At 37.3% G+C, this 1,153,433-nt stretch overlaps 1 protein-coding gene and 6 pseudogenes across 7 annotated transcripts; 4 read left to right on the top strand and 3 right to left on the bottom strand.

Moving 5' to 3' along the window:
- Positions 1–33,398: 33,398 nt before the first annotated feature.
- LOC308437456 (translation initiation factor eIF2B subunit delta-like) lies at positions 33,399–34,296 on the bottom strand (annotated as a pseudogene). The gene has a single exon. The product of its transcript is annotated as a translation initiation factor eIF2B subunit delta-like (transcript).
- A 163,663-nt stretch (positions 34,297–197,959) lies between these two features.
- LOC308437480 (centrosomal protein of 19 kDa-like) lies at positions 197,960–215,157 on the bottom strand (annotated as a pseudogene). The gene is made up of 3 exons: positions 215,096–215,157; positions 213,413–213,551; positions 197,960–198,448 (listed from the first exon to the last, which is right to left on the bottom strand). The product of its transcript is annotated as a centrosomal protein of 19 kDa-like (transcript).
- A 169,257-nt stretch (positions 215,158–384,414) lies between these two features.
- Positions 384,415–407,053, top strand: LOC308437479 (serine/threonine-protein phosphatase PP1-gamma catalytic subunit-like; annotated as a pseudogene). Its single transcript has 3 exons — positions 384,415–384,528; positions 405,554–406,098; positions 406,983–407,053. The product of its transcript is annotated as a serine/threonine-protein phosphatase PP1-gamma catalytic subunit-like (transcript).
- A 29,955-nt stretch (positions 407,054–437,008) lies between these two features.
- On the bottom strand, positions 437,009–437,710 carry LOC308437476 (ribosome biogenesis protein NSA2 homolog; annotated as a pseudogene). Its single transcript has one exon. The product of its transcript is annotated as a ribosome biogenesis protein NSA2 homolog (transcript).
- A 76,966-nt stretch (positions 437,711–514,676) lies between these two features.
- Positions 514,677–1,106,309, top strand: NKAIN3 (sodium/potassium transporting ATPase interacting 3; the record flags this gene model as incomplete). The annotated part of the gene is made up of 7 exons (XM_080938561.1): positions 514,677–514,730; positions 792,976–793,113; positions 801,889–801,969; positions 968,941–969,138; positions 1,080,512–1,080,572; positions 1,097,542–1,097,612; positions 1,106,256–1,106,309. 7 exons carry the CDS (start codon positions 514,677–514,679, stop codon positions 1,106,307–1,106,309), a joined length of 657 nt encoding a protein of 218 aa, XP_080794687.1.
- LOC308437650 (histone deacetylase 1-like) lies at positions 723,569–725,023 on the top strand (annotated as a pseudogene). The gene has a single exon. The product of its transcript is annotated as a histone deacetylase 1-like (transcript).
- LOC308437640 (small ribosomal subunit protein uS4-like) lies at positions 981,553–982,047 on the top strand (annotated as a pseudogene). The gene has a single exon. The product of its transcript is annotated as a small ribosomal subunit protein uS4-like (transcript).
- Positions 1,106,310–1,153,433: the final 47,124 nt, after the last annotated feature.

The raw sequence follows: 1,153,433 nt of genomic DNA, 5'->3' as shown, positions 1-1,153,433 counted from the left end.
GTCTCTGTGATCCTGTGATCCTGAATGTGTCAGAGCTCCTGGAAGTCAAGTTGCCTCTGAGAAACTGGAGTCTCAGTTTAATCAAGCTCCTGAAGTCATTGAGTGTGTCAGACCTCCAGTTCTCTTGGGTTTGTCCAGTTTTCTGGAGGCTTCTTCTGTTATCCTGGATCTGTTAGCACACTTGTGTTTCTGTGATCCTATGTTCCTGTGATCCTGTGATCCTCTGATCTTCTGATCCTGTGATTCTGGATGTGGTAGAGCACCTGGGTGACAGGCATCCTCTGGGTCTTTGTGGGATTAGGTTTGGTACCAGCACCCAAGATCTGCTCAGGGCTCAGGTTCAGATCAGAAGGTGATTCTTTGGATTCCTTTGGTGCCTGTTGGTATGGCTGTTATGTTCCCTGTTTCATTTTTTTTTTATTTTGTAAATTTAAATATTATTAGCCTTTTAGTTAGCTTGTATAAGGGTTTGTCTCTCTTGTTGATTTCCTCAGAACTAGCTTTTTGTTATATTGACTTTTTGTATTGTTCTTTTTGTTTCAATTTAATTGATTTCTGCCCTCAGATTGAGTATTTCCTGCCATCTACTCCTCTTGGGTATGCTTACTTCTATTTGTTCTAGAGTTTTCAGGTATACTATTAGATTCCTAATATTAGCTCTCTTCAATTTTGGCATGTAGGTGCAGAGTGTTATGAATTTTCTTTTTAGCGTTGCTTTTATTGTGTCCCATAAATTTGGATATGCTGTACATTCATTTCCTTTTAATTCTAAAAAGTCTTTAATTTCTTATTTTTGGCATGACCCAGTTATCATTTAGCTGTTTAGTTTCCATGAGTTTATAGCCTTTCTGTTGTTGAAATTCAGCTTTAATTTGTGGTGATCTGATAGGATGCAGGGGGATATTTAAAATTTCTTGTATGTGCTGAGGCTTGTGTTGTGGCTGAGTATGTAGTCAGTTTTAGAGAATATTCTGTGAGGTGCTGAGAAGGTGTGTTTTCGTGTGTGTGTGTGTGTGTGTGTGTGTGTGTTTGTGTCAGTGAAATATTCTGTAGATATCTGTTAGGTTTCTTTGCTTCATAACATCTGTTAGATCTATTATGTCTCTGTTGGCTTTAGTCTTGATGACCAGTCTGCTCATGAGAGTGGGATATTGAAGTCTTTCACTATCAATGTGATTTAAGCCGTAGCAACATTTTCGTTACAAACATGGGTGTCCTTGTGTAAGAACTGAAATATTATCTTGGTAGATTCTTCCTTTGATATGTATTAAATCTCATTACCTGTTTCTTTTGATTAACTTTGAAGTTTATTTTAATATTTATTAGAATAGTTACAGCAGCTTTTTTTTTTTTAGGTCCATTTGCTTGGCAATTTATTTTATTTTTTTTATTTTTAGCACTTTACTTTGAGGTAATGTTGATCTTTGGTGTAGAGAGATATGTTTCTTGTATGCTGCAGAAGGATGGGTCCTGTTTTCACATCCATTCTTTTAATTTGTGTCATTTTGTTTAGGAATTGAGTCCATTGATATGGAGAGACATCTTTTTTGGGGGGGGGGTATAAAGGAGCACATGATAGTGTTTATTATATATATGGGTTACATGCTTAAGAATAAATAAATGTTATTAATACAAAGTGATACTGTAGTACAGTGTCTTTACTGATATACATTGTATCATTTATAGGTCCTGATACATTGTATTCTTTTTTTTTAAATTTACTTTAAAAAATTTTTAAATTTATTTTTAATTTTTTTCTCATTTTTTAAATTGGAAATTCTCTACATTTACATTTCACATGTTATCCCTTTCCCACAATTCCCTCCCTCTCCCCCTCTTATCACCCACATGAAGGTGCTCCCTCTCCCAACCACCCTCTCCCACATCAGCACCTTGGCATTCCCCTACACTTCGAAAATTAGCCTTTAGTGGACCAAAGGCCTCTCCTCTCACTGATGTCAGAAAATGTTATCCTCTGCTGCATATGCACATTGGGCCATGGGTCTTTCTATGTGAACTCATTGGTTTGTGTTTTAGTCCCTGAGAGCTGTGGTGGGTTTGGTTATTTGATAATTTTGTTCTTCCCTATGGGGTTGCAGATCCTTTCAGTTCTTTTTCTAACTCCTTCATTGGGGAAAGATATCAATTACCAACACATATTAATTTCTGTTATTTTATTGTTATTGTTGGGTGTGTGTATTTGTGTGTGTGTGTGTGTGTGTGTGTGTGTGTGTGTGTGTGTGTGTGTATGAGATTCTCTTCTTTTGGGTTTGCTAGTATAAGATTATTCAGTGCCTATGTTTTTGTGGGTATAATTAACTTTCTTGGGTTGGAGCTTTCTTTCTAGTAACTTTTTAAAGTTTGGGTTTGTGGATAGATATTGTTTAAATTTGGCTTTACCATAGAACATTTTTTTTCTCCTTCTATGGTGATTGGAAGTCTTTCTGGATTTAGTAGTCTGGGCTGGCATCTATGGTCTCTTAGACCATTCTTAGAGTCTGCAGGACACCTGTCCAGGCTTTTAGAGCTCCTAGCCCGAAGTTGGGTATAATTCAAATGGCCTGTGCTTATGTTACTTGTTCTTTTTTATTACGGCTTTTAGTATTCATTTTTATTCTGAATATTTAGTATTTTGTTTAGTTTGTGGTGCGGGGATTCTTTTATGGGCCCATCCTTCTCATACTTTTATAAACATTTCCTTTTTTAGGTTAGGAAAATTTTCGTCTATGATTTTGTTGAAAATTTTTTCTGGGCCTTTGAGCTGAGAATCTTCTGTTCCTGTTATTCTTAGATTTGATCTTTTCATTGTGTCCTAGATATCCTGTATATTTCTGTAAGAAACTTTTTAGATTTAACATTTTCTTTTACTGATGTATCTTATCATGTTCCTAATTCACGAAATTTCATCTATTGTATTCTATTGATGATGTTTGTGTCTTCTGTGGTCCCTGTTCACTTACCTAGATTTTCATTCCCAGATATTCCCTCAGTTTGTTTGTTTTTTTAATTTCTATTTTCAATTTTAGATCTTGAACAGTTTTCTTTCTTTCCTTAAAGTTTTTTTTTCTTTTCTCAAGGGGCTTTTTTAAATTGCCTCCCATTGTTTGCTTGTGTTTTTCTGATTATCTTTAGGGGGTTTATTAATTTTTTTCTCTAAGGACCTAAATCATATTCATAAATTTGACTTTGAAGTCTTTTTCTTGTGTTTCTACTGTGCTGAAATATTCAGGGGTTGCTGTAGTAAGATATGTAAGCTCTAGTGATGACATTTTGCCTTGGCTGTTAGTGACTGCATTTTTATACTGGCCTCTAGGCATCTAGGTATTTGGGGGTAGTTATAGGTCTAGGTGTCAGTTTCTGAGTTTGTCTTTGTTGGGTGGGTGTTTTGTTGCTTGGTTTTTGTTTCTTCTCTGGTCTTCTGGTCTGGGTGGCTTGAGTTTTCCCAAGTCTATGTGTTTTTGGTAGAACTAGGAGTGTCCATTCCAGTTGGGGCCTGGGGCAAGGCAATGAGGAGGGCACAGGACTGGGGATAAGGTGGGGGAGGGGCATGCCAAGATAGTAAGACAGTTGAGATGCTTGGAGTGCTGGAAGCCTACCTATACCTTTCCAAGTCTCTGTGGTCTTTGGTAGAGTGGAGAGTCTCAACCCCAGGTAGGGACTAAGGATAGGGTGGGCAGACGCCATGAGAGTTGGAGAGTTTGGATTGTAGGCAGCCTACCTAAACTTCTTGCAGTCTTCATGGTGTCTGCTAGACTGTGGAGTATTTGTCTCAGTTGGAGGCTGGGGCAGGGCAATTAGGAGGGAGCAAACCAAAACTCTAATTAGTGTTTGTTTGTCAAATATTTGGTATGATTTGACTAATTAGACAAATGTGTAGCAGAGGTTCTCAAAATATTATTGGTAAATGACAGACAAGATTCATTCATGTGAAATATGTGAGTGCTCTTAGTAATGGTTTACTAAAATTAAGAATGTTAATATTTGAGATTTTTTTCCTGACCCACAGAGAAATGTTTTTTGGCTAAGCTACTATTTTGGATTGACTGTAGCATAGCCATAGTGACAATGGCTTAATTGTTATCCAAATTTAACTCTTAAAAACATTGGGATTTGGAGGCTGGCTGAAGATTTCATCAGGAAGTGGTATGTTTTTTAACACTAACTCACAAGTTACTTTTGATCCTTTCTAAGAAAGCCAAATTATCTACACCTGCAATGAATATTGCCTTCATTTCTAAGGATCTGTCATAGTTCACCTCTTCCTACTGGTACTAAAATTATGACCAAAGCAATCTAGGGGATGAAAGGAATTACTTCGTTTTACAGCTGACAGTTCACAGTGATGAGAAACCAGGACAGGAACTCATGGCAGGAACTGAAGAAGAACCATGGAAGGATGCTTGCTGCCTACTGACTTCCACTCCATGACTTGCTCAGCTTGCTCTTTTATACAGCCCATAGAGGGCTAAGCCCTTCCACATCAATTTTTAATTAAGAAAATTCACCTGTTATTCATTGGACTATCTGATGAGGGCAATATCTCAACAGAGTTTCCCTTTTTTCCAGATATGTTTAGGTTTGGATTAAGTTGACAAAACCCAACCATCATAAGATCCAACTAATCAAATAGGAGTGATGACTATTTGGTTCTTAAAATTATTGCTCACCCATATATCTTCCTGCATCATAGCTGTTGTGGTCATGGTTGCTTTCTTCTATCACCAGTTGTCTCTCAGGGCTTGCTTCTTATAATATTGTCCTTGGTTCAATCACGACTATGACTTTAATCAAACTTCAGAAGCCATGCAAAACACTGTATTAAGGCTGCCATGGGGGAAAGACACTCCTGAAGGGAAGAGGAAAATTTTGTTTTATTATGTAGCCTGCTCATTTAAACCCATGATCGCCTGGCACCTGTGTCCTAGTGAAGCAATCCAGTGAGCGTGTGAGTGGGCAGAAAGCCATTCTAGCAGATGGTCATGAGAAGAGGATCCATGCGCTGTATGATCATCAAGTGTGCTTGCCCAGGCCAGGAGTTCCTGCCAGAAAGGTCCAAATGCTGCCCTTAAAACTGAAGTCTTATTTTAGTAAGGATGTCTAAAGTAGGGATGAATGCCAGGAAAGAATGGACAGAAGAGGAGCAAGCGTGGTAATAGGTGCCTATTGGGAACTGATGTTTGTTCATAAAGTTCTCAGCATGGAAGCTTTTTTTTTCCTGTGTTGACAGCTTGCTATGTAATAAGACAATGTAAGTGTAGATGTTCACTGTGTTTGCACAGAAGCTGTGTCCTGGGCTCGTTGCTTTATCAATTATGATGGTTCTGGAAGCACCTGAGGCAAGACAAGGCCAACCTCAATGGCTCACCTGTCCACAAATAGGAGTAACAGCAGCTTAGCAGGCAGTTAATCTGGGAGGCTTGCTGAGACCCTAGCTGTAAAGCCTCCTTTGCCAGTTCCCTACCCTTTCCTCTGGCAATTTAGAGACCCTATTGATTCAGACTGGTCTCACTCATCCACTTTCCAGACAAGGCTGAGGCCTGGACAACACATTTGGATATTGTCCATGCTCACAGTGGTTTTCCTTTAAGTTTAGTCACAATTGCTCTTTGTGAGCACACGTTTGTCACTCCTGCTCAACCTTCATCAGTGACTCTTCTCTTATATTGTGATTTATTGTATGGTGCTAGAAATGCACCAGCAGTTAAAACCCAGTTCTGTCACTGCAGCCTTTGGAAATTTAGACGCAAGGAAAGTCTTACTAACAGGTTTATGAAGCAAAGGTGACCCATGCTGCCTGGAACCAAGACCAGAATGTCACAGGCGATAAGGAGAGACCAACACATCACTTATATCCTATCAGTGGCTTCCACCATGATTAGTAAATGGTGAAACAGATGGTGGTTTATTAATGATGTCTTCCTTATACAATGTACATACTGATCTTTGGAAATACAGATAAGACAATGCAATGAAATAAAAGTTTCCTTGTGCTTTATAATAAATAAGCCAGTCATAGTTCTTGCTCTGAGTTATATGCTTTAGTCATTTTTCTGTTTTAGTCACCTTAGTCATTTCTCCATACGCATAGATGTGTCATACATACAATCAGATATCGTTGAGCAACTTACTAGTTATCAGTAAAATCTTACCCTGTCTTCTTAAGATTAAAAAAAATTCAAGTCAGAAAAGCAGTAAAAAAGAAAGTTTATTTCCTTCACCTGAAATTTAAAAAAAAAGTTCTAAGCCAGATGTTTATGAAACTTGTGAGCAGTCTTCTCAGTTCACCATAGCAGAGCAATTAAATAATTCTTTATGTGACAACCCACAGAGACAGATTGGTACATAGGGAAAAACATAAATATTTTCTCTTCTCTAGATTTAAACATTATACTACTTAATGCCAGTTTCCACAGGTGTCACTGTTTCTGGATTCTTTTGTTGATGCCACTGATCTCCTTGTATATGAACTTATGCCAACACGAAACTTTTTTATTGTGGTAATTTTATAATCAGCTTTTATGCCCATGTCTTACTGTAGGTTATTATTGCTATAATAAAACACCATGACCAAAGCAACTTGGGGAAAAAAAAAGATTATTTAGTTTATACTTGTCATTGAAGGAAATCAGAATTGGAACTCAGGGCAGGAATCTGGAGGCAGGAGCTGATGCAGAGACCATGGAGGGGTGTTGCTTACTGGCTTGCTCTTCATGGCTTGTTCAGTCTGGTTTTTATAGAACCCAGGATCATCTGGCCAGGGATGGGACTATCTACAATGGTCTGGGCCTTCCTACATCAATTACTAATTAAGAAAATGCCCCACAGGCTTACCTACATCCCAGTCTTATGGAAATATTTTCTTAATTGAAGTTCCTTTCTCCCTGATGATTCTAGCTTGTGTTAAGTTGACATAAAACTAGACAGAATACCTGATAAGCATTTCTTTATTTCCTTTTCATTATTAGACCAATTCTGCAAAAATTTCTTAAGACTGACACCTTAAATAATACTGTAACCATAGCTAGATACAAACATTTGCATATATTTAGGATTAGTCTTAAATCCTTTGATGAATTATCTTGATAAACTTGTTTAATCTGTATTTACTTTTTGTTAAACTTATTCTAAATCTATAATACAAATTTTCACTTAAAATTAACTTTTTATTTATTTATTTATCTATTATTACTTATTGTTTTTTTAAAAATTTATTTATTTATTTAAAAGTGGTTTAAAAACACTTTTTATGAATTGCTATTGTTACAATTTGGGACACTGATTTTTAAATTCTTCTGGCCACATTATTAATTCTGATTAGGAATAGTGTAGAGGTATTGTGATCTTTCTATGAGAGTGATACAGACCGTTCTTCCTGCCTAGTTTAGTTTGGATGTTCCACAAAAGGGTGATAAAAAGGCAATCTCTAGGGCAGGTCCAAAAGTGTGAGTGGACTCTAGTAGATGATGAGATATATACATGATGAGGGGTGAGATTCCTGGGTGTGGTTCAAGGCTTGATGTCTGAAGTTTTCACTGGCACCATAAAGAGAAACATTTGAACTTTCTCATCAGTTTTTCCAAGATATAGAATAGAAAGAAAAGGGAGAAAAAAAAAAACACGCACAGGAGGAAATACAGGGACAAATAGAGGAGCAGGGACTGAAGAAAAGATCACTCAGAGACTGCCTCACCTGGGGATCCACCCGATATTCAGCCACCAAACCCACTCACCACTGATGATGCCAAGAAGTGTTTCCTGGCAGGAGCCTGATATGGATGCCTTCTCAGAGGCTCTGCCAGAGCCATACTGATACAGAGGAGGATGCTTGCAGCTATCCATCAGACCGAACCAGAGGACCCTAATGAAGGAGCTAGAGAAAGGACTGAAGGAGTTGAAAGTGTTTGCAATCCATGGGAAGAACAACATTATCAACCAAACAAAACCTTCAGAACTCCCAGGGACCAAAGCAGCAATCAATGAGTACACATGTAGATACTCATGACTCTAGTTGCATATGTACCAGAGAATAGCATTGTCTGGCATCAATGGGAGGAGAGGTCTTTGGTCCAGTGAAGGCTCATTTTCCCAGTGTAGGGGAACACCAAGGCACTGAGTTGGGAGTGGGTGGTTAGGAGAGGGAGCACCTACATGGAAGCAAGGGGAGGGGGATGAGAGTGGGGGGGAAAAGAGAATAACATTGAAAATGTAAATATAGAGATTAGCCAATAAAAATGAAAAAAAATAAAGGGAGAGTGTGGGAACTTGAGAACTACTAGCAGACATGTAGTATTGAGTCATGTAATTAATTTCTGACATTTGACAGATGATAAAAATATGCTGCTTCACTTAGTAGAGGATGGGCATTCTGTTGAAGGTATTGATCAAGAGCACAAAGCCAGTTGCTATAGTCACACATCTATATTCTCAAGTACTGAGGACTGGAAAACTTGAACCCACTTGTTTAAGCATGCGATGTAATAATAGCATAACCTTGCTATCAGAAAGAAATAAATGTAAAGTACAGAATTACATAATTTGATCAGAAAAATGAATGCTTTTGTTACCATAAATAATGTATGGAATTCTGAAGTGTGTAAGGACTACCTTGGGGAAGCCTTGTACTGTAGTGTGTATAGATGTATGATTTGGATATAAAATTTGAAAAATAATTCCAGACAAATGGCATTGAGTTCATCATCCTAATAAGATCAGCCTTGGATACAATTAATAATCAATGGAAAGATCTCTTGTACCAATGCAAGGATTTATATGACTGTAAAGATGGAACTAAGATGAACATCTGTGGTTCAGTCAGTGATTATATTGGTATTATCCATCAAAAATAAACAATCCCATTAAGAAATGAAAATGGGTGACTCTTGAGGAAGTTCATGTGTAATGGTGGTGACATCATTCATAAAACGTTTGCTGTTAACTCAGGTGATTCTAAGACGATTTGTAGGTAATCAAGAGGTTCAAGAAAGAACTGACCTCTAGCATTCTGGAATTTAGCAAGAGAATAAGGACAAAGAAGCTAACTCTTCTTGAGATATGGCTGTCAGCATATATTTGACTCCATCCTGTTGCAAGAGGGCCTTCACATCAAGGTTGAGCTCATACGGCACTGCTTCCAGAACATAATGAGTAGTTAAAAATGAATCCAAAAGATGAGGACCTATGAAAGGCTACATTTTCAGTAATGTCCATTCATTTTCAGGAATGTAGGACATGTGTTAATTAAGGCTGAGGAGGGTTGTTCTCTGCCTTAGAAATGTGGGAACAATTATGTCTATCTAAAGTGGACTGCAGATTTCATAAGTCTTGATGGAAGTTTCAAGTAAAAATCTGTACAGCAAAGGACTTGGGGATGTACCAGGCAATTTCTGATTTTACTGAAAGTTAGACAGATTTGGATTTGTGGGGCATTCCTTTTCTAATGAGCTGATATTGGGCTTAGGAATAGTTTTAAATGAAAGTTGCCTGTAAAAATTAATAAATGCCCTGAAAGATTTTGAATCTACTCCAACATTCTCTGTGTTGATCCAATAACTATTTCCTGACTTGTTGAAAGATTGAGCAGACTTCAGTCTATTGAATAGGCTTCAAGAATCTAATGGAGGTGGAAGGGCTGTAATATGTGTGGGATAATAGTCTATCTCCCTTTGTGAGTACTTGAATGAATGTATTCAATAATGTCCTCAGAAGACGGAGCCATGAAAGTAATGTAATAGCTGTATTAATCTAGAGAACGTTGGCTGCAACTGGCTTTTGCCTGCAAAAGCTGTGTTGCCTCAGATAGTTAACAACAGGTGTATTGTGTCCTTTTAGAAGTGAGAGTCAAGTGTGGCTATAAGGCTGGTGAAATAGGCACTCAGGATTCTTTCCTGAAACCGCTGACTGCAAAGTATGTAATTCCATTAGTACTGGGTATGAGTTGGTCATAGAAATAAGACAGTGATCCTTTACTATGGGCTGCTGATCATTCTTTTCAGTTTGAAGAAGAGCCCAGGAAACCGTTAAAAGGGTGAGCAGTGGGGTAATACTCTCTTCTTCAAACAGGTTTTAAATAATGGGGTTTGAAGCTCTGTTTTGGTTTACATTGATTCACATTAAGTATTTTAAGCAGGGTTAGGATAGGTCTTTGGAGACTTTTTCTTAACCTAAATATATGGGCCAAAGACATCATCTAATTTTAATTTAGTATTCAATGGTTTACCAGGGTTGTTTTACAGAAATACAGATTTGACTATATGGAATTAAGGTTAAAGTGAGACATATCTATTTTTTCCTATTTTATTTTCAGTCATTCACCTAAGTTTAGAGCAGAATCCTCAGGAAAAACAGTAATTTCAGCCATTGTATTGACTAGAATTAGGACGTTGTACTACTTGGTACATTTTAGTAGCTATTAAAGTTGATTTGGAACTCATGGGGTTCAATAGGCTGCCAGCATCCTTTAATCTTCTAGATTTTACTTAGGGTGAAAACTGTCACACAATTTTAACTGGGATATATAGATAAATCATAAGACTTCAATATTGTAGTTCTGTCCCCACATGCCAGCATGCAAGCTACAGAAATGTCTGACTTAGTTTGGTTATTTCTGGAACAGAATATCCGTAGGACTTCATAAATGGAAGATAAAGCAGAAGTGCCAGTTAGTGAGCCAATAGAAGAGAAAAAGGGATCCTATGTGCTCATTACCAGGATATCCTGTGCACATAGTTGATTGATTAAACTACCCCACTGAGGTGGAATTGACAATCACTGCCCAAAGAGTTTGGATGTGAAGACCGAGGACACCATACTAAGAGAGCATGAAGAAACTACAGCTTACATAATAGATAGGAGATAATGGTAGGTTTCCAAGAAGATGCCAAGATGGTTGGAAGCAGAGAAAGTTGTATGGGTTGTGTTTTTAATGGACTTAGACAATTATTAAGGTAAGCTGTTGTACTATAGGTTTCCTTTGTTTGAACTTCTCACTAACATCCAAAGAGAGAACGCCAGGCTTTGTTATTGGCTTCCCAGGTTATGAGGTGAAAATCTAAGAGGGAGGTTTGGAGATGGAAAGTTGTCAGTGGGCAGTCATAAAAATGTTCATAGATACAGTCTCTGGGCTATATGAAGAAGAGGAGAAGAAAGATTGTAAAGAAATAGAGGTATTGGGTGACTCCAAGGGAAAAGTGTCTTCTAGACATAGCAGGGTTGATACACAGATGAGCTTACAGAGACTGTGACCAGACAAACACACACACACACACACACACACACACACACACACACACACACACACACACACATGTTCTACAGACAAAAATCCAGATGGAGAGTGGGAAGTGAACAAAGTCCCAGTTTTACCAAGAAGCTATTTGCGACTGATACTTCTTAGAATGAAGAATTCAGTCCTCAACGCCAATGGAATGATACTCCAGAGCACATGTCATATTCAGCAATAAGTTGGCCAACATAAAATGTTGTTTGCTTGTTTCTTTGTTTCTTTCCTTGGTTATAGTTTGGTGTTTTGGTTTTATTTATTTCTTTTAAGAGAGAAATTCCATGAGGTTGAGTAGATAGAATGTAGAGGAACTTAGGGTAAAGATGATGAAAAATTATGTAAAATATTGAAAAGTACTCAAAAAGACAACAATAAGAAAAACCAAACAATATTTTCCCCAAATCCTATATATGACATAATAGACTATTTTAATTTTATGGTTATTGACAACTTAAATGTTTTCCATTTCTATAGGTGCTAAATGTAACTATTGCATAGTTTAACTAAAAAAATCACATACATAATAATAGTTATACAAGAGGATGTTACGTATAGTATTAAGACAATAATTTTAAGTTATTAGAAGAAAGCCAGGAAATGACAGTGCACACCTCTAATCTCAGTACTCGGGAGGCAGAAGCAGGTGAATCTCTGACTTCAAGGTTTGTCTGGTCTACAGAACAATTCCAGGACAGCCAAAGCTACACAGAGAAAGTTGATCTAAAAAAAAATTAAATAGATAAACTAGAAGAAATGAATTGTTTTCTATAAAAATACTAACATACATCTTTCCATTTCAACCTGGTGTGAAATCATGTTTGTCCAATCAGTATAGCATAGAAGAGAATTTATCATTAAAGGACATCACATTCAAATGGTTTTTACCTCTAAGCATTAGCTAATTAAAAAAGTCTTCCTTTTAGTTCATCTCTTTTTATTTTAAGTGCATTGGTGTTTGGCTGCATGTATGTCTGTGTGAGATCTTGTGGTTCTAGACAGTTGTGAGCTGCTGTGTGGGTGCTGGGATTTGACTCCAGGTCCTGTTGAAGAGTAGTTAGTGCTCTTAGCTGCTGATCCAACTCTTCATCTCCAGGGCAGCTAACTTTTAAAGGTCCACTTCCTACATGAAGCCGATCTAAAATTGAGGGAGAATGAAAGTTTAGGGAGCAACATACTCTTAAAAAAATATAGTACTTGCTTTATATGTGAACAAATAAAAGTTTTATTTTATTTTATTTAAGGAAAAAAGTACCATTAAGCCTCTAGGAGGATGCCATAGAGTAATGTAGTATAAACTACATTCAATAAAGCTTAAATAGGCACTACTTATAGAAGTTGTGAAATAGATAGAAAATTGTAGGAACATGATAGGTTATTACCCTCAGTCAATAAAAATGAATTAATTAAAGAAATGGTTGAGGGTATTTTCACTGGAAACTTGAGGATGTCAACTACAATAACTTCTGTACTGATTGCTCAGAGGCCCTTTCCTCTTTATGCCTGTCAGTCCATGTACTCCTTCAGTATTAGACATGCACAGGTCCACACCAGGTCACCGTCATAGCTCGCACCACTAATCCTAAGAACTGATCAAAGCCATTTTCATATGGGAAAGTGCAGGCATTGGGTCTTCATAAGGGAAGTTGAGGAGTGAGGGCTACTGAACAGGTAAATGTTGGATAGAGCACGAAATGGTCAGACTCCATGTAAGGGAACGTAGGAGAAAATGACTCTGTGGCTATCCGGCAGGCAGAAGAATCCAAGAAATAGGTAGGCTCCTTGAAATTTGTATGTTCTATTTATTAATTATTTTATTTGAGCATGTGAGAGCAGCATGTGTGTGTGTGTGTTTGTGTGTGTGTGTTTGTGTGTGTTTGTGTGTGTGTGTGTGTGTGTGTTTGTGTGTGTGTGTGCGTGCACATGCTTACAAACAACAGTGTGCATATGTGAAGTCAGAGGACAGTTTCAAGAATTAACTCTCTTCTTTCCCACTATGGGTCCTGAAGACTGAACACAGGTTGTCATGTTTAGCAGCTGACAGCTCAGCCCATTGAACCCCATCTCTGGACCTGGAGGCACATTTTCAGAATCTGAAATGATGGAGTGATGAGAAAAGGCAGTAGTTATTGCATTTGTAACCACTTTAGGAGTAGATCATGTAGTCAACTCCCCCACCAACAACAAATCTATTCTGGTTTAGGGCATCCTGTGTGGCCATTACGTTTTCAAGGAACAAATATTTAAATAAACAGTAACCAAAATCAGCAATAGTCTATATATTTATTCATATGTTTGGCATGCTATCATTTGAATACAGCACTTTTAATGTGTAAAGAATGCAGGAAAAGATCAAGAGGAAAACATAAAGGCCTGGCTTGGAGCTCATGAACTAGATGTACATACCATACTTGGAGTTCATATGAGAATCACATTACACAGTTCTCACAAACTGATGCTGTGTTCCATTACAGACACCCTGATTCAGAATCTTGAGGTGGGGGAAAGGACTGGAAATAGGAATCTCTTAGTGTTGTGAACAGTTTGTAATACTGGAAGGTATACAGCATAGCAAATGCATTTAGAATACTTTTGCTTAGTGTTGCTAAAAAGCTGCACGACTGAAATCTACTCTCTGCTGTTTTGGCTTGTGCCTTTTATTCACAGATCTGCTTTAAACAATAATCAGGAGTCTCCCCAGTGTGATGTTTTAGCTTTGTGTACCAACGTTGAAGGGACAAAGCTATTCGACCTGCACTGCCATCTAGTGAAACGTTCTTTAAATTACATCAAGTACTAGGGGCCTTGGGTTCATGGCTCTAGACGTTAGGCCCCATTTTAATGGATTTCCTTTTTGGACAGGTGTTGCTTAAAATACTAAAGCTTTTCTATTAAAAGTGATTAGTGTTACTAGAGTGGTCTGGGATTGTTCAGACATTTAATATTTCTCTGTTTCTCGTTCCTTTGTGTGTTCGTTGTCCTTATCTGTTAGTGATAATTAGCTCTAATTTTTCAGCAGAACATTCAAATATGAGCTATAGTTTCTAAACTTTTAATTTTGGTAAAACTGAAGTGAAATAATTTGTATGAACAAGTCTTCAATTAAGAATTAGTCTAAAGGAAACAATGTTTTTATTTATACAATCTTTTTACGCTACAGTCGAAAACACAATCCGAAATATTCATTGCTTGAAGTATACAAACAAACAATTATGTCTTGTAATGTTTTGAAGACTAAACTAGGTTTTTCAGCCATATGGGTCTATGTGAAAACAGCAAGTCAAGGCTGAGAAAATACAGAGTGTTCCAGCAAAACAATGCTGTCAAAACCGTAAATTAACTTCACACAACTTGCCTAGTCAGAGATCTAGAAATTGTTTGTTTGAAAATATGGGGTGCCTCAGTCCTTCTTAGAAAAGTGAACAAAACTCTCATGGTAGGAAATTCAAGGTCAAATAGAGGAACAGGGATTGAAGACAAGATCATTCAGAAGCTGCCTCACCTGGGGATCCACCACATATGCAGTTACCAAATCCAAGCACTATAGCTGGTCCCAAAAAGTATTTACTGGCAGGAACCAGACAGAGATGTCTCCTCATGGACTATGCTAGAGTCATATAGATACAACTGAGTATGCTTGCAGCTAACCATTGGTCTGAACTTGGGGATCCCAGTGAGGTTGCTAAAGAAAAGACCTAAGGAGCTGAAAGGGGTTGCAACCTTTGGGAAGATAACATTATCAACCAACCAAACCCTCCAATACTCCCATGAAGTAAAACACCAACCTCTGTGCACACATTGAGAGACCTATTGATCCACTTGCATATGTAGCTGAAGATAGCAGTGTCTGGCATCAATGTGAGAAGAGGCTTTTGGTCCAGAGAGGGCATATTTTTCCAATGTAGGAGAATGCCAAGGCAATGGGGTGGAGAGGGTGATCAGAAGGGAGTGCACCTTTGTGAAGGCAAATGGAGGGGGAGGGGGCAGAGGAGTGGGCAGGGTAAAGGGATAACATCTCAAATGTAAATACAGAGTATCTAATTAAAAAAAACATAGTTGAATTTTTTTCATAGCATTTTTTAGGGAGGAGCAACAACAACAATAAAAGGGACGAAGAGAACCTAATATAATTATGTCTTACTGTTTTCAACAGCCAGAATTTCAATTTGTTAAAAAATGCTATTTTATTTTTTATTAGATTTATCTGTCTGTCTGCTCACCCACATGTCTGTCTGTCCATCCATCTGTCTATCCATCTATCCATCTATTAATTCACTTCACATCCCAATATCATCCCCGTCTCCTCCCAGTACCCCCTTACACCACCTTCCCCTTCTTTGTGAAGGGGAGCCCCCACCTTCGCCTAGAGCTAGGCACACCCTTTTCCACTGAGGCCAGATAAGGCGGACCATTTAGGGGAAACAGGATGCACAGGGAGGCAGGCAGGAAACAGATTCAGGGACAGCCCCTGTTCCAGTTATTGTGGGACTTGCATAAAGACCAAGTTGCTCATCTGCTATATATGTGCAGGGGGCCTGGGTCCAGCTCTTGCTTTCTCCTTGGTTAGTGATTTAGGCTCTGGGTACCCACAAGGGTCTAGGTTAGTTGACACTGTTGGTCTTCTTGTTGAGTCCCTCTCCTTTTCAGGTACCCCACCTCAGTTGTTTCCCCAACTCACCTGTAAGACTTCCTCAGCTTTATCTAATGTTTGAGTGTGGCTATCTGCATCTGTTTCCTCAGAGGACTGTTTTGGAAGGTTCCTGTGTGCAAACCTAGGGGAGTGTCATTAATAGTATCAGGGATAGGTTCCTGGCCATGAGATGGGTCTCAGTTTGGGGCGGTTCTTGATTGGTCATTCTTTGTCTGTGCTTTATCTTTGTCTTTGTACTTCTTGTTGGAAAGACATATTTTGGGTTGAAAGTTTTGTGGGTGTGTTTCTGTTCTTATTCTTCTACTAGGAGCCCTGTCTGTGGTCTCCCAGTGACTATAGAAGTTGCCACTTTTGGATCCATACCCCTCATATTAAGAGTCTCAGCTAGTGACGTCCCAATAGGACTCTGGGGACCTCCACAAAGATAAACCTTAAGACATCAAAAAATTTGGAAGGGCATCTACTAAGATTATAATGAAATCTAAACATGAATTGATACTAATATTTATAATATCAATTATAGTAAACATAGGCAAGGTTTAATGAAATTCACTGTAGTCTTGTAGCTTTAATATAAAATTCTAAAAGCTTCTGGTGTGTACCAATGATAAGCTCATATTGAGATATTTCTGATCTGTAAATTAATATATTTGGATTATATACGTGACTTGTGAAAACATTTGAATATGGGTATCTATCAGTACACTATTTCATATAAAGTGTACCTAGTGAACTTACAGCTGTATTTTATCACTCCTACATAATTAATAATTGCACATAAAGCTATTTAGTTGTAAAGCTGTTATGATGAATAAAATACCATGCAATATTTTCCAAAAATCTGTAGGGCTTACTAGATTAATATTAGGTAATTAGACACTTACTGATTAATATTAGAAAAAAGTTTTGACCAACAGAAAGACAAGGGTAAGAAATCTCTAGCACTATTACATTCATTTAATAGTTGATGCCAGGGATTTTTTTTTCTGCTTTTGTAATGAACTCAACCAGGCAGCTTTCGTTGGTTTACTGCTGTGCTTCTGCCACTTAGAAGTGCTTTGGGACCATGTCAATGCTCAGCAGATGCTGGTAGAATGAATGACTGAACCATGAATGCTCATGCAACATTGTGTTCGGGTAGTTGAACCCCTGGGAATGCTTTCTGTTCACAGTTTCCAGCGTACTCCTCTGGGACTTCAAATGTCTATATTTACTTTCATTTCTCAGAACCAGGTCGTGTGTGCTCTACACAGCTCCATCTTTCATCAGTTGCTACACTCACATGCTTACACTGACCTTACATTTTTCCACAAATTCCATATGTGATGAATGTATGTAGTTAAATGAGCGATGCTTTGGTTATGTGTTTTTATTCATAGAGAACTATTTTTAAGGTTAACATGGAGTCCAGCTGTGCAATGTCCCAAGTCTGGCAGAAAACTGAAGCGATGTGAACCTCTCTGGTCTGTTTCCACTTTTCTTTCTCTTTTGTCTAAAATAACCTCAAACCAGTGCAACAGACATCTGTGTAAGTATGTGTAAATATTTGTGCTTAAGTCTACAAATAATGTACTTATATATGTACATATTTATGAATATATGTAGTTGTTCAACAATTTATGGAAGTAGATTTTAGGTTTCAATGGAAATAAAATAATACTACTAAACTTCCCTCCAAACATATATATATATATATATATATATATATATATATATATATATATGTACATATATATACATATATATACATATATATATATATACATACATATATATACATGATGAAATTCCTTTTTCTTACACATTACGGCTTAATGAGAAATGTCTTAGCTGAAATAGAAATAAGTGGATGAATTATCATTCTATCAGATATCTGACATGTAAAATGTGACTGATGCTTCCTAAGAAAAATATCTCATAACAAGCTACTTAGCCTCATTTACTGGTGCTTATGAAATTAATATGGTTTTGGTGGTGTGCTTTTGAATTTATATTGTAAAGAAAGTTTCTTTCCAAGAAATAGCGTTTGATTTTTTAAACTGAAAACCTCCAAAAAATAAAGCAGTAATTCACAGGATTCATTGTTTCAAAGATTGTAGCAATATCTTTTGCAAATCTAAACTTCCCAGTACAAACCTTACTATAATATTTACATTTTCTTACTTGTTAAACAGATTTCATAATTTCACCAGCAGAAAGTTATACTTTGTATCAAGCAGAGTAGATCCCAATCCTACTTTTCAGTTTCAGTAAAAATCAGTAACAAAACTAACATTTGTGTTTTATATTCCTATTGTCTCTTTTATATATCAATAAATTATAAGAAACACGATTCGGCTAGAGTCAGTCTTTTGGGTATGTTTTTTCTCTTGGTTTCACAGTGTGGTACAAAGACAAGGGCAACATTTGCATTTTGCATTGCATAATGAGAACAGCACAAAGTGATCACAGCTCATCTTAAAGACAGGGTGGCATGTTTTCAGTTTTAATGGGGACACTGAGCAAAGTTCCAATTCTTCCTGACATTTCTTATAGCCAAATAAACGTGGTCTAGGTTGGAGTGTCTATTATGAAAATAAAAGGAGAGCAAGTCAATTATATTTCAATGGCTGAATAGCCAGGGGTCCTCATTAAAATGATCAGGAAGATTGCAGCCTGGCTCTCCTCAGTGCAGCTACTGATTAAGTTGTCTGAGAATGACATGGCCTTTTGGGGAGCAAGCCACAGTGTTACAGAGCTAGAAATTGTTGGCCCTTCTGAAAATGAAATGCTTGCTAACTTAAGGAAGAAACATGCTTTCCCATACAGGACGATGGTATTTAGAACTCTATGAGTAAAACAGTTAAGGTGATCTTGTAAAGAAAAAAATAATCCATTTGTACTTAGCTGTAAGCAATTCTTGTCGATATGCATCAATAAGGGATGCTTCTGTCCATGTCTAAGCTAATTTGAACTAGTTCACTGGTGTATCTTCTCAATCAAGGGACATGTGTATGTTGAAGTGATATGTGGGTTAAGAATTAAAAGTCTATGCCAGGGTGGTAAGATGGGAGTGGGCTGCTGGGAGGGGGAGCGTACTCATAGAAAAATGGGATAGTGGGGTTCTGGAGGGAAAACTGGGAAAGGGGATAGCATTTGAAATATAAATACATAAAATATCCAAAAATTAACCTTACCCAGCGTGGGGTGGGTGTGTTCTTCTTTCCCACCCAGAGGTAGGAAATACGGCTTAACAGCTTTAAGCAGAACAAACCCAGAGCTTAGGAAAACAGAGAGTTTCTCGAGTTTTATGTTTTTAACAGGTGGAAATAGCAGCTTTCAGTCTTCAGGATACCAGTGGAACCCCAGGCTTCAAGTAGGCATCAGTATATGTTCACCTTTTAAAGTCTCATGACCCGGTTGCATTTGGATTTCCAGTATTGTGTGCACGCATGTGCGTTGCATGTAAATGGACTATTAAAGAATTTACAGCTGAACTCAAGCTCATGTAAGTAGTGATGGACTTGTTGGTTCTACAGTAACAATGATGTGAACTGTGGTGAAGTGTTATGACCTCACCTATCTTTTCCAGGTCAATCGTTTAACATTTGGAAAAAGAAAGATGTCAGTGTTTGGAGCATAAACAGTCCTGGGACACACTAACATTTATTGACTTCATTTGAGGTGGTTCAAATAGGTGAAAAATTCTGTTTAATAGATAGATCAGCTAAATACCCCTAACACTTTGTGTATGCATGCTTGGACATGTGGGTACCTGGGACTATACTCTCTCTCTCTCTGTCTCCCTTAACTTGATTAGTCGAATGGTATAACCATCTGTTGATTTTAGTGCAGCAAAAAAGACAAACAAGAGAACTATAGCTGAATTTTCTTCTCAGGCTTTATTTCATAACAATTTATCATTAAATAAATAATCACAATTTGTCATTATGTGAGGTAAGTGTTTACTACTTGATACAATATTGTAAATGTTATTGATTATATTGAGGTTGGGAAGGAGTCACAGATTTCAAGTAAATTACTGGTTTTAAGAGTGTTTTTCTTACTTCTAAGATAAAAGTGCAAGCTAGGACCCTCTAATGCTACAGCATTGTAACTTTGCTTCTGCATAGTTGACTGCATTATTTAGGAGATTTCAAAATGGTGGATCAGGATGTGCCCCCCCTCCCCTGAAAATGCAATGGTTTGTACCTAGAGTAAAGGAACCTGCTATATGCTTCCAAATACACCAGAGAATTTAACAGTGTCTAAGCTTATAACAATAATATTTTCACCTAGTTTATGCCTTGAGCAAATAAAAATTAAAGGATGTTTGTGTCAGTTTTGTACTGAATGATAATTGAATATCAAAATAGGGTCCCATGTGTATGTAGCTTCTGATTGTGGGGGATACACTTTTCCTGTGTTAAAAAATTCTATTGAATTAGAAGAATTGTTGAAGAGACACACTTTATAAAATTTTAGTTTAGGAAAGGTAAGGATGGATACAACGTCAATATTTTCCAAAAGATACCCAAAGTGTGTCTGTCTCTCTTTTGTTATGGCTTTATTTTTTGAGACAAAGTCTCTCTGTAGCCCATCCTTCTCATAAGTTCAGGGTAATCCTCCTGCTTCAGCCTTCAGAGTTCTAGGATTATGGGATGAGACACCACACTTAACTCTATAATGCCTTATATACATACCTGTGAGCTAAGAACCACTGCTGGGGTGTTGTTCATGGCAGATTTATATGTTCCAAAGCCAAATTGGATCAAAACAGGAAATACATTGTTTAGAACTGCACATGCAACTGCTATCAGTTGTCACAAAAGAAACAGTGAATCAAACCACTCCTAATATGGTGTGCACCTTGAAGTGAGCAGAAGCAAGAGAAGTGGCTAAGATCAAGCCAGTGCCTGCTCATAGAGAAAGTGAGACTTTGCCTTGCAAACAGGTAGAAGAAATAGGTCCACTAAATAGGTCCACTTAACAGCAGCAATGGCTGCTCGTGGTTTAACCTCGAATGGATTAGGTCTAGAGAATATATTATCATGTCGTACTAACAATTATTTCTGCTTCATTTACTGTTACTTTGAATTATTAAATCCCTTCCATACTGCTGTTAGCGTTTCTAAGGATTCAACACTAAATTCAGAAAGTCAAAATGTTCAGAGAGACTGCTCTACTTTATTTTCAAGAATAAACTTTATCTTGAGGAGATAATGACATAATGCTATAGTCAGGTAATTCTCAGAAACAGGCAGGTCAAATGGGTTTTGCATTGTAGGCTTTTTAAAATAATTGAGTGTTACAATGTTCATATTTTTCAAATGCATTTTATTTCTGCCCCTCTTTTTCCCTTTTGTTCCTCTCCTGCATTTCTTCCTCTTCTCTCGTTCTTTCTCTACTCCTCTCTTCTCTCCTCCTCTCTTCCTGTCTCCCACCTCCTCTTTCTTGTCCTTATCCTTTCCCTCCATTTTCTCCTTTTAGAAATACAGCTTTTGGTATCCAATCTGAGAAAATGGCTGAACATTACTGTGATGTTTTCTCCTCCCCGCTTTGCTCATTACACAGAATAGATTATAGGAGACAGTTTCAATAAACTGTAGAGTTTTGTGTGGTTGCACACACCCTTCATTTCTCACAACACTCTTCAGTCTAATCATTTGGACTGGCTTAAAAATATTTCTATTGTGTCAAAACATTTATTCTTAAAGTGGTCATCTTAGCCACTTTTAACTATAGGTCTGTAGTGTTAACTGTATATCTCCAGGACATTTATATCTTGTGAGAATAATGTACACTCCAGTTGAATTTCTTGAGTGACATTGGTAAAAAAAAACTCTTTACAACTCAGAGTTTTAACTTCCAGTTTTTCAGTATCTCATTTTTATTTCATAGGTAGCATCGTGTTTCTTACAAGACACTATAAATTTAAATTTTGGGGATATTTTATAATATAGGAGATTACTTGACAAAGGTTCTTGCTGGGAAATGAATATATTATAGAAGTATATGACTGTACTATCTCCAGACGACCTAATGCAACAATGAACTCTCCATCCTAGGCATCCTTAAAATAATTGGCCTTTTAGTTGATTTGACTAACTGACAGCTGAACCACTAATAATTACCTATGGCATTCTTTACTTTGGATTTTGTACTAGAATAGTCTTCCAGTGAATGAATATATAGTATATTAAGCAAGCATATTTGACTGTATTTGAGTACCTTGCTCTTCATTTAAATAATCTTCTATGAAAATATGTTCACACATCAATAACTGCGGAGGGAACTCTTTAATTAAAATAAAACGGCACGGCAAAGAGACCTCTTCATGGCTAAACAATTTTGACTTAAAATAGTATATTAATTTTATCAATTTACCATGATATCATCTTAATTTCATGACAGGCTTTCAGGTTTATTTAGGGACAGTCATGGTTCATAGTGTTGTATTCTTAATAACGTAAGCTTTACACTGTTCTTCCATGGACAGTGAATTGTAACCATTGTGAGTCTTTTACTCATGTGTTATAAGGTGTTTTAGTAGGAACTCTTTCTCCATCTGTAGATACAAACTGGGCCTTTGCTCAGTCAAATGCATTGCAAGGTAACCTATGAACATATTTTATATTGGCTAACCAAGGAATGAGGTAAGTTAATTTTTTTAAGAAAGGAAGACATAGTGGGATATTACTATTTTATTGACTCTATTTTCTTGTATAATTTCATTAAAATATTACATTTGGGCATTTAATTGTACTTTAAAATCTTAAGTTTTGTCATAAACATATGATGTTTAGGACGAAGGATATTTGAAAATAAGTCTAAGGGAATATTCTTTTTACTTGATTGAGGTCTAGTCACTGACATAGTACCTGTGATATCAGACAGGGAAAAGACCACGTGTGCATGAAAATGAAAACACTGTAGAGGAACCAAGTAACATAGCGAGTTATTGGTGAGTTTAAAGTAACAGTCAAGATTTATGTAAATGGCCACCATGTTTGTTTCGCTTGGTTTCTCCCACATAGGATGTTGTTTTTAAGGTTGTGTATCAATTATAACAAAGTATGTTTAAAAAAAAGTTTAAAGGTTGTTGATTAATTATTAAATAGTTGTCTTAAATGAAATGTTGTTTTAAGGCATTCTTAGATAGTAATGTAACTTCATCCCTAGACTCCCATAAGTATTACTATGTCTTTATTCATACATGCTCATGTATGTTAATGTGTACCTTAATATTCTAGGTTGTTACTAGGCTACATCTTATAGAAACAACTATTGAACGTCTTTATCAGAGTGTCTCTAAATATATTTAATGAGATTGAGGATGGAAAAAATATAATCACTTAATCTGGTAGTTCTTGATCACTGGTGACTGTTGCCTCCCAAGAGGAGACAAAATGTCTGGAAATCTTTTTAGTTGTCATGTCTGAGGAATTGCTACACACATTGAATGGGTAGGTACCGTGGGTGCTGGTGACGACTTAAAGTCTGCAGGTCAGGCTTCAGAACAACCATTTGGCTCTGAATATCAATTTGGCTGAAATGAAAAACCCCTAACAGTTTCTAGGTACTGGTCTCATATGTAACACATCTTTAGTGTGAAACTGTTTTTCAGTGTTTTGAAAAACCAGTGTTCCTGCTATGGGACCTATGAGTGAGTTTTCCTATTTCCCATCTTAATACAGAAAGAAGAAACTGATGTACATTTGTTTGAGTGGGTAAAGAAGTAATAATGATTTCTAAAAAGTCTCTAGCTAGCTACTGTTTTTCAATCTGGTAATGTTAGAAGTCTAAACCTTATTATAATTATGCAAATATTTCAAAACATTTCTAGAAGAGTCCTCAAAATTTATAGAAAATGTGTAAAGCCAATTACACTTAATTTTAATAGAAAAATTGGCATTGTATTTCATATCTTGTTTGATGTTTGGGTTTAAAAAAATACAAGGCTTTCTTCAGTTCAACTCTTCTTTAAGAAGTGTGAGATTTGTCACTCTTAAGGGGGGCAGGCAAAGAATATTTCAAACAATTGTTGCAAAATATTTCATGCAATGCAGATTGTTACATTAAATAGCAAGTTCATAGACAAGTCTGTTCAATGTCAATAGAATTGATTGTACGTTTTAAATATGATTGGCTTACATTTTAGTTTAATTTCATAGTTTTATGCTAAGATATTTTATATAAAATATGCAAGGCTATTTATAATTATGTTTTAATTCTTTTTTTTATTTTTTAAAACGACTATTTTACAAAACAAAGATAAATGTACAGATTTTAAACATTTTTTTGCTTAAAATTATACATTTTTGTCAGTACTGCTTTTTCAGATATTAAAATAATTTTTACATAAAACTATGTGAATATATTTTTTAGTCAATACTTGATTTTTTCAAAGGCTTGACAGTATGCATTGAAAACCTAATAGTTACAATGAGCGTAAAGTACATGCAAAACAAAACGCAACATGGAAATAGTCAAAGTCTTCTTGTTTTTGTAAATATTTTTTTTCTTTATTTCTTGGACTTCATACAGGCTGTGAGTTGTTTCTGGGGGAGTGCAAGCCTCTGGGGTTAGCATTCCAATATCAGTGACTGCATATTATGTCTGTTCTTTTGTGACTGGGTTATCTCACTCAGGATGATATTCTCTAGATGCAGCCATTTTCTTAAGAATTTGGTTAAGTCATTGTTTCTGGTGGCTGAGTAGTATTCCATTGTGTAGTTTTAATTCTTTTTATACAAACAATTTAAAGTGGTAAATTAAAAGCAAGTCACAAATTGTATGTGGAGCTTTACAATGCTACTAAATAATATGCTTTAAATAAAAATTTAATTGTCAGGTTCCCAAAGATCTCATAATAAGTTCCAGAATTGTTGTTATGGAGATATGCATATATATATATATATATATATATATATATATATTTAAATTATATCTATTTAGTCCTTAAATACTATATGAAAAGGTATACTAAAAATTCTTATGGGATACTTGAGAAACACAGATTAAAATTAGACATCAGTTTTAAAATTACCTTTGCTAATGCCTTATTTTCTAAATATAAAATTGCTTTTGAGATGGTATTTTCTGAAATGATTGGGGTATTTGTGCATATTCTGGTGAACTTTCTGCCTTATAAACCAGGGTGTAAGTTTTTAAGTCTTGGGTAAGGATGAGGAGCATACTATTTTTACATATACTGCCAGGTAATTATGCTCAAATATGCCCTAAAACTGCAACTTTTTTTTAATGACCAGGTTTTGACCTTAAACAACAGACCCTAGGTTTTCTAGCAATTTCTTACAGGAAAATAAATTCCCTAACTGTGAATAAGGAATTAAACTATTTTAAAATAATATAGGACTAGAATCTGACTATAGAACATGCAGTGTGAATCTAAATATGAATGTTGTTATATTTTCATGACTTCATACCTAAAATTCAACATAATACAATGATGTTAAGCTTTGCTACTGTACAATAATTCATGTAAACATGTATCCTGTGGGAAGTAATGATCCACACATTACAAATCTTTAACACAAAGACAAACATAAAGTACATGGAAAGTTAGCATTTATTTTTGAGTACATGAATATAAATGAAAAACACTTCATAGAATTAAAATAATAATGCATAGTTTTATTTCAAATAAAATTTATACTGATACTTAGACAACCTTGACTTTGAAATAAAAGCACTTAAGATAAAATATCCAGATCATTTTAGATAATAATATCTTAAAAGCAATTTTATAGTTAAAAAACAAGGTTCAAGTTTCCAATAAACATAAGGGCATAAATAAAAAATGTAACTGCTTTTGTGAGATATTATATGAGATATCATAATAAAAGTTCATGAAAGTTGTCTTTGAGACCAAAAATCATTGAATGGCTAAGTATAACAATGAAAAGTCAAACTGAGCAATTTTTAAACTGTTTCTTCTTAAAGCCTCATGCAATTTTCACTCTTCTACTTGGTAAATTTGAACCAATTTGGCAATTCTGACTGATGCAGAAAGAGATTCTCGGGAAGCAAAGTTGAAAGAGAAGTCTGATAGAAAGAAGAGGGCGATTACAAGCTGGGAGGTTAGAACTCTAAGATCATTCATTATTCACGGGGGAAAAACTGCCCGGGAGACTGCCAACATCCAGACCCAGCTGGAGGCTAAATTAAATCTCTGGATGGTCAGCCAAATGGTTGTCTTTTGGGCCAACAATCTACCTGAGTGGAGTGCTTTATACTCTTTCTGGCTATAGATAAATAAAACAAAATGCAGAACTCGTCCTAATTGTTCTCAATCTATTGAAATCCAGGCTAATCATACTTTTATATACTCTCTTCTAGTGTGGACACCTTCAGAATTTCTGGCTGTCCATGAGGACTTAATGTCTTTTGTGAAGCCTTTAATTTGCAAAATGAGGAGTACTTGCGAAATTCTAAATTGCATCATGGAACTACGCTGATGCTAATGAAGCATCAGTTTTGGAAGTAGCCATCAATGTGGAATGTGAAAATCTCACTTGAAATATGGGTCTGAGCGCTCCTGTCCAGGAGGTGTTACTGCACTAAAGGTCACGTTCTAGAGCAAGCACAGGAGCCTTCCCTTGCTTCCTTTGTCAGGGCGAAGCTTTTGTCGCTCGCCGTGAGTCATTTAGATCATTATCTTCAGTTAGCTATGACAAATAAGCACCTCCCTTTTTTATTTTAATGTTTAAAGCAAAATTTAAATTTAAACATATTCTGATCATTTTTTCCCTACCCTAAGCTATTCTAGATTCTCTGCCCTCCCTGACCACCTAATCTCCAGTTCTGAAACAATGAACAAACCCAAATGCAACAGCCCCTCAAAACAAGAAAGCAAAATATTCCCCTGAAAAACTCAACAACCACACAAAACTATAACCAAGTAAAAGGACACACACACACACACACACACACACACACACACACCTGAGGAGTCCATCAAATGTTGGTCAACTAGTCTTGAATATTAGACCTTCTCTGGAGTGGTTGATATATCTAGTGTTACTCATTTTGAGAAAGCTAAGTTTTATTCTCCCAGCAGGTATAAAATGACAGTGACCATTCAGGTGTTAACCTTTACCCTAGATGCTATGTTTTCATTCATTCATTCATTCATTCATTCATTCATTTGATTTAAAAAAATTAAAATATAAAAATATAAAAGGAGAAACCATCACATTGAAGTTAGACAAGACAAACAACCAGAAGGAAAAGAACCCCAGAGATGGCACAAGAATCAGAGACACACTTGTTTGCACTCTTAGGAATCCTATAAAAACACTAAACTGGAAACCATAATATATATCAGAGGACTTGGTGCACACCTCGCATGCTCTGTGAATACTGCTTGTGAGTTCATGTAAAATTTGTTCATGTTCAGTTAGAGGACCTTGTTTTCTTGGTGTCCTTTGTCCTCTCTAGATGCTTCCTTCTGGAACCTCATCTTCTGCAGCTTTCCCTGAGCTTTAAGGGGAGGGATTTGATAGAACCATATCATTTGGGTCTGATTGTTCTCACATTCAGCATAATGTCTTCACATTTGCTATGGTCCTTATATTTGTTCCCATCGCTGCAGGAAGAAGCTTCTCTGGTGATGGCTGAACAAGGTGCTGATTGATAAGTGTAACAGAACAGCATTAAGAGTCATTTTGTCATTACCCTTCTTCCTTCCTTCCCTCCCTTCCTTCCTTCTTTCCTTTCTTCTTCCATCTTCCCTTCCCTTCCTCCCTTTCTCCCTTCCTTCCCTTTTCCTTCCCTTCTTCCTTCCTTTTCCTTTTTGTTCTTCTTTTTTGACCAGTGTTATTTGGCTTTAATCTAGGTCACTAGGCTATCTAGTGTCAGGTTCTTAGTCACCCAAGCAGTTCCAGGTATGGGTTCCATCTTGTGGAGTAGGACTTAAATCAAGTTAACAGTTGGTTACTCTCACAAGCTTTATGCCTTCCTTGCCCTACTATATCTTGCAGGCAGTACACTATTGTGGGTAAAGATCTGTGGTTGGCTTGGTGTTTACGTTTCTCTTTTGAGAGCAAGAAGAGTACTGTATTAAAGAGGTTGGAAAGTAGCGATCATGGTTTATATAGACACGAACTTGACATATTCATCTTCAATGAGTTGTGTGGGTATGGTTTTCCCCAATGGAACCTTGCTGTCAGTTTATAAAGAGCAACCTATAGTCTTGGCAACAGCCTGGGTTGTTTGGGGATTCCTGTGGGATTCCTATGGCCAGAACTCAATTAGATGTAATCCAAACCCAGTACTGAAAGCTTCATTTGTGACAGGTGTCAAGTTGGGACTTTATCTCCTTCATTATTTGGAGATGGTTCAAAGATGGCATTCATATATGTATATAATTTAGGAAGTTTCTATTGTATGAAGTTTCTATACTACCCCTCAAATACTCCTGAATTTTAGCTGTTTCCCCCTTACCCCTCTTTAAACCCTGACTTGATCCTTCCATTCATTCATAACTATTTTTCCCCTTCCCAATTACATCTATTTTTGTTGATAATTTTATTTGTTTACATTTCAAATGTTATCCCCCTTCCCGATTTCCTCTTCATGGAAACCCCACCCTAACACCTTTTCGATTTGCCGGGTGTGTCCCCAGCCACACACTCACTCCTGACTCAACTCTCTAGCATTCCCCTGCTAGAGGCATGAAGCCTCTACAGGCCCATGCACCTTCTCTCCCACTGATGCCAGATGAGGCAGTGTTTTACTGCACAGGTAGCATAAATATGGACACCCATCCATGTATACTCTTTGGTTGGTGGTTTAGACCCTGAGAGCTCTGAGGGGTCCAGTGAAATTATATTGTTGTTCTTCCTATGGGCTACAATCTCCTCAGCTTCTTGAGCCCTTCCCCTAACTCTTCCATTGGGCTCCTAGGGCTCAGTACAATGATTGTGTACTGGCTGGTTTTGTGTCAATTTGACACAAGCTGGAGTTATCACAAAGAAAAGAGCCTCAGTTGAGGAAATTCCTCCATGAGATCCAGCTGTAAGGCATTTTCTCAACTAGTGATCAAGTGGGGGAGGGCCCAGCCCATTGTGGGTGGTGCCATCCCTGGGCTGGCAGACCTGGGTTCTATAAGAAAGCAGGCTGAGCAAGACAGGGGAAGCAATTCAGTAAGTGACATCCCTCCATGGCCTCTGCATCAGCTCCTGCTTCCTGACCTGCTTGAGTTCCAGTCCTGACTTCCTCTGGTGATGAACAGCAATATGGAAGTGTAAGCTGAATAAACCCTTTCCTCCCCAACTTGCTTCTTGGTCATGATGCTTGTGCAGGAATAGAAACCCTGACTAAGACAGATTGGTTGTGAGTATCTGTGAGGTGGAATTGAGGTGGCAGAGCCTCTCAAAGAATGGAAATGGATCACACAGTGGCATAGTATCTGGATGGCTTTTCCTTCAGTTTCTGCTCAATTTTTGTCCCTGCATTTCCCTTAGATAGGGACAATTCTGAGTTAAGACTTTTTAGATGGATGGGTACCCCATCTCTTCACAGGGGGCCATGTCTATCTACTGCAGATTCTTTATCCATACTGTTTGGTATTTCAGGTAATGTTATCCCCACTGGGTCCTGTGAACCTCTTGCCCCTAGCATCTGGGACTTTTTAGTGGTTCCCAAACTTCCCCAACCACCACTGTTACTTATGTCTATTCATTTACCTGGCCCTCTGGACTTTACTCCTGTCTCTTCCCATACCTGGCCTGCTTCCTTTTTTTCTTCCCCCTTCCTTATCCCACCCAGATGCCTCCCTATGCATCTGTGATTATTTTGTTTCCCCTTCTAAGTGGGATTGAAGAATCCACACTTGGGCTTCCCTTCTTGTTAAGCTTCCTATGGTCTGTGAGTTGTATCATGGGTATTCTGAGAATTTGGACTAAAGCCATTGATCAGTGAGCACATATCATATATGTTCTTTTGGGTTTGGGTTACCTCACTCTGGTTCCATACATGTGCCTGAAAAATTCATGAAGTAGTTTTTAATAGCTGAGTAGTATTTCATTATGTTAATGTACCATATTTTCTGTACCCATTTATTTTTTTTTGGTGAGGGGCATCTGGGTTCTTTCCAGCTTCTAGCTGCTATAAATATATGGGAGCATAGGTCCTTGTTGTAGCACCTTTTGAGTATATGCCCAGGAGTGGAATAGCTAAGATTCCTTTTCTGAGGAATCTCCAGACTGATTTCCAGAGTGGTTGTACCAGTTTACAACCCCACCAACAGTGGAGGAGTGTTCCTCTTTCTCCACTTACTTGCCAGCATCTGCTGTCATCTGAAGTTTTGATCTTAGCCATTCTGGCCTATGTAAGGTGGAATCTCAGGGTTGTTTTGATTTGCATTTCCCTGATGACTAAGGATGTTGAACATTTCTTTAGGTGCTTCTCAGGCATTTGATATTCTCAGTTGAGAATTACATGTTTAACTTTATACTGCATTTTAAATAGGGTTATTTAGTTCTTTGCTGTCTAACTTTTTGAGTTCTTTGTATATATTAGACATTAGCCCTCTATTGGATGTAGGGGTGGTAAAGATTTTTCCTCAATCTGTGGGTTGCTGTTTTGTCTATTGACAGTGTTATTTGCCTTACAGAAGCTTTTCAATTTTATTAGGTCTCATTTGTCTATTCTTGATCTTAGAGCTTGAGCCACTAGTGTTCTGTTCAGGAAATTTCTCCTGTGATGATGTGTGATCATAGGTGTGTGAGTTTATTTCTGGATCTTCAATTCTATTCCATTGATCTATCAGCCTGTCTCTGTACCAATACCATGCAGTTATTAACACTCTTGCTCTGTAGTACAGCTTGATGTCAGGGATGGTGATTTTTTATTCTTGAAAATGGTTTTTGCTATCTTGAGTTTTTGTTATTTCAGACAAGGTTGAGAATTGTGTTTTCTATCTATGTAAAGAACTGAGTTGGAATTTTGATAGAGATTGCATTGAATCTATAGATTGCTTTTTGTGAGATGGCCATTTTTACCATGTTAATTTTACTGATCCATGAGCATGGACGATCTTTCCATCTCCCAAGGTCTTCCCCAAGTTTTTCAGAAACTTGAAGTTCTTATCATACAGATCTTTCACTTGCTTGGTTAGAGTTACACCAAGATATTTTATATTATTTGTGACTATTGTGAAAAGGGTTGTTTTCTCAGCCTGTTTTTTTCTTTGTGTAGAGAAAGGCTACTAATTTATTTGAGTTAAATTTATATCCAGCCACATCACTAAAGTTGTTCAACAGCTGTAAGAAATCCCTGGCAGATTATTTGAGGTCACTTATGTAGACTAACATGTTATCTGCAAATAGTGATATCCTGACTTCATCCTTTATGAGTTGTATCCCTTTCACCTCTTTTTGTTGTATACTTGCTGTGGCTAAAATTTTGAGTACTATATTGAATAGGCAGAGAAAGAGAGAGAGAGAGAGAGAGAGAGAGAGAGAGAGAGAGAGAGAGAGAGAGAGAGAGAGAGAGAGAGCAGCCTTGTCTTGTCCTTGCTTTTAGGAAAATTTCGTTAAGTATCTCTCCATTTAGTTTCATATTGGCTGTTGGCTTGCTATATAATGCTTTTTTCATGTTTAGCTATGGGCCTTGAATTTCTGATCTTTCCAAGAGTTTTAACACAAAAGGGTGTTGTATTTTGTCAAATGCTTCCTAAGCATCTAATGAGATGACCATATGATATTTTTCCTTTGAGTTTGTTTATACAGTGGTTTACATTGATAGCTTTTCATATATTGAACCACCACTGTACCCCTGCGATGAAGCCTAATGGTCATTTTGAGGTGTTCTTGGATTGTTTTTGTGAGAATTTTATTATTTTTCACTGATATTCATAAAAGAATATGGTCTGAAGTTCTTTTACTTTGTTTGGTCTCTGTGTGGCTTAGGTATTAGCATAAATGTTGCTTCATAGAATGAATTAGGTAGTATTCCTTCTGTTTCTATCTTGTGGAATAGTTTGTGAAGAATTGGTATTAGGTCTTTGAAATTCTAATAGAATTCTGCACTAAAGCCATCTGGTCCTGAGCTTTTTGGGTTGGGAGAGTTTTCATGACTTCTTTTATTTTCTTAGGGGTTATGTGATTGTTTAGATGGGTTATGTCATAATGATTTAGCTTTGGTGCCTGGTCTTTGTCTAATAAATCACCAATTTAATCTAGATTTTTCCAGTTTTGTTGAATATAGGCTTTTTAGGATCTGATGATTTTTCTAAATTTCCTCAGCTTCTGTTATTATGTCTCACATTTAATTTCTGATTTTGTTAATTTGGAAACTGTCTATGTGGCCTTTAATTAGTTTGGCTAAGGGTTTATCTATCTAAAGAACCAGCTCTTAGTTTTGTTGATTCTTTGTATAGTTCTTTTTGTAACTGGTTGATTTCAGCTGAGTTTGATTATTTTCTGCTATCTACTCCTCATGAGTTAGTTTACTCCTCTTGCTTATTTCTGTTGTAGAGCTTTTGGATGTACTGTTTAATTGCTAGTATAGGACATCTCCAATCACTTATTGAAGCTACTCAGTGCTATGAATATTCCTCTTAGCACTGCTTTCATTGTGTCCTATAAGTTTGAGTATGTTGTGTCTTCTTTATTTTCATTAAATTCTAAAAAGTCTTTAATCTCTCTCTCCCTCCTTCTCTCCCATCCTCCTTCCCTCCCTTGCTCCCTCCCTCCCTCCCTCCCTCCCTCCCTCTCTCCCTCCTCCTCCTCCTCTTCCTCCTCCTCCTCCTCCTCCTCTTCCTCCTCCTCCTCCTCCTCCTCTTCCTCCTCCTCCTCCTCCTCCTCCTCCTCCTCCTTCTTCTTCTTCTTCTTCTTCTTCTTCTTCTTCTTCTTCTCTCTCTCTCTCTCTCTCTCTCTCTCTCTCTCTCTCTCTCTCTCTCTCTCTCTCTCACACACATCCTTGACCAGGTTATTATTGAGTAGAATGTTGTTCAGGTTCCATGTGTGTGTGGGCTTTCTGACATTTTTGTTGTTATTGAAGACCAGCCTTAATATGTGGTGATCTGATAAATTGCATGGGATTATTTCAGTCTTCTTGTTTCTGTTGAGGCTTGTTTTGTGTCTGAATATATGGTCAGTTTTGTAGAACATACCATGAGGTGCTGAGAAGAACTTATATTCTTTTGTATTAGAGTGAAATGTTCTGTATATATCATTTGGTTCATTACTTATGTTAGGTTCTCTGTTTAGTTTCTGTTTCCATAATCTGTCTATTGTTGCGTAGGGTGTTGAAACCACCCACTATTTTTGTGTGAGGATCAATGTGCGTTTTAAGTCCTCACCTGTTTTTTTTTTTTTTTTTTTTTTTTTTTTTTTTTTTTTGTTCTTAGTAATTTTGACCAGTATAAGATGAAATCTCAAAGTAGTTTTGACTTGCATTTTCTTTTTTTTTCTTTTTAAATGCAGTAGGGAGTGAGGTTTTTTAATTGACCCCTTTTCCCTTTCACTGGTCACTGCTCTTGAGTTGAAGGGCAACAGGCACAGAACTGCAAGAGATCACGCCCAACTCTGTGATCACCAGATCCAGATTCAGCAACCAGAGTAATGGGTGGTTCTTCCAGTTAGCAGGGCCACCTGACCTTCCCACTTACACTGGAGATCATCGGGGACATCTAGCTCATTGGAGACAAAGGTATCAGTCTGCACGCGTTCACAGAACTTGTATGTTTCACAGCAGACTACTACTGGAAGATTATGAACTCGAGCCACCAGGGCCAACAGTCCTGTCCCTACCAGGACATCGCAGATCCATTGGTCACGTGTGCACAAGCTCCCAATAGCACGTTAGAAACCTTTGGGAGCACATAGGAGGCCGCAGGAATCAGCAGATATGAGGCAGGGACCCCAGCAGGGACAAGAGAGTGGAGCATGTGCCTTCACCCTAGACGGAGCTGGCTGGCCACCACTTCCTGAAACTGCCTGGCCTTGATCCAGGCCTCCTGGAGAATTCTCGACACGATCGATAAACATCCATATAACTGGATCATGTCCTCATCTTCTTAGAAGCAATTTGTGAAATTGCCTGAGATGCAAGCACAGTCTTCTCTTGCACATACTGAACGATGACTTCTCTAAATTCTGACTTGGTCTCCTCTTCCCACTTGGAGCTACTCATGCCAGTGACTTCCTTGTTCGGGAACCTGATGGTGTCGCACATACTTGCTGACACGGGGCAGCACTGGGTGAGAAAGCTGATGTAGTTTATTTACACGATCCCCGGAGAGTTCCTCACTGGGAGGTTGTATAATCCTGAATCACCTGCACCGGGCATTGGGGTCACTGATGAGGCCCTGGAAGTACTGCACCATGGCTGGGTGGATTATAGAGGACAGGATGCTCATGTACCGGGTCAAGGAGCTTTGTCTGCACTACTGGGGTAGGTGGGAGGAGAGACTGAGTTTTGGATCTGTAATCCTTTGGTGTAGAAACCTATTGTCGATCTGGCTCTCTTAGGAGCCTCCTCAGAAGCGTGGGGCCATCAACCTGGGTGTGCTCAGGGACATGCTTCACTCCTGAGGTGACTTTTCCAGCTTTGCTGGGGCAGGGCGGAGGAAGGCCCCCTCCTTGTTCCCCCTTTCTTGCCTGTTTCAGGGCCCGCTCTGCCTCCTGACTGGCTCTCTCTTTTCCTGCATGAAGTTCTGACCATCTCCGGCTAGCTGCCAGTTTCTCCCCAGCACTGCCTCCCAACCGATCACCAGGAACTTGGAGTTCTCTGATTGGATCTTGACTTTGAGGAACAGATACAGCAGAGCCAATTTCCTGATCTGCCCCCTTTTCCCCCTTCGGTTTTTTTTCTGCTGAAACTTCTCTTCTTGTGAAAACTCCTGCCCCACTGCCCTGGGCCGAGGAGAAAGTTCAGTCTTCACCTCGGGGATCTCTGTTCTTTTATGTGCATTGGTATAAGGGTGCCAGATCCCCTGGAATTGGAGTTCCAGACAGTTATGAGCTGCCATGTGGGTACTGGGAATTGGTCCTGGATTCTCTGGAAGAACAGCTTGTGCTCTTAACCACTAAGCCTTCTCTTCAGCCCCATTGTATTGCATTTTTTATATGAGTTATTTATTTATTTATTTATTTATTATTTATTCATTTGTTTATTGGATATGTAGCTTCTTGATATATTGTATTATTTGCCCTGTATTAGAAATGTAGTTGGTATCCTTTGCCAGTAAAGAAGCCTCTCAGTTTCAATAGGTTCCGTTTATTAATAGTTAATTTTAGTGCCTACGCTAACCGTGTTCTGTTCAGAAAGTTATTTCTTTTTTCTTTCTTTTTTTTTTACCTTCTAAACACAATTTTTAATATACAGACGAGGACATTCTCTTACATGTACACAATCGTCACACTCAAGAAAGTTAGCACTGATATGATCTAATTAGTTTGTAGTCTGACTTGGAAGTCCCCTAAATGGCTGACTTGTGCCGTTGCAGCTGTTGCCGACATCTAGAATGCAGTCAGAAATCACACACTGCATTTAGATGTCATCTTTCCTTCATCTCCATCAAACGTGTCTGATCACTGGTGCTGAAGAGTACAAGCATTCATCCCTGGATTTGTTTCCTTGTTTTCTCCCAGTGTGAGTCAGGGTAAGCATTGTAGCCAGCGATGTTCAAGTGAATTTTCTTCCTCTTCTCTTCACTGTCTTCAGGGATTCTCCATTGTCCAGCTACCTCTTCCCTTGTGCTGAAGCAGCCCATGGACCGACACTGTGAGGGAACTCTGTTCCCAGCAATCTTTTCCTTTACTCATTTTACCATGCCCTCATCGTCCTTGCCAGAATCACTATGAGGATCTATGAAGTTCTGTGGTGGCTATTCACCATATTTTATCTTCCACTACCCCTCTGCATTTTAGTTGGCATTCTTCAAAGGAAATTTTTTTTCTTTTTTTTTTTAAATTGAACAACTTTATTTTAAAAAACAAAGATAAATGTATAGATTTTAAGCAGTTTTGCTTAAAAGTATATGAATACATTTTTGTCAGTACTTGGTTTTTTTAGAGTTTTGATAGTGTGCATTAAAATCTTACTAGTTACAATGAGCATAAAGTACATGTAAAACAAGATGTAACCTGGAATTAGTCAAAGTTTTCTTGGTGTATAAAGATTAAGCATAATGGTTTTTAATTTTCTTTTTTTCTTTTTTTTCTTTTTTTCTTGAACTTCATATAGTCTGTGAGTTTTTTATGGGGTGTTCAGAGCTTTCTGGGGTTAGTATCCAATTATCAGTGACTGCATGTTATGTCTGTTCTTTTGTGACTGGGTTATCTCACTCAGGATGATATTCTCTAGATACATCCATTTTCTTAAGAATTTTGTTAAGTCATTTTTTCTGATAGCCGAGTAGTACTCCATTGTGTAAATATACCACAATTTTTGTATCCATTCATCTACTGAAGAACATCTGGGTTCTTTCCAGCTTCTGGCTATTATAAATAGGTCTGCTATGAACATTGTGGTGCATATGTCTTTGTTGTATGTCAGAGCTTCTCTGGGGTAAATGTCCAGAATGGAAGAACTGGGTCTTCAGGTAGTACTATGTCCAATTTTCTGAGGAATCGCCGGACTGATGTCTAGAGTGGTTGTACCAGCTTACAACCCCACCAACAGTGGAGAAGTGTTTCTCTTTCTTCATATCCTCTCCAGCATCTGCTGTCATCTGAATTTTTGATCTTAGCCATTCTGACTGGTGTGAGGTGGAATCTCAGGGTTGTTTTGATTTGCATTTCCCTGATGACTAAGAATGTCAAGCACACCCTTAGATGCTTCTCAGCCATTTGATATTCCCCAATTGAGAACTTTTTTCTTAGCTCTGTACCCCATTTTTTAATTGTTTGATTCTCTGGTGTCTAGCTTCTTGAGTTCTTTGTATACCTTGGATTGTAGGCCTCTATCTGATGTGGGGTTGGTAAAGATCTTTTCCCAATCTGTTGGTTGCAGTTTTGTTTTCTTGACAGTGTCCTTAACCTTACAAAACCTTTGGAATGTCATTAAGTCCCATTTGTCAATATTTGACCTTAGAGCTCGAGCCATTGGTGTTCTGTTTAGGAAATTTTCTCCTGTGCCTATGTGTTTTAAGGTTTTATTCTACTTTCTCTTTAATAATTTCAGTGTACCTGGTTAAATGTGGAGATCTTTGATCCACTTGCACTTGAGCTTTCTACAAGGAGATAAGAAAGGGTCTATTTTCATTCTTCTGCATGCTGAGTGCCAGTTGGACCAACACCATTTGTTGAATAGGCTGTCACTTTTCCATTGAATGTTTACAGCTCCTTTGTCAAAAATCAAGTAACCACATATATATATATATATATGTGAGGGCTCATTTCTGGATCTTCTATTCTATACCATTGATTCACGTGCCTATCTCTGTACCAGTACCATGCAGTTTTTAAAGCACAATTGCTTTGTAATATAGCTTGAGGTCAGGGTTATTGATTCCCGCAGATCTTTTCTTGTTGTTGAGGATGGATTTCACTATTCTAGGTGTTTTATTATTCCAGATGAAATTGCACATTGCTTTTTCCAACTCTATGAAGAATGGGTTTGGAATTTTTATGGGGATTGCATTGAATCTGTAGAAAGCTTTTGGTAATATGGCCATTTTTACAATGTTGATCCTTCCAATCCATGAGCATGGGAGATCTTTCCATTTTCTGAGATCTTCCTCGATTTCCTTCTTTAGAGATTTGAAGTTCTTGTCATACAGATTCTTCACTTGCTTAGTTAGAGTCACACCAAGTTATTTCATATTGTTTGTGACTATTGTGAAAGGTACCTTTTCCCTAATGTCTTTTTCCACATGTAGATTAAAGCCCAGAGAAGCAGGAATGACTCAAAATATAAAAATCAGCAAGTGTAGTGCACCATATAAATAAACTGAAAGGAAAGGAAGCACAAGATCATCTCATTAAATGCAGAAAAGGCCTCTGACAATTATCCAGTAATAAAAGTCATAGATTATAGATTCAAGGAAGCATCTTCAGTAAATGGTTTTGGTCAAATTGAATGGCTGCATTTAGAAGAATCCAAATAGAGCCATACTGATCACCCTGCACAAACCGCAGATCCAGATGATCAAAGATGTCAACAAATACACTCAACCTCATAAAATAGAAAGTGGGAAGTAGCCTTGAGCTCATTGTCATAAGAAATAACTTTCTGTCAATGTAATCTCTCTCTCTCTCTCTCTCTCTCTCTCTCTCTCTCTCTCTCTCTCTCTCTCTCTGTCTTTTACTTAGTTTGTATAAAGGGTTGTAGCTTAGATTTAAACAAAAAAACTCCACTACTTTGAATAAGGATTCTCAAATGCTTTGACCTGAGACCTATCCCCTTTCTAGACAAACATCTAAAGATAAGAGAGAAAAGATGGTAAATAGGACAAAGGGATGTGGACCCATTTAGAAGCAGCTTTTTGAGGCAATTTGAATCTTTGATTGTCAGGATATCAGCAGCTTAGTTTAAGAATGTCATGATAACAAACAGGAATCCATACTGGTGTCTTGATCCATCACAGACAGCCAGGTTCCTGCTGAATTGGCATGAGTCAGTGGGAGTGCCTAGGACCAGGCAGTTTGCCAGGAAAAGTTCTCGTGACTCTCTCAGAAAAGGAAAGGTCAAAAAGACAAAGATGTGAAACCAACAAAGCACTGTAAAGCTAGCTGTGCAAGTGCTCCATCACTATTTGTTGAGTATTATTTATAATTTCTCAAATCACCATGTGCCCTCCCATGAGTCTTGCCTCAGCCAAACGTCATGTGAGTCTACATCACATGACATATCCAAAACATTTTTACTTCAAAGGTTTGTTGATCTTGTTGATTTTTCTCACAGAACCAACTCATTGATTCATTGATCCTTTGTATTTTCTCTTCATTTTCATTTTATTCATTTGTGCCTTGAGTTTGATTACTTTCTGCCGACTCCTTTTTTCAGGTGTGAATTTGTTTTTCTTCTTGTTCTGAAGTTTTCAGATGGGCTGTTAAGCTGCTGGTATATCTCTTATGTGTGCACTTAGTGCTATATACTTCCCTACTAGGACAGCCTTGTTTGCTTTTTGTAAGTTTGTATATGTTTTATATTCATTTTCATTAACTCCAGAAAGTGTTTGACTACTTCCGAATTTTGGTGTTGACCCATTATTTTTATGAGTTTGTAAGCTTTCTGCTGTTGATATCCAGCATTAATATGTGGTAGTGAATTTGGATACAGGTTGTTGTTTCTTTCTTTTTTTCCCCATTGCTCAGATTTGCTTTTTATCTGAGCATGTGGTCAATCTTGGAGAAAGTTCCATAGGGTACTAAAAGAAGGTGTATTCTTTTGTGCTTGGGTGAAAAGTTCTGTAGGTATCTGTGAGGTCATTTTGGTTTATAACATCAGTTATCAGATCTCTGTTTAGTTTTTGTTTGGATGACCTGTCTATTGGCCATAATGGTTTACTGAAGTCTCCCATTTTTAGTATGTGAGTGTCAATATGTGATTTAAGCTGTAGTAGTGTTTCTTTTACAAATGTGGTTGCATTTGAGGCATAGATATTAAGGTCTTTTTCTTGTTCTTCAAATGTTGGCATATTCATGGCCTTCTGTGGTAGGTTTGCAAGGATGTTATTGTGTTTTTAACACTGACATCTAGGCATCAGAGATTGGGAAGATTATAATTCTAGGTGCTAATATCTGTGTTGGCTGGATGTTTATTATTTTGCTTCTTTCTTTCTTTCTTTCTTTCTTTCTTTCTTTCTTTCTTTCTTTCTTTCTTTCTTTCTTTCTTCCTTTCTTCCTTCCTTCCTTTTTTTCTTTTGCTGGTTCTTAGGGGAGTGTGGTAGCTGTGTATTCCTTGTAGGAAAATCTGTGGCCTTGATAGGTGTGGGCATTAGGGGTTCCATGTGAAATGTATTTTTGGGTACTGGGATCTGAGCTATAGGAATGGGGGATGGGCTAGAGGTGGCAGACTTGGTAGAGGGGTTTCACAAGGTGAAGGAAAGCAGACATTCTCTGAGCATCCCCTGGGAATGGGGATGGAGTGAGAGGAAAGGCTGAAGGTTTGCTAAAGAGGTGGACTTAAGACTGGAGGATTTGACTTGAATGAATAGATGGAAAGGTGAAGATCTGAAGTTTGCCTACTGACTTTCCTGGTCAGAGTGACTTGTGCATTCCTAGGGAGTAGCTGCTGACATTTGAAGCCAGGACAAAGCAATGAGCCAGAAGAAAAAATTTTAGAGGGGAAAATCCATGTGCTCTACTGAATCTTGCTTGGCACAAGGTTGATGGGATCTGCAACAGGTGTTCTGCTGCAGAACTTGAGATGATACTGAGAATGGACTTGTAGGAATGGAGGATGAGGTGAACATTTGTAGCTAGCCTATCTGCGTCCTTGGTAGGAATGGCCTATGGGTTCCCAGGGAGTGTCGGCTGGAGTTGGATACTGCTTCCCTCCCTGAAGTGGCCTGAAGCACACACTTCCCACCATCACTATATACCATTATCTGGCAACAATAAGACATCATAATAGCTTAGAAGAAAGAGAATTTTAAGAATTATTTGCCTTTCCAAGAACAAAAGCATGTTTAAAAATTGAGATGAATTGCATTCCCTAGTTCATTGAAAATGAGCTAATTCCAAACCACAAATTCCCATCTTTTTTATTATTTTCAATTTAGTGGAGTTGCAAGTTGTTAGCTTTTCAGTTGTAAGGGGCCAGATCAGCCCCCCATTTATGTCCACAACAGTTCTACAGTTAAGAGCTGTTTACAGTCTTTGCTTGTGTGCTCTCTCTCTTTGGGTAGAGGGTAGGAAGAAGCAATATTTTATCCAGATAGTTATCTGGGTCACTTCTAATTATGATTTTTAGATTAACCTCAAATATTACTTAAATACTAGACATGTATTCTAAAGACACAGTTTCTACGTAAAGGAGGTTCTGAAGGAGTGTTATAGTAGGTTTCTATCAACAGATAGAACACTCAGAGTTTCACTTTTTATTCCAGAATCTTGCCAAGTGTTTATCTGCAGCTTTATAGAATTGTAGAAATGACATTTCTCCTTCCCATGGTTCTTTCATCAATGATAGTCATTCATTTATAATTTACCTTGTTACTAACTTTAAAAATTAGCCTATGACTCATTTGCTCTCTTATAGGTTTATCCTTTAAACTATATTCCAAACCTTTGCCCAAATTTAGGCTACACAGTTCAACATATATGCAGAGAATTGTGGAATACCACACAAAACACTCTTTTTTGACCTACATACCCCATCCTACTATGTATGAATATGTTTGTAATACATTGACTGAAGTTCATTATTTTATAATAAGAGAATTCAGAAATTTGATTCTCATTTTAAGGTAAACTGAAATAGTTTTATGGGAAGCACTATATTCATGAAGGAAATATATCTGTGTGTAGTGTGTATCAAGCAACATGGATCACTGTTCACAAAAGGAAAGCATACACTGAGCAATATTTACAAAAATTGATGTGCTTTTTTATCTGCACACAGGCCTTTGCACTTCTCTATGGGTCTCAGCACACTGGATCACAACAAATGTATTCATTAGTCTGCTATACTCATCTTTCCTCTTGCTTCCTCTGAGCATTGTATTGTATAACTTTTGTCTCAGGATTTGTTCTAATACCAGCTTGTCATTTAAACAGAGATGAGTTTGGCTTTTGACTGAAAAAAATATAAACATGAATAGTATTAGTTTCTCCTAGAAAAACTAGCTTCTGTTAAATGTTCAGAGTATACTCTAGCACAAGGTTTCATAGTAGGACGAAGATGGAAATATTAATGAGGTTATTATGCAGGCACACAGAGAGTCTCATGGTGACCTTGAGATCATCAAACTCAAGGAACATGTGTACAGCTGTACAATGTCCATAAAACATTTGAACACAAAAGATTCAAGATTTTTTTTTCATAGCAGCCTTATTTATTTATTTATTTATTTATTAAAAACTTTATTTTACAAAACAAAGATAAATGTACAGATTTGAAGCATTGTTTGCATAAAATTATACAATACATTTTTGTCAGTACTTTTTTTCAGATTTTAAAATAATTTTTACATAAAACTGTATGAATATATTTTTTAGTCAGTACTTGATTTTTTTTAAAGGTTTGATAGTATGCATTGAAAACTTAATAGTTACAATGAGCATAAAGTACATGTAAAACAAAAATGTAACATGGAAATAGTCAAAGTTTTCTTGTTGTATAGAGTTTTTTTGTTTTGTTTTGTTTTGTTTTCTTTATTTCTTGGACTTCATACAGTCTGTGAGTTGTTGCTGGGGCAGTGCGAGCCTCTGGGGTTAGCATCCCATTAACAGTGACTGCATATTATGTCTGTTCTTTTGTGACTGGGTTATCTCACTCAGAATGATATTCTCTAGATGCAGCCATTTTCTTAAGAATTTGGTAAAGTAATTGTATCTGGTGGCTGAGTAGTATTCCATTGTGTATATGTACCACAATTTTTGTATACATTCATCTTCTGAAGGACATCTGGGTTCTTTCCAGCTTCTGGCTATTATAAATAGAGCTGCTATGAACATTGTGGTGCATATATCTTTGTTGTGTACTAAGGTGTCTCTGGGGTATATGCCCAGAAGTGGAATAGCTGGGTCTTCAGGTAGTATTATGTCCAATTTTCTGAGGTATTGCCAGACTGATTTCCAGAGTGGTAGTATTAGTTTGCAACCTCACCAACAGTGGAGAAGGGTTCCTCTTTCTCTGCAACCTCGCCAGCATCTGTTGTCATCTGAGTTTTGGATCTTGGCCAATCTGACTAGTGTGAGGTGGAATCTCAGGGTTGTTTTGATTTGCATTTCCCTGATGGCTAAAGGTGTCGAGCACTTCCTCAGATATTTCTCAGCCATTCAATATTCCTCAAGTGAGAATGTTTTGTTTAGCTCTGTACCCCATTTTTTAATAGGGTTATTTGATTCTCTGGTGTCTAGCCTTTTGAGTTTTTTGTATACCTTAGATATTAGGCCACTATCTGATGTGGAGTTGGTAAAGATCTTTTCCCATTCTGTTGGCTGCCGTTTTGTTTTCTTGACAATGTCCTTAGCCTTACAGAAACTTTTCAGTCTCCTTAAGTCCCATTTGTTAATCTTTGACCTTAGAGCTTGAGCCATTGGTGTTTTTTCCAGAAAATTTTCTCCTGTGCCTATGTGTTCTAAGGTTTTCCCTACGTTCTCATCTAATAGTTTCAGTGTATGTGGATTAATGTGGAGATCTTTGATCCACTTACACTTGAGCTTTGTACAAGGAGATAAGAAAGGGTCTAATTTCATACTTTTGCATGCTGAGTGCCAGTTGGACCAGCACTATTTGTTGAATAGGCTGTCCTTTTTCCATTGAATGTTTGGAAGTCCTTTGTCAAAAATAAGGTGACCATATATGTGAGGCCTCATTTCTGGATCTTCTATTCTATTCCATTGATCCACATGCCTGTTTCTGTAACAGTACCATGCAGTTTTCAGCACAATTGCCTTGTAATATAGCTTGAGGTCAGGGATAGTGATTCTCACAGATGTTTTTTGTTGTTGAGGATGGATTTCGCTATTTGAGGTCTTTTGTTGTTCCAGATGAAATAGCACATTGATCTTTCCAATTCCATGAAGAACTGTGTTGGAATTTTGATGGGGATTGCGTTGAATCTGTAGATTGCTTTTGGTAGGATGGCCATTTTTAAAATGTTGATCTTTCCAATCCATGAGCATGGGAGATCTTTCCATTTTCTGAGATCCTCCTCAATTTCCTTCTTTAGTGGTTTGAAGTTCTTGTCATACAGGCCCTTCACTTGCTTAGTTAGAGTTACATCAAGGTATTTCATAGTTTTTGTGACGATTGTGAAGGGTACCTTTTCCCTAATTTCTTTTTCCACATGTTTGTCCTTTGAGTATAGGAAGGCTACTGATTTTTTTGAGTTGATTTTGTATCCAGCCACTTTGCTGAACTTGTTTATTAGCTGTAGGAGTTCTGTGGTGGAGATTTGGGGTCACTTAAGTACACTATCATGTCATCGGCAAAGAGTGATGTTTTAATCTCTTCCTTTCCGATTTTTATTCCCTTGATCTCCTTTTGTTGTCTAATTGCTCCAGCCAGGACTTCCAGTACTATGTTGAATAGGTAGGGGGAGAGTGGTCAGCCTTGTCGAGTCCCTGATTTTAGTGGGATTGCTTCAAGTTTCCCACCGTTAAGTTTGATGTTGGCTGTTGGTTTGCTGTATATTGCTTTTATTATGTTTAAGAATAGACCTTGGATTCCTGTTCTTTCTAAGACTTTTAACACGAATGGGTGTTGAATTTTGTCAAATGATTTCTCAGCATCTAGTGAGATGATCATGTGATTTCGTTCTTTGAGTTTGTTTATATGGTGGATTACATTGATGGATTTCCTTATATTAAATCATCCCTGTATCCCAGGGATGAAGCCTACTTGGTCATGATGAATGATCGTTTTGATGTGTTCTTGGATTCGGTTTGCAAGGATTTTGTTGAGTATTTTTGCATTAATGTTCATAAGTGAGATTGGTCTGAAGTTCTCTTTCCTTGTAGGGTCTTTGTGTAGTTTAGGTAAGAGGGTTATTTTAGCCTCAAAAAATGAGTTGGGTAGTATTCCATCTGATTCTATCTTTTGGAATAGTTTGGCGAGTATTGGTGTTATATCCTCAATAAAAGTCTGATAAAATTCTGCACTGAACCCGTCTGGACCTGGGCTTTTTTTGGTTGACTTCTTCTATTTCTTTAGGTGTTATAGCGTTATTTAGATGGTTTATTTGGTCCTGGTTTATCTTTGGGATCTTGTATCTGTCTAGGAATTTGTCCATTTCCTCCAGATTTTCCAATTTTGTGGAGTATAATTTTTTGTAGTAGGATCTGATGATTTCTTGAATTTCCTCAGTTTCAGTTGTTATGTCTCCACTTTCCTTTCTGATTTTTTAAATTTGTATACTCTCTTTTGCCCTTTAGTTAGTCTGGCTAGGGGTTTATCAATCTTATTGATTTTCTCAAAGAACCAACTCTTGGTTTTTTTAATTTTTTCAATGGTTCTTTTTGTTTCTATTTGGTCTATTTCTGCCCTAATTTTGATTATTTCTTGCCGTCTACTCTTTTTGGTTATATCTGCTTCCTTTTGTTCTAGGGCTTTTAGCTGTGCTGTCAGGTTGCTGATGTGAGCTCTCTCCAGTTTCTTTTTGGAAGCACTTAGGGCTATGAGTTTTCCTCTCAGTACTCCTTTCATTGCATCCCATAGGTTTGGGTATGTTGTGCTTTCGTTTTCGTTGAATTCTAGAAAGTCCTTAATTTCTTTCTTTATTTCTTCTTTGACCCTGCTATCCTTTAACAGAGCGTTGTTTAGTTTCTATGTGTACATAGGCTTTTTGTTGTCTTTGTTGTTGTTAAAGACCAGCCACAGACCATGGTGATCTGAGAGGATGCATGTGAGTATTTCAATCTTCTTATATCGATGGAGGTTTGTTCTGTGTCCAATTAAGTGGTCAATTTTCGAGAATGTGCCATGGGGTGCTGAGAAGAAGGTATTTTCTTTTACTTTAGGATGATATGTTCTGTATATATCTATTAATTCTAGTTGGTTCAAGGTCTCTGCTAGTTTTGCAGTGTCCTTGTTCAGTTTCTGTTTCCATGATCTGTCCATTGGTGAGAGTGGGGTATTACAGTCTCCCACTATCATTATTTGGTGTGAAATGCATCTTTTGAGCTTTAGTAGGGTTTCTTTTATGAATGTGGGTGCTTTTTTTATTTGGAGCATATATGTTAAGAATTGAGAGTTCCTCCTTACAGATTTCCCCGGTAATGAATAAAAAGTGTCCTTCCTTATCTTTTTTGATAACTTTGGGTTGGAAATTTACTTTATTTGATATTATAATAGCCACTCCAGCTTGCTTCTTGGGGCTGTTTGATTGGAAGTTTTTTTCCCACCCATTTACTCTGAGAGAGTGTCTGTCTTTGTCTCTGAGGTGAGTTTCCTGTATGCAGTAAAAGGCTGGATTTTGTTTATGTATCCAGCCAGATAGCCTATGTCTCTTTATTGGGGAGTTGAGTCCATTTATGTTAATAGGTATCAAAGAATAGTTGTTTCTGTTTCCTGCCAGTATTGCTTTTGTGTGTTGAATTGTGTCTGTGTCTTTTACTTCTTTTAGTTTTCTTGTTCAGGAGCTTTCTTGTTTTTACGAGGCTGCATTTCCCCTCATTGTATTGGGTTTTCCACCTATAATTCATTGTATTGCTGGGTTTGTGGTCAGATATTGTGTAAATTTTTTTTTCTTTACACACCAAGAAAACTTTAATTCCAGGTTACATCTTGTTTTACATGTACTTTACGCCCTTTGCAACTAGTCAGATCTCAATACACACCATCAAACCCTTAAAATAAAAGAAGCACTGACAAAAATGTATTCGTATACTTTTATGCAAAAATGTTTAAAATCTGTACATCCATCCTGGTTCTTTTAAAGTAAAATTGTTCAATTAAAAAAAGTCTAAGACAACCATAACACTAATGTCAATGTTTCTCAAATTTCTTTCTCATCATTTGAAAGATTTTATGTAGTACTTTTTTTTTTTTTTTTTTTTTTTGCAGTATTTGAACCTTTTATTTACTAGGATTGATATTGCCTTTTTTTTAACGACTTTATTTTACAAAACAAAGATAAATGTACAGATTCCAAACATATTTTGCTTAAAATTATACGTTTTTGTCAGTACTGTTTTTTCAGACATTGAAATAATTTTTTTAAACGACTTTATTTTACAAAACAAAGATAAATGTACAGATTTTAAATATTTTTTGCTTAAAATTATACATTTTTGTCAGTACTGTTTTTTCAGACATTAAAATAATTTTTACATAAAACCATGTGAACATATTTTTTTAGTCAGTACTTGATTTTTTTCAAGGGCTTGACAGTATGCATTGAAAACCTAATAGTTACAATAAGCGTAAAGTACATGCAAAACAAAACGCAACATGGAAATAGTCAAAGTCTTCTTGTTTTGTGAATATATGTATATTTTTTTGTTTTCTTTATTTCTTGGACTTCATACAGTCTGTGAGTTGTTTCTGGGGGAGTGCAAGCCTCTGGGGTTAGCATCCCACTATCAGTGACTGCATATTATGTCTGTTCTTTTGTGACTGGGTTATCTCACTCAGGATGATCTTCTCTAGATGCAGCCATTTTCTTAAGAATTTGGTTAAGTCATTGTTTCTGGTGGCTGAATAGTATTCCATTGTGTATATGTACCACAATTTTTGTATCCATTCATCTTCTGAAGAACATCTGGGTTCCTTCAAGCTTCTGGCTATTATAAATAGAGCCGCTATGAACATTGTGGTGCATATATCTTTGTTGTGTATTAAAGTGTCTCTGGGGTATATGCCCAGAACTGGAATAGCTGGATCTTCAGGTAGTACTATATCCAATTTTCTGAGGTATCGCCAGACAGATATCCAGAGTAGTTGTATTAGCTTGCAACCCCACCAACAGTGGAGGAGTGTTCCTCTTTCTCCGCAGCCTCGCCAGCATCTGCTGTCATCTGAGTTTTGGATCTTGGCCAATCTGAGTGGTGTGAGGTGGTATCTCAGGGTTGTTTTGATTTGCATTTTCCTGATGGCTAAGGTTGTTGAGCACTTCCTCAGGTGTTTCTCGGCCATTCAGTGTTCCTCAATTGAAAACGTTTTGTTTAGCTCTGTACCCCATTTTTTAATAGGGTTATTTGATTCTCTGGTGTCTAGCTTTTTGAGTTCCTTGTACACCTTGGATATTAGGCCTCTATCTGATGTGGTGTTGGTAAAGATCTTTTCCCATTCTGTTGGCTGCCATTTTGTTTTCTTGATGATGTCTTTAGCCTTACAGAAACTTTGCAATCTCATTAAGTCCCATTTGTTAATCTTTGACCTTAGAGCTTGAGCCATTGGTGTTTTGTTCAGGAAATTTTCTCCTGTACCTATGTGTTCTAAGGTTTTCCATACTTTCTCATCTAATAGTTTCAGTGTATCTGGTTTAATGTGGAGATCTTTGATTTACTTACACTTGAGCTTTGTACAAGGAGATAAGAACGGGTCTATTTTCATTCTTTTGCATGTGGAGTGCCAGTTGGACCAGCACCATTTGTTGAATAGGCTGTCCTTTTTCCATTGAATGTTTACTGCTTCTTTGTCAAAAATCAGGTGACCATATACATGAGGGCTCATTTCTGGATCTTCTATTCTATTCCATTGATCCACATGCCTATTTCTGTACCAGTACCATGCAGTTTTCTGCACAATTGCCTTGTAATATAGCTTGAGGTCAGGGATAGTGATTCCCGCAGATTTTTTTTTTTTTGTTCTTGAGGATGGATTTCGCTATTCTAGGTGTTTTGTTATTCCATACGAAATTTCACATTGATCTTTCCAATTCCATGAAGAACTGGGTTGGAATTTTGATGGGGATTGCATTGAATCTGTTGATTGCTTTTTGGTAGGATGGCCATTTTTAAGATGTTGATTTTTCCAATCCATGAGCATGGGAGATCTTTCCATTTTCTGAGATCCTCCTCAATTTCTTTCTTTAGAGATTTGAAGGTCTTGTCATACAGGTCCTTCACTTGCTTAGTTAGAGTCACACCAAGGTATTTCATAGTTTTTGTAACGATTGTGAAGGGTACGTTTTCCCTAATTTCTTTCTCCACATGTTTGTCCTTTGAGTACAGGAAGGCTACTGATTTGTTTGAGTTAATTTTGTATCCGGCCACTTTGCTGAACTTGTTTATCAGCTGTAGGAGTTCTCTGGTGGAATTTTTGGGGTCACTCAAGTACACTATCATGTCATCGGCAAAGAGTGATGTTTTTATCTCTTCCTCTCCGATTTGTATCCCCTTGATCTCTTTTTGCTGTATAATTGCTCCAGCCAGGACTTCCAGTACTATGTTGAATAGGTAGGGGGAGAGTGGTTAGCCTTGTCGAGTCACTGATTTTAGTGGGATTGCTTCAAGTTTCTCGCCATTAAGTTTGATGTTGGCTGTTGGTTTGCTGTATATTGCTTTTATTATGTTTAAGTATGGGCCTTGGATTCCTGTTCTTTCCAGGACTTTTAACATGAAGGGGTGTTGGATTTTGTCGAATGCTTTCTCAGCCTCTAGTGAGATGACCATGTGATTTTGTTCTTTGAGTTTGTTTATATGGTGGATTACGTTGATGGATTTCCTAATGTTAAACCATCACTGCATCCCAGGGATGAAGGCTACTTGGTCATGATGAATGATTGTTTTGATGTGTTCTTGGATTCGGTTCGCAAGGATTTTGTTGAGTATTTTTGCATCAATGTTCATAAGTGAGATTGGTCTGAAGTTCTCTTTCCTTGTAGGGTCTTTTTGTGGTTTAGGTAAGAGGGTTATTGTAGCCTCAAAAAATTAGTTGGGTAATACTCCATCTGATTCTATCTTTTGGAATAGTTTGGCGAGTATTGGTGTTATATCCTCAATAAAAGTCTGATAAAATTCTGCACTGAACCCGTCTGGACCTTGGCTTTTTTTGGTTGGGAGGCTTTTGATGACTTCCTCTATTTCTTTAGGTTTTATAGGGTTATTTAGATGGTTTACTTGGTCTTGGTTTAACTTTGGGACCTTGTATCTTTCTAGGAATTCATCCATTTCCTCCAGATTTTCCAATTTTGTGGAGTATAAGTTTTTGTAGTAGGATCTGATGATTTCTTGTATTTCCTCAGTTTCAGTTGTTATGTCCCCACTTTCCTTTCTGATTTTGTTAATTTGGATACTCTCTCTTTGCCCTCTAGTTAGTCTGGCTATGGGTTTATCAATCTTGTTGATTTTCTCAAAGAACCAACTCTTGTTTTTGTTGATTTTTTCAATGGTTCTTTTTGTTTCTATTTGGTCTATTTCTGCCCTAATTTTCATTATTTCTTGCCATCTACTCTTTTTGGGTATATCTGCTTCCTTTTGTTCTCGGGCTTTTAGCTGTGCTGTCAGGTTGCTGATGTGAGCTCTCTCCAGTTTTGTTTTGGAAGCACTTAGGGCTATGAGTTTTCCTCTCAGTACTGCTTTCATTGCATTTCATAGGTTTGGGTATGTTGTGCTTTCGTTTTCGTTGAATTCTAGAAAGTCCTTAATTTCTTTCTTTATTTCTTCTTTGACCCTGCTATCCTTTAACAGAGCGTTGTTTAGTTTCTATGTGTACATAGGCTTTTTGTTGTCTTTGTTGTTGTTAAAGACCAGCCACAGACCATGGTGATCTGAGAGGATGCATGTGAGTATTTCAATCTTCTTATATCGATGGAGGCTCGTCCTGTGTCCAATTATGTGGTCAATTTTCGAGAATGTGCCATGGGGTGCTGAGAAGAAGGTGTATTCTTTTACTGTGGGATAGTATGTTCTGTATATATCTATTAATTCTAATTGGTTCAAAGTCTCTGCTAGTTTTGCAGTGTCCTTGTTCAGTTTCTGTTTCCCTGATCTGTCCATTGGTGAGAGTGGGGTATTACCGTCTCCTACTATTATTGTGTGGGGTGAAATGTATTTTTTGAGCTTTAGTAGGGTTTCTTTTATGAATGTGGGTGATTTTTTATTTGGAGCATATATGTTAAGGATTGAGAGTTCCTCCTGACAGATTTCCCCGGTAATGAGTAAAAAGTGTCCTTCCTTATTTTTTTTTTTTGATAACTTTGGGTTGGAAATTTACTTTATTTGATATTAGAATAGCCACTCCAGCTTGCTTCTTGGAGCTGTTTGCTTGGAAGTTTTTTTCCCACCCTTTTACTCTGAGATAGTGTCTGTCTTTGTCTCTGAGATGAGTTTCTTATATGCAGCAAAAGGCTGGATTTTTGTTTATGTATCCAGTCTGATAGTCTATGTTTCTTTATTGGGGAGTTGAGACCATTTATGTTAATAGATATCAAGGAATAGTTGTTTCTCTTTCCTGCCATTATTGCTTTTTTAGTTGAGTTGTGTCTTTGTTTTTTTCTTCTTTTAGTTTTCTTGTTTAGGAGTTTTCTTGTTCTTACTAGGCTGTATTTTCCCTCATTGTATTGGGTTTTCCACCTATAATTCGTTGTAGTGCTGGGTTTGTGGTCAGATATTGTGTGAATTTTGATTTGTCTTGAAATATCTTCGTCTCTCCATCGATGGTGATTGATAGTTTTGCTGGGTATAGCAGCTTGGGCTGGCACTTGTGCTCTCTTAAGGAGTGCACGATTTCTGTCCCGACTCTTCTAGCTCTCATAGTCTCTGTTGTGAAATCGGGTGTGAGTCTGATTGGTCTGCCTTACCTGACCTTTTTTTCTTACTGCTTTTAGTATTCTTCTTTACTTTGGGCGCTTGATGTTTTTACTATTATGTGTCGGGAGGTGTTTCTTTTCTGGTCCAACCTATTTGGAGTTGTGAAGGCTTCTTTTATGCTCGTGGTCATCTCATTCTTGAGGGTAGGGAAGTTTTCTTCTATTATTTTGTTGAAGATATTTACTTTGCCCCTTAGTTGATACTCTTCTCCCTCTTCTCTTCATATTATTCTTAGGTTCAGTCTTCTAATTGTGTCTTGGATTTCCTGGACATTTTGGGTTAGGAGCTTTTTGTTTTTTGCATCTTCTCTGGCTGTTTTGTCTATGTTTGTAATGTTGTCTTCTGCCCCCAAGATTCTCTTCCATCTCTTGTAATCTAATGAAATGCTTGCTTTTGTGACTCCTGATTTCTTTTTTTGGTTTTCTGCCTCTAGGGTTATCTCTTTTAGTGTTTTCTTTATTGTGTCAATTTCTGTTTTAATTTCCCTCTTCCATTCCTTTATTTCTTTGGTTCTGTTTTCCTCTATTTCTTTGAGTTCTCTGAGTGTTTTTATTGTTTCCTCTCTAAAAGCTTCTGAATCTTTTTGCTTTTCCTCCCGTTCTTGTTTTAGTATCTCTATCAGCATCTTGAGGTAATATTTCAGGTCTGAGTCTTCTTTTTCTGGAGTGTTTGGATTCCGATGTTTGCTGTTATGGGAGAGCTGGGTTCTGGTGTTGCCAGTTTGTCTTGGTCTCCTTGGGATATACTCTTTTGCTTTCCTCTTGCAATTTTATTGTCAGTTATATGTTCTTGCCTTTCCCTTGTATCTGGTCTCTGTCCCTGGATCCCCACTAGTCCAGGTGGCAGATGGGCCCAGCCCTGTTCTATGCCTCAGATTCGCCGGGTGGGAACAGAGGTTCTAAAGTTCTGTTCCTGTTCCCTGGATCAGGCAGGTCGGAGGGCGAGCTCCGCGTGGGCACTCCGCAGAGATCTCTCTGTTCTCCGGTTTCCCAGATCTCCTACTCACCAGTCTCTCAACCTTAGGAGCTGGCAGTCTGTATGGCAGATGGGCCAGCCTCTGTTTGGCACACTAGGATTCAAGTTTTAAATTCAGATTTTTTAAAAACCTGGACATATCTGGGACCTATTTAGAACACAGGCATTGAAATTTCATGAGCCTCGTTTATCCTTTATATCATTCTTTTAGTAATTCTCACAATTCTATTTTAGGCCAATATTAGACTTAACAAAGATAGAATACTTTTTTGAAAAATTTCAAGTGGATAGAGTATTCAAAAGAAGTTAGGAAAAAAACCACCTGTGTCCACTCAAATTTGATATCTGTTACCATTTTCTCTTGAATGTTAGGGATTAATTCTAGGCCTTTGAACATGCTAGGAATACAGATACACCCCCAGCCCATATTTGTTAAGATTTTGCTGTTCTCGTTGTTTCTTTTTTGTCTTTCTTTTTTCCTGTCTTTGCTTTCCTTCATCTCTCACATCATCCCCTATCATCCATTCTTTTTCTGTTCTTATGTTACAAAAAAAATGATCACATACACATTTTGCGGAACCATTTAAACATTAGCTGTAGACATATGAAAGTTATAGATTATTCCACAAGGACATTTTCTTTGATGACCAATAATTATACCAAGCAACCTCTTTGGTACTTAAATACTGCAGTTGGCTCCAAAATACCTTCTAGCTCTTTTCCCTTTTCTTGACCAGCAGTCAAGGCCCATGTATTGCAAGGATAGTTTACTTTTTCTTCCAAAGTGATCATCACAATTTTATGGTATCTTCTTGGGGAAGAGATACTTTGTTATATTTTGAATCACTTTTTGACATTTTCATCTTGATTTTTAAAATATTATAGGATCTTTGATTCTAACATTGTACATTTTCATGACATTTTAGAGCTGAATACAAAATTACCCAGCAGAAGGGTGCCACATATGGAGCTGATTACAGAACAGTGGCTTAATAGAGTTAGTCGTGTGACCTACCAGAAGTTGACCTCATTTCAGAGTTCCATTGGAGCACAATACATCCAATTCCATGTGGAATTTGAGAAACATGCTAACATTCATGGTAGTTTTCATTTTCGCTCTGGTTCAAATAATCAAGTATAACAATTTTCCACTTTTCTAAATACTATTTCTATTGTCACTAATACATGAAAAAGACCACATATCAGACAACCGAAGCAACTGTTAGACAAAAAAGCTGAAGTTATATTTATTTTATAACTAATTTTTACCGTGATGTATGAGTACCATACTTCAAGAGATATCAGAAAACAAGAAATTTCATTTCCCTTCTTGGTCTTCTCAGTTGTAATTGTCCCCAGTGTTTCATATTTAGCTTATAGCATAATAATCCTGCAGAGAACATTAGTAGAACAGTTTGCAGTCTCTTTGTGAGGAAACTACCTTAGTCTTTCAAGTCTATTTCCATTTTTCAAAGTCTATCTTGAATGTTGTTTTCCACGGACACAGTGCAATACTGCCTTGCTATAAACTTGCATAGTGCTTGATTTTTTTATCTAATAGGACCCTACCACACCCTTTCCCCATTATGCCTACAGACTTTATCTTGTTCTTTACTGCTTGTACTGTACAGAAAGTAAATGTTCATAAAGTAACTGCTCTGAGAAACTCTTTGCTGTGTGATTGAGGCACGGTCCCATTTAATTCTCATAGCATCCAACATGTACAAGAGTGTGAGACATATTTTATAGCCTAAGAAACAGGAGTGGAGAGATGAGGTGTTTTGTGGAGATTCTTTATCAAAGGTGTAGTTAATTTGAAGTCTGATCTGTGTTGATCAAATGGAATGGGCTTTCCAGTAAGAAATACATATTGGGCAAGGAGCTCTGGGGATGTAGCTTCTGTGAGTCAACCTCATGCAGACATGAGCTTTGTGGGTGATGCAGATTGCTTTGAGTCACTTAGACTCTGATGAATAACCCGTATGTCTGATCTTGTTGGTTCATCAAGCTAGACTTAAATGGCTGTTTTTTTTTTTTTTTTTTTTTTTTTTTTTTTTTTTTGTTTTTTTGTTTTGGTCTGTCATTAGTGTCCTATCTGGGATGAAAGGACATTTGTTTATGTCTCTCTAGGAAAAGTCATGCAACACAATTTGTTACCAAACAGGACTCACAGAGTATAATATAATTCAACCCTTGAAAGTAGCATGCATGGGCTGCAATTAACATCAGGTTATGGTTTTGCTGTGGGCAGTGACATGTAACTGGAGATCAGCTGTTTTATGGAAAACTTTTATCTGTAAGGGAGAAATTGCAATAAGAGACAAGCTGGTATTGTTCTACACAACAGCCTCTGATTTGGCAGGAAAACTGAAGAAGCAGAACATGAGATGGAGTTGTTGGCTTGCTGTCCTTTCAGCTGGCTGGATGCAAGGGAGAGGAGAATTTAAATTACTTCTGTATTAAAGATCTTGCTTAGATTCCAAAAATCTGAAACTCATGGAAAGGATTGGACAGTAAGTGTAGACAAGAATGTAGAAGTGATCAATAGTACTCCTGCGGTCTGACCTTTCGTATAGAAAAAGAAAACATACACAATGTGTCATGCAGATGGACGTTTCAATAATGGCCTCATACAAGAAATGATAGTAACTATGGAATACTGTACATCAGAAGTACTTGAATTCAGTATGAGGTTTTGTAGCCTGACACCTAGTGCTGAGACAGACAGGATCAGTCAGAATGCTGAGGAAATGGAATTTCTTTTCCTGTCTTGATACAATAACTATGTAACCCAAAGGCAATGAAAAAAAATCAGTTTCTAACTCACTGGCTTTCATGAGTCATAAGAGACATGTTGTCACTATTCATGGGGTTTTGGGATGCTATTTTGATGGAACTAGGTGCAGCTGAACGAGAGGCAAAAGCCACAGTACTGTCCCAAAGCCTATTAGATTCAGACCTAACTTTGCCTCAGATAAAGCAGGCAAGAATGTGCTTCTTATTCTTTATGACTGGGGAGGCTGAGAAATAGAAACCAACATTACCAAGCCTACCAGTGGTGGGGGGTTGCATGGCAGTGTCCCAGGATGAGAAAACGAGATAGCTCATGAACAATGGCTATAGACTATAGTGTGCTTCATGGCAGGTCTCTCCATAGTCGCTTTTGTGCCCACCATTGCTCTTTTGAGAAAACAATTCTTACAAACAATAGGATATTTTTATGCTCTATTGGCTTTGTTAATATTGTTAAAAAATGTATCCCAAAAACTACTAAATCCAAAGACTGAGATAGGTCTTATGGAGACCTTTTCTATTCTTTGTAAAGAGAGTTTGTTATGTTATAGAAACCTTTGAGTGTCTTATAGATTTGAAATAGCAACTAGGAAGATAATAAAAAAAAAAATCAGGTAAAGGGTGTAGTCAAGGCACCATTCATGAGTGGAAAAAGAAACTCCAGAGAGCTGTAATGTTGTTCAGTGAAATTGCCAGTGGTATGGATGGGTTACCTCTTTGAAAGTTGTTGGCCAGGTTTATCCCTGAGACCCTCTACCCACAAAAGGCTGTGAAGACTGCCATTGAGTATGTGCCAGAACTATATGGTAAGTTTCTATTACTGAAGCTCCTCTTTATGTGTTGCACACAACTTGTGAACTGGGAACTTCTACCTTGTTAGTTGGCTTTGGAGTGCCAGAGGATGCTAAGCAGGACCTTGTTAATATGGACCTTGTACACTACACCACCAACATGCCAGCAAATATGTGCCTATTGATATAATAGTGCCACAACTCTCATTGTACAGTAAATTGTTTTCTGATTAGATTTAAGGCCTGCTCCATAGGTCGGGACTCATGTCTGGTACTGTAATCTAGGGGAAAAGCTCATGCGTGGAAAGGTCCTATGTCCCAGTGGGGAAGTAACTGCTATTGTATGATTAAGTAGGTGTGATGTGGTTTCAAATTGATTTCTAGATATTTATGTTTACAGTCCCACATTAGTTCTGTTATAAAGAGACTTTATTTATTTGTTTAATTAATTAATTTTCAGCGGACAGTGGTAACTACTGAGACTCATAATTGTTAAAGCTACTGAAGGTAAATGAGTCTTGTTGTGGCAATGTGGCTTACAGATCACACACACACACACACACACACACACACACACACACACACACACACACACACACTAGATGTCTGTATCATTCATTTTAAGACACAGGTAACATTGCAGAAGAAGGGGCAAAAATAAAGAAAGATTTGAGGGAAGGGGTTTGTGTTATATATCCTCTGAGATAAAATATTCTGTGTTAGAGACAGAAGGTGGCTTGTAAGATTCAGGAAAATCAGAAATTTACATGATACACATGGGTCCTTCTAAGGTCATCCAAGCAATAAAGTATTGCTGGAGAGGAGACTGTTTTTGTCAGAGCTGTCTCCAAGTAACACAGCACTGCAGTGATGCAACTTTCATGAGTAGTCGTCTTTGCTGGCATGGACTTTTTCAGTCATGCAGCCTCCTTAAAGTCATGCATGTTCCTGTGCATAACCCCTAATCCACGTTTCTGTAAATGACCCCAGTAAACTCACTGGTTCATGAGGCTAGCATTCAGTAAGATCATTTCTTTGGTCTGCTGGAAGTGTCCTTGCTGTGGGTAGACATTTGTCCATCTCTCCCTGGGTCATGAAGAGTTTGGAATTAAAATCCTGTACAGACTTGATGCCCCAGGGAAGGGTGTTGCGTGTGTGAGGGAAGTGAGTGGGGGTGACTGGCTGGGGGGGGGGAGAGCACACTGCCAGAGGCAATGTAGAAGTGGGAGGAGGGAGAACTCTGGCAAGGGGACCAAGAAGGGGACAACATTTGTAATTTAAATAAAATAAATTAATTAAAAACATTAATAAAAGAGTATACAAAAAGGGCCTTGAAAACATCTTAATTTTTGTATTGAAAAATGTGTGTGTGTGTGTGTGTGTGTGTGTTTATATACATGTAGAAGCCCAAGGTCATCTCTGGGTGCTCATACACCAACCACCTTGTTTCTGAGACATGGTTTTTCATTGGTTCAAAGCTTACATAGTAGTATAGACTTGCTGGACAGTAAGCCCAAGAATCCATATCTATTTTCTCAGCAAAGACATTACAAGTACATTTGGCTTTTCTTAGGTAGGTTTGGACTTTGAACTCAGGTATCCATGCTTGTGTGGCAAACACTTTACTATCCTGAGCCACCTGCCATACCCTATTGGAGCACTGGGGTTCAAAGGTTGTAACCATATTACAATGATACTTCAGTTCTTCCTTTATGCTGAAGCGTATTCCACTGTAGTGGTAGATCACATCTTGCATATTTTTGTTATGGTCTGAATATGAAATGTCTCCCATGGGTTCACACATTGAACATGTGTCCCCAGGAATGCCAATGTTTTGGTAGATTCTGGAATATGTAAGCAGTAGGGCTTAGGTATATAAAGTAGGTTTGCCTTGGAAAGTTATATGTATACTTAGTTTTTAGACTCTTCCTGTTATTTGTGGCAAAGACATAAAAAAATTCTCTTGGCTTCATTTCCCCGAGGATATGGTTCTCAGAGATTATGGACATAATAAGAATAAGATACTCAGAGCATGGACATAATTCTCTGAAGCTTTGTGTAAAATAAAAAAGTTCTCCCTTTAAACTGTTTTCTTAGATATTGGCATTGGCAATTACTAAAGTGAACAACATACTATATTTGCGGTTATTCTTTTAGTTTTAGCCTACTATTCACTGAGACATCTTTTTATTTCTCTTCTTTTTTAATTAATTTATTTTATAAAATATGATTATATCTCATAAAATTTGTTACATAATAATATATGATGAATACACATTTTTTCCTTTTCCTTTTTTTTTTTTTCCCAAAGTCTGAGGCTTCCACATTTTGACCTTCCTTCTTTTTGAGATTCATATAGTCTGAGAGTTGTTTCTTGGGTATTCAGAGCTTTCTGGGGCTAGTATTCAATTACCAATGACTGCATATTATGTCTGTTCTTTTGTGACTGGGTTATCTCACTCAGGATGATATTCCCTAGATAATTCCATTTGCCTAGGAATTTAATAAAGTCATTGTTTCTAATAGCTGAGTAGTACTCCAAAGACACTATCATGAAAACAAAGCGGCAGCCAACAGAGTGTGAAAAGATATTTACCAACCCCACATCAGATAGAGGCCTAATATCCAAGGTATAAAAATAACTCAAAAAGTGAGATACCAGAGAATCAAATAACCCTATTAAAAAATAGGGTACAGACTTAAACAAAAATTTCTGAATTGAGGAAAATCGAATTGCTGAGAAACATCTAAGGAAGTGTTCAACATCCTTAGCCATCAGGAAAATGCAAATCAAAACAACTGGAGATTCCACCTCACACCAGTCAGATTGGCCAAGATCCAGAACTCAGATGACAATAGATGCTGGCAAGGATGTGAAGAAAGAGGAACATCAAGTCATGCTTGTAAACTCTTTTAACTCTTGATTTAAGTCACTTTTATTACTTTGATAATTATATAATTTATCCATATACTTAGCTATCTACACATCAACCTGCCAAGTCACTTGCTTACTAAAAAAAAAAAAGAAAAACTTTATTTTAAAAAACAAAGATAAATGTACAAATTTTCAGCATTTTTGCATAAAAGTATATTGAGTTTGTAATTAAGTATTTGTGGGTACATATACATACACATGTATATTGCTTTTATTATGTTTAGGTATGGGCCTTGGATTTCTGTTCTTTCTAAGACTTTTAATATGAAGGGGTGTTGAATTTGTCAAATGCTTTCTCAGAATCTAGTGAGATGATCATGTGGTTTTTTTTCTTTGAGTTTTTTATATGGTGGATTACATTAATGGATTTCCTTATATTAAACCATCCCTGCATCCCAGTGATGAAGTCTACTTGATCATGGTGGGTGATCATTTTGATATGTTCTTGGATTCAGTTTGCAAGGATTTTGTTGAGTATTTTTGCATCAATGTTCATAAGTGAGATTGGTCTGAAGTTCTCTTTCCTTGTAGAGTCTTTGTGTGGTTTAGGAATGAGGGTTATTGTAGCCTCAAAAATGAGTTAGGTAGTGTTTCATCTGATTCTATTTTGTGGAATAGTTTGGAGAGTATTGATATTATGTCATCAATAAATGTCTGATAAAATTCTGCACTGAACCCATCTGGACCTGGGCTTTATTTGGTTGGAAGGCTTTTGATGACTGCTTCTATTTCTTTAGGTGTTATGGGATTATTTAGATGGTTTACCTGGTCCTGGTTTAACTTTAGGATCTTGTATTTGTCTAGGAATTCATCCATTTTCTCCACATTTTCCAGCTTTGTTTAGTACAGGCTTTTGTAGTAGGATCTGATGATTTCTTGAATTTCCTCAGTTTCAGTTGTTATTTCTCCACTTTCCTTTCTGATTTTGTTAATTTGGATACTTTCTCTTTGCCCTCTGGTTAGTCTGGCTAAGGGTTTATCAATCTTGTTGATTTTCTCAAAGAACCAGCTCTTGGTTTTGTTGATTCTTTGGATGGTTCTTTTTGTTTCTATTTGTTCGATTTCTGCCTTAAGTTTAATTATTTCTTGCTGTCTACTTCTCTTGGATGTGTCTGCTTCCTTTTGTTCTAGAGCATTCAGCTAAGTTGTCAAGTTGTTGGTGCTTGGTCTCTCTAGTTTCTCTTTGGAAGCACTCAGCACTATTTTTTCCTTTCAGTACTGCTTTCTTTGCATGATATAGGTTTGGGTATGCTGTGTTTTCATTTTCATTGAATTCTAGAAAATCCTTTATTTCTTTCTTTATTTCTTCTTTGACCCTGCTTAATAGAGCATTGGTTAGTTTCCATGTGTATGTGGGCTTTTTTTGTCTTTGTTGTTATTAAAACCAGCCTTTGATCATGGTGATCTGAAAGGATTCTTGGGAGTATTTCAGTCTTCTTATATCTATTGAGGTTTGTTTTGTGACCAATTATGTAGTCAATTTTGGAGAAGGTGTTGTGATGTTTTGAGAAGGTGTATTCTTTTGTTTTAGGATGATATGTTCTGTAGATATCTATTAATTCCAGTTGGTTCATAACCTCTGCTAGTTTTACAGTGTCCTTGTTCAGCTTTTGTTTCCATGATCTGTCCATTGGTGAGAGTGGGGTATTGAGGTCTCCCATTATTATTGTGTGGAGCACAATGTATTTTAGAGCTTTAGTAGTGTTTCTTTTATGAATATGGGTGCTCTTTTATTTTGAGCATATATGTTAAGGATTGAGAGTCAAAGATCAAATGACTATAGGTGTGTGGGTTCATTTCTGGGTCTTCAATTTTATTCCATTGATCTACCTGCCTGTCTCTGTACCAATACCATGAAGTTTTTATCAGGATTGATCTGTAATACAGCTTGTGGTCAGTAATGGTGATTCCCCAGGAAGTTTTTTTTATTGTTGAGAATGTTTTTTGCTATCCTGGTTTTTTATTATTCCAAATGAACTTGCAAATTGTTCTTTCTAACTCTATGCAGAGTTGAGTTGGATTTTTGATGGGAATTTTATTGAATCTGTAGATTTCCTTAGGCAAGATGGTCATTTTTACTATGTTGATCCTCCCAATCTATGAGCATGGGATATCTTTCCATCTTCTGAGGTCTTCTTCAATTTCCTTCCTCAGAGATTTAAAGTTCTTGTCATACAGATACTTCAGTTGCTTGGTTAGGGTCTCACTGAGGTATTTTATATTCTTTGTGACTATTGTGAAAGGTGTAGATTCTCTAATTTCTTTCTTAGCCTGTTTGTCATTCTAGTAGAGGAAGGCTACTAATTTATTTGAGTTAATTTTATATCCATCCAGTTTGCTGAAGGTGTTTATCAGCTGTAAAAGTTCTTTGGTGGAAATTTTGGCATCACTTAAGTATACTATCATGTCTTCTGCAAATAGTGATATTTTGACTTCTTCCTTTCTAATTTGTATCCCTTTGACCTCATTTTGCTGTTGATAGTTGTGGTTAGTACTTCTAGTACTAAATTGATTAGGTAAGGGAGAAGTGGGCAGCCTTGTCTAGTTCCTGATTTTAGTAGATTGCTTCAAGCTTCTCATCATTAGTTTGATGTTGGCTACTGGTTTGTTCTATATTGCTTTTATGATGTTTAACTATGAGCCTTGAATTCCTGACTGTTCCAAGACCTTTAACATGAAAGGATGTTGCATTTTTCAAATGTTTTCTCAACATCTTGAGAGATGATCATGTGGTTTTTTTGCTTTGAGTTTGTTTACATAGTGGATTACATTGATCGATTTCCATAAATTGAACCATCCTTACATTCCTGTGATGAAACCTACTTGATCATAGGGAATGATCGTTTTGATGTTATCTTGGATTCAGTTTGTAAGAATTTTATTGAGTATTTTTGCATCAATGTTCATGAGGGAAATTGGTCTAAAGCTCTTTTTCTTTGTGGGAGGGTCTTTGTGCATTTAGGAATGAGAGTAATTATAGCTTCAAAGAATGAGCATGATTGTGGCTTCATAGAATGAGTTAGGTACTATTTCTTGTGTTTCTATTTTGTGGAAATGTTTGAATAGTTTTTGTACTAGGTCTTCTATGAAGGTCTGATAGAATTCTGTATGAAATACACCAGGTCCTGGTCTTTTGTTGGTTGGGAGGCTTTTGATGACTGCTTCTATTTCTTTAGGGGTTATGGGGCTGTTTAGATGATCTATCTGATTCTGATATCACTTTGGAACCTAGTATCTGTCTAGAAAAATTTTCATTTTCTTTAGACTTTCTAGTGTTGTTGAGTATAGGCTTTTGTAGTAGGATCTGATTATTTCTTGAATTTTCTTATTTTCTCCCTGGATAGACTGTGGGAAGGGAACATAGACTCACCCCTCCTGTGTCTTCCCTGGGTGTTCAGTTCTCTGTGGGCAGCTGCCAGTCCTAATGTTAGTATGCCTGATCTGTCTGTGGCTCTGGAGGCCAGCCCCAAGGCTGGTCTTTAATAAAAACAAAACAATAGAAAGCCCACATACACATGGAAGCTGAACAATGCTCTACTCAATGATAACTTGGTCTAGGGAGAAATAAATAGAGAAATGAAAGAATTTAGAATTTATTGAAAATGAAGGCACAGCATACCCAAACTTATAAGATTAAATGAAAGCAGTGCTAAGATGAAAACTCATAGCCCTGAGTGCCTCCAAAAATAAACTGTAGAGAGCATATACTAGCAGCTTGACAGCACACCTAAAAAAATTAACCATGTAGAAAGAAAAAGAACTATTCAAAGATTCCACACTACCAGGAACTGATTCTTTGAGAAAATCAACAAGATAGATACACCCTTAGCCATACTAACAAGAGGGCACAGAGTCAGTGTCCAAATTAACAAGATCAGAAAGGAAAAGAAAGACTTGATAGTAAAAACTGAGGATATTTAAAAAATTATCAGATCCTATTACAAAATCCTATACTCAACAAAACTGAAAAATCTGGATTAAATGAACAATTTTCTGGACAGATAACCAGGTAACAAAGTTAATTCAGGATCAGATAAACTGTGTAAACCATTCCATAACCTCTAAAGAAATAGAACTAATCATTAAAAGTCTCCCACCCCCAAAGTTTATGACCATATGGTTTTAGTGCAGAATTCTATCAGACCTTCAAAGAAGACCTAATACTCTTCAAATTATCCTAAAAAATAAAAACAGAAGAAACACTACCCAACTCATTCTTTAAAGCCACAATTATGCTCATACCTAAACCACAAAAAGATACTACAAAGAAAGAGAACCTCAGACCAATTTCCCTCCTGAACATTGATGCAAAAATATTCAATAAAATTGAACCAGTGCCTGGTTTTGACTACTTTTGTAGGTTTCTTTGTTTCCTCCTGTTTGATTCAGCACTGAATTCGATTATTTCTTGGTGTCCACACCTCTTGTGTGTAGTTGTTTCTTTATGTTCTAGAGCTTTCAGATATGTTATGAAGATGCTAGTGTATACTCTCTCCAATTTGAACCCAAAGTCATAACTAGAGGACAAATGGCAAGACATTAAAAAAGATACATGGATACTTGAAATGTGGGAGGAGGATGTGTGGTATAGATGTCCCATTTAGTGTTGAGCACTATAGTCTCTTATTGTCTGCCAGTTATAAGACTTGGTTGATTACCATCTACTGAAAATAAAAACACCTCTGCTGATAACTGAGAGATTCACTAGTTTATTGGTATAGTGGTAATTCATTAGCAGTAAATTAAAAAGTATGATAATCCTGTAGAATGGTATTAGCTGTAGCTTCTATGTCCTGTGAAGTCACAGATTTTTGGCCCAGGTTACACTGCCAGTCATTGGTTCTGTCTTATGGAGTGGTCTTTAAAACCACTAAGAAAATAGTTGGTTAAATCATTCATCCTCATATTACTCTAGTGATCATATCTTGTCAGGGTGGTTGTTATTGCAGCTCAGGGGGCATATGACTGGGTAAAAAGGGAGTACAGAAAAATTATAAGATCCAAAGCCTGTGGATGACCATGGTGAAACAGTGTTTGTTGAACATAACAGGGCAATCATACATATAAACTTGCAGAAGTTTTGACAACATGCAAAAGACCTGCATAAGATTAATCAAGACAAAATATCAACATGGAGGAAGAGAAAATGATGCAATACTATCCCTATTCAAAGAGATATTGATAATTGATAACTACTGGGAGAGTGAGAGTCAGTTTTCTTTAAAGGTGTGGATCATGGTAGGTTGACCATGTTTCAATGGATGGCCATACACTGTAGCATTCTTAAACAGCACAAATTGAGCTTGATTTAAATAGAACAGAAAATTGTATTCAGGATAGAGAGGTTGGTGCAGATAAATTATTGACAGGATAGATAGAGGGGCTGAGAAAAAAGATGATTATCATACAGGAATAAATTCTCAAAGAATTAGTAAAAGGGAGATACACCTAGTAATGAAAGAAGTTGACACATCCTTATTTGCAAATGTCATGGTCACATCTATGTATATGGCTTTAACTGTTCCACCAGGAAACTCTTATATCTGATAAACATTTTCAGAAAATTAGCAGGATACAAAGTCAATGTACTAAAGTAAGGGACTTTTCAATACCAGTAATAATGAGAGAGAAATTAGCAAAATACGTCTATGCCCAAGGTCCTAAGTACCTTGGAATACATCTGGCCAGGGAAGCAAAAACTTTTTATAATGAAAACTTTAGGATATCAGGGAAAGAAATAATAATTAAAAAAACAGAAATTGGAAAGATCTTCCATGCTCATGAATTAGGTACAATTAATATTGTGAAAGAGGTTTTATTAATCAACATAATCTACAAATTGAATGCAATTATAATTAAAATTCTAATGATATTCTTTACAGACATAGCAATATTATAAAAAATGTATTTTCTTTATAATCCCAGATGTGAGGATATGAGCTTCTTTGGACTACTCATATTAACTGACTATGATTTGCTCCATGCTTCAGTAGAGGCATGGGTTGGACAGCTGCAGATAGTTTCTTGTAATTGTGTGACATTTGGAATTCTGACATATTTTTAGAGGGTATACAAATGTTAGGGTCCAGAGAGGCATGGTTGATAGTTGTTGGTTGTTTAGGGTAGTTATTTATGGTTTGTTAGCCATAGTTAAAAATAAAAAGCCAACCAAAACCAAAACAACAAAACAAACCAAGCCAAAAAAATATAAAAAAAAAAAGAAAAAAGAAAACCCCAACAACTCTCACCCAAAACCCTCCAAACCAAACCAAACCAAAGCAAGCAAGCAAGCAAGCAAGCAAGCAAGCAAGCAAGCAAGCAAGCAAGCAACCAACCAACCAACCAAACCAACCAACCAACCAAACCAACCAACAACAACAACAACAACAACAACAACAACAACAACAACAACAACAACAACACAAAACCCAAATGGAAAATATTAATTCAGGGAGTTTTTCTAATTATCCTTTCTTCCCTATCCATTTTTTCCTCTCTTATTGTCCTATGTAAGTTAGGGGGGTAAAACCTGAGTCTTGGGGAAGATAAAGGGTGGGATAAGGAAGAACATTCAAAGTAGTTAAGGGCAACTACATAATATAACTAAATAAAAATGAATAAACTATATAGTATACTTATATGAAGAAGTATACTATAGTGATTTTTGTGTAATCTACTACTACATATAATGCATAATATGACAATAAAAATTCACAGGAGGGTGTATGTTCCTCAGATGTATTGTGGCATATTTTTGCAATAGACTCAAGTATCTGTAAATATTGTCATTTATGAGGATCCTGAAACTAATTGTCTGTGAGATGACTATTCTTTCTCTTTTTAATTTCCTTAGAACTCACATTGATTTCATTCCTGATTTCCATTCTTATTCCTTCTGTTCTAAGAAGTTTAGATAGTAGCTGTACTGGCTGGTTTTGTGTCAACTTGACACAAGCTGGAGTTATCACAGAGAAAGGAGCCTCAGTTGAGGGAATCCATGAGATCCAGCTGTAAGGCATTTTCTCAACTAGTGATCAAGGGCAGGAGAACCAAGCCCATTGTGGGTGGTGCCATCCCTGGCTTGTAGACCTGGGTTCTATAAAAAAACAGGCTGAGCAAGACAGGGGAAGCAAGCAAGTGACAACCCTCCATGGCCTCTGCATCAGCTCCTGCTTCCTCACCTGTTTCAGTTCCAGTCCTGACTTCCTCTGGTGATGAACAGCAATATGGAAGTGTAAGCTGAATAAACCCTTTCCTCCCCAATGTGCTTCTTGGTCATGATGCTTGTGCAGGAATAGAAACCCTGACTAAGACAAATTGCTACCAGCACAGTGGGGTATTTCTGTGACCATCTGACCATGTTTTGGGGAGAACTGTGGAAGGACTTTGAAACTTTGAGCTAGAAGAGCCATTGAGATATTAAGAGCTCCTTGGGATGTTCAGTAGAAGCTTGGAAGATAATGTTGAGAACAGTTCAGAAGATGGAGGCCTGGCTTGTGAAATTTCAGAGGGAAGATTAAACACTCTTTGATCAGGGCTGTTGCTGTTTTGGTTATCTGGAGCTGAAGAATCAGCTGTGATTAACAAGATACCAGAACTACCAAAGCAAACCCTTTGCATTACTGGGACTATTGATGCTGGTCAACTGGAGCTAAGAAATTAGTGGTGATTAAAAAGAGACCAGTATCATTGAGGTGAAATCTTCTGGGAACTGTTTTCTGAGAGCACAAAAAGGATGTGTTCCAGAGATAGCCAAGGTTGTACCTGGTGCTGTGACTGGGCTTGGTAATATAAGAGTCACCCAGTTGGTACTAGTTTTGAAGAAATGAAGGGCTCACAGAGAGCAGCTGAGGCTCAGCACTGTGAGAGGCCATGGAAGGTCATTGGTGAAGGTGCAGCTTCAGTGGCAATTAGTGCCCCAGGACTGACAGTAGTGTTTTGGAGATGCCAGTACCATGAGATGACCACTAAGAACAGCAGCGACAGTGGAGAACAGGCGCTGGAGCCTAGAAGACAAAGTGTGTGCCACAAAGGGCAGAGCTGGAAAACTGACTCAAGCCCTTGGAAGAGCCCAGAATTGTTAGTGGATTCCCAGACACTGGATGGTTAGAAATTGGTTTTGCTTTGACTGTGACTGCCCTGATATTGTTCCCTCTTGAAGGAAGAAGAGGAGCCCACAGTTTAGAGACTGAATTGTAAAAAGACTTTGATTTTTTTTTTTAAAAAAAGGACTGAATATTTTAAAGGTATTGCAATTTTAAAATGTAAGAATTGGTAAAGACTGTGGGACTCTTAAGGTTATCTAGATGGTGGGGATGGACAAGAAAGTAAGGGTTGAAGCTTAATATTGATTTGTTTACATGTCAAGTTGACAAGGGGTCAATTGTACTGGCTGGTTTTGTGTCAGCTTGGCACAAGCTGGAGTTAATCACAGAGAAAGGAGCCTCAGTTGGGGAAATACCTCCATGAAATCCAGCTATAAGGCATTTTTTCAACTAGTGATCAAGGGGGAAGGGCCCAGCCCATTGTGGGTGGTGCCGTCCCTGGCTGGTAGACCTGGGTTCTATAAGAAAGCAGGCTGAGCAAGACAGGGGAAGCAAGTCAGTAAGTGACATCCCTCCATGGCCTCTGCATCAGCTCCTGCTTCCCGATCTGCTTGAGTTCCCATCCTGACTTCCACTGGTGATGAACAGCAATATGGAAGTGTAAGCTGAATAAACCCTTTCCTCCCCAACTTGCTTCTTGTTCATGATGCTTGTGCACGAATAGAAACCCTGACTAAGACAGTAGCTTATTAATTTTTAAAGTACACACTGAAAATCTAGTCATAATTCAAGTGAAAATTCATGGATTTCCTTTGTTTCTTTCTGCTTTTTTTGCGATACATCTCTGCTCTGATTTTTACTCATTTCTTCCAATTAATGTGGTTTTATTCACCTGTAATTTTCCATTTTGTAAAGTAGAGTTGAAACTGTATTCCTTTCTAATTTAGTTAATTGTTGCTTTAAATGTTATTCTACATATTAGGTTAAAATAATTCTCATTTTCTGGTTGACTTTTTTCCTTTGCTCTATAGATAGTTTAAATGATAGTACTTACCTTTGAAGGTTTTACACAGTTTTATGAATTTTTTGTTTGTTAATTTGTAATTAATTTCATTGTTCACAAAAATATTTTATTTTATTCCAATTGTTTTATTGTTTTGATAATTATTATGGCCCTAAACATGGCTTATATTGGTGAAAGTTCTAAATATACTTCAAACCAAAGTATGCTACTCTATTGCTTGGTAAAGTGTTTCCTGAATATCGACCAGGTCAAGTTGTTTGTTGCAGTGGTTCAAATCTTCTCTTACTGATTTTTAACGATTTTGAAATTCCTGACAGTAATTGTGGGTTTGTCTATTTCTCTTTGTACCTTTGTCACTTTTTTGCTTAGTGCAATCTGAAACCATCCCTAACTGCTTAAATACAAAGAATTTTTCCATTTTAATATCATCTGATCAATTGATCACCTTATTCTGAAATAACCCTCCTTATCACTGGTAATGGAGTTTGGATTTACTTTGATATTAAAATGGCTATTTCAGCTTCATTGTAACTAGTGTTATTATCATGATATATAATTCCCAGGATGGTATTTTTACACACTTGTGTAATTTGAAATTTATTCTTTATAAGCAACACATACTTGGGTCTTACTTTAAAAACAAATTTAACAATTTTTGGGTTTTAGTTTTGTCTCGGCTATTTGCATTTAATGTGATTATTGTACAAGGTCTGGGCTGGTCTGCACCAGGTTCTCTGCTTATATATGTGGCTTCCTGAGTGTGCAAACAGAAGGGTCTCTGATTCTCGTGCTTTCTCTTAGTCTCTTTTCTTTCTGTTCGTTTGTCTTATCCAACTTCAGTATTATAGCTTTTGTTTAATCTTACTGCATTTTATGTAGTTATATTTAAAAAAATGAGTGAGTGAATGAGTGAATGAAAAACTACTCTCTGGGTTAACAACTGAACTGTCACTTACACCTGTTGGGAGAGAAAAAAAATCATTTTTTTGTACCAATAGTGTGATACTGGGTGTATCAACAACTCCAAACAGGCTTCATGTTCAGGAGTATATGTCTAACATATAATGAACTCCACAGGTAATTTGTGCACTTTTACTTGGTTACAGTTTAGCTTTTGGGAGGGAAGATGGGTAATGTTTTCTTGATATATTGTGGATTTGCTTGTTTTTTTTTTTTTTTTTTTTTTTTTTTTTTTTTGAGAAATACCTTAAAGTTGGGTGGGCAGGGAGAAGGTGAGGATCTGGAAGGACCAGGGGAAGTGGAGAAGTGAAAGAATATAACCAAAATATATTTAAGTTTGGAATTTTTTAAAATAATAAAAATTCCATACAAAATAAAATAAAATTTAAGTAGATAAACAAGGTCAAAAATGTGTGTGAACTCCGTAGTTATTTGCCCATCAACATTTTAAATATTTTACACTTTTAAGAAGAAAGCAAACATAGTTTATTGCTGACAAATTAATTGACCATAATTGTCAAAATTGCTAGTTATTAATTCATTTTCAGGTTTTCTGTGCGAAAATGTAAGCCCACACAAGTGTCATGGTTAATTATAATACATTTGATGTGACCTAATTAGTATTGTGAGGAACCAACACATGGACAAGCAAATAGAGACACATGCTTTGGACAAAATCTGATGTGATGTGAATACTAATTCTGGCCTGTATTGTTTTACTCATTAAAAGCTTTTTTTGGTAGAGAGGAGAAAACAGCCCAGACAGTTATCATGTCCTTATGTAGCAGGGACTTTGTAAGGTGTTGTTTTTTTTTATGAGCATTTGCTTATTTCTCATGAAACTGTGAAGGAAGGAAACATACCATCTCCATTTCACAGATAAAGAACAGACTCACACAATATCAGCTACCCCATCTATGTGTCCTTCACGGAACAGCCAAAAGTTTAACCCAGTCTTATTATATTAAAGTATTCTCAGTGAGTTTATGAGCTTTTATTTTTATTAGAAAATTAATCCCCCCAACACACACTTACAGTAGAGAAATAATATTCCTAGGAATTCAGATATTAGAATTAGACTTCACTCTTGGTTAGAGCATCATGAAAAAAATATCACAACTGAACTAGAAAAAATCATTCATTATAAGAATTGAAGTTCTCTGGTGCTAGGGTAACACCAATATCAAACATCGATAGGGCCAGAAGACTTCTTGACATAGTTGCCTGTTTGTGTAGTTGGTAGGTGGATCTTCTGGAGTTTCTGGTAAGATCTCTGGGAAAAACTGCCTGAAGGTGTTTTGCATCCTTCAGAAGTGTATGACCTTGGTTTACTCTCAGCACTGTAAGAAATATAAAATTAAAATAAGAATCTCCCAGAAGCACAGAACTTGCTTTATTCCTACCATATTTTCCTCAGAGCCTTGGCCTCCCTATTCTGATGATTTGGGACATTATTTGGTACCGGATGGGACCACTGGATTTTCCATATAAATGCAGGATCCAGTTTCTCATTTCATACAATACCATGTCATTGTATCTTAGTGGAATGCAATTTGTCAATTTCAAATATGGTTGAGATGGAGAACCATTAGATCTCTACATGCTAAAGTAACATGGAAATGATCTCATTCCTGATAAAAGAATAGTGTTTGTTGTTTTATCTTTGTGATTCTAGTGATTTTTAGTTGGTATATAAAATAGTGAATTTCACTATTGTGTACCTGCCCCTTGTTCTTACTTGTCTCAATACTCTCCTGTTCTCTTTGTCCTGCTCCTTATGGTCCCCTCTCTTCCCTCATGTAGTCTTTCTTCTGTTTTCATGTGACAGCTTCCCTACAATAATATGGATTCCACTTATGAGAGAAAACATTTTCTCCTTTCCCCTCATTATGTACTATTGTGTTTTTCTTCTTCCACTCTTCTGCCCTACATATCCTTTAATAGTTTCCCATTGTTTTCATCACACACACTCACACACACACACGCACACACATACACACACATACACACACACATGTTTTCATATATGTAGCAAATGTGCAGCTTGGTCTTCATGCGAGACTCCCAACAACTGGATCTAAGACTGTCCCTGATTCTGTTACCTGCCTATGGATCCTGTTCCCTTAACTGGGCTGCCTTTTCTGTCCTTGTGTGTGTTGGTTAGACCCGGTATGCATATTAATTCAGCTTTTTGGAGTGCTGAAGGGTCCAGAAAACAAAGATTGAGCAAAGTCTGAGGGAATGGCCAACCAATAACTATCCCAACTTGAGACACATCCCATGGGCAAGCACCAATACCTGACACTATTAATGATATTCTGTTATGATTGCTGAGAAAGAGCTCTTTAAGCAGCATGGTATAGCTTTTCTGTAAAAGTCTGATAGAAGTTGGTGGTAAATCTGTCTGAGCCTGTGCTTTTTTGGAAACATTTTAGTTGTTGCTTGTCATAGATTTGGCTTATGTTGCCTATGTTCACTTGACTTAATTTGTGAAGTAATTTATTTTTAAGAATGTATCAAATTAGAAGAGAAAGTAGGGAAAACCTTAGAACACATAGGCACAGGAGAAAATTTCCTGAACAGAACACCAATGGCTCATGCTCTAAGGTCAAATATTGACAAATGGGACTTAATGAGGACACTGTCAAGAAAACACAATGGCAGACAACAGAGTGGGAAAAGATTTTTACCAATCCCACATCAGATAGAGGCCTAATATCCAAGGTATACAAAGAACTCAAGAAGCTAGACACCAGAGAGTCAAACAACCCTATTGAAAAATGGGGTACAGAGCTAAACAAAAAGTTTTCAATTGAGGAATATTGAATGGCTGAGAAGCATCTAAGGGTGTGCTTGAGATCATTAGCCATCAGGGAAATGCAAATCAAAACAACCCTGAGATTCCACCTCACACCAGTCAGAATGGTTAAGATCAAAAATTCAGATGACAGCAGATGCTGGAGAGGATGTGGAGAAAGAGGAGCACTTCTCCACTGTTGGTGGGATTGTAAACTGGTACAACCACTCTGGAAATCAGTCTGGCAATTCCTCAGAAAATTGGACATAGTACTACCTGAAGACCCAGTTCTTCCACTTCTGGTCATATACCCCAGAGAAGCTCCAACATACAACAAAGACACATGCTCCACAATGTTCATAGCAGCCCTATTTATAATAGCCAAAAGCTGGAAAGAACCCAGATATCCTTCAGTAGATGAATGGATACAAAAATTGTGGTATATTTACACAATGGAATATTACTCAGCTATCAGAAAAAATGACTTTATGAATTTCTTAAGAAAATGGATTCATCTAGAGAATATCATCCTGAGTGAGATAACCCAGTCACAAAAGAACAGACATAATATGCAGTAACTGATAATTGGATACTAACCCCAGAAAGCTCTGAACACCCCAGAAACAACTCACAGACTATATGAAGTTCAAGAAAAAAAGAGAAAATGAAAAACCATTATGCTTAATATGCTAAATATTACACACCAAGAAAACTTTGACTAATTCCAGGTTACATCTTGTTTTACATGTGCTTTATGCTCATTGTAACTAGTAAGATCTTAACACACACTATCAACCCTTTAAAAAAAACCAAGTACTGACAAAATGTATTTGTATACTTTTATGCAAAAATGCTTAAAATCTGTACATTTATCTTTGTTTTTTAAAATAAAGTTGTTCAATTAAAAATGGAATGTATCAAATTTTCCATACATTTTGGTAATATAGTTTTAGGGTGTTTCCAACCCATTCTCTGGATTTTATTGGCATTTGTTTAGGTTTCTTCCCTTTATCTCAAATTTTATTGATTTTGGGATTTTTGCTTTCATTAGTTTAGCTAAAGTTTTGCTGATTTTGTTTTTTGAAGAAGTAGCTCAGTTTTAAGGGGAAATCAAATACTTAAGGGAGAAAATATGGAGACAAAGTATGGAGCAGAGACTGAAGGAAAGGCCATCTAGAGACGGTCCCCCAGGGGTTTCATTCCATATACAGACATCAAATCCAGACACTATTACAGATGCCAAGAAGTGCTTCCTGACAGTAGCCTGTTATAACTTTCTTCTTAGAGGCTCCGACAGAGTCTGACAAATACTGAGGAGGATGCTCACCACCAACCATTGGATTGAGCATAGGGTCCTCAATGGAGGAGTTGGAGAAAGGACTGAAGGAGCTGAAGTGGGTTGCAGTCCAAAGGAAGAACATCAACAGCAACCAACCAGAGCCCCTAGAACTCCCGGGCACTAAACCACCAGCTGAAGAGTACATATGGTGGAGCCCATGCCTCCAGCTGCATATATAGCAGAGGATGGCCTCCTTAAACAATGGGAAGAGAAGCCCTTGGTCTTGAGAAGGCTTGATGCCCCCTCCCCCAGTGTAGGGGAATGCCAGTGTGGGGAGGTGGGAGTGTATCCATCTACTGAAGGACATCTGGGTTCTTTCCAGCTTCTGCCTGTTATAAATAGGGCTGCTATGAACATGGTGGTGCATGTGTCTTTGTTGTATGTTGAAGTGTCTCTGAGGTAAATGCCCAGAAGTGGAATAACTGGGTCTTCAGGTAGTATTATGTCCAATTTTCTCAGGAATTGCCAGACTGATTTCCAGAGTGGTTGTACCAGTTTACAACCCCACCAACAGTGGAGGAGTGTTCCTCTTTCTCTGCATCCTTGCTACCATCTGCTGTGATCTGAGTTTTTGATCTTAGCTATTCTGACTGGTGTGAGGTGGAATCTCAGGGTGTTTTTGATTTCCATTTCCCTGATGGCTAATGATGTCAAGCACTTCCTTAGATGCTTCTCAGCCATTCGATATTTCTCAACTGAGAATTCTTTGTTTAGCTCTGTACCCCATTTTTTAAATAGAATTATTTGATTCTCTGGAGTCTAACTTCTTGATTCCTTGGTATTTATTGGATATTAGACCTCTATCAGATGTGGGATTGGTAAAGATCTTTTCCCGCTCTGTTGGCTGTTGTTTTGTTTTTTTGACAGTGTCCATAACCTTACAGAAAATTTCCACATACTAAGAATTCTTACAGCCATAAACTTTCTTCATAGAACTACCTTTGCTGTATCTCAGAGACTCTGATTTGTCACATAGCCACAGTTTTATTTAATTTTATTAATTTAAATATTTCTTCATGCATTTCTCAATGACCCACTAATTTTTGTATATCATAATTTGTATAGAGTTTTTGGATTGTATTGCTATTGATTTTTAGTTTTACTTAGCTTAATTTGTTTTGATCAAAGAAAAAGTTCAGTTCTTTCATATTTATTAAGACTTGGTTAGAAGTCCAAAATATGATCTAGTTTAGAGAGGGCTGCTGAGAAGAGCATCTGTACTACAATTGCATAGACTAGTCTGTTAATACAGTGATTTTCAACCTTCCTAAGGCTGTGACCCATTAACACAATTCCTTATGTAGTGGGCACTCTTCTGATCATAAAATTCTCATTCCTACTTCATAACTGTAATTTTGCTACTGTTATAAGTCATAATGTAAATACTTGTGATTTTTGATGTTTTTAAATGATTCCCATGAAAAGGTCTTTTGATTTCTAAAGGTATTGCAACCCACAGGCTGAGAAACTCTGTTAACACCATGGAGTTATATAGGCAGTATGTTGCATACATTACACACACACACACACACACACACACACAGACACACACACAAATATATACACACACACACATATATATAATAGCAATGAAAGTATTAAGTATGTGTGCACAAATATACCCCTGGAGTTTATAAGGCATTAAAAAACCCAAACAAGGAAATTATCATAGTAAATAATCAACATGGAACTGAGAAAATCAAATAGGACTTCTTGGAATGAACCAATTAATTAGTCACATATAAACAGTAGAAAGCATCAATAGACAACACCAAATGGAGGAATAAAGTTCAGGAAAGTTGAGAATGTTACGTTTGGACATGTACCAAGAAAGAATTAGTGAGTGCTAAGAACTCAAGAATACATCCAAGAAACCAACCAAGAATTTTGAATATTTCCTTATTCAGAAAAGGAAAATAGCCCACTTCTTGGATTATTTTTTTTTTTTGGTCAATCTCTACTGGATGTGTTGAGGATTACGTACCAGCATCAGCAGTTCATAAACATCCAGTCAGTGTGTTCATCTGGTGAAAAGGTCCTTTGTTACTGAATTACACTTTCAGCCATAATGCTCTAACCTCAACAGCACCTTCCATTTAGATCAGAACCTCTTGTTTGTGGAATCAGCCTGTTTACTTAGAACTTTCTTTGACTGATTCTTTGGGGGATGTTTGGAGCACACTTGCCTTTGTTTATTCTTTTGTTTTTAGAAGCCAGTACTTCTGCATTTAACTACATTTTTTTCCTTTTGATGGTACTCATGATACTCCAACAAGTTCTCTGTGTCCTTCCCATTATCCTGTATAACTTTTCCAGACACTGATGGTAATGGCCATTGAGAATCTCTTGGCTTCAAACACCAATAGCATATTTTGCTTCAATGTGCACAGCCTGGTGTGTTTCAATCTCTTATCCACACATTTGCATGCAGTCTACAGTTTGGGTTTCCACATCCTTAACTGTCTTTCTCTATGTTTCCTAGCAACCCCTAGCAGATATAGCTGGACTCCATGGGCAGCTCTGGTGCAGTTGGATGTGACAGTTGAGCTTCTTCATGGAAAATCTCGTGGGGAGCATTTCTGCTTTCTCTTTCTTCTATTTGTTTGGTTTTTTTTTTTAACTCCCTCGTCAGATTCTGCAAACCAGATTTCTACCCACCTACTTTCTCAGAACTTTACTAGTTTGTGATTATCTAATGCTTCCCTGCTCTTTATCTTTTAGAGTCTGCTGTTTTTCTACTCTTCTTTGCTATATTACTAAGAAGGTTTCAATCTGCTAGCCAAATCAGAGGTCCTCAATATTTTCTTGTCATGAAAAGACCTTAAACATCCACTTTCTAGTAGCTAGAAAGTTATTTCTTTGAATGGCTCAAAAGAGAAAGTGTTTAGAATATTGAAGAACCTATTCAAATTGAATAAATTCTCTTGAATCCATTCATACTGCCATACAAGATATCTTAGGCCAAATAGTTTTCAAAGATAAGACCTTTATTTCTGATGAGAGATAAACTTTTGAGGCTGAGAAGTCCAAGTTCAAGATGCCAGGGGATTCAGTGGCTGGTCATAACTGTTTTTTAGCTTCTGGAATGAATGACCTTGTGAATTTGTGGGTTTTTATTTCAGATCATATAAATCTCTTTCCCTTTTAAGGATGAAACCTTCTTGAATGTTTTCTAGGAGAATAAATCAGAAAGGTATAAAGGAGGGAGGAGTAGTATTTGTCCCTCTGGACATTCCTTATGATAGAAGGAAATTCTCCAAATCTTATCTATCGGAGAGAAGTCCTAACAGCTCTATCATCTCCTAAAAGGCTAATCTCTAAACATTGTGATATTGGGAATTAAACTTAAACATGAATTTTGGAGAAAAAACATTCAAGTCACAATTTAAATTTTTAAATTAAATTTTAAATTTTTATTTGTTTTTACTCTTTAACATTTAGAAAATGTCATAATTTTCATCTACTTAACATAAACCTTGACATATCTGGGTATAGGAGATCTCAGTGGAAGAATTGCCTCCATTAGATTGGCCTATGGCCATGTCTTTAAGTTTTTTGTTTTTTTTTGTTTTTGTTTTTTGATTGATATGAGAAGGCCCAGACAAATGTGGGACATCCCTAGGCATGTCGGCCTGGGCTGTGGAAGTTGTAGTTGAGCAAGCCAGGGAAAGCAATTATTAAATAGCATTTCCTCAGGGCCTCTGCTTTAGCAACAGCCTTGAGTTCCTGCCCTGACATCCACTGATGCTAAAATAAAGCCTTCAACACCTAACCACCACAATGTAGAACAGATGCTTTTTAAAAAATAATAGAGGTTATGTATAAAAGAATAGTTTTTTATTTCATAGATAGAAAAAGAAAACAAGGGAACCTCTTGAATATGGATCTATGATTCTGATGAGAATGTTCTGTTTCTTCCTAACCACACCCTGGTGATGATAAAGAAAAAGGATATAAACTCACAGGGGCAAAACAATGAAGCTAATCATCACAAAATGACAATTGGCAATCTCTTATGCAACCAGGTATTTAAGTCTACCACAATACATGCTTAGAAATTAAAATTTACTTAGATGAATTGGATGGTGAATTTGGACATGTCATTTGGCAAGGAAAATAAAAAGACAAAAGGATGGAAAGTAGGAGGGAAAAGGACAGCAGTGGCTGAAAATCTGCACCTTCAGAGTTCTTCAAGTCCAGACCAAGGCAGAATAAGTGTGTGCAGATGTTTGATTTTTGGGTCTATGTGGTTCCGGTGTCTTCACATATTGGAGTGTGAGTTTCTTTAATGTACTTTTAAAAAACATACCGCTATTAATGGTAAGAGTTCTACTCTATGACCTAATAAGTACCCCCAAGTCCTTACTACCTCTTAATGCTTTGGCTGAGAGAAGAATTAGGAGAGCCCACTGTGAGGAAGAGAGGGGGAGAACAGGCCAGGACATTGATGAGCATCTGTATTTGAGATAGATGAGAGAACTGAGAAGCAAACACTCTTTTAGGAGATTTGGAATGAAAAATGGTGAGACCAAAATCTGTTTGTTGTATTCTAGGTTGAGTCTAGGGTTTTGCAGAGCAGAGTGTTCATGACAAGTGAGCATGGATGGGAAGGATCCAGATGGAAAGGCGGAAAGCTAGGCTCAGAAATTATTCCATTATTCATGCTGTGAAGAGCTGTTGAGATTTTGTTTTTAATTTTTTTTATTGGGGCTGGAGAGATGGTTCATTGGTTAAGAGCACTGACTGCTCTTCTGGAGGTCCTGGGTTCAGTTTCCTGCAAACACGTGGTGGCTCACAGAGTTATTTTTTTAATAGGAAAATAAGATGACATGCTCCAAATGGGGGCAGGCAGAATGAATGGTGTTTGAGATCATAAAGGAAGACCTTGAATTAATAAGAGCTTTTGAACACCAAATAACTGATAAACTTGAGTTCCTTTTGTGGGCCTTTGTGATGCTTATTATTGAACCCTCCAAAGTTTTTTAACACCAATTCACTGGAAGTTCATCTTAGCCTCCTCAAGTATTTAGAAACAAATTTCTCTTGTATCTGTGTAAATTAAAGAAAATTTCTTCATCTTTCTAATGTATGTGTTTCTCCCTTATGACATCAGTAGAGTGGCCGGAAGGATGTCTTTGCATTTAGCATAATTTGTTCTTACACTGGAATGAAGTTTGATTCCTAGTGCCCTTGTTGTCCATTCAAAAGCTGCTAGTAAGTCTGACTCAAATTTATCAGAACACCTTTCTAGCTTTCCCAGGCACCTGTGTTTATACACACATACACATATAAACACACATAGACACACACACACAGACAACATAGACACACACACACATATAGACACACATACACACATAGACACACATATACACATAGACGCACACACATATACACATACACACATACACACACATATACACACACAGATACATCTTCTTTTAAAAGGAATTGACCCAATGTATTGTTTCTTTTGATTCTTCCTAGGTTCATGTCTTATCCAGTAGCACAGTAACCACTGACATTGTTTTCTTATTTATTTTCCAGAAACAGGTCTTGGAAGAACAAACATCTTGCCTGATGAGCAAAAAGAGGTACAGTATTTACTTACATGCACTTACCCTAAATTGCCATTTTATGATGTTTACTTACTGAGCACTTTACTTAGTAGGACTTTAAAATGGGAACTGTCCTTTTAGTGATATTGTTGTATAAATTAATGCTATAATTTTCAATTATATTAGAGATAGGCACTTTATTAAATATTTCTTAAAGTCATGGTCAGTGTTCAAATATAAATTCATTTCTAGGCACCTAAAATGGAGGCCAAATTGTTTCCCTGCCTTCAGAACCCCGTTTCCAAACCTTGCAGCTTACAAAAGCAAAACCATTTATTTTGCAAAAGGTTTATCAGAGATCTAATTATGGCATCAAGTGGGGTGGTGTTCAGAACAGGCTGAATGATAAATAACGAGAAAAAATAATCCAATAATTATTTAAAGTAGTGGGTGTTAGCGTCCACTCTGATTTCATGATGGTGGTAGCTGGGAAAAGCTTCAAAGTAACAATACACATCCAGCCATTGAGGATATTTTAGCCTTCTATTCATAGTTTATTTCATTACAAGAGTCCAGAGGATCTGATCTGTTTTTCAATTATCCCAGCCACTTACTTGTCGGGATTGCGCCTGGCTGCTCCACGTGTGCTGCAGGCTCTCTGCACTATTATCCTGATCAACAAAAGACAATTATTACTTTCTAAAAAAGCTTTAGATGGAACTGCCCTGACAATAGGCACAGGTAATCAGAGGTATAATCACATTCTGCAGGAAATCTGTGCCCACAGAATGGAGGGAACAAACAGGGATCAGTCTTTGAAGTCCATTTTCATGTAAACATCAAATGGTGCTGTCAGGGTTTCCACCCCAGGTTTGAAGTGTAAATGTGCAGCGTCAGCTCGGGGTCAAGAAATAACTCAATTTTAGTGCGAATGTATTTGCCAAATATATAAGTTTTCCAAGTTTGGAGCTGCAATCTTCTAAGGCTATTGGAATATTATGCCTGCCCTGCTTATAGATGTACATGACAATATCCTTTCTGACACCGACATGTTTAGTGTGAATTGAATCACACACTTACAAAATAGTGACTCAGAAAAGTAGGCTGGCAATAGGCTGGTGCCAGAGGCGGGTCCTGGTCTCCTGTCCTCACAGAGGCATTCTAGAAACCTCACAGAAGCAGCTTTGCCACAGCATTACCAATGTCCAGCAAGAGCACTCCCAGGTAATTTGAAAACAAGGTTTTCATGCTGAAAACTAACAATGGCAGATTCTGAACTGCACCATTGTTGCCCGGAGTTACAATAGACCTAGATAACTGTACACTGAAGAATGGTGTAACTCCCAACTGCCTGATGATATTTTCCTTTGCTAGCTTGGCAGGCAGTCTTGTCTTCACGGCTAGCCATTTCTTTAAGGTGGTTTGTGAGCCTCACCTACTACTGATGATTTGCACCTGCTTGCTCTTTGCTGTGGGGTGGTGTTGTAGGTGTTTAATAGCATCTCTGGCCTCTATTCCCTATACCATGCCGAACTGTGAACAGCTACAGTGGTCTCCATGAATTCTTGAAGGATCCTTAGAAGCAAAATCCCCCTGCCTGGGAATCACTGCTTTAAGGAAGAATTCCTTGGTACTTCCTTAAATTTCCATTAAAGTCAAACAATTATTCCTTTGTAGAAAAATAACTCTAGGAACATCTTAGCCTCCACCCACTGCCTGGTTAGAAGATAAGTCTCAGAAGACTAAGTGTGGACAGTCAAATTGATGAATAGAAGTCATAAAGTTCATGGTGAGAAATTGTTATGGTGAAAAACTGCCCCAAAGATTCTTGGGTAGCCTAGAAATTTCATCTGAGGAAATCCAGATGACCAGAAGTGAGGATGCCCAGGGCTTTCTCTGCTCCCCAGGCCCTGTATAAGGGCAAAGTAAGAAGAATCAGTTTTCCAAAACGGCTAGAAACATGCAGGCTGGTGGGGGTGGCTGCAGAAGATTAGGCGTCTATTTATTGAGTGAAGTAGGAAGAAGGATTGGGTACCCTTGGGCCACAAAGAAAATATATGTTCTGTTTGTTTGTTTGTGTTTGAGAAGAGTCTGAGAAAACAGGTGGCAGATTTTCCCATTTCCCTATTATCCTCATGATGCCCAGTGGTGATCCACTGAGTCTGCAGAACACAGTGGAGGTAGGGCCAGCACACACAAACAGACTCTCTCTCTCTCTCTCTCTCTCTCTCTCTCTCTCTCTCTCTCTCTCTCTCTCTCTCCCTCCCTCCCACACAGACTTAAAGGCATACTGTTACTTGAAAGTTTGGCACACACACACACACACACACACACACACACACACACACACACACACACGTACATACACACACATGGTTCAGGGCATGAGAACCTACAGTGTGGAAGGGTCCATAGATAATTCAGGATGTTTATAAAACACTGCCCCCTCTAGTGTGTATTAATGAACTCTGGGCACAGAAAATTATCTTTCACTTTCTTAGCCTTCTATGCTTCTTTTGGTACTTGGTCCTTTGCCTTTGGAGACTCAAGTTTGTATGTTGCTGTAAAAGTCAGGTCTCAGGAGCATCAGTGACTATAGGTCATCCTTTAACTCACTATTAATTTATTGGTAATGAGATATGACTGCAGGAGTCCTATTTTAAACAAAATGCCTCTTTTTATTGTAAAAGAAAATCGGCTTCTTTTAAGAATCTTTGTCTGAAAAAACAGTACTGACAAAAATGTATAATTTTAAGCAAAAAATGTTTAAAATCTTTACATTTATCTTTGTTTTGCAAAATAAAGTTGTTTAAAAAAAAAGAATCTTTTTGTTGATTTTTTTTTGTGTGTGTGAATCTCATATCATGTGCCCCAATCCCATTCATTTTCTCCTCACTTCCTATCTACTCTCTACCCTTATAACCTCCATAAAATAACAAAAAAACAATAACAAACAAAAACAAAACAATACGAAATACCATGCTGTCCCAGAAGCTGTAATGTGTCACGGTGTGTCCCACAGTATACTGTCTTTTCTATACATCTTTACTTGCAAATGTTCATTTCATTGAGTCGCTGGCCTGGTTTGAGGCCTCTGGCTTCTGCTACAGTATCCACACTGGATCCTCATGGGGACTCCTCTTGGATATCCATCCCATTGTTGCCCTGTGTCATGGAGATCCTGCAGCTTTGAATATTTAGGACTGGGCCCTTCATGTGCTTCAATGGTTCATCGATGGGATGGGCCAACCCAAAGCCCTGGTTCTGGGCCTGGATAGTACTTGTGTTGGTTGCTCTCTGTCACCCACACCACCAGGGCCTGCTCTTTAGCATTCCTTTGGTTGGCATGAGGTTGGCAAGGGGTGAGGCCACCTTTCCTGCTCATACCCTTTCAGGTGGTGAGCAGCTTGGGAGACAGGGCATCTTTCCTTCACCCATACCTCATGGAAGATGAGGGACAAGGCCAGCTTGCCAGCACCCCAGCTAATGGGAGCAGCTCTTCTGTGCTGCCCAGGTGTGGTGCAGGGCCTGCATGGGTGGGGCCAGCTTTGCACAATTCTTGGATACCAGCATGTTCCCAGGTGGCAGCCCAGGCCCAGGATATCTGCATGGCCTTTGGTGGTAATGTGACCCGTGGACATCAATTGACACAGACCCAGACATGGCTCTTAATGACAGCATGGGCCAGGATTTCATCATGGCTTCCTATGTCAGGGCAGGCTACTGACATCAGCTTGCTCATCTCCGGTTCCACCTCTCTGCTTAGTGTAGAAACGGCTCCCTGTGCTTTTTTTCTTCCATTTCTCCACCACATACTTGCACGGTGTAGTGGTTCCCACTGCGGGCAGGCTTCTGAGTATCTTCTGTCAGCTGGTCCTCTTAAAAATCACGTTCTTGCCCAGTACCCTCGACCCTGCCGAGTATGTCGTGCCTCCAGAGACCCGAAAGGCGCAGGTTGAGAGTATGAGCGTAAGGGCCCGGCTTAAACGGGAGTATCTGCTTCAGTACAACTACCCCAAACGCCAAATGCACATCGAGGATCCTACCTTGATTCGCTGGACCTATGCAAGATCAGCAAATGTTTATCCTAATTTCAGACCCAATCACAAGAACTCACTTTTAGGAGCTCTGGCAGCATTTGGGCCCCTCATCTTCTGGTAGTATGTTTTCAAAACAGATAGAGACAGAAAGGAAAGACTTATCCAGGAAGGAAAATTGGACCGTACATTTAACCTCTCCTACTAAGCTAGGCAAGCATGGATCTCTTCTTGCATAAATAAATCTCCTATTAATTAATCAAAAAAATCATGCTCTTTAAAGGGAATTTGGCACAATAAAGATGATAAAAACCACATGTCGTTTCTGCCAGTATCAACAAGCTGGTATTGTTATGTTCAGCTTCCATTCCATATGAGTAATTTTTCTTTTTCTTCCTCTGTATGCATGCATGGGTTCAAGCATGTGTTTATGTGTGAGAGTGCACCTCTCTCTCTCTCTCTCTCTCTCTCTCTCTCTCTCTCTCTCTCTCTGTGTGTGTGTGTGTGTGTGTAAGCTAGAGGGTGATATTAGGTACCTTTCTCTGTTGTTTTTACCTTGTAAATGGAGTTAGAATCTTACTGAATCTGGAGCTTGCTTGGAAGAGCCCATGTCTCATTTCTCGCACTGTAGGATTACAGGTGGCCACTGTGCCCACCTAAATTTCTTTCATGAGTTCTGGGGATCTGAACTTTGGTCCTTGGGCTTGGGAGGCAAGCACTTAATGTGTTGGGTCATATGCCTGACCTGTATATAGATAACTTTGTAAAACCAAATAAAATTAATTTTGTACTTTCATGTGTGGTGTGTGTGTGTGTGTGTGTGTGTGTGTGTGTGTGTGTGTGTGTCTGAGAGAGGGGAGAAGGGGAGAGTGGGGGGGGGAGAGATACATAAATCTAGTGGACAAAGGTCATCCTGGAATATCTTTCCTCATGAAATATCATCTTGCTTCATGTGACAAGATTTCTTAACTTGCCTGGAAATTGCTGAGTAGTCTTTGCCTGTTGGCCAATGAATCTCAAGGATCTACCCGTATTTGCTATTGCAACACTGGGGGGACAAGCACACAACACCACATATGGCTTTAATGCATAAGTAATGAGGATGGGACTCAGATCCTCATGCCTGGACAACAGTCACCCTGTTGTCTGAGATACCCCTAACTCATGTGTTTACAAATATCACTGGAGATCTTTGCATAGGGCCAACAATGTGGTCCAGTGAGTAAAAGTGCTCAATGCACAAGCCTAATCAGTTGCCATATTGCTGAAGAAAATGCCAAGGATTCTCCTAGCTACCATTTTTTTAAATATAATAGTTTCTTAGTGAGAGACGAGGGGTCTTTTAAGCCCTTCTTATAGTGATGAAAGGCTGATGGGTCTAGTCTTGTGCAGGTCTTGTCTAGGTAAACACTGCTGTTGTGAGATTGCCAGCTATGTCAGTTCAGAAGTCACCTATGGAGCTGTTCTCCCCAACATTGGCCTTTTAAGGTTTTTCTGTTCCTCTTCCATATTGTTCCCTATGGCCTGAGAGAGAAAGGACATGATAAAGGTAGATGCCACAGCTATGGACATGCAATCCGGAGTCACTGATTGTTTGCTTTGGACCACTGGTGAATGTCTATATTAACTACTATCTATTGCAAGACATGCCTCCATGATGAAGGCTAAGAGTTGAGCTCACCTATGCTCATAAAGAAAAGCATTTGAAAGGAATTCGACATTAGTTTTGTTTAACAAAATGATCATGGTAGGTTCTCTTTTCAGTCCAGTGGAAACTCTCCATCCATGGGTTCTTGGCTAGGTTTACAGTACTGGATATAACTTTCTACCCTTGGAGACTGGTATTTATTTTTCTAAATACTGCACAGTGCAGGAAACAAAGGCACTTCTAGGTGAACATTGTTGGATTTAGTAAATACTAGAGTTCCACCTACTGGTAGATTTTAAAATAGCAGACCAGAGAAGAAAGTTTAAGGAAATGATTTTTTTTTCTGCTTTGTGCTTTCATTTGAAGATGTGATTGCTCAGTTTTCTGCTCACATAGCTGCCATGTGTCGTGTGTGCTGTCATGATTCTGTCCTTCCATGATACTCTTAATTCCCTGTCACTGTAAGACTTTCTTTCTTAAGGTGACTTTGGTCTTGATGTTTATTCACAGCAACAGAAAAGTAACTAATACAGGAGCCAATATTAACATAACATCTTGAACATAAACAAGAAAGGAAAGGTTATGGTTTAAAATGATGTACCTGTATTTCAAGTTGACAAAAGATCAATTGTGTTGGATAACTTGCATCATTGATACAAACTAGTCATTGGGAAGAGGGAAACTCAGTTAAGGAATTGCTTCTACCATATTGACTAATGGGCATATTGGTGGAGGAATTTTCTATTAGGTGATGCTACTTCTGGAAAGGTGGTTGTGAACTGTATAAGCAAGCAAGCTAAATAAAAAAAAAACCCAGGATAGTGAAAACTATCTCAACAATAAAAGAATTCCTGGGAGAATCACCATCCCTGACCTCAAGCTATATTACATAGTAATAGTGAAAAAAAACCTGCTTGGTATTGGTACAGAGACAGACATGTCGATCAATGAAATAGAAGTAAAGACCCAGATATGAACCCTATGGTCACTTGATCTTTCACAAACAAGCTAAAACCATCAAGTGGAACAAAAGACAACATTTTCAACAAATACTGCTGGTTCAACTGGAGATCACCATGTAGGCAATTGCAAATGAATCCATTCTTATCTTCTTGTACAAAGCTCAAGTTCAAGTGGATCAAAGACCTCCACATGAAACCAGGTACACTGAACAAATATAAGAGAAAATGGGAAGAGTTTCAAACACATGGACATAGTGGAAAATTTCCTGAACAGAACACCAATGGCTTCTGCTCTAAGATCAAGAATCAACAAATGGGACCTAATAAAATTACAAAGCTACTGTAAGGCAAAAGACACTGTCAACAGGACAAAATGGCACCCAAGAGATTGGGTAAAGATCTTTATTAATCATACATCTGATAGTAATATCTAATATATACAAAGAACTCAAGAAGTTAGACTCCAGAAAACCAAATAACCCCATTAACAATAGGGTACAGAGCTAAACAAAAGAATTCTCAAGTGAGGAATAGCAAATGGCCAAGATGCACCTAAAGAAAGGTTCAACATTCTTAGTCATCAGGGAAATGCAAATCAAAACAACCCTGAGATTCTACCTCACACCAGTCAGAATGGCTAAGATCAAAACATCAGGTGACAGCAGATTCTCACAAGGAAGTAGAGAAAGAGGAACACTCCTCCATTGTTGGTGGGGTGGTAAGCTGGTAAAACCACTCTGGAAATCAGTCTGGAGTTTCCTCATAAAATTGGACATAGTACTACCTGAGGACCCAGCTATACCATTCCTGGGCATATACCCAAAAGATGCTCCAACATATAACAAGGACAGATACTCTATTATGTTCACAGCAGCCTTATTTTTAATAGCCAGAAGCTGGAAATAACCTAGATGTCTTTCAACAGAAGAATGGATACATAAATGAACCACATTTATATAAGTGAGTACTATTCAGCTATTAAAAACAATAACTTCATGAAATCCTCAGGTAAATGGATAGAATTACAAAATACCATCCTAAGTAAAGTAACCCAGTCACAGAAGAACACACATGGTATGCACTCATTGGTAAGTGGATATTAGTCCAAAAGCTCAGAATACCCAAGATACAATTCTCAGACCACATGAAGCTCAAGAAAAAGGAAGATCATAGTTTGGATGCTTCAGTCCTTTTAGAAGAGGGAACAAAATACTCAAGGGAAGAAATATAGAGATAAAGTGTGGAGCAGAGACTGAAAGATCATCCACAGATAACCCCACCTGGGGACCCATCCCATATACAGAGACCAAACCTAGATACTATTGCTTATGTCAAAAAGAGCATGCTCATAGGAGCCTGATAAAGAGCCTCCTGAGAGGCTCTGCTAGAGTCTTACAAATACAGAGGTGGATGCTTGCACCAACCATCAGATTGAACATAGGGTCTCCAGTGAAGGAGTTAGAGAATAGACTGAAGGAGCTGAAGGAGTGTGCAACTCATAGCAAGAACAATATCAACCAACCAGGCCCCACCCCCAGAGCTCCCAGAGACTAAACAACCAACCAATGAGTACACATGGAGGGACTTATGGCTGCAGCTTCATATGTAGCAGACAGTGACCTTGTTGGGTATCAGTGAGTGAATAGGCCCTTGTTTCTGTGAAACTTGGGCTTGATGCCCCAGTGTAGAGAAATGCCAGTGCAGGAGGGAAAAAGTGAGTGGGTGTGTAGGGGATCACCATCATAGAAGCTGGGGGTGGGAGGATGAGATAGGGGGTTTCCAGAGGGAAAACTGGGAAGGGGATAACATTTGAAATGTAAATAAATAAAATATCCAATAAAATAAAAGAAAACCCAATATAAAAGTATAAAAGGAGCCAAACAATAAGAAGTATTCTTCTGTGCTCTTTGCTCTAGTCCCTTTTTTCTCTAGGTCCCTGCTTTTCATTCCTGCTTTGGCTTTTCTTGATGACAGACTAGATCCTCTAAGATAAATACATACTTTACACCTCATGTTATTTTGGGATATGGTGTTTATTACAGGATAAGGATATAATGGTATAAACTAGTATCTTAGATAGTTCATATTACTTATTTTAATTAAAAGCATTTATTTCTTCATTAATTTATTCTATCACTTTGGCATGTCTCTAATACATCTTTTCATTTTATGTTTCAGATCCAACATATTTTCCTGTGAGAAATTTCTTTCTCAAGGTAGAGTTAGAGACCTCTCATCTTGGCTGGCATCAACCTTGCACACAGCTCTTCTACTGTCCTGCAATTTCCTCAGTTTCTGACTAGAAAATGGATATCTCTTGAAAGAAGAAGGGATATTGTGCTGCCTCCTCTCCCAGTCTTACGATTCACATATCCTAGCACAGTACCTAGTGTAAAGTAGTTTAGTAACTGTAAACTTCAACAGTCATTCCTATAGGCAAAAAGTGCCATGCCTTTTTCCAAGGGCTGGGGTACTGCTCAGTTTTTAAGATGATGTCTGAAAAGGCAAAACCAATTTCACCGAGGCACTATCCCAGTGGGGTAAACACAAATGGCAGAATAGACTAATCCATTCACTCCAGTCAGCTTCTCTGAGTGCAGCTGGCAGGACAACCTGCCCTTTCTTGTTTCATTTACGGGTGTTGTGATAGCTAAGCTTTCTGCTGTTTAGGAGAGATCACTTCAAATAGCTCCAGAGACAAGGCTTGATAATTTTAGTGAAGGACTTATCATTTGAAATATACAAAGCTGCTGTGAAATGAGAGCAAATAACTGAGCCTCAGGGGGTAATAATTACTTTCATTTTACAATTTCAGATGATATAAGGGAGAAGTAACAGGAGCGGAAGTTTCAGACACTGATGCAGCACAAACAGGAAGCAGGATGAGAGAATGTCAACCAATCTAGTGATTTTATTTTCTCACAAACTAATAGAGGTGGCACAGTATTTGGGACTCTAAGACAAGGACTTATGGTATATACATGCATGGCAAATTTTCTAGTTCACTCCCCTTAGCATTATCTTTAAATCTATCCCTGTCTTCAAATCCCCAAGAAATTTAGGCCAAGTGATGTAAGTTGTCAATTTTTCATGTCTATCTGTATGATCTTCATTGGCATTTGCAAGTCTGGAATCGAGGTGCTAACATGATTAGGTTCTAGCAAGGGATGTCTTCAGGACTGCAGACCACCTACTTCTCCCGGGAGCAGCTTTCTAGGCAAGAAGTACAAGAAAGCTTTCTGATATTCCTTTTATAAGAATAACACCCCACCAAGAAAGGGATCTAACTCCCAGAATGTAGCCATAACATTGAAAATTAGGATTCCAATAAACCTGGCAGAAGACTTCAAAAACTCACTGAATTATATTTACTAAATATCTACATGTCGCACAGTGGACTTTCTAAACTGTCCACAGATAGGGCCGTGAGGTGGCTCAGTGGGAAAGTTCTCTGGCAACCCAAGTTTTATCTCCTGGATCCATATGATGACAGGGAGAAATTGACTCTTACAACACACACACACACACACACACACACACACACACACACACACACACACACACAAACACACACATACACACACATATACACACACATACACACACACAAACATACACACACACATATACACACACATACACACATACACATACACACACAAACATACACACACACACACATATACACACACACATACACACATACACACACACACACACACAGTGGGCAATGGAGGACACATGCACAAATCAATGTAATAAAAGAGACCATAAATACAATTCTTACCAGGGAAGCAGGTGGTCTAACTGTTCATCTTCACGTTACCTCTGTTCCTTCAACTCCATCTCTTGGGCTTGTCCCTAACTCTGCAGCATAATACCTGCTAAAGCCACCACCCCGATGTTTTCCTCTTCACCTACATCTCTAATGGATCCTACAGATCTTCACCTCCTAAACTCCCTGCTACAACTCTTTTGCTTTTTCCCAGACCCAACTCCAGCAGACTTTCTCTGGAAGCATATGAGCCACTCTAGTCAGGGATGCAGGTAGGGTAGCTTCTCCTCTCCATCTCCTCCACATCTAACCCTCCAGTCTCATCTCCAGGTCTGCAGTGGAACACTTGCTGCAGCTCCTCCAACCGCCCCACCTCCAGTTCATCTTACAGATTTTCTCCTCTTAACCTCACTTCCCCACTCTTTTATATCAGTACCCAATTCTAACACATACTTCCTGAGAATCCAGAGGCAACTCCTGCCACTGAATCAGGCAAGTTGACTAAAGATCTGCATCTTTCCCTCTGCTCTTCCAGATATAAGCTTCGAGTCTCATTCCCAGCTCTGTGGCTGTAGATCATGTAGTATTTTCCCATCTAAATTTCCATCTTCCTACCCGTGGTTTAATCCCAGGCCCCCAGTTCCAGCAGCCATTCTTCGGCAAAGCACAGGAAACTCTGACCAGAGAAGTATATTTGCTAACTGCAGATCTCTCTCTCCATTTCAGTAAGTCCAATCTCCCAGTCTCATCCCCTTGTCTAGCAGACTTTTTGCTGTGGCTTCTATTCATTCTCTGCCTCCATTCCTATGGGACTAAGTAGAACCTGGTGGAACACCCTACTTTCCTCCCTCTTGTGAATTCCCTCAACCCGCAAGTGTCTACTTTAAATACCCAGAAACACATTTTACCTGTAACCCAGTGAGCAAACCAATCAGGACCTCAAAAGAATTTCCAATGAGACAACACTCAGACACCACACTTGCCTAAGAACTAGAGATATAACAGAAGCCAAGGAATAAATAAACTAAAAAATAAACTCACCCAATCAAGATGAAACATCAGCACCTAGCATTACAATCTTCCCAAGTCTAGATATGTAAACATCAACATAAAAACACAACCAATATCAGCCAGGAAAACATGTCTCCATTAGAGCCTAGCAACCCTATCATGGTAGACTCTGAACATGCCAAGCACAAGAAAAAGATCTTAGTATAGCCTTTATAAATATGATAGAGGTAAAGAGGAAATGAATAAGTTCTTTAAAGAAATCCATGAAACCACAAACAACAGAAGGAAATAAAAAAAAAACATTCAAGACCCAAAAGTGGAAGTAGAATTATTAAAGAAAACCCAAACATAGGGAAATGTGGAAATAAAAGACCTGAGACTCTGGAACTTGAAAAGGAACCAGAGAGGCAAGCTTCACTGACATAATACAAGAGGTGGAAGAAAGCACCCCAGGCAGGGAAGACAAGAGAGAAGAAATGAATACCTCCACCAGAGAAGTATTAACTCTGAAAATGTTCTGGAAGAAAACATGAAGGAAATGTGAGATAATACAAAAAGACCAAATCTAAGAATAATTGGAATAATGAAAGGAAGAAAAAATGTCAAAGGCACAGAAAATATTTTTAACCAGACATAGAAGAAAATTTGTCTAACCTGAAGAAGAAGATAGAAGCAGCGTACAGAATACCAAATAGGCTGGACCAGAGAAGATGGTCTCCTTGACAAATAGTGATCAAAACACTGAATGCTCAAAATAATAAAATAACATCTAAAGCAACAGCAAAAAAAAAAAAAAAAAAAAAAAAAAAAAAAAAAAAAAAAAAAAAAACAAAAACAAAAAACAACTAAGACATAAAGGTATTAGAATTACACTTTACTTCTCTGTTGACTATAAAAGCCAAAAAGAACTGGAAAGATGTGCTCCATGCAAACTATATATATATATATATATTTATACCATAGATGACAGTCCAAACTACAATATCTAGCAAAACTTTCAGTTAGAATAGAAGAAGAAAATAAGAGATTTCACTAGATTGGCTATTGGTTTGTCGAAATAGTGGTGTTCTTTGCCACATAGAAGTGTCTAAGTTTCATGAGGTCTCCTTTATTAATTGTTGATTTTAGAGCTTGTGCTAATGGCTTTCTTTTCAGAAAGTCTTGTCCTATGCCAATGAATTCAGGGGTATTCTTATTTTCCTCTCTTCCGGTTCAGTGTATTTGGATTTATGTTGAGGTCTTTGATCTATTTGGGACTGAGTTTCATGAAGGGTATTAAATACTCATCTATTTGGATTCTTCTATAGGGATCTTCTATAGTCTGACTAGTACTGTTTGGTGAAGATGTTGTTCTTTTTACAGTGTGTGTCTTTGGCTTATTTCCAAAAATTCAGGTGTCTATAGGTATGTGAATTTATGTCTGGGTTCCTCCCAATGATTACATGTCTATTTTGTTTCAATTCAATGCTATTTTTATTACTATACCTTTGTGGTACAACTTGAAATCAATACTTTCAGCATTCTTTAATTATTTAGGGTTGTCTCAGCTATCCCATTTGTTTTATGTGTGTTTCCATATGAAGATGAAAGTCTTTCTTTCAATAACTGCAGTAAATATTATAAAATTAATTAGCTTATCTCTTTATTGGCAATTCAGTCTCACTCTGTGGGCACTGCTTCTAGTATGGAGCCAGTGCACGAACTCTGGCACTCGGTACAAGCCATCCCCTTGGTCTCACTCCATCCACATGACTGCCTCTGTCCTCGGTGGAATTACCACCCCACCCAGCACAAACATGAATCTAAGGCCCCATAGCTTTTCATACAGGTTTATATATTTAATTCTGAATCCACAAACCCTCTATATAATAAGATTACATTCAATAGACAAAGGCACAAACTGCTCTTCCACATGAGATAAAAGACCTATAAAATCTTTAAAATGTTCATAGCTACCTAACGCCAATAAAGTCCACCTGGAACCAGCTCATCCTTCCTGACCCTCCTCTGCCCCCTTCTCTATAACTTCTCCTCAGACCTTATCTCTCCACTTTTTCTTTCCCTACCCAATCATCAGTTTTCGCCTTTATTTTACTAATTAAAATGGGAAGACGGTTCTAATGAAGTCACCAGAATATGTGACTAAGTAGCCCTTCTTGAGAAAGTGAAATTAACATCAAAATACAAACAGCTGCAGGACAATCTACAACAAATAACTAAGAGGAATTGTGTTGAGATTTTTGGTAGGGGTTGGATTTAATTTGTAGATTGCTTTTGTGCAATAGCCAGGTTTACTGTATTAATCCTATCACTTCATAAACATGGGGAATCTTTGCATCTTCCAATATCTTCTTCAATTTCTTTCTTCAACAATATGAAGATTTTATCATACAAGTCTTTTAGTTGCTTGTCTAGAGATTTCCCAAGATATTTATACTATTTGAGGCCCTAACCATATCATCCCAACTTTAACCCTAACCCTAACCTATAATATTTAACCATAATTCTAAACTCTAATCTTACATACAAGTGACTGAAACAGACACAGTGACTTCTTTGAAAAAAACAAATGTACTTCTACTGTCATGGTATTTAAATATACTTTACAATACAGAGAACCAGTTTTAGCATCTGATCCTGAAGTTCTCTGCATCAGAAGTACAGTCTATGGATTCCTAGTAACAGGAGTTTTATTAAGAACACAATTAATATGATTATAGTTTCACCAAAGAACTCTCTTATATCAATTGACATCACAGAGATTAACTGCACCAGGGCACTAGTTGAACAAGAAAGGACTGTGAGAGAAGAATTTAAGAATCTGTAATGTAGTTGCATGCATTTTTAAATACTAAGAGTTGAGAGAGGCAAAGCCAGGCAGATTTCTGGGTTGGTGTGCAGCCTAATCTATAGAAAAGCCAGGACTTGGCTGGAGCAATTAGACAGCAAAAGGAGATCAAGGGGATACAAATCGGAAAGGAAGAGATAAAAACATCACTCTTTGCCGATGACATGATAGTGTACTTGAGTGACCCCAAAAATTCCACCAGAGAACTCCTACAGCTGATAAACAAGTTCAGCAAAGTGGCTGGATACAAAATTAACTCAAACAAATCAGTAGCCTTCCTGTACTCAAAAAACAAACATGTGGAGAAAGAACTTAGGGAAAAGGTACCCTTCACAATCGTTACAAAAACTATGAAATACCTTGGTGTGACTCTAACTAAGCAAGTGAAGGACCTGTAGGACAAGAACTTCAAACCTCTAAAGAAAGAAATTGAGGAGGATCTCAGAAAATGGAAAGATCTCCCATGCTCATGGATTGGAAAGATCAACATCTTAAAAATGGCCATCCTACCAAAAGCAATCTACAGATTCAACGCAATCCCCATCAAAATTCCAACCCAGTTCTTTAAGGAATTGGAAAGATCAATGTGCAATATCATATGGAATAACAAAAGACCTAGAATAGCGAAATCCATCCTCAACAACAACAAAAAAATCTGTGGGAATCACTATTCCTGACCTCAAGCTATATTACAAGGCAATTCTGTTGAAAACTGCATGGTACTAGTACAGAAATAGGCATGTGGATCAATGGAATAGAATAGAAGATCCAGAAATGAGCCCTCATGTATATGGTCACCTGATTTTTGACAAAGGAGCCGTAAACGTTCAATGGAAAAAGGACAGCCTATTCAACAAATGGTTCTGGTCCAACTGGCATTCAGCATGCAAAAGAATGAAAATAGACCCTTTCTTATCTCCTTGTACAAAGCTCAAGTGTAAGTGGATCAAAGATCTCCACATTAAACCAGATACACTGAAACTATTAGATGAGAAAGTAGGGAAAACCTTAGAACACATAGGAACAGGAGAAAATTTCCTGAACAAAACACCAATGGCTCAAGCTCTAAGGTCAAAGATTAACAAATGGGACTTAATGAGATTGCAAAGTTTCTGTAAGGCTAAGGACATCGTCAAGAAAACAAAACAGCAACCAACAGAATGGGAAAATATCTTTACCAACACCACATCAGATAGAGGCCTAATATCCAAGGTATACAAGGAACTCAAAAAGCTAGACATCAGAGAATCAAATAACCCTATTAAAAAATGGGGTACAGAGCTAAACAAAACGTTCTCAGTTGAGGAACACCGAATGGCAGAGAAACATCTGAGGAAGTGCTTGACATCCTTAGCCATCAAGGAAATGCAAATCAAAACAACCCTGAGTTTCCACCTCACACCAGTCAGATTGGCCAAGATCCAAAACTCAGATGACAGCAGATGCTGGCGAGGCTGCGGAGAAAGAGGAACACTTCTCCACTGTTGGTGGGGTTGCAAACTAATACAACCACTGTGGAAATCAGCCTGGCGATACCTCAGAAAATTGGATATAGTACTACCTGAAGATCCAGCTATTCCACTTCTGGGCATATACCCCAGAGACACTTTAATACACAACAAAGGTATATGCACCACAATGTTTATAGCAGCTCTATTTATAATAGCCAGAAGCTGGAAAGAACCCAGATGTCCTTCAGAAGATGAATGGATACAAAAATTGTGGTACATTTACACAATGGAATACTACTCAGCCACCAGAAACAATGACCTAACCAAATTCTTAAAAAAATGGCTGCATCTAGAGAATATCCTGAGTGAGATAACCCAGTCACAAAAGAACAGACATAATATGCAGTCACTGATATTGGGATGCTAACCCCAGAGGCTTGCACTCCCCCAGAAACAACTCACAGACTGTATGAAGTCCAAGAAATAAAGAAAACAAATATATATATATATATATATATATATATATTTACAAAACAAGAAGACTTTGACTATTTCCATGTTGCATTTTGTTTTGCATGTACTTCACGCTCATTGTAACTATTAGGTTTTCAATGCATACTGTCAAGCCCTTGAAAAAAATCAAATACTGACTAAAAAATATATTCACAGAGTTTTATGTAAAAATTATTTTAATATCTGAAAAAACAGTATTGACAAAAATGTATAATTTTAAGCAAAAAAATGTTTAAAATCTGTACATTTATCTTTGTTTTGTAAAATAAAGTCATTTAAAAAAACAAACAAAACAAACCCCAAAAACAAAAAACAAAAAAAAAAAAAAAAAAAGAAAAGAAAAGCCAGGACTACACACACATGCACGCACACATACACAGACACACAGACAGACAGGACTACACACACATGCACGCACACATACACAGACACACAGACAGACAGACAGACACACACACACACACACACACACACACACACACAGAGAGAGAGAGAGAGAGAGAGAGAGGAGGGAGGTAGAGAGAGATAGAGATTGAGAGACAGATAGAGAGATAGAGAGAAAGAGAAGGAAGAAAAGAAAAAAATCACTAACTTTGGTAATTTGGTAATTTTAGAAACATGAGCACAAGTGGCTAAAATACCGCATAGAGGCCTATTTGCAAAAACCAATGTACTTCCACAGCAGGGAAAATTTAATTCTGGGTACAGTTAGGGTTATAACTTAACTCGTACAGCCCTGAAATTGCTTGCATTAGAACGACAAGGAAATATGTTCCAAGGTAAAATATGATTGTTAAGAACATAGAGAAAATAGTAGTACTTGGTAGCAGTAAAAACTTAGTTATAGCAATGTACCTAACAGAAATCTATCTGCACAGACATTGTGATTGAATTATAACAAAACAGCCCATTAGAGTATTATATTGGTGAAACAGGGCATTGAAGCAGCACATAATATCATCTTTGGAAATTTCATGCTCAAGTGACTAAAACACACACATTGGCCTCTGAAAAAAAGCAGTGTTCCACTGTAGTGATGTTTGAATCCAGTTTCTAAGAAAATGGACCTGTTTACAACCCCAATCAATGAGGCTGTCTGCGTCAGAACAACCTCAAGTATGATCCTAGTGGGTTTGGTAAGAACACAGTGAATATGATAATAGGTTTACAAAAACAAATTCTTTGTTATGCTAGTGGGTACCACAAGATGTAAATGTAAGAGAAATTATATATAGAGGAATTTTAATCCAGCAACATGGAAGCTCTGGCAAGGGATCACACCTTTTAAGTCTGTGGGATCCAGATGGAATGAGATACCGTTATTCAATATCTCTGGCTAGAATACAGACATGCCCTAAGTACACAACTATAATCCTCCCAAATGAAGATAATGTTAGTTTGTAGAAGGAAGCATCCATGTTTGACAGTGAGGTCGAATTGAGGAGCAGACAAAGTGATGAATCAGAGAAGGATTTGTCAGAATAAGTCAGTGACAGGATATGCCCAATTTTCATGAGAACAGACAGGGAAAAGAGGCTACTTAAGAGCAGCACAGAGTGGATCAAGAATGAAGGTTAGTTCAGGGCGTCTGACTCACTTGGCTTCAGGCAACTCAGGGAAGTTCAGTTAGGTTTAGTTCAATACAGTTTGGGGCAATTCAGTTAAAAGCAGTTGAGTTCAGTTGAATTCATTCTTTTCCATTCAGTTTTGTTCAGTTCCATGAAGTCACTGCATGAAGTTCAGTACATGGGATTCAGAGTCATTTTTTTTTCAGCAGAACAAGCCAATGAGAAGCTGAAGAGAAGCCAATTTGAATCAGTCAGCTTGGAGAAGAGTTTGAGCCAGAACCAATGAGTTGAATCAATCAGAGTTCAGAAAGAGTAATAAAGAATGAGGTTGGCTCAAAACAGGGCTCGGCCCATCCGCCACCTGGACGAGCAGTTCCCAAAGGTTTAAAGACTGGTGAGAAGGAGATCTGGGCAGCCAGGGAGCAGAGAGATCTCTGCCGAGTGCACACAGAAAGCGAGCCCCTGCCCAGCCTGTATCATGGACCAGGAACACAACATTGGGACCTCTGTTCCCACCAGCGGCATTGGGGTGCAGAACAGGACTCGGCCCATCTGCCTCCTGGACCAGCAAATCCCAAAGGTTTAAAGACTGGTGAGTAGGAGATCTGGGCAGCCAGGGAGCAGAGAGATCTCTGCCGAGTGCACACGGAAAGTGTGCCCCTGCCCAGCCTGAATCAGGGACCAGGAACACAGCATTGGGACCTCTATCCCCACCAGCGGCATTGGGGTGCTGAACAGGGCTCAGACCATTCGCCACCTGGACCAGTGGAGATCCAGGGCCACAGACCAGATACAAGGGAAAGGCAAAAACATATCACTGACAACAAGATGGCAAGAGGAAAGCGAAAGAGTATATCTCAAGGAAACCAAGACAACCTGGCAACACCAGTACCCAGCTCTCCCATAACAGCAAACATTGGAATGCCAAACTTCTTTAAGGAAAAAGAAGATGCAGACCTAAAATCATACCTCAAGACACTGATAGAGATCCTTAAGCAAGAACAAGAGGAAAAGAAAAAAGAATCAGAAGCTTTTAAAGAGGAAACAAGAAAAACATTCAAAGAAGTCAAAGAACTAGAGGAAAACAGAACCAAAGAGATGAAGGAATGGAAGAAGGAATTTAAAATGGAAATTGACACAATAAAGAAATCACTAAAAGAGATAACCCTAGAGGTAGAACACCTGAAAAAGAAATCAGGAGTCACAGAAGCAAGCATTTCTAATAGACTACAAGAGATGGAAGAGAGAATCTCGGGGGCAGAAGACAACATTGTAAACATAGACAAAACAGCCAGAGAAGATGCAAAAAACAAAAAGCTCCTAACCTAAAATGTCCACGATATCCAGGACAAAATGAGAAGACCGAACCTAAGGATAATAGGAATAGAAGAGGGAGAAGAATATCAACTAAGAGGCACGGTAAATATCTTCAACAAAATTGTAGAAGAAAACTTCCCTACCCTTAAGAATGAGATGACCATGAGCATAAAAGAAGCCTTCAGAACTCCAAATAGGTTGGACCAGAAAAGAAATTCCTCCCAACACATAATAGTCAAAACACCAAGTGCCCAAAGCAAAGAAAGAATACTAAAAGTAGTAAGGGAAAAAGGTCAGGTAACATATAAAGGCAGACCAATCAGAATCACACCCGATTTCTCAATAGAGACTATGAAAGCTAGAAGAGCCTGGACAGACATCATGCACACCCTAAGAGAGCACAAGTGCCAGCCCAAGCTGCTATACCCAGCAAAACTATCAATCACCATAGATGAAGAGATGAAGATATTTCAAGTCAAATCTAAATTTACACAATATCTGACCACAAACCCAGAACTACAACGAATTATAGGTGGAAAACTCAATAAAATGAGGGGAACTACATCCTAGTAAAAACAAGAAAACTCCTAAGCAAGAAAACCAAAAGAAGAAAATGACACCAAAGCAATAATAGTAGAAAACAGAAACCACTATTGCTTGATATCTATTAACATAAATGGACTGAACTCCCCAATAAAGAGACATAGGCTATCAGACTGGATTCATAAACAAAATACAGCATTTGGCTGCATATAGGAAACTCATCTCAGAGACAAAGACAGACACTATCTCAGAGTAAAAGGGTGGGAAAAAAACTTCCAAGCAAACAGACCCAAGAAGCAAGCTGGAGTGGCTATTCTAATATCGAATAAAGTAAATTTCCAACCAAAAGTTATCAAAAAAGATAAGGAAGGACACTTTTTACTCATTACCGAGTAAATCTGTCAGGAGGAACTCTCAATCCTTAACATATATGCTCCAAATAAAAAATCACCCACATTCATAAAAGAAACCCTACTAAAGCTCAAAAAATACATTTCACCCCACAAAATAATAGTGGGAGAATTTAATACCCCATTCTCTCCAATGGACAGATCATGGAAACAGAAACTGAACAATGACACTGTAAAACTAACCAAGACTATGAACCAACTGAAATTAATAGATATCTACAGAACATATCATCCTAATGTAACAAAATACACCTTCTTCTCAGCACCCTTGGCAGCTTCTCGAAAATTGACCACATAATTGGACATAGAATGAGCCTCAATCGATATAAGAAGATTGAAATACTCCCATGCATCATCTCTGATCACCATGGTCTATGGCTGGTCTTTAACAACAACAAAGACAACAAAAAGCCCACATACACATGGAAACTTACCAACGCTCTGTTAAATGATAGCAGGGTCAAAGAAGAAATAAAGAAAGAAATTAAGGATTTTCTAGAAGTCAATGAAAACAAAAACAAAACATACCCAAACCTATGGGATGCAATGAAACCAATACTGAGAGGAAAACTCATAGCCCTAAGTCTTTCCAAAAAGAAACTGGAGAGAGCATACATCAGCAACTTGACAGCACAGCTAAAAACTCTAGAACAGAAGAAAGCAGATACACCCAAGAAGAGTAGACAGCAAGAAATAATCAAAATTAGGGCAGAAATAGACCAAATAGAAACAAAAAGATCCATTGAAAGAATCAACAAAACCAAGAGCTGGTTCTTTGATAAAATCAACAAAATTGATAAACCCCTAGCCAGACTAACTAGAGGGCAAACAGCGAGTATCCAAATTAACAAAATCAGAAAGGAAAGTGGAGACATAACAACTAAACCTGAGGAAATTCAAGAAATTATCAGGTCCTACTACAAAAGTCTATAGTCCTCAAAGTTGGAAAATCTGGAGGAAATGGATGAATTCCTAGACAGATACAAGATCCTAAAGTTAAACCAGGATCAAGTAAACCATCTACATAATCCCATAACACCTAAAGAAATAGAAGAAGTCATCAAAATCCTCCCAAACAAAAAAAGCCCACATCCATAAGGGTTCAGTGCAGAATTTTTCAGACATTTATTGGGGATGTAACACCAATATTCTCCAAACTATTTTACAAGATAGAATCAGATGGAATACTACCTAACTCATTTTTTGAGGCTACAATAACCCTCGTTCCTAAACCACACAAAGACCCTACAAGGAAAGAGAACTTCAGACCAATCTCACTTATGAACATTGATGCAAAAATACTCAACAAAATCCTTGCAAACCGAATCCAGGAACACATCAAAATGATCATTCACCATGACCAAGTAGGCTTCATCCCTGGGATTCAGGGATGGTTTAATATAAGGAAATCCATCAATGTAATCCACCATATAAACAAACTCAAAGAACAAAATCACATGGTCATTTCACTAGATGCTGAGAAAGCATTTGACAAAATTCAACACCCCTTCATATTAAAAGTTTTGGAAAGAACAAAAATCCAAGGTCCATACCTAAACATAATAAAAGCAATATACACCAAACCAACAGCCAACATCAATCTTAACAGTGGGAATCTTGAAGCAATCCCACTAAAATCAGGAGCTTGACAAGGCTGCCCACTCTCCCTCTACCTATTCAACATAGTACTGGAAGTCCTGGCTGGAGCAATTAGACAGCAAAAGGAGGTCAAGGGGATAAAAATCAGAAAGAAAGAGGTAAAAACATCACTCTTTGCACATGGTATGATAGTGTACTTAAGTGACCCCAAACATTCCACCAGAGAACTCCTACAGCTGATAAACAAGTTCAGCAAAGTGGCTGGATACAAAATTAACTCCAACAAATCAGTAGTCTTCTTATATTCAAAGGAAAAACATGTGGAGAAAGAAATTAGAGAAACAATACCCTTCACAATCGTCACAAAAACTATGAAATACCTTGATGTGACTCTAACTAAGCAAGTGAAGGACCTGTATGACAAGAACTTCAAACCTCTAAAGAAGGAAATTAAGGAAGATCTCAGAAAATGAAAAGATCTCCCATGATCATGGATTGGAAGGATCAACATTTTAAAAATGGCCATCCTATCTAAAGCAATCTACAGATTCAATGCAATCCCCATCAAAGTTCCAACCCAGTTCTTCATTGAGTTGGAAAGATCAATGTGTAATTTCATATGGAATAACAAAAAACCTAGAATAGCTAAATCCATCCTCAACAACAAGAAAACATCTTCGGGAATCACTATTCCTGACCTCAAGCTATATTACAAGGCAATTGTGCTGAAAACTGCATGGTACTGGTACAGAAATAGGCATGTGGATCAATGGAATAGAATAGAAGATCCAGAAATGAGCCCTCATGTATATGGTCACCTGATTTTTGACAAAGGAGCCGTAAACATTCAGTGCAAACAGGACAGCCTATTCAACAAATGGTTCTGGTCCAACTGGCACTCAGCATGCAAAAGAATGAAAATAGACCCGTTCTTATCTCCTTGTACAAAGCTCAAGTGTAAGTGGATCAAAGATCTCCACATTAAACCAGATACACTGAAATTATTAGATGAAAAATTAGGGAAAACTTAGAACACATAGGCACAGGAGAAAATTTTCTGAACAAAACACCAATGGCTCAAGCGCTAAGGTCAAAGATTAACAAATAGGACTTAATCAGATTGCAACGTTTCTGTAAGGCTAAGGACATTGTCAAGAAAACAAAATGGCAACCAACAGAATGGTAAAAGATCTTTACCAAGTCCACATCAGATAGAGGCCTAATATCCAAGGTATACAAAGAACTCAAAAAGCTAGACACCAGAAAATCAAACAACCCTATTAAAAAATTGGGTACAGAGCTAAACAAAAGTTTGTCAATTGAGGAATATTGAATGGCTGAGAAACATCTAAGTTAGTGCTCGACATCCTTAGCCATCAGGGAAATGCAAATCAAAACAACCCTGAGATTCCACCTCACACCAGTCAGATTGGCCAAGTTCCAAAACTCAGATGACAGCAGATGCTGGCGAGGTTTCGGAGAAAAAGGAACACTTCTCCACTGGTGGTGGGGTTGTAAACTAATACAACCACTCTGGAAATCAGTGTGGTGATTCCTCTGAAAATTGGACATAGTACTACCTGAAGATCCAGCTATTCCAGTTCTGGGCATATACCCCAGAGACACCTTAGTACACAACAAAGATATATGTACCACAATGTTCATAGCAGCTCTATTTATAATAGCCAGAAGCTGTTAAGTACCCAGATGTCTTTTAGTAGATGAATGAATACAAAAATTGTGGTACATTTACACAATGGAATGCTACTCAGCCACCAGAAACAATGACTTAACCAAATTTTTAAGAAAATGGCTGCATCTAGAGAATATCATCCTGAGTGAGATAACCCAGTCACAATAGAACGGACATAATATGCAGTCACTGACAGTGGGATGCTAACCCCAGAGCCTCAGACTGACCCAGAAACAACTCACAGAGTGTGTGAAGTCCAAGAAATAAAGAAAACAAAACAAAACAGAACAAAAAAGAAAACAAACAAACAAACAAAAAAAAAACCCATCATGCTCAATCCTTACACACCAAGAATATGTTGACTAATTCAGGGTTACACCCTGTTTTACATGTACCTTTTGTTCATTGTAAATAGTAAGACCTTAATGCCGAGTATCAAACCTTAAAAAAAAGAAAAAAAAAAAAAAAAAAAAAAACAAGACAAGCACTGACACAATTGTATTTGTATACATTTATGCAAAAATATTTAAAATTTTTTCTTTTATCTTTCTTTTTTTAAAATAAATTTTAAATAAATATAAAATAAAATAAAAAAATGAGGTTATTAAGCAGTAACTCTCTGAAGCTGAAACATTCTAGGCTTAAGTTAGCAGACAAAGGCTGGAAGCTGAAGCCTTCAAGGTTTAGGCTTCCATATGATTAGATTGTATAGAATCAAGAAGCTGACAGGCCTTGGCCCAGGGAGAGTTGGAAATGTTCTGAGCTCAGCTCAAGCTATGTGTTCGTAAAGCTTGGGTATGGCTCTTATCTCATCCCTTTTATGAAGAAATAAAAGTGACTTTTGCATTTACAGTGATAGATTTACAGGAAGACAGGGACCATTGTGTTACTGTACCACAGCAACAGGGCACTGGAACTGTACACAGTGTCATCTTTGGAAAACTCAGTCACAAGTTACCAAAATATCACACAGTAACCTTTTAGCAAATGACAATTTTCTTCCACTGTAGTGACACCCAAATCCAAATGCAAGAAAGTGGACCTGTTTACTAGTACAACCCAGGATTTATCTTCATCAGAACTATGATGTGTAATGTTCCTGGGTAAGGTGATCTTGGTAAAAACAAAGGTAGTAGTTTTGCAGAAGGAAGAACTTTCTTGTACCAACTGACATCACAGAGATGAAGTGTAACAAAAGTGGTTGTGATGTTATTATAACACTGATTTAGGACACTGAACAGGAAGGGAATAAAAGAACAGACCATAAGAATTTGTAATAGAGTTTCAGTTTGGAGCAGAGTCTGATGCACTTTGTAAATCCTACACTCAGAAGTCAGAGACAGGCAAATGTTTGAGTTAAAAGCCAGCCTGCTCTACAGAGTGAGTTTCAAAACAGCCAGAGCTACACAGAGTAACCTTTTCTTGAAAAAATGCCTGTAACTTAGGAGTATACAGTGATATCTTTAGAAAACACAAATAAAAATGACTAAATCTGGTAATATTTGCAAAACCAATGTACTTTTACGAAAATAAAAACTAAATTCCATTCGCAAGGTAGTGGATGGCTTTCTTCCTTCAACTCAGAAATGGCCGCATCAGAATAGCATGGAATACATCCCAGAGTAAACCCAGTTTCTTTAGAACACAAAGGAAATGGTAGTACTTTGATAGCAGCAAGAACTTTATACATATTAATGAAGTTATAACAATTTGTGCATTTTAGCTTCTTAAGGCCACCATTGACCACAGATGCAGGGTTATTAAATTCATATTGTTTGAAGCTATGAAGTTACTATAACAGCAAGAGGAAAATATCCAAATATCCAAAGACAGAAAATGTATTTATAAGTCTAATAAGAATTTTGAGCCTATGACAAGAGGTGGCAGTATTACCTCCATAGACTGTCCTCCAGAGCAAAGATGTTTGGGACCACTGAGCCAGTAGGCATAGACACCAGCTTGCTCACATCCTTCATGCACTTCTTCTGCTCAGTCTCAAATGGTTGGGTATCACAGTTTAATAAACACACATTTGTAAAGAAACAGTAATCAAGAATAAGGAAAGTTATTGAGGCTTGTACATTTTCTTGTAAAAATATCCTTAATGCTCAGTAGAGGTCAGTAATAGAACATGGTAGAGAAAGATTAAGCAATGAAAACAGTGCACGTGAACCCAACTGAGCCCTGGGTTTATCATGCATGACTTTCAAAAGGAGCTGAGAGATGTAGTTTGTTTTAAATAATAAATGTTTTGAGAAATGTGGATTTCTCTGTTTTGTTAGTAATTTTCTGGGAAGCATAGCTTGCATTCAATAAAATGCGCTCCTTCTGAATGATGAAAGCAGATGGTTTTGTCAAATGTGTGAGTCACAAGGTGAGGCTAGTAATGTTGGTTCGCCTAACTTTCCTTCCATCCCCAGGTCCCAGGAAAGCACCGATGTGCCTTGCGAGATTAGATTTGTTCTTTTAGGATATCAATACCATATAATGTTAATTTCTATGCTTGACTCACAATCATGCCAAAAATCCCAGATGAGATATACAGAACCTTTGTGATGGGAATAATTTCCTTCTCCCTCATACTTTAGGAATTAGTGTTTTATTAACTTGTTCTTTTAATAGAAGTGTTTGTTAAAAATATTCATTCCCTTGGTCTTATCCAATTTCCGTAATAAAATAATATCTATAAAGCCCTACTTACCTTTTTAGCCTTGATATGTTTTTCTTTTCATTTTGTTTCCTGATTACTTTAGAATCCAGATAGACACTTGTATTTCTCACCAGCATCATTGGCTGCTTCTGTAGCAGATGCTGGTTAGAAATGAACAGAAGAGAATAGTTGGACTGACTCCCATGCAGTGTTTATTAGAACAACTTCTAAGCAAGTCCTGACGTTTCCTTCAAGTATTGCCTAAATGTTAAGAAACATAACATAGTACCTGTTATGGCTGCACTCTGTGGGAGACATAACCCTCCAGTGTAGTATGAAGCTAGGAGGTAGGGCTGAAAATCCTGATTAGCTATGAGGCTTGGAGTCATGTTGGGATGGTTGGGTGAAGCCTTGTCAGAGTGAGTTAGTTGCTGCAAGTGACTGTTGTGGTGAATATGCATCTGGATGTCTCTTGCTCTCTCAGTCCTTCCTCATGCCTTTTTATCTTCCACAGTCACCTGACACAGCTCAAAGGCTTTCAGCAGGGCCGGATGTTTCGTCTTGGATCTCCCAAAGTTCTAACCTGTGAGCTGAAAGCATTTCCATTGTAAACTGAAAGTCCCAGAAATGGACTTCTAACCTGTTTTAAAAGTTCTGCCAGGTAAGATAACCAATAATGGAGAGTTAAAATGTTATAGACCAGAGCCCAGCTACTTACAGTCTGCTTGAAAGCCATTTACTGCCCACCCTCATGTTTGATCAAATGACCTCTTGACTCTTAGAACTTAAAAAATATATTTGTGTGTGGGTGTGCATACATGTGACCCCCCTCTTCCATCCCCTCCCTCTCTCTGTGATGGTATACCATATGTATGCAGGTGCTCAAGGATGCCACAAGAGGGAGTTTGATTCTGTGGAGCTTGAGTTTCTGGCAGTTGTCAACAGGATTGTTATTTGGCTGGGTGTTAATAACTGAACCTTGATTTTCTGGAAGAGTTGCAAGCCATTTGACACCCTGAGCTAGCCCCCATTAGAAATTTTAAATGTGTACCCAGCATGTACTGATCATTCAAGTCAACACATGCAATGAGCCACTAATTATCACTGTGACAGAGCGCCTGACAAAAGCAGAGGAAGGATTTATTTAGGTCCATGGTTTTAGAAGGCTAATTCCAGCAGGGTACTGAAGGCAGTGATCATCATGATGACATGGGTGTGGTGGAGGCTGTTCATATCATCTTCCTACAGAGCAGTAAGAGGAAGGGCTGGTCCCATCTTTTAAATATTTCATAATGTGAGTATAGACTGTAGAGAATAAACTCTGCCTCAGCCTTTTAAAGCCCAGGGTAGGCTTAGATTGCTTAAAGCCTTTGTTATTTAGCATTGTCTAATACTTCAAACTCCCTTCTAACTCATGGACCAAAGGTAGGGGAGAAAGATGGTTCATAGGACAAAGAGAGCCGTGCACCTGTGTAAAAATATGTTTTGGGGGGTGAGTTTCTAATTTTTGTTATCAGGGTATCAGCAGCCCAGTTCAACAGAAAATATTAAATATGAATCAGTAGCAGCAGCCCAATCCAGCAGAACTGGCAGGAGTTAGCAGAAACAGCAAGAAACAGCCGGAATACGACGACAAGTTCTTTGGTGCATTTCTCTCTAAGAATAGAAGATCAGCAAAGACCAGAGAAGTGTTGCATGGCAAGTGAAAGCCAGCAAAGACCAGGGGAGACCAGCAAAGCACCAAAAGGCCTAACAATGCAAGAGTTTTCTTTCACTGTCTGTGTGATTCTACTTGTACTCTTTCCAAATACCACACATCCTCTCAAGCGTTTGTCTCAGCAAAGTATCCTCTCACGAGTCCTTTTCAGCAAAACATCTTCTCATAAGACAGCTTCCAGAAAAACATCATATGGCCTCTCACGAGACAGCTTTCAGAAAAAAAAATGTGGCACAACTGAGTTTCCAAAGAAACCAGAAATTTCCACCTCAGACCACAGCACCATTGCACAGGGAGGTCTGCTTTGTAGGTGATCATAGCAACCCAACACACAGAGTTTGATTTTTTTTTATCTGAATATAGCTTATTTCTTTTGAAGGTAGGTATTCTATTCCATGGATAGAACTTCCTCTTTTCTTCTCCATATCAGATTGACTGTTCATAGTTTATTCAGCATGTATTCAGCACTTCTATATTCTTTGTGTTATGTTGGACAAGAGGAGCTCTTGGTGACTGAATTCTAGTACTTTCTTCAAGGAATTATTTACTCAGTATACAGGTAGGGTGCAAAGGGTAGGAAAGCTCACAGACTAGAGCATGTTTGAAAGAAAAATGGTGAAGAAAGGAATTAAAGTTGGAAAAGAGATGAAAGAGAAATGGGCTCATATTCTCTAATTTTTCTAAATGACACTCAAAATAATACTTTCTTACATTTCTACACACACTATTTTTTTTTCAAAAGCAGATTAACTTCAACGAAGAGAAAATTAATATTAGCAAATCTTTGCTCTAGGGAAAAGTAGTTTTTAAAAAAATATTTGGTTGACAAGTAGAAAGTAAATATTTATCTGTTAGAACATTGAAATATACCTGCTGGCCCCTTACCCTGGCCATGCTGATCTGGGAAGGCAGAAAGAAAGATACCCAAGTGCTCACCCCAGCTACACAGACCCAGGGCAGCCTGAAGAAAGATATCTAAGCACCTCCTGCTAGTGCCACTACAATGGCTGAATGTACAAGGGAGAGAGGGGAAAGGAGGATGTGTGGTGGGAAATAGAATAGAAAGTGAAGCTGAGGGGTTCTTATACTGTGGAGAAGGTGAAACTTGAAACTCAATGGCACCGAGGAATAAGCAGAAATGAGGAGGCCAAGGTAAGGCCCTGGCCTGGACTGCCACCAAGGGTCATGTCCAAGGTCCTGCTTCAGCTGGGGTTTGTGTTGATGCCTGCAGCCTGAGTTACCACTAAAGACCAAGCAGATGTCTGTAGTGTGGGCAGCCACTAGAGACCATGTGGATATCTGAGAGCTGTGCTGACATGGGAGATATGCTGATCCAAGTGGCCTGTGCTGCCACTTCAGACCATGGGAACATCAGGACTCATGCTGCTACTGGAGGCTGTGGCTGGGTCTGTGGTCCTGTGGCAGCCAGGATCTATGTTGATGTCCCAGGTTAGTTTTACTACCAAAGGCCATGTAGATGTCTGTGATCTGGACTGCTGCCTAAGGCACTGTGCTGAGCTGGCCATAACTCTTGCCTGTGCAGCAAGCACATTAGAGTTGACTAAGTCAGAGGCAATGATGTAGGGTGGAAATTTTATTTTTGTGAACAGACACCATGACTAAGGCAACTCTTATAAGGACAACATTTAATTGGGGCTGGTTTACAGGTTCATAGGTTCAGTCTATTATTATTGAGGCAGGAAGCATGGCAGTGTCCAAGTAGGCATGAATGGAGAAGACAAGAATTCTACATATTTTTCCCTATTTTTTAAAATTAGATTGTTTCTTTTTTTATTAGATATTCTCTGCGTTTACATTTCAGATGTTATACTTTTCCCACGATCCCCTCACCCTCCTATTGCCTACATGAAGGTTCTCCCTCTCTCAACCACCCTCTCCCACCTCAGTACCATGGCATTCCCCTATACTAGGAAAACAAGCCTTCAATGGACCAAAGTCCTCTCCTTCCATTGATGCCAGAGAATGCTATTCTCTGCTGCTTATGCACCTGGAGCCATGGGTCTCTCCATGCAAACTCATTGGTTGGTGTTTTAGTCTCTGGGAGCTGTGCTGGGTTTGGCTAGTTGATAATTTTGTTCTTACCATGAGGTTTCAGACCCTTTCAGCTCCTTGAGTTCTTTATCTTCTTCACTGGGGTCCCCGTGTTCAATCCAATGGTTAGCTGATATACATTATTCTATGTATCAGTATGGCTCTGGCAGAGCCTCTGAGTCTCATATCAGATTCCTACCATATCAGATTCCTGCCAGTAAGCACTACTTGGCTGCATATGGGATGGATCCCCAGGTGAGGCAGATTTTGGATGATCATTTCTCAAATCCTTGCTCCCCTATTTGTCTCATTATTTCCTCCCATGAGTATTTTGTTCTCTCTTCTAAGAAGGACTGAGGTATCCACTTTCTGGCCTTTCTTCCCTTTGAACTTCATAAGGTCTGTGAATTGTTTCTTGGGTATTTTGAGCCTTTTGGGTTAGTGTTTGCTTAACAATAAGTGCATACCATGAGTATTCTTTTGTGACTGGGTTACCCCACTCAAGATGATAGCTTCTAGTTCCATCCAGTTGCCTAGGAATTTCATGAAGTCTTTGTTTTTAATATGTGAGTAGTACACCATTGTGTAAATGTACCACAATTTCTGTATCCATTCCTCTGTTGAAGGACATCTGGGTTCTTTCCAGCTTCTGACTATTATAAATAAGTCTGCTATGAACATGGCGAAACATGTGTAGCTTTATGTTAAGGTGTTACATGATTGGACATGGAGAGGTAGGTAGGAAAAAGGGAGGATATCAGAAAAGGAAGAGAGAGAGAGAAAAGGAGGATCAAGATGGATCTCAGAAGGATGAGCTGGATACAGGTGGACTTAATTGGCGTTAGGTGGCTATGAACACTTTAAGGATTTTATAGGTCTTGTATCTCATATGGAAGGGCAGTCTGTATCTTTGTCTGTTGGATGTAATTTTATTGTATAGAGGGTTTACAGATTGAGAATTGAATATATAAACCTGTATGAAAATCTATAGGACATTAGAGTCATGTTTGTGCCCAGCGGTGGAGAAAAGATGACAGGACGGTAATTACATTCAGGACATGGGCAGAAGCAGGACATGGGTGGGTAGAGTAAACTGCCTGGGAATGGAACCATGTGGAGAACACTGTTTATGGACTAGTGACAGAGTTTGTGCGCATGGCTCTCCACTAAACGCAGTGCCCAGGAAATGAGACCCCAGGGGCCAATAAAGAGATAGTAATCACCTTACTGCACACATGTGTCCTTGTTAGATATTGGAGCTTTTCTTGGTATATGCCCAGGAGTGGTAAAGCTGGGTCCTCAGGTAGTTATGCCCAATTCTCTGAGGAACAGCCAGATTGATTTCCAGAGTGGTTGTACCAGCTTACAACCCCACCAACAATGAAGGAGTGTTCCTCTTTTTCCAAATCCTCACCAGCATCTTCTGTCACGAGTTTTTGATCCTAACCATTCTGACTGGTGTGAGGTGGAATCTCAGGGTTATTTTGATTTTCATTTCCCTGATGGCTAAGGATGTCGAGCACTTCTTTATATGTTTCTCAGCCATTTGATATCCCTCAGTTGAGAAGTCTTTGTTTAGCTCTGTACCTCATTTTTAATAGGATTATTTGATTTTCTAGAGTCTAACTTCTTGAGTTCTTTGTATATATTGGATACTAGCCCTCTATTAGATGTAGGATTGGTAAAGATCTTTACCCAATTTCTTAGTTGCTATTTTGTCCTTTTGATTACAGAAGCTTTGTAGTTTCATGAGGTCCCATTTATCTATTATTGATCTTTGAACATAAGCCATTGGTGTTCTGTTCAGTAAACTTTCCCCTGTGCCTATGTGTTCTAAGCTCTTCCCCACTTTCTGTTCTATTAGTTTCAGTGTACCTGGTTTTATGTGGAGGTCTTTGATCTACTTGGACTTGAGCTTTGTACAAGGAGATAAGAAAGGATTGATTTGCATTTTTATGCATGCTGACTGCCAGTTGAACCAACACTATTTGTTGAAGAGGCTGTCCCTTTTCCATTGAATGTTTTTAGCTCCTTTGCCAAAGATCAAATGACAGTAGGTGTGTCAGTTCATTTCTGGGTCTTTAATTTTATTCCATTGATCTACCTGCCTGTCTCTGTACCAATACCATGTGGTTTTTAATCACAATTGAGCTGTAATATAGCTTGAGGTCAGAGATGGTTTAATTGGTTTTTTTTTTGTTGTTGTTTGTTCATTTGTTTTGTGTGTGTATGTGTGTTTGCCTAATCACCTGGTGGCATGTGAGTGTGCAAGTATGCATGCAAGTATGAGCATATGCATGCAGAAGCTGATGTACAATCTATAGTATCACTTCTCCAGTCATTGACGTTTTGTTTTTAGACAGATTCTCTCACTGGCATGATGCTCTCAGTAAGTAGACTAAATAGGCTGATCAGTGAGCCTCAGGGATCCCTCTGTCTCCATCTCCCAGTCCTGGAATAATAAGTCTGGGTCACTTTGCCAAGCCTTTTGTTATAGGTTCTGGGTACTGCACTCAGGTTCTCATGCTTATGTGATAAAACTGTTACTGACTAGAATATCCACTCAGCATGTAGTTCTGTGTAAACCTTTGCAGCATTTTCCTGAGAAAAATCAAGAACAAATACCTTTTTTTTGGTAGGTGCTAATTGTAGGAAGCCGTTGGTGCCAATAGATGGCGCCAGCTTCCCGCCAAAGACTCAGCAAACAGCTGTTACCCAGTCAAGAGACTTAGAGCGGAAAAACCACATACATCATAGCCACTAATGAGCTACTGGAGGATGCTCCAATCAGGTAGCAACACAAGTCTCTTAGGCATATATAGCAGTGCATTTCTCTCCCACGTGGGGAGATCGCATGTGGGAGATTGCCTGTACAGGAGACCCGGTAGGGGAGATGCCCTGACCAGAGAAATCGCCTGTTCGAGAGAAGACCCCTACATAGGCAAGCACTGATCGCCTGTTTAGGGAGATCCCACCAGGCAAGCGCCAGGAGAGTCCCCTGCACAGAGAGGTCCCCTGCTAAGGAGAGTTCCCTGCCCAGAAAGAGTCTCTCGTGGAGAAGTCCCCTGCTCAGGAGGTCCCCTGCTCAGAGTGCTGTACAATAAAGGTTGTTCACAGAAGAATCCTGTTGTTGCACGCCTATTCCTGCCAGTGGGACATGGGGCGCGTGACAGCTAATATCTTGCGTTGTCAGGAATTAGAGGGAGAAACTTCTAGCATGTCTTGATATTTATAAGCTATGAGGTATCTCACATTGAAGCAAAAATTATCCTGTCTGGATGTCCCCATCTTAAAAGCTTTAACTTTTGTTTCCAGAGCTGTTCAGAACACCTGTCAATACTATCCAGTGAACCCTGGTGTAATTAGGCAGTTTTGGTGTATATGCTTACTAAAGACCTCTCTTCAAATCTGATCAATGTAGAGAAGCAAGACTTCATTTAACATTAAGCTTATATTTAGAAAACAGTGCTCTTTTGCTGGAACAGAGTCAATCCCTTTCATTTTGTTAATGGCATATATTTGAAACTGAAGTTAAACTGAGATAGAAAAATGATGGTTTTACCTCAGCATAGGAAGTCAATCTCACTTTAGACTAGTAAAAAATTATCAAAAACTGGTGTGATAGTGTTGACCTTTCTAAATGTTCTGCCACATTATTTTGCCTTTTCTTGGCCTCTGTAGGAGCTTTTGGGTATTTCTTATCACTTTGTATTTGTTTACTTGTTTAAAAAATCACTTGTGGAGAATGTAGCAGGAGACATGTTTTACTCAAGGAGAATACAAGCAAGTCCAAATAGTAATATTTTTGTAGACTTAAGTATGTAAAACAGAAAGTTTTTTGATTCCTTTTTTAAGTAAGGGAAGTAGAATTAGTCACAGTAGTGCCTCAGACTTCTGAATATTTGTCACTAAATTTGACCAGATGTGATTATTAATCTTGATTTCCAATTGATAACATTTGAAGTCACCATGGCAACAAGCTTCTAGCATATACTCAAGAAAATGTTCTAGATGAGATTAATTGATGTGGGAGAACCACTTAAGCATGTGTGGCACCACTGCGTGGGTTGGGGTCCTGGACTGCACACAAACCAGAAAGGTAAGCAGAAGTATTTGCCTCTGTTTTCTGACAATGGGATCAGATATCTCTTGCCCCCATGGCTTGACTTCCCTACCATGCCTGACTGTATCCTTCTAAACTGTAGGCCAATTCCTTCTTTTGGTCGACTGTATCCTTCTAAACTGTGGGCCAATTCCTTCTTTTGGTGGACTGTATCCTTCTAAACTATAAGCCAATTCGTTAAGTTGCTTTGTCAGATATTTTGTCACGACTTTGCCCCATGACTTGGGCAGTTATCTTTTCACATATCTGAGACAGTAGATAGAAGCCTGAGCAGAGGCTGCGATCTTGGTCTATGGTACCCAGTAAGTAAATACTTGTGAATCATTATGGGAGAAAAGGTTTAGCTAGAGAGAGGGTTAATAACACAAAGTGAGAAATGAAAAAAAGGGCTGCACGGCTCTCTCTTCTGCAAGTGGATGTTTCCATGAGTTTCTAGAGGAAAACTGTAATCATAGAGCAGACTCAGACTCAACAGGAAACCAGAGTCAGGCAGAAATTAAAGACATGACTTAGAGGTCTCAAGTGAGGGCAAAAATGTAACATTTTTTAATGATATTAAGTTGGAAGGGTTTAAAGAAAGAGAGTAGCTTACAAGAGGGAAGGAGAAATAAGTGCAGAGACAGGATGTCAGACCTGACTATTGTGGGTTAGGATGACAAATGAATGCTTATGTGCCTGGTCGTTTGCCTCCCCTTTGCCCCTGGGGACTCACTAAGGTACTCTTGTTTGCCAGGCAACACCTTACTGATCACAGGGCTCTTTCCCTTAATCAGTGGAGTCCCCCTCCAGAAGATTTATTTTGTTACATTTAAGTGTATGTGTGTGTGTGTGTGTGTGTGTGTGTGTGTGTATGCAAAAGGCTCCAGAGGTTATACAAGGACATCAGATCTTGCATTAGTTATTTTCTGTTACTGTGATAAGTTTTCATGACTATGGAAATTTATATGAGGAGTTTATTTTGGCTTATGGTTCTGGAGGGAAATCATAGAATTGACAGCAGACCCGAAGTGATATGAGGCTTATTTTATTCTCAAAGCCTGTTCCCAATAACATACTTCTTCCAGAAAGGTCACACCTCCTAAACCTCTTCAAACAGTTCCACTGTGAACCAAACGCTGAAATATAGAAGCTGGTGAAGGGCATTTGTCATTCAGACAACCACAGATTTTCCCAGTGTTGCAAGTATAGGCAGTTGTAAGCTAGAGATGTGGGTGCTGGGAAATGATCTCCGGTCCTCTGCAAGAGTAGTAAGTACTTCTAACAAATGCGCAGTCTTTTTAGAATCCAGTAAATTTATAACAAACAGCAAATCGTTCTTGAACTGTTATAAAAATTTGTTACATCTTATATTCTCTTGTCTTCTAGAGTTTCATCTTTTTATTGCTGGGATGATTTCTTTGAAGGCACTATTTATTGTTTACATATTGGTTTATATATTGGTTTGAACTTGTGTAGACCCTCCTGCTTCTGTCTCTTGCATGCTAGGATTGCAGGTATATAAGACCAGGCCCAGCTTGTAATTCATTTATTTATTATCAGAACTGTCTCAAACCAAATGCACGGAATGAAGATACAGACCACCCAAGAGTATGAGATAATAACATGAATGGACAGTTATCTGCTTAGTTTGTTTTATAGTCTTTCAAGGTGCATTCATGTTGCAGCATGAATCTGTATTTTATTTACTTTTTCTTTTTTCTTCTTTTTCTTCAACTTTATTTTAAAAAAGCAGAGCAATATGTACAGATTTTTAAAAGCATTTTTGCATAAAACTATATGCGTTTATTTTTGTCAGTACGTGATTTTTTTAAAAGGTTTGAGAGTATGCATTGAAATCTTACTAGTTACAATGAGCATAAAGTACATGTAGAACAAAACATAACATGGAAATAGACAATGTTTTCTTCGTGTGTAAAGATTAAACATAATGGTTTTTAAATACCAAGAATTGCCAAAGGCTATATTCTTAGCTCTTGAATTCTTGATGATTTAAAATCTAGGTGTACCACACTTTGAGATGGTGCTATACACTTATTTTTTTTCTTTTTTTTAAAAACAACTTTATTTTACAAAACAAAGATAAATGTACAGATTTTAAACATTTTTTGCTTAAAATTATACATTTTTTTCAGTAATTTTTTCAGATTTTAACATAATTTTTACATAAAACTATATGAATATATTTTTTTATAAAACAACTTTATTTTACAAAACAAAGATAAATATACAGATTTTAAACATTTTTTTGCTTAAAATTATACATTTTTTTGTCAGTACTTTTTTCAGATTTTAACATAATTTTTACATAAAACTATATAAATATATTTATTTAGTCAGTACTTGATTTTTTTCAAGGTTTGATTGTATGCCTTGAAAACTTAATAGTTACAATGAGCTAAAGTACATGTAAAACAAAATGTAACATGGAAATAGTTAAAGTTTTCTTGTTTTGTAAAGAATTTTTTTGTTTTGTTTTGTTTTCTTTATTTTTTGGAGTTCATACAGTCTGTGAGTTGTTTCTGGGGGAGTGCAAGCCTCTGGGGTTAGCATCCCACTATCAGTGACTGCATATTATGTCTGTTCTTTTGTGACTGGGTTATCTCACTCAGGATGATATTCTCTAGATGCAGCCATTTTCTTAAGAATTTGGTTAAGTCACTGTTTCTGGTGGCTGAGTAGTATTCCATTGTGTAAATGTACCACAATTTTTGTATCCATTCATCTTCTGAGGAACATCTGGGTTCCTTCCAGCTTCTGGCTATTATAAATAGAGCCGCTATGAACATTGTGGTGCATATATCTTTGTTGTGTATTAAAGTGTCTCTGGGGTATATGCCAAGAAGTGGAATAGCTGGGTCTTCAGGTAGTACTATATCCAATTTTCTGAGGTATCGCCAGACAGATTTCCAGAGTGGTTGTATTAGCTTGCAACCCCACCAACTGTGGAGAAGTGTTCCTCTTTCTCCGCAGCCTCGCCAGCATCTGCTGTCATCTGAGTTTTGGATCTTGGCCAATCTGAGTGGTGTGAGGTGGTATCTCAGGGTTGTTTTTATTTGCATTTCCCTGATGGCTAAGGATGTGGATCACTTTCTCAGATGTTTCTCGGCCATTTGGTGTTCCTCAACTGAAAACATTTTGTTTAGCTTTGTACCCCATTTTTTAATAGGGTTATTTGATTCTCTGGTGTCTAGCTTTTTGTGTTCCTTGTACACCTTGGATATTAGGCCTTTATCTGATGTGGTTTTGGTAAAGATCTTTTCCCATTCTGTTGGTTGCTGTTTTGTTTTCTTGATGATGTCCTTAGCCTTACAGAAACTTTGCAATCTCATTAAGTTCCATTTGTTAATCTTTGACCTTAGAGCTTGAGCCATTGGTGTTTTGTTCAGGAAATTTTCTCCTGTGCCTATGTGTTCTAAGGTTTTCCCTACTTTCTCATCTAATAGTTTCAGTGTATCTGGTTTAATGTGGAGATCTTTGATCCACTTACACTTGAGCTTTGTACAAGGAGATAAGAACGGGTCTATTTTCATTCTTTTGCATGCTGAGTGCCAGTTGGACCAGCACCATTTGTTGAATAGGCTGTCCTTTTTCCATTGAATGTTTACTGCTCCTTTGTCAAAAATCAGGTGACCATATACATGAGGGCTCATTTCTGGATCTTCTATTCTATTCCATTGATCCACATGCCTATTTCTGTACCAGTACCATGCAGTTTTCAGCACAATTGCCTTGTAATATAGCTTGAGGTCAGGAATAGTGATTCCCGCAGATGTTTTTTTGTTGTTGAGGATGGATTTCGCTATTCTAGGTCTTTTGTTATTCCATATGAAATTGCACATTGATCTTTCCAATTCCTTGAAAAACTGGATTGGAATTATGATGGGGATTGCATTGAATCTATAGATTGCTTTTGGTAGGATGGCCATTTTTAAGATGTTGATTTTTCCAATTCATGAGCATGGGAGGTCTTTCCATTTTCTTAGATCCTCCTCAATTTCTTTCTTTAGAGGTTTGAAGTTTTTGTCATACAGGTCCTTCACTTGCTTAGTTAGAGTCACACCAAGGTATTTCATAGTTTTTGTGACGATTGTCAAGGGTACCTTTTCCCTAATTTCTTTCTCCACATGTTTGTCTTTTGAGTATAGGAAGGCTACTGATTTGTTTGAGTTAATTTTGGGTTAGGAGCTTTTTGTTTTTTGCATCTTCTCTGGCTGTTTTGTCTATGTTTGCAATGTTGTCTTCTGCCCCCGAGATTCTCTCTTCGATCTCTTGTAATCTATTGGAAATGCTTGCTTCTGTGACTCCTGATTTCTTTTTTTGGTGTTCTGACTCTAGGGTTATCTGTTTTAGCGTTTTCTTTATTGTGTCAATTTCTGTTTTAATATCCCTCTTTCATTCCTTTATTTCTTTGGTTCTGTTTTCCTCTATTTCTTTGAGTTCTCTGAGTGTTTTTCTTGTTTCTTCTTTAAAAGCTTCTGAATCTTTATGCTTTTCCTCTGTTTCTTGTTTAAGTATCTCTATCAGCATCTTGAGGTATGATTTCAGGTCTGTGTCGTCTTTTTCTGGAGTGTTTGGAATTCCGATGCTTGCTGTTATGGGAGAGCTGGGTTCTGGTGTTACTAGATTGTGTTGGTTTCCTTGGGATATACTCTTTCTCTTTCCTCTTGCCATTTTTTTTGTCAGTGATATGTTCTTGCCTTTCCCTTGTATCTGGTCTGTGTCCGTGGTTCTCCACTGTTCCAGATGTCAGATGGGCCGAGCCCTATTTTATGCCTCAGAGTCGTCGGGTGTGAGCAGAAGTTCCAACGTTCTGTTTCTGGTTGCTGGATCAGGCACGGCAGGGCAGGTCAAGGCAGGGGGTGCACTTTCCGTGTGCACTCCGCAGAGATCTCTCTGCTCCCCGGCAACCCAGGTCTCCCACCCACCAGTTGCTCAGCCTCTATGAACCGCTGTTCCGGGTGGCAGATGGGCCAGGCTCCGCTCTGTGTCCTGAAGTCGCCTCCGGGTGGAAACAGAAGTTCTAAATTTCTGTTCTTAATTGCTGGATCGGGCAAGGCAGGGCAGGGCAAGGTAGGGTGTGCACTTTCCATGTGCACTCCGCAGAGATCTCTCTGCTCCCCTGCAGCCTAGGTCTCCCACTCACCAGTTGCTCAGCCTGTATCCCCCTTTTTCAGCCAAATAATATTTTACCACATAAGTTTATCATGGTTTGCTTATCGCATTCATCAGTTGATAGAAATTTAGTTGTTTTCCTCTGTTAGTTATTATAAGCTGCTAACACTCTGACAATTTTATTTGAATCTGTTTTCAGGCCTCCCCCCTCCCCATATACACAAGTTAGCATTTTCTGGGAAAAACAAACATATTGTTTTCTATCTTTTTTTGTATTCATGACTCCAGTTACTTGGCTTTTGATGGTTTTCATTTATGCACCCATAATAACAACTGCTAAGCATCATTTGAAATCCTGATATTTGTGGAGATTTTATTTTTATTTTTTCCCTTTAAAGAAATATCTATTAAAGTGTTTTTGTCTTTTCCAAACTGATTTTGTTTACAGTGAAGTAGTAAACATTTTTGTGTCTTCTGGACATGATTTGCAATCACATTTTCTCATTGTAAGGGTTTAATTTTTATTTTATTCATCTGTCATAATATTTTTATGATGGATTCCACTACAAGATGTCTTTTTTAGTCTCATGGAAACTTTTATTTGGTATGTTTTTTGTTTAATATGGTTAGAGCTACTCTAGTTTTTATTTGACTGTTATTTCGATGTTATAAACATTTGAGTACTATCTTAATATAATATTCTTTCCCATCCCTTTTCTCTCATACTTGTTATATTTAGGGATCTATGCATGCACCTCTTATGAAAAACATGTAGCTTAAATCATTTTAATAAATCCATTATTTCAATCTAATTATAATTGGCTTGTAAGATTAATAAATTTACATTGATGCTGAAATGATAAGGCAAATCTGGTATCTTCAATTTTACAATTTAAAAACTATCTTTTGCTTTCTTATCCTTTTTTCCCAAAGAGGATTTTTAAAGAACATTTAAGATTTTGCTGTATACCCAGGCGAATGCTTATAAATTATATAAGTATTAATCTTGTCTGTGCCTAATTACTTGCATTTAGAAGCAAGAAACATGGTTTGTGCATTGTTTTGTTTAAAATAGTCTGGCAGCAGTAACACTTTGTACTAGCCAGTCAATACACAGAGATAAACTCAGAGGAGCAGAAATTAATTAAAGAAAGGTTGTGATTGTTTTCTTCTTTTTTCTCTTAAATACTTAAATATCTTAGTGCTATTGTGCTGGTGGCAATGGCAGTAGGTGATGATATGCTTTTATCACATCTATAAGAAACCATTTGCGTACATGAGGCAGGAATGCATGTGATGCTATGAACTTTGACATTCTCCACATTTGCTCTCATGCAGCATCCCTTGCTTTTTTGAGGTATCTTGTGCATAGTGAAAGAAATTTCTCCCTTGCAAACACTGAGCCGCTCAGCTGGTAACTGAAATTTTTACCTGTCGCAGAAATGTCTCTCCAGGAATAGCTTGTCACTAGACTGTTGTATAGATATCCCTGATGCCTCTATTAAGAATGAGCATCACACCTTCAGGGGAAAACATTTTGACATTTACATTTAATGTTTTACAAGCATCTACATGGAAAACAACTATGGGAAATGGATTACTGCCTTTAGCATTGCATTTATTTGCTGTCTCAGGGTGATTTTCAGTTTAAATCAATGGGATTTTCAGATTTAGCTTTACAACCTCCAAATTTATTTTCTTTATAATTCAAGAATCTGCACGTGTCTTCTCATTGAAGATGTGCTGGTTGATTTTTAAAAATCAATTTGGCATAAACTGTAGGCAGAAACTGGCAAGAGGAAGGTTCTATTGAGAAATTGTCTCCACCAGATTGGCCTGTTGGCATGTCTCTGGGTATGTTCTTGATTAATGATTGGTATGTGGTGGCATTTGCATGTGGTGCTGTCCCTGGCAAGGTGGTCCTGGGTTGCGTAAGAAATCTGTCTGAGCCAATTTCGAAACAGAAACCAGTAATTGACATCTCCCCAAGGACTCTTCTTCAGTTTTTGCCCTCAGGTTCCTGCCTTGAGCTCTTGCCCTAGTGTTTTTCCTTTTTTTTTTTTTTTTTTTTGTGATGAACTGTAATTTTAAGGTGAAACAAACCCCAGATGTAGTATTGATCTATCAAAGTTTTTCCACTTCTGCAAAGCTTGGCTGAAAGTCACAAAACGTCCATAACTTCCCTAGAACAGTGCCACCTGCTGGGGCCTCAGTATTTGAACACACGAATCTTATATTTTTGGTTGTGAACCTAGCCTTTAATGGTTGAGCCATCTCTCCAGCCCAGGAAACAATTCACAGACCCTATGAAGCTGAAAACAGAAGAAAGGCCAGGATGTGGATGCCCCAGTCCTTCTTAGAAGGGAGAACAAAATACTCCCTGGAGGAAATACAGGGACAAATAGAGGAGCAGGAATTGAAGAAAAGATCATTCAGAGATGGCCTCACCTGAGGATCCATTGCATATACAGCCACCAAACTCAAGCACTATTGCTGATGCCAAGAAGTGCTTACTGGCAGGAGTCAGATATGGATGTCTCTGCAGAGGCTCTGCCAGAGTCATACAGATACAGTTGAGGATGCTTGCAGCTAACCATCAGACTAAACATGGGGACCCCAATGAAGGACGTAGAGAAAGAACTGAAGAAGGTGAAAGAGTTTTCAACTCCCTAGAAAGAACAACATTATCAACCAACCAAACCCTCTAGAACTTCCAGAGACTAAAATACCAACTAATGAGTGCACATGGAAAGACCCATGGCTCCAGTTGCACATGTAGCCAAGTATAGCATTGTCTGGCAACAATGGGAGAAGAGGCCTTTGGTCCAGTGAAGGCACATTTTCTCATTGTAGAGAAATTCTAAGGTGCTGATGTGGGAGAGGGTGGTTGGGGGAGGGAACACCTTCATGGAAGCAAGGGGAGAGGAATGGGAGTGGGGGGTATAAGGGATAACATTTGAAATGTAAATACAGAGAATATCCAATTTAAAAAAAGCATGAATCTGTGAGGGGCATTTCATCCTTGAATCATAACAAATTCGTTGAAGACATTGAGTACAATGTCAGTGAAACTATGAAAACCTCTGATTTTTATGAATCACTTAAGAATTTTTCTGGTTTAAAACTCAAGTTCAAGAATTCCTGTAGCATATAAAATTTAAAGTAGTTTTATATTAACCTTATGCAACATAAAAGAGAATATCCTTGATAAGGGAGTATCATATCTCAGAGCCTAACAGGTTATCACTGAGGGAAGTTCAGAGGACGAGCACCTGCCCTTCAGAAGTGAAGTATAATATGAACAGTCTGACAGGACAAACCCTGTTCCATTATAAAAGCAAATGGACCCAAACAGCACACAAGGCAGATGGTTATCAGAATGTGAAAGTAGCCATTCAGCCTTATTTCAAACGATTATTTTTTTCTTTTAGATTTCAAGCAATTTATATAATGTTATGAAATCTACCATGATTGCCAAACATCATTAAGAAAGCTTACGGGAAAGAAAATGAATTTGCTGTTTGATGGTTTAGCTTAATTAATGACAACACGAATAGAAAAATGTCCTGGGTGAAGCTGATTGTTTCCCCCATACACTACCCTCACTACTAACTCCATCATTTAACGCCTTATGTGGTAAAGGTAAAACTTTTCAAACATCTATATCATGGTGTGGGTCATGGACAAATGCTATATTTGGTCACCTCACTAGTACTGATAATTAGTAGATAATTTAATAAGATGGGAAATGTTATACATTTTCAGAATAATGTATTCACACTCATTGTGTCATTGTAAAAAGCACTCATTTATCTTGCTTTCATAGAAATGGTCTGTTTAGCATTAGTTAAAACAAAACTCATTATTGTCTTTATCGCTGAGTCTTTTCTATAATGAAAGTATTCAGTGCATCAGTGTCCCTTCATCAGCCAAGGGAATGTCTCTTGTATAAACAGCATAAGCCAATCAATGCACAGAAACAGGATTTTGGACTTTCAGACAATGATTAACACTTTCTCACTTGCATTTCTGTTTTGGTTTAAAGTTAGATGACTCCTGAAGGACTCCTTTCTGATTTTGTAGATTATAAAAAAGAAATTTTGGGTGGGGCCATGTTAGGGATATAGGCCTTTGTTCCAGTGGAAGGGGGCGGGGGATTTGAGCAGGGTGGAGGATAACAAGTCAAATGTAAATACAGAGGATATCTAATAAAAAATGTAAAAGGTTCACCTGGGTCCAGATCACGCTTCTCAAGCTCCATCTTGATCTCCCCTCTCTTCTTCTTCTCCTGATTTCCTCCCTTTTCCACGCCTACCTCTCCCTGTTCAATCATGTAACGCCTTAACATAAATCTACATGGCACATATTTCCAAAGTCATTCCTCGCAGAAGGAAGGGAAGGGAATCATACTGATGGAAGCTAAGGTAGGAGGGGCATGCACATAAAGTTTTGTTTGTGGTGAAGCTCCAGTGTTTTCTGTGTCTTTTCTATTGCATTGTAGCCTTTATCCCACACTGATGTTAGATACAGTAAGACTAATCTAAGAAGGAAAAAGTAAGGTTGGATTCTGGAGATGTGCCATACTCATTAGGAAACTTTCTAAGACCCTTCTTGTAAATCATGTGTGTGTGCCTTAAACTAAGCAGACAACAAATGTTTTGTGGTTTGGCACATGGAGTAGCACAGACAGAAAATGCATCCAGAAATGAGCACTTAATTCCCTAATTCCACAAGTATTCACCAATTTCTTTACAAACACACCTATTTTTCATTCATGTTTGAAATTCTAAAATAATTCCCAGTAACAGAAAAGGATTCAGTATTTGATGTAATTCCAAATTGTACATCATTGATGGCAACAGTTCCTAAGAGACTTTTCAAGTGTTGGGACTTTGTACATCCTGTTTATACTGGTAAATTTATTGGTAGAAGCATTAACATGCTTTCATTACGTGAATTTAGTGTGTATGTGTGTGTGTGTGTGTGTGTGTGTGTGTGTGTGTGTGTGTGTGTGCTTGTGTGAAGCTCAAGTGCAAGGCTGAGGGCAACTCGTTGGATTTGGTTCTCTCCTACCATTTTGGTCTGTAGACTGGAATGAGAAAGTCTGGCTTGTTTTTAAGAGATTGATTCACCCATTGATCTATCTGTCTGGATGTTTGTTTACTTGTTTTTGCCAAATAGACACAGGCTTGGGTCATCTGAGAGGATAGAACCTCAGCTGAGAAAATATTTAAGTCAGATTTGGGAAATTGTCTTGATTAGTAACTGAAGTGGGCTGGCCCAGCTCACTGTGGTTAGTGCCATCCCTGAGTAGGAACCGAGTTTTATATAAAGAGCAGGTTGAACAAGTCATGGTGAGCAAGCAGTATGCAGTTTTCCTCTGGGGTACCTGTTTCCCCTCCTGCCTCCTGATTCCTGACCTGAGTTCCTGCTATGACTTCTCTTAATGCAAGCTGTAAGATGAAATAAACAGGCTGTCTTTGGTCACAATATCTATCATGGCAATAAAAAAAAAAGCAAAGATAACAGCCCATGTGGATATTGTTTTTAAAAGAGGTCTTTGAATTGCAGCAATATAATAGTTACATTTTGTTGAATGTAAATTACATCTCAATGAAGTCATTTTACAAAGCACATATGGTATATTTGCTTGGTTTGACATGAGTGAGGAAATTGAAGGAATAGCCAGTTTCCCTTACCTTCCATGGAAACCACAGACACCTATCTTTATCACTGCCACATACATGAACCCATTACTCATCAGGCATTACGTGACACTTCTTGTCGACCAGAGGCTGGAAACCACTAAGTGTGATGAATGTCCTGTGGGCACAGTGCTGCTTTGCTGTTGGTTGACCCAGAGTGTTCTTTCCATTTTCTTACAAGTCCTGTCTTTACAGTTAGTTCCTAAGTTCATCTGTCAAAATGAGCTTAGGTTAATTGCACTTAAGTTATCATTGTTATGAGGTGAAATAATGAAATAAAGTTAAGATTTTTCTTAAAGAATAATTTCAAAATAATCTGAAATTTAACTATCAAACTAGCAAATCATAAATATGAAAATGTTCTTATATATATATATATATATATATATATATATATATACACACATTTATATGTGCTTATATATCAGAACATAAAGACTTGTCATTGTTCTGCTTAAGAATTTCACATAATAAATACACAAAGTTCCTCTGTAGTCTTTATATTACACAGTCATTTGTAATTTCCTTACTAGTAATAAAACACTTTTATGTCCAAGTAGATAATATTGATTGATTACTCAAAGGCTAATAATAAATTTTTCCCTGTAATAATTTCCAAGCATTGGAAGCAAATGCTTTGAACAAGTGGTAAAATCTTTGAACAAATGATTATGGATTCTCACTCTCAGAAAGTCATTTTTCCTTTATATCTCTTATGTGAGTGTACATGTGATATGACTCATTTTTTCCCTGTTTTTGTTTACTTATACATCTATCAATGTATGTTTTTATCTTCCTGGGTTTTCTTTTGTATAAGAATAAGACAATTTTTTGAACAAATTGAAAAGTTAAGTTTTATGTTAAATATGTGATTTCAGTCTGTTAATATTTAGTTCATGAAAAAGTGGAGAAAAATTGACCTCTTAACCTGCAACACAGAGAACTATCACTGAAACACATGTTCATCATTTCCTTTCTCCCACTGAACAGTAGATAGGCAAAACTATGTAAGACATCTTAGGCTCATATGGGATTGGTTTGAGCTGACATTACTCTTTCCAAGTACATGCTATTATACTACTGATAACGAATTGTTTCAGATATTCAAATATTTATTTTTAATTTGACTTGATATTTCATTTTATTTTAAAGTTTACTTATCTATTGGTTTATATCTCAAATGCTGCTCCTGCTCCTGGTTCCTTTCTCACTGAGTCCCATTCCTCCAGCCTAGGAGTATCAAGATTAGGTGCATCCTTTCCCACTGAGGCTACGAAGACTTAAAGACTGAGCCACTTGCCAGCTACATATGTTCTGGGACAGGGAGCGGGCTCTTGGTTTGGTGGCTCAGATTCTGAGAGCTCCCCAGGGGTCCAGGTTTGTTGACTCCATTGGTCTTCCTGTGGAGTTTTCATCTACATCTTTAATCCTTCCCCTCACTCTTCCACAGGTTTCCCAGACCTCCACTCAATGTTTGGCTGTGGATATCTGCTTCTGTTTTTGTCTGCTGATGGGTATAACCACTTAGCCACCCAGAGGACAATTATGCTAGGCTCCTGTCTTCAAACATAACAGAGTACCATTAATAATGTCAAGGTTTGGTGCTTGCCCAAGGGATAGATTTCAAGTTGGGCCTGATATTGGTTAGCCATACCTCCATTTTTTCTAGACAATACAAATTTTGGGTAAAAAAGTTTAGTGAGTGGGTTGGTGTCCCTATCCTTCCACTGGGAGTCCTGCCAGACTATAGGAGATGACCTCTGCAAGTTCCATGTCCCTACTGTTAAACATCTTGGCTAACGTCACCTGCACTGATTCCTGGGAGCTTTCCCTATCCCATTTTTTGGGAATTCCTAGATATTCTCTCTTCTCCCCAACCCCAGGCAGCTGCACATTTCCATTTATTCTCCTGGTCCACTGGGCCTCTCCCCAATCTGATTCTGTCTTCCCATTGTCCTCCCTCTTTGCTCTTCCCCTGTTTCCTCTCTGCCTTTGCCTCCTATGACTATTTTGTTTCTCTTTCTAAGTGTGATTCAAACATCTTTGCTTGGGTCTTCTTTCTTATTTATCTTCTTTGGGTCTGTGGGTGTATCATGGATATTCTGTGTTTTATGTCTCATATTCACATATACCCTGTGTGTCCTTTTGAGTTTGGATTTCCTCACTCAGGATATTTTCTAGTTCCATCCATTTGCCCGCAAGTTTTGTGATGTCCTCAGTTTTAATAGCTGAATAGTATTTCATGTGTAAACAAACCATATTTTCTGCATCCAGTCATCAGTTGAGAGACATTTGGATTGTTTTCCATTTCTGGCTAATATGAATAAAGCTGCTATGAACATAGTGGAACATGTTTCCATGGGTTATGGTGAAGCATCTTTTGACAATATGCCCAGGAGAGTATAGATAGGTCTTCAAGACAAAATCATACAGTGGGGAAAAAAGCATCTTTAAGAAATGGTGCTGATCTAACTGGATGTCAGCACAAAGAAGAAATCAAATAGATCAATGTTTATCACCCTGCACAAAACTCAAGTCCATGTAAATCAAGGACCTCAACACAAAATCAGGTATATTAAACCTAATAGAACAGAAAATGAGAAAGAACCTGATCACACTGGCATGGGAGCCAATTTTTTGAACAGAACACTAATGGCTCAGGTCATAAGATTAACTGATAAATGGGACCTCATGAAGCAGAAAAGCTTCTGTGAGGCAAGGGGCACTGTCAACAGAACAAAACAGCAGCCCACGGATTGGGAAAAGTGAACTAGTGAAGACATTAACTCTACATCTAACAGAGGGCTAATATCCAAAACATATACAGAACTCAAGAAGTTAAACTCTAAGAAACTAAATTACTCAATTTAAAAATGGGATACATAGCTAAACAGATAATTCTCAACAGAGGAATTTTGAATGGCCTAGAAACACTTAAAGAAATGCTCAACATCCTTAGTCATCAGGGAAATACAAATCAAAACAACCCTGAGAGTCCAACTTACATAAGTCAGAATGACTAAGATCAAAACTCAAGAGACAGCACATGCTGGTGAAGATGTGAAGAAAGAAAAATACCCCTTCATTACTGGTGGAATTGCAAACTAGTTCAATCACTGTGGAAGTCAATCTGGCAGTTTCTCAGAAAACTGGAAATAGTTCTACCTGAGTTGATATTTTAATACATATACTTTTGTTTTTCAGTCATGTTTTGCACATACTTATCTCTGTATAACTATGAAGACTTAAGTACCAGTATTAGTGAAGACAAGAAGACTGTATAGAATCTTTTGGAGCTGGAGTTACAGCAGGTTGTGAGCTGCCTTATGTGAGTGCTAGAAGCTGAACTTGGATTCTTTGGGAGAGCAAACAACTCTTTGAGTATTGAGCCTTCTTTTTAATCTGTTGACCTATTTTTTTTGTACAGTAAAACTAAAGTTCTCTTTGTCTCATGAGAACGTTAAAATATAAAATAATTAAAGATTAATGATTAAGAATTTTCAGTGTGGGATTGGTTCAGGGGAGCAGGAACTCTGCCGTAGGGACTCGGTTTCCAACCTGAGGGCCCATGTGTGCAAAACAGGCACTCAGGCCATCTGCCACCATGAACAGCAAAGATCCAGGGATGCAGGACTGGTGAGACTGCACTGTGAGTAGCCGGGGCACAGACAGGTCTAGGCTGAACATCCAGAAAGCACACCCCCACCCCGCATTGGTTCAGGGGAGCAGGAATTCTGCCATAGGGACTCGGTTTCTACCCAGCAGGCCCTTACATGTAGAACAAATGCTCAGGCCATCTGCCACCAGAAACAGCGGAGAACCAGGGACACAGGCCAGGTACATGGGAGAGACAGGCACCAATTACTGACAATAAGACTACATATAATCACAGACAACAAGATGGCAAGAGAAAAGCAAAAGAACCTACTCCAGGGAAACCAAGACAACCTGGCAACACCAGAACACAGCTCTCCCATCAAAGCAAAACAGCGGAATGCCAAACACTCCAGAAAAAGAAGACTCAGACCGGAAATCATACCTCAAGATGATGATAGAGATCCTTAAACAAGAACGGGAGAAAAAGCCTAAAGAAATAGAGCTTTTAAAGAGGAAACAAGAAAACACTCGAAATCAAAGAACTAGAGGAAAACAGAACCAAACAGATGAAAAAATTGACAAAGGAATTTAAAATGGAAATGGAAACAATAAAGAAAACACTAAAAAAGATAACCCTGGAGGTAGAAAACCTAAAAAAGAAATCAGGAGTCACAGATACAAACATCTCCAACAGACTACAAGAGATGAAAGAGAATCTTGGGGGCTTAAGACAACATTAAAAACAGAAAAAACAGTCAGAAAAGATACAAAAGCCAAAAAGCTCCTAACCCAAAATGTCCAGGAGATTCAGGACACAATGAGAAGACCAAATCTAAGGATAATAGAAATAGAAGAGGGCGAAGAATATTAACTAAGAGGCACAGTAAATATCTTCAACAAAATCGTAGAAGAAAACTTCCCTACTCTTAAGAATGAGATGACCATGAGCATAAAACAAGTCTACAAAATTCCAAATAGAGTGGCCCAGAAAAGAAACAGCTCCTGATACATAATAGTCAAAACACCAAGTGCCCAAAGTAAAGAAAAAATACTAAAAGCAGTAAGGGAAAAAGGGCATGTAACATATTCAGCAAACCAATAGCCAACATCAAACTTAACTGTGGGAATCTTGAAGTACTCCCATTAAAATCAGGGGCTCGACAAGGCTGCCCACTCTCTCTTTACCTAGTCAACATAGTACTGAAAGTCCTGGCTGGAGCAATTAGACAGCAAAAAGAAATCAAAGGGATACAAATTGGAAAGGAAGAAGTAAAAACATCACTATTTGCAGAGGACATGATAGTGTAATTAAGTGACCCCACAAATTCCACCAGGAACTTCTACAGCTGATAAACAAGTTCACCAAAGTAGCTGGATATAAAATTAACTCAAAGAAATCCATAGCTTTCCTCTACTCAAAGGATAAACATGTAGAGAAAGAAAATAGGGAAAAGATACTCTTCACAATAGTCACAAACTATGAAATACCTTGGTATGACTCCAACTAAGCAAGTGAAGGACCTGTATGACAAGAACTTCAACTCTCTAAAGAAGGAAATTGAGGAAGATCTCAGAAAATGGAAAGATCTCCCATGTTCATGGAATGGCCATCTTACCAAAAGCAATCTCTAGATTCAATGCAATCCCCATGAATATTCCAACCCAATTCTCCATACCATTGAAAAGAGCAATGTACAAATTCATCTGGATTAACAAAAGACCTAGAATAGCGAAATCCATCCTCAACAAGAAAACATCTACAGGAATCACTATCCCTGACCTCAAGCTCTATTATAAGGCAATTGTGCTAAAAACTGCATGGCACTGGTATAGAAATAGGCATGTGGATCAATGGAATAGAAGATCCAGAAATGAGCCCTCACATATATGGTCACTTGGTTTTTGACAAAGGAGCCATAAACATCCAGTGGAAAAAGGACAGCCTCTTCAACAAATTGTGTTGGTCCAACTGGCACTCAGCATGTAAAAGAATGAAAAAAGACTCTTTCTTATCTCCTTGTACAAAGCTCAAGTGCAAGTGGATCAAAGATCTCCACATAAACCAGGTACACTGAAATTATTAGAAGAGGAAGTAGGGAAAACTTTAGAACACATAGGCACAGGAGAAAATTTCCTGAACAGAACACCAGTGGCTCGAGCTTTAAGGTCAAAGATTAACAAATGGGACTTAATGAGACTGCAAAGTTTCTGTAAGGCTAAGGACACTGTCAAGAAAACAAAATGGCAGCCAACAGAATGGGAAAAGATCTTTACCTACCCCACATCTGGTAGAGGCCTAATATCCAAGGTATACAAAGAACTCAAGAAGCTAAACACCAGAGAATCAAACAACCCTATTCAAAAATGGGGTACAGAGCTAAACAAAACGTTCTCAGTTGAGGAATATGGAATGTCTGAGAAGCATCTACGGAAGTGCTTGACATCATTAGCCATCATGGAAACGCAAATCAAAACAACCCTGAGATTCCACCTCACACTAGTCAGAATAACTAAGATCAAAAATTCAGATGACAGCAGATGCTGGCAAGGTTGTGGAGAAAGAGGAACACTTCTCCACTGTTGGTGGGATTGTAAACTGGTACAACTACTCTGAAAATCTGTCTTGTGGTTCCTCAGAAAGTTGGACAGTTATTCCACTTCTGGGCATATACCCCAGAGAAGCTCCATCATACAACAGAGACACATGTACCACAATGTTCATAGCAGCTCTATTTATAATAGCCAGAAGCTGGAAAGAATCAGGTGTCCTTCAGTAGATGAATGGATACAAAAATTGTGGTATATTTACACAATGGAGTTCTACTTAGCCATCAGAAACAATGACTGAACCAAATTCTTACGAAAATGGTTGCATCTAGAGAATATCATCCTGAGTGGGATAACCCAGTCACAAAAGAACAGACATGATATGCAGTCACTGATAATTGGATACTAACCCCAGAAAGCTCTGAACACCCCAGAAACAACTCACAGAGTATACGAAGTTCAAGAAAAAAAAAAAAAGAAAATGAAAAACCATTATGCTTAATCTTTACACACCAAGAAAACTTTGACTAATTGCAGGTTACATCCTGTTTTACATGTACTTTATGCTCATCGTAAGTAGTAGGATCTAATGCACACTATGAAACATTAAAAAAAAAGCCTAGCTATGACAAAAATGTATTTGTATACTTTTTCGCAAAAATGCTTAAAAATTTTTTATCTATCTTCGTTTTTTAAAATAAAATTGTACATAAAAGAAAACTTTGACTATTTCCAGGTTACATCTTATTTTACATATAATTTATGCTAAGTGTAACTAGTAAGATTTTAATGCATAGTATCAATTCTTTAAAACAATCAAGTACTGACAAAATATATTCATATATTTTTATGCAAAAATGCTTAAAATCTGTACATTTATGTTTGTTTTTTTTAAATACAGTTTTTCAATTTATAAAAAATGTATTTACAGTGTATCACAGTAGAGTCAAAATAGAGAAAGGCTAAGCTTTGTCATAACAGTTGTAATCTCAGCTTTTAGGCTTTGACAATTTGGCCTATGTAGCAAGCTAAAGACCTATCTTCTCAACTTAGTAACATCTTGTCTCAAAATTAAATGTAGAAAGAGGTTGGGGGCAGTATACTCAGGTTGATGCTCCAGTATCCTGTCCCTACATAAGTCAAATGAAAAGTAGTGGTGGAAGAATTTGTACTCTGAAACAACTTACTTGGAGTAACTCCTGAAACTGCAGAAAAGTATGAAAAGTATTTACTTCTGGTATTACATCTAGGCAGATAGAGAGTGAATACTATAGAACAATAGTTCCTAAAAAACTAGAGCCTTATGTTGGGAGGAGAGGTCTGAAGCGAGTAGTAGCCAGAGGACAACTTTGTCTCTCATGCATAGATTTTACACCATTCTTACCACCTCTTGGGACAGAAGAGCTGAGATAGTGGTACATCAGTGGTGGGTGGGGCCACACCTTTTCCATCTGTCCTCTACTTAAACCAGAATGTCATGACAGGAGATGAACTTGGGGTGTGGGGGAGTGAGGTCACTGGACATTTCTATTTGTTTCTCTTGTCTCTGTGGCTACATTGAATAAATCCTTGTTTATTTTCCCTTCTGGTTCTCTGTTTAATTGGCCTCCTGAGAATCGATGGCTGACCCTAGCCTGTTTATGTTGCCAGGGCACAGACTCTGACCCTAACAACACTTGTAACAACATGGAACCAAGAATTTAAGCACATATCCAAGTTCAATCATAAGAATTAGTTAGGGTAAGGGCTCCAGAAAACAGAGTGAGAATAATTATGATTTAAAACGAAAGTCCCTGAGAAAAAATTTAAAGAAATATTCAACATCCATAGTCATCAAGGAAATACAAGTAAAACAGCTTTCAGATTTCATCTTACACCAGTCAGAATGCCTAAGATGAAAAAAAAATAAACAAAATAAAACAAAATGAAACAAAAAACAAATGACAACTCCGGCTGTTGAGGATGGGGAGTAAGTGGAACACTCATCTAGTGCTGGTAAAAGTGCAAGCTTCTTTGGCTGCTGGAAATCAGTGTGGTGGCATTGCAGGAAACTGGAAATAGATCTACCTCAAGATACAGCTATGCAGTTCTTGGCATATTCCCAAAGAACTCTGCATCCTACTACAGAGACACTTGCTTATCCATATTCATTGCTGCTCTATTAATAATAGCCAGGAACTAGAAAAATCTTAGATGCTCATCAGCAAATGAATGGATCAGGAAAATGTGATGTATTTATATAATCAAGCATTATTTAGTTATTAACAACGAAATATCAAAATTTGCGGGTAAATGGATGGAATTGGAAAAAAAATAATCTCAAGTGAACTAACCTTTCTTTTATGTGAGAATGTTAGTGCCTACACCTTTGATATACATGCAATTATATGTATAGCTAGAGAGGTTAGGCACTGAGCAAGGAACTCGTGGGAAGTGGAATAACTTCAATGGAAGGTGAACTAAAATATATAGGTATAGAGAAATGAAGAAGATCCGAATAGGAAGACCATATGGAGAGGGGAAAAATGAGACAAGGGAAAGGAAGAAATATGTGAGGGACAGCTAATACTATGGCCATTTGAGGGGCTATGTAGAAACCTATCACTGTAGAAATGTTGTACTGTATCAACATCTATGAAAGGAATTTAAATGGAGTCAACAAATAATGGGGAAGAAAGTCCCACAACTAGACACCTTTTGCCACAAAGTGAAGCCTCCGGTGTCAGGAATGGATTGTATCCAGTTGAGTCACTAACCAAAGAGGCCATTGTGGAAATCCCAAACATCTCTCAAGGTTGCCAAGGCTATTGATTTATTTATTCTGCAAACTGATGGTAATGCCCTGTTGCTAATGACAACAGAAGTTCCACTGCTGCCTAACTAAAATTCCTTATCAGGGTGAAGTATTAATTTACATCTTTTCAAATGAAGTCATGCAGCAGCAGTGTCTGATCTTTTGAAATTGCAAAGTGACACAATCTAAAATTTATTCATTGCTATGCTGGGATGCATGAAGCCTATCACATGCAGGTTGGCCATATCTGACTAACATCCAGTCAGTTTCTAAAGACTTTAAAATGTAGTAGGGAACTTGAGCTGAGACAACAGAGATTTATTTATTTATTTTCCATCGTGGTCCTGGCTTGAGTCTTCACAGTCAGAATTCTATACATGAATGAGTAAAGCTTCAAGTGACTTCCACAATTGTTTTTTGGGCTCCTTAAGCTGATCGTATTCCCGCCAAGCCTCATCTAAACTGCATATTCAGGAGAAAAGTAAATGTTCATAACTTTTCAAAAGGCTCTGAATGCTGAGCAAGAATAGTAGGGAAGTACTACAATTTCTAAAAGCAGATCCCAGAGCCTCTGGGAAACAAGGCATGTGTTTTATGAACTTTCACTTAGAATGGTGGGTAGTGCACATTCCCTTTCTGTGTCTCAGCTTCTGGCTTTAGAGCATTTGGAATGTGTAAGAAGGCATTAAAACGTTGTGCAATGTTTACTTGTTCAGATACCTCTCAACACTTAAAATTGTAGAATGTACTCTGAGGACTTCAGAGGTCAATAAAGCTAGCTATGTGAGCTTAAAAAGGATATATGTAAATTTAGTGCTGTTAGGAGTTTTTCCATTGTTAAATGAAGTTCCTAGGGCCTATGCAGTGGGTGAGTTACCTAAACAGTTGTGGTGAAGATTCCAAACTCATTGCTGAGTTCTTGCTGAAGAGTCACCAGTTTTTTCTTCCTCCCAGGGAACAGTGCTCCATTGTGGTGGCTAAAGAGGTTTCTATTTCCCTGCTTTAGTCTCCTCTTTCCCAAGCCCCATACTAAAAAAACGTGATCTTGTTGGGTAGCTTACCTCTGTTACTCTAGGAAAGTCCTGTTCAGTAAAGAATCACATTATTGTGTTCAGAATATACCTTGTGGTTGCTTGGCACTGACCGGGATTATAATGACTGGTCTTCTTTTTCTATTGGCTTGGATGCTCTGTGGTCTTTGAACTTAAGATTTTCTTCAGGTCACCAGTGACCCAGTCATTTAAATGCATTATCCTGTTGCTTCTGGGTAGGCAGAGATGATATTTTAATTAGCTTCCATATCTATCTTATGATGCCTTTTTACTGTCTTGTACTTTGACAAATAACTAGTTCTAAATTCTCTTACTCTCTTGAAATCAGATTAACTACAACTCCCGTCAGAATCAATATCTGTATTAGCTGAGCTGACAAATGCCATTAGCAGAAATAATCTGTTAGCAAATGGTGAGTTTTCCTAGAATAAGGCTGCAGAAGCTAATTGAGTTGATGTGGGGTCTAGATGATGGATATGGGGTGTGGGCTGGACTCAGGAAGCCCCCAGGCTAAGTATGAAGAGCCTTGGCTGTTGCTACAAGCACATAGTATTTGAATCCACTACAACCTGTGGTTAAGGAAATGCAACCAGACTTATAAATTAACAAACTTAAGTATATATATTTCTACAAGGTATCTGGAGAGTTTTACAAAAATGATTTTATCTCTCAAAACAGCCTTTCTAAATTTTATTAAATTTGTTGCTTGAGAATTTCATGCATATGTAAAGAACATTATAATTACTTTCTCTATCCACTCTTTTTTTTTCTACCCCGTCAATGCCCCACCCCCAACAAATCCCTTTCCCCTTTCCCATGTCTGTGTCATTTTTTTTTCTCACTGAGTATATCCAGAGGTATTCATATGGTATTTGGAACTGTCTATCGCACTCAGCAATAGGAAACAACTGAAGACAAATTACTGTGTCTTTCCAAGAATCCATCAATAGGCAACAATTCTGCAGAGAGGTGTGGGGCTCCTCTATGAGCTTCTCCACATGGGGCTGACTTTGTCCTGGACCAGCACAGGCAAGAACAGCTGCTGCAGGATCATGATAGGAGTGACTACGTCAGCTCAGGTGATAGCATTCCACACCCCTTCCCTGTCTTCTGCTTCTGAAATATTCACTGAACTGTACAGGAAGTAATAGAAATACTCTGTTCAGGACTGAGCATTCAGCTGCCCTTTATCCTCAGTACTTTGAACAGATATGAGTTTCTGTATTCCTCATTGCTCACTGCAGAGAGAGTAATTTTCTATGGACATAAAATAAGTTTGAAAAGGCAGTTTAGTGGCAGGTCAATTTAGCAACAATACTGTTTTCCCCTAGGGCCTAAGACATCTTATCCTTGGATATTTAACTGGGTTTCCCATACTCGACATGGATTTCCTTCTGAGGAGCTTAAAATACAATTGGAACACACTTGGTTACCCTTGAAACAGTTGTACAATTGTTGCACCAGCGGGCACATCTAGTTTCTCTGACCATCAAATAACTTTATATTTATCTAAAAATGCTGAGTAAACATTGGTAACAAAGGGATAATGTCCTATATGTTAGCAAAATGTCATTTTATTTTATTCATTTATTTTGTTGGTAGTTCTTTTCAGTTTTCCCGGCAGAAGTTTGCTCCTGTAGTTGTAGGGTTCGACGCTCAGGGAAATACCCAATGCCTTCCTTCCCCATCAGCTGGTATAGCACTTCTTGGCACTATGAAAATTAGCCAACAGGAAAGGAGCTTCCCACTCAGTTCCAGCTAGTTTTCTCTGTATCTTGCAATCAAGGAGTGTGGTATCTTCAGCAATAGAGTCTTATCTGGAATACCAAGAAGCTATAATGCAAAACAGATATTAATGAACAAAGTCAATTAGACAAAAGCACAAGAGAACAGAGATTAAAAACAAATACCCCAGTCCTTGATCAATAGTTTCAATGAGTAGATTGAGACTAATTAGAAAGATACCTGATTGAATAATCACTCTGGAAGGTTACAGCTGATCTAAAGTGTCTTAGATCATCAGAAGGGCGATTCCCTGGTGTAGACTTAGAGGAATTTGTTATCAAAGGTGCTCTTACTAGTTCAGATATAAACGGTAGACATAAAGATTTAAAACTTAGCAAACACGGACTGATATGACCGAATTTAGTATCTAGTGATTGGAGTAATAACAGTCAAAGAGTTAAATTTTGGGGAAGGAAGTGAACTGATAAAATTTCGGTATCAGATGAGATTGTTAAGTAAAATTAAAAGTAACCATTTGACAGAAAGAGGGATTTTTCATCTCGCCATTGCAGGTAGCAGGACGAGGACGGAAGCAAGGGACTTGAAGTGACGTTGCTTATCTCATTGAGATGACCCAACAGGAATAAACAAACAGGCAAAAGCAATGGGGTCCTTTTCTTTTTCTGCTTTTGGAGCTCTGGGGAAAAATAAAACCCAACATCTGCCTATTGTGCCGGGTATGAGGTTCCATTCAACCTCTCAGAGGGCTTTTGACTACAAAAGGTAATGCACAGAGAAAATGGCGAGATGGCGCACTACTGAATCCTGAGCATCCCCGACTTTGAAATGGAAGCTGTGCTGGGAGCCAGCAAGCAGTCAGTGATTGTTTCAGCTCGCTTCGGGTGAAGTGGAAAAGCGAACTCTAGGATTTGGTGGAAGCCATGGAACTCTGTGCCTGTCTGTCACCGTCTTGCAATTTGCTGGAGTAACTTCGATTTAGTTTGAGTCTGGAGTGTTCTCCAAAGCTTAAGTAATGAAGGGTTGACCTATCGACGAAGGGTAGTATTGCCAGAAAACCTAACAGAAGGAAGTTAGGCATCAGCAGTGGGACCTGAGGGGTCTATTGGGACCCTTACCACTTCCTGTTTCTCTTTGCTTGCCAACTTTTCTGCCCTTAGGGTCCTGCCAGGGTATGCTGCCTTATCACAGATCCCCAAAGAATGGTAACTGACTTAAATCGCTAAAACTGCAAGCCAGAAACAAATCTTTCTTCTTTTATAGCTTATTATATTGAGTGTCTTGTCATGTTATAAAAAGCCTGACTAGAGACAAGACATGGTGGTGAACGACTTTAATCCCAGCTCTCCAGCGAGAGTCAGGCAGATCTCTGGGTTCGAGGTCAGCTGGTCTACAAGAGCTAGTTCTAGGACAGCAGGGGCTACAAAAACAAACCCGTGTCGAAAAATCAAAACCATAATTAGTTTGTTTTTACAGCCCCAGAATAGGAAGAGAAATTGTCTTTATTTACTCCACCGTGTAGGCATAGAGAATGTGGGTGGTTTTCCTGGTCCTGCGGGTGAATGCAGCACAGGGAATTGTTGTGGAAACACCTAAAAAGAAAAGCTGAGCATTCACCACATGTGGACATCACTTTACATCGGTGAAGGGAGGATGGAATGTGGCCGATGAGATCAGTGGGTGCTTCCTGACTTTGAAAAGTAAAGTGGACACTGACTAGGAAACATCTCCCATTCCTTCGTTTTGTTCAGAACTACACTTACTGGCTGTGAACACTAGGTGTCAGGCAAAGAATGGCTGTACTTCCAAAGGACCCCAAAGTTGAGTGGCCACTGTCTCACTGTAAGAACAACTCATGACTCTGGATATTTTAATATATTTTTATAAGGTCATTTAATTTCACTTTTTAAAGCATGCATAAAAATAAGAAAAATATTTTTATAATGAGAAATAGTTTTCCAAAGTTTAAGATCTAAAATTATAAAAAGTGTACTATTTACAATGTATGTCAAAAATTTTCCTAATAACAGCATATGATGGAAATATTTTTTTGAGGGAAGTAAATTTTTAGTTGTAATTTTGAGTATATTAATTATGTATAATAAGGGATTTTATTGTCACAGTTTTATACAAGTGCTGAAAATATTTGAACATATTCAACCCTTATTACTTTCTCTTGTCCCAGTTTCACTCTTACTGATATACTTTCTTGTCCCAATCATTTTTTTGTAGACATTTGAATATATTCTTCTTTTCCCTCCTTGTCCTCCCCCTCCTACTCCCCTCCTCCTTCTCTTATTTCTTATCTTTTTCCTCTTCTTCTTTGTGATCAGAGATGTTACATGATGTTACATGAGGATATATGAGAGATTATTTTCTGGGGACTCTCTGCCTTGGCTACATCACTGAAGAAAAATATCTGTTCTTCAGAAACTTAATTGATGCTAGATTCTAAGGGAGGAATGGGGTCTTATGACCCTTTCTGCCCTCCTGAGAAGAATGTGGATGGGTTCAGTCTGGTGCATGTGTTGTGTAGGTAACCACAGCTGCCAAGTTTGTGAGTGTAATGGCCTTCTGCTGCATTTCTCTCCTTCCAGTTCTCATTTTCTCCCTAACTTCCCTCAAGATATTTCCTGAGCATTAGCGAGGGTTCTATAGGTACTCCATTTATGGCTGAGAAATCTTCAACCGACAATTTGTTCACTCTACAAGATGTGCTGGGATAAAGGTTGTGCAGAACTTGTAGGAGTGGTTGACCAACGACTGGTCCAACTTTAGACCCATGCCATGAGAGGGAGCCCATTCCAGATACTGGCTGGATGGCCATGAGCCAGAGTCTGGATAGCCCAGAGACCTAGAATAGAACCAAACACAACGGGAAAATACAGTTAATGAGATTATTCCTAATGATATTCCATTCTTGAAGACCATACCCTAGCATAATCATCATCAAAGTCATCCAGCAACTGATGGGAGAAGATGCAGAGACCCAAAGCCAAACAATAAATGGAATTCAGGGGAATCCCGTGGAATAGTGGGAGAAAAAATATAGAAGCTAAAGGAATAAGGGACCTCTTTCTTTCTTGATCTCTCTTACACACACACACACACACACACACACACCTCACCCACCCAACCAGGTCTCACAGGGGTCACAGAGACTTAAGTGACAATCAGAGAAGCTGTATGGTCCATATTATGGTTGTGTAGTTTGGTATTTTTGTGAGACTACTGACATAACTCCAGCACCTAAAGGTCAGAAAACATTGTGTAAAAATGGGTGGAAAGACTTTAGGGGCCAGAGGATTGGGATTCTTGCCTTGAGTTAATGTCTGTACTATAAAATCCTGCCAATGTGGACGGGGGAAATCTCACAAAGCCAAAGGCAATTAATGGATATGAGCAAAAGGAGATCTATTTTTCTCTAGGCATAAGGACAACGATAGGTCATCTAATCCCAAGACATCATCTCTAAACACATGCATATCTGATCAACACTAAATTGACTTAATGTGTGTGTGTATGTGTTGGTTTACGTTTGTCATAACAATAATAAAGAAGAGGTAATAAATTTGGGGGTCATAGGAGGAGGAGTAATGAGGAGGGATGGTGGAAATTATGTATGGCATGCTCAAAAATGTTAAATTAAAAAAATAGAAAATATTGATGCTAAATTAAAAAAAATGCCAGTGGCAAGGCAAGTTTTAACAATTTATGCAAAATATACACACTTTAAAAATGTAACTGAAGTCCTAAGGTATACATTTCCCTATTCTCAGTCCTGCTGAAGCCAGAGGATCATCAGTTGGTAGTCAGACAAGCTACATAGTGAGTTTTTCGGTAGCCTGAACCACATAGTGGGACCCTGCTATTACCATCTCTCATAATCTAATTAAAGCCTAAACTCGGTTTTTCCAGAATAGAGTGCAAAAGTCACTGGAATATGTATGTGGAATTATTAATGTTATTGCACTGTGTGGGTTGATATTAAGGTGATACATGATTGGGCAGTAAAGAGATAGGCAGGGAAAGGTCTAGGAAATGTTTGTGTCGGGTGGTGGAGAAAAGGACATTGACAGGGCAGTCGTATCCACCCGGGACAGGTGGAGTGAGCCACACCTGAGTTCTTAGAGGCAGCATAGAGCATCAATTTAGAGATCTCTGAAGTGCCAGATGGTCCTGTGCGAGCCAGCACTAGTTTGGGATGAAGGGAAACCACTTTTTAATATTTACTGCAAAAGGTGGTGAACCAACGTATTAGGCAAGAATCCACTAAAAGTTACTGCTATCAGCCTAAGAGTTAGTTATAAAGCTTTATTTCGATGTAAGAGGAGGCCAGCGCCATGTTGAGTCGCTGATGGCAGCCTTTGCTAGCAGACTGTGGCTGTCCTGCTGTGAGAAGGCAGGCTAACACAGATTGAGAAGTTAGAAGCTACTTGATTCTTTGGCGGAATTATTTAGAAAATGTATTTAAGAAGTTGATTTATTTGTGTTAAAGATGCTATTGAAGAATTAACGTACTAGTCAGCTTTGCTCTTTTAGTTAGAAAGGGAGAAAACAGAGTTCACAGGAATCACTTGGGGATTTTCACCCTCAATTCGAAATTAAGGCAGAAAAACTAGTCACTGACTCCGAGTAGAGAGTGGTGATATTTACAGATTAAAAAGTGTAATTAATAATAGAAGTCTGTAATCGGGCAGAGTGAATACTGACATATTTCATGGACGTTATTAATAAATAAAGATCTGATGCTCAAGATTGAGAGCTTGGCAGATCGAAATACTTTGGACTAAAGTCCTGGTTTTACAAATTGCTTACTTATTGGTATTGAAACTGATAGTTTGTTTTGTGGATTACCTCACTAAGGCCATATGGCTTGTTAGATGCTGGTTAGTGAGGGTTTGTGGTTATCTTAAAATTACCACAAGAAGCTCATAATCTCTTTATATGGACCCACAGGAATATGAGTTGATTGCTTGGCATGGCAGATTATTAGAGGCCCAAGAATAAGAATACAGTTTTTTTTTAAAGTTTATTCACTTGTTTTAAATTTCAAAATGGATGTGATGTTGAGTTTTGTGGTAGTATTATTCCTCTGGGAAAGAATACAAGATATAAGATATTTTAGTTGCTGACTAAGGGAGATGTTACTTTGGGAGAAAGGTTTTGTCTTTGTGTTTTTGAAAAGTGTGATTTGGCTCTGTGTGCCTTCCAGAGTTATATGGATCAGATTTGATAGAGGTAGACCACCTGAAAAACAATTCAAGAGGATCAAACAAAATATATCTCAATACTAAAATGTTTTCTGTTCAGTTTTATCTATATTATAGAATGTGCAGCTATGATGAAGCTTGTCATCAGAATGTTAAACTGTCCTGATTCCAGACATCAGAGACTCCAACAATCGTCAGTGTGGTTTTTCTTCTTGAGGTTTGGCCTGCTTCCTCATTCCCCTCCCCACTTCTAGATTCTCAATGCCCATATATTCAGCTTGAAGAAGCAATGAAGAGTTGTTGCCTCAATTCCCTGGAATTTGGGGGTTGAAAGTGGTTATTGTAAGGTTGTTTTTATAAGGAATTTAGAAATGGTCATAATTTACAGGGAGAAATTAACCAGATTGAATTGTACAGCCATAATCTTTATTTGGTAACTAACCTAAAGTCAAATCTTATATTGGTAGAAATCCTTTAATTGATACAAAGTTGAAATTATAATCTTTGTAGTGGCATAGAATTTGTCTGATAGAGATTTAAGGTTTTCATTGGTATAATTTCTTATTGATTTAAATTTGAGATTTGTATATTTCATATAAGTATTGTACCTATACAATTCATTTGGGAATGCAAGGCTTAGAGTTATAACTAACTGCTATTATACACTGGTTTTAGTTGATTAAACAATACTAGTTAAGGGTCAGATAACAAACTCATGGTTCTGAGCCAATTAAAATGTGTTTTTGAGATATTTCAACTAAAAATGGCAAGAGTAGTCAAGGCTTAACAGTTCAAAAATGCTTTTTATAGTTAGACATTTTCAAAAACGTCAGAAGTCCATAAATTATGACATTTAATGTTATTTACCTCATATGTTGAGGCATTTTGGTTCCTCACAGTTTCCCTTTGGTGTATTTAACAAAGAAATTGAGCATCTCTACCTCCAGGTGAGGTATACTTTGTGGCAAGGCAGCCGCTGGGCAGAAACCGCCTATTTAATCTACAGACTAATACTGTCCAGAAAGGGATACATTATGCAGAATAGTCAACAGATAATCTTTGCTGAGTCAAAATTATCAGCCCTTCAATATTTCTGCATTACAAAGACTGTCAGTGAGCCTGGGCCAGAAGGCTGAAGACTTGTTCTCACATGCAGCTTACAGGGGACTACTAGTGGAGATTTGTCTCTACATCCTGTCTTATCTCTGGAAACCCTGTTAGGCTTCCTATGTTTTTAGACATTTGACCATTCTCTCTCTCCCTCTCTCTTTCTCTTCTTCTCTCTCAGTGTGTGTGTGTGTGTGTGTGTGTGTGTGTGTGTGTGTGTGTGTGTGTGTGTATACACATGCACGCATGGGTGTTCCTACTTGTATGTGTGCATGGGGAGGCCAGAAATCAATGTTGGATATCTTTTTTTATTGTAATCCACTGTATTTCTTTTGAGACAGAGTTTCTCATTATCACAAGCAGGATGTTATCCTTAGTATTTCTAAGCAGAGACATAAAACTTTTAGATTTGACTCATTATCATAATCCTGAACAAGTTAAACCAACTACCAATTGTTAAAGTATAGCTAAGGCCTTGCCATTATGAAACATTTCCATTCACAATGTGAATAGTGGCTGTGCCAAATTCAGTTGAATCAGAAAAAGCACAAGCAGGAGGTATTTATCAATCGATCTATGATGAGCATTTAGCTAATGCAGAAGGGCACATTTAGTGAGTTGATGCCCCTGTATTTAAAATGATATGTAATACTCTTCTATTGGCTAGCTTATGTGTCCTTGCAGGCTTTGAAGAACAAAGTCTCATGACTTTAACAGCTGTTAGAAAATGAACTGTGCTTGGAAGCAAATGAACTTGCAACAAGAACTTTCCCCCTACTGGAATCTAAATCCTGGAAATACCCAGCTTACAATCTCCATAGGATTTAGCTACAGCTGTGTCTGTGTTTTGCTTTTAAGAAAACACAAAAGTAGAGTGATACAAAACAGTATAGTGTATTTAGATTCTGTCCTTTTCTAAACTGTGACTTGTTCTTTCTCTTCTGGGTGATTTTGTTCCTAATAGTCATTTGTACTGAACACTGTGGATAAAAGTCTATAGTCACATGCCTTAGGCCAAGAATACAATACTTGTTATTGCTGAAATGCTGAATTGGAAATATTCTTTTGGGGAAAATTTTAACAAACTAACTGAGAGGTCAGGGACAAACCTGGAAATGGGAGCTAGAATGATTCTGCAGAGGGAGCTGCTGTTAATGGTGTTAAAGATGACCAGAAACAGAGAGGTCAAGACAAGTGATTATGCTTTCACAAGCATAGGGACCCTTGGAAAATGAGAAAGGGGGACTCTTTAGAGACAGAGAAAGCTAAGTTATATTAAATCAGGGTGGGAATGAGGACGTTTCTAGGGAAGTGGTATCAGAGAATATAGACCCCTGTCCCCCCCATCAGTGGAGTCCCCTTATCAGACTGTACTGGAAAGTTTGGTGCAATCATGACTGCAATTATTCTTTCCTTTTTGATAACTGTGAGGATTACTACACAATTTTAAGAAAGAAAGTGACCTGTTCTTTGTAAGAAATTACTCAACAGGTCAGAACACATGTCATGCATCCTGTTCCTTTGTAATTTATAGCATCAGAAGAAAATGTGGTGTAGAAACATTTTACATGGAACTGGAGAACATTTGATAGGTGGGCACTGGGTTCCACAAGGTGACTTTTCTTTCCATTTATTGAGTAAATGTGAATGCACGAGCGCGCGCGCGCGCACGCGCACACGCACACACACACACACACACACACACACACACACACACACACACACACACTATTAGTGGTTTAGTAGTGCTAACTTGGAGTATCTGGGTGTGGAGATTGGAGCCCTCACTCCGCTTTCACTGTGGCACAACAGGGCAGGGATCCACCCTTTTGATTCTCGTTTATCCTATTTCTTTTTTCTCAAGGAAGTGAACTAAGCATTTCCTTAAATGTGGGTTGTTTTCATTCTAATGTTTTCCAAGTGGGCAGAGATATCACATTAATAGGTGTGTGTGTGTGTGTGTGTGTGTGTGTGTGTTTGTGTGTGTATGTGTGTGTGTGTGTGTGTGTGTATGTGTGTGTGTGTGTGTGAGAGAGAGAGAGAGAGAGACAGAGAGAGAGAGAGAGAGAGAGAGAGAGAGAGAGAGAGAGAGAGAGAGAGAGAGAGAGAGAGAGAGAGAGAGAATGATCCCAAGGCTTAAATTATTAAACTGTTAAACCTCATTTTGAAATATCAATCCCACTATAGTATTTATTGTTGGGGCTTCTGCTTAAGTAATATCATTTTTTAGAGCCTCATGATTACATCTTTGTGGATTCATTCAAAAGGGTGAGAAATTAGACTGACAGACACTGATATGGGAGGCCTGCTTCTTGCCATGTGATTTTGTGAAGTCGCAGGACTCATCTAGAAATGTTATCATGATGTCAGGCTCTAGGCATCAGACCTCTAGACATGTGGCAAAAAAAAAGTTTCTTTTTAAAGTAGCCAGCCTTGGGTATTTCATAACAGCAACAAGAAGACAATGCATGCGAGTTGTTATTGAAGTTTTCATACATATCTTAGAGCTGTGGGGTTTGAGTATATCCCATAAAGTTTTATTTCTTACAATTCTGAGATCAAAATGAAGAATTCAGGAAAAAACACTCAAATCAAATCTCAAAGGCAGCCCAGGCTCCGTAGGCTCTGCTGTCGTAGAATCAAAGCATGTGTTGACTCACTGGCCAAAGACTGGAATCCCTGACAAGGAGTCAAGGTGGGTTTCCAGGAATGTTATGTATCACTGGAAATCTGCATCGGTATGTGAGTTATGAATATAAAAATGTTTAAAATGCTATGTGTCTGTCACTCAGAAAACACTGTGGAAGGTTCCAGTGTGGCATCTTGCTACCTTGTTAATGTAACTTTTTTTTTATGTAACAGTATGAATTTAGCATTATCTTCAAGTCTTTTGCAAAGTCTCTCGTTAGGCCAGGACAATATTAGAGTCACATTTGGGATTTGATGTAATCTCTTCTATGGAGAAACCTTTGAACATTAAATGCTGCATTAAATGTGCTCTGTGTTTAAACTTTCCCCAGCTCTGTTGCAATGTTGTCATCTTTGCAATCAATAAAATAGCTTAGCTTGGAAGCATTACATCGTAGGTGAACAATAAATGCTTATATAGAGTGTTTTGGGTTTTGTCATATTCAAAGACGTTGAGGTGTAATTTTTCTCAACACAGCATATTGATTTTATGACCCTCAACACAGAATCTCAGAAGCACCATAGCAAGCACTCCATACTTCTGACTCCACAGTAAGCCAAAGAACTTGGCACAATGATTTCTTTTAATTTTCATCCAAAGAACATTTTGGTGTTTGATAATCCATAAGATTCTCAGAGGTTTTCCTCCCATCCACATTAAATTATCAGTGCTCTATAGGTTTTGAGTTTCAGTTCAAAACAACTGGATAAATGATGTTTTCTGGAGAAACATATCCATACAGAATCTGAAATGGTGTTGAAATGTTATTGTGGAATAAGTTGAAAATATGATCTCCTGGATGTAAGAAGAGATGTAACTATGTACCCATCTCTATAAAATATTTGTGCCACAGTGAAATGTGAGGTTGCCATCCATGGTATTGGCTGCAACCCTGTTGACTCTTGTGAGTAACGTCAGCACTGGGTTGAAACCAAGCAGAAGATGGACTGCATGGAGTCACACAAATGACTGTAGCTGTGCTGTCAGGGCAATGTGCTGCACACAGGTCCCAGCATCCCAAGCATACCTCAGTGTGCACTGACTGAACAGACAGAACAGGTTGGCAAATGTTCTTGGGATGCCTTTGCCTGATTTTGCACAGTGACGTGCCTGATGATTGCTGACCATACTTATATTTACAGTAGTGTTTATGCAGGAACAGGTTGAAACTCCAGGGATTCCATAGTATAGTAATAATGAGTGGAGGGATGGGGGGGGTAACATTTGAAATGTAAATACAGAGAATAGCCAATAAAATAATTAAAAAAGAATAGTGTAACATTCATGTATAGACTCCAAAAAATGTAGCAGAAATAATGGGTAAGAAGGACAGAACCTGAACATGTGAAATCTTTGTAATTGTAGAGAACAGCCTATTCTTGATCTACTTTAAAGAGAATTTTGGGGCCCTACCTTTTTTCCTCCCCTTCCTCATTCCCTCCCTTTTTTCTTCCCTCCCTCATTCCCTCCCTTTTTCTTTCCTTCCTTCCTTCCTTCCTTCCTTCCTTCTCCCCTCCCTCTTCCCTCTCTCCCTCTCTTCTTCCTCCCTACCTCCCTCGCTCCATCCTCCCCCCCCCTCTCTCTTCTCCTTCCTTCTCTTCTTCCCTCATTTCCTTCCATCCTTTCTTTATCCTTTCTTCCTTGTTCTCTCCCTCTTTTCCCTCCAAAAGTGTGTCATTATGTAACCCAGGCTTGGTTTTACCTCTCGGCAATCTTTCTGTACTAGGCTCCTGAGTGCTAGCTTTATAGATTATGTCTTGCTCTTAGATTGTGTCTTCCTTTATGACACCTATGAACTCCCAACAAATACAACTTTGAATGTTGATGTGAACTTATTTTAGTTTACTTTTGTAATTTAGTATTATAAGCATTAGGAAGTAGATTGCTTCATAATATTTAACAATTTATATTTTAAGATAAGTCAAGGTTCTTTAACTGGATGCCCTGTCATCTACCAATTCACTATAGTTGCTTTTGGTCATGATTATAGTCAGCATTTTGGCTATTTTTGTGGATTTTTCATTCTTTCATCTTCCACCCTTCTTCATCTTCTTTCCTTTCAACTTCCTAACACTAGGTAGGAGAGAAAGAAGAATAGAGATGAGAAAGCTCCAGAAAAAGAAATCCCTGAATAAAGCTAGGGGTAGGAAAAAGGGCGATGATATTGTTAGACTACTTCCTGCTGAGTAGGTGTGTCAAGTTCCTTGAGGCAAGTTTGATCTTAGAATATCTAATTTCTTCTTCTCTTTGCATACAACTTCTCTTTTCATTGCATACAGCAATCCACAACCAGCAGCAATCAATAGCATCCAACCAACTAGCCACAGCCTATTTCTATGAAGGCTCTAGCATTTTTATATCCTCTGAAGAGTCCCCAGAATTCAAACACATTCACAAAAACTCCCTGTAGGTGGCAAAATCATGCCTCTGCTAGAGCACAGGGGAAAAATCATAGTCAGCTGCTGTGGATAATCAACTAGAAATGGCTGCTAAAAGGAAGACAGTTTCCTGACATAAACCCAATGTATAATGACAGGCTAGAGGACAGAGGTAACAAGAAAGCATGCACTATGAGTTATCTAGCCACAGGTAGTCATACACTCCAATGCAAACAAGAAAGTGTTTATATGTGACAACAGAGCAGGTTTGAAGTGGAACTAGTCTAAAGATGTAAAGCATTAGTTTTGTGTTTTTTAAAGAATACAATTTTTTTCACTCCACCTGATGTTTTAGCACAGCAATAGAAACCCTACCTATTCACATTGAGTCTCTATGGTCCAGATCCCAGACCGAATCTCCAGAAAGACCCTGGTGGTGGCATATGTGGTTTGATCATTGTTATGGCAACCGTGTTTGCTACGGATTGAGGTGAGCCACATGGCAGTTCTCGAGTCCCTAAAATGCTTTGAAGCACTCTGTTCTTAAGGCACTTGTGTGGCATTAGAAGCTCCCTAGCTCTGCAGAGGTAGGGTACTTTGAAAGTCTGATTGACACAGAAAGTACAGAGAAGCTACTGTTCCTGAGGGAAATGCTACCAGTAGAATCTAGAGGATAGTGAAGCTGTGGACACACATCCCCTTTTGTTTTCTTGCCTCAGGAAAGCAGATTAAGGATAGAATCTCCTTGCCCACAAAGCAGGTTGCTCAGGCACTAATCTTCATCTCTCTGTTCCTTACATCTTATTTTGTGGCCTTGAAGCCGAAATTTCCTATCTCTGCTCCCCAGAGCTTCAGAACTTCAAAGGTATTTTTAAAAGAAGTTTTTAATTTAACCTAGGTTTTTTTTTGTTTGTGTGTGTATGTGTGTGTGTGTGTGTGTGTGTGTGTATGTTTTGTCTGCACACATGTTTGTGTAGCACTTTCATTCCTGGTGTCCAAGTTGGCTAGAAGAACAGATTGGATTTCCTAGTTATAGATGGTTGGGAGCTGCCATGTGGATTTTGGGAATCAAAACTGGGACCTCTGGATGCGCAGACTGCCTCTCCAGCCACCACTGCCCCCTTCAAATGTTTTAGCAGAACTTTGTTGTAGCTTTATTTTCTAAGAAACACATACCATGAATATCACTATTACCTAAGAAGGCATCGTGTCAAACAGTGCAGTAGGGATGCTATCATTTCCAGATTTGCTTTGTGACACTGCTGTCACTACTCTCCGATAGAGAAACATCTCAAAAGAGACTTTGTGGACATTCAAAGTCTTGTCAGTGTTTATCACAAGACGTTTTAGGTTGTGTACAGCTCCTCTAATAGTTGGACTTTTAATTTCTGTGAGCATTAGGGCTATACTTTGTAAATGTATCCTTCACGTCATACAGTAGAGAAAAATGCAGACTTCTAGGAAGTAATGAAAATAGTAAAATTAAAGTTGTTTGTTAATACATGCTAGGGTGAAAACTAACTTGACTTAAAATGTTTTTCTTGTCTTTCCCATCTAGATCTTAAAAGGTAGGTAATTGATTATAAGTGATAAACAAGGGTAGTATATTATATAAACTAATAAAGAAACTATGTTAAATATAAAGGCATGAATAAAATATGTTGTGGCAATAGCTTTTACATTCTCTTATATTATTTCAGGGCTTATGGGTAAAGAATAAAACATAAAATAAATGAAAAAATCATTAAAAGTACATATCTGTAACCTAATCATTTTTAGTCATGTGTGCCATTAAACTCAGGACAGTATTTTTTAAATTATGACCTAGGATAGTTGTTGCTCACCAATCACTTAAATTGTTTGGCTTTAACATGAGTTCCTGACATGGTAGATTAGGATCCCAGTGAGTCACATGCACACACAGCACAGGTAGTGCAGAATACACTTTCTATGAGGTCAGTGATTACCTAACAATTGTGCATCTGCCACTGATGGGATTCTGTTTTTAAAAGTCATTAACTTTCTTGCTTGCATGTAGGCATAGCATTTTCCCAATGCCAGCATCAAGCTGTGTAACAGATGTCCAAATTTCTCGAATCCCATTATCCTAAGATCTCTGCGTGTGTGTTCTGTGGTGCTGGGTTTGAAGACTATTTTAAGAACTTCTAAGGGTTGAGCTTCTAGGCTGAACAGAACAGTCTGGAGTCAATAGATGCCTCAATGCTGCACATTCCACCAGCAGCAGCCCTTGAGGTCCTCAGTACTTACGTCCTTCTTCCTTTAGTTACGTGATTTTAAGGCACATAACTAACGTTTTACATTTGCAGACTTCAAACCTGTTCTGTTGTCAGGTATAAAAACTTTTTTGTTTGCATTGGAGAGTATGACTACCTGTGGCTAGATAACTCATAATTCATGCTTTCTTGTTACCTCTGTCATCTAGCCTGTCATTATACATTGGGCCTAAGTCAGGAAACTGTCCTCCTTTTAGCAGCCATTTCTAATTAAAAACTTTGGATTCTGCCATTGATTGGCATTGTAGACTTACATGGCTGGATTTCACAAAGTAATAGTGTCATCCTGAGTCAAAAAATACCTTGCTTCGTGGAAAGGAAATATCAGGTACTCAGCTAATATTGAAACTTTTCCTGTATGCAAACATTTAATGAATGTGTCATCTTTTGGTGTGAGAACTTTAGGCTCCACCAAGAAAGATTTCACCACCTGTCTCCCATATGACAGTTAGTGAAGGGGAGAGAAAGGAGACTGTTAATTTGATGTGACCATGTTGGGAGATTAATAAGGCAATCTAGTAACTCCAGTTTATTTTCATGGTAAAGATTTCTATGAAATCATATCTTTGGGCAAAGTCCTAACTCTGGTAACCCAAAGCAGACTAGTTTCCCCCACTGGCCCACTGTGCTAATGGAAGAGACAATGGTGAGAAGCAGAGCAAGAAGGTCCATTGCCAGACAGGAACCACTGACAGAGGGTTCAGCATCTTTTGAATGAATCTTCCATTCCTTTGTTATTGAGATAGGCTTTGGATGGAAATGGGAAGAAGTGGGAAACAGGATGGGAGGCTTGTACAGCTACACTTTGTGCTCAAGCTGTTGGTTGGATGATTGCTGCTCCTGTTCTGGTCCTGTGAGACGGCCTGTATAAGTCCTTATCCTCCAAAGCGATCTCTGATGCCCAAAGGATGATGACTCCTGTAAAGGGCCATTTTAGCAATGCAGATGCTTTTCTCCATTTGGGGTATGGTCTGTCCTGTTTGGCCTTACTATTTATAGAATGTAAAGTGCCTATAGGTTCAGGCCAATGCCCCTTTATCTTCCTGCTCTCAGCCTTGAAGGAAATGAGATGTTTAGGTCTTACTGACTTGTAGGTAGACACTTCTTGAGTGACAACGTCTATGTAGAATCAATCAGGACACCCATCATAAAGATGGTGGATATAAAACAAATGGAAAGGTGCCAAGCTTTCATCCTACTTTTAGTTGTTTTGTACGTCCAAGTGAAGAGCCCATGTGTTCTAGCAAAATCTGTTCTAAGTGCCTATAATACTAGTAGAAAACCTTTCTTCCATTATTTACCAGGCAAATGACCCTGGGAATCCAACTCTGCATGCTTCTCTTCCATTTCTTTATGGGGGGGGGAAGTAGATAACAAAGCTGCCTAACAAATAACGTTGTTAGGATTAAATAAGCCTATTATGCAAAATGCTCAGGAAAGTGCCTGATTCAGAGTAAGTGCACTGTTTGTATGTACGTGCATGCCTCTCACTGTACATAACTTTTAGGCATTACTATGGACTTTAATCCTAGCTGTTTTCTTCTTAGCATAACATAGTAAGTCTTGTGGTATTATTCCTTTAGAGTTTTCAACTGAGAATTTTTGTTCGAAGTTTCATTCTTTGCTGTGGTTATCTTTCCTTACCTTTGCCCTTTCTGTAAGTAGTTGGAAAATGCCTACAGATGATTGTAAGCAGTAGTAAGTTACTGCAGTTTCACTGTGAATAGCTAAACTGGGTGCATGGGGACTGGAAAGCTCTGTTACTGTGACATAAAATGTAGAAGTTATCTCTTACCCCATTTTATTGAAAATAGATTCTTTTCTCACACCATTCATCCTAATTGCAATTTTCCCCACTTCTACCTCTCTTCCCTTCCTATCTATTCCCCTTTTCTCTTTTATTAGAACAAGACACTTCTAAAGACATAATGATAAAATATGACAAAATAATATACAACTTAAAATAAAAGTTGTCACATCAGAGTTGGACAAGACAAAACAGAGAAGAACCCAAGAAAAGGATCAAGATTTGGAGACCTACTCAAAATTTCATGATGCCATTAATATATACTGTTCCATGATAGATATAAACAGGGACTGGAGATTAAAGACTGGTGTAGGCCTTGTGCATACTGCCTTACTCTCTGTGAGATCATATAAGTTTTGATCATGTTTAGTTGGTGTTCTCCATCCCCTATGGCTCTTCATACTCTTCCTGCTTTCATTCCTCAGTGCTTCTGTGATCCTGAGAAGGATTAGATAGGCACATCCCATCTAAGGATGAGTGTTCAAAGGTCTCTCACTCTCTACATAATGCCCGGCTGTGGCTCTCTGTTCCTGTTTCCACTGCTGCAGGAGAAAGATTCTCTCATGAGAGAGGCATCGATTGGTCTATGAGTATAGCTAAATGCCATTAGGAGTCATGTTATCACTACCATGCTTTTGTAGTATTTGATTTAACAATAGATGCTTGGGGGATCTAGTCTCTTGTTTTTTTTGGCTACCCAAGCAATGTCAGGTATGTATTCTATCTCATGGAGGGCGCCTTGAGTCAAATCGAATACATTCATGTCACCTACATGATTTGTATCACCATTCCCCTAGCATGTCTTGCAGGCAGGATACCATTGGAAATCAAAGGGTTTGTGGCTGGCTTTGTGCTCTTGTTTCACATTTGTACTGTGATGAGTACCTTTCTGTGTCAGACATGCTAGAATGTAGGGATGAAGGCTTTATATAGACAACAGCTAGCTTGCCTTTTCATTGCTCAGTGTTGTCATCAGCAAAGAGGTCTTGCTGTATGTTTTTGGAGAGGAAACCTAAGAAAGATTACACACCAATGTGTGGTAATTTCCTACCCCAGTAAGCTTGTATGAAAAACACACATCTCAGTTATCATACTAATAAGCTATATGCCTAGATCAAGCAAATCTATCACTACTATTCAGCTCTTTTGGATTTTTCAGGGCTTGTAGTAGCAGGATTACTGTGCTCTAGTGGTGGCATATTGCCCTGGCTTTTGTGATTGATTTCTTAATCTATTCTAGGGTGTTGTGGGGTTTATAGATAGGAAGAAATTATGGATCTGTTTCTTCCCCTGGAAACAGAGGTAGAGAGTGAGGACTACCACAGCTGAAGGTTTTTTATGGCGTGGCATATGAGATTGGCCTTGGAGGACTAGGGGGAAAAATCAAAATCTGCAGTTTACCTACTGCTCTCCCAGTCAGAGTCATCCATGGATTACCATTGAGTGCCTGCTGAAGTTGGAGACTAGGGAAAGCAATGGGTGAAGGAAAAGAAGTTTTGAGAAGATCTTTGTGATTCGCTGAAGATGTGGATTGGGGGAGGGATGCAACTGTTCTGCTGCAGATCTGGAAATAAGACAGGGGTGTTAGATTTGGGGGAGCTTAAGAAGAGGTGAAGACATGCAGTCAATCTACCTTCTTCCCGGGCCAGAGTGCCCTGTGGTTTCCCAGGGGTGCCTTTTGGATTTGTGGACCCTGAGAGAGATGTTAGGAGGAGATATATGGGATCCACTAGACATGTGATCAGGGAGAGAGGGAGGCTGTACAGGTGTGCTGTTGTAGAGCTGGAGGTGAGACTAGGGGATTAGATTTGGAGGAACTGAGGGAGAGGTGAAGTAAGCCTACGTACTTCTCTGTCTAGAGTCAGAGAAATTCTTATTACTCCACACAGTCCCCACATTCTCTGTGCTTTACCAACTGATCATTTTCCTAGCCTAAAACCCTGGCAGCCAATGCTCTTAATGTTCCAGTGTTTTGACATTTCCAGGATGTTATAAAATTGGGCATGGATAAGGCATACTATTTGTAATTGACTCCTTTCACTTATAAATATACACCGAAATTCCTGTATGTCTCTTCATGGCTTGTTCCTTTTCAGAGCTGATGACAATTCCATTGTCATGGAATTGTAAGTGCCATAGCTTATTATTTGTTTTTGGAGTTTCATGTCAAAACGCCAGGCTCTGGGAGGCCCAATAAAATAAACACAGCCTCTCATCCCAGTAGGTCGATTAAATAAACAAATGTTGAGAATTGAGAAGTTTCATAAATGTGAGCACATTGCAGGCGAGGGATTCAGAGAATCCAACCTCATCTTTAAAAGACTGATCTGAGCTTTATTTTTCAAGGGAACTTGGGTTAACAGGAAAGGAGAATACCCAATAAACCAGGCTTGGAATTCAGATGACTGAAAGCTTAGGGAAATGACTAGAGACTGACAGTCTGCTTTTGTATATCTAGAATAGGACATCATAGAAGGTGACCATGACATTATTCTGATTTTTGTGCCTAAAGCTGTGCAGAGGGATGGGCTACATTAGTTCTCACTGATTATTCAAAACTATTCAGTTATTTGTGCCAAGTTCCATAGCTCTCATCTCACAGGAGACAAGAGATGTTGACTATGAAGTCAGATACCTGTAGTGACATAGATTCAGGGCATCTCAAATTCTAGCTTCCAAGTAGTAACAGTTTCATGAAGTTTTTATAGTGAGCAGAACAAAAATAGTCATAAATCAAGGATCTTTTCAAAAACATATAAGTAATAAGTAGATGGTTACAGCAAAGCTAAAGAAATCTCAGCTAAAGATCCCAAGGGTTTAATGATAGCCTTTTTGGCTGGTGATTAATAATACATCGTCCAAAGTTTTATCTGTTAGTCATAAAATGTTGAGTTTTACCTAAAGGTAGGTAAGGAATGATTCAATAGGGCCTAAAGATATCTAAGGTAATTGTAACTAGGCTCTGGACCAGCATCATTTAAGTATCTCCACAGTGATGAAAGCTCTTTTAGTAAGTTAAAAAAATTAGGCATTTGAAAATTTTGTATAATCTATTTTGGTCAAATACCCCCAACTCCTCCTTGATTCATCATTTTTCTTATCTACCAAACTTTGTGTCTTCTTTTTCCTTTCAAAACATGGAAAAGAAATATAAAAGGTAGAGAAACAGAATGTCCAGTTTATGCTGCCACCTACTTGTGGAGTTTGGCTTTCCATTGGAGCATGGCTCCTCTATCAGGGACACATCCTTGAAGAAAAAAGCACTCTGGCTTTCCTAGAAGGAGTCAGTTGCCAGTATGTCCTCAGCTACGAGTAGAGCTTTGTACTATCTCCCCATCCTTGATGTTCTAACCAGAAAATCAGCCTTACACAAGGTTCAGTGCAAAGTGCAGCTTTTTTCTGGTAACTCTTATTCACATAGGTGACTTACTCAAAGGAATTGAAATACATACAAAATTAAGCCACGGGTTCAAGGCTAACATCTGATCTTGCTCATCGTTACCCTCCAGGTCAGTTGAGAAAGTCACTGCTTTTCAGCAAAAAGGATCCAATATTGATTCTATATTTATCTACAAAAGAGTGTCTTGATTTTGTCCAAGTCATGGAAACTTTAAATAAAGCTGCTATAAACACTGATGTGTGCTTTTTTCCTGCTCTTTTGAGTGAATACCTATGGGCAAGATGGTCAGTGTATTCAGGAATGTATGTTTAGATGTGAAACTGTCAAACTGTCTGCCAGGTTGTACTATTTAAAGAGACATCAGTAAGTGGACATATTAGCTGCTGTACATAATTTAAAGACACGAAATAATTGTTCTAAAATTTGTCTAGTATGCATTTATAGTTATAAAAATAGCTCCTTTGAATCTTTCCTTCATAGTCCACCCACCTTTCCCTTCCCAAAATTCATTGGCTACAGAGAAAGTCCACCTACATTTTGTAAGGACTAATGTCACAATTCCAGCTCAGACTGCTGTGCAGGTTACAGCACCTACAGAAATAAATCTCCTTTCTCAGTCTTATGAGGCTGACATTCTGACAGGTACCCTACCTGGAGCCTGCCATTGAGGCTGTAGCTTCCTGACAAACTCCCCATGTGCCTGTATTTTTAAAGTGAGATCACAAGTCTCAGAGCATCAAAGGACTGACAATGGTAACATGCCCCTCCCTGCCCCTTCCCTACTAACCCCTGGGGTATCAGAGTCTGACTGGTAGAGCTGTTTGTGGGGAAACTGTCTCTCTACTCAAGAGACCTAAAGGAGAGGCACCTACTCCTGATGAGCTTGCACTCATCAAAGTCCCAGACATGTTGTAACCTGAGTGCCCATGGCATGAATAATCACTCAAATAAACTTTTCAACCACAACAATCCAACTGAACAGGTTATCTATACAATAATCTCTCTTAATTTACCCAAGAACTTTCACCCACCCCCCTTAGACTGTAGTCCTACTGTCTTCCTGTAAGAGCCTTACATGTTCATCTTTCCTCCAAGATAGAAATCTGAGGAGCTGGTCCCTCCTTTATTGTTTTTTTGCTTGTTTGGTGTTTTTTTTTTTTATTTTTTATTTTTATTTTTATTTTTTTGTGGAGGAAACAATGAATTTACCATTTACCTATAGTTTTTTTTTTCTTTTTAATCAACTCGTATCCTAAAATTTGATCCTTTGAAAGATGGTAAGAAGCCAATGATTTTGATCTTGGAAATTTAACAGTGTCTTCATTTGTCAAACCAGGATCAATTAGCTAAAAGTTAAATGTTATTACCAGGCCAGAAATGAGACAAAGGTTTTTAATTATCATTATGTACTAAAGGAGAAACAGAAACAGCAGAAAAATTCTTAGAAGTATGCCCAAGGGTAGACTGGGTGTATTTTGAAAATACCTAAGAACTACTTAGTTTTATCCTGCACACAAGAGTGCGTGCATCTCACCTCATGTTAAATAGTACATTTTGCAGCATCTCTTGTACTGGCTGAGACTGGCCAGTTATGGTGAGGTATCTCGTATGAGTCATTTGGAGTTAGGCTCTATTCACTTGTAGAATACCTCTATCATTTAGCCACACTAATTGTCAAGGTCAAATCGTTAAAGCTTTTTTTTCATATTTACACGATTATTTTAGTATCCCAAGGTTTTATCCTTTTGCTTCACGTACTATTCTTTCCAGTGTTTTGTTGTTGTTTTGTTTTGTTTTTGATATTTTCTTTTTCAGTGAAGAACTTAGCATATTACTCATAGTTAAAGCATAGATTGTCAGCTTTGTGCCATTTACCAATGATGTCACAGTTTACTGAATAGCAATTAAAATGACAAGCTAAATTAAATTTGTTGGCACCCAATTTACCACACAACCACTATTTTCCTTAAAAATGTATTAGCTGACATTTACAAGTTCTTTTATTTCAATGTTAATTACTGGTACTTGCTCATAGATAATATATTACATTCATGGTTGTACATGGTACATAATATCTGTAAAAGTGTTAAAAAGGCCACAAGTTCAAGGTATGGTAGGCAGAGCAGAGAGCTGATACAGTTGCAGAGAATTATTAAAGATGATTAGATATTAACAAACATGGCAACTTAATATTATGGAAAAACCTATAAAATCAAAGAGACTGGAACTTTTGATGGATATCATAACCAATTAACAACCCCTGAGGTCATTAAGACTACTATTCTATTGTGTATTCATCCTGTTCCTTTAACCTGATTTTATGAGAACAATATAATGACAAACCAACTTTGTATTAGATTTTACATATAACCATTTGCTGCATAAGATAATGCACAACTGTAATCTTGAACTATGTATTCTACCTGTTGTGGTTTCCCCAGCCTGTCTGCCTCCATCTCCAATGTATCACCCAGACATTCTCCTCCAACTTTCCTTTTTACTCATCCTGTTATTTCATACCTTGAATCCAGCAGGCATTTGTGGGAATCTGACAGACGAGCCTGCCAGAGAAACAAGTAGACCAGTAAAATCATAAGCAAACTTTATAACTTCACTTCCTAACCTCCAAATGATGCAGATTACTTTCCACAAATAGAAAGATTTTGTTGTTGAAGACAATACATACACAACATGGGGAAGTTAAGCTGGTACTTAACATAGAGCCTTCATCCCTATTGTCTAGCCTCCCTGGTATAGTAATGTACTGTGGAAGCTACCAAAGGAGAGCATAAAGACAAATCCAAGTATAAATTTGATCTACAATGTTCTGACTGTAAGATATGCTAGAGTAATGGTAGTATAAAGCTTGTAAGAGTAACCAACCTATTTCTGATTTGACTTGAGGTTCATTCTATGAGATGGAATTCATCACCAACACTGCTTGGGTTACTAAGTCTCTAATGAGAGACAGAAGGGAGTGGATCTGGGTAGAGCAGAATGTTGGAAGAAACTGGGAGGAGTAAAGGAAAGGACAAGCACAATCAGGATGTATTATATAAGAATAAAAACAAGTTTTAATAAAATGTAAAAGAAAAGAAGAAATCATCTTTGTAAAACTTGAGACAGACGAGAGACTTCCTCTCCCAGGTCTTCTGGAAGTGTATCAGTCACTGATGATGGGTTTCTACAGTCCAGTGTTCTGTTGGCTTTTAGATGCTGGCTGTACTTTCCCAGATGAGATTTTCTATTCAGGTGTGTATGGGTAGGTGGCAGCAGTCCTGTGACCACAGCTCAATGACTCATCAAGAAGTGATGCTCTATATGTTTTATACATTTCACCTCAAAGTGGCTAAGAAATAGTTTACTTGGGCCCCAAATATAAGTGACCTTGACTTGTGGACAGATGTTTAGGTTACTCCAAATTTTATGTTCCAATAAAGTAACACAACAAAGAAAATTTGTAAATCAAGACACCTTTCAATTGATTAGTGGGTACATCAGAAATGTGCATCACATCAAGATACGGAGAGCTTAGCAATAGGCCTCAGATGTTATTTGATCCCATTCTTAGTCCTTTAGTTAGTGGACAATAGGGTTTTATTAAGAATGAATTCTAAATATTTGCCTCTGTTTATTAGGTTGTTGGATCCAGCTAGTCACATGGTGTTAGGTCAGACATAGTGAGGATCAGTCATGGCTCTTCAGAAGGCTAAAGGTCACTTGAGATAATTCATAGCTAAATTCTGGATTAATTACATTTCAGTCTGCCCCCAAAGTTTTAACTGGTCAATCTGCCTTTGTAGACATGGCTTCTTGCCAGGAATCCTCATCCAAACAGGCAGGCCTCTAACATTTAACTCTGATATCTACAGTATTTTTATTTTGCTGAATATTTATTTTGTTCACCTAGTGTTAGACAGCAAATTGAAACCAGAACTGTCACTTTTCTGTTAAGCAAGTTTGTTTCTTGAATTTACTGCTGATTAAACAAAACTAAGTACCAAATGAAGCATAGTCTTTCCATATGAGCTAATCGTCATGCCCACAAGAGTGGCTCATTATGAACAAGCAGAATAACTTGAGGTGACAGGATTCATGAATATTGGAATCTTTTTATTTGGGGGAGGTTTCTACCCCACTTCTTTATTACTGTTCCCAACCATGATATTGTCTAGCACACTTATTCCTTAGAGACTTCCTCAGTGTCTGGGGTTTCTTCTGTTTGAATAAAAACAGAGACATGTGTAACTAATGTTGCTCTTTCTTTGTTTAATCATGTATTTTTTGTTTAGGGTATATGGATTACCTTCATGGATTTCCTTCTGGTATAATTGGTTCTTAAAGATTATGGGTTAGTGTGGAGCTATTGCTAAGAAGATATTTAAAGAAAGAAATTAGGAAAAGGGATTTTAAGTATACTCAAGAAGGACATTGGTATTATATCACAGACATGCAAATCATCCTGAGAACCCTGATTAAATTACCACTGACTCACTTAACTGTTCACACGTGCAGCTTATAGATGTGCATCATGTGCTCTATTCTGCTAACTCAGCCCCTTGAGGATAGTGTACGAGTGGCACTGTGACTGTGAACTCCAGTGCAACTAAGACAGAAGGAAAGTAGCAGCAGGCAGACAGTGCTCTAGTTCCATCAGTAAGGAAGCCCTGATGATAACTATCACATACAAGGAGGACTGCGGCAAGTTAAGGAGGAAGAAGACTCACTTATTAAACTCATTACCTCAGTTGTGGGAACAGAATCTGGTAGACCTAAAGGAATGGGGTAGTGTGGGATGGGGTATTGCTCAAGCAAGAGAATCCAGATTTTTCATTAATTAATTAATTTATTCATTTTACATCCAGATCACAGCACCCCATGGAGAATGTTTATTAACACCTTTTATATGACTTTTGAAATCCAGATGGCAGAAAGATTGAGTCTTTAAGGCATGTGCATACTTCTGTTATTGAGTAAAATTTGTTCCTTTGGAAAAAGTTCAAATTGTGTATCTCTCAGAGAAGATATAAAAAACCAAACCAAAACAAAAGGAAAAAACCACTTTTCTTCCTGATACTTCTCAATGCATCTCTCAAATGGTAGTCCAGACTTCCTGGGTGAAGTAAAGAATTTTTAAAGAGAAAACAGTCTGTTTGGAATCTAAATTGCTTTTTAGGTTGATGAAAGCAGGCACCTACTATTGTCTGGTCTTTCCGTCTTACCCCAAGATAAAAGGCAGTTGGTAAACCCACACTTCTGTGCTCACTGCTAGCTTTAGATCAGTTACTTCCATATACGTGGGTAGATGTAAATGTTGTGTTCAGCTTCACAGCCCACCACAATCCAAAAGAAAACTGTGGCATCAAAACTGGTAAAAGTAACCAGGTTTATCACAGGTTGGCCAAACAGAAATGATCTCCTAATCTCTACTTCTCAAATTTCTTGTAGTAACAAAATAACAAAAGACAAGAACAGAGATCTAGTGGAGAGGGTTTAGTGGGTCCCTGCTGGAGCAAGACTCTTCCCACACTACACATTCCTGCCACCTTCCATTTTAGCACAGAGAATGTCCACCACAATTTCACACGTTCTCCTTTTCTTGCCCATTTCTCAATGTTTGGAGATTTGAGGAAGTGTGCTGATGCTGAACTGGTGTGAAAGCTGCTGAAATATGCCTGTGTCTGGAAGGAATATCACAAGGAGACTCTACATAGGAGCCGAAACACTATCGTAAGCTAGAAGACCTTTTCTTTCTAACTTCTATTATGGCTTTATAACAACTTTAGTTACTGTTGAAAAGATGGCACAAGTGAGTCCAATTTTTGTTGGCTTCTCTGTAGTTGAGGCTAGTCTTGAACTCAAGATTCTCTGGCTGTGCCATAATGTCCACAATGACTACATCTTTCTTCATTTATATACAAATACGAAGACACTAATCAATTATCCCATGGTTTGGTTTCAATTGTCTCTGTCGTAGAGCTATTTTTTTTTTAATTTTTCCAAGTTTTTTCCCATTTTAATTGGTTATTTTATTTACTTAGATTTTGAGTGTTATCTCCCTTCCCAGTTTCCCCTCCACAAGCTCTCTATCCCCTCCCTTGCTTTTATGAGGATGCTTCCCCCTTACTCCCTGCCTGGCCACCCACTTCAGCCTCAGCTCTATCATTCCACTACCCTGGGTTATCAAGCCTCCACAGGACCAAGAAGCTTTCCTCCCAGGAATGTCATACTATGCTAAATATTCAGCTGGAGCAATGGGTCTCTCCATGAGTAGTACTCTTTGGTTGATGGTTTAGTCCTTGGGACCTCTGGATTGTCTGGTTGGTTGATATTGTTGTTCTTCCTATGGGGTTGCAAATCCCTTCAGCTCCTACAGTCATTACCCTAATGCATATATACACAGCCAAACATTGGACTGAGCATGGGGATCTCAACAGAAACAAAGGGTTTTTAAAACTAATCCCATGTTGGTAAGAATCAACAAGCACAGAATCAGTGCCAACCAAAAGCTACTGCTAAGTGTAAAAGCAAGGTCTCTTATGCCAAGTTTACCAGGAGCCTATTGTTTTAAATTTATAGAATATTTAGTTTCAAAAGAGGAAAAATCTCTGAATATTTCAATGCTCAATATAGGTCTTTGTGTCTAGAGCCATTTATACATTTCTTTTATAAGTTTCAGGGAGAAAGAATCTTCTACTTTCTGTGTAAAGATATACTAACAATGACACACATAGATTATAAAGTTAAATATAGATATCATTTTCATCTGTAAGATAGTAAAATGAATCAGTTAAATTTAACATTTTAAGTATAGGAATTTTATGATGTACAAAGCATTGAGAAGAAAATTAAAGACCTAAGTGAACATGTTCACTGATTGAAAAAAAGTACAAAGTAAATATGTTAAATATCCTTTTTATTGGATATATTTAATTTACATTTCAAATATTATCCTCTTTTTCCATTTCCCATCCATAAACTTCCGATCCCATCCCATCTCCCCCTGATTCTATGAGGAGCCCCCAACTAACCCACACCTCCTATCTCCCTACCATGACATTTCCCTACACTGGGGCACTGAGCTTTGGTAGGACCAAGGGCTTCTCCTATTGATGCCCATCCTCTGCTACATATGCAGCTGGAGCCATAGGTCTGACCATGTGTACTCTTTGGATAGTGGTTTAGTCCCTGGGAGTTCTGGATGGTTGGTATTGCTGTTCTTATGAGGTTGCAAACCCCTTCAACTCTTTCAATCCTTTCTCTAACTCCTCTGATTAAGGACTCCATTCTTGGTTCAATGGTTGGCTGTGAGTATCCACCTCTGTATTTGTCATGCTAAGGCAGAGCCTCTCAGGAGACTGCTGTATCAAACTCCTGTCAGCATGTACTTCTTGGCACGTCTAAGTTTGGTGGGTGTATATCGGCAGAACAACCAGTGATTGTTCTGTTCTGTTGTTTTTATGTCTGTTTTCTTTTGGGTTCATTGAAAGGCTACTTTCTTGGTTTTGCTAGGGTGTAGTTTCCCTCATTGTGTTGAAGTTTTCCATCTATTACCTTTTGTAGGGCTGAATTTGTGGAAAAACACTGTGTAAATTTGTTTTTGTCATGGAATATCTTGGGTTCCCCATCTATGTTAATTGAGAGTGTTGCTGGATATAGTAGCCTGGGCTGGCATTTGTGCTCTGTTAAGATCTGTATGACATCTGCCCAGGGTCTTCTATCTTTAATAGTCTCTGTTGAGAATTTGGTGTGATTTTGATAGGTCTGCCTTCATAGATTACTTGACCATTTTTCCTTTACTGTTTTTAATACTCGTTCTTTGTATTGTGCATTTGGGTTTTTGACAATTATGTGACGGAAGAAATTTCTTTCCTGGTCCAATCTATTTGGAGTTCTGTAGGCTTCTTGTATTCTTATGGGCATCTCTTTCATTAAGTTAGGAAAATTTTCTTTCATAATTTTGTTGAAGATATTTATTGGCCCTTTAATTTGGGAATCTTTGCACTCTTCTATGCCTATTATCTTCAGGTTTGATCTTCTCATTGTGTCCCTAATTTTCTGGATTTTTGGGGTTAGGAGCTTTTTACATTTTGCATTTTCTTTGACTGTTTTGTCAATATTTTCTATGGTATCTTCTGCTCCTGAAATTCTCTCTTCTATCTCATGTTCTATTGGTAATGTTTGTGTCTATGACTCCTGATCTCTTTCCTAGGTTTTCTATTTCCAGGGTTATCTCCCTTTGTGATTTCTTTATTGTTTCTGTTTTCAATTTTAGATTCTGGGTGGTTATGTTTAATTCCTTCACCTGTTTGTTTGATTTTTGTTTTTCTTCTTTAAGGGCTTCTACCTATTTACCTGTGTTGTCCTCCATTTCTTTAAGGGAGTTATTTATGACCTTCTTAATGTCCTATAACATCATGAGTTGTGACTTTAAATCGGAATCTTTTCTGTTGTGTTGGAGTATCCAGAACTTGTGGTGGGGTAACTGATGATGAGCTCTGATGATGCCCAGTGGTTTTCGTTTCTGTTGCTTAGTTTCTTGGGCTTGCTTCTTGCCATCTGCTTATTTCTGGTGTTAGCTGGTCTTGCTGATTCTGACAGTGGCATGAGCCTCCTATTAGCCTGTGTCAGCACTACTGGGGGGACCAGCTGTCTTCCAACAGGTTCTGAATAGAGAGAGCTGTGTCACAGGGTCAGCACCTGGTGCAGACAGAAACTGGAAAAACCCTGTCTCAAACTTCTTCTCGATTCCTGTGTCCTGAAGTCTCCAGGTGGGTCTCTCAGAGCATCAGTGGTGGTCCTACCTGTGGTTTTAGGTGTGTCAGCACTTCTGGGGGACCAGCTCTCTCCCAGCAGGGTCTGGGTACAGGGTGCTTTGGCACCTGGTCAGCACAGACGCAGGCAGAATTGAAAAAGATCCTGTCCCAGACTTCTTTTGGTTCCTGTGTCCTGAGAGTTCTGGGTGGTTTATTCTTGGACCAGAAATTTGAGCAGAGGTCATGGTCTCACCTGTGCTCTCAGGTGTGCCAGTACTCCTGTGAGACTGGCTATCTCCCAGCAGCATCTGAGTATAGATTCGTTAAATATCCTTAATTGATACACAGAATTGGTTAAGGTTCTACCAAAGTCAGAGCAATATTACTTTAGTTATCTAAAGCTGTGTTAAAAATTATATGGAAAACTAGAGCTCCTAAGCTAATACAATCTTTTTAATGTTTTGTTTTGTTTTAAGACAGGGTTTCTCTGTGTAGTCCTGGCTGTCTTGGACCTCTGTTGGGAGCCATTGGTGCCTCACCAATAGATGGTGCCAGCTTCCTGACTATGATTCAGCTAACAGAGCTGTTGCCCAGCCCAAGAGACATAGTGCTCATATATCACAGACGTCACAGCCCGCTCTCGGGGCATGCTAATGAGCTACTGGAGGATGCACCAATCAGGTAGCAACACAAGTCTCCTGGGCATATATAAGCAGTGCATTTTTCTTCCACGTGGGGTCCCCTGCTCAGAGTGGGGTCCCCTGCTCAGAGTATTGTACAATAAAGGTTGTTCGCAGAAGAATCCTGTTGTTGCATGCCTTTTCCTGCCGGTGGGAAGTGGGGCGTGCGACAGACCTCGTTTTGTAGACCAGGCTAACCTAGAACTCAGAAATCCTCCTACCTATGCCTCCTGAGTGCTGGGATCAAAGGCATGTACTAATGTGTCTGGCACCAGTTAAAACAATCTTGACCAAAGAAATATAAATTTAAATTTGTCACATAGAAATGTATATATGTGTGTGCATACACACACATAACCTTTCTGACTTCAAGAGTTATTGATTCATCACACATAAAGATATATATATGTAGTTCATATAGTGTTACTTGTCTGTATGCTTTGAAAATCTTTTTATTGTTTTTGTGTGAATTTCACATTATGAACTTCAATTCCATGCATTTCCCCCTCCCCTTGTACTCACCCTTCACCTTTGCAATTTTCCACACAACAGAGGAAAAAAAATCCTTTTCTGGGGAAGTTATAGTGTGTCACAGTGTATCCCAAGGTATACCCTTTTGCCCAGACATTTTTGCTTACAAGTGTTCATTGTAATGAGCCATTGGTGTGGTAGGAGGCCCCTGCCTTCTGCTACCCCATCAATATTGGGACTTCACTGGAACTCTTTACACTATTCTGTTGTTCCCCTTTGGCATGGAAATTCTGTAATTTTGCTTTTGTAAGACTGATCCATTTTCATATTGCAGCAGTTTATTAGGTAAATGTTAGGGTGGGCCAGTTAAAAGACCTGAGCCTGAGCTACAATGGTCAGAGCCAGCTATTTCACTGTCATGCCTTTGGGGCCAGCTCTACCCAGGTGCCAGGTAAGATCAGAACCCTCTCTGTGACAAATATATCTGGTGAGGGATTGGCCAAGTCTACTTTTTCTTAGTGACCCTGGATCCAGCTCTCCTGCCTGCCACAGGTGGTAAAGAATGAGGGAGGGGAAAAGGGCATCTCTCCCTCATTCTACCACCGTACAGCAGACAAGAGGTAAAGCTGGATCTCCTGAACTCATGTCCTCAGGGCCAGCTCACCCAAGCAACCACATGTTTAGGACCAGCTTTACTGTACTGCCAAGGTTAGGTGCAGGGCCTGTTCTCCCAAGTGTTGTAGCAAGTGAGAAGGCAAGGCCAATTCTCTTCTCATAATTCCAGGGCCATCTCCTCAACCTGCTATAGGTGGCAGGAGGCAAGGGTTGGGAAAGACATCTCTCCTACTCTCACACTGTTATATGAGAAACAAGTAATGGTCAGATCTTCCACGCTCACACTCTCTTAGGATAGCTGGCCAGCAACTCCTGCAATTGAGGTCAGCTCTACTGTATTTTCTGTCCAATGTGTGCCTCCCACCTGCTATCCTGAATGCTGTAGATAGCTAGGGACAGGGTCAGCTCTTCTGTTCTCATGTCCATAGGAACAGCTCTTCCCGGATGCCCAGGTGAGGCAGGGTCCAGTTCTACTTAGGTCTCAGACTTCAACACATCTTCAGCAGCCCAGACCAGAAACATCTGCCTAGCCTTTGGTAGTAACAGATTCCTGCTGCTGCAGGACCATGGGCCTAGACATTGCCCCTGGTGTTGCACAGGCCAGGACCCCATCATGGTCCTAGGTAGCATCACTATCTGTTTATTAGACTCTTCCTTAGTACCTTTAAGACTCCAGTTCACCTTCTATTCATTGTGTCCACATCCTTATGTTTTTCTTTCCAATTTCTTCACTACTTACTTGCTCCTCTTTCTGGAATCCAGGGTCTCTGAGTATCTGGGGTCATCTCGGTAATGGTCTCTGGAGTGTTTATGCATTATGGCTCTAGACAGGGCTCAGTTCAGGCATGGTCTGCCCTGTCTCAGGTTTGGGTGGCTGGTGGTTATCTCAGCCTAGATCCCTGTCTGGGCCCCATAGTCTGGTGGTTGTCTTGGTGGCTTACTCTTTGCTTGGGTCCACATGGGTGGCACCATGCAAGAGCCACTTGTCTCAGGTTTACTCCTGCCCAGGGCCCCCAGTCCCAGGTGGGTTTCTTCTAGTCTCCAGATAACTTCCCACCCTAGGAACCTGCTCAGGCCCCTGTAATGCTAGATTGGTGGCTATCTCATGCTAGCATCATGTCTGGGGCCCCTAATGCACAATTGGTGGTTGTTTCAGGCTAGCTTCCTGTCTGAGACTCCTGGTACATGACTAGAGTTTGTGTTAGGTTTACTTTTTTAGAGAGTGTTAGGCTACCATTCATTCATTTGTCCATGGTTCAGAATTCTGAGTGAGTGTAGGTATAGCCTCTCTCCTCTCTTCCACCTACTGACACACACATGACACAGCAGTCACACCTACAGCACCTCTAGGGGCAATATAAATCTATATTTTAAAACAGAAACAAAACAAAACAACACAACCAAAAACTTTGGAGTGTGTTTTCAGGGACTTGACACCAAGATAATTTCGCACAATTCATAAAACTGGATTAAATTGTATAGCGCATAACTTGTTAAAATTAGAGATTCATGTTTAGCCACATACCCTTCACCAGGTGAATGGACAAGTGGCAGGTAGGACCAATATCTACAATGTAAAACAACATTAAACAAATCATCCAGATAGAAAATAGGTAAAATATTAGAGAGATATTTTACGAAGAAAAAACCCTTATCGATGGAGATTTACAAGAAAAGATGGCCAATGTTGCCAATAGTTAGAGCAAAATAACTGAAAAGCATGAGGCAATGACATATTCGTACATGTGTACTAGAATGATTAAAACAAAGCCTTATCTGTTTTGAATGCTGACAAATATGCAGAGAGCCACTTGTCCTTGTGATGTAATACAGGGACTTTAGTAAAGTTATTAACTATTAAAGCAAGACACAAGCAAACAATAAAACCACACATCAAGATCTAGTCCTCTGTTAAGAACAGTATGTGCTCTTAACTACTGAGCCACCTTCTAAGTCCTGCTCTTAACCACTGAGCCAATTCATTTTTTAAAAAATATTTTATTATGCTTTTTAAAGAATTACTTTATATATATGAACACACTGTTGCTGTCTTCAGACACACCAGAAAAGGGCATCAGATTTCATTACAGATAGTTGTGAGCCACCATGTCGTTGCTGGGATTTGAACTCATGACCTCTGGAAGAGCAGTCAGTGCTCCTATCCACTGAGCCATCTCTCCAGCCTGAGCCAATTCTTAAGTTTGCCAATCATCAACATTGTAATTGTTTACTGACCTTTGACTGCAGTCAGGATGGGTAACCATTCATTAAGTTATGCTGTAGGGTTGTAAGATGCCATCCTTGCTCACAACTAAGGATATGTGAAAGGGCATCTGTGTCTTGCCCATGATTTTTCAGAGCAGTTGTTATAAGAGGTAGGCAGAGCCTTCCAAGACCTGCGTTATTTTTTCAGAGCTCTGTCCTGACATGATCCTCTTGGAAATTTATCTTTATTTAACTTCCTTAATGTTCCAGAGTTTTCCAGTTTAATATTAACATCAATATTTTTACTTTAATAATACTATTTTAAAATAATGCAAGCAAACCATTATGGGTTCAAATTTTTCTTTCTCTTACACACATTTTCTACTATTTTATTTTTCTTATTGTTACCCTAGTTTTCATGAAGTAGCATGTTGTGGTAATTTCAATATAGGTTTAACTAGGGGTTAGTAATATCAAACACTTTTTAAGTGATTGGTTATTTATAAGTTATTTGTAGAAATGTATATTAAAAGTGTTTGTTCAGTGTAGTAGTTTACTAAGTCTTTATTACTGATGTTATAGATGCTAGATACCAAAATCCTATTAACAGCTAATTGACTTACAAATCATTTTTATTGTGTTGAAGGGTATACATATGCACTTTCTTTTGGCTATGATTCAAGACACAAAAGTTGTTAAAAATGAAGTCATTTTACCTGTGTTAACCTTGATGAAATCTACCTTACCTGCAATTTTTTTTTGGCTGTTTGTACTTTAGGACTCATACATAAGCAAGCTCATTTTGTTGCTAGGAAGGTGTGATGTCTTATCTTGGTTGCCAACTTGATTATATCTGGAATCACTTAAAACCCAAGCAAGTGTGCACATCTGCAAAACCTTTTCTTGACTATGTAATTATAGCACACTGTAGATCTTAGCTCCATGTTCTGGTAGCAGTATACATGAAAAAGTACAGAAGAAAGAAGCTTTTGTTCTTAGTCTGCTTTCCTGCTTGCCTACACTTTTATTTGAATGTTCATGCACATGCTAAAACATTCTAAATATGAATGCTATTCCTCCATGACTAAAAATAAATCTTGGTGGAAGATACAAACAAAAAGTCAAAAATCAAAACAAAACAAAACAGTGAAAGAAGACTTTGCAGAAGTTAACCCTATTTTTTTTTTTTTTTATCAGAAAGAGCTGCATTGTAATGTGAGGCAATCTTGATCAGTAATTATATAGAGCTTTCTAAAAAATGGGGGCCAATAGTAGCATAAATTTGCAATTACAAATGCAGACTTTAATCCATTCATATTTTATCTACTTAAATTTATATAAGTAGCTAGGCAAAGATTATTAAAAGAGGATCCGTGGTTGTAAGCACATCATCAAAAATGAGTAGAAAAAGGTAAGACAGATACCCATGAGTCTAGCCACTTTGGAAGTCACTCTGATTGGAGATTTGCATTTGATAAGATGAAAGTTAAGGTTCTGTTTTTAGTGAAACTTTAAGGATTGTTTGTGAGAGTGTCAACCCACTGACACATTACTTTTTTCCCTTTGGCATAAATGTTTATACAGCTTACCTTTAACATGTCAACAATAATGAGAGCCCTTCCTTGGTGCTATAAAGCTTCACTGTAGCTTTCCTGACTGGTAACCTGCCTGGAACATGCCATGAAGCAATGTTAGGTGTTCCTGAAGTTATACATTGTGGTATTCGTCAGTTTCTGGATCCCTCACCCACATGAACATCAGCATCCAAGGAAGGCCATAGTGGCCATGAGTCTGTCTCTTCATTTTGATTCCAATGCAGAGCTATGAGGATTCATCTTTGCCCTGTTTGCTCATTTAGTCTGTTTGGGTGTGTCAGGAGTGAGCATCAAGGAGTAAAAATGTAAGCATATTCTATGTGTAAAAAATATAATAGCAAGGAGACAAATCATGTGTTGCACAAAAAAATAAAAATAATATCATTAATATTTTGAAAATATAGTTAATTATAATGTTATGGAAAGGAGCAGGGAACAAACAACAAAGTTTTCCTTGAAATTCACCTGCCTCAGAGCTCGATTATATGTCTCAAATTTGATTCTGGAATGGAACCAAGGAGAAAACAAGAGCAAAGCTTACTTGAAAATAAACATTCAACAGTACCATGTCTACTTAGGAAGTAAAAGGGAAAGTTAGCCACCCTTGGGAAAACACAGGGAATTGGCTGAGGGCAGATATTGCACTGATATAAGGCTGAGGTCTCCTGCTGAGGTTGCAATAAAAATAGACATGCTTCCATCCACATCTCCGTACAGATATACAACAGAGATGGGGTTTTTGTATTTTAAATACTTTATTAATGGAATACAAACAGAAAAGAGTTCTTTCAGGAGCATATATAGCAAAGATAGATAGATATAGGGGCTAAAAATAATCCTATCAACATAGATTACAAAATCTGGAGAAAAATCTTATAAAAAATTAGAATGAACTAAGCATGAAAATGTTCATCATTCTTCTTCATGAAGAAAATGCAAATCCAAACTGGAATGAGATTCTAGGTCACCCCAACCAGAATGAATATTATTAAGAAAACACATTTTACCAAAAGCAGAGTCAATGCAATTCCTATACAATTCTTTACAGACCTTGAAAGAACAATACTCAAGTTACTATGGAAAAACAAAAAACCCAGGATAACTGAAACAATCTTATACAATAAAAGAACTTCTGGAGAAGTCACCATTTCTAATTTCTGGCTGGACTACAGAGAAATGGTGATAAAACCACATAGTATTGGCATTAAACTCAGACAGGTTGATCAATAGAATTTAATCAAAAACCTAGAAGTAAATCTACATATATACAGACACTTTTTTTTTTGGCAAAAGAGGCCAAAACTATGCAACAGAAAAACAAACTTCAACAAACAGTTCTGTTCTAACTGGACGGATGTCTGCCTGTAGAAGAATGCAAATAGATCCATATCTATCACCTGGAACAAAAACTAAGTCCAAGTGGATAAAAGACCTCAACATAAAAGAAGATACACTAAACTTTATAGAAGAGAAAGTGGGGAATAGTCATGAATGCTTTGTTACGGAAGACAACTGAATAGAACACCAATAGCTCAGGTACTAAGATCAATAATTAATAAATAAAATTCTTGTTTGAAAAGCACCTGAAGAAATATTTAACATTCTTAGTCATGAGGAAAATGCAAGTCAAAATGACTCTGAGATCCCATCTCATACTGTCAGAGTGGCTAAGATCAAAACCTCAACTGACAGTTCATGCTGGTGAGGATGTGACATAAGAGGTACTCTGTTCCACTGCTGGTGGGAGTGCAAACTTGTAGAACCACTTTGAAAATATTTTTGGTGCTTTTTCAGAAGATTTGGAATAGATCTATCTCAAGGTCCAGCTATACCACTCCCAGACCTATACTCAAAAAAAAAAAAAATTATGCAGGGCGATAGATATGGATTTATTTGTATTTTTCTACATGTAGACATTCATTCAGTTAGAACAGAACCATTTATTGAAAATACTTCCTTTTTTTCTGTTGTGGTATGCTCCATCATACCACAATGCGTAACTATGTTCATAGCAGGTACTTGTAATCAAGAAACTAGAAGCAATTAGCTGTCTCACAACTCTCGAATGGATAAAAAATGTGGTAAATTTAAACCAGTAGAGAATTACTACTCAGACACATGGATGGAACTGGAAAAAATCCTGCATGAGGTAACCCAGACCCAAATACAAACATGGTATGTCCTCATAAGTGTATATTACCTATAAAGTAAAGAATAACCATGCTACAGATCCAAAGAAGCTAAGTAACGAGGAACACTCAAGGCAGGGAATATCACTTAAAAGGGGAAATAGAATAGACATCATGGATGGATGCAGCAGCCAGGGGTCTGAATAGGGAGGATGTGGGAATAGGAACAGGAGGAATCAGGTTGGGGGAGGATGAAGGGAGTACTGGCAGAGACAACTGGAATGGGGGTCATCTCTAGGATGAGCAAGAAATCTAGGACAATTGAATCTTCCAGGAATCTATGAGGTGACCTTAGCTAAGGCTCCTAGCAATGCAGAATATGAAACTGAAACTGGCCATCTTCTGTAACCAAGTAAGACTTCCAATGGGGGAATTGGTACACCGACCCAGACACAAAACATTTGACTTACAATTTGTACTGTCTACATGATGTTCAGGGGTAAAGATGGGGCAGAGATTGAGGGAGTGGCCAACCTATGGCTGGCCCAGCTTGAGGAGTCCACCCCTGACACTGTTAATAAAAATTCTGCAATACATAGATAGGAGCCTATCATAGTTGTCATCAGAGAGGCTTCTTTCAGAAATTGATGGAAACAGAGACAGAGATCCACAGCTAAACTTTTAAATGGAGCGTGGAGAATCCTGGAGAGGGTGGTAAGAAGGGATTGTAGGAGCAGGAGGGGTCAAGGACATTGAAAGAAAATCCAAATAATCAACCAACTTTGGCCCATAGGGCTCACAGAGACTGAACTGACAACCAGAGATCCTGTACCAGACTGACCTACAGCCTCTGCCCATAAGTTACAGTTGTATAGTTTGGTCTTTGTATGGGACTCCAAACAGCGAGATATGAGCCTTTCTCTCACTCTGTTGTCTGCTTTGGGACCCTTCCTCCTAGTGGGTTTCCTAGTCGTCCCTTAATAGGAGCAGATGGACTGAATCATACTGCAACTCGATATTTCATGGGTGGTTGGTATTTATGGAAGTCCAACCATATTCTGAAGAGAAACAGAGGAAGAAAGGATGGAGAAGGCAGGAGGATGGAGGTGGAGGAAGAGACTGAGATAAGAGGGGGAAAACTGCAGTTAGGATGTAAATTAAAAGGAAATATATATATATATATATATGTGTGTGTGTGTGTGTGTGTGTGTGTGTGTGTGTGTGTGTGTGTGTATAAGTCTGGGATATATGTTAGATAAAAATAGAATTTCTTAAAATAAAAATCTGTCAGAAATGTTAGGCTGGTCCCAGGATTTTCACAGCACCACCTCAATCCAGGTTCATCAGAATGAAACGACCTGAGTTCTCAACTCTTGGTTCTCTTTGATTCATTGCTGGCCAATTTTCCCACAGAAGATGCTTTGTAGCAGGAAAGTCCTTAGATTTTCCTTGTGTAGCATTTCATGGTATTGCTTCTAACAGTACTGAGCAGGTGTAGTAAGCAGCTGATGCTCCTTGGCTCTTCCTGTTTTAGCTTTCCAGAGGGTTTGTTGTCAAATGTGTTCTTGTTGACTGCCCTGATGAAGGATTGCATCTTACCACCACAAGGCAGGGATCATAGATTCTCTATAAAAATGTGCTAAGTAGTAATTAAGTAAATGATTGGACTGATGAATATGTGACAATGTTTCATTGATACACTATCATAATCTTATTTGGTCATCAATAAAATATTGATACAAGATGCTCAAGTTATCTGTGGATCTGCATATCATATTTAAGATTTTTAATTTAAGATTCTTAAATAATTTTATAAGAAAATAATGTAAATTCAGAACCAGTAATTCTTCAAACATATGTTATTTTATCTACATGAAAACAGCATAATTTATTATTATAAAATAATTTTAGGTTGATACTAGAGTCCATGAAATCAGACAACTTGGAAATTACCTATCAATGTTTCCTGGTGCAGGCCCAAGCTAAAGGGTGGTAATAATTAGCTCCATTATTACTCATAAACATAGACATGATTGACAAGGCAAGAGATTTCTAGGCAATAACTTTTCTAATGTTGTTAGAGGATCTGAAGTAACCATTTAATCATGCAAAAAAAAAAAAAGCACCATTTACTGTAAAGCGTCTGCTAAACTTTTGTTATGACAGAAAATATAATCAGACATTTTAAACAGCTAAATGTGATGATTGCCAAAATTGACATGCCATAGAGATGTCAAAGCAGGAAGATTTCTGATCAGCCATTCTATAGAAACTCAAGAAAACCGTCTTAGTTCACATTTCCCTTCATTGCTTGCTCATTTTTACTTGCTAAATTCATTTAAACCATACCCATATGTTCTTACTTTCAACTGCCGCCATATTTCTAACACGCCTGATGTCCCTCCTAGATAAATGACTCCATGTCACTTTCAACACCTCCTCTTATGTTCATGTTTGATTGAGAGTACTCATACTTAAAATCCATGTGGAATGCCAAAATCTTTTAAAATAGAAAAGTACATTTCAATCACTTCCCACTGGCAGGCAGCAAATGAAGGAACATGGAAGCACTAGTCATAGACAGATCTTATTTGAAATTCTTGCTAAGAGAACCCAATTTTTATTTAGTGTTCACACTTCAAATCTGGCCTACATAACTGAAGGGGTGGTATTTGTAAATAGGACTAGTTTCATAAAACTGTCGTGAAGTTGTAGTAAAGATAATCCATAGACATCCTAATGAATGAGAGTTTACAACAATTTCACTTAATGCTCACAAAATCCCAAGAAGATCAACTCTAATATTCTGACAAGAAGAAGAAAAAAAGGGAGGATGAGGAGGAAGAGAAAGAGTCGGAGGAGAAAGGGTAGGAAGAGGGGAAGGTGGAAGGTAAGAGAAGGAAGGGAAGGTAGAGGCAGCGGCAGCAAAGCCACAGCAAGCATAAAGATTGACCCAGAATATCTTGATATACATCGAGTAACTGAATCTGTTACTTGAACAAAAATAGACATTCAATAAACATTATATTGACTTTAGAGCTAAGTGAATAATACTTTACCTGATTTTCTAAGTTATTCTTAACACGCTCCCTTGTGCCAGTAATTACACTCGAATTTAAAGAGGATAAGTGCTATATCTTGATCTAAAAAGCAATCAAGTATGTTTGACAGTGAGAATTAAAAAATACTCTGTTATTGTATGACAACTTTGGTTTAATATCTAAGATCCAGATAACTAAAATAGATCAAATTATTTTGACACAGAGGTAAATTTGAGAACAAGAAGGAAAATAACATTCAAGAATGATATAATTTAATTTATGTCAATTATTTTAAAAATACATATAACACTGTATCAAACATTTTGGGTAATTCTAAGGAATATATTGTATTAATTTCATTTCCTACTGCTGTGAAAAGATACTGTATCAAAAGACACTTAAGGGAAAAAATCCTATCTGGCTTATTAGTCCCAGGTGAGATTTAGTTCCTAATGGCTAGGAAGGTATAGAAATCAGGAACATGAGGCCAGCTTATCACATCATATCCAGTCTGGAAGTAGAAAGGAAACAGGAAATTGCTCATCAATAAACTCTTCAAAGCCCACAGATAGTGACATACTTCTTCCAACAAGGCCCCACCACTTACTAGTTCTATAACCTTCTAAAACACTTTTAGCAACTGGGGACCAAACATTTCATCACATGTACCTACAGAGGGGATCACACATTCAAACACAACATATCATTACTGGTATGACATAATTTTTTGTAACATGGCTTATTATTTTATTTTTAACTAAAGAAAATAATTTTAAATATTATAAATGATGAACGATAAATAAGATACCCCTACTATGCTCAGAAAAGCATAAGAAGTTAGGTGAGAAGGTAAATGTGGTAAAAACAGAGAGGGGCAAGAGAAGGGGGAGAGAGGGATTACACGTCAATCTGAGACACTTGAAGTTTGTCCTCAATTACCTTTGTGTACTACAAGTTTAATTTACAAAGAGGACTTAGATTGGCCATTTCTGACAAAAGCAAACTAAATAGTCTCAAATAGTCTCAACCCTGAAATTCATCCTCTAGCAATTTTGAATGATCATTGATTTCAAATTACGTATTCTGTTTTATATATATGCTTTACATTTCAAATGTTATCCTCTTTCTCAGATTCCCCTCCATAACCCCTATCCAATCTCCCCTTCTACTTGTTTCTGTGAGGATATTTACCCACCCACTCCTACCACCGTGCCCTGACATTCCCTTGAGCATGTCACTGGGGCATTTAGCCTTGGCAGGACCAAGGGCTTCTCCTCCCATTGATGTCCAACAAGACCATCCTCTGCTACTTATGTGGCTGGAGCCATGGGTCCATCCATGTGTACTCTTTTGTTAGTGCTTTAGTCCCTTGGACTATGGTTGGTTGATATTGTTGTTCTTGTGGGGTTGTGAAACTCTTTAACTCCTTAGATCCCGTCTCTAACTCCTCAATTAAGGACCCCATTCTCAGTTCCATAATTTGGTTTTGAACATCTATCTATGTATTTGTCATGCTAAGGCAGAGCTTCTTGGAAGAAAGCTTTAACAGGACCCTGTCAGCATGATCTCTTGGCATTAGCAATATTATCTGGGATTGGTGGCTGTATGTGGGCTGAATCCCCAAGTAGGGCAGACTCTGACTGGCCTTTTCTTCAGTCTCTTTTCCAAACTTTGTCTCCATATTTCCTCCTGAGAATATTTTTGTTCCACATTCTAAGGAGGACTGAAGCATCCACATTTTGGTCATCCTTCTTGAGTTTCATGTGGTCTGTGAATTGAATCTTAGTTATTCTGAGCTTTGGGGCTAAAATCCAATTATCAGTGAGTGCATACCATGGGTACTTTTGGTGATTGGATTGCTTTACTCGAAATGATATTTCCCAGTTTCATCCATTTGCATCAAAATTTCATGAAGTCATTGTTTTCAATAACTGAGAAGTACTCCATTGTGTAAATATACCACATTTTCTGTATCCATTCCTCTGTTGAAGGACATTTGGATTCTTACCAGATTCTGGCTATTATAAATAAGGCTGTTTTAAACATGGTGGAAGATGTTTCCTTTTCATATGTTTGAGCATCTTTTGGGTATATGACCAGGAGAGGTATAGCTGGGTCCTCAGGTAGTACTATGTCCAATTTTCTGAGAAACACCAGACTGATTTCCAGAGAGGTTGTACCTGCTTGCAATCCCACCAGCAATGGAGCTATGTTCCTCTTTCTCCACATCCTTGCCAGAATCTGCTCTCATCTGTGTTTCTTATCTTAGTTGTTATGACTAGTGGAATCTCAGGGTTATTTTGATTCAAATTTCCTTGATGACTAAGGATGCTGAAAATTTCTTTGGGTGCTTCTCACCCATTTGGTTTTACTCAGTTGAGAATTCTTTGTTTGGTTTATAATAAGGTTATTTCATTTATGGAGTCTAAATTCTTGAGTTCTTTTTATATATTGTATATTAGCCCTCTATTGGACGTAGGATTGGCAAAAATCTTTCCCATTCTGTTGGTTGCTGTTTTGTCCTAATGAAAGTGTCCTTACAGAAGATTTTTGTTTTTGTCTTTTGTTTTAGTTTTTTTTTTTTTTTTTTTGCCTTACAGAAGCTTTGCAATTTTATAAGGTCTTATTTGTCTGTTTTTGATCTTATAGCATAAGCCATTGGTGTTCTGTTGAGAAAAATTTCCCCAGTACTCATGTGTTCAAGGTTCTTCTCTATCTTTTTCTATTACTTTGAGTATATCTGGATTTATATGAAATGTATCCTGATCCGCTTTGTTCAGGGAGATGAGAATGAATCAATTTGCATTCTTTTACATGTTGACTGCCATTTGGACCAGCACCATTTGTTGAAAATTGTAGTTTTTTCACTGAATGGTTTTAACTCCTTTGTCAAAGATCAAGTGACCATAGGTGTGTGGATTCATATCTGGGTCTTCAATTCTATTCCATTCATCTACCTTCCTGTCTCTGTACCAATACCATACATTTTTTTAAATCAGTATTTCTCTGTAATAGAGCTTGAGGTCAGGGATGGTGATTCCCCCAGCAGTTCTTTTATTGTTGAGAACAGGTTTTGCTATCCTGGATTTTTTGTTATTTCAAATGATTTTGCAAATTGCTCTTTCTATCTCAATGAAGAATTGCATTGGAATTTTGATGGGAATTGCTTTGAATCTGTAGATTGCTTTGGGCAAAATGTCTATTTGTACTATATTAATCCTGCCAATCCATGAGCATGGGAGATCTTTTCAGCTTCTCAGGGCTTCAATTTTCTTCTTTAGAGACTTAAAGTTCTTGTCATACAGATCTTTCACTTGCTTGATTAGAGTCACATTAAGATATTTTATATTATTTGTGACTGTTGTGAAGGGTGTCATTTCTCTAATTTCTTTTTCAGCCTGTTTGTCCTTTGAGGAGAGGAAGGCTATTGATTTGCTTGAGTTTATTTCATATACAGCCACTTTGCAAAAATTATTTATCAGATGTAGGAGTTTTTGGTGGAATCTTTGGGGTCACATAAGTATACTTCCATATCATCTGCAAATAGTGATATTTTGACATCTTTTTTTCCAATTTGTATTGCTTTGACCTCCTTTTTATGTCTAATTGCTCTGGCTAGAATTTTGATTCCTAAAATGAATAGGTAGGGAGAGAGTGGGCATCCTGTCTAGTTCTTGATTTTAGTGCGACCGCTTCACGTTTCTCATCATTTAGTTTGATGGATGCTACTGGTTTACTGTATATTGCTTTTATTATGTTAGGTATGGACCTTTAATTCCTGATTTCTCCAAGACTTTTAACATAAAGAAGTGTTGAATTTTGTCAAATGCTTTCTCGGCATCTAATGATATTATTATGTCTTTTTTCCTTTGAGTTTGTGTATATAGTAGAGTAAGTTGACAAATTTTCATATATTGAACCATCCCAGCATCTCTGGGATGAAGACTGCTTGATCATGATGGATGATTGTTTTTTATTTATTCTTGGATTCAGTTTGGGAGAACTGTATTATTTTTCATAAGGGAAATTCATCTGAAGTTTCCTTTCTTTGTTGGATCCTTGAGAGGTTTTGGTATATACATAATTGTGGCTTCATAGAAGGAATTGGCTATTGTTTCTTTGTTTCTATTTTGTGGACTAGTTTAGAGAGTGTTTGTATTAGTTTTACTCTGAAGGTTTGATAGAATTCTGCATTAAACCCATTTGGTCCTAGGTTTGTTTTATTTATTTATTTATTTATTTATTTATTTATTTATTTATTTTTTCTTTTTTAAATGCTTTTATTTGTTTTGGGGTTTTGGGTTGTTTAGTTAATTTATCTGATTCAGATTCAACTTTGGTACCTGGTATCTGTGTAAAAAGATGTCCATGTCATCCAAATTTGAGAGTTTTGTTGAATATAGGCTTTTGTAGTAGGATCTGATGATTTCTTTGAATTTTCTTTGTTGATTTGAATACTGCCTCTATGCCATCTTGTTAGTCTGCCTAAGCCTTTATTTATCTTGTTTATTTTCTCTAAGTATCAAGTCTTTGTATAGTTGGTTCTTTTTGTTTCTACTTGGTTGATTTTAGCCCTGAGTTTGGTTATGTCCTGTGTCTACACCTCTTGGGTGTATTTGCTTTTTGTTTTGTTCTAGAGCCTTTGGTGTGCTGTCTAGCTGCTACTATGTACTCTTTCCAGTTACTTTTTGGAGGCACTCAGAACTATGAGTTTTTTCTTAGCACAGCTTTCATTATGTACCATAAGTTTGGGTATGTTGTGCCTTAATTTTCATTAAATTAATACATTTTTTATTACTTTTATATTTAGTAACATACATGTAATCAATAATCTTTCAAATACTTTGAAAGGCATGAACTTCTTTTTTTTTATAAAGGACTTTATTTTACAAAACAAAGATGAATGTACAGATTTTAAACATTTTTGCTTAAAATTATACATTTTTGTCAGTACTGTTTTTTCAGATATTAAAATAATTTTTACATTAAACTATGTGAATATATTTTTTAGTCAGTACTTGATTTTTTTAAAAACTTGGCAGTATGCATTGAAAACCTAATAGTTACCATGAGCGTAAAGTACATGCAAAACAAAACTCAACATGGAAATAGTCAAAGTCTTCTTGTTTTGTAAATATAATTTTTTTTGTTTTCTTTATTTCTTGGACTTCATACAGTCTGTGAGTTGTTTCTGGGGGAGTGCAAGCCTCTGGGGTTAGCATCCCACTATCAGTGACTGCATATTATGTCTGTTCTTTTGTGACTGGGTTATCTCACTCAGGATGATATTCTCTAGATGCAGACATTTTCTTAAGAATTTGGTTAGGTCATTGTTTCTGGTGACTGAGTAGTATTCCATTGTGTAAATGTACCACAATTTTTGTATCCATTCATCTTCTGAAGGACATCTGGGTTCTTTCCAGCTTCTGGCTATTATAAATAGAGCCGCTATGAACATTGTAGTGCATATATCTTTGTTGTGTATTAAAGTGTCTCTGGGGTATATGCCCAGAAGTGGAATAGCTGGGTCTTCAGGTAGTAATATATCCAATTTTCTGAGGTATTGCCAGACTGATTTCCAGAGTGGTTGTATTAGTTTGAAACCCCACCAACACTGGAGAAGTGTTCCTCTTTCTCCGCAGCCTCTCCAGCATCTGCTGTCATCTGATTTTTGGATCTTGGCCAATCTGACTGGTGTGAGGTGGAATCTCAGGGTTGTTTTGATTTGCATTTCCCTGATGGCTAAGGATGTCGAGCACTTCCTCAAACGTTTCGAGGCCATGTGGTGTTCCTCAACTGAGAACGTTTTGTTTAGCTCTGTACCCCATTTTTTAATAAAGTTATTTGATTCTCTGGTGTCTAGCTTTTTGAGTTCCTTGTAAACCTTGAATATTAGGCCTCTATCTGATGTGGTGTTGGTAAAGATCTTTTCCCATTCTGTTGGTTGCTGTTTTGTTTTCTTGATGATGTCCTTAGCCTTACAGAAACTTTGCAATCTCATTCAGTCCCATTTGTTAATCTTTGACCTTAGAGCTTGAGCCATTGGTGTTTTGTTCAGGAAATTTTCTCCTGTGCCTATGTGTTCTAAGGTTTTCCCTACTTTCTCATCTAATAGTTTCAGTGTATCTGGTTTAATGTGGAGATCTTTGATCCACTTACACTTGAGCTTTGTACAAGGAGATAAGAAAGGGTCTATTTTCATTCTTTTGCATGCTGAGTGCCAGTTGGACCGGCACCATTTGTTGAATAGGCTGTCCTTTTTCCATTGAATGTTTGGGGCTCCTTTGTCAAAAATCAGGTGACCATATATGTGAGGGCTTATTTCTGGATCTTCTATTCTATTCCATTGATCCACATGCCTGTTTCTGTACCAGTACCATGCAGTTTTCAGCACAATTGCCTTGTAATATAGCTTGAGGTCAGGAATAGTGATTCCCGCAGATGTTTTTTTGTTGTTGAGGATGGATTTAGCTATTCTAGGTCTTTTGTTATTCCATATGAAATTGCACATTGATCTTTCCAGTTCCATTAAGAACTGGGTTGGAATTTTGATAGGGATTGCATTGAATCTGTAGATTGCTTTTGGTAGGATGGCCATTTTTAAGATGTTGATCTTTCCATTCCATGAGCATGAGAGATCTTTCCATTTTCTGAGAACTTCCTCAATTTCTTTCTTTAGAGGTTTGAAGTTCTTGTCGTACAGGTCCTTCACTTGGTTAGTTAGAGTCACACCAAGGTATTTCATAGTTTTTGTGACGATTGTGAAGGGTACCTTTTCCCTAATTTCTTTCTCCACATGTTTGTTCTTTGAGTATAGGAAGTCTACTGATTTGTTCGAGTTAATTTTGTATCCAGCCACTTTGCTGAACTTGTTTATCAGCTGTAGGAGTTCTCTGGTGGAATTTTTGGGGTCACTCCAGTACACTATCATGTCATCGGCAAAAAGTGATGTTTTTATCACTTTCTTTGCGATTTGTATTTCCTTGATCTCCTTTTGCTGTCTAATTGCTCCAGCCAGGACTTCCAGTTCTATGTTGAATAGGTAGGGGGAGATTGGGCAGCATTGTCGAGTCCCTGATTTTAGTGGGATTGCTTCAAGTTTCTCGCCATTAAGTTTGATGTTGGCTGTTGGTTTGCTGTATATTGCATTTATTCGTTGAATTCTAGAAAATCCTTAATTTTTTTTATTTCTTTTTTTACCCTGCTATCATTTAACAGAGTGTTGTTTAGTTTCCACGTGTATGTGGGCTTTTTGGTGTCTTGGTTGTTGTTAAAGACCAGCCGTAGACCATGGTGATCTCAGAGGATGCATGGGAGTATTTCAATCTTCTTATATCGATGGAGGCTCGTTCTGTGTCCAATTATGTGGTCAATTTTCAAGAAGGTGCCATGGGGTGCTGAGAAGTTGTATTCTTTTACTTTAGGATAATATTTTCTGTATATATCTATTAATTCTAGTTGGTTCAAAGTCTCTGCTAGTTTTGCAGTGTCCTTGTTCAGTTTCTGTTTCCCTGATCTGTCCATTGGTGAGAGTGGGGTATTAAAGTCTCCCACTATTATTGTGTAAGGAGAAATTTATTTTTTGAGCTTTAGTAGGGTTTCTTTTATGAATGTGGGTGACTTTTTATTTGGAGCATATATGTTAAGGATTGAGAGTCTCTCCTGACTGGTTTCCCTGGTAATGAGTAAAAAGTGTCCTTCCTTATCTTTTTTGATAACTTTTGGTTGGAAATTTACTTTATTCGATATTGGAATAGCCACTCCAGCTTTCTTCTTGGAGCTGTTTGCTTGGAAGTTTTTTTCTCATTCTTTAACTCTGAGATAGTGTCTGTTTTTGACTCTGAGATGAGTTTCCTGTATGTAGCAAAATGCTGGATTTTGTTTATGTATCCAGTCTGATAGCCTATGTCTCTTTATTGGGGAGTTGAGTCCATTTATGTTAATTGATATCAAGGAATAATTGTTTCTATTTTCTGCCATTATTGCTTTTGTGGGTTGAGTTGTGTCTGTGTCTTTTTCTTTTTTTAGTTTTCTTGTTTAGGAGTTTTCTTGTTTTTACTAGGCTGTATTTTCCCTCATTGTATTGGGTTTTCCACCTATAATTCGTTGTAGTGCTGGGTTTGTGGTCAGATATTGTGTAAATTTTGATTTGTCTTGAAATATCTTCATCTCTCCATCGATTGTGATTGATAGTTTTGCTGGGTATAGCAGCTTGGGCTGGCACTTGTGTTCTCTTAGGGTGTGCATGATGTCTGTCCATGTTCTTCTAGCTTTCATAGTCTCTGTTGAGAAATCGGGTGTGAGTCTGATTGGCCTGCCTTTATATGTTACCTGACCTTTTTTCCTTACTGCTTTTAGTATTCTTTCTTTGCTTTGGGCAGTTGATGTTTTGACTATTATTTGTCGGGAGGTATTTCTTTTCTGGTCCAACCTATTTGGAGTTCTGAAGGCTTCTTTTATGCTCATGGTCATCACATTCTTGAGGGTAGGGAAGTTTTCTTCTACGATTTTGTTGAAGATATTTACTGTGCCTCTTAGTTGATACTCTTCTCCGTCTTCTATTCCTAGTATCTTTAGTTCGGTCTTCTCATTGTGTGCTGGATTTCCTGGACATTTTGGGTTAGGAGCTTTTGGTTTTTTGCATCTTCTCTGGCTGTTTTGTCTATGTTTACAATGTTGTCTTCTGCCCCTGAGATTCTCTCTTCAATCTCTTGTAATCTATTGGAAATGCTTGCTTCTGTGATGTCTGATTTCTTTTTTAGGTGTTCTACCTCTAGGGTTATCTCTTTTTGTGTTTTCTTTATTGTGTCAATTTCCGTTTTAAATTCCCTCTTCCATTCCTTCATCTCTTTGATTCTGTTTTCCTCTAGTTCTTTGAGTTCTATGAGTGGTTTTTCTTGTTTCCTCTTTAAATGCTTCTGAATCTTTTTGCTTTTCCTCCCGTTCTTGTTTAAGTATCTCTATCAGCATCTTGAGGTATGATTTCAGGTCTGTGTCTTCCTTTTCTGGAGTGTTTAGAATTCCGATGTTTTCTGTTATGGGAGAGCTGGGTTCTGGTGGTGCCAGGTTGTCTTGGTTTCCTTGGGATATACTCTTTCGCTTTCCTCTTGCTATTTTGTTGTCAGTGATATGTTCTTGCCTTTCCCTGGTATCTTGTCTGTGTCCCTGGATCTCCACTGGTCCAGGTGGCAGATGGGTCGAGCCCTGTTCTATGCCTCAGTGTCACTGGGTGGGAACAGAAGTTCCAAAGTTCTATTCCTGGTGGCTGGATCGGGCAGGGCAGGGCAGGGCAAGGGAGGGGGTGCACTTTCCGTGTGTACTCCACAGAGATCTCTTTGCTCCCTGGCAGCCCAGGTCTTTCATTCACCAGTTGCTCAGCCTCTCCGAGCCGCCGTTCCGGGTGGCAGATGGGCCAGGCTCCGCTCTGTGTCCTGAAGTCATCTCCGGGTGGAAACAGAAGCTCCTAAGTTCTGTTCCAGGTCACTGGATCGGGCAGGACAGGGCAGGTCAAGGTAGGGGATGCACTTTCCCTGTGCACTCCGCAGAGATCCCTCTGCTCCCCAGCAGCCTAGGTCTCCCACTCACCAGTTGTTCAGCCTTTACGAGCTGCCGTTCCAGGTGGTAGATGGGCCAGGCTCCGCTCTGCGTCCTGATGTTGCCACCGGGTGGAAACAGAAGATCGAAATTTCTGTTCCTGGTCGCTGGATGGGGCAGGGCAGGGCAGGGCAAGGGAGGGGGTGAACTTTCCGTGTGCACTCTGCAGAGATCTCTCTGCTCCCTGGCAGCCCAGGTCTCCCACCCACCAGTTGCTCAGCCTCTACGAGCCGCTGTTCCGGCAAATTAATACATTTTTAATTTCATTATTTTTTTCTTTGGCCAAGTTATCTTTGAATAAAGCATGGTTCAGCTTCCATGTTTTTGTGGTTCTTTTGTTTTTGTCACTTTCGTTGTTATTGAAGACTAGTCTTAGTCCATGGTGATCTGATAGGATGCATAGGAGTATTTTAGTCTTTCCATATCTGTTGAGGCCTGTTTTGTGACTGATTATATGGTCAGTTTTTTAGAAGGTATCATAAGGTGCTGAGAAGAATGTATGTTCTTTTGTTTTAGGATACAATGTTCCATTGATATCCACCAAATCCATTTGGTCCATAACTTCTGTCAGTTTCACTGTTTTTGATTAGTTTCTATTTCCATGGCCTGTCCATTGATGAGAGTGCAGTGAAGAGGTCTCCTCCTATTATTTTGTGAGCTGCAATGTGTGCTTTGAGCTTTAGTAAGGTTTCTTTTATTAAAGTAAGTGCCCTTGTATTTGGAGCATAGATATTCAGAATTTTACCTTGAGATTTCATCTTGTTAGATTTTTTTCTTTAACGAGTTTAAATGTCCTTTCCTATATTTTTTATAACTTTTCCTTGAAAGTCTGTTTTAATCAACATTAGAATTCGTACTCTACCCTGTTTCTTGGGGCCATTTGTCTGGATAATTGTTTTCCAGCCTTTTACTTTGCAGTAATGTCTATCTTTGTCACTGAGTTGTATTTCCTGTATTCAGCAACTAGTTGGGTTCTCCATACAAATACTGTTTCCTGAGAACTCCAGGCTGGTTCTTTTTGGGCCAGGAGTTTGCAAAGAAGTTGTGGTCTCACCTGTGCTCACTGATGTGTTAGCACTCCTGGGAGTCCAGCTTTCTCCCAGCAGGTTTGTGTATAGAGAGCTATAGCACAGGGTCTGCTCTGGGCTCAGGCAGAAACTGGAAGGCATATTCTTTTTTCTAAGATGTTATAATGAACAACATATCTCAGGATGGATGAAAAAGAATATGAAACATGCTTCATGTTTTAAATGTGTTCATAAGAATTTAAGGTCACATTTTTACCACCATCACCACCACCACCACCACCAACAACATCACCACCACCATCACCACACCACTGCCACCACCACCACCAAAACCCAAAAGACAATAAAATAAGTTTATTTGTTAAGGGAGAGGTGTGTACTGCAGAGATACTGTTGCATAAAATATAAATAAATATCCCATGCTACTGCTAACAAGGCATGGGTAGACAGGCTGGCCTTGCCTGTTCTCAGCCCAGCAGACGTTAGCATGTGATGGGGCTTTTTTATTTTTCATTCTATAAGGTACAGTGGGGAATGAGTAATAAAAATCAGTTAACTTCTATAATTAATGAAGGGCTAGAAAGATTATATGGTAAGATAGAATGAAATCTAGTATTTGAGGCCTTCACAGGACTGGAGTGAGAAAGGGAAGAAACCAGGTACATTAGCAGGTACACTAAGGAATCATATCCAGTAATCTTGTGTATGGAAATAAAGGAGGTGACCAACTCAGATGACAGTCTTGTATTGAATGTTAATGGTGTGTAAGTTATGAATCACCTATCTGGGAAACATAATGCTTGGCCCTTAAAAGGAAAGAAAACAATCCATCTTCTATTACATATTCTGTTACCTGAGCAGAGCTGCATCATCAACAGAATTAAGCAGCTGTAATGTGTCAGATTTTACGTCACAGGGAATATAAAATCACCTGGCACAGACAAAATGGAGATCACAATATACTAACCACTGTTAAGATGGTTGGTTGAATAACTATTCATTGTTAAATTTGTTGAATCTTGTATTCAAAAACAAAAGTTTTTTTTAGAAACAAGGAACCATGAAACTCAATAATGCATCTTTTCTTAATATGACTGAAAATAAAATCTGAATTTATAGTGTCATGTTGATTACATGAATTATGCAGACATAACTATAAAGTAATTAGGTTTGGGAAAAAGAATTTGCTCCCCTGCAGGCACTTAGGTGTGTAGTACTCTTTTCAGTTTCTCTATTCCTTTAAGCCTGTGCTTAAATCTATTAAAAGCCCTTTCCTAGTCAACTTCAACTTTACTTAAAAGAAGAAAGTTATGTTTTTCAATTAAGCAAAATAAAATGAGTAATGAAGTTTGAAGTTAATCACTGTACCCCAAGCCTGAGGCAGAATTTGACCAATGTTATTTTAGATAAGGTATGACAAACCAACAAGAAACCTGCCTGTTTAGACCAGTTGTTCTCAACCTTCCCAAAGCTGTGACCCTTTAATACAGTTTCTAATGTTGTTGTGCCCTCTACACCCCCAAGCACAAAATTATTTTTGTTTCTACTTCACAACTGTAATATTGCTACTGTTACAAATCATGATGTAAATATCTGATATGTAGGATATCTGGTCATTGACACCTGTGATATGGTCATTTAACCTGTAAAGGAGTCATGACCCACCGGTTAAGAAACACTGGCCTTATAAATTCTTAATTTGCATTTATTTCTAGGTGGATTACATTGTTTTCATTGGATTAAGGATAAAGAGCAATTGTTATAGTTTCCCTAAATGCACATGTGACAACCTACCTATGATGTTTTAGAGCCCTTAAGGAGTAGAGTCCTGTAGGATGGCGTTTATCGCTGATACTTTGAAGATTGGGACCCAACAACTGCCTTAAATATGGAGTGTTTTCCGTGCTCCAGGGGCATTGTAAGTGAACAACTTCTTTTTTTGTACTTCTTGCAGTGACTGCCTCACCACTGCCCAAAAGGTAACAGGTCCAAATGTCCACACGCTGAACCCTCCAAACCTGAGCTGAAATAAACATTTCTTCTTAATTATCTTAGGAACTTTGTGAATGCCTTAGAAAGATGAGTAATGTAACAATTTTACACTAAAGTAGCATTGGTATATCAGAAGTCTCTGTGCAAATATAAGCATCCATGGTTGGTTGATATCCCTGGGAGTCCTGCACTTTTCTGAAGGGAAATGAAAGAGTGGGTGGAGAGAGAGGAGGGTTGGAGGAGTTGGGAGAAGATGAGGGAAGTGAAACTGTGGTCAGGAAGAGAGAATATGAGAGATTAAATTAATAAGAGAATAAAAGATAAAAAATTGAAAACAGGCTTCGCTAACAAAGCACCATTATATGGTTAAGAAATAGAGTTCTTTGTACACATTTTCATCTTAATTTTGGGTGTCTACAGTGTGTGTGTGTGTGCACGTGCAGACACACACACACACACACACACATACATACACATGCATATTTTGTGCTCTACCATCTGTACCAGAATCCTCAAACCCCTAGCCTAGCCAGGAGATGTAATGTGTATTCTGACTCACAGCAAGTCAAGTGACAAGTGCACTTTCAGACAGATGTTTCCACATGCATTTTATTGTCACTGTTTCTTCATAAATTTGCATAAGGCAATCATTGGCACCAAAAATGAGGTGCAGTCAACAAAGAAACTGTTTGTTCTTAAGGTCTGAAAATATGCTCCTAGTGAGGAAGACATTTTTTCCCTTTATTTCACTAACCATACTGCCAACATTTAAAAATGCTAAGTAAACATATGAACAATATTTTTTCCCATTAAATCACTCCTAATGCTTCTCTAATTGGTTTGCTACTGTTCTCTCTCTGTCTCTGTCTGTCTTTCTCTCTCTCTCTGTCTCTCTCTGTCTCTGTCTCTCTCTGTCTTTGTCTGTCTATCTCTCTCTTAATTTCTCCTCTGTCTTAAGGTCAAATTTTAGTGTATCTCCTATTGTGTTACTTTTTGTTGTTGTAATAAAGTACATAACCAAAAAGAACTTGTGCTAGGTAGAGTTCTGAGTTCACAGTCCAGAGTGGGTCTCCATAATGACAGAAAAGGAATGTCTGCAGGATGTCTGCACAGAAAGCTTTAGATCATATTTTGCTACAAGATAGCAGAGAGTAAAGTGTAATTGGGATAAAACTACAAACCTTCGAAGTCCATCTGCAGTGAAATGTTTCCTCAAGCAAGGCATGCTTTCTAAAGGTTTTATAACCGTCCCAAATGCCAGCACCAACTGGGCACCAACGTTTCAAATATATGAGCCTATAGGGGAAGAATATTGTTTATTCAAACCACTATGTTTCACACCATGGCTGTCTCAGCATGCAAAATGCATTTAGTCCAACATCAGCATTTCCCATCATCTTTAACAGTCTCGATATTGTACAATATTTCAAAGTTTCTTTGAGACTCATGGCAGTCTCTTAACCCCCTGTAAAGTTAAGGAAACAACACAACACAAAACAAAGAAGAGACAAACTTCTAACATATAATTTACAGAGCCACAGAGTATACATTTCCTTTCTAAAAGAGAGAAGTGAAATGTAGTGAGGAAATTCTGGACCAGAAAGACTGAAACAGACTGGGATCAATACCAAATCCTTTATCTCCATGTTCAGCACCTGGGACTTTGTTTCATGGGGATTGCGTGGTTCAGTCCCTCGGATTTCAAGACCCACAATACACTCCTTTTTTTTTGAATTGGTTCTTTTCCTTGAACTCAGCTTTCCTTGGTAGATCCACGGCTTTTCATCTTTGATATCTTAGAATCATTGTCACTACCAGGCCTTACTTTCTTAGTTTCACACAACGGCCTCTTGGGCCTTTGTTTTTACCCAGTGACACAAGAACTATTTTATGTCGCTGTCCTTAGCAGCAGCTTGAAATAAAAAGGAAAAACCCATACTTCCCTCACTCTTTCATGATTGCCTTTAATGTCAGTAGCTTCTGAACAGCACTGCCACATTCACTGCCAGCCCAGGGCAGATGCCCAGCTTTTCAACCTAATTAGCTTTTGTTTGTTGAAGTGATTGCTTTCTACAAGAAAAGCACCCCTTAGGATTTCCCCCTCTCAAAATCTGTTAGCTTAATTGAGTAGTCTTGCCTTCAGAGGTTTTATGCTATCCCAGTAGAGAACACAGGTCTTTCTTTTATGACACCAATCTCCTTAACAATTATAGTCTATTTCAGCAAATACCTTGGCTGAATCATGAAACTTTCCAGTGTCCCTTTTGTCTTCAAATTGTACATTTTGTATTTCTTTTGCCCCAGTTACCATCTTTATTGAATGTCTGCATAAGAATTATCAATAATAAGCCCTTCACCTCCTCAATAATATGTGACTTAAAATTTCTCCCTTTAAAGAAATCAGCCTAGTACTTTTTCCTAGTACTTTTTATTCTTGGTACAAGAATAGAATAGAATAGAATAGAATAGAATAGAATAGAATAGAATGGAATAGAATGGAATAGAATAGAATATCATTTAGTCTACTTGCTAACCCATTCATTGATTCCTTCTGAAACATCATAAGCTGAACCTCCACCATCCATATTTCTACCAACACTGTTTTCTGAGCTCCTAATAGAATGGCAGATAAAGCTCTGTTTGCAGCATCCAGTGGCATTTCTAATCCCGAGTTCTAAAGTCTCCCATATCCCTCTTCTCCCCCAAAAATGTATCTGGGTTTTATATACCGACTTCCATATTTTGGTCCCAATATTTGTATTGATTTCTTTTTAGTTGCTGTGATAAAATACCATGGCCAAAGAAAGTATATTTGGGATTATTGTTCTAGAAAGAGACTCCATAAAAGTGAGAACGACGTGGTAGCAGGCAGACAAAGCAGGAAACTGGATGATCACATTTTATCACAAAGGAGAGTGAACTGGAAATGAAGAATATAAACCTTCAAAGTTCACCACCCACTGACATACTCTTTTTCAGCCAGTCTACACTTCCTAAAGGTTCAATAGCCTTCTCCAACAGTGGCAGCAACTGTTACAGTAAGTGTTCAAATACCTGCATATATGAGAGACATTGCTCCTTCAAATAGTACCCTCACTATACCAATGCACTTTATTTATTTATTTTCAGTTCAAGCATAAATTTTTATTTTTGCACATTATGAATATACGGTTTATTTTATTTTATTATTTAATCTTTTTTTACAGTCTAGTTATTATCCTCCTCACAGTCTGCCCTCTGACTTTTCCTTGTCCCAAACCTCCACTTTCTCCAAGATGTCCTCCCAACATACCAGACTACCCCTCTCTCTGGGACCTCAAGTCTCTCAAGGGTTATGTGCTTCTTCTTTCAGCATGGCCAGACTAGGCAGTCCTCTACTGGTATATATGTTAGGGCCTCATATCAGCTAGTATATGCTATAAGGTTGGTGGATCAGGGTCTGAGAGATCTTGGGGGTCCAGGTTAGTTGAGATTGCTGGTCTTCCTATGGAGTTGCCCTCCTCCTCAGCTTCTTTCAGCTTTTCTCTAATTCCTCCACAAGGAGCCCCATCTTCCATCCATTGGTTAGGTATAAATATCTAAATCTGACTCTTTCAGTGGCTTGTTGGGCCTTTCAGTGGGTAGCCAATCAAAAACGAGGTATAGAACTAAACAGAGAATTCAGAACACTGGAATCTTGAATCGCTGAGAAACACTTATGTCCAAAGTCCTTAGTGATGAAGAGAATGCAAATCAAAATGACCCAGGGTTTCTACCTTACAACAATCAGAATGGCAATGATCAGACACTGAGGCAACAATGCATGTTGGGGAAGATGTGGAGGAAGAGGAACACTACTCCATTGCTGGTGGGATATTAAACTGGTACAACAACTCAGGAAATCAATCTGAAGGTTTCTCAGAACATTGGAAATAGATCTACCTGAAGACCCAGCTATACTACCGTTGGGCATATTCCCAAAAGATGTCCCACCATGCCACAGGGGCATGTGTTCCATTATGCTCATAGTGGCCTTATTTGTGATAGCTACAAGCTGGAAACAACCTGGATGTCCCACAGTGGAAGAATGGGTGCAGAAATTATAAAATTGAATACTATTTACCTATTAAGAGTGAGGGCATCATGGGTTTTGCAGACAAATGGGTAGAACTCGAAAATATTATCCTGGGTGAGGTAACTCAGATACAAAAGGACATGCATTGTATGTACTCACTAATAAATGAATATTGTTAGTGGGATAAGTGGGAACAGGGAGGGCAAAAGAGGAACATGATCAGGTACTTGGCATGAGAGGAAACAGGATTTAAGCCCTGAGGACTATCAGAGATCCAGTGACAGGCCCAAAGCGGGATCCAGCTGAAGGGGAGGCTCCAAGGCCTGACATTATTACTGATGCTATGAAAGAATGAAACAGTCAACCTCAAGGGGGTAGGAGTTGGGGGAACTCTATAGAAAGTACCAGATACCTGGGAAGTGAGAGAGACTCTCAGGGCTCAAAGAGAAGGTCCTTATTGCCCTACAGTGGGGAGAGAGAACTTGTAGAGTCCAGTAGAAAGACAGGGAGGTTATCAAGTGGAGGGATGGGGTTGCCATTATGCAGTCAAAAACTCTGACCCAGAATTGTTCCTGTCTGAAAGAACTGCAGTGACAAAAAATGAAGATGAGCCTGAGGGAAAGGAGATCCAGCAACAGGCCCAAAGTGGGATCCAGCTGAAGCGGAGGCTCCAAGGCCTGACATTATTACTGATGCTATGATATCCTGAACAATGCATTTTAAAAGGTGGACCAAATATCATGGCTTGTGAAAAATCTATTAAACCTCAAGTGTTTTTAATAAAGAAATAAAACTCCTGGGTTGAATGAGTATCTACAAAAGAAAATAAATTGATAATTCTTTGCATGACTGAGGGTTATAAACAGTTGACAAACTCTCCACAAGTGCAGGATGTTATAGACAAGAGGAAATCCTCTAACAGATACATAAATCCCCAAACATTCCAGAGAAACATGGCTTCTTCCCTCATACACATGTACTTTCACAAAAAGATTCTGACTGCATGAAAAAAAACACTGAATGTTGAGCCCGAATCAAAAGGTCAAGATGAGATCTCTCAAAGTGGGTAAGGTAGGAAGATGGTGGTTGGAATTATCAGTAGTAACTCACAAATATAACTAAAGCACACATGCGCACACACACAGAGAGAAGAGGGAGAGAAAGAGGGAAAGCTCTTGAAAGTGTTATGATATATAGATGTCAAATCCTTCTGAAATTAAAAATTCTTATCTTCTAAAATATATGAATCCAGGAATAATCTCAAATGAGCAAAAGCTCCAACTTATACAAAATTGGTGTCAAATCTGATAGAAGAAAGTTTATTTTGTGTATTAGGTCACTTATTTCCATGGTTTTAAAACAGAGTCAGCAGGAGACGAAATATTGTATTGTATGTAAATATAAATAAATCAGTAAATGGAGCTTCGGAGATGGCTCAGTCAGTAAATGCTCACTACATAATTTGAATTCAGATCATAATTACCTAATAACCTACTGAAACGTTTGGGCACAGGCACATATCTGCAACCTTAGCACTATACAGGCAGAGACCCTGTTAGTTAACCTATCAGAATCAACCATTGCAAAACCATGTCTGTGTTCAGTGAGAGACCCTCAACTCAAAAGGTAAAGCCAAGAGAATGATTGACAAGTGATTTACAACTTGCCATTGATCTCTAGCCTGTGCACTACTACCCTCACTTTAATACACACACACACACACACACACACACACACACACACACACACACACAAAGAGAGAGAGAGACAGAGACAGACAGAGACAGAGACAGAGACAGAGAGAGACAGAGAGACAGAGTGACAGAGTGACAGAGAGACAGAATCAGTAAGGCATAACAAAAATATACAAAAAGTAGAAGAAAAGTTGGACTAAGTATTAGTTTTTATTGGCAAGAACATTAGATAACTAGTTTTAGAAATGTATTGTATTGACAAATAGATTAATGTAAATTTCATTAAAAAACATTACAAGTGAAACAGAAGGGAAATTATAATATTTGAGAAGATGATCTTTGAAGTGAAAATGTAATAAACATCTGACTGGAGAGAGTCCAAACTAAATAGACTCAATAAATTATCAAAAGCCATTCTAAGACAAATCCAAGTGACTGCACACATTTCAGTCTGGGCAGCACAGCTGCTTTGCACACTGTGTGTGACCTACTAAATATGAAACTTGGACTCCAAGGCAAAATGCTACACACCTGCAATCCCAGCACTCGAGTCCTTGAGGCAGGAGGTTTCTGAGCTTGAGCCCAGCCATTTATGTAAGATTATGTCTGTGTGTGTTGGGGGGAGGCGATACAGACAGGCATTTGATAAGATACAGCTAAAACTTTGCCAAAGTTGAAGAACTCTAACATTGGTGTCTGAAAGCTCATCAGAACTCAGAATGAATACATGAAAAGAAATTCTCCCCAGCTAAATCATGTCAATTTTACATGAAACCCACACAACTCATAGAAGCTAGAAAGGCATATTCAAGGTGTCAGAAAATCTCCAGTTATTAAAGTCTATTTTTTCCAATAGCCACAATTTTCTATTCTTGTCTTATGTATTCCGTCACAGCAATAGAAAACTATATACATAGAAACTATATGTGAAGTTGAATGAAAGACAGAAATTATCCAAAGTGAGACCTGTAATGCTTTATATATTTCACATTTTTCTATCACATTTGAATTTTATGACTATAATTCACTTTGAGCAAAATAGTAAAGGCATGGAAGCCTATTAGAAAAGATGTCTTACAGTAGATGACTGAGAACCAAACTTAGAAAATAAACAGTATTTTCATAGTCTGTGAGGTGCATGACTGATTTCCAGAGCCAGAGCTCCAGCCGGCACAGTGCATTCCAACTTATAACCAGGTTTAAAAAATATAACCAGGTTTGGTTGAAAATATTAATAAACAGGAAAGTCACTAAGCATTTCTAACCACAACTTATTGCTGTCAAAATCACCTTTCCATGCAGCCCCCTGCTTGGATTTTGGGTCAGATCTGGCTTTTTATTCCAGCACTAACTACAGGCAACTATTTTTGTGTTTCATTTAGTTCTATTATAAAGCTACCACTACCTTTAACACACATTGCTTTTTTTACATTTTTATTGAATATTTTATGTAGTTACATTTCAAATGTTATCTCCTTTCCTGGTTTCCCCCTCTCTTATGTCCCTTCCCCTGCTTCTATGAGGATGATCCTCCCTCCCACCAACCTACTCCCACCTCACCACCCTGGCATTCCTCTACACTGGAAAAAAAGACTTCAATGGATTAAGGTCTTCTCCTCCTATTGATGGCAGACAATGCCATCCTCTGCTACATATGCAGCTGGAGCCATGGGTTTCTCTATGTGTACTCTTTGGATGGTGGTTTAGTATCTAGAAGATCTGGGAGGACTGGTTGGTTGATATTTTCTTTAACACACATTTAAAGGTTCCTTTTATTGTTTAGCTTTTAGGTTAAGTGCAAATGATTTAGTGGCAGATGATGTTTTCTATATGAGTCATTTGTGTAGCAGCCATGTGGATACTGTAAATTGAATCCAGGTCCTTTGAAAGAGCAGTACACCAAACCATCTCTCCAGCCTTCATATGAGTAATTTGTAAATATTAAAAACATTTTAAAACAACTTGTGCATGTGTGTGTGTGTGTGTGTGTGTGTGTGTGTGTGTGTGTGTGTGTGTGTGAGTTTGACACTATGGCCTTATACATGCTAAGCCTATGCCTAGAAATGGTATAGTTGGATCTCCTGTTGAAGTTATACTTTGTTGTGAGCTGCTCAGTGTTGACTCTGGAAGCTGAACTCCGGTCTTCTGAAGGACCATTGCATGCCCTTAACCACTGAATCATCTCTCCAGCCCTTTCTAAAGTGATCTTCTCAGTGAGTCATTGAGTCATGTATACATAGTTACATTAACTAAAAACATTCTATGTCTCCAATGAATATTATGTTAAATAAACAATTTATACATTTAGTAAAGCACTGTAGATGTTATATCTCTAAAAGACTTGTTTTAGAAAAAAAAATACCTAAGTTAAATTTTTCTCAATATCAGTTTCTAGGACATTTGCGAGTGCCCAACCTAAACTGTTTTACCAAGAAGGAAACCCTATATAACATTTTAATCATTCCTGTCTGATGTAAAGTTCTGTATAACATTTTTTTGAGTTTAACTTTTGATAAATACTGTTGAATTTCTGCAATTTAGGTAACTGGTTTTGTCAGAGGAATAGGTGGCAGAGGCAAATATTTCTACATTTTAATGTAGTTTAGAACTCATGACCAAACATTTGCATTTTAAGTTAAACACATGAACAATAATTTGTTATACAATAAATTTTAAAAAAGAAATGCAAAAATGAAAAAAATATCAGAAATTTACTGTTCAGTTATTCTCAGGTATTACAGGGTCAGACCTGGTTTGTCCCCTTGACTTTATAGAAATCATAAGTTTTCAAAAACTAGTTTGTTAGAATTCTCCCTCAGGGACACCAAAGCAGTGCCTGCTTAACTTTTTTTTTGTTATGGATACACTAAATGACAGGGGTTTCCTCAACACATATTTTTTCTCTATTTCACATGTTGTAATCGTATCAACAAATCTCTGAAAGAAAAATATATTTCAGCCACATGTACCCAAATAGATCATCAAAACTCCAAATTCCTCAAGAGTTTTCAAATGGACAAGGTCTAATACTGCATATGAAAAAACAGCCCCAAATTTTCAGTGATTGAACTAGCTCAGAAAAACTCCAAAAGTCAAAATCAGTCAATGAATACCAGTTGTCACAAAGATTCAAACAGAATCCAAGCAGCTCAATGAAGCTTCCAAAACTAAAAGTCAAAACCTGATGTGCAGGATCTTGAAGAACATATCAAGGATTACACTTTCTTAGGCATCTTATACAAAGTTCAAATTCTCACTTCTCAACTTCACCCAGTGGAAGCAGAAAGCAGCTCAATAAAGTGGGTCCCAGACCTGCATTGGACTTTTTGACCTTTCCTTCTCATTTGGGGTCAACTTACTTCAAGACAGGCAAAATATGTCCTTTTGCTGGCTATGATCCATCGAAATAGTTACCAGAGTTGTTACTGTCTGGGCTTAGGATCTATCATCCCTATAAACCAAGCTCCTCGAGAGGAAAAAAAGGAGATTTAGTCAATGTGGCCACATTTGGGTCCTAACAACAGGTCAGAGTTACAGAAAAGGCAATAGATATGTACAGTCAAGCAGTAATTGTCAAGGTTTACTCCTGTCTATCACTGTTGCCTCAGCTCCAGTCTTTTCTAAAAGGTTGTTTGACAAGATAACAGAGCTGTATAAAATTCCTGTGACAAATTCTCATTCCATCTGATAGTAAGCTTCAGTTTTGTTATTCTCTAAGCATAATTCTTAAAAAGTTCATACCATTGTCTTAATAGTCTGATCTCCAAATGAACAGTCATAAGTGTCCCTCCTTAGAATATTGTTCTCTTCTGCCAGGACAGTTATGTTTATAAGCTTTGTTGTATTATGCTTTCTTTCTCAAATATTTATCTTTGCCAGGCAGTATATGAATGAAGGGCCAGTTCATGTCACATCAGGCATAGTAAACCTTGTTTACAAAATTAGGAAGTAGAATAAAGCTGTCCATATTTTAACATTAGCACATTCTTGATAAAGTATATTTCAGTCAAATTTGTACAATTACTTCAAAAGTTATATTTTATTTATTCTAATATATATGTGTTCAAGAATATATTTGTGAATGGAAAACAAAAATTGTGTACTTTTAAGGTCTTTGACATTGTAAACCACTAAGCTGGCTGATTTAAAAATAAAATGTGGATACTAGAAACTTGTTTAGTTTAATGCATAGGTATTATTAAGAATTCATGAGCTCAGAAATGATGACAGGTCCAGTAGCTAGAAGAGGTCAATCTCAAGTACAAATGCAGTCTCTAGCTATATTGTTTTATTCCTGTATTTGGTTGTACCAGTAAAAGTCCAACCCAATAGCTTCAGATGTCTAAATCACTGATGCTTTCATTCCTTGTTAACTATCCATGGAAATACAGATTATTTGAAAATGAAATTTAAAGTTAATCAATAAAGTTATTCTGGAATTTTCTATCATCTTTTTCTATGGGTAGTCTCACTAATATAACATTATAAAACTAAGTATAATCATTACAGATAGCTATCACCAAAGGGTAAGCATCACAAAAAATACATTACAGAAAGTGACTCAGGAGCTCAAGGTAAAAATTGAAAACCTTCCTTTTAGATGTTTTTGCCAAAAAGCAAAAAGATATAGAAGGACATTCTTCTTGGTCAAAATAAAGCCAAGTTCATAATAAAATCATGAATTTAAGAATAACAAATGAGTGACTAAAATGAAGACTGTCTGGTAGAGTGAATTTAGGGATAGCAGTAATATCAATGACTTCCTCTTGGAATAGTCTACTGCACACAGCTGCAAAGCAAAGGCCAGCAGTGTCAACCGGGAGGAAGACATCCTAACTTCCATATACTGAATGTCAAACCATATCCTGCAGGGACCCTATAATTACCTAACATTTCTCTTTGCTGTAAAATCATCTTAATATGTATGTATGTATGTATGTCAAAACATCACATGATACTTAACAATTTTCAATGACTATCTATCACTTAACCATTTAAGGAGCTTTACTATGACCACATCCCTCAAGCTCTTACTGCCATGACTCCTCTGTTATGATACACTCTACCTTATACACTATAAACCAAAATATATTCTTTTTTTTCTTAAGTTGCTTTTGTGGATAATAATCAAGATTATTAACATTTATACCATTTCAAATATTTATCACTTTTGTAGGGGGATATCAAAATCCTCTCCTAGATGTTTTAAATGCAAATTTATTTTTTATTAATTATGTTCATGTACCAAGCCATACTCAAAAAAAATTTCTTACTGAATAAATGCTTTTCTATCCATTGGTCAGTCTTCCTCTTCCTTCTGTTTTATTTTCCTCAATGTCTAGTAATTCTTATTCTATACTCCACTTCTTTAAGTTTGAGCTCTGTTGGACACATACTAATTGTATGTGTTCATGAGATACAGATTCACAATTCAACAATGTAAACTTGTAGAGATCAAAGCACTGTACTCAGCATTTCTGTCTTTGTTTTCTTACCTTTGCTGTGATAAAATAGTCTGGCCAATGAATCTTTTTTTTTTTTTTTTACATTCACGGCTTTATTCAATGAACAACAGTTTCCTTATAGAAAACATGATTTCTATCAATCAGATAATACTCTAGTAAGAACTGGGGCCTTTGAGGCTGAGCTCTTTGAACATCTAAACTCAGGAACAGGTCTGAACAGCAGTACCCATCTCTCACTGTGGGTGGACTTCCCACTGTATAAACCAGCCTTTCACAGGAAGCGGCTCTTGGGTTCAGAGTAACATTAGAACATACTTCCTGATTGCGGAGCAGAATTGCCTGCCTTCCACCACATGTTCTGTAGCTGTGAGACATTTTACATTTACAGGTGTTCCTGCCTACCCCAGAGTTAATACACACAGAGTCCTAATGAACACAGGTTAATTCCAATCTTATCAAACTATAATTACTCACCCTTTCTCAGACTTTCCTATTTCTTGTCTCTTTACTAGACCCTTCCCCCTTTGCTTCATTTCCATTTCTATAAAAACACCAGTAGCATTTCTGGAACCTGGATTTTGACCCTTCTCTCTTCTCGTTTTCCTGAGTAATATTATTAAGATATATTTTTACAAATTCTTGAGTTACCTTCTTAGATTGGATTAGATTGCCTGCCACCTCCTTAGAGGCAGGTTCCTGTCCTGTAGTTCTGTGTTTCTTAGGCCACTGTAGCATGTGTAAGTGTCTTGGTTTTATCATTGTTTCAGCGTTTTCTAGATCCCATCTTTGTTCTGTGTGGGAACATGGAGTAGTAGGTCTCAGAACTCGACTGATGCTGTGTCCTAGCTGCAGGACAGCAACTGTTCATCCTGAGGAAACTCAACCTCAATGTCATACACAAAACTGGGGTCGTCCTTTATCTTCTGATTTTTCTCGAAAAGCTCATCCGTGATGCTCTTTCTTTTGGCGAGCTCCTTGTCGTCCAGTTTGTTCAGGTCTTCCTCGGGATCAATGGTGGTTTCCCCCTGAATCTGTGCCATTGTTTCTGCCAAGCTCTGCCCCTGCAAGGAGCCTCCTAAGAAAACAAACAGCTTCTCCAGCTGCTTCAGAGACACCCGTTCCAGTTAAGTCTTGTGCCGAGGGTTATTCTTTAGCTGTTCCACAGCTCTGGTGCAATCTGAGAACTTGAAAAAGTTTTGGACAGGCATGATGCGCTGGCGGCTCTTTCCTTCTGTTTCACTCTCGTAGATCAAGATCATAGCTGGAGGCTGGAACCTAACTCCACATTTCTTGGCAATGTATCTCACCTTCTTGTGTTATTCAGGGTAAACTAAAGGAAATCCTCGAAGAAGTACAGGAAGGAAGTGCAAATCTGAACAGCAGTGAGAGGGTGGTTTCCATCCTACTGCATTACACAGCGGAGATCTAACATATTAGAAGTTCCTGTGGATTTTAGTCACAGTATTGTGTCATGCTATAAGTTATTCATACTGTCTAACTGCCTTCCACCATTCATCATGAGGATCTCCCGAGTCCTTCCTCCTGACTATGGTTCCTGACCTCCAGTGACCATTCCTCTTCTCTCAACCGCTGGGAAATCAGAGTTCTCAGCTTCCACATGTTGGTGATGACTTGTGTGGCATTTTCTTTCTGTGTTTATTGTATTATCCCATTACTACATTCACACTGCCACAAATAGCAACTTCATTCTTTTTGTGGCTTAATAATGTTTCATTGCAAAAATACTTTAGCCAATCATCTACCAAATACATTAATTCCAAATCTTGCTACCATGAATAGTCCTTCAGTGAGTGGGGGAATGCGGCTTTCTCATTGGTATATTGTGATCTCTTGTCTTTTGGACACATAGACAAAAGTAGAGTTGCTGGGATGTTACTTACAGTTTCTCCAATGAACGGTAGGCATTGGCCTTTGCTCAATTCTCACAAGCATTTGTTAAATGTTGTCTATTTTATATGGTCATTCTGAGTGGGATGAGATGCTAGCACACAGTGGCTTTGATTGGCATTGCCCTGAGGATCAGAGCCTTATAGCATTGTTCTATCTATTGGTGGCTATTTTTATAATATCTACTGAGAAATATCTATTCAAATTACTTTCCCCATTTTTTAAATCTTTCCTTGTTGTGTCACTTAACCCTTTGTCAGATTAACAGTTTGCAAGTGTTTTTCTTCATTATTTCGTTTGTCTCTTTGTTGCATTATTTGACATACACTTATCTGTCAGATTTTACTCTCACAGAAAATGAATTTATTTATATCTTCCATTAGAATATAGAACATGTTTTGATTGAGATTGAATTGAATCTCTATTGAACTTTGAGTAGTGTAAATCTTTTAATTATAATATAGTTTCTAACTATTGAAAAATAATAGAACATGCTACTTTGTTGTCAGTAAACCCATTAAGTTAGCAACATAGCTTTTGTTGAAACTGACAAAGTCATCTGGTAACTTGCATTTTCATTTGTCAGAATTTCATGCATATCAGTTTGTAATAAAATTTTTTCCTCTGAAGATTAGCTCAATATTGTTTCTATTATTATTATTATTATTATTATTACTATTATTACTTATCATTTCCTTCCCCTATCCCTCTCTCTTCTTTGAGCCAGTAGAAGTCCCCGTGATTCCCCCTCCTCCCAACCAGGCATATCAAGACTCTATGAGGCTAGGAACATTATTTCTCACTGAGGAAAGAGAAGGCAGCCCACCTAGAAGAACATAACACATATACAGAAAATAGCAGCGTTATGTTTTTGTTGGACACAGTAGTGAAAGATAGCTATCAGGTGAACACTTTTGGCATGTTCGCTGGTCCTTGGGAGTCTCTCTTATCACTGGCCCCTGTGTCAGGAATGCAGTGCCTCAGCCCAGGTCTAAGAAACACTGATTATGGTGCTTTGAACTGGGTAATTTTAGAGCAACTTCAATTCATTTTGTTTAACTTACAGATTTAATTGTCTTAATTCAATAAATATTTATTGAATCTGTCTGGTTTCCAAGAAATTCCTTTTCCTTAGGTCAGGCATTTAGACAAAAGCCCCCCTTTCTTGGGGGCTTGAGGAAAGTTTCTACCTGCTAAAAAAGGAAGTCTTTCTTTTTATCTCTGACTAGGGAACTTGTGGCTCTCCATTAACATAAGACTCTGCTGCCCATTAACTGGTTAAGGTAGGTACTAGCCTCTAAGCTCCCTCAGTCCCTACTCTCAAGTCTCATCCCATCTCACAAGCTCCCTTTCTCTTTCGCATTGATCCCTGGAAATTCTTTCTCTGTCACCTCTTGTTTTCGCAGGAGACAGGGTTGGCAGTTTTGGAATAAACATTTCCCCTTTCACCCACAAAGTGGTTACTTTGGTTTCTTTACTATGCTCGCTTTCATTCAGAATATATAACTGAGATTTGGTGGTAAAAAAAACAAAACAAAACAAAACAAATAGTTTTTCTTTGCATGAAGAAACAACAAATATATAGGCACTTAAGAAATATTTTAGTTCTGAGATGACCGTCAATATTATGTAGCACATAACTCAGAATGAATGAGTAGATTTCAAAGTTGAACATATCACAAAGCAAAAACCACAAGTTGCCTGTTGGAACATGATCCAGGAATGTGGGAGAGAATTCAGAGGGCTTGTAAGAACACTCCATGAAAACATACCAGTCTTGTAACCTCAAGTTTCATTAAAGCACAGGGTTGCTTTTGGAATCAGTTTTCATGCCCTTCCCATCTGTAGCAAACAGGAGTGGGTTTATTTCAGATTACTCATTGCCACTTGATTTGTTATTCAGACAATGTTTAAAGGTCCTTTGTATGCCTCCATGTAAAAACACATTTTTGACACATATGGCTTGTCTTTGTCACTGCATACAGGTTGAACACATGTGAACTTTACTCATATGAGCTTTCTGTACTCCCCAAACATATTAACTGAGGCTTTAAACAAAGCTGGTTATCGTATGAGACTTTAGTTCTTCTCAGTCACTGGCTTCATTCTCCCAGGTCCTACCACTCTGGAGCAATGGCATTTGCCAGTCACAAAACCCTAACACCACTTTCTGTTGCTCTGCATCATAACATTAATACCCAGCAGCCACAGACCTGACTTAGGTCAAGTGGTAGGTAGAAAAGATTCTATATCTGCGTGGAGAACCTTTTATTTTTATTTGAATTTTTTTGTGTGTCTGACCCCATTTATTTATTTGTATTAACTATATTTCATATGTCCTTTGTTGAGTTATTTTTCTTTCTTTATATTTTTATTGGATATATTTTATTTACATTTAAAATGTTATCCCCTTTCCTGGATTCTCCTACATACCTGCATTCCCATCCTTTTCTCCCCCTGCTTTTATGAGGGTGTTCACACATTCACCCACCCCACCCCTGTCCCCACCATGACATTCCCCTACATTGGGGCATTGAGCCTTAGCAGTACCAAAAGCTTCTTCTCCCATTGATGCCCGACAAGGTCATCCTCTGCTACATGTTCATCTGGAACCATGGGTTCATCCATGTGTACTTTTTGGATAGTGGTTTAGTCCCTGGGAGCTCTGGTTGGTTAGTATTGTTGTTCTTATGGGGTTGCAAATCCCTTCAACTTCTTAAATTCTTTCTCTAAGTCCTCCATTAAGACACATTCTCATTTTAGTGGTTTTCCCCAGGCATCCACCCCGTATCTGTCATGCTGTGGCAGAGCCTCTTGCTAGGCATCTATATTAACATGCCCTTCTTGGCATCAGTAATATTGTTTGGGATTGGTCTTCCTGGAGAATTGTCGATACTGTCTCCGACCAGCAGAAAAGAAGCAATGACACAGCGTTCTTCTCAAAGTGGTTTATTCAGGAACCTTACAGCATGCAAGTTAAAATCTTTTGTCTCCCCTTCTCTCTCTTCTTCTCTCTCTCTCCCCCCACCCCCAAGCGCAGTCCCCTTTATGCTCTCTCAACTCCACCTCCTCACTCCATGTTTCGTGGCTGCAGTTTATAGGGCCATGTCATCTGGCCTGATCTCGCGTCATGGGTGCGCCTGGGAAGCTCGCACGGTGGGAGTGGCTAATCTGGGGGGGGGCAGGAGGAAGTCAGGTGCTAGTCACAAGACTAGGCCGAGTCCCAAGCGCCATCTTTGGACTGCCACCACACCCACTCTCCACAGAGAATCTTAGGAACAAGGTAGAAGAGCATACAGAATGGATGGTGCTGTATCATCACCACTTGTGGAAAACACTGCTAATGTGTACATGCCCTGATGTCTAATTTAGTTCCCGACACATGATGTTAAAGATAAATTAGTAGACTCTCTATCATAACACTTTTTGGTCCATGAAAAATGAAAGTTCTCAAAAGTATGAGATTACCATCTTCATCTAAATTCAGCGAGAAAGCAAAACAGCTAATTGTTTAAAGAGAATTTTGTTTTAATTTTTAAAACCTACATTGTGATAATCTGGAAGACATGTAGAGAAAGAAAACACAGAATTTCCAAAGTGTTAGAGAAAAAGCTCCTACTTGACAGCTTGTACTTCTGAGAATGTGTGGCTTTGGAGATCCCACTCAGCACTCTGTGCTTATGATGTTGCGCTGCATGAACAGCCCTGATATTTGCCACTGATAATACCATCACGATACTCATGCTATTGTACATCAGATGAGGGTCAATATAACAGCTTCTCAGCAAAGATGCTATTTAGCAAATTATTCTGGCTATTTAATCATATGCAAGTTATTAAGGAATTATTTTAACACAATAACTAAAAATAAACGTTAGGTGAAGGGTATTTTCAGACAATAATTACACCTCTTAGAATAAATTATGAGAGTAACTTAAATGCCCCACATTTCCAGTCAGACTTTAGATGTGGCTAGAATTTGTCCAATATGCATCTTTACCTCTGTCCACATAATCCCTCTGTACTTGTATTCAATTATTCATTTGGTAATCTATTGATTCTCTCATTTGTGTGATAGATGTTTACTCCTTGTTATAATTCTGTCATGAATAGTTATGACTGAGAAGTCAGAGATTAATCAAAGCCGGATTGTGACCTTGAGATGCTTGCTGACTAGTTTATAAAGACTCACCCAAATAATAATAATAATTAAAGGCAAAGGGCATTGTCATTTAAAAAGTTAACTTAAGTCCTTTCAGCATTTTTTAACCATGGTCTTCTAAGAGATTTGCTTTAAAACCTAGATTTGTGCTAGGCAGTCCTCACTTTAAGGCCCCTTGGGGCTCTATTCCTCACTGTTCCTGATTTTCCTGTTTACTATTAAATACAAGGAAAATATTTTTTGAAAATCTATTCCTTTTGGTATCTGGACCTCTGGTCTGCTTTTCTTTTCTTGGTCTGGGAGGAAGGATCCTGCCCATTAACACATAGTCATACAAAGGCCAAAGAAAGCCAGTAGTTTCTTTGAACACATCTCTCTCTCTCTCTCTCTCTCTCTCTCTCTCTCTCTCTCTCTCTCTCTCTCACACACACACACACACATCACTATAGCCTTTTCATACAGGAAAATGAGTGTCAAAGCAGGCTGGGGAGATATCTCAGTAAGCAAAGTGCTTATTAAGTGCACACATAGAGTCTTGAAGTAGATCTGAAGAGCTAATGTATGCCAGGCATGGTGGAATACTTGTAATTCTAGTACTGGGAGACAGGGACAGGTAGATCTCTACAATTCATCGGCCAGGCCCATGGGAGTCATTGCTTCAAACAATAGAGTGGATAGCTCCTGAAAATGGCACATGAGTATGTCCCCGGCTTTCACACATGTATATATATATGTGCAATGTACATGTGAACCAGCATACATGCATGGACCTGAACACAACAAATTTAAACAGCATTGTGACCAAAAATTATACAGCAAATAAATCATGGCTAGGTTTAAAATGTTACAAAAGTAAGCATCTACTCATTATAACCACTGGTTTTAATGTTTACTCAAATACCATCAAATTGTGATTCCTTGTGGTAGATGTATAAAGTATGTACTTGATACAGATTAAAATTTTCTCAGTAAGGAAAATGATAAACTTTATCAACAATCTGCCTCTGGCATCTACTGCCAACTACTTATTATTTCCAACAATAGAACTTTAAAAGTGTTTTCCAAATGACTTTGGCTTTCCTTTAAAAGCTGAAGGTGGTGGGTCTGATGTAGTCTCACTGCATTTCCAGCATCAAGGAAAGATATAAGAAAACAAAAATGACCCAGTACTTATGTTCTGTATTTGTTAACATGTTTCACTTTTCAAAATCATGGGCAGAACTACTTTATTTTGCTCTAGACTCTTCACAGGAAACTTAGAAGACAGTTTTCTTTACATGATTAATAAGTGACATTTTAAAATTTTAATTTATTTTTTTTTTTAACTTATTCAGTTTACATCCTGTTCACTGTCCCCATTCTGGTCATCCCCTTTCACACTTCTTTCATCATCACCCCCTTCTCTTCTGAGCAGGATGGGCGACCCCTGGATATTCCTTACCCTGGCACTTCAAGTGTCTGTGAGGTTAGGCACTTCCTTCCACTGAGGCCAGAAGAAAAGCACAAGCTAGAAGAATATATCCCATGCACAGCAACAGCTTTTGGGATAGCCCCACATGAAGATCAAGCTGATCATCTGCTGGATATGTGTAGGGAAGCCTAGGTCCATCTTGAGAATGTTCTTTGGTTGGTGGTTCTAAGAACCCCAAGGATCCATTTAGGTTGACTCTGTTGGTCTTCCTGTGGAGTTCTTTTCCCCTTCAGGACAAGAAATACTTCCTCCTATTCTTCCATAAGAGTCACCAAGTTCCATTGACTGTTTGGTTGTGGGCATGTCTGAATCAACAATTGGGTGGAGTCTCTCAGAGGACAACATCCTTCTGTCTGCAAGCATAATGGGGTTAGGGATTGGCACATGCCCATGGGATGGGTCTCAAGTAGGGCTGGTTATTGGTTGGCCATTGCCTCAGTCTCTGCTCCATCCCCTGTCCCTGCATTTCTTGTAGACTGGATACATTTGTGGTTGAAAGTTTTGTGGGTAGGTTGGTGCCTCTATCACTTCATTGGAGTTCTTGCCTGGATACAGAAGGTGGCCCCTTCAGGTTCCATATCCACAATGTTGTGAGTCACAGCCCAGGTCACTCCCACTGATTCTTGGGTGCCTCCCTTATCCCAGGTCTCTGTATCCTAGAGATGCCTCCTACCTCCTCACCCCATCAGTTGCAGATTTCCATTCATTTTCATGGCCATCTATTCATCTCTCCTATCCTCCCCCAAACCGGATCCTGAACCTCTTATTCTCCCCCATCTCCTCCCTCCTACTTCCCTCCTTCTATCTGCCTCTTATGACTATTTTATTCCCTCTTCTAAGTGAGATTCAAGCTTTCTATTTTGGGCCTTCTTTCTTGTTTAGCTTCTTTAGGTCTGTGGAGTCTAGTATGGTACCTGGATTTTGAGAAATATTTAGAGAAATGTTCAAAGTTCCTAGTCATGGGGGAAAAGCAAATCAAAGCAACTCTGAGGTTCCATCTTATATCCACCAGAATGGCTAAGACCAAAATCTCAAAAGATTGTATATGCTGGTAAGAATGTGGAACAAGGGGAACACTTCTTCATTGCTGGTGAGAGTGCAAACTTGTGCTTTGGTCATCAATTTGATGGTTTCCAAGAAAATTGGGAATAGTTCTACCTCAAGACTCAACTATTCCTGGGCATATAACCAAAAGATGCTCCAATGTCCACAGAGACACTTACTCAACTGTGTTCATAGCAGCTTTATTTGTAATAGACAGAAATGGGAAACAACCTCATTGTCCCTCAACTGAAAAATGAATAAAAGAAAATGTGGACTATCTACACAATGAAATACCAATTAGATATTAAAAGCAAAGCTATCATAAATTTTGAAGGAAAATGGATGGGAACTTGGGAATATCATCCTGAGTGAGGTAACCCAGTCACCAAAGGACATTCATGGTATGTATTTCTTTATACGTTGAGAATAGCTGACTTTTAAATACGTATTTGAAATAGCTTGTAATACAGCTAATTGTTTTCAAAGATAGGATCTTTGAAACAAGATGAGAGAGAGAGAGAGAGAGAGAGAGAGAGAGAGAGAGAGAGAGAGAGAGAGAGAGAGAGAAGAGGAGAGGAGAGGAGGAGATCAACCAAAAGAAGTAAAACAATTGGTTCTGATATTTATAAGGATGAAGGTTTTTTCCATGGTGGGGTTGGGCATGGCTTACCTTCTTCATCTAACCTCAGAGATATTGTTTGATACTGAGGAAGGACAGAAGGTCTTTTATCACACACTAAGCTTAATGTGCAGGTACAGGCCACTGTCATGTAACTAGGATAGCTGCAGAAAGCACCTCACCTTGTCAGAATGTGTAGGTAATTAGGTGAGGTCTGTCTGAAAGCATAACCATTGCATATGTCAGCAGATGTGCCATGCACTGCACATTTCTAGACAAGGTTCTGCCTGTTGGTGACTAATGTAACTCTTTTTGCTATTTTTTGCAAAAAAAGGTATTTGATATCATATATATATATATATATTTGTTGGTAGCATGATTTTAAATTCTTTTCAACAGTTTTATTTTTGTGCATTTAGAAATTCATGATCAAAGCTCCTGATCTTATCCAGCCAAGTATTAAATCTGGAGAAAAATTCTTGGTCATGTAATTAAATAACTGGCTATGTAGTGCTATTGTAGGGAGTGTAACCAACCAAAACACATGCACTTCCCTGATAGAGTCAAGAATTGTGGCTGTACCTCATTAATAAAATTAGAGGACTTCATATTTCTTGCACAATTCTGTGAGCAACTGCTTCTCTGTGTGAGGTATTTCTAATTGTTTATATATTGATATATTTCTAGCTCTTCTTATCTATCATAGCTCTGTTCTTTTGAAATACTGAGCAATATCACTTTATTGACTGTTTCTACTGACATTATCAATACACACCACACATCATTCCCATACCACAGTAGTTTATCATCTGGAGTTAATAATGAAGGAAATTTACTGTTGTCTGTAGATGACAATAGAGGCACTACAATAGGTTGAGCTGCCAGCTGGAAAATACACATAAATGAGCTACCTAAAGCCTCTGCAGAACCAAATTCATACAGTAAGAAGGTAGGAGAGGGCAGGCTTTTAAAAATCAGTGTTGGTCTAATTGATATTATAAACATAATACATGGAAGCAATTCCCAGGAAATAAAAAAAACTCCAAAAACAAAACAACAGAGGAGTTTTTGCAAATGTCTTGGTAAAATTGATTAATGAAATCTTTCTAATCTGTTATCTTTCTGAGATATCTAAATCCTACATCCTGCATCTAACTTTCAACCTATGTCAGCAAACTGATTGTTGACACATATACACATACAAAAAATACTAATGGCAGGAGTTTTGGGAATTAACTTATGTAATATTTACATCTTCAAGAAAGTAATTTTTAAGATAAAATTTAAACAGTTATTTTACATGTGAGCTTTGAGTACAGTGCTGGACGATTTTATGTTAGCTTAACATAAGTTAAAATAACTTTGGAAGAGGGAATCTCAGTTGAGAAAATGTCCCTATGATGTTAGCCTGTAGAAAAGTCTATGTTGCATTTTCTTGATATTCAGAAACATTTATTGTGTGGAGTGCCAGTCCTGGTAGTCCTGAGTGCTATAAGAAAGTGGGACAAGCAGGCCATGAGAAGCAAGTTATTAAGGAGACTCTTCCATGGTCTTTGCTCAGTTCCTGCGTCCACGTTTCTGGTAGGAGGTTTTTGCTTCGATGTTCCTCAGTGACGTAGTGTGACCTGACAGTTGTCAGTTGAAATGAACATTTTTCTCTCCTAGTTGCTTTGTTTTGGTCATGGTGTTTTACAAGCCTAAGCTAACTAAGGTTACTTTTCCAAAAAAAAATCTTTTTTACATTTAAATTTAATAGTTCTTAATGTTTCACGGTATAGCCAAACATGAGCCTTTCTATATCATTCTGTAATTAAATAGTGGATCAGCTCTTCTATATACACTATCAATATGTGTCCTTTACAAATGAATTGGGATCAGATATCTTCACTGAGCATATATAAAACTATTAAACCTTTTTCTGATACTTTGGCAACTGTGGTATTCACAATTACTCCTGTGTAGATTTTATCACTGCATCCAGGAATTCAAATCAAATGTCATCAACTATATCAATAATTCCTTCCTGAATAAAGACCTTTAATGTCACTCAGAAAAAACAAACACCTATTCTTTTCATCTTAGTATTGTTCTAAGCAATACTAAGTTCTATAAAAGTATGGTTTTTGAACACACAATACACACACAACCTATTGGTTCGTTTAAAGACCCTGAATATTGTGCGGTTTTTATTGGACAGAAGAAAAAACTTCCTGTGGTATTTTGCCCTGGCTTCATGATGGAGGTCTCCTCTATGGTGGAAAGAAGAAGAGCAAAGGGTATATGTGGCACTAAGTAACACTTGTGTATTTTTCTTTAAAAGCTGTCTGAAGCAAAGGAGGAAGAGCAATATGCCTCTTTGAACTTGGCAATAGTGATGTAGTGTCTGAATTTACTTCAGTGTCTAATTGAATAATTTTAAAATAATCTTAAATTCAATGAACAGGTTTAGGAAAATAATTCATTTTTAATTGAAAATACATTTTTTGATACAATAAATGTTGATCTTGGTTTTACCTCCCCCAGTTCTTTGCAACTCCCTCCCTTTCTTCCTACCTACATAAATCCACATCCTCTTGCTCTTTTCCATTAGAAAATAAGCAGGTGTTGTTGGGATTCTGTGAAACCCACCCCTCAGTTACCTAGCAACAGCTAGGTATACTCCACCCCTCAGTTACCTGTCAATAGCCAGGTATGCTCCCTCCCAGTGACCTGACACTATAAAAGGGGCTCCTTGCCCCATCCTTTCTCTTTCTCTTGTTCTTGTTCTTGCTCTCTTTCTCTCCCCTTTTTCCCCACTTCTTCCCCTTTCCTTCCCCCCTCTCCACATGCTCATGGCTGGCCTCTACTCCTCTACTTCTCTCTTCTCTTCTTTCTCTCTGCCTCTACTGCCCTCTTAACTCCCCCATGACCTAAATAAACTCTATTCTGTACTATACCAGTCCTGTGGCTGGTCCCTCAGGGTGAAGGGATTTCTAGCATGGGCCCCCCAGAGGCATCTCCCTTGCCCCAAGTCCTCACTGAATCTCCATGGGCCATATACCCTTCCCCATCTTTTTTCCTAACATTGGTGTGGAAACCCAGGATGTCATCTTTAAACAACATTGGTGCCCTGTACGAGGAGATTAGATTTCCTCATGACCAGATATCTCATTTTCCTTTCAGGTATCCAAAAAGTCAATATATTCTTTAAAGTAAAAAAAAAAAAAAAAAAAAAAAAGAAAGAAAAATCCTATATGCTTCAGAGTGTGTTAGAGTCACAGCAAGCAGACTTCCCAGGTATGGCACTAGTGCCCTCTTTTGAATGAAATTAACAAAAGGTTTAACAAAACATAATGATGAAAAACTGACAGGTAGCAGGTAATTCACATAGGTAAACTGAGGGGTCCTATGCATGTGAATAGTATTGACCCAAATTTTAATGCCTTCCCTGACCTCTAGGATGTGTCTTTTTTTTAGAAACAAATTTATGGGTAGCCAGGAGAAGTGAGGCCTTGCTGTGATAGAACTGGCTCTAAATCTAAAACTGGTATCCTTAGAAAAGAATGTAGTAACCCAACATTACAGAATGTAAGATCATTTAGTTGAAGATGATAGAACTCAGGCTCATAAATCCAGTTCTTAAAAAAAAAAAAAAAAAAAAACAAAACAAAACAGGTGGTGAGTAGCCAGAGACCGCAAAGGAATCTAGAAAAGTTCATTCCTGTTCACTAGGACCAAGGAGGACCAATGGGCCTGTTAACACTTTTTTAAAATTATTTTTATTTATTTCATATATATGAGTACACTGTAGCTGTCATCAGACACACCAGAAGAGGGCATCAGATCCCATTACAGATGGTTGTGAGCCACCATGTGGTTGCTGGGAATTGAACTACGGACTCTGTAAGAGTAGTCAGCGCTCTTTCCAGCCTAATACTTTTGTTTTTCAAAAGCACATTTTAGTTTGTTTTTTAGAATCGTTCCTCTCTCAACACACACCACTGACTAAGACTATTTTTTGTTGCCTAAAATATACATGTTTAGGGCTGAACAGTTGACCAAGTCAGCTCAGTCAGTCAACAGGTTCTCCAGGCCAGGAGTGAGAATTAAAAATAAAAATAACAAATAGACAACATTAAAACCTGACCCCAGCCAATTCTGAGTCTGAAGTGGGTTTATTATTTCCTAATCTGCTTTTTTACCACATTAATGACATGCAGAATAATAAAATCAGTTCTGTGTCAAGGAACAAGCAAGGGAATAAACATAATTCAGTAAACACTTCTAGGAGCTAAGCAGGATGACTGAGACAAAAGGACCACCACACTTCCACTGAGCCTGCCTAGAGCTTTGCATTAACTCAAAAGTAAATGTTCTTAATCTTGGCCTATTTCCTGAGTCCAGGTCCAAAGTCAGATTCCCACCTTGACTTTACTTCTTTGTCCTGGCAATGTCAGATTCCTCGCAAGTGTAAAAGCAAGCAGCCCCTAATGGCTCTCCACCAACAGTCATTGTGATTGGATAACTTATCAGGGTCCTTCCTCAAGATGACCGACTCTTCCTCTTTTGGTAGCCATTAATTAGCTATAGCCCTTCATCTAGGGAGTTATTCATCTATGGTCTTGCATTTCATTCTGGATTTCTGGTCACTGGAACTATGAGATAATCAGTTGTGGTTGTTTTAGGCCCTCTAGCTTATGATAATACTTTAGAGCTGACAAGAATTCTAATATTTTCCACTTCAACTGGTGACTGGCGCTGGAACTCAGGAAGCAGATAGAACTTCCAGCGTTTCAAGAATTTAATCCCACAAAGTCCACCTTCTCTCCAGCAATAGCTGAACTAGGCAGCACTCACTTCAGATGAGAACGTAGTTACAAGTGTCTATAACTCCCCACGATGTAAAGAAAGATACAGAGAAAAACTATGGAAGCTCTGTGAGAAGCTCAGATAGGTCATGATTGGCAAAGGCAGTGCCAGGACACAGAGTAATGATGTAGTTTAGCTGGAGCAGCTGCAGGAACTCATAATTTTCTGGAACTTCCTTCATAATAAATGAGGACTGAGACAAACTATGGAAATACTTGAGCACAAGAAAATGTAGATTCTTCTTCACACACACACACACACACACACACACACACACACACACACACGATGGCTGTGAACACGAAATGTGAAGCACAGTAGGCTCTGGTGGAAAGCTGTCTCATTGATGAATTCAAGAAATGTTGAAAGTGAATTGTATTTTCTGGGACTAGGGAGTAAGACAAGAGCACAGGGTTGATCTTACATTAATGATACAGATACTTAGTATAGTTTAAGTACATCCCTGAAAAGTTTTGAAATACTTAGGTGTTGTAGTAATTATCAAAAAGAAAAAGCTTATCTTTTTATCGCCCCCTGAAGTCTCACTCTATGGGCATTGCTTAATATGAAGCTGTGCACATGGACCCTGTCACTCGGCCCATGAGCTACACGTTCCATGAGATTCCTTTCCCAGGTGGTTCACTCCACCCGCACTGCTGCTTCTGTCCCTGGTGGTGGTTACCGCCCCAGTGTTTTCTTTCCTCCACTGCCTGTTACAAACATTACTCTGAGGCTCGATAGCTTTTCACATAGGTTTATATATTACAATCTCAACCCACAAACCCTCTATACCATAAGAGTACATAAAATGGACAAAGAAACAAACTGCCCTTCTATAAGAGATAAAAGACTTATAGAATCCCTTAAAAATAGTTAATTCTACTTAACGTCAATTACAGCCACCAGGATCCAGGTCTGCTTCCTCTGCTTCATCTTAATCTCTTCCCTCAATCTGTTTGTCTTTCGTTTTCTTACCTTTTGTCTGCCTCCCTCTCCACTGTCCAATCATGTATCAAGTTAATAGAAATCTACACTTAGGGACAGTTTTCATTTCTTTCACTTACATAAGCTTAGGAGAAAATGCAGACAGTATACCTGGCATACTGCTCTTCTAAATAAGCATGTCACCATGTTCCTGAAGCCAGAATATTAATTTATGAAGTAATATGAGTATCTGGCCTGTGGATGTGTCTGCACTCTTCACATCTCTTTTAATGTCCTCCTTCTGCATCAAGACCCCGTTGATATGAGTGCTCACTATCTAACCCAGGGTAATTTGCTAACCAATAAAGTCCATAGGCTTCTACTGTATAAGCGGTTGTGCACATGTAATAAAGCATATAGTGTTTCTTGAGATTGTCTTTGGAGTGATTTATCTCTGTACCTTTTGCTGATCCATGGGCCTTGCTGTTTTTGTTGTGGTAAGGCATAGAGGACGTCAGAACAAGTACCCTGCACCATGAACTGGATATCCCCAGGCATGAGTAACAACTTACGGGAGTTACCATGTTACATTTGTCAGTACGGAACTGACACACAGCTTTCTTACTGCTCTTTGCAATGGAAATGTTTTGATATTAAAAAAAATGATACAAACATACACCTTCAGGAAAGTAGTATTGAAGTTGAATAAGAGCCACTTAGGTAGGCATGCTCTATCTACTGATACTCTTGCTAACTATTGCTCTTTAATCCATTAATTGCTCAAATTAAGTACCACATTCAGCAACTGTGAATGGTGACCACATATTCCCATTGCCAGGACAGTTAATTAGCTCCAGCTCCATTTCTGAATGCCTGAGAAATTTCGAGAAGGATTTGTAATTGTGCTGTGAAGTACAGCAAGTGTCTTAAACATTTTTGTTCAGCATTTACAGTTTCTAGACCATTTATATTTCTAGTCATCTGATCTAAATAGAACACTTTATTATTTTTTTCACACCCTGATAGTGGCCTTAGAATCATTTTAGTTGCTGGATAAAAAGGAGGACTGGTTCATATAAAAACAAGTCATTCTATAACATCTAAAGAAGATAACACTATAGAGCCCATAACATGAAATTTACTTTGTTTTCTTTAAAGGCCTCTAAAAAAATGAAAGAATCTGGTGAAAAATCCTTTTTATTGTATTTTGTGAATAAAATAGTTTATTAAAGTCATGTGCTGCTTCTGTCTGTCTCTGCATAACACCCTGCTCTCTGGGAATTATCCCTACCCACCTTGGTGAGAGCACAGTTAGGGTGAACGGAGAATCCAATCTCAGATCTTCCCAGCAACTGGGAATGATGAACACTCTGGACAGTCTCTTGCTGAGGAATTTTCTCTGTCTCATGTGTTGCTTCTGTATCTTTTCTTATACTGCGAAATTCAGAGACAAGGACAGTGTAAACAATATCACGAAAAGCTCCTCATGTTTGGAAGGCTCCATTATATCAATCCCGGAGGAGCATAAGTGGTCCAGTTTGTTGGCTCACAAACGAAACTCCCTACTCAAGTTGGCATACACAGAAGATGTCTTAAAAGTAAAATCAATGAAAACTGTGGCCTATTACCAAAAAGTGTGGTAAAGAACCTAAGCATTAGGGTGTCTGTGAATCATGATTTCAATCCTCTCAGCTACAGAGAAATATAAGACTAGACTAGAGTATATGAAAGTCTAACAAAAGAAATAAAAAAAGTGTGCTCAAAAGCAATAGCCTTGTGGATTGACTTTCTGAAAGAAAGGTTTTAATCCTAATGATGCTTTCTGAAAATTTACTCAAGCTCTCTGACCCTCTGTTTTCTTAACTGTAACAATACAGACTTAGAAGTCTGACAGAGGACCTCTATGAAACAAAATTAGATTGTTCTTAGAAGCTGGCAAGTGGTATACAGCCATCTCCACTTGCTACTGTTATGCTGTGGGCTACAGTTGTGAAATTGCCAATTAGACTAACACTAGAAGCAAGGTATAACACCAAGTTTCTGTACATCAACACAACATAAAAAGGCTTGAAGCTTTAGAAAAAGAAGCACAATCTTCCATATGACCATAGGGCCATTGAGAAACAGACTTCGGAAAATACAGAGGGAAGTGTCAAGACAGCAAATCGCTCTCATTTCCATTGATTAGATTCAGAAGGGAAAATTGAAGTCTGCACAATTAGAGATGTATGTAGTGAGATGGGGCTGGATGGTGAACTTTAATTGTTTAGACACTGCTGTGGCATTGTCTTTGTGCAATGGGTGTATGTTTTCCAGTAACTCTAAAAATATGTAGTTTTTCTCTACCTGTTCTGCTATTTTCTTTCTTTTTTGCATACTGTATTTTACCTCTCTCTCTTTGTTCCTCACCCTTGCCTGTGATATCGTAAGTGATGTTCTGTTTTTCTGTGTCACTGTAAAGGAGTTTTAGGGATACTAAACTAAATCGGAACAGTCAGAAAGAAGGAAGTGAGAGGCAAGGCAGTAGGCTATCACTTTAGGATGAAAAGCTATGTTGTTTCGCTGCAACTAGAGTTGCAGCTTTGATTGAAGTGAAACACGAGAATTAGTAAACATGGCAGAGTGATGAGAGAAAAAAGCTCAGTCTGCACCGGGCACAGGCAGGAAAGATGCAGTAGTTCCACACTGAGGAGTAGCAGCTCTGTAGGGAACACACATGGCTTCTTGTTCAGGCCTGGAACGGGGATATTCTTGGTTTATAGTCTCATAAGCTCACACATGTGTATTCTTGAATGCATGCAAGGGGTTTAGTTTTTGAGTCAAGGTCTCTGGAGCTTGATCTTTCAGCTAGACTGGCTGTTTGCAAGCTACTAGGACTCACCACATCTGTGCTTCTGTCCCCATTGCTGGTGTTACAGGCATGTGCCACTGTGCCTGGCTTTTATGAGGGTATTCAGATTCTGAGATCAGGACAGTACCCTTGTGCAGCAGGCACTTTGCCTATTGAACCATCTTCCGTCCATTCTGTCCATGTTACCATTGGGTCGAATGACTCATAACATTACATTTTATAATAGCTTGACAGATACATGTGAGAAGAAAACGCCCGACATCACATTAATGGGAACATGAAGGGGATAATCCTCAGTTTTCACAAGGTATTGCTAGCAGTAGGAATAGTGGCGATTCCCAATTTATCTGTTATTTATTTATTTTACATTTCGATCTCAGCCCTCCTTTCTATACCCCATCAAAGTCCTACCCCTCCCTCACCAGAAAGTCTCAATGCTTAGTAGTAGTGACTAATAACAACTTCATCACACATTCGTTATCTGAAGGAAAGCTGTAAAGTCAAAGAAGAAAGGCATTGGTGAGATCCACACTAGCACTGGCAGTTTTTGAAAATTATCCCCTTTCCATTTAGGCAGCTGATTGTTCAAGGTAATGGTCTAGCTTAAGAGAAACACTCTGATAAAACCAAATCACCTGGCCCAGTTCCAGACTGAATTGCAGGGGCACTAAATCTTTTAATTTCTCATTCTTTCAATTGAACCATTAGCTAGAATACCATGTTCCTTGGCTGTGCTAGTTAAGAGTTTCCCTATAATTAATTGTAATAGCAGCTTAGCCATTCAAAATACCTGAAAGGGTAATCATTATCCTAACAGAGAGAACTGGCCTATATTTCAGACAGCCACTTGGCAATGGTATTTTGGGACAGGGCTGAAGTATTTAATGAACTAGAGACCAGAAAGTCAGTTTTCTGAAACACACATTCAGTTTCCAAGGTGACACAAGTATAGTAAGGGACATAACAGATCTATGCCTTTCTTTCAAGCAGTATCAACAAAGGACTATAGGGCCCTGTACAGAAAATGAAGGACAGCAATGGATGGATCCCTTGGGAAAGACAAAGTGGAAAAAGGCTTAAAGTGGAGTTACACAGCAACAGTATATCTTTCCTTATTGGTTTCATGCGTTTAAGATTGCTTTCTAAAACACAAGTAGACATTTAAAAATATTAAAGCCACATGTTGTTGGATATGCCTGTAATCCCAGCTTCTGAGAGTTTGAAACAGGCTGTAGGTTTGAGGCTAGCCAGGTTTACATTTTTACTGCAAGTCTATGCCCAATCAGGCCCTCTCAGAATGACCCTGTCTCAAAAATTCTTTAATGGTGCTGGAGTGCGGAGCAGGTGACTCAGCAAACAAATCTTTAATTTTGATATGTAAAATTCTTTATAATTTTGAAGATTTATCTTATGTGCTTTCAAATATCACTTATAATTTAAAATAATACTACAAAATAAAAATGCATGGTTAAGTTTCCATGTGGCCTCAATGTTTTTCATCTGATCTCAGTGAAATTTTTTAATATTATGAAATAGATATTTGCCTTGGCAGTTAAAATTACAAGGAAATATTTATAACAGAAGAATACAGTAAAGTGGGGACTGTGGACTATGCCAGAATTATTTATATCTATATCATTCTCAAATGCATTATCATTATGTTTATGATTCTATCTCATATCTGATTTATGCAAGGCATCATTATATTAGGTACACGAAATTCACAAAAAGCACTCGGAACGAATCAAAAACAACCCCTGGGAACAGAGCTGGAAACCTTACCAGAGAAAGGACAAAAATGGTACTACAGCTGTTGGAAACGGTGAACATGATGTCTTTGCCCTTGTAATATGACATTAATTCCTTAGAAAACTTAAAGAATCCATTGGGAGTTTATAAGAGATGAATTAATTCATCTTATTCCTGTCAATTTTAAGTAGTTCTTGTCAATTTTGATCATTGTTATGGCTTCATTTTATGACTAAAAGAATTTCATCTTTATGATGTGTCTTTATAAATTCTAGAGATTTTGTTCCCACAAGTTACAGAAATGTCCTTATTTGTCAATAATGTACCAAAGTGTGAGATGGAATCCAAAGACATCACCTGCAACTCATCCAAATGTCTCACCTTTAGCTATTCATTGCTTTATTTATTCAGAGCCTATGTTATTCAGAACACAACCCTGTTATGAGCTTTGATGTCATCACATAATTATTTACTATTCTGCCTAGTTCTGTTTCAGTCTTTAAGCTTAAGAAAGTCCACATACCAACGAGAGATGTTGTGATGGTCATTATTCATTTTTAACTTGTCTACATATGAAATGAACTACAATTTAAAATAGAAGGCATGTCTGTGAGAGATATTTTGCTTGGTTTCAAGTGGATGAGTCTCCTTCTAGTCTGGACTTTTAGATAGGAAGACACACATCTTTGCTCTGAATCTTTATGCAGAAAGACACACCTTTAATCTGGACCATCTGGAAGTGTATGAAAGGACAAAGAACAGTGGTTATCAACTTCCCTAGTGCTGTTACCTTTTAATATAATTCCTCATGTTGTAGAGATCATAAGGCATAAAATTATTTTTGTTGCTACTCTGTAACTGTAATGTAAATATCCATGTTTTATGACAGTCTTAGACAAATCCTGTGAAAGGATCATTCAACCTGGCAAAGGGGTTGCAACTCACAAATTGAGAGAAACTGACGCAGAAGAAATAAGCTTTTGCTCTGTATGTCATTGATTTAGACTTGCCTTGCTTGTGCTAGCACATACATGCTTTCACTGGCATTAGAATCTTGTTCTTTGGAATTCCAGCATATACTGAAGACCAGCTGTGACAACCAGTCTTGTGAATTAACTGAGCAACTACTGTAGTTTTGTATTTTCCATTCTTAGCCAACCATTGTTGGATTAGGTGGATTGCAGCCTCTGAGTCATTCTAATAAACAATAAATCCCCTTTCTCTCTCTCTCTCTCTCTCTCTCTCTCTCTCTCTCTCTCTCTCTCTCTCTCTCGATCTCTCTCTCTCTTGTCATTTCTATCTCTACCTTTATATGAAAGACAAAATATTGGCTCAGGACCCCCTAGACCAAGTTTTTAGCGCAAAGATGTATTTGTCTCAGAGGGACAGAGGACAGAGATTAGGAACACATAACAGGAGAAAGGGGATTAGGGATAAGGGAAACAGTACAAGGGAGACAGAATGAGGGTATTTGTCTTCGAGTGGGACAAAGAACCAAATCTGTATAGAGAGGAGACAGATTTGGCACATTAAAATGGTGATTTATAAAATAGTGGTACATAAAGATAAAAGGGAAAACTCTGTGTAAGAATGAGGTGTTGAATTTTAACTGAACATGTTAATTAGGTGATCCAAAGGGGGAAATTAATTGCTAAACTTTAATATACTGATAGCTGGACTTTGATAGTCAGCCTCAGCAGAAGGAATTGGTCATATAAGGGAGTAGACCTTACAGGATAGCTTTGGGAATGTAATTTAATAGTTTTTTTTTTTTTTTTTTTTTTTTTTTTACAAATCATTAGAAATTGTGGACAAGGGCAGCCATGCTCACGACTTTTGAGCTGGCCAGAGTTTCTCCAATCTCTCTCTCTCTCTCTTTCACTCTCTCTCATCTATTGAGATTAATTTATAGTTTCTGTTACTCTAGAACTCTGACTAATAGAAATTTTGGCATCAGAATTGGTTCTAGAACAACATAAATATATAGCTACTAAAGCATTTCAAGTTAGTCTCTCTCCTGAGAGGTCAAAGAGTTTCAAAAGCCCATGGTGTAAAGTATATTACAACCTTAAGGAGATAAATGTACTTGATCATTCTGATTCACCAATTTTGAGTAACAGTGTATTTGGTGACCTTTGTTTATGAAGCTTTGGACAGTCTGTGGGGGAATAAAAAGATATTGTTGACCCACTTGGGGATTCAACCCATATACAGTCACCAAACGCAGATAATATTGCTGATGCCAAGAAAGGCATGCTGATATAGATGCCTCCCAAGAGGCTCTGCCAGAGCATGACAGATACAGGGGTGGATGCTTGCAGCAAACCATTAAAATGAGAATGTGTCCTTAATGGAGGACTTAGAGAAAGAATTTAAGAAGTTGAAGGGGTTTGCAACCCCATAAGAACAACAATACTAACCAACCAGAGCTCCCAGGGACTAAACAAAAGAATACACCTGGACAGACCCATGGCTCCAGCTGCACTTGTAGCAGAGGATGGCCTTGTTGGACATTAATGGGAGGAGAAGCTTCTGGTCCTGCCAAAGCTTGCTATCCCAGTGTAGGGGAATACCAGGTTGGGGAGGCTGGGGTAGGTGGGTGTGTAAATACCCTTATGGAAGCAGGGGGAGGGGGATGAGATAGGGGGTATTGAGGGGAAACCAGGAAAGGGAAATACATTTGAAATGTAAATAAAATATATCCAATAGAAAAGAAAACAAATCCAAAATATTGCTTGTTAGTTGCTTTCAGTATCTCTGGGTAAAGGGATGACGGATAACGAACTCTGTGCAAACATTGAACAACATCTATCATCTCAGAACACAGCAAAAAAATCCAATATAGAACTTACTGATAAAATTGACTGGCTCCAGATGTGCATAAACAGCCTAAAGGTATCTAAGGATTCCCTGAGTGAGAATATTCTAGCAATCTCAGAACTCAAGTTGTAGAAAATGAAACTAAAGCCCTCATTATAATTTTGGCTGAATTACAAGAAAAAACTCAAGTCCCAGGCTCAGAGAGGGGCTGGCAGTTGAAGTAAGAGCCTTAATTTGTAAAGGATGGGATCCTATAACTTGGGGTGAGGATTTGTGGAAGGACCTTTTACTTATGCTGAGAAATTTGAACCCTCAGATTGTCAAGGATTTATCTGACCTTAACTCTTGAAATATTGCATTTTCACCTTTGACTAAGGAAATTAATCCTTTATTGTCTGCTAATCCAGCAGTGACTCTGAAATAAATGCCAAGGAAGACAATATTGATGTTCCTCAGGGCCCATCAATAGTTGCCTCTGGACCAGATTTAAGACCAAACATGCTCAGAGAGAGGAGGTAGAAAGCATAGTCCATGAGAAGGTATATCACACTACTAAAGAGCTTAATGCATTTAGTAATTTATTCAAGCAGAAGAATATGTGGGAATGTACTTTAAGGGTATGGAATAATGCTATAAAATTAAATTTGGGTTAGTTTATTAAAGTGAAAGTTTTGGTTTCACTGGGGATTCAGTAGTGCCATGTGATGTCTTCTGGAAGCTGTCTGGCGAAATGGCATGGGATGTTTTGCTGCAGAGGATGCTTGAGAAGACATGTGATATTCCAAAGAGTATAAGTACAAACCAATAGACAGTAGCCAGTGCTCTGACATTAGTTCAAATTGTTGATCTATGTTGCGCTTCACTAATCATGACTTCATAGAGAGAAACACACCAAATAACTTCTGGTGTTACTGATGCTTTTTCCCACTTTGGTGAACTCATGCCCATTGGTGGAGCCTCACAGTTTCTTCTGGATTGAGCCACTGCTGCTCATTCATGTTTAGTGTTTTGCTAGTGGACTGCACTGTGGAAAACAAAGATAGAATCACTAAGGAACTACTTCTAAACAGATTCAAATGCCGCTTGTCCTATTAATTATATCCCTCCCCTACTGCATTTAAAATCCCTTATTAAAATAGATTTTGAAAACATAAGCCTATACTTTATTGATATGGGCTTCTGAGTAAAGTGTTCAGGCTTAATCTAGAAGGTCACAAGTTAAAAAAGATGTCCAATGTTTGCTTGAATGGCTGGCTGCGACATTTGTCAATAGATGGCCTATTGAAAACAAGTTGGAGATGACTGATATTTCTTGGTTCAGTGTTGATGAAGGAATTTTAATGCTCAAGGAAATTACATTGACAGAGTCATACACAGTGTATTCTCCACAATGGGAAGGCCCAGAAGACATGCTCTTCACTAGTCCTATAAGACTCAAACTGGTGAGAGGCACACCAGCACATCAGAAGAGTTTTGTTGTTGCCATTTATTATGTGCAAGGCTTTAGGCTTCAAGATGCTGCTGTTCAATGGGATGAATTAAATTCAGTATGGTTCAATGACGTACCAGTGCAACATGGGCTAAGTGGAAGCGCTGAATTTTTTTCTTATGTTAATATTCAGCTTCTCTTTTATTTTTATTGCTTCTTTTATTTTTGAGATTATAGTATAATCACATAATTTTTCCTTTAATTTCCTTTCTTTAAACCCTCCCACATGGTTCTCTTTACTCTCATTCAAATGTATGTCGTTCTCCTTATTAATTGTTGTTACATGGATATTTATGTGCATATATATTTATATACTTATTTAATATATGAGTTGTAATTTTTTCTTATTTTTTATTTAATATTTTACATGGATATTCTTTGTATGTACATTTTAGTTGTTATTCCCTTATCCCTATCCCATCTCCCATTCCCCTCTCATTGGCTCCATGAAGGTGCTCCCTCTCTCAACCATCCCATCCCCCCTCAGCACCTTGCCATTCCCCTACTCTGGTGAAACAAGCCTTTGTTGGACCAAAAACATCTCCTCCCATTGATGCCAGAAAATGCTCTTCTCTACTGTCTATGCATTTGGGGCATGGGTCTCTCCAAGCAAACTCACTGGTTGGTGTTTTAGTCTCTGGGAGCTGTGGTGTGTTTGGTTCATAGATAATTTTGTTCTTTCCTTGTGGTTGTAGAATGTTTCAGCTCCTCCAGTCCTTCCTCTGGTTCCTTTCCCCCTGTGCCTATGTGTTCTAAGCTTTTCCCCACTTTCTGTTCTATTAGTTTCAGTGTAGCTGGTTTTATGTGGAGATCTTTGACCCATTTGCATTTGAGCTTCTTACGAGGAGATAGGAAAGGATAAGTTTGCATTGTTTTGCATCCTGACTGATTGAAACCAGCACCATTTGTTGAAAAGGCTGTCCTGGTTCAACTGAATTTTTTAGCTTCTTTGTCAAAGACCAGGTGACCAAAGGTCTGGGGATTTATTTCTGGGTCTTCAATTCTATTTCATTAATCTACGTGCCTGTCTCTGTAACCAACAACATGTAATTTTTATCACAATTAATCTGTAATACAGCTTAATGTCAGGGATGGTTAGGCTCACCATAAGGAATTTTATATCCTTTCTAAGTATCATGAAGGGTGTCCATTTCTTTCTCAGCCTGTTAAACCTTTGACTACAGGAAGGCTATTGATTTGTTCAAGATAATTTTATATCCAGCTACTTTTCTGAAGTTTTTTATCAGCTGTAAAAGTTCTCTGGTAGAATATTGGAGTAATTTAAGTATATTATTATATCATCTATAAATAGTGATATTTTTGACTTCTTCCTTTTTGATTTGTATCCCTTTGACATCATTTCCCTGTCTGATTGCTCTAGCTAGAACTTCCAGAACTATATTGAATAGGTAGGGAGAGAGTGGGCAGCTTTGTCTAGTCCCTGATTTTAGTGGGATTACAATCAGTTTTCCAAGAATTTTATTGAATATTTTTGCAACAATGTTCATGAGGGAAATTGGTCTAAAGTTCTTTTTCGTTATAGGGTATCTGTGTGGTTTAGGAATGAACATAATTGTGGCTTCAAAGAATGAGTTGGACAGTGTTTCTGTTCCTATTTTGTGGAATAGTTTGGAGAGTATTGGTATTAGGTCTTCTATGAATGTCTAATAATATGAATGTCTGCATTAAACCCCTCTGGTCCTGGGCTTTTTGTGGTTGGGAGGCTTTTGATGACTGCTTGTATTTTTTAAGGGTTATGGGATTGTTTATATGAGTTATCTGATCTTGATTTAACTTTGGGGCATGTATCTGTCTAGAATATTGTCCATTTCCTCTAGATTTTCTAGTTCTGTTGAGTATAGACTTTTGTAGAAGGATATGATGACTTCTTGAATTCCCTAAGTTTCTGTAGTTACATCTCCCCTAGTCATTTCTGATTTTGTTTCTTTTTTTGAACAACTTTATTTTAAAAAACAAAGATAAATGAACAAATTTTAAGCATTTTTGCATAAAAGTATATGAATACATTTTTGTCAGTGCTTGGCTTTTTTTCCCCCCAAAGGTTTGATAATGTGCATTAAGGTCTTACTAGTTACAATGAGCATAAAGTACATGTAAAACAGGATGTAACCTGGGATTATTCAAAGTTTTCTTGGTATGTGGGGATTGAGCATAATGGTTTTTTCTTTTCTTTTCTTTTTTTTTTTCTTGAATCTCACACAATCTCTGAGTTGTTTCTGGGTTGTTCAGGGCTTTCTGGGGTTAGTAATTCTTAAGAAAATGGTTGCATCTAGAGAATATCATCCTGAATGAGATAAACCAGTCACAAAAGAACAGACATAATATGCAGTCACTGATAATGGGATACATTTCTGGTTTTGTTAATTTGGATACTCTCTGTGCCCTGTAGTGAGTCTGGCTAAGAGATAATCGATCTTGTTGATTTTCTCAAAGAACAAGCTTCTGGTTTTGCTGATTCTTTGTATAGTTCTTTTGGTGTCTATTTGGTTGACTTCAGCTCTGAATTTGATTATTTCCTGCCACCTACTCCTCTTTGGTGTATCTGCTTCTTTTTGTTTCAAGCTTTCATGTGTGCTCTCAAGCTGTTAGCGTATGCTGTCTCCAGTTTCTTTTTGGAGGCACTCAGAGCTATGAGTTTCCTTTTAGCACTGCTTTTATTGTGTCACACAAGTTTGGAAATATTGTGCCTTTATTTTCATTGAATTCTAAAAGTCTTTGATTTCTTTCTTTATTTTTTTCTTTAACAAATTATTCTTGAGTAGAGGGTTGTTCACCTTCCACATTTGTGTGGGTTTTTCTTCTTCTTTTTCTGTTATTGAAGATCAGCCTTAGTCCATGGTGATCTGATAGGATGGTGGGATTATTTCTGTGTTTTTGTATCTGTTGAAACCTGTTTTGGGACTGACTATGTGGTCAATTTAGGAGAAGGTGCCATGAGGTGCTGAGAAGAAGTTATATTCTTTTGTTTTAGGATCAAATATTCTATAGATGTTTGTTAAATCCATTTGGTTCATAACTTCTGTTAGTTTCACTGTGTCTCTGTTCTGTTTTTGTTTCCATGATCTGTTCATTGATGAAAGTGAGGTGTGGAAGTCTTATACTATTATTGTGTGTGGTGCAATATGTGCTTTGGGCTTTAGTAGAGTTTCTTTTATAAATGTAGGTGTTCTTGTATTAGGAGCATAGATATTCAGGATCAAGAGTCCCTCTTATTGATTTTTTCTTTTGATGATTAAAAAGTGTAATTTATTATTTTTTGATGACATTTGGTTGAAAATCTATTTTATTCAATATTAGGATAGCTACTTTAGCTTATTTCTTAGGACCATTTGCTTGGAAAGTTTTTTCCAACCTTTTACTCTAATATAGTGTCTGTCTTTGTTGCTGAGAAGAGTTAATTACATGTATGCAGCAAAATGCTGGATCCAGTTTGAGTATCCAGTCTGATAATCTATGTGGTTTTTATTTTAGAATTGAGTCCATTGATGTTAAGAGATATTAAGGAATAGTGATTGTTGTTTACTGCTATTTTCGTTGTTAGGAGTAGAATTATGTTTGTGTGCTTTTCTTTTTTGGTGTTTGTTGCAAGTATATTCATTTTTTGTTTTTCCTAGGATGAAATTTTCCTGTTTGTGGTGGAGGTTTCCATCTATTATTCTTTGTAGGGCTGGATTTGTGGATAGATATTGTGTAAATTTACTTTTTACCTGAATTATCTTGGTTTCTCCATCTATGGTAATTAAGATTTTTGTTGAATATAGTAATCTGGGCTGACATTTGTGTTATCTTAGAGTCTGTATGATGTCTGTCCAGGATCTTCTAGCTTTCATAGTTTCTGTTAAGAAGTCAGGTGTAATTCTGATAGGTCTGCCTTTATATGTTATTTGTCCTTCTTTCCTTACTTCTTTGAGTATTCTTTTTTTGTTTTGAACATGTGTTGTGTTGACTATTATGTGTTGGAAAGAATTTTTTTTCTGGTTCCATCTATTTGGGGTTTTGTAGGTTTCTTGTATGTTTGTGGTCATCTCTTTATTTTGGTTAAGGAAGTTTTTTCTCTAACTTTGTTGGCGACATTTATTGGGCCTTTTAATTAGGAATCTTCACTCTTTTCTACACCTATTATCCTTAAGTTTAGTCTTCTCATTGTGTCTTGGATTTCCTGGATTTTTTGGGGTAGAAGCTTTTTAATTTTTGCACTTTCTATGATTGTTGTGTCAATGTTTTCTATGGTATTGTCTACCCCTAAGATTCTCTCTTCCATCTCTTGTACTCTATTGGTGAAGCTTGCATCTATGACTCCTGATGCCTTTTCTAGGTTTTCCAACTTCAGGATTGTCTCCTTTTCTGATTTCTTCATTGTTTCTATTTATGTTTTCAATTCCTTCACCTTTTTGGTTGTGCTTTCCTGTAGCTCTTTAAGTGACTTTCTTTTTTTGTTTCCTCTTTAAGGGCTTCAAATTTGTGTGTGTTCTCTTGTCTTTCCTGTACTTATGTGTGTTATTTATGTACTTCTAGAGTACCTTCATCATCATCATAAAGCTTGATTTTAAGTCTAAATCTTGTTTTTCTGGTGAGTTGGGATATCCACTATTTGCTGTGGTGGGAGAGCTGGGTTTTGATGTTGCCAGGTTGTCTTGGTTTAAGTTTCTTAGTTCTTGTGCATGCCTCTTGCCATCTTGTTATCAGTGATGCTAGGTGATTATTGTCTAATTAGAGATCGTATCTCCTGTGGATCTGTGGGCCCATGGTTTCCGGTGGGAGATTGCCCCTGGGTGTTTGGCTCTCTGGGTAGTCTGTGAGTGCCCAGTCCTGATCCAACTTGGCCAACTCTGGTCTTGGGTCGGAAGTGTCTGTTTTCAGGCAGCACTGAAACCTGTGCTCTGAGAGTTCCAGGTGGCCTCTCCTGGGATAGTCAGTGTAAAGGGAATGCGGACTCACCTGTGGGCTCAGGAGTGAGTGAGAACACTCCTTTGGCTCTTCCAGGCTTCTAGCAGCCTGTGGGGAGATGGCCAGTCCTGATGCAACTGCTGATCATAATTATTGTAATGGTCAAAAGAGAAAACAATGTGCAAAATGTCCCTTTTATTGGTCAGCATAGACAAAGTGAATTTTATAATGACATGACTCATATGAATTTTTGGTACTGGGGAATCAATCATGGTGTTTCCAGGCATGGAATATGTACTTAATTTTTGTTTAAAGTATGTAAGCAGAAAATTCTCAAAAAATGAAAGGTCTACATTGGTTTATAGAAAATGGCATTCTTGGCCTGGGAATTAATTTCCAGACTTGAGGTAATTTTTAGACATAGAACCTTTTGAATGAAGGAATTGCCTGTTTTCCCCAAAGACAGATCTTGATAAAAGTTTTACTGTTAGCCTTTCTCCAGGCTTCCCCTGCAAGACCTATGGTCTTTTACAAAGGTAACTGCACAGGGGCTGGAGGTTGGCGTGAGAAAACAATGAAGCTTTATGGGGTCTATTAGATACTGGTTCTGAATTGATGCTGATTTTAGGAGATCCCAAGAAACAGTGTAACCATTTAGTTAATGTAGGGGTTTATGGAAATAACTAATGGGAATTTTGACTAACGCATGATGCACAATAGGTTTAGTGGGCACCTGAATTCATCCTGTTTATTTTCCCATTTTGAGAATATATAATTGAATACATAAATTTAGAAATTGGTAGAATTCTTACATTGGTTCGCTCATCTGCGGAGTGAGGGCTATCATGGTTGATAAGGCTAAAACGAAAGCCTTTAGAGTTGCCTCTATCAAAGAAAATAGCAAATCAGAAACAATATTGCATCTTTGGAAGAACTGCAGAATTTAGTGCTACCAACAGGGACTTAAAAATTGCAAGCATGGTGGCTTCTACAACATCTTCCTTTTACTCTCCTTTCTGGCCAATGCAGAAGATAGATGGATCATGGAGAATTAACAGTTGACTATAGAAAACCAATCAGGTTGTGGCTCCTATTGCAGCTGCCATACCTGATGTGGTGTCCTTACTTGAGCAAATTGCCCATAGACTGGTACCTGGTAAATAGCTGTTTATCTAGAAATTGTTTCTTTCCCTATATTGTCCATAGGGATCACAAGAAGCAATTTGATTTTAGTTGGTGAGGTCATCAGTATGCTTTTATAATTTTATCACCAGCATATATTAACTCTCTTACCCCGTGTCATAACAGTTAGAAGGGATTTCAATTGTCTGTCTTGTCTACAAAATATCACGTGTACACCATATTAATGAAGTTAGTCTTATTGGATGAGCAAGAGGTAGCCACTATCTTAATCTCATTGATTATTCATATGCACATCAGAGGATGGAAAATACAATCAATCCAAATTCAAGGACCTTCTACTTCAGTGAAATTCTTCAGCGCTCAGTAGTGTGGGGCATGAAGAGTGATTACTTCTAAGATGGAGAATAAGTTGTTGCACCTGGCCCCTCCCACAGTCAAGAAAGAAGTACAATGCTTAGTGGACTATCTGAATTCTGGAGACAACACATTTCTTACTTGGGTTTGGTACTCCAGCCTATCTAGCAATTTTACTGGAAATTTGCTAGTTTTGTGTGGGGCTTCAAACAGGAGAAGGTTCTTCAAAAAGTCCAGGTTGCTATACAAGCTGTCCTATTATTATATGATCTGGCAAACTAATGGTATTTGTGATGTTAGTGGTAGATAGAGATTCTGTGTGAAGTCTTTGCCAGGCCCCTATAGGTAAGTTACACAAGATACCATTGAGATTTTGGAGCAAGACACTATCATTGTCTATAGACAACTTTTCTCCCTTTGAAAGACAGCTCATGGCCTGCTATCGGTCCCTAGTGGAAACTAAGCATTCATAATGAGCCACCAAGCTACCACAAAATATTAGCTGCCATTTAGGAACTGGGTGTTGTCTGACCCACTAAGCCATAAAGTAGAACATGCTCAGCAGCAATACATTATCACAGAAAGTGGTATATATGCCATTGGACCTGAACAATTGAAGTAACAAGCAAGTTACATGATGGAGTAGACTAATTACTTAGTGGTTTTTACTCCCATTATAATGTAATCTCACTCCCAGTATGCATCAATAACTTCATGGGGTATTACCTGTGATCAGCTGACTGAGGAAAAGAATGCTAGCACCTGGTTTACTGATGATTCGGCAGACACCACATGGAAGTGGATAGGTGTAGCATTCAAACCCTTTTCTGAAACAAATGAATAGATACAAATGAAGGGAAATATTTACATTAGGTAGAAACTTAAGCAGTATATATGATCATATATGCTTTGTTTGGAAGGCAAAATGGCCAGATGTGTGATTGTGTTCATTGTTTCTTGTGCTATAGTCAATGGAGAGGGACCTGGAAAGAGCATGATTAGAATATTGAGGAGAAAGTCATCTAGGGAAGAAGTATGAACATAGATCTCTGCAAAATGTGTGATGGATATGAAGATACTTGTGCCCATATAAATCCTCACCAAAAAGTGACTTCAGCTGAGTAGTTCAGTAATCAAGTAAATAGGGTGACACATTCTGTGAACAGTTAACCCCTTTCCCTAACTATCCCTATCACTGCCCAATAAGCACATTTAGAAAGTGGCCATGGTGGTAGAAATGGGATTATGCATGGGCTCAACCACATGGGCATCCATTCCTCAAGACTGACATGGCTATTGCTAAGTGTTAGATCTGTCAACATCAGATACCATCATTAAGGACTAGATACAGCATCATTTTCTAAGCTGACAATTGGTGACCTGGTGACAGGTTGACTATATTGCAGTATTTTATTTCATGGTAAGAACAACAATTTGTCCTTACTGAACTAGAAACTTCTGGTTATGGATTTTCCTTTTCTGTATGTAATGTTTCTACCCAAACTACCATCACTGGACTTAGGGAATGCTTTATCAAATTCCATACCTTATAACTTCTGACCAAGAAAGGAACTCATTTCACAGCCAGAGAAGTTCAACCAACAAAAATGAAATCCACTGGTCATAACAGGTTTCCTACTATCCCAAAGCAGCTATCCTGACAGAAAGATGGCACAGCTTTTTGAACATACAGCCACAGCATTAATTAGGTGGTAGCAACTTGGAAGGCTGGAGCAAGGTTCTCCAAAAGGCAGTATGTACCTCAACAGCATCCAGTAATTGGTACAATATCTCCTATAGGGAGGATCCTTGAATCCAGAGCTAGAAAAGGGAATTGTTATACTCACTGTCATTCCTAGTGATCACTAAGAGAAGTTTTGCTTCCTATTTCATAAGTGCTTCTGGTGAGTTTTGATTTTAAATTGGAAAGTGCTCGCTAACTGCCAATGTAATCTCACCAGCTATCACCTTTGTATTTCCAACACTGGATGTGACCCTAACTCTGTAATATTTTTCATGAATCACTGAACATATAAGTAGCTAACTTAAAATGTATTGGGAGTTATTTTTTTAATTTTATGGAGATACATTGTGAGAATTATCAAAGCATGATATTCTCATAACATGGAGCAAAGTGAGAAAATGGATTAGGTGAGCTTTGAGTGACAATGTCAGTCAGCTTTCTTTTATTTAATTGAATCCAGCAGATCATTTATAAAGGAGCACATCAGGACAGAACACTAAAATGACCACAGGCATTCAACTTAGGAGGCAGGGAGAAAGGGAAGGAGGATAAATCTGGGTTCGTGCAAGTCCTTCAGAAAGTACATCCTCAAATCCTCAAAGACCAACAGAATTTCCAGTAAGCCTTACATATTAAAAGTATCACCACTTCCAAGTGATGATACCCTGGGTTCCAAGCCTTTGCTACATACAGGTTATAACTAAAATGTCGACCCAACAAGGGCAGTGAGATACCACATTCAGAAGGGAAACCTGTAGAAATATGAATCTAGAGAAAGGTGGCCATGGTTGAAAAAATGACAGAAATTAGAAGTCTGACCCCTGGAATAAGTTCAGTGTTTAAGCAACATCTCTGCCATTTACAACAACAGACCAGCCTTCACCTCTTTGAGCTCCCATTTCTTCTTCTGTCATTGGAACTATGCTTCTTCCTCTAAGTAGAGGCTTCATTCCTCTACATAGATTTATGCAATTTCTTCCCTACATAGAAATGTTTTGTTTTTATTTAATGGTCTAATTTTCTGGCCCCCCTTCCATGATAGTAATTGCCAGAATCATAGCTACAATGGAATGGCTGTCATGTGCTGCTTAATAAATATGAGTTATAAGTAATACTGTCATTTATAAAAGCTTAAGGGAATTCACAATTAAGATAGTATTGAAGTTCAAGATCTTTGGAATGAAAGACATATTTTCCTAATGACATAATGTTACCACCCTAGTTTATAATCCAAGCTGTCTTTTTTATTTTTGTTTGAAGGTTCCAGTTATTATTGGTTTTCTCCCACATTTCTTTGACATTTATGTGATGCAAACACATAGAGTGGTGAATGAAGTCCTACAGTTGTCCCTCCGCATCTGCAGTTCCTGATTCGTCAGATTTTTCCAGCTGTTATTCAGAAACAGAGTCCTCTTAGAGCTATTAGGTAGTAAAATCAATTCCTTAAAGATGGCAGAAATAGTTGTTGCCATAGTTCTGGGAAGGGGGACCTGATCGTCCATGTTTGTAGTCAACACAAATGGATGATTTCCTTATCGCTATTCTTTAAACCATACACTAGAATAATTCTTTATAGAGCATTTATTATTACTATAGAATCTAAACATCTAGGTACAATCTAAACTATGAAAAAGAATTGTTTTATTTTATGTAGTGACTGCTATGTTTCATAGAAATAAATTGAGGAGCTGTGGAGTTTGATATCCTGTTTTGGTATTCTACAGATTCCGAGAGATGACTGTTAATTATGGTTATGTATGTATGCAGTACTAATCTGACTAAGCATAATACTTACCTATGTCTAAGCATATAGAAATAGCTAAGTATATTATATTATGTATGTATGTATGTATGTATGTATGTATGTATGTATCTGTGTACTGGCTGGTTTTGTGTCAACTTGACACTAGTTGGAGTTAATCACAGAGAAGGAGCCTCAGTTGGGGAAATGCCTCCATAAAATCCAGCGGTAAGGTATTTTCTCAACTAGTGATCAAGAAGGAGGTCCCAGCCCATTGTGGGTGGAGCCATCTCTGGGCTGGTGGACCTGGGTTCTATAAAAAAACAAGCTGAGCAAGCCAGGGGAAGCAGGCCAGTAAGTGACATCCCTCCACAGCCTCTGCATCAGCTCCTGCTTCCTGACCTGCTTGAGTTCCAGTCCTGACTTCCTCTGGTGATGAACAGCAATGTGGAAGTGTAAGCTGAATTAACCCTTTCCTCCCCAACTTGCTTCTTGGTTATGGTGTTTGTGCAGGAATAGAAACTGTGATTAAGACAGTATCCATCTAATTATTTATCTATATGTGATTAACTAATCAAGATAATTCCTCAGAATGAAATATACATTGTTCACATTTATCCTCACTATGCTGTGTATCTATCATCTATATAGCTTCTATAATATATAATTACATTAAGGTCTAATTCCAATTTAATTACTAACTCAGTATAACTTAAGGAAGAAAACGCACAGTTTACACAAGGATTCTGTATTCCATGTGAATGTCAACAGTTATTAGGATGAGACAGTACTCTGGATTTATTTTACTTTGGGATGTGATAGTGGCAGCAATGCTTTCACAGGTGTCAGTGGCACTGCACTGCTCATCATCACCATGTGTGTACTCTTGAGTTTTCCCATCATACACTTGTGGAGAGTCTTTGCTTTCAAGTCCCATGATTTGAATATATTTTTACTGCAGAAAGCACCCTGTTTGCTGAATCTATTCTCAATTTTTTTTTGCCTGTGAAACATTGCTTATTCTACATATTTTCAGTAGTGTCCTTTCTCCTTGCACCATCTTTCTGTTATAAGAGACTAATTACTAGTTTTACTTGGAATTGTATTAGCACGCCAAATGAACATTTTGTGATAAATAAATAAAACCCTTTCTAAATTTAGTAATTTAGCAGACCACTGGCTTATAGCAAGTCAAAAGCTATGAATGGCATCAGATAACATCTTAACACCATCCATCTTGCCATATCTACTCTGATGATACACACCCATATATTTTAAACAAAGCTTGCTTTATGACTCTTTCTTTTGCAAAACATCAAAAACTTCATGAAAAAAGTGATTCCACATCAGAACATGGAGTTTTGGGTAATCTAAATTTGTGTTCCAGGTCTACAGTCAACCAAAATAGCTCCAGAGCAATCAATCTCTTATTTCCCTTTGAAAAAAGAATGATATATTTTGATTTTACACGTAAACACAATTCTTAGTCCAAATTAGATATTATTCAGATCAAAAAGCTTAGAGACTGGGCTGAACCTGAGCAGGTACCTGGCTGTTTTCCTCACTAGATTGATAGCTTTGCTCTATTTTTCTCGAGCTTCTGTTCTGCTTGGGCACTCAAATAGTTTGAACTACGTTGATTCTAGTTGTTGAAAGTGGCTTTGTGACTCACTATGTGTGCTCCCCCCCCCAGAGTCCTGTCTTTATAGGCTCTTGAATAGTTTCTACCTTGTATGTGTGTGTGTGTGTGTGTGTGATATAGAATAGTGACAAAGACTAGGAAATGTTTTAAATAATGGTTTATACTGATGACAGTAATTGTTATTCCTATTATCAAAGTCTAGACAGTCATTAGAATTGTAGAATTGGATTAACTGGGGGAAAACATGTAACCAGCATGAATGCTTTAACTATAAACGGTATATATGCAGTAATAAATAGGTCACTGCATTTTTTCCCAAAGTACTGGGACATAAAGAGGTAAAAGATCATTTGCCTGAAGTATTGTAAGAAAAATTGCTTATTTGTGTGGCCTCTATCTCTCATGTCCTTGTGATTCCATTTATACAAAGTGTTTCTAGCATATCATTTTTTGCACTATACATTTTTCACTAAAATATGTACTCTCCAAAATGGTATGCAAGATTATTCCCCAATTCCACTCCCCTTTCATTTTGTCTCTCTCTTGAACATCCCTCCACACACACACATGGGGTATGGAGAGAAGGCACCTATCCTTGCTTTAAAACTTACATATATTAATTCCTTTGAATGCCTAGTCAGTTTTTGATAGCTCATTATTTGCTACACATGAGTGTAGAGTCTGTCAATCAGGTTGTGTGCCATCAAACAAAACAAAACCAAAAATCCCAAAACAGCTCCCTAAAATAAAACAAAAGAACCCTCCCGAACAACCAATGCAGCCCCCAGAACCAAACATCAAATCAAGCCAAACAAAACTGAAACAAAATAAAACAACAAACAAACAAACAAAACAAAACTCTGCAACTGGTCAAAACAAAATGCAGTGACAAACTGAATGTGGAATGTCCATACTCACTTAATTCCTATTCAATACAACCCCAACCCTTGAGGCTAGGGAATACTATGGAAGGAGGGTTATGAAGGTTGTAAAAGCAAGAGTAACAGGACATCTGCCCAAATAATGTCAATGTCTTCCTAATGTGACATAGTTACCCAGAGAATACCTGCACAATAACAACTCCAGTAGCCTTACCAAAGCAGATAAGGAAACACTTATGATGAGGAGCCCTAGAAGATGAATTTTTATGACTTCTTGGAGAGAGAGAAGTTATGTCTTTTTTTCTTCTTCTTCTATCCAAATTAGATTATCAAAACAAGATAATCTGTAGGTTATGCTGATCAGTTCAGGCCATAGTCATATTCATTATTTTGTGTTATTTCTATATCATTTCTCTTGGCCTTCAGAGTGTCAGGTAGGTAGCAAATCCTTCTCATAGTAATTTTGAGACCATGAGGGTGCATCCTGTTGTGCTGGATCATCTCAAGTCTTGACGTCTATCACAACAAAACATTATATCCAAATGAAAGTAAGCTGTGTGGCCAAACCAAAGTCCTGGAGAAGAGGAAATATACTCATTATACCCGATTACATGGGCAGGAGATGCAGATACAGGCTAAAATGGAGAATAGTGTGTAGTAGCTTTGTCTGTACCAAGGCATAAACTGATGTATGCCTTTCACAAACCAGCCTCCTGTGCTCTCTGCTACATGAATTTGTAGCTATAAAGATGCATTTGTTTGGACAATATGCCTGGAATAGAACATTTGTCAAGATGTAACTTGGCACATGGAAGAATTGACAATATGCAATTCTTAAGCTAATGATAATGTGAAATGAACACTTAATTGTGAAAAAGTAATCATTAATATACTAAAGGAAGCTATGGATGGCGATCAGGTTGCCCAAAAAATGTAAAAGATGGTTCCAACATTGAAACTGTGGGATTATAAAGTGTTCCTGTTTTATCTTGCATCATAATTAAATATGTTATAAATAAAATATTAACATGTAGATTGTCCTGAAGCTGTTTGTATTTTAATGTTAATTCCACTTCCCCAAGCAGGGCTGCCTAGTTATGTACTGAAGAGGTGACTTTATCTGAACCTTCCCATTTTAATTAGTAAAATTAAAAAAAAAAAAAAAAAAAACAGTGACTGAGTGGATTGAGGGAGGTGGAGAGGAGGGCTGAGAGGTCAGGGAGGAGGGGGGAGGTCGTCACAGCATGGAGGTTCCTAAGGACCAGCTGGACCCAGGTGGGATTGATTGGCCTTAAATAGCTATGAATATTTAGGATTTTATAGGTCTAATATCTCATATAGAAGAGCAGGTTGCATGTTTGTCTATTTGATGCAATCTTGTTGTATAGAGGGTTTGTGGATTGAGAGCTGAATATATAAACCTGTATGAAAATCCATCAGGCTGTTGTATTTATGTGGGATTTTGGGGTAGAGAAACACCCAGGGACAAAGACAGAGAACATGTGGTAGAAAACCACCAGGGAAGGGAGTTGTGTGAATGGAGTGAGATCCGGGTGGAGATCCAGGCAGTGGAATGTGTGCGGCTCCGGATCAGGGTTGGGCCTGAAAAGTAAGACTTCAGGGCTGATAGACAGATAAGCCATTTATATATTTTTTTTAATATTTACTGCAACATTAACATGTTAAATACACTTCACACCTACAATAAGTATGGTATTTTACAACTCTAAGATATAGCAGCTACAGAGTAAATAGAGTTCTCCCACATTGCCAGGTGGGTGCAAATGCTTCTACTGCTTGCAAACAGTCTCAGTTTCTTATACACTGTAAGTCATCAAAACCTGCTCATTTCCCACCTTTATCTAGTATATACTATTTTGCTTAAAGACTTCTCGGTAGAACTGTTTCTTTTATTATATTCAAATGTGATATTTCTATTTCCTGAAATAACACTAGGCACTCTGTTCATAATTTGTTTCTCTCCCCCTGCCTTTTATTTTTCCTCAAAATTTCAAATGGGCTAATTTTAAAGCTAGTACTTCAGCACTTACTTTGGAGTCAAGGAAGTAGGGAATGGGGAGTGGCCTCTTCAGTAAAGTACTTGCTGAGAAAGCATGAGGGCCTCTGTTAGATCCTTAGAACTGAGGTTAAAAATTCAGGTATGGTATCATGGAATTGAAATCTCATTGCTGGGGAGCACTGGCAACTAACCAGCCTAGGCTAACCAGCAAGCATAAATACCATGGAGAGCACCTGTATTAATGTTCTCTAGAATAATGTATGACATTTTTAGAATGATTTATAGGCTGAAGTCCAGCTCAGCCAGCAGTGGCTGGCTGGGGATGGAAGTCTAAGTACCCAGTAGTTGTTCAGCATGATGCTATATGTCTCATCTGGTCTTCAGTATATGCTAGAGTACAAAAGAAGTGATCCCTAAGTTAGTCAACGAAGCATGAATTCTTAGCATAAGAAAGAGCAAGCAAGCAAAGAGTAAAGACTTCCTTCTTCTAAGTCCTAATACAGGATTCCAGCAGAAGGTGTGGCCCAGGTTAAAGGACTGTGTCTTCCTACCTCAAAAATAAACAGAATAAGTTCTTTCTACTTCAGGTTAAGCAAATATCACTCACTGCTGTGCCCTTCACTTTTGGATTTTAGTTATTTCCTGATGTAGTCAAGTTGACAATCAATAATAGTCATTTTGAGACAGTACCTGTCTCAAAAAACAAGCTAGACAGTTCTAAGGTACATCACTCACATTGACCAAGGGATAGCATATACCATCGAACCCATGCCTATGTGTACACACATCTGGATGGATATGTACCCACATACAAAATTCGTTTTACTCTTTGCTTTGCTTTTGGTTGTTATGTAAATGTCTGCTACTACTGTTGTGCGTACAGCTTGACATTATGAGACCAATAATTTATGGACTTTGCCTGTTCTTTTATTATGGTCCCAAATATTCTTCAACTAGGAGATATTTGCATTATGATCACTGGTTTAAAAGATGAAAGAGGCTTCTGAAATATGTGTCACATATTAACTAGTATGTAATATTTGGCCTGTCATATCAAAGTGCCTGGCGTTATTTGCATTCATAGTGTCATCATGTGCTTAAAGAGGCATCTCAGTATTTCTCTGTGAGATAAAGATGATAAAGAGTGAGTCATGTCTGAGAGACAGCATTTCTCACAGAGAATACTTTTTACATGGCAGAATAATTAGAAGCTTCAGTGCATTACAGAGGGTTTCTGTCATCACAATCAGCTGCTACACAGCTCTGCCTGCAGCCAATCATGAGAAATGATATGAAGAAACCACTTTTCTCTTTCTCTCTCACTCCCTCTTTCTTCTTCTCTTTCTCCCTTACATTCTTTAAATTGCTTCTCTATCTTCTCTCTCTTATGTTTTTGATATTTCTCATATTTCTATTATACATCTACGGACTTTCATTATAGTCCATAAAACAAAAATAGCAAAACAACAAAAGGATTTTTTTCTTATCAAGGAGGTTTATATATTAATTTCTCAATCCTCAATCCACACACCCACTGTACAATAAGCTTACATCCAATGAACAAAGATATAAACTGCCCTTCTATATGAGATAAAATGATCCTTAAAATATTTATATCTACCTAATGCCAATTAAGTCCACCTGGATTTAGATCCTTCTTCTCCAGCTCCATTTTGATTTCTCGAACAAAAGTTTTTATTCCAGTTGTTTTCCATTTTGCTCACTGACAAGGATCACAAATAAAAAGGCTCACGCAATCCTTACAGAATCTTCATTCCTTAGTAGTCTAAAGTATTGCTTCTGAGCTTAACAGGCTTTGACCCTCAATGGACCTTCTATAACCCCCCCCCCTCTTAACAGCACAGCTTGTTTGTTAATGAGATCCAATAGACACCTCCAATCATCACATGCCAATGATACTCTCCACAAATTGATAGTAAGATCTATTGCTGAAGATACCACATACCTGAGTCATAAAATATGGAGAAATTAAACTGGTACCCACCTGGGAAGCCTCATCCACACTGGCTAGCTTTTATAGTGCTGGAAGGGGCTACCAGATTAGAAAAGTAGTCATTAATTTAAGGCAGATGTGAATCCTAATAGCAGCAATAACAAATGATCAGGCAAGACATGCCCACTGATGCAATAGGTTCACATATATAATGAGAATAATCAAACAGTTACTTGTTGGATTTAAGGTACAATCAATAGGATTGTACCCATAATTGGTACCATTATTAGGGCAAAAACCGTATGACTAGATAGGTCATAAGCTTTAAGGGAGAACATACTGCTGTTATTCCAGTGTTGTTGGTACAGCAAAATACTCTCCATGCTCCCAAAGCAGAAATGCAAACACCAATTCAGCTACAAATCCTTTGAACTACAATGGTGTCCTGCCTGCAAAATATGCCAGGGCAATGGTGGGATAAAGCTTGTGAGAGTAATCAACTAAGATCTGAGCTGACATAATGGCCACTTTGTAAGGTGGAGCCCAAGCCTGATACTGCTTGGGTGTCCAAAAACCAGAGACTAGATAGCCTTAGGGACCTAGAATAAAATCAAATGCTATGGTTCTTCAAAAACCACCAACTAATCAATCAAACAAATATATAAAACAAAAAAAAACTTTGTAATTTCGTGAGGTCCCATTTCTTGATTCTTGATCTTAGAGCATAGGCCATGGGTGTTCTGTTTAGGAAAATTTCTCCTGTTCCTATGTGTTCTAAGCTTTTCCCTACCTTCCCTTCTAATAGTTTCAGTGTACCTAGTTTTATGTGGAGATCTTTGATCTACTTGGACTTGAGCTTTGTACAAGGAGATAAGAAAGGATTGATTTGCATTCTTCTGCATGCTGATTGCCAGTTGAGCCAACACCATTTGTTGAAGAGGCTGTTCTTTTTCCATTGAAAGTTTTCAGCTTCTTTGTCAAAGATCAAATGACCATTGATGTGAGCATTCATTTCTGGGTTTTCTATTCTGTTCCACTGGACTACCAGCCTATCTCTGTACCAATACCATGCGGATTTTATCACAATTGCTTTGTAATATAGCTTGAGATCAGGGATGATGATTCCTGAAGAAGTTTTCTTGTTGTTGAGAATAGATTTAACTAACCTAGGTTTTCTGTTATTCCAAGTGAATTTGGGAATTGCTTTTTCCAGCTCTATGAAGAATTGAGTTGGAATTTTAATGGCGATTGCCTTGAATCTGTGATTGCTTTTGGTAAAATGGCCATTTTTACAATGTTGATCCTTCAAATATGCATGGGAGATCATTCAAGTCTTAATCCATGGTGATCTGATAGGACGCATGGGACAATTTCAATATTCTTGTATTTTTGAGGCCTGTTTTGTTACTGATTAGATGGCCAGTTTTGGAGAGGGTACAATCTGATGCTGAGATAAAGGTATATTCTTTTTTTCTTTTTTCTTTTTTCTGATGAAATGTTCTATAAATAACTGTTAAATCCATTTGATTAATAACTTCTGTTAGTTTCACTGTGTGTCTTTTTAGTTTGTTTCCATGATCTGTCCACTTATGAGAGTGGGGTGTTGAAGTCTCCCACTCTTATTGTTTGTGGTTCAATGTGTGCTTTGAGCTTTAGTAAATTTAGTCCCCAGGATGCAGATGGAAAATGGAATAATGCTGTCCTGGGATGCTCCATGTTTCCTGTGCCCTGTGCAGTCCTGGAAGTTTCCTCTCTTTACACTTGTAATGAAAGTGGTTGTCTCACCTGTGGTCTCAGGAGTTAGAGCAGCCCTGGGAGACCAGCTCTCTCCTGGTGGGATTTAAGTATATGAATGGGTGTTGGACAGCCTTATCTCTGGGGCATAGATGGATACCAGAAGCTCTGCCAAGCCTGTTACATGAGGAACTTAAGTCCCTAAGTCAAGGGCAATTCCTTGGGCAGGGAAATTTTCAAGCTGGTTTGTGCTTCTCCATATGGCTATTCAGTTAGATGCTCAAAAAGAAGCACATAAGTTTGGGTACTTTCCTCTTAAGGCCCGCAATCAACTTTCTTCAAGTGTGTCCTGTATTTTCATTTAATCAATAAGTTCATTGATTTTTTAAAAACTCTTTTCTGCAGAACAAATTCAAGAACTGAGGTATGCCAGAGTAGATGCCTCCTAGAACTTTAAAGGAGATGCTTTTATGGTATCTAGATGAAATTATTGCTGCTAAATAAGACTATGTGTGCTGTGCAAGATCATACTTGTCCCTAACGTAGCGTGTATGTGTGGAGTAAAGCATCAAATGTAGTAAGTATAGGATGGAGTGAGGAGACCAGGGACTTTGCTACATCCCCCAGGAATGCCTCTCCATTGTTTTTACATCTTTATTATTAGTGCTTGATGCTTACTTCACTGTGATGAAAAAGCAAGCAAGCAAACAAAGAAAGAGAACAAAAAAAATCAAATCAAAAAAAAAAAAAAAAAGAAAAAAAAAAAGGGCCTATGACAGTATTTTACCTGGGAAGAGTGTCATCTCTGTCCCTCACTTTTTTACCCTTTCTCTGACACTTTTATTACTGTGACCCTCTGTGTGTTCCTTTCCCTTATTGTCATTATTGAACATCTCTCACTGTAAAAAATAATCTTGTATGTGAATATAAAAATACAGACTATTATTGAAATCCAGCAGCGATTGACACTTAATAGTTTAGGACCTTAAGCACCCATAAAACAATGACAAAATGTTATAACCAGATTGTTATAATACCTGGGATTAACCTGGAAAAATGAGTCACTTACCTTTAGCTGATATCACCATTTTAATTGTTTTGATAATAATTTTATACGATAATTGTTATAAAATCATATTATCTATCTTTATATGCTGATTCATAAATATGTTTTGAACATTGTTTTTTATTCAAAGTTTTTGAAGATGAAAATAAATAATGGCTTGGATATGCAACATCATATGACTCAAAGAAACTTTCTAGGACCATCAAGATGGTTCAGAGGTAAATGTGTTTGCCACAAGCCTGTTGATTTGAGTTCAATCCCCCATACTCCACATGGTAAATTTAGCAGGCATTACAGAAATGAAGTTATTCTAGATAAACAGTTTTGAGCCAGACACTGAGATGCACATCTTTAATCCCAGAGTTTGAGGTTAGTCTGATCTGCAAAGTTGAGTTGTAGGACAATCTCGGCTACACAAAGATGCCTGTCTCAACAAAACAAAACAAAATAAGACAAAACCTCAAAACAACAAACAAACAAACAAAAACCAAAAAAAATAGATACTTGTGTTTATCAATCTACCAGACTATTAAAAAAATGAACTCCAAAGAAATAAGAATTTCCTGAGGAATTTCTGACATGGACAAGGAAGGGGTTGGATTGCATTGTCCCTTTTTTTATTGCTACCACACTGAATAAATTTCCTATTCTTTCCACTTTTAACTTGATTGTTTTAATTTTCTTGTTATGGACAAGCACTTGAGCCTGACTTGGGTTATAGCTTATAACTCCCAAGTTCAATAACAAAGAACAAAAAAATCCTTTCTCATGATAAGTTGTCTTCTGACATTCACCTAAACACTTGAACATATTTACCCTTCACTGATACATAGACACTAAACAAACAGATCACATAGAGAGAACATAAATAACAGAAGATGAATTATTGTAGGGAACCTTGGAGTTGGCTTGTTCTGGCTGCCTCTAGTGGCATGCATCATAAGCTTTTCAGCTTAAGTCTTCTATGGTTACTAGGGTACCGCGTCCCTTTCACCTCCTAAAAAACTGAGACACTCCTCAGGGTAAAATTTAGGCTGCTGTGTGTTTCTCCATATGTTCTCTTAGAGGGAAGCATAGGAGCTCGACAAAACAGTGGATATTAGTGGATTTTGGACATTAATTTTGTCAACCCTGCATAGCTTGCAAACATCATTCTATTCTGGCATCCACAACTGTATTGATCTTGGCAATTGCCTCTGTATTCCATTTCTGCCAGGGGTATATAGAAGTCAGATTGCTTTAAAGAAAGTTGTCATAGCCTCAGTCTTGCTATGGCCCCTCCAACCCAAGCACAGTTTACTTCCTCAACTGGCTATATCAGGTGAACTTGGCCAGGTAAGTCAGCATGGGTGATTACAGAATGAAAATATTTAAGTGACAGGTACCCTTTCTGGCCAGTGGCTTAAGCAGCATCTTTATACATATTTGCTGGAAAGCTGAAGGTGTTGTGGCACAGAACAAGTCACTTAGGCATCATCACCAGAACTGGGAAAAATGTCATGTTTCAAGTCCCACCCCTTTCCCATGCTGGCTTTTTTCCTTCAACATATTTGAGATCTGAATCACTTAGGTTTCTTGATGGAGACAAATAGATGAAAAGCCAACTGCTTTCCAATGAAGCACTAAGCTAGGCAGGGTGTTTTCCCAACAGAATATACCATTGTGTTAGAAAAACAAAAGAGCTCAGCAGTATATAGGGAAGAAATCTCAGAGGCAACTGAGAGTCAGTGTAAATACTGGTTCCTAAAGATTTTGAGGTACACTGGACAGAAACTTTGGAAGAATGCCTTGGAAAGACTTTTATTGTTCAATTCTGTGGTCATGTTTCAGCTTCCTGCTACCTAAGCTCTCTGTGGCATTTTATTAGATTGATTTATCCTTCTGATTTATGTTCTTTGAATTTTGTTAATACTTGTCTGTAAGGAGAGGTCCTGACGATTTTTTTTCAGTAATCTGCATGTGAATGTTGAATGTCCTGTTCTTCAATTGATTTTTAGTCGACCAATAAAGATGCTAACGGGCCAATTGCTGGGTGGAAGAGGCAGGACTTCCAGGTTTTTGCAGGAGATGCAGGAGATTTACCATGCTTCAGAGGGAGAGAGAGCCACTAGCCACATGAGGTCTCAGGTGGAATGACCGACCATTGGCTGCTCCATGGCTGGGCATCCTGGGGTAACAGGCAGAAATGCAACTAAGCTGAGGGCAGATTTAGAGTGTTCATCAAGGAATAAATGGATGAGCACAGTAGCTGAGGGAGGCTTAGCAGAGCCCAGCCAGTGAGCCATAAGGCAGATTAAAAACGAGTGTGTGTGTGTGTGTGTGTGTGTGTGTTTCATCTGCAGATCCAGGTTTAGTGTCATCCTCCCAGAGCTTAAAGCAGGGTTGTAGAAACTACACACTACATTTGTCCAGTATTTCCTTCTTCCTCTTTGGTTGTTTCCAGAATTTCCCACTTTCCTTTTTCTGTTTCTCATAAGCATGCCAGGGTGTATGTTTTGTGAGTAATTCCTATGCCTCATCCCACTGTCATGAATGGTATCTGAGCACTGCTCTTGCTTGCTGTTCAGTTCTTCTGTTGCTTCTTGCATGTGTTGCAGATTCTTTCTGCATTTATAATGATTCCTAGTTTCAGGGTCCTTCAATGCATTGTGCTGCAGGCCTTTCCCCAAACTATTCTGTTTAGAATCTTCTCATTCTTTCTACTGCCCAATAAACCCATTTTTACTTGGGCCTGAGTTCAGGAGACCATTCTCTCAGAAAGTGTTTCCATAGTCTAATGATCATTCTGTGCTGTCTTATGCTCATATTTTTTTGTGTAGCCATATTTTCCATGACTCCTCTTTTTCTATAATCTGCTTATTTTCCATCATCTACAAACATGGTCAGCACTTATTGACTCATTTACATCACTGACGATCCCTCTGAAAATTCTGATAGCTTAACAAATTATTATTAGTAGTAGTTTTGAGACAATATTTCTCTCTATAACTCTTCTGACTATGTTAGAATTCTGTAGACTAGGCAGACTTAGAGATCTTCCTGTTTCTGCCTTCATAGTTCTGGGATTAAAGACATGCACCATCATGCCTAACTTTGTAGGTTTATGTTAAGGTGACACATGATTAGACAAGAGAGAGATAGGTGGGGAAAGGTCTAGGAAGGCAGAAGAAGAGGCAGAAGGCAGAAATTGACAGAGGAAGAGATTCCAGAGGCAACATAGAATCTGATGTGTATGTTTGTCTTTGTGCATCTCTAGCTTGATGAGGTTGTTATGATTATTTCTAAGGGTTTCTATGGGTCTAATTTATTGCATATAGATGGGCAGTTTATATTGTTGTCTATTGGTTGTTAGTTTATTTTGCAGAGGGTTTTTGGATTGAGAATTTAACATATAAATCTGTTTGATAAGTTAATGGTTGTGAGTCATGTTTGTACCAGGCACTGGAGGAAAGGAACACAACAGGGAGGTCATATCCACCCTGGACAGAAGCAACAGGGACAATGGAGTAAATCACACCTGTGTTTTTAGAGGTGGCCTCAAGCATCAACATAGAGATCCCCACAGGGCCAAATGGCCCTGCACATGATACAGTAGACAGAGTTCCAGACTAAAAGAGAGACTGGCGGTGTGATGACCGCATGGTGTGTATTCAGCTCCTCACTAGAGCAGCATCCTCAGAGTGAGACCGCAGTGCCGATAACAACAGAACTTTTTAATATTTACCACACCATGACTTCTTTTATAAAGACAGACAAATAAATCCCTTTATTTAAAAATTCATGGTAGGTAGGGGGAAAGGGGAATGGGAGTAGGGAGAAATGGGATAGCATGTTTCCATGTTTCCCCTTATCCTTGTACTAAAGGCAAAGACTCATCAAATGGTCGGAGTTGCTTTCTCTCTAAACTCATCCCATATCTACATTTTATTTTTGTGTTTTGATCCATAGTCTTGTAGCTTACCTTTTATTTCTCCCACTTGAGTATTTTCCCTATTATCATAGTTCTTACAAGGGCTGCTCCTCTCCATCTTCACCAAATAACCTGCTTGTCCAGAGCATCATAGTTCTTATGTCACCTGCTAAGAGCACTTTCTTCCACTGCAATTGTTTCCACCGGACCACCTCTCATTTCCCTCGGCCTTTAAAAAGAAATGTGTCTGATCATCTGATCAGTATGTTTCCATCATCAAATGATAACCACCAACAGAGTGGCACCCACACCTACATGTGTTCCTTGTATATTCAGTGTCTCCTTTGGTTATTATCCTCAATTGCACATTGATGAATATTGTTTTATAAATGTACTAGCTAAATTATAATTGATAAATTATTAGAATTTCTTTGTTATTGTATGAAACCCATGTAGTGTGGTGCTTACATGCAAAAGTTGTAAGAGTAGTTATTATATCTTGTATTGCTAAATTCTTGGCTATCAGACTAATGGATATGTGATTAGGGAGAGAAGGTGAGTCTGAAGCGTTTGGCGTCTTCATCAAATAAGGCCTAAAAATCATTTGCTGCTCATTTATGGAGCTACTAACACACATACCAAGAAAGATGTTCTCATTGTCAAGGGTAAAACTAATCTACAGTCTAAAGTCAGAATAGATGTATGGGTGACATGAGGATGTCTGAAGAACTATTCCACATTCAAACTCTGACGGATAGGCAAGTCTTTGCAGATCTTTGGTCAGACACATCCCAGACCTATCAGACACTTAGGATGGTGTCATTACCTCAAAAGCAGATTCCTCGGAAGTCCCAGGTCCACAAGGCAAGAAATTCACTCCTACAGAAGTCATACCAAGACTGAGCATTCCAGCTATACCAGGAAACAGAGTTTTAAAACTGTATCAGGTGAGCAGGTATTGTGACCTCCAGGGCCTTGCGTAGCTCTGTGCTCATAGCAGCGAACAGCTTCAGAGCAGTATCACTTGGTCTAACCTCCAGATACCAAGCTGGTTAAGTGCTTCTTATAACCATGCCTCTATGTATAATAGACCTTTCTTCTCCCTTCCTGAGAAAAGCAGGGCAGAGAAAACCATTTCCAGTTTTGGTATAGTCCTTGTTCATGTGCAGTTTAGCGTTAATTATGCCAGTGCATAAAATTAAAGTGAGAAAGGTTAGTTCTTGGTGCTCCCAATGAGGATTTGTCCTCATGGGTGGCAAAAGTGTGCCAGGAAGACATATTATTCACTCTTGCACATCAAAACCAGGGCTATTGAAATACACAGCAAAGCTATCTTCAGACCAACACTGAATGAGAAATGACAGTTATTCTCATATTTGGATATTTATTAGATATTAAAGTTCTTCAGTGAGTGGATGAGATGAGACTCTGGCAATCCAGAGTCAGTTGAGCTGCAGAGGTAGGGGCTGCATCTCCTTACTACTGAGAAAGGTTGAATGTTTTTGCTTTTTAACGACCGGATTGTTTCTTCACTCAGAGGCACAAGAAAATCTCAGTGCTTTCCACTGATTCTTCTAAGACCAGGACACCTGTTCAGCTTTGGGAATTTGTCCTCCACTGCACAGGTGCCACTGACCTCCACTAGGTGTCAGGATGTTGCTGTCCAAGGCTTTCTTCTCCTGAACCCTTCTAGAATGCTGTCCTGGGAATTCTAACTCGCCCTGCCCTGTAGATTGAATCCAAACCTTCCGTTGGCAAATGCCTGATATCTTTCTTTCTGAGTGTGGGCTGACACAGGCATGTTACCAGCTGTGTCTCCCTGAAGGTTGAGAGGGCTGAGTCCTAAAGAAGCAGACCAAAAGAGAAACTACAGAGGCCAGCCTTCTTACACCTAAAGAAACATTTTTCATAAAGTGGGAGAGCTTAAAAGAGTGCATGGGGGAAAAGACTTTCCTAGGCCCCAAGGTTTGTGTGTGTATGTGTAAGCTCTAGCCTGCTTCTAGTCCACTGCGTTCTCACCTGCAAAGACTCCTGTCCACAGCTGATCTCTCCTGATTTCAGTGCCCACGGTCAGGGCAGCCTTCTCTGACCTCGAAATTGTGTCAGAGATTTGGACAGACTTTGACTGAGGTGTGTAAGCTCTGGTTGCTGTGGTTGAAGTGAAAGGTGCCCAAGATGCTTTGTGTGCTTGGGCACTCTTTGGTTCCATTGTATAGATAACCTGAAATACTTTCTGCCATACTTTTAGGCTAGGCCCCCATGAGCTCTGGCACTTGTGAACACAAATGCTTCTGCATACTGAAGCCCTTTAGGTAAAGCCTGCTCTAATCTGCATAGGCCAGAGAGCAGGTAAGTCAAGGGGTATATCTTGGGGGATAAATTTAGCTTCTAACTAATTCCATTTGTTCCAATATCTTTTTTTTTTTTTTTGCTAAAAGGTTTGTAGTTTTACAACTGTGTATGTAACTATACAATCCATTGTGGAGTTTTCTTGTACAATATGGGACTTTATTTTAAATAAAAGTAAGAATTTTTTTCCAAATATATCTGCAAAAGAAATAACATTTAGTAAGGAGTTATCTAGCTAGTTTGAAATAGTACATTCAAAATGAATCTGGGGATTCTTCCTTCTCCAACTCAGTAGAGTTGGAGGCATTCTGAAATCATCAGTTCCTAAAAATGCTGAGCAGTGTGAAGCAAAGCCAGAGGACACCTCATTCTAGAGCATTCTAGGCTCAGGGATCAGAGATAAACTATAGAGCCATCTCTCTAGCTGACTAGAGACTGCAGAAACAGGGTTCTATTGAGTTATCTTGACTCATCATAAAGCAATAACAAGTCATCCTGTGGAAGATGAGAAGCCAGGGAGCAGTCATGGTCTTCTATCTGGTAATGGTTTTCTCTCTATGGTGAAAGAACACAAAGGACATTATCCTTTCAGCCCCACAAGTCATCAGATATTCTGACTTGATGAAGTGAAGAACCCTTATAACAATGGGGGAGCTCAAATAGGCCTATGGTGTAATTCTACAGTATCACACACTAGTCTGAGATTCATAATACTAATTTGACTTTATCAAAAAAGAAAGTAATTTCCAGGTATACTGTGTGTACATCCATTCTGTGGTGGCACATTAGAATATTTCCATAAGAAAGTTTTTAGTTTGTCCTGAACAGCCTGTAGGACTAGAAATTGTGTTGATATTTGGTATATTTCTTCAATGTAAAGTGTGGCCTTCAGTTATTCCACTTCTGGGCGTATACCCCAGAGAAGCTCCAACATACAACAAAGACACATGCACAACCATGTTCATAGCAGCCCTATTTATAAAAGCCAGAAGCTGGAAAGAACCCAGATGTCCTTCAGTAGATGAATGGATACAAAAATTGTGGTATATTCACACAATGGAGTACTACTCAGCTAACAGAAACAATGACTTTATGAAATTCTTAAGAAAATGAATGTATCTAGGGAATGTCATCCTGAGTGAGATAACCCAGTCAGAAAAGAACAGACATAATATGCAGTCACTGATAATTGGATACTAACCCCAGAAAGCTCTGAACACCCCAGAAACAACTCACAGACTATATGAAGTTTAAGAAAAACAAAGGCCAAACAAAAAAAGAAAAGAAAGTGAAAAACCATTATGTTTAATCTTTACATACCAAGAAAACATTGACTATTTTCAGGTTACATCTTGTTTTACATGTACTTTATGCTCATTGTAACTAGTAAGATTTTAATGCATACTATCAAACCTTTAGAAAAAACCAAGTACTGACAAAAATGTATTCATATACTTTTATGCAAAAATACTTAAAATATGTACATTTATCTTTGTTTTTTAAAATAAAGTTGTTCAATTTAATAAAAAAAAGAAGTGTGGCTTTGAACTAGGGAGTCTATTTTTGAAACCGTATGCTTAGGTTTAAAGTTAAACCTTATTGGTTTATCAGGTTAAAGACTTATTGTAATCTTATTCTGACTTCCCTTTTATTTTATTGTATCTATGTCTTGTGTGCATAATGTGTGTGGTGTTTGTGTGTGTGTGTGCTTGTGTGTGTGTGTGTGTGTGTGTGTGTCTCATATATGTACACATGAAAAGCCCAAAAGAAGCCATTGGGTCCCTGTCTTTATCACTCCCTACTTTATTCCTTTAAGGAGGAATCTCTTGGTGTATCGAGGACAGTAGCTCATAACCCACAGGGATCTTTCTGGTTCTGTCTCCTGCACCCTCCTCAGTCCCACAGTTATAAGAGTGGATATGATTTGACCAGGCATGTGAGTGCCAAGGTGTCTAACTCAGGGGTTGATGTCTGTGCAGCAAATGCTCTTATTAAGCAACCTCATTCTCATGACTTCCTTTTCTTCAGGCAGTTTGACTAATATTTTTTCCTTCTCTGAATATGATATATTAGTAACAATTATTTGGAAATAAAATACCAAATTCTAGAGCAAGTTTACAAAGGATCATTACAAGAATAGCTTAATCACATCTGTACTCCCTATTGTCAACATAAAATCACATTATAGAAAGCACAAAATGTCAAATGAAAATGATTTGGGTATTTTTTATACAATAATTAATGGAGAAAATAATCTCTGCTTGTTCAAGTATTGGTCCATTTAGACAAAGGAAGTCACCGAGTAAATAACTGTAACTCATTATGATAAATAGATGCCTCATAATTCACCAAGAGAAAAATTAAATACTTCACTGCAGTTAATTACAATACAAATTTTATTCCCACATCTCTCACACTATGTTTTATCATATTAGCTCACAGAGCATCAGACTCAGCAAAGGTAGAAAATGAGAATATTTATATGTTAGATAAATTGTCTTTATGACACCGTGAACAGAAGTCTAAGGTACATGATGGTAGCTTTTTATTCTGTGTTGATCCTACCCTTTCCCCATGTGAGATAGTTAAATATAGACAGACAACTGAATAGTTCCCTGTATTTCACTCAATAAATGTTTTTTTAACATAATGACAATGGGGAAAAGTTGGGTGTTAAAGTTAACATAGTGACTTATACATCATACAATTTCACAAATCTATGGAATGAATTAGGGTGTTAGCAGTAAAGTTTGTCATGTGAACTTTTGAAAAGGACCTGTATATGTCCTTTTTGTCTTTGTATATTCAGGCACTGGATTATGCGATAAAACTTTAACCAACTAAGAGCTTAATATAAATTGACCAGGAAAATTCAATCCATGAACTATTACTTATAGATAATTTATGGTTTATGGTGAGGCAGAATATCAGGATTGTATGAGCATGTGGCAATATCTAATTACTCAGTGGTAGACAGAAAGTGGATAGAAAGAAAGGAGAAGGAAGAGACACAAAGAGAGGATAAAGAGTCTCAAGGTTATGCTTCCAAAAATATACCTTTGGGTCCTTCTTAGGTTCAAGAATTTTGCAAAACAGATCTACTAGATGGGAATGGATGGCACTGCATATCCAAAGCACTAGTGTTACCCAGGAAACAGGTTTTTCTCTTTCAATGATATCTTCACACTAATGAAGACTCTTCTGCATCTTGAATTAAATGATCTTCTTAATTGCATTTTTCACATGAGAGAGCCATTGGAATAAAAAATATCATTGAAAAAATAAACAAGATAAGTAGAATAAGACCATTAAAACACTTATGAAAGTAAATAGTTTTTAAATTATTTCCACAAACATGAAATGTGTATACTTATTGATAGGCCTAAAGAAGACAGATGAAATTCAGTAATTTACTGAATAAAAGGTATCTAAATTAGGCTATCCTGTCTTTTGTGTTTAAAAGAAGATACCATAGAAAATATTGACAAAACAGTTAGAAAATATAAAAATCAAAAAGTGTCTAACCCAAAACATCCAGGAAATCCAGGACACAATGAGAAGACCAAACCTCAGGATAATGGGTATAGAACCGAGCAAAGACTCCCAACTATAAGGCCCAGTAAATATCTTCAACAAAATTATAGAAGAAAACGTTCCTAACATAAGGAAAGATATGACCATGAACATACTAGAGGCCTATAGAACCCCAAATAGATTGGGTCAGAAAAAAAAATAACTCTTTCTAACACATAATAGTCAAAACAACAAATGTTCAAAACAAAGAAAGAATACTAAAAGCAGTAAGGGAAAAAGCACAGGTAACATACAAAACAAACCAATCAGAATTACACCATACTTCTCAACATAAACTATGAAAGCTAGAAGACTGACCCTGGACAGATGATATTCAGACCTTAAGAGAACTCAAATGCAAGCCCAGGCTATTATATCCAGCAAAATTCATAATTACCATAGATGGAGAAACAAGGTATTCCAGGACAAAAGCAAATTTACACAATATCTGTCCACAAATCCAACCCTACAAAAATAATAGATGGGAAACTCCAACACAAAGAGGGGGACTTCATCCTAGGAAAAAAAAAAAAAAACCTTAGTCTTCTTGCCACAAACCCCAAAGGAAAAAGCACACAAGCACAATTCTACCTCTAATAACAAAAATAGCAGAAAATTATTAGAGAAGCTTCTTCCTGTATGAGAGAGTAAAAGACCATGGAATACTCAACATATATGGGTGTAGCCTTCGATCCCAAAATTTAAGACACAGACTTGCTCTTTTGTACATAATGCACAGTCTCCTAAATATTGGTTTAGCACCTTCTCACACTTGCTAGATAGTTAAGAAACCTCAAACTCGTTTATCTTGTTCTGTTATTTATTTATTGCATCTTTGGTTATATCAGTGTCAAAAGGTCTATCCAAAGGAAAAGAAAATATACAGACATTCTGCATAATCAGGCCAGTCAGATAGGAAGACAAACACTGCCTGATTTCATCTATAGGCTATTCCTACACTCATCAAAACCAAAGAATGAAAGAACTGTCATTATCAACATATGAGAATAGGGACTTAATAATTTTTATTTATTTACTTATTTATTTAGCCAAAAAGTTTGAGTGTGGATTAAGATACCTTGAAAATGTATGACAGTGATGTTTGCACATGACAAGTTAGTCATTCTTAATGACACTGAATTATAGTTTTAAAAATGATCAAATTGGCAAACTATGCTACAAAAAATTTACAATAATTTGAAAATGAGAAAATATATTGGTATGATTGCACATTTCAATGTTCACTGCCATTAGTATGCAAACCTGGAGTTCTAAGATATTTTTATTGATGACAATATTATATTGCAAAGTTTGTACCTAGAAATAGTTTAATCAGACAGAGAATAGAAAGGTCATAATTTTATTTCCTCAGCAGGGAAAATGTACATAAGAGGGCCACACATTGATATAGTGGAAAGAAAGAAGTGAAGCAATGAATATGTATTAGCACTTAGTTTAAAAACCTCTAATACAGAGTTTCAAGAGCATGTATTTCAGTTATTCTGTGTGGCCAACTCATTCAATTAGGAATGCCTATACAGGAAAAATATTAAGAAATAGAGATTATTATCCTAGCATGTTTAGAGCCCTACTAGAAAATAATTATGTAGTATAGTTTTGGTCCCTTTTTTTCTGTTACTATGTTAAAAGATAATTTGCTGTCAAGGAAGTCATAGCAACATAGGCTGAGAGATTATGTCTTCTATCACAAGCAAAGAAGAGATTGGGCCAGAAACAGGAAAAGGTATGAATCCTCTAAGCTTTTCCCCAGTAATGAACTTTTTACAACTAGGTAACTCCTCCTAATTCTCTCTAAACAGTGCTATCAACTGAGTGCCATGCATTCTAATCCCTGAGACTATGGGAGACATTCTCGTTCAAAGCAACAAGGATTCTAAATTCTACCTTCTCCCTGACACAGGTTCATGTGTTAAATGTTCATTGTCTAACTGGCCCCTCTGGGAGATGGTGGAAAGTCTTACAGCTTTGGCCTATTGGATTATGGTGCTACACTGGTTAGTATCAATGGACGATTTGAAAGGATCTCAACATATCTAATAGAAAAGCCTCTGGGTATTTCTGTGAGAGATTAATTAGGATATGCTAGCCTCTAGACCTATCTGTGAGGAACTCCCTAGATTAAATTAATTCAGGCTGGAGAACACCCTCTAAATATAGGTGGCATCATACCATCAGCTGGAATCCTAGACTGAGAAACTGGAGACACTGAAATGAGCACTATAGCTCATAGCTTCCTACTTTCTGCCTGAAGAGGGATTATGACTAGCTGGTTTAAGTACATGATGTCATGACATTCTCAAAATGATATACTGTATTCTGTATTTGCAAAGCAAAACAGATTCTTCCTTGAGTGTTTTCTTCTGTAGATATTTTATAATAGAACTCTTACTACTAACATAAAACAAACAAACAACATTAATAACAAAAATGTAACACAAAGTATATACATTTAAATGGAAACTGTGGGTTATTGGACTAGTTTCTTTTTATTACTCTACCTCAAAAAAAGGTTTTACTCTATTTAAGTCTCTGAAATTATCATCTTGAATACAACTAGAAGCTTAAAAGAAACAGACTACTTCCTTATGCCCATGAACCTGTGAAACTATACATCAAAAGAAATCTATCCTCCTTATAAATTTTCAAGTACAATTACCAATAGGTGACCAACAAAATGTATTTATAAATTAGAAGAATAAAAATGAAAATAAATAAATTCTAGAAAGTTGATAGAACTGTTGTAGGGAGTTTAAAGTTCTCACGGGTGTCTTAAGAGCTTTGGGAAAATATTTATGCTGAAGAATTTATTCAAGTCTTAATTGAAAGTATATAAAAATAATTAGAGAATCCCTTCTCTATATCAAACAGCCAAATGCAGACAAGGATTACAGTTTAATGTAAGAGATCATTTAGCTCTAGAAAATAATTTCTTTCTATTCAGAATATTGAATGTCTCTACAGATCTGTTCCTGCAGCTCATTAAAAATAGAGCAAATATGCCTCTGTCTAGGATGATTTAGTAGAAGACCTGTCTCTTCCTGCTTTGATGCCACAAATCTAAAATCCCTTATGAATGGAGAGGCTGCATTGTCAGCTGTCCTGAAATGTTGGTAAAACATCTAAGTGACATTATAAATATGACAAATATCTTTACTTCCTTTTATCCTTCTTTCAAATACCTTCTCTTTATTTCTTTTCTTCTTTTCTTGTATGCAATATTCGAAAGACATTGTGTTACGATCAGGACATCAGATAAGGGATGCTACCATTTTCACAGGTAAGAGGATATGATTTCTTGTTTGAACATTTGGATGATAGCAAGTTTTAAACTACATTTCCCTCCTCCATCTTGGCTTCACATCTGAGGGAGTGAAAAGGCAAAGTGTTCCCCTTTCTCCCTTTTCACATATTTGTGGGATAGGCACTCTTTAAAAGACCCTACTTATTCATGTCTATGACTTTTCAGACCTGCTTCATCTATGGACTTTAATAATCACCCTGCCTTGAGTCATTTTCAGACCTTCTTCAAAAGTTGTTATACTTTTTACCCAGAAAGCATTATTGTACAAGTAAAAAACTCTTGTATACCTTTTAAGAAAGCATCATATAATTTTATACCAAAGACAAACTTTGATTGGAAATAGATACACCTTAGTTTTGCCAGTTACCACTGCAACTACCATTGTAGTTACTAAGACTTTTGGAAGATTGGAGAGGTTAAAGCACTACAGGTTTGTATGAGTTTGACTATACTTAGGAGGGTTCAGTGAAATGAGAGAAAAAGGCAGAAACCTGAAGCAGGTGTCAATAGTGATAAAGTAAGGCCAATATATGTTCTCCTCTCGAAACAAGAGGGAAAATAGAAGTCCACCTAGCTTAAGCTTTGGTATAGAAAATGTCTTTAAATATTTTTTCATGTGTAATTCTTTAGGTAATTAATAACAATATCATATTGAAGCTGTACTTTAATAATTTAAATTGTAACTTAATATATTATACTTATTGTCTTATTGCTGTCAAAAGAAACAAAGAATTAAGGCTTTATTTTGGATCATGGTTTGAAGGTGTTGTCTGTGATGATGAGGACAGCAAGATCTTCAAGTAGCAAATCACATTTCATCCTCAGTCAGGAGAAAGAAAGAAGGGGATGCTGCTTATCTTTGGCTGCCCTCCATGCTGAGTTGGGAGGTCTTCCAATTTTAGTTACTCTAATCTAGGCTAGGCAACCCCTCCTAGGTATTCCCAGAGGCTTGTCTCCTAGGTAATTCTAGATCCTATCAAGTTGCCATTATTAACCATCACATACATAAAGCTAAGCAGAAGATACACTGGCAATACTGAAAGTACTAATGAGTAGAATTATCAATGCCTGTGTCTATGCACATATAATAAAGATGACGTTAAAAATAATCAAATTTATGAGCTTTGCATTAATGCAAATAAATTTTCAATTAAATTATCATTCTCACAGAAAAATATATGGCTAAATAGGAATGAACTTAAACTGTATTAGGGCTACGATATATGTATAGAAAACACACATGCTACAATTGTGATTCATAAATATTTTCTTAACAGTTGAGTATGGTGGCTCATCCCTATGAAAATTGCAAGTTGGAGGCAAACCTAAGATTAATAGAAAGTTCAAGGCCAGGGTGGGCAAATTAATATATTGTGTCTCAAATTAAAAATAACAAGAATGTCAAGAACATATTTAATTAGATGGTTTTCAGATGGTATACAAACTAGTCAGGACATAATGTACAGATTGTTAGCCTCTTTTAAGATGGAGAGAAAAGTTCCCTCTTTAATCATATAGAAAGGATGAAGTGTAAGATGATGTATTTATGTAGCAAGGTAGGTACAAGATAAAATGAGACCTGCCACTGAAAGAGAAGGAAGAATGGGCAGAAACAAAGTTTTAGAAACAGGGAGGAGGCCCTTCTGGTGTCCATCTGCATCCAGAGCTAGGGCCAACCCACTGCCATTGGGATCCACAACCTACCTGCAGAGAGCTGAGCACTCAGGAGCACTTTCACTCCTAATCCCACAGGTGAGACTCTACTTTCTCTCCACAGACTATCCAAAGTGAGACCTGCTAGGAATTCACAGTACACAAGAATTGCAGACCTGACTGGACTGAACCTTTTCAGTCTCTATCTGTGCCTGGAGCTAGAGATGTCCCACTGTCATCAAGACCCATATCTGCCTGCACTGAGCTGATTACTCAGGAATGCCCTCGCTCCTAAGCCCACAGGCCCACAGGTCCACAGAAGTGACAACAAGACCAATTATCACCACAGATAACAAGATGGCAAGAGCCAAGAACAAGAACCTAAGAAACAGCAACCAGCACAACTTGGCAACAAAAGAACCCAGTTCTCCCACCACAGCAAAAAGTGGGTATCCCAACACACCAGATAACCAAGATTTAGACTTAAAATCATACCTCTTGATAATGATACAGTGTGTCAAGAAGGACATGTATAACTCCTTTAAAGAAATACAGGAGGAGACAGGTAAACAGGGAAAAGACCTTAAAGAGGAAACACAAAAATCACTTAAAAAGCTACAGGAAAATACAACCAAATAGGTGAAAAAATTGAACAAAATCAATATGCATAGTAAAAGCAAACCAGTAGCTAATTGCACACTGAATGAAGAGAAACTTGAAGCAATTTTACTAAAATCAAGGACTATACAAGGCTCCCCACTCTCTCCTTATCCATTCAATAGAGTAATAGAAGCACTGGGCCAAACAATGAGACAACAAAAGGATTTCAAAGATATACAAATTGGAGAGGAAGAAGTCGAAATAGCACTATTTGCAGATGATATGATCATATACTTAAATGTCTACAACAATTTTCCAGAGAACTCCTAAATGAGATAGACAACTTTAGCAAAGTGGAAGGATATAAAATTAACTCAAACAAATCAATAGTTTTCTCTACTCAAAGAATAAACAGGCTGGAATCTCTCACATAAGGTTATTTCCATATTTTATATGGTTACCAATGACATTCAAGTTTATTTTCCTGCCTGAAGAATTTTTAATCAGAGCAAATCTATTATTAAAATTCCCATATTTAAGTTAGTTTTCCTTAAGAGTACTTGAATTCCTTTGAAACCGAGTTATTTATTTCTACAGATAAGTCCATCTTGACATTTTTTGGATGATTCAGGCTCTAGATGAATTTGTTATTTGCCACAGTTTAACAGCCAGGACAATTTGTCCATGTGATGGTCAGATTAAAGATGCATTCATTGCTCTTCAAGATTAAATATGATGGATATGTCTTTGCATAAGTGCCCCTGCTTAACATTTTATCACTCTGTACTTCAGTAGTAATTTCCCTTGGGATGGTAAAAGGTACAGATCAGCTGACAAATACAGTGTTTAAAAATATCAGCACATGTTTCATAACCCCTTCTGTAAGACACCGATTCCAGTAAGATTAGGCTTAGTGGCAAGTATGTCAAAAATCCTGCTATAGAAATCTCGAATTAGAGTTATTTATGTATTTTTCCTAAAGCTGGAAGACAAATATTTAAGGATGAACTGACATTTCAGAATCTGAAATTATAAAACTCTGAGGAGTGGGATAGGGTTGAAGAGAATGCTGTGGAGAAAGTGCTCTGACTTTGTAGAAAGAACACATCACAAGAACTGTGAGGGCCTGGTCAGGTTGAAAATGCATTTCATAGAGTAAATTTTCCCTTAATTCATCTTTATATCAACCCTTTACTCCTCTTGAGAAAACATAGATTCTGTAATTTACACTACAATTTATAATTTATAATGTTTCCACAGCTACTTATCACATAAGTCTTTATGGAAAATTTCTGTGTGTTTTAGTGATGACCTTATAAATTACTAATAGAATATTTTCTAGACTGATACCAAATACTGAAGTTAAATCAAGATCAAGTCAACTTTCTAAACATTCCCATAACCCCAAAAGAAATAGAAATAGTCATTTAAAAACCTCCAAACCTGAAAACTCCAGGGCCATATTATTTTAGTGCAGAATTCTACCAGAAAACTACAGCTGATAAACAACTTCAGCAATGTGACAGGATATAATATTAACTCACACAAATCTATAGCTTTCATTTATACATATGATAAACAGGCTGAGATAGAACTTAGGGAAACAATATCATTCACAAATAGTATAAAATATCTTATTGTAACCCTTACCAAGCAAGTGGAAATCTGTATGATGAGAACTTCACATCCTGGAAGAAATAAAGTGAAGAGGACCTCAGAAGATAAAAAGTTCTTCCATGCTCATGGATTTGTAGAATTAACATAGTGAAATGAACATCTTACCAAAAACAGTCTGTAGATTCAATGCAATCCCCATCAAATATGCAACTTAATTCTTCATGAACATGAAAAGAACAATTCTCAACTTCATATGCAATCCCAAAAATCCTATGATAGTCAAAATAATTCTGCACAATAAAAGAACTTCTGGAGAAATCAACATCCCTAACTGGAGCTCTACTATAAAGAAATAGTGATAAAAACATGTGGCATTGGTACAGAGACATACAGGTGGATCAATGGATTGGAATCAAAGACTCAGCAATAACACCCCACATTTATGTACCCTTGATGTTTAGCAAAGAAACCAAAAGCATACAGTGGACAAAAGAAAGCATTTCCAACAACTGATGCTGGTTGAACTGGCAGTCTGCATGTAGAAGAATGAAAATAGTTTTGCACAAGTTCAAGTTGAAGTGAATCAAGGGTCTCAACATAAAACCAGATATTCTGAATCTAATAGAAGTGAAAGTGGGAATCCCAGATGAATGGGAAGCACTTAAAAATATTTAACATCCTTAGCCATCAGGAAAATGCAAGTGAAAATGACTGAGATTCCATCTTACATCTGTCAGAATGTCTAAGATCAACACAAGTGACAATTCAGTATGGTGAGGATTTGTGGCAAGGGAAATCTTTTCCATTGCTGGTGGCAATGTAAACCAACACATCCATTTTGCAAATAAACATGATGGTTTCTCAAGAAATTGGGAATCAATTTGCCTCCAGACCCAGCTAAACCATTTCTGGGAATATACTCAATGGACACTCAATTCTACCATACAGACACTTGCTCAATTATGTTCACAGCAACTTTATTCATAATAACCAGAAACTATAAAGAACCTAGATGTTCTTCAATGAAAGAATGGATAAAGAAAATGTAGAAATGTGGCACATTTACACCATGGACTACAAAAACAATGACCTCATGAAATTTGTAGACAAATGTATGGAATTAGAAAAAAAATCATCCCCATGAGGTCACCCAGACCAAGAATAACAAACTTGATATGAACATTCTTCTAAGTATGTATCAGCTGTTAAGCAAAGGGTAATCATATTCTAATCCACAGACTCAGGATCTAGAAACAAGAAGGGACAGAATGTTTCTTTTCCTTGGAACAAGAAATAGAATAGATATTGCAGGTGGACTAGAGGCATGTAGGGATGGGAGAAGAAAGGATCGGATTGTGGGGAAGAAGGGAGACATCACTTCAAGAGATCCCTGGATTTGGGGGCATTATGGTGTTGGAATAGACATCTAATGCAAGCAAACTCTATGGAATCTATAATTGTGATCCTACAGAAGGTTCTTAGTAATCAGGAAGACAGACCTTGATCTGGCCATCTCCAAAATCAGGAAAGGTTTCCAGTGGAGGTACTGGGACACAAACATAGTCACAAAACCATCAACCTACAAATTTTCTGCCTGCAGGATGAGGTGGGATAAAGCTGGCATAGAACTTGTAGGAGTGGCCAACTGAATACTGGTCCAGTTTGAGGTCCATGCCAAGAGAAGAAACTTGTGCCTGGTAGTTCCTGGAGAAGCAGGAACCAGAGGTTAGATAGCCCATAAACCTAGCATAACAAACAAACATGTTTAGCAAATAAATAAATAAATGAATAGATGTCAATGAAATAATTCCTTTTTGCTTTTTAAAATTTTTCTAAAGAATTGTTTACTTTCAGAGTGGTTGTATTAGCTTGCAACCCCACCAACAGTGGAGAAGTGTTCCTCTTTCTCCGCAGCCTCACCAGCATCTGCTGTCATCTGAGTTTTGGATCTTGGCTAATCTGACTGGTGTGAGGTGGAATCTCAGGGTTGTTTTGATTTGCATTTCCCTGATGGCTAAGGATGTGGAGCACTTCCTCATATGTTTCTCGGCCATTCGGTGTTCCTCAACTGAAAACGTTTTGTTTAGCTCTGTACCCCATTTTTTAATAGGATTATTTGATTCTCTGGTGTCTAGTTTTTTGAGTTCCTTGTACACCTTGGATATTAGGCCTCTATCTGATGTGGTGTTGGTAAAGATCTTTTCCCATTCTGTTGGTTGCCGTTTTGTTTTCTTGACGATTTCCTTAGCCTTACAGAAACTTTGCAATCTCATTAAGTCCCATTTTTTAATCTTTGACCTTAGTGCTTGAGCCATTGGTGTTTTGTTCAGGAAATTTTCTCCTGTGCCTATGTGTTCTAAGGTTTTCCCTACTTTCTCATCTAATAGTTTCAGTGTATCTGGTTTAATGTGGAGATCTTTGATCCACTTACACTTGAGCTTTGTACAAGGAGATAAGAACGGGTCTATTTTCATTCTTTTGCATGCTGAGTGCCAGTTGGACCAGCACCATTTGTTGAATAGGCTGTCCTTTTTCCATTGAATGTTTACTGCACCTTTGTCAAAAATCAGGTGACCATATACATGAGGGCTAATTTCTGGATCTTCTATTCTATTCCATTGATCCACATGTCCTTCAGAAGATGAATGGATACAAAAATTGTGGTACATATACACAATGAAATACTACTCAGCCACCAGAAACAATGACTTAACCAAATTCTTAAGAAAATGGCTGCATCTACAGAATATCATCCTGACTGAGATAACCCAGTCACAAAAGAACAGACATAATATGCAGTCAGTGATAGTGGGATGCTAATGCCAGAGGCTTGCACTCCTTCAGAAACAACCGACAGACTGTATGAAGTCCAAGAAATAAAGAAAACAAAACAAAACAAAAAATATTTACAAAACAAGAAAACTTTAACTATTTCCATGTTTCATTTTGTTTTACATGTACGTTAGCTCATTGTAACTATTAAGTTTTCAAGGCATACAATAAAACCTTGAAAAATATCAAGTACTGACTAAAAAATATATTCACATAGTTTTATGTAAAATTATGTTAAAATCTGAAAAAAATTACTGACAAAAAATTGTATAATTTTAAGCAAGAAATGTTTAAAATCTGTACATTTATCTTTGCTTTGTAAAATAAAGTTGTAAAAAAAAAAAAAAAAAGACACAGAGGATCAGTCCTCTCCAGGGACAAGCTCCCTAGCTCCTGATACATTACCCAATCCCAAGTAGTCAGCTCTAAATAAAAAAAAAAAAAAAAAAAAAAAAAAAAAAAAAAAAAAAAAAGAATTGTTTATTTTATGTAAAGGACTACACTGTCACTTTCTTCAGACACACCAGAAGAGGGCATCAGATATCATTACAAATGGTTGTGAGTCATCATAAGGTTGCTAGGGATTGAACTCAAGACCTCTGGAAGAAGACCCAGGGCTCTTAACTACTGAGCCATCTCTCCAGCATGACACTTGATTTTTTTTTCTTTTTATATAATCGCTCTTTTTTTCCCCTGTCTCTAGACAACCAAACTGGTAAACAGCTATAACTCATTGTATACTGGCTGCTAATTCTATTGAGCTGATATGCAATTCATATATCTCTTATCTTGTTTTAAGACTCAAAGCCCTGTAATCTGTACTACCTGCTACAGTATAACTCTTGGTAAAATAATTTGTTTTCTCAGGTTTATAATTATAAACGATATATCTTATGGGAAGGTAGGAATTCCTACATATTTACTGTGATTAAAGACATTATTCTGACAATATAGTGTGTACTTAAAATTGTTTTGATCCAAATAAAAATGTTATGAATAATACATGTATATATCATTTCAATTCTTTAATTTTGAGGATTTATACACATATATAATGAAATGTGATTATATCACTGACCCTTTTCTTTTCTCTCAAATTTCCCAGTACCCCAATTAAAATAAACTCCCAACATGATGGGCATCAACTGGTGCATAGAAAATTTACCAATGGCTATACCTTCAGGAAAGAATTATCTCCCCAGCACCATTTTACTGTGACTAACCCCTGAATAAAGGGCTGGGGCAGTTATTATATGCTCTATTGTTGCCATGGTTTTGGCTTGCTCTATACTGTTTGAGTCTTATAAAGCTAACCACAAATGCTGTAAAATCATGCTTCTAATATCCATGTCATGTCAAGAAGACAACCGTTCAGAACAGTCTTCTGTGCCCTCCATCCTTATACTCTTTTATTCTTGTATTACACTATAACATTATGGTTATCTGACTATCATAACATCATAGTTTTGAATTGCAAATTTAGATTATTTTTAAATTGCAGTGACATGAAAGTATGCTACTTTTCTTTTTACAATGAGAAAATCTTTAGACTTGGACCTTGAGCAATATATCATCCTATTTTCCTAAACTAAGAAAACAAATCTTGATCATCACATTAATTTTGCCTGTTAAAATTATACAAAATTTTATCTTGAATTCATATACATAGTTTATATGTCACCACAGGTACAAATTTCACTCATGTACAGACTTCTCATTTTTTAAAATAATGAAAATTGTAGTGAAATAAAATGTATGACTTAAATATTTACTAGCTTTTATCTTATTAGGTAAATAAGAACTTACTGAAAAGACTTAGATATATTCAGTCTAATGTTAGCTATTGAGGGTAGGAAGTAAATATGCAGCATGACTTCTTTAAAAAAGAGTGATGTTCCCAACAACATTTTACTAAACATTAGAGTAAATAAGATAATTTATACATGAGTAATTTCTAATGATATTCTGCTATACTTGAATATGTGTGCCTACCATAATTGTCATCATTTGAAGCTTTATTCACCAACTGATAGGGACAGATGCCGAGATCCACAGTCAACATTTGATAGAGCTCGGGGGAATGCTGTGGAAGAAGGGGAGACTCGTATGTTGCTTATTTTGTCTGGGCTTTAAAGTCTGCTACATTCACTGTACCTTCACTTCCCAGTGGAGATGTGTACTATTCCCACATCATGGCTTTCAAACTGTTCCAAATACTCTTTTTTTTAAATGTAAGAATAAATATTAACAAGACAAAATGACAGCACGACACTATGAGAAGTAATTTCCTGAAGAAATAACTGAGCAAGCATAAGGAACTTTGCAAGAACTAAGGAATGAAGACATAAATACTTAGAATCAAAGCTGGGAAGTTAAAATTTCAGCACTAAAATTTCTAGCAACTGAAGGCCTGTTGACACAAAAAGTGGGGAACACAGTAACAGTTCATTTTAGAACTAACTCTTCAGTGTAATCTTTACCATCTGTTATACTCACTAAAGCCACCAAAATATAAAGTGAATGATCACAGGTAATTGAAAAGCAGGAAGTGACTTTAGGAGGAGTTACATGTAAATGTCTAAAATAGAGCCTCGCTCATACTTCCAGGAAAATGTCCCAATATGTTGAGTCAAACCACGGTAGTTGAAATGAAGCAATCATCACTTCATTCTGCTTGAATTTTCCTTTCTAAATGTTAATTCAGTTTGAACAGATGAGAAGCAATCCTATACTCTTGCACTGTATACAGTATTTAATTTCAAATATAAAACATTTGCATAAGTCATTTGTATGTGTGCACATGTACACACCTCAGCCTGTGCATGCACATGTGTGGAGGTCACAGAACAAGATGGAGTTATCAACCTTTATCTTGCTTGAAGTAGCACCTTGTTGTTTGCTGTTATGTACACTAGGTTAGCTGATTCACAAGCTTCCAGAGATTCTTCTGGCTTGACCTCCCACCACTGTAGGAAGAATTCACTCATGAGTTTGGCTTTACATGGCTTCTGGGGATCTGAACTCAAATGACAAGCTCTTCACCACAAAGCCACCTCCCCATTCCATATACATATATATTTTTTTTTACAGCCAATCTAACAATGCTCATGCTTCTTTGCTGCATTTGTTGTTTGTTCTTGCTTTTTAAGGGACGTTTACTAAATATTTGAATGTAGGTTGATGCTAAGGTGATACATGATTGGACAGTGGAGATGTAAAAAGGGAAAGTCTCTGGAGAAGCAGAAGAGGTGACAAGGAGGCAGAGATTTGGGAGGCAACATGGAAGCAGACATGGATGTTTCTCTCAGTGCTTCTCTTCAAAAATAAGGTTTTTATGGATATTCCAAAGAGTTTCTATGGTTCCACTTATCTTATATAGATGGGCAGTTTATATCTTTGTCCATTGGTTGCATGCTTATTGTGTAGAGGGTTTATGGATTGAGAATTTACCATATAAATATGTTTGACAAATTAATGATTGTGGAGTAATGTTTTTACTGGACTGTGGAAGACAGTGTGTGTAAACAATGACTGAGATGGACAGGCAAAATAAACTGCCTGGGAAGTGAACTGGGAAGTGAGTGGAGGGAGTGGCTTGTAGATCCTGTGATAGTGTCCAGGTGCCTGGCTCAACACTTGAGTGGCTCCTGCAGAATAAGACTGAGGTGCTGATAACCACCATTTAATATTTACTGCAACATCTGATACTTATTTTTTTAACAAAATGATTAACCCACATTGTTGTATTTTATACATTGGTATGATTGCAGGCTCATATATTATAAAATCATTTTTTGTTTAAACATACAGATTTTTGTTAATCACTTTTATTTTATTAGTTTTGACTCAGCAAACAAATGTGGTGGAGTCTTTGTCATATTCAGTAACCCAGAAACAAGGTGTGGAGTCAACAAGAAGGAAGACTCAGATTCCTTGTTGTTTAAGCAAGTGACCCTGAATGGTTCAAGTCATCTTTATTTATATAAAATTTCAGAACATTCAAACACATACAGTTTCAGATTTTTAAACTATTATTCAAGTAGCTCAACAAGTATTGATTAAAATTAATTTTAAGTTCCCATTATTTCCTTGTAGTCACTGATTAGCCTTTTCCCATATATAAGCAGTATTGTAATACAATTTAAATGATCATGTTATAACTAAGCACACCTGAGCATTACAAGTCAAATGATTTAAGTATTGTACTGCAAGTCAAGTGATTATATCAAGCCAGGCACATATAGCTTGTGCACAGTCCAGCAGCAGGTATGTAATTTCAAAGTAAAATACATTTAGAACTTGAACAAACTTTTAACAAAAATACAGCCTTTGTATTTTATAACCTATTAATTCAGTATGCTCAGATTGTGTTATAAATTGTCTTTTATGCCATAATCTGACTTACTTTTACAGTATAGCTCTGCTCTATACAACTTTTCCATAAAGAGAAGAAACTGACAATTAATACCTTTCCACGACCTCATACTGTTTCTTTCTTTCATACAGGCCCTTACTTAAGGCAAAAATGAATCTACCCAACTTTTATTTCTTTCTAAAGTATAGCAAATTTTACTTTCTAACTTATCCTAAGAAGAAACTAACTTGTCCTGAGAATTAACTCTTTTTTTTTTTTAAATTGGATATTCTCTGTAGAGAATTAACTTTTTACTGCCGATTTTTAGACTTTTCTTCTCTAAGTCTTGAACTTTCTCCCTCTTCAAAGTATTGTCTTAGGTCTTCAGAAGTAGTTAACATTTTCAATTCTCTTCTGTTTTCTTCATATCTTCCTATCAATTTTGAGACTGTCCAATAAGAGGTTTTCTTTAAAGGTCTTGATCAATCATGTCTTTACTTAACCTTTTAAATAAGTAGAAACCATGGATTGACACAGTCATTTTGCTTATCATTCCCACTAGTCTTTGTCAAGTGAAAGAAAAACTCCAAGTGGTCTTGCTTTAAGGGGGTCGTTCACAGAACTCTTATGTACCTTTCCCAGGAGAGACATCATGGCTCCCTCTAAAAATTGGATTTCACCATGGTCTTTTCCCCTGTTCTATGAGGCTGATATTGCTTTCTCATTCCTTTCCTCTAGACTTCTGCTAACTCCTTGCTGCTTCCTTCCTCTTGCAGTAGCATCCTTCTACTTCCAAGCCACATATACTCAATTAACCAATTTTTTCTACTTTTCTTTGACCCATTTCCTTAAAAGTTATTTTGTTTTCTTTTATGGTCCCCTTTGCAGTTTCCTGACTTGTAAGCTCGAGTACTATAATTTTTCTGTTTTAGTACATATTGTAATGCTAAGTGTGGACTCCCAAGATCTGGAGTCTATAAGTTCACCTGTGGCCCGCACTCAACTTAATTCTGACTGGTAAAAAAAAAAAAATGCCAACAACTAGTAGCTGAGAGAAAAAACAAAGGTGGGGTTTAGGTTTTCAGGGCATAGGGTTGGAGAAGAACCACAGGGGGTGGGGTGAGGGGAAGAGGGTGAAGGAGGAGGAAGAGAAGCTGCCATGGTTTAGGTGAGCAATAAAAATGTGGCCCTGAGGGCTGGCCAGTTGAAGTTAAAGCAGCCCAGCTGAAACATAGTAAGTAATAACTCACGGCTTATCAATAGGAAAGTAGATTCTAATAGTATGAAGGATAGGTATCGGTGCTGGTCCAACTGGTACTCAGCATGCAAAAGAATGAAAATACATCCTTTCTTATCTCCTTGTACAAAGCTCAAGTGCAAGTGGATCAAAGATCTCCACATTAAACCAGATACACTGAAACTATTAGATGAGAAAGTAGGGAAAACCTTAGAACACGTAGGCACACGAAAAAATTTTCTGAACAAAACACCAATGGCTCAAGCTCTGAGGTCAATGTTTAGCAAATGGGAGTTAATAAAATTGCAAAGTTTCTGTAACGCTAAGGACATTGTCAAGAAAACAAAACGGCAGCCAACAGAATGGGAAAAGATCTTTACCAACTCCACATCAGATAGAGGCCTAATATCCAAGGTATACAACGAACTCAAAAAGCTAGACACCAGAGAATCAAATAACCCTATTAAAAAATGGGGTACAGAGCTAAACAAAACTTTCTCAGTTGAGGAATATCAAATGGCTGAGAAACATCTGAGGAAGTGCTCAACATCCTTAGCCATCAGGGAAATGCAAATCAAAACAACCCTGAGATTCCACCTCACACCAGTCAGATTGGCCAAGATCCAAAACACAGATGACAACAGATGCTGGAGAGGTTGCAGAGAAAGAGGAACACTTCTCCACTGTTGGTGGGGTTGTAAACTGATACAACCACTCTGGAAATCAGTCTGGTAATACCTCAGAAAATTGGACATAGTACTACCTGAAGACCCAGCTATTCCACTTCTGGGCATATACCCCAGGGACACTTTAATATACAACAAAGAGCCATGCACCACAATGAAGGTTTTGTGGTGGGTTGTCATAACCCCTCCATCCACAAGAAGTCCTACCTGGCTCCTGGAAGTGACTGCCTTCGCTCTCCATATATCCTGTTGGTGAATCTCTGCTAGGGATACCCCCTATAAAGTTCTCAGAGCCTCTCCTACCCCAGGTTTTCAGATAGTTCCAGAGATGCCCATTATCAATTTTGATTCTCACTCCTAGCTCTCTACTGCACCCCGTTCTTGCACCTAATTCTTATCCCGTTCCCCTCCTTCACACTCTCTCACTTTTCATTTATCTCTGATAACTGTTTCGTTTCCCTTTCCGAGTTAGGCTCATATATTGTCCCTTGATCCCTCCTTATTATCGAATTTCTTAAAGACTATGGATTGTGGCATGATTGTTCTATACTTAATGGTTAATGTACATTTAGAAGTGAGTACTTACCATACATATACGGTTTCTGGGTTTGGGTTTGGGTTACGTAACTCAGGATGATATTTTTTAGTCCCATCCATTTGCCTGCAAATTTCATGATGTCATTGTTTTTAATCATTAGATGTGGAAAAGGCCTTTAACAAAAGTCCAAAAGCCATTCATATTAAACGTTTTGGAGAGATCAGGGATACAAAGTGCATTCCTAAACATAATAAAAGCAACAAATAAAAGCAGGATACAACAATGTAATAGCCAACATCAAATTAAATGGAGAGGAATGTGAAGCAATCTCACTAAAATCAGGAACAAAACAAGGCTGCCCAATTAATCCCTATGTTGAATACACAGGGATTAAGCTAGAAGTCTGAGCTAGAACAATAAGACAATTAGAGGAAATCAAAGAGATAAAATTGGGAAAGAAAGAAGTCAGAATATTACAATCCAAAGATGATATGAAAATACACATAAGTGGCTGCAAAATTCTACCAAAGAACTCCTAGAGATGATAAATAACTTCAGAAAAGTAACTGAATAGGAAATTAGCCAATGAAAATAATCGGTTGCTCTCCTTTATTCAAAAGATAAATAGGCTGAAAAGAAATTAAGGAAATGACATCCTTCATAATAGTCACAAACAATATAAAATATCTTGGTGTGACTCTAACTAAAACAGGTGAAAGACCTGTATGATAAAAACTTCAAGTCTCTGAAGAAAGACACTGAGAAGATATCAGAAGGTGGAGAGATCTCTCGTGCTAATGGATTGGGAGGATTAACATAGTAAAAATGAACATTTTACTAAAAGCAATTTACAGACTCATTGCAATTCCCATCATAATTCCAGCACAATTCTTTACAGACCTTGAGAGAACAACTCTCAACTTTATATGGGATAAACTCAGAATAACTAAAATCAATCCTGTACAATAAATAAACTTCACCATCCCTGATATGAAGATATACTACAGAGCAAATAGTAATTAAAATTTCACAACATAAAAACAGACAGGTTGATCAAAGGCCTAGAATTGAATAACCAGAAATAAACCCACACAAATGGGGTCACTTGATATTTTACAAAGAAACCAAAACCATACAATGAAAAATAGAAAGCATTTCCAAAAAATGTTGCTAGTGTAACTGGATGTCTTCATGTAGAAGAATGTACATCTGCATGTAAAAAAATAGATCCACATCTATCATCCTGCACAAAGTTCAAGTCCAAGAGGATCAAAGACCTCAAAACAAAACCAGACACATTAAATCAAATGGGAAACTGCTTTGAACACATTTGCACAGGAGACAAATTTTTGAAATGAACACCAATAGCAAAGGCAGTAATATCAACAAATAATAAATGGAAATTTGAAGCTTAACAGCTTTTGTAAGGCTAAGGACACCATCAATAGGACTAAACAGCAGCTTACAGAATTGGAAAAGTTCTTCACCAACCTTACATTTGACAGAAGACTAATGTCATTTGTTGTCTTGAGGTTTATATATTCTAGATAGAATGTTTCTGTCTCAAGCACAGCTAGGAAGCAGTTCAAGTTCTTCTCCCACTCTGTAGAATAGCTCTTCATTTTGCTAATATGTTTCTTTATACAGATATTTTCAACTTCCATTTTCAATCTTAGAAGTTATTTTGTGTGGTTTCAGAAATCTTTTTTTTTTTTTTTTTTTTTTTTTTTGGCAGAGTTCTTGCCTATGTGTATATTAAAATGTCTCTGTATACCAGTTTCGGTTTTTCAATTCTTACACTAAGGTCTTGGATGCATTTGAATTATGCTTTATGCAGAATGAAAGATATAAATCTACTTTCAGTGTTTTGAATGATATCTACCTTTACCAGCCACATTTGTGGAAGAGAATCTACCTAATGTACACTTTCAACTCCTTTGACAAAAACTTATGTATTTGTGTGGGTTTCTTTGTTTTCTATTTTATTCATCCATTTAAATATTTGTATGTGTCTCTCCATGTGTGTCTGTGTGTAGGTGTGGCTGTCTCTGTCTGTCTGTCTGTCTCTCTCTGTCTGTCTGTCTCTCTCTTTGTCTCTCTGTCTCTTTCTCTCTCTCTCTCTCTCTCTCTCTCTCTCTCTCTCTCTCTCTCTCTCTCTCTCTCTCTCTCTCTCTGTGTGTGTGTGTGTGTGTGTGTCCATGCTATACTGCTTTTGTCACTGTGACATTGTAGTAAAAATTGAATTCAGGCATTTTTTCTTTTTATATTTTATTTGATATTCTTTGTATTTACATTTCACATGTTATCTCCTTTTCCCCCAATCCCATCCTCTTTTCCCCTCCCATTGCCTCCATAAAGGTGCTCCCTCTCCTAACTGTTCTCTCCTCCCTCAGAGCCTTGGCATTTTCCTACACTGAGAAAAGGAGCCTTCCATGTAACAAAGGCTTCTCTTCCCACTGATACCAGATACTGCCAAACTCAACTAAATATGCAGCTGGAGCCATGGATCTCCATGCAAACTCATTTGGTGGTGTTTTAGTCCTTGGAAGCTGTGGTAGGTTTGGTTAGTTGATCATTTTGTTCTTCCCATGTGGTTGAAAACCCATTCAGCTCCTCCAGTTTTTCTCTAGCTCCTTCATTGGGGTTCCTGTATTGAGTCCGATAGTGAGGGGCAAGAATCTTCCTCTGTATCAGTATGGCTCTGGCATAGCCTCTGAGGAGGCATCCATATCAAATTCATGCCATTTATTGGCATAAACAATGGTGTTTGGGTTTAGTGGCTACATTTGGGATGGATCGCCAGGTGAGGCAGTCTCTGGAGGATATTTTCTCTAATCTCTGCTCCACTATTTGTCCCATTATTTCCTCCCATGAGTGTTTTGTTCTCCCTTCTAAGGAGTGAGGAATCTACCTTCTTTCCTTCCTTGTCTTTGAACTTCGTTAGTTCTGTGAATTGTTTCTTGGGTATTCCAAGCCTTTTTGGCTAGTATCGCTTATAAATGAGTACATACCATGAGTGTTTTTTGTGACTGGGTTAACTCACTCAGGGTGATAGCTTCAAGTTCCATACATTTGCCTAGAAATTTAATTACATCATTGTTTGTAATAGCTGAGTAGTACCCCACTGTGTAAATGAACCACAATTTTTGTATCTATTCCTCTGTTGAAGGACATCTGGGTTCCTTCCAGCTTCTGGCTATTATAAATAAGGCTGCTATGAACATGGCAGAGCATGTGCTCTTGTTAGTTGTTGGAGCTTCTTTTGGGTATATGCCCAGGAGTGGTATAGCTGAGTCCTCAGGTAGTGTTTCTGAGGAACCATAGTACTGATTTCTAGAGTGGTTGTACCAGTTTAAAAATCCCGCAAAAGTGGAGGAATTTGCTTTTCGCCACATCCTAGCCAGCATCTGCTGTCACCTGAATTTTTGATCTTAGCCCTTCTGACTGTTGTGAGAAGAAATCCCAGGATTGTTTTGATTTGCATTTCCCTGATGACTAGGAATGTTGAACATTTCTTTTGGTGGCTTTCAGCCAGTTGATAATCCTCAGTTGAAAATTATTTGTTTAGTTTTGTATCCCATTTTAGTAGGATTATTTGATTCTCTAGAGTCTAACTTCTTGAGTTCTTTGTATATACTGGATACTTTCCCTCTGTCAGATATAGGATTGGTAAAGATCATTTCCCAATCTGTTGGTAGCCATTTTGTCCTTTTGACAGTGTTCTTTGCCTTACAGAAGCTTTGCAATTTCATGAGGTCCCATTTGTCGATTCTTGATCTTAGAGCATAAGCTATTGGTGTTCTGTTCAGGAAATTTTACCTTCTTCAGAGACTTGAAGTTTTTGTTATACAGATCCTTCACTTGCTTAGTTAGAGTCACTCCAAGGTATTTTATATTTTTGTGACTATTGTGAAGGGTGTCGATTCTCTAATTTCTTTCTCAGCCTGTTTATTCTTTGAGTAGAGGAAGGCTACTGATTCATTCAAGTTAATTTTATATTCAGAAACATACATGATTTCTCAGGAGGTAAAGATCATAGTATGTGTCCTGGGTATATGCTTCAGTATGTCCAAGGTTGCTGGCTAAGTACACATAAAATAGATTTTATTATCATCAACTCCACATTCCTATTCTTAAAATTTTACAAATCATTTAAGCTTAAACAAGCATAATATAGCAGCCTTTTCTCAAACTGGCAACACTTTGTGGTTTCAAGATGCTTTAGACAGAAAATAGTATCTGAGTCAGTATGGTGAATCACCATGATTTAAACATTATATTATTAACTTTTAGTGGTCAATCATATTTCCTGAAAATAAGCCAAAGCAGGAGAACTTTCTGAAGCTTAGGAAGCATTTTAACTCTTACTTAATTTTGTATTATTTATATTAATAATATTATAAGAATTTGTTTAATAAAAGAATTTTTTTGCTTCTCAATTAAATAACATTACTGCAACTTGGTATAAACCAATGATTTAAGAATGACAAATCCTAATACCTTGTTTTTCGTTCATTCTTTTATGCCATGCTTACTCCATCTACACATGATGTTGTATTAACCCAGGCATTCTAGCTTTTACTACTGACTTCTTATTCGGGGATAGTATATATGGCCCTCTATCTTATAGCTTATATTATTTCAGAAATTATGAAGATATGTAGTCAAAGAATTAATGTGCCCCAATCTGCTTTCACTTTTCTCATTCCACAGAACCTTGTTAGCTTCCTCTGAGCTCCTACTATTGTATTCATTTTGTTTCATGAAGTTTTTTTAGGGACAGATAATAATCGCCAAGGCACATGAGAAGACTTTCATGTAGGGTCAACTGAGGTTACATCCTTGAAAGCAGAGGTAGTACGTTCAGGACTTTCTCAGGAGAATACAGAAACAATATTTTTTTTCAGAGAACACATGGGTGAATCATTATGCTACTAGCCTCCAAGAGCGTAACAAGCAGACTCAGTCTGAAAGTAAGGGGAATCAGGTCAATGATTGCATCACATTGACCAGCTTTGTTGATGCTTTGTCAAATAGCCATGGGGGCTTCATGATTCTGACCATTCCCCTAGGAAATAGCTGTGCCCCTTATCTCAATCCGGGGCTATCTAAAAACAAAGTAATAATTCCTATGCATTTGCAATAATTGTTCGACAACATTTGTTTTCTGTCTGCTTTGGCCCAATAAAGCAAGAGTTCACCTTACTTGGCTTAAGTATCTGTGGGTTCATTTGTAATGCTTGATCAAATTTGTATCTAGATAATAAGATGTCAGAAGCAGGTGCCCCGTCATAAGGAGACCCACAAGTCGAGAGTCCTTGACCTTAGTTCATGGAAAGTCCATGTTTCGTTCTGATTTAAAGCATTTGAAGAATATCCATGAATATTATGAGTGCCTGAGAATCTGTGCAATGATGATATAAAATTGAAGAAAATTACAAGTCCAGTTACCAGCAAGCCAAAACCTGTAATGAAGTCGGGTTAGCTTGGCTTTTATGGATATTAAGAGTGAGTCATGAGGTGTATTATTAATTGGCACATAGTTAGCATGAATTGCAAGTGAGGTGGCTGCTGGCATAACAGTTTATGAATACTAATAGATCCACAAATCACCTGGAATCATGTTAAAATGTAAATTGTCTTTCAATGGGTCTGAGGCAGAGTTCAGAATTCTGCAATTCCCACCAGCTCCCTGGTCTGCTTATGTTGCTAGGTTACAATTACCATTAGAGGAAGTAGCAAAGCCATTCAGAACCAGTGGTTCAAGAAAATATTGCATGCCTGTGCTTTATCAATTTCTCAGACATCTCACTGGATCGCTTAAACTGAGAATACGTTTTTGCCTTTATAGATAAATTTGTTAGTCAGAAATCAGGATGGATGTAACTGCCTATGCATTCAGGTATTCACCTGTCAAATATTTCTGTGTGTTTGTGTGTTTTGAGTGTGTAGAGTAGACCCTTCACACAGCTACACATTCATGCCATTGTTTCAGAAAGATCACTGTAATATCTGGATGCTAAAAATTCCTGAATTGAGAAAATAACATGATTGTCTAGGTAAAACTACTGCATATGTGTTATGTGTTCCTATAATTTCCCAATTCTGCATTGCACACACTTCCCTTTATTTGTATTCCATATCTACAAAGCATTTAAATAGCCATATTTTGCCTTTCCATATGATTTTGAGGTTAAGTTCTTATAACAGTGCACATATGTGATCCTAAATTAAATTAATAAAGTACAATACAAAAGAAGAAAATTTTTTTCAGGCAGTGCTTCTAAAGATATTTGTGTGGGACTTCATGTGGGGTGAGCTGCCTGCTAGAAACAAACAGAATGCACAGAGAAACACAACACAAACATGCACTTTAAAAGCATTTGCTTTGTCTCTAGCAAGAGACAGAATATTTATCGAGCAAAACCGGCATGTTTATTATGGCGTGGCAGGCAAAGTTTATTAGGAGAACATACAGCAATTTCTTCACTTTGATGCCAACATCTCCATCCATAAACTTTACAGCTTTTCATGAGTCAGAACAAATAGGCCTTTTTCTCATATCCCCATATTTATTTTAAATAATTTTACAGAAATAATTATAATTTCTAATGTATTTTTGAGTCTGGTTGTCTTCATTGTCTTGTTACCATGCAGGAAGTTGTTTTATTTTCTGTTTCTTTTATAACTACTTAAAAAAAAAAAAAAACAGAGTTAAGATCCTAAACCACCATCACAGTCACACAGTTCTTAATTTGGTACAATTTTTCTGCATGTAGATTTTGTTCAGGTAGCCACAGCTATTGTTTGCTTGTGATGACAAAGAACATGAGTGTCCATAGTATTTTTCTACATCTTCCAGTGCTAATAATCTTTCTGTCCTTCTTTCTGTGATTTCCTTTGAACCCTGATGGGATCTAGCTATCCACTTTAGGGCTGAGTACTCACTTATCCTCAGTATTTTGTTCACTTGAGAGTATCTGAATTAGCCATCACCAATTGTAGAAACGGAGCGTCTTTGATCAAGGCTGAGAGCACCACAGCTCTCTGAGTGTAAGTGTAAAAGTTTAGAAGGTGGACCACTGTGCTTTTCAAGCCAGTGTGGTTTACAAAGTGAGTTCCAGGACAGCCAGGGCTATATAGAGAAACCCTGTTTCAAAAAAAAAAAAAAAAAAAAAAAAAAAACAAAAAAACAAAATGCAACAATAAAAGAAGGCAATTTTACTTCCTATCTATTTAGCACAAGACCAGTAACAGGTTCTCCCTTCAAACCTGACATCTGCATTTATAAGGCTTTTACAAAAATTCAGAAAGCACTGGCCATGCTACCATGATATCAGTAGACATGTTCTGCCTTACAGGTCCACAGATGGGTGAAAATGATGATGGCTTTTCTCCTTCAAAAGTTTGAACCTGAATTGAACAAAATACTTATAGGAGGAAATACAGGGACAAAGTGGAACAGAAACGGAAGGAAAGACCATCCAGAGACTGCCTACTGAAATGCTTCTTTTCAGGCTCCTGAACCACTTCTGATAGAAACAGAGGGTTTCCTTTAGTTAGAGTTGGGTCACGGTATTTTGGTGTTAATACATATATCTGTTTTGCATGTACCTCTGAACAACCAGTATTTTATTTAATACTCACTGTTGGTTCATTAATTATGGGCAGCCAGTCAGCAGTACTAGGGCTTGTGACTAGAACACATAGCTTCTTTCTTATCATATCACAGCCTTGTCAAACACAGAGCATCACTAGAACCCTACCCTGAGTGACCACGTTACAGAGCATAATTACAAAGTGAAAAGAAATAACAAGAAACGAGAAAACTACCCTGCCAGACTTCATTAAGATCTTATTAACTTGGTTTTGTTATGTGGCCCACATCTGTGACCTAACAGTTTTGGCCTGTCTGTGTCTATCCATCTATAACCAAAATTGTCCCTATGAGATTTGATTTTGCCATTAAAAACAAACTTTCAAAAGTAAAAGAAATGATAAACACACTCTACAAAAGTAATGGGAAGCAACTTTTCTCTCTCCAATGGCCTAGATTTCTTCAGCTATCACTCACAGTGGTTCTGAACAATGACTTCCTTGTCCCAAAGTACCTAGCTCTGGGTTGCTAACAATGCTTCCTTAGTTTATACTTATGCTTATTCAGGGAAATTAAGGAGGGAGAAAAGAATAGAAGCTGGAGCACAAGGTGCTGAGGAAAATCATCCTTCTGGTATGATCTTCATTAATGATGACAGGCAGGCAATCAGGCAGCACTCATAGCTGGGGCTTATGGAAGAGGGTTCAGTACTCCCTGACAAAGCATGGCATTGATGTAGGAGAGGCCTTGTTCTATGAAGAGGCAGACTTAGTTAATATGTAGCTTATATTAACTAGGCAGAGGTGAGGAAGCAAGGCACATGTGACTTGGTATATATAATAGGGACTACTTTTTATGGGTGGGTAGGTAGGGCCTGGTTAATGTGACCCATATGATGTGACCCCCATGATTTTAGAGAGCTGTCTATGTGTTTATTATATTTGCAAAATCAGGGCCACACTGCTCTGATTCTTGCATTTCATGTAGTGTATATGTTATTAATAAGTGGATTTTTAGTTTATGTCAAAGGTACATAATTGAACAAAGTTATGGAAGAAAAATCATTTGATCAGCCTCAAGTGGCAGCAATTCATAATCTTCATGGCTTTCTCTAGAGAACATATGAGTACAGGCATGCTAAGGAAAAAACCATTTGTGTGATAGAATCCTAGTTCTTTTGTTCACTCCAGGTGAGTTTAATTTTCCTCAGTAAAGTCTTATGTTAACATTGAACATACACACACACACACACACACACACACACACACACACACACACACACATCTTGCTGATCTCAGACAGTTTCAATTAATAGGTAAAATGAAATTATATAACTCAATTGTCTACAAGATGCTAAACACTGAAGATTGAATTGGAACTACAGTAATATATGTATGTGAAACAGAATAAGTTTTATGAAAATGTAACAGGATTAATGACAATATTCTATGATTGAAAATATACAAAATTAAAGAGCCGATGTGAACTGCAATGATGTCTCAGAAGAAAAAGACATTTGCTGCCAATGCTGATGACTAGGGTGTGAACACCAGGTGTTACATAGTAGAAGAGGAGAACAGGCACCCACAACTTATCCCAGAATAGAAGATCCAGAAATAAGGGCTCATTTCTGGATCTTCTATTCTGTTCCATTGATCCATGTGCTTATCTCTGTAGCAGTATTATACAGTTTTTTTAGCACAATTGCCTTGTAATATAGCTTGAAGTAAGGAATAGTAATTACAGCAGATGTTTTATTGTTGTTGAGGATGGATTTCTATATTCTAGGTCTTTTGTTATTCCAGCTGAAATTGCACATTGATCTTTTCAACTCTATGAAGAATTAGGTTGGAATTTTTATGGGCATTGCATTGAATCTGTAGATTGCTTTTGGTAAGATGGCCACTTTTTACAATGTCAATCCTTCCAATCCATGAGCATGGGAGATCTTTCCATTTTCTGAGATCTTCCTTGATTTCCTTCTTTAGAGGTTTGAAGTTCTTGTTATACAGGTCCTTCACTTGCTTAGTTAGAGTGACACCAAGGTATTTCATATTGTTTGTGACTATTGTGAAGGGTATCTTTTCCCAAATTTATTTCTCCACATGTTTGTCCTTTTAGTATAGGAAGGCTACTGATCTGTTTGAGTTAATTTTATATCCAGCCACTTTGCTGAACTTGTTTATCAGCTGTAGAAGTTCTCTGGTGGAATTTGTGGGGTCACTCAAGTACACTATCTCGTCATCTGCAAATAGTGATGTTTTTATTTCTTACTTTCAAATTTGTATCCCTTTGATTTCCTTTTGCTGTCTAATTGCTCCAGCCAGGACTTCCAGTACTATGTTGAACAGGTAGGGAGAGAGTGGGCAGCCTTTTCGAGTCCCTCATTTTAGTGGGATTGCTTCAAGTTTCCCACAGTTAAGTTTGATGTTGGCTGTTGGTTTGTTGTATATTGCTTTTATTATGTTTAGGTATGGACCTTGGATTCCTGTTCTTTCCAAGACTTTTAACATGAAGGGGTGCTGAATTTTGTCAAATGCTTTCTCAGCATCTAGTGAGATGACCGTGTGTTTTTTTTCTTGAGTTTGTTTATATGGTGGATTACATTGATGGATTTCCATATATTATACCACCCCTGCATCCCAGGCATGAAGCCTACTTGATCATGGTGAATGATCATTTTGATGTGTTCTTGGATTCGGTTTGCAAAGATTTTGTTGATTATTTTTGCATCAATGTTCATAAGTGAGATTGGTTTGAAGTTCTCTTTTCTTGTAGAGTCTTTGTGTGGTTTAGGAATGAGGGTGATTGTGGTCTCAAAAAACGAGTTAGGAAGTATTCCATCTGATTCTATTTTGTAGAATAGTTTGGAGAGTATTGGTATTAGGTTGTCAGTAAATGTCTGATAAAATTCTGCACTGAATCCTTCTGGACCTGGGTTTTTTTTTGGTGTTTTGCCTTTATGTGTATTTACCGTGCATGCCTTGTACCCATGGTGGTCAGGTGATGAATTCGGATTTTCTTAAACTAGATTTATGAGTGGTTGTGTGGCATCCTGCAGTTCTTAACATATACAAGTAGTGTTATTAATATCAAAGATGTTATTTTTATTAAGGTTTATATACGGTTATTGAAAATATTTTATAAGCTAATATTCATGTATACAAGTTGAACATAAGTACATGGGTTGTACCACATGTAAATATTTTTGCAAAATTTATTTAACATAAATCATTTAAAAAGCAAAAACTAAAAAGAGAAAACAAAGCCCTGGAGGATGGACACATATGACTTTTCATAGGTGATGTTCAATTATCACCATCATGAATACTGCATTTAGAATTACTATGGAAACAGGTAACGGTTTTCTGTGTTTGTTTGTGATGGGTTTCCTAGACAAGGTTCATCCTAAATGTGGGTGGTGTCTTCATGGCCTTGATAATGGACTGAAAATTGAGAAAAAACTAGCTGAGCATCACCATCCATCCATCTCTACCTACTGACTATGGATCCCATGTCACCACACTTCATCCTCCTGCCATTTAACCTTCCTTGCCATCCTCAACCCATGAGTCAAAATAAACCCTTCTCCCCATTAGTTCCTTCTTACCAAATCCATTGTCACTTCCCTGAGAAAAGTAACTAATACTGCATATTATAATATACAAAACTACCAATGTTCAGCAAAAAACTATGAGCATCCATAGTTGAAAAAGAAATATAATGCATTATTGAAAAAGTCACAATCCTTGGAAACTTCCAAATGTTTAGATAATGAAATAATTCAACCAAGGTCTTAAATGAGTCCCGTTAAAGATGCAAATATCTAAGATATTAAGGCAACATTACGTTTTTTTTTTACCAAATAGAATATATTAATATTAATATCAAAATTATAAAATGTAGCCAAACAAAAATTCTACAATTGAAAATTAAAGTAGTAAAAATCTCATTGGAAGACCAAGGGTAAAAGTTAGGGTAACAAGGTAATAAAGGGTAACAAGGTAAACAAGGGTAAAAGAGGTTGAGAATACTTATGTGCTTGGAAGAGCTTTAAGGTATGTTTAAACTGTTAAAATGAAGAAACAGTGAATGTGAAAACAGGTGACCTCATATGCTTCCGAGTGAGAACACAAAGAGAAAATGTGGGACAAGACTAAATATATCAACAAATGTATAGTGAAAGTCCCAGAAGAAGGAAATAGAGAAAGGTTTGAAGAAGTTATGAAAGGATAGCTGAAAATTTTTTAAACATGATAAAAAAAAACATAATAACACAGACATCCAAAAAGTTAAATAAACCCCAAATAGGATAAACTTAAAGAGATTGTGCATAAATGTAGCATAATTATCAAAACCTAAGGACAAAGAACAAAGCTAGACCATAGAAAAATAAAAGCATCCTACTGCACGGAAAGAAACCTCTGTAGAATTAGCTGATTTCTCTCATGAAAGCCAGATGACAATGGAATGACATGTTCAAAGTTCTAAGAAAAGAATAAAAGCTGTCAAATAAGAGTTTTATGTGCGAAAAAAATTGTCTTCAAGCTTGAAGTTGATATTGGGATATTCCTAATACAATAAGACATCCAGAGTTGACTGCTAGCAAACTTGTTCTAAGGAAGTACTAAAGGGAGTCCTTCCAGCTAATGTGGATGGTCACTGCCTAGCAACCCTAACCAAATGAAGTTGACAGAATACTATGGGTGAATGTGTACTAGGTGAACAAGTATATGAATTGATTCTAATGCTTGTTATTTTTTCATCTCCTTACAAATTTACAATACAACTGCAGAAAGTCTTTGTATATTAATAAGTATTTAATATGTACATTTGTAATTAATATACCAGTAATAGCATAAATCATTACTCCAATGTACAGATACAAATTCAATATCATAGAGGAAATACATGAATAACTAGACATATGGAAGCTATCAAAATAAATTTAAGAAATGTTTGAAAAATTGAATAGATTTATAACCAGCAATTAAATCTCTTCCCATAAAGAAAACCCAAAGAAAAGATAGATTACTGAGAAATTACACCAAATATTTAAAGATTATTTAATATCAATCAATTTCTTCATTGTCTTCTTGGTTGCAATTAGAGTTGCCATGGAAACATACCTCTATGTGCCTATAAGATGCTTTAATAAAAGTTTGACTGAGGTGAGAAGACACGTAATGAATGTGAGTAGTGCCACCTCAGAAGCTAGGAGCCCAGACTGAATAAAGAGAAGAGAGCGAGCTGACTATAAGCATCCATCTCTCTTTCTGCTTCGTCACTATGGATACTCATGCTCCTATCCCTCTGCTGGCCTCATGATGATGGACTTTTGTCCCTTCAGACTAAAGGCCAAATTAAATCCCTAATACCTTAACTTCTTTTGTCAGATAGTTTGTCATAGCAACAACAATAAAGTAAATAATATAAGTATGTTCCTTATATAAGAGCTTTTTATGAAACCAATCATACTCTGACTCCAAGACAAAAATATAATAAGAAAACAATAGCCTAATTGTAGACTAAATTAGATGCATCATGAGTATAAATGCAAAAAATTCTGAGTATATACTTTCAAACTGAGACCATCAGCATGGCAAAAAAAAATTAAGGAAAATGACAAAATAAAGTTAAACTGATAATTCCAATTAGGTTTGTTTTCAACCATGTGAACAACAAACAATGTTATTAGTGGCATACAGGAAGACTACATACTTATCTTTACAACTCCAAAAGAATTTGACAGTTTCAATATTCTGCCCTAATTTTATTTGAAAAGGAACTCAGTAAACTAAGATTATACATCAGAATATATTGAACCTGATAGATGGTATCTGTAAAAAATCCATATGGAAAGAACAAGAATTTTTCACCTAAATCAGGAGTAACAAAAGTTATTTATGTAGCCACATCTATTTATAATTTGGTAGGCATTTTTGGTAGGATAATTTAGCAGTATAAATAAATGAAATGTTTCATATTGGAGGAGAGTAAAATATTTCAATTTGTAAATGATATAATTTTGTGCATAGAAAACTTTTTAAGTGTCCATAAAATTATTATCAGAGGCAATGCAGTCTCATCAGGATGCATAGTTATAAACTTCTGTGACCTTGGTGTAATAAATGGTTTTACTACATCACACAAAACATTAACAACAACAAAATAAAAGTTACTATATGACTGAAATTGAAGTACCCTGTGCATCAAATTCTATCAAGAAAATGAAAATACTATCCGTAGAATAGAAGAAAATGATCACAAATTATTCATTTAACAATGTTACACTCTTGAGAACACATGGAGAACTCTTTAAAAAACCTACAGTTTGCAGGGACCAGTGTGGATTACTCATTAGAATCACTATTGGAGGTGGATGGGGAGAAAGAGTGGACTGGAAGAGGAAACAGAGAGTGGAACTGGGAAGGGAAAGCAGGTGTAGGGAGAGTAGGAGAGAGAGAATAAAATGAAATGGGTGGGTGATGGTGAGCATCTCTAGGATGTGCCAGAGACCTGGAATGGGGGAAGCTCTAGAATGGTTAGGGGGGTGACTTGAGATGAAACTCCTAGTAGTTGGAAATATAGATCCTGAAGTGGCCATTTTTTGGAGCCAGACACTACTCCCAATGACCTAGAATGTGTCCTGTCTACAAGGTATGCAAGAACAAAGACAGAGCGAGAAAAAATGTCCAACCAAAGATTGGAGGAAATTGAGGCCCTTCTCACAAGCAAGAATCAATCTCTGACACTATTAATGATACCCTCTTATGCTTGCAGAGAGGATCCTAGTAGAACTATCCTGTGAAGGCCTCCACCCAGCAGCTGAGTGAAACACCAAGACCCACAGACTAATACTAGATTGAACTGGAGATTTGGGGGAAGAATGGAGGGACCAGAGAAAGAGAAGGACTCCACAGAAAAACCAACAGGGTCAACTAACCTGGACCCTTGGGACTCCCAGAGACTGAATGACAAACCAAGCAGTGAGCATACATGGCAGAAGTGCAGCTTAATCTTTATGCTGGTCCCCCAATAACTGGAACAGGTGCTGTCCATGAATTTGTTTGCCTGCCTGCAAATCCAAGTCCCCTACCTGAACTGCCTCATCTGGCCTCAATGAGAGAGGATGTGCCTAGTCTTTTAGTGACTGATGTGCCAGCTGTTTGTGTGTGTGTATATGTTTGTGTGTGTGTGTGTGTGTGTGTGTGTGTGTGTGTGTATGTGTGTGTGAGTATGAGTGATACCTACTGGGGCTCATCCTTCTCATAGGGGAAAAGAAGGAGTAGTAGTGGTGTAGTTGTGAGAGGGGAATAGTAAAATGGGGATAATATTGAAATCTAAAATTAATTAATTAATTTAAATTATGCTCCATGCTAAATTATACTGAAACAAACAAACAAAAAAATCACCGTAATTCAGAGTACATTGAAATTCTCAGAGCAGTGTATTTTATTTTTACCACAATATAAAAACATTGACAAAAGTAAGTAATTTACTTTTAAACTGGACAAAAGCACATATTTGTTAATGCCAAAGACACCAAGCAATAGGGGTAAGCAGGAAGTAGGAGTCAGGGTTGATTAAAACAGAGTGTAATAAGAATGGATTATTAAGCTTTCCACTAGCAAACACAATGATTGCTCAGTGAAATTCTGATTGTCACACTAGCATGAAGACCTCAATTTGAATTCCCAGAACCACATAAAAGCTGGAGCAGCCACACATCTCCGTAACTCTAGTGCTTCTATAGAAGACACACCAGAAGCTTGCCGACCAGCTAGCTAGTGAATGCATTGAAGGACAGCTAATGAACATCTATCTAACAAGGGAGAAGAAAGCATTGGTAGCCATTATCCTCTGTTCTCCATCCCTGACCTGTGACACATACCTGCTATCATACACACAAATGTACATGTACATTCACATGCACAATCACACAGAGCATTTACAATGTCATACACATGCAACAAAAGAAGATAAGGCTTCTCTATTACGTAGTTTTAATTGTAGTAGAACTCCTTATGTAGGCTAGGCCTGACTTGAATTCATAAGTATCTGCAAACCTCTGCCTTCTGAGCATTGGAATAAAGTCCTGTGTCACCATACCCAGCCATATGCCTTTTGTTTGTTTTAATTGACATGTAATGGGTATATAGATCTAGAGACATTTATCTAATTGTCCTTCTTGGTATGTACCTGTTTTTACATTATTGACAATATCATACTTATTGCTTTTGTAAATTAAAATATTTACCATCAATTTAATTCTTTTAACTGCACCAAGGGCCCTGGCAGCACATGCTTTGTGGGGAATGCCTGCTTCCACAACCTGTATCCTGGAATCTGGAACAACTAGCCAGCTGCAAGGTTTTACATCTCATGGATCTTCTTGTTGGAAATTGACAGCACTATGGATTTGCTTAATGCCGGTAAATTGCTTTGAAGATGAAAATTGCTACCTAAGTGCAGAGTATTGTTATTGATTACTACGATTCACATGCCATGGCACAAGTGATTCTTCATTACTGGCAAGAAAGCCATTTTCTTTAGGCAAAGGGTAAGGACTCTTACTCATGCTATTGACATTTTAAAAAGTGTATTATTAGGAGACAGGGTGTGCTGGAAACACTTATCTTACTTTTCATTTAAGCTCTATTGCTAGGACATCTATTGTGTAGTTAGGTCTATATTTGTATGTGTCAAATGCTAATACTTTCATAGTATGGATTTTTTCGTGGAACTGCTTTATCAATACATTTTCTAAAATGATGATTTTTTTTGACAAGAAAGTTTGAGAGGTCAGTAGTTTTCTATGAAGTGCTGTTTTACCTGGTCCTAAATGGGTGATTATTGCATCTGGGAAGGACGTCAACACAGACATTTTATGTATTGTATAGGAGTATAGGAGTTATGGACTCAGCAGAAGCCATTGTGGACTTCCTGAAGTATGCTTGCTGAGTCTTGTCTTTATTGACTGTCCTTTGAGTGTTTCATAGCTTTATATTCATTCTTAATGAATATCTATTAAGTAAAGATTACTGTCAAACACATATAACAAAGAAATAGAGGTTCGGAGTTTGTTAAGTGACCAAGGGTACATAATGTTTCCCAAGAGTACTATATTGATCTTTGGAGGAATGGGAAGTTTCAGTTTTCTCCCTCAGGTAATAGGTTTTAGCTAGAAAAGTGAAGAGGCTCAAATGAGAAACACCACCATACTGACCATATCATTTCTACTCATTATATTCATTTGGTAAATAAAACCCAGCAAAGAAATTTTACACTGCATACATTCAAGGTAGTGTTGTAGAACAAAAATAGTGTGAGGATCAAATCTATATATTTTTTGCAAATGTAAATTTGTTTTAATATAGTTTCACATATGTCAGTATGAGCAAGACATACTGACAACTCTCACTTCCTGCCTGTCTACCACCCTTATCCACCTTATCTTGCTCAGAAATCTGTCACATTCATGTCTGCTCTTTTTGTGTTGTGCCCCACAGCGATTAACTAAGGCTCATTTCACAATTGTGGATTTAAAGCTATTTGGATACATCAACTTCAACGCCTTCAAGTTCTTAACCCCCAAGGAAACTTGTTAAAAATATCTGTGAAGTAGAATGTACTGTGAGAAGTTATTCATGAACTGTTTGTAGGTGGCTCAGGGAATGTCTACAGAGACAATGTTTGTAACAGCATAAATCATTTTAGACTACATCTGATCACAAAGGCTAGACATCCTTGACAGCAGACATTAAATATCTCTTAGATGTAAGCTTGAGCATTAGGAAATTCTAAATCACAGAAAGAGATATTGAATGGTGAGTCTAGAAACTGGGCTTAAATTCTATTATAAAGTGGTTGATTATTTCCATAGTGTTTGAGCCACTACTGCACCAATAGTCATGTCTTGCTAGTCCAGTGTGTTATTATTATTCAAGAAGTTTACAGCTAGATGAAGGGGATGGTTACTTTTCTCCTTTGATAGTGTGCATTGTACCTGCCAGCACTGTGAAAGAAAGCTAGTAGGGATGACTCTTCCAGGTCAGTACCACCTCAATATTTCTATGCCCTGTGGCTCAAGTATGTGTTGTCTGCAGAGGTAGGATCTCACCATCAACTCTAAAGGGGAACCAAGGACACTGGCAATAGTCTGTGATATTTGAGGGAACTATGAGACCCCACTGGCCAACAACTATAAAAGAGATAAAATAGTTTTAAAGAGTTTTCACTGAAATTCTTAAGCTGGTAATGAAGGTTGATGAGAAGAAACCATCAATTGACCAGATACTTTCTAATCCTTAGGCTGCAATCATTTTAATCTTTGTTTTCCCAGTCAGCAGAGAGGAATAAAGAAAAATGACATCTACCTTCAGTGGCAAAGGAGTTGAGTTTCACTCCTAACCAGTTTCAAATTAGAAATTCATTGTATAGATCTAGAAAAGGTCAAATTTTAGGGACACATCTTGGTATCTAGAATTTCTGTAACTATTCAAATCAATTTAGAATGTATCAAAAATAGACATTATGTATAGGTGTGAGAAGTATCATAACTATTGTAAACAGTGCAATGATGGATAAAAATAACTATTCTCAATAGCTTATTAGGTGAATATGTGTGAGACATACTGAATAGTCTTTCCGTTTTTAATTAAAAGCAATAGACATATTTAAACATCTACAACTTCCTGTCTATTTTGTGGAATCTTTAGTATTATCTCTATCAGCATCCTCCTCTTTTCTTTGTTATCAGGGATGCTTCTTCTTACCATGCTTAATTGCAGAAAGCTGTTCACTTGGCTTCCAGATCCTTCTTGGTAGATTGTGTATCTTTATTTTCCTTGACTTTCCCCCTTATATTGCTCTATCACTAGGCAACTGACAGAGGAAAACATTTATGATTTTTCAAGTTTCTCACTTATTTAAAATATCAACATTCTCTATGCATTATAAAATTAATATTTAATTAAATGTTAGATATTAGTTTATTAACTATTGCCGTGATGAAATATCTTGGCAAAACTCACTTAAGGAAAAATCATTTATTTTGCATCATAGGACATGACAAAATAGTCAAGGTGACTAAATTTTAAAGTAGCTGGTGGTATATCCACAGAAACAGCTGGTGACATCATAAACACAGTCAGAAACAGAGCAATGGATGCTTTCTTCTGCTCAGTTCCCTTTCTCTAGTTAAATACATCAAGATCCCCCATCCAAGAAATGGTGCTATACACAATAAAGACAAGTCTATCTATATCACTTAACAAAATAACAGTAACCCTTTACAGCCCAGAGTTCTACTTCCTAGCTGATTCTAAACTCATCAACTTATTAGTTAGCACCAACTTTTGTAGCACTGTTCCATTGTCCTCTGACTCTTACATTATTAAAAGGAAATTTGATGCTAGCCCAAAGTCCATGTCTTTTCATTCTTTTTTTTGGGGGGGGGGGATTTTTCCCCTTGGGACATTTTAGAGAGGTCTTTTTACTACAAATAAAGGATAATCATGTATCTCTTGGTTTATCATTTTATTCAAAGTTGTCTCCACTCAGAAAGAGATTTACATTTGAAAGCTAACATTCCTTTTATTATCATAAAATCTATTTTAATTACATGACATTTTCCTTCTTTATCTTTTGGAACTTTATTAGCAGAAAACAAAACTTATTTGATTTTTGTTTTGTACTTCTTTTAAGTTATGTAAACATTCCAGTCTCCCCGTGTGCTCAGGGTGATCTACACAATATGGACTTCCGTTTGTTCAAGTTGTTAATGCAACATATGTTTAGTACCTAAGAGATTTCTCTAACTTCAAAAACACATCAAAATCATCATCTACCATGATCAAGCAGGTTTCATCTCAGAGATGTAGGAAGGTTTCAATATATAAAAATAATTGTAATCCCTGATATAAACAAACTGAAAGACTAAAAACCACACAATCATCTCATTAGGTGCTGAAAAAGCCTTTGATAAAATTTAACAACCCTTCATAATAAAAGTCTTAGAGATACCAGGAATACAAGGGATATGCCGAATAGTAATAAGAGCAATTTACAATTTTGCCGATAGCAAACATCAAACTAAATGGAGAGAAAGTCAAAACAATTTCACTAAAATTAGCAACATGACAAAGCTGTCTACCCTCTTCATGTTTATGCAATATAGCAGTTTAAATTCTAGCTATAGCAATAAGACTACTGAAGAAGATTAAGGGGCTGCAACTTTGAAAGTAAGAAATTAAAATATAGTTATTTTCAAATGGTATGATAGTGTACATATATGACCTCAAAAATTCTTCCATGTAAAGCCTTTAACTAATAAACATCTTTAGTGAAGTATCTGGATACAAGATTAACTTTTAAAAAATAGTAGCCCACACATATGCAATGACAAATGGAATGAGAAAGAACTCAGGGGAATAACATCCTTCACAATAGCCACAATTAATATAAAATATTTTGAGTAATTCTGACCAAGCAAGTAAAAATCTGTATGATAAGAAGTTCAAGTCCTTGATGAAAGAAATTAAGGAAAATGTCAAAAGATGGAAAGATCTACCATATGTAAAGATAAGTAGGATTAATATAGCAAAAATGGAAATCTAACTAAAATAAATCTACAGAGTCAATGCAATCCCCATCATAATTCCAACACAATTCTTCACAGATCTTGAAAGAATATACTCAGCTTTCTTTGAAAAAACAAAAATTAATACTTGCTAAAACAATCCTACAGGATTGTTTATAATACAAATTAATAATACATAACTTGTATACAGTAATATAGAACTTTTCGAGTTATCACTATCGCTGATTGCAGCTGCAATATAGATCCAGAGAAAACAAAAACAACAACACCTAAACAAACAAAAAAATCTCGCAACGCTCTTCGCCCTCCCACCCCGACACACAACACACATGGTATTGGCATGAAAACCGACAGGTTGATTAGTAGAATCTAATAGAAGACCCGGAAGTAATTTTAGACACCTTTGGACACATGACTTTTAATGAAGCCAGAAATATACAAGTGAAAAAAGAAAGCATCTTCAACAATCTTGCTGAACTACACATGTAGAAGGATGCGAATAGATTTGCATCTATCAACCTGCACAAAACTCAAGTCCAACTGAATCAAAGACCTAAGCATAAAGCCAGAATCACTGATCCTAATAGAAAGAAAAAGTAAAAAATAGACTTGACCAAATTGACACTGGAGACAACTTCCTGAAAATAGCACCAATATCACAGGCTCTAAAACTAACTATTATAAGTAGGACATGAAGAAACTGAAAAGCTTAGGTAAGGCAAAAGACCAATTGGACAAAATGGCAGCCTACAAGAATGGGTTAAAATTTTAATCAACTCTACAGTTGATAGAGGTATAATTTCTAAAATATATAAAGAACTGAAGAAACTAGACATCAACAAATGAAATACTCATATTTTAAAATGGGGTACAGGTATAAACAGATTTTACAATAGAGGAATTCTAAATGGCTGAAAAACACTTTAAAAAATGTTCAACATTCTTAGCCACTAGGGAAGTACAAATCAAAATGACTCTGAGATTCTATCTTATACCTGTCATAATGTCTAAGATCAAAAACACCTGTGACAGCTCATGTTGGTCAGGATGTAAAGCCAGAACCTTCTTTCATTGGTTATAGGTTTAGGTTTTTTAAAACCTACTTTTTTAATTGGATAGTTTATGTATTTACATTTCAAATGTCATCTCCTTTCCTAGTTCCTCCCTCTCCCATTCCTCCTTCACCTGCTTCTATGAGGATGCTCCCTCTCCCACTCACTCACTCCCACCTCAACACCCTGGTATTCCCCTACACTTAGGAAAGGAGTCTTCACTGGACCAAGGACTACTCCTCCTATTGATGTCAAACAATGATATTCTCTGCTATATATGCGGCTGGAGCCATGGGTCCCTCCATGTGTACTTTTTGGTTGGTGGTTTAGACACTGGGAGCTCTGGGGGAAGGTCTTGTTGGTTGATATTGTTCTTCCTATGGGGTTGCAAACCCTTTCAGCTCATTCAGTTCTTTATCTAATACCTCCATTGGGGTCTCTGTGCTCAGTGTGATGGTTAGCTGCGAGATCTTAATCTGTATCAGCAAAGTTCTGGCAGAGCCTCTCAGGAGACATCCATATCAGGCTCTTGTTTAATAAGGCTCTTTCAATGCATTGAATCTCCTTACCCACTGTCCAAAGGTAGGGGAGAAAAGGTGATAAAAATGACAGAGGATATGGACCTATTTAGAAGTAGTTCTTTGAGGTGATTCCAATCTCTCAGTCAAGACACCAGCTGTCAAGTTCAGTTGTGTCAAGATACCAAACATGCAAAAGCAGTAGTGGCACAATCCAGCATAAATAGCCAGACCTCCACCAGAATGTCTCGAGTCAGTGGAAATAACAAGAATCAGCCAGAAAGTTAGGAGAGGTTCTCTGCTGTGCCTCTCTCAATGAAGCAAAGATCAGCAAAGACAAGAGAGCAACAAAGCATTGCAAAGCTAGTTATGCAAGCATGTTATCATTGTATATTGAGTCCTAGTTAGACCTTCTCTAAACGACACATGCCCTACCCCAACCCCCCAGTCTTGGTGGCTCAGCAAAATAATAAGTGAGTATGCATGATCTGACATATCCAGAAATTTCCACTTCAGTTATTGGTAGGAGTGAGAACTTGTATAGCCCCTTTGGAATTTAATATGGTGGTTTCTCTGGACTTTGAAAATCAATCTATCTCAAGTCCCAGCTATACTACTCCTAGGTATATACTCAAAGGATGCTCTGTTATACCACGATACATGGGCTCCACTATGTTCACAGAAGCCTTATTCATAATAACCAGAAACTGGAAGCAGCCCAGATCTCCTTCAACTGCAGAATAAATGAAGAAATGTAGTATCTTTTCACAATGGAGAATTATTTAACAGTCAAAACCAATGGCATCATGAAATTTGAAATCAAAGGAATGGAAGTAGAAAAATAAATCATCCTGGGTGAGGCAACTCATACCTGAGAAACAAATGTGGTATGTGCTCACTTATAAGCAGATATTAACTGTAAAGTAAAGGATAATCACACTATAATTCATAGACCCAGAGAGGCTAAGAAGCTAGAAGTGCTCAAGTGTGAACTCATGATTTTCCTTAAGGAGAGGACATAGAATGGATATTGCTGGTGGACTGTGAGTATGTGTGGATGGGAGCAGCAGGAAACAGGTAGGGGAGAAAATGAAGGGAATGAGTACAGGAAGGGAGAACTGGAATGGGGGAACAATTTGAGATCAATGTAGAGATTTAGTATGTAGCTACAGTTGATTATTTTGCTGTAATCTCCCCAGTGGTGGCATGAACACTTCTTGCTACCTGCCACAATGCTCTGGATTATCCAATGGAACACACACACACACACACACACACACACACACACACACACAGAGAGAGAGAGAGAGAGAGAGAGAGAGAGAGAGAGAGAGAGAGAGAGACAGAGACAGAGACAGAGACAGAGAGACAGAGACAGAGAGACAGAGAGACAGAGAGAGAGCCTTAAATTTAAAATACCTTCATCTGCTTAATGGCTGGACCACTGCCAAACTTCCATGGTGCTAACAGCTTCCCTCTGATACTCCTGACTTGTTACCCAACTAAAATATATATATTTCATATCTGCTACGCTAGACTCAATTTGGGGAAGGTATGGGGGAGTTGGGCTACTCTTCCTCAGTTTTTACAAGATTCTATGTTTTCTCTTCTATAACTCTCAAGTCTGGATCTTCTTCCTCTCCCAGCAATGGTGATTCTCTTTCTTCTTCAGTCCCCATGCCCTTGAATCCTAAAGTCCTGTCTCTATCTTCCTGCCCAGTCACTGGCCACTAGCAACTTTAGTTACTAATCAGAGTCAGCTCAGGAAGGGACCCTCAGTGTTTCACATATGGGATTCTCGTGAAATTTTGGAAACCCAAATAACATAATTCAAGCATTAAACAAAATCCACAACACAGTGCAATAGAAACTTTCAGGAATTTATTGGGGTAACCTTATTAATAGGGGAAACTGAGCCTGGACCAGCCATCTCTTACAACCAGGCAAGGTTTCCAGTGGAGCAAATGGGAGCAAATCCAGCTATAAAACATTTGACCCACAGTTTGTCCTGCTAGCATGGCATGCTGGGGTAAATGTTGCAAAGAAATTGTGTGAGTGGCTAACTGATGATGGGTCCATGCTACTATATGGAGCCCACCCTTGACATGGCCTGGAGGGACAGAACTAGAAGCCAAATGAACGAGAGATTAGATAATACCAACCTGAAAAACATGTTAGTGAAATAGTACCTAATGGTATTGTACTCTTCTCATAGATTTATGCCTATCTGTCGTCAGAGAGGGTTTATCCACCATGTGAAAGAAACAGATCCTGAAACCCACAGCAAAACTTTGGACAAAGCTCAGTGAATCTTCAGGAAGAAGGGGAGGAAGGATTGTAGGAGCCTTAGTAATCAAGGACACCTCAAGAAAATTCACAGAGTCAATAAACCTGGACTCACAGGGACTCACTGAGACTGAGTCGATAATCGGGAAGCCAGCATGGGTCTAATGTAGACCCTCTGCGCATGTGTTAAGAGTTGTGGAGCTTGGTGTTCTGGCGACTCTTAGTAGAAGGTGCATGAGTTGTTTCTGATGTTTTTACCTGCTTTGGGGAACCCTTGTTCTCCTAATAGGTTGCCTTGTAACCCTTGCTATGAGGAGAGGTGCTTAATCTTACTGCAGCTTGATATGCTATGTCTGGTTGACATCTTTGGGAGTCTTGACCTTTTCTGATGGGAAACAGAAGAAGAGAGGGTAGGGAGAGAGGATATTGTGGAGGAGAAACTGGAATGACAGGCTGGGACAGGGATTGACTGTGGTTGGCTTGTAATGTATGAGAGAGTAAATTAATAAAAATGGTTAATAAAAATTGTGAGTACCAATGTGAGAATCCTAATGAGCATTTTATCATTAAAGGTGATAATCATTTTAATATCTCATGATAAACTATTAACATGTTCTTTTCCTATCCTTTAATGTATAAAAATATTTCAAATAATGGGTATGTAAGATATGTCTAATAGCAACATCTTAAAAGTTGTCTGTAAATTACAAATTCTCATTCTCCTTAAGATTATTGCAAAATTAGGAGCTATCAAGCTCATTCCAACTGACACTTAATAGTCTTCTTGGGCAAATATGTTGCAGAAAGCAGATTAGCTTAAGTGTTAACTCTTACTTATTCATCTTTTGTGGCTTTGAGTAGATCGAATAGTATCTCAAATATTGAAAATAAAATTTTCTGGAAGTTTTCAAATAAATCATCTGTCTTTAGCTTATGTGATAGAATCTTGACACTATTCTTTTCCTTGGGGAAATAAAAATATACTTAATACAACACTAGCATTCCTAGGTTAACTTTTAACTCTAGTAAAATTTCAGAAAAAAAAAAGCATGTTTCAAAGTTATATGTAGCAGGACTAAGCTTATGATGCTGAATAAACATTTTACTTTTCTTTTGGTATTTATCAGCATAAGACATAAACAGAATTCAACATTTTCTCTTGCAAATGCTTATGTGCAAGTCTGAACCACTTAATTTAATTTTTAATTCAAAAAAGAACCCAGAAATGATAGCATTTTTAAGTTAGAATATTTTTGTAATCTGGTCCTTTTGTTGCTGATGTTGTTTGAAGGGAATAGAATTTTATCTTTCCTTTGGTGATTATTAAAGTTATAAAATCTGTAACAGGAGGGATGGTTCAGCAGTGAAAGGCATTGGCTGTTCTTCCAGATGACTGATATTTGAGTCCCACCACCCACATGACAGATCACAACCATCTGTATCTCCAATTCCAGTGAATCTGTTGTCTTCTAGCCATGGTGGATATTACATGAAATACAGTACACAGACACACATTCAGGGAAAATGTACAAACACACACATAATTTATTGTTATAAAATTGTGTTGGAGTTGGTAAGCTTATTATATTCACTGTTTTATGGCATCCATGTGCTTATTGGTAATACTTACTGTTTCAACTATCTTTGGACTCCTATGTCCTCAATACCTGAGTAAACAGCTTTCAAGTGTTTATTGAGCTCCCAGTTCCAGCCTTTCCGTTCACATTCCATGGCCTCTAGCTCTTGAGCAGAACATCATAGTTGCAGAATTTGAAAGAGGAGGATGTTTCCTCATGGAAAACAGGAAGAAGAGAATGATCTTTGAAAGCATGACCCTACTGATTCTCTTTCTCAAGATACAACCTACTTCCCAAAGTTTCCACAAACCCCTAATATAGTAACACTTTACGGAAATTATGAGGGTTATTATTGATTATATACTTGATAGGGTTTATAATCACCCATAGGACAAGATTGTGAGCATTCATGTGAAGGACTGCCTAGATTAGATTAACCTTTTAAGCTTGTAAGGACACACACTGAATACGAGAGACACTTTTCTGAGACAGTTCAGTTATAAAGAGGACTAGTGGAAAGGCTTTTGTCTTTTTCTAGCTTGCCTTAATGTATTATCTATACATTCATCTGTTTGGATCCTTCCTCTACCACTCCCTATACTGCTGTTGTGATTCTGCTGTCTGTTCTGCTGGGATGAAGCCACAGTGCCTAAGATTTACAACATGGATTGAAGGTGAGTGGCTCTCCACAAATTCTTCATGTCTTTAACACTAGACTATGACGACAGATGTGTCCAGCTGAGAACTTCTGCTGTCTTCTCCAGCAAATGGAGCAAGAGCTAGTGACAACAGAAAATTTAGAGATGCTCATGAAATGAGAGATTTCAGGTCCTGACATATTTTTCTGGGAGATCTATTTTCTCCACAGCTCATCAAGAATAACCAGGTAGATAAGGTTTGCCAAATTAATCACACATTTTTCCAGTTAAAATGTATTCAAGCCAAATGCCTGCTATACATAGAGAAATATTTTAAATTTTATTTTCACCTCTTTGGCTCTTGTTTGGTCCAGTACAAATAACCACTGGTTCCTTTTATTAGAGTTACAGCTTGATCTATGTCAATCTACTGGCAAGATTTATGTGTCAGGTATTCTCAGGAAAGAATATACTATTATAATCCAAACTTTATACCCAGTGTACTTGATAGTCATTGATCATGAAGTTCACTTGTCTGGCATTATCAACTGTGTGTTATAATAAATTTCTTAGGTAATTAATAATAAATAATGAAAGTGTATAAAAAGTATATTTTAATGTTAGAGTCCTGAAGCCTAAGTAAAAGGAAGTAATAGGGGTTAGTTTTGTAAAATTGTTAGCATTTTCATGAAACAACAAAGGTGCATTGAGGAATCATTTGAAATAGTTATCTGTTAAAAATCCTAGCTCATATATATATATATATATGCTTCTGTTATTGTTCAGAGAACATATAATACTGTTTAAATCATGACATCCCAGAATTTGCTATGTGAATAACTTAATTATGTATCTATTTTTTCATGTGGCTTCAACATATATTTTATACTTGAAAGCATAGTCCTCAGATTATTTTTAGAAAAATAAGAGGAAATTACCCAAGGTAGTATACAAAAAGAAGAACAAACACATGTTTTTATGAGCTTATGACATGACATTGAATATGCAACCTCACTAGCTGATCCAATTATTACAGTTGTAAAATTTAGTAGCATAAGCAAATATTCATTATGTTCACAAATCATGCTGTCAAAAATCCAATCACAGCACAAGGATGATAGCTAACCTTTGCTCCTTACTCTGTGGGTCCCCAGTTGGGAAGGTCAGAGGCTGGAAACCAGTACCAGAATATCTGGCAATTGACACAGGCTGGTAGCTAAGTCCTTGTGTGCTGTTGACAATTAACTTGTGTAATAAATCCCATGATGTGTCATAGGCTTCATGACATTGCGACTGCAATTTAGAGGTGACTTTCTAAACCCAGGAGAAACCAAGCAAAAGGTGATGTGCCTTAGTATTCCTTCAGCGTTAGGTCTTACTTCCCTTTTGTCTAGGCAGTCATGTACTTTATCCAACTTAAGAATGGAAAATAGATACTGCCCTTGATACAGAACCAGAATGATTTAGGAAAAAATGGTTTATATAGTTTTATAATCATTGTGGAGATTATAATTTGTCATTTTCATTCCACGTGTAAAGGAAGTGTGAATGTATCTAGTTAAACACGACCAAATGCCATGGGCTTCTCTAACTGGAACTTCCAGCCCTCCAGCTTCTCGGTCACACCAGATTGTCTGGGCTGTCACGGCACTACACTCTTGGTGGGGTTTACTGCATGTGGTAGTTGTTTCGTGGATTTCTTTGTAACATTCCTGACATGTTTGTACACATACTTTAATTATTGTGTCTTTTCATGTAAACACTACTAAATTAGGTAGGCTTAGATTTTTTTCAAAACCAACTTTTAGTAAGGGTTTATAAGTGCTTTAACATCCCTTCTATCACACCACCCACCAGAGGTAGTGGGAGGGAGAGTTTAATAGAGCAAATGAAGACGTGGACCTGTTTAAAATCATTCTTTGGAGTAATTCCAATTGTTGTCAGAATATCAGTAATTCAGTTCACACAAATCAGAGAAGCAGTTCACCCACTCAATCCAAAAGTAACCACAAGGCTCTGCCAAAAGGCCAGAATCTTAAACAGTGGCCAGAAACCTCCAGAACACCATCAGAACTTTTTTGGTGCATTTTTCTCTATGATGTCATGACACATGATGACAAACGAAAAATGGCAAGGCACAAATTACTACAAGAAATGACAATATAGTTTATTACTCATCCTAGGACACCATTATAGAATTGCTGCTCAGAGTTCAAGTGCTAAATTGTGCCAAGAAAAAGGTAAACAATGGCTTGCTGATAACAGATATTTTACAGTGAGAACAAAACAATAGAATACCAAGTATAAGGTATAGTCATTTTCACTGCATGTCTTAATTGAAGGTTTGTTTAAGAAATAAAATGAAACCGAATCAGAATTAAAAAACAGGTTCTACCCTTGAGAAGAAAATAAAATGTGGTATTTGTTTAAATATGAATGATGGATAAAAAAGCAAAACAATAAAAATTATTTAAAACTATTTTTTTGATTGTTGAAATTTAATAAATTCAAATAACAATGCATTTAGTAAATTAAAATGTACCAAGAATTTTTATTTTGGATGCACAAATCTATTATCTATCTATCTATCAATCTATCTATCTACTTCTAAATTTTCTCATCAAATCAAGCAAATCTGGAGACAGGAAGCAAAATAAAAACACAGAAGGTTTATAATTTGAATTTCCCAAACATGATTAAAATACCAGCTACAATAGAAAAATAAAAACTAAGAGACAATTTTTTAAACCTTTTTTTTTGGCATTTACATTTCAAATGTCATCTCCTTTCCCAGTTTCCCCTCTGGAACCCCCACATCCCATTCTTTCTCCCTCTGCTTCCTGGTGCTCCCTCTCCAACTCATCTACTCCCACTGCACCATCCTGGCATTCCCCTATGTTGGAGAGTTGAACCTTCACAGGACTAAGGGCCTCTCCTCCTGTTGATACCAGACAATACCATCCTCTGCTCCATATGCATCTGGAGCCCTTGGCCTCCCCCGCATGGTTCATGGTTTAGTTCCTGGGGTTTTGGCAGGGGAGCAGCCATGTTTAAAAATGACATCTAATTATGGGGCAAAGTGATAAATCTTAACAAACATTTAATATTATGAGTCAGAAATAAAGAGGATATGTCTGACTCTTAGGAGAACAGCACATGAAAGAACCAATTTGAGAGCAGTGCAAGAAGAGTGAGTCAGTTGGTCAGTCAGTCATTTCTTTAGTGACTTGGGAGTTGAGTCAGTTGGGAGTCAGTGTAGTGAGTTCAGTGCAGTGAGTGCCCTGATGGGAGGACAGTGCAGTAGAGTGGGGTTTTTTTGTGAGTTTGTGTAGTTCGGTGCAGGTCAACAGAGACAACTCAAGTCAAAGAATAAGAAGAAGCCAGAAGATTAGAACACATTGTCCGAGTTAGTTTGAGACCAAGCAGACCATTCAATGAGAAGCTGAGAGACAATAATTTGAATCATTCAGCTTAAAGAGTGGTTTGATTAAAATATATATATTTTTTGTTGTTGTTGAACTTCACACAGTCTGTGAGTTGTTTCTTGGGTGTTCAGAGCTTTCTGGGGTTAGTATCCCATTATCAGTAACTGCATATTATGTCTGTTCTTTTGTGACTGGGTTATCTCACTCAGGATGATATTCTCTAGATGCAACCATTTTCTTAAGAATTTCATTAAGTCATTGTTTCTGATAGCTGAGTAGTACACCATTGTGTAAATATACCACAATTTTTGTATCCATTCATCTACTGAAGGACATCTGGGTTCTTTCCAGCTTCTGGCTATTATAAATAGAGCTGTAATGAACACTGTGGTGCATGTATCTTTGTTGTATGTTGGAGAGTCTCTAGGGTAAATGCCCAGAAGTGGAATAACTGGGTTTTCAGGTAGTACTATGTCCATTTTTCTGAGGAAACACCAGACTGATTTCCAGAGTGGTTGTATCAGTTTACAACCCCACCAACAGTGGAGAAGTGTTCCTCTTTCTCCACATCCTCGCCAGCATCTGTTGTCATCTGAGTTTTGGATCTTGGCCAATCTGACTGGTGTGAGGTGGAATCTCAGGGTTGTTTTGATTTACATTTCCCTGATGGCTAAGAATGTTGAGCACTTTCGTTTTTAATTAAAATAGAACTGTATCACATCCTGCTTTCCTCCCTACAGTCCCTCCTAGTCTCTCTCCTATTTTCTCAAATTAATAGCCTCTATTTTTATATTGTTGTTACATATATACATATGTGTATGTATATATACCCACAGATACTTAATTACAACCTTAAAAATGTATTCGTATACTTTTATGCAAAAATGTTGAAAATTTGTACATTTATCTTTGTTTTTTAAAATAAAGTTTAAAAAAAAAGGGTGGTTTGAGTCAGAATAGCTGAGTTGAACCAGCCAACCAGAGTCCAAAATGAAGCAGAAAACTTGAGATTACTCAGAAAGCTGCCAAGACAATGATTATATCTAGAGAATGTCTGAATGATTAGAAGCCCAACACTCCCTGACAAAAGCAAAACTGAGACAATCAACCATCATTTAGCACCATGGGGACCAGACAGGGAACTATCAGGAAATGATCATCATCACAGCACTGTGCAAATCTTGGGGGTGACGGTAGACCGTAATCAAGATGAGCTCTGTCCAGTTCAATAGCTCTCCTAAGACCACTCCTAATATGATCCCAGACACTCAGAGACCCCGGGTGCCAATAAAAGGAGTGATAGAGAAATGGTAAGGAAAGAGAAACAAAACTATGTGGGTAAAATGAAAAGAGGCAGAACTGGGGACTCATAGGGAGCAAGGAATAGCCTGACATGAGTAGGTGATGAAGCCATCAGGGACCATGTTGGGGTCCTGGACTGTGCTGTCACTGGAAAGGCACATGAATGGTCCTCTAGGAGCAGGTGTCTGTTACCATCAAAGTCAGGCAGACATCCCTGGTCTGGTCTGCTACCCAGGGACATGTTGATGTTTGAGGGATGTGCAAAACTGGCACCATCTCTCTCCCATGCATCATGCTGACCCCAATTCAAAGTTGGAGGTAAGCTATCACCAAGGATTCGAGAATGAGAGAGCTGGCTCTGCTATTTTGCAAGGCATGTGTGAGATGGATACATAGATAGATAGATAGATAGATAGATAGATAGATAGATAGATAGATAGATAGATAGATAGATAGATAGATCCCACCTCTCCTCTGGTCCCTTGCTACCTGGCCCTAGGATTCTGGCAGCAGGAGGGATGGTTGTTATCCTCACCATTTACAGCACTGTGGAGAGAAAGACCTGCTCCTCACCTAGACAGCATAGCGGAGCTAACCCTGGTTGCAAGGGAATGGTCAAGCAGGCCCTGAGAAGGTGAACATGGGAAATCTGGCCCCTTTTATTGTCTATCACTCATGGAGACATGGTGTCCTTTTACCTTTGAATCCCTCCAGGGAAAGGAACCCAACCCCTCTTGCCCCTTGCCTCTTACAGCAGGTAGTAGAGCTTCACTTCTGGGTTATAAGAGTGGAGAAACTGGCCCTGTTCCTCACTGGCTACAACACTAAGGACAGAGGACCGTGTACCTTACCTTGGCAGCCAGGTAGGGCTTTACCATTTTGTTGGGGTTGTAGGTAGACCAGTGTTGAGAGTTTAAGCAGGAGAATCCTCTTGTCTGCTGCAGCAGGAGGGAGAGAGAGAGAGAGAGAGAGAGAGAGAGAGAGAGAGAGAGAGAGAGAGAGAGAGAGAGAGAGAGAGAGAGAGAGTCAGTTTGTGGGCACAGTTTTGTACAGAGTACTCCCTTATCTTTATAATCTCTGAACAATAAACAATGGTGTCTACTTTTTCTGATATGGACAATTTATGAACTCTTTGCTTTTTGGAGATAATTATAGAAATTATTTAATCAGTTGTACATAACTTTTCAGTGGTACAGCTTTTGCTTTTATTGATACTATCTTGTTTTCTTTCTTATTATTGTATAATTTTATTTTGTGGTGTGTGTGTGTGTGTGTGTGTGTGTGTGTGTGTGTGTGTGTGCATGTGCACGAACATACACACATGTTATTTGTGTGTATATATGGGTTGTTGTTTGTTTGCTTGCTCATGTTCGGGATTGCAGGCACATACAGTGGTTCATATGTAAAGTTCAAAGGACAACCTTGGAGTGTTGTTCTTTTCCACCTTGTTTGAGAAGAGACCTCTTCTTCAGCACATGACCCAGGCTAGCTGGTCTATAAGTTGCGCCTGAAATTCTCCTGTCTCTGCCTCGCATATTCTCTTATGGACATGTTGAATCTTTTACTATTTTGTCTTGAGTTTACATAGATCTAGGTTTCCAAGTTCAGGTCATCAGGTTGCTTGGTGAGTAGCCTCATCCATGAAGCAACTCCTCAGCATCACGATAGCAGAATTCTTTTTCAGGCTCACTTTTTGAGCCATATGTTACTTAGAAATGGGTTTAATTCCCCACAATTTGTTGTTTTATCCAGGTAGTGATTCCTAGTTTAATTCCATTATTGCCCGAGAATGTAATATTTTAGTCTGCTTTTAATTCTTTCAGGTTAGATATGTATATTTTCAGGTTTAGATATTGTATTTTCCAGTTAATGTTTAAAAGGCTTGAAGAAAATGAGACACATGCAATTAAATGTAAAGAATTCTGCAACTAAACTTTTATTTTATGGATGAAAAATGAAGAATGGATATAAATTAAATGTTATAGCTATCATGTTTCAATGAGACTTAAATGCTGCTTTATGCATAACTTTATTATTGGGCAGAGTATACAAAATTATTTGGGGAATTAAATTTGACAAATGTATTTCAAATTTCACTTCTCTTGAACATCATTCATTTTCAGTGATGGAAAATTATATGTCTTTTGTTGGTTATATAATAAAAAAGTTAAGGAAATTAAAAATTTATTGATGTTTTTGATGGAGTAAAATAAATGGATAAACTATTTTATATCATATAGTGAGTCTTTTGCTTCCAAAAGAATTTGTACTCTTGGTCACTTAGCAGTCTCAAACATTCAGTCTCTTGGAGTTGTGTAATCTGAATCTAAAAGTAACTGGGTTAACTTTAAGTAGCTTCAGGTTCCTTATAAAGAGATATGTGATTAGGTTTCATTAGCCACTTGCTACAGGCTTGAAGTAGAGAAACAAGGAGATGTTCATTAGAACACAAAAAGTCATTATCAATGTCTTTTTTAGCTATTGGTGTTTCAAGTGCCTATTTACTCTGGATCTCATTATATAATCTAGGTTAACCTTGAATTTACAATTCTCCTCACCCTCTCAAGGACTGATTATGATCTGTGCCTTATGCCAAGGTCAATGACTGTTTTAATTAGTGTTTTTCACCAAACAGTTCACAAAAGTACAGGGTTTTGTTTTTTATAAACGAATAGAAATCATCTCTACTTTGTTAAACACACATTCCTCTAGAAGGGATCTTCTATCAGGATGAGGAAGGACTTTCAGTTCTTTAACTCTGACCCCTTACTATGACAGTCATTTTGACATAATGGATAATTCTGGGGGTAGTGGCTTATATTATTTGTTAAAAAAATGACAAGTCTCAGAAAACAATAATCAGTTCAGCCAGAATTTAGAAAAACATATTGTTCAGGTTGACAAAATGCTCTAAATACAAATGAAATATTATTGGCTGGTACTGAAATGCTTAGAAATCAACAGACTTAAAAGTTTGAAAGTTCTGAGCAAGTTTAGAAAGCAGCATTTCTCTTAGTGTTTTTTGATTCTTCCAGCCTGAAATGTAGGAAATTGAGGAAGCACCAACTAAGCAGATAAATGTATGTGGCATTCTGAGCAAATTAATGTATGCTATTGACAAGGGAACTGCTGTGTCAAGGACCTCAGAGCCTCAGACCCATGTAGAAAGGCACAGCACTCTCTCAATGTGAGGGCTGGTGCCTTGGCAATGCCTTCCACGGAGAACTGAGTGTGAGTGTTGCTACTATGTGCATAAAGTTCCCATCATATCCTTTTGGATATTTAAAGTCAGAAGACTTGCTCACCTACAGAGATGGCTCCTACTGTGATTAGCTAAATCTGCGTCTTCAATTCAACTATAGACGATAAGCTTTGCTTTATTGTTTTTCTGGGTAAAATAACCTGTGCCACTTTGTTCAATTCTATATAGAGAAACAAACAAAAAAAAAACCACAAACAAACAACAACAACAAAAAAACCAAACCACAACTACAACTACCACCACCACAACAAAAACAGGGTGACCATCTGGGGTGCTAAGATTTCTCTGGCAGAGATCCCAGATAACCCAACCTTAGCTTTTCTGTGCCTTTATGTCTGTCTTTTTATTTTCTTGTCCTTAGTCAGGTTCAAGTCCCAGGAGGTTATGCAAAATGCAGCAACTAAAACTTACTCCTACTGACATAATAAATATCCTATTTCCTATGTCTGACTTCCTTCTTCATACTTCGTCCTTACTGTATATTGTTCTCTACCCTTTCAGGCATCTACAATGTTCATTTTAATCAAATGAGACAACAGCTCTTTCATAATTTCATCATACTGTGTCAGTGTTTATGATATTGTTGATTTTAATAAAAATATTCATACCAATTATTATGATTATACATTGTTATTTACATAAAGTCGACAATCAATATGATCAATAAAATGATTAAAATAGCAAATAAGTGGTAGAAGTATATTACAAGTTGTAGTGATATACAAAGAAGGCAGGAACAAGATAAGACATGGCCTGTGATTGGATAAAAACAGAAAAGATAGGTGGGAGCAGAGTTTTGGAAAAGGGGAGAGAAGCCAGAAGAGGGGGAGAGAGACAAGATGAGGAAAGACAAAATGACACAACTCTGTGTGGCTCTGAATAGCCACAACTAGTTATAAGGGATGGATTTATATAGGATGATTTGTCTTGTCTAGGTGGACAGATAGTATCATATGAATTGGCTCTGAGTTTATTGTGTGGATATTTTGTGGAGTGTAAATTTAGTAAGATGAATCACTGAGATAAAAATGATTGTTAAATTACAAGTTTCTGGAGTTATAAATTTGTCAGGCTGGTGGGAGTTGTGACAATAACCACAGGGAATGCTCCTGGGAATGTGAGCAGAGTTTCATGGCAGAGAGCCAGGAGGGCAGCTGCAACCAGGGCCAGAGAGTACCTAGGGGTAGTGTGACATGGTGCCATACTGGAGTCAGTCACCACACGTTTAGTATTTACTATTATAACATATAGTAAAACATCAGTGGCTAGGGATATAGCTCAGGAGGTGAAGTGCTTGCTATGCAAACATAGGGGCTCAGATGAGATACCTGCTATGAGAATCCATGTGCACACACATAAAAACAACCTATGAAAAAAAAGCATACTTTCACACACATGGAATACATCTACATAAAACAAAACTTCAGTGCTATTGTCTCATGTACTAGTTCTTATGCTGAATTGGAACTTGGCTTCCAACATGTCTTCATTCATGTTTTTAAAAGAATAATGTCAACAAGTACAGTTCCAAACTGTCAAGTGAAAAGTAAGAGACTTGTCATTAAAGCTGGACATGGGACTGACAAGAAACATTCATGCAAGACTGTGTATAGCATGTTAGAATCACTCTTAACAGCAGTTCACTATGTTATAGAGGATAGATGTGCATATTCAAATGGAATGTTTGTAACCAAGTGGATCTCTTAGTGTGGTGAGTCCCATTCCAGAAGCCAAACTAGAAAGCTGGTGCCTTGATGTGCACCTATGACAGTGTCTTTGCTAACGTTACAAGAATGCATTAGTCCTTCAGAATACTTTTTTGGATTGCTGTCCAAACAGACAGGAAGATTTATTTATTTATTTATTTATTTATTTATTTATTTATTTATTTATATTCTTACATTTTATATTATTTTTTATTTACAGTTTAACTGATATCTCTCTTCCCTATCCTCATTCCATGAGCCTCTCACCCCATTTCTCTTCTCCTTCACTTCTAAGAGGGTGCTCTCCAACTCACCCCTCACCCCTTTAGCATCCCCCTTTTCTGGGGAATTAAACCTCCATAGGACCAATCACCTCCCTTCCCACTGAGGCCTGACGAGGCAGTCCTTTGCTACACATGTAGTGGAGGCCATGAGCCATTCCATGTATGCTCTTTCATTGGTGGCTTAGTTCCTGGGAGTTCTGAGGGGTCCGGATTATTTGATACTATTGTTCCTATGGGATTAAAATCTCCTTCAGCTCCTCAGTCCTTCCCAAAACTCTTTCATAGGGGTCCCTAGGCTCAATCTAACGGTTGATTGAAGTATCTGCATCTGTCTCTGTCAGGTGCTGGTAGAGCCTCTCAGAGGACAGCCATGCCAGACTCTAGGGATGTAAATTCTTTTCTTTATGTAGCATACTTTGCTATTGTAAAGCAATTAAGCAAGTGATTAAATAAATAAAAGGTATCAAATTTGTTTTTTACTTCATATTTGTGACTCTGGTTTATGAATGAATTGCTTGCTTTAAGAAGCTCTCAAGTTCTGTGAGAGTGTGGTGTTACCACAGGGCAGCTTTCTGACTGGTACAAATTTGCCTCTTTTAAAAGTCAATTATTGGCTTACTGTGTAAAAGTCTGTGTTGTGATAATTTCCAAACACACTTTATTTGGATTGAGTCTCCATTTCTGTTCCTCTTATCTTCCTGTGCTCCCTCTATTCCAGTTCTATTATTTTACAAGTATCTCCACTTCTTTAAGATATCCTGTGTTCTCTTGCTTTCTCCACTACCCTACCATCAAGCCTCTTTCCCATTCTCATGGGCCCCTTTCTAGATATTTTGCCTCTTCCAACTTTTACTCCCACCTACATAGACACATTTAATGAGCAGGTACTAGGGTCTGCAGGTGGAAAGGAACATGCCAAATCTGCTTTCTGAACTTGGGTCAGCTCACTTTCTGGGATGTTTCCCAGGGCCATGGTGTTCCTGCGATTTTCGCAGTTTAATTTTTTAAATAAAATTTTATATAAAATTTTGTTGGTCATACTCTACACTTTCCTTATCCATTTCCCTACTGATAAATATCTAGGCTGCTTAATTTCTCTGAATTATGAAAAGCATAGGGATGGAGAGATGGCTCAGTGGTTAAGAGCACTGACTACTCTTCCAGAGGTCCTGAGTTCAAATCCCAGCAACCACATGGTGGCTCACAACTATCTGTAATAGGATATGATACCCTCTTCTGGTGTGTCTGAAGACAGCTACAGTGTACTTATTTATAATAAATAAATAAGTCTTTAAAGAAGAAAAAAAGACAGTGGTAAAAAGGAATGTGCATGTTTGTCTGGAGTAGAATGTAGAGGCAGTTTGGTATCATAAGTGATATACCTGGTTTTTTAAAGAATCTTTAAAACAGCTACAGCGATTTGTACTTTGATGACAGTTTTTCTTCATAATCTTTGTGTATTTGTGTTTTTCCTGATTCAGAGTTGCACTTCGTAGGTCTGGCTGGCCAGACCTCCCTACATAGACCACAATGGACAAGAATTCACAAAGATCTACTGTGTCTGCCTGCTAGAAGGCTGGGGATTAAGGGAGAGAGACTCCCCACACAGGATGCTCTCAACTGCTTAAGCATTTGTGATTTCCTGGTGTAAGTCATTCTCACTAGGATGTGATAATTTTCAAGGTTGTCTTAATTTGCATTTCTCTGAGATATTCAACACTTTTCCAAATTTACTGACAACTTCTTTATATTCCTTTTCAATTAATTAGTTCACTTACTGCTTAGCGGTTTGGGAGTTTCTGTAGTTCTTTATATATTAACTCTTTGTCTCAAGTAGAGCTAGAAAAGACCATTCCCCTATTCTATAGTTAATTTCTGTTAATAGTTTTTTTTTTTCTCTAAGGAAGCTCTTTTAATTTTTTGCCATCTCATTGGTGAATCCTGTGGTTATGCACAGAGGGTGTTTTTTTTTTTTTTTTTTTTTTTGTTTTTTTTTTTTTTGTTTTTTTTTTTTTCTTGTTGTTTGGTTGGTTGGTTTGGTTTTTTGTTTTGGTTTATTTTTACCTTCTGAAGAGTTTTAGCAAGTTGAGAGTCAATTCTGAATTGAGGTCTTTTATCCAATTAGAACTGAGTTTTGTTCAGGTTAAGAAATGCAATTCTGATATTATCCTTCTGCATGCAGATGGTATCCAGTCTTGCCAGAACCACTTATTGAAAAGGTTGGGGTGTTTTTGCAGTGTATGTTTCTCACGTCTCAGTCAGAGTTTAGGTGACTACAGCTGTACAAGTCTGTGTCTGGGTCTGCTATAACCCCATTGTCCTGCATGTTTGTTTTAGTGACAGTTCCACACTGATTCTGTCCTTATGGCTCCGTAGGATACTGCGTTGTCAGGAAGTGTGATACCTAATAGTTGTGTTATTTTTACTTAGATTGTTTTGACTACCTGGGGTTTTTTTATATTCCCAAAAGAATTTTAGGATTTGGTTTCCAGCTTTAAGAAAGATGTCATTAAAAATTTCATGAGATTTTTTTTTATTAAATTTGTACATTATTTTTAAAAGAATAGCCATCTTTCCAATTCTTGTTTTGCCTATCCAGGAGCACACAAGAGGTTTTCATCATCCAATTTCTTCTTCAATTTAGTTTTTAAGTGTCTTAAAGTTACTTGAAAGAGAGGTCTTTAATTTGCTTGGCTAGGTTTATTACTAGGTAGTTTTAGGATTTATAAGATATATTTCATAATTTTGTGTCTGCAGATTTGTTATTGATGTGTGTAAAGCTTCTGATTTTTATACACTGATTTTGTATCCTGAAATTTATGGAAAATCTTTATCACAGTTATAAATTTTCTAGTGGAGTCTTTGTGAATTTTTTTTAAGTACAGAATCATGTTTTTTGCAGAAAACACGATTCTATATTGTTTTACTTTTTATTTTTACATTTTCCATACCATTTAATAATTTACCTATTGTTCTTGCTAAAACGTAAAGAATTATCTAGATTAAGATTAGAGAATGTGCAGATTTCGGTCTTATTCCAGATTTTAGAAGCAATGGTTTGTGTTTTCTCTTTTTAGTCTAATGTTGGCCTTAAGTTTGACATATATAGCCTTTATTATGTTGAGACATTTTCCATCTATTCATAGTTTCTTCAGGACTCTTGTGAGGCTGTGTTGAACTCTGTCAAATACCTATTCTGTATCTGAGATGTTTGTGTGATTTAGGTTTTTAACCTTATTAGTGTATTATATTTATGGGTTTGCATATATTGAACAAACATTGCACATCTGGAATGAAACTGACTTGCTTCTGTTCATTCTAATATGTTCTCAAATTCAGTTTGGAAACATACCTATTGAAGTTTTTTTCCTTTGTTCAACAAGATTATCTATAGCTTGACTACTATTTAAATAACATCTGAAATGTAAATACAGAGAATATCCAATAAGAAAATAAATTAATTTCTCTCTTTCTTTCTATGTGTGTAGTAATTTTATAAAAGCTTTGGAGACTAAATCTGTGTTCTTTATATTTGGTAGAACAGTGTAGCAAGTGTTAGCTATTAGATCTCACATGGATGTTTGTTAGAATTCGTTTTGTTTTCAGCTTTTTTTTTTTTTTTTTTTTTTTGGCAGTAGACTATAAGTCACTGCTTCTGTATAATTGCTTGTAAAAAAGTCAATGAGGTAATTTTTAATTTTTTGGTAGGTCTTGTGCACTTACAATTTATCTACTTCATTTAAATTTTCAAATGTACTGGAATAGCGTTTTCAAAACATGCTGAACAACCTTCTGGAGTTAATTACAGTCTGTTTTAAAAACTTCCCATCTCTAAGTATAAATAATTTAGGTCTTCTCTCCTTTTCCTTTAGCTAATGTAGCTAGGGGTTGTCCAATCTTGTTCATTTTAAAAAGTAACCAACTAGTTGATTAAAAATATAGTTATTATATTATAAATAAAATTTAATTTTTAGTATATGTTGGGAGTTATGCCCAACCTCCATCTGCTAAGGGTCAGCAGAACTGTCCACTTGCATGCCTTGACTTTGGGCTTGACTTTGAGCAGTCATAAACCTACTCCACACCTGTTCCTGTTCCTGCCTTTGGCTACCTCAGGATATGGACTTCACCCTGGTTGGCGGGGTGACGCCTCCACCCAGCAGCTAGGGAATTGAAATAATTCCTTTGTAATTACCTTTGTAAGTGTATATACTGAAGCCAATTGCAGAGGAGGAGTTTGGAGTTTGGCGTAAAGCAGCATTTCTGGTAACACAAATAATCAAGTCATGTCTTTTTTTCAAACCCTCGGGCCTTTGCCCCATTCTAAAATAATATATAACTATAATATAATATTAATGTATTGTATATATATATATATATATATATATATATATATATATATATATATATATAGTTTTCAGTCTTTCGTTCATTCATTTCCTCCATCATCTTTGTAATTCTTGCTGTCTTCTGCATTTGCATTGACGTTTTACTTTCCTAGGATGTAGGTTGTTTATTTGAGACTTCTTTTATTTCTGTGCTTGTATATTTGTGAGACATGTGCATGGATGTGTAGAGACACAAAGATGGATGCTGTATCCCTTCCTCAATCACTCTTAGTTGAACCAGTTACTCACTGATGTAGCCTCGCTGTCAGATTGCTCCAGGAATTCTTTGCTTTTGAATTCCAAGAATGCAGGAATTACAAATAGGTGGCATGGTGCCTTCCACTAGGGCAGATCATCAACTTTCCTGGTTCTTTAAAAACCCCACAAGCTGATGGATTTCAGGAGATGTGCTACAGCCAGGGCAACAGATCACTGGTGTGCATGCCCCACTGAAGACACCAGAGTCTGAAGGTCTCTCAGGAGATCTCCTACAGCCAGGGCCACAGGCCTTTTGAAGACCTGCAGCAACCCAGGGACAGGAGAGGCAGGCTCCAGACAGAGACACCCAGTCCAGCCAATACCAGAGATAACCAGCTGTTGAGAGACAACCATAAATAACAGAAGCCAATATACTCTGGCATCATCACAACCCAGTTCTACCTCCACAGCAAGCCCTGGGTACTCCAACACAACTAAAAGATTCAGACCCAAAATTCTATCACACAAAGATAATAGCATTCTTTAAGGAGGATATAAATAACCCACTGAGAGAAATACAGGAAAATACAGGTTAAATAAGTAAAAGTCCTTAAAGAGGAAACAAATCCCTTAAACAAATATAGGAACACACAATCAAACAGGTGAAGAAACTGAACAAAGCAGCTCAATACCTAAAAATGTTAACTAGAGACAATAAAGAAATCACAAATGGAGGCAACGCTGGAAATGGAAAGCTTAGGAAAGATCCAGGTACTACAGAAGCAAGCATCAACAACAGAAGAGAGGGAAGAGATACTCTTGGGCATAGACTATACCTTAGGAGATACAGACACAATGGTCAAACAAAAACAAAAACAAAACAAAAACTAACTGTAAACATTCAGAAAATCGAGGACACAATGAAAGACCAAATCTAACTCACTCACATAAAGGTAGAGTGAGTCTCCAATAGAAAGGCAGGACATTAAGGGTTGCCATCTCACAGTAAAAAAACTCGGCCCACAATTGTTCCAGTTTAAAAGTAACGACAAAACTAAATGTTATGGAGACTGAGGGACCAAGTCCAGTGACCAGTCCAAATTTGGGTCCATCTCAAGGTGAAGCTTCAAGACCTGATTCTCTTTCTAATGTTATGACGTGCTTACAGAGAGAAACCTAGCATGACTGCCCTCTGAGAGGCCCAACAAGCTGCTGAAAAAGTCAGATGTAGATACCAGCACCCATCCAATGGACAGAAGCCAGGGACCACCGTGGTTAAATTAGGGAAAAGCTGGAAGAAGCTGAGAAAAAGGGCTGCCCATTGGGAAGACCAGCAGTCTCAACTGACCTGGATTCCTGAGATTGCTTGGACACTGAGCCACCAACCAGGCAGCATACTCTAGCTGGTCTGAGGCTCTTGATACATATACAGCAGAATACTGCCTGGTCTGCCATCAGTGAGGGAAGAAATACCTAACCCTTGGGAGACTTGAGGTCTTAGGAAGTGGAGAGGCCTAAAGGAATGGGGCTAGAGAGTATTAAAGACTCCCTTTATTTTATGTCTTAAAATGTGTAAGATATTGTATCTATATCATATGTAAACATGTATTCTTCTAATATCCTCTGGATTGCTATTCTTTAACTTGTCTATAGGAGTCTTCTGTCTCCTGGTTGATTTTGGGTTTGAGTTTACTTTGTCAGGTATGACATTTGTTATTTCGGCTGGTGGCTCCCATTTATTCACCTGGGAGTTTGAGTTCCATCCCTTACTGTTTCTTAGATATTTGTCACCAGTTCTTAAGACATCTCATGAAAACTGTACTTTCATGTTGTTCAGAAAATAGCATTTGAGTCAGTTGAGCCATAAAAATTCTCTGAGCATTTCTTCTATAATTTTCTAGAGATAGTTTCTGTGAATTGTTTCTTTAAGTCACTTGATAGACAATTTCTGCCTCTGTCACATCTTATATCACTTCTGTGAAAACATGGCATTGCATTTTCCACAGAAACCTCAATATCTTTATACATACATTTCTCTCCATCGTTGTGCTAGTATTTCAATAAGTGCATAGATTTATTTTATTTTGCATATATTATAAAATAGCTACATATTTTATAAATGTCGTTATTATCAGCATTGAGATTTTTCTTATGTTTTCTGATCATGTTGAGTATTTTAGCTACAAATATTTCCCATTTATCATGTTTGATATGGGCCATCAGTTCAAATAGATGAAGTATGTCCTATGAAGTGGATGCCCGGTCTTGGTTTTTGTGATGTGATTACTCTCCTGAGATATTGTCCTTTTTGTCACAGACATATTTTCTTGCTTCTCTATGATGACATAAACACAGGACAATTTTGTAGAGTGCTGAAAGGCCAGTAGTCTCCTGACTCAGCCTTCCAAATGCTAACATTATAGGTGTAATTCACTATGCTGCTTAAGTCCCTTATTACAAGTTAATAAATGCGTATTATAAGTTCTATATTATCTGATCAGATGTATTCAGAAGAGATAGATTCTCTCTCACTCTCTACAGCTGACAGAAGTGAGTTAATTCATGTTTCCAGCATGCACACTGCTAGGCTGAAGGATGAATTCTATATATTCCCATGTTTCCAGTGTCTATCCCAGTGCTTAAAATGTAGTAGTCCAAAGTTTACAGACTATGTTCCTTAGCTTCTAATATATCTCAAAGAATCTTTCATAATTGGTTTATAATGCAGTATAAAACGGCATCTGAAAAATGCAGAGATCAAAGGACATCTTACAAATATCTTCCAAAAATAGTGCTGTGTTCCTAGTCAGATGCGTATGTACGTGGTCACGTAGCAGAGTAAACTGAAATTGGATGCCCTGTTTTATATAATCACTTCTACAAAAGCCCAATTTTGAGACCAATATTTGACATAGTTAATTCTTCTTCATTTGTTGGAATTGTTTATTAATAACGCAAATAGAGAATTTAAATTTTCTGCAAGTAACATGTTACTATTAATTGTTTGATATAGGTGATAAGCAAACCAATATGAAAAAAAATATGACCATGTGCCATGGTATTGTAACACTGTACACTTTCTTGATGGTTTAAGTAAATTAAAAAAAATGGTAGCATGTATCATATGTTTATTTTATATATAGTAAATAAAAATATGGTCAAATGTTTGGCTTAGTAATCTTTTAGAGAAAAGAATGTAGTCTGTAGTCTGTAAAGTGAGCAGATATTCTTTGAAGAATATTTTCTAGCTGAACATTTGGAGATGTATATTACTTATAATGTTTTGGGCTCCAAGTGAATCAGGTCACAGGATTACATAACTCTCATTTTAAAGAACTTTATTATTAAGAAGAACTTCCAATGTAAGGTAGTTGTTAACTCTATGGCTTAGTAGACCATTCTCCTTTTCTTTCTTCCTTTTTTCCTTCCTTTCTTTCTTCCTTCCTTCCATCTTCCCTCCCTTCCTCCCTTTCTCCCTCTCTTTCTTTCTCTCTCTCACTCTCTCTCTTTTTCTTTCTTTCTTTTTCTCTATTCCACAATAAGTGAAACTTTTCATATAATTACAGGTGCTTAGAATACAGCACTGAAACCAATGGACATAACCTGAACTGCAGTCATAAACATAGGTGTCAGTTAATAAAATTCAATATTTTAACACAAATAAATAGGTATAAGAGTATGTCATATAAAAATTAGCCTAACTTGTGATAATACATATATAGTGAATATGAAAAAAAGAAAATATTAGGATATGCTCAGAAGTGTCAAATATTATAGGGAAAACAATGAAGTAAGAGAATTTGGAAACATGGGGTTGGAGGAAGAGTCTAGCTCAAGTGTTTCCCTTTATGATAAGAAGGTACTCATGACAAATATGATATCCAGTGATGGGTGACACAATGTTACAGTTCTGTCTTTAAAAGCAATATTATGTCACCACATATGTAATAGAACTATCCCTTACTATCCCTTAAGCGACATGTGTCCACTCTAATTTCTCTATCCCATAATGGGATAGAATAATTGAATAAGGATAAGACTGCTCAAGACTCAATATTACATTATACTTAAATCTTTTAAATATGCAAAAAGTAATAGAGTTACTCTTTCTATCAAAAGTTTTAGAAGGAGAAGGGGAAGAGTGACAATGGACTCTTTCAGGGGAAAAAAAAAAAAAAAGCAGGACACTTGGCAAATTACCCATTTTGTTAAAACCTTTGTTTTCTTTTATGTAAAAATGAAGATAATTATAACATCAATTTAACTGTGTAGCTGAAAAATAAACGTAACAATATATGAATTGTGCTTCTGAAAGGACATAGACTATTTTAAATACACAATAAGTGGTAGCTATTATCATTGTTCATTAGTAGAAGAAGTAACAGCCATCAAAAAAAACTCAGTCAATACTTTGGGATGCATGCTTATTACCATGCATTAGCATAAAAGGAAAAATCATTGAACTAAGTGACACGTTAAATAGATCTAATGGTCCCTCGTGCTTGCAACTCGAATCTGCATATTGACTTCACAGCTGTAACACTATTAATTAAATCCTGTCCTTCGACATGTAAATAGGTTTTTGATAGACTGCTGCTGCCAGATTCTTTGCTCCCTACTGCTCTCACTAGGAGTACTTGAACATCTTCTGAAGTCTCCAAGGTGATTTTTCATGCATCAATTTAAGACCAACAGGGGTACAATTAAGTTATTGTTGCTTCCTTGGAAAATACATGACTTGTGATCATTTTACTTTCAAGTAACACATGCAGCCATAAAGATAAGCATTTTTCATCTGGCACATGTAAGATACCAAAAGCCATACTAAAATTTCAACTCATACTTTTATTTTCCAAAGGAGCAAACCTAAAATTATTCTGGCACTTGATACTGAGCAATCTTATGAGCTGATTTCCTTTACTATTTAACATTTTGAGAGGTATAAGGCTTTTTAAAAAAATTTTTGTGTTCTTTGTGTGTTTTCAGTGTTTCAAATTCCCTAAGCACTTGTATACATATGTTTATACACGAGCAATTTTATTCATTAAAAGAAAGTAGATAATGTAAAAAATTCACAGTGATTGGTTCTACATAATTCAGTAATGTCATTTCAGTTTCTTCTAAACAAAATGATAGGAAGCGTGGCTGCTATTACCTGATTGCCTACTCTGCATACATACATTATTTTATATGTTTTGTTCCATTACTATAGTGGCCCCTTAAGGCAAGCATTATTTTTTTTTATCCTATGAAGTTCTTTAACACAAAAAGTTTAAGAAATATGCAAAGAAGGGAGGCAGACAGTATGAAAGGAGGAACCCACAAATCTCATACATTATCAAACCTGAATTTTCAGTGTGTACCGGCTTTCTTTCTGTAACATCTTTTTGAAGTTTACAAACATTTTCTAAGGTAGTATGATTTATTGGGACTTTGGTTCATTAATAAAAAAAAAGAAACTTTAATGGAACCTTATATCTAATGTGCATGCACAAATGCATGTGCATAAATTTATGGTTCTTGTAATGAACCCAAGGCCCTGCAAGTGCTTGTCAAGTACCTATATCCTCAATGTCTATTTTTCCCATTTTGTTAGGTCACGCTTGCTTGTGAAAATTTGTATTTTTTCTCTGTGGAATTCTTCATTTGTATACTTGAGAATCCAATCAAGTCAATAAAGTAAGGCTTTATGTGCCTGTGTGTGTACTTTATTTCTATTATTTACTTTAAATTTCATCTATGAACATGGCTTGGAAGAGAGCTTATTTTGATCAAGATTCATCTGGTTTGTTTTCCACCAGTTTTCAGTTTGCTTGGGTTTGGCGTTTTATATCTTTAAAGAACATCTCAGTTCTTTAAAACTGTGAGTACAGCAGACCTAACTGTCAGTTTCTGCTAGATGGTTTCAATCAATCCTTTGTAAACATAGATTTTTATTTCTGAATGTTTGGACTTTTATAATTCTGCCTTTTATGTTTCAGTTTTAGTTAAACACGGAGATTGACAATTAGTGTAAAACTGTCTTTGCCTTTTTTAGTGCATAATTTCTTTTTACACAGGTAACCATCGAGCCAAATTTTGGAATGAGATATTTGTAGTGGTCTGGAATTTGTCTCCTGTACCAATGTGATCAAGCCCACATCCCAATATATATAGTTTATTAAATTTAGTGAATTGGGTTTTATATTGATGACTTTGATTCACTAGGACTTGAGTTTTGTGCAGGGTAATAAAAATAGACCCATTTTCATTTACTACGTGCAGACACCTAAATAGACCAACACTATTTGTTGAAGATGCTTTTTTACCCATTGTATATTTTGGCTTTTCTTCTACTTCTTCCTCTTCTCCTTCCTTCTCCTCCTCTTCCTCCTCCTCCTCCTTCTCCTTCTTCCCCTTTTCCATTTTTTCCTCTTCTTCTGTAAAAATGTTAAGTTTCCATAGTTGTGTTTTCATTTGAATCCATTCACCAGTCTGTCTGTTTCTATACCAATGCCATGCAGTTTTTTTTATTATTATTATGTAGTACAGCTTGAAATCAAGGATGGTGGTACCTCCAGAAGTTCTTTTATTGTACCAGATTATATTGGCTACTCCTGCTTTTTTCTTTTCCATATGAAGTTGATAATTGTTCTTTAGAGGACTGTAAATTTGAATTTTGTGTTTGAATTTTGATGGGAATTTCATTGAAACTGTTATTGCTTTTGGTAAAATGGGAATTTTTGCTATGCTTATTACGATAAAACTGATTCATGACCATAGCATATATTTCCATCTTCAGATATCATTTTCAATTTCTTTCTTCAGAGTTTTAATTTTTTCGTCATACAGATCTTTCACTCTCTTTGTTAGAGTCATACGGATATATTTTATGTTAATTGTGGCTATTGTGAAGGGGGGTGTCTCTTTGATTTCTTCCTCAGCCTGTTTATCATTTGTATACTGGAGGGCTACTTATTTGTATTAGTTTTGCATCCAGCCAGTTTGCTTAAGGTGTTTATCAGCTGTAGGAGTTCTTTTGTAGACTTTTTAGGTCAGTTATGTATACTAGAATATCATCTACAAATAGTGATACTTTTACTTCTTCCTTTCCAGTTTGTATCCTCTTGATTTTCTTTAGTTGTCTTATTGATCTAGCTATCACATCAAGCAGTATAGCGAGTAGATACAGAAAGTGGGGGGCAACTAAGTCTTAACCCTGGTTTTAGGAGAACTGCTTTAAGTTTTTCTCCATTTAATATGATGTCTCCTAGCTTGCTCTATATTGCCTTTATTGTGTTTAGGTATTTGCCTTGTATCCCTGACTTCTTCAAGACTTAACATGAAGGGGTGTTGGGTTTTGTCTAAATACTTTTCAACATCTAATGAGATGATGATGTGATTTTTTTTTTCTTTCAATTCTTTTATGTGTTTCAGTTACATTGATGATTCTTTGTATATTGAACCACCCTTGCATTCCGGGCATGAAATCTACTTGACCATGTTGTAAAATGTCTTTGGTTTGTTAGTGGAATTGGTTTATGAGCATTTTATTGAATATTTTTTGTCTTGATGTTTATAAGGGAAATTTGTCTGAATTTTTGTCTTGATGTTTATAAGGGAAATTTGTCTGAAATTCTCTTTTAAATTGAATCTTTGAGTGGCTTAAGTATCAGGGTGACTATAGCCTGATAGAATGAATTAGGTAGTATCCCTCTGTTTCTATTTTGCCAAATAGTTTAAGAAGTATTGGCATTCGCTCTTCTTTGAAAGTCTGACAAAATTCTATACTAAAAATGTCTGGCCCTAGGCTTTTTTTTTGGATGAGAGACTTTTTAATGTTACCTTTATTATAGAAGTGTTATAGGACAGTTTAAATAATTTATCTTATCTTGATTATAACTGTTATAAGTAGAATCTATTTAGAAAATTATCTATTTTTTTGTAGACTTTCCAATTTTGTAGAGTACAGGCTTTTAAAGTAAAATCTATTTGAATTTCCTCAGTGTCAGTTGTTATGTCTCCTTTTTATTGATTTTGTTAATTCAGATACCATCTCTCTGCTTTTAGTTTGGCTAAGTGAAGTAGACAACTTCCTGAATGTAACACCACAGCTCACACACTAAGTCTACATCTGATAAATGGAACCGTATAAAATTGAAAAGGTTCTGTAAGGCAAAAAACATAATCAACAGGACAAAACAGCAGCCTACAGGCTTAGAACAGATCTTCATGGACCATATATCTGACATAAGGCTAATATGTAAAATATATAAAGACCTCAAAAAGCTAAACACCAACAAATAAAATAACCAAATTTTTTTTTTAAATGGGGTACAGAGTTAAAACTGTTCTCAAAAGAAGAATTCTGAGTGGCTGATATGCACTTAAAGAACTGTTTAACAGGAAATTTTCACCTGTGCCAATGTACTTGGGGTTCTTTTCAACTTTCTCTTCTATGGAATTCAGCATATCTGGTTTTATGTCGAGGTCCTTGATCCACTTGAACATGAGCTTTATACAGAGAGATAAGGATGGATCAATTTGAATTCAACTATATGCTGACTGGCAGTTAGACCACCACCACTTATTGAAAATATGTGATATTTTCACTGGATGGTTTTGGCTACTTTGTCAAAGATGATGGACCATGGTGTGTGGGTTCGTTTCTGGGTCTTCACTTTTTGTTTGTTTATTTGTTTTAACACCATTGATTTGTAGCACACTTCATGTCAGAAATGGTGATTCCCTGAGAAACCATTTTATTGTTGAAAATGGTTTTTACTTTCCTGGGATTTTATTATTCCAGATAAATTTGACAATTGCTCTTTCTATCTCTGTGAAAACTTGAGTTGATATTTTTATAGGGATTGCATATAATCTTTAGATTGCTTTTAGTAATATGGACATTTTTACTATGTTAATCCTGTCAATGCATGTGCATGGGGTATCTTTCTATCTTCTCGGTTATTCTTTGATTTTTTTCTTCAGACTTGAAGTTCTTGTCATACAGACATTTCACTTGCTTAGTTGGAGTCACACCATGATATTTTATGTTACTTGTGAAGTAACATTACATTATATTACTATTGTGAAGAGTGTTGTTTGCCTAATTTCGTTTTCACCCCATTTGTCCTTTGAGTTTAGGAAGGCTACTGATCTGTTTGGGTTAAATTTGAATACAGCCGCTTTGCTGAAGTTGTTTTTCAGCTGTAGTAGTTCTCTCTTGAATTTTTTGGGGGTAGAGGTCACTTATGTATGTTATAATATTATCTGAAAATAGTAATATCTTGACTTTCCTCCTTTCTAATTTTTATGCCTTTGATCTTCCTTTTTTGCCTAATTGCTTTGGCTAGAACTTTGAGTACTATATTGAATAATATTTTAAATAGGATGAGAGTTTCTCTCCATTTAGTTTGATGTTGGCTATTATTGGTTTTTTATATATTGCTTTTATTATTCTTAGATATGGGCCTTGAATTCCTGATCTCTCTAGTACTTTTAACATGAAGGGGTATTGTATTTTGTCAAAGGCTTTTTCAGCTTCTAACGCGATGATCATGTTGGCTTTTGAGATTGTTTATATGGTGGATTACATTAATGAATTTTCATATATTGAACTATCCCTGTACCTCTGGGATGAAGCTTACTTGATCATGGTGAATGATAATTTTGATGTGTTCTTGGATTTGGTTTGTAAGAATTTTATTGAATATTTTGCATTAATATTCTTGAGAAAATGGCTCATGGTTTAAATCAACAATCTACAAATGGAACTTCATAAAACTGCAAAGCTTTGTCAATATAACAAAATAGCAACCTACAGATTGTGTAAAGATCTTTACCAATTCTACACATCCAATATAGAGCTAATATCCAAAGTATCCAAAGAACTCAAGAAATTAGACCTCAGAGAACCAAAAAGCCCAATTAAAAGTGGGATACAGTGCTAAAAGTTGCATTCCTAGCCGAGAAATCTCAAATGACTGAGAAGCTCTTAAAGATATAATCAATATTCTTAGTCATCAGAGAAATGCAAATTAAATGACCCTGTGATCCCACCTCACACCAGTCAGAATGGCTAAGATCAAAAATTTAGATTACTTCAGATGCTGCTGAGAATGTGAAGAAAGAGGAACATTTTCTCAGTGCTGGTGGGATTGCAAATTGGTACAACCACTCTGGATATGAGTCTGGCAATTCCTTAGAAACTATATCACTCCTGGGCATATATACAAAAATACTCTAACATATAACGAGGATGCATGCTCCATTATGATTGTATTCATCAGCCTTATTGAAAATAGCCAGAAGCTGGAAACAACTCAAATGTCCCTCAACAGGGGAATGGATACAGAAAATGTGGTGCATTTACCCAATGAAGTACTTCTCAGCTATTAAAAGCAATGCCTTCAGGACATTCTCAGGCAAATAGATGGACCTAGAAAATATCATGCTGAATATGGTAACCCAGTCACAATAGGATACACATGGAATGCATTCACTGGAAAGTGACTATTAGTGAAACAAAGCTTGGAATATCCACAATACAACTCACAGATCATATGAAACACAAGAACAAGGAAAACCAAAATGTGGATGCCTCAAGTCTTACTTAGAAGAGGTAAGAAAGTTATCATGGGAGGTAGAAGGAGGGAGGAATATCTAAATGAGAAATGACTGGGAGGGTAAAGGGAGCAAGATCAGATGTGGGAGGAAATAGTGTAGAAGTACAGAGGATCAGGAAATTGAATGGAGGTTTTAGCAGTAGTGGATGGAGAACTGATGGTAGACATTAGAAAGTCCAAGATACCAGGGATTTAAGAGGCTCCTAGGACCCTACAGAAATAATCTTAGTCGAAATACCCAATAGAGAGAAGATAGAAACTATAGATTTATGTTTTGGATACTCATATTGGTGCATACCATTCATTGTAACACCAGGGAGGTAGATACAGGCAGATCTTTGTTAGTTCAAAGTTAGCCTGGTCTACAGAATGAGCGCCTGTCCCAAAACAATCAAAATGTTATATTTTTATTACCCATCTTATATTTCTTCTAATTTTCTTTGTATATGCTTTTATTATTAGGTAATCTTTTTTTGAATGATTAATCTTTACCCTTCTACATTTTAGCATTCTTTATGCATCCTCTCTTCACCAACTTGATCATTTTTTGTTTTTTATTTAATCAAGTTACTGTTTTCACATTTATCTTAAATCATTCTGACCTTCATAACACATTTTGTTATCTATCCCCCCATATTCTATTTTAGACTTTTTGGTACACATTAGTGGGCTTCTCTCAATTACAACCTCAATTGTAGGTAACTTTAACTTTCCAATTAAAAGACACAGACAACCTGACCATATTGGACAATAATATCCAACTATCCTTCATCTCCATGAAACATAATTTGATAGCAAAGTCAATCATTGAGTGATGAAAGTTAACTTACAAAAAAATAGAAACAGAAAAAAATGAATATATTCTGATAACTGTTATACTTTAAACAAAAGTTAGCATAAGAGATTATGAAGATCACTACACATTGATAAGTGGCAAATTTATACACAGGATATAATATTTGTATCCTATGTATAATGAATGTACCAAATGTTGGAGATCCTATTTTCGTAAACAAATACTATTGGATACAATATATTGGTTTTTCCATCAATGCTTATTGAGAGTTTTTCTGGGTATAGTAGTATATGTTGTCATCTGCGGTTATTTAGAGGTTGGCATATACCTGACTAGGACCTTCTAGGTTTTAGAATCTCTTTTGAGAAGTTGGATATAATTCTGGTAGGACTGCCTTTGTATGTTACCTGGCTTTTTCCCCTTGCCACTTTAATATTCTTTTTTACTGTTTTGTAGATTTTGTGTTTTGATTATTATGTGGTGGGAGAAACTTTTTTCTGGTCAGTTCTAGTTTGTGTTCTGTAAGCTTCTCATATATTCACAAGCATCTTTTTCTTTTGTTTGGGAAAGTTTTCTTCTATGATTTTATTGAGAATATTTTCTGAGCCTTGGAGCAGTGACTATTCATCTTCTTCTATTTTTATTATTCTTAGAATAGGTCTTTTCATAGTATCCCAGATTCCTTGGATGTTTTGTGTCTGGAATTTTTGAGATATGAATTTTTTCCAACTAACATAACAATAGCTCCTTTTGTTTCTTTTACACCTGGAATTTTCTCTTCCACCTCTTGTATTCTGTAGGTGATGCATTGTTCCTCTTCCTTTTTCTAGGTTTTCCATCTTAACGATTTCCTTAGTTTGTGTTTTCTTTATTGCTTCTATTACTACTTTCAGGTCTTGTAATTTTATTTATTTTTCTTGCCTGTTTACTTGTATTTCCCTATATGCCTTTAAGGGATTTGTTTTCTCTTTAAAGATCCCTATCTACTTGATTGTATTTTCCTGTATTTCTTTAAGGGATTTATTTACCTCCTCCTAAATGTCCTCTATCATCTTCATAAGATTATATTTAGATCATTTCCTTGGGTTTCAGTTGTGTTAGGATATGCAGGCCTTGCCAGTATCATATTTTATATGCTGGTGTCACATAGGACATCCAGTGGCTTTGGAGTTGTCATATTGCCCTGGTTTTTTTTTTTTTTTTTTTTTTTTTTTTTTTTTTTTTTGTTTGTTTGTTTGTTTGTTTTGTTTTGTTTTCCTTTTACTGTGTTCTTTTGAGGGCCATTAGCCATCTTGATGCTTTTTATCTCTGAATGTTGTTGCCATAGTTGGTATTGTAAAGGGGGTAAACCTGGGTGGTCCTATCTTTTTGCTGTGTGGTTCTGGACTTTGAGGTCTGTATGTTCAATACTCTCAGTTCTGATAAAGAACGGTGTCAGGAGGAAGAAGACATAAAACATATGCCTGAGACATAACTGCTCTGGCAGCTTGGCATGGTCCAGAAGGTTCTGAAAGCAGAGCAAACGAATGGGGAAAAGTAAGCTTACAGTATGGCTCAGGATGTAAAGCCTGATGAAGATGGGGGGAGGAATGGCAAGAGAATGGAAATCTCCCTGGGGTAGCAGACTGTTCAGAGTCAAGAATAAACTTTCTTCTTATCATCTCACTTTCACCAAAATTGATCACAGACTAGGATGTAAAACAAGAATTATTCCAGACTCCCACAAACTATTCTGTAAACTCCACCCCAAAGTTACCTGGCAATAGCCTGGTATGCTCTGCCTCAGTTACCTGTTACTATAAAAGGCCCCCCCCTCTCTCGTCCTCTTGGTTTCTAGTCCTCTCTCACTCTTGCTCTCCTTGCTTGCCCCTCCTCTCCCCATCTCCCCCCACCACATGCTTATGACTGGCCTCTGCTTCTCTACTCCTCTTCTCTCTCTCTGCTTTTTCCACCCTCTTAACTCCCCTCCCCATTCCCTAAATAAACTCTATTCTGTAATATACAGTCCAGTGGCTGGTCACTCAGGTCCAAGGGATTCCCAACATGGGTTCCCCAGAGTCATCTCCCTTACCCCCATACCTTGCTGCACCTCCCTGGAGTATATCCCCCTACTCTTTTCCCCGACTCTGTTCATCTTTTTCCTAACACAATTAACAACCATTTTATTCCTCTTTTTGTACAAGTCTTATGAAGATATAACAGAAATCTTACAAACTTCTGAAATCTGAATAAATCTCTTCTGAATAAAAAAATGGGGTCAAGACACAATGTAAGAAATTAAAACCTTTCTTCAATTAAATATAATGAATAAAAGCACACTAAAATTTATGGAACACAGTGACTGTGGTTCTAAGTGGCAAGCTTCTAGCACTAAGTGCTCACATGAGCATACTGGAGAGATCTCATGTTCACAACATAATAGCACTCCTGAAGTCTCCAGAACAAAAGAGAAAATCACAGCCAAAAGGAGTTACTTGCAAAAAATAGTCAAACTCAAGGGCTGCAATCAATAAGATAGAAACTAAAAGAAATAAAAGAAACAAGACCCAAGAAAGTCAGTTCTTTGAGAAAATCAACAAGATAGACAAATTCTTATCCAATTTAATTAAAAGGCAGAGAGAGAACATTCATTTAACAAAATCAGAAATGAAAAAGGGTATATAAAATCATTCACTGAGGAAATCTGGACAATTCTAAAATATATTTTAAAAATTATACTTCACCAAATTGGAAATTCTAAAGGAGGTAGGTACTTATTTCAGTAGATAACACATAATAAAAACAGTTCACAGAGAACCCCTAGTCAACATCAACTTACATGGACAGAACCTGAAAGTAAGACCACTAAAACCAAGTATATGACAAGTTTGTCCACTCTCTTTGTAAATAAAAGAACAATTCATTAAATAACATACAGTGTCCAGTGTCATCAATTTAGAAACATAAAAAATGATGTTGTATTTTGAATAATGCTCTTCCTGATACTTCTGTGTGGAACAACTGACCCCTGTCCAGTTGATTTAATACATAATCATTCAGTATCAACATTTGCTGTCTAAACTGAGTTGTTCTCATTTTTTTTTTTGTGAGTCAATTTTGGCCACAGTAAAACCATACTTGAAGGCCTTCTCGAACACACTGACATTTGTTTGCCATTGTGTTAGTGGGGGATAAAGTATGCCAGCAGCAGGTTATCCTGTTCAACCAATTGAATATTGAGAGACACTTAAGGTACTGTCCCCATAATATGACTTCTCAGGAACCTTCTGTCATGACCTCTAAACCTGCCTGATGCCTTACCTTCTTCCACACAGGTGCCATTGTTTTTCTTAATAAACCTGTAATGATTTTTACTAAAGGAGAGTTAAGCCACCAACTGAAAACCTGATCTACTGAGGGTAGGGCATGGATGTTAATTTAATGAAAGCAGCTTGCTGCCTCCCAGAAAGCAGCTGAATGGCTTCCTTGGAGATGTGCTTCTATGCCTTTATGAAGGAAATTCAAATATAGAGGTGGGATTCTTGATGGAGAAAATTGAACATAAGGTCATTCTAGAACAGCAGTGTGTAGAACAAATAGAACAACAGCAAATATCATTAACATTATGGATTCTCTTGCTGTGAAGTTAATTAGTAAACTTAATGCACATAATCTCATGGCTGGGAAACTTAATTACGAGGTAAATTAGAAAGATAAAGAATTTAGGTGGTATTTGCAATGGCTCATAAGATAAAATCAGATTTAACATCATGTCTGTCACTTTTCTTTTCCTAACAAAATAGTAACTCATGTCTTTGGGTATTTTTATGTAACAAAATAAAACTTTTCTTGCAATTAAATGATAATAAATGAAGTTTTAGCTGGCTCATCAACCATCATCAGAGGACCTTAAAACATACCTATAAAACACAAACTCTGATATTATAAAGGAAGTAAAGACTCATTGCTATAATGCTACACCAGTTTTCTGTGTCTTTTGGGGGTGTGTGGAATTGAGATTACTGATATTGAGATGTACCAATGACCAATTTTTAATTTTGTTTGTTGGTCATGGTAGTCCTGGTGGTGTTGATGATTGGTATGGTGTGCTTGTGTTTTCCTTTTGATTTCACTTGTATGAGATTATTTATTCCCTGTATATTCATGGCTACTCTTAACCATGTAGTTTTATGGTGTGTGTGTTTGTGTGTGTGTGTGTGTGTTTGTGTGTGTGTGTGTGTGTGTGTGTGTGTGTGTGTGTGCGTGTGCGTGTGTTTCATCTGTATTGGAATATTCAAGTGCTTCTTATAGGATGATATCTGGGCTCTTTCGTTAACATATTTCCCTGACTGTTGCTGTTAGAGACTTGGGAAGAAATTAAATAATATCTGAATATGCAGAAAGCACAAAGACACAGCTCCCAAAACTTAATTGACAGAGTCAGCCGATTTCCTGGAGAATCCCTAATATTCTTAATATTGTCAGACAATCTGTCTTCAGCTTTCTGTACCCAGAACATTGTACAGAATTTAAGTGCAGCAGAAATTATAAAGGACTAGCTTACCCAATCTGGCTAGAAGTTAGCAATTGACTATCTTGCATCTGTCCCATTTGGACGACATTATGTTTACAGTTTAAATTAGCGTATTTCTTGCCCAGTGACCAGCTTGCCACAATGTAAACAATTACACATAGAGGTATTGATGCTCATCTCCTTCCTTAAAGTGGAATGGGGATACTGTTAGGAGCAGACATGTCTTGCAAGCAAAAGATCTTTTAATAACAAAATGACTTTAAGTGCCATATTCTATGAATCTCTGATGCTTTTGAGGAACATCTATATATATAGCAGAACTAAATTGTCAAATATTGATTATTTTTAGCTATTCACTATTTGAATAACCTTGAAGATACTTCGTTGTAATTAACTAAATTAGAATCCAATATGACCATGAGTTTGACTATCAGACTATTAACTAGCATTACTTAATCATTGTAAGTAATTTTTAATAGCAGCTATTAGAAGGACTGGGTGTGTAAGCCTTGTATTCTTAAATGAGTTGCATTGGCATAATGTCTATCTAAGAGTAACAAAATTAAAGTTAAATTTTGTATCATTATATAAATACTTAAATCAATGAAAACCGTAAAGCTGCTAGTTTTCACCTGTGTCTGAAGCTGACCCAGGGCTCTGGCTCCACACCCAATTCTACAACAAACAGAAAAAGTGTGACTCCTAGGAGCTCTGAAACACCAAGATCTCAGGATCACAGGATGCCGGAATAACAGGATCACAGAGAGAGTTGGGCTCCCAGAGTTTTGATGCCACCAGGCTCACAGAAAAGATAAACTCCATCAGAGACAGCAAAACCAGTTAGCAATAGAGATAAGCATATGGCAAGAGGCAAGTGCAAGAACATGAGCAATAAAATCTAATGCTCCTTGACAACATCAGTACCCAGTCCTCCCACAACACTAAGCCCTGCATACCCCAACACACCTGAAAATCATAGTACTAATCTAAAATCCCATCTAGTGAAGATGAGAGAGGACATTAGGAAGGACATAAATAACTCCCTTAAAGAAATACAGGAATAGACAGGTAAACAAGTATGAAACCCTTAAAGAGAAAACACATAAATCACTTAAAGAAATACAGAAAAACACAATCAAATGGGTAAAATATTTAAATAAACCAATACATGATCTAAAAGTGGAAATAGAAACACTAAAGAAAACATGAAAGAAGACAACTGTGCAGATGAAAACCTAAGAAAGAGATCAGGAGTCTCACCAAAAGACTACAAAAAATAGACGAATCTCAGGCATAGAAGATAGCATAGATGACATTGACAAAACAAAGAAAATACAAAATGCAAAAAGCTTCTAACTTAAAACATTCATGAAATACAGAACACAATGAACAGACCAAACCTAAGAATTATAAGTATAGAAGAGAATGAAGATTCCAAACTCAAAGGGCCAGTACACATTTTCAACAAAATTAGAAAACTTGCCTAATCTAAAGAGATGATCAGAAACATACAAGAAGACTACAGAATGCCAAATAGGTTGGACCAGAAAAGAAATTTCTCCTGTCACATAATAATGAAACACCAAATGCACAGAACAAAGAAAGAATATTAAAAGTGGTAAGGGAAAAAGGTCAAGTAACAACAAAAGCAGACCTATCAGAATTACACCAGACTTCTCAACAGAGACTATGAAAGCTGGAAGATCTTGGGCAAATCTCCTACAGAGCCTAAGATACAGTATCCAAATTAACAAAATCAGAAATGAAAATGGAGACATAATGACAGAAACTGATCATACTGTAAAATGTACTGTAACAGGTACTGTATTTTACACAGATACCAAAGTTAAATCAGAATCAGATAAAACATCTAAAGAGTCCCATAACTCCCAAAGAAATAAAAGGCATCATTAAAAGTGTTTCTACCCCAAAACACCCAGCATCACATGATTATAGTACAGAATTCTCTCAGGCCTTCAAAGAAGACCTAATGCCAATACTTCTCAAACTATTCCATAAAACAGAAACAGAAGGAATATTACCCAAAAAGTTCTATGAAGCCACAGTTGTGCTGATACCTAAACCAAAAAGCTTGAACAAAGAAAAAGAACTTCAGACAAATTTTCTTCATGAGCATTGATGCAAAAAATACTGAATATAATTCTTAAAGACAAAATCCAAAAACACATCCAATCATTCACTATGATCAAGTTGGCTTCATTCCAGAGATGCAGGGATGATTCAATATATGAAAAGTCCATCAATATCATGTATTATATAAACAAACTCAAAGAAACCATGTGATCATCTCATTGGATGCTGAAAAGACCTTTGACAATATACAGGATCCCTTCATGTTAAAAGCACCGGAGAGTGCTTTTCAAGGAATTCAAGGTCTATACCTAAATATGATAAAAGCAATATACAACAAATCAATAGCAGAAATCAAACTAGAGAAATGACCAAGACCTGATTGGTCGATCAACAGTTTCTCCTGGACAGGAGTAAGTATTGAAAAGAAAAAAAAAGACAAAGCTGTAAAATAACTCCAGCCAGTTCTGAAGCTTAAGAATCTTTATTTTTCAGTTCACTTTTAAACCACTTTAATTACATGCAGAAAGATAAGATCAGTTCTGAGTCAAGGAACAAGCAAGGTAATAAGCGAACATTCTGTAAATATCTTTTGTAGGGCCTAAGCAGGAAGACAAAGGGACTGCCACAAGAGAAAAAGGGACTGCCACAAGAGACAAAGAGACTGCCACAAGAGACAAAGAGACTGCCACAAGTACATCCACTGAGCCTGCCCTGAGCTTCAAATGTAAAAGCCTATTTTCAAAGCCTAGGCCCAGAGTCAGATTCCTGCCTTGAGTTTACTTTTGTCCTGGTAATGTCAAACTTCCACTGCCAAATGTCTAGAAGCAAGTGGCCCCCAAAATCTCTCCACAGAGAAACTTAAAGCAATGCCACTAAAATCACAGACAAGGTAAGGTTGCACACTCTCTCCCTATTTATTCAAAATAGTACTCAAAGTTTTAACCACAGCAGTTAGGAAACAAAAGATTAAAGGGATATTGTTGGGATTATGTAAACTCCACCCCTCAGTTACCTGGCAACAGCCAGGTATGCTCCACCCCAGTTACCTGACACTATAAAAGGGGCTGCTTGCACCCTTCTCTTTCTTTTGCTCCCTTGTCTCTCTTGCTTTCTTGCTCCCTTCCCTCTCCTCTCCTCCCTCCCTTTCCCCTCTCTCTCAATATGTTCATGACTGGCCTCTATGCCTCTACTTCTCTATTCCTCTCTTCTTTCTCTCTTTCTGCCTCTACTATACTCTTAACTCCCCATGACCTGAATAAACTCTATTTTGTACTATACTGTTCTGTGACTGGGCCCTCTGGGGGAAAGGATTCCCAGCATGCCCCCAGCCCCCAGGCTTCTCCCCTGCCCCCAAGCCTCTCCACACCTCCATGGGCCATATCCCCTCCTCCATTTTCTTTATCCTTTTCCTAATATTGGTGCCAAAACTAGGGACATTATCTTTAAATGACATTAGTGCCCCATATGAGGAAATTAGATTTCCTCACAATCGGATATCTCTTTTTCCGTTCAGCTTTATTACATGAATATGAACCTTACAACCAATATTTAGTTCTGTAAATATATTTGTGTGGATTATACAAGTTGTACAGATCAACTAAAGATGAATTTTTGTCCCTTGTTTGAGTTGGTGAAAGGTAACTATTGTTTTCATGAGTTAGTTTGACCAATAACTAAACTGTAATAAATCTTTATTTATGTAATAAGGATGATGAACCAACAAGTCATGTTGCCTGTCCTCCCTGGTCTTCTTGAATTTTTCTTTTCTATCTTCAGTCAAGACCTCCAGAGGATCTTCTTCTATTACAACTAATCCAACTTACTTTGGAATGGGTACACAGCCTTTTCTCCTTTCGTGTTAACACAAATGCAGATTTTTTTTCTCCCAAAATAGGTTGTTCTTGGTCTAGCAACTCAAAATCAATTGATTAAGTTCAGCAGCCTTTTTTTTTTAATGCAGGCTCTGACCTCTTTCCCAGAGAATTAATAATGTCATTAATACCACTAAACTTATAGCCATCTCTATTTTGAGACTTTAAACAACAGAAAACTAATTAAGTAACTTAAAACAATTAATATTATTTATTGAGATAGGGTTTCTTTCTGTCTCCATGAGTTTGTTTACTACATTTTAGATCAAAGGCCTGGGTGTATTTATTATTCCATGTATACTTAAAAACACTTACAATTACCATTATTTGTCCATTCTATCTTTAAAACAATTAAAGCAATTTTTATTTACTCCTCCCTTCTATGGAGATTAAAATCTCTTTGAAAGCATTTAAAACAATCATTACTTTAAAAGCATTTACAATGATATCCTTCTATCCACATAAACAATCCAAGCAACTTTATGTTTTTTTCTCCTTTCTGTGGAGATTAGTACTTTTGTGAATATATAATTATATCACCTTTCTTCAAATATAAATTGAGTTAACACCATTTTTATGTATTTAATTAAGTTTCCCTTCTAGTTTCTGTATGAGCCTATTCTCAGGCCAATATATGGGTTCATACCACGCTAAGTGATCCCAGAATTCCTGTGGAGCCTATGTTCATAGAACCCAGTTGCTTACATAGCATTGACTTTTTAAATCTCCATTAATGTTTTGACTATTATCTTGATTAGGCCTATTCTCTGGCCAATATATGTCATATGTCATGCTAAGCTACCTCAGAATTTCCATGGAGCCCATGTTTAAAAACCAAGTTGATTGTGAAGCATGGACTTCTTAATTTTTTATTTCTATCTTGATTAGGTCTGCTCTTTGCATAGCCTGCCTTATTTCCATCAAGGACTTCCAGTATCTGTGTCTTAAGTTCTCTGCTACAGCTTTAAAGTATCTGAGAATTAGCTTCAGGCTGACTCTCTCACCTAGCATTCCAGGGTTTTCTTGGGGGCATAGCTGTGTGATCTTTAAGCCAGGAATCCCAGAATTATGCATGCCATCTTAGCATGAATTTTGTCTAGTTGTTCTAGTCCCAAACTCATTCTGCTTGGGAGAAAACTGTGTGGTTTCACTAATAAGCTGATTCTCCCTGCCTCCTAATCTTAAAGGGACAGCATGTCTTTTACTTTGGGAAATATCTAATTTGTTTTGTTTTTGTTTTTTAAGTGAGTTTTTTTTTTTTTTTTTTTTTTTGCCTCATATTGTGGCCATTTGTAGTAATATTTTAAAAATTCTGATGTGGGATTTCTTCCTGCTTTTGACAATTTTATGTTTCTAGATAAAATACACTGTTAGGAAACATATAGAGAGAGTGGGGGGTGGTTTGCTCCATGGAGGTGCAGTGAGGCCTGGGGCGAAGGAGGCTTCCTTTGGGGGACCCATGTTGGAAATCCCTTCCCCTTGATAGTACAAAATAGAGTTTATTCAAGTCACAGATGGAGTTAAGAGGGTAGAGAGAAGAGGAGAGTAGAGAAGTAGAGGAGTAGAGGCCAGGCAGTAGCATATGGAGGGTGTGTGGGAGGGGAGGAAATAAAAGAGAGGAGGGTTAAGCAGGGAGCAAGAGCCCAAGAAAGCAAGAGAGAAGAGGGGGCAACAGCCCCTTTTATAGTGCCGGGTAACTGAGACAGAGCATAACTGCCTATTGCCAGGTAACTGTGGGGTGGGGTTTACAGAATCCCAACAGACACAGTCAAATCACCATACAATCATTGGCTCTCTGCTGGTTAAAATCAATATTTAAAATTCAATGCTGATGGTCATATTTCAGAGCAATGTTTATTCTCAGCCACACATGAGATAAGCAAGATGTTGATCCATTTGAATTGTCCCATAGTCATTCATCTGCTTCCATGTGTGCTCTTTCTATAGAATTTTTTATTTGAAGTTTCTACTTGCAAACAGATGGAATGACAGACCAAAGCATAGGGCCCCTATGCTTAAAAGAGTGTTTTTAAAATATACAAAATAAAGTCTGTACACAAGAGTGTGTACAGACTAGAAAAATATGAAATGTCTTTCTATTGGAGCTCTTTTTAAGAGTCCCATAAGTTATTTTTGTTATGTAACTATTGACCAAATTGCTTTCAAATGTCAGATTCCTTTTTGGTCCAAAGGTATGATTTGCACTAGAGCTTGTATTAATACCGTGTCAAAGGAAGGAAAGGTCTAGAATAACTTTAGTAGTCTAATAATGCTGGTTTTATACAAGATATCTGATGTCTTTGTACATAAAGCTATGCATTGTTTGTTTTATTATCGTATGTAAAAGTAGCTTTTATTCACCAGATGTAATTGGTCAACCTGTAATATACTTAATAAGCAAACTCTTTCTTTCTTTCTTTTTTCTTTCTTTCTTTCTTTCTTTCTTTATTTCTTTCTTTGTTTTTTTTTTTTTTTTTTTTTTTTTTTATTTGTGAAGTTTGGCTTGCCGGTTCAACTTAGCTATTCTGCCTTAAACTCTCCTCCATACTGACTGATTTAAATTGGATTTTTTTTAGGGTTCAGAAATTACTGAAGGAAGACATAAGACTAAAATAGTATATAAAAACAAAGAGTGTTAAATTTTGAAGAAATAACCAGCATGCTAGTGTCACCACAACTTTAGAATTGTGATGTAGAAAAAGACACTCAACACTATTTTATAACAGAATTGCTTAGTTGCTTCTGGGGTAACAATAGACTTCTAAAACCTAGAGCACATTCTGAGGGATTATAAAAAACCATTAACCTGTGGAGAGCGAGTGTGGCGATGTGGTGCAAGATGGCACTTGGGACTCGGGCCAAGCCTTGTGACTGGCCCCTGCCTTTCTTGCACTCCCGAATACAGTCATTACTTTAAGCTGCGCAGGCGCACACATGACTCGAGATCAGGCCAGATGATGCAGACCTATGAACTGCAGCCATGCAACATGGACTGAGGAGGAAGAGTTGAGAGAGAATAAAAGGGACTGCGCTTGGGGGTGGAGGGAGACAGAGAGACTTTTCACTTGCATGCTGTAAGGTTACTGAATAAACCTCTTTGAGAAGAATGCTGTGTTGTCACTTCTTTTCTGCTGGTCAAGCATGGTAGCCACATTAACCAAAGGTCATAAAAGGAAATAGCTAAATATATACACTACAGGTGTTAGGACAAGAGGTGGAATACTGAATGGGTTTATCTATACAAAACATTAAGGGTAACTTAGTTGTGCTTTTTAAGTCTCCAGGAACCTGCACTATAATAACAAATGATGAATATTTAGTAAGATAAATATCTCTAGTGAGTATGCCTGTAGACATTTTCTGTTATAAACCTCTTATTTACAACATGAATTTATATGCAAACTTGTAATGTACATTTTACCATGTGATCATGTACTCTGAAAGTCCTGCAAGTGCTGACAACAAAGAACAGAGGTGGGCCTCTCTTCCTTTTCTTCCAGATACGTTAACTGAGAGCTACACAATTCCTGCTGATATAGAACAAAGGCTACTTTACTTAGCCTCTTGTTATACTATGATGTTCTAAACTGGACACTGCAGTTTCTCACCTCAGAGCAACCCAGACAGGCAGATCAGTTCCAGAAGTGAAGTAGCTTATACTTAGGATAAGTAGCAAATGTCTTATGACCTACTTTCTGAGTGGAGACAAAATGGGATTAAAAGGACCCTTCAGTTTTGCTTGGCTTTTGACTGAATTGCTCTGTTTGGCCTCAAATTAACTGTGGCAATTTCTCCTAATTTTCTGACTCTTTTTTTCTGGTTCTTTTCTGAGCTTTCACCCTGTCTCTGTCAAGCCAGTCGAGACTGCCTCTGAACTTCACAATCTGAAATGCCACCTACTGGACTTCTAGTAACTCAACTACCTACTCAGCTGAACTGCATGATAAGAAATCAACTGACTGAACAGAACTTACCTGAACTTAATTTTTCTGCCTTCATTCAATTGTGCTAACTCTGAACTTTTTAACTTTGAGCTGAGCTAACTGACTGAACCCAGAACTTTCTGCCCCTGACTCCTTAGTGCTGGGTTTAAAGGATTATACCACCATGCCTGGACCGAAGTTTTTCTTTATCTGAACCTTGCTCCATACCATTCTGGCCTTCAACTCAGAGATCTACTTTCTTCTGTCTCCTAGTATTCCAGCCAGAACAAACAGACCTAGAAGGTCTTTAGATGTGATCATTTGCCAAAGTTGTCTTATTTTTCAATGAAAATGTTTGTACAAGCATAAAACTGATGCAGGAAAGAACATACTCTGTTTATGAGAAAGCTTTGAACCTATTAATTTGAGAAAACAGCTGCCCTGCAAAACAGCCCAGGGCAGTGAGGACTGAATGTATTGTAAGCTGTGTTCACCTCTCACAGAGATTCTGGAAGAAGATGGAACTTTTATTTTATGCTTACAGTTTCAATTTTACATTCAAAGAGAGTAGAAAGAATCAGGTGACAAGTTTTATTGAAGTACAAAAGAATTACAGGTCCCTAAAATCAATGGCTGTCAATCAAAGCTTAGAAAATGGGTGATGTGCATGAATAATTAAAGACTGATATGTTAGCTGCAAAAGTAAAGTTGGGCTGGCATTGAGAAGCATTTTCAATGGCCAGAAATTAGCTATGTTTTTGAAAACTACTGGCAGCAATTAAAAAAAAAAGATTAGGGCATTTACAAACTATACACACGTGGCATATTCTACATTTAAGATTTCAGCCTGGAAAGCTATAAACCAACAGCTGGAATTGGTAAGGAGGCTATAAAATTTGTTGAGAAACAATTGTCCTCTAAGAGTCTATTTAAGGCTGTGGATTAGTCCTGAACCCATATGTGCATTGTGGGTTCAATACGAGAATGTAAATGAACACACTCAGTGAAGGGTGACACATCTTCTCTTGAAACCATTAAGCATTTTTGCAGTGCTCAACACTTCAATGAAACTGAAGACCACTTAGATATGGAAATAAATGTTCAGGTATTGAAAAGAGAATACTGCGAGTTTATGCAATATATACCTGGGCCACACTGTTGAATATAACTACTTCTGTCCTATGCCAGAATTCTAATATGTTCTCAGTTGCTTTTTAACCATGAATTAACCAAAACATCACTTCTGAGAACCAGAGGAATAATTGTCAAGGCAAATTCTACTAACACACACTAAAATTAATGAGCAAAATATTGTAGAAAGCTATTGCCTCAAAGCATCCACCAAATATTTACATTTTCTGTGTTAGTTTAAGTATATCTCCACACAGCCATTTGTACCTGTCCCCCAAGATAACAAACTTTATTCACTGTCTGACTTGTTAATAAGTTTCCAAATAGCAGAGTGTGGAAAGAAATTCATGCCCTAGCCCTACTGTGTCAAGTATTCCACACAGACAACCAAGAACTTCACCATAAAGTGTAAAGAGATTACAATAGAAAAATGTTGGTTTAGTTATAAAGAGTTCATTCTGCTACTACCTTGGTTCCAAATACTGCTATGCATCTCCTTGCTGGTTAGTGTTCTGTCAACTTCTTATAAGCTGGAGTTATTTGAGAAGATGGAGTCTTAATTTAGAAAATACTTCCCATAGGTAGGACTTTAGGGACCTTTGTGGGAGGGGCATTTTCTTGATTTATTATTAATGCGAGTGAGTCTACACCACTGTCGTCAGTGCCATCCATGGGAAGGTAGTTCTGTGTTGTATAATGAAGGACCCCAGTCTCTGTGTAAGTGAAAATTAGTTGCAACCACACAGAGTTGCATAAGATCCACAACACAGCAAATTTCTGCTGTTCTTTTTAATAACTTTTGGGATATAGTTTGTATTACTGTGATTAAACCTCAAACGAACATATACTCTGACAGTCTGAAACTACTACAGTCTATTCTAGACCTTTCCTTTCTTTGACATAGTATTAATATCAGTCTGAAAGTACCCATCATTCATGACTTAGCAAGTAGAGCTAGGGAAGGACATTTTTGTAGCAGAATGAGGACCACAGTTCCTCATTTAATTTGGCAAAATTAAAGAGTAAAATCAAAGGGCAACGTGATCAGTGTTCATCACTTGTCACAAAACTGAAAGATAATTTATAATTCATTGCATTTGGATTAAGTGGGAAGGGAAGTAGCTCCTGGTACAGAGTTGAGGGGAAAAGGACAAAGGCCAAGAAGATGGTCTTGAAAGCATAAACTTTTGAAATATTATACATATTCCTATTAAGGAGGGATGTGGAGTGAATGAATGAATGAATGAATGAATAAATGTAAAGGAAGAGGCAAGTACTAACTGGAATGCTGCTATGGTGAACTAGGATAGTATGGTAACATGGCAGAAGAAAGAAGATGGAAGAGATGGTAGAAATAGGAAGAACAGTCAGAACTCTAGCCCGTCACTCTATGTTGGAGGCTGTGCCCTGGAAAGTGAACAGATAGCTCAGAATTGGACAATAGGGAGTCAGCTAGGTTTAGTCATAAGAAAAATGATTAACTGCAGACTTAGAAGGTAAAAGTATCTGATGTGGGAATTATATTGATCCTTTAAGTACAGTAGATTCTCTAACACATGGTGACATGTATTATATATAATTCCATTTAAAAATATCTCCGATGGTTTGTACAGATTGCATTAGAAGGCACCAATGTGTATGAAGAAGTGCTGATGACAGTATGGTACTGTGTGTCCAGTAATTGTCACATACTGAAGGCCATTCCTGGGTAGTGAGTGAACCTGAGAATATGCCCCTATCCTAAGAAGCAAGGAAATCCAGATTTGGGATCTTCTTTATGGTAATATCATTGTGTTATTTTCCATGATATGAATTGAAAACTAATCATAATGAACTAAATATGAATCATAAAACAACCTATTTCCAATAAGGAAATAAATGAGTAAAGGCTAGATTTTTCTCAATATGTCATATGCTCACAATTTCACAGTATATGTTCTTTGCCTATCTTATAGCCTAATAAAATAAATTACCTCAAACTGGGAGAATTGTGTTCAGTAAATATGATTCAGAGCAAAGGGTTTCAAAGAAGCATCCCTAAAAACGAACAAACTGCTCCTCTGCAGCCAAACCAGCTAGAGAGGAAGAATTTTCATTAAGGATGCCATTTTTTCTTCAACTCACAATCAACCAAGTGCTACTATTGATTTTCTAATTTGTTACATATTTATTTTTTTAATATTCTGTAGCAATTTGCCATATAAGTTTTGTTTGTTTATAATCTCAAGAAAAACAAATACAGGGCTTACCTATTAAAAAAAAAAAACTTCTCAAAATTTAATTACAACCAGGAAGGATCCCATGCACACACATGCCATATACTCATGATATATGCCTTTCCCCATCCTCCAGCCACATAACCACATATGCCCTCATATCATCATTTATGATGCTCTCCTTCCACACCCACATGGTAAATATATCCCTGACCTCAGAAAATGGATTATGTAGTAACACAGAGCAACTTCTGAAATACAAAGCTTTCAGAAAGTCAGAAGACTTGTGTCTTTAGTAACTTTAGATCTAAGAGCAGCACCTCACCTGAATATAAAATCTTGTTCATAGCTGGGAAATGGGGGCATAATTATTTAATTCCAGCACTGAGGAGGCAGAGGCGCAGAGAGGGTGGAGAGGTTAGAGAGGGTGGAGAAGTGAAGAGGTAGATTTCTGAATTCAAGGCAAACCTGACTACAAAGCAAGTTCAAGACAGCCAGGGCCACACATTAAAAAAACAAACAAACAAACAAACAAACAAAACCAAACCTCTGTATTAGAAAACCAAAAATAAAGAAATACATAAAATAAATTAATAAATAAAACATAATGCTTTCTCTCTGGGACTAACCAGAAATTTGACTCAACATGGCCATTCACTGAAGATGGCTGTGTGAGGGAACTTCAGATGGTGCCCATCAACACTTCATGGACACGAACTGAATCTTTGTCTCTAAGGTCTTTCATACATGCTAGGTTCATTTATAAAGTGTTCTAGACAAGCACTAGAAAAATAAAGCATTTATACTTTTTATGTAGTACACTGGTTTTCTAAATAAGAGTAAACTAGTCCATAGCATGAATTGTTCTACAAATGACTGCACAAGTAAATTCCTTGAGTTTGTGCCACATTATAAAAAACATCATAGAAAGATATGTGCTTCTTGGAGTTTTATTCAATCCAAAGAACACTAATCAGAATTTCACTAAGTACTGGCAATGCAATAATATTTTAAGGGTAGTATACCACATCTAATAGTAACATTAATTTTAAAATTATATAAGACTTCAGAAATATGCTTTTTTCCAGAGATAGTAATAGAGTTGTGTCTCTGACTGCCAAGAAATTACAATGTCTTTGAAGTTTATTACATTATTTTCTTAAACTTCTTCCAATTTACTGCTAATCACAAAACATACATACTTACTTGTTTAGTAAATGCTGTTGTTTCTACCATTAAGACAACAGAAGGGAATCTAGCAATATTTAATTGATACTATAAAGAATCTACTAAAGTTTTTTAGGAAATATTAAGTTATACCAGGCAGAGTTTAGGTAAAGGAGCACTTGACAATGAGCAGCATGTTAGATACACTTGGTAGAAGCTACAGGAAGGAAAAGCCTGTACCTCTAGCATAATTAAGGCTTATATTTCCATCTGATACTGGAAAAAAAACAAAACAAAAAATCTTTCTGATGAAGACTGGATAAGGCTCTGATCCTAGGATGATTTTCTTTTGGTTCCATCCATTTGCTTAGAAATTTCATGACATCATTTCTTTTTGACTGTGGGAGCAAGTGAGTCTCTGACTCTTGTGTCAGATTTATAACTCTTTCCTCCTACTGGGTTGCCATGCCCAATTTTAAAATAGTATTTGCTTCATTTTATTGTATTTTATTTTGTCATATTTTATTACTATCTCTTAGAATCATTTTTTCCCCTCTACAGAGAGCTAGAAAAGGAGTGAATCTGAAGGGGGGGGGAGTGAGTTGGTTTAGAGGGAGGAGAACCTATAATTAGGAAACATTTTGTAAGAAAAAAATCTCTTCGCAATAAAAGGCAAAAGAGTTTTTTTCTTTTCTTTCTTTTTATTTTTTTTTTCAAAAGCTTAAGTTCTGGTGCAAATATCTGCATCTGACTCTTTCAGCTACTTGTTGGGTCTTTCGGAGGGCAGTCATGACAGGTCTCTTTTTGTGAGTGCTCTATAGCATCAATAATAGTGTCTGGCCATGGGCCTCCCCTTGAGCTGCATCCCACTTTAGCTGCATCCTGTTGTTGGACCTCCATTTAGTCAAGCCCCACTCCATTTCTGTTCCTGCAGTTTGTGTATGTCCTTTGAACAGAAGCTGCTAACCCCTGTGGTTGAATTATGGAAAAGCTAGGAGAAGCTGAGGAGGAGGGCGACCTTGTAGGAGGACCAGCAGTCTCAATTAATCTGGTCCCCTGAGATCTCTCTGACACTAGACCATCAACCAGGCAGTATACATCAGCTGAAATCCAACACATATACAGCAGAGAACTGAAGGGTCTGGGTTCAATTCAGAGAAGTTGCACACAACCCTCAAGAGACTGGAGGTTCCATGGAGTATAGAGGTCTGCTAGGCTAGGGAATTGAGGTGGGGACCTCTTTGTGGAGACAAGGGTTTGGGGAGAAGTTATGGGATGGGGAACAGTCAGAGGGTGGACCAGGAGTGTAATAAAATCTGGAGTGTAAAAAGAAAAAGATTAAGTAAAATTAAAAAGAATAAATAAATAAAACCCATTGAAAATAATAGGTTTATTCGGGATTTTTATAATAGATCATAAAATTAATTAAATTCAATTTATCCAAAATTAAACAACAACAACAACAAAAAACCCAAAACTTAAGTTTACTGAGAATATGTTTTTTAAGATATTTTTTCATTATAATATTTCATTATTTCTATTACATAAAGAGACATCTTTGGCTAACAATGGCCATCAGGGCCATCATCAGGAAGAGCATGATTCTCTACAAGCCAGGGGGATGGGCTTGGTTAATGGCTACCTGAGAAAATTAGCCATGATCTGTTTCAGAATAACCATGACAATATTCTACATTGTAAATCCCCTCATTTGTGCAAACAGCCAAATATTGGAATTTCTATTCCAGTGAAACATACTTAATTTCTCAACCTGTAACTTGGAGTCATATAAGCTGAGGAAATTCTGTTCAGCGCTTAGTTCCCATTTGTCCATCAGCCAGAATCACACTTGCACTATTATTAAGAAACATTTCCTTTATTATTCTCTAAAAGCTGGAGTAATTTCTCACTGGGAAGGCACATTAATTCTATAATACCACCGTTTCACTATTAAAAGCTTGTTGTCTGTTTCCCCAAGAGGAAACCCTCTTTTCCAACTGAGGTAGTCAATTAGCAGTTCCCGTTTAATGCAGTCTGGTGGTTCTGATTGCTGTCATTTATATGAAGAAATTTAGCTATTCCATCTTATTTGTGTTCCCCAACAATGGCCTTCTTGGTTCTTCTCTGATATGTCTGGATATTAAAATAAGTTTCCACATTGCTACCCTTGAAACAAAGCATGGCATGAAAACAGAATTGGGGCTGCCTAGAAACCAGCCCGAGGAAAGGGAAGGATGCTATTTTCAGCAATATGCTTTCAGAGCTGGAGGCTGGGCGCTGTTCTGTCACCTCACAAGGTGAGAAAATGCATCATCCACAGTCATTCATGAGCTAATACAAAATGACATCTAAAATCAAAGTACAACAGAAATATGTCTTTCCAGTGAGGAATCACTGTACAGTTTTTGGGATTAATAAACAGAAATGTTTTTTTTATAGCATTTGTCTGGCTCTATCTAGCACCTAAAAAGCAGTGAGTCTAAATCAGAAGGCCTTACTGATTTATATTCATACACTTTAGGTTTGTACATTCCTTATACACTGTAAATCTTTCGATCTCAAGCCTCAGGTTATACTTTGAACAACTAAACAGAGACAGACTGACTTTGCACAGTGAAGATACTGCCAGAAATTTAACTCAGTGGTTTGTTGTTGTTGTTGAGGTTTTGTTGTTTATTTTTTTCCCAAATAGCTATTTTCTGGAGGCCTCTTGACTGCCTGGCAGAATTATGCTTTTCTTGTCAAGAGCAAAGAAGACTTAATAGCAGCCCAGGGCCCAGTGGCGGCTCTGACCCTGTGCTATTTTCCTGAGCTACCTCTAAAGGAATGTTCTTTGGGGATGGCTTAAAGGCTGGTCCATCCTGGTGAACAAATGTTGATATCCTGACATAATTTTGTGTATCCCAACATGCTGGTTAGCATACCACTTATCATTGGAGTATTTTAAAAGTAGTTAAATTCTCTTAGCCGAATTCTACTTTGAATGACTTACTTTCTCCTAAGAAAATGTATTAGGACTTAGTTGTATGACTTTGAATTTTTCAGCATCAAAAGAATAAGGTGAGACTAGCTATATACCCAGGAAGGTATAATAACCCACAGTCTGAAAAATAATTTAAGACAGGAACGCGTAGGGCAAAGGAGGAAGTGATAACAGGAAGAGAAGGAAAGGTTTCCACCAGGAGCACAGTGAACAAGAGATGTTAGCAAGACTCTAATAAGATAAGGAGGAGAATTAACTATTGGTTTTGTGAATAAAATCTCTGTTGTTTTTAATACAAAACCAATGGCAATCAGGTGGGAGGTGGGGGTTTCTGATGCTGCAGGAAAAAATCATAACAGAGCAGAACTCTCAGACTGCAACAGAATTCGAAAAGAACAACCTCCCAGGTAATTGCCAAGATACATGAAACACTGAATTAGTAACCAAAAGAGGACAAAACATTATGGATGTGTTGGCTTTAAGCTTTTGGTTGTTGCTTAAAATATAGAAAGTATTAAGACATATTTGTATATTGGTAGAAATGTTCAATTTGCAAGGAAAAACTTTCACAAGTGATGGGATAACTTTAGAATATGGTTTTAAACAGGCCAGAGGCGGCATCTAAGCAAAGTTAGCTCAACAAGGCATGTACAGGAACACAGAAAAAGTACAGAACATAGATCCTCAATCAGTGTTTTGTTTTTCCCTTGTTGATTCTCTGTTTTTTTCTTTTTTTTTCTAAATAAGGAATGAGAGATATCTATATCTGAGAGTAAGAGGAATATGGAGGTATTTACAAAGACAGGAGATTGAAAAATATATTATCAGGGTGTTTGAGGACCACTAGGCTACATTATAATATTTATGATTAACCATTGACTACACTTTAACCTTTCTTAACTTTATCACACTACATGAGACTATTACTGTGTGAAATTTGCATCTCTCTAGTTTGGTCTCAGATTTAAAGGGAGGAAAATGAGCTCTTTTTGTATCTTTTACAGGGTGCAGTCAATGTCCTGGCCAGTAAACACTGTTCTTACATGCTTAATGAAATTTACAACTGAGTAGACAGAGTGAGAGGCCTCAGGAATTGTATCTAGTAATTACTTCCTATGCACTGTCCATAATTAAGAAGGTTGTTTAACATAGGAATTCATGGTTACTTCTTGGTACTAACAAAAGGCAGGTTTGGATAATGTTACTTTAAATGTATCACTGATGGCATTGGGAGGGTCCTCTGTAAAACCCCCAGGTAAACTCAAGTTCTTCAAGTCCTTTGCCTATGCAGTGTCTTCTTTTGGAGCATAAAGCACATGTAAATGCCTCTTATTACTTCCTTTCCTGTAGGCATTGTGTAACGGTATTCCACCTTTGTTCTTAACATTGTGCTTTGTGATAGAAACTATAGTTTCTGGGGTATAAATCGGAACAATTTTATTTTCTAAATGTGTGAAAATTCCACTTAGAATAATCAAATCTAAAGGTTGATAACTAAAGGTTGTATAAAGCACTTGACATTTAATAAAGTTTCATTTATTCTGATCAGGTTAAAAGCTTGTGCAATTACGCCTCATTTCTGCTTTGTAAGCAATGACCAAAGAATCAAGGTTTTAAAAGTGATTATCAGGCCAACTGCCAAGGATTAAATGATAGACATGATTCTTCAACTGAGACACACCATTATAATTGTCTCTCAATCACCTACTAGGGCCTTCTGCAACATTGTGCTAAATCTCCATGAAAGCAGCTGGACCTCAGAAAAATAGCATCATATGACCTAAAAACTACCATGGATTACATATCTAAACCTAAGAATGATTCCATCAGGGTCAGTCTTGGGTATGGAAACCATATAATTATTTTCATCATGATAAATTAACTCTTTAGGAGAAATAATGAAGATTAATATTTGTTTGTAACTTTTCTCATACTGCAGCTCTTATGAAGTATTTAAAAACTTCTTTGTGAAAAATTCTTTTATTCTTAATCTTATGAGATATTAGTTTAAGATTTGTATACTTTCCTCTGCTTTTAAACTTTTATTTGGGGGTGGTTGACAGCCTGCAGAGAAGACTACATTTTCGTCAGTGTGAAATGGCAGTTTCAGTAACATACATGGCTATGAACCGAGTATTGAGGAACTGAGAATGCTAAAGCAGACAATGATAAATTCACTGTCAGCCTAACCTCATTAGAACATTGTGTCCTTAAACAAATGAACAAGCAAATTCAGAAAACTTCTCAGATTCTAACGTGAAAATGTGTAAGGAACCCCTGTCATCATGAACATGCAGTCATACTAAAATATTCTATAGGGAAAAATTATACCTGTGTTCTATATTTAACTGTGTTGTTCAGTGAGGTCTTATAACACACGTGTCACATGATAGTTTTATCATGATTTGGAGAGGTATAAATAGTCCAGCCTGGTCGATATAATGAGTTCCAGGATAGCCAGAGCTAGACTTTGTTTCAAAAACAGACAAAAATCTGTCAAGTAACTAAGCAACTCTAGAAAGCAAGAAGTAACAACCCAACGTTGATAGTTACCTATATTAAACAAGTTATCATCTCAATTTCAGATTTAAAGAAAGACTTATTATAAAAAGTTAGGAAAGAAAATACTCTCCCAGGTTCTGATATGAAGAATAATGAATCCCCAGTAGCATGGGTGTGCAATTTTATATTACTATAGAAAATATGATGTGTTTCACATATACATCATTCAAGTTCAGCAGGTTTGGAGACTCTGTTTCTTTAAGTTTGATATTCACAACTCTGTCTGGCTCCTACCTGGGTCTGTAATCCTTCCCCTCTTTCTGGTCTCACAGTTACAAGCCCTTTGCTGGGATCCCCTGTCTCTGAATATATATTTTTAAAACCCTCTCCTAACTTTATCTTGTCCCTCTGGCAAGGGGACTGCCATTATCCCTTTGTCTTGGGAGTATTATCTATTTTCTCTTGGACTCCTGGACAAAATGAATGTCAAATTTAAAACACAATTAACTTTCATTGAGAACCGTAAGGATTATCTGCTTATAAAATATTTCATGTTTATTTCTTTATTTGAAAGTATTCATGTGGATACCTGAGTCCTTCAAAATACATTTCCAGACAAGCATTTGCCTTCTTGTCTATTCTTTCCCAGTTTCTGGAATCCAGGTTCATGCTTTTGAAGGCCTTTTGAAAGATTCAGTGAGTCAGACAATTACCTAACTAAGTCAGAGAGCTGAAGAGTACTAGAAAGGGCAATGCTGGTCATTACTAAAAGCAAAATAATAGCTAGTATTGATCTTAAGCATTGATCCTGCCTTTTTCTTTCTGAATGATTTTACAGTCTTTATTTAAAATAGTTTCTCAAAAATCAATAGAAATTTTAAGAGCTTTCATTCCTTCTTGTCCCCAGCACCTGAACATGCTGTTGACATAAGGTACAGGATTTAATTCCATCATTATACATAAATCTGTTCAGTCTTTCTGTGTAATTTTATACTCAGCTACCACTCATGACTTTATAAAAAAAAACAAATCTAACAATACTATTGCAACCAGCCTCAAATAACATTACTGATTCACAAAAATATAAGAAAAAAAAGACATGGCAATAGCAAGAAAGCTAGTTTGGAAGAAGGGTTTCAGAGGGAGGTAAAGGGGAGAATGAGGTTATAGAAGATAAAAGTGATCAAAATACATTACATATATATTAAGTACAAATTAAAATAGCAGCAAAAGAATTACATAACAGGCAATCTTTGTGTGAACTAACATCTAGCATTTATTCATTGCTATTCAAAAATGAGGCTGGCACTGTGTTAGGACCCCAGATACAGGTAATATACCGTCCTCTTCAGTTTAATATGGGAGAGGGGAGACTGGCTGCTATAACAGAGGTGCCTCCAAGGCTCACGGGGGACAGTGGAGTTGAGTCAGCTTGGGGAATGACTTGGGGAAGTTAATAGGGCATCTGACTATTAGATTATAGTATCATTTCTGTTATAATGTCCTCTCTAATTCCTAAAGAAATGTCTGTGTCCCCCTCTACCAGACTGAATGTTAGAAATGAATCTCAAATACTGTGGCACAACAATCAGAGGAAATAAAGCAGAAACAGACACACACATGGTATTACTTCATGCTTCACAATCTTTGATAAGCAAATAGCACACCCAATTAGAAACCACCTCAGCTCCTGATTATGGAATAATGACCACATCAAGGCACTAGGCATGACCTCAGACTCACAGAGTAAGGCAGGCAAGTGTTGGTCACACAAGTGACACACAAAGTTCAAGAAGCTGTTTTGTATTGTGCAGTAAGGAAAAGTAAGCCATGTTTTAAGCAGTTTGCAGAGGAGGAGGTTCTTCATTTCCCGTGTCTTCTTATGAGGACGGTTCTGCGCATGTCATCAGTCGCAGTTTCCAGGTTGCATGACCATCCCCTTTCAATGAGTCACTGAGGATGCTCAAGCTGTCCCATCTTAGGGGTCACTTTTGTCCTGCTGTGTCTTCCACATTGGGACTCATGAAGGGTTTGCTGACAGCAGGCAGAGGTAAGAATTGGTGGTCTAAGATAAACAATGACGCTGGCAAGCAGGATTTTTACACGTTCAGCACTGTGTGAACCATAATAAGACTTGTCTAGAGCAAGATCAGATTGTACAACTGAGAGCCGGTGGGAGCAACGGCCAAGTAATCGAAAACTAGTGCGTGGCCAGCTGTGAACAGCCAACATGAGAGAAAAGGCCCAGGGGTGAGTTAAAACTAAGCAGTGTAAAATAAAGTGTACTCGAGTTCTCTAGAGGAAAAGGACCATTAGGATGAATGAATATAGGAGTGTAGGGTGTGTGTGTGTGTGTGTGTGTGTGTGTGTGTGTGTGTGTGTACTATATTAAATCAGTTTATATTAAGATAGTTACAAAGTCAAATAATCATTCCCTCCTTTCTTTTTTCTAAATTGGATATTTTATATATTTACATTTCAAAGGTTGTCTCCTTTCACAATTTCCTCTGTGGAAACCCCCTATCCCATATCCATCCTTCCTCCCCCTGCTTCTCTGAGGGTGCTCTCTCACCTACCCTTCTACTCCTACCGCCCTGTCCTGGCATTTCCCTATACTGGGGCATCAAGCTTTCTTGGGACCAAGGAACTCTCCTCCCATTGAAGTCCAGTAAGGCTGTCCCCTGCTACATATGCAGCTGGAGCCGTGGGTCCCTCCATGTGTACTCATTGATTGGTAGTTTAGTCCCTGGGAGCTATGGGGGCTCTGGTTGGTTGATACTGTTATTCTTCCTCTGGGTTGCACAACCCTTCAGCTCTTTCAGTCCTTTCTCGAGCTCCTCCATTGGAGAACCCTTGTTCAGTCCAATGGTTTGTTGAGAGCATCTTCCTCTGTATTTGTCAGGCTCTGACAGAGCCTTTCAGAAGACAGCTATATCAGGCTCCTTTTAGCAAGCACTTCTTGGCAACAGCCACAGTGACTGGGTTTGGTGGCTACAAATGAGCTGGATCCATAGGGAAAGGGGCAGTCTTTGGGTGGCCTTTCCTTCAGTCTTTGCTTCACACTTTGTCTTCATATTTCCTCTCTTGAGTATTTTGTCCCCCCTTCTAAGAAGGACTGAAGCATGCAGAGATTGGCCTTCCTTGTTCTTGAGCTTCATGTGGTCTATGACTTGTGTCTTGGGTATTCTGAGCTTCTGGGCTAATATCCACTTAACAGTGAGTGCATATCATGTGTGTTCTTCTGTGATTGGGTTACCTCACTCAGGATGATATTTTCCAATTTCTTCCATTTGCATAAAAATTTCATGAAGTCATTGTTTTTAATAGCTGAGTAGTACTCTTTTGTGTAAATATACTACATTTTCTGTATACATTCCTCTGTTGAAGGACATCTGGGTTCTTTTCAGCTTCTGGCTATTTTAAATAAGACTCCTATGAACTTATTAGAACCTTTGTCTTAGTTATATGTTGGAGCATCTTTAGGGTATATGCCCAGAAGTAGTATAGCTGGGTTCTCAGGTATTACTTTGTCTAATTTTTTGAGAAACTGCCAGTTTGATTTTCAAAGTGGTTATACCAGTTTACAATCCCACAATGAAAGAGTATTCCTCTTTCTCCACATCCTAGCCAGCATCTGCTGTCATCTGAGGTTTTGATCTTAGCCATTCTGTCTGATGTGAGATGTAATCTCAAGGTTGTTTTGATTTGCATTTCCCTGATGACTAAGGATGTTGAACATTTCTTTAGGTGCTTCTCAGCAATTCAGTATTCCTCAGTTGAGAATTCTTTGTTTAGTTCTGTACCCTAGTTTTAATAGGGTTATTTATTTCTTTGGAGTCCAACTTCTTAAATTATTTTTCAGTTTTGTATATTAGCCCTCTATTGGATGTAGGATTGGTAATGATCTTTTCTTAGTTTGTTGGTTGCTGTTTTGACCCAGAGATGGTCCCACATACCTATGGCCACTTGATCTTTAACAAAGGAGCTAAATCCACTTAGTGGGAAAAAACAGCATCTTCAACTGTATGGTGCTAGTTCAACTAGAGGTCAGCATGTAGAAGAATGCACACCAATCTATTTTTATCTCCTTGTACAAAGTTCAGTTTCGAGTGGATCAAGAACCTCCACATAAAACCAGATACACTGAAACTAGTAAAAAAAAAAAAAAAAAAAGTGGGGAGAGCTCTAAACACACAGGCACAGGGGAGAATTTTCTGAACAGAACACCAGTGGCTTATGCTCTAAGATCAAGAATCGACAAATGGGATCTCATAAAATCATCTTCCTTTTTTATTTAGGCTGCTAAAAGAGGGTGCTTAACTGACCTAGAGTGAGTCTGTCTGAATCAATTAAGGCAACCAAGACAATTCTTTAGTTCGTGATTCCTACTCAGATGGTACTAATTTATGGCAGGTTTACTTACAAACAAGTTTTCATAGAAGATAAAAAGGAGCTTTTCAAAAGCAGGTTATTGGAGTCAACTGTTTCTAAAAAGTCCATTCAGAAATACACAATAGTGGACTTTCTGATCTTCCTTTGCTTTAAATTACTTTTATTATGTGTATAGGAGGGTATTGCATGCATGCCTCATGCGTGACTAAATCCTCTGGAACGAGAGGTTCAGTTGTGAACCTCCTTGTGGATTTGTAGCAACAGACCCGGGTTTCTATGAAACAGCAACAAGTGCTCTTACACACCGTTGCATCTCTCCTACCCTTTTTGTTTATCTGAGACATGATCTCACTATGCACAGTTGTGGGTTCAACAGATTATCTACATTCTGGCAGCTTTCCAGATCTTGCCTGTTTTTACCTCATTCACTTCATGTTGAGTTCAGTCTACACCATGAATCCAGGGCTGGAGTGTAACCCAGGTATATATTATTGGAAGGCCAGTACCCACAGTGCATATGACAGGTCATCTAGATATGAGATACAATCACTGCACACCCAGATGCCTTAGCTGCATGTGCTGGACTGTTACTCTCAATTAAGACACTCTTAGCAACTACAGTGATAAGGTCTCTAGCAGATTTGATCTAGTCACCAGACGCAGTGGAAATAAGAGGTGTGGTGAGAAATGATCACAAAAAAGGCAAAGATACAAAGAGCATTTTATTGTTTTTTTTAATTATTGGGTCAATAATACTTCACCTTTTGGAACAGAAGTAAGTCAAATGCTGCCAGTACTTGTAGGAGAGGCATTCTGTGAGTACTTCTGCTAACATACAAGATGCTACTGTTCAGGTGAATCAGGGGGAACAGCTTACGTATGCTGGATAGTTCCCGGTGTTGCCCAGAGTATCTCTGTTAATTATTTTCTTTGCAAAGAAAATTGTTCTTGAAACTCCCATTTGAAGGTATTGCTTCCTTTCCTTGGAGAGTCTGATAAATCGAAGTTCAGACTTTCATTCCTTCATACTTTCATCCTTATGTCCTAATACTTAAAAAAAAAAAACTGAAACAATGTCATTCTAGATAAGGAGTGCAGCTAGTTTGTTGATGTTTCAAAAATACTGTTTGGGTTTTGTTGTTGTTGTTGTTGTTTAAGGAAGCATAAATCTTCAAGATGGTACTCTTCAATGGAAGAAATATATCACTATTGACGCATCTTTTAAATTGTTAAAGTATCATGTGCATATATCTCACGGTATTCCCTCGATTTAATTAGAAGTGTATTCTTTTTTCACATAATATATCCTTACAGCCCCTAAGCTCTGCTCCTTCCAATTCTGCCCCAACTTACCTCATATCTGGATCTACATTCATTCTGTCTCTCACTAGAAAAGAACTATTTTCTAAGAGATAAAAGTAAAATATAACAAAATAAAATATAATAATAAAACATAAGCTATCACATCAAAGTTGAGCAAGGTAAAACAACAGAATATAAAGGGTCCTAAGAGAATCATACCTCGTCCAAAATTACTAAGCTAAAATTATAAATAGCTGCCCAGGACCTGGTAAAGACCTCTCTCAGTCCTGTACTTATTGCTTTAATCTCCGTAAGTTTATATAAGCTTCATTAAGTTAATTTAGAGAGTTTGTTTTCCTGTTGTTCTCCATCCTCTATAACTTTAACACTTTCATTCTCCTCTTCCAAGGGGTTCCCTGAGCTTTGAAGGACTAGACTTGATGGAGAAGTTTTAGTTTAAAGTTTTGTGATCCAAGCTTTGTGATTCAATCTCTTTGCACAAGAGCCTATGGAGCCCGGTATGTATTACCATGTGCTATTAAAAGAATCTTCTCTGTTATGGACTGAGTAAGGTATTGATCTATGTATATAGCAAAATATCATGAAGAGTCAGTTTATTGTTTTTTTTTTTGACCAGTAATATTTTGTTTTGCCCTAGGTCTCTGGGATATTTGATTTATGGTTCTTGGTTAACAAAATAGGTTGGATATGGGTTCCATCTTGTATATTGGGCCTTAATTAAAATCAGACATTGGTTGTCTACTATAATTTTTTTTTTGTGTTACCATATATATATATATATATATATATATATATATATATATATATATATATATATATATATATATATATATATATGGTAGGACAGATAGTAGATTAAAAGTTTGGTAGTTTGATTAATGTTTATGTTTCTTTTGTTAACCTGCAGAGTACCTTCTGATACTAAAGACTATAGAGCCAAAGTAAATACTTCATTGTATTAGAATATAAACATAGATGTTGATCATTGCAATCCAATCAAAGACCCAGTAGTAGTAGTAAATATACACACAGATGGAAACCTGATTTTTAATAAAGAACCAGAAAGGTACAAAGAAAAATAGTCTTCAACCAGTGGTTCTGATTAACTAGAGGTTACCAAATAAAAAAATGTAAATAGATCCATACCTATTACCCTGCACAAAACTTAAGTCCAAGTGGATCAGAGACCTCAGTATAAATCCAGATACACTGAACCTGATAAAAGAAAAACTGAGAAATAACCGTGAATGTATTAGTATCCGAGACAACTTCCTGAACAGAACACTGATAGGGCAGGCACTGAAACTAACAATTAATAAACAGAAATGAAAGTAAAAAACTTCTGTTAGTCAAACAACACTGTCAATGGGACAAAATGGCAGGCTACAGAATGGAAAAATATTTTCATCAGCTCCCCATCTGACAGAGGGCTAATATCCAAAATATACAAAAAACTGAAGAACCTTGACATCAACAAACGAAATAACCCAATTAAAAATCAGGTACATCTCTAAACATAATTCCCAACAGACAAATCTTAAATTGTTGATAAACACCTAAAGAAATATTCAACATCCTGGGTACATCATGGAATTGCAAATCAAAACTAGTTTGAGATTTCATCTTAAACCTATAATATTGTCTAAGATAAAACACATGTGACAGCTCATGCCGACAAGCATATAGAACAAGGGGAACACCCCTTTCTTGGTGGTGGGAGTGCAATCTAGGGAAGATGCCTAGTAATTGAGATATAGTGCCTGAACTGGTAAGCAGGCAATGCTTCCAGTGCAGAGACTGGGACTTTAAACCTTTGACCTACAATTTGCCCTTCCAGCAAGATGTGCTGGAATAATGGTGGCACAGAACTTGTGGGAGTGGCTAATGAATGACAGGACCAATTGGAAGCTGAAGCCTTGAGAGTGAACCTGTGTCTGACACTGCTTAGACAGCCAGGTACAAATAGAAGGGATGCTGACCCAGTCATCATCAGAAAGGCTTCATCCAGCAACTGATGTGTACAGATGCAGAGACCCACTGTCAAAACGTAAGCAAAGTTCAGGGAACCACATGGAAAAGGGCTAGAAAGGATTGTAGGAGCCATAGGGATAGTAGCTACCATGAGAATATGGTCCACAGAGTCAATTAAGCAGGGCTCATAAGAGCTCACCTAGACCAAAAGAATAATCAGATCACAGGACCTATATTTGCTTGAGCTAGTCCTCCACATGAATGTTAATGGTTGTGTAGGTTGGTGTTCTTGTGGATCTTTTAACAGAAGGAGTGGGGTGTGTTTTTGCCTCCTTTGCCTGCTTTGGGGATCTTTTTCCTTCTACTGGTTTGCCTTGCCCAGCCTTGACTGGGGCCACCATGAGGGAGTTGGGAATCAATCACAAGTCTTCTGGAAGAAAAACCATCATTCTTAACTACTGTGCCACCTCTCCAGTCCCTAGTTATCTTTTTTATTGAAGTTTTTTTTTTTTTTTTGGAAACTTCTACTTTTTAATCCATACTCCATTTTAATAACCCATAAAAGTGCCAACAACTTGATTCCACAGATGATAAACTTCGTAGTTCTTAGACTGGCTCCTGAGGAGCAAATGGGATAGAAATAAAGTAGAGCGTCACATGAAGGGACACAGAATCCCATAGGTGCACACACAATGGACCATTAAAATTCTGGATGGGGGAAGGGTGTGACAAAGGAGCTGGGAAGTAGACTTGATCCTTAGGTACATCAGCTACAGGCACTGTCTGTGCCACCTGGCCTCCACTAACACACTTGCGGCCTGCACATACCTGAAGAACTGTACTCACATTCACAAAATTGCTTTAGCTGCAGACACCTAGAGAATAGCCACAATCATTATCCAGTGACTACCTGGACCAATAACAGACAACTGCCTTGGCTGGAAGAAATATCTTCCTAAATGTCCCCAAACTCTTGAGTGCTTTTGTTAGCCTCCCTCTGCAGATCAGTTGTCCAATTTCTTTTACTTTCTCAGCTCTTTACTGTCTTGTTGGAAGAACAGAGTGACATTCACCCCATGGCTCCTGTATATGAGACTGTGAATTATTCAAATCACATCAGAGAGAATGCTCAAAAAGAATTGATGATGGCAAAAGTGAGTACTGGGCATAAGTATGAAGGTAGAGAAATGGCTGTAAAACTCTGTCAGGTGTCAAGATCCTTTGCTGGAAAATGATGAGACTGCAAAGTCAGCAGACAGCTAAGAGCCAAACGAATTAGAGCTTCATGGATCCAGCATTGTAACAAAGCCCTATTTGCTCAATTTTATTAGAGCACTAAATAAAATGCTGACTCCCCCTATTGAGGGATTAAACACTGAAGATGGTAGAAATCAGTTGTCCCAGAAAACATTAAAGTTTTGTTCATGTTCATGACCACCTCTGGTAATAGAGATTGGTTTATAAAAGTGGATGATGATACTTGGGTTACAGTAGACAACCTGAGATGGGTTCTGGCAAATCATGACCCAGAGCAATCCTTCTCTTTTAGGCAAAGATTCAGGCCCTATGTAAATCAGGGCTTCATGAGTGGAGGAGCAGGCTATGTTTTGAGCAAAGTAACCTCGAGGAGAGTGGAGAAGGCAATAAAAGTAAATGGGTATGAACCTCTTACCTCCTCTGAAGATGTGAGCCTGGGGCAGTGCTTATAAGAGGTCAAAGTGGATCCAGGCAACTTCAGAGGCCCCACACATATTTACTCAGTGAATAATAGTTTTCTAGTACCACTTATTAAACAGTATTTTTCTTGACCAGTCTTGTACCAAGCAGTGGCAGGTGGGAAGAATACCCATTTTCTGGATGCATGCAGGCAGCAGGCCTGAGACAACCCCTGCCCAATGCCATAAGGTCTCAACAGAGTATAGCAGTCCTGTGGTCAAGCCTGAGATGACCCCAGACACCCAGAATCCTAGGCATCATTAAGACAAGCAAATAAATCGTAGACAAATGGGAGAGAAAAAGAAACAGAAAGTTGTGTGCACAGTGAAGAAAGACAAAACTGGAAGCTTAAGAATAGTGAGGGACAACCTGATGTGAACACCTGGAGATGCCACCCGAGGTCATATTGAAGTCATGTTGAGCTCATGTTCTGTACTGCCATGGAGGGCCCTGTCTGGGTCCATGGTCTTACAGCAGTGGGGGTCTTTTACCACTAAAGGCAAGGGAGAAGTCCCTAGTCTGGGATGCCACCTGGAGTCATGTTGACATCTGAGGGCTGAGCAGAATTGCCTCAGCTCTCCACTTGGGAGAGCTGGTCTCCCTTCTCACCAGATACAGTACCCAAGACAGAAAGCACAGTAGAGCTGACTCTGATTGTGGGAGGTGGGGGCATAGGAGACATTTCCCAGTCATTCATCTGATATGTAGGCACATGGGCAAGAAAGAAATGGCCCCCTTACCCCTCATTACCTGCAGCAAGCAAGAGAGTCATGAGAATGCGGAAGCCTGCTCTGCCCCTCACCAACTGCAGTACTTGGGAGAATAGACCCTGTACTTGAATTTGGCAGCATAGCAGAGCTTACCCTTCTGGTGAAAGCATGGGTGAGCCAGGCCCAGGAGCATGAGGTGGAGTAGTTGGCTCTCCCCCTTGCAGGTGGCTACATTGGGTGGGATATATAGGGAAGTGCTGGAGATCCTGTCTTTGGTGGTGTGAGTGTAAGAGAGCTGGTGTGATGACCAGCTGAGCTACCACCCAGGCTCATATGCAGAGCTTTCTGTTGGCATACCCCAACATCTATCCTGTTTCTGAACTAATTAGGTGTATAAAAGGGTTGGTCCTATTAAAAGGTAAAATGGTTTATCTCTTTATCAGCCCCACGGTATCACTCCATGGGCCCCACTTCTAGTATGGAGCCAAGTGTACCCCTATCACCGGTTTTTTTGCCACCACCGGGTCTCACTCCATTCACATGACTCCTTTCCCTGGGTGGTTTTCCTCAGGCTTCCCTGTTGCCTCCATCCCAGGGTGTTTCTTTACCCTAAATCTCAACACAAACACAATACTTAGACCCAATAGCTTTTCATATAGGTTTATATATTCAATTCACAATCTACAAATCCTCTACACAACAAGATTTCATCAAATAGACAAAGATACAGACTGCCACTATATATGAAATATTAGACCTATTATTTCTTTAAATGTTCACAGCTATTTAATGCCAATTAATCTCACCTGGATCTAGTTCATCCTTCTGAATCTCCATCTTAGAGTTTCCTCCTGATCCTCCTCCTTCATCTCACCTCTGACTCTCTTTCTCCACCTCTCTTACCATACCCAATCACTGACTCTTGCCTTTATTTTACAAATTAAAATGAGAAGGTTCTGATGAAGTCCTGAGTATGTGACTAGGCAGCAGTTCTTGGGGAAGTGGAATTAATATTAAAATATGAACAGCTTCAGGACAATCTACAGTCCTACAATAAAACTGCAGGATCTCCACAGCATAGGGCAACCACAGGATGTCTGAGGGCAGTCCAGGTGAGCATCCAGTGGCCTCAAATCAGACCAATGACTCATTGAGCTGAATATCTATAAGATGTTTGGAGAATAAAGAAGCATACTATGGGACATATTGTGACACACCACAGCTTCCACAATAAGGTTTTGGGGGGGGGCAACAGCAGGTTGCAAAGGTTTAGTGTGGGTTTGAAAAGAAGACATATAACTTAGATTAGTGTTTAAGAACATTTTCCCTTAAATTTTTCATTGTCAGCTATAAATAACCAATAAGAAAATTCAATGTTGTTGCTTAGGTTAGTAATATTTAATACCTTTATTACATTAATGCTATTCTCAATTTCCTCAGGGTCTGTTGTGTAGTATAGTTATAATCACATGATTAAATAAACTATAAATATAGCTATAATTCCACATTGTTTTTCTGGCAAGTAGTTACTTACAGGTGTTTTACTTGATTTATTTAATCTAATTAAAATTGTTTCCTTTTCAGTACCAACAGAAGCCATTAGTTAATTCAGCAAAATCATTTGTATGCAATGTTTTGACAAAAACACATGTAATCACATTTTTGCAAGAAGGAAGTTAAACTAAATGGTGCTTTATGGCACAGTATATGTTGAGGTGTGCTCATTTAGAAATGTTTAAAATACTGTGTAAGATGCTTACCATGTTAAAATATTTAAAAATTTTATGTGAACATTGCCTACATGTGCGTGCACACGCACACGCACACGCACACACACACACACACACACACAGAGAGAGAGAGAGAGAGAGAGAGAGAGAGAGAGAGAGAGAGAGAGAGAGAGAGAGAGGAGGGAGTGAGGGAGGAAGGGAGGGAGGAAGAGAGGGAGGAAGGGAGAGAGGGAGAGAAGGAGAAAGGGAGAGAAGGAGGGAGGGAAGGAGGGAGGGAGGGAGAGAGGGAGAGAGGGAGAGAGAGATCATGAATGATAACAGATTGGTCAAAATATAGACATAAAATGTACTGTGAGTCCAAAATTTGTGCATGAGTAATAGACCACACCCAGCAACAGAGATAAGTATTGTAGTTCATTTATCTTCCCTGAAATCAGCTCTTCAAGGCTATTTTTGATATTTATTTCAGTAAAATACTACTGTAAAGCAGATTACAGCCAACTAAAATACAAAATAATTTCATTCACATCTGTATGGTAATATTTTTTTACAAATATTCTTTGATAGAGTAGAGCTAAAGCTTCACTCTCTTAAAACTCATTGTAACGTTTGCCCATTTAAGGATGTAATAAACACTGCTGAAAGAGACCGCAAAAGCAAGATAGCATACATCATTTTTCTAAAATTCTTGGAAAAGAAAATTGGGTGTTCTGAACTTGACACAATGTTCAGACAGAAACACATATTAAGTGCATTGATACATCAAACACATTTTGAAGCCAATTCTAAGAAACAGTTCTGAGGCAAGCAGCTCTGAGAATGTACACAGATAAAACTTTAAACAAAATGGAAAAGCTCTTCTGTCAAATGCTCACGTAAAATGGGAGCTAAGGTGCTAGAGACTTAGCAAGTCTTAGTCTGTCCTGGAAGACAGTCTGGAGAAGGGTCTTGGAGGAAGTGATATCCAGAAAGTAGGATAAGAAGGGGGAGACCAGTTCAAACAGAAGAAACAGCTTATATGAAGACTCAAAAGACACATATAACATAAATCCAAATAAAAACATCAATGGGTCTGGAGCCCAAACCTCCTTGAAGGAGATCAAGGGAAAATTGAATCTGAAATCATAGGTATGACATATGGCATAATTGTATACTCCTTGACACTGAACATTTACCCAACAATATTTTGAAACCTTTGAAACTGGTGCTTTCAAAGCACTATCCTGTGTAGAAGGACTGAGAAATGCAGAGCAGGATAGGTTGTGAGGTTGTGGTAGTGGAGACAGAATGGAACTGATGGAGCCAGGATGTATTTGAAGGTAGAGTTTGGCAAGAGTGGTGAGAATGAATGTGCAGAGTGAGATGTATAAGAGAAGGAGGGAGAAAGCAATATTCAGTTTCTTGGCATAGGCAACTAGAACATGGTGGCTGTCTCAGAGATTCTATCACTGTGATGTAAATACCAATTTGGGGGAAAGCATTTATTTTATTAACACTTCTAGGTAGTTGTCCATCACAGAGGGAAATCAGCTGGAATTTGGAGTCTGAAGCTGCCGCAGAAGCCGTGAAAGAATGCTGTTTACTGGCTTGCCCCTCATGGAATGCTCAGGCCCAGTCTGTTTCTTTTTAACACTTAAGACCACAAGCCTGGGAATGGCACCACCCACAATGGGCTGGGACACCCCACATTAATCACTAATTAAGAAAATGTCCTTTAGGCTTGCTTTCTGTCTAATCTTATGGAAGTATTTTCTTAACTAAGGTTGTCTCCTCTCAGATGACTCTAGCCTTTTTGACGTTGACATAAAACTAACCAGCACAGTAGGGTCAGTTTTAAGAGTGAAATAGAAATGTGTTTGACCTGTGCATATATTTGGGACATGTTAAATTAGACAAACCTGTGAGGTCTCTTAGTTCTGAAGCATAATAGAATCTGTGTTTCTGGTTCTAGAAATAAGCTATTTGGAGCCCGAGGCCTAAGTATAACCAGATTAATGTGGGTATTTAAATATGGCTAATGGATAGTGATCAACAGAGGAGTGTATTTGTGAGAAGAAAGATGACCCAAGAAGAAACCTAAGATATGTGTAAAATGCATGATGAACAGAGAAAGATAGTCTTGTCTTAGCTATTTTTCTTTTCTTCCTTCTGTATATCTGTTTGTCTACTTTTTTCTTTCTTTCTTTTATTCTTTCTTTGTCTCTTTATTTGTTTCTTTCTTCCTTCTTTCCTTCCTTCCTTTCTGTCTTTTATTCTTTCTTTGTCTCTTTGTTTCTGTATTACTTTCTTTCTTTTAGTCTTTCTTTCTTTGTCTTTTTATTTGTTTCTTTCTTCTTTCCTTTCTTTCTTTTTTGTCTCTTTCTTTCTTTCTTTCTTTCTTTCTTTCTTTCTTTCTTTCTTTCTTTCTTTGTCTGTGTCTGTATTCCTTCCTTCCTTCCTTCCTTCCTTCCTTTCTTTCTTTCTTTCTTTCTTTCTTTCTTTCTTTCTTTCTTTCTTTCTTTGTCTCTTTGTTTCTTTCTCTTTCCTTCTTCCTTCATTTTGTTTGTCTGTCCTGCCTTCCTTCTTTATTTCTTTCCTAAAAGTAACTTTTTCACACAATTTTTTCTATTCATGTTTCCCCTCTCATCTCTTCCAAGATCCCCCAACCTCCTTGCCCATCCAATTCCATGCCATCTTTCTCTCTTTTTAAAAAATAAACACCAAACCTGACACAAAAATTTTGGCTTAAACCTGGCTTGCCCACAATGTGCACTAGGGCAATGGTGGCATAAAACAAGTAGGAGTGGCCAGACAATGACTGTTCTAACTTGAGTCCCAAACCACAAGAAATAGCTCATGGTGGACACTGATTTTACAGCCAGAAACCAGAAACTGGATGACTCAGAGACTTGGAATAAAACCAAACATGACTAGAAGAATGAATTTACAAAATGATTCCTAATGATATTCTGATATACTCATTGGCACTTAGCAAAATTGTCATTAGACAGGCTTCCTCTAGAGGTTATGAAGAACACGCAGAGACCCACAGTCAACACTAGGAAGATCTCATAAATCACCAAGGAATAGGGGAGGAAATATTTAGAAGACAGATGGTTCATAATCACAAGAAGAACACAGCCCACTGTATCAACTAAATAGGGCTCACAGGAGCTCAAAGAGAATGAAGTGCAAATCATTGAAGCAGCATGGGTCTGAGATAGGTCATATGCCTGTATGTTATGGCTATTTAGCTTGGGAGTTTTGTGGAACTCTTAACAGTGGGATTGGGGAAATCTCTGACTCTTTTATCTACTCTTGAGACCCTTTTCTCTTACTAGGTTGCGTTGCCTTGTTCATCCTTGGTATGAAGATTTGTGCCTAGTCTTAATGTATCTTATTATGTTGGGTTTGCTTCTTTTCACTAGGAGGTTTGCTATTTTCTGAAGGGTAATGAAGACCAGTGGATTTGCAGAGGGGGATGGAACTATGTGTCAGGGAGAACAGGACAGGTAGAGGAGTGGAGGCAGTGGTTTGGATGTATCGTATGAGAGAAGAGTAAATAAAAAGAAAGAAAGCAAACAGCTATATAAAAAGTCTCAGTAAAACAAAATAAACGTGGGGGGGGGAGAGAAAGAAAGCTAGAAAATAGACAGAGACATAATTCCTAACATAAAATTGGAAATCACAAAAGTCCAAAAGGGGGAATAAAACCTTTAGAAACACCAGAATCTATTTAGTGATGGCCATCTACTGCTAGGCATGGGGTCCCCCCATTAGAGAAACCAATCTTTTTTCCTTTGTACATGGATGATATTGCAGATAACTTCTGGCTTAGGAATGAGGGTTCCTGTCCACTTCTCCTTTCAGAATTAGGGCCCCACCTTTCTCTGACCTGTATGGTCTTTGTCCATGCTACCACAGTCTCTATGGTTTTTATGTGTGTCAGTCCAGTGGTGTCTGTGAGAACTCATTTCTTTAATGTGTTCCATTCTTTTTTTTTTTCTTTCAATACTGTGGTTTTGTTTAATGATGGAAAGATTGTTCCACTTTAATACATATAACTTTATCCCACTTGGTTTGTATTCAGTATATCATAAACGTCCCTCATAAAGCCAAAATGTGGAAGCCTCAGTCCTTAGAAAGGAGAACAAAATGCTCACTAGAGGAGGTACAAGATGAAGTATAAGAGCAGGGATTGAAGAGGGGATCATTCAGGGTTCAGGGGCTGTCTTACCCAGGGATCCACCCCATGTGCAGTCACCTGGCCCAAGCAAGCACTATTGCTGAAGCTGGGAGGCGCTTGCTGGCAGGAACCAGGTAGGGATGTGCCTCCGCAAGGGCTCTGCCATAGTCATGCAACTGAGCATACTTGTAGCTAACCATCAGACTAATCCCTTAAGGGTTGAGGGTGGGGTAGGGTGGGGAATGAAGGAGCTGAAGGGGGTTTCAGCCTCATGGGAAGAACAACATTGTCAACCAACCGAATCCTCCACGGCTCCCATAGACTAGATCACCAACCATTGAGCACACATTGAGAGGCCTATGGCTCCAGTTGCATATGTAGCAGAGAATAGCAGAGCGTGGCTTCCATTCTTATTGGCTCTTGCAGTCATTGTTCCTCCATTTCCCAAACAATTCTCCAAGAGAAGGGATATAATGAGGTCATTCCATTCAGAACTGACTTATCCAGGGAATTTCACTCTTTATACATTACTCATTTGTGGGTCTCTGTATTAGTTACTACCTCCTGCATGAGGAAGCTTCAATGATCATGGCTAAGCAAGGTACCGATTTATGGATTTAGCAGAATATTATTAGAAGTCATTGTATTGCTATGTTATTCTTCTTCCTCCTTCTCTTCCTCCTTGCATCCTCTTCACCATACATCTTCTTTTAGAACAGTAGTATTTAGTTTTTACTCTAGGTGGCTGTGCTTCCTAGTTTCTTCATCACTCAAGCAATTTCAGGCATGGGTTCCATCTTGTAGAGATGGCCTTAAGTCTATTCACGTATAAGTTGGTTATTATTATAATTTTTGTGCAATCATTGCCTCAGTAGACATTATTGCAGGGCTTGTGCCTGGGCTTATGTTTATATCTCTTTATTGGCAGTGTGCAGAGTAGCTTCCTATACCAAAGACAGTAAAACATAGTGTAAATGGTTCTGTGCAGGCACCAGCTCAACATTTCTGTGTCTAAAGAAGAGGTTATCTTCACCAATGGAGCCTTGTTCCCAGTTTTTGGTGGGTAATCTATAGTTTTGGCACCAGCTCTGATTGTTTTTAGAATCCAGGTAATGTCTTTGGCCAATAATTCAATTAGATGTAACTGGAAGCTTCATGTGGTGTTGAGATGTCTTACTGATACTCAGTCTCCCCCATTATTTGGTGATTTTATATCACCTTGATATATACATATAAATACACATACACACAGACACACACACACACAACACACACACACACAACACACAAACACACACACACACACACACACACACACACACACACACACACATATGGAAGCTTCTACTGTATTAGGTTTTCATATAACCCCTCAACTCTCCCTAAATTTTAAGGCCTCTCCCCATATTCTCTCCCTTGTTTCCATCTTTTATCTTTTTTCCACTTGATCCTCTCATTCAGACCACCATTTACTTATAACTATATATTCTATTTCCTATTTCTAAGGAGATCTATCTGTACCTTGCCTAGTACGTTTTTTTAAATGACTTTATTTTACAAAACAAGAATAAATGTACAGATTTTAAACATTTTTTGCTTAAAATTATACATTTTTGTCAGTACTGTTTTTTCAGATATTAAAATAATTTTTACATAAAACTATGTGAATATATTTTTTAGTCAGTACTTGATTTTTTCAAGGGCTTGACAGTATGCATTGAAAAGCTAATAGTTACCATGAGCATAAAGTACATGCAAAACAAAATGCAACATGGAAATAGTCAAAGTCTTCTTGTTTTGTAAATATATTTTTTTTTGTTTTCTTTATTTCTTGAACTTCATACAGTCTGTGAGTTGTTTCTGGGGGAGTGCAAGCCTCTGGGGTTAGCATCCCAATATCAGTGACTACATATTATGTCTGTTCTTTTGTGACTGGGTTATCTCACTCAGGATGATATTCTCTAGATGCAGCCATTTTCTTAAGAATTTGGTTAAGTCATTGTTTCTGGTGGCTGAGTAGTATTCCATTGTGTAAATGTACCACAATTTTTGTATCCATTCATCTTCTGAAGGACATCTGGGTTCTTTCCAGCTTCTGGCTATTATAAATAGAGCTGCTATGAACATTGTGATGCATATATCTTTGTTGTGTATTAAAGTGTCTCTGGGGTATATTCCCAGAAGTGGAATAGCTGGGTTTTCAGGTAGTACTATATCCAATTTTCTGAGGTATCGCCAGACTGATTTCCAGAGTGGTTGTATTAGTTTGCAACCCCACCAACAGTGGAGAAGTGTTCCTCTTTCTCCACAGCCTCTCCAGCATCTGCTATCATCTGATATTTGGATCTTGGCCAATCTGACTTGTGTGAGGTTGAATCTCAGGGTTGTTTTCATTTGCATTTCCCTGATGGCTAAGGATGTCCAGCACTTCCTCAGATGTTTCTCGGCCATTCGATGTTCCTCAACTGAGAACGTTTTGTTTAGCTCTGTACGCCATTTTTTAATAGGGTTATTTGATTCTCTGGTGTCTAGCTTTTTGAGTTCCTTGTATACCTTGGATATTAGGCCTCTATCTGATGTGGTGTTAGTAAAGATCTTTTCCCATTATGTTGGTTGCTGGTTTGTTTTCTTGACGATGTCCTTAGCCTTACAGAAACTTTGCAATCTCATTAAATCCCATTTGTTAATCTTTGACCTTAGAGCTTGAGCCATTGGTGTTTTGTTCAGGAAATTTTCTCTTGTGCCTATGTGTTCTAAGGTTTTTCCTACTTTCTCATCTAATAGTTTCAGTGTATCTGGTTTAATGTGGAGATCTTTGATCCACTTACACTTGAGCTTTGTACAAGGAGATAAGAATGGGTCTATTTTCATTCTTTTGCATGCTGAGTGCCAGTTGGACCAGCACCATTTGTTGAATAGGCTGTCCTTTTTCCATTGAATGTTTACTGATCCTCTGTCAAAAATCGGGTGACCATATACATGAGGGCTCATTTCTGGATCTTCTATTCTATTCCATTGATCCACATGCCTATTTCTGTACCAGTACCATGCAGTTTTCAGCACAATTGCCTTGTAATATAGCTTGAGGTCAGAGATAGTGATTCCCGCAGATCTTTTTTTGTTGTTGAGGATGAATTTAGCTATTGTAGTTCTTTTGTTATTCCATATGAAATTGCATATTGATCTTTCCAGTTCCATGAAGAACTGGGTTGGAATTTTGATGGGGATTGCATTGAATCTGTAGATTGCTTTTGGTAGGATGGCCATTTTTAAGATGTTGATTTTTTCCAATTCATGAGCATGGGAGATCTTTCCATTTTCTGAGATCCTCCTCAATTTTTTTCTTTAGAGGTTTTAAGTTCTTGTCGTACAGGTCCTTCACTTGCTTAGTTAGAGTCACACCAAGGTATTTCATAGTTTTTGTGACGATTGTGAAGGGTACCTTTTCCCTAATTTCTTTATTCACATGTTTGTCCTTTGAGTATAGGAAGGCTACTGATTTGTTCGAGTTAATTTTGTATCCAGCCAATTTGCTGAACTTGTTTATCAGCTGTAGAAGTTCTCTGGTGGAATTTTTGGGGTCACTCAAGTACACTATCATGTCATCCGCAAAGAGTGATGTTTTTATCTCTTCCTTTCTGATTTGTATCCCCTTGATCTACTTTTGCTGTCTAATTGCTCCAGCCAGGACTTCCAGTACTATGTTGAATAGGTAGGGGGAGAGTGGGCAGCCTTTCCGAGTCCCTGATTTTAGTGGGATTGCTTCAAGTTTCTCGCCATTAAGTTTGATGTTGGCTGTTGGTTTGCTGTATATTGTGTTTATTATGTTTAGGTATGGAACTTGGATTCCTGTTCTTTCCAGGACTTTTAACATGAAGGGGTGTTGGATTTTATAAAATGCTTTCTCAGCATCTATTGAGATGACCATGTGATTTTGATCTTTGAGTTTGTTTATATGGTGGATTACATTGATGGATTTTTTTATATTAAACATCCCTGCATCCCAGCGATGAAGCCTACTTGGTCAAGATGAATGATCGTTTTAATGTGTTCTTGGATTTGGTTTGCAAGGATTTTGTTGAGTATTTTTGCATCAATGTTCATAAGTGAGATTGGTCAGAAGTTCTCTTTCCTTGTAGGGTCTTTGTGTGGTTTAGGTACGAGGGTTATTGTAGCCTCAAAAATGAGTTAGGTAGTATTCCATCTGATTCTATCTTTTGGAATAATTTGGAGAGTATTGGTGTTATATCCCCAATAAATGTCTGATAAAATTCTGCACTTAATCTGTCTGGACCTGGGCTTTTTTTGGTTGGGAGGCTTTTGATGACTTCTTCTATTTCTTTAGGTGTTACAGGGTTATTTAGATGGTTTACTTGGTCCTGGTTTAAATTTGAAATCTTGTATCTGTCTAGGAATTTGTCCATTTCCTCCAGATTTTCTAATTTTGTGGAGTATAAGTTTTTGTAGTAGGATCTGATAATATCTTGAATTTCCTCAGTTTCAGTTGTTATGTCCCCACTTTCTTTTATGATGTTGTTAATTTGTATACTCTCTCTTTGCCCTCTAGTTAGTCTTGCTAGTGGTTTATCAATCTTGGTGATTTTCTCAAACAAACAACTCTTGGTTTTGTTGATTTTTTCAATGGTTTATTTTGATTCTATTTGGTCTATTTCTGCCCTAATTTGGATTATTTCTTGCCATCTACTCTTTTTGGGTATATCTGCTTCCTTCTGTTCTAGGGCTTTTAGCTGTGCTGTCAGGTTGCTGATGTAAGCTCTCTCCAGTTTCTTTTTGGAAGCACTTAGGGCTATGAGTTTTTTTTCTCAGTACTGCTTTCATTGTATCCCATAGGTTTGGGTATGTTGTGTTTTCGTTTTTGTTGAATTCTAGAAAATCCTTAATTCCTTTTTTTATTTCTTCATTGACCCTGCTTTCGTTTAACAGAGCGTTGTTTAGTTTCCGTGTGTATGTGGGCTTTTTGTTGTCTTTGTTGTTGTTAAAGACCAGCCGTAGACCATGGTGATCTGAGAGGATGCATGGGAGTATTTCAATCTTCTTATATCGATGAAGGCTCGCTCTGTGTCCAATTATGTGGTCAATTTTCAAGAAGGTGCCATGGGGTGCGGAGAAGAAGGTGGATTCTTTTACTTTAGGATAATATGTTCTGTATATATCTATTAATTCTAGTTGGTTCAAAGTCTCTGCTAGTTTTGCAGTGTCCTTGTTCAGTTTCTGTTTCCATGATCTGTCCATTGGTGAGAGTGGGGTGTTAAAGTCTCCCACTCTTATTGTGTAAGGTGAAATATATTTTTTGAGCTTTAGTAGGATTTCTTTTATGAATGTGGGTGCTTTTTTATGTGGAGCCTATATGTTAAGGATTGAGAGTTTCTCCTGACCGGTTTTTCCGGTAATGAGTAAAAAGTGTCCTTCCTTAACTTTTTTGATAACTTTTGGTTGGAAATTTACTTTATTCGATATTAGAATAGCCACTCCAGCTTGCTTCTTGGAGCTGTTGGCTTGGAAGTTTTTTTCCCACCCTTTAACTCTGAGATAGTGTCTGTCTTTGTCTCTGAGATGAGTTTCATGTATGCAGAAAAATGCTGGGTTTTGTTCATTTATCCAGTCTGATAGCCTATGTCTCTTTTTTGGGGAGTTGAGACCATTTATGTTAATAGATATCAAGTAATAGTTGTTTCTGTTTCCTGCCATTATTGCTTTTGTGGGTTGAGTTGTGTCTGTGTCTTTTTCTTCTTTTAGTTTTTTGATTAGGAGTTTTTTTGTTTTTACTAGGCTGTAATTTCCCTCATTGTATTGGGTTTTCCACCTACAATTCGTTTTAGTTCTGGGTTTGTGGTCAGATATTGTTTAAATTTTGATTTGTCTTGAAATATCTTCATCTCTCCATCGATGGTGATTGATAGTTTTGCTGAGTATAGCAGCTTGGGCTGGCACTTGTGTTCTCTTAGGGTGTGCATGATGTCTGTCCAGGCTCTTCTAGCTTTCATAGTCTCTTTTGAGAAATCTGGTGTGAGTCTCATCGGTCTGCCTTTATATGTTACCTGACTTTTTTCCCTTACTGCTTTTAGTATTCTTTCTTTGCTTTGGGCACTTGATGTTTTTACTATTATGTGTCGGGAGGTATTTCTTTTCTTGTCCAACATATTTGGAGTTCTGAAGGTTTCTTTTATTCTCGTGGTCATCTCATTCTTGAGTGTAGGGAAGTTTTCTTCTATGATTTTGTTGAAGATATTTACTGTGCCTCTTAGTTGATTCTCTTCTCCCTCTTCTATTCCTATTATCCTTAGGTTCAGTTTTCTCATTGTGTTCTGGATTTCCTGGACTTTTGGGTTAGGAGCTTTTTGTTTTTTGTGTCTTCTTTGGCTGTTTTGTCTATGTTTACAATGTTGTCTTCTGCCCCCGAGATTCTCTCTTCGATCTCTAGTAATCTATTGGAAATGCTTGCTTCTGTGATTCCTGATTACTTTTTTAGGTGTTCTACCTCTAGGGTTATCTCTTTTTGTGTTTTCTTTATTGTGTCATTTTCCATTTTAAATTCCCTCTTCCATTCCTTCATCTCTTTGATTCTGTTTTCCTTTAGTTCTTTGAGTTCTTTGAGTGTTTTTCTTGTTTCCTCTTTAAAAGCTTCTGAATCTTTTTGCTTTTCCTCCCGTTCTTGTTTAAGTATCTCCATCAGCATCTTGAGGTATGATTTCAGGTCTGTATCTTCCTCTACCAGAGTGTTTGGAATTCTGCTGTTTTCTGTTATGGGAGAGCTGGGTTCTGGTGTTGCCAGGTTGTCTTGGTTTCCTTGGGATATACTCTTTTGCTTTCTTGCCATTTAGTTTTCAATGATATGTTCTTGCCTTTTCCTTGTATCTGGTCTGTATCCCTGGATCTCCACTGTTCCAGGTGGCAGATGGGTCGAGCCCTGTTTTAATGCCTCAGAGTTGCCGGGTGGGAACAGAAATTCCAAAGTTCTATTCCTGTTTGCTGGATCAGACAGGGCGGGGCAGGGCAAGGCAGGGGGTGCACTTTCTGTGTGCACTCAGCAGAGATCTCTCTGCTCCCTGGCATTCCAGGTGGCAGATGGGCCAGGCTCCGCTATGTGTTCTGATGTCGCCTCTGGGTGGATACAGAAGTTCCTAAGTTCTGTTCCAGGTCACTGGATTGGGCAGGACAGGGCAGGTCAAGGCAGGGGGTGCACTTTCCATGTGCACTCCACAGAGATCCCTCCGCTCCCCAGCAGCCTAGGTCTCCCACTCACCAGTTGTTCAGCCTTTACGAGCCGCCGTTCTGTGTGGCAGATTGGCCAGGCTCCGCTCTGTGTCCTGAAGTCGCCACCGGGTGGAAACAGAAGTTAGAAATTTCTGTTCCTGGTCACTGGATCGGGCAGGGCAGGGCAGGGCAAGGGAGGGGGTGCACTTTCCGTGTGCACTCCACAGAGATCTCTCTGCTTCCTGGCAGCCCAGGTCTCCCACCAACCAGGTGCTCAGCCTCTACGAGCCGTCGTTCTGGGTGGCAGATCTAGTCCTTTTTTTATACTTAATCTTTATTATTCTTTAAATTGTAGTTTGCTTATCACTGACTTAAAAGCTAATATCCACCTATAAGCAAATGCATACTTTATTCTAAATCTTGAATACCTCATTTCACATATTTTTTCAGTTTTATACATTAATCTGAGAAATTCATCATTTTATTTTTTAAAGGCTGAGTAATATCCCCATGGCATATACTAATTTGCTTCATCCATTTTCCCAAGAAACATCTAGGTTGTTTCCAGTTCCTAGTTATTATTAATAGAGGAAAATAAAACATAGTTGAGTAAATTTCTTTCTTGGTGTTAGGATGAATCATCTTTTAGCTATGTGTTCATGAATGGTATAGCTGGATCTTGGGCTAGATTGATTTCCATCTTCTTGAGAAACTGCCATACTGAATTTTATTATGATTTCTGAACTCAACTTTTAATTTTTTCCTGGATATTCAGGGTTTTTTTGTTTATTTGTTCATTTGTTTTTACTTCTTTACATATGTGTATTATTAACCCTCTACTATATGCATAAGTGGTAAAAAAATCTTTTTTTCATTCTATAACTTGCTGGTTTGTCTGGATGATATTCTCCTTTACCATGTAGAAACTTTTCAATTTCATAAGATTGCATTTGTTAATTGTTCTTTTTAGTGCTTGTGGTATTAGTGTGCATTTCAGAAAGTCTTTTCTTGCCAATGAGTTCTAGACTATTTGATACTTTCTTTTCTATCGGAATATCTGACATTATATTGAAGTCCTTCATCCTTTTGGAGTTTTGTTGTATTTAGCTATGTTTCTTAGGAAATAAGGCTACATGCTTACTCTTTACGGGCTAGGAAGAGTAGATCAAGAAGAGACGAACAAGTGAGAAAGGAGGAAAAATCTTACATAAGGCTGTTTTTCCTTCTGCCACCACAGTGAACACAACACCTTGCATTTTATCAAGAACAATACCCCTGAAACTGACACTGACTAGTCTATCTTCCTGCTTCTTGCCAATCCATTGGCGTGCTGGACATTTATTTTTCTGCATCTCTTAATTGTACTTCCCTACTTTTCTAGTACCTATGAAGGATTCTGGAGCTCCTCTGAGTCCATTGCTCTCTCATTCTGTCATTCTTTCTGATCTCTCTACAGTGAGTCAAAACCTGCGTGCTCCCAAAGAACTGAGACACAATTAAGAGTCAGAAGGCACAGTACTGGTGTGTTGGGTGGATGAGTTTTGAGAATGAGAAAATGAAGTTTCTCTCTCTTTTTGTCTTTTGTGAGGAGTCTGGACACGTGAGCAAAAGATGAAATAAATATTTTAAAATATAGAAGGAATCGCTGAGTTTAGAAATGCAATTGCATCTGCTATGACCTTATAAAGTCCAAACAGCAGCAGCAAGAGAAGTAGGAAAAATAAATAATTACCAGGATTGAAAGGAAAGTAGTTTCATAAAATGTGTCTAATGTATTATTATAGAATGCATCCTGAACTGTGAGCTGAATAAAGCCTTTGTCCCTTGAGTTGATTTTGTCAGGGTATGTTACCGCTGTAAAAGGGGAAGAGACTTAGACACTGTATATGATCCTCAAACCATACACTGTCTAGCACAGGAATGGCTGGGGTGACCTGCTGGTTAAGTATCAGAAAGTTAGAATCCTGGACACTTAAATTTTATGAACCAATGAATTTATTTTCTGGTAAAAATCAGTTGCAATACTTTGCTTTATTTCTGTCTCTCCTACTTCTTTAGAGAATATATGTATCCTCATGATACAGAGAAATTCAAAGTAATAGAACTCTTGCTATCAAGGATTTACAAGTAGATTTGTGTGGGAGATATTAACGCACACAAATTAGAATTTAGCTAAGGGGACACTGTTCCCCAAATATAACCAGGTCTGTTATATATTCTAGCATATAAATTGTTCAGCAAGATTCACCAATTTCTGAGCCCTTCCTTTAAGAACACACCTCTAATAGCCAATCCAAGGAGGCTGTTAAATGCTCAGTTCTCTCCTTGAGAAAGGCATAATTCTGCCAGCTAGGCATGATGGCCATAGGTAACAACTATTTGAAAAGAGTAACACTGTTGCACTTAAGAAATAATTCTGGCAGTATCTTTGCTTTGTAAATTTTCTTCTGCCTAAATACCAGACTTGAAGTCTTCTTTGTTTAAACTGAGCAATGTATAATCTGGAGCCAGGGCCTAAGAGAGATTTAAGGATGACAATGTATGTCAAATGCATAAATCTAAGATGTATATAGCTTACTAAAGTCTTTTATTTTGGTGCTAGTTCCAGCCAGTATCCACTTCAGTAAAGATTTTTTCTCCCATTTCTAAATGTGTCAAGTGAAGAATTACTGGCAAGATGATATTTCTGTGATGCTTGGACTTCACTAGAGACCTGTGTGAAGAAACTGTCAGTGAAGCACCACAGGTAAAATTTATACTGATGCTTATTTCTAGATCCTCTCTTTTCAACATGTAAATTCCTATTTTTTTGTGAAATAACTGGGTGCCTATTAGAATATCTATAGAGACATCCATCATTTTATTTTGTCCAGTCTTCTCCTGCCATGTGAATGTGCTTCTTACTAAACTCTAGGTACATCAAGAACACAGCAGACTTCCACAAGTTTCTAAAGCTATATATGGCTTAAACTAGGCTTGTCAGTTTTGGTAGAATGAGCCATTATAAACAGAACCACCTTGCCAGCCCTGCTCCTTTATTCTTTACTTCTCCTCTTCCTTCTTCCTTCTTCCTCATCCTTCCTTCCCTCTCCTTGTCTCCTCATCTTCTTCATGAATTCATATGAATCAACTACACATCCTCTTAGCAAAGGCATGCTCTTCAGTGTCCTGCTTGTGTTCTGAAAGCATTTCTCCTATAATTTATACAGCTACATGTTTTATGACTATGACCAAAATACATGAGAGTAAGTAGGATAGATAAATCATATAATATTCAAGACAAAATGAAACTCTAAAACTATATTTTCATTTTTACAAATCTGAGGGTATTTATCAAAGGCTGGTAGTTATAACGGTGAGAAACAGCTTGGTGCTGAAGCCCCATCATGTATAACATACTGAAGAAGAGGAGCTTATAATAGCATTTTGTATAACATTTTCACATGTAGGAGACCTAGACTATAAATAAAGGACGAAGCATCTGATTACAGTTCTAAATAATCACAGTAGAAAATGGAGGAGAGTGGGAAAATGCCTTTAAAATAATCACATAAAATACCTTGTACTTAACTTACACTTTCATAGCAAACAAGGAGAGTGGAATGAGACATTTTCAAATAAGAGAGTCCTCAAAAGAATGTTAACATTTGTAACAACAACAACAACAACTCTGTCATTTCTTTAGCAGCTGTTGTTTAACAAAAGAGACAAGTGGGTAAAAGTAAAGGGTCATTAGATTGCAGGAAATGATGTAGCAAACAGAAGAGGAGACTTCAACTCCATTGAAACCAAAGTGGCGAAATTTTAAAGCTTTAAAGAACTTGCGTTGCCTTAATGTTTCCCTTGCGGCCTCTGCAGCTCCACTATGTGAAGCTTGACTACATGACAGTCACATTACCCAATAACAACTCAGTTAACTTCTCAACTACTTGGCCCACAGTATCTTGCAGAACAGTACATGGACACATGAGTAGAGGTAATTTAGATAAACCAAGCACAAACTGAGTGAAAAACTAAGAAACTATTTCTAGCTGAGAAAGTAGTGAACACTTATATTTCTATTCATCATGAGACAGAATAAGAAAGGTTCTGTAATGAATTTATAGCCACACTGCTTTACTTTAGATCTTGTCAAAGTAGATGAAGAACATGGTGGGTAGGCTGGACACAGTAGAAAAAGCTGGTTAGGAAGCCATTTCCAGGGAACCAAACTAAGCTCTAACTTTAAGAAACATCTCCTGCCCATAGAGTATTGAATTATGGAGAACTTCAGTATTCTTAAGAACATGTGTTCCCCTTTCCCATAAGTATGTGAAAAATAAGCACAGCAAAGTATAATGTTAGAGCTAGTCTTTGTAGCATTCATTTATGACAGGAGGGTAGTGCTTTAAATGACAATGACCCCCTTAGGCTCATATATTTGGATACTCAGCAGTACTCCTCTCTGGTTTCTACATGAAGATCCTGTCTGGGTTCCTGCCCTTGACTTCTTTCAATAATGGACTGTGATCAGGAAGTATAAATCAAAGAAACACTTTTCTCCACTAGATTGCTCTTAACATGAACATATTATCACAGCAACAGAATGAAATTAGGCCTGCTGAATGTGGGATTTATTCTGAGCTAGAGATGTATAAACTCAGCAGAGTACTGAACAAAAAAATGCTTGTGCAATGGAGATTCGTCCTGCTGCTCTGGGGACTATGGAGAGAACTCTGAACTGTGCTGCAAAGTTTTCATAAATAGACTATAGTGGCACACCTCTCAGTCAAAGAATGAGCTCACTGAAATTTATAGGCTAAACCTGCAAGCATGTAGCTATCTACAGAGGCTATTTGAATAAGTGGGCTTAATGATAAACAGAACTGCCCCACTGTGAGCAGGCTAGGTGGCTGTCTCACATATTGTGAACTAAAGGAACAATAGTTGAAAAATAGTTTGTTATACAGGATCAGCTAATTGATGTTCAGCTCACACTCAGCAAACTGTTCCACATTTCAGGAAGTGACATATTGCCCACCCCTCTCCGAAGTCCCTACTACCCATACTTTATTTCCAACCTACATCAGTTTGGAAAACCACACTCCTAAAGGCCAAAATATATTACATATTCATACTAAGCCTGCAAAGAAAACAGCAGTTGTTCAATGAGTAGAAAAACTCAGGTCTATCTTGATGTATCTACAGAAATTGAGAAGCAAATAAAAAAGAATGTATATCATTGAAAATGAATTGAACAGAAGATCATCATATTAAATAAAATAAGTCAGATTGAGAAGGACAAATTCTGTATTTTTACACACACACAAACATATCAAAGTAAAAAGGTTATAATTTGAGAAAATAAGGAGCTGAAAGTGTTTGCAACCCTGTGAGAAGAACAAGCAAACCCTCCAAAACTCCCAGGGACTAAAACACCAACCAGTGAGCACACACGGAGAGACCCATGGCTCTGGTTGCACATGTAGCAGAGGACAGCATTGTCTGGCATCAATGGGAAAAGATGCCTTTGGTCCAGTGAAGGCACATTTTCTCAGTGTAGGGGAATGCCAAGGCACTGAGGTAGAGAGGGTGATTGGGAAAGGGTGCACCTTCATGGAAACAAGTGGAAGGGGAGAGGAGATGGGAGTTGGGGGAAAGGAGATAACATTTGAAATGTAAATACAGAGAATATCCAATAAAAATTAAAAATTAAAAAATATGAAAAGGATTTCTTTGGAGAGAAAATGATAAAAGTAATCAAACATCATTGCAGACATGTGTGAACTATCGTATGGAAACCCATTATTGTGATTAATATATGTTAATAAAGTAATTTTAAAAATTTAAATGCTGAAGGGTTTTCAACCCCACAGGAAGAATAGCAATAGCAACCAACCAGACCTTCAAGAGCTTCTAAAGATTAAACTACCAACCAAAGAGTACGCATGGAGAGACCTATGTAGCAGAGGATGGCCTTATAATGCATCAATAAGAGGAGAGGTCCTTGGCCCTGTGAACACTGAATACCCCAGTGTAGGGGAATGCCAGAGCAGGGAATTGGGAGGGTATGGATGGGTTGGGAAACACTCTCATAGAGGCAGGGAGAAGGAAAGGGGATGGGGGATTCCAGAGGGGAAACTGGGAAAGGGGATAACATTTGAAATGTAAGTGAAGAAAATATCCAATGATAACAAGAATAATAAATAGTTAAAAGATTTTAAATGCTAGCTTCTTTTGAATGACAGACATCTATGTATTCCCTACCTTATCCTCTGCAAGGACATTTATCACTAGCTCTTAGACAAAACATCCCTTTTGTTTAAAGATTACTCATATTTTTGCACAATTTCTTTAATACTGAGTTATGCATCCAATGTCAAATTAGTACCACTACCAAGAACTTACACAAGGATACTTCTCATGAGTGGGAAAGAGAAATCAAATACCACATGTTATCATAGAAGCGGAAACTGGGGCCATTACTGAGGGACAGACCTTTATAGGTATAGGCTGGTATCTGTAGCCTAAGCCTCAATTCTCTCCTGCTGTTCTGCAGAATCTGAAAGCTTCAGGCTCCAAGACTGAGGTAGACTCTGTGTTTAAGATGGACACTGCACATATGCATACATATGAGCAGAAATTTCAAACACATTTAAATTGTTTTTAAAAAAAGAATACTAGGCTTCAATTATGCAGAATGAGGAATGAATGAACCCTGGAGATCTGAGAATAAGCAGCCACAGTGAGGCTAGTTAATGGCACTGTGCTGAACATTTGAAAGGCTCTGACACTGGAGAGCTGATGATGGACAGCACAGTGACGTTCTTTAATGACACCATTGAACATTTAAAATATACCATTAGAGTTTCATATTTCCATTCTGCAAATGGAAACATGAAGTGATAGAAAGGCCAATTTATTCCATAATGATACACATATCAAAGCCTGCTGTTTTAAATTCTACATTTTGTTTACCAATAATATATCAGTACATAGGGACATTAACACATCAAAATTTACAATATTACAAATAATACAAAAATCATATTTTACAGCTAAGGTATTAACTTGTTTTAAGAGTTGAGAGGAGAGTATGAGACCATAGTTGTGATGTTTCTTTTTATTTAGCAGCATGCCTGTCTTTCTCAATGACAGATTAAACAAAAGTGTGTAGTAGAAATTCTGCATATTTATGTACATTTCTGTGTCACTATATCTGAATCAAAATATTAGACTTACTGCTTAATCAGCTGATAGTACTAGACAACCTTATTTATGGTAAAATCTACAAAAAAGTAAACAATCATGAAGAGGAAGAAAAGGCAAATTTCCATTTACTTAGGTTTTTAAAATTTTTACTTACAGATTTACAGCTTTAAGAATTCATACTTTTTTCTATTTTTATGAATTTACAAAATATTTTAAGCATATCTATAGTTAATATCAAATAAACTTTTTAATTGGAATAAATACTGGAGTTGAACTAGACAATAAAGCTTGACTTTTATTTACCTTTTAAGCTACACTCTTCAATAGCAAAACCAAAATCATCAGAAGAAAGCAAAAGGTGACAAGAAAATGACAAGAATATGACAAAAAGGTATCAGACACTTAAGGGAACATGGGTTTATTTTGATACAGCTACAGTCTATTGTAATTTTAAACATTTTATATATTAAGGATGCATGCTTATAGAAATTTGTGCAATGTATAGATTCATGCTGCAACATATAAGATAACAAAAATTAGGAGAGAGAAAATGATAGACATTAAGAACTTATATTGAAGGGCCTAAAGGCTTTTACATTATTTTTTTCCTTTGGCTTCTTCTATTTGGATGGTTGAATGACTGTCATTTTGTATCCATCAGTTGGAGTCAGTGACATTGTGAAGGCTGTATTATGATGGATGGGACTGTCAATACCTCTGGAGTACTTAGATAGTGCACCTGTGAATTACATTTACAAAGGGCTGCATTATGGGAAAGTGTGATTGCTCTATTCTCTTCCAGGTGTTAAGGAAATAGCTGGTAGTTAAGGAACAATAATGCATTTCCCAAGCCCATCCTGCCATCTCTTCAGTGTTGTTGCCTAGCTACAACTGAAACAGGTCCCAGTGCTTTTAGTCCATGGGCTTCGATTCTAAGACACTGAAATCACTCATCCTCAATTAACTTCTAAAAACTTATTATTGAAAATGCAAGGTCCCTGTACATCAAGTTCACCACATCGGATTCTGTAGATAGAAAAGCAATTCACTGCAGACCGGAAACTCAGAGGACAAAGACATGAAATAAACACACATCTGCTTCTCTTGCTTACTGTGATATGCCCAAGAAAAGCATTGCCGTGAATATAACAACTTCATCTGCTCTTTTTCCTCAGAGACAGATTCAAGGAGTCAGTGTGTTGTTCTTGGGGACACTGTTCTGCTTTTGCACAGGTTCAAGATGTGAGCAGGGCATAGACTTATGTTCACAGTGTCAGACTGAGTACTGGAAAGATGCTCAGTGGTTAAGAGCAAGTACTGTTCTTGCAGAGGGCCCAAGTTCAATTAACACAACCCATATTAGGCAGTTCCCATCTTACATTTTAGATGTATACCTCTGGAAAAAACTATAATCTTTGGAACAACTCTAAAAGGCTTAAACCAAAATATCAATAATCATGCAGCTTACTTCTTTAATAGTCCATGCCTATTAGAAAACTTCACTCCTTTAATATCTTCCTTACCATTAATTCATTTGTTCCCTTATCATCTGGATTCCTGCCTCCCCTCCTGGTTCTCTCAGACAGTCCCTCCCCTACTACTCCTCTCGACCTTTTCTCTCAGAGGATGCATTCCCATAGGTATCACTCAACCCTGGCACATCAAATCCCTGAAGGGTTAGGTGAATCCTCTTTCACATAGGACAGACTAGCAGCCCAGTTAGGGGCCAGGGACTTCTGTCTATCCTGTGGATGTTCTATCGATGGTGGTTCAGTCTGACAGTCCAAGAGGTTCCAGGTTAGTTGACTCTATTGGTCTTCCTGTGGAGTTTCTATACCCCTCTGGGCCCGCAATCCTTTCCCCCTCTCTTCTGTCACAGTTCTGAGCTCTGCCCAATGTTTGGCTGAGTGTCTCTGCATCTGTTTCAGACAGCTGCTGGATGGAGACACTCAGATGACAGTTATGCTAGGTTCTTTTCCACAAGCATAACAGAGCATCTTTAATAGTGTCAGAAACTGGTGCTTGCCCATGGCATGCATGTCAAATAGGCCTGGTGGTTGGTTCGCCATTCCCCCAGTCTTGCCTTTTCTCTGTCCCAGAATTTCCTTTAGACAGGCCAAATCTTGGGTCCAAAGTTCTCTGTGTAGAACTGGGGCTTCTGCATGGCTAGGCTAAAGAAGGTAGCTTCTTCAGGTTCCATGATCCAACTGTTGACATCTCTTCTAAGGTCACCTGAATGGATACCTGGGAATTCCCCCCATCCCAGATTTGTGGTACCTCCTGAGACCTCCCCCACCCTTGAAGTCTGCCAGCTGTAGATTTCCATTCATTCAGTTGGCTACCTGGCCTTCTCTCCTGTCTTTTCCCACACCTGATCCTGACACAGTGATTCCTCTTCACACACCCTCTCCCACTCTGGTCCTCTCCTCCATCTGCCCTGTATGACTTGTTTTATTCTTTCCTCTAAGTGAGATTCAATCATGTTTGCTTGGACCTTCCTTCAACAGTTTTTTGGGGTCTTTGGAGTGTTTCAAGGGTATCCTGTACTTTATGATTAATATTCATTTATAAGTGAGCATATACCATGGATGTCCTTTAGAGTCTAGGTTACCTCACTCAGGATGATAATTACTAGTTCCATACACTTGCCTGCAAACTTCACAGTGTCCTGGTTTTTAATAGCTTAACATTATTCTATTGTGTAAACAAACACATTTTCTGTATACATTCATCGGTTGAGGAACATCTGAGTTGTTTCCAGATTCTAGCTATTATAAATAAAGCTGCTATGAATATAGTTGAGCCTTGTGGTATGGTGGAGCATTTTTTGGGTATATGCTCAGGAGAGGTATAACTGTGTTTTTCTTAGAACTGTTTCCAATTTTGTGAGAAACCAGCAGATTGATTTCCAGAGTGGTTATACAAGATTGCAATCTAACCTGGAATAGAGGCATGTTGCTCATTCTCTATATCCTCACCAACATGTGATATTGCATGAGTTTAGGTGTAAGACATAATCTCAGCATTATTTTGATTTTTATTTACCCGATGACTATAAATGTTGAATAGTAAGTGCTTCTTGGCTATCCCAGATTCCCCCTTTTAATTCCTCTGTTAACTTTGTACCCCATTTTAAATATGTGTTTATTTGCTTTGTTGGTGTCTAACTTTTGTTATTTTTGTTGTTGTTTTTGTTTTGATGTTAGCCCTATTTTGATGTCATTTGTTGGTACTATCCTTTGCCTTATAGAAGCTTTTCAGTTTCATGAGGTCTTATTTGTCAGATTGATGATCTTAGAGCCTTAACCATTGGTATTTTCTTCAGGAAATTGACTCCTGAAGAAATGAGTTAAAGGTTTTCCCCCCACTTTCTGTTCTATTAGATCTGGTGTATCAAGTTTTACATTTAGCCCTTTGATCCACTTGGACTTGAGTTCTGTGCTAAGCATGCATTTGTTGCATTCTTCTACATGCAGAAATCCAGTTAGACCAGAATCATTTGTTGAAGATGATTTGTTTCCCCATTGTATGGCTTTGGTTTATTTGTTGAAAATCAAGTATCCACAGATGTGTGGGTTTATTTCTGAGCCTTTGATTATATTTTATGGATTAATCTGTCTGTTTTTATATCAACTCTTTATAGTTTTTATTAAAATTGTTTTACACCATCCTTGAAATCATAGATGGTGTTACTTCTAGAGTTTCTTTTATTATAAATAATTGTTTTAGATATAATGTTTCTTTGTGTTTTCATTTTTGTTTTTTCATATGAAGTTTAGAATTGCCTTTTCAAGGTCTATAAATTATCATGTTGGGATTTTGGTGAGAATTGCATTGAATCTGTGAATCTTTTTTGTTATGTGGCTATTTTCATTATGCTATACTTACTGATCCATACGCATGGTATATTATTTCCATCTTCTGATATCTTCTTCAGTTTCATTCTTTGGGGATGAAGTTCTTGCCATATAGCTCTTTCACTTGCTTGGTTATAGTTATACCAAGATATTTTATATTATTCATGGCTGTTGCGACGGGTCTTGTTTTCGTAATTTATTTCCCTTTATTTTCTCATTTCTCTTTCTATATTTGTCCAAGTTAATCTGTACCATCTAGAGATTTGTATCTTCACTCATTAGTGAGGTTGGCTGGACTTGCTGAAGATAAAGAGGAGGACTTCTCATTCAGGATGATAATATCCACTATGTAACACCATGTAAGTACATGTGGATTTTTTAACCCCCTCCCTTTTTTACTTTCATTGGAAACCTGTGTTAGCCACATATTAATTATATGAGACCCAAGTACAGGACCCTAAATGCATACATTTACCATCCTTTCTCAAATTATTTCTTTTAGTGCATCAAAATAAATTTCAAGAACTTTCTGATAAAGAATCTTAATTACTTTTAACATCAACAAGGCCTCATGTCATAATATTTCCACTTCCTATAAACCTATGGGGGCCATAACACCTACAATTTTTACATCTAATACAACTATCAAATACTAATATTCACAATTGATTTAATAAATTATGAAGTACATGTTTCATAATTTAAAAGTCACATGGCATTTTAGGATATAACAATGCATTCTTCGCTAGATTCCAAAAATTGAGAACAAATAAATGTCAGCTCCTCATGTAAATATGAGAACTGGATTAAATATAGTATAAATTGAATCTCAAACAAGTAATGGGGGTACTGTAGAGCTTGATCTCCAAGACAATTCCCAAAGAAACAGCACTTCAATTTTGGTCTATGATATACAATTGAAATCTAATACTTAAAGATGTAATTAGTTTGCATCACTACTTGTAACTGAAAATTTAAGATAGTAAAAATACATTTGTGAATAAGATAATAATGTCCATGCCTGTCCACATACCATTTCTTTTCCGTTGATGTTAGAATCTTTTATCAAATCTGGAGACCAGTACTTCTCTTGTTTAAGTTTTTGTTGTATATTCATTGACTTTTTGTACTGTATTATACAAATGTGCATACAACATACAAAGTCTAGGATTCACATATGAGAGAAAACATAATATGTGTCTGAGACTGGATCAATTTTCTTCATATTCTCACCTCTATTCACATACATTTTCCTGTAAAGAACAAAACTTTTCTTAGTGGAAGAAAGATTTCTGTGCACTAATTGGTGTCTCTCAGTCTAGGAACAGAACTCTAGAACTAGGAGAGTCACACAGACATTTTCAGGATTCTCAACACTTATTTTAATAGAAAGACGAAATTTACCCTCCTACAACATACTTCAAGAACTGAGTGTTTTTAAACTCAGTTTTGGACAAAAGGAAATTCTTATATTGTGCTGATGGTATATAATGTGCCAGCAACCAGGAAAATTATAATGTAGATGCCTCAATAACATAGGAATAGGTTTACCATGTGACTCAGCTAGACCATTCCTATGTATTTACTCAAAATACTTAAAATCAATGCAACAAAAATGCTTACACATAAATATTTATTATAGCATTAATTAAACTAAGCTACAGAATCAACCTAGTCATCCATATGCAAAAAAATGGTTTAAAAATGGAATTTTGTATGCGTGTGTATGTGTGGAAGCAAAAGGGAATGTTTCTTCCATTAAGAAAACAAAGTTATGTCCTTTACATAAAAATGTATGCAAATAAATGTGAGCATAGAAAGAAAATTATGTCAATCTTAGACAAATATCATGTTTTCTCTCATATATGAATCCTAGACTTACTATTCAAATGTTTTTATGTAACACAGTACAAAAAGCCAATGAATCTATATAAGGGAAATTAAAAAACAAGAGAAATATTGGTCTTTAAATATGGTGAAATCCTGTAAAGTCCAAAGACAAGAAATGGTATGTCAGCAAGGTGGGTATGAATGTCTTACTGGCAAAGTGATTTTTATTGTAGGAAAATTTAAAATAGAAATTATTAAATGAATGAATAATGTCAATAGTCCCAAGTTAGTTTTAGGATAAAAAGTACTGTTGATATTTAAATAGATAAGTTAAAAACAACCTTAACATCATACAAACAACTATGAGAGTATAATTTTAAAAATTCAATTTTAATTGTAGACTTAAATACTTAAGATGCAATTATTTTTAAGTTGCAAAATGATACTCTAAAATTAAGGGGATTTAAAATTCTTGTTTTGCCTTTATATTTTTATGAGATTTGTTTATATCAAGACCATTCTTATATTTTCCTCCTGTGCTCTTCAAAGTAATTTAATATTGAATGTTGAAAGCTGAATTTTAGTACTAAGATTTTATCAACTTGTTGACACAGATAAATAAACACCTTTGATATTTGAAGATTGTCGTACTCTACAAATCTTTTTGAAAATATTCTTCAGTGAAAGAATAATTCTAAAAATCACATAGATTTAAATTTTTCTATGTCTTTCTAAATAATACAAGTACACAACATACTTCTGCATTAGCATTAGAACTTTATGTCATAAACTAATGTTAATATTATCTAACATAAACAATATATTTAAGTGTCTAACATGCATAAACCAAGATTTCCTAAGGCAAGTTGATCATTAAACCTGACTTCATGCTCATCTTGGTGTGATCTGGGATTTGAAACCATGGTTTTCCTTCACTGCTTTCCTGTATTTTATATTGTCATTTGTAAAAGTCAATGTGACAGTCACAGACTTCACATTGGTACTTCATATTATCTGGGTAATAGTTATGCGGTCATGCCTCAATTTTGAGTCCCAAAATTTAGGAACTCATTCATATACAAATGAATTAATTCAATAATTCCAACCAGAAATCAAATGTCTTATCCAGAGTACTGAGATATGTTGTTTGGAAAGTGTTATCACGTGTTTAAGCAGAAATAAAAGTAGACCCAGACTTTCCATATACATATAAATCTCCCAAACAAAAGACAGAGCTCTCACAAAGGGAGAGAGAAAGAAGGGAGTTTAACAAGAGAACAGTAATAATCCTCTCAGTCTCTACTATATTTCTATTCTCAGATGGCAGGAAAAAATTAGACGTGTCCTGTATATCTTCATCATCCATCACCTTGCTTCATAGTGTAATAGGATGGTTGGAACTCTACTGTATACAAAACATGGCAGGAAACTCTTCTAATATTTTCAGGAAATGTTACTCTATTTTATCCAAATACAAAGGATTTTATCTAATACAATAGAACTATGGTTCTTTGCTCTAATGCCTTTTCTCCTTTGAATCCTTGGTGTCTACTGTTTGTGTTTCCATATGTATTAGAAATGTCCAACCAGGGATGGCCCAACTTGATATTTATCTCATGACTGAGCATGAAACCCTGACATTATCACTGATGCTATGTTGTGCTTGCAGATAGGAGCCTAGTATGGCTGTCCTCTGGGAGGTCCAATCAGCAGCTGACTGAGCAGATGCAGATATTTATAGCCAACCACTGGACTATGGCTGGGGACCCCTATGGAAGAGTTAGAGGAAGGACTGAAGGAGCTAAAGAGGTAACCCCAGGTGAAGGACAACATTGTCAACAAATTTAGAGTTCAGGAATTTCCCAGAGACTAAGCCACCAACCAAAGACCATAAATGGGCTTGTGTACTGGCTAGTTTTGTATTAACTTGACACAAGCTTGAGTTATCACAGAGAAAGGAGCCTCAGTTGGGGAAATGCCTCCATGAGGTCCAGCTGTAAGGCATTTTCTCAACTAGTGATCAAGGGGGAAGGCACCCAGCCCATTGTGGGTGGAGCCATCCCTGGGTTGGTGGACCTGGGTTCTATACGAAAGCAAGCTGAGCAAGCCAAGAGAAGCAAGCCAGTAACATTCCTTCACAGCCTCTGCATCAGCTCCTGCTTCCTGACCTGTTTAAGTTCCAGTCCTGATTTCCTTTGGTGATAAACAGCAATATGGAAGTGTAAGCTGAATAAACCCTTTCCTCCCCAACTTGCTTCTTGGTCATGATGCATGTGAAGGAGTAGAAACCCTGACTAAGACAGCTAGTCTGAGACCCTCCGCACATATATAACAGAGGACTGACTGCCTTGTGTGGTCCCAATGGGAGAGTATATGTCTAATCCTGTGGCAACTTGATTTCCCAGAGAAGAGGGATGTCCAAGGGGTATACCCTCTCAGAAAAAAAGGGGAGGGGGGACTGCATCAAGAACTTTGGGTGTTGGGACATGAAGGGGGCAACATTTGGGATATAAATTAAAAATATAATTAATTAAATAATAAAATAAAATTTATAACGATTTGATATAAAAATATTTCAGCTTGCAAATTTTGAAATGCAAAATAAATTAATTTAGTGGTCTAAGAAAGATAGTTACTAATGTTATGTCATGGTAAGAACTGAAATCTTAGTATCTATTATCTCCAATTCCCTATCTCTCATGTATTTCTGGAGCGTTATAAGCTCTAGGAGCTTGGTATATAAGTAACTCTTTGTGCGCTTTCAGTTATAGGCCTGAAATAGTGGCTAGAGTGATGGAGCATGCTCTGGAGGGGCCGGTTTGGAACTTCTGTTCTCTCTTTCTGTCCCACAATCTCTCGTAACATTAAAATTTCTGTATTTCCTAACGCTATTAGAACAAGAGAGACTGGTCAGTGCCAGCTGAGCTCATGTAACATTAATGCATCACTCAATAATAGAATTCATTTTTAAAATGGCAATGTTACTGGTCAAGCAAGCTAAATGTACTTAGTTTGAACATACTCCCCTTTATAGGCAGACTTTGGGAAATACTCAGTGATTCTCCAAGTGCTGTTTGTTAAATGTGCAGCCAGAATAAGGAGAGCTATTTTAGGATTTCAGGTCTTAGTGAGCCAGGCTGCACCAGAAACCTGCACCCTCTCAGCCTGCCCACTCTTTTCTAGGACAAGGTTCAAGTGGATGCTGGTCAAACATTGTCACAAAGACTTTTCTCACAGCTCCACTCTGTCATTTGTAGCTAGTCAGTACTTTTTGTTTTCCTCTAAAATCATGTTTTGTTTTGTCTAGTCTTCAGTTAATATTTTATTCAATATATGTGAAAATATTCACAGATTTGTTCTATAATGTATGAAAGCCTTTATGATTAAGTAGAATTTTACTGTTTCTCTTACATAGTATATAATCAGATTTCACTATCAATTATGTTCTGCCTACTCTATTCGAACACATGTACTGACTGAGCATCTAAAGATAGTTTAGATAAACCTTTAAACCTATAGTATTTTCCGAAAGCATAATAAAGATTAAAATTAAAAATAAATAAAAATTAAAAAGTAGCTTACTTTTTTATAGTAAAGTATACTTAAGATCAAACAGGTTTTGCAAACACAGAAAACATTTCATTGGTATTAATTATAATCAAACACTTAATTAGTAATAAATATTAGTAAATTAATAAAAATTAAATATTGTATTCTGTGATCCTACCATCAAAGTCCTTCAGCTCATATCAACAAGGGAAACATAAGTGGATAGGTTTGGTTTCTTTCATCATCCTTTAAAGAACTAAGACTTCAAAGTCTTGAAAGCTGGACACAATTAAAATTGTTCTGTTGTGTCCTGCATGGCCTTGGTGGGATAGAATGACAAGGCTCCTGCCCCAGGGACAGAGACAAAAGAGTACATAGTCTCCAGTAGTGTCAAAGGCTGCTATAGGCACAAGTCTAGTTTGTATAACAATGTATATATTTTCATGTTCCACTGAGGAATGCCCTCCCAGATAATGCTAGTGACTCCTAGATATTTAAAAGCAGCTCTAGTCTAGAAGTCCAGTGTGTCTATGTCTTTAGCAAAATGGCAAATTTTAGGACCTTCAGGACATCTCTTAAGGCCATTGAAAAGAACTCTAAAAGCATGAGTTTGAAAATATATAATTTCTCAACTATGCAAAAATAGAAGAATGCAATAAGAATTGTATAAGGAACTTCACAGATCTAAAGGAACGGAGGCAGCTACACTATGTGCCAGCTTGTCAGAAAGATGCAAAGATAGACACACAGGCAGGCATATCTTGATTTTTAAGGGACAAAGCCAATATAGGCCCAGGCATGGTCTGAATGGTAATTCCAGAGTGGGGTTCCACCCAACTAGCTTATTGTTTGTGCTTATGCTTCCTGTCTCTTCCTAAAAGTCAAGGGGCTGAATTTATGGAATGCTGATTCGTGGGATGGTCAAGTGGGAGCAGGGAATTGATTTGCAAATAGAAAACCAGGCTTTTGTGTCTGCATTATATCATAGGAAAAGGCAATAGAAGGGTTTCATTGTTGTTTGTCCATTTATTTAGAATTTTTCACTCTCAAGAACTGAGGTGTCTGGAGATCTCTGGAGAGTGAACACAGGTCTTCAAGAAAGTCTTTTTTCTGATTTTAGTTTGAAAATACAGGAGAGAGAATGCAGCTCTTTTAGACTTTTTTCAAAGCTCTATTAGAATTTTTTCTAACAGGATTTTGACTTGGTTCTGACTTGGTCAGAAATCCCAAGATTACTTAGAGATGACACTTGTCTTTAAGCATGTTTTCTAGCAGCTAGCCAGAGAAGGCTATCTAAAGATCAAGCACAGCTCTTTCATTTTTTTCTGGCTTTCTGATTATGATTGGAAAACCCCAAAATTACTTTAAGGGGTTTTCTAACAGGATTTCTGACTTGATCAAAAGATCAAATAATATATTTTTTATAACAGGTTTTTTGACTTTGGTCAGAAAACTCATGAGCTATCCAGAAATCTGTTAGAATTTTTACTAGCAGAGAGAACTTTCTTAACCAGAAAGTTTTTTTTTTTTTAAGTATAGAAAAAAAAAGCTGTCTAGAGCAGAGCACAACACAAAGAGAGCAATCTGAAAAGCAGTTTCAAACAGAAGACAGAGAAAGAGCAATATGAAAAGCTGTGCAGACTACAGAGCTAAGAGCTATCTAACTGCAATAGAATCTGAGATCAGAATTCTCCATGAAAAGTTAGAGTTGAGAGAACACAGGTCAGGAAGAATGAAACTACCAAGACAAGGGTGAAGAGGGGTACGGGGGAGAGGAGGAGACAGAGAGAAACAGATACAGAGGGACTAACATTAGAAGGTCTGTAGTTCCAAACTAGCTTTAGTCCAAGGAGAAGATGAACAAAGAAGCAATGAAAGCAGAAGACTAGGTCATTCTCAGGGCTGACACAGAAGTGAGAACAGTGAGTGGGCTTCCAATTGATCAGAAATCAAAAAAAGTTCCCAAGACACAAAAATACCTGATAGGGAGGCTAGAGAGGTGGCTAAGCAGTTAAAAAGACTTGGTGTTTTTTCAGAGAACCCAGATTTTGGTTCCAAGTATCTATATGGTGGTTCACAACCATCTATAACTCCAGTTCCAAGAAATACAATGAATGCCCTCTTCTGATGTCCAAAGGTAACAGCTATGAATGTGGTACACAAATATACATGCAGAAAAAAATAATCATATGAACAAAATAAAATTAAGTAAAAAAATAAACCAACACAATTATTAGATGAGAATTTTGAAACAATAAGGAGAAATTATTACCAACAGCTCTGTTCTGCCATTAATACAGCTCAAATATTAGCCTTCATAAACAAAATAATCACAAACTGCCAACAAAAACAAAATCCAATACTTTGAAAGGAATATAGCAAACAAAATTCAACATTGATAATGGAACTATCTCATTGTCTATAATTCAATTAAGAATTTACTGACATTCAAGAAACTAAGCCAGTTTGAACCATAATTTTATTAGGTCATGCATATATAAGAATATTTTATATATATTTTGTATATGTATGTGTATGTATACATTATATGAAATATTCATATATATGTATATACATATACATGAACATATGTGTGTGTTTGTGTCTGTGTGTGTGTGTATGTGTATGTGTTTGTATGTGTATGTTGGGGTTTCTATTCCTATGAAGGGACACTATGACCATACTAACTCATGTAAAGCAAAACACTTAGAAAAGATCTGGCTTACAGTTCAGAGGTTGAGTTCTTTATCATTGTGGTGGTATAAAAATACTTGGCCCAAGGAGTGGAATTATTAGAAGGGGTGGCCTTGGTTGAATAGGTTTGGCCTTGGTGGAGGAAATGTATCACTGTGAAGGTGGACTTGAAGACCTTCCTCCTAGCTGCCAGGAAGCCAATCCTCTCCTTTTTGCCTTTGGAACTAGATGCAGAAATCCTGCCCTCTCTAAGGCCTTCACTTCCTGGATGCTTTCATTCTTCTTGTCACAGTGGTAATGGACTGAACCTCAGAACCAGTAAACAAGCCCCAATTAAACACCATCCTTTTAAAGAGTTGCCTTAGCCATGGTGTCTCTTTACAGCAGTGGAAGCCCTAACTAAGATAGAAGTTTGTACTAGAAACTGGGGTATGGCTGTAATAAGCTTGACCATGTTTTTGTTTGAAGAAATGTAAATTTTAGAACATTGGGTTTGGGAAGCCATGGATTGCTTCAAATGGAACTTAATGATCCATTATAGTAGGAATATGGAAGACACTGCTGTTGAGGATGATATGAATACTGAAGATTATTCTTATGATGTTTTGGTGAAGAATGTTGCCAATTTTTGCCCTTGTCTGAAGACTCTGCCTGAGGCCAAGGTGAAGATTCATCAGATTAATTGCACTGACAAACTAAGTCTCAAATTAATCCACTTTAGACTCTGTGCTCTGGTTTAATCTCATGAAGAGCATTTCGATGAAGAATAGCAAGCTTAAAAAGAAAAACTACAAAATGTGTGGTTCAAGGGAATCAGGCAGTACAATGAAGCAAAATCTTGTGTTCAGGAAATAAACATATCAAAGGAGCAGTCTCTGGGGTAGATCCATCTCCGCTAAGCATTTGCCATTGAATAAGGGATAGTTATATGTAGAAGTTATCATTACCCCATTATTGCTTTCATTTAGACTTTTAATCTGGATTATACTACACTCTAGAAATAGAGGACACAGATTTTTTTTTTATTACGATCTTGTGAATAGTGGCCATGAAAAGCTTTGGTCTAGACATGGTGGTTCCAAAGAGACAAAGGCAATCAGTTCTCTGAGTTCCTATCCTGAGAAAAATCAAGTTCTTGCTGAAGGAAAGCTTAAGTCCAGAAATGAATTATATTAAATTAAAACTTAATTAAAGTTTCACACCTTTAATTTCAGCATTCAGGCTACAGAGCCACCCAGATCTCTGAGGTCAAGGTTAATCTATAGAACAAGTTCTAGGATAGCCAGACTTAGGCAGTGCACTAGGAAACAGAAAGCTTGTTTATTGTAATAATGTAATGCAACAAAGGGACCATGTCTGGAACAAGCAAGCAGCCATGTAGCCCTGGCTTTAGAGTAAAGAATAGAAGGCACTACTGGGACAATTGATGCTGGCTAGCTTGAACTAAACAATTAGCAGTGATTTAAGAAGAGAGAAGCATCACTAAGGTGAAAACTTCTACAAAGTAATTTCTGAGAGTACAAAGACATTGTGTTCCAGAAATAGCCAAGGTGGTACCTTGTGTTTCAGATGGACTTGGTAATGTGTAAGAATAATGCAGGTGGTGCTAGTTTTGAAGGGATGAAGGGGTTATGAAGAACAGCTGAGGCTTGGTACTGTGAGAGGACAGAAGAGACCATTGGTGAAGGTGAAGCCTAGTTGCAATTGACAGCCTGGGACTAAAGGGGTCATGCAAAGATTTTGGGGCTTAGCACTATGAAGAGAGCCTATGAGAAGCTATTATTGAAGCCTGATTTCAGTGGAATATTCCAGCAAGTTGGAAGTGCCACTACCATAAATGATCACCAATGAGAGGATCATCAGTGGAGTGTAGTCAACCAGAGCTTAGTGTGCTATACAGCACAGAGCTAGAGTAGTGACCCAAGTCCTTCGGAGGAAGCCAGAATATCATGCACAGATCCTAGAACAAGAAGCTATGAAATTGAAGTCCCCATTGAGACCGAAAATGTCATAAATGCCAGATCCATAAGATAATTGCTGAGGAAACCTGCTAACAGGGAGTGGAACTAGTAAAAAAGGAAAAATAAAAAAGTTGCTGTCAACAAAGATGAAAGGACTCGGAGATCTGAAAAGCACTTTGACATCTGACATGGAGATGCATAGTTTGAAGCTTGCCTGGCTGGTTTTTGGTCTTGCTTGGTCCATTATTTCTTCACTATGATATTTCAGATTAGTAATGGATATCCTGTGATGTTTAAGGTATATGATCTGCTTTCTGATTTTGATTTTATAGAGGATTACAGTTAAGTATTGAATGAATCTCAGGGAAGACTTTTAACTTTGGACTTTTAACATTGTTGAGACTGCAATGGATTTTGGAATTGGATTAAATGTATTTTACATTATGTTATGTTTAGGTATGGCCTCCAAAGACTCATGTGTTTGAACAAACCCATGGAGGGGGCAAGAATATAATGTAGTAGTTTGAATATGCTTGGCCCCGGGAGTATTATTATTTGTAGGGGAAGCATGTTAAATAGAATAGGTTTGTTCTTGTTGGGAGAAGTGTATCACTCTGAAAGCTTGGAGACCTTTCTAGGTGCCTGGAAGACAGTCATCTGCTGTTTGCCTTCAGAACTACATGTGGAAATCACAGCTTCACCGGGGCCATGCCTTCCTGCATGCTGCCATGCTTCTTACTATGACAATAATGGACTGAACTTCAGAACCAGGAAGCCAACCCCAGTTAAATGTTGACCTTTTAAAGAGTTCTTGATCATGTGTCTCTAAACAGCATTGGAAACTTTAACTAAGACAGTCACCATAGGAGGAAGCATGGTGACTTGCAAGTAGACATGGTACTGAAGGTATAGCTGAGAGTTATACTTCTGGATACTCAGGCAGCAGGTAGGAAGAATGAGCTTCCTTTGAGCATCTGAATCCTCAAAGTCCACCCCCAGTGCTATACTTCCTCAATAATGCGATTCCCTATGAACCTATGGAGACAATTTTATGAACCTATGGGTACAATTTTAATTCAAGCCTTCACCATATACACGCACGTGTGTGTGTATGTGTGTGTGTGTGTGTGTGTGTGTGTGTGTGCATGCACGCACACCCACACACATACACACTGGCATATACACAGAAATGTAATTAGGGACCATTTGTTGGTGGTAGTGGGGTTAGTGTGCATTAGCAATCCCTAGGATTTCTTGAGAAAATATTACATCCTAGGCCCAGGAATGACTTGAACCTTGAAATAAGTTTAAATTCTAGCCTATTAGTGAAGTCATTCGCTTAGGATTCTACAAGAATCTGTGTGCCACACATACAAACTAATGTGTAAAGGCTTCACAGTATCTTGAGAATAATGCTCAAATGAACACATTTTTTACCTAATACATTTCCTACCTGTTTCAGGGCCCAAGGTGCAGCCTTGCTGAGACTAATAGGAGTTTTATTCCCATCTTTCTTTGCACATGAGTAGTTATGCTGACAGGTGTTAATCTGGAATACACCTTGTTTTCTTTAGTTCCATGGTGACATTCCAACAGTCATACAAGTCTTGTTATTTTTCATTTGTTTTTAAATTAGAAAAGAGAAAATTTGTTTGACACTTTTTTTCTATTGCTGTCTATACCCTTTTTATTTGCTTTGAAGTACTCACAAGAATAAAGTAGGCTTGCCCCTGTTTGGTGAAAAAAATGTCCTAAAGCAGCCTTCTTAGCAGAAAAGGAGTTTGTCTACCTGGGTTGGTAGAGAAAGAGGAACTTCTGATATCTCAGGCTGGAAACACTTAAACAAACACTTCCTCACTCTAGATTGGACAGCAATGACAGATCAAAGTAATGTTTCTACCAAAGTCTTCCTGAGGAAAGACTAATCATAAGAGATTCCCCACAGGAGAATAGATGACAAAAAGGCAGCTACATCACAGAATTTCCGCACTAGCACAGGTAACAACAACTCATGAAAGCAGTAACCCTGGATTGCTTTGCAGCATTTTTAGGTGGTTTGGCTGTGAAGTCTTCTCCAGGCAGCTTGGATGATCAGGTTCCCATGCCTCAGCAGTTCTTTATGCTTCCCAAACACATGGAGAGATGGGGCTGTGTGAATCTTGTTAGTTTCAAGAACTTCCTAAGACTCATGAATTGTTTAATTCCACTGCCTCTAAGCATCATCCCTCCACCCTCCTTAAAGGAATATTTCGATTTTAAGAAAATTGTTATAAAAGACAGATTTGATTCCTTCATATACACACAAATTAAAGACTTTCTGTTTTCCTTTATTTCCTTCTTCACCAATGTCCTGGACCAGATTCCTAAAATATCTTCAGAAATTTCCCAGTAAAATACTTTCAGAAAACATAGCTAAGAGTGAAACAGGGAGTAATCCTCTTTTGTGGCTAAGACAAAATACTTCGATTTTTACTAATTCATAAATAACAAAACCTTACCATTCACAGTTTGAAGTGTGAGAAGTCCAATTTCAAAGTGCTGGTGGGTTTTCTGTCAGTTCAGCTTCTGATCCTTGATTCCACCTCAAAGAAAGAAAGGGGGAGGGACGACAGGAGAATTAGCTACACATCTCCAGTTACACTGGTTCCATTCATGAGGGCAGATCATTTTTAACCCAGTCACCCTGGAATATAAGTTAGAGCACGAACTTCAATTGGTGTACATTCAGATCATCTCAGCTCGGCTTCCTGTAATTCAGAGTGTACTAGTCAGTATGAGTATAGGCAAATGTAGTCTGATGTGATCTACCCAGGCTGTACCTCTGGATGAAGTCTTGCTGTTTTGTGCATTTGAGTGGAATATTTACCTAGGTGGGTGATTAGTAATTAGGTACATGTGGTCTTTAATTTAAGAGGAAAAGCACAAAACATCCAAATATCTGGTGTATTATTTGACATGTTCCTTGGGAACAAGTTTGAGTCAAATTTTGCTGCATATTTGTTGATCAAGGAATACTCTTAGGGTCAATCCGTATCCCCGAGAAAAAGAAGGAAGCAAACATTGGCAGAACAAATTCCCACAATCATGTGACTGAAAAATCTATACACTAATTTCTTACATTATGGCTTCTCCAACTGTAAGCATAACTGTGTATCCTTGATCTGAAAAGTGTTTTCACAATAGGCTGCTCTTTGGACACTCCCAGGAAAATACATTTCTTTAAGCTTTCCAGAGTCCAGTAACCACCCACATTGTCTTATTCTTCTCTCTCTCTGCCATCTTTAAATCTCCAAATACAGATGCAGTCTGCCTCATGTTTCAACAATCTTATTCTAACTCTCTTATTCACCTTTCAAGGATTTTCATGGCTATATTGGTTCTTGTAGATAATGCAGAAAAGCACCCTCATCTTAAATAGAGCTGATTGGCAATCCAAATTCAATATGCAAACATTTTTACTTTTCCATTATACCTTCCCTATATATAGATTCAGGGGATGGGGACACATATCTTTTCTTGTATCCTTTTCTGTCTATGGAAGAGAAGTAGAAATGAATTCAGTTTTGCTACAGAGAAGATGATTGCTCACGGTTGTTTTGAATGGCTTACAGGTCCCTATAATCCTTAAGGACTGCTTGCTGCTTATGACCTGGCCCTGAGGTGGAGGGGCATGACTTAGATGATACATTACTTTTCATGGAAAGAAGGCTATAGAAAGAGATACACTGAGGAACTCTCAGGCCTTCCCTCTGTAACAGCAGGCAACTGGATACAATTGTTTTGAATGGTACTAGAAGGAATTTGAAATCAGTAACACAGTTTTTCTAAAGGTAGGTTTTAATGTATTGTCTGAAAATAATGTGCTCAGTAGTGTAAATACAATATTAATGCAGAAGTTGGAGTTACACTTCAAAATGTACCACTTCCCTCATTTCTAGGTTCGTGAAGAGTAAATTGCACTTAAGTGTGGCTCCTTTGTGCAGAGGCCACATCGTAGATTGTTATCGATTTATATCTGCAATAAAAGTCTTTGCCACCATAGTAGAGTTTGACTCTCTCTCTCTCTCTCTCTCTCTCTCTCTCTCTCTCTCTCTCTCTCTCTCTCTCTCTCTCTCTCTCTCTCTTCTCTCGCATATATATGTATGTGTGTGTGTGTGTGTGCTCACTGATGTTGCAAGTTTTTTGGTATTGTTTTATTTTTACCTTCAGAAGATCTGTCTCTTAAGTCTTTTTACCCTCTAGTTGAGAATAAGGACTAAAACGTTTTTTAAAGTGTAAAAACTATAAAATATTTTCATCCACTTGTAAATGGTGTGACTCAACTGGGGTGTTGCTGCTGGACCATGAGTGTAGCAAATAGGCTAATACATGTCTCTAAGAGACGGAGTATTTTTCTAGTTCTGTGAATTCCATGTCATCGCATGAGACATTAGATTTAGGGCAAGACCTCTGATCACCTAAAGAAATGTCACCTAGAAATGAAGACTTATGGGATGTCTGAAACACTATAGCCTTTTGATGACAGATCAGTAAACATGAGCAGTTATCTTTACTACGTGCTTTGTTAAATGCTCATTGCACTGACTATCCTCTTTCTCTTCTTCCTCTTTATCTTCCTCCTCCTCATCACCATCATTACCAGTATTGTTATTACAGCCAAAAGCTAGGGTCCTTTGAAAAAATAAAACCTCAGTTGAGAAAATACCCCCATCATATTTGACTGAATATAGGACAGTGAGGGTGTCTCCTTGATTAATGATAAATGTGAGAAGGGCCGCCTCCCTGTGGGTGACAACCTCCTATACTCAGGTGGTCTGACTATTATAAGAAAGCAGGCTGAGCAGATTATGCTAGTAAACAGTATTCTTTCATTGCTGCTTCATTTCCTGGCAAAGTTCTCTTGAGTTCCCTCCTTGTTCTTTAGTGATAGACTATGAGTGAACTGGACATGTAAGAAAAATTAAAGTCTTTCCCCTACAGTTTGCCTTTGGTTGGCATATTTATCATGGCAGTGGAAAGCAAGCTAAGACATGAATGTTAAAATGTAATCTAATTTATAAGTCTTCAATATTCAATTAAGTTCTAGTTAGGATATTTCTTTTAAAAGATTAGACAGTGTACGAAAAGTTTGATATGTAATATTCCAAAAGATCCTTTTATTCTCAAAATGAACTCTAAGGGAAACTGTTTCTTTTCATATAAAAATGCTTACCAGGATGGGAAAGATGTCCCAGGGGTAAAGAACACTCTGGCAAAGGACCTGGGTACATTTTTCATCACTTGTGTCCTTTACAGATTCAGAGGATAAAGTACTTTCTTCTTGCCTTTATAGGTACCCAGATGCATATACATACACATACAAAGATCACACACATGCACATAATTAAAAATAACATAAATCTTGAAAAATAATTTAGCAAAACAACTCTGTATCATTGTAAACATTTGACTGTATTTGTCTTAGTTGTCTTCGTTTTTTTTTTTTTTTTTTTTAAGCTGCAAAATTATTCAAGAAGGTTTAGGATAAAGTATTTTTCTCTATAACAGACATAATTTTAGATTGAAAAATTAATTGTCTGTGGGGACAATAGTTTTTGAAACTATCAGAAAAATAATAATCATGGTACATTTCAGTATGGTGTTTGTTTTTATCTCACTAGTGAATCACAGCTGAGCATGAGGCACTAGGACTCGTTCTTGCCTAGCAGTTTGCACTGCAGATCTTAGCACTGAAAGTTACAAACTGCCCCCAAACCAAGCCCATGAATCAGAAAGGGGGGGTAAGATCTCTAGCCCCAGAAGGATCAGGACTTCAGCAGGGGTACTATTCTTATAGGAGTGGAGGAAGTTATGTCTTTAATTAAACCAGCCAGTGAGGAATTCTAGCAGAGAAAATTGATTGGTTATCCAAAAACAAACAAACAAACAAAAAGAATCACACTGTTTTCTACCAATCAAGCCACTTCATCTTTCCTCTGGGTGTCTCTGTCTGCAGATACCCCTCTTGTATGCCTGCAGCCTACTGGGAGGCAACTTGGTTATAGTCTGTGGGAGAATAATTGAACAGGAAATAAGGGTGATTATGAAAATAGATGACATGTATCATAAAAGAACCAGGAGAGGCAAAACAACAGATCATAAAACACTTCTATTGTCTGTTTTCTTTCCTGATGGAAATTATCTTTCTCTCATTAAGCAACTGATAGCAAGGCAACACTGTTAGCTGTGCCTTAATTAGATGAGTATACTTTTTAAGACAGGTTAATTGACTCCTTTTTATAAGCCTTTCTTGCTTATGAGTTGTACTCAGAGAATGTCAAAGAGATAAATAAGCAAGAAATTCCTAGGCATTTTTAACTGTCTTTTTTGACTGCAGACTGCTAACAGGTAGCATAAAGTAACTGACATTTATTTTTTTAGCCTAACAGGTGCTTTATAAAGAATTTTATATCTAGCGAAGGGTAGCATTAAATACTTCAGACATGATCCTTTTGAGACACTTGAAGTTAAGAAAACGAACAGATGTTGTTCGTTTGGTTCTGTTATACTTCAAGCTACCTCTCCATGGATCTGTATACATGATATCATATCTTACCACTAAGGAATTCAGATACAGTAGTATTTTATTGAAAATGTTATGTTTCTATAAATTTAGACAAGTCTGTTGCTTTGGATTCAAAGCCCATAAAACAATAATATGATTGCCATAGAAAATATGTGAATATTGTTACTTTAGGTTGTAGGTGAGCACTATTCTGTATGAGACTGAACTACTTGGTGCATTGATACTAATTCATGGACCTTTGGGCAGATATTATGAAGACAGTGCTAGGCCTTTCTGTGTAAAAAGTTGAAAAGTTATGTATAATAAGAATATAAATTTGCCAGCATTTAAGTTATTCTTTTTTTCTTAAAAGGGATTATTAAATATTCAGTGAAATTGTATTGTAGAACAATATGCAACACCAGGGAAAGAGGTTCATTAACTATTTCAGCACAATCATTATTTTTTATGTATTTACATATATGAAAAAACAATTCTGAAAATGTTATTTATTCAGATTATGAAGTTATACATAGATAATCATACTCCCAAAAGGTCTTAATATGATTTGAAACCAATACTGAAACTGACATTGTAGCCAGTATATAGCACCATTCCTCTCAGATTTCTGAGTGTGTTTTTAATTTTTAAAATATTCTCTGTATTTACATTTCAGATGTTATCCCCTTTCCCCCCAATCCAATCACCCCTCTTCTTCCACTTGCCTCCATAAAGGTGCTCCCTCTCCCAACCACACTCCCCCAACCAACTTCTCTCACCTTAGTGTCTTGGCATTCCCCTTCACTGGGAGAATGAGTCTTTGCTGAACCAAAGGCCTCTCCTCCCATCCTGCCAGAGAATGCCATCCTCTGCTGCATATGCACCTAGAGCCATGGGTCTCTCCATGTGAACTCATTGGTTGGTGTTTTAGTTCCTGGGAGCTGTGGTGGGTTTGGTTAGTTGATGATTTTTTTCTTTCCATGGGGTTGCAGACCTTTTCAGCTCCTTCAGTCATTTCCCTAACTGATTCTTTGGGGTCCCCATGTTCAGTCCAGTGGTTAGCTGCAAGCATCCCCCTCTGTATCAGTATGGCTCTGGCAGAGCCTCTGAGGAGGCCTCCATATCAGGTTCCTGCCAGTAAGCACTACTTAGCATCAGCAATAGTGCTTGGGTTTAGTGGCTGTATGTGGGGTGGATCCCCAGGGAAGGCAATCTTTGGATGATCTTTTCTCCAATCCCTGCTCCTCTATTTGTCCTTTTATTTTCTCCTGTAAGTCTTTGCTCTCTTTTCTAAGAAGGATTGCGGGCGGCATCTACCTTCTCCCTTCCTTCTCTTTAAGCTTTATAACTTCTATGAATTGTTTCTTGGGTATTCCCGAGCTTTTTGGGCTAGTATCTGCTTCTCAGTGAGTACATGCTATGAGTGTTCTTTTGTGACCGGGTTATATCACTTAAGACGATAGTTTCTAGTTCCATCCATTTGTCTAGGAATTTCATGAAGTCATTGCTTTTGATAACTGAGTAGTACTCCACTAGATGAATGAACCACAATTTCTGTATCTATTCCTCTGTTGAAGGACATCTGGGGTCTTTACAGCTTCTGGCTATTATAAATAAGGCTTCTATGAACATAGTGGAACATGTGTCCTTGTTAGATGTTAAAGCTTCTTTTGGGTATATGCCCAGGGGTGGTCTAGCTGGGTCCTCATGTAGTACTATATCCAGTTTTCTGAGGAACCACCAGACTGATTTCCAGAGTAGTTGTACAAGCTTACCTTTAGACTTTCATGAGACAAAACAATCTTGAGTCTGTTAAGTCCTTCCTGCCTATTAAACCACACATATCTGCATCCTAATGCTGCGGAAGTGGCTCAGTTTTGAGATCAACCACCCATTGAACTTGAGCAGGTATTTAATCTTTCCAGTGAAATTTCTTGATAAGAGTTCTTTGTCCTGAAGTGTCAAGGATGTGAGACATCACAATATCTTATGCTTACCAAAAGTCAGAATAATCTTAGAAACCTCTTAAACTTTGGGTGGAAATAAAATGGAATGCAATTACTTTTAGAAACAAGTCATTATAAGGAACAAAAGAAGAATAAAACCACTTAAGAAAGCCTCTTATATATAAAATTGCAAATAAATAAGACCCAGCAAAGTCACAAAAATGAAGTGAAAGAATTTGATAATTACACTATAAACTCTAATCTCTGTAGATAAAAAAGTAGGTTACTAGACAAATCACATCATAGCAGCCTTAATTTAAAGTCTATCAATTATTTGAGACTATTACCAGCTACAGCTTATATCCTTTCCTTAGTTGCTGCTCATGAGATCAAGTCATTTGTACAACTGTCAACTTTTCAGGCCAACATATGCAAATCTTCTCTGAGGGACTTGGGATTTGAGAACCTGAATGAATGGGGCAGATTACACTTTGATGCTGTAGACAACTTTACTTTAGGTTTACTTTTCTTTCATTAAAAAATAAAACAGCCATCCAAAGAAGGTTGTTTGAGTTCAGAAAAAAAAATGTTCAGAAAACCATGTACATAAATGCCAGTAAGCACATACTAAATGTTTAAAGAGCAGCTGTTTCCTGGACCTCAGGACAGAATAATTATAACACAATTGGCTGGCATGTGTTATAGATTATATCTGGTGTCTTAGTAAGGGTTTCTATTCCTACACAAAACATTATGACCAAGAAGCAAGTTGGGAAGCAAAGGATTTATTCAGTTTACACTTCCACATTGCTGTTTATCACCACAGAAAGTCAGGACTGGAACTCAAGCAGGTCAGGAAGCAGGAGCTGATGCAGAGGCCATGGAGGGATGTCACTTACTGGCTTCCTTCCCCTGGCTTTCTCAGCCTGCTTTCTTATAGAACCCAGGTCTACCAGCCCAGGGATGGCACCACCCACAATGGGCTGGGCCAGGGATGGCACCACCCACAATGGGCGGGGCTTTACACTCCTGATCATTGATTGAGAACATGCCTTACAGCTGGATCTCATAGAGGCATTTCCTCAACTGAGGCTCCTTTCTCTGTGACAACTACAGCTTGCGTCAAGTTTACACAAAGCCAACCAGTACATCTGGCAAATCAGGAAAACAAGGGAGAATGCCATATCCAAATTCAGGATATGCTGACCAGATTGGGTTCTGGAGTGATGTTCTTACATTCAATAAGAATGAGCCCTATACATTGAATGTAAAATTTTGATACAGGAGGCATAAAATCACATCTAAGAACAATTCAGGGAAAGAAATACACCTGAGGCAAAACTCTCTGCCTTTTTTTCTGGATCCTCTCTCAGTGTTCCCCAAGGCACTGTTAACCATGAGTGTTATTTTGAAATGACACCTTTATATATAGTATAGAAAAAGACATCATTATCAGTGCAGAGAATGAGTGGATTAATGAGAGAGTGAGTAATAACCACTATTAATCTGTGTTACTATTAAGAATAAGTCCATCCTATAAAGTTCATTTGTGAAAGATGTGATTATAGAATTGCAAATTATCAACTGCCAGGCAAGAAAGAGACAAAAAGCAGAAGACATTTCAGACGGTATATGGCCTGAAGTGCATTCAGGAGCCCACTGTTTTTATTTGACAAAGACAAAGTAGAGAAACTTGGGGGTTGTGCTCATGTCACATTGACATATGCCAGCATTATATGAAAAGAGGGAACCTCAATTGAGGAAATGCCTACATAAGATCTGGCTGTAAGGCATTTACTCAGTTAGTGATTGATGGGGGAGAGTCCAGCCTATTGTGGATGGTATTAACCCTGGGATGGTTTTCCTGAATTCTCTAAGAAACCAGACTGGGCAAACCAGGGGAAGCAAGCCAGTAAGCAGCATCCGTCTACGGCCTCTGTATCAGCTCCTGCCTCTAGTTTACTGTCCTGTGTGAGTTCCTGTACTGACCTCCTAACAGCTATATAGAAGGATAAAATGAATGAACACTTTCTTCTCCAAGTTGCCTTTGTTCATGGTGCTTTATCACAACAATAGTAACACTAATAATGTAGTAATTTATGCAGGACATCTAGGCCAGGTATTAAATAGTCAGAATTTAGATAAATGTGTGTTTAACATCAAAATTATCCTTATAAAATTTATTTTATAATAATCTATTTGTTTGATTTTGTAAGAATGTTTACATTTTAATTTTCAATTCTGTTCTCCATTTACTGCCTTAAATACTCAACAATATTAAAATTTTATCTGTGTTTTTATACATTATTTTCATTGGTCTTGCCATACTTCTATCACTTCCTCTTAAATTAATGACATTTTGTTCTTAAATTATTGTTATTATAGTATTTATAAAGATACACATGTGTGTACATATAAATAAAACTAGTCGAGATCATTTAAAATTACTTATATTCCTATGTATGTAACTGAGTGTCCCGTTCTTTGCAGCCATTACTTGCTTGTAGCTCTTCACATAGTTCTGGAGAAATATGAGATTTCTTTCATCCAGATTACGATGTTCACTGAGGGAATACTTTTCCAGGTCTTGGAAACAACATCAAGACTCTTTCTTAATTATAATGAGAAGTCCTCAGAATACTTTGGTTAATAGCATAGAACTGGGCTTCTGCTACCTCTTTGCTATCAATGTTGCAGAATGATGAGTAGGTTTGACATCAAACATACTGTACCTGTAAGGTTTAATAAAGTGCTTTGTCAAGTGGAAGTCTGAAAGACCATGACATTTTTACATTGAGTTTAACTATAGTAATGCTACCTATAAACATAGTTATAGAATCAGAATTGGACCAATAGATGTTTACCTATTGCTATTCAGAAAAACCCAAAACAAAAATAACAAAAGTAAATGAATGAACAAACAAAAACAAAACGACATAACATCATCATCAGCAACAACAAATAAGGAAAAGACACTGTAAACATGGTACTAATAGAATAGTGATAACCACTGTCAAATTATAAGTGCAGAGCCACTAAACATAGAACACGTGAACAATAGTTGGTGATGCGTGTGTGTGCGTGCGTGTGTGTGTGTGTGTGTGTGTGTGTGTGTGCCATGCGTGTGTGTGTGTTTGTATGTTCCACATATATAGGTTTCTAAATATATTTACATCCTTTATTTTTAGGTGAATTTAATTTGGAAACTCCCACCTTAAGAATTTCTATGATAGTTCTAAATACAACTTATTTGTAATGTCCCAGGAAATACTAAGGAAGCAAATCCAGACTTTAGATTGGAAAGTTTTAGAGCCACAGAAGCAATTGATTTTGAATTTTGTGAAGTTAAGCCAAAGCTATTCCTTTGTAATTGGGTGTAGGAAGGTCCAAATTAGGAATAAAGACATTGAGGCCAATTTGGATGAAATGAAGGTTCTATACCCATGCTAATCTGTCAGTTAAAAGATAAAATACTAGAAATAAAAGTCATTTTTTGTAGTTCTGAGAAAATTATACTTTCTTATTTGAACATATGGCCTTAAATAAATTAATCATGCATAATTCCTTTCCTTGGACTATTTGGCCTTCCTCCACAGTCTTTATTGGGTTTCACCTGCACCAGTGATCACAGTGAGCCCCTGATGGGTACAGTAGGGCTGGATTTTCTTAAAAAGTATTTTCCACACTGTCCAAGCTGCGGCTAAATCAGTTTTACCACAGAGGCTGTCATCACTGGAAACCCCTCAGCCCTCTACAGGGCTTTGGAACCAGAAATTTAGATGCTTAACAATCTTTCTGTTATTCTTTACAGATAGATTTCCCCTGAAGGTTTATATGTGGAAGGCTTGCTTTCCATTTGAGGCCATTTTTGTAGGTGGGACAAATGTAAGAGAGATAGAGTTAGAGGAAGTGAGTGCCTGAGATGTACCATTGAAGGGTTTGCTTTGTGCTTGGCCCTTGTTTCTCTTCCTTTCATCAATGAGTTCTAAGTCAGGAACATCTTCCCTACACCACACATGCCTGCTATGATGTCCTATCTCCCTAGAGATCAAAAACAAGAGTGTCAGCTCACCCCCACCTTTACCCTCTGAAACCCCAAATTAATGCAACTCTTTGTCCTTTTCAGTTGTTTCTCTCTGGTACTTTGTCTTTGGTATGAAAAGCTGATTACCACATTATTTCAGTGATTCTGATTCAGGTTAAAATTTGAGAACTACTGCTAAATCCTACCTTAACTGACCAACAGTTTAATTTCTCATGACTAGGGAATGCATTTAGTTTTAATTACATTTTATGCATTCATAAAATTGTATATGTGTCCTTGTCCTAGGAGCTCAAATATGCAGTTCATATATTATAGACAAATATAATTATAAAATAATCATCATTCTTTTATGATATGAACGGTGTATGTTGTAAAATGATTTGTCACATCATCAGAACATAGTTATTGAATATCTTGCATGTGTTGATTTGAGTATCAAAGTTGAAGAGTGAGACTAAATACGTCTTTACTAAGCGAGAATTCAAAATCATATTCATTTGTCAGTTGTGGTGTCATTGATAAATTCTCCTCCATTGTATTCAACTGAGCCCCACTGAATAAAGATCTTAAGATCTTATTAAGAAAATGAGATTTATAAAGCACATGCTATGCAGTGGGGATGCGCTCCTTTAATCTCTGTACTCAGGAGGCATAGGCTGGCAGATCTGTGAGATTGAGAGTAACCTGTCTGCAGTGTAAGCTCCAGGTAGTTAGGGCACCACAGGGAAACCCTGTCTCAAAAACAAAACAAAATAAGGAAACAATGTAGAACCAGTTAGTTAGAAAATAACTAATTTATATTAGTTATAATAATAATTTATAGTCAAGTGACATATAGTATAACTTGTTAATAATTGAGAGATTATTGTAAGTTAAAGGGATACAAAGCTTCCGTGAGTAGATTTTAACTGCTTTAGAATGAACGGAGTTATGGTGAATGGGTGGAAAAATAGTAGGGAGTTGGATTCACTCAGCACCGATTGCTGGCAAGGTTAAATTTAATCATTTTAATTCGAACCACAGCTTATGCATAATCATTCAACAAATTAACCTTTATAGAAACAGTTTAGTCCATAAATCCAATATGACCTAACATAAACAAATATAGCCTAATTGGTCTAAAGTTGCTAAACAGTAGAAATCCAGGAAAATAGAGAAAGTCATAAATATTCTGCCATCACTGTGTACAAATATATTTTTGGTTCTATATTTGACTGAAAAAGGTTAAATTTGAGTTGTAAAAACAACCTAATAAATAAAGAATACAGCCAATTCATCAGCATTATCTACTAGTCATCAATTTCTTTGTTCACAGGGGTACACTGTTGTTCATACTACATTTTTCACTGAATCAACTGCTTGTTCCATTGGATTTGGGGTAGCAAATTCAAATTTAAAGCCAGTAAGAATAAATAAACAAGAAGGGGGTGTAGATTTGGACTAGGGAGGAAGTTTTTAGAAGTGGTTGTTACAAATAGAAAAATGTTAAGATTAATGTTAAAGGGGGGGGCAGTGTTAGTATCACCATGGACTGTGATTTCTATTCAGTATTCAGAAACATGGAGGACACTCAAGTTCTTTAGTAGCTGCTTTTGTCTGTGCCATCTTTGCCCAGTACTTCTCTTATTCTGGGTCACAGGAGCCATGGTGGCTGTAGAGTGATAGATAGTAGAAGAACCTAAATTCTTAATGTCTTTATATTTCTTAGTGTGTTGCATGTACTTGATGACTCCATTTTGCTTCTTTGCACGTGTAACTTCTAAAGATGGTCTTCATTTTTTGTGCCTTCCAAAGCCTCTCATCGATGTACAACCAACTCATTTGTCTTCATGGTAATAGTGAAGAGAAAATGAGGGCATCAGAGCTGTCTGACCTGCTTGAGACCTGTTCAGAGAAGCTTTATAGTGAGCTCAGTTGTACTATGACCCATCTCAGATAAAGCACAAGACACAACCACCTGTTGATGAACAGAAGTACAAAACGGCTCGCTGATGAGAGAGTCTACACCAAAGATCAGGAGAGATTTTCTCCGAGAAGGTAGTCATGACTCTGTTTACTGAGTGCCCCCTAGACACCAAGAGACTATAATAAATGCTTTGAGGTTAAATATGAAACATTCCCCATGGCAAACCTTCTTTTGTAAGAGTTAAATTATTATTCACCTTGAAAAATATTGTCTGATTTTTACCTTACAAATAAAACTATATATATATATATTTTTTTTTTGGATCAAGTCTAGGCTATCTAAATCAGGGATGAAGTTTACCCTCTGTGGATATTTGGTAAGGTGGGGTCATTGTTGGTTGTAAAAATCAGGAAATATTGTTGGTATCTAACATTTTAATGCTAAAGAAGTTACCAAGAATCACACTTGGCACAGGACAGACTCCGCAGGAAAGACCCGAGCACATAAAACGTTAATTGTGCCTATACCTGTCTGGATTACATTTTCCATTTATGAATATGTCTGTTTTGTGCCTGTGCCATGCAGTTCTTGCCATTGTAGTTCTGTGATATACTCTGAAATCAGTTTCAGCACTTCATCTTTTGCTGCAAAAAATTGCTTTGGTTATTTGAGGGTCAATATTCCAATCATTGTGAAAGTCCCTGTGTAATTTTCTCAAAAAATTAAAATCAGGACTACAATGTGACATAGATAGATTATACCTAGTATGTTTCTGAAGGCCACTAATTACATATGCCAAATCAGCACATCCACTTTTATTGTAACACTCACAACAGCTCCATTGTAGATTCAGCCTAGGTATATGCCAATAGATAAATGAATAAAAAAAATAAAATGTGCATCAACATTTTATCTATTTCTACAGACAAATGATAAATGAGAAATAGATAATAGCTGCAATGAGAGAGGGAGATGGATAGATAGAAAAATAGACAGACAGATAGATAGATAGATAGATAGATAGATAGATAGATATGTAGATAGATAGATAGATGATTTTTCTCACTCATAGAAATTAATGAAAATGGTTACACTGGATATCACCACATTAGAAGTTCATGTTCAGAAAGACAAATATCACATTTTCTTTTATTTATGGATCCTAAGTTTTTGTGTGAAATGAAAATATAAGGAAAAGATCTAGAGGAAATAATGAAATTGGTAAGACAGGGGAGGGGCAGAGAAAGAAGAATGTCTGTGGAGTGAATTTGTTTAAAGCAAATTTTCACTTATATGAAAATATCTCATTTAACCCCTCACTATGTACAGTGGGTGTGGGCAGGAAGTTTTCTCTGCCAAGGATACTAAGGTTCCAAAACCGTGATGTAAAGATGTTTTCTACACATTTTAAAAATAATAAAATAAGTTTCAATAAATACTTGTTGATTTTTCCTTATATTTTCTGAGCTCCAACTACAGGAGGCTCTGGGATTTGGTTTACCAATAATTTCTTGTATCATTTGAGTTATCGTCCTAAACCTTGGTTTAAATCATCCCCATTTCTACCTCCACCCCTGTTTGCCTACGTTTGGTAAGCACAGGGACACTCTGCCAAAACCTGAAAAAGAACCTGACTTTTTTTTTTTTTTTTTTTGGAAACTCTGGGAGCTTTCTTTGGGATTTTAAAATCAAATCTAATACAATTAAGAAAATAATTATTGAGTACTCAAGATTGAAAGAAATAATATCAAGTGCATACAAGGATTTTCTTACTTGGCAGTGTGCATATAGAATCCATCTTCCAACTTTTGAACAGGTTATTTTTCCCTCCTATGAAAAGTAAAGAGTAAGATGGGTATCAAACAGAAAGAAACTCAATAATAGAAAGATTCCCAGGAAGATGCCTGATGAAACACTCAGGTTTGGGGAAACCTGGGCCCTTAGGAGAGGCACTGAAAGAGGAGCAGTCTGGCTAGGCAGGGGACAAGTGCTATGGAACAAGATTTGAGAGCATGAGCTTTCACAGAAGAGATTGGAAGGCTGTAGAGCAATCAGTGTACAATGCTTTTCTTCTTGCAGGTGCCTGGGTTCATGCAGACTTGCCACAGTGGCACCAAGAGGAAGCTGGAGTTTTGTGTAGAGAGAAGCACATAACTGCTGATAACTGGAGGGCAGAGGGTGGCTGCTTGTGTGTATATAACCCAGCTAGTCAGTGAGTAACTGAAAAAATGGCACAGAGCAAGGCAGAAAGAAACCATGGGTCAAATGACACTGCCTTCTCCAATATATTAAGTATTTTAATCAATTTTACACTATGTATTGCTTTGCCCAGTCACTACTTCAGCTGCAAACACTTCCAGAATTTTACATTTTCAATAAATTGCTTTAATTTTTTTTCTCTATTCAGGTGCAGACCTGTTAAGTTCTATTTCTCAAGTGATCAGATTCAATCAGACCTTTCATTCATACCAGCTAGGCTCCTAGTAATTGCATCTTATCTGAGATAATTATAATTTGTTTTCTATTTGCATAATGAAATTGTTTTGTATTGCTCTACTGTGATCTCAGAAAAACTATTTTAAATGTTAATTATTTAGTAATTATTGATTGTTTATTTCATTTGTCTAACAATATTTAATATATTCTGCTATGTGCAGGTGTAATTACTCTAGACACATGAAGCAGGGATCTCAAAATTATTTTCAAATCACAAAGCAGAGCATTTATTGGGTCTCTGTGGAAAAAAAAACATATAATTCTGAAACTGTTGCAAATTTTTTAAAAGTTTGCAAACAGAGTTGACCATTTCACAAAGTTACTGATCTAATAATATGAAAAAAAATGTAACGACAATTTTCAAATTTGCAAGCTAGAATCAATGACAATGATTCAAGAGTATTATTTGTCACAATCACTCTATACATTCTGTAAGCTGTCCCTGTTGGTGTTCAGAAGCTAATCCTTTCTTTGCTGCAATTTCTTCATGTGTCACACACACATTGATGGAGACAGATGCAAAAGAAAAAAAATGTGTTTGTTGAATCCAATAGAGTAATAATAATTGTCTTTTTTCCATATATCTGTTATTTACCTGTTAGATATGATCAAAGGGAATTCTCATTTAGATGTTCATGAGCTATGCCATTGAAAGCAAACTCCTGAGTTTCATCAGGACTGGTGGCCTGCCCACAGGTTGATGGTTGCTCAGAAGAGCCACAAGAGGGCTCTCCATCCTAAGTGGAATGGTGAGTCAACTTCTGCCCACTGTCTACCCCTGGAGAGACCTCCTAGAACTTTCATGGGGCAGGCAGCAGTACTGCTTAGGAGTGCACAATTCTGGCCCAAGGCCAGACCCGGCCCAGCTGCATCAGGACTGGGCACTGCCATCCCAACTCACAGCCTAGTCAAAGAGGTGAACACCCAAGAACAATCTCCCTCTGGAGACCACGGTCACACAGACTCAAAAGAGAGACACGCTCCAGCTAAAGACAACAAAATCACCTAGCATCACCTATAACAAGATGGCAACAGGCAAGCCAAAGACTCTAAGAAACAAAAACCTAGACAACCTGGCATCATCAAAGCCCAGTTCTCCAACCACTGCAAATAGCGGATATCCCAGATCACCAGAAAAACAAGATATAGACATAAAAATTAAACTTCATAATGATGATGGAGATCTTAGAAAAGAACATGAATAATAACCTTCTTAAACAATTACAAATCACTCAAAGAACTACAGGGAAACACAAACAAGTTGTTGAAGGAATTGACAGTGGAAATGGAAACAATAAAGAAATCACAAAAAGAGACAACTTTGGAGATAGAAAACCTAAGAAAGAAATCAGGAAACAGATGCAAGCATCACCAACAGACTATAAGAAATGGAAAAGAGGATCTCAGGGGCAGAAGACAACATAGAAAACATAGACAAAGCAATCAGAGAAAATGCAAAAATAAAAACCTCCTAACCCAAAATGTCCAGGATATCCAGGACACAATGAGAAGACCAAACCTAAGGATAATAGGTATAGAACAGAGTGAAAACTCCCAACTGAAAGACCCAGTCAATATTTCTACAAAATTATAGAAGAGATCTTCTCTAATCTAAAACAAGAGATGACCACAAATATACAAGAAGCCTACAAAACCCTAAATACACTAAACCAGAAAATAAATTCTTCTCGACACATAATAGTCAAAACAACAAATGCTCAGAACAAAGAAAGAACACTAAAAGCAATAAGAGAAAAATGACAGGTAACATATAAAGGCAGACTAATCAGAATTATACCAGACTTTTCAACAGAGACTATAAAAGCTAGAAGAACCTGGACTGACATCATACATAGCCTAAGAAAACACAAGTTCCAGCCCAGGTTACAATATCCAGCAAAACTCTCAATCAGTATAGATGGAGATACCAAGATGTTCCAAGACAAAAAAATTTTTTTTACACAATATCTGTCCACAAACCCAGCTCTACAATGGATAATAGATAGAAAACTCCACCACAAAGAGGGAAAGTTCATATTAGGAAAATCAAGAAGCTAATCCTCTTGCAACAAACATCAAAGAAGAAAAACACCCAAACATAAAAGTACCTCTAACAACAAAAGTAGCAGCAAACAACAATCACTAATTCTTAATATTCCTTAACATCAATAGACTCAATTCTCCAATAAAAAACATAGCCTATTAGACTGGATACATAAACGGGATCCAGCATTTTGCTGCATACAGGAAACTCATCTAAGCAACAAAGACAGGTACTACCCCAGAGTAAAAGGTTGGGAAAAATCTTTCCAGGAAAATGGTCCCAAGAAACAAGCTGGATATAAAATTAACTCAAACAAATCTGTAGCCTTTCTCTACTCAAAGGACAAACAGGCTGAGAAAGAAATTAGAGAATCAGCACCCTTCACAATAGTCACAAAGAGTATAAAATACTTTGGTGTGATCCTAACCAAGCAAGTGAAGGATCTGTATGACAAGAATATCAACTCTCTGAAGATGGAAATTTTAGAAGACCTCAGAAGATGGAAAGTTCTCCCACGCTCATGGGTTGGAACAGTCAACATAGTAAAAAAAAAATCATCTTGCATAAGACAATCTACAAATTCAATGCAATCCCTATCAAAATTACAACTCAATTCTTCATAGAGTTAGAAATTGGAATAATTCATTTGTAATAATAAAAAAAAAACCAGGATAGCAAAATGATTCTCAACAATAAAAGAAACTTCCAGTGGAATCACCTTCCCTGACCTCAAGCTCTATTACAGATCAATTGTAATAAAAATGAGTGTAAGAGAAGACACAACATTAAGCTGTGGAAAATGTCCACTGAGTGTTTTAACTGCTTTCTGATAGCAGCCACCATGGACGAGAAGATATTCTGCTGTAACGGGGTTTATCACCAGATCTTCAATCTATGCAGCAGATTCGGCAATTATGAGACCCACTAATGCACTAGCTCAAGGTCTTCTTTCTGATCTTTTGTGGTCTGACCCTGACAAAGATGTCTTAGGCTGGGGTGAAAATGACAGAGGACTGTTCTTCACATTTGGTGCGGAAGTTGTTGCAAAATTAGTCCATAAGCATGATTTGGATGTTATATGTGGAGCCCCTCAGGTGGCTGAACATGCGTATGAGTGTTTTGCAAAATGGCAGTTAGTCACTCTGTTTTCTCCACCCAATTACTGAGGTGAGTTTGACAATGTGGGTGCCATGATGACTGTGGACAAGACCCTCATGTGCTCCTTCCAGGTTTTAAAGCCTGCAGAGAAAATGAAGCCCAAAGCCACAAGACCTGTCACACCACCATGGGGTATGATCACAAAGCAAGCAAAGAAATAGTTGTCACTTGAAACTGCCTAGTTGGGACTTGTAACGTAACATACAGAACCTTCCTTTTTTAAACTGTGATGTTCTGGTCAGCTTGCCCAGGTAGACCTTTCAGGCCCTTCTCCATTTTAATTACTGCTGGCACTTGCTGGTTATAGCAGCAAATGAAGCCCTTCATTCTCAAGAAAGTGTGTGTGTGTGTGTGTGTGTGTGTGTGTGTGTGTGTGTGTGTGTATGTTTCACCTCTGTTCCTTTTCAGACAGCTGTGGTGATAGTGTTAAGCTATCCACTCTGGCAGTTTATCCTGATCAAGGGGAGAGTGCACAATTGACCTTTTTAAAAAACTTAGTATAAATCATGAGTAATGTAAATGCTTGTTTTGTTTAGGATACAAAGAGAGCTCTAGGGTAAGTGAATCTGTACACATAATTGTCATAAATACATTCTGTTGATACAAACCACTGGGAACATTTTTTCAGTTTTGTTTGGAAGGGCCTGCTTTCCTCACTGTCTTGTCATATACAAACTAGTGTGTGCATTTGTGGCAACAGGAGTGCACTGCCACCCACACTGCCCAGGCTGTCTGAAACACACTCCTTTATACTATACACATAATGACAATTAAAGCCATTCTCGTCATTGTCTGTGATTCCTTCCTAAAGCCAAAGTTTCTGTTGGACTGGATTGTCATGCCCTGGAGATGAGGTGACATCAAGGCTGTGTGCTCAGGCTGCCTCCGTGTGATTCAGAAGCAGGTTATTTTAATCAGTGATAGTGATTTAATGCTGGGTAAGCTCTTAGTGATAGAAGTTAATGACACTTTGTACAGTTCCCATATAGTCTATTCACTGAGTAATTGTTTTACAGTTGAATCAGGCCTGGACGCGTCCATTCAGAAAGCTTCAAGTTATAGTAAGAACACTGTCCTATACGAGTGACCGATAATGTTTTATTTGGCTACATTCTTTATTGTGCATTGACATTGAGGCTTATAAATTAAAATGAACTAACTTGCCATCTACCAGTTTATACAGAACTCACAGTGCCTGTGACTTTTTAAAACTATGACCTGTTAAAATGAATCTGTTTCCACAGATGCCCATGTGTTGAGAATGACTTCAGACTTATTAAATCCGAGCTTGTTAACCTGTTAAATAACAACAACAAACAAAACACAAACACAGAAAAATAGTTAGACTCCAGATTATCAAATAAACCTATTATAAAAAAAAATGGGAACAAAGCTAAACAAAGAATTCTCAACTGAAGAATGACAAGTGGCCAAGAAGCACCTAAAGAAATGTTCAAAATCTTTAGTCATTGTGGAAATGCGAATCAAAACAAATCTGAGTTTCTACTTCACACCAAGCAGAATGGCTAAGATAAAAAACTCAGATGAAAGCAGATGCTGGAGATGATGTAGAGAAAGAGAAACACTCCTCCATTGTTGGTGAGATTGCAAGCTGATACAACTGCTCTGGAAATCAGTCTTGTAGTTCCTCAGAATACAAGACATAATACTATCTGAGGACCCATCTATATCACTCCTGGGCATATACCTAAATGGTGTTACAAAATATAAAAATGACACAGGCTTCATTATGTTCATAGCAGTCTTATTTAAAATAGCTAGAAGCTGGAAAGAAACCAGATGTCCTTCAACAGATGAGTGGATACAGAAATTGTGGTAAATTTACACAATGGAGTAGTACTCACTTATTAAAAATAATGACTTTAGGAAATTCTTAGGCAAATGGATGGGACTAGAAACTATTATCCTGAGTGAGGCAACCCAGTCACAAAAGAATACACATGGTATACACTCACTAATAAATGGATATTATCCCAAAAGCTTGGATTACCTAAGATACAATTCACAGACTACTTAAAGCTCAAGATAAAGGAAGACCAAAGTGTGGATGCTTAAGTCCTTCTTAGAAGGGGGAACAAAATTACTCACAGGACAAAATACGGAGACAAAGTTAAAAGTAGAAATTGAAGCCATGGCCATCCAGAGACTCCCCCACCTGGAGATCCATCCCATATACAGTAACCAAACCCAGACTGTATTGCGGATGCCAAGAAGTTCATGCTGACAGGAGCCTGATATAGCTGTCTCCTGAGAGGCTTTGCCAGTTCATGGCAGATACAGAGGGGGATGCTCACAGTCATCCAGCTGAGAATGGGGTCTACAATGGAGAAGTTAGAGAAGGATTGAAGGAGCTTAAGGAAATTGCAACTGCATAAGAACAATACCAACCCACTAGAGCTCCCTGGGAGCTCTAATCCACTATCTAAAGAATCCAAATGGACAGACCCATGGCTCCAGCTGCATATGTAGCAGAGGATGGCCTTGTTGTGCATCAATAAGTAAAGAAGCCATTGGTCCTGCCAAGGCTCAATGCCCCAGTTAGGGGAATTTCAGGGCAGGGAGGAAGGAGGGGATGGGTTTGGGAGCACCCTCCTAGAACAGGGGGAGGAGGGATGGGATAGGGACTTTATGGAGGGGAATCTAGGGAAAGGGATAACATCTGAAATGTCAATAGAATATATCAAAAAAAAAACCAACCAAACAACAGCAACAACAACAACAACAACAATTGTAACTTATATGCAGAGGTACTTAATCAGTCCCATGGATGCTTTTTGGTTAGAGATTTAGTCCTTATTGGCACCCATGAACTAGGTGAGTTCATTTTGTGACTATTCTGTTGGTGTCCTTGACCCTTCTGGCTGCTATAGTCCTTCCTCTCCATCTTCCATAAAAGATTCCCAAATCTTTACCTAATATTTGGATGTGGATCTCTGCATCTCTTTTCATCAGTTGCTAGGTGAAGCCTTTTTGATAACACGTGTACTAGGCTCCTGTCTGCAACTATAGTAGAACATTTTTTAACAGTATCATGGGTGGGATCCCTCTAGTGGATGGGTCTCAACATGTACCAGTCATTGGCTGGCTACTACCTCAATTTCTGCTCCATCTTTACCCTTGGACATTTTATAGTCAGGACAAATTGTAGATGGAAGGTTTTGGACTGGGTTGGTATCCCAGTCCATCCACTGGAAGTCTTTCCTGTTTACAGCAGGTGACATGTTCAACCTCCATATCCCCTATTGCTTGGAGTCTTTAGCTTAGAATCCTGAGAGTTTCTGCTGCTCTAGGATTTTAGCTCATGCAAGAGATGCCTGTCTTCATTCCATCTGTCTCCCTCCAGTACACTTTCCCTCAGTCCTCCTACTTCCCGAACCCTCTTTTTCCCACCTCCCCATCTAGTGCCTCATGAACAACCCTCCATCTGTTATGTACATTCTACCTCCCCTATCAGTGAGACTCATTTGTTCTACCTTGAATCTTCCTTGTTAGTTAGCATCTTTGGGTTGGTGAATTGTAGTGTAAATGTACTATATTTTCTTCATTTATTCTTCAATTGATATACATCTAGGCTATTTCCAGTTTCTGACTATCACAAATAAATCTACTATAAGCATAATTAAGGAAGTGTCCTTGTAGTACAGTGGAGCAATATATGTCCAGGAGTAAGGTAACTGAGTACTGAGGTTAATATATGTATGTATATATATATATATATATTATCCCCAATTTTCTGAGAAACTGTCAAATTGATTTTCAAAGTACTATACAATATTTATTCCCACCAGAAATGGAGTAGTCTTTCCCTAGAATCTCAGGATCATCATGAGATTTACATTTCTCTGGTGGGTAATTGTCACACTCTGTCTGCTTCTCCTTTCTGGGTAGCCAGATGCTTTGGTCACAGGGCTGTACTAGAGGGAGAGAAGTTTATCCTGCAGAGGGAGAGGCAGGATCTTGGCTGGTAATAAGTATGTAGGTAAAAACACACTGCCTCCCCAGAGGCTCTGCCATACAAATGTGAATGCTGGCAGCCAATCATGGAACTGAACAAGGGGACTACAATGAAAGAGCTAAAGAAAGAACTGAAGGAACTGAAAGGGTCTGCAACCCCATGGGAAGAACAACATTATCAACCAACCAAAACCTTCAGAACTCCCAGAAACTAAAACACCAACCAATGAGTACGCAAGGAGAGACCCATGACTTCAGTTGCATATGTAGCAGAGGATAGCATTGTCTGGCATCAGTGGGAAGAGAGGTCTTTGGTCCAGTGAAGGCTCGTTTTCCCAGTGTAGGGGAATGCCAAGGTCCTGAGGTGAAATATGGTGGTTGGGAAAGGAAGCACCTTCATGGAAGCTAGGGGAGGGGGGGCAGGAGTGGGGAGAAAGAGTTTAACATTTGAAATGTAAATACAGACAATATCTAATAAAAATAAACTTCCAAACACACACCCAGAAGCAGCTTCAGAGAACTGGTTCCATTTTTTTGTGGGGAACAAAAGTATTTAAACCTCTGGAGGTAAGTATAGGCTATCAGAGTGAGTGTACATCATTGGTCATGGCCAGGGTCCTGAGGATGCCTCATTTGCATGAGGAAGAATTCTAGGTGCTGTTATATATGACTTTATATAGAAAAAGGAACATTAACTAGGATATTGGCTACATGCTGAGGCACAGGTTGGGGGCACAGTGCTATATGCACCAGTACATGCTGGCCCAGGGCAGGGATGAACACTACTACTCCTGCCAATCTCAGAACAAGAGATTTCTGGGATTTGAACATGCTTCTATCCTACTCTTGCTCCAGGCTTGCTTCTCCAACATTTATGGTTCCCTAGTCCCACACTTCTGGATGTTGAATCTTCCAGTGTTTCCCAGCCATTAAAGATTATTCTGTTGAGAATTCACTGTTTAAATATAAACCTCTATTTTAAAATTTGGATTATTTTCTTTGTTGATGGATAAAGGTCTTTATGTATTTTGGATATCAGCCCTCTGTCTGATGTGATGTTTGTGAAGATCTTTTCCCTTTGTCTAAGCTTCCCTTTTGTTCTAATGACACTGTTTGCCTTACAGAAACTTCAAGTTTCATCATGTCCCATTGTTGACCAAAATGTCTGAGCTATCATGTTTTGTACAGAGAGTTGTCTCCTATGCCAAAGCATTCAAGGGTATTTCCCACTTTCTCGTCTTTTATCTTTTGTAGGATTGGATTTGTGCACAGATACCATTTAAAATTAATTTTGTCATAAAATGTTTTGTTTTCTTTTCCTATGCTGGTTGACCATTTTGTTGGATATAGTAGTCTGTGCTGACATTTGTAGCTTTTATAGTTTTTGAGACATTTTTTGAGGCCCCTCTTGCTTGGGAAGTCTGGTATCATTCTTACATATCTGCCTTTAAATGTTACTTGGCCTTTTCCCCCTTGCAGCATTAATATTTTATTTCTTTTGTACATTTATCATTTTTATAATCATGTCATGTGAGAACATTTTTTTTACTTCAATCTATTTGTGTTCTGTAAACTTTTTGTTCATTTATGGGCATAATTTTCTCTATGTTAGAGAAGTTTTCTTCTATTATATTGTTAACAAATGTTTTGGTCCTTTGACCTGGGAATCTTCTCCTTCTATTCCTGTTAAACATAGGTTTGGTCTTTTCATAATGTCCCAGATTTCTTAGATGTTTTGTATCAGAAACTTTTTAGATGTAACATTTTCATTGACAAATGTGCCAATTTCTTCTAGGGTGTCTTCTAAACCTAGGACTACCTTCCATTTCCTTTATTCTGTTGATAATACTTGCATATGTGTTCCTGTTTGCTTATCTAAGTTTTCTATCTCCAAGATGCCCTCATTTTTTGTTTTCTTTATTACTTTTATTTACATTTTCAGGTCTAGAATGGTTTTGTTTATTTTCTTCATTGCCTTTTCATAATTTCTTTAAGGCATTTGTTTCTTCTTTAAAGGCCTCTACCATCTTCATAAGTTTGTATCTAATGTCAGTTTCTTAAGCTTCAACTGTGTTGGAATATCCAGGGCACACTGTAGAAAGATAGCTTGGCTTTTGTTGTGCTATATTGCTTTGGCTGTTGCTGATTGTGTTTTTCTCCTTCTGTTCTCAGGCTGCGGTTCTGAAAAACTGAGGAGAGGAGAGAGTAGAGAAGTACCTTGAAGAGAAGAGGTTATAGTGAGGGTGTGTTTTCCTAATGTAGGAGAATGCCAAGGCACTGAGATGAAGAGGGTGATTGGGAGAGGGTGCACCTTTGTGGAGACAAGTGTAGGGGGAGGGGTGATGGGAGCAAGGGGGAAGGGGAAAACATTTGAAATGTAAATACAGAGAGTAACTAATAAAAACAATAATAAAGAAGAAGAAAGACATTTTCTAAAGTTATTTTGCAACCAGAATCCAATATATATATATATATTTGTTATTTGGATTTAGAGTTTATACTCTAAATTAACAAAAAAGAAGAAGGTATAAAGAAACCACATGGAGGTGGGTATAGGAGGTCTTGGCATGAAATTGCCATAAGTGAGTAGCCTATCAAAGTAATTTAATGAAAAGATATCTTTTCACAGTTCCTTAAGATAAATAAGAATAAGATAAAGATTTTTTTTCACAATGCCCACATATAACCACTCCATTCCATCCAAAAGATCACTTGAGGGTCCTGTCACAAGGGATACTAAATAGCTTTACCTGATGCCAATGTTGTATAGCAGGCATTGGAAATAATTCAGAAGCAATTTTCTCATCCATAACTTACCATTACATGGATGATAATCTGCTGGCTGATTCAAATGGTGATACTTTAAAAAGAAATGGTTAATGAAGCGAAAAGAATTTTGCCTTATTAGGGATTACAAATGGGTCCTAAAATACAGAGGAGGTTCTATTAAATGTGTAGGATATAACTATACAAGAAATTCAATCATAAAATGTATAAATCAGAAGAGAGCAATTAAGAACTCTTAATGATTTTTAAAATTTTCTAAGAGATGTTAACTAGCTATAGCCTACAAATTGGTTTGACTACTCAATCATCTGAAGATGAAAAGGAATTGGCTCCGGTAGAAAAGAAATTACAAAATGCCCATATAGATCATATTGCTGTTTAAAAGACCTATATTTTAGTTCTCTTACCTTCTGCTCATTGTCCACAGTGATTTTTATGCAGAGGAAAGATATCTTAGAATGGATATTTTTAGCACTCAAGCAAAGTAAAAAAATGAAAGGTTCATGTAGAAATGTTTTTTAATTAGTTTTAAAAGGAAAATTGACACTTCTTCAATTAGCTTAAATAGATTCAGCTGAGATTGTTTTACTTTTTACCAATGCTAAGATTGTCTCACTATGGGTAGAATAAAAACCACCAGCAATGACCTTTCAGTAATTTTTGGGTAAAATTAACAACAAATATTCTAAAAGCAAGTGAATTCAGTTTATAAAACTAACTGCATTCTTCCTTTATAATAAAAGGGACATCAATTTCTGGAGTCCTGGCATTTTATACTGATACAAATAAATCATGAAAAGCAGGTTATAAGTCAAAAAATATAAAGCAATGTGGTTGTGAATCTGTAAGATTTAATTTAAAAAAAATCAACATTATATGCTATTGTTATGGTGTTAAAGTTTCAAGACTCTCTTCATATAGTAAGTGTGGAAAATATATCTTTTAATTAAATTACTCCGATAGGCTTAATAAGTAGAGTTGTTTTGCACATCAAACCTGCTGAAAATAGTCTAATTTTAATGATTCTAAATTAATTTCACTGTTTATCCAACTACCACAACTAAATAGAAATAGAAATCATCCATCGTATATAACACATACCAGATCCCATATTGGTCTGCCCCGCTAGCATGAGTCAATAATGAAGTTTATCAGATACTGATACAAATGTGTTAGAGGCTTCAGAATTCCATGAAATAACCTAACATGTTAGGCAGAGATTTGAAGAAACAATTTTTTATCACTTGGTAACAAACCAAGGAAATTTTAAAGAGATGTCCTATTTGTTCTTTTATATAACCAAAATCCATTACCTGCAGGAAGTAGCCCTGAAATTACCCAAACAAGTAAAATTTGGCAAACATTTGTTTAATTTTGCAGAATTTGATAAACTGAAATTTGTGCATCATAATACAGACATATATTGAAAATTTCAGTAAACAACTGCTCTACCTTCTGAAAAGGCTAATTCTATAATAACATATCTAATAGAATTCATGGTCATTATGGTAATACCTGTACAAATTCAGACAGACAATGCTTCAGTGTTTTTCTCTAGTAAAATGTAGCCATTTGTTTGTTTGTATGTTTGTTTATTACATATTGTAATATGAAGCATATTATAGGTATACCACACAATCCTACAGAAAAAAAACAGTTTTGGAGATTGTGCTTAAAAAGAGATGCTTTATAAAAAAAAAGACCCTCCGAGATAAATATGTAATGCTTTACTAATGTTAAGTTTTTTGTGTGTTTAGAAGATTTATGCTAATTAACAACAACAACAGCAGCAACACGTGCACAGAAACATTGGATTATGGAAATAAGTGTTGAGTTAAACCAACCTGTTTATATTAAAGATGCCAAAATTTTATAATGGAAAGTAGGATATTTGTTATGCTGTGAGAGAGGTTTTGTATATATTTCCACAGGAAAATAGAAGTTATGAAATCCTTCCAAAATGATAAAAATAAGGTTTGATACAGAGAGATCCCCCTTGAAGATCTTGACTACAGATAGGAAGAAGAAAATCAAGAAGACTAAGACAGGTAATAAATGTATATATACTCATCCCTCTAAATGGAACATCTCTGAGACTTGTTGAGACATTAGTAGTTATCCACAGTCAATAAATCTTGTTAACAGTTGCTATAAAAGTAAAAAATAAAAAATAAAACAGATTATTGTTGCTAACAGTTCCACATTCATGTGGAGTTTCAGGTTATTTAGCAGGAAGCACTTGCCCTGGTTGCTTTTCTACCAGTGGGAATCTTTGCTTTCATTCCCCACAACCCAGGGAAATCATGACTTACTAATAAATAATTTATCAATCAGATTTATATGTTAAATTCTTGATCCACAACACATCCAAACAATAAATTCACTGCCAATTAATAAAGATATAATCCACCCACCTAGACAAGATAAAACTGGTGGTCTAGTTCACTGTGATCCAAACCATACATCTCCACAGTCTCCATCTTGGTTCTACTTCTTCTCTTTCACCTTACAAAAATTTTGTCCCCACCCCATTATCTCCTGTCCAATCATGTATCACTTGGCATCAACCTACAGTTCACAAAAAGGTCCTTGTGACTTATCATGCCATTCTTTTGGTTGGTACAGATGGAAAAATTTAGTGGCAGTTTGGTTTTCATTCAACTGAACATATAAGAAAGACAGATGCTTTTCACCTGCTCAAAGAGCAAATAAACTGATATGTATACCTTATATATTCCAAGCATATTAATGTCCAACTGTATATTACTTGTGAGAGTTTATACATTTATAAATACCAATGAAGTCAATACAGCTTAGCCAAGATTCATGCTTGAGGATGCTGAAACTCTGAGACATATTGTTCCAACATTCTGCCTGACCCTACATCTAACTGTAAGTCAAAAGATTTACTTCCAGGACAGCTTCAAAGCAGCTAACTCAAATTCTCCATCATCACAGACTGTTCCAGTGAAGACTTCATTTAAACCTTCATTTTCATGACATATAAAGCCTGGATTATAACTGTTACAGCTAACTTCCTTAAGATTAATTACTTTCTCAATTTTCTTGCTCCCCTCAAGAAAACCCATGACATCAAATTAACAGGAAACAATATAAGAGAAAATTGTCCTATTCCCTTAAGGAGGGGTGGGTAGTTTTTGCTCATTTTATTGGGAGATGGATGCTTGGAATAATAGAAAGGTTGGTTACAAGTTATTACATGGTCTTGATAAAAAGCACAATATGCACACATATCCCAGGCATATACAAACACACATACCCCCTCAAACAACAACAACAACAACAAAAATTAAAACAAAACAAGGTAGATGTTAGAAACGTGGATTTTCTCCTTTTCTTTCCTCTATCCTTTTTTTTCCATTATAGGTGTGGGGGAATTGAAAAGAAAAAGGAGGAGATATAGAAATATTAGGAAAATAATAGGAAAAGTGGTAGATTACTGAAGTGTGGTATTAAGAGTATTTTTAAACCAAAGGATATTTACAGCCAATAATCTTATATTGGTGTAGATTTTTCTATGTTGATACAAAAATCAATGTAACTATTGTTACAACATAATATGTATACATGTTTTCAACTCCTATTTGGGGTATTGTACCTAAATGATCTTAATAATGTAAAATGAAGTTAAAGTACCATTTAAAACTTATAAGCAGTTTAAGATAATTAAGTAATACAAGTTAATAGTTAATCAAACTCATGCTCATGTAAGATATTAGGTTAGTTTATCACAAAATATGCTTCTTAGCTTGGACAGATAATAAAAAGCTAAAATACATATATAATATATATTTAAATATATAAATATATAATATATAGGCAAAATATTAAAGTTTGCCTATTCAGATATGCTATGGATAGATGGTCTTCAGAAACCTTAGAGACTTATTGAATATGACATTTAACAATGTTTTATTATCAAATTCAGCCTTTTTTTGACAATGAAACATGTCTCCTGGCAGCACCCCTATTTCTATTTCAAAGAAAATGATGAGCAACAAGAAACATTCTTATCGAGTTTGCTTTCAATGTGGCGAGCTGGCACTGGGCAAAAAACTGCCCTTGCTTCAACTGCAGACAGAATGCTTTCCAAAACTGACAGATCTTTTTATAGGGAAGGCTACTGCTAAACTTTGCAAGGACAAGCCCTTCATAATTTCTGCCTCACAAAAAGTCTGCCAAATATTCTGGGCCAGAAAACTAAAGATAGATCCTCCGAAATCTTAGTGAAATTCAGGAGTACTGTTCAGACAGCCAACTTTCTCTATCATTTCTACAGTCTAAAAGCTACTTGACTGTTCTTCTATCATACTCAAGAAAAATAAGTACATTTCCAGGTCTTTTCGTGGTGTTAAAGACAAGATAGTTACAGTTCAACAATTAAGTTGTTTAGGGATTAAGAAGATGTCTTTATATTTAAGAAGTTACAGACCCTAAGATATTGGATATGCCAGACCCATGGGTAACCTCATAAGAAAATATGCATGTATGAAGCAGACATAAAACGGAATTTGTCAAATAGAAGAATTCTTAACTGATGCCAACTGGCCTTTGTTATGTTTCACAATTGATACAGTTATCAGATTGGAGAAATCTTATTTGTAATATCTGAAGCTAATATTTCTAGCTGTATCAAGACAAGGAAGTTTTGTATATGGCAAACACACAAGCTGAAAAGGTAGATATACCCATGGCCTTTGGAACTAAGATCATTCCTTCCTGGGCCCCAGATACACTGTGAATTGTATGGAGCTGCAGTGTTTGGTGTTTGCTCTGCTGAGACTTAGTCTTGCTTTGGCCCTCTCTTTCTCTGGTGTCTTCTTATAGAATGAGAATGTTCATTGTGTGTCATTGTGTAGTAGAACTATATAACCTATTTATTTTCATTAATATTTTAATTGAAATAGAATTACACTACTCCTTCTATTTCTTCCCTGCAGCTCAAACCAGACATCAAATTTGTCTCATGACCCTTATATATGATGGGCTTTTTTCTTTTACACTATACTTCTATATACATACTTGCATGTGTTTATTTACAATTACAGCCTGTTGATCCCACTTTGTAGTTTGTATGGTTATTGATAACATGTTGTGGGTGATTATAGAGGTCACACTTAGGAGTGTCTTGAGTATCAGAATAGATTTTGTTTACTTTCAAAAGTGCATTATGAAATGCCCATGAGCCTATGAGGACAACAAATGGAAGGTTAGAAATTAGAGGTGATACATTTGGGTGTCAGGTTTAGTTTGTAATAGTTAATCTTGATTTTCAGCTTGTTGGAATTTAAAAGCATCACAGAAACAAATTTCTTCTGGGCATGTCTATAAAAGGATGATTTAGATTATAGTAATCCAGGTAAAAGGATTCACTCAGAATATGGATACCATTGTATGGATCAGGGTCCCAGACTGAATAACAAAAGAGAAAGATAATTGAGCATAAGCTTTCATAGCTTTTGCCTTCTGTACTGTCCATGCAGTTTCTCTAGCCATCTCTTGTTTCTGTGCATGCTCCTCTATCATGGTCGAGTTCATTCCCTTAACCTGTAAGGCAAATTGCACCCTTTATCTTTATGTGTTTATTGACAGATATTTTATTTTCTTTACTTTTTTTTTACAGTGGTGAGAAAATAACCTAATATATCTCTTACCAGGGAAACCCATACATTTGTAGATGGTGACTTTGTGGGCACATTCTCAGGCTTTAAGTGGGATCCCAGTTTTACTCCCAACTCTGGTTTGCTTCTCAGCCAATTCTTTCTCTTCATCCATACAGTAGTTGTTCATGTCACTCAGAAAAGGCCAAGTTCACAAATACTATAGAACTTATCAGGAAGAAATCCCTGTAGACCGAGGCTATTGCCTTTGTTAGAAAACATCCTAAATTCTTTACTCTCCCTAGACTGAGAATTTGTGCTTAGTCATATCTGAGGCTAATCTTCACACCTGTGTTTAGGAGCTAGTCTCCTCTATCTCTTTAGAAAATCTCTTTTGTTTATTTTCTCATCTCTCTTTGGTGCATACAATTTCAGGCTTTTATGCATGCAGAATATATTTTGATTCAGTATTTAAATATGATAATGTTAAATTGTTAGACTTTTGTTTTCTTTTAAAAAGAGATTTTGTGTTTTCTTTTTCTCCAGTATGTTTTTTCATATGCCTCAGTCTTTTATTTCCACTAACATTTTAATTGACATGTAGAAACCATAAATATTTAAAGGATACAACATTCCATTTGAGTACTTCAGTATAATATACACTGAGCAGATTATGGAAACTGGATTATCTACCACCTTACACATCTATCATTTCTATGTTTGGGAAAACATTCAATTTCTCTTTTCTTTTCCTTTCTTTTTTTAAAAAAAATTAATTAATTTTTTTTTTACACTTTAGATTTTATCCCCTTCCCAGTCCACCCTTGACTGTATCACATGCCATACCTCCCCCACCTCATCTCCATGAATATGACCCCACCCCCTAACTCACATTCACCACCCCACTGGACTTCTATACTCCATGGAACCTCCAGTCTCTTGAAGCTTCTCTGACTGAACCTAGACCAGGAAGTCCTCTACTGTATATAGGTTGGGGGCCTCATATCTGCTGGTATATGCTGTTTGGTTAGTATTCCAGTGACTGAAAGATTTCCAAGGGGCTTGGGGGTCCAGGTTAATTGAGGCTGCTGGTCCTCCTATGGGTTTGCCCTTATCCTCAGCTTCTTCCAGCTTTTCCCTAATTTAACCACAAGGGTCAGTAGCTTCTGTTCATTGTTTGGGTGTAAATGTGTGCATCTGACTTGACTTTTCTTTGGGTCTTTCAGAGGACAGACATGAGAGGTTCCTTTTTGTGAGCTCTCAATAGCCTCAGTAATGGTGTCAGGCCTTGGGGTCTCCCCTTGAGCAGGATCTCACTTTGGGCCTGTCTCTACACCTCCTTTCCTCAGGCTCTTCTCCATTTTTGTCCCTGCATGTCCTTTTGGGTCTGAGTTACCTCACTCTGGATAAAATTTTCTAGTTCCATTTATTTGCCTGCACAACTCAGGATGTTCTCCTTCTTAATAGGTGAGTAGCAGTCTATTTCATAAATCAACCACATTTTCTGTATCCATTTTTCTGTTGTGGTACATCTGGCTTGTTTCTAGCTTCTGGCTATCACAAATAGGACACATAGTGAACACAGTGGTACATGTGCCCCTGTGGTCTGGTGGGCATCTCTTGGGTATATTCCCAAGACTAATATAGCTGGATCTTCAGGTAGATCAATGCTCAAGTTTAAAATTAATTTTTTATCAACCACCATTGCCTTAATATGATACAGAACACTGATAATCAACTGGAGGGAGAAAAAGGAGTGGATAAAGTGATGTAATTCTTTTTTAATAAAAGCATCTTAAAATAATATTTAAAAAGTATTAAAGTAGAAAAGAGCCATCCCTTTTACCTAATATACTCAGCTACTCACTAACCATCTTCTCCTAGCCTCTTCCTTTTATTTATGAACATTGTTATTCACCACTCTATGAAATCAACTCACCTTCCACCTTTAAGTAGGAACATAAAGTGTTCATCTTGCTATGCTTATTTTACCTGACATTGTGTTTGTTGGTTTTGTCCAGATGGCTAACCATGGCAGAACTTTATTATTCTCTAGATTGAATATATTTCCAGTTTGTGTATATGCCCTGTTTTCTTTACCTGCTCATTAGGGGATAATCTCTGAACTCCATATTTTTAAAGTGTTGTTATATAAACCTTAACTAGTATGGATCAGAACCTGACTTTCTGGGCATGAGTCCAACTTTCTACTGCTAATGATTACTCCATCCTAACCATCCAAACAGGGCCATTGTTTACCACCCTTTAAATTGTCATAATGCCTTTCATACTGGAAGTGCTTCTCATTCCTAAACTTTGATCAATCTAGACCAATACACTCAGGGGTTTAAAATTTTAGTGGAATAAGTTACGTAATTCAATAAAAGGTACATTATCCACTTTGGTGATTGTGATGGTTTGCATGTGCTTAGCTCAGGAAGTGGCATTATTAGGAGGTGTGGTCTTGTTTAAATAAGTGTTACTGTGGGCATTGGACATTAAGACCCTCATCCTAGCTGCCTTGAAGTGAATCTTCCACTAGCAGCCATCAGATGAAGATGTTGAACTCTCAGCTCTGCCTGCATCATGTTTACCTGGATGATACCATTCTTTCACTTTGATGATAATAGAATGAACCTCTGTACCTGTAAGCAAGCCCCAATTAAATATTGTCCTTATAAGAGTTGCCTTGGCCATGGTGTCTGTTCATAGCAGTAAAACCCTAAATAAGACAATGATAGTAGTAGTGTTATAGGGTTACTATTGCTGTGATAGAACACCTTGACCAAAGCAACAGAAGGAAAAAAATTTTTATTAGGTTTATATTTCCACATCACAATTCATCATCAAAGGAAGTCTAGACAGACACTCAAGCAGATCAGGAACCTGGAGGCAAGGGCTGGTGTAAAGGCCATAGAAGAAAGCTGCTTGTTTGCTTGTTCCTTATGACTTGCTGGGCCTGCATTCTTATAGAACCCAGGGTCACCAGCCCAGGGATGGCAGCGTACACAATGGACTAATCCAACTTCCATCAATCACTCACTAAGAAAATGCACTAATTGCATGTCTTATAAAAATTTGGACTTATGTTCATATCAACTCTAAGTATAATGAAGTTATATACAATTTTTGGATTTAGACTTTTTTTGAAATCCATGTTCAGTCATTTTTATATTAAAATTTTTTCTTCACCTTTTAAATTTCTTTCTATAGAATTGTAGTAATAATACATATCACAGAGATATAATATATGCATGATTAAAGTTTTAATGTATAATAGGGAATGAGTTACAAGAGGCTGTCAGTATATGGAGGAACTAAAATACAAGTATATTTGACCTTGTGCATACTCTTATAGATATGCATATGTGAATGTACACACACACACACACATATATATATATGTATATATGTATATATACATGCATATATAATCAATGAACATTTGATGAACACTTAATTAATTTTCTGACTTGTTCCTGTGCATGTGTCATTTTTTGTATATGGGATGTTGCAGGTTTATTATCTTTTATTTTTTTTCAGAAACTATGATATCCAGTTGTTTTGTGTATTTATTACTTTGGCATACTTAACTTAGTGGGTATTTAACTGTCAATTCTCTGTGATATTTGGAGTTAAGTGATTTTTGTATATATGCCCCTTACAAGTTTCATGGTGCATATGAACTGGAAGTCAGAATTTTTAAGATATTAATACAATAACAAAACTATATACAGACAATGGATTTTTCTAGTTAAAAATGAAGAGAGAGAGAGAAAGAGAGAGAGAGAAAGAGAGAGAGAGAGAGGGAGAGGGAGAGAGAGAGAGAGAGAGAGAGAGAGAGAGAGAGAGAGAGAGAGAGAGAGAGAGGAGATAGGGAAAGGGAGAGGGAAGGGAAGAGAGGGAAAAGGAGAGGGAGAGCGAAAGGGAGAACAGGGAGGAGAAGAAAGAAATGTAGTTTATAATACGACCAATATGTTCACTTACAATTCATCTGTAAAATACTGAATTGTATTTCAGACATTTGCCATGCCCCACCAAAAACCAACCAACCAACCACCCCCTAAAAACCTAGAAAACAAAAATAAGCAAAACAAAAACAAAAAGCAAGTGAACAAAATGAATATTTAAGAATACATCCCTGAGATGAGCTCTTCTGGCTAACAGTCTGCAATAATTCCTTCTACCAAGCAAACAATGTGAAAGATGCCTTTAAAAGCTCACCTCCACCCTGTGAGTCCACTTTTGTACTCATCACCCCAGGCCTCTGCAGCACAGCAGCCTCACTGTACCTCACAGTGGTATAGTTATGGGGAGTACACTGATGAATATAAAGCTAATTTTCAGGACTCTATGACATAAAATTTATTACTGGCATTTTTAAGTAAGTAGTTATACAATTGACATCTATGCCTAATAATAATAACAAAAATTACAATTACACATGAAGTATGATGATTAAAAATAAACCATCAATTGCAAAATAAACTCAGATTTTACTCTCAGTTTGTTGAAGAGATGCTAAAACTGGGCTGTTATTTTATTTTTTGTTTGTTTTTTTTTTTTTTGCTATAGCTACCCATCACTGGGTGGACAAATAACTTTATTGATATACAAGGGTCTCATTTAATGGTCTGAGATGCCCTTATATTTGTGCTTTTATTCTACAACTTGTGGACAATAAGTAACATCTTGAAGTTAGTATGTTCAAGTACTCTTAAATCAATTCATGTAATTTTTATGTATTGATAGTAATAGTTACATTGAGTTTTCACTGAAATCTATTAATTTTGTCTTACAAATGAGCTTTAATGAACTGAATAAATTCATGAGTAATACATAGACTTCTGAAATTATTGTACATTTGGCAAAATTATAAAGAAAAATAATTATTTGAGTTACATATTTTGCTCATAGAAATTTAATTATTTCTCATATTAAAAACACTTAGGAAAATATTATTCAAAATTATAAGTACCTTACAAATTGAAACTTAATACATTTGAAAATCTATAGCATTAGGTCTTTATTTTAATATAATAACTTTGTTCGCTTCAAAATAACTTTAGAGATGTTTAAACTATTATGACACCAAACCAAGACACTATTGCTGATGCCAAGAAATGCTTACTGACAGGAGCCTGGTATAGCTATCCCAGAGAGGCTCTGCTAGAGCCAGACTAATACAGATACCGCTGTAAACAGCCAAACATTGGACTGAGTGTGGAAACCCCAATGGGGCAGATAGGGCAAGGACTGTAGGAGCTGAAAGAGTTTGCAACCCAATAGTAAGAACAACAATATCAACCAACCATATCCCCCCCCACCCCAGAACTCCCAGGGACTAAACCACCAACCAAAGAGTACAAAGGGGTACTGATGGCTCCAGCTGCATATGTAGCAAAGGATTGCCTTATATGGCATCAATGTGAGGAAAGCCCCTTGTTTCAGTGAAGGCTTGATGACCCAGGATAGAGGAATGCTAGGCTTCTGAGGCAGTAGTGGGTTGGTGGGGAACACCATCATAGAGGTGAGGGGGTTGATAAGGGAATAAGGGGCTTGTGGATGAGAAACTTAGAATAGTAATAACATTTAAAATGTTAATAAATAAAATAACCAATAAAAACTTTTAAAATGTTTATTCACATGTTTAACTTAATTAAATGGCATATGTAAACTTAATGATTAGAAATGTATTAAGAAACTGAAAAGAACAAGCCAGGTAATTAATTATTTTACTATAATAGAAAAAAAATTTAAAATACTTGAAAAGAGTTTGTCAGCAGTATACATAGACATACATGTTCAGTCATATATAAAGTACATGGGAAAAACATTTGTTTACCAGTCAAATACATAGTTTTCAAATTATCAGTTCTAATGACCATAACTACTAATTAATCATTTAAGGACATTAAATAATATCACAGGAAGTATGTGCATACTAAGTGTTCATTGAATTGCTATTTCTTTTCTAAAATGTTTTTATTGTATATATATTTTATTTACATTTCAGATGTAATCTCCCTCCCCAGTTTCCCATCCATAAGCCCCCTATCCCATCCCTCCTCCCTGCTTCTATGAGGGTGCTCCTCCACCCACCTACTCACCCACCCTCTCCTGCCTCCCTGCCCTGATATTCCTCTACCAAAGGCTTCTCCTCCCATTGATGTGCAACAAGGCCTTATACAGCTGGAGCCATCGGTCAATCCATGTGTTCTTTTTGGTTGGTGGTTTAGTCTGTGGGAGCTCTGGTTGGTTGCTATTGTTGTTCTTATGAGGTTTCGAACCCCTTCAACTTCAGTCCTTTCTAAAACCCCTCCATTGGGAACCTGGTTGTCAGTTCAATGGTTGGCTGGAAACATCTGCCTCTTTGTCATGCTCTGGTCAAGCCTGTCAGGATCCAGCGATATCAGGCTCCTGTTGGCATGCACTTCTTGGCATCAGCAATATTGTCTGGTTTGGTGACAATATATGGGCTGGATCTCTGGGTGGGACAGTCTCTGGATGGCCTTTCCTCCAGTCTTTGTTCCAAACTTTGTCTCTGTATTTCCTTGCTATTTCTTATAAATATTTATTTATTAATTTTATGTACACACCAGAAGAGGGCACCAGACCCCTTCACAGATAGTAGTAAGCTACCACGCCAGGTAGTTGCTGGGAATTGAACTCAGGACCTCTGGAAGAGCAGTCAGTGCTCTTAAACACTGAGACATCTCTCCAGCCGTGAATTTATTTTTAATTTGAGGTTTTTAAATATTCTTTATTTTTCACATTCATCTTCACATCATAAACTGACCAAATCTTTATTGGGATCATAGAATAGCAAACAATTTCAAAATACTGACATTAGAACTGAGCGTGTTTTAAACCATGCTTCCTATTGACATCTGGGTATACGCCTCAGAAATGTGAGGAACAGGTTGTTGCTGCCCCCAAAAGTGGCAGAGCAGACACAGACAGCATCAGCAAGACAATTGACTGCCTGAGCAAAACTGTTTCTAAGATGAACCAGTGTGAGAAGCACTCACACGGAGAAAATCATAAACTTACTTAATCATTTAACCTTTGTGTTTTGAATGATCCAAAGGTTCAGGGAATATTCAGTTTTTTTTTTCTTGTAGAAAAACTTTTATGCTGGCACAGTGTATCAGTACTTAGGAACGGTTGGTTGTTGATCTTTCAGGGGGCTTTCTATTTCTAGCTTTCATGGTGAGTTGTTTAAGCTTTGTATAACTTGAACTCTAGGCCATTTATTTCACAGACTCATCCAGTCTCTAAAGATACCTACACATATGGGAGATTCACTTGTGTGAACACACACACACACACACACACACACACACACACACACACACACACACACACACACACACCTTTCCTTTATCTTAGGAAAAGTGAGGGTTGCAGGTAGGGGCTTGTAGGCAGGCTGGTAGGAGAGGGGTGACTGAGATCAGTGTGTAAATTGAACAAATAAACAAATTAATGGAGAAAAAGCAAATAAAATGGAAAATAAGCTTAGCATGGTGGTGGATACCTTTAATTCCAGACTCAGGAGGCAGAGGTAGGTATTTCTTTGATTTAGAGCCTTGCCTGGTGTACAAAGTGAGTTGCAGTGCAGCCAGAACTACATAGAGAAACTCCAACTGAAACTAAACAAAACAAATAAAATGAAATGAAACAAAATTTTAAGAGGAAAAACGCACAGAAAATGAATCTGAATTACAAAAACCCATTTTCATCTTTAAGGTTAAAATTTTAAATTTTTTGTACAGAGGATAATTTATGCATTTAATTTCTACCTTTTCTACTTTCCTTCTCAAAGTCAGAAAATGCTATTATTATTGCCAAATACTGTTATTACTAATAATGAAGCATATTACTAGTATTCAGAGAAATAAAATCAGGAGCATTTGTCTAGCTTCATATTGAAGATTATTATAGAACTCAGCTCATATTGTTATAGCAGCATAGGGATGCTAACTTACACCACCTACAGGCTCTAGAAAGGAAACCAAAGTAAAACAAAGTTGCCTATGTGAGGATGGCATTCTCAGTCTAAAAACGGGTTTGGCCTGCAGTATACTGAAGTACTTCATGGATGTTTAAGGGCAGGAAGAAAACTTTGGGTTGGAGAGACTATGAGGAGAAAGAACCAAGAAGGGAAAGAGTAGGTTAGAGAGAGGGAAGGAGAAAAGAATGATAAAAGAAAACCAAGAAAGGGAGATAAAGAAGAATGGAAGGATGACAGATAGATAGATAGATAGATAGATAGATAGATAGATAGATAGATAGATAGGCAGAAATATAGATAGATAGATGATAGATTATATATAGATGGATAGATGATACATAAATAAATAAAGAAATAATAGATATAGATAAGATAGATAGAGATGGAAGACATTATAGATGAATAAATATTAGACAGACATATGATTATATATATGATAGATAGATATAGATATATAGATGATAGATGATTATAAAATAGATAATAACTGTTAGATAATAGAATATGTGTGCCTGTGTTTCTTTTTGTCGTTATTATTGTTTTCATTTTTTAAAATAATAGGTTTGTGGCTGTTAACCTGTGTAAATTAATCATCTTTACTGTTTTCAGATTCTGGAATTTCCTCTCAGAGACACCGAGAAACATTTTTTTTCTGTCTAGAATTGTTTAGCCCTGTCCAGTTTATGCACAAATTAACTATCATGCCCAGTAAACTGGATAATAATTTATCCCAAGATGGTGATGTTATTCAATGTGTCTGTGTCTCCCTGTTTAGCAGAAATTTGGGAAAGTTAATTAGATGTAAACCAGCTAGAGTTCTAAACATTTTCCCCAATGACACAGACACATCCATACATGATCTGACTTTCTGAAGCTAAAGTTCATTTTCTATTTTATGTTTTCACTCTAGAGTCTGGAATGAAATTAGACATATGGTAGGTTTTCTCATGTTTTTAAGAAACATTTCCATGTTTATTTCTAAATAGAAATACTATTTTGCAATATTTTAGTTCTTGCCCTAAGATTCTATAGATTTTCCTTTTAATCCAGTTTCGTTTTTTATTATTTTTAAGATAAATTTATGCACATTTACCTTTCTCCCTTCTCTTCTTCTTTTTCCTGTTTTTTCTCTCTTTTCATTTCATTTGCCCCTTCATTTGTCCCTGGTATTTCCCCTTTCTTCTTCATGCTAATTTTCATTTGTTCTTCAAGTCTATGTATTGCTTTATTCTGGTATACCTTTGAGACCTTATTTTATAACCTAGATTTTGTCTTCAGTTCTCTCAATAAGTTGTAAATTTTAACCCATCTTCCTTTGAAGAAATGTACCCATTTGCTTCTCTTTATGAACTGGACTTTCACCTGATATACCAGTTCAAGGTGAGTGAAACTATCTTTGTGCCTTTTACAGTATAACATAGGTCACTACCAGGATGCTGTGGTTTTCCAATGGGCAGCAGGAATGACACTCCTTAGTTATTCTTAAGAGTCATGCAACTGGTTAGATAATTACTGGTTCCTGAAACTGTGTGGGAAGTCTAAGGCAAGAAACTTCCTAGGATTATCTAAGGGTTTATTTTATCTAGAGAAAAATCATTGCAAAAACCATTAATTCTCTAAGATGCACATTCCATTATCGGTTAAAATGATCTTCATGGGGACTAAAATGTTAATTGGATACCAGAAATTTTATGCCTAAAATGTTAATTGGATACCAGAAATTATAAAATCTTACCAGGAAGTTGCCCAATAAACTAGACTTCTCTTAGAGAAGCAGAGAAGTTAAATAATTATTTTTTGCCATTGAGACATGTATACTTACATTGCTTTGAAGAAGACAGATATAAAAGTGTATTGAAAATGTGTGCCTTTCTACAAAAAAGATTGGGATTTCAGGAATATTTAAGTAGGGGGGTGGGTTGATGTTTTAGCTACATTAACTTATTTCTGAATCCCATATGAATATTGCCTTTAAATATGAGTCCTCTCCAGGGAGGCATTCTGACCAGACTTTACACAACTGAGATTGCCCAAATTAAGATGCCTTTTGAGCATATGCATAGAAAGACTCCAGATCCTCACTGTTTTGCATTTCTTGTTTGTTTTTAATCTTAGCCTATAAATGTCAGTTCTATAAAGAGGAAACTTTCACCTTTATGCCATTTATTACTCTTTTCATGAGACTGCAAAATCTAATGGTAAAATAGAATCAAGAAAACCATAATCAAAATATTTTGTGTGAGAATTATTTTCAATAAAAAGGAAGATTGTAGAGAGGTTGCCAGGAGAGCTAGAAAGTAAAGGTTTACAAGACTGGCAATTGGAGTTCCAACCCTGGAACCAGTTCCATATAGGTGTCCTCTGAGCTGTATGAGAAGGATTTGTTATGTAGAACATGCCTAAGACATAATAATAACACATTTATTTAAAAGTATGCCTGCTAAATAGGGTACTGTGAATTGAATTGTATACTTCCACATAACTCATATCAAAACCCTACCTTTGAAAGTACCGGTAAAAGAATTAATTGGGATGAACTCCTTGAAGTTTCAAAACATGGTAATGCATCTGTTGGTATTTATGCCTTCAAAAGGCAAATCTACTCCTCTTGAGCATGTATAAATGGTTAAAAGCATGGCTTTTCTTTAATGAATATGTTAGAAATTTGAGTTGACCTCCACTGGTTTTCTCTTACTCAGCACATTTGCCCTCAGGACCGTTTGGTATATTCTGAGGATGTGAAACAGTTGTAGAATGGTTAGTTGAGTGAATAAGATCCACTTGAGATGTCTGCATACATCTAGCATCAACTGCCACAAATATAATTAAATGTAAATAAAACTATTCCATTTTTTATCTGCCAAATGTAGCAGACATGAGCTGTCTTTCCAGGCCTTGAATAAAGTACAAATTCATGAGCAAACTGAATTTTTCCATGGTTGTAAGCCAGCAGAACTTAGAGATGATTTCTGTTGCAGCAAAAGATGAGCAGAATAATCATAATTTAAAATATGAAAACACTTTTCTAAGGGGCAGGCCAAACTAGTTAGAAGAACATGTGAGAAGCTGCTGCCTGTTGAACCAGCCGAATCTCCTGATTTGATTCCAAAAGACACAATCTACTTTTACTCCATTTCCACCTCAACACCTGCCCCCAATCCTGACATTCTCCATCTGCTCATGTACAGCCCACATTAGTCAGAACAACAGAAATATTCGACTGAACCAAAAGCCAAGCATGTTACCAAAAGAAAGATCCCAACCAGTTCCAAACATCCCTATTGGATCAAGGAGATCAAGTAGGTTACCAGACAGTCAGGCCACAACCTATAGAACACCAAAGGAAAACTAAAGGAACTATATATCTATCCAATTAGGACAAACTCAGAAATCACCACCTATGCCTATAATTATCACAAACTCAGATTCCTAAATGACAGTATTAGAACAATCAACAACAGCCAGGGCAATAAGGCAAGAGCAAATCTCAGCTATCACCATGACAGCAAGACCAGAATATTCCCATGCAGTGGAAACACGCACACACACACACACACACACACAAACACACACACACACAAAGTTAAAGCTGACTTCATGTAAATGATAGATATCATTAGGACAAAATATTAACCTCTTAAAGAAATTGAGAAGACAAACACAATTTGGAAAAAAAAATCTATATATCCCATAAAGAATTTCAAGAAGCAAAGAAAACAACAACAACAAACTAACAAACTAAACAAAACAAAAAGATGGCACAGGGAACTGATCAAGACCTAAAAATTGAAATAGAATCAAAAAGGAAACTAGAAACTGAGGGGAATTCTGAAAATGGAAAATCTAGGTATATGAACATGAACTGCAAAAACAAGCATCTCTAAGAGGTGAAGGAATCTCAGGAGTTGATTATACAATAGAAAGAATAGATTCATTGGCCAAAGGGTATATTTAAACACACACACACACACACACACACACACACACACACACACACACACACGATCCAGAAATCTGAGACACTGTGAATAAAATCAAGCCTAAGAATAATAAGGTCCATAAAATATTTTCAACAAAATTATTCAAAAAAAGTTTCTAATGTAAAGAGAAAGATGAGTATAAATATACAAGAAACCTTCAGAGCACCATGGAGGTTAGCCTAGAAGAGAAATCCACCCATTACATAATAATCAAATTTCTAAATATACAGAACAAATAAAAAGAATGCTAAAATATAAAGGGGAAAACACACCAAATAATATGAAAAGGAAGATCTATTAGAATTACACCTGACTTCTCAACATAGACTTTGAAAGTAAGAAGGACCTAGATAAATGTCGTGAAATGTTAAAGATCACAGATACCAGCCCAGAGCACTATCCCCAGCAAAATGTTTAACCATCAAAGATGGAGAAAACAAGAAAATATGACAAAACAAAATTTAAACAATATCCATCTACAAATTCAGCCCTACATAAGATAATAGAATTAAAATCCAACTTGAGGACTTTAATTATACTAAAGGAGACAAAGGAAACAAATAATTTTGCACAGGGAAAAATTAAAAGAAGAAATGAAAATACACACACACACACACACACACACACACACACACACACACACAAATACAAACACAATCACCACCACCAACACAAAAATAACAGCAACTAACAATAATTTTTCATTAATATCTCACAACAGCAATAGATTCAATTCCCCAATAAAAAGACACAGACTAACAGAAGGGATATATCATACAAGAAACACACCTCTACATTAAAGAAAAAATTTACCATAGAATTAAAGGCTAGAAAATGATTTTCCAAGCAACTGGAAAAAGAAGCAAGCTGGTATAGGAATTGTAATATCTAACAAAATAGACTTTCAATTAAAATTAATCAAAGAGATGAGAAGGAAACTTCAAACTGACGGAAAGAAAAATTTATTAAGAAGATGTCTCCAGAGATGGTTTTGAGCCATCATGTGGTTGCTGAAATTTGAACTCAGGACCTCCAGAAGAGCAGTCAGTGCTCCTAACCACTGAGCCATCTCTCTCAGAAGATGTCTCATAGGTGCTGGCAAGGATGTGGAGAAAGAGGAACACTTCTCCACTGCTGGTGAGGTTGTAAACTGATACAACCACTCTGGAAATCAGTCTGGCGCTTCTTCGGAAAATTGGACATTGTACTACCTGAAAACCCAGTTATTACACTTCTGGGCATTTACCCCAGAGATGCTCCAACATACAACAAAGATACATGCACCACAATGTTCATTGAAGCTCTATTTATAAAAGCCAGAAGCTGGAAAGAACCCAGATGTCCCTCAGTAGAAGAATGGATACAAAAATTGTGGTACATTTACACAATGGAGTACTACTCAGCTATCAGAAACAATGGCCTAACGAAATTCTAAAGAAAATGGATGCATCTAGAGAATATCATTCTGAGTGAGATAACCTAGTCACAAAAGAACAGACATAATATGCAGTCACTGATCATGGGATACTAACCCCAGAAAGCTCTGAACACCCCAGAAACAACCCACAGATTGTGTGAAGATCAAGAAAAAATAGAACTGTATCACATCCCCCTTTACTTCCTACAGCCCCTCCCAGTTTCTCTCCTATCTCCTCAAATTAATAACCTCTTTTCCTATATTATTGTTACATATATACATAAGTGTATGTATATGTACCCACAAATACTTTATTACAACCTTATAAAAATGTATTTGTATACTTTTATGTAAAATGCTTAAAAATCTGTACATTTATCTTTGTTATTTTAAAATAAAGTTAAAAAAAAAAGATGTCTCAATTCTAAAACACTATATTCTAAATGCCAGGGCACTCAACTTATCCAATGAAACACACTCAAATTATTTAATGAAATCCTCCCAAATCTTAAGTCACACACTGAACACCATACATCAATGGTAGAAGACTCCAATATACTATAGTTAATAAAGCCTGCAAACACATGGAAATTGAACACGAGTGCTTCAAGGAAGAAATAAATTAAAGATTTTCTAGAATTAAATGAAGATAAATGTAAAACATACCCAAACTTACAGGACACACAAACAGTACCAAAGGAAAGTTCATATACTAAGTTCCTCTGTGGGAAAATTATAGGATTTCATATTAGCAATTTAACAGACCGCCTTAAAGCTCTAGAAAATCAAAACAAAACAAAATGAAGCAAACACACCCAAAAGGACTAGGTGGCAAGAAATAATAGAACTTGGGCTTAAATCAATGAAATAGAATCAGTGAAACTAAGAGTTGGTTTTGTGAGAAAAATCAACAAGATAGACATACCCTTATCCAAACTAATTTAAAAGATGAAAAAGAATATTCCAATTAACAAATTTAGAAACAAAAAGGTCATATAACATAATTTTCAGACACTGAAGAAATCCAGTAAATCATTGGGTCTTTATTAAAAAATGTGTTCTTTATAAAACTGAAAAATCTCAGTAAAATAGATGAATTCTTGATAGATACTACTAACTGAAGTTAAATCAAGATCAGATAAAGAATTTAAATTTGCTCATAAACCCTAAAATAAAAGCAGTCATAAAAAGTCTCTAAACAGTCACAGCAGCAGCAGCAGAACCACCACCACCACCATCATCACCACCACCACCACCATCACCATCACCATCACCACCATTACTACCACCAAAGGTTCAGAGACAAGTGGTTTTAGCTGAGAATTTTACCAAAATTTCAATGAATATTTACTACAAATACTTCTCAAATTCTAAAAAATAGAATTCATATTCCGTCGAAATTACAACACAAGTATTTACAGACCTTGCATTAACAGCACTCTCCTTGATAGAAGAAAACAGAAAGCCAAGAAATTGAAGAAAAGATCTACAGAGACTGCCTCACCTAGAGAACCACCCCATATGCAGCCACCAAACCTGAGCACTACTGCTAGTGGTGAGAAGTGTTTACTGGCAGGAACTAGACATGGATGCCTCCTCAGAGGCTCTCCCAGGGACATACAGATGTGGATACTTGCAAGTAAACATCAGACTGAACATGGGGACACAAATCCAGCCATATATCCTTTGACCTACAATTCATCCTGCCTACAAGATATGCTGGGATAAGAGCAGTGCAGAAATTGTGGGGGTAGCCAACCAAAGACTGTTCTAGCTTGAGATCCATGCCATGAGGGTAACCCCACCATAGACACTGCCTGAAGAACCAGAGGCTGGATAGCCCAAAAACCCAACATAGACCCAAACACAAAAGGCAAGGAAAATAAAAAGAAATGATTCCTAATGATATTCTACTGTATTCACAGATTGGCATTTAGTCTGTCATTTGAAAAGCCTCATCCAGTAAGTGATGCAAACAGATTCAGAGACCCACAGCCAAACATTAGGCTGAGCTTGGAAAATCATCCACCAGAGGATTATGGGAGTTAGAGGAGTCAAGGACATTGTTGATAAGAAATCCCCCAGAATCATGAAACCTGAGTTCATAGGTGCTCATGATGACTGAACTGCCAACCAGGGACCTTCCATGGGCTTGAAGTAGGCTTTCTGGTCATATGTTGTTCTGTAGCTTGATCCTCTTGTGGGACGTCTAACAATGGAAACAGGAGCGATCTCTGTCTCTGTTGCCTACTTGATAGAGGAGGAGGTATGTGTGTCACTGCAACCTGATATCCCAGGGCCAGGTGATATCCATTGAGGCTGGTCCTTTTCTGAAGAGGAAAAGAAAACTGATAGGGAAAGTGAGACTGGGGAGGGTTGGTGTGGGGAGGAAAAGTGCAGGGTAAAAATAAGTAAAACTTAAAGGAATTAAAAGAAAGACAGTAAACACTTTTCTAAGTTAAGATGTCCCACTGTTACATACACACCACCCAGTGTCTGCACTAATTATATGTGAGTATAATCAGTCACAGTTCATGCTGGGAGCATGGGGGTTTTCATTCATCTCTTCCTCTTAACCTTCTCTCTCTATATAACATTTGAGCACATTATTATAGTTATAGTGTGAAAATTACTCGAGAGATACACAATTTCAACTACTTCAACTTATACATGTGGATACTGAAGAAATGGAGCTTTAATTCCCCACTGCCTTTGCATCTACTACCACATATCGAGTAAGAAAGAAGAATTGAAGAGCTCTCAGACCTCCAGCCATTGACTCCCATGGTGCTCTTCGAGTTCTTTTATTTGGAAACATCAACCCAATACTGTTGCACGTGAAGACTCGAATATAATGCCAAACAACAGAAACAGTGAAAGAACTTGGAGATTTTCCTTGCTCTTCCCTTCTTGCCTTTATTTCTCGTCCTGAAACTTAATGCCATTTACAGCGTTGTTAGTTTTCAGTTTCCTTAAAGCTCAGCATTACTGTAATTGTGGGCAGAGAACATTTGCATCAAATACTACTCACTGCTTTCAGCTTAGATGAACTGGCTTGTACTTTTAGTAAACCATAAGGAGAACTTCCTGAGGAGACTGTTTCTAAAAGTCAGAATAGCCACTTTGCTGATCTGTGGATGCTGATAGAATTCCACTTAAGGAGCTGGCAGATACCAACCAAGAACTGGGCCTGAACCCTTCCATATTTGTCATATTTTTCTCTAAAACGCATATGAAACTGTTGTTCATAATATTGGTATATCTTATGAAAGAGAGACTCAGAATTCAGAGAAATGAATTCATAGTCCATTACAGGGCTAAGTAATTCAGGGTCAAGTTGAGTACCTAGATCAGGCTGTCACCAGAGACCTATATCTTAGCCACTTGTATAAATGTCAACTCCATTGATAAGGACATTGTCCACTTGGTCAGTACATTCTGTTGTCTGGATGATTGACAACAAAGTTTTAATAAATACGTATATACTTACATACATACATAAAATAGGCATTTGGCATTTGCAGTTTTGGAGTGGCAGTTTAGATTGCCATTTTCATAGTTCCCCAAGACCCTTGTATAAACTTATTGTAATAAGCTCCCGTCTAAATATTTATTTAATTGCATCCTACAAATTTTTCTTTCCATGTTTGAATCTGGCTTACTGGTCAGGTTCTAATCAAAGAGGACTTCTGTGTAGGTGTCTGTATAAGCTATTTTTTCCTAAGCTTATCTGTTACCCACATGGTAACAGTCTTCAGTTTCATATAGACATTGTACCTCAGTGTGACTTGGTTCATACTGCACAGAATCAACTTTATTTTAAGTACAGCTTCAGTGTGGCTGATGGATGAATAAAGGTTTGCCCCTCAGTATGGCACTGTTGTGAGGTGGTGAATGATTTAGAGGTGTGCAAAGTGGAATGCACTTAGCCACTGAGTATTCCTTCAGCACAGACTAAAACGTATTTCCCAAGAGAGTAGATTGTTGCTTTATTAATTTGTAATGTACTGTATTCAGCTACAATGATGCATTTTAAAATACTAGCATACACTGGGGAGGAAAGCAGGTTGCTCAGTGTTTTCAAATTTCTGGAATAAGATTTTTGAGAATCTGGGATCATAACCACGTCCTGCATCTCTGGTTTTACATCTTATTATGTGGCAAATTTTCAGGCAATTCTACAATGTTCCACAAAGCCCTCACTGTAAGAGAGCATTAAGATGCAGTACCACACACTGTTGAACTTCTTTATTATTATTATTATTTTACTGGATATTCTCTGTATTTACACTTCAAATTTTATCCCCTTCCTCTCCTGCTCCCATTCCCCTTTCATTACACTTGCTCCCATAAAGGTGCTCCCTCTCCTGATCACCCTCTCCACCTCAGTGCCTTGGCGTTCCCCTACACTGGGAAAATTTGCCTTCACTGGACCAAAAGCCTCTCCTCCCATTAATGCCAGACAATGCTGTCCTCTGCTACATATGAAACTGGATCCATGGGTCTCTCCATGTGTACACAGTGGTTGGTACTGTTGAACTTCTAACCTTCCATTGCCTGTCTGTATAAAGCTTTAGGCACATTAGGGTGTTTTGGGGATTGCTCTGCCTCATGCAAATTACACTTGTATTTTCAGAACTGCAAATAGGATATTTGCTACATTCAATGACATACTACATGAAGAAGGGCACTATTCTATTCTTTTCATGACAAAACGATTTATTTCTAAAGAGAGAACCATTTGAAATAATATTTCTTCATTTTATAAAACAAGATTAGTATTTCTTATATTTATTGATTGTGTTTTCCTGAGTCACTCAATCACGTGTACAGAAATACCAACAGAATATTGTTTTATATATTCTATATTTTATTTTATTCCATTCTGATTCAGTAAAATGTTCTTATACATTCTTTTTTGCCCAATACATTTTTTTTGTGATGAAGACACTCATTTTGATTTTATTGTTTCATCTCCATTGTGATTAACTATGACAACATAGCAGTCTGTATTTCTACAAAACCAACAAGAATGATCATATTTACCTACAAAGTGTTCCTGGGTTTATTTATTTTTTTATTTATTTTTTAAATTGGGCAGTGTTTTATTTTCCTTTACAATTTAATAAATACTTGATAACTGCACATGGCGAAAGGCTGCTTGGTAGTTCAAAAAGGTCACAGCGGCGGTGTCTTCCTGACTGTGTAGTCTTCAGTAGTGAGTGGAATGACTTGTATGACGTCACTATCAAACCAGCAGGACTGCATTTATGCACCCATCGTTTTCAGGATTGTTGTTAACTTGGGCGTACTTTCCCCAAATCACCTGCCTCCTTGTGTCACGAGGCCCAACTTGCTCACATTCACGTCAATAACTGTGCTTTGGTGATCACACCCAGGGTTGTATACAGTGGGGATGATGGATTCTTTTTCACACCAAGTATAGGCAAACAAAAGGTAGCTTTCAGCTCAGGGTGTGTGACATGGGCTTTTTTGAAACGCAGACCCATTGGTCTAATGAACCTCTCATATTTAGGTGGTTTTCTTTTAAAACCATCACCAACAAAGCAGACTTTAGTAACCATTCTCTTCCATGCCTTCTCTTTCCTTTGTCCTGTTTGAATAACTTTCAATACTTCTGTTTCTCCTTGGGCACGAACTTTGGGTAGAGGAACCTCCCATTTTCCTGCCTTTTTGTTTCTGCTTAATCATGTTGAAAAGTACTTTTGCTCTGGACTGCCCCTCTCTGTCCAGCAGATAGCTGTTTATGGTAGAGCTTAGCTTTCAGGCCAATCCTTTTTTTTTTTTTTTTTTTTTTTTTTTTTTTTTTTTTTGCTTTCTTTGAGCGTTCATGGGATTCCCGACCTTCTTTCTTTCTCTTTTTCTCATGGTAGTCCAAACGATATCCATATCGTTTGCGGTGCAATTCAATATATTCATTCCGTGGCATGAAGACAGCCGCCGAAGAGCAGTCCGTGACCTCCCGGGTTTCAAAAACCTTTTAATTTCTGGGTGTCACTGGCCCACGAGCCTGCTCCTTATGGGCCAGCCCTGGGTTTATTTTTATGTCGTCTAAGGAAGGAATATGAAGACTACAGAAATGGAAAGAGAAACTGTATAATACATATTTGAAAATCACTAGAAAGAATTGAAAAGTTCTGTAAAATAATGTTGTTACATTATATCATTTTATGTTATATTGTTATGTTATGCTATGATTTTGTAAAGATATTCTTTGGGAATTAAGATGAACAATAAAACCCCCAATTTGAATTTTTAATAATGTCCCACTGTAGCCTTCCTTTGAAACAATGAAAGTGTCCTATTTTCTAAATAATAAAGAGAAAATATGAAAAATACAAATTATTTAATATTGTTGATTTAAAAATTATTTTTTGTTTGTAAATTTTTGCCAAAATGGCATTGTAGATACCTATTTTTGTTGTGTTTTTTCTTTTATAGATGGGTGGAGATTTACAGATTTGTCCTGCATCTTCTGTGGAGAAGATGATTATTCTACTTTGCCTAGTATTTTCTGAGCCCTAATTCTTTTTTTAAAATCATTTTTGGATTTTCTATGTACTTACATTTTATATGTTATCCCCCACTCCCATTTCCCACCTCCCTCACCAATGGAGGAGTCAGAGAAAGGACTGAAGGAGCTAAAGGAGTTTGCACCCTCATAGGAAGACCAACAATATTAACCAACTAGACCACCAAGAGCTCCCAGGGACTAAACCACCAATTAAACAGTACACATGTGGGTGGGAGGACCCACGGCTCCAGGTGCAGATGTAACAGAGGATTGCATTGTCTGGCATCAATAGGAGAAGTCCTTGGTTCTGTGAAGGCTCTTTTCCCTAGTGTACAAAAATGGCAGGGTGTTGAGGTAGGAGTGGGTGAGTGTAAGGGGGAGCATCCTCAAAAACAGGGGGTGGGGGAATGAAAGACAGAAGAACCGGGAAAGGGGATAAAATTTAAAATTTAAATACATAACCTATCCAATAAAAATTACACCATAAAAAAGAAAATATATGTATGCTAACATAATTTGGAATCTGCCTTAAAATAAATCCATAAATCTTAAATAACTCTACTTTGTAATATAGGCTAAATATCACGAATATGAGGGCCAGCCAGCCAATTCATTGACCAAAGGTACTTGTTGCACAACCTGAGTTCAATCCTGGAAAACCTTCATAAGTGCTAAAAGAAAGAACCAACTCCAAAGAGTTGTTCTATGACTTTAGATATAGACCATGTCATAATGCACACCCTGACAAGTCATACACACACAATAATAGCAGTACATAATGTGTGAAAAAAGTAAAAGGACCATGAGCATGACTGTTTAAGTAAGTTTAATCTCTATGCAATTTAGTCTTTGAAGACTTAAATGGTATATTTATGAATATTCCATTTATAAATTATTGTTTAGAAGTAATGACTTCTAGTAAAATTTTATGGATGTGATTCCTTCAAAACTTTGCATTGCTCATAATAATGTTCATGGTGAAGATTCAGAAATGACTAGTAAGCTTATTCATTATTGTCAGAACACATTTGACCGAACACACCTTCCAGACTAATTTTTCAGACTCACATTCATGGAGAAAAAGAATTAAATAACAGGAAGATACTAGGATTAGAAAAGAGAGGGTCCATCTGTCCCTTCTAAGTTCATTGAGTAGATTTCTAAATAATACTACTCAGTCTTCTTTTGGCTTTTCTAGAAGTAGTTGATTTAATTAGTTTTACACGGGATATGAAATCATTGTATAAAAATATCTGTAGACCATCATGCATATTATCACTTAACCAAAGTTATTTCTATGCTTCAAGTTTTATTGTGTATATCCAATAGAAAAATTTCCTTAGATTTCTGTAGGTCCTTGGTAGGGCCTATGGTTGTTTCATTGTCTTCCCAGTACACAAATGACATGATTTACATTTTATAAATTTGTCCCTTAAACTATACATAGTTACATTTTGTGAACATTTGAAAAACCCTTTTTAAAATATCCTTTCTCTGTCACTTTTTAAAAAATGGTTAAATAATTTTTCATATTCTTATTGCCAAAGCATAATAGAAGCCAATGGGTGCACACAAATGTGATCGGAGTAACCAGCCACGTTTTATTTGATTTAAGGTCTAGTCACTGAAGGAAGTGCTTACTTGTTAATATCATATAATCAAGAGCACATGGTTACAGAGCTTTTAAGCCCTAGAAATGAGACTACTATAAATGTTTTGCCAAACAGTAAGATGTTTTCTCTCAATTTTTATATCTTCCTTTTGAGTGCCACTCTCAGGCCTCATCATGGAATTTGTGTGTGTGTGTGTGTGTGTGTGTGTGTGTGTGTGTGTGTGTGCAGAAGTATGACAATTAAAGAAAAAATGCAAGTAGGAAAAGGATAGAGAATAATTTTATGTGTGTTCTCAACCACAAATGGGACAGCTCTATCACTGCCCTGCTTCAAATGCACAGGACCATTACAGAAAAGGAAGTAGAATAAAATCCAAACATCAAAAAAAAAAAAAAAAAGTAGAGCAAAATAATGTCTTCTTGACATGGCAGGCCTCCTTCATGCATGAACTTAGAGTAGATACAGTTGCCTACACATGTTTGTACAACATAAGCCAGCCAATGTTCCAGCATGGAGGGTGGAGGGGGTCACAAGCACTTGAAACTTTCTCCTGCAAGGTAAATGTTAGTGACAATTCATGGCTTCTTGGGGTGAAAAAATCCACTTTTGTTTAATGGTGTGACCTGTTGTAAGTCATCATGATCCTTTAGATAGACCCACTCTCATGATTACATAAGCAGCACATATTGAATTTTGTGAGTTATAACAAAAATGTAAACAGTGAACACAATGTCGGTCGGGTTGGGGAGAAGTGGGTAAAAGGAAGTGTGAATAGAACAAAATACATTATGTTCATGTAAGAAAATTTAAATAATTACAAAACATTGTATTCAGAAGAAAGAACTTTTAAGTGTACCTACAGAACCCAGACCTTGAAGCTCTGTGTCTATAAGGTAGATTTAAAGCAGAAAAGCAAACCTGGCAGCTAGAGGGATGGCTTAAGGATTGAGAGCACTTGATGCTTTCCCAGTGAACTAATTTTCTAGCAGGCATGCTAGGCAACTCACAAACAGCTATAACGGTACCTCCAAGGGCATTTGATGTCTTTATTGTGCTGTGAAGGGTGTGCAAGCACACACACACACACACACCCACACACACACACACACACACACACACACACACACACACACAGCTGTATAATTTTAAGAAAAAATCTGGGACTGAACTGATTTTGTATTTTTAATTTTTATTACCTAAAACTGTTCTTTATATCCTAGAATTGTGTATAAAATTTCCCACAATTTCCCCAGAAAATATATTGTACTTTCTTATGTTAATAATGCCTTCTAAATTAATCTCTGAAATTTGGAGTTAGCCAATAGTCTTGAAAATTAAATATATTTGAATATCATTTTCAAATAATCTCAGAGGCAAAAAATTTTGTGTCTGTCCTATGAGGAAGAAAATAATTAAAAATATATCAAACTGCCTTCACTAGGCTTTCTATTTCACTTTGTAGGGATAACTTTTTCTCATAAAAATAACTTAGTTACTTTAGAATCTAGGCTGTTGTTTATTTTTGGGGGGAAAACATCCATGGCTGTTTACCAAGAAGATGTGCATTACAAGTAAGTAGACCAAGACATTTTGGAATAATTCCCACATAGAGTACACAAAAATGCTGTTTAAGCAACTCCTAATATTTCCCAAGAGATTTAGCTTTAAAGTTGAAAAATAATCAAAAAAATGCTGAGGCTCTAACAGAAGTTTATTACGGGTATTTTTCTCTGCTGCTTCCTACAGCTTTAGTACATCTTAACTAATGCTTCCTTTGCCTATTATCAAACTATAGAGAGCACTGGAGCTCAGGCAGAAGGCTCAAAATTCTGTGACAACTGGATTGTAATTTCTTAGATGCTTTCTCAAGTATACCACTACCACATTCTTCTCCTTCTAACACAATTTAGGTCTACTTCTATTAATTTGATTTTTTTTTTTTTTTTTTAGAAATTAGGGGATTTAGAAAAGTGAATCTCCATGAATTGTTTATTTGTGATCATTTAATTCTCTTTATCTGACATATTAGCCCTCAGGAAGGAGAGTGTTCTGGCTATCTTTTTGTCAACTAGACAAACATAGAGTCATTTGGAAGAAAAAAACCTCTACTAGAAAAATGCCTCCACTTGACTGGTCTATAGGTCATTTTCTTGATTTATGATCAATAAGGGAAAGACTGAGTCTACTGTGGCTGAGCAAGCCAAGAGGAGAAAGACAGTGAGCAGCATTTCTTCCTTGCTTCTGCTTCAGATTCCAGCCTCCAACTTCTTGTCTTTAGTTCCTGTCCCAACTTTAGTTCCCATTCATTCATTGACAGACTGTGATAAGGAAGTTTAACAAAACAAACTCTTTACTCCCCAAGTAGTGATTGGTCACAGTGGTTATCATAGCAATAGAAAATTAGTTAAGACAGAGGTCAGGAGTATTCTAAGCTGAAAATGAATGCTACTTTAAAAGGCAGCTATCAAACACCCTTGATTGTCAGTTGGTTAAAAAATGGCCACTTGGTTTTAGTCAGCTAAGAAATTAGCAGTTGCTTTCTGCCCTGTAGGAAATCACAACTGAATATACTAAGCTATGGTGAGATTGGACAGTGGTAGGTGGGTTTGTAGGTTAAGGAAGGATTTGGGGGTGGGGAATAGAGGATGAGGGTAGACAGTATTATGCATTTTCTGAAACAGGAAGCTTCCTTTCTCTTCGCTTCTTATAGTTCTCTGAGAGCTTGTTGTATTTAAAATTACCCTACAGTAAACCCTGCTTTGACTTCACATACTGTTCTGCCTATGCATATATTTTCACATGGTAGTCTTCTTAAAAATGATTCATCAATATCAAAAAGTCATCTTGAGCTCTCTGGCCGTTTGGATCCATGTTGACTCAGTTTGACTTGTAAATACAGTACTTGCTATTTTCAAGTGTAGTAGAGGTGGTGAAATTTTTTATATATGTTTTGTAGAGAGTTCCATTCAATATCAGAGAAAATATTCCTTTTTTCTTAACTTTTGTTCTTTTGTATCTCTTAGATTTCAGTACTAAAGCGGTAACCACTGATAACTTTATCAGAAATACTATCATTTTATTATCTATCAGAGTTCTTAATTTAGAGACTTCCAGCTAAGTTACTGTTGCTATGATGAAGACCATGACCAAAGCAATTAGAGGAAAGAAAGGATTAATTACATACCCCAATTATAGTTAATGGTTAAGGGAAGTCAGGGCAATTACTGGAACCATGAACTAAAAAAGAGGTTATGCAGGAGTGTTGCTTAGTGGCTTGCTCTGCCTGGCTTACCCAGTCATCTTTCTTCTACAACCCTACCTTAAAATGTTTCTTTAAACAGATATCTGCTTCTCCTTCTTTGGCATACAGTGAGAAACCATATTGGAAGGAGATATGTCTTCTGTGGGCTGTGAATTGTGTAAAATGTCTAGGGGTGATACAAATGCAAATTGATTGTGTGCTGGTGATTTTTTAAAAGTAAACTCCATATTGTACTACTGTTCAATAAGACTGCAGTGGAGCTGATTGAATGTCTAACCACAACGTGAGATTGTGATGTAGTCTGCGACAGGTCTCAACTTCTAAATTTTAATGACCCGAAAGACTGACCAATGTTCTTACTGATGTATAATAATGGGAAACTCCATGGAAAAGATATCCTTTTCTCTTTTGAGTGTAGCCTTAGAGAAGTCACAGCTTTATGCTCTATCCACGTGTTTATGTTAACATCATTCCAGATAAACCTATTCAACTAACAGGTATATGAAATATAGTATATATGATTATGTAAAGTACATAAAATTTGCCAATGATAATAAATTACTGGGTTGTTGCTTTGTGTGTTTACTGTTCAAATTTTAATCACTTTTGGAGTGGTTTACATTCTAGAAAGTTTAACTGTAAAACAGAATATAGTGTTAGGATAGTAGGCACCTCCTGTAGCTCATGTTTACCATATTTCTTGACGGCAGAATGAGGCCATGTTGAGTGACCTATACTGGATTTATATAACTATCCTCTATGATTTTAAACTACAAAACATGCCTACCAGAATATGTTCCTATTCTTAAGGGGCATGTGACTATAGTAAATTTATGGAGAACATCTAATGAATTTCAGGTCAGAAGCTGACCATTCAACTAAACTATTTTTTAGAGAATGCCAGACAGAAAGGGAAGAATTGGCCCAAAGAAAGAAAAAGTACAGTCATAGAAAAATAGGCAAGAATAAGGTTCTTTCTTTTTCTTTCTCTCTATCTTCTTTTATCTTTTCTTTCTTTCTTTTCTTCCTTTAAACAGAAACTTGGGAAACTAGATAAATGCTCTAGCCCTACAAAAGGAAAGTGGGTATAGCCTAGAAGAATTTTAAGTCTCAGGCAGGAGAGGCAACACACGATATACATGAATAGAAAACATAGTTGTCATGTGCACACAATGTTCTTTAAAGAACATTAACTTTTTCTTTTTATATTTTTCAGAATTTTATACATGATTGATGTATGTATATCATTTCTATTCCACCTTCTTCCTCTAAGGTTTCCTGAAATTCATAACATCTTCTTCTTCATATTTGGTGTTCAAGGCTACAACACAGACATGCACACACACACACACACACACACACACACACACACACATTCACAGATACAGTCAAACACACACATTCACAGACATAGTCACATACACATACATACCCAATACATACAACACATACACATACACATATATAGGCACATACCTGCAGATACACACATTCACACAATCACAGACACACAGACAGACAGACACACACACACACATACACACACTCACACACAAAACTTGCTGAGTCTATTTAGTGTTACTTATATGTATATATGCTTAGGACTAGATAACCAAGACAAGACTAATATTTCCTCTCTTGGCAGCAATTAATTTTCTGTAGCTCTTCCTTTAGCATAGACAATATAAAAATTTTTCCATTCACACTTTCATGTAAACTGATTCAAGTTTTGTTTAGGCAACACAATTGTTTGAATTTTTTTGTTTGCCATTCTGTTATACAAAAGACACTATTTTATAACAGACAACCTAGTCTTCTAGATTTTATAGTTTTTCTCTTTCTTCTTCTGCAATAATTCTTAAGCTTTCAGTATAGGAGTTTTGTAGTTGATGTATTAGTTGTGGTTGGGAACCCTTTGGTCAGTTATTTTCTGCATTGTGACCAGTTGTGAACTTCTGTGATAGGCTCTATCTTATAGAAAAAGAAGCCTTTCTGTTGAGTGATGGGGGCTACATTAATTTGTGGATATAGGGATTTATATGGAAATTGAAGTTAGGGAATATGCTTGTTTGGAAAGTGAAAGTAGTGGGCTCTCTTTTATGGTTCATAGTTTCATCTGCCACAGACAGTTGGCTCCTACAATATTTCTACCCCACTCTTTTCTTCAGTGACCCATGTACCTTAGAGAGAAGAGTGTGTCATTTGGATTTTGAATTGATCAATTCATAGTCTTCTCTTTCTTGTGTCTTGCACAGTCTTTTTATTGGTTCTCTTCTTATATTAATGGAGGCTGAGCAATACACTAATCTGTGGGTTCAAAACAAAAACTTCATGGGCACTTTATTACTATGCCCCTTTAACAGAATAATACTATTAGGTTCTATCCTAAGGGCTTATTCCCTAGCTAGTCACAAGAACTTCACCAAGTTAATATTACCAGGCGCTGGTTCCACGTTATGCGATGGGATGTAAAGCCAATCAGTGGAGAAGATTTGTTATTCTCATAATGTTTCTTCCACCCTTTCACCTATCCTGCCATGTCCATCATGATATCAAATTTTAGAGTTTCCAGCTGGGAAAGGTTGTTGATGAGTTCTCTCTTCTTTAGCAGGCAAATCACCTTCCAGTTAGTTCTATTTACTTTCAGAAGACTCACACTCAATTGACCATGGCAATATGAATTGAAATGTGTTTATTGTACCAGGCCTAATTTGGCTACCACAGCATACTTTCCTTGAATGAACTCACAGATGCTGAATAAGTGGATGCAGAAGCAGCAGATGCTGCAGGAGAAGCAGAAACAGAAGAAGTAGAAGCAGAATCAGCAGCAGCAGAAACAAAGCAGAAGCAAAAGTAGTAGAAGTAGAGGCAGCATCCACTGCAGTGACGGAGAAGGAGACAAACAAGAGTAAGAACAAGAAAGCAAGCACTTGTTCATTCTGAGGACGAAACAGCTGAAACTCTGGATTGAATATGACCACTGGCTGATAACACTCCCAAAGCATGCATTTGAGAAAAACATATAAAGACTCTGCTGTAAGACCATCCAAAGCTTGTATTGTAAGATTCTATATTTAAATAGGTCTTATATGGGGATGGAGATAATTGGAAATATAGCTTCTACCAGGCACCTCTAAAGTTAAGACTTTGTTAACAAAGCACAGAGAGTTCATATGGCCCCCGTTTGCATGACTCGACTCTGTCTGCTAATACTTGAACACACAAGGAAGACATTCAGTCATAGTTGTGGTCAGAGAGTGGAGATAACAGGGTATTAAATGGAAGACCTTTCCATAACTATAGAACCTGCTTAGGCCAGTAGATAAGAGCTGAAGTTTGCCTTCATTACTCGATTCAGTCTAAGTGTACAATTCTAAACATGGTCCCAGATGACCCATCTGCATAAAGAGGGGATGAACAGATCTCTGTACATCCTCTAAGTTCATGCTCCTGTATGCAGTACTTACCACAATAGGGGCAAATTATTTTACTGAGAATGATGATTATTATCTACATCTCTTAACTTAAAAGTAGAAACTCTCAAAATCCACACTCATTTGCTGTTAACTTTAGGGGTCAGGCTAATGATAGGCCTGTTTTACATCATGAACAATGCTTAATCTAATTTAAATTTTAAATTAGAAATTTTAGTTTTAGTGAATTTTCACTAATTTATACCTTCTCAGTCATTTAGATGATTATGAAAGAGATTGCTCCTGAGAACTAAAATGACAGTAATTATTCAAGTTTTGTGCTATAATTATACTGAACACTTAAAACATTAAATACTTAGCAATGTATATTTTCTTTACATTGCTAAATCATTATTGTGCATATTTCTCTGATTTTCCCAATTTATTTCTTTCTTCTACATAATTCTACCCTGTAGAATTAAAGCTCTATGACAAAGGTAACAACTTTCACCAGATATTTAAAGTACCATTGCAAACAATTAAAATCACTAATAAAATCTAAATTCAGAGCATCATTTCATGCTTAAATTTATAAGTTCTTGTATGTATGTTTTAACTTATCAATAGTTTAGTTTGCCCCTTCTCACATAAAAGTGAAAATAGACCTAGACTTAATCCAGTTTTGCAAAGAAAGAATAAAATCTTGCAAGTAGAAACAATGAAGTAAAACAATGACTTGATGAAATTCTTAGGCAAATAGATGGAACTAGAAAATATCATCCTGGGTGAGTTAACCCAGTCACAAAAGAACACACATGGTGTGCACTCACTAGTAAGAGGATATTAGCCCAAAAGCTCAGAGTACACAAGATAAAATTAACAGACCAGATGAAGCTCAAGAAGAAGGAAGACCAAAATGAGAATTCTTCAGTCCTTCTTAGAAGGGGGAACAAAATATTTAAAGGAGAAAGTCTGTGTGGATAAAACATGGAGCAGAGACTACAGGAAAGGTCATGCAGAGACTGCCCCACCTGGAGATCTATACTATATACAGACACCAAACCTAGGTACTATTGCAGATGCCAAGAAGTACATGCCGACAGGAGCCTGACAAATACAGAGGCGGATGCTCATAGCCAACCACTGGACTGAGCACGGGGTCTTCAATGGAGGAGTTAGAGAAAGGGCTGATGGAGCCTTTAATACATATGATTGCATTGAGAACTTTTCAGACAAACAGCTCATACAGCTAATAGGAAGGTCTAACACTTTGCAGGTTTTCTAAACGACAGGATGTCCATGTGCTTCACTTAAAGAAAGAAAGAAAGAAAGAAAGAAAGAAAGAAAGAAAGAAAGAAAGGAAGGAAGGAAGGAAGGAAGGAAGGAAGGAAGGAAGGAAGAAAGAAAGAAAGAAAGAAAGAAAGAAAGAAAGAAAGAAAGAAAGAAAGGAAACCTTGGGTCACAGTGACCTAAGTAAGAGACTAAAAGAAACCAATTGGGGCATTCTGGAGCTGTAAGGAAGAAGCATACAGTAGCACCAAAACTATTTTTTTCCCTCTGTACTATGCACTTACATAACAGGGTTGATTTTCAGTAATTTGGAAGACACCAAATAATTCAGGTCCTGACCATCACCATCCAAATAAGTGATTAAGAAAGTAAATTCAACAGACCCTTTGCATAATCTGAAGGTTAAAACAGAGTCTAGAATACACTGTATCGACACGGAGCAGACAATGCTCAACTACTGCAACAAAATTAAGAGCTAATAAGTTTATTCCTCACATACATAAATCTGTATCTCTTGATTCTTTTTTTTGTGTATTTATGTGTTCCTTCAGCATTTCTTGGGGATCATATATTAATGAGAAGACAGTCTAATAATAGTTTACAGTTTATGGAAATTTGTGGTGGCTTTGTTTAGTCAAATGAATCATCTTATTTATTCCTCATATTTTTATTCATATTTGCTTTAATTGATTTATCCCACATGATATGAATGTACATGGTATACTGTGTTAATTAGAAAGCTATAAAATATAAATCAAGGTACAGTTTATTGACTGGAATCTGTGCCCAGCACCACAATTATCCTGTCACCTCACTGCATTTTTATGAAGTAGGCTTTTGTGTGATTCATTTCTGGCAGAAGTGAAACTTAAAAGAGGCAATAATCTCTTGATGGCTCATTTTTTATCATCGACTAGATTTAAAGTACCAATGCAACACCACTCTATATGTGCCAATGAGGATGTTTCCAGAGAAGCTTGAGCAGAGAGACTCACCTGGAATGTGGGTAAAGCCATCCTGTGGACTGGAGTCCTAGCCTGAGACAAAAGGAGAGAGTGAGAAGATTTTTGATTGTGGATGCAACATGAGCAGCCACTTCACCCTACTTTTACCACACCTTGCCTGCCCTGATGGATAATGTCTTAAAACCCTTCCCTACTTCTATTTATCAGATCTTTTTTCCCCATAGCAACAAAAGAGTAACCAATGCAAAGTAAATGGCTCCAAATCATGTAGTAAACAAAAGGCAGGGGTAGGATAGAGAAACTGTTTCTACCTAACTTTGCTAATCCTAATTTGAAACATCTCTGGTCTTCTCACCAGCTCAAGAGAGACATTTTCCAGAAGTCAATAGCAGCTGTTAATTATTATCTGTAGAGATAATGTATCTGTAGTGACTTCACCTGAAATCCCAGATGTGCATACTTAATTCAAAGAGAAAGGCAACATAAAAGAGACCTGGATTTTTTTTAAAGTTTTTATTGTCTTGGAAAATCAGACCAAAATATGGATGCTTCAGTCCTTATTATAATGGAGAACAAAATACTCATGGAAAGAAATACAGGGACAAATAGTGGAGCAGAGACTAAAGAAAAGATCATCCAGAGAATGCCTCACCTGGGGATCTATCCCATATGCAGCCACCAAACCCAGTTATTATTGCTGATGCCAAGAAGTGCTTCCTGGTAGGAGCCTGACATGGATGATGAGGTAGGAGTGGGTTTATGGGAGTCAGAGCATCTTCACTGAAGCAAGGGGACAGGAGAGGGGAGATGAGAGTGGAGGAAAGGGGTTAGCATTTGAAATGTAAATACATAAAATATCCAATAAAAATTATCAGGAAAAAAAATAATGTATTGGAAAATCAGGACATTCTAATTTATGGTAATTTGGTCGTGAGAACAAAAGAATGAAGGCAAAAGTGCCCCCAAAATGTTACAGGTAACAACACAACTTTCAGTCATTATTTTAAACTTAGCTGAATTCTTTCCAACATAAATATAATTATAGTTTAAAAATTACATCCTGATGTTATAATTTTAAGAATACCTTGAATGAGAGAATGCTTATTCATCCAATAGACTTTAGTTTTAATAACTTTATTCAGCTTGATATGGTCATTAAGTTTCAAGAGTGTAATAAATTATTTTAATATAATTTTAAAGTTACAGAATTACAGAAATTATCCAAAAACATTTATTGTACAACAGTCAAGAGTTTTTGTCAAGATTGGTCATGGGTTTTGTTCGCCTCCTCAAAGATTTTGTGTCTTTTGTTTGGCTCATTATTTACTTGTTTTTGTTTTGGGTTTTTTGTTTGGTTTTGGTTTTTGGTTTGCTTTTGTTTCTCTTGTTTCTATATTTCCCCTCAATGTCTAAGGAATACAGGAAGCTGTGAAACCCCTCAGATTTGCACTGCTCCTGCAGCTAGAAAACAGAGCCATACTTATAAAGCACCATGTCTTGTAAGAAGTATCTTAAACATCTCAGCACAGGGTTTCTACCCACCTTAAACCATTTATGGAAGACACACAGACACACAGCCTTTATATTTTAATATGTCTTAAGCAGCACAATATCTAGGCAGCTGCCTATCCTCCATGTTTTCAGAATTTACTTTTGGTAACTCCAAATTATCCCTGACTGCTGTGTTCCAGCTTTCAAAGCCCTTTGAGCCATGCTCTCTTAGCCCTTAGCCCATGACAGCTCTCCTTCCCCCTCCTGCCTATCCATCTTTTATGGCGGCTTTCCTTTCTCCTCCTCTCTTTGTAGTCTCAAACCTGGAAAAGCTACACTCCAGCTACTTCTCTTTTTCCCAGGTATAGGGTGTCTGTATCTCTATTCAGAATTAACATGGGGGCAGGGTCCCAGGTGCAATGTGCAAGTTCTAGGATTTTTGCAGCCTGCATTTAGCATTATAATAGACAGTATAATACAAAACCTCAACCCATATGGCCTTTTCCTTCTTTTTTTTCAAATAAAATGAGTAAAAGTAAGGGGTCCTTAAAAATATCCTTGCACCTCAAATGTTCACCTTTTGTCCATTTTTCCTCGGTGCTTTTTATTTTTTTCTTCTGTGTTAGCATTCTTGCTATTAAATGGCATTGGTTTTTCATTTGCTAATGGCCCCAATTAGCATGCTTTTTGATCTCTTTTCTTTAGGATCCTTTATAGGTGAGGCATCACCTAATATAAATTAGGTGATTCTTCTCCTTGTGTACCCATTGATTTTATTGTTTTTCTTCTCCTTTTCTTCTTCTCTACATTTGCCTCCACTCCCTCCTGCGAGTCCAAACAAGTTTTTCTTTTCCTCTTAAAAGAAAAGGAAGAAGAAAGAACAGAACATAGAAAAGAAAAGCAGAGAAAAGGAAAAAATAAAAATATAGAAATTAATTATTTTTTAAAAGTCAAAGCACAGTTGTGGATAACAGGCACCATGTGACCAAAGGGTTTTTGTTTGTTTGCTTTTTTTTTGTTTTTTTTTTTAATTTAGTCACATCTAGTGCTCCTGTTCATCTTGCTTCATTTTTCATTTTTTTTCACTTAGCAGAAGTCAATAATCACATCTACATAATAAATGAAAAATTCAAAATATAATTTTAAGATCAAAATAATCATTATTGTTATACAATTTTGTTTATTGTCTGTTACTATGGATAATCTGTATGGGACTTAACAATATGTATTAAAAAAAAACAGACTGTATGGTATTAGAATATAGTCCCTCTGGATAGAGGAGACTGCTGTTTAAACAATAGTAACAAAAATGTGTCTAAACATGCAATGCGTTTTCCCAAGGTCAGCAATAGGTAGCACAAAGAACAGTACCTCGTTTTCTGAAACTAAGTTGCTCCATGCCATTAAAAATGACCCCTCAAGGACACTTCTCCACTAAGGTGCCACTCAGTAGTGTTAGGTTTTCAGAAAATATTCCTCAGCCAATGCCTGCCCCTACAGTTTGGGTTTTGGTTAGGAAATCCTCTGCTAATACCTAGTGTTCAGTGCTTGGGAGGCTCCCCAGTTTCTGTCTTAGTCTTTAGATTTAGGTTCTGAGGAGTCTCTGCTAATGCCTGACTCTATAATGTTAGATATTGAGAAAGAGTTCCTCTGCTAATGCCAGACTCCACAGTTTTAGTTTGGAGAAGACCTCTTATGCTAGCTAGTTAATGCCTATCTGTCTAGAGCTGGGTACTGGGGAGGAAAAGATCCATTAATGCCTGACTATAATGTTAGGGCCTGGAATGATACAGACTCCTTTGCAATCTCTGACTATAGTTTTAGAGCCCGGGAATCTCCTCTGCTTTTATAGTGAAAGGGCCTGGGAGAATCCTCTGTTAATACAAAATTGTAAAGTGTTAGGTCCTCTGGAGGATTTCTTCTTAATATCTAACAGTACTTAAGTTTTCATCTCAAAAAATCATCCATTCTTTCTGAGTATTTCTAGGGTTTCTTTTCTTGGGAGTTCTTGGAAGTCTTTACTTTTTTTATGGCTGTGTACATAGCTCTTCATTTATCCAGGGGGTTGAAGGACATTTCTGTAGGTTACAGTTTTGGACAACTAGACTCATGAGTGCTTGTGTTACTTACAATGTTCTACCTTCTCCTCATTTATCTCCACAAATACAGCTGTGTCTCAGCATATTCAACACTCAGTTATAATGTGTTCTTTTCCATGATACAGGGCTTTTCATCTTTTCTACTAGACTGGTTATGTTGGAGCACTATGCAAAATGACTTTGTCCTCCCATTAATGTAAGTAAATTTAAAACATGAGGCATTTGACCCATCACTGCCATGGATACTCATGTTATGTACCTATACTTTTGGCTCTCAGCATGGACATGTAACCCCAGAAATTTCACTGTAACTATGGATTTTTAACACTGTTTAAGAGTGCTAGGTTATCAGAGAACATCATCAAACACCAAATATTGTTTTCTACAACCAACTACAGAAATTCTAAATACCCAACATTTTATTTCATTTTCTGATTTTTAAGCATCTTTATTTGCAGTCAAAGCACTCAGATATAAATGACATATTGATATTACAAACCTTAACTAAATATAATGGATTCAGAAAAGTGTTTGGATGGTAGTGGAAATTGCAGTAACAGTGGTAATTATCTATGACCATGGGAGAATTATGATTATGAATATCTGTTATAATTTAGATAATAAATCAGTATGGTAAAATAATACAATTATTGGATAACATCCAATTTAATATAAATTAAGACTTGATAGCTACTGTTAAGATTTACTCCATATGGGCTGTGTAAATATGATGATATTAATACTATAGACTAGTGTGTATAAGTTTTCTTTAGAGCTTAATTTTTAATAAAAATTAAACAGTAAAAATTGAATTGAGGTACTCTAACACCAGGAGTTACATGCTTGCTGGGTTCTGGGAGCTATTGAATAATTGATAGCCATGAGAACTCATCAGAAATACAGGACTCTGGTCCTCTGCAAAATGATTGTTTCTTGCATGAATACATAAATAGAATTTAGGAGATGCCAGGTGTGTTTATTTTTGTCAAAATAAAAAAGACAATGATTGTGAAATATGGGCCTGATCTAAAAGGCTGTAAGAGGCTAGTACCAGGGAAGTTTTACAAATGGAGGAGAAATGAGTAGGGGTGTGTTCTCTTGAATGGGTTTGCATTCATGGAAAGACCACATGCTCAAAACAGTAGTTTGTTTTCAGAAGCTTATTTATAAGACTTAGAATCTTGTGATAAAGTTTTACTAACATCTCTAGGTATTTTTCCAGCTTTGAGTAACCTGTAGTTTTCTAATGAGGCTGGATTAAGTCTATAGTCCCAGACATGAAAATAAATATTGTATATTTGACTTTAGAGTGAATAAACAAGAATGTAAATGCCTCCAAGGGAAACCGTCCTATGGAATAAGTAGAGGGGCCAGTGTGCAACATACAACCCCAAACACTGAAAATGGGGGGAAACTCTTCAGAACCAAGCAACTAATGCCACTTTCCTCTATAATTTCATCACTCAGCACTGAGTATAGAGGTATATGTAGATGAGAATTCAAGAGGAAAATTTACTATAATTTTTATGTGATGAATTTTAACTGATTTATTTTTTTATGGAGAAGGCATGTTCTCAAAAAAAAAAAAAAAACAAAAAAAAAAAAAAAAAAAAAACAAACCAAAGTTAATCAAACCGCTACACATGACGGTTCTCTAAAGCCATCCTTATCAGGTTTTTGCCAGGAAGCACTACTTGGCATCGGCGGCAATAGTGCTTGTGTTTATTGGGTGCATGTGGCATGGGTTTAGTGGCTGCATATCATGTGTATTCACTGGTGAGGCAGTTTCTGGATGATCTTTTTTCTCCAATACCTGATCCTCTATTTGTCCCTTTATTTCCACCCATGAACATTTTCTTCTTCCTTCTAAGAAAGACTGAGGCATCCACTTTCTGGCCTTCCTTCTCTTTGAGCACCCTAAGTTATGAGGATGGTTTCTTGGGTATTCTGAGTTTTTTGGGCTAATAACCATTTATAAACGAGTACATACCATGAGTGTTTTTTTGTGACTGGGTTACCTCACTCAGGATGATAGCTTGAAGTTTCATCCATTTGCCTAGGAATTTCATGAAGTCATTGTTTGTGATAGCTGAGTAGTACTCCATTGTGTATATGTACGACAATTTCTGAATCCATTCCTCTGTTGAAGGACATCTGGGTTCTTTCCAGCTTCTGGCTATTATAAATAAGGTTGCTAAGAATATGGTTGTACATGTGTCCTTGTTATATGTTGGAGCTTCTTTTTGGTATATGTTCAGGAGTGGTATTGCTGAGAGAAGTACATAAATAACACACTTACAGTACATAAAAACCAGGAGAACACACACAAACAAGTTGAAACCCTTAAAGATAATTTTTCAATTACTGTTTTTATGAACTTAGAAAGCAATATGCATGCACTATGTCACGTACATGTTGTTCCTGTACTTAGGTATGCTCAATAAAATTACATGCCTAAAAATGAAAACTAAGGAGACCACAGCAGGTTAATACCCTTCATTTCCCAAAAAAATAAACCATGTTCTCTCTTTTCATATATTGTTAAGTAGATTGTCTACAAAGAGGTTAAATTGTGCTTCAATTCATTAAAGTGAAGTACTGAGACTGAGTGTGGAAGTTTGAGAAAGGGATGAGGGAAATAGTGATGTGTCCTGCAAAGGCACTTTCCATGAATTGCTTTTCTTTTTCTCATGTCCCTGACTAACTCTGGTTTAGCTGTAAGAGCACTGAGATTTCAGAGGCATGACCATACATAGACTCTGGGGATTTACACTGAGATCTTAATACTAGTGGGACAAGTAGTTTAAACACTGAGATATCTTTTAGAGACAAGTGTTTAGACCCTGACATAACCATTAGCTGATTAGAGTTGAAAAACAGTGAAATGTAGGTATATTCTACAAGACACTCAGCTAGTACTCAGTTGTATCACTTAATATATAAAGAAGACAGAAGAAACCTCATCTTTTGTGTACAGCTGTGTCTGGATAACATGATAGGTTTGAGTCTCTGAGCAGCCTGGGTCCAATACAACTGGTAGAAAAAAAAAGATTGTGAATATAGTGTCTAAGGGCATTAGAATATTGTTGACATTGTCTAATGGTTGAAGCTATTGGAAGTGAAGTTATCTGTATTACAGATTAATGCTTACCTGAGACCATCCAGTGCAGAAGATGGGTTAAACATTCAAATGAATAGGATGACTCACCTAGCACATGCAAGGTTGCCTATGTAATAAGCTAGCACTATACTTGACTAATAATTACCTAATGAAGTCACTACTTTGGTATAATATGGATGTTTGAATGTTCTAGTTGTGTTTGTTTCCTTTCACGAGGCAGTAATGCCTATTTTTATTGCTAAATATTCCACCTTCTCGTCATAGACACCATTGTCAAGATGCAGTGCTAAGTATAATTTACAGTTCAGCAGCAAGTTTCATCATGATTGAATTGACATTATTATAGATTTGATAAACTTTTCTTGAAGTTTTAGGGTAATATAACTACCCTAGGTTTTTTATAATGTCTTAACTCTAACATGACATGCTACATGATGTTATTTTCATAGACCAAGGGACACAATTTTAAACAAATTATATCTGCAATATTTCTGTAATTTTGTTATTTTTCATGGTTTCATATTACTGCACTATAGAGACAGGCATTGTGTCTAATTAAATCTAGCTCCTTTTCAAGTTTCAAATGGAGTTTGTGTTTCCAATAGCCTTAATGCTATGGAATATTCAGTAAACATCTTTAAATAGCGGTCATTATGTGGTGCCTTATCTATCCATTCTACTGGAGAAGTTTGAAGATAATAAAGAAGCATGATAGTAACCATTACTTTATGTAACTCATTGATGAAATTGCACCACAGTCTTAACCTGAACAGTCCTAGATATCCTGACTTGCAGAAAAGGTATATTGTAACAATTCTATTCAACAAAAACAATTTAGCTTAGTTATCATAGGTTTTTGTTGTTGTTATTTTGGTTTTGTTTGTTTGTTTGTTATTTGACAGTATAGAAAATGACGTGTGTGTGTGTGTGTGTGTGAGAGAGAGAGAGAGAGAGAGAGAGAAAGAGAGAGAGAGAGAGAGAGAGAGAGAGAGAGAGAGAAAGAGAGACTTTGACCAAAAGAGTAAGATCATGATATATAAGAGGAGAGCAAAAAATGGACATTTAAATGAGTATGCTACATAGCACTCCTACGATTAGTGTTATCTAAGATTTGGCAAGTAGAATAACTATGTTCATATAATAGTGTAAAAACTGTGTTTTAACATAACATATTATTATAGATTGAGTCATCACAATAAAGAAGATATACTTACCTAGAGAAGTGCTATCTTACAAGGAGGGAGATAAAGAAGTGTTGGTGAATTGAGATAGTGTAAGACATCAGTGATAGTCCCAAGATCAATCATGCATGCAGAGCTATAACTTGTCCTACTATGAATCTCATTATAAGATTCCCAAGAAATTATAACCAAGCAGAATCATAGAGAAAGGTGCTTAGATACAGTAAATCTCACATGCAGATAATGGAATTTGGGATTGTGAAATGTGTAGATTCTTAGTTTCTTTAGGTCTCTTTTTCATGCTTACAAAGCTAGGCTTGCCATTCCCCATTTCCTGAGTGTTAGTTCTAATGACTGGCAAGCAGTAACGCCATTCTCTAATATCATGGCCAACACTGTACACCTCACAAGTAGTCATATTTTCTATGGTAGCCTTAGCCAACCACAGTAAATGTTGGTGTGCAAACACACTCTTCTTGCCTAAAATGGACCTAATTAATTAACAGTTAAAAAAGAACTAAAGAGAGTTCATTATCCTTGAGAAATGTTCTCTGCCTATTCTCTATCCCTAACGTCTCTACTTTTTTTAGTCAACCTGTTGCTTCCCCTGATGTAAATATAAACACTGTATTCAGTTCTTTTTGATGCTAGCAGTCTTTACTGTTTATCTCTTGCTGAAAAGTTAATTATATCAAAGTAGGGTAACTTAAGACAATATTCACTTGGCAAAAACTGATGATATTGTTTATTTAAATTTAGTCTGGCTCCCGTGTAATTTTCTGTACTTGAAAGAGTCTAGTGTTGCTCCGTGGTAATCAGCAGGACTTTCCCAGGAGGCACACACATCTTCACTCTCATACCTGTGATAGGGAGATTTGGAACTCAAAGACTGACGAAACAGATCTGTCCACATAATACCTTCACTTCCATATTAGACTTTTATATGGAATTTTAGAAGGTTATGGAACCTTTGGTAACTGAGTCACTGGAAGCAGGTGGTTTTCTTTTATAACTGTTTTGCTTTCTTCCTCATCATTGCATCATAGCCAAGGTGCTGTGTGCAGTACTCTGATGCCACAGGCTTATTCTCCCACCATACCTTTAGCTATGACAGAGCTTATATGTGAGAAAAAAAATGTAGAACTCGTGCTGCCCTTTGAAAATAATGTAACTACTCTTTAAAAGTTTTTAAAAGAAGCCTTTATTTATTTTTTTAATATGAGAGTTACAGAAAACCAAAATTCAAGAAGGCAAGAATAAAGTCACCAAGGCACAAGCAGCTCAACCAAATGTTTTGTTCTAGATCCTGCAAGTGTATATACACTTAGGTAATTGAGATTATATAGCCTGAAACATGCTTTCTCTATGTTGTGAATATTCACCAACTAAAACCCCAAGCTACATGGAGATTTTGATAACCAAGAAAGAATACACCATGCCATCTCAATTTATCAGACAAAATTGTAATCCTATCTTCCTATGCAACAGATTTTTTTTAGAAGACAAAAAAGGCAGCAGGCCTCTAGATAGATGAGCTGGCTAAGTTACAACCAAATTCCACATTCATTCATTGCATTTCTCACAAGGAAACACAAAGCAACAGGCCTCACTAAGTATAGCATTCCTAAGCTTATCATCAGATCTACACACTAACGTATGTAGGAAGATGCTCTTGCTGAAGAAATGTATTTCTATGGAGCAGGTGGTATGCATACCTATGGCAGGGGCTCTCAGGATGTCAGTCTCCGCACAGCTGCAGAACTTGCCTTGTGAACTTCTCTACCTGACCAGTCAGCCTAGCAACATATATTTACCCACACTGTGCAGACATGGCTTAACAATTCCATGTTTAAGAGGAACCCTTTTTGTCAAGTCTACCATATTCACTAGCTATAGTTTAATCATGTGCCCCCCTTTAGGATATAACATTCAGATGGCAAAGAATGAACTGTATACAATGAACACAAGTATTTTACCAAGATGCACATAAGGACCCCTGGATAGAGCTGTCTTCTGAACACAGAGGCACCAGCAGTCTTTCCCTCATCCGTCCTCTTCCCTGCACAACTCCTAAGTGCAGATGCTGTAAGTGAGAGGATTAACAAAGGTCATGCCCAGAAGATAGCCCTCCCCCAAATCTGGCCTGATATTTAATGATTCTTTTCCTATTTCTAACATCCTTCAGTCACTGAGACTTACCTTGAATGCCTGGCAACATTACATGAAATGCACACCTAACCAATGGCTAGACAACTTGAACCAAACATCAGCTACAGTGCCTTTTCCTCAGCACTGCTCTTTGCCTTAGCTCACCTCCACCACCTGGTACTTACCTCCTCTGAGGCTCTGCCAGAGCCATACTAATACGAGGAGGATGCTTCCAGCTAACTATCAGACTGAACATGAGGGACCCAATAAAGAAGCGAAAGAGAGGATTGAAGAAGCTGAAAGTTTCTGCAATCCCATGGGAAGAACAAAATTATCAAGTATCCAATCACACCACAGCTCCCAGGGACTAAGACACCAACCAGTGAGTTCTCATGGAAAGACTATATATGCAGTAGAGGATAGCATTTTTTTTTTTTTTTGGGCAATTCTTTTTATTTTTTTATTTTTTAAATGACTTCATTTTGCAAAACAAAGATAAATGTACAGATTTTAAACATTTTTTTGCTTAAAATTATACATTTTTGTCAGTACTGTTTTTTCAGACATTAAAATAAATTTTACATAAAACTATGTGAATATATTTTTTAGTCAGTACTTGATTTTTTTCAAGGGCTTGACAGTATGCATTGAAAACCTACTAGTTGCAATAAGCGTAAAGTACATGCAAAACAAAACGCAAAATGGAAATAGTCAAAGTCTTCTTGTTTTGTGAATATATGTATATGGCTGCATCTAGAGAAGATCATCCTGAGTGAGATAACCCAGTCACAAAAGAACAGACATAATATGCAGTCACTGATAGTGGGATGCTAACCCCAGAGGCTTGCACTCCCCCAGAAACAACTCACAGACTGTATGAAGTCCAAGAAATAAAGAAAGCATTTTTTTACATCAATGGGAGAAGAGGCCTTTGGTCCAGTCAAGGCTCATTTTCCCAGTGCAGGGGAACTACAAGGTGCAAAGGTTGGAAAGGGTGGTTGGGAGAAAGAGCTCCTTGATGGAGGCAATGAAAGGGGGAGGGGAAAATTGATTATGGGAAAGGTATAACATCTGAAATGTAAATGCAGGGAATTTCTAATGAAATTTTTTTTGGGGGGATGTTGACACAGAAACAATAATACAAGAAAAGCAAACCATCAAATTCATTATGTACCTGAATTGTGACCCTGAAAACATTAACATTTAATTTTCAAATTTAGTTGTAAGTTTTTTGAAAGAGTGCTAATGTCAGATTGAGTGTTCTTTATAACCCCAATCTCCATGACAAGTTACTCAAGTTTGAGAATGAGCCTATCTTATTGCAGCCATTGTCAACTATGGCCCAAGGGTTGTTTCTACAGTACCACCTGTTTTGTAATTCAATATATTGGAATACAGCTGCACATAATCATTCATTTGTCATAATTGAATACTTCTATCTCAGGGCAAGTTCAAATACTTGCTACAGAGTACAGCCCAAAGTCTTAAGTATTTACAATCTGGTTATTATGAAAATTTCACATACCCCAAATATTTTCTATTTGATTATCACATCTTATCAATGTTTGAGAAATAATGAATAATTTCTAGGTTCCACATTAACTTCATAATCATGACGATAACATTATATTACATCCAGAATGGAATAATTGAAAAATGTAAAAGTGAAACAGATTTCAAGTAAAACATCACATTGTTGACTGAGACATAAAAACATTTGAGTCAAATGATAAAACACTATAAAGTTTTTTATAACCACTATAGAAAATGTTAATTGTACCTTTGATCATTGTTGTGCTTAAAGTGTGGAAAGAATTCTGGATCACTTTTAAACTTCAAAATATGAAAATGCAATGTTTTGTAGAATTGTAAAAATGTGTTAATAGAATTTTGCCTTTTATAGCTGAAGAAATATATGACCAGAGATGTTACATTCAGCCATTTCTTCAAAACAGAAGTTTGTTTCTTCTATTAGATTATAAAGGAGAAACTGGAGATTTACTACTCTCAGAAACCTTATGAAATTTATACCATTTAGGGAGTTCATGAGATTTTTTGGCTACATAAGGCCCCTAACCATTGTTATATAAGCCCAAAGTTCTGAGACACTGGTGAAACTATCTCACTGTTGGACAATGAGGAGCTGAAGTTCAGCTTTGAGGAATTGTTATCCAAGTTAGGATGGAAATTCCAATTGATACAGCTGCCCTTTGGGTCACTACTGCTCTGTAAGGGAACTTTATACATACTCTTGAAAGTAAGCCTCTATTCAGAAATCTAAAAAGATAAATAAATAAATGGAAAAAAATGTTCCGAGCTTGATTATGTTGAAGACTGCATAGCTCTAGATATATATATGAAGATCACTTTAATCGAGTTATTTGTGTTATATGTAAATTTCAAATTAGTAAATTTTTGTTTTGTAATATATAAAAAGTAAGTATTGGTAGTTATGCTTACAATCTTTTATACTAATATAATATTAAACAAAAATACATGTTAGTAAGGGAATCTTACTCAAATTGTGTCCAGTGTTCAAAAATCTCCTACTATTGAAATTGTATAGTAGCCTTGTAAATGATCAAATTCAACTATATGTTTAACAAAAATGAATAAGATATTAAAAAAATTATCTCAGAGAAATAATGGGAAATTTAAAAAAAAAGGAGAAGGGAAATCTCAATAGTTTAACACATAGATTTATGTGAAATTTCTACAATAAGAATTAAACTGATGGGAAACTCATCGAGTTCCAGCTTAAATAATGGACATGGATAAAATATGGAGCCTAGAGTCAAAGATGGAAAGAGAAATCTATCCAAATCAAGGGAATGAAGGAGATATTTCTTTGGCTGAAGTTTGGGGGTAGGTGAGCAGGACAAGACTGTTTCATGTCCCCCAAAGAGTTCATGTGTTGCTTTTTTGCTGGTGTTGCTTTCCAAAAGGTGCTGAGCACTAGAAAAAAGGTGGAGGAAGTAGGTCAGAGGAAAAGGCCTTTGAGGACTCTATCTGATCCTTGGTCTGCCCTCACCCTGTGCTTACTCTTATCAATGCCCCTGGTGTTATGCTGTTCTGCTTCATTTTCAAAACAGGAATAGCAGAGCCAAGGGCTGGGCACTGAGATGTCTGAAACTGAACCAAGCCCTTTAATTTGTTCTCTCTAGAATTTTGGTTACAACTACACAAAATGGCAACGACTACAGGTGTGTGGAGAGAGCTTTGTGCCTATAACGCTCTTGATATTGTGAAGGACCCATTTTAAAGTCAGGATTTAGAAATGAGTAAATCGATTGAAAGATCGTGGCTATAAGTCAAGTGAAGCAGAGCAGGACAGCCAGAGAAATTCTGGATGAGGAGTGAGCAAGTGAAGATGGAATGCATCTGAGTTCTTATTTGCCCTCTACATCAAGCTTACAATCATGCTAATAAATTTGCAAAATAAGGTCTACGCCTTGTGTCCTTCAGCATTCTTTTCAAATTTTACAAGGAAGAAAACTATAGACAAATAGATCTGTTCATGGTCCTGGTTGTGAACCTTTTGTGTTTCATGAGGAGCTGAAGGCATATAAGAGCCATTGCACAATTGTCATAGTCTGATGAATTTTACCATTGCTTTCTGTCACATTTATGGGGAAGCAAGGAAAAGAAAGATGTGCAGATCTGCCCTTGGTGAGCCCTGACTATGGCAGCAAAGATGTTCCTTTTTTAATCAAAGCATCATTCTTCTTCTTGATAAACTCAGGGAATAATGGAAGCTTCGCTGAGGACAGGAGACTGCAAATATATGAGGTCCTTTTCTGCTGTGCTGAAAACAAGTAAAAGATAACACTTCCTAGAAGTCATTTGCTCTGCACCATATCCATCAGACTATTAAACATTTCTTTGAGATAGAATGCTAAGATTATTAATCTATATAAGAGCCACATATTCAGCCTTGGAGAAAGCAGAGAAAATTTCCCAGGGGAATCCCAGCATTTCTCTAAGCCAGATAAAAATAGAAGTCAATTTAGATTCCTATGAATAAACCTGTAAAAAGATAATGCCGTATTTTCTTTTAAATTTATGAATCACTTCCTCTATTGGGTTTCTTTACATATTTTATCTGTTGGTAATCCATTTTTAGAGATCTTTGAAGTGAGTATTATTATAAAGTATTAAGAACTGAGTAAAACTGAAATTGAGTGGCACACGTTAGATTTCTGTAATTTTCTATACTAGTGACACAAAGAAGCATGGCTCAATTACCTCTCTCAGTGTTATAAATACCTTATCCCAATTTATAGCTGGTGATGCAAGCATAGGAACCATAATTTCCCCATGTGTATTTTGTAAAAAGTGAGTCTACATTTTGATTCTCACAAATAGTATTATTAGACTTAGCTTGTTTGTTATGTGAAGCACTTCTCTTTATATTTTAGATTCAGTTTTCTCATCAATAAAATAGAGAATAAATAAGAATTTTCTCTTATTTCTAGTATATAATATAATCATAAAGAGATTTAATTTTCTATGAAAACCATTCTGAGATTAAATTATCAAATGTGAATAAATATCAACTTATTGTGCATAGTTGATAAGCATGTTTCAAATAACATTCTTTAATGGTATTCTTGCTTTAATATGCTGATAGTTACAGTTATTGAATTGCATTGTATAGTTTATTAAAACTAAAAACTCATCTCGGGAAAACATTTAGCAATAAAAGTAAGCTCCAAATAAAGCAACAGGGAAGTGACACTCCTCTCTATGGACAAACCTAGTACTGTAGAAATGTATGCAATTTAAAAGGTGGCAAAAGATACAAGAAATACCAGTGATCTGTTAAGTCACTTTTGTTTTGAAGGTTTTTTCCTAAGACTTTTGATCCACTACTAAATTACTCTAAGATGAAGCCATTCCTGTGAATGCTGAATTGAGCAGCTCTGATCCGTGGGAGATATAGTACTGGGGATGAATCTTTTATCAAGTGGTTAGTGGGCCTTAGAAAATTCTCTTGACAGGTATCCTGGCATTTCTTCTAGAGGTGGTGGACTGATTAGTGTCTCCTCTTATGCTTTTGACACAAAAAATATCTTAGGAAGTATGAGGCCATCTTTTGTGCTGCACGTACTTTACCTCACGTGAAAGAAATCAGAGATTTCAAGAGGTATCTCTTAACTTGCCTCTACCATGGTGAGATTTCCTTGAAAAGCAGCATTAGTCTGGCACTTGATCATTGTTGAGCTAAATATTCATTACCTTATGATCTCAGTTCCCAAGGCTAAAGCAACATGTATTTGGCATCTTAGATTTGGGGATATCACTTCCATACTTTCTGAAACATTGGGGAATGTCAAGAATTTTTTTGAGATTTGTTATTTTGAAGCTTTTTGAAAAGCATTAATACTTCATCTTGGGTGTAGGACTGCCTTTGTTCCAGGTTGAAACCAATTCAATTACAATTGAAGACTACCCCTTTCAAATTTAGCACTGTATTAAGCTTTGAAGTAGACAGAAAAACAATTGCCACTGCTACTATGTAGTCATGGTACATTCTCTCTGCTGTTTCTCTCATCTGAGTTCAGAGATGCGCTCTATCTTCAACTCCTCACTTACCCGAATTCTTAAGTCATTTCATGTTTGCTGGAGGAATGGCAATATAGAACCCAAACTCACTACTGAACTATGGTGTCAAATGTCAGACTCAGCAGTTTATCTAGTGGCTGTGTTCCCAGAGACTGTGGTCATCAGTATTTCCCAGAGGAAAGAGGCTAAGCAAAAGTAGCTACACACATTTATTTTCTTTGCTTCTCTGCATGTTTTTATTTACTATTCTTTGAGGATTTCATATGTGAGTACTATATTTATATCACTCTTACTACATCCCCCTTCCCTCAAATTCCTGTGTTCCCAAACACTCTCTCTCAAATTTATGATTAATTTTTATTATCATTTATGTTCATATAAACAAAACCTGTGGAGTCCATTTAGTGTTTCTTACAGGTGTAAGGCAGGCTACTTAGAGTTGAATAACCAATAAGATGACTGTGATCTTAAAACCAAAACACAAACTTGTTCCCAAAAATTTCACTGAAATAGTAAAAGGTATCCATCCTCTTAATCTACTAAGTCTTATTTTTTTTGTCTGGGAATTGGGGCTCATTTCCCAACAATCTCTGAGTCATATGTTGCACATTGATCCATCTGGATATTTTCAAGGGGGAATTCACAATAATCTTCTACTTTCTCTTAATATTAAAAAAATGCAATTTATTTCCACCAGCTCATCACAGTTTAAAATCATTGCTTCAGATCTAAGCTAAATGTAGTCTCTGAATATGTTTAGCCACATCCAAACACAGTGTGTATAACCTGTTCCTGCCATGAAAATACAAACAGCACCAGGGCAACCTACAACAAACTTGTACCAAAACACAAATCTCATTCCCCAGTGGATGTCAGAGGGTGAGTTTGAAGACAGCAATTACAAGAATTCCTGAACATCCTACCCACTCCACCCACATATACCCAGCTTCTCTCAAATCCTACTTCCATACCAAATATTATTGACACAATTTTTTCATTTGTTGAAAACTCAATAAGATGCAAATGAGTTAGAAGGGCAGGTTCCACGGAGGGCCGACCATTCTTTATTAATCCTGCCCTTAATCTTGAGCATCTATCTAATCCTGGCAAAGACTGGACACTAAAGAATATGGTGCTAGTAAACTTAGGGCAAAGAATACAGACAAATAAAATAGAAATTTTACCTCATTTATCCTAAGTGTCAGACATCAACATAAAAATTGACAAATAAAAGAGAGTCAAAGAAACCATTCCTCTCATAGCATAAGTGAAGATAAACTTGGAGTTCAAAGCTCAGAAGCCAAAGCAGGGCTGTGGCCACCAACAGTACACAGTCCATCTCTGAATACTTTGCCACTGGAATCTATTCTGTCCCAACTTTTGCTGACATCCCAAAAATATACACAGAATATCTAGCTGTTCCATTGAGAGAAAATCAAGGATTTTGTTTAGCCTTACATTGAAGCACCTTAAATCCAGCCAACAGATTTTAATATCGAAGCCTATGATGCATCTGAAACTTATATTTTAAAAGAGAATTATCCACATTGACTAATTTTAAATGGACAATATCTGAAAATGTAGTGTTTCCATCATACGTTGTTTTCTTTAAGGAAACACAATGCCAACCCCCCTTCATGTGCTATTTTATCCTCAGAGTGAAGCACTGTATTTCTGAGTAAAGGGACACACTACTGATAAACCAGGAATTCATAGAGAATTGTGATTACATAGCAATTGTTGTAGCCACCTATACTCTCAAACGAATCTATTAAGTATCATTAAATTGATCAAATGATTTGAAAACAGTTTTCTTCGGTCATAAAGTAAAGAGCAATACCTTTTTCAAGCAAAGCTGAAAGACAGAGCTGATTCCAATTTGAAAAGTAGCAAGAGCTGAGTTGCTTAGACTTCAGAGTGAAGGTGGACATCCTCCATCTACCAAAGATCTTCCTTTACAAACCAATGCACCTACTCAGTAAGATTAACAATTTATTGACATTGCAGTTACAGACCTCAAACTTAGAAGGTACATTGAGTTAAATGCATTTTATATCTATTTTTCTTCTAATTTGTGGTATGACTTACATGCCTTTCCTTACCTTAGATATCACATATCATTCTTTTAATGGGCAATGTGACTGCTATTAAGCACTTGCTCTAATCTCTTTTATGGAACTGTAACCAGAAATCCCAAAAGATATTATTTAAGGACAGAAAAGCATCTTTTGGATCAGCTTCCTAAAGTTTTCAGTATTTGTCAGGGAAAGCAGAGCATTGGAAACACACAGCAGTGCCTGTTCCCAGGACAGCACATTAGGAAGTGAAGAGCCTGAAACCAAAATTAAGAATAGATATAACCTTAAGAGATTAATGGCCTCTTTCTGCCAAGCAGGATTCTTCATAGAGGCTCCAAAGCTACTAATGTTTATAATATTAGTCTATGCAGATATTTTGTAACTAAAATATAACATTTAATAATATTTTTTTATTTTCAAAAGTATTTATTTGCTGTCTCCTCATTGGTTTTACATTAATATTATAATTAACTTTATTGAAGTATTCAATAATTATTTAAATTTGTCATGTGACAATTTCAAACAAGCCTATGGTCCATTTATATTATTCTTTGCCCAATTGTCTTCATACCTGTCGAATACCCTCATTCCACAAAATACTATTTTTTAATTGTCATGCATTTTTGTTTTGTTTTGTGACCAATGAATTTAAGTAAGACCATCTGTATAAGAATGATCTAGAAAAGACCCAGGAAGCTTAGTATGACTGTCAGTGAGACTACAACTGAAGACAATGACACCCTCCTTCCCTAATAAAACCATAAACAGTCAGTTGTTCAACGTGGAGAAAAAGAGACACAGTAGTGGTGTCACCCATTCCTCATACATGACTGAGTATTAGCTATCTTCATATTGTGGATACCAGAGGAGGCAACCATAATTGCTGCATGTTTATGTTTTATTAGCTGTTTCATATCTAGCAAATAGCATTCCATAAACGTTGGCCCTGTTTTTTAGCTCTTGCTTTCTCTAAGTCCCTTCTTCAGAGATGTCCCACGAGTCTTAGTATGTGCATGTGGGGCTTGGGATATAAATATTCTGGTTAAGATAAACATACAGTAGTCCCCTTTTTCAGTATTTTAAACAGAAACACTTTTCTGTTTTCAACACTATTTATTGTAAAAGGAAGCTTCTCTGGTGAAAGCTAAGATTACATAAGTTCATGAGTATGAACATAAATGTTTAGTAGACAATTTGACAGCATGTCTAAACTATTACCCCCAAACTAATAAATATCATGGAAATGAAAGAAGAAGAAACACATTACTGCTAAGCAGAGAGCAAAAGTTTCCTTCTTCCATGTCCTTTTATGTGGGCTGCCAATAGAAGGTGTGTCCAAGGTTTAGGAAGGATCTTCCCACCTCAAATGATCCACCAAAGAAGAAGAAGAATCCCTCAGAGCTGTGCCCAGTTGTTTGGGTTTCAATGATTTCCAAATAGAGTCAAGTTGACAACCAAGGTTAGTTATCATAGCTGGGGCATTAACAGCCTCTCTTCTTTTCTTAATAGGATTTCTTAGGGAGGACATCGTTGCTGTGATTTCATGTGTGCAATAGCCATGAAATTTCTAGAGGGCTTCATTTCAGAGTCATCTTTCACATTTGTGTTATTTCCTGCCCTTTGGGAGTGGGGCTTGAGATTATATGGACACGCACACTGGAGTACTCAGTTACTTATTTTTAGCATTTTGTATAGTTATGAGTGCCTGCATGAATCACTACCTCATACAAAAGAAGTTTGTGTAATCAAGGCTGAGAGTAGCACCAGTGTATAAATAGAATTCTGATAGAAACATGAATGTTTAGAAGACAGTTTGACAAAGTGACCATTTATCAAAATATAAGATGGCTCTTCCCTAGAGCCTGTAGCTTCCCTTGGCATGTTTTTTTTCTTTTTTCTTTTCTTTTCTTTCTTTTTTTTTTTTTTTACCATATTTACTGTACTGGGTATTAATTCCTTCCTTTGAAGCCTGGCTCTAATCCAATCAAAAGATTAGTTGATTCCTCCCACAAACAGTCTTACCACAATTTCACCAGTGGGTATATTTTGCCTGAATTATCAATATTATAGCACATGACATCAAAGATGGGTAAGTTTCTATTTTACCTGTAGCAGTCAGCAGTACACTGACTAGAACAATGATCCCTAGACAGTAGAGAGATAATTTTCTGATGAGCTCAAAATTGATTTCTCCATGTCATGCAAATGAAATATGTGGTGTCATCAGCAATAGAGTATTATCATGCAGTTAAGATGAGTAATCAAAAGAAATATTTGTCTTATTTTGGAGTATTAGAAAAGTACAAAAAGGTAATTAAACTGTCAAAAAATAGTTTAGCTCCCCAAAATTAAGTATAATTGGGAACTACTGTCATTCCTATGTTTAGGGAAAGAATTAGATTCCAGTAGTTGAAAGAACAGATTAGTATTGAAAGAAAAACTAAAGAATTTTTGATTGTTGGTGGGTCATAACAAGTCTAACATTACCCACCATGGGAGGGGCTAAGAGAAACAATTACATAGCCTTTTTTTTGCCCCCCTGTAGTCACAATAGATGCACCATTTTCCAAAAATAGTTCAAAATGCTGTTACCATGGCAACATGTCAGTGAAGTTTAAAGTCTAAAAGAAGGTGTGCAGAGGTAAATGAATATTTTCCATCAACCCAATACATATTAGATATTATATTCATTTTAATTTCTTTGAATTTGTGATCTTCTCTAAATTTTATCTTTTCCACATATCTTGTTAATTTTAAACTCATATATGCAAATATATTCTCTGAGCATATTATGTTGTAAACTTTAACGTATACAACAATTACAACCAATGAAAAAAGTAACATCCATTTTTCACTCTCTTCCAGTAAAATTTTGTTATAAAAATCTCTTGAGAAAATTTAAAAAAATAAAGAATTTACCTTAGCAGTGAACAAAACTACACAAAGAACAATATATAAAAATTTTTTAAATAATTATCGGAAAAATTGTGGCTCTTAATATAAATAATAAAACAATAGGAGAAAGTTGGGTTAACTAAGAAAGGTTCATTTCGCAAAGCAAGTAAAAGCAAGAGAATACAAATAGAGAACAGAAATAATGAATATATAATAAAAAGTTAACTGGTTAGAAATAACAAAAAGTTACTATGTGTATATACAAACCAATTATTTGAAGAAATAAAAAGTAAAACTTAAAACTGAAAATTGATATAATCAATATTAGAGAAGACAAGTTGAAACTGTAGAGTTTAAATTGCTTGGAAAATAACTTGATCTATAATTTTTTTTTAAAGAATGCATATAGTACTTTGTAGTTTTGTACTCCAGTTTTAAACCATAGATAGAAAATATATTTCTAGATTTACATTTCCAAATCACTCTTAGGAAAAAAGTTTTGACTTTTCATGTCTTTGAAAGGAATAGATAACTACATACACTTGCCTTTTGAGATTTGGGGAGTCTTGATTGGAGAGAGTTCTTTCATAGATAACAGGATGCATGCTATCCCCAAAACCTAAGAAACTCATCTGCTCTCCAGAGATGAGCCTGTGCCACAGCTCTCTGCACCCCCCACATGTCCTGCCTGAAGATAGGTTGACCCCCAGGAATGCTGACACTTCTAAACTCATGGGTGAGACCAGTTATACTGCCCCAATACTTGTCCCAAGTGGAACCTGTCTGGGGCCCACATGACCCAAGAACCACTGAACAGACTGACACAGGATCCTTCTGTTTTCCATCAGTGCCCTGGAACTGACCCGGTGCCACAGTGTTCCACAAACCAATCTCACACAGAGATAGCTTGTTTCACAGGAATACTGACACACCTAAGCCCAAATACTCACAGGCTCACAGGAGAGACAACTCCAGTCAGAGACAGCAAAATCAAGTAACACCAGCAATAACTGCTTGGAGAGAGACAAGTGCCAGAACATAAACAACAGAAACCAAGGCTACTTGGCATTATCAGAACCAAGTTCTCCTACCACAGCAAGCCTTGGATACACCAACATACTGGAAAAGCAAGATTTGGAATTAAAATCACACCACATGATGATAATATAAAACATTAGGCAGGACATAAATAACTTCACTAAAAAAAAACGCAGGATGAGTTTCATCAGGACCTGCCACAGGTCCCAGAAGAGCTGCAGGAGCACTTTCCATTCTAAGTGGAAGGGTGAGTCAACTTCTTCTGCCCACATTCTACCTGGGAGAGGCTGCCCAGAACTCTCACAGCACAGGCAGAGGTACTGCCTGGAAATGTACACTTCCAGCCCAAGGCTAGACCCAGCCCAGGTACATTAGGACTTGGCTCTGCCATAAAATTCACAACCCACCCTGAGAGAGGAACACCCAGAAGCAATCTTCCTCTGGAGACCATGAGCCCACAGACCCACAAGAGAGACAAGCTCCAGTAAGAGACAACAAGATCACCTATAACAAGATGGCAAGAGACAGGCACAAGACTCTAAGAAATGGAAACCAAGACAGCCTGGCAACATCAGAACCCAGTGGATATCCCTACTCACCAGAAAAACAAGATATAGACTTAAAATCATACTTCATGATGGTGATGGAGATCTTTGAGAAGCTCATAAATAAGACACTTAAAGAAGTACAGGAAAACTAGGAGAATCTATGAAAATAAGTTGAAGCCCTTAAAGAGAAAACACAAAAATCACTTAAAGAGCTAAATCACATGTCTAAATCAAAAAGCCACAACTTTTAAATATTTTGAGGAAACAGGACCTACATCATTCAATTGGAAGAAATTCAGATTGTATTTTCATCCCATATTACTTTATTCATGAAAGTAAGCACTGTTTACAATAAACAACATTCTCATATCTCCTTCTTGCAAAACCGTACTCTGAAATTTTATATACAGTGAAGCTATGACATTGTTAATTAAAGAGAAAATAATGCTATCACTATCTGTTAGTAAAACACTAAGCTGCTTTGGGACCTTAAACAAGAAAGACTTTCAGATAAATTTCACAATGGGAATATAAAATTGATCCCCAAATCAGGCAATTATCGCAACAATTACAAACACACGAATGACTTAATCACAGCCTAATCCCACTCAGACATATTGATGTAAAGCTATAAATAAACCACAAGCAAACTAAATCAGAAATTAATTTAAAAGATGCATTGTCATTAAAGGGGATTTGTCTCAGGAACATAAAGGCAAATCAACCACAACATCTTAATTAATAAGGAAGCATATTTTCTATTCTAGTAAAACCGTGAAAAACGTTAAGAATAGCTGTGGGACTTTGGGCTGGGGGCTCCACACAGAGATCTCTGGTCAGGGAGGGGAAATGGCTTCCACTGCTTTTGCTGCTGCCAGTTTTCAGTTTCTGCTTCTGTTGTGAGATACCTACAGGGCCAAGTCAGCCGGGGACTGGCTCAGAGGAGAAAGGCACAGGAGAGCTTCTGGTGGAGACTGAGTCAGACTATAGAATGATTCTGCACACCTTTAGTTTTGGACGGGCCCTAGATAGAGAGTTTTAAGATGATTCAGAGTCTGACAACAGGTGTGTCTATTGGCGTGGCCTGAGGGCTTGGGGAATACCTTACCTACATATTTGGGAGTGTGGTCCTGCTTCTGTTCTGAGTGTGGTCCCATCCTCACCTGCAGAGGAGGCTCTTGGCTTGTGACTTATGCCACTTTATGGGGGGACTGTGGGAGTGCTTATGGTTGAATGAAGTCCCTGATTTCTCTGGAAACTAGAAAGCTTCTGCCATCTCACTTTAGGTTCCCAGGGCTTCCCTTATCTCCACCGAGAATCAGGTTATCCTTGGAAGCCTAATTGTCCTACAAACAACTTCAGCATCATTAATAGTGCACTGGAGGAATCAGTCTCTGTTTCAGAAAACAAAGAAGACCCCAGCATTCTGAGCCATACAAGTTAAAAGGAAAAGGGGGGATTTTTAAATAGATTGTACGGCAGAGTATCTTTACTCAGTGAAACAACAAGATGAGTAATGTAGCAAGTTATAATCAAAATGTAAAACTCAATGCTTTTAAACCCCAAAAGGTAAATGCTTTGAAAAAAAACATTCCTAATGGCAGCAACAATTATATAAGTAAAAATTGTTTTAACAAGATTTATGAAAACTCTAAATGACAAAAATAGGGTCAATAAAATTTTGGATAGATTGGGTGAAAAATCAATCAAAATGGTTCAAGTTAAACTATAAAATTTCAGTATTTTGTTTTATTTTATTGATTTGAAACTATATGCATAATTCTAAGCTAATATTAAGAAAACAAATCAATAAGATGTATCTTAACTACCCTGGAAAGTGAATAATTGTGTTGAGGTGATCACACACACACACACACACACACACACACACACACACACACACACACACAGACACAGAGTCTTATTGACTGTCAATTAAACAAAATAGTGGCTGAAAGTAGAAAACGTATGTGGAAAAGTCTACAAGATCAAGATGACAACTCAAATTCTCAAGGAAAATATATAATTTTCTATTGTTAGTCTAAAATACTTAAATAGAAATTTAAAGCAAAATAATTTGACAATTATATCTCATATCATATAAGCTTCAAGAAATTAAAACTGATGAACTAAAAACTAACATATATTGAGACTAGAAAAATTGAATGAGTTCTTTTACTCCATAAGCATAAAGAATGCTTCCCCAAGAATACTGTCCTAATTTTCATTCTGGTGCTAACATCAAATACAGACTGTGGTCATTTGATGTAAATGGCCTCCAGGATTCACAGAGAGTGGCATTTTTAGGAGGTCTGACCTTATTGGAATGCTGAGTTGCCTTGTGGGCTGCAGAGATGGCTCATTGGTTAAGAGCACTGACTGCTCTTCCAGAGGTCCCGAGTTCAAATATCAGCAACCACATAGTGGCTCACAACCATCTGTAATGATATCTGATGCCTTCTTCTGGTATGTCTGAAGACAGCTTCATTTTACTTATATATAATAATAATATATGTCATGCTCAGGCATGATACAACTCACAGTGGGGTAGATCCTCTTTTGTCAATTAGCAGTGAAGATAGTGCTTCAGCTATTCTGACAAGCCAGTCTAATGGGGAAATACTTCAGTTGAGATAACCAAAAAGCAACTTGGCAAGAAAAAAATTCATTGTCTTATATTTCTATATTGTTCTTCATTATTGAAGGAATTCAGGACTAGGAAACTGGAGGCAAGGGCATATGCAAAGGCTCTAGAGGGGTGCTGTTTACTTGTGTGTTTCTTACAGCTTGTTCAGACCACTTTCTTTTTTTTTTTGTTGTACAAAGTAAACTCATTTATTTCGTTTTTTTTAAAACAACTTTATTTTACAAAACAAAGATAAATGTACAGATTTTAAACATTTTTTGCTTAAAATTATACATTTTTTGTCAGTACTTTTTTCAGATTTTAACATAATTTTTACATAAAACTATATGAATATATTTCTTAGTCAGTACTTGATTTTTTTCAAGGTTTGATTGTATGCCTTGAAAACTTAATAGTTACAATGAGCTAAAGTAAAACAAAATGTAACATGGAAATAGTTAAAGTTTTCTTGTTTTGTAAATATTTTTTTTTGTTTTGTTTTGTTTTCTTTATTTCTTGGACTTCATAAGTCTGTGAATTGTTTCTGGGGGAGTGCAAGCCTCTGGGGTTAGCATCCCACTATCAGTGACTGCATATTATGTCTGTTCTTTTGTGACTGGGTTATCTCACTCAGGATGATATTCTCTAGATGCAGCCATTTTCTTAAGAATTTGGTTAAGTCATTGTTTCTGGTGGCTGAGTAGTATTCCATTGTGTATATGTACCACAATTTTTGTATCCATTCATCTTCTGAAGGACATCTGGGTTCCTTCCAGCTTCTGGCTATTATAAATAGAGCCACTATGAACATTGTGGTGCATATATCTTTGTTGTGTATTAAAGTGTCTCTGGGGTATATGCCCAGAAGTGGAATAGCTGGGTTTTCAGGTAGTACTATATCCAATTTTCTGAGGTATCGCCAGACAGATTTCCAGAGTGGTTGTATTAGCTTGCAACCCCACCAACAGTGGAGAAGTGTTCCTCTTTCTCTGCAGCCTCCCAGCATCTGCTGTCATCTGAGTTTTGGATCTTGGCCAATCTGACTGGTGTGAGGTGGAATCTCAGGGTTGTTTTGATTTGCATTTCCCTGATGGCTAAGGATGTCGAGCACTTCCACAGATGTTTCTCGGCCATTCGGTGTTCCTCAACTGAAAACGTTTTGTTTAGCTCTGTACCCCATTTTTTAATAGGGTTATTTGATTCTCTGGTGTCTAGCTTTTTGAGTTCCTTGTACACCTTGGATATTAGGCCTCTATCTGATGTGGTGTTAGTAAAGATCTTTTCCCATTCTGTTGGTTGCCATTTTGTTTTCTTGACAATGTCCTTAGCCTTACAGAAACTTTGCAATCTCATTAAGTCCCATTTGTTAACCTTAGAGCTTGAGCCATTGGTGTTTTGTTCAGGAAATTTTCTCCTGTGCCTATGTGTTCTAAGGTTTTCCCTACTTTCTCATCTAATAGTTCCAGTGTATCTGGTTTAATGTGGAGATCTTTGATCCACTTACACTTGAGCTTTGTACAAGGAGATAAGAAAGTGTCTATTTTCATTCTTTTGCATGCTGAGTGCCAGTTGGACCAGCACCATTTGTTGAATAGGCTGTCCTTTTTCCATTGAATGTTTACTGCTCCTTTGTCAAAAATCAGGTGACCATATACATGAGGGCTAATTTCTGGATCTTCTATTCTATTCCATTGATCCACATGCCTATTTCTGTACCAGTACCATGCAGTTTTCAGCACAATTGCCTTGTAATATAACTTGAGGTCAGGGATAGTGATTCCCGCAGATGTTTTCTTGTTGTTGAGGATGGATTTCACTATTCTAGGTCTTTTGTTATTCCACATGAAATTGCACATTGATCTTTCCAATTCCATGAAGAACTGGGTTGGAATTTTGATGGGGATTGCATTGAATCTGTAGATTGCTTTTGGTAGGATGGCCATTTTTAAGATGTTGATTTTTCCAATCCATGAGCGTGGGAGATCTTTCCATTTTCTGAGATCCTCCTCAATTTCTTTCTTAAGATGTTTGAAGTTCTTGTCATACAGGTCCTTCACTTGCTTAGTTAGAGTCACACCAAGGTATTTCATAGTTTTTGTGACGATTGTGAAGGGTACCTTTTCCCTAATTTCTTTCTCCACATATTTGTCCTTTGAATACAGGAAGGCTGCTGATTTATTTGAGTTAATTTTTTATCCAGCCACTTTGCTGAACTTGTTTATTAGCTGTAGGAGTTCTCTGGTGGATGGCACCTTCTCGAAAATTGACCACACAATTGGACACAGAACAAGCCTCCATCAATATAAGAAGATTGAAATACTCCCATGCATCCTCTCAGATCACCATGGTCTAAGGCTGGTCTTTAACAACAACAAATACACCAAAAAGCCCACATACACATGGAAACTAAACAACGCTCTGTTAAAGGATAGCAGGGTCAAAGAAGAAATAAAGAAAGAAATTAAGGATTTTCTAGAGTAAAACGAAAACACAACACACCCAAACCTATGGGATGCAATGAAAGCAGTATTGAGAGGAAAACTCATAGCCCTAAGGGCTTCCAAAAAGAAACTGGAGAGAGCTCACATCAGCAACCTGACAGCACAACTAAAAGCCCTAGAACAAAAGGAAGCAGATATACCCAAAAAGAGTAGACTGCAAGAAATAATCAAAATTAGGGCAGAAATAGACCAAATAGAAACAAAAAGAACCATTGAAAAAATCAACAAAACAAAGAGTTGGTTCTTTGAGAAAATCAACAAGATTGATAAACCCCTAGCCAGACTAACTAGAGGGCAAAGAGAGAGTATCCAAATTAACAAAATCAGAAAGGACAGTGGTGACATAACAACTGAAACTGAGGAAATTCAAGAAATCATCAGATCCTACTACAAAAACTTATACTCCACAAAATTGGAAAATCTGGAGGAAATGGACGAATTCCTATACAGATACAAGGTCCCAAAGTTAAACCAGGACCAAGTAAACCATCTAAATAACCCTAAAACACCTAAAGAAATAGAAGAAGTCATCAAAAGCCTCCCAACCAAAAAAAGCCCAGGTCCAGACAGATTAAGTGCAGAATTTTATCAGACATTTATTGGGGATATAACACCAATACTCGCCAAACTATTCCAAAAGATAGAATCAGATGGAATATTACCCAACTCATTTTTTGAGGCTACAATAACCCTCGTACCTAAACCACACAAAGACCCTACAAGGAAAGGGAACTTCAGACCAATCTCACTTATGAACATTGATGCAAAAATACTCAACAAAATCCTTGCAAACCGAATCCAAGAACACATCAAAACAATCATTATTCATGACCAAGTAGGCTTCATCCCTGGGATGCAGGAATGGTTTAACATAAGGAAATCCATCAATGTAATCCACCATATAAACAAACTCAAAGACCAAAATCACATGGTCATCTCACTAGATGCTGAGAAAGCTTTCGACAAAATCCAACACCCCTTCATGTTAAAAGTCCTGGAAAGAACAGGAATCCAAGGCCCATACTCAAACATAATAAAAGCAATATACAGCAAACCAACAGCCAACATCACACTTAATGGCGAGAAACTTGAAGCGATCCCACTAAAATCAGGGTCTCAGCAAGGCTGCCCACTCTCCCCCTACCTTTTCAACATAGTACTGGAAGTCCTGGCTGGAGCAATTAGACAGCAAAAGGAGATCAAGGGGATACAAATCGGAAAGGAAGAGATAAAAACATCACTCTTTGCCGATGACATGATAGTGTACTTGAGTGACAGACCACTTTCTTATAGCATCACTAGCCTGGGATTATCACCATCTACGATGAACTGGGCATTCTTGTATTGAGCACTAATTGAGAAAATGTCTTAAAGCTGGCTTTCACGGTGACATTTTCTCAACTGATGCTCCTTTTACTCTGATGACTCTAACTTATATCAACTTGACACACATAAGCAGTCAATATACAAGGTGACTCTAGTTTCAGATAGGTTGACAAAAACTACTCAGCAAAAATACTTTCCCAATACTTGTCACAAATAATACTCAAACTTCAATAAAGAAGAAGGTGGTTAATTAAGTTACACATATTTTCAATTTTAAATTAGATTGCAAAATAACACTTTGCACAAACCAGTCTGAGTGATTAAGGCCATCTAGGAAAAAATGTTTGTGCTCCAAATTACAGAATTATCAGTTCTCCGTTATGTTCAAAGCTCTTAAAAATTATAAGAAATGACTTACAGAGCAGTTTAAGAAGCCCCTGACAAAAAAATACTCCATACAAAGAAATACAGATAAGTGGGCATTTAATTTATTTAAAGTATCTGTAAATTGTATTGAGAAAACACAGAAAATGAAGAAACTTTTTCTTTCAGAAAAATCTATTGAACTTAGCTTACAATAGAGTTTGTAATACTTGATAATTGTCATCTGATCTTGTGGCCTGACACCAAGTATATGACAGAGGCTTCACTCTAGTGTGGTCAAGAATACATGTCTATCTCTGTGGTGGATTGAATGACAATTATCTTTATAGACTCATAGGGAGAGGCATCACTAGAGATGTGGCCTTGTTGGCAGAGTGTGTCATTGGGGTTGGCTTTGTTTGGCTTTGTGGTTTTAGAAGCTCAAGGCAGATCTGGTGTTAATTTCTCTTATCTATACTTGCCAATACAGATGTAAAACTCTTCCTTCTTCTGCAATACATATCTGCCTTGACATCACCAGGCTTGCCACCACTATGATAATAGACTAAGGTTCTGAAACTGTAAGCCAGCCTCAGCAAAATATTTGTCTTATTAATAGTACTGTGATCATGGTACCTCTTCACAGGAATAGACATCCTAAGTAACATAGTCTCTTGTATTATTCAGTCATGGATGATAATATCTTTTCAGGAGAAGCAAACTACCAGTTGTTGTTGTTTCCTTCCAGATACAAACTGCAGAATGTAATTTCAAAGAAAACATGGATGTTGGGAAGTTTTTCATGTATCTTTCTTCACAGGGCAGTGTCTCTACTATAAGCACTACAACCATGAAGATTTTCTAAGTTGGTAGGACCTGAATCTACTGACCCCAGCAAGCATCTGCCTTATCAGTCAGAAATATCACTCTAACAGAAGGTGGTCATTGCATAAGCCCTGATAAACAATAGGTCTGATGTCTTGTTTAGCAAAGAAGAGTCACAAAACAAAGCTTAGATATTCTCAGAGAACCTAACTTTTTTTATGTAACTGTGTACGGGGATAGTCAATCCTAAATTTGTTCTTTAAACATAATGGTGACTTCAGTGGGAAGGTATGTGTAGTGGCTATTCCTGGTTGTCAACTTGACTATATCCAGAATGAACCACAATCCAGAATTGGGAGGCTAACCTTTGATCCTGATCATAAGGCATAGAGGTTATGAAACATAGAACAGTACAGCATAGAGATCTCTGAGCTCAAGGTCATCTGGAACAAATTAAGTCCCAGATCCAGGTGTGATAGTATACACCTTTAATCTGAAACATACCTTCTGTCAGAGACCTATATAAGGACATTAGAAGAGGAAAGCTCCACCTTTTTGCCTACTTGCATTGTAGGACTGGGAATCTGCTACATTCTTGGACTTCCACTCACAGCTGATGCCATCCATTGTTGGGAAGCTGGACTTCATAATGTAAGCACCAACAAATTCTCTTACTATATAGTGACTACCCATAAGTTCTGTGAATCTAGAGACCTCTGACTAATACAGTTTGAAATGGAGGTCCTTAACTGTATGAGAGTAGAAAGAAGATGAGTATTAGTTGCTAACAAAGAAGAGTGAAGTAATACAAAGTTTTTTAATGGCTATACCTCTTGAGGAAGAAAATTCCACAACAATGATCTAAAATCTAAAAAAAAAAAAAAAAAAAAAAAAAAAAAAAAAAAAAAAAAAAAAAAAAAGATCTTTATAAGCTCTGTGAAAAAGAGCAAGCAGCCAACTATGAGCACAACTACAAGCATATGAAATAATCATAGGAAATAGAACTAGAGGTAGAAAGCTCATTAAAGAGTCAGGTATATGAGACAGGAAACGGCTAAGGCTGTTGTAGACATTGGATATCTCTATATGACAAAGGATACAGTCTCTGAGGAGAATAAGGCTTTAAGTATGAACTAAAAAACAGTTGTGAGGAAGAGGTTCAGATGCTGCAAGGACACCTGGCTTAGCATTAATGAGCTATTCACTGTCCAAATGTTCAGACTTTCGGGAAGGGGAAGTTTACATATGTAGCATCTATGAATATATATGTGTATATATTGTACATAAGTAGGTGGACACACAAGCATTGGATAATGTACTTGTGCATGAGTCCCTCTCTATGTGGTAGGGAGATTTTAATGTGTGTGTGTGTGTGTGTGTGTGTGTGTGTGTGTGTGTGTGTGTATTGTGAATCAAGGTCTCTCATTGGACTGAGAGTTTACCAATTCAGCTACTCTAGGTAACCAGCTTGCTTCATGGATCCCCTGTCCAAGACTCTAAAGATTTGAGATTACAGGAACATCACTGTGCCTATTTCTCATATACTGAGATTCTTGGGGAATGCCAATCCTAACCCTTATGATTAACTGCCAAAGGATTTACCCTCTCAGCCATCACCATACCAGTAAATCGTTACCCTAAGATGTTCTGAAAGTTGCTGCCTTTAACACACAGGGACCTAGAGTATGCAGTTTAACCACCTGTGACTTCATTCCTAAGTCACCTGGTAAAACCAAGAGTTAGGGAGATGAAATTTGCTTGAAACCACCAGGACCAGGGATCTACTTGAAGACACTTTGATCCTGTCATTGAGAGTGAGATCCTGAAATCTGTATTTTACAAATACATTCCAGAGTGTTATTTTTTTTTGTTTGTTTTGGTTTCTAGATCAGATATGTAAGTGTTCAGCTTAAACATTATGAAAATGTACACACATTATTATAACTTATATTTTAAACCTCTTACCTATTTTTAATTAATTAAAGTTGAGAACTTCTATCCAGAAAAACAGGTATACCTAAAATTCCAAGAATTATGTCTACATGAAAATATAATGTAGTCAACATTGTCATCTTCAGCCACGTTTTGTGGAAACTTTTGTAGCATATAAAGAATAAATATCTTAAGCTCGGTATTGCTCTGAATTTTCTAGAGTAACAGAATTGATAGAATAAATCTATTATCTATCTGTCAAAGAAAAAGAATCATCTATAGGCCGTGCACCAGCTAATCTGACTATTGCTGGCTATGAACAGAATATTCAAGAATCTAGCAGTTTCCCAGTCCACAGAGCTGGATGTCTCATCTGGTCTAATTCCAGGTAAAGAATGAACTTGCTACCAAGGTGAGTGAGTGGGCAAGGAGCCAAAGCTTCCTTTTCACATGTCCTCATATAGGTTTCCAGTGAAAGATGTGAGCCAGATTAAAGCTGTATCTGACATACAGCAGAGGATGGCCTTGTCTGACATCAGTGGGAGAGGAGGCTCTTGGTACTGTGAAGGTTTGATGCCCCAGCACAGGGGGACACTGGAATGGTGGGACAGGAAAGGGTGGGTGGGTTGGAAGACACACTCATGTAGGGAAAGGGGAGGCGGCAGAGGGCAGATGTGGGATGGGGTGTTGGTAGAAAGGTAACTGGAAAGTGGGAGGTCATCTGAAATGCAAACAAATGAAATAATAAACAAAAAGTTGTGTCTTCAGATCTCAAGATCTGCATTAAAGTGACATCTTTATCCAAGCTCAAAGGATCTGGAATACAGGCATGTCTTATTCCTTCAAAGATTAGACATTCACTGTATATTCTTCAGTGAATAACACATTCATTATAGATTGATACACGTACAGCAAAAGATGGTGGTTCTCTTCTATTTCTACTTATGGTCTGTTCCTTCACTTTTATCTATTTGAAACAAAGAATATAGTGCCAAGGTCATGAATGGGGAAGGACAGGAGAGATGGATAGGTGGCCTTAAAAATTAATGGAAATCTGCAACTGATGGGTGTGAGGTGGTGGGAGGCATCTCCAGGATGAGGCATAGACCTGGTATAAGGAGTGTGTAGGTGTGACAGTTTCTCAGAAAATTTAGAATTGATATGCCATAAACTAAATTATTCCACTCCTTGGCGTATATCCAAACTATATTCCACCATCAAAAGGAACCTTGATCAACTATGTTCATAGCAGCTTTGTATGTAATAGCCAGAAACTGGAAATGATCTAGTGTCCCTATACTGAAATATGGATAATAAAAATGTGGTATATTTACACAATAGAGTATTACTCAGTTGTTAAAAAAAATAAGATCATGAAAATTTCAGGCAAATGAGTAGAACTAGAAGTAACCCAAACTCATAAAAACAAGCATGGTATGTGTATATGCTCACCTATAAGTGGATATTACCTGTAAAAGATTGACATGCTACAGTTCAGAGACTCAGAGCAGCTAAGTAACAAGGAGGGCTCAGGGTGGGGGCATGCATGGATCTCCCTGGGAAAGAGGAAAGGGAAATAAAATAAAATAATACTGGTGGACTGAGGGCAGATGAGGGTGAGAACAGGGTAGATCAGGATGGAGTGGAACAGAGATAGAAAGTACCAGGGGAAGCTATAGTGGAATGGAGAGAGAGTGCATGTATTTCAGGGGCAAGGCAGAAATCAAGTTCAATGGAATCTCCTAGAAATCTACAAAAGTGACTGTAGCTATGGATCTCAGAAACGCCTCATACTGAAGCCTAAACTGACAGTCTTCTGTAACTGGGTAAGCCGTCCAGTGCAGGGTTGGGGATACCAACCCAGCCCCAAAATCTTCAAAATACAATTTGTCCTACCTGCAAGATGTTCTGGGATTATGTTGGCTAAGAAGTTATGGGAGTGTCAAACCAATGACTGGTCCAGCTTGAGACCCCTGCATGACATGAGTGGGTTCCCACACCTGGCATTGCCTGGAGGGTGAGGAACCAGAGGCTGGACAGCCCAGAGGCCTAGAATAGAAACAATTTTCAGAATAAGAAATCACTGAAGTGATTTCTAATAATACTCTTCTATGTTAATAGACAAGAGTCTAGCAGAGAGGCTTCATCCAGCAAATGATAGCAACCAATACAGAGACCCAGTGACAAACATTAATTGGGTTTCAGGACTGCAGAAGACAGAAGATAGGGAGGAAGGATTACAGGAGCTGCAAAGGTCAACAATACCACGAAACACCCCCACAGATTCAACTAACCAGATCACAGAGACAGAAGTGATAATTAGGGAACCCGTATGGGCCCGAGAGGCCTTTTGCACATGTTACACTTGTACAGTTTGGTCTTCTTGTGGGGCTTCTAACAGTCATAGTAGAAGTGCTAATCCTATTGCAACTCCATATGCCATGTTTGGTTGCTATTCCTGTGAGGCTTGCCCTTTTCTGAAGAGAAAGCAGGGCTGGGGTGGATCTGAGAGGAGAGGTTGGGGGAGGGACTGGTAGGAGAAGGAGGAAGGGAAACTGCAGCTGGAATTTAATATATAAGAGAAGAATAAACTTTAAAAACTATGCTATGTCTTTTGAAAAAAAGGGAAAGATCATATACTTCAAAGCTTGGCAATGGAACACACACACACACACACACACATACACACACACACACACACACACACACACACACACACAGTGTTTTATAGCTAAGAACTGCTAAATGCTAAATGCTATTCCCACTGCTGTGCCTCAGTGAGCACCAGTCAACATTCCCATGCTGCACCACGCTCTGGAGTCTAGGCGTACCATTTAGCTTCTTCATGACTCATTGATCTAAGCTTTTAGACACTCCTGCACTTCATGTTTCTTAGACAGTGGTGATTAGAACTAGCAGCAGACAGCTCACAAGGGACAACTAGAAATGCTCCTAAAGCTGTATTAATGATGGCAGGAACTGGGTACAGGTCTCTGAAAGGTGGAAAAATTATAGGTCTGGGAGGTATACTCTTTCCAATCCTTTCAGGTTTGCTCCCAGGTGGAATTTTTTTTCTAAAAATATGTCATCTCAGTGAGCATTAAAAATTCCCATAGCAACAACTTGTCTGGCTGTGATGGTAGATTTTGGGTATCCAAGTTTTATGGTGAGATTCTGCTCAGCTGGAGAAATCTGCAATCTGGTAGCAAATCCAGATTCATACTTCAGGTGCTCTAAATAATAAATATTCTCTCTCTCTCTCTCTCTCTCTCTCTCTCTCTCTCTCTCTCTCTCTCTCTCTCTCTCTCCTCTCCCTCTCCCTCTCCCTCTCCCTCTCCCTCTCCCTCTCCCTCTCCCTCCCTCTCCCTCTCCCTCTCCCTCTCCCTCTCTCTCTTCCTCTCTCTCTCTCTCTCTCTCTCTCTCTCTCTCTCTCTCTCTCTCTGTCTGTCTTCCAACTTGTCTACCCTTCCAGCAGGAGTGGCCACATTTGTCAAAGCAGTGGGAGTGTTGGGAAGAAAGTGGAGTTGGGTGTTTTAGTTTAGTTTTCACTAAAAGCAGAGCCTGCAAAGTATCTCCAGGGCAGATCATTTGTCTGAGAGATGATCTTGAAAACCAGAAATTAGAGAGGGACAGAGCAAAATGACTGAAAAGGGGGAGAAGCTAATATTTTTTCCTTCTGTTGCTGAAGGCAGCTGGGCTCAGTTCATGCAGAACTGCCAAGAGCGGAGCGGAATCCTTTTAAGCAATGCTTGTGACTCAGGAGGGGCCTTTGTCCATTCACACTGTCCTCCCATTGCTTGAAGGTCACCACCAAAGGCATTTGTTTCAGGCTGCTTGTTGCAAGGTACAAAGCCAGTCCTGGTGACATTTCTGAAAGCTATGAAGCATGGTTAATGACACAAGCTGCACTTACGTGTGGCTCAGCAAGTTAGGAGAGACTTTGTATGTCTGGAAATACCTGCCACCACAGGTGAGACTAAAAGTGGCATCTGCTACAACCCAGGCTGTTTTCATGTTCAGAATGTTCAATGCCCTCCACCAAATCCATTTTGTTGCTATAATTTCAAGGTGAAGACTGGCTGCAATTCTTAGAGCTTATTTACATGGGCTTCTAGAAATGAGCAGTCGCATGCATGGTGGTAAGACCTTAGGTAGACTTTATGATCCTGTTCTTCTTCTAGTTCTGTTGTCTCACTCATCCAATAGTTCTGCAGAACTAAGCTGCTCACCTAGTGTGTTTCCTAGACCTTCGCATCTGAGCCTGCCTTCTTACTTGCTCTGCCCTGCTGGTGCCATCTTTGCTCTGATTTTCTGTTTACATTTATCCATCAGACACCCAATTGCCCAAGAACATCTTAGGATCTGAACACTGTAGACACACACTCTTCTCTTAGCTCTAGGTGTCATGTGGAAGAGTGCTTACAATCAGAAAGTCCTTGTACAGCAGGGAGTAACCCAAAGACAGCCAGTTTCAGGAGTAAGTGACTTGGTTAAAGGCTGTCTCTGTAGCTGTCCAATGCTATGAGGCTAAGATCTGCACTCCAAATACTTAGAGGTGTACTGTGGGAATAATGGGTTGGAGGGGCCTTCTGCTTATACCTAGGCTCAATGAAGAGACAACTTCTATCTATCCCCAATCTCCAAGAGCCATTAATACTTATAAGGGACTTTGCTCTAGTAAATAATGAATTTTCAAATTACATATTGATTCTCCATTCATGTCCTGTCTTTACGATTCAATCCTCTGCTTTCTTTTGGATGTGCTTTGCCCAAAGACTATAGAAGAAGTTTCAGTGCCAACACAGAAACACTGGCTGTCAAAGCCCTGGCTTCATAGTTGGACACTGACTTCTTGTTTTGTTTAAAGCCTTCAAGATAATTTGCAAAACCTAGAAAGTTTCAAACCCTTCAGAGTCACTTCTGACCCACACTGTTTAGGTTCCATGTTTTAAGATGAGCTAATGTTCAGCCTGTCTTTTGCCCCTATGTTTCAGAAATATGCTCTGGTAAATTCAGTTCTGGGTATATCAAGGATTCTGATTGTCCGTGAATGTGATAGGATCTCTTGAGAGATTCCGTTCTGGAATTCCATCACAAGTATTTTCTTGGCTCACTATCTATGCCATCTATCATGATATGTAATAAATAATAAAGAAAATGAAACTAGAACAGGATTCAGACTATAACGAAGTTGTCTCAAAGGATATAAGACAACACAGATAGAAGAGGAAGACAATCGAACATAAAAGAGAATTGACAATGTTGCTTTTATAAAGAACAGTAGCACAAATATTCCACTACTGTAAAAGCAAAAAAAAAAAAAAATTCCCAGAAATATGTCCCAGAAATATTTTGTTCTAGTAAACAGTCTTTTTGCATGCTTAGGTTGTGCATGAACAGAAAGTGATATAAGATATTACTCCATTAGATAAGGCTTTCTAGAGAATGTAAAAGTCTACAGCTCTTGATTAGTTAAGACGTTGGCAGGACAAAAGTCTTTGAACTTTACTGGGATTGACCCCACATTAAAACTGATATTAAGAACAGTTCACATTGTAATAAGGAGTGTATCCCATGTCCACTGAGAAGCAGTGTTTCAGAGAAGATGTGATCCCTTCACTCAACCTAACTCTGCTAGTTTGCTGTCAATATTTCCCATAAAATTACCCCTTCAACAAAGCATCTGTGGAGGTGCTGGAGAATGAGCAACAAACTACATTCCTCCCCTGCATTCCTGGGTACCAAACTATGATTGATACTGATTGGGAAAATTGTGTTTTTTTTTTTTTGTTGTTGTTTTGTTTTTTTTTTTTTTTAATAGAAGGAACCCTTGTCTCTCACCACTATGCACATTGCTGGTTTAACTAAACACACAGGATTTAATATCATGTTCAAAGGACAGAAGACTGTGGGTTGTAGTTTTCCCAGAGCTTGATGAATGACAGACCTAAGCTTACATTGTGGCTGTTTACAAATTGCTTTATTTGTTAAATTAAGCAAACAGTTTAAGCTTAAACTATTTCATGCTTAGCAGGGAGTTAGCATCACTTTGGCAGTCTTGCCAGATAAATTACACCTTGGTTCTGTATTTATGTGTATACTATATTTATTTAATGTACTTTATTCACTGTTGGTATATGGCCAAAACTCTGTAAGCATACCAGGAGACAGCTGCTATATCCATATGGGACTTTACCTTGTCTTCTCCAGCTCCCCATAAATCATTCCCCATAAATACTTCTGAGTATCTATTGGTATCTTCCATCAGGATGCACCACCAATATTCATGTACCCATACAGATTCCTCTGTGACATTGTCAGATACCTTGAAAAAATACAATGACCTCTGCCTTCTCTTCAGAACCCAGTTGAAGCAGAAAAATTATTTAAAGCCCACATGGCTTACAATAAGAAATCTATGTTGTTCTTATGCAGTCACTGATAGTGGGATGCTAACCCCAGAGGCTCGGACTGCCCCAGAAAAAACTCACAGACTGTGTGAAGTTCAAGAAAAAAAAAAAAAAAAAACAAAACAAAACAAACCAAAAACATTATGCTCAATCCTTACACACCAAGAAAACGTTGACTAATAGTGGGTTACATCCTGTTTTACATGTACTTTTTGCTCATTGTGACTAGTAAAACCTTAATGCAGAGTATCAAACCTTAAAAAAAAAAAAAAAGCCAAGCACTGACAAAAATGTATTTGTATACATTTATGCAAAAAGGTTTAAAATTTTTTTCTTTTATCTTTGTTTTATAAAATAAAGTTAAAAAAAAAGAAATCTATGTTATATGTTACTAACTCTTCACAAACAGTTCAATAAAAAACTACTCACTTTTTCGTAGATAGAATCTGTGATAGACAAATCAAAGTCTGGTGGCCAACTGTAGTTTTTGGACATAAACTCTTGCTACCTCAACCTCCCAAAGATTCTATTGCCCAGGTAACATTAAATGTGTAAGACATTTAATGGGGTTGTGCCCTGAGATAAAGATGGAGTCATGAGTAGGAGAGATCATTATGATTCTGATAAAGATATGGTCCCTTAAGAGGAAGAAGGAGCCAGACAGATGACTCATGTTGATTACATACAACATTCTGGATGCTGAAGGATGAGGTTTGAAGAATAACTTGAACATCTTGTAGATATTGGAGAGTACCAAGCCAATTATTTAGAATAGCCCCTTTCCAGGGGTTTGGGGAATAAGAAAGGGTCTCAGCTTAAGTTACAGTTCTGAAAGTATGGACTGGAAAACAAGCATTCATCTCCAGTTCCTTTTAAAGTCTCTACTGCTCTGTTAATCACCAGAACTGTGACAACAGGTCTCAGCAGGTAACTGTCCCACGCCCACGCTTCCTGCCGCTAGGAACAGGCGTGCAACAAACGAACAGCTTCTTCTGCGGAATAACCTTTATTCTACAGCACTTTGAGCAGGGGCTTCATGAGCAGGAAACTTCTCTCTCAGCTGGGGACTCCCTACCGAATTCTACTGTCTAGACGGCCTCTCACACGCAGTCCCCCACGAACGATCTTTCTGTCTAGTCTCTGTCCACGCGGGACCTCCCGCAATCTATTTTACCAAGTCTCTCTCCACGTGGTCCTCTCCGCCATCCCTCCACGTGGGGTCTCTCCGTCTTCTTCTCCTTCTTCTTCTCCACGTGGGGAAAGAAATGCACTGCTATATATGCCTAGGAGACTTGTGTCGCTACCTCATTGGTGCGCCCTCCTGTAACTCAATAGTATGCCCCGAGAGCGGGCTGATGACTTATGTGGCGCATGCGCATTAAGTCTCTTGGCTGGGCAGCAGCTCTGTTTGCTGAGCTCTCGGCGGGAAGCCGGCACGACGTTTGGGTGCAGCACTAACGGCTCCCTACAGGTAACTAATGGGAAGTCAACTTCAGGCTCTCTGTCCTCCACAGGTGTCCTCCTGACAAATATGACTGGGGATCCCCATTGCTACAGATCTCTCTCCTCTCTATCTCTCTCTCTCTCTCTCTCTCTCTCTCTCTCTCTCTCTCTCTCTCTCTCTCTCTCTCTCTCTCTCTCCATTTCAAAATAGCTATTCCACTTTGAATCATAGAGCATGCATAATTTCCAGCCCCAAATCAGCCAGCAGCTTAAGGTGAATTTGTCTAAAGTAAAAGAGTTGGAATAATTTTAGAGCTACATATATAAACCAGAATACTTGGCCCCACAAACAGACCCAAGTTCTGTGGAGAAGGCATACCATTCAAAAAATGTTTGAGTCACCCAAGAAAAAATGGGTGTTTTGACAGTCAATGAGCATTATAGTCCTTCTACATGACACTTGGCTTGGCCCAATCAAACTTGTCCTTCATAGATGTGGAGGATTTTAAATAAATGGTTAGCCAAGTTTTGCGTATGCCAAATGTTCATTTTTTATATCTAATTGTTAAAGATATTTGCTTCATTTTTAAGTATTGGCATATGAAAAACATGATACATTTCAGGCAATACCTTTGAGGAATGCAAAGCTTTCTGTCTCACACACTAACTCAGTCCTTCGTTTCCTGTGCCTTGCACATGTCTTATTAAGGAATGTTTCTGAAGGCTGCAACTGGCAGATGGAAGATAAATCCTTGAACCGCTTTTAACAAAAACCTTAGTCTCTGCCCTGCAGTTTTTCAGACAGCTTCACAGGACTGGAACAATTTTTTTTTTTGTCTCTATCGATGAGCTTTGGAGTGCATTTTATTTTTCTAGGAGGGAGTCCTTCTTTGTCTACAGATCAATTTGGCTTGATGTTTAAAGCTGAGACTTCCTTCAACTTCCGAATCATTTTATTGATACTGGATTTTTACACGCTGTCAGTTCTAATGCTGTTCAGTATCTTTTTTAATTTAGTGTTAAGAGCATTGCAGAAAATATAAACAGCCTGGCACTTTTGAGACATCTTGACACTCCAGCATCAGTCAGTAGCAATTTATCTGTTTTGTTGATAACTAAGAGCCAGACGGCTTTTCACTTTCAACATTCTGCACCATGACAAATTGAAGGCTCCAGGTTTGCTTATCCAGGTGAAGGAAGCCAGTTACCTAAGTCAGTCTTTGGTGTTGGCATATACAATTGTTTCCTGATTTTATCTCCCAAGAGAGCCGAGAGTGGCAGGTCTCAGTTGATGGGGTGATGGGGTGATAAGCTGCTCAGCGCTGTAGAGAACTCTCCCCAGCACCCCCATGAAGTTGAGACATAGGGATATTCCTTGAGCACTGTCAGCCAAACCATCACAGGCAGTGTTACCAGATAAAGCACGATCAGCTGTGGAAACAGCACCTCATTCCTCTGACATTATTTGGCTTCAGTGTAATCATTATGTAGGGCTGCGAGCATGTCCCAGGTATCAGTTTAGTGTATCAAATAATTTCTGAGGAAAGAGAATCACAGAGGTATATAGTCTCAGAGGTCTGTGGTGCCCATACAACAGAAGCATTGGCATCCCCTTTCTTCTCATGTTTGGATTATCCTGCTTAATATGACCCTTCACTTTTCTCTTTATACCCTACCGGTTTTAAATGGAAGCAATTGCCTGAAATACTGAATGAAAGAGAAAAGTGTGGCTGTGGCTAAAGTGACAGACCCCTGAGAACTGTCACTGTGTGCACACATTCCTTCTGCTGCTCTATTCTGTGTATTTCAAGCAAGAGAAGAGAACGATTTTTCATTTTCTTGTGGACAGACTCATTCCCAGTTTGCTGTAATCCAGGTTTTGTCGGCTTTTCTTGGGCAGCATCTGCTTGTTCCGACCTTTGTGTTTATGCCTTTCATGATGTGGTTGTGTAGCCCAGTGCTAGCTTTAGGATCAGAGGAAACACAAAGGCACACAATTTGCCTTCCCTTCTTAACCTTGGGATCTGGCGATTAGGAAGGCCTCTTTCACTGCATTCCCCACACGAAAGAGAGGACGTTGTGAATGCCCCAGAACCACTTTCTGTTCAATTCCATTAAGTGAAAACTTATAGAAGTAGTTTTGCAGAAATAAGGCCACCCTCTTAGGGTTATTATTGATTGCAATTGCTTTCAGTGCCGCTATGAACCAGGTTTTCAAGGTCCACAGTAGGGATGGAAAGGGTCCCTGGAACCTTGTACCTCTTTATGTTTCATCACTTGTTCTTAATATCTGTTATGGTTTTTGTACATTGGAATGAATTTTTAAAGGTAATTTTTACCTTTAAAAAGTTACAATATATTTAGGATTAAATTTTTAGGTATTCTCAATGCAGTACAGCTTAAAATAGGAGCAGATTTTAATAGCCTACACAGAAGCTGATGTCACACATGCCACGTCAAAGAGATGCAGGAAAGAGTTTTTAAGTTGGGAGAATTTATTTTTTAAAACAACTTGTTCACAAGAAAGGAGTCAAGAATCAGATTTTATTAACAGTCATTTACTCTCTCTTCCAATTTGAAAAAATAAAGTTGTTACTTTAAAAGTAAGAATTGCAGTAATGTTTTAAAATGGGTACTTATGAAGTAATCCCTCCCAATACACTAAAATACTGAAATTCAACAATCAGAAAACAATCAGGAAGGAGTCAAGCATGTGTCACTCTTAGCTGCTACAGAATATTAATAAGAAGATGGGAAGGGAGACCCTTGGTCCTGTGAAGGCTTGGTTCCCCAGTGTAGATGAATGCCAGGGTAGTGAGGTAGGAGTGTGTGAGTGGGAGAGGTAACATCCTCACAGAAGCAAGGGGAGGAAAGATGGGAAAGGAGGAAACTTGGAGAGGGGAAAACATATAAATTGTAAATGCATAAAACATAAAATATTGAATAAAATTAAAGGAAAAAAGGATTTTTGTACCAAGTGATGCTCAGGACCCAACTGTAATGCATGAAGTGGTAGGTAGAAAGATCACATCTGAAAGACAGGGAATGTCAAATTATATACAGAATTGTCCAGGATACACTTGCTTGAGGTGATTGACAGCAAAGATGCATGAATAGAAGCTCTCTGTACTGAGTGACCTGATCTAAGGAGTGAGAAAGAAAATCCTTGGTGGGTTAACAAGGGCCCCAAAGAATCAAAAAAGGAGAAATCACTTCTGATTCCATTGTTCACATTGCTGGTAGCTCAAACCTGTTACCTACTGTGATTTCAGGAAAAAGTAATCTCTATATACAAGAATGTATTCCTCTTTTGTAGATGGTAGTAGCAAAAATGAGCCATGACCTAAACAGAATAAAGGGAAAACTCCTCAGCCTCCATTTAGCTACACTCATATAAATCACCTGCATTGAACCTCAGCTTCAGTTGTTAATCAACTCAATGCTTTGTACTTGGGGGATGCTGAGAGCCATACCCTGGTTAGTCTCTATGATCTACATACCTTCCCTATGGAATAAATGAAGATGCAACAATGTTTGTTACAATAAAATAAAACCAGAGGTAGGCATGGAATAGAGATGGAATAGCATGGAATATGCTCCAACATATAACAAGGACACATGTTCCCCTATGTTCATAGCAGCCTTATTTATAATAGCTAGAAAGACCCAGATATCCTTCAGAAATCAAATGGATACAGAAAATGTGGTACATATACATAATGGAGTACTACTTGGCTATTAAAAGTAATAATTTTATGAATTTCTAGGCAAATAGATATAACTAGAAAATATCATGAGGTAACCCAGTCAAAAGAGAACACACATGGTATGCATTCACTGATAAGTGGACATTAGCCCCTAAACTGCAAATATCCAAGATGAAGTTCAAGAAGAAGGAAGACAAAAATGTGGACACTTCAGTCCTTCTTAGAAGGGAGAACAAAATACTCACAGGAGGAAATAAGGAGACAAAATGTGGAGCAGAAATTGAAGGAAAGGCCATCCAGAGACTGCACCACCTGAGGATTCATCCCATATACAGTCACCAAACTGAGACACTATTGCGGATGACAACGAAGTTCATGCTGACAGGCACCTGATATAGCTGTCTCCTGAGAGGCTCTGCCAGAGCCCAAGATATACAGAGTTGGATGCTCACAGCCAACCATTGGACTGAGATCAGGATCTCCAATGGAGGAGTAGAGAAAGGACTGAAGGAGCTGAAGTGGTTTACAACTCCACAAGAAGAACATCAATATCAACCAACCAGACCCCCTAGATCTCCCAGGGACTTAACCACCAACCAAAGAGTACACATAGAGGGATTCATGACTCTACCCATATATATACCAGAGGATAGCCTTGTCAGACATTGATGGAAATAGAGGCCCTTGATCTTATCAAAGCTTGATGATCTCCAGTGTAGGGAAATTCCAGGCAGGGAGGTAGGAGGGAGTAGGTGGGGTGGAGCATCCTTATAGAAGAATAGGGTGGGGAAAGGGATAGGGGTTTTCTGGAGAGGAAACCAGAAGAGGAAATGACATTTGAAATGTAAAAAAAAAAAATCCAATAAAAGAATTAAAAGAAAAATAAATAAGTAAGAAAAAGATGCTTCAAAGATGAGAATTCAACTTTCCTAATCTTATAACATTTAGGGATTAGCTGTGGCGGATACCGGGAAGGATTATTCATGGCTCTATTCCTCAAGAGGCACACAGTTAACTGGATAAACAACCCAGAAAACCAGCTATCAGGTATTTGCACTTTAAGAAAGGGAGAAATGAGAGGCTTCAGAATGAAAGCTTCTGTACCAGAAAGCAGTGCCTGCAAGATGAAACTTTGTTCCAACATCAAAGACTTTACTTTTTAACCAACCATTTGTATTGATGCTTTAATGATATGTATCCAAGATAAAGAGTTTACTTTTATAGTAGAGCAATTTTCAGCAAAACCACTTAAGTAAATAACATTTCAGTAAAATACTTAAGTATTTTGAAGAAGTAATTACAAAAGCTAAGAATCCGCAGACAGTTGGAACTCCAATGGGTTTCAAGGTTTGAGCTGGGCACTGCTGGTTCAGAAAGTCTGTGCTATTTTGTGCATGAAAATCAAAGAAATTTTCACATCTTGGGCTATAAATTGTTTGTCTAAATTTTTATTATAATACTATAGACTCTTATCTACAAAATAGTAGCAACTAACATCCTCACTTGTAATTTCATTTACATAGTGTTATAAATATTAGCATTCATACGAGAGGGATAGAAAGAAAGAGGGCGCTAAAGGAAGGGAAGGCAGAGGAAGGGAAGAGGGAGAGAAGAAACAAGAGAGGAAGAAGAAGAGAAAAAGAGAGATAAAATGTTAATTATATCATGATTATTTAAATTGACATTTTTTGATTATTGAGTTAAATGCTTTGGTTAATATAGAAAGCCAACATTATTGAATATATAAGCATTGTAACATGTAATACATGTATAATATGTGACTGCTTTACACATATTTTACAATAGCTGAGGTCATTGGTTTCTGACTCTTTCAGGTCAGAGTTTCCTGTGTGTCTATTTAAATTATAGATATTTGGACAGTGCTTGGGAAACTGTGGGAACACCAGGGCAAGGTGTACTCTGGTAATGAGACTCACTAATGTCTTAAAGAACAAGCACGTAGGAGCTTCTCAACTGAGATCACCCATGGACTAACTGAGAAACTTCCACCTTTGGCTCTCTCCTTTTGATCAATGAAGAAAATTAAAACAAGTGATCCATTTTGCTTGAGTTATCATTTCAAGGGGAAAATGATACACAAAGGAAGTAAGCATTTACATGCCTTCTTTTCCTTTGTTTTGACCGTACATATTATTGACAAAATAACTGCGGTATTTTTTAATCCAGAAAGGGAAACATATCTTATTTGTTTCATTTGACTCTCTTATATGAGTAGAACGCCCTATGTCCTTAATGAATTGGATTTATAAAAATACAAAAGAATCTGGCTTACTTAGTAGAAATCATTACAATACAGCCCACTTGAAAACACTCTTTTTAAAGAGTTTCTCCTTAACTTTCTACTTGCTATTACTTAAATTTTGTTCATAAAAACTTGTGTGTTAATTCTGACTTCAAACAGACTACGAAATTTTCTTTATTGGAAGGGGCTTAGGGGATCATGCCTGTTCTTGGTTTATATTATTTTATTTCATTATATTTTACTTGAGAATAAATTTGATGCTTTTAAAATAGAAAAAGGTGGCTCCAAATCTGTTGGGCAGCTAACTTTCTTTCAAGAATAAGGTTAGGCTCTGGAAAATTTGCTTCAGATGTTGAATTTCATCTGGCCAATTACTCATGGGGTCATAAAGACACTTGTATCTCTCAATGGATTGTGGGCCTGCTGTGAATAAAATGAGCCTGCATTACATATCAGCTGGTCTTGAGAAAAATACAAGTACAGATGGGGCCTTTAGATGAGTTCTTTTTACATGGAATTTGGTCTTTTTTTCCCTTTAAATTATTTGAGACGTACTATCGAAACAACGTCCATTTGTTCAATGACAAGTTTTCTAAAGGCTTTACTTTATAGCTGTTTATAAGATGATTCTCTTAAGGTACCAGCCTATGTCAAATGACTTAGGTAATTCATGAACATCAATAAACTGATAAAGGGATGTTTTTCAGAATTCATAAAGCTGAAACCTTTTCAACCATTTACCTTATGTTTTTGTCTAAGAAAATGGTTCTGCGATAATCAAACCCTAGCTGTGGTTTTCGGTTAGTACTGGGGTGTAGCATGGATTTCAAAGTTACAAAAGTCTGGAGTACTGTGCAGCCATAATCAGTCTGTGTTATCTTTGTTGTTCACAAAAATTACATCATATTTAATGTATTTGTGTTTTTTATTTCAGTCAGCTTACATTCTATATATACTGGAGTAGATCTTTCCACTTAAATCACTCATTTTATTGCTAAACAATGTTCCAATATACACACAAATTATAAATTATTGTTCTATTTCCTCTTTTTTTCATTTTCAATACTTATCAATTACCAAGAACTTATGAATATCTCTAGTAATGTCCATTTTTATGAAGATGTCTTTGTCAGAAAAGATGTACTCGGAGAAATTTCTTATAAACATTGACATAGATATACTGCATTTTTTCTGTGTTGTCATGTATAATCCTAAGTAATGTTAAAAGTGACAGACATAAGTACTGTGTAGCAGTGCAATATGTGAATTACTAGCTCCTAAAATCTAAAAAGAATTCTCCATTTTTATATTCAAAAATATCAGAAAATTTTATACTTAGTTGCCTAATAGTGTTTTGCTCTTTTCAAACACTGTTTCTGCAATAGCTTGTCATTTTCTCAGAATAGATGAAAATTGTCTCAGATTATTTTAAATTTTTTATTAAATTTATGTTTTTCTCATTGGTTAGAGGTGCCAGTTCCTATCAATAATAAATTTTTCTTACAAATTTTGTAATTGAATTTCACCCAGTTTTCTGGCTTTCTCTCTGATATTGCAAGTGTTTAAAATATTGTGTGAGAAATTAATGACCTTTATATTTTTCTTTCTGTTCTTATTAAATCATTCATTAAAGAATTTTGATTTTAATATTTGTCTTTAAATTAAATATATAAAAGTTTTTGTGGCATGGCATAAATAAACCATTTTATTTGTATGAATAGTCATTCTAGAATCCTTTAATGAACAGCAAGATTTACCTCCTGCTTTGTCATTTTTTATTTTAATTACAGACCAATCAGTTCAGTTTATCCATGGATCTTATTCTTGATGCTGAACCCAGTTTTTCTTATTGGACTGGGTTATTAATATCACTGAGCATAAATAAATATTATAATTAAAATACATATTAATATTTGCTAACACATTATTTTGAAAAAGAATCTTGCCTTTTAATTTTAATTATGTTTTGTTTTCAGCATGACTTTTGGAAGCAAGTTCTAATAAATAATGTCAAGGTTAGTTGGACATTTGACTCTTAGTGAACTTTGAGGAAATCTAATTGATCTCAAGAGAATGTATTAGATTGGTGGCCATCTATTTCTTTATATTGAACTACAGATTTTAGGATATTTTATGAAAAGGCCCAGTTACAGAAGAGTGTACCAGGCACAGGGCAATGGGAAGAAACAGTCTTCTGGCTTCTAGCTTATAGCAAGGAATCATTGATTTTTGACTTCTAGGACAAGGAAGGTCACTGAACCCAGAGGCATTTCGACCTAGAAGGGAAGCCATCAGACAAAGCCACACCTTCAGCAAGTGTAGCAATAAGCCTGTTTTGGTGCCATAGAGGAGAAGATTGGGGATAAATGTATGTTCTTCTTTTCACTTTCCGTCATTCTCCTGCTATTTCATTAACCCAGATGGAAAACAAGAATTAAAGTGAGACTTCTAAAGTGTATGATTCAGTTATGCTACCTCTGTTCTAAGAAAAATATAGAAAACAAAAGGAGTCTTTCTACAGGATAAACAGAGATACACAGAAAGGTTCTGTCATGGATAGAAAACTATCTGAACATCTAGGAATGCTGAGGCACTGAACACAGAAAGAGACTAATATTTTGTGTTCTCTGCATCCCAAATTCAAAATGTTAGCTCATTGAGCCTTTTGGAGAACGAGTATTTGGTTTTTCATTAATAAAACTCAGAACGATTGCGGTTTATGGTGATCACGTGATCACATCACAGTGTCGGTCAGCTCTCAGTATACAACTGAAGCACCGTCTCCTTTTGTGATTACACAATTTTCATGGAATTTGAGAAATTTCCCAACGTTAGCTTGATTTTTATATTTCTAAAATCTCCCTATCTCCTTCTCCCTCTCTAACTCTTTGTCAGAAAGACCGAGACAGAGAGTGATAATGTGTACATGACAAAAGGTTAAAGGGGAAAGAAAGGACAGTTGGAGGATACGAGGCCAGAATATGTACCCTCTTCAGTAGACATGATACTGAAGCAGATATTAAACAGGCCTTTGTGCCCCAAGTGCATATTTACCAGAAGAAAGCACTGCAAAGCAAGCTTAGAAATCAGATGCACTGACTTGCCCTGAAGTTGTTAGTCAACTAGATTTTGTTTAATGAGATCACAGTCAAGGTGACATCGCATGATAGAACAGCAGTATTCAGAATAGGAGGTATCTGAACCAATGAAAGATGACCTTTCTCAATGTGACAGTTTCTTTCAGTTAGCTAGCCTTACACTTTGCAGATAATTGAAATTTTATAGATCACTGACTTTTTTTTTCATCAAAGAAATGGGTACTTAATTTGGTACTTATAATGCACCTATTGAATTTGAAATTGTTTTGCCAGAACTATTGTGATTGAATCTAAAATTTTATATTTATCATCTTATCATCTCATAAAACTTTGCTTTTATGATAAGAATTTATCACAGTTCTTAAAACATGGTAGTAGACTCCTAGCTGCATAAAGATTGGATTTACCACACCATCTCATTTTCCAAAAGATTCTTAGTAAAAGAAAAGAACTGTGTATCTTAGATAATATTCCCACATGCTGCCAGGCTGTTTGCCTTGGTCATTCACAACCTCTCAGAGAGTTTCCTTCTTGTTCTTGCTTCAGTGTCATATCTGTGCTTCGGATTTGTTTGGTTTTGTATTTTGCATGTTGTATCTATCTTCATGTCAGAAAAATTGTAGAGTTAATTGGATTTAGGTTCATACTAATATCAACTTCGCATTTTTATCTGTTTCATAGTGCTCAGGTGAGTGACAATTTGTTTAAATTACCAGTGCAATAAATTAAGAAACAATGTCCTAAGAATGGAGATGTAGCTTATCAGAATTATGCTTTCGTAATGTGCACATGTCCTGGCTTCAGATGTAGAGGGGGTATGGAGTCAGGAGAATGAGGAGGAAGAGGAGGTGGAAGAAAGGAAAGAGGAAGCTGTTTTACTTAGAAACAATATGCTGAAATAAAACTAGGTATATGGTACTGCATCAGTTTTAAAACCTTTGCCTAGTATTATTAAAGATCCAGTACCATGAAGAAAAAGAAGACAGAAAGGAAGAAAGAACAAGAGGGCAAAGGAGGGAAAGAACCTAGCTCTACTATTAACAGATAGTGATTTCAACTATCTTATCTGGCATAATAAATGAATGTTTGATATTAAGTTCGTTATTTAATTTCTATAGAATAAAAGAGGAGCAGGACAAAGAGCAAGAGGAAGGAGAGCAGGTGGAGGAAGATGAGGGATGTATCTATGGGGACCAGTTTGCAAACCTTGATGCTCATATTGCTAAGTGATATTTATGGGGCCAGACTGTGACAGAACATCTTCCAGGTTGGAGGATGTATTGGAGAAGAACAAAAAGAAACTGACAACAAAAACCAACACAGTAAGTCCAAGGGCGTTATTTAGACTCCTAACTATGAAACAGACCACTTATTGAAGGTGCTAGTAATGGTTTCTACGACAAATTTGTTGACTTGTTTTATTGGTCCACAGTGTGCTTTGAGTTTTTAATCATAACTGCGGAAACTTGGCACAGACTACATCCAAATCAGAAATAGATCCGCAGTTAAGAACACTGGCTGCTTTTCCAGAAGACCAAAATTCAGTCCCCAGGACCCACACAATATTTAATAATTGTAACTCCAGTTTTAAGGAATCTATCACGGTATTTAGACCTCGACAAGTGACATGCATGGACATGGTGCACATACTTACTGTTCAGACAAAACACTCACAGACATAAAATAAAAATGAAAAAATACCTTCACTTATTGTCAGTCTTTCCAGAATATGCTTCAGATCTTGCCTGGCAACACTGAGTCAGACACTTTCAAAAGCTGTACTCTGTTGACACTAAGAGACTGTTGTTCTTTTTACTGACTTCCTGTGCTCTCCATCCCTAGGGCCTGACTCCTATAGGACTTCATCCTCTGGCCAAGCCTCCATATGTTTCTAAGTACTAGGCCTAATATAGAGGGCAAACTGCTAGCATAACGTAATTTAAGGACTATCCCCTCGTTTCTTTAATCATTAATGGCACGTGAAGATAATAAGAAATCTTTTCAAAGTACTGGCAGCTATGGGATAACAAACAGTTGATCAAATAACTGTTGAAATATTCCATAAAAGTAATTTTCAATTTAAAATACATTTACAGTTTCATGTTACTAATAATGTTTGTGCAAAACTCTGAAGTATCTGTAGGTATTTTTATTAAAAATATTACTTTCCCACAATATATTTTAATCATATTTTTTCCTACCCGAAATTTGTCTCAAAGCCCTACCACCTCCACAATGACTTAACTTCTTTCTTTCTCCTTCTTAAAAATAAACAAGGAAATAAATAAAATGAGAAACACATTCACATAAGTACAGAAAACAAAACAAAAAACCAAAAAAAAAAAAAAATAAAATAAATAAATAAAAGCAAAAATGCCCATATGTAGTAGATACGGGTCTTTTGAACCACCTGAAGTTTATTCCAGAAGATTTTTGTACAGTCTGATCAGGATAACCACAAATTTATGTGCAGGAGACAGGCCTGTTTTCACTGTGCCTTTTGTGAAGCTATGACAGATTGGTGAGTGTTGAGCCAGTAAGATTTCCAGGAAAGGATGCCACAAAATGCTGTCCTCAGCAGCTTGCTAACTAATAAATTGACGTCAGGTCTTAAAACCAGCCACTGCTAGTAGAAGTAATGAGTCAGGCCCTGCTACAGCTCAGAACACATTTCATTGTGCAGCATCTTCTGAACAGCTGCAGGATTTAGTGTCCATATGGTCTGGAGGAGAAGTAAAGCAGAAGTGCCCTCTCTGTGGAATAGGCATGTATACAAGAGCAAGAATGGTAAGAGAAAAATACAGGGGAGGGGGAACCAGGGTGGCACCCAGAAGAATGTCCTAACCCACTACGTTCTGATAGTGTTCTATATGTTCCAACAGTTCCAGCACTCCTCTCACTGTGGCCATTGTCTGGGTTCCTAATCCTGAAGTCTTGTCTTTTTGGTCATGTTCTGTGGTTCTCGTCCACCATAGTCTCAACTCATCAAATGTTTGCTTTTCAGTCCCACACTATACCCAGTGCCCACTAGACTACAGCATCATTTCTAAACAAGTCCTATCCCTTCCTAATCATGCCATCTATTCCTCAAGCCGAAAGCATAAATTCATCCACTAAAGTACGCAATGTTTGGTTTTTTGTCTCTCTTTCTGCATCCAGAGCAATTGATTTCAAGCATTTCTAAACAACTACTGCTCATTATATGTGTGTCTGTGTGTCTGTGTGTATGTGATACATGATGTAGATGTTCATTATACGTGATATATATATATATATATATAATTTTATTACATTTAATCAATTTATTATATAAAATGATATATACATGTCTATTACATATATTATAAGTTATATTATATTACATATAATATATAATATATTAAGTATAATATAGTATATTATAGATAATGATATGTATATTATATATACAATAATATATATACACATTATATAATGATATATAATGATATATTATACATAATATATAATATATAAAACCAATTATATATAGTAAATTTCGAAAATAAAAGATAATGTACCATTTTGCTAGCTAATTAAACATATGTATTTTGTTTCATATACTTGTGACATTTCATATCAAACTCCTGGGCATTTAGGCACTGCTGAGACTCTAGGAGTTGAGAGCAGAGGAAGAAGACCCAGGGGCTGAGGACAGCAACTTGCTTAGTGCTGGGGGAATAGAGCTCCAGCTTAGCTCATTTGCAAAGGTAGCAGAGGTTGTCTGGAGGCCAGGTGGGCTTTCAGTGGAAGATTCAAGCTTGGCTCTGTAGATGAAGACCTTCCTCCTGGTCCCCATGGCAGTTCTCAATTAAAGAGACAGTCTTTGGTTCCAAACTGTTTATTGGTTGTTCATCATGGAAAATGCAAGTGTTCAACTTTTCAGAGTGTACCAGAGATTACATACCTTTTGCTGGCAGGAATGTCCAGGAAGGGAAGCTTATTGTCTAAACCCTCAGGGCTTCTAGGTGCCTCATTAGCATGGACAACTGTTTTTGACTATGTGACCAATGTGGAGACTGTGACATGTGCTCCTGGCCAGGAATCTAGTAGGCAACAGGGAGCTGCTTACTAACTCACCTGTGTACCCTGGGTTTCTGGAAGATCAGATCGGATCTACCTTACCAAGTTTCCTAGCCTGGTCTACTGACCCACAAAGACCTCCAGAAACATAAGGAACAACTCCATGCCTCCAGCCCCTGAGCCTTTGAGAACCCCATATGGAAGTAGATACTTCCTTTTCTTTATTTTCCTGCTTTTACTAAATGCACACTACTTTATCAGTTTCTTCTCTATGCTTCTATAAAATCAAACTCATAAATCTCAAATCTAACAATCGGTTATTGTTTCGGGACTAATTGCTGGCCACAGAGACAGAGAGACTCATGATTACCAAATATCCCTGGCAGAGAGGATCAATGGTACTTCAAACATGGCGGCATCCTTAGACAGTAAAATGTAGTCTAAACAGCACAGCAAACTCATCCCTGCTTCACCAGTCATGCCTAAATGTTTCCATACCTTTTATAATAAATGAGAAAAAAATAGGTTGGAAAAACCAATCCCTAAGCCTGCCTTCAGTAACCTAGCAACAGCAGGATATGTCATCACCCACATATAAAAAGCCCATAACTTCTCTTTTTACTTTCTTTCCTTTTCCATCTTCACTCAGAGGTAGCTCCTATATACTTACATTTCCCAATAAACCTTTTCCATGGGATCTGTTGCATGAAGTGACTTTGGGGCATCTGCTGCTTAAATAATTACAGTGACCCCTTTAAGGGCAACATATGAAATATTCTGCATATCAGTTATTTACATTATGATTTAGAACTAGCAAAATTATAGCAATGAGTTAGCAATGAAACAATTTTATTGTTGTAAGTCATAAAGAACTATGTTAGAGAATTTCAGCATTGGGAAGGTTGAAAAGCATTACCCTAGTGCGCTAGCTAGTGCACAAAGCTTGTAGAGTAAGCAACCATTATCTGATTTGATAAAGGTCCACTCCATGAGATGGTACAGGTACCTGAGGCTGTCTAAGTGACCAAGTGCCTGAGACTAGACAGCACAGATTCCTAGAGTAAAAATGAATATTAGTGTTCTAATTTTTTTAAAGTAGCAAAGGATTCACTCATATTTATGTAGAACAGGTTTAATTGACCTAGATAAGTATAGGTTTCTATGTAGGTTGTGAAAAAAAAGCATTTCTTTTCTGTACTGTACTTTCTAATCATTATGTAAGGCTCTACCTGCTTTCTCTTTTCTCACAAAGACTTAGGATGATAGACATTTCACCCAAACTAGTTCAATTTCAATGAAGAATACTTTCCTTCCAACTAGATACAGGCAGATAAATTTAAAATTGGATTATGTTCATGTCTGTATTTTAAGAAATGTAGAACTGGCCCACTGTGGATTCCTTAACCATAGCATTATGGAACAAAATACTAGAGAAAACGATGCTGGCACTGAACATGTACTGAAGTGTTTTGCTCTGTATCTTTAAATAATAGAGTTTAACATCTGTTTATGTAACATTTACTTGCCTAGAGATGAGCTCAAATATATATAGGCAGTATATCTAGGTTTAGAGTGGTAGTTGGTTACTTGCTCTGGCTTCCAGTGGGCCATATGCACACCAGCCCAGGAGTTTTCTGAATTCCTGAATAAAACACACACACACACACACACACACACACACACACACACACACACACACACACAGGAGTTAAATTTAATAGGCCTTGACTCACTCAAAGGATGGGCAGTTCCAATCCTTTGCCTGGTTAGCATACATATGCTTCCAGTACTCCTGGCTCAACACTTTGTAAATTTAGGTTTTATCTCTGTTGTCCTGTTACCTTCTGGGGAGCCCCCTAGTCTTTGCTGCCCAACATGCTTCTGGGTAGCCCTTTCGGGGCTGCATTTCCTCTCACCTACATTCCAGATGATTTTCCTTCTGAAGCTCTAAATCTGATCCATCTCCTCTGAATCATGGTGATTTTCCTCCTTGTTCCTTTCTCTTTGTTCCTAACCCACATAAATCTAAAGGTCACACCTCTGTCTACCAGCTAAGTTATCAGCCATTGGCTCTTTATTTATTGATCAAAACCCAATTGAGAACATGGACCTTCAGCATTTGGATACACAGATTCCAGATTTTGGGAGGCCAGATTAATTTAAAGCATCAGAACCAATCTTTAGCAGATTATTTATAAATACTATGCGATACATTAGTTTTTATGATTTATAAGAGAATCCTGGAAAAAATGCCTGATGAATACTATGATAAAACCATGTGTGAGATAAGGATTTAACAAAAGCTTTAATGATATTAAGAATTTCAATAGCATTCATGCAAATAATAATAGTTGGCGAAATGTTATAAAACACTGTTACCAGACATGGGGCCCGAAAATAGGGGTTAATCTTCACAGTATTTCCGTGTGGGCATTCCAAGAAGCCTTAGAATAAGATATTTCTTAGGCAAAGCAGAAGTGCCCCATGGCTAAAGTTTTCATAATTGTATGCATAGCTTTTGGCTAAAAACTTCAACAATTCTCAGTTGATTAAATTAGAATTTTCTCCTTACTACTGTTCATAAAGAAGGGTATCGATTTATGAAAAACTTATTGAAGCCCTATATATACTACAAATTATCCTCAGAGTAGGGAAGATGCATAATACGAGTTAATAGTGCTCGGAAGAAATCTTAAAGGAATCCTGGTAACTTTTGATGTAATATGGCTGTTCTTTTGATTATAGTTTTGTGTTTAAAATGAAGATTATTGCCAATTATTTACAAATAAAAGAACTTCAATCTTGCAACATGCATGGATACGACAAATTTCTTGGTGCTCTTCTTTACCTCCCCTCCTTTTGTTCCAAAGTTAAACAAATTTCTACCCACCCCACCCCCTTCATAGCTTCTGTAATCCAACAAGAAATGAGCACAGTTCGATTTTATTTTGTCACCCATCACATCATAACTCATAGGAACTACGTGAGTCATGTCCTTTATTACCTACCGAAGCCTTCAATTATTATACAGATGCAGACAGCAGATTTCACTGGAGTGTTTGTTTGTGATCATATTAGCAGAGCTAAAATAAAAGATGAGAAAAATCACTGGAGGTGTATAATACAAATTTCTATCTCAAAATACATTACATGTCTTGTCTTCTGTAAGCAAATATTGCATCAGCATTTCAGGACAAGAAATGGACAACAATTAGAACTAGACATGCATCATATATCACATACCTGGGTACTCAAAACTTTAGACAAACAGAGTAATAATTGTGCTTCTATACTGAGCTACAGCCCTCATTCCTATGGACTAAATAGTTGATATAACTAATTTATTATTTACTTATATTATCTCATTTTTGGAGGGATTTAATTCATTTTATAAGACCCATTTTAATTCTGTAATAAAATAACGAATTTGGGTTTGGAGAGATGTTTTAGGGGTATAGCCACTGGTTGTTTTCTAGAGGAACTGGATTCAGTTCTCAAGACTTGTATGGTTGGTAGGTGGCTCACAATGGTTTATAACTCCAGCTCTGGGAGACTAAAGCTCTCTTCTAGCCTCTGTTACTACTGTACATACATGGTACATATACATGCAGGCAAAACACCCATACACATGACAAATGAAAATGAAATAATGAATTCAAAATGAAAAGTAAATACACATTAACATACATCTTACATAGAAGAATAGACTGGTATCACCCAAATTGAGGCTGGAGGCTTTCATCATTCTTTAAAGCCAGACTTTTTTTCTTTCCCAGCCCCTGCTATGTCTGGCCTCATGATTCTCTGCTTCTCGACAAGCACTGTGGTTCCACAGTCTGACCAATGGGTAGAAAAATGACTAATAATAAAGTGTTTATAGATGACTTGTTCCATGGGTTTGACTATTACCCCTTTCTCTTGCCACGGATGGGGCAATGTGGCAAGCAGTGTCCCAAATATGACACCTGCACATCTGTTTACCTTGGAATTCTCATTATTCAAACTTCCATGCTTCCACCTGCCTTAGGGACAAGCACTCTGAAACCAACACAGATAAGCAGCCCAGAGGCTTACACACATTTCTCTTATAGGAAACTGATTACACAGCTGGCTGCTGCTAATATGTGGACGCATCTTCTCCAGACTCATATATTGCATCCATATTATGAAAGTGGTTGTGCTAGAGCATCATTTCTCAGCCTGTGGGTTGCCATATCTTGGAAGGGGAGGTCAAATGATCTTTTCACTGAGGTTATCAAAAAAACATTGGAAATATCAGATATTTATATTATGATTTGTAACAGTAGCACAATTACTGTTATAAAGTAGCGCAAACATAATTTTATGGTTGGAGGTCACTGCAACGTGAGGCACTGTACTAAAGGGTTGTAACATTAGGAAGCTTGAGAACCATAGTGTTAGTGAATGAGAGGTGTTTAAGAGCAAGAGCCATGGAGATCTCATCACTGGGATTGCTGCCTTACTAACAAGGCAAGGGAGTATTCACTAGTCTCCTGCACTAGCCTAAGCACTAGTGTATTGGGACCCAGTTGGAAGTTGTGGCCAATAAAGAAAGGGCATTTGATAGGCTCTGAATCTTTTGGTGCTTTATCTTTCCCACTTCCAGAATACCAAATATTATTTTCTCTTCTGTTTATTTATATGGAATTCACTGTATGTTGGTGCTGCAGCAGCCTGTGTAAAGAAGGGAGCTGGGTTAAGGTGGGTGCCCGAGCTAGCTTTAGGTGCCAGCATGCCATCCCCTACAGTCCCCTGCAAAAGTAATCTCACTTGAAGGACTATGCAGACTAGATTGACATGCAGTCATGTCTTGATTATTAATTGAGAGGGCCTAATCCATTGTAGGAAGCACTATTGTCTGGACAGATGGCTCTGAACTATATAAAGAAACTAGCTGAACATTAGCCCCAGTGAGCCAGCATGCTCACCATGATTTCTGCTTCAAGTTCCTGCTTTAGTTCCCACACCGATTTCCTTCAATGATGGATTGTGAACTTGATGCATTAAATCAATCAATCAGTTCCTTCTTTAAGTTTCTTTTGGTCATAGTGTTTTGTAACAGAAAGAAAAATGAAACTACATCAGTGGTCTTGGCTTCAGGTCTGCCCCCATGACTTTCTAGAACACAAAGAGAAGAGCATCAACATCCTTTTCTCCTCATGGCAGATGGAAGGAACTTTATCAAGGTGAATGAGTACCCTATATGCTTTCTTATGGCTCAAATATGAAATTATCTCTCTGGTTCATGGGTTTTTAGATGGTCGGGCTGCATTAGGAGGTCGCTGAATGCCTGGGCTAAAAGGTATGGCTGATAGATATGGGTCTTTGAGGATGAGTCTTTAAGGTATAGTCTAGCTGTATTTTTGGCCCACTCTCTCTGATTTCCACTACAAAAGCTCAGCACTGTGGAAATTTCCTTCCATATACTATGTCTGCCTCACCATTATAAATTGTACGCTGTCTGTAAGTAAGCCCAAACAAATCCATACTTTTGTCAGGTATTTGGTCACAACAGTGATAAGAGAAAAAGAAATAATAATTAATAAAGGCCCCTAGCATCAATCTGTCATCATTTCTAGGGTCAAACCAAGTCACATGTCAGTACGAAAGACAGGAATATTTTGTCAATTGGTCCTACAGAGGACCAACTGGGGACAGGTGCTCTGTGTAGCAAAGAAGGTCCTGCTTTAGTTGTCAATGCTGTTCTGCTTGAAGGATTATTATCTTGGTGCTACTAAAGAATCTGTCATACCACAGGAATGATGGTATCTATTCTATGAGGAACCTAACAAATGGATACCAATTCCCCAATATGTATCACCCTAATTATAGAAAAAGTGTGTTACAATTTGCTAATTCAATGAAATAAATATGGTTAGGGCAGAAATGAAACTAAAAGGCAGTGCTATATACACAGTCAGTCTTCACAGGAGAGACAGCCTCTGAACTTAGTGACTATGATTTAAAAAATGCTCTCCAGAGGTGGGATGTACATGAAGAGGGGAGCAAGTTATGTAAAGGAGACTACAGGGAAAATGAGTTTAGAAGAAAGTAAGTTTTCTTAGATCCTGTATGTCCTTGAAATCCATCCCTTCAACTCTTAGTCATGGCTGGGTCAGCTTTTTCAACCTCCTTGTAGTTGCCCGTGGTCATGTGATGACTGTCAGTCTTAAAAATGGCCAGAAATGATGTCACTTCTACATCTAGTCTTTAAAAATGCACACATGCAACATTACATTACTTTACCCCCCCCACCTCTGCCAATCAGGAGAAGGCTGGAGGTACAGTTCATACACATAACAGAAGGAAGACAATAGATGTATCATGGAAAATCTTTATCAACTAAAAATGTACACCAAAGACTTAAATTATCATAATTTCAGCCATTAAAATTCAGGGTATTTATTTTTATCTACTTTCCTTTGCATGTGCCTGTTGAAACTGACAGCTAAGAGGCTGGGGAGGGTAGGGGTGGAAAGGAGGAGGGGGGAAAAAGAGATATGATATAAACTGATATTATATGGGTGGTATAGTTAATCTTACCTAAAGCTGAAAGTTGACTGTAGTTAGTGTTTGCTAAGCATGGTCTGAATATCCAGGGGGAAATGAAAAGAAGATTGCTATCCTGTAGTATAACTGAAACTTTGGTTAGTGTTCATGACATATACAGCTGTGAGTCTATTCACTGAGATCATTTATCTCCTAAAATCCTTATAATACTTATAAAATCTGGATTTATAAAAACGTGTATTTAAATTACACATTATTTTTCTCTGTGGGGCGCTCCCTGCACATTCTCCATTACAAGATGGCGCTGACATCCGGCTGGAGTTAGCAGTAAACAAGTCATGTGCGCACGCGCTGGGTAACTTTCCACTCCTTGAGCTCTGCCTCTCCCGTGGCGTCATATGGCCTGATGAGTTTCAAACTATCAGGGGGCTCCATGTCCAAGGTGAGGACTGATTCCTATATAAGGGGATGGGCTAGATAGTTCGGGGTCTTCCTCTTCACGTGTTGCAAGCTTATGCTCTGCCTCTCGAGAGCATTAAAGTTTACTGCAGAAGAATCCTATTTCGTGTGCCGCATCGTTCTTGCTGGCGAGACGGTTGCGTGGGACATTTCTCATATTAAATTGAGCCTGGTTCTAACTGGTTAATTATTCAAGTTCTAGTTGCTAGGAATAGGCAATCTAAGTAAATTTAACCAAATGCTTATTTTTGAGGTTTTATGGAAAATCTGAGACAAGAAGTAAAATACAAGCCAATTCTTGGACGGTTGATTCCCAGAAGCACATTAGGTAGAAGGATGAGGATGTAGGTTCACAAAGGGGAGGGCTCATAGAAGTCGGATTATACAACAGACCAAATCACTGTGGGCCCCAACTCTGAGAAACTTCAGCAGTTTGATATTCCTGTGAATTTAACTTTCAGCTTCAAACAAGCTACACAAGAGTAATATGGAAACTCCCATATACTCTACTGGTCTTACTGACGGTATGTATTTGAGAGTCCACATAGCTAAGATATTTATCGGTCAGATGCTGTCACTCACAGATCAAGTTTCTGTCAGGAACTGAAGTTGGCCTTGGATGTGAGATACTGATGCTAGCAGAAGGGAGCTGAATATCTGTGTAATGACCTTAAAGGGATGATGAAGACAGGGTGATGAAACATCTACAACAGGCTTTCACTGGATTCCTACACTACAAACGTATTCTGCATGGACCCAGTACCAACCCTATTGGATGCAGCTCCTGTGAGCTCTCATTGGATGCTACCTTGACTGGATTTGCTGACGGGACATATTATTTGTGCAATTTCCTCTCCATTAAAGTAGCAGAGGCTTGACCACACACCTGACACCTATACACAGACATCTTGGTTGTTTTTAAGCCAGATGTTGGATTGGGGTATGGTCTTTTCTTTATTTTAATAAATAAATCTTTATATTGAATTAGGATAAAAAATTGAGCTCATTTTCATCTTTTCTCCTCCTCCCTCAAAAATGCATCAATTCTTCATTGCCTCTCAACATAGACACATTAAAAAAATATATACTGGCTTATAAAACAGCATGTAAAAACATGCTTTGGTTTGGTGAGTTAGACTCCTTTCTCATGAACCCACAGCATAGAAAGGCATACTCAGGCTCTAAAGGCAAAGGGAGCCTAGCATAGACATAGGTTTGCTTCAAATGCCGTTTCTCTTATCCCCAGAGTATAGTTTGAAATAAGTAGAAGATGTTTAATTTTGCAAAATGCTTCATTAGCTAAAAATGCCTTCATGCAAGAATTTACTTTTCAGTCCTGTGATCTGTGCATTGCCTTGGATTCAATTTTCTATGCGTTGTAAAATAAAACACAATCAGTTCATGTCTCCCTTCATTTTCCTCTTTCCGGTTCCTTCCAAGTCTCTGCTCTCCACTTCCTTCCATGCCACTTTTCTTTTTAACTGATACCACTTTTCATTTTTGTTTTATATGTATAACCCACCTGGGTATCTGCACATGTATATTTGTGTATACTGTACACAGCTGTATTAAAAACAACCTGCTCACCAGCGCCCCCTTCTGTGAGTGTCTGTGTATATATATGGTTTCAGGACTAAGACAACCAATTCGGAACTCATTCCTGAGCGAGGCTAATTCTTCTCTTGAGAGCCATTAATTATCATATCACAGCATAGTTTATAAAGTCCATTGCTCATTCTCCTGTTACTAATTTACTAACCTTGCACTCTCATTTAAGAGCATAGAGGGGCATTATGCTTTATTTATTTATTTATTTATTTATTTATTTATTTATTGCTAATTTCAATGGTTATTTAAAACTTCTCAATTGGCTGACTAAAATGCACAATGGCACAGTGAGTGAATTAGAACATGCACAGAGCATCTATTATCTACTGAGACGGAGCAGGACCCTGGGTTCTATCTCTTATATCAAATAAAGAAAAACAAACATTTTAAAGCTCAGAAAAAAATGAAGAGTATTCAGTATGAATTATATGTTTATATTAAACGACTTTTAAAACATAGGGCCACTAGCATATTTTGTGTACCTGTGTAATTATTTAGGATTCGACATACATATTAAAGGACTAGGAAAGGAAAATGGCAGCTGTGAAGGTTTGAAGGAAAATGGTACCTGCAGACCCACACACTTACATATATAGGTCCTAACTGGTAAACTGTTAGGAAAAGGTTAAGAGGTGTGGCCTTACTGGAGGTGATGTGTCACTGGGAGTAGGCTTGGAGGTCTCAAAAGCCTAAAGGCAGACCCAGTGTTTCTACCTACATAACCTCTCTCCTGTCCTCACAGCCTGTGTATCAGGATGTAAAACTCTCAGTTACTGCCTTATCTTTATCCCACCATGCTCCCTGGCACACTGGCCATGGACTAACTCCTTGATACTGCAAGTATCTCCTGATTAAATGCTTTATTTTATAAGAGTTGCCTTGGTCATGGTATCTTGTTACTGTAATAGATCAGTGGCTAAGACAGCAACCAAGATGATTTTCACGTGCAATTCGTTTAGAATTGTACATCTCCGTGATACACACAACACATTTTATACTATTGCTTTGCATTTTAATTATGCATCCCAGACTCCAGGAGAAGTAAGAAAAATATGAAGACCATGCAAGTGCTGAAAATAAACTTTCAAGTTACATGTTTCTTTAAGGAGAAACAGGAAAGTAGGTGCCTCAAATTAAATAGTCAAATCCTGAGAAATGTGAGAGTCAAAATGCTAGTAGAAGTATAACAATCCACACCTGACTTTCTGTTGTAGTCAAGTCTCGAGCACATTTAAAAATTGCCTGTAGACTATATGTCTAAGATGTATATGAAAGATAACAGGATCTCATATTTAGACTTGAGTCCCACCCCTTAAGTATTTCTTTAAGTTTATGAAAGTATTTCCTAATGACTTGGGTCCCAATATTCTCAAATAACTGCAACTCAATAAAGAAATACAGAAATCTGCACTTTCAGATTTCTGGCTTTTGTTTGTTTGTTTGTTTGTTTGTTTTGTGCTGTTTTCCCATCATATGCCTTTTTACTTCAAAGGTCAGAGTAGTAGGGGAGGAAGAATTAGAGTTTGTTAAGGGAGTACTGTCAAAAACAAATAAGATAGAAGCAAAAAAAAAAAAAAAAAAAAAAAAAAAAACCCAAAGGAACAATTGAACATCAAAAAAAAATCTCTGTACATACACATGTACATACACATTTGATAACTGCCATGTCCTCAGCTTGGGAATTCTAGTGCCATGTAGAAGAAAAGAATAAAGGATGCAAAGAGTAAGAGCTAAAGGGTCACACAACCTCCAGGACTCCAGGACTGTTATTACAGTTGTTTTGTTTTTTAAACAGGACTTCCCCACATTGTATATAAGTGCTTTTGTGCCCTAAGTTTTAGAGACATCCAAGTGACCGAAGCCCTGAGGCTTTCTTTTCTTTTTCTTTCTTTTTTTTTTAAATTGGATAATTTCTTTACTTACATTTCAGATGTTAACCCTTTGCTGGTTTCCCCTCAGTAATCACCCTACCCCATCCCCCCCCTTCTCCTGCCTCAAAGTGAGTGATCCTCCATCCACCCACTCATTCCCTTTCCTTTCTTGGCCTTCCTGTGCACTGGGACATCAAGCCTTCTCAGGACCAAGGGCCTCTCTTCCCACCCATGTCTGATAAGGCCATCCTTGGCTGCATATGCAGCTGGAGTGATGGATTCCCCCATGTGTACTCTTTGGTTGGTGGTTTAGTCTCTGGGAGCCCCAAAGGCTTTCAAGTCATAGTGACCTGACTGTATTCTTGTGCCTCTATGCGGGTCATCAGAGCACTCTCTCTACCTGAGTCCTCTGTTGTCCACTTCAGTGGGATTGTGTCAGGGCTCAACAAAGTGAATGTTCTTAGAGGAGGCTGGTACCTGAGATTTCACAAGCACTAGTTGTTGTACAGTGCTTCCTAAAGCAATGACTTAAATCAAAAATAAAAGGCACTGTGGTAAATCTCACATGACCTGAAGAGAAGAAATACTGGTTTTGTTACCATGGTTCATGGCAACCTCAGGACATAAAGCAGCTGCAACTGTTGTGGAAGTCACAGACAGACTTCCCCGTGTCCTACTTCTGCTACAGACAGATCAATGGCCTAAGACTACAGGGAACAATCTGGAAAAAGAAAACTACTTGTTCCTTAGGGTCTATCTTTTTATGGCTTTCATTCATCAGTGATGGCCATGATTAGATTTTATGTATATAAAACTAGTACTTTTTATTAAAGTTCTTGATCATGGATGTCTTAAATTCAGGCTACAAAATAAAAAATAAAAATACTTCCTTCTGACTTCTCTTGGCCCTTCTCACATGAATGAAGAAGATATTCAAGAATGAATTTTTTTTTTTTTTACTTTTTCTTTGGTAGCCATTTGAGAAACTCTTTTGAACTTACTATAATTTCAGAGATTCCAGGAGTAGAATTTTCTTTGAAACAATGCTTGCAGGTTAGAAAAAAAAAAGTACGCTGTAGAAATTTCAAAGAGCAAGATATTTAACTGCAAGAGAAACAAAAACCCAAATACCTTTAACGTCTGAATGGATTAAGCACAGGTAACACAAAGCTCTCTCACCCTTTCTGTTTTTACAGGCCAGGCTAGCCTTGAACTCAAAGAGCTCAGCCTACTTATGTCTCCAGAGTGCTAAAATAAAAGGCACAAGACATCTGACTTTGCCTTCACTTTTAAAAACCTATAAACCAAGAATCTACCAGGAGCAAAGGATTAAAGACAATGTTTCCAACCTTGTTTTTCTCTGAATGCAATCGGTCTCAGATTTATTCCCAGTTATCGAGGAGTGATTTAGCTGCAGAACTCCTGGACTCCTCTCTGTTCCTGGCAGAAAAGGCAGCTTCTCTCAATTTTATGGAATTTTTCTGGTATCCTAACTTAACTACAATTATGTTTTACTCCTGGACTCCTCTCCATCTTTCTCTGTCCAACTTCTTAGTTGTGTTTATTCTAGAAATACCTCATTATTATAAAAAGGCCCTTCCTTGTCTGTGTCTCTATGAAGACTCCCAGGGCACTCCAAATTACAGCCATAAGTCAGTTTGTACTGTATCTTAGGGGAAACATGCTCTTCTGTGACCCTGAGCAACTTTTCCTAGAAGGTTCCAGCAGGGGCGCCTGGTGCAGGAAAAAATGTGATCTTGACCTGGGACCTGCAGTCTTGTGTTGAGACCCCATTGACTGAACCATCTCTTAGAACCATGCCACTGGCCCGGACCACTGCCCTTACCTTGGGCATTCATTATGTAGAGCGCTTTCACTTTGAGCTTCAAGCCTCTGGGTCCTTCCTCCCCATACACCAAACAGAGCAGGTATCTCCTCCTCAGAGCAGCTTGGGTAAACCTAGCTCCAGGTTTTGCAGTCGCATCAACCCACTCCTCACACCCAGAAGGAAAACCTACAGTGTAAGACTCCACAATAGCTCCATGAGCCTGGGATTCAAATCCCTGGGGGCCTCCCAGATTCAAGCTCATCCACATTCATTCTCATCCTCTTACAGTCTCTTTCTCTCTCCCCGGACTCCTAATAAGACAAGAAGATCCTCCCCAGAGGCACTCTCTTTCATTCATCCCCTCCCAAAGCACACACACACACACACACACACACACACACACACACACACACACACGTACACACGCACACACACACACTCGCGTGACCACACAAGCTCACACACCAACCCAGACAGCCCACCGCACTTTCCAGACGCCCACCTCCTGCACGCTCCCCTCCCCTAAAAGACATTCACCCACTCACCAGCTGTAGCCTCTTCCATCCCCCCGCCCTCCTCCCGGCTCCCCCTCCTCAAGAAGCCGACCCTCGCGCTAGGAGGTAGGGACCCCCGGCAGACGCACTGCACGGGCGAGCCGCACTGACCTCCGCCCGCCCTGCACGCAGATTAACAAAGGCGGCGAGCCCCAGTCGGAAAGCGGAAAGCTGGCTAAGGGGTCCAGAGCCTGCACCCAGTGGGAGAGCGAGCAGCGCGGGCTGTTCTGAAGTCGCCTAAGCTCCCAGATCTCTCCAAAGCGGCGCTGCTGGGACACTGGCCGCACCATGGGCTGCTGCACCGGGCGCTGCTCCCTGGTCTGTCTCTGCGCACTGCAGCTGGTAAGTGGCCAGAGCGTTCGGGTCTGGAACCAGTCCGCCTTTTGGAGTGGCTTTTAGGGATCCATCCCTGGATCCGAAGCTCCGGGCTAAGGACCCGGGAGCTGGTGGAGCGCATCAGAGGGATTCCCCCACCCTCTCTGTCCCTTACAGGAAGTCAATGCCTCCCTCCTGGTAGCACTTGCCCGCAGGGGGGCGCGGTCTGACTTCTGGTCTCACTCGCTAGGGTTCACTGCGCCCCCACCCGGCGTTGACACACGGACAAGGTGGGGGGAGGGCTGGGATGGCGCTCCAGGAGAGAGGATTTCGCCACCCCTCTGTTGGACACCTGGTTTGTGGACCCTCTGCAATTCTACTTAAATTATGCCCGAGCTCTTAGCGCGCTGTTATCGGGACAGTTTTCTGGAGACCGGTTGTTGTTTGGTTAGAAGGTGCTCCTGGGGCAGTGAGCTTCTGAGAGAGCTGCAAGCTCACCTTTCTGGCCGTTCTCACTTTCAGCAACTGGAAGTCGATGATGGAGGAGTTGAGTACTCCAGGAACATGTGGCTGCGCTTGGGAGCCGCAAGTTCAGCCTTTGCCTTTTCAGTTCCGCTTTTGATTTTCTTGGAATGCTGCATGTTCAGGATGCCGGCGAACTGACAGCTGTCTTTGGGGAGTGAACAGTGCAAAGGAGCGAACAGGGCTTCAGTTTGGCTTGGCCCCTTGCCAGGGAGTGAGTGCAATCTGAAGTTGGGAACCTGGGTGAAAAGATAAAAGACTGTTCTGATTCCGAGCAAATCCTCTGGGTCCTTTGGTTATCAGGGTTGACTAGGAGTTCTGTTTCATGGTCACCAAAAGTCAAAGCTGCCATCTCGGGTGCCTGACTTTTGTGAGCAAGATTGTAGTCTCCCCAGCCTCACCTTGTAGGTGCTCCCCTGCTCTTCCTTTCTTTGAAGCATTGCTTTTGGTTGGTTTTGTCACAAATCACAGAGGTGTATGTGGTGTGTTTTGACAAGGCTTTCAGCGAACTTTACCTAATGGTGATAGCTCTTGCGGGGTTCATTAACTGGAGAAATAATAACGCCGTTCAGTAGTTAGTCCTTGTTCACTGGAGGTTTTTAAACATCTTCACTTTTCCAGATGAATCCAGATAGGGTTGTTCTTCACTGTATTTTCTTGAATTACATAATTTAAGACTTTTACACGAGCATATTTTCTCTTTACATTGGAAGAAAAAAAACCACCAAAAGATAATTTATACAGTGATTTTAAAATAAATAATTAAGTCGGCATTTGAATAAAAAGAAACCGCAATAAATTCAGTCAACCCTGGTTTCTCTCAGGCTGCTAGTAAGCACACTGGATTGTGTGACCCATAGGCATAACTTCAGTGTTACATTCACACAACACACCAGGGTTTCACACATATTCATCAATACAGCCATGATTTAATTCACCCATTTCACCAATTTGCCTATGAGGAACTAGGAGTTTTTTGTCTTTTTTTTTCTTTCCAAAGTTTTAGTATGGTGGAGGCAGAGACACGATCATATGAATTTCATAACTGGATCTTAAACAAAAGAAAGCTTTGTGTAGCCCAGGTAAGAGTTTCTATGTCTATGATAAGACGTTTAAAAAATTCATAACACAACATCAGGGTGGAAACTCAAGATAGGAATCTGGAAGAGGAGGCTGAAGCAGACACCTGGGGGAGAGATGGGTGCTTACGGGGTTTCTTCCATGGTTTTCTCCACCTGATTTCCTTTAAAAGCCCAGAACAACCAGTCTAGAGGTGTCGCCTCCTCAGTTAGCTGAACCCTCCCACATCCATCAGTAAATAACAGAACATACTATAGTCTTTCCCACAGGCCAATCTGGCTGGGGCGTTTACTCAGCTGAGGTTTTTCTCTTCTGAAGTGATTCCAGCTTGTGTTGAGTTGACAAGAAAAACTAGCCTGCATGCTTCTCTACCACATTGTCACATTAGTATATGAGAGCATAGTTTATACGAGTAGTGCTGCCATGGGGGGAAAACACAATAATTCTTACTATAAATTACTTCTGGAATAATTTCTTTTTTGAGGCCGACAAGCTCTTGCCTTTATAGTTTTGGTGTGAATACTGTTTGATATTTTTGTTTGACTTGAGGGGAAAAACAGACACTCAAACAAAATTGGAATTTCATCATTGCTATGACCAGATTTCTCTTTCTGAAATGAATAATAATTTTCAGGCCCTAACAGATTGTTTATGAATTTCTTTTGACAAAGTAGAGGCGACATACACCACATCCTTGTAATTATAGTATGCGCCACTGCAATATGTTTACTGAAAGAAGAGACTTAAACAACTTCAAAGGCACAGATAAAGAAGAATGTAGTAAAATAACTAGGAAGAATATTTTAGTATTTATGTTTTGGATATGATTTATTTAATCTTATATATTTGATTTACAATTATGGTTATATTTGGTAACTCACTTACAGAAATCATGAGCTTTTAAAAAATAAGCCCACTGAGCCTGCTCCAGCACTGCACGTGAACAGACTCTGAGAGTTTTAGTGCATTTCACACTGAACACAGCTACCCTCTTGCTTTGGTCTACTCTGTGAACTCTTGGAAGATGAAGGTTATGAAACCTTAGCAAGTGCTGCTATAAAGAGGGGGTGCCGGAAATTCACAAAGTAAAGATAAAGAGTCATCCTCAGACCACTACCCAGACAGCCAGGAGCTCCTCTAAAACCAAAGAAATGGAAGGGGTTCTGTGACCTAATTCCTTTGCACATGAACATCATTCTATCCAGAGTAGAAAATATGTGAACTTGCCATTTTCTAGGTAACTAATGTTGCTGAATTCTGATTTGCAAAATCTGTCCTCTATCTTCTTTCTGCTACTGTGACTAGTTACCATTTTAGCCTTTTCTCCATGCAAGCTTATGTGCTTTCCCATAGTTTATGTTTATGCCCCAACTCTGCCAGACCCAGATGAAAGAGAATGAGTAAATAAACACAGGAGCACAGAACACTTGGTGAAGCGATTTTTCCTCAGAAAGATGATTGGTTACGATTCCACCCATGTCTCAAGTCAACAACAACAACAGCAGCAAACATCTTATCTAAAGACACTTGGTGCTGTGTGTCTGTATAATACCAAGTATTCTCTTATCAGGTATGTAGAGTCCAGAGCTAAAAAGAACACCAGAACATCTGTAGTCACCATATTTAAATGAACCTTAAACGTGTTTATTAAATTCTGCCATTACCTACATATGGCATTTCAGAAGCATCTTCTCTGAGCTGCCCCAGGAAAGTGCTGAACACTCTATGACAGGAATGGCTCCTACAGAGTGTGAGTCATTGTCCACCAGCACAGTCATCAGACTCAAGGGCATGTTCATTAAGACTTGCCTTGTCATTACTTGGAGAAGTTATTATATTTTATACCCGTTTATGGTGAGAGCCATATTTTTTGTCAGAGCTGGTAATCAACCCATTAAAAGTCAAAACTATGACAGTATGTTTATAGTCACAGAAACCCCAAGAGGTTTACCCAAACAAGCAGCTATTAACATATAGATAGGCTGTATGTTTTATTTTGGAGAACATCTTCCCGCAGTTAAAGAAGATGAGCATGCACTTGCTGACAGCGGAAGGAAAGCTGCAAGGTTTTCTCTTCCACCCTCTAACTATCTTGTGAGCAGAGCACCTGTGGCATTCAAAAGCACCCCCACACCCCCCAAAAAAACCTGTGTATGGTCAGTGGGGATGTATCTGTGTGAGTTTTGAATTAAATCTTGGGAAATGTACTGCTTATCTTGCAGAAATGTTGGACAGTCAGTATGGAAACTCACTTGTTCTATAAAGTAGATGTAAATAAAAATTCTGCTTTTACATGATTTTAATTTAAATAGCTCTCTTTTTTTTTCTGTGCAGAAGTATGACCTTTTGAAGACCATTTTATGAGTATTGAGGCTCTGCCTGATGCATGTCTGACTGTCCATCAGGTGTTTACATTGTCTTCTAAGGCCAACAATTTCCTGAAACTGGAGTTACAGATATTTTTGAGCTGCCACAGGTTTGCTGGGAATTGAATTCTGGTGCTTTGGAACAATAGTCCGTGCTCTTAACTACTGAGCCACCTCTCTAGTCTAGTAATGTAATTCTTAATTTTTGTTGTCTTTATTTTATTATTCTGGTTCATCTTATAAAATTTATAGAAGGTTAGGAAAATTTATTTATGCCTGACAATGAGACTTTGGGATTGGTGTAGAAATCACCTTTCATTAGTCAAGGCTGAGAGCTAACCTACACATCAAGTACAGAAGAATGATCTGTGCTGTTACAAAATATGGGGTCCCAGGAAATACTTCGAAGTAGAAGGGGGATTGGGAAGAGAAAAGAGCAGCAGGAGTGAGGGGGTTCGACAAAGGATTGGCTATAGCAGCCTGAATATGGTCAAAATGCATTCTATGTATAAAACTGTCATGAGACAGGTTTAGTCAGGATTCTCTAGAGGAGTAGAACTAGGGGAAATTTGCACAAAGAGAATGACATTCAAACAAAGAGGAAAATGAAGGGATGTGCAACAGTTGACATTACTGGGATAGGACGTCAGTGAGCCACCTCGTGCTAGCACATGCTGAAACTGCAGACAGTTCATCAGGAACTAGAAAGAGGCATGGTGCTTCCTACCAGTATCGTGGGCACTTAACTCTGCTGAACACTTGTTCATGTACTTTTGGTCTGTAAGTCTGTAACTTTATGTTTTTAAAACTTTCTGTCTCCCGAGAAGCTCTGTCAACAGAGGAGGATGCTCGCAGCAAACCCTCAGACTGAGTTGAGGTCCCCAGTGGAGGAATTAGAGAAAGGAGTGAAGAAGCTGAAGGGGTTTGCAACCTCATAGGAGGAACAACAGTACCTACCAAACAGACACCCCTAGAGCTCCCAGGGACTAAACCACCAACTGAAGAGTACACATGGCTCTGCTCAAAAGATAGCCTTGTTGGACATCAGTGGGAGGAGAGGCCCTTGACCCTGTGAAGGCTTGATGCCCCAGTGTAGGGAAATGCCAGGGAAGGGATGCTGGAGTGGGTGGGGTATGAGGGAGCACTCTCATAGAAGTAGGGAAGGGATGATCCTATAGGAGATTTCTAGAGAGGAAACCAAAAAAAGGGGGGGGGATAGCATTTAAAATGTAAATAAATAAAATATCCAATAATAAAGGAAAAAATGTAAAACTGCTCCTACACCTCAGGTCGAATTTCTGTTCAGTGGAAACAATCATTGTTCAAATAAATTTTTTACCTATTAAAAAATAATAAAACAAACAACCAAAAAAAAAAAAAAAAAAAAAAAAAAACATTGTTCATTGTGATGAGCTGGGCTTGAGAAGTTGGCTCCAGGTTTCCTTCATAGGGGTAGTTGGACGGATCAGAAAGGAGCTGGGTCTCTAGGCTGACTTCCAGACTCTGAGTGCACTGTCCGTGTTAAGTTCCTAAACTCTACGACTTTACACATGTGTTGCTCTACCTTGGTGACTTCCTGAATATCAAGCAATGGAATTAGTCTGCAGGACTCCTAGAGTGTTGTGTTACATTTCTAAACAGGTTTATTACTGAGACACGTGGCATCCAGATTGTGTGAGTTAATTTCAGTGTGCTTTCTCTATGTAGTCTGAGCTATTACATTTGAGCCATATCCCTTAGGGAGGAGCCCAAATAGAAAGACAGGTCAGTTAGTGATGGTTTATTACATGGCAGGACTGCTGTTGTAGTAGGTATGAGGTTTCCCTTACCACTTCTCAGTATCTTCCTGTGTCTCTGTGTCTTTGTCTTCTTTAAGTAACTGTCCTCAGGTTTCATTATACATGGCTTAAAGGTTTACTTAATGCTAACACTCTCTGGATTTTTCTCCAATATTCACTAGTATTCACTAGGTTTAGACCCTCTATATGAAGTCGACGAATGTTCTTAATTTTACTTTGCAAACTGAAGTCCTTATTTTACTATTATTTTAAATTGTCAAATACTACTTTTTACAATGTATGTGAACATTTTGATGTAGGTACAGGGTGGGGAGGATTTTAAAATACAGAATTAGCACAATTTGTTTGGAGGTTCACACATTTAAAACTGGGTTTCTCAATATTTAAACACACTGTACACATCATTAACTATAGCCACCATGCAGTCATCTATCTCAAACTAAGAACTTCATGGTACCAACCTGAGATTAATTCAGATATATCTTCCTGCTGGATAATTATCAGAAAATTTTGAATATGTCATAGTGTAGGCCTCCTGACAAGCAGATTTATATTGTCATATCTTTTCTTTTTCAAGCTCAACATACTGATTACATGTTTTATTTTGTTGGTTTAAACCTATTTTATGGTTATTTTCTTTCCAAATCCTTTGTATAGCTTCCCAGTCCTGCCTATGGACGCACTGCATTTGTCTTCTATGTGGTTGCTTATTCTTAATAATGCTAAAATGATATCAGCATAAGTCCATCAAAAGATCATAATATTTTTGCTTAAAGATACCAGTTGCCTTAGATAACCCAGCAATACAGAATCATTTTTCACTTACATAAATCTCTATCTCCTGTATCACAGGGACAAGTGTGTGTGTGTGTGTGTGTGTGTGTGTATCCCTATGCCATTTCATTTTTTAGGAAGTACGATTGATTTTAAAAGTAATGTCCTCAACTTTAATTAGTTATTTTTCATATAATTGCTTTTATGAAGATTTTTGTTCTCCCTAAGAACAATATCCTTATCATAAATTTGTAAAATTTTTCTCTTAATATAATCAAGTCATTTCTGGAAGACTAATAGACATACTGATATATCACAGGTGAACTATGTTCAGGAAAGGTTAATGACAGACAAAGCAGTGCATGCTTTAATAGTAAATATTACTGAAATCCTGTGTCTCAGTCTCTTCAGAGGGACTCTCAGTTTTTATTGTTTATTCTGGCAGAGTGGCCTAGTGAATCTGTTCAACTTCAGGTACTTCCTGAAGTTGTTTTGAGTTGTTTAACTTTCTGCTGAGCGAGCTTTCCCTACAAGATAAAATGTTTCAGCCTCAGAGGAAACTGTTAAACACACCACAGCAGAACTATGTTTTTCCCCAAGGATCATTCATTATCAGTGATTAGCAGTGGCTGCTAAGGGAACACAATCATTACCCATAAAGCAAAATAGTTTAATGTTTTAAATTTGGAATATTTTGCAAAGGTCTAAAATAAAATGGGAGATGTGCTGCGAATACCTTGTCAGAGAAATGCCATCTAGCTATGGCATAGTATACAGTAGACATTGACGTCACTACAATACAATAAATGTAGTTGGATACAGTGACATGGGCTGGGAAATATGTTACCTTTGATACAGCAAGAAAACTAAAAGCTGTTCATTTGGAGAAGAAATACTTACCAAAAGGAGTGGTAGATGAGACTCAGAACTGGAGAGCACAGGGGTTGGCATTGGATCCTATTGCAGTGATTAGGTAGATGACTTATACTAATTATTTTCCATTTGTTCCTCAATGATTTCTCCTTTCTTAAAAATATGGTAGGGTCATTCCTTAGAATGTTTCCCATGACTAATGATAAATATTTAAATCCTTATGGAGAAGTAAATGTTGGGTACCTTTAACCTACACTTTCTACTGGACTTTGCATTTTAAATGCTTCAAGCAGGCATTCAGTCTATTTTTCAGTAACACATCTCAGATCAAGATCACAAGGTAACTAGATTTTAGCAGTTACTTTCTTGTATAAGAATTGAGCCCAACCAGCTTATGTTAAGGTGTATATAATGCTGAGAGCCTCTCTATTTCCCAGTAAGAAGTAACACATTTATATTCTGCTATTGATCATTATTTAGTATAATAAATGTTGCTAATTAGGAATCCATATGCTAAACAGGCTGATTGGTAAAATCAGTTAATCAAGGTACAAAAGAAAGCCCTGTTCTTGAGCTGTTTCTTTCACTAATAAGTACAAATGAAATGATCATAATTAAGATGATCATAATTAAGATTATATATATATATATATATATATATATATATATATATATATATATTTGCAGATAAAGTCTTGCTATGTAGTCTAGGATGGCTACAAAACTTGTGATGATTCCTCTGCCTCGTGAATAGTGGCAATGCAGATATGCATCTCTACACTGAGTTTCTTAAACCTAAACACCTAATGAAAAAAATCTTTAAAATTATGGTTTATACGAAGAAATCTATTTTAAAATTGTCTTTAGTTACAACACAGAAATCCACATGCCTTCGTAACAGAGGAATCTCTTTCCCTAACATCCTTCTCCCAATTTCTACCCTTTGCTGTTAACATTAGCATTTTTCTAATTTTCCAAAAGTGAGCTTAGGCACTTCTTCCAGCTGGGTAGAGTTTACAGTGAGGGTTTTAGAAATTTTATTAGCCAACTTTTAAATACTATTTTATCAAAAACTTAACTATGTGAGCTATAACAAAATTTGGCTTCTGCTGCAGACTACTCCCCTTCTTTCTCCTGCTTCTCCTCCACCAAGGAGCAGTCTGACCAGAGGAGTCCCCAAGACAGACAGTCATAGCTCCGTGTTTAGCCTGTGGGGACTTGGTCCTGGCCTCTTAGCCCACTGCCCAGAGTCCCAGACTCTTGTAACCAGGCCGACCCTCCTATCATGACCATCCCCGTCTCTCCCTCTTCTGCAGGCAACTGAAGCAAATGGATATGAACTTCATCTGTGAAAATATTTTTCCTTCCGTTTTTTGTTCCATTTGGGGGTTTCTTTTTGGTTTTTATATTTGATTGGTTTGGTGAGAGAGCTGCCTAGGGTTCAGGGGATCCCCTTCATGCGGAGGCGCTCCCTCTCTCTTATTCTGTGTGTCTCACATCTTTTTCCTTTCCAAAATCGGGATCCTTCATGTTGAGCCAGCCTTAGAAAATAGCGAGAATTTAACCTCTGCCAAAAAATAAAAAATAAAAATGAAATCACAAGGAGTAGAACAAATTCTATAATTTTTTTTCATTTTTTCTTCTTTATTTTTTGTTATAGTACAGAATAGTTTATTCCGGTCATGGGAGAGTTAAGAGGGCGGTAGAGGCGGGGGGGGGGGGAGTAGAGGAGTAGAGGCCAGCAATGAGCACGTGGGAGAGAGGGGGGTACTTTTTTTTTTTAAGCCAGAGTTGGAACATTCCTTGGACCAGGTGTGGGTGTCACAGGTCCCTTCTGCTCATTTTCCTCTGTCTCTCTTTCTCCCTGCCCCCACTCTTCCCTGGCTCCTTCCAGTACCAACCCCAGGACTAGCCTGGTATATTGTCATCTGTTGAAGATGAGATAAAGTATGAACAAAACAAATTGTATGACAGTTTTTACTTTGTATCGCTCATTTTTAACTTCACAAATAAATGGTAACAAAACCTCAAAAAATATTTGAAAAGGAAAGTAATGCATATTCAGAAATCAACGTGGCTATCATCTAGGTATTACTTTATATTTACAGCACTATTGGGTAGGATTTTTGCATAGAAGCATGCACTTTGCAGAAATTTTGTCTAACTTTTGCATCTAATGACATCATATTGGTAGCAAAAGTTTTATTATAGAAGTATTATCATATGTAAGCATACAAATGTCACAAATCAGGCTGCCCTGCTGTCTTCTAGAGCCAGTTATTAAACATTTACTAATACACCAGCAGGCAAAGTCTTTGATCAGAAGGCCAGTTTTCTTTCTATGAGTAGTTACTGATTTAGGAGCCTTTAATTAATTCTTCATGCATCTAATTAATGTAGTATCTTATTAATACAAAAATATAATATGTAGTGTAATATGTGCATTACATCTTGAGTGCATGTATAAAATTATCCAAGAGTAATAGACAAACTTTTATTTTTTTAAAAATTGCACTAATTACTCCCTTTGCAAGTCAATTTCTCATCTCTGTAAAGTGTTTATACACTTTACAGTTCTTTGGGTAAGTCAGTAATTGATAATGGATCATAGGTTTTCTTCCTAAGCCACCAGCTAAAACAATACTCCTTTCCCCATGAGACACTCATTTCTACTTATTTTGTATTGACCGGTTCCCATGAGCAGGGACTAACTTCAATACACAGTGATCTTCCTGCATTATTGACCCTAATTATTTTTTCCCATGAGGTTGTCAAGGAATCAACATCAAAAGAATTTAAATATCTTTTTAACAACACATCTGGCTTTTCAGGCTCAAATGAATTACTATATTCCATTATTTCCACATTAAGTAGTAAATGTTCAACATTATAAGAGATTACAAGAAGATTATTTATTTAAGCATACACCAAAAAGCATTTAGTATATAATACTCATTGTCTAATATTTTAAAAGAAGTAATTGATATAACATGATCTCAAATCTATGTGCATCAGAAATTTCTTTAATTCATTCTTTGAGATATATTCATGAGACAAATATTACTATATTATTAGTCATAGACAGAAAAACAGAGTGGGAGAAAATTATAGAGTGTATTGAAGTAATATAATTTTTATTTTTACATTTCTAATGTATTTAGACATACAATGTTTTGAGGTATATCACAACATGTAGAACTGTAAAGAGAACTCTGTGGAATGTTGTGTCTGCATTAAAATAAATGGCTCATGCCAAAGATGTTACACAGGAAAATTCTTTGAACAGCTGCTTCCTCACATGAATGGTGACTTTTAAAGTGTGGCGCAGGCCACCTGAGTCCCAAGTAGAGATACTGAGCTCTTGGAAACAACTTTTGTTTAGTTTGCGATTTCAGTAGAATGTAGTTTTTCTCATTAGTGATGTCATATTTTAGGGTCTCTCAGGACATACCCTGTTGCTTTTGAAAGAAAAGATTGATAAAATACAAGCTATCTGCAGATCAAAAACTCTCCCCTTTTTGCTTGCTCCATTTTCTCAAACAGATGAACAACTTCTGGCAAGCTTTCTTGCTGCCCGTTATAACCCATTTTCCCACTGGGACCTGTAATCACGGTGTCTTCCCTCTTCCTAAAAGTTTCACTAATCCTCTTTTTGCTGTCTGACAAGGGCAGCAAGAAAGCTTGGCCTTGGAGAGCTCACATACTGAAAAACCAAATGCTGTAACCACAGTATTGAATGGATGGCTTAAATTCAGGCCCTCTTAGAGAGAAGCATTAGATGAAGGCTTGGAACCATTAAGAGCCTGCCAAGATCCCCTAACAGCCTTTTCATCTCGCAGAGAGATGTGGTTGGAAGTGTGCAGATGGAGCTGTCCTCGGGGATGCTTCCCATGTGAGCCCTGTTGAATCATTTCACAAGTAGGAGACTTAATGTTTTATATCATTTCAGAGACCCTCCAATGTAGGCAGATCCTTGGTCATGTATTATTCATATGTCAGTTTGGCTAGTCCAGAGTGTCTTTATATGTTTTTAACTCCTTCACTACTAATGGTGATTTTGTTAGAAGAAATATGTTTTAGGGACTTTAGTGTAAGAAATATTATGATTCAAGTTTCATTTTTCTTTCAGAACCACCTAAAATGTAGAGTACTGATTTTTCTTAGCATTTTTTTTATAACGGAGATGAACTGTCTTGGCATTTGAAAACAGATCTGTATGAATTTCACTTCATAAAAATTTAGTTTAATGCATTTAGATCATTTGCATATTTGGAAGACCAGGCCAAGGTATTTTAGATAAACATTACATCTTAAATTTCTAATTGTCACAAACAAATTTGATTACAAAGTACATATAAAAATAAAAGATAGTTGTTATTACTAATAAAACATTTAAATGCTCTTAAAAGAGTAGCTGTTTTATAAATATAGCTACATTTCTTTGGTCTTTGGCATCATTTTTAATTAAGAAGTGATCAAAATTTAGATTTGGAGTTACCAGTTGCTTTCCATGACATGGATAATGGAAAGACAATAAGAATCTTTCTCTATAGGCTAAAGAATACCCTAGTAATGGTCAACCAATGTGTACCACATACTCCAAACTGCTTAACTGGGAGCCACCTTTGTGATGGGTAGTCTAAAACAACATGAAACCACCTCTGTAGCAAGCAGAGAACAGCTTTGAATATCTTATCACTGTTCGTGAGTAGGCATATGATAATAGAATTAGGTTGACATTAGAAATAGATTGTTGATGAACTAAATATGAGTGAAAAGAGAGCAGTAAAGTAGGACAAATTTAATATGCTTCATTTATATCCCTAAGGACTACAGACACTGAACATTTGTACAAGTCCTTGATATTTGGGTTCTAATTTCTGTCCCTCTCAAGTATTTGGGAATGATGTTTGGGGATGCATTTCATTATATACTAACATATAAACTCCAATTTGGTTAGTGCTATTATTTTATAGAACAGCCTAGCCATGATGATCTGAACAGTAATGAACTCCAGACAAAAGATGAGTCAGCGATATTGTATTTTATACAGCAAACATAGGTTTGCAAACTTGCTAGAGACCTATATAGCAATTAACAATGCATTCTCAACAAAGGAGGGGTGGCTTTTTATTTCTTACGTTGAAGTATTATGAAATATTCAGTCAAACTTAATTAGAAATGTTATTTTGGAAAGACCTTCAGTTGAGAAGGAAAATGGAGGAACATGAAGACTGATGGTGAATTATTAGAATTGAAAGGAGATGTGTCAGAACACTAATAAAATTATCTCCCTGCACCCTTTGCTTCAATCTTTTTTCTTCACCCATGGTTTGAGTTGCTAAGCCAGTTTGGTCAGCATCATGTTGCTTTTAGTTCTTAGACTGTTTTTTAGTGAGACATTAAAGAATATACGCGAATTCTTCCCCTAGAAGTGGGGAGAATGAGGAGGAGTAACAGTAGAAGGCTAACTAGAGGAACTAGGTTCCATTTGCACTTTACCAACAACAGGGTTTCCAAGCTTCCTAAGGAGTTCCCAATGTTTTACAGCTGGTTAAGTAGTGATTCCTCTCTATGTTATAGGGCTATTCAGATAGATGGATAATAAGGCACAATTGAAGTTATGTTTGTACCATGCTCAGCTCTGTCTGCCCTGCTGCTCACTGTATAGTTTCTTTCTGCAGAGAGGAATGCAGACACACAGGTGGCTACACTGAGTTTTGATACACTCACTTTCATCCTACAGCTGCCAGCTGTGGCTCGATGTGTCTACTTGTTCCCTGAGATTCATTGCACGGATCCTCGTGCTCAGGTGGTAGCAGCCTGGCAGCAGCCTGGCCCTGGGATTTCCCTTATCACTTGGATTTCCTTGTGTGTGACAATTTAATGGGGGCTTTTGGAGGCCACCTGGAGCAGTGTTTCATGATCTGTCCTTTCCCACCCATAGGGCTGAGGAAGGAGGCTGTGTAATTTCCAGTACAGACATTTTTCTTTGAGAAAAGTAGCATCAGAAACCTATAGCTTATCATGCATGTCACAGATGCAATGGATGCATAATAGGTGGCAGCACAGAAAAAGAGTCTGACATTAACTCAGAGTGCAAGTGATCACCTATTAATTGTCTACCTCCCATCTCATTATTTACTATTGCTACCTTGGGCTTGGAGTTGATACATGCATCATTCTACAGCTCCATTGATTATTCTCTTCTTGTAAGTTCATTGTGGTGACTACTTTGTAATTATCCTTTCCTACAAAATAGGAGGAATAAGCAAAATCTATAACACTTGTACCTTAAAAAGATGTGTTGTCTAGCTTGTTGACTATGTGGTGATTTACAAAATAAAATATAACAGATATGCTTGTCCAAAAAAAAAATTAATGAATTGTTACGAGTGACAGCATGCAGTAAACATTTACACTCAAACAAGTGTCCCCTATTTGTAAGTCAAACATTTTTCTATTTATACATTTCTAAGGTAAATTTGTATAATAATTAAGTGAATTCAGATGTGAAATTAAATATATTTTATTCTTTATTTATGCATTCAGGCTGCTTACTTTTTTAATCACTTAAAATATCTTAAGTTTTCAGCTTGGTATTGGAGTCTCTGGAAAGCTGTGAATGGGATGGGGTGCTCTTAGAGATAAAGCTGTTCAGAGCACTTAGGTGGAAACTGGGCTCTGTGCTGATGCTCTTGTGAATGATCCAGGGATTGATACACTATGTAACTGTGAAACAATTCAACTTGTAACAATGTGCAGCACCTCCTGAGTTCATACTAAGTGTTGATGTATCTGGACATTGGATGTTGGTGAATTCATGTAGGAAGTATGTCACCCCCATTTTGGGATGTAGTCCAGGACATTTCATAGCCCATAGGCTGATTGAAATTTAGCTCTGCTTTGCTTCAGAGTGAGCCAGCTCTTCTGGTACTTCTTTTCTTGATCCATTTCTTCTCTGCTTACCCTGATCTTACTTTATCTTACAGCCCCATCAAGTCCAACTCTCAACATTCTGCAGTTGTTTGCAATTCTTTATATAGACTTGAAGACTCCTGGAATTTGCCCCTATCCATCTTAGCATGCCTGTTGTTTTTGTTCAGCTCGTGTTTCTGATATTCCCAGGAAACACAACCTAGCAGGATCTTAGTTTCTGACTCTTAGGATCTATGCCTTTTCTATAATGTTCCACAAGTCTTAGGTGAATGGGTTATATTGGAGATGTATCCCTTGGGACTGGGCTCCATAACTCTGCATTTGATTGGTGTGGCTTTCAGCTATAATAGTCTCTGTTCTAAAGAAAGGTTTTCTTGATAAAGGATGAGGCCCCCAATTATCTGTACTTATAGTAATGTGTGCATGTGTGTGTGTGTGTGTGTGTGTGTGTGTGTGTGTGTGTATGTGTGTATACATACATATATATATATATATATATATATATATATATATATAATTTGCATTTCAAAATTTATTTCCCTTCATGGTTTCCCCTCCACAAACCCACTATGCTATCCCTCTCCATCCTGCTTCTACAAGGGAGTTCCCCAACAACACATCCACTCCTGCCTCACTACCCTAACATTCCCCTATGCTGAGTCATCAAGCCTCCACAGGACCAAGAGTCTGCCCTCCTACTGATAACAGATAAGGCAATCTTCTGATTGGCTACAAGCATCCATGTCTGTATTTGTCATGCTCTAGCAGAGCCTCTCAGGGGACAGTTATACCAGGCTCCTGTGGAAAAGCACTTCTTGGCATCAGTAACAGTGTCTGGGTTTGGTGTCTGTGAACGAAATAAATCCCTAGGGGGGACAGTCTCTGGATGGCCTTTTCTTCAGTCTCTGTTCTACTCTTTGTCTATGCATTTTTTTAAAGACAGGAGCAAATTCTGGGTTAACATGTTTTGAGATGAGTGGGTGGCCCCATCCTTCAACCAGGGGCTGTACCTAACTTCTGGTCTCTATATGTTCTTTCTCCCCCTTTGTTGCCTGTGCCTTGGACTACTCTCTGCTGGACTCTACCTGCCTCTGGGGGTTGTGGGTGAGTTGGTGCAGAGTCAGTGATACAGACTCTGGGAGCAGGTGAGAAATGCTGCAGCCAGCTCATCTGAGCACTGCTGCCAGCTCCTTTAATACCCTTCACCTATGTCCCCATTGGTCCCTAGAAAGTGTTTTTTCTAAACAGCATTTCCTGATTGGCTGGCATTGTTTGCACTGGCAATTCTTGGTCTCTCAGGAAGTCCTCAATTAAGTCCTCCATCAGGAATGCTGATATCTCAGGCAGTCCCCATTTAGGTCCTTTCTCAGAAAATGCTTTTGAGGCTGCATAGCCCCAACTCTTTACATAGAGGCAGCCCTGACATTCCTGCTACATATCTATTCTTTTGTTTTTATATTTTGACATCCTAGTGGACGCCAGGTTGCCATTGCCTCAAAACTGTTGATTCTACCTTGAAGGGTTCCTAGTACTTGTCTTAGGTTGTCCTTTCTTCCAGGATCTTACCCATCATTGACTGCCAATCAGCAAAGATATATCACCTTAGAGGCATGTCACTCAAAGGGGGGATGAGAAACAACCTACATGATGGTCTCACAAAATTCTGATATCCATGCTTTGATAACTTCTGTGTGTGTGGGTGGCACAATTGGGTTTTTGGAGAGCCATCAGCACCTGGAGGGTCACCTTACTTATGGAACGCTCTCTGGAGATATGTTTTGAAAGACACTTAAAAGTAATTATTAGTATGACAATTCCTCTCATCATAGCATATATGGCTATCCATAACAGGCCAAACAGCCTCTTAATAGTGTCCCATTAAAGAGGCCACCCTTTTGGGGAGTAAGACAGCATAAATCAAGAAATTTAGAGGGGCCACAAAAGTCCCAATTGCTCATAATGGGGTCATATCATAATCTAATGTGATCTCTGTTGACGAAGGGAGTAATATTGGAAGCATCATGTGAGGAAAACCTTCACATTCCAAGTGTGAGGTTAGATGACATGTACTGGGTTGTCTCCAGTGAATTTTACATCGCTCGATTACATAGCCCCATCTGTTTTGATATGATTGAGAAGGCATACATGACAAAATGTGGCCACAGCTTGTGCTACAAGTGTATTCACCATTCTTTGAAGGCCAATAACAGATGTGTCTTAAGAATCCTTTTGAATTTCATTGCACAATAGTTTTTTTCCTTAGTTGCTGAAAATTAAGGGAATAAAAGAAGGTCATAAAAAAACCCAACTTTAAAAATATAGTTTAAGACCATGATCTAATACAATACATATTCATTAATAAAGTCACAAAAATATTGATAAGAAAAGATTTATTGGTTTAGAATCTAATAATGCTTACCAGGGTTCACAATGTCATTGGACTTTCTGGGGTTGCTCTGGTCTTCTGTCCTGTTTTAGTGTTTCAATGTTTCAGTAGATCTAATCTCATGTTTTCACATGGAAATATTCAGCTTCAGAAAAAAAATTAGTATCTGCAAAAGAGACCCATCTCTTCCATCTGTCTTTTCATCTGAAAAAAGTCTCCATGTGATTGATGTAGACTGTTCTCCTTATATCCTGCATGATCTCAGCCACAATATTACACCCAAGTCCTTGGAGCACAGCCACTATAGTGTTCTTTCAATAAAATCTCCCGGACAATGGCTATTCTGCACAATCCCTGAAGATTTCCTGTGTCTGAGGATCATATTTCAGTAAATATAGACACTTAGCAACAGCTACACATAATCAGTTCATATTTTATTTCTACTGCATATGACTTCACTAAGCATTGCCAGTGTCATCTCTTTTTTACTGTCAGGTAAAAGAATACATGAAAGATTTTAGCACCTTTTCTTGTCCAAGGTCACTCCACTAGGTAAGCAGACCTTGAATTTCAAATCTACCCCAAGAATGTCCAGATTCATGCTCTCTTCAGTGTGCTTCAAAGGTTGATTGCTGGTGTAGTCTAATTGGGTAATTCTTGTATGTCTGTATGATGTCAAAAGCCTTTTCTGAATAGTTTTCCAGGAAAATTTGTTTGAAAGATAATTTTTCATCATAAGAGTTAAGCAGAACTCATACTGTTTTCTTGAAACTATGATTAATGTCTATGACAAGCATCTGTCTTGCCATTACATTCATGACAATATTTGTCATATAATGAAGGTTTTCATTTAATCATCTGTTTGTTCGGGTACTTTCAGTTTGATGAGAAGAAATGTAAGTAAATCTGTTTAGATTTATCTCATTTCCCCCTACTAAGCTGTTTGAAATGGAAATTTTTGTTTCTTTGGGTATTCATGATTCAGTTGTGTCATGCAATGCTTTTCTGCAAACTGTCTTACCAAAAGAGGTTTTTGCTGAACCAGACATATGAGAGGATGCTTTTCTGAGATCAGACATGTGGTGTTTTTCTGGAAGCTGCCTGGAAAAAGAGCATATGCTTTTTTTCTGGATAAGATGCTTGATATGACATATCATGTTTGGAAAAGATAACACAAGAGACAATGGATGGCACTCTAACATTGGCTCTCCTTGCCACACTTCGATAGTCTTCATTAGACTTTGCTAACATTGGTCCTTATTGACATTGCTATGGCATTGGTTCACCTTGCCTTCTTCGTTGAAGACTTAGAAGAAATGAACCAAGGAAGTTCTTGCAAGGTCCATGTGGACTCAGACCAATTGGTAAATCCTTGTGTTTTTTCAGGATAGAACTATAATTGCTGATTCATGAATGGTGTCTGCAAGTGACCATTGCTGATCTGTGTGAACTGAATTGCTGACATCCTGTCAGAGAATATTGGAATTACCCCCAAAGAACTATTTATAAGCAGGTCCACATACTTCTTTGTCCTATGAAACTTTCCCTTCATTTTTTCAGTTGTTAGTCTGCTGTAATTTTAATTTCTAGTTGTTGTTTGTGGGTGGTGGTTAGATAAGAAGCTAAAGCATTTAAGAACCCTTATTTAAATAGGTTTTAAAAATATAAGATTACAGATATTTTCATAGGTGCCTATCTATGAGACAGTAGTGTGACTGTACAAATGTTTAACTGGTTGTAAGATTCTCTGTTGGGCCATTGGCATCTCCATACTCAGGAGAGCTTGGGGCATGCTTACCTCCACCAGAAATTCTACAACTAACTATTCAAGGAGAACAAGTAATTAATTAGAAAGCTGTATCTAAGAATGTTTTTCTTTCTTTCTTTCTTTTTTTTACAGAATATCCATTTTTAATTTTTATTGCCTACTCTCTATAAATATATATATGATGGACTTTGATGGTTTTGAGACTCCAATTATTTCTTTTTTTTATTTGACAATTCTATTTTTATTTTTCTTCAAATTAGATTTCATCAGGTTACTCTCTATGTTTTCTATTTTTTTTCTCTTACAAGTTTATTTTTTTAAAAAGACAGATACATGTACACATTTTTAAAGGCATTTTGGCATAACACTATATGAATATATTTTTGTCAGTACTTAGTTCTTTTAGAGGTTTGATAGTGTGCATTGAAATCTTACCAGTTACCATAGGCTTAAAGTACATGTAGAACAGAGTATAAATGGAAATAGTCAGAGTTTTCTTGGTGTGTATATATTAAACATAATGATTTTTGAATACCAAAAACTGCCACAAGGCTATATTCTTAGCTCTTAGATTATTAATTATTTAAGGTCCAGGAGTACCACACTCTGAGAGGGTGCTATACACTTATTATTTTCCTAAGAAGGACTTCACTTTTTGGCCTTTTTTTTTCTTGAGCTTCATATGGCCTGTGAGTTGTTTCTGGGGGTATTCAGAGTTCTCTGGGGTTGTATCCAATTATCAGTGACTGCACATTATGTCTTTTCTTTTGTGACTGGATTACCTCACTCAGGATGATATTCTTTAGATGCATACATTTTCCTAGGAATTTCATAAAGTCATTGTTTCTAATAGCTGAGTAGTACTCCATTGTGTAAATATACCACCATTTTTGTATCCATTCATCTACTGAAGGACATCTGGGATCTTTATAGCTTCTGGCTATTATAAGTAGGGCTGCTATGAAAATTGTGGTGCATATGTCCTTATAGTATTTTGGAGGGTCTCAGGGGTATATGCCCAGAAGTGGAATAACTGGGTCTTCGGGTAGGACTATGTTCAATTTTCTGAGGAACCACCAGACTGATTTCTTAATTATTTTGTTCTAGCATTTCATGTCTTAAAAGTGGAAGGAATTGTGTAACTTTTATTTTTCTCTCTTATTTTCCCAAGGTTCCAAGGTTATTACTAACATTTGTTTAGATATACTACAACTTCCTACTTCTGTTCTGTCTCCATATACACATCCCAAATATTTATTGTCTTCTCAGACCATACTCATCTTTTTCACCTTAAAGACAAGTTAATGAAGAACTAACAGAATTCCATAAAACTAGTTAAGAAATTATTCCTTATCCTAAAGAGTTATGAGAATTCTTAGAAATTATTTCTGGTGGTAGATATTAAAATAGATACTTACTACAGGAAAGATGAATGCTATACCACAGAGCTAGACCACCAGCCTAAAATTATTTTCAATTTTATGTTTAAAGGATTATCTAGCATAATTTATCAAACAATAAAACTTGAAGTGTTATATATTTTTAATAAAATGCTACAGAAAAAATTATTTTATAAATTTACCATAATATAAATATCAATTTTTATATTTTAATTATATAATAATTTAATTTAATAATTTAAATATTATTTTTAAATGCACATAATATATAATGCAATATTTATTAAACTTACCTAAATTTGAAGCTTGCTATTCCTTATCTTTTGATAACTTTTCAGATGAAAAATTAAAATAACTTTATTAAGGCTATATTATAGTTATGCTATGTAGAAATAAATCTCAAGGGTGTTGCATGGTTAGAAAAAATTTTCTGGAGATGTATAAGGTGAATTGTGAAGGCTTATTGTGTCAATTCTAGTTTTTATATTTTCTAAAACTACCACATATTATATTTAGATTATATATACTTTCCCCTCCTCCAAGTTTTCTCTAATTCTCCTACATCCCAATCTACTATACCAATATTTGACTTCTCTCTCTCTTTCTTTCTCTCTCTTCATATATATACAGTAAAGGCAAAAAAAACAACAACAATAACAAATTAAAATTACAGCAGACTAACAACTGAAAAAATAAACAAAAATCAACAAAACAGGAAAAACATTAAGAATAAGATCAATGTGTTGCAAAGAGACATCACTGGACTTCAGAGATAGGCCAATATAAACAATTCTTGTGTCTCAGATCATTCTGCTTTCTATCCTTTGCCCATCACAATAACTGAGATAGGGTGCTCTGAAGTCTCCCTGCTCTTCAGACTAAGTACTGATTTTCTGCCTATTGAATTTTGACAATTGAAATAATGTTTTTTTTCTTTTTCATTTTTTCAACACTATATCTTGATTGTTTGGGAATTTCACACAGTTTACCCCAATCACATTTCTCCCAAGTCTACCCTCTTACCCTTATATTTCACTATCAAAAAAGAAGTAAAAGGAGGAGGAGGGGGAGGAGGAGGAGGAGGAGGAGGAGGAGGAGGAGGAGGAGGAGGAGGAGGACGAGGACGAGGACGAGGACGAGGACGAGGAGGAGGAGGAGGAGACAACATCAAGTCCAACTGTGTTGTCCATATATTCATTGAAACATGGAATGGGGAAACATCTGTGGCCAGCCCCTTAAAGATAATTAAGCCCTTACCCATCCCTTGTCAGAAGATATAAACTGTGAAGAGTTGTACTTCATCATATTTACCATACTTTAAAAAGGACTGTTTTCAATTGCTTTTAGTCAAGACTTTCATGGGGGGGGGGAGGTTGTTGCAGAAGTTTTCAATGTCATTCACGCTCAACTATAAGTCTGCAGTTTTTCATGCCATTGCAAAAGAGACTTCCTTGCCTATAGCAGCCAACAACATCACAGATCATTGACTTCCATATGGCTTCTGGAAACTGCACGGAGCATGAACTTCAACATGGTCCCTGGTGGCGACACTTACAATAGATATTAACATGGTTCCAGAGTGGATGGGACATCAACATGGCTGCCTGTAGTAGCCTGTGGAGGTCTTTTGAGGATGTTTAATCCAGAAAATGAATTGTTGTCCATCTCAGACATCCTGCCCTTGTTCAGATCATGTGGCTGGGCAGTGTGTTCCGGGCTGTACATGTGTGAGTCCAGTCTGCTGCACAGCATCTTGGCATTCTTTTTGACAACAACTTGCTCCCCTATTCATTATAGGAAGGAACACTTCACAATGAAGTGCCACAACTAAGTCTCCAGTTTTGCCTTTCTCCACTGTGTACCATTTCTCTATTCTGCTATCTTTCCCACCACTCTAGCACATACTTACTCATTGAAGCGGTATTGCAAAATGCAATGTGTCATACCATATGTATATATATACATATATATATATATATATATATATATATATATATATATATATATATATATATATATATATATATGGTCCAAATAGCTTTTGCCCACAGTCAAGGTGTTCTTGTGGCTCGGCGTGGTCTCTAGGAGCAGGATCCTTCAGCACCCTAGATTGCTGCATGTCTCCATCTCTCTGGCCTTGGTGAAAGGCCCCTACTGGCTCACCTGACCTGGTAAGGAGCAATAGCTGCTCCAGTGCCTGCTTCCATGCTTCAGTCCTGGTATGCTGGTCTGAGACTCCCAGGAAATGAGGACCACTCTATGAGCTACGCCTTGGTTCTGCAAATACACCACCATCTAGAATATATTTGTGTGTGTGTATGTGCTTGTGTGTGTGTGTGCTTGTGTGTGTGAGTGTGTGTGTGTATGTGTGTGTGCGCGCGTGTGCGTGCCTTCATGTGAGTGTTATTGTGTATGTGTGTGTAATTTAAAATGTTCTTATAGCAGAAATTACAGATGTTCTGAGGGTACATTTAACAGAGATACAGCCATTCTCCCTGATGTTCTTATTTTTTTTGCCAAACGGTAGCACTCCAGTTTGGGCTCAGGCTTGCGTCTGGCATTTATGGTGGCCACAGCTCCTCATAGCTGCCCCAAGGGTGACAGTGAGGGAGAGCTAAATAATCATTTTTTATTAAAAAAATAGCATGGAAAGTTCATTTATTGTTAGAGGAATGCAATATTTATTAATGTCCAGTTAAAGATTACATTACAAAAGCCAGAAATTTTAATTACTAGCAGCTGGGTTTTGATTTATGAGCACAGTGATTTTCTATGCCATTTTCAATAGGAATGGTTACAATTGTTTATGCTAATCAGGATTTTAAAGTCATTTTGATTCCTTTTACCATTGAACTCTTCCTGTGTTTTACTTACAATGAAAGTGAAATGGATACTTCTGAATTTTAATTCTTCTACTATTCAGGAGTTTTACTATATTCTACCCACTTTCCTTCTATATTCTTCCTCTTGGCATGTGATTTTATTAAATGTTAATAAGTGAACAGTTTAATTTGAGCTAGATTTCAGTTTTGATAATGTCACATATTATATTTTAGAAGATATAATAAAACTAACCATAATTGAAAGTTAAGCATAAACACTGTTGAAATGAGCAGAAGCTTGCTATGATAAAGCAAGAATAACTTAGCCACACTTGAAAATGAAATCATCCAAGGAATCTAGGTGGTTACTAGTTTATAATTGAACAGAGGGAGGTGAGTATTTCTGCGTACCTTAAAAATTAACTGTGTGGCCTGGGTAGACCTGTGGAGATGGGTAGGAGTTGGAGGGGACCACCTTACTGATGACTGTCAGTAACTCTCTTCTACTCTGCCCACTCTCCTCTAGCTGCCCAGTGTTGCAGGAGTGTCTTCCCTGCCTGGGTAGTTACTGGTCTCCAGTTGTCATGAGGACTGACTCATTATGTCTTATGATTGTCACTGCTCTGACAGGAAATTTGTCAGCTCCTCTACAACTATAGAGTCAGTCTTAGCCTTAAGAAAAGTTCTCTGACACAAACCTTTTTGTTTCTGGTTAGAAACTAAAAATAAATAAATAAATACATAAATAAATAATAAAAAGGAAGAAAAGAAATTTAAGTTTTTCCTGATAGAAAAGGGATTAAGGCAAGTTAACAAGGACTTAGAGTGTATCTTTGAATAATGTTAACTTTATTCTTAAAAATCCCTCTTTAATTGCCTCTAGAGTTGTGCTTCTGAAAAGGATGAATTAACTCTCTACGGGTAAATTTTACTTAAAAAATAAAATCTAAAGTGGGGCACAATAGAGGAGGCAGTGGTCTTTCGTTCCAGTGTGGGCAATATTGGACTCTGTTCTTGAGAGAACGGAGACTCTACATACACTTTCCTAGCATGTACCAAAATATGGACTCTGACTGGAAAGTGGTTGTCAATACAATGTTAGCAATGTGTGGAAGGCATAAAGATTCAATCCATGAAGGGAACAGAGATCGATAGCCACTTAAGGAGGAGCAAAGATTGTTATTCTGTATTAAGAAAAAGGCCATACTGCTTAGAGTGAGACTCCTGAGCCCTAACTCAGCAAGGTTACTTCAAGAGAGGTTTGGGCCTTGTGGCCCTGGAAGTCTTGGTGTGGAACAAAGTTAAAAAAAAAAAAAAAAACCTTCCCCTAGTAGTAGTCAAACAACTTGTTCTCCTAACCTGATGCTAAGGAGGAGGGATTCGTCACACCTCAGAGTCAACGTCACAAGGCAGAGTGGAGTAAGGATGGAGAATGTGCCTATCATATAAAGCATAAAACTGACCTTGCTTCCCAACCCAGTTCTTCTGTCCCTAGTAAAACTGTCTGGTGGAATCAACCTTAATGCCCTTCAGAAAGCATCAACTTGACTCAAGTTCTGTATGCCAGCACACAACACACACTGTCTAGGAAAGAATAAAAAGCTTTAAGAAGATATTTTAAGAGCCAGGACAAGGCGTGTGGTTCATATAAACAGTTCTGAAGACAGTCAGGATTTGGAATTAACAGGCAAGGGCTTAGAAACTCAGTTATAAGTGTTTTGTGATTTTTAAAGAAAACATGGTAATAAGGAATGAACTTAGACAGAAAATTCAGCAGAGAACCTATGGTAAGAAAAGGGCAAGGTACAAATTCTGAAAAATTACTCTGAAATGAGAAATCAGTTGTCAGGGTTTGGTATCAGACTGAGTGTGGAAAACCTAAAGAGTTCCCAAACCTAAAGTTAAGACTTTAAAGTATAATTTAATATTCATATCACATTCTAAAGTGCTTACATACTATCATACTATATATTTGAAAAGGTTAGGATATGTGGCATTACTAGAGATGTGGCTTGCTTGGAGGAAATAAACAAATCAGTACATCACTGGGGGTGGGCTTCGAGGTTTCTGTTTTTTTTGTAATATTCACCTTGCATCACACTTACTGCTTCTCTCCCAGTGACCCTTCCCACAATCATTCTCCCACCTCCCCTCCCGTTCTGTGACCAATGGAGGAGACATGAGTCTCCTATCACCCTCCCTTGGACTTCAATATTTGTGAGGCTAGGTGCTTCTCCTCCCACTGAGGCCAGACAAAGCATCCTCGCCAGAAGGATAAATCCCACACTTAGGCAACAGCTTTTGGGTTAGCACCTGTTCCAGTATTTTGGGAATCATATGAAAACCAGCCTGTACATCTGCTACATAGAAGCTGAGAGGCCTATGTCCAGACCATGTATGTTTTCCTGTTTGGTGGAGCAACCGAAGGTCTTAAAACTCTGAGAACACCAAGGGTCCAGGTTAGTTGACTTTGTTGGAGTTCCTATGTCCTTGGAGTCCCACAATCCTTCCTTCTATTCTTCCCCAAAAGTTCCCAAACTCCACTCATTCTTTAACTGTGGGAGTTTGTGTCTGCCTGATTCAGCTGCTGGGTTGAGTCTCTTAGCACAAAATGTTTCTGTCTGCAAGCATGACACCATGTGATTAACATTATTAGGGTTTGGTGCTTGGCCATGGGATGGGTTTTAAGTTGGGATTTGATTTGTTGACCAGTCTTTCAGTCTTTTCTCCATCTCCAATGCCTGCATTTGTTGTGGACAGGATAAATTGTGGGTAGGTTGATGTCTCTATCACTCCAATGAAATTTCTGCCTGGGTACAGAAGGTGGGATATTCAAGTTCCATATTCCTAATGTAGTGAGTCAGAGCTAAAGTTACCCACATTGACTCTTGAGCACCTGTCTCATCTCAGGTCTTTGTTTGGTCCTAGAGATGCCTCTCACCTCCACACCCCTGTAAGTTTCAGATTTCCAGTAATGTTCATGACCATCTGGATATCTCTCCTGTCCTTCTCCATACCTGATCTTGAATCCCCATTCCCTTCCCCATCACCCCTCCTTTCCAGTCCCCTCCATCCATCTACCTCTATTTTCCCTTCTAAGTGAGATTCAAGCTTCTTCAATTGGGCCTTTTTTTTTTTTTTTTTTGTTTAACTTCTTGGGGGTGGTCTGTGGAGTGTAACATAATACCTGTATATTATGGATAATATCCACTTATAAGTGAGCACACACCATGCATGTTTTTGTGACTGGGCTACGTCACTCCGAATGATGTTCTCAAGTTCCATCCATTTTGCCAGGACAAGGCAATCTCTCTCGGCTACTGAAACAAGGTATGGCTCCCAGTTACCACTCTAGTCTCTGCTTGCTGCTGCTGCCATGCTCCCTATGATGGTAGTGGACTAAACCTCTGAGACTGGAAGCAAGCTCCCAATTAACTGATTTATTTTATAAAAATTGCCTTGGTCTTGGTATTTCTTTACAACATTAGAGCACGAACTGGGGACAAAGGCAGGCTATCTTTTTTCCAGGCCTGACTTCTTATTTTTTTTTTTGTTGTTGTTTCTTATTTTCCTCTGAGATTAATTATTTCAGGAACAAACACACATAGCCTCTAAAGTATTTTCAGCTGCTCAGTATTGGTAACAGTTTGGCAAGAAAAGTCATGACACAAACATGGTTAAGGATCTCAGTGGTCACAGATCAAAGACCATGGGATCTCAAGATGGAGTACAAAATGACACAGTTGGAACCATATTGATTGAGTACCTGCCTAGACAAAGAATCTGGAATGCTGTCTTTCTTAATATCTGATGTAATGCTTAGTAATTCTAAAGAAGACTATGGGTACAAAAATTACTTAATTTGAAGTCGCGACATTAAAGGGATAGGTAGGTATTTTAAATGTATAAAATGTTTTTAACATATTTTAAGTGTATACAGAACATTTGCTCTATTTTGTTGAAAACTCTAAATTAATCATGAATTCTGCGGGTAGGTTACAGAGAAAAATCGGGGCACAAAGACTCATCAGAACCAAGGAACATGCTAGCAGGTGAAGAAGTAACCAGTTCACACCAAGATCAGATGAAGCTACCTGAAAACATTTTGTTTGGAGGAAAGTCATATAAATATCTTTAGCTTTAAAAGCCTAATTTCAATTCTAATAATGGCTGCAATTTCTTGAGAATTTCAAAAATAAGGTCAGGACAAAGGACAGTAATGTTATTCAGAGAGGGGAATCATTTAGATTCGAGTACTTCTGGTCTTTATTCTATGGTTGGTGACTGGTTATGTTAATTTTGTGGTTATAGGTATGTATATGACTGTATGAGCTTGTGCACTCCAGGTGTTTTGCATTCTGAGTTTCCATTACATTTTAACGTGACGCACACATTGAAATTGAAGGCAGCACCTTTTATCCTGATTTCTCATGATAAATGCCACAGCTTGAAAGGGGAACAAAAGAAAAGAAACAAGATCAAGCATGTTCCCTCTGCCCATGTCCTTTACTCTTTCTTTGACACTTGTCCTAATACATCCTTCATGTTAACCTTTGCTGACTCTAGGTCTCTTCTCAGAGGCCTCCACTGAATATACTAGCTTTAACCATGCCACAAGCCTACCCTACAGTTTCTTGACATTGTCATTCTGACAATAATGTGCATGCTAGTTTATTATCAAAGGTAACAGGAAAAATGAATGAAAAGAAAAATTAAACTAGACTTTTGGCTTTTCTACAAAGTCTTGTTTTCCCTTGGGCCTCTTCAGTATGTGACTCTCTAGATTCCGTGGTACTGTGTTGCAATCTAAAGATCCTATGTACTTGCCACTATATTTTCTATGCTTGAAGTTCTAAGTGTCTTGTGTTTTCCATCTCAAATATAATAAATATATCAGAGGATTTCTTTGCTTTTGAGATGACACAATTTTATTAACTGAAAATACTTATAATTTCTTCTTTCTTTTATGACACTAAATTTCTGCTATCCAGGGTATGGTCTTTGTGATTATAGTTTGTGACATTCAAAATATTTATTTTAGAACTTTTATGTTTTTATGTTGTAGTAAGAAAAATAAGACACATGAAATTACTTAATTCTGTTTTTAAATATATATATTTTTGATACAGAGTCTCACTGGAGCTCTTGCTGGAATAAGAACTTGCTACAGAAATAAGGTCTTAAGCTCACAAAGATTCACTTGCCTCTCCTTCCTTATTACTGGTATTAAAGGTGATCTTCCCTTTTTTTAAAAATTTTTAATGATGTGTTGATTTAATAAATAATCATTAAATGGGGTCAGAAGAGAAACTGAAGTATGAGGTTGTAATTAGTTCAGAAATAGTTTTGTGCACAGAACTAAAGTTCCTCTCATTTTGTATTTTATGAACAGATTTTATACACAATCCAGAAGTTCCTGTGAATCTACTGTCTTCAAGACCTTCAGTTTCCCTACGTTCACAGAACAGAATAAGATAGGCCATACAGAGGCAGGGTGGGCAAATGGGGCCTTGCTTGATGCAGAACAGTATGATCATATTATTCTTGCCTTTATTTTTGGTTAGGTTACTATTTCTTAACAGCTGTGTTATGGTAATATTGATTATCAATTATATAGGCCTTGGAACTGCATAGAAGACAATCTTTGAATATACCAGAGAGGGATTATCTACATTAAGTTGATGGAGATAGGAAGACCTGCATTAAATGTGAATAGCCCCTTTCCCTAGCCTGGGTCTTGAACTGTATAACACCAATATTCATTGTTGCCTGCTTTCTAACTGCAGATGCAATGTGACCTGCTGTTTCAAACCGTGTGCTCATATGATTTCTGAACACAATAGATTTTTTAAACGACTTTATTTTGCAAAAAAAGATAAATGTAAAGATTTTAAACATTTTTTGCTTAAAATTATACATTTTTGTCAGTACTGTTTTTTCAGACATTAAAATAAATTTTACATAAAACCATGTGAATATGCTTTTTAGTCAGTACTTGATTTTTTTCAAGGGCTTGACAGTATGCATTGAAAACGAGCTAGTTGCAATAAGCGTAAAGTACATGCAAAACAAAACGCAACATGGAAATAGTCAAAGTCTTCTTGTTTTGTGAATATATGTATATTTTTTGTTTTCTTTATTTCTTGGACTTCATACAGTCTGTGAGTTGTTTCTGGGGGAGTGCAAGCCTCTGGGGTTAGCATCCCACTATCAGTGACTGCATATTATGTCTGTTCTTTTGTGACTGGGTTATCTCACTCAGGATGATCTTCTCTAGATGCAGCCATTTTCTTAAGAATTTGGTTAAGTCATTGTTTCTGGTGGCTGAGTAGTATTCCATTGTGTATATGTACCACAATTTTTGTATCCATTCGTCTTCTGAAGGACATCTGGGTTCCTTCCAGCTTCTGGCTATTATAAATAGAGCCGCTATGAACATTGTGGTGCATATATCTTTGTTGTGTATTAAAGTGTCTCTGGGGTATATGCCCAGAAGTGGAATAGCTGGGTCTTCAGGTAGTACTATATCCAATTTTCTGAGGTATCGCCAGACAGAATTCCAGAGTGGTTGTATTAGCTTGCAACCCCACCAACAGTGGAGAAGTGTTCCTATTTCTCCGCAGCCTCGCCAGCATCTGCTGTCATCTGAGTTTTGGATCTTGGCCAATCTGACTGGTGTGAGGTGGAATCTTAGGGTTGTTTTGATTTGCATTTCCCTGATGGCTAAGGATGTCGAGCACTTCCTCAGATGTTTTTCGGCCATTCGGTGTTCTGAACACAATAGATTTTACCCTTAAGCTTTGAGTGACAATCTTAAGTTGCTTTTGACTAGTACTCTGTTCTAGTTGTGAGACCTGTAAGTTGAGTAACTAATACATCCTGTGGTGGCAAGTTGGGTAAAGATAGTTATAACAATTGTGGTCTTAATATCCTCACTTTTATTTGTGCTGTCCTCATCATTATGAGAAAGCTAGGAGACTGTGGTGCTTAGGGATTTGTAGCTCATTTAACACCAAGCATGAATGAAGGACTGCCAGTAAAAATTAGCAATAAGAAAGACTTATGTAAAATGGAAATTTGGCTTAAATATTATGTAGAAATAAACTTTGTTCCTGTAGCATCTCTCCCATGTAATTAGCCATATGTTAGCCAATAGGAAATCCTAGATGCAGGTTGTGTCAGTGGCATCAGGTTTCAGAGGCCTCAGCACCATCCATGGGTGGAGATGCCAAACTATCAATTTTAACAGTTGCACCTTAAAGCACAAGTCTAGGAGTGGAGAAGATTACTACAATTTCTTCTCAAGTATGTTGCTATTTCTGAAAAGCCAAGAGGCACTGTCATTGTGTCCTATGCTCATAATGATTGTCCTCCATTAATCTTTCTCCTAATGAATCTCAGCTTCACCAAAGTTAAAGCTCTTCCATATAACTTCTATTAAACTAGAAAGACTCACTATAAACTGAGAATGGATGTTCTCTTAACAGTTGTCCTGAAGTTGCCAGCAATAAAATTTTGGTGAAATAATTCTCCACTAAATTGTGTTTTATGATGGAGAAAAATCTCTGATCCTATGCTTACCTACAAAGAGAGAATTTGATTGCTGTGGAAAATTTTAACATGATGATCATATCAGAAGTGAGAACATTCTTTATAGGTGTCATTGGAGTGAGAATTGAACCATGAGAAGCTGAACCAGAAACTGATGCCAGAGAAGATAGAGAAGGGTAGCCACCAGTGGGTCTCTGACCTCTCATCCTTGGAACATCTGTGTTTCTTCCTTGCTAGCTCTGATGGTTATTTTGGGTGTTAACTTGACTATATCTGCATTTAACTGAAAGCTAAAAATGACTAGGCATACCTCTGAGTGATTTTTAGATTGTTAAATTATTGCAAGTGGAAGATTCACTAGTGATCAATGTTTTTGATGTTGGAAGAGAGTCTTCTAATCTGGAATTTTTTTCTCTGTGAAGACTCACCTCTAGTCTGGGCCACAATTCTGCTGGAAACCTATGTAAAACATTTGAAATGTAAATACATAAAATAACCAATAAAAAAAAGAATGTATAAAGAAATAAAAAATAAAATAAAAATCAAGAAATAAAACATCCAATAAATAGAATATCTTATAAATTATAAATAAATAATCAAATATATATTTAAATATAATGTATATATTCATGTATGTATATGCTTACATTAGTTTATGTTTACTATACCAGAAACCAGAAAAGGGCATCAATATATTTTACACTGAAAATAAAACAAACAAACCCAAACAACAAAAACAAAATCCAGGGAAGAAAGAAGCTCATATCTTTACTTGCCTTCTTTTGCCCTCAGAAGTACCTCATTTCCTTCACTGTTATTAGACCCTTCTTCAGGATTCCAAAGTCTACTGAAGATCAGCAGAAATATCCAGCCTCATGTAATGATAAACAACTGATTTCTTGGAATTTTTCACTTATAGGTAGCCATTATTGGATTAGCTGGACCACAGCCTGCAAGACTTTCCAATAAATTCTATTCACACACACACACACACACACACACACACACACACACACACACACACACACACATCAACCTGGACTCCTCTAAAAAAACATAAAGAGAGAAACAGACAGAGAGGTAGAGAGACAGAATGATAGAGACACAGAGTTACACAGAGTGACAGAGACAGAACAAAGAGCTTCATTCTGTAAGTTCTGCTACTCTAGAGAACCATCAGCTTTGCTTTAGTACGTCTAGTGCCTGAGTAGCCTCTATGGGTCTCTGTGCAAGTATGACTTTTTATATCATCACTCACTCTTTATACAACAACTTACTGTCCATATGAAACTTTGTACTTAAGGATCTACAGAATCTATCTCTGCAATACTGTTGACCTATAATTATAAATGAGGACAAGAAGGGGTGCATACAGTGGCAGTATTTTCTTAGAACTTTATGTGATTTATCAATTTAATTTTATATACTTCTGCATTAAGGAAAAAAACTTAACTTAAACAGAACTATTCCCCCAGACAATGGATCCTATAAAATACAAATATAGGACATTTTATTCGATATAGTTTCTTGCAGTAACTTACATAATATTTTTAAAATCCAATATATCAACTTATATCTGTATTCTAAATTGCTGGCCTAGTGTTTGGTGCATTGTAGGCACTTAATAAATGCTTGTTAAATCAAATTGATTTTAAATTAGACCAAAGATGGTGGAAAGAAAAGAAGCAATCACATTGGGCATCTGATGATGACAGATTACCCCTGCCTCATCAGCTTCTTTCTGAGCTTCTTAGGCTCTCCACATCATCCCCTTTGTGAAAAACTGTTTAACATTTAGTTTTTGATAAAACAGAACATACCAACATTATCTTGATTATAAATGAACATACAATTTAGTTTATATAACTTGAAAGAAATAAATGGAATGTCATAGTGGTGAATGTCAGGAGCTTCTTTCTTGGATTGTGCTTTAGTGCAAAAGTCATCGTGTAATTTAATTGAGTGGGTTCCTGGCAAACATTAATTTCAATTATGCGTGCTTTTAGTAAGTTTGCAGCATATGATTATGATGTTTTAGTGGGCCATTTTATCATAGCCAAATATGTCTGGTTGAAGAAATAATCCCAAATCTGAGTTGATTCTTATAGGTGGTAGCTGAGGACCTGATATGGGTTGTTATCTGAACCGGCTGAGCTACAAGGGCTCAGTGGAGAGATAATAAAAGGCAGTTAATGACATTTATCAATATTTAGGATATTGATACTCAGAAATTTATTTTCTGCTATGGTTTATAAAATCCATTTGAGATTGCTTCTGTGGCCCTATGTTTCTCTTTTAAAAATTGTAGCAAATACAACATCCACAGTAAGATAAATGAGTGGAACATGACAATCTTAAATCATCTATTAAAACAATATTGGATAAAATATGAACATTTCATGAGGAATGAAGTTCAGAGAATTTCAATCATTGAGGTTGAAAGAAAACCTTCTATTCATGTGATCAGGTTCCTAGATTCTCAAATACCATGGCCCCCTTCCATTGTCAAGATGCTTAGTAACATATTAATCACAACTTTCAATTAACCACAAACCAAAAAAATGATGTTGGTCCTGAAAATCCATTTAAACATATAACACACTAAGAACTTCTGCCTTTTTTACAAGGTTATGCCTGGCTTCTTTATCTTAACAAAGTATCATTCTATTTGGAGTTAATTACTTTTAGTGAGGAATAACAATTTATATATCATATTTTCACTGATAGATATCTAGGTTTTTCCCAGGTGATTGGTATTATTAATAAAGAAGATGCTTTGGTAGCATCTGATTCTACTCTTTTGTTGAACAATGCTAGCTTCCATGTATTTCAGTAAGGCGCAAATTCTGGTTCTCCAGACGTTCCTCTCTAATGTGAAATATTCAAAGCTACCTTGGGACTTTGTAGAGTACCTAACCCTAATAAGGTCATTTTTCACCTGATGTTTTAAGAAATATGGGCTGAATAGACATTTATTTTCCAGGAATTACCTTCTGTTACATTTGGTTTCAGTGGCAGAAAACTGACTAATACCACCATTTACCCTTCTGTGTACTCACAGACACTTTAGCCTAAAGGAACTTTAACACCAGAGGATTATGTTAATATATATTTTCTTTGGTCTTCAAGAGCACATCTAACTTAATTCTCCATAGAGTTAGAAAGAGAAATTCGCAAACTCATTTGGAATATCAACAACAACAACAAAAATAAAAAACCAACAGGATAGACAAAACTATTCTGAACAATAAAAGATCTTCTAGGGGAATCACCATCTCTGATCTCAAGCTATAGTACAGAGCAATAGTGATAAAAAAAGAACAACATTTTATTTGTACAGACAGCCAAGTCATCAGTGGAATAGGATTGAAGACTCAGAAATGAACCCACACACTTATGGTTAATTGATCTTTGACAAGGTAGCTAAAAACATCCAGGGAAAAGAAGACAGCATTTCCAAAAAAAAAAAAAAAAAAAAAAAAAATGGTGCTGTTTCAACTGACAGTCAGCATGTACAAGAATGCAAATTGGTTCATTTTTATCTGCTTGTACAAAGCTCAAGTCCAAGTGGACGATGGACCTCCACTTAAAGCCAAATACACTGAAAGTAATAGGAGAGAAAGTGAGAAAGAGACTTGAACATATGGGCACAAGAGAAAATTTTCTGAGGAGAACACCAATGGCTTATTCTCTAAGATGAACAAGCAACAAATGGGATCTCACAAAATTGCAAAGCTTCTTTAAGGCAAAGGACACTGTCAATAGGATAATGCAGTAACCAACAGATTTGTAAAATATCTTTACCAATCCTACATCTGATAGAGGGTTAATTTCAAATATATCCAAAGAACACAAGACATTAGACTCCAGATAACCAAATAACCTGGTTAAAATTGGAGTGCAGATCTAAATAAAGAATTATCAACTTAGGAAGTCAGAATTGCCAAGAAGAAGCTAAAGAAATGTTCAACATCCATAGACATCAGGGAAATTCAATTTCAAGCAATCCTGAGATTTCACTTCACACTTGTCATAATAACTAAGATCAAAAATTTAGGTGACAACAGATGCTGGAAAGGATGTAGAGAAAGAGCAATACTCCTCCATTGTTAGGGAGATTGCAAGCTAGTGTAAGCACTCTGGAAATTAGTCTGGTGGTTCCTCAGAAAATTGAACTTAGTGCTACCTGAGGACTCAGCTATACCACTCCTGCACATATATACAAAAGATGTTCCAACATATAACAAGGATACAGGCTCTACTATTTTCATAGTAGCCTTATTCATAGTATCCAGACGCTGGAAAGAACCCAGCTGTCCTTCAACAGGGAATGGATACAGAAAAAGTGGTACATTTATATAATGAAGTACTACTCAGCTATTAAAAACATGGACTTCATGAAATTTCTCAGCAAATGGATGGAACTAGAAAATATCATTCTGAGTGAGGTAACTCAGTCAAAAAAGAACACACATGGTATGTACTCACTTCTAAGTTGATATTAGTCCAAAAGTTTGGAATGCCCAAAATACAATTCACAGATCATATGAAGCTCAAGAAGAAGGAAAACCAAAATGTGGATATTCATTCAGTTCTTCTTGATGGGGGAATAAAATACCCACGGGAGAAAAATACAGGGACAAAGAGAGGAGCATAGACCTGAGGAAAGACCAAGCAGAGACTACCTCACATGGGGATCCATCCCATATGCAGCCACCAAACTCTATCACTATTGATGATGTCAAGAAGTACTTGCTGACAGGAGCCTGATACTGAGGTCTCCTGAGAGGCTCTGCTAGAGCCATACTGATATAAGTATACTTGCAGCTAACCATTGAACTTAGCATGGGGATCTCAATGGAGTAATTAGAGCAAGGACTGAAGAATCTGAAGGAGTTTGCAACCCCATAGGGAGAATAACATTATCAACCTCCCCCCAGCTCCCAGGGACTAAACCACCAACCAAAGGGTACACGCATAGAGGGACCCATGTCACATATGTAGCAGAGAATCTTTGTTGGACATTAGTGGAAGGAGAGACCCTCAATGCTGGGAAGGCTGGATGACCCATTGTAGAGGAATTCTAGGGCCTTGAGGTGGTAGTAGTTGGGTGGGAGAGAGACCATCCTCATAGAAGCAGGGGGAGAGGGATGAGAAGGCAAAACTGGGAAAAGGGATAACATTTGAAATATAGTACATAAAATATCCAAAAAATGCAAAAAGGGAGTACATCAAATCATTGCAAATAGCATTTCTGGCTTTCACTAGGCCAATTAATTTATTCTTCATATTTACTATGATCCAGGCAGTACTTATTGCTCATAGCTACAACTCTTAGTTTTACTTAGAGAACAGAAAAATGCAGTATGGAGACACACAGATATATGAATACTTGTTCACAGAGAGATTGCAATAGTAGATTTTAGAATTTTTACTGTTGGTTTCTGTTGGGATATAACTAAATGCTATAGAGGAACTCACAATGGCTGGCATGAGGCAGGCTTGACACATCTCCTAGTTTATAAGGCAGTTGAATGTAGACTGTGAAATGCTACTGTGGTAATTGTTTAAAAGGAACATTATCTGACTTATGTCTAAAAACTTCTCTGAATGCATAATATCATAAACATGGCAAATACCTGTTTCTTGGAATGAACAAAAGACTGTATTTTAGAGTTAGTATAACTATCATCTTCAAACAGACATTAATTTCACATGACTGGAATCTTGACTTTTCAGTTTAGTGTGAAACTATTTGAGCATTGTAAATCTGCTCAGTCACAGCAAGAAGAAAAAAAAATAACTATGTCCCTTTGATATCCAGTTATATTTCAAAAAGTCCTCAGTGTTTCTAGGGTCCAGACTTTTCCATGATTTTCAGATCTAAGTAGCATGTTGATGCTTCCTGCCTCATGTTGATGCTTCCTGCCTGGTCTCCCAAGGTTCCTTGAGTACTGACTTCTCTTTGCCTTCTCTTTTTTCTACCTGTGTCTGTACCTCACAGATTTTTGCACCAGTAACACTTCTATTCATTCAGGTATTTATGACTAAAGTCTGACCACCTTTACTTCTTCATCACTCTTCCTATATTCTACAGCATATCTTTTAGCCCTTACATTCAAAGATCTCTCTAAAGGCTTGACTCTCTCCATCGACCCATTGCAACTTGCTTTATAATGCAGCTTACTAATGTATTGTTTTGTATATATTTGCCATCACCTAGGAAATAGTCTGTATCACTTCCTGTTTTTCTTGACATGGTAGCCACTGGGATCATGCAATTAATAGCTTAGTTTTGATTCCAAGGAGCTGCAGTTCCTGTCCTAAACCTTTCTTTGAAATGGTCCTCCTGCTTTTCATTCTACAGCAGGGCTTGCACTTTCTGTCTCCTTCTCCACTTCTTCCCCTTTTGTCTAGTGTACCAAAGCTCTGCTGACCTTCTCTCTACCTCCCAACTATTCCTCATGTTCTTCCTTTCCAGGACCATCCAACATGCTACTTGTAGGTAAAGCAAACTGGGTTCCCTTCCTTTCTTCCCGGTATCAGTATAATAACTTTAACCAAAGGAGATTTTCATCTTTCTAGCTTGAATTTGTGGAAACAGTTCTAACCCGTGTTATATAAGCTATGAAGTGCACCATTTAGAGATTGACCTGACTGGCTAGACAGGGACTTAAGAAATAACAGACATTCATACAGAAAAGTTGGGATTGGATGTCTACTGGGCTATAATGGAGGTACACTGACAGTCTCTTCATATTCTCCATATCATCATCTTCAGCAAAGTGGTGGAACAGGTTTATTATATACAACTTAAGGAAGAGACTGGTTAGGAAATCGCTGTACTGTGTCTTTGTAGTAAAACAACTGTGGCTGTAGTTATCCAGTGAGAAGGAGCTACGGTTGACATTGCACATACTGGCAACATTTATCATTAGACCAGGGGAAGCCTTTGCACCTTCCCTGAGCTTAACCATAGAAGGCCTTCCTATTTTAATCAATCTAAGGTATTGGGGTCCTTGACGGATCCATGCTTATGTCAATAATGTATATTCATTCAGGATTTTATCCTCTCCCCATATCTATCATCAGTTGTATCTCTGTGTATTTCATTGCTTAAACCCCTGAGAGACTTATCCTGTTTCCTCCCTAACTTCCAGATGTAACTGGCACATGGTGAGTCTGATAAATAAATGAATACATGAGAAAGTTTGGAAATGAGGTATTTTCTTTGAACTTCTAAGGCATAGCTTTCCATGGAGTATATAAATGAATATTCTCTCATGTCATTAAACTGTCAGTGTTGTTTATGTGCTAGTGGAGTTGTGAATAAGACAATATGTTTTCATTTATTAATTCTTTTTTGTAAGGAAAATGTTGTCTAGATACTACTTATAGCAGAACAGTGCAAAAAAGAAAGGTCCCTCCTCTTGCTCAGGCAGCTGTAATTGCCTCCTTTTGCTATAGGTCAGGGCTCTCCTGTGATTTTAGTCAGATAGGCAGTGATTTACACTCAGTGGAGCCAGTGCAGCTGAGTTTAGTAGCCTTTGCCAGAAAAGTGACTCTGCTGAGGATCTGAGAAAGATCTGTGTTACAGGATTCCACTCCCCAGGAAGCCAGTTTGCCTGGCAAGTCTCAGCCAGATTACCTAGCTAAAGTGAGTGCTGCTCAGGTGAAATCTTAGGACCAGAGGAATAAGGTATGGCATCAAAGAATATTAATTTATCTTTCACTCTCTGTTCCTCATCGATTCCCTATGCAAGAACTATGTTCCAACTAATTAATAACAAAGTGGTCCACATTTCTGTAACTCTCAAGCCAAAATAATAGAAACAAATTTTTTGGATGTTGTTGTCTTCTGGGTAAAACAGCCACTGTCTTCATCAGACAGCTATAGCTACTTTCAAGAGTCTGTACCATACATTGGCTTGTTGACCTGATATTTCCTTATAGAATGCAATTCAATGCATTGGTGCACTCTTACTTGAGATTTATTTCCTTCTCTTTGACATATATTTATATGTAATTCTGTTCTAAGTGTATATGGCTTCAAGAGTTTCTAGATGTGCTATCTATGATACAGGATGGAGAAGGTTAACTGAAAGGGACTCCATCGATAGAATTCTAGTAAAGTCATCATTCTTGCATGGTGAATAATTTGCATTCCTGCTGATTTGGAGCCATCAGCAGTCCACCCAGTGATTTATTATTAATGGTCTAGAAATTGCACAGTGAATGTATGGACCATGCAGTGAACTTTTGTGCGTGGCACTTGGTTTGCCTTTGGAAACCTATGACCAGGGATAGAAGATGACATTTTCTGAAGGAAAAAAAAAATCTCACAAGAGTTGCAGTTTGGGTGGTGATGGCATCTTACCAAAGGGAAGTCTCTGGGCATCACCACAAATATTGCTTTGAGTAGAATTCTATGCTAAAATTTACTTAACTCTTAAATGAGGATCTTTATGTTAGTTACACTTGGAAGTTATAATTTAAAAATATGTAGATAAATATTTTTCTCACTGCTTTTATCATATTACCATCACTTAAAAATGACACATTATGTTTTTTTACTCATCCTAGTAATTTTAGTTATGAAAGATGTGAGGTTTTTGTGTGTAACTGGTATGTATCTTAGTCATGGTTTCTAGTCCTGCACAAATATCATGACCAAGAAACAAGTTGGGGAGGAAAACGTTCATTCAGCTTACACTTCCACATTGCTGTTCATCACCAAAGAAAGTTGGAGCTAAAATTTAAACAGGTCAGAAAGCAGTAGCTGATGCAGAGACCATGGAGGGATGCTGCATACTGGCTTGCTTCCTGTGGCTTGCTCAACACTTTCTTATAGAACCCAGGTGTACTAGCCCAGAGATGGCTCCACCCACAATGGGCTGGGCTCTACCCCTCTTGATCACTAGTTGAGAAAATACCTTACAGCTGGATCTCATGGAGACATTTCCTCAATTGAGGTTTCTTTCTCTGTGATAACTCCAGCTTGTGTCAAGTTGGCACAAAACTAGCCAATATAGTGTGCTAGTTTAAATTCTAGTATTTATCAAAGAATATTCATTGATGACTTCAGGAAATGGAGGTGATTATATTCTGTAGCTTATCTGTCTCAAATTCAATGTTCTAAAGCCTGGATTCTAAGCCTGGATGTTAGAGAAGCTCATTAAAGCTTTAAGGGGTGGAGTTCAATTGGAGAGAGTTAGGTGTGATTCTCTTTTCTTAGTCTCCATGAGCTAAGCAGCTTGAATCTAAGATATATTTGCCACCAAGAATGTTTCATATGTCCTGAAACAATATTGCCTGATTATTATAACTGTGAATAAAACAAGTCTTTCCAGTTTCTAAATTATTTATGTCTACAGTGTTTTGTCCCATTGAAAAATCCTTATTAAAACAATAGGTCTAACTGCTTTTATTCATAATGAAACTCTTCTAATACACAAAGTAGCTCCTATAAACTGCATTTCCTTTGTTTTATTAAAAAATCACTTTTCATTGTATATATATATATATATATATTATGATCATGGTTTCTAATTCTCTAACTTTTTTCAGATACCCATCCATCCAATTCCATACCCAACTCAAAGTGGAGAACAAATGCAAACAAAGAAAAAGAACAAAACAAAAAGCTTAATAAAAGTAAGCATGTTCACAGACACGGGGTGGGGGGAGATAAGAGAGAGAGAGACTAACTCAAATTATTAAAATCTACAATTAGAAATCATAGTATATACAGAAAAGAATCATAAGAAAATGATGCTCAAACAGAGCAATATGAGAAAATAGTGTGCAAACATACCATTGTGTTTCCTCACATTTCTCAACAAGGTTTTGTTTATTTCCTTATTTATTTTGCTTTTTTTTTTCGGTTTTACTTGACACTGTTTCCATGAAAGTTGATCACCAGTTCCCAAAATGTGCAACCTCAGTACTGATGGAACAATTGCCATGTTCCAGGCAACGTGAAACTCAATTTTGTTGGAACTCTTCATGTGCTGGAGACCAACTCCAGATAAATGGAAGATAAATAGTTAGGTTTTTATTTGGTTGTTTTTGTTTTTTTGTTTGTTTGTTTGTTTCCTAAAAAATAAAAGGGACTTAGACAAGTGTGCAGGAGTGTAGAAGATGGGTAGTACTTTCTTATGGTAATAATGCTTATGTTGAGTCTGGAAGGTTGCAAAGAAGTTTGCTAGATGAAGAGGAGGAAGGTAAAAAACCACAGGAGACTTATGCAAACACCAATAACATTATAAACTACAGATCTGTTCTTCATAAATCTTTCTCCTCTATAGTCTTGTGGGAAAATCTTCTTTCCCAGAAGATCTCAATGAACTTGGGTTTCTCTGCATAGTAATGCTTTTCCTTGGTGTTATGGCTCACATTTGGAAAAGAGTAATAAAGCAATTAATATGTACAAGGTGCTTAATTCAAGGCACACGGTACCTATACAGTGCTTATCTATTCTAGGTAACTTTGTATAAAGAAATAGTGAAGAAGCACAGACTACAGATATTCCTAAATAACAGTCCTTGGAGTATGATTCATGTCTGAGTGCAAAGAACTTGATTTCAAACTTTTCCCTTGTCAAACGGATTTAGTGCATCAATATACTTAGAGTCTCTAGACTGGCTGTTTGCTTGAAGTCATCAATTGTTCCAAAGTTGCCCCTTGAACACAGAATGTAAGACTGAAGACATGGTCATTCATGCATGTCTTTTTTTCTCTATTACCCTTGAGTCTTTTTAGACTAAATTCTATTCACATATCGTACCTTCCATATGAATTCTGGTAATGCCTATTCTAAAACATTATTTTAGTCTTGCTTTGAGAACTAAAATATCCCAGATTTCATGGTCAGTGCTGCTGAGGTAGGAACCCATACAGGCAGGGCTCTCATGTCACGGATGACTATCCATCTTTGTAGACAATGGTACTGTGATGTTTCTCCATATTCAATTGTTCTTAAGAATGGAACACTTGGTATTTTCTCATTCTCTCTCTCTCTCTCCCTCCCTCCTTCTTTCTACCCTATTTCATTCCTTTATTCATTCTGCAAAATGTTTGTATTATGTGTGAAATATATCAAGCCAGGCATTGAGCTTTTATAAAAAATAAACATCTTGTAATCCTCATCTTCACCTACAAGGGAAATTAAGCAGAACATAGCTGCTACAGAGAAAAACATAAATGATTTGAATTGTAGACTGGGCAGCAAGCAAGAATCCTTTGGTTATGAGAATTTGACATTTTCCCTGTGTCTCCTCAAAGGTCTGGAGCCCATACATTTTCTACTGTGAAACCCAAGGTGTGTAAGTGGAGTTAGGGATTAAAAGCAAGCAGCTTAAGTATTGTGGTTTAAGGACTTGTTTTGTAGTAAAGAATCCCAAAGAGCCTCACAGTGAAGATCTGTGACTCCAGCTTTCTCCCTACAGAGCAGAGAGGCTAACATCTGCTTGAAAAAGCTCTTCTGGCATACTGAGAGGTGTTCCACACTGGTACTGCTCTCTGTCTCCTTCCTTATCCTAGAGGGTGGGCATTTGTCCACCCACCCGAACCTGTTGTCTGATAGCTGTTTGTATAGCTTTTCTTCAGATATAGTTTCTCATGAAACATATGGCTTGCCCTTTAGTTAAGTTCCTAGTAAGGGCACATGGAAAACAAGAGCCAGGTCATGGTTTAATCACTTCAATAATCCTTAATAGAACTTAGTTTCTAGTTGACTAGAGCTTATACTGTTTAGCCTAAAAGGGGGAATCTGAACATCCTCAAAATTTTTTCTTTCTCTCTGATTTGACTTTTACTTGTCTCTCTTTGTTGTTTTATATTTTGTGTACCTTTTTTCTTTCTTTTGCTCACACAATACTCATGCATACTCATATGCATACTCAAATGCACATGCACACACTCACATATACAGACTCTGGAGATGACACAGGCCTTTGAGAAAACAACAGAACCCTTGAATAGTAGTAGACTAAGCTGCGTGAACCAATAATTCTTTCAGAGTTACATATAAAAGAAGAATGAAAATTGGTATTTTCAATATGCTTTATATACTTAAACATGAAATCAAACTAGGAATTTTAACAGGGCCTTCACCTTCATGTCCCATCTTAAGAAACCCTGTAAAATACTATTTTATTTTTGCATCTCTTAGCCATTCTTAGTTTGGGTCAGTAGTCACTGCAGACCATGCAACAATGAACCCCAATATCATGTCTTTAGTTAAGTAAGCATCCTCACTTCCTGATTATCCTACAAGGTTCCTTGGCAAATAAAAACATGTTCACCTCCCAGGGTCTGTACCACCCTGATTGTACCTGATCTAAAAACACAAACATTTCATACTTATCTCATACTGTCCCTAATACTCTTACAATTCCCAGGTAGAGTTATTCCCTGAGGCTGGATTTGGCCATGGTTACTATTTCAGCTGTGCCAAATGGGCAAATTAGAGCATGCATGCATGTTAACAATTTATTAGGAAGAAAGGACTTCTCCATATTTGATCATTCATCTCTTCAACTTTCCCAAACCACATAAAAAGGGCATTTTTCCACCTTACTTATGATGGGTTCCAAATTCCCCTTGTAGCCCTTTTCATGCAAGAAAAATGGACAACTCAATATTTCAAGACAAAGCACTTTCTCTAGGTACTATTCAGAGCAATAATTCATGTTTATTATATAAAAGCTTTTATCCCTTTAGCTTTTCTTCAGATGGCAACTTAATAAAATGGGACATAATTTTAAAATGGAAGATTTATTTTTTAATGTTATTTTAACTAATCTTATGCTCTGTTGGATTTGGTCTAGGACAAGTCAATAATCAGAAGTTACATCAGTATTAAATTAGAGATCTGGAAATGATTCTTGGCATTTGTCCTAAAGTCAGGCACTTTGAATGCACTCCATGGCCATGAACTGAATACATATACAAACTCTATCTTCTACCTTGCTCCATCAACAACAACTCACAGCAGAGATCCTGAACAAATAGTAAAATTTGCTATCTTTTTTAGTAAACAAGCACATATACATAGGCATGGTTTCAAGTGATCATAACAATATGATTTAGTGTGTATTCATCAAAAGATGCAGCATTTTGCCCATCATATGAGTGTTTCTTTGAGGAATTTAAGCTTTTAGTATTCCCCATATTGTGTCATTCCAGAATGTGGCAATATGTTGCCTGTCGCATCCATGTGGCAGATCATCTATTTGCAGGCAGAGTGCTCAGGGTAGAGTGTACAGCCAGGGGCTTTGGTCTCTGGCTTATGGTTTTAGATTCCTTCCACTATTAAACGTGAGGTATGGAATGCAAATGATTAGGGAGAATTTGGAAGTGTGCTCTCCTGTGGATGATTTACTGTTTCTTTTTACAACAGCTGTGCTCTTTGGGTACCAATTCTGTGGTGATTAAAACGAAATGCCTGGGACTGCGGAGTGATCCCTGGCATGCCTAAGAGCTTTGGAAATGTTCCCCAATTTGAACAAATCTCTCTTTCTAATTTGCTCAGGTTTCTCACCCAACCATTGAAAGTACCTCATGACTGGAGATCCAATTTCTCAGCCCAGGCATTGCTTAGCCATTGTATTTTTTAATAGATTTTTACCCCCAAAAGTTTCTTGCTGACAGCATCTTGCTGCACTTCATTGGACCCAAGTTGCCTTTCACTGAGTCAGACCATGGTGATTGCAGAAAAAAATGGCCCTAAAATTAGGAATTTAAAAAAATTATAGGTAATATGCTAAAAGAATTTCCATATGTAATTTAACTCCTATTTGAATGAATTAGAGATTAGCACTGACCGGCATTAAACTTTTTGTCCTTTAGTCTAAAAGTAGACATGGGATATCTTACTGAAAAATTATATAGAATACATTTTTTGCAAACATTTAATTTGGAAAATAGAGTTACTTTGCCACCAACACAATTCTTAAAATTTTATAATAATTAAAGTATATATTGAAATTATTGCCCAATTTATAAAAATACACCCCCTAAAATTTTAATCTAGTGTTGCATTTTTAGTCTTAAAATTATAAATGTATGCAATAAAAATAACTCATTGATATTGTTGAAACTGCTACCATTCTATATATTTATTTTCCAAGGGCATATTTACTGACATCTAATTTTAATTTTTTATAAAAACAATGATATTGAAGGTACTTTTTCAGAACTTGCCATGGTCAAGTAAGAAGGCAATGTAACAAAACATGGTCTTTTCCCCGAAGTCACACACTATCCTATACAAGCCACCATTTTTATACTGAAATTGAATTAGAATAGGTCTAAGCAACTGCAGGAATAACTCCTATGGATGAGTACGGTTTAGTAAGATGTATATGTGCTGAACCCTATAGAATGTACCTACCCAGTAGGAAGACAGACCCAGTAAGGGCTACACAAAGGTAATACAGGTTGGCAGAAATATTCTTTCTTTGTGGTAGTCCATATTGCTTTATTTCTGTACTGTGCCTCAAGCAATTACTTTCTAACGCATAATAATCTAGGTCAAGGTACATGCTTCCACATAACTATTGAAATATAAATGTGTATCTTAGTCCATTATCTGCAATGGTAACAGAACAGTAGTTTATAGTATGAATTATATTCATAAGGGCATGTGGCGTCTGTGTGACTTATGTTTCAGGGGCTGGGAAGCCTTATTGCATGGCAGCAAACATGGCAAAGCTTAGTGCGATATTGTAACATGGTGAGGGGCAGGCAAGCTTGTGATTCAGAGAAGAGAAGAGAAATAGATCCATTTTATCCTATCAATAACTAGCTTGATTCCATGAAAAAAAAAAAAAAAACAAAAACAAAAACAGCCCTAATCTATTCATGATGGCAGGGCTTTCACAGTCTAATAGTGTCTCCAAGATCCAGCTTTATATAGCTATTACAGTAACAACTGAATTCCATCAGGGTTTCAGAGTGAACATTCACACCACAGCAACGGGCACATAGAATGAGGCAAAAAGGACTTGAGAGCCAGCAAGCAGGAGCTGTTGTCTTCAGTCTGTTACTGAGTGGCCAGGTGTTTGGCTGTAGCAACAGAAACACTGGGGTTTAACATTGTATGATTTAGAATGTTCATAAGTTCAAACACCACTAGAGAGCTTATGAAGCCTGCCAACCTATGTTCTCAATGACCCTTCCATTGTTCTCCTGGGGTCATGTCTGTGGCATGTGAATATTTAGCACAAAGTTCAAAAGTCAGCAAAACAAAACAAAACCAAAAAACTGTTTTCACATCAGCATGAGCAGATGTCGGACTGCTTTTATATCTCAGTTGTGGAGCTTTTACCTTATAAATGAGAGACCAATGGAGCTTTTAATCCCAGCGTGCCCAATGACAAAATTAAAAGAAAACTTTCTTTTCCTACCTTTATAAAAGAAGCCTTGCTTATAGTGGGAAGAAGAGACATGAGGAAAATATTGACCAGATCTATCCTAATCATAATAGCTGTATGACCCTCAACCACATATTATCTTATACATACATTGGTAGCAGCTATGGGTTTGCTTAAGGAGGAGTGTGGCCCTGTGTAATGGAAACAAACACCCAGTGGCTAGCTAAGCAGTGGCTATGTACACCAAAACATATCACTTACACTTAGTTATATAAAACATATTTCCAGTGAATGTGACTTTAAATCTTCAATAGCTGCAAATTATCCTGGTAGAAAGTGGATTTTAAAAAAGAACACAACAGCTTTAAAGACTTTCGCCATTGAAAACTTTAGGAGAAAAACACACATGGGTTCATGGAGTTCTCTTGGTATCCACTGTGTGACTTTTCAATAAAACATCCTGTTAGGGTACCATTATCTTATAAAGAAATTTGGTCTTCCTGTCTAGAGGCTATGGAAGTTACTCTTCTGTCTTCTGTCATTGTGCTCCTTCAAGATGCCTGGCCAGGATCCTCTAAGTCTCTTATAGATCTAAATATTAGAGTGCTATCTTGTCTTGGGTGCTTGAAAAAAAGTGATATTAAATGTTCTAGAAGTATGGAAGGTGAAACCTCTAGCCATATGTGCAAGTTATGAGTGAATTTTGAAATGTGCTTTAAAGATAAATGAAGGCAAATCTAGGTAATGTACACTTGGGTAAGGTAGGTAGTTTCATTGTGTTGAGTAAGAAGATGAATGAATTGAAACCCAATAAAGAATCAAATTTAGTGACAGAGTGATGGTAAGTTTATAGAGAAGCACATGTGACAGAACTTTTGAGAAGTGACAAACACACCCGAACTTACGTCTTCATCTCTCCACACAGACTCTGTAGTTCAGAAACCATAGAACATAGTTTAAAACCTTGTCTAATGTTTTTCTGGAGCTGGCTTAGTTAGAATGCTAACCTGAAACAAGTCAAAGTCAGGTTTTTCCAATAACTATGGGAGCACTATATATACTAAATGGCCCATTTTTAAAGAATGCTATATATTGACAGTGAATTTTGTGAAGGTGACCTCCCATGTTCTGGTGAGTGATCTCAGAGTTTTGTTTCCTCTCAGTCATGTAGACCTGTTTCTTATGCATACTTTCTGCCTATCAAAACTTTCTGTTCAGAGGTACAGGCAGTTCATATAAAATGAAACACAGTTTAGCATCTCTACACCTGTGTGTAGGGATCAGTGATAGTATTATACAGCATGGGAAACTAGAACACAGTGCATATGTTTGAAGAAGACTTTAAGTCTTGTCCTGGAGCGTGATGAATTGTGATTTAAATAAGATCTTATAGTTTCATACATTTGAATTTATGTTCCTTAGTTGAACTGTTCAGGAAAGATTAGTAGGTGTGGTCTTGTTGAAACAGATGTGTCAGTGGCTTTAATGTTTCCAAAGTTCAAGTTAGGAGCAGTCTTTCTCTCTCCCTCTGTCAAACTGCTGCCCTTGGATCAGAATGTATCTCACCTACTGCTCTAGCACTATGCCTGTCTACTTCTTTCCATGATGATCATGTATTAAACCCCTAAAACTGTAAGCAAGCCTAAAATTGAATGCTTTCTTTAACCAGAATTATACTGTTCATCAAGTTCCTTTATGTGAAAAAACCAAATAAAGAACCATCTTTAAGAAGATCATTCTGCTGAAAGCAATCCTGGTGCTGGAGAACCTTTAAAGGTACATCTTAGGAGGAAGACCAACTTATTATTGTAATTGCAGTCTTCATGGAAGATGATCTCCCTAAGTCATGGTGGAAGAAAATGTTTTTATTACACTTTTTAAATATTAAAATTTAATTAAAATATAATAACACATCTACACTGCCCTCCTTCTGACCTTCCCTATGCTCCCTCTCACTTGCTCAAATTGATGGCTTCTTCTTGATTGTTCTATTTTACACATGCATGCACAGGCACACATGCACAAATGCATAAATACACATGCATATTATATATTGTTTGTACTATATCACACACACATGTATATATGTATATATACATATCCTACTGAATTAATTTAGCTTGGCTTGTGCATAGAGGATATCAGAGCTGATCATTTTATATTTAACAACCACTCATAGGGTTCATCCCTGAGAGAAATTAATACTCCATTTTAGAAGTCATTGGTTGCCCTTAGTTCTTTGTGTAGGGCTGGGGCCCCTTTCACCTTATCATATTACCATTTTTCAGATTTTATATAATCAGCCATATTGTTGAGGTAAGTCAAAAAATGAACAGAACTTTTTAATGAATTGGTTGAATATGGCATTGAGAAACAACTATGTGATTCAAAGGACTTGGCTTTAGTTGGCAAGATAGCTTTGAAATTAAAGCATGGTCTCATCATCAGAAGTGGTGTTTAAAGCAGAGTCATGAAGATATGTTGTGTATAGAAAAAGAAATTTCAGATCTTCTGAACCATCCTGGCACTTCAGAGATGAAGGTAAGCAAATGTCTACCTGTATACTGGGATAAATCTATGTTCATAATGAAATATGCATGACATTTATACTTTTGGGAAAAGAGGATCAGAATCATCCATTCAACCATATGTTGATGGTTTGTAGACTTGCTTTTTGTCCATGATAAATTTAACAGTTAGTGAGATTCAAACTTAACAGAAATTGTTCAGTGGCTTATTAAAAATATATCAGTGACACAATTTCAGCACTGCAGCCATTATGAAGCTTTACTCAAACTATGTAAGAAAAGTCTTACCTCTTAAAAATACTGTTCACTTCAATGTGAAGCATGTGTTTAAAAAAATATAAGTAAGGAGGGACTGGTAGGAGGTTTGGGTTACAGACATGTTCTAGTATGCCAATAAAATGTATTGAAAAAATAATTTTGTTTTAAAATATAAAAAAAGAGGAATTATAATGTTGAAGTGATTGTCTTGTAAGCAAAATTATGATTTTTTTTTCCTTTTTGAATTTTTGTATCTCAGGGAATGATCTCTGAAAGATGTTAGGAAGACAAGCCAGGATATGGGGAGCAGTTGAATTCAAAGCCTTATGAAGGATATTGCAGGCATTAATCCACATATTGTGGAAAAGAATATGTTTTCATGAAGTGTTGTGGCAGGTCCCGAAGGAAAAGCAGGGAGCATGTGCAAACTAGAACTAACTAGTCTTTTCATACTAACTAGTCTTCTCATACTGCTTTGGTATCTCAGAAACATACTCAGACCACAGAACTGCCAGATTCATCTTGCTACTTGGTTGTACTTGAAATTTCACACTTGGAAGTATCAACCTTAAATGCAGTCCTTATAAATGGACATAACAAAAGAAAGAAAGAGTAAGTAAGGATGAAAAGAAGGAGAGAATTAATGAACAAATTAAAGACAGAAAAAGAGAAAGGAAGGAAAGAAACAATTTTAAAAATGGCCACAGGCAACCAGGAATACTTACATCATTTTCACCCATTTTATTTGCAAATAAGAAGATAAATCTGTTCAAAAATGTGGTTGTTCATGACTTCTACATAGGCAGATTCAAATTTTATATATATTTGTAAATGATGAGTCTGATTTGAACATGTATAGATTTTGTCACTATTCTTCAAACCATCTATTCCAATATTGTTAACCTAACATTTACATTGCAGTAGGAGTTATAAGTCATCTATAGATGACTGAAAAGTGTGTAAGTTATAGATAAACATTATACATCTTTTTATAAGGACCAAGCATCAGTGATTTGGTAGCTGCTGAAGGTCCAATAGCAACAATTGATGTGTATGCTCAGTGACACATAACGAGATGAGGAATGAAAAGAAAAATGTTCGTTTAGTTGAAGAGAGAGGATGAGAGAAAGGAGTCAAAAATCATAATACACTATATGAAGCATATAGCTATTACAAAATATATATCTTAGTTAAGCTTAACAAAAGCAAGCATTGTTAACTCCACTTATATGCTGATAAAATTGGGTCTCAGAGCATTAGGTGATTTGACTAATGACTGATTCCAAGGTTTTGTTCACTAGCAGCATAAGAGGCAGCACTGGTGACTGATGACCTCATAGTCCACCCACTCCAGGCCTTCCTGAGTACTCATGGCCATTTTGAGCCTTTCCAGAGTGTCGCAAGGTTGCATTTGACACTTGGTGCTAATAAGCTTTGAGGAAAGTAGATTTCTGATTGGACTATACTCTGTTGATAGAATGTACAGACCATTTAAGGCATTTTGTGAATAAATACTTTTGGAGATTGACAGGAGTACCTTGACTTTCACACTATCTTAATTATATGACCATGTTTGAAGTATACTTGCAGCTGAAGTGAGAGTCTTTTCCCACATTACATTCAAATTTCTATTATTTTCCACTGAGAAATAAAGGGTCCCTTTTAGCCCACTAATAATTTTGCAGTAGCATGGTCTTCTAAGAAGTTGAAGCCAAAGCGAAAGAAATTTAAAAGAGATTATTTTACAATTTAAAAAGTAAATATTCCACAACAATAAAAAAGATGTAATTATTAACAATTTGGCTGCAGAAATATTTAAAGGTTTACCTTTAAATTCTCTTCTTTTTGCATTATTCTTAATATTTTGGGGTTAAATATAATTGGATTCACTATGTATTTATTGGGGGAAATATTATAAAAAGTTCATATAGCAATTTCATTTAGAATATTGCCTATTGGACAATGCAGATAGAAGTTTTTGTAATTATTTAACCTTTTAGATACCAATTAAATTGATTGTATGAAGGTTTGGGGGCCATAGCCAAATTAGCCTGAATGTAATTAAAAACAAACTTGACGAAAGTAAAATTTCTTTCTTTCAAGTCATAGTTTCTGGACATTTCTGCTCATCATCACTTGGCCCTGTTGCTTTGGGCCTCTGCTGAGAATGGTATTATGGTGGGTAATAGTGTTCCTTATGTTATGAATATCAAGAAACACAGTGAGAAGGGGGCCAAAACAAAATGCATCTTCATAGAACATCTTCTTGGTGATCCATTTCATCAAAATTGTGCCTGCCTTCTAAATTTTCTATCACTTCTCCATAGATGATCAAGTTATGACTCCATTACAGATCACTCCACTGATGAGGTCAGAAACCTCATGATCTGCCCACCTCCCCCAAAATTCTATGTGTTTCTTCCCATCCATTTGGAAAGCTGAGAAAAGTATAATTATGTAAGGAATGAATTACATCTCTTTTATACATTTCCCTGGGATATATGGCAGATTGTTTCTTTACAAGACAAATACTCAAGAGTGAAAGTGTGAGCAATTTGCAAAAGCCACTGTTGATTATCTAAGACTTGAGGGCGAAAAGTAAACATTGTTGCCATAAATAATAGATACAGGAGCTAAATGCTGGGAAATCTTTGGTTCCACTTAGAGGGATTTTAAAATATTTTTCATATGTATCAAAGTAGTAAACATTTTTTTTCATAAAATATTGCAAGAATTTCAGCACTTCATATTAAATGTATCCATTAACACAGTTGCTCATGGGAATACAAATCCATAGTCACAGCAGATATATTGGCACTACAGAATGTACCATATGTTTACACAGATTCATTTATCTAGTACAAACTTTTTATTGAGTGTCTTCTGTGGAGATATTACTGAAAATGATTTAAATTTTATTTGAACACATAGAAAGATTAAAAGTGAAAGCAAAATTACATGTGTAGATATAAAATTATCACTTCTGTAATAGGCTTCCATTAGATTCATTGTAAACATTTTCTTGTGAGAAATGTAAACATTTCATCTTCTGAATAACTACTTCAAGATTTTTAAAATTTTACTTTATGTCTTTGTTTCTAATGTGTGTATGTATGTATGTATGTATGTATGTATGTATGTATGTATGTATGTATAGTGGTGCACATGTGGAAAGCAAAGGACAAATCATAAATGTTCTTTCCACCATATAGGTCATATGGTTGAAACTCCAGTGATTGGGTTTGGAAGCAAATGCTTTAACCACCCATCTCACCCGCTCAGGGTAACAATTTCCTCAATATCTATGCAGTCATTCAGGATAATGTCTCTGTTATCAGATGACTGAAATGTTGCCCAGATATCAGAGTGTTTAGTGACATTTAACACTGCCATCCAGATGAAAGTTTTAAATTAAAATGCGACTAGATGGTTGTTGACTCTTTCTGTATTTAACTATACCCGTTTTATTTAATTATTGGGTATTTTATGTATTTACATTTCAAATGTTATTTGATTTCCACTTTTCTCCTCTGGAAGCCCTCCCTTATGCCCCTCCCCATTTCCCCACTCCCACCTCAGAACCCTGGCCTTCCCTTATACTGGGACATCAGACCTTCACTGGACCAAGGACTTCTCCTTGATTCCAGACAATGCCATTCTCTGCTACATATGTGACTGGGCCATGGGTCCCTTTATGTGTACTCTTTGGTTGGTAATTTAGTTCCTGGGAGCTCTGGGGGGTTAGTTGTTTAATATTTTTGCTCTTTCTATGGTGTTGCAAACCCTTCAGCTCCTTCAGTCCTTTCTCTAACTCCTCATTAAGGTTCGCTTGATCAGTCTGATGTTTGGCTGCAAACATCTTCATCTTTATCAGTAAAACTGTGACAGAGCCTCTCAGTAGACATCCATATAAGGTTTCTGTCAGCAAGCACTTCTTGGTACCAACAATTAATTGTGTCTTGGTTTGGTGTCTGCATGTGGGATGGATCCCCAGGTGGGGTAGTCTCTGGATGGCTGTTTCTTTAGTCTCTGCTACACTTTTTGTCCCTGTATTTCCTTTAGACAGGAGTAATTCTGGTTTAAAATTTTAAGAAAGTTGGGTGGCCCCATTCTCCAACCTGGGGCCTGCCTAATCTCTGGATATCAATTCTATAGGTTCTCCTTTGGTGGTCCTTCCAGCTAATGTCATCTGGGAGCCTCTTACTTTCCTGGGATCTGATACTCACAGGTGGCTATTCTCAGTTACCCATCCACCACTGCTACAAAACTTTGTTCAAATTTCTGATACTCTCTATATCATCCCCTGCTCCTCTCATATGCCCCTTTTCCATCCCCCACTCCTCTATTCCTCCCAAGTCCCCCACACTCTCTCTACCACCAGTAATTATTTTGTACTCCTTCTAATAAGGACTGAAGCATCTACATTTTGTTCTTGTTTTCTTGACCTTTGTATGATCTGTGAATTGTTTCTTGGGTATTCCAAGCTTATGGGTTAATACCCACTTATCAGTGAGTACATACCATGTGTGTGTGTGTGTCTCTGTGTGTGTGTGTGTGTGTGTGTGTGTGTGTGTGTGTGTTTTGTGACTGGGTTATGTCACTCAGGATGGTATTTTCTAGTTCCATCCATTTTCCTAAAAAATTCATGAAGTCATTATTTTTAATAGCTGAGTAGAACTCCATTTTGTAAATGTACCTCTACTGAAGGACATCTGGGTTCATTCCAGCTTGTGGCTATTATAAATAAGGCTGAATGAACATAGAGCATGTGTTCTTGGTATATCTTGGAACATCTTTGAATGTATGCCCAGGTTATTATAGCTTGGACCTAATGTAGTACTATGTCCAATTGTCTGAGGAATCACTAGATTTCCTGAGTGGTTTTACAAGCTTGAAATCCCACCAGCAATGGAGGACTGTTCTCCTTTTTCTACATCTGGTCCATCATCTGCTCTCACTTAAGTTTTTGTTTTTGTTTTTTTTTTTAATTGAACAACGTTATTTTAAAAAACAAAGATAAATGTGAAGTTTTTAAGCATTTTGCATAAAAGTATATGAATACATTTTTGTCAGTACTTGATTTTTTTTTAAAGTTTTGATAGTATGCTTTAAAATCTAACTAGTTACAATGAACATAAAGTATATGTAAAACAAGATGTAACCTGGAACTAGTCAAAGTTTTCTTGGTGTGTAAAAATAAAGCATAATGGTTTTTCATCTTTTTTTTTTTTTTGGCCTTTGTTTTTCTTGAACTTCATATAGTCTGTGAGTTGTTTCTAGGGTGTTTTTGATCATAGAAATTCTGACTGGTGTGAGGAGAAATCTTAGGGTTATTTTGATTTGCATTTCCTTGATGACTGAGGATGTTAAATATTTTTTAGGTGCTTCTCAGCCATTTAAGATCCCTCAGTTGGGAATTTTTTGTTTGTTTGTTTAGCTCTGTATCCCTTTTTCAAAAACAGGGTTATTTGATACTTTAGAGTCTAACTTCTTGAGTTTGTTGTATAAATTAGATACTATCCCTATATAAAATGTAGTATTGGTAGAGATTTTTTCCCAATCTGTTGGTTGCCATTTTGTCCTATTGACAGTTTCCTTGTCTGTACAGAAGCCTTGCGATTTTATGAGATTCTGTTTGTTTCTTACTGATCTTAAAGCATAAGCCATTGGTGTTCTTTCTGTTCAGGAAAATTTCCCCTGTGCCTATGTGTTCAAGGTTCTTTCCTACTTTCTCTTCTATTAGTTTCAGTGTATCTGGTTTAAATTGGAGGTTCTTGATCCATTTGGACTTGAACTTTGAACAAGAAGATTAAAAACGGATCGATGTGTGTCCTTCTACATGCTGATATCCAGTGGAACCAGCACCATTTGTTGAAAATGCTATGTTTTTCTTCACTATATGTATTTAGCTCCTTTGTCAAAGTCTATTGATCAAAGGTGTCTGAGATCATTCCTGGGTCTTCAATTCTATTCCATTGATCTACTTTCCTGTCTCAGAACCAATACCATACACTTTTTTAATCATCATTGTTCTGTAATAGAGCTTAAGGTCAAGGATGGTGATTTCCCCCAGATTGATCCAAGTACTAAAATTTTGTTATGTGCATATTTATTGGCAATGATTATGTCAGAAATAACCCTATTTACCCAAAGGTTTTCATATTATAGTGAGAAACACCTGAAACATTCAACTTTAAACATGTGTTGGATAAACACTATGTGATACACTATTAAATAATAATAATTATTATTATTATTAGCCTTTTAATCATAATTAAAGAGAGAAAGAAAATATGAGTTTTGACTGGTGGGTAAGTGGGAAGGATCTTGGAAGCATCTGGAGGAGGAAAAACTGTAGTCAGAATATTGTATAAAATATTTAAATGAAAAAGAGCTAATTCATGAAAGTATTGTTTTAATTGAAAGACTTTATTTTAAAAAACAAAGATAAATTTACAGATTTTAAGCATTTTTACATAAAAGTAAACAAATACATTTGTGTTAGTACTTGGTTTTTTTAAAGGTTTGATAGTGTGCATTAAGATCTTACTAGTTACAGTGAGCATAAAGTACATGTAAAACAAGATGCAACCTGGAATTAGTCAAGGTTTTCTTGGTGTGTAAAGATTAAGCATAATGATTTTTCACTTTTTTAATTTGAACTTCATATAGTCTGTGAGTTGTTTCTGTGGTGTTCTGAAACTATTTTTAAAGAATTTTTCATAGTGGCAGGAAAAATTACTTGAGAAAACAACATAATGAGAGGAAATTAGTTTCTGACACATTTTACTATTTCTTAAATATTCAAAGGGAAAAGAACTGATAGCTCAACTAAGTAAGTCTGTTAAAGGTGCCAGTAAGCATAGAAAAGATGTCCCAATTACCAGCATATATCAGTAGGAAATACAAGCAAAAGAATTGCTACATGCTCACTAGACTTTACAAATTCTATACTCTTGCCGTTCTTGAAGCTGGTGAGGATGGAGAGCAGTAGGAAGGCTCCTCCACTGTTGATGGTTGTTAAAAATGGTGCACTCCCTCTGTAAGGCAGTCTGTCAGTTTGTCATAAAACTAGCAAGCCATTATAGGACTGCTTTCTATCCATATTTCTTCAGTATTTTCCGAGATGAAGTGACAGCTTGTATTTACAACAAAAGCATGAAGTGTTGGAACTGGTTTTATTTATGTCACCCATACTTAGCAACAATCATCATTTCCTTTGATATGTGTTGTAAACTCTGGTGCATTGATGGGTTGAGGGAATGGGATATTCTTCAACAATAAAGAAACTTGCAAAGAACACAGAGGGGGAGAACATAAAAGAAGCACATGTGGTGTAATGTTAAAACAAGCTAACCTTTAAAGGTGACAAACCATAGGATTTAACAAATGTTAAATGTCATTCTTGAAGAGCCCAATCTGAGGTAGCAGATATACTACAGTGGAACCAGCTGTTGGCAGCAGTGAAACTTAAAGACTGGGTGTTGAAGGGTCGCTGGTGTAAAGAAACTTTATATACATTGTGCTCATATTTCTGTCGCCCTAAACTTGTTTCACAACATAAAATTCATAAAGTAGACCCATTAGAGATTTTTAAAAGAAACATTTAAATAAGATTATAAACTTAAAAAATGTGTTAGTGAATGTCAAAATTGCATTAAATATTTTGGTGATAGTCTTTTACTTTATCCAACAATCTTTGTAGCAGTATTTTAAAGGCAAGACTGACTTGATTTCAAAGCTTTAAAATATGCTAAATTAAAACATATAATAAAGTTTTTCAACAACTTTTTGTATATGCATGTGCTTTTAGTAAACATTCATTATAATAGGTGACTAAAACTTGAGCCACCAATTTTCTTTAAATAGTCTTTAGTATAAAACCAGACCATTTCTCTCCTACAAAGCAGAGGGAGGTATAAAAGAATTTTAATCCAGTAACAAGGTTGATTTGGCTTACATCCAAAGATATGTACTGGCTGGAATGCAGACATGCCTCTAGGATGTATCTTTAATCCCAAATAATTATGTACAGTTGAGAGGTAGACAGTGATGAATCAGAGAAAGATTTGACAGAATGAGTCAAAGATACTACTTATAAGCAGCAAGGGAGAGGATAAGAAATGAGGCTACTTAAAAAGCAGTGAGGGAGGGAGAGAGAGTTCAGTTCAGTTTAGATTGAGTTCAGTTTGGTGTAGTCCAGTTCAGCACAGTTGAGCTCAGCTCAGAGCAGAGTAGTTAATTCAATTACAAGCCAAGAGAAGCCAATTTGAATTAGTCAGCTGTGAGAGGGTCTTGAGCCAGAAAAACTGAGTTGAACTATCCATCCAGAGTTCAGAAAAAGCTAGAAAAAGTGAGTTTACTCATAATTAAAAAGTATTAGAGACTGAAACATCCTGGACCTAAATTAGCAGACAGAGGCTAGAAATTGATGCTTTTAAGGTCTGGGCTTACAGAAGATTAGATTGTAGGGATACTAGAAGCTTCCAGGCCTAGGTCTAGGTCTACTTTAGCCTCAGCCCAAGCTACATGTTCCTGAAGTTTAGGTATAGCTCTCATCTCATTACTTCATCTCAGAAAAAAAATTAACATTTATATTTACAATGAGGACAGTAAATTCCAGAACAGCCTCCCAAATAAGTCATGAATAAAGCATGTTAACTGTTTCCTCATCGGAGCAGTGGGACCTTGACAGTCACAGTTTGATAAGTCTCAGTATCCCATCCTTGAGAATGACATGTGACTCTTTTATTTTGCTGATAGTACAAAATAACAAATTGTTTATTCTGTCTTGTCAATGAACATGAAATTATTTATTGACATTTATGGGCTTCCTGATCTTGGAAAAAATACAAAATAAAAAGTAATGTCATCTTACAGAGTTCCTCAATCCCCTTTTATATTGTTGTTTTTGTTTTTTTAAATACTTCTTTTATTTTAAATTGTGTGTATGTGTGTGCCTGTGTGTGTGTGTACCTGTGTGCCTGTGTGTGTCTGTGTGAGTGTATGTGTGTGTGTGTGCCTGTGTGCCTGTGTGCCTGTGTGTGTCTGTGTTTGTATGTGTCTGTGTGTGTGTGTATGCCTGTGTGTGTGTGCCTGTGAGTGTCTGTGTGTGTATGTATGTGTATGTGTGTGTGTGCCTGTGTGTCTGTGTGTGTGTATGTGTGTGTGTGTGTTTGTGTTTGCCTGTGTGTATGTATGTGCATGCGTGTGTTTGTGTTTGCCTGTGTGTGTGTGTGTATGTGTGTGTGTGAATGTTCGTGTGGACACTGTGTGAGTGTGTACTTGAGCACAGCCTTCCACAATGATCAGAATGGTGTGTTGAGCTCCCTGGAGGTAGACTTACACGCAGTTGTTAGCCACCCAATGTGAATGCTGTGAACTGAGCTCCTCTACCAGAGCAGTGCAAGCCCTTAACCACTAGACTTTCTCTTTAGGCTCTTTTGTTTTCTCTGTAGTCCCTATTTAAGAAAATGTAATATTGTATTTGCATCTGCGTTAATGGCCTGTCTTCCCCACTAGTTGTTCAACTGTGATAGTATAAATACTGCAACTTCTCTGTAAAATGAGTCCTGATGGAGCCATTTATAAAAAGATAAATGTGTTTACTTTTTCCTAAGACAGGGTTTACACCGTATTATTCATTTTGTTTTCTTATATTTCAGGTAAGGATGAGAAAAATATGGATGTGCCCTGAAGTGTTTTTGGGATATTGTAAAATAGAATTTGCCAGGTTATATACTAATACTGTTAATTTTCCTAGGGAACTTGAATATGGCTACCTTAGTGGTGACAGTATTTACACCCCCATCAGCAGGTACAAGGTTTCTAATAGGTTTGTCTCCCTACCACTTCTTGTTATTTTCTGAATCATTTTGAGGTGGAAAGCATTCTAATTAGCATGGTGTGGCATCTCCTTGTGGCTTTAACATGTTTTCCTTGTTATTACTAATGTTGTCAATATGTTTACCTATGCAATTCTTTTGGCAAATTTTGAATCCGCATTATGGTTGTTGGGTTGTGGGATGCTGTATATAGTTTGAATATCAGTTTACTATCAATTATATAATTTTAAAGATCCAGATACATAGGCTTGGTGAGACTGCTCTGCGAGTGGCTGGGGCACAGAGAGGGCTGGGCCTGGCACATGGAAAGCAAGACCCCTATCAGTTCAGGGGAGCAGGAACTCTGTCATAGGGACACAGTTTCCACCCGGATGGCCCTTGTGTGCAGATCAAACGCTCGGGCCATTTGCCACTAGGAGCAGCAGAAATCCAGGGACTCAAGCCTGGCGAGACTGCAAAGCAAGTAGCCTGGGCGCAGAGAGGGCTACGCCTAGCACGCAGTAGGTGCAGCCTTCTGGTTGGTCCAGGGGAGCAGGAACTCTGCCATAGAGACTCGGTTCCACCCAAAAGGCCCCTTCCTGCGGACCAAACACTCAAGCCATTTGCCACCTAAAACAGAAGAGATCCAGAGACACAGGTCAGGTACACGGGAGAGACTGGAATCAATCACTGACAACAAGACCATGTATAATGACAGACAAAAAGATGGCAAGAGGAAAGCAAAAAAACTTACCAATGGAAACTAAGATAATCTGGCAACATCAGAACCCAGGTCTCCCATCACAGCAAATAGCAGAATGCCAAACAATCCAGAAAAAGAAGACTCAGAGGTGAAATCATACCTCAAGATGATGATGGAGATCTTTAAACAAGAACAGGAGGAAAAGCATAAAGAAATAGAAGCACTTAAAGAGGAAACACAAAAAACACTTGAAGAAATCAAGAACTAGAGGAAAATGGAACCAAAGAAATGAAGGAATTAAACAAGGAATTTAAAATTGAAATAGAAACAATAAAGAAAACACTAAAAGAGACAACCCTGGAGGTAGAAAACCTAAAAGAGAAATCAGGAGTCATAGATGCAAGCATCTCCAACAGATTACAAGAGAGGGAAGAGAGAATCTCAGAGGCCAAAGACAACATTGAAAACATAAACAAAACAATCAGAGAAGATGCAAAACCTAAAAAGCTTCTTACCCAAAATGTCCAGGAGATCCAGGACACAATGAGAAGGCCAAACCTAAGGATAATAGGAATAGAAGAGGGAGAAGAATATCAAATAAGAGGCAAAGTAAATATCTTTAACAAAATCATAGAAGAGAACTTTCCTACCCTTAAGAATGAGATGACCATGAGCTTAAGAGAAACCTACAGAACTCCAAATAGAATGGACTAGAAAAGAAATTCCTCCTGACACATAATAGCTAAAATGTCAAGTGCCCAAAGCAAGATAAAGAATACTAAAAGCAGTAAGGGAAAAAGGTCATGTAACATATGAAGGCAGACCCATCAGAATCACACCCAACTTCTCAACAGGGATTATGAAAGCTAGAAGATCCTGGACAGACATCATGCAAACCCTAAGAGAACAAGTGTCAGCATAAGTTGCTATAACCAGCAAAACTCTCAATCAGCATAGATAGAGAGACCAAGATATTCCAGGAAAAAACTAAATTTACATAATATCTGACAACACATCCAGCACTACAATGAATTGTAGGTGGAAAACTCAATGCAAAGAGAGAAACTACATCCTAGTAAAAACAAGAAAATACCTAAGCAAGAAAACCAAAAGAAGAAAGACACACAGGCACAATTCTACCTCTAAAAGTGAAAATAGTAGGAAACAGCAACCACTATTTCTTGATATCTGTTAACGTATATGGACTCAATTCCCCAATAAAAAGACATAGGCTATCAGACTAGATAAATAAACAGAAACCAGCATTTTGCTGCTTAAAGGAAACTCATCTCAGAGACAAAGACAGATATTATCTCAGAGTAAAAGGTTTGGAAAAAAACCTTCCAAGCAAATGACCCCAAGAAACAAGCTGGAGTAGCCATTCTAATATTGAATAAAGTAGATTTTCAACCAAAAGTTACCAAAAAAGATAAGGAAGGGCACTTCTTACTCATTACATGGAAAATTTGTCAGCAGGAACTCTCAATCCTTAACATATATACTTCAAATAAAAGAGCACCCATATTCATAAAAGAAATTCTACAAAAGCTCAAAAAATACATTGCACCCCACACAATAATGGTGGGAGACCTCAATACCACACTATCATCAATGGACAGATCATGGGAATAGAAACTGAACAAGCCAAAGTGAAATTAGGAGAGGTTACAAACCAATTCTAATTAATAGACATCTATAGAACTATTCATCCTAAATCAAAAGAATACAACTTCTTCTCAGCACCTCACAGCACCTTCTCAAAAATTGACCATATAATCAGTCACAAAACAAGCCTCAATAGATATAAGAAGATTGAAATACTCTTATGCATCCTATAAGATCATTCAATCGAAAAAGGATAGTCTATTTAACAAATGGTGTTGGTCCAACAGGCACTCAGCATGCTGAAGAATGAAAATAGACCCTTTCTTATCTCCTTGTACAAAGCTCAAGTGCAAGTGGATCAAAGATCTCCACATTAAACCAGGTACACTGAAAGTATTAGATGAGAAAATAGGGAAAACCTTAGAACACATAGGCACAAAAGAATATTTCCTGAACAGAACACCAATGGCTCGTGCTCTAAGGTCAAATATTGACAACTTGGACTTAATGAGAGTACAAAGTTTCTTTAAGGCTAAGGACACTGTTAAGAAAATAAAACAGCAGCCAACACATTGGGAAATAATCTTTACCAACCCCACATCTGATACAGGCCTAATATCCAAGGTATACAAAGAACTCAAGAAGTTAGACACCAGAGAATCAACAATCTTATTAAAAATGGGGTACAGAGCTAATCAAAAAGTTCTCAATTGAGGAATATTGAATGGCTGAGAAGCATCCATGAAAGTGCTTGGCATCCTTAGTCATCAGGGAAATGCAAATCAAAACAACCCTGAGATTCTACCTCATACCATCCACAATGGCTAAGAATAACAATTCAGATGACAGGAGATGCTGGCGAGGATGTGGGAAGTGGAACACTTCTTCACTGTTGGTGGGGTTGTAAACTAGTACAACCACTCTGGAAATCAGTCTAGCATTTCCTCAGAAAAGTAGACATAGTTGTACCTGAAGACACAGTTATTCCACTTCTGGGCATATACCCCAGAGATGCTCCAACATACAACAAAGACACATGCACCACAATGTTTATAGCAGCCTTATTTATAATAGCTAGCAGCTGGAAAGAACCCAGATGTCCTTCAGTAAATGAATGGATACAAAAATTGTGGTATATTTACATAATGGAGTACTACTCAGCTATTAGTAACAGCGACTTTATGAAATTCATAGAAAAATGGATGCATCTAGAGAATATTATCCTGAGTGTGGTAACCCAATCACGAAAGAACAGACATAATATGCAGTCACTGATAATTGGCTACTAACCCCAACAAAGCTCTGAACACCGCAGAAGCAACTCAGACTATATGAAGTTCAAGAAAACCAAAGGACAAAAAATGAATAATCATTATGCTTAATCCTTCCACACTAAGAAAATTTTGAGTATTTCCTGGTTACATCTTGTTTTACATGTACTTTATGCTCATGGTAATGAGTAAGATTTTAATGTGTACTATCAATTCTTTAAAAAAATCAAGTACTGACAAAAATGTATTCATATATTTTTATGCAAAAATGCTTTTAAAATATGTACATTTATCTCTGTTTTCTAAAATAAACTTGTTCAATCAAAAAATTATATAATTTTTAAATATATCTTCCATTTTCTTCTTTTTACTGATAAGTTTCTTTGATGTGTTAAGGCTGTAAAACATGATGTTCAATTCTTGTATTTTGTTCTGTCTGTGGTGTGTGCCTTTCATATTGTAGCCAAAAAATGTTTGGTCTAATTTTAGCTAATAGGTGTTAATAGATGGATAAAGGTCTAGCTTCCTTTAGTTTCTTGTAGATTTCTATTTTCTCCAGATTCCTTTGCTTGACGAATACTTTCTTTTCTCATTGAATAATGTGAGTAAATCATTCTTTGCCCATCTAAAAATTTTCTACTGTTCCTCATACTATGATGTTATTTTCTTCCCCATGTCTTGCAGTAAATTTTTCACCTGGAGATGAACACATGCCTCTGTTCACTTTTGACTCTGTCCAATTACTATTTTGTCAAATATTATGTTGCTTATTTTCTAAGATGGTTCCCTTTCACCCCTTTTCTTTTTTCTAATCAGTGTGAAGCAAACTCTTAGACTATTCTTTGCAGAGTTTGTATTATGTCATCACAGATATTGCTTTGTGCTTACAAATGACCCAACAGAAATGAAAGCATAACAAAAAATACAACGTGAGTCAACTACTCACTTGCTTTGAGGTATTGTGTACATTTGTTCCAACAAGGAAACAAACCACACTCTGGTTTGGACACGAATGGGTTTTCTCAGTCTTGTCTTATCTTTAACCATCTTTCTTCAGTTTCCCTTGCTTCTTGTCCCTCTACATTTCTGCATCTTTCCATTTTCTTCCTCTTCATTTTCTGTCAAATTCATGTTGCACTGTTATATCAAATACAACTGGAATTATCTTGGACCACAAATCTGCTCTTCCTGTGAACACACAATACCTTCATCCCCTTACAACCCCCTTTATCTTCAAAGATTGTTTATTTATTGCCCTGCCTTCAGCACATTTGCTGTTGTCTGTGATTCCTGTTTGCTCCAGCTTTCATCCCAGTTTGCCATGTCCGACTCACAAGAAAGTCGGCTGCGATTTCAGAACTTCTAGATGGTGACAGCCATGGATCCCTTACCTGGTCCTATAATCACAATTTCTGGCCTAAAAGAAATACCAAAATGAGCATGGATAGTTTCAGAACAGTGTGTGCAGATATCCCTTCTCCCCCACCCCTAAGAATATAATAGAAAGAAGAAAGTACTGAGATTAGACGTTCTTTCCCTTTGTTATCTGAAAGAGAAGTAATTGCTTCTCATGAGCAATGAGAAAGAATTTGATTTTTATCCTGGATCAAATAGAAATTGACTTATCAAGCAAACAACTCCCACCTGAACAGATGACAAGTAATTTACACTCACCAGAAAAGATAAACCACAGTGTAACTTAGTGCTTTGCTGTGTAAGAGGAATTAAAGAATGCTTTGGAACAGCATTTTAGAAACTATTTTTTTAAACTCCCATTTTTTTTTCATATTTAACTTTGCTTATAGATACGATTTGACTGATGTCTTCTCTCAGAAGGCAGTTCTTTGAACTGTGAGGCTACTCCCCTGCAGGTTGGCCTGTATAGGATCATGCACCCAATGATCCACATCTGAATGTGAAGGATATGATTAATAATTTATTCTCATCTGGATTCCAATAGCAACCTTTCTACTTGTTCATCCAACCTATCTGCACTCCTGGTGAAACTTCAATGTGGTGTATGTCAGAGCATCTAAAAAGACTTAAAAGAGAGAACTGCAAAATGATAAATAATTCACAGGAAACAAATTGCTTCTCCATTTATTACACTTTTGTTCCTGTTTAGTGGACTCTGCTAAAAGTCAATAAGAATGTTTTGGATACATATGCATCAGACACCAAGAACATGCTAACCTCACACCAAACATTCATTCCTATTAAAATACAGTCTGGGAATAATATGTACTTATATTCTGAGTAAAATAAAGCTTGCCACCAGAAAGCAATCAAATCAGCACATTGAAGCATAACATAAATTCCCAGAACCTCAAATCACAGATGAATGCATATAAAAAAGTACATAGGAACTTAGAATGGCTTTTTTTCCCAGTTAGACTATGACACACATAACACCTCTACCAGGCTTTGAAATTATGTGATTTTTTGACCCATATATGCAAAGACTATCACCTGAGAAAGTTATTTGAATCAAAAATTCTGTTAAGTTATAAGTGCTGTGGTATAACATTATGTGACACAGTTTATTATCATCTATCTATCTATCTATCATCTATCTATCTATCTATCTATCCATTTATCTATCTATCTATCTATCTATCTATCTATCTATCTATCTATCTATTTATCTATCATCTATCTCTATCACCTATCTATCTATCTATCTATCTATCTATCTATCTATCTATCTATCTATCTATCTATCTATTTATCTATCATCTATCTCTATCACCTATCTATCTATCTATCTATCTATCTATCTATCTATTATCTATCTCTATCACCTATCTATCTATCACTTATCTATCTATCTATCTATCTATCTATCTATCTACCTATCTATCATCTATCATCTACCTATTTCTTACCTTAAACATATTATGTTACTGAATATAGCTTTAAGCTCCCTTTTTTTCCTCCTCTTCATCATGACCACTAACATCTCAGGGGTATGTTTCACATCACACCTAGATTTCCTTTAGATTAGTAGGATTTTTTAAAGTCTAAGCATATTTGTAAATATACAAATAGTACTCAGATATATTTTCAGATTCTCTGTTATCAATAGTAAATAAATTACAAAAGTTATAAATTTTACTAGTGAAATTAATATTTTTATTTCATGAAAAGGTATAATAATTGGCTTCTGAGGGTTATTTCTTAAATACTTAGAGGTATTTCATGGTTGTGGTTCATTTCATTTTCAAATGACTCTAGAATTAAATGATTCTTGGCTGTACATCAAAATATTATCGTGTAATTATTGTTTATTTTCATAGCTAAGATTAATGTTACTAGTTTATTATAGTGTATGCCTCACTGGTCAAATGAATACCACCTGAAAATAAGAGATACATTCTTAATATTGGTAAAGATATTGTTAAGGACAATGTACCAGTACCAAAGATTTCTTAAGTGGTGCTTAATTCCAAAAGCAATACTGCAGAATCCTCACTAGAACTCCATAAAAGTCTCATTTATTTAGTCATTTCATGAAACAGGTATACACCTACACTGAGGAGGAGGGACTATGTGTTGATTTGATTCATCACTTCCTTAGATACATATAGTATCTTTCTCTAAACATTACTAGCATGAGCCCTTGTTTTGTGTTTAGAATATTAAGGATTCATGAAGACATAAATCCATGCCATTAATATTTTACTCATGACTCTAGGTCCAAGGGTCATTATCTCAAAGTTTCTTTAAATGAGTAACTGTCTTAGAAAACTTATGTATTTTATTTTAGATAATAATTGTAGTTATCTGTCACCAAATGATGGGTGAGTAATGACTTTTTCTCACTGTGTATCATACATTTTTTATGAGCCTGCCTCTCCTTCATCTGTTAGGTCAATTTCCATTACATGGAGATGATGAGCTAAGAGGACTGGAGGCCAGGGATGACTATAACATAATCACATAAGTACTGATAACACTGAACATCTATCCTACACATTTGGAGTTTATGGTGTTTATTATATCAAGATGGTTCCTCAGGATTAATAAAAAGATGTCAGCCACATTAATTATAAACATGCATTTAGCTCTATACGCCCTGATGAGGAGATTAGTTGGTTACCCACATGTTTCCTAACAAAACACATCTACCAGAAACAACCATATTTTGTACTTACTTATTTCTAAGGTTCATAATTCAAAATCAAACATCACAGGGTCATTGTCTTCTATAGGTTCAGGTAAAAGTTTCTTCCTAGTTTCTGACAGCAGCTACTGCTGACACCCCTTGACTCCCAATTCTGTATTCATTTTCTCAGCTACTTTCCTGGTAGGTTTGGGTCCATATTTCTCACAATATATATGAAGACACCAGTTCTTGGATCATGATCTATCACAACTTAGTATGTTGTTTCTCTAATTTACTCCTACCTGCAAAGACACTTTTCCTGATGCCACAGAGATATCCATATCAACTCATATGCTCTGAAATTAATGATGTTGAAAGTATAATGTTATACAGTAACAGTATAAAATATGCTTATTATATAATGCTGCTGAACAAATTATCAACAAACAACAAAAATTTCATTTTATCTCAGGATATCCTTGGTCTATATTTTTGTTTAGGTCTGGACCCACAATTGTTTCATTGTGGCATCTATAGTGGTGATCAGCTAGAGGCTCTGGTAGAGAATCAAAAATTTGCTTCAGTCACAGCTATAAGGCTAGACTTGGCTCATTCCTTTACCTTCTACATAGGTTGAACACCTCTCCACTTGACTCTGTCGGATTTCATACCTCTTAATTGAATGTAGCAAGATCAAGTTGGGGAGGAGATGGGAATCAGTGATTTCTAGTCTCACAAGGGATGGGCCCCAGAATGTGTATGGCATAGTCAGTATTACCTTTGTTTGGCTAGTGTAGTCACAGACCTAATGAGAGAAATAAAATGCTCTCTATGAGGAACTGTTTCCAACTTTTGGCCATAGTTTGCTTAGATTTCTTTCATATTCTCAAACCATTTAAGAATTTTCTTGAATTTGATGCTATTCTATTGAAATTCTGATGCCACAAATCCACTCAGTCTACATATAGTACTTTTTATGGTTGTCTCTTATCTAAAGACCTGAAACCAAGAGAAACAATTTATCTTTTCTCATTGCAATATGTTGTGGTTAGACAGGGGCAAGATTAATTTTTTTCTTCTCTGAGAAGAAGCAGTCAGAGAATAGGATATACATCAATTACTATAATTTTAAATCTAACCAGAGACACTTAACTAATTCATTATTTTCAGTCCAGTCCTATGCCCTGAGAATGACCATGATCATTATTAATTTCTCCGTAATTCCTCCATTAATATTTCTACACTGTACTTCTAGGGATCAAATAATAATTCTGCCCACAAAGGAAGAGCTGCATAGACTTTTATTTCTGACATAACTGCTTTCATCTTTTTAGATGAGACTCAGGGTATTATGGAAAAATAATAAAAGAATTAATATAGTTGAAGGTTATCATCAGATATAACCTTAATATATAGAGGCATATCTGTAGCCCTATATATTATGAAGCCCTAATTAGCTTGCTATCAAATCCCATATTTTAAGTAAAACACTATGGACTTTTAGCCACACATTCTATTGACAGGTAGCAGCCTATCTAATATTATGCCAAGGACAGTTTCTGACCCTGCAAGTCGACTTCTGGGTAAGTCGGGGAATGGAAACAATATTTTTTTCATATCTAGTCTAGCTTGGATTGTACATATTTTCTCTAAATTCGATTTACAAATTCATCTCACAAATTCCTTATTTTTATCTCTTTCCTCATATATCACCTAAGCAGTGGAAGCCAATTTTTATATTCTCTATAGTGTCTGTTAATCATCCCTGACAGATTTACAAATTTCTTAGGTTTCTTTCTATTTGTCTCTGTTGTTACATGCAAAAACAAGATTGGACTTTCACCAGGACACATGAAGATTCTTGTATCCACATCTGCCAATGGCATGCATTCTTCACATCCTTAAAGGCTTTGCAACCGTTTGGTTGGGGTCAGGCTTTTTCTTGAAGGTCTGTGATGGCTTCATTCTTCTCTGGTCACAAGAGGCTTTTCCAGTTGCCATCTACTGTTCATTCTTAAGTCATGCTCACATCTTACGGATTTCTAGCTACAACATACTTCCAGACTGTGATCAAGTCTGGTTTTTTTTCCTGTTCTGTATAAGTAAGCAGGTCACATCAATAATTTATTCCAATTTATAAATTGTGTAGGTTAGGATTATAATGTGAGCTTGACTGATAGATTTTTTTTTTCTCTATATGCTGCCCTCTGTTCCCATTCAGGGGTTCCTTGGTTAGGGTTTTACTGCTATGAGCAGACAAAATGACAAAAGAAATTCTTATAAAGACAGCATTTAATTGGAGCTGGCTTACTAGTTCAGAGGTTCAGTACATTATCATCAAGGCAGGGACATGGCAGCATTCAGGCTGGTAGGAAGAGCTGAGGGTTCTACACCTTTATTTGAAGTCTCCTAATGGAATATTTACTTCAAGGCAGCTAGGAATAGGGTCTTAAAAGCACACACCCACAGTGATACACCCACTCCAAAAAGACCACACCTTCTAATAATGCCACTCCCTAGACTAAGAATACACAAACCATCACAAGGGGTATATGGGAAGGGTCCATCAACACCAGAGCAGAGGTCAGAAAACATACTTATGAATGTTCATGCAGCAAACATTCTAGGTTTTATGGTCTCTGCTGTTTGGCACAGTGAGTTCTGCCATTGAATGACAGATGTAGGTTGCTGCCCTGTGAATCATCCGTAGGTTTGTGGGCCATGGAGACAGAGACATCTTCACACTTCCTTGGAGACACACATTCAACTGTACTCAGGAGACCTTCATTTTATGTTAGGTAAATTCAAGGCCTTCCTGTGTATTTTTTTCTATCAAGGGAACTCAACATGGAAGCCTAGTCCCCATGGATGATTATCAAGATGAAGTAAGTAGAAAGCCTACAGCACCCTGAGGATCAGATAAATGGTAGACCATGAGACTTCTGTCATTTTCCTTCATCAGTATAGTTCTCCTTTTCGGATTAGGAAGATGGGTGAATATTTATAGACATTCTTAATGGAAAGGCCATCTTCATTTAAAACAACATAGAACCTGAAAGAATATACCACTTTACTCCAGAAGGGCTTATGTCATGGTATAAAAATAAATATATAAAAATCATGACTTAGCATACAAGGAAAAATTAAGTGTGTCACAAATGGCAACAAATTAAAGCTATGAGTGTGTTTACTGAAGAGGATGAATTTGAGAACATGCTTGTGTTTGCATGTAATTACTAGTACCTGCTTCTGTTTCTTTTATTCATGAAATGCAGTGGATTTCATTTTTTATTCAACTCACAGGTTATATTATGACATAGAGAAAGACTACATGACACACAATTTATACATAAGAAATAGTTATAAATGTATATATCCACACATAAAACATGCATATGTACATGCATATACACAAGAGTTTATTGTTTTCCATTTTCTCATTCTTTTGAATTTTAGAAAATTCTGAAAATTCCCGTAAATTGGTTTCACACCTACAATTTTATTTCAACAACTAAGGTGTGAGAAATAAATGTGTTAGAAGAAGCAGAAGACAGACATAGGACCTTGTGGGCCACAGATTGCAAAGTGATTTGTTGTTAAATTTATTCTTTATAAAAAAGTTATAAGGATAGTGTTATCAGTGATATATATATATATATATATATATATATATATATATATATATATATAAACTTCCACAGCAGTTCTTTGCCTTGTGAGTTATTGAACAAGCAGATGATACTGGAATTTTGATGTATGTTATTTGACATTTTGCTATCAATGAACCTGCTAAATTTGAGTTCCTTTGACACTACATATAACCTATTCCAATAAGAACACCCCTCAAATATTTGAAATGTAAATACAGAAAGTATCCAATAAAATATTTTTTTAAAAAGAACATACCTCCAAATACTACCATTTCCTATGGAATTATGAGGACATTTTCTTCCAAACTGCCATGGCCATGGAGTGAATTTGCTTTTAGTATAAATATAAAATGTAGTCCCATCTTTAGAATCCATTGAATGAGTGGTTGCAAAGTGCTTGAAATGCCACCAGGAGCAGGTAAAAATAGAGCCCTCATCATAAAATGTATATTCTTTAAGGATGTGTAGAAGAGATGAAGTCAGATAAAATGAGTGCATCATAAATTAACAAACAGAAAAATGGAAACTACCTACAAAATGATCAGACACTTTCAGTAGGCTGAGCTCATTCTGTCCAGGCATAGATCAAGAAATACAGAACTACCTAGACAAAATATTCTGGAGACAAGGTCAAGAGTAGTGATTTTTTTAGGATCAGAAAATGGGTTCCTCATTTGGAGGGTTAAGGCCCTAGAGGTAGTAAAGCCTAGTGAGGGGGTGGGGAAATGAGGTAGTTGTCAGGACTGGATGAAATATATCTGGCAGGACCTTCTGGTCCACAGTAGGGTTTGTAGCTTTCTATTTTTTATTTCTGATCCTAGAAGACACTAAATATATGTTTCTATTCCATATTCGAGTTACAGCTTATGATTTACAGAAACTCATCTAAATAACTGTGGGGAGGTGCAAATGAAATGAAATTAAATATGGAAGTAACACTTGCCTTTGAGAAATTTTGCTTCTTAAAATTAGGTTACCTGTGTAATATGGTGACATGTTAAGGTGTTTTTGGAAGTCAGGAATCTCGAAGTATTGTGGTTACGTGTATACACACATATAAAAACAGACTATTGAGTCCACTTAATATTATTGTATATTTATGCTTTGAGGTATGATAATTATTATAATTTCAATGTGAGACTTATTCTTCCTCTCTCAACAGTCATGATAGTAATTTCGTATACCTCTTTATCAAGGGGTGAGGCATTATGAGATTTCACCCATTGATGTTGGTGCATCAACTGGTGTTAATGTTTGGTTCTTTTTTTAGCTATTATATTGTTGAGATATCATAAGTGAAGCTTTTCCTGTGATATATAAAATATATAATATGTCTTAGTATACATCTAGATCATCTGGCTACAGTCTTATCTTCCTATTATCTGAGATGCTGTCTGAGACTTAGGTGTAGGGCTTTTATTGCAGATTTATCAGCTGAGTCTGGGCAAAGCTTTGTTAGTTGTCAGCATTTTTACCAGTTATAGCTTTTCTGTGATGGTCTTTGGCTGTTGACAAAAAAAAAAAAAAAAAAAACTACTTCAACAAAGGGTAAGAGCCACACATTTCACACATTTCCATGGGTGTAAGGATAAGGATTTAAAATTCAGTTAGTGATTATCCTGATTTAATAGAATGGCAGTAGTAATTTCTTCTCTAGGTTCCATTGTCTTGACAGCCAAATGTAGTTGCTGGCTTTAATGTAGCAGACATAAATCCCATCTGATCGAGTGGGCCTTAAATCCAATTAGACAGTTGTTGGTTACTGCCTCATAGAAGTGTCAACTACTGCACCTTTGTGGAAATGTTGCTGAGCTTGTCATTGCTGTAGCTTGAAAGTGTTGCATCTGGGTGGGGTTATTGATTTTTTTTCTCCCTTGGCAGCTTGCATAGTGCTTTTGTGTACTGTGAAAAGTTTAAGAAGGAGACTTCCAGGTCAGTCCCAGCTCAATTTCTCCAAGTTCTGTGTCTGAAGTAGGTGATACCTTCAAGAAATTGATATCTATCTTAAATTATGGATGACAACCAAGGGCAATTGCCATAACTTCTATTGTTTTGGGAGGATCTCTTGGGTTTGGCAAGCCAACTGTTTGAAAAGAAGGTTCTCAGGCTTGGTTAAGGTTGTTTTCTTAGATAACACTGTAAAGGGACTTACAGTTATTATTTTTGACAGGTGTGGATCATAACAAACAAATTAAGTGTGATTGAACATAATGCACACAAATACAAATAGCAAATATAGTATAGATACTGCAAAGTATGGCACTTTCTTTTCACCAGAAAAGTTAAAGGATTACAATAGTAATCTTCCTACCATAAAAGATTAATAGGATATAACATAAAGATAAAAGTTTTATTTTGTGAAGTTCTACATAATATAGGAGTTTCTAGAAGGAACATTATGGCAGAACTCTTTGTTGTTGTTTGTTTGTTTGTTTGTTTGTTTGTTGTTGATTTAGAATGAATGGTCACCATGTAGAAATGTGATTGGGGAACAAGATGCTATAAAGGCACTAATAGCAGGGGAGGTTTGTGAGTTCTATGTGTCCAATTTATTGCCTTCTGTGTGCTGCAATCATGCAGTCTATCTGTAGCAGAGAAAGAAAAGGACATGAAAGTCTTATTTCTAGACTTCTTTGTCTTATTTTAGCCCCTACATGTAGGAAATAAGGGAAGAAGAAAGAAGCCCTGAGAGGTCAGAGAGAACTTATTGGGCTACTTATTATGCATGAAGCTACTGAGGAGCTTCAGAGATCCACCAGATTCCTTGACTTCCTGAAAAAGCTGTGTGTTTGGGTAAATCATGTTCTGAGACCTAGTAATAGCTAGGAAACAGATTAAAGAGCAGTTGATAGAAAATCGGGAAGGAGACAGAGAAATTCACTACCTGTACTTGAGAACATTTTTATTTCTGTTAGCAGTAGTTTTTGATTTGAATGTGAAATGTCCCAAAGCAGACTCAGGCTGAAAGCTTAGTCCCTAAATAATGGCACCAAGTTGAGACAATGTAGAAACTTTGAAAGGTAGACTCTCCTAGAAGGAATCTTGGCAATGGACGTGCTCCTTGCTGGGGTGTCTTATCTCTATGCTCCTCCTTGCATCTTTGCTTTCTGGCCAGCATGGCATAAGAAAGGCGGTTTTACCATGCCCTTCCACCACAGTGGCCTGCCTCCACATGTGCTGGAAACACCAGAGCTGGCTGCACATAAATTAAACCTCTGAAACAGAGTCAAAGCTATTCTTTCTTCCTTTAAACTATTCCCTTTTGTTATTTTTTATAGCAATGAAAATATGACGTCAGCAACAGAGTAGGAAAATCATATATTAGGGATGAGGTGATTGTCTTTCACCCCTCTGGGCAAGATTTTGCTAAGTGGAGTCCTGCAGGTATGAAAAGGATGGGATTTAGATGGGGGCCAAGCTGAAGATTTTTTTTTTTTTTTTTAGTTTTTGTCATTATTTTTATTTTAATTTCCATTAATTCTAGTTAGTAAAGTATGAGTTATCAAATGCACCACATCAAGGAGGTACTAGATGAACATACTAATTTTTATATCCATCATAGCCCCCACTTCAGGAATGGAGCCACCCACTCATCTCCAACATTTTAACCCAGAATTGCTCCTGTCTAAAGGATATCTAAGCGGATAAAGTGAGTAAAGCAGAGACTGACGGGAAGTTCATCTAAAGACTCTACCACCTGAGGATTCATCTCACATATAGACACCAAATCCAGATACCACTACTGATGCCAAGAAGTGCCAGCTGACAGGAGCATGGTATAGCCTTCCCCTGAGAGCCTCAGCCAGATTCTGCCCAATACAGATGTGGATGCTGGAGGCTAATAGGGGATTCAACACAAGGACCCCAATGAAGGAGCCAAAGGACCAAAGAAGCTCAGCCCCACAGGAAGAACAACAACATCAACCAACCAGACTCCACACATCCCACCGAGCTCTCAGGGATGAAACCACCAACCAAAGAGTAACATGAATGGACCCATGGTTCCAGCTGCATATGTAGCAGAGGATTTTCTTGAAAGAGGGCCATAGAAATCTGAAGAGAGTTTGGTTCAAGAGAGTTTGCATTCTGCCATTCTCCTTTAAAACAGACTTGAGATATTGCTGCTATGAACCATGATAGATTGATGGTTATATTTTATGTGCTACCCATTAAAGTACTTAGATTTTTATTTATCTAGAAATTACAGCTATATTCTTTGAAGCTTTTAGATTACCCCTGGAACCATTCTTGTCTATGGGAAGGCTTCACTGTAGTTTATTTTAAAATTTACAGGGCATACAGACAGCTCACTTGCTAGCCATTAATCTGAACCTTTTAAAGACTAAACTGGCAATGGGAACTCTGAAATATTTATAATAGAGTCAAGTATCATGTAACAATGGGGCCTGTGTGAGAACCATGTCATTGGATGATTTCAGTGTGTGATCATCATAGAGTGTAAACCCAACTGGTTTGAGTCTGTCAGCAGGTGTCAAAAAGTGATGCAGAAAACACGATGTAATTGCCTGCTTACAGGAAACATTTTTTAAAACTTTATGAGAAGTGTATCAAAAATACCAGCTAAAAGCACAATGTAAATAGTGCATAAGCCAGTAGTGTAGTCACATGCTATATTATGAAGTTTTGTGTTTTACATAATTACTTGTGCTATATTCATAAGACTGACAACATAGTTGGCTTATATACAGCAGAAGCATTATAGACATTTAATATAACACACTATGGCATGGTGACAACTCTAAGATACCACAAAGAAGCAGAAAATTGTCAGTGATCCAGGATCCACTATCATATATAAAGCCTATACTTTTCAACTATATTAGACTCTTAGAGGTCAACACGGCTTATGTGAGCTGTACTGATTGCAGTGTTACGATCACTCATGAATGTTCATATGTTTATGAATACAACAAAATTTTCTCATGTCTATGATAAACACTTTTGCTTAAAGAAAGTAATTTTCTTCCAAAAATATTTATATTGTTAATTTGATAAAAAAATGAGAAAATGATAACAAGGCTTACCCTTTGGTCATTTCAACTTAAATAACACATTCCTATAAAAAGTATGTCTAAACCAAGTTCATCCAGAAAATGAAGAAGCACTGGAGTTAGGAGAAACTTGAAGTTCACCTAATCAAAACCTCCATGAAAAGGTGACAGAAGTCACATTGCCACTTGATGCCCTTCTAATCAAGTTAGAGCACTCAATTGGAAGAAATTACCTTCGCTCAAGAGAAATTAAATTAAACATTGGTAGATAGCTTTATTTAGAGATTTTGTATTTTTTTTTTCAAGATGAATAATGTGACACCTTTTTTTTTTTTGCCTACAATTATAAGAGAGTGGCAGAAAACAAACCAAAACCAGATAATTATCTATGAAGAGATGAATGACTTTCAGCTGTAGTGTGACCCTGGAGAGTCCCTGTGGTCCTTTGCCTCATGGTATGCCTCATAGCTGTGCTGTCACCTGAAACAGGGATATGGAAATTATCACATTTCTTTATTTCTTATTTCTGATATCCCATTTAACTTTTCTTGGTTTTGTTTTTGTTTTTGTTTGGTGTGTGTGTGTGTGTGTGTGTGTGTGTGTGTACTACAAACCACCACTCAGATGAGTTAGTGAGCTATTGCCATTCATTCAGACATAAATGTGCTGACAGAATAAATTAGAACTCTGACAGTACCCTGTGAAAATTTCAGTTCATTCAATCATGACTTGAGAAGGATTCTTCTCTTTGATATCTTATTCTAATGGGAAAAACTGACTTCGGTGCTTATAGAAAAGTATTTATGAGAACATACATGATTGTCTCTGCAATTGTGAGTCGGATGAACAAATCATAGTCATAAAGTAAAGTAAAGTCAAGGAGAAGAGAGGGGGTAGGGCTAATGGGGGGTTGTATTATTTTTGGAAAAATAAGAAGTGTATTAATTTATTGCTGTTGAGAACTGTATATAGCTGAGTATGACTAAGCTGAATATTCATGATGATATTTGTTACAGATGCCACCATCCTTTTGAATACAGACTAGCTATGCAAACCAATGCAGCAAACATATTTCAAACCAAGATTATTTTCTACTGTTAGAGAAAAGGTTTGATATTTTGCCTTCTGAATCCATAAATACCCTTGAAATAGCACTTACTCATATCTAGCTGGTCTTCTATTGATTCTGCCCATGCCCTACACAGAAGCCCAAGACATCTCCCAAAACTCTGTACACAGCGCTTGATGTTTCTTGTTTGTTGACATCAAAATACAGGACTGCTATTTCCTTGATGTACTAAATGCAGAAAAGGTTATTACAGCAGTCACAGACAGCATGGCACATGTGCCTACTCTCTCTGTAATGTTCTCTGAAAAGAATATATTATCAATGTCAAAAATTGAGCATAGTGCCCATCAGAAAAATACTTACTCTTGAAAGGTTGTGATTTGCTTTCCGAGGTAGTAATGGAAGACATTAGAAAGAAGGAACAAAGTTTGTTTATTATAATTTGAAACATCTGAATAGTGATATCAATAGAAGAAGCTAGGAATACTTGAATATATAGAAAACATTCTGATTAGAAAACTGGAGTATTACTTGTTATTCTGGATATCTGGCTATTGCATGTAATTTTTCTTGTTCTTCTTCTTAATGCAGAACACACTTTTTTACCATTCGGAATTCTTTATTACATCACTAAAAGCAAGTATTCAGAATCTGTTCTGTTGTGGCATTCAACTCCTGGTTTTGTAATATAACTTCTGAGCTACTCCTGGCTCATATATTTATCTGACATCATCAGCCAAGTTGGGGGAGACAGTAGTTATTATATAGAAAGTGATTATTGGGATTAATAGAGTTAAGTTTATTAATAATGATAGAAAACAAAGAATAACATAGTGTACAAATTGTTGGAATTATATATAAAATTGTATGTGTAATCATGCTTATTCAGAAATTACTTTTCTGTTAAATTTTATTACTTATATTCCTATAACTTCTATTACTCTGAAATCATTATTTTACATTTCATTTAACACATGTGTAAACATATATGGAAAGATGCATAATTAATATACCCTTTAAGATTATTACTATTGATTTTTATTGGTTATTTTATGTATTTATATTTCAAATGTTGTTCTACTTCCCAGTCTCTCCTTTGCAAACCTCCCAGCACATTCCCCCTTTGCCTCTAAGAGGGTGCTCCCCCCTACTCCTGTCTCACCACTCTAGAATCCCACTATGATGAAGCACTGAGCCTCTACAGGATCAAGGGCCTTCCCTCCAATTAATGCCAGAGAAGGCAATGCTTTGGATATTAAATGATGTGGATGAGCCTTGGAAAGGGAATATGAGAAACTTGTATTGCAACAACGAGTAAACATAGTAGTCAATACATCAATTTTAACTAGTGGACAAGTATTGATTTTGAAACTAAGTCTCAAACTTTTGAAGCCTCAGGAGCCAGGTAATTGGGTGAAATCCTGCTAGCTCCGAGAATCATTTCCAGCCAATATCCCAAAAATAATGTTTCCTAAAAACAAAACAAAATAAATAAAACAAAAAAAAAAAAAAAAAAACAAAACCTCCAAAAACCTCAGTTTCAGTGTTCATTTCTTTTACTTTCTATCCATCCTCCTGACTTGCTCCAACCCTCTATTTTTTCTTTCTTTTTTAATGTTTTTGTTCTTATTGGATATTCTCTGTATTTACATTTTAAATGTTATCCATTTTCCTTCTACTCCCATCCCCTGCTCCTTCTCCACTGCACTGCCTTGGCATTCCTCTACACTGAGGAAATACACCTTTACTGGAACAAAGGCCTCTTCTCCCATTGATGCCAGACAATGCTATTCTTGGCTTCATATGCAACTGGAGCCATAGTGTTTCCATGTGTGCCCTTTGGTTGGTGGTTTAGTTCCTGAGAGCTCTGGGGAATTTGGTTGGTTGATAATGTTGTTCTTCCCATGAGGTTGCAAACCCTTTCAGATCCTTCAGTCCTTTTTCTAGTTTCTTCATTGAGAACCTCATGTTCAGTCTGATGGTTAGCTGCAAGCATCCTCAACTGTATCTCTATAACTCTAGCAGAGCCTCCAAGAAAGCATTTATATCTGGTTCCTGCCAGTAAGCACTACTTGATATCAGCAATACTTTTCTTTTCTTTTCTTTTTTCTTTTCTTTCTTTCTTTCTTTTTTTTTTTTTTTTTTTTTTTTTTTTTTTTTTTTTGTTCACTTCTTGTCAGCTGGTTGCTAGCTCCACGTCTTGAACTATGGTTGACATCATTTAATGATGTTTTCAATAAGTAGAAACCTCTTGGACTAAAGGGTTGTGCTAGGACTAAGCCACAAGTATAAACAGTTTTTTTTCCAGTAAATAGCACAGTCTCAGGGTTCACAGTGTGATCAAATATCCTGCAAAAAACAAGTATTGTGTAGGGTGTTTGGGGAGGTGGAAAGCAGGAGTTTGATGGCTCTTATCCCAGGAAGCCATCAGGGAATGTGCTGGGTTCTAGGGAAGCACCTAGGTAGGACTCTGGGTAGGAAAATGCAGTCTGATACATGGGAAATCCGGAGCTGTTTGGGGGTCCCCAACTCTGTGACGCTAGTGAGACTTAGACTCTTGGACATCCAGGCACCCCTGGGAGCCACCGAAGAGCAGAGAAAAAGATGGAGGGCCTGTGGACAAGGGAAAACATCTAGCCTGGGCAGGAGAGGAGGGGAGGTCCAGCTTGTCCCAGCAGAGATATAAAGATTGTCATTATCTTGATGGCAGCAGGCTTGGTGGTGCTTATGTCTGAGATAGGGGAGAGAGAGAGAGAGAGAGAGGAGGGAGAGAGAGAGAGAGAGAGAGAGAGAGAGAGAGAGAGAGAGAGAGAGAGAGAGAGAGAGAGAGAGATCTTCTATAGGAATTCCATAGGAGATTAGGCTGCCTACTCTAGGCTGAGGCCTTCTTCATGGATCACCATGGCAGATCCTGAAAAAAAGAGAAGAGTCCATGATTTCAGTTTATTGTCATGGCAGAAAAATAGGTGCATAAAACCTTACCCCACTTCTCAGGGTGTGTCTGAAATTAAATACCTTTTGCTGGGAAGAATTTCTGGGAGGGAACCTTATTAGCTAAGTCCTCTAGGCCTCTAGGCTAGCATGGAGTTTTGGGCTTATGTGACCACAGGTCATGCATCCCTTTTTTAAATGAAATTTATTTATTTATTTATTTATTTTTTATTTATTTATTTATTTATATTAATTAATCATTCCATTCGTTTACATCTCAAATGATATTCCACTTCGAAGTTACCCTCTCCACCAATCCCCCCCATTTCACATCTACCTTCCCATTTGATTGTATGAGAGTGCTCCCTCATACACCCACACTCTCCTGCCTCACCAGGCCAGCATCCCCCTGCAATGGGGCAACAAGCCTCCCCAAGACCAAGGCCCTTCCCTCCTGTTGTTCTCAAGTAAGGCCATCCTCTGATCCCTATGTATCTAGAGCCATGGATCCCTCCAGGTACTCTCCTTGGTTAGTGGTCTAGACTCTGGGAAAACTGGGTGGTCATGCCAACCTATGTTGTTCTTCCAATGTGAGTGCAATCATCCCCGTTCTTGCAATCCTTCTGTCAGCTCCCCCACCAGGTTTCCTGAGCTCAGTCTGATGATTAGCTCTGAGCATCCACACCATATATATCATAAGACCTTAACCACATATAAAATAAGTGGTAAGTTATATGTGATGAATTGAGTGTTGTCAATGCAGTTAGTCTGATTACTTTAACAGAGAAGGCATAGCAGTCCTCAGAGTTGCTGAGTCTCTCATCTCAAGATGCTGATGCTTTGAGTTCTACTTGCCACCAAAAACACAGACATCCTAGATGAGCACATATCTATAGGCTCACCAGAGCTACTTCAACAGGACACAGAATGTGTTTTTTATATGTAATTAGTAATCTTCATATAGTATTTGAAGAAACCATTTAATTATGGTAGGAACAAATGAATGACATCATGTCCCAACATTACCATTCATTGGTGCCAAACTGAATATCTTCAAGGCAAGCCATAATTTATAATACAAGAACTAATGGTACCTGGAGAACTGAATGGGTAAAGCTTCTCTTGCTGAAGAATTAATATTAACACCAACTGCATATCTCACAATATCACACAGAAATCATACTCTGTTTATTAAGGGCAGAATAGTGATAGAGAATTTTATCATGAAGACATCTGTTGTAAGTTCAGTTTTGTAAAAGCCAAGTTAACTTATCAATATGCTGTAGAACTTAAAATTGAATTTTTATGAAGCAAGATAAGAGTTTTTGAGTTCATCTAAAAGGAAAGTGTACCTTCAATTCAGGCAGTGAAGTTTATTAGAAAAAAAATGTCCTAGATAAAAATTCTGGCTTTAAAAGAAGGCATCAGAAAAGTTTTTTTTAAAAAAGATAAATATCCATTTTTCAAAAGTCTAAAAGGAGGGCCGATCTGAAAATGGATGGAAGTTTTTGAAAAGCAAATCGCTACTACAAATGCTTTTATTATGGATAAGAAATAACTGTTTCCACAGGATTGAAGGAGCTATTTAATGAATCAATCTTTTGAAATGCAGAAGTAGACAAAATTTGAAAGGAAATTACCATCACTAAGCAAGGATTGAGAACATGAATAAACCTACATAGATAGTGCCAAGCCAAAGCTAAGAATAGGGTGTTGGATGGATTTTATTTTAAGTTTAATAATTTAAGAAATGTTGTCAAAAGGTTGTTAAAACAGGAATAAGTCAAAGGATGAAGTTACAAGTAGCAAGAACAGCATATTCTTGATCGCTCCCTGTTTATGTAAGTAATAGGATGACCTTTAATTTGAGACAATCTTCTCATTTGGATAAAGGATTAGAAAGTAAGCGTGTACTTGATATTCAATAAGTCAAACATCAAGCAGGAGAAATGTTAGGTTTTACACAAGTTTGAAGATAAATTTTTACATAATGTTGAGTGACTGTCAATAGTTTTTAACAAGAAATCTCTTTCCTCATAGATGTGGTAGACAGCCAAAATAAGCAACCTTGATTCCACTTTCCATAATTGAGGAAAAGATGAGTAAGACAGAGATTAATTATGATACTTATGAATTTCTGACAAGGTCTAGGAAACGGAACACACTTGCCATGACAGGAATTTTATCATTCACAAAGGCCTCATGGCCACAGTAAGATTACCAACACATACAACTACAAAATTTCTCACTCTAAGAGGTTTCCTAGTCCCACAAAGCATACTACTATTTTTCAAATATTTAGTCTTCAAAGAGTTGAATATCTATTCAATGAAATTACTAGAATTTAAAAAATTTTTTTTTACATGATGAAAACAAATAGCCAAGATGATGCATGTTTTCAGAAAATAAATTTCCATACACAGATTAGAGGAAGAGATAGTAACAATTTTAAGTTGACTCTCTTTCTACGGACCCCAATAACAAGACTTCATGGCACCTACACTTGCCCTGAAGAGTCAGATTTGATATTGACAGATTGTTTTCCACAGGAAAGTCTTCATATTGAGTGTCCCACCTTCTTGGGATATGAGTTTTAATATAGGTTAAACAAGTTTTCTCATCTAAGGAAACTAAGAAATGGTGGTGTAAAAAATGTGTTGAAACAACTGAACACTATTTTGGAAACTATTAAACATATGACTACATTTAAAAGCAAAAAAAACCTTAAAATCAACTCAAAAGCACAAAAACAAAATAAGATTAAAAACAAATATAAAGACAAAAATAAGGTGGGGGGGGGGGAACTGACAGGAAGAGAACGTAGTCTTTTCTAGGGATGAGTCTGTACCATTGCTTATCCAATAGAAAATGGTCTGCTCTGTAAGTATATACAAATATATAACATTATTTAACTGAACCTATTATAGTTTATATTTACAACTATTTAACAAATTTATATTATATTATACATAATATCACTAAATGATTAATGAAATTAATGCAAGAGGCCATGAATTTGTGAAAGAGCAAAGGGGAAAGTAAATGAGATGTGTTAAAAAGATGAAAGGAAAGGAGAAAATTATGTAATTAGATTTTAATTTCATTTTTAAAAGACCTGGTGAAAGCAGATGGAAAGACCACATGCCCCATTCACTGAACAGCCAGCTGCTTGCTGTCTTTTCAATGCCCACATTAAAGACATTCCCAACATTTTAAGTTCTCTGCTTTCAGTTTAGCGGAAGTGATGGGTTTTTTGTTTATCCCTGGCTCTGTATATTTGAACAGCTGTTTTTCCACCCCACCTTGGTCAATGGTATGCCATCCTCCTGGTAATCACTTAAAAACTATCTCTGTGTAAAAACCCTAGACCCTTTTATCTACTGCTACACGTTGTTTGCTGAGCCTGTGTGAACATTATCCTCATCTCCCCAGTTACCTTGTGAAGAACTGCAACAGAGGGTGTTCAGAGGGTTTATGCCTTCACCCTGCTATGGAATATTGGCATGAGCTACCATGCTGCAGAGGGACCAGAGTTTTAGCTTGACAAAGTTTAAGCCACAGATAGGTTTAGTAAACTCAACCACAGAAGCCAAGTGAAACACCACCGAGATTAGATCTGACTTTGGGGACACAGATGGGTTGTGATTTAGCTAGTGGAAATCAAGACACAGTTGATGAATAAATAGCATGGGCTTCTAAGATAAGATTTACATAGAGTTGAAAGAGAGAAAACTTTAGAGACAGGATGATTTAAGAAGAGATTGAAATTTGGTTTGGACAGAAGCACTAAAGCTAATAGTCAGACATTAGTAATGGGCCTGGGACCCAATAGAGTGAAACACACAGAAAGCAGACAAGAGTCTCTATATCCAGGAACACACTTTTAGCTTTCCCAGAGACAGAGACAGATGGTAGAATCAACATGAACTTCTCCGGTAAAATGACTCCCTTACTACTTCTTTTCACCTACATTTTGCTCCTCTGAGAACTTGTATAGGGAGAGGCACCCACAAGTCTGTAAAAATTAATATTTATGTCTGATTCTGTATGATTTATGTGCTTCTGTGCTTGGCATGTGGGAAAAAAAAAGTGGCAGCTGCTATGGGAAATAAGGGGTAGGTTCTATGAAAGTCTAACAGAATTACCACATGACATCGTAATTCTACTCCTGAGTATGAACACAAACATATTAAAAGCAGAGACACAGGTATTTTCACAACACTGGTAGCAAATAATGGCAACAGTTTTGGCAGAGGTGGCAGCAGTAAGATGCTGACAGAGTAGATCAGCTTGCCAGCACCATAAGAAAGCAACCAGGCAAAAAAGAAACAATATGCAGACTTCCTTTTATCTGGGCTGCTACCCAAAGGGGGACTAAATTTAGAATGGGTCTTTCCAGTTCAGACAAACTGGTGAAACATATTCTCCACTGCTGTGCTTAATCACATACCTATTAGTTGATTCTAGATCTAGTGAAGGTGAATATCAAGATTCAACACCCAGCTGTGAAGTTCTTGATCTGATTAAGGTTCGGGAGTATTCTTTGAGGAAAGAACTAAGCTGAGCACATCTTCTCCAGCTCTGCTGTTCTTAAAGGAACAGGAAGAATAGAGAAAGTGACTATTTACTAGCATACATAATTACTTCATCTTATAGCTTTGGAAATTCCCAGAGCTCTTACCTACATGAGGACATGCTGTCATTATAGGTGTGCATTTGCTTATCCATACACATGCCAGAGTCCTCACCTCACCTAAACTGCTGTCTTTGTATATTCCACTATGTTCTCACCTGGGCTGTGTACAACAGCATTTTAATGATGATAAGGTCAACAAGTTCACCATTTTGAAACACCCACTGCCTACCATAAGCACTGTTCAAACTTCAAGGGCCCAGACTTCTTGTTCTTGTCCCAGTTGGGTAGATCTTGTGCATTGGTAGCACAGAAAGAATTGTACACTATCTCCCATCATGTTATATAAGCATCCCAATCAAGAAAACAACATGTACACCCTGATAGGGATCAATGAATGTCTTTAAAACCCAAACTGCAAATCCTGAGTATGCATCATAATCCCACGAACTGTAATGTCTGTAGAACAGACTAAGAAACAGATCTGTGATAAGGTTCTAAACTTGACCTGTTGGATCCCTGGTTTCTACATCCATCAGTCATTCAACCATTGGTTAAAATGTTGGGGAAAGGGACCTGAGAAACTTGTTTTAGATTACTCTAGGTAATAATTCTAAAACATAACATTCTTGATGAATAAATGTACTTTAAATGTTGAAGATAAAAAATATCAAAAAATTTATTTTTTGTATAAAACTGCATCTTCTTTACTTTGCATACTTTGGGTTTTGTAACAAAATAAACAGAAAAAGAAAAACACAATACACACTATTCTGCTATTCTGTGGAAGCCTATGCCCTGTATAATATTCCTACAGTTCCCCAATATCCTTGATCTGACCCACCAGAAAGTTTTATAGTTAAAGCAAAAATGTCAGTTTGCTGTACGCACTAGTATAGTTAACATTCGTAGATGCAGTGGTACATACCATGCGTTGATGTAGCTCCTGCTAGTTTATAGACTGTCAGTCCCTCCCCAGTACTCACTGCCTGGGCATTGCTTCTCCTCACTCTCAGTTGTATACTGTCATGAGGATATGATGGTTGTGTGTTCTGAACAAGGATACACTGTTTTTCTTGTCACTTTCTACCTTGCAGTATTACAACAATTTATACAGCATTCAGAATTCATAATGCATTATAAGTAATTCAAAGAAGCCATTTTAAATACATTATACATGGTCTTTCATATCTAAGCAGATCCTGGAACTAGTCGCCTATCCTTAACAAAGTTAGTATATTTGTAATTTAATAGTTAAGATGTGTATCCCTTAGTAAAAATATTAGCCCCAAGATTTTAATGTAATTAGAATTTAAATTCTTCTTTCTAGAAAGATATGTGTTTTTATTGCCATAATTAATCTGAAATGATTCCAGAAATCCCCAGTTCCCCAAAACATACATGGTACAGAGCCTAGCATCTTCTTTCTTTGTATATTTGACTTTACTCATTGATTATTCATCTATTAATTAGTATTGGCATCTAAGGAAATTAAGAATATAAAAGCTATTGCCATTAGATTATACACTTTAATACATTGCCCATTTTAAGAAAAATATATGAATTTTGTATTTTTTTAGCCTATTGTATTCTCATACACACTAAGAACTCAATAAATATTTAGTAATGAATAAATTTTCTACTCAGGAAAGTTTTTATAAATGTGACAAATTTTCTTACTAAACAGTTAAGAGTAGTGTTTTAGTGCTTGTTTCTGTTGAACACTGTAAGGAATGAAACAAAGTTTTGAAATTAAACAAATAAACTACTTAGAACACTCATAGCTATAATGTTACTAGACATTTTCATGTAGTGGAAAAAAAAATCAAAAAGAAAGCTGTATTTGAATGAAGTGTCTAAGCAACCGAGTCATCACTAGAAGCATGAAAAGGCAGGATGATTATGGCTCTGCTGGGGGATGCTTAGCAGGGGAATTTCCAAATAGAGCAGTTGTGTCTTGCAAAGTAATCTGGAACCCAGCACACTATTATCTGTTAGGAAGAGAGTCAAGGGAAGATGGAATTCATTGGGAAAAACAGCGTTCCGGGTTGTTATTCACTAAAGCACTCTTCCTGCTGTGGCTGGGAGTCCCAATATGATTCACATTAAATGATCAAGCTGAAAAGACAATCAAAGATAATGAAGAAAGGGGATATATAACGTTTTTACAGAATTTTGCAGGGTCTGAGAATATCCCACTAGTTGCAAAGTAGCAAGTTAGCTTCTCGTAGTTTCATATCTACTGAGAGAAGGCAACTGTGTAAAAGGTGAAAGAGAGTTCACTACTCATTGGGATTTTAGTGGCCATTTTGCTGGCATTTAATCACCTGCATCTAACCCCATAGCTCTTAGAGGAGATAAAAATGGTGTGGGCATATGGCATATGCAGATGCAATGGTATACTGAAGAACTATTGAACTTAGGGACTTGGGTCTTTTTCAATGGACGAAAAAATGTCAGTCCTTTCCTCTGCTGGGACAGAGTTCTTTATTATGCTTGAGATGAAGCATGTCAGTCCTTTTCTCTAGAGAGCTACTCACTTTGTCTTTCAAAGTTCTTTCAACATCTTAGAAAACACAGAGGGAAAGGGTAATATCACTTCACTGCCCAGAGTTACAGAGTATATGATGTCTACAGAACATTCTCTCAATAGGAGGGAGTCACTTGTGTAAAGCACTGGAAGGCAAAGGCTTTTTCAGATTGCTATGTTATTTCCCCATAAACATAGCAGGCCTTAAATGACATTTTTCTCAGTCTTTTAGAAGTCCTGTCTAAGTGGAGAAAAATAAACATGAAATGTTCATGACAGAATTTCGTCAGTTTGTGTTTTTCCTATATATCTGAGCTTTGGGGATCACATAAGCAGCTGAGTTATAGGCATAGCAGTATCTGACCTGTGGACCAAATTAATCTTTCAACATTCTCAATAATGGCTATTGTTTTGGTAACCTAAGTTGATAAAGTTTTGTGTGTATGCATGTGTGTGTGCATGTGTGCATGTGTGTGTGTACTCATATGTCCCCATGGGAGGTAAGTGCACATGTGCCTACAGGTACGTGCGAGAAGAGGATAGAAGTTGACCTTGACATCTTCCTTGCTCTTTACCTTTCTTCTTTAGAAATTTAATAGTATATTTTATATATTAATTGTGTATATGTATGTATATGTACATGTACATATAGTGCTACATCATGTATGTGGAGATCAGAAATTAAATTATAGAAATTAATTTTCTCCTTTTACCATGTGTGTTTTAGAGACAGAACATAAATCCTTAGAATTGGTAGGAAGTGACTACACTTTTCTCCACCTTGTTTTCTTAGAACAGTTCTCTCAAATATCCTGACATTCTTTAATCATGTTGTCTAAATTGGCTGGACCCTAGTATGCTTTGTCTTCTTTACCCTCCTAGTGCTGAGATTGCAGACACTTGCTTTCTATATGGATGTTGAGGATTTAAGCTCAAGTTCCAGGTTTTACAACTGGCACTTTACCAACTGAGCCATCTGCCCAGTGCCTTAAACTGATAAACAACTTCGGTTGTAGATAAAATTGTATAGTTAGTTGATATCATTTTAGTTATACATATATATACCCATCCTTCTTCTTCTCCCCTTCTCCATCACACACAAACACACACATGCACACACACACACACACACACACACACACACACACACACACACACACACACACACACACACAGAGACACACAAACACATAAATTTCAATAGCATTATCCAAACCTATGTTTCTTTAAATTCTCTGTTAGAGCTTAAGTGAGTCATTTAATACAGTTTCATTGTTTTTTGGGCTTCTTGTTCTACATTAAGGTATGTTTCTTCAAACACAGCATAATTTTCTGTATTTGATATCACAATAGCATTTTGTATTAAATCAGGAACTCAGAGAAATTCCCAGTTATGTTTTTTTTAGGTCTCCAAGTAAGTATATTAATGTCTCACACAGAAAAATTTACTCTTTTCATTTCTTTTCTAAAAAAATGATGCTTATTTTCCTTTTACATCAAAATTGTAAAATCTTGTCTTCATCTTGTTGTGAGAGAGCACCATGATAAAACTTGGGAAGAAAAGGGTTCAGTTAAGCTTACATTCCCAGATCACAATTGATCAGCAAAGGAAATCAGGCCAGGAACTCAATACAAGGTGAGGACTGGGAGGCAGGAAACATGGAGGAGTTCCGCTTACTAGCATGTTTTACATGGTTTGCTCAGCCTCCTTTCTTATACATCCCAGGACTTTGGTCCAGATCAGGCATCACCCAGGACAGGCTGGGCCTTCCCACGTCAATCACTAGTTAAGAAAATGTGCCAAAGACTTGCTCACAGAGCAATCTTCTGTGAAATACTTTTTCAGCTAAGTATTTGTGTTTTTCCAAAAATGGCTCTATCTTTTAACAATTTGACATAAAATATCTAATGCAAACTTTTATTTTAATAATAATTGCCAGAAAATAGTTCAGGAGTGGAGGGATATGAAAAGAATCATGAGTGTTGGCCAGAACACTGTAAGACAAGAAAAAAGTATTATGATTTTATTTTTTCATAACAAGAAATTATTCTTGAAATGTGTCTTCATGTGTCTCCCAGGTATAGAGGATAGGACTGAGTAAACTTCAGATGACTCATAATTCTACACAATTAAACGTTTATCCTTTAAATGCATCTAGAAAAAGATGTTTGTACAACACGTGGATTTTTTTTACTTTGAATTCTGTAATACTAATCACTGTGGTTATGAGGACCTGAGTCTAACTCTAAAGGCAATGCTTTCGTTTCTGGGTGTCCTTTTTGCTCAGTTCACTCTAACAGACCCTGAAGCAAGTCAGTTAAAAAAATTAGAGGATTCAGAAAGTTTGTCAAAAGAAAATTAACTTGTATCTTAGATTATCATCAGAGATTTCCTGAGAACATAAATGTAGATGAACTCCTTTGTCACTGAGGGATGATGAGAAGAGAGAAAAATCATTTGTCTATGCACATGCTATTAGGCTAGTAGTTTCATTAACTTAGCTTAGATAAGAAATTTTCCATAATATTCCAAGTTTCATTATGATTAGTGTAAAAATTGTAATGAGGCCAAAGTCTCAGAGTCATTGTGAGCATTCAAATAGCTTTATTTGTACTTATATATTGCTTGAGGTAATTTCTTTTTATCCTTCTCACTTCATAGGTTGTAGTAGTACCCATCATTACTTAAACTTCAGACTTGGAAGGCATCTTTCATTATCTTTTAATACACAGACTATTAGGTTATCTTATGTTCTTTCTAAAAATCCTAATATATCTTCATCTTTTGGTCAGGATACTATAGTGGAGTGGATTGGTTTAAACAATATGATCCAGGTATTCAACAATGGCTATCTCACTCTAAGGAGGATGGGAACATAGTAGCTGCTTTTTTCATGATCCAGGATGTCTCATCAGTATCAGTCTGGTACTGGAGGCCTTGAGGTTCCTGGAGTGCTGTTGTTCATTAGTTTATATTCTGAGCCAGAAGACACTGTTTCAAACATGAGAGGAAGAATTGTCAGCAGCAGAGTAGATGAGCTTGCCAAAAAGGGTGAAGGCAAATACACAAAGCCATGCTTCTTTCTCTTCTCAACTTTCAGATGGTACCGCCCTCAGAAAGTGCCACCTTTATTTAGAGTGTGTCTTTCCACTTTAAATGATCCAATCCGAGAAAAAAAAAATCCTTACAAATGTCCTCAGCAGCTTTTACTTTTATTTGAATTCTGGTCTAGTCAAGTTGAAAAGCAAGATTAAAGCCTCCTTTTCTAAATCTCCTTGCCTTGTTCTGGACTTGATAATCTTGTCCTGACAGGTTCTGTGATTTCATGACAAGGTCTGTTCCATGACATTCAGGATATCTATGTAAAATCAAAATCAAATAACATCATTCCTCCAGTAGATCTCTACAAGGCTCCTATTTCCCTAAACATACCCAAATTATATTCTGCACTGTCAAATTATATATAATTTTTCTTAATAAGCATTCAATAAGTATAATGAAAATCTATAACTAATAGATTATTATATTAAAAGTTTTGCAGTTGAGCCTGAGAATATAGCTGAGTATGTAAGAGTGCTTTCTATTCTGATTTTGGATCCTCTGCACATATGTAAATGCCAGGCATGTCCACCTATAATGTATCTCTAATCCTGCAATTACTGTAAAATGTATAAATATAGATTTTAGTTGGCATTTCGCTAGTCAGCCTACCTAAAACAGGTTCAGAGAGAGAAAACAACCTGAACAGCCCTGCTTTTTGTTTTAACCTCTCACCTTTTTTTGTGATCCATATTCCAAGTTCTGGGAAATGTCAAGAAATTTGTAAAAATAAGAGGAAGAGAGATAAAGAGTCAGAGAGAGAGATGGGGGAGGAGAGGGAAAGGGAGAGGAGAGGAAGAGACAGACAGAAAGAGACAGACAGAGAAACATAGACAGAGAGACAGAAGAATGGAGAGAGGGTGGAAGAAACCAACAGACAGAGAGAGACAGAAACAGAGAAACAGACACAGACATAGAGATAGACACAACACATAGAGAGACAGAGACAGAGAGACAGACATGGAGACAAAGATAAAGTGACACAATTAGAAGTAGGAGTTTCTCTAAATTGATATATAATTCTGCCTATATTTAAAGGTCTAATCAACTGTAATATTTATTATATAAATTCATATACACAGTTGTTTAGATAATAATATGGCACCTACTATTTTTTCTGTGACACATATGGGCATGATCAAGTTGTATGTTATTGATGATAGCATTTACCTTTTATAAGATTAAATTTCACATCAGTTTTCTAATTTTACTTTATATTTAGAAGCCAATGTATTTGAAATAACACCAATGATTTCACTGTGATGTAATTCATGTACTGAAAGTGATGGGTGAAATTTGACCTTGGATTTGTTCATATCATGGAGAAACTGATGAAATAAAGGCCTGTTTATTGTCATTGATAGTTTCATTGAGGAGTGCATACATCTGTAGGATTGAGTTGAGCCCAGTAACATTTATATCTTTTTTCTTCTTTTTTTATTAGATACTCTGTATTTACACTTGAAATGTTATCCCTTTACCCCACCATGCTCTCATCCATTGACCCCCTTCATTTGCCTTCACAAAGGTGCACTCCCTTTCGATCCCCCTCTCTACCCCATTGCTTTGGGGTATATGCCCAGGAGTGGAATAGCTGGGTTTTCAGGTAGTACTATGTCCAATTTTCTGAAGAACCACAAGGCTGATTTCCAGAGTGGTTATACCACCTTTCAAACCCTCAACAGTGGAGGAGTGTTCCTCTTTCCCCACATCCTCACCAGCATCTGCTGTCACCGGAGTTTTTTTTTTATCTTAGTCATTCTAACTGGTGTGGAATCTCAGGGTTGTTTTGATTTGCATTTCCCTGATGACTAGGAATGTTGAGCTTTTAGGGGCTTCTCAGCCATTTGATGTTTCTCAGCTAAAAATTCTTTGTTTAGCTTGGTACCCCATTTTTAATAGAATTATTTGATCATCTATAGTTTAGTATATTGGATACTAACCCTCAATAAATTGTAGAATTGATAAAGACTTTTTCCCAATCTGCAGGCTGCCATTTTATCTTCTTAAGAGTGTCCTTAGCCTTACAGAAGCTTTGCAGTTTCATGAGGTCCCATTTGTTCATTGTTGATCTGAAAGCATAAGACACTAGTGTTCTGTTCAGGAAAATTTCCCCTGTGCCTATGTTTTCTAAGCTCTTCCCCACTACATCTTCTAATAATTCCAGTGAACCTGGTTTTATGTGGAAATCTTTGAAACACTTGGACTTAAGCGTTGTACAAGGAGATAGAAAAGAATTTATTTGCATTTTTCAGTATTCTGGCTGCCAGTTGAACCAACACCATTTGTTGAAGTTGTTCTATTTCCATTGAATGTTTTTAGCTTCTTTATCAAATATCAAGTGACAATTGGTGTGTGGGCTTATTTCTGTATCTTCAGTTCTGTTCCTTTGATCTACCTGCTTATCTCTGTACCAATACCATGCAGTTTTTATCACAATTGCTTTGTAATATAGCTTGAGATCAGGAATGGTGATTCCTTCATAAGTGTTTTTATTCTTGAAAATAGACTGCTATTCTAGGTGTTTTGTTATTCCAGATAAATTTGCAAATTGCTTTTTGCAACTCTATAAATAATTCAGTTGGAATTTTGATGGGGGTTGCATTGACTCTGTAGATTACTTTTGGCAAGATGGCCATTTTTACAATGTTGATCCTGCCAATCCATGAGCATGGGAGATCTTTTCATCTTCTGAAATCTTTAATTTCCTTCTTCAGAGTCTTGAAGTTCTTGTCATACAGATTGTTCACTTGCTTGGTTAGGGTCACCCCAAGTTATTTTGTATTCTTTGTGACTATTGTGAAGGGTGTTGATTCCCTAATTTCATTATTAGCCTGTTTATCCATTGTGTAGAGGAAGGCTGTTGATTTACTTGAGTTCATTTTATATCCAGCCACTTTGCTGAAGTTGATTATTAGTTGTAAAGTTTCCAGGTGGAATTTTTGAGGTTACATAAGTATATATACTATGATATCATCTGCAAATAGTGATATTTTGACTTCTTCCTTTCCAATGTTATTCCCTTTGATGTCTTTCTGTTGTCTAATTGCTCTAGCCAGGACATCAAGTACTATATTGAATAGGTAGGGGGACAGTGGGCAGCCTTGCCTAGTCCCTGCTTTTAATGGGATTGCTTCAAGTTTCTCTCCATTTAGTTTGATGTTGGCTACTGGTTTGCTATATATTGCTTTTATTATGTTAAGGTATGGGCCTTGGATTTCTGCTCTTTCTAAGACTTTTATCATGAAAGGATGCTGAATTTTGGCAAAGGCTTTCTTAGCATCTAGTAAGAGGATCATGTGAATTTTTTTTCTTTAGTTTTTTTTATACGGTGGATTACATTGATGGATTTCTGTATGTCGAACCATCCTGTATCCCTGGGATCAAACCTACTTGGTCATGGTGGATGATTGTTTTGATGTATTCTTGGATTCGTTATGCAAGAATTTTTGAGTATTTTTGCATCAATGTTCATGAGAGAAATTGGTCTGAACTGCTCTTTCTTTGTAGTGTATTTTTTTGGTTTATGTGTGAGTGAAATTGTATCTTCAAAGAATTAGTTGGGTAGTGTCCCTTTTGTTTCTGCTTTGTGAAATAGTTTGGAGAGTATAGGTATTAAGTCTTCTATAAAGGTCTGATAGAATTGTCCACTAAACCCATCTGGTCCTGGGCTTTTTTCAGTTGGGAGCCTTTTGATGACTGCTTTTATTTCTTTAGGTGTTATGGGACTGTTTAGATGATTTATCTGATTCTCATTTAACTTTGGTATCTGGTATCTGTGTAGAAATTTATCCAGTTCCTTTAGGTTTTCCAGTTTTGTTGACTATAGGTTTTCGTAGTAGGGTTTGAAGATTTCTTGAATTTCCCCAGTTTCTGCTGTTATCTCTCCCCTTTCATTTCTAATTTTTTTTTAATGTGGATACTCTCTCTTTGCCCTCTAGTTAGTCTGGCTAAGGGTTTATCAATTCTGTTCATTCAAAAAAAACAAAACAAAACAAAACAAAAAAACAAAAAACAGCTTGTACTTTTGTTGATTCTTTATATAGTTCTTTTTTACTCTATTTGGTTGATTTCTACACTGAGTTTGATTATTTCCTACTGTCTATTACTCTTGGGTGTATCTGCTTCTTTTTGTTCTATGGCTTTCAGATGTGCTGTCAAGCTGCCAGTGTATGCTCTCTCCACTTTCTTTTTGGAAGCACTCAGAGCTATGAGTTTTCATCTCAGTGCTGCTTTCATTGCATCCCTTAAGTTTATATATGTAGTGGTGTCATTTTTGTTAAATTCTAAAAATTCCTTGATATTTTTCTTTATTTCTTCTTTGACCATTCATCATTGAGCAGAGCGTTGTTCAGCTTCCATGTTTATGTGGGATTTTTGTTGTTTTTGTTGTTATTAAAGACCAGCCTTAGTGCATGGTGATCTGATAGGATGCATGGAAGTATTTTAATTTTCTTATATCTATCGAGGCCTGTTTTGTGACTGACTATATGGTCAATTTTGGAGAAGATACCTTGAGGTTGTGAGAAGAAAATATATTCTTTTGTTTTTCGAAGAAATGTCCTGTAGATGTCTGTTAATTCTAGTTGTTTCATAACCTCTACTAATCTTGCTGTTTTTCTGTTCAGTTTTTGCCTCTATGATATGCCCATCAACAAGAGTAGGGTGTTGAAGTCTTCCACTATTAATGTGTGTGGTATAATATATGCTTTGAATTTAGTAGTATTTCTTTTATAAATATGGGTGCCCTTATTAGGAGCTTAGAGATGTTCAAGATTGAGAGTTCATTTTGATAGATTTTTTTTTTTGATGAGTAAACAGTGTCCTTTCTTAGCTTTTCTGATAACTTTTGATTGAAAATCTATTTTATTTGATATTATATTAGCTACTCAGATTATTTTCTGGGCCCATTTGTTTGGAGAGCTTATTCCCAGACTTTTACTCTGAGGTAGTGTCTGTCTTTGTCTCTGAGATAAGTTTCCTGTATGCAGCAAAATGCTAAATCATGTTTACGTATTCACTCTCATAGTCTTTGTCTTTTTGGGAAATTAAGACCATTGATGTGAAGAGAAATTATGGAATAGTGATTTTTGTTTCCTGATATTTTTGTTGTTAGAGGGAGACTTAGGTTTGTGTGCTTTTCTTCTTTTGGTTTCCTTGCATGATTATTTATTTGTTTGTTTGTTTGTTTGTTTTTGCTTTTCCTTGGGTATAGTTTCCTTCTTTGTGTTTGATTTTTTTTCATTTATCTTTTTTTTTTTGTAGGCTGGATTTGTGGACAGATATTGTATAAATTTGCTTTTGTCCTGGAGTTTCTTGACTTCTCCATCTATGGTGATTGATAGTTTTGCTGGATATAGCAACCTGGGATGGCATTTCTGTTTTTTCGGGTCCATATGACATTTGTGTAGGATCTTCTAGATTTCATAGTCTCTGTTGAGAAGTCTGGTGTAATTCTGATTGGTCTGCCTTTATATGTTACCTGTCTTTTTCCCTTACAGCTTTTAGTATTCTTTCTTTGTTTCAAATATTTGATGTTTAGAATATTATGTGTTGGGAGGAGTTTCTTTTCTGGTCCACTCTATTTGGAGTTCTGTAGGCTTACTGTATGTTCATGGTCATCTTGTTCTTAAGGGCATGAAAGCTTTCTTCTATTGTTTTCTTGAAGGTATTTACTGTGAATTTTAGTTGAGATTTTTTGCCCTCTTCTACAGCTATTATCAGGTTTTGTTTTCTCATTGTGTCCTGGATCTCTTGGACATTTTGGGTTAGGAGCTTTTTGGTTTTTGCATCTTCTCTGAATGTTTTGTCTATGTTTTCAATGTTGTCTTCGGCCCCTGAGATCCTCTCTTCCATCTCTTGTAGTCTGTTGGTGATGTTTGCATCTGTAACTCATGATTTTTTTTTTTTTTTTTTTTTTTTTTGGTTTTCCATCTCTAGGGTTGTTTCTTTTTGTGTTTTCTTTATTGTTTCTATTTCTATTTTTAATTTCTTTATCTGTTTGGTTGTGTTTTCATGTAGTTCTTTGAGTAATTTCTCTTGATTCTCCTGTAGTTCTTTAAGGGAGTTATTTATGTGCTTTTCAGAGATCTCCATCATCATCATGAAGTATGATTTGAAGTCTATGTCTTGTTTATCTGGTGTATTTGCTAATTCACTACATGCTGTTGTGGGAGAGCTGAGTTATTTTTTTAACTTTATTTAAAAAATAAATATACAAATTTTTAAGCATTTTTGCATAAAAGTATACAAACACATTTTTATAAGGTTGTAACTAAGTATTTGTGGTACCTATACATACACATATGCATATATGTAGCCATAATATAGAAAAAGAGGTTATTAATTTGAGGAGATAGGAGAGAACCTGAGAGCTGAGTTCTGATGTTGCTAAGTTGTCTTAGTTTCCGCTGTGTAGGTTCTTTTGTTTTCCTCCTGCCATCTTGTTGTCTGGGATTATGGATGCTCTTGTTGTCTCCGATTGGAGCCTGTCTCTCTGGTGAATCTGAGGGCCCATAGCCTCAGAAAGGAAATTGCTTCTGGATGTTTGTCTCTTTGCCGGCTGTAGTGAGTTCTGATTGCAGTGGCTCCATTCTGTCTCTGTGAGCTTAGGTGGGAGAGCTCTTATAAGACTTCTCTGAGTGCTCAGCCGTGTGTACATGGGTCCAGAGTCTTGATGGCAGTTGCCTGGCCCTATAGAGGGGCAAAAAAGACCAGATCCCAGAGTATATTGCTCTAGCTGTCTTCCAGAAGTTCCAGGCAAGCCTCTTATGGGCTCAGTCAGAACAGCACTTGCAAGGCTGCTTTGGGGTCTTAGCTGTCTGTGGGCAGGTGCTGTGTCTTGATGGCAGTCATGGGCTCTCTTGCTGGGCCAAAGAGGACCTGATCCCACAGTTCACCTCCCTGTCTGCTCAGGAGATCACCAGGTGTTCCCTCCTTGGAGAGCTGGTGAGGTTATGTGGCAGGATTAGGGCTTACCTTGGGCTCAGGTGGGTGAGGGCTTGCAAGGCTTCTCTGCGGGCTCAGCTGTGTGCAGGCAGGTACTGAGTCTTCTATATCAGGTTTTAAAATATACAAAATCCTTCTGATTAGGATGGAAATTGTTCCTGCAGTTCTTCTGAGCACCCAGGAGCCTGTGGGCTAGCAGTCTGCCTGTCCCAAATCAACTGGGCCAGGTCTGGCCTTGGGCCGGCAGTTCCACTGCTTGAACCTAGAGAGATATGTGCAGCCTTTCCTGGGGTAGAACATGGGCAGAAGAAGTTGACTCACCCTTCAGCTTAGGATGGAAAGTTTTTCTGCAGCTCTTCCAAACTCCCAGGGATCTGTGGGCTGGCAGGCCACTGGTTCCAATGCAACTGAGCCGGGTCTATATCTGTACCTTTATGTGTATGTGCATGCACATATTCATGTGTGTGTGCACATGTGTGCATGTGTGTGTGTATGTGTGTGTGTGTGTGTGTGTGTGTGTGTGTGTGTGTGTGTGTGTGTGTTAGTATGCTCAGAAGACCTGAAGTTTGTATATTAGATATTTGGCTGCCTTCGTTTTCATCAGAAATTAAACGTGATGTGGAGAGCTGAGGCACTGTGCAAGTCAATTGCTTATCATGATGGGAATCATTTAATGCATTTTAATGGTGGTTGATAAGGTAAAAATGCTATGTAAGCCAAACAAGGTGTTTTAATCCATTATATGTTAACTGTGGACATAAATGTGTTTTCATTAATATGCACAGGCATTAAATCGAAATATCTGACATTTCCTCTTAAATATGAGTGGCAGACTTGATAGTGTGAGGAAATTGGTAAAGGAGCCAGTCTCTCCTCACACTGCTCACCTCAGAATTTGGGAATCTAACAGATCTGCAATTCAACATTTGTGGAAGACACTATTGGTGTTGACGAGTCTGTGTTGTCATACTTGAAATTGTAAAGTCAATTGTTTCAATAGCTTCTGTCATTATATTCTCCATATTTTTCTAAACACAAAAAGCACATCTATATCTATTGTCTTGCTTATATCAGCTTATATATTTCAGATTTACATAACTCAATAAACCTTAGAAACCACTAAAACTACTAATGGAGAAGGTTAATTCTGGGGGAGATTCTATTTTCTCTTCTTATGTTTTAAAGTTACCTTATCTTAACAACTAAATGCTGATGTTGAAAAAAGTCAAGAAAGTATTTTATTTACTTGACATACAATTGACACATGTGCATGGGCATACGGGTATATCGTTTTCATTCATTTAGTCTCATGTGCAGATGGAGATCAAGCTCACTTGGTAGAGTGCTTGCCTAGTAAGTTTTCATTGCCTTAGTCAAGATATAGCTTCACACAAATGAAATGTTGTGGTACATTTTAATGAGTCCAGCACTCGAGAGATGAATGGAGGTGATCAGAAATTCTGGGTCATTCTCAGCTACATAGTGAGTTGTAGGGCAATATGTATGAAAGAACTAACCAAATTTGAAGCAGGAATGTGTTATTAAGGTCAAATGGACCAGTTTGTTTTCCAGAGTGCACTATGGACCTATACTTTAAAGATAGATTTAGGCCCCATATAACAGAAGTACTGACTCAGTTTCTTAGTTCCCCTTGGAAAAGAAGACAGATGAAACCAAATCTTCCATATTCTACCCAGTAGAAAGGACAGTGTCTGTTATCCACTAACAAGTTATTCATTTCTTCTCTATGGAGAACACAGCAGGGGAAGCAAAGACAGACCAAGTCTTTTCTAGAAAACAGAAGTACAGCACCAAGAGTCCCTATATGCACAAAATCTTACTGAAACTGATGCTGATAACACAGACAAATTGTGGTAGAGGTCCACACACTACTCACTGAAAATGCCATTGTCCCATATTGTCTCAAAAGAAGCAATGATATACAAATATATATATATATATATCCTATACAAATATATATATATATATATATATATATATATATATATATATATATATATATCCCTATGTATGTTTTGTTGTATAGAAGCTCAATAGAACTTGATGCTAGCACTCGAAGTGGAAGTAACAGAGACAAGTCTTAAAGTTATCATAAAGCAAAAGACAAGAATATGCAGTGCTAATGCCTGTTTCCTGAGTGCCACCAATATCAGATGTTATGCTGGTTTCTGATCTAATCATTAAACCAAATCAGAATATTCTCTTAATCACATAGGAACCTCAGTACAGAGGTATGCGTCCTGGGAAAATCTACCAAGGTCTTTAGAGGTGTGCTGGGAGAGAGGGCTGACTACTATTCTGCTCTGATTATTGAGTACCTGGCAGGCATCACCCTGTGAATGTTAGCATGATTATTTTTTTATCAGATAAACTCACTGTCGGGGTATAAAAAGATTGAGTTATTTAAGAAATAATCAATTTCCTACCATTTGAAATCTAGGGAGCCTAGCAATAAATAGCTCTTTTATTATAGCTGAGAGTACAAGAAAGTAGTACCAGTTCATAAAACTTATGTTTGTTCTGAACAGGCCTTTATATTGTTTTCCTAATGAAGTGAATTACAAATAGCTAGTGTATTTTAAAAGGACAGCACTTTGTCCTAAGAGCACAATTTCAATTAACTAGATTAGAGGGAATTCACCTTACTGGAATTCTCAATAGAGTCTACATTTGGCATTGTTGATATTATCATATTTATCCATTTATTATGAAAGAGGTAATAGTCTTCTTAGAAGGCTGAGTAACTTATTGAAACTCTGGAAAGAGGATGAGGTCTGGACTCTCAGAGCATACATCCCAGGCATCACACTGACTCCCACAGAGATCACAGTTCCTCCAGTTAGCTCTAAGAAACTGTCTAATTCAAGAAAAATAATCTGTGACTTGCAGTTCCTGAGGAAGTTGTAATGGAGATATGACCAATGTAGTTGTTAGAAGAAAATCTGAGCGATTTGATTGTGACATTATTTTTGCTAAATAGCATTTTTATGTGACTTGGCCTTACTTAGTTTTATGGATCACTAGCTCCTCTTTGCCTCTATTGTATAATTGATTTAATGGTTTACTTGTTTTGAGTTGGTATTTCCTTCTCTCCACTTGCAGAGTAAGCACTGTGAAAGAAATACTTAGGAGTAGCATGACTGTTAAATATTTGCATAATGAATCAATGAATTAATGAAGATAAAATTGATGTTTATTTAGATTGTTGCCTTATTACATACAGTGAGGCAGAAAACTATAAATGAAGGAGTTGAGACAAATGAATAAATGTAAATCATCATGGATCTACAATTTTATGAAATCAAATATACTTAATGACTCAGATTCTTAGTCTAAGTATGTGGTTAATGATTTATATTCTCACCAAGTATTCACTTATTTATTGCCAGTTAATGGAACGTGATCTCTGAAAAGTTAAGTTCTGAAAAGTCACATTTTCTCTGTCAGCTACAGCAAAGACTGGATTGTCTTCACTTTGACTCTCAGATGTATGTATTTGGTTTCTCCTACTGTTAATATACATTTCTTTCTCTTTAATATAATTGGCTCTCGTTTGTTGGATAATTTTACTCCTATATCTCTCATCCAGAATGCTTTCCTATGATGGGTATAATGCACTTTGTGATTTACCTACTCCAGCTACTTTCATTACACCCGGCAATCCTAGATCCACTTCCCAAGAGAGCAAGGAGGTTCTCACCAGAATGGGTGAGCTACAAGGAACCATTCTAATACACGCTGAATTAATGGATGACTTTATAAAGGATCATCAAGTATATGAAAATTATTTTTAAATGGATCTGTACTAGAAAAACAGAATTGAACCAGGGGTCTAGAATCAGAATAAACTCAGACTGCACTGTGTAACTCAGTTGACCTGGGAATGCTAACTTTTAAAGAACTTCACTCTACCTGAATATAATAAAAGGTATTTGCCACTCTTCACTTGCGACTTTATGTAACAAAGGAGAATGGGTTGTAACACTAGGAAAAAGTTTAGGCAAAGTCTAGTGTAGAAGAAGCACCTACAGAAAGCACACTATATGTCTTGTCAAAATGTAAGCACAGCCTCACAGGTGGAGGGAAAACTGAGAATGGTAGGGATAAGAACAAGTAGGAAACCCTTTAGCTGCAGTTCTGCCTTCTAATGGGGCTATCCTTGGATTTGTGATTATATAGGCATAAGTGGGAGGAAAATGTAAATGATGATTATAGAGGTAGGCTAAATTCATTATTCTAAAATTACAAACCTGAACTATGCACTATAAGTGACTTAACTATTATAGAATGATAACACTTTTATAGTAAGATTATTCTGATTCTTAAAGGTTTGAGGGAATTAATTTATGTGTGTCCAGTAAGTTAATCCCTCAGGAAGCCTATATTTATCAGAAATCACTGGGAAATCTGCCTTCTCAATAACTTGTTCTACTTGAAAGACTTATGTAGTTTCAGAAATTTAGGCAGAAGACAGTAAAAACTAGTGTAAACACTAGTTTCAAAGTCGACAATATTTAATTACCTTTTTATTTCTATTATGCAACAAGATTAGAAATACTAAAAAAGAAAACCAATGTAAGATATTAGTGTTTCCTAATAATGAGGAATGGGTACCCAGAGGCCATTTTTTGTTTAATTTTATTCTCTGTATAGAGATCAATGTGAGTTGAATTTTTCTCATGTGTCTTTTTCTTTAAAAACATTGGCATATAAAGAAAATGGTTTTTTATTAGCTATGCTAATGAACTTTCTAGATATGTTCTGTAGAATTTCCATTAAATGAAAGTAGTGAATCAAATCAGGGCATTATTTAATGTGTGTATTAATTGACTCAAGCCAATTAATACGTGACAACTCAACTACCAAATCAAGATTTATAACAATGCCTCAAGAATATTATTACTCTTTTGTGAGAATAATTCAACTTGTTTAACCTATTATGTACAATTGTGGAGCTTAGTTCTGATGAATTCACTAAGACTAAGGGTCTTATTCAGTACTGAGCTTTTTGATCTTGCGTATAACCCCCCTACAACTTCATACATGGCCTCGGACCTGGCTTTGCATTTGACACAGCTTTTATATTGTACAATGGACTTCCAGTTTAGTGTTATTTTTTAAACATTTAACCAACAATTTATACAGTTTGAATCTTACTACATTTAAATTTTAATTTTATATAGTATTTCATGTGGGGAAATAGGCACAGTTGTTTTTACTCATATAAATATCGCAGCAAGGTATTTTATATATTTTACCTTTTACACACATAATGAGAATTATCAGTCAAAGAAATCGTCAACAAAATCAATCAATAACTACTACCAATAACAATAAGAACAATACAAGTCATTTAATTATGAGACTATAATTATGTATATGGTAACAGTATGACATTATGTGATAATGCCAACATATAAAACTTATTAAAATAATATTATCTTAGAAAATTAATATTATCTTAGTGTCACACTCATTATATAGAAATAAAGAGTCAAAATTTTACATATCAATATATATATATACAACATATTCTTAATACAAATTGACAGAAACACTGCTGCCAATTATAATTCTTCTTTCTGAACTCACATGAACCTAGATGATATTTATAACTGCCTTCTTTTACTGTGTATTCTATATTTTGTTTACTCTCAGCGAGCATATTAGCAGGTCTTTGTTCTTTACCTAAGGGGATAGTCCATTTCTTCAATTCTAAAATCTGGGCTTTTTGTCATCCTAAGTTTAATTTTATAGTTTCCCATTGACCTTAATCACAAGACATGGTAACATGTCTCTAAGTAATGGCCTGTACTCAATCCATAATTTAGTCTTCAATAAACTCACTATAGAAAAGCAATCTAATTTTACTCTGGTTGTCTAGATAAATAACCCCTCTTAACAGTGTTATTTCTGTTGACTTTAAGGGCTTCAGAATCTCAAAGGCTCTCTGGGGTATTTGCTCTTTTCCTGGTGGAGTAATTTCCACTGTGGAAATAAGATCTTTAGCCATCAGAGCATAGCCTCATGATAATGAAAGTCAACATTTCTTTGTGGGTCACTAAGGCTGATAATGATAACTGGCTAGTTACCTAGTTAGGAGCACTATGTTGGGGGTACAGTGATAGGTTTGCCCTTTACAACTGTGACACTCAGTAGCCCCTATAACTCAGGAAGCATTTATCAGTGAAAGTCCATCTTGTTGAACCCATGCATAATTTCCTTCTGTGCTACCATGGACACTCAGTTCATGGATCCATCAGGCAACGACAAAGATGGTGAATTACCTACAGAAAGAAGCATCTCATAAATTTCATAGCTGAAAATCTCCTAGGCTGCCATCGCTTTTTGATGAACTTCTACATGAGACACAGTGTTTATATCTCTCTCATCGCTTGTCTGAGTCTTAGCCTCATCCTTTTGTAGGCTCAGTGCTATAATGATAATTGGCTTGAGGGTTCATCATAGCCACCATTATGTCCTCAGAGCTCAAGAGTTAACAGTCAACAGAAAGGTCCATATGTTTTCCTCAGTCTCATGGCTCTGTAAAATGAAACCCAAGATTTTACATTTTTTATTTAAATATCACTATTTAAATTCATAAATTCTTTGGCAACATTTCCCCTAATTTTCTTACCAGCCCTCACTGCCAATCTCTCTTCCTCTTCTACTTTTTCCCAATCACTACATCTTTTGATTTTTGTTTTTTCATTAATAAAGATGGGCTTGGGAGATTTTTCCATTTTCTGAGATCTTCCTTGATTTCCTTCTTCAGAGTTTTGAAGTTCTGTTCATACAGGTCCTTCACTTGCTGAGTTAGAGTCACACCAAGATATTTCATATTTTTTGTGACTATTGTGAAAGGTATTTTTCCCTAATTTCTTTCTCTACATGTTTGTTCTTTGAGTAGAGGAAGGCTACTGATTTGTTTGAGTTAATTTTATATGCAGCCACTTTGCTGAATTTGTTTATAAGCTGTAGAAGTTCTCTGGTGGAATTTGTGGGGTCACTAAAGTACACTATAATATCATCTGCAAAGAGTGATGTTTTTACTTCTTCCTTTCCAATTTGTATTCCTTTGATTTCCTTTTGCTGCCTAATTGCTCTGGCAAGTACTGTGTTGAATAGGTAGGGGGAGAGTGGGCAGCCTTGTCTAGTCCCTGATTTTAGTGGGATTGCTTCTAGTTTCTCACTGTTAAGTTTGATGTTGGCTATTGGTTTGCTGTATATTGCTTTTATTGTGTTTAGATAAGGGTCTTGGATTTCTATTCTTTCTAAGACTTTAAAATGAAGTGGTGTTGAATTTTGTCAAATACTTACTCAGCATCTAGTGAGTTGACCATGTGGTTTTTTTCTTTGAGTTTGTTTATATGGTGGATTAAGTTGATGGATTTCCATATATTAAACCTGCACCCTAGGCTTGAAGCTTACTTGATCATGGTGAATGATTATTTTGATGTATTGTTGGATTCTGTTTGCAAGGATTTTGTTGAGTATTTTTGCATCAACATTCATAAGTGAGATTGGTCTGAATTTCTCTTTCCTTGTAAGCTCTTTTTGTGGTTTAGGAACTAGGGTTATTGTGACCTCAAAAAATGAGTTAGATAGTGTTCCATCTTATTCTATTTTGTGGAATAATTTGAAGAGTATTGGTATAAGGTCATCATTAAATATCTGATAGAATACTGCACTGAACCCATCGGGACCTGGACTTTTTTTGGTGGGGAGGTTGATGACTGCTTCTATTTCTTTAGGTGTTATGGGATTATTTAGATGGTTTACCTGGTCCTGGTTTGACTTTGGTATCAGGTATCTCTCTAGGAATTCATCCATTTCCTCCAGATTTTCCAGGCTTTTGTAGTAGGATCTGATTTCTTGAATTTCTTCAGTTTCAGTCGTTATTTCTCCACTTTCCTTTCTGATTTTGTTAATTTGGATACTCTCTCTTTGCTCTCTAGTTAGTCTGGCTAAGGGTTTATCAATCTTGTTAATTTTCTCAAAGAACCAGCTCTTGGTTTTGTTGATTCTTTGAATGGTTCTTTTTGTTTCTATTTGGTCAATTTCTGCTCTGAATTTGATTATTTCTTGCCATCTGCTTCTCTTGGGTCTATCTGCTTCCTTTTGTACTACAGGTTTCAACTGTGCTGTCAAGTTGCTAGTGTATGCTCTCTCCAGTTTCTTTTTGGAGGCACTCAGAGCTATACATTTTCCTTTCAGTCCTGCTTTTACTGCATCCAATATGTTTGGGTATGTTGAGTTTTCATTTTTATTAAATTCTAGAAAATCCTTACTTTCTTTCTTTATTTCTTCTTTGACCATGCTTTCATTTAATAGAGCATTGTTTAGTTTCCATGTGTATATGTGCTTTTTGTTGTCTTTGTTGTTATTAAAGACCAGCCTTAGAGCATGGTGATCTGATAAAATGCACAGGAGTATTTCAATCTTTTTATATCAATTGAGGCTTGTTTTGTGATCGATTATATGGTCAATTTTGGAGAAGGTGCTGTGAGGTGCTGAAAGAAGGTGTATCCTTTTATTTTAAGATGAAATGTTCTGTAGATGTCTATTAATTCCAATTGGTTCATAACCTCTAATAGTTTTACGGTGTCCGTGTTCTGTTTCTGCTTCCATGATCTATCTATTGATGATAGTGGGGATTTGAGGTCTCCCACTATTATTGTGTGGGGTACAATGTATTTTTTGAGCTTTAGGAGGGTTTCTTTTATGAATATGGGTGCTCTTGTATTTGGAGAATATATGTTAAGGATTGAGAGTTCCTCCTGATACATTTTCCTTGTAATCAGTAAAAAGTGTCCTTCCTTATCTGTTTTGATAACTTTTGGTTGAAAATATACTTCTTTTGATATTAGAATGGCTACTCCAGTTTTTTTCTTGTGGCTGTTTGCTTGGAAGTTTTTTCCCAACCTTTTACTCTGAGATAGTGTGTGCCTTTATCTCTGAGATGAGTTTCCTGTATGCTTAAAAATGTTGGATTCTGTTTATGTATTCAGTCTGATAGCCTATGTCTTTTTATTGGGGAATTGAGTCCATTTATATTAACAGATATTAAGGAATAGTGGTTGCTTTTTCCTGCTATTTTTCCTTTTAGAGGTAAAATTGTGCCTGTGTGTCTTTCTTCTCTTAGTTTTCTTGCTTAGTTATTTTCTTGTTTTTACTAGGATGTAGTTTCCTTCCTTGTATTGGGTTTTCCACCTATAATTCATTGTAGTGATTAATTTGTGTTCAGATATTGTGTAAATTTTGTTTTGTCCTGAAATATCTTGATCTCTCCATCTATGGTGATTGAGAGTTTTGCTGGGTATAGCAGCGTGGCCTGACACTTGTGTTCTCTTAGTGTCTGCATGATGTCTGTCCAGGATATTCTATCTGTCATAGTCTTTGTTGAGAAGTTGTAAGTGATTCTGATTGGTCTGCCTTTATATGTTACATGACCTTTTTCCTTTACTGCTTTTAGTATTCTTTCTTTTCTATGGACACTTGGCATCTTGCTTATTATGTGGCAGTAAGAATTTCTTTTCTGGTCTACTCTATTTGGAGTACTGTAGGCTTCTTTTATTCTCATGGTCATCTCATTCTTAAGGGTATGGTAGTTTTCTTCTATGATTTTGTTGAAGATATTTACTCTGTGACTTAGTTGATATTCTTTGCTCTCTTCTATTCCTATTATCCTTAGGCTTGGTATTCTCATTGTGTCCTGCATCTTCTGGACATTTTGTGTTAGGAGCTTTTTAGGTTTTGCCTCTTCCCTGACTGTTTTGTCTATGTTTTCAATGTTGTCTTCGGCCCCTGAGATTTTCTTTTCCATCTCTTATAGTCTTTTGGAGATGCTTGCATCAGTGACTCCTGATTTCTTCTTTAGGTTTTCTACCTCCAGGGTTGTCTCTTTTAGTGTTTTCTTTATTGTTTCCATTTCCATTTTCAATTTCTTCTTCAATTCCTTCATCTATTTGTTTCTGCTTTCTTCTAGTTCTATGATTTCTTTGAGTGTTTTTCCACTTTAAAAGCTTCTATTTATGGTTTTCCTCCCATACTTGTTTAAGTGAGTTTTTCAAAGCTCTTCTGAAAGATCTCCATCATTATCTTCAGGTATAATTTCAGGTCTGAGTCTTTTTTTTTCTGGAGTGTTTGGCATTCTGCTGCTTGCTGTGATGGGAGAACTGGGTTCTGATGTTGCCAGGTTGTCTTAGTTTCCATTGTGTAAGTTCTTCCACTTTCCTCTTTCCAGCTTCTTGCCTGTGATTATCTGAGATCTTGTTGTCAGTGATTGGTTCCTGTTTCACCGGTGTACCTGGCCTGTGTCCTTGGATTTCTGGTTTTAGGGGGCAAATGGCCTGATAATTTGATCTGCACGTGATGGCTTTCCGGGCAGATAACAAGTCCCTACTTCAGGGCTCTTGCTCCCTAGAACAATTTTTTTTGGGGGGGGCATGTTTTCCTCATGCTTACCCCAGACCTCTCTGTGCCCTAGTCACTTACAGTGCAGTCTCTCTAGGCCTATGTCCCGGGATCTCCGCTGTACCAGGTGGCAAATGGCTTTAGCATTTGCCTGCAATCTTCTTTCCAGAATTAGGTAACTGGTTTCAGGCTTCTAATCAAAAGCATTGATTTATCCATATGCCTGAGGAAAACATCTAATCAGTTGTTAGGCATCACTATGGATGCCTCTTTTTGTTAACACTTCAAAAGTTATGGACACATTATTTTGTTGTTTTCTAATAGACTGGTTCTGACATCTATTTGAATAATCAGTCTTCCTCAGTAGATATTTACAAGATTTTGCTAAGATCCTCCAATCAGAAGAAAGAAATTCCCCACAAATAGAATCAGACACAGAAAATATAAAAGGAACAGTTTGTCTATATTGAGCTGAAGACTGGGAGCCTTAAGAATCTTAAGCAAAATGGTTATATAATTTCTAATATTTTGTACCTGGTTCATAGGATTGGGTGTTTCATTGACTGGGAAAAGAGCAAATCCTACTATGTCCTTTCCTGTTATTCAGAGACTATCCCAATAGAGACCTGTTCTCTGACTTAGAAAGAAGTAATTCTCCTATTACTAGGACAAGAAACTTCATTAGTTGCCTTAGTAAGAGATAAAGTGAAGTAGTGCAGAAAAATGTTTCTGTGTTATAAGGAACAGCCCTTAATGGATAGGTTTTGTAGCAGAGGAAAATGGAGCTGGAGGTGGGAGAATAAACACAGCCCAAGAACAGAGAAACTCTAAGCCTCATCCAAGAACAGTAGATAATATACTTTCAGGGTCTAAATTTGATGTGTATTCTCAGGGTTAGTTCTCTCTCTCTCTCTCTCTCTCTCTCTCTCTCTCTCTCTCTCTCTCTTTAAATTGCATATGCTCTGCATTTACCTTTCATATGTTATCCCCTTTCCTCCAATCCCATTGCCCCTCCACCTCTCACTGCCTCCATGAAAGTGCTCCATCTCCCAACCACCCTTTCCCACCTCAGTGCCATGGCATTTTCCTACACTTGGAAAACAAGCATTTGCTGGACCAAAGACCTTTCCTCCCATTGATTCCAGATTATGCTATTCTCTGCTGCATATGTAAATGGAGCCATGGGTCTCTTCACGCAAACTCATTGGTTGGTGTTTTGGTCTCTCTGAGCTGTGGTGGGTTTGGTCAGTTAATCATTTTGTTTCTCCCTTGGAGTTGCAGACTCTTTCTTCAGTTCTTTCTCTAGCTCCTTCATTGGGGTCACAATGTTCAGTCCTTTGGTTAGCTGAAAACATCTTCCTCTGTATCAGTATAGCTCTGGCAGAACCTCTGAGGAGACATCCACATCAAGTTCCTGCCACTAAGCACTACTTGGCATCAGCAATCGTACATAGGTTTTGTGGCTGCATATCGAATGGATCTCCAGGTCAGGCCATCTCTAGATAATGTTTGCTTCAATACCTGTTCTTCTATTTGCCCCTATATTTCCTCCCATGAGTGTTTGGTTTGCCCTTCTAAGGACTGAAGCATTCACCTTTTGGCCTTCCTTCTCTTTGAGCTTCTTAAGTTCTGTGAATTGTTTCTTAGGTATTTGAGCTTTCTGGACTAGTATCTGCTTATCAGATATCATGAGTGTTATTTTGTGACTGGGTTACCTCACTCAGGATGATAGCTTCAAGTTTCGTTCATTTGCCTAGGAATTTCATAAAGTCATTGTATTTAATAGCTGAGTAGTACTCCATTGTGTATATGAACCACAATTTCTGTATTTATTCCTCTATTGAAGGACATCTGGGTTCTTTCCAGCTTCTGTCTATTATAAATAAGACTGCTATGGACATGGTAGAAAATGTGTCTTTGTTAGATGTTTGAGCTACTTTTGGGTATATGCCCAGAAGTTGTATAGCTGGATTCTCAGAGAGTGCTATGTCCAATTTTCTGAGGAGCCCATACAGTGATTTCTGGAGTGATTGTACAAGCGTACAGTCCTACCAACAGTGGAGAAGTGTTTATCTTTCTCCACATCCTTATCAGCATCTGCTGTCTTCTGAGTTTTTGATTTTATCCATTCTGACTGGTGTGAGGTGGAATCTCAGGGTTGTTTTGATTTGCATTTCCCTGATGACTAAGGATGTTGAGCATTGCTTTAGGTGCTTCTTGACCATTTAGTATTCCTCAGTTGAGAATTCGCTGTTTAGCAATGTACTGCATTTTTAATTGGATTATTTGATTCTCTAGAATTTTGCTTCTTGAGTTCTTTGCATATATTAGATAGTGGCCTTCTATCAGATATAAGATTGGTCAAGATCTTTTCCCAATCTGTTGGTTTCCATTTTGTCCTTTTGCCAGTGTCCTTTGCCTTACAGTAGCTTTTCAATGTCAGAGACAGGCAGGTAGATCATTGGAATATAATTGAAGCCCCAGAAATGAAGCCACACACTTATTCCATTTATCTACCCAAGGAAAGAAATTGAAGAAGACATCAGAAGATGGAAAGATCTTCTATAGGCTCATGGATTGGAAGAAACAACATTGTAAAAATGGCTATCTTCCCAAAAGCAATCATTGGATTCAATGCAATACCCATCAAATTCCAAATCAAATCTTAATAGAGTTGGAAAAGGCAATTTGCAAATTCACCTGAAATAACAGAAAACCTAGGATATCAAAAACTATTCTCAACAATAAAAGAACTTCTGGGGCAATTACCATCCCTGATCTCAGCCTATATTACAAAGCAATTGTGATAAGAACCACATGGTATTTATACAGAGACAGGCAGGTAGATCAATGGAACAGAATTGAAGATCCAGAAATGAACCCTCACACATGGTCACTTGACTTTTGACAAAGGAGCCAGAAACACTCAATGGAAAAAGGACAGCCTCTTCAACAAATGGTGCTGGTTCAATTGACAGTCAGCATGCAGCAGAATGCAAATATATCCTTTCTTATGTTCTTGTACAAAGCTCAAGTGCAACTGGATCAAAGATATTCACAGAAAACCAGGCATACTGAAACTAATAGACCAGAAAGTCGGGAAGAGCTTAAAACACATAGGCACAGGGGAAATTTCCCTGAACAGAACACCAATGGCTTATTTTCCTAGATTAAGAGTCAACAAATGGGACCTCATCAATTGTACTTTTTCTTCTTATGATAATTTTCACTTTCAATTTTAACTGTGTCATTTTTTTCTGCTACTGTTTTATTTATTTTCAAAGATGAAATGCATCGCTAGGAATTTTTTTCTTATCCCTTTGCATCTACCTTTTTCCAAATTACTTTTTCTAACTTGAACCAACTTCTGGGATTTAGGAATTCATCTTCAGGGAAAAGGGGCTGAAGTTTACTAATGACCTCCATGAATTTCATTTGAGTTGTGTTGTCTTGATTTAACTCCTTCCTACAGAGATAAAATTTTCAGAACTTCTCAAACAAATGACACTATGTTGACCCTACATCTCCTTTCTTTTTATTATAATGAGTGATCCAGTCTTATTATAAGTGTGTGTGCCTGATTCCCAGGAGTGTCTCAGCATTTCTGCCTTTTTTCCTTTTTCTTCCCTTAAATCTCCTTATTCCAGGTCCTTGTTTGAGAATCTTTGTAACTGCTCGAGCTTATTTACCAGACCATGGTTACCTGATATATCCATGAGCAATTAAGCCAGGCCATTTTGAGGGCTCTCAGCAAAACTTAACTGTGGTAATTTTATTCAGAGCAGTCAGACATTTTTATGCTTTTATCAGGAACAGATTATAATGGCAATTGCCCAGATCAATATAGTTGCAGTTGCCAGGATACAGTGACATTTGCAAGCTATACAGGATACACAAGATTAATGTCTAAGACCAATTGTTCTGTCGTGCTTTTATGCATCCTTGACTTACAAGGGAACGTACAGAGAAATACAAAGTGGCCTGAATGCCTCGCTGCCTGATGGTGTCAATCTCTCAGGAACTGGAAGGCCCATTGGGCTCCAGGAGCCATGTAATCAAACGTGAAAGAAAACTCTGCTGTGTGCCTTTCCAGCAGCTAGGCCAGGACAACTGCATGATTTTCCACAATTCTCTTGGGAATCTGGTTTGATGAAGAATTTGCTACTTTAGGGAAACAAGGAGTGAGAGCTTACTAGAAGGGTCATTTTCAAGAGTGACTTTGAGTCGTGAAATGAGGGCTTATCATTTTAATCTATTTATTTGTACTTCTCTCAGGTATTACTTCCTGACCCCAGTTTCTCTTCCTGTTTATTCTCCCAGTCCCTGTCCTCACTCCAGCCCTCAACCCCCGTTTATTCCTATTTTCTTTTAATTCCGAATGTCTCAGACGTCCAGTGGATATCAACCAAGCATGACATTTCCAGTTGCAATACGTATAGGCATTAATTGTCATATAAAGGTTGGATGAGGCAACCCAATATGAGTAAATAACCAGTTCAAACTCTAATCTAAAAGTGACACAGGAAGGGAATAGCACATGTATTTGTTGCTAGTAGGCTAACATTCTGTGGTGATAAAATGTATGAGTCACACAGAAAGTCAGTGGTAAGTATATGCACAGTCATATACTGTGCTTCTGGTCGCATTAACCCTGGACTAATCAAGAAGACAAGCTTTCACATAGTCACCCAATGTCATCTAATATGTGTTTACAATTGAGTACATAGTAAGTTTTTATTCTTGGGTCTGAGTTGCCTCACTCAGAATGACATTTTTCTAGCTCCATCCATTTGTCTGCAAATTTTATAATGTCATTATTTTTAATTACGGAGTATTACTTCATTGTGTAAATGTATCACATTTTCTTTTCCTTAGCTGACAGATATCTAGGCTGTTGTCATTCTCTGGCTGGTATTAATAAAGATGCTATAAAAATAGCTGAGAAAGTGTTGTTAGGGTAGGATAGAGCATCTTTTAGATATATACTGATGAATAGTACAGGTGGATTTTGAGGTATGTAGATTCCCAATTTGCTAAGTAGGTACCATGTTAATTTCCATGGTGGTTGTATGAGTTTTCTCTCCCACCAGCAATGGAGGATTGTTCCCTTGATTAACAGTCTCAGCACCACGTGCTGTCACATGATCTTAGCCTTTGTGACAGGTATAAGAAGAAATAACAAAGTAGTTTTTATTGCAGTGCCTTAATGGCTAAGTCTGCTGAACATTTCTTTAAGTGGCTGTGAGCCATCTGAGATTTTTTTTATTTACAATCCTCTTAAAGCTGTACCCCAGTTGTAAGTGGATTATTTTATTTAGTTTGTTGATGTCTAGTTTCTTGAGTTGTTTATATTTTTTGAATATTAGTCATCCATCCAATACAGACTTGGTGATAATACTTTCCTATTCTCTAGGCTGCTGATTTTCCTCCTGACAGTATTCTTTACCTTATGGAAGCTTTTCAGTTTAATGTGGTCCCATTTGTTACTTATTGATCATAGTGTCTGAACAATTAAGGTCCTGTTTAAGAAGATGTCTCCTGTGTCAAAGTATTCACAGCTAATCTCCACTTTCTCTTCTATTTGGGACAATGTGTGGTGTTATGTGGTCTTTGTTTTGTTCAGGGTGATAGATATTGATATATTTGCATTCTTTTACATGCTGATATCAGGTTTGATCAGCATTGTTGTAGTTTTTTTTTTCTTTGTATAATTTATTGTTTCTTTTTCAAAACTCACATGTGTGTGAATCCATGTCTGGTTCTTCAAATCAATTCCATTGATCAACCTTTCTGTTTTTATCCCAATATCATGCTTAAAAAATAAACTATATCTCAGTAGTACATCTTGAAGTCAAAAATGATACCTCCAGATATTACTTTATTGTATAGTGATGGGTTAGTCTGGGTTTTTATGTTTCGATATGAATTTAAGTAGTGGATTTTCAAGGTTGGTAAAGAATTGTGTTGGAATTCTGGTAAAGATTTCATTAATCTAGATATTAATTTTGGTAAGATTGCTATTTTTACTATATTAATCACACGCATGGGAAATTGTTCCATCTTCCAATATTTTTTGAAATTTCTGTCTTCAAAGAATTTAAGCTATTTTCATACAGGTACTCAGATCAAATAGGGTATCTCCACTGATCGTTTTGATGCCTGTGTAAACTCTAGGTTTACATAAGCTAGCATTGACTATGAGGTTCATGGGTCCTGGAAGCTTGTGTGGCTTCTGTTAGAGCAGTGGGTTTCTGCTGGAGTCCTGGGCCTGTATAGGGAGAGTAGGGGAGGAGATGCTATTCTGGGAGCTTTGTTTGTCCTGAGAAACTGTTGGATGTCTGTAGGCAGGATCTTACTTGGGGTTCTGAGTACCAGCATAGCCTCTAATTGATTAGTGTGATTCTATGGAGTTGTGAGCCAGGGGATTTGGACAGGTTCTTAGGAAGCCCTGGATTTCTGAGTCTGGGCTGCTACCTGGGGTTCTGGATATAGGTGTAGCTTCTGGTAGTGCAGGGAACTGTTGTGGGACTTGTGTGCAAAGAAATGAAGACCTCTTAATAGCAAATTGCCCATTTATGAAAACGGTTTTTATTGTTATTTTATGGTCACAATTGTTTTACTTCATAAAGAAAATCCTGGGACATGCATTGATTTTGGGGAATAAAGATGTGAAAAAAAATATAGAGAAATGATGTGAACCTGGCATAGCTGAATTCAGTGAAACTCAGTAAGCATATAGGATGTGCCTTTAACCAGATATCAATCTATACAGAGGCTGTATATCACCTGCCTGGTTCTGGAGTCTGAGAAGTGAATGACTTGAACATGAGACATGGAATTATAAGAGAAAAAAATCACAATCAAAACTCATATGAATATTGTAATATTTATATACACATTCCATTTTTTAGTGAGTCTGTTGACCTTTGGGTATTACAGTTTAAGCAGTTCTTATGTGTGTATGATCTATAGCTTTACCTGAAATTAAGCTTTTACTTAATAAGGATTTATTATCGAAACATATAGATGGTTCTCTATATCACTGAAAGGCAATTTGATAGGTTTTGCTGAACCAAATTTGATTTCTAATCAATCAGATGCTAGACTGCAAGCATGCTATTTAAACCCACAGCTTCAAATCTGTCACCTATAACATTTGACTACTGTGCCCAGCTCTCTTTTCTTCACGCAATGTGAATATCCATTATTCAAACCTATGAAGACTGGAGTGCAAGACAGATTCCGTGTGTCAATATTGATAAATACTTCAGTATTTCCCTTTGAAAACATATTTGAAGCCTGCCCCTTGTTTTCCTAAGGAATTAGAAACTTTGAACCATAGGCCATGACAGGCCTTCTGGGCAGTGTGGTGTACATAATGCATATTGTGTGAGAGTCACAAGGCAGCTTTTAAAATTGGCCAAGCATGTTTGCTGTAAGGCTAGCTGTCACTTATTCAATGGTTTGGAATATCAGTTGGTATTGCTCCACAAAGGTAAAGAAAGTACATCAAATGTCAATTTAAATACTTGATTTATTCATCAGAAATTAAATGTGGAATTTTCTAAGTAAGCTGTGTGCTGAGCTCACTTTACTGTCTAGACAGACTGCATGGTCCACAGTTGAACCAGTTACATAAAGAGACTTTAAAATTCTGAAATGTGTACTTACTTAACTTACAAGCACCTAAAATCTATCATGAATGTGTATGTCTAATAATAATTCCTTTCCAAATTTTCTTGGAAAAAATTGAGGCTCTTTGACAAAACTTGAGCCTCATATCTTGCTGTTGTGACTCTGCCACAGTTACATCTTTCCTTTTTCTTCCTTTGTACTGAACATGATGTTAGATACTGGAATATTCAAGGGAAGCATGAAAGATGTCATCTGCCTGCATGCTTCTCATATTAATCTACTACTGCAAATCATTTCAATAAAATGTGAAATGCTGAGTTCTTCTGTGTTGCTAGCATTGAGGGAGGAGGATGTGAGGCTATGAGACCACACTTCTAGGATGAGGATGCTCCCCCTACTCCACTCTGAACTCACAGAGTATGCCTGTCACACCAACACAGATGTTCTGTGCATGGGCAGTATTTGAAGATATAAATGAGATTTTAATTACTAGCATTTAAAATAAAATTAAAAGAAAAAGTTATCTCTGCAAGACAGGCTTCCTGGATACCCTCTTTGCCTAAGCCTGAACTTTAGCATTTAAAGTGAAACTCTCCGTTGGTCTGGCTTTGCTTGTAGATCTCTATCAATAGTACTAGGATCACCATAATGACATCTATAGGTTGCCTGTGTTTTCAGGCACTATATTTTATATCTAAAAAAAAAAAAAAAATGGAACCACTAAGTCACGTCATTACAATGGGAAGGGTACCTGTCCCTGTTTGGGGCACTTTGCATCTAGGCCAACCTGTTTTTTTCTCTGCAATATATTTTTTTTCTTTTCCTGAAGATGAACATGGTTGCAGACTGACATTTCTGAAAACCTATACTAATATCTGAAAGCCTGTTCTTGCTCCTCTTAACAGTGTTTCAGTATAGAATCCATGCTGAAAAACATCTTAGTGAAATTTTATCTGCCCTGCAGGATCCTGTGGCATTACTTATCCTCATGTGGCTAGGGTAATAATGGTTACCCAGGGACTGGGTATGGAAGAGAAATTCAGATGGTTTGATTTAAAAAATGGATGAGTGTATTAATCCTCAAAAGAAGATTCAGATAAAACAAGCAGAAAAAAGGAAGTTTTTCTGGTTGAAATCTTCAGGAACAGAAATATTGGAAAGAAAGGGGTACAGAGTTATGTAGATGAGTAAATAAGTCTATGATGCATTAAAGAACAGATTTGGTCTAAATCATCTCCTGCAGAATCTGGCAGAAAGACAGGCATTATATATAGAATATAAGAGAGGCCTTGTAAAGGGGTCCTTGAAGTGCTAATACATTTAAACTTTATTCCTTAGGTAAAGACTTTTTTTAAGCTGTTACACAGAATTTAAATAGAAAACAAAAAATAAGACTCTGTAGAGGTTGTAATTTCAAATATAATCTTGCTCTCCTATCTAAAATGAAGCCAATATGGAAGGGCACTTAAGTCACAAAAGCTACTTTTATATTTACTTTATGTAAAATATTTTCTATACTATATAAAATAATAGCTCTGTTTGAAGGCCTGCAATATCTGTGAAGCACTCTTTTCATGAAGTTCAATTGTTAGAAAGCTTTAGTATATAAACATGCTCTGATGAGAAGGTTAATGTAATGGAAAATTAACAAGAGTAAAATACTCTTTACTATCTAATTAGCATTTAATTACCACAGAATTTTTACATTAAGTATAAAAAATATTGACACTTGGAAAATATGCAGTTTTAAAGTGTCTATATATTTTATACAGACGTGTAGACACACAGTGGTATACATGGCTTCATACACATAAACACATCTGTGCCCTTCATCCTCCATTCCCCTTTCAAGACAATGTCCCCTCCCCCAAATACTTTATGTAGGCTTGTAAGAATAACAAAGACCTTGTTGGTGAAATTATTTGTTCCTCAGAATCATACTCAGCATATTGGCCATATCTTCCAAAATTTTACTTAATTATCACACATAAGGAACATTGGGAGGAATAGAGCTGGTGATGGCAGCAGTTTCCAATCACATGTTTGATATTACTATTTTCTTCATTTCAAAAGAGCAAGACAAGAACAAGCACAAAAATAATAACAACAGAATCAATCAGCCAACAAACAAATAAGTTATCTTTACAAACTGACTAGATGACAGACATATTTTACATTGTCAAATTACAAATAAGCATCAAAAGACTTAGACACACCCCCACAGGTGACACAGAGCTGGGACTTAAATTTTTTTGAATTATCTCTGTCAGAAGCAAGTTGATATATTTATAAAAATTGTCTCAGGAGTAAACTTGTTGAACAAAAAGATTCACTTTGTACAGTATTTTGATATTCGATATTTTAATATATGTAATATAGGATAAATGTCTTTGCTGGTATGGGAGATATGTGGTTGAGCACCTTCATGGAGATAGGATTAGAGTTGGAGGGGAAATGGGATTAGAATTGGGGAAAAGTATTCTATACATTTATGCAAAAATGTTTAATTTTTTTCTTTTATCTTTGTTTTTTAAAATAAAGTTTAAAAAAAGAAGTTAATGTGATAGAAGTAAACAATAAAGAAATATGAGTCTAAAAAAAGAAAAAAGAATTGTGGAAAGGGGATAACATCTGAAATGTAAAAGCAGAGAATTTCTAATAAAAAAATTGGGGGAGGGAATATGTGCTGCTCCTTCAGAGGACCAAAGTTCCCTTTCTACTACCCATATTCATGTGTATAGACCCATACATAAACATACATATACATATAATTAACAATTTGGTTAAAATAGCTTAGGTAGAATTTTGACTAAAGGATGAGAAATATGGAATGTGATTTTAATGTAAGAATATCATGAGAGAATATTTTTTTTGCTTATAAATTATCTGGGCTTTCAAAAGATAAACTCATGGGTGTAATTCCTCAGGATAGCTAAGATAGCCACTCGAGCCTTTTGATACATTTTTGCTGTAAGTTATATCCTCTGGGTGGAGTTCAGTGTTTAATGAGCTATCCCATCACTTACCCTATCAGGTGCCAGTGGAAAGACAAACAAATTCTTAGATATCAATGTCTCCCAACTTATTAAGCAAACCCCTTGCCAGTATGAGTGAGAAGCTCCTAAATTTAGTCATTGCTACTACCAAGCACATGCATGTGTCACATCTTGTTCATCCAATGTGACAGTGAACAGGGCTAGGTGGCCCCTTGGCTAATGCTGAGGCAAGCTTTGCTACCCAGAAGTGGCAGAAAGGCTGGACTCAAATCCCTTAGATGAGAGAAAACCCATGGTCAATTCTGGGTGCTGACTTGATTAATTTCTCTTGAACACTCAAGTGAGTCCAAAACAAAGAACAGCCTATCTGCATTAGTTTCAAGCATTGTAAAAGCATTGGGTCTGGCAGTTTGCAGCTGCAACCGAAAATGTGGGCACTTAAAGCAGATCACAATGGGCAAATTCAATCAACTTTGCTATGTGAAATATGTGATGGGGTGTATGCTATTCTGAAGAACTATTATGCCAATAAAGAGCAAATGTAATGGATTGTTTTCCTGTGAGGCGTAAATGTGGACTCTCTCATTTACTTCTTATGGAGCTGATTGGAAAAAGCTCATGGTGATATACGCCTCATAGCCTCATTTTAACAAATATCAGTTGCCTAGGTTTGCAATTAAAAGCATAAATTAACAATGCTTCACTCCATATTACTTTTATAGAGTTATAAAGGTGAATGAAGTATATTTTCCTACTTCTCAAGACCCTTTATCATTTAATAATGTGTGGAGCTTTAATTGGCTTGCTTTTCTTTCCCCTTGGCACTGACCTTTTCTCCTATAGTTAAACATTTTCCTTTTTTGTATTAGCAACTTTGTTCATAAATATTTATTTTCTTTGCAGTTCACCAAGATATTGTTGTCTTGTCAGTCAATCAAACTCAGGGTAAAATTTTACTACTAGCCTAGAACCTTAATTATGTCTAAAATCAGTTTATATGAGAATACACTTATCCTGTTCCCTTTTTAAGCCTCAATAGTCAAGTATTTGATTCTTTGACATTAAAAGTACTTTTAAGAGCTAGTGGTTTAATAAAAATTAACACTTGTTATGTAAAATAGAATAAGGTAATGAAGTAGTGTGTTCATTTCCTATGACTGTCCCTGAGTAGAAAAACTAATTACCTAAATAGTTTAAATAAATTGGCCCATTTGACTCTGGCTTTGAATATGGCATGAGAGGACATTGGCTTGCAGTGAACATCATAGCCCACTTCTCCTGATGCCAAACTGTTGGTAGTGTTTCGAATATATGATTTGGAATTATCAGTGAGTGCAGTCAAAAGCACGAATTCAGATGTCATTTAAATTTCTTTGTATACTTTGTTATTGCCCATATAAGTTTTCCTTTCCCTTTTTAAATATCTGGCAAACTTTCTACTCTAAGCCAAGAAAGTGTTATGACAGCAGGGCTGAAAGTCCCTTCTGCTGGCTAAAGTGCAATGGTGCCCTTTGTATTTGGGGCTTCATTGCATGCATCTGAGCTATAACTTTGGGTTGGTATTTTCATTGACAAGCACGCTGAATACCTGTGTCTTAAAATGGCTTTCTTGATGTGAAGAACTTGAAATCATGTCTCTATTTTTTTATAAGATCCTCCAGATATTTAAGGCAGAGCACTGAGCTTTACATTGCTGTACTACTCTCTGGCTTGCTACCTGCATGTTCTAGTGGTGTTTTGCAACTGGGTAAAATCTAACAATCTTTCTCATATCCTATTAATGTACTAACTAGATCAGAGCTACAGGGCTTCCTGCCTCTGATATACTGGGAAGCTGCAGCAAGAGATTGGTAATCATTATAGTTTTAAAATATTCTTCAATGTGATTTTCCATCTAATCTTGAGAAAAGAGAAGTAAATAGCTATTCTCTTATTTCTTGTTGCCCAGGTAAGCATCCAGCAAAAATAGGCATTCCTTTTTATACTTTAAAAAAATGACTTTCTACAAATTCTCCTGCAGTTCATGTTTGTTTTAAGCTCTTGTGATTTGAACTGTTGTGCCTAACTTACTAATGACAGTGTGGGGAATCCCAGTAAAATACTACCATGGAAAACAACTTTTAAATATATTTATATAGTTAAATTATATTTCCTTCTCAATAGTTCAAGATTTTTATTTACTTTTTTGGCACTGAATAACAATGCTATGTCAACACCTGTGAATTTGTATTTACATTCCAAATGTTACTATGAAGGTTTCATGTTGATGACATGCATAGTATTTAGGTTTCCTTTAGAACCCAAAGTCATTCACAAATACCAATCTAAATAATATTAACTCTAACACTTAAAGATCTATTATATTTTCTTGCCTTTTAAAATTTAAACTGTTTCCAAAGTTTCCAATTTCCAGGATAATGACACAGTCTAAAATCAGAGCATAGATTTTGTGATTAAAAATAAGATTAAGTGGCTTCAGAAAATGGCTCAACTGGTATCACTTGCCTTGAAACTGTGAAAACATGTTTGGTCTTTCTACTCATTCCAAATGCTGGCCCTCATGATTGGGTGAAAACTCCCAGTGCTATGGAATAGGAGACATGGCAATTGCTGAGCTCAACTCTATAGTTAACTTAGGAGAATTACTGAGTTTCAAGTCAATTAGAAGTCCTGTTTCAAAACAGGTAGCTACTCTTCTTGGAATAACCTTCCAAGTTGTTTCTGGCCCTACATAAGCATGTATTTGTACACATAGATACATGCATACATGTATACATATGTACATACACACTCCAAACAACAATCAATAGGAAACAAAAATCCTAATAAATATTTGTTTGCTTGAATATATTGTCATTGCTCATGTAGATGCCAACAAATACAATAATTGTTTATATAAAAACCACAATGTCTGGGAGAAATTTTCACGTATAGGTGTGATAACTAGTTTCACATCCAATGGGATACTCTCCCACCATATGACACACTGCTTCATGCAACCACTGTTTATATTAATTATTTGAAGAACAATCAATATTATGCTGATTTTAAAATTAAGAGCAAAGGGCGCAGAACAGAGACCAGCCCATCTGCCACTTGGAACACCAGCTCCTAAAGGTTGAAAAAGGTAGGAGATCTAGGCAGCCAGGGAGCAGAGAGATCTCTGTGGAGTGCGCACACAAAGCGCACCCTCCCATCTGCCTGATCCAGGGACCAGGAACAGAACTTTGGAACTTCTGTTCCCACCGAGTGACTCTGAGGAATAGAACAGGGCTCCGCCCATCTGTCACCTGGACCAGTGGAGATCCAGTGACACAGACCAGATAAAAGGGAAAGACGAGAACATATCACTGACAACAAAATGGCAAGAGGAAAGCATAAGAGTATATCCCAAGGAAACCAAGACAACCTGGCAACACCAGAACCCAGTTCTCCCATAACAGCAAACATCGGAATGCCAAACACTCCAGAAAAAGAAGACGCAGACCTGAAATCATACCTCAAGATGCTGATAGAGATACTTAAACAAGAACGGGAGGAAAAGCACAAAGATTCAGAAGCTTTTAAAGAGGAAACAAGAAAAACACTCAAAGAACTAGAGGAAAACAGAATCAAAGAGATGAAGGAATGGGAGAGGGAATTTAAATCGGAAATTGACACAATAAAGAAAACACTAAAAGAGATAACCCTAGAGGTAGAACAGCTAAAAAAAAAATCAGGAGTTACAGAAGCAAGCATTTCCAATAGATTACAAGAGATAGAAAAGAGAATCTCAGGGGCAGAAGACAACATTGTAAACATAGACAAAACAGCCAGAGAAGATGCAAAAAACAAAAAGCTCCTAACCCAAAATGTCCAGGAAATCCAAGACACAATGAGAAGACCGATCTTAAGGATAATAGGAATAGAAAAGGGAGACAAGTATCACCTAAGAGGCACAGTAAATATCTTCAACAAAATCGTAGAAGAAAACTTCCCTACCCTCAAGAATGACCACGAGCATAAAAGAAACCTTCAGAACTCCAAATAGGTTGGACCAGAAAAGAAATATCTCCCGACACATAATAGTAAAAACACCAAGTGCCCAAAGCAAAGAAAGAATACTAAAAGCCTTAAGGGAAAAAGGTCAGGTAACATATGAAGGCAGGCATATCAGAATCACACCCAATTTCTTAACAGAGAATATGAAAGCTAGAAGAGCCTGGACAGAAAACATGCACACCCAAAGAGAGCACAAGTGCCAGCCCAAGCTGCTATACCCAGCAAAACTATCAATCACCATTGATGGAGAGACGAAGATATTTCAAGACAAATCAAAATTCACACAATATCTGACCAAAAATCCATCACTACAACGAATTATAGGTGGAAAACCCAATACAATGAGAGAAAATACAGCCTAGTAAAAACAAGAAAACTCCTAAACAAGAAAACTAAAAGAAGAAAAAGACACAGACACAACTTAACCCACAAAAGCAATAATGGCAGAAAACAGAAACAACTATTCCTTGATATCTATTAACATAAATGGACTAAACTCCCCAATAAAAAGACAAAGGCTATCAGACTGTATACATAAACAAAATCCAGCCTTTTTCTGAAAACAGGAAACTCATCTCAGAGACAAAGACAGACACTATCTCAGAGTAAGGGGTGGGAAAAAAACTTCCAAGCAAACAGCTCCAAGAAGCAAGCTGAAGTGGCTGTTCTAATATCGAATAAAGTAAATTTCTAACCAAAAGTTATCAAAAAAGATAAGGAAGGACACTTTTTACTCATTACCGGGGAAATCTGTCTGGAGAAACTCTCAATCCTTAACATATATGCTCCAAATAAAAAAGCACCCACATTCATAAAAGAAACCCTACTAAAGCTCAAAAAATACATTTCACCCCACACAATAATAGTGGGAGACTTTAATACTCCACTCTCACCAATGGACAGATCATGGAAACAGAAACTGAACAAGGACACTGCAAAACTAGCAGAGACTTTGAACCAACTAGAATTAATAGATATATACAGAACATATCATCCTAAAGTAAAAGAAAAAACCTTCTTCTCAGCACCACATGGCACCTTCTCGAAAATTGACCACATAATTGGACACAGAATTACCCTCAATTGATATAATAAGATTGAAATACTTCCATGCATCCTCTCAGATCACCATGGTCTACAGCTGGTCTTTAACAACAACGAAGACAAAAAAAACCACATACACATGAAAACTAAACAATGCTCTGTTAAATGATAGCAAGGTCAAAGAAGAAATAAAGAAAGAAATTAAGGACTTTCTAGAATTCAACGAAAACAAAAATACAACATACCCAAACCTATGGGATGCAATGAAAGCAGTACTGAGAGGAAAACTCATAGCCATAAGTGCTTCCAAAAAGAAACTGGAGAGAGCTTACATCTGCACCCTGACAGCACAGCTAAAAGCCCTAGAACAAAAGGAAGCAGATATACCCAAGAAGAATAGACAGCAAGAAATAATCAAAATTAGGGTAGAAATATACCAAATAGAAACAAAGAGAACCATTGAAAAAATCAACAAAACCAAGAGTTGGTTCTTTGAGAAAATCAACAAGATTGATAAACCCCTAGCCAGACTAACTAGAGGGAAAAGAGAGAGTATACAAATTCACAAAATCAGAAAGGAAAGTGGAGACATAACAACTGAAATTGAGGAAATTCAAGAAATCATCAGTTCCTACTACAAAAACTTATACTCTACAAAATTGGAAAATCTGGAGGAAATGGACGAATTTCTAGACAGATACAAGATCCTAAAGTTAAATCAGGACCAAGTAAACCATCTAAATAACCCTATAACACCTAAAGAAATAGAAGTAGTGATCAAAAGCCTCCCAACCAAAAAAAGCCCAGGTCCAGACAGGTTCAGTGCAGAATTTTATCAGACATTTATTGCAGATATAACACCAATACTCTCCAAACTATTCCAAAAGATAGAATCAGATGGAATACTACCTAACTCATTTTTTGAGGCTACAATAACCCTTGTACCTAAACCACACAAAGACTCTACAAGGAAAGAGAACTTCAGACCAATCTCACTTATGAACATTGATGCAAAAATACTCAACAAAATCCTTGCAAGCCAAATCCAAGAACACATTAAAACGATCATTCATAGTGACCAAGTAAGCTTCATCCCTGGGATGCAGGGATGGTTTAATATAAGGAAATCCATCAATGTAATCCACCATATAAACAAACTCAAAGATCAAAACCACATGGTCATCTCACTAGATGCTGAGAAAGCATTTGAGAAAATCCAACACTCCTTCATGTTAAAAGTCCTGGAAAGAACAGGAATCTGAGGTCCATACCTAAACATAATAAAAGCAATATACAGCAAACCAACAGCCAACATCAAACTTAATGGTGAGAAACTTGAAGCAATCCCACTAAAATCAGAAACTTGACAAGGCTGCCCACTCTCCCCCTACCTATTCAACATAGTACTGGAAGTCCTGGCTGGAGCAATTAGACAGCAAAAGGAGATCAAGGGGATACAAATCGGAAAGGAAGAGATAAAAACATCACTCTTTGCTGATGACATGATAGTGTACTTGAGTGACCCCAAAAATTCCACCAGAGAACTCCTACAGCTGATAAACAAGTTCAGCAAAGTGGCCGGATACAAAATTAACTCAAACAAATCAGTAGCCTTCCTATACTCACAGGACAAACATGTGGAGAAAGAAATTAGGGAAAAGGTACCCTTCACAATCGTTACAAAAACTATGAAATACCTTGGTGTGACTCTACCTAAGGAAGTGAAGGACCTGTATGACAAGAACTTCAAACCTCTAAAGAAAGAAATTGAGGAGGATCTCAGAAAATGGAAAGATCTCCCATGCTCATGGATTGGAAAGATCAACATCTTAAAAAAGGCCATCCTACCAAAAGCAATCTACAGATTCAACGCAATCCCCATCAAAGTTCCAACCCAGTTCTTCATGGCATTGGAAAGATCAAAGTGCAATTTCATATGGAATAACAAAAGACCTAGAATAGCAAAATCCATCCTCAACAACAAGAAAACATCTGCGAGAATCACTATCCCTGACCTCAAGCTATATTACAAGGCAATTGTGCTGAAAACTGCACGGTACTGGTACAGAAATAGGCATGTGTATCAATGGAATAGAATAGAAGATCCAGAAATGAGCCCTCATGCACATGGTCACCTGAATTTTGACAAAGGAGCAGTAAACATTCAATGGAAAAAGGACAGCCTATTTAACAAATGGTGCTGGTCCAACTGTCACTCAGCATGCAAAAGAATGAAAATAGACCCTTTCTTATCTCCTTGTACAAAGCTCAAGTGTAAGTGGATCAAAGATCTCCACATTAAACCAGATACACTGAAACTATTAGATGAGAATGTAGGGAAAACCTTAGAACACATAGGCACAGGAGAAAATTTCCTGAACAAAACACCAATGGCTCAAGCTCTAAGGTCAAAGATTAGCAAACGGGACTTAATGAGATTGCAAAGTTTCTGTAAGGCTAAGGACATCGTCAAGAAAACATAATGGCATCCAACAGAATGGGGAAAGATCTTTTCCAACACCACATCAGATAGAGGCCTAATATCCAAGGTATACAAGGAACACAAAAAGCTAGACACCAGAGAATCAAATAACTCTATTAAAAAATGGGGTACAGAGCTAAAAAAAAACGTTTTCAGTTTAGGAACACCGAATGGCCGTGAAACATCTGAGGAAGTGCTTGACATCCTTAGCCATCAGGGAAATGCAAATCAAAACAACCCTGAGATTCCACCTCACACCAGTCAGATTGGCCAATATCCAAAACTCAGATGACAGCAGATGCTGGCTAGGTTGTGGAGAAAGAGGAACACTTCTCCACTGTTGGTGGGGTTGTAAACTGATACAACCACTCTGGAAATCAGTCTGGTGATACCTCAGAAAATTGGACATAGTACTAACTGAAGACCCAGCTATTCCACTTCTGGGCATATACCCCAGAGACACTTTAATACACAACAAAGATACATGCACCACAATGTTCATAGCAACTCTATTTATAATAGCCAGAAGCTGGAAAGAACCCAGATGTCCTTCAGAAGATGAATGGATACAAAAATTGTGGTACATATACACAATGGAACACTACTCAGCCACCAGAAACAATGACTTAACCAAATTCTTAAGAAAATGGCTGCATCTAGAGAATATCATCCTGAGTGAGATAACCCAGTCACAAAAGAACAGACATAATATGCAGTCACTGATAGTGGGATGCTAATTCCAGAGGCTTGCTCTCCCCCAGAAACAACTTACAGAATGTATGAAGTCCAAGAAATAAAGAAAACAAAAAAAATATATTTACAAAACAAGAAGACTTTGACTATTTCCATGTTGCATTTTGTTTTGCATGTACTTTACTCTCATGGTAACTATTAGGTTTTCAATGCATACTGTCAAGCCCTTGAAAAAATCATGTACTGACTAAAAATTATATTCACATAGTTTTATGTAAAAATTATTTTAATATCTGAAAAAACAGTACTGATAAAAATGTATAATTTTAAGCAAAAAATGTTTAAAATCTGTACATTTATCTTTGTTTTGTAAAATAAAGTCGTTTAAAAAAAAAGAAAAGTAAGCATCTTATATTATTAAATATTTTACTTATACACAAACACTTGCCTGGGGAATGTATGTGTAAATGCATATGGTTATGCTATATGTTTCAGAATTTGAGACCATAAAATGACAGGCAAGCTTTTCAAATGAGACGTAATGAATGCGGTGCTGAGATAGATTTGTATGTATGTGCAGATGGTGGGTTCAGTGGGAATCACAATCATCACCTTTTCCACACCGTGACTTGTTGCTTTGGTGATTTTTACCTAACCTGTCCTTATTGGGTCATCTGTCTGTATCTTTCAGATGTGAAAACAAGACATTTTGCCAATTTGTGAAAGTTCTCATGAAATCTCAAGTAACAAAATTTAGTAAACAAAATTGATTCAGTAATATACTATAATTAGAAGTCAGAAATTTTGTAATGTGTTCATAACTGAAAATTTTTAGAATTGACTACTTTAATCAGACAAGTTAATTAACAATTGCTCAAGTTAACAATAAATAAAAACTAAGCAAGCTTGCATCACAAGAAACATCCTAAAGATCATTGCACTAAGTAGAATTAGCAATATTTGTGGTTAGAAGATAAAAACATCTGTAGTAAAGTGAAGGCACTTTTAGAGCCAGCCTGTAAGTTTGACAGAGGAATGTAGGTATGTTTTACTGTTTCTAAATATGGGAAGTTGAACCAATGAATTGTTTCAGCAACCTCTAGTTAATTTCAAACAGTTATACTGCTTACTTGGTCATGCTGTGACCCAAATTTAAAGTGTATCATTGCCATTGAACCATTAAGTAGAAATACAGTCAATCATTGAAAGTAAGGCCATAAAGGAGTAAGACAGATACAGTGGGAGAAGCTCAAAACTCTGAATACCTGTTGGAGGCCTGCATCTGCAGACAGGATGAACAATGAAGCAGCTATTTTGGGTAGTTATCTTTCTTTTCATCATCATAATTCTTCTTTAAAAGCTCAAGATTACATTTAAACTTGAAAGAGAAAACATAATTGAAATTCATAAAAGAAAAGATTTTCTATTCTCCATTTACATTCACAATTCCCCGAACTAGAACCACAGCCCAGGTCTTCACACTGATGTGTGCAGAACACTGGCCTGGTGAGAAAGATTAAGGTAGATAATTGGCCATGATCCCAGGCCAATTCAACTGGACTTTGTGTTTAGAATTACCAAAAGATATGGTTAAGTGTTGCCATGTTAAAAAGGTCACCCAAGTGGTGTTCATTCATTATTTTTTATTGAAGGAACACTGTGGCTTCATGTGGTCTCTAATTCAGTATCCCATGCTTGGTTCTGTAAGGTTCACCAAGATTTCCTCCTAAGTTTTCTTATAAAATTTGCACATATGGCTCATGTAATTAGGTTAATGATAAAGTTTGTATTTTTATGTGTATAGCATATGTATGACCCTTTAAAGAAAGGGTCAGAGCACTTTCCTAGACAACACACACACATACTGCTACTATATTCTAATTTTTTATTGAAAACACAGCCTTTGCCCCTTGCTTTTTCTTGGCACCTGTATTGATAACTGATTTGCAGTGCAGCAGTTGTAAATGTGTTTGTAGTTTCATGGTCCTTCTGTTAATTGATGTGCCCACCCTAATACCAGTCTCAGTCTCTTTGATTGTCATGTTCTTAGAGTGTATAAAAGACAACTAATCTGATTGCTCTTCATTAAAACTTTATTCCAAGCTGCTTTCCTTCCTATTCAAATGCTAACATGAAGTGATCAACGACTTCTTTAAAGACAGCTAGGATTTTGATTCTGACTGCAATGAATACATCTTTACTTTTGACACAATCGACTTCAGTATAAAATTAATAAAAATGAATAAATACTTCCATTCAGGTGGACTTTAATTTTCTTTCAACAATGTTTTATATTTTTCAGTCCCCATGTACTACACACCTTTTGGTAAGTTAATTCCTAAAAATTCTACTGCCAATGGTATTTAGTGTTGCAAATCACTTTTTAAATTCATATTTTAGTGTTTCATTGCCAGTATATAAAAATGGTTTGATATTTGCATGTGGATCCAAAATTCTGAGATTTGGAAAATTATTCCTTATTCAGAAAAAAAAAAACCAGAAATTTAAATTTTATTGTATTATTTTAATAGCACAGCCTGAGACATTTTTGCTGACAGGGAAAAAAATTAATAGATCTCCAGTGTGAATGGCTAATATAAAAGCCAAACACACATGCAGAATTATTTATTCCCTCTTTCATAAAACTTTTATGTATGTAGTGGATCTCTGTCTCTCTGTTTCTTTCTCTGCCTCTACCTCCCCCATTCTGTCTCTCACACACACATTCTCTCTCACACAGTCTCTCACTTTCTGCTCATAGGCAGTGTGTGCGGGGAAGGGAGCGAAAGAGGGAGGGAGGGAGGGGGGAGGAAGAGAGAGAGGGAGAGAGAGAGAGGGAGAGAGAGATGGGTGGATAACACAAGTTGTTGGTCCTCAACTTTCACTCCTTTTTCAGTACTATGAATTGCAGGCTGAGGAGCCAAACCATTTCTGTCTTTGTCTTTAATCTTTTAAAACACTGGAAATTTGGATATACAACAACATGCCATTTTCACAGGGGTCTTTACTCATATCCTTGAGTTTGCATGCAATGACCCATCTTCTAAAGCCAAAAGACTAAAAGTTCTTAAATAGCTAACCCCTGATCTTTTGTCAGAACCCATTCTCTCATTGTAGCCTGCTCCCCATGCAATTATTTAATAAAAATCTTCTTTCCACAAACAAACAAAAAAACAAAATGAATTTAAAATTAACACATTTTATGGCCTGCAGAAGACTCAAGTGTAGTTTGCAGTAGACTATGTGGCTCAGAAGTGCTGAGAACTCTAGCTCTAACAGGAGTCTTGTCTTCTAGCCTCAACAGCTTCTTGAACTCATGTGTACATGCTTTCATACAAAGAAACATATTCATGTAATTTAAAAACAAAATGAATCTTAAAATTGAGTATATTTTCAGATATCCTTTATATTTTAAAATTGTGATGATTTTTGAAATGCAACTCTGATTAAAATCCTAACGTTTTTATGGTGATGTCCTATAAGACAGTTCCTCCTAATTTCCAACACATTTCTCCATGCTAATAATCTAAACTCTCCTTATTGCTGCCTGCCTCACAGAAACTCAATCAACTCAGTTTACACTTTACTCTAGGGTGGACTGTCCTTCCTTTCCCCCTGGTGCTATGTTGATCACCACTAGGAAAATGGTTTCCTCTTCCACTTGATACATATTGTCTCAATATTATTTGTTTCAATGAATTGCATTGTGCTGACATATTTTGGCATTTTCTTTGCCATATGACTGGAAAGCTTAACTGTCCCTCTGTGTATATTGTTAAGAGAGAGACATGAGCTCTCATAAATATACAATGAGGTATGTTCAGCAGTTTAATGGTATCCACAACAGACATTAGCTATGTATAATTTTGTGTATTCTTTGGGATATTGTAGATGAAGCTGGTAAAGTCGGCAAGATCAGTATCCCTGAAATCTTTCTCTAAGACTTAGTATTTATGCTGAAGGTTATTGGCTGCCTCATTGCCATGAAAACATTGATTCTTGCTGTCATCTTGATATTTAGGTTGAATAGAAAAGCAACTGTGTCATTCCATCTGTGCCTTTTGTCACATAGTTTTTCAAATAAGAGAAAGAAAGAAACATAACCAGAGATTCTGAAATTTGTTTTATTAAGTTGCAAAGCACTGAGCTTGTTTATAGTGCTCAAGGGGAAGCATTTCTGTCTTAAACTATGCAATTCTATTTCCTCAGGATTATTAACTATCTACAGCTAATAACTCATTCAGTACTTTCGAGTTCTGCTGAGAGTTGTAGCCAATGTGTACGGTATCCAATTTGTAGGGCAGACAATTGAAACGGAATGATGCTTATAGTGGAGAGGAATCCTAACAGAATATGGATCTTCTGACTCACAATAGCTCTCTATTCATAGAGTGCATATACTGTTCCAAACACTTAGGAAATAGAAAACAAAGACAGTATCTATGTCTACTAACTGACTTCATGTTATCATTGTGAAATGGGTCAGATGCTTCATGGTCTTTGAAAAGCTATTGCATATTATGTATTATGCATTTTACATAAAATTAACTCTGTTACTCACAATTTGCAACAATGTACAGTTGCTGGCATGTATCTGTTTTCACTATCCACCAATAAATTGCAGGTAAGTGCTGAATCCTTTCTGCCCACTGCTTTCTTGATGCTTTAACAAAGATTGGAAGAAATACAAAGAGAAAAGCAAGAGATAAGCTAAAGAAATTAAACATGGGAGACTGAGAAATAGCTATCATTATGTGGTAAATATTATGCTGTCTTTGGTGAAACTTGATATGAATTGTGATAGAATTACACATTGGGTTTTTGAGCGTGAGTCTGTGTGTGTGTGTGTGTGTGTGCTTGTGTGTGTATGTATGTATGTATGTATGTATGTATGTATGTATGTGAGTGTATGTGTGTGTATGTGTGTGTGCACATTTGTGGATGTGCTCACTTGTGTGAGGATGTTCAATGCATGTGTATCTATCTTGAGACCAGAGGTCAATATGAGTTTTTCCTAGATTGTTTTCAATTAAACGTCTATTATACCTGTTCTTTACATTTTCTTAATCTACTTAAATGCTATTCTTGAATTACACATTCTTGTATAGCTGTAAAGGTATGAGAACCAACAACACACAAATTTACTGTGCTTATAATAATTTAATGTCAAGTTAGAAACAGGATTTAATCTGTAGGTATTGACACAAATACAATAATATTCTGCATGTTTAATTAATATAAACATCCAAACGTGTTCCTGTTCATGTACTCTTTATAATGAGAAATGGCCTTTCACAGGCACCTTGAGCACCATATTCAAAACCACAATTCATTATTATCAATATTTTTTTTCTGAAATTCAATCAAGAATTCTATTATTGAGAGTGGTTTGGATTACTTTATTTTCAGTTATCTTATGGGATAAGAACATCCTCTTGGAGATGAGGGAGGAGGAATGTTATGAGCAACAGTCAGAAGGCAGACCTGGAGGTAGATGCTGACTAGACTGTAAAAATGATTAACGAATAATAATTTAATTTTAAAAAGGATGAAAATATCAGTGAAAACATAGAGAGAAATGGTGAAGTTTGCAGAGATGATCTGTGGTCTCACATCTACAAAAGACCAGCCCAGGATATGTGTTCATGCTGTGTTCCCTCCTGATCTTTTGGCAAACAGTGGGACCTGGGCATCTAGGGATCCCTGCAGACCCTATGAGAGGCAATGAGGATCCATGTTTTTACTGCTTCCTGCTACCCATTCAGAGGCAGTGTGGATGTGTGCATTCAGTGTTTTGTACTGCCTTATTGAAGCAATGAGCAGCTATGTAGTCAGTGCTCCCTGATAGTAAGGGTAAGGGGCTTGGAGGTTTGGAGATTATGGAGACTCTTTACTGGCTGGTTTTGTGTCAACTTGACACAAGCTGGAGTTATCACAGAGAAAGGAACCTCAGTAGAGGAAATACCTTCATGAGATCTAGATAAAAAGAATTTTCTCAACTAGTGATCAAAGGGGAGGGCTCAGCCCATTGTGGGTGGTATCATTCTTGGGCTGGTAGACCTGGGTTCTATAAGAAAGAAAGATGAGCAAGCCATGGAAAGCAAACCAGTAAGTGACATCCCTCCATGGCCTCTGCATCAGCTCCTGCTTCCTGACCTGCTTGAGTTCTAGCCCTGACTTCCTCTGGTGATGAACAGCAATATGGAAGTGTAAACTGAATAAACCTCTTCCTCTCCAACTTGCTTATTGGTCATGATGTTTGTGCAGGAATATAAACTCTGACTAAGGCAGACTTTACCTTCAATTCATACCAACAATGGGTATGGAGAACTTACACTAGTACAGCTACCTAACATGATTTTGTCCTTCCTTTTTCTTATGCATATGACAATAAAAGAACAAATACCTTTAAAAAGGTTTCAGCTGTTTATTTATTCAAGGAATTAAAAAAAGAGAATTCACAGACATTTTCTATATTTTCTAGAATCAGTTAATTGATTTTCACATATGTTGAGCCAGAAATAGAGTGACTCCTTCAAAGTTTACAAACTTACCACATCAGTATAATTCAGCAGAATTTTATAGGAGTCCCAGGAAATCAAATTTTAGAACCCTTGGAGAACCACATTTTCATTTCTGCATTACTAATTTTGATAATGTGAAAATATCTTGCATTGATAAGTATTTTATTAATGCAAAATAGACACTGCCCTACTTTTCCATAGCTTTAATATTAATGCAAATATGCTTGATTATGCCTCATTTCAATGTCAGTAAAATGGTGGGTGTAACAAACTTTGAATGAATTATTCATATACAAACAAGGACATTCTTGTTTTTCAAAAGCAGGTCACTAGGGAATTATTGGTATAAGGCAGATAAAAAAGCAAATTAAAAGACTATAGCTCCAAAAGAAAATGACAGAAAAGAGGTATTTACAAGTGCTGCATATTAGAAGAGCTTCATAAATATAGAATCAGTTCCCAACGCTGTGTTTCACAGATATTTGAATAAATTGCAAACAGTCAAATTTAATAGACCAGTGTCAATCTCTCCTCATGCTACTTTAGTCAGTAAATATTTAATGGTAATATTTAATGGTTCTAGTATATCCCAGGGACTGTGACACATGCTGAAAATGGACCAGCAAGAGATGAAGTTTCTGGCTTCATGTGGATGAACTTGGGAGTGAGCTTCATTCTCTAATATATGTACAGTAAGCTATACTACAGTGAGTGAAAACACAAATACTGCTTTTCATTTTGTGTTGTGTATCTTCTGTCTTTTGATTATGTCCTCGTTTAGGCAGCGACCTCTTAGTTTAATTTAACCTTCATGTCTAATATGGTTTTTATTTTATGCGTTTGAGATTATATATGTGTATATAAAATTATTCCCCATTTTTGAAGGTGTCCCTTGGGCTTCTAGAAGTTTCAATTTGAGGTCTTATATTTTGCTCTCTGTTCATTTTAGTAGGTTTTAATTAATATTTGCTTTTTATTGTTGATAATTGTGTGTGTGTGTGTGTGTGTGTGTGTAAATATAACCTGCTCAGACTGTACACTATTATTTGCATATATGCTTCCACGGCTCACTACTTCATATTAGATAACCTGTTGGTGCACTCTCACCAAAGAAAATTTAATTGTTTTACACACTCTCAGCATTCCATAGTTGGCTGCAGTTCTTAGTGTGTTAAGGCCTCTTGTAAGACAGAAAGATTGTAAGACCCAGAAGATTAGGAAGTTTACTATGCTGTCTCCTAGTAATGTCAAAAGCTACATCCATAGAGCCTCACCAACAAGACTACTCAAACATGAGCTGAGCAAGAACAACACCCGAACACTTGCCAAAGTGACTGAAGAAAATCCCAGGAGGGTCTCAACCCTATGCAAAGAATGCCAACAGCTGAGGGAAGCTGTTAACAGTAGATATAGTCTTTCCTAGGAAAAAACACACCAACTAAATATCGAATATTAAGTGGTCAGCTCTGGAAACATCTATACAAGTAACACAATACAGACTGAGCAGCTTATATTTAGGAATATATCTGTACACAAACACAAATACACACAAACACAAGAGAGAGAGGGAGGAAGGAGGGAGGGAGGAAGGGAGGGAGGGAGGGAGGGGGGAGACAAGTAACAACAATCATTAAAATATGAATCCAGAATTTAGAGGAGGAGAAAGAAGGGATTAGTATAATCATATTGCTATATAGAGATGCCTCCTTAGAAACTCTGTCAGAGTCAAATAGATACAGCTCAGCATGCTTGCAGCTAACTATCAGACTGAACACTGGGATAATAGCCAATTAAGCTTCTAAAGAAAAGACTGGAGGAGCTAAAAGGGGTTGCAACCTCATGGGAAGAACAACATTTTCAGCCAACCAAACCCTCCAAAACTCCCATGGACTGAACCACCAACCTTTGAGCACACACTAAGAGACTTATTGATCCAATTGCATATGTAACTGAAGATACCAGTGCTGATTATCAGAGTGAGAAGAGACCTTTGGTCAAGGGAGGACACATTTTCCAAATGTAGGGAAAAGCCAAGACAATGGGATGGAGAGAGTGAATAGGAGGGAGTGCACCTTTGTCAAGCCAAGTGGAGATGGAAAGGGGTTGAGAGCAAGGAGGGAGGAAAGGGATAACATCTCAAACATAAATACAGAGTATAAAATAAAAAATAAAATATAAATGTAGTTTCAAAAGAAAAGGAAAAAATATGTTATAGAGATACTCTTGTCACAATGTTGCAGCAACTATATTTATACAACAGTCTTTCAAGAACACTCTGTGAATTTGGCCACATTTATCAGCAAAACCTCAGTCTCTGGGAGATCTCTGTGTTTACCATCAGCCAATCAATATTTGTTTCTAGTGAGCGTACATGATAACTCTAAAATGAACCATCATAGCTAGTCCACTGGCTGTACCTCTTAAAGTTACATTCTAAACTTAGCAAGTTATTCCTCAGTTTTTTTTGGGTCTATTTTCTCATCTATAAAAAAGAAATGTGAACCTTTAATATCATCTACACAATCAAATGAGTTAATATATATATAAAGTCCTTAGAGACCTGGCATTAAATAAGCTCCAAAAATATCAGCTAGTTCATTCTGCTCTGCTTTGCATTGAACTTTGCTGTGCAGCCATGAGAACCATCTTTTCTAATCCTAAAGCTCAGCACCTCTGGATCTTATATGACATTGGTACCCTGAGAGAGCCACAATAAATTGGCATTTTTTCTTTTTATTGAATACACTTTATTTACATTTCAAATGTTATCCCCTGTTCCAATTTCCCCTCCATAAACACTCTATCCAACCCCTGCTTCTATAAGGGTGCTCCCCCACCCACCCTCTCCTGCCTTTCTACCCTGACATTTCCATACAGTACAGCATTGAACCTTGACAGAATGAAGGGATTCATCTCCCAATGATGTCCAAAAAGGCCGTTCTCTGCTACATATGCAGCTGGAGCCATGGGTCCATCCATGTGTACTCTTTGAATAATGGTTTAGTTTCTGGGAGCTCTAGTTGGCTGGTAGTGTTGTTCTTATAACATTGCAAATCCATTCAGCTTCTTCAATCCTTTCTCTAACTTCTCCATTGGGGATCCTGCTCACAGTTCAATGGTAGGGTTCAATCATCCACCTCTGTATTTGTCATGCTCTGGCATAGCCTCTCAGGAGACAGCTATATCAGGTTCCTATCACCATGCTCTTCTTGGCATCAGCAATATTGTCTGGGTTTGGTGGCTGTATATGGGCTGAATCTCAAGGTGGCACAGTCTCCAGATGACCTTTTTTTTATTCTCTGCTCCAAATTTTATCTTGGTATTTCTTCCTATGAATATTTTTGTTCCCCCTTCTAAGAAGGACTGAAGCATCTGTACTTTGGTTTTCCTTCTTCTTGAGCTTCATGTGGTTTATGAATTGTATCTTGGGTAATCCAAGCATTTGGGATAATATCCACTTATCAGTGAGTGCGTACCATGTGTTTTTGTTTTATTGGTTAGTTTGTTTGCTTTGTGATTGAACTACCTGACTCAGGATGATATTTTCTAGTTCCATCCATTTTCCTAAGAAGTTCATGAAGTCATTGGGGCATTCTCATGTTTGCTCTGAGACTCCAGACTGAGAAATAGAAGGCAAGAAAGAGAAAGTTTTTTTAAATGTCAGTATAGCTTAGTTTAGAAGAAAACATTTTATATGAAATCTCTACTTCAATAAGGAGAAATCTCTAAATTAGAGTAAAAGTCTTCTAAGGTTTCGCTCACCAAGGAGACAAGTACTGACTGTGTAGTCTTTTCTTTACCAATAGCTCCTTCCATAGTGAAAATTAGAAACATGCATCTTCTAATATTACTGATGTATAACATTCCACAGCTAAAACACACACACACACACACACACACACACACACACACACACACACACACACACACACACTGGATTATAAATTGAAGATTTAGGGAATGACAAAGGACTTATCCTGTTTTGTTTTGGATTTTTTTTTTTTTTTTTTTTTTTTTTTTTTTTTTTTTGCTGTCATAAAACACTGACTAAAAAATTATGGAGCAAAGGTTTATATTTCATCTTGTAAGTTATTCTCCATCACTGAGATAAGTCAGGGTATGAAATAAAGTTAGGACTAGAGGCAGTAACTAGAGAAGAGACTGCCAACAAACTCCAATTGCTGGTTTGCTCTCCATAGCTTTCAAACCAGGACTACCTGCACCTACTTGGCTACCACTGCCCACAGTTGGTTTAGCCCTCTCATATCGACAAGTAATCAAAGAAATATCCCAGAAACACAATATTACAAAATTTCTCAACTGAGATTCTCCCTTTCTAAATATGTCAGGTTTTTGTCAAGTTAAGAAAAACTAACCAGCAAAGTATTCAACATGAGTTATTTTGGATCACAGGAGATTCCTACTTTCTTTTTTTCACTGCATCTCACAAGACTTCAACACAGATCATACCAATTATATGGCCTCATCCTTCAGTCTGCATTTTAACTGGTGTGGATTTAGCAGTTCTAGGGCTTCAGAGATGTTCCATCGAAACAATCAGTTTTTGTCTGTCTCTTGGGCTCCTCCTTGCATGGCAGTATGTTTCATCAAAGTCAACAAAAGAGAGTCCTCGAGTAGAACAAGTGTCATAGGACGTGTCAAGAATGGTGATTCCTCCAGAAGTTATTTTTATTTTTTATGAATGTTTTAGATATCCTGGTTTTAGTTTGTTTGATTTTCCATATAAAGTTGAGTATTGTTCTTTAAAGGTTTGGAAAAATTTGTGGATGAATTTTGATGAGGATTCTTTGCATTGAGAATGTTGATTGATTGTGGTTAGAATAACCATTTTTGCTGTGTTCTTCCTACCGATCCATGAACATATCTTGTTCAGGTTCCTTCTTCAAACACTCAAAGTCTCAGTCATACAAGTCTTTCATTTGTTTTATTAAGGTTACCCTGAGATATTTTATATTGTTCATAGCTATTATGTGGGGTATTGTTTCCATGACATTTTTCTCACTCCATTTTGCATTTGAATATTGGTAGGCTACTATTTTGTTTGTTTTGTTTATTTTTTAGTTAATCTTCTACCCAAATACCACACTGAATGTGTTTATCAGCTATAAATTGTCCTGGGAGAATTTTTGTGGTCACTTTTGTGTACTACCATATCATCTACAAGTAAGGATATTTTGACTTCTTCCTTTTTCATTTGCATCCTCTTGACCCCTTTTAGTAGTGTTGTTGCCCTAGCTCAGACTTCAAGTACTATATTGACTTCATAAAGAGAGTGTGGACCGACTTGTCACTTATTGGGTGGAATTGCTTTCAGTTTCTCTCCATTTAATTTGATGTTAACTTTAGGCTAGCTGTAACTTGCCTTTATTATATTTTGGTATATCTATTGTATCCCTAATGACTCCAATAACTTTATTATAAAGGGATGTTGGATTTTGTAAAAAGCATTTTCAGCATCTAATGAGATAAGCATGTAAAATTTTAATTTTAGTTTGTTATTTTTTTTTTTTAGTTTGACTGCTTTTGTCATTTGACTGTATCTTTGGGGTGAAGCCTACTTAATTGTGGTTATGGGATGAGATTTACATTGGCGGTTTTTTTCTAACCAAGCTAGCACCCAATTAATTTAGATGGCGATTTATTGATATATTCAACAAGTTTTAAGCACAATAACTGAGCAGATATTCCTAATCCTCAATGATATATAAAATTTTCCCTGGTTACTTACATTCAGGGACTCCTTATTCACTTTGGTGTAGCTTTCTCTCTTCTTGGAGAACTCCTTTGGCTACTGCTCCTTGGTCAACTCATGGTGACCTTCTTCTTCCACCTGCCTCATGATTCTTCTCCTGGATGCTCACCACCCTTGTGACCAACTTCTTCTGCCTGGCTCTTCTCCCTCATACATCCATGCTCTCCCCTTTGTGGGATTGGAAGTCCAGCCTTTCTATCACCTCTGCCCAGTCACTGGCTGCTCAGCATTTTTTTAATCAATCAGAAATAACTGATAATGATACATCAATACAGGACATTCTTCAATATTTATGACAATGCCCATGTCTGAACTGTAATTTGATCTCTGGGCAGAGAAGTTATCATCTTAGTACACAGTGCACAGGGTCTTGTTGATGTATTCTTGAACTTGGTTTGTGAGTATTTTGTTGAGTATATTTGGAGATATGTTTGTAAGGGAAATTGATTAATTTTTCTATTTCTATGTTGAATCTTTGTGTGGAATGGGTGTAAGCATGACTGAGGCCTCATAAGATGAATTAAGCAGTATTCTGTTTTTATTTTGTGCAGCAATTTGAGGAGTATTGATTGGTAATAACTGTTCTTTGAAAACCTAGCAAAATTCTGTGATAAAATTGTCTGGCTCCAGACTTTTGTTGTTGTTTTTGTTTTGAATGGAAAGAGAGATTTTATTGACTGCTTATATTTTCTTACATTTTCTTAGTGTTTCTTAGCTTATATTTTCTTAGCATTCTGTTAAGTTGTTTCATTTTGAGTTAAATTTATGTGCTATAATGAAGAATGATTTGTTTGTTCTTAGATTTTCAGTTTGTTGGTTATGTTTTAAAATTATTACCTAATAATTCCTTTAATTTCTTCATCATTTGTTATAGTTCCCTTTTAGTATCTGATTTTGTTTCAGTGAACAGTCTCTCTGTGCCTTTCTTTTAGGAAGGTTGGATAAGAGTTGGTTCATGTCGATGATTGTCTTAGAATCAACTCTTTGTTTCATTGACTTTTTGCAGTTTCCTATTTTTTCTACTTTATTGATGTGAGCTGTCAGTTTAATTATGTCCTGCCAGCTCCTCTTGGTTGTGCTTAATGTTTTTTGTTGTTGAAGAGCTTTTAGTTGTGATGTTAATTTGTTAGTATTAGAACTTTTATAAATTTATTTTCTATATAAGGATTCAGAGTTATGAAGATCCATATTAATACCACTTTAATCATGCCCCAAAAATTTGGATATGTTTTGCTGTGCACCAATTTTTATTGAATTCTAGGATGTCTTTAATTTCTTCATTTTTGCCTTGACCAAGTGGTCAGTCAGTAGAAAGTTGTTCAGGACATGATTTGTTAGTTTTCTTTTATTTCTGTTGTTGGAATCTAATTTTAATACATGTTTGCCTTACAAAATTCAAGGTGTTATTTCAATCGGATTATATCTGTTGAGACTTGATTTATGACTGAGTATATGGTCAGTTTTAGCAAACGGTTTCATGAGATGCTGAGAAGAGGGTAAATTCTTTTGTGTTTGGCTGAAACATTCTGTACATATCTGCTAACTTCATTTGGTTAATAGTATCAAACTCTGGTATTTCTCTGTTTAATTTTTGTCTGTATGACCTGTCCATTGGTGGGGGTAGGGTATTGATCTCCTACTATCAATGTGTAAGGGTCATTGCCTGATTTAAGCTTTACTACTTTTTTTTTTTACAAGCAGCAGGGGCACTTAAGCTTGGTAAATTGATGTTAATATTTGAAATTTTATATTGGTGGATATTTTCTTTGAGTATAAAGTACATTTCCAAATCTTTTTTGAGTTATTTGATTTAAAGTCTAATTTGTTAGATTTAAAAATGTGTATATCAGTTTGCTTCTTAGGTCCATTTATAATGGATAATCTTTTTCCAGCTCTTTACTCTGAGGTAAGGTCTTCTTTGATACTGGTATGTGCATGAAGCAGAAAGATGGATCCTGTTATTAAATCCTTTCTACCACTCTGAGTGTTTTTGTTGGAGAATTGAGTACATTGATGTTGAGAAAGATAAATGACCAATAATAATTAATTTCTGATATTTTGCTCCAGTTTTTGTTGTTGATGGTGGTGATAGTGTTGTTGGTGGTTGTTTTGGTAGTGTGTGTATGTATATATGTATATGTATATGTGTTTATGGCTGTGCATGCTTTGGTATGATATTATTTACTTACTATTTTTTGAATGTAGTTAACCTTGCACTGGATTTTTCTCTTTAGAATCTTCAATAGGGCTGGATTTGTAAATAGATATTGTGTAAGTTTGTGTATACCATGAATATCTTGTTTTCTGTCTATGCTCATTTGAAAGTTTTATTAGATATTATAGTCTGGGCTGACATCTATGGTCTCTTTGAGTCTATAAGACATCTGTTCAGGACCTTTTGGCTTTCAGAGTTTCCATCAAGAAGTCAAGTGTAATTTTTATAGGTCTTCCTGTGCGTGTGACTTTGTTGGTTTTCCTTATAGCTTTTAATGTTTTTTTTGAATTTGTAATTTAGTGTTTTATAATTATGTGGTGAGGGGCTTCCCTTTTCTAGTCCAATTTAATGTCTGTATAGTTCTTTTATCTTTATAGGCATCTATTTTTGATTTTATCAAAATTTACTTCTATAATTTTGTTGAGAATACTTGCTGGGCCTTTGAGATAAGATTCTTCTCATTGTATTCCTATTATCCTTAGGATGATATCGTCCTTATAAATTTATAGTTTACCAGATTTCTCAATCTTTATTGTCAGTAATTCTTTAGATTTCACATATCTTTGACCCATATATCTATTTCTTTTATTGTATCTTCAATGCCTGAGATTCTCTCTTCCTTCTCTTGTATTTTGTTGGTAAAGATCCTGTTTATGTATGTAGGTTTTCCATTTCTAGTATTTCCCCCAGGTTTTCTTTCCTAAATTGGCTCTATTTCCATTCTCAGGCTTTGAATAGTTTTGTTTGTTTACTTCAACAGTTTCATTTTTTTTTTTTTTTTTTTTTTTTTTAGCATTCTTGGCTTTCTTCAAGGCATATATTTATTTTCTCCATTTTTTGTTTTCTCTAATTTCTTTCAGAGATTTATTCACTTCTTTAAGGGCATATATTATATACTGTTGCTTTCAGTTTTTTTTTTTTTTTTTATGCTCCAGCTATGTTGGGATATTCAAGGCTTGCTGTACAGCTGGGTTGCTCTGGTGGTGACATATTGCACTAGCTGTTTGGATTTTTTTCTTATGCTGGTATCTAGCATTTGCATTTTGTGTGATTATAGGTCTACTTTCCAATTTCGGATGTTGCTTTTGCTGGAGAATGTTTTATTCATTTGCCTCTGTTTTCTTTCTCATCTTCTGGTCTGTGGAAAAGCAGTGGGTCTCTTTCAGAGTTAAGAGTGAGACTTTTGGTGGCCTGTGTTGAGCACTGTTTTTTTTTTTTTTTTTTTTTTTTTTGACATTGGAGGCTAGGACACAGTGATAAAAATGGAATGTGAATTTGGGGATAATATAGGGTGTCACCTATTGCTATAAATATTTAAAAAGCTGTGACTGGTTCCAGAGTGGCAATAGGCCACACAACCCTTAGGTACTCTCTGATCCTGGTGGTCATTCTGCCCCCATTTAGCCACCCTCATTTGGAAGCCTCTCTGCTAGCTAGGAACGCTGTTCATGTTACCAGCAATTGGACAAAGTCAAGCCTCTAGAGGTCCCAAGAGGAGCTAGTCCCCCACAGCTCTGGGACCTGGTCTAGTCTCACAAGCTCCCTTTCACTCTGCTCACATTTCCTGCAAGTGCCATGGGGTCTCAGTAGTGGTACCCTCTCGAAGTTCCCTGCCGCTATTCTGATTACATTCCCATCAGCCCAGAAAATTTAAAGCTTCTGAAACTTGTAATTCAGCAATGGCTTTATCTCAGTAATATATCTCAGTAAATTTATAATCCAAAAAACATCCACAAAATAAACTCAAAGCTAACTGATATGATATAATCTGCCAACCTTAAAAAGACAAACTGTCCTATAATAATCTATCTCTTATAATATATTCATCACTACCACTGGCTATGCAGAGGCACAAAAAGATGAATCATCTTCATCCTCTATCTTGCCTCTCTCCTTTCTTCTGGCTTTGCTTTCTTTCCAAAAATCTGCTTCTGTTTATCTTTTTTTCTCTCATATAATTTCAGGCTTTGCCTTATTTTGTGCCTGTCTTCACCTACATAAAACAACAATCTGCAGTCACCAAGAAAGTGGAGAAAGTCTACAGGCAACCTACCTGGATTTCTGCTGCTCTCTCTCTCTCACTTCTAATCCAACAGTATGTTTTATTTTTAGTTGGATGCTGGCATGCAAGGAGGAAAAGAGAAGAAAGATTTGGCTTTATGTATTTTGGAGAGCACCAAGATAGTATCGGAGGTCTACAGCTTACTTGGATTTCTGGCGTTATGTGTAGCCACTGGTCCAATAGGTAGTGTCCACTGATTTGGAGGCTAACATATGGCTATGCAGAAGGAAGAGGATTAGGGATATTATTGGAGGGAGAATACATAAAGAATAGAGGAGGCCCATGGGTAAGAAGCTTATCTGGTCTTCTGGAAGGTGTGGTCTGTTTAAGCAGGTAGTATCCAATAAATGATGGAACCTGTGACAAAACTACAATGAGGGTGGGGAAATATCAGAACATTTGGTATATTGAAGGCTACAAAGTGGGGAGGGTCCATGGGCAGGCAGCCAATTTTGTCTTCTCTATAAGTGATATTTCAACATTACTCTTGTCATGTATAAGTCATGTATAAGGATCAGAATAATGAGACTAGACTTGAAAAACTTTTTTTTTTTTGGTAAACCTTTTATATTGCCTTTGATACCACTGGGCATAAACATATGATTAGATGTAAAAGTCACATGAAAACTGGAGCTCATTTAAGTTGATAGACTCATTTAATTTAAAGTGAGTTTACCAAATCCGTGTTCTCAGCTATTTGGTTTTACACATGGTGGCACATCTATTGTGTCATTCAATTCTAAATCTCAGGCCCCTTTACAGCCAGCCAGGGAGAATTGGTGGGAGAATATTGTTGTTGTTAATGTAAGATAAATTTTTCAAAGCTCCTTCTCTCACTACAGCTATATAGTTCAGATCAAAACATATCAGAACGTTCACAGCAAAATTTAATATGAATGACAGTTACTGAGAATCTGTTTGTCTGCACCTTCCCTAAAATGCCTTAAGGAAAATGTGTGTGTGTGTGTGTGTGTTTGTGTGTGTGTGTGTGTGTGTGTGTGTGTGTGTGTTGGCAGTTCGAGAGGATAATTTGGCCCCATGGCTTTGCTAGCTCTGGAAGTATCCTGTTTAAACACACACTATCTACCTGTGGTGGAGCTCATTTTTCTGTATCATCTAAAAGGGATTTGGCTGTCTGGAGAAATGTTTCTCTTTCCACTATCTGTGCTTGTGGATCAATACTCTATCAGAAACTATGAGATAATGCCTAACTGTTAATAGCCAATGTATAATCAAAGCTTCAGTTATACTTTTACAACATAACCTTCAAGCATCAGGATAGGGTACAGTTGCCATATTTTAAAATATTGGGGGAATCTTGAGGTTCGGATGTAAAAAAGTCAGATGATCTACCACATATTAAGAAGCTAGAATTCTATTTCAGTTTCAGAGCCCAACTTCACCACTTTACAGGGGTTCCCAGAATTGCTGCCTGGATAGATCTGCATAGAAGTGATTTGCAGGGCTGAGTGACTACTAAGAGTATGATGATCATTGTATCCCATTAAAACAATATAAGCATAAAAATGATAATTTTTGTTTTATATTGAAAATACAAAAAAAATTTGGGGGAGATGAAATATAGTAGGGTAAAGTTATGCATCATTTATTTTAATTTTAGATGAAATATGTTATTAAATATTACAAGAGATAACAAAAAATGTAACATTGCAATATAGGAATTTTTGCTAACACCATTTTCCCTATAATAATAATTTTTCCAAGCATAATAATTTGGTTTGAATGAACATTTTAATTAGCCATTAAGGTTATGAACTTTACTTTATTATAACCACAAAACTAATACACATATACACACACACATACACATGCACACACACACACACACACACACACACACACACACATATATATATATATATACATATATATATATATATTGCTTTAAAATTAAATTACTAGAGACCTGAGGAGAGTTTATAAACCATCTATTTTTCGGGTGGTACTTATTGTAGGCTTTAATTTGATTATACATATAATATGTGAGAGACCTGGAAAATCACAAGTGCTACGTGTAGGGCACATGTCCCCATAACCCTGTTTTTACATAAGAGTGGAAAATTACTAGCTAACATTAGACTGTTGGCCATTGCAACTACATGATATTTCAGAAAACTTCAAGGCAAGGCTTTAAGATTTGGCTGATATTAATATGCAGATTTGAATTGTTTTCCCATGTATTACTTAGACAATTTATTAACATTTCTGCCCTCTCAGATCTATAACCTGAAAGGCAATATTTATTTATTGTTTACTATATTCTACATTCTGCATTGAACAAAGAGAATAGCATGATTACAAAAATAGGGAAATTACAAAATAGACTATTATAAAAATATCCTGCAATTTCAATGTTACCAAAAAAAACTTTATCAGTTGTGTGAATTTCATTGCAGATAATAGTCCTAGGATATGCAAAAGTACAGCTGTAAGTCAGGGATTATTCTGAGAGATCTGATCATTCCTATGATGCCTCTACCATAGCCAAGATTGCCGAGTCATTCTGGAAGTTATAGAGACTATTTGCTCTACAATTACTAGGCCAGAAAAGCCTCTGAGTAAAACTATGTAACTAAATGCCAGATCACTGTTTCATAATTTTACTGTGTGAAAGATGATGAAAGTCATCCTTCTACTTCATTTACTACTTTGCTTTCTCAATGTAAGTAAATATTATTTTTTTTTGAAATTTGTCTTCTAATAAAAACTTTATCCATATTTGTGATCATTGCCAAATTCTTAATCTCCAATATTTCTCCCATTTACAAAAATTTATGTTCATTTTTATGCCTATGAAACATGATACTCACATTAAAATATATACAAACTTCCTATATAAATACATGCCCAGTTTCCAAACTTGAACTAGCCATCTTACTTACATTTACATGAAGTTGTGTACTTTTTTATAGTAGATATTTACCAGTTCTCTATGTCCTTATATTTCCTTATTTTTTTCATTCTATTATATTTAACTAGGTTTATTCAATCTAAAAATTTATTTGGAAAAGAATGACAAGTCAAGATACTATGTATCTTAAAAGGAATACATGCATTCTTAAAAATGGAAGTGTTTGAAGCATATTCTTTATTGAGTAATTGAATTTTTTTCTTGCTCTAAGACCCTCATCCTCAATGTCTCATGTATCTCTAAAATATGGAATATTATCTAGCAATATGACATTTTTTATAAAGTACATTATCTCAAATAAGATATTTTAATTCTATGATATAATTGTGTGTCTAAATATAACATACATGTGATGTTCTATTTACATTAATTGCTTTGACTCATGATTGATTGACTGTATGTAAGTACTGTTGTCACCATTGACAAAATATTTGGTTATGTATATCTTTGCATACTTTTTTCAAATTTATTTTATGCATTTTAAATTAAAATAAAATCTCTCCACTTATCTTATTTCCTTTCCTCTCTATAGCCCTTCCAGGTTCCCTCCCTCCAACCACTCCTATGTCCCACTGCCTCTTTTACTGTTCACTTCTTTTTCTTTGATGATTATGGTTACATGCATACACGTATTTGTAGACATAGATTTTTATGTATATTGAGGTATATAAATATACCTCTGGAATCTGTTTTGGTTTTTTCTATGTATATGGTCATATAAGGTAATATAATCTCCTAAGGCTTATCATGCAACTTTGGTGTTCTTTGTCTCTTGTACATCTTTCTCTTTCTGCATTGATCTACCATTGGTGACCTGAGTTGGAGCCCCCTTTGAATTTCTTCTTTTCCAGCTTCATATAACTTATACCCTGCTAGTTCCCTCTCAAACACCCCTGCAGCACAAATATGGTTCTTTTATACTTTATTTGTTAATATAAATTTTGAATCTATTTTTAGTGGCCAATAACGTCTTAAACCAATGATTTGTTTATGAAAAATCAGCATTAGTTGGCAACTGTTGCCATGGAGATAATTAAGTAGCAGGAATATTCTATTTGAAAACACATTTCTCTTGTAATTCAGCACTTCATGCCAATTTACTAGTAAGGGTTTTTAACTATCTACCATGCTTCACAAATGTGCTCCATTTCCCCTTTGCTCCCTTTATGCAGGGGGAAAGAATGTGTTTCTGGATTAGGAGCCGAGAATTAAAATACTTAAAGTAAGCCTACAGTGAAGCATTGTTGATCTTTAGTGTATTTCGGTCTGCTTTCTGTTTATTGGGGCTATTTTGTTTTTATAGCTTAGCCATTTTAAGGTTTTTATCTCAAAATCTAATAACTAGCAAGAATTTATGTCCCTCATATTTTTTAGTGCAGATATGATGTAATTGAGACAGAAATGCACATATCATAATGTAAACACCTATATATCCCAATCATGCTCTCATGCATAAGGCTACACATGTGTTTGTGTGTCTGTATGAGACACAGAGAGAGAAAGAGGGAGAAGAAGAGAGAGAGACAGAGACAGAGAGAGACAAAGACAGAGGCAGACAGAGACAGAGACAGAAACAGAGAGACAGACAGGCAGGCAAGCAGTTGCTCACAGTGTAGCCCAGGGATATGGGAACTCTCCTCCAGGTTTAACCTCTTGAGTGATGAGATGAAGGGGTGGATGTACTATCATACAGTTCTCTTTGTAAGATTTATGCACAAGTAACACTCGAAGCACATTGTCTTGGTTTGGAGCTGCTTACACTGTTACTGTCAATTAGGGTGGGTCAAGTTAGAACCTGAAGACAGTTTGGACCCTTTCTCAAAATAAAATGACTGTTTCTCCTTGTTTTGTTGAAAGTAGAAGTTTTTTCTACTTCAATAAAATATTCTGATTATAGTTTCCCCCTTTTTTTTTTTACTTCTCCCAATTTATCCCCACCGTGCCTAACCATATAGATTCTCTTACTGTCTCTCACTAGAAAACAAACAAGTTTTTAAGAAATAATAATGTCAGTAAAACAAAATAAAATATAATAAGATAAAACAAAAATTAACACAACAGAATTGGGGGAAAAAACAAACAGAAAGAAGGCAAAGAGCCTCAAAAGAGCCCTGAACGCAGAGAGTTGCTAATTCATATATATTCAGTGAGCCTGGTTCAGACCCATGTAGACCCTGTGCATGGTTCCTCATTCTCCTTGAATTCACATGTTCTTTGATCATGCTGCTTTACAGAGCCTGGTCTTCTTTGTATCTTCCACACCCTCTAGATGTTACATTCTTTCCATCTCTTCTGACATAGGCTTCCTGAGCCCTTAGAGGAGGGACAGCCAGTTTAGTGCTGAATGTTCAAAGGTAATTATTCATTTTCTGCATAATGTCTGAGCTTGGATCTCTGTACAAATACAGCCATTTTTTTATAATATGCTAAGGAGATTTCTTTCCTGTAAAATTACTGATATATCAGATATAACTGTAAGTATTTTAAATTTTTTAGAACCCCAAGGTAGATCCTGACATTGAAAACTATTGTTGTAAGATGCCTAGATGCCGTATATTTGTGGCCCTCTCCAGATACTCAGGTCTTTTCTCTACCTGTGCAAGATTAACTGAAAAATATGAAGGACAGGAAACAAAGCCTGAGCTGCAATATGGACCATTTTCTCATCCCATGAATCTCTTGTTATACATATCTTTGTAAGCTGTCATATTGTATCTTACAATCTGCACTCATTTTATCTTTAATCAAAATTTTATTATATATAAATATATATATTATAAAATATATCACCTTAGCTATTTTTGTTGTGTTTGGTGTGTATGTCTGTGTGTGTGTGCGTACACATGCGCATGTGTGTGTGCACCGATCTATGGTTACACATATGTATAGGTAGGAGTGCTCACATGTGTGCATGTGAGAGGTCTGAGTTTGATATCATATGTCTACGTCAATCTCTCTCTACTTCACTTACTGAAGAAGTTTCTATAAATGACGTCAAGATTTTTCATTTCAGTAGACTATCTAATCTGAGGATCCAAAAGTCAGAGACAAGGTTTATAGGTGGACTACATCATTCTCCCAAATTGTATGCAGATACTGACAATCCAGATTCCAGTCTACTCCAATTATGAGCACATGCTTTGTCTCCCAAGTCATCCCTTTAGCCTCGTCCTGACAATTTTTAAAGTTCTGTACCAAATGTGTGACAGAATCATATCCCCCACTTCCATGACTCTGGAGAAACTGAAGCACCATGCTCGTTAGTTTGCCCATAGCCCTGCACCCAGGCCCTGAAAAGAAATCACCAGTTGTTTCTTTTCTGTGGTTCTAACAGCTGTATGTTTTATACATATAGATATTTTTTGGTTAATGCCTGTGACACAATCATATCATGTACTTTCATAACCCGTATAAAATTGAGGCACAGCCATTAAGCCGCCCATTGACCTTTATCCAGTCCCAGAACCAATCGCCTATCATTCTTCTTCCTGTGATTTTAATAGCTGTATGATTTATATGTATCATCAGTTTGGTCCATTTTCTCTTACTGCCTAGTTTTATTTCTCTAATTTCCTCAAGGTTCCTTCATTTTGTAGAATACTTCAGAATGTCTTTCGTTTGGGTGGATAATAATAATTTATTCTTTCACATACTGGATTTGGCTCTTCGATTTGTGTGTCATCGGAGCCTTGAGGATTGCCCTTGTAACTTTTGGGAATAATGCTTCTATGAACTTGAAAGTACAAATCTCTTTTAGGAGCTGTTTTCAAGTATTTTGATAATGAATTCAGAAGTAGCAGTTCTGGGTCCCACATTCTACTTTTAATCATTCAACGATCGACAACAGTGTTTGTTAAGGTGCCTCTACCACTGTACAGAGTCCCAATCTTGCCACAATCCTGTGCACCTACCTATAAGCTATCTTTAAAGAAAATCAAGATTAAAACTTCATATGTTCAAGTACTTGTATTTTAAATGGCTTAGCTTTGGAAACTGTAAATCAATTCAGAATACACATTGCAGAAAAAGTACTCTCCAGCCTCTCCTATGCAGGCAGGATCTGGGAAGAGTGTGACTGCAGAACAGATTCTCTTTGGGTGGAGCCACTCACAACGCCTCCTGTAAGCTTGGAAGTCCATACAGACAGATGGAAGATATTTGGCAGCATTCTCCCAGAGTCTGTAAAAGCAACAAGCACCATATACCTAGGGTGTGAGAGAACACATGGGAACTGAAGAAGAAATTTGTTTTAAAGAGAGGATGGCACCAAACACACACATTTACAAATATATTTTCTTATTATGTGTATCATTATTAGTTGGAAAACCTTTTCTTTTTGTTAGGTAAGTTTTCTCACATTTATAATTTTCATGTCAATCATAATATTATTTGCCCAGTGTTCTAGAAGAACTAATTTATATGAAATTTCTAGTGATCTATGAACCACAGTGTTGTGTTTGAAATGATAAACATAGAAAGCGAGTATTAAAAATAAGCTTTAATTTTGGGTAAAAGGTCTTTTTGACAGAATAACATTAAAGTAAAATACCAGTTAATAGATAATGCCGTTGTATTTAATTTTATGCAAGGCTTGTAATTTAAAGGCACCTTAGCAACAGCCATTGTTTTTTTTTTTTTGTATCCTAAAATAACAAAGGATTTTTTTAATGTTATAAAAAAAACTGAAAATCGGTGACTTATGTCTGCTATATTTTATTACCAAGCAATGTTAACAGGGACTATAAAAATTCCTTACAGAGTGCTTAATTAGCTGTTAAAATTACCTAAGAATGACTAGACAGAGCCAGGAGAAGCACAATGTGCTGTAAAACTATGCCCAACTATAACTTACTTGTAGGCATCCCATGTTATAGCAATGCTGATATCATTTCTATTGAAATATAATACATAATTAATACACCATGAGGAATCATGAAGTGAGCTGTATGCTTAAACCTCTAAAAATCCTACTTTGGTCATTATTTTTCATAGTCTCCTCAATTTTCTTCTTTTTAAAGACACAAACATCCTTTGAACTCATTCATGAAAACAGAGATATTCTGGGATGTAAAACATTCAAAGAGATCCTTATGATGAGCATCCATTGGCTTGACCTGATGAGAAACTCTGAATCCCTGCAAAACTACTTTTACTTTGTCTTGAACATATTGTTGCCTTTCCAGCCAAGGAATAATTTAGTCTTGGAGCTCTTATTGCTTGGAAGAACTTCAAGAGGCAGAGAGCACTCTTTTCTAGTCTAATAATGCCCTTCAAACTGCAGAATAAATTTAGTGAAGCCTTTTTTGTGTTAGCAGAGAAGACTACAGAATGATTAAGATTAGTGAGTCAGATGACTCTGTGATATCAATGAGACTCATGGGTTCATGCATAAAATTAATCTGCAACAGATACTGTACATTGGCATGGTATTCAGTGCCTGTCATAAGACTGTACATTACATTTCCCCCTGCTGTCTCTGATCTTTTGAGGGCTTGTATCATGGGAAAGAACCTATTGGAAGTGCAATGCACTTTGGCAGAAAAGATGCAGCAAAAGTTAAATCCTTTAGCCTGGGTGAATTGAAGTTTGAATACCCAATGGTGTCTGACCTTGCAGAAAGTTCAACATGCATTTACACTAGATCAGCTTCCTGTTGATCCCAAAACAGATCTTCCACATGGGATTGGGCACCACTGCAATTGAGCCCTTGTTTTGTATCGGAGACCCATTGTAAAGCACACAGAAGTCTACGAGCCATGATTAAAGTTGGACTTTCCATTTCAAACCATCATATTAGATTGCAATAGTAGCAGGCTCAAGTAGGTATGGAAGTCTAGATCCTGAGTGTTGTTTATCAGATTATGAGAAAATCATTGATGCAAGTCGTAATTACATTTGTAGCTTTTTACCTTAAATTTCTTTAATAATAAATTAAGTTAATGAAATAAGTTAAAGATGTGAAAGGTTATGTGGTAGAAATATTTTAGTGTGTCTTATTATTTTTGACTATGTATATGTGAGGAAGAGGGCTGTTTACATGAATATTGATAATTTCAAAGGCATGAACAGGATAAATGATTCCCTGGTCCTAACATTAGAGCTATAAGTCAACTGAAAGTTGGGAGTGCTGGTAACTCAGCTTAAGGTCCCTGAAAGAATAGTATGCATTTCTAAGCACAAAGTCATCTTTCTGGACCTTGATATAGCATTCTGTTCCTTTTTCTGTGGGTTTTAAAAATCTTTGATTTTTGAATATTAAATTCATCAGGACATGTGATATGGGTTTCTTAACTTTTTGTCAGTCCCTCACTTTTATTTTCAGCCTCCCATGAGTTCACCTAGAATATCTCTATTTTCTGACACTTTCTGCTTGTTGTAGTCACAGATAGGTACAAAGAGAATCACCATTTGTTTTCATACGGATGATGGTCTGTCTGTGTGAACTTGATTCTGAGCTTGTAAGACAATATCCAGTGGAAAAAAATACACATTAAATAAACCTTTAGTTTCTTGGAGCAAATCCTGGGGTTTCTTTCTACACTATCAGTCAACAGGTCCAATCTTCTGTGGAAGATCTAAAAGCTGAACCAGTAGAGTCCCCAGCTCATGGCCAGTATAAGCTACTTAAAAATGCACTACCCACCCCACCATACACACAGAGCAACTCACAAACAAAGCAGTAAAGGGCAATTATGATGAACATTGAAAAAGAGCATGGGGCTGAGACTGAGAATCCAGCAGGATTTAGTCTGCTGCTATCCCTGAGTGAAGGTAGACCCAACCTCATTTTTCACTGGTCCTCCAGTCAGGTCCTGTCTCTTATAAATAAACAGTATCATGATGTAATCCATGAAAATCCACAGGTGAACATGCATCTTTAGAGTGAGAAATGCATACTGAAATATGGTGTGACTGGATAATATGATAGATAAACTTTTAGGGTTTTGAGGACCCTCCACCTCCCATGGGTGACACCAAAAATGTCAAATGAGGAATGTATGGTGAGAATGACACATTTCAGAACACCGAGTGCTACCAAAGTGAATCAGTGAACGACCCAGCTGTACAGTTCTAAAAGTTGTGAAAGAGATCCTGACACACAGAGGATTTTTTGCATAAAATGATGCTATGGTTGGCTAGTTAGACGGCTTCCCCAGTTTTCTACCTAAACAGACCTGATGAACAGGATAGATAATTTCCTTGATCTCAGGAAGACTCATTGAAGACTTTGCCAAAGAAAGATTTAACTAAAGATAATACAGGTTATCTAGGACAGAAAAATACACAATTACAGGGTCCAATACAAAAACCTACTTCTCTTTTTCCTGGTTTCTGTCTCCTGGAAAACATAAACCCATGTAATTGTAATTTAGAAGGTCTCATAATACTTGAGAAGTCTTATAATATTTATTTATCTATTTACATCCCAAACACTATACCCCTCCTAGTTCCTCCTAACAGAGTTCTTCCTCACATCTCCCCTCTTCTTTTTCTCTGAGAAAGTATGCCTATCCCCAGGTATCACCCACATTGGCACATCAAGTCTCTGCACGGTTAGGCATATCCTCTCTGAGGCCATACAAAGCAGCCCTTTTGGGTAACTGATTCCACAGTCAGGCAACAACTTTTGAGGCCCCGTATGGAGACTGAGCTACACATATGCTACATATGTGCTGAGGAGCCATGGTCCAGGTGTGTATGCCCTTTGTTGCTGGCTCTGTCTCTGAGAGCTCCCAGGGGTCCAGGTTATTTGACTCAGTTGGTCTTTTTGTAGCTTCCGTAGTGTTCAGGGATTGGTGCTTGCTTGCTTATGGGTTAAGTCTCAATTTGGGCTAGTAATTGGTTGGCCATTCCCTCAGTCTCTGTTCCATCATTGTCCCTGGATTTCTTTTAGACTGGACAAATTCTGGGTACAAAATTTTCTGGGTGGGTTGGTGTCCTTATCTGTCCACTGAGGGTCCTGACTGGCTACAGGATGTGGCCTCTTCAGATTCAGTGTTCCCAATTGTTAGGCATCTAGGCTGAAGTCACCAGAATTGACTCCTCGGAGCTTCCTCCATCCCACGTTTCTGAAACTTCTAAAGATTTTTCTCAATCCCATACCCTAGAGAGCTGCAGAATTTCATTCATTCACCAGGCCCTCTGGGCCTCTCTCCTGTCCCTCACCAAGCCTAATTCTGCCCTCCACTCCTCCCCTCTAGTATCCACATCCCTCTTTCTCTCTCACTCCTATGACTATTTTCTCCCCGGTTCTATGGGTAATTCCAGCATTATTACTTAGGCTGTTCTTTAATTTATTTGGTCTGTGTAGTGTATCATGGTTATTCTGTACTTCATAAGAAGTGTCCACTATTCAATAAGTACAAACCATGCAAGTACTTTTAAGTCAGAGTTGCCTTTACTCAGGATATTTTCTAGTTTCATCCATTTGCCTGAAAACTCATGATCTCCTTGTTTTTAATAGCTGAGAAGTATTTCATTGTGTAAATGAACCACATTTTTATATTCATTCTTTTTATTAGATATATTTTATTTACATTTCAAAGGTTATCTCCTTTCCTGATTTCTCCTCCATAAACTCCCATCCCATCCCCATTACTTCTGCTTATATGACGTGCCTCCCCCCAACACTCCTTGATATTGTCCTACACTGGGGCTTTGAGTAGTGGAAGGAACAAGGGCTACTCTTCCCATTGATGCCCAACAAGGTTTGTTTTGGCTGTCACTTAAGTATACTATCATATCATCTGCAAATAGTGATATTTTGATTAATTCCACACCAATTTGCATCCCTTTTACCTCCTTTTGTTTTCTAATTGCTCTGGCTAGGACTTTGATTACCATATTGAATAGGTTGGGAGAGAGTGGGAATCCTTGTCAAGTTGCTAGTGTGTGATCTCTCCAGTTTCTTATTGGAGACACCAAGACTTATGAGTTTTCCTCTAAGCACTGCTTTCATTATATTCCATAAGTTTGTGTATGTTTTGCCTTCATTTTTATTAGATTCTAAAAAGTCTTTAATTTATTTCTTATTTCCCTTTTGAACAAATTATCATTGAGTAGAACAAGGTTCAGCTTCCATATGTGAGCTTTCTGTCATTTTATTTCTTATTGAAGATCAGTCTTAGTCCATGTGATTTGATAGGATGCATGGGATTATTTCAATCTTCTTGTATCTATTGAGGTGTGTTTTGTGACTGGTTATATGGTCAGTTTTAGAGAAGGTACCGTGAAGTGCTGAGAAGGTATATTCCTTTGTTTTAGGATGAAATATTTCATAGATATCTATTAAATCCATTTGGTTCATAACTTCTATTAATTTCACTGTGTTACTGTTTAGTTTCTTTTTCCATGACCTGTCCAATGGTAAGTGTGTAGTGTTGAAATCTCCCACTATTATCCATTTGTTAGTTTAGGGACATCTGGGTTGTTTTAAGTTTCTGTGTATAATGTTCTTGTGGTGTAATGGAGTATCTTTTGGGTAAATGGCCAGGAGCAGTATAGCTGAATCAGAAGACCTGTAATCTTAATCTACTGACATTTTGAAATTATCCATCTGCACATCTTAATGGCTTTAGAAATATTGCAGAAAACAATTGGCTGACTAGTAGCCCACTCCCCAAAACTCTAATCTCTAAAAACACTGGAATAATGTTCAGATTCATCTGTGAATTTTGTTCATTACATAAGCTCCCTTTCCAGGTAGAAGAGGCTTTGATCTCTGCTCAAGGTTAGAGCGAGGAGGCATTACAGGTAAGCAGTAGAAAGAAAAGAAGGAGAAAATGGACAGTTTGAATAGTCAGCTTTCTAGATGTTCTTTACACCTGCACCAGACTTTTTTGATGCCACTATGGCTTTTTGTCCACCATTCATCAGAGGCAGTGTGAGTTCTCTTTTTGTCCACCATTAATCAGAGGCAGTGTGAGTTCTCTTTTTGCCCATCGTTCATCAGAGGCAGTTCTCCATCAGCCTGTCAGACTTAGATTTCCAGTGGTTTAAAGGAATTCTTTTTCTCCCCTTTTTTATTGGATATTTTCTGTATTTACATTTCAGATGTTATCCCCTTTCCACCAGTCTCATCCCCCCCCATTACCTCCATGAGGGTGCTCCCTTTTCCAACCACCCTCTCTCCAACAACACCTACACTGGAAAAATGAGTCTTCACAGGACCAAAGGCCCCTTCTCCTATTGATGCCAGAGAATGCTGTCCTTTGCTGCATATGCTCCCGGAGTCATGGGTCTCTCCATGCAAACTCATTGGTTGATGTTTTACACTCTGGGACCTGTGGTGGGTTTGGAGCATGAATCTATCTAACACAAACTCTTTTGTTTGTACATTTATTCCAAGCTGTATGCTGAGATGATTATTATGTGGGGCTGTGATTGGATTAATGAGATAAGATTCATTTAAAATCTAATGAAATTAATCAGCTTAATTAAGTAGACCTAAAACTATAAAATTAATACAGTGATACTGAAAATACTAAAATACCTTTCTACAGATAAATATTAACATTTAATGCTATTTCATTAATTTGTCTCTATGGTATACATCTAAGCAATTATGTGGCTTTTCATATTTTAAGTTATAAAGTAAAAATGGGTGTTAGCAATCATTATCTAAAAATATAAAGACAGTAGTACATACTGTAGTCATTTTATGTTCTATGTGCTCTGCCTTTGTGTGACTAGACTGTTACACTTTATTATATATAATTTTACTATCTCTTGTTCTCAGTGTGTTAAAGTCACAGGGAAGCATTTGAGTTCATGGCTTTTCTTCCTTAGATGTAGATGTTTTTATCTAGTCCACAGTCTATGAACATTGAAAACAAAACCAAAACAAAACAAAAAACCTACCACCACCACCACCACCACCACCACCCCCAAAAACACAACTTGGTAAGGTAGTGAGTTGTCTAGCTGCTTTAAGGTATTATATGTTTTACAGGGCCATAAACAGGTTTGTGAAAGTTACAGTATGTCCACATCTTCACTAACTTGTTAATATTTTTAAAGTAACATCTTTAAACTTTAAACAACTTCATATATATTATTCTAAATGTATCTAGATAACCAAATGAATGAACAATAGATAGTTGTTGAATTTAATTGAATTCATGGCTGTGAATTTCATATAAAGCCCAATTTTTACAAAGTCCAAACTATAAATCTAACTTATATTTACCTAGAAGAATTAATTAATGAATTTATTTATTTATTTAATCGAACTAAGATTTAATTTATTTTGCTTTTCTTTTTTAACAACTTTATTTTAAAAAACAAAGATAAATGCACAAATTTAAAGCATTTTTGCATAAAAGTATACAAATACATTTTTGTCAGTGCTTTTTTTTTTTAAAGGTTTGATAGTGTACATTAAGATCTTACTAGTTACAATGAGCATAAAGTACAGGAAAAACAGGATGTAACCTGGAATTAGTCAAAGTTTTCTTGGTGTGTAAGGATTAAGCATAACGTTATTTTTCTTTCTTTTTGTTTTTTCTTGAACTTCATATAGTCTGTGAATTGTTTCTGGGGTGTTCAAAGCTTTCTGGGGTTAGTATCCAATTATCAGTGACTGCATATTATGTCTGTTCTTTTGTGACTGGGTTATCTCACTCAGGATGATATTCTCTAGGTGCATCCATTTTCTTAAGAATTTGGTTAAGTCGTTGTTTCTGATAGCTGAATAGTATTCCATTGTGTAAATATACCACATTTTTTTTTCATTCATCTACTGAAGGACATCTGGGTTTTTTCCAGCTTCTGGCTATTATAAATAGAGCTGCTATGAACATGGTAGTGCATGTGTCTTTGTTGTATGTTGGAGCTTCTCTGGCGTATATGCCCAGAAGTGGATTAACTGGGTCTTCAGGTAGTACTATGTCCAATTTTCTGAGAAACCGCCAGACTGATTTCCAGAGTGGTTGTTGATTGGGGTACAATAAAGCCATAATATTTTTTCTTGTCAGATTAAGTGGTAATCATGCATCTGTAGACATTAGCCTGATTAATATAAGAATTTTATATCATTAGCACTAGACAGAAATTTTCATCATTTGAAAATTATTAATCTTTCGAGATTATAATATAATTATATCACTTTCCCTTCCCTTCAGTGTTCTAAGTTTTTCCATAACTCTTTGCCTCCTTTGCCTCCTTTTTCATTAATTATTGTTACATTTGTACGTGTGTGTGTGTGTGTGTGTGTGTGTTTACATATATAACTTGGTCATTCTGTATTATGTTCAGAACTAATCATTTATTATTACATATCCAAGTGATTTACCTCTCTTTGTGGTCGATGTGTTTCTCTAACTCATAGTATCCCTTAGTTCCCTACAGTTCTTTGTACACGATTGAGCCCTCCTGAACTTTCCCTCATTTGTGTTAGCAGGTTTATTGGTATTGTCCTTATTCACAGCAAGTTAGACAATCTTGTTGGTGAGATGCAGTGTGCACAGTCTGTCATTCTTCTGAGACACAGTCCCTCAGCAATCTGCCTGTTCAAGTTCCATCTGGCTATTAGAATATTTTTACTACCTCCTGCCCAATGATCACTGAGCCTTGTGAGTGGGGGTTGTATTTTAGATCCACCCATTGGAATTTGAATCCATAACTTTATATTTTGATCAGTTGTGGTGTTCTGTTGTCTCCACCTTTTTCAGAGAGGTTTCCTTTAAGAAGGATGTTAACTACTAAGGATATTTAGATTGTAGTTAGTGAATATGCTGGCTTAGTGAAATGACAATTGTAGGTTCTTCTCAAAGATTCGTGAGTTCACTAGCCTGAGTATTTGTTTAGGTTTATGGTACTATCCATAGTTTCCTTCCTGTTGAGCAGGACTTATATCTAATTACAGGGCTGTTGGTTACCAAAAGGTCTTGGTGGGTGTACCTACTTCACCTTTAGAGATATCATACTCTGATGATCTTTGTTGTGCATCATAGGTGCCATTGCTCATTCACACTGTTGGTTGCTTCTCACTTTGGAAGCTTGCTAAGTACATGATAAATGATGGGGTTAGAAAGTGGAGAACCTCAGAAAGCTCAGAAACCTTAGCAACCATGATTAGGTGTTGGACAAAATATGAAATGATAGTTTTATATAAACCTATACAAAATATGTCAAAATAAATAACTTTATATTTCTCAGAATTTTTTTCTTAATAATGTTGTTTTAGAGGTGATATTGATTGATATGTAGTTTTGTAGGAAAAAGGAACTGATAGCAGATTGCTATTAACAATTCTTAAATTTTCAAGAGTTTAATACTCTAGAAAAAGAAGGATTTATTTTAGACTCTGGGAATCTCAAAACAAAAAAAAATTGAAATTATTAATGGCCTATCAAACCACTCAGAATGACCTTTGAACCAGAAATATGGGAATAGCTAAATTGGCTTATATAAACTTACTTGAAAAATCACCATAATTTTTCCCTGAATGTAAAGACAAAGAACAACTGTTTAAAGAGAAAAATATGTGAATTTTATTATTGATGTTATTTATATGAGAGCTTATACGCATGTGAATATGCATTCTGCCCTTGTGCCTGGTGCCCATGAGGGCCAGATGAGGTTACTGGATACCCAAAACTGGAGATTTGACTGGTTCTAGGCCATCATGTAGATGCTCAGACCTTACCTGGGTCCTAGTGAAGAATAGTGGGTGCTCTTAACCCCTGAGTTCTCTCTCCAGACCCTAAAGTTGCTTCTCAAAATGAATGCCCTGTCCTTCCTGCTACATAAAAACAGCACAGTATCCAGATTTTATTTAAAGCTTTTCTTTCAGTGAGGACACAGTGTTTCTTATTGTTGGCTGATGATAAACTAAGACCACCCTGTCTATTGTATTAGTAATTTAATGATACCTAAAAGTCAAGTTCTTACTTATCTTTTCCAGAAAGGACAGTGAAATGTAATGCTGTCAGTCCCCAACAACAGTAAAGATATTTCAGAATTCTTCAGGTAATACATAGAATTAATGAACTTGGAAATGCATGACGTCACAGAGGATTGCCTGAGGAGTAAGTATTTATGGATGAGAAAGGAAAAGAAATTGCTGCAACATTTAAATAGGAAACAGGTCATATGTCAGGTGGCCCATTTTCCATGGATGTGTTTTGTAACTTGTAATTTAGGGAGAATTATGATGCCTTCAGGAATTTGTTGAAGGATGTTACTAAGTCTGTTAAATCCTAAATGTACTTCTCAAATACTATATCCTAAAGCATCCAAAACAGTGAAGCAAAATTTTGATGTTACATTTTTTAATCTATCTGAGTCTAGGAGTCTATAACAAACAGGTTAATTATCTATATGACTTATAAATGAAACCTTTTTGGTTTATTCCAATAGCTTTCTTTTAAATTATACCATGGTTCCACATGCATGGGTACAATTGAAGAAAACTCAGGCTCCTGCTCTTTGTATACTCCCATGAAGGTCTAAAATCTCTGATCCATACCTCTTACAGCCTCCTGTGCTTCTGAGCTCCTTTTTTTTAAAGTTTCACATTTTATTTTTATTTCTATCTACATTTATTTACACAGAAAATGAGCCCATGATTATTCGTAAGGCAGAATAAAAACTATTTTTGTTTTCTCTTCTTTAAACTGTATTTTCGGAAGGCATTTTGCCAGAATCAAATGTTACCTGTGTTCACAAATCAAATGGCACTTCCATCCATGCCCTATTGCAAATAGATTCAATACTTAGAACTCTGTGCTCAGTACTCAACCTGTCACCCAGAATCAGTTCAGGTCATTCACCAAACTGACTGCCTTTCATTCTGTCTTCAACTTATTAAAGCTGCTCCGGAGGCGAGTGTCAGCAATGGATATCACAGAATGCCAATATCTGATCCAGACTTTGTTATTCTTTCTCAGAGGTATGCTCTGAGGTACCAGGGCAGTGGAGTGTTGGGAAAATCAAAGAGACCAGTGAAGACTTTAGCAAGCATGTTGAGAATGCTGCACATTTAGAATGAACAGATAAGTAGGGTAAGTTTTCTAACACCTTCTAATATATTAAGGGTGCTTAACATTATCTAAGGATTTCTATTTGGCTCTTGAAAGATTTTACTAAAACAAGAGTGAAAATCGCTGTTGTGAATAGTGAGCCATGGTTTTAAATGTAGTCCATGCCGGAACATCTGATGGATAAAGCAGGGTGAGAGCCCAAGTGAGGATGCTCCCCACATAGGCAGAGAAAGCTGAGTTACTAACAAGTCAGAGTTTACAACTTGTCAGAAATGTGCCACCTGCTACAAGACTCTAAAGATGGATAACATGTAGCTCCACTTTTTGTGTTAGGATAATTTTTATCCAAGCCAACCCATGCTTTTTATCACATGTAGCAGATGTTTGATTCTGGAAGCAAGAAAGCAAACTAAAAATCATTTTGGCTAGCACAGATATTTCCTTGAAGCATCTCATCACTTCAGAATTCACCCCAATTAAGAAATGTGTCCAGCACATGGATTGTTCCTCTCCTAAGAATCTCTGTGTCACACTTGGCAGTCTCAACACTTCATCCAATCTAATTCAGACTCATTACCATTTGTACTCAGCCACGTGGATTCAAATGCCAAGTATGCTGAACATTTCCAGGCAGATGTTATCAAAGATGCTCTCCCAGTTTCCAAGACTAATTTGCATAAAACAGCCATTGGCACTGAGCATGAGGTGTGTCAACCAGAAGGAGGTTTTTGTTTGCTATTGAGTTCTGGGAGGTGATTGGTTTAAGGAAGGTTTCACCTTACTTCACTGGAATAGCAATTGCTGAAAAAACGATTGGAGTTTATAGCTTTGGCTTCTTCAATCAGTATGGAAGTAGATTTTAGTACGAGGAAAAGGTGTACTCATTTGCAACTGGATGGGGAGTTTAACAGACAGCTATTGTGAAGCCCCAAAATATTGCGATCAGTACTTTTATCTTTTCTTTTTAAACCAAGACTTCCTTCTCTAATAGATGTATTTAATTTATTGTCCAAAGTCATTCCAAGGTCATGGTAGCTGCTAACTTAAGAAAATACCATCTGCAATATTGATTTGACTTGTTTTTTATTAACCTACTAATTGGAAAACCAAGCGGGTTTGTAAGAAAAGAAATACCCATTCTCCAACCAAATGCATAATGTTTGTAATATGATTTTCCTTTAGAACCTTGCTCTTGTTCAGATATGCAAATAATTGGTTTTACCCACAAAGCCTTAAAATTAAGGCTCCCTTGACCCTCAGAGACTAAACCACCAACCAAAAAGCATACATGGACAAGATGTAGGTACTCCACACATATGTAGCAGATGTGCAACTCCATCTTCATGGCATCCGCAAGCAGCTACAGTGTAGGCTATCCCTTTAACTGTTGCTTGTCTATAGACTCATTTCCCGTAACTCAGCTGTCTTATTTGGTCTCAGTGGGAGACTCACAGCCCTGCAGAGACTTGAAGTTCCAGATTTGGGGGATATTCAGGGGTGTCCTATACTTTCTCTTAGGAGAAGGGAGGTGACATAAGGGGAAAAACTTTGAGAGGAGCATCTGAAGAAGGGGCAGCAAAATGGATGTAAAGTGAATTTAAAATGATTAACAAAACTCATACTTAAGCACAATTATGCATCATGATACTTTTCCTTCTTTTCATCAAAATTCTTCACATAATTCAATGTCAAGTATGTCAGCAAGAAATAAATCCTCATTATTTTTAACTTGGGTTCTTTGCTTTTGTGAAAATCAGTTATTGTGTTTATATATATATATATATATATATATATATATATATATATATATATATGTATATATAATTAAGAAGCAATCAAGTACAATCTTCTGGACTGCTGAAAGTTTTCCTTACAGAGAATATATATTTGTGGATGCCAATGGAATAGCAGGTTTGGTCAGTCATGCAGCAAGACAATGACATGCAAGCCATGACAGAAATCTCAGGGAAAACAAAAAGATTTTTAGTGCAAAGGTGTAGATTGCCCTGGAGCTGTTTGTATTTTAATGTTAATTCCACTTCCCCAAGAAGGACTGCCTAGTCAGCAATCTTGAGGTGACTTCATGGAACCTTCCCATTTTAATTAGTAAAATAAAGGAAAGCCAGTGACTGGGTGGGGAAGGGGAGATGGAGAGAGAAGATCCAGGAGAGGTCAGAGGATGAGGGTGGAGGTCCATAAAGACCAGGTAGATCCAGGTAGGCATAATTGACATTAAACAGCTATGAACATTAAGGATTTTATAGGTCTAATATCTCATATAGAAGGAAAGTTTGTATCTTTGTCTATGTGATGCAATCTTGTTGTATAGAGGGTTTTTGGATTGAGAATTGAATACATAAATCTTTATGAAATGCTATCACCATGTAGAGTTGCATTTATGTGTGATTTTCAGTAGAGAAACATCCTGTACAGAGACAGAAAACAGGCAGTAAAAAACTGCCAGGGAAGGGAGTTGCATGGACAAGTAGGGCCGTGGTGGTGGCTCAGACCAGGTGACAGAGGTGTGCGTGGCCCAAGAACTAAGATCAGGCCTGAGGAGTGAGACCTCAGGGCCAGTAGAGATAACCCTTTTTACTTTTTAATATTTACTGCAACACAAAGAGAATTTCCCATTAAGAATGTCACAGTTCTTCTGAGACCTCCAATGTTCCTGACTGAGACAAGAGTTAGATTATATACCGTAAACTGGGAGCAAGCTCGATGGCAAGAGGAACTCATGGAAGATCTATATAACTATCGCTATTGAAAGGACAAAATGTACATTGAAAGAGATTGGCCATGGCACGGTGTTGCATTTTCAGTATGTGGGGTGCCACTTGGTTAAACACTCAATGAACTTTCTGTTTGAAGAGATTGACTCTGCTTGATGGGATTGAGATAGAAATCGGAAAGGAGCCTGGGAGACATTCAGAACCAGGTGTTGGAGCAATCTCCCTGTCAGGTGATGGAGGAGTGACTTGGGTGTTATAATGCTGTACAGAGAAATGTAAGATTCAAGATTTGTTCTGGCAATATCTGAATGGCACCAGTGCCTGGAATAGACATAGAGCCTATCCCACAAGTATCTGGAATTGATAAAATAATGATTTGCATAACCATCCTCAGTAGGGCCAACAGTCTTACATGGTTGGTTCTGAGAGCTATTTATGATGAACAATTCATGACTGAAAAATCACAAGAGACATTCACAAATGTTGATGACAAGATTACAATTTGGACATGTGTGTAACAATTTGAATTTTCTGTAATATGCAAAGTGTTTTATTTTCCTGATCATTTTCTTTTTATTCAATAAAGTGTCAGTCTGACAAAGAAAGAAAAAAAAAAAAGCAAAAACCCTCTTCTTACCGGCATCAGTGTTTTGTACTCAGATCTCTGTGTTTGCCTTTTGCTGACACCATTCTTCTCTATTATTCCAACTCTGACTTTGGCTAGTTTCCCTGATATATTTCTCATGTTCAAGTCTTTGTTTTTCTATTTATTTATTGGTTTATTTATTTAAAACGTATTTATATCTTATACAATATATCTCCACCATAGCTTCCAGTCCATCCTTTTTTGCCCCACCCCCCACCAATCCCTGCTCTCTTCCAGGTCCACTTCTTGATTTCTCTTCATCTGAGATCAACTGATATCACTTGAATGCAGCATAACAAAATGTAACAAAACTAAAAATATACCTTTATATCGAGGCTGGAATAGGCTACCCAGTAGGGCTCAGTAGGGGCAAAGGTCTCACAAGAAGGCAAAAGACTCAAAGATATCAGGACCCATACCCTCATTATTAGGAGTCCAATAAAAGACAAAATGTTTATATGATCTGAAGAGGAACTGTGGATGCCTGAGTTCTTCTTAGAAGGGAGAACAAAAGACTCATAGGAGGAAATACAAGGGCAAATAGAAGAGCAGGGATTGAAGAAAAGATCATTCAGAGCTGCCTCACTTCAGGATCCACCCCATATGCAGCCACCAAACCCAAGCACTATTGCTGGTGCCAAAAAGTGCTTACTGGCAGGAACCAGATATAGATGTCTCCTCAGAGGCTCTGCCAGAGCCATATTGATATATCTGAGCATGCTTGAAGCTAATCATCTGACTGAACACAAGATCCCCAGTGAAGGAGCTCTAGAGAAGACTGAAGAAGCTAAAAGGGGTTGCAATTCCATGGGAAGAAAAACATAGCAACTGACCAAACCCACCACAGCTCCCATGGACTAAAATACCAACCACTGAGCACACATTGAGAGACCTATGTCTCCAGTTGCCTATGTAGCAGAAGATAGTATTGTCTTGCATCATTGTGAGAAGAGGCCTTTGGTCCAGTGAGGGTACATTTTCCCAACGTCAGGCATGCCAAGGCACTGAGGTGGAGAGGGTGATTGGGAGAGGGACCACTTTCCTTGAGACAAGTGGAGGGGGAATGGTAGTAAGGTGGAGGATAACATTTGAAATGTAAATACGGAGAATATCATTTAAAAAAATAAAGTACAATTAAAAAGCAAAAGCCCAAGCCAAAGAACCACAGCATCCATGCACAGGGCCTCGTACAGAACCAATCAGGCTCCTTAGTTGCTGCTTTAGTCTCTGTAAGCCCCTATGAGCAATGCTTATTTGAATTTGTGGGCTATACTATGCTGGCTTCTACAGTCCTCCCCCCCCCCCTTTTTTTGTGCTGGCATCTCCCTAGGGCTGTTAATGTTTGGCAGGAAGTATCTAATCCAATCAGTGGCTGAAGGAAGCCTCTCTAATGATGGTTGGGCTGGCATTGGTACTGTGAAAATACAAAATATAACTATGAAAGATTTCATTGACTTTTTTTTTCTGTCTGTCTGTCTTTGTTTGTTTGTTTATTTATTTTTATTGTGGATTCCGGAGATCTAGGCAGTGTAGGGCATGGTCTCCCTTCTTCTGGCATGGACCCACTCCCACAAGCCCTGATCTAGCATTACTGTAACACATTTTGCACACAGGATAGGTTGTGAGTTGAGATTTTGTGTCTGGATTTGCATCCCTATGGACCACTGGGAGCCTACCCTGGTTACAGCAGAGGGGCACTTAAGACTCCCTATCATGAGGACTATTCATGAGACTTAACCTCAGAGGCTCCAGGAATTTCCTGCTCCCTGGGTTTCCACATCACTCATTAAATGCATACCTATTTCTATATTTAATTTTTGATTAAAAAGAAAATATTCCCAAATTTTCAACAAACCCTAATGTTTAGTTCTTTATGAAAAAGAGAGGAAAAATCCCGATTTTTTTTTTTTTTTTTTTTTTTTTTTTTTTTTTTGTCTTTTCATCCTTTGGTTTTTAGAGACTTCCCAACATTGGCTGCTTGTAGATGCAGATCTACTGCTTATTGCTTATTACATATTTACTCTTTCCCATTGCTGGTGACCTTTATGCCAGTGTTATGGAGTCTCAATTACTAAAGCATTATACAGGCCTTCAGTCCAGTGACTTGATGCATCCAGGTTTATCTTATTCACCTCAATATTGTTTCGTTTTTTCAGGATCTTCCCTGTTTCCGTATGATTTATACTTTTGCTTTATTTCTAGGAAAATGCCGTTGATGTGCGATGGCAATTCCATTGAATATGAGAATTGCATTATTTTGGACGAACACTTTATACTAATTGCTCCAAGTCCTGGACATAGTGGCCTCTCAATCTTAGTGTTTCAGATTCCGATATGAGTATTGTTAAATATCCTTTGTAAATTTCAGTATAGTAAGTTTATTATTCATAGATGCTTTCGGTATTTATTTATTCATTGTATTTACATGGAATGCTCCTAACTAGTGTATAAAATGCTACTGAATTTAGTAAATGATGTAATAACTGGGTATCCACATTAGAAGGTTGAGATTTGATTTTTTTCTCTCATTCCATTCAGATATTAAATGAAAATGGCCCTATAACTTTGAGACCTAAAGCTAAAAAAACTTCTAGAAAAAAGGATAAACATGACACTGTTCTAAGGGATGTTTTCTAAGACCTCAAACGCATAGAAAACAACTGTTAAAATAGACAAATGAGATTATTTGGACTAAGAAGCCATCACACAACAAACTAAATAGTGATGAGACAGACTTTGAGAGTGAAGAGGTAATTGAAAAATTGTTATTCAACAAAATAGAAATATTTAGAATGCACAAATAATCAGAGTTAACCATTAAATGTATAAAAGTAATTTGAAGTAATTATGCATAAGAAAAAAAACAAAATTTCCATGTTTATGAAAGAGTATACATTGTAGCTAGTCATCAGGGAATGGTAAACTAGAAACACAATATGATATCAGACCCAAGCAGGAGAATGAACAATTGGTATCAATTTTTTTGAACTAACAAATGTATGTTGACGGAAAAAATAACCATATAATATGCTCAGTGGGAATGTAAATTAGTATAGCCATTTTAGAGAATATGAAACATTCTTAGAAAATTAAAAACATCAATTTATGTTCTCAATATCTTGCTCTTCAGTTTATATATTGAACCAGTTCATGAAAGTTCATCAGAGATTCTCCTCTGTTCAGATTAGTCCCAGTAACAATAGTAAAAAATGGCATGAGCTTTCTTTCCTTTTAATTGAAAATTTATTGTTTTCTCATACAATATTATGTGATTATAGTTCCCTCTTCTTCTCCTTGGTCCTCTTCCCCTCTGAATCCAATTCACTTTTGTCTCTCATTAAAAAAAAAAAAAAAAAAAAAAAAAAAAAAAAAAAAAAAGAGGCTTCTAAAAGATAACACCCAAACGTGATAAAATAAAATAAAATAAAATGATGCAAATCTTTCATATTGGCATATAATCCATATTATCTATTGATGGCTATATAGAGTGAATCAGTATTCCTGAGGGAAATATTTTTCACATATAAAATAATGAGTCCCGCTATGTGAATAGAATTGGAGGGCATTGGTAAAGATCTTTTCCCAATCTGTTGGGTGCCGTTTTGCTTTCTTGACAGTGTCCTTAGCCTTTACAGAAACTTTGTAATCTCATTAAGTTTCATTTGTTGATATATGTATGACCTTAGAGCATGAGCCATTTGTGTTCTGTTCAGGAAAATTTCTCCTGTGCCAATGTGTTCTAAGGTTTTTCCCAATTTCTCTGCTAATAGTTTCAGTGTATGTGGTTTAATGTGGAGATCTTTGATCCACTTGCACTTGAGCTGTGTACAAGGAGATAAGAAAGTTTCTATTTTCATTCTTCTGCATGCTGAGTGCCAGTTGGACCAACACCATTTGTTGAAGAGGCTGTTCTTTTTCCATTGAATGTTTACAGCTCCTTTGTCAAAAATCAAGTAACCATATATGTGAGGACTCATTTCTGGATTTTCTATTCTATTCCATTGATCCATGTGCCTATCTCTATACCAGTACCATGCAGTTTTTAATACAATTACCTTGTAATATAGCTTGAGGTCAGGGATGGTGATTCCCACAGATGTTTTCTTATTGATGAGGATGGATTACGCTATTCTAGGTCTTTTTGTTATTCCAGATAAAATTGCACATTGCTCTTTCCAGCTCTATGAAGAATTGAGTTGGAATTTTGATGGGGATTGTATTGAATCTGTAGATTGCTTTTGGTAAAATGGCCATTTTTACAATGTTGATCCTTCCATTCCATGAGCATGGGAGATCTTTCCATTCTCTGAGATCTTTCTCAATTTCTTTCTTCAGAGACTTGAAGTTCTTGTCATACAGGTCCTTCACTTGCTTAGTTATAGTCACACCAAGATATTTCCTATTGTTTGTGACTATTGTAAAGGGTATCTTTTCCATAATTTCTTTCTCTGCATGTCAGTCCTTTGAGTAGAGGAAGGCTACTGATTTGTTTGAGTTAATTTTATATCCAGCCACTTTCCTGAACTTGTTTTTCAGCTGTAGAAGTTCTCTGGTTGGAATTTTTGGGGTCACGTACGTATACTATCATGTCATCTGCAAACAGTGATGTTTTTACTTCTTCCTTTCCAGTTTGTATCCCTTTGATTTCCTTTTGCTGTCTAATTGCTCCAGCCAGGACTTCCAGTACTATGTTGAATAGGTAGGGGGGGAGTTGGCAGCCTTGTCGAGTCCCTGATTTTAGTGGGATTGCTTAAAGTTTCTCATCATTAAGTTTGATGTTGGCTGTTGGTTTGCTGTATATTGCTTTTAATATGTTTACCAACCCCATATCAGATAGAGGCCTAATATCCAAGATATACAAAGAACTCAAGAACTTTGACACCAGAGAAATTCAATTAAAATGTATCCTATTAAAAATGGGTACAGAGCTAAACAAAAAGTTCTCAATTGAGGAATATCGAATGGCTGAGAAGCACTTAAGGAATTGCTTAGTCATCAGGGAAATGCAAATCAAAACAACCCTGAGATTCAACCTCACACCAGTCAGAATGGCTAAAATCAAAAATTCAGATGATAGCAGATGCTGGTGAGGATGTGGAGAAAGAGGAACACTTTTCCATTGTTGGTGGGTTTATAAACTGGTACAACCACTCTAGAAATCAGTCTGGGGGTTCCTCAGAAAATTGGACATTGTACTACCTGAAGACCCAGCTATTCCACTTCTGGGCATTTACCCTAGAGGTGCTTCAACATACAACAAAGGCACATGCACCACAATGTTCATAGCAGCCCTACTTATAATAGCCAGAACCTGGAAGAAACCCAGATTTCCTTCAGTAGATGAATGGATACAAAAATTGTGGTGCATTTACACAATGGAGTAGTACTCAGCTATCAGAAACAATGACTTTATGAAATTCTTGAGAAAACAGATGCATCTAGAGAATATCATCCTGAGTGAGGTAACCTAGTCACAAAAGAACAGACATAATATGCAGTCACTGATAATTGGATACTAACTCCAGAAAGCTCTGAACACCCCAGAAACAACTCACAGACCTTATGAAGTTCAAGAAAAACAAAGGCCAAAAAAAGAAAGAAAAATTATTATTCTTAATCTTTACACACCAAGAAAACTTTGACTATTCCTAGGTTACTTCTTGTTTTACATGTACTTTATGATCATTGTAACTATTAAGATTTGAATGCATACTATCTAACCTTCAAAAAATTCAAGTACTGACAACAATGTATTCATATACTTTTATGAAAAAAATGCTTTTAAAAATCTGTACATTCATCCCTGTTTTTTTTTAATTAAAAATAAAAACAAAAAGAATTGGAGAGCATCATGTTAAATGAAATGAGCCAGTCACAGAAAAGTAATGTCCGTTCTTACTCCCAACACTTTTTTTTTTTCTCAAAATAAGAACGTAGAACAATAAATCCCGAAAAATGAGAATGGAAAAGGAGATTGAGGCAAGAGTGAGATTAGACCCTGAGTATCGAAGCCCGAGAAGACATGAGTTCCAGTGTTGCAGAGGATGCTGAGTGATTAGAGGTTACTCTAACCTCGCATATATTTTAGATATAGAAGAGTAGACAGTAAAGATGGCACACAATGCGGAAATGACGTATGAGGTAAAATATACAACGGATTTTGTTTTGATTCTCTTTATATATTCATCATTAATCAGGCCATAGCTAACTAGAGGCAGGCAGATGACTGCTTTGCTTCTTGCAAAGTTTATGAACTATGAAGTAATATGGAGATACTTGCTCGCTGTAAATTGCTATTCCATTGTCCTGACATTTCACTTTTAGTGACTTTTTATATTTGCCCTGTCAATTTCTTCCTCAATATGCCTCTTAGCAGTTGCTGCTTATGTACCTGGGTCATTTCTAAGGCTGCCTTTGGTAGCAGTCAGCGTTCATCTTAGTTGTGCTAGATTCTATCTTTTAACTTCTTGATTTTCTCTACCTCCCTAGTAGTTTCCATTCTTTTTTTTTTTTAAAAAAATGTATTGTTTTGCATCTTTGATTCTTTGCTTTTTATTTTATGCCATCCTGGGTTAGGACTTGGGGCTTTGTGCTTCTACAGTCTTGAGAAAATCCCTTAGGAAAAGCTGTATTCTCCATCATGTTTGATGCAGTAGCGCCCAGTGTTAATTGATAATAATTCATTTGTACCACTAACTCTGAGGTATTTAAATTCTTTCTTTTTCATCACCATGTCTTGGAATATGACAATAAGGCTATGTTGCTTCTCCAAAGTCTTCAGTATGAAATAATTTGAGAGGACCTGAAGTGTATATAGCTGTCACTCAACAAATAAGGTTTGGTTACCCACTTGCATATTTTATTGTTGTAAGTAAATTTGATAAAGCTGAAATCCGTAGATCCTGATAATTACTTATAAGTTTCTAATAATTTCTGGTTATATTATCTTTTACCTGTTGTGACTAGTGTTTTCTTATTTTATAATGTATTTGGCTATAATTGCTCTAAATGTTTTTCAAATATTGCTCTTAACACACATTTCAGTGCTATAGTGTTACATCTAAGATTATTTCTGTATTCCAAATATTGGCACTTTGTTAGATAAAAATTTTGACAGCATTTTCTCTCCTCTAAAGGCTGTCTCATCACTTTGATTTTTATTGTCTGTCTACAATGCACTTTTCTATAATATATAACGATTTCTATTGCGTTCAACTTAAGCTATAATCTATTAAATCAGGTCGTTGTTTAGCTATTTCACTTTCATACTTGACATATTCAGTAAGTTCTTTAAAATATTATTTAATTGTAGCTCATGTTATTGCTGTTTTCCCTTTTGGTCCTTGATGACATTTCTTGTACTCATTAAGAATTGTTCCTATCTCCTCTTTCTACACAAATATGTTTTTATGTGGTTTTTTTAAATTATTTTTTTTGTAACTCATGGAGTTGTTTGGTCATAATGCACTAATTGAATTAATTCTTTTAATATATGTTCCTACATAGGCTTCAACTATATTCCCACCTTACCCATTAGGGTATTCTGTATTTCCAGGATAAGATATTCATTCACATTAAAATAGCTAAGCAAATGAAGAAGCTAGAATTGGAACCTAAGCTTTGTGTCATCACTACCACCAACAAGAAATAAATATAGATGTATCCATCTCAGTGAACTTGTGTAGACAAATCAAATCAGAGGAACATGAAAAGAAATTATATTAGCTGAGTTGTTTGGAAGAGTTGTTACATCTCATAAAGACTAAGAGCCCAGAGCAGAAGAGATTACATTTGTAAAGATAATTCATAATACTTGCCCCTTTTGTAATATACTTGATGTTAACCTAAGAATTTTACATATGGCCTTCAAAGTAGGGCTGTTATCATACCCATTTCTCTTATAAGGACGTTTAGTCTGCATGAGGATCAGTAAGTTTATAGAGACTATACTGAGGCTGCAGTTTTAATCTAAACAGTGTGGTTCCCAAGTGCTCAGTTGCAGTGATTTTGCCTGTTTTTCTTTTATTATAATTACACAAAGGAGTAGACCCCAAATTAGAAGACATGCCAAAAATTCACGTAACAAAAAGCAAAACTGCTAAAATTCCCAACAGTGTGAAGATGCAACATGAAGAAATCAACTGCAATGAAGGATCCCTGTGGAGGAATGGGCCAGCTACTTTCAATTTTTCAAACCCAGAATTGTTCCCATCTAAAAGAAATGCAAGGACACAAATGGAGCAGAGACTGAAGGGAAAGCCATACAACGACTGGCTCAATTTGGGAATAATTTTACGGGTAGGCACCAAAACCTGACATTATTACTGATGCCATGTTGTGCTTGCAGACAGTAGCCTAGCATGGTTGTCTTCTGAGACAGCAATTGAGACAGATGCCGATACTTAAGCAAACCATTGACCTGAGTTTGGGGACACCTGTAGTTGAATGAGGAGAAGGATTAGAGACGCTGGAAAGTGGAGGGTGTCCCAATAGGAAAATTATCAGTTCCAACTAACCTTGAACCTTAGGAGTCCAGTGGGCTACCTCATCTATTGAGATATCCTGATAATATACAATATGAAAGTAAAATCTGTAAGTGTGTACTTCATAATACTTGGGGAACACACACACACACACACACACACACACACACACACACACACACACACACATACTTGATAAACATACCCTGAAAATCACAGAGTACAAAATCATGTAAATATGTAAATTTAAATTTATTGTGGCTACATTTCAGACTAGCAAATCAAGGCATAAACAATCACTAATTTCTTAGAGACACTAACAGTTAAATATTCCAAAACATTTCTTGTTGTGGCCAGAACCAAAATCCCCATACATTCACATTACTAAATTTAGAATAAAATCATAAGCTTAAATAAAAGTGAAAAAAATTATGTGGTTTGAAGTTTGGTTGGTTAAATGTATGTGAAATGGTTCTGGAGCCTTCCTAGATTATTATAACCACACAGGGAGTGACCTGATGCTTCTAATCACAGATATTTCTGCAATGGTGGAGGCAGAGTTAATCTGCTTGACAAGTGGTCTGAAGATGGTTGCCCATGTTACTGCTATCAAGGAGAACAGCTGAAAACAGTAATTTGAATATATTTTAAATCAATTCAAGTCTTCTAAAGTTCATGATAAACATGTAATTTTTGTTGGGATGAAATATACACAATAATTGCCATCAAATTAATGTTAATGTAGATTTTATGACACTAAATGGATTCACATGATGTTTTCATCATTTTTTTTTTTTTTTACCTATAAGTGGAACTTTCATTTTAGAGTAAAACATTGTTCCCAGGAATATTTCATTCCCTCTGCAATTACTCCAGGTTGTCACTATTCTAGTGTCCACAAATTTTATTTCTTTAGGGAGCTTATATACATAGAACAATACAATGTAGATCTCTTAGTATGGCAGGGAAGATGATAAGGTCTATTTACTGAATCTTCCATGGACATTTCGGGATAGGAGAAGTAAATGCTATTAGTGAGTATCGCTACTGTGATGATACACAAAATAATAAAGGTGAAAATCTTTCTTATTTTATACTTTCTTAATGGGCATACATCAGGAAGGAGAGGGAATGAGATAAGAAACAGAAAAGGAGTAGAAAAGAATAGAGAGCAGGAGAGAAAGAATGTGAGAGCAATAGGAAGGGCGTGGACAATAAATACCCTGCAAGAGTATAAGCTCCCGAGGAACCTAGGGGGATATCTCCTTTTCTAGGCTCTAATTCATATCAACCACATCCCAATAACATCATTGGATTTTGAGTGTTACTGCATTAATTAATGATTAAATCTAAATGTTCTGATCCAATTGCTTTCTCCAAAGCTACTCCTCTCAATGTAGGTGTGAGGATAAAGGTTTCATTTAAGACACAAGCCTTAAAGGAGCAAATATCCAAACCAAAGGACCCATAAGATATCCTGGTTATATCCAGTATGTTTCTGGTATTTTTAAAAGGAAGGGGCACTCTATTTCCTGCTTAGTTTCACTCGCTAGAAGGTAATCTTTACATTATCTCATTTTTAGCAACCTGGCTTAGGTGACTGCTCTATTGTTAATCTTGTGGTAACTTGATATAAGAACACCCACAGTATGACAATACTTTTACTAGGGGATATTCAAGCCAATACTCAAAATGTTCCATGAGAAATAAATTTTTCTGTGAACCCACACTTATTGATAGTTAAAACAATGCACATGTATAAATGTTCCTCTTAATTAATAGAAATTAGGTTGTGAATGCACTCTTTTTAGAGGAGTATGCATCTGCTTGATACATACACATTATGTGTAAAAACACATATATGTATCAAGCACATACATAGGTATTCATATAAGTATGTATATAAACATGTAATAGGCTTTCAATTTCTAAATCCTACTTAAAATGTTAAAACCACAGAAATAACCACATGACACACAAATATGAAGACAGTTTGTCACAAAGTAAAGGTGAAGAAAGTAGAAGAGGTGTGACAGTCCAGTTGTGAGTCGATGACATAGCTGTAAACTGGCTCATCTGCAAATAGCTTTACAATGGCATAGCTATGCTACTAATTCTTGCAAGATAACTACCCCAGTCCAATGATGGTCCTCCCAGATTATCAAATTACCACAAACGTTAAAGATTCATTAGCTCAAATGTTATGTATATAATCTGAGAAACTGCTATTCAGAGATACACTTAAATCAAACTGATTTCATTTGAGATACCAGGAACTACCAACAAGCCAAAGCTAAAGAGAGCCATAAGTATTCAAGCACTTATTATGCCCCCAAGCTTTAAAATGTTGGATACAATTAGTTCTGGTTTGTATATAAGGGGTAGGGTAGTTGAAGCAAATTATTAATGGTCAGGATCTTATAAATGGATGAGTAGAAATCACTTGTCCATTTGACCTCAGAATTCATAGTATTTAATGTCTTTACAGCACCTATTTTAAAAGACATGAATAAAAATGAAAAACAGACAAATAAAGGTCTACTTTTGACAAACTAAAAAACAAATCTGAAAAACAAAATAATAACCTATGATTATCAGAATTAAAAATATTGTTATAATGGCTGTATTCCCAATTACTTCCAAGAGCAGCGATTTTTACTTTCTGAACATTGGCAGAGTATTCATTACTTTTCTGGTAACAGTGATGAAATACCTGGCTGAAGAAAATTCAGGGAAAGAGCATTATTTTTGGCTCATACTTCAGAGCATATTACAAGGGAGGGTGAAAAAAGGCGCAATGGCTAGAAAGTATAGGGAGCTTTGTTCATTTTTATACAAGCTGACAGCTTGTTCATAACTTGATCAAGCAGGAAGCAGACAGCTGGACCTCAGGGAGTGGTTGCTATGATCTGTTTAAATCATGCCACAAGAAATGTATAGTATCTATAGTATTAGACAATTGCCAGGTATTGAATAGTATTGCAGCCTCATGGAAAGTTACATTTTAAAAGAATTACTACATATCTGAAATGTCCGATTTAAAGTTTCAATGAGATTTGTTTCAGAACTGAAGTTTCAGATGTTAGAAACACAACATGATTCATTTGCCATAAACTATGTAAGAACCCCAGGGGGCCCTGGGAGAGAATATAAGCTAACATGTTGACATTTTTGTGAGGAAATTTTTTTATTGATTATTTTATTTATTTACATTTTAAATGTTATCCCTCTTCCTACTTTCCCCTCTAAAAAACCCTGCTATCCCACCCTCCTGACACTGCTTCTATAAGCGGGCTCCCCTACCCATTTAGTCCTACCTCACTGCCCTAGCATTACCCCACTCCGGGGCATCAGGACTTCACAGGACCAAGGAAGGGCCTCCCCTCCCATTTATGCCAGATAATGCCATCCTATACTGTGAATGCAGCTGAAGCAATGGGCTTAGTCCCTGGGAACTTTGGGGAGATCTGGTTCAATGACTGTTGTTCTTCCAATGGGGTTGCAAAAACCTTCAGCTATTTTAGTCCTTTCTCTAGCTCCTGCATTGGCAGCCCTGTGCTCAGTCTGATGGTTGACTGCAAGTATGCACATCTGAATTGGTAACGATTTGTCTGAACCTTTTAGGAAACATCCATATCAGGCTCCTGTCAGTAAGCACTTCCTGGCCTCAGCAATAGTGTCTGGGTTTGGTAATTTCTGAATAGCATTTCCTTCAGTCTCTACTCCACTCTTTGTCTCTGTATTTCCTTTAGGCAGTAGCAATTCTGGCTTAAAATTTTGGAAAAGGTGGGTGACCCCATTCCTCAACAAGGGGACATGTGTAACCTCTGGATATAGTCTCTACAGGTTCTCCCTCACCTGTGTTGGGTATTTCAGGTAATCTCATTCCTCTTGGGTCCTGGGAGCCTCTTGCTTTCCTGACATCTGGAAATTTCTGTTGGCTACCACTGGTTCTCCACCACATTGCTAAACAGCTCTGTTCAATTTCCTGACTCCTCTGTGCATCTCCCCTGACTCCTCCCACACCTGCCCCTGCCCCCCATATTCCCCCTCTATCTCCTCTTTTCCTACCAAGTCCTTCCCACCTTCTACCTTCCATGATTATTTTTTCCCCCTTCGAAGCAGCCACACTTCACTTTTCCTTTTTCTTGAGCTTTATGTGGTCTGTAAGTTGTATCACTGGTATTCCAAGCTTTTTCCTAATATCTACTTATCAGTGAGTACATACCTATGTGTTCTTTTGTCACATCGATAGCTTATTCACAATATTTTCTAGTTCCATCCATTTGCCTAAAACTTTATGAAGTCATTGTATCTAATGGCTGAATAGTACTCCTTTGTGTATATGTACTACATTTTCTGAATACATACCTCTGCTGAGGGGCTGGGTTCTTTTTGGTTCTGGCTACTATAAATAAGGCTGCTATGAACATAGTGGACCATGTGTCCTTGTTATATGTTGGAGCATCTTTGGGGTATATTCCCAGGAGTGGTATAACTGGGTCTTCAGGTAGTAGTACTAGGTCCAAATTTCTGAGGAATCGCCAGAGTGGCTGTACCTGCTTACAATCCTACCAGCAATGGAGGTGTGTTCTTCTTTCTCCACTTCCTAATCAGCATCTTCTGTCATTTGTGTTTTTGATCTTAGCCATTCTGACTGGCATGAGGTGAAATCTCAGAGTCAGGAGTAGCTGGGGACAGGATTCTTCCAGTTTTCATCTGCATCCCTGAGCTGACCCTGTGCCACAAGTATCCATACCCCAATCCTGCCTGGAAAGAGCAGGTCTTCCAAAAGTTCTGACAAACTTAAGATCACAGAGACAGCTGGTTTCCCAAGAGATGGTTTACTGGGATGGGCTTTGAGGTCTCAAAAGCCCAAGCCTGGCCCAGTGTTTCTCTTCCTGTCATTGTGTTGCCTGAAGACCAGGATGCAAAAGCTCTGAGATCCTGCTCCAGTGCCATGCCTGTCTGCTTCCTGGTATGATGATTGTAGACTAACCCTATGAAACTGTAAGCCAGCCCTTAATTAAACCTGTTTATTTTTAAATAAGAGTTGTAGTGGTTATGGAATCTCTGTATAGCAATTGACTGCATAAGATAGCCATCTAATTGCTTGCTCTCTGTTTTCCTCACTGTGATAGTATACACAAAAGGTCTTCTTGCTGTTTTATGACATTACTGTCTTTGACTTCAATGGTTTGGTGTGGTTTTGAAATTTATCCTTTAGAAAACCTGTGTAAAAGTGGCTCCTTAAAGCCATTGTGGGAATATATTTAAGACTATTGCTGTTTATCTTAGAGTACTTTGTATAGTTAATTGCTTCAATCAATATTTGTTATTGATTAAAAATAGATCAATATGTAAATTTCAAGGCTTATGTGTTATAATATAGTAGTTTTAGATGCATAGAAAATTTTAAGCTTCCATTTGTTTCTATCCTCCCAGATTGCTTGATAAATGGTGTTGATGCTGAGATCACAGATCTAGGTTAGCTTATATTGCCTTTTTTCTAGTATCTGTAAAAAGAGAAATCTTATCTAGAATTTTCAAGCATCAGTATGTCCCATCTGCTATAGAGTAATATATTGGTAACTCAATAGGTTTTGTAAAGAAGATTGCAGTGTGATGTAAGAGAGTCTCTGATTAGTTCACATGCACGAGTAATCTCAACATGCTTACTACATTAATGAACTGATAGCCTCAATAGAATATAAAATAAAACAGTGCTACAAAGTGATACACACTTGTGAGAATATACATGCTTGGGTTTACAAATGCTAAAGGAAAACAACCTGTTGTTTTTGTTTTCCTCTTTGTGTGTTGTTTTGTTCTGTTTTTTTTTCCTTACAAGCCAAGTACTGTCCCTAGTCTGGTAAATCTATTTCTGACCACTTAGACCATCAGCCATTCTACTCTATCCTTGTATTCGACCGTAAACATTAACAAATAGGAAGTCATAAAATATTTAAGCCCAGGAAGCAGTCAAGACTGTTAAAAATGATCCATTCTGCACACATGACCTTATTTTAGGGCTTTTAAAACAGAGCCACCCATTTATGTCAAAAATAGCTACTATTCCTGCTTTCTTATATTTTGTTTAGCATTATTGTAAAGGTAACAAACTAAAATACTGTAAAAACATCTTGTTTCTAGTTCAGTTTGATTTTCTTATGTCATATGTACAAGGTCGGCAGCATCAACAGGCAGCATATTATCTAGTGAAATCAACATTCCCAAAGAGTTTTTAAAAATAATCCACCTACCTAGAAGTAGGTGATTAAATTTACCTATTTACTTGTTTGAGGGGAGGGGTAGTGTCTAAATGTCACTGCAGCAGTGTGGAGACCAGAGAATCAGGGATGCTGCCTTGTCTTCTTCCACCATCAGGGCATCACATACAGGTTTAGTGAGTATTTTACTAACTGAGCCTTCTCCACAGCCCCTCAGCATCAATTAAGAAAGAAAGAAAGAAAGAAAGAAAGAAAGAAAAAAAGAAAGAAAGAAAGAAAGAAAGAGAAAGAAAGAAAGTAAGTAAGAAAGAAAGAGAAAACATATTTGTTGTAACACTGAAGATGTGAAATCTTTAGAAATAAAACATGTGAAATGTGTGCCTCTTTATTTTGTGATTTACTTATGGAAGATCAGTTTGTCTCACTAGGTATAGCATACAGTCTGATGATAAGGTGCACACAGGTTAAGTTAGGGCAAATCTTTTCTCATAGGTACCTGTACTAAATCATATCAGAAAATGCATCTGCAAACCGAATATAAATGCTTATAGGTTTACTTGTATGTAACATAAAATCATTCAAGATTTCCTAAAGTACAAGTAAATATGTTACAAAAATAATAAATCTGTAGGTTTCATTTGACTGTGATAACTAAAAGTGCAAATTGTACACTTTATTAAATTCTAAATAAAAGTTACAATTAAAAGAAAATCTCTAAAACTTAATTGCAAAACATTTCAAGCTTAATACTTTATAGATCATCTAGGATACATACATAATATTGGTGAAACTTAGTCAACTCATAGTTATTTAACTGGTGAATTCTGGACTTTAATAAAATACAGTACTGTAGGCTTGTTCCCTGATAACTAGGAATCTCAAAGATATATTTACTTATGAAGAAAGCCATTTTCATTGAACTCCACAACTGTTTTCTTCTTCATTGTTATTATCAAATACAGGGAGTAACATAAGCAGTAATTTAAAGCAGAAATTTATGACACAGAAATTCATGACACAGACATTCATGGTATTTTTCTACAGTGTACACATGTAAGCATTCTTCCTAAAACATAAAAATCTAAGATATCATCATAAGACTTCTGACATGAATAAAGAAAACAAAGAAAAAATTGAGAAGATATACATTTTTCACCAAATTTCACATATACCCAGAGATATGTTAATGCAGAGCAATATTCATGCTTCTACATAAGTAAAACTAATTATATGACAAGACTGAATTGAGAAACTCGATTATAATGAAATACAAACTTGAGGTTTTAGCAATACTAGGCCACCAAGTCTTCTTTCCTAAGCCTGATGGGTTGACTTCACATGGTGGGCAGGACATCCAAAGGTGTACTGACTGGACCAATTGATTGAATGGATTTAGAAATAGCAGAGAAGGGCAGAGAGTCATTTGGTTAAGGAACTGGGAGTGAATCTGGGAAGAGTGGGGAGAAGACTGAATATGAAAAAACAGTCCATGGAATCATCAAAAGACTAGTAAGTATAAAAAGTAAAATGTGGAGTTAATATGATCAAATATATTACATTAACATATAACGTTAAATTTAAAATATTACACAGAAAAATATTTTTTAAGGAAATAAAAACCTTTCTCAGGGATACTCGCAGATTCTATATACATGTTGCTCATGTGAGGTATGTGTTGTCTTACTGAACTGTGGTGTTCTTAAATTTTATTTTGACATAACTTTCTGTTTACTCATAGTAGTAAACATGATAGTTTAGAAGAGAGTGGGTAAGTGAAATGCTGGTGGCTTTGCAGGTATTCTGAGCCTCAGAATGAATATTACCTACTGGACTGCAACTTCAGAAAACATTGTGGTGCTACATGGAATGATTTTTATAAGCATGAGGCCCTTGTTTTGGTTTCCAGACAAACACACACACAAACACACACACACACACACACACATACACACACACACACACACACACACACACACACACACACATACACACACAGTGTGGGAGGAGATGGGGAATCATGACTTAGATCAATGTTGATAATTCTAATTGTAATCAATAGTGTCTGAGGTTTTGTCAATAGTTTCAGGTGCTACCTTTTATGAATGTCATTACAAAATGCTTAGAACTTTATTCTTCACTGTACTCATTACATCTTAATTTATCTAACTTAAAATGTTTACTAATTCAGTATATTTTAAGTCCACACAAACAAATGCTGCATCTTTTTATCTATAAGTATATCCTAACAGATTTTCATATAATTCTGTTTTAACATTTATTGTATGAACAAAGCATGGCACTAAACTAATGAATAAATGGGAAAATGCACATAGGGAGGTCATGTGAATAGTTGGAGGCTATAAAAAGGAAGGAACATGGGAGAAATGAATATATGACTGGCCTGCAAATACTCCAAAGAGAATAAATAGAACAGTATAACAAAAGATGAGTTACAACTCCTGAAAAACATTTTGGTTCAGGAAGACTAAAGAATAAATTAGGTTGTTCACATATGAGCACTGAAAACTCTTTTGTCACATTCATACATAATCTCTGATAACAAGAGTGTCAAACAGATATGAAACAAGCTTCTGGCATTGATAGGCATCAGGGCAGATTTCCCAGGTCTGTAGGACAGGAATTCTCCAAGTAGAAAAATGTGTGATTTTCAGTAATTGAGCCCTCCATGACTTCCATTTTCAATCTATAGCTCTTATTTCCCCCCCCCCCTTTAAAGCATACTGCCTAACATCATTGCAGAAATCCATTTTCTCCTTTTTTAACCTTTTAGTTCATTTTCCCATAGGATAATTACTATCCTATCAAAAAGCACTGAATAAATCATGACTTAAGCACAGTTTAAAACGGGATTAAATATACCCAGGGTTCTCATATTCTAAAATAGGTATATGTGAATACAAACAGAAAGTATTTGCTCCTTCCATATATTGCAAATCACTTTATGATCAGGTCCTTTACTCAATTCTAATTCAGAGATGATCTATCCAAGTGTTTGTCACATTGCTTAAATAGACTTATGGCTATTGCTATCTAAGCCACTGAACTAATTGTCCCACTATTGATTACCTATAGATTTGCTGTCACTTTTGTTTGTGTTATGTCTACCGGGGGTCCTCAAGGGATATAAGTAGTGTATCATTCAGCTTTGTCTTGTCGTCTAGTGCTTTATTTTAGTTCTAAATGAAGCAAAAATAATAGCATTATTACAGACAGCTTCATGGGTATCATTGGCTTCCTGTCTAAGCATCAGCAAGTCTGACTGTTGGCATCAATTCCCTCTCTTTCTAAGTTGCTGCTGCTTTGGAAATAGTTAATGCCGTGAATATCAACCTACCTACTGCATGTCTTCCTTCTAGTGCTGTTTCTACAAGAACCTATTTACTGAACCTACAGAGTGAAATATGTCACAGAGACCAGATGGAATCATGCTGTTAAGTAGACTAATATTTATGTAAAAGGAATGAGCCTTTCTAAGATTGTAAACATATCCACCCCATAAACAACATCTCAAAGTGATGTGCCCTTGGGTTCAGAGGCAAATCACCCAATGTTACAACGATGTGAACAAATGATGGTCAGTGGTTAATTGGTGTCAGGGAGGGATTCCGCTGCCTCTGTGAAGTACTGAAAGAAAACTTGCCCTGTTAGCCATCTTGATTTGGATAAGAAGCAGCTGAGGCAGACAGTTTTCCAAAAGTTTGCCTGAATAAGAAATATATTGGTTAGATGGAAAGTCATTGAGATGTTCTTAAATAGAGTGTCTATGTATTTGACAATGGGGTAGGAAAACTTGAACTGAATTCATGTGCAGCACACCCAAGTCTCTTTTTCAAATTTTCTCTTCTGAGTGAAAGCCATAGTGGGAATAAATCAGCAAAAGCACAATAGTAATACTTCAAGTAGTCTTGTCTACCTCATGGAGTTTTACATCCTACAGCAGCGAGGTGAAATATCACTGTTCAGACTCAGTGAGAAGAGAAAAATGAGTTTATCCAATAAGAAGAACCTAGTATGTTTGTGCTTCTGGATTCCAAGGAGGATTCATGGTCCTCAGTGCGCAGTCATGAAGCAACTTGATCTTTGTACATACAGAGGGTCGGGAAATTGAACAGAGGTGCGTAGCAATGGGGATGGGAAACTGGAATTAGTTACTAGAAAGTCCCAGATTCCAGGAAGGCACAAGGTTCCAAAGAACCAAAGGGGATTTGATTAGCTGAAATTCCCAGCAAAATGGAGGGAGAACCTGTAGAGATCATATCCAGAGGTTAGGCAAGATCCCAGGTGAAGGATGATGCCACTCGTCTTGAAATTTTTAATCTTGAATTCTTACTATCTAAAGGAAATATGGGGAAAAAGTGAGAAGCAGAGACTGAAGGAAAGGCCATCCGGAGACTGCCCTACCTGGAGATCCATCCCATACACAGTCACCAAACCCAGACAGTATTGCAAATTCCAAGAAGAGTATGCTGAGAAGAGCCTGATATAGCTGTCTCCTGAAAGGCTCTGCCAGAGCCTGATAGATACAGAAGCAGATGCTTAAAGCCAACCATTGGACTGATAACGTGGTCCTCAATGGAGGAGTTAGAGAAGGAAATTAAGGAGCTGAAAGAGTTTGCAGCTCCTGAGGAAGAATAACAATATTAACCAAACAGAACCTCCAGAGCTCCCAGGGACCAAACCACCAATCAAAGAGTACACATTGGGGGGGGGGGACCCATGGCTCCAGCTGGATATGTAGCAGAAGATGGCCTTGTCTGGCATCAGTGGAAGGAGAGGTCCTTGGTCCTGTTAAGGCTAGATGCCTCAGTGTAGGAGAATGTCGCATCATGGAGGTAGGAGTGGATAGGTGGGTAAGTGACATCCTCATAGAAGCAGGGAGTAATGTATAGGGGGGTTGAGAATGGAAAACTGAGAAAAGGGATAACATTTGAAATGTAAATAAGTAAAATATCCAATAATAAAAAAGCAAGTTTCAAATTCAGAGCAGACATTTACTTTCCATTTGGTGTCTATATTCAACCCAGTGTTGACATCTTTGGTGGACTCTGCTCCCAAACTTGTGGTCTATCTACAGTTGTCATGGCCATCCATACATATTATTTAATAACTTCTCTGATTCCTCTCTTTGAGTGTATTTATTATTTACAAATTATGAGAAATTGCATACTGGCATCATAGGGTATCTTTGCCCAGAGGAAATGTATATATATACATACATACACACACATGCACACACATAACATTAAAAGAAAGAATAAATATCAGTGTATGAGTACTCCGTGATTGAGGCTGTTTAGTTTAAAGTGTAAGTTCCTAGATTCTGGTTTCTGAGGAATGGCTAAACCATGTAGAAACAAGCAACTGGCTCCTTTGCAGGCATCATGCCTCCTTCTGCATGCTCTGATGCATCTGCATGCAAACCTGATGCATAGCATTCTTTCTTCTTAGAATGAATGATTTGCCAGCATGGTACTTAGTGCCTGCAAATCTAACTGCTTTATCCCATCCATGTGTTCTCAACGTCTTCAATAAATGTGCAGGTTCAAGCCTTATGCAAATTCTCATATCAATCTATTTCTTTCCAGTATCAACAGGAGCAGAGGCCCTTGGTCCTATGGAGGCTTAATACCCCTGCATAGGCTAGGGCAGTGAGGCAGGAGAAGGTGTGTAGGGGATCACCCTAACAGAAGCAGAGTAGGGGAAGAGGATATAGGACAGGGGAGTTGAGGAGGGAAAACTGGGAAGTGGGACAACATTTGAAATATAAATAAATAAAATAGCCAATAAAAAAAGATCTGCATTATCTTTCTGCCCCTTATTTTAGAATCTGAACTCCTTAAACTTTGGTCTAGCATTTATAAAATTATTATTATTTTAATTTGTCCTTACCACTCTCCTCTCTCCCTCTGCCTCCTTCTCTCTCTCTCTCTCTCTCTCTCTCTCTCTCTCTCTCTCTCTCTCTCTCTATCTCTATATATCTATCTATCTCTCTCTCTCTCTCATCTCTTAGTATGAGTGTGTGTGTGTGTGTGTGTGTGTGTGTGTGTGCATGTATGTGTGTATTTGTGAGCATGCAAGTGTGTGCATGGAAGCTGTAATGAGCATCATCAGATCCTCTAGGGGTAGAGTTATGGGCTGCTGTATGCTGACTGATTATAGGATCTGGAAATCCAACCCCAATCTTCTAGAAGAGCTATATGAGCTTTTTACTTCTCAGCCATCACTGTAACTCAAGGCCAGCATTTTAATTCAGTTCTGCAATATCATTGAGTTACTATGGTGTCTGTACTGATAGGAACAACAAAAATGTACAATGGGTGAGCTACAGCTATTATAATTACTTAAAAAGTGTGGTAAACTCGGGCTGTATTTTAGGCACAGCACAATTCTTCCTGACAATTGATAGAGATATTTCTTAAACAGTTGAAAGTCAAAAGTATAGCATCTTGCAGTGCAGAGGCACTTAGATGGTATACAAATTTTCTACTATGTTCTATATTATATCCCAACATGGGGTTTTCTGATTCTTGTCATAGAACACTAAGGCATCCCAAAATGTACCAAGAAGCTGTCAAATGCTAATTTGCTGTGAAAACTTGTGACATTGTGTTTGGTTTTGTGGTATATAAAATCATGTCAGAACTTTAAAAGTTATCCTAATTCCTAGTGAATGTCTTTTTCACTTTTCTGCTGAAGGGCTATCTTTGTCCCTGAGAACTCTATTTTATATGCAAATTCCATTACTTTGTACATAATTTGATGTATATTGCTAATTAAAAATCACATATGTACTGGAAGAGAAATAGAATGTTATGAGGAAAATTAATGAAATGAATAAAGTACAGAATTTAATTATGAAGTATAAATTTGTTAGTTTCTTATTTTGGATACCATACCAGAATAATTGTGTTAGGGTTTTACTGCTGTGAATAGACACCCTGAAGGAACTCTTATAATGACAATGTTTAATTGGGGCTGACTTAAAGGTTCAGAGGTTCAGTTCATTATCATCAAATCAGAAACATGGCAGTGTCTAGGCAAGCATGATACAGGCAGAGCAGAGAGTTCTACATCTTCATCTGAAGGCTGCTAGCAGAATATTCACTTCCAGGCAGCTAGGATGAGGGTCAGATAACCCATACCCACAGTGACACACCTACTGCAACAAGGCCACACATACACCAACAGGGCCACTCCCTGAGCTGAGCATAGATAAACCATCACAATAATGTATGATGATATAAATAAAGAGAATTTAGCTTAGAGCATATGGCTACCCTTTGTTCTATTTTTTTAAACGACTTTGATTTACAAAAAAAAGATAAATGTACAGATTTTAAACATTTTTTTCTTAAAATTATACATTTTTGTCAGTACTGTTTTTTCAGACATTAAAAAAAATTTTACATAAAACCATGTGAATATATTTTTAAGTCAGTACTTGATTTTTTTCAAGGGCTTGACAGTAATGCATTGAAAACCTACTAGTTACAATAAGCATAAAGTACATGCAAAACAAAATGCAACAAGGAAATAGTCAAAGTCTTCTTGTTTTGTAAATATAGATATATTTTTTTTGTTTTCTTTATTTCTTGGACTTCATACAGTCTGTGAGTTGTTTCTGGGGGAGTGCAAGCCTCTGGGGTTAGCTTCCCACTATCAGTGACTGCATATTATGTCTGTTCTTTGTGACTGGGTTATCTCACTCAGGATGATATTCTCTAGATGAAGCCATATTCTTAAGAATTTGGTTAAGTCATTGTTTCTGGTGGCTGAGTAGTATTCCATTGTGTATATGTACCACAATTTTTGTATTCATTCATCTTCTGAAGGACATCAGGGTTCCTTCCAGCTTCTGGCTATTATAAATAGAGTCGCTATGAACATTGTGGTGTATATATCTTTGTTGTGTATTAAAGTGTCTCTGGGGTATATGCCAAGAAGTGGAATAGCTGGGTCTTCAGGTAGTACTATATCCAATTTTCTGAGGTATCGCCAGACAGATTTCCAGAGTGGTTGTATTAGCTTGCATCCCCACCAACAGTGGAGAAGTGTTCCTCTTTCTCCCCAGCCTCGCCAGCATCTGCTGTCATCTGAGTTTTGGATCTTGGCCAATCTGACTGGTGTGAGGTGGAATCTCAGGGTTGTTTTGATTTGCATTTCCCTGATGGCTAAGGATGTGGAGCACTTCCTCAGATGTTTCTCGGCCATTCGGTGTTCCTCAACTGAAAACGTTTTGTTTAGCTCTGTACCCCATTTTTTAATAGGGTTATTTTATTCTATGGTGTCTAGATTTTTGAGTTCCTTGTACACCTTGGATATTAGGCCTCTATCTGATGTGGTGTTGGTAAAGATCTTTTCCCATTCTGTTGGTTGCTGTTTTGTTTTCTTGACGATGTCCTTAGCCTTACAGCAACTTTGCAATCTCATTAAGTCCCATTTGTTAATCTTTGACCTTAGAGCTTGAGCCATTGGCGTTTTGTTCAGGAAATTTTCTCCTGTGCCTATGTGTTCTAAGTTTTTTCCTACTTTCTCATCTAATAGTTTCAGTGTATCTGGTTTAATGTGGAGATCTTTGATCCACTTACACTTGAGCTTTGTACAAGGAGATAAGAACAGGTCTATTTTCATTCTTTTGCATGCTGAGTGCCAGTTGGACCAGCACCATTTGTTGAATAGGCTGTCCTTTTTCCATTGAATGTTTACTAATCTTTTGTCAAAAATCAGGTGACCATATATATGAGAGCTCATTTCTGGATCTCCTATTCTATTCCATTGATCCACATGCCTATTTCTGTACCAGTACCATGCAGTTTTCAGCACAATTGCCTTGTAATATAGCTTGAGGTCAGGGATAGTGATTCCCGCTGATGTTTTCTTGTTGTTGAGGATGGATTTTGCTATTCTAGGTCTTTTGTTATTCCATATGAAATTGCACATTGATCTTTCCAATTCCATGAAGAACTGGGTTGGAATTTTGATGGGGATTGCATTGAATCTGTAGATTGCTTTTGGTAGGATGGCCTTTTTTAAGATGTTGATCTTTCCAATCCATGAGCATGGGAGATCTTTCCATTTTCTGAGATCCTCCTCAATTTCTTTCTTTAGAGGTTTGAAGTTCTTGTCATACAGGTCCTTCACTTGCTTAGTTAGAGTCACAACAAGGTATTTCATAGTTTTTGTAATGATTGTGAAGGGTACCTTTTCCCTAATTTCTTTCTCCACTTGTTTGTTTTTTGAGTATAGGAAGGCTACTGATTTGTTGGAGTTAATTTTGTATCCAGCCACTTTGCTGAACTTGTTTATCAGCTGTAGGAGTTCTCTCGTGGAATTTTTGGGTTCACTGAAGTACACTATCATGTCATCGGCAAAGAGTGATGTTTTTATCTCTTCCTTTCCGATTTGTATCCCCTTGATTTCCTTTTGCTGTCTAATTGCTCCAGCCAGGACTTCCAGTGTTATGTTGAATAGGTAGCGGGAGAGTGGGCAGCCTTGTCGAGTCCCTGATTTTAGTGGGATTGCTTCAAGTTTCTCGCCATTAAGTTTGATGTTGGCTGTTGGTTTGCTGTATATTGCTTTCATTATGTTTAAGTATGGGCCTTGGATTCCTGTTCTTTCCAGGACTTTTAACATGAAGGGGTGTTGGATTTTGTGGAATGCTTTCTCAGTGTCTAGTGAGATGACCATGTGATTTTGGTCTTTGAGTTTGTTTATATGGTGGATTACGTTGATTGATTTCCTTATGTTAAACCATCCCTGCATCCCAGGGATGAAGCCTACTTGGTCATGATGAATGATCGTTTTGATGTGTTCTTGGATTCGGTTTGCAAAGATTTTGTTGAGTATTTTTGCATCAATGTTCATAAGTGAGATTGGTCTGAAGTTCTCTTTCCTTGTAGGGTCTTTGTGTGGTTTAGGTACGAGGGTTATTATAGCCTAAAAAAATGAGTTGGGTAATATTCCATCTGATTCTATCTTTTGGAATAGTTTTGTGAGTATTGGTATTATATCCTCAATAAATGTCTGATAAAATTCTGCACTGAACCCGTCTGGACCTGGGCTTTTTTTTTGTTGGGAGGCTTTTGATGACTTCTTCTATTTCTTTAGGTGTTATAGGGTTATTTAGATGGTTTACTTGGTCCTGGTTTAACTTTGGGACCTTGTATCTGTCTAGGAATTCGTCCATTTCCTCCAGATTTTCCAATTTTGTGGAGTATAAGTTTTTGTAGTAGGATCTGATGATTTCTTGAATTTCCTCAGTTTCAGTTGTTATGTCGCCACTTTCCTTTCTGATTTTGTTAATTTGGATACTCTCTCTTTGCCCTCTAGTTAGTCTGGCTAGAGGTTTATCAATCTTTTGATTTTCTCAAAGAACCAACTCTTGGTTTTGTTGATTTTTTCAATGGTTCTTTTTGTTTCTATTTGGTCTATTTCTGCCCTAATTTTCATTATTTCTTGCCGTCTACTCTTTTTGGGTATATCTACTTCCTTTTGTTCTAGGGCTTTTAGCTGTGCTGTCAGGTTGCTGATGTGAGCTCTCTCCAGTTTCTTTTTGGAAGCACTTAGGGCTATGAGTTTTCCTCTCAATACTGCATTCATTGCATCCCATAGGTTTGGGTATGTTGTGTTTTCGTTTTCATTGAATTCTAGAAAATCCTTAATTTCTTTCTTTATTTCTTCTTTGACCCTGCTATTTTTTAACAGAGCATTGTTTAGTTTCCATGTGTATGTGGGCTTTTTGTTGTCTTTGTAGTTGTTAAAGACCAGCCGTAGACCATGGTGATCTGAGAGGATGCATGGGAGTATTTCAATCTTCTTATATCGATGGAGGCTCGTTCTGTGTCCAATTATGTGGTCAATTTTCGAGAAGGTGCCATGGGGTGGTGAGAAGAAGGTGTATTCTTTTACTTTGGGATAGTATGTTCTGTATATATCTATTAATTCTAGTTGGTTCAAAGTCTCTGCTAGTTTTGCAGTGTCCTTGTTTAGTTTCTGTTTCCCTGATATGTCCATTGGTGAGAGTGGGGTGTTAAAGTCTCCCACTATTATTGTGTGGGGTGAAATGTATTTTTTGAGCTTTAGTAGAGTTTCTTTTATGAATGTGGGTGATTTTTTATTTGGAGCATATATGTTAAGGATTGAGAGTTCCTCCTGACAGATTTCCCCGGTAATGAGTAAAAAGTGTCCTTCTTTATCACTGAGACCACAGTTATAATCAGCAATTGTATGAAAGAAATAAAATCCAGTCTCACCTCTTATGACCAGTTTAGATCATTGTCAAGTGACTTGGTGTTAATTTTTGACAGAGTAGTGGCTTTATACAATGTTCTTTATTCAAAACATAATTGTCTTGGTTACAAATGTGTTTGCAGACTATATGGAAGCTACAAAAGCATTAAGATTATTTTATACTTTTCAATTTATAAAACTTTGGAGTGAGATGATTTGAAAAATCTAATCTCACTCAGAAGTCTTATGACATGTTCCTTTTCTGCAGTTGACTTTATTTATATCAAGAAGATTCACTTTGATGATCAATTAATGCCTCCTCCATTCATAGGTGTCTATATGACTTTAAGATGGATAATTTTCTACACTTCTATATTTATTTGCCATCTGCCACTTTATCTAAGTATAGTTCATAGAGGACATACAGCATCCAACTCTGGGTTTTGAAGATGAAAGTAGGTTTGTCTTGGAAGGACCTTTTTTTTTTCTCACCTAAGAATTACAGGATTTAATCCAAGTCAGAGATGAGGAACTTGTCCTCTGAATACACTGCTTTTTAGAAGAAGGAGATGTGCTGTACTGAGAACCTTATTGAGGTTATATATGGGCTTCCAAAGGTAAGAGAAAGGCTGTTCCCTGAGGTGTGCTAAAGACATAATTTGACACTGGCAACAGATGTGCTCTAGCATTTCCTGGACCAGATCACAGGGATTAAGAACCTTTACTAATTGTTCATAATGTGTCAATACAAGCTCTGCAGTATTTGGAGTTTCTGTTTGGAGTTTCTTTAATTGTGATAAATATGTAATATATGTATGGCTGCTACACCATCTTTACATTTAGGAGTTTAATTCTAATTGTCAGACATATGTTCCTGGATAAGTTTTCTGATAGTAATAGGCAGCACCAGAATGGGTTTGTCAGCCGTCCGTTTATTTTTTTCCTCATTGCTACCTTCTTAAATAAAGTCTCAACTGATTCTATGTAACATGGCCCCTCTTTTAGAACTTAGTGAAGGTCTACTGAATTTCTGTGTTACTTGTTATAAGAACATTTATTCTTACCCCGCATAATGTTCTGTTTACTTTTCCTCCACTGCGAATATTTCAAATTTCACCACCCTCCCTACACACTTCACCTTGAGGTAACCATGGATCATGAGCCAGCTTATTTTCTAAGTTATGCTAATTAACCCCTCTGAAGCATCCCATCTCTGAAATGAGGACCTTTCATAACCCATGCTAATGGCAAAAGTATTGGGCCTCTGATTTTTGTCGACTCAGCAAAACCCTTAGGCCGGTAGCCTAATTGTAAATAATCATGGTAATAATACACACAATGTACTGAGCAAATATTTAACCTAATATACCTGGAGTTTTCTTACCCTTTAAAATAGTTTAAAAACCATTTTCACTGTGCTTTTGGAACAACAAAGACTCAGGAAAGTTGTCTTGTAGGAGGTAAGCTATACAGTTGGGTATGAACCTTGTAGTCCCAACTTGAACCTGTGTTCTCAGCTTTGCACTCAACCCACTAGCTTGTTGTTCTATCAGACTGGCCATAGGTGGGACAGGGACATAAAAAATGACTACTTCCATCTTCACGTTCCTCCACTGTAGCTGTCTTGCTTTTATTCATGGATATGAACCTAAAGTATATATCTTAAGCTACAGAAAGCACACAATTCCATTTTTTCCCTATCTGTAGATAATATGAACTCATCATATGATATTCATCAGTTCTTCAGTTTAAAACTCAGGAAAGCACTTTGTGGCTTCTCATTTTCATATGGAAAGCAAAACTATGACTACTTTTGTACTTTGTGGCCATTGCTAAGTAAAAAAAGGAGGGGAAGGTACTTAAAATAAGCACCATGCTATAAAATCGAGGATCTGTTAACTAGGATAAGACTCCAGAGATTAGCGAGTGGAGGACGCATAAAATATGAGCACAGTGGACAAAGTTCAATCATGTCCTGATTGGAACAAAGTGGAGGTTACAAAATTTCATCACGCCACTTAAAAGAGTACACAATCTAAACACATGTGAAAGGAGCCTTGCTATGACATAGGTGCATTCTGCTCATAAGCTTAGGGGCCAGAAAATCAAATAAGCTTTGCTCAAATATCTACAAAAATTGCATAAGTTGTGATAATTTCTATGAAAGAAGTCTGCCCTATACTGAAAAAATCAAACAACAGGCTATTCCTACCTATTCTGGAAGATCAGGAGAAAAGGTCACTTTCCTCGTTATCTGAGCTGAGTACCCTAGGACATTTTGTCTGACTTACATATAACTTCCTCACCAGGTTAAGCAACAGCAATTTCTTTACCAGAGTATCATCTCTGAGGAGCCCAGGCTCTGGAGTGCTTTGCAAGTGCCCATTCAACGCATTTTTTTAACACTAACATCTTTACTGGGTATATTTATCAAATATTTCATCCTACTATTACCTTATGAGACGTGTGCTATGCAGAAATACTGAACAATCTTGTTTTATTGATTGAGCACCTACTGAGAGTAGCAATATGGGTCCATGTATTATTGCAGTGGGCTGTTACTTTAATAGTTTGAAGGTAATACTAAAAGTAATTTACTGTCATCTATAGATAGTAATTCAAATACTGTAGTAGTTAGAGCTGCCAATTTGGAAATTCAGGCTTGCATGCAGATGAACTATCCAGTGTATTTAGAATTAGCTTGATGGAACCAAAGAATAAGAAAGACCAAGATTCAGAGAGGTGCTCTAAGTCTGATACTAAACTCAGGTTTGGCAGGTGGGAACCATTTAAAAGGAACAGAGGAAGGGCATATTTTCACAAGGCTTTAGCAAAGTCATTGAAAGGGACTAGATGGCAGTTCGATGCTGAGTTGATACAATTTATTGTCTTATTACACCCCGTATCTTTCCACTAAAGCATTAGAAAATTCAACATATAAACTAAAGTTAGAGAAGAGGGGAGAGGAAGGAAAAAAAACTGCAATTTTGCTTTTATCTCCATTATGGTAATACTAACAAATTTATGGGCTGAATCATTCAATATTTTGATTAATTTTTAAAAATCAAACCGAAAAGCTGTATATATACTTTATATTCGTTGCTTTCCTTGGCTTCTGTGCTTATAATGGTTTAATTTCTATAACTACATGCAGTTTTTGTTGGTTTATTTTAACTGCTAGGTAGTTTTGAGAGAATTGCACTAAATGAATAAATCACATGGTATGAACATGCCCAAGTGAGTTGTTTTCGGATGTCTGGGCTTACTACAAATCTCATCCACTTAGTGAAGCCTCAGACCTCTGTCCTGGGCTCACCTTGCTCCCCCATAGATATCCATAAAATTAGGATTAAAGCATATTATAGCTGTAAAAAGATATGTGATAGGATTCTAGCTGTAGTAACCTTTAAAACTAGGAAATGTTCTTCATGGTTGAACACAGCCATTCAGATCATGCATAGAACAGTTCACACTACCTTCAGCAGAGCCGGTGGTGAGAGCCAACTGAGTAAGAAATGAATAGGTGTGCAATCTAGCAACGTATATAACATTTTTTTTCTAACAAATGATCTGAATCAAATAGCAATATATTAACGTCTCTACTCCCTTGGTGATGATTACATAGACTTTCTCCTGTAAATGTGAACTTACATTGGAAATGTCTTATAAGCTCTATTTGTAATTATCTGCCACTATTTAGATGATAAATCTTATATGTAGTATAAAATATTAGAGATATCTGTAAGATAACTTTTAGTCACATATTTAGGTTTCATTTGAAGAAAAGTTATGTATGATTTAGAAAACCCACCATGAAAAGAAAAAAAAAAAAGCACTTTTCTTTAAATCAGCAGATTCACATGTAGTGAAACTTCCTACCCCTGACTCATTGAGGCTCGTGGTACAGAGTGCTCAGATAGGTGACTCATAAAATAGGACAGGGCATCCGAGCCTGAATCCTGTATTGCTTTGACACAGATGGCAAGGAATACGATCCTTGTTTGAGAATGAAAATGCAGGGTTTAAGTTTTTACATCAATCCCGAACGAAAGTGAGAATGAGCTACACAAAGCTGAAGACGCCGGACAGGAAGGCAATGCTGTGTGCTCTGAACCACCAATACGGGAATCAACAACACCCCTGAGTGAGAGTTATGGACAAGATGTTCTGTCTTCTTTTTCTCACTAATAAGAGCAGCATTAGCATAGTGACAGTTATAAGAGCAACCAGTGAAGTAGCGGAAGAAATTGTTTGGCATGTCAAAGGAAGCTTCTTAGCTTCCATTCAATCATTCACGGCAATGAGCAGCAAGCCTCTAACCCTCCAAGCCTTGACTACTGGCAACAAGTAGAGAAAAACACTGCAGTACCGATGTGCAATCACTGCTGGGTAAGCAGATCCAATACACCTGTAATAGATGCCTGCTGCTGCCGTTTGCAGTCCTGTACTTGAAAACATTTATGGCACTATTCAGTATTTACTCCAGAACAGACATAGTTCACACCACATTCAGCACAGTGCATGGTGAGAGCCAACTGGGTAAGGGAGGTAAGGCAAGGTAGCAACATATATAAAATCATATTTCTTCTAACAAATGATCTGTAGCAAATATCAATATATTAAGGTCTCTTCCACCTTGGCGATGATTATAGCTTGAAGTGGAGCGTTCTGATATCAAATAAGCATCCAAAGCAATACTTCCTGGATGGCTGCTACACCTGCTCGCTGCTGCATTCTGACTCCCCATTTATTCAACTTAAATACCACTTACTCATTCAAAAACTGAGCCTTCTGTTGCTCTTCCTTCAGCTGTCAGAGTACTTAACTAGCTCTTGGCAGTCCTTAGATTGTGAAGGGTTTGGGAGGATGACATGTCATTTGTACTGAAGTGCACCAGGTTGCTTCAACATGGCTAAGAATCTATGTTTGCTTTCTGTCAGTTTCTACACCATCCAGGTTTTCATTCATCTGTCAGTAATAGAAAATCGTATTTGTTGCACATTCTTAAGTTAGAGCCATCATCATTTTTATCCTGAACAAAGGGGGACTGTAAAAACCCGGAGAAAACATAAAAAGGAAAATGGATCTTATTGAAGCGAAAAGCCCCATAAAATCTGAAAAGGCCTACTCTGTGGAAGACCGAAACCATAAAATTGATTCTTACTGCTACATTACCTTTAAAGGGGTCGAAATGAGTGATTTTGAAAGAGTCTCTCCTATTTGTCTTTGCCAACAAAACAAAGTTGAATCTTCTGAGACTGCAGCTCAGAATCCTCAGGGGTCTTGGCTTCACCCTCTGTGACCATTACTCCTACTATTAACCTGAATATACATTATTGCTAATCTTTGAGCAACCTGACCCCTCTTTAAGGAGGAACTTAATCTTAGCATTCCTCTTGAGCCATCCTCACACCCTGTTATTAGTTTCTTACTGTTAGACCCAAGTTCAGGAAATAAAAATACAAGGCACTCAGATAAATTCACATTTCAAATAAATCAGTTGTTTTAAGTGTGTTCCACATGCACAAGTGAACCCCAAAGGCTATATGTTAAAGACTCAGATGTACTTTGTCGTGCTCTTGGGAAGTGGTGAAGCCTTTAGGGTGTGGGTTTTCTAGGAAGTCTTTTGGTCATAAGGTGCATGTGTTTGAGGACAGTTGTAAGGATTGTAAATGCTGTTTCCTTTTCTTTTTGTTTCCTGGCTACCATGGGGCAAAAGGCTTTTTGCTACATTGTGGTCTCTACCATAATGCTTCGTTCTAACCACCTCCGAAGTACCAAGGTTAACTGCACGTAAAAAAGAAATGTCTAGATTGAGTTTTTTCTTTATCAGATGGTTATTTCATAGATTTGTTAGAGTAGCAGAAGCAGTCACATCGTGCAATATCAGGGATGAACTTTTACAAACACAAAAAGTGTGTCTTGTATATCAAAAACACAGGCTTAGTCAGTGCATGTATGATCTGGCCACACTACTATTTTGTTCAACATTCCTGTTGTTTACAACTCAATTGAGATCCCCTTTCTTGGATATCCCTCCCAACCTCATCCCATCTGTACTCTGCCTCCTCCCCTTTGCCTCTATGGAGGTCCTCCCCTTCCACCCTACACTAGGGCATCAAACCTCCATATGACTAGGACTTTCCTTCCTATTGATGTCAGACAAGGTCTTGGATCCCTCCCTGTGCACACTCCTTTATTGGTATTCTAGTCCCTGGAATGCTCGAAGCTCTACTTTTTTATTAAGATTACAGACTTTATCATTTACTGTCCCTTAACATGTGACTAGTGTCACTTTGTTTTCCATTGTAAACAATTAAAATGTTTGTAGGGTTCTTCCCAGGAGGAAATGACGTAGGGAAGTCTTTATCACTTTGCTAAAAAGTATGAAACCAGGCAGATCTACAAACAAAGATAAAAGCATAAACCCTACTTTAAAATGCCAATGAGTTATAAGCACAATTTTTAAATCAAAAAGAACAAGCTGATAGGAGACCCATTTTTGAGGCTGAGCTCAGGTTGGTCATAAGGCAGACTTTGTAGTACATGTAACTGGATCCTTTCTCCTGGCAGCTATCATAAACTCAGTGCAGGCTAAGAACTGTTCTGAAAGGGAAGACCTCAAGAACTGGTAGCCAGAAGATGTCAAATACCTACTACCTAAAGGGAAACTATATAGAATCATAGAAACAATTGGGAGAACACTATGTACGAAGTATTTCATAGTGTGTATGAAAACATAATATGAAATCAAGATAGAATATTACAGATTAGCAATATCTATTGAAGTCTTATAGCAACGGCCGTAATAAAAAAGCCATAACTAAAATGTCAGTAATCTCATGCTAGAACATGTTTTCATCAGCCCTGAATAAAACTTGAGAGAAAGGAAGCACAGTAATAAAGAATAGAAATGAGTAAAGGGAAAGAGGGTTCGTCTTAATTTCCCTGATTCTGTGAATTAAAGTAAAAAGAAGAAATCCAAATCAAGAAAGAACTTGTTTATTTTGGCTCAAGTTCAAGGGTGTAGTCTTTCATGAAAGGAGGGCAGTAGAAACAACTGCTCCCATTGTGTTCCTCTCTGAAGACAAAAGTAATATGTGCTAGCAATTAGCTTGCTTTTGCCTTTTTATTCAGTCCAGAGTTCCAATACATATAGAATACTGCCACATACACACACCCACACACACAATTAACAATTATGCATTTTTTCCTACATAACTTAGACAATTCTTCACAGGTAAGTCTGGAGTCCTATCTTTTAAGTGAATCTATATCCTGTCGAGTTGATAATGAACAGTAACTGTCACAAAATATGTCAGTAGAACACTTTATGATAAATTACTTTCCTTTAAAAAATTAAGTGGGTGCCTTAAGGTTTCTATTCCTCCATAAAACATCATGACCAAGAAACAAGTTGGGGAGGAAGGGTTCATTCAGCTTACACTGCCATATCGCTGTTCATCACCAAAGGAAGTCAGGACTAGAACTCAAGCAGGTCAGGAAGCCGGAGCTGATGCAGAGGTCATGGAGGGATGTCACTTACTGGCTTACTTCCATGGCCTACAGGTTCAGAAGTTCAGTTTCACATCAAGGCAGAACATGGAAGCATCCAGGGAGGCATGGTGCAGGAGAAGCTGAGAGTTTTACATCCTCATCTAAAAGTTGCTAGTATAAGACTCACTTCCACGCAGTTAAGACAAAGGCGTCAAAGCCCACTTTATCAGTGGCACACCTACTTCAACAAGGCCACATTTTTTAAATTATTTTACTGGATATTCTCTGTATTTACATTTCAGTTATTATCCCTCCCCTGTTCCCATCACCCCTCCTTCTGTACCTGTCTCCATGAATGTGTACCCTCTCCCAATCCCCCTCTCCACCTCAGTGCCTTGACATTCCCCTACATTGGAGAAACATGCCCTCAGTGGACCAAAGACCTCTTCTCACATTGATACCAGACACAGATATCCTCTGCTACCTATACAACTGGAGTCTTGGGTCTATCCATGTGTGCTCAGTGGTTGGTGTTTTAGTCCATGGGTGTTGTGGAATGAGTACAGACCATGAGTGCTCTTTTGTGACTGGGTTATGTCTCTCAGAATGATAGAGTCAAGATCCATCTATTTGCCTAGGAATTTCATGAACTCATTGCTTTTAATAACTGAATAGTACTTCATTGTGTATATATACCATAATTTCTGTATCCATTCCTCTGTTGAAGGACATCTGGGTACTTTCCAGCTTCTGATTATTACAAATAAGGCTCCTATGAACATTGTTGAGCATGTGTCCTTGTTAGATGTTGGAGCTTCTTTTGGATATATGCCCAGGAATGGTATAGCTGGGTCCTCAGGTAGTACTATGTCTAATTTTCTGAGGAACCACCAGACAGATTTAAAGAGTGCTTGTACCAGTTTACAATCCCACCAACAGTAGAGGAGTTGTCTTTTTCCACATTTGCCAGTATCTGCTGTCACCTGAGTTTTTGATCTTAGCCATTCTGACTGGTGTGAGGTGGAATCATAGAGTTGTTTTGATTTGCATTTCCCTGATGACTTGGGAAGTTGAACCTTTCTTTAGGTGCTTCTCATCCATTAGATATTCCTCAGTTGAAATTTTTTTCTTTATCTCTTTACCCCTTTTAAAATAGGATTATTTGATTCTCTACAGTCCAGCTTCTTGAGGTTTTTTTTTTTTTTTTTTTTTTTTTTTTTTTTGTATATATTGTATACTATCTGTACTGGCTGGTTTTGTATCAACTTGACATAAGCTGGAGTTATCACAGAGAAAGGAGCCTCAGTTGAAAATGCCTCCATGAAATCTAGCTGAAAGGCATTTTCTCAACTAGTGATCAAGGGGTCAGGGGAGGGCCCAGCCCATTGTGGGTGGAGCCATCTCTGGGCTGATAGACCTGGGTTCTATAAGAAAGCAGGCTGAGCAAGCCAGGGGAAGCAATTCAGTAAGTGACATCCCTCCATGGCCTCTGCATCAGCTCCTGCTTCCTGACCTGCTTGAGTTCCAGTCCTGACTTCCTCTGGTGATGAACAGCAATATGGAAGTGTAAGCTGAATAAACCCTTTCCTCCCCAACGTGCCTTTTGGTCATGATGTTTGTGCAGGAATAGAAACCCTGACTAAGACATTATCCCTCTATCAGATGTAGGATTGGTAAAAATCTTTTTCCAATCTGTTGGTTGTCATTTTGTCTTTTTAACAGTTTCCTTTGAGGCCTCAGCTCCTAATAGTGGCACTTTCTGGTCTTTACATATATAAACCATCACAGTGGGAAAGGAATTATTTTTGGGCCACATGGGCTGCCATCCCTTCCCTCCCCATGGCCTCCATAAATCTGCAGCAGTGCCTGTTTCTACCTTTATGCTCATTATATTTGTGCTTTACATTAACAGTTCCACACAGTATGGTTTATATGCTTTGTGGGGTGATTAGAATATGTATAGCCCACATAGAGTTACATGTTTCAGTGCTTGAGCAGTGGAGGAGTGGCACTATTAGGAGGTATTTCCTTGTTGAAGTGGATGTAGCCATTTTGCAGGAAGTGTGTCACTGTGGGGGTGGGCTGTCACTGTTAACACTCTGATTTAGTCTCTGCTCCCTGTGCATTAAGTTGTAGAACTTTTGGCTCCTCTGTGACCATGTCTTCTAGCACACTGCATGCTTCCTGTCATGTTAATAATAGTCTCTGACCTCTGAATAATAAACTAGCCCCAAGTAAACACCATCCCTTTAAAGAGTTTCTACGGCCAAGTTTTCTTTTCACAGTAATGAAACCCTAAATTACTCTGTATTTCTCCCATGTAAAAGACTCCATCTTCTGCACTCTTCTCAATGTTATCTTCTAAGCTCCTACAGAACATGGCACAGAACTCCATATACCCAACAGTTCTTCAAGCCCGAGGTTCAAAACAGAGTATAAGTTGATAATTAAAACCTGCCATTATCAGTTGGAAGGCTCACTTTAACTCTGGGTGGCACCATTTCCTTGGGCCACCATCCTATACTGAATAGAAAAGAACAAAGCTTCTGATCACCGGGCACTTAGGCAAATGTATGTCTAGTTCTTATAGGTAGTTCTAAACCATACCAACATTTGACAGCCCCCACTGAAACTGTGGGGTCCTTTCATCCAACTTCTTTTACCTATCCTCTTTTATTAGACCTTGGATGGTTATTAGGATCTCATTATTCAGAGGAAAGAAAGAAATCCATTGGAATTAATGCTGTACTTAGAGCTTTTGCCAACTGCAGAGGTCCATGTATATAGTGATGTTCCTTCTGCATTCTTCAAGCCCTCCTGGACACAACTTTATTCAAGATAGAAAACACTTGCCAAAGAATATGCAGTAAAGTGTTGGTTAATTTTGTGACTATAATCATTAACAATATTCCCATCTTCCCTTTCCTCTTTCCAAATCTTCTTCTATATCCTCCCTACTCTTCTTTAAATTTATAGTCTATTATCTAATTAATATAAAGCAAAAAATGTAGTAGATAAGAAAAAATACACCAATCTGTAAAGCAAACTGGCTTTCTGTTCCTGTGAACTCAAGAAAATTGCTCCAATTTAGTGAGCTCAGTGTCTTCAGAAAGAATTTTATCCTTGGGGTGGTAATGAGAACAAATTGAACAAGATGTTTAATTTATTTTGAAAAAAATAGCAATATGCTATTTTTTCTTCTTAATAATCTATTTAATTAATTCTTTGATAATTTCATAAAATGTATTTTGATTGTGTTTACCCCTACACCTTCCCTGTGTCAGCTACTCTTGTCATTATACTTTACAGGAAGAAATTTCAGGCTAGAGTTGTGTTAAGAATAATTTAGAGGGTTCTGTTGCTCTGTTCCATCATCAAGTGGGAAAGCACAAGTTTTGGAACTAGGACATTTGTTTTGAGAGAACATTGTCAAAGGGAAGTAGATATATGGATGCATCTTGGGAAGTGGCTCAATAGTAAATTGTTCATAGCAAATAGAATTTAGAAAAGCAGAGTAGGCCTATGTTTGAAACTGTCATCATAGAAGCAAAGGTCACAAGTATGTATTGTTTGCTGTTCAGGCATGTTATGAGCTCAAACATGCTATGCACTCACTAATGTGTTTTTATCATAATTCACAGTGCTGTGTTCTTCCCATACACAACCACTACAGGGATTTGTTATTATTTTCTATTTCTTTGTCCCTCTCTTTTGTGTTGCTTTCCTTCGACAATATAAAAGAGTTACAGGAATTTTAAAGTGGATTGCTACACTAAGATGGAGAAATGAGTACCAAGGGAGAATGCTGTGAGTCTGATGAAAAGAGATGTGGTTTGACTACAAATGTCAATGCAGCCTTGATGGGCAAAATATAGGAAAGGTACTGGAGCAGTCTAGTCAAATTTACATGTCTCTGGGGCAGAGGAAAATATCAATGCAGGAAATGTTCCTGAAGAGAGAAGCAGAGGTAGCAGGTATGGGGAATGTTAGAGCATCAGTCATGAAGGGGACAGATCATGGCTCGAATCAGAAAAAGGTGGAGAATCCTTGCCATGGTTGTAGTAAGGATGAGATGAGAATAGTCTTAGATCGATGTACTCACATCCACAGGTTTATACACACACACACACACACACACACACACACACACATACGTGCACACTCGTGTGCGCATGCACATGCACACATGTATTATGGCATCTTTTCCCAATGACAAGAGCATGTTTTTTCCATAAGAAGTGAGATAATGACCTGGTGAATGGAATGAATGTACATCTTTGGACTTCTCTTTTGGGGCCAGGACAGCAGAGGCTGCTCATTTATTGAGCTGGGATTCTCAAAGGCCACTATTGCCCATAGAGCCCAAAAAGTAATTCCTTCTTAAGATAGGTTCTTTCAGATCTATTTTTTATGGCTCTCTTCTTTATGCTTGCTCATATTATGCCTTCTTTATTGACAAATATAGTATTTCTAGATGAAAGTACTTGATTTATGTTATGAAAGAAGATGCAGGGAGTCATTTATTTGAGAACCTAAAAGAATAACAGGGAAGAAAATGGCAAAAAGAAGCTAGGCAGTAATAGGGGCAATTGTGTTTCCAACTAAAATCAAATCAACAAGGCAATTGTGTACATGGACACAGCTCAGAGGTTGAGAAAAAATGTGACATTATAGGGTCAGGGCTGAGTAAGGGCTGAATAGCATATGTATATATACACATATATATGCATATATATGCCTGAATATGTGTGTGTATGTGTGTGTGTGTGTGTGTGTGTGTGTGGTGTGTGCCTGAAATGTGTGGATTGTGAATTGTAAAGGCCACAATAAAAGCATCCCCCCTAAAAATGTACCCAAATACCCAGAAATATCTTTCCACAGACCTAACAAAATATGGAACTACTGAACACATTTAAAGAATTAATCTGCTCTATGAGTGGTGGTTTTAAAACACACTACCCTACCAGCCTATTAAATCCTTTATAATATCTAATGTTCTCTCTCCCTAGATCAACTAACTTTGCTGTTTCTCTTTATTCAAATATACTACAGGGCCTGTGTTTTTTCTTAAGAATTTCTATCTCCCTGCAAATGCTTCTTGGTGTACAATTTCTGTTCCTTCACAAGGCATTGTTCCAATCAAGAATAATTATCTCATCGTATTTCTTTTCTTCTTTTTCATTACCTCTAATTTTTTTTTTTTGCCAAAGTATTTTGGTGTGTACTTTTTTAATGTCTCCATAAAGAAAGGCAGTCAAGCAATAGAAGGAATATTTGAAAACCATCACCCAGTGAGCTTCACATAAAGATTTTTTTTTTTTTTTTTTTTAACCAATGGCAAGTCTAAAGCAATAGTATGGGCATAAGGCTCTTGCTGGCCCAGTTTCCACAAAGGAAGAGGAAATAGGGGCCTTGATAACTTGAGTTTCACTTAGGGTGCACCTTGTAAACCTATTGTGTCCACACATTGGGGAGGTAGAGGTATTCACATAGTACGTTTGCAAGAAGTTTTGTAACAGATGAACTTGGACAATCTAATAGATAATATTTATGGCTTTCACATGATGACTCTGGAACCTTTTATATGAAATCTTTAGTACATAAGTTCACATTGTCATCTGTCTCTTGGGGCACCACAGGTCTTTATTGCTGAGTTTCCTTTACATCTGGACACAGTAAAATCAACCAAGTACATAAACCTCTGGGTTTGTCTAGGTGATCAGCTTTATATAAGCCTTTAGTGTGATGATATAGAAGTGTTTACATGTGAGCTAGTCTTATCTTTCTATCCCTCTCTATGTGTGGGTAGAGAAGGTAATGGTCATTATTACTTGCTTTGAAAAAAATCTTAAAGGCTCTTCATAAACAAGTATTAGGAGAATTTGAATTTTATGTACTGAGCAGAGTAGAACAAAGTCACCAAAACTACAGCTAAATTTTCCTATGCTCTTCATATAGAACATTCAGAACCTGAACTAAAGAGCCCATATCAGGGTTTGTCAAGGAGAAACAGCACAGCATCATACATTATATTAACTTTGAGGTAGACTTTGTTGGTGTGAGTCATAAATCTCCACTCACAAGCTTTCTGATCCAGGACTAGCTGGCTAATCAAAATGAAAGGATGTTATGGCACTCATATACAAATGGAAAATGAATGTTAGCTAATTTCTCAAGATTAACATAAGTCCCAAGTCACCTCCATTGTTATTTTGAATACAAGTGACTCTACACTCTGTTCCACTAAAGATCTGGAATCTAGATCCTCCTGCAGCCACCTGAGCAGTCACTTTAGTATACTTCATCATGGGACACTCTCACAACAACTATTTTGTTTGGCAGCATTTCAAAATTCTTACTGGGCTGGATCTAGCTGTGGCCAGAAAATTTCTGAATTCTGGGCATGGTGGCAACAGCCTTTGCTATCCGCTAAGGCAGAGAAACTGCTGTGTGTTATTGTCATCTACCCGACTACCTTACATGCCAATTCTACCCTTCTTTTTACTCACCAAGAGCTCTAGCATACCTTACTAACCATGACTAGAAGTCCTAGCTTCCACTCCAACAAAACAAAAAGAATAGTCTACACTATTCCATAGTGCGGTCTTCTGTCCCATAGTGTGCACAACTTGGCTGCATCCTACCTATTAGTTCTGTTCTTGTTTATATTTTGCATGTGGTATCCTCATCATAAACCACAGTGAAGACACAGTTGTATTAAACTTTCCCCAACCAGGTGTCAGGAGGAATGTGAGGATTATTTGTATTTGGGACAGTGAAAATTTATAGTGCATAGGATATGTGTTTGTCATTTCAACCAATCATGCAGCACAACACAACATGAGTTTTGTTCAATTTTAGAAAAATATGTATGAGATGATTTTTATTAATTTTATTGAAAACATTTTTTGCAGCATAGATATGCTACAGGATGCTAATAACCAATCATTCACATATTCATTTAGCAGGTGTATACTTTGTTCCCTGTGTTTAGGCATCCTTCTGTATTTGAAAATGGGTAATAGGTCATTAAACAATGCATATTTGGAGCTTAAAGTTAGGATTTGTTTTATAAGTGTGTTTCATCTAAATTCAGGAGGCATGCGTGTTCCACAGGTAATACCAGCAGAAGTCCAGAGGGTGGGTGGCAAGAAGGTAATGAACCAAGAAGACCAGTTAAGAATCCAAAAATTCATTCTGAGAAAAGAGATTTGCATGGAAATAGTCTAATTATCCTGGTAAGAAGGAAAAAGAAATGGATTTAAGGGTGATTCCAGAGGTCAACATGAGAGATTCAGTGGCAGATCTCAGTGTTTTAGCTTGAGTGCTCAGAGGATTGTTAATGCATTAAGTACTTTATGTGACATGGGTGTGGCAGGTCTGAGAAATGATGTTAAGTCCATGTTAATTAGAAAATAGCTACAGGTTCTGGATTGAATCTGTGCAGTACAAATGAAAGTCTCATTTTAGGTGTCGAATCATGACTCAAGATGGAAAAAAAAAATTGGTAAACTGTTGGTGACCCATGAAAGCTTTAATAAAAGAAAGTTATCTAAGACAAATGGAAAAGGAAAGAAACATTTATGGGACAAGGGAAACGTTTCACTACTTAAGATGCAAAATAAAAGTGACCAGTAAGGAGACTGAACAAGTGAGTTAAGGGGAGGTTCAGATGAGAATGGTGGGGTGTGTACCCTCATAGAGGTTATGAACAGGAAGTACATGTCCAGGCAAGTGAAATAGGCCTCAATGTGTATGACATGTTCAGCTCAAACATGAGAAGACATAAAAGGTTGACTCATTTTCTTCTTGTTTACCTCATGGCCACATCATGTAGTTTTGAGAAGAAAATGTTTCTTAGAGCTAAGTATCTAGTATTTCAAAATGGTGCTCCAAATTAGCTTGAGAGCGACAGTTTCATTTCCAATGTGCCAATCACAGGTAGCACAGAGCAACATCTTCCTCACTTGCCTTTGATTTCCAACACCGAGTCCTTGACCTAGGGCAATGTGAAAAAGTCATAATGTTTATTAGTTTCCTAAATACCCAGAGAGAAAACTTGTAACACTCCTGTGGATTGGAAAGGTGAGAATGTCATTATCAGTCATCCTAGGGCAGTTTTCCTGCTATCCCAATTACTGCTTGAACTGCTTCAAGGTTTTCTAACAGGAACCAGTAACATTCATTGTGGATCTTATGCTGTTGGGGTTTGTTGTTTCTTATTGTTTCTGAAGGAAACTGTAAACTAAAAAGAAAATGCTAGAGATGAAGAGATAGAACATTTAAATGAGAATAATATACACACATCAGACAGTCCCCTGGTGTTGCTTAGATAGTTCACAGTGGAATAAAATGTGAACAGGCACACTGACAGATTTGATAATCTCATTCAGACACAGCCTTCCTCATCAGCATAGGCTTTTGTCACATTTTAATTTTTCTTTCTTTTAAGGAGACCCCTGACTGTGATGGAATGCTAATCAGAGCCCACATTAATCAAAATAGGGACCAAAGCACTGAAATTGCTCCCCAAAGTGTTAATTATCCTCATTGTATAGATGAGCTGGCTTCTTTCACAGTGCAGAAAGCTATCTTAAGTAGAGAGGGCTCACAAGGTCCCTGGGTTGAGATTCCAAAACTGAAGCAGGCATGCACTGGGATCACTTAGCAACCAGGGAGTCTGCTTGCCTTGGGCACTTAACACAAATGCATTTAGCCAGGCTAGTCAACCGAGCAATTTCCTTCACCACCTGCAGTAAACTGCCTGTGGATTGCTTTGCTTTAAGCAACAGGAGACAGGTTTCTTGTTGGTTTATAATCCACGATTTCTATTCAGAGACTTTTAGAGATATGTCCTGAGTTTGAAACAGTTCCAGTCTGGCATGGACTAATGTGGCAGTGCATTTGCAGTGAGTTAAACTAGGTCCTCTCAGTGAACTATTTGAGAGAATCTGCTATATATTTTCCATACCTGTATATTATGAATATACATTCATATGGATAAAGTCAAATGAATCCAAGAAAGGGACATGTATAGTGAAGAAAGACTTATATAACCTATCTGTCAAACAAAACAGTGGAAAACATAAACTATGTTCATAGCAACCAGCTTCTCTTTCTCTTGAGCTACATAAAGAGACCCCCCAAGAAATAACGGGGGCCTCTCAGTACTGAGTTGAATGTCCTGCCACTTCCTTTACTATACATGCACAGCATGGACGTGTATTTTGCTCTTAATAAAACTTCCTGCTGTGTTGCTGCCCGTGTTCATCATTTCCAGTCTTTTGAACAAAGAACAAAGAATCTGGAAATACATAAGCAGATAGACAGCGTTTGTAACAAACTAGGTTGAGTACACTGGGGAACTGAAATGATACGTGCTTCCTTTGTAATCAAGGACCCGCCCACTGAAGCAGAGGCCAGTGCTTTTGGATGGTGTCAGGAGGAAATACCTTGGGAAAGAGTATACACTGAGGCAAGGAGAAAGAGAACGTGGACATTGACATGCCTGAAGAAGTTTCAAAAATGGAATCTGACCCCCCTTTTAAATACAAAGACAGTTCTGTATATTTTCACCTTCAATGGAGAGGTTATGGTAAAGAAATTTTGTGGTTGAATTCCATATGGGCCTCGTAGTTATGGGACTGATTTAGTATACGAATGATCCTTTCATTTAAAATTTTATTTTTCTCAAGACTCTTTTATGTTTGTGTTGCTGAATATAATCACCAAATATGTGTTAATGAAAGGAATTATAACCAGTACAAAGGAGGCTTCTCTAAAGTTTTAATATTCTTGTTATTCATTGCCATGGTCATCCCAAGGCTGGTGAATCTATTACATGCATTTGATATCTTAGCATCGCCATTTTTGTGATAGATATATACAGGCCAATCTCATTGCCAGCTACAGGTAATAAACATCAATAGAGATTGGTGCAGCACACCCTCAAAATGACATAAACTATGTCTCCCGAACTCTGATGGTCTCCATAAATGGTAGAACTTCACACTGATAGCTCATTGTATTTCTAAGAAGGCAACTGTGTTGTTGGGAATTTGTTGTCTGTGTTATTTTCTCAATGTTTTACCTTAAAATCTAATCTGTAATTTTAGGAGATAAGCAGGGTATCTTTAAGCTGAATTGCTACTGAATGAGAACATTTTGGCTACAGAGAATGCAAGATAATCAATTTGGCAAACAGGTTACATTTTTATGTGGCCTTATAACCTTTCAAGTACACAACATTTTCATCTGCTTTTTCCATGTATTCACAATAAAAATATCAATGTTCTGCTAACATTCTTGTCTCTGCCTTCATCTTTGTGCCTTCTTCAAGGTATTTTGATCATATATCATGAAGGCATTCCTTCCTTATCAATTCTGAGCCTTGACTTAATAGTACATTTAATTTTATTATTATATTTGTTCTAATGTTTATATAATTAGTTTTTTGAAAGGTAATTTTTCCATCTTTATCTCCTTACATTTGAAATGAATGAATGAATGAATGAATGAATGAATGAATATGAGAGGCACAGAATAGGGTACCTCACTGCCTTCCAAACATTCTTCTGTTCTACCTTACACTTTATGGAAAATATATTGTAGAAGTTCCTTCTCCAAACCTTTAGCATTTTTCTAACCTGAAATCAATAGAATGATATCAGTAGAAACAGAAAGATTCTGTTCCTAATGGAAAGGAAAGAAACAATAGAATAAACTTAACAAAACAAATGAGAAAACATTGCAGACTCTGACACCTACAGGAATAAATGTGTTTAAGGCAGCATTAATCTGCGGGTCCTACATACATTTGCTGGGAATATTTGATATTTTCCATAAAGTTTCCTAGTTGAGCAAGAAAGCATCCTACATGTACAATGAGCATTGTCTTTTCTTTCTATTCTATTCATTATATGATGATTATGTCTTTCTTGGAATTCAAAGTTAACCACATAAATGTCCAAGGCATATTCATAATACATGTTAAAGAAAAACTTCAGCTTAAGTTGTAAAAAACATACATCTATCTATATAGATATAGAAATGATTTATAGGTATGATTGGCCTCATCAACTATCTTTCACACATCATACAGAAATGTGTCTGAAAATGAATGAAAATTCTGAATGTCTCTGGAATTTTTTGCATTACAGGACTCTAATGCACCTTGATTCCTTCTGGATAAGAGTTTTTTTTTTAAGTCTAGACATTCTATAGTTAATTTTTTAGGCATAAAATTTTATTAAAGGCTGACAAAAAAGTATATGTGCTCCATGTGGATGCAGAAACAGAACCTAGGACCTCTGCAAAAGTAGTGGGTGACCTTAAATGCTGAATCAGCTTTCTAGCTCCTAAACACAGCATATTTAAAAGAGATGTCTTTACCCTTTATTTAATTATGTTCTTCAATTATAGCAAATATCAATGAGGCTATCAATAAACCAACTGCTCAATATGTGGTACTTAATATACACTCCAAGAACTTTGCAACCTTGGGAACTGAAGTTCTAATATCATCCTTTTGTGACACTCTTATTTAAAAAAAAAAAAATGAGTAACAATGACTATGTCAGTGTGTTGTTGAGGGCGTGCCAGATTTCTATTATCTAGATAAGATTGGATTTAAGGTCAGCTTCTTGTGCTTTGGCTATGCTCAGGGCTTGCTGAAGGAGGTTAGTTGAGTGGTATGATATTCCCCTTGCTTTTGTTTATGTGTTCTGATGTTGGTCCCTACCCATTTGATTACCCCTGCTGTTGGCTGGGTGTTTCTGATGCCAGCCAGGATATTACCTGCAGAGGCAGGTAATAATGTAGGCCTGAAAACAGAACTTTCTATATAATAGACTGTGGTGTTCGCCTTTGTTGCTTGTGATCCAGGTGGACCAAATGTTCCTGTTGTCTTTTATTTCTCATTGGAAAGACAGGCCAAGCCCTGGGCTGGACTATGGAGCTCAGGAAACCTCATGTATCCCCTTGTAGTTCACCTCTGCTGGATCTACCCCTGGTGGATCTGAAATGCAAGAGATTGGTGAGCGGGGGGATCTAATTTAGATGTTCCAAGGCTTGGCAGGCCTCTGCAGGAATGCAGGGAGAGTCCTGTGCCAGATGATGGTGCAGGGGAAAGCATGTAGATCACCTCTCCTGGCTATGCTGTGGGTGGTTCCTGAAAGACTCTCTAGTATCATAACAATGCTTGATCTACTTAATGGCTATGAGCTCTGGAGCACAATGTTATCTCTGAACACATAAGCAGGTTTACCAATAAGCACGCTTTGAAATTCAAGGTCTTACCATAAAAACAAGGAAAGACATTTTCTTAATGATAAAACTGCCATAAAAGTGTCGATAAAGACTGACAGAGAGCCGGGAGCCAACCAAGATGGCTCAGACTCAGGGCACCAAGAGGAAAGTCTGTTAGTACTATGACAGGGACGCTAAAAACTACTATTATTGACAAGGGCACCCAATGAAGCCTCACTGAATCCTCATGACTCATAATTTGCTGCTCAACTATGGTCTCTACGGAACAATGGAAATCTATTGTCCTCATAAAGCCAGTGCTGAGGAGAGGACTAAGTACCACAATGATGACTACATTAAATTCTTGCATTCTATTCGCCCAGATAATATATGTCTGAATACAGCAAGCAGATGCAGAGATTCAACGTGGGTGAGGACTGTCTGGTATTTGATGGCTTGTTTGAGTTCTGTCAGCTGTCCACGGGTGGCTCTGTCACAAGTGCTGTGAAACTTAATAAGCAGCAGATGGACATCACTGTGAACTGGGCTGGTGGCCTGCACCATGAAAAGAAGTCTGAAGCATCTGGCATTTGTTACAGGAATAATATCATCTTGGCCATCCTGGAACTGCTAAAGTATCACCAGAGGGTGCTGTATATTGACATTGATATTGACCATGGCAATGGCGTAGAAGAGGCCTTCTATACTCCATACTGGGTCATGACTATGTCCTTTCATAAATATGGAGAGTACTTCCCAGGAACTGAGGACCTACGGGATGTTGGGACTACACTGTTAACTACCCAATTCGAGATGGCATTGATGCTGAGTCCTATGAAGCCATCTTCAAGCCAGTCATATCCAGTGTAATGGAGATGCTCCAGCCTAGTGCAGTGAGTGGTCTTACAGTGTGGCTCAGATTCCCTGTCTGGGGATCAGTTAGGTTGCTTCAATCTAGCCATCAAAGGGGATGCCATGTATGTGAGTTTGTGAAGAGTTTTTCAATTTGCCTATGCTAATGCTGGGAGAAGGTGGCTACACCATCTATAATTTCCATGCTGGGCTTAGGAAACAGCTGTGTCTCTAGAGATCCCTAATTTAATTAGCTACCATACAATGACTACTTGGAATACTTTGGACCAGATTTCAAGCTTCACATCAGCCTTTCAATATGACTGACCAGAACACTAATGAATACCTGGAAAAAAATCAAGCAGTGGCTCTTTGAGAGCCTGAGAATGCTGCACCATGCTCCCGGTGTACAAATCCAGGCCGTACTGGAGAATGCTGTCCCAGAAGAAAGCGGTTATGAGGATGAGGATGAGGATCTGGAAGACCCTAACAAACGAATTTCCATCTGCTCCTCTGACAAACTCATTGCCTGTGAGGAAGAATTTTCTGATTCTGATGAGGAGGGGAAGGTGGTCCAAAGAACTCTTCTAACTTCAAAAAAGCCAAAAGAGTCAAAACAGATGATGAGAAAGAAAAAGATCCAAAAAAAAAAAAAAAAAAAAAAAAGGTTACAGATGAGGAGAAACCCAAGGAAGGGAAGCCAGAAGCCAAAGGGGTCAAAGAAGAGGTCAAGTTGGCCTGAGCAAGGTCTGCAGCTCCATCTTCTCCCAAAGTCCCTCACTTTCCCTCAATTTCTCAGATTTTGTATTTTCTATTCCTCTAAGTATTTATATAAAACACATTAAATATAACTTCCCCAGCAACAAGATAGGGACCAGAGACCAGAGCACAGGGCAATGATACTGGGAGACCTCTTCCTAGAGCTCCCTTGTCTGTCCTGCCCCAGGTCTTAGTTTTGAACCATGTAGGATCCAAGTGGAAAGAAAACCAGAACACAAAATTCTAAACTGCAAAGTACCTGCTTAGGAGCTCTGTTAAGATTCCCTCATTAAGCTTTGAAAAAAGGGAGACTAGGTAATATCCATTTTTAGATTGGCTCTGTTTATACCTTTCCACCTTTCCTAGACAAGCAGAAAAAAACTTATGTTGTCCCATCTTCCCCCAATTCTGTAGGTGGGGGTTGTTAGCCTAGCTTCTTTGTTATTATTTTATTTTTATTTTTTATTAAAAAATAAAGAGTTGATAACCTGAAAAGCAGGTTTTGTTTCTTCTGTTTTAAGGTGAAAGTTTCTAGTTTTATCTTAACTACACTCTTTCTACTTAAAAAATAAAAAATTCACTTTTTCCCATTTATAAAAATTGTAGTACTTCAGGGGATGAAATAATTAAAGTTGCTAAAAAGTACAACAGTATCTCTGTATTAAACCAGAAAGTAACGGGCGACTGTCTGGAAGCAATGGTTGTAAAAGAAATGTCTGGTAGAGTATAAGGTCTATAGAACTGACTTTTTGGAATACCTTGTATTTTCTTAAGAAGCTCAAAAATAAGTCACAATATGTTCATAGCTCTGCACACAGTTCCATTTAAAATAAACTTCTGCCTTTTGGGAAAACAATAAATTGCTCTCCTTTGGTCATTCTTTTGTCCACTGTCCTGCCTGTCAGTTCCAGTCTGATACAGACTTTTTAAAAATTAAATTATATTAAAAATTCCATCTTGCTTTAAAAAAATCATTCTATCAAAGCAATTTCCGTTAAGAGAAGACCTCCATATTTAAAAGACACCCAAATCAGCCCCTTTGCCAACCTCACTAAAATTGAATTGAAGCCTAATATTGACGTATAAAACTACATCGGGCAGTCTTTGGCTTCTGTAAGCTTATATATTTATCACTGTATAGAGTTATTAAGAAAAGTAGTTTTCTCATTTCTGCAACCTGAGATTTTGGAATTTTCAGCTAGGATTGAAAACTCATGGTTGTCATCATTAAGACTGAGACTACCTATTAGTAAAGGAAGTGGGTGGGAAAAGCAAAGGAGAGTGGGCCTTCAGGTTTAATCTGATTATCAAGACAAGCCATCAACTAGTTGTTATTCACCTTATTGCCCACCTCTAACTCTGCACTTCCTGACACACCCAGCATTACTCTTTCAACTTCCATATTGTCTATCCCTGTGAAACTGCAGTGGAAGCTTTTGTGCTCCACATTGAACCCATTCTTCTGCCCATTCCTTTGGAAATATCTGGAGCTCAATATTTTAAGCCTTTGATTACAATAACTCTAAACGGAATTAAATCAAATCTTTTCCTTCAAAGCCAATAACACAATCATATCCAAAGTTAATAGCAGTAAAGCATATTCTACCTTTTTATTGTGGAACTGAAATTTTCAATTAAAAGTACTTAGGATACCTGACAATTAACAAATTGGTGCCAAGAATAAAATCAACAAATTAATTCATGATTTTACCCAGTAAAACATACATACATACACACACATATATATATATATATATAGACTTTGAATATGAAAAACAATATTAATACTCATGACTCTTACACTGGAAAAAGGAAGCTTCACAAAAAAACCCATTTACAGATGTGATGATTGTTGTGGTAAGGACTCATGTTGAGTTTTCTTTTTCTTTTTCTTTTTTTTTTTTTTTTGTTTGTTTGTTTGTTTGTTTGTTTTTTTTTTTTTTTTTTTTTTTTTTGAAGGCTCCAGGAACTAAATCTGACATGGGACTTAACGGAATAAAGAATAAAGAAAGAATAGGCACACACACAAATGAACAGAAAAGCTGTGGTTGGGTGCCTTAGGTTCTTTGATGGAGAGGTAGAGCACACTGGAAGCTCATTAGGTTTATTATATAGAGTTCAACAGGGGGTGCGGTTGAACTACACACAGCTGAACAAGAAAGCAGGATTATGGTTTACAGCATAATCCTGAAAGCAGGCTTAGCTGAGCTCTGTAGAAGTAGTCTCTGTAGTGAACCCCGTTCAGGCATTAAAACCAGGGTGGAGAATGGTGAAGTATGGTGGATTTGTCTGTATGCAATGTCGATATTAATACTTGGACACTCCAGGAAGTCATTGCCAGACCTCTGAGCCCTGTTCAAAAAAGAACTCTTGCTCCAAAGTTTCTGAGGAATTGGAGTCTTTCACATGGCATGTAGTATCAACTATTTTCTCAGGACTTCACTATCTCAGTCTTCCTATGCTTCCCCACAGCTTTCTTTCATTTTTTCCTGGAAAACCTTCTTCCACAATTCCATTGATTTGTATCTAAAATAGCATCAAAATATACTCAGTAACACCTTTGACAGAACATCCTGTCGGTATCCCCTTCCAACCTGTTATCTCACTTGTTTTCAGTATATATTCTCTGGACTCATGAAGGGTTCCCTTTACGAAGCATAGAGCTCTGTGATATTTGCCAGATTGTGACCATTTAAACATGTCTAAGGTGGAGAGCTTTATTGCACCTAAATTTTACTAGACAACAAAATTTATAGATGTGGAATGGCACGATAACCCTGGTCTATGGGAAAACTTGTTAAAGGTAACTATGTCAGCTAAGTACTTTCCAGAAAAGAAATTAGTGGGGATATTTTTTTGTTGTTGTTGTTTCTGATGTAATTCAATGCCAGCTTAGGACAGTGTGCCACTGAATGAGTGAGTACCAAAATCAACTTAACAATACTCCATGGTATTGCAAATTTATTACAGGGCTGTTTTTCTGAAGTTCTCTGTGTAAAGTGAAATTGTATTCATGTGAATTAGAGGAGATAAAGGACAATGGATTATGTGTCAGGTCACCTAAGCCTTTGAGAAACATAGCACACAGATTTAGTCAAGGCTACTTACTCAGTAACCCAAATGGGACTCATAAAGTCCCCTTTATTGACAGTTTGGGCAATAAATTTTTACAGACAGAACCTTGCCATGACATCATGAAACCTTGAAATTTGAGATAGAGATTGTAAAAGAGTTGTGTAGTCATAGTCTGACTTTCTCTGTTTGTCTCTGTCTCTCTGTCTCTCTGCCTTTTTCTGTATCTGTCTGTCTCTGTCTGGATCTTTCTCTGTCACGTTTTCCCCTTTTACTCTTTCTTTCCTTTTCTTTAGCCTTTCCCTTTCTCTTCCTCTCTACATCTTTTGTCTTTGTCCTTGTGACTGCAAGAATTTTCTAGTTCAACAATTAATCATCCCTTCTATTATGTCTTGTCATAGCTGAAACCCCTAACAGACAGAGAGAACTGGTGATTTCTTTCAAGAACACAATCATACCTGACATTACAAGGTTTCCACCACCTTCACTGTTCTAATTCATGCATGTGTATACATGGGTATGAAGATATGCATCACTGGATGATGAGCAAGGCCACAGTTAGAACACTAAGCTGTTGGATTTGAACCCATTCTACCTCCAGTTCTGTATTCTGAGGATCTAGTTAGTGTCTTAGTTACAAATTTATATTAGAAATGGAACTTTCATACACCAATAGCACGTATTCCTTATCCAGTGGCAAGGCTGCATGGGGCATTACGTTTTAAAAGAAAGTATCAAGGTTTATTTTACGCAATAAAGGAGAATGAGAAAAGTGGAGGTAGTTCTAAAGATGGTGAGAGAATGGGGAGGGGAGAGAGAGAGTGAGAGAGAGAGAGAGAGAGAGAGAGAGAGAGAGAGAGAGAGAGAGAGAGAGAGAGAGAGAGAGAAACACTTTTCAAAATGTCTTTTCAAAATCACATATGGGTAGAAAACCTAAGATTCAGAAGAGAATTCTATCAGAGACATGACTATTATCTGAGGTTTAAGAATATCTTGTGGTGCAGGGAATGCAAGGGAAATTCGGGTAGGAAAAGAGAGTTTGTCATAAAGAATCAGAGAGGGCAGAAAGCTCAAAAGCATCAGGCTGAATCAGTGTTCATCCAGTGAGTTACAGGAATTATTCACACACTCTTATGGGTGAAATTCTGGAATTTGCTATGCTTTTTGCTCCTTCAAAGAAAAACACTTCATTTTTGGAGATTTTTTTACTCCATTGTCATTTTTCTGATGTCATGTTTTATGTAAAATATGAAAAAGAAATTCAGAATATTTTCTATAAAAAAAAAGAATATTTTCTATTTGTGGTATATATGTTACAGTTACTGTATATATTCTAATGAATGTCTTCTTGAGTTATTTATTATCCAGCAAGACCTAAGTGTGTATTGTGGAAAGTAGAAATGATGTGTAACTATATGATCCCTTGCTCTGGTACCTTGAATGAATTGCTCATGGGGACTGGCACGATTAGGAGACATGGCATAGTCATAATAGTTGTAGTATTTTTAGAAGAAATGTGATACTCTGGGTAAGTTCTGAGGCATCAGATAATCAAAGCAGACCAGTGGTTCAGACTCTCTTCCTGGTATGTGTTGATACAGATATAGAACTCTCAGCTCCTTCTCCAATACCATGTCTTCATGCACCCTGCCATGTTTCCTGTCATGATGATAACGAACTAAACTTTTCAACTGTAAGCCAGCACTAATTAAATATTTTTCTTTATAAGAGTTTCCATGATTATAGTGTCTCTTCACATAAATAAAATCCTAACTAAAAGATATGCATATCTACTAATATTGTCCTACAAATAGAATATGAATATACAATAACTGCATGAAAGAATTTGAAGCAGAGGAATATATAATACAATATTTTCCATGAACTAAACATTAAAAGTTCTATCCATTTCATATCCTCAACCCTGCTAAATCCTATGGGTTCTGCCTCTTTGCTTTGCACATTATCCTTATAGAAACAAAGTAATGTAGATTAAAACATTCAACTCATTTTCTTATCTCTGAGCCACTATCTTTTGATGTTCTTTCATTTCTTTCTTAACTCTATATGTATCAGTGGTTGTTTTTCTTTTTTCTTCATTCCACAGTCATGTATCTGCCACATATTCCAAGGCTTTTGTTGTTTCTATTGTTCTTTATGTAGAATCAAACTATATTCTACTTCAGCCCCTATGTCTAACCACTATGTAAAATATATATTTTTGCTATTACATATTCTGTACAGCATGCACTTGACTAAACAGCCTGCAACCTTTATAAATACTCTCCCACTGCTTTCCTAATGCTTGTGCTGTGATTGCTTGCTTAAATTGGAACTCAATTTTGGTAACCAGCATAAGCCTCTGAACTTGTGTGTAAGTATTTAAATCTGTTCTACTTTATGTATGCAAAACAAAATCATAAGCTTGCACGACAATCTTTGGTATTTAGTAACAGTATAAATAAGCTAAGTGATGAATCATTTCTGGAATACAGCCTTTTTCCTCAATGGATGCATTTCAAATATGAACAAAACCAAGCTGGTTATCCTATTCAAATTATAGAAGGTTGATTTTATCTCTAACCCACAGTACAAATGTGGAATGCCCTCCCATAAGACCTATGTTAGAGTCATGGCCCCACACTGTAGCTCTACAGGAAGTGATACAACTGTCTAGTGAAAAGAAATTAGCTCTTGAGGATATTCCCATGAAAGGGATGTTGATACTTCAGCCCCATGTTTTCTCTTTCTTGGTTTCCAAGGCACCATACAATGAATAGGCCTCTTCCTTCATGTAGTTTAAATGTTATGCATTCCATTTTAACAATGTTCCCTACATACACATACAAAACATGGCATGAGAAAAATGCTCAAACATTTAACAAGGTCACATGTCCCACAATTTTTATAGCAGCCTTATTTATAACAGCCAGAAGCTGGAAAGAACCCAGATGTCCTTCAACAGAGGAATGGATATAGAGAGTGTGGTACACATACACAATGGAGTACTACTCAGCTATTAGAAACAATGACTTCATGAAATTTGTAGGCCAATGGGTGAAATTTGAAGCTATCATCCTGAATAAGGTAACCCAGTCACAAAAGAACACACATGGTATGCACTCACTGATAAGCAGATAATAGCCTCAGAAAGGACTGAATACCCAAGAAACAATTTACAGGCATTATGAAGTTCAAAAAGAAGGAAGGCCAAAATAGGGATGCTTCAGTCCTTCTTAGAAAGAGGAAATGCAAGGTCAAACAGAGTAACAGTGATTGAAGAAAAGGTAACTCAGAAGCCGCCTCACCTTTGGATCCACCATACATGCAGCCACCAAATCCAAGCACTATAGCTGGTCCCAAAAGTACTTACTGGCAGGAACCAGATGGAGATGCCTCCTCATGGACTATGTTAGGACTCTATGTCCTAACATATGACTATGTTATATGTCATATAGATACAGCTGAGCATGCTTGCAGCTAACCATCGGACTAAACTCGGGGACCCCAATGAGGGTGCTAAAGAAAGGACCTAAGAAGCTGAAAGGGGTTGCAACTTCATGGGAAGATAACATTATCAACCAACCAAAGCCTCCAAAACTTTCATGGAGTAAAACTCCAACCTTTGAGCACACATTGAGAGACCTATTGATCCAGTTGCATATGGGGCTGAAGATAGCAGTGTCTGGCATCAATGTGAGAAGAGGCTTTTGGCCCATGGAGGGCATATTTTCCCAATGTAGAGGAAGCCAAGGCAATGTGGTGGAGAGGGTGATTAGGAGGGAGTGCACCTTTGTGAAGGCAAATGGACAGGGAGGGGGAGGATAACATCTCAAATGTAAATACAGAGTATCTAATAAAAATTATGAACAAAATAGTCCCATCAGAAGGCAAGAAAATAAGAAAGAACTACAGAAAGAGGTCAGAGGGCTTAAAAACAAAGCATTCCACAACACTGCCTTGCTTTTAACTGTTGACTCAAATAAAAGGTCAACAAGAAAAAAATGTACTAAAATCCCAAGTCAAAAATGAACCTGATGTTCTTTTGAGTGGCTTCTGTCATTCATAAGTCATGACAGAAGGTTTCCTAACACAGATTTTCTAGGTGTGACAGAGAACTGCTCAGAGTACCCTACAGCCCCCACGTCAGAGCTCACATCGCCCAAGCAGGTCAGCCTTTACACTACCACCAAATGTCTTCTGTGCTTTAGTTTTAAAATGTCTCACATGGCTCATGCATCTGAAAACATGGTTCTCAGAGGGTAGCACTGCTTGTGGGGGAAGTGTGGAACCTTTAGGAGATTGGGGCTCACTAGAGGAAGGTCATTGTGGGGAAGGAAATTATGAGTTAAGACATCCAGGCCTATGTTGGTCAAGAGTTCCTCTCTGTTTCCTGAACAACCTAGTGTTAACGTGGCCCCAATGCCATGTTTTCCCTGTCACAATGACCAGTTTCCCTCAAACCATAATAAAATTATCTTTCCTTAAATTCCCTCTTTTATCCATGACATTGAGAAAAGCGATGAACACATCTACAAAATTAGAAAAGCTATATCTTTCTCATGCATGCATGTCCTTCCTTTCCCACTGTCTCTTGATAAGCAACCAAGGCTTTTTATAGACATCAAAATGTAGAGAAACAAATGCATGTCAGGATCTCCCATGACCCTGGTTGTTCTGTCCTGTCTGTTGTCATCCTGTCACTTGTAAGCATCTTAAAGAAGAGGCTTCATATTTTACTACTAGTGACCAATCCTGTCTTTTTGTCCTGTTCTCCACTTGAAAATTGGCACATGCTGCCCTTCTGATCCTATAAAGAGCGTGATGTGTTTATAAAAAAGATAAAGAAAAAATATGTCCATGGTTTCAGCACCAATGTTAAGAAAAAGGTAAGGAGAGTAGGGAGTATGTTCTGTGGAGGGGTGGTGAGGTTTGGGGCAAGGAGGGTACCTCTGGCAGACCCATGTTGAGGTATCCCTTCCCCCTGAGGGACCAGCCACACAATGGTATAGTATAGAATAGAGTTTATTCAGGGCATGGGGAGGGGAGTTAAGAGGGTAGTAGGGGTAGAGAGAGAAGAGGAGTAGAGAGGTAGCGAGTAGAGGCAGGACATGAGCACATGGAGAGGGAGAGGAGAGGGAATGGGGTAAGGAGGGGCAAAGTGGGTAAGAGCAAGAGAGGAGAGCAAAAGCAAGAGAGGAGGAGGCAAGCAACCCATTTTATAGTGCCAGGTAACTGTGGGGTAGAGTTTACTGAATTCTAACAGGATGTATCTGTGAAAACTACTTATCCTTGCACAAATTTACATGATTATATTCCAGCTGGCTACCCACTTCCTGTCACACTTCCTCTTCACTCCTGTTCACTTTTTCATTTTCATTATCTTTCTGTTTTAACTTCTGACTTCACTGCTTTCATGTGCTCTCCCTAAGTGGTCTCACCTACCAACAAAAGTCACAAATCTTCTGTATAATGTGAAATATATACGTTATTTTACACTCTATTCATTTTCTCCAACAACATATGAAATCTCTTTCTAGGTGTAGATTGTTTTCAGCCCACCAAAACCCATGAACCAAAAATTAAGTTGGGATATAGGGAAAATATCGTGTTTGTGGACTTCATACTCAAAAGCCCAGTGGTAGATTTCTTACTCTTAATTATTATTGGACCTTGTAGAAGAACATTCCATTTTCTGTGCACTTACAAAATAAAAACAAAAATTATATTTTGAAGATAATATCTAACTATAAATTTCCTGAAATAATATTCTGCAGATAGTCATTGTTTCATCCATAGACCATTTGTTGATTTCCTGTGTCAATACCTGTCTGTTCCACTGTATCCTACTGTTCATTATGACATCACCATCCCACAGTAAATTCCACTCCATCCTTATTTCCAATAACTAGTTACATTGTATTGATTCTACTTCTTTAGATTTCTTACAATCCATTGCCAGAAATCTATTTATTTTGCTTAAACATTGTATTTTGTGTTAGTGTATAAACAAATAATTTCTTTGTCTCCCATTTCTCCAAAGCATCCATTTAATCATCATCAAAGCTTTTCTCTGTGTGTTCTTTTTCAGAACTGCATCAATAGCTGGGTTAGTCTCCCGTAGATGGTGCAGTATATGCCCTTATTGCCTGTAATACCAAGCATTGTTGAGCAGCTTAGATGTCCTTGCTTATTATGTTGTTATTTCTATTGTCTCTCAGGGTTTTTTTTTCTGCTACTTCTCACAGAAACACTTCCTTCTAGCAATCCTAGATTAGTGTATGCCATGTAAAAAACAATCCAAGCTGACATCCAACATCTTTTCTATCTGAACAACCTTCCAACTTCCTTTTGGATCCAGGAATGTTGTATTACCCTTTATATTGTTGTTTTTCATTTTATGTTATTTTACATTTTATATAAAGTCTTAAATTCCACATAAACTAAGTTATTTGAGAAAAATCAAAGAAAATACATTAAACTAGCCAAAGAAATACAATTAAGATACTAAAACAACTAAGGAAGGTAATTATTTCAACAAGGTCAACACTGTGCTGGTGACAACTATTGTGTCCACAAAAAAATTAAGGTCAAGTCAAGTTGTCTGTGAGCATTCACTCAATAGTTTATCTGTTAGCCCCATAATTTTGATTTAAGATTTTGTGGTACAGTAATCATGGCATGTCTTTTCATATGAAAAATGGCTGAATAATGTTGAATACATGAACTCTATTCTGAATTTGATAGGTTTTTGTTAAATATGACCAAGTATATTAATACCACTAGTATTTAAATAAAATAGCTTTGTACATTTAAGATACTCATATCCATTACCTGACAGCTTGCATATATCAGACTCCTGTTACAGTTATTACAACAAAATAGATGACATAAAATTATAAACCTCATCATTTTTCAGTTATTAAGTTGGATGGCATACATCTTTCTCATTGGGGTTGCAAAATGGAATCTTTTATGGAGTCCTTAAAGAAGAATCTATTTCCTATCCTTTCATAAATTTAGCAGATACCATCCATTTTTAAATTATGTTTTCTTTCTCTATTTTAAAATACATAATGTAGTATCACCTCTTTAATCATTATCCCATCGCTATTTCTCTCTCTGACAGCAGCTAGCAAGCCTCTACTTTAAAGAATATGGTGGTATATATGAATAATCCAGAATAACTACCCCAATTCAAGATCTTTAAGCTAATTATTTGTGCAAATTTTCTTTTAGTATACAAGATTTTGTATTCACTATATTTAGGAGTCATTGTAAGGGGCAAATAGTCTACCTTCTACATAATTCTCTTGAATACTCCGATTTATTATAGTGACTATGAATCTATAATCACAGACTCCAAGAAAAAAATAAATGTTGTTTTCATAGAATATAAAACTAAATGTGTAGGATTATATGCACATGCATGATTGAGGACATGTGAAATTTCATCTTTTTTTTTTAAAGATTAACTTTTAGCAAGAAATGAATTTACAAAATAACCAGCTCACTCCTGCTCCTTATACAAGAATAGAGAAGCCCCATCCATTTCTAGAAGGGAAATTTTTATATCTCTTCATATAAAATTGAGCATAGGTTCAATAAAAGTATGATTTACATTTCTTTGACTGTCGTTAAATGAAGCAAAAAAGAAAGAAAAGAAAGAAAGAAAGCCAACAAACAAGCAAACAGGCATAGCAAAACCATCTTTCCAGTCCTTGGAAGCTGTTCCATAAATGATTGGAATTTATTGACAATGTAAAAGGCATATGATGCTGAGCACACTTCTCACATCATATTCTGGGGAAATGATAATTTTTTACTATGTGAATAACGTCAAATTGTTTTACAAAGTACATGAGTGGCTGGGAGAAATGTTATGTGTCTGTCAGTTTTACTGTATAATACGGAAACAATTCTGGATAATGTGGTTGCAGCAAGACTGATGAAGATTGTTCATATGAGTCTGAAATAGGAACAAAACAGAAAATGTTGCTTGAAGATTATGAATTTTTCTTTATGACTTAAGACTGACATAATCAGTATCTCAGCAATATCTACTTCCTTATACAGCAAGCACTCAATAAATGCTTAATTTTCTACAAGAGAACCATATTTAGCCTTTTCTTCCTAGTCAATGGTAGCCTGATTCTATTCTTTCTTTTCCATCTAATTTACATCTAGGAAATATGATAGCCATGACAGTACAGGGCCTCTTACTATAATTATTTACCTTCCTTGTTCCAAACATTAGTCTACTCTCAAAACTCCTTCTTTATAATAGCAGCCTCAGACTTTCTGCAAGGATCTATTGCCTTCCTGGCCACATTATAATTATACATTATTAGTGAAGAACTGGAAAACTGCTGCCATTTCATTTTAACTCTCTGTCTTTTAAAAATAGAGCCTGGGGATAGATGAAGTAGACAAGATTAATATAATTCTCCCTTCCTTCCTGTTCCAAAGTTGCTTGCCTGCCCACATCTGGAAGAAATTATTTGGTGGATTAAAAGCCTTCCTCATGGGATTTGTAAAAAGAAATGATGCCTGCATGGAACTGGCTTTCTTGCTGCATGGGCCAGATGGATAGTGAAGGCTCAAGGGAAGGATCTTAAAGAACAGTCAGGCTTATACTGCATGAGGCAGCCATCAGACAGAGTCGACAAGTTTCTACATTGGTGCCTAAAGGTACCATAGTGTAGTTCCTCAGTGCTTTAAATAGAGCTAAATCACATCTTGCTGTCTTTTAGTCTTAGTCTAAGTTAGTAATTGGGCTTCCTGAGGGAAAATAATATACTATGGCTTGCAGAATATCCTTCCTCATAGGCCATTCCCTGGTCACCCATTGAAAATAATATTCTGGTTCAGGCAGAAAGCTATTATAATCTTGTGAAGAATCTGATAGGAGAAAAAAGTGAAGCTTCCCGCTACTGAAGATGGGATTTGCACAAATTCTCTGATTGCTATGTACAGAATCATACTTGCAACCATACCTTCCTCACCCTCATGGCCTGAAATACACAGAAACTATGAACCAATCTACTACTTTTCCCCTTAAGCTCCATCTATTGAGTTGTTGGTACACTGATCAAAAACTGATCTCCTTTTATGTTTATTTTGTTAATTTTTCAAACTAAGTATCCAGCACCAATCTTCTTCCACAGTATAGAGCAGCAGCCTTTTCAGTTGTCACTGTGAGTTCTAGGTCTCCTCTAGCACTGAATCAGATGAAAAGTCCCCCCATCTGCTGGAAAACAGTTAGATACAATTATTTGGGTTGCTGGGATGACGCCACATAATGTGATCGTACTTCCAGTTTTAATAGGGTTACATTCAGGAAAAAAATCACTTTAATTTGAGAATAATGTAATCTAAAAGTCATTTGATACCTCTAATCTAACCAAGCTGTAACAAACCTTAAATTCATCCACAATATTCACATTATGCTGGAGTCAGGAATTTCAAGAAATTCCTTATTGATAGCCTGGGGAAACAGTCAAATTTCTATGTTGCACCGTTTCTACTGAACACATAGCTTTCACATCAACATGAACTTAAAAGTTGAACCACTGCCAATCAGGATGCACTTGTCATTTATGGCTGTTTCACTGGATAGCTCCAAAGCATTCCTCAATATGCAAGTGATAATCAGCTTTCCCTCCACTGATGTGTCAAATACATGAGGTGATCAACCCAAAGGAGAGGTTTATTTTGGTTACAAGTTTTACCGGTTCTAGCCCACATTTAGTTAGTCCTGTTGGATTTAGACCAGTGACAATACAGTGAATTGTAGAACATAGAATGGTACAAAACCATTCAGGTCACAGATGGGACTGAAAAAATTAGGAAGGCTATATATCCTTGCATTCCCTTCAGGAACACACCACAAAGTGTCAAGCCTTTAATACATTGGCCTTTGGAGAATATTTCAATCATAAGAATGACAGGACCATTTATAAAATGGCAGTTGGGACCTAGAGAGATGGTTCAGTTAGTAAAGAGTTTTCTGACCAGACCTGAAGATTAGAGTTTGGATTCTCAGCACGCACCTCAGAAATCGATCTCTGGAGTCCATGTTTGTATGAAAACACTAATAAATTGGACACAGACAGATCTCTAAAGTTTTCTGGTCATTTCTAAGCTCAATGACAGACCTCTATCTGAAGAAACAAAACAGAAAGCAACTGTAGAAGGCATTTGAAATTGACCTTTGACCTCCATGTGTGCACACATATTTGCACGCACAAGAGTACAGACATGTATCCACAGATGTCTACACATCTTGATTCAGAACCTTACTCCACTCATCTCTCTGCTAAACCCTTGTGCTTGCATGAATTTCATTCAGACTAGAGATACTGCAATATTTACCGATATGTAACATATAAACAAATGCATACAAGTTGTTTAAATACAAACACGAATTTTCACAAAGTCAATACCCCAAGTCACAGTGCACCATTTGCTTCCCTAAAATCGGGAAATGCGACCTTCCTGTCACTGAGACTCCAGTGCTTGTATCAGGCTCCTATGGTCCAACAGCATTCTTGGTCACCAGTCTTTTGGTAAGCATGGCTTCTCTAGATAAACAACTGTTACTACTTCAGAGTAGGCACAGCTCTGTCCTTAGTGTCCTCATCTTTAGGCCTTAGCCTATGACTCTCAAGGATCAGAAAATGACAGTAATTTATATTCCATTCCTGTTACAACTCACATCTCAGAGTTCACTTTACTATTTTCAATAACCAGATTTCTAATACTCAATCAAACCATGAGCTGGGGCCTTCTTGGTAGCATTTTGGCTTATCCTTGTCCCCTCGTGTCTATGCCTTTGTTATGGCTGCCCTGTGTGTGTTATTTTTCTTTTATTGTACTATACATACTGTGTCCGCGATTTGACAAAAAGTAGCCCTGTGGTTGTAATTTCTGATCTATGAGCAATAAAATGCAGCAGTCCTTGCTTTCTTATCTCTAAACCCCACAGCAGCCAAGTGCCAGGACAGTATGTGCTCAGTAAATTGCTATGAACCACAAGCCACAAATCTGAATCACACTGTCTAACCATAAAGAAAAATATGAAATTACTAGCAATCATTTCTTCTGTCTTTTAAACTTCTAATGATTTTCTTATTCATAAATACTATGGGACAAATTTTAATACTAGTCTTATTTAAATAGAGAGATTTTTTGCATAGTTCCTTTAGTTATTCTATCCAACAACATTATTGTAGCAGAGCCCCTATCTCAGGTAAAGTTGTTACTGACAGTCTGAAAAGAAGACTATTTTTGGGATGGCTCTTGTCCCTGAGAAAATAAATACAGATTTTAAATGAACAAAGAGATTTTCAGAAATCAGAATGGATGCAGAGTGTTGAGGATGAGGGCAATTCCTTCAGACTGGAAGATGGAGCTCATTATAAAGTAAGTTACACTTCTAATGGCCTTGACAGTTTGGTTGGTCTGGGCATGTGAATGTTAGGGAAGGTACTCTGGAAACACTGTCAGAATAATAATGGGAAAAAGTATAGAGAAATGAAAAGTTAGGATGATATAGGATGATTAGTTGCTCTTGTTCACATATATATGTTGTATGTGTGTACATGTGTCTATATATAATATGTATGTATGCATATATAATATGTGTATATTATTTATATACATAAATACATACATCACAAAAACAGAACTAAACACCCTGAATCCATAATTTAAGCATCATCTCACAAGAAGTCGAAACTACTTCTTCTATATATTTTCAGACACAACTAAATCATCAAGGACCTGCTCTTTCTCTTTCATTCTATTATTCTTATCACTATGGATCAGTTGAAAGTAACTTTTAACTTTCACATCTTTTAATTTATTTAATATTTGTATTTAGATACAATGTATCATATATAATGTATTTACACATTTCAATGTGTATTCAATGCATAATCACATCATGCTGATTAGGATTTCTATCCACTCAAACACCTACCATTTTTTTGTGTTGGAGATTTTCAAATCATCTCTCTCAGCTATTTCTGAATGTAAAGAAAATTCCTACTAGCCTCACCACACTATCTATGCCTTACAGCATTTATATTTACTTCTAGAATCTAGTTGTACTTTGCTAACTTCTATCCACTGTCTCCTTAGCTACTTCTTCTCCATAGCCCCATTCAGATCCCAGTCATTCATGCCTTACAGCCACTAAATTAGATTAGTGGCTGTTTTTCTTGCAAATGGTCTCGATCTATTACAAACTTTCTAATAAGTAGATTCTTAATAAATGTAATACCTTGATTAAGAGCATATGAGCCAACGAGACCCCCCCACAAGCTCCCAGGGACTAAACCACCAACCAAAGAATACACATGTAGGTACCCTTTACTCCAGCTTCATATGTAGCAGAGCATTGCCTTATCTGGCATAAACAGGAGGGGAGTCCCTTGGTCTTATGAAGGCTCAATGACCCAGTGTAGGGGAATTCTAGGGTGGTGAGGCAGGAGTGCAGGATACCCTCAAAGAAACAGGAGGAGGTGGATGAGAGGGGTATTTTGTGTAGGGGAAACCTGGAAGGGGATAACATTTGAAATGTAAATAATGAAAATAACCAATAATTTTTTAAAGGAATGCATTCACTTTCTATTACACAGCATAAAACTTAGTGAATACAATTTTGCTAGAAAGATTTCATAAAATTATTATCTATTGCAATTACCAAAATTGTGAATCCATATGTGATTGAACTAAAGAGTCATGTATAAGGCTGATGAGCTTGTAGCTACTGGTGGATGACCTTGCTTTTGCTGAGAGGCTTACGCCAAATGAATGTGATGACAGTTCCAGACCTGTAACTCATCATAAGACTATTCATCATGAGTTTCCAAGTGTTTTTGTGTGTGCTGGAATCATTTCTTTATCAGGAATCTAGTCCCAGGATGGCTAAGCCACTCCGAAAACAAGAATCTTAAGAAAATGCTAAACCACACACACAGGCAGATCACTCATGATGGAAGCAATACTTCAGTGCCTAACTAGCCTCTCACCACTGGTGCACTTTGGTGTTGTTCATAACAAATGAATGTTGGGTGATACATCCAACCCATAGAACATACGTTCTCTATAATTTAACAAAACTATATATCTCTATATTATTATATCATCTCTACTCAAAGATTTACTGTTGGTAAATCCTAGTTTCTTGTTACATAAAATGTCCTTGAATTGTAGGAAATTTTGCTGAGAAAGATAGGATTTCAGTTTATCTTTGTATGGCCATGAAGATAAGAACTCAATGGCTATGTGAATAAAGGACTTTATAAAAATGTTCAGTATGAATATCAATAATGGACTCTGAATAGTAAATTAAATATTTGACTAATTTTCATAAACATATTGGTATATAAATTAAACTATAAAATACCTATATTAGTGTTTGTCTTTATTTCTTTTCTAAAGAACATGTTTATCATGTGTAAATATGTTATCTCAGCTAATTTTGATGGGACTTCTGTGTATCTAAATTCATTTACATAATTCTATAATTACCATGTCTCTATAATTCACTCGATATTCCAATGGAGCATAGATTAAATTGAAAGTTTATAAAAATTGAAAAAATACTTCATAAATAGATGCATTTATGTATAAACTCATTTTGGAACATAATAAATGCAATCACTTGCATATAGTACTTTTAAAATACCATTTTGTTACTCACTTTTATTTCATGATTAAATAGGAAAGGGGGTGTGAAATTTGTTTACGAATATAATATCCATACCAATAACATCATGTACTAAAATAGTGGGTTATTGTGGCTCAGTTGCAACCTGATGTAAATAAACCAGTCATTGTAAAGTGACTAAGTAACTTGTGAGCCCTATTACCATGAACCCCTTGGGTTTATATAATTAAGGAGATGTCAACACATTCAACAGTACAAAATGCAAATTCTAGTATCAGCAATGACATTACAGATAGACTAACTGACCAACAACCTCTCTATTTGCCTCTTGTCCACAAATATTCATACTTAAAGCAGAATTTCACATTATATTTTAAAATGGCGCCTCATTTTTATTTTCTCTTCTGTCTTCCTGTCAAATATTGGCACTAAAAGTACCAATATTGATTTGTGAGACTATGTGATTTTAAGGCAGCAGACTATAATGCTATAAAGTTTATGACATTTATTTAGATCCCCCTTTCCAGTCATTACTGTGCACAAAAGCCTCTGATACTGCTCATTTCTATGACCATGTTATAATAAACTGGGATGTTTCCTTGCATATTTATATAACAGAATATTATTTTCTGTACATTTTAAAGTACAAGAAACATGACAAAGTTGAGGAAAAATTATGCTAAAGGCTCATTGTTGATACGTTGCTATCCAAATTATTTTTCGATTATTCATTTTGATATGTGTAATTTATAGTCTTTTAATTGACAAAATAGTGTTTACCTATGAAGCAACATGATGATTTGAGATCTGTATATATTTTAATGTGAATTCTCATACCTAATTGGAGTTTTAGAGCATAAATAATTCACATTTTATTTCACTGCCTATAATAATATTTCTCTCATTCTGTAAATAATATGTTAATAAATGTCATTATGTATTTCTCCTCCTGTAAGACAATTTCAATTAGAATATATATATATATGTATTCTAAAATTCATATGTATATATATATATATATATATATATATACATATATATATATATGAGATTTGTGTATTTCTGACAGCATTTATTTTCTGCTACCTATAGTCTTCATTAGTAGGACTTTTATTTTAGGTTTATTGGAGAACGCCTTTTTAATTTTAATTGCAAATAATTCCAAGGCTCTGTCTGCTTTATCCAAACTGTCTAAATGATTTATATATTTGATAATCAAAAATTTAATGTCTGTTTAGTTTTCCATTAAATTCATTGCCATCTGCTACATTTCAGTTTCTATTCCATCTTCATTTCATGTCTGACTGGTATTAACTATTTGGGGTTTTTAATTGGTAAAAAAAAGTTTTCTCTAAAATTTTTTCTAAATAATCTACTAGTTCACTATTGATCTGCCATAGCACTGTAATGTTTCAAGTGAAGAGATGCATGTCATTGTCTGGATCTTTCTTGATACATCAACAAATATTCCTTTTTAACAGGACTCTAAAATGTGTTTTCATATATGATAGAACATGATCTTTATTTTTGAACTTTTTTGTCAAAATAGCATTGACTTATTGTATTCATATCATATTAAATACATTTTCCCAAGTTTTTTCTAAAGCCTCTTCTATAATGTGGACTGGCATATTAAATTTACACATAAAGTCAGGGAAGTTATATGTTCTTAATCTGTGAAACTCATCTAATAATGATTATAATGAATATTTTCCTGACATCTTTATTCTAAAAATATATTAGATATTAGCTTGAGGTCTAAAATACACAATAATGATGGTTTCATGATTCATTTCAGCATTAACATATTGGGATGTAGAGAGCTTGTCTTCTGTATAATATGTATTTTTATAGTTCTCTGTGTGTAAATTTAACAGTGAGTCTTTTTCTAAAAAAATTGTCAACACATAGATGCAGATATACAGTGCAGGGATATATGTGTGTGTCCGTATATGTGTGTGTGTGTGTGTGTGTGTGTGTGTGTGTTTCATTTTAAATGCCATAGGAATCATAGCATGAGCTCAATTTAGCACACATATTCAGTTAAAGGAGTTAATTTTTTGATAATTTTGGAAGAAGATAATAAATAGATAAGCATAACTCAGAACTTGCAGAAAATGCCAGGTACTGCCTCATTGATTTTGTGTTTGATTCAGAGCTATTCTTCTTCCTCTGTATATACCATTTTTCAATGCAAACCACCCTATGTGTAGAGCTTGACTTGGTCCCTAAGACATAGTGAGTGGGAAATGATTTAGAGAATCGAGGGAATTTGATCCCATCACTTTGCATATTGGGTATCACATATTAAACACTTTCTGAAACAGTGAAAATACGTCTTTAAACCACAATTTTCCAAGTTAAAATTATACTGAACTTTGAATTTCTTATTCGTGTATTGATTTGTTCATATGTAATCTCTGCTGTTCGTAAGCCTGACTAATGAAGTAAAATTTCAGATGATCTAGATTCTGGCTTAAATTTCTCTTAACAATTAACAGGGTTTATAAGTAGTATTAACTCCACAAGAAAACCTACCGAGTCAACTGATCTTCACTAAAAGGAGCTCACAGAGAATGAATTGGCAACTAGAGAGCCTGCATGGTACTGACCAAGGCTTCTGCATATATGTTATAGGTGTGTAGCTTGATGTTCCTGTGGGACTACTAACAGTGGGAACAGAGGCTGTCTCTGACTCTTTGGCCTGATTTTGGGATCATCATCCTTGTGCTGGACTGCCATATCCAGCTTCAATAAAACAGGAGGTGCCTAGTCATACTGTAACCTGGTGTACCATGTTTGGTTAATTTCCATGAAAGGCCTGCCCTTTTCAGAAGAGAAATGGAGGAGGAGTAGCTTGTAGGAGTTAAGGAGAAGGACTGGGGAGAGGTGGGAAAGAAAACTGTGGTTGGAATAGAAATAATAATTTTTTTAAGTCAAAAGAATTTGGCAACACAATTGCCTTCCACATGAGACTTCCAGCAGCACTATGGTGAAATCCATGGCCATTGAAGGTTTAACAGGTGAAGTTGCAAAAGACCAAAGCTTGTAATTGCCTGGAAAAAGATTCAGAGAATGCTCACATGCTAAACTTCTCATGACAATGTATTCTGGATAAAGAAAAGTTAGGCGTTGTCTTTTTCAGGCCTCCTGGGACTAGCTTGTCTGAACAAGCATGATATAGAATCCCAACTATAAAATGAAGCAGTAATGAATTAAAGTCACATCAAAGGAAGGCCACTAATTATTGAATATGTGTCTTCTTAAAATCTTAGAATGCATGAACATTGTATATGAAATATTAATGCTTACAACCACAGACTGGACATGCATTTTTCTCTTGTCATCATTAAAAAGACACCCGAAGGAGATTTCAGGAGAGGGTAAAAGGTAACTTTTAGCTCACTGATGGTGATGATCTTTTGCCTTGGAGAGTCAACATTCTATGACTGCATAATCATTCCACAGGACTATCCTCCTGAAAAAAAAAAGCTGGATTTGGTGGTGGACTTTCTCAACTGTACTCCACGAACTAACAACTTAAAACAGTCCTGTTGAGTAATAACCCTGCTCATATTTTCCCAACTAGTAGCATTCCAAAGAGCTTTTGAAAAATTGAAACTTAAAACCTCTTCACTCTATGAGTGTGGCATATGGATACAAGTCCTGAGCCATAGGCACATACCCACATGTTTTACCACATGTAGTACATACAACACCACCCTCTTTTGGGGGTATGAATTTGAGAATTTCTCCAGCCACTCATAATATTTCAAGAGCTTACAATGTTCTTGATGCAGTATCCCCCCCCCTTTTCTTACATGTCTCCACTTCTCATACACAAACAAAAAATCAAGAACTTGTTTAAAGCCATCTTGTTTGTTCATGGAATATATGTATATCCCTTTCTACTGCATTTGTTATAGATGGGCACTGAGACTGTAGAATGTTTTCTCTCTCCTGCACAATTTTATGCCTGACCTTGTGATGCAACATTTAAGATCCTGCTCTATTCCTTTTCTTCATTCTTCTTATAGCCTTTAATCCCATTGCATGATTAAACGTATGAGCAGTGCTATCATGAGATAGTAATATTTTCACTGGATTATTTTGAGACTTATGACTACTAACATAAAAATAATAGAAAAATCACAATATTTTTCTAGCCTCAAACTCCATCACTGTAACATGTAATCAACATAAAATATGATTCATCTAAATCATATTAAAACTGCCCTTTATACTAATGTATTTTAAAAATCATAAGCTACGTTTACATCTACAATTCTTAAATGTTATTTAAATGTTATACACTTACAATTGATCTGGTAGCATTAAAAACCCAAATTGTTCCAAATATTTTTAAAAACTTACAGAGAAGGATCAATTTTTAAATAAATTTAAATTAGGTGATTTTTTTCATTCATAATTTGTTTTCTAGATCCATCTAGTCACATTTCAAAGGGTTTTGTGATAAATGCACATTCCTTAGGATCACTAGAAATCTTTCCTCATCTACTGGAAAGAATAGATAGGTTTAGGCTTGAGAGCTATGAAAAAAAGTTTTTTCTGAGCTATTTAAGATAAATGGTACAGGATTTTTTATTATATTTGAAGTTTTAAGCAACACATGATTTTTTAAAGAGTGAACTTTGATCCATATGGTTCAAGCATGTGGCTGCAGAAATACAAGGAAAACTTTCTCTGTCTCAGCTAGCTAGTAAATATATTTGGAATTGAATAGGAGAGATTGTTAAACTGCAAAAAGACTTTCTCTCTATTCAATGTTAGAAGCCCCAAGAGGTCCATCCCTGGAGCTTTTAAAAATAGGGCAAATATGCACCTGCCTGGATGATTTAGTTGCAGGTCTTCCTGGAGGACAAGGGCTTGAATTAATAAACATCTCAAGGTCTCATCCTTCCCCAAGCCTGTGATTATAACAATCACCTATGGAGAGATGGGCCACATCGCCAGGTGTTTTTAAAGTGCTGTGAGAGCAATTAATGCTTGTGATTGCATGATTATTGATATAAAGTTTTTAAGATTTTTTTTCTTGAATGAGACTAAGTTGATAATTGAGGTATCACTTAGCTTTGAACTGTGGCAAGTAGAAAGCACTGGAGTGATAGAAAGTACTTTCTGTCCCCGTAAGTGTGGTCTAAAGGCAGAAAATCCCATAGGTATCTTTGAGAGGTCCATACACCTCTCACTTAAATGATTTACAAAGGACTACCAAGACATGTCCAAATTAATCTGAGTTCATAGATGTGCCCATGAACTAGATTTACAGATGAATTCTTTAGAATGTTTTGGTTCTTGCCATTGCCCCTGAATCATAGACAAAGAACACATCTTATAACAAGATAGCAATGTGCAGCCTGCAAGAAGTTCATGAACAATTTGCCTCAAGAGACTGATTAATGTTTGTCAGTTTGACAAAACCAGTGATTCTAGATTTCAGAAAACACCTCTACTGATGCTGTCAAATATTCTCTCAAATAAGATTTAGTCAAACTTTTGTCTAACTTCTGTTAATTAGTACTAAGAAATCTGGCTTCTTAAGTAGTATACCTTTCCTTTAAAGCATATGAATGAGGGAACAAAAAGCTGTTGTTTTGATATTTGTGATAAGCCATTAGTTTCCTGATGGGTGCAACCATTCAGTTATAAAGGCCTCCTGAGAGTGTGCAGAAAACAAAGTGGCTATGAAGGCGAGAACCTAGCATTCACATTTAAGTTTGTTCTCACATTATTCATGTGCTCATTCACCTTCTAGGCTAGGTGAGAAAGTATGGGTGATTATGAGTTCTTGGATTATCATGACACAGTGGACAGGTTTCTCAATGATGACTGTGTGCTCTCAGGTTCTGTGATGAGTTAGCTAGTTAATGGGAAAAATGTTATTGCAATTCAGTGAAAGTGGAAGTGTTAAACAATGTTATCTGAATGTAATTAATTAGCCACTTTTCACTGTTGTGTAATAGAATGACTAGGGCAAAGGGGGAAGTGGAAAGTTTTAAATGACTGGGTATGAAATATAGAATATTTGGGGACTCCTAAAGGGTCACAGTTGAGAGTCTCTTAGGAGGTCTTTATAACATAGTGGTAGGTAGCAGGTCTCTGAAAACTGTCAGAAGGCAAGGAATTAGGGCATTGGTAGCAGTGGTGTTCTCACTTCTGTGTATACTGTTCTCTGCTTAGGACTGTGTAGTGTATCAAAGGAGGCAAGCATTAAGGTCTGACTATGAGATTAATAGTACTACATTAAAATCACGAGCCTTTAAGACTTATAAAGAAAATTATAGCAGCAGTTCAGTTGGCTTTTTTACCCTTATTATCTATGGTTCAATATATAGAAGTGGTTTATTACAGCTTTAAGAATGTCCTACTGTGTTCTTTGGTTCTGAAGGATGATGAGCTAATCTTACATTCATAGTACTTACTATAGAATGTAGAAGTAAAGAGAAGACTGCATGCCAGTTGCTTTGATAAATCTACCACTTTAGAAAATCAGCTGCACATGTATGTGGAAAACAAGGAAAGATGAATGATATCTTGGCCAAGAATCATTTTAAAAAAGCCAAGATTCATTTGGTTTTATGAATAACAAATAGGCCATCTTTCTGATTTGTCTGAAGATTCACGTTGTCACCTCCAAAGTTTTTGACTGTAGATACAATGCTATCATTGGATCTAATTATGGATTTGAGATTGATTTATTTAAGAAATAACTCAACTGAATGCCAGTGAACTGAGCCAACCCTGAAGGGACACTGTGGCAGTAATAACTAATTCTGCCTGCTGATAGGAATCAGCATAGGTCACTCAGAATACAGCTCTGGACAGAACAAATTATTCACCTTCCATCTGGAGTGAGTGGTTTCCTTAGCTTTGCTCTTCTGACATCAATTAACCCTTATGGCATCCCTCAATTATTTTAGCTCTCTAGACACACGTCGTCCTCCCAAGGCAGCATCTAGAAATATTTCAGGTTTGTTTTGCTTTTCTTGCAAATGTTTTATGCAGAGCAGCTGTGATATTTCCACTCTTGATTCTTAAGAGCATTTGTCCATCCATACTAGTTATTTACTTACTCTTCTGAGTGCATCTTGACATTTTATAAATGAGTCTAAGTCCCCAGCGAATTAGTGAGGTACTCAAGTTTAATAGCTGTTCTACTTTTGTGTTTTGAATGATCATATTAAAAGATGCATTAATTGCATGTAGAGATTAAGGTTACCAATGCATTCTCTCTCGAACACACACACACACACACACACACACACACACACACACACATGCATTGTTCTGTCACCCCAGTCTTCACAAAGGCTACTACAATGAGAGTTAATAAAGAGATACCAAAAAAAGGTAAATGATTTCATATAAATTTCTTCACCTAGCAACAGTTTCATACTTCCTTATGCTGACTACCAACTGTACTCAAATCAGCTTTTAGAAGTGAAGCTATGTAGCAGCCCTGTCAGCAAAACCCATAATGAGAAATGATTGCATTTTTTTAAACACTTGAACAAGGACATACACTAAGTGATCTGTAACCTTTTTCACAATTGGCATATGAAAAGTAACAAATACCTAGTGAAGTAGCAATTGATTGTAGCTGAAGCAAGCATTTCCTAACCAAAGGATAGCATCTGCAGTAGCACCTGCTCTTGGTGAATATGCCAGGACTTTTTCTGTGGACAGAGCCATGTGGAAATTTCTTCTCCTGCTTTGTATGCATTTACCTTGTTTATCAATTTAGGAAGAGAACGTTGTGAGCAATGGTAACTGGAAAGAATGTAAGACAATGAAGGTAACGAAGAAGAACAAAATTACGTTTGACAGTTAAATATGTTGGGCATGTGAAGACAGAAATGAAGACAGTCAAGACATTGCTTACACCTCTTAGAAGGCAGGTTGCAAAGTGTGGACATGATTTGCTACTCCAAGAGAACATGTTAAATTTTTAATGTTCTAGTTTATGTTTAGAAAATGTTCGTGCCTTTAAGAAGTAAATAGCTCTTTCAGAGGGATTAGAGCCTTTTGCCAGGCAGTGAATTCTTATTTTGGTGGGACTGAACTAGTAACCACAAGAGTGGGTTGTGTTAAAGCATATACCCTTTTGCAATGCAGCTGTTTTTACCTTCATCTTGCCACTGTGAGTTGGCTTATGAATCCATCTTTCTGTGAACTGACAGATGCTTGCACTCCAATTTGGAACTTTTCTGTATCCAGAAGAGGAGTTTTTTTTTCTTTATTACCCCAACTGCTAATACTAATAAAGCTCTTTGGTTTTACAACCCTAACTAGGGACTGTGAGAGAATGAAGAAAGGAGAAACATATAAACCCATGTACAGAAATGGTGGGTTCCAGGAGAATATGTGGGCTAAGACAGACCTACACCTACTATTGACAACTCCTTGGAACCTCAGTATACTTATTGAGAACAGCAGGCAGAGGGAAGCTACATTCCATGGGACAGCTCTTTAGGCAAGCAGTCTCAGGATATAAATATCTAGACAGAGGAAGAAGCTTCAGCTGCTTGACACTGCACACCTTGGTCATTCCCTTGTACTTGGAGCCTGAAGAAAGTGTTGTCATCTTATCTTAAGTCCCACTTAAATAAGGCTTTGCCACACTTATGGCACTAAAACTTTGGACTCATTGACATTGTTGTTCAAATGTCCACAATCACATTCACTTAGGACATGACTCATTCAGAACCTCCTCCATCCCTTACACATCATAATTTAGCCAACCTAACAATTGGTTTGAGTTAGGCATTTCAACATTTAATTGGGTCTCAAACATGCTATGTAGTGAAACATAACTTAGATACTTTTCCCTTTGCTTTCCAAGTGCTGAGATTAAATGTGCGCTCCACCACGATGGGCATCATACTTTTACTTACAAACAAAGTAAATAAGGTAGGGGTTAACCATTTACCTCACTCTTATAGCCCTCCCGTTCCCTCTTAACTTCATAGCTTTATATTCTTTAATGATTATTGTAATACACACACACATATATATAATTTGAGTGTTCTTAAGTGAATATTGTTTTAGGAATGACCATTAGTATTAAATCACCAACAGGGGACTCTTCCCTAGGGAAAAATAATTGTCTTTCATTAGTCTTCTGACACATCATCTAAAGATAGGCTCTGTGAGATGTCCACAATCAACATTGGCATTTGAACTGGTCCTGTCATTATTCAGGTATTTATTAAGATATCCATATTATTGAGTTTATCTGAATGTAGCTTCCTTGCCATAACTACAAAACATATTCCAACAGCAAACTTTCTGCCCCTCTGTCTCTTACAGTCTTTCTACCCCCTTTTGTACAATAGTAAATAAGCCTTAGGTCTTGGAATAGATCCATCAATTTGGGTTGCACACACCACAGTTTTTCTCTGCATTTAAAGTATATTTTTTAACATCAAAGGGAGCCAATCAAACATTTTGACATTGCTGCAGAAAAAAGAGACAAGTTTGTGTGAAAAAGTGGTAGCATTTTAAAGTTTGAGACATTAAGGCAGTTATAGGTTGTCCAGGTGGGCATATAAAAAGGGTATCTCAAAAGCAAGGTCAAAGAATCAGACATATTCAAAGCCCATAACAGAGAACTTATGTATGTTTGTTTCATTTTTGTTTGACTTATTACACCCTACCTCAGTTCATAACATAAGGACTACGCTCAGCTTATGAAAATACTAAAAGTACACGAAACAAACTAAAAATATTAGTTGACAAGAGAATATAAGCTGGAGAAGAAGCTAGGGGTGAGTCTGCCATTGAGTTTTACATTTTAGCAGAGACATTTGAGTATATGGTCAAAGCAATGAGGAACATAGCAATAGTTATGAAATTTACATAGCATATAGAGTGAAATGCATCCAGATATCAGGAAATACAGCTTTTCTAACATCCTTAGCATGGAAAATTCCCCCATAGTACTTAAAAGGAAGCATTGTACTATATAATATCATGAATGCCAATGCTATCAACATTTTCCCCTGTACTGGAAAGGACGACATAGCATTTCAAAAGACCCATTTAAAATGTTCCTCAGAGTCTGTGCTTAAGTTTAAAAATTGTATGTATCCTGATTATTTTTTATGACACACATAGAGTTGCTGAAAATTTTAGAGAGTTTATGCTTTTAACCAACAACGGAAAAAATATGTAATTTTGGTTTTTATGTAAAACATTTTTCTGAATGTAAACATGGTATTTCAGAATCATGGTCCAAAACTGAGCAGAACTGAGTATGAACATTAGTTCCAACTCAGCTGCACCACTATAAAGATGGAAACTATGACAACTCTAAGGTGCTTTGACGTTGAAGCATTAATTCCCATACTACTGCAATACTGGGAAGGGAATGTAATCTCGTGATCTTTCTAAAAAAGTTTGCTGCTAAACTGATAATTGTCTAACAGTTTGTCATAGATTTATTTAATGGGTGGTTATGCATATATACATATATTGGCATAACTAAAATTAGATATTTCATACTGGAGAAAGAGGGAAAATATGTACAGTACAGAACCCATTTTATAAATAACCAGAAATAAAAAAGAATCATGATGTGGTCTTTGCACTCACTAACATATGTGATGGAGTCATGAAAATATGAGGGGCATTGATGGACATCAGCTTTGAGTCATGCTTGTCTCTGCAGAGGGCAAGCATGAAGTCACTGGCAATCAAATGCTAGCTGAGTCCACAATGCTTGATGCTTCAGTAGACCTGAGTTTGCTCCCAAGTAGCCATGTATACAGCCCATGGCCTCCAGTAACTCCAGCTTTAGTGGAAGTTACAGTGTCTTCTCACCTTTGCAAGCACTCCCATACACATAATTTCACACATGTGCATGAGTAAAAACTAAACCAATAAATTGGTATTCTGATATGAATGGAACAATCAGCATATAGAACATAGACATTAACAATAATGTCTTTAAATCGTTATATTTAACAATAGCCATATACTCCCAAAAATATAGTTTAATCAACTATGAAAATCATGTAAAGTGAATGAAATTTGTTAAAACTTTGATTGTTGTCCATAGGATTGCCACCTTCACATCTAGAGTTACAAAATTCTGAGTTAGTTATTTGAGACAACTCCATCATATTTTTCCTATGTATTCTAGAATATTCAAAAGGTATTCACATGATGAGGACATGCTAGTTTTCTACAGCCAGTGCAACATGTATCTCTCAACAAGAGGATCAGCACCATGACTGCCTCTCACATTTGAACCCAGGAAGTGACATGGTTGTAATAGTGATTTGTGCATGATTTATATTTCCCTCAATTTTCCAGAGAGTTTAACCCTGTATAGATACTGAGAAAGGCAGGTTAAAAAAAGTTATTTGGGGAGTTATTTATGTGGTTCTCAAAGCCCTCTATCATTATCATAAGGGATTTTAAGTCCAAATCATATTTTTCTGGGTGTTGGGATATCCACTACTGGCTGTAGTGTGAGAACTGGGTTGTGATGTTGCCTGGTTGTCTTGGTTTCTTCTGCTTAGGTTCTTGTGTTTATCTCTTGCCATCTTGTTATCTGTTTTAGACTGGGGCTTATCTCTCCTATAGGCCTGTGGGCCTGTGTGTTTAGGAGTGAGAGTGCTCCTGGGTGCTTAGCTCTCTCTGGGCAGGCTATTCATGCTCCACAATTTTCATAGCAGCCTTATTTATAATAGCCAGAAGTTGGAAAGAAAACAGATGTCCTTCAATAGAGGAATGGATACAGAAAATGTGGTACATTTACAGAATGAACTTCACAAAATTTTTAGGTAATTGGATTGAACTAGAGGCTATCATCCTGAGTGAGGTAACTAAGTCAAAAAAGAACACACATAGTATGCACTCACAGATACTAGCCCAAAAAGCTCAGAATACCCAAGAAACTATTCACAGACCTTATGAAACTCAAAAAAAAAAAAAAAACAAAAACAAAACAAAACAAAACAGAAAAACAAGACAAAACAAAAAAAGGCCAGAATGTGGATGCCTCAATCGTTCTAAGAAAGGAGAACAAAATAATTATGGGGGAAATACAGGCACAAATAGAGGAGCAGGGATGGATAAAAGATCATTCAGAGACTGCCTCACTTAGGGATCTATCCCATATGCAGCCACCAAACCCATGCAATATTGCTGATGCCAAGAAGCACTTACTGGGTTTTCTAGGCTTATACTGATACAGATGAGGTTGATTGCAGCTAACCATTGGACTGATCACGTTGACTACAATGAAGAAGCTTGAGAATGAACTAAAGGAGCTGAAAGGGTTTGCAAACTCATGGGGAAAACATTATGAACCAACCAAGTCCTCAAGAGCTCCCAGGGACTAAAACACCAACCAGTGAGTACATATGGAGGGACCCATGGCTCCAATTGCATATATAGCAGAGTATGGGATTGTTTGACATCAATGGGAGGAAAGCCCCTTGGTTTAGTGAAGGCTCATTTTCCCATTGTCGGAGAATGCCAAGGCACTGAGTTAGGTGTGGGAGCATCTTCATGGAAGCCATGGAACTGGGAGGAGAGATAAAAGTGGGGGATAGGGGGATAACATTTGAAATGTTTTTTCCAGTGTAGGCGAATGCCAAGGCTCTGGGGTGGAGAGGGTGATTAGGAGCAAGTGCACCTTCATGAAGACAAGTAGAGGAGGTAGGATAGAAAAGAGGTGAGAGAAGAGGATAACATTCCAAATGTAAATACAGAGAGTATCTAATTAAAAAAAGAAAAAATGAAAGTTTTCATCAGATTAAAAATTGTAGAAACAGAGAATATCCAATTTAAAAAAAAAAACTATTTTGAGGTTTTGGTGAAGACACAACTACAAAGTAACATAAAATGCTGTCATAATAAAATATGTAAAATACCAGTGTGTCATTGTAGAATTTATAATTCTCCCTAACAGGAACTAGTTGATTCTGCTGCTGTTGCTGTGTCATACATACTGCTTGAAAGACATTCTCAATTTATACCAATCCTAATGGCTTTTTTCCTTATACAGCTCTCTTTTGGCCTCTTATTATTACTCTTGGTTTTTCTCTGACATTTCTGATCCTGAGAACCACAGATAGTCATCTTTCTTGTGTGGGGACACAGGCCACCATCCTCTGTCGGAAGTAATGTTGATAGACAAATCTCACTAACCCATCTTAGATAGGAGAACCAACATACCTCTATAACTACCATTTTTGAACCAACGCATGTCATGCAGTCAATGCCATTTTGAGTTCTTCTTTCTGTTATTTTAAGTAAAAATCTTGTTAAACTGTAAATGTAGATACTGGCCATGAAGCTTTTGAAAAGAACTGATCATCAAAGGTCTAGATTTTGTATCATCATACGTGGGAGATTGGGTTCCCCAATTATACATATAAGAAAACTAAGGCATAGAAAGGCCATGTAACTTATCTGAAACCATAGGTACAAAAATAGAGTTACAATCAGGTCTGCCTAAAACTTAGTCCACTTTCATTTTGCTGGGCCAGCAGTTCTTAACCTATTTCTTCTTCAGTATGCATAGATGATGATACATGTTTAAAAACACATCCTCATGAGAATACTTGGAATGGAATGTAATACTTTTTCTCTAGCCATAACTCAGCCTGTTGAGCTACTTGTTCAGAAAATGGACAAGAATGCAAATGGAATATTATTCTTCAGGATAACCTTGACGTTACTTTATCAGGAAAAAAAATAATTATCTTGTTGAGATCCGCTTTTGACCAACATAAAATAATTTCTGGCAAATCTCACTGATGTCTGCAGATTTCTGCCCCTCACTATATATTTCATGTGCTAAGTGGCTTTGTTCTTCTAATTGACATATATTAAATCCCTGACCCACATGGTGAGGACATCAGTAGATGAGTTTGGATATAGTGACTAAATCATGAGAGTAGAATAATCTTACAAGTTTTATTTTGGTGTCTTTTAAAAACCATTCTAGATATCTAGTTATCACTTTTTCTTGTGCAAAGATATAAGCAGAAAACAATATTTCTTAATCTGAAAATGGCCCTCACTAGGCAGTAAGTCAACCCCTGGATCTTGGACTTCTCATCCTTCAGAAATATGAGAAGTGTGTGTTGTTCATAAGCTGTCATAGTCTGTTAAAAGAGCACAAATCATCTGATACCACACTCATAAGTATCCATTTGCACATTTGGGATGTGCTGAATTTGTGATTCAGATTGTGAATAAAGGAGTATAATATTAGGCAGAGAGCTCTAGCTTTCTAAGACAGGGATTACTCTACAATATAATTGGAAATATGCTAGATTTCTTTGAGGCGCATCACCTTTTACCTGGCTTGGCATTTTGGCTCTGCCATGTTTGCTTTGCATTAAGTGGATTCACTTTGATTTATGTGTATTCACAACATAAAGCAAGGTTAGAGGCAGCTTCAATAAATATAGTTATAGAATGTGTCATTTTGGAAATGGAGCAGTAGTAAAAACGTTAAATTTTTCGTTAGAAAGGGTGGGGGCAACTGGTTAACACACCAGAGTCTCAGGTCTTTTGGATGAGGTTGCCCTAAAATATGACTCAAACGCTGCATCCATTTTGTGTTATTCCCCTACAGTCACAAGTTTATTAGAAAACTGCTATAATTAATATATTTTCCATGGTTTAAATTAAGTAGGCTGGCAAACTGAAATAACATTTAACAAGATCTTCATCCTTTGATCTTAAAAATCATACCTGTTTTAGAGATCTCAGAAATGTCATTAATTTTCTCTTTAAATAAAATCCTCTTGGAGGTAGGAAAATGGGAATGATGCTGAATTCTGCTATATTTTCTACTCCATTTTTTTAAATTTTGGTTTATCCCATCATTAGTATGTAATAGAAATCTATTCTCTTGGAAAGAAAGAGGAACACACCTTCTTTATGTGTTCCGCTTTTCTTTGATAAAATGACTTTCCTCTCTGGTGGTGTACGTCAAAGTATCAGAGTCTGAGATCCAAAACAAAATGTCATGGGGCCTGACAAAATTGAACTCAACTTCTTCTAGACACAGCAACAAATACTCCTGGATATATCTCTAACTCTCTAAAAGATCTGAGGTACTTCATGTCGTCCTTCATGTCACTAATTATAGGTGACAATGAATGCATGTCTGCTCGTTCTTTCTATTCCATTGCCACCAAACATGTGGATCCTCTTACCCTCACTTAACATGCTTTGTGAGTCAGGATGCTTTCCCTCTCCATCCTGAAAATGCAATGGAGACTCTTCCTTTCATAAGCTGTATGCCTTTATAACTATTTTAAGACTCAGGTAGGACTTGTTGTTTCTCCCTTTTTTCTCTTGTTTATTCTCCACTCTGCCCATCTAGCCCTGTCCTTTCCTTTCTCTCTCATCTTTTATTTAAAGGACAATTGCTTCCCTGAGAGAATTTTTTTTAAATGACTTTATTTTACAAAACAAAGATAAATGTACATATTTTAAACATTTTTTGCTTAAAATTATACATTTTTGTCAGTACTGTTTTTTCAGATATTAAAATAATTTTTACATAAAACTCTGTGAATATGTTTTTTAGTCAGTACTTGATTTTTTCAAGGGCTTGACAGTATGCATTAAAAACCTAATAGTTACAATGAGCGTAAAGTACATGCAAAACAAAACGCAACATGGAAATAGTCAAAGTCTTCTTGTTTTGTATATATATATATATATATATATATATATATATATATATATATGTTTTCTTTATTTCTTGGACTTCATACAGTCTGTGAGTTGTTTCTGGGGGAGTGCAAGCCTCTGGGGTTAGCATCCCAATATCAGTGACCCTGAGAGAATTTATTGTTTGTCTCTGTCTTTCCTCTTCTTACCTAGTTGTGGTTGCTTCATGCATGCTATTGTTTTTAAGGCTTTACTGAATGTGTCTCTCAGCCAGTCTTCTTTGCCTCTTGTACTTAATAACAATTGTAGCATCCTCATCAACAAATTGTAAAGAATTTCTCACACATCCTTTTTCCCCAAGTATAGAATGGACTTTTCAGGAATACAAATAACATGCCTTTTTCACTTGAAGCTTATGGATTATTTGCGTGTGTTTTGTTTAGCAAAGAGGATGGATCAGAACATAGTTTATTTTATAGCTATGTAGAGGTGGAATAAAGTTAATAATTGACGAGTGGTTATTCCACCTGACTTCATGCTCAAATGGAGCTTGGTTAAATTAGAGAAGAGTAAACAGATTTAATGAAATTAATAGACCCTATTCTATTGAGCATCCACGTGGTCACATATCGTAATGGTATAAAGTCTAACCTATAGCTAGATTCTCTTGTCCCTTTCTCTCTGTGTCTCTGTTTCTATTTCTGATTTCTGTCTCTGTCTCTATTTCTGTCTCTGTCTCTCTCTGTGTCTCTGTCTCTGTCTCTGTCTCTCTCTCTCTCTCTCTCTCTCTCTCTCTCTCTCTCTCTCTTTCTCACTCTCTCTCTCTCTTAGACAACATGAAATCTGGACCATGTCTTTATGTTGTTCCCCACTAAGTGATATTGTGACTGTTGCTTCCCCAGGGTGGCAGCAATGAAGTGGCAGCTTCATGCTCCTCACCTCTGCATGCCTGGAGAAGTGCCCTGACACTTAGGATCTCTGCACGCGCCTGCAGTCATGTTCTTCTGAATAACTATGGCATTAACTTTGGTAAAAGCCACTAATCTAATGCTTGGTTTCTTGACCACAACTCCTTTGGGCCCTGGGCTTCATTAGATTGTTCTTTGTCAGTGGCTCTCATGAGAACTTAAGTGGTCATTTTTCATGTCCCATGCTATCATAGCAACTAGGATTGCTTACTGACCGAATATGAGAAAACTTGTCATCCCCAAGGTAGGAAATACAGGGGTATGAGAGAGGAAAAAGTGTCATTTATCTATGCCATGATGCAGGCTAAAGCAATATCCCTCTATGCTGTCCCCAAGGCTAAGACTTTGCACCTTCACCAATTAATGCAAAATATCACATTTATATTTGTGTTGTGACTCCTAGGGGAGGAAGTTGCATTACAATAAATGTACGCTTTGTATGCAACAGCATAATAAGCGTGGTGCTATAATTATCCATGTTTACACAGAACTGGGAAGCTAATCTCTTTAAAAATTAGTGTCCCTGGCATAGAGGCTCAGCATTTCACATTTGCTTTGTGATGATACATAGCTATGTAATGTGTGTATGTCAGCATTTTGGCAATATCTGGATATGCACTATGTTCTTTCCTGTTTTGTTCTAATTGGAACCTCATATTGTTAAGATCGTCGGTGAGCTGACTCTGGTTTTCAGTTTCATACTATGACAAAGGTTATTAATGTTACTTAAAGATTGTCAATTTATCCCCCCAAAACTTCAGGATTCTGTTATTCATTATATGTGAAATTGATTACAATAGAGATTGACGTATTTTTTTCAAATATGTCAAGTCACCTTCCATATCATTACTGACTGCCATTTTATACTTAAGCATTGGTTTATCAATGGTTTGGATCTAGAAGATATTACCTTCAAAATAGTCTTCTGTTTTTGTTCATGAAATAAATATTTGACTGTATGCTAAGTCACCTTTCTATTTCTGTGACAATGTTGAAAAATTGGTATTCAAAGATTATTATGCTTAATCTATAGTCACCAAGAAATCTATTTCCATGTTACACTCGGTCCTACATGTACTTTATGCTTATGGTAACTAGTAAGATTTCAATGCATGCTATCAAACCTCTAAAAGAAATAGGTACTGACAAAAATATTTATATAGAGTTATGCCAAAATGCCTTTATAAATCTGTATATGTATCCCTCTTTTTTTAAAATAAAGTTTTAAGAGAAATAAAAAGTTCTGGTGCAACTGGGCAGCACAGTAGACTTGGCCCTGGGGGTGGGAAGCAGATGAGCCAACCCCTGAGGGCAAGAGAAGAGGAGTTCTAGCACTTCCCCTTGACCACCAGAGATGGCCCTAGTGGTATAGATGTGGTATAGATGTGGGACAGCTTGCTGTCTGACCAACTCAACTACCACCCAGAGGCAGAACTAGGGCTTTAGGTTGACCCACCCCACACGTCCACCTCATCTGTGAACTCTTAGAATGTGAGAAGGGGCTGATCCCACAGAACCAATGCTGCAGATCTCCATGACATGAGGCGCTAACAGGATTTCCCTGTGACCCCCCATGTGAGGATCTAGTATTGATAGTATAGTAGAAGCCGAGAACCAGACCAATGACTCGTTTTAGTGAGAATTTGCAGGTAAAGTTGTACAGACAAAAGGATATGCTGAGAGACACAGTGCAGGTTCTGTGCTGAGGCTGTTTGTTTGTGTGGAGGAGATAGGTTGCAAGGACAGCAGGCAGATATGGAGGGACAGGGAAATAAGTGAGATTGGAGTTACAAAAAAAATAATGCAAATTAAAAAATTGCAGTGAAGCAAAGCTGTTAGCCTTATGGAGGCCAGAATAGAGCAATGGGAAGATACTGGAGTGCTAAACTCCATTTCAAGGGAACACACCGTGATGTAACTTCCTTCCATAAGAGCAAGCTCCTGAAGGCTCTACCACTTCCCAATACCACCACATGGTTGTGACTGACATACTCTATACTGTTGGGAAACATTAAAAATGCAAACCATTTCTGGAATACTAGCCAATTGTTTTTGATTGACCTAGATGTTGATTATATAAGCGATGTGTGTGTTGATATTGTTGTTAATGCATATAAAAGATATAAAAGTAATTTACTGTTTGTATTTATGACACTTCTATTATAAGTTTTAAATGGGAAGGAAAAGTTAAATAACAAGTGTCCACCCTATGAAATAACAACTGACTGGACAAAACATTCAAACATTCAAGTTAGAGAAAAATAAAAATAAATCAATTACATAAAATACATAATTGTGAAAGCAAAGAAATGAGGTTGGCAATCTATATGGAACATAAGAAATGATTCTTTTACTTTGTATGTTAGCCTGGCACAGGCTTACCTCTTATGTAGTCAAATTCTAGTCCTCCCTAACAGAATTTTAGATGCTTCAAGTAGAAGAGACACCTTCAAGGAGCATAGATAAAACTTTGCACAATGAGTTTCTTTCCACATTGAAGTACCAGGAAAACATATCTATTTCCTATACTTTTTGTTTTTTCTTCCTTTTGTTTTTTTTTTTTTTTGTAGATCATTTTAAAATGTTTCTTATAGTTGAAAATTTGATTTACACTTTTCTATACTCCTAGATCAATGTTACTTATAATGATAAAATTCATGGGTATAAATTGGTAGTTCAAGTATACAAATAAATTCATAGAAATGTAAATTGTGCATGAAATTTTAAAATGCTTCAACTCTGAATATAAAATTATATAAAACAAATACATAATAATGTTTACTTGTGATGTCAGTCATGAAATAAAGGCGGGATGCTAGGATTAAAAACCAAGATAGTAGATACCTTAACTCTTGTCCTGATAATTCCTAATACACACCACATTATCACCAAGTTATGAAGCAGATTGGGCTTTCACCAGTTATTAAGACATTTCTTGATTATACTGCTTTGGACTTATCTGTAATCATTAAATTCTGTAGACATCCAACAACAATTCATGTGCTATCTAAGCTAACTCATGGTATCTAGCAAGCATGCACAGGTTACATGAGTCTCAGAGAAACAGGGACTGTGTGTGGGTAGAGTTGAATGGCTTTCTGCGAGGGTTAATAACCACCAAATTTGGTGGGATGAAGCAACCAGTCTTAAAGAATACCAGATGGCAAGAATGCTTATAAGCAGAACATCTCACTTGCTGGACTGACTCAAAAGCAGCCTTTCTCTTGCAGTATTGATTTGGTAAAAATTTCCACCCACACATCATTTGTTAACTGGAAATTATGTGACCCTGATAATAATTAAAATGTAATTGTACCCCCTTAAACCAATGTAGGATGATTCTGATTTGTGAATTGTAAAACTCACCGGGTTTTTCTTATCATGAGGAGATGAACAGAGTGAGTTCTATATATTAACTCTATCAAAATTCCCTGGAGGCCTTCCAGTACCACAGTGCTGTCCTCATTACCAGCTTTCCTGCTGAGAGCTGGGAAATCAGGCATTCTTATTCCTAACAGGCTTTAGAAGAACTGAAATTTGTTGGTGCCCCTGGGCCAAATGTCAGAATGATTGGTATACCAGATGCCTCTTTTGCCTGGCTGTTCCTCCTTGTCAGAGAAGTGTATCTTTTCTTATTGTAGGAAGATAATAGCATCACTTGTATTATTTTCCTTCCTTATACATTTCTGACTCTTTGAAAATGCCTAGAATTGTCCCAAAGAGAGTGTTCATAATCAGCTTTTCATGAAACACAGCTAGACAAATAATACTCTAACTACAGCAGATGTATAATTAGAATTCAAATTGATTTGTATGCTCGTTTTGCTTGTGAGTAGTATTATTTATAAAGCTTGGAAATGGACTGTCTTTATGGAGGCATTTCTCCCATCCAACATAACACTAAGTCTTTCTTTGCATGAAAAATTGGCCCAGCTAACAAATGAGCATAAATTGGAATCCATACACTATTTTTCTTGTGGAAGTACACACAGCATATGTCCCTGTGTTATTTCAGTCATACATATGTGTTTTAAGTGTGTGTGGCTTGAGATATATATCTCCTGTATTCATATATTTATGAATATATATGGACATATATGTATATTATGCATATACTAGGTGTTTATTTTATTCTGATGGTAATATATATTATTTTTTTCAAGGGGCAAGGGAATTCCAACTGAATGAAATTATTGAGTACCCTTTTTATTGGGTGCTGGACAGCAAGTATGTTCCTGTTTGCCCTAGGTGGTATATTTAAGGAGATTGTGATAACAACCTAAGGAAACAAATTTGATGACCATGGAAGTCTCTGAAAAAACAAAAAACAAAAACAAACAAACAAACAAACAAACAACAAAAAAAAACACTGTTCTTGAGACGTTTGCTGCCTCTTTTTGATGTTTAGGTTAAATTATTTTAACAAAAGAAGTTAGAGTTCAGACTGTTGACTGCCTACATTCTCTGAAATTATATTTGAGCGGTGTCAATAATTCAAGTATCTCTCAATTTCCCAGAGCTGATATGTTTTATGCACAACTCAAACAGCCTTTCAGTTATACTAGAGCATCCAGTACACAAGCTATGCTTAGATTCATTCAGCATTCTGAGTCTCTGTTTGCTAATAAAAGAAAGGATCCAAAACCTAGATACTACCATCAAAAGTGAGTCCTGTCCATCTTATAAGGTCAGGACATGCATATGTGACAAGTTAAACTTACAGATTAGATTCATCCACTGTATTTCTGAACCTGCAATAAAAGAACAAGTTATATTGGGCATTTACTTGGAATCAGTTCTAAAAAGGCACACATTTTTTTATAAAGATAATACCCTAACAGACCTATCAGTTAGAACTATAAAGCATGTGTAAAAGCAAACAAACAAACAAACAAAAACCAAGAAGCAAGCAAGCAAACAAACAAAAAAATCATGGTCAATGACTAACCAGAAAGGTTTCTTCATTCTTTCTATAAGGTGGAGTCCAGAGGTAGCAGTATAGTTAGAAACAAAAGATAAAGGACTTACATTGAAGTTGTGATTAAGAAGTCAATGCACGGGATATTACTGGCAATGCCAGCAGAGTTTAAAAGCTGTCTTCATTGATTACAGGTTATGGGGAACTAAACATTTCCCTTGTGGTGCTAACACAGTTGCACATGACATGCTTTAATGACACCTTAAGAGTAAATTGGTTTTCATTAAAAGTAAAGTCTCTATCATACTTATCAGGAATGTTCTCTTTTCTTAGCTTGCCATTACAGCCTGTCAATTATTTCTGGTTATACTTGGATAGATCTTGAAATACTCCAGATTACTTCTTGTGTGTTTCTACATTATTAACTCAACAACTCCGAATTACCATTTCTTAGATTATTAGAATGTAGTTTTACAAATACTGGTTATGATTTTCTTGGCACTCTCGGTAAACAAATGCTACTTGAAATCAAAGTTGACTTTGATCAGATTGCTTTTGAAAGAAATTTCTGCTCCATATTGGGACTCAAGAAGCTCAGACAGGTTAGTTTTCACTTTATGACACGGTCTTAGAGAAGCCAAGTTTAATGGCAATATTGTGGGTCCTGCCTTAGAGTGATGGCAACTCTCCTGTTTTTTTCTGTACTCAGACATCTTATTTCTCTCCTGAGAAATGACTGATGGTAGAGGCACAGACCTCTAGAGAAGTTGTGCCACAATCATGAGTATGGTTATTGTATGTTATATTATAATTATTTCCTTTTTGTTTACTGAAGACTTTTTTGTTTTAAACTGTTCAATTATGTACTTTGAGTTGACATGGAACTCATTATGTAGTCCAAATCTCAAACTAACTATCCTCCTGTCTCAGCCTCCTAGATCAGAGTTGCTTGACACTACAATACCTCACAAAGTATTTGTTATCATCAAATATTTTGTGTTAAATACTTACTTGTTGATTTTTATTATAGGATATTAACTATATGAAATAAAGTAATGTGGTGTGTTCTTAACACTGCATATAATAATGCATTTGGTCATATCTACTTATTACTACTTATTCATTATCTCCTCTTATTGACCTGAGACACTTCTTTCTCAGTAGCTTAACTTCTGCTTTGACATTTTCCTTTTAAAGCTTTTCTTTCTACATTTTGCATGAGAAAAAATATGTTGAATTTATCTATGGGTTGGAAAAGAATGGCCCACATAGGCTTATAGCAATCAGGTACTGGCACTTCTTGAGAAGGACTAGGAGGTATGACCTTCTTGTAGGAAGTGCATTCCTAGAGGTCGGCTTTGGGTTTAAAAAGCCCGAGCAAACACAGTATCTGTCTCTTCCAGCTGCCTTTGGATCCTGATGTAAAAGTCCCAGCTACTTCTCCAAGAGCATATATCAGCCTTTGTGCTGACATGCTCTCTGCCGGATGATAACAGGCTAAACCTTTAGAACTCAAAGCAAGGCCCAATAAAATGATTTCTTTTACAAGAGTTACTGTAGTCATAGTGTCTTTCACAAAAATCAAACATTAGCTAAAACAAGCTTATTTTACTTAGCTTAGTGAGCTTCGTTTCCTTAAAAATGACATGGTTTTTTATTCATGAAGTTGAACAATACTTCATCATATAAGTATGGTACATTCTTAAGCCAGTCACCCACTGAATGTACCTTAAGCTGATTTGGCAAGCTAAAGTTTTGCAAATTGTGGTATAGTAAATGCTAACTGTGTGGTCTATTCTGATGCATGATGAAAGATTCCTTCAGGTATGTTCCAGAAGTAACAAAGAAAATTATATGGGAGTTCTATTTTAGACTTAAAAAAATCTCCACAGTGTTTTCCATGGTAGCTAAATTAATGTACATTCTCCCTAATGGTCTGTATGCTTTCCTTTCTCCTTGAACCTATCTTTGTATTTCTTTTCCTTTCCTTTCCCCTTCCTCCCATGTTTTTATTGATTACTTTGAAATCTCATAAATGCACCCAGATCATACTCATTTCCTAGTCCTCCCAGGTTTAATTCCTTCCCTTATGTTCTCCTTCCAAACAGAACAAGAAAATAAGAAAGAGAGGAGGGGAAGGGAGGGAGGGAGGGAAGGAGAAAGAAAGGAGGAAGAGGAAGGAAAGGAGGGAAGTGTGTGTGAGTGTGTGAGTGTGTGTGTGTGTGTGTGTGTGTGTGTGTGTGTGTGTGTGAGAGAGAGAGAGAGAGAGAGAGAGAGAGAGAGAGAGAGAGAGAGAGAGAGAGATTAAGAAGGATTTCTGGCTGAAGGGGAGAGGAACACCACAGGAAGAACAAGAGTCAACTAACCTGGAACTTGTGAACCACCAACTAAAGAACATACACAGGCTGGATCTAGCCCCCACTGCTAAAAAATAACATGTGCACCTTGACCTTCATGTAGGTCCTGAATAACTATAATGGGAACTATTCCAATAGCTTTTGCTTGCATGTGGGGTGTGTTCTACTAGCTGTGCGGCGAGGTCTGACCTCAGAGGGAGAGAAAGCTTCTAGACTCTCAGAGACCTCAAGTGCCTCAGCACGGTCCTGTGGGAAGAATATCACATATCTCCACATGCTCAGCAGAGAAGAGGGGGGATATGGGAAGAAGAGTCAGAGTAGGTGATCGGGAAGAGAGCAGTGACAGGGAATGTAAAGGGGAAAGTGGGTAAGAACTAAAAATTAAATTAAAAAAATAAATTTAAAAAGGAAACATGAAAAGCAAAGAGTAGTTATTATATCCAAAAAGTGAAAGGGGAGCAGGGTGTGGTAGCATATCCCCCGTAATCTCAGCACTCTACGGGCAGGAAGCTCAAAAGTTCAAGTAAGGCCACCATCCCCTATAGGTTGGGTTTGAGCTACATGAGATCCTGTTACTTCTGTGTGCTATACTGCTGAGGGCCCAGAGCTGAAGCTCCTTCCTAAACTTCTGTTGAATACTAGAAGACTGTGGCCTTCCACAAGCCTTTCTGTTCAGCATTAAATCCAGAGAGTTACTTTGGCCACCACCTCTCTGTTAAGCTCTTCTATTGTTTAGGTTCAGAGCCAATGAACAACTATAAGATACAGGTTTATTTGTATTTCCCCATTTTTTTAATTAGAAAGTCTCTAAATTTTTCATTCCAAATGTTATCCCTTTCCCACAGTCCCATCCTCCCCCCTCCCATTGCTTCCATGAAGGTGCTAGCTCTCCCAACCACCCTCTCCCACCTCAGCTCCTTGGGGTTTCCCTACACAACATTTACATATACCTAGGCAATGTTTAACATTTTTCATGTTGTTGACTGGAATAAAATGCTTTGCTGGAGTCCCTCTGAACTTTGAAGATTTTCAACTTATACTGTGTTTTACCTTTTTATACATGATGTCATATAATATTTTCCAACCCAAATTTAAATTGATGAGATCACTTACACTTACTGGAAAAATATGTTAACAGAAGTTGCAGATGATATACAAAAGCCATTTTACTTCCTGAGAATGCCATTAGACTACAAAGTCCAGTATACACTCAGGGCCATTTTGTTCCTCTGAGTATGTTCTCTTTGGAAATAGATATCCCATTTTGTACCCATAGACAAACCAGTGTTTTATTTTCATGTTCAGTCATGTACACTTTACTCCAGGGTATCATTAATTCAGTATTTTTTCAATTCATAAGAGGATAAAAAACTGTGCCATTGAAGATTCTTAATATGTTTGTCATGACAGCTTGAAGGATCTCATGGAAGTCACATTCAGTTGCTTTTTTACAGCCATTAGGACTAGTAGAGACATGGAAAGGATTTGAAAATGAGTCCATAAAGGTGGGATGCAGGGATGGTTTAATATAGGGAAATCTATCAAAGTAATCTAGCATATAAACAAACTCAAAGAAAAAAACCACATGGTCATCTCACTAGATACTGAGAAAGCATTTGACAAAATTCAACACCCCTTCATGATAAAAGTCTTGGAAAGAACAGAAATCAAAAGCCCATACCTAAACATAATAAAAGTGATATACAGCAAACCAATAGCCAACATCAAACTTAAAGGTGAGAAACTTGAAGCAATCCCACTAAAATCAGGGACTCAACAAGGCTGCCCACTCTCCCCCTACGTATTCAACATAAGACTGGAAGTCCTGACCAGAGCAATTAGACAGCAAAAGGAAATCAAAGGGAAACAAACTGGAAATAAAAAAGTAAAAACATCACTGTTTGAGGATGACATGATAGTGTACATAAGTGACCCCAAAAATTCCACTAGAGAACTCCTACAGCTGATAACCAAGTTCAGCAAAGTGACTGGATATAAAATTAACTCAAACAAATCAGTAGCCTTCCTCTACTCAAAGGACAAACATGTCGAGAAAGAAATTAGGGTAAAGATACCTGTCACAGTAGTCACAAACAATATGAAATACCTTGGTGTCACACTAACTAAGCAATTGAAGGACCTGTATGACAAGAATTTTAAAACTCTGAGGAAGGAAATCGAGTGAGATCTCAGAAAATGGAAAGATCTCCCATGCTCATGGATTGGAAGGATCAACATTGTAAAAATGGCCATCTTACCAAAAGCAAGCTACAGATTCAATGCAATCCCCATCAAAATTCCAAACCAATTCTTTATAGAGCTGGAAAAGCAATGTGCAATTTCATCTGGAATAACAAAAGACCTTGAATAGCAAAATCCATCCTCAACAACAAGAAAACATCTGCAGGAATCACCATCCCTGACCTCAAGCTATATTACAAGGCAATTGTGCTAAAAACTGCATGGTAGTGATACAGAGATAAGCACGTGGATCAATGGAGTAGAATAGAAGATCCAGAAATGAGCCCTCACATATATGGTCACTTGATTTTTGACAAAGGAGCTGTAAACATTCAATGTAAAAGGGACAGATTCTTTAACAAATGGTGTTGGTCCAACTAGCACTCAGCATGCAAAAGAATGAAAATAGACCCTTTCTTATCTCCTTGTACAAAGCTCAAGCACAAGCGTATCAAAGATCTCCACATTAAATCAGGTACACTGAAACTATTAGAAGAGAAAGTAGGAAAAACTTTAGAACACATAGGTCACAGGAGAAAATTTCCTGAACAGAACAGCAATGGCTCGTGCTCTAAGGTCAAATATCAACAAATGGGACTTAATGAGATTGCACAGTTTCTGTAAGGCTTAGGACCCTGTCAAGAAAACAAAACAGCAACCAACAGTTTGGGAAAAGATGTTTACCAACCCCATATCTGATAGAGGCCAAATATCCAAGGAATACAAAAAACTCAAGAAGTTAGACACCAGAGAATCAAACAATCCTATTAAAAAAATGGGGTATACAGCTTAATAAAAAGTTGTCAACTGAGGAATATCGAGTGCCTGAGAAACATCTAAGGAAGTGCTTGACATCTTTATTCATCAGGAAAATGCAAATCAAAATGACCCTGAGATTCCCTCTCACACCATTCAGAATGGTGAGATCTAAAATTCAGATGACAGCAGATGCTGGCGAGGATGAGGAAAAAAATGAACACTTCTCCACTGTTGGTGGGGCTGTCAACTGGTATAACCACTCTGGAAATCAGTCTGGTGGTTCCTCACATAATTGGACATAGTCATACCTGATGACCCAGTTATTCCACTTCTGGGCATATACTTCAGAGACTCTCCAACATACAACAAAGACACATGCACCACAATGTTCATAGCAGCTCTATTTATAATAGCCAGAAGCTGGAAAGAACCCAGATGCCCTTCAGTAGATGAATGGATACAAAAATTATGGTACATTTACACAATGGAGTACTACTCAGCCACCAGAAACAATGACTTTATGAAATTCTTAAGAAAATGGATGCATCTAGAGAATATCATCCTGAGTGAGATAACCCAGTTACAAAAGAGCATACATAATATGCAGTCACTGATAATTGGATACTAACCCCATCAAGCTCTGAACACCCCAGAAACAACTCACAGACTATATGAAGTTCAAGAAAAACAAAGGCCAAAAAAAATGAAAAATCATTATGCTTAATCTTTGCACACCAAGAAAACTTTGACTATTTCCAGGTTACATCTTGTTTTACATGTACTTTATGCTCATTGTATCGAGTAAGATTTTAATGTATACTATCATATCTTTTAAAAAATCAATTACTTACAAAAATGTATTCTGTACTTTTATGCAAAAATGCCTTTAAAATCTGTACATTTATCTCTGTTTCATTAAAATAAACTTGTTCAATTAAAAAAATAAGTGCATAGCACCCTCTCAGAGTGGGGTACACCTAGACCTTAAACCATTAATGATTCAAGAGTGAAGAAGATAGCCTTGTGGTAATTTTCGGTAGTTAAAAATCATTATGTTTAATCTTTACATACCAAAACTTTGACTATTTTCATGCTACATTTTGTTTTATATGTACTTTATGATATTTGTAAATAGTACGATTTCATTGCATATTATCAAATCATTAAAAAATCAATTACTGATAAAAATATATTCACATATATTTACGCTAAAATGCTTTTAATATTCTATATATGTATCTCTGTTTTTATATTTTAAATAAAGTTGTAAAAAAAAAAGGTGCTGTATTGTCTAACATGTTAGACTCAAATGAAACACCTTATGATTATGACATTCTGGCTCTTCACAGCAAAAGAAATCTTAAGACAACATAGTAATATGGCTGTATTAGCATCATGTTTTCTTTTATTGTCTTGTTACTTTTGCAGAGAGGGTGACTGGATCTGAGGTCTAATGTATGCTAGACCCTCTCTATCACTGCAGTGTTACCTAAGCCGTTATATACAAATTCAGAGGTGGGAAATTTATGATGAAAAATAAAAGGGATGCCCTTTTAGACAACTTGTGCCTCTAGATCCTAGAAAATCATGGGCACTGAAAGTTTTTTTAATCTTTGTTTAGTACAAGAGTAAATGTTTGATAGTATTTCTAGCAAGAAAGAGGTATGACCTAACATTGAATACATGCTAGTTTCTATTATTGATCACCTCATAGTTTGCAAGGCTACATTAGCCACATTTGCTAGTATGTTCAGTCAATAGCTGTATTAGAAAGATATTCTTCTGCCTTGCTGTCAAAGCATGCTTTTGTAAGATGTTCACCTTTTTAATTCCATATCAATTCCCCTTTCTTTCTATAAATATGGACAGAGTTCAAATACATGTAATTGAATATGGTAATTTAAACCAAAACAGTGTTTTACTATATTATGTATTTATGTCACCAGCCTTAATCTGCTTTATCATGAGGAGAGTTGACCTGTTACCCTTACAAAGTATTTGTCCTTATTAAAGAAAATAATCATTTTTTTGTTTTATTTTTGCTCATTGATATTTTAACTGTTGCTTTCTTTCTAAATCTCTTGCCCTACATTCCTGAAATGTACTATCACTGCGTGGATTGAATTTAGACTATGTGGTGTTCTGTTTTCTATGTATATTGAGATACAATCTGAGAAGTATTTATTCAGAGATGGAAAATACAGAAGGAGATAGTGACTGCATATGTTTTCAAAGAAAATGCCATGTTTATTCATCCTCTCTCAGAGAAAAATGAGGATTGATGTCTTTTATATATGTATTGAAAGACTATTCTTTTGATATATTTTAAGGAAAATAAGGAAATTGAGAGCTATGCATACTACAAGGCTATATATAAATTGTGGGGGAAGGACTGCATGGCTCTGGCTGGAGCAAGAACAACAAAATGAAATTCTTAGTTTGCTTATACATCAGGAGTCTGGTGATGCAGAATTGCTGTCAGAACTTCAGTTTCTCACTGCTCCAGAGTAAGGTGTTGATCTCTGACACTACTTTCTTTTTATTAATCATTCCATTCATTTACATCTCAAATGAATTCTCATTTCCCACTTACAAGCTCCACTAATGCCCATCCCACTTCTGCCCTCCTCCCCTCCCCAACCATTTTCCTATATGAGAGTGCTCCCCACCCACCTGCACTCGTCTACCCCACTGCTCCAGCATCCCCCTATGCTGGGGTATCAAGCCTCCCTGGGACCTCTGACACTACTGGTCCTTCCTTTTGAAGCACTGCAGAATTTGTGTGACTCAACTACCTGCCTTGCTCCCTAGAATGATGTCAAACATTGGTGGTCCTTTGTTCTTAAACTTAGGCCTGGACACAGAATAGAGAGCTAAAATTTTTTATGAGGTATTGTTGAGGTGAGTTCTGTAGTGAATATTGATTTGAAACAAGGAAAACTTCCACCAGGTAGTTACTATGGAAACTAAGCATATAATTTGTGTATCCACTTTTAAAAGAGGAGTGTATGTGTGTGTGTGTGTGTGTGTGTGTGTGTGTGTTTGTGTGTGTGTGTGTATGTTTGGTTATGCAAGCATGCATGAGGCAATCAAATGCTGATCAAACACTTCATCAATCACTTCTCTGCCTTAACTTTTTCAGAGAGGAGTTATCACTGAGTCTGTGTCTTACTATTTTGATAAGACTGGTAAGACTGGCTATCAAGTGATTTTCCAACCTCTTAGTGCTGGAGTGTGGATTCTAATAATTACATCAGCTTTTATATATTTACATAAGTGCTGAGTTTCTGAACCTCATGCCAAAAAATAATTACACACACGCACACACACACACACACACACACACACACACACACACACACCTCTTTTAAAATATATATCTTATTTACATGGTAGTTCCTAAATAATTTTACAAAGGGATTTACAATCAAATTTATGATAACATCTTGATGAAAAGATTAATAATCTGATTTAATGCAATATCTCCAAGCTCAGTTCAACCATATAGACAAATGTAGGCCCACCTCTATGAGCAATTCCTGCACAATTGCACAATTTCCTTTGTTACATTGTCACATTCGCAGCTAAAAGGGAAACTAGCTCTAATTAAGTGCCCTGTGAATGCTGTTTCTATGCAAAACAACCATGAAAGAAAGGAACTATTTGTAAGCTTGCTGCTGGTTCCCTGGCTTTTTTGTCTACTTTGATGTGTAGAACCCTCAGGTACTTCTGTTGACAAGTGAACACACTTTCAGTTGCCAAGCAGGTCTTAAGTTCCACAAAAGAACTGCTGGAAAAGTCCTGGCCCAGAGAAGACTGCTGTGGTAAAAAAAGGCACCTTTCATTTAAGATCTCCACCTCCTACTCTGTGTGCTGTGCCCTCAAAAGTGACAATAATGCCAGCAAAAGGCAGCTCTGAAGTAAACAATGTGCGACGGTCTATGGAGAAAATTGCTGGCTTCCTTTCTGAGAGTCCAGACTTACAGAAAGTTGGCTATACAATAACAATCGTGCTGATAAATCAATATGTGTTGCCACAGAGATCGGGTCATTGGAGGAAAGTCGATGATAATTGTGGTGGAGGTGCAGAAAAGAAATAAAAGACTCAGATCTCCTTCTATGCAAAAATTATATAGAAGTCAAGTATTCAAGAAAGAAATTGTGTATACATGGAAGCCTTAAGGTATTATGTTCCACATTATTTTAGAAGTATATTTGTAGCATAATCACATTATTTTTCTTCTTAGGTTCAGAGTTTCCTCTTCTGCACACTTGCCAACCATTCATATAGTTGAGAAATCTAATCTTGGTGCTCATTCTATTTACAAAAACTGTCATTATTTCAAATAAGACTGCCCAAAAATATTTTCATCATAGGTTCTCTCAAAATTACTATTTTTTTTGTTGTAAGAAAGTTATCATTGAATATTCATTGTGCAATCATAGCATGCACAGCATATATACCATTGCTAGCTCCTACGAGTACACACGGTTCTTAAACATGTCAGCTGATCTGAGAGCAAGATTTTTAAACTCTGTGTCTTAATAAGTAAGAATTTGTGTTCGCTGGTGTTTATACAATGAAAACGAGATTTTACTTTTACTTTGAAGATTAACATACTTTAATCTACAACCTTCTAATACATTTTTTATTAAACAGTCATATTTTGATCGCTGCTATAACAGCATGGTTTTTTTTTTCCATTTGTACCACTGTTTATTATGAACAAACCTTATCAATTGTCAATGAACCAAATATATGCGTAATTCAACACCAAGTAGAGAATTGGATTTTGTTCATTTCATGGTAAGCCACAACAGGAAAAAAGAACTGGTTTCCTTAAAAATAGAAAGATTTCTTCTTTTTTTTATTTTCAAAAATAATTTTGTTTATTCTGTATTGTTAAAAATGCAACATGAAGTAATGAATATTGACTAAACCTACAGTTAATAAAATCTGTTTGTGAAACCCATAACAGATGACTTGATGCAAATTAAAGTCATCACTCTGCCATTTAAGGTTGAAAGAAAGGACATATATTTTAAGGTACATTAGTTCAAAACTACTTAGTTTATACCCATTATACATTTGGAGAAACAAACTAACTTAACACTGTGCACATTACATTTTAGAGTATGAAGGTTAATGATATCTCTCAGTGTTGAATTACACACGGAGTATGTGCCTGGGAACATGGCTTCAATACCTGGCACTCTGCGAAAAATGATAAATTCTAAATAAGATTTTTTGTTAATTGTGTCACAGGGATGTAACATAAGTCAGTATCTTGCTTGTGAGAAATATATTGGAATAGAATATTTCTTTGAAAGTGTAATGGAATCAGACCCTGAATACCATGACCATGAGGAATAGTGAACTTCGGAATGTGAATGTTTGCATAAATGAGCTTACAATGAATTAAGTGACCCTGGTTTTGAACCTTTCTTTCTAAAACTGAAAGAATGAAGAAAAAATACAAGTTTCAAAGGAACACTCAAAAGATCAGCTATATGCCTCCAACCATAGGGATAGAGGAAAATGTAAAAAATTGTTTTATTTTCCCAAGTATTTCAAATACTTGCAAATATAATTTGTAAGTTAATTTATCCCACTTGTCTGTTTATAAAATAAGCCTTAGATATTCCAGCTCTTGACAAACAACATGGACATTCAGAAGCAATGTATAAATAAAATAACAAGAATAAGAAAAATGCATTCTCAGGTTATTTAACTTCACAATAAATCACTAAATTCCCAAAAGATGTTACTACCTCTGATCAGAATGCTGGATGTCAGCTCCCGAGCCTCATGTTACACACCAGAGCATTTCTAATCTCTGCCGTGCTCCTTCTGTAGCTTTGGATGCTCTTACCGTTTACTCTCTGTTCCTTGTAGTTTATTTGTTAGACCTGGCATCTCACCATGATTGCGCAGTGCTTTTCCTCTGGTTTGTTCATTTCACTTAGAATAATGTCCAGGTTCAGACTGGGCTCTGCTCTGTGAGATAAATGGGTTAGTCTCTCAACTCAAATACTTCGTGATGTGCATGTGTATTAAAGAGTAATATAGAAAATTTTAAATGTCTATAGAAAATTTAAAATGAAATGGTAAAAGGAACAAAAATCAAATCCATACTGACTACACAAACCAAAAGCTCCTATATGTAGAAGGTAGGAGAAAAGTTTTATTCTCACTTACACACAGAGACACACACACAGACACACACACACACTCACACACTCACAGACACATACAATCATACACACACACACTCACACACTCACACACACTCACACACACATACAATCATACACACTCACACACACATACAATCATACACACTCACACACACATACAATCATACACACTCACACACACATACAATCATACACACTCACACACACATACAATCATACACACTCACACACACATACTCTCACACAACACTCACACACATACAATCATACACACTCATACTCTCACATACACACTCACTCATACTCACACACACAATCATATACACTCACACACACACACTCACACACACACTCACACACTCACTCACACACATACACTCACAAACACATGCACTCACATGCACACACACACAACTTAAAATTTTAATAAAACGTTTTAAGAAAAACAACGAAGAGACTAAAAGACCTAGTAGAAAGTGAAAAGTGGGAAGCAATTCCCTCAAGAGACAGTCATTCTCTTCTTACCAGTATCGTGCTGATCACACAATTTTTGATATAGTGAAATAAAAGTCATGGAAAATGTTTTTTGGTCACATAAAATTTATTACTGATGTTATTTCAAATGTAAAAACACAGTTCTTAGCTGTTTTATACCAGTGGGAAGGCAGTTTGTTTTAGTTGGCAAATGATTAATATTAGTTCTGAATAGAAATCCTAGCAAATCTCAGATGCCCCCCCCCCTTTTTTTGACTTTATTTTAAAAAACAAAGATAAAAAAATTTAAACATTTTTGCATAAATGTATACAAATACAACTGTGTCAGTTCTTGGCTTTTTTTTTTTCTTTCTTTTTTTTTTTTTTTTACAATGAGCAAAAAGTACATGTAATACAGGGTGTAACCGGAATTTGTCAATGTGTTCTTGATATGTAAGGATTGATCATGACTTTTTTTTTGTTTTGTTTGTTTTCTTTTTTTTTTTTCTTGGACTTCACACAGTCTGTGAGTTGTTTCTGGGGCAGTGGGAGCCTCTGGAGTTAGCATCCCACTATCAGTGACTGCATATTATGTCTGTTCTTTTGTGACTGGATTATCTCACTCAGGATGATATTCTCTAGATGCAGTCATTTTCTTAAGAATTTTGTCAAGTCATTGTTTCTAGTGGCTGAGTAGTACTCCATTGTGTAAATGTACCACAATTTTGTATCCATTCATCTACTGAAGGACATCTGGGTTCTTTCCAGCTTCTGGCTATTTTGAAGAAAATAAAGAAAATGTCAGTGAAGGAAATTGAGCTTGACAGTGAGATATCTTTTTTAACAAATGTAAAATAGAAATTTAGGAGAAAAGAAGCTTACCTAGAATGACCACTTAAGAAACAACAAGAACAAAAAATGATGAGCAAGACAGTAACAAATACATGTGTACATTGAAAGTAAATAGATTATCAAAATATAAATATTAATACCAATAGAATATTATGAATGAAACTTCCTATTTTGTAGAGTGTGGCATTACAAGATCACTGTTGTTTAGGAAGAATAACAAAATAACTTCCCTAGCTATTAATTATTTTTGTAAACTTGTTATGCTTTCTTAAATATTTATCTAAAGAAAATAAAACATACTTAAGCACAGGAAAAAATGTGTTAAAAAATTTTATTAATTCAGAAGGGAGACAAAAAACAATCTAGAAATTTATAATTTCCAAGTTTTGAGAGTTGGCTTCTGGTTACTAATTTCTAATTATATTTTCATCTTAAAGAATACTGTCTGATTCCAGTAATTTCAATAATTTGGTTTTAATTAATTAATATTTTTTACAACCAAAAATATAGTAAATTGCTTAATAGTCAGTCAAATGTAAAATGGGGGACTCCAGTCTGGATCCAGTGTTCTGTAAGGATTTTTATGATCCAATTTTCTTTCATTTTTTATTAGATACTCTGTATTTCCATTTGAGATATTATCCCTTTCCCCCACCCTACTGCCATTGCCCCTCCCCATCCACTTGCCTTCACAAAGGTGCAATCCCTCCTAATCATCCTCTTCACCCCATTGCCCTGACATTCCCCTACATTGGGAAAACATGGCCTCCCTGGCCAAATGCCTATTCTCCCATTGATGCCAGACAATGGCATCTTCAGCTACATGTTCAACTGGACCAATAGGCCTCTTAATGTGTGCACAAAAGTTGGTGTTTTAGTCCATGGGAGTATTGGTCAGTTTGGATGATTGATAATGCTGTTCTTCCCATGAGGTTGTAACTCCTTTCGACTCCTTAGGTCCTTTCTTTAACACCATCATTGGTGTCCCCGAGTTCTGTCCCATGGTTAGCTGCAAGTGTGATCAACTGTACCTATAGGACTTAACATAGTACCTGAGGAGGCATCTCTATTTGGTTTCTGCCAGTAAGTACTTCTTGGCATCAGCTATAGTGCTTGGATTTGGTGGCTGCATATGTGGTGAATCCTCTGGTAAGGCAGTTCTGAAAGATCTTTTCTTCAGTCCCCATTCCTCTATTTGACCTTGCATTTACTCCCATGAGTGTTGTGTTCTTCCTTCTAAGAAGGTCTGTCTGAGGCATGCCCATTTTGGCCTTCCTTCTTTGTGAGCTTCTTAATGTCTATGAATTTTTTCTTGGGTACTTAGAGCTTTCTTGGGCTAGTATCTGCTTATTAGTGAGTGCATACCATGTATGCTCATTTGTGACTGGGTTACCTCACTCAGGAGGATAGTCTCTAATTCCATCCATTTACTTACGAATTTCATGAAGTCATTGTTTCTAATAGCTAAGTACTAAGTACTTCATTGTGTAAATGTACCACACTTTCTGTATCCATTCCTCTGTTGAAGGATGTCTGGGCTTTTTCCAGATTCTGGCTATTATAAATAAGGCTACTATGAACATGTGGATGGAGCATGTGTACCTGTTATATGTTGGAGCATATTTGGGGTATATGCCCAGGAGTGGAATAGCTGGATTTTCAGGTAGCACTATATCCAATTTTCAGAGGAACCACCAGACTGATTTCCAGAGTGGTTGTACCAGTTTACAACACCACCTATAGTGGAGGAGTGTTCCTCTTTCTCTATATTCTCGCCAAAATCTGCTGTCACCTGAGTTTTTGATTTTAGCCATTCTAACATGTGTGAGGTAGAATCTCAGGTTGTTTTGATTTGCAATTCCCTGATGACTGGGGATGTTGACCATTTCCTTAGGTGTTCCTTAGCCATTCTATATTCTTCATGTGAGAATTTTTTGTTTAGCTATGTTCCCCATTTTTAATAGGATTATTTGATTCTCTACAGTCTAACTTCTTGAGTTCTTTGTATATATTGGATACTAGCCTTCTATAAGATATAGGATTGGTAAAGTTTCTTTTCCAATTTGTTGGCTGACGTTTTGTCTTATTGACAGTGTCCTTAGCCTTACAGAAGCTCTGAAATTTCATTAGGTCCCATTTGTCCTTTCTTGATTTTAGAGCATAAGTCACTGGTGTTCTGTTCAGGAAATTTTCCTCTGTGCCTATGTGTTCTAGCACTCCCCCATTTTCTCTTCTAATAGTTTCAATGTACTTGGTTTTATGTGGTGGTCTTTGATCTACTTGGACTTGAGCCTTGTAAAAAGAGATAATAAGGGATCAATTTGCATTCTTCTTCATGCTGACTGCCAGTTGAACCAACACCATTTGTTGAAGAGTCTGTCATTTTTCAATTGAATGGTTTTAGGTCCTTTGTCAAAGATCAAGTGACCATAGGTGTGTGGGTTCATTTCTGGGTCTTCAGTTCTTTTCTAATGATCTACCTGCCTATCTCTGTAGTAATTCTCATGCAGTTTTTATTACAGTTGCTTTGTACAATAGCTTTAGATCAGGAATGGTGATTCCTGCAGGAATTTTCTTGTTGTTAAGAATAGCTTTCAATATTGTAGGTTTTTTGTTATTCCAGATGAATTTGCAAATTGTTCTTTCCAACTCTCTGAAGAATTGAGTTGGAATTCTGATGGGGATTGCATTGAATCTGCATATTGCTGTTGGTAAAATGGCCATTTTTACAATGTTGATCCTTCCTATCCATGAACATGGGAGATCTTTCCATCTTCTGAGATCTTCTTCAATTTCCTTATTCAGAGTCTTGAGGTTCTTGTCATACAGATCCTTTACTATCTTGCTTATGGTCACCCCAAGATAATTTATGGTTTTTCTGACTATTGTGAAGGGTGTTGATTCCCTAATTTCTTTCTCAGCCTGTTTATCCTTTGAGTACAGAAAAGCTGTTGATTTCTTTGAGTGAATTTTATATTCAGCCATTTTGTGGAAGTTGTAAAAGTTCTCTAGTGGAATATTTTGGATCAATTAAGTATACTATCATATCATTTGCAAATAGTGATATTTTGACTTCTTCCTTTCCAATTTGTTTTCTAGTTGCTCTGGCCAGGATTTTCTGTACTATATTTAATAGATAGATTTTAATGAGATTGCTTCAAGTTTCTCTCCATTTAGTTTGATGTTGACTACTGGTTTGCTTTTACTATGGACCTTGGATTTCTGATGTTTTCAAGACTTTTATCAGGAAGGGGTATTGAATTTTGTCAAATGCTTTCTCAGCATTTAGTCAGATGATCTTGTGATTTTTTTTGTTGTTGTTGCTTTTTTTTTGAGTTTGTTCATATGGTGGATTACATTGATGGATTTCCGTATATTGAACCATCCCTGCATCCTTGGGATATATCTTACTTGACCATGGTGGATGATTGTTTTGATGTGTTCTTGGATTTGGTTTGCAAGAATTTTATTGAGTATTTTTCACTAGAGGTTCATGAGGAGGTTGAAGTTCTCTTTCTTTGTGGTGTTATTGTGTGGTCTAGGTATGAACATAATTGTTGCTTCAAAAAATGAGTTGGGTAATGTTCCTTCTGTTTTTATTTTGTGGAATATTTTGGAGAGTATAAGTATTAGGTATTTTATAAAAGTAATGAGTAGTCATTATTCCAATCCATATTTGCATAACACAATTATTCTTAATTTTTATTTTAATCTACTTGCATAATTCATTTGAAGTGAATTTCTTGGTAGCATACATATGTGTCTTGTTCTTAAGCCACCTTGTTAATTTATGATTTTACTGTATAGAAATCTATAGTATGCTTGTTTTATTAAGGATAAAATCAAATGTTTTGACATTTTTTAATTGAACACCTTTATTTTAAAAAACAAAGATAAATGGACAGATTTTAAGCATTTTTGCATAAAAGTATACGAATACATTTTTGTCAGTGCTTGTTTTTTTTAAAGGTTTGAGAGTATGCATTAAGATCTTACTCGTTACAATGAGCATAAAGTACATTTTTTGACATTTTTATTGGTTTTTACTTTTATCTCTTTTATTACTTAATTTCTTGTGAACTATACATTTTTGAATTTCTATTTTGATTATAATAGAGTGAATGTGAAATTAATCTAAACCTTCAGGACAAGGCCATGTTGTCTTTTAAACAATGTGGATCCAGAAACCTGATTAAGGTTGACTATTATGCCACTGTCATTTGCTAATTATGGCCCCTCCTTGTAGCAGGCCCCTCCTTGTAACCTATATATGTCTGTAAAAAACCACATAAAACTGACAATTTCATGCAGTTTTCTAGGATGGATGAGATACCATTGGTAATGCTGATGTTACCACAAAATAGGCAATGGACAAAGAATTGTACACCCTTTTTTTTCAAACTTTAGCAGAAAATTAAGCAGATTTGCAAGAACATTCTTTCCTTCAAGCATGAGACTCAAAAACATTTCATAGTATCATGAATATATGTATTACAAGATAAGGATTTGTTTGGGCTGAACCATTGAACAGCAATAAAGCATCTTACTGTACATAAAATTGTAAAAGGTCTTCATCCTTGCAAAGGTTTTAACAGATGTGCATCTCCACTCTAAGTTAAAGAGTAAGTATGACTAGCATGCAAACTCAGGCTACAGATATCTATTCCTATGAACAACATAGCTCGACCAGGACTATGCTTTATTCTTCTGTAATATGTAAACATTTTATACACATGCATATAATTTAGGAAATGACAGACAATCAATAGACTTATTCTGCTGTAAACTCAGAGCTACAATAACAACAAACTTGAAGGTATCCCCTTTTGTACAAGTGTTGTGAATATTATGGTTATGAACAATCACTTTCTGCTTTGATATAGGGCCTACTTCCCAAGAGAGAACTCGTACCTGGAACTATTAATTGAACCAAGGCACCAGGCAGGGTAGGTGATATGCTGTAGGAGCAGAAACAGCTTTTATTTTGCTTAGTGGACATGATTAAAAAGCTCTTCTCTAAATACTTATCTCTATATACTTAGATTAGTGCAGCTTTCAGGCCTCATTGGAGAAGCTTGTTTTTACAGTAGATGGCAGTTAATACTGAGACTCACAAGTCGTCAGGCTGCAGAGAATGAAAAAATGTGCTGCTCTCACCTCTAAATTGGATATTCATGCCGTGCCTTTTCCTCTCAAAGCTGGGGAGAGATGTCCGGAGATAGGCCAGAAAGATAGTATAAGATAGAGGTTGTAAAGGGCTGATAAAAAGTGATCTTTTTTGGACACGACAGTACTCTCAAGGGCTATGGTTATATGAGCAAAGCCAGCACTAAATAAAATTAAAATTCTATGAATAAGGTGGGAGGCTATATAGCTCCACCAATAGCCAAAGTATTAGGAAGGAGAGTCAGTTTTCTTCCAAAATACAGTGTGGCATGTTGCCCATGACCCAGGGTGTAGTCCTACACCCACACATACTAGACTAATCTCAGTGTGCATATGTTTTTGTAAGGAACAAAATGTGGGGTTACATTACTAGAAGTGATCAAGGGTAACAAGTAGGGTGGATTTGATTTTTAAAACTGTATACATGTCCATCTTAAACAATAAATTAAATTAGTGTTACCTGTCCTTCACCTTATGTTACAAGAAGGAAATCTAGAAGATAGAACATATATTAACTTCTTATTTATTTATTTATTTATTTATTTATTTATTTATCTATAATCTTATAATCTAGAAATATAAGAACTAAGAGTTTAGTCAAGCTTTGCTGGTGTTTCAGAAACAATCTAGTGGCCCCAACTTATTATTCTTTAGATTTCTCCTACAAATAAAGATTAGAAAAGGCTTTTAAGGGCTGGAGAGATGGCTCAGTGGTTAAGAGCACTCACTGCTCTTCCAGAGATCCTGAGTTCAAATCCCAGTCAACCTCACACCATCTGTAATGGGATCTAATGCCCTCTTCTGGCATGTTAAGACAGCTACAGTGTATATATATATATGAAAGAAATAATTTTTTTAAAGGCTTATAAAGAAATAGTTGGCCCATAACCCTTTCTTCCATCTGGTCATGCTAGGTTGCCATTTATGAAACATCGCTGTGGAATTCTTAAATGTCATGATAGGCATGCCCTGCCAGCTGTCTGTAGGATTGTATAGGTCAGGCAGCCTAGGGGTTCCACCTTGGTACTCTCTAGTCCATTATGCTTCCACTGGAGAGTGGAAATTCAATCTTCGATCACTGTTCTATAACAAATTGCCACACTAGGCTTTTGCTGAAATAGGTCCTTCATTTCCGACCTGAGGTCTTTGTGCACTATAGCTGCACTTCTTAAGGTCAATTGCTGTTTGGATGCTAAGAATCAAGTTAGAGGATTTAGAACAAGGGAATTTTTCAGCAGGGACTCTATCTTAGAAGCTGAATCAAATGCTGTAAACAACCGTATCTATAGACCAAATGACTTCCTTGGACAAACATCAAGAAATTAATCCTTTATATTCAAATTTGGGAAAATATTTTTACCCAGGTCATTGATGACTTAGTGGAAGTCTAGAGTGAAAGGCTCACACTTTAGCTTTTAAAGGCTTGCTTTGTCTCTCTGCCTGTACACATGATTCCAACTATTATTAAGAAATCAAGAACTGACAAAAATATATTCATATACTATTATGCAAAAATGCTTTTAAAATATGTACATTTATCTTTGTTTTTTAAAATAAAGTTGTTCAATTAAAAAAAAAGAAACCAGTTTTAAAACCACCCCCAACCTATTTATAAAATGGAATCTTATTAAGGCTAATTTAATTGTGAGAAATTTATTCCCCATAATCAGACCTAACAGTCTGAAGCCTGGTGTTCATAATTAAGCTAAGTGTAAAGGTAGCAGACATTTGAGAGGACACGAATCCCTGGTTATGAATGACACAAAAGTTATGGTCAATAGGCTTTAGGTTTCCTTTCAGGATATTTACTGTCCAACTCTTGACTGTTGTTGAAATTAGTCTAATTATATTTCATATAATTAAGTCATGTTGCAAACCACTTGACTTTTCTGTGGCTTGCTAGCTGACAGGGAGATGAGAATTTACATGTAGAGTACTGACCTTAAGGTAAAAGTTCAGAGCTGGTTGTTCTGTGGCACCATCAAAGTGTAGAAACCTAGAAACCACAGTAGATCTTCAACACCCCGCTTTACTTTGGCTTTGGTCAAGGAATAGAGACAGCTCGATTGGAATCTGGAAACTGATGTTGTGTAGAATCTTCCATGAGAAATGAAAGCACATTAACTTCACAAGTATATATATATATATATATATATAAAATTCTAGCTTCTTGATTTAGCAGACTTTTACACTGCTGGCTTGTTGTAAGGTGTTAGTGAGGATGTAACGTGACCTCCCCCTCACTTCTTAGAGGCAATTCTTTAGATTTCAGATTTTTTTCTCTTCTCTTCAATGTTTCTGAATTTTCCACATCCTAAATTATCTTGGCCCCAGTTGTAGCTTATGTTCCATTTTCTCTAACTTGAGGTTTCTAATATAGCTAATAATGTTATGGTCCTGAGATCAAGTCTCTCTTGGTCTGCCTTAGCTACCTACTCTACTTCCAAGATAAGGACAACTTCATACTTTGTTCAGAGGTATTTTTAAAGTTATTTTATGTTGTTACTATCAAACTTTAATGTCCACATTTTATTTCCTTTAATAATTACTTGTACTGGCTGATTTTAGTAGTTACTTAACATAAGCTGGAATTACCACAGATAACATAGCCTCCCTTGAGAAAAATGCCTCCATGAGATCCAGCTGTAAGGCATTTTCTCAATCAAAGATAGGAAGGCTCATTGTGGGTGGACCGGGGTTCTATAGGAAAGCCAGCTGAGCAAGCCAGGGGAAGCAACCCAGTAAGCAGCATCCCTCCATGGCCTCTCCATTGGTTTCTGCCTCACAGTTCCTGCCCTGTGTGAGTTCCTGTGATGACATTCTTTGGTGATGAACAGCAATGTGGAAGTCTAAGCTGAATAAAACCTTTCTTCTCTAACTTTCTTCTTGTTCTTGAGGTTTTCTGCAGGCGTACAAACCCTAAGACATTACTAAACACCTGCAGTGAGTAATTATTTAGCCAATCATACCTATCTGTACTATAGGTTCCCGTAATGTAGACCTTTTCGCAATATATGATCTTCTTGAGTAATTTACAAAATACAATTTTGATTAAGAAATTACTCTTTAAGCTAATTATATAACAAAATGCATTACAATAAAACAGACCAAACCATGATCAGAATATAAATTTTTAAATTGCTTTTCATTATGTTGTTTAAATACACGTGAGGCATATCTAATAAATCTTGCCTGCCTCTGTTTCCCATTATAGAGACAGGATTTCTCTGTATAGCTCAAGCTCTTGTGGAACTTTCTTTCTAGACCAGGTTGACCTAAAACTCAAGAGATCTACTTGCTTTGGTAATGCTGAGATTAAAGGAGTTTGCCACCATGACAGGCATTTTTAGTTTTTTTCTTTAAAAAAAAAAAACAAAACAAAAAACAAAACAACTAAAACACCTTACTAGTGCTTATTGAATGAAATATTTAAAAAATGAAAACTAGTTATGAATTTTAAACAACCAAGTTCTTCTATTTAAAAATAATTTAGAAAGTAGGAGTTTTCCATTTTTATTGGTTATTTTATTTATTTATTTCATTGCATTCCAAATGTTATCCCCTTTCTAAGTTTCCAAAACTTCAAAAATACCCTATACCCTCACCCTTCCCCCTGCCTCTATGAGGGTACCACCACACACCTGCTCCCCCACCCCACAGCACCCAAGCATTCCCCTACCCTGGGATATAGAGCCTACAAAGGACCTATGGGCTCCCCTCTCATTGATGCCAGATAAAACAGTCCTCTGCTACATATCCAACTGGAGTCATGTGAGCTCTGTGGTTGGTGGTTTAGTCTCTGCCAGCTTTGGGGGGTTGCTTTATATTGTTGGTTTATACTGTTTGATTTATATTGGTTTTCTTTCTATCGAGTTGTGAACCCTTTCAGTATCCTTCAGCCCTTGCCATAACACTTCCACTGGTGTCCCTGTCCTCAGTCTAATGTTTGGCTGCAGCCATCATCACCTGTATTGGTCAGGTTCTGGCAGAACTTCTCAGAGAACAGCTATACCAAGCTCCTGTCAGCCAACTATTGGCATCAGCAATAGTGTCTGGGTTTGGTGTCTGCAGATGGGATTTCTAGGTGGGGCAGTCTCTGGATGGCCTTTCTTTCAGTCTATGCTCCACTACTTGTCCCTGCATTTCTTTTCAACAAGAGGAATTCTGGATTAATATTTTTTGGGCAGATGGCCTCATCCCTCCCTTAACCAGGGGTGGTCTATTCAACAGCTATTGTCTCTACAGGTTCTCTCTTCTGGTTGTTGGGTATTTTGGCTAATAGCATCCTTGTTGAGTCTTTGGAAGCACTTGGGTCCCTGGCACTTCTAGTGGATGTCAGTTCTTAGTTTCTTCTCACTTTTTGCTATACACCTCCTTGCAAAATCCTGGCCCCCTGGCCCTCTGTACTTCTTCCCTACCTCCTGCACTTAACAGTGAGTACATAACATATGTGTTCTTTTGTGACTGTGTTACCTCACTCAGGATATTTTTTAGTTCCATATATTTGCCTAAGAATTTCATGAAGTCATGGTTTTTAATAGCTGAGTAGCACTTCATTGTGTTAATGTACCATGTTATCTGTATTCATCCCTCTGTTGTGGCACATCTGAGTTGTTTCCAGCTTCTGGCTACTATAAATAAGTTTGCTATGCACATAGTGGGCATGTGTCCTTGTTATAGGTTGGAGCATGTTTTGTGTATATGCCCAAGAATGATATAGCTGGGTCTGCAGGCAAAATTACTTCCAATTTTCCGAAGAACAGTTAAACTAATTTCCAGAGTGGCTATTTCCAGAGCACCCTTATGGAACAAAAGGCAGAGGGGATGGTGTAGAGAGTTTGTGGAGGGAAACCTGGAAATGGGATAACATTTGGAATGTTAATAAATAAAATATATAAAAAGCAAAGAAAATAATATATACTAAACTATATATATATACTTACATCCATCTCCTTTATACTTATAAATTTTAATTATAATAATACTTTAATTTCTTTTCTGACAGGTTCTATGTAGCCCTAGCTAGCTTGTAACTTGCTATGTACATAGGATAGCTACTAACTTACTGAGATATTCTTGCTTCTACCTCTAAGATTCTGGGGTTAAGTTTAGTTTTTCTAAAAGAATTCTTCTGTTCACCTACGAGTGATCTGACAAAAGGCCTGATCCTGAGCACTTCTGTAAAAACACTGACTACAGCCATCAGTGCATTGAAATGCCATTACGTCAGGTGGTTTTCTAGAACTGAGAGAAGGTGAGGCACAGCACTAGAAGCAACTTCACTATATGACAATATACTGTCCCCAGAAAGCTCTCAACTTAGAGAAAAGGAAATGTAACCTGTGTGGCAGAATGTCATCACCTAAACATTATCTATGTACAAATGCCTAGGATATAATGATTCACTACCTAATATTAAAAAAAGTGAAATTAACATTACAGGTAGAAATAAGTATTTGATTGACCTTAAAGTGAAGAGACAGGACCTTTCATTGGAGAGCCAAATTGTTCATAAGTGTCATTCTATGTACCAGAGAAATGTGGCTGAGAAACATTGAGACTACACATGACTCTATACACTGTGCTTGCCTCTCAAGGTAGAAGCAAGAGATTGTTCTAGGAGACGACAAAGCCAAGGAAAGAAAATACACTGCAGAAACACATAAAGAAATGCAGCCCCACCAGCACCCCGATTTTAGCCCACTGTGGTCAATTCTAGCCTCCCATAAGCTAATTTTCATGAAGAAACCGATATTTGATAATTAATTAGCACAGATGACTTTTCTAAAAGACAGTTTCCCTCTATTAAAAGATGAAAATGGAATAAAAGCTCTTTGGGGAATGAATGAAGAAGAGAAAAGGTTAGACTGTGAAATATAACCATACAGACTCTATTGATTCTGGAGGCACTTTATTTCAGAATTTAACCTTCTTAAACAATTAGTTACATGAGTTCAGAGTCACAGAGGGGGCAGGAAATGAAACTCTTCTCAGCTCTAATTTAACTTAGTTGAATGTTCATATTTTTATAGATCTTATGGGATAAGACATATTTGTCCTACATTTATTCACACCACAGGTTAACAAATATTGGTAAACAATGCTGATAATCTACATATTGATAAACTGTGTATTATTCATGTTATATGAGAATAATGTTGTTATTCTCAGGTTTTAGGTCATTTCTATAATTCATTGGCTCACTACCATATTAGGAAGCTGGTAAAATGGTTGTCTCTCTGCCCTTTTTAATCTTGCATTCATACACACACAAAGAAAAACTTTAACTGAATTTCTGATATACAGATTTCCCTCCCAGGATCCCTGTCATCAGCCTTCATAAGCCTGATTATCTACATAATGAAATCCATTTCTTTCTAACAGGAAACATTCCTTGAGATGATAGTTGGAGTTTCTTTTATTTTTATTTAAGATAAAACAAAAGAAATAATGTGGCAAGACATAGTGTTACATGCCATTAAGTCCCTGCACGTAGCAGAGATAAGTGTATTTCTGTGCATGCAAGACCATCCTGATTGAGTTTCAGACCAGCCAGAGCAACACTGTGAGACTCTGTCTCACATAGGAAATAAAAAAACCAATAAAACAAAACAAACAACAACAAAGGCATTCAACAAATGTGCTTTTGGTGAGACACTATAATATTTCCTTGAAAGATATATTTTCATTATTAAAATGCTAGACTTGCAAAGACCCAGTCATTTCCCTAAGAATCAGGAACTCAAAACCCATGAAACCATTCCATGTGTGTTAGAGACATGTTTTTCCCTTACCAGATCCAGGTCAAGAACAATGCAGGAGGAACAATGAATCTTTAAGAAATAGTCTCTTCTAAGCATCCTACTTACTCCCCTCCTATTACATGAAAACACTGATGACTACTGGGATATAACATATGGCTGTTAAAAAAGTAGTGGTCCGTGCAAATGCTATTGATAATTTCAAAGATAAGAACATCTCCAAATTCTAGATTATCACATGTGACCACAATCTGTGTTATATGAACACAGAAACTGTAGGTCATCCATATGTAGCATGAAAATATTTGGGGTGTTTAATGGAACAACAATCCTTAAGCAAAGGAAGTACTTCTGAAGTTGTGGGAGGGAGCAAGGGGCCTAGACTTGGCACACATCGAGAAGCCTTCTTTTATAAGCATAACTTCTTTGAAACAATCTGAGAGATATGATTACACTAAGAGAAAGTTAATTGCAGATGTTAAACTTTCTCTGCAAGGGAAGAGTTAATACCATTTAATTTTTTGTGATTACAGAATACTTACCCCATGGATTTTTAAGAAGAAAGTTAGCCATATCTTTACCAGTTGTACAACGTGCTTTAAATTCTGTTCTTTATGAGAATATGGCTGGTTTGATGCTTTCTTAAGTCTCTGTGGCAAGTGAGATATCATTTCAAAATTCCCCTTGTGTCTGTCTCTAGTGAGCAATAGGACTGTTCAAAAGGAATGGACATGAAAGGACTCTTCTCTGTCTTCTGAAACCCAGAGCTGTCAGATTTTTTTTTACAATGTTAACATTTAGACAGGTACAATTCTACTAAAAAATGAGATTAAAAACAAATAAATAAAAGATACCTTCAACTTGATTTTATAGCACTCAAGTGTCTTCTTAAATAAAATACAAAATAAGAAAAGAAAGAAAAACAGAATGCATGAGCTTCCAATTTACTTGTCTTATCATAGCCTGGAAAAATGCCCAGAAGCCTGTTTATAGTCTAGAGCTTTTACAATGCCTTATCCACATATAATTAGTTTTCATAATTATGAGCAGTATAATAAGCAATTATTCAAGATACCAAGTGAATGGTTGATGGCAATGTGTGAATCTATGAAGCATGTTGCCATCATTTCTTGCATAAACGGATGTGTAGGAATCCCCAAGTACAGAGCAACAGAGCAATAGAAGATACAGAAGTAAATACACCATTACTTGATGTCATTTATTAAAAACTTGATCACTTTTAGTTTTCAATTAGAGAAAGACACAAATCCATTTTTAGTTATAGTTTATCTGTTCCCCTATTATTGTCTATGTTAACTTTCATTTAGAAACAATCCCTGTTTTTAAAAAATCCTTTTTTATATACTACTGACTACATTTTAATTTAAATTTGATGAGTATTTGACTTTGCTTTCCTGAAAGGTCTTATGCCTTTATGCTTTCTTGATTTCTCTCTGTTTACCTAATTTTCCAATTCTCCTCATTCCTTATGCATACTCTGTTCTGCTGTGACTTTCAGCATCGACCTTGGCTTCCTCTCCACCTCTACCTGCTGCTGCCCCTGTCCCCTTCCCTTTTGCTCTCCCCTTGACTGGGTTGATTTTGTTTGTGATATTTTACAAAAGTGGTGACTATATACTCTTAGACAAAACCACTGTTTCCGAAGTGCTGTTTTACCACGATAATGTAAATGTTCAACACTAGATGTTCAGCACATAAAGGAAACCCTGATTTGTAGCATGGTGCAATTTCCATTTTGTAAATATTCCTCTCCAGTAAACACCAAGTTCCCAATCTGAAAGCAGGAGAGGAGTATCTTGAGATTCTGTGAGAGACTAACAAGGATCATACTCCCAGGAAGAGCCTGGGGCTTCATTACTACAACAGAGATACTTCTAAAGCATATTCATAAAGTTTATAAAGTGACTCACATATTATTTCAGTTCATTTTGTGACTATAAATCTTTACTGTGGTGTCCTAGGTACTTCTAGAGATTATGACATTCAGAAAACTTTTTTGTTGGTTAACTAAATAACTAAATAAAGACAGTAGTTAGAAGGGATTATTAGGTACCTGAATTATTTTATTTTTTAACACAACTTTTATTGTTGCTGCAGATGTTGATTTTAAACACACTCAAATCACAATTTTACAGTAAGCCTAGTTATTGTGGAAATTCTATGCCTTGTTCTTAATACACTCTCGCCCTTACATTTTGTTTACCCGTTTGAATATTTTGAGACAGAATCATACAATATAGTCTGAGCTTATGCCAAACTTGCAGGCTTCCAGCTTCAACATACAAAATAATAGAAATGTAGATGTATGCTATTTTTGATTTCTGTTTGCACTTTTATTTCGACCCATCCCAAGTCTACTGTTTAAGTGCTCAGAAAAATAAATGCTAAGAGAGATAGAGCATCTTGAATGAAGACAGCAGATTTCTAATAATTACCATTCATTTAGCTGCTTTCATTATGGATTTTCCCATATCATAAAAGGAAATCGTAACCATGCATTATCTGACAGCAGAGAAATGAGTTTTTCTGTTTCAAAAGTTCACTTTAAAGGTTTCCGTGATGCATGACAGCTTTAAAATAGGGTTTCCGTTTCAGAATGAATTGCCTGTGGCTGCTCTTCAGGGTTGCTTTATTTTGAGCCTATTCATCCTATTTGAACATAAAAACAGTACATATTTATATCTCTGATGGGCCAATAAATAAAATGTTGCTTCCTTTAGGGGAAGGTTCCTGGGACCTAATTAGAATCAGAAGCAGAGATACACAGGAGATTGAAAACATATATCCATTGCTCTGTTGCTCTGTACTTGGGAATTTCTCCACATTAGTCCATGCAAGAAATAGTGACAACACACTCTGTAGTTAGGATGCACCTGCAATGTCTTTGTAGCGGTGCTGTGATTATCTTTGAGGATCAGCGCTTCTCTATTTTCCTACCCAACTTAAATTCCACTTGCAGGATAGAGGACTTTTCTTTATGTACAAAGTAATTAAACTTATTCAGGCGTACACCTGCTGTATAAGTAGGAAAATCCCCAGGGATCCATTTGCACTTTAAAGATTTTTTCCCTTCTATCAAAATCACAAATTGCTGGATCATTTCATTAGAATTATTATTTTATCAAGGAAAATCTAAAAAAGACCTCAATTATATAAGATTAGTATCCAAACACATAGCAAGTGGGACCATACAATTTCTAGGTCTAGAATATAAGAAGAACCATTTGTATTTAATAATGACATTGCCAGTGTTCACTCTGAAATACTTGTTCAATCATAAATGGTTTAAGTAAGTATGCAGTTTAATTCATTGACATATTGCTTTAAAATTTATTTATAATGCAAATGTAATTTTCTATAGTATTTTTAAAATTGATATGGTACCATAATTTTTATTGGGGTATTCAAAAAGACTTCACCTAATGCAATCTCAGTGAAATCACAAGGTTCAAAGAATGACTTTATACCAGTTTTATTTTATCTGTTTATTTATTTTACATTAAGATCACGGGCTTAGAGTAACTAAATGAGTAGGAGTCATACTGAAAAAGTTTTGAGCTCTTATCACTAGTCGCATTTGAGTGAAGATAAGAGAAAGCAAGGGGATTTAACACAGTATATTAGTTTCCTGTCACTGTAATCAAGTGCTTAAAAATATCAACTGAACGTAAAAAGCTTTGTCTTGCTCATAGTTGTGAAGTTTTTGGTCTACGACCAAGTGATTGCTTTGTCTCAGGTCTCTGATGAGCCTGAACACTACTGTGGGGAGCATATGCTAGAGTAAAGCTGCTGACATCAGGCAATGAAGATGGAAACAGGGGGACAGAGATATATACTTCAAAGTCATCACCATAGTGACCTACTTGTTCCAGCTAGAAACTCACCTTTGTAATTTCCAAATTCCAAAAGTCCAAATCACTAAATCATGAAATTGGTCCACTGTTGAGTTGAAGAACCATCACCTACCACCCACTTCACCTATGACACAGTTTCTTGAACACCAAGAATTTCACACATGAGCTTTAGGAGTATTCTTCCTATCTAAACCACAATTGTTTGCATATAATTCATACAGGAAGATAAAGGCATCGTTTTGCTTTCTCTTGTCCAAATTTGATACCAGCTTTTTTATTGCACACCTAAAGTTATTGCTATTGTTTTAAGTATGCTGTGCTATCTAATCACTTGTTGAAAAATAAGTGGTTAGTTTATGAAACATTCTATGCCCGAGTGTTTTTCTGTAGAAAATGTATAAAGATGTGTGTATAATTAGGACATGACATGAGACAGGTTTAAAACTCTATACTTGAATTCAGAATATTTAAGTAACTTTATAAGATTTGTAGAGTAAAACTGAATTAAGCAGTTTGCTGAATAAGTCCTAGCACTGGAGATTGGTTGTGAAGGCCAATGTTAGAATCCTTCTTAAATACACAGGGATATCTCAGCTTGATCATCAGTATCATATAGAAAGAAGAAAAAAGAGAGAGAGAGAGAGAGAGAGAGAGAGAGAGAGAGAGAATAAAGAGAGAGAAGAAAGAAAGAAAGAAAGAGAGAGAGAGAGAGAGGGAGGGAGGGAGGGAGGGAGGGAGGGAGGGAGAGAGAGAGAGAGAGAGAGAGAGAGAGAGAGAGAGAGAGAGAGAGAGAGAGAGAGAGAAAGAAAGAAAGAAAGAAAGAAAGAAAGAAAGAAAGAAAGAAAGAAAGAAAGAAAGAAAGAAAGAAAGGAAGAAACTGGGAGCCAATGATGAAGATGATATAATTAAGTCTGGATTAGCCAATAATGAACTCTCTTTTCTTTCAGCTTTCAGCCTTGGAGAGGCAGATCTTTGACTTCCTCGGGTTCCAGTGGGCACCCATTCTTGGAAACTTTCTGCATATAATAGTTGTCATATTGGGTCTGTTTGGAACCATTCAGTATAGACCACGTTACATCATGGTGGTAAGTTTTTTATGTATATAAGTGGTTATTTGATTTATTTACATTTCAGTGTTGTCTTCCTTCCCAATCTAACCTCTGCAAAACCTCCCATCCCATCCCACTCCCCTTTGCCTTACCACTCTAGCATTCCCCTATGCTGGGCATCAACCCTCCACAGGACCAAGAGCATCCACTCCCATTGGTGCCAGATAAGGCAATCCTCTGCTACATATGTAGCTAGAGCAATGGGCCCATTGATGTTTATCCTTTGGTTGGTGGTTTAGGCTCTGGGAGCTGAGCTGAAGGGTCTTTTAGTTGATAATTGTTTTTCCTATGGGGTTGCAATCTCCTTCTGCTCCTTCAGTCTTTCCCCTATCTCCTTCATTTGGGTCTCAGGGCTCAGTACATTGTTCTGCTGTATCTGTATCTGTATTAGTCAGTGGTTATCTTCACTTGGTTGGGTATTTCCCTAATGTCATCTTAGTTGAGTCCTGGGAACCTCTTGCTTCCCTGGTGTCTGGAACTTTCTAGTGGTTTATCCATTCCCCAACACCACTGCTATATATTTCTATTAATTTTCCTGACGTGCTGGACTTCTTTTCTATCTCTTACCATACTGGATCCTGCCCTCCTTTTTCACTCCCCATTCTTTTTCCTTCACAGGTTTCTCCACCCTCTATGTCCCATGACTATTTTCTAAGTAGGATTAAAGAATCCACACTTTGGTCTTCCTTCTTGTTAAGCTACATATGGTCTGTGAATTGTATCGCTGGTATTCTGAACATTTAGACTAATATCTACTTGTCAAGTGAGTACATGTGTGTTCTTTTAGATCTGGATTACTTCACTCAAGATGATATTTTCTAGTTCCAGCCATTTCCTGCAAATTTTGTGAAGTTATTGTTCTTAATAGCTGAATAGTATTCCATTGTGCAAATGTATCACATTTTCTATATCCATTCTTCCATTGGATATCTGGTTCATTTCTAGTTTCTGGCTATAATGAATAAGGTTGCTGTGAACATAGTGGAGCATGTGTCCTTCTTATATTATGAAGCAATTCTTGAGTATATATAACTTTTTATATGGTCAATTTTGGAGAAGCTACTATGAGATGCTGATACAAAGGTATACTCTTTTGTTTTCTAGTAAAATATTCTGTAAATATCTGACAAATCCATTTGGTTCATAAGTTCTCTTAGTTTCACTGTCTCTGTTTTGTTTCTCTTTCCATTTGTGAGAGTGGGGTATTGAAGTCTCTCAATATATTTTGTGAGCTTCACTATGTACTTTGAGCAAATGTGGGTCCCCATGAATTTGGATATAGATGTTCAGAATTAAGAGTTCATCTTGGCGGATTTTTTGATAAATATGACGTGTTCTTCCCCATTGTTTTTGGAAACCTTCGATTGAAAGCCGATTTTCTTGAATATTAGAATGTCCACTCCAGCTTATTTTTTTGGGAATATTTGTTTGGGAAATTTTTTCCAGTGTCTTTCTCTATAGTACTACTGTTTTTGTCAGTGAAGTATATTTCCTATATGCAGTAAAATACTGGGTCTTGGTTATTTCCACAGTCTGTCAGCCTATTGCTTTTTATTGGGGGAATTGAGCCCATTGATGTTGAGACACATTAAAAACAATAATGGTTGCTTCCTGGGTTTTGTTGTTAGATGTGAAATTATATTTGTGTGATTCTGTTTTTTGGTTTTGTTGTGAGAAGATTAATTTCTTTGTTTTTTTTTTTATGGTGTAGTTTCCTTCTGTCTGTTGGACTTTTCCTTATGTTATCCCTGGTAGAGCTAGTTTAGTCAAAAGATATTGTTCAAATTTGGCTTGGTCATGGAATATCTTAGTTTTTACATCAATGGTAATTGAGAGTTTTGCTGGGCATCATAGCTTGGGCTGGCATTTGTGTTCTCTTAATGTCTGTATGACATCTGCCTAAGATTTTCTGGCTTTAAGAGTCTTTGTTGAGAAGTCTGGTATAATTCTGATATGTTACTTGGCCTCTTTCCTTGCCACTTTTAGTATTCTTTCTTTGTCCTGTGTATTTTGTGTTTTGATTATTATGCAACAGGAGGAATTTCTTTTCTGGTTCAGTCTATTTGGTATCCTATAGGCTTCTTGTACATATATGTGCATCTTTTTTGTTGTGGTGGTAGTTTTTAGTCTAGGGAGTTTTCTTCCATGATGTTGTTGAAGGTGTTTACTGGTCCATTTTCATTATGTCCTGAGTTTCCTGGATGTTTTTTGTTAGAAGCTTTGCAAACACGTTTTTATTTTCTTTAACTGTTGTGTCAGTGTCTTTCTTGGTATCTTCTCTCTTCTCTCTCTGTATTTTGTCGGTGACGCTTGCATTTGTGACTCCTGATCTTTTTCCCAAGTTGTCTATCTCCAACATTGTCTCCCTTTGGGATTTATTTACTGACTTTTTTCCGTTTTAGTCCTGGGTGGATTAGTTCAATTCCTTCACCTGTTTTGACTGTGTTTTTCTGTATCTCTTTGATGGATTTATGTGTTTTCTCTTTAAAGGCTTTGGCCTATTTATCTGTGCTTCCTGTATTTCTTTAAGGGTATGATGTCCTCCATAAGGCTCTCTAGCATCTTCATGAGATGGGATTTTAGATCAGAATCCTGCTTTTCAAGTTTGTTAGGATATCCATGGTTTGTTGTGGTGGGAGAACTTGGTTCTGATAATGCCATATGACATTGGTCTCCGTTGCTTGGTTTCTTGCTCTTCTCTCTGTCCATTTGGTTATCTCTTGTGTTAACTTGCTTTGCTGTCTCTGACTGGAGCCTGCCTCTCTTGTAAGCCTGGTTATGTTGGGCTTCCTTGGGTCAGGCTAACTCTGGGTGTGGAAAGGAATATAGAGTGCCTGATCTCTGATCCTTGCTGTGGCAGAACTCCAGGGAGTCAAGCTGACTCTGGGTATGGACAGGGTAGAGGGTACTGGAGCACATTATCTGCTTCCTTGAACAGTTATGGACATGAAGGAAGATGTGTCTTGTCTCCAGCAGACCAGAAGGTCCTGTGTCCTCTGGAACCCATGGGAATATGTGTCTCAGTTAGGCCAGGTATTGGGGCTAAGGCAGAAGGGGGGAGCAGAATCATCTGTGAGCCTGGTGGTGACAGAACTCTTGGGTATCAAACTGACTGTTGCTGTGGGTGGGGATGAGGGTTGAGGGGCACTGGAGCGTACAGTCTACTTCTGGGTACAGTAAGAACCAGAAGGAACATTGTCTTTGGCAGGGTAGCAGGTGTTGCGTCTTAAGGGCCCCAAGCAGGGTCCCAGTTAGCCCCAAGTATTTGGCCTTGGAGGGAGAACTCACCTGTGAGCCTGGGGCTGTCAGAACTTCTGGAGGTCATACTATATCTAGGCGTGGATAAGAATGGAATTGGTTAGTACTATTCTCATGTCTCTTCATATAAATACTATGATCTTTCTACTTAAAATGAAAAAATGAATAAAATAATTTGTGAGCACTTTAAATGACATGGTATTTCTGCTCTTCCTCTGAAATTCTCAAATGTTGAAATAAACCCCTATCTGTAATATAGAATTCAAAGAATGCTTTAACTAGAGCAGAGCCATTCTCACAAGTCTAAGATGACTGACTCATTCATGTTATAATTAATTTAAGACACAGTTTGGAAAGAGTAGAAGGCTTGATAAAACACTTGATGCTATAATGAGATTTAATATACATTCATAGTCCATCAGTGTACTCAGGTACAATTAACATTCAGAGAAACCACCACTAACTACAGAAAGTAAAAATATCTAGCACAATGGCTTAATCATTGAACATAGTAACACACAATTTTCATTAGCATAGGGCATTATAAATGCACAAATACAACAGTGTTTGGTATATGCTCACAGGTTTTGTTTTCAGATTGTTCAAATTGAATGTGTCTCACTTGTCAACATACACTTCAAGCACTTCTCCATCTTGCAAAGTATGGCAACCATGGCCAGCCCACTGTGCTGCAGCCACTCATAGAGCTGCACAGTGTGGCCTACATGGAACTAATGACTTTCACAATATTAGTTGTCTTTCCTACAAAAAGGAGACAGCAATATAGGCTACCTTTATGGGAAGTAATGAATTATACTAATGCAAATTATTGTAAATAAGAATATCATCGTCTAAGATAACTGTCAGGCCTATAAATATAAAATATACCATAAAATTTTCACAATGTGACAGATTTATAACATTAGAAAAAAATGACTTAAATATCTTATATCTTTAAATATCTTTAAATTTTATCAAGTCCAGTTTGTTTACAAACCCAAACCAATATTTGCTTTGAAAAATATACCACATTACAACATTGGAATGTCAAGATAAACCTTGTAGTATCTTTTTGTCATTTGATAGAAGTAAAAATCTGGAACTTGACAAGGAGGAAAAAGTATTTGATATTCCTCACTTTGCTGTAGGGCTAAGCAATTTCTGTTCTACATTTGAATATCATCTGAGCTACTGTATGATTTATTAGAAAGAGATATCCTAGGAATAGAATATGGTATAAGATGCCTTAGTATCTGCAGAATAGCCAATTAGTGATTGAACTTTAAAAAGTAGTAATGTCAAAAGAGTTTGGTTTTTGTTCTTGTTATTCTAGTTAGCCACCAGGACTAGACAGGTATGTATAGAATGATGCTGTATCTTTGTAAAACACTTCTAGTTCTGATGACTTTTATACTCTAAATGGACCCTTTCTCTATAACCGCTGCTTGATTGAGGTTTCTGCTGTATTTCTTCTATATATGAAACTTCCTGTGAACTTCTAGCTTTTGTCTTTATAGGTGAGTTGTCTGTGCTTTTCTAAATTAACTAAGACCTCCCATAGGCTCCCTAAGAGGTTAAGACCAAGAATATCCCTGATCTCCTTACCAAGTGTATGTTTGACAATAAATCTCATTTTTTCTTTCTTCCCCTTTTATTTCCTCTTTCCATAACTTCATTCTTTTCATTCATCCTTCTCTTCTAACATCCTTCTATTTTACATTTATTTATTCATCCAAAATGTCTGTCATTTACTCACAATTAAAAGTCTCACACTGCGTTATATGTGGAACATAGGTAATACAGTCTTGTGCTTTCCTTTCTCTTGTAGTCAGAATGGAATTGTCTTTCAGATTCAAATCTCCTTTTGTTGCCACTGAAAAGTTGCTGCCCCTTAAGTCACTCATGTGACTTATAGCATAACAGTTTTCTATATTTTTAACATTAAAATCAATTTCAGGTCACTAGGTATAGGGTCAAAAAAAGTATACACACATACACAAAGAGAAAAAGAGGGGAAGGGAGGGCAGTAGAGAGGGAGGGAGGGGAAGGGTGGGAGAGATAGAGAAACCTTAGAGGAACATAGAGTTGAGTTGTGTGTTCATAAGACAATGGAAAACTAGCACACAATTGCAATAGTGCAGTAACCTTCCTCAACTATGAAAAGAACTGTTGTGAACAGACACATCATCTTTGTGATTCTTTAAGCATTTGTCTCAAATAAAAAAATGCCTTAATTTTATTTTCTGTGATGAAAATACATTGATGTAAGTAACTTAGGGGGCAGAGAATTTGTTTTAGGTCACAATTCCATGTTACGATCCACTACTGCTGGAAAGTTAAGGTAACAAGAACTTGAAAGAGTTACATGTCTAGAAGAGAGAGCAGTCAATTAAGACATGCATGCCTGTGCTTGGCTCACTTTCTTCTTTTTCTATAGTCTACAACTTTTAGGATAGGTCTTTTCACATTAATTTTAAGTAATTGAGATAGCTCCCGACAGACATGCCCACAAGCTAGCTAATCTAGACCATTCTCCACTGAACTTTTTTTTTTCCCCAGTTCTGCACTATGCCAAGTTGACAATCAAAACTTACTCTCATAGGCAGTTTGTAGCCATGTGGGAATTTGGATCTCCTCATAGGCAATAGTAATCTGTGATTGCCAGAGAAAGAGATCAGGACTAGTTCTAAGGTCAACATTTAAATCATGAACAACTTAAGGTTTGAAACCTGGTGAGAGAACTTCAGGAACCTAGTAAGAATCATGGAACCAATACACCTCTGGTTCTCTTGCTCCCTACTAGGTCCCATGGGCAAGTCACTTAGCCATCTAAGAAGTCCCACTTTACCTATACATTAAGGATGCTAAGACAGATGTCACAGGATTCTTGGGAAGATGAATTCAAAGGAAGGAAGCATGAAAGACTTACTCTCCCAGCAAATTATTACTTTCTCCCCTTGCCTAGGAGTCTTGTTAAAGATTCTATCAAATGCAAAGCTTTCTTTACTGTGGGTAAAATGGAAGGAATGAAGCAAAGCAAAGAAACCAAGGAAGAGAAGCAATTCCCATAACTCCAAAGGGAGCCTTGTGAGTGATGGGGTAGATGAGTGAGAAAACAGTACATGTATGCACAACTTCTCCATTCTACGCACTGCTCTCAAAGGTTCTGCCTAATAACGATTTGCATGTGAACAAATTACTAACCATGCTCATGACACAGAAGCAAGAAGCAAGGGGATTGATCACTAAACTGCATAGAGTGATATGGATCCAAGGAAATGCTGAGCTGGGCCACATGTACCAGGCAAGGCTGTGGGAGAAAGGAGCTAGACAGGTAGGCTGGGACAGAGGAACTGTGAGCTAAGATGCTAGTCACAAGCCATTCAAGTCTCTTCCCGTGGCTCAAGAATTCCCCAGGCCTCTACTTGACTGTTCTCACTCCAATTTCATGATATTTTGCCTCTGGAGCAAGAACCTATTTCCCTCGCTTTCTCCCTTTGGTAGTGAGACCCTAAAAATTGGAACATTCTATATGAGTTCTTTTTTAGCCACCGAGACCTGCTAAAACAGGTCTTTAGTGAATGAATGGTAACTATGGCTGCTGCTATTATCATCTGTGAAACATCAGGAACAGAATCTATAATAAAACATGTAGGAGATCCTAATTTCTCTTCAGGCACTGTTTGTGCTATGAGGTCTTTAAAGGGCTAGACTTATTATACCTTTGCTATACTCTGGACATTCTCAATACTTCTGGGATTAGAGTTGGGTTGCAATAATTAGGAATTATATGGCTTTTCTCAGGATGCAGTTCAGTTTTACAGAACTTGTCTCGTGTCTGGGAGGGCGTGCTTCAGTTCCCAGTGCAAGAAAACAAAAACAAACTCGAAATCTCTCCCTGCCCCCGTCATGGCTTAGTCTTGCTTCATTAAAAGTTTCCTGCTAACTTGGTTATTGGCATGGCTGGCCTACTCTGATAGATGAATGTTTCATTTGGTACTCTCTGATTAGCAAAACATCTAGAGTTTTTTTTTTTTTTTTTTTTTTTTTTTTTGTATTTGTGATGTTTACTTTAACCCTTTAAAGTTATACTTAAGATAAGTTCAATATACCTTTGAATGGTGCATGGTTTAGAAAAGTGTGTTTGACTGTATTAACAAGATCTACAAGCACCTAAGTCAGCACAATTAATCATACTCTACCGGTTTTAGTGTAAAATCAGGTGTTTTTTGAGCTTTAAGTAAATTTATTACCTTTTTTACGAAAATAGCAAAATATTCTCAGAAAAGAGAAGTATTACACCAAATATAATGATTAACAGCTTACACCACAGCATGAGATAATTTTGAAATATTTTAAAATCATATATGGCAAAGATATAGTAAATTGCATATTGCAGACAAACAATTTTAGTATATATCTGATACAGTCAGTATGTTAAAACAGGGCAAAAGTTCATGTGTTTATTATTTGACACAGGATAAAATTATGAAATAATTTTAAACTTGTGTCTTATTAACAGAACACAGTGATGCAACTATTGATAAAAGGAAATGATTTTACTCAAATTCCCATGTCAACAGTTTGTAAGGTTTTGGTCAGTACATCAACATGAGATTACAAACAACTGTACTACATCAATCAATGGTCCCTAGAGCATAAACCGTCCCTACTTGTCTAGAAGTCAGCCTCTCCATGTGAGGGTCTGATCTGGACAACATTGAAACAGATTGGCTAATGCTCTTATTGATGTTGTTTCTGACCTTTTGCAGCAAGATGTGAGTGAAAGGTATTTTTTATAATAGAAATTGGCTATTTGTTTGCTCTGTCTCTTAGCTATTAATTTCTGGAATCTTAAAGACATTCTATGCACTTACTCTTTCACTATTTGATTACAGAGGTGCATGCTCTACTCTCAGAAAAATAACACAGTGAAGGAGCATTTGATGATTCCCCTCCAACATCCATTTTAAATGTATTCATTCAGAGATATGGAATTTTGGCTAAACTTCTGAAATTAGAAAATTTATACTTATGAATTGGATATTTTCCATCTAATATATCTGATTGGATATTTTTATGTAAGTAGACAGAAAGATAGAGAAATAGATAGTACATAGATTCATAGATTGGTAGCAAATAGATTGATGGTTCTCAGAAAACTATATTACCTGTGTTACCTTGAAAAGATAATGAACATAAATATGAAATCATGTGAGTACTTGAATTTACTTGTACCTACAAATTAAAAAAAAAAGATTTATAATTCTAAAAAATGTATTTATTAATCCCAGGCATCAGTAGAACAACAGGAATCACTAGATTTTCAATTTTTAAATCTTAGACTATCTCATAAAAAAGATTTTTTATATCAATATAGCCTATTTACCTACAAAAGACTTAAATTTATCAACATTTCTATTACTAATTTATTTCGATTATGTGGTTTTCATCTTCACTTTTTCTTTCTTTTTCTCATTCCTTTATATTTAGTATACAGTGTGGACTGCCCTCTGGGTCACCTGGAATGTGTTCATCATCTGCTTTTATTTGGAAGTAGGAGGCCTCTCTAAGGTGAGCTTACCCTGCCTTTGAAATACACTTTGAAACACTATAGTTATAAATTAGCTACTATGACATACTTTTTCTTATTATACTTGAATGGAAAGATCTAGAACAATTATATATAGCGCTGATTTTAAAAAGTAGTCTAAGCTGGCTTGTGTTACCTGTCTGTAATCACAAGACATGGTAGGTTGAGCCAGGAGGAACATGTTAAGTTTATACTTGGTTGCATAGTGAATTCAGAGTCAGCATGTGCTCTGTTAGATTGTGCTTTAAAATTAATGTCTATATTCTATCATGAGAAAGTGATCTTGGAGAAATACTTGGTAATGAAAAGAACTTTCAAAATTATGACTTCTAATTTGTTATATTGGAATTGAGGCTCATCTTCTAGTGGATTTTCATGTGCTTGATGAACAGATAGAATTACAGTGACTGCAGACCTGTATATTAAAGCAAAGGAGGCTATGAACGCGTATGCTTAAAGTAGGAAAGGGCTTATGAAAAATGGAACTTACTAACATGTGAACACATGAGTGTAGTGTTTTGTGTTCTGAGGTTCCCATGCTCTTAGTCTAACATGGTGTCAAGTTACTTCTGTCTGCTTACAATTCTTAATTTCATCAGGCTTTCTGAAAATATGTCTTTTGATTGTTAAAATATATAAAACAGACTTGTTAAATTTGTAATTACTAGTCTCAAAAATATTATCTGGCATTGTATTCAGTGCAAAGAAGAAACATAACATAATAGTTCATCAATTATATAAAGAATTTTTTATTTTTAAATGTGTTGTTATTAAATAAATTTGAATAATTTATTATTTACTGTCAGTCTGAAATTATACATATGTATATGGTCATATGTTTACATTTGGGATGCTAATCTTACCACTCTACCATAAAGACCAAAGATGCTTTTAGTACTGTTTGACTCTACTGAAATACACAGTAAACAAAGCATGTGAGAGTCAGCCAAAGGAGTGAACATCATTGAGTGATTTACTCTAGCACATTTAAAGGTGATTTGATTCTTCTTTCTATACTATAAAGAGTTTTAAATTAGAGCTTGTCATCATTTCCCTTTTGAAGAGTTCAAAGATGGGAAAACATTTTTCCTACTGAGACCCACACAAAACCTGCAGCTTCTTTCTTGATGATTTATGCTACTGAATGTTCACCACCACTAAAGTCTGTGGCATAAAGCTTGACTAGACTCTGCATCCAGGTATTGCTGCCAATCTATGTAGATTATAGGCCACTTTAAAATGCAAATCTGATAAATAAAAGAATAATAAGTACCAACTTAAATACAGTATAAGCCCATATTTTCTATCTTGTAACTTGAATGGTCACTTTAATACAGGGATATTTTCATTTCTGCAGGTGAAAACCATCTTTTTAAAATGTATCCATTATAAATTTATTTGAAATAAGCTAGAAGAGAGGAAGTTTGTCCTGAGGACTTGGCATTACAGTGTGTTGAAGGAATACAGAGTTCCAATTACAAGCATTTAGTTCAGGTTTCCTCTGTAGCTTTTCCCTGTGATCTTGTGAAAGCATCCTAACAGGGGCGGTTTTGCCAGTAATGGTGACAGCAAATGTTGGTTCTGTTTATGTTTATCATAATTGGTAGCTCTGTAAGCTTCAAAACAACTCTGTGGAGTAATAATAAATGACAGTGGTCATTTGCTCTGCACACGTCCAGTTCCCTATCACTGCTCAAGCTTATTTTTGTCAACTGCTCTTCATAACTGTTCTTTCTAATTTCTGAGTATATGTCAAATGATTTTTTTCCTCTTTTCATTTGTATGATTGCTTTTTTTCTGGTTCCCTTCTATTGGATAGTAGTTAGCAGGATATGAAAAGGACTTGACCAGGATGGGGACTGGGCAGATAGTCGTGCTCAGGAGTATAGACAAACCTCCACACAGGTCCCTCCTCAGTTTCATCATTGCTCATGTTTGAGTTCCTTATAAGAATAGGAACTCAATAGAATAGCCTTGTCTGAAGAGTACATAGGAAGCCAACCCCATGTTGAGCCCAACAGGTTGAAATACTTGTCAAGAAGGCTATTCATCATTAACCCACTCAAAAATCCATTAAGCTGTCAACACATATTTTTGGTCAAAAGGATGTGGGAGTCTAAAAAGAATATTCTTAATATGTTGTGTTTTACAGCCTTTTAGGCTAGCTGCGGTTTAATCTCAAATGGATCCTACATGAATCTACTCTGAAAAAGTAAAGTTAAGGACCCTTGATAAGAAATACCCCTGCCAAGCTAACTGCTGTATTCTACTTTTTAAGGAAAAATTCTTATCCATATGTGATAGTTTCTGTTCTAAACATCTTATAGGGAGTTCTCCATTTTATGTAATTACCTGTAATTACCCACTTTAGTATATTAACAGAAGCTACCCTGTAGCTTGAGTTTTACCCAAACATATATTCTGAAACAAGGAACCTGTTGAGCTCATTTTTCTGTTGAAATGTACAGTAAGATTTATTCATATCAGAAAGAAAGTGCACCAATACATCAATGGAACAATATATGTTGAGCTTAATGAACCTGTATAATCTAGTTTTTTTTTTCTCCCTGAGAAACAGAAGGGCTAGGCTGAGCATGTATTGCAGAAGCAATTTATTATATTGGCTTACGCAATTAAGGCTGGGCAGTCAAACAATAACCATTTGCATTCTCAAAGAGCTGAGACAAGGGAATCGCTCAGTCCATAAGAATGATCATCTCAGCAGTTCCAATCTGGAGAGTTACAGGTCTGCAGTTCAAATAAAAAAGCCAAAGGACCCAGGTTTGGATCTCACCAAAAGGATGCAACAGTCATGGCATCCATAGAGGAAATGCATGTCTCAGCAATGCAGGCAGGCAGGCAGGCAGGCAGGTAAAAAGCAAAGGCATTTCCTTCAGATGGGGCTGCTGCTAGACACTCTTCACCCTGAGGGAAAAGTCTCCATCTGAAATTAATCCTTCCAATAATACCCTTATGAATTACATAGATTCATCTCTTACTTGCCACAATATCCAATAAAGTTGACAAGATTAACTAAAACAGAACTAATGACTTTATTAGGATTGCTTACCCAAGAACAGGCAAGACAAAGGTGACTGAATGACTGAAGGGTCTCACTCCAACATGAGAGACTCGGAATCATAACACCAGGATTCCCTACAGATGTTGCAGGCATCTATCTACCTTATGGTCTTTTTCCTCCCTAAGAATCCCCTAGCTATTTTGAGAATAACTTTGAGAATGGGTCTTGTGTTTCCTGTAAGTTTGCTGAGTTTCATGGTCTCGTGAGATTCAGGAGCTTCTTGTGTCTCCCTGTTCTCACAAAGCATGTTTCTATTCCTAAGAAGCAGCTACAGAATAGAAGGTTCCTGCAATCGCTGAACCCAGATTAATCTTCCCATTGTTGTCATTGAATGTCCCAGTAGTCATTCTGTTGTGGCACATGGGTTATCACTTGGAACTCCTAAAGAAGTAATGATACTGTGAGAAATAATAGGGAGGCAGGGAGCTCTAACTTGCTACAAACAAAAAGGACAGTACAGAAAGGTAGATTAAAGACCAGCCGTGTGTGAAGTAGGTAGGTGAGGTATAAAGGGACTAAGGATAATAGTTAAGGACAGCTTAAAATACTGCCCATTAAAAAGACAAGACTCCAGGTACTGATTTAAATATATCTAAATGTATACATTCAGTGGACATTAAAAGATGGAAGGAAAACGCTACTAGCACACAAGTAGAAGAAAGTCTTTGCAGTCCTATGAATATTGTGAAATCCTAGTCAAATATCATAATACATAAAAAGAGATGTTTTATACTAAGTACAAAAGTATGGATGTATCAATGACACCTAGTAATGCTTAAACATATCAAAGCCCAAATGTTTAATTACATGAAACAAAGAGAGAAACTGAGAAGATGAAAACAATCATGGAAAATCGAACAATCCTTTTATGTTTGTTAGTATAAAACAGAAACAATTTAATAGAAATAAAAAAGTTTGTACAACCTGCATGACCAATATATATACTGCATTTCAATCAAAACCAAATAAATATATGATTAATTTAGTAACTTGTCTGTGAAACACAATTATCAAAATTGTATTCTGGGTCACATAAGCCTCATAAATACCAGTTACAAAGAGTACAGAGTACTCTTTGCCACAAACAAAGCAGTGACTTGAAATCTACAGTAGTTAAAAATCTCTAGAAATTGTTTAAATATTTGGTAATCAAGGCAATTTTAAATAGTCTACAAACCATGGTTTGAATTTGGAGTAATTTAAAATAATTTTAAAGAATAAAATGAAAAACAGATTGTGTGGATGAATCCAAGCAGTGCTCAGAGACTATACATTACAGTAAATATGACTAAAATGGGAAGTTTTAAACAATATTTACAACCATCTATCTTAAGAAAATTGAGCTGTGTGTGATCTCATACCGTGATGTTTTAAGCTAATTAATGAACATCTAACTCTAAGAGATAGACGAAGGAGCAAGTCAAATTCCCATGGTCAGTGAAGAGTCATAACTATAGATAATAACAAAGAAAAAAGCCAATGACGACAGCATTTTAAATGAGATGAATTGATTTCTTAACAGATTAACAGCAAAAATATCAAAACTAGAAATAGGGAAAAAATAGCTAAACAAAACTTAGCATTAAAAAAAGCCTTAAAAAAGCAAAAGAACCTGAAGCACACATAGAGCCAAAGATAAATGTAGCAAGCAGTCATACTAATCTTACTTCACCTTTTTAGATAATGAAGGACAAAACAATTCCAAGATACATTTAGGTTATCACATGATCCTGCTATTACACATTATATGAGAGCTGTGTTGTCACTGAAATCCTAACAGTTCTTCGGTATCTCCTCAGGAAAAGTGATATTTTAAGGTTAAGTTACATTACTGCTATTTTAACTTAATGACATCCAAGTTTTGCCACTAAGTTCTTGGGTAGCTTTCAATTTTTGCCTAAAGTTACTTAATGCGCATAATTTAAGGTACATGGTTTCATACCTATTATTTGCAATTATGAATGTCTCAATTAAGGTTACTATTGCTAAGATTAAATACTGTGACCTACAGTAAATAGGGAGGAGAGGCTTTATGTGGTTTCCACCTCCACATCACTGCTTATCAGTGGCAGAAGGGAAAACAGACCTGAAGCAAGGCAGGAACCTGGATGCAGGATCTGTTGCAGAAGCCATAGAGGAGTGCTAGTTATTGGTGTGCATCCCACCTAAAGGTAGTCCTACCCACAGTGGGCTATGCCCTTCAATCAATCATTAAGAAAATGCCCTACATGGTGGCCTACAGTCTGATCTTATGAAGGCACTTTCTCGATTTCTGCTCCCTCCTCTCTCCTCTCTAATGACTGTAACTTGTGTCAAGTTGACACAAAACTAGCCAGCATGGTGAAATTTAAGCTAGGTTCCTTTCCTCAGCTAAGGAGGTGGGAAAGTGACAGAAACAATTCTATCTTGCTCAATTATTTAGGAATTTTAAGACAGAGTACATCATTCAGTGTGCTCTGGTGTGAACCTATTTTGCTCTTCTTTACTAGTAATATTTCTTACAGCGTGATGCCTTTAGTCCTCTGGAGCTTAATTTTTCTGCACTATGCAAAGTGACAATCTAACATTAACACACCTTCCATAGATTCATACCCCCAGTACAAATAGTGTTTGCTGGGTAGACTTGGCACTGATTTGTGGTGTTTTTAATTAAGTTATAGGACTTGTTATAACACTATCATGTGTGACACATGCTTTTTAAATGATATTAGCTTGTTCATTATTTATGTTGTAGAAATTCTCTATCAATAATCCAACATCCTCTTTCTCAGTGATTTGGGCTTATACTTTCACAGGGTTTTCTCTATAGGGTTATATCTGAACAGATGTGTTTCAAACAAACACATGCCTGCCTCAATCGGGCTTTATTTTACTTAACACATTGAATTTGTAATTAATTTAGACTATGTGAGGTAAAACTTTCATTGTAGAAGTCAGGAAAGCAATCTTTCCTGACAGAACTAGAAACTGGTAGGAAGCCAAACTGAATGAACCTAAAAGGGGAAGAGGAGGTAGTGGTAAAGTGATAACATTATGATTTTCTTCAGAAACTACCGTTCCTTGAAATTAGCCTTCACAGGCTGTCAGGATTCCTGAGTTCTACTGGACAGAGACCTCCTTCATATGACCCATGCAGAGAGAGCACTGAGAAAACAGAGGCTCATATAAACAAGAAGCTAAAGAGCAGGGTTCAGAAACATTCAGAGGCCCGGAAGCAGTGACAGCCTTATCCGAAAGCTACTGCTCCTATGGAAAAAAAGGCCCAGCTGCTGTCCATCTGCTCAGCTTTACATTACTAAGGTGTGATGGGGGAGGATGTGATTCTCCCATCTGGAGCCACCATCTGCTGCTTTGCCAGGGCAAGGCAGGGTCTGGATTAGAGGTCTAACTGATTACACAAATCTAGGTCTTTTCAAAAAAGGAATCAATATAGCCTCAAAAGATGGGGACAACTGACGTCATCCTGAAGCTCAGTCTGACTATTCTTGCTAATGAGTAGTACACACTGTCATGGATGATTAGACACCTGGTTAAGTTCTTACTAGACCCTTGATGGCAGTTTTCAAATACTCGCTTTCCATTGATCTTTACCACCCAGCCCCACAGCAGGTATCTGCCATTATGGTCTTGAACATGTTGATTCGCCTCATAATTTCTAGTACTTGAAAATGATGATGGATGTGTTGTTTTTGAAAAAATTATGGTATATGGGTAACCAAAAGTGTTTCTATAATACCAGCTTCTGGAGTTGCAGTTCACTTTCCGGCAAAATCAGGAAAACCAGAGCAATCATGTTATTATGCTGTTGGAAGAACTGAATGAGATAATACTGTGTGGAGATTAGAAAGGACAATAAAGTTTCTTTATTGTCACCATGTTCTTCTTTATTGCTTTTGGAGAAATTAATAGATATTGTAACCTTCACCCCAAAATACTTTTGGGTACATGTTTATTAGCCTGTAAGAACTACCCAGTGGATATTTGTAGGACTAAGTGGTTTAGGGGGAATGTCTGAAGCACCTTTTTGATAGTATCTCAGCTCTGAACATCAACTTACAAGTAACAGCACTGTTAGTTCAACCCTTCATTTCAATATGTAAACAGCTTATTGATATAATTTGCATACAGGTTTTCTCTGTGTTCTCTCTGCTCCCATTTGAAGTACTTCAAGTATCTTTGAGAGCTTCTGTGGCTGTTCTGTCTTTTTGCCTTTTTTACATCAATATGGACAATTAAATAACTTAATACTACTTCTTAGAAATTTAGAAGATTTGAAAATTTTTCTCCTGAGAAATATATTCAGAACATAAATGCAAAAACCTTTCTCGTTTTCTAGCACATACTTGAATCATTGGGGTCCTGGAACCCAGAATAGGAGGGCAAGGGAATGAAGAAAGGACAGATACACAGACAGAGAAATGTTAGTATTGGGTTGTCTATCCTCTCTAATGGAAACACATTTCTCAATATACACACATGGACCACACAAAGGATTTTTCAGTCCCTCTGAGCCTCTCCCAGGGAAGAATTTGCCATTCCCACAAAGTTGAGGCACAGAGGTCTTTACATGATTGTGTTGTGGGAACATATGCTTTTAGTCAGGATTACACTCACTTATAAGAATCATTTGTGGAGAGTTGCTCGTGAGAGTCTTCTGTGGGATTCTCCAGTACAGATTCCCATGGACAGACTGGCAGCTTCAATGAATTCATTCTCAAGACATATTGTCAACAGTAGCTCTCCTTGTGTGCTATGCAGTAAATTATTTTCCTTCGGCAAGATTTTGTTTCCTTCACAGCTAGATTATTCCATCAACCGCAACTTTTAGCTGGGACACTAAATCAGAACATATAATTAAGACTAATGTCTACCAAAGAGACATTGCATGACAAATAGTTCTCAGTCACTTTCAGTGATTTATAGTCCAAATAACTTAAACCATGTCTTCTCCTTTGGTGTGGGTGCTTATGAGTAGAATGGCTGAAAGTAAAATGCCCAGCACCTCTGTTCAGTGAGGGGGCTTGATTCTTCCTGGAACTATTCTTCAGCTAAAAAGTTCTATTCATCAAATGCCAACATTGTTATGATCTTCATTTGAAAAGGATGACTTAATGTTGTGTTATGACACTGGCATGTAGAAAACATTTGCTTCCATTTAATTACAACAATCCTGAGTAATAGCAGGGGTGGTAAATTAGAATTCTGTGTTATAATCTCAGGTCTTTCTGTTGAACTTGAAATAAATCTTTCTCACTAGCAGGAGGATCAACTATCTATTCTATCTATTGGAGCTCGTCTTTAAGTTTTATTATTAGAGACACTGTTTTGAAAAAGGTCCATGCAAATATCCTCCTGACTCCCTGACCACATGACATTAAAGATATGTACCTTCATACTTTCATACTTCAGCAAATTTATTTAGAAATGCTTAGGCTCTGCTCTGTGTATTTTGTTGCTTATTATTTTCTACTGAAAATCTAACAGAGAAATCATTTCAAAGAAAAAATAATAACTTTGCCAACGTATCAAGATTATTTTTAACATAACATTAATTATGGAATGGTTTTGTTTTGCCTAGTAAATAAGCACTCAAATCCTGTCTTAAATCTAGACTTTTATCTTTTCATAAACTGGATAATAATGTAAATACATGTGATGGGAATGGAAAATTAGCATTCTTGCTTCAGGATTAAAAAATCTGTTTTTTTAAACGAGCTTCAGCTAATCACCTAAGCCAACCACTTCTGAGACTTTTTGTGAAGGTTAAGTCTGAACAATATTAGATTAAGACCTACCTAAGAGATTAATGAAACACAACTCTGACTGTGTCTACAATAGCATTTACAGGCACCATTAGATCATCCAGACTTTGATATAATGATGGTTTAATCCATGCATTGATTCAAATTTCTACAGAATACAAGAGGCTAATGGATCTATGGGAACTGGGGGCTGCTTGGGAGAATGGATCAATCAGGAGTGGTCTCAGCTACTGTGTGTTGCCACAAACCTTTTCTGCTATGGTTCACATACACACACACACATGTGTGTGTGTGTGAGTGTGTGTGTGTGTGTGTGTGTGTGTGTGTGTGTGTGTTTTGCTGGCCTTGAACTCCTGATTTACCTCTACTTCCCACATGTTAGAATTATAGGTAGGGGTCATATTCTCCTTTAACCTTCTCCTGATATGATTTAGTTCTGCTTCTATCTGCTTCTTGGCCAACATATGGCCGCTGAAACCATGAGCAAAAATAAGACTCTTCCATTTAGTGGTTAATATCAAGTGTTTTATTAATAGTAATTCACACGAAGCTAATATATTTAAACATACATCCCTCTTTTCTCTAATATTTACCTTGAAAATAAAAATGGGAATAGCAGTTTACAAATCTGTTTACAAGGGATCCTTACCTCAGACAGTTTAGGAGTTTGTTTCTGTAACTGAAGGGACCTGCCACAGTGTATGTCTAAATATGGTGAAATATCTGACCACCTCCAATCAACTAGTATTTAAAAGTCTGCGATTATTCCAGTGCAAAAAGCAATGTATTATGCAACCCTACGCCATTCTGAGTCACTTCAACTGCTGGATTTCCATGTAAACATTATGACCAAGAAGATTTGTATACTACAGCAAGCTTACTTTTTCAGCTTGGATTCAAAGGCTCCGCTGCCTTTAAAAGACAATTTAAAGATTCTGGTGCAGTTTTTGCTGCAGTCAATTGAACATGAGATTGTTTTTGAGGAACAACATGTAGTACAAACACTCCACGTGTAATTGCCTTTAAGATTTGAGATCTTATGATGTTAATTGCTTGGTTAGAAAGCACAAGCTCTTTGCTGGGACTCGCCAATTAAGAGTACAACCGTGGCAACAAGGTTCAGGTGGAATTTTGCACGGTTACACTGCAAAAGAGACAATGATAAACATCTTTCACTATATTTACTTACTCCTCTAAGCTAAATAGCAGCACATACTATTGGCAGACGTATAAGATAAAGTGATACACACACTATCCTTCTGAATGAAGTTTATAGAATGGCCCTGTAATTGACAGGGAAGCCTACATTGACAATCACCCAATTCCTGGGCCAAGTATTTTGCAGACACAGAGCACAACTCATGCTTTTATCACCTGTTTCCTCTATAGTCTGATGAGGTGAAAATCATCTCTAACAAATTATTTTGCAAAGAGAACCTCTATGAGCTGGTATTCTAATGCCATGGACAATTATTGGTCTGAGATATCAGACTGAATCTGATAAGCGCAGATGCCTATGTAAGTCTTTGAGTACCTGATTTGTTCATTGTCTGGTTACAGCCACTGCTGGGGGCCTGGTGGTTTTAAGTGTGCTGGTTGTTGTAGCACAAGAATGCTGGATCATAAGTGTGAAAATGTAAGCAGGGCAGAATGATGAAGGTATCAAGCATATAGATCAGGAAGAGTATAAGAAATGACTGACCAGAAAAGTACAGGGTCCAATATGAGGAACGGGCAGCAAGGTGGATTTTACTGCTCTTGACTCAAAGGAAGATTAGTCATAAATTGTTGAAATGAACCAAACAACCCAACATGCAAGTGAGACAGTGTTGGCTGTGAGCTGTAACAGGGACAAGCCTGGGGAGATGGGTCAGGGAACATGAGGAATTTCAGCCTTCTTGTGCCCTGTCTGAGCATTGATAAGAGAGAAAGATGGAGAAGAAATACCTAATGCGAAGATTGCTCAGATTTGGCCGTTAGCTGATCTGCCTCAGTACTGTTCACTACACCAAGGCCAGAGGTTGAAAGCTAAAAGGCACAAGGATCAGCTAAGTTCTGCTTAGTCAGGACTGAGCTGATGACTCTCAGTCCTTTGGAGGAGCACATCATTGATTCACCTTTCTGTGTTTCCTGACTCAGCAATAGAAGAAACTCAGGAATAAGTCAGCATCCATTTGTCTCAGAAACAAGGACCAGTGTCTATGCAGGTCAAAATCAGCAAAAGCATCCCACTACTGGGCGTATATCCAAATAAATGAAATCAGTATATTAAAAAGAAAAAGCACTTGAACATATGTGTTCATTGAAGTTCTTTTTGAACTAACCAAGATATGGGATTAACTGAGGTACCCTGCAACAGGTGAATGGATAAAGAAAATGTATCATATATATGACAGAATATTACTCTTTCCTGATATGAATACTTTTTTTTATCTATGGCTATATGGATGGCACTGAAAAGCATAATATTAAATGAAACTAGGCAAATGCCAAAAAATAATAATCCCACATGCTACCTATCAAACATTACATTGATTACATAGAAGTAGAGCAGGATAGTGATCATTGAAGGCAGAGGAAAATAGAGAGATGAGAAGAGAAAAAGACTGAAAAACCTACCAAAAATAGCTCGGTAAGGATAAATTTTATTAGAAGGAAAGGATATTAAAAATAGTTCTGCTTCACTCTTCTAGTTGTTGACAAATTATTTATGGAACCTGAATATTCAACTTACATCATAAGGGTCAAATGCGAAATAAATTTCAATAAAAATTCAGAGGAAAGATGGCCCTTTATATTAAATCACAAACATAAGCATCACATTTTCATAAAAATTATAGCATTTTTTTTAGTTACAAGATGCACATGTCCACTTAGTCATCCCTTCATTGACCATGGTGACAGAGGCTTTTGCTTGTTTTTTAATACCTAGTACCCCTGTTGGTTGAAAAATCTAGAAAAATAAAAAAACTGGCTTTTATTTAAAGTTGTAGATTTCTCTCTCTCTTCTTCTATCTCTCCCTCCCTTTCTCTCTCCCTCCTTCCCTCTCTCCTTTCCTCCCTCCCTCCCACCCTTCTCTCTCTCTCTCCTTCCCTCCCCCCCCCACACTCCCTGTCTCTGCGAGTCTCTCTCTCTCTCTCTCTCTCTCTCTCTCTCTCTCTCTCTCTCTCTCTCTCTCTGACTCTCTCTGTGTCTCTCTATGTTTCTATCTCTCACACATACACACACTTTTGACAGAGGAGATATCAGAAACAGTTCTTGGAGGGCTAAAACCAAACTACCCATAGGGCTGTATTTCTGTCTTAAGAGGTTAGCAAAAAGAATGCATGCACCTTTAAGGTGACCACGTGCATAATGATGAACCTTTTCATTCCCAAAGCCAGGTAATGATGGCCATGTGCTTATAAAAAAAAAAAAAAAAAAACCTCTAGTCTTCTGTAGTCAAAAAGAATTCTCTCTTTTGAAGGACTCTGGAGATGAAAACCAGTTTAACTGGTTATTCAAGGTAATCCTTCTACCTGACAAACCTTATTTCAGTTACATTGCAAAAACTCCTTTTCATATCAGGACGCAGGCACAGGTACTGCGGATGAGGAAACGAATATCTTAGAGGCTATGATTTTCCTACTACAGAGATGACAATCATGGTACCCTGAAGATGATCTTGAAAATATCAACAGCGCACGAGACTTTGAATCACAAATAACTGTGCAGAATGAACTTGCATAGTAGCTCTTGCCTGCCTCCCTCCACATTTATTTTTTTATGAGAATATACATATCAGCTACTTTTTTAAGAAATGTGTGCTACGTAGCTAGAATGATCACCTCAATAATCATATGGAAGTGTACAATTTCTCTTGGTTTCCTTCATCCCAAGCATAGTACCAAAAGCTTTAGTTCTATACAATTGTTACCCTATTAATGTGTTCAGCACACAATGTTCCCAATGTAACTTTTACTAAATTCTGTGGTGATTTGAATGAAATGTTTCCATAGTCTCAGACATTTCAATACCTGTTTCTGAGTTGGGTGTATGGTTTAGGACATGTATGGCCTTTCTAGAGGAGATATATCACTGGAAGGGGTTATGATGTTTCCAAGATTCAGACCATTTTTATTTTTTTTTATACTTATGGTTTGAAAATGTGAATTTTCAACTTCCTATTTCTGCCACTTCACCATCTCCGGAACTGTAAGCAAAATACACTTCTCATTTTGTTATGTTAATTTTATCACTATCATAGTACAAAAGAAAGAAAAACTAAAATGGACACTGAAATTTGAGAAAGTAAGCAGTACTGTTTTTAAGCTGTAAACAACAGGAGTATGTTTTGGGGGGTGGGGGTGGGGCTACATTGATAACACATTCTATGCCAGGGCAGGGAGCACATTCTTAACCAGGATTCTCAACAACATCAGTAGCTGCTTTTTCAGGAAAAATGAGCTTAGGAGTACATTATTCTCTGTAAAAAAATGTATTTCAAATGACCTTCTTACTTTCACAAAAGATGTGTTTTTCTTCTGAAAAGTGCTTTGATTTTCTATTTTTGTTTTCCTCTGTTGGCTTCTTCCAACTATCTATCTCAACCCACACTCGTTTTCAGACTCTTCTTTGGTCACCATGCACCATAGAGACAACCTCATGGGTTAAGGGGATCAGAACTGAAGTCACTGCACTTGAGAGGTCATCTTGCAGAAATAAGTTTAAACTACAAGAGATCTCAAGTTACACTGTGCCTACCAGTGACCTAAAATACCTTCTGATACACAGTAAAGGGAAAATGTGTCTATGGGGTCCTTTTGATGGTACTGAGCTAATTTTCCTGAGCTTATACAGACAAGTGTGTTCCTCAAGCAGAGAAGACTGTTCATTGTTCCTCTCACAGATTAGCTCAGAGCCAGTACTGATTCAAACACTTTCAAGGACAGGTAAATATGCTTCCCACAGAATCCCCTTAAGAAAGTACAGCTCTGAAAAGAATGGTACAGAAAAGTCCTTTCAGAACAAGCTCTCTCTACGTTTCTTTTAGCAACAAAAATCCAATTTGCTTGAGCTGTCTAGGGACAGGAATTGACCCTATTTCTAGAACAAAGTACAACAATTTGACAATGTAGTTTTAAAGGAGTCTTCTGATGCTTTGTACTGTAGAAATAATTCATCATTTATTTTTGTCCTGTAATTATATAATTAATATAGAAGACTGTGTATTCCTCCAAGTATTTGACTATTAGGGCCCTGAGGCTATCCTGATGTCTGAGAAATGACTCTGACCTGCTTTGGAACAGCATCAAAAGTATCAGATGTATATACAGAGTTATAATAATAACTGCATCCATTTTCCTCATTTACAATTTTGCTTGAGGAGAGTACAATAGATGCCAGCTCTTTTGAAAGGCGGGCTACCTGATGTCTGAAATCAATGGATGTGAGAAGAGCCTAGACATTGGGTGATGTGCATGAATAATTGAAGACTGACTTGTTAACTGCAAAAGTGAAGCTGGCCTCACAGAGAGAAGCCACTGTCAATTGCCAGCAATTTACTATGTTTTTGAAAACCACGGAGCAGCAATTTACAGAAGAGATTAGGCCAGTTACTGTATGCGGGTGGCATTTTCTTGATTTAAGACATCAATCTGGAAAGCTGTAAAGTGACATCTGGAGTTAGGAATGAGGTGATAAAGTTTATCTAGAAACTGCTTTTCCCTGAGAAGGCCTATATTTCTAAGTGGGATGCCCCTGAGCGCACATCCCCTGCTGAGCCTAGCTGCTGGATGCAGATGAGCATTGTCACTGAAGGGTGATCTAGTCACTTTCAGAAACATTAAGCACCTTTGCAACACTAGGTGTTCTAATGCAGAGCCTTTATGAGGGGGAGGTGCTCTAATTTTATTTCTTGAAAAAAAATTCACTGTCCGTCCATATTTCTTCAATCCTGTGCTGTCGTGGGGGGGATATTATTACTTGTACCCCCTATCACGAGCTTACTTGACAGTTCCTCATAAAAAAATTATTAAGGGGAAATCTCCTCTTTATTAATGTAATCTCTCTCCACTTATTCTCCCCATTGGTGTTAAGTCAGTAAAAATAATTTCTTCATATTGAATTCTTCATGCGTGAACGTAGGTTCAGCCCTCCAGAGAATTTGTAGCCCTGGGGATGGTGAGGGTTGATTGCTGATGGATGAATATTCATGAGATGCAGCACTTCATAACTTACATGCAACGAAATGTGGCCATAATGAGTCATTTTTAGAGTTTACCAAAAATGGATTTCTGATTTGAAATTTATTCTCAGTATTTACATTCATTTAATTTTATCATCTTTTCTGCTAATTATTTCTTAGGAAGCTTATATCTTGCAAATCTTATTTGTGATCACTTCTTGTCTAAAATCTTTTTTGCCAATGCCCTTTTTGAATATGGAATTTGACTTTCTGTAAGAAGCTTTTCAACAATTCTAGCATGTGGTATCATTACCAATTGAATGAATCTGAAGCTAAGACAAACACTTTAAGTTACAGCTCCTCTAGCTGTATTCTTTGTATCTCTAGATTCAGGCCACATCTCCTGCAGAGTTGGTAAACAAAATATGCTGATGCCCTGGAACAGTTCACCTCCCCTTAGAAATCCTGTGCAAGTCCAGCCTTCCAGATTCCCAGACTCAAAGAAGGCTTTACTTCCTACAACTGTGAGCTTGCCATACGCTAGAGGTTCTCATTTTGAGGGTTTTGACCCCCTTGATGTGGTCAAAAGATCCTTTCAGAGGAGATGCCTGAGACCATCAGGAAACACAGGTTTTAACAATTCATAACAGTAGCAAAATTACAGTTAGGCATTGCAATAAATATTGAAATAGATGGCTTGTTGTCTTATGGGCCCCAGCGGTCTCACTTGGCAGACGTCACTCTAGTGTGGAGCCTGTGGCATGGACATTGTCATATGGTCCTCAAGCCACGCTCTCCATGAGGTTCCTTTCTCAGGTGATTCACTCTGTTTGCCCTGGTTCTTTTGTCTGGAGCAGTTACGACCACCCCGGCATGTTCCTTTACTCCACTGCCAGGTACAAACATGACTCCAAAGGCTGGTAGCTTTTCAAGCAGGTTTATATGTTAAATTCTCAATCCACAAACCCTCTACCCAATAAGATTACATTTAATGGACCAAGTTACAAACTGCTCTTCTATATGAGATAAAAAGACCTATAGAATCCCTTCATATCTACCTATCACCAATTAGGTCCACCTGAACCTAGATCCTCCTTCTCCAGCTCCATCTTGATTTCCCCCAATCTTCTTTTTCTCCTCCTCTTCCGTTTTCCTAGCCTTTACCCGCCTACCTCTTCACGGTCCAATCATGTATCACCTTAACATCAACCCACAGTTAGGAAGTACCAACAAAAATAATTTTGTGTTTGGGAATCACTAGAACATGAAGAACTGTATTAAAGCCTTAAGAACATTGAGAACCACTGCTCCAGAATCTTAGAACAGAAAGAAATCCCCTTTTTGGCTTGTATCTGAAGTATCTTTTCATTTGGCACCCGTCCTGGCTTCCTGTGCTCTTAATGCATTAATCTACTAATAAAACTTCCCTGAGAGGTTATCCGAACCAGTTCCTTTCTATCAAATCAATTATTGTCTTTATTTATTTAAAATAATGTGCCTACATTTATTTTGTTTTTAAACTCATGAATTGGGTCTAGGTACTCCTTTACAAAATAATGGTTACTTTCCTATTTTCTGTTATTACTCTCTCACAATTTTGTTCTCAAAATTGAACATGAAGAACAAAAAGATCATTTGTTGAGTTGTGTGCATGTGTGTGTATGTGTGTTATCTCAAATATTAAAGGCAAAATATAAATGTTTAGTAATTAATCATAAAGACTAAGAGTGAATTGCTTAATAAACCACAGTATTAGATTATGGTTCCTGCGTTATTCACTGGTTTGTCCATAAACTATAAAGAGGAACACAATGAAAGTTCACATGAATGGAACATTTTAATGCATCATGTTGAAGACACACAGATGCAATGTGGCTGGGCCGGCTTTAAGGAATTCCTACTGGGTGCACAATACTCTTCCCACTTCAAGCACCTTCATGTTATTCTTCCTGATAGTTTTAGACATGTTGCTTTGGAATGACAATAGGCAATTTTATTCAACTTTTCCAAGGTGCTCTGTATGTATTGGACATCTGTAGTGAAGTCCTTGAAGAATGGGATCCAATTACTTTAAGCCTTCCTATAAAAAATAAACATTAAAAAATTGATTTTTTCAGAAAGGAAGTTGGAAAACAGCTGGAAATAAATATCTAAGGCTGAAACAGTGATGGTTTCTACTCTAAGCTTGCTGCTTTGGTCAGGTGCTAATGATTTAAATTTGATCTATGTTTTACCCTTATAAGCTCTCTTGTTTATTTTTCACCTGATCATTGAAAGCACCACATATTTGATCAGGAGGATCCAGCTGAGGCTGTTTTTTTTTTTTTTTTTTTTTTATTAGTTTGCATTTATATTGTATTTTCCTTCTAGTAGCTCTGAGTGTTTTACAGGACATGACAGCAGGTGTCCAAACACTTTGTCAGGCATGTGGGGTGAGAAATAATGTTGTAATGTGCTACAGGCATATTGCTTATTGGAAAGTACCCACTCCCTGTGTGCTCTTTACAGAATTGTTTTAGAATGTTTGTTTTAACTCTCTCAAACATTTTACTTTCTTGTCCACCATATTTCCTGAGCATTTAGTCCACAAAGCTGTTGCTAACACGAGGAAGGCTGACTGTATATTAAGGAAGGCTATCTTACCTCGAGTGGGCTCATGGTAAGGGGCATGGGATCTGAAAATTCAAGAGACCCCAAAGTCAAGTGAACAAGGGGTTTCTGAGTCATTCGTTGTTGACGTCTGATGATAAATTTCTCAGACAAAGAGAGCAAGTTTTTCAAAAGAAATTTGTTACAGGTCCTCAGCAAGAACTTTGGAGATAGCCAGGAGTTGTGAAAAGAGTTGTCCGGAGATATGGATCCAAGGCTTTCCAGATGCAGGGTTTTAAGGTCTCTTTTGGTAGCTGCCTGGAGGGTGATCTGGGCAGTGCAGAGAGCCCACCTATGAGTTGTACATGTGTACCTCGGTTTTAGTCTTACTGTATTCAGTTTTCAGGGAGTGTTGGTAGGCCTGTATACAAGGAAAAGAAAGCAAGCAAGAAACCTGAGCAGGAACCAAAACCCTCAAATCCTTCTGGCCTTAAAAGCACAACAGGGACAGAATCAAGGACATTTTCAACTTAAAGACAAAGTCAAGAACCTGAACTGTGATTCCTGATTTCAGATCCCTGTCTAATCGGTTAAATCTCATTCTCTCATCAGTGTAACTGCACACACTAAAAACAAAAAAAATAAAGTGGATAAAAGAATTTGCTCTTGCTCTAGGAGAGCAGATGTAATAAATAAATAAATAAGTAAGTAAATAAATAAATAAATAAATAAATAAATAAATAATGTACTGTAAAGTGCTGGCAAGATAAAAATATAAGACAAGCCAGCGGTGGATGACTTTAAGGCATCTTGGCTCTTGACAAGTGGGTCACAACTTCTCCAGTAGTTAAACCACTTTTCACAAGAGTTACCTAAGACAGAAAACACAGACTTTTACATGACAATTCATAACAGCAGCAAAGTTATAGTTATGAAGTAGTAACAAAAATAATTTATGTTGGGGTCACCTTAATATGAGGAAGTATATTAAAGGGTCACAGTATTAGAACAATTGAGAACCACATCTATAGAATGACTCACACAGTCAAAGAAAATGTATGCCTTAGCATTGTTAGTTTGTATACTGATCACAGGGTCCCCAATGGAACAGTAAGAGGAAGGACTGAAGAAGCACAAGGGGTCTTATTTGGCATCAATGGGAGGGGAGGGCCTTTGTCCTGTGAAGGCTTCAATCCCCAGTGTAGAGGAATGCTAGGGCGATGAAGCAGGAGTGGGTGGGTGGGTTGAGGAGCCCCCTTATAGAAGCAGGGTAAGGGGGGATGGGATAGGTGGTTTGCAGAAGCTAAACCAGGAAAGGGGATAACATTTGAAATGTAAATAAATAAAATGTCCAATATTTTAACAAAAAAATACAGCTCAGAAACAAATAAATGAAAGAGAGATGGGGAAAGACAGAATCTCCTTACTAGCCTGACAAAACATGTTCCCAGAATTGAATTATTCAAATAAATTTTTAAAATTTGGGTTTTTAAGTTTTTCTTTACGTATTTGTTTTTAGGTATTTCTATAAATATGAAATAAGACATGTTTCTTTTTCCAAGACTGGCTTAGATTACCCTATTTGATGATCTCTCCAACTGCATATATTTGTATGTAGATGGCAATACTTCATTCTTTATGGCTGGAGAAAAAAAAAAGTCACTTACTTTTTTAAACCCATTACTCTATTGGTAAACACCCAGGCTGATTCCATGGCATAGCTACTGTAAATAGTGCAGTAGCATCGACACTTGCAGTCCTTTGGGTGCATAATCAGTAACAATACAGGTGAGTCATACGGAAGATGTACTTTCATTTTCTTGTAAAACATTCATACAGAGCTAGAATGGTTCAATTCGCACCAGCAGAATGTCTAAGGAACCTCACTTATCTGGACTCTCACTGACACTTGCTGGTATTGTACTAGTGACTGTCGGGACCCCGACTGGGGTAAGGTATGAACTCAATGTAATTTTGATCAGCATTTCTAGTTAATATTTTGTTGTTGATGCACCATCTCTATTTCATCTGTTGAGAACTCCTTGATCATTTCATGAGCCTATGTGTTGATTTCAATGTTTTATTCATTACTGAGTTTTTAAAATCCTTCCATAGTCTAGGTATTAATCCTCACCTTTGCTAGGTAGATGGAATTAATTAAATTATGGCCTTCGGTGACTGAATTTACTCTCTAGTATCCATGAGCTTCTCTAGAAGTATAGGCTTATGGCACCAACTTTTTCTTAGTTTGTTACTCTGGCAACCAATTATCATTATGAAATTGTGTATTTCCACCCTCTCCCAATAGTCATTTCAGTAAGAAAGTCCGATATAATTAAAAGGAGGAACGACTTACTAACAGCAAAAAACATTACTATCACTCAGAAGAGCCCTAGGGTCTTAGAAACTCTGTTTAAGGAATGGGATAAGACACCAAACAAGCACACACACCTTAATTATGCCACACTAACTATAGCATCTTTAATTGCTAACATATTGAATAAAGAACTTTTAGAGCACCTTGACAGTAGATGCCGAGGTTAAACCAAAACGAGACCATTTCTGAATACAAAGACGTTAAAGCGAAGGAGGAAGGCAAAACCAGAATATGAAGGCCACTTGGATCCCAAGCAGGTTTGCCTCCAGACTTTCTGTTCCACTAGCCTCAATCTTGCATAGAAAGCATTTCAGTTACTATACAGATGAGAAAGTAGAATATTACAAAAGAGCAACAATGTTCGCAAGGTTAGACAATTGACAAGTGATACCAGAAAGTTTGCAACATGGAATAATCTGTCCAATGCTAAGATCAATATTCATTATTTACAACTACCACATAAAAGATGCACAAAAGGCAAAGAACATAAAGCAAAACAAGACAGATATATTACTGTTTAATTCCTCTTTCTACTCCCTGATGGTGACCTTGTATGTTGTATAAGTAGTAGAAAATTTTCATATATCAGAGATTTATGAATAAACACAGGTTTGTAGCAATGCCTGGAACAAAGGCTGTATCAGAAAAGATGATAGCAAGATTTAGCATATTAACCCTTTGAGTTCAAGCGTGAGGGTCTGTCCTAACTTGTCATTCATATTTCTAGATTTCAGAACATCTTTGGCCTAAAATATGGGAAAAATATATTTCTACAGCTAGGGACTAGGTTTTAGAATGCTGGACACCACTTGCTGTGTTCATTAATCATTCATTGCACAAAATCTCGAAGTTTCTGTAGCTTTGCCCACTTTTTCTCATTTTGGTAGCGAAGATTAATGGATGCCCAGGGTCCATCTTGAGTAAGTATCTGGCTGATATACCTAGTGATACTCAGGTGATGCTATGCTGACAGATGAACAGACAGATCTTCGCCTACATCTCACTGTGCAGTCGTATGGCATTTAACTTTTCTGAATTATAACTTGACAATTTCCAAGATAACTCGCTTGCCTTAATAGAGACATAAAAGTGTTCAAGGCAGATACAGGCTCCGTAGCTTAAAGAAATTGTAAAGAGATATTTTACTTGTAAAGCTCTTGTTAGCTCTTGAGAAATTAGTGCAAACCTTGTTAATGTTGCCAAGAAGTAGTCAGCATCATTCTTGAAACATAAAAAAAAAAAAAAAAAAAAATCAAGTGAAGGCCAGGCTTGAATTGTTGGGACGATATGATAATTATTATGGAGCAGGAAAAACTATTCTTCTTTCTGCCAGTCTTCGTTCATTGATTGGGTTCCCTGCAATAAACATTTATCAAGAGACAATTATACAAATGCATTTAGTTTAGCTTTTGCAAGGAAATGAAGGTCTCAAGAGATAGTTAGGTCTGGGTTTGATGAAGAGTTTGCAGAGGCAGAAATGTGAAAGGTTGTAGAAACATGATGGCTTGCATATGCTCAGTCCAGGGAGTGGCACTCTTAGAAGGTGGGGCCCTTTTGGAGTAGGTGCGGTTTTGGTGGAGTAAGTGTATGACTGTGGGTGTGGGCTATCATTCTCACTTCCTACCTGCCTGGAAATCTTCTCTTAAAGAATGGCTGGCAGACCAAGATGTAGATCTCTCAGGACATCCTGCACTATGCCTAGCTGGATGCTGCCATGTCCTGCTTTGATGATGCTGGACTGAACCTCTGAACCTGTAAGCAAGCCCTAATTAAATGTTGTCCTTATAAGGACTGCCTTGGTCATGGTGTCTGTTCATAGCAGTAAATCCTAATTAAGACAAGGAGTATGGTGTATTGATAATGAGGGAAGGAGGATATTATTTATTAAGGCCAATGCTATAGTTTTATTTCTGTAGCTGTGATAAGTAGCCACATGGAAAGCAACTTAAGAAAGAAAAGATATATATGACTTAAAGTTTCAGGCCCATCATAGACTGTAAATCAAGGTAAGAGAGATTTAAAGCATGTATGCTACCTACAATCAGGAGCAGGGAGAAAAATACACACATGTGCAGTTGATACTCAGGTAGCTTTACTCTTATACAGACCAAGGAACCTTGCATAGGGAATGATGCTACTCCCAGTGGGCTTGGAATTTACACATCAATTAACTTTATTAGGATCCTCACATATAAGCCCAGCCTAATAGAGATAATGCCTCATTGTGTTACCAGACTTAATTATACAAGATTCAAATAGAAAGTAAGAGGTATGAATAATTAAGAGGTAAGGCCAAAGTATGATCCCTTGTAGACTACCGCCTCAGCTCCAAATCAGTCTCTCCTATAGGGTTGCTAACTTAGAAAATTGCTAACTTAAGACATCATAAATATTTCTTGAGAAAAGAAGTCCTTTGGCTGCTCTCAGTGCTTCAGCCATTTCTTTTCTCTGACAGAGATTTACTGTAGAAATTCTGATTTCTTTTGAGATCTATTCTTTCAGTAGTCTGATAGCCAAAGAGGGGAGAAAAACCATCAGTTAAGAGTATAGTCACAATTTCTAGACAAGTAAGTTTCAGATGAGACTCCTTCCTTACTAATTCTAGGTTCTGTCAATTAGGCAATTAAACTACTATAGCCAGTTCATTCTGCCCCGTGTCTTCCAAAATAACAGTGTTTATTTTCCTACTTTCCCATCTCTCATATAATGTTTTATAACCAGGTACAGGAGAATGTCACTCCTGAACATTCCCTTTCTCAGTTCCCTTCAGCTTAAAATACCCAGCAGCCTAGCTACACTGCTAGTTCTTGAGCTAATGTGTTAACTCTCACCTGGGCCTACTACCAGTACTGATATGTCCTGGTAGAATCTTTATTGGTCAATTTGAGGATGCAAGGAACAATTCTAAATACTTAACAACTGATATAGGCTTTGATATAGATTTCTGTTAGAATCAGGTAACCAAATATGAGGAAATTGTACTTCATCTCTATCTATTCTTTGAGACCTAAAAGGTAGTTATGTTGTATCTAGCAAAGAAGACAGTGTGAAAGACCCCTATTCTTCTCCTAAAAATAAAAATATAATTGTCTCTAATCCTTCCTCTTCTAGTCTGCTACCCCTTTTTCTGCTAATAAAGATGTTAATGATATGACTAACATATTCAACAATGGCCCAGGAAAGGCTGACATTTCCCAAAGCTTTTTGGTCAAGGACTAAAGTAATGAAAATTGCCAGTTATTCAGGTCAAAATCATAAATGCTTTAAATTTACTTCTGCCTAAAAGGGCAGGTAAATTACAGGACAATGGAGGGCTGGTCTGATTGTGGGGAACATGAGAGCTCTTTGAAGTGGCTGAAATTAAGAATTCCAGCATTAATTCCAGCCAGCTTCCTGGTATTGATTAAGAAGTCATTGCAAGTGCTCATTTGTGGGCAAATTAAGAGATAAGTCCTTTTCAGAAGGTCATTTACAACCTCCTTTTAAATTAATATCACTACCTTGAAGATGTGCAGTTAAATTAGTCCATTAATTATAAAAATCTTCTTTCTGAAGAGTAGGAAATGATAGTTTATTTAACATCAGAACTAGGTATCCAATAACGTTTTTTCTTCTGACATTCTATTGACAAGAGTTTGAGGTTTGGGCAGGGTAGGTGTTTATGACCTAAGCAGATCTGTTTTGTTGTCTATAAATATTTTCTAAAATAACAAATATATTAAATTGTACCAAAGGGAGATGGATCTGCCTTCTCCCACATACCAATCAAAGATAAACTGGCATCTTAATAGTCATTCCTTTTGGGAAGAACCTAAATTTTTAATATCATTTTCAATTAAAGTATAAATACATTAATTCCTCTCCCCTCTCCTCCCTCTAAGTGTTCTCCCATTTTCCCTCATTTCTTCTCAAATTTATAGCCTCTCTTTTCTATTGCAAGCTGTATTTATAAAAACATTAATATATAAACACATACTTTTACTAAACTCACTATGTATAGTCTTTGTAAATTAGTTCTTGTTTAAAACATCAGTTCTTGCATCATAATAAAAATGTTTTTTATATCACAAACATTTTTAACACTATATTTTTAAAAAACATAATACTTTGAAATTATTTGTAGGCATTTATAAGATATTAAACAAGGTAGTCTAATGAAGTTTTTATCCAGTTGCCCAGATGATTATATCTGTAATGGCTGGTTTTGTGTCAACTTGACACAGGCTGGTGTTTTCACAGAGAAAGGAGCCTCAGTTGAGGAAATCCCTCCATGAGATCCAGCTGAAAGGCATTTTCTCAACTGGTGATCAAGAAGGGCAGGCCCAGCCCATTGTGGGTGGAGCCATCCCTGGCTGGTAGACCTGGGTTCTATAAGAAAGCAGGCTGAGCAAGTCATGGAAAGCAAGTCAGTAAGCAACATCTCTTCGTGGCTTCTGTCTGCATCAGCTCCTGATTCCTGACCTGCATGAGTTCCAGTCCTGACTTCCTTTGGTGATGAACAGCAATGTGGAAGTATAAGCTGAATAAACCCTTTCCTCCCCAACTTGCTTCTTGGTCATGATGTTTGTGCAGGAATAGAAACCTTGATGAAGACAACATCTTAACACAGTCATGGAGCAGTTTGCAGTTTCCACAACAAGAACACACATACACACATACACACACACACACACACACACACACACACACACATGAAAGCAAGTGCTAGAGAGAAACAATGCAGGGGACCTTTTAGTTAGTCATCTATAACTGAATATACTGCTCATTCAGTTGGTCATGTTTCTCTGGAAACCATGTCTACCCTCAATCCCTTTACCATTACCTGAATGTTTTGTACCTGGAATATCATAGTGTGTGAGTTCAATGTTTTAACTCATTCCATTAAGTACAATTCTCTGAAGATTTGTCTAAGCTTTTACCTGTATCAATATGTCATCCCTTTTCTTGTCAAGCGCTGTTCCATGTTTTTTCTTGTCAAGCGCTGCCTGTGTCATGATTTTTTCACCTATTTACCCATTAGCTTTGTGAGTGCTGTGATGTCAGAGAAAGCAATATAAGTTCTCTCAGATATGTAAGAATGATCAGTATATGCTAAATAATGAGATGATCATCTTAAAATTAGCTGTCAGGAAGCAACCATCCTGGGGAATTAATATTGTTGTTATATTCTATGTAGTAAGACTAGGTGTTTCTAACTAGTGCAGTGTAAGACCAAATCAATACTATAATTAATTAATATATTGGACATTCCTGAAGATGTTATTTTAAGTACCTAATCTAATGATTTTCAAAACTGTTATAAATTTTATACATATATTTTGGTTGTGACCCTACCCTTCAGGGGCTGAGCAGTTTCTTAGGACTCTTTTCCACCCATTAGGTTCCAATGTTCAACTTCAATATGATATATTATGTTTCACCTTATTATTTTGTCATATTTAGTTGTGGTCTCTTTTTTTTATTGAGAAACAGAAAAGGAGTAGGCATGGGGCAAAAGGGAGGAGAGGGGAGGGAGGAGAGAGGAGGGAGGAAAGGGGAGGAGGTAAGAGGAGGGAGGAGATGGGAGGGAAGGAGAACTGAGAACAGTAAAGGGCTGTGCAAACTATAACCAGGATACATTGTATGAGAAAAAAAAGCTATGATCAGTAAAGAGGGAAAATGAAAAAATGTATAATTGTATAGTTACATACAACATTTATATTTTGTAACTTCTCCTAAAAGCATTGCTTCATGCACAAAATGTTCAAAACACAGAATACATTCCACTGCAAGAATACCACAAATCACAATTTTAAAAATTTCTATGCAGTGTTGCTTTGGTTTGATATTTCAAAAAATGCCATGTTCAGCCCAAATTAATCCATCATGACTCATTCAGGTACCATTAATTCACTTAGCAGTCTCACGGTATGCTGGGCATTGTGTATTATGAATGGTAAGATTTTCTAGTAAAAGCTGGAGCCACAAATTAGGTTGGTTCTCACTAGTTCTGTGCAAGCACTTTTCTCATAATTTTGTGAATGAGCTGTACCTTAGAGAACATTTCACCTTATAGCAAAATCTACATAGAAATTGCAGCGTTTGTGTGTATTCTGCCCAAACAATATACAGTCTGTCTCATTACTGAAGGTTTCGCTATAGGGGTGTATTTCTCAAAACAGACAAACCTACATTGGCACATCATTATACACAAAGACCATAGCTCATATTAGAATACTTTTTAAATTAGAGTTTGTTGTAATTGTTTAACTTTACATTACACTTTACTATAATTAGTTTATACTAGAGTTCTGTCATGGTGTTCTACATTGCATAGGTTTACCAATGTGTAATGCTATTACAGTAGTAAGCAAAACAGATTTCCTGCTCTAAAATCCTTTAAATATGTCCTATTATCCTCCATCTCCACCTCTCCTTCACCTCCTGGGCAACACTAATGCTCCCAAACCTATAGTTTTGCACTTTCCATTGTCTGGTCAAAATTCACAACTTCTTTAGATTATAGACTTTTTAGTTGGTCTTTTCTTTCGTCACCTAATAACTACTTTAGGGTATCTTTTTTTCATGTCTTGCTAACTCATTTTGTTTCAATCTTGAATAACATGATGCTGTGTGAAGATATCAATCTCTTTACTCATTCATTCTGAATGACATCTTGTTTCTAGGTTTTGACAGATGTAAATAAAGCTGAAATAGACCATGGTGAGCTGGTTTGTTTGTTTGTTTTCTTAAGATTTCTGGATCATGAGGTCAATGATAAGGTTGTGTTTAGTTTTGTAAGAAAATGTCAAATTGTCTTTCCTTGTAGGCTGCTGTTTGCATTCCAAGCAGCATCAAATGAGTCTTCCATTTGTTCCTCTTCCAGTCTGTGTATATTGTTTGTGCTGTAGACCTCCTGGATTTAGAGCATTACAGGAGATGTGTGGTGTGTATCATGTTTTAACTTGCAGTTTCTAACAATGTTGCTGATCTTTCACATATGTTTACATTTCATTTGTGAATCTTTTCAACTGAAAAAGTTATTTATTTCTTTTGACCATTGTAAAAATTGGATTGGTTCTTCTCTTACTGTTGAGTTTAAAGACTTTTTGTTTGCTTTAGATAGCACTCTTTTATCCCATATGTCTTTGTACATGCATTCTCACAGTGAGTAAAGTGTCTCCATTTTTTTCTATTATTTAAAGGCTTACTTCTTATTTTATCATTTCTCTAATAGAGTATATATGAATAAATATACATATACAGAAAGATAGTTCATATATGTGTGTGTGTGTGTGTGTGTGTGTGTGTGTGTGTGTGTGTGTAAGGCAGACATGGAGAAAGGGGCAAGGAGAGTTGGAGGAGGTTTTTTTGATATCAACTCACCTAATTCTGATTCTGATTTTTAGACAGGGTCTTACTCTGTAGCATTAGCTGGCCCGTATCTCACTATGTAGACCATCCGGCTTCCATTTCACTGAGATCTGCCTATTTCAGAAGTTCTGGGATTAAAGGCCTAGGTCATCATGCCTGGTTATAGTAGCTGTTCCTTCAGTCCCTCCACATTATGTTTTGATGTTCTGTGTGCCAGCCCTTGTGATGAATCTCTGTTTATTAGTTCCTGCCTGTAAGGAAAGAACCACAGAGAGCTTCTTCCTATAGCACTAAATGCAGGAGAGACTCCCCATCGTTCTATCCATAGTTAATTCAGGAGTACAAAGGAGATGTGCCTCGCAAAGGTGCTCAGTGTTCATTGACTTCCATAGAGAAAAGTTGGAAGTCAGGAAAGATTTGTTTTTCGTACACTATTGTTTCAGTCTGGACTGGTAAATCCCTTGGGTAGGAGATCAAATTTAGATCAATAAATACATAGAAGGTTCTGACTGAACAAATATATTATGTGGTCCATTGGGCATAGGCTAGAAAGCTTTAAGGCCATAAGGGCATAATTGTCTTCAGACTTAGACATTGATTGCCCTACTCCTGAGAGCCAAGTCCCCCCCAGTGCTTCCCAGAGTGAATTGAGGAAGGTAAATGGGGTCGTTCCAGAAGTCAGGTACTTTGGGGAAATATTCTTAGGATGTTCATCCCACCCTCACCTGCCAGCTCTTGGGAAAAGTCATTTAGCTGTGACTCAGTGTTTTCATTCATACAATTCTTATAAAATCAACACACCCAGCTGAGAGAATCAAAAGCAAAAGTCCACGTAAAGCATAGAAAATAGAACCTGGCATGTAAAAGAATAAAACACAGTGCACTTTTGTTTTGAAACCAGAACAGTATATGACCATTGAAATCCTCAAGTGAATCAGATCCTGCAACAGATACCTCTTAGGTTTTGGTGTCATTCCTTCATGGAACCAGTGTCTGAAATGTTTGTAGACATTTCTAGCTGCCTCATTTGTCCTGTCTTAGGGGTGTTTTGTCCCTTGGACAAGGCATTTTAGTTTTGAGATTTCTTGCATATGAACACTACATATTTTCGTGTTTGTGGCTTGTTCAGCCTGCTTTCTCATAGCGTTCAGGACTACCTTTTCAGTAGTCCATCAAGCATAGATCAACAAAATCCCCTGTAGGCTTACCTACAGCCTAGCTAGTAGAGGCATTTTCTCTAGCAAGGTTCCCTTTGCCCAAATGACTCTAGCTTGTGTCAAATTAACATAATTGACATAAAATTAGCCAGCATGACCTATAACCTCTCAATGCATTTGTACATATGCATATACACATACACACACAAACACACATACACACACACACACACACACACACACACACACACACACCATTAAAACACAGTGGAGAATCTTAAATATTACTTGTACTTCTGTTAGTGGTGAACTATATTCTTGTGTATGGAATTCCCTTCAGACATCAGACTAGCAGCAAAATGAACCACAAAGAACGCAGGAGGAAAAGATGATTCTGATCATTTTTGTAAGACTTTATCAAAGTTCAGGAATCTGACATTGGGTAGTTTAATGCATGCATATGTAAACACAGTACAATATGAAAAAAAAGGTTTCCAGGCAGCGATCATTTCTTTTCTGTTCTAAGCACAGAAAAGCTTAAGACATGACTACATAGGAACATCTTTGCAAAGTCCATGTAACTCTAAAGATGGGTTCTATAACTTAAGATTCTATAATTTTTTGTCGTCTCTAATCAAGGTAGCATAGATGTCAGCAGGTTATAAAAACATGTGACATGCATTTTAAGAATAGCTTCTTTAAATATCTAAGGAAGGAGCATCTGAAATAGACGTTCTGGGGGATTTGGGTGAGGTGTTGCCCTACAGATAACAAAGGTTACCAATTTGCTAACAACATCCATTTCTGAGTGGAAGGCTGGAATTTTATTTCTTCTATTGAAGAGATACCTCTGTATATTGAACATTCCAATTTTCCCTAGTGCTTATTTGCGAGTACAAACGTCCCCATGTCCTCTACAATTATGTACCCAACAGTTGGGGACACTGAAGTTCACACAATTCAAAGGACTGAGAAGAGTTTATGTTAGCCAGATGCTAAAATGCCATTATCTCAAAGCTGAACTAAATGCTGTGAATGTTGCTCCACAGCCAAAATACATTATTATTTTCTAATGCTTTCTTGCTGAGCTAATTCTCAGTTTGCGTAGCAAAATTATCACCTGTATTTTAAATTAGGATGCTTCTTGGTGAATTATCTAGCCAACTCTATCCATTCCAGGCTTTCTATTTCTGATCTAAATGTCTCATTTTGTTGAGGCTTATGACGTTAGTTCTTATTATATAATGACAAATTATATTAAGAATTTTTTTGTAGCTAGATCTGCTCCTCCTTCCCACATAGTAGCAAGTAGTTTTATTTCCTCTCCATTTTATTTATCTAGAATCTATCCATAGGATGTGTTCCAAAAATCTCTATCTAATGCATACTTTTAATCATGGGTTACATTTTGTGTTATTAAGCATCAAAAAGTTTTATACATTTTTCCATGCATGGTTTCTAAATCCTTATTTCTATTACAACAAAACTAGACCCACTCTGACATATGTTCCTTCCTAGATATTGTCTTCCACAAATACAAGAAATACTCAATCTTCTGACACATTATAGTTTTAATTCCTGTAGACTGTGTAAGATAGAGAAGTCCTTGAAAAAAGTACATATTTTTACACAATGGAGTACTACTCAACTATCAGAAACAATGACTTTATGAAATTCTTAAGAAAATGGATGCATCTAGAGAATATCATCCTGAGTGAGATAACCCAGTCACAAAGAACAATCACTGATAATTGGATACTAACCCCAGAAAGCTCTGAACACCCCAAAAACAACTCACAGACTATATGAAGTTCAAGAAAAAGAAAAGAAAAGAAAGTGAAAAACCATTATGCTTAATCTTTACACACTAAGAAAACTTTGACTAATTCAAGGTTACATCTTCTTTTGCATGTACTTTATGCTCACTGTAACTAGTAAGATCTTAATGCACACTATCAAACATTTAAAAAAACCAAGTACTGACAAAAATGTATTTGTATACTTTTATGCAAACATGTTTAAAATCTGTACATTTATCTTTGTTTTTTTAAAAATAAAGTTGTTTAATTAAAACATATTTTAATATATAATTGCAAATTCATTTTCCGTTCATTTTAGTTGTATTAAAACAATGAATTCATTAGGTTTTTAAAACTGTATACTTGAGAAAACTTTCTCTATTTGAAAGCACTTTCTTTCTCCCAGCCTAGTTTGAAACTAATAATTACATAAAACACTGTCCTAGGATTTGACAGTAGAAAAAGAATAAGCTTTGCCTACCCATGAAGAGAGATGCAAAAAAGAATTCTAGTTCTAGTAATCTTGACAATCAGATGCATGGGTTGATTTTGTGTCAGATCCTGATAAAACAGCTTACATACATAGATTCTTCACCACTACCTCTCCTGCTTAACCAATGGACAATACAATCCAAAGGAATAAGCAGAATTCTTTTCACAATTTTGTGCCTTTTTTTTCTGAGAGTTTTTAATGCAAGCCTGCTTTGTGCCGGACAGTGGTTATTTGGTACTGAATACGAGGAACACCCTTTACCCTGTGGCTTTATATCCAGAATGTTCTTCCTTATATGAATGATGGGAGGATTAATTGAATGAAAGATTTAATTTTCATCATTTAAGGCATTAATTCAAGTAGATTTCACCCCCAAATACAAAACCCCATGGATGTTGAATCCCCTTAATTGAACTGAGTAACATTTGCATACAACTTACATACACTGTGCTCTATACAATTTTTAATTCTTTCTAGATTATTTGGGTTGTCTCCTGTAATATAAATACTATGCAGATAGCTGGTAAATTATGTTGTCTAAAAACAAATTGTTTTTCAGATGTTTTCAGTCTGTGATCGTTTGGAACCAAGAAAGCCAGTTTTACTAGTAATATATCCAAGATCCAAAGATACTGACCCATAGTGGGCCCTCTTGATTACACTACAAAGATACACAGAGAGCTAAATAAATCGATGTTTTAAATTGACTATGGAGAAATTGATGAACAAATAGTTCAAAATATCAATTATCCTCAGCAAAATGTCGGACTCTGATAGGCCCAATATTTTGCACCAACATAAACTGTTTTAGACTAAAGAAACATTATACAACGTTATTTCAAATTTTATTAATTTCACTGGCCATTTGTATTTATGAGGCTTATTTAGAAACTTGGACACATCATGTAACTGGGTTTGAACATCTGAAAGGTATATATTAATGATTATTTTCCTTTTATTTATTTATTCATTTTCCATCCAGATTGCTGCCTCTCCTCCTGATTCCCCCTTACACAGTCTCTCCCTTTATCCCTGCTCCTCCTATTCTCTTAGATGGTGGAGACTTCCCCAGTGTACGCCACCACAGTGGCCAATCAAGTCTCAGGACAAGCCTCATTCTCTCCCACTAGATCCACCCACAGGCAACAACTTTAGGGACAGTCACTGCTCCAGTTGTTGGTGGACCCAAATAAAGACGAAGCAGTATATCTGCTACATTTGTGTGGTGGCTCTAGGTCCAGCCTGTTTATGATCTTTGTTTGGGATTCTGTGAGTCCCCAAGGGTCCAGGTTACTTGAAACTATTGGTCTTCCTATGCCCTTCCTATTTCTTTTGGGGCCCTCATTCCTATCCCTCACCTCTTCCATAAGCATTTGTGTCAGTCAGCTGCTGGGCGGAGCCTCTCAGAGGACAGTTTTGTTAGGTGCCTATCTGGAAGCAACAGTATCAGTAATAGCATCAGAGACTGGCGCTTGCCCGTGAGATGAGTCTCCCTCCAGTTGAGCCAGTCACTGGTTGGCCATTTCCTCAGTCTTAGTCAATCGTTGTCTTCACATTTCTTGTAGATAGAATAAATTGTGGTTCAAAAGTTTTGTGGGTATGTCGGTGCCCTTATTCCTCAACTGGAGGTTCTGCCTGGCAACAGGAGGTGGTCATTTCAGATTCTTTATTCCCACTGCTCAGTCTTACCTAAACCACCCCCATAGACTCCTGGGAACCTCCTTCATCTAAGGCCTCTGGCACATGCTAGAGATACCCTCTTATGCCCACCCCTACCAGCTGCTGATTTCCATCCAATGTCCCAGCCCTCTGGTTCTTACTCCAATCTTTCCTCAAACCTGAACATCCCACATTTCCCTTCCTATACCCTCTCCCACCCAGTTCTCTCTCTCTCTCTCTCTCTCTCTCTCTCTCTCTCTCTCTCTCTCTCTCTCTCTCTCTCTCTCTCTCTCTCTCTATCTGCTTCCTGTGATTATTTTATTCCTACTTGTAAGTGATATTCAAGGATCCTCAATGGGGGCTTTAGCTCCTTTGAATATGTGGAGTGTAGAGTGGATATTCTGTTCATTATGGCTAACATCCACTTATAACTGAGGATATACCTTGTATGCTCTTTGTGTTGTGGGTTACCTCACTCAGGATTATATTTTCTAGTTCCATCCACATCCATTTGCCTGAAAAATTTATGAAGTCCTCGTTTTTAATAACAAAATATTATTCCATCATACAAATGGACTATATTTTCTTTATTCATTTTTCAGTTAAGGGACATTTAGGTTGTTTCCAATTTCTAACTATTATGAATAAGGCTGCTATGAATATAGTGGAGCACATCTCCTTGTTATATGTTGGACCATCTTTTGGGTGTATGCCTAGGAGTGGTATAGCTGGGTCTTGAGGTAAAACTATTCCCTGTTTTTTGAGAAACTTCCAAATTGATTTCCAAAGTGGTTGTGCAAATTTGGGTTCCCATCAGCAATAGAATATTCCTCTTGCTCCACATCATTGCCAAGCTGTCACTTGAGATTTTGATTTTACTCATTCTAACAGTTGTGAGATAGAATCCCAGGGTCGTTTTGATTTGCATTTCCCTACTAAGTATGTTAAACATTTCTTTAAGTGCTTCTTAGCCATTAAAGATTCCCTTTTAAATAATTTTCAGTTTATATCTGTACCCCATTATTTAATTTGGTTCTTTGAATTGTCTGTGTCTAATTTCTTGAGTTCTTCATAAATAATGGATTTTAGCCTGCTATGAAATGTAGGTCTAGTGAAGACCCTTTCCCAATCTGAAGGCTGATGTTTTGTCCTATTGACAGTCTATTTTGTCTTACATAAGTGTTTCAGTTTCATGAGATCCTATTTATCAATTGTTGATTTTAGAGCCTGAGCAATTGGTGTTCTATTCAGGAAGTCGTCCCCTGTACTAATGAGTTCAAGCCTATTCTGTTCTGTTAAATTTAGTGTATCTACCTTTATGTTGAGACCTTTAATCCACTTGGACTTGAGTTTTGTGCAGGGTCATAGATATGAACATATTTGCATTCTTCTGTGTGAAGACATTTGGTTAAACCACCATCATTTGTTGAATGCTTTCTGTTTTACATTGTATAGTTCTGTCTTCTTTGTCAAGAACTAGCTGTCTGTAGGTCTGTATGTATCTGCTTTGATCCTCAATTGAATTCCATTGATCAACTTGTCTATTCTTATGCCAGTACCTTGCAATTTTTATTACTACTGACCCATAAGCACGGGAGATGTTTCCATCCTTTGTTGTCATCCTCAGTTTCTTTATTTGGCAACTTGAATTCTTTGTCATACATTTTTTTTTCACTAGCTTGATTATAGTTATACCAAGATTTTTTTTATATAATTTATGTATAAAGTGAAGGGTGTTGTTTCCCTAAGATTTGTGTAAAGGAGAGGTACTGGGTTTTTTTTGTTATTGTTGTTTTAACTTAATTTTGTATCCAGCTAATTTGACAAAGGTTTTATTAGCTGTAAGGATTCTCTAGGTGAAGTTTTGGGGTCATTATATATACTATTATATTATCTGTAAATAGTAGTATTTTTGAATCCTTTTTTTCCAAATTGTATTCTCTTGATCGCCTTTAGGTGTCTTACTGTTCTAGATAGGACTTCAAGAAATATATCAAATAGATAGGCTGAGAGAGAGGTCAGCCTTGCCTTGTCCCTGATTTTAGTGAAAATGCTTTTGGTTTCCATCTGTTTAATTTGATGTTGGCTATTGCCTTGCTGTACACTGCTTTGATTATGATGAAGTATGTGCCCTGTATCCCTGATCTCTCTGGGACATTTAACATAAAGGGGATTGGATTTGTCAAAGGCTTTTTCAGCATCTAATGAGAAGATCCTGTAATGCTTTTCTTTCAGTTTGTTTATATTGTGGATTACACTGATACATTTTCATATACTAAACCATCCTTGCAGCCCTGGGATGACGCTAACTTGATCATGGTGTATGATGTTTTTGATGAGTTCCTGAATCCAGTTTGAGAGTATTTATTATTTTTGTATCAATACTAATAAGAGAAATTGGTCTTAAATTCTCTTTCTTTCTGTGGTTTAGGTATCTGGTTGAGAATTCTGTGTTAAAATGTTCTGTCCCTGTTTTTGCTTTTGGTTGTTTTTTTTTTTTTTTTTTTTTTTTTTTTTTTTTTTTGCTTTATTTCATGGTTTGTTTTTGTTCTGCTTATAGAATATTAATCACTACTTCTATTTCCTTCAGGGTTATATTGCTGGTTAAATAGTTTACTTTATCTTGATTTAATTTAAGTAAGTGATATCTGTCTAGAAATCATCCATTTTAGTTGTATTTCTAATTTTGTGGAGTACAGGCATTTGAAGTAAGACCCAATGATTCTTTGGGTTTCTTCAGTATCTATTGTTATGTCTCTCTTTTCATTTCTGATTTTGTTTATCTGGATATTGTCTTATAGTTTAACTAAAGGTCCGTCTATCTTGTTAATTTTCTCAAAGAACCAGCTTTTGATTTCATTGATTTATTTATCTTTTTCTTTGTTTCTAATTGATTAATTTTCTGCTTTCTACATCTTTTGAATGTGTTGCTGCAGCTCCTCCTCCTTTTCCTCTTTTTCCTCCTCCCCTACCCTTCTTCCTACTCATCCTCTTTTTCTTCTTCTCCTCTTCCTCTTCTTCATAAAGTGTTCCAATGTACTTTTAAATTGCTAGCATGAGAACTTCTTAATTTCTCTATAAAGGCTGTTAATGCTATAAACGTTTTTCTTAGCACTGTCCAACAAGTTTTGGTATGTTGTGTCTTCCTTTTCACTGAATTCTTCAAAGTCTTCATATATATATATATATATATATATATATATATATATATATATATATATATGTGTGTGTGTGTGTGTGTGTGTGTGTGTGTGTGTGTGTGTGTGTGTGTGTGTGTATGTATGTATGTATGTATGTATGTATGTATGTATGCATGTATTTCAACTCTGATCCAGAGATCATTGAATAGAGAGTTGTTCAGTTTCCATAGTGTGTAGGCTTTCTGTTGTTTCTGTTCATTTGAAGTCCAGCTATAACTGATGATGGTCAAATAAGATAAAAGGTGTTGTTTCAATTTTCCTGTATCTGTTGAAGCTTGTCATAAGACTGATTATATGGTCAGTTTTGAAGAAGGTTTCATGAGTAACTGAGAAGGTTTATTCTTTTTCTTTTGAAGAAATGTTCTGTATATACTTGTTAGGTCCATTTGATTAATAATGGTTGTTAGCTTCATTATTTTTTATTAGTTTTGTCTATATAAGCTGTCCATTAGTAAAATTGTGGTGCTGAAGTCTCCCATCACCATATGATGTGTGTAGTTCAATAAGCAATTTAAACTTTTGCAATATTTCTTTTACAGACACTCATATGTTTGGAACAAAGATGTTCAGAACTGAGTAAACTTTAACTAAACTTTACCTCCTCCATAAGGTTTTCTTTTGATGAATATGAAGTGTTCTTCCTGTCTCTTTTGATTTATTTTCTTTGAAAAACTATTTTATTAGATATCATAATGTTTAGTACAGCTTTTCTTTTGGGTCCATTTGCTTGAAAACTATTTTTTCCAGCCCTTTACACTGACATATCTGTCTGTTGGTGATTGCCTTTGTTGTTACAATTTGCTTCCCTAGAATTTTCATATCCAGGATTCCTTCAATTTATGTTTTCTTTTTGTTTCTATTTCCATTCTCAAATCTTTCACAGTTTTATTTATTTCTCGTTTATTTGTATTTTCCTGTAATTTTAAAAGATTTATTTGTTTCCTCTTTAGGAATTGTTTGTCAGGATATCCAGAGCTTGCTGTAGTAAAGTAACTGTGTTCTAAAGTTGTCATACTTCCCTGGCTTTTGTTGATTGTGTTCCTATGCTCATCTTTAAATATCTGGTTGTCCCCGAATGTTCCTTACCTTGATAATTCTGGTGTAGCAGGCTTCTTTGGGTAACCTTGGGCTGAAAAATGGAACTCAGGGAGCTAGGAAAGTCTCTTAGAAGTTGGGTATGCCTCTGGGAACAGTCAGGAAGGGGATTGAGGAAGGGTGTAGGGACTGGAGAAGGCAAGCAGAGATGTCACTTGAAAATGGAGGTCCTGAGGATGGCAGGCCTCTCAGGGCAGCTGGAAATCTTAATAACTCTTATGCAATTATATTAAAAAGTTGTTTGAGCAAAAGCTTGAATGAGAATAAGAATATTGTAATGTGGAAGAGCACTTTCTCCTAAGTGAATAAAAATGATGTGGTAAACAAAGATATAAACCATATCAAAGACAATTATAGCAGGATTTGCCCTCATTAGTACAGGGAAACTGAGAGTAATCTTGAAACATAACCTGTCATAACCATGTGATGCTTGAAGGATATTTGCTTCTTAAAGGCTAATAGGAGATATGACACTGAAAATATTCCTAGATTCTGAAGCGTATTCTGTAAATCATAGAACCTGCCTTTTTGAAATGGTTATGGGAGTCCATCCAGAAGACCACACATCACCCACCCTGTACCTGTTTTCCACCATCTACCTCAAATCTTTAATATACTCTTTGCCCTAGGTCACATTACCTAGCATGTCAGATCCCAGATACTGCTCAGTGTGTTAAGTTGGGATGGGAAGCTAGTTCCCTCAGCCTTTCTTTCTGAGGGCACTTTCAGAGTGATGTCCACTGATCACATTTATCCCTTAGAAATTGCATTTATTTTTCTTACTACTCTATCTTATCATCAAATATTTGCCTTAAGCTTTCACTTGAATATAAGGAGACAAGTATCTTTTCTTCAGCTTCTACATCTTTGAATGACTGCATTTCTAGAAGAATAACCTTATTCCAGCTATCTGCATTTTCAAGTTTTTTACTTATTCCCTAAAGAGACAAGTCCTCGTTATTCAAAGGAATGGCTATAGAGTCATGAGTCACCGATCCATGCCAATTTAACCCAGTAATTATCCACGTGCCAGTTACCTTTTCACTGGAACCATTTTACTACACTCTCACAATGCATAGAGTCAGAATAAACAATGATTCTAAGCCTCCACTCCAGTGACCCTAGCCATACCTGGGCATTCCCACCCCAGTGTCTACTCTGGCATTACATCATATCAATGGTTAGCTTTGCCACCCCGCTCCCCATCCTGGCCTTTGGTTGATGTTTCTTACTTTGTTGAGGATGGCATCCTTAGTCTCAGTCTAAAAAAACAAAAGTGGAATTTTTTTTTTCTAGACTTTTTCCATCTGCAGCCTCCTGGTGCCAGCATGTTTTTTTTTTTTTTTTTTCTACGATGGGAAATAAGATGGAGTCAAAGCTGTATTTTTAATACATCAGTGCTTTCTCACAGCTTTCAAAAGAAAGCCAAAATATTTAACAGGGTTTCGCAGAGGCCCTTATGGAAGGATCTGTGCTTTCTGACCTTCCTATACACAGGTGTTTCATTCTGTCTGTTCCAAGCACACTTTGGCTCCCAGAATCTTCCAAACTCTTCTACTTGTACAACAGGCTGCTCCCTATAAGGCCAGCTCACTCTTTGTCCTCAGACCCCAGGGCCTATTCTTAGTAAACTTTTTTCTGAGGCTTCTCTCCTCTGACATCCCAGCCCCTCTCCCTACTTTGAATTTAAGTTCCAGGGACTGTGTGAAAGATTTTCTCATTCGCTTTAAAGTCTCTTGAATATGTGTGAGGTGTTATATGTATGTTTTAATCACTGGGTGCTATATGTATGCTGTAATCACAGGGTTTGTTACTAAGTCTCAACATCTGCATAAAGTAAGCCTTAGAGATCGCCATGGAATGTTATAGTTGGTCTAGTGAATCCTGAAGTTAAGCAGAATGCCCTTATTCAGAGTTTAGAATGCAATGAGTGCCCCCAACTCTATTTTCCTCTTAGGCTCAGTAACTACCACACTTTCTCAAATCCATTTGAGTCAGAATAATCTGTTATTCTGATGGGATAGTTCATTGTCCTCATCTCCATCTTATTAATTTAACATTTATTTATGATTGTTATCATTCATCACGAAACAATGTTTTAATGGAAAGGCCTATTTTAATTCTTTTATTTTTTATTGAAAATCTTTATTTTAAAAAACAAAGATAAATGTACAAATTTTTAAGGATTTTTGCATAAAAGTATACGAATATATTTTTTAAGGTTGGAACTAAGTATTTGTGGGTACATATACATACACATATGTATATATGTAACAATAATATAGGAAATGAGGTTATTAATTTGAGAGGATAGGAGAGAAACTGGGAGGGGCTGTAGGGAGGAAAGGGGATGTGATACAGTTCTATTTTAATTCTTTAGGGCCCATGCTGTCTAGGGTAGAAAGTGAAAATACCAAATACTATTTGTAAGTATTGAAACATTTAGACTGCTTGCTTCTTTCAGTTGCAGGCAAGATATTTTGAGTTTGAATTTAGGGAAACAATTGAATACTGAAGTCCTAAGAGCTTATTGACAAAAATCATTAATTAAGAGCTACCTTAAATGGGCTCCAAAGGATTGTGAAGTCTACAGTAAGAGAGTCCACATGATAAAGAGGTGACCCTGAGTGTTTTTCCCTGCTGAAATCAAGTACTCTGGTAAAGGTCTGTCTTCTTCTGAAAGCACTAACAGATGTCTGGTGGTAGAGTATGAGAGCAGTCAGCTACAGAGAAAAGTGGAGTCAAATAAAGATGTATTTTAAAAACTTGTTTCTTTCTTTTAAAATGGATTTATTTTTATTTGTATGTATATTTATATGTCTCTGTACTTTCTCAATAAGCGTGAATACTCATGTGGAACAGAAAACAGTGTGGGATCCCTCTACCTGGTGTCACAGTCACAGACAGTTCTGAGGTTCCTGGGCCAAGAGCTTATTGAAGAACTCTCTAGTCCTTGGAAGCTCAGCTAGTGTCTCTAACCTTGAAGCCTTCTCAAGGTAGCATGTGTTGTAGATATGGGGAGGCTGTGAGACACAGGCTAAGGGTCAGAAAGGAGTCTTGATTTCTCCTTCCTCTAGGCCTCTTAACGACTGACTAAGAAATTTACCGATTATCTGACAGCCTTACTTCCTAATTTTATAAATTGAAGTAAAATTCATTCAAAATTCACAAGGCTAATATGGACATTATAACTTCAGAATACAAATACATCTTTTTAAATTAATTTATTTTTTTTTACTTATTCACTTCATATTATGCTCATTACCAGCTCCCACAATCCTTCTCTAACTCCCCTCCTCTTTTGCTCTGAGCAAGTGAGGCTCCCATAGGTGCCCCTTCCCCAGCACTTCAAGTATCTTTGAGAATAGGCTCTTCCTTTCCCACTGAGGCCAGACAAAGCAGCCGAGATAAACTAATATATCTCACGTATAGGCAACAGCTTTTAGGATGCCCTCATTCCAGTTGCTGGGGGATCCACATTAAGACCAAGCTGCACATCTGCTACATACGTGCCATGAGACATAGGTTCAATCCATGAGTGTTCTTCAGTTGGTGGTTCAGACTCTGAGAGCATCAATGGTCCAGGCTAGTTGATTCCGTTGGTCTTTTTGTGGAGTTCCTATCTCCTTCTGGGCCTGCAATCCTTCCTTCTATTCTTCCATAAGAGTCTCCAAGCTCCATTCACTGTTTGGCTGTGTGTATGTATCTGTCTAAGTCAGCAACTGAGTGGAGCCTCTTAGAAGATAACATTTCTCCTATCTGTAAGATCAACAGAGTATCACGGATAGTGTTAGGGACTGGTGCTTGCCCATGGGATGGGTCTCAAGTAAGAATACAGTTTTGAAGTATATATAAGAATAGACATATACACACTAATATATTCTCAGTATATGTACATGTAAATGTATATATACACACATATATACATGTATACATACACCTACAAATATATGTATATATACACTATATTATGAATATCTACATTTATACATGCATATAACACACACATATATATTCTGTATATGTATGAATATATATATATATATATATATATATATATATATATATAATATATGTGTGTACACACACAAACACACACACAGACACACACACACACACACACACAGAGAGAGAGAGAGAGAGAGAGAGAGAGAGAGAGAGAGATTATGTAGTTCTCTTACCCTTTTAGTTTCCATGAATCGTTTTGGAAACCCGGAACTCTGTCAAAACAACTAACACTACTTGATTTTTACAAAAGTTACTCTCAGTAAATTAAGTTCTTAGATGAGGCTCTTCTATATTCCTGGCTACTCACATATTACTCTTGTTTCTTGCAACAGGAAACTCAGGAAAACAATGGCTATTTATCCCCTTGTTTGTAATTTTGCCTAGCCTTTACACTCATCACATGTCTCTACAATTGAATTTAAGGCGAAAGGAAAAAAGATAAAAGGAACACATGCCCCATGTCAGCCTTTACTTAGAGGCTGATACTTTTGGACCAAAGCACAATCTTACTGTTTACTACTAAGATCTGCACCTAGAGATGATGTGAGTCAACTCATAAGTATTTAATAGAATTTTGCCTCATAGAAACTTGGCAATTTTATGAGTTCTCATTCTTTTATTCTTGATCTTAGAGCATAAGTCATTGGTGTTCTGTTCAGGAAATTTTCCTCAACCCATGTGCGCATGTGTTCAGGCTCTTCCCCATTTTCTCTTCTAGTAGTAGGTTCAGTGTATCTGGTTTTATTTGGAGGTCCTTGATCCACTCAGACTTGAGATTTGTATAAAGAGATAAGGTTTGATGTGCATTCTTCTACATGCTGACCACCAGCATCATTTGTTGAAAATACTGTGTTTTCTCCCCACTGGACAGTTTTAGCTTCTTTGTCAAAGATCAAGTGTACATAGGTGTGTGGGTTCATTTCTGGGTCTTCCATGCTTTTCCATTGATCTACCTGCCTGCCTCTGTGCCAGTTCATATAGTTTTTAATCATGATTAATCTGTAGTATGACTTGAGGTTGGGGATAATAATTTCCCCAGAAGTTATTTTATTGTTGAGAAGAAATTTCACTATCCTGTGTTTTTTGCTATTCCAAATGAATTAGCAAATTGCTCTTTCTAACTCTATGAAAAATTAAGTTGGGACTTTACAATAACCAACAAATAGGGAAAAGATCTTTATCAATCCTACATCCAATAGAGTCCTAATATCTAATATATATAAAGAACTCAAGAAGTTAGATCCTAGAGAATCAAATAGCCCTATTTAAAAACAGGGGACAGAGTTAAACAAAAATTTTCAACTGAAGAATATTGAATAGCCACAAAGCACCTAAAGAAATGTTCAGCACCCTTAGTTATTAGGAAATGCAAATCAAAACAACCCTGATATTTCACCACACACCAGTCAGAATGGCTAAGATCAAATATCAGTTAACAGAGATGCTTGGGAGAATGTGAAGAAAGAGGAACACTTCTCCATTGTTGGTGGGATTGCAAGCTGGTACAATCACTCTGTAAATCATTCTGGAAGTTTGTCATAAAATTAGAAATAGTACTACCAGAGGACCCAGTTAAACAGCTCCTGGGCATATACCCAAAAGATGCTCCGACATACAACAAGGGCAAATGTTCCACTATGTTTGTAACAACCTTGTTTGTAATATCCAGAAGCTGGAAGGAACACAAATGCCTTTCAACAGAGGAATGGATACAGAAAATATGACACATTTTTACAATAGAGTGCTACTCAGCTATTAAAAATCATGACTTCATGAAAATCTTAGGGAAATTGCTGAAACTAGAAAATATCATCTTGAATGAGGTAACTCAGAACACACATAGTATGCACTCACTGATAAGTGGATACTAGCCAAAAGTTCAGAATACCCAAGATACAATCCACAGACCACATGAAGCTCAAAAAGTTGGAAGATCAAAGAGTAGATGCTTCAGTCCTTCTTAGATGTAGGAACAAAATACTCCCAGGAGAAAATAAGAAAACAAAGTATGAAGCAGAGACTGAAGAAAAGGTCATCCAGAGACTGCCCCACCTGGAGATCCATCCCATATACATTCACCAAACACAGACAATATTGCAGATGCCAAGATGTGCATGCTGATAGGAGCCTGATATAGCTGTCTCCTGAGAGGCTCTGTTAGAGCCTGCAAAATACAGAGGCCAATGCTTTTAGCTAACCAATGAACTGAGAACTGGGTCCCCAATAGAAGAGTTAGAGAAAGGAGTGAAGGTGCTTGCAACCCCATAGGAAGAACAACATTACCAACCAACCACCAACCCACCCAGAGCTCCCAGGGACTAAATCTGCAGTCAAAGATACACATGGAGGGATCCATGGGACCAGCTGCATAGACACAGAAGATGACCTTGTTGGGCATCAATGGGATGAGAGGGCTAGATGTTCCAGTGTAGAGGACTGTCAAAGTGAGGAGGTGGGAAGAGGTGAGTAGGTGAGTGGGGGAGCACTCTTGTAGAAGCAGTGGAAAGTGGGATGGGATAGGGAGATTCCAGAGGGGAAACCAGGAAAGTGTATAATATTTGAAATATAAGTAAATAATAAATCCATTTTTTAAAAAATTGGGAAAAAAGATCTATTCAGGACTCTATTCCTATCTCTATTTTTAATTTGGATGAATCTGATAAAAACAATAGAATGTTTAACATTTTGTGGGGCAGGGTCCTTCTCTGAATAAAAACAAGCAGTACAATGTTTATTTATACACTCTAAACATTTGAAACAAAGGAATTAGAAATGCAACTATATGCAGAAACATATGGCTCAAGAAAATACTGGCTTTGCCTGTCAGAGACTGAATCATTTCTCAGACATTTGGACAAGATCAGATACAGAAATAGAAGGAGGTAGCTGCCAGTGGGAATTTGCCTGGAAGATCCTGGAGAGAAAAAAACAGAGATGTAAGGGTGCACAACTGTACTAGTATATGGGAAAAAATAGAAAAATGAGAGGGAGAGAGGGAGGGAGGGAGGGAGCGAGGGAAGGAGGGAAAAATGGAGGGAAGAAGAGTGAGAGGGAGGAAGGGAGAGAGAGGATGGTAGAAGACTGTTTCTGCAATTGCCTTTATAGAAAGAGGGGACAGGGGATGTATTCATAAATGAAGTTATTTGCTTAAAATAATCCAAATAAGAATAGAAAGACCACTGTAACTTGCATTAGAATATACCATTAGATGGGATGCAAAAGGAAGATAAAAAATGAAGGAGGAGGAAACGGGAGAGTGGAATGAAGAGACAGAGGAGAAACTCCTTTGCTGTTCTAAAGGTGAGTCTCAGCTCAGAGAAGAGAAATAAAACATGCAGAGTAACGCTATACAAGAGAAAACAATGGGTGTCTGGAATTCTAATTTATCTGTAAGTCATGTGGCTCTCAACAAGATGAAAGTGGAATAAGGACCCTCGGGAACTGTGGGCATTTCCACAGGATTCAGATTATATTGAAATGATCAAAATAAATTAATTTAATATGTCAATAAATCAGAAAAGAATCTGCATCTCCCTCCCCAGTGAGAAACCTGTTAACTGCTTTAAATATACAACACATTACTGAGATGATGTCTGTTTTTTAAAACTCAGTTGTTTCTGTCAGGACTTCTCTCATTGTACATTCTTCTATACTGGGGTTTCATGAGTTGTGATGCGAAGGGGTTTGCAGAGACCATTGCAAAGCACAAATTTTTGGATCTTTCAGAAGAGTCTTCTTCCACAAGCATAGCCACACACATGGTTTGTATCCTGGAACTCTTTAGGGAGGAGATATTATCAGGATAGTTGCATTTTTTACCAGGTTAGTGTGTTTTCAGCCTAGCCTCAGAGTATTGCCATAGAGAAATTTATAATTTAAGAGACTGGAAATCCTTGGAAGTCCCTACTTGCCCTTTCCATCATGGAGTGACACAGTGGGAGGATACACCTATGAATCAGGAAGTGGATGTTTTTATCTGGACTTCTTATGTTCCAGAATAAGGAAGAAAGGGTTTCTGTAAGTTATAAATAAGGCCCCACCACATTCATCCAGGTTATAACAAGTTTTCCAGCATCATCTTGAAAAGATATAGAAATAAATTCCCTTATATTCTCATATCACAGTCTTTTTTTTAATTTAGTATAAAAAACAAAGATAAAAGAAAAAAATTTGCAGGACGCAGAGCGGAGCCTGGCCTACCTGCCAGGCGGAACGGAGGCTCATAGAGGCTGAGCAACTGCGATTGGGAGCAGAAAATTAGAACTTCTGTTTACACCCGGAGGCGAACTCCAGATGCAGAGCGGAGCCTGGCCTACCTGCCACGCAGAACGGTGGCTCATAGAGGCTGAGCAACTGGTGAGTGGGAGACCTAGACCGCAAGGGAGCAGAAAGATCTCTGTGTAGTACACAAGGAAAGTGCACCCCCTGCCTTGCCCTGCCCTGCCGTGCCTGATCCAGCAAACCGAAACAGAACGTTGGAACTTCTGCTCACATCTGACGACTCTGAGGCATAAAACAGGGCTCGACCCATCTGACACCTCGACAAGTGGAGAACCAGGGTAACAGACCAGATACAAGGGAAAGGTAAGAACATATCACTGACAACAAAATGGCAAGAGGAAAAAGAAAGAGTATATCCCAAGGGAACCAAGACAATCTAGCAACACCAGAGCCCAGCTCTCCCATAACAGCAAACATTGGAACTCCAAACACTCCAGAAAAAGAAGACACAGACCTGAAATCATGCCTCAAGACGCTGATAGAGTTACTTAAACAAGAAAGGGAGGAAAAGCAAAAAGATTCAGAAGCTTTTAAAGAAGAAACAAGAAAAACACTCAAAGAACTCAAAGAACGAGACGAAAACAGAACCAAAGAAATAAAGGAATGGAAGAGAGAAATTAAAACAGGGATTGACACAATAAAGAAAACACTAAAAGAGATAACCCTAGAGTCAGAACACCAAAAAAGAAATCAGGAGTCACAGAAGCAAGCATTTCTAATAGATTACAATAGATCGAAGAGAGAATCTCGGGGGCAGAAGACAACATTGCAAACATAGACAAAACAGCCAGAGAAGATGCAAAAAACAAAAAGCTCCTAACCCAAAATGTCCAGGAAATCCAAGACACAATGAGAAGACCGAACCTAAGGATAATAGGAATAGAAGAGAAAGAAGAGTATCAACTAAGGGGCACAGTAAATATCTTCAACAAATTCATAGAAGAAAACTTCCCTACCCTCAAGAATGAGATGACCACGAGCATAAAAGAAGCCTTCAGAACTCCAAATAGGTTGGACCAGAAAAGAAATACCTCCCGACAGATAATAGTAAAAACATCAAGCGCCCAAAGTAAAGAAAGAATACTAAAAGCAGTAAGGGAAAAAGGTCAGGTAACATATAAAGGCAGACCAATCAGACTCACACCCGATTTCTCAACAGAGACTATGAAAGGTAGAAGAGTCTGGACAGACATCATGCACTCCTTAAGAGAGCACAAGTGCCAGCCCAAGCTGCTATACCCAGCAAAACTATCAATCACCATCGATGGAGAGACGAAGATATTTCAAGACAAATCAAAATTCACACAATATCTGACCACAAACCCAGCACTACAACGAATTATAGGTGGAAAACCCAATACAATGAGGGAAAATACAGTCTAGTAAAAACAAGAAAACTCCTAAGCAAGAAACCCAAAAGAAGAAAAAGACACAGATACAACTCAACCTACAAAAGCAATAATAGCAGGAAACAGAAACCACTATTCCTTGATATATATTAACATAAATGGACTCAACTCCCCAATAAAGAGACATAGACTATCAGACTAAATACATAAAAAAAATCCAGCATTTTGCTGCATACAGGAAACTCATCTAAGAGACAAAGACAGACACTATCTCAGAGAAAAAGGGTGGGAAAAAAACTTCCAAGCAAACAGCCCCAAGAAGCAAGCTGGTGTGGCTATTCTAATATCAAATAAAGTAAATTTCCAACCAAAAGTTATCAAAAAAGATAAGGAAGGACACTTTTTACTCATTACCGGGGAAATCTGTCAGGAGGAACTCTCAATCATTAACATATATGCTCCAAATAAAAAATCACCCACATTCATAAAAGAAACCCTACTAAAGCTCAAAAAATACATTTCACCCCACACAATAATAGTGAGAGACTTTAATACCCCACTCTCACCAAAGGACAGATCAGGGAAACAGAAATATAAGAAAAGGTAACAATTCAAATGGAAAATTATCTACAACTGACCTTGCATTTGTGCATTTCTAAGACTTGTTGGACAATGTTTTTCTTGGGTAATAGGGAGGTTTTCAAAGTGAAGTGTCCATTTGAAGTCAGGACTTTTGCATGCATATATAATATGTGTATGTATATGTGTACATATACTTATATATTTTATATGTGAATGTATATATAAGTAAACTATATACTGCATGTATACTCTAAACAATAGAAAATTATGTTCATAATGTATATTGTGTCAAAGACCTCATTAGCAAACTCTGAAATCTCAGTTATTTTCATGCTATCCAATGACAGTAATTAGCATTGGTAAACTGATATCTGAAACTGTACAAAAAAGAGTGAATCTGATTTCATTATGTCTCTAATATATGCTGATACTTACTATTGCTTAAAATTAAAGTTTTTCTTTGTTGGATATTGTCAACTTTCTCATCTTACCTCATTTTAAAAATGATATGCACATATAAACAAGCATTAGAGTCATCTAAAGTATGAATATAAGTATTTGGGAGTGTGGGGGGAATTGTGTAATGCTTGAAGTGTAAATACAGAGAATATCCAATAAAAAAAAGGACCTTGTATAATTTAGTCAAAGACCTAACCCACAGAGAGAGACTCCTTTCCCTCTCTCTATATTTGATTTGGGACAAGATCTCACCATGTTGTCCAGACTGGCCTGGCACCTTTTTTTCTGTTCCAGGCCAAACTTAAATTGCAATCCCCTGCCCCACACACCCAAGCGACAAGAATTATAGCCTTGGCTGCCATTCATTTAAACAGTTTGAACCAAGTGTAACCTCCAGACGCTGAATAAGTCAGAAGGAGAGAGACAGAGAGGAGAAAGGAGCCCTGGGAGCTACAAATATTTAGGTTTCACTAGTAAGAAGCTTCCAGTGATTTTCCAGGGAAAGCATAGTCATGTTGGTGAGGAGGCGAAGAGAACGCTTCCTAAAGAGAGCTGGTCATCCTCAGGTCACAGGCTACAGGAAACTTGTGGAATAATGTTAGTGATGGACCTCCAGATTTAGAAGAATAAAACCCAGGTTAATGGATGGAGAAAAATGAAAGAACATTTTCCCTGCCTGCTTGTGGGAGAAGTCTTGGTTCAGGGTGCATGAGGAAAAGGCATGCATGCATGCTAAAGAAGTTTTAGTATCTTTTGTAAAAGAAGTCTGAACAGCTCTAAGGTGTGTTTGTAAGTACCCAGTGAGAGGTCCTTCTGGGTGAGTAACTTGATCTTATAAAAGATAGAGGAGGAATTACAAAAGGCCCAGATGAACCTTTCAATGGTCTAGATGTGTGCTTTGGGCAGGGTGGAAAAGAGGAAAGAGAAATTGAAGTGAAGGGAGTCATGAGGTGGTTGGTTTGCTGATGGACTGCGTTGAAGAAGTTATCCCTTTGGTTGGTTTGTAACAAACAGAATGAAGTCAGGCATAGCTGAGAATGATGGAAAGCCTTTTAGACACTGGGGAAAAACAGAAGTGATCGCTAAGCAGCTAAGCATCAAGGAGACAGGGGAATGGGGTAGCATGGGACAGCGGAAGAAGTCCTGAACTTCTAGTTCCCATCCAAACATGAGGTCATCAGTTCTGGCTTCATAAGTAGAATACTGTGCCACACTTGTAAGCCCTATGCTTATTCATACATATCGTAATTGAAATATAGTAATATGTACATATTTATGCAATATAATGTGGCATTTTATCCATATAACAATTGTAATAATCAAATCAAGATAATAGGTATACATGTCACCTGAGACACATGATTTCTCTGTACTGAGAACATTCAGAAGTCTTTGTATTTGCTATATTAAAATTCTCAATTAATAACCTGTCATTATCTGCCTATTGTGTATTAGAACTCTCCTTCAATCCAATTATACCTGGTTCTTATTTATAATACTGTGATATGTGTAAATAACTTCCCAACTAGTCTGTAAGGCATCAAAGAGAGAATCCAAAGAATATACTGCTTAGCATCTTCTCCCAGATCATAACTTAGTGCTCTGAGAAGCAAGTACCACATATCCATTAGTGAAATGTAAGAGTGGAGGTTGAATTGTATCTTATGTGCAAGACAAATATTTTTTCCTGTACCTATTTAATAGATGCTCAAAGATGTTATTTCTGTCTCTCCTTTATTAAGTAGAAATCTGCTTACCCAAGAAGTGGAGTCAACTGTGCAACCATATAAATCTCACCTCTGTTAATAGAATCTTTTCTCTTGCTAAAGACAACACTGATCTGAGATTTTTGTTGCTAGGCTTCCATTTTTCTTTGGTGAAAAGCAACAAGTCAGTTCCATTTCAAATACTCTTGTTACTCAGATTCATCTACCTCGATAATTTTTATCATGGTAGCAATATACATAGGCAAAGAGAAAATTGTCCCTCATTCATTCAAACTCCTGTTCCTCAAAGAGTGGACTGATCCCTGCAACACTGATGTTACCTAAGAGCTTATTAGAAACAGAAAATACTATTTTCAAACATGTGCCCTTATAATCAACCACGAAATATAAAAATACAGTGTAGGAAAACAACTTCAGGCACATGGTTTCACGCTGTCATCATTACATAAAAATCTGCCCTTTAGCAAGGTGCACAGGTAATAATTTGCCAGTCACCAAGACTCGTTTAGTATACTAGATAGTAAGGGAGAGGCTGATAAATAAAGTGATCTTTTATTGTAGTATAAGAACTCTTCAGAGAATATATGACACCACCTTGTTTTTTGTTCATGAACCACATATACCACATGGACTTAGCTATCTGCTAAGCTATAAAAAATCAAAAAACACTCTTAATAACCGGGAGAGAGCTGAGCTCTGTTTAATGGAGGTTGACACTTCCTTGTGAACTATAGTTAAGAAACTGACAGTGAAAAATCCGATCACAGAATCGGGATGTGCTTGGTAATCCAGTAACACTCTGTATTGAGTTTGCTCTTTGTAAGCCTCTGATGCATGCCTGGAAAAACAACTGGGATTCAAAGCAGTAACACCAGCATATTCAATAGAGTAATCCATATCTGCCTCAAAACTCCTAAGCAGAGAATTGCTCCTTGGGTAAAATATTGCTCAGCAGCTTATGTGCTACACTGCTGAAGCAAGATGTAAGCTCAGAAGGGGTTATTCTATAACAGAACAAATAAAATGGATGAGGACATTTGTATTCAACTTGTGTGTGCTATAAAACAATTGAATTGCTTGTACATCTACCAAAGAGTTACTGTCTATTTAATTCTGTCATATACTTAGAAAATCACTTTTAAAAATTCAAAATGTGTTTTTGCTGCCACATAGAATTGAGTAGCAACCAAAGATGAGGTTCTTACTGACCTAATTGACCAGTATTGTCAGGAGGAGGATGGGTTGCCGGATAAGGAGTTCTGGGCATGTTAGAATGAATCCTGACAGGCGTGTGACTTTTCTGAGAAGCTGGGAACAAACATGATTACCCATGAAAGACTATCCTAGCAAACCAGTAAGGTTGTTGAGGTTTCTTACAGGGGTGTGTGTAGTCAAAGGCAGCTGCATACCATGGATGGCTGATCTTGAAAGCGGTCTCCTTAGAGCTTCCTGCCTGGCAACATTTTATGGCTTTTATAAACCTGTAAGAGATTTGAGAATCATTAACTTTCTGATCCTTCCAGCCTTTTAAGATGTGGTAGCTGAGTCTTGGGATTCTCACGCTTCCTTCTGGCTGAGAAACTCCAGGATCGGCACACAAAACCAATCAGACCACACAGCTATATCTATTTCTGAAAAGCAAATGATATTTTTTTTAAAGTACGAAACTCCAGAAAAGCAAAAATATACATTAAAAAAAATAAGAGTAATGAATCACCCTTGTTGAAAGTTCAGAAACTAATGAAATAGTTAGAGAAAATGACATCTAGCCACTCAGATAACCAGTCTGTCCCTAGGGATATGCACAGCTACGCAACAAAGCAGCAAAACAACCTAACTGAAACTTCAGGCAGACTCCTGCATCTCTCACAACATCGATATTGATAGAATGCCAAGTTGTTGGAATGGGAAAGGTCGCCGTTGCTCATGCGTTTGAACAGTTGGTTGATCTCAAATAGGCACCCTGTTTTTTTAGGCTGAGGATCCTTTCAGAGATGGAGGACATAGAAGCCCTCCAGTCTGGCTCTTTTTCCGGGTCCATGGAGATGTGAGTAGGTAGCATTTCAGCTGCACACATCTGCTACCACCAAAAGGTCTCTCCTTGCTGCTTCTCTCCTCACCACAGTAACCTACATCCTCAAAACCACAAAAAGAATTAAACCACTCTTCCCTCACATTGCTTCCCTCAGGTGTTCAATCACACAGACAGGGACGAATAATGAAGTATAGTTCTTACACAAGAGCCCTGTGTTCTGCTGCGTTTGACACACATTCTCGTATGCACTCAGTAGCTATTTGAAGTTGGTAATTTGGTGCTGAATTCTAACTGCCCGAGTCTCGAAAGATAGTCTCATCATTATTATTATTATGAATCACTTCCTGTTTCCTGACTTGTCTCTTTCCCAGACCACACGTGCATACTGTTTTGCTTTTTTTAAATAATTGAATTAATACCCTTTTGGGTGTACACATGTTTGCATGCATATGCCAAAGTAAATATATGCCAATGAATGCACTTCTTAATTTTTTTCTGAAAAAGAGTTAATGTTTAACCCTTCAATAACTTTCCCTTTGGTCCTTTCCTGATAGAAAAGGCAGTAATTTTTCTGTGCAAAGGTTATTAAATAAAAAATCAAATGATACTATGCATTCAGTAGACATGGCCGTCCCTGATTATTTCATATCTCCTTACCATAAAACACATTTAGAAGCCTAGCTATCAATAAGTTTATATAAGAGCTTGTAAGCAGAAAAAGATATTAGTGAATATAAAAAGGACTTTTTTTTCTGTATGAATGGGTATGGATCAAATAGCTTTTTGGCATTACCTGAGGTCAATATATTTAGGTTATTATTTTACTTATGTATTTAAATATTTAAAATACAGTGTCTAGTCTTCAAACTTTGGTTGGCCTAGAGCTCACAATGTTTCCTAGGCTGGCCAAAGCCATCTTCCTCTTCAGATATGGAATTCCATGCATGAGCAACCATGGCCCCTTGAAACTGGCCCATTACTAATCACAAAGAAATCACTTTCATGGTTCCCCCCTTTTTTTCTTTCTTTCTTTTAAATTTTTTAATTGGATATTCTTTGTATTTACATTTCAGATGTTATCCACTTTCCACTAATCCTATCCACCCTCCCCCTCCCATTGTCTCCATGAAGATGCTCTCTCTCTCACCCACCTTCTCCCACCTCAGAAACTTGCATCCCCTACACTGGGAAAATAAACCTTTGCTGAACCAAAGTCCTCTCCTCTAAGTGATGCCAGAGAATGCCGTCCTCTGCTGCATATGGACCTGGAGCCATGGGTCTCTCCATGAGAACTTATTGGGTGATGTTTTAGTCCCTGGGAGCTGTGGTGGGTTTGGTTAGTTAATAATTTTGTTCTTCCCATGGGGTTGCAGATCCTTTCAGCCCCTTCAGTCCTTTCTCTGGCTCCTTCATTATACAGTTTTAAGTGCATTTTTCTGATGTCATAATAATAAGTGAAAACGACTAAGAAGTACATTGATAAGAGAACCTTTTCATGTTCTCTTATCCAACCTTTGCATACTTAGTACCAGAGCACTTTCGTACCAAAACAAGGAAATGTCTTTACCAAGTTCATTGAGATAGATATAATTACTGTATAGGCATATTAACTAACCCGCTGTAATTTAAATATTAGCCTACTGCATAAATAATACTTACAAAATTTATGTGGAAGAGGAATAAATAGTATGTGACCAAATGGTAACCTATCTAAGTGAAGGTTATCTTAGCAACACAGACTCCCTTCAGGCTGAGCCTGAGCCCACCAGGAGGAGGAGCTGGCTATCTGCCAGGCTCTAAGAAAGTCCTCAGTCCTCACAGGAACCTGAACTGGGCCAAATATCCAAGTAATGTTGGCTGTAGGAGTCCAGATTGGGCCTTGTCTTCAATCCTATTAGAAAGGGGAATGTGTGATATTCTAGTTATATACCTAAAGAGCACCAAGTCCATTGCTAGGAGAGCCGCCCAAATAAGACAGGACTGTGGATCCTCACAGGCTCCCTAGGAAGCAGTTGCCTGAAGACACCTCACAGTTGCTCCTCTCATTAACACCACTGCAGGAGGCCCGGTGTGTGATGATTTGTTATTTCCCATTTGTTTCTCTGTATCCAACTACAGATCTTCCATCAGCACAGCAAGCATTTGTAGGTGGGTTTAGTATTGACTGAGTACTTTGTCTGCCTCTCTCTGTACCTGTTAGACCCCTAATTCTAATTCAGTTGTCATGGTGATGCTCAGTTTCTTAGAATAACTTGCTAGCTATCTCTCACCTGATTTTTTTTTTTTTTTTTTTTTTTTTTTTTTTGCTTTTTTTCCCCATAAGTGTCCAGACTACATTCTTACAGACTCCAGTAAAGTACTCCCATATCTTCTGGTTTCCAGTTGGTTTTAGCAAATGAGAAAACCCAGGAAGTTATAGAAGCAAGGTTGGGCAGTAAAGGGAGGCTTGGTGCCTGCTGACCCCATATTGTGGCTCTGACTCATTTCTTTTAACCCTCACATATTTTGGTGCCGCCTAGCCCTCCATTTCCTCCTGTACAGCCCTGTATATGACTTGCTGTGATAGAACACCATTACCAAGGCGATTCTTAGAAGAAAATGCATATTTTGGCTTACAGTTCTAGCGTTTGAGTTCGTAATGGTGGAGGCAGCTTGAGAACGGGTAGCAGGTGTGAAGCAGAGAGAATTGAACTATAAGCAAGCAGCAGAGAATGTAACAGGGAAGCGGGTGAGGTGTTTTAACCTCAAAGCCTGAGAAATTTTTCCTCTAACAAGGCTGTATCACTGAAACCTCCCTAAATAACACTACCAACTGAAGATCAAGAACTGAAATGGCTGAGACTATAAAATGCGTTTCTCACAAAAACATTAGTTCTCATCTAGATCATTTCATTGTCATTGTTATTAATGCTTTTGTAAATGATTTGAACTTCATGTCCAGCTCTTCCCATTGAGAACACTAATAGGTGCACATTAGGACTGGCCTTCTGACCAAAGAACATAGCTATGCTAATATTTTATGGAATATCAGGAGATACAAACTCTTTAAAGTAACATATTTAAGTTTGCCTGAAGAATAAACATCCATTTTGTGCACGCAATCCATATACCGCTCACAAATTTCCTAAAAATTTAGATTTAAGACTTTTATCGCTTTTCTAAGACTATACAACTCAGATTTAAATGCAGTAAAAATTGTGGGAGGAGCTATGAGTATTTGTTGTCATTATAGCTGTAAATAGTAATGTCTACCTAGTGACTATAAGGACTAATTCTTTCAATCACTTTACAAACTTTTCTTTGTTTGTTTTGAATGGCACCTGTCTCTGAAATTAATACAGGAATGGATATAGCTCCATAAGAGAATAATCACCTAGCAAGAAAGACTTACTGGAGGGAACCCAGCACCACAATAGGAATGGACTTAATCTAGTTTAAAGGTCTTTATTCTCCTCATCCACCATGAGCTGGCATGGTTGTTAAACAAACACAGATGAGTGATAACTGGCAGCTGATGAAGATGCTTGCATAATTAATTGCTATGCAGTTATCAACATTTGCTCTGTAACTTTGTATGCAGGCGGGTCATCTATAGCTTCATTATCTCCAGAAAATGTGAACTATGCTGCATGTTCTCATGACATAGATTAAAGTCAAACCCAGAGGGAAATTATACATTAAATATTCCTTGTAAGAAATGTCTTTAACTTTGCCAGATTAGGTTATCACTTACCTGACTGGAATCATTGCAATCTCTTGATGGTCTGATTACAACACTAATTAAGAGCCAGCTGGGCAAGAGAAGCAAACAGGTGTAAGAATAGATTTGAATAACTGTTTAATAATGAACTCACCAAACTCAGTCCTCGGTGGCTTCAGAGCAGACAGAGTGGAGGGGGTAGTTTAAAGAAAAGCTGCGTTTCCAGTTTGTTGGAGATATTGCACATCTATACATTATTTTAAACCTTATATTTATTCCTGTTGGAGTTTTTAAGAAGAGAAAAGTGCTACGTGTATGTGTGTGTGTGTGTGTGTGTGTGTGTTTGTGTGTGTGTGTGTGTGTGTGTGTGTGTGTGTTTGAGGGAGGATGAGGACGTCTCCAACCCCTGATGATATAATATAACATTAGGGCTTTAGGACGGGGTTAACAATAGGCAAAGCTGTTAACAGAAGAACTCAGTTTTGCTGAAATAAATAAGGACATCTGTCAAAGTAATCAAGAAATAACAATATTTATCGCCTGTCCAATTCTGAATATGCACAACATTGAACAAGCCACTCTTTAAAAAATTAACAGGGGCTAGAGAGATAATTCAATGAATAAAATGTTTATCATATAAATCAGTATTCAGAACGTCAGCATCTACATAAAAGTTAAATGTGATTGATGTGATTGCACGTAATTTTTAATTCTGGTTCTGGGGAGTAGAAAAAGGCAGACTCTCCATCCAGCCCATGCACAACAGTAAGATCCAGGTTGAGTGAGAGATACTGTCTCAAAAACTAAGAGTAAAGAAGTAGAAGAGGACACTCAAAGTTGACCTCTGACTCTGCACCCACATCTCAAGTGCACGCATATGCATATCCTGCACACATACACAAATATCACAGTAGATCAAAGATTGCTGATCCAAGGCCCTCAGCACATACATGGCTGAGAACTGCCTTGTCAGTGGTAGAGGATGTGCCTAATCCTGTAAAGACACGATGAATCAGGTAAAGGGGAATGCCAGGACTGGGGGTGGGGGAAACTCAGAGGCAAAGAGGAGGGATTGAAGAACTCTGTGAGGGGGAGTCAGATGAGGGGAACAAAAGGGGGACAACAGTTGGGATGTAAATACGTAAAATAATTAATTAAAAATCAATCAATAAATAAAGCAAAAATTAAAAGCAAATATATATGGAAAAAATAAATTCTCTAAAATATGGAAGACCTATTTTTTAAGTAAAGATGGGGAAAGGATTTCCACTTTCAATTACAATTTTCATCATTATTCTATGTCTATAACTCAGATCATCTAAAAATCCTATTTCCCATTGGTAATTCCCAATGAAAAAATGTTTACAAGTATTGTTTAGTTAGTTAATCTAATGTCTCATTTGCATAAAAGTATGATTCTATATTTTTCTAAATATTGTTGCTTTCAAAAGACAGCTGATAGTTTTAATCAATAAATATATTAATTACATTGAATATGTACCGAAAGCTTAGATGTGATGTGCATAATATAAAATTTGTAATAACACAGTAGGACAAAAGCAACTTTATTTTTATTGTGATAGTTTAAATAAGAATAGCCCTCATAAGGTCATATGATTGAATGCTTAGTAACCAGAAAGTGGCCTTATTTGAAAGGATGAAAATGATTTGAAGGTATGGCCCTGCTGGAAAAGGTGTGTCACTAGAGATGGGCTGTGATGTTCCAAAAATTCATATTAATCCCATAGTCTCTCTTCTCTCTATGCCTACAAATCAGGGTCAGTGCCTACAAATCAGTAGTTCTCAGCTACTTCAGTACACTGCTGCATGTCTCCATGCTTCCAATCATGATGACAATGGGCTAAACCTCTGAGACTGTAAACAAAGTCCCAATGAAGTACTTTCCTTTCTCATGTTTTCTTAATCATGATGATGTCTCTTCACAGCAACAGAACACTAAGACATTCATCCCCTGTGGGAAGTATGGGCTACCACATTCACCACTGCACTTATTACTTGCTGGTTCACTGAATAGCTTTACTCTCCTAACCACTATCCCCCACCCAATGAAGAGCTTTAATAAGACTGAGAATGTAAATTCCTAAAAGGCATGGTTCAATCCTATTGATAACATGCCCGGACTTTACACTAAAAAACTTTAAGAATACAAAGATTCTGTTTGAGACTGAACCTTTTAAGATTATTCATGAACTAGTCCAACATCAGACAGGTCATTTAATGTTTTTTACAATTTTTTTTACTGAAGTATTTCAATTAAAGTGTTATCTTTCTGTACACATTTTGTGAAATGTGTATTTTATAAACTATATGTTTAGAATGTAAATAAATATATTATATAGACATTATATATCATGTGCATAATATAAAGTATACATAAAACAAAACAAAATTTAACAATGTTTATAAAAATTTACATTTGATAAAAATATATTTTATTAAATGTGTACAGGATGCAAAACTGCTTGAAACTCTAGCTCCAAGGGTTCATTTGACTTCTTAAGGCCCACGCATATATACACATATACACACATGCACACACAAAGACACACACACAGACATATACACAGACACACACAAACCTGGTATACACACAGAGAGACATGACTATACACATGAATGAGAATAAATCTTAAAATCATACTCTAAAGGTATAACACACATGGTCTATGACATAATAAAATATCTAAGGTGGAGACCTGTAGGAAAGAGCAGAAATGCCAGGTGAAAGTAGTATAGATGAGGGAACAAATGATTTATATTCCCAGCTCCCTGCAAGCAACATTAATGTGTGTTTAATTCACTCACTTGCTATGAAATCAATTTTAAAGACTAGGCTTTGACATCAGTCTCAGGATAAATGATAGAAAGGAGACAGATTTTTAAATACAGAATAATAACTGTATTATCTATGACTTGTCATTTCTCAGAACTAGTCGATGAAATAATCTGCCTTAGAGTTCACATCTTAAAAGTCACTCTGACCGTTCCTCTTGCAATTTTATAAGCAACATCTGCTAAAAAGAGTCTGTGGAGGCAAGCTTGAGTACAGTCATTATCCAAATTTCTGAGAGAAAAATACTTGCTGGGACTAGACACACACAGAGCAAGCAGACAAGTGAACCTATTTATAAAGGTGTTTATACGTTGTGATAATTTTAAACCAGTCGCCATACCACTTTCTGGGGAACACAGACTATAAGCAGGGAAAGAAGACAGCTGATAAGGAAAGTAATCTTAGCAGCAACCCTGATAGTGCTTTTGGTGGTGTAGGGCAAATGTCAAAGGCAGTACCTACTATAGCAACAATCATTGACCAGAGAGGGGAAACAGAGGAGGGAAATCTGACTAACCATGCTGGGTAAAGATGTCTAAAGATGAGGGAAATTTTAACAATATGAGGAGGAGAGAGCTAAGCCTGTGTGAGACAAAGAAAATGGGAATGTGGAAAGACCAGGTGTGAAATTTTAAAAGATGTATAGGGAAATAAAAAATCTAGTAAGGCTGAAATCTTAATCCCCTGAGTAATCTGGGGCCAAGAGTCAAACTTGGCATAAAAATATGAGATAGGATATAGAAGGAACAATATACTGGTATTTTTAATGAGGGGTTAGTAGATAATGGTCAGAGTAAATCTACTGAAAATGTACCCCAGACAAAATCAAGAACAAAATGCATTGACAGTGTTCTTCCAAGCAGAATGTACACAGGGGTACGAAGATGCAGAAAATGGCTAGGACTATGGCAATGGAGTTTCTGAGGTGTGCCGAGAGGCATAAATTTCAAGCTTGGCTGAGAGTGGGGATAGGAGAGAAGGATGGATTAAGATCATTTTCAGGTCTCTGAGTTAGAAAACATATCTATAGTATACCAGTTACTAAGAAAAATGAGCAAAACAAGAGCAGTTTGGTCTACCTTATGGATTCATTTGTGGCAAATTGGAGAACACTGAGTTGATAATACCTAGGAGCATGCTATGTGGTAGTAGCCATTAACAGCAAAATGGTATGGCTGAGATTTCCAGGGAGCAGCAAGATGAGGAGACAGAGTTCTAGGAGTGATAACATCATGCTTTCAGCCTGTAATTGAAATATGAGGAATGGGTAATAAGACAGGTAATCTAAACAGAGCCCGAGGGATGTCATGAATGTGTGATAAGCCTAGGGTCTTAGTCAATGTTTTTTACCAAGCAAAGGTACATTGTCATACTTTATGTGTACTATAGGGTAAGTTATAGTAAAATCTGAAGGCATTTGGAAAAGCAGGAGAATCAATCCCCAGTGATACACTACCCAGCAATGTTCAAAGGAAGCACAACTTGCTGTTAGTGTTGTGAGGCTATTTCCTGATTCTCCACCAGGACCTACAGAACTGCTTGCCAATGGGTAAGGCTGTAGAAGTGTGTGTACTCAGTTATCTTCTGGTTCATTCCATTTCCTGCTTCTCAATGACCACAGTTTGGCCCTTATCACTTGTAGTGTTTAGCCCTTCCAGACAACTATTTGGAGCACACAGAATGTTTCTGGAGCAGTCTCATGAGGCCTGTGTACTTTGGATTGAAATGTTCTCCCTCTAGTGTACATTTAACAGCTGTCCTCAGTCAGTAGACCCCTTGTACAGGAGAATATGACAGTAATTGTGAAAAGAAAGTTCACATCGGACTCCTCACAGCAAGTAATGGAGCTCCTGGGGGGGGGGGGAGACTCCTTCTAGAAAGACATTCTTTTCACCTTCTTGTGGTTACCACCACCACAACAATCAAATTTCAATGTCATCTTCAGAGGAAATAAATTACAGTCACACTGTGGAAATTATTTTTCAGTTGGTCTTCTCGTGGGGTTAGGAAAAATGAAATACAGAGAAGTTTTACACAACTGACTACATAGAACATGCTGAACACAGATACTGAGGTCTACATTTCTGAATTATCACTGCCAAGTAAGAGCCAATGCCCGGTAAATGTCAGATGTTAGCCTATAGTCAGACATCTGCCATTGCTTTGCTGATTTGTCTCATTATTTTCTGGAAGAAGTGAAAATGGAAGTTACTGTCAATGTCGGTGATACATTCCTGACACATTTTTTAAAGCACAGTGTAAACACAGTCAAAGTTGGTATAAAAATAACACCTAATAATTTTATATTGGCCCAAATAATGTTTACTTTATATTAGAATATAAATTTACAATTCATAAAGTTTTCCAACAGGGAAACTCTAATCTTTTGTGAAAATCTTAAATGGACATTTCAAGTTTAAAAAATGCATTCATTGGAATATTTTAATCTTCTACTAGTTTCTGAAAAAAAAAATAAGAAAGGTAACATTTTTCCTAAAGAAGAACAATGAGACAGTAAGGGCCGGGTCTCCACCACCTGGACTCAAGATTTGCCAGAAGGAGGCTGAGCTCCCAGATCAGCTGCACAGACTCTTTTTGGACCAAAGGTGAGCCTGAGGCACATGCCCTGGGAGGTCACACCAGGAGTTATTAGGGCACAGGGAACATGGTACTCTCTGGTAAAGGGTCTCTTCCAGTACACAGTGAGGGCCGGGTCCCCACCACTGGGACTCAGGATCTGCCTGCAGGAGTCTGAGATCCTAGATCCTAGGCACTTTTCCACCTGGACCAAGGGTTAGTCTGAGGCACACGCCCATCAGATGTCCTGCAAGGGAACACCAGGAGTTCTCAGAGTGCAGGGAGCTAGTGCTCTCTGGAAAAGGGTTCATCTTGGCAAAGAAAAAGCTCCCAGTCTCTGCCTTTAGGATGTAGGACCTGTGGACAGAGAAATGAGCTCCCAAAACAGACTCTCTAGACCTCTCAAAACTGAGCTCAGGAAAACAGAACTTAGTCACTGCTATCAGAACTCACTGCCTGCTTACAAAAAGCCAAACACCCAGGAGCAATCTCCCTCCTGAGCTGACAGGAATTTAGACCCACAGGAGAAATAAGCACCAGTTAGAAGCAAAAGGATCACTTACAACCACTGACAATAAGATGGCAAGAGAAAAGCACAAGATACCAAGCAATGGAAACCAAGACAACCTTGAAACATCAGAACCAAGTTCTCCCACCACAGAAAGTAGTGGCTTTCCCAACACTCCAGAGAAACAAGATTTAGACTTAAAATCATACATCATGATGGTGATGGAGATCTTCGAGAAGCACATGAATAACTCCCTTAGAAAGTACAGGAGAACAAGAAGAAATCACTCAAAGAACTACGGGATAGCACAGCCAAACAGGTGAAGGATTTGAAAGTGAAAATAGACACAATAAAGAAATCACAAGAAGAGACAACCTTAGAGGTAGAAAACATAAGAACGAAATCAGGAGTCATACATACAGGCATCACTAACAGACTATAAGAGGTGGAAGAGAGGATATCAGGAGGCTGGTGGGGAGACAACAGAAAACATAGACAAAACAGTCAGAGAAGATGCAAAAACCAAAAAATCCCAACACAATATGTCCAGGAGATCCAGGACATAATAAGATCAAATCTAAAAATAATAGGGATATAAGAGGGCAAGGAATATCAACTAAAAGGCACAATAAATTTGTTCAACAAAACCATAGAAGAAAACTACCGGATCATTAAGAATGGGATGACCATGAATATCTAGGAAGCCTATAGAACTCCAAATAGGCTGGACCAGAAAAGAAATTCTTCCCAACACATAAGAGTGAAAACAAGAAAATGTTCAAAACAAAGAAGAATACTAAAAGCAGTAATGGGAGAAGGATATGTAACATATAAAGGCAGACCAACCAGAATTATATATGTCAACAGAGACTGTGAAAATGAGAAGAACCTATTTTGTCATATAGTCCCTAAGAGAACACAGATGACAACCCAGGTTACTATATCTAGAAAAACTCTCAATTACCATAGAGAGACCAAAATATTTTGGAGAGACCAAAATATTCTAGGACAAAAGAAAATTTACAGAATATCTGAGCACAAATCCGGCCCTACAGAGGATAACAGATGGAAAACTCTACACGAGGAGAGAAACTACACCCAAGGAAAAGCAAGACTATTAATTATGCAAGAAAACCAAAAGAAGAAAGGCACACAAACATAATTCTAACTCTAACGACAAGAATAATGGAAAACAACAATCACTATTCCTTAATATCTGTTAACATAAATGGACTCAATTCCCCAATAAATTAACATAGACAATCAGACTGGATATGTAAACATGATCCATCATTTTGATGCATACAGGAAACTCATCTCAGAGAAAAAGTCAGACACTACCTCAGAGTGAAAGGCTGGGAAAAAAAAAACCCTTTCAAGCAAATGGTCCCAAAAAACAAGGTGGAGTATCCATTCGAATATCAAATGAAATAGATATTCAACCAAAAGTTATCAAAAAAAAAGAGAAGGAAGAAGACTTTTTACTCCTCACAGGAAAAATCTAGCAGGACAAATGCTCAATCCTGAACATCTATGCTCCAAATACAAGAGCACTCACATTCATAAAAGAACCCCTATTAAAGCTCAAAGCATATTGGACCACATACAACAATAGTGGGAGACTTCAACACCCTACTCTTATCAATGGTCAGATCATGGAAGCACATTTGAACAGAGACACAGTGAAACTAAAGAGGCTATGAATCAATTGGAATTAATAGACATCTACAAAACATTTAATCCTAAAACAAAAGAATATACTTTCTTCTGAGCAACTCAAGGCAGTTTCTTCAAAATTGACCATATAGTCGGTCACAAAACAAGCCTCCACAGCCATAAAAAGATTAAAATACTCCCATGTATCCTATCAAATCAACATGGACTGAGGCTGGTCTTTAATAACAACAAGGAAAACAAAAAGCCCACATACACATGGAGGCTGAACAATGCTCTACTCAACAATAACATGGTCAAGGAAAAAATAAAGAAATTAAGGATTATTTAGAATTTAATTCAAATGAAAGGAAAATATAACCAAACTTATGGGATACAATGACATATGCATAGAAAAACTTTAAAAGTTTGAGCTGAAGGGATGTGCAACCCATTAGAAGAACAACAGTATTAATTAATTAGACTACCTAGGGCTCACAGGGACTAAAACCACTAACCAAAGATGAACAGACCCATGGCTCCAGTCCATATATAACAGAGGATATCATAGTTGGGCATCAGTGGAAGAAGACACTCTTGGTCCTGTGAAGGCTCATCTTCCCAGTGTAGTGAAATGCCAAGATGTTGAGGTGGTACTGGGAGCATCTCCATAAAAGCAGGGAGAAGGAGGATGCGATAAGTGGTTTCCGTAGGAAAAACCAGGAAAAGGGATAACATTTGAAATGTAAGTAAAGAAAATATGCAATAAAAGAAATGAAAAAAGAGGGAACAAGGAACACACCCAACACCAAATTTTGGGTTCTCCGCATATGTACCCTGTACAAGACACACAGACACACAGACACACATACACAGACACACACACACACACACACACACACACACACACACACACACACAGGTTTGAAATGTTTTATTCCAATGCATGTCAAACCTACTTATGTATATAAATTTCTTGAGACTTGTTAAGATCCTGATTCTGAATCAGTTTTGAGGCAGGCCTTGGAATTCTCTATTTGTAATATGCTTCTAGGTGTGCCAGATCTGATCCATGCATGGGTATATGCACAATGTACTTATTACAGATAATTGTACATCCATATCTATCAATGCACTACTCAAAACAGCTAAATAACAGAACCAAACTACTACACATGAATGAAGAAAAATGTGACATGTATATAGAATTTTATTGAGGTGCAGAGAACAATAGAAATTAGGGCATTTGGAGGAAAATAGATAGAATTAAAGATTCAATGATTTCTCTCTTGATAAATCTGGTGTAATTCTGATAGGTCTGCCTTTATATGTTACTTGATATTTTTCTTTCTTTGTTCTGTGCATTTGGTGTTTTGACTATTATGTGATGAGAGAAATTTCTTCTTTGGTCCAATCTATTTGGAGTTCTATAGGCTTCTTGTATGTTCATGTATATACCTTTCTTTAGGTTAGGAAAGTTTTCTTTTATAATTTTTTGAACATATTTTTTGGTCCTTTAAGTTGGGAATCTTTACTTTCTTTAATACCTATTATCCTTAGGTTTGGTTTTCTAATTGTTTCCTGGATTTCCTGGATATTTCCAGTTAGGAGTTTTTTGCATTTTGCATTTTCTGTGACAGTTGTGTCAATGTTTCCTTTGGTATCTTTTGCACCTGAGTTCTCTCTTTTATCTCTTGTATTCTGTTGTTGATGCTTACATCTATGACTCCTGATTTCTTTCCTTGGTTTTCTATCTCCATGTTTGTCTCTCTTTGTGATTTCATTATTGTTTTCATTTCCATGTTTAAATCCTGGTTGGTTTTGTTCTATTCTTTCTTCTGTTTGGTTGTGTTTTCCTGTAATTCTGTAAGGGAATTTTGTGTTTCCTCTTTCAGGACTTCTACCTGTTTGCCTGTGTTCTCCTGTATTTCTTTAAGGGAGTTTTTATGTCCATTTTAATGTTCTCTGTCATCATCATGATATGTGATTTTAAATCTTAATCATGCTTTCTTGGTGTGTTGGGGTATCTAGGAATTTCTGTGATGGGAGAACTGGTTTCTTTGATCATAGTTCTTTTGTTTGTTATTCAAAAATAGTTTGTAGCTCTATGTGACATCTTTAGCTGTCTGATCCTATTTAATCATTTTATCAATGCCTAAGGTATTGAGGCCACCATCTGTATCAAGCTTTCCATAACATAATCTGGTGGGATTTCTCAAGTAACCATCTATTCTGATGAACTAGGATATAATGAAATTCTTTTCTCTCTTTATAAATAGGAAAAAATAAGCTCTTCTTCTTGAATATTTAATTCTGATGTAGATATCTCTGCACTATTCAGACTTATAGATTATAGAACTAATTATGTACTCTGTAGAGTTCTTATTGGAAGCTGCTTTAATTGTATTCTACTCATCTTCATTACATCTTTGTAAAGTATGACCACAAGATCAATTAGTTTTCCTTAATTGGGTGAAGAGGAAGAAAGTGGTTTTCTCAAGGTCACTTACTAAAAAAAAGACACTTGAACAAGGAGATAGAAAGAATTGGTTTCAGGATTCCCGCTTCTGTGTTCAACTCAGAAGACCTATTTTGTTTTTCCATGACATGATCTCAGCAGCAATTTCATTTCAGCTTAGCAGGCAGCAACTACTCAGCAACTCCTGCTTCCTGAACTGTTCATCTATTCAGGGCAAATGCAACATAATGTATGACTAAATTCTTTCCTCTCCTCTGACCAAAACACAACATACATATGACTGGACTACAACTGTTTATTTCCATTTAGTAGCATGGACCATTACATTTCTACTCCCTCTTTCTTTTTTTTCTTTTCTTTCTTTCTTTCTTTCTTTCTTTTTTCTTTTTTTTCTTTTTTTTCTTTTTGTTCTTGAACATCATATAGTCTGTGAGTTGTTTCTGTGGTGTTCTGAGCTTTCTGGGTATAGTAGCCAATTATCAGTGACTGCATATTATGTCTACTCTTTTGTGACTGGGTTACCTCACTCAGGATGATATTCTCTAGATGCATTCATTTTTTTTTTTTTGATATTTGTAATCATATTTATTGTCATGCCAAAGAGTTTAGGAAGTTTCAGCAGACATGTACAGCAGCGCGTTTACATTCATAAGGAATTTTATAGTATAGTGATCATTATTTACATATAACACACATTTAGATAACACTCTGAGTTCATGATTTTCTCCAGTACATAAAATCAATGATAAAGTCTAATCTATGTATTCCAGATACATCTGACAATAACACACACAGTTAGAGTGAATAAACGGTGATATACTGTCTTAGGTTAAGGGTTACTTGCATAATTGGTTGAGTCATTGTTTCTGATAGCTGAGTAGTACTCCATTGTGTAAATATACCACAATTTTTGTATCCATCCATCGAGCAAAGGACATCTGGGTTATTTCCAGCTTCTGGCTATTATAAATAAGGCTGCTATGAACATTGTGGTGCATGTGTCTTTCTTGTATGATGGAGCATCTCTGGGGTATATGCCCAGAAGTGGAATAACTGGGTCTTCAGGTAGTACTATGTCCAATTTTCTGAGGAATCACCAGACTGATTTCCAGAGTGGTTGTACCAGTTTACAACCCCACCAACAATGGAGAAGTGTTCCTTTTTTTCTGCATCCTCACCAGCATTTGCTGTCATCTGAATTTTTGATCTTAGCCATTCTGACTGGTGTGAGGTGGAATCTCAGGGTTGTTTTAATTTGCATTTCCCTGATGGGTAATGATGTCAAGCACTTTCTTAGATGTTTCTCAGCCATTCGATATTCCTCAATTGAGAACTTTTTGTTTAGCCCTGTACCCCATTTTTTAATAGGGTTGTTTAATTCTCTGGTGTCTAGTTTCTTGAGTTTTTTGTATACCTTGGATATTAAACGTGAGCAATTGGTGTTTAGTTCAGGAAATTTTCTCCTGTGCCTATGTGTTCTAAGGTTTTCCCTACTTTCTCTTCTAATAATTTCAGTGTACCTAGTTTAATGTGAAGATCTTTGATCCATTTGCACTTCAGCTTTGTACAAGGAGATAAGAAAGGGTCTATTTTCATTCTTTTAAATGCTGAGTACCAGTTGGACCAACACCATTTGTTGAATAGGCTGTCCTTTTTCCATTGAATGTTTATGGCTCCTTTGTCAAAAATCAGGTGACCATATATGTGAGGGCTCATTTCTGGATCTTCTATTCTATTCCATTGATCCATGTGCCTATCTCTTTACCAGTACCATGCAGTTTTTAGCACAATTGCCTTGTAATATGGCTTGAGGTCAGGGATATTGATTGCCACTGATGTTTTCTTGTTGTTAACGATGGATTTCGCTATTCTAGGTCTTTTGTTATTCCAGGTGAAATTGCACATTGCTCATTCTAACTCTATGAAGAACTGGGTTGAAATATTGATGGGGATTGCATTGAATCTGTAGATTTCTTTTGGTAAGATGACCATTTTTACAATGTTGATCCTTCCAATCCATGAACATGGGAGATCTTTCCATTTTCTGAGATCTTTCTCGATTTTCTTCTTTAGAGATTAGAAGTTCTTGTCATACAGGTCCTTCAATTGATTAGTTAGAGTCACACCAAGATATTTCATATTGTTTGTGACTATTGTAAAGGGTATCTTTTCCCTAAATTTTTTCCCACATGTTTGTCCTTTGAGTAGAGGAAGGCTACTGATGTTTGAGTTAATTTTATATCCAGTCACTTTGCTGTACTTGTTTATCAGCTGTAGGAGTTCTCTGGTGGTATTTTTGGGATCACTTAAGTATACTCTCATGTCATCTGCAAACAGTGATGTTTTTACTTCTTTCTTTCCGATTTGTATCCCTTTGATTTCCTTTTGCTGTCTAATTGCTCCAGCCAGGTCTTCCAGTATTATGTTGAATAGGTGAGGGAGAGTGGACAGCCTTGTCATGTCCCTGATATTAGTGGGATTGCTTCAAGTTTCCCACCATTAAGTTTGATGTTGGCTGTTGGTTTTCTCTATATTGCTTTTTATTATGTTTAGGTATGGGCTTGGGATTCCTGTTTCCCCCTTTCTTTATAATGACACTAAAGCAGAGTTATTGCATACCTATCCACCATAATCTACTCAAAAAACAACCTCTGACAAATACCCCCAAAGAAAACAGCTTTTAATAAATACAGTTATCTAAGTATTTCTTATGTATTTTTACAATTTCTTCTACACATCATGAGATTCATATAATAATCTTAAAAAATAGTGGCAAGAGCCAGAACTGGTCTCTCAATCCAAGGCTGTCTCGTTCTTAATTTTTTTTATATAAGAGACAAAATGGAGGTGAGTCTTTACAGAACATATCTTTGCTCCTCAGGAAATAAAAGAGACAAACCTGAAAAAAATTGAGGCCAATTTGGTAAGACAAAGAAATGAAATGAAACAAGTCTTTTGTGCTGGCTGTGGGCTGTATAACTAGTTATCTATAGCCAATCCAGTGGCAAAGGGATTCTATCAAGACACAATTGCTGGCTAAAGTGGACTCTTGGAGGGTACAAAATGATGCCTTTTTCTATAGAATAGGCCACTGAGAACATGCTTTTCCTCTAGATTTTACCTTTCTCTCTCTCTCTCTCTCTCTCTCTCTCTCTCTCTCTCTCTCTCTCTCTCTCTCTCTCTCTCACACACACACACACACACACACACACACACACATTTGTTACCTTGTCTTTACTTTTAATTGAATAACTTTATTTTAAAAAACAAAGATAAATGTACAGATTTTAAAGGCATTTTTGCATAAAAGTATATGAATACATTTTTGTCAGTACTTGGTTTTTTTAAAAGTTTGATAGTGTGTCTTAAAAATCTTACTAGTTACAATGAGCATAAAGTACATGTAAAACAAGATGTAACCTCGAAATTGTTATAGTTCTCTTGGTGTGTAAAAGTTAAGCATAATGATTTTTCATTTTTTGACCTATGTTTTTCTTGAACTTCATATAGTCTTTAAGTTCTTTCTGGAATGTTCAGAGCTTTCTGGGGTTAGTATCCAATTATCAGTGACTAGATATTATGTCTGTTCTTTTGTGACTGGGTTACCTCACTCAGGATGATATTCTCTAGATGCATCCATTTTCTTAAGAATTTCATAAAGTCATTGTTTCTGATAGCTGAGTTCTACTCCATTGTGTATATATATACCACAATTTTTGTATCCATTCAACTACTGAAGGACAGCCCTTCTTCTTAATCACTGTTCTATTCTAAGGGTCTAACATAACCCCCACATTTTAGATATATACTGCCATGTAAATATGCAGAACATTCTGACACTTAAAAATATGTCCAGATCAAAGTAGGACAGATGAGAATTACAGTGTAGCCTGCAGGCATAAGGGAGAGAAATGAGTAGGCAATACTTCACTTCCTGAAGCTATAGCAGTAGTTTTCCAGCCAACTGATGCACTGGGGGATGAGATTATTAACCAGACGATCAAATGCACAAGCTAGGAAACTAATAAATTATTTTGACAATATTTTAAAACCCTTGTTTCATCAATGATATATCACCATGTAGAAGGAAGCTTTAAATTCTGTACTTATTTTAAAGATGCAATATCTTCATGATATAATATTCAAATGTGAGTCATAATAAATGAATGGAGAAGCCTCATTTATATAAAGTATACATAATAGTGATCAATGTCAATAATGATCAGCTCCTGCCTCAATCTCTGCAAAGTAACTATTTCCAATATGAAATGAAGAATTTTTCACTGAATCCTTATTGTAAGACTGAACTTTTGCTAAGTGACAGGGTGCTGTGTTTTTGATGTTTCCCTTGTAGTTGACTGAGGTTGGGAAATGCATCTTTAATGAATAAAAGATGATCATAAGTTTTCCCCAAAGCCATGCTTGTGGAGCTGGACCATCACAGTGTGATTTCAGAGTTTGTGAGTAATTGTAAAACCAAGCAAAAGTGCTTAGGATGTTGCACATGTCAGCTGTCCTTATTGATGCAAATGACTAAAAACTCAAGAGAAACAGAGATTCATAGTAAACACAAAACTCTGCATTATTTACAGCTACTGCTTTCTGTCCTATCATTTTTGTCAGGTGGATGTGTACAGAGCTTTGATCATACACTTCACTGAATGTTCAGAGTGACAGGATGGGTAATTGTACCCTTGTTCACCACAGCAAGGACACCCACTATGGAGCAAAGGCTGTTTGGAGTCCTTTTGCTCAAAGGTCCCAAATCCCAGATTAGGATTGTTTCTGCAATGTTGTCACCAAGGCAAGTTTTACAGGATGCCATAGATTCCACAGGAAACTACATTTATCAAGTTTATCAAGTACGGTGGTGCTCAGTATTACTTAAGTCTCAGAAGGTAAAATTATGAGCAAAGAAAGACTTTTCTTTCTGGATGCTCTGGGATTAATAACATCCAGGTAAACCACATAGTTTTATTCTTTCTAATTTTCATTGTAGTCATAGGAGAAATTAATAGCAATGACAGAATTAACCTTGACTATGGAAGATGACAAAAAATGATTTAATTATTTGTGAGAGTCTGGCTTCCTGTTATTAAGATTGGCAGTAGACACACAGCAGGAAGTAATTTGGTTTTCGAATAATACTATGTAAAACGGATCCAAATGGATGTAATTAAGTGTATGATATTGACTAGCCATTCCACTTAAGTGAGTATTATTGAATAAGTGTAATTGTGAATTATTGCAATTTCTAATAGCTTCTGACATTTTGAGTAGTTTCATTGTGTGCTTATGAAATATTTACAAGATTGTCCCAATTAGCTGATAAATAATAGCCAAGTTCAAATATGGTTTGGTAGCTACTTTGAAAAAAAAATTCCATAGAGTCTGCTGTTTAAACGATATAAAAGTTGAAATTGTTTAGATATTGTTTGTTTCTCGTTCAAACAGTATAACTAACCTGAAGATAGTTATGCACAGGAAGAAATAACATTGCCTCATCTACTGAAAATTGATTTTTCTAAAGTTTGAGTTTAGACCACAGAGAAGAACTTTTTATTTTGAAGGAATTCATTTCACACAAATGGATTTTTAATAAAAGTCTTCAGTTATTTCCTAATGTGGATTTACTGGTCAGTTCCTTTTTCTTGTCTTGTTTATTGGTTTCTTTATCTTCCCTGAACAGTCTTAGCTGGAGGCAACCTCAGAATTGCAGAACACCAGCACGGGCTTCCTTTTAAAGTAAAAAGGAAATGATGGGGTGGAGGGAATCAGAATCTTGCAAGTATGAAGACCAGGCGACAACAACAACTGGACCTTAAAATCATAAAAGCATTCATTCAAAATCATGAATTAAAAAACTAACATAACTCAAGTTTCAGAAAGATATAATTTAAAAATGTAATTACAGTCTACAAAGTGAGGTCCTAAGTTATGACGCTCATTGTCGAATGTTGCCAAAGAACTGCAAACATGATTTCATAATTCTATACAGCTCTTTTTTTAATCCTTTAATTTTCTGAAGGTTTCATAATATGTATTTTTTTTAAAAAAAAAAAGCCATTGGGATTTCAAGGAGTGCGGACATAGTCTCCAGTTCAGAAGCCTGTGTCTCAGTTTTCCAGGTGGACAGTAGAACTTCATGCTAAGTGGGATTATCTAAATTGAAAGTCAGGGAGCTTCTAGGGAACTCCATATTGGCCATAGTCGGAGAGGCAGGAAAGTCAGGTCCTGTTGCTTTTGAGGTGGCCAGGCCAAGGAAGACACCCTAGGTCTTTCTCCAATACATGGACTTCTCTGGAGCTATGTATGATTCTGCCCTATGACAAAAGCACTTGGGACATTTCCACAGAAAGGGACCTTTGTTTGACTTTGTGTATTTGAATGAAACATGATCTCTCGCCCACCCCCACCCCCCATAGCTTCAGTTATTTAGGATTTGAACACCAAGAATTTGCTCTTAAGCTCATGCACTTTCCTATCATTTTGATCTGCCTTCTACCTTTTAGGTGATTTATTTTCTACCCATTCCTCCTAGGATGCCACCACACATATCTCTCTCTCTCTGAGCGACAAGGCGCACATGCTGCTTCCTGTCAGACATTTCCCTCTGGATTTGACGTGTCCTAAATGGATGTCTTCACCTTTCAAATATCTGAGTACCACAATCTTATCCTTGTCAACCTGTATTTGTATTTCAACGTTAGCCACCGACAACACAGCCATCTAGAAATCGGAGAGTTATCAGTCTCATTCACTGTGTGTCTCCGTGTTTGTATCAGTTCTAGTTAGATTCATATGAATGTATCATGTCCTCTCTCTTTGCCCATTCCTATAGTCACCACTGGAATCTCAGATTAATTATAATGTCTTCACTGCAGTACCATAGCCTTCTAAATGATTCCATGTTTTCTAATCTTACTCTCTTTGACTCTATTCTCAACCCTGGAGTCAATATCGTAATTTAAAATTCAACTCTGATTATGTCACTCATTTTCTTGTCGACAATATTTCAGTGTCAACCTGCATGACAGATTAGCCATATTTTAAATGCATCTTATAAAGTATTTGAGAATGTCATACCTACACACAATATACTTTGAGCATACTCACCTCCTAATCTTCCTCGACCTCTTCCTAGCTCTTCTCCTTCACTCCCCACTTCTTCTCAACCTCATGTCAATTTTTTATTGTTTTAATGACTTACAGAGTGCAGTGGTGCTGTTTATATACAAAAGGGTGAGGATCTACTCAGTAGAATATGGTAGACCCATAGTCGGCACATCCTTAAGGAAGACTGACTTTCAGTCCCCTCGCAGCCATCAACTAGGGATAGGTTCTTGATATCTCTTAGCTTCCGCCGAGTGGCTTGTCTTGTGCAGGACAGTGCTGCTGACAAATTCAGGACTTCATCAGTAACACCATGTCCAGAAAACACTGTTTTGCTAGGTTCCTCCCTGACCTTTTACAATGAATGAATGCCACTCATGGCTAAGTGCCTAACAGACACTTGATATTTTCAAGTGACTAATTGAGAGATTCTTAATTAATGACTGTCCATTGATCAGTGTTCTCTGATCAGGTCTGATAGCTCCACTAAACTATGGGTATAGAAGTGAGAATTTAGAGGGCAGTTGGAGTCCATATACATTTAGCAAACAGTGGTAGATTGATCCTTGGAGCCTATGAGCTTCCCAGTCATGGGTTTTTACCCAGATAGCCAGTACGGGGCATATATTTTTGCCTATGGTTTAGTCCTTAAGTCAAATCAAAAAGCATCTTGTCATCCCCATAATATGTCTCCCACCATTGCACCCATAGATAAGTGTTGCCATGGCAGTCATTCTAGTACCTCTCATTTCTGCATGACTCTTCTTTCCCTCTGGCCTGGATAGAAATTTCTGGTACTATGAGACCTAACCAGCAGGGAAGAAACTCTTGGTTAGTAACAATTTGATTTCCCCATGTCCTGTGACCAAAGCGTATCGTAGCTTCAGCAACAGGGTCTTATCCTCAATTTCTAGAGGACAACTGCTGATAGCAGTTTCTCATAAAGTTAAATATTGCTTCCAGCTTAGAGGGAAACTACATAAGGCAAACCATATAAACTTGAAGGAAAGGACATATTAGAGTAGGCTATTAGAGGTGAATCAGTAAGTAGTTCTAAGAAGAGATAGAATACTTTGTGTTACAGGAAAGTTCTGTTAAGACAGGAAGAAAGCAAGTCACATAACTCCAGACAGTCTCAGAGACTGACCAGATTCATTAGGTCCCTCCATCCTCAAGCATATATGAACAGTTAAGACTATCAAGACTCACTCTTCGCCAACCTAACCAAACATCCGGGAAGAAGACTTCTCCAGTCAAACTGTGTGGATGCAGTTCAGACCAACTGAGCCACCTGCAAAGGACACTCTCCAATAGTTTGAGTTGCCACTGCCTACACACTGTGTAGTGTACTTCAGGTTTTCTGTCACCCATGAGAACTGTCTTCATGTAGCTGGCCTGAGTAGTTTTTGCTCCCACAAGTAACATCTTACTTACATGTCTATACGTAACCCCAATAAAATTTACTGCTTCACCAAGTTGGATAGACATACAATCATTACTTTCATTTCTCATGGTCTAACTTTCTTTCTGTGTTTTTATATGTAAAACCAAAAATATAATTTAATAATTTAAAATTGCATATGGTACCATGATCTTTATTATTAATATATGTAGTAATATGTTGAATTCTTGACATAATTTTACATGAAGTACTAAGATTTAATGTGTATGTATTAATTATTTTACTTATTTTTATTTCAAATCATTTCCCCTATTCTATCTACCCTCCACAACCCCCCCATCTTATTCCCCCTCTCCCCTTTGCCTCTCTGAGGATGCTCCTCCATCTACTCACCCACTTCAGCCTCACTACTCTAGCATCCCCTTACACTGGAGCATCAAACCTCCACAGGACCAAGGTCCTCCCCTCTAATGGATGTCAGAGAAGGCCATCCTCTGCTGCATATGTATCTGCAGCCATTGATCCCTCCATGTATATTCTTTGGTTGGTGGTTTCGATTCTGGGAGCTCTGGGGATTTTGTTGGTTGGTATTCTTCTTTCTAGGGGGAAGCAATCCCCCTCAACTCCTTCAGTCCTTCTCCTAGCCTTTCCATTGGGGTCCCTGGGCTCAGCCCAATGGTTGGCTGTGAGTGGACTCACTCTCTAAAATGAGTAGATTTTGTGTGTGGGTGTGTTTGTGTGTGTGTGTGAGTGTGAGTGTGTGTGTGTGTGTGTGTGTGTGTGTGTGTGATGTCTCCTTAGAAAAAGTCTGCTACATGTTATCAGCCAGGAGTAATGGGGATAGTCTATATTGTTTGGGACGTCCTGGGTCACCCTTGATTATGTTTTCATTTGGCCATCTGCTTCTGAGAGGAGCACAATTTCCTATTTAGGGTAACTTTTATTCTCTCTCTCTCTCTCTCTCTCTCTCTCTCTCTCTCTCTCTCTCTCTCTCTCTCTCTCTCTCACACACACACACACACACACACACACACACACACACACACGTAGAAACATGTGGTCTTTTTAAACATTCTTATTATTCCCTCTACCTCTTCTGCCCTACATTTCATTTCCTCTCCTTGCTTTCTCTTAATATATCTACTTAATATGTAATCTGTCTCTTAATGCGTCTCCTCTGTTCTATTATCCTTCTGTTTAATTATGCATATGTAAAATATTTCAGAAGCTGGACTTGCTCTTGAAGTATAGGGATGGAAAGCCCCTTCTCAGGCTCATCCTGCCATACCCTTGCCTTGAATTTGAAATAACTGTCTTGTCGTTAGCACTTCAAAATCCACAATGCCTTATATGTATCATCTTTTCCTACTCCAAACATTAGCATCTTTTGTGCTGAACTGTATCTGAATTATAAAATATGTATATAACTTTCTTGCTTTGCTTGACCATGTACTTTCATCCTTCTCCAATTTGGACCATGCCTTTGAATAGAAATAATCCTGGCAGCTAATCTCTCTTGTTTGGTGTGCATGTGTGTGTGTGTGTGTGTGTGTGTGTGTGTGTGTGTGTGTGTGTGTGGTAAATTTCAAGTGATATGAGTTTGAAAATGTATAATAACTTCATTAAACTTTGTCTATATTTTAAATACAAAATAATTTTCTTATTAATATTTAATTTGGCAACTTAACAACATTATCCTTAAGATCCCACAATTATAAATGAAGGAAATTCCAAAATATTGAATGTAAATATTTCCCTCCCATAAAAGGTGTCAAACACATGGCTACCAAGTTGCCAGTCTAAATATTTGCACCCCTTTCTCATTGTGGTTGAAGTTCATGTGTTGAAATCCCAAACTCAATGCCAATAATGTTTAAGGAGGTGAGATCTTTGTTAAGTGTTCAAGAATCGAATCAGGTATATCTTGGTACTGTATCATAACCACCATGGTTGTTATAAATAATTGTTTTCTGTACATAAACCTCCTAGGCATGATATTTTCCTACAGCAGCCTGAAAAGAAAGATGCAATCCTCCCACACCCTTGTGGACAATCTTTGTCAATAAGATTATAGATAATTATTAGAGAATAATGCAAATTATACTAGGAGAGTTGACCATTGTGCCTCCTCTGAATCCTTGGGTTTTTTCATTGAACAGCGCAGATCTTAAAGAGGTGCTTTATAAGGGATGAGCAGCCTCTTAATCATGCATATAGAAGTACAAATGGGAACAAGAATTCAATCATGGATTAGAAAAAAAACTGAGTGTTATTTTGTAAGAAAAAAAGAAAGCCTTAATTAGAGTGGCAGAGAGTTTGCTGTGAGATTCTGTCTCCTACAAATGAGAGAGGTTATACCCATAAAATCTCACCAACAAGGCTGTTCAAACATGAGCTTAACAAGAAGGATAACAAATGCACATGCTGATGTGGAAGGGTAAAAGCTTAAAACTCCTTAACTCTAAACAAAGACCAACAGGCAACAGAGAGCTAGTCTGAGTAGGGAGTTGTAAACCAGGAGGGTTTAGAGTATTGGTTTTAAGCCTGTGGGTCCTAACACCTTTGAGTTTTGAATAACTCTTTCATGAGTATTACATATCAGATATCCCTCATATCAGTTATTTTCATTACAATTCATAACAGTAGAAAAATTATACTTATGAATTAACAATGAAATAATTTTAAAGTCAGGGTTCAGTCACCACAGCATGAAGAACTAAGTTAAAGCATTGCAACTTTAGAAAAGCTAAGAAACACTTGTTTAGCTGGAGGAAAGAAAGGGCTAATGATATAATCATAATTTTAATAACATTGTAGAAAATCTATTTCTCTTGGAAGAAATAGATATTGTAAACTCATTGTTCTTCTTGTTTTTAATTTATTTTATAAAATATTATTGTAACTCACAAAATTTGTTACATAATAATATATAATGAATATATTTTTTCTCTTTCTCTCTCTCTCTCTCTTTTTTTTTTTTTTTTTTTTTTTTTTTGTTACTAAGAAGGACTGAGACATCCACATTTTGGCCTTCCTTATTTTTGAGCTATATAAGGTCTGTGAGTTATTTTGATTTCTTGACAGTGTCCTTACCCTTACAGAAACGTTGCAATTTTATGAGGTCCTAATTGTCGATTCTTGATCTTAGAGCATAGGCCATTGTGTTCTATACAGGAAATTTCCCCATGTGCCTATGTGTTCTAAGCTATTCCTCATTTTCTCTTCTAATAGTTTCAGTGTACCTGATTTTATGTTGAGATCATTGATCCATTTGCACTTGAGCTTTGTACAAGGAGATAAGAAAGGATCAATTTGCTTTCCTCTGCTTGCTAACTGCCAGTTGACCCAACACCATTTGTTGAAGAGGCTGTCATTTTCCATTGAATGTTTTTAGCTCCTTTGTTAAAGATCAAGTGACCATATGTGTGAGGGATCATTTCTGGGTCTTCAATTCTGTTCCACTAATGTACCCGTCTATCTCTGTACAAATACCATGCAGTTTTTAATACAATTGCCTTATAATATAGCTTGAGGTCAGGATAGAGATTCCCGAAAAAGTTTTCTTATTGTTGATAATAGATTTTGCTATTCTAGGTTTTTTGTTATTCCAGATGAATTTGCAAATTGCTTTTTCCAGCTCTATGAAGAATTGAGTTGGAATTTTTATGGGGATTGCATTGAATCTGTAGATTGCTGTTAGTAAAATGGCCATTTTTACAATATTGATCCTTCCAATCCATGAGCATAGGGGATCTTTCCATCTTCTGAGATCTTCTTCAATTTCTTTATGCAGAGATTTGAAGTTCTTGTCATATAGATCTTTTACTTGCTTAGTTAGGGTCACCTCAAGGTATTTCATATTGTTTGTGACTATTGAAAAGGGTATCTTATCCCTAATTTTATTCTCAGCATGTTTATTCTTTGAGTAGAGGAAGGCTACTGATTTGTTTGAGTTAATTTTTTATCTAGCCACTTTGATGAAGTTGTTTATCAGCTGTAAAAGTTTCTGGTGGAATTTTTGGTGTCACTTAAGCATACTATATCATCTGCAAATAGTGATATTTTGACTTCTTCCTGTTTGAGCTGTATTCCTTTGCCTTTTCTTGTTGTTGTTGTTGTCTAATTGCCCTGTCCAGGACTTCCAATACTATACTGAATACATAGGGATAAAGTAGGTAACTTTGTCTAGTTCCATATTTCAGTGGGACTTCTTCAAGTTTCTCACTGTTTAGTTTGATGTTGGCTATTGATTTGCTGCATATTGCTTTAACTATGTTTAGGTATGGGCCTTGGATTACTGCTGTTTCCAGGAGTTTTAATATAAAGGGGAGTTGAAGATTGTCAAATGCTTCCTCAGCATCTAGTGAGATGATCATGTGTTTCTTTCTTTGAGTTTGTTTATATGATGGATTACATTGATGGATTTTCATATAATGAATCATCTCTGCATCCCACGGATAAAGCCTACTTGATCATGATTAATGATCACTTTGATGTGTTCTTGTATTCTTTAAGGGTTATGGGCCTGTTCAGATGGTTTATCTGATCCTGATTTAATTTTGGTAACTGTAATCTGTCTAGAAAATTTTCCATTTCCTCTAGATTTTACAAGGTGTTTTTTTTTTTTTTTTTACTATATGCTTTTGTAGTAGAATCTAATGATTTTCTGAATTTCCTCTGTTTCTGTTGTTATGTATCTCCTTTCATTTTTGATTTTGTTAATTTGGATACTCTCTCTGTGCCCTCTAGTCATTGTGGTTAAGGGTTTATCGATCTTGTTGATAATCTCAAAGAACCAGCTCTTGGTTTTGTTAATTCTTTGTAGAGTAGTTTTTGTGTCTATATGGTTGATTTCTCCTCTGAGTTTTAATATTTCCTGCTGTCTACTCCCCTTGGGTGTATCTGCTCCTTTTTGTTCTAGAGCTTTCAGCTTTGCTCTCAAGCTGCTAGTGGTTTTTTGTTTGTTTGTATATATTTTTTTTTTTTTTGTTGTTTTTTATGTTTGGAGGTACTCAGAGCTATGAGTTTTCCTCTCAGTGCTGCTTTCATTGCATCCCTTAGATTTGGGTATGTTGTGTTTTTATTTTCATTAATTCTAAAAAAATCCTTAATTTTTCTTTATTTCTTCTTTGACTATGTGATCATTGAGTCATGCACTATTCATTTTCCTGGTGTATGTGGAATTTTTGCTGTCCTTGTTGTTATTAAAGACCAGCCTTAGTCCACGGTGATCTTATAGGATGCATGGGACTATTTCAGTCTTCCTATATCTGTTGAAGCTTGGTTGGTAACGGACTATTGAAGAAGGAACCATGAGGTGCTGAGAAGAATGTATATTCTTTTGTGATAGGATGATATCACAAACATGATATAGATGTCTGTTAATTCCAGTTGATTCAAAAGCTCTGCTAGTTTTACTGTGTCTCTGTTCACTATCAGCTTTCATGATCTGTCTATTGATTAGAGTAGGCTGTTGAATTCTCCCACTGTCATTGTTTGTGGTGCAATGTATGCTTTAAATGTTAGTAGAATTTGTTTTATGATCTTGTGTGCCCTTGTATTTAGAGCATAGATGTTCAAGATTGTTCATCTTAATAGATTTTTCGTGATGAGTAAAAAGTGTTCTTCCCTATCTTTCTTAATAACTTTTGGTTGAAAATGTATTTTATTTGATATTAGAATAGCTACTTCAGCTTGTTTTCTGGGACCATTTGCTTGGAAGTATTTTTCCCAGCTTTTTACTATGAAGTAGTGTATGCCTTTGTCTCTGAGATGAGTTTTCTCTATGCATCAAAATGTTGGATCCTGATTACATATCCAGTCTGATAGTCTATGTCATTTTATTAGGGAATTGAATCCATTGATGTTAAGAGATTAAGAAATAGTGATTGTTGTTTCCTGTTATTTCTGTTGTTAGAGTTAGACTTATGTTTGTGTGCTTTTCTTTCATTTTCTTCCATGATTACTTTCTTTGCTTTTCTTTGGGTGTAGTTTCCCTCCTTGTGTTGGATTTTTTTCATCTATTATCCTTTGTAGGGCTGGATTTGTGTACAGATATTGTGTAAATTTGTTTTTTCCCAGGAATATTTTGGTCCCTCCATCTATGGTAATTGAGAGTTTTGCTGGGTATAGTAACCTGGGCTGACATTTGTGTTCTCTTAAGGTCTATATGAGGTCTGTCCAGTATCTTCTCACTTTCATGGTCTTGATTGAGAAGTTTGGTGTAATTCTGATTAATCTGCCTTTATATGCTGTTTGTCCTTTCCCCTTACTGTGTTTAGAATGTTTCCCTTGTTTCTATCATTTGGTGTTTTGACTATTATGTGTCCAAAATTTCTTTTCTGGTCAGATCTATTTGGAGTTATGTAGGCTTATTGTATGTTCATGGTCATCTTGTTCTTGAGAGTAAGGACTTTTCTTCTATGATTTTGTTGAAGATGTTTACTGTGACATTAGGTGATATTCTTAGCCCTCTTTTATACCAATTATCCTTAGGTTTGGTCTTTTCATTGTGTCCTGGTTATCCTCATGTTTTGGGTAAGGAGCTTTTTGGTTTTTGCATTTTCTCTGACTGTTGTGTCAATGTTTTTTATGTTGTCTTCTGCCCTGGAGATCTTCTTTTTCATGTCTTGTAGTCTCTTGGTGATGCTTGCCTATATGGTTCCCAATTTCTTTTCTAGATTATCTATTTCCAGGGTTGTCTCCATTTTTTTTCTTTATTGTTTCTATTTCCATTTTCAATTTTTCACCTGTTTGGTTGTGTTTTCTGGTAGCTATTTGAGTGATTTTTGTGTTTCCTCTTAAAGGCATCTACTTGTTTCAGTGTGTTCTCTTGGGTCTTCTGTAATTGTTTAACGGAGTCTTGAAGATCTCCATAATCATCATGATGTATAATTTTAAGTCTAAATCTTGTTTTTCTGGTGTGTTTGGCAATCCACTACTTGCTGTGGAGGGAGAGCTGGATTCTGATGTTTTCAGGTTGTCTTTTTTCCATTGCTTAGGTTCTTTCACTTTCCTCTTGCTATCTTGTTATCTATGATTGTAGGTGATCTTGTTGTCTCTGACCGGAGCTTGTCTCTCCTCTTGGTCTGAGGGCTGTGGGCTTACGAAGTAGATTGCTCCTAAGTGTTTGGCTTTTTATGGGCAGGCAGTGAATTCTGATGGCAGTGATTTCATTCTGTCTCTGTTCACTCTGGTGGGAAAACACTTGTGTGACTGTTCTGGGAGCTCAGCTGTCTGCAGATGGGTGGACTGAAAAGAATCTGATCCCAGAGACCACCACTCTACCTGCCCTCTAAAAGCTCCAGGTGTTCCCTCCCTGGACAGCTGGTGGGGTGTGTAGTGGGGGCTTAGTGCTTACTATGGGCTCAGTTGGAAGAGCACTGGAGAGGCTGTTCTGGGGACTCAGCTGTGTGCGGGCGGCTCCTGAGCCTTGATGGTGGACACCAGGCCCTCTCTTTTGTCTGGAAAACTCTACTGTACTTTAAAATAGGAGTTATCATTGAAACTGAAACATATATTCAGCTAGACTGATTTACCCATGCCTTATGAGTATCTGCCTGTCTCACCCCCCCCACCCTTGCTCCAGCACTGTGTTATCAAATACTACCTCTGCATATGGCTTTTCATTTTGATGTTAAAGATCTAAACTTAGATCCTAAAGCTTGTCTGACAAACAATTTTCCTAACTGATTCATCTCTCTAGCTCAGAACATTATAATCTTTTTTTATTCTTTATCAATTTTTTAACAGTCCAGACTATATCCCTTCCTGATCAACCCTCCCACATCCCACACTGCCCTCCCATGCCTCCCCCCATCTCCAATAAGATGTCCCCACTCCACCCCCACCCCAGCAGACCTCCCCACTCCATGTTGCCCCAAGTCTCTCCAGGGTCAGGTGCACTTTCTTTGAATCCAGACTCAGCAGTCTTCTGCTGCATATGTGTTGGGGGCCTCATACCAGCTGGGGTATGCTGCCTAAGAATACGACTTCCCCCCTCTTTCTCATTAATGTTGTTAGAAACTCTTTGTTACATTTCCTGTCTGTGAAACTGAAAGACCCTTATAGCTTATCAGTTATTCAGAGCATATCAACTATTCCTCAGATTAAAGGATTTGGTGGTCAGAAGTGTAACTGTGTTTCATTCCCCTTACTTCATGGGCCATCTGACTTCTACCCTATGCACTACTGATCTCCTCCAAGGTTGACTCAATTAATCTACATATTATGAGACCTAGTTTTTAGTTGGAAACCTTTCCCTGTCCAGTGTTCCCACAGACACTAACCATTACTCATGCCCTCATAACATTCTCTCAGAATCTGCTTCCTAGAGAATCAGAATGGCAGGTTTTCTAAACTCCTTTCATTCTTACATTTGGGATCAATGTATTTTGTCAAGCAATTCTGTGCTTGGTGTACAATCATTGTGCCATGCTTAATTGCTATTATAGAATAAAAAGAAAAAGCAAAACCATGTAAGGACACTCATTCAGAATGATTCCAATGACCACTATGGCTTTGGATTCCTTTACCATTCTATTCCTTGGTTCAGTTATTAGAAGAACATTTTCTTTCTATTTATTCATCTAGGCCCTGCCAGTATGAGCATTGTATTATGATACATGGGACTGTCAATAAAAACTACTGGGATTTTAGATTTTTCATTGGTGCATTTACAAATAGCTCAGCTGCACAAACGTATAATTGAGCCTTATTCTGTGTGTTCTGCTGGTTAATGGATTCAGTGACTAAGGAATAACTGTTTCTGACAAAACAAAGGTTGATTGTCCTTCCTTCTTTCTACAGTCTCACTCTAAAAAACTAAGGTGGAAGCAAATTGTCAATGTTTGTATGTACAACAAATCTTTATCTAGGAATTGGTGTGTTTTTAACTAGACCTTATAATGCTAATTAATAAAGTTATTGTGTGTATTAAGTCTACACTACGAACTATAACAAAAATTACTACTGTTCAGAAAATACAGAAAGGGAATATTGATAAAAACCCACCATTCTTAATTTCTTTCTCAGGGCCTACGATAACCTCCACTTTAGGTGGACCAAGTCTGATATCCTCAATAATTATGCCACAGTCTGAAGAATATTTCACCCTAGACAATGTCTTTAAGAAAAGCCTGTACTCACTCATACCTTGAAGAATATTTGAGTTTTATCCCTGAGATGTTTATTACTGATCTGTACTTTAAGCTTTAGGATGTGACACAGAAGCCAATTGTCATTCTGTTGGCACTGGGTAATCAGTGCTCCCTCTTGGGATATTTTTATCTCATCAGTAAAAGAATTTAAGAATAATAGAAACTCAAGGACAAGTTTATCAAAGTTTTAAAAATAGGATAGGTAAGCTTTAAACCTCAGCAACTGCTCAAAAAAGAATGAAGAAGAGAAGCAGGGGGAAAACATGTCATTTAAGGTGGCACATATCAGACAGTAGACATGCAAGCATATGGCCGGGGAATAGAGGCTTTAGAAAAAGAGTAAAGAATTCCAAAATGTTAAGAAATGCCCAAAGTATTAAGAAAATCATACTTACAGAAAATAGAAGAAAAGGAGAAACTAAGCTTTTCTGAATAATTCAGAGGAATGACAGCCTTACAAATGACATGGCCACAGCCCTAAAACCTACTGTGCCTGGAGCAGGGGTTTTGGAAGAAAAAGACAATTATCTTTAAATAACAAATTTTCTTTGCCTAACTCTTTAGTATGACTTAATAGGAGCCTACGTTCCTAGAGATGCTTCCTTGGCCAGGGGATTGAAGTATCCAACTTGAGGGTTAGGTTTTCACCCATAATAGACGTTCCATTCGCCTGATGAGCAACTTGTTTTTGTTTTACTCTAACTATAATGGTTAACACTATTAATTCCACTGATCTTCTTCATTTAAACAGGCAGGAATCAGCATCTAGGATCCTAGATCTTTAGCTACTTCTGTATAATTGTGAGTAGATTTTGCTGGTGAGGAATAAGCCCTTCTTAATGGCCACAGTTTCTTTTGGGAAGTAGCCTGTTTCTGTATTCTATATCATCCCCTTTAGAAGTCAACTTCAGAGGGTTCTGAAACTAGAGGCCACCAGCAAACCTGTAGTCAAATGGTATTCTTTCTCGGGCTTCAGAACAATTAGCTGGAGCCTTGAAAATAGCAATGTTACATTAACCCTAGCAATGGTTATAATATATTATAACAAGAAACTTTTATTTCTATTTTGTCTTCCTTTGTGACTTACAGACTGTTGATCTGTAGCTTCTTTCATTTCCAATGTTTCTAAGCTGCATTTCCAGACTGACACCTGTGTCAGTCACTCACATGCATTCCTATGTGCTTCCTTTCTTCAAACATATCTATATTTATCCATAATATATGCGTTTCTTTCACTTGCTTACAACTATGTACTCCAATTGTATTGATGTATATATGACTAACAATGTTACATATTACACATTCTAAGCAGAGAAGCAAAGCTCAGGGAAACCCTTTTAAATCTGAGTCTAGCTTCCTACTTATGTGCAGAGTATGTCTAATAACTTTCTACGTATGCATCACATCTTGAAGGATCTTGCTGCCTTTCAACTACATGTTTCCCTCACTCTTACACATTTGAAATGATTCAGTCTCTCTAAGAAATGAATCAGGAATGGAAGAAGACAGGCCATCTCACATGCTGAGAATTTGCAAAATGACTGGACAATGTTTAAACTTCCAAAGCATCCGGAACTGCAGAAGAACATCCAACTGTCTAGAACATCCAGTGTTCGTGATAATAGCTTCGGACTTGATTACTGAAAGCTAAAGATTCTGTGCCTTGAGAATAGAAACAGGTTCTCGCTATAGAAATTCCACACACAGGCCATTTAACAGCAGAGGGTGCTTAATATGAGGGTGTAGATCCACTTGAAAGAATAAGAATATAAATTTGGATGTGAAATCATACTGTGAAACAACCTAGCTAATACCTATATTTTTCTTTCTGTGTTTTTCATTTTTAAAGTGAGAAAGTAAAAATTACAGTGATACCATGAGGTAATTTGTTTTATATGAATTTTTTATTTTTATAAGAATCAGTACAAGTTCAACTCTGCTAACCTAATCGTTTTTCATCCATGACTCAAACTTCAGGCATCAATAATTCCTAAGATAATGGTATTGAGCTCTGTACCTGCCTCATTATACTTTTCTATTCATCATGACAAAGATGTTTTTATTGGTATAGCTTTCTTCATAGCAGAAAACAGACAAACATGTAACAAAAAAGCAGTAGATGTTCTAAGTATAAGTCATACCTACAAATTATGTAGAGAATGGTAACACCAATTTTCCAAGGCACTCTGTTTTGCAGACATCCTGATGTACTGAATAGCATACCTATCATAAGTGACTGTGTTATGGGATGTGTTGAGAGCTTTTAGTAAGTCATATGTCCCATTGCTGAAGTTGTGGTAGGCCCAGGTCTCCAAATCCACTTGAACTTCCAGACAATGTCTTTGGAAAAAGGGAAAGGAAGAAAATGGTATGGTACAGACAAGGTACATGTGGCCAGCCATACACACACACTCTCTTCGTTGGTAGCCATTGTGAATTTCAGCTAGCAGATGTGAATTCATCCATCTCACATGTGAAGCAAGGTAACCTTACTTTACCTTGGGATAAGCTTTTTAATGTGACATGGATCTGAATGTCTTAGATTGTTATACTTAAAAAATACCTAGAAGTAGATAAAGAAATACCTATCTACACTCCTAGATTTCATAAGACTGCTAAATAACTCAAAAACTTTGCTTTACACAATGAAATGAAGAATTTCTTTCTGAAAGTGACCATATGCTTGCTTGTAGACCAGAGAAATTACCAGTTTAAATGCAATTAGGCAACTGGTCCCTTGTTAGCAATTAGTTTAACATGCAGAGAAGCAATAACACTAACTCTGCGGATTAATTTTAGTATCAGTCACACAAGCAGGTGTGAATGCTTGGAAATTTTACTTGTGAAAGACATCTCTGGAAGTTAATTGACAGGATAAGACCGAGTCCTCAAATGTCAAATGTCTTTGCCAGGATGTTCATGACCAATTACAGAGGCTTTAGTTAGGAACAGTTAGTCATGGAGGGCCATGCAGCTCAGGTAGCTGCTCCTCACTAGGACATTCCTCAACTAATTCTAATGTACTGTAACTTAACATGCACAGCTTCTGCTCAACCTCCCTGAAGAGCTGGGTAGCAGAGCTTGTGTATGGAAGCACAAAAGTTCATATTTTTTTTTCAGTTAGTGCTTTCGAGTTTCAGTTTGGTCATTTGCAAAATGAGGTTACAGATACGTAACCTACATCTCAAAAGATTATCAATCTCACTAATATAGGCAAAGGAGTTTTGTAAACTGCAAAGTGATATAAAATGAAAAGTATTTTATTTTTTCTATCTGCAGTAAGACTTGTGTCAGTTTTATTAAATTTTAGATGTCCTGTGAACCTCTGAATATCACTGAATTCAGGTCTATTTTGTAGTAATTTTTAAAACATCCCAATGAGTATTGAACAAAATAATTGAATAATTTATCATGAATTAAAGTTAATATTTTTCCAATGGCCTTTTTATTCAAGCAAAACATATACATTTTTTTTCTAAAACATGAAAACTTCATCTAAAATTTATAATAGCCCAATTTATGCAAGCAACTAAAATTAGCAAAAGCAAGTCAAGTTTTCTTTCTTATGATCTGGAACTGTGGGTAGATTATGAGCACCTAGAACAAGGAATGGTCTTCCAAACAGGCACTACAGAAGGTTTCCTGGTAACAAAAGGTCGTGGGTTCTAAGAGAGGGAGCCCTGTGCCAACATCTGTTTACTCTTTCCTAACACATCCGACATTATAGATCATACTCTTAGGACCATCCTGGCAGGAAATTCTCACGGAAAATGGTGGATACTTGCCATTTCTATCTCATCAAGTCCCCTGATTATGTATAGATTACAGTCAAACCAACTCTGCTTTCTGATACATAATATGGACCTTGGTATTTTAAGTCTGTGTTTAAATTACAAAAAAAGAGGGGGAAGTTAATTTGATACTGGCTTTCCTACTACTCTATGTATTATCTTTACTTATTTAAAGTAACCAAATATAGAGAACATATTTTCTGTTCTTCTGTTGCAATTATTCTCTGACGATGGCTACAAGTGAAAGGGGAGGCTCTGGAGTATCCTATGGGAGATTGAAAAGAAAGTAGCATTCCTAAATTGCCTTTTCATACTAGGCAGGTTTTCTATGTGGAGTATAATTCATTTCATAGTTATAACCACCTTGAGAGGTGACAAGGACATTAATCCCCTATTTCAAGAAATTGAATGGGCAAAATTGTAGAAGATACAGAAATTTATATTCAAGTATGTAATGCAGTCAATAGCTTAGCTCAAAACACAGATTGAAAATGTGTTGTCTTGGGAGTCTAGTCAAATATGCAATGGTTCTAAACACGAATAAATAATTAATTTAATGTTCAAGCTAAGTTTTTATATTGTAACTTTAGAACAACTCTCCACAGCTAGGTGTTACACAACAAGACGAATCCTGGAGCTGTTTTTGTCTTGTGCTATGGAAGATTATTTTTTGCTTCTTTTAGCATTTTTCAGCTACTTCATAAGAGGTCAGTTTCACAGAGGGACATTCTTGAGGATGGATAGTGCATGGTAAAGGTCTTCTAAGGTGAATTCCTCTAATAATGGAATGCCAAAAGCCTTGTGAGAGATGATAGACTAGTAGTAGATGCTTGTGTCACCCAGGGAACCCTAAAGCAGCCAAAGACCTTCTCTGTCACCCATCAGAGCAAGAGGCTGATCCCTTGTGGCTTCACATAGACCAGCATTTGCAGAAAGGTCTAAGGCTAGAGACTCTAAGTCATTCTGCATAGAAAAGGTCTTAGCAGAGGACTTGCCTGGCAGCCTCTGGACCAGCAGACACAGAACAGAGAAATGCACAGGTTCAGTGCAACTTGCACTGCAGTCTTCTTTTGTGTCCTCAGAGTTCACTAAGCTCACACAACAAAATCACATGGCGTATATACTATTCAAAGACCTTGGATAGATTATAACTGGAAGGCTAATTTTCTGTGTAGCTAGGAAGCCACAAAAGTACTAACTACTCCCAATTCTGAAGTCTTCTCACCTTTGACCAATATTTATGCATTTCTAGATAGGGTGGCTCTGATGTGCCCCTCTGAATATTCAGTTTTTCTCTCATGCCATAGCACTATACTTGAAGATTTTTAACACTGAATCTGGATAAAGACACTAGACATAATCTGTGCTCAAATTCACAGATTCCTTTCCCTCTGCCTACTGTCAGGGTCAAGATATGCACAACGTTTCTGTCTGATGGAATTTGGTTTTGTTTTATTTTCACCCTCTGGTATTATCTACAGATTTTGTTTTTGTTGGGGCAGGGGGATGTCTGTTAGTTGATTACCTATACTATCATTTTTTCTTTACTGTACATAAGATAGTAGTGCATACCACTGTGAATACATGCACTCAAGGCCTAGCTATTTACACATGTCCCGATGAAGTGAACCTAACATTACCTCCCAGAGATACCAGGCACTTCTTCCTAAATCTTAGAGGTTATCTTCCATGATCAAGTGTTTTAACTATGACAAAATTAACGCTCTTGAGATGGGAGCTTCTCCTGTACTATCTAAGAGGCTCTAAGTGCTGTCACAAGTGTCCTTAAAGCACATATAAGAGAGGACAATAGAAACACATCATAGAGAAGGCCATGTTGAAGCCAAGGAAAAATTAAAAATAATAACCTGGAAGGTAAAAGAGCTGTAACCACAATCCATAGAATGTCAGACATCTGAAGCTGAATGATAAGAAAAGTATATCAGCCAATAGGAGTGAAAGAAAAACACTATGTGGTTTCAGATACTGGCTGAAGGAAGGGTAGAAGAAAAAATTTCTCTTGTCTCAAGCCAACTAATTGTAGTGATTAGTTATAGCCACCAACAGGAAGCTAATATGCATAGTGCTAACCCAGGACCCGTGGCCTTACTGATCTAATTTTCTTCTACATTTTATACTGGAGACTTTACGAGCCAGTCTGGAAATTATATAAAGTAAATGTAGATTCCTCAACAAGCAAGCTCTGGAATCAGGCCAACTAGTTTTTAATAGTGACACTACCAATATTCAAACTGTGAGCTTTGACACATAGAAGTATTTTTGCTAATAAGTAAAAATTCTATTAATATGAGATAAAAACCAACATTATAACATTCCTAGAATTATGTGGCATGAAAGAAAAAAAGAGTTTAAATTGAAGATTGCCAATGAGCTCAGGGAAGTCTTGATAAAGGAGAACTTTTCAAAGTAAGTAGTTTTTAGTAAAGAAGAAGAAAGAAAATTTCTCCCTCCGAAAATAGCAGTAATATAGCCCTAACTTTAAAGGGCTGTTGTAAACTTAAACTCTTAGCACTTTGAGAGGTGTGTAGTGAGAGCTATGGGTTGTTAGTACCTGCGTTCATTTTCTTATATGATCCTTCCTACAACAGTATGGAGGCAGAGCTTTTGAAAGAAGAGAATTGTTGGAATAAATTATCCCAGAGTACATAGCCATTGTATCTGAGCCAGGATTCAAAGCAAAGTCTCCCTGAGGATTTAGACAGTCACCTTATCTTCTAGTAGATAATAATTATCCATTTTAGACTTTACAATTCCTCAGCAGAAACAAAATATTCTCTCAGCCACACTGGAGATTTCTAAGTGAACTCTATCACAAAGGAATGTCTTATTGTTGAGCATTCCAAAAGAAAAAATCAGAGTTTTAAAAAAATACCCTGATAGAAAATTTTCAGTGGTAGAAAGTAGTTACAATTAACTAGATCTTTTGTCTTAGAACTTCAGACCAAACAAAAACATTTAAAATGTCCATGTTTCATGACAATTAGTCAGTAATAATACTATCCCTTTCTATTTTTAAAGTGTAAAGATACTTGAAGAGTTACTGACTAAGCAATTACCCAAAATTTCCCATTAACTTACCTACAAGACTACTATGCCTGTAAATACTTTAAGGGCTTCTTACTGATACTAATGTATAATTAATAAAATATTGCTAACTGGGCCAATTGTGTTCATAAAGCTATCAATGCTATTCCCATTATTTCAGTTTTAGTTATTCATCCAGAAAAGTAGACAAAATTATTTAACAGCATTCCGCCAAATAAAATATAATTCCTTATCCTCAAAAAATTATCCTACAAACCAGTCAACTAGAGCATATCAAATAATTAAAGAAATCAATTTTGTGAAGGAACGGCCAAGTCAAGTTCATTGTGGTTGTTTGCTTAACAATGGCCCCCATAGGCTCTTATATTTGAATAGTTATTCATCAGGAAGTAACAGTACTTAGAAGGATTAGGAGGTGTGGTTTTACAGGGTTATGTGTGGCATTGGTGAGGAAATATGTCACTGGGTGTGGACGTTGAAAAGCCTAACTCAAGCTCGGTGGCTCTTTCTCTTCCTGTGCATCCAACTGTACAAGTCTCAGCTATTTCTCCAGCACCATGTCTGTATGCGTGCCACCATGCTTCCCACCATTGACTACAATGAACTACACCTCTAAAACTATAAGCAATTCCCAATTAAATGCTTTTTTAAAAACGAGAGTTGCTATCATCATGGTGCCCTTTCACAGGAACAGAATGCTGATTAAGACCCCCATCTACTCATTAAACCATGACTTGCCCTTTACTTCGCTACAATCGTATTGAGGCCATAAAATGAAATGTCATATACTAACCCTGTAAGAAACTGGTGGTCTGGTTTTAGCTCTATTAACTAAGAGAACAAGATATGTAACATAGGCAAAGTATATACAAACTTAATGTTGATCAAATGTGGACAAATATAACTTCCAGACTGAACAAGGTGGGAACTTGGCAGACAGTGCCAGGAAAGCCTTTTGGGTGTACCAGATGCTACATTCAGGAAATAAGCAGGGTGTGAGCCAGCAGAAAACAAAAGAAGCCAACAGGCAAACTAGGCTGCTTCTGAGGTACCACTCCATTTGAGAGCACTGCCCTTTCACTCCCTGTCTGATGCCAGTATATATGAAGACTCAAAGCAAGTAAGAATTCAACACAGTCAATAATATTTACAAAGTGTCTACCTTAAACAAAATGCAGTGCATGGTCCTCAATAGTATAATCATTTTCTTGTTATCATTCCTTTAGTGTTTGTGAGAGTCTTTGCTGCAACAGTCATTATTTCTACCCTGAATCCCAGATACACATTTATCAGCTACCTCATCTAATAGGCGTGTACATGTCTTGAAGGAGGAATCCAAATACAACTTACTTGTCCTGCAGCAAACTGAAGTCAGTAAACAGTAAATAATTATTTGTAAATTAGCTTATGGCATCCCAGGGTTTGAGGAAGCTATGAGCTTTGACAGTGTATACCCAGTGTTCACAGCTACATTTCAGCCCTACAACTAGCACCATGTAGCTGATTATATAATTTTAATATCAATACAATTCATCAATATAACTCATTTATTAACATGACTAAAATTACTAAAATGAATATTTTAGAACCTTGTCATTTCAAGTACATTAATTTTATCACTGCAATATAGCACTGTTGAATAATTTATCAAACAAACATATATTGAAAACAGTTGATCTAGCTGTATAATTTTTATTCTGTTAACCAAGACTTACACAACTTTATTTAGTTGAAGTTCATCTCAATACATGGGGATTCTAGTCAGGTCATAGGTATGCCCTGCATCTAATGACTAATGATTGAACAGACATTTTGTACTATTATATGCCAAGTGAGAACTTGGAAGACATAAGACTGGAGGGAAGTGATGGATAGCGGTAATAATGGAATATTACTCATATCAGAACCAGAAAGAAGCCACAGAAAGACTGGAGAGATTCCTGAAAGATACATTTGAAGATCCTAGGTTGGAACTGACAAATTTAGAAATGATGACGTTTAGTCAGTACAGGAGTGAGAAAAGAGTATGTCAGATAACCTAGTAGCCAGAATGAGCACCGCTGAAGAGACTTGTCAAAGCTACAGTGAGGCTGCAGACCTGCAGAAGAGAAATGTAGAGCACAACTTGACTAGAATACTGAGAAATTGGGAAGGAGGACTTCTTTTTTGTTGGATATTTTATGTATTTACATTTCAAATGTTATTTCTTTTTCAGAACCCCCTATTCAACCACCCTCCCCCTGCTTATATAAAGTTGCTCCCTCTCCCACTCACCCACTCCCACATCACTGCCCTGGCATTTCCCTACACTAGGGAACTGCGCCTTCACAAGACCAAGGACCTCTCCTATTGATGTCAGACAATGCCATACTCTGTTACATATGAAGTTGGAGCCAAGGGTCTCTCCAGTTGTACTCTTTGGTTAGTGGTTTAGTCTCTGGGAGTCTCAGTGGGGGTCTGGTTGGTTGATATTGTTGTTCTTCATATGGGGTTGCAAACAAACCCCTTCAGCTCCTTCAGTCCTTTCTCTAACTCAGGAGAAGGACATCTGATTGGGATCTTTTACCAACTTTTTAGAAGCAAACAATGCTCAGTTTGCACGTAGATGTGGAAGAATGTAGCTGGTGCAGATTAGAGATAGACAAAGAAATTGCCAGCTCTTAACAGTGTCATAAGCAGGTTGATTTCCCCGAATATCACAAGCCCCTAAGTCTAAGGGTCTGTGAAGTTATTAGCTTGCATTTATAACAAAGATAATAAACCTTAAAATGGGTGACTCAGAATGACTTGAGTTACTCAGGTGAGCTCTGTTTAAGCACATGAACCTTTAACACAGTGGTTCTCAGCCTTCAGAATGTCATGACCCTTTAATATAGTTCCTCATGCTGTGATGACTCCAAACCATAAAATTATTTTGTTGCTACTTTATACCTGTAATTTTGCTACTGTTATGAATCATAATGTAAATATCTAAAATGTGACCCCTCAAAAAAGATTGAGACCCACAAATCAAGAACCACCACTGTTTTAGCTACATAAGACTGTTCTCTGCATGGAGAGTTCCCTAATTGAAGCAGAGAAAGTCAATTGTCAAGTGGGTTAATACATGAGAGTAATTTGATGTCTATTGCTGACTTTGGAACTGAAGAAGGCCACAGGAAGTGGGTTCTGCGGAAGTTGAAAATCAGAATCTTCCAACAACCAGCAACAGAACCTGGAGCACTGTGCTATGACCTCAGAGTACTGAGTCCTAGCACTAGAAGCAGAAGATTCATCTGAGCTTTGGCTTAGGTACAGGGCCAGATGGTGTATCCTTGTGAAACTAGCCAAGTTACCAGTTCTCCAACGTGCAGAACTGTAGCATAAGAAATGTTTGGTGGTGTTTAAGCCACTCAAATTGTAGCCATTTATTTTAGGAGATATAGGAAAATCAGATTGGAAAAAAAGCTGTAACTATTGACACATGCATGACATAAAAGAACGTCTGGAAACTGCCCTTTCCTTTATCCTTCCTCACTGTTGAAAAGATATTTCATTCTCACAATACTAGAGAATTCAACATATCTCATACAGTAAGGGGGTAGAAAGGCTGTAGTGATCTCTTTGAGTATTCTTAGAGGAACTCTGAAACAACCTCATGTGTGTGTGTGTGTGTACATACATTTTAATCTTTCTTTACAAAAACAAACAAACAATAGTTCACTAAGTTTCTTCATTAAATTATTTTAGGTTAATGTACTTCTGCTTAATTACATTAAATTTTTTTGAAAATTGTCATCAAATTACAACTAAGTTAGCCTCAAATTATAGTAATTAGGTCATTAAAGAAAGTGGTAATGAGAAGTAAATTCTTTTAGTGAGCTGAAAAATATAGACAACATGAGATTTCCAAGCTTTTGAAGAATAAATTTATTTATATACAGATAAAATTAAAATAATTTCAGAGGAGAAAAACTTTCTCTTTTTTTAAATTTTTTTTTTTTGAATTTCAGATCTTGCACCCAAGCTCTATTATCTTCCAATTCCTCCACATCCAAACCCACCCTAAACCTTAGACCCTAAAAAAAATAAAAATAAAAATAAAAAAAGAAAAAAGAAAAGAAAAATTTCACCATGTCAATAGTGCTTCACACACTTTTGTCCAACGTTCATTGCAATGAAGCATTGATCAGGTTTGAGACCTGTGGCTTCTTCCACACTTTCAATACTGGATCCTCGCCTGGACTCTTCTCAAATCTGTTGTGGCCCAGTGTCCTGGAGCTCCTGTACCTTTGGTTCTGCAGGACTACCCTCTTCACATGCTTCAGCAGTTCATAGGTGGAGTAGGCATTGTGTGGGCCAACTCAAAGTCCTGGACCTGGGCCTAGATAGTAATTGATTTTGTCTCCTTCCTGCTCTTCTGCATTTCCCTAGTAAGAGGTAGGGCCAGTTCACAGGAGTTCTACTACTGGTAAGGGGCTGGACCAGTCTTCCTGCTGTTCTGCATTGAGGACAACTCACCCAAGCACCAGGCAACAGGGAAGCATGCTGCCCAGGCCAACTGGAGGCCGGCTCTCCCAACTGCCTGCTTCAGGAAGCAAGGGAGTGGTGGAAAATCTCTCCAGCACACTTGCCATTGCATAGCTTTTAGAGATGGGGCCAGTCCTTCTGCATTCTCTCCCTTCCAGGGGCTAGCTTACTGTATCCAGTCAGTACAGTCAGCTCTACTATGATGTTCAGGCAAGGTACATGGCCCCAAGAAAAGCTTCCTTGAAGACAATTTTTCTCCTCAATCTGGAAGCTTGGCATCTCTCATCTGTATTATGTTACTTAATGTGAAGAGTTGGTTATGGTACTATCAAACTATTCTCAGTGATACTTCCTCTTAATGGCAATTTTAAAAGCAGGTAAAATGATGATGCTTTCACACTGCATTTGTAATGGCATTGTTACTACAACATGCTTTAGCCTGTGTGATCTCATGTATTTGATGAGTCTGAAGGGTGACTAAGGAGGTAGTTTAGCATATTCCCTTATCAGCCATCAACTTTCACAGTTACCTTCTACATTACTCATTTACACTTATAAAAATTAAGTGTAACAATAAGGACTGTCATCCAACTTCATAGTACCTTACTCACCATTCTCTCTAAGAAGCACACTAAATAAGGACACAATTTTAAAGCGCTCGAGAGAAGCCTTGACATGTAGAGCCATCCTCCTTCCTCTCATTCACAGTGCCGTATCCTATGCCCTGTTCCCTGTAGCCATGTGAGGTCCAAAAACAACAGTGATGATCTCCAGTAAAAGAAAACACAGTCTTTAAGCTGTTCACGTTCCTGAGAATTACAACTCAATCTCATACAAGTTAGCTTTCTCCCACCCTGGATATATTTGCTCTATCAGTACATTGTGCTGCCTTCATAACCTCGTTCTCTTGTTTAACCTGCTCAAAGGCTATGTTATCACAGTTCTAAACATCTCTCTTAGCCGTTCTGAACTGTTACTGACCACTTACTTAAGAATGAACCTACAAAACAAGAATGTTGACATTGAAATTAGGATATGCCAAAGAGAAACTGGGGGGCTGGGATATTGGTGTGACACAGTATGGAAACACATTCCAGCTATGATTTTGAGCATCCACTGATAAATCTTAAAGAATATTCCTCACATAAGAAGGGGCTGGTACAATAACCTACCGATAAATATTGGCAGTATTTTTGGTGTGCATGTAGGTGATGTGTGCACGCTCATTCATGGTTGGGGCAGCAAGGATGCATGTGTCACAGCCGGAGTGTAGAGAACAGAGGACAAGCCGAATATTAATCCCTACTTTCCACCTTGTTAGATTCTGGGTATTTTTGTGAGTCACTGCTGTATGCAACAGGTTAACAGGCCACACATTTCTAAAGGTTCTCCTGTATTCAACTCCGTATCAATATATGGTGTCTGAATTACAGATATGCACTGCCACATCTGGCTGTATTGGGTTATAAGATTGGAACTCAGGTCCTTGCTTGTTCAGCAAACACTTTACCCACTGAGTTACTGCTCCAGAACAATTTTTATCTATAATAACACTAAAATTGAAGGACTCCATAAGGTAAGAAATCCACAAATGCTACAATATTTTAGAAAACTGGGTAGAAAAAGGAAGTGAAGGGAGATCATTAAGTAGTGGATGGAACTACTCGGATGTCAAGTGTGGTGATCCACATAGTATTCCCTGTACCACACATCTGTAGCTGTCATACTTTCAGCAACTTTTAAATATGAAGGATATTCACAAGTAGCCTTACTTAAATTGAGCCAAATATCAGATTCAAGATCATACTGTATCCGCTTTGTTACGTAAATGATATATATTGTTCTCTCATACATTACAGCCTGACCACACTTTCCCCTTCCTCCACTCCTCACAGACACCCATCTACCTTTCCTCTCCCCAAGATTCTCTCTTTTATTCCCTTGCAGAAAATAGTACACTTCCCAGGGATATCAACGAAACATGCCATAATAAGTTACTTTAAGACTAGGTGCAAACCCGATAACTGGCTGGGTGAGTTAACCTAGTAAGACAAAAAGGGTCCCAAGAGCAGGAAAAAGAGTCAGAAATAGCCATACTGTCAGTGTTAGGAGTGTCTCAAAGACAATAAAGCATAACCATGACATATGTGCAAAGGACTTAGCTCAGACCATACAGGCTCTGTAACTGCTGCTTCCATCTCTGTGCTCCCACAAGCATTCCTCCCTCACTTCTGCAGGATTATTCAAGCTCCATCAAAATTTTGGATGTGGGTCTTTGCATCAGCTTCTATCAGTTCCTGGAGGAAGCCTCACTAGTGATCACTGGGCTAGGCTGTGGTAGACGAGTATAGTAGAATATTATTAGGTCAGATTGGTCCATCCTTGGTCTCTGGGTTATACAACCTCTGGTTCCTGGCCTTCCAGGTAGTGTCAGGAGTGGGTTTCTTGTTGGGTGAACCTCAAGTTATATAGTCCAGACTTGTACCAGTAGTCAGAAAATTTAAACAGGAATGAGAATTCAGCAATAAGATAATATTCTTCCTGAGAGGTTTTTCACTTTTCCCTTGGTGTGGTCTGTGCCTTTGACAAAGGCTGTAATGTAGCAAGACATAATTTTTAGGCAACTCTATAACTAAGCAACTTCTTCAGGCCTCTTTGACTTTTTTGTGAGACAGGGTGACACTAAGCTGATCAGCAGACCATGGACTTTTTCTAGTTTCTGGGTGCTCCATTCCCTTCCCTGTAACAGCTCAGGTCTGAAATAAGTCTTACTAGTTTTAGTAGGCCATATACATGAGGACCAAGTTTCTTGTGGATTCTTCACCGATATAACTTCTAGAGTCCCCATAAGGGAAAATATACACTTACATACATGCACACACACACACACACACACACACACACACTCACAGTCATAAGTGAGTTTTTCACTAGCATTTATCACACACACTCACAGCCATAAGTGAGTTTTTCACTACCATTTATTACCTCAATTAACAAGGACTTCTCCAATAGTGATTCCTATTTACCACCTATAATACTCACTCATAGCACAGGTGGCTTGTGTTTGTAACAGCTCAGACTTGGAACCACCGTGCTGGGGGGGTAGAGATGGGGCTTAAACAGGGAGATTCCTAAGGTTTGCTGGCCAGTCAGTCTAACCTATGAGGTAAGCCTGAAGCCAGTCAAAGTCCCTAACTGAAACAGGAGTATATAATACCTAATGATCTCAGAACTACACACACATGGGGGGGTGGGAAAGCGAGAGGAGGGGGAGAGAGGGAGGAGAGAAATACATCCACATTGTACACATTCATTTGAATCCACATCTATTCATACATACACACAAATTGAGAAGTCACAGTTACAACTGAGTTTATAGGTAGAGATTCTAGATAGATGAGGCTGAATGAAACCTCTGGTTGGGCCTTAATCTACTGTGACTGATGTTCTTCTGTGAAAGCTAAGACAGACAAATACAGATGGTATTCCCTGTGGAGAAATAAGAAATTATTCTGCCTGTACCCATGACCTAGATTTAAGCCTCCAGAGTACTGTAAAGATAACTGTGTAAGTCACCGAGTGTTCTGGAGACCTTACTGAGCTAACTCCTGAGTAGGTGTGGTCCCATTCTACGCCCTGAAGCCTCTTCTAATGTAGTGAAAGGTTACAAGGCTTTTAGCAGTGATGGTGCTCTTCCCAAGGAGACCTGCTTTCCCACTGAGAGAGTTTTACAACAGTAGGCAGAACAGTTAATATTGTCTCTGTCTAGAGAACATATAACTTAAGTTCATCAGAGCTCAGGGGAACAAATTTTATTCACAGACTAAGACATATGTGAAAATGCCTCGACTTTATTATTATGCAATTTTCTTAAAAGAAGTAATATTCAAAATGTTCTGCCATCATTTTTAGGCACTGGTTTATAAAATAACCTCCTTTTTATTTGTTTTCATTAACTTCCTAATCCTTGCAGGCAAATAAATTGAATTTAATAAGCTACAATTCCTTACTTCCAACCCACCTGCTTACTACTTTCATCTTGGAAGGTAATTGGTCAACAACAATCACTTTAAATGAATCATAAAGATTTTGGTCATTAATTGCACAAAAAGAGTTCAGCAACCTCTTTTTCTTTACAGTCCTTTTAATTAAAGGCTGAATTTTATTTTGGTTTCACCCAGATTATGGTATTTGTGTCATTATAATATTGCCCGAAGAGCCTTACATTAATTGAATTTATACAGGCACCTCCAACCTGCCCATGGGAACATTTAAGATTCTCTATATAATAATGGCCTAGGTCATAGTGACTTGTTCTGACAAGATGGCTTTCATGGTTTTGAATAACATATTATCAGGTGTTTGGCAGATAATTTAGGCCAAGCAAGTCTTATGTATATTTCTCTTCCCAAACCATTGTATACTTTTCAATCTCGAGAAATTATGAGACCAGTCTAAATCAATATCCATAAATATGTAAGAATTACAGCTTAAAAGTAAAGAGTGGTAACTGAAAGCCATGGTGGTGTACCGCTCCATTCCCTTCCAAGAACAGCACCTGGTTTGAGGAAGGCTTTTGGAGAATATTCTGGAGTTATTGGGTCCCTCAGGACGAAGCCCAACCTCACGTCAATGTCCTTCCTTCCCAGGCTGCTCCAAGTTTATCACTGAGCACAGTAATTCGGTTCATGCAGGGCCATTTGCCTGGTTAGGAAGTTAGCTAAGCCTCTTTCTCAACCATTTGTTCAAAACTTCAGAGAAATCCATAACCCCTTCCCCTAACCCTCACTCTTTTTCTCCTTGCTGAAGTGCTAGACTTCTCCCTGCCTATCCCTCTTACCGTTTCTTTATCTTTCACCAGCCCTTTCCCTCTTAAATCTCTCACTCTGTAATACTGCTTCAGAAGGAGCACGTTTGCTGTGAGAATATCTGTCCATGCCACAGGTAAAGAATGGGATGAGAAAAGGGATTAGAAAACTGGTGCCCACCACTTCTACATTCTCAAGAGAGACAGAAGAGTTCCAGATATCAGACTCACATCTAGAGATGTGTTTCTTGAGAATTTTTGCTTTTGTCTGTTTGCACCTTGTGGTGCTTTTCTTTGTGTGTGTGTGTGTGTGTGTGTGTGTGTGTGTGTGTGTGTGTGTGTGTGTGTTTTAATTGAGCAACATTATTTTAAAAAGCAAAGACAAATGTACAGATTTTAAGCATTTTTGCACAAAAGTATATGAATACATTTTTGTCAGTACTTGGTTTTCTTAAAGGTTTGATAGTGTGCATTAAGATCTTACTAGTTACAATGAGCATAAAGTACATGTAAAACAAGATGTAACCTGGAAATAGTCAAAGTTTTCTTGATGTGTAAAGATTAAGCGTAATGGTTTTTCATTTTCTTTTTTTTTTCCTTGTACTTCATATAGTCTGTGAGTTGTTTCTGGGGTGTTCTGAACTTTCTGGGGTTATTGTCCAATTATCAGTGACTGCATATTATGTCTATTCTTTTGTGACTAGGTTATCTCACTCAGGATGATATTCTCTAGATGCATTTATTTTCTTAAGAATTTCATAGAGTCATTGTTTCTGATAGCTGAGTAGTACTCCATTGTGTAATATACCATAATTTTTGTATCCATTCATCTACTGAAGGACATCTGGGTTCTTTCCAGCTTCTGGCTATTATAAATAGGGCTGCTATGAACATTGTGGTGTGTGTATTTTTGTTGTATGTTGGAGCTTCTCTGGGGTATTTGCCCAGAATGGGATTGGTTAAGGATGATCTCCCAAAATGAGCAAGTTAAGTGTATGAAAGGCAGAGTTAGACTGTTGAAACATTTACCTTAAAAAAAAAATCCTCTTTGGATCAATGTGTGCTTAGATTTCAATTAATCAGGAATGGCAGAAAAATTTAAAACCATGACCTGATTAGCCTTCGAGTCTCAGAATAAAATTCTGAGCCACTATGTCATTTTCTGAATGACATATTTCTTTAGACAACATATGCAAGTATGAAGTGTCTTTTCAGCCCTGGCATTTTCTGATAGTCTTTCTGCCTGTGTATCCTGGATAGTCCCTCCAGATAATGTCGTGTTGAGATTTTACATCTCCCAGGGTTTTATCTGAAAACAGATACGTATTGTATTCTCAAGACCCTTGTCCTCTCTTCAAAGCTGGTGTCCTCCGTGGCTTACAGAAATGGTAAGATGCCTTTTTCCCTGGACTGAGAGGCAACTTGTCCATCACTAACTTCCCTGTGCTTCATTCATTGAACTCAAGTACTTTCTCAACAGTCCAAGCACATTACCATTCTTGTCTAGAAAACTGTGCTTGTTGCTTTGATCTTTCTCTCAAATATTTTATCTATGCCATAAGCTCACCAGTTTCCCTTGAAAGCACTGACATTTTGTAAGAGAGAATCTGAAGAAAAGAGAATTTCTGATTGCTGAGTGTCTTTCCCCTGAGGCAGTCAGCACCATAAAAACCATCTGCTTTAAAGGAAAAGAAAACCAGGAAAATGCCAAGAGAGGGGAAGAACCATATTATTCTGCCACCTCAGCATGTGTCTAGACAATAAACTAAAGTTTTAAAGTTGAAAGTAGACATTAGAGGTTTCTTCTCCAAGTCTTCTCCTGTCGTCTCTGTTACATGACCCTGACAGACGGAAAAACAAGCCACATAATTCAGTGACAAACACCCACTTCCTCATGGAGTGTACTCTAGAATGCTTACAGATCTCAAACAATTCATCTATTCCATAATGGGACCATGAAGAGCAAAAATGGTCCTGGAGCTAAACACTAGACATGGATCCCAAGATAGTTTCTATAAGCTTCAATTTCTTCATCTGCAATATAAATATGAAAATGCCTATGTTTGAAAGCAATAGGCAAGTAAAAGGCAGACTTCTTGATTCCTTCAGGTCTGCATCCTTTTACTAATTGGGTATAAACCACAGTTGTTACATTTAAAGTTTATTTTGAATTGAAATGAATACATATAAATACCCAGTGTTTTGTCTTGATAGGTGTCTGCTAATTTAGGATGCCCTAAAATAAAATAAAGTGATTCAAATACATTCATTTGTATGTGTGCTCATAAAATACCCACTGAGTACTTACTCCAAAGGCATCAAGACATCTGATTCTACTGTACAGAAGGGAGAAGAGGAAGGGACAGAGGGAAAGAGGGTGGGGGAGAAGAGAGGCAACAGGGAAAAAGATAAAGACACAGAGAGGAGGAGGGAGGGAGGCAGGGAGGGAGGGAGAGGGATAGAAAGAGTTATGGAGAGATGGAAAAGAGAGTACCCTTTGTGTGCTATTTTCTTAAATGAAGAATAAACATTCACAAGTCTTCATCCACTGTCCTAGACACTGTTAAGGAATGATTTTTTTTTCCTGCTAAAATGAAGATCATTAAAGACACCTTTTTTTTTAACCTAGTTTAAACCTAGCAACAAAGGACTTAGGTTAATTTAAATTTTATTCATGTTATGTAAAATAGCAGCGACAACTGTGTAGAAATTTCTAGAGCTCACACAGTTTGCAGTAGTGTTCATGTGCCGTTACATCTCCTTTACTAATGTTGTGAGATAAATGGGTTTTAAAAAAAATTATAATTCATTTCTTTCCTAAACCTGTGTTCGAAGTTATTTGGATAATCGATAGCGTTGCAAAGGCTCTTTCTCAGTCGGCTTAGTCTGTTTTCATTTATAACGATGTGATTCCCCACACTGGTTAGCTAGGAAGAGAAAGCTTTCGCTTTGGGTCAAAGTGCTCATCCAATGTCAGCTTGCATCTGGTGATTTGGTGGTAGAGGGTGGGTCGTTCCCAAAAGGTATAGAACATCACATGGTGAAAGAGATAGGAGAGCAGAGGAGCTCAGGGAGTGTCAGGGAGGAGGAAAGAGAATCACCCAGCAAGAGAGAAACAGGACAGTGTGGGCGGGGCCAGGCACTCCTCACAATGTTCCACCTTAGAAGGAGCTTACTCTGTCTCTGTAGGGCCAGCACCGATCCCTTTGTGAGGGCTGCGAGACAAACTGTATAAGAATGGTTGTATCTCAAAACATGTTGCTATAGTAAAGCCCTTCAAGGTCAGGGCATCATCCCTTCTAAGGAGCCTGCTACTGTATTCCATCAACTGGCCCTTCGCACTTCTTCCAGAACACAGTCACTGCTTTCTTATTCCATCCATCAGTCTGATTTAACCTCTCTGGACTCCTTTTCTTCCGGTTTAAAGAACCTACAAGGGAACGATGCTTGTGGTCATTGTCATCTCAAGCAGGCCTAGAATCCTGACAATCTGGGTTTCAAAGCTTCAGTGGTGACATGCTGATCCCCAGTGACACTTTCCCTTTATAAAAATGGCCCTCTTAGGACTTTTTACCCAACTGTGTATCAAAAGAGCACATCTTAAAGAACATTCAGAAAGTCCTGTTAACGACACCACACTGCCTTAAATCATACACCTAGAATTCTTATACCCTATCAGAATCTCTTAAATCTCTCAAACTTGAATAGTTTATTTATTTGAATGTAATGTACATTATAATCCTTAACTATGATGATGGGCATACCACCAGAGGCAGTCTGTTCAGTCCCTAAGAAAAATTAAAGTATATTGCATTTTGATTTCCTCAGCTCTAACCAAATGAAGCTCATTGGCATTTTATAGTATTTCAGAAAACCAAACTCAAAGTAAAAAGGAAAACATAGGTACCGTGGGCTGGACAGGGCAGAGAAGACCCTAGCTCAGGTGCATTCGTAGTTCCCTCTCTCTCTCTCCCCTACAAGCCTTCCTTCCCCACTATCATAAGTAGCATCCTTTAGACACACAAGCTGAACAATATCACTAGTCACAGGACCTGTGCGCTAATAAGTACTTCCTGTCTCCACACATTCACCAGCAGCTACAACGTCGGGGGCAGAAAGTAACGAGGCAGGCACTTGTCCCTCAAAGAAAGAAGAAATGTCTCTCTGTGAATAGATGTAGTTGTTTACAGTGTCTCTCTTGAAAGCTTCATTCTCTGAAGTACAAGCTGGGAAGCCAAGGCAGATGCACAAGCTGGGAAGCTATCCAAAGTCATCACAGAGAAACAGGGGGCGCTCAGCATTTGTGCCTCCATTTCTCAGCCTCAGTCAGCCTGGCTGGCAGCAGTGAAAAGTAGACAGTTGCCCAGAGGCTGGGGGGGTGGGAGCTGAGCATCCTGACAGACACATCGAGCCGGTTTCTCAGTTTGCGGTACTGATCAAGTTTCCCCTGACAGCTGTACACATTTCACACAAGCAAAATGTTTCACTGCTGAGACAACAGCTTGAGTTTGTCTGGGTAAACGATACTCTGGGAACACGTACAGTAGTCTCATATGAGCCTCACTGCACCTCCGTTCCAAGGGAGAGATGCCTGAACAATTGCCTCTGCTGCTGATTCCTGCACAGGTGGAGGGAGACACTTGTGTGTTAACCGCTTCATCAATTTCCGGTGTGTTCCCTGACACTCCAGATTCTGAGAAAACGAGGACTACATTATGCAGACAATATGTCCCCTTGATAGAATGCAGGGGGATAACAGGTGCATCCTCCTCGCCATCTACAACAAAACATTTGCATATCTTAGAGGTTTCCTCAGCTTCAAGTGTGTAGTTTAATACTTTTCTTGTACCAAGTCCTTGAAGCTGAGTAGCAACAGCGCTTCTTCACCATATGTCACCTGTGATCTTTGTGCAGGTGATTCTGACAGTGAAGTGGAAGTAGAGAGGCTGGCAGACAAGAAGTGTGGGTGGTCCTAAGCACCTGTTTGGAGATGTCACCCAAGAGAGTGAGATACCTTGTCTCATGACAGCTATTCCCAAGTATAGGCTTTGAGAGCCTGCAGAGTGGTGGACGATGAAGCTGAGGACAATGGCTGGTGCCCATGCTTGTGTAGTAGCAAGAGTTGAATAACATGATTCTTTGGCTCTTTCCTACGTGATGTTATAATGGAACAATGAGAAATCCACAGGAGTCTGTTCTTGCTGTTGGCATTGGTTTGTGTTTTTTTACCCAAGTTGGGAACAAAATGTAATTGAGAATATTAAATTCTAAAACTTTGAAGAAAAGTTCTTCAAATATCATCTTGATCCTGATTTACATAAACCCCCAGTTCTCTGCACACCTAGGCTGGCCAGCCCTCCCTACTCATGCAATAGTGGTTCTTATCTTTGCAAGTCATTTCCACTTCTTTCTACATATATATATATAGTTGGCAGTATTTCTATGTACACGTGGATTCCCTGCTTTTCCTTAACGCATCTTTGATAACAAACATGTTTATTTCTACACCCCTATAACAGGACCTGGATTATCCCCCTCAAGAGGTGGATCTGTTTTCCAGTTTTTAGACATACTGCAGACAACAGAAGTATAGTACCATGCTTCCTTATTCTGAATTTAGACTTCAAGTGATCATGAGAGCTTCCACTCATAAACAAAGCCCACAACTGACTGGTAGAAACTATCAGACTCAGGGCTGGGGAATGGATAAAGGGCTTACAGTACAAGTTGAAGACACACACTGGAATTCCTAGAATTCACATGGACCTGCCATAGGAGTTTATCTGTTATCCTAGAGCACAAACAGGGTGGGAATCCTTAGGTTCTTCCAAGCCAGCCAACCTGCATACAGTGTCTGCTCAGCTCATGCTCACCTGGCCTCTGGCCAAATGTCTTAGTCAAGGTTTCTATTCCTGCACAAAACATGACCAAGAATCAAGTTGGGAAAAAAAGGGTTTATTTAGCTTACACTTCTGTATCATTGTTTATCACCAGAGGAAGTCAGGACTGGAAACCAAGCAGGTCAGGAAGCAGGAGCTGATGCAGAGGCCATGAGGGAATGTTAGTTACTGGCTTGCTTCCCCTAGCTTGCTCAGCTTGCTTTCTTATAGAACCCAGGTCTACCAACCCAGGGATGGCACCACCTATAATGGGCTGGGCCCTCCCCCCTTGATTACTAGTTGAGAAAATGCCTTACAGCTGGATCTTATAGAGGCATTTCTTCAACTGAGGCTCCTCTCTCTGTGATAACTCCAGCTTGTGTCAAGTTGACATAAAACCAGCCAGTACACCAAATACTGATTTTATTGCAGCCAGATTTTCTGGCTTAGTCTAAGACAGAAACTTCCAAGGGACCTCCCATCCCACACTAAAGAATCAGCACTCTGTTCAGGAAAGGGAAGCAGAGTTAGATCAAAGGGATGTTTGCTCAACACTTTTTTTTCCATCGTCTATGAACTCAAGGGTAACTTCTCTGCCCTGGTTTGCTTGTTTTGATGACACTTAGCTCTCAGTTTTCTTTGCTTGCTTTTGCCAGTCATCTCTTAATGTTAATCCTCTTTACCTCCTTCTTCCCTTGGCATCTTTGATTACAAACATCACATTTTGTATTTCCAATAGCCATGCACTCCTCATTCAAAAATTCCACCTCAGTCAATTGACTTTTTTCCTCTAATGCCATTCTGATGGCTTCTGCATTTCTGACCTTGGAGAGTCTCTCCTGAGCTTGGGCTTGTTGATTTAAGTGAATCCTGGGTGCTGTGTTCATGTTTTAAATCATCTCACAATAAACCTCACCCACTTTTTGTTTCCTTAAGTTAAATACCCTTAGGAAGGTTTGAACCACTGCTCCAGACGTTTGAGACACCATGACTAAATTGGGCTGAACCAACTTTTCATTCTCAGCTCTTTAGGAATCATTTTCTTTCCTGTCATGATGTTGCAGGGACCACACACATAGCTTCCATATCATATTTAGAAGATATCATCTCCCAGGTTTCTTGGTTCTCTGGTTCTTCCAGTCTTCTGCCTTCTTTTTCACTATGTGTCCTGAGCCTTAGGCTAGTGACTGCATTTAATTGTACAGCTGAGGCAGGGCATTCAAAGGATGCTTATTCTTGGCATATTGACCAATTGTAGATTTATATGATAATCTTTTTCTGCTATAAAAATTTAGCTTCTTTGAGAATTATGAGAATAATATTGGTATAAGGATAACCATTGAGAGTGCAATTTAAAAAGTATACATCTTATGAAAGTGCCAATACTAGGTTCTCTCTATGGCCTCTCCAGCCTTGGGTAGTTGACTATATTCACAGCACCAGGTGTGCATTCCTCTCTATCAAATGTGCTGAATGTATACTTAGGCAGCTATTGGTAAACTCCAGATAATATTGACATTAAATAGTTCACCATTGAAGATATTTTTCCAGACTGGTCATTTTTTTAGGTTTGTGGGGGTTAGAGTCTCATAGGACTATTGATTGTGTTTCTTCCATAGCAGCTTTCATAGCACCTTTCAATGGTGGGAGAGATCATTTTCAGGGAGCTCCTACCACAGGAATATTTGCTTACCTTTGAAATTGCTGCTCTAGGCACTATAGGGACAAAACAAGACAAACATAGATGTCCTTCATATAATGAATAAGGAAAATATGGTGCACACACACAGAGTGAAATTATATTCTGATATAAATAAAATTAAAATTATGAATTAAACTGGACAATACACTACTAGGAGATGCAACCCATACCCACAAAGAAATATGTCCCATATTCTCTCTTATATGTGAAGCCTAGCTCTAAGTCTTTACATTTCAGTTTACAGGCTGGAGTAACCAAAGAAACCAGGAAAGTAGAAAGAGACAATGCTGCAAGGTGATGCGGGAGAAAGAGCATTAGTATAGTAGGACACAGGTATTAGGAATTTAAAGGGAAAAAATGGGGGACCCTAACTGTGGAGCAGGAAGGAAGGGTACTACTGAGAAAAGGGGTAAAGGGAGATAAAAACCACTAAAGATAGTTGAAATGCAATAGCAAAATTATTATTTTCTGAGCCTACTTAATATACATATTATATATGTGTGTGTACATTTAGATATTTATGTGTGTGTGTGTTTGTGAGTGTCTGTATGTGTGTATTCATATATAGTTTAAATGAAGTTATGCCATACTGGGTGATAATACATCCCTCAAGATCCACAAACTAAAAAAAAAGCCTGTGCCATGAATGGCAGACCTCTCTTAGAGTTGTTGGTTAGGAAAGACCAAGATACTCTTGGAATCCCAAAACAATACGGGTTGTTGCCATTGCTATTGGTTGAAGGTGGGATCCTATTACTGCGGACATCACACACATTAGTCAAAGGACTTATGAACGTGTGATCTCAAAGATCACACCAAGGAAACCTTCCAGTGTGATCACTGACTCTATACAAGCATGATTTCATCGTCAGATGGCATCCAGAATTCTCCATGGTAACCATAGTCCTTAATTCATTCTTTTTCTTGATTGTTGTTCCCAAAAAGATGACATTTTTCTTGCATGTCTGAAGTCAGCACATATAATAAATACTAACTTTGTAAATGTCCTACCGATAAACTTGAGAAAATTTTCTTTAAGCAGCTTTTTCGAGAAAATATTATTTAGAAATTATCATAAGGCAAATAAAATCACAACTTGTTTTTCTGAAGCATGAGGAAGGGGCCTTGAAGAGTCTAACTCAATTACATTATAAACCCAAGACTAAAAGGAAAAACATCAACCAACAATGTATAGAAATACAAGACCTATATGCTCTTGGAGAAAGAAAATAACTTCCTTCTTTTTGGAAGCCTCAATCCTTCTTAGAAAAAAAAAAGAGAGAAAGAAACATTGTTTCTATGATTTTGATGAAAATGTTTTCTGTGCCTTTGACCTATGAGTCTTCTTTTTCAATTATAATATAGTTTCAATTCCTTAGATAGGTCTTTTTATAAAGAGTCCCAGAGTTAAAAAAATAGCTTCAACAACCATTATTATAATAATGAATTAATGTTATTAATTTAACATGAGTAATAAAGTGTTGTACAATTTTATCTATCATCAAAAAAAAAAAAAAAAAAAAAAAAGAAAATGTCACTCATGCAGATATATACGCATCATAACCTGGATCTGACCATTATAGGAAACAAACAAAAAAAATGTTTGCAAATTGAAAGAGATTGGACTCAAATTATTGGTCAAGTTGTAGAGTAGCATTCCCAAATTTGACAAACATGCTCTGTGTTCTGTGTTCTATGTTGCCATCGAGGTTTTTCTGTGTATCTCCCCGTGCTCAGCTGTATACCTGTGTTACACTGACACCTCCTTCTCAATCCCCTACTGCCATTTTGACCCACCTAGTCACTGATCAGAGCATCTTCCAGTGTCATTGTCTTAAAACCAAGGATTACTTCATTGGTACCATTGGCCATGGAACAGAGGTTGAAGTCCACATTGTAAGCCTATTCCCATACCTGGAGCTCTCTACACAACCCTCCCTTCCTTCTGAGCTCACATTCTATGTTCTTACAATATTGGAGCAGTGAGAGATTATCTACCTTGCATTTTTTTCCCATTTTGAGATACCTGCCTGTCTGCCTCACAGGGGTGCCCAGGTGTCTCTGGGGAGCTGTTCAAGGGAAGCAAAACATAGTTTATATTAGGGCTCCCAGCCTGTGTTTCCCGGATGAGAAATAGTGAGATAATGGGAAGGATGCTGTGGTTCCTCGTCTACTATGTATTCATATGGCACTGGGATACCACTATGAGTTAGGATGAGGACTGCATTTCCCCTCGCTGTGTTTATGTGAGGCTGGAAGGGAAAGGCAGAGCACCAGCATGGGGACAGAATACAGTTTGGTTCCAAGTGAGTGCCCAGAGTATTTATAGAGGGGCTGAAAGAGATGACTTTTCCTGGAGATTTAGGCAGGAGTCATTATGATAAAGGCCTCTCCTGTGTTGGTCCTGGATGAAGAAGATGGTCCTGGCTTGTCCAAACTCCTTTATTTGATGGTGGATGTGAATGGGACCTATCTAGGTTCCTTAGCATGGAGAACTCCAGGATTTTATGCTACTTGACTGATTGTTATGCTTCTCTCAGTGAAGTTTTATAGTTATGTGTTCCAGATAATTAGTTAGGCAGGGAGTTAGCCACACACCTGGCATTCTCAATTCTGAGGTTCCCCAGGGTTTGGAGCTGCTCAAACTTACCAGTTATTCTGTCTGGTGGCATGGTCCACTTGTGCAACAATTTCCTCTTCCTGGAAAACTTTCCCAATCTTTCTCTCCTTAAGTAGGCTTTACCTTTTTTCTTCCTGTTGCTAACACACTTTGTAGCTGTAGATACTGTTAGAATAGCCATGCTACATCTAAATCATTTAATGACATTGTTTCTGTTCCACATTTAAACTGTCATTTGTACACATGAAAGTTGAGGTTGTATTTACATTTATCTCACAAGCACTGAGTACAGTATATAACACCAAAAAAAATGGTTCAGGATTACCTCATAAACCTCATAAATAAATGATAAAGCAAAGCTTTAAGAAAGCATGGGAAAATTCTGCACAGAAATTGAACTGGAGATTTATCTACATGCAGGGGGAAAACAGCAAGGTATTCAGATAATCCAGGTTGGTGAAAATTAAAATGAGACAGAACAGGAAATTGGCAATTGATTCAAGAATACTGGACATCTCTAAAAGTGGAATCCACAAAACTCAGTAAAAGCCCAAACACTTAAGAACAGTTTATGGCAAATTAGAATTTAAGCCCAGAACCAAAGATAAAGAATTTTACTACACGGCCTTGAGTATCTTGATATGATATGATACTAACTCTTGAGAGACAGAGACTGAAGGAATCCAAGACTACTGTGAGCTCTATGAGAATGTTTCTATACATGATTATACTGTCCTATAATTGTTCTAAAGACAGAAGACAGGACCCAGTGGAACCTCTGTAGTAACTGGTTGTGATATAGATAGATAGATAGATAGATAGATAGATAGATAGATAGATAGATAGATAGATAGATAGATAGATATAGATAGATAGATGTACCAGGTATATTGAAGTCACGGTCAGTGCTAAAGGTTGGGCCACTGATCTCTGACTTTAGAGACAAGGTGATAATTGAAGCTTTGTAAAGTAGTGATGTGTTTTGCAGCACCTTAGGATGATTTGGTTCCAATATAGGAGGCATTTTAATGGATTATTTCTATGGGGGTTTGTATCTTATATTTTACGCATATATAAAATAAGAAAGCTAGGTTGTTGACTTTTTTCCATTTTTTAATAAACTTTGACTAAATTTTAATCTAAGTTAAATATTTAAATGGATTACTGTGCATTAACACCTGAAGTGCAATTTGCAAAAGCCTATGCTGAACTGTTCTGTTAAGCTTTCTTAAATAATGGTTGAGAATTTCTCCTTAAAGGTCACTGACTATAGTAGATGAAGATGACTCTAAATCAGGATTAAAAGCTGTAGGTGAGTTCAGAGTGATTTTCCCCAACTCAGAATTAAGGATTTACTATTCTCTGAAGATTCCATATCTGAGGGCAGCATGCACCATTTTGTTAAGATCCCATGAAGGAACTGGATGAATTCCCTATTCCTAATGAGAAGAGAATGGTACCAACACTAATTCTAATTAAACCTTGACTAAGAGCTCATTACCTCTTAGGAGATAAAGGGAAGGTTTATACAGAATATGTGCTTTGACAAGAGTTATACTATAGGTCAGTGTGATTAGAACCATAAATGATTAGAAATCTGGTTGGAATTTTTTGTTTGTTTTTGTTGTTCTTTATATATACAGCCTTTCGTTTTCTATTCCCATGGTTTCTTAAAAATGAAAATAAATTATACATTATAGAATGTGACATATGTGAAAATGTTGCCAAGCCTTGGAGTCAGGATTGTAGAAGTAGATTTCAAGAAACTTGAAGCTTTCACTAGGAGTGTCCTAGTTCGTTACTAGGATGTTACCAAACTGTTGCAGTGTGAAATAGTTTCACTCTCTAGGTACTTTCTAGGAAGTAGCATGAGTCAGTATTTCTCTGTCATAGCCTCTGTTATTACCTAAGAAAGGAAAAGCTCACATATAAATAAGCATGAAGAGGCATTGTTAAGGTCCTTACTGTTTTCTAGGAAGTAAATAAAAGATCTCTGAATTTGCATATTTGCCTCTCCATGGTATATTTACAAAGCTGTAAACAGTTCGATAACATGTCAGATCCTCTCAGTCTACTTCTCCACACTCCATAGCTCCCACTATCAGCAGTGGCAAGCCCTTGGTGTTGCCTACTGGTCACTGATGCCTTGAATATCCCTCTCCAGCCCTCTGTCACTCTCCCCTGGCCCTCAACACTGAGGTTCAAGCCACACCTTCTTCTCTGTCATCACTCTCTTGGGACACTCCTGTCTCATATCCTTAGCTAGTTCTAATTCTATCTTTGACATTGTCCTAGTGGCTGTCTTCATCCTCTTCCTTAACTCTTTGTTCAAGTACCAACATTTCAGTAAAAGCATCCCTATCAATCCTGTATAAAATGTCAACCTTACTCCACACCATTTCATTGAATAGTGTTTGCCCTTTTCCTGCATACTTCTCATCTGCTTATCCACTTTGCTTGCTTCTGTTATTTCCCACAGACTTTAGAAACTTTCACCAGCACTATCATCTGCTGCTTATAGGAAAGCATGTGTGTGCGTGTTTTCTGGACACTGGACTATCTCCAGCACCCAAATATTGCCAGGAACATATTAGATTCTCAACAAAATGTTCTGGGTAAATGAACCAAAATATATTTACATAGATGGATAAGGACTGAAAGTGACCAATGGATTTTTTTTCACCTTTCTCAGAGATACAAATTATATATCATAGCATCCTATAACTAGAAAATCAGGACAATTCTATTTCTAAAAATTTATTCATAATTATACTTAAAAGAGACATTATGCAAAATAATATGTGGAAAGGCAAAATATACAGAGTTAAAGTTAAACATCCATACCTATAAACCACCAACTAAATATCAACCATTTTAAAGTTATTAAAATAATACATATAACAAAAATAATTACTTAAGGAAATTAAATTATGTAGTAAAAGTAACTTCTCAAAACTTGGCACAAAATACCAAATTTAGAAAGTGGAAATAAATTAAAAAATAAAAAACATACAATGTAAAAATGAGGAGAAACCCTTCTCATTTCTTACACAGCAGTACAATCTGTATAGGTTTAATATGAAAATGCCACTCAAAGATAACCCAATTATGTTCCTTAAGCCCACTTGGGCATAACATTTCTTGCTCTGTATTTAAAGACTCTATTGCATTCCTTTCATGGGTTTGGCTTATAGTGAGCTGCATGAAGATGAAAGTGTTCACACATTTCCCAAGTTCAACTTTCTCCATTGTCTGCGACATTGCTTCTCTTCATCAGACTGACAGAGTGACAGCCAAAATGGAATAACCATTCAACTTGGTCAACCTGGAAAACCTCCAGGTTGGTCACTACACCAAGGGGACTCATTTGCCTCTCTCTCTCTCTCTCTCTCTCTCTCTCTCTCTCTCTCTCTCTCTCTCTCTCTCTCTCTCTCTCTGCCTCTCCCTATTTCCATCCCTCCCTTCCTCCCTGTCTCTATGTCTCTCTCCTTTAAGAAACATTTTATTGCTTCCTTGAGAATTTCATCCGATGTGTTTTGATCATATTCTCATCACCTCCAACTCCTCCCCAGTCCACTCTCCTTTCACGACACGTCTAACTTGTGTTCTTCACAAAGTGTTGCCAGTGTATAAGGGTTTATACTCTTAATTAAAACTGTCCTTCTCTCGGGGCTATCTATTATCAATAACCCATTGGCTTGTGCTGAGACTTTGTTCCCACATATCCTCTCCACGTTGGGATTTGGTCTGACTCATGCTTACACAGGTCTCTAACATGCTGTCACAACTAATGAGTTCATACATGCTGCTACCCTATCCTGACGTTTCTAAAAGATCCTCTTCTTTTGACTTATTCTTCTCACTTATTCATTTTATATCCTACTCACTGCCCCTCCTAGTCATCCTCTCCCACAATCTTTCTCCCATTCCCCCTCCTCTTCTCTGAGTGGTTGGAGGCCCCTGAGTAGTCCCCACACCCTGGCACATCAGGTCTATGAAGCCCAGTTAAACAAGGTAGCCCAGTTAGAACATATCCCATGTACAGTCAACAGATTTTGTAATAGCCCCAACTCCAGTTGTTTGGATCCACATGAAGACCAAGCTGTACATCTATCTGCTTGTGTGGGGAGGCCAAGGTCCAGCCCATGCGTGTTATTTGGTTGGTGGTTCAGTCTCTGAAACCCACAAGAGCCCAGGTTAGTTGACTCTGATGATCTTCCTGTGGAATTCCTATGTCTTAGGTGTCCAAAGTCTTGAGCACATTTTTACTTTTGACAGCTGTATAAATTTATAGCATGCAGTTCCTAGCAAGTTTAGTTCCTAGAACATTCTACACTGTGTTAATCCAAGTCTACACCTGACACTTTTAAATCTATAGAGCAGGTGAATTTCAGCCTATGCACAACTTCCCTGAGTACAATTGGATTCAGCATATTCATTAATCAGGCAATTAGTGTGAAGTATAAATTTGAGAGAACTTTCCATTTGTTTAAGGCATTTAATGAGAGAATGCTGAGAAGGACAGATGAAAAGAGGAGACCCCGAGGCAATCCAACAGAAATGTCCCTGTTGATTGTCATCCAGTTATTAATAAGCTGCACTGAGTTACAATGCCTCAGACAGTAGTTGAGCCATTTACCTGTTTTTGAGATTACATGCTTTACTATTTAACGAGTAAGAATATTATCTAAATTTTGTCTATTTAAAAACTAGTGCCATGAAACTGTTTCTCTATATCCTTCTCTTGCTAGACCCATCACAATAATTTAATAAAAAAAAAGAATCCTGACATATTATTTCCATCAAACATGATGGCTTGCTTGTGACCTTCTAATGAAATTACTCTGAAATTTGTTTAAGTGCAGACCAAGTTTACAGTTCTTTTCCTGCCCAATTCTTGAAAACTAAGGAGTTAATTCAATAGTTCTACACAAAAGCTCATCAGAAAGGTCAAATAGGTTCAAGGAAATCAGTGCAATATACTCCATGACTATAAAGCACTCCACTAGATTTCTCTGTAATTATACTTTTAATTCTGAACCAATTACATTAAGAAGCCATATTCAACTATGAATGATAACCAATTAAAAACATCTTTAAATAGCATTGCCCTTCAAAATGGAATTAATGTTAATGAAATATGTTGCTTTTGATGTTGTGAAAAACATCATGAAATGATTACTACTGTGTTGAACTGAGGGAACCTGCATAATCTAGCACTTCTAAGTGTTCTGTGTTCCCTCTCATTTGTTTTACTCATTTCTTTGGCAGAAGAGGAGAATGGAAATCAAGCTTCATACCTCAAAAATTGTATATACCCTTCCTTTTATCATACTTTATTCAACCTTTCCAATCTTCTGGTATCATCAAAGGAAGATCCATAAACTTGGTGGTTCTTAATATTTCTGAGGTTCTGAGTACTCTTGCACTGTGAACTTTGTGATAAAATAACATGAGATAGGGACACACACACACACACACACACACACACACACAGAGAGACAGAGAGACAGAGAGAGAAAGAGAGAGAGAGAGAGAGAGAGAGAGAGAGAGAGAGAGAGAGAGAGAGAGAGAGAGAGACAGACAAACAGACAGACAGAGAGAAACTGGGCCTGGGGTGGGTGTTTGAAACCTGAAAGCCCATAGTCAATAATATACTTCCTCCAACAAACACATGCCTACTGAGCCTATGGGGCCATTCATATTCAAATTATCACAGAAGCCTAGTAATTTTTAGAGATTATTCCTTTAAAGAGCTCACTTATGGATCTGGCTAATGGTGATGCTGATCATGAATGATTGTAGTTACTCACACATGATGTGTCTCTACTGTGACAACAACGCAAGGAATATAGGTGTGGGACAACTTTTCAAACCTGTTTTGATTTGTTTATTTAATTTGTGTTGCTGATTCAAACCTGTAGTGGGTAAAAGAGAGGCAAAAGAGTCTGTAGACCCTAATCCAGTTCAAGTACTAGTGTTTTGGGTCAGGTTAAAACTCTCAGGATCATAGGTTCCTTAGCTTTAAAAAACATAGAGAAACATTTTCTACTAATTGCACTCATATGTAGAAGTATATTATGAACTGTAAAATCAGTACAGATTTCTAGAAATATAATATCCTTTCTTATCTGCCCTCTAATTCCATCAGAATGATCAATATAGAAGATATATATTACCTGGACATTAAATCACCTATTAATCAATTTTGCCAAAAAAAAAAATGGATGTACAAAATAACAAAAAAGATCTTATTTAAAAAAATTAATGCATGGTCTTTATATATTGTACTGATGGGTTTAAAAAGTAAAGTTATATTGAAGAACACACTTTTTAAAATAACTTTGATATGTTCAACAACCATAGTGTGAGGTGAAACCTTCTTACATATTTGAAAAGATTAAAAAACGTCATCACTGAACCATATTTTTAAGCTGAGAAATATGACAATTTATAATATTATCTCCTATCTGCTTACTTTATGAACCTGAACTGTGCATTGGAACTCTGATCCAGACAGAAATTATTTCTAAATATTATTCTTGTATTTTTATCCTTTAGCTTAGCCATAAATATTATATATAGCTAGTCTTTTATCCTATAAACCCACCTGTCCTTGATAAAAAGTAAATGGTTTTGTTGAAGGTCAGCATTAAATTCAGCCAGACTTATCTTTTTATAAATCCCTGTGCATTGCTTAGACAGTTAGCTTTTTATCACTGTGCAGTAACCGCTTTGGCTCCAGAATCTTTTCTCTCAATTTGATTCATAACACTGCTCCCATAATGCAATAAATGTTAGGATTTGACCATCTGGGCCTTTTAAAACATGGCATCCAACCATGTTTGAAGGAGGGCTCAGCTTGGTGGAGAACCTGGTGTTCACCTTTGAATGCATGCTGCCAAACATTTGTCAAAAATTCACAGCCTATATTTTGCAGTATATAGTGGTGAGGTATGCATTTGTCATGCTTCCTAAATTTCAGTTAGAAAAAAATATCAAATGTAGTCATTTCATATTTTATGGGTTATGGAAACATAAGGGCCTTGAAATGGGCAGGAAGCTTCAAAAGTCTGGCAGCTAGTTAAATGTAAGCCAAGCAGACTCCTCATAGCCCCATGACTGACTGCTGCTCCAATGCTTGCTGTGTATTGAAATCAAAGCAAAATCCAGTTTGGGCTATATCGTAAAGTAGGCGCTGGGGAACTTTGCAGATCCTAAGGCAGAAGAGCTCTATGTGGGAAAAGTGAAGCAAAGAATAAAATTTTCTGTCTAGGCTGTTCACAAGAGATTTATCCAAAACCACCCTGGCCATCATCAATTCAAAATAGGCCAGAGTGAGAAATGCATTACAATTCAAGACCTCAAAAAGTACCCATGTCTTAAAAGTCCAGCACAGCCTTTCTTGAAGTTCCTTCGCATGTGTTCATTTGGACCTGACCTTTCTAATGCAATTACAAAGCTCCAAATTAGCAATCAAACTGTCAAAGTAGTTGTCCCACGGGACCTTCACCCACAGAAGATACAGGGTGTAGAACTCCAGCACAGAATCTTAATTCATTTGAGAGGCCCTATCAGCTAACCACAGGCACATATGCCTGTGAGTGAAGAATGTCTTAACTTTCTTGTTTGTTTGATTTTATTTATTATACATCTGTCTTCCTGTCCAAATTATGGGTCTTTACCAGGATATCTTCACACTTAAACCTTTGAAAGCAAATAGTGAAAGTCAAGTAAATGTCATATCATATTACATAGAATTAAGCAGTTTTCAGTTCTGACATGACTGAGTGTGTCCATTAAAACTATAATGTATTCATATCTTATATTTGATGTGAATATACTTCAAAGCCAGGTTTTGGGTGGTGTTATTCTCAGAAAGCATTCAGTTTAAATGCATAATATTGCACTTTAAAATAATGGAAAGAGACCTAATGTCATACAAATATTTGGTTATTATGATCTCAAAAGTTAGATCTGTATACCAATAGTGTTTTATAGAAAAGCAAAATTTCCTCTGGAAAATTATTTTTCTTATTTAATTAATAGTTTTATTGTGTTACCAAGGACAAGCCCTGATGACTAAGCAAAACGTCTTTTTTTTGACATTCTCCTTGTTACACATTTGAAACTCGGCGTTCAGAAACCCGAACCGGGTTTGAATTTTGTTTTTGTTTCTTTCTTTCTTTTAGTTCTGGAGGCCAGGGAGATTGATCAGTTACTAAGGGCTTGAAGTGTCACCCTGAGGACCTAGCTAAGATTCCCAACAAAGAAGTGAAAAACTAGTTAGAATATGCACTCCTCTTTGGTTGGTGGTTTGGTCTCTGGGAGCGCTCGGGTCTGGTTGGTTAATATTGCTCTTCTTCCTGTTAGTTGCAAGCCCCTTCAGCTCCTTCACTCTATTTTCTAACACTTCCATTGGGGTACCCGTGGTCAGTCCAATAGTTGATTGTAAGCATCCCTATCTGTGTTGATCAGGCTCTGGCAGAGCCTCTCAGGAGACAGCTGTATCAGACTCCTGTCAGCATGCACTTCTTAGCATCAGTGATAGTGTCAGGGTTTGGTAGCTGTATCTGAGATGGATTCCCCAGGTGGGGCAGTCTCTGAATGGCCTCTCCTTCAGTTCCTGTTCTACACTTTGTTTCTGTATTTCCTCCTGTGAATATTTTGTTCCCCCTTCTAAGAAAGACTGAAGCATCCATACTTTGGTCTTTTTTCTTCTTCTGAAGCTTCATATGATCAGTGAATTGTAACTCCAAGCTTTTGGGCTAAACCGACAGCCAAAGAGTACACATGGAGCAACCCATGGCTCCAGTCACATATGTAGCAGAGGATGGCCTTGTGGGGCATCAATGGGAGGAGAGGCCCTTGGTCCTTTGAAGGCTCAATGCCCCAGTGTAGGACAGGGAGGCAGGAGTGGGTGGGGGAATGGGTGGGGAATGGGTGGGGAAGCACCCTTATAGAAGCAGGGCAAGGGATTTAGGATAGGGAGTTTCTGGAGAGGAAACCAGGAAAGGGGATAACATTTTAAATATAAATAAATAAAATACGCAGTTAGTAAAATAAAATTTAAAAAATTGATAATGTATATGCATTTCTACACTCCAGCAGCACCACCTCTTGGAAGACAGAGACTGGCTAGGACTTAGAGCCAGTTTATCTAAACACTGAATTCTTGGTTCAGTGAGACCCTATCTCCAAATAATACAATGGAGAGCAACTGAGGAAGACATGTGACATCAACCTCTGTCCCACACCCCTACACACACACACACACACACACACACACACACACACACACCTTAGTACACACGCACAAGATTACTTCTTCTCCCAGTAATTTTAAAGGCATTTAAAATTGTTCTATCATGAAACCCAGTGCATGCTTCACATACTTTAGGATATTTTCTCAAACATCTGTTTTGGGAAATTGCTTTGCTACATTTCATGTTGATGTTCAAGTTAAATTCTGATTATTCTTTTAGAAGTATTCATATCCTACATCAAATCATTTCTAACTTGAGTGAGGTCGTATAACTACAGGTGAATGAAACCAGTGTGGAGCTTTGTACTGATTCGGACTGTCGGCATGAATGGTTGCCCCCGTATTGTCGGCATTAATCATTGTCTGTTCACACCAATATTTCATCCGTGCTATAATAAGAATGAGAAGCATCAGTTCAGTGTGTTCCAAAGTAGCTCAGTATGGGGCAGGGAATAAGGGAATGGGGGTGTTGTTCCATGACAGCAACACTAAATTTCATGGCTCCTGTTCTGTAAGAACTACATACATTTTCAGCTTTAATTTATTGCCAATATATTACCCAAAGCCAGTTATCTAAGTAATGCAATTATTTAATCTCACGATACATAATGTCTCAAGCGTCTATCATTAGATATCTTCTGAAGCAAATTCCCAGTTTCATTTTAAAAATATTATTTTCTAATTTGGGCTTTGAAGGTCAACAGACCATTTCATCAGAAGTCATTAAATACAGATGTGACTCATATTCTCACAGATTAATAAGGTGACTTTAGTTATATTTCTATGTTCCTGTATTAATTTTGTATTGAATGTTTGTTAAGGTCATGAAATGAAACTTACACCTGAGATGTCCTATAAATATATACATTTTTTTCTTATGTAACTTTGAGATTTTTTGAAGTTACCTATTATATTTAGCATTTCTTTGTATTTATCATTAAATTATCCCAAAACTTTCCAAATTTATCTAAATATGATTTAAATATGTTTAGATAATGTGAGCTACCAAATTTTATTCTAATTTATAAAGTAGTGAATAGTAATTAATTCTTAATTTCACTAATCAAGGACCTGCTCTTCAAGTCTTTTAAAGAAATGTAATCAGGATTCAGGAACCTGTGTGCCCCACTCATGGGAGAGTTTGTCTTTTTAAAACAACTTGGCATTGTCCTGAGCTTCCCTTTGTATGAAACATCCTCTCCATGATCTATGTCTTTTTTAATTTACTTCTTCATTTGGTGGGACACAGTATTGGTCTGGACAGAAAAGGTACTTTTGAGATATTTATCCATGATATATACTTACTCCCACTTTGTATCTGATTTGGCTTTTTTTTTTCAGTCTCGTAATTCTAGATATACATATTGGTTACTTTTCCCATATGCTAGGACAAAATGATAGACAGAAACAACAGATGGAAAAAAACATAGAGTCTGCATGTGGGTTTTAAGAACAACTGTTCATTAAGGTAGAGAAATACTGTGGGGAGAGCAAAACCATGGTATGGGCATATAAAGGAGGCTTCTGATACAAAGCCAGACTAAGAAGCCAAGATTGTACAAGAAGGTGAGAGTAACCTTCAAGGCCCACCCACCCCTACTGGTCTACTTCTAATATCTTGTCCCTATGTTTACAGGGTTCTACAGCATTCCCCAACAGTCCCACTAGCAAACAAGAATACCCAGGAGCCCACTAAAGTACTATACAAATAATTTGCAGTCCAATTCCTCTTTTCTTTGTCTTATAAGTATAAATACTTGGGCACAAACCTTCACTGGTTGTCTAATTTTTCTTCCTTTCTTTCTGTCTTTAAACAAAATAACCTCTAGGATATTTATTTTCTGACACTTCTAAATTAATATTTCATATACATGTTAATATTTTCATACTAAAAGCCCCATTATTCTCAAATTTTCTCTTCATGGAATCATTTCCAATAAAATATTTATTTTTAATTATGTGGAGAGTGTAGGCTTAAGTTTTTTTTACATTTTTTAAATTGGATATTCTCTGCATTTACATTTTAGATGTTATCCCTTTTCCCTGATCTGATCCCTTCCCCCTCCCATTGCCTCCATGAAGGTGCTCAGTCTCCCAACCACCCTCTCCCACCTCAGCACATTGGAATCCCCCTACACTGGGAAAAACTAGCCTTCACTGGACCAAAGTAATCTCCTCCCATTGATGCCAGAAAATGCTGTCCTCTGCTGCATATGAACCTGAAGCCATGGGTCTCTTCATTCCATCTCATTGGTTGGTGTTTTAGTCCCTGGGAGCTGTGGTGGGTTTGGTTAGTCGATCATTTTGTTCTCCCCATGGGCTTGCAGACCCTTTCAGTTCCTTCAGTCCTATCTCTAGCTCCTTCATTGGGGGTCCTCATTTTCAGTCTGATGGTTGTCAGAAAACATTCACCTATGTATCAGTATGACTCTGACAGCGCCTCTGAGGAGGCATCCTTATCATGTTCCTACCAGTAAGCACTATTTAGCATTGACAGTAGTGCTTGGATTTGGTGGCTGAATATGGGATGGATTCCCAGGTGAGACAGTTTCTGCATGATCTTTTCTCCAATTCCTGCTTCTCTATTTGTCCCTTTATTTCCTCTCTGAGTGTTTTTTTCTCCCTTCTAAGAAGGACTGAGGCATCTACCTTCTGGCATTCCTTCTCTTTGAGTTTCATGAGTATTGTGAACTGTTTCTTGGGTAGTCAAGCATTTGGGGTTAATATCTGTTTATTTAGAATTTTTAAACACTTCAACCTTCCTTCTATCCCAGTGACCAGAGGTAGGGGAGAAACAAGGTCAGTAAGAAAAGAGTATTAGGCAGTTGTGTAGAAGAAGTTCCTTGAGGTGATTCTACTCTTTGTTGTCAGGATACCAGAAGTCCAGTTTTAATGGCATGTTTTCTATTAAATGTGAATCAGTATTGGCAGCTCAATCGATTCAAGAAAACCATCAAGGCTCTGTAAATAAGCAAAAGTCAGCAGAATCAGCCAGAAGCAGCTGGAATACCATGAGAAGTTCTCTGGGATTTTTTTGCTCTGTGAAAAATAACCAACAAAGACCAACAAAGAAGTGTAGACCAGTGAAACCTTGCATAGGAAGAGCATCTTCTAACTGTGGGGTTCCATTTTTTTTAAACAGCATGGGCTCTCTCAAGTGACTGTTTTCAGCAAACCATCACATGTCCTTTCACATGACAGCTTCCAAAAAATCATTACATAACACAATTGAGTTATTGAAGAAACCAGAACAGTCTCCTAATTTACGACTTGGAAGATAAATGTGAGTTAGCTTTGTCTTTTCTAAGTTGTGTATTTTTTCCCTAGAAACATTTACAGTTGAATAAATTTGAAGAGGGAACCAAAATAGTTCTGCTTGTTTTAAGTTCCATACTGACTTATAATTCTCATATTTCTATATAGTCTTTGCAAGTACAGCACAACTAGAAAGAACGGGATTAATCTAAATGGCCTGGAAGCTTCAACCCTGCGGGTAGCTTTTATAGTGTTTATAGCTATATGGGATAAAAGGGAGAAAAATAGTCAACAGCTTTACCCAGCTGTGAGTCCTGTAAGCTACAATAACAAAGGCCTGGCAGGATATTTCTATTGGTACAATGATAGCACAAGTATTATAGAGATTAGCAGCCACCTTTCTAGTAGATAGAACTCATGCCTAGCACTTAGGTTAGGTAAACTCTACCTGGCTATGTTATTGGTTGACAAGAAAGCTTAATATTGTTATTCTTGTAAATTGACATAATAATAAATTTCTCTCTGAGTTCTTATTTTTATATCCATATATACAGTATGTCATTCAACTCTCATCACAGATGTTTCTATTTATAGTACATGAAAACTAATACAGAAACTCACAACAGATCAACATGTAGAAAATATGGGCTTGTAGAATACTCTGTTCTAAATGAGATAACTACCGTATTCTGTCTCCTGGAAAAGTCATCGATGATCATGGAGGATGGATGTGGAAGAATTGTGAGAGCCAAAAGTTATGGAAATGTACAGTGAAACAGTATTTCTGGACAGTATAGTGCCACATGAATTCACAATGGCTGGTGGCTACATACATAAAATCAAGCCAACAAAAATCTCATCATGGATAGCATAAAGTTCCATACATATCTGAGGATCTATTTGCAATTGATGGTTACTTGAAACAGTCAAGTTTCTTCAAGGAGGTTGCTTTTTACTGTCCTTGAAGTCACAGTGTTTTGGTAGATGGACCATAGACATACAAGCAGCACTAAGAAGACTCAATGGATTTAAAAAAAAATGGCATTTGAAGTTGGGAAGAAAAGTGATGAGGGAATACAGGAAGAATTAGAGTATACAGCATGAATGCATGAAAGTCTCAAATCTTAAAAAATAAGCAAAAGGGGGCAGGGCAATGGGAAACTATATGAAGTTAAACACTAGTTATCATTGTGACTATCTCAGTGCTTTACAACAGGAAAGTCTTAATTTGGATTCAACTCTTCATTTCATGAAGAAAGTTCTTCATCAGTTATTAGAAGATTTGTTTGATGGTAAGAACAGTGATTTGGTTAAATGGTATGAATGGCTTTAAAAATCACTCCTGTCTTTTCAACAATATCTGTAACAATTCCTAGCCATGAGTCACTTCTTTATATAGAAACAAATCATCCTTATGTTGCACATATATAATGTGGTTTGAATAGTCTGAAATCACTACAAACATATATTCACATGGACGAATTTCTCCTCCAATTTATTTTTAGTTTTTATTTTCAAATACAGTCCAATCTGATGGATCAATGAGTAAAGGACTTGCTGCTGAGCCTAATGACCTGAACTTGATCCTGTAGACACTGAAATTTACTGGGTACAAAGAGAAAACCAACTTGTACAAGTTGTTCTCTAAGCTTCATTAATTTTCTTATGACCTCCACATACTCTCCTCGGTTTGTTCTACCTTGCCTCAAATAAACAAGTAAAAATAAACCATGCAAGGTCTTGTCTTATATTATTTTACTGTTTTTCAATTGCATTATCATCAAGAATTTTAAAATGTATTCTCCCATGGTTCAGGGAACTAAGGGAGAGGTTAATAAAAAGAAGAAGAAGAAAAAAAAAACAAACAGAAACCTTGAAAATAGCTACCTTAAAACATTTGTTTCAATTAATAAGGTATTTATTGTAGAAGCCCTTTTGAGACATTGTTGGATCTAGTGATTGAGTTTTCAGAAAGGAAAATATTTTATAAAATAAATATCTTCTGCAGAAATTAGCAGACCCTCTTTCTGGTGAACCATATCTCATTGGAAATTGTTCTTTAATCACATTGCAAATTTTCCTCCATTTATAGTTTTTGCTTTCTGATGTGATTTCCATTTAATCAACCCTTGCATATTCTGAACTATTCCAGATTTCTTACCTTTGCTTTCTAACATTTTATTTCTTTGGTTTTCTTTTTTCACTCTACTAATAGATATTTTCAAAATCTGCTGACGTTTTATTTGCAAATGCATATCCTCCTTGTCCCTTGTTTTGTGTTAATAACACCCTTTATGGAACACAGTTTTAATTCTTCTCTCAACTCCTGTCTATCCTGTTATTTTCTTTTTGATTCATTTCCTTTTTTTCATTTAATTTTTTACTATTTTTTGTCTTACTTCTTTTTTCTGCAATAGCATTTTACTATATTTCTGAGGCTGGACTAAACTCATTGTTCAGCATAACTTTACTTTAAGTTTAAGGATCTTTCTTGGTGTCTGATTTTCTGTAGATTCTGTATTTCTATAAGTATTTAGTGAAAATTTTTTCAGTGCCCTGTCTTAAGAGTACGGGTGTATAATTTTCAATTTTGACCCTCTCATAACATTTATCAATGTCTTGCATATAGAAGACATTAAATTCTATTTGTATATAGGATAAATGCTTACATTGAGTTCATCTAAGACATATACTAGAACATATGTTATACTCCTTTTATTTAACAAACTAATAAAACAAAATGTTTATTCTTCATGTTAATGCAGTATGTAATAATCTTGTAAATTAAAATATTTATATAAAAATGTTCATAGTAATGTAGATGTGCATCAAATTTATCCTATTACAATCTGTTCAATGAATGTTTATTGAAGAACTACAATGTCACAAATAATCATTGAAATCTATGTTTGTATTTTACTATATTTCTAATGCCTTCTACATGACGGCCTAAAGATTGAGTTATGTTAGCTTCCAAATCAAAAGCAGATTAAAGTAAACACTTATTCAGCTTATGTGTATCATTAAACACAACATTTATATAGAGAATATTTCATTTTAGTTAAATAGAATAACACAAATAGAGTTTTAGCTTATTACTTCTATATAAAAATTTATCAGATTTCTAAGGAAGCTAGAAAGCTAATTAGAATACAATATAAATCTAGATAGAATTAGTTTATTATTATTAATATTTCTTTCAAACAGAATTATACTTCAAACTGCAAGATTATTATAGATAGTTTCTAATGGTATGATTTTAAATATTTATTATTTTACTTGGATATTTAACCTGTACAATTTTATAAATGAGTAGAAAATATAATTTATCATAGACATTCCCATTTTTCATTTCAGAAGCAAATAAATTACTGTAAAAATAGGGAATTTCTTAGTAAACATTTGTATAGAATGTAATTAAAATTCATGAGAAACAAAGTATGATGCTTAGGTTCAAATACAATCATTGAAAAAGAAACTTTTACATAAAAGATAGCAGCATATTTAATGGGCAGAATAAATATATTGCATTTATTTATTCAGTGTGTGTGTGTGTGTGTGTGTGTGTGTGTGTGTGTGTGTGTGTGTGTATGAGTGCATGCCTGCACACATGTGTGCAGCACCATGCATGTGTAAATCAGAGGACAACAAGTGATAGTCTGTTATCTCCTTCCACCATATGGATCCTAAGGCCCAAATTAAGATCATTGGGCTTGGCAAACAAATATATTTCCTTGCTAAGCCATTTTACCACCCTAATGCATATGTAATAAATAAAACAATATACTAGCATGGCTAATATAAATATAGAGAAGGTTCCTTTCTTTTAAGTATAAGAATATTTAGCAGTTTATAATTTTTAATAAAATATATGTCAATTAACTAAAAATAAAATAACTGTCTATTGAGTATCTTCTATATGCTGGATTTTAACATTTTTATTTCTATTTATGAGCATGTGTCTGTATGTGTATTTGTAAACATGCACCTATGTTTGTGAACATGCAGAGGCAGAAGTGTTTTGTGTTCATATCAAAGTTTTAAGATTTGAAGTTGGGTCATCTCCAAGATCAGAAGGCACTCATTTTCTCTAAGTTCATCTCTCAATGTACTTTTTTCTAATGCCCTGAGTTCAGTTGGTGACATTGGCCTATGCCTGGGTGAAGAGCCATCATGGACCATGAGCAACCTACGTAAGACAGCATTTCAGAAGAAAACAGATGATACCTACCCTAGTAGTCATCTACTGGTATAGCTTCTTTACAATGGGTAATTAATTATGTGTCCTCCCCATCCATGCAAAAGTTCTGATTAGTTTAAACTTATTTGGATCTTGTGCATACACAAGAATAGCTGTTTTGGATTCGTGTGTACAATGGCCCTGTCATGTCGAAAATGCACAGTTTAACAGTAGACTTCAGCTACCTCTGACTCTAACATTCTTTCACTCTCTTCATTGATGATCCTTGTGAGGGAGGAGGTGTTCCGTTTGTACCTGATCATTCCACAGTCTCTTAGTCACTGCACTGTGACCACAGTGAGTCTCTTATCAAGCGCCATAAGCTCCATCTACAGCAAAAAGAAGATTCACCGATGACATGTAAGACCTTCACTAGTCTGGCAGTAAGAGGAAACAAGATCTGCCAAACAGTTGTAGGGGGGCTTCATTAATGACATTCTTACAGCTATGCTATACATTTATTACAATTATACAGAATACCAAATGCAACAATAGAAAATGAGACACCATGGTTAATAGCATCAATATTAGCATAATAGTAGCTGATATCCACTGATAGGCGTTTCATGGGTATGTGGGTGGCAGGAGTGGAGTGGTAGAAATATTTCTGTAGGCTTCCTATGCATAGCCTTCCTCTTTTTGCAGTTTCACTTTCCTACAGTCAGGAAATAGCCATTGAAAATTTCCAGAATGAGAAAACTTGAGATTTTCAATGGCCCTGCTTTAGGCTATCATGTAATCTCACACTCTTCTGTTCTTCCTTGGGTGAGAATCTAACAGGTTCCCCATATCATCCTAGTTGTTCACAGCCTTCACAAAAGCCAGCATGAGTGGTGGGTGGTGGAACATAGGAAGTGTATGTTTTGGGACTCTGCAGTTTAAGACATCCATCAGCAGTCTTTTGGTTCATTCTTCAAGGTCAACAGAAGACTCTGTATTTCATTGGGGTCTCCTATGTGGGATTGAGATCACTATTGCTCCTATTTTAAAGATTCAAGGAGTCTTTGGAAGGGATGGGGTTGACTCCAAACTAGCAGGCAAAACTCAAACCCAAGCGGCCCTCTCCATAGTTTCTATGAGAAGAAGCACTTGGGAAATGTTGTGTTGTGAGTTACAGAAACTGTCTCCTCCCATGCCCCTGACACTGAGTGTATTTTACACCTCAGAGTCCAGAGGGAGAGATCATTGCTATGCTGGCTTACTCTATGATATCATCAAACACTCAGGTCCTTCCTGAATGTTACATCTCTGAAGCAAAAGTCTTCCCCAGTGCAAACTTTACAGCTCTGAGGGGGAAATCTCACCCCATGGAGTGTTCTGCGGGCAGAGCCTTGTGGTTAGAGGTCCTCAGGGGCAGAGCCTGGCCACATACTATTTCCCTTTCTCCTTTGCCAAGTCAAATTGCCTTTTGAAAATAAGGTTTCCGTGATGGCAAGCTATTAAAGCAAATTATTTCAAATCAATAACCTAAGCATATTGGGATGTACGGATGTCTCTGTGGCCTCAGTTTACAAATAGAAAAGTGGAAGGAGTTGCCCTGCCAGATGTGGTGATTTCCTAACTCACTTCGGTGGTTTGAATAAGAATAACCCCTGTTAGGCTCATATATGTCAATGCTTAGTCACCAGAAATAGAAGTACCTGAAAGGATTAGGACCTTAAAGAATCTGGTGCCTTGTTAGAATAAGTGTGGGTTTTGGGGAGTGGGTGTGTCCTTGTTTGAGTAGCTCTTACCTACTGCTCCAGAGCAATGAGTGGAGCCATGTTGTCATCAGGATCTTTTCATAATGATAATAGACTAATATACTTTAAAGAAGCCTTTGGTTACATTGTTTCGTTTATAAGACTTGACTTGGTCATAGTGTCTCTTCACAGAAATCTAGCCAGATGAAGATACTCAGTATTCTACCTCATGACATCAGCATGACCCCCTTTGGTTGTTGTAAAGATGAAGTCAGTTAAAAATCTGTGGAGAGCTAAGAACTGAAACTGGTGCGTTGGGAGTGCTACATCTGTTTTCCTCATCTTTGTTGATATGCTATCATGACAATGTTCATAGAAAAGTCATATCTCATAGATAAGAAGATTACTTAGCTGTGTGTGGTTAAACAGTCCTATAATTTCAACTACTTAAGAGGCTGAGGCTAAAGTATTGCAAATTCAATGCCAGCCTGTGATATGCAGTATGACTCTGGTACAAAATTAAAAGGAGAAGAAGAAAAAAAAATAGATGGTTAAAGATATAGCTCAGTGATGTGATTAACTAAGATATAAAAAGCCCTAGGTTCAGTCTCTACTACAGCAAAAATACTATAAATAAATAAATAAATAAATAAATAAATAAATAAATAAATAAATAAGATAAAGAAATGTGTTTCTTCATTTCAAAGTTTTTCTTCTCTGGTTGGGAGGGTGTTTTAAGTTCTCTTCTAATATATTCACTAGATAACATAACAGGATTGGCTTTATGTCAACAAATAGACCTCTAGGACCCGAAGGCAGCAAAACCAAGCTTGGCTTTTTCCTGAGCAAAACCCAGAGCCACACAGGGCCATACAAAGAGAAGACTTTCAACAACTTCCCTGGTATTTGTTTAACATAGAGGCAACTATCCTAGGCTTACTGGAAAAAGTGAGGAGCAATCACCACCTGAAGATTGTGGGCTTTCTCCACTGTGGAACTGCCATTTAGTTGAAATACTGTTTCTTCACTCCAAAACAGGTATAATATTATATATACATGTTTTCTCAAATTTACTGAATGACACCCTCTTTCTATATCTCTATTGATGATGTGTTGTTGTCAAAATTCCTCATTCATCCAGTGGCCTTTCTAGTAAAATAACCCTCTGTCAATTCTCTTTGCTCAAAGGACACACAGATACTATGCTTCCCTGCCAGAATTCAGAGCCAAAGGAGAGTCATAATAATACATTTTTAGAGGATGGTTTTATCAGCCACATCTGATAGTATATGTGAAACTTCCCTGGGAATCACCAGACGCTACAGAGCAGCACAGAAGAGGGGATAATTTACCCCTACACAACTTGGATCCATCTGTAGTGCTGGTAGATTAGCCTTTTTCTGGTAATGGATTAATGGCAGATGTGCAGCATTAGAAGCAGCATGGATCATTAACCCATGGTACCAGCATCGTAGTTACAAAAGTGAACAACTTTATGGAACACATATTAGCAAGAACATTAACAAAATGATCGGGATTTAATGTTTCCTAATGGGCCATTATATCTCTTTTGTTCATGAAGTAGATTAAAAAGTACAAGAGTCTCTGGCTTAGAGATTAATATTGTTCTAAAGAGCCAGTGTCGGAATACTTATACACATGTGGGGACCTTCTCCCTTTGACCTGGAAACTGGGATTCAGAGGAAAAACAGCTGTTCAAAATCATTTCTGTGGGAGCCCAACCAAAATTTACCATCCTGCTATCAAAGATACTCCTGACCTGTTAAAAGAGCTAGGAGAATTATTCTGGTTTCAATTATAACTTAAGAATTTTGGTAGACAAAACCTACATGGTGGCTCTCACCTATAAACGTCGCTTTGGGGTGCTGAGCATGACTGTTGTGACTTCTGAGTTATGTAATAACTTCTACAGCAGCCAGAGGAACCTAGCAACTAAACAGCTCATCTATATGATCCTCTCGAAGTTACAGGGAACATTGCAGAAGAGAGGGCAGACAAAAATCTCAGAGCCAACGGATGTTTCTGGAGTGCTGAGAACCAGTGTCTTCAAGATACAACAAAGCCATTTGTACCCACAAACTGCTGTGGAAGACCTGAAAGACTTTAAACAATTACTTGGCCTTGGGAAAAGAAGAGAGACTTTCTTCAGATGTGTAGTAACTACTGTTGAATTGCCCATGTTCTGTGAATGCTCATACAAGCACCATTGATGGTAGTACATCAGATGCAAAAATTATGATTGTAAAATAAAGTGCCTGACTTCACAGGACCGGTCTTCTGATTGATTCTTTGTTCTCTTCATCTGTATCATACATTTTTCTCAGTGAGCATCACATACTCCTTCTAATGCAGTCTCAGCAAGGGGGCTGCGGTAATAGTAGGTCCTTTCTTTCTCATGCCCTCCTGAAGCTGTAAAACTGTCTGAAGTTGGTGCTAAGTAGCTTCCCATGAATTTAGCTCTGGTATGACCCTTAAAATTTGCTGGTTTTATTAAGTAAATTCTATGAAATATACTAAAATCAATTTTTAGAGTTTTAGGCATTTTAATATTTTTGCTTAATTCATGTAACATTTTCCATTAATATATTAAGCAAATTTGTCTGCATAAATGTGATGTTATTAGCATGAATATTTTTTAGCATGTGGTTGAAGATATTTAATTTGATAAAGCCATTTTTCAAAGTAGCCTAATGGGACAATCTGGCACAGATGACTTTATTTTCTGATACCAACTCCACTTGATTTAAGCATCAGCGAAAGCAACCTTAGACATATATCTAGTCATTTTCTTTTCTTGTTTTTTCTTTTTTGCTTGTTTTATTACAAAGTGTTGCCTTTAAATGTTCATGGGTTTTCTCTTGTTTAATTTTAATTTATAGCTAGTGCTTAAGTCTTTAATATATATATATATATATATATATATATATATATATATATATATATATATATATATATATATATATATATATTGGAGTATGTGGTTTCCAAATGTATAAGTTTAAATGTATCCATGGAAAACTCGTTATACAGCCCCCATAAAGACACATACAGATTAAACTTAGGCCAGGTATTGGAACTGTAACAACAGTGAGCAAGGAAGGCTAGAAAGAGCTAAGCAAATCTTTGGCACAGAAAGTTCTGGAAGTCAAAAGGTCACACAACTATGCTGATGATTGTAGCATCCCCATGTACCAGGGTCCATGATTTTTCCTATAATAGGAATCTGATGAATTCATAGTGAATTCTTTTAACAAAGCAGAACTCACAGAGGCAGACAAAAGTCAAGCATAATAATAATGGTTCAGTGTTGGTGACCAGACCAGGTCATGAGTCGTATATATAAGCAATAAGGGGCACACTGCCTAAGGACAACGACTCTTACATCATGACTACAAAAAGACTAGAGTAGCCTGATTGTTTCATAGGGGCAAGCATCGGGTGACCTTTGGATTATGAAACCCTAATACTTCTTTACAAGCATAGTAACCACACCAAGCAACCTCACTGTTAAAAGCAGGGGCAGTCCTTTCTACTGGTGCTGCTTCCCTATGTGTTTTGCCACCTCCCTGTATTAAGTAGGGGTTCAGCTAGTATCTCTTAAGAACTAGCTTTGAATGTTGTAATTCATCAGAGCTGCATTAGAAATTGCTGAGATAAATTGACCCTGTGAACCACTGTTCAGTGATCAGTTGAGATTATGATTTGTCTTTCACATAAAATTCACTTGACTGTGATCTCAACAGATTTTAACAACAAATAACAGTAAATAATCCATTTGCCTCCTGCTTTGTGTGACAGACAAGTCTCCGCCGTTTTCTACACTAATGTTAGGTGTCTTCTCTCATCACTGTGTATTTTTTCTCATGCAAGAATAGTGCTTGGAGTTTAAGTGGGATGATTCAGTGGTCGAAAACACTTGTTGCTCTTACACAAGACCAGGTTCATTTCCAAACACACATATAGTGGTTTGAAAATGTCTATAACTCAAGTTCCAGAGGATTAAATGTTTTCTTCTGCTTTTTTTCTTACAAGCACTAGGCATGCATGTGGTAAACAAGTGCACATGAAGCCAGAATGCTCACAATAGAATAAAATAAATGAGTCTAAAAAATAAAATAATTACACTACCTCCCAATAAGAGCTACCAAATTTCAGATATAAACACTAGCTAGAGGACACTTTATGTGAAATTATGCCCAAACTGAGTAACCAACATAAGAATTTATATATCATAATGTAAACTTTATTATAACAATAAGAATGATAATACAGAAAACTAAGAATTCTTTTCATAATAATTTCTGATATTGAATGAGGGCTGGGTCTCTTTCGTCAGGATGCAGGATCTGCTGAGGAAAGGCTATACTCTCAGATCAGCTGCACAGGCACGATTACACCTGGACCGGAGGGGACACTGAAGCATAGGCCCAGAGAGGTCACACCAGGAATTCTCAGAGCCTGGTACTCTCAGGAAAAATGTCCTTTCTGGCCCAAAATGAGGGCCTGGTCTCTGTCATCTGGACTTGGGATCTGCCTTGGAAAGGCTGTGCTCACAGACCAGCTGCACAGGTGCTTTTCCACCTGGAACAGAGGTAAGCCAGGTGCATAGGCCTGGGGTGGTCACACCAAGAGTTCACAGAGCTCAGAGAGCACAGAATTGCTCTCTGGAAAAGGGTCCTGTTTGGCCTAGAGAAAGAGCTGGCTCTCTGCTGGTAGGACTTAGAACCTGTGGCCAGATGGCTGAGCTTCCAGAATAGCCTTACAAGAGCACCCACACCTGAGCCCACAAAGAAACAACTGAGTCACTGGCATTCAAATTCACTGCTTGAAGACAGAGAGCTGAATGCCCAGAAGCAATTTTCTTCCTGAGCCCAAGGGCCCTCAGTTGCACAAGAGAGACACAGGCCAACCAGTGACAACAAGATCACCTATTATCACAGACAACAAGATGGCAATAGGAAAGTGAAAGAACTTAAGCAATGGAAAACAAGACAACCTGCCAACACCAGAACCCAGCTCTCCCAACATAGCAAATAGTGGATTGACAAACACCTCAGGAAAATAAGACTTAGACTTGAAATCATACTTCATGATGATGATGGAGATCTTCAAGAAGCACATGAATATCTCCCTTAAATAATTACAGAAGAACCATGAGAAATCACTCAAAGAACTACAGGAAAACACAACCTAACAGATGATGAAACTGAAAACAAAAGTAGAAACAATGAAGAAATCACAAAAAGAGAAAACCCTGGAGATAAAAAACCTAAAAAAGAAATCAGGAGTCATAGATGCAAGCATCAGGAACAGACTACAAGAGATGAAAGAAAGGATCTCAGGGGCAGAAGACAACATAGAAAACACAGACAAAACAGAGAAGATGCAAAAACCACCAACCTTCTAACCCAAAATGTCCAGGACATCCAGGACACAATGAAAAGACCAAACCTAAGGATAATAGATGTAGAAGAAGGGAAAGACTCCCAATGAAAAGGCACAGTAAATATGTTCAACAAAAAATCATAGAAGAAAACTTCCTTACTGTTAAGAACGAGATGACCATGAACTAAAAGAAGCCAACAGAACTCCAAACAGATTGAACCAGAAAAGAAACTCTTCCCAACACATAATAATCAAAACACAAAATGTTCAAAACAAAGAAAGAATACCAAAAGCAGTAATGGAAAAATGACAAGTAACATAAAGGCAGACCAATCAGAATTACACCTTACTGCTCAACAGAGACTATGAAAGCTAGAAGAGCCTGGACAGGCATCATACAGACTTTAAGAGAACACAAATGCCAGCCCAGGTTACTATATCCAGAAAAACTCTGAATTACCATAGATGAAGAGACCAAGATATTCTAGGACAAAACCAAATTTACACAATATCTGACCACAAATCTAGTCCTACAAAGGATAATAGATGGAAAACCCAACATAAAAAGAGAAACTACATCTTAGGAAAAAAAAATACCACTGCACAAAAAACAAATGAAGAAAGACACACAAATATAGCTTTACCTCTAAGAACAAAAATAACGGAAAACAACAATCACTATTCCTTAATATCGATTAACATAAATGGACTCAATTCCCAAGTAAAGAGACACAGACTATCATACTGGATAAGTAAACAGGATCCAGCATTTTACTGCATACAGGAAACTCATCTCAGAGACAGACAGACACTACCTAAGAATAAAAGGCTGAAAAACAAAAAAAACCTTCCAAGCAAATGGCCTCATGAAACAAGCTGAGTAGCCATTCTAATATCGAATAAACTAGATTTTTCAACCAAAAATTATCAAAAAAAGGTAAGGAAAGACACTTTGACTCATCAAAGGCAAAAAAAATAATAAAAAAACTATCAAGATGAATTCTCAATCTTAAACATCTCTGCTCCAAGTACAAGAGCACCCACATTCTTAAAAGAAACCCTTTAAAAGCTCAAAACATATATTGCACCACACACAATAATAGTGGGACACTTCAACAGTCTACTCTGACCAATGGACAGATCATGGAAGTAGAAACAAAACAGACACAGCAAAATTAGCAGAGGCTATGAACTAATTGGAATTAAAGAATATCTACAGAACATTTCATCCTAAAACAAAAACATATATAGTTTCTTCTCATCATCTCAAGGCATGTTCTCTAAAATTAACCATATAGTCAGTCACAAAACAAGCCTCAACAAATATAAGAAGATTTAAATACTACCATGCATCCTATCAGATCACCATGGACTAAGGTTGGTCTTTAATAACAACAAAAAAACAAAAAGCCCACATACACATGGAAGCTGGACAATGCTTTACTCAGTGATAGCATGGGCAAGATGAAATAAATAAAGAAATTAAGGCATTTTTAGAATTTAATTAAAATGAAAGCACAACATACCCAAAACTATATGATGCAATGAAAGCAGTCCTAAGAGGAAAACTGAGTCTCTCCAAAAAGAAACTGGAGAGAGCATATACTAGCAGCTTGACAGCACAGCTGAAAGCTATAGAACAAAAAGAAGCAGATACACCCAAGAGCAGTAGAGGGTGGGAAAAAATAAAACTCAGAGCAGAAATCAACCAAGTAGAAACAAAAACAACGGTGCAAAGAATCAACAAAACCAGGAACTGGTTCTTTGAGAAAATCAACGAGAATTATAACCCCTTAGGCAAACTAACTAGAGTTCACAAAAGGAGTCTGCAAATTAACAAAATGAGAAATGAAAGGAAAGACATAACAACAGAAACTGAGGAAATTCAAAAAATCATGAGATCCTACTACAAAAGCCTATACTCAACAAGACTGGAATATCTGGAGGAAATGAACAAATTTCTAGACAGAAACCAGATACCAAAGTTAAATCAAGAACACAGAAATCATATAAAAAATCCCATTACACCTAAAGAAATAGAAGCAGTCAGATAAAGCCTCCAAAACAACAACAACACAAAGCCCAGGAACAGATGGACTCAGTGCAGAATTCTGTCAGACATTCATAGATGACCTAATGCTAATACTCTCCAAACTATTCCACAGAATAGGATCAGATAGAACACTACCCAACTCATTCTTCAAAGGTACAACTACTCTTATTTCTAAACCAAACAAAAACCCTACAACAAAAGAGAACTTCACACCAATCTCCCTCATGAACATTGATGCAAAAATACTCAATAAAATTCTTGCAAACTCTATCCAAGAATACATTAAAACTATCATTCACTATAATCATCTAGGTTTCCTCCCTGGGATACAGGGATGGATTAATGTACAGAAATCCATCCACATAATCCTCCATGTATACAAACACACACAAAAAAATAAACCCTACATGATCTCACTAGATGCTGAGAAAGCATTTGACAAAATTCAACACCCCTTCATGTTAAAAGTCTTGGAAAGAGCAGGTATCCAAGACCTACATCTAAATATAGTAAAAGCAATATACAGCAAACAAGAAGCCAACATCAGTGAGAAACATGAAACAATCTCAATAAAATCAGGGACCAAACAAGGCTGCCCACTCATGCTACTTATTCAACATAGTTCTGGAAGTCCTGGCCAGACCAATTAGACAATAGAAAGTCAAAGAGATACAAACCTGAAAGGAAGAAGTTAAAAATATCACTATTTGCCTATGACATGATACTATGCTTAAGTGAACCCAAAAATTCAACCAGAGAACTTTTACAGCTGATAAACAACTTCAACAAAGCGGCTAGATATAAAATTAACTCAAACAAATCAGTAGCCTTCCTCTAATTAAAGGATAAACTTGCTGAGAAAGAAATTAGGGAAAGAGGGCGCAGCCCATCTGCCACTCAGATCAGCAGCTCCTAAAGCTTTAAAGATTGAGAGTAGGAGATCTGGGCAGCCAGGGAGCAGAGGGATCTCTGCGGAGTGCGCACAGTAAGCGCACCCCCAGGCCTGCCTGATCCAGGGACCAGGAACAGAACTTTGGAACTTCTGTTTCCACCCTGCGGCGACTTCAGGGCCCAGAACAGGGCCAGGCCCACCTACCCCCTCCCTCCCCAAGCAGCAACTCCTAAAGGCTTAAAGACTGGGACCAGGAACACAACTTTGGAACTTCTGTTTCCACCCGGTGACAACTTCAGGGCGCAGAACAGGGCACGGCCCATCTGCCACTCGTATCAACAGCTCCTAAAGCCTTAAAGACTGGTGAGTAGGAGATCTGGGCAGCCAGGGAGCAGAGAGATCTCTGCAGAGTGTGCACAGTAAGAGCACCCCCCAGCCCTACTTGATCCAGGGACCAGAAACACAACTTAGGAACTTCTGTTTCCACCCTGCGGCGACCTCATGGCGCAGAACAGGGTTTGGCCAATCTGACACCGGGACCAGGGGAGATCCATGGACACAGACCAGATAAAAGGAAAAGGCAAGAACATATCACTGACAACAAGATGGCAAGAGGAAAGCGAAAGAGTATATCCCAAGGAAACCAAAACAACCTGGCAATACCAGAACCCAGCTCTCCCATAACAGCAAACATTGGAATTCCAAACACTCCAGAAAAAGAAGACGCAGACCTGAAGTCATACCTCAAGATGCTGATAGACATATTTAAACAAGAACGGGAGGAAAAGCAAAAAGATTCAGATGCTTTCAAAGAGGAAACAAGAAAAAAACTCAAAGAACTAAAAGAACTAGAGGAAAACAGAACCAAAGAGATGAGGGAATTTAAAACAGAAATTGACACAATAAAGAAAACACTAAAAGAGATAACCCTAGAGGTAGAACGCCTAAAAAAGAAATCAGGAGTCACAGAAGCAAGCATTTCCAATAGAATACAAGAGATGGAAGAAAGAATCTTGGGGGCAGAAGACAACATTGTAAACATAGACAAAAAAGCCAGAGAAGATGCAAAAAACAAAAAGCTCCTAACCCAAAATGTCCAGGAAATCCAGGACACAATGAGAAATCCTAACCTAAGGATAATAGAAATAGAAGAGGGAAAAGAGTATCAACTAAGAGGCACAGTAAATATCTTCAACAAAATCATAGAAGAAAACTTACCTACCCTGAAGAATGAGATGACCACGAAGATAAAAGAAGCCTTCAGAACTCCAAATAGGTTGGACCAGAAAAGAAATACCTCCCGACACATAATAGTCAAAACACCAAGTGCCCAAAGCAAAGAAAAAATACTAAAAGCAGTAAGAAAAAGGGTCAGGTAACATATAAAGGCAGGCCAATCAGAATCACACCCGATTTCTCAACAGAGACTATGAAAGCTAGAAGAGCCTGGACAGACATCATGCACACCCTAAGAGAGCACAAGTGCCAGCCCAAGCTGCTATACCCAGCAAAACTATCAATCACCATAGATGGAGAGATGAAGATATTTCAAGACAAATCAAAATTTACACAATATCTGACCACAAACCCAGAACTACAACAAATTATAGGTGGAAAACCCAATACAATGAGTGAAAATACAGCCTCATAGAAACAAGAAAACTCCTAAACAACAAAACTAAAAGAAGAAAAAGACACAGACACAACTCAACCCACAAAAGCAATAATGGCAGGAAACAGAAACAACTATTCCTTGATATCTATTAACATAAATGGACTCAACTCCCCAATAAAGAGACATAGGCTATCAGACTGGATAAATAAACAAAATCCAGCCTTTTGCTGCATACAGGAAACTCATCTCAGAGACAGAGACAGACACTATCTCAAAGTTAAAGGGTGGGAAAAAAACTTCCAAGCAAACAGCCCCAAGAAGCAAGCTGGAGTGGCTATTCTAATATTGAATAAAGTAAATTTCCAAACAAAAGTTATCAAAAAAGATAAGGAAGGACACTTTTTACTCATTACCAGAGAAATCTGTCAGGAGGAACTCTCAATCCTTAACATATATGCTCCAGATAAAAAAGCTCCCACATTCATAAAAGAAACCCTACTAAAGCTCAAAAAATACATTTCACCCCACACAATAATAGTGGGAGACTTTAATACCCCACTCTCACCAATGGACAGATCAGGGAAACAGAAACTGAACAAGGACACTGCAAAACTAGCAGAGACTTTGAACCAACTAGAATTAATAGATATATACAGAACATATTATCCTAAAGTAAAAGAATACACACTCTTCTCACCACCCCATGGCATTTTCTTGAAAATTGACCACATAATTGGACACAGAACGAGCCTTCATCGATATAAGAAGATTGAAATACTCCCATGCATCCTCTCAGATCACCATGGTCTACAGCTGGTCTTTAACAACAACAAAGACAACAAAAAGCCTACGTACATATGGAAACTAAACAACGCTCTGTTAAACATTAGCAGGGAAAAATAAGAAATAAAGAAAGAAATTAAGGACTTTCTAGAATTTAACAAAAACGAAAACACAACATATTCAAACCTATGGGATGCAATGAAAGCAGTACTGAGAGGAAAACTCATAGCCGTAAGTGCTTCTAAAAAGAAACTGGAGAGAGCTTACATCAGCAACCTGATAGCACAGCTAAAAACCCTAGAACAAAAGGAAGCAGATATACCCAAAAAGAGTAGACGGCAAGAAATAATCAAAATTAGGGCAGAAATAGACCAAATAGAAACAAAAAAAAAAACATTGAAAAAAATCAACAAAACCAAGAGTTGGTTCTTTGAGAAAATCAACAAGATTGATAAACCCCTAGCCAGACTAACTAGAGGGCAAAGAGAGAGTATACAAATTAACAAAATCATAAAGGAAAGTGGAGACATAACAACTGAAACTTAGGAAATTCAAGAAATCATCAGATCCTACTACTTATACTCCACAAAATTGGAAAATCTGGAGGAAATGGACAAATTCCTAGACAGATACAAGATCCCAAAGTTAATCCAGGACCAAGTAAACCATCTAAATAACCTTATAACACCTAAAGAAATAGAAGAAGACATCAAAAGCCTCCCAACCAAAAAAAGCCGAAGTCCAGACAGGTTCAGTGCAGAATTTTATCAGACATTTATTGCGGATATAACACCAATACTCTCCAAACTATTTAACAAGATAGAATCAGATGGAATACTACCTAACTCATTTTTTGAGGCTACAATAACCCTAGTACCTAAACCACACAAAGACCCTACAAGGAAAAAGAACTTCAGACCAATCTCACTTATTAACATTGACATGAAAATACTCAAAAAAATCCTTGCAAACCGAATCCAAGAACACATCAAAACGATCATTCATCATGACCAAGTAGGCTTCATCCCTGGGATGCAGGGATGGTTTAACATAAGGAAATCCATCAATGTAATCCACCATATAAACAAACTCAAAGATCAAAATCACATGGTCACCTCACTAGACGCTGAGAAAGCATTCTACAAAATCCAACACCCCTTCATGTTAAAAGTCCTGGAAAGTACAGGAATCCGAGGTACATACTTAAACATAATAAAAGCAATATAGAGCAAACCAACAGCCAACATCAAACTTAATGGTGGGAAACTTGAAGCAATCCCACTAAAATCAGGGACTCGACAAGGCTGCCTACTCTCCCCCTACCTATTCAACATAGTACTGGAAGTCCTGGCTCGAGCAATTAGACAGCAAAAGGAGATAGAGGGGATACAAATCGGAACGGAAGAGATAAAAACATCACTCTTTGCCGATGACATGATAGTGTACTTGAGTGACCCAAAAAACTCTACCAGAGAACTCCTACAGCTGATAAACAAGTTCAGCAAAATGGATGGATACAAAATAAACTCAAACAAATCAGTAGCCTTCCTATACTCAAAGGACAAACATGTGGAGAAAAAAATTAGGGAAAAGGTACCCTTCACAATCGTCACAATAACTATGAAATACCTTGGTGTGACTCTAACTAAGCAAGTGAAGGACCTGTATGACAAGAACTTCAAACCTCTGAAGAAGGAAATTGAGGAGGATCTCAGAAAATGGAAAGATCTCCCATGCTCATGGATTGGAAAGATCAACATTTTAAAAATGGCAATCCTACCAAAAGCAATCTACAGATTAAACGCAATTCCCATCAAAATTCCAACACAGTTCTTCATGGAATTGGAAAGATTAATATGCAATTTCATATGGAATAACAAAAGACCTAGAATAGCTAAATCCATCCTCAACAAGAATAAAACATCTGCGGGAATCACTATCCCTGACCTCAAGCTATACTACAAGGCAATTTTGCTGAAAACTGCATGGTACTGACACAGAAATAGGTATGTGGATCAATAGAATAGAATAGAAGATCCAGAAATGAGCCCCCACATATATGGTCACCTGATTTTTCACAAAGGAGCTGTAAACATTCAATGGATAAAGGACAGCCTATTCAACAAATGGTGCTGGTCCAACTAGCACTCAACATGCAAAAGAATAAAAATAGACCCTTTCTTATCTCCTTGTTCAAAGCTCAAGTGTAAGTGGATCAAAGATCTCCACATTAAACCAGATACACTGAAACTATTAGATGAGAAAGTAGGAAAACTTTAGAACATATAGGCACAGGAGAAAATTTCCTGAACAAAACACCAATGGCTCAAGCTCTAAGGTCTAAGATTAACAAAGGGGACTTAATGAGACTGCAAAGTTTCTGTAAGGCTAAGGACATTGTCAAGAAAACAAAACGGCAGCCAACAGAATGGGAAAAGATTTTTACCAACTCCACATCAGATAGAGACCTAATATCTAAGGTATACAAAGAACTCAAAAAGCTAGACACCAGAGAATCAAATAAACCTATTAAAAAATGGGGTACAGAGCTAAACAAAACGTTCTCAGTTGAGGAATATTGAAGGGCTGAGAAATATCTGAGGAAGTGCTCGACATCCTTATCCATCAGGGAAATGCAAATCAAAACAACCCTGAGATTCCACCTCACACCAGTCAGATTGGCCAAGATCCAAAACTCAGATAGATGACAACAGATGCTGGCGAGGTTGTGGAGAAAGAGGAACCCTTCTCCACTCTTGGTGGAATTGCAAACTAATACAACCACTCTGGAAATCAGTCTGGTGATACCTCAGAAAATTGGACATAATACTACCTGAAGACCCAGCTATTCCACTTCTGGGCATATACCCCAGAGACACCTTAGTACACAACAAAGATATATGCACCACAATGTTCATAGCAGCTCTATTTATAATAGCCAGAAGCTGGAAAGAACCCAGATGACCTTCAGAAGATGAATGGATACAAAAATTGTGGTACATTTACACAATGGAATACTACTCAGCCACCAGAATCAATGATTTAACCAATTTCTTAAGAAAATGGCTGCATCTAGAGAATATCATTCTGAGTGATATAACCCAGTCACAAAAGAACAGACATAATATGCAGTCACTGATAGTGGGATGCTAACCCCAGAGGCTCGCACTGCCCCAGAAACAACTCACAGACTGTATGAAATCCAATAAATAAAGAAAACAAAATAAAACAAAACAAAAAAAATCTTTATACAACAAGAAAACTTTGACTATTTCCATGTTACATTTTGTTTTACATGTACTTTATGCTCATTGTAACTATTAAATTTTCAATGCATACTATCGAACCTTTAAAAATATCAAGTACTGACTAAAAAAATATTCATACAGTTTTATGTAAAAATTATTTTAAAATCTGAAAAAAACCTACCGCAAAAAAATGTATTGTATAATTTTATGCAAAAAAATCCTTAAAATCTGTACATTTATCTTTGTTTTGTAAAATAAAGTTGTTTAAAAAAAAGAAATTAGGGAAAGAGTAATTTGCAAATTCATCTGGAATAACAATAAAACTAGAATAGAAAAATTAATTCTCAACAAAAAAAAAAAAAACTTCTTCAGAAATCACTATCCCTGACTTCAAGCTATATTACAAAGCAATTGTGTTAAAAAAAAAAAAAAAACTGCAAGATATTGGTACAGAGGTAGGCTGGTAGATCAATGGAGCAGATTAGAAGATCCAGAAATGGACTCTAACACCTATGGTCACTCTGTCTTTAACAAAGGAGCTGAAAACATTCAATGGAAAAAGGACAGCCTCTTTCACAAATGGTGTTGGTCCAACTGGCACTCAGCATCCAGAAGAATGAAAATAGACCCTTTTTTATCTCCTTGTACAAAGCTCAAGTACAAGTGAATCAAAGATCTCCAAATAAAATCAGGTACACTGAAACTACTAGAAGAGAAAGTTGGGGAAAAGCTTAGAACACATAGGCACAGGGGAAATTTTCCTGAACAGAACACCAATGGCTTATTCTTTAAGATCAAGAAAAAATATATGGAACTTAATGAGATTAAAAAGTTCCTGTAAAGCTAAGGACACTGTCAAGAAAACAAAATGGTATCCAACTGACTGGAAAAAGGATCTTTACCAATCTCATATTTGATAGAGTGAGTTAACCCAGTCACAAAATTACTCACATGGTATGCAGTCACTGATAATTGGATACTAGCCATAGAAAGCTCTGAATACCCAAAAAACAATTCACAGATTATATGAAGCTCAAAAAGAAGAAAGGCCAAATTATGGAAGCCTCGGTCCTTCTTAGAAAAATAATTGAGTGTATAGCATCCTCTCAGAGTGTGGTACACCTAGACCTTAAATCATTAATAATTCAAGAATGCAGTCTTGTGGAAATTTTTGTTATTTAAAATAATTATGTTTAATCTTTACACACCACGAAAACTTTGACTATTTCCATGTTAAGTTTTGTTTTATATGTACTTTATGCTCATTGTAACTAGTAACTTTTTAATGCATACTATTAAAACTTAAAAAAAATCAAGTACTGGCAAAAATATTTATATATTCATAAAGTTTTATGCAAAAATTCTTTTAAAATCTGTACATTTATTCCTGTTTTATAAACTAACATTTTTTAATTAAAAAAATAGTTGTAAGCTCAGACAGCTTGTTCCATGAGAAGTATATGTTCATATTGAATTTCTCCATTTAAAGAACTTCCATAATAAACACTTATTTTCTGAAAAAATAATAATTCCTGATATGTTATGGTGATATGTCAGCCCTAAATCATTTATGTGTTTCCATTAAATTACAAGAACAACTTTATTTTTTTTTTAAAAATGAATAAACAGTGTATGTGATTCACTATATTATAAGCTATTTGAACATTAGAACAATTTTGAACATCATGCATAAAACAAAAGATGATGAAAAAATTATTAATTAACTGTCAAAATTACTAATAAATTTATCATTCATTAATTGCAAATAATACCAAATCTTAACCAATAAGAGAAAGAATTCAAATTAACAGAATTTAAAATCAGAAATGAAAAGGGAGACATAACAGCAGAAACTGAGAAAATTCAAAATACCTACCACAAAAGCATATATTCAACAAAACTGGAAAATCTGGATAAAATGGACAATTTTCTAGACAAATACCAGGTACCAGAGGTAAATCAGGAACAGATAAACCATCTAACTAGTCCTATAACCCCTATAGAAGTAAAAACAGTTATTAAAAGTCTCCTAACAAAATAAAGCCCATGACTAGATAAGTTTAGTGCAGAATTCTAATGTATCTTTAAAGAAGACCTAATTCAGATACTCTTCAATCTATTGCACAAAATAGAAACAAAAGAAACACTGCCCAATTCATTCTATAATGCCACAAATACACTTATACCTAGAGCAGAAAAAGACTCAACAAATAAATAAAACTTCAGACCAATATCCCTTGTGAACATTGATGCAAAATACTCAACAAAATTCTCACAAACTGCATCCAAACAACAACCTTCACACTAGTCACAAATAATTCAAAAATGCCTTGGTGTGGCTCTAACCAAGCAAGTGAAAAACCTGTATAACAAGAACTTCAAAGAAACTCTGAAGAAAGAAATTGAAGAAGATCTCAGAAGATAAAAAGATCTCCTATGCTCATGGATTGACAAGATTAATGCAGTGAAAATGGACATGTTGCCCAAAGCAATCTACAGAATCAGTTCAATCCATCTTGTACAAAGCTCAAGTCCATGTACATCAGTGACCTCCACATAAAATGAGATAGAGTGAAACTAATAGACTAGAAAGTGGAGAAGAGCCTCGAACACATGGACACAGGGAAAATTTTCCCGAACAAAATAAAAATGGCTTATGCTCTAAGATCAATATTTGATAAATGGAACATCATAAAACTGAAAATATTCTATAATGCAGAAGACATTGTCAATAGGACAAAATGGCAATGAACAAATTGGGGAAAGATGTTCACTAATCCTACATACGACAAACAGCTAATATCCAGTATATACAAAGAACTCCAGCAGTTAGACTCCAGAAAATCAAATAACCCTAATTTTAAAAATGGGGGACAGTGCAAAATAATAAATTCTCAACTGAGGAATTTTGAATAGCCAAGAAGCACCTAAGTGCTCCTACATCTTCAGTCATCAGAAAAGTGCAAATCAGAACAACCCTGCGATTCCACCTCACTCCACTCAGAATGGCTGAGATCAAAAACTCAGGTTTTTTATTTTAGCCATTCTGGTGAGAATACGGAAAAAGAGGAAAACTCCTCCATTGTTAGTTTGATTGCAATCTGGTACAACCACTCTAGAAATCAGTCTAGCAGTTCGTCAGACAATTTAACAACCTACTACCTGAGGACCCAGCTATACAACTTCTGGGCGTATACCCAAAAGATGCTCCTACGTACAAGAAAGACACATACTCCGCTATGTTCATAACAGTCTTGTTTGTAATAACCAGAAGCTGGAAAGAACCCAGGTGTCTTTTCCACAGAGGAATGGGTACAGAAAATGTTGTATATTTACACAATGGAATATGATTGAGTTCATGAAATTCTTAGGTAAATAGATGAAACTTGAAAAACATAATCCTGAGTGAGGTAATTCAATCACAAAAAAACACACATGGTATTCACTCACCGATAAGTGGATATTATCCCAAAATCTCAGAATAACCAAGATACAGTCCAGGGACCACATGAAGAATTTGGAAGACCAAAGAGGGAACAAAATATTCACAGGAGGAAATACGGAGACAGAGTGTGGAGCAGAGCCTGAAGAAAAGGCCATCCAGAGACTGCCCTACCTGGAGATCTATCCCATATTCAGCTTCCAAGTCTAAACAATATTGTAGATACCAAGAAATGCATGCTGACAGAAGACTGATACAGCTGTCTTCTGAGAAGCTGGTTCAGAGCCTGACAACTAAAAAGTTTGCACACCCAACTACTGAACTAAGAATGGGGTCTCCATCGAGGAGTTAGAGAAAGGAGTGAAGAAGCTGAAGAGGTTTGCAACCCCATAGGAAGAACAACAATATCAACCAACCAGACACCCCCCCAGAGCTCCCAGGGACTAAATCACCAACCAAAGAGTACACATGGTATGAACCATGACTCCAGCTGCATTTTTGCAGAGGATAGTCTTCTTGGGCATCAATGGATGGAGAGCCCCCTTGTTCCTGTTAAGGCTTGATGCCCCAGTGTAGGTGAATGCCAGTGCAGGGAGGTGGGAGGGAGTGGGTAACTGAGAGAGCATCCTTATAGATGCAGAGGGGAGAGGAATTCGATAGGGGAATTACTGAGGGGAATAAGAATAAGGAGATAACATTTGAAATGTAAACAAATAAAATATCCAATTAAACAAAAATGAAAAAAATGTCAAAGGGTAGAAATCTAAATGATTAAATAAACTTTACCGATAGACTGAATATTTACTGAAATCTTCCATAAAAATCTCTATTCTCTGGGTCCACACAATCAATTTTTCTTTGATAAGGACCAGCTTTTATTTCCTTCTATTCTTTTTTTTTTCCACTTGTTACTTCCCAAAGTCAATGATGTAAAGGTCACAGTGTAATTTGTCTGCTCGCTTGCTACAAATTGGTCCAGTTGGTTGTATTACTGCAGTAAATGTTAGGTAAAATCTTAACAAAGTAGGGAACAGAGTGGAAAGGAAGAGACTTATTGTTCTGCTTCTGATTATTTTGAACAGAATAGAAGGCAACTAGCGTAGCTTCATCTTCTTGTTTTTCCATTTACCTATATGTCCTTGGCTGTGTGATGTCTCTATAGCCCCATCTGAAATGCTTTGTGAGTATTGTGTGTCTGCCTCTTCCCTTATTTCCAGCGCCTTTACTGGCAACTATGTAATACCAACTGTGCCATGATTTGAAATACTACAGAATCGTGGGAGATGAGAGTTAGAAATGTTTGTTTTTATATACCTTAGATGGGACATATTCTCAACCTGTTTCCTCAAATCTTACTTTGTACTAATATACAATGTTCCTTTCAAAACTGTCTATGAAAATTGTTGATTTTTGGGAGCCAGCAATGTCTCTGAGTATAAATTCATTGGCTGGGCAATTCTGGTGACCTGAGTTTCAATACGAAGGACCGGCAGAAAGCTGGAGGGATAAAACTGACGAAAAGTTATCCCTTGATCACCACAGGTGTACCATGGCACATGAGCCCACATTCACATGTTACACACACACACACACACACACACACACACACACACACACACAAACACACACACAAACACACACAAACACACACACAAACACATTTTAAAAACTGCTCATTTATGAACAATCCTAATTCATCATCAATCTGTCCCTAGATAAGAGTAGTGTATTAGATATCATTATACTTTGAAGAAGACTTCTCTCTTTTCCAAAGTATAACAGTAGACCGTGGACTTGAAATTGAAATATTAGACAATGAACCTTGCTGTGCTGACACTTATCATTTGCCTGAAACTGGAGAACACTAAACAGGTCAGGGAAAATGAAACTGTTCCAGGAAATACAGAGGGGAAAGTCTAAGCTTTAATTTTCCCTTGATTCAAACTAAAATCTTCAGCTCACGGAGGCTTTTTGTTACTATACTTCGCTAAGGGTAACACATAAGAGAGAACTTCGAGCAAGTGTTTTTAAGTCTCACGTACCAGGTTTGCTGTGCAGTAGCTGCCTTAAAGTGCCCAGATGCCTCCTTTAGCCACCCATCCTCAGCAACATTGCCCAATAGTTAGAACAGCCTTTCTAAGTTGTAACCATTGAGATCTGCACTTCGGGGACCCTAGAAATGTTCAGATAAAGCACAAGAAGTTATCAAAAACCTATGATGCAGAAATTTTTACATGTTTTCTCCTCTTTTTAATCTGTAATATTTGTTGTTCCATTACACGCTATGCCTTCTCTTATGTTAGTCTTAATTTGTGATAGCTTTATACATCAGTCATTTGATATAGTCACTATCACATTCAGATCCCCTTTATAAGTACATTCTTGGAACCAGCCTCAGAACAAAGAAAAGCTTTGTGGATAAAGATGAGCCTGTGAAAAGAAACAGTCTATCGACTTTGAATACTAAGATTCCCATTCATGTGGGCACTTTACAAAATTATAGATCTGAATACTATGGATAAAACACAGAGGCTTTAAGAGTATTCACTGTGTAAGGTCAATGCCACTGCCCAATGCATGCCTCATGGTACTTTGATTGAAAGAATTCCAAATATTGTTCAGAAAGTTTCAAATCTGACATTTTAAAAAGATGAGTTAAAGTGCTTTTATTTAATTAGGGAAATTAAAGCTAACTGGTTTAACACAGCTAGAAAGAATGAGATCATTCCCTCTATAGTGAGAATGATTTAATGGCTTGGATGAATGGCTTGGCAGCACTCTGAGTTTTTCAGACAAAAGAAGATATCCCCAAGACTCAAACCTATACAATTTTTTCCCAGGTAGGTGCATCGGATTTAATATACTTCTATTCATTCAGTCAGCAGCATACACTTGGTTTTGGTTTAGAACAGATGAAGAATGACTGCTCGTTCCACATTTTAATTTCCAGTAACTGATCACCATTACAGAATGCTCAAAATAAGACTCCTATAGAATTACAAACAAATCAATTGAGACAAAGAATTTCTAATATCAAAAAAGAGAATAGTGTCTAGATAACATGATTTGAGTTTTCCATGAAAAAGTATACAGGCACTTTTTTTTAAGTGTCAGAAGGATGTAAAACTTTACTCTTGACATTAAGGGATACACTGGGAAAGTGAACAAAGACAGAAAGTATTTGAGTTTTATTCTAACTTAGGTCATGACTGTATTTGTTCTACATTTCCCTTAGTGTCTTATTTGATTGGATTATCTTAGAATTGGCACATGGTAAATGCAGGAAGGAGAAGGAGAACAGTATCATTGGTTCCAGGTGAAAGTGGTAGTGGCCCACATGGAAAGTGTTATTGCCCCAAGAGGAAAGGGCTCAATGTTCTAGGCCATCAAATTCCAAGAATAGGAGCAGGGGTCCTTTGTGTAAACAAAAGTTTTATTAGTTGTGAGGGCTAAAACATTTAAGTAACACTCCTACTAGATGGGGGAGGGAAAAAAAGATTTGTTTTCTGTTTGTAGCATTTGGTAGAAAATGCCCATCTTTAACTTTCTTATGAATTCATCTACTTATGTTTAAAATAGTTTTCTTCAGACACATGTTGTAGGTGTATGCTTACATTTTTAAAACTAGCTTAATTATGGCTCTTTAACACTTCAAACTCTCTTTTAGCCTACCCCATACCATAAGTAGAGGAAAAGAAAGGTTAATATGAATTGGGGTTGTAGACCTGTTTAGAAATAGTTTTTTGGGGCAATTCCAATCGTTGTTGTCAGGAATCCAGTCCATTAGCAAAATGTCAAACACAAATGAGCAGCAGCAGTCCAGTCCACTTGGCAAAATACCAAACTTGATTCAGTACTCAGTTATGTCATGTGATATCTTACTGGAAGCCATCTTATGAGAGAGTATTGTGTTGAACCAGACACATGAGAGGAGGTTTTGCTGAGAACAGACATATGCTGTTTTTCTGGAAGCTGCCTGGTAGGAGGACATGTGATGTTTTGCTGAAGTAGATGCTTGAGAGGACATGTGATGTTTGGGAAGAGTATAAGTATAACCCAACAGAAAGTGGGTTATTGCATTGGTTCGCCTTGCAACTCTTTGCTGGTCTTCATTGGGCTTTGTTGTTGCTCTTTGCTAATGACACTCTTGCATTCTTGCCTTGCTTGCTTCACTCATCTTTGCTTGTCATGATTTTGTGAAGTGAAATGAACCAAAGAAACTGATGGTATTCTGGCAGCTTCTTCCCACTTCCATAGACTTAAGCAGATCTGCAGAGCCTCACAGTTTTTTTTTTTTTTTTTTTTCTAAATTGACTTGTTGCTACTGATCCAAACATAGTTTAGAAAAAAATATCACACAGTACCATTCACTTATAAAAGAATAATAAAGAAGTGTTGGCTCTTTGGTTGCTCATTATATTTTGGATACATGTAGGCTATGTAGTTAGTAATCATTTCCTCTTTTCTAGGTGAGGGATCCATTTAACATTGTCAAAAATATGAAAATATGTAAAACATATTCTCAAAGTGAATATAGCTATAGACTGTAGATTTAGAATTTTAAACATCATCTTACTTACTAACTTGCCAGAAAAATAATAGCCCTCTTCTATCTGTGTATACCATTACTGTGTGTTTCAAGAGTTGGTATATAGCTAGTAGTAATATGTTTAGGAGGTGGAACTCTAGTACAGTAAGTGTGTCACTATAATAGGAGGATATCCTGGCTTTGCTTCTAGTCCAACCAAACTGATATTTCACCTACTTAAGAGCTGGTCCATCCAGCATGTCTTCACTGCCATAAGTCGCTCTACCCTCTTAATCATGAGACTAAGTAAGTCTCTCATTTGTTAAGTTTATATATATATCACTCAACAAAATTACCCTGAGGAACTATATTTGACTATTGTCTCTGAGGCTTCTAGATCCTACAGGATACCTGCTGCAAACAACCAAGATAGCACAAGATGTTAACAATATACACAAGACAAAAGAGACAATATTATTTTACTTACCCAGTTACTTTTAAAAAGACAGCGACTAAAATATTAAATGGTATTTGTTCTTTTAAAATTATATCACATTAAAATGTTTTTTTCTCTAACAAATGTTTATTTTTGTTGCTGTTGTTGTTGTTGTTGTGAACCAAATAACAAACAAGGGTATTCTTTCCAGGTGGTAAATTGAACAAAACCAAATGTGAATAGAAGTTTTTCCTTTATGCAAATTAGGTAGAATGTGTGTAGACTTGCAAATGTGTTCATGATTTATGAATACACTAAACTATAAATATAACACATTAGTGCAGGCATGAAGCACAAAGGTAGAACAATTTTATGGTCTCAAAGGTCTAATTAGCATAAAAGGCAAACCATTGTAATCGAATAATTATTGGTTAAAACAAAGATAAAGAAGCCAGATGTGTTGAATCAAATAGTAATTACCTAAGTAAACTACAGATGTTAAAAATTCATGTATCACAAATGAAATGTGCAATTTTCCAATTAAACTCACTTGTAAACACTTTTTAACATAGACATAAAATTTAGCATATCATAAGTGTTGGTATTTATGAACATGTATTATACAAGTTTGTCATAATACTTAGGGTATCACTTACATAATTTTGTAGTGGCAATTGAGTATTGGAAAATATCATGAGTATGGCAATAACCCCAACTAAGACAGAAGTTAGTAGTAATAGTGGGGCATTGCTATGATAGGACTGACTATGTTTTTGTTTGAAAGAATATGAATTTGGGGACCTTTGGGTATATGGCTAGTAGTGGTAGAGCTGGTTCCTCAGGTAGAACTATTTATAATATTCTGAGAAATTTCCATATTGATTTCAAAAGTTATTGTATCAGTTTGCAATCCCACCAACAATGGAGGGGTGTTCTTCTTTCTCCACATCCTTGTCAGCATTTGTTGTTACCTGAGTTTTTTATCTTAGCCATTCTGATTGGTTGTAAGGTAGAATCTCAGGATCGTTTTGATTTCCATTTCCCACTTCTTGAGTTCTTTCTTTATTTTGTATATCATCCCTCTATCAGGGGAAGGGTTGTTAAATAACTTAAAAACCTTGACTCAGGGAGTAGTAATATTTGGAAGTGTGGTCTTGTTGGAGTAGGTGTGTCTCTGGGCATGGGCTTTAAGACCCTACTCATAGCTGTCTGGAAGTCAGTCTTCCAACAACAGACTTCAGATGAACATGTAGAATTTTCACCTTCTCCTGTGCCATGTCTGCCTGTATGCTGCCATGCTCCCACCTTGATGATACTGGACCGAACCTCTGAAGCTATAATTCAGCCCCAGTTAAATGATGTCTGTTATAAGATTTGCATTAGTCATGGTGTCTGTTCATAGCAGAAAACCCTAACTAAGACAGGCTGATAAAAATATTTTTCCAATCTGTACTATTGACAGTGTCTTTTGACTTATAGAAGCTTTTCAATTTTAGGTCCCATTGTGAATTGTTCATTTTAGAGCCTGAGCCATTGGTGTTTTCTTCAGGATATTTTCTGCTTTGCAAATGTGTTCAAGGCTCTTTCCCAACTTATCTTTTGTTAGATTCAGCATATATGAATTTGTATAAAAGTCTTTGATCCACTGGAACTTGACCTTTGTACAAAGAGATAAAAATAAATCAATTTGCATTTTTTACACAGAGACTGACAGTTGAACCACCACCATTTGCCGAAAATGCTTTCTTATTTCCACTGGATAGGTTTGGCTACTTTCTCAAAGTTCAAGCAATGAGTGGTGTGTGTGTTTATTTCTGAGTCTTCAATTCCATTCTATTGATTTACCTTATTGATTGTCCGTCTCTGTACCAATACCTTGTATTTGTTTATTGGTTGGTTTTCACTATTGCTCTGTAGTAGAACTTGAGGTCAAGGATGGTGTTTTCCATAGAAGTTCTCTTATTGTTGAGAATTGTTTTTGTTATTTCATTGTTGGGGTTTTGTTGTTGTTGTTGTTGTTGTTCAAAAAGAATTGGAAAATTGCTCTATTTCTGTAAAGAATAGAATTGGAATTTTGATTCTACTGAATCTCAAGATTGCTTTTGGTTTGTCTGTCATTTTTATTATATTAATTCTGAAAATCCATGAGCATGGGAAATCTTTCCATTTTCTGTGTCTTTTTTTTTAAATTTCTCTCTTCAGAAGCTTGACATTCTTGTCATATAGGTCTTTCACATGCTTTGTTAGAGTAACACCCAAGATATTTGATGATATTTGTGACTATTGTGAAATATGTTGTTTCACTAATTTCTTTCTCAGCCCTTTTAACCTTTGTGTAGGGGAAAGCTACAAATTTGTTTGAGTTAATTTTATATCCAGCCACTTTGCTGAAGTTATTTATCAGCTGTAGGAGTTCTTGGGTAGAATTTTGAGTGGTGCTTATGTATACTAACCTATCATCTTCGAGTAGTAATGCCTTGACTTCGTTCTTTTCAATTTGTTTGACCTAATTTTGTTGTCTAATTACTCTAGATAGAGCTTTGAGTACTATATTGAATAAATAGAGAAAGAGTGTCTTGTCTCCCATTTTAGTGGGATTGCTTCAAGTTGCTCTTAATTTAATTTGATGTTTACTATTGGTTTGCTGTATATCGCTTTTGTTGTGTTTAGGTATGTCCCCTAAATACATGATCTTGCCAAGTCTTTTAACATGAATGGGTGTTGTAGTTGGTCAAAGGCTTTTTCAACATCAAATGATCATGTGATGCTTTTTCTTTGTGTTCATTTATATAATGGATTACATTGATGGATTTTTGTATATTGAATCACCTCTGCATCCCTGGGATGAAGCCTACTTGATTTTGATGAATGATCTTTTGATGTGTTCGTTAATTCAGTGTGCAAATGTTTGAAGTATTTTTGCACCAATATTCATAAGCTAAATTGTTCTGGAATTCCTCTTCCTTTGTTATGTCTGTGTAGAAGTTCCTACCCCTAGTTGTATTTTGATATTAATTCCACCTCCCCAAGAAGTGCTGCCTAATCACGTACTCAGGACTTCATCAGAACCTTCCCATTTTAATTAGTAAAATAAAGGGGAGAGCCAATGATTGGGCAGGAGAAAGGAGGTGAAGAGAGAGGGTCATAGCTGAGGGAAAGGGAGAGCAAGAGGACTAAGGAGAGAGACCAGGAAAGAAATGAAGTAGGATGAATTGGATACAGGAGGACTTATTTGACATTAGGTAGGTATAAATGTTTTAAGGATTGTATAGGTCTTTTATAGAAGGGCAGTTTGTATCATCTGTTTGATGAAATCTTGTTTTGTAGAGGGATTATGGATTAAGTATTAAATATATAAACCTGTATGAGAGGCTATTGGCCCTTAGAGTCACATTTGTGCTGGGCAGAGGGTTAATTCTACCCAGGATGAAGGCAGTCATACAGGCAGAGTGATATTGGGAGTGGCTTGGACTGAGTGACAGAGTTTATGTGCCAACTTCATCCTAGAAGCGGTGCCAATGGAGTGAGACCTCGGGGGAGGGGGGTGATAAAGAGATAAGCAATTCCATTTTTAATATTTACTGCAACGTGTCTGCATGGTTTAGATATCAGCATAATTTGTGGCTTTATAGAATGAATTGTGTAGTGTTCCTTCTGTATCTAATTTGTGGAATAGTTTGAGAAGTATTAGTATTAGATCTAGGCAGTCTGATAGAATTATATACTAATACCATTTGACCCTGTGAATTTCTTGGGTTTGGTGCACTTTTAATGACTGCTTCTATTTCCTTAGATATTATAAAACTGTTTAGATATTTTAACTTTGGTAACTGGAATCTGTCTAGAAAATCATCTATTTAATGTAGATTTTCAAGTTTTGTTGAGTATAGTCTATTGTAGTAGCATCTGATGATTTAATTTTCTCAGTTTTTGTTGTTATGCCTTCCCTTTCAGTTCAGTAAAATTGATTTTGTTTATTTGAATACCTTCTCTGTGCCCTTTAGTTATTTTGGCTAAGGTTTTGTCTAATTTTTCAATATTCTCAAAGAATCAGCTCCAGCTTTATTGATGTTTTTGTATAATTCTCTTTGTTTCTACATGGCTGATTTCAGCCTTGAATTTCTCTCTTGCTGTCTACACCTCTTGGGTGTAGTTGTTTCTTTTTTTTCAAGAGCTTTTCAGATGTGCTGTCAAGTTGCTAGTAGAAAATATTTCCAATTTATTTGTGAAGGCACTAAATGCTATGAGTTTTCCTCTTAGCACTGCTTTCATTGTGTCCCATAAGTTCGGGTGTGCTCCTTCTTCATTTTCCATAAAATCTAGAATATCTTTAATTTCTTTCTTTATTTCATCCATGACCAAGTTATCATTTAGTAGAGAGTTGACCAGCTTTCATGAGTATGGGAGCTTTCTGTTGTTTACTGAACACTGGCTTTAATCTGTGGTGAGCTGATAAAATGCCTGGGATTAGTTCAATCTTCTCGGATCTGTGGAGGCTTATTTTGTATCTGGTCAGTTTGGGTCACCATAGTACTATGAGGTGCTGAGAGGAAGATATATACTTTTGTTTTTGGGTAAAATATTTTATAGATATATGTTAAATCCATTTCAGTTATAGCTTCTGTTAGTTTCACTGTGTCTCTGTTTAATTTCTGTTTTTATGAATTGTCCATTGGTGAGAGTGGGCTGTTGAAGTCTCTCACTATTGGTGTGTGAAGTTCAATGTGTGTTTTGAGCTTTAGCATTATTTCTTTTACAAATATAAGTGCCCTTGCGTTTAGGCCATTGGTATTCAGAATTGAAAGTTCATCTTGGTGGATTTTTTCTTTGATGGGTATGAAGTGTCTTTCCCCATCTTTTTTGTTAACTTTTAGTTGAAAGTTTATTTTATTGAATATTACAATGGCTACTCCAGCTTGTTTCTTTGGTCTATTTGCTTGAAAATTTCTGTTCCAGCCTTTTACCCTGAGGTAGTATCTGTCTTTGTCACTGAGGTACATTTCCTGTGAGCAGAAAAATGCTGTCTATTGTATATGTATCGAGTTTGTTAGCCTATGTCTTTGAGTCCATTGACGTTGAGAGATATTGAAGAACATTGATTTCTTCTTCCTGTCATTTTTGTTGTTAGAGGTGGTATTATGGTTCTTTTCGTTAGGGGTTGCTGTGAATACTTTTTTTTTTTTTTTTTTTTTTGCTCTTGGGTCACAGTTGCAGACTTGAAGGTTTTGTGTCTTCTGACCCCAGGAGAGAGGGGTAACTAGTTAGGCCAGGTATTGAGGTGTGGGAAGGGGGAGGTCTCACCTAGGAGTCAAAGAGGCTCTGGGAGGGCGGGTAGGCAGGCTGGAGCACACAATCTGCTCCTGGATACAGTTGTCCATTTTTCACTTTCCTGAGGTAAATAACTTTCTTTTGCCATTTTATATATTGTACAAAGTTCACAGTGCCATTAGACTAAAGTAATAAGTAGGTCAAGTAACCACAAACTAAAACCTCTATGACCATAACCACCATGTTCTTAGCATCCTTATTAATAATAGCCAGAAGCTGTAAAGAACCCAGATGTCTTTCAACAGAGGGATGGATACAGAAAACATGGTATATTTACACAATGGAGCACTACTCAGCTATTTAAAACAATGACTTTGTGAAATTCTTAGGCAAATTGATCGAGCTAGAAAATATCCTCCCTGAGTGAGATAACCCAATTACAAAAGAACACACATGGTATGCATTCACTGATATGTAGGTATTAGCCCCAAAGCTCAGAATACCCAAGATACAATCCACAGAAAATTTTCTAAACTGGCTACCTCAGGTATGTTTTTCAGTGACTGAAAGCTGATTAGACACAGAAGAGAGGCAGGGAGTAATAGTAATTAGAGGCTAAAAGTGAAGCATCATAATAGAGTCAGGAAGGAACAAACCAATATCCATCCAAAAGACTAGAAAAAAACTTAATATTTCTAACACAGAGAAATTATGGTGATTCTAATTGAACTGACAAGATTGTGCCTCTAATTCAGATCATGAAACTCTAATTCAGATGTCCCAATTAATTTTTTAATATTTCATTTGCTTCACTTACCCTAATAAGATGAATAATTTAATAAGTCATTATTCAGAAAGTAGGAAGTTCTTCTTGGCTCCCTTCAACATCATGAGGTGCGGTCCAAATAATATGAGGAAGGGAATTTTTTTGCATTTCTGTATATGTTCTTCAATAAATTTAATTATATATAAAAATATTCTTGATCATGCTTTTTCTGTTTTTGCTAATATGTTTGCTTGGTCATATTCATGCCAGCTTTAAAATGACTGAGACAATGAAGGATATCCAGAAATCCCTAGGATATCTACGTCTAACTTGTGGACATTTCACAGTGAACAAATGCACATGAGGATTTCCCACCATAGTTAAAACTTTCTTGCTGATTATACCACAAATTTTTCCATCCTTGTCTCAAGAGGTGACATTTGCTTCATTCGTTATGTTTTCAGTACTCATATTTTATATAACTGTCCTTATCTGTATTATTCACAGGTGAAAAAAAGGTTTAAGGATTTTTCTAGTGTTTGAATCAGCATGCAGCAATATTGGAAGTCACCATCTTATCTACCATATATAAAACTACAAACAGAAGAGTGGGGAGCTCTTATATATATAGAAAATCTAAATGTACTAGAAATTTGGCCCTCCAAATTAGAGCTGTGGGTCAAAAGAATTACATTCTAGAAAGCTGAATGCTGCAAGCAGAAATCTCTGGTGAGATCTGTACCTGGGCAAGAAAACGCAAACATGATTTATGACAGAGACTTCTGTGCACAAGTGATAGAGTTAAAAGCTCCAGGGAGCCAGGAATGGTATCAGCAGCAATGCACACTATCTCCAGTGTTGTTTTCCTTCAGCCTCCAGCATCCTCACAATGCTCAGTAACAATTTCCAAGTTCAACTTTCAGGAAAGGAGAAAGGGCGTGTCCTGAAACAAGTAAAAACAGTCTGTTCCTGCCATCATCTTTCACATTTCCCACTACCCCAGTCACATCCCTTCTCTAAATTCCTACAAGTCCCCTGACATCACTATTTGGCTGCCCAGCTGCACTTTAGGTATTTCTTGATTCATTGTCAGGGTTTTGTCTCCTATAACTGCAAATATCCTTAAAGTTACCCAATCCTCAAATTAGCTTCCTTCTATCTATAAAGCCATTTGTCAGCTCCCTGGATATTCAAACTCTCTTATTATCTAAGGCTTTCATCTCTGTAAGCCTGGAAACTCTTTTTCCTGATATTTACTTCTATTAATAGTTTGTTCATTAGTTTAGTAGCTATTTTCTCAGGTATTTATTTTATTATATGTGTTTGAGTGTTTTTTCCATCCATGTATGTCTGTGTACCAAATGTGTACATTTTGTCCATGGAGATCAGAAGAGGACATCAGATTCCCTGGAACTGTATAGTTCCAGGCCATTGTGAGCTACTGTATGAATCCTGGGAATCAGACACTGGTCTCCAAGAGCTAGTGCTCTTAAATACTAAGACATCTCTTTAGCCCCTTTGTGTATATATTACCCTAAATATCTACTCAACTCAGAGAAGCCATTTCTGGGCACTTCGTTTGTAACAATATTAGGCACTGATAACAAATTACTTCTATATATAACTTTTAAATTGTATAACTTTTTGTGCATTTGTTTTCCTTGTTAGCTGTCTTTCTCTCTATAATACACATTCCATGTGAAAAGAGATAAGAACTCTTTCTCTCTCTAAATCTAAGGCATAGCTCAGATAAATACTGTATAATGTGTTGGTGGACTTTCCTTGTTTCATGTAGTGAGTCAAAGTATGGCATCAAGCCCCAGCTTAAAGATAAAAGGCTGTATCTGGCCTATGGACAATTGAGCTGAAAAACTAAAGCAATGCAAAACTGTAAACATGAGAACTTGAGGGTGTAAATGCTCAATAGCCAGTCTCCACTTTGTTCATTTGCTTTAAAGTATGTGTGTGTGTGTGTGTATGTGTGTGTGTATATATACGTACAGTTTTATGGGTTCAGGCTCTCCCTAAACTGTCTCAATCCTCCTGCCTCTGTTTTTCATGTGCTAGGGTTACAGAGATATACCCCCACTCTTGAGTTTTCACATTCTTATTTATATTCATCATTTGTAGTATGCATCTTATCACTACAACCTGCAGGAAAAACTGAGAAAGCATCAACAAATGACAGGTATTTCCCCCTGTGGAAGCTTGAATATGCTGTGGGCCTTTCTATAGCGTCTGTTCTTACTGCAGGAGAAGAGCACACAATCGCTGCTATATTTGAGTCAATGAGAAGTAAGAGGAAGTGGTGAAATTCCAAATAAATTGTGTATTATTGACAAGGGCACATGGATATGTCTGGGACTCCAGTTCTTCATACGTGAAAATGGCAAAGCCTTTCCTAGGTGAGGCTTGGAGAAATGGCAAAGTCTGTGGTCCAAGTACAAATGTTACACATGATTACCCATTAGTTAAAACTATTCTGAACAGAAACTATAAACCACAGCATCTCCTTCACTGATGACCCTAGACTGCTGCCCTACCAAGACTCCTTACTAGGAATAACTGACGTACCTCCTCCTCTGTTGTTCCAGTTAGCTGAATCCTTAAAATTTGCAGGTCACTATGGAAAGTCTTTGTACTACAGAACTGAACTACTTAAACATTGGCGTGAGACACTGTTTTCTGCATATAATCTAAATCCATATTTTCCCTAAAATACTAAGTATAGAGAAGATAATTAGATATGTACAAAGTTACGATGGCGCATACTTCACATTTTGAAATGCAGAACTGTTTTACTGATATGATGTTATTATATAAATACAAATTCTAGCACCTCTTGAAAACCAAGCAAATTCTTGCTCTTTAAGTCCATAAAGACTTCCCTGTAATATTACATTTTTTTTATTTCCAGTTGGGCTTGCAACAGGTAAAAGACTGTGAAAAGACAAAGAATGTAGATGCCTATATCAAAATAAATTCAACTTTTTCATCTGCAACTAGAATGAAAGAAAAGTGTAAATATTATTGTTTAGTGGTTCTGTAGTTATAAATAGAGAGAATTGTCTAAAGCCAAACTGAGCATATATCAAAAGGAGTGGGTAATTTAATTGTCAAAGAGAATAATTCTAACTCTGGCTAATGAAAAATTGTATAGTAACAGGCTAGAAGGAAATGAATAACAACGTTTTTGCATGTGAACTAATACCTTGGAACCACTGTGAGTAACATGAAGGCGGGCATGTCTACATTGGGAGCTAATGAGCAATATTTCAACCAATTCATGGAAACTTTTTCTTAATTTCAAATATTTGAAGAACATGGCCTGATGCCTATAATGTAGTTAATGAAATGATAAAAACTGATTTTAAAAAGGCAGATATTCAGGAAGATTTTCAAACCCCAGAGTTTTCCAAGTACAAGTAAAGTTAATCCTGATTGACCTTATACCAACAGCTACTCTTCTTCTCCACTGTCCAAACCACCATCTTACTCTCATATTGCCTTCATGCCTGACCTCACAAGAAAGAAACCTACAGCCTTGCTATACTTTCCAGAGCTGCTCTCTCTCCACACTAGACTTGGCAAATGATGGGACGGAATAACAGTGAAACAAGAGCTTTGGCATATGTATATGTGGTAGACACCCACGGATTGGGTTATTGTCAAAGAAATGGCTCAAATGCTGCCCTTAAGTACACGCACACACACACACACACACACAGAGAGAGAGAGAGAGAGAGAGAGAGAGAGAGAGAGAGAGAGAGAGAGAGAGAGCAGTGTGTGTGGAATGCTACATATAAAGGAGAAATCATAGACAATTGTGTGGAGGTTCCTCTATATTATTTCCATCTGACAGCAAGTAAATCTATGTTAGATAATCAAGGTTGGCCTTTCCTTGCAGGCAAGGAAGGAGGGCAGCTTTGTAAATTAAGATCCTTAATAAGCAGAAAATTTTTCTTTTCAAGTCATCTAGGTCCAAGAACTTTCCATGCCAAAATGTCTTATTGCAAAATTCCAAACTCTGTCACCCTTCACTTATATGTTTATGAATCTGAACACTATTGTTTAGATTACCGTTAATGTTATAAAATAATATTAATGTTGCATTTGCTTTACAAAACTTCTAATCAGGTCAACTTAAATCATCATATAGTACTCTAGTTACAAATCAGAAGGAGAAATTACATTGAGACATTAAAATTATTTTAATATAGTTTATCTGTAGTTTCATAACAATATATGTATTTAAATGCTAGGTTTTGATGTTTTAATGTAATAACAGTTTCCACAAAGATATATATATATATATATATATGTGTGTGTGTGTGTGTGTGTGTGTGTGTGTGTGTGTGTGTGTGTGTATGTCATCTTATTTTGAAGTTTTATGCATTTTCTTTTGTCTCATTGTCTTTTAGAGAAAATTGAGTTGCCGTGTATTTAGTAATTTTTTGTGTTGAAACTCTAGCATAAAAACGAATAAAAATTTAATATAAAACTTTAGGGCAAACCTTTGAAGTATGAACTTTAAATATAATTTTATGTTATTGATGCTCACTGTCAAATTTTAATACAGTTGGCAGAAGCATAATACAATAAATGGTTGTATCTCTCAAGACTAGTAAGAGCTATGTTGAGATGTTTTATGGGTTTAACAAATATGCATAATTTGTATTTTATTTGTATATACTTTATTCAAAGTCACATTGAAAGAAGCTTATGTTCCACAATAACAAAGATCACTAGATATGAATGCTTAAAAACATCTCTGAATTTTAGGATCATGTTAATTCATCCAGAACCTAATGAATTCTATTAAGATGGAAAAAACACATAGCTCTCTTATATTAATCAGGAGTAACTGCAAGAGATTAAATCTGATGATCAGGAAGTGGGGCAGTCAGCATTCATCTCTGCAGTTTCCTTGCAGGTAAATTGCTTTGCATTAAACTAAATTCACCAATGAAAGCAATTATTTTTCTGTAATATTTTACCCTCTGAGAGCTGAAAATGATTCATGTAGCAAATCAGCAGACCCTAAAAAATGAAGTGAAATGTTTTATTGTCAATAAAGCACTATTGCTGTAAAGGTAATTTAATAGCAAACCAACAAGCCAAAAAAAAATGTAAAACGTTTTATTGTTGGTGTAATTTCAGGCATGCCCATAAAGTTTCCCTCAAATCCTTAAGCTGAGGAAAAAAATAGAACTATGCAAGTAGCTTTGCCCAGGAATATGCTCTGGCTATCATTGTGGCCCCCTGGCTCACCATATGCAGGAGAGTATATGGGATAAAGTTGGTTTTCTGCATTTGTTCAGAGTGGTGACATTCAAACTGGTGATATTCAATCTTACCCCTTTGCAACATCAAAGGCTTTCTCCTTTCTACCAGTGTCCTTATGCTTGCAAAGTCCAAACCATTATTTTTAAAAACTAGTAAAACGATGTCACAGACAGGACTGAAAATAGCTAAAGAATCAGGATTCTTTGTTGACTAACAGTCTCTGGTCTCTCAGCAAAGACCATACAAGGAGCTGCTCCAGTGTAAGTGTCTGGCCTGAGTGACATCATGACCTGTGTAGGAGGAGAGGAAACCGTGAACCACTGAAAATTTGATCCTGTTCTTCCTCCCCAAGTGGCACAGCTATGTAGTCATCTAGCCTGGGTTCCATCCACTCCCTCTGGTACCCCATGAGATGTCCTCACCTGAGTGTCTTCTACTCATCCAGCTTCCCAGCTATGCATGTTCTATCCTGGGCACCATCCATACTCCAGGATTCTTAACTGTTGAGGGCCTTGGCCTGGGAACCACCTGACTGCCCTACATTTTTGGTTCTTCCTCCATTTCACATGGGCAATCAAAGTCCTTATTTATATTGTGTTCTGGGTAGATTTATACTGCTGTGACTGTAACCAAAAGAACAACTTAGGGAGAAAATGATTTATTTTGTTTACAATTTGTAAAGCAAATAGTTAGGGCAGGAACTGAAGGCAGAAACCTGGGAGCAAAAACTGGAACATATACCATGAAGAAGCACTTCCAAAGACCAGGCTCAACTTGGAGAGGGGTTCTGAGAAAGGCATGTCTAGTAGCAGCAAAAGAATGACTCGAAGTCAGATCATAGGTCAAAGCTGAGGACCTGTTGTCTGATTGATTTCCCAGTCTGCATCTCTCTATTTTCTGTTTTCTCTCTGCCTATATCCTGCTTGTTTGCTATTCTAAGAGATTGCTCTGTCCATGTTCTGTTTGCCTGTGCCAGTTTTTCAGGCTGTTCTTTCTTTTTATCTTAAAACATTCACTGGATAACTCATCTCCCCCAGAACACAGGTCCAGACTTTTATTTCACATATCAATCCCATTATTTAGGATTTCATCTGATTGTCTTATGAGGTAATGAACAGCGACATGGAAGTGTCAGCTGAATAACCCCTTTCCTCCCCAACTTTTCTCCTTGGTCATGATATTTTATGCAGGAATAGAAACCCTGACTAAGACAATCAGCAACCTGAGACCTCAGCCCTTTGATTCTTAGGAGACAGCAACTGTACAGTTTTTCTTAGTATTGCAAAATAATTAATAGATCTATCTGCCTTTGTTAAGAATAGATGATAAGCTAATGTTTGGTGGAGGCAAGGTAAGGTGTGGGAGAAAGGGGTGCCTTTGTGGACCCATGCTGAGGCATCTTTCCCCCTGAGGGAACAGCCACATGGTGGTAGAACATATAATAGAGTTATTCAGAGCATAGGGAGGGGAGTAGAGATAAAGGCAGTGAGAGAGAGGGGAGGGAGAGGAAAAGGAGGAGAGGGTTTCACAAGCAAGTGGGAAAAAAAGGGGGACAGTGAAAGAGAGGATAAGAAGCAAGAACAAGAGAAGCAAGAAGATCAAGAGAAACAGGATGAGGGTCATGAAAAGTCACATGGATCTTGATATAATAGTGGGTGGCTTTTAACTTCCTTCTCATATTTCTTTTAAAACATATTCACTATGATTACTATGTAGGTGTGAGCATGATGAGTGGGGGTAGGGACGTGCAATGGTATATATAGAGTTCATTGATCACCTGAGAAGTCAGTTCTTTCTTTCACTTCTTACCTGTGTTCAAACTCATGTTTTCAGGTTTTTGTGGCAAACACATTTGATTTCTGAGTCACCTCAAACCTGCCTTCATTTAAGATAGGTCAAACAAGCTCTTTCTTTAAAAAAGTTATAGTTAAACTATGACTTGGTTAAGTATACTAAACCAATATCCTCAGAATATTTCATCCAACTGATATGAAATACACAGTCTCAGCAGGCTGTGGACCAGGGATGAAATTCAGTTGCACTTGTAGATTCATTTGTCCTGTGACTTATACTGGAGTTAAACTCATGTTGGAATAGCATTTTGTGTTTGCCAGAGCTGTCTTCACATTAATAGAGTCCCTTTTATGTGCACCGGGGCTTTGGCTAGGTAGTCTTCTCCTTGCAGTTTCTTTGTAAATTCTCCTACTTTGCCAATATTCCTCAGACTGGATTCCCCTGAAGTATATTAATCCCCTCATTGAAGGGACAATACACGTGATCATCAGATTCCCTATTGTAGCTTCACTGTTTTCATATTCTATCACAGTGAATGACAAGTAAGTGGAGTTAGAGGTCGAGCCACTTGTTACTATCAGGCACAGAGCTCTCAAACTCCAAGATTATTCTCATAGATGAAGTCCATTTTGATCACCAGGATTAGAGCTGCCCTTCCATTTACAATTCACTTCCTGAGCTGAAATTCCAGCTGCATTCTTGTATGTGTGTGTGTGTGTGTGTGTGTGTGTGTGTGTGTGTGTGTGTGTGTGTGCCTATTCTACAGCTTTCACCCTATGATTTACAATAGTCAAGTTGGACATTCCAGGTTAGTGATTATTCTCCATTCTCAGGCCCCCAGCACAACTTAGTTTGAAACAATAGGTTCCATCTCAAGATATTACTAATGGAATTTCTCTCCAGTGCCAACCATTTGCTAAAGACATCACTATCTCACAAAACCTTACAAATGAGTTTGAGGCTTATGGGATGTGATTTCTCTAAGGCTAAAACTACATGTCTCTTTTCACCAAGGACTGCCTCTGTTACCTTCTGGGTAAGGATTCATTTCCTGTCCTTCCACACAAATAGAGATGTGTAGTGTATAGTTTCTACTACCCTGGTTTAAGCTGCACAAAGACCATGCTGCCAGACACAAACTGCCCTTGTTCCTTTGGATCTTCAGATGAAAGACTCGCATTCACATAGCTCATTTTTAACTTGACTTATGGCCCAGTGTCTAGGGTCTTCTAAGCCTCCTGTGGCTAGTGTGCCCTTCCCTTTAATCTTTGCTAAACTCTCTAAATCTGTCCTCAACTTAATTACCCAGTTACTATCTCTTATCTTAGCACCCTAAATCTGCCCTCAGCTTAGTTGTGTTTCTAATCTCCTGTCCAATCAAGGGAAGAATACCCCAGGCCCAATCAAGGGAAGCAACAATGGCCAATGCACCTGATATCTCACATGACTGATGGCTCTTACTCACTCCAAAGCATAATAAATTTTATTTCTTCCTCCTGCATCTCCTAGGACCACTATAGGGAGCCTGAAAGTCCTGCCTTTCTTGCCCAACCATTAGCCACTGGTATCTTTATTGATTGATCAAGAACCAGTAGGGAACAGAACCATCAGTGTTCAAATGACAGTTCCCAATCAAAGCATCAGAACTATCCCCTACAGAAATGTCCTGTGTTTGGCTTATTTCTACTGATTGTATTTCTGTTCTTCTTTCCTTGCCTTTTTTAGATGTTCTGTAGTGATCTTTGAACATTTCCAAAAATATTTCTTTTTCTCTTTGAAATGGAGTCTATTTTTCCTTCTCCCATTCTGTCTCTACACCAAGTAACATAAAGGCAATTTCTAGTCTACCATCTCACCCAAAATTCAAATATTAAGATATGAGTCTTCCACAGATATGCTTGAAGAAGTACAAATCATATGTCTTGTATCAAAAATTATTAAGACAAGAAATTTTCAGATTGACTAATATTTTATTAATAGTTACTTATACCTAAGGTTCTTTGATTTTGGAACTGAAGACTAATGTATTCCTGTTTTAAAATTACATCGAAGCCTGGGTAGTTTTTATACATAACTTATACACATAACTTAATGTAACTTTATAACATTTTCAACACACATAAACCTGGTTCAAGAGATCATGTTTCAAACCTGCCAGTGATACTTTCCTGTTGACAATCAAATGTTTTGATATGCTTTTACTATTAGACATGCTCAGCCTAGATGAAAAGTCATCTGCTGAAAATGGAAAATCTGTGGTTCTCCACTAAGGACTGACAAATTTTAAGTTGTAAAAAATGAAGAAAGTTATTTTTTACCCTTTGGATTGACTATTGACTTAACAAAATTGACTATTTTGTTAAGATATTTAAAGAAGGAAAATATCAGTCCTTTCAAGGTATGGAGCATAATCAAAGGTTTAATGAGAAAGATGGCAAAAAAGTATATATGATGCTGTTCATAGAGCTAAAAGTAGAGTTTATAGCTCCAAGTCCTCACTCTATACTTTTCTTGTTCTACTAACTTACACTAAGTAACTTACCTATAGTAATTTATTTTCTCTGTCCACACTAGTTTCTTATAGCTATCATAATAAATTAGCACAAACTAGTTGGCTTAAGCAACAGAAACTCTTCTCCCTGATTCCAGAGGCAGAAATCTGAACTATAACTTTACTTGAGTTGTTTGTTGTTGGCCATGCTATGAACTATACAACTTCACATTTCCTTCTTTGTTCCATTATTCTCCTTCAGTGTTCACAGCATTTCTTGGCAGTGGTTTGTATCACGCAAATATCTACCTATATGGTCCCATTGGCTTCTTTTCCTTCTTCATATCTCTCATCTCCATTTCCTGTCTGTTTATATTACATGTGATTTTTCCCAAATAGAGTGACACATGCTTTAGTCTCAGCACTCAGGAAGTGGTGGAAGAAACTTCAGGAGTTCAAAGCCACTCTTCAGTGAATAGCACATTTGAAGACAGTTTCAGTTGTGAGAGATTGCCTTGGAGATAGAAAGAAAGAAAGAAAGGAAGGAAGAAAAGAAGGAAGGAAGGAAGGAAAGAAGGAAAAAAGAAAGGAAGAAAGGAAGGAAGAAAAAGAAAAAGAATATCTGTGCTTATTTTAGTATTGAATAATCCTGATTCTTAAATATTTGCTGATGATACATAAGAAAAATTCTTAGTCTCTAAGGATTGGACATATCTTTTTGAGAAATAATTATTAAGTAAATTATAATAAGTATATACTATTACCTACATGAATAGTAAAGGCTATATAGTTAAATATTCATATCAGTGGGTTTCATATGCATATATTCTACCAATCAGTTATTAAAAATAGAGAAATAAGACAAAACCATATCTCCACAAAATATGTGTAAATATGTGTAAACAATTTTCTTATTTCCTCAACTACTTACATTTAATTTACACTGTACTAGGTATTATATTAAAATATGAATATGGTTTAAATTTAAATAAACATAGCTATAGTTTATATAAAAATATTATATCATTTTACATTTAAGATATACATATACATATTTGGTATTTGCAGAGAATTCTGAAAAAAAAATTCTACGAAATCTCACAGCTGTAGTGTGTGTAACGGTTATTCAACATCATCTAGTGTGCAATGAAACACTCAGCAAATATGACTGTAGGGTGATGACATCAATGATAATAACACAATATGAAATGTAGAAAAACTGTTTGTATATAAGAAAAATAAAAGCCCTCTGGATTTTGATGTGTAGCAATTTTACAAGGCTAATGTTATTATTCAAAGGACAATGTCTCTACATTGAATGATTATATCTCAGGAGTACAAGCATGTCCTGTGCATGACATTTTTCATTTTTCATTCTCTTCTATTCTTCATTTAAAATTAAAATCATCTCTCCACTTCCGCCTATCCTGAACTCTTTCCAATGTCAAAGCCAAAAATATGATGTAATGAGATTGTCCATTTTTTTCTCTTGTCTACTGCCATATAGGACACAGATCTGATGACCTTCAACATCTCTGTACATCGGTCATGGTGGAGGGAACATGGACCTGGCTGTGTCCGGAGAGTGCTACCACCATCAGCCCATGAAATGATGGATGACTACACATATGTCTCAGTCACAGGCTGTGTGGTTGATTTCCAGTACCTAGAGGTCATTCACAGTGCTGTACAAATACTGCTATCTGTAAGTCACACTTTTGTATCATTGTATTATACTCTTTTTTGTTGGCATCTTGTTTCTTCTATCTGGTATTTAGGGATGGCTTCAGATAAGCATAGAGAAAACACTAACAGCAGCACTTGTGGAGTCATCAGTGATACATAGTAGCTGGTTAGCTCATTTTAGTATGGTTACCACACACAGACATTGCTTTTAGAATCAAGCAGTTACTATGATTTACAACTTGATATTCAACCTATACTACATAGTGAAATACATTATCACCACCTGAAGTGGTCCATAATCCAAAGGACAGTCCAAGGTGTGAGGGTAATGTCGTCTCCAAGTAGTGTCCTTCAGTTATAGAGTAAGTGTGGAAATTCCTATATTGGCAAAATAACCATAATGCACTTCTTTTTTTTTTTTTTTTTTGCTGCAGATAATTGTTCCTTTAAAAAAAAAAAGTCTTCTTCAGAAATGTTTTTACATTTGGTGTCAGGTCATAGTTCCATAAAGAAACAGGAATGAGTTGACTATACTACAAAAAGTATTGTGTACTAGGAATTAAGGTAATTTTCTTTCATGGGACTACTACTTATATTCTGACCATTGTGAGGAGTGGAATTAATTAAAATATGTAATATCCAGAACTACATAGAGTGGTTTATATTATTTTTGAGACAGTCTTACTATGTTTTTCTTCCTAACTTGGAACTCTGGATGTTAAATCAGGCTGGTTTGAACTCAAAGACCTGTCTGCCTCTGCTTTCCAAGTACTAAGATTAAGGTGCTCAGCTAAATAACAGTGTGTGGTTAAAACCTATTAGGTATCACATACCATCATTTCTACATGATTTTATCAATCTTTAATTTTTCCTTCTGGTCCTTCTTTAATCTTTTTTCAGTCTGGTTTAAAATATCAAAGAACAGTGGAGTGTAGTGGTGCATGCCTTTAATCCAATCACTCCGAAGGTAAAATCAGGGGAAGCTTTGTCAGTTGAAGGTCAGCCTAGTCTACAAAATGAATTCCAGGACAGCCAGGCCTCTTATACAGAAAGAAAATCCTGTCTTAATAAAACAATAAATAGATAAATGGATGGATGGATGGATAAATGGATAGAATGATAGATTGGTAGGTGGATAGTTGGATGTATGTATGGATGAATGAATAGAAGATAGATAGATGATAGATAGATAGATAGATAGATAGATAGATAGATAGATAGATAGATAGTTAGATAGATGGATGGATGATGGATGGATAGACAGACAGACAGACAGACAGACAGATACATAGATACATAGAATTAATCATTTGCCACATTCAAAGCTTGCTTATTAATTTTTAAATAAAAAAAAACTATAGACACATGCAGAAAAATAAACCTCACATAAAATGTTCAAAATAAATTATTTAACCATATGTTTTTGAAAATGATAGCGTGATTTTCAAGGCTTTGCCATGCGGCAGAATATATGAACCAAAAAACCAATTTTCCAAGAAATTGGCAAATAATGTAACTTGAACCTAAATGCAGAGCAAGGTGAGAATATTTCATAAATGTTGGGCTGCCTCGTAAAAGTATGCCCAAGGGAAAGTCTAAATAAATCATATAGTTTGCCACCTAAATGTACTTGTCACTTGTAAATGAATTTCTTAATTTATTTTAGTGACTAGTCAAAGCTGCCAGTATAAATTCATAGCTCTGACTGTATTATGCAGTCCTTAGGAATTAAACAGATTAGCCATAGCTCTCCGAAGTTTTTTGTTACACACTTGAAAGGCAAAATATCTAATACTTTTATCTTTTTACACTGAAATTCAATGCTCTCTGATTTATTTCACAACTATATCTTATAGTAGCCCATCCCAATCAACAGAGACTACTTGAAAACATTTAGTTAATTCCTAATTCCTACAGCACACTAATAAATCAGTCATCTACAAAATATTCCTCAGTCCTTATACTTTTCTTCCTACTGGTATCTATTTATGGATAAGATTTAACTAGATACAGTGAAATATCAACAATTAAAATTTTACATTAGATATTAGCAACCTCAGCATGTTTTTTTTTTTTCTTTTCTCTCATGTACTCTTTTCTTTGAAGTAAGAGTGCAAAATCGAAAGAGTGCAAGGCTAAGCAAAAGTTTATCTTGCTCTCAACCAACACGGCTATATTAAATTGTGAGCGACATGGGTGATCAAGATAACAAATTAGAATCTGTGGCTGTGATCCAGCTGTGAGATGATCTGTGCTCCTCACAGGCCTGACTATTCAGTTTTGATTCACATGTTCATTTCTCACCTGCAAGATGACCACCCATGTCAAAATAGTCCTATAGAGCTAGTTCTGCCCCACCTGTAACCCAGGACCCTCTGCTATGAAGATAATTATGAAGCACTAATATAATTACTCTGTTCCTTCTTTCAGGAACATGGGAAAGAATCTAAAACTCACTATATCAATCTCTAGTTGGAACTAATGATACACATAGTGTCTTGAGTATTCAAGGTCAAAATATTTTCTCTACTTAGGTCTCACTGATCCCGAGTCTTACAATTTCCAATATTAGATGTGGTCTTCATGGTTGGATCTGGTTCAGAAAGCTCTGGGAATCAATTTTTACATCATCCCTGTGTCCTTTGACTTATATTTCTCTTGCCACGTCTTCATCAGTCACTGTTCTCCACCACACAGATAAGAACTCAGCCTAAATTTAGACTTAACTACATAAAGGTGTCAAATAACCAAAGGCTGTTGGAAATAGCCTCCCCTGTCTCAGAATCAATTTCACAACAACTGTCACAGATGGCACTAAAGCAAATTCAGTACTATATACTCATAGAGTACAAAGGAAGGAGAAAAGTAAGTGGAGACTTAGTTTTTTAATTAATATTTTTACTGGTTGTATGCCACCAAAAAGTTAGTAAACACGGTTAAAATTTGACCTACCTCCCTTTCCTTCCCCTCCCATTTGCTTGGCATTATACTAAGTGTATCACAATGGTTTTCAAGTATTAACTCAGTCTTCCAAATGCCTACTAGATAAATGTTTTTATAGTCATTTTACATACAAAAGAATGAGACAAAGAAGGTTCGGGGATTCACCTTCATTGCATACCTTGTGAGTTAATATGAACCTCAAACCCAGATAGACAGACTCCAGACTTCATGCTTTTGCCCAAATCACTGAGCATCCTTATGGCAAAGGACAGCACTCTCTTTCTCAGAAGCCCATTATTGAGTTTTAAATACACAGAGATTGTCTATCTCCTACTGGGTTCCTGAGTTTACTTGGCAGCTCCTTAATATGAATACAACAGGAAAAGAACATGTGTGTGTGTGTGTGTGTGTGTGTGTGTGTGTGTGTGTGTGTGTGTGTGTGTGTGTCTGTGTTTGTGTGTGTGTTTGATATTTGAAGGGAGGAGGTGAGAAGATGGCTCAACCACTCAAGTGCCTGCCACACAACTTTGAGGTCCTGAATTTCAATCTTCAGGATCCATGTAAAAGCTCAGAGTGGTCATGCATAGAAAGAAGACAGCAAATCACAGGGGCTCTCTGACTATCTGCTCTATACACTGGGCTTAGTAAGACACCCAACATCCAAAGACAAGTTGGAAAGCAATTGAGGAAGACAAATAGCTTCAGCCACTGACCTCCCCATAGCCACTTGTATGTGTGGACATGTACATACTATATTATACATTTGCCCAAGTACATCCACCCTATTTGCATGCCCATGTGCATATATAAACCACATACACAGATATTATATACATATGCGTATGTACACATGCAAACTACATGTACAGACATTATACATGTATATAAATCTATGAACAACCAGTTGCCACATATGTGTATGCATACTCCATACATAGGCATCAAACCTATGTACATTTACGGAATGATTTTTGCACTTTGCAGTAAATGTTTTAAAATATTTTTCCAACCCTCTAGGATATAGAACGTCTTTCAATCATTTTTAACCTTTTTTTCTCAAAGTGGAGGGTCTCAAAGTCAAAAATGCTAAATCTAGCAAACACTATTATTTTAGTTTAAGGGTTTTTTCTTCTAGCTGGGGCTTCAACATAGTCAGTTAAGAAATTTATAGCCATCTCTTACCCCTCCTAGGAATTGTTCTTTTCCCCCAGAAAATTTTCTTTATATAAAATGAATGACTTTTTTCTATACCACATATTTAGCCATTGCTGAAGGCTACACGGATCTAGTACATGCATAAGTCATTACTTCCCCCTCACACACCATCTTTGTACACTGTAACTCATCTTTGTCTAAACACTCAAAGCAGTTAAAGATTCACTCACCCAATGAATAGCATATCACTATAGCAAACTACTGGGAGATATGTATGCTTAGGAAGGAAACTATAGTTGATCAATAAAGCTGTTTGTGCTTGTTGTCTGAATATTCATCTTGGTCAATCAATCTAGATTTTTATGTGTACAGTAAGTACCTTGTGCTTTTATTCATACTCAGTTCATATCACTGACATAGGTACTTCAGCTGCTTTTAGAAAACTCACCAATATGTGTAGCTATTGTCAATTGACTTCATACTCATCAACTCCTAAAGAAGCCCCTCTACTCACAGCCTATTCTGTTTCCCCAAAGCATTACATACTTTCCTGGTTGCCATGACAATAGGCCTAGGTAAAGCAACTTAAGAAAATGTTTATTTCAGTTGTAAATGTTATTCAGTTCATCATAATGGCAAGACATGCACAGATTAAGGGGCATAAGGCAGCTGGTCAGGTATGTATGCAGCCAAGATATATAGAGAGAATACAAGTGCTCAGGTTACTTTGCCTTTCTTTTGAGTCTTGGACCCAAGCCCTAACAACCAAGCTATCCATGTTCAGAATGGGATTTTCCTCTTGAGTTATACCTTCCTGAAAATTTCCTCATGTATACAGCTTAAGGAATGTTCCATTAATCGTTCTGAATCCTTTCAAGTTCACAATGAGGATTATCAATCACACTTTCTAACTCTAGACAATCACTTACTTACTTTTTCCATCATCACAGTACTTATATTAGACATTTTTATAATTTGAAATCATAGCTAATTGCCTTGAACTTGCCTTCTTTCAATTAAAACTATTTTCAAAGTTTGTGACCTCATTTCCTTTTATGACTGAATAATATTCTATCATATGCTAGACTTTAATTCATATGCCTATAGACATACACAATATTGGGTCAAATATTCAAAATTATAATTAATATTTATATGGTATTTACATTTCTACTGATAAAACTTCCTGGGTAATTTCAGCAATCAATCTTGTACCTGTCTTTATAACATCTAGAAACATCTGATTTATATGTAGCAATTTTTTGTTTTAATAAAGCTACTCAGTTTTGTGTAAATATATCACTAATATTATCCAGCATTGTATACAACATCTATGGTTTTAATAATTTAAAGCATGTGAGTACTAAAGATCATATTCATTTTGTATTATATTCATAAGATGTACAATGAGATGTTTATTCTGCAAGCTAATCAGTTAGAAAAGCCAACAAAGCTATCATTCCATTTCCAAGCAATGAAATTCATTTTTCTAAACACTTGACATCTATGACTATTCCAGACATGTTTGTGAGTTTTTATAAATTATTACTGCCCTACCATTTAAAAATAATTTTTAGAAATGGCTACATGCAAAACTGAGTTATGATATTCAGTGGACTTAAATACAGTTTCATCAGAGAAATTCAAAGATTAATTAGAAACCATATCTGACACAAAATCCATTATCGTAGAAAATCTAAAAATCTTCTTAATAATTAATCAAGACAACATTGTGCCTATGGGTTTTTAGTGGTATTAGAGGCAAGAAATTTAATTTTATTGACATTTTACTTAGAATAATCATATGTTATTCAGATGTTGGCAGACTTTCATCTGAATCTCTTCATGAGAATAACTATTAGGTTGAGAAATAGCTATTTATAATAATGCAATTATTTCCAAAACATTTACTTTTAAACAAAATTTTGTATGAATTTAATGAAGAAATATTTACCATTTTATACCTTGTCTTCTTTCTAAATGAATAGTTTTATTCATTCAAAAACAATAGTAGCTCTACTTTCTACAAAATATTATGATGAGAGCTTGTTTCAAGGAGTTAGAAATAAATTATCTGGAATTTGGTATTGTTCTTGCGAAAGTATGTTTTGATCTATTGTAGATCATTAAAGCAGAAAACTGCATAAAGGCAGATGTGAAATGAATATTAATTTCTAAGGTTATAACTTTAATTGATTTCATTATTAGATAGAAAAAATTCCTTCATGCCATATAGGAGAAAGAAACATTCAGAGATGCTGTAATCTTTTTATCTAAAATTTTTCTTAGATAAGAATAAATTTTAAAAATAAATTTCTACATAGAAAAGACACTATAGGGAAAGATATACAAAGATAAAATCAGGATAAAAGTGAGCAAGGAGTAGTTGCCATAAGGAGAATTTGAATACCGAGCTAATGATGGGTTGTGTCACATACTGTCCACATTAAGGAGATTTACTCTCAAGAAAGACTATTAAAGCATCCAAGACATCCTGCTGTGGAAATAAAGTAGTCACCTAAAAATAAAGCAGGGTGAGGAACTCTTCCAGCTTAGAGGAGACAGAAACCACAGGCAGGGAAATGAAACTGTGATCCTAGACTGAAGACAGACCAGATTGAGACCTTTATTCAAATTTGTATCAGAACCAGTAAGTCTGCTATGAAACAGCCTCTCCTAGAAATGAGTGCATAAACAGGACTAGAACAATGGCACTATAAATGGAAATAGAAACATGGAAGGGAAAATTTTCATGGGGTCCTCCCAAGGAAAAGAACTTCAAGCTACTAATGCCTGCTAGGAGTTAAAGAATTAACCACTCCTCTCCCAGGGATGAGTCCTCCTCTTGATTATTCAATACAAAGTGCTCAGCACAGAAACGTTATGTAGCCAAACAAAAAAAAAATGTACTCAAAAGATTGTATTTACATATTTGTGCATATATATACATAAATATGTTTGTATATCACAATAATCAAATAAAAAGAGACCATCATTTGAGGGTAGGGAGAAGCCATGTATAGAGCTGAAAGAAGGAACAGGAAATGGGACAATGATACATTTCTATTTAATTAAAATGTATAAAAAATTAAGATAGATTAAATAATATTAAAAAGAAAAATTTAACATTTCTGTGGATTGAAGGACAGAATTATGCCAGTGATAATTTTCTGGTTCTTTTTATTATACTGTAGTTGTCTATAGAATCAGGTTTATAATTATATAGGGAATCTTTGTACTATGTTTTCCAAATTGTTAAAACTCAGAATGTATTGCAAAGGGAAAATTAGAGAATATTGATAAATTTTTATTTATTTTATCTTATGTAGATATATATCTTCTAGGCATGTAAGTACAACACATGCATGGAGTGCCCATGCAGGGTAGAAGCCTGTGTTGAATCCCGTAAAGCTTGAGTCTCTGAAGGTTGTGAGCTGTCATGACTTTTTGAGCACCAAATTTAGATCCTCTGCAAAATCAGCCAGGGTTCTTAAGCACTAAGCAACCTTTTATCCCTGAGAATTTTTGAAATAATTATAAATCTAAGTTGCTAAATCATTCGCTCAAAGAAATCCCTTGACAAGAAATAAAAATTTTAAGAGAAATCTCAGAAAATATCAATGGAAATAGAAATCCAAGAGAAGATCCTAACCAATGCCAAGACTTGTAAATGAATATACATAAAATGAAGAACAAAGCAGTGTTTGTGAAGGCCACAAAGGACTAATAAGGTGGCATCATGGGTATTAGGAAAGGAGTGAGGTGACAGAGCAAATGCCAATTGTCTGGATGCATTCCACTCTTGCTCCTGGCATCTTTGATACATACACAACATAAAGCTTGCAGTAATGAGCTTATGTCATTCCCCGGACTCCCATCTCTGACTTTTCATAACTCAGAAAAGCAAAGTGGGCAAAACTACCCAAAAGAATTTACAAGATTACAAATGCAAATTTATGAGAATGCAAACCTAATTTCTTCTTCTGTATAAACCTAAAATTAGCATTTTCCTTATTAAGGTTGTTGGAGTTCTCCTTCAGTAGTTGGCAAGATTCTGAAACCTTGCTATTATTGGTAAAGAAATTGTTGCTTATATTCATTCTCTACAACCTGTAAAACATGAAGAGTTAATATAAATATTTTTCAAAATTGTATTCTCTTTACTCAATGGTAATGCACATCCTTAGAATGAATATCACATAGATAAATGAACTGATAAGCTTAGAGCCAGTTAGAGCAACATGCTTTTTTTCTGAAATTTTAATTTTTCCTTCAGTGTTCATTTTTGTGAAAACATACTCAATATAAAGGCTTACAAGATGAATTACATAAAATTATTGAGGAATGAGTTGAGAGGTCCAAACACAAAATGTATTAAGTATTGAAGTGTTAAATTTTATTCCATATTTTTACTTTACATAAACAGAGACCAACTGTTAATTTTCCTACTGGGACTGTCAGAAATTCTTAACAATGATGAATAAAGTGCCTCATAGAATTGAGTTTAGGAGACAATTTGGAGTTGAGAGGAAAATCCTGTAGTCAAGACAGAGCCCTTAGGGGTTGGGGATTTAGCTCAGTGGTAGAGCGCTTGCCTAGCAAGCGCGAGGCCCTGGGTTCGGTCCTCAGCTCTGAAAAAAAAAAAAAAAAAAAAAAAAAAAAAAAAAAAAAAAGACAGAGCCCTTAATAGTGTGTACATAATGTAGCTGATAAAACATTTGAACAAAGGCCAAATCAGGAGAACTTGGTCACAATTAGATGAATCAGAATTTTTTTTTAAATTCTCAAACATAATAAGACCTGAATTTACAGGACAAGTATGACTGTTGTAACTTTGCAGAAAGGGGAAATGATCACTGCATATTACTTGAAATTAAACATTGCATTTAGGTTTATGCAATTAAAAACATCACTTAAGAAAGTCATGGTGCATAATGGAAGCAGAATAAGGTAGATCCCTGTGATTTCAAGACCAGCTAATACATATAGTAAGTTCTAAGTCAGCCAGCGCTACATAGTGAGACTCTCTCTCTCTCTCTCTCTCTCTCTCTCTCTCTCTCTCTCTCTCTCTCTCTCTCTCTCTCTCTCTCTCTCTCTGGAAGGAAAAAAGAAGAAGAAAAAGAAGAGTGATGTATAGAGGCACAGAGACATAGAGACAATGTGAGACTGGGTCTGGGGAGAGAAAACATGAATAATCATATAATAAAATTAATGCAAGTGCTTAATTGTAAAGACCTAAATGCAGAGATCTGGACATGTGCTAGAAAGCAATGACACCCATGAAGCAACCACGTGGAACAGGGGTAGATGGCTCCTGTATAAAGTGAAATGTTATACCTACTACAACTTTTTCTTTGCTGTCATTTTTAATTCAAAGATGCCTTAGCATTAAAATCATGTTTCCTCACTTCCTAATGCTGTTATACAAAACTGAGGTGTTACCTGCAGAGGTACTAAGGTACCTTAAAGGAACTTGAGCTGCACTATGGAAGATGACTTCTTAGGTGGGTAGTGGTGAGCAGAGAACACCTTACTTTACCTATTCAGCTCCCGTTACCCTGTAATGGGGCTGTCTAGGTGGTTCTGAACATCCAACATAATTTAGGATTCTGTTGCCTTATCCCCCCTTGATGTATGTCTCTATCTCACTACTAGACTTCTGTAAGGGTATGCTGTTCAGACTGTCAAAAAAACACATAGCTGGGACGTAATCAAACCTATAGAGCAGGTTTTATGATGAGCTGTAGGTGATTTGTTAGTAAATGTTTGTACATGTAAGGGAATTTCTACTGAAATTTGTTTGATTTATACTAAGGTTGTAGTTAAGAAAAATACTGATCCTCAACTTCCTCCAAACAACTAGGCTCAACAAAGACTGCTCGGGTTATTAAAGTGGCTTAATCAATTCTCATCCGAGTAACTCAGAATAACTCTGGTAACTTCTTTTACGATTTTACTATTCTAGTTGAGACATGAATGAACTCATTTAATTTGTGATGTTAAGGACATTCCAGAATAAACAAGAATTCATAGCCATGGCTAGGTGTTGGACAAAAATGAAAAGAATAATCGAAAATGAAACCAGAGCAGCAGGTATGAAGAAGTGACAGGGCCTGCACGTTACAATACAACCATGTCATCTGAGCCCTGAGGAGGCTAAGCCGGAACTGTGTATTCCATATGGAGGACTGGGTGCATATGGTGACCCTGATTCAGAAAGCCGAAATTACTAGAGGAGGAAGGGGAGGAGATAGAGGTAGGAGAAAGAAATAGAGCAACAAAACTTAACCCAGACCCTTCAAAGCAAGTGGCATGATCTGTGTGTATAAAAGTGACTGGGGGGGGAAGATGATTTGAAAAATGCTCAGAAATGGATTGAAAAAGAAAAAGTAGAAAAAAACAAATACTGTGAAAGAGAGAAAATTATAGCTTTAACTTGGAGGTAGTTGTATAAGTAGAAACATCTAGTCCTTATAGAAAGAGAGGAAATGAGGCACCAAGAAAGGGAGCTATGAGGAAGCGACTCAGGTTTGGGTTTGAGTGATGGGATAGAAGGTGCTGGTGGCTGCCGAGATGAGATGGGATGTTTGTGTAGTTTCTCTTCATAATAAAAATAATGAAAAATACAAGTAGTTTCTAAAAGTGGTTTGGGATGATAAACAACATTGCAACAAATATAAAAATGCCCGAATTCAGCCTAAATTTAAAGGAGTATCTTCTAGTAGAAAGCATATTTTCTCACATGTGTAATCCCACCGCTGCAAGGGATCAAAACCAATTGTCATTTCATAATGACTTAAAGCATTCTAGTGCAGCATCAGTCACTCAAAACTGACCAAAAGCAAAGTCATCAGTAAGAAACTGATTAGTATATATAGCCTCTATTGAAAATTGATTATATAAGACTCAAGAAAATGTTTACAATAAAAAATTATTTTTTGTTGGAAAGATAAACAGTATGTTCTATAGAGAATGAAAACTGAATAAATTACAATATTGAAATATACAACAGCTTTTCATTAATGAACTAACCTAATCCAAATAAACAGGGAGATGTGATATAATATTTTGCTCTAGAGGGCTTTCAAGCCAATAATTATAAGAATAAAAATCATCATCCTCATTTACTGAATGCATTCTATGCCTGGCATCTTCCTTTAATGTGCTATCTGGCACACCCTTCAGATCACATAAAGCAGACTTTATCACCTCCAAGGTATGTATTTATGACTAAGCTAGGACAAATATATGGCCAGTAGCAGTAGTTGGGAAGGGACATCCCACCTGGTTCTGTCATCTCTATGACTATACCCATTGATGAGCCTTTGTTAACATATGCAATAAAAACTAATTTACATTAGTGTGTTAACACTAGTGCACGTTTTTGAAAAGACAGTAAGTTATAAAGAGTCAATTTGTAATTTTTCTCTATTTTGCACCTTCATGTAAGTCAAATCCCCATATGAGATTTCTGTCTCACATATATTATTTTAAAGAAAAAAAATAATGTTTGCAAAACTATTTTCATTGATAAAATCAATCCATACTCTAGTCCTGCTCCTTTTCAAGATGTTCATCCAAACCACGATAACCTTCTTTCATTCAAAGTTTTCTTAGAATATTAAGCTCCTGAATCTAGGACATACTACCAGGACCCAAGAAAGGTCTGCTGGGAAGTAAAAGGTCTGCTTTGACTCTCAAGCCTACTGAGATGTGTCATTGTAAGTGCTGGCTATCCATTGATAACATCTACCCGAGAAGAACATCGATCTGTGAATATGAGGGACACACAGAGACAGGCAGGCAGAGACTATCCCGACATCCCAAAACAATTCTTCCTCTGGCCTTTTCCTCTACCAGAGTCAATAAATGCTCTTTCTTGTTTACACTGGTTTGAGGAACAGTTTCTTTAACTAAGACTACTTTCTTATTGATTTTTAATGCCTCAACAGTCTCTTAATTTATGAGTGCTTATTTTATATGCACTTAGCGCCTTAGGAGTTTTTGGAGGAGGGGTTGTCTTGCTTTGGGGTGTGTGTGTGTGTGTGTGTGTGTGTGTGTGTGTGTGTGTGTGTGTGTGTGTGTGTGTGTTTTCCCACATCTCAAGGACTCCATCACAGCGATCTGTACCATCTGTCCCATCTACGCTGCCCTGGGGCAGATAGAATGAGGCAGAAACAGATCAATCCATGCTGTGGATATATGGAACACATTTTTGAATCAGTGCAAAAGGAAAAGGTAAACTATCTCCTTGATCATTTATCCGTGTTTATTAATTATATATAAGAGGTCACGGGCCTGAGTTCAAAGGCACAACAGGCCCAGTGAACTCAACATGCCGGTCACCAGAAGCTGGGTTTGTCGCAAAACCTATGTGACCCCATGAAGACCATTCGAGAAATCACGTCTCGACCAGGAGTTAAAGATGACTGGAGAATACGGACTCCGGAATAAACATGAGGTGTGGAGGGTCAAATGTACCCTGGCCAAAATCGGTAAAGTGGCTCAAGAGTGTTTGACACTGGATGAGAAGGATCCTCGGCATCTGTAGGGAGGCAACACTGCGGAGACAAGTTGTTCTCATTGCGGTGCTGGATGAGGGCAAGATGAAGCTACATTACATCCTGGGCCTGAAGACTGGGGGTTTCTTGGAGAGACAGATGCAGGTTCTGCAAGCAGATGGTAAACATACCGTTCTTCATTGCTTGTCTGGACTCTGCCAGAAGCACATTGACTTTCCCCTCTTAGCCATCCAGGCCGAGTGAAGAGGAAGAATGCCAAGAAAGGCCAGACTGGTGCTGAAGCTGGTGATAATGAGGAAGAGGATTAATTAATACCTCGCTGCATTGGAGGACTGTCTAGTTTATCAGTTGACAAAGCAGAATTGATACTTGGTAAAAAAAAAAAAAGATTATATATAAGAATAAAAGTAATATGTATATGCTGGCTTTAAATAGAATCTTTTTAAAATAAGTCTCACATGCTCATTTTAACTCATAATGTTGTTATAAGGTAATCTACAATCATATATGCAATCCATATCATATTTCTTTTGGGCGATGCTGATCTAGGATATTGCTGATGTATGTTGATTCGATCTTTGATTAAACACACACTCATTCTCTCACTAGTCAGAACTATCTATTACTCATTCCTATAAGCATAAGAATGATTTTTGTCAGTTTGATCTGCAATGAATTGCTCTGGAATGTTCCATGTCCACACAAGTTTTGCCTCCTGTGTGTAACAGAGAACCAACTCCTCATTCATATCTAGGTTATCTGACTTGTTACAGGAGAGTTAGCATCCAGTACTGCACAGATAAGGCAGTACTGTTGGAGAGAGGGGAAGTTCTCTCTACTCCAGAATACTATGTCCTGGGGAGAACACCATGTTAAGGACATGTAGCACAGATATTATGTTTTATTTTAAGTCATTTCATGGGAATTGGCATTGACCTTAGGTTGAATAAAAGATGGGTGTTAAAAGGTTTTGGCAGGTCTGAGCCTATTTTGAACACACAGGGCCTACATCAACATTATCTGAAGAAAGGGACAGACTGTGGTAGCAATAGTTAGCAATAAGAGATTGTTTCCTTATAATGCATATCCTCAACAAGACATCAAAAGCATTAATTTATTTTTTATTTTTTTTTTCTTGTTTTGTGAATATATGTATATTTTTTTGCTTTCTTTATTTCTTGGACTTCATACAGTCTGTGAGTTGTTTCTGGGGGAGTGCAAGCCTCTGGGGTTAGCATCCCACTATCAGTGACTGCATATTATGTCTGTTCTTTTGTGACTGGGTTATCTCACTCAGGATGATCTTCTCTAAATTTATTTTTTAATTTACAAATTTATACAAATAAATAGAATAGAGTAAATTAGTTTTTTTCTGTGTTATTAATATTTAAGGATTCTGGTGCTTAGTACCTTCTCTTATGATTAAGTAGAATTCAAGTCTCTGGCAAGAAATAGAAACAAACTACAATACAAACAGTTGGATATATGACAAATTTACATATCCAAGAGATTTTCATTGCAATATGTGGGTACCTACACAAACGAAGACTTTTAATTTAGACTCCTTTCATATCAGGAGATTAAAAAAATGTTCTGAATGAATGCATTAAACCAAAATCTACTATTGTATTTTTATTTCTTCTTGTTTCAACTTCAAGCACATGACTAATCACTAAAATATACATTTTAGTACATAGACAACATTTTTCCTAGCTAGAGAAGACATACCAAGCAAATTTCTTTAGTGAAAAACTTAAATAAAAGAAGTTCTAAAGTTCAGTCCAGGTTCTAATTTAAACATATGGGATCTGTGTTTCCAATTCTTCAGACATGCAATTTAAGATGTAATAAACTGTACACTGATGAGTTTATTTAAAATATAAACAGATGCTAAGACACTCAAACCCAATTATCTTATTTCAGTTATAATTAGCAGTCACAGATAAAAGTTCTAGCCACACAATGCCAAATTATACAGTCAATTCTGTTTATTCAACTCGGGTAATTTAACTACAAAAAAAGAAGTCCAATTAATTGATGGGTTTTTTTTTCTCTCTCTCTCTCTAAAACAGTGATCAGATGGTTAAAGAAATTGTCTAAAGCCAGGACTTCATCTCTTCTCAGCACTACTTCAGAAGCCATTTTTCTCCTTCCTTCCATTCACAGCACAATAACTCTCTTATTTCCACGTGCCTCCCTCTAAGCACCAGAATTCTCTCAAGCCAGAAGCTTTAGAATCCTGTCCTCACTAAGCAATCCTGGACAATGAAGACTTAGGCAATTCCTCTAAATAGCTAACAGATTAAGCCAAATTTTGAAAACTTTTCTAAGCATAACAGTAAGTCCTTAACCATAGACTAGCTAGAGTGCAGTCCCTAGTGAATTCTCCATATTGTAGTTTTTATTTTATTTTATTTATTATTTCGTTTATTTACATTCTATAAGTTGCCCCACTCCCAGAGTTCACCATTTGGGACCCCTGCCTTCCTCTGCCTAAAGAAGGTACCACCTGCCTCTCAGAGGATGTTCCCCCAGTATCCAACCATACACCCAAACAAGGTAGTCCTCTTCTACCCATGTACCCAAGGATGGACCAGCCCATGCATGCTCATTGGATGGTGGCTTAGTCTCTGGGAGCTCTGAGGGATACAGGTTAGTTGACACTATTGTTGTTCTATGCAGTTCTAATCCCCTTTAGCTCCTTTAGCCCTTCCATAAACTCCCTAAACATGGGGGTTCCTGACCTCAATCCAATGGTTGGCTGTAAATATCTGCATGAGGACAGCCATGCTGAGCTTCTGTTTGCAAGCACAATATGACATCAGTTAATAGTCTTGGGGTTTAGTGTACATGCATGGGATGGATTCCAAGTTTTGTCAGTCACTGGGTAGCCTGTCTTTCAGTCTCTGCTCCATTTTGGTGCCAGTATTTCCTTTAGACAGGAACGATTCTGGGTCAAATATTTTGAAGATGTTTGGGTGGTCCCCTGCCTCAACTGAAGGTCATGTTTACCTGTCTACTAGAGATGCCTTCTTCAGCTTCCACCTCCCCACTATCGAGCATTTTGGCTAATGTCATCACCACTGCGTCCTGGTAGCCTATCCAGATGTTTTAGAGGCTCACCCTACTCCCTGACCCACATAGTTGCATACTTTGACTAATTTTCCTGCCCTCTAGGCTTCCCTTCTTTCTCTCCCCATGCTTGATGCTACCCCCTTCTCCACTACCCCTTCTCTCTCCCACCCAAATTCCTCCCTCTGACTTCAATGATAATTTTGTTTCCCATCTAAGTGGGGTTGAGTTATTCACACTTGAGCCTTCTTTCTTGTTAAGCTGTGAGTTGTATCATTTGTCTTCTGAATTTAATGTAGCCTTCAATAATTTATCTTTTCTAATATCAATGTCCTTACAAAGTCCAGCTCCTCCCCATTAGAAGGAAGGCATCTGAAACTTGGTTTTAACCAAGTGAGAAAGATGGTAAATGTCCATCCAATCATATATTAATTTATAGAGCAAAATGCTGTGCTGTTCCAGTTTATATAAAACTGGGGGCTTATAAATCTGCAATGGCAAATCAAAAAGATTCAAATTCTCCAAGCATCACTGCTAGCTCGTGACTGCACGCCAATGCAAGAAAGGCCTAAAACCACAGAACAAAAAAAGGGTATATTTTACTACATTTTTAATGACTCCACAACTCATACCAATGACCATCTGAAGAGAGCACAGTTATTAATGCTAAGTATATCGTGGTGAATTCGGATGCACAGATAAAGTCCTAGGTTCCTACCCATTATGCAATTATTTTTATTTAAGCTCAAATATTGTATGTAGCAGAAAAAAATCAGGTCAGCGACCATAAATATGCTCAAAATTAAAGGAAATTTTGTTTAGATAATAGAAAGAAAATATGACAATGTTTCAGTGACAGTACATCTCAACAATATATATGTAGGTGTGTGTGTGTGTACACACAAATTTTAGATATTAGATATCACATATACAAACAAATGGATATTTTAGAATAAAAAATTTTAATAGCTAAAGTGAAAAATCCACAGAGCAGGCTTAATAACTGATATAATGGCAGAAGAAAGAACTATCAAGCAGACAAAAAAATGAATGAATAAATAAATAATGGCAAAGTAAGACATGGACCATGTGAGATACAACAACAAACAAAGCATAAATGTGTGAGATGACTGAGAATGACCAAAACCATTGTGAGAAATAAGTGACCCTCAGCTTACTAAGTGCAATGACGTCCCATGACTCTTAGATCCAAGGAATGTGTAATACGCCACAAACGATGAGGGCAGGAGAGCCAAATCTACACTGTGCTGTGGCCAAATGGGTGAAAGTCAGAGGGCAACATTGACAAGTAACAAAAGAAAACCAAGACACTCAACTCAGGAAATCAAAATAAAATTTACTGATGACTTGCCATCCAAATCAAAGTCATACAAGGTTCATTAAAAAAGAAAAAGAAAAGGGGCAGAAGGCAATTTGTTGTCTTTCGAAGTAGAGTTAAAAACTGAAGATGAAGTAAGGAAATTACAAGATAAGCAAAGTCTGAAAATATCGTTGCTGCTACCACACCTATCATATGGAAAATACTGATGAGAAATTTTAAGCTTCCAGAAAATTGTACCAAATAATAAGTTGAATAAAAAGGAAAAATTTATGAGTTCAGGAGTAGCTATTATGGGTAAATAAAGATTCTATAAATGTTTTTAGTTCTCTTTTCTAAATTCACCTAAAAGATTTAAAATTTTAAATCAAATAATAATTATACCAATGTGTTATTAGGTTTGTAGTACAGACAGGAGTGAGAAGAAAAAAGAAAACACAGCAAATATAGTGCAACTATTCAGAATTAAGTATATGTTAATTTGAGTTATTATATTGTGTTAAATTAAATTGCATACTAGCAGCTATAAAACAATGAAAAAATAAATGTTAAAGGCCACAAAAAATCAACTAAGTAATGTGTGCAGAACAACAAAAATCATAATTAAGTTAGGTGGAACTAGCTAGCACAAGCTAGGTAGCAAACATGGAAGAGCCTGGACTAGATGTAACAGTCTCAAAATAAGAAGAGAGCGTGGAGAAGAAAGAGCAAAAATTAAAATACTGTTCAACAGAAGGTTAAAAAACAAAGAAACAAAAGATTATGAAACATAATAAACAGAAAAAGCAAATTAAAAATGTGTATACTTACACTATAGTAGACAAAATCCAACATTAATAAATCTTTATGGTTAAATTAACATCACAAAACTAAACTTTAAAAAAATAGAGATGTGAGGACATAAACACTATGGGAAAAGAGTAAACAATTCAAAATAAATTATATATATTTCTACTGAAAGTCCTAAATCAACATTTTACACACATTTATTGCTCACTTATGTTTATTGTTATACGATTCACAATAGCTAAAAAGTGGAGCCAACTTAGATATCTATTGGCAGATGAGTGGGTAAAGACTAAGAAACATAAACATGATGACATTTTATTCAAAACTATGACCTTGTTAGAAGAGAAAATGGGACTGCAAATTATGTTAAATGAAACTATCTAGAATTAAAAATATAAATACTACATATTTTCTTTCATATAGAAGGCCTAAGACCTACCTGTTTATACATGTGTGTGTATGTGATTGTTTGTGTGGGCATGTGTGCCTGTGTACATGTGTGTGTTTGCGTAGGCCTACTGCATCTTTCTGATTCTGTGTCTCTGTCCTACTCTTTGTGTGTCTCTCCCTCTCTGTGTGTGTCTATTTGTGTGTTTTCTCTGTCTCTCTTTATCTCTATCTCCCTCTCCCTCTCCTACCTCCCCTTCCTTTCCTCACACCCCCCTGCTGTGTTTGTATGCACTCGCAACCATGTTTATGATGAAAGCAAAAGAGAGACCATTATCAAAGGAGAAGAGATCTTATAGGATAGAAATAGGATATATATGAAAGTAGAATGGGGAGAAGTATGGGAAGAAAGAGGGGGGGAGGAAATAAAACTAGGAAAAAAAGAGCGGAGGTGGGAAAAGCAAATGCAATAAACAGAAGGAGATCTAATAGGAAATGTGAAATGCTATAATAAGATCTGTTAGTTTTATGCTAAGTTCAAAATCTATAGTTAAAAATCACTGATGGATATTTTTAGCAGAAAATTAAAAATACAGTAAGATATCACAAATTTTCACTATAATTTTAAATCAAAATTTCATATGACAATACACTCAAAATATTCCAGGATAATTACATAAAGGAATAATAATAGAAATGCTGTAGGCATCACATCCAACATTTCAAGATGTATTACAGAGCTATAGTAACAAAAACAGGATGGCATTAGTGTTAAACAAACATGGTGATCTATGGAATAGAATTTAACAAGCACAATTTTACCCACCTATGAGTATATTATTTTTAACAAAGAAGCTAAATTACATAGTGAAGAAAAAACAGCATCTTCAATAAATAGTGTTTATCATGCTAGATAACTGCATGTAGAGTAATTAAGATAGATCAAATTCTGTCCCTGTATACAAAATTCAACTCTAAATGGGTCAAGAACCTCAACCTATACTAGGTACTTTGAGTCTGCTGGAAGAAAAATAGAGAATGTGCTTGAATTCCTTGGCACCCAAAGCCTTTCTGAATAAGTGTCTGGCAGGGTATGAATGCTAAAAAGCTTCTGTACATAAAAGGATACCATTGTTCTAATAAAGTGACAACCTAACAAAATGAAAACGATCTTTACCAAATTTTGATCTGATAGATAATATGTTGAGTATATGGAAAAGTCAACCATGTGGACAGCAAAGAAACAAAGAGCTCAAGGAACTGTAAAGATGGGTATAGACATAAACAGAGATCTTAAACATGAAAAAATAGATGGGAAACAAATGTTCAATATCCCAATCAGTGGTGGAAATGCAAATTCAAACTACTGAAAGATTTTATCTAACCCCTCTCAGAATGGCATTCATCAACAGAGCAAATGACAGCAGACACTGGCCAGGAGGTGGATAAAGTGGGGCATATTGCTGGTGGGGGTGCAAACTGGTACCTCCACTTCCAAAGTCAGTGTGGAGATTCCTCAAAAAGGTGAAAACTGAACTACCATGAAGAGCAGCTGTATCAGTCTTGGGTATGGAGTCACATGACTTTGCCACAGAGTCATATTTTTTTGCATATCCAGGGTCATTGCTGCTGAATTCATAATAGTCAGAATTAGAAATAGGCTAGATTTCAATCAGAAATGAATAGATAAAGAAAAACTGTGGTAATTTCACACAATGGAATAGCACTGAGCTGTTAAGAAAAAAATAAATTATGTATTTGCAGTAAAATGGATGGAGCTAGAAACAATCCTCCAGAGTGAATTCAGGGTCTCACTCCACCTTACCAGGAAAACTACTTGCAGTAGATGGCAAATCAGACAGGCACCCAAAATTGGACAATGATAGACTTTAGATCACATAGCAATAAATGGGATGCCCTTACCAAGTCCCTCCACTCAAGATCTGGGGATCTAGGCAGAAAAGGAGGCAGAAAGATTATAAGAATTAGAATAGAGGATTATTCTGAGGCATTTTTGTCTTGCAGACATGACAGGCTGACACACTTGTGAACCCGGGGCTGTGATAGCACACCTAAGACCTGCACAGGAACAAACCTGACAAAAAGCCAGCACTGAGAAAGGGAAAGTGAACACAAATCCCCACACATAATGAAGAAGCTATTTACAGTTGGAACCTGATGTAAACCAGAAATCAGTGTTCTCCAACAGTGGAACACTGAGTTTGTCTACCACACTCCAGAGCATGCCTCATGCTAAGGACTAGCTGTTCAACATAAAGGCGACTCCATGGGTTTTTTTTTTTTTTTTCTCTGCTTTTGCTTTGTTGTAGTATGTTCTTCTGAGTTTGTTTTGTTGCTGTTGCTGTTGTTGTTATTTCTTCATTGGGTACTGCTTGGTCTTTGAGAGTGAGAGAAAACATGAAATTGGTCAGGTATGAAATTTTGAAGTTGGGGAGAATCTGGAAAGAGTTAGGGGAGGGAAATGATATGGTTAAAACATGTTTCTAAATATTTAAATAAAAATATATGCTTGTATGTTTTAATATTTTACTCAAAATAATTGATTGAATAAATAGAGTAATTTAGACATTTTTTGTCCCCGTACACTTTATATTTTGAAGTCCTGAAAAACAAAGAGAGTCATTAAGTAAGGAAATCTGTGGGGTACAAACTAAATCATGACTCTATTCCCATAAGCAGTATCAGTGTTCTACAAAAGCTACCACCAGGAGCATGAGCTACCAACATGTACTCTAGAAAGTAGGCAGAATATTCACAAACCAGACAAGGGTTCATAGCAGCATCTGACTATAAGATACCAGAATATGAGAAAAAATTTGTTATTAAGTTACCCAATTATGGGATCTGATTACAGCAAGCAATGCAGACTGAGGCACTGATAATAAATGCACAGTACCATGCTACAGTGAGGAGTTTTCGCACATGGCACTGTTCCCAACAGCAGGATGGACATCTTCCCAAGAGCATGCAGAACACTCCTCACCTGAGAGATGGTAGGAAAAACGATTAGCAGGAGAGATGACTCAGTGGTTAAGAGAGCTTGCTCTTCTGGAAGAAACAAGTACAGTTTCCAGCACCCGAACTGTGTGGCTCACAACTGCCCATAACTCCAGTCCCAGCATATTCAAAACTCTCTTCTAATATCTGGCATGTACTACATACACATGCATATGTAGAGAAGCATGCAAACACATACATAAATAAAAACAGAAGTCATTTTAAAGTAAGATAAAATAAAATAGAAAAAGAGTAGCTCACCCTAGAGCGAAACAAATGAGAGAGAAACAATAAAAGTTTAAAGCAGAAATTGGTGAAATAAAAAATGGGTAGTGGACCCACTAAACTGGCACATTTGCCATATTCTGTCTCTGGTCTGAATGTCCTGGTTATTTTTCCACCACCTCTGTTACTCTGTGGCATGCTAGTATAAAAGAACCATATGGTGGAAAAGAAGAGGTTGGATGTCCATGTTCCTAGGAACTGACACTGCATTACCATGTCTACATGAGATTTGAAATGTGAACATTCATTTGATATGTGCATAATCAAAGCCCTAACTCAGCATTTTTGAGATGTTCAGAAACTGCCTCCACCAACACTAGCCAGAAAAATCAAGAGACATACCTACTAAGTGGGAATGACCAACAGCAACACATGAAATTGAGAGATGCTTGAAAACTAACGTTTAACACAAAAATATTGACAGGAATAATTCTATGAAGATAAAACATGGAAATGTTTTGCTAGAAGTCACAGTATAGCAGGAGATAGACCTCACACATGTGACAAATGTTTTGAATGTACATAATATAATAAATGTTTCTGTTCTAAGTCAGCCCTTATTCAATGCTTGTTGCTTTCAACAGTGAAGAAAAGTGTCACTATTAAGAATACAGGAAGACTTTGTTCTGAAGTTATCTCATTTCACAGTATACCAGAGAATTTGTACAGATGAGAAGTCTGATGGATGTAAAAAGAACGGGAAAACTTTCTAGTACCAATCATACCTCCTAAGCATTAAAGAAATTGTACAGCTGAGAAGCTTTATCACTGTTAAACCCTTCTACTGTAAGCACAGTCCCACTCAACATGAGATCACCCATTGATAAAATCTGTGAATTTAAAGAAAGTGAGCACATTTACTGCAGTTGTCCTTAACATCACAGGATGCATGCAGATGAAGAGACTGATGCTTGTAAGAGTGTGTAAAGTCTTTCCTCTATAAGTCTGACCTTACTCAACACCAGAGATAGTGAATAGGAAGAATGTAGTAAACCTTTTACATTATTGGACTTATGCGTGTGAAAAAAAAATGGCATGGATTTACAGAATATAAAAAAAGCATTCATCAATAAGGCAAAACTCAGCTGACGTAGGAATATACTTGCATGTGAGAAACCCAAGTGACACCGATGGTCAGTCCTATAAACATAATGAGATTACAAGTAGCCATGGGAAACAAATGTCTGGGCGTGGTTGTGAAGGAACTCACACTTGATTAATAGAGCTGAGAAGATACAACCTAAATGAAGTTGCCACCAAATCTAGGGCTGGGGTCCTGGAATAAGTAGACAAAAGTATTCGGACACGCATGGAAATAGGGTACAGCATGACTACCACCTCTTGCTCTTGCCAACACGCATTCCATGCTATGAAGAACTGTTCTCTCGAGTTTAAATGCACAAAAGACAGACTTACTACATGTATGGCATCTTAATAACACTTTAATGAAAAAAAAATATAATATGACCAAACAGCTGTACCCTTGGGTTGTGAAATTGTATTGTTATATCCTTAAATCCAGTATTTCTTTAACCTTGTTACTGTTGAGAACAATACTTCAGTGCTTGAAGTTACTGTTATACTTCTAAAAAGTTTTTGACAATATAATTCTGTTCTCTATCCTTTTTTAGTTTAAGAACCTGGCTATGAAAACCACATGGGCATCATTAAATAAAAGGAAATTATGAAACACATTCCTCAGAAAGCCGATGGAAAGACAAGACTTTGGACAGGCATCTCAATTACCTCTGAGATGCCTGGCTGCCTACTCCAGTATTCTCATAACTGGACAGTCTGGTGTCCCTGATGGGGCCGGTGCTGAGAACAGAGACCAGCAAAGCTCTTTGCAGGCAGGCTGTTGCTCCTATCCCTCTCTCTGGGTTACCAGCCCCTATAAAGATAAGACACTGAACTCAAGAGCCTTCAAACTCAGCAAAAACACTTTCCTCTTTGTAAATGGATGCACAAAGAGTGGAGGGAGATGTTTTCTTACAATTCAGGGAGTTTCCTGCTGGATATATGAAAATCAAAATTAAAACTTTCAGGTGTGAATAAACAGTTGTATGAGATGTATAAGGGGTTGAAACCAGTTAGGCTTCACACTGTAATTCAAATCCCACATGAGATGTTTTAAGTCACTGTCGACTTTTGTAAACTGGGAGAGGCGGCTGGTGTGATCGTTCAGGTTCAGCCCATCCTGCCTATGCCAGAGCTCCTCGGGGATTGCCACCTGCTCCCAGACTGGATAGGCTCTGCTTTTCTACAGAATTACTGGAGAAGGATGCATGTCTAATTACGTAGCAAAACTGGAAGAAAAAAAAAGCCTACAGACTTCATCACTGGCGATCCAGGGAGTACTAACAAAAGGGCACAGGGGAAAAATGGTTTGTAATTGCATTCTGTCAAATGGCTAGATAAGAAGGCAGCAATTTTGCATTAGAATGCATTTGGCTGGTCCTTTGACAATGGACTGGTAATCCCATACATATTTATTGGCAAATGAAAGAAGGCAGCATAAACTGTTACCCTTTGAAGAAGGTCTGTGACAAGCATGGAATCAGTGCAGTATGAAGATGGGTGATTTGGTTGCTTTTGTCATGTGTCAAAGGGTTGCCTGGGCTGGCACCTGTACCTGGGCTGAATGCAGCTGTGTGAAGCATGCTCTTATAACAATCATAGGTTGTTATAACATAGGTTTCAGCTGGTGATCTGTGGGGACCACAACTGCTCTCTGCTCTGACCTGAAGCAGGGTAATATGGATCCCCCAGATTAGCAAACATAACCTTGAATGGCTGAAGAGAATGAACCCAGAGAATAGAATGAACACAGAAGAGAAAGGGTAAGGCAGGATAATGAAGCAATTCCCGTGAGGTGATTCTGTGTTGGTATACAATGCATAATACTAATCCTTCACTCTGGCCGAGGAAATAGACCAATTATTTCTTTAAATAGAATGGTGTCACTCACACAGTATATATATTGCAATTCTGCATGCTACATAAGTCTATGAGCAAAATATTAACAATATATGATGTGTGATTCTACAGGTTATTTTCGACTCTACAAAAAATTTAGATAGCTTGTAAGGACAATAAATAAATATATAAATAAGTAAACAAATAAATGGACCAACTACAATAAGAGAAAGGTAGAGAACGTAATCTCAGGCTTCGAGCTGAGAAAAGACTAATTAAACATGATAAATATGAATGTCATTTGAAAAACCAGAACAAAGGAAAGTTCAGCAAATGAATATGATTAACCCCAAATTTTAGAATTTTATTAGCATTCCTCAGATGTAGACATCAATATTGCATTTGTCTCTCTTGTAGTGTTGGTATAATGATGAGTGCAAATAGGCAGTGAACAGTGAGTGAGTGCCTGTGTGTGTGTGTGTGTGTGTGTGTGTGTTACATGTCTGTGTGTGTATTTCTGTCTCTGTGTGCAGGTGTTATGTATGTCTTTGTGTATGTGTGTTTATGGAATCAGTATGTGTGTGTATCTGTGTGCGTGTGTCTGTCTATGTGTATGAGAGAGAGAGAGAGAGAGAGTAAATAATGCATAAGTATCCCTACTAATACTTATAATGGAAACTGAAAGGTTACTTGTGAGTTTGAAGAGTAAGATTCTCAGAGTAAATATTATAAAAGGAATATAATCATTGTCTCCTAAACTCTGCTGTGTGTCCGGTGTCTTTCTAGGCACTGGGTTGCATAGGGACCAAAATATACACAGTCTTGTTATCTTCATACTTAAAAAGGTTTATAGGAAGCAGAAATGTCTCTTGCAAGAATAAGGAACAACTGCTTATAGTTTTTATAGTTTTGAGAAAGTTGTTTCAGTTTCCCCTCAAAAACTCCTTTGTCTGAGAGGACATCTTTTCTCATAGGCCAATGTATCCCTGTGACAAACTCATTCAAAAATGTCAAAGTTGAAGGCAGTTTGAGTCCTGAAAAAAAAACTTTAAGTATCAGAAATTTAATATTTGAGTTTTGTTGTAGAAGGGTGACATCCACACAGCTCATCTTTGGGTACCTAGCCACAAGTCTTGACCATTTTAAACATTGGATGTCTTTCTTTCATATCAACCAGTAGAAAAGCCAACAGTAGATGTGGGATAAGATGACTGTATATGGGGCCAATTCTTGAGGTGAGGGTGTGTCAAGCAAGAAATGGAGAGGGAAGAAAATAAAGTTTCCTTTCAAAGCTTATTGAAATCAAAATGACCAAATTTCTTTCTCTACCACCCAACCCAAGGAGTTTGATTCAAGTACCCAAGATAGCAGCACTATATGTGTAAGATCAAGCCAATAGAATTTGGTTTGTAGCTGTAAGAACATTCTTAAAAAATGTGTTCCTATTATTATTACCCAGAATACCACTAACTTCATCAAACCTGACATTTCTACAATAATTCTTATCAGTGCTGGAATCTTAGGCCATGGTTGGAAATAACTGATTAAGTTGTAACAGTATGATGCCTATTTTTATTGATCAAGTACTTCTGAGAGTATAAGCAATTGTCAACAGTCATTGCTTTTCTTCTTACTCAAAAACATATGCTTTAATATCTGCTGTTTGATGGCTAAGATCAAAAGAGTCTCAGAAAGCCAAAGGCTCTTCAGTGAGCCTTGTGTCCCAGCATTGGTAGCCTCTTGTAGTCTGCTTTCTGCGGCTGTTAGGTGCCTCAGAGCACAATGTCATTTTGCTCCTTAAAAGGAAGGTGTCTTGTCTAGCCAGAAATGACCTTATAATGAGGTGATTATTTTTGAAGTGTATAGGTTCTTGTCAGGTTCTAATCAATAGTAAATTCAGCATAAGACAGAAAAGTAGTTTTACATGTTCAGTGCGGTATGTAAGCACAAGAAAGATCCATTCTACTGACACTAAATAATGCTATTAATAAATGGCCACCATGCAACAGTTGTTACTAGTACGAACTTTGTACTAGCAGAGTAGTCCTTCATTGTGAAGCTACTCCTTCCTCTGCCCACTATACCTATAGTTGATTATTCACCTAGGAAAATGTCTCTTGAGCTAAAGACATAGGGAACTCAAAGTTTGGTCAGCAGGACATTCCATTGTTTTGATTTCAACAGATTTTGGATGAATTTTCTTCCTCTTCATTTCTTATAATTTTTCTGTTACTGTTTGTTTTATTGAAAATATTTTATAGCAATAGATTAATAGATTGTGATTACAGTATGTCATCCCTCACCTCCTCCTAGATCCTCTTTAATTCCAAATATTTTCTTTCTCTCTCTCACTAGAAAAAAATAGGCAAATAAGCAAGAATAAAAACTAACAGAAAACCAGATATAAAAGAAAAAACATGAGAGGAACACAAACACATGTACTGACTCACATGCATGTATGTGTGCCCATGCACACACACTATCAAAACACAATGAATAAAAATCAATAATAGGTAAGGTGAAAATGCCCAAACAAAGCATTATGAAACTAAAACTCTCCAAAATTCCCATTGAATATATTTGGTGTTGGGCATGGGGTCTCCCTTTATTGTGGGTGTATACTCAGAGACACTCCATTGGAAAGCAAATAAAATTTCCTTTGTGAGTCACTGTTCACACCTAGAACCTTCCCTGAAACACAGGAACCCATGATCCTGAACAGCCAGAATCCATGCTCAGAACTACCCTCTTAAATTATGTTCTCTTTATGTGACTATTATGAGCACACACCAACCTAGATGTGGCAGCTTCTGCTCAGCTAGACTACACAGCACAGTCTGCTATTCCTAGATGATCTGCACAGCATAATAGTGTAGTGGATACTGCAAAGAACTGAAAAGGCCAAGTTAAAGGTTTTGTTTGGCTGTTTGTTTTTTAATGATATGCCCAGAGAGGACACCCACGGGCCTGGAAGCAGCGATGTTGCTTCAGGGAGTGAGTGGGATTAGGAGCTGCAGCTGTGGGCCTTTGCTGCACTCTGCCTATAGACATTAAAACAGTGCACACTTATGATGCACCAAATTTACTTTAATATTTTTCCTTCACTAATAGGTTAAGGAGCTAAAGAGAAGTCTGGGTCCTTCAGAGTGCTTGCTGCTCTTACAAAGAACTGGCATTCAAGTCCCACTGAAAGCTCAGTTTGCTCAGGATGCCTTTAACTCCAGCTCTGGGCAAATCTATGTCCTCCTCTGTTTTCAGTCAGCACCAGCACACATATGCACACAGGGCCCCTAACATGCAGACATGCACATACTTGAGATGAATCTTTTATTTTTAAAAAGCCATGTTAATTTCTTACTTTACATGTTAATGTTTCTGCCTTTTGATTTGTCCTGCTAACAGCTGAAGAAATAGAACATTGTACAATTGTACAAAATATAGTTATACGAGTAGTATCTTTTTTATTCTTAAAATTTTTGAATGACTCATTTTTCCTTTGAAATGTCTTTGGTAAGCTCTTCAATAAACACAATCATAAGCTAGACCCATACCATGCAAGGCTGATCAGTATCTTTTTCCTTCTTACTAGACTTTCTGTCTGTGAGGGCAATGCCTTCCTCTAGAATTCCTCCTGACAGCCTGCCTGAGGAGGTATAGTCTTTAACCTTTTTTCTTCCATTTTTTTTATGAATAGGAGCACACCATAAAACAATGCTAAAAGCTACAATATAGGAAACACATACATTATCATCTGCCACAGATGGTAAAATTACATGCGCAATATTTTCTATGTTTCTGCCAGAGTGTCACAGAAGATACATCTCCAGCAGAGTTGTCACAAACCTGTAGTAATACCTTGTGTTTTGACATCACAGTGGTGATGAGATCACCAGGAAATGAAAATCTTAACTCTTGAAATCTTGTAGTGACATTTTTTGAAAAACCCTCCTGTGAGCATCCAAACCATGATATGTGTTCTTGGGCTAATGCTTCACTTCCTTGTGTGTGAGGAATTCAGTTCATCAGACTTTTTCTCTAATCCAAAGGATTAAAGGTATGATCCCAGGTATCCATGTACATAGTGAACAAATATGAATGCTTTGTCATTTTACTCAATGACAAAGCTCTTATCTGAGAGGCCATTGTGTGTTCTTCCTCCCATGTTGTCTTATTGGGATTACAATCTGTATAGATTTTAACAAACTCTGTGCTTCTTTCTTATTATACCGTTTCCTTGCCTTTTATCTTCTTTCCTACTTTCTCTGTGGTTAATTTTTTTTCTCTTCTTTGCTGCTAGTTGATGGGGATTGCATTGAATCTGTAGATTGCTTTTGGTAAGATGGCCATTTTTGCAATGTTAATCCTTCCAATCTATGAGCACAGGAGAAAGCCTTTGACAAAATTCAACACCCCTTTGTGTTAAAAGTCTTGAAAAAAGCAGGAATCCAAGGCCCATACCTAAACAAAATAAAAGCAATATACAGCAAACCAATAGCAAACATCAAAATAAACAGTGAAAAACATGAAGCAATTCCACTAAAATCAGGGACTATACAAGGCGGCCCACTCTCCCCCTACCTATTCAACATAGTACTGGAAGTCCTGCTCAGAGCAATTAGACAGCAAAAAGAAATCATAGGGATAGAAATCAGAAAGGAAGAAGTCAAAATATCACTATTTGCAGATGACATAATAGTATACTTAAGTGACCCCAAAATTCCACCAGAGAACTCTTACAGCTAATAAATAACTTCAGTAAAGTGGCTAGATATAAAATTAACTCAAACAAATTTGTAGCCTTCCTCTACTTGAAGGACAAACATGCTTAGAAAAAAATTAGGGAAAAGATACCCTTCACAATAGTCACAAACAATATGAAATACCTTGGTGTGACCCTAACTAAATATGTGAAAGATCTGTATAACAAGAACTTCACATCTCTGAAAAGGAAATTGAAGATCTCAGAAGATGAAAAGATATCCCATGCTCATGGATTGGAAGGATCAACATTGTAAGAATGACCCACTTTTTAAAGTAAGTTTTCATCTCTTAAAAATTCCTTAACCTTCCCAAACAGTATTCTCAAGTGTCAGTGCATGAACTTTTTAGGTGCTTTTCACTTTCTTTCTCTTTTATTCACTTTACATCCCTATAACTGCTCCCATCACCCACAATTTCTCCTGGACCCTCCCCTTCTCTGAGTTGAAGGAGACCCCCTGGGTTTCCAACCAGACCACCATGTCTCTGTAAGGCTAGGAATATCCTCTCCTACTGAATCCAGACAAAGCAACCTAGTGAGAGGAACATATCCCACAGATAGAGAACAACTTTTGGAATAGTCTCTTCCCGTTATTTGCAATCCACATGAAGTTGGAGCTGCACATTTGCTACATATTTGCTGGAGCAGTTGAGGGTTAGTTCTAGATTGTGCATTTTGGTTGGTGGCTCAGCCTCTGAGAGCCCCAAGGGTCTAGGTTGGTTGAATCTGTTAATCTTCCTGGGGAGCTTCTATCCCCTTTGGGCCCTCCATCCTTCTGCAAACTCTTCCATAAGAATTCTTGTCATGTTTTATACAAATAGGAGGAGTAGAATAAGTTTGTAGAGCCAGGTATAGTGAGGTTGAAAGGAGTGTCTCTATGAGTTCATGCTGAGGCACCTCTTCCCCCTAAAGTACCAGAGAACATGTATTGTTTAGCATAGAGTTTATTTAGGGCATGGGGAAGGAAGTTGGAAATGGAGTAGAGACTGAAAAAAAAAAAAGAGAAAGAGAAGAGAATGGAGAAATAAAGAAGAGAAGAGAAGAGAAGAAAGAGAAGAGAAGAGAAGAGAAGAGAAGAGAAGAGAAGAGAAGAGAAGAGAAGAGAAGAGAAGAGAAGAGAAGAGAAGAGAAAAGAGGCTGGTCAGGAATAAACAGGAGAGATGGGAAGGAGGGGGAAGGGGAGAGAGAGAAAAAGGAATCAGAGAGAGAAGAGAGTCAGAGAGAATAAGAGAGTAAGAGCGAAGAGGGTACCTTTTCTAGAGGCTAACTGAAGGTCAAAGTGTAGAAATAATGCTAACATTCCTGAAGCTCCATCCAGTGGGTTTCTGTATCCATCTGAGTCAGCTGCTGGGTGGAGCCTCTCAGAGGGCAACCATGATAGATTCCTGTCTGCAAGCATCACTGAGTATCATTAATAGTTTCAAGGATTTGTGCTTGTCTAGGGCAAGTTTCTTTAGTTGGGTCCTTTATTGCTTCATACCTGTTCTCAACAGCAAAAGCAACCAAGATTTTTAGCTAGGTGTCTGTTATACTGTTCCCAGATTTCTGAATTCATTGTTCCTGTGATCTATGCACACTTGCTTCTTTGTCTTTTGGTTCAGCAATCCATCCTGAAGCTTGTGTTTCAAGAGTTCTTTCATTAAAAATTGGTGAACTATTTAGTATCTCTTTATTGATATGAATTTCTTTATTTCTGTTTGATTTTATGCTATTTTGTCTCAATGGTCATTCTAGACCCACAGCAACTCCTTCCTCACCTTCTCTGTGGGTTCTGTACTGTCATTTCATGTTACTAATCACATTGCTATATTAAGTCTTCTCGGTAGCACATATGTGTGAAGAAAATATTTGACCTGATATCTCCTGGGGAAACAATAGTAGAGGTAATTAGAGGAGTTCTACTGCTGCAACCACACTTTGCAATACAATTCAAAGCTGTTTGTCAAGTGTATTGATTTCTCACTTCAAGTCAGGGGCTTTTATGGATATTCCCAATGATTTCTACAATTCAGGAAATTATTTTAATTGCTCTATATTTTACAGATAAAATTAGGGAAGATCAGGGCTTCACATAATATAGACTTTACCACAGAGCTTAAAAGAAATCACCTCCACAGCACAAAAACTAGATCTTTTAATTCCAAATCTAGTCTTATTGCCTATAAAATCAATAATATTTATTTTTAGCTTTGCTTACTTCTATAACTAAAAGAAAATATAATATTAGTATATAGACACTTTGGACATTTAGTTGATTGTCATATAATTAATTAATCATATAATTTTTCTTATAAGTTTTAGGGTAAAAATCAGTCTGAAAGCTTACATTAGGATCCATAATTTGTAGTAGCTCTGATCAGGAGAAGTCATTCCATTTTAGATGGCTGGAGATTCTGGACACAGCTGCTTGCTTGAACATGAAATTCATGTTCATGAATTTTAGATGTGGGATAGATTTCCCTACCACATGTTGAGAAATTGAAAAATGGGAAAAGAGAAAAGTAAATGACCTTTGAAAGACAGAGGAGCTTTTACTCTGAATAGAAATGTAATTCGGCTTTCATGCACATTCCAATTCGCTTAGAATCTGAAGACTGATCAAGATGTGCGAGCAAGTTTAGTGGAATATGTTTGTAGGAGGAGGTCATTTCTAGGCTAGAAAAAAATTCTCATAGCATGAAAGCATGAGGATAAGAGAGGGACTGCATTTCAGTCTGTGCTCTGCATTGAATATGCTCTGAGAATAGAAGAGATGAGATGCATTGGTCCATGAACTTCAGCTTTCTTGTTTATAAAATATTAAGCCTGACACCGTCTTCTAAGGTATGAAATTAACATGTTTTGTCTCAGTGGTCATTCTAGACCCACAGCAATTTTCTTCCTCACATTGTCTTGTGGGTTCTGTACTGTAATTTCATGTTACTAATCACACTGCTATATTTGATAACAGATCTTGATGTTGATTTTTCCTTACTACATGTGGCAAACAAGTGCTTTATTTTGTTTCCTTCTGTTGAGTTGATAAAATTTATAGTGTGTGTCTGTGTATGCACACACATATGTGTATATGTTCATTGACCACTTTGAACCTCCATATATAGCTCATTAGAGAGCACTATTAACTTAGATTTAGTTTTATAATTGCCCTTTTTGAGACTTGAAAATGGGATTTTGTTACAGTTCTAAGAAACTATCAAGCTGTTGCCCTTCTCCAGTTTTCTAGGCAGCAAATCTATCTTACAAATTCTTCAACATAACTCCCTGTGGCATCATCCACATGATTGAGTAGGCGAATTTTCCTATTCGCTGGTAGGCTACAGTGTCCCTTGATAAGACAACACCACAGTTTGCTTCACTAATTGCTCATGGAGGGACATTAGGTTGTTTATGGTTTGAGACCATTATAAATGAAGTCATTAAGACCAGTTGTATGCCAGGTTTTAAAAGAAAAGGCACAACTCTTTTATTTTTTCAGAAACACTCAGGATTGTCGTTTCTCACTAGTAAGGTACTTCCTTATGTGTATATAAGAGAAACTACCAAACTATCCTCCCAGATGGTTAGTGTTTATGTCATTGCATAACCTGTCAAGCAATGCATGAGGGAGCTATTTTTTTCTAAACCCTCACCAGCTTTTGGTATTGATGTTGGTTGGTAGGTTGGTTGGTTGGTTGGTTGGTTGGTTTCTTTTTTGTTCTTGTTGTTTTTATTTCATTGGTTTTATATTTTGTAGGAGTGGAGTCATCCCTCTTGGTTGTCCCTTCCCCAGTATCTAATAATGATGAACTATATTTTGTATGCTTATTTTTGCTGTTTGTGCATCTTCCTCAGTGAATGCTTTCCCTCTCTGCTACATTCTCAATGTGAAATGACCTTCAGGCCTATTTGTTAAGGCAGTTGTCACTGTACATTGTCGCAACATAGAGATGAATGAACTCTGAAGAAATGAAGCTCAGTAGAATGTTAGAAATCTGTAAATGTATAGGAATCTGTAAAGACCCTTTAAGAGTCTTGTGAGAGCAATGGTCTCCTCTGTTTTCCCTTTTATTCCTAGTCATGAGGTGCACAGCTTTGCTTTGCCCTGGTGTGCTATTTTAGACCATTGAAGCCCTGAAGCAATGGGATCAGTTGAGGCTATTTAAACCTCAAAGGTTGTGAACCTGAATAAACATGTCTTCTTGCAAGTGAATTAACGCAATGACAAAGATCTGACAGTGTTTTTTGCCAATGTTTATCTGAATTGTTTGCTTGTTTATTGTTGGGTTTTGGCATTTCCCTATATGTTTTAGATGTATGAGTTTCTTCCCAGTCTTTAGCTGAGCTCTCTGCTCTCTTGGCAAGGACTTTCATAGTGTGAAAAGTTTGAAATTCTCATCAGGTGTCTTCCTCAATCTCTTCTCTACATTAATTTTGGAAACAAAATCTCATTGAACATGAAGCTTACCAGCTCAACTAAGCCAGCTGGACTTTGCTTCACTGAAGTTAGGATTACAGGCATGCATCAACATCCCTGGCCTTTGACATGAGTTCTAGTATTCAGTCTCAATTTCTCATGCTTGTCTTGTGTAGCAAGTACTTTACCAAATAAGCCTTATCTCCAGCTCTGGTGAGTTGTGTGCATGCCTTTGTTCTTCTGTCTGTCTGAACAATTTCCCTCTTGCCTAGCTCTTGTAGCATTAATTCTGTTCTTCATAAGCCCATCTTCAATTAAATGTCTTCAGTCCTCTTAATTAGGATCTTGAACATACATAAAATGCATTGCTAGACTCGACTTATAATCTAAAATAAGTACATGTTCTTGTTATTGATTTTTCTGATGATATTTTTAAGCAGGTAACTTCCACATATTTTAAAAATTTGGCTAATAATGACCTTATAAGAAGCCTTGGTTTTCAACCTTTACTTCTTGGTGCTTCTCTTTTTCATGGTTTGCCATTTGTTGGCTTCTCTGTTTTCCTGCTCCTGCTCACAGACTGCAGACTTTCATTTGCCAACCAATCTTGTTGTCAGAGCTCTGTCCTGAGGTGTTAAGGGTCACATGCATTCCCACCACTCACCTAGATCCAGCTCCTGTTGTGGAGATGAATGCATATCCCCCTGCTCCAAGATGCTTGAAATGTCCATAGAAGCCTGGGGTTTGGGACAGAAGTTTTTAAGTAGACAGGGTGCTTTTTTAAGCCTGGCTGTGGTTTTTTGTGGCTTTTGTCTCTGACAATTACAGTCTTTACTTCTAGCTGCTTGTTGCACACCATAGTACACCCAGTCTGACCTCTCTGATCCTGAGTCATTTTCTGCTTGTATCTGGTTTCTGCTCATGTTTAATTCCTCTCACCATTTAAGCCTAAAATACTTTTGTTTTGTCTCTTCTTATATGTTGTAGCTCGATAATTCAAGAAGAAATATCTTCACATTAAAATTATATAACTCTTAAGCCAAAAAAAAGTCATACAACTAATAACGTTTTTCTATTTGACTTTAGAACTCAGAAAATGTTGACCGGATGATGTACCTGCCTATGAAAACTAGGGTTTTATAAATTGCACATGTCTATACAAACCCATTTAGTGTATTGTATAAATCTAGATCTACACAAGTACAAATGCAATGTGTTAATGTAAAAACTGAAGAAAACTGAAAAAGGCTATAAAAATTAACTTTTGACACTGTGTTAACCCTTGCTTTGATATTTACACCAAGTTGGAGTTGGTATCAGTGAAGCATATGCAAGACTCAATATAATATTTTTAGGATTTTCTGAAAGACTGTGGTTATTAGCAAAAAGCTTAGAGACTTGAGCACTGGCTGCTCTTCCAGAAAACATGAGCTTAGCTCCCAGTACTCATGTTTAACAACTCATAACTGCCTGTAACTCCAGCTTTAGGGGATATGATGCCCTCTTCTAACCTCAGAGGGCACCTGCTGTCAAGTGTACATACACTACACATAGGCACACATACACATAATTAAAATAAAGATTTTTAGATATGTACTTACTTAAAAATTAGTGTGTGTGTGTGTGTGTGTGTGTGTGTGTGTGTGTGTGTGTGTGTGTCAGTTTGTATAAATGGCACGTGTCCCCATTGAAGTTGTAGAAATTAGGTCCAGTTACAGGTATTTGTGTACTGGCCTAAACTGGTGCTAGGAACAAAACTTGGGTGCTTAAGAAGAACAATGAATAACTCTCAAATGCTGAGCTATTTTCTTCCCAGTCTTAAGAAACTAAATACTGGACTGGAGAGACAGCTCTGAGGTTAAGAGCACTGGCTGCTCTTCCAGAGTCCTGAGTTCAATTCCCAGCAACCACATGGTGGCTCACAACCATCTGTAATGGGACCTGATTCTGGTATATCTGAAGACAGCTATAGTGTACTCATACATAAAATAAATAAATAAATCTTCTTTAAAAAGAAAGAAACTAAATACTAAACATTAAGTAAAATATAAAATGTATGAAATAAAACTAGTGTCAGCATTGTTCAAATATGTAATTCTAACAACCAGGAGGCTGATGTAATGGCATCAAGATTTTCAGGCAGGACTATATTTCTGGGTCAGCCTTGGCTATTCTGTCTTAGAGGAAAAGAGGGGGGAGACAGAGACAGAGAGACAGAGAGAGAAGCAAAGAGAAGAGAGAAGAAGCAAAAAGGAAAATAAGTTATAAAACTTAAAAATAAAAGAATCATTGTGTAAGAACTAAATTCTTGAAAAGAAATATATGGCACATGGTATAAACTCATGTAGACCTTAAATGATACATGGAAATGTTAAATTTTACTTTCTCTCCTTTTTTAATGATTCCTTTACAAACTTTTTCAACGTAAGACATGACTTCTGTTTTAGGCATTCATGTTTTCATTCACTTAGAAATAGTTCATAAAGACCCAATTATGGGCCAAAAGCACACTTTCAACCCTGGCAGATCAAAAGTAAGTAAGATAGAGTTCCTATAAGCAAGACTCTTAACTATTGATAAAAAAAAGAAAGAGCATTAAATTATCATAAATTTTTAGGTAGTTCTGTAGACTCATGCTGTAGAGCCAAGGAACTGTGAGGGGATCTATGATGACACATGAGAGTAACATGGTAGTTGGGTCTAAATGGGTAAGTAGGTAATTGTTAAGACTGTTGAGTGGATAAAGGTGCTTTTCCCAATTTTATCCCCAAGTACCTGCAAGGAAGAAGAGTGACAACAGACTAATTTATTTAACACATAAGTAGTAAGAGTAAAGGAGAAATGGATGAATTGTTGCAGATTGAAACATACTTAGGAAATATGTCAATCAGATAAAATATACAGTCCTCATTTCTATAGAGCACAACTATAAAAAAAATTCATTCAAGCTTAGAACATGTTTGTTTAACTTGCATGAAGTAGTAATAAATGTCCTGGAACATAGAAGAGAAAATGTTCAGAATATGTGATACCTTGAAGTTGGAATTCAAAAAAGAATGGTCTACCTGATACTCATGGGGCTAAGATGCATCCTAAATTCATTCATGACATCAACACAATTTTCTTACTGGAACATTTCACCATACTGCTTTCAAATGAGTGTTTTTAATATATCTGAATTCTATAACATTTAACCTTATGGACAAAAGTGATTAAAATTTTGAGTATAATTGGGAAAATTTTTCTCCAGCATATCCTATTAAATCCATCCCAGGCTCATCTCTGGGGGTTCTGGATTGAAAAGATTTTCCTCTGATCTTGATAAAAATTTTAAATTAAAAATAAAAATGACATACCTAGCAACATTCTGAATTTATATTAATACCTGTTTCTTCCAACATATCCAAAAAACAAAACACACACATGGGACACTCAAAAATTATATAAACAGATTGGGTACGCTTTTAATGAATTACTACATAATAATTATTTAATAAAATATACAGATGGAGTATGTTTGTGATGGGTTAAGGAATTATTAATTACATTATGAATACTTAATTCTTTGAATTATTAATATTATTATTTTGCTAAATAATTATGTCATGGACACAAACTGAAGGGTGCACAAATGACATTATAATTGGCATTTGCCACAGAGATTAAAATGAGAGAATTAGATAACGGTGACTGAGAAAAAGTTAATAAGCATTGCAGCTGGTTAGCTGGTGAGCAGGAGTCATCCAGGCTGGTCTTTGCTACCTTTATGCTTCTGGCTTCCATAGTGAAATTCTTCTCAATCACCGTTTTATGTAACAGCTTCAGATCATTTAGCTCCACTCTTTATTTCAATTTATTCTGAGTTACAAACATTGTAGTGGTTAATTTGTTGAGTCACAGTCACTATTATTTGTTCCTCTGTGTCATACTCTTTGTATTCTAATCATGTTCCATGCATATATCGTGCAAAAAAATATAAGTCTTAGCATTTCCCTCATAGATTAGATAAAGTGGCCTTCTTTGTTTTTCAAGAGAAATTATTGCAGAAAACATAATTCACCTCCATTGTTATTACTATTAGCCTAATAACTGATGTTTTTTATTTGATACGTGTATGGGGGTTTAGTCTGCATCTGTTTGTGAACCACATGTGTTCTTGATGCCCGTGGAGGTTAGGAGGCTTATATGCTCTAGAACTGGATTATAAGCAAGTTTGAGCTGCCATGTGGCTGCTAGCAATTAAACCTGGGTCCTCTGGAAGATTAATCAGGATTCTTAACTGCTGAGCCACCTCTCTTGTCTTGTGATAACTAATATCTATCAGCTATAAAATTATTAATTATTAAATAATTTTGATGCTTATAAGATTTTGAAATTTTTTAGCAAAAGAATTGCATGATTATTTTGAATTGCGGATTATATACATGCTTTATGTTTTAAGAGACTAAGTTAAAACAAGTTTGGCTGCTGGAAAAGGAGATCAAAGGACATTGTTGCAGACAGAAAAACATTGCTGATTTAAAGAAAAGATTTCTATTTTAAGAAAGTATTGGAATATGAGCTAAAGACATGGATCAACTAAAAGCCAAGAACTAGAAAGGGCATGAAACTGGAGGGTAATGTAGAACTCCATGACTAAGGACATTTTCTGGCAAAATTGTACTTAAATATTTGTGTTTTATCTTGCAAGGTGGAAGAACCAATACAGGTTTGCTACGGGAAGACTGAAGACTTGTATTTGTTATGCATAGATCTCACACAGTAGTGTGGAGTGTGGAATGAATCAGGAGACCCAGACATGAGGGAAATGAAATATAAATGTTTATAAAGCCTCCAAACAAGAGACAATAAATTCCCTAAATTATGTACACCTTCACCCTGGGTTGAGGTGGGGGAGGTGTACAAGGAAATACATTGTCTGAAACAAGATTTGGAGGCTCCATTGAAATGAGATGAAGATGAGCAGCTTACAGTTCTGTGTCACCTTGAGAGACTGTTCAGAGTGGTACATGGCCAGGTAGTTTCAAACTTATAGTAAGGTAGAACTTCCTGAAAAGTGAAGCTAATTTTCACTACCTGCTGGCCTTAAGATACAAACCTGAATATTATGCTATAATGAATATTATGAGCAATTGTGACATAATGCTAATTGCTTATGCATCTATGGAAAAAAGAATCAGTAAAAAAATGTTAATGATACAAATTTCTTTAGCTTTGTGGTAATATTATGGAACCAAAATTTTTCTGTGGTTTATTCTTGACTGAAGCATCATTATGAATACATAACAGTAGTTGATAGTAACATCATGAACCATGGTTGAGAATACAGAATTTAGAACAGGTTTAGGAGAAAACTGACATGAACGTGAGGTATGTTCTACTCTAAAAATCTTAAATTACCAATGAGTAGCAACTTAGAACTGAAGGATAATCAATTGCTTCTAGCCTGTGATTCCCATGTGCCATAGAGAGATGGGAATATGACTGAACATCACACTTTAAACTTAGTCAAGATCCTATGAGCTACGTTTGCATTTTTGTAGTTTGAATGTACAGTTTTCAAGTGTCAACTTTCAAGTTTTCCCATGGTGGTATTATGTCGCAATGTCAAAACCCTAGACATAATGGAGATTACAAGACTAGACCACAGGTATTCTAGTGAACCAACCCACTAAGGTATAAATTCAAAGTCAGTAGCTAAAGAACAGTCAGCAGAGACAAATGAGAAGCCATTGAAAAGCCTAAGGAAACAGGTGAGAATTCCGGGAGTGCTCAGTAACACTAGAATGGTGTATCCCATAGCTCTACCATCCTTGAAGAAAAAGCCTGGACTAACAAATACAAACACAAATATACACAGTTAAATAATGAGAAGCAATCTGAGCTTACAAAGCTTTTATTTTTGTCTTGCTTCCTGCTTGTTTATATTTTCCTGAACCTATAATGGGCATAATTATAAGCAAGAGTAATTCAAATAATGCTTATTGTGTTTTACTTTGAGATATTTACAAGACTGAAAGCCTAAATTATCTTTCTGGGAATGAGCTTTGAGCTTTGGTGTCTATAAAATGAAAACAGAGTTCTCAGCGATACCAAGTATCTTTGTCTGTAACAATTTTCCTTCTTCACTGATAGTAAACAATCCTCTTTAGTATGTGCCTGGTGAAGTCATTAGCAGATATTTCACTGTCAAACAGATGATAATCTATCTGTAGCCTAGCTTAAGCATCTCCATTTATCAGAAGAGAGATGGGAAATGGGGAACGGAAACTTCTCTCTGACTCACTATATCAAGTCTGAAATCTTATCTCCACACCAAAGGGTAGCTTTAATATTAGAAAAAAAATGCCACTGCCTGAGGACCCAGCTATACGACTCCTGGGCATATACCCAAAAGATGCTCCAACATATAGCAAGGACACATGCTCCACCATGTTAATGGCAGCCTTATTTATAATAGCCAGAAGCTGGAAAGAACCCAGATGTCCTTCAGCAGAGGAATGGATGCAGAAAATTCACATGGGAAGATTCACACAACTGAGTACTATTCAGCTTCGGAAAACAATGAGTTCATGAAATTCCTAGACAAATGGATGGAACTAGAAAATATCATCCGGAGTGAGGTAACCCAATCACAACAAACACACATGGTATGCATTCACTGTTAAGTTTATATTATCCACCAAAGTCCATATTACCAGAGATACAATTCACAGACCACATGAAACCCAAGAAGAAGAATAACAAAGATGCTTCCGTCCTTCTTTAAAGGGGGAACAAAAATATTCACTGGAGGAAATACAAAGACAAAGATTGAAGCAGAGACTGAAGCAAAGGCCATCCAGAGACTGCCCCACCTGGCGATCCAGCCCATATACAGTCACCAAACCCAGACAATATTGCAGATGCCAAGAAGTGCATGCTCATAGGAGCCTATAGAGAGGCTCTACAAGACCTTGACAAATACAAAGGCAGATGCTCACAGTCAACCACTGGACTAAGAAATGGGTTGCTAATGAAGGAGATAAAGATAGAATTGAAGGAGCTGAAGAAGTTTGCAAACCCATAGGTAGAACAACAATATCAACCAACCAGAGCTCCCAGGGACTAAACCACTTCTCAAAGAGTACAAATGGACATACCTGTGGTTTAAGCTGCATATGTAGCAGAGGATGACTTTGTTAGGCATCAATGGGAAGAGAAGCCCTGAGTCCTGACAAGGCTCGACGCCCCATTATAGGGGAATATCAGGGCAGGGAGGAAGGAGAGGATGGGTGGGTAGGGGGTCCCATGTAGAAGCAGGGAGGGGAATGGGAAAACTGGTTTATGGAGAAGAAACTGAGAAAGGGGAACACATTTGAAGCTCAAAAAGAAGGAAGGCCAAAATGTGGAAGCCTCAGTCCTTCTTAGAAGAGAGAAAAAAACCACTCAAGGGAGAAGGTACAGGATCAAGTGGAAAAGCAGGGATTGAAGAGGGGATATTTCAGGGGCTGCCTCACCTGGGTATCCACCCCATGTGCAGCCACCAGGCCCAAGCACTATAGCTGATGCTGAGAGGTGCTTGTTGGCAAGAACCAGATAGGGGTGCCTCCTCAGGGGTTCTGCCAGAGTCATGCAGCTGAGCATGCATGCAGCTAACCATCAGACTGAGCACAGGGACCCCAGTGGGGGTGCTGGGGGGGAGATAAAGAAGGAGGTACGGCCTCATGGAAAGAACAACATTGTCAATCAACCAAATTCTCCACAGCTCCCATGGACGAGAACACCAACCATTGAACACGCATTGAGATGCCCATGGCTCTATTTGTATATGCAGCGCAGAATAGCAGTGTGTATCATCAATGCAAGACGAGGCCTTTGGTCCAGGGAGGGCACATTTTCCCAATGTAGGGGAAGCCAAGGAACTGAGGTAGAGAGGGTATTGGGAGCTAGTGCACCTTTGTGAAGACAAGTAGAGGGGGAGGAGATATGGGGGTGGGGTGGACAAAGGGGATAACATTTTAAATGTAAATACAGAGAGTATCTAATAAAAAAATAAGGACGCAGGCCTGGTAAGACTGTGCTGCACTGTGAGTAGCCAGGGCAAAGAGAGGGCTAGGCCTGGCACATGGAAAGCACAGCCCCCATTTGGTTCAGGGGAGCGGGAACTCTGCAACAGGTACTCAGTTTCCACACGGAAGGCCCTTGTGTGCGGACCAAACGCTCAGGCCATTTGCCACTGGCAACAGCAGAGATCGAGGGACACAGGCCTGGTGAGACTGCACTGCGAGTAGCCAGGGCACAGAGAGGTCTGGGCCGATGTCCTTCAGTAGATGAAGGGATACAAAAATTGTGGTATATTTACACAATGGAGTACTACTCAGCTATCAGAAACAATGACTTTATTAAATTCCTAAGATAATGGATACACTTAGAGAATATCATCCTGAGTGAGGTAACCCAGTCACAAAAGAACAGACATAATATGCAGTCACTGATAACTGGATAGTAACCCCAGAAAGCTCTGAACACCCCGGAAACAACTCACAGACTATATGAAGTTCAAGAAAAACAAAGGCCAAAAAAATGAAAAATCATTATGTTTAATCTTTACACACCAAGAAAACTTTGACTATTACCAGGTTATATCTTGTTTTACATGTACTTTATGCTCATTGTAACTGGTAAGATTTTAATGCATACTATCAAACCTTTAATAAAAATCAAGTACTGACAAAAATGTATTCATATACTTTTATACAAAAATGTTTTAAAATCTATACATTTATCTGTTTTTTAAATAAAGTTGTTCAATTAAAGAAGTATTTAAATTAAAAAAAATTTAAAAGTAGAAAGAAAATATATCCAATAAAAAATAAACAAATAAAATTTCAGAAAAAAACGATGCCTTTCCTGTCATTGAGAAAACATTCTGTCATCATAGTTTTCAACCTTGGGAAGAGAACAGGTAGGGACTATTCACCACTGTTTCCTATCAGTGAAATAGTTACTCTCATAAGACACAATAAGGACTTTTTGAACAAGAAACAGAATTTTGAAAATAACATTCTTAGTTAATTTTAATTGTCATTTTAAGAGACTCTGAATTCCTATATCATATGCTAACAGGTAGACATATGTACCATGAAGTACCTCTTTAGCTCAGGTAATCAGATTATTAGTTGAGATTATAAAACACAATATAAGTCTTTGCTAAAATTGTGCTTTCTGAGCTCACATTCCTTTATCATCTGGAGAACCAGGCAAATGGGAAATTTTTAATTAAGTCCACCATACCGTGTCCTTGTGCACATATCCCCATGTGATTTGTACAAAATGGCATTATGTTATCAAAAAAGAAGCCTTGGAAATCTAGTAAACTTTCCAATTTCTGCACATTGGGAAAGAACACCCATGGAGTCTGTGCTTTTTGAGACAGTGTTCCTGTAGCCTTTGAAAATTCATTACCTGGAGGTTGATAACCGCAGCTACACTGGGCCTCCTTCAGAATGCCATTACTCCTTTATGACCCTGTATGGAGTTTAAATTGGGTTGTGCAAGGTGACCAAATCCTTCTGTTATCAAAATGAAGCATGTTGTCAAAAGGAAAAGGAACCAACTGATCTGTATTAGTTGTTTTATTGCTGATTTTATCTTCTTGATGGTGGAGTATAATTTCTTTCCTCTTACTGGGATTGGAAAGAAACTGTTTGAAGGATTCTAAGAACAGGCATCAGTAGAAAATTGTATTAATACCTATACAAAAATAGAAACTAGGTAAAAGATTTTTTTAGTATATTAAGTACTTTTCAATAAAAACATTAATGGAACGTAAATTATATATTAAGGAATTTTGAAGCACTTTAGCATCTGACATCTATACAAATAACATGTATATGTTAATTCTGTGTGGTTGGTATGACAAAAGAACTACGGCAGAAAGCATACATCTCTCAACTAATGTTCTTGAATATAAGTAGGGACAATCGAAGAAAGGTTTATCTTTGAACCATGATTCTCAACTGCCTTATTTTCCCACTAATATGGGGGAATGGTAGCTGAGATTAATTTACACTGGTGTTTGTATTAAGCATACAGCTTGGAAGTTCCAGAGACTATTGCTATAAGCTTTGTCTTTGCTGAAGATATTTCTCATTAAACACGCACACACATACACACACACATACACACACATACAAAATCTTTGATATTTTTCTCTTTGATATTGTAAAACTAAATAAAGCAAGCATTTATATCTTGTAGGATGTGCACAAGTGGATTCAACTTAAGTTCTGTCAAAAAATAAGATGAAATTTTCATCTGAATATTTACAGACCTATTATTTCCTAAGTAATGCATTACAACATCTATTTACAGAACAGCTCTGTAACACTAGATATATTATAAGTGAACTAGAAGTGATTTAAATATACTGGGAGGTGTGTACAAGATATATTCACATATTTAGTTACTTTATAGAAAAGACTTTATCCTGCTCAGGTTTTGGTGCCTTTTGGAGATTCTGGAAGCAATTCCTGTAGAAACTGAGGGACAGATAAATTAAACTGTATACAACTTTGAATAAAATAAACAAAGGGGTATGTTTTAGAGTTGTTACATGTTTTTTAAATATGTTACAGAGTTGAAGCCTAATGGCAAATTTCTATTGTAACCATGAAGTGAATACTTACTTAAGTTTATTTTAAACCTAAGTACTATGCAAAGGCTCACAGACCTCAGAAACAGCTAAAGCACTGTTTTGGAAAGGCAAAGTTCTCAGAATGAGTAGGGAAGCCACACATGATCTGCCAATTTACTTTGCCCCCTTCTGCTGTGAAACTCAGCTGAGAGCATCTCTTGTACCTTCATACTCAGTGTGGGTTTAAATATACTCAGTAGAGGACACTCATTTTTTAGCGGATAGGTAACTTCAACCTTGAATTCTCCCAAAAGACTCTTTTGGGTTACACACAGCCCAAACTTAACTTTTCTACTATCCAAAAAACTTAAACCACCATATCAGTTATCTTGGATTAATTTAAGGAATACCTTTGAGGAAATTGTTGTATTAGGTGTTTAATGGTGTCTGCCCTTTGATGAACTCTGAAGGAAGTGAAGTCAGCTATAAATAGAGTGTTTGGAGCTACAATGCAGTCTCAACCAAAATCCAATGGCATGGCAACTCAGGACGGACAATATTCCTTCCAAACTGTTTTGTGTGGAGGGAGACAGATTTTATGACCTGCTATTAGCTTCCCCAGAGCTGAGGGAATGGATACTTGATCTAGAAAGAGAATTTGTGTAACATGTCACAGCATTCACTATACAAGTGTACTATGAATCATTTTTTATTAATGTAATAGACAGTGATTTTTGCTCAACCTTCTGGATATATGATACCTATTGAGGCTTGTCAGTATAAAAGTAAACATAAAATGTTTCTGCAATGTAAGAAAAACAAACAAACAGCAATAGCAACAACAAGGAAGAAGCATGTACTTTGTCCATAGAAGCTTGTGCACTTTGGAAATACAAAGAATGTAGCATTTGGCTTTGCTTATTGGATCTGAACCTGTCCAGTCATTCATTTGTCTACAGCCACTGTTCATCCCACACCTACTTCTCCCTCGGTACTCTGCCATTCTCCAAACACCTACAATCGTGGTAGTTGCTTACCTGACTTTCCCATTACCCCGTAATCCCCAATTCTGTATATCATTTTCCCCAGCATCATGTCAGTATCACTAAATAGTAACAAGGACAACGCAGCACAGAACCACAGAATGGAGTTAAACAAGTACTTACAGATATCTAGGCCTGGATTCTCAAATTGGAAATGGAAGGTTGGTCTGGTGTGAGATATAAGGAAGTGAATAATGCTTGTCTGGTGGTCTGCCATCTCATAAAGCAAAAATTTAAGTTGAAGGCCAAGTTTGTGGACTGTCTTATATTGTCTCCTGCAAAAGAAATGAATCATTCATGAGAGTCAGACTTAGCAAATTTAAAATAACTGATGCTAATGTTAGGGAGTAGATTAGTTTTCCAAAAACAACAAATTTTATCAAGTGTAAGTTTTCATTTCTGTATGTTGTTAAGTTCAAGTGTCTGTGCATATATGTGTGTGTATGTGTGTGTGCATGTACATGTGTTTGTGTGTGTGTGTGTGTGTGTGTCTGCTACTGTTTCCTTCATCCTCTTAATCTAGGAATATCTGTGATTAGCAGAACCCTGCCCATAAGCTAGGAGACAAGAGCATATTCATCTTTACTAATATAGTGTGCATACCTGGCTGTGCCTAAGTGTCACCTAAGGGTCACACACACACACACACACACACACACACGACAGATTGTGAAAAGAATTCATAATTCATTATGTTTATCCAACTGAGCTACTCTTGTCCTTCCCCTAATATCTGTGCCCTGCCTCAGACAGAAGACACCATTGGTATAATGAGATGAAATTCACTATATCAAATGAAACAGTGGCTTAAATTTCTTTTCCTCTCTTGTATATGTGTCTTGTACTTGTTTTATCCTTATGCACTGCTACGTTTAAACCAGTTCAACAAACTTAAACACGGATCCCTAAGCCTGATTGACATTAGAATGACTCAGAGACGGCTTAAGTGCTTTCTTCATCCCTCTTCTTGAAGACATTCAATGAATGGATATAAACTGGGTTCAGAGGACTATGCTTGAAGATGAACATCCAAGAATTGATATTATTGTTAACACATGTAAAAAGCATATATTTATGGAAACTTCCTTGACTAAGGCTGAGTGTTTATCACAACTGCACACACACCAAGCTCTACCCTAAAATGCAGCCCACATGTCTGGCTTCTCTACTCTATTTAATTCAGGATGATTAACTTCTCATAGGTGGTACATACTCAGATTTCCTTAGAGCTACAATCCCTTTTCTTTAACTTCATTAAATATGATTTCCTATACCAAGAAAAGACTCTTTCCTTCTGTAGTAACAAGGTTGATTTAAATGGATAAACCTCAAGAAATCGAGTTCCGTTCCCTAAGCACTTTGTAATTACCAAGTAACAGAAAAAAACCTGATCTCATTAGTACCTGTTGCTTGGGTAGAGAGAAGACAATCATATGTGAAGGGTACTATACTTTTGGAAGTGCTAATTAATTATACATTATTTATTAGAAACACAATACTGTCCTTGTACTGTAGCTAGGAATACAGAAGGTGTCTGGAAGAACTTAAACAGTTGAGCCAGGATGAATTGTAATGAGCTATAGTCTTTTGTTCTGAAGCCAGCCTCTTTGGCTGGTTTGGAAAGAGCTTTATATTACTCTCCTCTATTTCTTTCCCCTGATTAGAATGAGCTATCAAGATCTAAGAGTGAAAATAAGAGATTACTATGTCATCTGGCAGGTTTCAGAGAAGCTACACTGGTCCTACTCTTTGAAATTCTCTTTGATAAAGGAAAATGATAGATTAATAGTGATATATTATGGGTAAATAATTTGCCAGGCCAAACCAAGTCTGTAACTTTAGAGAATGACTTGTAATGTACTTAAATCTGTTTGCATAAATATTGTAGAATTGTACCTATACTAAGATCATTACCCGGTTTTTTTTCTATTATTTGTTGACATTAACAACAAACAGTTACTAACAAATAGTATCTCTCCTCACATCAGGCACTCTGAGGACACCCAATTCCCAGGAGCCTATCTACCCATCTGCCACACGTTGACCTAGAATGCTAAGGAAGAAAACAGTAAAGATTAAACAAAAACAGTCTTGTAGACCCTAGATGTCTCTCGCTTTAAGTTTTGTTGTATGATTTCTAATGTAGTTATCAAGTCTTTCAAATAGCTGTTCAGCTAGAATGTGAGGAACATACATGCTTAATTTCAGATGAGTGTGTTTGCTAAAATCCACTGGTTAACAGCTTGACAACCAGAATACATTTAGGAAGCCATTTAGTAAGGAAGCCCAAGCCACTCCGTGGAGAACCTGATGGAGCATCCCTACTGTGTGAATAAGGCATGCCACAGGTGGCTATCCAGTCAAAAGATACCACCCATTCTGACACAGGATGTCAGAGGCTAAATAACACACTTCAATCTGCAAATTCAAAAATTAATAAGCAAAGCAAGTTCCTGTGGTTGCTTTCTAGCTACTAATTATGATATTGTACAGTAGGTAGATAATGCTATGAATAGATAAGAAATCCCTAAGAAGATTGATGATAACTATGCAAAAGTTAGGTCTCAGAGTCAGGAGCTCAGTCAGTCTAAATGCAGGATATCTCAGAATGTCAGTCTCTACTGCCTGGGTCATAACTGCTCAAGTGCTTGAAAAATTCAAAATTCAAAACTTCACCCCATATCAGACTGAAAATTCAGGTACCCAATAAATCATGCCTGTCCTGATTCCTGACTCTTACAATTTCAGCCACTCCAAAAAGATCACTCAAAGTATTTGGACCAATGGATGACATCATGTGTCACGAGCAGTAATGGTAAAGAAAATCGCAGAAGAAAAAAGCAGTGTTACAAGTAAAAGCAGATGAGGAGATTCAGTAAACTTTTTCGGAAAAGAAAATCCAACCTAACAGAGAGAAAGTCCACAAGGACTGTAACCTGTGAGGGCTAGTTCAGGAAGGTGGTGCCTGTCTGTTATCCAGTCCTCAGGGGGTGCAACAGAAGAATCAGTAGTCCAATGCCATTCTTGGCTATACAGCAGTTTTATTCCAGTCTGGGTAATTCAAGGCTCTGTCTCAAAAGAAGTTTTTTTCTTTCATTTATTTATTCACTTTACATTCCAATATCATCCCCCTTCTTCTTCCAGTTCCTTTAAATGCAGATCCTCATCCCATCCCTCCCTCTGCTTCTCAAAGGAGAAAAGGGAATATCCCTCTGGTTATCCCTCCCACTACTCCCGTACACCTCACCCTCCCAAACCCCTCCACTCCACCCTCAAACTCCCAAACTCCCACTCCCATAACCCCCTCTACCCCCGAGCACATCAAGTGTATCCTCTCCCACTGAAGCCAAACAAGGTGGCCCAGTTAAGGAACAGGATTGACAGGCAGGCAGGTAAGTAACAAATTCAGAGACAGTCTGTGATGTTTGTGTAGGTTTTGCCCAGGGAGTCTCACTGTTAGGAGATATAGCCTTGTTGGAGTAGGTGTGCCACTGTGAGTGTGGCCTTTAATACCTTTGTCCTAGCTGCCTCAAAGCCAATCTTCTGTTTGCCTTTGGAACAAGATGTAAAGCTCTCAGCTCCTCCTACACCATGTGTACCTGGATGCTGTCATGGTCCCTCCTTGATGATAATGGAATGAAACTCTGACCCTGTAAGCCAGCTACAATTAATGTTATCTTTATAAGAGTTGCCTTGGTCATGGTGTCTGTTCACAGCAGTACAACCCTAAGACACAGTTTCTGCTCCACTTGTGGACCCACATAAAGACCAAGCTGCACATCAGCTAGAGTACATCCTAAGAACCCCTGGGAACGTCCCTTATTACAGATCTCTGACACATCTAAGAGATTACTCCCACAAAGCTGATTTCTGTTTTCTCTCCTGCTCTCTCAGCAACTGATCTCCCCTCCCCACCCTGTTCTCCTCCCTATCTTCTCTCTCACCCAGTTCCCCCCTTCGTTCATCTCTGATATTTATTTTATTTCTCCTTCTGAAAATGTTTCAACCATCTTCCCTTGTTATCAAAAGGATTTTTAAAGGAAAGATAATGAAATTAAATGCATTTCAAACTTTTAAATATTTATTAAATAGTCACATGATATTAGGATATTTACAAATTACTTTTTAACAAATTGACTAATTTGAGAATAATTTAATACCAAGCTATAAAGATTTACAAAGCATATTTTTCTGAGAATTTCTTATATAAGTAATGTATTCATATCACCACTAACCTGCTGTCCCTCTCCTAACTTCTCTCTTGTCTTCTACCTGTCCCTCTCTAATTCACAATTTTATCTTTAATTATTGTTGGTGTGTGTGTGTGTGTGTGTGTGTGTGTGTGTGTGTGTGTGTGTGTGTGTTTTATAACCTACAGAGACCATTTAATGTTGTTCTTATATACATGTGTTTAGGACAGACCACTTAGGATTGGAGACTTTATCAGGAGTCTGGTTGTCTCTACAGAAAACAAATTCAACTTCTTTCAGCATCCATTGATTGCTTTCACCTCAACGTGGTACCTTATGACTTCTTCCTAGCCACACTGGCATGCCAATGTCTGTTGTCATTCTTCTATTGTTTGGTTATCATATTATTGAGCTTTCAGAGGTATAAAAGGCAACACATAAGAGCAAGTCTCCTGGTCCTCTGGCTTTTAAATCTTTCTGTCCCCCTTTCCTCAATTTTCAGTGTAGTTGTTGCATTGTAGATATATAAGCTCGTGCTATGTTTATCACCTATTTTCTGTGTGTTAGCCAGTTGTGGATTTCTGCAATAGTTTCCATTTTTTATAACAGTTGGGAACTACACATTATTTGTGGGTACAAAAGGATTTATAATACAGTTAGAAATTATATTGGTTTAGGAAGTGGCAGCAAAGGGTCTTCTCTAGGACTGATGACCTGTCCAGCCATAGGTAGTTTTCTAGGTTTATAGTTCCTGGAATGAATTCTATCCTCTTGACTGGGCCTTACAACCACTTACATAGTTGCTGGTTATCCCTGTGATAAAATTGTCATTACTAGACCATGGAGAATAGTGTTCTAAGCTAGTTGTAATTTTTGTGATTGATTGACTGTCTGATTGATTGATTAATTGATTGATTGATTGATTGATTGATAAGTGTTACAGTGGACTAGCACAATATTATATAGAAAAGACTCCATAAATTCTAATGATCAACACTTTCAAAAAACAGAATGCAAAATCAACTTTAAAAAAATGAGTAATTTTTCAATGTACCAATAATAAACATGCTGGAAAGAACATAGAAATATTTCTTTTCATAATAGTTCAAAAATAATCTAGGAATAAAGCTATGAAAGGAACTTAAAAATACCTGTTTAATAAAAGTTTAATATCTGAAGAAAGAGTTTGAGTCCGATGACTGCAGATTGATATAATTAATATTGTTAAAATGACAATTCTACCAAAAACTATTTATAGGTCCAACCTAAAACCTTATGATAGTCCTTACAGAAATAGAAAAGAATCCTAAAAATTATATAGAAGCACAAACATGCTCAGATGGCCTAAGCAATGTGAGGAAAAATAACAGCATTAGAGGGAACAGCATAAGGTATTTCAAGTTAAATTACATAACTATAGTAACATAAACAGTATGGTGCTGTCACTAAAACAGACATGTAGATCTGAGGATCAAAACAGAATAGTCAAACATGATTGCCTGTAACTGAGGCCTGATATTTAACAAAGATAGTGGAAAATACACACTGGAGGAAATACAGCATCTTAGACAAATAATGCTAAAGGAAAAAAAAAGGTGTTCACATAAAAAGGAATGAAATTCTAATCCTATATACCATCCTCCACAAAAATCAGCTCCAAATGGACCAAAGATCTCAGTGTGAAACTCAAAATGCTAAAGCTGCTACAAGAAAACATAGGTAGTACTCTACATGATATGCAGTGGTTTTCAAACTTTGGGGTGTGACCCCTTGAGGGGCAAATGATCCTTTCACAGGAGGTGCCTAAGATCAAAGAAAAATAATATTTGCATCACAATTCACAACAGTAGCAAAATTACAGCTATGAAGCTACAGTATTAGGAAAGCTGAGAACCACTGAAGTATAGACAGAGGATAATACTCTCTGAAAGGGAGTCCATTTGCTCATGAAAGAAGGACAACAATTAACAGATGGTGCTTAATAATATTTCTAAGCCACTGTATGCAAATTTAAAAAGAGACAACCCATGAACTGAGAAAGAAGCTTTGCTATATATTCAGCTTTCTTTTCAACAAATTAATAGCCACAAAATTCAAAGAACTCAAAAAAATTATAGAGTCAAGTAAACAAATATCCCTGCTTTAAAATGAACTACATATCTGAATAGAGAATTTTCAGAAGAAGACATAAAAATGACTAAAAAAACTTTTTTTTAAATGTTTAGAGTCCTCACAACTACAGAGATGCAAAGTAGAGCTCCTTTGAGACTTCAACTTCCCAAGCAAGAATGGCTAAGATCTAGAAAACTATTAGCAATAAATGCTAAATGGATGGTAAAAAATGGGGGGACACTCATCTACTGATTATAAAGTGCTGTAAATGCAATGGATATAAGTATAAAGGATTCTCCAAAAGAATGACTAGTTTTTGTATCTTTTGATTTTTTTTTTTTTTTTTTGTTTACTGACTACAAATGATAGATTAGGTAAATAATAGGTAATAGATAAATTAGTAGGTAATTGCAAGCTGGGCAATGGTGGTGCATCACTTTAATTCCATCACTGGTGAGGCAAAAGCAGACAGATCTCTGAGTTCAAGGCCAGTCTGGTCTACAGAGTAAGTTCCAGGACAGCCAAGACTATACGAAGAAACCCAATCTTGGAAACAAACAACAACAACAAAATTCCAAACTGTAACCACATCTCTTCATAAGAGAAATATTAAAATAGCTGTGCATAAAGTAGGCTCCTGTGTGGTATAATTTTCACCTTATCCCCAAATCAAAGAGTAAAGAAATGACACCCATGTTTCACATTGCCTTTGAAATTAGGGAGGATAAAAGCAAACTCATGGGATAGCTCCCATGTTCTCATCATTAGAAGCAAAAGCATCTTTCAAAGAAAACATTTCTAGAGTAGTTATGCATTTGAAACTTAAGGGCAACAAAGATATCATGAAAATGCAGAAAGAAAAATAACCTAAGATTCATTACAGAGGATAGAAAGATATGCCTTCAGAGATAAGTAGTGCCTTTATCTCTTGTTTCATTTAATGCACTTTTAGTAAGTCATATGACAAACTTTTAAAAGTCAATTAATCCTCTTCTGGCTATTTATCAAGTAAAATTTAAGACTCATGTTTAGTTATTTTTGCCCCACTAAGAAATTAATGAGTTCAGAATACCTCCTGGTATTTACTGGAAGATACGAGTCAATATGAGTTGTAGTAGTTAACAGGTAGCTGTAAACAGTACTAGTGACAGAACTAGGTAAATGTGAACAAGCAATATACGTCTTCATATACTACAAGAACTTAACCCTATTAATTTCCTGAAATCCTTTTGTCCTGTTAGCCATCTCATTGTTGTGATAACCTACTTCACATGTGTCACTGAATGGGTTCACCTTTCACTCTGTTTCAAATAGTGCTGCCTGTGGCTGCTTGATCTATGTATTTGGGTAAGGACATCACATCTTCAAATGTGAGTGATGAGGGCTGTCTTATACTTCTTTGGCAAACAGGAATCAGAGTTGATACTGGAAGGGGACATGAGGACATAGACACCCAAGAATATGTTCCCAGTGACTTCTTACCACAAGCTTCTGTTTTTCTGCCTTTCACACCTCTCAATAGTGTAATTGTACTGTGAATCATTTAGAGACTAATCTATTAATAAGGTTAGAGAGCTTAAGATCTGTTCCTGAAAATTTCTTGGCAGACTTTCTCAGATGTATGGTTTGCTAACTTCATAGGTATTTACTAATCTAAGTATATTCACTATCAAAATCCACTATCTCCCTTTCTCTATCTACATTTCTGATTTGACCTCAAGGTAGGTAAAAAAAGAAAATGAAGTTTTTTCCATATTAAACATAACCCTAATATAAAATAGCATTAAGAGATTTCTACAACTCAGAACTGGAAGTCAACACAGGAAGGAAGTTAGCACCTAAAATGTTAATAGAGTTAAGATTATATTTTGTATGAAAAGTAACACCTTATACAATTAATAAAATTAACCTAGTTTGCCTATGGAACAAAAATTTGATGGGCATGTTCATTATTAAAATTAGTAAGTCTCACTAATGATAAGTCCCCTTTTGGTAAAAACTAAAAAAGTGTTTTTTCTGGTTTAAATTCTTTCAAGATTCTACTATTTGTTTCCTATTAAACTACTACTAAGATCTTCCCAGTGTTTGGTTCTTGTAAATAACATGGTGGATAATGAACTGGTATTTATTTTTAATGAATGTTATCTTCTTTTTTGGCACATACTTATCAAACTTGAAGTTATTTAAAATGCTTACAGTCAATTGGTTCTATGATTTGTCATAAACTTACAAAAGGAGCACTCTCCATCTAATACTAAAACATTACTTCATGATCCTTTCAAATCAACAAAAAGATTTAATAATTGTCATGACAGATACTAAGTACATACTCAGCCATGCAGAGACAAAAAGATATACTTGTACAACTGTTGTGAGTCAAATTATTGAATCTTTTTTGTTTTTGATGCTTTGGAATTCCAGTAAAAATTTAATCTTATCTTAAACAGATTTTATTTTGCAAATGAATATAGCATACATGGCTTTATGTCATTGTACCAGACTGGGCTTCTATTCAGACAGTGACATTTTGTTTGGACTGCATAACCCTCTTTGCTGTCCCTGTCTTTACACAAGTTTTCAAAAGTCAGAACGCTTGGAGATTAACATAAAAGATGTTAAGCCAATTTACTTTGTTTCCCATATCTAAACAATCTGAACATGCTACTTTACCTACAAAAATGTCATTAGGAAATCTATGGGATGCCTGGGGATTGGTTTCTAAAAGTGCACAAACTGACTGGAAATCTGTTGAGTTGTTTAATCCATTGTTTTCAGTCTTTATTATGTGCTATGTACATCCTAGCCCTGAAAATCAGATGAGGATAATTTTGCTCACTTCCTATAATCTCATCACAAAAGCATATGGTATAAATACTTAAGCGAATGATTTTCACAACACACAAACACACAGGCACACACACAAGCACACTGAGAGACATTATTCAAAGTGTTAAATGAGAAGGAGAGCTATGACACTTAGCAATTTGGGGACTGGGTAGACCTTAGTAACAGGAGATGCAACAAAGTAAAACTTTAGAGATATCCGTTAATGGTCATAGTTGGTCTGTGAATGTTAATGGTCTCCAAGTATCTGTGTAGACTCCAGCTAGAGAAATTCTAACCTTACAACAGAAATGAAAACATTGATTGACAAGGAGTGACTGATCACATGTGTTAATGAGCTTTGCATTAGTAAGGTGCAGTTCTTAGGTATCAAAGCTAGAAACATAATCGCTTGTGTGTTTCAATGTGAATCCAGTAACTAGAGATCATAAACCAAGAAAAACTCATTAGCAATTGAAAATGCAGTTTCCAATTATCCAAGAAAACTGGGGACATGTTAAAAGTCTTTCAACAAGAACCTAAAAAGGATATTATTACTCTGGGAATTACCAGGATTGCACCTTTCATTGTCAAATAAATTTCAATGTTTGAAAAGGTCCTCTATAAATTAAAGAAAAATAGTATATTCACATCTTAAATAGTGGTGCCAATTAAATAGTAGTGCTTCTTAAAACTATTTAAAAATGCATACATATATTAGATTCTTCATTTTCATGGTTTTGTATTAGTCATGTGTGTAAACTAAAACAAGGACTACAAACTAACAAATCACAGATTAATTTCAATATTTTTGTCTAGAGGATAATCTACGGTGAGGATGTCATGAATCCTCATCACATGAAGCCCCTTTTCACAATCACATATTCACATTCAAATACATCTTCCCATAGCCTTGATGTTAATGAACATACAATATTTTTCTATAAATGGTTTTATAAGCCTTTGTTATCATTGCTGAGGAGGGATGAGTACTTTTTTTTTGGTTTTAAATCATTTTATTCTCTTACATTTCAAATGATTTCCCCTTCTTTGTTACCCTTCTACTGTTGCCTCCTTTCCATCTCCCTTCACCTCCTCCCCTTTTCTAGGATCCATCCTTACTTACCCACAGCATCCCTCAGTGACTGGTTTGTCATAAGAAGCAGAGATCCAAGAGAGGTGAATTCCCATTGCTGACTACATATAGGGTTTTCAATGCATATGTCATTCACAGGCATGTCCATCATGCTTCCTAAGATCTTTGGAAAAGTCTTAGTGGGTCAATGAGTTTGCCAATGAGAGAAAGTTGAGTTATTGAAATCTTAAAAATAATAGAGAATAATCAAGGAAGTGAAAAAGATAAATATGGAAAAAGGAAAAAATCTTCACTCAATTGTGTGTACACAAAAATATTTTTATGGAGAGTTCAAGAAGAGGAGGCTGACTGGGAAGAACAGCTGCATCTTTGCTTTCCCAGTGCTCACTGACTCTCTAGAATGCAAAATATCCTACAAATAAATGCTTTAATTTATTCTAAAGAGACAAACATCCCTGGGCTCTTTCCCTGTCATTATATCAGTAGTATGTCCCCATTGCTATATTAAAATTTGTACCATAAATACGATGAAACAGTCATTTGCTAAAAAAAAAAATGTATAAGTGAGATCGTCATATTAAGCAAAGTAACCAATATCATAATGGCAAATATCATATTTTCTGTCCTATATTTTTTATAGAACATAACCCTATTTATGTGTACATATGCCACAGAGTATAAGGGGGAAGAGGTATAAGGGAGGATGTCAGAAGAGGTGTAAGAGAGAAGATTGGAGAGAGGTAGTAACCTGATGAAATTTACACTGTTTTTAAAGGAAACTCTGTTTATAAAAAGTAGCACCATAGACAGTGGCTATACACCAATAAAGAATTGTTTACATTAGTAGTTCAGCCTATCAAAAGGAAAGGTGCAAAGTTATAAAGGTCCATATTGAAAACATCAGTTAGAGTATTTGAATCTGAGCGATCATGTCAGACATCATTAACAGGAGTTCATCATCACAGTAGTCAGGGACAGCAACATGTATGCTTGCTGTGGGCTTTTTGTTTTTTTTTTTTTTTCAGAGATTTTGAGATTAAAGTGGTCAACTACATCCCATATGTACATATGTACATGTATGTATATATGTATATGTATAGAGCATGTTCCCACCTGATATAAGACTGATTTCTCTATGTTCTGAAACCAAAGTATAGCTTTCATTCGGTGACCAAGTTTTGATAATTTGCTACAATAACATTAAGCAGACTGATTTTTCACGCATTTTGGTTTTCATGCCTAGAAGGTGAAAGTTCTGCAGCTGCTGAGTAAAATCCTGCTGAGCCTACTCTGCACTGTGGCATGGATACATCCTCTCCTTTGCTGATGTTTATACCAATTTATAACTTCTCTTGGCTGCACAACTGCCACCAATGGAGTGGAAAAGCTGGAAGAGTCGCTCATTAATGATAGGGACCTAGCACATACAGGCACGGCTCTACAGATCTACTGTTATAGAATAATTTGAGTATCTGACAGCTTCCTTGATGAAAGAGTATTTGCATGCCAAATTAGTACCATGGTGACAGGAACAGCCAGGTCACCAGGTCAGGAGATGAACCATAACCAGAACGGGCCCAAACACACAGATCTGTCTGTCTGGGAGAAAAGAGCCACCTTGGCCCTAAAGATTTCTTTAACATCCCAATATGTTTGCATTTCTACCTTGAGCTGTTAAACATGGTGATCCTGTGATTTATGAACAGCATAGTGGTGGAAGTCTCCAGGTCATTAAACATTTTACTGAGTAGAAAATGAGAGCATCTGCAAAGAAAAGCAACTCCTCATTAACCATCTGTGCCCATGCCCACTGAGAAAACATTCTACGCCTCTGAAGATGATGAGGATTATCCATTCCAGCCAGAAAATGTCAAATCAACTGCTATCATGGATAGTTTAATCTTAGGTTAGCTCTTATACCAAGATGCAAAGCCAATTTTTAAAACATCATTTTTTTTTTTTTGTTTTTATGGAAGAATATAGGTAAGGCCTTCATGCTGAATACAAACTTCTTGTCTTCACTGCAATCACAAGATATTTTATAATTCTCTTTTATTTAATTTATAACTGGTTCATATTTAAAAAAACACCTTATCTGTGATGGATTAGTAATAAGTACAATCGAGAATGAACTAGAATTGAATGTGATTTCCCTGAAATCAAGTAAAAAAAAAAAAGAATCTTAAGGCAAAAGACAAAAATGAGCAAGAATTTTCAGAGTTGCTGGTTTCTTTGTGGTGAGTGTCCCCACTGGCTACCTCATTGTCTGCTGAGTGGGTGGTGATCACTAGCAGGATTAGGACAGGGCAGAAGCCTGGGCCTTGGCAATGGATGAAGCTCAGCATCCTTCATACTTCATTAGTTGTAGCATTCACCGGAAATACTTCCTCAGTTGTAGCATTCACCAGAAAGAAAAGGCCTTTAAGAAGGCCATCCAGTATCTCTGCCCTTCAGTTTTATCTTTCTTAATGTTCTACATCTAGGAAGAAATTCGGACAAATTTTACCTATTGATTATATTATATATAATCATAAGTCATCATAAAACCACTTTCTAGACCCATATTCTACTTGTATATAATTAGAAATTAAATGAAATTCACCATGTGTGAACCGTTTAATGTTAAGGTGAAGACAAATGTTCAAGCTGAGGTTGATTTTAATGTGACTAAATGTGTTCAGATTTCTTGGTCTGACATGGGTCATATGTTTTACATATCCCCTTTATACAGATTTGTGTACTCACTCCTTAACTAACAAATAAAGCAATATTGTAACTAATAGAATTTACCTATTGCTTTATATAAATATAACTCTCTGCTCTGACACCTACTTTTTGCTTCCCCAAATGAGAATTTTGATAAAATAAAAGATTCAGAGCTTTCTTAACATTTTTTGGATATTCTCTGTATTTATATTTTCAGGTGTTATCCCCTTTCTGCCAATCCCATCTCCCCTCCGCCTTTCATTGCCTCCATGAAGGTGCTCCCTCATGAAACTTCCCTCTCCCATCTTAGCTTCTTGGCATCCCCTACACTGGGAACATAAGCCTCCATTGGATCAAAGGCCTCTCCTCTCATTGATGCCAGAAAATGCTATCATCTGTTGCATATGCACCTGGAGCCATGGGTCTCTCCATAAGAACTTATTTGGATAGTGTTTTAGTCCCTGAGAACTGTGGTGGGTTTGGTTAGTTAATAATTTGTTCTTCCCATGGGGTTGCAGACCCTTTCAGCTCCTTCAGTACGTTGTCTAGCTCCTTCATTGGGGTCCCCAGGTTCAGTCCAATGGTTAGCTGAAAGTATCCGTCTCTATACCAATATGGTTCTGGCAGAGCCTCTGAGGAGGCATCCATATCAGATTACTGCCAGTAATTGGCATCAGCAATAGTGATTGGGTTTAGTGGCTGCATATGGAATGGATCCCGAGGTGAGGCAGTCTTTGGATGATTTTTTTCTCCAATCCCTGCTCCTCAATTTATCCCATTATTCCCTCCTATGAGTCCTGTTCTCTCTTCTAAGAATGGCAGAGGCATTCACCTTCTGGCCTTCTCTTTGAGTTTCATAATTTCTGTAAATTGTTTCTTGGTCATTCCAAGGTTTTGGGCTAGAATCTGCTTATCAGTGAATACATACCCTAAGTGTTCCTTTGTGACGGGGTTACCTCACTCAAGATGATAGCTTCAAGCTCCATTTATTTGCCTAGGAATTTCATGGAATCACTGTTTTTAATAGTTGAGTAGTAATCCATTGTGTAAATGTACCACAATTTCTGTATCCAATCCTCTGTTAAAGGACATCTGGGTTCTTTCCAGCTTCTGGCTATTATAAATAAGACTGCTATGAACATGGTGGTACATGTGTTCTTGTTAGATATTTAAGCTTCTTTTGGGTATATGCCAAGGAGTGGTATAGCTTGGTCCTCAGGTACTACTATGATCAATTTTCTGAGGAAACACCAGACTGATTTCCAGAGTGATTGTAACAGCTTACAATCGCACCAACAGTGGAGGAGTGTTCCTATTTCTCCACATCCTCACCAGCATCTGCTGTCACTTGAGTTTTTTGTCTTAGCCACTCTAACTGATATGAGGTAGAATCTCATGGTTGTTTTGATTTGCATTTCCCTGATGACTAGGGATGTTGAGCATTTCTTTAGCTGCTTCTCAGCCATTCCTCAGTTGAGAATTCTTTGTTTAGCTCTGTACCCAATTTTAATAGGATTGTTTGATTCTCTAGAGTCTAACTTCTTGAGTTCTTTGTATATATTGGATATTAGACCTCTATATGTAGGATTGGTAAAGATCCTTTCCCAATCTCTTGGTTGCCGTTTTGTCCTTTTGACAGTGTCCTTGGACTTACAGAAGCTTGGAATTTCACGAGGTCCCATTGGTCGATTCTTGCAGCTCTTCTTTGACATTCTTATTCCTTCCATCTCTTCTGGGAGCTGAAATAAGTCTATACAGTAGAAATAGTGGCCCAGGCGTGAGTAGATATAATGTCCAATAAAAAGGAAGAAAGTTGGATCAAATTGGGTGGAAAATATCTAAGTGACTACTGTAGCACTTCTGTCACTAACTGGGGCTTTTCACAGTTATGCCATTTGATCTGAAATAAAATCAGAGAAAAACAAAGTGTTAAATAATCAAAATAAGACCATCAGACATGCAGGCTTCTTACCAGACAAATATCTTGGCAGACACAATGGAAGCATAAGAAAACTGGCATTTTAAGCAAGGACAAAGTGTTAAGAAAGAAATGGACAAGACAGGATTAGTTCAGAACAATCCTCTGACATCCCTGAATACCCCTCCATATATTGCCAGAATAAATATTTTCTTCTGAATATATCATTACCACTGATTTCTGTGTTCTGTTTTATTATTTAATAAAATGTTCCTGGTTTTTTAATTCTTAGCTCCACATTAGGGCCTTCGACCACATGAGAAACTAGAGGATAGATTCAGAATATCAAATCTCACAAATTTGACAGTTAACCCACAAGGCAGAAACATCCTCCTCAGTGATCAGGTTTTAAAAGTCATCCGTGATCATGCAGCTACAGGGGAAGAATGAAGTACAAAGATCAAAAGCACAGTCATGACATGTGAAGGGCAGGGGAAAAGGCTGAGCACTTTCAATCCAGATGAGATGAATGTGTAACACAGGAGCATACATGGAAGAGATCTGAGGAATGAATGTTCTCAGAAATCAATGACTTGACAGCAAGGGCAAGATCTATCTATCAAACAGTGAAACCAGTGCTAGAGCCTCCCTGTTTTTATAAATGATAAGATGGTTTGGTTTAAAACTAGCACCATACTGTGTTTTTATACCTGTGCTTAGCTCTGCTATGCTTCCACATGGGCTGTGATAAAAGACGAATGCATAAAGAATGTATACTTTCCTTGCTGTCTTTTGCACTGCTGGAAGGAACCTCTGTACTCTGTTTTAAGCTCTGGGTTAATTGAAGAGCCTTATGTGTGTTAGGTTATAAACCAGCCTAGCTCAGTTATCTGTTAGATAATTTTTCCCAGTTACTTTGTTCTGTAATTTTGCTTCAAATGAAAAGACAGTCCTACTTACCCAAAATCAATTTGGCATTTAAACGCTTCAATTGTTTTTTTTTTAGTAAAGAACCTTCAGGTGCTTGCCCTTGCTTCATACACAAATCCTAGTGAGGAGTTTCCTCCATCTATAGCATTCACAGTATGGAAAAGATGATCTGCCATCTCCTGTAGGTAGACCCACAGCTATAGATTCAGTGACTGTGTCCTGCCTGGTGCTGAGTCATATTTGTTTGTGATGATGATGACACCAGTAGCACAGAGAGGAATTAGACTCATAAATAGAAAGGCAGGGAAAGGGGAATTTTAATGGCTGTACTCTTTTGGTGCTCTGTCTGAAAGAATCATTCTTGCATTTGTGATTGGTTGCCATTTCGCTTTTCCACTTTGAAATGTGAAACTGGACATTTGTGTGTCTTTGTTGGAAGGAGAAGAGGTGACTTCAGAAATGTCAGAATTATTACTAATGGCAGCCTTTAAGTGTAGATAAATGTGTAAGTCAGGTCAAAACATACTTTATCCCTCTGTTTCAACATTTGTTGTGTGTGGAGTAGAAGCCAGGAAAACTCACTTTAGACACAGAAACTTAAAAATGAAAGCTTTATTTTCTGAGCAGTCATGGAGGAGGTCAGTACCAGATCTGAACTGTGTCCCAGAAGGGAAATTGTACAATGTTTTTAAAGAATAGAAACACAAAGTAACTGGAGGAGGAGCTGCAGTATTATCCAATGGTATTTTGATATTATAGGTTAAGCAAGGGTGTACCCATTACATACTGGTCCATGTCCAGGGCACCTGGATTCAAGGCCCTTAATTTAGTCTCCTAGACATTAGGTCCAAACCTCAGAGTGATAAGAAAACAAAGGATTGGGTCAACTAAATGTAGTTAATTGGGGGCATAATGAGCAATTGGTTATATTTTATAACTTATGTACCTTAATTTAGAAAACAGAAATTTCTACATAATTTGGTGGTTAATAGACAGTGAAAACATTTGGAGAAGTGGAACAGGTGTTCATTCCTAGGACTGAGAGCATGAACGTGTTTGACCCTGCCAGCAAGATGGAAATGCTGTGCTTGAGATGACTGAACTCAAACAACTGTCTTTTTACAAGTTGTCCCTGAGATTTCTGGACTAAAAATCTGTTCACAACAGACACTATTCAGCTATAAGGCAGTGCCTAGTTTTCCTTTTGCCTGAGAACTTGAGCTTAGTTTCTCCTAATGATTAAATGAAGTCTGAAAATTAAATAGTAGTACTTACAATAAGTTTATTTTCCTTGTTGTCAACAGTTGACTACCAAGTAGGAACCAGAAAAAATAATGATGTGCTATTTGAGAATGTTAAGGGGGAGAGAGAGATGGAGAGATCACTGGGCAAATAACTTGTCAACCAGTCAAACATGAAGGCCTAAAGTCAGAAAAATACAAACTGTAGTATCAAGTGCTTATACATCCAACACTGGAGAGGCAGAGACAGGCAGATCCATGAGCATACTGGTCAGCTAATCTACCTGAATCACCGAGCTCCCAGTTCAGGGAAAGACTTTGTCTCAAACATACTGTTGAGAAAAATTAAGGAAGATGCTATGCCATTCTCTTTCAGTGTTTGACCTTTGTTCTTCTCTCTCTCTCTCTCTCTCTCTCTCTCTCTCTCTCTCTCTCTCTCTCTCTCTCTTTCTCTCTCTCTCTCTCTCTCTCTCTCTCTCTCTCACACACACACACACACACACACACACACACAGCCTAGTACACATACAGGCACATATAAACATATAAACACATATGTACACATAAAACGCATCGTAAAGGCAAAGTAAGTGCTAGGACAGGAGTGGTTTCTTTTCAGCAAGACATGCAGTATGCTAGAAGCAGATCTTATAGGTGTGACAACAGCATCTGGGAAGACCTAATGGAATATCATTCCTGTCCTTCCTTGTGACCTTGGACAAGCTTTACCTTCCTCTTCTGTAATAAGAAAGTATGCCATGCACCCCATGGGTCTATTGAGAAGATTAATGACATTATGTACACAGAGTTCCAGGACGTGCCAGTGTTAGCATGCCTTCCCTCCCTTGTTTCCATTTTAAGCATACAAATAATTTACAATAATGAGTCATGAAAAAACTAGTCTCAAAGCCATTATATGAGACTGTCCCTACCTAACAATGTGAAGAGAGATCGACTACAGATAGCTTGTTCTGCTTTTTTTTTTTTTTTTTTTTAAATCATGGTGTTACTCAGGGCCTCATAATATTTGAATTGGTGGAGTGCTCACATTTTCTTGCCTATATATTTAAGGTCAGTAGTCTGGGACATGGTGTCAACAGAAGAATTCCTCTCTTCCAGTGGGGCAGAGCCTTGAACATAATGTCTGAATTGGGTTGCAAATAGTGACTAGAAACAGTTGTATAATGTAACATTTTTGTCTTGCACATAACTTGAAGTCAAAAGTTAGCCACCTCTAATCCATCCCCCAGATACATGGGTCTAAATACATCCACTTACACCAGTTTCCCTCTTGGGGAAAGGAGCTTGGTAGAACTGAACCAGCAGGCTGGTCTCACTTCAGTGCAGAAAGAACATGGTTCTTAGTGCTAAAATCTAAAGCTAGTTAAGGCAAATCACCTTGCCACACATGGAATGATGAACCATCTATGGATTGATCACAACTTCCCACACAGCTGTGTATATAATAATTCCCAGTGCTCTGGGATCACCGTGTATATGAAGTGATATGACAGAGTCCGCCACACAGACTATTGTGGAACATGGAAGTGTGTTGGAAACTTCATTCTGTTGGAATCTTCCAGGCTCAATAAGGCACTGACAAGATGGGGCTGGAAAAATAGCTCACTGGTTAAGAGAGCAGTAGTTGCTCTTCCAGAAGACCCAGACTCATTACCCAGCACTCATGTGGTGGTTCCAAACTGGCTGCAAATCCAGTTCCAGAAGATGCAATACCCTTTTCTAGCCTATGGATCCATGCATATAAGTGGTACATTCAGGTAAACATGCATATAAAATAAAAGCTCATTTTTTAGAGTTTTAGAGACACTGAACATTACTTAACAGTTGACCTTATCCACACATGGAAAGCTTCAAAACAGTACACAATAAGACCAAATAACAGCTTGACCTGAAGTACACTACCATGCACCCAACAGCACAAACAAGCACAACCTCCAATCACGGCTAAAGCAAGCTGTAGGCCCAGTAATGATTGTGAATGGTCACAGAACCATCCACTTCTGGAAGTTATGTGGCACCTCACACTTTTAAGATTCTCAAGAGTTTGGCTTTTGTCCTTGTTCTGCCTATTTTCAGATCCTTTTGTCACAAACTAGAGTCACTAAAAGAAGAAGGCCTCAGTTGAGAAAATTCTTCCATAAGATTGAAGTATAGGCAAGCCTCCAGGGCATTTTCATAATTACTGAGGACTCAGTCCATTGTAGGTGGGACCTCCCCTGAGCTGGTGGTACTGTCTTCTATACAATAGCATTCTGGAAAAACCATGAAGAGCAAGTCTTTGTGGTCTCTACATCAGCTCCTGCCTCTATGTCCTCTCCCTGTTTGACTTCCTGCCCTGACTTCCTTCAATGATGGACTAACTATGAGGATATTAGCCAAATAAAGAGTTTCCTCCCCGACTTGCGTTTGGTCACCATGCTTCATTACAGCAATAGAAGCCCTAACTAAGTCCTACATCACTGAAAATAACAAGCAGGCAAGATTTCAGCGTCATTCTGACAGCTAGACTCAAGAAGGCACACACTCGGTGGCACAAAAGCAAGCAAAGCAAAATGTGTTGTTTTAAACAGTAAGCACATATACTGGCTGGTTTTGTGTCAACTTGACACAAGCTGGAGTTATCACAGAAAAAGGAGCCTCAGTTGAGGAAATGTCTCCATGAGATCCTGCTGTAAGGAATTTTCTCAGCTAGTGATCAAGGTAGGAGGGCTCAGCCCATTGTGGGTGATGCCATCCTTGGGCTGGTAGACCTGGGTTCTATAAGAAAACAAGCTGAGCAAGCCAGGGGAAGCAAGCCAGTAAGTGACATCCCTCCATGGCCTCTGCATCAGCTCCTGCTTCCTGAACTGCTTGAGTTCCAGTCCTGACTTCTTCTGGTGATGAACAGCAATGTGGGAGTATACGCTGAATAAATCCTTTCCTCCCTAATTTGCTTTTTGGTCATGATTTTTTGTGCAGGAATAGAAACCCTGACTAAAACAGCTCAGAAATAAAATGTATTGGAGCTTTGAACCAGAACTGTACCTGTCTCCACCCCCAGCCTGGGCAATCATCAGCTGATACATGTATTCATGATCAGACAATGTTGGCCTCCCGTGAAGAATTTAATGAAAAGAATCTACAGAAAGGCCCAGGATGTCCTCCAAGAAGAGAAATAATGATACTTGTAAGTGCAGCTAGCACCAGATGTTACAGAAAGTCATTATCCAAAATCAATGCCCTCCCATCGGCCCTAGGCTTATAGCATTTTCATAGAGAGCCACAATTTACAGCAAACAGAAAGACCTGAGGACACACACTGGTCCGAATCATAAAAAAGAAAGCCTTTATTTTAGAGGCTTTGTAGCCAATTTGAATATTCAGGCCTCTCCAACTTATTGGACTATAATTGTGTTGGACTATTACATGATTTTGTGGCTGAGTAGCAATTAAATTATGTATTTTCTAAAAAGAAAAAAACCCAACTATATAGCACCAGCCACAATAGTAGCTTGCCATGTATTTTAAAAATGTGCATTTCACTTTGCTTTGGCAAGATCTTTGGAATTTGAGATCTGGGCCATTTCAACAGTACAATCATATATTAAAAACACAAACAGTATAGAACCTAGCCTATGTCTCCCTAATCACACATTCTCATACACATATTAAGTAAAGATGCATTTATACATCTATATATCTATATGTTATATTATACTGTATATTATTATATAATTTTTAATTTTGTTAGACATAGTCTTAGTAGTCCAGACTGGCCAGGATCTCACAGTATAGTTAGAAACACCTTGAGCCCCTGATATTTCTGCCCCTACTTTCCAAGTTGCAGGATTGTGAATATGAGCTACCTTTGGTTAATGTGGTGCTGGAAATGCATTTTAAGCCTACAGTTTCATGGATACAGGGCCAGCGCTCTACAAACAGAACTGCATTTTCAGCACTTTTGAGCTTTCTATTTAAGTTGCTTTTTAGATTCCTACTACATCACTTTCCTGTTTCTCTTTCCTCAGTCACTCCCAAGATCCTCATTTTCCAACTGATAATTTATTATTCTTGATTATTATTGTTACATGCATATATATGTATAAGTGTGCACAAATGAGTAAATACAACCTGCAGAGCCCATTTTTTTGATGTTTGTGAGTATGTGATTTCGGAACTGCTCGCTTTCTGTTGGATGGTAAGGAGGCTCATCCCTGGCAGAGGCTATCTCCTCCCAGCAGTCACTATAGGCCTGTAGTTCTGTTTCTATAGATGAAATTTTCCCTCTTCCCTGTTAGAACATCCATTCGTGTGTTGCAATTGTTCCAGTCTTATAAATGCAGCGACTTTTAGGAGAGATGTTTCACAGCTGACATCCTGGTACTCTGGTTCTTAATCATTCTGGCCCCTCTCCTGTGGTGTTTGTTCCCTGGCATAGATTCAGGAGACATAATGAAGATGTATCCAGTGGGACTGGATCTTGCTGTGTTTTCAGTGATTGTTTTCATTTGTTGTAAAAGGATGTTTTTGCAAATAAAGGGTGATAGGTACTCTCATCTGTATGTATAAGGATTAGATTTAGAATGTAATAAGACATTACGCTGGTCCAGCAAAGAGATGGTAGTAGATTCGTGTTCTAAGGTCCACAACTCCAGCAATTTGGGAAGGTTTCTAGAACTAGGTATAATTTCACCCTTGTTTAGAGGGGCCTAATTCCAATTACACAGCCATTAACTGCCACCAACGTGTAAGGGCCACTTATTACCCCTTTATGGATATATTCCGATGTTGTCCATTGCTATGGCTCATAGATATTGCAGCTGGGCAGGACTATTAATTGCTTCCTTCCCTTTGAAGCTTGTACATTATTTTCTGATGCAACTGAAGGTAGACTACAGAAAAGAAGCTTGTAGGTTAGATACAGCTTGAATCATATGTTCGGTGTCCAAAGTGTGAAGTAACTTCAGCAATAGAAGCTATACTTCAACCTCTATCATGCAATCATCTGATAGTCTAAGGGGGTCTAGATTTTTTAGGGGCTCACTTGGACTACCCTAAACAAACATCCAGAAAGAAGCTTTACATGGGACACTGAAGTTCTTGTTAGGCTATGATTCTTATGGAGAACATTATCATCCCAAGTGACATAATTTCGATGTGTACACACACACACATACACACACAAGCATGCACATACATGTACACACACATACACACATATAATTTTGTAAATATGATTTCTTATGGCTTTAGCAAACAACATCGGTGTTATTTGTGCTCATCCCTTTCTTCTCTGACCTCACTCTTCCTCATGCCATACCAATCACTATTCCACTTCCCACAGCACGTCAACTGCATTCTGCTCTTCCTCTCAATACTGTGTACTCTGAGGATTCAGAGGAATGGATCACAGATAAGAGAGAACATATGGCATTTGTCTTTCTGGCTCTAGGGTACCTCACTCGGTAATATTTATTCTAGGTTAATCCATTTGTCTACTAATCTTTTTATTTTGTTTTTCTTGACAGCTGAATATTACCCCATTTGTATAATATGTACCACATTTTCATTACCCATTCTTTACCCATTCTTTAGCTAAAGGACATTTAAGTTCTTTTCATTCCCAACCTATTGGGAATAGAGCATCAATGAACATGGCTGAGCAAGTATGTATGGAGTAAAATGTCAAGATGTTTGGGCATATGACAAGGAATGACAGAGCTGATCACATGACAGATTTGCATCCAGTATTCTGAGGATTTCCAGAGTGACTGCACCAATTTACACGCTCATAAACATAAGAAACCGGTTTCCTGCACAACTTCACCAGCTTCATGGTATTGTGTTTTCTTGTGCTCGGCCATTCTGCCAAGGGTAAAATATAATTTCAAAGTTGTTTTACTTTGTATTCCCTTAATTGATATGGATGATATAAACACTTTTCATGATACTTCTCAGCCATTTTTATTTCTTCCATGAAAACTCTCTCTTTAGACTCCCAACAAATTTTTAGGTAAACCATTTAGGTTTTTTTTTAAGCTATTTTCTATAACTTCTTTGTATACTGTGTATATTAATGCATGGTACAGATATTAAAGATGGTCTCCCATTCTGTGAGATTATTCTTCTTTACTTGAATGTTTCCCTAGCTTTACAGGAGCTCTTTTGTTTCATAAAGTCCAGGTTGTTGATTGTTTCTCTAGTTAGTGGTACCATCCTTGGGCGGGTAGTCTTGAGTTCTATAAGAAAGCATCCTGAGCAAGCAATGAAAAAAGGCAGTAAGCAGAACTCCTCCATGGTTTCTGCACCAGCTCCAGCCTCCAGTCCTTGAGTTCCTGTCCTGAATCCCTTCAATATTTAACTGTGCTGTGGAATCATAAGCTGAATTAAGCCTCTCCTCCTCCAAGTTTCTTATTCATTATGTTTTGTTTTACAGCAATAGTACCCCTAAGACATGAACCACTATATAGAACTAGCCATATGGACAGAAGATGATTATTCAGGAAATATAGCAAGTGAACGAAGGTTTGTGGGCCATGGGACTAAAACTAGTTTCTATATATTGTTAATTCCAGAACAATTTGTGCTTCTTAAAAAAATAAAATAAAATTTCACTAAGAATTTTTGTTCCTAAGGGTTGCTATAACAACATACCACAGAATGAGTGGCTTAAACAGCAGAAATTAATTTCCTTACTGGATACTGGGAGTCTGACATTAGGATGTTGTCTAGGTTGCTTCCTCCTAAGGGCTATAAGCCAGAATTTGTTGTGGGCCTTTTTTCCAGTCACGGACAACTTGTGGACCACCTTTTTCAGTCCTTAACTTGTGAAACATCACTCAACCTCCTTGTATTTACCTGATATTTTCCCTTTATATGCATCTTTCTCTGTTTCCAAAGATTTTGCCTTTTTATAAAAACATGGATTTATTAAGTTAGGACTCATTCTAATGACCTTACTTTAATTTGATCATCTGCAAAGATCCTACTCCCAAATAAGGTCACATGGGCACTAAGAGGTGAAACCATAATATTTTTTGGGAGATAACCTTCTAATTCACAACCTACCACCATTACCAAGCATAAGGTGAAAGCTACTATGTCGTAGTTAGTATCTACAGCATTTAGTAGTTGTTCTATTGCTGTGAAGAAACACCATGACCACAATGACACTTATAAAGAAAAGCCTTTAGTTGGGGCTGGCTTGCAGTTTCAGCAGTTTAGCCTATTGTCCTTATGATGACAGTTCACAGGCAAACATGGTGATAGAGAGACGGGTACAAACCACCATACTTACCTTTTGGTGAACTAGACATTCAAGAGTCCTTTCTGCTTGATACTTATCTCCATCACTGTCTATCTCTCTTTTCTATTTCTTCCCACACTCAACTGATTCGTGATAACACCATGAGCCGTGCACTACTATAAACTGAACTTCAAGAGAAAATCATAGTCTCTAGTGGATACATAATAAGATGGATGTCACAGACACATATGCTATCAAATGCTACATTTCATTTCACTGCTTCAGAATTGGAGGGGATTTAGGATCTTAAATTGTATCAATGGAAATCATGAATAGCAGGATCAACCATGGTCATATCAATATCATTTGAAACTGTAAATCTCAATAAGTCTCAGATACCAGAATATAAAAAAAAATAAAACAAGCTGTTCCAGATATAAATATCAAGAGTAAAAAATCAATTCAAGCTTTTAAGCTGTTCCAGATATAAATATCAAAAGTAAAAAAATAAATTTAAGCTTTCAAAAGGTTTTCTTATCCCTGACATCAAGCTATATTACAAGGCAATTGTGCTGAAAACTGCATGGTACAGGTACAGAAACAGGCATGTGGATCAATGGAATAGAATAGAAGAGCCAGAAATGAGCCCTCACATATATGGTCACCTGATTTTTGACAAAGGAGCCGCAAACATTCAATGGAAAAAGGACAGCCTATTCAACAAATGGTGCTGGTCTAACTGGCACTCAACATGCAAAAGAATGAAAATAGACCCTTTCTTATCTCCTTGTACAAAGCTCAAGTGTAAGTGGATCAAAGATCTTCACATTAAACCAGATACACTGAAACTATTAGATGAGAAAGTAGGGAAAACTTTAGAACATGTAGGCACAGGAGAAAATTTTCTGAACAAAACACCAATGGCTCAAGCTCTAAGGTCAAAGATTAACAAATGGGACTTAATGAGATTGCAAAGTTTCTGTAAGGCGAAGGACATTGTCAAGAAAACAAAATGGCAGCCAACAGAATGGGAAAAGATTTTTACCAACTCCACATCAGATAGAGGCCTAATATCTAAGGTATACAAAGAACACAAAAAGCTAGACACCAGAGAATCAAATAACCCTATTAAAAAATGGGGTACAGAGCTAAACAAAACTTTCTCAGTTGAGGAATATCGAATGGCTGAGAAATATCTGAGGAAGTGCTCGACATCTTTAGCCATCAGGGAAATGCAAATCAAAACAACCCTGAGATTCCACCTCACACCAGTCAGATTGGCCAAGATCCAAAACTCAGATGACAACAGATGCTGGCGAGGTTGCAGAGAAAGAGGAACCCTTCTCCACTGTTGGTGGGGTTGCAAACTAATACAACCACTCTGGATATCAGTCTGGCGATACCTCAGAAAATTGGACATAATACTACCTGAAGACCCAGCTATTCCACTTCTGGGCATATACCCCAGAGACACCTTAGTACACAACAAAGATATATGCACCACAATGTTCATAGCAGCTCTATTTATAATAGCCAGAAGCTGGAAAGAACCCAGATGACCTTCAGAAGATGAATGGATACAAAAATTGTGGTACATTTACACAATACAATTACTACTCAGCCACAAGAAACAATGACTTGACCAAATTTTTAAGAAAATGGCTGCATCTAGAGAATATCATTCTGAGTGAGATAACCCAGTCACAAAAGAACAGACATAATATGCAGTTACTGATAATGGGATGCTAACCCCAGAGGCTCTCACTGCCCCAGAAACAACTCACAGACTGTATGAAGTCCAAGAAATAAAGAAAACAAAACAAAACAAAACAAAAAAATCTCTATACAACAAGATAACTTTGACTATTTCCATGTTACATTTTGTTTTACATGTACTTTATGCTCATTGTAACTATTAAGTTTTCAGTGCATACTATCAAACCTTTAAAAAAATGAAGTACTGACTAAAAAATATATTCATACAGTTTTATGTAAAAATTATTTTAAAATCTGAAAAAAAGTACTGACAAAAATTTATTGTATAATTTTATGCAAACAATGCTTAAAATCTGTACATTTATCTTTGTTTTGTAAAATAAAGTTGTTTAAAAAAAGGTTTCCTTAATTCTTCCCTTAGTAAAATTAGAATGAAACAATTTTCAAAGATCTATAAAGAGTTAAGTTTTGTAGCTATGAATTTAATATTAATTCTGTCTGAACAACCCAATCTTGTGACTTGTTTTGATTGTCAACAAAAATGCTGGGAGCAAGAACAAGACTTGCTGGGCTCCAGAGAAGGCAGTGATAGAAATATTTCTAGAATTGTCTCTCCAGAGTCTAGCAACTTAAGAAAGCAAACTATTTTTCATTCAACCATCAGCATCAACTCACAAAACAATCATGGTCCTTTCTGGTCTCTCATTAGCCACAACACTGACCAGCACATCGTCAACAACATGCAAGTGTCAGCCAAGAACCGATGTATTTAGTGGCTCTTTATTTTATTTATTTTTTTTTTTTTTATTTTTTTGGCTGCCAGTTCTAATGCCTTTCCAAGCCACAGAGCCAGAAAGCCAATTCCAAATACTTTGCATTTTTATTTTTAAAGGCCCATATCTGCTCAACTGCCTGAAAATAAACACAGAAATCTGTCTATGCCTCATCCATAAACAAAAAGCCATGGCAAAACTCACCTTACATCAAAAAAAAAAAAAAAAAGGCTAATAGGATCTATGTGCTCCTACAAAACGAGTTACAACTCTTATTGAGATTCCTCTTCAAGATTCTCTATCATCAACTCCTTGAGTTTGAATTGCTTTGCAAGTGCACTCTTTTCTACCATGTTCTTTGGGAAACCACAGAAAGGATACTTACTCACGGTGTGACCACTGGGCATGCCAAATCATGCCACTGAGAAGAATGGTGGATCAGGATTCTTTACCAAAACGCCACAAAGTAATTATGAAGACATCTCCTTCTATTTTTTACTTCAATGCAAACACATTAATGAATAAACTTAACTTCCCATGAACTCTCCTCTAATTGAAAAAAAAAAGTATGTTCCTAAAAATTACACAGTGAGATTCATTAGGGTTATGAGGAAAAAAAGATATGAGGGGTAGAGAAAATAGCACTCAAATCATCATCAATGACAAATGACAGATAAGAAACTATAAAAGTTGTCTACTGGTCTGGAGGTAATGGGACCTGGAAAAACGGAGCCAATAAATGGGGTAAACTAAAGTTTCAGGCAATGGCTGACTTTATTCAGAGTATCAGACAATGCTGTGAAGGTTGAAAGGGGGCACATGAGTAAACGGTATAATCGTAAGGACAACCACACATGGTAGACATGCCTTGCATGGCAAAAAGATTGGTTGCCACAGAGGCATATACACAAATAGCAATATCCAGTTGCAATGAATAATTTAAAATAAACCCATTTCTATCTACTACAACTTGGGGGGCACAAAAACATGTTACAAGAACAATTTTGTGCTTTAGAACTAATTGAAGTAACAGAACTCTTGTCATGAGCTTTGTCAAATAGTAGATCGCTAAGAAACCTATATGTATATCACAGATAGATAGAGAGATAAATAGATTAGATAGATAGATAGATGATAGATAGAGAGAGAGAGAGATGATAGATAGATAGATAGATAGATAGATAGATAGATAGATAGATAGATAGATAGATAGCGAGATAGATAGGTAGGTAGGTAGATAGACAGACAGGCAGACAGACAGACAGACAGATAGAGAGAGAGAGAGGTAAATAGATAGATAGATAGATAGATAGATAGATAGATAGATAGATAGATAGATAGATAGGTAGATAGGTAGATAGATAGATAAATATATATATTATCTTTAAAAATATCTGTCATTTGCTAATGGGTTGATCCAAAAGAAAAATTGAATATCATAAATGCTTCAAAGCTCTCTGAAATTTGATTTTAAAAAACTGTAGCTCTTGCTGTATTGAAATGTGGCCTCAACACATGTGGTTGGTAACAACATAAAGGGATTTCAGCTCTTTTTACCTCAAACCCTTGCTTTTTTCTCCATTCTAAGCTGCACCTGCCTAGATCAACCCGCCATAAGAAAATAGAATGGGCCAGTCTTGATCATATTCTACGGGTAGTTTATGACTATCTATTAAACTAGGATTTCACAAAAATGTTTCCATTTTCCACCCAGTTTTGACAAATTTTTACATGAACTCTGATATCTAAATATATGTAACAATTATAAAAATCAAGCATTTACTACTAATAAATAATTTGGTTTTAAAAAATAAATTTGTATACGCATGTTGAGGGATGATTAAACATGAAAACAAATTTGAATTCTAATAAGATGGCTGCACTTACACTCTACATAAAAAATTAAATCTTGTCAGATTATTAGAGACAGTAGGGTGTAATTAAGAATTGACAGATATTTTGATTTTATAATCATCAATGCTGAGAATATTATTCCACATAAATACAAAAATAAAGTGCAGAAAATTTGAAATGTATGCTATTGCGTGCAGTGCACAACATACAATGGTTTAGAATCAGAGCTGCCATGTTTACAGCTGCGTTTGCTGAAATTATGTAGTATGATGGTCACATCTCAAAAAAGGATGTACCATGTTCAGATACAAGACTACAGTGTTGGCACATGATGTTCTGTGTGTGAATGCTGATAAAAAATACCTCAGATTCGTTTCACATTATAAATAATTGTCTGACATTGTGCATGCTGGAAGCTTTTACTGTGGCCATTTGCTGCACAGCCATATTCAATCATTCTGTCGTATAACCCAATGTTTAAGAATTTATGTGTTACACCAGAATCAGAACACCCTGATACAATTTTCAATTGTCATTTTTAGAGTATTTTTAGGATTCACTACGTTTTCTAAATGAACTCAATGCCTTCCTAATGCTGTTTTGCATTTTCATTCTATTAGAATATTAATGTATTCATTATGAAGAAACAGTATTATTGTGACTCAGAGTTTGGTGTTTACTTAATAATAGATATTATGTGTGATTTTAAGCACAACTAATGACAGATGTGCTTCAATTGGCATATAGTTTTATACTATAAAATGACTTCAAATGAACAAACATATACAGAAAAGAAGTTCACTTCAAGATACAAGAACTTGAAGGAAGGGGCATAGAGATTATCCTTATTGATTTTGTAGTGACACCTATTAAATTAAAATATATGTTTTATACTCAGTGGTACATTTGTAGCTACAATATTCTCTTTATCTTGAAGATTTATTTACTTTTATTATATATGGAAGCGTACTGTGTTTGCATATATGAATGGGCATCACAAATATAGAGCGCCAGGGCAACCAGAAAAAGTCACCTTGGAACTAGAGTTATTAATAGTTGTGAGCCACCATATGGGGCCTAAGAACTGAACCCAGTCGTCTGCAAGAGCACGTGCTCCTAATAACCACTGAGCCATCTCTCCAACACCCCACTCCATTTTTGTCAGTATAAAACTGTACTTGCCCTAGCAACAGCTCCACTTGTGGTATATGAGAAGGAAGACGAATACGTATGATCCGTGTGTGTGTGTGTGTGTGTGTGTGTGTGTGTGTGTGTGTGTGTGTGTGTGTGTTATAGATACTTATAAAACAATGACTACCATTTCTTATTTCTTAAGGTCTATTTATCTATGTTTTTTTATGTATCTATGCATCTATCACTTCATTTCGTGCTCATACTTATGAGCTGGAAATTATCATTATTTTCACTGTGAACAGGGAAGAAACCAGCAAACTTGAGCAAGCTGGACCCAGGATCCAAGACCCTTGTCCATCCTACCCAGTGTACCTTGGCTTACTCTAATTCTATACTCAGGGAGACCCATAATACCTCTTGTTGTGGGTGTACATAATGCATTGCTCCCTGCAGACTTTGAACTCTCCTTCCCTCTTTCCACTCCATCTTAGGACACTGAGTCAGAATTCAGAATATATTGTGTGAGAAAAAAAAAATTTTAAAGAAAAATGCTGACCTCTAAATCTCCTCTTTAATTAAAGAGAAAATTTAAACATTCAGCAACAATCTAGCCATTAAATAATAGGTATTATTTTAACCTGCTGTTAGTCTTATTATGACTGTACAGTTGACCATAATAATGGGCAAAATAATCCTCTTTTCTAGGGGAGCGATTTTGAGACTGGGTTTTTCTGTATAGCTAATCTTCTCAATCAATCTATTTTCTTTTATCTCTTTGCCTTTTAACTATTAAAGTATTATAATTTGTACCTGCTCTCTTCTGCAAGAAATCATAATTTCCTATGGACATGTAACATTTCCTGAATTTTATCATTTTGTCTCTTGATTTCATGTTATTCTCTCTCTCTCTCTCTCTCTCTCTCTCTCTCTCTCTCTCTCTCTCTCTCTCTCTCTCTCTCTCTCTGCCTGTCCATCTATCTGTCTCTACTTCCAAGTTTGCTTTTTTTGTTTTTTTTCAAACTACTACTTTTGTCTAAAATTATTCTGTGCACATTGTCACATCATAGAAAGCCATAATACTAATACATTAATTTTGCTTTATAGATGAGAAGGCAGACCATGCTACTTCCCTTAATACAGAGAGGCACCTTTTACTCTTGTAACTAGATCATGAACAGAAAACTATTGTTTGTCAATAAACATCAGCGGCACAGATGTCTATGTTTGCACACAAATACAGCAGAGATTCTGGACATTTTGGTTTTCTATACCACAAGTCTCTAAAGAAGAGGTAAAGATGAGTCCTTTTAGAATTCTTGCATTTTAATTCAGAAATCAGAATACTTCCATATATAGAAACACTATCATGGTGATATTTGCATTCATTTCAGCTGAGAAATATATGTACATGTTGAGAAATACCTACACAAAGACATGTCACACTCAGCAGTATAGGAAAAAGTTGCTCTAAAACATATCAGCAAATCAGCAACTAAATCATTCAACTGACAGGAAGCCTTGTTCTCAGTCATCTGTCATTCTGAGAAGAATATCGTATCTGACTAGAATGCATTAAGAGACCACTGTGCCTGGAGTTTGAAAGATATCTTTAAAGAAAAAAAGAAGTATCTAGAAAAGGAAGCAGAAGCTATCGATTGTGGAAAGCTACACCTCGGCATCTCTATCACTATTTTTAAAGGTTCTCTTTGATGCCTTCCCTTTTAATCTGATCCTTCTTTTAGAAGTTTGGGGTTGGGAGTAGGAGTTATCACAGAGGTGCAGATGGAGAAGGACTCAGTTGTCTATAGGGGCAGAACACTTGGAGTTTGACCATATCCCAGTGAATGTATGAACACAATTTGGACTTACTTTTTTGTGGCATATGGGGTGTCACAAGGGTGGGGGTAACAGACACAGAAGTACTAAGACTTGAATGTGATCATGGTGTATGAGGTGAAATTCCCAAAAATATCAATAAAAATATTATTTAAAAAAGAAAAGGAAACAGATGTTCTCTCTAAGATAAAAAGCCAAATTATGAACATTTGAGCTTTCCATCAACTTTAAATAAACCTCTCTGGGGCAACATCAGAACTCTAAACTGAAAGGAAAGCAAAAATTAATTTATCAGTCTTTCTCTCTCTCTCTCTCTCTCTCTCTCTCTCTCTCTCTCTCTCTCTCTCTCTCTGTCTGTCTGTCTATCTCTGTGTCTGTCTGTCTCTGTGTCTGTCTCTCTCTGTGTCTGTCTCTCTCTGTGTGTATGTATCTTTCTCTGTGTCTATCTCTCTCTGTGTATCTGTCTCTCTGTGTGTATCTGTCTCTGTCTCTCTCTCTCTCTCTTTCTGTCTGTCTGTCTCTGTCTCTCTGTGTCTGTCTCTCTTTCTGTGTCTGTCTCTGTGTGTCTGTCTCTCTCTCTCCCTCTCTCTCATCTCTCCCTCCACCTCTCCCTCACAATATTCATTTCTGTTACAAGCTAGGTCTTGAATAGTGAAGAGAAATGAACCAGGGAATGAGGGAGTAACTCAAGCAAAAACAATTCACAGCTGAAGCAACCAGACAGTTGAGATAAGGTTGGGTTTTGCTTACATTAACCACAGACCTAATTTGTCTCCACACAGATACATACACTAAGTGACAACATTGCTGGGCTCCAATTGTGACTCATGCCTTGTGCTGGGTCCAACCTGTTTCTTGGGGCCTGTTGTGACAGCCACTGTATTAGCATACACTCATCGTTTGATGAATGCTTATCAACCACCGCTGCCCATTCACATATTCTAAACTGATCAGTGAGAGGAACTTTACTCATCACTTACAAGCCCTGGTAAGCTCAGCTTCTCAGTGTTCCACAGTCAGCCAGGAGGACAGTCACCAGATGCTGTGACTGAGCAATCATATCACAGGTGCTATTTCCATGTCCTGTCTTTAGACTTCAAACTACACTTCTTGGGCTGGATGAAGATATTTTCTGTTTTACTTTCCAGACCTTTGACGCTTGCTCTTTACAGTCAAGACAAAAAAATACAAAACAAACAAACAAATAAAAGCAAAGATAAATCATTTCCTGTTCTCTTCTCTCTTCTGCTGTTGTATTCTGATGACAAAGCCTACAGTTACCAGCCAGTTACTAGACTCTGAGACAATAAGAAAGTGGTGTACTTTTGGTCTCCCATGTCCTGAAATGGCCTCACTTAAAAAATGCTTCTAGAAATAGGTATTACTTACAAAGAAAAGACATTTGAAACTTTTTCTAAAAGTGATCTGGGTAGGTTGCAGAGGGGCAGGGCAGTTTGTCTTATGATACGATCTTTTCAATAGGCTTATTTAAAAGGGTGATTAATGATATCTAACCTAAGTAATAAACTAAATGGTAGGGAGCTGAAATCTGATGAACTTAAAAGAGGTAAAAAGAATAGAAAAACATTTCAGAGGAAGTAAGCTAGCAGTACAACATTTGAACAGGATTCTGAAGATAAAGTGATGGTCATTTGCAACCAGAGAAAATGGAAACCACTAAATGAGGCCATTTGTGCTCACCTTCCAGAAGTGGTTAGAAAGACTTGACTGACCACGCATCATTGGACAGGCCTTACTTCAAAAGTGGGTTCAAGGACTACACATTACAGCCTGAGTTTAAGAGCAGTCTAAACAACTTAGTGAGGCTGTGTCAAAATAAAAATGATGGCAGTTTCCACAGCCCGTGATTTACTGCCTGCATGTGGCCGTCCTCCAGAAATGGTCTAGGAAGTGGAGCATTAGTCCATTTACCTTGAGGCTAAATCAGGACATGCTTAAATACAGACACAGATATCCATGGTCTTTAAAATCCAGCAAGAGTTCTGGAAGATTTACTATGGTGCACCCCTGCATATCACATAGATCCCTATGTTGTGATGAGAACAGACAGGTGTAGATGTTCTGAGTCTGACAAAGGTTCTTTTATTATCTCACCTTCTACTACTGACAACTGACTGACCAAAACTTGCTCAACACTGGAAACTGGAGGCATAGCTGAGCTATAACTCCAAGTACAGGTGCTGAAATTAGACTACAAATTTCAAGGTGAGTTGGAGAGGCACATTGAACACATTATCCATACTTCTTTCAGCCTGTATAGCTAATCTCCAAACTGGAATGAGCTTTCTTCTAGTAGACCTTATGTTTAGAGTTTAGCAGACAGCACAGATTTCCCAAGTACCCTTTACTCTCTTAAGTGGATATCCTTGACTGTGTGAATATATCACACCATGAAGTTCAAGAGAATTCTTTACTTTCTGTTCTGTTTTCCTGGGGACCCAATAATACTATGGAAATAAAACTTACTCATCTAAAACTCTCCCACTAGGGGAGTTCTTGTTATATAACTGAAGATAGTATGTTAAATGTAGTAACCCAAACTTTATACTTTGTATTAGAATTCCCTACTGCTGTTCTACACTGTATAAATTTTCAATAAATATATAACTATACCCATTACCAAAATGTCATACAGAATTATTTCACTGCCCTAACATTTCTCTGCATCTCTCCCCAAACCCTCGCAGCAACTGGTGCCTTAGTTGCTCTATGTGGTCATTGTTTCCAGGTGACCATTATTCTGGAACCATGTGTGATTTCACCATTTAAGACCAGCTCTTTCCCTTAGTAATGTGCATTAAAGTCTCTTCATCTTTTGTCTGTGGATTATGACTAGTTTCTTTTTAGGCTGGTGTCCTATTGTCTGAATGAACCAAGATTTATTTATTCACTAGCTTGGTTGCTTCTAAGTTTTGATAACTATGAATATATTTGCTGTACACATTTAATCATAGGTATCTGTTTAAACAGAAGGGATTTTTTTTTCTTTTTTAAAATAATTATATAACCAACAAAGAATGTGATTGATGGGTGAAATCAAAAAAATGTGGTGTGTTTGTAAGAATCTGCTTAACTGTGACCCTAAACTGGCTGTGCCTTTTTGATTTCACATGAGCAATGACTAGGAGTTTTTGGTGACCTCAGAATATTCAGCACTTCTGCATCAGAACTTGCTTTGGGGTGTTGGCCAATTTAGTACATGCTTAAAGAGATATCATTCTTCTAATTTTCAATTTTTTACATGTTCAACAATTTATATTTACTTTTTTTACATTTTTCTATCTTGCTTATTAAGATATCTCTTCAAATCTTTAGCCCCATGTCTTTTAATTTCACTGTTAATTTTCTTAGGACTTAATTTTAATAGTTCTTTTTAAATGAGGGAAAGCACTAATTTATCAAATGTATCCATTGTAAACATTTTTACAGTGTTTTGTTGTCTTTATTCTCTTTATTTAGACATTGTCTATGACAGAACAGAATTTTTAATTTTAATGAAGTCTACCTAATCAATTATTTCTTCATGGATTGTTATTTGATGTTATTTTAAAAGGCATTACAAGACATAGGTTCACTTAGCTTTTCTGGAATACTATTTTAAAGGAATTTAATATCTGTGTTCTACATATGAGTGCATACATAATTTTGACTTAATCATTTAAGGAATGGACACATTTTTTTCCATATAGACTTGCAGTTCTCCAAGAGAATTTGTTGAAAAAATTATCCTGCCTGACCACATTACTTTTCCTTCTTAGATAAAAATGAAATCACTTTATTATGCTTGTTTGAGAAAATATCTGTTTTGTGACCTGCTCTGTCTATTCCTTAGCTAGTGATAGACTCCATCACTGTAGCTGTATGCTATGATGTAAATTCAGGTCTTGACAAATATTATTCATGTCTTCCTAAATATTCAACATAATTCACTAATGAGCTCAGGGTCACCTGACTTTGTTCTTCTTCACCTAGTGTATGATATTGTAATTCTCAAAACTGTCCACCAAAAAAAAAAAAAACCTTTACGGTTAGCTTGTACAATACAGTGTCAATTTCTTAGACTTTTATTGCGTTTCATTGAGACTATCAATTAATTAGGAATGATATCTTAATGGAATATGTTCTGGAGTGATAGAAAAGCATAAGGGACATCTTCCTCTGGCCTCTGCAGTGCACATATGAGCACACACAGCCTAGACACACATGAACACACACAGCCTAGACACACATGAGCACACACAGCCTAGACACACATGAACACACACAGCCTAGAGACACTTTATTTTGTTGAATTTCAAAATAAACATCAAAGACCATCAATATGACACAATCCACAATTAGATAAAATGCAATACAAATATTAAAGTTTGTAGGTATAATAAGCCTTTGCTTTCCATGCACCCAATAGAATGTACCTTATATGGATCTTCTACATAAAAGGTTCTAATAACTGTTCCTTGGAAAGGATGGCTCTTTAATGGCTCTTAAAATCTGATAAAAACCGGTAAGGTAATGTGTGACTTAGAAATACAGAATAGATGATTTTCCACCCATTGACCCACTCCTGCCTCAGCACTCTAGCATCCCCTATGCTGGGTCTTCAAGCCTCCAAAGGACAAAGAGCCTCCCATCCCACTGATGCCAGATAAGGCATCCTCTGCTACATTTGTATCTGCAGGGAGCCATGGGTCCCTCCATGTATATACATGTTATTGTTGGTAGTTTAGTCCCTGGGAGCTCTGGGGGGGTGTCCAAGCAGTCCACTGTTCTTCATATAGTGTTGCAATCCCCTTCAGCACATTCAGACCTTACACTGGGGTCACTTGGCTCAGTTTGATGGTCGGCTGTGAGTATCTGCATCTGTATTAGTCAGTGACATAGGATGAGGGGTTTGTGGAGCAGAAACCAGGAAGGCAGATACAATTTGAAATGTAAACAAATAAAACGTTTAATTTTAACAAAAAGAAATACAGAATAGGCATGACAGGGCATCTCAGAGATGGTCAGATGGGCTCAGGAGGACTTTATGGCAGGTTCTCAGAACAGATCTGGAGTGATAACCAAAACTGAACATGGAGGTTATGTGATCCTTCGTGGGAGGAATGACTAGACTCTCATCCTCCCATGAGAAAACAAAGAAAAAAATCTGGTTGTGAGCCTAGCCTTTAATGGACAGCAGGAAAATGTGAGGCCTCCAGGACCCAATGGGGATGACTTTAGCAAAAATGCACAGAGAAGGGTGAGAGAGAACCTGTAGAGACCACCAGTAGATAGACACGGTGCCTGTTCAAGGCATGGGGCCACCCCCACAACTCAAAATTTTAAACCTAGAAATTTTTCTTTCCAAAGGAAGAACAGGGACACAAAATGGAAAAGATACTGAAGGAAGGGCTAACCAGGGACTGCCCCACCTGGGGATCCATCATGTTTGCAAACACCGAACATCACACTGTTTCTGTGGTCAAGAGGTGCTTGTTGACAGGAACCTAGTAGTTCTGAGGAAGTTTAGCCAGCTACTTACTAAAGCAGATATGGATGCTTGGATCCAACCATAGGACTGAGCTCAGGGAACCTGATGAGGGACTAGAGCAGCAGAGGAGGATTGCAACCCAATTGGAAGAATGACATAGGCTGGCCCTGTTCTCCTTGTCTAGACAACCACCCAAGGAGTGTACCTGGAGGGCTCCATGGCTTCAGATACACATGAAGGAGAGGATGACCTTGTCTGACAGCAATGGGTGGGAAGGCCCTTGGTCCCTGGAGACATTTTACCTCAGAGTAGGGGGATGCTGGAGTGGTGAGGTGAGAGAGTGGGGGGGGGAGCACTCTGAGACAGGCAAAGAGGAGAGGGGAAGGAAGATGTGGGATGAGGGTTGGTGAAGGGGTAACCAGGAAGTGGAACATCATTTGAGATGTAAATAAATTGAATGATTACTAAAAAAATAGATAAAAGCAAACAAAGTAAATGTACCTTAATGATATTTTTAGTCTCATGATGTTAAACCATCATGGAATCCTATAGAACAATTCCTAAAGCCTCCTAGGAAAAAAAATCTGCTTGATGCCAATACAAATAAAACATATGTTGGTGCATGTTATGTGTTTGCCTTCACAATCAAAATATGATTAATAAAATACATATTATTTTAAACATTTTTATAGTTGAATATTGTAGGTTGATGTCTACATGAAATTGAGGTCTGGCACTAGTTAGGTCAAGGTGATACATGATTTGGATGGTAGAGATTGGGGCATGGACAAAAGTTTTGGTAAGGTGAAGGAGAAGAAGAAGCAGGAGATTGAAGATAGAGACAACAGAGAAGCATGGTTCAGATCAAGGTGAACTAGATCGATTTTACCTTGTCTAGGTGGGTCATTTATAGCTTTATCAATTGGCAGTGAATTTATGGTTTGGATGTATTAGGAACTGAGAATTTAACATGTAACTTTGTTTGATAAGTTATTGATTGTTGAGTTTATGTTTTTACCAGGCTGTGGAGGACAGTGTATAAAAGCAATGGCTGAGGCAGCTGAAGTATTCAATTCCAGCTCTGTTTGTTGCCTGCGAGAACTGAGAGCTCACAGGCCTGTGGAACAAATGTGTGGGTGCCAGGCTTGGTAACTAACCACCTAGAGGACTGTGTGGGACTGGGTGCCTAGTTCCACACTGGAGTGGCTCCTGCAGAGTGAGAACTCCAACAGAGTGAGAATGTGGGACCAGCAGCAACAGATTCAATTTAATTTTTATCACAAAAGAATGTCACAGGTTTGCTGAATAGTCTCTCTATTGAACTTCACAACACCATTCTGTTGATCAAAAACCCAATGAAAAAAATTGATAAATTATTTAAAACGATAGTAGACTAGCATTTAAAAACCCTGGTTTTCAAAGACAGACACTGAAGATTGTGATGCTCTGACTGCAGGGGTGTGTCTGTGTGTGTGTGTGTGTGTGTGTGTGTGTGTGTGTGTGTGTACTCATCATCATATTCTTTGTTAGCAAGTAAGATTGACAGCTTTGCCTTTCAACTCCAATTCGTTGAACATTTAAACAGTGAAAGGTTACAACATTCAGGCATTTCTCTCCTTCCAGATTTTGAGAACATGCTGTGCAGACAAGTCCTTCTTCTCAAACAATCTGTATTTTATGAAGTTGGTTTTTAATTTTTGGAAAATTAGTTTCTCTTCTATTTATAGTCATTCATTTCCCTTTATCCTTTAGACAAAATAGATGAAATCCACAGTTATGAGAGTTATCCAAACGTTAAAAAATCGATCACCCCAGACTCTTTGTTAAATTTTCTTTTCCTCGCCCAAGTGTGCTTGAGTGTCTATCATTTTGGCATGCTCAACCTCGTTGTTACTGGTGGCCTCTCAGAAACGACACAAACACAAGATCAGGCTCCTTCACCTTCTTTGGTTGTGAAACTTATCATCTACACCAATTTCCCCATAACAAATTGTCCTTTCTCATCTCCCAGATAGTGTGTCATTCCCTAAACTTTATCCAGCTGTGACTGTTACATTGACATATTTCTTTAATGTTTTATCATTTGAAAACTACAAGGTGGCTGTCATTTTATTGTCTAATCCAAACAACGTATTTTAGAATATGCCATCAGGGGCAAGTTGGAATTAAGGTGACAGAGAATTTCACCAAAAACAAAAATTTAAATTGGGTACAGGTGCAGCCAAGGAAGGCTTTAAATCATATTTAAATACAATTCCTATTTAGCCTCTCAACAGACACAATGTCTTTCTTTCCTGCTAATTCTAATACATAATTAAAATCCTTCCAAAACTCACTAAATATAACAATCTCTCCCCCCCATCCTATTTATATTTCCTACCCTACCTTCTAGTACATACAGTTGATAAATGAGGGGAGAAAAAAATGCTAGGATAGTCCCTGCTGACAGCTATCCACCATCCATCATGAGTGGAAGAAGGTTTGAATGGCTTCTCTGTGCACACTTAAAACATCTCTAGTTGCAGTAAGAAAAACTAAAGAAAAAAAATAGTGGTTGATAAATATTCATGAGCCAGATACCTCAATAGATTCCTGAGGCTACTTTTATTCATTTTAATAAGGATTAAATATATTTAAATAGTTCTATGTTATATACCATGTAATTATTTTCTGAATAGATGCTCCAAGGAAGTAAAACCCTCCGGAAGATAGAAGAAAATAATGAACAGAAATGAAAAGCGAAGTCGGCAGCACACTGCTGTAGATTAATATGCTTTCACAGGCTGACACAGGTTAGCATTTTTAAAAGGAATTTTCAACATCTCCCTCAGCTCTGAGGGCATCCATAGCTCCGATTAACTTCACTTTGCATTAGTACTTTGAGAGGGAGAAAGCAGACAATTGTTCTAAGCTATCATCAAATGAGCTGATGTGAAAAAAATGTTTCTGGATCTATCCAAGCATGACTGGGGTTTATCCTGATGCTTTCTGGCCACAGTGATTAGTCCTCTAGTGAAACGCTCAGATTGGATGTGAAAACTACATCTGCCATGTACTTCCAAAGGCAATAAATAAATAAAACTCACTCTGTCAGTATAATGTAGGTAACCACAAATCCAAATAGAAAGCCAAGAAAAATCTCAAATGTGCAAATTAGTAACAAATCATACTTTTGTTTTCATACCAGTTGTTTGATTTGATTTTTAAAAATGACTTAGGTGATTGTTTACACATATTATACACGTGATCCCTTGTGCTTCTCAGAAAAAGGAAGGAAGAAAGGAAGGAAGGGAGAAAGAAAGAAAGAAAGAAAGAAAGAAAGAAAGAAAGAAAGAAAGAAAGAAAGGAAGGAAGGAAGGAAGGAAGGAAGGAGAAAGAAAGGAGGGAGGGAGGAAAGGAAAGGAAAGGAAAGGAGAAAGGAAAGGAAAGGAAAGGAAAGGAAAGGAAAGGAAAGGAAAGGAAAGGAAAGGAAAGGAAAGGAAAGGAAAGGAAAGGAAAGGAAAGGAAAGGAAAGGAAGAGTGGCATTTCTGATGTGTAGACAGGAGGCAAGTAGACTCAGAAATGGCAAAGACTCTTGTTAGGTGATAATAACGAGCCCTTGGGTGAGTTTCCTTACCTATAAAATACAAAGATGGAGAAATTTATTCTATAGGCTTTGTTTTATTTTCAAAGTGTTTGTCAGAATAAGAAGTTGACTGAATGAGAGGAAACACATTGAGTAGTCTGCACACTGCTATAGACAACCAGGGTATAATTCCACGCTCAGACAAAACATACTTTAGACATGATATAATCATTATTATTCTCTGGAGACAGAGATACTTCAAAGTCTTACATACATGTTTTCACTGTTCAGTACTAGATTATTTATCCTTCTTAAATATGTTGAAGTCCCTCTTCAAGGATGGACCATGACTACAGGAGGAGAAGCAGGCACAAGTCTCAGAGTTCAAGGACTAGGAAGTGCATCAAAGAGCAGTTGTCATGAATTTGAACCAACTGTTGGCATACAGTGTGCCGATCACATTCACTTCTGGTTTTTAAAAGAAACAAGACATTTTTTATTTTTTACAAAATTGTCCAAAAGAAATTTCCAAAGTAAAGTTCAAATTGTGAGCAATTATGTTGTCAGACTAAAGAAATAACCCATAAATTGATTAAATTAAATTTTGGAAGGAGTATGTATCTGTGCACAGAAGTATATGCATGCATATGGATAGAACAGCTGGGAAGGGAAAGAGGGGTTCAGTCTACCAGGCTGAGAAGAACTTCACAATCAACAGGCTGAAAGAAGAAGAATTTATTGGGTGGATTGAGGCAACATAAGAAATATGAAATCTCCCTTGCTAGGTGAGAAAGGATAAACCACTATCAAACAGAGCCTTGCAAGACAAGTAAGAACACTTGGATGTGCAGAAAATTCTGGAACAATCTTAATTAATTGCATTTTTATTATTCATAAAGATCTGTGTCTTCCACGGCATAAGCCACAGAGTTACAAGACCAATCTAGGTGTTCAACTCATTAAGAAGGTTAACTGAATTACATCAGAAACTGATATACAATGACATTCAAACTCATTTCCACCCCAGCCACTGACTTATTATCATCAGTCATGAGTGTTATCTAGACAATTTAGCAACAACGATGCTTTGTTCTCATTATTTGGACAGTGACCCTGGAATAAAATTCTCCAGGAGGTAAAGCTGAGCTGAATGTTAGCAGCATATACTAATTTTCACTTGTGTAGGAACATCTGCTTAAATTAATACAAGGCAGGTGGGCCTGCTTACACATTTAATAAAAACAAAATACCACTCAAGTACTCAAAGAATGAAAACCAGTCACTGAAAAGCCAAAGCATGCTTCTCTATGACACTTGCTGTCTATGGTTTCACTTACTCCCTTCTTTTGTTAGGTGTTGAAAATTTATTCCTTGCTACTGTGATAGTTTCTTGAAGAAAGCAGAAGGAATACAATACAGATATTCAAATATCTCCTGGCCTTTAGATTGAAGTATATTCGGTCTTCTCTCCACAAGCAATAACTGATATCAGTTGTTGAAGATGTTTCCAGAAAAATAGTGCCAGTATCAGAATCATAGGGTCATCAAATTCATCATAAAATAGAAGACATTTCAGAGAATAGTAAGAGGGTAAAGATTTATTTCTGTTCCAGTAGGAGAGCTCTGGAAGCAGGCACTCCAGGTTTGGAGTAACCTTTGGTCTTTTTTCTCTTGCCATTACCAAAATGCTGTTTTATATATAAAAAGCATAAGTACAAGATGGTTGCTATTATAAAAACCAACAGGTCAACATTCCATACAAAAAGAACCAAATAATATAAATTCAATAGTTAGCTTTTCTATAAAGAGATTTGCTGGGCGTCCAATACTGTATGTAAGTTTTTAACCCTGCCTGAGTTAGCAGATGAAGCTCCCTAACATGTAACTCCCTAACTTGGATATGCCATGGATAATGAATAGCAAAGATTGTGCATTCAATGGACAAGCACCCTACCATATGCAAGCACTGTAGTGCTCTCCTGGAGTAGATTCCTTCCTCTACTTTTTGTTTGCTTCTTTCTTATTTTATCATTTGTTTATGTCCTTGCTTCTTTGTGTTATAGCATTGGATATCAAACTAACAGTCACAGCATAGCGCTCCACCACTAAGCTATAACCACAGCATATCTAGGAAGAGACACGTGCGCATGCGCGCGCGCGCACACACACACACACACACACACACACACACACACACACACTTAAAAATAAATGCTGGTGTATTGTGGTGATTTGAATAAAAATAGCCCCCATAAACTCATGTGTTTGAATGCTTAGTCAGAGGAAGTGTAACTGTTAGGAGGCGTGGCCCTGTTGGAATAGATGTGGCTTTGTTGGAGGAGGTGTCACTAGTGAATGCACTTTGAGGTCTCAGAAGTTCAAGTCACCCAGTATGGCACTCCCTTTGTGCTGCTTGTCGATCAAGATGCAGACTCTCAGTTTATCTGGACAACGCCGTGCTTCCCACCATGATGATAATAGAATAAACTTCAAAACTATAGGACACCCCCAGTTAAAGTTCCTTCATAGGGTTGTCATAAGCATGATATTCCTTCATAGCAATAGAAATCCTAAGACAATTATACACTCAAAATTTTCTTTTTCCTAAGAAATCACTACGTAACCTCAGATATTTAGGTATATAAATTAGGTATTCAAATAAAATATTTACTAAATAAGAAAAAGAGAAATTTATTTTAAAACAAGTCAATTACATATAATTATACCATTTATTAAAGACATAGTCACATCTTCATACTAATGAGATAAATATGTTTATTTATTTTTTCAGGTGTCAAGCCCCAATTTCATATGTTGAATTCTTTTCCTTTTATTAAAAATGAAATTTTATCTTTCAGAGCATATCCTGATTATTATTTTCACTCCCTCTGGTCTACCAATTTCTTCCTCCACTTCCCTCTCATCTGAACACACCCATTTTCTGTCTCTCATTAGAAAACAAATGAGCTAACAAGCAACAATAAAATATAAAATAATATAAGGCTAAAACAAAATTTAACATATCAGAAAAGGAGAAAAAAATAAACAGAAGGAAAAGAGCCACCCAAACAGTATATTGAAAAGATATACACAAAGAGGTCTGAAAGTGTGCACACTCAGGAATACCCAAAAAATACTAAACTGAAAGTCATAATATGTAAAAGAGCAAAAGACCTGTGTGGTAAAAAGAAAAAATATGCTGCACACAAATATATATATATATATAGATGGAAATCTCTTTACAGAAAAGCTGACTACTAAACAAAAAACATAGATTCTTCTTACTCTTATTCAAAATAAAAAATTAGAGAATATTTTTTTAAAAAGAAAAATCCCTGACAGGACAGAAACCTCAGTTTGGTTTCTGTTGGATATCTACTGCTGGGCTGGTGCCTACCATTGTAAATACTTTATTTCCCAAGTAAAATTATTGTAGAAAAAACACAATTTTGCAGGACTGAAGGGTTGTGTGTGTGTGTGTGTGTGTGTGTGTGTGTGTGTGTGTGTGTGTATGTGTGTGTGTGTCCTTTCAGTTCTAGAACCCCATATGGTGCAGACCTATAAAACCCCTGTGCATGTTACTTCAACCCCTGTGAGTTCATATATGTCTTGCTCCAGTTGATTTTGAAGGCCTTGTTTTCTTGGTGCCCTCTTTCTTCTCTGGCTTTACTCTGCCTTCACTTCAGGTGGTCCTTCTGAGCCCTTAGGGAAGGAATTTGGTTACCACATTCCATTTAAGGCCAAGTGGTCCAAGATCTCTTACTCTCTGCGTGATGTCCAGCTGTGGGTGTCTGTTTTGGTTCCCATCTTCTGAAGAAGGAAGCCTTTGCTGATGTTGAGCTACACACTGATCTATGAATACAAAAGAATGTCATTAGAAGACATTTTATTGCTACATTTTTGTTTTATCAGAGTAGTATTTGGTTCTACCCTAGGACACTAGAAGAGCTAGGATCAGGTTTTAGGTCACCCAAGCAGTATCAGGTATGTGTGCCGTTTCATGGAGTAATTTTTAAATCAAACCAGGTAATAGTTATGCTGATAACCTTTGTCCCATTATTGTACATTATATTATATCTCACAGGCGAGACAACACCGAAGATCAAAGGGTTTGTGGCTGTAGTGGTGTTCGCTTTTCACTTTTTGTAGCAAGCAGAGTATTTCCCCATATCAAAAAGGAATGAACATAGGAGTGGGGGTTTTGTATAGGCACCAGCTTGACTTTTCCATGTTTGATGAGTTTTATAGGGCCATGCTGTTCGTTTATGAAAAGCAACCTATAGCCCTTGTTGTTGGGGGATTCCCATGGGATTCCCTTGGCTATCAACTCAATTAGATCTATCCCAATCCTTGTATTGCCAACTCCATTTGACGATTACAGATGTCCAGTTGGCGCTCTTCCTCAATTTCTTTATTATTAGCAATTTCGTTTAGATAGCCCTCATTTATGTATATGTCTTAGGAAGGTTTTACTATAATGGATTTTTATACAACCCTAAAAATAGCCCTTAATTTTAGCTGACTCTTCCTGTGCCCCTCCCCCATCCTCCTCTTTCTTCCCCTTCTCAAATGATCATCTAATTCCAGTTCCTACCAATCCTTCCATACTGCAATTTTATTTCTCTTTCCTAGGGAAATTATCTGGCCAGCCTTCCTCCTAGTCCCAAACTCAATATTTATCTTCTGTAGTTCTATGGACTATAGTTTGGATATCATTGACTTAACAACTAATATTCATATATAAGCAAATCCACATTATATTTGTCCTTCTGGGTCCAAGATTACTCAGTGAAGATGATTTTTTTTCTACTTCCATCTATTTACTTGTAAATTAATAATTTGATCTCTTTAATAACCATGTAATACTTCATTGTATAAGTGTACCACATTTTATTTATCAATTCATCTTGAGAGATACATTTATTTTGTTCCTTAACTTCTTGCTCTTGTGAATAGAAGAGAAATGAACATGGCTGAGCAAGTGTCATTGTGATAGGATGAAGCATCCCTTGAATTATTCTTGAGGTTAGATCAATTCTCATCTTCTTGAGGACCTGCCACACTGATCTTCCATAGTGGCTGTACGAGTTTGCACACCCAACATCAATGGATGAGTGTGCCCCTCACAACACATCCTCACTAACATGAGCAGTCATTTATTTTATTGATCTTGGCAATTTTGACAGGTGTGAGATGCAATCTCAAAATAACTTTGATTTGCATTTCCCCGATGATTAAAGAGGTTGAACATTTCTTGTAAGTGTTTCACAACCATTTAAGTTTTCTCTGATGAGAATTTTCTGTTCTATTATGTATCCTACTTTTTTTGGTCACCTTTGTAATAACTAGCTTTTTATATTTTATTTCATTTGTATTTCATATCTTATATATTTTAGATAAGAGAACACTATTGGACGCATAGTTGGTAAAATTCATTTCTGATTTTTACACTGCCATTTTATCCAAATGATAAAATGTGTTCTTTGCTGTACAGCAGCTTTTCAGTTTCATGAGTTTTATTAATTGTTGTTCTGGGTGTGTGTTAATGTTCTGTTTTTTTTTTTTTTTTAAAGGTCTTTTCCTGTGACAATGAGTACAAATCTATTTGAATTGTTTAATATACAGACATCTAGTTTGACCAGATCCATTTGCTGAAGATGTTTTTATTCCAGTGTGTATTTCTGAGCTCCTTATTCAATGTCAGGTGACTATTGATATGTGGATTCATGTCTTGGACTTCAATTTGATTCCATTGATTGACTTGACCATTTCTGTGTCGATAGGATGCTGGTTTTTGCCAGAGACCTCCCCTTTCTTTTAGGAGTAAGTACTGAGGTGGGACACAGCACTGGGTGAAGCAAAAGACTGATGATCTCTGGCCTTGTAACTCTCTTACTATTCTGAGGCTAAAGCTGCTGCTTTCTTACTATTCAGTAGCTAAATCCTGCAGGTTTCTGGCAATTAACTCCTGCTGTTAGCAGCAGGGGATTAAGTAAAGAAATTTTAGTTCCTTCTAAAATGTCTTCTACTTCTCTTTTCTCTCTGGCTCCTTAACTCTTCATGAATCACAGAGCAAAGGGAAAGAGACAAATAAAAATGATAAAAAGGAAAAAAGAATATTTAAGCACAGAGAAACAACATTCACTCACTCTGAATGAAGCAGAAAAAGAAGTTCCAACAACTCTATACACATTTGTAAATACATACATATGTGCATACTTACATGCATACATACACATAGCAACAGTTGATGGATGAAGCAACGCTCCAACAACCTTCATTTTCTGTTTGCAATAAATATACTGTCTTTAAAAAATTACCTCATACAACTACCAGGTAGAAGGTAGAACCACCTCAGCAGGATAATTGACTACATGATTTTCTAAATTCTTTTACATTCCAATAAGTTCACAGTAAATTTAAGGCAATAATTTATGTCACAGATTGATAAGAGTTAAGGAATCACAGCAGAATTATTTACATGTTTCCATTAAAACTGGTATCGGACCAAACTATTAATTTATCTGTTACTAATCTCATAAGTTCATTATAGGTTTAAAGCAAAAAAAAAAAAAAATGTGTCACGAGTTACCTAGTTTTCTCATGAGATAAATCATATCTTTTGTGCCTTATTATTTTGAAGGTTTTTATAGATTAACTAGTCAGTATTTTATTTTCTTTCCTTCTACCTACAATGATTGTCCATTCTTAGTTTATGACCTTTAGTTGTCAGATAAAAGTCTCATTATTCCTAGCCTATAAGGAATGTTTTCTTTAGTCATAATTTGTTTTAAAAATGCTTTCTTTTTCTAGTGCAGTTAGCCCATAGTATATAAAGATTAACAGAGCTCTATGTGTAGCTATTTTCCTACAGATGTCATGAAATTACTTGTAAAAAAACTAGGAATTCTATAAAATCATTATAAGCAATTATAAAATCATCAATTTGTTTAACCAGAATTACTACATGAAAGGCCACCTCCAGAAAACTCACATGCATGCCTTTAGTTTTTCATAGATGGTGTCTGACAGTTTTTATTATTATAGATCTGCAGTACAATTTGAGATAGTTTTAGGTATTCTTCTCTGTCCTCTCTTCCTCCCTCCCTCCCTCCCTGCTAGTGAAAGGAGAGCATTAAGTTCTCCCTCTATCATTCTTTTGATGCATATTTAGTTTCTCTCCCTAAATAATCTTGTGATTAGTTTTGGTTTTTAAGTCTACTTTGTCATATATTAAAATGGCTACACCAGTTTGAATTTGAGGTCAATTTTCTCAGAGTATATTTTTATATTTCTCCCCCTGAGGTGATGTCTTTCTTTGATATTAAGGAATGTTTCTCGGGTGGATGTTTTCTTCATATCCATTCTGCCTTTTAATAGGGAGGTTGAGGCCATTGATGTTGAGAAATATCAGTGAGCATAAACAGTGCTTGCTGTTTCCTGTTATTTTGTTTATGTTCTTGTTGCTACAGTGTGTGTGTGTGTGTGTGTGTGTGTGTGTGTATGTGTGTTTTATTTGCTACTCCTGAATTGTTTCCTGGGTGTGACTAACCTCTTTTGGGCAGAGTTTTCCTTCTAGTTTATCTCATAAAAATATTTACAGGCATATATTATCTATATTTGATTTTATCATGGAATGTTTTCTTTTCTTCATCTATGCAGATTAAAAGTTTTGCTGAATATAGTATTATAGGCTGGCATTTAAGGTCTCCTAAGGTTTGTAGAACATCTTTCTAGGTTTTTCTGACTTTTAGATTTTCCATTGAGGGGTCTTGTTCTTTTATAGGTATAGATTTATGTTCCTTTGTCTTTTCCCCTTGTAATTTATGATAATCATTCTTTGTATTGCACATTTAGTGCTTTATTATGTACTGAGAGGAATTTCTTTGTCTGTTTCAATCTATTTGGTGTTTTATATGTTTCCTATCCCTTCATAGTCATCATCTTTTTTAAATTAGAAATTTTTTCTATTAATTGAACTTATTAATTAGTTAATAATCTTATATTATTATCTTATAATAATGTTATGATAATTAATATAAATTATTAATAATTTATATATCATTGATTTGTTTAAAATACTTCCAATGCCTTTGACTTATGTTTATTCTTTTTCCTTTTTACTTGTTATTCTAAGATTTGGTATTTTTAATATTCCAGATTTTCTGAATGCTTTCTGCCAAGATGTTTTTTTAATTTATCATTGTCTTTGATTGATGTATTCATTTTTTATCATGTCTTCCATGCCTAAGATTCTCTTTTTTATCTCTTGTATTCTGTGGTGAAACTCTCTTTTTATGTTTCTGTTTGAGTTCTTATTTTTTTATATTTCCAAATTTCTCTTCAGTTTTTTTTTTTTTTTTTTTTTTTTTTTTTTATTGATTCCATGCCAACTTTTAGGTCTTGAATGGTATTATTCTTTTCCTTCTCCTGTTTGTTTGTGTTTTAATAGATTTATTTAAGGGATTTGTTCATTTTTGTCCTTCAAGACCTCTAAACATATAAAACATGTTTCTAGGTATTAGCAGCTGATGCTTACATTGAGGATGAGCCAGTAGAAAGTGGGCTTACAGAGCAGGAGGATATTAGAGTATTCTACCAGGATGTTAATCCTCTGGGAATGTGAGCAGAGAATGAAGAAATGCCAGGGCAGGTAATATTCCACAGAGCTGGGAATGAGACTGGAGGATTGGATGTGGAAGACAGAAGAGCTATGAAAGCAAACTAACAAGCTTTTAGTTGCTGGCCTACTTGCTAATCTATCAGGATTGTCTGCTTGTAGTTCTGTGCTGTGATAACAGGATAAGTGAGGAAGATGGTGAGAGGATGGTATGTGCTTGATCTGCTAAAGATGTAGGTTAAAAGAAGAAGGAGACCACTGCCTGTGGTCTGCTATAGAATGGGGAGGGAATATTTGGAGACTGAATTTAGAGGAAAGGTAGGAAAGGTAAGAGAAGTGAGGATCTACAGCTCATCTACCTGTTTTCTAGCCATAGTGGCTGGTGTTTTCCAGAATGTTCCCAAAGCAATGAGGACTATGACAAAGATGTGTAGGGAGGGAGGGAGGTTGAAAGGGTAGATTTGTATGATCTATTGGAAATGGGGCCAAGAGAGAGAAAGAGAGACAAAGCCACAGCAGGTGGTCTGTAACTGATGGGGATGAGATTTGTGCATTGTATTTAGAGGAGAGGAGAGAGACCAGAAGATATGCATTTACCCTTCCTGATCCCCTGACTGAAGTAGTATATGTTTATTTCTAAGTAAATTGTTAAAGCTAATTTTAGCAACCTTAATGCTTTTAGCTGATCAATATTTTATAATTATCAATACCCAGATTATCACATTGTATAAATAAGCAGAACAAAATGATGGAGATATGTTTATGGCCATTTCAGAAAGTTGTTTAAAATTCTATCCTAACATTAAGCCAAAATTCATTTAAACCAAGCATTCTAACACAATACAATCGAAAGACTAATTCTTACATGCTGAGGAATAGAGTTGGGAAAATATTAAATGTCTTGGTGTTCTGTAATTAAACCACTGCTTCTTTTAGAGAGGAAATTATATGTGTACAGTAAAAACACTGTAGGTCATAACATACTATAGTCTTAAATCTGAACTGAGGTATTTTATGCAGTAGTCATTGGCCTTGCATGTGGTAATGACACACATGGTGCAAATTACCCATGATAAATGTTCAGATGAAAAAGACAACTGTGGTGAGTATGGCCAACAGCACCTCATCCTTATCACACATTTGATGTTTAATGTATTTTGAGAGCTGTGAAGTCAGATAACTGAGTGTTGCAAATTTTTTGTGGGCCTCACAGTCATTTACAATAACCAATATGAGATGGTGACCCATGGCTTAAGAAGCTAGATCATGTGATCACACTTAGGCTTTGAATACAAGACCTTCCAGTGATATCCTAGCTTGATACATGCTGTTGCATGATGGTAGAAAAACCATCCAAAGAAATGAACTAAGAGATAATGCTCCTGGGAAACATGTTCCACCCTACTGTATATTTGCATAATGACAGGTTTAGGCATTGTTTGATGCTCACTGCTTGCTCTGTAAGCCAACCACACAAAAATGACTGGACCTTGCTCTCAGTGTACAGTCACTGGCCCTATCTCAAATATACTGGTGAAGTTGACTGTCTACCTAGCATCAGGAAGCAAGGATGGGCTTTTCAGTTTGAGGAGCAGCACACACATGAATCTTAGGAAGGTTCTGTTTGCTTACTACCAAGCTTAATTGCTGTGTATTGGGCACTGACTAGTGCTGAGGTCTGAGTAGTTCCATGTCCTAAGTGAGTGTCTGTGATAAGCATGAAGAGGGCAGCTCAGTGCTGCAAATTTGCTGATATTTTTCTAATAGTACCAACACTCAGGCATTCTCGTCTTATTCAACTGGGGTTCCTTTTTTATTGCCTCCTCCCATCTCCCAAATTGGACCGAAAGAACTTTTTGGTTCCACAGTTTCAGCTTCTACCTGACATCCCCATACACACACTCCTGGTGCTCCCCATCCCCAGCTTTTCTTAGGAAGCCATCTTTGTTTTCCTCTTCCGAGTCTTCTCAAATAAGTCTAGCTTTATTTTGGTTTTGTTCAAGCAACATAACCTGTTATTTAGTGCAGTATGCCATGGAACTGCCTGTACAGTCCAGGGTGACCTAAAACATGGCAAATATTCTACCTAATCCCTAAGTGCTAGGATCACAGGCGTGCACACTCTCATATACTTTGCACAGTTTATCACCATTCTCAAACCCAAGTCCTGGTTCAACTTGTTTTCTTGAATTGGTACAGCCTTGGTGTTTCAGTATGCCAGAACAGAGTATCAAAACATGGGGTGCCTCACAGGCAGCAGAAATGTGTTCCAGTTCTGAAGGCTGGAATCCAAGGTCAGGGTGCTACATGCATGTTTTTGGTGAGAGCTATCTTAGTTTGCATATGGCTGCCTTTTCTAAAAATCCTCATGTAGCAGAGGAGAGAGAAAAATATCTCCCTCCTGTCCTTTTATTATGATGACTTAATCTTTGTGACCTAAATACCTGCTGAGCCAACATCTCTGCATACTGAATCTCAGCATAAGGTTTGGGAGATCAGAAACATTCATTATGCTATCAAGATTAGATTTGACTATCCCTAGTCATCAGGAAAATGCAAATCAAAACAACTCTGGGATTTCACCTCACACCAGTCAGAATGGCTTAGATCAGCAGATGCTGGTGAGGATGTGGAGAAAGAAGAACTCCACTGCTGGTGGGGTTGTAAGCTGGTACAACCACTCTGGAAATCAGTCTGGCAGTTCCTCAGAAAATTGGACATAGTACTACCTGAAGACCCAGATATACCAGTCCTGGGCATATACCCAAAAGACACAAGGACACATGCTCCACCATGTTTATAGCAACCTTATTTATAATAGCCAGATGCTGGAAAGAACCCAGATGTCCTTCAACAGAGGAATGGATACAGAAAGTTTGGTACAGTTACACAATGGAGTACTACTCAGCTATTAGAAACAATGACTTCATGAAATTAGTAGGCAAATGGATAGAAATACAGAATATCATTCTGAGTGAGGTAATCCAGCCACAAAAGAACACACATGGTATGCACTCACTGATAATTGGGTAATACCCACAGAATGCTCTGAACACCTAAGAAACAATTCACAGACCTTATGGAGCTCACAAAGAAATAAGGTCGAAATGTTCAAGCCTCAGTCCTTCTTAGAAGGGAGAACAAAACACTCAAGAGAGAAGGTGGAGGATCAAGTGAAAGAATGGGGATTGAAGAGGGGATTTTCAGGGGCTGCCTCACCTGGGGATTCACCCCATGTGCAGCCACCAATCCCAAGCACTATTCCTGGCAGAAACCAGGTACGGGTGCCTTCTCAGGGGCTCTGCCAGAGTCATGCAGCTAAGCATACTTGCAGTAAACCATCAGAATGAGCACTGGGACCCTGGTGAAAGTGCTGGGGTGTTTGTGGAGGAATGAAGGAGCTGAAGGGTATCATGGGAAGAACAACATTGTCAACCAACCAAATTCTCCACAGCTTCCATGGACTAGAACACCAACCATTGAGCACACATTGAGACAGCCATAGCTCCACTTGCATATGCAGCAGAGAATAGCAGTGTCTGGCATCAATGTGAGAAGAGGCCTTTGGTCCAGTTTTCCCATGTAGGGGAGGCCAAGGCACTGAGGTGAAGAAGGTGATTAGGAGCTAGTGCAACTTTGTGAAGACAAGTAGAAGGGGAGGAAGGATTAGCGGGGTGGACAAAGGGGATAACATCTCAAATGTAAATACAGAGAGTATCTAATAAAACAATAATAAAAAGATTAGAGTTGACTCTGAAATCCTCTCTAAGTTTCTCTTAGGAATCAGCCGGGCCCCTTCATAGTTCAGGCCAACGTTTTCAGCTTCAATCTTGAGTCAATGCTGGCTGTCCTTGATTATTCTGTTTTGGTCAATAGGAAATCAACACAAATCTCACAAAACACAGTTCTGCTAATGTCAGAGAGAAACAAGCCACTATAGTTAAATCTATGACACGGCCTTGTGTTAAAAGTGTGGCCTCAGTTAGGCACTTATGGAGATGGTGGGGGGGGTTAAGTTCAGACACTAAATACAGAAATACCTTGCTGCCTCATGATAATCACATTCCTCTATGTGTTCTCCCATCACCAGGAGTTGAGGTTCTGCATCACAGCAGGTCACAAAGCCTCAAAGCTGAAGGTAAAAAGCAGCAAGAGAAACCTTTCCTGCCTATAAGTTATTTGCCCCAGGCGTTTTACTACATTAATTGGAAACTGACAAGATGTGTTGTTTTTTGGACCCTCCGTTCTTTATGTTCCTTCTTACCACAGTATAAGCTCCTAAGGACGCACTGCAATGCAAAAGCTATGAAGCTAGGGAAAGGTGAGCCTGGGTGCTTGCCATCTAGTTGGGGCATGGGGTCAATACTATGTAAATTTCGATGGGTAAAATAACTATTAGATTTGACAAAATGTAGGCTATTAACCTTTAGGAGAGCCATCTCAGCAGAAAAGTACAGCCAGAAGCCAAGCTGCAGTGAATCACAGGACAGACAGCTAGAAGGGAGAAACGTGCCCTCTTCAGACCTTTGTGGGTAGCAGGAAGCAGCCGTAGGACAGAAGAGAATCAGGTGACATTTTTGTAAGATAATGCATAGGTGATCATTTTCAAAAGGAAGGGGAAATAATCTGTTCAAAGGAGACGTTGGAGGAAGGAAAATGTCTTTGGCTGTCCAAAGTAGGGCAATGTTCAGACTAGAGCCATGTTCAAAGAGAGACTCCCCTCCTCTGGTACAACGATGAGTAAAGGAGTAAGTGTGAAAACAAAACCCAACGCTGTGTGCCTGCAGGACGACTACTCGCCTAATTACTCACAGATGCACAACATAGCAGGCAAAGAGAATTCTGAATAAGGCTAGGGGTTTTCTTGGATTCAAAAAGCTTATGAAAACAATATACTCACATTTCTCTCCATCTGAAGAAATGGGAGCCTGTAAATGAATAGGGTGAACTGATCCAATAAAACGGTCTTAAAGGAATCTGGTATGCATCATGATTTGACACTATCTAGCACGATCCCTCAAAACCATGATCTGAGCAGAGGCAGGATTTGCCAAGCCATGGACACAAAGATGAGTTTGAGAATGGAGGTGAAGGCCAAAATGTCATCTGAGAAGTGAAAACGTAATTCATTTGCACATGCAGGATCTGAACATTATGGTTCTGCTCGTCCTTGGGATCCATGAACAGGCTCAAAGAAAGCACATGCAGAAGGGACTGAAGGTGGTTAGTTAGCTGGAAGGAAGAAACATCAGAGGCTGCAGAAAAAGCAGCATCAGCCACCAGGAGCCTCCATGGTGAAGTGTTCCCAGGATATAAGCTTCTTCTCAAATCTGCCCTGTGAAAAATGCAGTGCGCACTATGATGGAGACAGAAACCTTTGGGGGGAAACACTAAGTTGCTCTGATTCTAGCTCTTGCTAGCTATGGGCACAAAGCAAGCTGTGCTGATCTCTGGCTTTCTCACAAAGAGAAAGAGCTAGGAATGTTCACCTCACAGACCACTGTAATGTTTGAATTCTCTCATTTGCTGGCTAGTTGTGTGTATGTGTAGAAAAGGAGTAGATTTTTGTTTTATATTTTAGTTTTGTTTTCGTTTTGTGTCAATTTAAAAGAAGCTAGAGTCATCTGGGAAAGGGGAATTTAATTGATAAATTTTTCCTATTAGATTGTGTTCTGGTCCAATCTAAGAAGTATTTCTTAATTGACACCCCAGTTGATGACTTAGACCACTCTGAGTGTGTGTTACCCCAGAGAAGTTGTTGCAGAATACATGAGAAGCAAGCCAGTAAGGAGCATTCTTCCAGCTCTGCATCAGTTCCTGCCTCCAGGTTTCTGCTTTGAGTTCCTTCCATGACCTATCTCAGAAACAGATTATGATGTGGAAGTAGACAGTAAAATAGATCCTTTCTTCTCCAAGTTGCTTTTGGTCATCGTGTGTGCCACAGAAATAGAAAGCAAACTAACACACCAAATATATCAAGAAGCAGATAAAATGTTGGACTGTACCTATCAGCAGGTCAACATTAAAAAAGACTTCGTTCATAACGGAATACAAACATACACCATAATAAATAGAGAGATGTTACCTATTCAGATAGATTATATTGCTGTCAGAAACAATAGCTATGTATATACACTCTTCAGGGTTTCTCTACAGTTCTAATAACAAATGAGACAATTGCTCAGCTCAGCTCCCAGCATGAAGGAAAGATGAGAGCCAGCTCACCAATAGGGACTATATACTTTCAGAACTGATTCAACACTGTGGGGACCTGGACTGCATTTTCAAAAGCCATGTCATTAAACCTTATTGAACACTATTCTTTGCCACTGAGTTAAAACAGTGCCAAGGTTGCTTCCCCCACAGTTTCTACCTCTTAAGTCCTAGCAGGAAGCCAGGCTCTGATTACTATTGAGCCAACCTCAACAGCCTCTGCCTTCTACCAAGCTTGTCTCTGCTGCTGGACACTGACAGAGGAAGTAACTGAAGCCAGAAGGCAGCAGGCAACCCCACTGTTGGCTCTTGTGCTCATAATGGCTGAAATAAAAACGGAGGTAATTGTCATTCATAACCATATGTCCATGGGAATATTTTAAACAAAAATCTGTAATTATTTAGATCACTTCACTGGTTCCTGGAGCAAATAATGTTAATTCAGAAAAATTCAGTTAAAAATAGTCTGAAAACACTTTCTTTCTTATCTGCTGGGAAGCTGAGAAAAGGGAATCATGAGTTTTAAAGATCATCAAAATAAGTCATCAAACTAACATTTTCATCACCCAAACTGCTTCTGGAGTCTAGCCTTTTGTGGCAGTGTTCTCTTGGAGGGGAGTTTGGCAGCAACCAGAGTGTGGCCTGTCTAGTCTGGGAGTCACTCTCCTTCCAGAATTCATATCTGGCTTTTAGAACAAATGATGGGTGCTTTTCTGTCTCTTGATAGAGGCACATATCCCAATTGCCCAAGAGATGAGTTCCCAGAGTTATGAGAAAACCTCCCTGCCTCCGTTCCATTCTTCCCAAACACATTATTTAAGTACTATAAGCAACAAAGGAATTGGACTCGAGATCAAGGTTGGTACATTGAGTTGACTTTGCCTCAGTTTTGAACATGGTTGTTATATAAATATTGTGTCAAAGATAGATTTAACTTATTCAACTTTAAAATAATACTGAATTTGTTGGACAAAGACAGGTACTAATATAGAAAGGGAAATACAGCCACACAATTCTGTCCTCTTAATTTCAAAAATGAGAATATAAGTATCATCAGAAAAAACAAGAAAATCATGCATTCCCGTGGGTGGTTTGGTGGTAATGGAACTTAAGATATTAACAGTAGTCCTCATTGAGTTGAAAACCTACACTATAAAACCAAAGGTAAAGTACAGGAACTCTGGGTCATCAGACACAACATCCTACTGTTATCTCCGCCATTTTACTTAAATTTTATACTTCTAATGCTTAAAGAAAATGCTTTTAGAGATTTGTACATCATTATAAAAATATGACATATAAAATGAATATTTAATTGTGTGACTAGTCGGGCAGCTCGTGGATCTACTAAAGAACAACTACAAAAAAAAAAAAAAAAAACTGCACTATCATCTTAGACCATGTAGTACTCGGGAACGTGCATGTGCTTCAGTAGCAGATGAGGGTGTGGGTGAAAGAACTCCTCTGTGGCAAGCAATAAACAGGGTGTACCATCTCGGGCCTCAAGAGCATCACTTCTTTTCTACTTGGATACTAACATCTGTCCCTCTAATTTGAAATCAAATGTCTCCCCTAAGGTCCTGAGAGTGTCCCAAAGTTGCCTTTCTGGTCCATAAGCCAGAGCCAGCTCTAAAGTTAGACTTCAGAATAGCTTTAAGGAGTCTGAGAGTAAAAAGGGGCTAGAAGATCCAACAAGCAAGTCTGGGGTCAGTTCAGTATGTCTGGTAGACACAGAGGATTCTCTTATCCTGTCCTCCTTCCACTTTCTGTTTCTGACAGAAGTGCTCGTTGTATATTCCTGGCTGGCCTGGAACTCCCAGTGTTGACTAGGCTGCTCTCAAACTAACAAGAATCAGTCTGCCTTTGCCTACACAGTGCTGAGATTAGAGGCATGTGCCACCATGCCAGCCTAACCTGTGTTTTATTCTAGTTTACAAGGCCAAATTCTTTTAGCAGGTAAGGCATGAGGAAACAGGACTCAGTGTATACTTGGAGACTTCTCCACACATCTTCACACATACTCAAGCTCCAACATTACCCAATCAATATGACACTGCTATAAAAATAGTTCCCTAACTCTGAAATACATTTAGAGTTATCACACAGAGTTTTAAAATCCATTTTAGTCATACTCAGGATGGAAAATCGGTAGAAACTATATGAAATTTTCCTTGCTAGACACATTTATTTTTAAAACCCTAGATAAAACTATCTACTTAAACAGGTATGGTTTGAGGGGGGAAAAAACCAAGACACTGCACTTAACCACCTGAACTCAGCCAGCACAATTAGAGGATAAATTGTCTACGAGTTTAAGTAGCACTTGTGCCCTGTATATAGCTGGGCTGTTTTGTGCAGCGTCTGCATTACAAAAACATATCACTAAAAGTCTCTTCTTTGGTGGAAGCCAGCGAATCATTTGTTTTCCATTTGGAAGCTGTCTACAGGAATGTTCCCCTGACATACACAAACAGACAAAAAAGGGTATAAGTCCTCAGAGACTGAATGAGTTCGGTCCAATCCCTGCTATGCCTTTTTATGGTCATCCTGATTTCCATATTCATTGATTTTTCTGGGAGTTCAGGTTCCAGGGGACCTCTTAGGAAGGAACCAAAAATCTATAGTAAGTTCAGACTTCACTGGGGCTCCATAAATAGACATAAGTCTCATTGTAGATCCTGAAAAAAATCAGTACAAGCAATATGATTAAAAACAAGTTAGTTATTACAGAGATGCATACTCTCGCACTGATCTAAGCAAATAGAAAGCCATTCCCTCCCAAGACTTATTCCCCTGGGGTTCCTCTGATAGCAGGCCTTTGTTGTGCTGAGCATGTGAGAGAAAGCAGGTAAACTTGGTAGGAGTGGATCAGAAAGGTCCTCATGGGAACAGTAAAGAAGGAAATGTGTCCAGAAAACAGTGTGAGATGAAATTATTTCACCTGCTGCCTGTTCTTTGGTATCTGAGGGTTTTTTTTTTTGTTTTTTGTTTTTTTTTTGGTTTACTTATTTTTATATAAAACTCCTTAAAAGGAAAGGTAGACCCTATGACCAACCCAACAAGAAGGCTAATCTATCAGAACATGCTCAATCCTGATTCCTCAGGAAGAGAGGTCAAAGTTTCTCAAGTTACTGAATGAATAAAGGCAGAAACATTGATGAGCACAGGTCAATTACTGAGTATTAAAAACAAAAAATCCCATACTGAGCTAAGGAAAGAAAATTCTATGGTAGAGCCTTGTGGTCTAGATGTGATTAGATGGTGCAATCGTTTTAAATGTGCCCCTGTAGAGGGTTTGTGATCTGAGAGCAAAGCAGAGAAAGACACAGACCTTCTCCCTGAGGAAACCAAGACAGGACTCTCAGAGGGTGACAAACCAAAGGTCTGATTGATTCCCAGCTGTGGAAATAAATTAGCCTCTTATACAGAAAAAAAAAATGGTGTTAAAACCAATTCTTAAGTCATTTGCCTTCATGAAGTATATTGGAAAGGGTCGATTTATGCTGCCAGAATTTACAACACAGAGGAGATCATTTTAAACTCTCTGTGGTGATGAATGGCCTTAATGGAAGAGACAAAAAGTTGTCTTTAAAAAGACAGTCCTTTTAATAACTTTACTAAAATAAGAAATATAGGGCAGGTCTGTAGCTCAGTGCCAAACTCTAAACTAACATCCATGAAGCTCTGTGTACAATCTTTAGCACTCCAAAGAAAAATGCTTTGCCCAGGTAAAATGATGTCTGCCTCCAATTTTAGCACTCTGGGACTATAGCAGTGGCTTGCCATGGATCTGAAACTAGCTTGTGCTACAGTGTATCTCAGGCCAGCCTGGGTTACAGATTGAGACCCTGTCTCAAATATCCAAAAATCACAAAGGATAAAATACTGAGGACAACCCATATGTTACTTACTTTGTATGTTTTTTTTTTTCTCTTGGAGAAAGTACATTTGATTCCATTTCTTGTAGATCAGCAGAAAGCCATGGAGACTATTCACCTCTTATTCTAGGAAACTGAGGAGCACATAGCCAGCCAACTACAATTTGGTGATTAACAGGATGTCTAGACAGGCTCTTCTGAGCACAACATTATTAATTAACCAGCAGTTTGGTTAATCACAATAGCAAGAGTAATTCCTGAAATAAATATTTTATTAATGTGTCCATCAATAAAGCAAAAGTAATAGGAGATATTTGAATTAATTCATTAGTAATAATATTGAGATTATGACTGGCAAATTCTGTTTGAGAGCCTGGAGAGTGAGCTAATGTTTTTAGCATGGCAAATCTTCATCTTATTGTTTCTAATGGAACTGTATATTCCAATTTCCTGCCACAGTGACTTTTATGTCATCTATCCAGACTGTATTAAGGACCATTAGTGAACAACTGGCTCTGACAAACATTCTGTTGGCACATACTGTTCCTTTCTTTTATAACTGAGCGTTCCCAAATTCCCACTGGCAAGAACATTTTTTACTAGGATAAGGAGTGTGCTGTCACTATGATTAAATATGTGATAATATTCTCTGTCCATCAAAAAAAACATATTTGAAAAAGTACGTAATATTTGAAAAGGAAAAAAATAAATACATTGGTCAGCACATACACAGTACATATTTTCATGAAATACATCTAATCTAATATCTTTTTACAGTCCACAGCCTTAACCCATGGGGAAGAAATACAAGTTACATTGAATTTAATCTATCTAAAAATATTAGCCCAAAGCCTGCTGTTTTGCCTTCACAAATGTCTGTGTATAATGAACTTCCGTGCTCCTCCTGACTTGTTTACTGCCATTGGCAATCCATCTATCCCCAAACTGTTCATTCCATTTCAGCTTTACTTACTTAGATGAGGAAATGAAGGCAATAAACCTTACATCTAATCTTTAATGTTAACCATCTGGTCAACATAGATTTTTGAGGCTAAAAGAAGGTTTGAACTAGAACCACATAAAAAGTTTCCTACAAAGAGTAAAATTTTATTTTATGCTATAAAAATCCCTTGGAGGACACATATTTGTATCTTTGAGTATATATGTGTGTGTGTGTGTGTGTGTGAGTATATTAAAATGATTTACCAATAAGCACTTAATACTCTCCAGACCTATTCCTGCAGCTGGCAGGAAAACCAGAGGGCCAAGCTTGCACTGTTGCTGTCAGGGAGCAGAGGATGGGGGTGGGGTGGCTTTTCAAGGCAAAGCGGACTCCTGTTGAGTCTCCAAGCTCAACTCCATCAAATTAGCTTCACATATTGATATGTGAGAGCAGTGTTTTAGCAAGACTATTTGCTCCTAAGGGGCCTTCTCATCAATCCTCTGGCCTTTCTTCCCGTAAATGCCAATAGACCAACCAGTAAATGCTGATGGACTTACCAATAAAGGTTGATGGATCCAACCATGCCAAATGGAATGAGCAATTCTAGAAAACACAAAAAATATATGTTCTCTGTCAAAATAAACAGTAATATGTGAATGCATTTTGATGTCCTGCTCAAAAGGTAAAACAATAACAATTCACGTTCCCTTAAGTCAACACTTAGATGTGAATAAAGGTGTTGCCAATTTTTCTTAATTACAACAGAAGTTTATCCTCACAATAGTAATAAGTATTGTGATAGTCTCAGTCTTGCTTCAGAGGCCCTAGTGCATTCATCCAAGCACGCCCAAATACCATTGTCTGCCTCTCACTTATCTAGATAAGAAATGATGATTATGTGTGAGAATTAGCAGACCTTAGTTTGATATGAAAATTAAAATATAGCATCATACAATGTAGCAACCTCTAAAATAAAATTATAAATAAGTTTCTGTCTGTGTTATTAAACACCAAAACCTGTCCAGATGAGTTTCTATCCAGGCCAGGTCTATCTTTTTTTACACTGTTGTAAACCAGAGTGTCTATCATTTTAGTCATGTTGGGTAGGTAGAAATATACAGTCAATTTAGCTACACCTTGGTTTACCCCTTATGGTTCCAAATAAATCTAATCTATTAATGTTTATCTTATTGAACTCAGATTCTCTGAAAGCATTAAACTATATTTTCAAGCAAAAAGAATCTCTCCAAAGTTAGTTGCCAAAGCAAGCTGTCTTAGTCACTATTCCATTGCTATGAATAAACACAATGACCAAGACAACACTTAGAAAGCATTTACTGGGAATTGCTTACAATTTCTTATGGTTTATTCATTATCAGCAAAGCTAAAAGCATGGCCTTGTAGCAGAGAGCATCACATCTTTGACCATAAGCAGGAAAGAAAGACAAAGGCAGAGAGACAGGCAAGCATACAGACAGACAAATAGATAAAGAGAGAGAGAGAGAGAGAGAGAAAGAGACAGAAGAGACAGAGACAGAGAAAGTTGAGGTTTCTTAGGACTCTTTGAAATCCCAAAGTCCACCCAGTGACATATTTTTCCAACAGGCCACAACTCCAACAAGACCAGACATGTTAATTCTTCTAATCCTATCAGACAGTTCCATTCCCTGATGACTAACCATTCAAATACATAGGCCTATAGGCTATATTCTTATTCACAGCACCACACAGGCCAAACAGACCCCTGAGACCACCCAAGACACAATCCAGAATGCCTGTATCTGAAGGATGCACCGATGCAACATGAGGAGAGCGTGCTGCATCATTTTCTGAGTCTACTTTTCTCTAAACCTAAGAACAGCCAGCGTCAAACATTGTCTGACTTGTGGATTCCCAAGGGTGGCCTTCCGAGGCAAACGCATCAAGTGAACTGTGGCACTGAGACTCCAGCAATGCCTCAGAGAGTGTGGCAAGGGAGACACAGAGTGACTAGGTTTCCTGTGGCAGTCATGTAGAACTGAGAGTAACAAATTCATGCAGGGTTCAGCACATTTACAAATTACATACTAAGTATAGCAAAGAAAAAAATTCTCTCAGGTGACATTGTCTCTTCTTCTGCAACATTCTCTGGCTTATAAATAAAAATGTGAATTTTGTTTCTCGTTAAGTAAGAGTGCACATGCACCCTCCTCCTGGTCTAAGTGTGGTATATCTGTCAGGCACAATACAAAATAATACTTCACTGTTTCAAAGTGAAAGATAGTACCCACCCACCCCACCCCCAGTTTGAAGTTGTCCGTATAACCACTTGAAATGAGGGGCGTTTAAAGAAATTATACTCTGCTCTTGGAGCACATATTGTAGAAAAGTTGAAAAGACATAAGTCAGATAGAAACTCTGCAAATGCTTGTAGGCACTTTCATCTCAGTATTACACAGTGGTATTTCCTGAGAGAAATAAAGAGGATGTGACTTCAATTGTATGATCCAAAACACTGGCCTTAGAAAGTTCTTCTCCTACACCTTCTCTTAGAGCTAAAGCTGTATGGTAAGCCTGTCCATGACTTAAAACAAGTTCATGGACATGTGATAGATGTCCCTGGAGGGTTTCCCCATCCCAATTTCTGAAACCTTTGTTGACATAACTACTCAACACAATGGGCAATGAACTGATTTGCAGATAAAAGCAGGAGTGATAATCAGGTAGTTTCAGCTTTGTCCAAGGTTGTCCGGGCAAGGTCAACACAATGACCCACACCAGGAAAATCAGGACAAGGAGACAGAGTGGAAAAGACAACAGTGATTGCAGCATGAGAGAGAAAAGATCTGTATTAGGTTCGTTAGCATTGCAGATAGAGAGGAGGTACCACCAGCCAAGGAATTTCAACGTCCTATGGAAGCATGAAAGCAGATTTTGGTAAGACCTCCCAGAAGTTCTGCAGCTCTGCTGATGTGTGATGTTAGATCAATGAAGGCTATTTCAGACTTCATCAAGAAAAACCAATTTCTGTTATTAATGCCAATTTGTTACACCAGCAACATAAAACCAGTATAAGAGTGTTTCTGATTTAAGCATAAGTACATTTGTTATATACTTAGAGAGATGAAAGCAGTTGCCTCTCTAGCTGTTGTGCTGAGTACACAATATGTACTCCAAAACGAAAACACCATTAAGAGGTAGGTACTTCTCTATTAGCAGATGCCTTCCAGTATATGATTTAGCAAGAAAATTATCCCAAGGCTGGGAAAAGCACCATTACTTTGTGAAGTTAAAAAATAAATCCAATGCATTTAGCAACATTTTAGACCATAAAACCTTACACACACCATAGATATATATAATAAGACTAGAGCCTAGAGAAATGGTCAAGGGCACTTACTGCTCTTGCAGAGGACTCAGGTTCAGTTTCCGGTATCCACATGGTGACTCATAGCCATCTATGCCTCCAGTTTCCTCTTCTGGAATTTAGTACCCTCTTCTGGCCCATACAGGCAACTGAACACACATGGTACACATATATTAATGCAAGCACACACACACATACATACACACACACACAAATACACACTATATAAATCTCAAAAAAATCACAAATTACTGAGAATGTCAAATTCTTAAATGGACAAAGAAACTTTTCATATAATTCACATAGCTATACCTAATAAAGAATAAAAATGTATCAGGTGAAGTAAAAATGGTACACGGTGAAGAGAAGGTATGTTATGTTATGAACGCTTGCTTTCTAGGAATACTATTCTTGACTATCAATGAGCGTCATTAGCTTCTTCTGTGGTGAAGTAAAAGATACTATAGCTTATTTTTGGTTTGTTTTAATGGAATCATAACAATTACATATTCTTACTGCATTAAATATTTAAAAATAATCAGAAGGCCAGATTTTGAATGGTTTTACCACAAGGAAATAGAACAAATTTTCTCAATGCCAAATCAATAGTTATAAAAATAACAACAACAAAAAAAAAATGACCAGTGGTGTTTTCCTATAGTAATTCAACCTTAGGAAGTAAAATACAGAAATACAGACAAATGCACAGAAAATAATCATCGTCATATCATATTATTTATAATAAAAATGACTTATAGAATAATGTGCATTACACTACATTCAAATGACATATAGTTATGGAGGCATGAGTGGTTTGGTCTTGACTTGTGTCATGGGAGTGTCACTGTGACTTAAAGACTATGTGAAAGTCTTAAGGAACCTCCCGCAAGTGGAGATCATAGTTCTTGCAGTGGTCACAGGTCTTTTTTTTTTTTTTTTTTTTTTTTTTTTTTTTTTTTTTTTTCTGTATTTTTGATTTCCTGCAGACACTGGATTCAGTGGAAGCCATTTTAAGTTCCCTTTTCCACTGCCACTTCAGGCACATTCAAAGACCCATTTATCTCACATCCTGGATCATATTCCAACCTGAGTTTACAGGTCTTTGGGTTTCCTTGTAGATATTTCATTATCTCCGCCAGCTTCCTATGAACCCTCAGCTCCTCAGCTTCAACCGCATCTTGTTATCCAGGTCTTCATTAAGAAGGGACCATATAACTAGCTGCGTTCCTCTCCACTCATTCCTCCTTGGTTATACAGGGGATGAAGTAGTAGTGATGGAAGATAGAGGGAGTAAGGACTAAACACTACTGACTCACATGTAAGCTGACAGAAGACACTGGATGGATATGACAGTCCCCCCCCAAGCTGGTGTTTCGTCTAGAGAGCGATTCTGTGGGTGTCTCAGAATCTCCCTCAATTCTTCCTTCAGAACTTCTTGCACTGTCTGTGTGTCTCTCAGCATCACCACTTTCTGACTGACCACCTAACACTCACGCTCACTCTTTGTACCCAGAGTCCTAGCATCCTCCTCTTTCCTGACCAACTCAGTAGGAAGCCCATCTGTGAGCATGTGAAGGCCTCCTCCCTAACTTCTCACTCTGCCTCTTAGACTTCTTGGCTCCATCATCTGGGGTGGGATTAAAGGCTGTGTTAGGAAGCACCATGGGCAATTGAATATCCCACAGGTATTCCCTGCAATAGGAAGCCTAGCCTTCGACCTTGGGCTATCAGAACAGTTCCTTTTCAGTGTTGTTTTATAATGAGGATAGAAGGAAGAAACAAGCTTTGAGCACAGAGAAAGGGACAAAATGGCTGACTACAACATCTAATGAGGCAGCTGTTTTCAACTCTATTGAAGAAGCCTAGTAATTTTAGATTAGCTGAAATTAAATAACAATATTAACCTCCGAGGACTGTTGTAACCCCTGGCTGAAATCTTCTTTCAGGGAAGTGCAGGAAAAAACACAAGCAACAAAGGCTGCTCTATGATATGTTTGTTCTTTGAGACTCTCATCAAAGTACACATTTTCTCTCCTACTTCATGTCACTACTAACTAATCCCCAGAAAGTTAATGTATTTTCTTATGATGTAATTAACAAAGCAGTTTAGCAGTCAATAGAATTTACATTGTCACAGCATTTTAAATTATTAAGTCGGTGATTGCTGTTTAATTTATGTGCAACATATTTGGGGTTCTGTTCTGCATGTTAAACATTAAAATGGTTGTAGGAATAATGAACATAGTACAAATTGTTCTATAAATGGGAAAAAACTAAAATATATAGTATGAATAATTTGCAGTGGTTTGTATACCCTAAATCAAAATTTAAGAGAGGTATCTAAAAACTGTTTCTATTTCTAATCTATCTGTAATTTTTAGAAAGCCATTTAGGCTACTGAAAAATGAAAGAGTTTTAAATAACAGCTATTGTTTAATCATAAAAGTTTATTCTACTAAAAATTTATAGAAGCTATTGATCTATTGGTAGAAACTCTAAAAACATCTGCTTTTTGTTCCAGCTGGTTGGTTTTGTGTATGCCTGTTATGTGATCAGCCTTTCCATGGAAGAAGAAGACACCTGTAAGTACCATAATCATTCCCTGGGGTCCCTTCTGGATGTCATTACAAGGCTAAGAAACCTTTCCTATTTCAAATCGTAAATGGTTGAACTCAGTAAAGTTATAATAGAGGAAATAAAATCAACCTCACATAAGCTAGGTGGCACTATGCACCAACCATCGCTTGAGTTTTCTTAGAAGTGAGAGAGAGACTCACATGCCTGGAGACTGCTGTTAGAACATGTCAGAGGTCCCAGCATGGGTGTAAGCCATATGCTGAGCAGATAGATGGTTAGGGGTTATTCCATTTATTCATCACAAGTTGGTAGCATGTTGGTGGCAAGACTTTGAAATTTAACTAACAGCAGTAATAGCCATACAATGTGTTGCATGTGTTAGATCCATATGTGTATGAATTAAACAACAAAATTGCATGAATGATACAACAAAATTACAGTCTTTTCTGTGGAAGTCTTTTTGAAAAATTGAAGAGATATTAAAAATGACTCACGGGACGCTCAGAAACTGTGGTTTGGCACCAAATGAAAGACATATCGTGTCTTGAGGCTCTGTTTTAGAAGCATATTTGTATGGGTCAGCAAATGGCACTTACTGAGCACCTGAAAATGTGTAAGGCACTATTCCCACCACTCTCTGGCGTGTTCAGTAAGACGATGGCAGATAGTAACCAGTTTTTACAGTTGAATTACCTTAGAAAAAAATCACATCTAATCATTTCAATTGTTACTCAAATTGCTTAAACTTGAGTGTTTAAGAAAATGGGGGGGGGGTGTTGTATTGCTGACCTTTTTAATGGCCTTTCCAGAATACAGTTCCAAGGGGAATGGTCCCCACCAAACACATGCAGGAGTGAAGCCTGAACCAAAATCTATGACAATGTGGTTACATCACAATCTCAATTAGCAGAACAAGTGATAGACAGTCCTAGACCCTGAGATTATTGGTCCCAGTTGGTGAAGACAGGTAAACTCTGGCTGCATGTCTAGTGTGTACTCAAGATACTTTCCTTTTAATGTTAAATGGGAAATAATTCCTGGCAATTTCAAAAAGACAGTGAATGTTACGACCCGTCTTATTTGGAGAGGAGCTTCCAGAATGATGGCTTCAAAAGCTTATTGGTTCTGTAAACTGACAAAGCTAAGCACAGATCAGCATTGTGATTCAAGTCAATGCCACAAGAAAGAAGAAAGGAAGAAAGGAAGGAAGAAAGGAAGGAAGAAAGGAAGGAAGGAAGGAAGGAAGGAAAGAAAGAAGGAAGGAAGGAAGGAATGAAGGAAGGAAGAAAAATCTGCAATTCACAAGACCAGGAATGATCAATTGATTAATAGTATTGACTGTACTGAGACTGGAAAGAAGTTGAGATTTGGGCTAAATAAATACTTCAATTGTTGTTCTGAATTTTGAGTACTTACTCTCACATTATCCACAAAAAGGGGCTTTTTTTCTCTTTCTCTTCATTGAACTGCTCAGAATTCTGGTAGTCTACTCTGCCTCTCTAAAGAGAAAAGGCACTCTAATCTAGTCCTTTATCTAAAACAATAACTACAGGAAATAATTTCCTCGAGGCTAATGATTTTTAGTGCAATTGGAAACACACAATGGCATGTGAGCTGAAAGTCTCACTTACACTGGATAGAGATTTTTGAAAACTATCAAACTTCCTTGGAAGTGGTGCTTCTCAACCTGTGGGTTCCAATCCCTTCGGAGGCGAATGACTCTTTCATAGGGGTTGCATATCAGATATTTTATTAAAATTTATAACAGTAGCAAAATTACAGTTATAAAGTAGCCATGAAATAATTTTATGTTTGGGAGTTATCACAAAGAACCGTAGTAAAGAGTCACAGCATTAGGAAGGTTGAGCACCACTGCTTTAGAGTGGTAATGTCAAAGGAGAGGGGCTATATTGCTATTAGCACATACTGTAGTTTTATTGACTCTGATATTATTAATCTAGTGAATCTTCTCTATAGAAATCTCAGAGTCAGCTAACCTGATGCCGTAAAACTTAGACTGGAACAGCTGTTCACAACCTAGACCATGAATGGTTTAATTCTAGTGTTTGTTATTAGGGTTTTACACGAAGTTACTCAGCAACATCTGGATGTTATTGTGCTGCTATAAATTCTAATAATACTCGAAGTCAAAAAAGAAAGCCTAAGATGCTTAAAACAAAGTCTTTATGCCCAACATATCATGAGCCGCTGCTGGGGGAAGGATAACATTGAAAAGGAGACTGCAAGCTGTAGAGCCTGGAAGTCCTCACTACAGCTTTTCTGTTTTTACTACAAGAAGAATCAAAGGGACAGGTGTAATTTTAAGTTGTCTCAGAGTGTTCAGCAGCAGATGTGAGTAAAAAGCAATTGTTTACGGCCAATTTTTATGATATGATAGACTATCACAACTGCTGCCAATACGTTGTAGAATTCTAGGTCCTGTGGTGTAATGCTCTTTGGATATCACAATGCCAGTCCACAGCCAGAGGGAAATACCCTTTGTTTGAGTTGTTTTTCAAAATGTAAGCATGAAATAAGGGGAAAATAACATTAATAATGTTACAATGTATCTAAGCATACATTTAGAAAGTCATTCTGAAAAGTAACTTCGAAACTAACCTAATTCCATGGCATCTTGGCCAATATTTTGTCATTTATATTGGTTCCTATTCAAACTAAGGAAATCTCCACATTATTCAAAATAGAATAAAGCCTTTTTCTGGGACTGAAAGATTTCAGTATGAAAGAATTAGTAACAGTTCCGCATCCCTCCTCTGCACTGTTCACAGAGTCTGTAAAGCAGACATTTCAGATGAACATTACAAAAAGGGAAACAGATGTTTAGGGAAACATTCATTTCCAATCACTCATCTTCCCATCTACCCCTCTGCCTCTTTACTTCTTGTTTCTTATAAGAATTAAGCATAGGTCAAAAAATGCAGAGATAAAAGCTGCCAGAGCAATAGGAGAGATCTGTGGTTGAGACCTGTAATCATAAAAGCCAGCTGAAGTCTCCTTTGTGCGACCTCAGCCAGAGTGAGCTGCTACTTTGTTACTATCTTGTCAGACCTACCAAGCATGTGGTGATAAGGAAAACTATGTTGAAAAGCAGCCATTGGTGTACATAAGTGTTTCCAGGAATTTCCAGGACATCTATTCCAGTCTTGCTTCTCATCTTGGCTTCCAAATTGTACCTAGCATATTGATTTGCCCAATTGCAAATTATTGAAAAAATAACAGGAATAGGCGCATAGTAACTTCAATCATCCCACCTAAGAGAACATCGGACAGCTTAAGAAGGGCCTGACCTGCAATGCAAAGGCAGAGAGAGGAACAAGTTCTTGGATATGTCATTCATAATACACACACACACACACACACACACACACACACATCAAATAGGTAGGTAGGTAGGTAGATAGATAATTAGGTAGATGATAGATAGAGAGACAGACAGATAATCATCATAGACCAAACACAGACTAAACCAGACTCACCAAAAAGGCTAAAGTAACAATTTTATTGAATCGGTTTCCAAAGTAAAGGCTAAAATCCCCATGAAGGAGGGCCTCAGATACTCTCCAGAGCAGCCAGACTTCTGTAGCTCAGCCTGAGCAGAGAGTATAGTTTGCAGTCTGCTTCATTCATGCACCTCCAGCCTAAATTCACTTTGAAGACAGCTTTTTACCTCTGTCCTTCTACTAGCAGAATTTTGACTCCATTGGAACTTAACTGCCTCTTTCCCAATTTGGCCAACTTCTTCTACCTCTTCCAGGCTATATTAATGGACCTGTGAAGTATTTATTGTCCAATGCTTTCTTGGCACATTATGTGTTTACTTTGGAGACATTTCATACAGCTGTGACTTTCTAAGGTCATGCTTCTTACCATGGAAACCTCACTTCCTAACACAGTTGGCATTCAGTACAAGATACAATTTGGTGACTTTTTCGGGGAAAGTGCAAAGCAAATATCAATTAGCTCCAGATGCAGCTGTGATGGCAGATTAAGGAAGTGGCTCTACCTGAGTCTGACTTAATGAAACAGTGAGTGTATTGGAGTTCTTGGAGGTTTACTGGTGAGGAGTTACTTATAGGAGCATAGGTGACTCAAAGGCAGCTATAGATTTGACAAGCCCACCACAGCATAGGTGACAACCCTTGAGAGCTGCTTCCCTGGGGTTCATGCTCAGCAGCAGTGTCAAGATATACTGACCATTCATAAATTGATGGAGAAAGAAAGAGAATCTGCTGTTCAGATGATATAGAATGGAAGACAGGGTATTCACAGCTCAGCGGTGATTATGAAAGAGTGAGCTAACACAGGAAAAACTGTGCACGTCATGTGGCACCTGGAAGTCATGACATGGAGAAATTCACTGTAAGGCTGTTAGTGGTAGAATTTAACACAAGCAAATGACAGCATTCTGCTTTTTTCCCCATCTTTCTATTTTGTGTCTGAATGCAATCACCCTAGTCCCAACCCCCATCTCACCTTTGATGAGTAACCCACACATCCAGCTTCACCAGCCTCACTAGAGGTATGAGGTGAGTTCTGTAGTTGTCGGGGCAGGGAGTCTTGAAGGGATGAGAATAAAAAGCCAGTGCAGAGTGACTTTGTTAACCTAGATCAGTCTTCTAGGAGGTTGATGCCAGACAGTTTCTTGTCAGCATATTTAAAACACGTTACATTTTGGGAGAGGTACAATCAATTCAATAACCAGCAAACAATAAAGCTTAAGGTACGACTACATAGGAACACCTTTACAAAGTACATGTGACCATGAAGAGTTCTGTAACTAAAAGACCTACAATCTAATATGGTCTCTAACCAATAGCATGGAGGTCAACACGCCATAAAGTACGTGTGATATCTCCACTACAGATGTGTAACAATCTGGGGACAGAAGAGTCTGGGACAATTATTCTGGAAATGTGGGTGAGATATGCTTTTATAGCAAAAGGTATGTGGCATCTACCTCCACGAGTAGCGAAAAGGTCACCAGGTTGTTAACCAAATCTAGTCTCAGTTCTCTGGATGGAATGCAGATATTTGACTTTTATCCCCTCCTCTGAGCAGACACTCCTATGTCATTAACATTGCTGGTTCTCTTCGAGCTTCTCTGTGAGTTTGAGGACGCCTGTGACCCCAACATTCGAATTCTGAGCCCTCTCCCTGTTTTGTCCTTTAGCTCGGTGGTGTTGCTGACCGTGGCACCTTCCATGATGATGCTTCATCCTCCTTGAGAGTCAGCTACCTGCTACACCATCCTTTCACCTGTTTCTAGTCAGTCTTCTCCAGATCGCAGATGGACTAATATTTGAGTCACCTGTACCTTAGAGACCCATACATTTCAGAGATATTAGCATCGCCAACCTCTGCTTAAGGACGATTGACTGAAACTCAAGGTGATAATGTGAGGCTTAGCTCTTTCTTTTCTTTCACGTGCCTTTATCAAGACTCTCACAGAGGGCTAGAGAGATGTCTCCCTTGGTTAAAATGCTTGCCAAGCAAGCATGAAGCTCTAACTAAGTTCAGATCTCACCACCCATGCAAAATGCCAGGTTAAGCCAGGGAGGCTTACGTGTGGACCTATAACTCCAGCCCTGGGTAAGAGGATGCTTGTAGAAGGTGGGATCATTGACCCTTGCTGGCTCCAGTCTAGTTCCACATTCAAGGAGAACCCCTGTCTCAAGAGAATAAGACAGATGGTGATAGAGCATGGCATATGTCTTCCTCTGGCTTTCACACATGTGTGCACAGTTTTACACACCTGCATTCATGCCTCTTTGTCTCTGACACCTACATGAAGACTAGGTAGTAAAAGAGATATTTGGGCCTTTTAGATAACAAATATTTAAGATTTTACAAAGATCTGATTTTATAATGCTTTTGAAAAACTGCCATATAGGTAACTAGCAGTAAAGGCATATATGTAACGTTAGTGTTATATAAACTTATGTCTTTCTAGTAAACCACAGACAATAATAATGCAGTATTACATCTGGGAACAATATTTGAACCTGGAACTGTAATGAGGTAATTGGGTGTGATCATAAGTCTTAGTCACTAACATAGATGTATGTGTGTAGCACAAAATGGGTGAATTGTAATATGTAACACAACTGACTAGATTCTCTGTTTTTTCCATATTTCCCACATAGAAATACACACACACACACCATTACCGTATCCCTCCTTCCTTCTCACCTTTGTTAATCATTTGCTGGTCACAAGAACAGAAAGTCTACATTAGAGTTAATGGTCTTTCTCAAGGACATCTTTTTGCCACAGTTCAGTCAGCTGCAAGCTTTTAGTGATTCATCCGCTACCATTGTTAGATACTTAATGGTTATACAGGCTGTGGCAGAGGCTTCTGAGCTCGCCACTAAAGCCATCTGTTTTCCAGCACAGTCACATTGCACGCTGCAGCCTCCGCATACATGGGTGACTGGCTTCTACAAGGTAGATTTCAAACCTGGCTCCTAAATAACCTACACCTGCTTCTCTCCAAGGTCTCCTCCTCAACTGTGGGACAAGAACAGACATGGAAGCTTTGAAAAGCATATCTAAAATGGAGGTAGTACATATTACACAGTGCCCAAGCCACCTGGGTCTGACAAGAAAACGGATGGTGGAATTTGAAACTAGGACATTAAATGCCCTTGAGGCTCAAGGTGCTAAGAAGCATCCAGGAGTATCTGCAATAGGGGATTCCCTGAGCAAAACCCCTGCATTTCTACTTTATGACTTAGCTGTTTGGGGAATGATAGCTTTGAATTAAGACCTATGAGACCAAAAAAAAAAAAAAAAAAAAAAAAAAAAACTGCCAGGCAAAGCCAGACAAGAGACTCTCCTAGCAGAAGAAACAGGAAACACACAAGAAATCAATTTCTGAAGGAAGGTTTCTTGAGCCATACCAGGTATGGCTTCAGGAATGCTCCACACAGACTCCTCCAAAGGGTCAAAGGGTGACATGGGTTCCTGCTCTGATGACTCAGGAAAGGATAGACTGTCTTCTCTTTATTCTCCTGCTCATGTGTTGAGCAGGAGGACAGGGGGGAGAGAACCCGAGAAAAGCTTCCATTTGATTTCAATTCTGTTTGATCTATTTAAATCCAGAGTCTGGATTCATTTACATAATCTGTTTTATTTGCAACTTAGAGGTCTCCTAGCCTTTAACCTGTTCTGAATTCATTAGACTTATGGCTGTTGTAGACTTTCTCACAGATTCTTCCTAATGAAACTGCATGTTTATTGTTTTTAAAGCAACCCTGGCAGATAAATCTAGTAAAGTAAATGGATACAAAAATTAAACGTTAAGTTTTTGAAAAATGTCTTACGCATTTAATGAAATTTTAACAAGTCTTTCAAATTAAAATTGCAAATAAAAAACAAACCAATTTAAAACTTGAATTGGCCTTACAGGAGAATCGGTCGTATCTAACACAATCTGTAAGATTATATTAAGAATTACAAATATTTTATAAACCAACCTGATATAAATTCTAGTTAATAGTCAATAGGAGGTTATCAATGCTGTAAAGTATAGTTGCTTTACTCTCTCTCCTCCTTATTAAACATACACAATTTCTGTCTAACACAAACTGGTATTTCTTCATTTTTAGGAGCTTTCTGGTGGGAAGTAGGACATTAATTTCAAATAAATGCCTTCCTATGATTAGATTTTTTTTAATGTATATGTATTTCGTATTGTGTGTGCATGTGAGGCTATGTGTTTATGTAGAGGTACATATATATTTGTCAAAACAAGAGGAATTCTTATTCCACAAGCTACAACTCTGGTTAACAAAACAACCCAGAGCACTAAGACAGTTAAATTTGAGTAGAAAAAATGTTTCGTCTACACAAAGCACTGTTGTGGTACATTTTAGACTTGCTATCAGCGTAAAACACTTCACTATCTTCTGGCCTAGCTTGACAGCACTTGGCATTCTGTTTGTTTCTATTAACCATACCACCTGGTGGTACTGTGCACTGCTTCCATTTGCCAGGGAGTGATCAGTTAGGCTGAATTTCAATATTTTGTTCTAAGGTCGTCAATCTGCCCAGGTGGGGAAGGACTTATTCTCCTGACCCAATATGGTTTTGGGTTTTCAATATCTAAACTAGCCCTCAGATAGCAATCCCTTGTGGATTTATTATTGATCTGTTCATTCAGGAAACAGTCATGGAGGGACTTCTGTGTAGTAAGCCACCAGATACAGAGATGAACTGAAGAACCCAGCCATTTCCCAGAGGATCTTACATTCTAATAGGTGATCTAGGACTGTGCCTATGCAGAACTGTGAAGAGAATATGTTATCCAAGTGCATCAAGCAGACCAAAGAACAGAGGCTGTGGTGTAACTGGATCAAGGCCAGATGTTCAGAGCCTTTGCCTTTTCCATGTATATGGGCTATCACATCGTCAGGAAAAGGACAAATCAAATACTTTTTAAATAATTGAAAAAAATATTTATTAAGCTAAAATTCCCAAAGCAGACAGCAAGAAAGAAATTGCATATAAGAAAGTCTGGCAATATCAGGCTCCAAGGATGCCAGAGAGCTCTGCATCTTTACAACATGAATGATATAGGTCAGTCTGTGAGGAACCTTGAAGGCTTTTTTGCACAAGCAGTGTCAAAAATGTTTTATATTTGGCACTCAGAGTCATAATGTCAACATATACAGGCACACAGCAAATAAACTACCCTTCCCTCAGTAAAAAAATGAGTGTCCAAAAGGGCTAGTTGCTATCCATTCCAAGTGTTACTTCTCACAAAATCAACATACACACACACACACACACACACACACACACACACACACACACACACACACTAGTGCATTCACAAACATGTCTACACACATACATAGATACATGCATATACACATAAGTGTGTATACAAACACACATACATACTTATGCACGCATATACACACATGTAACACATGCGCAAACACTCATGCATCCACTCACACAAGACTGCAGACAGTAAGGGAATCAACCTTCAATCAGTCCTGCATCCTCTCAGGGCATGCCACTTGGGGTGTTCTACTGGGTGGTGTAAAGAGGTGAATAGATTTAATCTTGGGAATGATGAGTTCTGATCAGTTTTCTTTGAAAAGTAATTCACAGAGAAAAGAATTTATGAGAGAAATCTCAGTAAGGAAATAACACTTTAGATGAAGATTGTCCTCAGAAACAGAGAACAAAAAGTAATGATGTGGTTGTAAAACAAAAGGGAGGAGGAGAAAAGGAAGGGGAAGAGGAAGGAGGAGGAGAAAATATTGTTTCCAAGGAGAAATGCCTAAAATTGTAGAAGCAGACAATAAAAAGGAATTATAGAGAGACTTCAAAGCCAACAAGTATTTGTCACTTGATTTATAAAGCAAAGTAAAACATCGACTAGTCATAGGCAAAAATGATAAAAATGGATTGAATAAAACTGAGTAACTGCAAGAAAATATCTTACATGGGTCAAGAATTCACGTAAGAGCTGTTGAGACAAATTCTGGGGCTTTTTTTAGCCTCATACCTCTTGGAACATTATTTTTTTTCTTTCAGCCATTCTCTTCTGCTTCATTGACCTCAAAGAGGTTCTAGAATTTATTGTCCCATTATTTAAGCATTACTCACTGTTAGGAAATTCTAAAGTGGAAAGAAACTGTCAGCAAACATTACAAGAAACACTTGGCTCCAAGAATCTGAAATCACAAAGGGAACAAAAGCCAAAGGCACAGCCAACAAAAACACGGGGTAGCACAAAACACAGAGAACCAGGACTTTTTATTTATTTTTTCTTACAACTTTATTTTAAAAAGAGAGATACATGTACAGATCTTTTAAAAGCATTTTGGCATAAAACTATACAAATATATTTTTGTCAGTATTTAATTTTTTAAAGATTTGATAGTATGCATGAAAATCTTACTAGTTACAATGAGCATAAAGTACATGTAATACAAGATGTAACCTGGAAATAGTCAAAGTCTTCTTGGTGTGTAATGATTAAACATAATGATTTTTAAATACCAAAAATTGCCACAAAGCTATATATTCTTTCTCTTGAGTTATTAGTGATTTAAGGTCTAGACATGTGTCCCCCAGTCGGAGTGGGTGCTGTACACTTGCTATTGTTGTTGTTGTTTCTCTACGAAGGACTGGGGCTTCTACTATTTGGCCTTTCTTTTTTGAGTTTCATCTGTGAGTTGTTTCTGGGGTGGTCAGAGCTGTCTGGGGCTAGTATCCAATCATCAGTGACTGCATATCATGTCTGTTCTTTTGTGACTGGGTAACCGGGACTTTTTAAATCGTGCTTTGTCTAAAATCAAATGTTATCTGAGATGAGGCCAAAGATTCTGACCACAGTCCTTGGTGACCAGTGCGTATGAACAAATGGTAACTGAGACACTATAAAAGCTCAGGAAGGGACTTCAGTAAACACATGTGATGCAGCTATCTGGGGGCTAAGGGCATCTCTACCATTGTGAAACCAAGTGCAACTAGTGTGGCTTTCAGGGCTGAGAAAGTTCAGGAAGAATAAAAGTGCCATTAAAATAAATGTCAAAAGAGAAGAAACACTCTACAAATGGGATGTTGTTTTTTTGTGGTACCAGCAGTTGGAAGCCGGAGAAAAGTCACTTTCTCAAGGACAGCCTCATCTGCTTAGGTGCCAGTGGGCTACAGAAGCTTTGTCCAGAAGAAAATTCTGAAAGGAAGGAAAAGAAAAAGGCAATTGCTCTTCTTTTCTAAATGCTGGAAAATAAACACACAGTGCACATGTTGGATTGAGGTAAGGGTGTCTTGAGCATCTGTGTTCTTAGCGTCTTCACAAGGATGAGAGAGCTCTTGCAAAGCAAAGCGAAGTATACAGGAAGAGAATATAAATATACACCATCATCCAAGTACCTTACAAGGATACTGAGCAGCCTGCTAGGCGTATAAACCAAAATAAACCAAACTAAATCCTTCAACGTCTAGGTGATCTTTCAGCAATTATACATACATATATACATATATATATATATATATATATGTATATATGTATGTATATATACATATATATATGTATATATATATATATATACGTATATATATATATATGTATGTATGTATGTATATATACCTCAGCAACTTAAAAAACAACACTGGAAATATTAACCATAAAATCACTGTATGTGTATCACACAAAGAGGACATATTCATTTGCAAAGCATCCCTGGAGCGCCTTAAAATATGAAGAAAAGAAAAATCTCACCCCTTCAAAGTTCATGCTACTGGAAAAAAAATAAAGAGCAGGGACAAATGTCAGTGTCATTCGAAAGCTAAAACAAGAATGAGGCCATCTCCTGAGCATTCCAGTGGATTTTACACGCCTGCCCCCATCCCTAGCAACAGCATGCAGAGAGCCTATGCAGATCCCATTGGTGACTTGAAGCCACTAATTCTTCTTCAGATGAGTTTTTTTTTATTCCCCTGAGCAGAACTTATAAGGGAAAGTGGAAAGTGTATGTTTCTAAAATAAAGTCATTCGTAAAAGATAAAACCTGTAGGCATCAAACTATGACTGCCTGATGATTCTCTACCCTACAAGTCCCCTAACCTTTCCAACTGTGAGAAATCAGATCTCAAGTCCAATGCGGGTTCTCTCAGAACACAACATTCTCTATGGGACCAACAATGCATTGTTGGGATTTTTACAAATTCTCACATAAATCTAAGCTAAACAAAACTTCTGAAATGTTGGGGGGGGTGATTTAATAGTCAGAGGAAAATGTGTTATCATGAGAAGTACATTGATACCAGTGTAGCAGTGTTGGGAGACAGGGCTTTGAGTCTGGGTCTTAAGAGGGGTAAAAGTCTTGGTCAAAAAGAAAGATGGCTAGAGAGGAAGCTTACCTCTTTGGGTTTCTGCAACTTCTAACATTTTCCTCATGTTCTTATGGTCTCTCCTCTTACACAGGAGTTATGAGGCTATACAAAAGCACAAGCCTAGAATGCCAACCAGATAAAATTCCTTGTCCCTGAATATCCAGTCTTAGGTATTCTATGACATCAACAGATAGCCATCTTGTGGAATAAATGAATTGCAATGTAACTGAGGAATAATAATCAGAAGGTAAGGTCAGAATAAATATTTGGGGGTTGGGATACAGTGTAGTGACAGAACACTTTCCTGGCTTGGAAGAGGTTCTGGAGTTCCATCTTTGGCATCACAAAACAAAAGGAATATTAGTAATGAATCTAGCAGTTTGTTCTCCTCTTCCTGAATTTTGTCTTTTCTCTGAGCTAAACATAGTGTTACAGCAATTCTTCCACAAGGGAACAAGCAGTATGGCTCAGTCTGAAATGAATTGTTTTTATTCTGATTAATTATTGGTAAATATACTCAAGACTGACATACAAAGGACAGCTTGAATACTTCCTAGAAATTTCATGCTTCAGCACTCCGACATATCATAGTTCAAAGTTAACTTACCTGTAAATCCAAGTTCAAGATTTTCTGTCTGACAGCACCATCGATAACTGCACTTTCTGTTCCCTACCATTAAGCCTAGTCAGGCTGACTGCCTGGCACTGAGTGGACTATTCAGGTTGTGCCATAGGAGATCACACCTATTCTGCTAGGTCCTTTATCTCTGGCTGTTAACCCCTGGAATCCAACTACCGTGCTTCAAGGAAGCCCAAGACAGACTGCTGTTGGAGGCAATGAACTTCCCAGCCAAGCAAAACAAGTTGTACCTACTTCCCATCCAAGTGAATAGGCAACCTCAATAGTTGGTCCTTTACCTCCTTCAAAGAGCCACAGAATAAAACAGAGTGGAGCAGAAATGGTTCTTTCTTGCTGTGCTGTTCTCCAATTGTCAATCATGAGCAAATGGTTTTTAAATCACACTCTAGGGTGACCCTTCACTTGTTAAAATATAATTCCATAGGCAGCTGTATAAGAGCATACTGCACAGAGAGATTAAATGATATTCCATACTTCCAAAGCTAGAAAATTGCAAAGTTGGGGTATAAAGGTAAAACCAAATCGTGAAGATAGATGTGAAATTTTTCCCTGACTTTGTAACTTGTAGTTCTTAAATAAAAAGAGGTTTGAATAAAATACACTAAATAAAATTCACAATCTGTTTACTTCTAATAATAGAAACATAAAAATCTGTTCCTTTATATCAATTTTTCTAGGCATTATAAGCATGTTATAATTTATAATTATATTCTCAAAGATAACAAAGAGAACTTATCAACTTCTTAAATACACCTAAGTAATACCAGGCAGATCTCCTTTTTAAAACTCAGAGGCACTGCCACAGAAACCAAGATGGCTAGGAGGCTCTTCAGCTTCCTCAACAATGTCCAAGCAAAGGCGGTCGAGCTGACTGGACCTGTCACTGTTGAGATCCACACTACAATCAAACCCTCACTCAACTCCTACACCAAACACATTGCCATGATTAACCAGGCCACATCCTATAACTACCCAGTGCCCACTCAATGGGAACATGTACAATGTGACCAGCCTAAGGGCTCTCAGGCCCAAGCTTTGGCCAATGGCTATAGAACCTCTGAATACTCCTACAGATGGAAAGGACTCCCTTCTTTGTGACCTACTCAGAGGAGGAAACTCAGGCATGAAAACTGAACTAGGATGCTAATTGCTATATTCTATAAACTAAGCAGTATCATCAAGGAAATGTCTTGATAATAAAAGAAGAGCTTGTTCCTATTTGCCCGTTGCTTTTGACGTATATTCTGAGCTTTTGGTTCAGAGGAATTTTGAAAATACAGAGAGGTTCAGATACAATGATAAACAAACTTCCTCCCCAAGAAGAGGACCCACAGATCAGCAGCACCAGAAGTTTCCCCATGAGGGATGAGAAGGATTAAGGCCTGTATGGCCTCTGAGAAGCAGAGGGAAATTGTCACAGCTGAAGGGGACTTGTCCTATAACCCTGAGGGACGGGCTTTCCATTTTCAAATAACTTGCAGTGAATTATTGCTCCCATGAAGCCACCGCTTTCCCCACCAAATATCATGTACATATTCTGTGTAGAGAGTAATGCCCCGCATCTGCCTTATGTTCTTCTTCAGTTCCATGTAAGTGAAATCTGCAGTGGCTGAGCAGAGATGACTGACTCAGTAGCATGAATGGAAGCTTCATTCATGACCTAAAGTGTCCTTGAGATGAATAGGGAAGTTACGATTAGTCGTGAAAACAAACCTGAACTTTCACAAGGACATAAGGCTCTTTAGAGACGTGCTGTCATTCATTCAGTTGGGTGAGAATCTTGTCTGGGATTTGGAGGGCTGTAGTGAGTAACCGCAAAGATATTCAATTACAAGCAACATTAGGTCTTCCAGGAAGATGCTTAGATGTGCAATTGAAAATTGGCACCAGAAGTGAATTTGAAGGATTGAAAAGAGCAGCTTTTTCTGGTTCTGTGCTCTCCCTGTGAGACCTGATAGTAACGCCTTGGTTTCAAGAAAGGATGAGGCAACAGTGCTCTGACTTCTGTGGATAGTGGCTGCCAACTTCCAATTGTGCTAATTGATTTCTAAAATGCACATTGTACTTGTGGGACGTAATAACTGGAGTGAACAGAATTTACCCTCAACCCCCCGAAGGTTCCTGGCTGGATGCTGCCTTCTGCCCCTGCCTGTATCTCTGCCATACCCACTCTAATACTACCGGATTGGTGGGTAAAGACATGTACTGCCGAGAGTAAGGAGCTGAGCTGGAGTCGCAGAATCCACATGGTGGAAGGACATTGTTCTCTAACCTCCAGATGTGTGTCACGGCGTACAAACACACCTATACACACACAAATAAAATTAAAAATATAATGTTGAGGGTGTTGAGCAACTCAGCAGCTGAGAGCACTTTTTCAGGGGACTTTAGTTCAATTCCCAGCACCCACATAGCATCTCACAAACATCTGTAACTCCAGTTCCTGGGGAGTAGACACCTCTTCTGACCTCTGCGGCTCCTGTAGGCTCATGAGGCACACACAGGGATACACTCATACAGGCACATACACATATGTATAAAACAAATACAAAACTATAAACAGCCTCGTTTTGAATTTTTGATTTAAATGTACTAATCCTACAAAGAAACTTCGGAGAAAGCTGTAAATAGATTTATAAAAAAATCATATAATTAATATTGAATATTTGTTTTCCTCAGAATACTATTTATGCAATATATCAACAACAGAGATAATTAAAGAACAGATTTAAAATAATACATTTATATGGAAATAATTATTATATTAACATAATATTGTATTCTCCAAAATCAATATACAGACTTGCTCATTTTATTTTTCTTTGATACATATAGGCATATACCATTAAATGTTTCACTTTTGAATATAGTTTTTAAATCAAAGTATTTTATTTACTATTTATATATTGTTACAGTTACTTATAAATCTCCTTTATTTTTTATATTCTCTTTGCTTTGGAAAAGTGCCCCATAAGTTATCTAGCCATTCGATTTTAATCAATAAATCTTCCCTCTACAATTCTTCTCATGGACCCAAAGGGTTGAGGACAAATACTTTATTAAATTTATTATGAAGCTTTGTCCAAACTGTCACTTAAATGTCTTGCTCACACTCAGAGGAGAGATGTTTTCAGGTTCTCAGGCAACCTGCCTCTCCTCACTTCCCTCCTGAAAGTAGTGTCCTGTTAACCTGAGACCATGACAGAAAACTGGTGGCCTGCCTCCTTTACCTCCTAGGGGACTTCTTAGAGATGCTTCTTGCCATTTAGTTGCTAAGCACTCCCAGGCTTATATTTATGTGTTGAGCTGGTTAAAGTTTGATTGTCCTTGGTTTACTTCAGCTATTCCAAAGATGTGAAAAGATGAATTTAACCAGCAGTTGCCAGGCTTGCTACAGGTAATTAAGAACTCAATAACACTTCTAGGCTCATTCGTCTATCTCTCAGCCATAGTTCCTGAAATGCCTGCCTTGAGCTGAAGTGTGATTATTTTTGTATACTGTGTATCTTGCTGTATGTGTGCGCACACTCATATTCATATCCCTGAGAGTCCAGGGCTGCTATGTGCCTAGATGCCTATTAATAAACTACTCTTACACAGCCAAATCTTTGCTCATTGGTTTTTATCCTTCCTAGTGTTGAGATTCTTTAATGTAGTTTCTCATGCTGTGGTGACCCCCACACATAAAATCAGTTTTACTGTTACTTTTATAATCGTAATTTTTATATTGATATGAGTCACAGTGTAAGTATTTGTGTTTTCTGGTGGCCTTAGGTGACCCCTATGAAAGGGTCATTTGGCCCTCCAAGGGGGTTGAAGTCCACACATTGAGAACTGCTGATTTAGAGTTATGCCTTCAGAGAAAAGTAAAACACAAGAAACAATTAAAGATTTCAGAGAACAGTACAGTGAGGCAGAAGGAAATTCTAAATATGGTTATAAAAATCACCATGCCTCCAGAGACTCTAGGCTGATCCTTACTATGTCCAGAACATGGAAACTTCACAAAGGTTGCAAGATAAATGCTTGTTTCTCAGGAATAGCTTGAGGTAGAGATCAATTTCTTTCCCAAAAGTGATTTTAGTGATGCAGTGATATTCTTAAGAAGGTAAATTGTGGATGTGGATCTCGGCAACCAAAAGAAAAAGAATATATTTTGAGATGTAACAAAATACATTATTTCAAACCTTACAATATTTCATATGATAACATTTTTATACTAAAATCAATAGCAACTGTGTTTTTTTTTCAGGCCCTAAAAGCCTGCTTATTTGTGTACTTTTTAAAATCCTCCTACAATATTTCTAGGAGCCTGTCATACTAAATATTCACTTCTTTTCCTATATATGAAACTGATATTTTTCTTAGTCTTGTACATATGTAGTCTACTTTAAAATTCTCAGTGGTACATGTGCTTTCATTTACACACTGATCCAACTTGGGCTGCTGTATTTCAGTTGATTTCATAGGTGGACTAGACGCGCACTCCCACTACCAGGATCATGTTGAATTAAAGCCTGTTAAACCTGTAAGTAGAGGTGTGACAGTGTGTGAAATATTAATCCATCTAACCTGGCCTAAACTAACCAACCACGGGGGACTTTGGACCTTCTCCTTGTCATTGCTTTAATTCACTCATATTAAAACAACCTTTCATACGTAACCGAATGCCATTATTATTCATTGCAGAAAGGATTTGGTATAGGTGATGTGGCATGTGCTTCTAAAATGATGTTCTTGTCTAATTTTTCTCATCAGAAGTTGACTGCATTTGGTAAAATATGACTATTTATTCTACAGAAATTGGAGACTTGAATGAGTCTCTGGGCATAACAACAGAGAAAAAGAAGGTGGGGGAGGGATGAGGTTTAACATCCATGCTTACAGAATCCAGATACCTTGCTCAACATGTCTGAAACTTACATCAGCCGTCATATGGCTTCATGGGAGAAGGATGGATCATTAAGGGGATGAGGTAATCTTCAAGAAGCACGGTGCATATGAGCAGTTGCTTCTAATTTTTATTTAAACTCACTGTTGTTTATAATAGAAGAAACCCCCTTAGGAATAAGTTTATTATATTCCTTGAGGGCATGATAAAAAGTCAACAATGAAGCGACCCCATAGACCTGTTCCAGTTTCAGATTCAGGAGCAACTCTGAATCGATAAAATCTTAGTGTATTACGAAAGAGGCTTGGTGACTCTTTAGGAAACTCAAAGTAGAAACAGACATGCATACGGAAATAACAGCTGCCATTTGCTAACTATGTTGCCTACAACTCTCATTTAATTATTGTGAAATATATCTGAGTACATTAATTAGTATTTCCATTTTATAAGTAAGGAAACTGAAGTTCAACAAAGAATTAGGAAGCTTTCTAATAAGTTGAAGAGCTGGCCTCATCCTTGGGTAATGAGGGGTTATCTAACCTGACTCAATAGACATGTTCATGTGGACTTCCTATATGTTCAGCCCAACCTTGCATAATTCTGTGATAACAGACTCCTGTGAAGCCACTAGTATGCAACCACACAGCAAAGGCTTAGTTGGCACTTTGGTCGCCGCTCAAATCTGCACTGCTCCCCTAGTAACTTTGGGGACTGGGGTTCTGAAGAAGCTACAAAGAAGAATTAGTTAGAGCAAGCAAAATTCACACACCACTCAAAGCATCACGGTCCCATCATATGATATATATTTAAGTAAGTTATGAGTTCTTAAAATAAAACCAAATAAATAACATCTACCCTATATAATATCCCAAGACCAGTCATCATCTCATTACATATGCTTTTGAATGATTCATAGGAGGTGCTCTGTAGAATGGTATTTGTGGGTCAGGGAGCTCGGCCAGAGTTATGACAAAGTATTAGCAGGATGTTAAGTATACTGGAAACAAAAGAGAACAAAACAAACCCCAGTGATGGCTGGGAAAGCCTTCATAGATTTGATATAGGATAAGAGGATGATTAACAGAATCTTTAATCTTACCATAAAAAAAATAACTCTATGGAGAAATATCAGTGTGAAAAGTGCTACTGCATACATAGCAGGGCATATTAGGGAGGTTATTAAGAACTCTAATTGATTAATGTGGATAATAGAAGTCTCCATTCTTAGGAGACTTTTAAAATAGATTATTAAATACCTGTGCATCTCTCAAGGTGCATGTGGCATGTCCCAGGGCAAATGACTTCCTTTTATGTTCTCTGAAGTCCCTTCATCTTTCCGAATGGAGAATGCATAAAACCTCCTCTTCAGATCACCTACCAGGCTTTGATCAAGTCCTCTATCTCCTCAAAGGGTTTTCTCACTATCCTTGTTCATGTCTGGACCTGCACCACTTCAGTGAAGCATCAGCATAAACTACCAACTACAAAAAGCTACAGAAGAGGCTCTGCTTTGACACATTATGCTTATTATCATGTCATATGAATATGGAGTGTCTTTCAGCCGTCAAGGGGGTGGGAATCTGAAAAATCAAACTGAGCTTGAAGAATTGAAATCATTGTGCATAGAACTATGTAGGAAATCAGTGTCTTTTCCTCCCTGCTACACAAATGTTTCAGCATTTTCTAGTGAACATCTGTCACAGGCTTGGGCTCTTTTGCTAAGGTCTGTTATATTAGATTGCAACAGCATATGGATAGCATAGTACACATGTGTGCATACACACACACACACACACACACACACACACACACATCATCATCATCATCATCATCATCATCATCATCATCATCATCATGATTATCATGGTAGAAAAACCAGCTTTCTGTACTAAATTGGTCAAGAAGAGAATGAATACTTGGCTGATTTTAAACTTTCATTAAGGCTCTTTCATTTACATGGAGTATAAAGCCAGATTTCCTGAGGAAGCCCCTTTATGAGAGATTCAAAAGAATCCTCAGCATATTCTCAGACACGTACATGAACGGGTGCCTTTCTGTTGAAGAAGAACTGATAAAGGCTGACAGCCATTCATAGTCAGCAGTATACAAGTAACTGTATAGGAATATTTCATATGCCTGTATCAGCATCAACTTGTGTGGAAAAAAAAAAAAATATATATATATATATACATATATATATATATATATATATATGTCTGGCTTTTTGTTCCTTCTTTATACAGTAATAATATCAAGCGCCGCTGATTAATTTCCTCAGTTTAATTCAATTTGTAGTCAGTAATTGATTAACTGCAGTGATGGGAACCACTCACTGCCCTGGGAACTTGGAATAAAAAGATAAAAGGCAATTGAGCATTGGCTTCTAAAGCTGGTCACCTGGGAGGGTAGACAGACACAGAAACACTAAACCTAACATAATATCCCCATGATAATATTTTGTCAGAAGGGAAATGGCTATGCTTTCCTTATTAGAAAAAAGTTTCACTGGAAAATGACACAGCGAATACATGGTCTTTATGAAAATAAGACGGAGTCCAAGTTTGGTGGCACACACTTTTAATCCCAGCAAGAAGAAGGCAGAACCACGAAGGGATTTCTGTAAATTCAAGTCTAGCCTTGGTTAGAGAGTGAGACTGTTGCATGAATGAATGAATGAATGAATGAATGAATTAATGAATGAATTCTAAAAGAGATAGGTGAATGAGGAAGACATTCAGTGTCGACCTCTGAGGTCCTCAAATAAATGTGTGCATGTGCATGAACACATACACACGCATGTACACATGCATTCACACATGCATCTTTCATACATAGACATGAAACATTTTCAGTTGTCTTCTGAATGGGGCTTACAAATGAAGACTGGAGTTAGCTTATGCTGTAGTGCAGCATCTTGCCATGACTGACAGTTTGCAGTGAACAGGGCCTCACACTAACTCCCAGGAGAGTCTCTACCAAGACTTCTCTGACCGCTGCTCACAAAAGATTCTATCTCTGCTAAAAGCATAGAGCAAAAGCCCCTCTATGCCTAAGAGGACCAAGCCAAGGGTTCGAGAGGCCAGCTAGACTTTGAAGAAGCATTTAAACATTGAGCCAACAAGCAAAGCAAGAGGAAATTTAACTAGCCAAAGTAAATTTACCTCTGAGGAGGAAACCAGTAGGGCGTAAAACCATATATGACAGTGAAATGCAATTTCTGAGAACAACCTAATAAGCAGCTAAATCATGATGTGTGTTTCCATTCAAAAGGCAGCATCTGGGTAGCAGGAAAATTAACTTCCTTGTAGCCGTAATTCTCCACATAAAAGTAATTAGACCAAGGCGGTTTGTCAAAGAAAGATAACAGCTGAGTTCCAGACCTAGGCTGTACAGAAGTGGAGCTGGATCTGAGTCTGTTAGAAGTCATCCAAGATGAAACATTTGTTCTGAATGTGCTTGTCACTTGGAAATATTTTTTTAAGACATCCAAAGGAGAACATGACTTTTCTGGACTATCCTGACTTGTCTGATTACCTTTGCTGAAGACTAATTTTTCTTCACAAAAAAATTGCTATATGTTCTGACACCACTGCTGATTGAGTGGCCCCTATTGCCTCTAAGTGCTAAAAGGCAGAGGCAGATAATCCCCATTTTAAGACACCACTCTGGCCTGCTCTAGGTAGGTACCTTCATTGCCTGGTTCTTTTTTTCCAATAGTCCAGACTCACAGAAACTCACCTATGATGGCTGGGGACAAATGCCAAGAAGAATATGACTACTTTCTCTTTCCTGAGAGCATTACTTTTCTATCAGTAATAATACCACTGTGAACTGTTTTCATGCAAGACCATTTTAAATTTAGTATTTCCATTGAGCTGTAGTTACTAAGACAGATAATGTATACAATCATAGTGCCTGGGGTAGGGGAGATGAGTAAGAAGGTGAAATAATGAATTTCTCACATTCTTATTTTGTAAAATTTTTTAAATCACTTATTTATTTAGTGTATATGAGTGCATTGTAGCTGTTTCCAGACACACCAGAAGAGGGCATCAGATCTCATGACAGATGGTTGTGAGCCACCATGTGGTTGCTGGGAATTGAACTCAGGACCTCTGGACGAACAGTGTACATTTTTTTCATATCCATTTGCTTTTATTTTTAATATTTTATTGGATATTCTCTGTATTTATGTTTCAAATGTTATCCCCTCCCCCTGCCCACTCCCATCCACCCTGCCCCTCCACTTGCTTCCATGAAGGTGCTCCTTCTTCCACCCACCCTCTCCACCTTAGTGCCTTGGTGTTCTCCTACACCGGAAAAACGTGCCCTCACTGGACCAAAGGCCTTTGCTCCCATTGATGCCAAATAATGGATCATCTGCTACATATGCAACTGAAGCCATGGGTCTCTCCCCTATATTCCAGAGTCTTTGGAACAGGAAGATGCTGTACATGCTATTAACGGGAAAAGCCAATCTAGCCACAAACCCCTCGATCTAAACAGAGTAGTACCTGCAAGACGTGTTAGTGCAATGGTGGCACAAAGCCTGTGGGTGGAGCCCAAGAGATTAACCTGAGCAGGTTTGCATTCTCACAGGATGAACAACAAAAATAATGAACCAGATACCCCCAAAGTTCCCAGGGACTAAACCACCAACCAAAGAGTACACAAAAGGTACCCGTGGCTCACGCTGGATATGTAGCAGAGTATTGCCTTATCTGGCACCACTCAGAGGGGAGCCCCTTGGTCCTCTAGAAGTCTGATGACCCAGGATAGGGTAACACTAGGCCTCTTAAGCAGGAGTGAGTAGGTGTGTGGATGAGCACCCACATAGGGGCATGGGTAGGGAAGAGAAGATGGGGGCTTGTGGAGGGAAAACTGGGAAGGTGATAATATCTGAAATATAGATAAATAAAATAACCAATAAAAAATATGTAGCCATGTGTAAATTGTTGAATTTATATGGTGATCAGTTTCATCATTATAATAGGGTGTGTGCCCCTGTCCTCAATGGATAAAAATAAAATATCACCAACACTACAGATGTTAAAATAAAAATAGTGCAGCATGGTCCCTTCAACTAAAGGTTGGTTAACTATTAAATTCTCTAGGGACTCTGCTATCCTTTATCTGGAAATGTGATAAGAAACCTCATTCTCTGCTCCTAGAACTCTGTAGAACCCAATCTTACACACCTGAAGAGAATACCATGTTGCCACAAATACAGGACCAGTTCTTCCTATACAGATTCATACTTCTGTTCACAGTCATTTTCAATGTCTCCATTTGTCTACTGAGCATTTTAGGTCAAGAAAAAAGTTTCTACTCATGTTATACAACCACTTTTTAGAAATCAGTGCATGTGTGTGTGTTCGTGTGTGGTATTACATGTGTGTTATGCCAGACATGTGGTGATCAGAAGACAGTTTGCAGAAATCTTCCTCTGCTTCCACCATCTAGGTTTGCATTACATTAAAAATACAATTACAAGTCTGTGGGAAAATAATACTAAAAATAACAAAAGCAAGGTCAGATCTCTCTCATTCCCTCTCTCTCTCTCATTCTCTCTTTCTCATTCTCTCTCTCTCATTCTCTCTCTCTCTCTCTCTCTCTCTCTCTCTCTCTCTCTCTCTCTCACACACACACACACACACACACACACGCACACACACACACATATCAGACGTAGCACCAAGAAACTTAGAAAACAAGTAGAAAGAGAAATGGTTGCAAGCCTACCAGAAATACATTGAACTACATCATTGCCTTGTCATCTGCCTCTTGGAGAATGGGTAACCAAGCCATTGTTAAACTTTGTGCAGGCACCTATTTAAGAACAAGAAATCGGGGAGAGTCATGAGTTTAAGATCTAAAATCAATGCCTAGACCTATTGCTCACTCATAACATTAAAATGGAACTGCCAGATATTCTGTTCCGTAACAAATGCACGCAAACTGCCACCTACCAGGTGCCTGTTTGTAAAGTTAAGCCTGACCTTGAACCACTCTTTTAGTAACATGGGCCACATCTAGATCTCCATAACGAAGTAAAATAAATCAATTATGAGAAACTGTTAATAATTAGAATAGATTGAGGATCTAATGATCTAATATGGTGTGGATTATCATTTCAACAAATCTACTATAATGAAACATTTCTAAGTAATTAAAGTGATACATATAGGAATTATATTAAATATTATTAACAGCTGAGGTGGTAGAGACTAGGTAAAGTAAGCAGACAGGCAGGCATACAGATTCTTATAACCAGGCAGGTGATCCTGGCTTCTACATGTTGTGGGGCCAGGTCCTTGTGTGGGTTCTGTTCCACTGTGAAAGGGCAGTCCAGTGGCATCCTTGGCTCCCCGTATACTAGATACAGTCCAACCCCTGCTTTTATCCACTTCACTAAGCTGGCTTCACATGTTCACAGATATGTGACCTTTAGAACCTAGACTCTTCCTGTTAGTTAAGACTATATGAAGCTAGAAATCTCCATCTTTTATTAGATACTCTGTATTTACATTTGAGATGTCATCCCTTTCCCCCAACCCCTTTCCCATCCCCCCTTCCCCCTCCATCTGTCTTCAAGAAGGTGCACTCCCTCCTAATCCCCCTCTCCACCCCATTGACTTGGCATTCCCCTACATTGGGAAAATATGCCCTTCTTGGACCAAAAGCCTCTTCTCACATTGATGCCAGACACTGCTATCTTCAGCTCCATATGCAACGATAGGTCTCTCAATGTGCGCTCAAAGGTTGGTGTTTTTTTAAAAAAAAAAAAAAAAAAAAAAAAAAAAAACTTCATTTTTATAATCACACCTCTTTATCAACCCCTGGAAATCACCATGAAAGGATTAGACTTAAGGGCTCCCATTCAGACTCAGAAGAAACAGAAGCCAGACTAAACACCACAGCATGACTCCAGATGACCAGGGGCCTCCTGGGTTGTGCCACCTGGAGGGGGGAGTCATGGGGGGGCACCATTTTTGGGAAAAGAGAGACAGCAGAAAGGGGAGAATAGAAAGTTGGGGATATTTTAACTACTTCAAATTATGACCGAAAAGTCCATTCCAAGTGATCGAGTCACTGAACTACAGTCACGGAGGAGAAGTGTCTTAGACGGGGATGTAAACGTAGTGTGATCGGGTGCTTAGGATTATTTTGAAAGGGGAAATGCGAGGAGGAACGTGACTGCGAGGAACAGGGTAGAGGGTCACCAGTATCAGTGGGCATGAGCTACACATAGGGACGTGTAGCGTTCTTGTAGCGGGATGAGACGCAGCAAGCGGAAGTGGAAGTTTCCCCTGGGCTGTCAAGAGTGTAAGGTGTAGAGCAGCTAAGACTTCACAGGAGAGAGATAGTGGCTATGCAGGTAGCACGGACACATGTTTCAGGTCAACATATTCCAAGCGCTGCAAAAAGAACTTACAGGCACATTCTGTTCAAAATGTGGAGGCCAGAATGCCTAACACAGGAGGTTTGCAATACTATTAGGTTGGCCAGACAAGCAAAATTTACACGGGTGGTGGTGGGTGGGGGTGCTGTTGGGGAGAGAGAAGGAGCCAGAGAAGCAGGAAGTAAAGCAGGGGGTGGGGAAAGGGAGACTGGAGAAAGAAGGGGGGAGTTGGTAGAGAAACTAGCTTATAGGTCATTGAGCCTGCAAAGTCTTCAGTCTGAGGTTGAGGCTGGCCTACTGAAGGACAAGTCAGTGCTGCCAGTGATCCTGCCAGAGAATCCTCTGTAACTCAGGAAACTCGCTCTGTGGTGAGGCTTTCGAACGATCTCCCGATGTCCACCCACACTGTGGAGAAAGATATCATTTACCTGGTGTACCGACTGAAGTGTTAATCTCATCTGAAAGACACTACCATATGTAGGCACAGTGACCAAGGCAAATGGATGTGTAATGTTGTGCATCCCAGGATAGGATGTGGGTGAGGGAACCGGGACCTTGACTTTTCTCAGACCAAGCACGACCTCTATCGTGAAGATGCTATGGGGGTGTGGCTCGTAAATTGGAGATATTTACTGCCTTCCCTCCTGGGACAGTGAGTCCACATCATCCCACCGACTTATGGCTGTGGCTGTCTCCCCATCCTGACTGTCACAAGCTGGAAAGAAGAGCTGAGCCTTTTCAGCCTTCCTAACTCCTAAGTCAGACAGAAGCAGGCCCGCCCTAAATTGCTTTGCACTTCAAAGGGCCTGGAGAAAAGGACGGGCTTTTCATTTATTAGCTCTGGAGTTCTTTAAAGCCATTCATATTTTCTTTTTCAGGTCGAAATAAGTAACGACATGGACTCTGAACTGCGGTTCCTGGACTTGAGTTAGGGAACAAAGCACCGTTGGCCTCTAGCTCCGGGGATCCTCTACAGCATCACCTTCCCCCTACACAGCAGGACTGCGCCCCCTGCCGACCAGCGAACACGGAGCTGCGAGGTCTTAGATCTCAGCCTGTGTAACCTTAGCGTTGTTTGCTAGATGCGTTCTGGGTGCTCGGGTGGGTTTTTGCTTTTGTTTTTGTTTTTTAAGTCATCTTCTTATATGAGCACTTGTAAATTGTAAAAAAAAAAAATGGTTTTTAATTTTTTTCTTAATTTAACTTGAGGCATGCAAAATGAAAAAACAAAAAAGAAATCTGTGAAAAATTGTCTCCAAGTCATTTCTAAGGGACTGTCTGTTGTTGAGCTGTGACATCCAGGTTGTTGGCCCCTGAACCCTGCTGAGCTGATGGATTTGTGCACGCAGACATTGCCTATGGGTATCGGACACAAGGGTTGACCTGTGGCAGACTGCAAAAAGACTAGATCCAACTTTCAAACTGAGCACAAATCCCTGTTTAAACAGCACCAGACACAGACAAAACATGGAGTCCTTTGTTCTGAATCTCTAAAGAGTCCACAACAATATTCTGGCAATCTAAATTTGCAGATTCAGGCATCTCTTGTTCTTTCGATATTCTGAGACACATACACATGTGTATGTTTATATTATGATTGAGGACACTAACAGAAATACTGGATTGAGCCCTTCTCCTATGCAGGGAGGTGGCAGGCTATGAGGTTCATATTTTCTGCTCTTTGTTTCACTCCCAACACTCATGTCAGACCTAAACATACAGCTCAAGGGCTGAGGGACAGAAATCAGAGCCATAAATCTGTAGCCAGGAACTTCTAGGACATTCAAAGGGAACACTTAAATGCTACAGAATTCTCTACAGAAATTTGTAACGAAAATATTTCTCCTTCTGTTCCATCAGTTTTTCTCTGCCCCCCCCCCCACCCCATGGCTATAAAGAAAATTAAGTGAGAAACCTAATTTTCTAAGGAGAAAATAGGTCCATCACAGAAAAAAAAAAGTATCACAATTGCAGAGCATTTTAGATTCAAGTAAAATATATGCATGGTGAAATGCATAGATTTGAAGGGTACAGTGAGAAATGCAGAAACCGAATAACCAATGCTTCAACCAAAATTCAGAACATGTCTGACCATTTAGGTACCTTTCTCGGGCTCCTTTTCCATCAGTCCCACGATGGCATTGACCCCCAACAAATACCACATTAGAAACTAGTGTACTTGACTTAGTCTGCTGATGTAAACTGGTTTTGACCAAATATCTGGCCATTGTGGCGTGGCCAACTAGACTGATAGAAACCCATGTTGATTCTCACTGCTGAGGTTTAACGGCAGGACTAATGAACTCTCTGACTACCATATAAGGCAGGCATTTGTCCCACGGCTGCTACTCCTACTGAGTTCTTTCCTACAGAATAAACCTAGATTCTAAATGACAAGGAGCTCTTGGAATCTGAGAGGTGGTGCCATCCAACTCTCATTTGAGGGGCCCAAGGTTGTGGTGGGGAGTAGAAGAATGACACAAAGCCCAAGTCTTGTCAGAGAACCACCTTGGCACCCAGTCTTGTCAGTCATGGCCAACCTGGCTCCAGGCTCAGCCTTCTTTTAAATGAATGACCTATTCTTCCTTGGAGCATCCTGGTATATTATGTGGCAACACAAAGCAAGGATGCCATCAGTTTATTTATGGGAACTTCCAATCATGTTCCAAAGCCAGCAAAAGTTAGGCAGAAGGGTAAAGGAATTAGAGAATTCTCAGACATGAAATGTCTTGGGCATGGAGCAGTCCACATTGGAGAAAACCTGTAAGAGTGTATTTTCCAATGATCTCAGCCTCCTTTCCACTGTCATAGAAGGGGAGAGTGTATGTATCTGAGACAAAAACATGTCTTCATACTGCTCTAAACCTTGAATGTGGCTGGTTCTCTTTGTTTTTAGAAAAGAGCATAACATCTTGTTCTAGCAAAATATTGGCTCGTTTTCTTATGACTTTGGTAAAAACAAGTCTTGCTGTTCCCATAAATCCAAATAAAAGAGGCAGCTATCTTTTAATAGCTCAACTTAACAGGATATAGCAAGATGGCTGGCTACCTGTTTCATCCAATGACCAGCTCATTTCTGATAAGCGAAATGTGTCTTCATTAGAATCAACTACAATGTGTGTTGTGAAGCTGAGAGAAACAGTTATGACTGCTAAATTGAGGAGCAGACAAATACCAAAATTGTACTTTTCGACTCTAAAAATTAGAATCTTGCTAAGATTAAGCAGACCTTCCTTTTATACTTAATTTTTAAAAATTATATTTCTCAAATGGTCTAACTATAGAGAACATTCTGGGTGTATGGTTTTTAAAGCAAATACTTGTGAGTCACTTTAATAAGGAATTTGGAAAAACTTTACAGATTGATTAGAATTCGGGTGTTCCGACTTGACATTTTAGCCCAAGACTGTATCCGGTTTCTTTCAAGAGTTGGATGAATAAAGTGGGAAAAAAAATACAAATAACTGGTGTGTTATGGGAAGCTCAGATAAAAACAAGCCCAAGACAAATATTTCTATGCTAATCAACTAGCTCCAGGATGGCTTAATGTGTCCCTGAACTAGCCTTAGGCTGAGAATGAAGCTACTGCCCAGTAAAATGTTACAAATTTGGATCTTTGGGAGAGACCCTTCCACCTGGCTTCTCTAGCCTCTGGGTTAATCCTCATCAGCAAGAGGACATAGAAACTGGCTTCGAGTGTGGCCCTGGCTTCAGTGATTGATGAACCTCTAACCCCATTGTTAAGTGTACACATGCCCACCTATCTTATGAAGACTCAGAAACTGTAAATTTATGAGCTTAAAAAATATCTCTTCAATATGCAAGTGGCCTATAATATTTTGGGGTTAAGGAGTTTTTAAAGTGTCCAGAAGTCAAGTTTAAATACTTGTTATGAATAAGGCTAAAAATTCAGAATATTTTGTCCAAAAGTAAAACCAATGATAAACATTACTCCTTATGTGACTAAATAGTGTGCCACTCAGAAAGGAAGTTGGTACATTTTAAACATTAGACAAATGTATTTATTAAAGGGAAAAATCTGAAAGGTAGAAAACTAGAAACATTCACATTTTGTTTTGTAAATTTTTTTAGGAACTCTTTTGTTCCTAAAGAAAGTTTAGAGAAAATGCCACTTCTACATGGTGGATAAATCTTCTTAAATACTGGGGTCTGTTCATGGAATCAGTCCCCATGGAGAATTAACGATTTTCTTTAAACTTGTATTCATATAATGGGCATGGATTGTATAAACTGGTAAATGTATGAAAAATGAAATATTCAAAGGAGCCAAGTATGCTTTGGTTTGAACTTGAGAGATAAGTTAGAAGAATAAAGAAATGGTGGGGAAGAGTAACAGTGAAGGAGCAGAGTGAGAAGTTTGAAAGGATGGAAATGGAAAGTTATGCCATCTTGATTCGGACCATGCCAGTTTTGCTCCTTTGGTCAGATGGTTTTGTTTCACTGAGTTAACAAACTAAAGCACACTTCCCTTCCTCTTTAGAGCTGATAAGAAGTAGTCTGATGAAACTGATAATCTAAGTGGTTTTCCTCATGGTATCTGCTTTTATAAATAACCAACCAGTCTACTTTAGAATTAAATTGAACCGTAATCAAACATTACCATCAGCAATACTAACAGTGAAAAGACAGCAGCGTAACTAGGAGAGGTGTCTATTCCTCCTTATGCTCTAAGGTCTAGACACCATCAGCAGAGAGCAGCGTGGGGGCTTCCTAGAGAGCTTGATCCTTTGCTGCTTCATATTGTGTGGCTATGGCTCTCAAACCATAGATTTTTAGTTCCAGCCAAGAGAAGGAAAGGAAGAAAAGCAGGAAGAATGGCATTTCTTTTGTTTAAGGACAAGTCTCGGAAGCTGACTTGGGGTATGTCTGCTTACATCATTTGTCAAAGTTTGATCTACCTCAAACTTTGTTGCAAAAAAATGCTGGGCACTAGAGCCTATATTCTAGATGATATTGTATCCATCTAAATCTAAGAATAGTAAACACATAGAAAAATGTTGAGAAGTATTTTGCATATACTTCTAAAGCACCTTTTTGTTGAAATGAAGGTCTCAATTTTTTAATTGTTATAGATTGTATGAAAAAGAGACATATACTTTCTAATATTTGGGGAAAATATTATCATCAGCTCCATGAAATGAAACTGTCTGCTTCTTGATTTCTTACTGGGTACTTATGGTCAGGAAGAAAACTTATTATATGATGATTGCCCAGTGTTTCATTAATTCTGTAGAATGTATGTTGGCTTTTCTGATCTTGCAACAACTTTAACTTAAAGACCCAGTCCAATACAGTTCACACATAGCAGCACCTACAGGTTAACTGTTCTACTGTAAAACAGTTGAACTTTGTTCCACAACATCTTCTGAGCCGATCGGTAAGATCTTCACTTTGTTGCTATTTAATTCAACAAGTACCTAGAGTATTTAGTGCTTAGGAAAGTGGATCGTAACAGGATCAGAATATGTGATCTTTTGTACATCGTTGCCTTGTTCCTGCTTTATGTGGAATTGCTTTGAGTTCCTCTCCATTTGATCTTTTCTATTCTGTTATTTTCTCTGTGTTAAAATTGAGCTCAGTCGAAATGGTGGCACAGGCCTATAACCTCTACTACATGGGAGGGTGAGACTGAATGAACACAAACTCAAGAGCAGCCTAGTGAGAGTCTGTCAGAAAAACTAAAACTGGAAGAGGAAGAAAAGAAGGAGGGGAAGTGGGAAAAGGAGGAAGAGGAAGAGGGGAAAGAGGTTGTTGCTGCTGTGAAGTTTAACGTTTAAAAAAGGGGCTGGAGAGGTGGAGTACATGACTATGAATGAAGCCAAGACCCCAGATTTGATTACTTCTTCACTTTTTTTTTCTTGAAAAAAAAAAACATTATTTTTGAGAAACTTAAAATCGAGGAAAATTATAAAAATGTTATTATTAGACTTTACTGTACCCTCTTCCTGGAACATGTGCTCCAGATACTGCTTACTCAACAGCACTCTAGGAAATGACGCTGGGAACTGAAGCGCTGCTCACAGTCTCTCTTAGCGTAAATTACCTCCAAATCCAGCTAACACAACTGATCATTTCCAAAATGATTATGTGAACTGGACTCTTACACCCAGGAACCTGAAATGGGAGTATTGCTTGAGGCCAGAAGTATAAAGCCAGCTTGAGCAGAATAGCAAGATGGTATTGTAAAAATTTATGTAAGCATGGGGACCAAAAAAAAGATGCTTAAATGCTAGGCCAGTCTCAAGATGGTTAAGTGTGTACCTCTTGCCTGCAGTTCTTGCAAAGGACCCAAGTTAAGTTCCCAATAGCCACACTGGGTAGCTCACAACTGCCAGTAATTCTAGTTTCGGGGGATCTGACACCCCCTTTGGCCTTTGCAGGCACCTACACTCATGTGCACACACCAATAAGACTACATGCTCTATTTCTGCAAGTTAAACCCATAGCACTAGAAGGTCATACGGTGTCTCCCTGTGCCCATTTGAGGAGGAGGACGTTGAGGCTGGTCACAGCAGTGAATTCACCTGGTGTCCTATTATATTTGTGAATCAGTCTAGCTTCTTTCCTCTACATTCATTCCTCAGCTGTCTTTTGTAGGGTACCTACTGACCAGGCTTTGGTTGACCAGCTGTTTTTTGATGATATTTGACGCAGAGCTGCATAGCCCTGGATATTCAGGTTATAGGCCACCTGCTGACACATGCTACTCACCTGCCTCTCCTTTTCTTCTTAGCAGAATCACTAGCCTGAGGACATTAGTACTCTCCTCATTTTGTTGTTGTTGTTTGTTCGTTTGTTTTATCGACTTCAATTTGTTGTCTGGGGGCAGAGGGATCATTAGGAATCCCTAACCAGACGTCACTGCTTTCTCTCTGTTTGGTTTTATTTTGTAAGATGTATTTATTTATTTTGTGTATACGAGTACTTTGTCTTCATGCAGGCCTGAAGAAGGCATCAGATGCCATTACAGGTGGTTGTGGTTTTGCTTTCCACGAGACAGACCAGCTTGATCTGTATCTGCTTTCTTCATTTGTGCCTTAAACACAATTTTGTGTGCTCTGAGCAACCTGCACACTACATTTAAACAGCCAGCACACAGAGCTTACTTTCAACTGTTGGGTGACAGGCCCAGGGAAGTGAATGTGCTAATAACTTGCTCAAAGCCACTTTTTGGTTGCTTGTATACTGTCGTCTTCCTGAGCCTCCATGCTCAAAGAGGATCACTCTGTTTTCTTTCTGACATCTTAAATCCTAACCATAAAGCACACTCACTGACTATAGCTTTACAGAACAGTTTGTGAAGACCACCTGCAGTCTCACATCAAAGTCAGAGCCCAATAATCCAAGTATTATGTTGAATCCAGGTCTTGCTAATAGAAACAGGTACTGAGGATATGACTCATTGATAGAGTGCTTGCAGAGCATATGTGAGGCCCAGCGCTCAATCCCCAGTTCCATCAATAAGTCAATAAATAACCGCAACAGGTAATGCTGGGACCAGCTTTGCGGTTCCTTCATCAATACCTACATTGTGTCACATAGACTTTCCTTCTCCTTACCCGGAGCGCACGGGGTCTAATTATAAACAGTTTATAACAATAAATCCATTTGTCCATCCAATGTGCATAGGTATTTATTTGAGTTCTCGAAAGCTTTACCTCTTTATCATGCTTTTAAGATTCCACCACTCCCAGGGCTCGGTGCTTTATACAAATTATAATGTACGGAATAGTAAATTAAACATCTTTGTTAAGTACCCCTGAATGGCATGGAACTCACAACCAGCCACCCACCTGCCTCTGCCTCCTGAGTGCTGGGATTTAAGGCAGGTGCCACAATGCTCAGCATGCAAGCTAAATCTCTTTAAGATTAGAACTCTTGGCTTCTTAGCCTTGTGGCTTGCTTGACTTGTTTTTGAAGGACAAGCCAGGCTTGTTAGTTCTTTTCACTGTGTTTAAACCACATGCTTCACATAATGGATTTAAAACATCAGTTGGTGACTGTGAGACTTTTTAATAACACAAGGAAAGGTATTGTTGACAGATGTCAAACTACCTGAAATGTGCCCAGAGATCAAATTCCCACCACTAGCTCTAAAATACACCCTCTGGTCTTAGGTCTGCAGGGTCTGCTGTGACTCGATCATTGTCAAAGTAGGAAGTTTAGGCAGTGATGTCAGCAGGTTCTGGTCTTTTTTGCTTATTTCTCCTTTGATTCAGGACCCCTGCCATCCACCTTCCTTGATTTTCTCCACAAAAGCCTTGCATCTCCACAGCCATAATGGAGAAGCCACATAATAATTAAACACAACCTTTAAGAAAACAGAGTTTTTATTAAAGTTCTGCTGCGGATCTGAGCTGCCACATGACAAAAGCTGCTAGAAGCACAGAATATTATTAGCATCAGTAATAATTGCAATAAAAGCCTCGTTCCCTTTTAAAGATGTACATGTTACTTTTTTTCCCGTTTCACATAGCTCAAGGAAAACGTGGGTGTGAACACTTCAAAACACTTTCACACCCTCGAGGGAAAACCCTGAAGTGAAGACAGTTAGAATTAATATCCACATCAGTTCCTGGAGCAAAATGCCTGACATAGAATAACGAAGCAATTTCTCATCCCCTCCTAGTAACTTGTAGGTGAGAGTTTCCAGCAAGATCCCCAGGGCTGGAAACAATGACAAATTTCTGACTTTGAAGGGTTTTTTTTTTCCTTCTGAGACTTCTTACATATGACAAGAACCCTGCTGCCTAGCAACATCCTGTGCACACAGCAGAACCAAGGAGCAAAAGAAAGACAAAAAGGTCTCGAACAGTCCCGGTAGGTACTTTATACACCATGTTCTGAAACTCCTGAGTTCTCTTCAAAGGGAAGCTCTCCAGCCTAGTATTTATTATTCTTAATTAAAACACAACTTGGATTTGAGTTAATAAGGTAATTCTCCATCACTCAACCGACTAAGCAGAAGCCGTAACATGTAGCTATTGCAGAGACTATGCAGACATGCTGACAAACGTTTAAACACACTGCCTCTAGAACACATGGGAAAAACTGGCATACAAACCTGGATCACCGGTGTATGGACACATAGGATGTGAAATTTCTCTAACAGAGTTCACAGGTGCATAGTTATCACATAGTTCCACTGCTACGAGGACAAAGCCGGGTGTCAGTTAAAAAGCATGTCTGTGCGAACCAAGAATGGGTACTCTTCAGTTCTCTTTCAGCTGTCTTACAATCACGGCCATTATTACTCTTCTCTGAATAAGATGCACCACTTTTGGCTGCTAGTAATTTTGTTTTTCTGATGATCACACACACCCACACACCCACATACACACACACACATATACACACATACACACACCCCCACTCCCCCACACACATACACACACACATACACACACACACATACACACCCACCCACCCACACACAACGTACACACACACATGCACACACATACACACACATACACACACACATACACACACACACACACATGCACACACACTGGCCTTCATTGTCTGTGCTTCTTAAATGTGGGATTCCTTTTTGTAGGGTGATATTTCCAGAGTATTGGCTGGCATTAACATCTCTAATACTGAAAACACTGGGTAAAGGTCATGGTATTAATATACCTCAGATGTCTCCCACGCATGCCCCACATAGGAGCCACAGCATGGTAAGAAACTATTCAGGATGGAGAAGGATTTGATTTTCAGGATTTAGATTCCTAGTGCTCTTTTCTGAGAATTATCCCCTGAGATAAATTCTTCTTTACCTCGTAGTTACCAAATTGTCTCTTTTGGTGGAACAACATGGCCTTCTCCAAGTACAGAGTTCTCAGAGCCCATGGGTATTTTACAGAAAAGGTGAAATCTTCTCCAAAGTAGGTCACATTGGTCTGGCATGTTCTCTTCCAATTCAAGAGTTTGGGCTTACGTTCGCCCAAACAACCTTGTTTCCGTACTATTTTTAGTCTATCAGTAGTTGATAAAAGAAAATCCATTGACAGCTGCTCACTGAGGCAAGTTTCTCATTCCTGGATTAGTCAGATTAGTCCTTTCCTGTATAAAGCTGACCACCCAGGAGTGGCTACTGATTGACAAATTTTACTGCAGGTCACTGTCATACTTAGCAAGTTTTTTTTTTTTTTTTTAATCCACCAGCATACGCAGAGGGACACAAGTTTCTATGAACTCCTTTAAGAGACACCATGCAAGCTGTGGTGGCAAGCAGTGGTTACTGTCTTTCTTTCAAAGCAGGTCTGCAGAGAATCTCATGGGTGTGAGGCACTGTCCATTAGTAGAGAAATAAAGGAAACTAACACAGAGTCCATTAACTGGGAACATACATTCTAACCCCAAGGAGATATATTAATCTGCAAAGCATCAAGCAAATACCATTCTAGAACATCTGGGCCCTGCAACAAGGTATGGAGGTTGTCCTACCCCAAAGATTCTGAGCTCTTGTGTGTAAAGAAGATTGTCAGCTCAAATGCAGCCTCCCTTTACTGCCTCTGGATCTGATTTTGAAAGAATTCCCCAGCCCAGGGGCCAAAGGGGCAATGGAAACTAATCAAATGTCCCATTTTTCTTTGAGAAGTTGACTGCAGAAATCCTCGTAGGCTTGGATTTGCAAATTTCCTCCTTTACAGGGCTCAGCCTCTGTGACGCCACCGTTCATTCATTCTGTGATACTCAAGACACTGAGATCTGTGCCACCCGTCCCTCTGAGCATGTGTGTGCCACATTTCAAACTAGTATCCTAGCACTTAGAACGTGATTGACAGATGTAAGAACCACACAAGCCAGAGACAGCCCGTCGAACTCTTTAGTTCTCAGCAATGTAGGCCATTCTAAAGCCCCTGCCAGTCTAAATAATTATGCTTGCCTCAGCCACAGACAGATACACTATAGTTACCTCTGTGGTGATTGGGGAGTACCACCACAGGGCCTAGAGTGACTGGATGTGGAAGAGACCCTGCAGAGACATAACTGGAAAGAAAAGGCGGTACTCAGAGAGGAGGTCTCCAGGATACCCTAGTGTACTTGGAGGTCCATGCATAGCTGTTCCTTTGCTGTTGTCTCTGCTAAACTGGGTACTGTTAGTACTACTAGAGAATGAAGATGGCAGTAGTGAAAAGGCAACGATGACCCTGAGCCTTCTGCTGTTCTGGACACTAACAGTAAGTTTGCTCTCTCCTTTGCAACACCAACTCTGCCATCTTCTGGAGATGGGTGGGAGTGGCAGGGCATTTTGCTCCATGCCTGCTAATAAAATGACAGGTCAGAGCACCTTCCCTCTACTTCTAGTTGCTTTTAAACCATCAAGAGTTTTACCAGCAAGAATATTTGTTTACAGAAATCTGTTTTTAATAAGGCTCTGATTGCTTGCTAACCAAGATGTCTCTCAAGCTTGGCTCTGGAACTCTATGTGAAAACCTCAAGTGATATTTGGAATTAGTACGAGTTTCTACTCTCACATAATACTGTGAAGTGATTTCTCTGTGTATTAGCATCTTTTTCTATCATTTCTTGAGCTATCAGGTGAAGTAAATGAGAATCAATGAACTCTGTCAAGAACTTCCCTGTGTAATATTGGTAGTCTGTAGGAAAATGAGTCTTGTTTTCCTTACACGTACAGGCAACAAGACTTGTTTTCACAATTTTTCATTTTACATTTTGCGATTCTACCTGTATATTATATTCTATAGTCATCAGAATATGTCATTTAATCCGTACATTTTTGTGTCTCTTCGAACACTTATTCTGAATAGGTTTACAAGTTATATGTAATTAACTATTATTTTCAACCGTGAATAAAAGTGTACATTGAAATAGAAGGTGAACGTAGGTTGTTGTCTTTATGCAGGCACAAGATAAAATGAGGCCTGTCATTGGATAAGAAAAAAGGGTAGGCAGGAACAAAGTTTTAGAAAGGGGGGAGGGGAAACAGGAGAGGAGGGGAAGCAAGATGGAGGAAGACAAGGATGAACCATCTTCGCGTGGTTCTGCAGAGCTACAGGTAGATATGAATATTTTATATGGGATGGATTTGTATAGGATGATTTGTCTTGTCTAGGCGGGCAAATTATTTCTTATCAATTGAATCAGAGGTTATTGTGTGGTGATTTTCTTCACACAGCGACTCAACTGAGTTCAAGAGAAGGTACAATGGCGGGATGCACCAAGCCCACCTCAGAATTGGGATATGTGGGAAGTGACCCACCAAAAGAATTTTGAGAGGGTAGCTGCTTCTGGAACCGGGGGTGGCTGCAGGAAATGTGAGAAGAATTCCTGGCTAGCAGAGAGGCAGCGGGAGAGAGACTAACCAGAGGGCGCCGCCAATGAGATGAATATAATGTTAGTTCTTTATGGCCCCCTGGTGCTAGAATTAATGTAGAAGAAACTGCCACGGTCAGAGAGTACCTGGGGACAGTGTGGTGTGGTGCCATGCTGGAACTGGCCACCGATGAAATAATATAGCCCGCTAATGCCATGTGGCTCTAACAATGCCAGCCATAGAAAGGGTTGGTAGATTAATTTAATATTTACCAAAACAGGTGAATGCTACTTTTAATGCTTCTCCTTATAATACATGCTCAACTTCCTGAATCCCCAAATCCAAAATTGATCTCATAGGTACAAAGTTTAGGCCACAACATGTTGACTAACATAAAATTAGTAAAATAAGTAATATGCATATGTATAAAATTACTTTTGGGGGCATAAAAATCAGTGGATTGTGTGTTAAGTTTTAGAGTGCATCCCTAATTTCACTGTGAAAATATAAACACTCCAAAATTCAATACCTGTGCTCCTGGGCATCTCAGACAGTGCTTCCCCTATTCTGTGTATTTGTATAAGAAACTTAGACAATTGTGCATCCTGAGTGTTCCTGCATCCTTCAGATTGCAAGAGTTTACATTTTTATTTCATAGGCAAAGAAAGTCAACTGTTTTTGTGTCTAAAAGAAACCAGTCCTTTTCCCAAGAAGCCCCAGAAGACTTGACAGACTGCAATCCCACTCAATCAATTTGCCAGTGCTTGTGACTAAGTTGGTTTTTCAGTAAATGATCTGCTCAGCTCATACCTCTCAGTTCACCCTAGGCTGCCTCTTCAAAAGCAGAAACCAGGCTGTAACTTTGATCTCCAGGCAAAGAGAACAGAAAGCCTTATAACTAACTAATTATACCATGGTGTGATGATGACGGTATAGCATGTAGAACACAGCCCAGGAAAGAAATGCCTAAAAGTAGTCCCTGGCGCCTAGTGCACTGAGTCATATTGAGTTCATTCTCGTGGTCAGTTCTTTCTTCCTTCCCCCTTGTCTGTCACCATGTTGCTCCCAAGATACCTACTCTTTTCTAACTTCTTCACTATCTCTGAGTCAAGCCACACAAAATACCCTCCACCCAGCCAAGTCAGGGAGCACTAACCCCTAACACCAGCATGATTTCCTAGATGTAAAAGAGTGTTAAATCTCTGACCCCAGTCACCCAGGCTGGGATTCCATCCCCTGGGAAACAGGGAGTAAATTACCTTTGTATTGACTACTCTTCACCCTGAGCTCATCATCATTAGACAATCAGACAACAGGAAGGGGAGGGACACATTGCTTGGGAAATGTATGCATTGCTTTCATGGTATTAATGTGGTTCTGTAACTTTATTAAAAGTGGGAAAACCTGTTTGAGTGACACTACGATATGGATCTTAAATGTCCTCTAAAGTCAATAGATTAAAAGCTCAATCTGCAACTGGTGTGCCATAGAGCCTTTAGCAGGTGGAGCCTAAAGTGTGTGTGGAGGTAGAGTGGCAGAGCAGGGGTGGATTATCAGGTCTAATGTCACTGGAATTGTTCCCTAGATCAAGGTATATACAGGGCTCTAACCCTTCTTTCTTTTTGTTTAACTGCAAGCTACTGCCTTTTTGCTTCATCACGTGCTCTCTATGCTGATGTTTTGCCTTACTACGGTAACTCGAAAGTAAGGAGGCACCATGGGCTCCACAACTGTGTGCCAAAGTAACCTTTCTTTCCTTGTCAGCTGATTTGATTCTGGTATTTGTCACAATAGCAGAAGGCTGACTAACACAGTTACATTTCCTTAGCTATATAAACATAATAATATAAAAGAAATCCTGAATATTTTGTCCCTGTCTACATTGACCAGAGACTAAAGTCTAATTTCAAAGCACCAATATACTTCAAGACAAAAATAAAGGCCAGTTGATCATGGTGAGTATTGCATGGCTGCTGGCTGTGGAAGGGATGGTTCGACATGGTTCCTACCCTGAGAGCTGAGCTAGCAGCTAGCAGGACAAGAATCTCTTCAAGTGCTGATGGCTGCTGAAGGCATAAAGCTTGTTTGCATAATAATGTGCATATTTTACTTCATGTTCCTTTTTTGTGGAATGTTCTCCCTGTCAGAAATAGTGACTCAATAATAGTGAGAAATAGCAGGGTTCCAGGAATCGAGAATCCCCAAGAAAATGGCAATGCTGTGACCTTCAGGGCAGCATTAAGGCTGTAGAAAAGAACTCTGAAAACATGAGTTCAAGAATACATAAGTCAGTGTAATAGCTATTCTTTACAGAATATCGCAACTATACAAAAAATAAGGGAGCAATATGAATTGAATAGCTTACAGACCAGAAAGAACAGAGGCAGCTACACTAATGAGTCAGCTTAGTCAGAAAGATATTAAAAAGAGAGACATGATTCAGTTAATAGAGGGGAATTCCTGGATTGTGAAAGAGAAAAGAATAGTTGAAAAACAAGACTCAGATAGATGGTATTATTTTACTCAATTATCAGTAAAATTGTGGTCTCCTCCACAGAAGCCATCAACAACTAAATTTGATCCAAATATTCTACTTCCTGAAGGAGGTAGTTATATGTGCTATCCGAATAAAAGTTGAAGACAGACAAAAGTGTGAAAAATAATGATATTCCTAATTTTCAGGATTGCTTAATACTTTCCAATAATACACTTCTGACTTCATGAGATAAAAAAGGAAAAAAAATCCAAACAATAAAAAAAAACATATTGAAGTAGATAAGAATTACAAAAATGAGTTTCAGTGCTGCTTACATCAGCATAAACAAGAGCTTACTAAATTGAAAAAAAACGTAAAAAGTATTAAACTTTCTGACATAAAAATGTGACTCTATGTTCCTCTAGTTTTGGCAACCACAAGTGCCCAATGAACCTCATAGGACTGGCTATGTTAAAATATATATATACTTGCTGTCTGGTTCATTTACCTAGAAAGTTCCCTGCATATCAGTTTCTAAGAGTCAGGAGCTAAGATCACAAAATGTTGATTTGTGGGATGATCAAAAGGTAAAACTTATATTTAATTTCTAAGGAAGTAGCTGATGCAAATCAAAGACTCGTCTTTGGTCTGCAAGAGAGAGCTATCATAAGCAGAACACAAAGCTGGCAGCTCGGATCCATCGCTGACTTTGAGTCATTCTTCCACCACTCCCGTTCACTTCCTCAGGAACCTCTCTCAAGCTAAGGCTGATCCTGGCAGAGTATCCCTTGATTAGACATCCAAAGTTTTATGTCTAGTTGGGCAAATGTCAACAGGACTATCTGTTTCCATGCTCTATCAAGGGTATGGGTTTAAAACACAAACAATCACATATTTTTTTCACGCTTTCATTTTTTTGTTTAAGTCAAATTAACACTATCTCTCATTTCTTAGCTCCTATTCTTCAACTCTACCACCTTCAATTATGAGTCTTTCATCTCTACGTTAAATATGCTGTTAATAGAGTTTCAAGTGTCCTAAATTTCTCTTCTCTCCTCTCCCTTGCCTACCTCTTCTTCCCTTCCCTGTCCTCCTCCCCCACCCCGCCCCATTCTTCCCCCTCCTTCCACTTCTCCTTCCCCACCATTCCTCTTCCCCCGACTCTGTCCTCTCCAACTCCCTAACCTTCTATGTTCCCTTCTCCTCTCCCTTCCCTTCCTCCCTCCATATCTCCTAAATTCTTGGACAGAAAGAAACCTTCCATTTCAGACTTCCGAGGGTGGTAAGACAAGAATATGTTTCTGCACCTGGCAAAGCAATGCTGTATTTCTAAAATAACAAATCTCAGCTTGGTTTTGCTTAAAATGTTGCAATGGATGCCCAGCATGGAGACACACACCTGTGATCACAGCACTTGGGAAGATGGAGCAGATAAATCAATGTGAGTTCAATGTCATCTGTGTTGCACATCAAAGGATGGGGAAGTCCCTATGAAGCTGAAATGTGGAAACAAAAATAAGAACTAGGTGCAAGATCTTCAGGCCTGGACTGAGGTCTTTCATGATCTGAAACAGCTGGAAGTATTACTTAAAGTATTTGCCTAAAATGTTGCCTCTTGCCTCAATGCGCCTGCTAATGCTCTTATCTCCATGCTTCCTTATTTCAAGGTTGGTCCCAGGCTAGCTTTTATCAAATATCCTCCCCCTCATTCATCCTTACATGACTCTTTATCTATAATTCCTATCACTTAAGTTGTCCTCTGACTGTCATGTATTCTAAAGTCAAGCCCTAAAGCACCATAATGAGGGGTGGCTCTTCTGTACAATGGTCAGGTCGTGAGAGGTCAGAAACTAGTGAGTCACCCACACCTCAGTAGGTGCTCCACACCCATGCTTGCGTGCTCAGCCCTGGTGAAACCTAATGAGTCACTAATCAACACCACCAAGAACAAAAGGACCTGTACGTGGGACGGAAACTTGGTAGGAGAAGAAATGGTTGTGAGGCTAATGAGGAGATAAGGTGGGAAAGGGGGAATGAGAGCGGCTAGAGTGTGTTGTTACATGCATGTATGAAACTCTCAAAGGACAGATTCATTTTTAAGAATCACTTCGCCTTGGGACAGTGCTGTGGAAATGAACTGAATGGTGTGCGAGAGAGGAAAAGGATACGGTGAGGAGGACAGGCCTGGCTCCAGAGTGCCCTCTAAGCCACATAACTCTTCTCTTAGAGGGGGCCACTGAGATAAAACCCTAGCAGTCAGCAATGCAGATAACCTAAGCAGATAGATGCCTTTGGGTCTGAGAGAGGAACAGTTATGGCACTACATGGTACAAACATAGGAGAGGATATCTGGAGAACTGAAGAGTCTAGCCAAGCCAAGGGTTGTTCAGCAGAAACCACTAGTATGCCTGAGTTTTCATTATTATTTTTTTAAGATTACTATGCACAGTTATGAGCATTTTGGTATTCTCACACATCTGTGCCCATTATACTTGGTTCTAATTTGTCCTCTCCCATGTTCTGTGCTCCACTCTTACTAATTCACATCTTGCAAATAGACAAGTCCTTTCTGTTCTCATACTTCACGTATCACATTTCATCTTCCTTCCCTGGCCCCATGCATTAAGTCATAATCACCACTGGGTAAAACTAACCACCTTCAATGGTGCCTATTTGATAAGAATGGAAAATCCTAGTAATAACCAGGACTTGGAAATATTTTGTGTTTGTTTGTTTGTTTCTTTGTTTGTTTGTTTTAAAGACAAGGCTTCCATCCTGGTGGCCTTGAACTTGAAACCTTCATATTTCAGATCTTGGATAATAAGCCAGTAGAGACACAACCTGCTGCATGCACCTTTAAGAATCAGAAGACTTGGCAAAAAATATAGCATCTGCATTCTTTCTCTCACTAAAGCATAATTTTTTTTTTCCTTTCTGTAAGTCATCCAAACAGTTACAGTGGTACCAGTGTACAACAAAGGACACTCTTGGTCATCTCTCAATGATTCTCAGGAATTTGACATTTGTCATTATGGAAATGCAGTCACAAAGAACATTTCTGCCTTCAGATTCTGTTGGTGGCTTCATTAAGTTAGCATTCACACTGCACCATCCGAAAAGCTGCCGTCTCCTGTAAGAGGTGTGTTAACGTCTCTAATGGAGAAGACCAGCATTTGTGGTGCTTGACTCTGGCCTTGTCATTTTGTTGATGAGAAACAGAAGGTGATGGCACATCTCCAGTCACTGCAATCCTTTCAGAACTCCAGTTGAAGACTTCTTTAGTGACAGTGTTCCCTGGGGACTACAAACTGCTGGAACGGGTTTTCTTGGTTTGCAGTCCTGGTTGCACAGTGAATGGAGAAAAAGTGGTGACATGTCTCATGTTCCACCCTGGCTACTTTTGTGCCCCTTTGGTTTCCTCTCATCTCTGCATTATTCATTATGTGGTTACCATGTCATTCTAGAACCCGACCACACCAACACTCACCCTCAGGTCAGCACCTGAGTCATGACACTATTTGTAAATAACTGACTTTTGTGGGTCTGAATTTTTCTGATCTATACTAGAACCGGACACCATCCCGTTTGATTACAAAGAGAGAAAATACATGCAGAGCAGACAAAACAGACCCTGGCATCAGGCGAAGACTCCTATAACTAATCTTAGTGTTTCCAGATCCAGCTCACCCTCCAAACTTCCCCTCATTCTCTCCTCCTGCCATGCCACAGGGCAACATGCTTCCAGTACACACACACACACACACACACACACACACACACACACACACTTGAACCTCAGTTTGGCATCCAAGGTCTAGAAGCTTCAGGTACCAAATCCATTGCACTTGGAAGCATATTCTAGCAAGCAGAGTACCTGTTTTAATTTTTATGTCATTGAATTTAAGAGGTTCCAACAAGAATTATCTAATTCCCCACACCATTTTTTTAATGGTGAGTAAAGTTATCTACAGTGAAACTGAATCCTGTTTATGTCTTTATGTCTCCCACCTGCCGGCAGAGATCCATCCAAAGGAAGTACACATCTGCTTACTTAGGACTCGGAACATGCCTCACTCAGCACGCTCCCCACAGAGCTCAGATATAGGACTTTATCTCTGGAGCCTTCTGCTTCCAGGGCAGTGAGGGACAGGAGAGTGTTTGCTCAGTTACTGAGGCTGTGGACCAGGCTGCGGATGAACGTCTGTGCTGTGCAGACACGGCCCAGCACTACCACAGCCATTCCAGACAGCCAGGAAAGGAAAACACAGAATGTTGCAAGCCCCTACCCCCCACAAGTAAATAGAATAAAATCAGTAAATACTCTGCCTCAGTGATCTGTTATAAAAAAATCATTACAATTGGTGTATTTTCTTTCATAATGATTAAGATTAATATTGAGGCTTTACTGATATTTACCAAAATTGGAAGACTGAAAATTTAATAAATAAATTGTCCTGAGGTGTTACATTTCCACAGAATAACAGGAACATTTTAAATAAATTACAGAGATGTTTACCCGGTTTATTGATACACTGATAACAGAAATGATTCAGAACCAGTTTATCTGCCCATCTAGATTACCTTATATGAAGGAAAGCTGTGGTCCTATTTGAAACAAGAAAGATGATCCATATAACAAGGAGGAAGGATGGAGTAGTGATAGGAGGGAAATCTAAGAAAAGATGCTGATATGTGTATAAAAATCATTCCAAGCCATTGATAAAGCAGTAGCAATGAGTATCTTCAAATGAATCTTTCTATACATTCTACATAACCGAACAGGTCACCAGAAAGGGAAGAGATTTTATACACAACACTCTCTAGGGCAGTGTTTTTCAAGCTCTGGGTTGTGACCCCCTCTAGAGATCACATGACCATTTCCCAAGGGTCACTTAAGACCATAGGAAAATATAGTTTCATCAGAAACATTCGAAAACATTACAATTCGTAATAGTAGCAAAATTACAGTTATGAGGGATCAACAAAAATACTTTTATTCTTGAGTGTCCTCACAGCTGGAGGAACTGTACTTAAAGGGTTGTAGCATTAGGAAGATGGAGAACTTCTCTCTTGGGAAACCAGCAGAGCCTGTTACCATCAAGAAAGAAATATGTCGCCCTTTTCTATCTCACCATGGCCCCTCAGTACAATCATTTTCCTACCCAACGGTTCCTTATGTTCAACCTTGGTATAACGGTTTTGGGACCAGAGGTTACAAACAGAAGCTGCAGAGAGAGAGAAAAAGACTGTGCTTAATGTTTCCTGAACTTTATATTCCTCAAAAAAACATTATCAAAGATAGTTTTGGATTAGAGAGGTAAATTAGGAAGCAGATGAGAAAGAAAACCAACTCCCCTTCCTCCCTTCTGCCATCATTCCTGCTTTGTGCAGAATATGGAGAGTTAGGAAACCAAGCATTTCTCTAGTTGTGCTGCAAACTAGAGTCGGCCATGGCTCAGAAACATACTGCCTCAGTTCAAGTTGTGTTATCTCTTTAACACTCTAGACTCTGCTGTAAACCTTTATTTCAATGCATTCGTGACTTCTGGCTAGCTGAAAGTTGTAATTTGCAATTGTGGGTTAACATTAAAAAATTCAGCTCTTCTTGCTTTAGCAATATTTATTTTTTTAAATGTCTTCTAGATGTATTCACACATGTATAAACAAGTTATCCCTTGTTTTGATTGAAATATCATGGTAGTAAGGAAAGATTAGAGGCAATGGAAGTGGTTAGGCCAGAAATTGCCCAGTTCATCATAGAGAGCCATGCTGCTGGCTACTGTGAAATGTCAGATGAGGAGCTCAGGGAAGCAAGGAAAGTCAGTGAAATACAAAACCAAGCCAGTGGGATTGTGATGTCACTAAGGCCATTAAATTTGTCATTCTGCATCTAAATATTGACAAAAGACTTTGACCCACAAGGCGGTAAAACGCATATTTGACAAATGTCAGAAACTGCTCTCAATTGGCATTTATGTGAGTACAGCTCCATCCTTAATCACATGAAGGGAAGAAGTTTCACAGATGCTTAGCACATCAGGGAAAGCAGATGGCTATGTAACATTGCAATTAAACCAATAACCCTCATTGAGATGGGTGTGGCACAGGGATCTGTTGCATGTCAGATCCTAGTAGATATTTCAGATATATGTCCCCTGTCCTCCTCGGATGTTTATTCCAAATGGGTGTAAGTGAGAGCTGGGTGGGTTAAAGTGAAGAAGACAGACAATAGAGCAGAACATGACCTGTCCCCTGCAAGGGGTGATGTCATAGAGGCTGTCAAAGGAAAAAGGGACCTCACTCACATTGCCTGGCTTCTGGACACTAGCACCTGAGTATCATCAGGAAACTGCCAGAAGCTAGCCTGATCTACGTGAGAAATGTCTTGGAGATACAAGGTAGAAATGAGACTAGGGAAGTAGAACAGTCATCGCAAAGGGATAGGTGAATGTCTGTATGAGACTGGAGCCGCATGGGAACTATCGAGAGAACACTCATTTCACAGCGCATGCGTGTATGCACGCATGCATCACACCCTCAAGCTAAAGATGTTCTCAGTGGTGAGAGTGATCACCTGGCATGCGCCAGACCCTGGCTTCAATTCCTAGTAACCCCACAAAGGGAAAAATAGATATGGTTATATACCCTAAATACGTACAACGCTCATTTGTCAGTTACCCATTAATAATTAAGATCCCTAAGCCTGGCCCCAAACCTGACACCACAGAGGCTCTGTGGACACCTTCAAAATAAGTCCCTTTTGCCACCTTTCACTGAATGGAAAAGTTGGACACCCCCAGTGGCCCACAGTGTGACAATATTTCCCTTCTGGGTGGGATCAGTCTCCTCCACCCTTCCCAGCCCCTGTTGGAGAACCCGTGGAGACACCTGTGAAGACACCTGTGAAGACACCTGCGAAGACACCTGTGAAGACACCTGTGAAGACACCTGTGAAGACACCTGTGAAGACACCCATGAAGACACCTGTGAAGACACCTGTGAAGACACCTTCTACTTGATGCCATTTCCAAGACTACCCATGTTAACCTCCAGCAGCACAAACCTTTGCAAAACTTCTAGAATCTCCCATCTGGTTAGCTGTAAGACAGACCTAGTCACTGAAAGAAATGAAAATAAAACATCTCTCCGTTTGAAAGGGGAAAAGTATTTCCAAAAATTAAGATCAAAATGGAATTTAACAATTGCCAGATAGAAACGGGGTAAGGCCAGGCAGAAGACAAACATTCAGATTCATGTCTGAGGCAGTTATATAGCTTAGATGTTGAGATATATCAGTGAATAAGAATGGAGCAATGAACATACAAAATCATATGGGGCTTAAGAAGGAAAAAATGGTGGGTATGATTTATGTGAGGGCTGTGTGGTGTCTTGAGTAGTCAGATCCCATAGTCAAGGGTGTGTGCTACCATTTTAGATAAGACACTGGGTATAGGGTTTATCTCAAAGTATCGTGACTTCCCTTTAGTCTTACATTATTGTGGGAGTATATGTGTTGTATGTGTATACTATAAATAAAAAGTATTTAGCTATAGATTGTGCATTTTGAATTTATTAAATAGGACCTTTCATTATAAAAATAATAATAAAAAACATGAGGCAGAGGAGAAGAAGAAATGTTTGCAGAGTAGGTTACTAAATTTTGGTTTATTTTTCACAGTGAAAGAGCTGCCTTCTTAACCTTATAAAATAAAAATGAAAATAGCATCCAATAGCCTACATTAATCTTTGGTGCTTTAAAAAAAAAAAATCAGACTTATAGTTTTCCATAATGGATTTGTACTACTGCAATAGAAATGTTAAAATTGGGACCCTGAGCCTAGTACTTTTTTTTTCATTCCTGATGTTCAGAGACACTGACCTCCACTCTTACCTATTGAATATTATGAGATGCTTTAAACCTTTGGGTTACCAGGTTCTTGTCATTCATTCTATGAAGAGTCCACCCATGAGCCATCTGTAGAATGGGGTCAGATTCTCCCCAGAAGTTAAGTGTAATGTGAGTGTGCAAGGCAAAAGGTAAACTTTAAAGATATTGTAATCCACTAGCACAGTTCTCATATTCAGTGCAGTGAGGAATTTTGCTGGCATTGAGCACACAGCACTTCCTTTATTTATGAACCACTACACATACACAGACAGTGATATAGGACAAAATAAAGATCTTGTTTTCATGCAAATTGCATTGCAGGTAAGGAGGCAGAAAATAATTACATGAACAAGTAAATAAAATTACACTGGATAGTTTTATATACTGGGAAGACAAATGAAGCCGCAGACAGAGCAACCCTGCCAAGAAAAGATGCTGTTTACCACAGCATTCAGGAACGGCCTGCCCAAAGTGGGTAGCAAGGTATGAGCAGTGCTGGAGAAATGTCAATGTTCAGGTATCGAGTTAGGAAGATTGCAGTGGGCAGAGGTCAGAGCCTATGACCTCCCAAGCCAACATAAAAATTAGATTTCACTCTGAGAGAGCTAGGAGTCAGCTGCAGAATTCAGACTGCAGGGAAGCAAGAGAGAAGGATCCTTTGCTAATCAGAGACTAGTAAAGAAAGGCAGAAATAGGTTTGGGAGAGGAGGCTGAGGCAATACTCTCTCCATTAAAAGAGGAGAATGGCTTCCCCATCACCGGGGCAGTCACGTGGTAAGAGCTGGACTGTATCTTCCACTCATCAGCTAGTCAGGCATACTTTATGTTGCTCTGATACAACACTGACCACAAACAGCTTAGGGTATAAGTGGCTTTCTTTGGCTTACACTTCCAGATCACCTCCATTTTTGGAGGAAGTCAGCGCAGGAGTAGAGGAGAGACCATGGGAGAAAACTGCAAACTGGCTTCCTCCCAGGTTCACCTTCAGCCGTAGTTCCTCTGTAGTTAGTCTTACCTGTCATGAAATGATAAGTCCCACAGTAGAGGGGGCCATCCTCCATCCTCATCAATTAGTGAAATTGCTCCCCACAGGTCTCTGTTCCCATCTTCTACAGGAGGGAGCTTTTCTGATGATGGCTGAGCTAGGCACTGATCTATGAATATAGCAGAATTAAAATGTTAGGAAACATTTTATTGATATGTTCCTTTAGCAACATGGTTCTCAACCTCCCTAATGCTGTGGCTCTTTAATACATTTAATACAGTTTCTTTTTTAAATACATTTCATAAAATTTTATTCATTGCTACTTCATAACTATAAGTTGCTACTGTTATGAATCATAATTTTAATGTCTGATGTGCAGAATATATATGACCCTGTAAAAAGGTCAGTCGAAGCCCACAGGTTGAGAGCCATTGCTTTAGCAGAACAGTAGTATTTGACTTTTCCCTGGGTTCCTGGCCTAGTCTCCTATTCTTGGCCACCCAAGTAGCAATGGGTGTGGGTTCTAGCTCTTGAAGTGAGCCTTTTCCCAAATCAGATACTGTTTTATTACTCTAACAAGCTTTGTGCCACAGTTGCAACAGTGTGCCTTGCTGGCGTGTCACTCTTGTAGACTTTTGCAGCTGCCTTGGTGTTTTCTTTTCTCCTTTGGTAGCAAGCAGGTTAAACTTTCAGAACCATGAACTGAAAATTTCAATCCATCAAGGTGAAGGCTCTGGGGAAGTACTAGCTCTATTTCCCTGTGTTTGATAAGTTTTGTAAGAGTTGTCTTCAGCAATGCTGTTTTACAATTAGTTTGTGGAGAACCACCAATAGCCTGTGTGGAGATTCCAAGAAGAGACTTTGACAAACAACTCAATCAGTTGTAATAGAAGCTTAGTACTAGAAGACCCCTTTGGTGTCAAGAGAAGGACAGTTTGGACAATTTCATTGAGATCACCTACCCATGTATTTACATTTTAGGAAGCTATCTACGCCAGTTTCTACGCCACTCCTCACATAACCCATAGTTTGAGTTGTCCTTCCCCATAGTCTTGTTCCCATTTCCTCTGTCTCTGTTTAATCCTCATTCCAGTCTCTCCCTTCAACCCTCCATAACTATCTAGTGTATTTCCCAAAGCCCCTACTCTCTATATATCCTCTGTGCTTTTACCAATTGTAGCTCCCTTATAGTGACATAAGAGCAAACATCTACATATAAGCAAAAAAATTCATATTTGTCTTTCTCTGCCTGAGTTGCCTTCCTCTGGATGACTTCTTTTCTAGTTCTATCCGTTGACCTGTGAATTTGATTTTTTTTATCAGCTGAGTAATATTCCATTGTAAAAAAAAAAGTAAACATTTTCTTTGTTCATTCTTTTGTTGAGGGACATCTAGGTTGTTTTTTATTTCTGGGTAGTATTAATAGCCAAACAATGGACATGTTTGGGCAAATGTTCTTGTGGTAGAATAAAGCATCCTTTATGTATATTCTCAAAGGTGGTATAGCTGGATCTTGGGGTACATTGACTTCCATCTTGCTGAGGAATGACTATTCTGAATTCCATAGTGGCTTTCCCCTTTGCACTCCCATTAGCAATGGGTGAGTATGCTCTTACTTCACATCCTCTTCAGCATGAAGACTACTGTCGCTGGAGATGACTCCTGCATGACATATCAAACACAGAAACAGGGCTGTCACTTGTTTTATGGACCTTAGCCATTCCGACAAGTGTAAGGTGAAATCTCAAAGTTGTTTGGATTTGTATTTCACTGATGGTTAAAAATATTAAATATTTTAAGTTCTTCTCATGCATTTGACTTTCTTGTTTTCAGGATCCTCTATATAGATCTGTACCTCATGCTTATATTTCTTTAATATCCAGTTGAGTTTTTATATATATTTTGGATCTTAACCCTCTATTCAGTGTGGGGTTGGTAAGTTTTTTTTCCCATTGTGTAGATTACTACCTTGTCCCAATGATGTCCTTTCCCATGCAGTATTTTTAGCTTCATGAGTTCCTATTTCTTGGTTATTATTAGTGCCTATGCTAGTGGTGTTCTGTTCAGAAAGTCTACTTCTGGGTAAATAGGTTCAAGACTATTCCCACATTCTTTTGTATCAAATTTGGTGTATCTAGCCTTATGTTGAGGTCTTTGATTAATCTAGAGTAGAGTTTTATGTAGGATGATAATACAGGTCTATCAAAATTATTTCTTGATATTTCATTATTTTTCTATGTGAAATAAATAACTATTTATTGACAACTCAGTAGAAAAAGTCACATAAGAATAGCCTTTGCTGATTTTTTTTAATTGGGTTTTTTTGTTTGTTTGTTTCTTTGGTTTGTTTTGGTTTGGTTTGGGGGGGGTTGTTTGTTTGTTTGTTTTGGTTTTGGTTTTTGCTGTTTGTGCTTGGCCATTTGACATCCTCATACATTTTCTGTATTTTCTCCCTACCACATGCATTCAAATATTTTCTTCCATTTTGTTCAGTTTTATTCTTGTTTACTGATTAGTTTTCTTCCTTTCTTGGAGCTTCTCTGTGTGTTGGAGTCTCTCATCTAGCTTTGCCTGTTTTTTCATTGAGCTTTTCTATACCCAGTTCAGTGTCAAGGTTTCCCATCACATGTTTTCTTCAAAAAGGTTTAAAGACTTGAGTCTGAGTCTTATGTTTATTCTTTAATCTTTCTTGAGTTGACATTTATATGATATGATGTGGGGATGCATTTTTATTCTTCTGATATCCAGTTTTGCCAACATTATACCTTGAAGCATTTGTCCATATTTCACTGTGTGTTTTCAGAATCTACATCCAAATTCACTGACTATAAATTCATAGACTTATTTGGACTGGGAGAATATATTGAGAAAAAAAGCACTCATATATAATTTGTGTCGATATAACTTAATTTAGCCATCATGGAGAAAAATATAAAGTTTCTTCAAAAATTAAAAATAAAAAAAATTCTATATAGGTCAGCAATCGTACATATTAGAATTTATCCAAAATGAATTGAAACCAGTGTCAAAACCCTGGTGCTTATGTGCTGAGCTGTTACTGCAGCACAATTCCCAAGAGCCAACATATGGTATCAGCCCAAGTGTTGGTCAGTAAATGAATGAATACACAAAATCGGTATATGTAAAAAATGAAACAATATCCCACCATTTAAAAAAAATGAAATTCTGTCACTTATGACAGTATTCCACAAGATGTTATGCTAATGGTAAAAAACAAAACACATGGAAAAGCACACAGGTAGTCTCAGAAGTGGCATATTGGACAAGGGTCTCTAGAAAAAAGGAACTGATAGGATATGACGAGCATTATAAAAGTACATTTACTAGAGTGACTCACATCAGAAAGAGATTTGGCAGTGCCTTGCTGGGGAGGCTGAGGGCTCAATAATTACTCAGTCCACAAAGCTGAATGCTTCAGCTGTTCTAATCCAAGGCAGAAGACCTGCGGGGATTCCTGGAAACCTGCTGGACTATGATGGAAAACTGCAGAAATTAGAGTCTGATGCCAGCAAAAGAAAGATACGTACATACGTACGTGAGGGCAGACAGGTAAGCACACAGCTTCTTCCTCGGATGCCTTTAGCTGGGCCATCTGCCAGCTGGTACCATCCATTGTGGGATCATCACCAGGAAATCAGTCCTTCCTGGAAACGCCTTCCCAGATTGTCAAGTGACAATCAAGATTAATATAAGTGAAATCTTTAAAAAGTCAAACCCACAGAAGCACAAAACACAACTGGGATTGCTAGAAAAAGTAGCATGAGAACAGCACATGTGGAAACTCCGGAGTAATAGGTAGAAATCCTCTCTTGTGAAGGAGGAAGACATTTTCTAAGATTTATTATACCACTGACTGACCTCAGTTAGCAATAATTTGTATTTTTAAAAAGCTAATAGAGTAAATGTCAAATATCATACCAGATTCACCAGCAAATTCAACATGTGACTCGTTAAATTGACTTAATTATCCTATATTGTATACCTATATAAAAAAAATAAAACATTGCATTTGTGACCATTGCTGACCATAACCATGGCAACTCATAAATGAAAGCATTTAATTGGGGATGGTTTAAGGTTTCAGAAGTTCAGTCCATTATCCTCATGGCTGGAAGGAAGGCAGCATGCAGGCAGACATGGTGCTGGAGAAGTAGCGGAGAGTTCTACGTCTCTGTCTCTAAACAACAGGAAGAGAGGGAGCCACAGGATTATTATTACCACTGTTGTCATTGTCATTATTATTATCCTTGTTGTAGAGCGAGTCTTTTGTACTGTGTGGAAGTATCACCTGTCAAAAAAATGTCAGCCTATTAGCTTAGGCAGGCAATAAGGAGGTGGACGTTCTGGTACAGAGAGAGGAATTCTGGAAAAAGAGTTTGGTGCAGGAGATTAGCCCAAGACACAGAAAAAGATGAAACTAAGGACCAAGTAACAAGGCATGTGACATGACTTGGAAATATGAATATGTAATTAAGATATGAGCTGGTCACAGATCAAGTCTAAGCATTTATTAGTGTATAATTAATGCAGAGTCATTTTGGGGAATTTATGTGCAGGTGGGAAAGGTCACAGTTGCACATTATTATTATTATCATAATTAATATTATTATTGTTGTTGTTATTGTCACTATTATCGCTATTATTATTATTATGTTTTTTAAGGCAGGGTAAATCTGTATACCTCTGGATGATCTGAAACTTGTTCTGTAGACAAAGATCTCCAACGGAGAGATCCAGTTGCCTCTGCCTCCTGAGTCACTACTGCCTGGCAGTCAATGGGAGTTTTAAAACTTAGAGATGATATCATATATCATAAGTATGATGAGCACAGTGATTCTGTACCTAGGGAGGGATGGTGGTGTAAGACAATCGCATGCTAGTGTGATACTCCCATGCAGTGGGAAAGAAAAAAGACCACAGGGGAAGCAGACACTGAGGTGAAGGCATAGGGTGTATTGACTGAGCAATGAGAGCTTGCAGGCATTTCTTTTCTCCTTTCATTTGAGTACAGAGAACCAAATGCATCCTCTTAAAGGATGGAGAAAAGAGCTGGAGCTTTGGGAGAATGTTTGGGAACTGATTTACTAGGACAATGAAACCCTGAGTAGACAAGGAATGTGCATCTAAGTTGTTCAGCAGCACCGAGACTCCACTGTTCTAGGTGCCGCCTGCTTCCCCACTGGATGAACACGTAATACAATCACTGGTTGGCTTTCAGGGACTGTGTTATGCATGATACACAGATCTGGGGCTGTTTTACCATTACAGCTTTTCTATTCCTCTTTGCTCATTTCTGAGTTTGAGAAGCCAAACACCCACTTGAGATGATGGTGAACTCGCAAGTGTAATCTATCATATCAGACCCTGCAACACAAACTCAAGCGACAGGCTTAGCTACCTAGCGAGCTCCAGGCCAACTGCAGCTACAGGGTGAGACCCCACCTCCAAGAACAAATGAAGTAAAGTATGAACAAAGGGTGAGGAAATGCCATCTTTCCCTTTTAACACTCCCTCAGCTTTCTAAGATCACGGCTCTAGATCCATATTTTTTCATTCTGTGTGACCCTTTGCTCTCAGCAGCCTGATCACATAGGTAAGTATGTGGTCAACCATTTGTACTCCTAATGAGACAGACATCAGTTAATGAAACTAAATAAAGAAAGGGCTTGGGTTTACCTCAGAGTATACTTGTGGAGCATTCAAAAGACCCCGTATTTCATACCGAGCGCCTAGAAAACTGATAAGTTAAATTTTGTGATAGTAGATGAGCATTTTTCCATTTGTTTCACAATAGTTCACAAGTGAGGAAGTCATAAAAGACCTGGTCTTTGGATTTCTACCTCTTGATAATGTGTTACGTTTTGATTTCTTTCCATTTTGTGAGGTCCGGCTTTCTTCCAAAGGTCTATATCTCAATCTCTGAACAGCAATATCAAGGTAACAGGTCAGAGCCCAGCATTAAGAGGGAAGCCCTGAATCCTTCTGTTCACACAAGGCTAAGAATCTCTCTTTGCTTGGGGCCCGAGGACAATTCCAAGGCTTATGCAGAGTGTATGGCCCTAAAAGTCGACCCTGTGGGACTGAGAGCAATGGTCCATTCCTTATTCTTCTTGGACATTATTCACCGAAATGTTTTCCTTCCACTGAGATTCCCATGGTATGCTTTATAGTAGGCAGACAGCCTACAGAACCTAATGTTCAGTCCTTTTTCAGGAGTAACCCATACTGCAGTAGAGACCAAAGCAGAAATTAGGATTCACAAAAATTCCAATACCCTTCAGACAGCAGGATCAAGAAAGAACCCATCATATAGCTTCAAGCAGACTGTAGCTACAGGGTCTCCTCATTTGCCAACTTGGGGCAAACCATTCAAATTGCTCTGTTGATGCTGAAAATTATTCAGCATTATGTAACAGAATACCCTGTAAATGAGTATTGATGTATTAGAGAGATAAGGTCATTTATCTGCAATTTAACTTCAAAGGTATTTTATTAAAAAATACATATATGTGTCATGTGAGGGTCAGCCATAGGAACACACCAAGCTCACAGATAAGATGAGGAAAACGGTAAGACAAATGTATAAAATACTGGCCCTTAGGTATTGTAGATCAAGGGTAGATAAGAATGTTTTGTGTGATGTTTCTAATTTTTCTGCGAAACAGAATTATTTTCAAATTTAACAATTAAATTCTTTGTAAACAGTAAAATAAATGACTTGCCAAGAAATACCACAGCAAAACAAACTGATATAATCAATATTAGCTGCCCGTCTTTGGATTGTAAACACGTTCAAATGATCCCAGCCAGAGGCCTGGAAAGACGTGAGGTGCCTGGAGGCTCTAATTAGAGGGTGTGAGACCTTGAGATACTCTCATTATCTCCGCATCAATTCTTTCTCTGGGGTGCTCTTCAACAGCTGAGGACTTTTTCTGCTGTCCTGGGTACCTAGAGGCTCTATAGGGTTTTCCAGGAGGCTCTGTTTAGAACCAAAGACAAAGGCAAAGCTTAACTGTAGTAAGCCCGCCACTCAGTAGCTGCCCAGAAAACAACAGCCTGCAACCCTAAGCTGCCATAACTTTTATTACAGTATTTCAGTATGCAAATGACTCAGTGCCTCTTAATGGCACATTAAATTCCTCCTTTCTGGGAAAGAATCAGCACACACATATATGTCTGTCTGTCTGTGTGAAAATTCATGCATATGTGTGAAAATAGAGAGTAATCCATTACGGTGGAGGATATTCTATATTTATGTATAAACATGAATATAAGATAAAATACCAGTCTGCTGACATCAATGAGAATGGTTTTCTGAATTCATAAACGGCTCAATAAAAGGAACAAGTATAAAAAGCCACAGGCAGGAATCAATAGAACGCTGGTAAGACGACTCCTACCCCTCTGTTCTGAATAAAACCTGTCATAAATGTCTAAAGAGATCACGTTTTTATGGGCTCGAGGGAATCAATTTAAAACTTTATGTTGAGTAAAGCTAATAAATTCCTTTGAGAAATAGCACTGATAATAAAATAACCAATTGTAGTCAAAGATATATACGACATGCTTTACTCAATTAGAAAATGCTAAAGGTATGCATTGTCCTGTCCCACAGATCTGCTCCTTTCTTGGCTATGGCACCAGGGCTGGAGACCAGTAGTATTCAGGGAGCAGAGCCAGGAAGACCAAAAGTTTGCTGTCACCCAGGACTACAAGGAAGACTCAGACAGCGAGTTCTTATATACCTCTCTATATGTCTGCAAAGAAATAATTCAGAAAAACTGAGTTTTGTCAAATTAAAACATAAGTCTATTGTGTTTCCACTCAAATCCTTTATACTGTAGGTGACAGGGAGGCCACGGTCTGATAAAAAGGCGATCTCACCACATGATGACAGTTTTTCTCACTCTTGCTCTGTTTTGTTCTGGTTTTAGATTGTTAAATGAAACTGGGAGATGATTTGTTTCATAATCATGACCTATTTTTTTATTACCAATATCACATTCTCTTCCCATCCTTAACTATACATAATTCTTTCCCAAGAATGAATTAGGTTATTATAAGTACATACCAGTTTCTATCCATTTTATTTTGTGCTTATTCTTATTTCACTACTTCTATTTTAATCACAATATACATAATAATACAGACTCCATCCATATATATATATACACATATATATGTCAGTATAGTTTTTAAATTATATATATAACTATATAAATATATATATATTTATACAATTTTCAGGTACTCAAACACCCCAGGCTATTGTAATTGTTTCTGGTTGCCCACTATAACTAGATGCTCTTGGCATTTTGTCCAGGCTCTGCCCCACAATTACCTGGCAACAGCCAGGTGTGCGTGACTCACTATAAAAGGGGCTGCTCACCCCTCCACTCTCTTGCTCTCTTGCCTTCTTGCTCTCTCTCTCTGTTCTCTCATTCCCCCATTCCCTATTCCCCATGCTCATAGGCTCATAGCTCTTTCTCTCTCTCTCTCTCTCTCTCTCTCTCTCTCTCTCTCTCTCTCTCTCAGACTGTCTCTGTCTCTAGTACCCTCTCAACTCCCCTCCCCATGCCCTGAATAAACTCTATTCAATACTATACCGTCCTGTGGCTGGTCCCTCACAGGGAAGGGATGCTTTCAGCATGGACCTGCTGAGGAAGGCACCCCCTTCCCTCATACCTGACTGCATGTCCACCAAACAGATTCCCTCTTTCCTTATCTTTTTATAAAATACAGCAGATGCTACCATCCTAATGTTCAAGACACCCCTCACCATGGATATAGAACGAAAATAAAAATAAACCATGACCAACCAGGAAGCAATCCTCTGCTATGAGCATCCACAAAGAACAGAAAGTGCTGAGATGGAACACTGCTTGTCTGATTTGTTCAGCTTCCTTTCTTATATAACCCAAAACTGCTCGCCCACAAATAGTACTGTCCACATCAGTCACTAATCAGTTAATTCCCCACAGACATGAACAAAGCCCAATCATAGCAAATCTAATGTAAGTAGTTTCTAAATTTTAGTTAATCCTTCCCAGCTGACAAAAGTTTGTGTCAAGGTGACAAAACTAACCATCATTTGTGTGTGTATATATATATATGTGTGTGTGTGTGTGTATATATATATATATATATATATATATATATATATATATATATATATATATATATATATACATACATATATACATATATACAGAGAGAGAGAAAGAAGACGTGAACTTATAAACATGAGAGGGGTTGTAAGTAGCATGAAAGAAGATGGGACATTAAAAGGGGGTGATAGGCTGAAATGCATTCTATATATGTATGAAATTCTCAACAAAGCACTAAAAATACTTTTAAAAGCACAACTAAAGTCAATGAAAGCTCTCGTTTCAGTTCTGCTCATTGTCAGCCCATAACTTACCTGGTGTGTTCTCTCTGATGACCTGGCCCCACCCCACCCCCAACACTGAGAGAGGGTGAAGAATGTTTCTCTTGCACTTAGACCCAAAATAAGGTTACATTAAAGAACATTGTCTCTCTATTACTCTCCTCCCAAGTAAAAAGTAAAATTTATATGGGAAACAGTGGCTGATGGACAGAGGGACAGCCTCAAGATGGAAAAGCTTACAGTGTCCTATCTCAGGATTTTGAGGGGCGCATATCTAAAAGGCCCAACAGTGACACAAAGACAGTTCATGGATGCACAACAAAATAGCTGCTCTAAGTTCTATGTGTTCTAAGCACCATGTGGGCTTGCTCTGTGATGATCTGGGCCTCAGGCTAGGCACACATCTGAGTGTCTGCTTTTAGGATAAAGACATACCTGGGAAGCTTGCCCATATCAGGAGAAGTCTCTAAAGGGTTGTCTGAAACTATTATATTGGAGTCATTATACCACAAAATCTTTTGAAGTGCTGTCCAAGTTAGTGTTCCTTTTCCATTGTCAGATAGATGGGCAAACATTTCAGATCTTGTCCTTTTAAGAATGAGGTCCTGGCAGTTAGAGAGCATGTGGAGGTACACTAAAAGCATCCAGAGGTTGGCAGTGAGGCTAAGACCAGAAAACATGCAGTGATAGCGGTCCATACTAGATCTCACCTTGATAATGGCTCTAAGCAGAGTCATGATGACAAAAAGAAGCAGAAACTTTTGTGGTTTGTTCTAAGTAAATGAACCCAAAGAGCAAGATAGAATAGGCATTTTAGTATAAGAAAAATAGACTTCAAAAACATTAGTCAAATAATTAGTTAGGGAAGAACACTAAATACTCAACAAAGAAAAAAGTTCACCAAGAAGACACTGCAATTCTTAACATCTATGCATCAAACACAAGAACATTCAAGTTGAAAAAGAAACACTATTACAGTCTAAATCACATGGGGACCTTCACACAATGAGAGGGGACGACTTCAATACCTGACTCTCACCATAGACAGGTTATCCAGACAAAATCTAGAGAAAGAAATGCTAGAGCTAATTGATGTTATGCACCAAATGAACCTAACAGATATTTACAGAACAATTCAAGCAAACACAAAAAAATATACCTCCTCTGCAGCCCATACAATGTTCTCCAATCATGACCACATAGTTGGAAACAAAACCCATATCACCAGGTACAAGACAATCAGATCAATACCCTGTATCACATCTGACCACAACAGAAGCATGAAAGCTGGATATGAACAACAGAAAGCTTCCATTCTCGTAGAAACCGAACAACTTACTACATTGTGAAAGTGGGCCAAGAAAGAAATGTTTAAAAGTACCAAAGACTTTTGAGAATTGAATGAAAATGAATGCATAATATATCCCAACTTGTTTCGTAGCACTACATTAAAAATTGGAGAGATCCCTAACTTGTAACTTAACAACACATCAGAAAGCTCTAGACAAACAAGAAGTCATATCCCAAAGGAATAAATGCCAATAAATAACCAATGAAAAGGTACACATAACAGACACTTGAGGAAATCCAGAGAAACCTAAGGACTTACTTTAAAAACCCATTCTCCACCAAACTAGAAAATCTAAAAGAAATATATAATTTTTTGATACATAACATTTACCAAAATTAAGCCAAGATCAAATCAGCAATTTAAATACACCCATAATCACACGACAAATAAAAGCAGTAAATAGAAGTCTATCAACAACAATAATAACAAAATCAACAAAGCTCAGGGCCAGATGGATCCAGCACAGAAGAATAAATGAAAATATACCTGAAATTATACCACAAAATAGAATCAAAAAGAACATTTCCCACTTCATTTTTATGAAGTTATAGTTACCTTGCTACATAAAGATCCAACAAAAAATCACAGACCAATTTCTCTTACAAATATAGATATAAAAATACTCAATAAAATACTTGCAAACAGAATTCAAAAACTACACCAAAGAGATCATCCACCATGACCAAGCAGGATTTATCCTGCAGATACAAGGATAATTCAGTATATAAAAACCAACTAATGTAATTCATCATATAAACAAACTGAAAGACAAAAATTACATGATCATCTCATTATATAAACAAAAGGTCATTGACAAAATTCAACACTCCTACATGACAAACTCTCTTGGAGACTTTAGTAATACAAAAGACATATCTCAAGTTAATTAAGGCACCACACAGGAAGCTCATAGCCAGTATCAGCTCAAATGGAAAGAAACTCAAAGAATTCCATTAAAATCAGGAAGAAAAAAGGTTGTCCAATACCTAATTCATATAGAGCATAAAACAACTGGAAGAAATCAAAAGGACATAAATTGTAAAAAAAGTATTAAAAATATCCATTTTAAAGAAAGTATTAAAAATATCCATTTTTAATACCTTCATGATATGATAATATAAAAAAAGATTCTAAAATTCTACCAGGATTCTCCTACAGCTGATAAACAGTTTCAGGAAAGTAACTGGATAAAAAGTTAATGAAGAAAATCAGTTGTCCATCTATATACAAATGACAAACAGTCTGGGAAAGATATCAGGGAGACAGCACCTTTCATAGTACACTCAAATAATATAAAATATCTCGTATTATCCCCAATGAAGCAAATGAAAGACTCATATTATAAAAATCTTTAATACAACAAAAACAAAACAAACAAACAAACAAACAAACAGAAGATCTCCCAAGATAGAAAGATTTCCCATGCTCATGGATCAGTAGCATTAATACAATAAAAATAACTACCAAAATTAATCTACATATTCAGTGCAATTCTCATCAGAATACCAACACAATTATTTAGAGATCTTAAAAGGACAAGTTTCAGCTTCTGATGGAAACACACAAAAACCTGGGATAGTTAAAACAATCCTGCGTAATAAAAGAAATGCTGCGGGTATCACCTTTCCTGACCTTAAGTTGTATTACAGTGTTATTATAGCAGAGTTTTCCCCTAATTGATTAAATAATAAAGACAACAAGAAACCAATCACTGGGCGAAGAGGACAGGGAGGCTGGGGAATTCTGAGTTTCAGAGGAAAAGGAAAACAGGAGGAGGCCACTTCCTTTTTGACAGCAGGAACAGGGCAGACAAGATATAGGGCAGGGACTTAATAATTCTGGTGGTGGAGTCCACCAGGATCCACCTCAGAAAGATATCTAACATAGAACAGTTGGTGAATTTGACAGATTTTTGTGCCCAGTGATTGTGTTTTCTGTTGACTCTAAACTAAGATTGTCTGGTGTTTTCCATTTCCCAGCGATTCAACTGAGCTCCAGAGAAAGGTAGCTGTGGTTTGAAGAAGTGCGCTCCCAGCTAGCTGTGGAAATTTGGGATTGCTTATCAGTTTGGCAGCAGCCAGCCCTGGGGGTTGGATGACTGGGAATGTAAGTGGGTCCAGCAGTAAGTGAACCACAAGAAGTTGGGCAGACACTGCATGGGGTTAGCTAAGGAGAAGGGGAAACCGCCAGGGCCAGAGAGTAGCTGGTGATAGTGTGGGTTGTTTTTTTAATTATTACACACAGCATGGTATAGTAATAAAAATCTACACGGATTTAACCTGCCAAAACAGACACACCAATTAATAGAACTGAGTTGAAGTAGGAGACATAATTTATACACCTGAATACATCAAACTATTGACAAAGAGGCCATAAATACATACTGAAAAAAAAGACAGCATTGTCAATAAACGCTGCTTCCGGTTTCTGGTAAAACTTAATAACTGTATGTAGAAAAATTCAAATTCTTTTCACTCTCTACAAAAGACAACTCTAAATGAATCAAAGAATTCAACATAAGGCTAGATACATAAAACTGATGGAAGATAAAGTGGGAAATGGCTTTGAACTCATTATTGGTACAAGTGTAGACTTTCTGAATAAAATACTTTTAGAATAGGCATTATTATTATTATCATCATCATCATCATCATCATCATCATCATCATTATTAAATGGAACCTCATGAAGTTGAAAAGCTTCTTTATGACAAAGGACACTATAATTTGGACAAAGCAGCAGCCTATAGAATAGGAAAAGATCTTTATCAATTCTATATAGATGACTAATATCAAAAATATATAAAAAACTCAATTAGATATCAAGGAGACAAATAACCTAATTAAAAATGGGGTATAGAACTAAAAGTAGAATTCTCAAAAGGGCAAAAACAAATAGCTGAGAAACACTTAAAGAAATATTCAACCTCTAGTCATCAGGCAAATGCAAATCAAAAGGACTTTGAGATTTAATCTTACACCTGCCACAATGGCTAAGATCAATAAAACAAGTGTTGGTGAGGATGTGGAGCAAGAGGAACATTCATCCATTATTGGTGCAAACTGGTAAACCACTGTGGAAATTCCTATGGGGAGTCCACAGTAAGATGAAAGCAAATCTATTCAAGATCCAGCAATGCCATTCTTTGCCATATAACCAAAATAAGTGTCATCCTACCACAGAGACACCAACTCAACCATGATCATTCCTACTTTATTCAGAATATCTAGAAATCAAAAACAACCTAGATGCCTCTCAACAAAAGAATGAATTTTTTAAAGGCTGTACATTTTACAAATTTACTCTAGCTGCTAAAAAAGAATAAATTCACAGACAAATAGACAGAAGTAGGAAAAAAAATACCCCGGTTGAGGTAACCCAGACCCAGAAAGATAAATACGGTTGTATGTGTATATTAGCTGTTAAATCCATGATACCTACAATGATAGCTATAATCTATATATCTACTGATGTTAGGAAACAAGTAAGAGACCCTAAGGGATAAGGAAAGTAGCATCTAGATCTCCCTAGAAAGGAGAAGAGATAGTTATGTGTGAGTTTGCTGAGTTTGAGATAGTTTGCTGAGTTGCAAAGGGAGAAAGAATCAGGTGGTAGGGGAGTGGGCCTATGTACCAGAGGCTTTCCACAGAGATCTCTGACATGGCCATGTGCGAGGGCTGAGGAGAAGGGAAGGGAACGTGAGCCGGGAGGGGAATTGCCTCTGCTGCCTCCACTCCTACAACTGCTGCTGTTGCTCAGGTTGCTCCAAGATGCTACACTGGTCACTTCGAGCTACGTAGGGCTGGACTGAACCAGCAAGAAGCTGACTAGCCAGAGAGGGTGCTTGCGTGCGTGAATGCGTGCGTGCGTGCGTGCGTGTGGTGTGGAGTTGCAGAGAGCTTCTGTTAGTGTTTCCGGAGAGCAGACCTCTTCTCTTGAGCCTGTGTTACAGCTCTTATGACAGAAGCCCTCAGACGATGGAGTAATTTTCACACCTTTATTCCTTCTAGATAGGATCCTTACATAAAGTTTTGGAGTAGGTCAGGGTCTGACAGTAGGTGCTTCCTATTGGCTTGGTCTGAGAGGTTGGGGATACCTCATCCTCAAGTGGGAGGGCATGGGGTGCTGCCTCAACATGGCTGATGGCCACCGACCTCTCTATGGGGGGTTTTGGCTATTTGACCGGGGCCTTGTTCAGGGAGCAGGAAAAGTTCCTACTGTCACTTCAGGGTCCCTGGGGCTTCAAACCTTAGCTCAGCCTTACCAGGCTTCCTCTCACAGGCTACCACCCCACAGTAGGGGGATGGCAGGGGTGGCCAAGTAGGAAATTTAGGTAGAGATATCTAAAATTAAAGGCCTGTTGGGAGGTAGTATAGAAGCAATACAGTAGAAGCTTTCTAAATTATATACATATATGATGGCAATCTAAATGAAATTGCCACATAACAGGTCAGACAGAGCCCCAAATGGCCATCTCTTGGCATTAAAGGAAGATTTTAGTACTGCTACTCTGTTACATCCAATTGACTTCTTAGCCAAAGGTGTCCACAGGAATCTCCAAATTTATAGTATTCACTGCATTTAAGACTATATAGGGGGACTAGGTTTACATCTGGAAGGCCGTTGCGACTTCTGTGAGTAGCCAAAGTGCAGAGAGAGTTAGGTCTGGCACACAGAAAGCACGCCACCCCCAGTGGTTCAGGGGAGCAGGAACTCTGCCTTGGGATTCAGTTTCCACCTGTAGGACCCTTGTGTGTGGACCAAACGCTCAGGCCATTTGCCACTGGGAACAGAAGAGATCCAGGTACACAGGACTGGTGAGACAGCGCTGCAAGTAGCTGGGGTGCAGAGAGGGCTAAGCCTGGAGTGCAGAAAGCATGGGCCCCGAATGGTTCAGGAAAGCAGGAACTCTGCCTTAGAGACTATGGTCCACCCAGAAGGTCCTTGCATGCAGACCAAATGCTCAAGCCATTTGCCACCTAAAACAGCAGAGATCCAGGGACACAGGCCAGGCACACGGGAGAGATGGGAACAAATCACTGACAACAAGACAGCAAGAAGAAAGTCATAGAACTTACCCAATGGAAACCAAGACAACCTGGAAACATCAGAACCCAGCTCTCCCATCACAGCAAACAGCAGAATGCAAAAGACTCCAGAAAAAGAAGACTCAGACTTGAAATCATACCTCAAGATGATAATGGTGATCTTTAAATAAGAACGGGAAGAAAAGCATAAAGAAATAGAAGCTTTTAAAGAGGAAACACGAAAAACACTCAAAGAAATCAAAGAACTAGAGAAAAGCAGAACCAAAGAGATGAAGTAATTAAAGAAGAAATTTAAAATGAAAATGGAAACAAAGAAAACATTAAAAGAGACAACCTTGGAGGTAGAAAACCTAAAACAGAAATCAGGAGTCACAGATGCAAGCATCTTCAACAGACTACAAGAGATGGAAGAGAGAATCTCAGGGGCCAAAGACATTCAATGGAAAAAGGACAGCCTCTTCAACAAATGGTGTTGGTCCAACTGGCGCTCAGCATGCAGAAAAATGAAAATAGACCCTTTCTTATCTCCTGGTACAAAACTCAAGTGCAAATGGATCAAAGATCAGCACATTAAACCAGATACACTGAAACTATTAGAAGAGAAAGTAGGGAAACACTTAGAACACATAGGCACAGGAGAAATTTTCCTGAACAGAATACCAATGAGTCCTGCTCTAAGGTCAAATATCGAGAAATTGGACTTAATGAGATTGCAAAGTTTCTGTAAGGCTAAGGACACTGTCAAGAAATCAAAATGGCAACCAACAGATTAGAAAAAGATTTTTACCAACCCCACATCAGATTGAGGCCTAATATCTAAGTTATAAAAAGAACTCAAGAAGTTAGACACCAGAGAATCAAACAATCCCATTTAAAAATGGGGTACAGAGCTAAACAAAAAGTTCTCAATTGAGGAATATTGAATGGCTTAGAAGCATCTAAGGAAGTGTTTGACATCTTGAGTCATCAGAGAAATGCAAATCAAAACAACCCTGAGATTCCACCTCACACCAGTCGGGATAGCTAAGATCAAAAATTCAGATGACAGCAGATGCTGGCAAAGATCTGGAGAAAGAGGAACACTTCTCCACTGTTGGTGGGGTTGTAAGCTGGTACAACCACTCTGGAAATCAGTCTGGCGATACCTCAGAAAATTGGACATAGTACTACCTTAAGACTCAGTTATTCCACTTCTGGGCATATACCCCAGAGATGTTCCAACATACAACAAAGACACATGCACCACAATGTTCATAGCCGCCCTCTTTATAATAGCCAGAAGCTGGAAAGAACCCAGATGTCCTTCATGATGAATGGATACAAAAAATGTGGTACATTTACACAATGGAGTACTACTCAGCTGTCAGAAACAATGACTTTATGAAATTCTTAAGAAAATAGATGCATCTAGAGAATAGCATCCTGAGTGAGGTAACCCAGTCACAAAAGAACAAATATAATATGAAGTCACTGATAATGGGATACTAACCCCAGAAAGCTCTGAACACCCCAGAAACAACTCACAGATTATAAGAGGTTCAAGAAAAAGAAAAAGAAAGGCGAAAAAAAATTGAACAATCATTATGCTTAATCTTTACTCACCAAGAAAACTTACATGTACTTTATGCTCATTGTATGATTTTAATTCATACTATCAAACCTTTAAAAAATCAAGTACTCACAAAAATGTATTCATATACTTTTATGCAGAAATGTTTTTAAATTTGTACATTTATCTCTGCTTTTTAAAATAAAGTTGTTCAATTAAAAAATAAAATTCACAACCGGGGAGCAGAGAGATGTCTGCGGAGTGCACACGGAAAGTGCACACCCTGCCTTGCCCTACCTTGCCGTGGCTGATCCAGCAACCAGAAACAGAACGTTGGAACTTCTGCTCACACCCTATGACTCTGAGGCATAAAACAGGGCTCGGCCCATCTGACACCTGGACCAGTGGAGAACCAGGGTCACAGACCAGATACAAGGGAAAGGCAAGAACATATCACTGACAACAAAATGGCAAGAGGAAAGAGAAAGAGTATATCCCAAGGAAACCAAGACAACCTGGCAACACCAGAACCCAGCTCTGCCATAACAGCAAACCTCGGAATTCCAAACACTCCAGAAAAAAAAGACACAGACCTAAAATCATACCTCAAGATGCTGATAGAGATACTTAAACAAGAAAGGGAGGAAAAGCAAAAAAGACTCAGACGCTTTTAGAGAAAAAACAAGAAAAACACTCAAAGAACTCAAAGAACGAGACGAAAACAGAACCAAAGAAATAAAGGAATGGAAGAGGGAAATTAAAACAGAAATTGACACAATAAAGAAAACACTAAGAGAGATAACCCTAGAGTCAGAACACCAAAAAAAGAAATCAGGAGTCACAGAAGCAAGCATTTCCAATAGATTACAAGAGATCGAAGAGAGAATCTCGGGGGCAGAAGACAACATTGCAAACATAGACAAAACAGCCAGAGAAGATGCAAAAAACAAAAAGCTCCTAACCCAAAATGTCCAGGAAATCCAAGACACAATGAGAAGACTGAACCTAAGGATAATAGGAATAGAAGAGGGAGAAGAGTATCAACTAAGAGGCACAGTAAATATCTTCAACAAAATCATAGAAGAAAACTTCCCTACCCTGTCCCGCGCAACCGTCTCGCCTGCAAGAACGACGCGGCACACAAAATAGAATCCTTCTGCGGTAAACTTTATTAATCTGGAAAAACCGGTACTTGCTTCACGTAACGAAAAGGACGGAGAAAACCAAGAGATCCAAGGAGACGAACAGGACGAACAAGCTCCACGAGACGGCCGAAAACCAACGGGAGAAAGAGAGGAAGAAGAGAGGAAGAGAGAGAGAGCTATCCAGCTCGCCCCCTTATAAAGGGATCAGTCCTTGCCTTGGACGCGGAGCCCCCTGATTGGTTGAAACTCACCAGGCCCTATGACGCCACGGGAAGAGGCGGAACTCATGAAGCGGAAGTTACCCAGCCTGTGCGCACATGACTTGTTTACTGCTAACTCCAGCCGGATATCAGCGCCATCTTGTAATGACGGAAGCGTGGGAATGTGTGGGCGGCGCCCCACACTACCCTCAAGAATGAGATGACCACGAGCATAAAAGAAGCATTCAGAACTCCAAATAGGTTGGACCAGAAAAGAAATACCTCCTGACACATAATGGTAAAAACATCAAGTGCCCAAAACAAAGAAAGAATACTAAAAGCAGTAAGGGAAAAAGGTCAGGTAACATATACAGGCAGACCAATCAGACTCACACCCGATTCCTCAACAGAGACTATGAAAGCTAGAAGAACCTGGACAGACATCATGCACTCCTTAAGAGAGTACAAGTGCCAGCCCAAGCTTCTATACCCAGCAAAACTATCAATCACCATCGATGGAGAGACGAAGATATTTCAAGACAAATCAAAATTCACACAATATCTGACCACAAACCCAGCACTACAACGAATTATAGGTGGAAAACCCAATACAATGAGGGAAAATACAGCCTAGTAAAAACAAAAAAACTCCTAAACAAGAAAAGTAAAAGAAGAAAAAAACACAGACACAACTCAACCCACAAAAGCAATAATGGCAGGAAACAGAAACAACTATTCATTGATATCTATTAACATAAATGGTCTCAACTCCCCAATAAAGAGACATAGATTATCAGACTGGATACATAAACAAAATCCAGCCTTTTGCTGCATACAGGAAAGTCATCTCAGAGACAGAGACAGACACTATCTCAGAGTTAAAGGGTGGGAAAAAAACTTCCAAGCAAACAGCTTCAAGAAGCAAGCTGGAGTGGCTATTCTAATATCGAATAAAGTAAATTTCCAACCAAAGTTATCAAAAAAGATAAGGAAGGACACTTTACTCATTACCAGGGAAATCTGTCAGGAGGAACTCTCAATCCTTAACATATATGCTCCAAATAAAAAAGCACCCACATTCATAAAAGAAACCCTACTAAAGCTCAAAAAATACATTTCACCCCACACAATAATAGTGGGAGACTTTAATACCCCACTCTCACCAATGGACAGATCAGGGAAACAGAAACTGAACAAGGACACTGCAAAACTAGCAGAGACTTTGAACCAACTAGAATTAATAGATATATACAGAACATACTATCCTAAAGTAAAAGAATGCAACTTCTTCTCACCACCCCATAGCACCTTCTCGAAAATTGACCACATAATTGGACACAGAATGAGCCTCCATCGATATAAGAAGATTGAAATACTCCCATGCATCCTCTCAGATCACCATGGTCTACAGCTGGTCTTTAACAACAACAAAGACAACAAAAAGCCCACAAACACATGGAAACTAAACAACGCTCTGTTAAAGGATAGCAGGGTCAAAGAAGAAATAAAGAAAGAAATTAAGGACTTTCTAGAATTCAACAAAAACGAAAACACAACGTACCCAAACCTATGGGATGCAATGAAAGCAGTATTGAGAGGAAAACTCATAGCCCTAAGTGCTTCCAAAAAGAAACTGGAGAGAGCTCACATCAGCAACCTGACAGCACAGCTAAAAGCCCTAGAACAAAAGGAAGCAGATATACCCAAAAAGAGTAGACGGCAAGAAATAATCAAAATTAGGGCAGAAATAGACCAAATAGAAACAAAAAGAACCATTGAAAAAATCAACAAAACAAAGAGTTGGTTCTTAGAGAAAATCAACAAGATTGATAAACCCCTAGCAAGACTAACTAGAGGGCAAAGAGAGAGTATCCAAATTAACAAAATCAGAAAGGAAAGTGGCGACATAACAACTGAAATTGAGGAAATTCAAGAAATCATCAGATCCTACTACAAAAACTTATACTCCACAAAATTGGAAAATCTGGAGGAAATGGACGAATTTCTAGACAGATACAAGATCCCAAAGTTAAACCAGGACCAAGTAAACCATCTAAATAACCATATAACACCTAAAGAAATAGAAGAAGTCATCAAAAGACTCTCAACCAAAAAAGCCCAGGTCCAGACGGGTTCAGTGCAGAATTTTATCAGACATTTATTGGGGATATAACACCAATACTTGCCAAACTATTCCAAAAGATAGAATCAGATGGAATATTACCCAACTCACTTTTTGAGGCTACAATAACCCTCGTACCTAAACCACACAAAGACCCTACAAGGAAAGAGAACTTCAGACCAATCTCACTTATGAACATTGATGCAAAAATACTCAACAAAATCCTTGCAAACCGAATCCAAGAACACATCAAAATGTTCATTCATCATGACCAAGTAGGCTTCATCCCTGGGATGCAGGGATGGTTTAATATAAGGAAATCCATCAATGTAATACACCATATAAACAAACAAAAAACCAAAATCACATGGTCATCTCACTAGACCTTCAGAAAGTATTTGACAAAATCCAACACCCCTTCATGTTAAAAGTCCTGGAAAGAACAGGAATCCAAGGTCCATACTTAAACATAATAAAAGCAATATACAGCAAACCAACAGCCAACATCAAACTTAATGGCGAGAAACTTGAAGCAATCCCACTAAAATCAGGGACTCGACAAGGCTGCCCACTCTCCCCCTACCTATTCAACATAGTACTGGAAGTCCTGGCTGGAGCAATTAGACAGCAAAAGGAGATCAAGGTGATACAAATCGGAAAGGAAGAGATAAAAACATCACTCTTTGCCGATGACATGATAGTGTACTTCAGTGACCCCAAAAATTCCACCAGAGAACTCCTACAGCTGATAAACAAGTTCAGAAAAGTGGCTGGATACAAAATTAACTCAAACAAATCAGTAGCCTTCCTATACTCAAAGGACAAACATGTGAAGAAAGAAATTAGGGAAAAGGTACCCTTCACAATCGTCACAAAAACTATGAAATACCTTGGTGTGACTCTAACTAAGCAAGTGAAGGACCTGTATGACAAAAAATTCAAACCTCTAAAGAAAGAAATTGAGGAGGATCTCAGAAAATGGATAGATCTCCCATGCTCATGGATTGGAAAAATCAACATCTTAAAAATGGCCATCCTACCAAAAGTAATCTACAGATTCAATGCAATCCCCATCAAAATTCCAACCCAGTTCCTCATGGAATTGGATAGATCAATGTGCAATTTCATATGGAATAACAAAAGACCTAGAATAGCAAAATCCATCCTCAACAACAAAAAAAAATCTGCGGGAATCACTATCCCTGACCTCAATCTATATTACAAGGCAATTGTGCTGAAAACTGCATGGTACTGGTACAGAAATAGGCATGTGGATCAATGGAATAGAACAGAAGATCCAGAAATGAGCCCTCATGTATATGGTCACCTGATTTTTGACAAAGGAGCAGTAAACATTCAATGGAAAAAGGACAGCCTATTCAACAAATGGTGTTGGTCCAACTGGCACTCAGCATGCAAAAGAATGAAAATAGACCCTTTCTTATCTCCTTGTACAAAGCTCAAGTTTAAGTGGATCAAAGATCTCCATATTAAACCAGATACACTGAAACTATTAGATGAGAAAGTAGGGAAAACTTTAGAACATATAGGCACAGGAGAAAATTTCCTGAACAAAACACCAATGGCTCAAGCTCTAAGGTCAAAGATTAACAAATGGGACTTAATGAGATTGCAAAGTTTCTGTAAGGCTAAGGACATCCTCAAGAAAACAAAACGGCAACCAACAGAATGGGTAAAGATCTTTACCAACACCACATCAGATAGAGGCCTAATATCCAAGGTGTACAAGGAACTCAAAATGCTAGACACCAGAGAATCAAATAACCCTATTAAAAAATGGGGTACAGAGCTAAACAAAATGTTCTCAGTTGAGGAACACTGAATGGCCGAGAAACATCTGAGGAAGTCCTCCACATCCTTACCCATCAGGGAAATGCAAATCAAAACAACCCTGAGATTCCACCTCACACCAGTCAGATTGGCCAAGATCCAAAACTCAGATGACAGCAGATGCTGGTGAGGCTGCGGAGAAAGAGGAACACTTCTCCACTGTTGGTGGGGTTGCAAACTAATACAACCACTCTGGAAATCTGTCTGGCGATACCTCAGAAAATTGAATATAGTACTACCTGAAGACCCAGCTATTCCACTTCTGGGCATATACCCCAGAGACACTTTAATACACAACAAAGATATATGCACCACAATGTTCATAGCGGTTCTATTTATAATAGCCAGAAGCTGGAAGGAACCCAGATGTCCTTCAGAAGATGAATGGATACAAAAATTGTGGTACATATACACAATGGAATACTACTCAGCCACCAGAAACAATGACTTAACCAAATTCTTAAGAAAATGGCTGCACCTAGAGAATATCATCCTGAGTGAGATAACCCAGTCACAAAAGAACAGACATAATATGCAGTCACTGATAGTGGGATGCTAACCCCAGAGGCTTGCACTCCCCCAGAAACAACTCACAGACTGTATGAAGTCCAAGAAATAAAGAAAACAAAACAAAACAAAATATTTACAAAACAAGAAAACTTTAAGTATTTCCATGTTACATTTTGTTTTACATGTACTTTAGCTCACTGTAACTATTAAGTTTTCAAGACATACTATTGAACCTTGAAAAAATCAAGTACTGACTAAAAAATATATTCATATAGTTTTATGTAAAAATTATGTTAAAATCTGAAAAAAAGTACCGACAAAAAATGTATAATTTTAAGCAAAAAATGTTTAAAATCTGTACATTTATCTTTGTTTTGTAAAATAAAGTTGTTTAAATAAAAAGAAAGAAAAAACATGCAAAAGACTGGGAAAACCCAAAAAAATATATAAAATAAAATAAAATTCACAAAGAAAAAAAAAAAGACTATATAGATTGTTCTCCACAAGCTGATGACAAAGCTGCACTAGTGAAGAGAGCATGCGTACAAAGCCACTGAACACAGAAATCATACTGACCTCTACATAGAGTAATCACCCCTAATGTGCTACCTTCTTTGGTACAGAAGCTACTACGTAAACTTCCAAAGTAAAAATGTCAACACCAACCCAGCCACAAAAACAGTAATCTATAATGTCCTAGCCTGCCAGATATGACAGTGCAGTGGGGGTGTAAAGCTTGCAGGAGTAACCAACCAAATCTGATTTGACCTAGTATTCACTCCATGAGAAGGAGCACACATCTGATATTGTTTGGGTGACTAAGAACCTGAGACAAGAGAACTCAGGACCTAGAGTCAACCAAATACTGCTGTTCTAAAAATATATATAATGTAGCAATAAAATTAACGCTAAGAACATTTTGCTCTAATTATAGAATAGTGGGTGCCTTGCTCAGCCCTAATCAGAGAAGCTTACTTCTGAAGCAGGTGAGGAAAGATATAGAATCCCACAGCCAGACATTATTCAGAGAGTAAAAGACACTGGACCATTTAGCCCTAAATAGAATGTCTCCATCAAATCCTCCCCGTCAGAAACCCTGCAGAAGTGGAATAAGAGGGGATGGAGGACACCAAGAAAGGGGACACTAAATCAGCAGGTCAATGCACATATGAACAGAGACTGAAGCAACATGTACAGTGTCTATACCTGATGGGG

Source organism: Micromys minutus (assembly GCF_963924665.1).
Source record: "Micromys minutus genome assembly, chromosome: 26".
Taxonomy (NCBI): domain Eukaryota; kingdom Metazoa; phylum Chordata; class Mammalia; order Rodentia; family Muridae; genus Micromys; species Micromys minutus.
This window is presented reverse-complemented; position numbering and strand designations above follow the sequence as displayed.